The following is a 1153433-nucleotide window of genomic DNA, read 5'->3' on the forward strand; positions in this document are numbered from 1 at the left end:
TAAATTTACATTGAGTAGAGAGTTTTGTGGCAGATTTATACAACTTGAAATTGAACTTCACCCGATTTAGTGTCACTAGATTTCTGGGCAACCCTCACCCGTACATAACAAATATGACAAAATACGCATCATTAGCAGAATTGAGTATAACCGTATTCTCAATTACGAAAGAAAGGCATATCCCTAGAATAGCTTGAGAACGCAGTTGGGATGCTTTAGTCAAGTTTTTTTTTTCAATTCTCTGGTCCGACTCCGGCCGTATCGGGAAAAAGTACTGATCCGGCTCCGGCCGGAAATCCGGCCCTACACCGTACGCTGGTTCCGTGAATCTATAAATATGGCTCGTTTATTTTCGCACTGGCTTGGCGGTTACTTGCGTGTGGTTGATTGGTAGTTATTTCCTTACAGAAGTCATGCTTATCCATAAAGATTCTGGCCGTATCTAAAAAGTACTGATCCGGCTCCGGCCGTATCAGAAAATGTACTGATCTCCGATACTGCTCCGGCCAAAATTGAGAAAATCCGGCCGGATATCCAATCCGGCTCAGGTCCATGCTTCGCACTAATGCACAGTGCACACTGCACACTGAATGAAAAGTAAAACATTAATAATAACATCAAAAGGACAAGCGATGAAAATGAGATGACATGTGTTGGACTGTCGGTATATAGGCGAAATCGATATGTCAGATGACTCTGATCATGGTCCGGTAATCTCGAACGTTGTAGTACAGTATATATTTACTCAGTAAAAAGTGCTTGTATATCGACTTGAAAGGGGACAAGTTCGACTATTGTCGGATAGTCGCCGAGATACTGTTCCACGGTTAAGGTCTGGCATACTACGTGATAGAGCAACTTGTTTTCGTGTGGTTTGTGCTGAACCGGGGCCCCGGCTGAACACATGGTAGTTGTACGAAGACATAATATCGGAACTCATATCGCTGCGGGAAGAGTGTGCGTGTGAATGATTGTTGTTGTTTGTGTAATCATGGTGTTTCTAAACTTCAATGGTCCTTTACGCCAGGCCTATGTTTTTTATTTTGGTTCTGTTTCTGTATATTGGTAGCACGGCCCCTTCAAGGCTTTTTAAGACACCGCTTCTGCGGATGAGATGGCGAGAAGTCTAGATAAACCTCCAAAGCTTAGTTGGGAATTGTGCGAATGATATTTAGAAACTGCGGAGATAAATTCCCCGTATAAGGGGTCCGTGGAGCCCAGTTTAAGTACCCCTAGTTTAGAGGATTGTGATGTATAAATAAGACACTTAGCGCGCCACTCATTCATCCTCTCAACGATTATCTCAAATAAACGTTGCACAGAATGATCGATTTCGTACGCATTTAGAATTCACTACAGTAGAGCGCAGTGGTATAATCCACAGCTGCATCACCAACGAGTTGCGGATTCGAGTCCGAAAGGATCGACTTCAGAATTCTTACCTAAATGTTTGAGGTTTATCTCGCCATTTCATGCGTGTAAGCGGTGCCTTATAGAAGCTTAGAAGGGGACCGTGCTACAAGTCAGCAGCTGCCGAACAAAAATGAAGATGATTGGCCTGGGTAAGTGACCATATAGTAGTCGACAAACACCATGAATACCACAAACAACAAACATACTGCTACAGTAAACCAATACAACGATATACCGTTGAGATTTCTTAACTTGATATTTCATGATATTAACGGCAGGGTCTACCCAGAAACTAAAATTGTATTTTTGTCCACTCGACCAAGCAAAGAGTATGATGAAATTGTCAGTCATGTTTATGGTGACTTTGCTGGTAGTCACCTCTACCAACTTTGGAATGTCGAGAAGGAATTACTCCAGAAACAAAAGTGAGTGTTTGCGGTTCAAGTCACGACTGGAATGAATGCGAGAATATATTTCTTTGAAATGATGGAATCCATTGTACGAACTGGACCACGTGTCTCGCGTCATCATCATTGGTTTATTAGCAATTTTATCAGTTCAATACACCACAAAAAATGTGATACAATGAAAAGACAGGAAGATGTCGAAGCGACAAGGAGTAGTCTATGGAATCTGACACCCACCTTGGCCTAGGCGATGTAAAGAGGAGGCATGCACACTGAATGAAAGTATAGAAGATAGTATAGAAAAAGAAAGCGACGAGAAATAGGGCGGCATGTCATGGGAAGCGAGATCGATAGGTCAGTCGTGGTCCGGTAATCTTGAGGATGGACTGTATTTATTTAGTAGTAATTGCTTGTATTTCGACTTGAATGTGGACATGCTCGTCGACTGTCGGATGGCTGGCGGTATACTGTTCCACACATCAGGTCCGGCATATTTGATAGAGCGATGATCTTTTCGGTCGATCATATGATATTTGGACGACGTGGACCCGCGTGTGTTGTACTTGTGCGCTTTTGATTCAGAGGTAAAGAAGTCATTGAAGTATTCGGGGCAACGACCGCAGTGAAACTGATACATAAACTTGGCGATTTCTAGTTTCCGCATATCTTCTATGTTTAGGACGCCGAATCTCTTCAGCAGCGACTTATTGGATGGGCAGCCAGGCCCCTTTGGGGCCCTAGCTATGATTCGGAGTACTTTATGCTGTAGTTTCTGCAGTGGCTTGAGTGCAGTTTTACTGGCAGCCCCCCAACAGAGGATGCCATAATGTAACTTCGATTGGATTAAGGATTTAAAGAGTATCAGAAGAACCCATGCTGGCATGAAGCGCCCAAGGCTGTAGAACAGGCCGCACTTCGGTGATAATTTAGTTTCTAGGGACTGAATATGACTCTTCCACTTGATGCAAAACGGTCGATATGCTCATTGTCAGTCATGGTAATGAGTGTATGAGATGAAATTATTGTGATTTTGGTTTCATTCAACGTTGCGAAAAGGAAATTAATCTCAGCATTTAAATATACATGATCACGTGTTTTGTTCTGAAATCACAAATCAGCAGCAGGCCGCAGAATAATTTTTTTCCGGATTCTGTGGATTCACTTATAAAATTGTTGAGTTGCCTAAAAAACGCTGCACACCAGATTTGGCTCAATTCCAACTAGTCAACCCCATATAATTGTTTAGTGGCCTAGAAGAACGATGTATAACAATTTTTGCTTCATTCCAACCGGCAAAAGCAAAGTTTTTGCAGTTGAAAATTTTGGATTTGCAAAAATGGCATTGACGGTTGAAAATTCCAGAATTTTGAACAAAAAACTCAAATAACTTCGCTTCTACGCGTTGAATTTGCGTCAGATTTGTTTCGCATCGCTTTAGTAGATAGCTCAACAATTTCATGGAGTTGACAGTAAATATTGAATTATTATTTTATTTTTGATAATAAATTCAAAAATTTCAATTGGTTCTGCGTCGGCGAATACTGGTTGCAATTGAGCAACATTTGGTGTGCAGCGTTTCTTTAGGCAACCTAACAATTCAATGAGTGACTCCCCGGGATCCGAAAAAAAAGTTCTTTTTCAATAACCCTATATTGACGGACCACATGCGTCTCGCCAGCTGCCGACCGCTTCATCAGACCATGCATATCCTCGAACCTCGCGAAAATGCAAAATTATACTACTTAAGTATTGCTTATAGCTCTAAAAATGACTACGCTAGCAACGATTTTACAAGGAACTCCTGGAAATACTGAATTTTCAATGACCCTACTAAACCTACTACCATTAAACTGAGACGAGTCAGATCAGCACTGAATACGCGTGCGAATTCAAAAATCGTAAATCCATACATGCATCAACTCATGAGCTGAAGTAAAATTATATTGCCGCCGATAGTATATGAAATGGTTCACTTGTAGCGGTTGCATACTGACAGTTTGCTCATTTCGGGATATGGTCAAATGGTCATTTACAATGGCATTATACCATTTTTAAAATTTATTTCCGACGTTTTCATAATTGTTTTACGTGCTGATAATAACTAGGGCACGTTTTTGCAACTTTTGCGACCTTTTTTACAACTTCTGGCAGCTTCCTAAATTCTGAGAAGTTATGTAGTATGGTGTTTTAAGTTGTTTGGAGGAATCTTATATTGCAACTTTTTGCATCTTTTCTTCATTTCTTCATGCAACCTTTTGCAACTGTTTTCGATTTTTCGTGCAACTTTTTGCAATTTTTTATGCAACCAACTTTTTACTGGAAATATTACTTACTGGCACTATATGTAAATAGATCGCTTGATTATTTCACTGTCGTTTAAATTTGAGGTCCTTTCTTATTTGACGTACATTCAGGCTAGACCGCCGAAAATTATATTTTCACTGGGTCAATTTTTTCAGGCTATTGATTTTGTTGAAGTCGCTTAGTTTTTCGGCAGTGCCATGGATGCGGAACAATTCGAATATCTCGTACCATAATAATTTAAAGAAACTTGTCCATAGATGTATCTTTTTAGTGCAATTTTTGTGAAAATTAAATGCAAATTTTTACAGCAACTTTTGTGCAAAATAAGTGCAACTTTCCACGGATTTGACTGCAACAAAAACTTGCCCTAAAATAGCACGTCTTTTAGACGTTAGGCTTTATTGTTGCGATTGATGAAAATTCGGGGCAAAGGAAATGATTTCGATGTACTGTTTCCAGTGGCGCGATTGTTTCAAGTACTTTCAGAGAAGTGCAGGTCAATGTACTGCCCCGCGGTGTCAACTTATCGCGACTGCGTCGGATTTTCAAGAGTAAGAAGGATTCGCAAATGTAAGTACAATGTATCGTAAATCAGTGACGTGCGGTCAAGTTCGTGGTTAGTTAGACACTGACTCCTTTAGAATCACATTTACAAAGATATAAACCAAACAGGTAGCCTATTCAATCATTGCCTTGTTTGGTAACACAATAGCAATTCTAGGTCGTCACAGGCTGGCTACGTGAGAAGGTACTATATACGTAACCAAAATTGAAGGAACGTATGGAAAATACATAATAGCTACATCAGTTGCATAGGATATTTGCTCTGCACTACACAATGGTCGTCACAACATAACTCGTACTAAAACCTCGGTTCTCGGAGTAGACAGCCGATAGCGCATTGTCTCACCGCGCTGCGACTGTTGGATTATTAGGCCAACGTTCGGTGAGACAGATTAATTTGTGCCCCACCATATGTATTGTTTCATTGCCCTGCCGTTGCACGCAGCTAAGACGAATTTCATATTCCCTGGCGACTCTGAGGGGTTATCGTGCCGTGATATTACTAATTTCGGATTATCGGAATCAGTGCGACGATAGCGTTCGATTAATGCCAGTTATTGTAAATTTCGAGCTGTTTATGATGAATTGCGCTATCACGGGTGTCTGAATACGTAATATTGGGTGAAAAATGATCAGAATTAGTCATTCCTGGCCGTCAGTAGAAAAATACCAGTATTGACGGTTTTCACAATTTTTGTTTGCTTTTCTTGAAGACAGGCACTGCCTCCCTAAACTCCCTTGACCGCGAGTCCCTGTCGCCAATATTAAGCTAAATACAACGGGAAATAATAATTCGAGTATCCGTAAGCGTCTGATTCGCACTTATACGTTATATTTGTATCTGTGAATTCTAAGTATGTACTCATCATGTGCGAGTCGGACTATATACGGTGATGTCATTATATAACCCTATTGATATCAATAGTAATATATTGATTGGGATATCAAAACAGGTATAAAACGACTAAACGTTCATATGCTTTTATTGATCGTATCGTTTGTGACATCTTCAAAAGCTGCGAATGAAAGCGATTGTATTAGATACTTCAACGAATTGCAGTTCCACAAATGCAGGACAAAATTAGATTAGTAGGCTGAGGTATCCACATTGTGATAAATGCGACAATCGTAATAGGGTGTGGGTTTACATTTCAACACAAATATCACGTTCATTCATTTTCAGTTTGTCGTATTTGCTTGATGCACTTCTGCCGAGGAAAAGGAAGGAAATCATTACTTGGAATGTAGCTATAATAAAGCTGTGATGGAGATGATGAAGAATATTATTCGCGAAATTTTGTTGTAATTTTGAAAATATATTATAGATTAAGCGTATATATATGTACACATTTTTATCGCTTGCGTTAAACAATATTGTTATAGTCGTGGTCGGCACCATTTCATTGGACAACTGTAGCGCTCTGTGAATATAATTTGAATAATTTGAAAACTTTATTCATCACATTGTTTGTAGTGGACTTTGTGCCGATATACCAGTGTTGGATACAAATCACAGGTCATATGGAGTCATTGCGCATTTTGACTCGAGTCAAATCGAGTCACTCTATTTTTATTGCCAAGTCGTATTTTCGAGGTACGAGGCATGATTCAAATCGTTGAATTTTGCCCGATGATTGAAGAACAGATTGAGGCGCTATTTATTCTGAATCGAGTTACGAATAGAGAAGAGAGTAAATTCTGATTGCAAAATGGCGTTGTATCGTTCAAGCATACATAAAATTGCTACAGTGCCTATGCAACTGTCCGCCACTCATATTATTATTAGTATTGTAAAAAGTAGTAGTGGCGCTTATCTCCTATAAGGGACTGGTGCGCCACGGTCTGTAATTACCTTATGGTACGTCGGATCATAATTTATAGTTATTACTACACGGGTAAAAATTGAAGGAATCTATCACACGATATCACAAACTCGGCTCGGCGGTTAATAGCTCAGGCAGGACTAAGAGGTTGTAAGTTGTGAATGAGATGTTACGAGGTAACAATGTCCATCAGTCTATAATATAGTTATTTGCCTTGCGGAACCTCGCGCTCAATAAATATTGAAGATAAAATCGACATTGGAAATAACGGGTTTCGCTTTTGTAACTCAACCCCCTCTCCCCAATTGCGTAGACACTGCACGTGATGTACCACCACGGCATTCACAATCCGGCCAGATCGAGTCATGCACAGTGATTAGTGTGCAATTATGCATTTATAAGTAAGTTATATACTCAAATGAATGATTAAGCTGTAAATAAATGAACGAAACGATTAACCGAAACGTGCACTTGTCACTACCTTCAACTCCAGTGAGTTGACACAAAAGTCTTCGTCAGCATGAACGAACATTCATGCGTGACGGTATGAGCCATAACCATACAATTAGAGTACAAGTCGAGTCAATCAAAATACAAATTAACTGAAGTTGAGTCATGTCTCGAGTCATTACAATTATGCATCGTGGTTTCACCTACGCCAGGGGCGGGCAACATACGACCCGCGGGCCGGATCCGGCCCGCGAAGGGATTTTGTCCGGCCCGCGGACAGTTTTCCGTCTTACATGATAATGTGACCCGCGGCCCCAGTCTGCCGAGATTCCCCACTACTTGCTTACTAGGTCAAATTTTAATGATTGTATGTTATTATATACGTGTATGCGCACTGCGCAGCGTGAGAGAGTGGAACTTATGCGTAACTTCGTCGAAGCAAGAAGACTTGCTTTATCGGCATTTACGATGTACTCAACCCTAATGTCGTTTGTGGTAATCATGGTGTTTGTCGACTACAATGGTCATTTACACCAAGCTGATATTTCTTATTTTCGATTCCGTAACCGCCGACTTGTAGCGCGGCACACTTCTAGGTTTTTGCAAGACACCGCTCATGCCAGGGGTCGCCAACTCAAAACGAGTCGCGGGCCACTTTTCAAATTTCGGTAGAGGACGCGGGGCGCATGAATTCAATATCGAGATTACAATTAGTCGACACAGTTGAACAACGACGTTATCTCGTCACCTACTCAACCCTAATGAATTGATATCTTGGTAAATTTGGGGTACCGGGCTTATCGAACGGCTTGAAATCTTAATTAAGGATTGCACCGCGTGTTGATTGATCAGAGAGAAGCAGACATGGCGGTGCATGTATGGCAATGCTATTCTCAAATCCACATTGTCTTCCTCATTATCGGCGAGAAATGGCTTTGAACTGACATTGCTGTCTTTAAAATACCTTCATTAAGTACGATTTATTCCTTGTATATGTGGACAAATGGTCGAATAATGTATCGATTCAGGAATCCGGCCCGCCAAGAACTTAGCTTTCCTATATCCGGCCCGCCGACTGGAGAAGTTGCCCGCCCCTGACATACGCCATGTGCGGGAATATTCACTAAACAATTGAACAATATCTGATGACGTCATACATCGCAAACTGCACACCTTATTACCATGCGGCGCATAATAACTAAATTTTAATGACAGCTAGGTCGTTGTATCATCGCCACTTATGTACGGAAGCGAACCGATCCAAGCTACTCATATGGCGGGTCATTTGAAAATAATTTAGTGCAAACTATACCATTAACAACCAATCAGTAAGCAAAATTTACATCGTAGTGCATTTCGTATGTATCTATTGCCTTACCAAGCTAACGATGAACTCGTTAGGCCTCAAAGCCTCTGACAAACAGGCTGATTACCGAACAACTATATCCTGTCGGAAAATGATGCTACAAATTGCCCTTGACCTCAAACAAGTATATGCCTGCAAACTTCAATATTTTATGCGATATCTTTCACCACGAAATTGGAATTAAGTGCCCGCTGATTAAGTCAAACTAATATACCCTTGCATATAAAGCCTATTTTTGGCCTTCCTTGTCACCAGGAACTATAACATTCCAGAGGTAGGAGGTAGGACAGCGCTTCTTTGCAAGTATGAAACGGCATCTCATAAATGCTGAATTTTATTGATACAGAGATACATATATATTGAATACAAGCCAGGAACAGTTGTCGACGTACAGTATGAAACTTCTAATTCGGTTGTGGTGGCATCGGAAATAAAGAGTACTTTCACTTCATGATCGATCCAGCAATCTATAGAATTCACAACTCAACACCTCTATTTGCTATCGCCGAAGTCAATTCCCTATCCGTTTGATGGAGCCGTTGTTGTGCCGAATTTCTGGGAACATCCTAGGCTTGATTCTCTGCACACATTCCACGGGCACGCGAATCCCGCAACGCGAGAATTCCGCAGGACACTATCCCTGCACATTATTTCGTAAAATAACATGAAGTAGTTTCCACACGCTTTATTGTCACTAGTTTACTTGATTTTAATATCGACACCCCTGTAAAAAAATGAGAATAATAAAAAATAGATTTTTTAAAAACGCATAATGTACAGAAATGAATCCGAGTAAAACATATTAATCCAGATGATGCACGTACGGATTGCATGAATAGGAAGGTATGCACGTAGGCACGAAGGATTTATGGCCGCGATATAATTCTGAGTGAGGTTCGGTTTTCGAGTACCACCCTTTTCGGCCCGTCGGGTGTCAATACACACTATTTTCGCTATGAGTGCAAGGCATGTGAAGTTCAAGCAAACATGGGATTCCGAGAAGTGTGCCAAAAAGATTGGCTGAGAAAAAACTTGGCTGAAAAAGACTGCCCTTATCTCGATGGTGCAGGCGAAAAGAAGAATACCCCATATCTCTCTCTCTCTTATATGTCTAATGGTACATGTGGGCACCTAAATGACTGGCATCAAATCTTCCTCTCCTGGCAATCCGAACCCCACAGGACGAATACTATCCAGCAGAGTGAAGAAATAACAATTCGGAATCGTGTGCGTCTATTTGTTCGGTACGTTTGGGCAATTTCAATACCTTTTGACTATTATAGCAGACAGGAGGCCACGAAGAAACAACAGGCGACGAAGTAGTGTATACCATCGGGCCCGTCCGAATATGTGTAATTAATATTATTTAATACGTGCCCAAATTTTCCAAGACAATCTTGTGTAAAAAAGGGATGATGTGAACCTCTGAAAGGTTCAGGTTCGTGTGAACGCGAACCTTTCTGAAAGGTTCTGTGTGAACGCGAACCTCATGACGTCACGTGACGTCATATTGCTAATTCCGAACCTATCTTTCAATGAAGTGATAGCCTATATTAATGTGCGATACCTAGCGACGACTCGTGCCACATAATGTCACAATGCTGAAGTACATATTGGCGTTTTAAACGTCGCTAAATGTATCAACTGAGGCAATCAAATGATATAATACTCCCATAAAATCAAAATCATCCATCGCTTTGTCACAAATTCCACGAGGACTTACCAGGGAATTTAAGCTTACGCCTTAACGGTCTTGGCCAGACCATGTATTCGGCGTCTGAGTATTGCAACATTGATATTGAGCAGAGTGGAAAACAGGTTTCTATACTTGCTATCGATATTAGGCTACCCCACAAGTTATACAGCTGTAGCCAACACCTCAATCGCACGGATTTGGTTTTGAAGATACAGTAAACATATGAAATTAAGATCGACCCCGTACGCCTGCTACATTTGATACATCAAAAAAGGATATCAATCTCATTGATTGGTTGAATAAGCATCATTCGCTGACTACATGTAGTGTCTTTCGCTCGTGATGTTGTGTGACTGCGGGTCAAGCTCACAGCAGCGAGTCAGTAAATATTCACAAACGGAAAGCTGGATATTTCGAGCAAACTTTTGTAACAAAACAAGAAAAAATTTTGAGATTATCAAGGTGCATGCTCGTTTTGTGTTGATTTTTCATGCTGTCAGCGCCGTGCATAGAATGGCCTGCAGTTGTGCTGCAATAAATTCGAAGCAAAGATTTCATAATGACGTGAAAATTGTAATATATGAAAAAGGTTCACAGTGCAGAACCTACCAAGGTTCTGTTGTGAACGCGAACCTCTAAATTTTCGAGGTTCACACACAGAACGCGAACGTGAACCTCACGTTCACACCATCCCTATGTAAAATACCTAATGAAGTATAAACACCATGAATATCATCAAAATCAACAACAACCTCACTCAGCTGTACCGGTAAATGTGATTACGTGGACTGAGAGAGGATAAAAAAATCATAGCAATATGTAATGCATATATATATATATATATATATAGGTCTAGCTCTGTCTGCATTCAGACTAAGAGCACCATCACCGAGGTGATGGAAATATCCATCGAAAAGGGACACAGCAATAAAGATTTCAAATATAAATTAAATTTCGCGTGAAAGTGCTGCTTTCGAAAATGTCCTGATGTCGGTATCGTTCCGATTAAGGACATTGTTCATCAGCGTTGCAGACGGTCTTCCTTTCTTGGTTCTCCTTTCATCTTCAAAGGTTATCGAATTCACGACACTATCATTAGGTTTCCGAATTATGTGGGCAAGAAATTTAGCTTGTTGGTGATCAATAAAGGATGAGAGATCTCCCAATATTATAGACCGATTAAATCATGTATTTTAGAATTTTTTCGCGCTGAGGCGTCATACTCACTAACTATCGATCATAAGAAATGTCCGAGTAGTAGTGAGAACGCCCAAGATCTTATGGGACCCACAACCAACGTTCTGGGGGGGGGAGTGCCGTTTCTGCCCTGAGTGTGGCACGAACAATCGAACACGGCTTAACACTTTGACTGCCAACAATCCTAAATATAGGATTTTACTCAATCCCATAAACTGCCAGCGATCCTATATTTAGGATATTTTTGAAATGAGTACAGTAAAGTCCGGAATTGGTTTTATCACCGGATTACGGCTGTATCCGAGGCTACTGAATAGGCTTGTTGTCATAAACCCCCATTTTCGTTGCCGGAAGTATTTTTTAAAAATCACATTTGCATACAATAGGTCAACCTTTTTTTGGTTTGACCACTAGGTGGCTTTTCATAAAATGAGCAGCAAAAAAATTGAATTATTTTGATAATTCCTTGATGTTGAAAAAAAATTTTTTTTTCATAAGTTGCGCAAGGTTTGCACTTATCAGCACGCCCGATTCCAGCCAAATATCCAACTAGTCGAAAATTCATTGTTCGCTGGCGTTTACTGGCAATTTCCATAATAGGCCTTGGCAGCTAAAGTGTTAAATGGCCGACCTGCCCGAAATTGTACGTAGGGTTGAACACCCTACGGACCCAAGACCAGCGATTTCTTTACGGCAGTGCTGACATTGCGCTGTTTTGGACCTGCGTATGCTCATAGCCTCTTGCCAATTTCCGAATTCTCCTTTTCTACGGAGAAAACGCTTGCCTGCAGTGCATTGCATTGCCTTTGGTAATTTATTACTTACTAACTAAACCTTTCGAATGCACATGAGTGACTCACGCAATTGCAAAGTTCGGTCGTATATAATACACGATACTGAATCGCATCGATACAGACGTACCAACCAACGAATACATATTACAACACGCATGTACCCGAGAATACTTGCAATATACCATCTTCTTAAGTTTCAAGTATGTCAGGCGTTAGAGATGATATGTAGTCAAGCCCCATTCACATTCTCCAATAGCCAACGGATACATAATTGTTGTAACATGCATACAGCTAAATAATGATCACGTCACAGACGATGTGCACTTTCAGTATTTTTGCACTGATACCGATATCACACTGATACAATTTCGTCGAGAAAATATACATGACATTGCGACATCTCTTACTCATGCATTCCCAGGGCGTTCTCTGCGCAATTCTCATAGAAAATACAGTCAGTAGGTCTTTATTTCTAGAGCGAAATCTACCATAAATAACATCAACATTTAGTAAAGATTGCATTCTACTGATTCTTAACGAGGGATAGATATCATTTATATTTCCTATATACTCCATCGCTATGCGAGAAAACAACATCCTCTACTTTGGGAGTTACCATAGCATGTTGTGCGACGGCATGCACGATGGGCATATTAATAATACTAGAGAAACAACATTGTTGCGTTGGTAGGCTTTCACTATTCTCCGGTAAATGCAAGTGCTCGAATATATTACAATAGATGGGCCACGTAGGAAAACAAACAAAAACAGTGTTGAATAGTCTATACAGGTCATTTAAAAGAAATTATTAGGAAAAGGATGTTGTATAAGCACACAGATGCTAAACAGTCGACCGCAGCCTGCCCGGCAATCCATTTAGACAGCATTTCGTCATATCGCACGTGAAGTCTTAAATTACAAAATGCGGTACCACAGACACGAAACGAATGCCTAAGTTCTGGCACCAATTGCGGACATGCCGCACAACGCGGAAATAAAAAGAGAAACATATAATATAGAGGTTTGTCGATGTGACTAAAATTCATATTACTATACTGTATGTCGCAATAAATAGGAATTAAGTGTCCCGCAAAGTGAGTTACAGACAGACCGTGGAAAATAAGAAGTAAAATACAGAAATGTTAACTTTTGCATCGATGTGTTGAGTCGGCGTAACGGCAATGTTGAAAGTACTTAGTCCTGCAAGATCCTCGTTCGGGAAACAGTTAAAGCTGGACAGAATCGATGGCTTTGGTGACTCGATTCCGAATCCAGTATTAACCTTCGAGTCGAGTATCAAATGTTAAAACGCCATAACAATAATATCGACTTGGGGAAAGTTACAAATTATCCCATTCACGGATACAAGAAAACCAAATCATTATACTTGATACTGAACTCGGATTCATTGTACCCATCCCTAAGAACAGTTGGCCGGATCAATCTCCGACGCCCACAACCGGCCAGTACGTATTCATATCATTCATAGCATATCCGCCCACAAAAATTAACGTGTAAACTTAACTCCGTCCACAACAATCGGGATTTGATTTGATTCCGATCACGCAGACACGCTTCACCAGAGACGGCAGTGAAAATAGGTAGGATACGTCCCACCATCCATCCACCAAACAGTCCAATTTTACAGGCAACATTAGCCCTGGTAGTTCCAATATCCGTCGGTAGACGAGAAGATAACAACCCGCGATAGCTAATCCAGACAACAAGCGCGATTTCATTGCGCGGCAGCGCGTTTCCAACCCGGGACCAGACAGATTCCGTTGAACTTGGGGAGAGAGAAATACGCGTTCTACAGACATTGAAAATAATACTACAATTGAAGAAAATGAGATCAGCGATTATCTTCCGCAGGTGACAGTAAAATAATCCGGTAGCCCCGGCACTCGGAAAGCGTGATTCCATCACTCGCAAGCCAGCTTCCCGTCGAAGCTGGAGAGCGCGATCGCAAACGCTTGCAGCGCGCACAAGGGATAGTTGTAGTCCAGCGTGAAAACGTCGTCTGCCACGCGGCCGAACTGCATCACAATGTAATCGACTGGAAAGGGAGATAAGAATATTGGGATTATGCGGCGCATTATTAAGTGGCGTCTACCTACCGTCGCTCTGGTGAACAACTTGGAAGTTTTTCACGGACGCTTGGGTGACCCGACCTCGGAAGTTGAGGACGTACGATTGAGTTTCTGGAATACAAATTTCACAGAGTCTCGTCATATGGCTGACACTGGCGTTATGGGAAATAAAGACATGGCAAAAGTAGTCGCATAACTTCTCAATTGGAAGTAGAAGTAACGCCGTGAAATTCAACTGAAGTACGCGTAGAAGGTGTAATTTTCGAGATATGAAAAAACTACTTCAAGAGGAACTAGAAAATGGAAGGTTTGAAACCCACAGGACTAATCAGTTACGAAAAGATTTGCTCAAAATTGAGTTCGAGTCGTACAGCAGTTGGTCGGACTCGGAGCTCACCGCTTCTGAAATCTTTGAAAATGAATACATGGGCTATTTCACGCGGTTCATAGTCCAAAACGAAACTACTGGCAACTATGCTTTGAATATCGCCATCGACAGGATTCCGACAGCTACTTGTCTAGCTAAGGCTAAACAATCATCTACCATTTCTACGTGACAATCTTACCTTCATTCCAAACAGGCGTCTTATTGCTGAGTTCGATCAAATTGTCCATGTTTTTATTCTGCCACCGTGAAATTATGGTTTCTCTTTCCTGACAAAAATAGACCGCTTTAGTATCCTGGACACTTGCAGAGCAAAAAATAGCATAGTGCAATGGTCAATTGAACAATCAGAGCCAGGTGTGCGTAAATTACACTGCTCAGATTTGCTTCACGTTAGAGGACCACAAGTATTCCCAAGGAAGCAACCGGCACAACGATGGAGGAAGTGAAAAATGAATGTTATGAAGCCTAGCTAAGACGTACTTGGAGACTGTATGAGACCTCAAGACACATGCCTGGTAGATTGGAACGTACTGTATTTGAATTTCCCAATTGACCAAAAAGATATTAGTGCAAAATGACCTTCACTTCCCACAAAGCCATCACGAATTACAGGGCTTTGTTGAAACGTATGTACTTCTCGACAGAATGGGAAGATCAGCTGGAATGCAGCCGTCTTAAGGCTTATGAAGTATGATTGACAGATTTCAAAGCACTTGAAACACTCAATGAGGTGTAGTAATTCAGTAACGTCTGAAACAAAGAGTTCCAAAAGCGAATGAGTTTTGGAAAAGACAACCCAATATCGAGCACCACCACCTTAACCCATACTAAGATCTCATATTCAGCTGGAAAAGATGCACCACGAATTTGATATTAATTTATGCAAAGTATAACGTAATATTCCTCAAGTAATCTTTTGCGGAATGAAAAATCTTTTCGACAGGATGGGCATTACGCTTTTTGTAGATTTATACTTCGGAGAATCTTTTGAGCTCCAAATGTAGAATTAAAAGTTCCATACTAAATAAGGTGCTTCCACCAATGATTTCATCCTTTGCCAGGAACTAGAATCAATCACACCGAAGGATTTATATTTATTAAATCTGTGGCGCTCTCTGTGTCACTGAATGATACCGTATGCATAGTTCTTGTGCATTACTATTCTTAATTTCACTCGGAAACTTCTCGCCGTACAGACAGCCCATCATAGAATCATCAATACTGTATAACGTCGACAATATTAGATCATCCATAATTCAATACTGTATATCCCTTACATCCAACGGCTTAAATTGAACCCTCTCGTGATCGACGTTCATTCCCGGGATGACGATAGTCATCTTCCTCGGACCCTGTAGAGTGAAAAAGATTATTAATACCGCTGCTACGTATCAGCGAAGAGTATCGACCGACCTTGAATCCTAGCACGTTGGTTTCGTAACAGATGGAGACGAGTTCCTCACGTAGGTTACTTCTATCAGCCGCGACCCCCGGTTTACCCCACTTTATCCCATGGTCGTACACAGTAAACTTTGTACCGATCACGTTCGAGCGGACTTTGCCTGCACAAAAGTTATATCGGACTGTTCCTCAACTCTTGTGTAGCGGTACTGCCATCATTGGTTTTCAACAACATAAAATAATTTTGAATTGGAACGAAAGCACCATCACCAGTACTCGTTCCGTTTAATTCGGACGTTTCTACTTGCAAACATGCAAAGCCTATAAAAACTTTTCATGGACCAGTAACAAACTCCTCGTGGACAGGCACTGGTTCGTCGGCCACAAGTTGCCGACCACTGAGATAGTCGTTTAGCTCCAGCAATTCGATCATATGAGGGAAAGGAAAATATTGCTATTATTGTATGAGGCAGATAGCTTTTGTTATTGAAAAATGATGGCCGCAAATCTAGATTACACCGCGCTGGGAAATAGAAACCTTTGCTCAAATATAGGCTTGGAAAAGGTTGTTTATGGCCTTGTTATGACCAGAAATGCATTTTTCAGTGCAGAAATAGTAAAAATGTGGTTTGTGATGACATGAACAGTGGCTTTGCTGTATGCTGCAATTATGCGCATGCCATTTTCCCTATACTTCTCCAAACTACAAAACATGGTGAGATCGGTATGAATGGACTGGACATACAATAGAATTGCTACATATCGCAGAATGGGGTCCGCGAGCGACGTATGTGATGAACAGTAACGATGAAAATGTGTAAACATTCTGACGTGACAGATTCGATTAAAAACCATGATTTTTTGAAGCAGTCTTAGATATGTCGACATCAGAAGTTCTGCAAGGATCTCAGCTTCGAGAATCTCATAACCTTGCGTCGCTTCGCTACTATGCGTGATAGGGAGGGTATACACATTTAAGCAGCCGTTCGAACGGTGGAATAGCTGGCAAAATAGAGTCAACGACTGCCACAGCCGGCTGATAAGCTAAAGGTGTAAAGAGAAGTAATAAAACTTTACAGCCTACTTACCGATATATGATTCTCCGCCTCTGGAAAGGTCAGTCGCGTCGATGGATATGAGATAGTTTGAAGTTTTGCTTCTTTTTCGCTTTCTTCCGGCGAGCAAAAATATCTGCGAAAACAGGATCCCATGAAAAAATGATTTAAAGTCATTTCCAATTTCCAATAATCCGCTGTGATGCTGGCATTTACTTTGTCATCGTGACTTTTGTTGAATCAGGCGGTGGAACAAGAAAGGTATTCCCCATATTGCTCGAGTAATAAAAGAGTGGCATACCTTTCGTCCATCTTCCCTTTCAAAATGAAGGTAGTACGTGGGGTACGCGTGTTTGTCCACCCCTCGCTTATCCCTGGTTATCCGACATTTCACAGTGAATCCCTGAACGTCGAAGGATTGAATAATGTCCGATATTAACCGGGTATTTTCAAAGAAGAGAAGCAAAAGTCTCATGACTTGCAAACAATTTATGCATCACAGTACGATGATGGTTTTATCGCGTCTCTAAGAACAATGTTGAAGTGTTTACAGTATACACAAGCACTAACACAGAACCGATCAAAAAGTATGATAAATGGCGGAAGATCAAATCCCAAGTGTCGTTTCATATTACGAGACAAATATACTCCATAATTATGTACTGTGATGTCAAATAGTAAACTAGTATACAGACTGGCCGTGGCATCGATACTAACAGTTGGACTACACACTGACGGTATAGTTGCATTACAAAGAACACATATGCCTTTGCAGTTGGAAACTGATATTCATGAGGTGCCGATTTTACAGTCAGTAATATGAAACGTGTCATGTGTCATATTTCCACAGAATGGTGTCTATCAGGGTTGTAATGACTCGAGTCACGAATTTCTGACGACTCGATTTGACTCGAGTCAATCTGTGTATTGAATCGACTTGGATTCGAGTCATTACGCATGACTCGAACCAAGTCATATGACTTGAGACCGACATTTCATTGTAATTTCGAAGAATAGTAAAGTAACCACCCTATTGGGATTTCGTCTATTGATATTGGTACTTGAAAATGCGACCAGATACTGTTGAAAGTGAGGAAAATTTGTATATTATAAATGCAAACCATTCGATATCACCAAACAGAGTTAGAAAAGTGGCTTTACCAAAACTTTGACTGGAAACTGAGCAGTCAACACAATGACTCGGACTCGAGTCATAATACCACGACTCCCCTGCTCGATGATTGGACTCGGACTTGACTCGGTGGTGAATTGAAAATAACTCGACTTGACTCGAGTCAAAATTATAAAAGTGAGATTGACTTGTGACTCGGAGCCTTGTGACTTTGTCACAACCCGTGTCTACACAGGTATAATTATCTCCAACATGCGTTGTGTTCCATCCTCATACACTGTAGTGTGAGTACTTACTTGTGGTGCTGGGGTGTGGGCAAACTCCTCGAGGTTTTCAAGATCCATACCGGGCGGGCCATTTCTACCGCCACTGCTACCAGGTCTCATTTCATCAGGTGCAAGTTCCTGGCGAATAAGACGCAATTGTAGTAGGGTGAGTGTTACTGGACATTCAGTTTACATCACACTTGTTATTGTTCACTTTCAAAAATCTTATATCCAAACGCACAAATCATTTTGGATAGTGTCAAGTCGGACATTGATCACACTACATACGGTCCAGAATACCAAACACCAATCATTACAGTTTGATACAGAATCAGACTAAAAATCGATCAATTCAAATATTAAGAGGTAAGTGTATAGTTCATGAATGAATCCTGTTCGCATATATCACGGGTGGCCGATATGACAATCGTGGCTATTACATAGCAAATTTCGGACCTCAAGTTGCAGGAACTAGGTGGCATCAATAAAAAAAAATTATTTGGAGTTTGAGATAACAGTTGTCGTACTTTTCCAATTCGATTGCTTGTATTTTCTGAGTGTAAGGTACGAAAGAACATAGAAATCTAATCAAGGGCAAGCCGGCCAACAGGAGCGTAGGTCAGTTTCCCGGGTTTGAGGTCACACAATATCAAGCAATGTGCGGAATACATCCATTCGTGATTCGATTCAACATATTTATGCTGCTCATTATGTCTCAACTCAATCATCTCATTGATTTGTTTGGCGAAATTATAAAGGGAATTGAAAGCCATTGATTTCTAGTCTTCATATTCAAAGTGGAAAATGAACTCTTCTTGAAATTGCTCCGTGTGTGTTTTATCAACTGGAGACATAAATTAGTTTGCAGTACAAGTGTCAGGACAAGGTACATTGTGGCATTTCTTCCGTTGATCATTGAAAAAGTTTACAATCATACATAAGTTGGCCACCCATGACATATATCATGTTTTCCGCAATTCGATTTTTACATATCTTGATCGCATGCATGCTACCAATTCAATCCTTAAAATCAAAGTGAAGCCAAGAAAATTAAGTCTTTTAACAGCGAATACTGCATAGCATGTAGGACACTGATTGCTTAAAGTATTTTCCCTCTGCTACTATGATATCTCAAAGGGACGGACGGATGAAATAAGCAATACCATTAAACCTAAATTTGCTTCATCAACAATGACACACATACTCGCAGACACATTTACATACAAAACTGCTGATGAATAACTGATGAATAAAATTCTGCTGCATAATGAAAATGCTGACTTCTGTTACATTTGACACAAAAACTTAAAATGCCTGCCTCATACCTTGAATAGTCCCGTTGACTTCCTACTTGTCGAAAGAAAAGCTGGACCTGAAATTCTTGGAAATTTCTGGGTCACAAAAACTTTATAAATTCCATTCGCAGCGTCGCGGCGACTAGTATCCAATCTAGCTTTCTGCTCGATGGCTATAGCTTGACTATAAGAATCAAATATCTCTTTCTCCTCGCCCTTCAAAGCATCCCTGTACTGCCAATCTTGCTGAAATTTCATCCACAGATCTTCCAAAATTTCAACGGTTTTTGACAGGGTTTTATCAGGTGACAAGATAGCACCGACGGCATGGATCGCAACGTTTGTTGATAAGTCCATTGTTCGATTAGCGCGAGGGGACCACAGAGTCAGTGATCTATGTTCTAAAACCAAAGATTGCAATTCTCCGCATAGGCACGTCACAGTCTTATAGTCATCATTCTCCTCTCGAGCCGACTCTTCAATCGTAAATGCATCTGCATGCTTCTGCGATGTCTCTTTAGCTATTCTACTCTGTATCGTAATCAGGAAATATCTCAATTCCGCAATAATCTGCCAGACCTTTCGCTTTCTAGTTTTTGCTCCATCTGGAAAATATACCAACTGGTGAAATTTGGTCACAGGTTTCTGCCGCAATTTGTCTGCCCTGATTGACAATCCCAACAATGAACAAGTTTGAATAAGAAATTTGATTCTAATAATGACATATACAGCATTTTTATTGAAGCTATGATCTCAAGCAATGGGGTCATGAAGTCACAGAACAGCTTCAGTTTTAGGTGAAATGAACACAACAATCCAGGAAATGCTTAACGATCGCCGACAAATCCATGGCATCCGCGATCGAGTCTATCAAGTCTACCGAACCGACAAAGTAAGAAGTCCGGGCTTTGAATAAAATATCACTGTAAGCTCAGTTTCTAAGGAATTCTATTACCTTGTGATTGCTTGACGTCATGCGACACTAACTCTAGATCTTGATGAGCATCTGGGCACGGTAGGATCTCGGTTTGAGTTGAACTAAAACAAGCTAGAAATCCTGTACCATGTACACACTGTAGACACAGCAAACATTCACCCTATTACCTGACTATACTGGTGCCTTCAACACCTGGCAAAACGCACACTCCATCTTCGCTATTGTCCTCGTTGGTAACCCCACCCTGCACATACCGACTGCTACCTCGCTCAAAAGCATCTTCAACCTCTTTCTTATCAACTTGAACAAAGTCCTGCTTAACGGTTTTATCTGCTACGTTACAAGATTTCGAATTCGCTTCGCCTGAATCATCATCCTCTTCTGAAGACGACAAACTGAACTGACATGTCTGGAACAGATTTTAGTGTAAGATGAATCACTTCAATAAGAAAGCAAACACAAAATCCCCTAAAAGACACAAATAATTCTCCATTAGTGTCTGACCAATATCATGATGCAACTTCTTCCAACACGAACTTCTAATTAATGACTTATATCAAAATTTTTACTGAGACAGATATTGGTCTAGCTCTAGTCCCAGTCCCAACAGAGATCATTGTTTTGTGCAACTTAACTCTTTCCATTGTAAGATTACACGAAAAAATGCTAACCACTTAAATAAAATTTTGAATAAATAGAAATGTATGTGATTTGGAGGATGCGTTCCCACGACTGAAATATTGATCGTTATCACGAAACGCACAGCACACAACTGATCATAGCTTGCCACCAACGAAATAGTTCGAAGAAATATTTGTGATAACGAATGTGTCCTAAATTTGATAGTATTGAATAGTGTGAAGTATTTTGAACCATATACCGTAATTATACCCGTGTATTAATAGAAAATGTTGGAAACCAGGAAAAATATTAAGATTACTCGAAAATGTTGACAATACTTTCATTAAGTGTCGAAGTGTGCAGTCTTAATATTCCAAAATATAATAGGCTTAGATGTCATGATAAATAGGGATTACATCATACAATGAAACCATGTCTCATCACAAGATACAAGAACGTCAACCGAAAAAGGCCAGCAATCTATCCGCTTGGCGAAACAACAAGCTTCAGTGTTAGCTCTCAAAATAAGTACTCCAATTGATTACAGATATTGTCAATCCTTTGTGAGACTGTGAAATTAATACAGAAGATTATAGTTATTCCTACCTCACGGAAAGAGCAGGGCCTATCATTAACGACCACAAAACTCACAATGAATATAGCTTAGTGGATAATTTACAATGTATTTCATGTGAAAACAGGAACATTGGTGGGACAAGGTAGTAGGTAGGTTTCCATACATATCTAACCCAATGACTGGTTTGTCCTTAAGTTCCATTCATAATATACAGGATACCAATGTAATGTGATGTGATAATCATCAAGTTATGTGATCTAGATACCATTTACCTTCACAATATTCAATATGACATTAGTCAATAAACAAAGCTGGTTGAGATTTCGACAGGGTAAATTCACCAACCTATTAGTCATTGAAATGATATTGGCTGTAGGAACACAAAAATATTACTATCGATTTCAGAAGACAAGAATACAATGATTGGAGAGAAAACTACAATCAAATCAAAATCAAATCCCACGGGATGTACAAGAAGCATATCATTAAAAGACTACAACTCTAGACACTACAATTCAAAACAGATTTTACATCTACCAGTCACATCTCTCCAACAATCATTCTAATGTCAACCCATCAAAATTTGTGAAATCACAGCATACCTCCGCAAGCACTAAATCTTACATATTCTGGTGCCGGGGCATCTTTAATGGCCGGATCAACCTCATACTCCGGACTGGGCGGCCTTTTATTTAAATACTCGATAGTCGTTGATTCATCCCCCTTGCTATTAGGAATAGCTTCCAGGACAATCAAGTCAGATTCGTTATCTTGCAATTCGGTACGCACAAAAACGTTTGAGTCCCCAACCGACGATGGCGTTTTGGGGCTTTTGAGAGATTTTGATGGAGGGAACTGATTGGCCCAGCTTACTTTGCGGCTGTTGTTGGCCTGTATGGCACACAATATTCAGATTTCAGCCTGTCGCCGAGAACATGTCACAAATTGATACAACCACAGATAGGCAAAGGAGAAAATCACTATACACAACCAATTTGACAGTAAAAATAACAAATAATTCAGATATATCCACCTGATACATAAGGATTTTAGCGTTTTAGCCCTTTCCACTGCTGTCATATCACTAAACCGACAAGATACAAAGCAGAGAATTTTTTCACGAAATATAAATATACAGCAACAGTCACTTAGTTCAGTTGAGTGGGATCTATCTCAACACTTGCAGAACGATTTCTATTAATATCATGCCGCTCTTGGCAATACCTTTAAAAATAATTCCACGATGCCACAGTGCCTTAAGGGTAAACAAGCAGAACCATATTTAATCAAACAATACAGAGTCAGAACAAAGGATGGCATCAATGAGATACCTCACGCATTCGATACTTGACAACACTGAAGATATTTAAGGCATATATTATCGGAACATAGGTTTAGTTGTTTTGGGCTAACAGTGCTAATGTGTGGTATAAGAGGTCCACGCACTCAATAAGGTACTTAAAATCAACACTGTAAGATTCTGAGTAGTTTGTCAACAGATAAGTCATCCAGGTACAGAACTCTGGAATCCCAAAAAGAATAACTTGGCATTGCTAAATTTATTCCGTTGAGTTTATCTCAAAGCAAAAATTTGAATCGCCATTATTGACAATTACCACCGACGATAGCCAGCCTGGATGCTTTCAGTGGATACATTTACCAATGCATGCTGCCTATGTTGATGCAAATTTGAAAACAAGGATAATTAGGATTCATTTACGCTATGTTGAGCCTTCTAACAACCAAATAGTCCAAAGCTGTAAGATGTCACAGTAGACGTAATTGGGAAAAGTCATCAGGCCACATCTCTCACAGATGAGGGGTAATCCTCCACATCTCAATAATTACGAAGGATTATGCTCACTTATATTTCAAGTGTAGCTGATAAGTGATTATTGAGTAAAACAATTCAGAAATTCCCTATACCGCTATGCGATATTGATATATTCAGGGATCCATGGTTTCTGGGAGCTAGCCTTTCAACTCAAACTCGCTGCAAGCATAAATACCACCAGAATCATAGCCGGAAAATACCTTGATTGCAGTTTTAGTAACTCCAGCAGAGTCTGGCCTGCTCGACAGTGCGGTGGGGGGTCTCGGTCCAATCTTCATTCCCTCGTCTTCATCATCGTCAGAGTCCTCAAAGTCTATCACCGTGTCGATTCCTGTAAAGATGGAGTAAGGAGTGACAAATGCTAAAAAGTGGAAGTTGTTAAAAACTTTGAAATAACCAATTGTCGCATTTCCAATATCAGAGTGAACCGACAGTAGTCTCGTTGACCCTGTTTGGATGTTTAGGTCTAGGAAACTGTCGTGCATGTACCGTACCCCAACCAAACATTTGATATAAAATTACCATCATATCGATCAAGTCCATTGAACTAGTGTGGGTGTGGGTGAGTATACCATATGTCATTCTACTGAACTTGTTTCTATTGTCAGTAGTTCTTCGATGATGCGTTTCATATTTTATAACATCTGTGACATTACGAAATCGTTTGTTCACTGGCGAATCACTCAATTTGCGCAAAATCCGCTCCAACTTCGGGCATAAACACGGCTTAGTTACCGAGCAGGCGGCATTACGATCTCGCGAAAGATAACGGGCCCGATAAATCACACGACCGTTACAGCTGTAACAATTCAAACCAAGAAACTAACAAAAATCCGAGCCGATTATGATAGAAAAGATTAGATAACCGGTCAAGATCGATGAAAGCACACAGTAATTAGTCATCAATCATAACTCTTCCGACTGTCAAGATAAATGGCTGATCGCGAGACGGCAATTATTCGTACGCCGTAAAGATTGCTGTATTACAAGAAAATTCGCATGTTCCCTTGAACATAGTGACGCAAAAGGTTGCTTACGTATAAATAAACAACCGAATGCCATCACGGTAGATTATCTATTGTCGTTTTGGTTACGGCGATTCCCATTTCCGATGGTACGGGCGAAATAGAATCAATAATTGTTATCAATGACGACACAATCCGCGGGGCACGCAACCGCTCAGCCCTGCCGACGTGACTAACGAACTTTCGGGCGATTGATAATGGAACGTACCCCTAAAAATGCCGGTAATCAAGAACGCATTATGACATGAAAGCCAAGCATAATAACGCCGTCCTTCCACAGATAATGGCGATCTCGTAAACAAAAATACCATTAGATCGGACGCAGGCATGAAAATAGCCTGTCGCATTAAATCGTAGAGCGTCGAAACCGACAATGGCCCTGCGCCGCGCATCAAGCCGATTGCGAATGATATTAGGTGTGAAAAATACGACCGCTAATGTCAGACATTGTCTCCTTTGCCAGTAAACACAGCAGTGTCGGAAATATGCCAGGTTGCAACCGCCGATTCCAGATCGAATTCCGTTGTTTCGAACTGTACGCTACAAATCATACTTTCGCGGTAATCGCCTACACAAGGTCACGAAAATGTCAACAGGCGTTCCGAAGAGAAATCGATTACTGGTATCTCATCGGGTCGCGTGACCAGAAACTGCCACCGGATAATTCTGATACCTCAAGGACGTAACCCGCCGGATCTGAATTGACAAAGTAGACGCGCCACTCCGGAATCGACTCCGGGTAAGATAAAAACAATTTATCACTGCGGCGATGACCCGCATGACGTTACTTCCCGTCCGAAACAAATTAAACACCATTAAATATTATCTAAGTCGTAAAACCGCTCTTTTTAGCGTCGCAGCTGCGGAAATGAGACATCTACCATTGTGCGTCGAATCGTGCTCGCGCCGACAAGATGCAAACATTCGCACCCGGCGAATCGTGCCTATAATCGCACGAATGGCTTATTCGCCCTTTGTGATAATTCAAAAGCCACGCTTCACGGACAGGAAAGGCGTGTTGAAATACCGCGGGCGCAATAGCTATCGAGGGCACATACAGCAACCCCACCACGCCACGCCTCATGTCAAAACTAATGATTAGGGTGAGGGTTCAAGTTTCAGAGAATATTCCGGATTTCAACGAAGAACGCGTCATCGTTTCCGCCCCGCTGCGTAGATAATTGAAAATAATATGATTGCGAGGAAATATGCAGGGTTGGGCTACCCAGCAAGCCGCGTAGCCTGTGCAGGGTTGCGGTTTCGCGAGCTTCAAAAAGCGAAATCAAGCGCGCTGCAGCGTACGTAAATCGCGTAGCGCTATCACAGTATTGACCTGGTCATGTATAGAATGGAATACGTTTTCGCACTTGCTACACAATCGACGAACTTAGCGCCGTAAGTAAACTAAGACGCGTCTATTTAAACCATCACGAGAACCTATATTTTAACATTCCGTGACACGAGACAAGTGCCGTAGCGCGTCACTACTCGGAGTCATTATTAACGCAACGCCGAAGCCTGTCTTACATAACGTCCCGACACGAGCTGTGCTTCGTCGCTAAGGTGGTCGAGATAATATTTTGCTCCGCGTGATGCAAAGTCACGCCGTACTGATGGAGAAATAGGCTATTATTATCTGACACAATTTAACAACATACTAATATCGAAATGAACACAAGGATCTTGCTTGCGATTGTCCCAGACGAGTGTCAGCTGAAAATGTTCGGGTTCATTTCGATATGAATATTTTATTCAATTGTATACTAATATTCAGTGCATTCAAGAGTCTCTGCTATATCATGTCAAACGATGACGTAGGTTTTAATACGGTAACGATTTACCCTCAACGAACGAAATATAATACTCATGAAGACAATGTTTCAGCTTCAGTTTCGGAGCCTATGCTGAACTATTCCGCAACGGCGGGTTCATAGTGAGGTCATATGAATGTAAGAATCGTAGCGACACATGTACGATCAGGACTGTACTCCTGTGACACCATGATTACAGGACAATGCTTGCAAAGTCTGCACTTCGGCGAAGGGTCGCCCAATCGTTGAAGCAGACTTGGACAACTAGAAAATTTTCATTGATTTATTAAATTAGAATTAGAATTATAGCTACACATTTTTCTCAAATTAGATTAGAATAATAATTAACGAATTCGCAAAAACGCAAGAAATATCAAGTTAAATTAATACCAAAATCAGAGTTTTCTTCTGATAAGCATGAGAATAGCAAATGCCTGTACACCAAGGCTGGTTCATTTCGCACTATACACCTAGTACTCCTGTATCATTATCAGGAAGACCAGAAATTAGATTAGAATTAAAAATGGAGCATGGAAACATTTCACAAATTAGATTACAATTACATTACAGGCATTTCCCTCTAATTAGAAACCTAGAATTATTCAGTTGTCCAAGCCTGCGTTGATGTAGTATGTGTGCTATGATTGATAAGTATTCCTCTTTAGTACCACACTAAAGTTGGCCCCGGAGCGCAGTTAGTATCAAAATTCCGTCATCGGTCAATACGGGATTAAAATAAAGCTGGTGTACTCATGCAGACACAGCCGTTGTTCTCGTCGCTGACCCTCCCATCACCTTGCACGAGTTGTGTTTACACACTCATCCTTGAGGCATCAGGAAAACACGGCAAGTCGCGGCAAAACAGAACAGGTATCCGACTTGCCCGGAATTATATCAGCAAGGTAAATACTCGGAGGCGGAATTTGGAAATAGTCAAATTCGATACGGTACAAGTCGCTGGGTACACGGATCATCTCGGTTAAAGTACGACAGTATAAAACGGTTGAATAGATGTCTATTGATGTTTTCGGAGAATACCGCTTTTGCTATGAATTGATTTCTGAAATTGTTAAAAAGCTACGGGGAGGGGTGGGGATGTTGACACAGTCGCGATATATAACATTCAATATGAATCGACATTTGCGTTAACTTTGCGGCCGCAGACCACAAGACCTTTCCGATTACAACAACTGCCATTCCTTAAAGAGTGGCTAGGCAAAATCGACATTTATGTTCACTTTGCCGCCGCAGACCACAAAACCTTTCCAATTACAACAACTGGTCAACAGCCATTCGTTAAGAATGGCTAGGCAAAATTATTAGCGATAATATTAGCAACGAGTAAAGGAAACGTCATCCTAGTCTCGTAAATTCAACGACTTCGTCGATCCAGGGGACACGGCACACACTTCTAATAAAAGTCAATCAGGAATCGATGACATATTAGTGCTTGTGTTGGGCACACAACACATGCCTAGTATAACCCGCCTTTGGTTGAAATCACGCCAACAAGATTCCGATATCGACGCAAAACAGTATCTTCGACATGCAAAATTATGACGTCACCAGGTGAGCGGCGACGTAGATTAGTATAATTGACCATTTTACGCGGATTCGGTACAAATTATCTTATATCTTTCTACAACAGGGGTGGGCAAACTACGGCCCGCGGGCCGCATGCGGCCCTCCACGCCGTTCTGTGCGGCCCGCGAGAGTCCAAATAAAATTATTAGAAATATTGATAAAATGCGTACTTAAAATCGAATTAATGCAGGGACTTGAATAAACTTTTTCTCATCATATTTCACCATGATAATTCAAAAGCAGTGGTTCTCAAACTGGGGGGCACACCCCCTTATGGGGGCGTGAAAGCATTTGAAGGGAGCGCGAAGCTGAGCTCAACTGAAATTTTTTTTCGCGCTTTGCGCGATTTACATCCCTTTCATAATTATTGCTCTGTATTTAGTCTGAATTTCATATTTAAAAAGCTCTCATCCGCAGTCGTAACCTTCCATGCCATAAAACTATCCGTTAGGTGTGCTAGCATCCTGGTTACGTTTTTTGATATGACGATAAGGCGGGCGCGAAATCTTTTACCATCATAAGGAGGAGGGGGGCGTGTCTTAAAAAGTTTGAGAACCACTGTTTTAAGGTAAATACTTCCTAGATTATTTTTATGTTTGATTGCTGGCGCGACAGCCCGATCTCAAGGCCCACGCAGATTGAAAGGTTTCAACTGAACATCACAGAAATCCTAAACGAGATTGACGTAATTCGGATAGCGAGTGTGATTTCTGATTGGCCACTCCAGTTTTAATTATTTCAGTACGTGTCTTAGGTAGATTCATTCTCTGAATGCGTAGAATTAGGATATATGTATTTTTTCTACACATAGTAGATGCGTGTTTGAAGCTAACATGGTTATGATATTGTCAGTATTGTGTGTCCTGGAAATGAACCAAAAGTGGAATTAGTAAATCTATGAGCAGATCGCTGCTCACATATTTAAATTTCAATCTTGTTCTAAAAATCGGGACAACCGACTTTCATCACTATAGTTTTGTCAACTTGGTTTTTGAGGTCGACCAGCCGATGAAATCTCGCCACTGTTTAAGACGCGTCTACGATATCATCAAAGCAGTGTTTGGATTGTTTTTAATAAGCATATATATTATCTCCATGTCCTCACTATATAATCAAATACCAATGTTGCGTTTTGGTTTATAATCCCAATTTTATATAGTGCGGCCCGCGAATGGATTCAGATGTTGAATGCGGCCCGCGAGCTCAAAAGTTTGCCCACCCCTGTTCTACAATGTACATTAGGGCTGTTCAAAAATAACTTTTTTTCCCGGACTCCAGCCATTCACTGATTAAATTGTCAGGTTACCCTAAAAAACGCTGCACACCAAATTTGGTTCGATTCTGACAAGTATAGGACTCCGCAGATCTAATTAAAAATTTTAATTTATTATGGAAAATTTTTAAAAAAATCAATTTTTTTTGCCAATCCCATCAAAATGTTGAGCTGTCTTTAAAGACGATGCAAAACAAATTTGACTCAATTCCAACCAGTAGAAGCGGAGTTATGTGAGTTTTTCGATGATAATTCTCGGATTATCCACTGATCAAGGATAATCCGAAGATTATCATCGAAAAACTCACATAACTCCGCTTCTACTGGTTGGAATTGAGTCAAATTTGTTTTACATCGTCTTTGAAGACAGCTTAACAGTTTGATGGGGTTGGCAAAAAATTTTGAAATTCTATTTTTTTAATTTTTCCTATTAAATAGTATATTCATATTGAATATGAAATATGAATATACTATTTAATTGTATATTGAAGTTCTGTACCTCCAAGAAGCTCTTCTAATTTTTCCTAATAAATTAAAAATTTTAATTGGATCTGCGGAGTCATATCCTTGTCAGAATTGGACCAAATCACGTGTGCAGCGTTTTTTAGGGTAACCTGACAATTTAATCAGTGAATGGCTGGAATCCGGGAAAAAAGTTATTTTTGAACAGCCCTAATGTAGGCTACATGTGCAGTCTAAGTATATCAGTATCTTTTCGCAACAAGAAACATCTGGACTACAATGCTCAAAGGGTCGTAAAGAGCTTTCCACCCGTAAATCGTGGCGCACATGGCACATCGTTAATCGAGTCATCATGAATTCAGGCAGAATATATGTAAAATGTTACATGATATAATACAGTGTATATTCAAATATTTATCTTTCTATAATTAGAAACGAATCTTGTTTCCACATTTTAGTCTGACGTCTGGCACATTTATTATTTATAAAAACTTGTCTGTATTTGCTGAGTTGCCGTTCCTTTTGTCGATCCTATACCTCGAGCGTACCGAAAAGGTAGCTCAAGAAGACCAACTTTGCAGCTGGTTGTCTTTGCCACTGAGTCACATCACGATCGCCGTATAGGTCCACGATTTAGCTAAGCCAGAGTAAGCGACTTGTAGCACGATATAACTCCGAGCGCATACACCCCAAGACCAATACGGCGATTGATAGCCATTCGTTTTGAAGCCCTGCAGCCAGTCCCCACAATGACAGCCATCTGTCACTGTAATTACAATCAATCAGATATTTACGCAGTTTACGACCGAAACATATAAAACGATAAATATTCGGGTTAGGAGTTAGGGATTGGGTAAGGCTTTAGGGCGAGGGGCGGCCAGGTGCTGAATTCACTCGTAACCGACGTGTTTAAGAGACTGTCACTGTAGTGTACAATAACACGAATCGCGAACACTCGCCAGCCAGAGCAGCGACAGATCACTAGCCTATCGTTTCATTAATCGCTTCAAGCCACTTGAACGCGATAATCCCATTCGCGTCGGGCCGTGAGTGTCGCTTGTCGAGGCGAGTGCGACAGTCAATCAGCGGGACGCGCGTAAAATCGATGCCGGAGATTTCATTCACAACAGAAATCGATACGGGGCATCATCGATTGGAGCTTCGCGGTTCACATTCAAAAAGTGTGCGTCAAAGCTAGTCATAGCGCGAAAATAGAAATTACGCGGAAACGGGTCCTTCATGATTTCGCGGCGGCTGAGCAATATCATTTCGCAGCTATCGATTCAGCGGCGCTCGCCTGACAGGCTGATTCCGTTGGATCGAAATAAAATCAGGACGGGAAAGCACGCGGCAATCATTTTAAAGAGCGTGGCAATTCATGCCCGTGGTCATCGGGAAATGTCGAGTAAACACTGGTAGAGCAGCGCTGTTCCGGTGCGGTATTTACAAAATTTATGGAGCGGAAGATGATGGCAATATCATATGCTTTAGCTGTCACGCATCACTGCGGAAGACGAACTAAGTTGATCGAAATAACCCACCCCACGAGCAAGTGGCGTTCAGGCGCGATGACCCTGCCGCATATAAAGTGAATGTGATGTCCGTTCTGAATATAGATCAAATGCAGGAACACGACGCAAGTCGACTGTTAATTACTCAAATCGACACAACCGTTGCAATGACCCGCGATGACTGCCGGTTTCGTATGAAACAACAGTGCAACAACCGCAATAAACCCAAGCATCGATCACAAAAATATATTTTGCGACCCGTTCGCACGTAGGCGATACTCGCTTGGGTCTATAAAGTTGCGAGGTGCAAAATTGTGACGGTGACGAAATAATGATGAAATTAGAGGAACAAAAATCTAAATCACCGGTTCACGTAAATTAGTACCTCGAGATGATACGCGGTATGCAAAAGGTTGAGAACCACTAATTCGGTATCTTGAATGAACTTGGACGCAGCTGGTTCGGCATTGCACCGCAATTTCGAAGAATCCATTACAGCAAATATCAATACATAGCACGGGTGCAATCAGACAAATATAGACGGCTGGGACGATAGATGATAAGCCTTGCGCAGAATGCTTTTGGGTCCGTATTTTACCATTTAAGACAGAAACAGGCTACGGATTGGACATGGATTCTATTTTATCGAACAGGATTGGACAGTACGGACACCGAATGACCATGATCGTTACATCTCCAAAAGTATAGCTACGCCCAAGAATTCGATCAGCCCCGAAAAATCACCAATAGCGCATTTTAATACCTGGAGAATCCGGATCCAAATACTCCCATCACATTCCCGACGCCCAGGGTTATGTAGATCTACTCCGGCACGCGTCACACCACTTTGTTTCGCAAGAGCCAACGCATCTCGCAGTACACAGTCGAACGCAATTCAGACAATAATATCTCCCCACTTCCGTCGCCGATTCGACACGGTGTTTAGCTAATCGACCCGGCCGCGAGCCAGATAAAAGACTTACCACTGCGGCGCGGGCTATTAAAATGTCATTAATCATCCCCCGCCTTCAATTGGCGATCGCCGCGGACAAGTTCGCAGATGGAATCGCGGGTCGTTATCTCGCCGTGACGCGCTGGCCGCATTTTTATTGATAGACGGCGCGGGGCTAAATATTTACGATTTGGAAATGCGGTTCCGGAAAGCTCATTGCCGATCAGATAACGCTTCGGCACGAGGCGGAAGATGCGCCCGCAAATCGTTTGAGAACGGCATTGCGTTGATGGCCGGTAACTAATTGGATAGGCCGAGATTAACGAGGCGATGCCGGAAGAAAAACGGCCTTGCCGGGCACCTGACTTAGATGTTAAGCCGCATTTAGGCAGATGATGTCAAAGTAATCTGCATTACTACTCAAGTTAAATTTCTACTTAAGTATACAAGTATTAAGTAGCGAGAAGTAGAATTTGGTGAAGGCGTCGAATACTATTAGTGGTAAAATGGAACAAAGACGTATCTATGACTGATACCTACACTTACATAGCAATTTCCGAGAATGTCTACCGCTAAATATGATAAAGAGCTTCTTGGTGTTCCAGAAGCTCAATATGGAATTGAATAGTATATTCACATGGAAATAACCCCAGAAAATTCCGGATGATAAAAGGGCCGTTTCGCCCAAATAATATTATGATATTTTACTCACAAAGGTGATACAAATCAATCCAAAAACTGCTTTCTACTTTACAAAAATCAACCTCCAAATAGTAAGTATAGTAGTGTTACTGTGGTCAGTATAATCTGAAAACATAACTTAGGAGTTGAGCAGTCCAAGTAGGCAAAACATAATCGAGTTCTCCCGTAAAGTAGAAGCACTTCGTTACTAGCCACCGTTACGTTTAAGTATGGGCCAAAGCGAAATACGCCTGATTGTAGGAATAGGACGTTTGTCTTTTTGTGCTTAATGTTTTTGCTGCATATACACCGATTCATGTAGCCTATGGCAGCGCATGATACACATACACACTATATGTGCAATGTGCATACTACATATGCGTACATGTTCAATGTGCAATTGTGCATACGCCGCCGGACAAGGAATTCGAATGGGACTCCGCTGTTCAATTCAGGCCCGAGCGAAATCGAAACACTATTTGTCAAACATATTTAAAAATTAAACACCAGCATTACTTGAAAATACTGGCATCTTCAATGAGGCGCGCTGTGTACTGTACAATATAATCCTATTCAACAAGCCCGCACGCGCCAAGGACTCGCGTTTCTATATTGGATCTTTGACCTCGTAAACTGATCTCGCAAATCAGTCAACATGGTTATTGAAAGCTTTCCGTCAAATGAAAACCTCTCTGCCTGATGAGAAAATATGTTGAACATCAGATGTAATGGTTCCCGTCGATTTTTTAGAATCATACGGTTGGATATTCGAAAACCCCGATTCGATACGAAATCCCGGATTCGAACCGTACGGCATCAAAAAGGCTCGAATCCATTTCGTATCATTGATTCGTATTGTCCATCCCTAACGACCATCGCCGCGCTTTCTCACGGGAAAGTCTCGACTTCATTCGGCATGTTTTAGAAATCGATGTTACTTACGGCGGAATTACCTTAGTGTGCGCCGTATATATTCACACCCACAGCCTACCGCAGCATAATCAATGATTCGACATACGCAACTGCAGGGATGTGAATTTCCCATCAGGATGACACATTATTTCGAGTCAACGCCACTCAACGCCGTTATCAGCAGTCCGATTGTCACGTAACAATACTTTTTAATCCCGGCGCAGCCAACAACAACACGGCCTATACTTCGTTTTCGCGGAATCCGACAAGCGATTAGAGTCAAACTTATGTAAGCCCGGTACGTAGGCATCTCAGTTATTTCCGTCGGTGTCACGCATGCGCGACTACGCGAGACAACACAGATTATCACCGCCACATCCGTCGCGGTGCCGAAATGGTTTAATGTGAAAGATTCCGTCGGCTGATTTTTTATTTTTTAATTTCCATTCCTCACCTTACGTGATGGAATTTGAGAGGCAATCGCAAACGAAGCCGCATCAGTGTCACTGATAGTGGATTGCACCGAAAGCCAGTGTTATTACTTCCTTAATGGCCAATAAAAATCCTATCGACCGCCTGTATCAGCAATAACGTTCAAATAAATGCTTTTTAGTCTTGTGATTGATGGCCTTCAAATATCCAGGTGAGTACCAGACTACCGTCAACGCAAAACGCTGCATGATTACTATCAAAGGAATTTTGCCTCCCCTTCCTGGCTGTTCTTACGGCGTGTTTACAAAAATGTCCAGAAAAAGGAGAAGCATAGACATAAAAAAAATAACCGAATAAGCAAGATCGAACACTTTTACACAGTGCATTATAGGCTGAGGTGGGCGTTAGATTGAGAGATCGTACTTGGTCGTTTCGATATCCATCTATCTGTTCATTACATCACATTGTGTCTTTCGGCGTGTCGCCCTGTATATTTCGTTTCTTGAACGGATAAAAAGAACCGCCGATTATGATTATAGCCAAGGTTACTAGATTTGTACCTAATTATGTTCCAACATAAGGGCATAACGAGTCTAGAGTGTTCCCGGCACCATATGACATTATGTCTGCACTGCAAAAACGCGCATAACAGGATAAATAATACATTGGCTACTTATTTGGAAGCGTCGAGAAGCAAGTGGCATATACTTCGCAGCCCTCGGTTATGTCTTTCACGGGCCTGATCGGCGAAGACTGGTGCTGAATTTTTAATGTCCCAATGAAGGGACGCCGCGAGATTAGGAAGTCTGTATAGCAGATAAAAGTTTTTTTTTCCTTAAACCGGAAGTCGGGTCGCCAAACGTCTTTGTCCGACCCGACACGCAACGGTGTTGTCGGGAGCACGAATTAGGCTGAGATTGAGATCTCGTAAAGGGCCTGGCCTTCTATGTTTAACAGTGTGACGTCATTGTCCCCCAATGTCATTACAACCAACCGCGCGCCCCACTCGGACCTACCCGCGTCTTGCAGTTTCTTCTGCGTGTCCGTGGTTCTCTCTTCGCGGTAGATTTCAGGCGGCGGGCTCTCGAGTTCGTCGTATATGTTGTTGGTAGGTTTCCGACTGCCTCGCACTATAATGGTGTTCGTGGGCCGCTCGTCATCCGATTCGATGGCGGGGTTGTCGTAGCCATTCTTGGCTGGAAAGAACATGTATAGAATTCGCGACCGGGCGTGATTTTCGACACTCCGTCATATCCAAGATACTAGACACGACGCAAAATCGCAGCAGACAGATTAACAACGATTCAATTCGAAAAATTGACGCGCGCGAAGCGGGAAGTCATGGATACCAGTTTTACTAATCAGGTCTTTGGTCTGACCCGGCCGGGGATTGAACCCACGACCTACCGTCAAGAAGCCTGACGCTTCACCATTACGCTGTCTTGTCTCTGCGTGACACTTTGGGTAGTGGAATGTGCATTCAACTGCCCATGGCCTATATGTTTGGCGCTTACGCCAAGGATATGTAGATTGTAGATAAGGTGACGGTAACGAAACCGAAAGCAACCGAACCAGTAGATTCGGTACGAATATAGCGGTTGCTCCACCATGATCATCACGAACAACTAAAGACGAATACATGAATCCCATAGAGTTCACGCAAAAGAATACATATGCTATAACTGCAGTCTTTCTTGTGATATATTCAAGCCAGACCGTGTGATGTCTAGTTTAGCACGATTATCCACCCGTGCGCCGTCAGCGTGTAATTCGATCGCGATTGTTACGGGACAATACAAAAACGATCGGAATGACGGGAGTTGCTCGAAAGCGAAACGGTTGTAACCCGATCTATGAACTCGACACATACTCACAATATAATCCACTCTTAATGGTTTCGGGTTGAGATTATGCAATCAATCTCAAACACTGAACAACTTAATCCCCCGACACACACATAGCAATAATCGATAAATGTGTAATGGTGCATTGTAACATCAAGCTATTTGCATTGAAAATCCATGAATGTTAATATACAGTATTTATATCTACATACTACCAAATGATTAATCTCATATATATATATATTAACACAGATTCGTGACAGCCAGAATCGGATTTCCTAAAGTCATTATACAGATCTTTTGTATTCAACTGAATATCACTATTACACAGCACAATCTCAAAGGTGAAAAGCACAGATCAAATAATGATATTAATGGTACTATGTGATGAACAATAATAATCAAAAGATAGAATAAGGTCAAATAAAGCCATTTCTATATTACATTACAAGCCAACCAAGGAATACGTATGTCTCTTTCAAATCAGTAAAGAGCCAGCATATATAGAGTGGGAATTGGGTTATTCAGGTGCAATTTCAGAGAATAAAGCAGGTACAAGAATTGAAAAGCAATGGATATACATTATGGCCACAACATTCTAAATGCCAAATGAAAGCAAATGAAGTTACACAATTTCATCTCAAATTCCAACTGTCTGTCCACCTTGTAGATCTAAGTCGCATTCATCAGTTCTCGTACAAGATGAATTATGGAGCAAGAGACTTGTATTACTCGCTTTGTATTCATTGTCAACTGTGCTGCATCAGAAATACTGCCCTCCTGTGCCTACCATATGACAATCTCACATTAGACATTCTGTCACCTGTGTTGTATTTGTCGGTATCAACGTTTCTTTTCTTTCGAGTCCTTGCTTTGGCTGAAGTAAGTCTTGGTTGATCGGTCGGTTTCATCATCATTTGTTCCTGCTTCCGTCGACGCTGCTGCATCTGTTCCCGTTGTTTCTGCGGCAAGCAAGGAAATACTAAAGTTCGCACCAAAACTAATCGTCAACAGCCTGACGGCAGAAAAAATTGCCCGTGGAAAAAAAGCCCGATGGATATCAAATCTTATTTATAACTCGTAAACTTAGTGCGGATGAAGCAAAAAGATAAACACACTCGACAACATCCACATCGCGTCGTTAAAACAAAGAAAAATAAACAAGACACATCCACATCCAGTGCTGATTACAGCAAAATTATGGCACATCTGCTAACCTGTTCTTCAAATCTTCTATCTCGGAGTGACTTATTGCTCATTGCAGACAGCGGCCGCATGTCATCTTCCTCCATAATGCTGTAAGAAAACATTTTGACATCAGACTATGCAACACCAATGCTGTATCACACTATCGCAGTGTGGTAAAGTGCCAGCTTCCATTCAGCGAGAAATATAGCAAATACGATTGATCATTTGATAGCATGGTACATACATTGGAGTGCATGCAAGGCCAATATCGCAATATGGTGTTGAAGGTGCAAAGATAGCTGCTGACGATGATGTTTAGTTCAAGGTTCACCGTCTAATCAGCAATTGATACATTGATAGTGGGTGTCGGGCAACACAAGAATGGATAGCTAACCTCATATACAAAGAGACTCACCTGCCGGGTGGTCCTTGGTTAGACCAGGCGTTTGGAGACTGGGCACTGAAATAAATTTGAAAATAGATCACTGTCATGCAATTAAGACGAGGCATATTCTGTATTAGTGTCGTAGCATGACAAAATAATACCCACATTCTAGTAAACAGGTAATAATGGGGTGGTGAAATGGTCTGTTAAACACCGAGATTATATCAGTAACGATGCAAAACAGAAAAAATGTGTGATGATTTTCGGCAGACACTGTTTCAGGACAGACAGCAACAATTCATAATAACCATAAATATTGGAAAATTGAATTACATTGATCAGCTGAAACCTCATGAAATGGACCATTTTAGCTTTCATCAAAAGATATTGTGTCTTGTCTGCAGAATATTGCAGAAAACTAGACACAGGAAATTGACAAAAGGGGTCTCTTGTAGACTGGACAATAGATGTTGAAAATTTGTTCTTACTGCGAACACCCTCCATTGCATGAAAAAGTCATGAGTAAAACACTGTAATTGAATAGTGTGACACAGCTATTTTTGAAGTAAAATTGCCGGCTTGGTGAGGGCAGTGTGCAAATTAACTTTAGAAAGACCAGTTCAAATATGTATGTAGGCTTGCCTTTAGAATAACAGAAAGAGCACTGTATTTGATGGTCAATGTGACAATTCAAGTATTTATGATCAGACTTGACGTTTGATGGTGATAACAAACATTGATTTAACATGCACATTGCACAAATGCACAATCACAATTAAATTTGTGAATTCAATCACTTAATGTTGCGCAACATTTCAATAACAAATCCATTGTCGATGTAATTAATTACTGGATTTCTGTTCTCAATCTTTTTGACTACCAGCAGTTGACTAAGCTCATAACTAGTCTACTTAAATACAGATTCAAATACTTGTTATTCTTTTGGGCATTTGGGCAATAGTTCACCCGAATAGTAAGAATAGTTGCTATCATAACATCAGTCAGGAGCCAAAGTAAGCTTTGAATTCCATAAGTAGAGGAATTATTAGAGTAATAGTGAATACAAAATTCAGCTAGGGCGTAATTACATACCTTTGTAATCCACCATACATCGCAAAAAATCCTTAGCTAACCAATACGCAGATTTCAAATTACAGTATACCCTAATTCATTACCCTAAACAAACAGAGCTATTAAGAGAATACAATTCATGTCAAGGAAGCTTGAAATGAAGCTGACATATAATTACATTGTTTACATAAATATTTATTCAACATTTTGCATAAATAGAAACCAGTCAATAGCTTTCACTTTGCCCCAACATGCTTGACGTGAATATTAAACCAGTAAGGTAAAAACATTAATTATGCTATGACACAAATCACAAGGTATCTGAAAGAACCTCCAACTATGTATTTACATACATCTGGCATACTTTTGTGTATCATTCTTCAATTTCGCAACCAAATGCTTGAGAAATCTTGGGCTCAATACAATTCAGCAGTTCAATTTAACGTATTAACTAGACCATTACAACATATATACTAGCAATTCTAGACTACAACATACTAGCCTTTCGCCCAAAACTACCGCTAACACAAAAAATTAATGCTATTTTCTTTCACAGGCCATATTTTCCACAAGTAGAATAGGCCTGAACATTTAAAAACACCTATGTGCCTCGAGAAACAGCAAGTGGTCATATTAGTCACACCCACCCTGGCAGAACGCTCGCTAGTCTATATAAGATAGATAGAAATGAGCCTGCATTCGTAAATGAATGCTTCAATGTGCTCGGACGTGTGGTCTCTAGATCTAACACCTACCTCTGCCTACTGATATCATAATAAACATTATTTGTGCCCGACATAGTGGCTAACTTGCGACAACAGTCGACAGGTTCCCTGCGACAACCGCAACGATTCCAAAGTCTTGGTATATCGCATACCCGAATTGTTGCGCCAATGCACCTAAATTTTATATTCTAGGGTCTGAATGGGGTTGATAAAAAAGCTACAGGCTGAGACATGAGGTACGGTAGGCCAACTGGGAGTAGAGTCACAAATTGAAACTTACTAGAGCCCATGAGCTATAGCCTACCCAGGATATCAGGCATAGGGAATCAGCGATTAAGTTTCAAGGTGAACTTTATTAATATTACCAGTAACGTACAAATGCAAACCAGTCAACAATACAAAGACTGAATGAAGAGAGATTGCCCACATACATTGCACTTACTCTTCTGCGCTTACTTTTCAGTCAGTGTGCATGCCTCTGATTTACATGTTCTAGGTCAAGGTCAAGGTGGGTGTCAGATCGAAAGGCTACTTCATGTGGCTTGGACACTTTCCTATATTTTCATTGTATCCCGCTTTCATAGTGATTCAAAAATAGAGAAATGATAATAAAGGTATTAAAACACCAAGTACGTACTACGTAGGCGTCATCTGCTGATTTACAGTTGTGTACACCTCTCTTACGCCTGATATACCCACCTAACCTCGACTACAGTTATTTTATTACCACTACTGCTAATAGAACTTCTACTACTACTACTGTTCCTACTAATACTACTGTTACGATACCTGAACCAGATGACAACAAGCCTGCCACCTCCAGTCCTTCCTGTCTCCTGATGCAGTAATCACTCACTTGACTCTGAACTTGCGAACTGCCGACAACTTGTGTGACCGGATATTCACAACTAGCACCTTGTCCAATATTACGTCAACCAATCAAGCGCTGAAAATTCCCGGTAATGCGACCATCCCTTACACCCAGTCAGCTCAGAATGCGTTATTACTATGAATCATCGTGTCACCGCGACTGTAATGTTGACTGCATTTATTTATTAAATTTACTTTTTTCTTAGGGGTGAAAGGTCAAGAATGGAAGAATCTATTGTTGCGTGTTGCTATGCCAACGTCACGTGATGTGGTAATCGGCGAGCCACATCGGGCTAACAAACATAGCTCAGCGAAGTAGCAGTGGTGTCGAGTCGCCGCGTCGTGGGTGATGTGCTGGGTACGGATGACTTCGTAGTGATCTATTCGACTTCCCCCAAGACAGCAGCCCCAAGATTATGAATAGAAATCACCAAATTCGGCGTTCTTGACGATTCAAGTAGGTCTAACCTTAATCCTTTTTTATAGCTGTAATGCTGAATGTAGCAGGACCCATAAATAGAGGAGTTAAGCACTCGACATCCTAGTGAGTCATCTTAATGTGTAACCTAAATATTTCGAAAAATGATTTTCAGCAACAGCGGCATACAGTACCCGTATAACATGACAATTCGCCTATGTACATGAAATTAATCTACATTTCCTCATGCAGTCTTGGTCGCAACACCAGCAAAATGTGCTCGGTAATTTCTATATAGTGTATATAAATAGGCTCACTGATTACACGGCCACGTTTGGATCGACCAAGGCAGAGCGCTTCTTGGTCGGATGAAACAAAGTCACTACAGTTTCCCGATGACGAAGATTATATAGATGCTTTGGTTACGAGACCTACATAAAATTTTGGCAATTCGAAAGTAGGTTCAATTCAATTTTTCACCATCAGAAGGGGGCTGCGGCAATATTTTCCGGATCCGTTGCAAAAAGGGACGCAAAAATACGATCGCCTTTTCATAATCTAATGACTCGATCACGTAAATGGGGGGTCGCGGAACACACAATTTTATCGAGGCTCGAAGTTTTAAGAAACACTTCCACAAAGCAGACATGCCAAAGTCATAGTAGGAAATATGGAAGACACAAATTTTCGATGAAATCTCCGTCCGACTGCGACGCCACAAGTGCGACCTCGCTCTTTTGAAATCCAACCGTGCATCCAGCCTTCCCAGAATGCTCTCGCAAACGTAAATCTATACGTGTAGACTACGTCAGAAACAAGTGTATAGCTGTTGCTTGCAGCAGCGTATGAACGATAAATGAAGCTTGACGATATATTATACGGAGTGCTTTATAGGTGCTAGGTGAACAACTTTGTGGCGCGGGTGAGAACTGGTTCATTCCACCCCCTGAAATAGAATAAAATATATTATGTACGGTCTAGGTTTTGCTAAAGGAATCTTGCCATGCCTTGTAAGAGGATCCTAATTTTCCGCCTAATCCAGACCCAACGCTTTCTCTAGCCTTGCTTCTCAGCTTCGCCAAGGCCGATTCTGCCATTTCCGCTCTTTCTTCCGCGTCGTCTAGTTCGTGCGCGAGTTTCCTATACTTTGACAAATTCACGTTCGCCTGCTCCTCCTGTAATTACGTGATATGAGATATGGTTCCCGTTTGTGGTTTCTAAATAATCTGTTGACACTGCATGCTATTAGAGCTGACACACGACGAGACGGACTTTTCCAATTGGCGGTGGATGAAACACAGATGGTCAAAGTAGTTGCCGTATCTACTCAAATAGAGGTAGAAGTATTGCCGTATATTTCTACTCCGTTGCAAAGTGGATATATTCGAAATTGCAAGATGTGCTTTTGTCGCCACTAGCGCCAAATAGCACTAGGTACAATCAAGTTCTTGTGCCAATTTCACTCTTATAAGTGATGAACACATATCCAAAACTACTTTTTACTGTTCAAATTCTAAAGTATGCCTAAAAAAAGTTGAAAATAAAGCGCAGAAGTATACACTGGAAGCTAGCCTACAGTATCCACTTGGATACTCCAAAAACGTAGACGTACCACGTTCCATCATGATCATCCCCCATTAATATAATGCAAATATACCCCGATGCTATACTTTCTCCTGGACAGAAGTCAAAAAGTGAATACATTTGCTCAGAAATCTGTTGAAGCAGAAGTGTAAGTAGCCTAAAGGAAGTTGCTACAAATGTAGAAGTATGATTCGTTACTTCAATGCAGTGTTGGGATCAAGTCACTACCTTCGAGTCACGAGTCATTTCGAGTCATTCAACATTTTGACTCGAGTCAAGTCAAGTCAATCGATTTTCGAAGGTGACTCGAGTCAAGTCAAGTCAATCGATTTTTGGAGGTCACTCGAGTCAAGTCAAGTCAAGTCACGAGTCAAGTCACAATTCAAGTCAAGTTGCCTTTTCGAAGTAAGAGGTATGATTACGCCATTGCATCTTGCGAGCTGTCTGGAATACAGATTAAGTGGTCATTGGTTCCGAACGAATATATAGTTGAATATACACGCAAGAAGGCGCTGTATCACTCGCATATACGTTGAACTGTTAAACTGCGTAAGTAATTGCATAGCCTCAGTTTATAGTTACTAGCCAAAGTAGAGAACCGAGAAACGAATTGATAAGATGCAATTCATTACCCATTTACAAATTGATTTGATATAATTCGAGCCTGCGCCAATGGTTGAGGAGTATATAATAAACTATATTAGAATTCAATTCCAATAAAACATGAGGTTTGGTTAAGGCTAAGAACGGGAAACAGAAATAGACATTTTGCTACTAAATTACTTTATTACTAGCTTACGACGTAAGCTATAAGCTTCAATAATATCGTATGCGGTCAATTTATTTGTGACAGAACAATGGAGGCTCAGTAAAACGCACGATCACTGAATCACGGGTTACACCAGCGTTTCGCGAACAATCCGAACATATGCAAGATACAGTGATTTTTATCGACACCGATTACTTGACGACTTGAAATTGACTCGTGAATTTTGCTCCGAGTCACGAGTCAATCCACATTTTTGATACGCCGAGTCAAGTCAAGTCAAGTCATTTTGGCCAATTAAGTGACTCGAGTCAAGTCAAGTCATACGAAAAAAGTGACTCGAGTCTGACTCGAGTCAAGTCATGACTCGAGTCATCCCAACACTGCTTCAATGCGACTGATCGCATCCGCATTATGTCACATCATTCTATTATTTCACTAATTTTTCGCGGAGATGCAACTCGATAGCATATAGTTAATGACGCACCAGAACAGCATCAACATCCACCCCTAGCATGTACCACCATATCCACGGATGTATTTGCATTATCTCATTCACACCCTATGGAATCGGTGAAAATGTTGCGTTTGTACCCTTGCACCCTATGCTACAGTGAAACGCTATAATGGCGGGCGCTTTGCGTTTGTGTTTACGCAGTTAGACACTGACCGCTTCCTCGCATTGACGCTTGTACGTCTTCACTTTGACTTGGAGTTTCTCGACGAGGTCCTGCATTCTCAGAAGGTTCTTCTTGTCCTCGTCGGACTGATACGTCACTTCCTTGTTGCGGCGCTCGGCTTTGCGGAGAAGTTTCGACGTTTCCACGTGCCGACGCTGCTCGGCGTCGACCTCATTTTCAAGCTCCCGAACCTGTTTTGTATCAAGGAAGTTTACGACCTCTTCACGATACAACAGACTCACAAAGGGATATAATTATCATTATCGATCACAAACATCTCGCATTGTAACTCGGTTGAAGTAGGGCCAACATGCATGTACCATTTCTTATCCATAGTTACCGTCATTTACTCAATTGTTTCGGGTTGATTACTCTCCTCTGCATGATAGCGAAATGAGATCGTAATCACTTGATTTTGTTAAGAAGGGGGCATTCTGTGTTACACTTGTACTTTCCATGTATTTCATTTATACATTCCTTTAATCAACTACAAATCTGCATCTATTGGAGTTAATACATTCAAATACAGCAACAGAAATAATTCTATTGGGCGACTTCGACACCAAAATAGCAAACGCGGCCGTTGACTATAATTGCTTTTTATCGGATATTGGACATTATCTATTCTTAACATTTCACATCACAACGTGAATAGGACTCTTACCGAATCGCTAACAAATAATGCATTCTACAGCCTCACCGGTTTCCACATAGTGCGAGGCTATAAGTGCATTTTACGACCCTATCAAATAATCTATACTACGTGCTCGTAAATATACCCACCCTGGTCTCCAATTTCTGCACTTGTTTTCTGCCCCCTTTCAGCGCGACCTGCTCCGCTTCGTCCAATCTCATTTGAAGATCCTTGACGTTCTGTTCCATGTTTCTCTTCATTCGCTCCAAATGCGCGGACTGGTCCTGTTCCTTCTTCAATTCCTCGGCCATCATGGCGGCCTGCGTCGGCGAAAAGTGAAGTGAGCCACGCGTGGAGGTGGTCAAAGTATTGAGCGTCGCTACTCAAGCATAAGTAGAGGTAGCACCGTAAATTTCTACTCAATTACAAGTAGAAGTAGCATTTTTCAAAGTAAGATATGAAATGTCAGAAAAGTACTAAAGTAAAAAGCTAAAAAAATAGATTCGGTAGAAGGGTTCGCACAGAAATCGAGATAAAATCGAATTGCGATTAGCTCACATCGGTGATGGCCTTCTTCGCTTTTTCTTCGGCGTCCCGTTGCTCTTGCACGGCCTCTTCCACATCGGACTGCATGGTCTGTATCTCGCCTTCCAGCTTTCTCTTCTGGTTGATAAGCGCGGTGTTCTGCGCGTGGAGAAGATTCGCCCTCTCGCTCACTTCCATCAGCTCGCCCTCCGCGAGTTTTCTGCCGCGCTCCGCTTGCTCAAGCGAGGCGCCCATCTCCTCAAGTTCTGCCTGTGGTGTCAACGCGGAGGTCAGGCTAAATATGACATGTCCCACACAGGTGCAAGAGGTGTTTATATATTGTGCAATGGATCATAATGAACCACAATGATCATAAAGAATAATAGGAACTGGCAATGCGGTACCAACATATTCCAAACACACACACACCCCCCCCCCCCTTCCCTACCCAAACACACTTCATACATCTCCAAACATGGCAACTGGGCAACGCATTCTGAAAATACCCAGAAATGATGTCCTAGTGTTGTATAGCCCAGACACACATCGAAAATCCGGCTGGTGAGTTTTATATTTCCAAAAATTCGTAGTCAATGTACTAACTATATATGACGTAATAACTATAAATGACTTCATAACGCACAATTCGCAATTTTCTGACCAGTAAAAATTGCGTTTATCTATTCAATCGTTCGGAACTATAGGTCTAACGCTCTCGAAATATAGAAACTATACGATGCCACTAGCTTCACACTGTAAAGCATTTGCGGTATCAACAAAATTTACACCCACACCTGAGATTTTCCAAACGTTCGGGGCGCGTTAATCAAGATGGCTTTTGCGAAACTGTGATCATAATTATAATACCAATCGTATTACGCACAGTATAAATTTAGGATTGTATTTAAAACAAAAACATGGCCCTTGTTTAATACATGTTTTGTTTCAGCCATGACGTCACAAATGCCTGATTGCGACGTCACAGCTGATTAGCATTGACAATTGAAAATATAGGGTAAATATACCTCCTTCGAGGAAAAGGGCTTCCGATCACTGTCATAAAACAGACCAAAAATATCTTTAACCACATCGTTTTGCAGCATTTTTACGGTCGGCGGTCTTCATCATCAAAACACCCATTCCGCACCAATGATCTATATCTACATGCTATAACTGTTGAACCGACGATGATTTCGAGGGTTCCAGCCACCCTACATCGTGTACTGTACATCGACTATTGGGTGCAAATCGTCCGTAGGCTCGTACTATATGTTTTTCGGAAGTATTTACACAATTATAGCAAAATTAGACCGGTTGTTTCAATTGCAACCCCAAGTATAATGTTCAGTGGGAAAAGTGCAGGTTTGGTTGTTGCGGGACTCCCGTCTCGTATTTTTACTCATAACGGGGTGCTGTATTCGGTTGAAACACGCTGCGCATAGAGAATAAAGCGCAAAGGAATCCAAGTATCGAAGCGACTCGTAACCTGCAACAGATTGGCTCGGCGTTCCGTCACCGACTGCTGTTCTTGCATGTCTTCGTTTCTTCGTATCGCATCGTCGACTTGCATTTGCATTTCCTAGGAAATGAAGCATTGGTGCGGTGCACGGATGGTCAAATTATATAGTCAGCGTCGGTACTCAAGTATAGTGGTAGCGCCGTATATTTCTACTCAATTACAGTCCCAAGTAGCCACTTGCGAGAAATGTACATACTTCTTTAAATAAAACCAGGAAATGAAAGGTCTAAAAAATCTCAAGTAAGTGGTGTAAAAAAGTGTATTTGGTGAAACGGGGGTCGCATACTTTTAGAAGTTAATCAGATGTGGCTGTACTTTTGAAATTGCACGATTAACGAAAAATGACTTCAGACACTACAAATAAGTCGAAAATAAATCCGTTTACCGTCATACATGGGCTTTTTCACACGGATCTTATGAAAGAAAGAAAGAAAGAAAGAAAGAAAGAAAGAAAGAAAGTATGACTACAAAAATGTTAAATGAGAAGTGGAAGTTATCTAAAGACACAACCACGTGAGTAAGTATAATGCAAGTAGCCCCAACCTACTAGATTACTCCGAAAAAGTATAGTACTTCGTTATTGAAAACCATTGAATGAGTAAATTAACTGATGACAGAAAATATTGACACAAAAAGGATACCTTGCTGGAGGCCTGGGAGTCTTTGAGTTGCCTGATAGCGTCGTGTGCCTGTCTGTTCGTGTGAGCAATCTGCATCTCCAAGTCGTTGATATCGCTTTCCATCTTCTTCTTGATTCGCTGGGCTTCCGATCTGGCTTTGGATTCCGCGTCCAGAGTGGCTTGCATCGACTCAATCGATCGTGACGCATTACGCCTAAATTATGATATCTATAAATCTGTGCCTGCGCATGCGCATACGCCGTAAGACCGGGCTATCTTCTCCTTCAATTTCGACTTGAACATTGTGACGTAATGTGTGTTCACAACATCACAACGGTTTCGTGAAGTCACAACATTTAAAATAAATGCCGCCCTCCCCCGTGATTGCAAAACAATTCGGGATGTCGTGACTTATAATATAACGTCTTATAAATGATTGTTATAAATAAATATGACATATTTATTGAATTGAAAACATTCAATTCGACAGAAAGAATCCTCGTCAAGATCGTGCACGCCTATTCGTCGTCAAATACACCGGTGAGAAATTCCCGCCTCTATAAATGCGAACCTGGCGTTGTCTATTTCTTCATCCTTCTCTTGCAATCTTCTTTCGAAATCCTGCTTAGTTTGGGCCAATTCAACTTGCAGTCGCAACACTTTGCTTTCTTCATTTTCCACAGCCGCTTCAGCCTCTTCAAAGGCCGCCTGTTACATTAAATACACCGACCATATTCATACGCTCCACTTTCAACGCTTAAATAAATACTAAATTTATTTCCAGTTACCTGAAGTTCTGTGCGCTCATGCTCGAGGGATCTCCTCGCCTTTTCAAGCTCGTGAATGCTTTTCCCGCCTTCGCCAAGTTGATCAGTTAGATCGGAAATTTCCTCTGTACAAGGAATCGTGATGTTTAAAGACGGCAGACACTCAAGACAGCGTATTATGCGATTTTCTGTAACAGCTGCGACTACACTAGACCTTGTATATTCTTATTTTCTCTCTTGATGGTTTCCAACGCGTCCAGGGCTTCCTCATACGCGTTTTTCATTTTGAAAAGTTCAGTCGACAGGCTTCTGGCTTCCTTCTGAGATTGTTCCAAATCGACTTGAAGTTCTTCGCTCTTTTGCTTTTGTTCCGCTAGTACCTATGGGACGCAAATAAAGCTGGCAATCACCAATTACCCATGAAGCTACTGGAAAATAGCTCAATACTTTGTCGAAGTTCCGTTGTCTCTTATCCAGAGCAGCAGCGGCCGAGTTCGACTTTTCAATCTCGATGGACATGTCTTCAAGTTCGCCTTGAAGTCTCTGCTTTGTCTTCTCGAGACTGGAAGCTTTGGCTTGGGCTGCTTCCACAGCTTCTTCTGCATCTTGCAGTCTGGCTGCCAACTTCTTCCTGCAAAATACATGGATGTTTACAAGTGTGTGGTAAAATGTGGTTCGAAATCTCTTCGTGGTCCATCATCTTGCAACAAATAGATGAAACGAGCATTTTAGATTATATAAGTAGACAACTAGATGTAGGCAATTGTAGGTATAATCAATACTTTTGTACGTTGTCCTTCAGACTCGTATTTTTTTAAGAAAGCAACGGCAGTTTTCACAATTTCCATATGCATCCTCATGAATAACGTAGAATGTCTAGTATTAGCAGTATAGTTGTTACAGATACGGGTAATTCATAAATCAACGATATCGTGAGAAAATCTATCACGAAGCGAAAGAATATCGCAGATTAATTGTAAAATTAACCATATTTACTTCAAACGCTGAGAGATGGTGGTGGGGATAGTCAAGAGGACAATTGAGATACGTAGTGCAAATGAAAAATAATATTTAATGCAGCAGTAATGATAACTGTGTTAGGACGTGAATAATAAATAAAAAAACACGAATGAAAGTGTAGAAATGAATAGGTCGGGTGCGATTTTGGAATGCCAATCCCAATGCATTGTACGTTTTCGACACGTATTTTTCACTGACTTGGCTTCTTCCAGCTCCTCCGTTCTTTGAATCGCGTCCGTTTCGTATTTAGTTCGCCATTGCGCCACTTCAGCATTTGCTTTCGACAGAGCACGTTGCAGTTCGGCCTTCGCTTCTTGCTCGTCTTCGTATTGCTCGCGTAAAAGGTCGTTGTCGTGACGTGAGCTTTGAACTCCGTGGGCCAACGCGCTTTTCGCCTGTGTCGTGGCGATTTTGGCAATTACAACACAGAAACAACAAATATGGAAGGTATATCACAGTGCTGTACCTTCGACTCTTCTTCGAGGAGTCTTTTCAACTCTTCGATTTGCTGTTGCATTGAGTTTCTAGTTCTTGTGTATTGACTCATTATAGCTTCTTTTTCCTCGACAGCTCGTCCAAGCTCTCCCTAATGAGTTGAAGAGCAGGAATAGCAAAGGTTAGATAGAAGAAAACAGAAATCTGCAGTATAAGCAAGGTGGGATATGTAGAATCCACACTTGAGGGTGAAACCTGTTTTCCACCTATCACACACACCCTAAATTTAGTTACATCGTGTTAAGCGCCAATTTCCAAAACACGGGGTGAGATAAATTAATTCCACCATTAACGGAGAAAACCTATTTACCACCTTACACCCGCTATTATATAATTAATAAGATCAGTAGGGCACGTTTTTGCAACTTTTGCAACTTCTTTTACAGCTTCCGGCAGCTTCCTAAATACTCGTAAGATATGTAGAATGCTGTTTTAAGCTGTTTGAAGGGATCTTATAGTGCAACTTTTTGCAACTTTTGTTCATTTTTTCCATGCAACTTTTTGCAACTTTCTCGATTTTTCATGAAAGTATTTTCTATTTTGGTGACATACACGGCCAAATTCGACTGAAACATCGTAAATCAGCACCGAAGTAACGCTTTTACGGGTATTTCGGGAGCTGAGCCGGAAAATTGACATCTATTTTTTAGTCAACCGAGCAAAATGAGGTCAAAATGCAACTTTTCAACTTTTTTCAAAAATAAATGCAACTTTTCACGGCTGTAACTGCAACAAAAACTTGCCCTAATGATCAGTATATGATGAGATCAATCCAGCAAATATATCCCCTGAAATTTGCTTCAAGAAGTGGGTTAAAGGCCGCTACGTAGTATTATATGTATAGTACTGATTTACGAATGAGCGAAACTTGACCGAAAATCGCCAATATTCCAATCTGATTACCGGATCATCGGCAATGGCACTGTAAGACGCCTGCAGTCTACAGTGATAGAATATATGCAACACCCATGGAAGAGGAGTAAAATCAGCCTGACCTCATTTGCATTTTAAGCGGACAGTAGGAATGTAAGCTATGACATCACAATTTCACTAAATAATTGCTTAGCTACCATTTTTAAATGGGGATAATTGAAATCTGTTCGATAGAAGTTTGATATCGTTGCACTCACTTTTTCGCTTGAGAGCCTCGCATGCTTTTGATTCAGTTCACTCAATTCCCGGCCCATTTCTTCATTCTTTGCTTTGGCTTCAGATAGCTGATCCTCCAGATTGCGGCTCAGTTTTTCGAATTGAAGCTAAACGAACATGTTGTCTTCTAAAGCACCGTGCCGGCGTTACGAATCTATTAGTAGAGAGACACATACTTTTCCTTTCGTAACAGATTCGACGTTAGTCGACAAATCGTCAATTTCCATCTTAAATTCGCTTTTTTCTTTTTCAAGCTTCTGTTTGACTCTTTGCAAATTGTCAACCTGAAGGCGGTATGACATTCATTTATTCAGAAAACAGTTCCAACAATATCAACATGATAGCGCTTATACCTGCTCCGTCAATTCAGCGTCGCTGTCCGCGTGTTTTTTGCGTAGGGTGGACAACATGGATTCGTGCGCCAAATTCGATTCCTCCAATTCTCGTCGCAGCTTGGAGAACTCGGCTTCCCGTCGCTTGTTAAGCTCCACCTACGAATTAAACAGAGGTGGTCGAGGTAGTCAGCTTGGCTACTTATGTACAATTAGAAGTAACGCTGTAAATTTATACTTAGTTACCACAAGAAGTATAGTGATTTCAAGGACTTGCCCAAACTTCAAGTAAGGTAATATAAAGTACTTAAGTAGGTAGTTTCACAACGTAGATTCGGTCGAGGGGTCGCATACTGATTACGAAAATAATACAGGTTGTATCTGCGCGACTAAAGCCAAATGACTGATGACTATAGGGTGAATTTTTTGACACGTCAAAATTTTGTCAAAATTGTAGCGTTAGGTCAAGAAATTGTCAAAATTGTTTACAAAGTCAAATTCATCAGATTTAAAGTCAAAAAAGATTTTTCAGGTCAAACTACTTCGTAAGGACAGACAGTTCCAACCAGAAAGTACGATAAGTAGTACAATTCTAACATTATGTGCGAAAGCACCTAATTTACATACACGAGGGCAAAAATTTTTTAAAATCAATTTTTTTCAAGGTAAAAAAATGTCAAAATTTTGATATTTTAGGTCAAAATCTTCCGTTTTTATGCAAAAAAACAGCCCTACTTGATGACACCACAAATAAGTGGAAATTTCGAAAATAAATTCAGTTACCGTGACACAGAGGCTTTTTCCCGGTTGGTATATTGATTTCACTCAAAGGTGACGAAGACCAAAACTATTTTCTACTTTTCAAATTTCAAAGTTTCAAAAGTAAGCGGTTTTTCTTTAAAATATGAGAAGTACAAGTGGAAGTAGTCTTAAACAGAACTACTCGAGTATTGCAAGGAGGAAAAACCTACTGGAGTACTCCGAAAAAGTAGAAGTAGCCTACTACCTAACCGACCACCACTGTAGAATACCATTGGACACGACCTCTACGGACATACCGGACTCAAGAATTTTTGCTCCGAACATATATTTCCGATGCCCCGTTAATTAAAAGAAATGTAACAGCACATCGTTGGGTTGCGGGTTTGAACCCGACTGAGTTCCAGAATTCCCATACAGAAGTATTGTAGGTTTGTCTAGGCACATCCTCGCCTTCTCATCCACGTAAGCGGTGTCTTAAAAATGCCTAGAAGGGGGCCGTGCTACAAGTCGGCAGCTACAGAATAAAAATAAGGAATACCGGCCTGGTGTAAATGACCATGGTAGTCGACAAACACCATGAATAGCCTACCACAAACAACAACAAAGACAACAGCACACCATTGACTAACATTGAATATGGATTTTACCTGGGCGGATGTGGCGCCACCAGCCTCCTCCAAACGTTCGCTCAACTCCTCGAGTTCTCGGGACATGTCTGTCTTCTGTTTCTCGGCTTTGGCGCGAGCTGCTCTTTCGGCATCCAATTCTTCTTCCAGTTCTTCTATCCTTGACTATACATAAATGTTTTCATGCCAATGATTAAGTACACGTTCAAGCGTGCTCGTGTTGAGGACCTCTTGACATCCATGTTGTCACACTATAAGTTGTGGTCAAAGTATAGTAGGCGTTGCTACGCAAGTAGAACTAGAAGTGACGTCTTGAATTACTGCTCAATTAGAAGTAGCCTACAAGTAGCAATTTCCAAGACATGTCAAATCTACCTAAATTCGAAGTAGAAAATGAAAGGTTTGAAGACTACTCAGGTAAGTTAGAAAAGTAATTCAAAGCGTAAAATATTCGAAATTTTGTGAATCCTAGTTGACTACTCCGAAAAAGTGACAATAATTCGTTATTGACTATACCTCTGGATGCTACATTAGAATCCTGACATTACATTTCCGTACTTATCGTTCGAATCTTTGTTTCTGCAATGTGGTCATGTCCAGCAGAATTCGCTGGAAACTATATCATACCTGTAGCTCCTTGATTTTCCTCTGTAGTTGCGATATCAAAGCTTGTTCATCTTCCAATTTCGTGCTCAGCTGGTTGAATTCGAACTCTTTCTTTTTGAGTTTTTCCTCGTTTCGTTGCCGATCGTTTTCCAGGTCCATGATGCTTTCTTGCGCGAGCCTCAAGTCGCCTTCCAGTTTTCTCTTCGCCCGCTCCATGTCCATGCGCACCTTTTTCTCGTGCTCCAGAGAAGCTTCTAGCTAAAATCAAACATGTCAATGGCAATTCATGTATTCCACAGTAATCGACGGGTGCAAGAACTTTCCTTCAAAACTGGCCTAGATTCACTCGTTTCAAAATTCGGAGACAATAAATTGACCTAACTGCCACATTGCATCGCAGAACAGACACGTAAATGATACAAATTTGATATCTGCTCCTATTCCCAGCTCACTGACGACTGAAAAAATGCCACTCACGTCATCAACTTGCTGCTCTAATTTCGATTTTTGCTTGGTAAGGCTGTTGACTTTGTCCTCTTCCAATTGAAGGTCGTCCAGGGTTTGTTGATGGGCTTCCTGAAGAGCTTTCTTTTCCTTCTGAATTTTCGCGACGGTTTCTTCCAATGTTGTCACTTCATCCGTGAGATTTCGCACCTACAATGCGACACGATCTCACATAAGTATTTTGCTGTCCAATCAAGTAGGTTGAAGTCGGATATAATATCTGGATCAACACCATGCATGCATGCATGCACCATCTGGTGTATATGTTGACTTTTTCACTAGCAATAGTATAATTTAGTAGCGTGCACATGGAATGAAATCAATATGGTGACTTAAGGACTGAACTGAATATATAATTAAAAATAACGTCGCGGTAAAATTACTTTGTTCTCCGTGGCGTGTTTTTCTTTTTCAACTTTAGCCAACGTGAGCTCAAGATTGTCAATGTCCTTCTTGAGTTCGGAGCATTCGTCTTCCAGTTTCCTCTTTTTGGATACAAGATCATTGCTGACCTCTTCCTCGTCTTCCAACCTTTCCACAATATCTGTATGACATGACTGCTAGTTACTATTCAGAATATCTCACCAAGTATTATCTACGGATGTGCTTAGGCGTATCGTCCCTATTTCCTCAAATTTTGACAGTATTTAAAGATGTCAAGTCCCCGTCAGACGCTACATCTATCGTTCTGGTAAGCTACCATAGTTACCCACCTTTTATTTTTGATTCAAGCTCCACTTTTGTTCTTATTAACTGATCGCAACGGTCTTCAGCATCCTGCAGGTTTTCTTGCTCCTGAATCAACCGAAATACCACAGAGTCAGTACACAGTAGATGTATTTAACATAGCCCATATAAGATTTAGCCGTGTTCTATTGTAAAAAATGGAATTAAACAATGGAATAAGAAATATCCTAATAGCGACAGATCAGTGGTTCCCAACCTATTGTACTTAGTAGATTCTGTTCTTTTACTGAAGGGAGGTATTAGTTCAGGTGGAGTTGATTTTGAGTTTTTTGAAGTCGTCGTGGGTAGGGGCAATCCCACCAATGACGGCCTACGTGCAAGAGATCTAGTCGTAAAGCATTGGAATTTTTACCAAACCAAATTCCGTTTTGATATATTTGACCACAAGAATTCCAAATGGATCCACTGATGGCCATGTTTTAGTAGGCCATGATCCACTACAGAAATAATTAACTGCGCCTTAAAATGGGCAGTTTACTTTCTGTTTCGCTTCCTTCGGCAGCCCAACACGGTGGAAACACTGTTTGACTGCCTTCGGCGCGCGGAACATATGTAGGTGGTACGCGAGCACTGCATAAAACCTCGAAATGGCACGTGGGTGGGAAAAGGTTGGGAACCACTGCGATAGATGAATAAGATTGATTTACAGCAGTGAGTTGAAGAACAAGGTCGTTCTTCTCTTGTATCAATGAAACTTGATTCTCTTCTAATTCTTGGCGGCGTTTCTTCTCCTTTTCAAGGACATCTTTCACATCTCCCATTTCCTTCTCGATCGCTTCTCGTTCTTTCGCACTTTCTGCGCTCTTTAATAGCGGTTTGATTTTGAACATCAACCTCATCCATTCCCAGTTTCGAACAGCGAAGTAAGACCGAAGGTTTGCTTGGATAACGATTAACGCTTGCCTGCAATTACAGAATACAAATTCCTTACGTACTGAGTTTGATATTTTCTTGGCATATGAGCTATTAAACAAACAAATTTATGTCAATAGTTCATAAAAAAACGTTTACATTGATGAACGAAAATGATGGAGATGTTCATTTCGTGCATGAGTAATCAAATCACCGATAGCGGCTGAGTGCTCAATGATTTACGTCACGGCTCATGTGGTTTTTGTAGCAATAAGCATTTGGCTCTGTTTACTCTCGGCATATTGAGGATTTATGCAGTTCATCATCATTGGTTTATTAGTTTCGCCTAATTCCTTTCACATCTCGTGTAGTTAAGTTGATGAAAAAGCAGCATGGTGCTCTACTTCACTAGTAAGTCTACGGATACGCCTTACACCATCTACATGGGCGCCGATAAGCACGAGAACGAAGACCTTATAAAGTATGGATGGCCGGAGGACGTCTGGTTTCACGTAGATAAGGTATCATCTGCGCACGTCTACCTCAGATTAAGACCCGAAGAAAACCTCGACGAAGTGCCGCCAGAAGTACTTATCGATTGCGCACAACTTGTCAAAGCTAATAGCATTCAAGGCAACAAGATGAACAACATACAGATAGTTTACACAATGTGGGATAATTTGAAAAAGACTGCAGGCATGGACGTCGGGCAAGTTGGGTTCCATCGTCAAAAAGACGTGAGGCTGATTAAAGTTGAGAAAAGGATCAACGAAGTCGTGAATAGATTAAATAAAACAAAACAGGAAAAATTTCCCGATTTAAAGGAAGAAAAGGAAGACCGCGACAGATTAGAGAGGAATGAAGCAAAGAAGATTTTGAAAGAACAGCGCGAAAAGGAAAAAATCGAGATTAAGAAAAGGAAAGAAGAGCAGTCCCTGCGCTCTTATGACTCTTTATTTGGCGAATCCGAAATGCAGTCCAATCAAAATATGGATGAGGACTCCGATGACTTCATGTAATCCTATATTTGATGAACAAGGTATAATAAATGCGCGGTACTGCAAAATCCAGTCGCAAGGTTCTGACTCTGCCGAGAAAGTTACTAACTACTCCTCATCGCAATGCCTTCAAAACGCGGACACTGGTAGGCCTGTGTCATATTACATGGAGTCTCAGTTGTCAAAAATATAATGGTTTGCTGGTTCACTTGCGATTTTAAAGACGCATTAATGTTTTCATAACAAAGTAAGCCTAATATTTATGGTTATTTCATATGGGACATGATACGAAATTTCATGCTTAATAATATTTAGGTCATGTTTGTTTTGATTTTTCAGCCGAAAAAATGGTTACCTGCTTATGTAAGAATAGGTTTGGTATGCTTATGGTGAAATGGAAAATAGACCCGTGTATGCAAGCAATAAAGAGCTGCAATGTGGGATCGCTTGGACTATCTCCATCTCTCCTGAGAACATACAGCCAAAATTTGCAGCCAGCTAAGCAGGATGTTAAGCAGGAAAAGTCGGTTTCTATTAAAAACATAAATTACCGTACCGACGAATGGACAAATGTAACGCCGAAGATTCTATCGCATATCGGCAGGAACTTACACTTGCAAAAAGACCACCCGATTTGTTTACTGAAGGACTTGATAGTGACTCATTTTTATTCGAAATACACAAGATCGAGAGACCGTCCTATATTTGCCGTCTCGGATAATTTGTCGCCGGTCGTGTCGACGCATCAAAATTTCGATAGCATGCTGATTCCTAAGGATCACGTCAGTCGGCAAAAATCTGATAACTACTACATCAACTCGAGCACAATGTTGCGCGCGCATACTTCAGCGCATGAAGCAGACTTAATTCGCTCCGGACTTGATGCCTTTCTTACAGTAGGAGACGTGTATCGAAGAGACGCAATTGATTCAAGTCATTACCCAGTATTTCATCAAATGGAAGGTGTGCGACTTTTCACAAAACATGAACTATTCCAAAATTCCGACGAAAAATTGAGTCTATTCGAAAATGGCGTAGAGTTGCCTGATAAGCAAAGCGGTCACACGTTGGAAGCCACAAAACTCGTGGAGTTTTCGTTGAAGAAGGCGTTGGAGGATTGTATGGAAGAATTGCTGGGAAAAGGCATCGAAAGCAGATGGGTGGACGCCTATTTTCCATTCACTCATCCGTCGTTCGAATTGGAAATCAAGTACGAGGGTGAATGGATGGAGATGTTGGGATGTGGGGTATTACGGCAAAACATACTCGATAATTCAGGCGCTAACGACAGGATCGGATGGGCGTTTGGATTAGGCTTGGAACGCATCGCGATGAAACTGTTCAATATTCCGGACATCAGGTATTTTTGGAGCGACAGAGAAGAGTTCCTGGTGCAGTTTCGAAATCAAAAGAATATCAAAAATTTGAAGCTTAAACCGTTCCTGAGTAAAGAACCAGCACTTATCAACGACATATCATTCTGGATTCCTAACAATTTCTCCTCCACGGATTTTTATGATTTGGTCCGTAATGTCGCGGGCGACCTTGTAGAAAATGTGAGCTTAGTGGATGAATTTACCCATCCAAAATCCGGTGAACAGAGCCACTGCTACCGAGTGTGCTATAGACATTTATCTAGGCCTTTATCTCAGACTGAAGTCTCGGACGTAAACGATGCCATCAAACGTGAAATTGTGTCGCAATTTGGTGTGCGTGGTAGATGGTAAATTGTTCCTTAATAAACATTCATCATTGGTATGATGTGTTGCTGAGGAATGTTATAGTATGGTCGGAAAAGTTTTTCAGCGTTAATTTTCTGCGCTATGTTCTCATTGTTTGAATTGACAGATTCTTTTATAGAGACAACCAGGTGACCAGGTGGTGAAAGTTATCAGCGAGGCTACCCAAGTACAAAAAACGCCAAAAATTTATGCAAATTTATGTAAAAGTAGCAAATCCCAACACATGTCAAGAGGAAGAAAATGAAAATGACAGACCTTGAAAGTAGTTTCAAAATGTTTATTAGGTCGAGGGTCGGCAATCGGAGGTGGCGTCATTCATTACTACAAAAATGCATGGTTTATATTCGCAGCTAATGACACTTGCAAATAGGTAGAATCTAGGAAAACATATTTAGAGCTATTTCACGAGGTTCTTATGAAAGTGATGCATGCTTATTCCAAAACAACATCACTTTTTGAATGGAAGTTGTAATCTGTTAAAGAAGAAGTACTTGGTTACTGACCACCATCGGAGACACTCATTCCTGACCCATGAACTAGCGAAATATAATTCGGGAGCTCAAGGACATTGTTGGAAAAATATGTTGCCACACTTCGATTGGGAAGTCGTTACCGTAATAATGCATGATCTTTGGCGCCGCAAAGCTCACCTGCGCGCATGGCTCGCACGCCTCGCAGTATTAATAAATGACATCTATTCTATCACCTTCTCTCCAACATCCGTTGGTATTCAATCCTCATTTGTTTTCCTCTCGCCCTGGACTGGATCATTGTTATGATCAAAGACAATCGCTGGTCGCGCATGTCTTCCAATTCTCCAAGCATACCGGCTTTGAAAAAAATCTACGGAAGAAACAGGTGATGTTGAAAAGCATGTCTTTGTTGCGTATTTTGTAGCCCAGAACAGGTACGGGCAACAGACGGCCCGCAGACACTTTCCGGTTTTACATGATAATATGTGACCCGCGGTACTACATTTGCGTTGCAATCTAACTGATGTTCACTTACACTCTAAGGGTTTCTACGTCTCATTGAATTATATTATGATAATGACTCCATTGAACACTGTTTTTGGTCTCTTTGCTTCAAACTCAAAGTTTGTATTAAATACGATATATTTCTTGCATAGGTGGATAAATCCGCCATTAATGTATCGATTCAGGAGTCCGGCCCACCAAGTATTTCATTTTCTCATATCCGGCCCGCCGACTACAGAAGTTTGCCCGCCCTTGGCCCAGAAGATACATGGTAATTGGTAGCCTACTGTTGCTATGGTTCCAAACCTTGGTAAGGCCGAACTTGAATTGACTGGAGTCCATTTCCAAGCTCGCCATCAGTTTTTCAGTCGCCTTCTTGCTGTCCATAAACTGTCCTTCGGGCGCTGCGTTCGGATTCAAAATCCGGTACCTTGAGAACGCAAAACTTTGTTCAATTGAGATTTGACGGGTAACTTGTCACTTCACCTTTGTTTGAATTCGGCGTAGAGTATTCTGCTGGGGAAACCCTTCCGGCAGATACGGATTCCTTCCAGTACACCGTTACAGCGGAGCTGGTGCAGTACCAGTGAGTTGTCCATCATACCCGGTTGTTTTATCTCGTTCGGTATGATGCAACGGACGAAGTGAGGTTGCGTCGAGCGGAGATTGGTCATTAGTCGGTTGAGGGATTCCTAAGGAATATTTTGAGGGTTTACGCTACGTTTTTTAGCGTTTCATTCACAATTTGGCTTCACATATATTCGGCTGAACATAGTAATATAGTACATACTCGATGTAACGATGATACCGTTTGGAATGAGCCTCCTTTTTGACGCTTACCGCGGCCAGCCTTCTTCTGCTCGGTGACTAAAGAATAAGAAAATCAGATGAGTCCGAATAAAAGTATTGAAATACTGAGATCCAAAGATTAGAACGCTCATTGGCATGCAAAAAACGAATGAAGGCATATTTTGCTGCATTCATAAGCGTGTAGTCAGGATGAGAATTGGGGCAGGTGTCGGACGTGGCGTCACAAATATCCATTGTGACGCAGTCAAATTAAATGCCAGATTCCATGTGTTCGCCCGCTGGCTGCATGCTTGGTTACATATTGTGAAAGGGAGACTTACCATCATCAGGTGAGACATAACCTTCCCAGACTGTAGCCAAAACTTTCAACGTTGACTTGCGATACAGAGCAACTACCGAATTGTTGAGGGGGTCTTTGTTTTTCTCGAGCCAACCCTCGATGTTGTAGCCGACCTGTAGAGAGGGATTCAATTATACCTTCCAACTGCCACAATACGCAAATTTTGCGCCAGCGTGAAAACGCAATCTGACGTTAAATGCTCACGATTCCGGCGTAATGAATCAATTCGAAATGTGCTTCGAACTTGCGCTTGATTTGGGGTCGCGGTTTGATGAAATTATTCGATTTTCCGAGGTGGTTCGTGTACAGCTTTTCTTTGAAGGTGCTGTCGGACGCTTTTGGAAACATGCATTCCTCTTCCAAGATTGACATTATTCCCAGAGGCTAAATACGCGGGTAAATGATTCAGAGATGGTCAGTATCGTCAAAGTAACATTGATGCTCTGATATGTCCATCAGATAGAATTAGCTATCATCATCATCATTGGTTTATTAGCAATTTTATCAGTTCAATACACCACAAAAAATGCGATACAATGAAAAGAAAGGAAGATGTCGAAGCGACTAGGAGTTGTCTATGGAATCGGACACCCACCTTGGCCTAGGCGATGTAAAGAGGAGGCATGCACACTGAATGAAAGTAAAGAAGATAGTATAGAAAAAGGAAGCGACAAGAAATAGGGCGTCATGTCATGGGAAGCGAGATCGATAGGTCAGTCGTGGTCCGGTAATCTTGAGGATGGAGTTCCATTTAATGAGCATTATATAACATACTTCAAGTGTAGAGTGAGAAAGCAGTGAAGACTCGTTGACCATAATGTTATTGCACATTAGGTATATGGCAGAACGGAAGTAATTCAGAATAACACTTGTCAATTATTATTCAAAGCACAGTTGAAGCAATGGGAAATGCAGTTTCGAGACCATTTTGCACATCGCTACAGTTTGGGACCACGGATATCTAGATATTCCTGTATTCAACATAAATGAAATGGCTTTATTAGCTCATTATAAAGATCGGCTCTATATTACGATTTGGCAAAAACACTTGCAGTCAACTTATACCGGATGCGAACCGAAATATATTGCGAAATTTTGCAAAAAGAACAATCTTTTCAATACGCCGTATCGGCTGATGCGAACTACGCCAATACCTTCTCAATTAGCTCGATGCAAGCTTGCAGATCCAACCCGAAATCGATAAACTCCCAATCGATACCCTCTCTTTTGTACTCTTCTTGCTCCAAAACAAACATGTGGTGATTGAAAAACTGTTGCAATTTCTCGTTCGTGAAGTTGATGCACAGTTGTTCAAAGCTGTTAAACTATAATGAAAAGAAAACATATTGGTTGCCGCCGACACTTACAGCCGAAAATTGCCCGTGTAACAGTAACATAGTCAATCTTGGTGACACGCCATTTCTAAACTATAAAATAATAAAATGGTGAGTCAGCGCGGTTATTTATGCAGTTAATGAGAATACTCCATTCAGATAGCGTAGAAGTATCATTTAATATCAGCGACATAAATTGAAATGCTTCATGAGTGGTAAAGACGGCGCCGACCGGCGTCCGTGTTTTAAAATGATGGTTGATTTGTCGCTTTTGAGTGTGGGGGTTGGTCTACACAGCTGATCCTGTGGCATGATCGAATGATGTGACTTGTTAAAGGTATGTGATTAGCTCGCAGACGTCCCAGTGATCAAACTGACAAATATCAATTTGTTCATATCACGCTCAATATTTATGTATTTTGAAAATATCAGGGCTCTAGTGGGCCACTTAAAATGACCTATGGGGGGCATAGAGTTTTACCCCCTGTCTTTTGTCCCTGTCATCATACTTACGTATAGTTGCGCCCTTGTACAGAAACAAGAGATTATTTGGTTCCGGTCAAGCGCTAGTATAATTGAGACCATATACTCACATCAAAGATTTCGAATCCCGCGATATCCAGAACACCAATGAAGAAACTCCTCGGCATTTTAGTACTCAAAGTCTCGTTTATTCTCTTCACAAGCCAGCTAAACAAACGGTCGTACACTGCCTGTTCGGTGCAGAAACAATTTTTAACCATCCATGTACCACGATCAATCTACCGAAAAACTCGCACCTTACACATAGCGCCACATGAGTAGTAGACCTGTTTCACGGTCTGGCCTTTCGTGACGTAATCGTTTCCAACTCGCACTCGAGGCTGCGTCATGGCTTTGACGAACTCGCTCGAATTTATGCCGAGCAAGTACGAGATCTTGTCGGCGTCTACAGGAAGGTTACAGCCATGCTTGTAGCCATCGGTGATAAGTAGGTCAAATTTTTGCAACTTTTGCAACTTTTTTTTTACAGCTTCCGGTAGCTTCCTAAATACTCGTAAGATATCTAGAATGGCTGCTTGAAAGAAATCTTATAGTGTAACATTTTGCAACATTTTGCAACTTTCTCGATTTTTCATGAAAGTATTTTCGATTTTGGTGAAATACACGGCCAAATTCGACTGAAACACCGTAAATCAGCACCGAAGTAACGCTTTTACGGGTATTTCGGGAGCTGAGCCGGAAAATTGCCTTTTTTAGTCAATCTGGGAAGTTGACTTTTTTTTAGTCAACCGAGAAAAATGTGGTCAAAATGCAACTTCTGCAACTTTTTTTCAAAAATAAATGCAACTTTTCACGGATTTAACTGCAACAAAAACTTGCCCTAGTGATAAGTAACGGAGTACTTTGTATTTCCGGAGTACCCGTGTATAGGTTGTGTTTATTTGTACTATCGTTAATTACTCAGGTGGTTATGTTTCCAGATTACTTTCACTTATACATAACAGTTTTGTGGCGAAAACTATGGCGTACCTTCAGTCCCGTCTGCCTCGGCTTGTTCGTCCCGAGGCTTTTGTTTGAATTTCATATTGCCCGCGTGCATGATCGAACCCATGATTTTGTAGATTCCCATTTTCTCCTCGGGCGTAAAGCCCAGTACATCAAAAGCGCTCTGAAATCAAAACTAAACTATAGACTTCAACAGCTTAGTGATATCGCCCGACAGCGTAGCCAGGTGACTTTTGGGCGTTGCTACGTCATTATTGTTGCGATGGTGACGTCACGTCGTGGCAAAAACGAATTTTCCGCCCCGATAGTCATCCTGGCTACGCTGTTGGTGACTTATCGCAGCCAAAAGAGGCTTATTCACATCTGTCGCTCGTAATTCGTCGCTGTCGTCCAAACCGGATACTGTCACCTCTCCTTGAGATATGTAGCGGTACGAGTATGGGTCTGTAGTCACCAGCAACGATTCTGAAATACACAAATTCAAATTTTGATTCCAGAATCAGAATAGTTTCTGTGTGTGGTATTCATGGTGTCTGTCGACTACCATATGGTCATTTACACCAGGCTAATGTTCTTCATTCCAATTTCGTAGCTGCCGACTTGTAGCGCGGCTCACTTCTAGGCTTTTATAAGACACGGATGAGATGGCGAGAAGGATCCTAGATAAACCCCCTACTACAAATCGACTGTTCTGCGACATTAAATGAACCTCCGTAAATCTGGGCGCGTGTTCAAGATTTTCTAGGGAGTCCAGAGATGTCGTTGTTCGGTATAGCTAGCGCGTTACGACAAACCAGAGGCAGTCAGTAGCCAAGTTCTACTTTCTCCAAGAACTCACGTTGGTTCTTGCACTACTCAAGTCAAGTGTTATATTTTTAGACGACTTCCTCTTCTACCTAACAGTTTTGTAGGCAAAACTACTGACTTTTTACAATGTGGATTTTTTACAAGCAGAGAGTAGTTTTGCGACTGATTTGTATCGCCTTTATGAGATAAATTATCACATCAATTGTTTAAAATAGCCCCCGTACTTCGGTAACTGAATTTCTTTTCGAAAATCGTACCTATATTTGCAGTGTCCTTCCTCGTTTTGAGTTAGCCTCGAAGATGCATCTTGCTATTTCAAAAGTAGCCGGCATCGATTAACTGTGGGGGCGATTTGGATTTTAAAGGGGGCGGAAACACTCAGGTGGTGATATGGGGGGCGGTGGGATGTAATGGGACGCCGAAGAAAAATGGCGTAACAGTACAATTATATATCTTCTACAGCTATATATCTTCTTGTTGTCATAGGGCTACAAAGTTCTACAGTTATCTTTAAGAGTTCATCGCGAAATTCATTCATTCATTCCGAACAGCATTCATCAATTATCCCAAATTTTCGTCCAGCCTTGAACGAAATATACCGTCAATCCGGCGTTCTGATTCCAGGTATGCAGTGGTTACTATATTTCATCTAAAATGTATATAGATAGCAAAATATTCCTTAACATAGTTCGATCACACTGGGTAGGGGCTTTCCCGACAAAATGTTTTTAAATAGGAATTATATATTGGAGCGCGCTCCGTCGCGAAATCTGGAAGCGTGGTTCTATATCACTTTTGGGAGTGAGGGCCATTTGTATAGACATGATTTGTAGCTTTCTGACCAGACTTAATATCCTTGTTTTCGAAAGCTAAAAATACAACGCCACCGAATCGGGGTATGTACATTTGGCTCAAACCCTATAGGTAGGCTATATGAACCCGCATACCCGACAGTTGTTATTAAAACCTTGACTTGATCCTGAAAATAGTGGATAAAATGATTAGATCGTTAATCAGTCGAGAGGTCATCAGGCGCGATTCAAGTGCGAAATATTTTAAATAGTCAAGACCAAACCAGAAAAAATGAACCTGACTCCGACCTCTACCCCATCGTCTTTAGTAAAGTCCTTACAAAATGGGGGGGGGGGGACTATGAAAATTTTTGAAAGGGGGCGCTGGGAGAAAAAAGGTCAAGAATCACTATGCGAAATGGACTTGCTTGGACCAAATCTAATTTTTGAAACTACGTACTTGGGAACTTTTGAGACCTATATATTTTCTACTTCCATATGAAGTAGGTAAGACCTGCGTTGGAAAAGGCTATTTCTACCTGTACTAGAGTATAAATTTACGACGGTACTTCTACTTTTTCTTGGGTACCACGATGACTATTTTGACCACATCTGATATCGTCTTTAGTCAAGATCCAGGTGCCGTGCAACTAGTCAATGAGCCGACCGCTATACAGAGGATAGTCTATTTGATTACTTATAGAAACAGCCTGGTGCAATTCCTCATTTCCAAATCTAAGACGGACACGTCGACTCTGCGGAATACTTCTGGGGCACGACGAAGCCTAAATTTTGGGTTCTTACCGAGCAGCTCCGGTTTCGCTCCGGAACATATCTGGTAAAAGATGTGAAAGCCGCGCTCTCCCCCTTGTTGGAAAATTACGCGAGACTTCTCCAGGAGATCTGCAACGAATTCGTTCTTGGTCAGGGGCTTGAACTGTTATTGCAGGAAAGAGGTATGTTACATGTTTCTATGTCTCCAGAAGCAAGTTTCCCGGTGTTTCCGAAGTGAGTCCGGACAAATTTTCCCTGAAATAAACACGGCGTTATTGCCATCACTATATATAAAGTCGATGACGAAACATAATTAATAATTGAATTTATTAATGAACGTAGGGAATAATATAGAACCCCGGAAATCTTGATATAAAGATAGGCTACACATTGTAGGCATAATTTGAATTTCGTAAACGTCGGAAGATAGTATGCGGACTGTTGAGAACATGTCAACCAGAGTTTGACAGATATAAGAAACTACAGATAAGTAAAATCAAATGCATTAAGTTTTTGTTGGCATCCAATCTAATCTAAACATTCTAAATAACAGTGTCGTGATGCTGAATTTTAAAACAGGAACACATTAGCTACTTCTTTGTTCAGATGACATCATGAAGCTACTATTATCATTATTATTATTAAAAGTTTTCAGTGGCACTTATCACCTGTTAAGGTCTTGTGTGCCACATACGCAAATAAGTCCAGGAAAATTTATGAAAACGGAACTCAGATGAATCTACTACTGGATAGAACAAATTCAGCAACAGCGGGCGATAGGGCGGGGTTAGACAACACACCAAACAGAGTAAAATGAAGGTTGAGCCTACATCTTGAAGGCATTTTTACCTTCAGTTTCGTTTCGGAATTTAGAATATGTGATTTACTCGATTTACGCACCAACTAAAAATTGATAGATGCAATTGTTGATGTTGAGGCAATATATTCGAGCTCTAATTCTCTAGATAAAAGCACATCCTATACGCCTAGACATGGCCGTGGCACATGTGATGTCCATGATAATGAAATTGGTTTAGACTTTATCGAAGGGTAAACCATGATATATAGGTTCACTTCGAAGTAACTACATACAACTCGGTGTTGCGAGCGATTGTCTACTCACAAATCGAGAAGAGTTGTCATTCCTGATTGTCTTGGCATTTCCGAACGCTTCCATAGCGGGATTAGCCTGTATGATTTGATCTTCCAACGTACCCTATACAATAACACATGGTAACTATGTTCACTGCAGCTATTTCGCCGCTGTGTGAGTAATTGAGCATGTCTCTCACCCCCCTCTTGGCCTTGGGCTGATTCGGGTCGTCGGACACCTTCTGGGCGTCGCCGAGGGCCGCGACGGTTGCAAAATATTGAATGACTTTTTTCGTGTTCACCGTTTTACCAGCGCCCGATTCACCACTGTCAATTGCAAACAAGATTAACGAATTGTCAGAGGCTTCTGTCCGATGCTTCATGCTGTTTTCAGGTAACACTGTTGAACGGCGATATGTATGAGTCAGATGAGTCAGATCAAGAATATATGCAGTGCGCAGTTTGAAGAGTAATGTTGAGTTTTTAATATAAATCATTTGATAAGTTGATTCAACCTCACAATATGGATGGATGATGGCACGATGTACGCTCGAACTTGATACGGAATGACGCTGAGTAACGCCGAGTATAGAAATCAAAATAGTCTTTGTTGGACTCCAGTAAAAGTTGAAGGAATTAAAGGTAAGGATTTCGAATACACGCCCAAACTACTTTAGTTGATGTAGAAAAAGGACTACCCGGTTGACATGACCAATCCAATCTCATACAACGTTCTACAAGAGACATTTGAGTGCAAACGAAAAGTAGAAGTATTTCGTTGGTTTCGTCTCTGTGGTGGGGAGTCGGAATATTGAAAATGTGTTCAATAAATCAATACTCAGTGACAATTCAATAAACAGTTTGGGCTTGAAAATCTGTTCCAGTAGAGTAGACAAAACAAAACACATTTGAGTACAATTAAAATGTTGAAGTACTTCGTTGATTACCTCATCCTGTGCTGACTCGGGAGTTCATATTGTTATAAATATTATTAATTATTATTATTTATTAAATAGCTGGTTCGTGGTACGAAACTTGAAGATAGCTTTCAATACAACATCCGTCAAAGTAAAACATTTATTACACTCGAAGACTTCTCGGGCGCCTCTTTTCAAGACTAGAGTTATCGGCGCACTAACGGATTTACATATATTCTGAATTTCATGATGTGTAATTTTGATTGTTACGTCATAGTATGACTTATAGATTTTGCTTTTGAATTTGTATATATCCCGTTAGTGGCCGACAACTCTTGTTAACTTTCGTAACTCGTGCAACCGCAATTTGTAACTCGAGTGCATTATGCTATTCTGAAATTTGTTTTCATATCGTGTTATCGCCTTTCATGAGTGTTTCAACTTCATTCTGATATTTTGTCATTATTTCATACGTGTAAAGAGTCATTGGCCGTGATGCCCTTGGCCGTCAAGCGATAAGCGCCAAATATTTTCAATAAACAACAATAACTACAATGGATGTTGTATTGAAAGTTATTACTTATTATAATTATATTAAATTGGTTTTCCATATCCAGTATCCAGCCGAGCGAGATAGTGTAATGGTTATGCGTCCGGCTTCTCGAGCGGTAGGTCGTGGGTTCGATCCCCGGCCGGGTCATACCAAAGACTCGAAAAATGGTATCCGCAGCTATCCTGCTAGGCGCTCAGCAATCACGGATAGCATGGAGGAGAAAAAAACGGGGGCGCAGACTAGATGACCTCATGGGGCCGTATCGCAACTCCGTCGCCAAAGCATCTCGATGGTGCAGGCGAGAAAGAATATCATATCTCTCTCTCTCTCTCTCTCAGTATGACGTCACAATCTATACGACACATTGGAATACGAAATCAGAGCACCAGCTGCGATGTTTTCCGACATTGAACAAGCATGCGTCTGTTTCTACTCACGTGATCAGCATGGATTGGTTTTCTCTATCTGAAAACATTCCAATGCACGTGACTTGACACATTTGAAGGCCCCTTTGATAACTTACTGCGCAGCATGTCGTTGTAGGCGTTGTCGGCGATCGAAAATATGTGAGGCGGGGTCTCGCTCTTGCGCTTGCCCTTGTAACAGCTCACGATGTAAGTTTCGTAGACGGGAAGGTATTTGTACGGGTTCACGGTAACGCAGAATAAGCCAGAGTACGTCTGACAAACGAGCGTTGAAATAAGGAAATTACACGTAGCAAGCGGTTTCAGCAGTGGATAACATTTCGAAATTGATTGCGTACAGCTTTCGTTTCTAATTCGGATACAATATCGCACCGTCGCAAATTATACATGACACGAAAATATTAAACTGAAGAATCACAACGAATAGCCCTACAGATAATGCTAAATGAAGTGCATCCCCAAACTTTTACAGCTCATTAGATCATAGAAAAGAAGTGAATTGAAGTCTAGTCTAGACTCTAGATTACGAGTCGTCGCTTTACGAGATAAAATTCACTTAAATTCATCGCTATTACAGATCACCGTGACCATGAACGGGTCATACTTATATAAGCTGTAGGAGATTGTTTGGTGGGAATCTGTCCCCACGCCCGAAACAAGACCGTCTTACGTAAATCATGAATCGCTCATATCTTCTGCGCAGATTGTACAGAACAGACGGTTCGTTGAGATACGTCATATTCGCCATATCTTCGATCATCATAAATTTCGGCGGGTTTTGTTCGGAGATGTTATCCTCTTTCACGTTGAGCTCCTGGCAATTCGATAAATGATGTGAATTGTCGTTGGCTGTATATTATAGGCCATGCTTACGTCTCCGCTGTCGGTCTTGACTTTCTTATATCCCTTTTTATCGGAGGGGCCGATCAATTCGGCTTTCTGGTACACTTCGGTCTTGTGAGGCACCCAAATCTGTTGGTAAGAGACAAAGTATCGGACAATCTTCAAATTTAATGTTTGGCGGATACGGGCTGAACGAATTCGTGCTGGAATAGCATGATGAATCTCATGTGAAGGCAGGGTTGTAATGACTCGAGTCACGATTTTCTTATGACTCGACTTGACTCGAGTCATTTTCTCAAAATACGGAAATGACTCGACTCGAATCGAATCAATCTGTGCATTGACTCGACTTGGACTCGACTCATTGCGCATGACTCGAACCAAGTGATATGACTCGAGACCCTGGGGCCTAGAAAGACATTTCATTGTAATTTCGAAGAGAAGTAAAGTAACCACACTCTTGGGATTTCGTCTATTGGTACTGGTTCTTGAAAATGCGACCAGAAACTGCTAAAAGTGAGGAAAATGAGTATACTATAAATGCGAACCATTCGATATCACCAAACAGAGTAATAAAAAGTGGACGTAACAAGATTTTAACTGGAAACTGAGCAGGCAACACATTGACTTGGAATCGGACTCGAGTCATAATACCATGACTCGGACTTGACCCTCTGCTCGATGACTTGGACTCGGACTTGACTCGATGGTGAAGTGAAAATGACTCGACTTGACTTGAGTCAAAATTATAAAAGTGAGATTGACTTGTGACTCAGTTACAACCCTGTGTGAAGGTGGGACAGATATATGTGCCAAATATACTTCTCTGGCTGTAGTCAACGTTGTGACTTCGCCATAGAGGCGAGAAGCGGCATGAGCATGACATTTCAATAAAGACAGGACCAGGTGCGTCATTGTGACATGTCTTTTATTGGAAGCATGTGTGGCCCAGTGTGTGAAGAACAAACGTGATATAGTTTCAATCTCATATGCTCATTTTACTTTCTACGGCCGTAAAATCGGTATCTGGTATTTGAGGAAGTTCAGATTAATCCCGAGTCAGGACTAGTTATTTAGACAGGTATTGATTGTGGTGGTTCTTACCGATTTTTTGCCGCCAAATGGTTGCGCTTGTAGCTCCATATTTTCCTTCGGGCTCATACGAAGGTAAGTGGCCGCTTCTTTAGCTGCTGACGGATCCCACATAATGCTTGATTATCAAATCCACCAATTCCCAAAGAAATATACAACCGTAACCTGCTGAATAAACCCAGGAATATAGTTCTCAAGGTAAACCACACTTGGTATGTCAATAAAAGCACATTACTCTCAACGGGCTAACAACGCGCTGCCCTCCTGAATTATACACTGAGACACGCACAGTCACTGCAGGTATGCGTGCATTATGATTCTACCTTGACGTACTCCAGGCTATATTCCGGCACTTATCGACCCCCTACTTTAGCAGCGGCGTTGATGGCACATATTCGTCGGGTTATCAGTAAATATCACACTACCCAGAACACATTACCCGTGATCATAATCGGAGCACGGCAAAGGTTTAGATACCGCGTCGACACTTATCACGATTTTCTTTATCTATTACAGCAAATGGAATTCATCAACAGAACGACATAATGGCAATCATGGTTTATTTTGTTTTGTACTCAGTGATCCATGACATTGCAATTTAGGATATTGTTCTTCTGCACGTCTCCGTGACCGTGAGCTTATAAGCATTACGAATATAGTCCGAGATTTACTTGCTCATTTACATAGAATTGCGCATATCCCGGTTAGATGTCCAGGAAAATTCAACGATTTTGTCACCTCGGAATCAGAAGCGCATAGAAAACACCCGCGCCCTTGTCGTTGAACTACCATGTGATAAGCATGAATTAGGCTACATGAAAACACGTCGGTCGATCAAGTATGCCCGAACACAACTGTAGGACAGTATTTCGAAGGCTATCCGACAATCGTCGAGCATGTTCAGTGTCTACATTCCAGTCGAAATATAAGCAGTTTCTGTCGAATCAATACTTGACAAGAAGCCAACCCTGGATATTGCAGGACCGCGATTAGAAATTGACTTCACCTACCGACACGTCACATTCGTTTGGACTAATTGTTATTGGATGTAATCTTTTACTTTTCATTGAGTGCGCGCAGTACATACCCCATGCTTTCTAAAGCAAGGTGGGAGTCTGATTAAGTAGGGGCTATGGATTACCATATTTTGGAATCAGAAAAGGGGGACACTTTTACCAAATTATAAAAAGTTAGTTGACGGAAATTGAAACAGCTTATTTTGAAATATTTAGTCAAAATCATGTTGTGTTGACTTATAGACGTGTGCGCTGATATGACATCCAGCTTACGCAATCGCCGGTATTGCTCTGTATAGATTTTGAACGTGTTTCATAAGAAGAGAGAGATGACGAGATTTCCAACTATAATTATTCGGATTATGCGTTCTAGCTCTCTGCGAAGTTTCAATAAGGCTGTTACTTCGCGATAAGGATAGTAATTTCGTTATCGCAGTCGAGTATGTATAATTCCGCGAACCCTAGCCCAGCCTAGACAAAAAAAGGTCATCACTCCGACTCGAACGTCCGCATTACGTTATTCGCGTCATTTATGGCGATTTTCAGTAGACCCTGTCCATTGACCTGGCCGTCAAAGCTGTGAAGGAGGACGAATTTCCAAATAGAAATTTAAGCGTCCCATGAGGAAATTTTCGATTTCTTTAGAATGGAGGACAAATCCTCCATATGGTTACCATCATGAAACACGTTCAAAATCTATACAGAGCAATACGGGCTTTTGCGTAAGCTGGATATCATATCAGCGTACACCTCTATAATTCAACGTAACAAGATGTCCAGTAAATATTTCAAAATCAGTTGTAAACTAACTTTTATGAGTTGATGAATGTGTCCTCGTTTCCCGATTCCAAAATATGGTAACCCTGGATTAAGAGCATACCCTCAAGTCGTTTCGACACCCTCCTCACTTTTCATTTCATCAAAATATATATATTTTTTAATTGACTAAATTATAATTAATTGGTGAATTGAAGCAGTATATTGTCCTCGAACGAAATGTCCGCAATGATACGTAGATATTTACAACTTGATCCTTCCAAATTTGTTATCGACCTACCAAAATATATTTTATCCATAGATTGGGAGGGGTAGGCACTGAGCTATATCGCCACTGGGCTCTAGCCTATCGCCCTGATGAAAATTCCATCCCATCCTTAACGTCACGCGATGGCGAAATAGAGCAGTGTGTGCATAGAAAACATCAAGGAATCTTCCGCGATCCATCCGTTCCATGGTTCAGTGGTTGACAAAGATTCACCTCTATCTCATCATTCACTAAGTAAATAGAGTACATTACTGCTTATAACATAGAAATGATACGTTCAATTCTGTAAGGCTTTCAAGTAGCAAAGAAACCGTAAAGCAGGCAGATCGGGCGACGATTACCGAGTAATTATGGTGCCGCCGCAGTTTAGCTGACAAGATCGATGTGATTTTCGCTGTTTGGACCTCGTTTTCGCGTCGATTTTGTAAGGTATAGGTTAATTGGGAATACGACCAAACATGGCGGTGCCAGATAATCGATATCTGTTGGCTTATCTATTGCAAGACGTGGTTATATATTCTGACGAGTTGGCTAGGGGGAATATCACCACGGTTCCGACGAACAATGATATGTACGCGATAGCTTTCAGAGTTGTAGAAATCTCCAGTATTTGGTTCTATCGTAGCACCATGCATAATTCCGTGATTTCGTTAGATTGTTATTCGACAAAGTTATAAAAATAATTAAGACAGATAAATTAAGGTAGTACTGAATAGACTTCTACGAAGAGCAGGATATGTGATATCTTATTGCCTTACCCAACATCACGTCCTCATCCAGGATTTCATTTTATCATTTCGCGACATTACAAGACTACGCTACTTTAAACTTACATAGAGCGGTCTAAACAACTGAGGGGTGACATTGAAAAGAATCGATTCAAACGATTGTATATATAAACCTTGATAGAGTTTAACGAAGTTCATGTCGTGGCATCATCACTAAAACCTTGGGGATTGATGAGCTAGAACGATACGTACGTCGTACATCTCATTCCTAAGAGTAACAAGTTGTGTAATTGCTCTATGTAACGAGACAGTGCACCTGCCTTTGTAGAGTTGTACGCGGGATGATATGCGTCGAACGATTCCCGAGTATACTGTGAATGCGAAATGGCTTAAATTATTCATGCACCCATCACAAATAGCGATCACAACAGCCGTCAGCGTAAGACTGCAACGGTAGGTTTACCTGGTACGCAAGTTACAACAGAGACTGATCGTTTTCAGTGTGAATCGACAAAATGTTAGATCTAGGTGGCAAGAAAAAGGTGCGTGATTTACGTTAGTAATATGCGTATTCCGTGGCGATTCAAGCATAGGCTATCAGAGACGAGAAACTAGAATACACGCAGTACTCTAAACTATAGGCTATGCTGGTCGGTTTGGAAATATATCGGCGTAGTGAGAATTCCTGTCGTGCCAATATATGGTTGAATTGGAAACTGGCACTAATTATTCTCAGTGACAGCATTTTGTCAGGACTACACAATGACAATACTAACCCATCTCGGCCACCCCCTCACGTTTTATCATCAATTCACCAATTCTGTAATTTCAATGTTTCTCAAGGGTTCAGTAACCGTGTTGGGCATCCTTTCAAGCATAAGATCCGTTATTAAAAATAAAAGTATAATCCCAAACGATATTTAAGATCATTGAGGCTACAATATCTCTTTTAACAGATGTATGGCAATCAGCGTAGCGGAACAGACATAGTCGTCTCATATTGTGTCACGTTATGTTTGTGAAGAGGGCGACTCGAATATTTGAAGCGTGATGGCAAAACAAATATCTTAAGCTCGCACTTTTACGGAAAGCAGGAATTCACAGAAACGTAACCTTACGTCTTCTGCAAATCATACGGTAGCTGTACCCAGGATTCGGTTAGCGTCGAAGTTCTCGTAGGTGTTCGATAATAACAATACATTACATGCAAAAAATTTCTGCATCATGGTTCCACATATGCCTTTCCGGTTGCTATACAAGTGTACTGTACGTGTATATTGTTTTGATCTATTATGTTACGACGTCCGGACGTCCGCAGACACTGGTCGATGGTCATTGCTCAATTGGTCATATTAGTTATGCCCATCGAGCGTAAAATACGCATTATTAGTATATAATGTCCAATTTCTTTCCGCAGGGCCTAATTTGCCCCGGTATTTTGTAATAACAGTGGACATTACACTATATTTAACAAGAGATACCAAGATTCAAATCATACTTTACGACTACATCTATCTTGCCATCGTTGTGGGAATATGTAAGCATGCTTTTCTCATCAGTAGGGGTCTCTTTCTCATATCGTATTCTATCAACTGTACCAGTTCGACATACGTTGATCCTTGATGGTATATCGTAATCGTGTATTAAATTAACCATTTTAATCGCCAATCACCATATATGGTCTGCACGCACACAAAGAATTATGTCAATAGCGTCAAAATCCCCAGTTCTCATTATGAAATAACATAACAAAATTTTGTAGTATAACATAAACTGAGAAATGATAAATCTCGTTGGTTGCGATTTTGAGTTACAGCGCGATTTAAGGAAGCGTAGGCTACATAATCAGCAATATTTGGTTTTGCAACGAACTGCGCCCATTTGGTCACTGCATCTTCATAAAAGCAGTCATATTGCTGGCCCGCCATAGGCACTTCTCACGTTGCAGCTTAATGTAAATATGCTTTTAAAATACAGATGCTTAAAACATGGCCATTAGTTTAGTCCAGTGGTTCCCAACCTTTTTCGACCCATCGCCCCCTTTTAAAGGTCAACACCGGTCAACGCCCCCCAAATTTTGTGTACCGAAAATTGGGCATACAAACTGTAATCACCGGCGGGTTGACTAAAAATAAAAAGGTCAAATTTTCGGATCGATGTCTAATTTGACATACTTTTGTAACGAAATTTCCGTGGGTTGACTAAAAAAAAAAAGGTCAGCCGATTTGACGCGTCATCGCCCCCCTATCGCCCACGTTGGGAACCACTGGTTTAGTCGTTTTTAGCCATGACATCGAAAATATGAAAAATCATATTTTTGGTTGATTGGTATTCATGTGCTCGTTATGGAATGTTCGAAAGTTATACCATACTTGTATTCAAGAAATATTTTTTCGTGATCAAATCGTAAATATGTCTAAATGTACCACGGTACACTGACTTGTATTGAGCACTACTTGTTTGGCCCTTTCGCGCGCTATCTTTAGTGTGATTCATAAACTGGACATCTTGCTTTGTGACGTGATTTGCCAAATCAAGCGGAATGTATTTTCAGAATGTGTCATAATGATAATTTTACTGCGACCGCAGGCGTTTGGTTGGTTTGAGTTATACGAGTCAAGTCACCAAATGTGACCATGTTCGCATTGGGGGACAAAACAAATGTGTCAGGGCAGATATTCGTAACATTCGACCATGAGGTGCTCAAATGTCATAAATTTCATTTTCAATTTCAATAATAACTGACGTCGTCACGGGAACAAAAATGGATTCACCCCTCCCCCTAAAGAAATCTAACGGCGCGAATTGTTGATCTGTAACAATGCTTTCACTACGTCGAGATAAATCCATGACGTAACCTCACTGCAGAAAAACATTCACCAAGTGATTTACTGATAGAATATTCGTTATAAAACGTATGATATACCCTTTGTCGTCGAAGTTCCATGTCTACTTCCATACTACCCCTGTTTCTAGTGCAAGCATTCATGCAATATTTCCCTTCGATAAGGGGTAGGTGTAGCCTATTCACCCGTTTTACGTTACATCATTTTTTACAACATTGCTAAAATGAAACATTTTGAGCCGGTGTGTTCCAAATCACGTTTTTTAAAATTTGCCATTCCCTAGTCACGATTATATATAGTCTACAGCTCCGCGGAATGAAAAGAACATTGATTTCTTGCAAGCCACAAAACGCAAGCTATGATAAAAATAATCGTTGGTTATCCATTCCATGAGGTTTACACGCAGCAGCTGGCCAACGTATAAAATTCATTGTGATGTGACATATCAATATATGGCTATTATGCGCCTGTTAGATATTGTATGCATGTATATTTATATCTGTTCGGTGTAATTTTTGAATGGACGACAGAACGACCGTAATGCGGACTGCGGACTGTTCATTTCAAGTATGGTCTTTCCCGGAAAGTAAATCCAAGACTGTGCCACATATGTGGCTCCCACTCGTACGATGCATGTATGGTACAAAACAAATCCATTAGCGATTCATTGATTACTTTTAATGACTGATCGATAGAGAAATCAATTCTGAAGGACAAAATCCTATGTATACATAGTTGGGCGAAACCGAATAGTAGTTCACTTGAAAGTTTATTGATCGGTATTAATCAGTGAGATTGCATGCACGCGGTACAGTTAGTAAGTTATATTTATCATCACTTTTGAAAGCCGCACGAACACCTACGAGTCAATGGCCATTGCCTTAATGCTTGTCAGTTTGCGATTACCGTCCGTGGGATTAGTTATTTTTAAAAGAGCTTCTTGTGAACTCATTTTCCTCAAATGCGCCCTGAAATATTTATAAACGATCGAAGAGTTCGGTCGTTCAAGTCGTGATTGATAAATTTCAAGTCCTTCAAATCAATAAAACGACGACCGCCGATCGATGGCTTACTCATGTCCCGTAACGTAGAAGTTACCGACTAGCCGTTTGAGATACAGAATCGATATTTTCTTGGGGCAATTAGGACGATATATATTAATGCCTTATCAAAATCCAATACGCAACGAAAAGTATCAAAATAAGCTAATTAAATCTGAAGTTCACCATGTGGCATTCACCATATGCCTCATATTTTCAGTGAAAACTGATGTGATGCTATAACATCCATAACAATCCATGTAGTATGATTTGGTTATGAGGTGGTGTCAGTATTACTTGTCGTGGCCACAGCCCACATATCCAGTTTCCCTTGCGCAGATTCGTTTTGTGATCTCGTAGTGATAATCTCGTTAGTAGGGCTGGGCATAATGATTCGAGTACTCGAATCTGAATCGAGCAGTAATTTTAATGATTCGAGTCGAGTAGTAAAATACGATTTTTTCGAGTACTGAAATTATACGCTCCTCGCCGCTGAAAGTTATTTTATCAACAAGAATTATAGTTTCGATACTAATTTTCACAGACGAAGCCTTGGAACCTTGACTGGTCGTACCGTAGCATACAATACATATAGTACAAAGCTACAAACGTAACTGGGAATAACGGATTTCTGAAGTCATGATCATTCCACAACATTGCCACTCAGTGAATTGAAATCAGTGTGGTCCAAAAAATACCTAGCTATCTTTAATATAATGGATAACGTACATTATATTCTTTGTGGTGGCATAAAAGGTAGATATTTGTACTTTGAGATAGGCCTACTATATTCGGTTATGACGTCATAATAAGTGATACTCGATTACTCGACTCGACTCGAAGCAAAATGCGTGATTCAGAATCGAATCACCCGGGTACTCGATTTTGCCCAGCCCTACTCGTTAGTACTTCGTGCATTGGCGAGCGAGTTGAATTGGAATATGAAGTACTCATTGTTACTAAATAATTTCTGAACACGTGTCTCTGAGAACCTAGTATTGTAGTGGTCGGGAACCTTTTTTGTCTAAAGAGCCATACTGGCACTATTTTTTTCCATTTTAACTGCCGAGAGCCATACATGCCAATCAACAGTTGCGTCATAATTGATATTCCATGACGTCATGGTAGCACTAATTCGAACTACATGGGATTCGTCGTGTGCGCCACATTGTCTCTGTAAAAACTCGTACTAATCAAAGCTTGAACTTTAAACTTGAATTCCGAGAACGTAGGTTCGTCGTTATGCTCCTTTAAATGCGAGAATCCATGATCACATGCGTAGGTGGAGCAAAATATGTTCCCTACAGCAGTATATATCCATAACCACTGTAAGCTGTGATACGCAGGCCGTGTTATTTTTGGCATATGCCAAAACTGCCAAAAATAACTTATTTTTGGCATTTTTCGATTTTTATTTTTGGCAGTTTTGGCATCGTCCTCTAAATAGATAGTTTCAGCCTCGAATTAGTCACAAAAACGCTTTATTTGGGCTAGTTTGTCAAAAGACACCACAAAATGTGCAGCATCCACGTATAATCAGTGCCAACAAACAATAAGAAGAAGAAAAAAACTAACGATTTCATAGGGTAATAATATCAAACGAAACCACAAAATGTGCAGTATCCATCGGAATCGGTGCCAATAAGCAAAAAAAAAGAAAGAAAAGCCTAACAAACACGCTCAACAGCTGATTGTTACAGCTGTTGAATAGACTTAAATCGTTTGCACTGTAACAGTGCTTCCAAACTCAGGTCAGCTAAGTTTCTCCTAAATTTTTTTCTCGCCCAGCGAATCTGGGAAATATCGGCTTCAACAGTAGCCGTTGAGGGAAAGAATGTTGCCAGTCATCCACAAAAGGTTTTCAGAGCTTCAAAATCATTGGAGGGCCGAACCGGCTTCCATGCATCATGAAAAGAGATCACTTCGCCAGTGCCATCGATCTTATCGCGGAAAGAATTTTCTTCCCGATCCTTTTCCAGGAGTTTCCTGTGTTGTCTCTCAACACATTCTATTTAGTAGCCCGACTATCATTTCCCCATCAGTCTACCGATATATTTTCGGAGGACTTTTGTCACTTCAGGTGGCTTTAATATTACCAACTCGCATGGAAGAGTCCTGGGAAAGTTAGCTTGTTTAAGAACATTGACGCAACAAGACTGTCTGGCAAAACGAGACTATGCAGCTCAGAAATAGCCAGACAGTTTGTTGCGTCACAATGTTCAACTCGATCGCAATGCAAAAATTGTGGTTGATTTTGGGGATTCCAGTTCCATGAGCAGAATATAATTTAGATTTTAATAATCAGTACTGCGGCAGCTTCTCATTGATACCCGTTTTATCAAATTTAGTGCCCGACAAGCCGGTCAAAAATGGTTGTAAAATTGCCTTTCGACAAATGGAAAGTATGACGTAAACCAAATGCAGTCAGCCGTTCAATATCGCTGTGCCCACACCATTTAGGACACCATGCTTTCCCCCCTAATGGGTGGGCTGGACCCAGATTAAGAAACCTGCCTTTCACAAACGCTCTTCTCGCTTGTAACGAGGTCCTGCTAACACAACACCATGAACGAAATACACTATTTGGCAGGCCGTGTTATTTTTGGCATATGCCAAAAATTGCTTATTTTTGGCATTTTCAAATTTTTATTTTTGGCAGTTTTGGCATCTGGCTCCTGAAATGCCAAAAATAACACGGCCTGGTGATACGTCAGTCACGTCGGGTCAGGGTCAGTACCACACCTGTCGTCAGGATGAGTGAACGAAAATTCTGAAACGTTCCAGTACTATATTGGCATTTTCTATCGATGTTCAGTTCATGGATGCCAAGATTTTAAAGATTTTTTCTCCCAAAATCACACAATTTGTATATTTATTGTTCGAAGATAAAGCGCGAAACGAGAGGTAGGTCTGAGGCAGCACAGACGAGCCAAGCCTCACCAATGGTAACGCAATTCATCGTAAATAGCTTAGAATTTATTATAACTTATATTCATCATCATCATTGGTTTATTAGCAATTTTATCAGTTCAATACACCACAAAAATGCGATACAATGAATAGACAGAAGCGACTAGGAGTAATCTATGGAATCAGACAACCACCTTGGCCTAGGCCAGTGGTTCCCAACCGGGGAGGAATTCCCCCCTTGGGGGGAATTTTGCAATTTTTAGGGAGGAATTCCACTTTAGAATTGGATTTCCTAAATTGTTCATGTCCGAACTGTCATGTAGTCAACCAGTTATATCCGAAAGTATGCTCCTTATGTTTTTTTTGTTTGCTGAAAGTATATGTTCAAACGCTATTTGAAACCTCTTTTTCACATACAAATTCCCCCTCCCCCCCCCACCCCCACCCCCATTTTTTAAAATTAGTTCAGATGTGCTGCAGTTCGCAAGACAATTTTGTAGGCCAGCGACGGCCTCTCAATCAAATATATCCTAAGCGAGCAAATGTCGTGCCGTATCTATCACAACAGGGCCTCTAGTGAAAGTATTTATCTTATATTTTCAAGTTAACATTTTCAGACAGTGACAAAATATTCTAACGTCATCCATTCAAGTCAAAGAGATCGCTAGCCTTGTTTTATTTTTAGTGAGCAGCTACCCGATCGAAAAAATACATGGTAAACTTGGTGCAATGTTGCCGAAACGCAATGGGTGTCCTAAATTTCAATGAGCTCCAGCAGGGTATCTGATCACGTGTATGTTATATATCAACGCTGTAACCAAATCACGAGGCTCCGAGTCACGAGTCCATCTCACTTTCATAGTTTTTACTCGAGTCAAGTCGAGTCATTTTCAATTCATCATTGAGTCAAGTCCGAGTCCAAGTCACCGAGCAGAGGGTCGAGTCCGAGTCAGTGTATTATGTCTCGAGTCCGAGTCCAAGTCACACTCCAGTCAACACTGTTTGGTGATATTGAATGATTTGGATTTATGATATAATAATTTTCCTCACTTTGAGCAGTTTCTTGTCCCATTGTCAAATAGCAGGATCAATAGGCGAAATTCCAATAGGGTGGTCACACTGGTCACTTTACTGTTCTTCGAAATTACAATGAAATGTCGGTCTTGGCCGTCTTATAGTCTCAAATCATATGGCTTGGTTCGAGTCATGAACAATGACTCGAGTCCAAGTCGAGTCAATACCCAGATTGTCTCGAGTCGAGTCGCTTCCGTATTTTGAGAAAATGACTCGAGTCGAGTCGACTCATCAGAAAATGGTGACTCGAGTCAGACTCTAGTCTGGTCAACCCTCCTATATATGAAAGTACCAATATTATTGGCCAAATGCATACGCAAACTTGAGAAAAAAATCGCAAGACCAGTAAATTTATGCATAGTGATTTTTCACAACAGTTATATTAGCGATTGGTGCATGGTAAGCCGAAAACACAAATGGAAGTGTGGGGGTTTGTTGAGTCAAGCCTTCCAGAATTTGTTTGATTGGGACCAAGATCATTGTTTTTGGAGGTCTACAAAGTGTTATTACAGCACTGCTAGAAACAAACACTCGGTACCGCCCGTCTTATTCTCTCAGTCAACAGGTGTTTGCGCGGTAAAAATGACCTTTTTCAATCATCGGGCAGATTTATCCTAAGGGGGGAATTTTGGCTTAAATTTCAGCCAAGGGAGGCACGAGATGAAAAAGGTTGGGAACCACTGGCCTAGGCGATGTAAAGAGGAGGCATGCACACTGAATGAAAGCAAAGAAGATAGCATATAAAAAGAAAGCGACAAGAAATAAGGCGGCATGTCATGGGAAGCGAGATCGATAGGTCACTCGTGGTCCGGTAATCTTGAGGATGGACTGTATTTATTTAGTAGTAATTGCTTGTATTTCGACTTGAATGTGGACATGCTCGTCGACTTCCGGATGGCCGGCGGGATACTGTTCCACATATCAGGTCCGGCATATTTGATAGAGCGATGATCTTTTCGGTCGTTCATATGATATTTGGACGACGTGGACGCGCGTGTGTTGTACTTGTGCACTTTTGATTGATATTAATCGAATTCAACTGTAACGATTCCGAAAATCTAAATGCTGCTCGACTTCTCAATTCTCAAAGAATTTGCCGGTAACATATAACGTCCCGCTACACGCCTACATTTTATCGCTGGTACTACAGAACTACTTACCAATCAAGAACGTGGATAGCTATGAAGTTGTTTGTAATTCGAGTTTATGATTGTGAATGTAACGTCCACGGCAGTTAATTTAGCGTCGTATATCAGGAAGACAATGTGTATTTGAAAACTGCGTTATCATTTGGACGTCGCCATCTGCTGTTCTCTCTGATCAATCAACGTCTCGTGCAATCCATGATTTCGAGTAAGGTTTATCTAATTTGCGAGTTATATTGGTCGTCGGCGCGACAGCAACTTAAATTTGAGTATTTTGAAAAGAGGGGTCAGAACCCGTAAACTGAAGACGGCGTTGTCTTTACCTCTCAAAGACATGTTTATACTGTCAAGAGAATAATTATTCTGTCCGTGATAAAAATTTACTAACAAGTTGCTGCAATATTGATCAATTCAACATAAAAAAAACATATATTTGGCAAAGAGCCATATCTTATACCCCGAAGAACCATATATGGATCGCGAGGTTCCCGACCACTGTAGTATTGGGTCAATCCTTACAAATTTCGTCACCGGTATATGGCTCGATCCTTCGTGTGACATATAATTTTAAAACGCAGGTCCTGGAAAATTTGAGCTTTACTACCGCTTCGCATCAAGCCTACAAATGGAAAGTAATGCATTTCTAACGTTGATATGCTACGTTTTTATGGGTAGATATGAAAAAGAGAAGGTACAGTCAACCAGATGTACGATATATGCAGTTCTATGAAAGTGATTCATTAAAAAAATTCGTTGGTTCAGTAGGGTTGATGTCACTGAAATTTCCCCTTCATATGGTATTTTCAATGTATATCTACTTTGTATTGTGTGCTATGGTGGACTATATATCGATCGTTTCCATCTGATGTCTCCATGAAAGAATTGTCAAGCTCACAGACGCCTAAATCATTGACATTGGCGGTTAATTTTTCAACAGCATGCATGATTGGCAGCAATGTGCCCCCATAGCATGCGAAATGTTAATATAATTTAGATTAGGACTTCTATACGTCTTTTGTTTTATTCTGCGGTCCCAATTCACCCGCCACGGTAATAACTGATAACAAGCTACGTGCATGGCTTAACATAAGCAAATCGTCCCATACCCTGCGCACAGATTTCCAAAGAAACCAAATGTCAGATAAATCTTACTATGATTAAACACGTGTGAGAACATTATTCTTGATCATTTTTCATGATGCGCCAGCTATGAAGGACATAGGTCTACAAGTTAGGTAGAAGACTCAACAATGACAATTTATCTAGGCCTACTTGTTATGCAAATACTTGACAACCCGCAATATTGCTGCGGTTTTATTTACTGATAAGTCGTTGGCAATTTCTCTGCGTCCAACGAAATTTCGCAAATGTTATATCCATGTAAATCCAATCGAGTTCACTTTCGTTGGGGTATAGGCAGTGGTTACCACGCGGGATCCATATTGCATTATTCAGAGTTGCCGTCAGATAATGTCATACAGAGGGTTAGTCGTCGTCACATAAAAATCAAGGACATCCCAATTCTGAGAATAGGGAAGCTGATGTCTAAAATAAATCATCATCGGCAATAATTCCGCGATATTCAGGCTTAGCCGAAAGTGGTATAGAATCATACAGATTATTACAATTGTTTATATTCGTGATGATCGCGCTGCCTGAATATTGCAGCAATACGGCGTCATCGAAACAGTCACATATGGCTCGCGAGCCGTATTTTTCCGACGTAATGATACTCTGAGGGTTCTTCGCAATATTGTGAATATATCCCAACATTCTCAGCCGTAAGCAAGTGTAGTGTATGTGACAAAGACTTGAAATTGCAAGTTTCACAGCCTGGAAATTTTGGATTTTAAACTGCTGAACACCGCCGCGTTCATAACCAGATTTCACCACAGAGTGTACTTCCCAAAACCGCGCACACGAGGCTGTATCGGTAAATTAAATATCGACCTTTCGTACAAATGTATCGCGTGACATTTTTATGTTATGTTTGTACGCACAGGGGCGTGCGTAATCTATATAATTTGTGACGCACAGAATCCTAGGCTAACGCCTGAAAGAGATTCCTTACGGTGCTCACATCATTTGTTGTCAAGATCGCTGTTGTTATGATGCTGTAATATTAATAGATGACGTCCAGTAACACATACGGTACGTAAAAATAAAACAAGTTTAGGACAGGGCAAAATCCAGTGCCTAACTTATTCGATTAAGAGTAGAGTTCAATTTTCTAGTCGAATTTTCAAGTATTTCTCATTACGATGTCATACGTACGGAGAACAACGGAAAAATTAAAAGATGTGTCTTTCATTCGACCATCATCAAAAATCCCCCAGAGATTGTCGGTAACGAACTATACCTCGACAGTTTTCTTTGCATTCAAACGGGTTTTGTGTACTTCCACTATTGAGTCAAGTTGTTTCGTTTTGGTCTACTTTTACTTCTACTAAGTAATTGTAACCAAATTTTTCGGATTTTTCAAGTAAGAAATATTTGTTTGTTTGTTGTATTCATAGTGTTTGTCGACTACTATGGTCATTTACACCAGGCCGATATTCCTTATATTTTTGATTCCGTATCTGCGGACGTGCAGCACGGCCCACTTTTATTAAATGAAAGACTCCGCTTACGCGGATGCGATAACGACGAGGAGTCTAGATAAACCTCCAACACTTAGGTAGGAATTCTGGAGTCGACCTCGGTCGGACTCGAACGAAGTCATTTCGGACGATGACTAAGGGTCTATTATATAGTTCATATTGTCATACAATCATATGGCTCGTCCTGTGACATATACGAATTCCACAACTTTTATGCACATTCTGGAATCAAATAATAAATTTCCATTACAGAACAGATGCCTAATTGATCGGCGGCTTCATTAATCGAAGTTCGGTGACGTCGGATCTGCTACGACCTTCACCATAACATTTTGATAATTTGTTGCGTTGTTCGTGGTTGTACCAAGTCATGACGTGCCGAGTCACCATAAGTCCTTCAGTGATTGTCAAGTTTGACGCGACTAAACTCGAGTCATTTTTTTTTATCACCCGGTGAGCTCAAGTTCGAATAGTTCTACAAATGGTCGCGCCCAAGTCCAAATCACAATTTTCTGTCACGAATCATCAACGGTCATGTTTTACCATCATAAACAGGTGATGTGACGTAATAGTTGATCTTCCACTGATTAGTAACTTTTGAAGAAATTGATAGGTTTTGGAGTAGTTTTAAAGCGAGTTTTAAGTTCGCAAATCCAAAATGCAGTCGCGCGCTGCACAAAATGGTCTCGCGGGCCGCGTGTTTGAAATCCCTGGTTTAAACGATTAGGAAAAGCGTTTGCTAATGACGTCACAAAAGGAATGTTACTTACAAGCTATACGTACAGCTGATATGAACATTGTACGATACTGCACACCCGGTCAACATGTGAAGCATAAACTTGCCTGTTTATGGAGATAGCTAGTCATTGGTATATTTTAATGTGGATCTGGTACACCCCAGTGGTACACCCTTTTACAATTTCTGTACACCCCAGGGTACACGATACACCCGGTTGGAGAGCCCTGGTCTGACGCAAAACTAATTTATACACGATGAAATTTTAAATCAGTCTAGTCGGTGTGAAAATTGCTGAAGATTGTCTTACAACTAAATAAAGAACGATATTTCGAAGAATTAGTAGCATCCCGTTCTGTCATCCCTATTGTATGATCCATATCAGCTGTGTGATGTTAGAAATGCATTCACCATTTATCGCGTATCCCTGGAATTTTAGTTTCAGAGATGGAATTTAATATGGATCAGTGTTCAGTGATCCCTTTCAAATGTTATTGATTGAAATTTTAGTCAGGCGAGATGGCTCGCGTTTTACCCTGCATTTTCTTACATGGCTTTAATTTAACCTGTCTAGTAATATATGGCAGCATCTCCCCAACGGAAGGAAAAATCGATGTGGCGCTATATATCGTAGCGTCGTAGGAGATAAGTCGTACCAAGTGCACTTTCGAAAGGAATATATAGGCCTACGATACAGCAATTCTGCAGCCATTTATTTCATCGTGCAATTTTACCGATCGGATCACCAAACTATTAACTTGAAATGGTGTTGCCAACGCCATACATTCACGTAGAAAACGATACATATATTTGTGCCGTGCACGATGGTATAGAATTTCGTACAAGAGAGGAATTTTTCGCAAATAGCGGCAATACGCGACAGCAATATTGCTTGGTGATGCCTGGCAATAATGCATGAATTATTCAGAATAGCACGCTCCCAAGATATCTATAGTTTGTGCGCCAGAATCGAAGACAGCAGCGTATATTATAGGAAGATCGAAGATGGTCGAATTCGTAAGTCAGTCTAGACTTTCCAGTATTATCAGCACAAGGCACAGACGAGGTCTACTCATTTACGATGCTTTGCACAATAATTTTACGGAGTGGTCGATTACAGAAAATTGCGCGTTGCACTTGAGTAGGCCTACTTTTTAGAGTTCGCTGTTGTGAACGAATTCGCATAGCGACGGTTGCGATTTCGGTTGATCTATTTTAGGGGCTGATTTCATGAGTATTGAATTACAGTGTATAACATTTCTGGATGCTATATACAAGTGGTTCTCAATCTTTTCAGCTTGCCGACCGGTGAACTTATAAAATCACAATCAACCCGGTGTGTAACTATGAAGCCCAAAACAAAGAGTTGCAACTTATTTGTAATGTGAAATTTTCGGTCGTATTTTTCATATTGCGCTGATATTATGTATGGTTTTATTGAAGTTTCTGCAATGCAAAGTCATATTAAAACGACAAACTAATATATTGTCAAATGTCATTAAATTGTAATTTCGTTAAATATTGTTTTAAAAAGTCTCCCTATATTTCACATAACATATTGGTCTTAAACGAGTTGTAGGCTAATTTTAAACATTTTGGTACATCGCTTGCAGCATTGATCCGTAGAACAAGACTGAAGTAACAGCATTGTTACGTAGGACACGACGGAAGTATAGGTAGCGAGATAGTGTAGTCACCAATAGTGGTATAATCCACAGCTGCAACACCAATGGGTGGCGGGTTCGAGTCCGACCGAGGTCGACTCCAGAATTCCTACCTAAGTGTTGGAGGTTTATCTAGGCTCCTCCTCACCATCTCATCCGTGCAAGCGGTGTCTTATAAAAAGCCTAGAAGTAGACCGTGCTACAAGTCGGCAGCTACGGAATAAAAATGAAGAAAATTGGCCTGGTGTAAATGACCATAGTAGACGACAAACACCATAAATATCACAAACAAACAAACGGAAGTATAGAGTATATGCATGAATTCTACATCAAGTCAGAAAGCATTCTGTATCACATTCTAAATATCTAATTGAGTTTAAAAGTTGGTATTCTATTCTAATTCAGTGGTTCTCAAACCTTTTTACTCAGGCCCCCGTTTATGATAGTGAAAAATTTCGCGCCCCCTTATCGTCATATCACAAAATACAACCATAATGCTAGCATCCCAACGGATAGCTTAATGGCATGGAAGCTTATGACTTTGGATGAGAGAATTCTCAAATATGAAATTCGGACTATACACAGAGCAATAAATATAAACTGGAGGTAAATCGCGCGGAGTGCGAAAAAAAATTACAATAAAATCAAAGTTGGAAGGCCGGAAAGTTGAGCTGGTATTAGTAATTGTCGTTGCGCAACCGATCTCATTGTATTATAGACAAGCCATTAGATTCATTTTATCAAGTAGGTGTCTGATTCCGTATAATACCCCAAGTCGTTTCGACATCTTCCTATCTTTTCATCGTATCGCAATTTTTGTGGTGTATTGAACTGATAAAAATTGCTAATAAACCAAACCGAAGTAAATAAATAGGGAACCTGACCAGTATGTTTCAGTATTTTAGCAGTTCCATCGTATAATTAGATACACAAATCGATACGGGCGAGAGCACAATAATGTCGCATTCAGTGAGCGCTTGAGAGATAGAGAACTGCTTCCTCTATTCTAGAGGTTTTCAACCTATGTGCAAGGGCCCACGACTGGCCCATGTCGTTGTTTTCAATGGACCGCTGAGCTTTTCTGGTACGCAGCAATGGTTTTGAACCTGGAGGTCGCGAAAGTGCTGCGGCCTTATTTTAGTAGCCTACTCAGCTTCCTAAATAGGCTCGTGTGCTGGGTGACGGTGCTGACCTTTTTTCTTTGTACGCAGTGTAAGCAGTGTAATGGTTATGCGTCCGGCTTGTGATCAGTATACGTCGTGGGTTCGATCCCCGGCCGGGTTATACCAAAGACTCGAAAATTGGTATCCGCAGCCACCCTGCTAGGCGCTCAGTATTCACGGATAGCATGGAGGAGAAAAAACGGGGGCGCAGACTACCTCGCGGCCGTATCGCAACTCCGTCGTCAAAGCATCTCTATGGTGCAGGCGAAAAAGAATATCATCTCTTTCTCTCTCTCTCTGGGCGGAAGTGTTAACGTCCGTTAGTAATCAGCAGTTCTTCGCCGTGGTTGGTTACCTTTTTTAGTAATCAGCCGGTCTCTGTTCAGGTGGTGACCGTTTTAGTGTTCTATACCAAACACACCAGGTAACAAGGGCGAACATCGAACAGGGACATGTAAAGCTGTTTGAGTGGTCTGTTTGTCCCGAAGAATGTTTCCACGTTTAGCACTGTACTGTGATTGTATTTCGATTGCTTTGGAATGCTAATGAAAGGAATTGCTTTATATTTTGTTGCCATAATAACGAAGTCTAACGTAGCTTATAGCTCACATTCACGGATGGTTTCTCTTGTTAAGGCCCATTTCGTTCCGAAAATAGTTTCTTATGTACGCACAAGTTAATTGCTTGCAATATCAGAAAATGACAGGGCTACACGGGCGAATGTCACAAAACGAGAAGATGTATTTGTGTCGCAAATAGAATTATAACGAAGTGAATACGCGTGGTTTGATCTGAACAGAGTTATAGAACGACCCAGCGAGGTCTTATAACCTGCGATAATGTTGTCGCGGCGTAGAAGACGCATGAGGGCGAGTTTTAATTTTTGATTGTAGTGTCCGACGTGACAGATATCCAATTAGCTTCCCGTCGAAAACCTATCTTTACGGCGCCACAAGTTAATAACGGATGTATCGGTGCAGACTGCAGATTGGCATCGCCAAGGAAAGGAAATAATGAAAAGGAGTCGTCTTGCGAAACTTAGTGACACTTGAAGCATACGGGATGACAAACGTACTTTACTGAAAAAATGCAGCTCATTTTTGAATAGATGCAGGCCTTTGGTAATAAAATTCTCGCCGAAATTATTCGAAACGAAGAAGGCCTTTAGTGAACAGGATTCTGTTTCTGGAAAAAATATTCTATGGTATCGCCTGCAATTTTGAGATGTCGGCCAATACTAATAATTACGTAAGTCCTGATGTAAGCGTATCCAAATACTAAGACTATAAAATTACATATTTCGTCAACCACAGCAGGTAGCTATCCCGTTAATTTGTAAACGATAGCATTTGATGACTTGAAAGCTCATGGTTACGGTTGACTCGATATTTTGTGTTGTATTTACATAGCCAGATTCGCCAGGCATATAGCATGTCTTTTGTTATCAACCAACTCCCGCCAAACAACGGAGGACGATTCTAGTTCTATGGATAGCAGATATACATTTAGAACAATTCTCTATCATGTTCATAATTGCGCGACAGATATATGTCTAACTTATATATCCATCGCGTAATGTCAAAGGGCGCCAAGGGGTATGCGAAGCATGTATAATGTATATTGTACAGTACTCGAATGACTGGCATCGCTCATGGAACATTTAATTGGATTTGCATTTCTAGCAAGGTAGTAACACGGCGACTCTGTTGTGACGTAATAGAGGAGTTTGCTCAACGATCACCCGGTGAAATGTCACGTGACACACACGCTATTCGCCCAATATACCTATAAGACCAACTTATATAGTTCTGATCAGGCATACAGTCAGCAATTATTTCGTGCGAAATGGTCGACACAGTATAGGTTGTTTTGGTGGCGTCATTTTCTATAGTAGTATAACAACGAGGTCGCCAATCTGTCCTGCGATACAGTACAATTTGAAAAGCGTGGAAGATCAATACTTTCAATTGTGCCACAATGAATGTGGCAAGTCGACATGAAGTGGAGAAAATCTTAGGATTTCACGCATGATACGCCATATGCCGCTATTTCCAACGCTACCAAATATTGATCCAAACTTGATTGAAAATTGCAATCCTTCCCCAATCGACACAGCAGAGTGCATCGCTAAATCATAATCAATATGAGCACGACGCAAGAGTTAGTGCAGATTCAATCATTTCCAGTGTCGATCAGCAAAGTTCACGGTCGCAATTGTGGCATTCTGGAAAATGAAAGCGGCTCGCAAAGCGCCCAAAATATCGATCTTACAAATAGTCGTCATTGGCTTTATGTGTCTTAGTACCGTACCGCGTATTTCGCGGCCGGTCGTATAAATCTCAGAGGCAGTTAGTCGGTTGTGGGGTTTAAGGTTGCAGTTCTTTTAATGGTAGATACAAGATACAGAACAGCGCGATTAACGGCCAGAGAAAAGTTTCATACTAATTGATATTATTATACAGTTTTATCGCCTTAGAATACAGTTCGAAAAATAAATCCGAAATAACAGATTTATAGCTTACGAGCTACGATACAGCAGCCCACAAGCCTGTATATGGACGTCCAGTCCCCAAACGCAAAGGTTCAGCATGTTGTGTAATCTGCATTTTTACATAAATTCATTTTTATGTTACTCATCTGGACAATATCTGAGTTGCTACCATGGCTGGAACACCGAAAGCATAGATAGTAGACACCCATTGGAATTAGAATCCGGAAGATATCAGAATTTTGAGTCAGTAATGATACAACGGATTTTTTCCGATATCAAAATGTCCATATCTTAACTAAAACTCCCAATTATTGGCAGTAATTTGCAAGATGTTCCTATCATAGGTTTAGTTACAATGAAACTATAGTTATAAAAACTAGTACTTCCAGTTACGAGATGTCGGGACACAACATTCAATATTTTCATCAGGAAGTGAACTCCTATAGTCCTCCAGCTGTACTGAGGACCATCTCACTTGTAAAAAAAACTGTAGCAGCCATGACATGATTGGGCACTCTGGGCAGGTCGATAAATATCGGTCGATACCGATATTTCTATTCAGTCGGATATAACCGCCCATATATTGGTCTGACTCTGCTTCGAATATGGCAACTGAAATTTCTGGCAGTAGGATTTTGGGTTTTCGAAGTCGGGGTCAAATACCGAATGGCATACCGATGTGTCGAATTACTTCAGACGTCTAATATTACAGCAGCACCCGAAAACGCATAGCATACAATTCGGATGCCCTAAATATTCAGTTTTAACGATATTTGTGACTATATATTTAAAATCTCGAGCTATCATCCGAAGCGGCGTGAATGTCATATCCATTCATTTGTTAACGCTAACTTCCCTTTATTGGAAGATGTAGGCTACTTTTACACTTTGTCTAAATCATTAACATTTCAACAACAGTAATTTGTACCAGGTGAATTACATCATAACTGATGTCCAGATTTTACACCGATCATACCTAAGGTATTATATAGAATTATAACTAAACCCTTTCAAAATACCGCGGTAATCAATGAAATGTAACAGTATTCCTTGACCGGGTGGACATGTGGACATGGCAGTGTTGGGATCAAGTCATTACCTTCGAGTCACGAGTCATTTCGAGTCATTGCACATTTTGACTCGAGTCAAGTCAAGTCAATCGATTTTTGAAGGTGACTCGAGTCAAGTCAAGTAACTCGTTTTTTGGAGGTGACTCGAGTCAAGTCGAGTCAAGTCAAGTCAAGTCACGAGTCAAGTCACAATTCAAGTCAAATTGGTTTTTCGAAGTATGAGTGATGATTCAAAGTCATTACATTTTCCTAGATGTGTGAAAGACAGATGTATTGGTCATATATCTCGCATCGATAACGAGTATAAAGTCTAATTATACATGCCAAAGGGCGTTGTATCGCTCACGCAGACGTAGAGCAGCTAATAAAATACGTGAGGTAAAATAGAGGATCGAAATCGAAGCGTCGAAAAGTTGAAACATTATTGATATGGTATAATACACTACCCATCTACACATCCGTGAGAATATAAACGCATAAACTATATGCGTTCCATTCAAATCATACAAGGAGGTCGGCAGCACCGTAACTGCCGCACCCCAAACCCCCCAATTGGGGGGGGCCCGAGCTCGAAGGGGGCCCAAAATTATTTCGTGAATTAGCATAAATCATAGCGTATTTTTTGAAAATTTATGCAAAATTGTTCAAATTTTTTTCGCGCTGCGCGCGAATTCAAGCAGCCATTTTTCTGTATTATTGGATATTGGGCCATTACCGCGCCACGGCCCACCAAGACATACAATCAAGTTTTAGGCCATATAACATGCGACTCCAAGAAGTGTGCCAGAACGATCGGTAGCGAGAAAAGCTTGGCCGAAAAGGTCTATGCCCTTATGCAGACCGAAAACTTCGTTATATAGGCTATACAAAATACATATAGGTTTAATTGTCCATAGGCTCCTGAATGACTGGCGCCGAATGTTCCTGTCTTTGCAATCTGAACCTCACGAGACAATTACCATCCCGCTGGGGAAAATTTTATGCCAGTGAAGAAATACCAATTTGAAATCGTGTGCGTCTCTTAGTTTAGAAGCCTACGTTTGGGCGATTCTATAATTTTTGATATAGCAGACTGGAAGTCACGAAATAACACCATAACGAAGTCATATCAACGGGTCCGCCCGCCCGAAGATGTTTAATCAATATTTACGGGCCCTCCCGTTTTCAAGACACTTCACTCAGCTCAACCGGTAAATCTAATTAAGTGAGTAGAGAGGACAATAAATTGATACCATAATATATATGCAATCACCGATCTGATTGACCGATTTTATCATAAATTATCGAAAATTTTCGCGCCTCGCTTTCGCTCGGCTCACAATACAGTACATATAATTTCGTGACAAACGCGAACAACGTGATGGGTGCCTGACGAGGTGCTGTTTAATTATTATTGAGTGGTCCTACCTTTTCAAACACACCTCACTCAGCTCTACCGGCAAATCTGATTACGTCAGCAGAGAGAAGATAAAAATTGATAAAAAATACGCAATTCCCGATCATACTGACTGATGAAATCATAAATTTTCCGCGCTTCGCGCGCTTAGGCGACAAAAGCTGATTCACTAAACAAAGTCCCGAACTCTAAGATGAATAGTGGTAAACAGTGTATCGCCGGAGGAGGGGGTCTGGGGGGCGAAGCCCCCCAGAAGTTCGGTCTATAACCCTATCGGGGGCCCAAGACCAAAGTTTTTGGGGGGGGGCCTGACGAAGTGCTGTTACGGCCCTGGAGGTCGGTTAAGGTGGGCACTGCCCGATGAAAGCCGTCTAAGAAACAGAGATACGTTTGCTATTAGATTATACTACTGATTGAACATTAACGTAAGCTGCCATCAGTTCGTTTTCGGCCAATTTATTTGTGATGTAACAAGGGGCCACTGAAAGGTACAATCAGTGAATGACTGGTTGCTCTCACAAGTGACACATGCGTATCACGAATAATCCGACCATAAAAAAGATACAGAGATTTAATCGACACCGTTTACTTGGTGACTTGAAATTGACTCGTCAATTTTGCTCCGAGTCACGAGTCAATCCACATTTCTGAAGCGCCGAGTCAAGTCAAGTCAAGTCATTTTTTCAAAGTGACTCGAGTCAAATCAAGTCATACGAAAAAGTTGACTTGAGTCTGACTCGAGTCAAGTCATGACTCGAGTCATGCCAACACTGGGACATGGACTATGATGCGATGTTTATTTCGTTTTATTTTAACAGTTTTCTGTCTAATGGTGTAAGTTCTGATACCTTCCGCACGGGGATACATTTGAGAGTGATTGTAGTCACCAGGGATGTCTTTCGTGAGGAGCTTGGTCAAGCGAGCGTCAGGAAATGACACAGACGTCAGCGAAGAGGTAGAGGAGCCAAGTCCGTCATCAACGCCCGGAGATAACGCGGGATCGCCGGAGGAGAAAGCCAAGGAACTCATCGACAATATTTATGGAAAATGTGAGCCATGCCATAGTTGTTTGTTATCCACCGCTTCCGTGTATTCTGTCACTCGGCAACGAGACATTGAGTGAGCGTTTTTCGTTGTTTGCTACTAGGCTGCATACCAGGGCAATAACAGCACTTTGTCAACCCCCTAGTCTCCTCATGTCTCTTGCCCCTGTCTATTGATCAACCCAATATCTTGTAAAGTCCGCCGAACAGAACCCCTTTCCCCTCCTCACAATACTATCTGTACACTTTACATTCGCGATCCGTAAAATTAACATACATGCACTGCACACATACATACATCATACATATTTATATACATTATCCTATCTGTAAACTATAGCTAAATATCATATTGTGCAACCCACGAAAGAGCCTATTCGTGTCTGTTAGTGTTACATAGATGCTTACGGGCAAAACATGTCAGTAACACAGTGCTTCTACATTATCTGAACTCTGAATACTCAAGTGATTTTTTCATCTGATTACTTCCACAACCTTTGAGGTAAAATCAGATACTCGCTAATTTTGAAATTTTGTCTGGCACAATTAAGTGTAACTGAGACTGATGTACTGTAATATTCAATACGTAATATGGCCCTTGCAAAACAACCTACAGCAACAGCAACCGAAGTCATGGATTCCGCGGAACTAATAAATTTGGTTACAAAAATGCATTCGCGATGATATTATTATGATTAATTCCTATAACACAGGCAATGTAGTTGCTTGGACTGCTTTGATGGTTTATTGGTGTCCAGTCCGTGCCATGGTCTTTGATCCTACGATTATAGTCAGGCAAATTATATTACTATTATTGATTGATTGTCGATTGTCAGATTATCCTTACCCAATACGGCATTGAAATCGCTGACACGTACCAGATTAAACTAAAAGAAACACCCCTACCATGAAGCGCTCAGTATTCAGACACTGGCATTTCTTCATGGGTCGCATCGGCGGGCAGAATAATTTGGCGCTGGCAATTTCGGCAAACCACAAACGGACATCAAAATCGAAGGCTTCCGCCAACTTGCGGTCTTCATTTGCAGCCGGGTTTCATTGCCGCTGGCCTTTTTGACTGCACACTACGAGGTAGTATCATGTCGGCAGAAACTTGACATGTCATGTAGTGAATTGTGTTGTCGCTGGAATGGCTGGCGTCGCAATGAAGGTGCCGAATAGTCCCACAACCGCACGCTGCTGATACCTGGACTAAAGCATCCCAGCAGTCCCATATGACATTACGAGAACACTCTCGCTCTTGTAATATACAATATAGCTTGATTAATTTCAGGAAATTATGCGTATTTGTAATGAAGCGTAGGCCTACTCATGTGGATGCAAATCACAAAATAGCATGACCGTAAAGTCACAATGTCCTCTCCCTGGCTATGCCGGTGACTATACAACAGGCACGATCGGTTCACGTATTACGAGAAATACCAGTGTTGGGACCAAGTAACTACCTTGCACATTTTGACTCGAGTCAAGTCAAGTCAATCAATTTTCGAAGGTGACTCGAGTCAAGTCATGTACCTTTATTTTTTAAGGTGACTGGAGTCGAGTCAAGTCAAGTCAGTCAAGTCACGAGTCAAGTCACAATTCAAGTCATTGAATTTTCGAACTATGAGGGATGATTCAAAGTCATTGCATTTTGCTAGCAGTTTGAAACACAGATTGATTCGCCATTTCTTTTGAACCAAATAACGAATATGAAGTTCAAAAAGGAGTAGAACTGCTGATAGAATACGCGAGTATCAGTATACCTCCAGTCTGTTAATTATCAGCCAAAATAGAGGATCGAATACCCCGAGAAGTTGGAACAAATTGATGATGCAATACACTATATAATTAATGCACTACCCATCTGCACATCCATGAGGTACAATTTAAGCTTGATCCTGTTGACGAGTAATATAAAGGCGGAAACTATATTGGCTCGATATATATATCATACAAGATGGTTGGTAAAGGTGAGCACTGCGCAATGTCAGCACTGAGCAGTCTAAGGCAGGGGTCACCAACACGCGGTCCGCAACCTGATTTGAAATTTCGGAAGAACTCTTAGTATAGCAGTTCAAATTGCTGAAATTGATTTCAGTTTGCAGTTTGAGCAGCAGCGATCGAATGCTTTCTTCCATTGTGGTATTCGTAGGCTATGACACAAGTTTTCGTCAGCGGTACGATTGTCTTTTCTCTAGTGCCGCAATGGGCCTGGATTTTGATCGCGATCGGAGCGGGCCTGATTCTACTTTGTATCCTGTACTGCTGCTGTAAGCGATGCTGCTGCAAGAAGAAGAAAAAGAAAGAGAAAAAGGGATTGAAAAACGCCATCGACCTCCAAGCAGTCAAGAGTCTCGGGAACAGTTATAAAGAGAAGGTACGCTTTATGCGCATTTCAGTCTGCTTTTGATTCGGTGTCGATCGGGTTTTCGTGTCAAGGTTCAACCCGATGTCGAGGACTTACACAACGGCAAGGAGAAGGAAGAGGAAGAGAAAAATCTTGGAAAACTGCAATTCTCTGTGGAATTCGATTTCGAGCAAAACAATGTAAGGATTGTAATTGGTTTTAGAAATCTCGCATGTACGAAAATGAATTTATTACTTGATTCATAATCCATAATCTAGTCTAGTTGTATATACCGTGGAGTGTATGAATTGTGTTGGTACATACATACCATATTCAACTATTCTGGAACGGCAATATTCCGCATGCTTTGCGCAGTAGCAATGTTTATTCATTTTGGGAAAAAGATCTTCAGATCTTCAATTGCTTCCTAACACAAGCGAAAAGGAACTAAAGATGTTTTTGTTTATCTTAACACGAGTCCCGTCATATGGACCGCGGACTACGTACACCAAGTTGTAACTTACGACGCATTCAGATTGTGACGTGGCATTATAGTAGCGACAATAGCTTGGTCTCAGAATTGAGATTGTAACTACTCAATAAAGCTTTTGATAGACGTTACGATCTGCGGCCACCCATATAGTTCTTTTTCTGCAAGAGTTATGTCGCAATTTTAGCATTTTCTGTTTTAGCTGATTGTGGGAGTCATACAAGCCGCCGACCTTCCAGGGATGGATATGTCCGGAACGTCCGATCCCTACGTCAAGGTAACTCGCTGCGGCCATTTGGCTCATAATTGGATTACGCCGATGCGCTGGGCGCTATCCCGGCTCCAATTCATGAAATATTAACGACTTCCGTGACGCAGGTGTATTTGCTGCCGGACAAAAAGAAGAAGCGCGAAACAAGTGTCCATCGGAAAACCCTCAATCCAGTCTTCAATGAAACATTCAATTTCAAGGTAAAGCGTGCCGCGTAATCAATCAATCACCAGCGAGAGAAATCACCAGTAGGCCTACTGTCATATTATATAAAACAGAGCGCTCAAAAGCACTTTTGTCGTGCCTGTGCAATTCTTAAATCCTGTGCCTATTAGCCATTAGTTCATTCCAAACCGTTCGTCTATATTCAATATTGGTATTCTCTTCCCCAGCAGTTTCCTGGCAATCCATTAATATCGGCCTAACGATGAATGACTGTGGCTGCATAGCTTAAGACAGGGTAAGCCGGTGGACTGCTCAATCGGATCACATAGTTCGTTTATTGTGTTTATAGTTATGGTATTGATATTGATTATTTGAAAAATATTGAGGTTTGTGGATCATCAATCATCAATTTTATGATAAATGCAGTGAAACGAACGGAAGGAGTCGAAACGACTTGCTAAAAGTCAATCAATTGAACTTCCGCCTTGGCTTACAAATGTACACACGGAATAACGTGTTAAAAAAGAAAAATAGCCTACACATTTATCAAAAATGGACAGGTGACGTAGACGCATGTTGCAGCAAGAGGTACAGGTAAAGTAAGTGTGTCGAAATCGATCCGGCTGCCTTATCACAACATGCACATTAGTATTCGCAATAGATGCTAGTTATACTATTACTTGAAGATGGTCTGGTCAAAGTCGAAGACGATCTGGCATCCGTCATAATGCGGTACCAAACATTTGGCCTTCCCACCATGGTTTTACTGTTATTCGCGCCTATTTTGTTGCGATTTAACGAGGACGCAACACTCGTATTTTATACATTCCGACGTCAAGAAGTTATCCAATTCATCAGGACGAATATTCCAATGACTTGATTTAAAATTAATTAGAAACACACATGTTTAAATTATATTTTTATTGACGTCATGAATCTTTATTTGTAACATCATCGCGAATTGGCATTGGCAATTGAAAATATAGGGTAAATATTGTTCCTTTGACGAAAAAGGCGTACAAACCCTGTTATAAACGGACCAAAATATCTTTCACCAGAACTACTTCGTTAAGCAGCATTTTCAAAGTCGGCGGCCATTATCATCAGAACATCCATTTCCGTAGTAATGATCTATATCTACGTCAACGGTTCTCAACCTTTTTTGTCTTCGCGGACATCTTTTGGACCGTCACGGACACCCGTGGTCCCTCTCAATTCTTCGTTCAGAATTAGGTCAAATGTCGTGCAACCGTCAACTGTCTTGTACAAATAGTAAATGTAGGCTAGTGATAAACAGCCGCAGAATTACTTTTCTTGAAAATAACAGCACACTATATGTAGAAATTGGGTAGACTTTTTTCAGCTGTATTTATTGTCTTGAAAATCCGCGTCTTCGATTTGATATGAGTGCCGGAAATCCACGACAGCTTTTGGTGTGAGTTTGAACATATCACGTCCAGCCTATAGTCATTGCTATCTAGCATCTCATATTGAAGTTATTTAGTGGTTATATCACAGGTGAAAATGGATTTTGTGGTTTCAATTCCTTTATTGGGACAGATTCGGAAAAAAATTCAGGAATTTCTATTTCAAACGACTGTTTACTAAATTGCTGAGATTGACAACTCCAAATCCAAAATGATTTGCAAACATTTCGAAGTTACCTTGGTATCTCCAACATTTCATTTGTCCACAAATCCCAACAAAATATCTCTAAACAGCAATATGTTTGCGTCAGCAGGTTATTGGCAATTCGACAATTAAAATGCGTTTGCATTTCATCTCATATGACAATTTCAATGATGTGAGTCCTAAAGTTGTAGCTATCATGAAGCGAAACTGGCTCATGCTTTTCCTAATTGAAAACAAATTAGGTTGTCCATCACTTTACAAATTTAGAGGCTTCGCAGAACCCCTGAAAATGTTTCACGGACGCCCAGATGTCCGCGGACTCCCGGTTGAGCACCGCTTATATACGTGCTATAGCTGTCGAGCCGACAACGGTTTCGACGGTTCCGACCATTCCATATCCCAGTCGACTATATCGGGTGCAAATCTCCGCAAGCCTATGTTTTTTCGATTGTATTTACACAATTATGGCATAACTTACACAACTTTTGAAAAAGAAAACATTTTTTGTAAAGGGCACATGTTTTAGACAAAGTGATTTTTGCGCCGTCTTGAATCGCATACATCAATTCGATGGGCCTTGCGGTACGTAACCGCGCGCTATCGAAAGTATGGAGTTGCGCTGGCAAGCTCGCGTGAAATAATTCCCTAATTTCCACCGCGTTGCAGGTCAATTACGGCGAAGTAGGAGAAAAGATCCTGGTTTTCGCCGTGTACGACTTCGACCGTTTCTCGCGTCACGACATCATCGGCGAAGTTCGCGTACCAATGAATACGGTGGATCTCGGGAGCGTGATTGAGGAATGGCGCGATCTCGTCAGCGCAGACACTGATAAGGAAAATGTAAGTCACTGTTGGCATATTATCCGTTTTTCGAATAGGTCGGGGGTGTATTCTCCATATCCTGTTCATTGTTACGATTGTGTAGTTGTAAAAATATTTGTCTTTCATTACGATAAGATCTACTTGAAGCGATTATTTTAACATATTCGTGAAATTTTCGGACATAACAGAAGAGAAGAATGTTTGCTCCAGCGGTTCTCAGCCTTTTTTTAATACTATATTTCTAGTTGATAGGATGAATCGCAGTGGGTTACTCGAATAACTGAGCCCAGCTCTAGGGATATAATTCAAAGGCACGCCATGAAATCTATAACGTCAGAATGCGTTCTAAATTACGTTCGTAATTGCCAGATCAGTCCAACAGTGGGTGTTATATTTTTTTCAATTAATGGACAAGCCTTCGACCTCTCTCAGTTAGAAATTGAGAATAAAATTGAAATATATTTGGCGGACCGGAAAGTTGTGAAACACCGTTATACTCAACATTATCGCAAATTCCTCGGAATGTTTACCGCATTCATTATTTAGTATGCGAATTTGAGAACAGTGACCAATACGCCATTAATCACGGATGGCTCAGACAGGGCCAGCGATGCTTTACAGCGCTCGGCATGGTGTCAGATCACTCACACCGAACGGAAATAGAACTGGGGCTTTTGCTAGCTCGGAAGATCCTTGACGTTGCTTATTAATAGATCACTCGGTACAGCAATCTGTTTTGTATTGGCAAGTCGACTGATTACATCGTTACGCCCAAGTTTGGCATGTGCGGTGGTGTGAGATTAAGTAACCGATTTTGACGGATATATCAGCATGTTTGAATTATTTCTCAGGAAAAGCTCGGAGACATTTGCTTCTCCCTGAGGTATGTACCCACGGCTGGCAAGCTGACGGTGGTGATCTTAGAGTCGAAAAATCTCAAGAAAATGGACGTGGGCGGCCTCTCGGACCCTTACGTGAAAATTACATTACTGCAGGTGAGTATGCCGTACGCAAATGCAAGAAAACGGAATGGTGACCCACTTTTGTCTTGCGCTATTTCAGAGCGGAAAACGGCTCAAGAAGAAGAAGACCACAATAAAGAAAAATACACTGAACCCGTACTTCAACGAGTCCTTCAGCTTTGAAGTTCCGTTTGAAAACATCCAGGTCCGTACCTTACGATCGGCGACTAGACTGATTTTGCTAGAGCGAGGATGGTTACTATAATGCTTAGGCTACATACGCTGCGGTATAGAAGTGAATCTGGCATGAACCATTTACACTTACAGCAATGGAGTGCCATGAAAGCAGCCACCGAAAACCGCACACAAGGAAGCTCTTATTGATGAAGAAATCAATAAAGTGATCGGAATACGCTCCCTGATATTACACTCACGCCACGACTGTGAATAGAAACGCGCCAATCGTTGCAGAACTAATTTTAATGACCCCATTCCAAAAGTTGGTAATGAACCATGAATTCTGTGGACTAGGACTGATTAATCTGCTTGACGAACTTCAATAGACTGTTCGATGGAAGGGTTGAAATTAGTCCAAGCCGTGTCGGTTCAGATTGATGCAATTTATCAATGCTTATTGCGTTACCAATAACAAAAATGTGGTCATTAGGACTGTTCAGACCAGAACTTCTTTTCCAAATCTCACCCGAGTAGCGATATAATTGCTAGCTGGTTGCCTTCGTTCTGAATCTGTGAAATCGACATTGGCGCGACTAGACATGCTTCCGTGTACTGACTATCATTTGGGAAATATATTTTCCTGTATTTCACCTTATTCTGGGTTTATGTCCTCTCTGCAGTCGCTGATTTCAGGATGGGAACTACTTCATTTACGAAGTATCTCGCGATCTTTTTTACGGGGCCGTCTCTAATTGCTAGCTAATCTGCATTATTTTTGCATTTTAACTAGCAATGTCATTGTCCAAGCGCTATATGAGCAACCCAACTCAAGATGAAAGCGCATGTAAAAATTCATCAATCTACCTTGGATCATGCTGGGAATACGATGTTTGTTCGTGGCGAAGTGACAAAATTTGCCACCGTGAAATTTGAAATTGTAACTTCGGTTCTTCTGGTTGGAATTGAACCGGATCTGGTGTGCAGCGTTTCATCAGACTACCTAACGATTTAATCATCGATAAACCGCCAGTAAAATGGAAATTCAGTTTCTTCCAGTAGTCTTTGTGATCCGTTCGATACAATAAGTGTGTTGGATTTACTTTGTTCATTTCACCAAATCAAGCTATAGATGAAATCGACGATAAACTAAATCAATCTTCACTCTACAGAAAGTTTCGCTAAACATCACGGTCCTGGATTACGATCGCATGGGAAAGAACGAAGCGATTGGAAAATTGTCGATGGGCTGCAACGCAACAGGATCGGAACTGCGTCACTGGTCAGACATGTTGGCGGCACCAAGAAGACCGATCGCGCAGTGGCACACGCTCCAGCCCTTGGAAGAGCAAAACTAAGGGCTTTTCTTAGAGATATCATTGCCGAATGAAAACTGTAACTAGTTAGCGAGGTAGCTCGGCATTGTCAGTAAGTAGGCAGACGTAGAAACCTACATCCCAACGTACAGACAGTTCTCGTAGATTTATTCCCTCACCTATTCATTTTTTCACGAATTCCTATCGAGGGCCGTTTTCAGGCCGACACTGGATTAAAATTACAGCTAAGCATTCATTTTCCTAAATTTCGGCGTTACAATTCAAGAACGCGGCTCGCATTTTAAATTCTGCTTCATCCTGAGGTGCTCTCCTATCCATATTGATAACGCAATATTTCAACTGGAAATTTAGGGACACATCAAGCTGGCTAACTAGTAATCACAGCCTACCGCTTCAGATCGTATAGAAACATACTATTTCAACTATACCCAACAATACAATATAGTTAAATGAAACGTTTAGACACCTCCGGTGCATGTGCAACATTCAACTGTTACTGTTTGTGTGCTTTTAACTTATATATATATATTATTTTTAATTGTTTTGTGGGACGTTGCAATTACTGTAAGATCCTTGTTCCAGTGTACTGCGTTCATACTGTTGCTGTTATAATGCACGAATCATGTTTATCGATTTTCTCTAAGTGATCCTTGGTCGACCAAGAGATCACAAACGCATCGTTGTTGCTGAATGCACTCGGGACTCGGACGCTACGAGCAGGGTTAATGTATTGAACTTGAAGAAACTATTCTTCCGTGTGCAGCGAAATAACGAGTTCATCCCGGCTGATTATAACCCCATCATCAATGAAGCGTACTGTAAATGACATCAAAGTACATGTCATTATTATAGGATAAACGTACGCACTGAGGGTGCGCAGATTTCTTGATGTTGCAGTAGACGTATTCACTGTTCAATGTGTCCATTCTTTGCACAATATCTTTACGTACGAAAATATCTCGGTGCGCCCTTACAATTGTTACGATGGAATTGTAAGGATGAATACGCTATATCAAGTTCACGCTTTGCTATAGTTTCCAATACTTAACGTACAAATATACTGTATATAACGGCGCTGAATTCAACTCAAATATACGTTACCAAGGAGGAATTGTGCGTGTATTACTAGAAGTCTTGATCAACTGTACTCAGGGCCGTAACTGCCGCACCCCAAACCCCCCAATAGGGGGGGCGAGCTCGAAGGGGGCCCGAAATTATTTCGTGAATTAACATAAATTACAGAGTCTTTTTGGAAAATTTATGGAACTTTTTCAAAAATTTTTCGCGCCATGCGCGATTTCAAGTTGGCAAGTATCTTGATTTTGGGGTAATCTTCCCCCAAGAAAAAATACGCACGATTTATAGAAATGGGCATATCGGCGTTAGTCCGGTACCGGGCCACGATGCACCAAGACATATAAAGTTTTAGGTCATGTAACATACGACTCCAAGAAGTGTGTCAGAACGATCGACAGCGAGAAAACCTTGACCGAAAAAAACTGCCCTTATGCTGACCGAAAACTTCGTTATATATAGGCTACAAAATACATATAGGTGTTCCTGTCTTGGCAATCTGAAAAAATTATATGCCAGTGAAGAAATACCAATTTGAAATCGTCTGCGTCTTTTAGTTTAGTAGCCTACGTTTGGGCGATTCTATACTTTTGATATTTGACTGGAGGTCACGAAATAACATCATGTTACGGAGTCATACCTACGGGCCCTACAGTTTCCATAACACCTCACTTAGCTCTACCGGTAAATCTGATTACGTGAGCAGAGAGGACAAGAAATTGATAGCAATATATATGCAATTCCTGATCTTATTTACCGATTTTATCGTGAATTATCGACAATCTTCGCGCTGGCCCACTACACAGTTCAACTATTTACGTGGCGAAAGCGAACAGCGTGATTGGAGGTATAGGTTTATCACCCTATGAGAGCCCAAGACCCAAGTTTTTTTGGAGGACCTGAAGAAGTGCTGTTACGATCCTGCCAACGGGTATACGTCCAAAGATGTTTAATTAGTATTGAGGGGTCCTACCTTTTCAAACCCCCCTCACTCAGCTCTACCTGTAAATCTGATTACATGATCGGAGAGAGAATAAAAATTGATAGCAATATGTATGCAATTCCCGATCATATTGACCGATTCAATCATGAATTATAAAAAAATTTTGCTCATTGCGCGTGCAGGCTAGAAAAGCTGACTAAGCTAACGCCCCCGAACGCAGATGACAAGTAGCGATAAAGAGTGTACAACGTGAGGGGGGTCTGGCGGGGGGCGAAGTTGGGTTTATTATCATATGGGGGGCCAGAGACCAACGTTTTTTTGGGGGGGGGCTGACGAAGTGCTGTTACGGCCCTGACTGTACTAAATCAGTGGTGTACGTGAAGCCCAAATTCACAAGCTTCCGTTCGCTTTAGCTGTTCTACCGGAAACGTGGGAACCGATACGACATGTCAGCAACTGCCCTGGAATCAAATCAGCAGAGGTGCAATCGTATCTGTCGCGTCAACTCCAGTAGACTAAGAGTAGGAATACCTCGTTCTTTCAAGGTCAACTCAAATGAACTTCGTCTCATGGCATCGAGTTTGGTAATATCTACGGAAGGTCAGTTAACGGTGCTGCCTGCCTTCATATAGCATTCAAGCAATAAGTAGACGCCAATATCCATTGCTACATGATATTTTATTGCCATCATACCCATGATGAGCAAATGGGAGATTAAATTAGTGTATTTGGTTTCGTTTTCATAGCGGCACACCATTTAATGGCATAATTATCTGTAAAGTTGCACAAAATTGCTGATCATTCACAGCGAAAAAACCATGGTGAGAATTTTTCGAAGTATGAAACAGGGATATCGTCGACGGTACACTACATCGGCGGCACCTCCAGACTCTTCCCCACCCCGTTCTAAAACAAAAGAACACAGTCAAAATTACTGTTGCCACTTACATGCTCGAAAGTGGATAAAATGACCGTTGACCATGTGTGAGCACAATAGCGCCATCCAGATAACAAAGGCATATCTTCAAGCAACAGTTAAGATCAGAACAACATAACACAAAAGTATAGACAAAAGAGCATCACATTTATGATCATTCGGCTTCGTTTTTATGCAGAAGTACATATAGATTCAGTAAATGCAGTTTTACACAATGCAGTTTTACACAATAGAGTACTGCGTTGAGCTGTCTTACTCGGGAAGTTCTAACATGAGCTTCTTCAAACACTTCACCATTAAAGGTCCTTACACCTTGTAAGTAGGCCTACTGCCCGTGATCAATACCTCATGTCAACATACTGTCAAAATATCGCATGATACTGAAACAGCATCCTTCCAGGATCTAGCCAGGGATCACAACCAGAAGAAAAATCATCATGTATGGTAACCCCAATTGGAAAATGCTGCTAGGAAATTAGCAATGTACATTATTACGGAATAGCCTACATGTTTGAAAAAAATATTTGCAGGGAATTCCATTTTGCCGTGTGCTTCCGCTCGCGGATCATTTCGCGGACAGCCAAAAAAATTGTCAAGATCAGGTTTTGCAATTTTATTTTGTGTAACGTAGTGGAAACATTTTACCGATTTGCAGTAGGCAGACAGTTTACTTGTGCGAGTAACTACATCGACAACTGACTTCTCTCTGTGGAAATTGTTCTGTTGATTTAAGTTCCAAAGACGCACATACAGACATGACGGGTTAATCATAGGTGTCTTAGATTTGGGTTTTGTCATTTTCTATTGTGACAATTGGTCATACGCAAACTGTGTTGCATACAATTTGCCGACCCCAATAAGCGTGGTAACCCACTTGACATATCAAAATTGATCTGTTATATACTGTTTAAATAGAAAACGAATGTCGAAGACGCCCATTGAAATCATGTTTCATCCATCATAACACAGAAGATAAAAGTAAAAGAAGATGATTATAATTTATTCATTAAAAACTCGAGTGTGTTTCGGAATGGAAAGAATCGGATCGGAGTTAAAGGAATTACAGAAAAATCCAAATCCGTAGTGGTCATTTAAATGTACATTGGCTATTCATATCATCACATGCATCTACCACATCACGACAAGAGCCATATTTGGTGAGCAGGGAGCATGGCTGTTTTAAATAACTTACCATATACTCAATTACGCGAGCGGGATACGGAATTCCGCCGAGCTCTTCGCATTTCTTCATGTGAATTCTGGCCGGGTCTCCAGCCACAAGCACCGGCTTCTCCGGGTCAGCGGGAGCCAGATTGCGATGACTGTCCATGAGATCTTGCATCCTGTCTTCGAAGCCGTCGCCAAACATGGCGGGATTGACCGCGATGAAGCATTGGCCCTGAAAGATGGATGGGACATTTTAACTCCATTACAATTCACTACGCAACGTGCATTAGAGTGTGGACGCTGAAAGCTAGCAGACCGAGCGGTATTGCGCCCGGGTGAACATTGGGCTCTCCAGAAACATGCTTAGTCTGCCGGTAGAGGTTGTCAAAATAGCACTACACAAGTCTTTAGACTATTTCCACTTCTATGCTTACTTGAGTATTTCTCACATCTTCATTTTCTACATTTACTTGATGTAATTTTGACATGTATTTGAAATTCCCATTCATACTTGTATTTGGGCAGAAACTTGCAGCATTATATCTACTTCTTTACTCGAGTAGCAACGCAAACCACTTTGAATTCCTCCGCATACAGCAGCTTTGAGTGAGCGATACAAATCCACAGTGGAAACTTGGGTCGGGACGACATAGGGGAGAGGAGGCCAAGATGAGACACGGGGCAAGATGAGACATGCAATTTTTTCACAGAAAAATTTTCTGATGGACAGATTCCTTCAACTATGTTGTTCCCATAATATCATTCCATAGCCCTACCATATTAACAAGGCAAACAGATTTGAGATTGGGCAGAAAAATGCCAAAAAATATATTTTCATAGCCTATGTCAGTTATGTGAATTCATGTTTGTAAGGGCATACCTATCATAGTACTTGATATTATAGAACAAGAATACTGGAGCTGGTTGAGTGCAATATTAGCAGTGTAATCATGCGCTTACCTCTGAAAAGTAACGGACAGAAATGTTTTTATTCGAATTTATATGTTAATTTAGGTGTGGGGGTAAGATGAGACAAAATCATGGGGGTAAGATGAGACATGGGTATCAGAGGGCTTTTCTATTGAAGGCCTCGGAAGATTAAAAATTTACTGTTGAAGGCACACAAAATGTATTATTTATCTAGTAGTTTACCAGATGCGATATTACCAGACAAAATAATACCGAAACTCTCATTGTTGCTGGATCCCATGGTTAATTGGTTTTCGATGTCATTTATATGTGTATATGATGTACAAATTCTTTTCAAAAATGACTAATTTCATGATTATTATATTTTATTCACGATGTTGCTGGTTGATTCATCATTTGGGATGAATTGGTGGTGTAATGAGCAAGAATTGCTTGGTGTCTCATCTTAAACACAGTGTGTCTCATCTTACCCTCACCTGGGGGTAAGTTGAGACATTTGAGCAAGGATTTTTGAGGGCCAAGAAATCCATCAGTATGTTGTTCAATATAACTCAAGCCACTGTCATGGAAAGTAGAGATCGCAGGCTTTCCATTGGTACCAAAATTAATCCTCAGAAGCCATTACTCTTTGAGTGGCCTTGAATTATCAGAAAAGTGTCTCATCTTGGCCTCCTCTTGCCTACCCACATACAAGACACGATCAGAAAAAACGTTACAGAGCCTCACCAAATCAGCAGTTTCTCCGGTCGTGCCCCATTTTCGAATGTTCATGCTGTAATTGCTGCCTCCCAAAATCCCGCAGAGAACCTCGACCATCATAGCTAACCCGTAACCTGATAAAAACAATTAACACTATTTCCACGCGCAACAAAAAGCCACTCAACCAATCACCTTTGTACCCCGAAGTCTCCTCGGAACCGCCCAGAGGCAACATACCACCACCGTCCAGGACAGCTTGTGGGTCGTTCGTCACCTTGCCTTCCTTGTCGGCACCCCAACCGTCAGGAATGGGAATTCCTTTTCTAAAATGATTTTGTTCGCATGATAAAGTATAATTTGGAATGAGTCGCATATCTGACATGTAGCTATGACTAATTATGGAACGAAACTGATCACTTCTGACCAGGCCTCCGTGCCCGGCTGAGGATGTGGCAGGTAGTGGCTAATCCCGTAGAAGTAGCAACAGAAGGAACACAGAAAAATTCTAGTGAATTGGAAGTAGAAGTAGCAATTTTCAAGACATACCGAAACTGCAGGTGCACCGAAGTAATTGCAAAATGCAGATTTCGTCAATGGGTCGAATACTTTTAGCAGTTGATCGGGGGGTGGTTACTTTAGAAATCGTAGGGTTATCTTTGTGACATATGCAGAATCACTAATGACTAGGGCGATTTTTTTGGAAATGTAAAAATTTTGTCAGAATTGAAGCGTTAGGTCGAAAAATTGTCGAAATTGTTTACAAAGTCTGAAGTTTTTTGACTCGTGCATTTTATTTGTACCGCAGATTTTGCACTGTCGGTGAACTTATCATTTGATATTTTACAGCTTGTAGCCTACTTTATAGGCGTACCGTTGTAGACGGCCCAGTGTCTGCTCAGTGTGAATCATAAATGGTCAAATGAAACCAAATAGATTGACGCGGTGTTAATGGTCAACGTACCGCAATATCCTAACTGAAGAAAGACTGCTTGGGCATTGCATGGTTCTTATATCAAGAAGCGCATGATGAAAAATTGTGATGTAGACAGCATTGTCAGAATGAAGCAACAAGGTGTGTCACCAGCAGTGTACGTACAACTTCAGTGTTGCCGGTCAACAACTACTACGGCTGCTGAACGTTCTTCCTCCATTCTTGGCAAGCTACTAAGTAAGGACAGACACTTTCTACCCGAGAATGTAGGAAAGTATCTTTCGTTGTAATACAACAAACTTTAATTATTTCTACCATAATACGCGAATACCGGAATTCTTCATAGGGACAGATTTCGATAAAATAAAGTTTTTTCGCGTAAAAATTTGTCAGTTTTCAAGTCAAAAACGTTTTTTCAGACCAAATACTTCGGACAGTTCTAACAAGGACAAGGACAGACAGTTCCAAACAGAAATGAAGATAAGTAGCACAATTTTAATACCCAATTTGCATAGGTGAGGTCAAATTAATTTAAAATTTTGATTTTTCAGGTCAAAATCTTCTGTTTTTAGGTCAAAAAAATCGCCCGACTAATGACACTACAAATTAGGTGCAATTTACAAAAATTCATCCAGTTAACGTTACCGTCATACAGATTCTATTTCGGTGAGTGGTGACCATAATATAATTCGAAACATGCTTTCTACTTTGCAAACTTCAACGAGTAGAAAGTAAGTGGTTTTATCAAGAAAAAGTTGAAGAAGTCCAAGACACAACCTTGTGAGGAAGTACGGTAGTAGGCAAAACCTAATTGAGTACTCATAATAAGTAAAAGTACTTTGTTACTAACAACCTCTGAAAACTTCATACGCTAATATTAATTAGGGAGTTGAAAAGAATTCCAAAATAACAACTACCCATAAAACATGCGATGAGCAGTGAGCACACACTAAACAATGAATTACATAGAATGTCAATGAGATGAAAAATACAACCCATGCCACCATTTCATTCCAGTAAAGTACAGTTCATTACGGTGCCAATATTTTAATTGCTCAGATGCAGCAGCCAAGTGTGTATTTGCCTAGCAGCTATGTAGCATTTTCGATAGAAATTAATTAACCGTGCCATGATCATGACCATAGAAAGCGACGGCAGGTTCGAACCTTGCATTAACTTCAGCTTTCCCAAAAGAGACGGCACTTGTTGCCATGTCCAGTACAAATGTATCACCATCAACACCAGGGGCAGCACATGCAATTGGGTTCGTACCAAGTCCATAGAACGAAGACCGATTTACCCGTACTATGCGACTTGAATTGGTGAAAGAGAAACCCTGAATGTTATTGAGATCATCTCACCTTCCGGAATGATCTCAGAATAAATAAAGCGTGGCAGGACAAGGCATCAAGCATGAATTCCATAATGCTGGCATAACCGGACGATGATCAGATGGCGTAACGTCTCATATAGGCCTATTCACTGTTGTTGTGACACCACATCAGTAGATTGAAAGATGATGAATGATGGGAAGAAGATGAGTCTGATGACACCAGTTGAAATATTATGTGAAATCTACTCTACTTGATGATCGTAAGGTCAATTGCGCAGATGCGTGCAGCATCATCGGCATATATTATTCAAAGAGGAGTTTCTTGTTCAAAATGCGGAATACTGCTGTTGGGGTTCGATAGAGCGGTTACGTGTACCATGTCAGGATTTTGATTTTTAGATCCAATTCCCAACTACTGATAAATCATGGCACGTCAACGAATTTGAACGAACATGAGATAGACGAGTTTTTGTGATGCAATTTGGGATAAAGATTTTGGCTTCACAAAAGCAATTCAATAGGACATTGAAATAGAGTTTGGGAATTCTAAATCACAGTTGAATGAAAACATGAAAATTGAACAAAAATATTTGTCATTAGAAAAACTACCAGAATCTGTTACCCAACTAATCCTTACGAAAGATTTGTAGCTGGATAAACATCGCTAACAAGACGTCAACGCAATTTGAAGTGAAACCGTGCAGCTGGTTGCTGTGATCATTATCGAACCAAATACATACGCGACAGTTACTTCTACTGATCTGCTATTTCAAACAGCAGCGCGATTCAAATCATCAATTGAGAGCCACAAATCAGCACTTGCTAGTCCCTATGCCGGTACAAGGTTCACCGCAACAACAGGAAGAAATAGGAAATTAGCAGAGTCGGCTACTCAGAGGTGACATACCGCATAGCTCGCATTGTAGTTCATCAGATGACAATGGCAATATGATATGAGCTGGCGGCGTTAAAGATGAAAAAAGAGAAACATCTGCCACCAAGCAACGATATTTGTTAATTACAGCAAATTTCACCATGAGAAATGCGCATTTCAGAGATATACCAGTCGGCATCATCAGATGTTATCTTTCGTAAATTATTTTTATACAATTTCTGCACGATTCATACAAGACCAGGCTAGATCATACCTAGTGAGATAGGCTTTATCAATACAAGTTCATATCTAGGCGGGTTCACCACAAACAGCCGGGACTTGATTTAGTAAAAAATCGCCGGAGTCCGGCAATGTCGGAAGATGCAGGTACGCGCTATTGTTAAGCATCTTCCCGGTTAGCACCAGAAGTCAACCTTTCATTGATCCGAACTTTGCCGATAGAGACGGTACTGGTCGCCATATCGAGAACAAAGGAATCGGCACCTACGGCCGGAGCAGCGAATCCGATAGGATTCGTACCAATCGCGAGCTCCGCAGAACGAGGGGTGAATACCGCAGGAGAAGTGTCGGTAAACGACATCCCCTGAAGAAAATTTTGCGATCACACCCTACAAACTATATCTGGTGCCGAGATATCACAATCTTTGTTATACCACTCTGCATCGATGAGTGAAATCTCAAATCTCGGAATATCTGTCGAGGTTGAAACGTAAAAACTAGCGAAACATTGTCCACATTTGGCACCATCACCATTACCATTACGATACACTGCTTTTTGAGCAATAGACTTTGCTTCAAAACTGTGGGCCTTACAAATCAATAATTATAGAAATTCAGGAAGTGCTGTTACTAACCATTTAACCATGACTGTAACATTTTGTACAGACCAGACTCCCATTTAATTTTTTTAAAGCCGAGTAGTGTTAAGGTTGTCTGTAGCAGTAATAAAATTTATCCTCATCGGTTAGTTGAAGTGGCAAATAGATGGATTGTAATTTCAAGATAGGAAATTGAGAATTCAATGGTAAGTCTTGAATTGCATCGACTTTAGTCTAATTTCAAGTATAACACTAGAAATCTAATGGTGAGATTCATTTCACAAACTAAGTCTACAAACTAGGTATGAACTTAAGTTATTTTCCACGTGGGCCAGGATTACCGGTAGATAGATACCACATCAAACTTTTACCTATAACTCCATACTACCAATGTTTCAATGTACGCTGGCGTAAGCTTTCAATGACAATAGTTCTAGTGATGAATCTTTATTCAAAAATTAAAATATGATGACCTAGTGCTCCAACAAAGTGCATAGATTAAGCTGTAATTTGATTGGCTTGAAAATAAGAGTCAAGGAAAGGTACATTACTAACAAACCACAGCACATCACTGCAATCATAAATTTGCGAGTATTACAAACCAATCAAACGAAGGGAATTAACCAAGGCAATATTCGTGTAAGGATGAAGCAGTCACTATGGTGAGCGTGCAGTGCATGACTGACCTCTTGTTTAGTTCTATCTTTCCCAAAGCAACGGTAGTTGTCGCCATATCAAGTACGAAGCTGTCATTATTTTTCGCAGGCGCAGAGAACGAAATCGGATTAGTTCCAAGCGTACACTCTTTAGAACGAGTCGGCAAGACAAGGGGAGACGTGTTGGTAACGCTCATGCCCTGAGATGAACAAAATTTGAATACAAGTGAAACGGTGCTTAATCAAATCAACAGGAAAAATTCTTTCAGATAATACTTCCTTCCCAAAAGGTAGTTCAACGAGTTGCTAAAAAATACAGGATTGATTGCTTAACATGAAATTATCGTCTGCAAGAATTAATCCTTCATAAAAGCCTTTGGACTGTGACATTGCTTCACACTACCGTCGCTTTACAATTGCCAGAAGGCAGATCTAGTTATAATCTGGTGATTCAGAGCATACCTTTTGCCTTAATGCCATGATAAGTCTTAATACTTTGTTGTACAAAATCCTACTTGATATTCACAAAAACAGGTTTGACAGACGTCTTCTAGACACCAAGCACAAATTATTTTTAGGTGGGGCCCGTCATAAGCAAAACGTCATATAAAATTTCCTACCTTAGAGAGTATGTGTCGCAAACACCAAGAGTATTTAGTATACCGTTGAAACAAACCTGTGTCACTGTATATATCCAAATTCAAGTAAGCCCTACTAAACAACCTCATTCTGTAAGGAATATATCATTTTCCGTCTGTATAAAACAAATTGATAAATCAACTTCCTTATTTTAGCAAGCAGATATCCAAGAACTAGTCTCATCACATCTCCATATTTGATGAAGAGTATAGCGAGCTCGAGCATACAGATTAAATTAATAGGTCCACAGAAGACATACCAATGTACATTCTGTCTGGGGTTAAATAGTTTCAATCTTGGTGATAACAGACATGGAATCCTTTGTAAAATACATGAACGTTTAAATTGATGGCGATGGCTCCAGCGGTGACCTAGTTGTGATTCAGAGGACAATTTCAGCAGCAGCACTAACATCATGTATCTTCTACTATGAAAAATTTTGACAATTGGTTTCAGAAACAGTTGAGAACTTACCACTAAGCCTTGACTGGAGGCCTGTAATGCATAGTAGCCAGCGATCCCATAGTGATTGGATCCTTTGGCAACGACCCATCCAACTCCACTTTCTTTGGCTTTCTGAAGTCAACAAGACAAACTTATGTTACGTCTTCTCCATACAGACCAACTGAATGAAAATATCCTAATAGCAAGGACACAGACAATACCTTGATAGCAAGGTCCATGCAAAATTTACCGACTACAGGACCCAGACCATTGCGACCGTCAACATGAGCGGTAGCGGCGGATTCTTTTAAAATTGCAGGCTTAATGTGGCCATCGGCTATGCTTTGCTTCAAATCGTTGACATACATCTCTGAAACATAGCTCGGTTTATAAATTAGTCCATGTCAATAGCCAGCACTGTCACCAATTAGAAAAATAGGAATTTACCAAGCTGCACTCTATGTGCAATTTGAAAATGAGATTGGTTCTTCTTTCTTTCCTGTTTGCCATAAGCTTGAAAATGAATAAAACTAGATCTGTATACCTTCCAAATGACACAGTCAGGTCAGATCAAGTAACAAGTTGGCATGGTATGGAAGTATGGCATGGCATGGAACGAAATTTCGGTATGGAATATGGAAAAGTGCAAGTATGATATGGTATGGAAATTTCCCAAGTATGGTATGGGACGTGTTTTCCATACTTCCATACTTTTTCCATACTTTGACAGTTTTGCCAGAACCATGACAATAATCTTACTTTTGATTTGTCCAATTGATTGCATACCACCGAAAATCGCTCACTGTCTATGTTCATATCTCATATTGTGACTCACCCATCCCGGTCGACATATATTTGAAGACAATAATATCTATTCTCTAATATTTATTTTCTCATTTGCAATTCAGCAATTCGTATTATCAGTGCCTCCAATTAGCGAGAATCGATTGGACAGCGGCACGCGATCTCCCTCATAGGTTGTTATTTATTCGTGTGCAAAATGAGGTGGTAGGTGTGATTGAAATCACCTGATTCGTTAAAATAAAAGTTCATATGTATATGTATAGCAACATGTATTCACGGGAGATCGTGGAATCGCTAATTGATAGCATAGCCGTACTCGTTACTAATGAATAACATATTTCTTACTGCTCGAGTTATAGTGGCGTGCGACAGTGTAGGTCATGGCGGCTTCTACCATACGCATAAGTTTATTAACACCAGGAAGTCGCTCTGACCCATGCAATATATTCGGCATTTACACATGTAAATTGATGCTACCTTTGTACATTTGGAAAAATTTCAAACCCTTCCTATTTCTCTGTGGGCTTACCTCATATATCCATTTTACGGAGGCGTCACATTGCATTGTACGGTTATCAGTTCACTGATCATTAATTAAATAGCGTGCTGTTCCATTCTGGGGGTGTTAACGTTCACCAATAGCAAGTCTTACCAAATTTTATTGGAGAAGCAGTTTAAAGTATATAAAGGTTGGGAACCTATCTTATAATTTGACAATACATTTTTTTATGTAATTCTGTATATGAGGTTACTGCTAGCAGTACGTTACCACACTAGATTTACATGTCATGAGATTCTGTTGCGATTTCTTGATAATCCCGTGTGTATAGGCCTATATTATATGTTTCTACATTGCTGACGACATATGATATAAAGAAACTGGGGATATCGTTGATGCATCGGGGCTGTTTAAACGGATAATCTCATCCAAAACAATTATAATATAAACGCCGGAACATTTCCTCACATCAAAAATAGAATATCACTTGGGATGTTGGTCAAGTTGCGAAAGTATGGAAATATTATCAAATATGGTATGGAAGAATGTTGCTATGGTATGGAAAATGGTCAAGTATGGTATGGAACGATTGGGCGGGTAAGTAGTATGGAAGATTCCCATTCCATTCCATACCATACCATGCCCTTCAAACATAAGTATGTTTCACAAGTACTAGATTGCTATTCAAGGTGTGCAGCAATCAACAAAACAAATTTTCTTAACAGAAAATATTTAGTCCAGGGTACCATACCTAGTCTGTTCATCCCGTGGCTGTAATGTCCTCTGTGATCTGCCATGATCAGCGTCTCTGCCATCTGGTCTGAATGTGCAGGCAAGGCTCCGGCAGCAGTGATGCATCTCGAAACAAACTGCTTTGCCGCAGCGATTGTCACTGTCTTTGTGGCACTGAAGTGAAGAAAGGAACAGATGCGACTAGACTAGGGCTGCCAGAAGTGCAGGTGGTAACTTTTCCCATCCACTCAATCAAGCTCACTAGTAAAGATTTCAAATTATTTTCGAATATCCTGCACATTCACAGTCGACTCAGACATATCAATCGAAGTAACATCGCAATCACATTTATCCCTATCAGTTAAAACCTGAACAGAATGGTCTTTGGTTCAATAACGAAGTGCCGAATTACATAGGCCCGGCGTAACGTAAGTAATTCGCCGATTTATCAAGTACCAGACAACCAGAAATACAATGTAATGTTTGTAAAACGACGATTGTAAAGCAACAATATCTTTAATTTCACGATAAGTAAAGACATAGGATTCGCTTACCTCTCCATTGCAACAAGTGTCTGTCTCTAATGCGATTTCCAATCACCTGTCGTAGCTCACGAACCGAGCAGAGAAATACGCAGATGCAGATGCAGATGCACTCAAGTCAGTCACGTACAAGGTTGCACTCAGCGAGTCGCCAGCGCACTGCTTCTCTGCAAACCGTGCGGCAATCGATCATGCGTGATAGATCTATCTACTATATAGCAGGGCATCATCATCATCATCATCATTGGTTTATTAGCAATTTTATCAGTTCAATACACCACAAAAAATGCGATACAATGAAAAGAAAGGAAGATGTCGAAGCGACTAGGAGTTGTCTATGGAATCAGACACCCACCTTGGCCTAGGCGATGTAAAGAGGAGGCATGCACACTGAATGAAAGTAAGATAGATAGTATAGAAAAAGGAAGTGACAAGAAATAGGGCGGCATGTCATGGGAAGCGAGATCGATAGGTCAGTCGTGGTCCGGTAATCTTGAGGATGGACTGTATTTATTTAGTAGTAATTGCTTGTATTTCGACTTGAATGTGGACATGCTCGTCGACTGCCGGATGGCCGGCGGGATACTGTTCCACACATCAGGTCCGGCATATTTGATAGAGCGATGATCTTTTCGGTCGATCATATGATATTTGGACGACGTGGACGCGCGTGTGTTGTACTTGTGCGCTTTTGATTCAGAGGTAAAGAAGTCATTGAAATATTCGGGGCAACGACCGCAGTGAACCCGCTATATAAACTTGGCGATTTCTAGTTTCCGCATATCTTCTATGTTTAGGACGCCGAATCTCTTCAGTAGCGACTTATAGGATGGGCAGCCAGGTATGCAGCACCGTAACTGCCGCACCCCAAACCCCCCAATTGCGTCCCGATGCCAATCTTCATAACAATGAAAAATTCGAGGCTGATTGTGGGAGTTCCAGGGCCACGAGCGGAATAAAATTTATATTTTCGTAATCAGTGCAGAGTCAGCTTTCGATTGATACCTGTTTCACCAAATTTAATGCTCGGCAAGCCGGTCAAAAATGACCGTCAAATTGCCTGTAGCCAAATTGAAATTGTGACGCAATACAATTTCACTGAGGCGTGAGATTTGCCTGGGTCGACACCATATAGGACACTATGGTATTACACTTAAATAGGTTCCTTGTGGTGCAGAATTTGAATATTGCAACGAACAACACATTCATATTCGCAATTTATTCACTGTAAGCTTTTCAACTGACCCTCGTCGGTAGTGGCCGTCAGTATAATGCGGAGATTGCAATTCGCAATATAAAGATGAAATAGGTAGTGTGACGTAAGAATGGTATAACAACAACAACGAGAAAAATCACAAAACGAGAGCGTTAAGCAAAAATGCAATTACTGCAATACAAATTGGCTATAATATATAGCCAGAGACGCAACACTAATGAAATACACGGAGAGAATATAGTCGGTCCTTTTGCCGACAAAGAATCGGTTGCGAGATTACACTTGAGATAACATCGTACCATATTGCTCACTAACCTGTGCGTCAACCTGTACTGACGCATAAACCTGCCTTTGTGATAGCTAGCAATCGGCTCGTTTTAATTCGGATCTGCTGGTACACCCCTGTACACCCCATCCGAGTGGTACACCCTTTGCAGATTCTGGTACACCCGACTAGGGTGTACGAAAACCCCGGTTGAAGAGCACTGATATAGCTGATAGCCGATCATCATTCATGGTAGAACGTAATTACGACTTTATCAGTTTGAGCTGTGAAAAGCTCCTCTCACAGCTCGCAATTTAAACACCAAAAGGACAGACAAAGTTTCAGATACGAGCATAAATATGGTGTCAAATCAAGTAGGTGTGATTTAACCAGGGCTTTGGAGCAATCGTAAATTTTAAACTGCTCCAGCTCCGGCTCCGGAGCGCTCTTCTATGATGAATTAGCTCTTGCTCCAGCTCCGGAGCTCATTGCTACCACTGCTCCTGGTCCAGCTCCGGCTCCGGCTCCGGCAACTATGGTTCGGTTGTAGCCGTCGCAAGGAACCATCATTTTGTGGGGGTATGCAAAGTCCTGTAACGTAATAATTACTTCGTGTCGTCTGTCGATGACGTCATATCCGCACGAGAACGCAATTTACTCCATGCCATTTGTACAATGCACATTGTACACATGATACAGCATTAAAACAGTGACGTGATGTTTTACTACCGTTACTGCGCTTGTTAATACCAAGCCATACAGTCCAATATAATCTAGAAAAGGTGCTATTTGTTCAGATGTAACTGCAGAAATGAGCGCATGTCGCGACCTTACCAGCAGGAATCCACTTTTTACCAAATATACCCAATCACTGGCGTAGCCAGCGAGGGGCGAAAGGGGCGATCGCCCCCCCCCCCAAATTTTTGGAAAATTTTTCGTAAAATCAATAAATATGACATTATTTTAGGGCAGATGAATGCAACCTAAAAAATTTCTACGCGCTTCGCGCGATTTAGTGTCCATGATCATAACTGTCTTGATTTTATTATCGGTGTCCCGAAAAAAAATCTTCCGCAAATACCCACAATTGATTTTAGCTGCATTCTTAATTATGAGAATACAACAGTACCAGTAGATACACGAGAGTAACTCAAGGTCGTTGGGTTGATTGAGTTTAGGGTTGTCAGTTCAGTATGGGGATTGGGGACTGTTAGCTCCGACAATTCCTGTTACGGGACACACGAAGACATATAAAGTAGGTTATTACATGCGACTCCGCAAAGTGCGCTCCCAAAATGATTGACGGCCATAAAACCGACGCATGTATTCGATATAGAATTTCGGGTACTTAAATGGCTGGCGCCTAATGATCCTGTCCCTGCAATCTGACTTCTCCGACATGAATGCGACTGGCACAGGAAAATATCGCCACCTCCCTTTAAAAAGTGCTAATTTGAAATCGCACGAGTCTGATCAAAGGAGTTTTGTAATTTGGTCTGGTATATATACCAGCAATTCCAATCTCTAAACTAGCATCAATCTTTACCAGAGGTCACTAAATAACCGTGCTTCAACGAAGTAATTATTAAGAATGGAATCCACTTGCTCATATACACGCACCAATATTATTGATCAAATACTTTCATTTATTCAAAAACATGTACGCTCCGCGCGACTAGGTCCGAAATGCACACTGCTTTTCAACTGGAAGCAACTGGAAACTTCCATAGGGTATGTGTGTGCGTGCGTCTAAGAATCGTCTGAATATATGGTAGTGATCAAATTGTCCATGGCAGGATGTACGGTTCTGCGAGGTGTTCCCAAGGGAGAGCTTCCCTAAACTCATAAAAATCCCCCCCCCCCCGCAATAAAAAAATGTAATTCTGGCTACGACCTTGTGTATGAGCGATCTCTTGAGTGGTGACAGCTTTCTCCGCAAGTCATGAAGTAACAACAATAAATGACAACTGTCCCGCCAAGCGTCCACCCTATACAAACTCTAAATCAGTGGTTCTCAACCTTTTTGTCGTCGCGGACCCTCTTTGCACCGTCACGTACCCCGGCGGACCCCCAGTTCTTATTTCAAATTTGCCTCTATTATCATGCAACCTTCATCTGTCTTGTGCAATTATTATCTGTAGGCTAGTGATAAACAACAGCGAAATGACCTTTCTTGAAAATAACATCGACTTTTTAGTATATTTTAAAGCGAATTCTGTAGCTGCATTTCTTGAAATACAGGGCTATGTCTTGAAAATCCACGTCGTCGATTTGATATGAACGAGTGCCGAGAATCCATTTCCACAGAGATAGGTGGTGGCGAATGTAATAATAACGCGTAACGCGTCCGACGACACATTTGGCTATGATGGCAACATACATGGATCAATATATCCTCCAGAGTTCAGCCTATAGTCATTTCTATCTAGCAGCTCATCGTGAAGTTATTCTGGAATAGCGGTCGGTGTATTTCATAGGAGAAAATGGATCTCTGCATACAATTATTTCCAAAACCCCAGCTAAACAATCCTAAACAGCAATGTGTTCGTATAAGTAGGCTATTGGCAATTAAAATGACTTTGCGCGGTGGAATATTTCATCTCAGACGGCCATTCTCTGTTTATATGAGTCCTGAACTTTCAGCAGTTATGAAGCGAAAGTGCTTCATCATCAAACCAAAAATAGTTTATTATTATTAGGTTATCAAACATTTTTCAAATTTGGAGTTTTCGTGGATCCCTTGAAAAGGCTTTGCGGATCACCGGTTGAGAACCACTGCTCTAAATAGTCTTGCCGTGTGTTATGAACATAGTTCAAGTGTACTAGCCCTGAATGTTCGATGACACCACTTCTATCAGCTTTGCCGGTAAATCTGATAATGAAAACGTATTTGCAAAATGCAAGTAACAATATAATGAACAATTTTCATTCTTTAACCAAAAAATTTTCGCGCTTGGCGCGAAAGTATTGACGTCAGAGTTTTCTACAATCACACATCACTTTATATGAGCGGAATATATGCATAAAGATTGCCTCAGATGTTGTGTTAATCATCCAATAAGGGCCCAAGACCATCGTTTTAGCCCATTTTTCCTTATCTTTAGGTGGGAGGGGCTCATTTACGTCATCGAATTTTTCGCCCCCCCCCCCCAAATATTTTTTCTGGCTACGCCCTTGTACCCAATGGCTTTAAATTCGATATTGGTGCGCTCGTTACCAGTCCGTCCATCGGCGATCAAGTTTAGTGGAGCATAGAAGGTTCCCCTTCTAACAAATCGAATAAACTCGATATTAGTGCCACTGACAATCTGGTGGTGCACCCATTTTTGAGAACTTAATTCAACATCTTGCACTGTAAAAGTCAGTAACCAATTATTGACCTCCTGCAAGCTCGCAAGTGACATTGCGCGACAATTCAAAAATACGAGTGTATCAAGCAGACAAGGATGAATACATAAAATTGATGATTAGAAATTGGAAAGCGCGCATCCAATCACTAATTGCTATCTTATATTACACGCCAGGGCAGGGTTCGGACACCGCATTCAGACTAGGACAACTGGATAATTCTAGTTGTCTAATTTCACTAAATGCCAGTAATCTTATTCTAATCTAATTTGTGTAATGTTTCTATGATCTAATTATAATTCTACTCTAATTTGCGAAATGTTCCTATGCTCTAATTCTAATTCTAATCTAATTTGTGAAATGTTTTTATTCTCTAATTTTAGTTATAATCTAATTTATTGTTTTCCTCTAAATGCCTCTTTGTCCGCGGCATTTTTCAGCGAGTTAACAAGAATATTCCTCTCGAGCACGGAAATCCAGTGCCAAGCAGCCATCGCATTGGATCAGTGGTTCCCAACCTTTTTGTCTCCATTCCCCACTTCAGATTTATTCCGAGCCGTCATTCCCCACCAGGACCGTAACAGCACTTTGTCAGCCCCGCCAAAAAACGTAGGTCTTGGGCTTCCAGAACCCCCTCAACCCTGCTGAGCCTGTACGCTTTTCCCATACAACTTATGAGCTACATTGGGTCTATTGTTTAGTGTATCGCCTTATTTCGACTAAACGCGCTAAGCGCGAAAAATTTATATAATTCGTGTTTGAATCGGCCAATATGATCCGGAATTGCATATATTTTGCTATCAATTTTTTATCCCCTCTCTGCTCACGTAATCAGATTTACCGGTAGAGCTGAGTGAGGTGTGTTGGAAAAGGTAGGACCCCGAAATAAGAATTGAACATCTTCGGGCGGACCCGTTGGTATATTGACTTCGACACATTATGCTATTTAATTCGTGACCTCCTATATCTGCTATGTCAAAAGATATGGAAATCGCCAAAACTAAAAGGCATACACGATTTCAAAGTGGTATTGCTTTACTGGCAAATAATTTTTCCCTGCGGGATGGCATTTGTCCGGTGGGGTTCAGATCGCCAGGACAGGAACATTCGGCGCCAGCCATTTAGCCAATTAAACATATATGTATATTGTATATATATATCGAAGTTTTGGGTCACCACAAATGCATTCCTTCTCGGTCAAGGTCTTCTCGCTGCTGGTCGTTCTGGCACACTTCTCGGAGTTGCATATTTCATGGCCTATAACTTCATATGCGTTGGTGCGTCGTGGCGCAGTAATGGCCGACGCCGAAGTCTACATTTCTATAAATCCTATACGTATCTTCGTGCCGGAAGGGTACCTAATAATCAGATATTGGGCAATATTAAATTTTTTGAAAAAGTGGCATAACTTTTTAAAAAATACTTTAATTTATGTTAATTCACGAAATAATTTTGGGCCCCTTTGAGCTCGCCCCGCCAATTGGGGGGTTTGGGGTGGGGCAGTTACGGTTCTGTTCCCCACTACCCAGCACTTTTGTCATCACAGAGCAGCTATTTGCTGGTATGACTACACAAGACACACAACCACACCAGTACGCAAGACGATCGCCTATAACTGCAGCATAAAACGTATGGTGAACTGATACCAGTAAAGCTCAAAATTTCGCGAAAGCGTCATTTCACGTCAAACTAGTCGTGCTGGATGCGTTTGTGACGCCATTATTGGCCATCCAGAGTTAAAAATGAGGTTTTCAGAGCAACACACGCAATAGAATTTTCGATACATACATTCCAGAGCAGTTAACTGGTAACGGTAATTGCGCATGTGTCTCCGTGAATAGGTAGACTGTCCTGTATATAGTTTTGAACAAATGCGTATATTCCCCACCAGAAACCATTGAATTCCCCACCAGTGGGGAATTCCCCACCGTTTGGGAACCGCTGATTAGATACACCGTGCAATCATAGTAGTTATTGTGACGAATAATAGCCATTTTGGCATTGTAGCTTGTAGTCTGCGAAAAAGCATTTATTTCGATCACGTTTTTAAAACTTTACGTTAGTACTGTACAACGCCGTGCTCACTTACATGGGCGATGGGCATGGTTACTACAAAAGAAGTAATTTTATTAAAGAAGTACAAATACAACAAGAAATATTATTATGATCATAAAGTTCATTTTATTTTGAACTATGAGCTGCACACGATACCTGATCACGCTTATCAGCAACTAATGAAGCTGAAACATTATTTCATTCTAAAGATTCATCTTGTGGGAAATCACTTGACCATTTTCTCAGCGTCTCCGTCTTGGCAGTGCATGGGCCATTGAACGTCAAGGCAGCTCTTGAACATTGCTCATATCAGCTGACTCATCAGCTGTTGCCATCGTCGAAACTGTTTCAGTTAGTGGGGAATAGTGTTGTTGGGCACAGACGAATAGCTAATTTTGAAACAACTACAATAGTTGGAAACTGAAATCAATTTCAGCATTTCAAAATTCTTTACTGCGCGTTCTTGTTCCAAAATCGCAAATCAGATCGCCGACCGCACGTGTTGGTGACCCCTGGTATAGTACAAAACCAGCCAAGCTTGGTGTACAGAGGTTAACCGCTCTCATGTTTATGGTAATGCGCTGTGATTTGATATGAACTGAACTTCGTTTTTGCTGTTTTTATTTCTCATTCCCAATTTCATTCAATTTCCAAGTTTTTGCGAATTCAGTAATTCTAATTCTAATTCTAATCTAATTTGAAAAAAAACTGTTTAGCTCAGCTCTAATTCTAATTCTAATCTAATATGGAAAAAGCTGTGGAGTTCTAATTGTGTAGCTCTAATTGTGTAGCTCTAATTCTAATTCTAATCTAATTTGGAAACGTGGAAAATTTCTAGTTGTCCAAGTCTGACCGCATTGACTAGTTCGCATCGCGGCGATTGTAGGCTATGCGGACTTAAAATAGCGATCTGGGCTGCTTCGACGCATTTCCCTATTTACGTTCGCAAATCGTTACTGGAGTAAACGATCGTGCGCGTTGAATGAATTTCAATTAATAGGCAAAAACGCTATCACACTATCCAATTTGGCGCCACGATTAAATTACTACCAACGAAGAGCGTGCATTTGCGCGTCCAATTCAGAAAGGAGACAATGTTTCTCGGCGTGCGGCATGCGCGCCTCTAAATCATCATGTGCATTAATTGTGCAGCGATGTCATGGTTATATCCTATGGCGTCGGTTATGTATTCATCCCAATACTAATTAGGTATATATTGCTCATCTCCAGGGTGTAATGACTCGAGTCATGGCTCGACTCAGGTCCGACTCGAGTCACGATTTTCTGATGACTCTACTTGACTCGAGTCATTTTCTCAAAATACGGAAATGACTCGACTCGACTCGACTCGACATTGCGCATGACTCGAACCAAGTCATAGGACTCGAGACGCAGACGGTGAAGACCAACATGTCATTGTAATTTCGACGAACAGTAAAGTAACCACCCTATTGGGATTTCATCTATTGGTACTAGAACTTGAAAATGCGACCAGAAACTGCTAAAAGTGATGAAGATTAGTATATTATAAGTGCGAACCATTCAATATCACCAAACAGACTTACAAAAAGTGAGTTTAACAAGATTTTAACTGGAAACTGAGCAGTCAACACATTGACTTGGACTCGAGTCATAATATTATGACTCGGACTCGACCCTCTGCTCGATCACTTGGACTCGAACTTGACTCGGTGGTGAGTTGAAAATGACAGTCGACTTGTCTCGAGTCAAAACTATACAAGTGAGATTGACTTGTGACTCGGAGCCTTGTGACTTGGTTACAACCCTGCTCATCTCACTCGCATAAGCATTAATCCCGTTTTGTGACATGCATTAACAACTAAACGTGGTTACTGGTTAGAAAGAAAAGGTGGTGCCAACGAGGCGACAATTATTAATTTTCTGAGCGATTATCGTAAAATTAAGTGAATTCAGCCATCAGTAAAAGCATAGCATCTCATGATGAACCGGCTCCAGCTCCAGCTCCTGCTCCGCTTGAATTTTATGTTGAGCTCCGGCTCCGCTGAAAATGAACGGCTCCGGGGCTCCAGCCCCAGGCTCCGGCTCCGGCTCCAAAGCCCTGGTTAACTAACCTATGTAAAACATCAAACGCTGTTTCATTACGATCAAGGGTGGTTTCCCTGCTCCGCACCAGCCTCTTAAATCTGTCAATTTCCGCAGCTAACTCCAATTTACCAATACTGATCTTACTAATGGAAAGCTATTGTTGCCCTGATTCCAGAAATACAATGTAAAAGCTGGTCAGGGCAACGGAACCACCCCGAAATAGCCGTCAAGTCTGAAAGTAGCATTGCTCCGAATAATCGCTCGATAAAATTTCCATTATCATGGTCAATTGGTCATTGCGGTCCGATTGTTTGGAACAATCGGCCTTGAAGGCTATTTCGGCGTGGTTTCCTTACCATGCTCAGTGCTCACATTTTAATTTGTGTTTTCGGAATCAGTGCGACTATAGAATATAAACATAGAATGGCAACAACCGATTTTGCAGCTTCGTACCGCTACGCTGAGGCTGTATTCAGAATTGTTTTTGCGTAAGCGACTGTAGGATTTCTGGCAATTCAAAAGTTATCTTCCAGAGCGCAGAATTTACCGAATATGGTCTTGATCGAAAGCTACTGTTGAATTGATTCCGAAAATATAAATTAAAATATGTTCAGGCTCCAGACTTTGAAGAAAAATCGCCCTCACCATCTGAAATGTGCATCGTTCTGAACAATCGGATAGCAGCAAAACAATGACCTGTTGCGGCTCTCCGATTGTTCAGACTTGGAGGGCGGATTCTAGGTGGATCAGTGCCTGATCATATTTAAATTTATATTTTCGAAATCGGAGCGACAGTAGCTTTCGATCAAGACCAGATTCAGTAAATTCTGCGCTCTGAAAGATAACTTTTGGATTGCCAGAATTCCTACAGTCGCTTACACAAAAACAATTCCGAATACAGCCTCAGCGAAGCGGAATGAAGCTGCAAAATCGGTCGTTGCCATTCCATGTTTACGCTCTATAGTGCGACACTAGCTTTCGATTGGGACCAGTTTGTCCAGGCTTTCGATTGGGACCAGTCACAGGACTACCAGTTACGCTGCTTTTAGCCGGCTGTGTACACAGTGCAGTGTGCACTGTACGTTAGGGCTGCTAAAAAATAACCCTTTTTTCCAGATTCCAGCCATTCACTGATTATTTTGTCAGGTTACCCTAAAAAACGCTGGATACCACATTTGTTTCAATTCTAACAAGTGACTCCGCAGATCCAATTTAAAGTTTTAATTTATTGGGGAAAATTGGAAAAGAAATTCAAATTTTTCTGTCAAACCCATGAAATTGTTGAGCTGTCTTCAAAGTCTATGCAAAAAATTTGACTCAATTTCAACTGGTAGAACCGGAGTTATTTGAGTTTTTCGTTGATAATTCTCGGATTACCATCAATCAACGATAATGAAATGGCGGGGGGATTCCGTTATGGTAGCTCGACGTCCAGGACAATGCCAAAATATAGTAAACAACATTACTGTTCGGTAGCAGATATCCGTGAAGTACTAGCAGATTCTCAATATATCTATGCCCATGACGTATTGCATGTTCTGACACAGCTTGTTTCTCTTACACTCAACGCAGTTTAGTACCATGTTTCTAAGTTTCGGACATCGTGTCTATACTCTGTCTGCGATGGCACCCCGGACATCATGTCTGGTTATGTTCGAACCAGTGTTGCAAACAAGTCACTACCGTTGTTGTTATTATTTTAATATTCATGTGGTGTTTTAACTACATTACTCATTTAATACTTGGCCGCTATTCCTTATAATAATTCAATATCTGCCGATTTGTCGCACGGTCCACTTCTGTCGTTACCTGATGGAGTTACCTGAAAAAAACGGGTAGCCTAACAAAAATTTATATTTTTCTTACTCCACTCCTCCCGAAAGAATCGTTGCCACGCATAATCGGTTGGCGCTGAACTTTTTCCAGATTTCGCGTCTATTTTGGCATTTTTCCGTGTACAATCGCCTGGCTCTCAATCGAGGACGAATTGCCAAAAAGCAGGACATTTGGGCGTCCTCGGAGGATATTTGGGATTTCCGTTACTCTAAAAGGGGCATTATGTTCTAAATCACTGGTTCCAACCGGAGGCATTTTGAGATTGTTAGGGGAGAATCTGGCTTTAGGGTTGTATCGGACGATACACTGGGTTCACTAGGTTTTCAGATTTTTATGATAGAACTGTTAAGCTTGAAACTAGTTCTTTACAATTGCATTATGTTTCTTTGGCGGATTTTAAGCTAGAAGTATGTTTAAATGTCTTCCGTAGATATTAGTCTCCCTGATAATGTGAGGCTCACGAGACGATTTCGTTCAGATTGCTACAGAGCAGGAAAAAGTCAAGCCGAATGCAGCAAAAGGATGCTTGTGAAAATTTCTACCTTTGTAAGCCAGCATATGAGCTAACGTGAAAAACATACCAAATTTATCGATTCAACTCAAGGTCATAGCAAGCGGACTTGGTGATTTATTTTTCGTCAGTGGCTACCCGACCGGTAATATACAGGTCAAATTTAGCTGTACTTTATCAAGTGTAGTACGGTATGCATTCGACATAGTTCGGACATATCTGAATATGTTTGGCGATATATTGCTCAGTCAACAAATAATTGTGCGTTAAAAAGCACCTTTTTTTAGTCACAGGTAACTCTGTCAGGGGGGAAATTTAGCTCAAATATCGGACAAGGGGTCCACAAGGCGAAAAAGGTTGGGCACCACTTCTCTAAATATATGACGTGGTCTCAAATTAGACATAGAAGCAACAATTTTCCACACAAAGCCAACGTATTGAAACTCTGGGCAAAATATTTGCACCAGTGTTACTTTCTATACTATAGCTCAGTGCTTTTCAACCTGTGTGACGGTTCGCACTGGTGCGAATGAAAAAAATTGCAGTGCGAATGACGAAGGTGGTGCGAATGGGGCGAATGAAAATCGTGAATGAGTGCGAATGAAAATCGTGACTAATTGTTAATTTTTCTGACGTGGAAAAACTCAAATAAATCTTATAGGAACTTCAAGCGCACTGTAACTTTTGTAGTTGCGATGCAATTGTAAAAACTTGTTTAACCTACGACGCACCACTAATCGTAGCTATATCACAAGTCGTATTTAATTAATATTTTCGCACTAAAATTATTACGTAACCAAATACCTGGTTTGGTAGCTGCGGGCAGTGGGCATACAATAATATTACAGTCAGTATATCAGTCCGCCTGAGCCTGCGCCAGGCTGAAAAAATGACGTCAAATTGACTTTCTGCCTTCTTTCTCTAAACAATCAACATATATTAGTAATAACTGTTTGATTAGTGCGAAACACGAGCATATAAGCAGTAAATACCATCATTACACAAAACTCACATTTGCAAGTTACTGTAACGCAATTTTTTCCCTCCAAGGGTTAATAAAGTATGAACCGCAAAGGGTATAATTTTGGGTCGACACGGTGCCTGAGTTATCTGTTAATATGTATGTATTATTTGTTGAATTTATTCCAAATAATCCTGTGATAGTTTTTACATATCCAGGGTCACTGCGTTGGGTAATATAGCCAATAACCGAGACGCCCAGAAATACTGCTTGATCGTGAGAATTCATGATAAGATTTGTCCGAATGTTTTTTTTTCTGGAAAACATGGTAGAAGACCATTGGGATGAACTAGTGTAGGGGTGGGCAACGAGCAAGTTCAGGCCTCTCTCATTCATTTTGAGGTCAACCCCTTCTGCGTCGGGGCACATGAAGACGTAAAGTTTTGGCCAACAAATCGCTGATAAAATGCGGTGCCAAAAACATAAGCGGCGACAAAACCGTGGCCATAAAATGACCTTTCGATATGGATATGCTCCGTTGTCGGCTCGGAATAGTTCCGTACTTGCAGTCTGCGACACGCAAAGGAATTTGGTTCACCCTAATTTGAAATCCCGAGCGCCGACATGTCTTGTAGAGCTGTGTTGGGTAGATTTGGATTGTTCCGAGAAGGGTTAGTGAAATGGTTGAAATCGAAACGAGCGAAAAAGGTTTCCTTTCTAGTGAGTCACTCGGTAGCTGAAGCTACATAGTAGCCAATTTGTTGTAGATCTGAACAAAATGTTGTAAAGTATCTTCATCTTCTTTTGTATAACAATTTTCGGTTTGTTTGTGCGATTGAAATTTATTTTACAAAAAAAGTGCGAATAGAGCTCAAAAAGGTTGAAAAGCACTGCTATAGCTTATCTTTTAGATTTGATAACCATTTGAAAAATTTCTGGTACGCATTACTTTCTCGACGCGAGGAGGGAATTCTAGACAGTTCTCAGCTGATATATGAAGGATATGTGCCGTATTACCACTATGGTTTACGTTCGGTAAGCAGGCGTGCGGTGCATGCGCTCAACGGCGACTTAACAGCGACCACTGAAAAAGGGTTGGTCGGTACCCGTAGCCAGCTTCACACAAAAATATAGCTATAGCTGAACATCGTCCGTTTAGCACCAGTACCGTACGGCGTACGATTTACTGTAATTAAACCGCTAGTGTAGGACACATCAACAAACTCCCTCTAGTCCGACACCGACATGTTTCTTCAATATTGAATCCGGTTTCGGACCGCCAATATCCGTCCATCTGGCTAAATCATGTACACTAGGCTACTCCCTATAGCAGCGGTTCTCAAACTATTTTAGACACGCCCCTTTATGATCATGAAATATTTCGCGCGCCCCTTATAGTCATATCACAAAATGTCTGGCCTGTCAGGCTTGTGTTTGACAGCCCTGCTATACAGTTAGGTCGGTGCTGCTATCTGTTTATGTGTTTTAATCAGGTCCGAAACAATATTTTTCTCCCCCTTTCCTCCCAAAAAGCACTGATCTTCGGCCCACCATAGGGTAGTCGATGTAACTTGTTGGGCACTTACTATATGCATTTGGCTGTTAAATTCTATGTATGAATTCTGTCAATAATATTGATTCTTCGGTATATTAGACTACTATAAAATGCACCAGCAGGTTGCACATCCGGTGATTTCCAACCTTTTATGCTCGCGACCTCATTTCCCACTTGAAAAGTCCCGTGGCAAAGCTCAAAACTTGATAAGCTGATTACTAAAAAAATTCAGCTTGCCCAAACTTACGCACGGCCTAGGAAGCTGCTTACGTCCAACATCATCGCGATCTCCAGATAAAGGCGCCACTGTCTGTGATTGAAGCATCCAATCAGTCTTAACCAACTCTAGGAATATACCGTTAGCTTATAATTGCGATTACAATCAGACTTATTTCAGTAAATGATGGTTATTTATATTTATTTTGATTGCATTTTTGCGAGGGTGGTGCCTGGAGCCCATACTAATATCATTATACGTTGCATTAACTCGCGCGCGGCGCGAAGAACAATTTTGAATAGCATAAATCTGCTTGAATATAATATTGTTTATGTTGATTTACGAAAAACGTTTGAGCCTGCTTCAAGCCTTCAAAATTCCGGACATTTAGGCATATTTTAGAAATTCCTCCCGGACGCAGATTTTTCAGTGAAATTCCGGACATGTCCGGGAAATTCCGTACGTATGGCAACCCTATTATATGACTGTTGATGAGAGAATTATCAAATATGAAATTAGGACTATACACAGAGCAATATGTATGACTTGGAGGTAAATCGCGCGTGGCGCGAAATTTCTTTTCAGTTAACGCACCCCCTTCAGTTGCTGTCACGCCCCCAGTTTGAGAACCACTGCCCTATAGAGCACCGCGACCGTATGAGAAAAATAGTAATCCGCCTCCGATCGATCCGGCTCCAGCCTTATCAAAAGTATAAATCCAGCTCCGGCCAAAAATTTTAAATATCTGACAGATATATCCAGTCCGTGGACTCTATCCATGCTCAGCTTTAGTGCTTTCGACTGCACATCAGTAGGCTAGTTGACGCCTCGTGCCTTTATAGTTCATGAAGGTATTGCGAAGCTAGGCTGCTAGATTACGATATCATAGGTAATTGCCAAACGTTACGGTGGGCCATATTTACTGTGATTAAATATTTGATAAGGGCGACAATGCGGTGAGAGCGGAACCACGCAATCCGGTAACTAAATTATATTCGCCGATGCTTTCGTGAAAACATATTTGTCTCTCCATAACTACTGTGCGCGAAGCGCAACAATGGTTCTGGGCTTTACTTGACGTTTATAAATATTAAATGTTGGTACTCCGTGAAAACAGCCCCGAAATTCCTCTGGCCATCTTTCTTATTGGGGGATTATACTACTTCTACTTGACAAACTGGAAATAAGTAAGGAAGTAGATCATGAAATATTATGAAGTAGAAATAGAGAAAATCAGATCTACTTGAGTAAGTAACAGAAGTAGAAGAAAACTACTTGTGTACTTACAAAAAGTAGAAGCACTTCGTTACTGACCACCTCTGCATCCTGATCTGCTCATTAATGTCGGATTACGGTATATACTGTTTTCCACCATAAAAATCCCACCGATTGCTGTATAGATTAGCTTAAAATTTTGTACGAAGGAATATATATTATTGATAATGCAACGCGTACGGATGGCTTTTATCTGAATTTTGCATTCAAGAAAATAAGCATTCTAAACGTTCTCTTCCATATAAAGAAGCCGCAATGAAGAAGGCTACAGTCATTTTGGCTCGGATTGAAAATTAGCACATTTCACATTCCTATAAAAAGAATGATATTGTTTTTACGGTAAACACTGTACAGAAGGAAATTTAATGTTCATTCTCTCATACGCGATGCGTTAATTGTAGCAAATAATAAAAAAACGGCGCAAAATTACAAAATTACAACCATACTCCGGTAAACTAGCTCATTGCTGGAGAATTACTTTATATCGGGATAAGACTTTCTTTCCGGAGAATCATTCGCTGTGATCATACCAACTCTGAAATTCGGAATAGTCGATGCTCAACACGCATTTTGTGACAAATAACCGCAAATCAAGATTATAGATATCCAGTTCAGCGTGAACGCAAAATCCTATAAACGGACATGTACTTCAATGACAAAAGTTGAACAGGATGTGTTGAACCTGATTTGGCAAGAAATGCGACAACAGGCGACTTATGGTAATACACTACAATGTCTCATCACCCCCGACTTCGATCCACGTTGACTGTAATTGGACTGCTATCTGTAAAATTTCCATATGATGAAAATCTATTTCTATGAACTCACATCACACGACCATACTTACTTAGTAGGAGCCGGGCTGTCAGACTGCAAATTTGCGACTCCAGCATTTGTGGTGCAAGATGTGATCTTGTGTGGGATGTGGACAGTGCCTTTCGCAAGAACCTTGATTCTTGTGGCGTGCAGCCTGTAGGTATAATCAAACCGACATTATCATTGATTCTTCAATTGCTAATATAATATGGTCTTACCTTTCGTTTCCGGTAATAATATCCTTGTCGACGGTGAATTCAACTTCATCGGATATCTTCACGAAATGACTGGGGTCTAGCATCTCACTGAAATGGAAGAATAGTCTTCCTCTATCAGCGCATCTGATGAATCCAAAATCCGATCTCACTGCCACCACAAGGCCCTGAACGAATATCGTCAAATTTAGTCGGCAGTCGGAAGCGATATGACCATAATATTTTTGGGCACACAAGCTCACATTCATCATACAAACTCGAGTTCGGCATTACAATTTCATTAGCAATTCGGGTGTAACAGTACGATAAAGTATCCTCAAATGCGCTGGCTTGAGATTCTAACAGAAAAAACGTCTTTACCCATTCTCTCTTCTCGTTGCTGAATTTCAGGGTCTCGTTCAAATCCAAGGAGACTTTGATAGCTCTTTCATAGAGAGTTCTCTTGTCAGCGACTATGCGAAAGGACACCCTGTCTCCATGCCGAAGGGTGTACGAACAATTAGCAGCCCTATGGCGTTCTCCGAAACGGATTTTGTTCATCCTGCGTTGTATGACACCAGCTAGTATAGCAGATGATTGAAGAGGCAAGACCTTTGCCCGTCTGCTCATTTGAATCGTGGCATCAACACCGTCGATCTAAAAACACGAATAAATGGTAACTGACACAAGGAAGTGTGAACCCGTCAAGCTACAAAAGATTAATGGACGAATGGACGAGACATCGGATGCCATCACAACATGTGATTGAGAGGTGAAAGTGCAGAGAGATACACTCTAGTCCAGTGGTTCTCAACCGAGGGTCCGCGAAGCATTCTAGAGGGGTCCACAAAGCATTCAAATTTACAAAATGGTTGATAAATTGATTTGTATTTTTCAATTAGAGAACAAACAAGGTAGTTTCGCTTCATATCTGCTAAAATTGCAAGACTCACATAAACAGAATGGCCGTCTGGGATGAAATATTTCACTGTGCAAACTCATTTTAATTGCCAAATTGCCAATAGCCTAGCAATACAGACATATTGCTGTTTAGGGATGTTTTGTTATGGTTTTGGAAAAGATTTGTTTGCAACGAATACATTTTTTCTTCATGATATACATATCCGCTATTACAGAATAACCTGAAGATGAGCTCCTAGACCAGCGATTCACAACCGGGGGTCCGCGAAGCATTTTCCGGGGGTCCGCGAAGCCTCAAAATAGTTGAGAACCTAATTTGTATTCTTTCAAATTTGGAATATCACGAGGCAGTTTTGCTCCATTACCGGTAAAACTCCAGAGCCCACATCAACAGAATGGCCGTATGAGATAAAATATACTACTGTGCAGACTCATTTAATTTTTAAATTGCCAATAGCCTACTGATACAAACATTTTGCTGTTTAGAGATGTTTTCTTGGGGATTGTGGAAAAATAGTTGGATGAGTAAGGTCAATCACGGTGACTTCGAAATGTTTACAAAAATCCTTTTCTCCTGTAATATACACAACCAATTTTCCATAATAACTTCAAGATAAGGTGATAGATAGAAATGACCAGGCTGGACGTTACTTGTTCATTAAAAAAATTGGCGGTCAATTTTGGTGCCATATATTTGTTGCGATCATACCCATATGTGTCGTCGGAAGCGTTAAGTGTTATCATTACATTCGCCACCACCAATATTTGTGGAAATGGATTTTTCTGCACTCGTTCATATCCAATCCAAATCGAAGGCGCGGATTTTCAAGACACGACCACGTATTTCAAAAAATGCAGTTGCAGAATTTGCTTTGAAATAATAGAAGTGAACCCAATTTCTACATGAATAGTATGATCTAATTTTCAAGAATATAGTCATTTAGTTGCTGTGTATCACTAAGCCTGCAGTTATCACTTGCACAAGACATACGACGATTGTACGATAATTGAACTAAATTTGACAAAAAAATTCGTGGGGGTCCGTGGGATCCATGACGGTCCAAAAGGGGTCCGCGAAGACAAAATGGTGTAGAACCACTGTACTAGACAGTAATGACCAGCAGGCTGGACGTTATTTGTTTAGTAAAAATCTGTTTCCCAATTTTGGCGCCATGTATGTTGCAATCATACGAAAAGGTGTCATCGGAAGCGTTATGCCTTATTATTACATTCGCCACCAGCTATCTTTGTGGGAATGGGTTTTCGGCACTCGTTCATATCAACGCAACTTCGCTGATTTTCAAAAAATTTCAAGTGATGCAGCTGCAGAAGCGCTTTGCAATAATAAAAGTCTTCCCAACTCCTACATAAATAGTATGATGCTATTTTTAAGAAAATTCATTTGTGGCTATTTATCACTATGATACAGTAATAATTGGACACTATGTAGATGACGGTTGCTCGATAATTGTGCTATACCTGGGGGTCTGCTGGTGTCTATGACGCAACAAACATGGTACGCAAACACAAAAAGGTTGAGAACCACTGCTTTTTGTCTATATAACAAGCTTTAACAAGGCGTACGAGACAAGAAATATAGCGGTGTTTAATTTTCCCATTCCAAGTTTTGTAAAACAAAAAACCGCACAATGAGAATGCATAACCAACGAAATACCTCCGATCGTGGCGGCCTATTTGCAACCTTCGGTGGAAGCGGCACCTCTACGATTCCGGTATATACTTCGTCGTAACACTCCTCCAACACCACAGATCCTGCCGGTAAAAGGTAGACGTCCGTTGCACAAAAACGATCCTGCAAGCACATCGAAAATCTAACTATACTGACATACACTGATATATGCTCAAATTCGAGTCTGCAGTAGGGATTCATACTTATTTGAGATATGTCATACATAATAAATGTCTCACGTTTCTAATCTGGACGTAGAATTCGACGGCGTCACCAGGGGTCAACTGTTCAGCAGAAGTCGTTTTGATTTCGCTGTGGTGAAAGAATATCTGAAAAATGAGCGATTTACGTCAAGAGTTGCTCAAAGATTTCTGTTGTGACTATGGACGTATTCTGGCATCATAGCAACCATACCGACATATACTATAGCATAACTTATGGTCCAAAAGGTCTTTAACATAAACCTTCAACTGTTCTTCTTATATTTTATACGCACCTCTTCGACAATGTCGGCTCTCTCGATAAAGCCATAGGATTCTTTCATAGCAGTCACTATTCCAGTGTACTTTTCGTACTTTATCAAAGTGATATTAGTGGCTCTCAACTCGTTAGTTCTGAGAAATAATTGGTTTCAATAAGAATACCGGTCGTTGCTACGCAACGCATTTTGACGCTCACTTTTTGTCGTAAGCAACGTGAAATGATACTTGGTTTCTTGCGCATAGTTGAACGTCTTTGCTGGCGATATCGCTTGGGAAATACGGGAGAACGTCCATTATTCCCTGCCAATTTGTAAGTTTGCATGGCGTTAAACGAAATCAAATGACCTCGAAACATTGCGGCATGTTTCAAAATTTCTGAATATAGTCGAGGTTATCCATATCATCTTGTCTTAAAACCGGGTGACAAAAAGATATAAGAATATAGTGAATGAGTAGGACGATAAGCGCCAAAAATTGTTCAATATACAACAAAAAATCGCCAAGTGACTCGGACTTCCTAGGGATATCATCAAGTCGATTTCAATTGAATAAACAGAAAACACTACGGAGTGATGCGTGACGAAGTACTGCTACTATCTTGGAGCATTCAAGTGGGTTTTATCAATTTACACTAATTAACTAACTAGTGTACTTCCACAGTTGATTCAATGACTTTTGAATAAAAGGTTCTGAATTCTGGCAGTTGAAATTATGTCAAGGTGACATGTACCACTGGCAATCGCCCCATATTCTAATCAGGGACAGCCTATATGCGCATTGCGCATGTATCATTTGAGCAAAATACTGTCAGTGAATAGAGGTCTAGTATACTAACCGCTCTATTTTTATAACGAACACCCCCTTGCTTCACATCGGATCGCAGCTCCGACGTGTTGAAACCCGTTTTGGAATCGGTATCCGTTTCGTATGAAGACGAGAAAGATTTGGATGCTGTCTGCTCTACGGAATTGAAGATCTCTCCGAGGTAGTCCTCTTCGCTGATCCACTCGCCCGAGTCTGACAATTTGCCCAGTCTCTCAATGTGCAGGGCTTCATCCCTCCGCCATAGAGCATCCAATTGAACATCAAATTCGACCAAGTCTAAAATTGTTTGAATGTCGTCAATTGAACAATGACGGATTTCATCTACTTAGAATGCCGTTAATCCTCGTTTTATATTCGTCTAGTCGATTTCACAGTTCAAGCTTCGGAGTTTACCGTTGACGCAGCAAGTATAAGTTATAGTATAGTGAGAGAGGTGGTGAGTAATGAACTGTGGCTGGTTTATCTATGCTCCTCCTTACCATCTGATCCGCGCTTAAGTGGGCCGTGCTACAAGTCGGCAGATGCGAAATCAAAGTAAAGACAATCGGCCTGGTGTAGATGACCATTGTAGTCGACCAACATCATAATACAAACAAACTGACTACCATTCCGGAGTACTCAGGTAGGTTATGCCTACTTTCACTATTTACTCAAATAGCAGCTTTTAGGGAAACTACTTAAGCTTCAAATATTGGATTTTGTATAGTATAAGTAGTTCTGTGGTGCATTTGCATCACCTTTATGAGTGAAATTATCATACCAGCTGAGAAAAATTGCCCCTCCACAACCGTGACAAAATTATTTTCGAAAATTCACCTATTTGTAGTGCCCTTACTTATTCATTTAGCGTTGGTCTGTAAGATATAGACACCTTCAATTTGAAAAGTAGTCACCTCTGATTACCTACTAGAAATATGCGAGCCATCGACCAAATCTGTACTTGTTGGGGCTACTTATACTTGACCTTTATTTTCTCTCACTACTTCAAGATATTTTGACAAGTCTTTGAAATCTTTGTTTGAACTTGAATATAAGTTTACGACGTTACTCGTACTTGAAGACCAACGATGCCTACTTAACCCTCTCTACAGGCTACTTTTACTATACTTGAGAAATTGAGAAAAATGTTTCATCCGTACTGCAGACTTCACTACATATGGCGCTCTGTTCGTCTTACCGTTTGCTTTAAGGTGGTCTTTGTCGCCAAGAAATTGCCCGATGCGGAAAAAGAGATATCCCTCTTGGTCTACACATTTGATAATCCCATCGTACGGACCCACTACTTGTACAATGCCCGCCTCCCGGCTGTCTCCGTTTGATGGGCTCGTCTGATTCATAGTTAATTTCTGCCAGCAAGCTAATGTTATCGCTTCAGACACCGGCAGCCTAGATCGCGTCACATTGCGCTTCCTCTGTTGAAAAAATCCAGTGCTTGTGATGAGTGACCTGAATCCTTGCGACCACACCTAAATAGCAAGACCTCTGTAGTTCTGAAGCGTAGTAGTTATTCAGTTTCAAACAGTTTCCATGTGTTAACGTGGTGCTATCGACATAAAATAGTGATAATCAAGGTCATCGAGGTTAATGCTGCACAGGAAAAGCGCATAACATGCGAATGGACCAACTGAAAGACCGCATTAACCTGTATAACCACATAGACGGAGCCATGATGAAAATTTGGGAGGCCATCAGATAAACTACTTTGGGATTGCCAAATCCCAACGATGACATCTTGCATCGATTGTGACGCATCAGCAATCACAGGCGATAGAAACAACGACCAAGTCATTTTTGAAGTTTGGAGATCGCACTCCCTATGTCTACGCCAATGCAGGCAGGTACACAAAGGAAAGGTAGAATATACTAATTGGGTATTCGAAACCGTAACATAATTTACGAGTAGCCATGGGACGCCATAAGGTATTGTTCTGGTTTAAAGCATATGCAAAACATATTATTTGAACAAGCCATTTGTGTAACAGAACTTCAGAATAACGCGAAACAATAACTTTATATTGTTAATCTATTCGCTAAAACCTTTTTGACTGACTAGTTGTTTGTTTTTGTCATTATTACGTCATACCGACAAAATAGTTCTTAAATTTCGAATTTGATTCACCCTATCACTGACGTTCGCTACTGATGAAAGTCAGTCGAAAAGCTTTTAGCGAATAAAAACATATTATACTCACTACATTCGTTTCGGTGGGAGTCGCAGGACGTCCGAATGTGCTATGATCTGGCGTGTCTCCGAAAATACCATCCATTTTCCTGTTCCTCTCGTAACGTATGAATCGATGATTATAGAACGGTGTTGCTTTGCGTAAGAGCTGCAGAAGGCTCAAAGTCTATTGAAACTGTTGAAACAGAAATAGTGTCAAAAACTCAATATATAACGACTGAAATAGTACTGTATCGACGAGTGCGTCAGATTTCGTCTTCTAGAGAATTCACTTTTGGGAAATGATAATTTCACCGTATAAGCTCATTTTCGTAATAGCAACCGGCGGAATCACGCCTAATGCGGTTTCTGAGTCTTCCAGTCGTACAATGGTGCAGTCCATTCAACTATATCGGTCGTATATGTCTCAAAACGACATAAAAACCGTTTAAGCTTTCGTATAAGGGTAGGAAATTCCAAATATTCGACGAGTCAAGACACGAAATGCTATAATTGGTGAACATTTCGATGGAGTTATTTTCCATTGGAATAGTCAGTACAGTAATTCCATTTGCCCCAAACAGTTCGCCGATATCGACATTCCGAAATTATCAACTTACTGGGGCTTAAAACTGTTTTCCTATCCCAATATTGAGTGTAGCAACAGCGTTCGACAAATAGTACCAAATCAAAAACCTCTAAACCCAAGTAAAAAGCATCATTGTACGATTGTGAACGTTATTCTTATGATGATCCGGTTGAGCTTCGAAAAGCGCGCCATACTAAAGATATGATTTTTATGCGAGTGCCGCATCTTTTCGAGAATTTAGATTTATACAGTGCCTGATGCATGCGCTCACCACTCCGAATTGACGAAATACAGAGTGAAATTCCTAGACCGTTCGATTAAAATATTAAGGTGAGAGAGAAAGAGACTAAGACCAGACTTATTTTCGTCTGCACCAACGAGGGGCTCTGACGATGACAGCCTTGACATATATTGATCTAGTCTGCGCACCATCATCACTCTCCATCTCCTTGCTGCCCCGGGATGCTGAGCGCCTAACGGGAAAGCCGCAGATACTAATTTTACGTTCAGGCCTTTAGTCTGATCTACCATTCGAGAAGACGAACACTTCTACCACTTCGCTACCTCGCTCGGTGACGAATATAGGCCTACTCAATACACCTTTGCAACATCAAAGATACGTTGATACCAAGGATACAAGACGATTGGAAAATGGCATGTGGTTTGGCTAGCGTCTCACAGTGCTGGCAGAGATTTGAAGCCATACTATCTGCACTAACCCTAAATATGCTTTTAGTAGAGGCGTGGTACCTACATTCGCCAGTTCATATTAAACTGATCGTTTTCACTGTTACAGACCATGTTTATGTACTCAACAAAAAGCGAATCAATGTCAATATCAATGTGTTGGAAAGCGCCAGGGATGTTACAACATATTCATGGGAAGCGCAATATCCTATGTATTATGCGATATGTCTGTGGCAGTCTATAGATACAACCAAGTCCAGATAAAAATGTCTGTAAAATAATCCATTGTGAAACATGTATTTATCTTATTACATCAACAGATCACAACGCGGCGATCAAGAATGGTAATCTCTAACGACGGGGTTGCAAACTTATCGGACTCTAACCCAGGTTGAATCGTTAATCTGATAACATTTTCGCAGATCGTCTACGCCAGCACCTGGTTCTCGCTCCTAACAAAGAAAGGCAATTGGTTACGCAATTACAACTATCAAGGCTTGTCAATACTCAATAAGCTACTTTATCAAAGAGAATATTTAAGCAAATAGTACACATTTCACGTATCCTGCAATAATTGAAGTCGCCCCCTTAACAAGCTCGACACAAATTTTCGCCCCATATTAACGGATACGGAAAAGAGGACGTATAAACTATAAATTTATTCACCTAAATCTGGTCGCTGTTGAATTAACTAAATAAAGGTCACTTTTACGAGTAGGTTCCCCGATAACCGCTTTCCGCGTCTACTTTCCGTTGAGTTGACCTTTTTCAGTCACCTTTCGCATCATAGCAGAATATAAGCCGTCTTTACGTGCATTTTTTGGCCGCGGTATTTAAATATATATCACTGGACGTTCGAACATTTTCGTCCCCCTATAGCCCCCCAATCATCCCTTTGGCATTTTCACCCACTTGGATTTCAAAATCGCCCACTGGGGGCGATATCGCCCAAGTTGGGAACCCCTGACCTATAGAGCATGCAAATAATAGGCATGCTCTCTGGATTTATATTAAGATAACATAAAAGGAGACGACCAAAATTAATGCGGCATGTGTTTTTACGCGAGGTCGATATGTCTGTTGTGGTCCAGTAATATTTAGGGTTGAATAGTGTCAACATCCCATCCAATTAACCAATACTTCAAAATCTGTGACACTCCAAACGGCGAAACAGGGCGCGTACCGCACACTTACATCATGATCGAAGTTTCAGTGCGTGGGGTGTGTTCTCTGTCTGAAGTTTTAAACGAGATTATGACAGCTAGATTTGAAAATGAATCCTCGGTAATATGAAGTCATTTTGTCGAGTGGCCACCGTTCTCATGAATACAATTTTGATTCGTGGACAGAATTAAAGGAAACCACTGTGATACAACACGGAAGCCTCGTTGTATCCAACATCTCCGGTGTAGGTTTTGATATTTAAAATAGTTAGGTATAGGCTATTTCAGTGGTTCTGAAACTTTTATTATGTCCACATTTACAACTTTGGAGTAACCTACGTAAGGAGCCGTACTTACTCAAGTACTTATGACGAACACTTTAAAGTAGTGGTTTCAAACTTTTTTTTTGCTTGTGGCACACTGGAAATATTATAAAACACTCACGGCAGACTTACAAGAAAGTTGCATTTAGAAAATAATTTACGTGGTAATGCGATGGCTATGTTCATTTAGACGACTGAAACGAGGTCTATACGACCAAAACGAGGTTGCATTGCATTGTTGACAAACATAGCCGCAATTCGTCCTCAATTCCATGCAGTCTCTCTCGTGTAGGCAGTTTTTAATTTCAGTCAAGACGATGAAGATTGTTCACGTAGTCATGATGATCAATATTGCAATAAAATTCAGAGTGAATTTATACCAATCATGGAATAGGATTTGGAAGAAAACAGCCAAAACTCATCCTTTTTTGGAAAACAGCTGTTCTTCTGCAAAAAGATTGCTGGATTCGTTGTTTCCAAATGAACTATAGCAACGTAAAGTGAACCACAAATCCTGAAAAGTAATATTGCAGTGCACGATGAAGTTTAGCCAGCTTGCTTACGTTTCGCGGAGTAATTTTTCGTTATGAGTTGATTAATAGTAACTTGGAACAAAAAAGACCTTTTTCGACACATATAGCAGCCCGCTGATGATTTGACAATTACCCAACTCATCAGCAATGCCGTGATTGGTTTGTTTCCATTGTAATGGCCACGTGTGGTAATTTATCAGCGATGAAGCAATTTGAGCGCGTTCAAGTCGCATATCCTAGCTTACAAGCCTCATTTTAGAAAATTATGAAAAAATTTACAAAAAGATTCGCGGCACACCTGAGAATCTGTTGTGGCACACTAATGTGCCACGACACTCAGTTTGAGAATCACTGATTTAAAAGATATACTTCTATAAATGCTATATCGGTTATTTTAGCATTGATAGACGCAAATTGACGAATGTCGCGGACTAATGCTGGACTTATTACTAAGGCATGTTTTTGCAACTTTTGCAACTTTTTTTTACAGCTTCTGGCAGCTTCCTAAATACTCGTAAGATATGTAGAATGATTTTTAAGCTGTTTGAAGGAATCTTATAGTGCAACTTTTTGCAACTTTTGTCCATTTTTTCCATGCAACTTTTTGCAACATTTTGCAACTTTCTCGATTTTTCATGAAAGTATTTTCGATTTTGGTGAAATACACGGCCAAATTCGACTGAAACACCGTAAATCAGCACCGAAATAACGCTTTTACGGGTATTTCGGGAGCTGAGCCGGAAAATTGACCTTTTTTTCAGTCAATCTGGGAAGTTGACCTTTTTTTTTAGTCAATCGAGCAAAATGTGGTCAAAATGCAACTACTGCAACTTTTTTCAAAAATAAATGCAACTTTCCAGGGATTTAACTGCAACAAAAACTTGCCCTATACTTATTACGATTTATGCTTAGCTATAATTGGTCATTGTCATGCTAGTAAAATTATATCGCCATGGGTTCTTCACGTAAACAGTTTGGGTCTGTAATCTATTTATAGAAACAAAGACACTAACAAGGTAAAGGATAAATTCAGGGCTCAATGAGAGCTGCATGAAGGCTCTAGCTTGTGGCCGCTTGCGGCGGCGGGAGGGAATCTCTGGGCTATGTGCACATACGTGTTACGCGAACGCTGCGTGAGTTTTCCTTTTCTTCAAGTGTAATCAAGTGAGATTCGATATGCACTTACGCATGCTGATCATCTCCAGCGTCGAAGCAAAGATAAGCATGGCGCTTCCCGACTCCATTATAAGTTTTCTTCTTCCCATGCTTATCATCTCGCGCCTCGAATCTCGCGCTTTCCAGTTTTTCCTTATGTGCTATACCTTTGACAAGGGACTTCCGTGTTAAGTACTTAAACGTTGCCCGCGACCATGAATACGATCAGTTAAACCCGTGCCGGTGTGCAAGTAACAGCGTATTCGACTATACTGAGTCGCGTTCATAAGAAATTGTTAATAGTCAATTGAGTCATTTATTTCGAAAGAGCAAGATGACAAAGAGACTTCGAGATCCGCAAAGTGACCATGCGCAATCGAAGAAGCGTAAGTTTGCGAAGAATACCAAAGGTTCCGAACAGGAACAAAAGAAACCCAGAGTCGAATGCGGAAAGCGCAAAATCCAAGAAGCAAATTTTCTTTTTACTGACATCGTCACGAATCGAGAAAAGATAAAACCAGATTCCAGACCCGTCAATCCACCCGCTGATTCCCAAAGACCGAAAATCATTCTCCGATTACCAAAAATCCAACAGCCATCCAGACCCCGACCAATCCCCGAACCATCTTCCGTCATACCTAAGAAAACGTGTCTCACTGATAGTCAAGCGGCTGATCTTCATGCCAAAAGACAAACTAAGAAATTGCTTGTTTACTCTGGTGGCCGTGGGGCTGTTTTACCGACTATGATGTCATTGTTCGACCAATGCATGATGACTTTGAAGATTAACATCAACGCGATTAGTTCTCTGGGCGGAATACCGTTTGATGTCGTTCAACCGGTTCTGAAGAAATGCTCTCCCGAGCAACTGTACAGACTGGAGGACTCGAATCATTATCTTCTGAAAGACACCGATGTGCTGTGGAAGATGCATTGCGCGAATAACTTCATATGGCAGAGGCCGACTGAAATGGAATCGTGGAGGGAGATGTATTTTCGATTGACCGACGAACGTGAACGTAAACTCGCCAGATTGACCCGAACCATCAAGATCAAGGAAGCCAAAAAGAAGCCTTTGGAGAAGAAGGTAATGTTGGCGTATGTTGGAGCGAATGCCAGACCTTCGCCGAGTTTACGTCGGGTACAGGAGAAGAGCGGCAGTGCTGGAAGATGTCGACCTTCCGGCAGTGTGGTTCCACAATCTTCAGTAGCCAAAAGAAATGTTGCTGATTCTCGCACGGCCGTCGCTGCAAAGCCCACCGTTGACAGAAAGGAGCGAATGCAGCACCAAGTCAAGAAGCCGCGTTTCGCACCATTGATGGCCAAGACGATGCAAACCATTAGAAGGATGAAATTTCGAAGATGAAACATTTCGTCATTTGACCAGTCCGTAAGTATATATCATCTGTCAGCAAAACGAAATGTTTCATCTCCGAAATTTCAGCTGCAGTCGTTAATAAGTTGATATGCGATGTCTCGTAATTTGTTGTGTCATTTTCTATTTCTTTCGTGATCGTGAATATTTCAAATAAATTTCCACACAGTTTGAAAAAACATGTAACGGAGATTACTGAAGATTTACTGAAGGGTAGCCGATATACTATACACTTCTCAGTTGTGTCAGCACGGAAGAAATAGCTTCTGAGCATAGGTTCTTGACCTTTACGGACCTAGGGAACACTTACGCTAGTCTGCAAGCATTCGCATAGAGCCCCTGATTTTAGTTCCGTCATAAAAACAAAAATCCATCCCACTACACTTTTAACTAGGCCTACGCATCTAATACATTAATATTGATTACTGGTGCACAAAATGCACTGTGCATCAAATCAGCATTAAAAGAACAAAACCAACAAAATATAATATTTCACAACAAAGGAAAATATTATGATGAACATTGCATCAGTGCAACTGCTGCTGTTCACTCTAAGATACCAGTTCAGAAATTCTAGGCTTCACCTTGGACAGTGTGATGGTATTATTTGGTCGTAACGCAACAGCGTGATAACCCAAGTTTTTAGTTACAAATGGCTTTATAAATATTGAAGATAGAATTGGTATTTCAACAGGAAGGCGATTCAATTTCGAAACTCAATCTCCCCTGTGTACGCCATTGCACGATGCAAACTACGTGCCGCAATGACAATCAAAATTTGGCTACTAATCGTGCCTAATTGCCTGCAACCAATGATGGCCAAGAGGTGTGTGTCATCACAAATCATATGTACGACTTGAGTCTCTGTCTTGTCCATCAAGGAACCCCTGAGACTTGCTCAGGGTAGCGAAATAGCAGAGCGGTTTACAACCGGTTCTACAGGGAATAGCCATAATTAGAGTTCGCCCGATGTGACGTAAATAGGCCTGTCCTCGACATATGGATCAGCGTATATTATGTTGAGTGTGGAAGGGTGGGGAGTGTATGCTTTGGCAAAATGTATTGTCAATCCGTCTATTTCGAGCGGCGACCACATAGTTATTGGTTATGGTTAAAGTGACATCGAATACCAATAAGTATTGATACATACGGTAGTTGAGGAGGAAATTGATCGCCATATGCCTCATTCCTTCTAGAAATTGTCTTCCTTCGTTGCATTTGACAAAGTCGCCGCGCACAGCGTAAGAAAGCCGAAGTGATGACATTTTTTTAGTCGTTACGGACTGTCGTCCAGGGGACCGCGCAGTGGGTTGATGAGTGCAAGCAGACTCCTGAAAATTTTGAAGGATGATATGATATACAATTATTAACGTATAGCCAAAATTCGGTCGATTTAAATTATACAAGAGGTCTCGTTAAGGTGAGCACAGTAGCACCGGACACAGCGAGCAGTTTATAGAACAGAGATACATTGCTAGTATACTTCGTTTCCGATCAATATATTGGTGATATAACAATGGAGGCTCGGTAAAACGCACAATCATTGAGTTATTGGTTGCTCTCACATGTCACACCAGCGTATATCGTTAACAGTCCAAACTTATGCAACATATCGCGATTTATAGTCGACATCGATTACTTGATGATTTGAAATTAACTCGTGAATTTTTCTTCCAGTCACGAGTCAGTCCGCATTTCTGAAACGTCGAGTCAAGTCAAGTCAAGTCATTTTTGCAAAGTGACTCGAGTCAAGTCCAGTCATACGAGAAAGGTGACTCGAGTCATCCCAACACTTTGGTACGCGAAAAGCTATTCGGTTTTTAATGGTATTTCATCTATAATTTGTAGGGATGGTGTGAACCTCTGAAAGGTTCAGGTTCGCGTGAACGCGAACCTTTTTGAAAGGTTCTGTGTGAACGCGAACGTGAACCTCATTACGTCACGTGACGTCATATTGCTAATTCCAACCCTATATTAATGTTCAATTGTACGCGATACCTAGCGACGACTCGGGCCACATACAGTAATGCCACAATGCTGTAGTACATATTGGTGTTTTAAATGTCGCCAAATGTATAAACTGAGGCAATCAAATGATATAATAATTCCATAAAATCAATATCTTCCGTCGCTTTGCGGACAATTGCGACGAGGACTTGCCAGGGAATATAAGCTTACGCCTTAACGGTCTAGGCCAGGCCGTGCAATGTAGTCGGCGTCTGAGTATTGTTACATTGATATTGAACAGAGTGTAAAACAGGTTTCTATACTTGCCCCCGGTATTACCCCATTAACAAGTTATACAGCAGTAGCCAACACCTTAATCGCACAGATTTGGTTTTAATGATACAATAACATATGAAGTCAAGATTGACCCCGTACGCATGCTTGATTTTTTACATCACAAAACGATATCAATCTCATTGATTGGTTGAATAAGCATCATTCGCTGACTACATGTAGTGTATTTCGCTCGTGACGTTGTGGGATTGCGGGTCAAGCTCACAGCAGAGAGCAATATCTAGCTTTCCGTTTGTAATCACCAACGGAAAGCTAAATATTTCGAGCAAACTTTTGTAACAAAGCAAGGAAAATTTTTGAGATTGCCAAGGTGCATGCTCGTTTATTGTTGATTGTTTATGCTGCCAGCGACGTGCATAGAGTGTCCCGCAGTTGAAATGCAATAAATTTGAACCAAAGATGTTATAATGAAGTGAAAATTGTAATATATGAAAAAGGTTCACAGTGCAGAACCTACCAAGGTTCTGTTGTGAACGCGAACCTCTAAATTTCCGAGGTTCACACATAGAACGCGAACGTGAACCTCACGTTCACACCACCCCTAATAATTTGCCTTTGCAGTGGTTGAAACTACTGTATATATACGATGGGAAATGAGTTTAGTTGTGCAACAATTTCACGTTGGTATTATATCGTCACGCCTGATTCACAGCAAATAAAACCAAGAAACCGGTGGTACTGGCTAACTAGACTGCTAGGGCTAACTGAATAATTCATCAGTTTAGTAAGCTAAATATATTTTAACCACATCGATTTGAAAGTATGATATGCTACATTAAGTAGTATGGATACATCACTATTAATTGAGAATGTTTGCCACAGTGTGTCGTTTGCGTTTATGTTTTAGATTACTCCCAACGCACTTCTACGAAGCAGCATTTTAGGGAAAACTACTTGGTCTGTACACTTTGGATTTTGTAAAGTAGAAAGTACTTTTGGGATATGCTAGCAGCACTTTTGTGCAGTATGTTGGTCGAAAGCAATATAACCACAGTTTTTTAGGAACTCAAGCTCATATTCATCATACAGACTGTAGTTCGGTATTACAATTTCATTGGCAATTCGAGGGTAGCCGCACTATCAATGATCCTCCAATTGCTTAGCCTATGTTTCTAACAGAAAAATGACTCATACCCATTCCCTCTTCTCGTTGCCAATATTCAGGGTTTCGGTCAAATCCTAGGCGACCTTGATAGCTCTTCCATATAACGTTCTCTTGTCAGCGGCTATGCAAAGGGACACCCTGTCTCCTTGCCGAAGGGCATACGAACAATTAGCAACCCTGTCCCGTTCTCCGAATCGGATTTTGTTCGTCCCGAGTTGTATGACACCGGCTAGTATAGCAAGTGATTGATGAGGCAAGACATTTGCTCGCCGGCTCAGTTGAATGGCGTCAACAACACTGTCAATCTAAAATCACGAAGAAAACTTGACAAATGGTAACTTACATCCGGAAATGTCAACTCTTCAAGATACAAAAGATTATATTGGACGAGTGGATGTGTTTGCTCCCGAAACGTGACGTTGGATACAGTTACGACATGCGATTGAGAGGTTGAAATGCAAAAGAGAGATAGCCTAGTCCAGACCTGGGCAATTATTCTTCTCCGCGGGCCAAATGAGAAGAAAAATATATGTTGGCGGGCCGAGTCAGAAGTTTTAGCTGTATTCTCCAACGTATTGATTTTATTTCTAAATTAAAAAGAGTTAATCACACTAAATGGTGCTCAGTGGATGTGATGTTATTAGGGAATGAGAAAGCGGCGGTTAATTATCTGAAATCTACTTAATTAATTCGATCAGCAGTTGCAACTGCAGTGCCTTCTTGGAGTCCTGTGTTGGCCTGAATTTCATATGTCTCGGTGCGTCGTGGCGCGGTAATTGCTGACGCCGAAATGCCCAATTCCATGAACTATTCATCTCTAAGTCGCGCGTAGTGCGAGAAAAATTTCACAGAACTTGTATAAATTTTCAAAAAAACTTTATAATTTATGTTCATTGACGAAATAATTTTGGACCCCTTCGAACTCGTCCCCAATTGTGGGGGGGGGTTCGGCTGCAGCATTTACGGTTCTGGGGATACTATAAAGCTTATTTGTCTTGGTCGCTGGCTTCCGAGCAGTATGCAGCTTGGCGAAATGACCTTATTGTTAAATCAAGCATGCAGTTCTCACGAAATTCGGCGTCCCTTGACCGAGTGTATGTCTTCGTGTTTTTGTCATAGAACCGACTTAAATTATACTCATTCAACATGGCGACGTTCTTGGCACTAACTACAAAAAAGACGGCCTTACCCCCGACTCCCGTAAACAAATATTTAGTGCTCTGAAGCTTCATTGAATTTCAGCTTTTGGTTTTCTTTTTTTACATCCTTTGAGTGATGATGACTCATAGAAAACACGGGCTCTGATTGACTTGCTTTACGAATTAAGTATTTAAAAACGCATCATGTAACAATTTGAAACACAGACCGTGCAATGCGTAATGTGACAATGGCAACAAAGACGGTTTGGTGCAGTGATTCCGAACCGCGGCCCCCAGAAAATATTAAGAAATAGAGTTATGACAAAAATAAAGTTTATATTTATAAAATACACTTGTTTGGCTTGGAGTCTGGAGTTTTTAATTAGGATTGCAGGAAAGTCCAGAGTAGACTGCTATCGTTACTTCACTGCTGCTATAGTTACGTCACTAGGTAAAGACAGGACCATAACTGCCGCACGCCAAACCCCCAATGGGCGGGGGTGAGCTCGAACGGAGCATAAAATTATTTCGTGAATTAGCATAAATTATAGAGTATATTTTTTCAAAATTTATGCATCTTTTTTAAAAAAAATTCACTCTAGGCGTGATTTCATGCTGCCAAATATGTTGATTTTTGGGTACTCATCCCCAAGAAAAAAATGCGTAAGATTTATAGAAATGGGCATTGGGCATATCGGCGTTGGCCATTACCGCGCCACGACGCCCCAAGACATATTAAGTTTTAGGCCATGTAACATGCGACTCCAAGAAGTGTGTCAGAACGATCGGCAGCGAGAAAACCTTGGCCGAACAGGACTGCCCTTATGATGACCGAAAACTTCGTTATATATACAAAATACTGCGTTGGCAATCTGAAACTCACGAGACAGGAAAAAACTATATTCCAGTGAAGAAATACCAATTTGATATCGTGTGCGTCTTTCTGTTTAGAAGCCTACGTTTGGGCGATTCTATATTTTTTGATATAGCAGACAGGAGGTCACGAAATAACATGTTACAGAATCATACTAACGGGCCCTAATTTCCAAGACACCTCACTCAGCTCTACCGGTTAATCTGATTACGTGAGTAGCGAGGACAAGAAATTGATAGCAATATATATGCAATTCTCGATCATATTGACCGATTTTATCATGAAATATCGAAAATTTTCGCGCTTCGCGATGGCCCACTTAACAGTAAGACTATTTTCGTGGCAACAGCGAACATGGTAATAGGGGTAGGTTTTTCACCCTATGGGAGCCCAAGACCCAAGTTTAGTTTTATTTATTATTATTTTTGGGGGGGGGCTGACGAAGTGCTGTTTCGTTCCTGCCAACGGGTATACGCCCGAATATGTTTAATTATTATTGAGTGGTCCTAACTCTTTAAACACACCTCCCTCGGCTCTACCTGTAAAACTGATTACGTTAGCAGAGTAAGGATAAAAACTGATGGCAATATATATTCGATTCCCGATCATATTGACAGATTCAATCATGAATTACAGAAAATCTTCACGCTTGGCGCGTCTTGGCGATAAAAGCTGACTCACTTCCCCGAAAGTAGCGTAATTGGTAGTCCTATAGCTCACGACCGAAGCGTCCGAATGATTTGATAGGTCCGGTCCTTATCAAAAGCTAGTGTCGCACTGATTCCAAAAATACGAATTGAAATCTCGCCAGGGCAATAAAACTACTCCGAAATAGCCACCAAAGGTCGATTGTTCTGAAGAATGGGAGCGCAGCAGCACAATGGCGTCGAGTGATTGATCGGAACACTGCCAGTTTTCATATTTTGATGACTATTTTGGGTCCGTTTCATTGCCCTGGTATTCGTGCGGCCCCTACCGTACTATGAAATTCTAAATTTGGTCCTGACGCCGAAAAAGGTTGGGAACCACTGGTTTGGTGACTTATTGTGATTTTAATTGTAACGGCATAATTTGCTACATTGATTTTACTTTTAATCTGTACTTCGCATGTGAGGTACGTATAGGCTGCGTAATCGCGGCATGTTAATGAACACTGAACACTGTGAACAGGCTTGATAGTATATGAATTTCCAGCTCAGTTTATGCATCCTATGGTTTTAGTCCACGCAGCAACATTAAAAAGCAGTTTATATATTTGGGATTTCAAGCAACCTTTCGCGGGCCGCACTTTGCCCAGACCTGGCCTACTCTATAACAAGCAAACAAGACGTAAATATAGTTTAATTTAGAATACATAACCACCGAAATACATCCGATCGTGGCGGTTTATTTGCAACCTTCGGTGGAAGCGGTACCTCTACGATTCCCATCGTCTTAAAACTCATCCAATACCGCAGAGCCTGCTGGTAAAAGGAAACGTCCGCAGCACGAGGACGACCCTGTAAGTATACAATAGCCTACTAACGCACTGAGATATGCTTGAATTCGAGTCTGCAGTAGGGATTCATAGGCCTACTTATTGGAGATAAGTCATACATAGAAATGTCTCAAGTTCCTAATCTGAATGTAGAATTTGACGGCGTCGCCACGGTACAAATGTTCAGCAGTAGTATGAGCGATTTACGTCAAGAGTTGCTTAACGATTTCTGTTGTGACTACGTTGCAAAAATAGTAAACAGAACGTACCAGCATATACTATAACTCAGTGACGTGCAGTGAGGTCATGGCTGGTGAGGCACTGACCACCCCTCCTCACACACACACGTAAATTACCTAACGAATATACACAAACATGTGACTGACAACATAATCTAGAGCAGTTGTTCCCAACCTTTTTCGACTCATCGCCCCCTTTTGAAGCTCCTCACCGATCATCGCCCCCCAAATATTTGGAACCGAAAAACAGCACTTTTACAGCCCCTCTCCCCTCGAAAAAAACGTTGGTCTTTGGCCCCATAGGATAGGGTGATAAACCAAACCCCAGACCCCCCTCAGCCAGTGGGCTTTTTGTCGCTGCATATCAGCTATACCCTATTTCATGTACTATTCGGTGAGTCGCCGTATTTCGCCTAAACGCGCTATGCGCGACAAATTCATATAATTTATGTTTGAATCGGTCAATATGGTCGATGTGGTATGTTGGAAAAGGTAGGACCCCTAAATAATAAATAAACATCTTCGGGCGGAATCATTGTTATATTGACTTCTTTACATGATGCTATTTCGTGACCACATATATCTGCTGTGTCAGAAGATATGGAAATCGTCAAAACGTACCAAACGAAAAGACGCACATGATTTCATATTGGTATATCTTTACTGACAAATAATTTTTTCCTTGCGGGATGGCATTTGTCCTGTATGGTTAAGCTCGCCATGACAGGAACATTCGACACCAGCCATCGAGGCGCCTATGGACAATTAAACGTATATGTATATTGTATATATATCGAAGTTTTCGGTCAGCACAAAGGGCATGAATTTCTTTTCGGCCAAGGTCTTCTCGCTGCTGATCGTTCTGGCACACTTCTCGGAGGCGCATGTTACATGGCCTCTAACTTCATATGTCTTGATGCCTCGTGGCGCAGTAATGGCCGACGCCGAAGTCTCCCATTTCCATAAATCATGCGTTGTTGGGTGACGGGGACCCCAACATCAAGATACATGAAAATATTAAATTGCGCGCAGCGCGAAAATTTTTTGAAAAAGTGAAATGAATTTCTAAAAAATTTCTCTATCATTCATGTCAATTCACGAAATAACTTTATGCTTCCTTCGATTTCGGGCCCCCACCCCCAATTGGGGGGTTTGGTGTGCGGTAGTTACGGTCCCGACTCCAATATAGCCGTTTTAACGCACCATCGCCCTCTATCGCCCCCTTCGTCCATTTTCGCCCCCCCATCGCCCCCTTCGTTATTTTCGCCCCCCTAGACCAACAAATCGCCCCCTGGGGGGCGATATCGCCCATGTTGGGAACCACTGATCTAGAGAAACGCGTAGGCGAGAGCGTTTTCTTTGCACCCTGTTAGCCGTTGCAATTATACATTCTACAATGCGTATTTAAATTTTTTCCTTTGGTGAAATATTCAGTTATATACAGATTGCTCAACGGAAAGGATGAAACGAAAAGCACAAAAATATTTTATTCAAGATCCTAATTTTGGTTTTATATTCACTATTGCCCGTCAGTCGCCTAATCTCCTTTTTACAAGATGGAAATGGACACTGCGCGCTGTATCAGCAAAACTAAATATGCCCCACACTAACATCAAACTTGGTTCAAGACATCATTCAGACTGTGGAAAATCAGGGTTATATTGATGATTTTGATTGGAGATGCAGATTTCCTTCGATTAAGATTCGCAAATATGTAAGACCTACAATCCTAGCTGATTAGGTTGGCGACCTGTTTCTTACCAGTTATCACATTAGCCATCTTCACACGCAAGCTATAGGCTATACTAGTCGCCATCTGTTCCAAGCTATGTCTTACAAAAGCCTAGAAGTGGGACGTGCTACAAGTCGGCAAATACAAATATGGAATCCTAACATAGAATATCCACCTGGTGTAAATGACTATTGCAGTCAAAAACACTATAACGACCACAAACAACAACAACACAGGCTATGAAGTACAGCTATCACATACCACGATTTAAGGTTATAGGTATGGATGGAAAATACACATCAGCTACATCAGTAAGGGAACGTGTTTGCTCCGCATTACGTATTGGCCGTCGCTACTAGACTATTGGTTTCCGAAATCGATTGCGCGTTTCACTGCGCTGCGATTGTCCGATCGTTAGCGAATAGTGCATGAGACAGACTCGTTTGTGCCTCTCCTGGCTATTGTTTTTCTGCGATGGGATTGTCTGTAATAAAGCAGAATGTCACATTCCTTGACGAGTTTGAGGGGGTTCTGGTGCTCTGACACTGTTAATATTTGGATTTTGAGAATCAGTGCGACCATAACATTCGATTGATAATAACAGTTATTATGAATTCGGAGCTGTTCATGATGAATTGCATTGTCGCAGCTGAGGCACGACCCACACGAGCTTCATCTGTGCCTCCCCTCCCCTTTCGCGCTGTGTTTTTGAATAATAATTATGCAAATTGATGTTGGGTGAAAAAATTTCAAATTTAGTTATTTATGAACATTGATGGAAAATATCAATAATCATCGAGGGTTTTCACAATTTCCTCTTACACATCTTGACGACAGGTGAGGCACTGCCTCACTTGCCTCATTTGACCGCACGTCACTGCTGTGAACACAAGCAAATCTCAAGGCTCACTGCGATTAGTTAACGTCACACTTTCCATTTGGCCAAAGGCCAAAGGCAATTTTACGGTAATTTTTCAACGCCTGGCCGAGCGCGAAAATTGATGAATTGGTATCAATCGAAAGCTACCGCGGTACTGATTGCGAAAATGAAAATTGTATTCTGCTCGTGGTCCTGAATTTTGCATTGTAACGGAGTTTGGTATTGTAACGCAATCATGCCGTATGAATGTAGAAGAGAAAAATCGCACACCGCAAGCGTATTGCCCATTGTGGCGCAAGCGATTGAGCATTCACACTCTCGTGCGCACTTGCTCCTGAGCTGTGCCATATTATTTCAGACGGCATTATTGCGTTACAACACCAAACTCCGTTACTTACAATGCAGCATTTTGTTTTAAATTAGATGTCTTTATTTCAAGATGCGCAGGCCTACACCTCCCCCTAATAAAAAAAATATGCATCATTTATAGGAATAGGCATTTCGGTGTCAGCCATTGCCACTCCATGACACACCAAAACATATGAAATTTGCGACAATATATATAGGCTGCTTATATTTACTTAATTAATTGTGCCCAAAATTTTCAAAGACAACACCTCCTCCCTCAGCTCAGCCGGTAAATGGGGCCCAGTGGGCTGCGAGACGACAAAAATTTATAGTAATATATGCAATTGCCAATGTCATTGTTCGAATTCGATCATCAATTCTGGAAAATGGTCACGCTGGCCGCGACCAGATACTATAACAAAGACAACATAACAACTGGATTCCACGAGCAGTGGGTAAAACGTTAGTCGCGAAAGGGCGTCCGGGGGTAGCGCAATGAAATCTGGATGAAAAGTGGGTCGCGAACTGAAGAAGGTTGGGAATCACTGGCATAGATGAACATGGAACAACCCCGTTTTTTAAACTTACCAGTTCGTTTACCATAGTTACCACAATAGAAATAATACCTTATTAAAGAAATTAAAATACAGCAAAAATTAATATTTTCATCACTTTCGTTCTATATTTAACCATGAGCGGCGCACGATACCTGACAACACTTTTCATTGGCTAAAGCAGGGGTTCTCAACCTGGGGGGCGCGAGAAATTTTTGTCAATTTTGTCAATGCTTGTATAAATTGTGACTAAACATGTGTTTTACAACCATTCTGAAGAGACAATTATTGAAGATTAAACTTAATTCGTATTTTAGAAAGCTTGGCAAACTCAAACTCCAGCAGTCGCGCTCAACGCAGTATAGGCTGACTTCAACTTCATTTGAGCAAATTTGTGATATTCTTTGAAGATTTAGAGAAATTCCTACGTGCATGTCATTCATTACTTTATATGCTTTGGCAGTAGCCTTAATCTCTGTGCGCTAGGTAGCTGTTGTTTATAGCTGGAAAACTGCACTGCCTAAGACGGACTTAGATGCAATATAGGTCGCCCGGTTTCGCCCTCAATTTGGCAATAAATCAACACAATTTAATTCATTTCCAAAACTGATCAAATTTAGCATGGCAGGACAGAACGACGCCGTGCTCTCTGTAGTCACTACCAGCATCAGGATTAGTCTCAGTGCAACCTACCTTGAAATTTATTGATTTCCTTTTCAGTGTTTTTTGTTATTTTCAACCAAGTTTGGGGAAGTTTGTCAGCAATGTAAAAGACTAAACAACTGGAATACGGATTCAGAATTGGCGTAAGATATACCTTATGTATATTATCAGATCAGGGGTGGGCAGTAGGGTTATGACTAGGGCGATTTTTTTTTTGACCTAAAAAACGTAAGATTTTGACCTAAAAAATCTAAATTTTGACATTTTTTGACCTTAAAAAACTAAATTTTGACCAAATTTTGACCTAACGTATGCAAATTAGGTGTTTTCCCAAAAAATGCTAGAATTTTACTACTTATCCTCATTTTTGGTTTGAATTGTCTGTCCTTTACGAAGTAGTTTTCCCTGAAAAACTTGTTTGACTCAAAAACTGACAAATTTTTACATGACGAAATATTATTTTAAGAAAATTTAGCCCTATGATGAATTCCAGTACATGATGTACTATGGTGAAAATAATTAAAAATTGTTGTAGTACAACGAAATATACTTTCCGGCATTCTCGACAGGGATATCTAGATATCTAGTTCTAGATATCCCTGATTCACGGGTAAAAAGTGTCTGTCTTTACCAAGTATAGCTTGCCAAGGATGAAGATGTGGCGAGATACCGTAGTGGGATAATTCACAGCTACAACACCAATGGGTTTTAGGTTCTCGTCCGACCCAGGTCGACTCCAGAATTCCTACCCAAGTGCTCCAGAATTCCACCCAGGTTTTGAAGGTTTATCTAGGTTCCTCCTCGCCATCTCATCCGCGTAAGCGGTGTCTTACAAAAAGCATAGAAGTGGGCCGTGCTACAAATCGGCAGATACGGAATCGAAAATAAGGAATATCGGCCTGGTGTAAATGACCATTGTAGTCGACAAACACCATGAATATACAAACAACAACAGCAAGAAGAATGGAGAAAGAACGTTCAACTGTAGCAGCTATTGGCTGGCAACACTGAAGTTGTGCGTGCGTACACTGGTGACACACCGTGTTGCTTCATTCTGACAATGGTGTACATCTCAATTTTTGTAAGAACCATGCAATGCCTACGCAGTCTTGCTTCACTTAGAATATTGCGGTAAGTTTAGCATAACACCGTGTCAACGTATTTGTTTCATTTGACTGTTTATGATTCACAATGAGCAGACAATGCGCCGTCTGCCACGGTAGGCCTATAAAGTAGGCTAAAAACTGTAAAATGTCAAACGATAAGTTCACCGATTGTGCAAAATCTACGATACAAATAAAATGCAGGTTGCGAAAAATTCTGTCAATTTTGACATTTTTTGACCTAACGCTAAAATTTTGACCTTATTTTGACTTTTTTTGACATGTCAAAAAAAATCGCCCTAGTTATGACTAAAAAAAAAATTTGCCTGTAGCAGGAATTGATGAACATTTTGATATAAATTAATAAAATTATAATCATTTTGTTCAAATCGAAAAAAATGTCCCGCACAAACTAACATCAGTTTTCGACATTGGTCCGAATATGGAAAAAATTTAAAATTTAAAGATATTCTTTGCTACAAATTTAATCTTCAAATATATCTCCTTCAACACTTATTGTAAAGTTCATTCATCAATTTGACTTCCCTTTCTGTTATTATGTTAGTGCCAGGGACATCAATGACGGACATATCCGACTTCCAATGGGGTTTTGGGGCACTTTATCGCTGCAGGACATTCGACCGCAAAGATAGCAGCAAATAATCTTTCGTATATTCTAGATCCCGACCGATATTGGATTTTTGGGTCGATACTGATAAAACCAATATCTCACACCTTAGCCGATAACCCCAATACATTCAGCCGATATTCAAAAGAAGTTGGATATATACATAAGCACATTTTCAAATCTTCAGAGGGCATTTATTTTAGGGTTACGATACGTCCTCTTTTAAGAGGATTTGTCCTCTTTTTTCACTTTTTTGAAAGTGTCCTCGGAGGACGCCCTTTTGTCCTCTTTTTTGAGATTTTGTCCTCTTTTTCGAAAATTTAGGTCAGATTTAGAGCAAATTGCGAGTGATATGCCGTAAATTAGCACAGAAATGACGCTCCGGCGGGTATTTCGGAGTGAAAAACGGTGATTTTAGTTCTGAGCGAAAAGTTGACTTTTTTTTTTTTTTTTAGTCATCCACCCAGCAATGTGGAGATAAAAACGGTATTTTGAGCTCTGAGCGGAAAGATGACCTTTTTTTTAGTCAACCGATCACAAAGTGGGAAAAATTCACCGGTGTGAATTCTTCTCCGGTTTTGCAAGTCTCAAATTTCTGAAAAAGTGTCCTCTTTTTAGATTGCCAAAATATGGTAAGCTTAATTTATTTGAACATCTTTACAGCCATTGTTATACTTGAACATGAAATGAACTAGAAAGGCTGCATCTGGACACCTGTAAAGTGTAAGCTATTTGAAATATATCAATATTCTCAGTCTATCGATCAAAGATTATAGTTTTCAGGCTTCCTTCCGCCACGTTGTGACGTCACACGCAAATTGCCGTTAAGTTTTCAGCTCCAATGGCCGATACCGATAATTCTTTCAAAGTGTGATATCATCTCGATATTATCGACGAACCGATAATCGGTCGGGCTCTAGTATATTCCATCTTTAGACATCTGGTTAGAATACCAGTCTTCCTGGCACGCATTTGCGATAAATAAGCATCTCCAGAGTTATTCTCTATCTGGGGAAGTGGAAGTACGCAACGCAACCCTTGAGCACCCTCTCGCATTGCGTAGAGATGGAAGTTTATGCCATTTGATCAGTGGTAATCTATACTCTTTTCTTTGAAAGAAAGGCATGTTCTGCACATGCCATAGATAAACTTAAAATCATCCTTACATCCTCGGTTTTCTAATATTTTCATCTGAAATTCGTGCTTGGTGGATTGCACCTAGTTTTTGTAGTATTTTACCACATCATCTCCAAATTTGAAGTTAAGAGTTGGATTTCTTGAAGACGTTGGATCGAAGAACTCTAATATATGCTTTAAGAATCGATAATATGATGTTGGCAAGGGATATGAAAACCCGTGCTCATCATTGCATTTCGCAGTTTCGAAACAACGCCATTCTGCCGTCCAGTATCAACATATGCTACGGTGTCACATATGATATATGAGATTTTCAAATTTTCCTGTTCATCATATTCTTCTAAGCGGTTTTCTAGACCGCTGAAAATACCTAGAATTGTTCTACTTTCGTCTTTTCGAACACCCAGTTTGATTTGTGCCAGACAAATTGAAATTATACGATATATACAGTCCACATCTAAAATCGGAATTAATAATTATTTATTAATTATTTAATATTGACTGTAAACAAGAACACGATAGAAATAATTCAATCTGGGCAATCAAAATGTACCAAAATACTATTTTAAATCTTCGCAATTGGAATTGGGTCAGTTAAATTCAAATCAGTCGATAAATAACTTATATAGTCTGTATCTACAAAAGAAAGCCTATCCTCCATACAGTTAAAACTGGAAAATTTTTGTGCGGGAGGTTTTTGTTCATACAGTCTTAACTTTTGTGAGTTTTGAAATCAGGACACAAAATCTCATCATTTGTGACTACAGGACTCACAAAATTTTGAATTTTTTTTTTCTAGTCATAAGTACCCTAGTGGGCAGCCCGTACGGGCGCATGCGGCCGTAGAAGATAATTTTTGCGGCCGTCGAAGCCTAATTCAATCAGTATGTGTTGGCAGCCGTAGACATGCAAATTGCAATTACGAATTCACTCCCGAATTTTCGAGAGATTTTATTTAATCTTGAAATTTTCTTCGCGCTCCGCGCAATTCAACAGGACTTCAGTTTTCGATTTTAATGCTGAAAAGCCCTTGTTAATTGGAGCAGGAATGGGAATCCTCAAGAAACAACTATTCATTCGCGGCTCTGAAAAATTTTCGCGCTCCACGCGACATTATGCACTCACAGCAACTATTCATAACATTGCCGTTGTGAAAAGTAGAATAGTCCGGAGTTCACCGGGATTGGATATGGAGAGTTTACCATAGGTAGGCCTATTTTGCGTCCATATCGTTCATTGCGGCTATGCCCTGGAATGCAGCCTTAGGCTACATAAGTAATCGAAATGCGGCCATGATTAGCAAGAAGGTTGCCCACGTCTGTATTAGATGATGTGCTCTTTTTGACATGACGATAAATGTATGGGGGGTTAGGGGGGCGCGATTTTTTTGACCATCGCCAAGGGGGGCGCGTGTCAAAAAAGGTTGAGAACCGCTGGGCTAAAGAATCGATACCGGGGTTAGCTATAGACCAGTGGTCGGGAACCTATGGCTCGCGTGCCATATATGGCTCTTTTGGGTATAAGATATGGCTCTTTGCCAAATATTTATTTTTGTACTGAATTGATCAATATTGCAGCGACTTGTTAGCAAATTTTCATCACGGCCAGAATAATTATTCTGGTGGCAGTATTAACATGTATTTGAGAGGTAAAGACAGTGCCGTCTTCAAGATTAGGGGCTCAGACCCCCTCTTTTCAAAATCCTCAAATTTAAAGTTACTGTCGCGCCAGCGACCAATATTACTCGCGAATTTTATGTAGGCCTACCCACTTGGAAATCTTGGATTGTGCGATACGTTGATTGATCAAAGAGCATAGCAGACATGGCGAAGCCCATATCACAATGCAGTTTGCAAATACACATTGTCTCCTGATCTACGGTGCGATATGAACTGCCGTGGACGTGACATTCACAATTACAAACTCGAATTACAAACCACGCCATAGCTATCCACGTTTTGATTGGTAAGTATAGCTCTGTAGTACCGACGATAAAATGTATGCGTGTTGCGCAACGTTATGTTACCGCCAGATACTCTGATAATTGAGAAGTCTACCAGTATTTAAGTTTTCAGAATCAGTGTGACAGTTACATTCGATTGATATTAGTTATAATGAATTTTAGGCTAATAACGATGAATTACGATATCAATGGTGAGGCTTGGCCCGTCTGTGCCTTACCTCCCGTTTCGAGCTATTCGAGCAATAAATACCAGTTTTTACAGAGAAAATGGGGCTCACACGACGAATCCCATGTAGTGAGTTCGAATTACTGCTACGATGACGTCACCAAGTTTCAATTGTGACGTAACAGTTGATTGAAATGTATGGCTCTTTGGTAGTTGAAATGCAAAAAATAGGGCCCATATGGCTCTTCCAACAAAAAAGGTTCCCAACCCCTGCTATAGACGGTAGCCTACTTGCAGGAAAACTTACTTCCCGTAAAGCTTGATCTCGTGGGGAAGCCCCCAAGTCGTTTTCTTGGCAGTGTCTGGGCCATTACACGTTAAGGCAATGCCCCTCATTAATATCAACTATAATTCTTTCTCCATGGAGTGCTATTACCACAGCTGAAGCCGTATCAGCCACTGAGGGATAGTGATGTTAGGCACAAGAGAATAGCTTAGTTCGAACAACAACGTTTTGAAACTGAAATCAATTTTAGCGTTTCAAAATGCTTTACTTAGTGTTCTTTCGAAATTTCAAATCAGATCGCGGGCCGAAAAATCTGACCTCGAGGGCAGCGTGTTGGTGAGCCTTGCTTTAGCCATAGATATTGGGGTATCAAGAGATGCACTGCTACAGCGACATGGTAGCTGGTAGAGTCGATCACGAATTGTCCTGGTTGAAACGTCGTGGAGAATCTCAGCGTTCTCGATTTTTATTTCGAATTCAGTTACCGATGGGCATGATGATACTTCACATTCTACGCGAAGTAGTCTTAGGTGCGAGCAGGAGCGAATTTTCTCTTCACTTAACCATCCTATGCGGCAAAACGGCCGCTGACTGTTCAAGTCTGTTGATTAGGCTACATCTTATAATAACCTGAGATCGTAGGGTACAGCATTCATAGAAACCCTTTAACTAGAACCTGCTGGATGCAGGTTACACGATTGCTAAACTGGATTATGATTTATGGATAACGTGAAGTCACCACTGAATACGAATCTCGACTGTGATAGAGTCGAGATGAAATCCAAGATTACCGTTGATGCATTTAAATTATAGTCAACTTGATCGGTTCAGTCGCCAAGTCACTATTCCAACAAAACTGTCGAATGATTTACCGATGTCATGTAATAGGAGTTTCTTCTTGTGCCAGGCGAATCGCCTGCGACCAACCAACTCTTATTTCCCGTTTTTGGCTAAATTTTCCTAATCCCTTGCACCGTAGAGGACCAATAGCGTGAACGATGCTTACTACAATAGAACACGACCTGCCGGTAGAGGCGGATATCCCTGCGGCATCCGCGCTATTCGGCCGCATTTACACAGCGCAAAACCAATTCCCAGCCCTCCAGTCAACACGCCCCACCACGACACGACCGCAAGCCAAATTCAATGCAAAACCAAACGATAATATTACACCAAATCAAAATAATTCAACAATGTTGCTACAAGAAAACGAGAGAAATGCTTTTGTGAAATAAAACAAACACTAATTTCCTCCGTACACATCATATAGCAGAAGACCTACTCTGGCTTCCCAGCTAAACGCGTAGCGCCGGCAGTGTACGTGTAGATGCTAAATAGTTTTCGGACGATTCGCTAATACGCGGGTGCGTCAAAGATAATATATAGTGTCGCCCAGAAGGCCTTGCACATTCAAAATACTGAAGAAAAACAGAGAGCGGTTCGGTTACATTTTCAAAGTACACAAGACACCGAAAAATGCTTGGCTAGAACTTTTTCAATCGCGGTTACGTCTCAAAAACTTTCGATTTCATCCCGTTCAACGTTTGCTCATAAAAAGCTTTCACGGAGCGTTGTTTCTTTTCGAGCTAACACATTTCATCGGCGATACTCTAATCGGCAGGGTTCATTCAAAATTGTAACTTCATGGCTTCGGTAGCGGTACACTTACAATTGGTTCAGCGGGGCACACAGTTTTAAAACGATAATCTAGAAGAGAAAAAAAACTGCATCTTTACACTATATGCCGCGCGCGACACCGTAGGGTAACGTTAACCCCACGGGAATCATACAGAGAAAAAAATCAAACACAAAGACAAAACGCGCGATCCGCGCGACACACAAAAAGCAGCCTCGACTTTGCAAAATGTATACTTCGAGCAATATCTTTCACATGGAAACAGGTTAAATCAACGAGGGTTAACTGGCCGTTACGCAAAACACAGTAACTGTCACTTCGGTTAAGCTTGACACTTGGAATAGCGCGCGCAGCAAAAGTACAAAAATGTGATATATGATGTGCTCAGGTAACTAAAAGGTAACAAAAGGTTCGCACACGACAGAGTACAATGCGTCAGCCCCACGCGTTGGGCCTTTCCAATTGAGTTGATGGCTCGCGACTGCCGCGGCGCTACAAATTAGTCGGACGCCGGCTCGGATTGCTTTTCGTCGCTGTCTTCGCTGCCCGTCGACCTTTTCAGAGCGAATCCCTGAAAGAAACCAAATGTGATATTGCACATCGATTCACCGCAGAGGGAATTATAGAGCAGTTCAAATACAAAACGCCTATTAGACCACAAATAACGCAGTGCCGGTTACACCACATTGCTGATAATTTGGTATCTTTACGACAACGCTGTGGCCAATGACTATTTCATAAAAATGTATCTTCAGGACTTCTGCCGTGATGAAAAGTCTTGCGCTAAATGATTTGGATGCGCGGATTGTTCGAACTAAGTGTGGAATTGTAAACTGTAATTCTCGATTGATAAAATATATCTCTGGCTGTGTAATTTCAGCACCCCGAAAATATGTCTCGCTACTCAATACCGGAATCGCTACACTTATTACTCGATTACCACTTTACAAGTAGAAGTAGAAAAGTGGAAGTAGCAGAGTTTTGTCGAAAGTAAATTTAGTAAAGGGGCCTCCTTCTGTTACGAGTTGAGCGGATGCGGCTACTTCTGAACTTGCAGGGTGCGTCTTCCCGATCAACGCGATCCATGACGAAAGACACAAGCGCAAATTTCAATAACATATTCAGACACTGCAATATGAGGGTTATTTTTCCAGCTTGCTATCGCAATTTCGTTCCGAAAGTGATGCAAACATACTGCCAAGTACCTTTGAAGTGTGACACATAGTTTTCTTGTTACGCAGTAGTCTAAAAACGACCAGTTTTACGAATGTGGAAACTCAAGTTAGTCTTTGGACAGGTACACAGATCACTATGGTGAAGTAAACGCGCAAACCTTATCACCCGTCGGTCCCTTGGGCTGTCTGGTGGCCACGACGGTCGGACCGCTGACTTCACAGCACGAGCTACGCAAGCGCAACCTTTCCGGACGGCGTCTCTTCGATTCCAAGCATCTCACGTTGATCGCCGAGTATTTACCTGCGTCCGACGAAAGAAAAAGCGCGACCGATAACGTACCAGAAAATGACAGCTCGCAACATCACCGCAATACCAGTTCTTTGGTTGTAGACCACGGAGAAGTCCACCAAGGTGCCGGTGTTCAGCTCGTCTGCCCCCTCACGTACCTCCGACATGTGGAAGAATAACTTGCACGCGTTGGCGGCGTCCGCGTTTTTCACCTCGTAATTGATGAAGCCGTACTGGGAAAAAGCGCGGCGTAAGTCAAATGGAGTACGAGGCATTTGACATAGCGAGTTAGAAATGATGAGTGTCAAAATAGTCGAGAATTTGAAATAGCGATTGCAATAATAGCGTCCAAGATACTGTGTGTCATGACAGCATTAAAAATAGCGATTAGCAAAGCAATCGAAATATTTAGTGTCATGTTAGCGAGGTTTTAAAAATACTGATTATCACATAACAGCAAGAAAAGCTAGAATACAACACGAGTCCAACCCGTGGAAGCGAAGGTATTGGAGTTTTTCATTAATAATTCTGGGATTACCCACCATCAACGCTATTTTTGCAAATCCAGAACTTTCAACTGCAATTACTTCACTTCTACAGGTTGGAATATAGTCAAATTTGTTTTGCATCGTTTTTAAAAACAACAATTTCATGGGGCTGACAGAAAAATTTTAAAATATTCAATTTTTTTTAATTTTCATGCTAAATTAAAAATTTAAATTGGCTCTGCGGCGGTTTATACTTGTTAGAATTGAACCAAATTTGGTGTGCAGAGTCTTTTAGGGTAACCTGACAATTTAATCAGTGAAACCGAAAATAAAAAACAGCCCTACTAGGCAGCCAAGACAACAAGCGGGATTCACAAGCGTGGGATTCGCAAGAGCAAGTGTCATAACGGTAGGCGCATTCAAGATACAAGTATCATATAATAGCCAGTATTGACATAGTAGTGAGGCATTCAAATCGGTGGCCAGACATTTGAGCATGCGACACAATTAAAACGGTAGTCGATCACGCGCAACTTTTACCTTGCGACTTTATACCCCCTAACCCCAACATTCACCCCTACCACTACATGCTAAGTGCGACATGGTCACACTTCCACAGACCATTCAAAATAGCCAATGTGAAAACAACAAATGTCTTGATAGTAAGGGCCACAGTAGCGAGTCATAGGCCTACTAAATAGTGATTCTTCAATAGAGTCAGTTAGGGCTAGTTCGAGTGAGGGTTAGGGCTAGTTCGAGAGAGGGTTAGGGCTAGTTCGAGTGAGGGTTAGAGTAAGGTCAAAATTAGCTCCCGGTAGGGTTAGGCGGGTTGTTGTGGGTGTTTTGAAAGACCCGCCATCACAGCAATCACTTTTTCCCGACGAGAAGGTCTATTTTCTATTACAAATCACCCACCTCTCCCTTCACGCTCTCGACAGTGGCTTGAACTACTTCTCTCTTCACGGCGACATTGACGGCGCGCGTCTGCCCGTTTTCCAAGTTGGTACAAATCTAAAAAAGCCCGCGAATATCACCTTAGTCATCATGAACTAGTCGGCGTGGTTTCACGCTCACCTGAAAAGTGACGACGTCACCGTTTTGAATAAAGTCCCGTCTATCGGTCATGCTAAGCGGGCTGAGCCGAATTTCTTTGCCTGACAACGTGTTACGACAATTAACACGCATTCACTCGCGAAGTGACGCACGCGAACTTACCATCCTTGTAGGTGATAATCCCTTGATAAGCGGGTTGTCCTCCGGACTTTGGTGGCTTTGTGATTTTTCCTGCAGGAACGAGAAGAGGACATGAGCAAACGGCGTATAAGTCGGGCACAAAAAATATCCGCCAAACCTTCGTAGATGGTCGGATCCATGTCTTCTTGCACGAGGTCTTTCTCTCTGGCTATGGACACGAACATCGCGCACGGCTTGTCCTCTGAATTCAACGCGGTCAAACTCGATCGAACGCCCAAAACAAGATGCGCCTCGTACCTTTGACGCCTTTGAAATAGGTGATGGGCGTGTTGACGTTGAACTTCTCTTGCGAATCCTGAAACTCGCTGAAGTGGAAAAAGATTTCCGCGGAACGGTCGGCGGTTTCGATGAAGCCGAACGTCTCTTTCAGCGTGCTGATCCAACCCAGTAGTTTTTCGGATTGGACGACCGCGCGCGGGCTCTGAATAGTAAAAACAATGGTCGAGACTGGGCTGTGGAGCCATTCTCGTGGAGTTGGTTTAGAACTTTTCTCGGTGGAATCGGGAGTCACAGAAATATCGGCGGAACCCTTTATAGAGTCAAAATTGGGAAACACATACCGGCTGGAGCCAGAGTTTGTTAAAATGCTGTAACTTCAACTCCGACTTCTTTTCAAATCGAACCGAATGTTTCCTGACATCACTAAAAAGTGCCGCTACTGTTACTGAAGTGATCAAATTTTCACAAACTCAATTTCTTTCTGTGAGCACGATTTTTTTTACATTAAAAAAGATAGGCGGGATTGCTTGGTAGCGACTGCACTTATGCAAGAAACGTATCGTTCGCCGAGAAGAAATACAGACCGTAATTTTCCATGCTAGTACGCGCATGGCATGTTAAAACTAGGAAAAAGCCTGAACCCATGTACAATACGCACTTGCTGTACGAGCAGGAGATTGAGCAAGCGTCTAACACAAGAGCATTGTGTTCATATCGAGGTGTTTGAAGCAGCAGATATGAAAGGTGTTTTCACTAGATTACTACCATAACGTGGGGTGTAAACCAGGATTTCCTACCCTTCCAATGGGTGTAAATGAGTCGCGATTGACAGCAAACAAGAAAAAAGGCACAATTGCAAGTTTTATATCGATTGAAATTTTTTTTAAATTCTTGTGCCCCGATTATTGGACAGAAAAATCGATCAAAATGTGCGAACTATACATGGAAAATTACGGTTATCGTTGAGTCAAGAGTGTTGTAAGAGGAAATACTACGAGAGAGCTGGAGAAGTTATTTGGAAAATGTCTGGAGCCTTCGTTAAAATCAGCCCTGGGTTCAACACACACCTTTGAATATTACACAACGCGGGACCAGGCGTAAAAATATCGGCCTGCCGCCCATTCAAAAATGATACCTTTGCTTTTCCGTCGCTGGAACTGGACGGACTCCTGTCCCGGATATTGCGATTCGGCGGACGCGGGGACGTTAATTTCAGACTTTCGGCGTTGGATCGGGATCTCGCGGGACCCGAAGACGAGCCGAACGGCATTGGCGGGAGCGAAACTGAACGTTAGAAACAAATGCGGAATTGAAAAAAGCAGCGGCCCAATGAAGCGGTAATCGAACTGGAAGTAGTACTCTACTTAGCCACTCAGATAGCCATCGATATTTCATGGAGGCATAGGCGCCGAACCTAGCTATGCGGCATACCTAGAATTCTGGTTGGCATGTATCGGCATAAACGTCAATTGTGCTATTTAGAACAAATCGCAATGTATTCCCATTTACGACATTACCTGCTGCGCTCATGTGGGCCAGGTTGCGCACGGCCAATTAGTGAGAAGCGTGTTGCCAATTAGCGAGATTCGTCTGCGCACTGCACAACGTAAATCTACGAGATTTCCCGTTGAGATGATTGCAAAATTAGATCATTCTTTGCGGCGCGCTCGGCAATCATCGCTCGCCTGATTTATCGCGTCTCCAACAAGCCTAGTTTCTCTGGCTAGAAGAATGGCATCTGCAATAGGCCTGGTGCGCACTATCCCATCGCTGGCCTGCACAATCGCATCTGCATTGGCCTGGTCCGCACGATATCATCGCTGGCCTACAAAATCGCATCTGCAATAGGCCTGGTACGAAATATATCATCGCCGGCCATCTATTGCGTCGCTGGCCTAGCATGCGTTGGCTCATAACTCTCGATGGCTTTGAGTATGCTGATTAGCGATTGTGATTAAAGAGTGACATCGCGAAAGTGAATAACATCGAATATCCGCAGACATGTGCGATTGTGAATGCGTAATTCAATTCCGCTAAACATAACCATCAGGAGATGTGTGTCAAGGTTCGAGTTGTAAAAGACGAGAAAGGTTTAAACCACCTGAAATCGGTGCCATTATAGAACAGATTCCATAACAACTCGGACATTTTGCCTTGCGCAAATTGTCGCCGAAGTTACGTATTACGCGTTGATAAGCAGCGTATTTAATTGTTCGCGAGATATCAGGGACTCACTAATTTACAGCACTTCCGGACTCGTTGACAAGCTTATCATACGCTTAAGTTCGTCAACACGAGGAGATTGTATAATCGGCATTTACGCATGTACTTTTCCCTAATGAATCGATGCTATATTAACCCAAAATTATCAATTCTGTCACATCATGACGCCATTCCTTTGTGACGTCATCGAACCCGCATACCTAAGGAAAATTAGCGTCAGGCGACTATGCATGGAGGTTACCAGCGAGCTCGGCATTTGGTGAGTTTGGCATTAGAAATTGAAAACTATTATTATTATGTATCCGATACATCAATATTGCAATAATAAATTGAAAAATGAATGATTCACTAATTCGATCGCGAATTGTCATTAGTGGCACTTGCTGAATTCTGCACTTGATATGTGCGTATTCGTGCACAGGATATACATAATATATAAGGACAGGACAAGGCTTTTGCCAAACGTTCATTACGTAGACTCTTTTGTACGAGACTAAAACCCGTACAAAAACTACTCCACAAAATAGCCTATTACAGTTAAAAGTAGTTGTATTCAGAAAAAACACCACTCAGAAAAACCGGAATGAGTCTAAGGATATGAATGACCGATCGAGTAGATCATCCTGGTAAACTAACAGCCCTAATCGATACTGAGACAGAATTGATATTTTATTGATGTCTAAGATGAATAACACGCCGGAAGACTCACTTTCGTCGATGACGCCGACGATATTGGTCTGCGCCACGATAGGCGTACGTTCGCAGGCTTCCGGCGTGGAAAACACGTGGTCTGACAGAGTCGGGCTGCCCTGTGACAGCGACGATGCTGTGGAAACGTCCATGAGCTGCAGGCCGCTGACAATGTCTTTCACCACTTCCTGGGTGCTTTTCTCCGGAGTGCGGGCGGCCCGCGGGCCGGACAGCTTGATGTTGACGGCGTTTTTCGCCCCGGTGCGCTTCACCGTGCCAATTTGGAAGCTCACCTGCGAAAATTTGTGTCAGTAATGAGGCATTTGTCCCAAATGATGACCGATTATTTTTTATGCCGATAATTAAAAGGGAACTGCGCTCGGTATAAGGACTACAGTGTGTGAAAAGTTTTAGCAGCAACCATTCACCGCAAAAAGCCACCGTACTCAAACTGCAGGTAAAATATTATTGCGCGGGTTACTATAAACCACAGCTTATCTCCCATGTTATCGAGGTCATATGCGAGTTTAAATGTACCTATCATTGCAATGGATGTTGTAATGAAGGAATGTGACGGGTGACGGCATCAAAACGAGTGCGCTTCCTAAAAAAATACCGAATTTCCGATATTATATGCCATTGCTGTAACTTTTTAAGGAATGAATGGGATGAGGTATAATACAGAGAATATTAGAGCCGCTCATCCCGCGCAACAGTTAAATTCTATGTCTATCAGGTCAAACTGCAATTAAAGCCTCGCATTAATCCAAAATTGAAGCCCTCCGCAACAATCAGCAGAAATCTAAACCGGAGGTCGAAAACACGCGGCCCGCGAGAACATTTTGTACGGCCCGCGTCCAAAGCAAGTGCAAAAACAGTTTCAATCAAATATTTTAAAATGTGATTTTTTCAAGCCAGGCGTGAACAACTACACAGTAAACCACGTTTTCACGATGGGTGCGGAATGTCATTCTGCAATGTCCCGACAAATAAGGCCTACTTGGAACGACATTGAATACCCCATTATGATGCTGCGGCCAGCGGCGTCATAAAAAAACTAGGAAATTGAGCATGAAACACCTGCTATAAGTCGACAAGCGTCCAGAATCTAAGGAACAATCCCGCTAACAGTCCACTAGCGACACACAGCTACTCACTTTCCCACCAACGGCGAGCACAGTGGCTTCGGTCCATTCCGCAAACTCTTTGAACGTGAAAGGGATCTTAGCCGGCTTGTCCTCGTCCTCGTACACGATAAATCCGGGATTGGGCCCGAGAGCGGGGCTGATCAGGCAGTCTGGCCTGAAAAGTCGAACCGGCAAATGTAAACACCTGAACCGTTACTTTGTGCCTCGCATGCAGAGCAATGAAGAGATGGTCAAAAGGTGGTCAACGTGCTATTTGCTACTCGATTATTAGTCAATAAGTAGAGGTCAGGTAATCAGGATGTCAAAACTGCTTCAACTGTTGAGTCGAAAATATAAGTTCCGAAAAATACTAGAGTATGCAGTCTCAAAAATTAGGTTTGGTTAAGGGGGGTCGCATCAGGTGACAGGACGTGGCTACTTTCAAAATAGCAAGATGCATCTTCGTGTCTGCGCGAAATGATTGAAAACATTTCAAACGGGTACAATTTTCGTAAGTAGTACAAGTACCCAAAAGCAGTGGTACTTGTTGCTAACCACCTTCTACTCACTCGACTGAAGTTGGATTGCCAGGAAGCAGCTCGACAGTTCCCACATACGTCTTGTCTGATACGGTGTGAAATACAACGGTGCCCTTCGGAAGGATCGTTATCCTCGTCGCGTGGAGGCTGCGAGTATTAGAATCGCAGTTAGTCGACAATATTCGGAAAGCCGACTGTTGTATTTCTGCGCGCGAAATTACCGATGTTTCTCGGCCACCGGATCGTTGAGCACCGTGAATTCGACCTCGTCGGACATGCGGACGTTGTAGTTGGAGTCCAGCAACTCGCAGCAGTGGAAGAAAAGTCGCGAATCCCGTTCCAGGCACTTGATGAAGCCGAAGCCTTCTTTGACGGCGGCCACGATGCCCTGAAACAGGACATAAGTTACTACAAGCCAGTAATGAGGAATTTTTCGAGTACCGAAATTACACGCTCCCTGTCACTATCAACAGTTTGTTTGAAACGCTGCAAACTTCAATGCGAAATAGGTAACAAGCATGTCAGTGAGATTTCTGTGAGGAAGCCGCGATCGACCCACAACATTGTCACAAAGTTTCCGGGAATTAATTATGTGGAAATATTTCTTCACGAAAATCTCAACTTCAGACAGAAATGTGCTGGATAACGCAGGCATTTTTTCGTTCACTTGGCATGGCTCTGCAGCCACATCCGACAGGATTAAACCCACCAAGACACACAAGACCTCTCTCACCCATTCCCTCTTCTCCTTGCTGAGCTCGAGAGACTCCCGCAAGAGCAAAGTGACGCCAGCCGCCCGCTGATGCGAGTTCCTCTTGTCGGTCACCGTGAAGAACGACACCTGGTCGCCCTGACGCAGAGTGTACGAGCAGTTGGCGGCCCGGTCCTTCTCGCCAAAGTGGATCTTCCGCGACTTGCCCTGCGGCGTCATGTACTGGATCACGCCGGCCAGCGTGACGGAGGGCTGCTGGGGCAGGACCGCCGCGCCGCCGTTGATCTTGCCGACTGTGGCGGCGTCTCCTGCAGCGTTACTGATCTGGAATGAATATGTTGATTTGGTTATACAGAATTTATTTCATTTACACAAAATTCGGAGTAAAAATTTGAGAATTTTCGAGTCGAGTATTCCGGAAGGCCCACCACGTTCTATGACGTAACAGTAATAATAACGACTTAAAAAGAGTCATCCAAAATATTTCTAAACCACCACTATTTTGTAGTGCCTTGTAAGAATTGCGAGGCCCAATTGCTGAATTTCATAGAAATGCATTTCCATGAACAATTGTCGCCCTACCTGGCTTGTTTCAGCGGAATAAAATGTGTCTGTCCAGAGTTTGCCACATAAGAACCACATCAAGAACCAAGGACACTGTCACGCATACCTGAGGATGCTGCAGCTTGTTCGGAGCCTTAGGCGGAAGCGGCTTCTCCACGGTCCCGGTGAAGACTTCGTCGGAAAATTCCTCAAGCTGCACGGATCCGGGTGGAAGCAGACGTACGCCGGCCGCCACTTCTTTACCCTACGTCGATGTCGAAAATTTGCAAATCAAAACCTAATTCGGTAGAAATTCACAGTGAATTGAACAGGAAAAGGGGCTTACATTTCTATCTTGAATGCTGTATTCGACGTGATCTCCTATATGCAAATCTGGAACTGTGGCGTTGACTTCGCTATAGTGGAAAAATATCTGAAAAGAGAGTGCTCCGGTATTACGATATGCAGAGTGCTACAGATTGTGTACACTAGGGCTATTAAAAATAAATTCCAAATTTTACTGGTTACCATACTTGATAAAATTGCTAGGTTGCTTAAATAAACGCTGCACACCAAATTTGGCTGAAATTAACTTGTAGAAGCATTGCTATTAGATGCGAAAATTTTTAACTATAGAGATATAAAATTTTCAAATTTTACCATGAAATTGTTCGGCTGTCTAAAAAAACGATGCATAGCAAATTGGTCCAAATTTAACCCTTGGAAGTGAAGGTACAGAAGAAAAGTTAATAGAGTTAATAGTTTGTTATAGAATAATGATAATAATACTGCCAACGAAAGGCATCTGTCACACACCTCTTTAACAACATCGCCTCTTTCAATAAAGCCAAACGATTCTTTCAAGGCCGTGACTATTCCTGTAAATCTCTGCGGCGGGGCGCGCTCCACCAGAGTTATCTGCCGGGGACGCGTTACTTGAGTCCTAGAAAATCAAAATTAGACCCGTGCCGCCATCACAACCGCGACGAATTGACACGCACCGCTTTTCAGTGGCGAGGTAGAAGGACACTTGGTCTCTGGCTTGCAGCTGAATGGCCTTGTTGGCGAGATCGTTCACCGAATATGAGAGAAAAAATATTTCCTGCAAATATTTCGAAGTCTTGCGTTACACGGAAGTGTATAGGGCAAGAGCGATGGAGCGAGTATCAGAGTGGTCAGTATCAAAGCACTTCTACTTTTTCAGAGTACTCAAGTAGGTTTTGCCTACTTTACTGTTAACTGAAGTGATTATGCTTCGCTTACTCATGCCGTCACGCTCAAAGTACTCCCTCTTGAACAGTTTTGAGGTAAACGTAAGTACTTACGTTTCAAACTTGGATTTTAGAAAGTAGAAAGCAGTGTTGCGATAAGTTAGCACCAGTTTCACCAGTCAAATTCTCGTAAAAAAAACTCGACATAGCCCCTGCATCACGGTAACTGAACAAAATGAACATATCCTCAAATGTTGTATCTATTTGGAGTGTCATCATTACTTATTTTGCGTAAGTCGAGAGGATACATCTTGCAATTTCGCAATCATCCCTCAACCAAACCTATTTCCCCTTCGAGTAGTTATATCATGTCTAGGAAATTGCTTCTACTGTTAAGCGAGTAAAATTTTAGTTCTTTATTTCCCCTTGGGTAGCAATGCTCCTACTTTGACCACCACTGCCGAATATACCCTAAACTTCATGGCAAAGAAAAACAGCGCGAGGAATATGCTTCACCTAGGAAGCGTCGGCATGGTCAAGCATTACATCAAGATTTACCGCAAAGCCGCAATTTACCTCTACCATTCACGGCATTTTATCGAACTTCTATAATATCCTACCGCTTGGTGTACGTACAAGTGCGCAGTAACGTGCATGGTGGTACAGTCCCACGATGTTGTAAATAAGCGAGCCAAATATAAAAGGTAAAACAGGCCGATATCAGCATTTATGCCGTGCTGTAAATCACAAGCACGATATCGCAGAATTTGCGGCGCGTTGGGTATTTTTCATAATAGGACAATACTGAAGAATAGCAGGATGTCGAGTATCAAATTCCTCGTTGGCGGAAAGCTGTGCAAACGGTAGCACTAACCTAAAATCGAGGGTGAGCCAATATAAATGATAGGCTGCAGCATGCGGACCATTAGGCAAACGCAGATCTTACCTACTGGCTGTTACACGGATTAGTCGGCTTACTCGCGCATACAGGTCAATGAGAAAATCACTCACCCCGTTACGGTCGTAACAAAGACTTCCGAATTTCGGAATAGAACCGGGCTCCCCCTTTTCGTCGCCTTTGACTCCGTTCACGGAAGTGCCGTTCATAGGAGACGACACCCCCGGCAAGCCTTGAAACACCGGGTTGGTTATCTCCCCGAGAATACGCTCCTTGCTGTACAATTCGAAGACGACGGTGCCTTTTTTCAGTTTCACGACCTGAACGGCCACCGGCTTCCCCGTTCTAGTGTCCATCGACACGTCAAATTCCACTTCATCTAAACGCCAAAGGAATACTTGTTGAAAAAACGTCAGGTTTGATATTTTTAACGATATATTCTTAGACTACCGAGCACATAATTTTGACGGAAAAGCAAAGGGGGCGATGAAGGATTAGTTACACTCAACTTTGATTCAATCTCTAATGGAGCATTGACACGTACATGTTATTTCATAACACTAAACAGGGTTGCCGTCGACATAGATGAAAACTAAAGAAAATGTCAAAGAAACTGGGAAGTTAATATACTGACGACAAAAAAGTCAACACCGGTCCTGATATGTTATCGGTTCAGACTTCTTGATAAGCTGACGACAGAAAAGGCAATCCCTTTCGCCCAGTGCCAATCACGGCATCTTTGCAGCAAAAAGCAAACAAGGACGAATTTTCGGTAAAGGAGAACAATACTAGGGCACAAGACAAAGATAACTGGAGTTTTACCAGACAATGCTCTTAAAAATAAGGAAAAATCTGAGAAATAATAGTAACAACTATAAGAGCCAACTAATTAGCAAGATATGGAGTAAAGCATTTCAAATCACCACAGCTATCTCTCATATAGCCATACCGTTTAAGTTCAGGTTGCCGGCTTCTCCGTGAAACTGACTGTAGTGAAAAAACAGCCGGCCCTCGCGATCCGCGCATTTTATAAATCCGTACGACGCCAGTAATTTCTCAACGAGGCCTGTCTCCCGACTGCGGCACCCGTTCGTCGCGTTGCCCATGCCAAGTTGGGACGGGCTGGTAGACGGCGACAGACCACTCGGACGCAGGCTGAGGGCCGGCGGTAAATTCGGCGTCATGCGAACCGGGTCAAAACTGGACGATCTCTGTCACGAAACACCAAGCAATTCGTCAACGGATTAGCTACAAACGGATGTGTTTAAAACACAGACCTGAAGAGCACGGTGCTGATTTAGGCTGGACAGGGCCGACGGCCTGGACACTCCCATGGTGTATACCCCGCTGCTTGTAGTTCGTGATAATCCTCGGTGCCCAGGCGACTACGACACAACCACATCATTGGCAAGTGCTATTTTACTCAATACAGTGTGCTACTCGGTATGGCTACCAACCTATTGCTTAACAAGGCTACGTCACTTTTAATTGGTTCCATTATTTGTGTGGTGTGGCTATGCTTAATAACAGTGCCAGCGTATAGCTAACGCAGCAAGTGGATAATCACAGTGTGATCTCAATCGAATATATCCGAGCCAAGCGTAAGCGTAACAAATCTGTGCGATGCAACATTTTACCACTATATCAGCCTTCAAAATTATATACAATATGAATTTTACGGCGATTTCGAATCATTCAATAGAACACTGCTTACGATACAGAAATCAAATAGCACCTACTAAATAAACAAATCTCCGTGTCCGGTTAGTGGGCATAAATGTTAACAAAAATAAACTTTATTCAAAGGACAGGGTCAGGTCCATGCAAAATCCTATTGATACAAAACTGGCCAGATCACAACAGCATAAAGAGAGCTGATGGTGTGTGGCATAAATTATAGTCTGCGCAGCATGAATGTACAGTCCTGTACGAGACACGATATACAACAAACGAAAGAAAAGGTCATTTACACAAAAATAAACTTGATTCACAATACAGTGTCAGGTCCCTGTAAAATTCTATTGATAAAAAACCAGGCAGATCTACAGCGGTATAAAGAGAGCTGATGGTGTGTGGCATAAATTATAGTCTGCGCAGTGCGCAGCATGAATGCACAGTCCTGTACTACATGCGAGATACAGCAAACGAAAGAGAAGGTCATTTACAAATAAAAACTCGAGAATCTGAAAAGATCCCCGTAATGATAGGGCGAGGATTGAGAACAACACTTTCAAGGTGCATGTGTATTAATGCGGACAAAAGATTTCGCCGATTCAAAACACCAAGGAAACCATGTCATTAATATTGCTAGCCTGTAATATATTATATCTGACAGTTACATTGTTACCAGCAACATTCACTACACCTGATGTCTATTACATATTCAAAAAGGAAGGAAATATTGTTACATATAAAGCCCCATCCCTCTGTAAATACCAAAGATTGATGAAAAGAAAATGAATTGAGCCAGTGCCCGATAATCTCATCAGTTCAGTCACTAATTACACCCCAATAATTGAAAGCATTCAGTCCGTAACACTGAAAAGGGCCCTCAGTTCAGCAAGTGCAATGACTCTTCCGATCAATTCAAGCATGTCGATAATTCTATGAAAACTCACAGCTCTGCAAAACTGTCAACAAGATCAATCGTGAGTCACTTTTTTGCGCAACAAAGAACATTGTCACGGCTGGATTACTCTCAAGTAACTAATAATGTTAAAACTTATGTTTACAGCAGTGTGCTCCCGAGTATGATTTACACATAACACACTGCTACTAATGTCAAACTGAACAAAATGTGTCAATGAAAACTGTTGTGTTTCTAATACTTCGTGACCAAGTATTCACAATTGCCTATACCCCTAACAACAACTCAAGATAGATTGGAACGTAACGTAACATACCTAGACCAGACAAGCAGGATTGGAACATAACGTAACATACCTAGACCAGACAAGCAAACGTTTTCTCGATTCAGTGATTTTTCCGGATATTGAAGTTGTGCGGGTCAAAAATTTGATACGAAGATTTGACAAGGAATTGCACTGTCATTTCCAAACTACGATATTAGTCCAATAAGGTAGGCCTATAGTGCACCTAATAGTTGGCAATGCCACACTGCAAATCGACAGTGTCGTTGAACGTCCTCCTCACCTGAGATGCTGCAGCCAACTTCTCTTTCAAATCACTTTTATTTTTGACTTCGGTAACGAGCGCTTTTTGCTGCGTAGACAAGGCAACACTTCCAGCTGAAAACCAACAAAGCTTCAGTTTGATACAAAGATTTAGCTACACACTGTCAAAGGTACGTAACTTCACCAGAAATAGCATCGATTGAATGAGATTCAATTCAATTTCAATGAGTGTTCAAAATAAGATTATGTACATTCCGAAATTGTCAACAATTTATTCAATACCCGAGAGTGTTTCATCATGTCTTGGTGAGATTCTAAAGTAAGACACCAACAATACAACACTAAATGGATTGAACATGACCTTGCAGGCACAGACCATTCTCTGCCAGTGGTCATCAATCACCATATTCAGCCGCTCAAGACACACTACACTTCATAAGATTTCATATTCATTATCATAAATTCAAAATTTCGAAGATTTGTATCATGTCCATTTCCATGGAAGATGCCCAATTGAAATTGAATGAATAACAGATTGAGAATCACGCACTTATTTTAAATTCATGTTTAGCAGCAAGGTGCAGTGCAGTGCAGTAAAGCTATTCGGTATATTTGATGAAGTGCGAGGAAACATTCAAGAATATTATTATCGAGCTGCTGTTCATGTTCAATCAAGGTAGATTATAAATCACAGTATAGAATTAGCAAGTCGGTCTACTTACCAGAGGTCCCAAAGGAACGGTATGATTGATTGTTTTGAAATTGACCATTGGACCATTTTCCCAGAGATGGGACGGAATTGGATGGTTGGTTCGAGTTCATCCACATGACTGGAGGCTGTGCGGTTATCTGGAACATGAAACAAGACCGCTATTAGAAGCAATTTACTTTAGATCGAGCAGCACCCGTCTCAAATCTAAAGAGCTACGTGTAACAACAGGAAACCATTAGGAATCAATCTGTAACACCGATCAAATTCGGCAATTATGGCCGCACAAAAATTATCTTAATTACAGCCAATCATATTCGTAATCAGTTATTTAATTGTGGTTTCATTCAATTCGGAGAATCTCACGTCTAACCTACTTCATATATCGACAAGTTCTACACAAAACATATTAAACAAGGAGAATTTAGATTTTATAAAATATGCCACTGCTTTAGATGACAATGTACATAACTCTAAAAAACTGCTCCATTCTGAAGGAACGAAAACGTAAGGATTCAATCAACATGGATAACCCACAAAATTTTCGAAGTCTCTGAGCTGCTGAGCAAGTTCATAAGATTCAATTATGCATTAATCGAAGCATAGTGCTTTCCATATAGTTGGCATCTTACTGGGGATTGTGAAACCGCTTTCTTCACAGCATAGAATTTCATACAAAGTCAGGCTCGCCGGTTGTCACTCACATTATTGTAAAAATGCATTTATTGTATAGTTGATTCAAACCTTCAGTTCAGTTTTGACTACTAGCTGTATCGTGACTACTTGAACCAATCGATACACACTAATAATAGTCAACAGCCCACTTGATTGCAGGGAAGAAATACTAATAGCGATATCTCTTATAGTTGTAATCACCATTAGTCTGCGGGTTCATATATTGCGAATGTATTAAGTTCATGATCTATGCTCAGTATGCTGACACAACAAATAATATATGCACAACTGCAATCTTCACAGAGGTTCCGAAGCATAAGTGACGAATTAGGTCTCGAAACATAGGCCTAACCAGTGGTAGGTTACCGTCAATCGGGGTGACTTTGATAGTTTTTGGCACTTCTGATACGTTTTGAGTAGGTTAAAGGGGTTTTTCATTTCTTATTCTTTGAACTAGTAACAATGTGGCTCTTGGCTATCAATATACCAGATCATTTTTTCTATAAGCTTTTGTCTTCATGCTTTTTTAAAAGGTCAAAAAAATATCAAAGTCACCCCGGCGTCGGGGTGACTTTGATACTCCATGAAAAAACAATATGTTATCAAATTGAAATCCTTATTGGTGTCTCTTTGATAACCAATTGTTCAAAAAATAATACTAGACATAAAAGAAACATCCACCAGCACAAATTACTCCACCAATAAGAAGTTTTCTGAGATGTTCAGACACCACCATAATTCTGAGAGTTGGAACTTGCAGTTGCACTGATTTTCCCTTCTCTCTCAAGGCAGAGTTCATGTAACAGGTTATCACAATTGTCACACTGTTCCCAGAGGTAGGCTCATCATCTAACATCCAAGTTTAGTGTAGGAGCCCGTCAGAATCGCGTCACGGGACACATTTGGTTCGCCCAGATCTGAACTAATCCTAGCCCCAACTAGTTACAGAATTCCACACTATTAGATCGTATCCTTCGGTGCTTTAAAACTTGCTATTGGAACTATGGTTTTCATACATCCTCCTCAGGAGGATTTGTCCTCCATTTTCAAGAAATGTCCTCCCTTCGCTCAAATATCCTCCGTTTTGTCAATTTGTTTTCCTTTTTAGCACTAGATGCCTCAAAAGACCATAAATGACATTAAATTTTGGCCTTAAAGATAGATCATAGGTCACATGCGTGTATAAACTGGTTTTATCAAGTCAACACCACAGAACTGTAAGTAAAGAGTGGGTAATTCGGGACTCGAGCCAAGTGATAACCTTTTTTTCACAGTTATCAAAGTCACCCTGACTATCAAAGTCACCCCGATTGACGGTACCGTTGAGATACTAGGTAAATGTGTGTCGAATGCGAACTCGACAATACAAAGGTAAAAGTTATGAAGTATACAACAACACAATCCACATATGGAAAAAAATCTCAAAGTTTCCCCATTTAGCTCAAAAATTACATATGAAAATGCCTCAAGAATCAGACCTGTAGGTGTGTGATCATATCATCATATGCACCTAATTGATTTTATTAGAAATGTACTGGCAGGAAGGCGGATTGATTGCTTATTTTCAAAGGAAATATTGTAAATCTAGCCATTATTCGTTTTTCCAATATAATGTTATGTCATATTGTACACTCCATACCAGACCACACGGACAATACATGACATCGTGATGGTGTTTGTTGAGGTGGAGGCGGCGGCGTTAGATACGATGGGCGACAAGCTTTGCTATGTCACATTTTATTATATTGCAATATTATCCCGTCTCTGACCCTTCATCTTGACATGGAATGATGAAAATGTAAGGAGCTACTGATGACGAACCAAGTCGTCAAGTATTGCCAGGCATGCAGGCAAGCTTGAAAGACGTTCATTAAAAATGAACCTAGAGTACGGAAACATTCCTGCATGAAATCAACAACTTTTGGTTGCTTGGTTCCAATTATTACAATGACATGCGGTGAGCATCTATTGTAATAGTCAATAGATACTGTGTCAAATCATTACCAATGTCTGTATTTCATGTACTGATTCTGCTTTGTACTTACCTTGAAGAGTTTTAGTGTTTTCGGTGGTTCTTGATAGGCTTGTGTTCTTCAAATTTTATCAGTATTTCATTTGCCGAAATTCTAAGTGAAATAGATAAGAATTGGGACCATGTCGCACTGGGTATCTCTACATATCAGCCGCGTTTAAATATCAAGGTTTATATTCTATTTTTTCTTACCTTAGTCCCAATCGGTCCACTTTTGCTTCCCAGACAGCAGGTGCGACGCGACCAGCTGAGTGGCCTGATTCAGTGTGAGGAGAAACACAAATCGCGATGTTGATGATATTTACAGCGCTGGAGGGCGATAATACACTAGCGGCAAACTTGCAAATACACTCTTCAGATTATATTTCCTTCTTTTCGTGAAATCACGCGAAACAAATGAACCTTCATCCCCAATCCTTTAGAACTGTTTACACAAAATGGTATAATTTCTGTGATTTTTCTTTAATCCATTGTTGCGTCACATAGATAAAGCACGATCGAATGAATTCTGTAAAAGTACATTTGAATGGATGATAAATCAATGTTTTGAACTAATAACGTATTGATGAATGTATTTTCATGGTTTAAAAAAATTAAAGAGACATAAATCACCTGCCGAATATCTTCGATGAAGGTGTTTTCGTATTAATTATGGCTATTGACGGAATACCGAAGACGCCTCTAGGTGGCGATAACAATAAATCTTCCCAGATGATCGAAAAGACAAGAATAAGTCAAGAAAGAAGACGAGTTCCGAGTTGGTTGTCATCAATGATATATATACATATATATATATCATTGGTTGTCATCGTTTGAAACAGCTTGCTGAACATTCACTCAGAGTCTATAATAGACGCAGCAAAAAAAAGTATGGAGTTGAACGTGAATCATGTCAATTTCCATGAATCGCTTCCAAAGGCTTCCAGAGCGTTACAAATAAGTTATTTGAAATAACTATACACACGTTTTATCCCTCCTTATCTGTCTATTGTCTAACAAAAGTCTTGTAATTTTAGTTCCGTTAAATGGATACATCAAGTAGTTTCTGGGTAGAGTTGCATTATCTTATGGCTGGAAATGTAATGAACATATGGCAGTGTGTCTTAGAATATATACGTCATACATATGTCTCCGTATCACTGTACGTCAGAGGTGTTAAAGGTAGTCATCGTTGGTAATCAAGTAGAAGTAACGTCATATATTTCTACTCAACTACAAGTATACAAGTAGCGATTTCCAAGTAAATAAAAAAGTAACTATTATGGGCCTAGTTGATGCCTAAACACGGGTAAGTACAAATGTAGTCTAAAATCATAACCTCTTGATGATGAAGTAGGCTAGCCTCGTAGGAAAAAACAGGGATACATATAGTTCTTCTTACTTGAGTAATTGGCATTTAGCATACTTCGAAAAAAGTAGTCCGTTAGGGGAGTTAGCGTAGTGGTGACCTCAAACACTAACTATGCAGGTGGGCCAGGTTCAATTATCGCCGGTCGTCGAAACGTCGAAGGTTTATCTGAGCTCCCATTTCGTTGTTTCGCTCGTTCTTACGGCGACGAAAACCGCTCAGAAAGACCCGATGAAGGGTGGAAACAATGCATCGAACGAATAAGACCAAAGACCAAAGCTGTCTAAAAAAATGACAGACGCTAAAAGATCAAGATCAAACACTTACAGAACAGATGGCATCTATTTTTTTTTGCCTGCATATCGAGATGAGTAAGGTCACCTAGTCTGCAACGCCATTTTATCTCCCCCATATTATCCGTGATTGCTTGAGCGCCTAGCAGGATAGTCGCGGATACTAGCTTCCGGTCTGACCCGAGCGGAGATCGAACCCGTGACCTACCGATCAAGCAGCCGGACGCATCACCATTACACTACCTCGCACGGAGACAGTAATTAGGCTACTATTCTTTCAGCATATTGCCATATCTTCATTTCATCGCATTGTGTATTATTGTGGTGTATTGAACTGATAAATATTTCTAATAAACCGAACGAATAAGTACATGTTAGTAAATTCAAGTGCATATAGTGGCAGTGGCGTGTAGGAGCATAATATTATAGATTGTTGCCGCCCATGGCTTTTGTTGAAAATGCTGCCCAAATTTTGAAATAGTTTCAATCTATTCAATTATTTTTACTGGAAATCTTGTTGTTTTAACTAAACAAAAAAGTATTACTTCGCCTCGACTCCCGCATTACCCACCTCGCCCACCCATGGCGCCCCACCCATGGCGCAGAGACATAAGCACCAAGTGGCTGCTACGACACTGCATAGTGGCCCCCAACTTTTGTCGTTGCGACGCAATTGCAAAAACTTGTTTGACTTACGTTGCACTATAATCGTAGCTTTTACTATAACTTTGTCTCGCACCAGCCGTAGCGAATTAATATTTGCGCACTATAATTATCAAAAGTCTGTTTCGAAGGCGGGTGTAGTGATAAGTAGGGATGGTGTGAACCTCTGACGTTCGCGTTCACACGAACCTGAACCTCGTGACGTCGCGTGACATCATATAGCTAATTCCAACCCTACATTTCAGTGCAGTGACGACTCGGGCCACATAATGCCACAATGCTGAAGTGCATACTGACTTTTAAAAGTCGCCAAATATATAAACTAGAGCAATCAAGTGATATAATAATCCCATAAAATCAATAGCCTGTCTTCCGTCGCTTTGCCAACAACTTATTCGACGAGGACTTGCAAACGCTTGGTCTAGGCCAGACCGGGCAATGTATTCGGCGTCTGAGTGTTGCTACGCTGATGTTGAGCAGAGTGCAAAACGGGTTTTACCCCATCAACAAGTTATACGGCAGTATAGCCAACACCCCAATCGCACGGATTTGGTATTTATGATACAATAAACATATGAAATCGAGATGGAGCCCGTATACGCTTGCTATACTTTTTTTTACATCAGACAACGATATCAATTTCATTGATTGATTGAATAAACATCATTCCCTGACCTACATATAGCGTATTTCGCTCTTGAAGTTGAATGATTGCGGGTCAAGCTCATAACAGAGAGTCACTAAATATTCACAAACAAAAAGCAGGATATTTCGAGCAAACTTTTGTAACAAAGCAGGTAAAATTATTGAGATTATAAACATAGATGCTCGTTCAGTGTTAATTTTTATATTGCCAGCGCCATGCACTGAGTGGCCCGCAGTTGTAATGCAATAAATTTCTGCCAAAGATGTTAAAATGAAGTGGAAATTGTAATATATGAAATGGGTTCACACTGCAGAACCTACCAAGGTTCGTTTGTGAACGTGTACCTCACGTTCACACCATCCCTAGTTAGTGGCGGGTAGGCATAATACTCTGCAGATATCGTAATAAACAGTGTTGTTGTCAACTTTTTCGTATGACTTGACTTGACTCGAGTCACTTTGAAAAAATGACTTGACTTGACTTGGCTCGGCGCTTCAGAAATGTGGATTGACTCGTGACACGGACCAAAATTTACGAGTCCATTTCAAGTCATCAATTAAATGGTGTCGATTTAATCTTTATCTTTTTTGTGTTCGGAATTCAGATTATTCGCGATACGCATATGTCACTTGTGAGAGCAACCAGTCATTGACTGATTGTACTTTCAGTGGCTCGCATTGTTACATCACAAATATATTGACCGAAAACGAACTGATGACAGCTTACGTTTAGGTGCAATCAGTAGTATAATCTAACAGCAAAGGTATCTCTGTTTCTTAGACGGCTTATATCGCGCAGTTCTCACCTTAGCCGACCCCCTTGTATGATTCGAATGGAACGAATATAGTTTATGCGTTTATATTCTCACGGATGTGTAGATGGGTAGTGTATACCATATCAATAATGTTTCAACTTCTCGACTATTCGTATTCGTTCCTTTATTTTGCCTCACGTATTTTATTAGCTGCTCTACGTCGCGGTCTACAAGAACCACTATAGATTATTGAACTGTAATGTTCAAGTTAAATTGAGCTTGAACTAAGACCGAACACGCGGTATCGTGACTTTCTTTGCTCTTCTCATTTTCTCGCGAAACAGAAAATCGGAAATAGAAAAAGAAGAACATAAGTTGGAGCTTGGAGCAGCGTATCATAAGGTATAGCGAGTTCGATTGCGCCTACATTAGGACTGTTAAAAATAACTTTTTTTTCTCGGATTCCAGCCATTCACTAATTAAATCGTCAGGTTACCCTAAAAAACGCTGAACGCCAAATTTAGTTCAATTCTAACAAGTATAGGACTCCGCAGATCCAAATAAAAATTTTAATTTATAACAGAAAATTGAAAAAAAAAATTCAAATTTTGATCGATTTAATCAGTGAATGGCTGGAATCCGGGAAAAAAAGTTAATTTTGAGCAGCCCGAGCCTACATCTTTCCTTGGTAGTTTTGGAGCTTATGCCAAGCCATCAATCAGAAGCATGAAAACAAGCATTGTGGATTTTGCGCCTCGTCGATGAACTGGAGCCTCGTGTCATACCGCTCTGAAAAACTTTTCCTGCCAGCAAGCATCTTTCACTTACGGAGTGCTAGATAGTTCTTATCAATAACTCGCAATCCAAGCACAACACGTTTTTGTAAAAAAAACAGGGATTTCTAGAACTAGTTCCAGAAATCCCTGACAAAACCCAACAAACCTATTCGACCGAAATGGGTTGTGAGCTAAGTTGAAATCAAGACGAGGAAAAATAGTTGTCTTTTTAGTGAGTCACTTGATGGCCTAAGCCATGAGTAGCGTGGGCTACTGTTGCACAATAGTATTTTCATTCAAGTAGGCTATCTTCATTTCCTTTTTGTAAACCCGTTTTCGGCTAGTTTGTGCGGGTGAAAGTGTGGATGGTGCTCAAAAAGGATGAAAAGCATTGACTTAGTGCCATCTTTTACGTTGTGTCGGCCAAGGAGATCTATTTTGCGATTTTTAACGTTTTATCCAGATGAGATTGACAAATAAAAATCTGCTATAGGCGGCAAATAGCCTTCTTAAGTTACCGATCAAACCTTTGTTCAAGCTAATCGTGTTCTATTAATTCTACACCTAAATGTAAGCTACCACTGATATGTTGATAAATCGATACTTGTACTTCTACTTATTATATATTATAGGCATTTATGTCTACTTCTACCAGAGTAGCATCAGTGACTACTTCTTTGACCACCTCTGATCTCGTGATCGAGTAATGTAGGGGATAGTCATAGTCACGCACAGTTGTTTTCCATCATTTGTATTTCTCGTTATGTGTTCATTTGAGAAGCTCACATGAACAAGCATGTTTTATGACCTAATGTTATATAATATATATAGTATCGTAAACTCCCTACTACCAAAGTGATCGATATATTGGTGCGAGGCTCGTCACGTCAAAGTAACAGGTTGCCGACGCAGTGGATATTTGTATTGATCATTGAAGATGCGTTTCACGGCTGCAATCAATGCCATATGAATACGTACCATCCGATATCATGACTGCTCCCGGCAGTTTTGCGCTCGAAGTAACAGGGAAAATTCATAAAAGAGAAATCTCTTGGTTTCAATGAATATAAACGCGACACAATATGCACGAAATCAAGATTCAACTAATTTTATTTATAATGTGCGCGAATGTGTATAATACCACGAAATGGTTCGCTCGAAACCAATAAAATTCATCATTCAATAACAGGATATGCTGTGATATGTAAAGCAATATAATGCGTGAAGCTTTTATAGGAACTCGAGCCTTGAAGTACGTGTACGACGTACGTACGAGGTGCTGTACAGATACGCATACAGTAAATGTTATATCGAGCAGTTAGACGCATATGCAACAAATAACACGTTGGTTAAACCAATAACACTAAGGCGGCTAAGCAGCCAACTCAGTCATTTCACAGTGTATCAACGAAGGGCAATATGATTGAAAAAAAAACACTAAAGAGGCAGGCTTATTTAGTCGTTGAGTGCGATGAGTCGGAGTCCCCCGATATATTTCGCATTCTCAGGGTGATGCTGACTGGATTGGCGCCATCCCCAAAGCTGCAAAAGAATTCCAATGTCAAATATGATTTAGATGACAATGCGATTTGTCAATACTAGGCGTTAATATATTACCTTGCTTTCAAGCTTTTCGTTAAATAACGATCCTTCGTTATGTAGCTGTATAATCCCTTAAACTGGGATTCGTGATCCACAGGGTTGATCACTAGAACGAGATGAATCAACACAACAGTGTTATAAAAAATATCCCCGTATTTCATGAAAAAATATCATATCGTCATACCTTCTAGGCTTGGAGCGTTTGCGACATCAGGATATGTTTTGTCTGCGTGACAAGCTTGGCAAGCAACAAATGCATTTATGCTAGGTACCGACATCGTGGCAAAGGAAGATGATAAGGCTACTGTCTTTAAGTGCCAAGAAAAAAATCTAAGAATGAAACGGTCGTACTCACAAAATCTATAATCAAATACTATGAAATTTCCTAAAGGGCAAAATAGCTTACGAGACACAGCGTCAGCAGGTAATTATATACCGCAAACCGCACGCCAGACACGCTACTTGAACCACATAATAATATGCAACGGCAACTATCCATGTCGATCTGAGCCTGCGATGCATACAGAGGAAATTTTTCACACAACGCTAGTTATAACTATCGTATACAATACAGCTTGCGCAGCGCAGCAAGCTATCACGCGTCCCATGCCTGATCCGCAGCCAGCACAACGCAAGCGAACTTTGGACCGCTTCTGAGTCAACCGCGTACTACTTATGACGCTGCTTTGTCTCGGTGTTATGTTTCATTAAGCTATGTAATTGAGCAAGCCGTGATTTCAATTTTAAAGCGCTCGTCTTCACTCCGTAAGTCCGTAAGCGTAAAAATGATGACATCTATCGTAAACAAGATTGTATACATCATTGTGATTTGTTTCACAATCGCTATTAGAGTACCCGGGAAAGTGACGGGGAACGAAAGCATCATTCTGGTTCTGGTTCTGGTTCTGATTCATCATCATTTATATTATATTTTTGTCGATTCAACTTTCAATATACTACAAGAGTTGCAATACATTGAACAAAAGGGGAGGTGTCGAAAGGACTTGGTGAAGTCAATTAATCATACTCTCACCTCGGCCTTTAAACAAATGGAAGAACCTGTTAAAAGACGAATGAACATTGCACAATTTGACAGTGTACTGGTCATGCACAAATGGACGTATAAGCGCGAAGCGCAAAATTAATTCAAACTAGGGATGCGTGCGGAAAGGGGAGGCAAGTTATACGCAAAAAATTAAGGGCGAAAAGAGAAGGAACAAAGACAAGCTTCGCCTGTGATAGGGAAATTCATCATAAATAACTAGCTCGAAATTTTAAAATAAATGGTACTAATTTTAATTGAATGAGATTGTCGCAATGATTCTGAACATCCAAATATTGATAGTGTATGGGCAAAAGAACCCCTCAAAATTGATAGGAAGACTGAAAATTGGCTTTTGTTACGTACAATATAGCTGCTCAGTGAAACACTATACGGTGAGTCACTAATTCATCCGTCTCACAGTGACGCAACAATCCGGCACAGGCGGCGTATCATGGTCGACGCGAAAGATCATCGTTCTATCAAGTACGCTGTAAAATTGCTATAATTTAACTGCCAAACTTAATTAGCAAACCCAATTATATGCACAATTCTCCATGTGTTTTGATGTCCCTAACTCGATCAAGGAGACGAACTTAGTTGTAACTCAACGTCTAAAGTTTATTTGGGATCCTCATCGCCAGTTAGTACTTTGTCACCCTTCGCCATCCCCAAAATAACTTATTGGGCCCCCACAGGGGATTTCATGTGTTCATCTGTTCAACTCTACCAGTAATTTCACCTTCCCCTTTATACGTGCGATTTAGGAAGACACAGTTATCCGTATTAAACGATTCACGATCGAGCCGGGTGAGCTAACGACTAACACCAGATGCGATTTAACATTTCATCGGCTTAGTTATTATAAGCATTTGTTTTCTAGTCTCAGTTTTGTCAATAATATTGGTACTCACGGCGCCTCGGGCGATACTATACAAAATATCGTTCTAACACAATTGCCAATACAGTTTGACCCGTGTCTCTAAATTGTGCTATTGATTAATCATTTTGAGAGGGTGTATCAGTACCTATAACATTAAAATCAAAAAGTATTGTACGGCGAGGCTCAGCTTATTGGGTTGACAGCTGCAGCGCTGCAGCACCCCAAAACAGCTTGATCTTCTCACGTTGTCGTTAATTTCATCGTCATCTTCATAATCATTTTTCAATCAAAACACCACAAGATTGCGATATAATGAAATATATATAGGAGGGTGCCGAAACGACATGGAGTATATAGTCTTTTAACCAGACAATCACCCACCTTGCTATCCATACAGGACCGTAACTGCCGCACCCCAAACTCCCCAATCGGGGGGCCGAGATCGAAAGGGGACTTAAAATAAGTTCGTAAATTAACGTAAATTATATAGTATTTTTTGAAAATTTATGCAACTTTTTCAAAATTTAATGCGATTTAATGTTGCCAAACATCTTGTTCATCGGGTACCCCAACCCAAAGAAAAAATACGCCTGATTTATAGAAATGAGCATTTCTGTGTCGACCATTATTACCGTTTTAGGCCATGTATCAAGTAACATGTGACTCCTAGAAATGCGCCAAAACGATCGGCAGCGAGAAAACCTTGTCCGAAAAGGACTCCCCTTATATGCTGACCCAAAACTTCGATATATATGCATATGTGTAATTGTCCATGGGCGCCTAAATGGCTGGCGCCGAATGTTCGTGTCCTTGTGTCCCCACAAGACAAATGCCATCCCACGAGAAAAGTAATTTGCCAGTGAAGGAATACCAATTTGAAATCGTGTGCATCTTTTAGTTTAGTGCGTTTCGGCGATTTCAATTTCTTATGACATAACAGACAGGAGGTAACGAAATAACATCATGTAACTAAGTCATTATATCAACGGGTCCGCCAGAATATGTTTAATTATTATTTACGGTCCCTACGTTTTCCAGGACACCTCACTCAGCTCTACCGATAAATTTGATTACGTTAGCAGAGAGAGGAATAAAGAATTGACAGCAATATATATTCAATTCCCAATCATATTGACCGATTCAATCATGAAGGGATTGAAGGCACTGTCCAGATCCACACGACTGGAGAGTGGCAGGATATTCATCAACGTCGATTTTCTTTATTACGGATTCGGGTTCACAGAGTTCATCAATAATATTTTCTCCAGATTCTTTCCTTTCGGTAATAATTCTATTCAATTTCATTAGCAACTCTAGCTAGTGTTTCCAAACGCACAGCGACCACGACCACAAGCACCATCAAGCGTATAAAACCTGACGCACACTACGAATTTCAAATAGTGAACTTCAATTTTATGCTACCATTACGTCACAAATCTTCAAGTGTGACGTCGCAGTTTATTGACATCGTTTTGTGGCTCCTTGGCAGTTACAATTTAAAATATACGACAACTATGACTCCGTTAATGACCAAGGTTGCCGACCCCTGTCCTAAACCGACCACAACAGAACATAATATCTTCGATCAGGGCTACATCATCATCATCATCATCATTGGTTTATTAGCAATTTTATCAGTTCAATACACCACAAAAATGCGATACAATGAAAAGACAGGAAGATGTCGAAGCGACAAGGAGTAGTCTATGGAATCTGACACCCACCTTGGCCTAGGCGATGTAAAGAGGAGGCATGCACACTGAATGAAGGTAAAGAAGATAGTATAGAAAAAGAATGCGACAAGAAATAGGGCGGCATGTCATGGGAAGCGAGATCGATAGGTCAGTCGTGGTCCGGTAATCTTGAGGATGGACTGTATTTATTTAGTAGTAATTGCTTGTATTTCGACTTGAATGTGGACATGCTCGTCGACTGTCGGATGGCCGGCGGGATACTGTTCCACACATCAGGTCCGGCATATTTGATGGGGTAGCATTTTTAGGGTCGGCGCTCATTATCATCAGCACATCCAGTCGCGGTTCACGTGATATACAACTATACGAGTTACAACTGATGAATGGTGACGATGTCGAGGATCCCAATCGTTCCTGATCTAGTACAAGTCGTCCGACGGCTCATATACTACATTTTTATTTACAATTTTACATAGTTATGACATAATTATTCAAATCTTAAAAAGAACATTTTTTATTGAAATCGCAATTGCTCAAAAGGACTCTTGTTTTAAACGCAACCATGAACATATCCATTCCTGGTTTTACGTGGTGCATGAGAAGAAGAATATTCAACTTGTTTCAATGTGTATGAATGCGAATAATATGAGGTGATTTGCTCGAAACATTCGTTCAATATTTTATATCATATATCTATACATGAGAAACAGAACGTACGAAGCTTTCATCAGAATGCGAGGCCTCGGTACGGTGGGCAGTTGGTACAATGAACATGTCCTGATATCAGGGGTGGGGAGTCGAATTAAGGTCATTATAATACACCTACATTACAAGTAAGAATAATGCAAAAAATGTTATACTGCTGATCACTGGAACATAGTAATAAGAAATGTTCAATGAAAAGCACGGCGGGCGGAACTTCTACAATGCCAAAATGGGTTGCAGCGTGCAGTCGACTCCATGCATTTGACGTTTTCACAGTGTATCAAGTAAACGCAACATGGACATAAAAACGCGAAAGTTGAATTATTTCGTAGTCGAATGCAAGGATGAGTTGGATTCTCCGGAAAAATTTCTCATTCTCAGGCTGGAGATGACTGGATTGACACCTTCTCCGTCGCTATAAGAAGAATTCGCCGAGTATAACTTATATAGATGGCAGTACGCTTTGTCATCGTATTACCTAGTTGTCAAGGTTTTCGTCGAATGTAGATCCTTTGTCAACGCAATGCAGCTGCTGCAAAATCTCTGCATCAAACTTTCGTGTTCCGTAGGATTGCCCACTGCAACCGAGGAAATCAATATTATTTTAACGGTATCTTGACATTATATAAGAATGGCACATCCCCGACCTGTACTTGGTATGCCTGCAGCACTGCCGGTGACTTGAGGCAAGGTTTTTTCTGCGTGACATGCTTGACATGCAACGAAGATGTTCATGCTAGGTACCGACATCTTAAACCAGCCGAAGCACCTACGGTCAAGGCGGTAAACCGGTAAAATCTATAAGATTGAAATTTGTAGATTTTCGTCAACATGAAAATTCGACCGCATCATGCGGTGCCAATGATAGTCATGGTAGAACATGGATTCTTGACCCTTTTTTTAAATCTCGGAGTCAACTTTCATGCGCCCTCCCCATATCATAAGTTGAATGTGTTTGCGCGATTAGGAACTTGACTGAAATATGGCACATCGTAAAGATACGTCTTACATAAAAATTTACTTCCAGAAAAAGCAGCCATAATGCACTTAGCAATTAACTTCAACGTGGTTGTGCTCCAAACTAATAAATAACTCAAATGGATTAAAGCAGTGGTTCTTAACCTTGTCTCTGGCGCCCACCCGGGGGCGATTTGGATTTTGAAGGAGGTGGAAACGGTCAGGGGGCGAAAGGTGGGACGCTGGGTTCAGGGGCGGTATGGGGGCGCTGAAGAAAAATAGCGTCACAGTAAATGGTGCAGTTAGGACATATGATTATATAGTGGAACAATAGTTCTATAGGCCCATATCCCTGATTTCTCACTGCAAACTAACTCGACAAAATCTGTCAAATCACAATGTTTTTCGTTGCGCTCATCGCGAAATATCCACCGGCGACGTTTCCATGAACAGAGTGGTTTATTTTAATTCATGTAAAATGAATTTGGCGTACCTTTGAATTGCCAATTCCCCGTTAAAACACTCCTGTCACGCTACTCCAAGTCGTTTCGACACCTTCCTATCCTTTCATTGTATCGCAGTTTTGTGGTGTTTTGAAATGATGAAAATATTAATAAACTGATACTTATCCTGATAGCTCGGGTTATTTTCCACAAAAAATTTTGAGCTAGGTATCTTATCCAGCAGTGCACTGCGTGTCGAAATCGAAAAGGCACTGTACTGTACAACTTTTGAGAGTGATGCCCTTTGTACATTAAAGATGTTTTGAAGCCTTTTGACCAAAATGATCAACTCAATATACTTGTATTTGAGAGCTACAAAATTAAATCGTCAGAAAATTTCTTCATCGCATCATAAAGGATGATACTGCTTGGTGTTGTTTCCCCCATTCATGTTGAAGTCTAGAGCTTGGTTCAGTACTAAATTTAATGTGAGCAAATCTCTACCCCACTCTCAGTTGATTTAGTATAGTCACACAAAGCAATAGAACAAAACCCGATAGAATTAACTTACCCGTATTGCCAATTGCAGAGGAGAATTCGGGATGCGTACATCTATCTCGAACCAAATGCTATGAGCCCGTAGGCCTTACCCGATGGTTGGTATAACAACCTGGATTTGATCCCGAAAATAGCACATACAATTATAACGTTAATTGGTCAAGTGGTCTAATAGTGAAGTCTCAACCCGAAACCCGATTTCGACCACTTACCCATTGTTTTTACTACAGTTCATAACATAGGGGGTGCCAGACCCAGACAATTTTTGAAAGGCGGCGCTGGGGAAAAAAGGCTAAGAACCACTCGATTAAATAATGGTATACCGTGTAAAATAAGAAATACAAAAAGGGGAAAAGTATAGTCTTTTGGTCAAAAGCTTCAAAGTTGGTCTGCTAAAACAAGTCCTAACTCTCTAACGTGCATGGTTATAGGAACACTTTGTAAATTCTCGAGTTGAGTTACATTTCAAGATCCTTGTTCTTGTGGATTCACGTGTATAAAATGAGATGTCGAAGGCAATGATAGAAGATCTCGAACAAATTGAGAGGTGTTGCCGAGCACAGGTGAAATCAGTGAGACCCTGTTCAACAATATGAAGAAATCTGAGGTATTGACGAGGACATTTATTCGAAAGATGTAGGCCACATCACCGTCTTCAACGAACGGCCCTATGACCTGCATATTTCCTACACCACGGACTATAGCCTTTATTCGAACAAGCTCAATTAATCAACCATGTTTGTATTGAGAAGTCAAATAATTATGATAATAGAGCGGCCAATCCAGGCAATGCGTATTGTGACTTACCAGAAATTATTCAACATAGCATTGAACAATGCGGTTATTGCTATGTTATGTCAGTTATGAGGAGGCCTACGAAGATTTAGAATGTCCATTTTAGCCGTGACCTAGCAAAATCATTGATAACATGAAATTGGAATGAACACTGTATTTCCCTTTGTCATGATCAGACTTGGACAACTAGATAATTCTAGTTGTCTAATTTCACTAAATTAGAGCGAAATGCCAGTAATCTAATTCTAATCTAATTTGGAAAGTCTGAAAATTTTCTAGTTGTCCAAGTATAAGCCTGGACAACTAGATAATTCTAGTTGTCTAATTTCACTAAATTAGATAGACATGCCAGTAATCTAATTCTAATCTAATTCGGAAAAGCTGAAAATTTTCTAGTTGTCAAAGTCTGGTCATGATCGCCCTCGAGGGTGGTAGCGTTCACGTAGAGCCCCACTGCTATGAATGTATCATGTTTCATCACGCAGGCAGCCAATAGAACTATACACAAGTAAACTGGTTTATTGAGCAAAACTGAGCACCTGAAATCAGCGCCTGAACTGGCGATAAACATATCATTCCTTAACCTCATACTGTCCATTTTTTATCAAATGAATCTTTGACTACGCCGGTTGTTGTTGTTTTAGTATTCATGTTTCGACAACTACATGGTCGTTTTACATCAGGCCAATATCCTCTATTATGATTCTGTATCTGCCGACTTGTAGCAACAAGACGCGCTGGACACCGCTTACGCGGATCAGATGGCGAAAAGGAGCCTTGATATACCTACACCTACACCACTGCGGTAGGAATTCTGGAGTCGACCTTGGTCGGAACTCGCAACCCATTGGTGTTGCAGCTGCGGAATGTGCCACTACTACGCTATCTCGTCTCTGTCTACTCGCGTTTATTGTTTATTCCTGCCACTATAGATTATAACAATACTCCCGCAACACAGACGAGTGGTCCACGAGTTCCACGCCTGATATCGGGACGGTAAAACGCACGCGGTGGTCGAGCTTTGGACACTGAAGACGATGCAGTGTGACTGGCAACGTTATGAATCTGCTGCTTTGTCCCACAATCACACTCTTCGACCGCCGTTGTAATATATAGGCTATTATCAGCGGTTCTTCTATTTACAACTGCAGAAGACGCGACGATGTACGATGTTATCCGATCCGTTTTTTGTAATTGAAGAAGCTGTAACGTACGTTTAGTCGTTGCGTAGTCAAACGACAATACGTTATATTTTGATCGGGAATTCGTCTATTTTACACTTACACTTACAATTACACTTACTTATAGTTAGCCAGTTGGCCCTATAAGCGTGGCCCTATAAGTTGCTCGTTATCACGCTTCCTACTTATCCGGACCTACCCTTGAGAGCCTGTCGACGAAAAGCACAGATTTACAGACATGACGCAAAATAAATTACGAGATATACAGGGTTGCATTTAAAACAAAAATCCATTGTTTAATACGTGTTTTTAATGAGACATGACGTCACGAATATTCAATTGTGACGCCATAATGGATTGACATTGACAATTGAAAATATAAGGTAACTATTTGACGAAATAGGCTTCCAATCCCTGTCAGATACGGACCAGAAATATTCTTAACCAGGACTAGTCATGCAACATTTTACGATAGGCGGACATCATCATCAGAATATTCATTCCGTACCAATGAACTATGTCTGCGTACTATAGCTGTTGAGCCGACTATTTCGAGGGTTCCAACCATTCCATATCGGTACGGAATAGGTGTTCTGATGACGATGACCGCCGACGGTAAAAATGCTGCATGACGATGTAGTCCTGGTTAAAGATATTTTTGGTCAGAAGCCTATATGACAGGGGTTGGAAGCCCATTTCGTCAAAGGAGCTATAGTTACCCTATATCTTCAATTGTCAATGTCAATCCACTATGGCGTCACAATTTAATCTTCGTGACCTCATGGCTTAAAAAAACATGCTTTCAACAAGAGCCTTGTTTTAAACATAACATGCTTGTTTTAAATTGATTTTTGTTTTAAATGCAACCCTAAATGCAGAATCATTGAGTGATTGCTCACTCTGAGGTCATAACAGCGTTTCGCTCACAATCCGAGTATATGCAAGATCAGCCATTTTTATCGACACCGTGACTTGATGACTAGAAAATTATTCGTAAATTTTGCTCCAAGTCACGAGTCAATCCACATTTCTGACACGTCGAGTCAAGTCAAGTCAATTCATTCATGTAAAGTGACTCGAGTAAAGTCAAGTCATTCGAAAAAGATGACTCGAGTCTTACTCGAGTCCTCCAAACACTGGTTTCCACTTTCTTCCGCTATTTCGTCATTATTTCTGTACAATGTTATTGACCGTGGTGCAATAGGCCATCAGGTAGGGTTACCATATTTTGGAAATCTGAAAAGGGGACACTTTTTTAAAATTTTCAGACTTGCAATACCGGAGAAAAATCCTGAAAATTGGTAAATTTTTCCCAGTCCGTGGTCGGTTGACTGAATAAAAAGATCAACTTTCCGGCTGACAAAAAAATAAAAAATAAAATAAAAATAGGTCAGCTTTCCGGCTCAGCTCCCGAAATAGCCGCCGGAGCGTTACTTCAGTGCTAATTTACTGTATCTCGGTCGAATTTTTCTCTATATTTAAACAAAATTCTTAAAAAAGAGGACATCTGGGCGTCCTCTGAGGATACTTTCAAAAAAGTCAAAAAAGAGGACAAATCCTCTTAAAAGAGGACGTATGGTATAACGCTGCCGTCAGTCGATAAGCGCCAAGTCTTTATGTTTAATAAACAACAACAACAACATGCAACAAAGTGATTAATCATCATTGGTTAATTTGATCAGTTCAATACATCACAAAAAATGTGATACAATGAAAAGACAGGAAGATGTCGAAGCGACTTGGAGTAGTCTATGGACTCAGACACCAACCTTGGCCTAGGCGATGTGAAGAGGAGGCATACACACTGAATGAAAGTAAAGAAGATAGTACAGAAAAAATTACAAGAAATCGGGCGGCATGTCATGGAAAGCGAGATCGATAGGTCAGTCGTGGTCCGGTAATCTTGAGGATGGACTGTATTTACTTAGTAGTAATTGCTTGTATATTTCGACTTGAATGTGGACATGCTCGTCGACTGTCGCTCGTCAACTGACTGTTATAATAAAATCCGGAAGATGCATCATCATTAATTTTGTGCCATACATTATCGTAGACCCCTCCATCCGCTCTACCGGTTCTGATCACGTGAAGAATGTATAAATATTTGACAGTAATGTATGAAACAACCAATGTTATCAACGAAATAAATTTTCAGGGTGGAAATAATACGGGGGAGGGCGCCATACCATGAAATTTTCTAAATCGGGGTGTTCGAATAAACGGAGGATTAGCATCGCATTTCCATATTAATGCTGCCATTTTCATTCCATGATGCGGACGAATGCTTATGATGTCCACAATTTATACCTCCTGGGATACATCAATATCGATCAAGCTTGGCCCCTTTCGCACAGCTCAATTTGCAGATTTTTACAGTCCATTTTAACGAATTACGATCTTTTTCACAACTACTTACTTGAGTAGATTTAAAGTTAGTCAATTCTGCTTCTACTTCAAGTAGTTTTGAGCAGCTTTTAAAAGAAGTACTTCTACTCGTACTTGAGTAGATTTCTGGTTGCATTTTGTGATATGACGATAAAGGGGAGCGCGAATTTTTTCACTATCACGAAGGGGGACGTGTCTAAAAAGTTTGAGAACCACTGCAATAGAGCGATAAAACATCATCATCATCATCATCATTGGTTTATTAGCAATTTTATCAGTTCAATACAACACAAAAATGCGATACAATGAAAAGACAGGAAGATGTCGAAGCGACAAGGAGTAGTCTATGGAATCTGACACCCACCTTGGCCTAGGCGATGTAAAGAGGAGGCATGCACACTGAATGAAGGCAAAGAAGATAGTATAGAAAAAGAATGCGACAAGAAATAGGGCGGCATGTCATGGGAAGCGAGATCGATAGGTCAGTCGTGGTCCGGTAATCTTGAGGATGGACTGTATTTATTTAGTAGTAATTGCTTGTATTTCGACTTGAATGTGGACATGCTCGTCGACTGTCGGATGGCCGGCGGGATACTGTTCCACACATCAGGTCCGGCATATTTGATGGAGCGATGATCTTTTCGGTCGATCATATGATATTTGGACGACGTGGACGCGCGTGTGTTGTACTTGTGCGCTTTTGATTCAGAGGTAAAGAAGTCATTGAAATATTCGGGGCAACGACCGCAGTGAAACTGATACATGAACTTGGCGATTTCTAGTTTCCGCATATCTTCTATGTTTAGGACGCCGAATCTCTTCAGCAGCGACTTATTGGATGGGCAGCCAGGTCCCTTTGGGGCCCTAGCTATGATTCGGAGTACTTTGTGCTGTAGTTTCTGCAGTGGCTTGAGTGCAGTTTTACTGGCAGCCCCCCAACAGAGGATGCCATAATGTAACTTCGATTGGATTAAGGATTTAAAGAGTATCAGAAGAACCCATGCTGGCATGAAGCGCTTAAGGCTGTAGAACAGGCCGCACTTCGGTGATAATTTAGTTTCTAGGGACTGAATATGACTCTTCCAGGACATGTTCGAGTCCAGTAAAACTCCGAGATATTTGGCATTATCTGTGTTGGAAACGGGCTGACCAGCGATATTAACGGTTAGGTTATTTTTTGAATTTACTGTCAGCAATTGCGATTTCGAGGCGTTTATGCAAAGGTTGTTCTGGGCCGTCCACTCATGGACTTTGGGCATTTGGTCACCAGTCAGGGCATCCAGCTCTGCCGTCGAAGATGCGGAAGAGAGGAGGTGAGTATCATCAGCGAACAGTGTGGTGTTCAATGAGGAGGTTTCGAAAATGTCGTTGACATATAAGGTGAAAAGGACCGGTCCAAGTACTGAGCCCTGGGGCACACCACAGGTCACCGGGTGAGGAGAAGACAAGGTGTCTGAGATCGCAACCATTTGTTGGCGTCCAGTGAGGTAACTTTTCATGAGCTCAAGTTGTGGGCCCCGAAGTCCGTAACGCGCCAATTTCGAGATGAGAATTTTATGATCTACGCAGTCAAACGCCTTTTTTAGGTCGAGAAAAATGCTACATCCCACATCTCGCTTCTCTGAGATATCATAGTACTGTTCGGCCACTGTTAGGAGGGCATGAGCAGTTTTGTGTTTGTTTCGGAAGCCAAATTGTTGAGGGGAAATGACAGACATTTTGGCGAGGAATGAGGACAGGCGGGAGAGGAGCAACTTTTCGAATACAATCCCGATGCATGGGAGAACGGATATCGGACGGTAGTTGGTGACATTAGTTCTATCCCCAGCTTTGTGTACAGGGACTACTCTGGCTTTTTTTAGATAGCTTGGGTAGACTCCATTTTCTATCATGAAGTTGAAAAAATGGGCCATATATTGACCGATATGCAGGCTTATCATTTTTAAAAACCATGATGGGATTTGGTCATAGCCGTCGGCCTTGTGCGATTTCAGTTTGTGGATGGCTACTTCTACTTCGTATTTGGTCGTAGGTTCAAGCACAATTGACTGGGATATCGATCTCACCTCTGACCTGGCCGACACAGGTTTTGTAATAGAAGAAGCAATATTTGGGCCTACGTTACAAAAATACTCATTGAAGTGATTCGCGATCGCCGCCGGGTCTGAAAGTTTGTTTCCGGTATCCGAATTCACAATTTCCGAGACAGACTTATGGCCTTTTTTTCGATGTAGGAGAGAGTTAAGTCCTGACCATGTTTTTCGAGTGTCCTTTATGTGTCTGTTGAAAAATCTCTCATCACAGGTAAATATTAAATACAGCGTCTGTGTGTGTATGTGTTTCTGTTGTCCCATGGCTAGTTAGTCCAACTATTCTGTTTGATTTGACTATTGTATCATTGGCCTCAACTCTATAATTAATGTAGAATATTTGAATTGAAAAAAAATCCACCCATGGATGGTATTGAATAAAAAGTGTGTGCCGTTATTCATGCTGGTACAATCCCTACACCTCACATTAAAAATTATTGCTGTTTGTTCGTGTTGAATGTTACAAAAAAATGGATGCTTCGGTCAGAGTTAATTGAATAAATTTCCCGTATATATATGTCCTCTTTTTCGAATCTGTAAATATTGGGGGGGGGGGAGAAAATTTGTGTCGAGCTTAATAAGGGGCGATATTATGAGTCGAAAAATGTAGACTACACCCGCTTCGACAGCTTCCTATCTTTTCATTGTATCGCATTTTTGTGGTGTATTGAACTGATAAAAATTGCTAATAAACCAATGATTACGATGATGAGGAGCCCAGAATAACCTCCGACGGCGGAAATCGAACCCGTGCCGCTTGCTTGGGTGGCGCCGACGCTCACCAATACGCTATCTCCCCCGCTACCCCATCAAGTGATGGAATCGCAAACCCACATAGTAGCAATAGACAGGGATATCCCTTATCCCTGCAATAGACCTATACATTGCGAACGGGGAACACACCCTAGGCTAACGCCGTTACGTGATTTGGATAAACCTAGCCCTGTTACTCAGCCCAGTCGTGTTATTTGCATAATCAATAATGCTCATGTACATTTACAATCTACACATCTACAATGTACATAGTACATTGTAAAATGTAAATGGTAGCAGTAGGTAGCAATTTTGCTATGTTCAAGTGTTATTTGCTCAGCACCGACGGAATATTGCAAACTAAGCATTGGTGAAGACTGGTGTCGCACTCGAGAGTAAACAGCTGATGTGTACACTCGCCGTTATGCTAATTCTGCTTTTTTCTGTTCAGCTCTCGACAGTTCGCGTGCTTCGAACACTCGTGACTTGCCAGGATATGTGAAAGGTTGCTGACTTAGTGCGCGAACTTAGCAGTAGCAGGAATGAAACTACCTTCTCAAGTAACCGTAGTGAAGGCATTGGCGGAAAAGCCATGGGACGCCATTCTTTTGGTCACTGATCAGTTGTCCAGCCTTACGGGTGAATTGGAAATATTGAAGAGGCCTTTTGAGGCCCTAAAAGAGCTTGATGCAGCGGTTGGCAGACCACTGTGATTCTAATAGAATTCTCAGGAACTATATATGTTCAGGTGAAACACAAAAAACATCAGGAACATCATTAAATTTTTCAGTTTGGAATTTCTAACAGAATCCCGAAAACCGCTTGCCAGATTTGACAATAGTTTTTTGTAACAGGTTATCGGGATATCTGATCATGAATGCGACACAATCAGTAGACACAGGTACCCAACTGTAAAACAGATTTGAAATAAAAATGGTTTGAAATAACTCAGGAATAGGAACAGACCAGAATCACAACCAATACGATGAAATGTCCCGTTGTTCAATACATAGACACACTTGAATTTCCGACATACTCGATACATATATAATTGAAGAAATACCCATGTTGGGACCCTAAAGGAAGATATTCAACCCCATCTATGGACGTAAGTACCCTTATGAAAGATATCTTGACAAACAATAAGCTTCGGAATAACTCAGGAACAGAACAGAATCCGAATGAATTCGGTGGAATATCGCGTCGTTCAATACATAGACACACGCTGGAATTTCCTACAAAATCGATACATATATAATTGAAGAATAACCCATGTTGGGACCCTAAAGGAAGATATTCACCCCCATCTATGGACGTAAGTACCCTTATGAAAGATATATTGATAAACAATAAGCTTCGGAATAACTCAGGAACAGAACAGAATCCGAATCAATTCGGTGGAATATCGCGTCGTTCAATACATAGACACACTTGAATTTCCTACAAAATCGATACATATATAATTGAAGAATTATCCATGTTGGGACCCTAAAGGAAGATACTCACCCCCATGAGTGGACGTAAGTACCCCTAATAAAGAATTATTCACGCATATTCGGGTTCGAAGGAACTCAGGAACAGAACAGAATCCGAATGAATTCGGTGGAATAACGCGTCCTTCAATATATAGACACACTTGAATTTCCGACAAACTCGACACATATACAATTGAAGAATAACCCATGTTGGGACCCTAAAGGAAGATATTCACCCCCATGAGTGGACGTAAGTACCTCTAATAAAGAATTATTCACGAGTATTCGGGTTCGGAAGAACTCAGGAACATAACAGAATCCGAATGAATTCGGTGGAATAACGCGTCCTTCAATATATAGACACACTTGAATTTCCGACAAACTCGACACATATACAATTAAAGAATAACCCATGTTGGGAACCTAAAGGAAGATATTCACCCCCATGAGTGGACGTAAGTACCCCTAATAAAGAATTATTCACGCGTATTTGGGTTCGGAAGAACTCAGGAACAGAACAGAATCCGAATGAATTCGGTGGAATAACGCGTCCTTCAATATATAGACACACTTGAATTTCCGACAAACTCGACACATATACAATTGAAGAATAACCCATGTTGGGACCCTAAAGGAAGATATTCACCCCCATCTATGGATGTAAGTACCCTTATGAAAGATATATTGACAAACAATAAGCTTCGGAATAACTCAGGAACAGAACAGAATCCAAATCAATTCGGTGGAATATCGCGTCGTTCAATACATAGACACACGCTGGAATTTCCTACAAAATCGATACATATACAATTGAAGAATAACCCATGTTGGGACCCTAAAGGAAGATATTCACCCCCATCTATGGACGTAAGTACCCTTATGAAAGATATATTGACAAACAATAAGCTTCGGAATAACTCAGGAACAGAACAGAATCCGAATGAATTCGGTGGAATATCGCGTCGTTCAATACATAGACACACGCTGAAATTTCCTACAAAATCGATACATATATAATTGAAGAATAACCCATGTTGGGACCCTAAAGGAAGATATTCACCCCCATGAGTGGACGTAAGTACCCCTAATAAAGAATTATTCACGAGTATTCGGGTTCGGAAGAACTCAGGAACAGAACAGAATCCGAATGAATTCGGTGGAATAACGCGTCCTTCAATATATAGACACACTTGAATTTCCGACAAACTCGACACATATACAATTGAAGAATAACCCATGTTGGGACCCTAAAGGAAGATATTCACCCCCATGAGTGGACGTAAGTACCTCTAATAAAGAATTATTCACGAGTATTCGGGTTCGGAAGAACTAAGGAACATAACAGAATCCGAATGAATTCCATGGAATAACGCGTCCTTCAATATATAGACAAACTTGAATTTCCGACAAACTCGACACATATACAATTGAAGAATAACCCATGTTGGGACCCTAAAGGAAGATATTCACCCACACGAGTGGACGTAAGTACCCCTAATAAAGAATTATTCACGCGTATTCGGGTTCGGAAGAACTCAGGAACAGAACAGAATCCGAATGAATTCGGTGGAATAACGCGTCCTTCAATATATAGACACACTTGAATTTCCGACAAACTCGACACATATACAATTGAAGAATAACCCATGTTGGGACCCTAAAGGAAGATATTCACCCCCATCTATGGACGCAAGTACCCTTATGAAAGATATATTGACAAACAATAAGCTTCGGAATAACTCAGGAACAGAACAGAATCCGAATCAATTCGGTGGAATATCGCGTCGTTCAATACATAGACACACTTGAATTTCCTACAAAATCGATACATATATAATTGAAGAATTATCCATGTTGGGACCCTAAAGTAAGATACTCACCCCCATGAGTGGACGTAAGTACCCCTAATAAAGAATTATTCACGCGTATTCGGGTTCGGAAGAACTCAGGAACAGAACAGAATCCGAATGAATTCGGTGGAATAACGCGTCCTTCAATATATAGACACACTTGAATTTCCGACAAACTCGACACATATACAATTGAAGAATAACCCATGTTGGGACCCTAAAGGAAGATATTCACCCCCATGAGTGGACGTAAGTACCTCTAATAAAGAATTATTCACGAGTATTCGGGTTCGGAAAAACTCAGGAACATAACAGAATCCGAATGAATTCGGTGGAATAACGCGTCCTTCAATATATAGACAAACTTGAATTTCCGACAAACTCGACACATATACAATTGAAGAATAACCCATGTTGGGACCCTAAAGGAAGATATTCACCCCCATGAGTGGACGTAAGTACCCCTAATAAAGAATTATTCATGCGTATTCGGGTTCGGAAGAACTCAGGAACAGAACAGAATCCGAATGAATTCGGTGGAATAACGCGTCCTTCAATATATAGACACACTTGAATTTCCGACAAACTCGACACATATACAATTGAAGAATAACCCATGTTGGGACCCTAAAGGAAGATATTCACCCCCATGAGTGGACGTAAGTACCCCTAATAAAGAATTATTCACGAGTATTCAGGTTCGGAAGAACTCAGGAACAGAACAGAATCCGAATGAATTCGGTGGAATAACGCGTCCTTCAATATATAGACACACTTGAATTTCCGACAAACTCGACACATATACAATTGAAGAATAACCCATGTTGGGACCCTAACGGAAGATATTCACCCCCATCTATGGATGTAAGTACACTTATGAAAGATATATTGACAAACAATAAGCTTCGGAATAACTCAGGAACAGAACAGAATCCAATCGAATTCGGTGGAATATCCCGTTAGTCAATATAATAATACTTCAAGTTACTCCTACAACGTGATATGTACAATTCATTTATGTTGTTGTACATGATAACTAACCAAATTAGCGCCGGCTTTGCATCGAACACAATTTCTTTTTTAAAACAGTTCCAAGAATATATAATCTACTAGTTAGAGTATAACGAAAAGTAACGATATAGCTTGTGAAATTGTGTTTCCAAATGTATAGGTGGAGGGGGGTATATTCAGTTTATTTTCGTCTACTCCTTCGGTATAATTTACCAATGTAGATGAGCAGGCACCGTTGGTTGGATAACTAGCCAGCATTCTATCTAGGATTTCAGAAAACTTTGAAATATAGTCGCTCTTATGATCAAGTATAGTGCGGCGCGGATGGACAAATACTCTGATCTTATCTTTTCAATTCTCTGGCCCTACTTCGGTCCAACTCTAAGGTCGGATTATTGAAATGACCGTGATCCTATCGTAAAACCCCGATATTATTCATTTACTCACACGGCAGTGTTGGGATCAAGTCACTACCTTCGAGTCACGAGTCATCTCGAGTCATTGCACATTTTGACTCGAGTCAAATTAAGTCAATCGATTTTCGAAGGTGACTTGAGTCAAGTCAAATCACTTATTTTTTGGAGGTGGCTTGAGTCGAATCAAGTCGAGTCAAGTTAAGTCACGAGTAAAGTCACAATTCAAGTCAAATGGAATTTTCGAAGTATGAGTGATAAGTCAAAGTCATTAACATCACTCGTTGCGTGAAAGCCAGATTAATTGAATTAAATTTGATTGAATCAAACAACGAATATAAATTTAAATACCTGAGTAACCGTGTAGCTGAATGCCACAGTCTGGTAGTATCAGCAGAACTAGGCAGTGGTTCTCAACCTTTTTGTCTCCGCGGACCCCTTGGACCTGTCACAGACCCCCACGGACCCCCAAGTTTTAGATCGGATCTAGCTCGATTATCGAGTAACCGTTATCTGCCTTGTGCAAATATCGACCTTATGCTAGGGATCAAGCAACCAGAATGCTAACACTCCCAACGGATTGTCTGATAGCATGCAAGGTTATGGTTGACGAAGAGAGATTTCTAAAATATGAAATCTGAAGTTTTAAGCAGAGCAATAACTACCAATGGCATGTACATCGCGCGAAGCGTTAACAAATTTTCAGTTCAGTGCAGCTTTGCGCCCCACTTCAGATGCTTTCACCTATCCTAGTTTGAGAACCAAAACAGATGAATGTGGAGGGTTGCAAATACTACGAAATCACCGTGATGGACCTTACTACTTCCATTTTTTATTCTTTCCCCAAACCCCCACAAAACATTTCTGAGCAGCAATATGTTTGTATCAGTAGGCTGTTGGAAATTAAATTGAGTTCGCGGTGTAGGTTATTTGATCTCCGACGGTCATTCTGATTATGTAAGTCATGAAGTTTTGGTAGTAATAAAGTGAAACTGCCTCGTGATATCCCTAATTAGACAAAAATCCACCCTTTTGCAGATTTAGAGGTCTCGTGGACCCCCTGCAAATGCTTCGCGGACCCCCAGGTGTCCGTAGAGCCCGGTTGAGAATCACTGAACTAGAGGATCGAATAAGAATCTGCGAGAAGTGATACAAATTGATATTGTACAATACAATACCCATCTACACATACATGAGAATACAAACGCATCAACATATTCGTTTGAATCAAACTATACAAGAGGGTTGGTAAAGAGCAGCACCGCGCAATGTGAGCATCGAGCCGTCTGAGAAACAGAGATAGCCTACGTTGCTGTTAGATTAATCTGCTTCTACTATGACAGCGTAGGCTGTGATCATTTCGTTTCCGGAGAATTTATTTGAGATGTAACAATGGAGGTCCAGTGAGAGGTACAAGTACAATCAGTGAATGACTGGTTGCTCTCAGGACAGTCACGAGTGACACCGGCGTATATCGAACAATCGTAACATATTTAAGATTCGGGGATTTAATCGACACTGTGTACTTGATGACTTGAAATTTACTCGTAAATTTTACTTCGAGTCACGAGTCAATCCACATTTTTGAAAGGCCGAGTCAAGTCAAGTCATATACGAAAAGGTTGAATCGAGTCATCCCAACACTGTCACACGGTGGTTTTGAATATTGATTGAAACAAAACAAACAGGAAATAAAAAAAAATAAAGAACAACCCCAACCCTAATCTGAAGTAGCCTAGCTATGTCAACTTGGACTTAGCATGTGGTTTATTTCTATGAATTGCTGTTCAGTGCAACTATTGATGCCAGGGCGGAAGAGGATAAGGCTGCCCTTTTCTTTGTGAAAAAGCACTGGTGTAGCTCCAATCCGGCTCCGGCAGAAATATATAAAATCCACCCGAATATACAAACCCGGCTTCGATCCGTACCTCGCTTTAGATTCCACCCACGAGCAAGCGACCAAGAAGCCGAACCCTCCACCTCTGCGCTATCTCAGGGGTAAATACAGGACGTCATACGGGGAGAGGCATATGTGAGGCACCTCGTGTGTATGGTTGGTACTTGCATGGCTGACCGGATAAGAATACCGCGTGCCGTAGGCTTTTCAAATTTTCGAACGAAGTCGTTTTTTATTGCTTTACTGAATTTTTATGATTACCTCTGTTCTTTTGGCTCACGTACAAATATTAATTTAATAATTTTGCCGCCACTTTCAATCGTGCACTCGCGCGGAATTTGTAGTAACACATTTTCGTTTTATCGCAGTCTCGTGGTGTTTTGATATGATGAAAGTTGCAATTATATGACGATATCAGTATAATCTGGTGCTGTTTCGACCATATACATACAAGAACAGAGCGTGATACGAATATTCCTCGTTTGAATGATCCTGACAGTTACAGACTGTTCAACGTTATAGGCTAGTAATTGATCGTTTACAACATTTGACCACCACTCACTACGCAATCGGCATATTAATTGTTCAGAAATATATAGTGAAAGAAGAGACGAGACACAGTTGAAGAACAAACGAGCCCAACATCCACCTGATTGCAGACGAAATTGTGTTCCCGCGGTGGTGATATCATACTTTGACAGAGCGACGCGTTCTCTATTAAATTCTGCTGATCATGTGGTAATTGAACGAGAGGACGCGCGTATGTTTTTCTTCACGTGCCTTAATTCCGAAGTGTAGAAGTCGTGGGATTTTTCCGACATTGACCACGATGAAGCTGATACATATAACTAGACGATTTCTAGATTCCTCGTGTCTTTATATGTTCAGAATACCAGAGTCGTTGAGTAGCGATTCATGACAGGCCTTAGCGAGCCTAAGCAATGAAACGGAGAGCCTGATTTTGTAGTTTTGATGGGAATAAACATGGATAGAGTATGTCGAAGCCAAAGCGACAGCGGACAGTGAGCGTCTAAGTCGGCGGAACAGTCCACATTTTTGGTAATCGTGTTTTCGCGACAGTATGTATTTCGCACAGGCCTATTTAACGTAGGAAGTATATTTATCACTGACCAAGTGACCACTGACCAGTGACCACTGACCAGCGATGTCAATGTTCAGTTTGTCACATAATCTCGTGACCATGACGAATCATTGGGATTTACTTACATTGACACAAAGGCTGTTATGGGCCTATTGTGAACTTGAGGCATTTATTTTGGGGTGAGGGCATTCAGCCTAAAATGCGCATTGCGCGTTCAGGCCCAATCCGCCAAAAGACACATCGTTGTCACAGCATGCTGCAATGTATTAAATACATATATATCTACTGTATTGGATGATGCTGTTATCATACTAATATCTTCCATAATATCATGCATCCGCATTTCTAACGTAATCATAAAAACTATAGCACCGGTGCCCGTCACCAGTATCAGATGAATATTTAGCAATTCTTGGTAGGAACAAATACCTTTTGCTCTTAAGTCAGATTTTACGTAGTTTCGAATTATTTTCTTTGCCGTAAGACGAATAGTTCGCAATATTGTCCTCAAACTCTGGAGGCATGTATTCCACATGTAGTGTATAATTGTATCACGATTACCATTTGAATATGCCGTGAGTTATAGTATTACTAACCTATACGTAGGTTAGTAATCTATAGTTATAGGCCTACAATGTCGGGCTGATGATGTTGCCGTTGAGTACTGAGTAGTTTTGTTCTCGTGGCTAAGAGTCGGATACATGGATATTCTACAGTTCATGAAACTTACGATGGAGCGACAAAATAACATCATGCTATCTGTAACCACTACCCGTAGTCCCGTGATGTCAATGTCATCACCTCGTACTATTCCATTATAATTCGCCGTTGATACTATTCATTTTATGATCGTTAAAGATATATCTTTCGTGTCTCTAAAGTTTAATAACAATTTATCCGACTATTCGTGGTATGACAATGCAAAACATTCCGTTAATGGAACATCAGACTTCAGCACAAATTATTTATTATGTACTGATGGCGAGTACTGGTTGTGTAAGATCGCGATCGTAACCGTAAGTGTATTCTATATTGCATCACGTTCTGACAAGAACATGCATTTGTCTAATTAGGCGCCATATTGTCTGCCCGAGTCGCCGCGGATTTAGTTGATTCTTGTCAAGATCGCTATTTGTAGCCGGCAGCTTGTGCGTGGATTTTCTGTTACATGCTTCTGCAATCTACATCCATCCTCCATTCGTATCTACATATTCTGATACTTGGTTGTATGTAGAAGTGATAAAACAGATCGAACGTTGTGAGGGATGATTAACCAGTTTTGCGAATCCATTGTAAGCCTTTCTGGTGGAATATATCAATACGATTTAGGAATAGCATACGCAGCCAACGCTGAATATTACAGTTGCCATCATGAATTCAGTTACCAAACATGCTCACAGTACAATTTTCACAATATATTTTCGGCCAAACCATCAGAAAGGTGGATGGATACGGTCTTTGGTCTCCCCACGGCTTTACTCGGAAAACGCATGCTTCAACGCCGCGTTTGAGCTCGACACTGCCTTTGAATACCATGACCTGCGAAGTAGCCTACAACTCGAGAGAGCGCTAAGCACGACTCCCGCCGAACTCAAAACTAGTTCCCTCGCTTCGAGTTTGCAATGCCGAATCATGCGCAATTTTGACGCAACATGAGTTTGAGCACTGAGTAAGGTTTCTTGGACATGGGTGTGTGTGTTGCAATACATTATATATAGGTTATGTATTTCTGAGCAAGCACCAACGCAGTGACGTGATCAACTTGATCTCGGTCAACTATTGAATATTGAAGTTCATTTCAGACGCTGATTCACACGCGTATAATGTATAATGCAGGTCTCGGGCCGCAAAATAATGACTACGCGATCCGCGAGTTGGTGACCATTATCCTAAAGCAGGGGTTCTTAATCGGTATTCACGGGCCCCTTGGGGAGCAGACTAGTTTCATGGATTCCGTGAAAGGACACTCGATTTTTGAATCCGTGAGTGAGACCACTAATCTGTAAATTGGGCATAATGATGAAGCGGTTTACTGTTGTCACTGACATGATTCTTACTTACCCTAACTTTTTTTGGGGGTGCATATTTTTTCAATATATATTGAAAAAAATTGTGGCCCATAATCGCCAGACAATTAATCGGGTCTGTAGCAGTCGCATCCGAAAATCTCCATTTAGAGGCATTCCAGAATCAGTTCGTAAATGAACATGACGTAAAATATTCGTGAGCGGATCTATTTAACGTGAAATTTTACTTCATTATACGCGCGATTTTGTGTCACTAGATTTCATGATGTTGATGTTGGTCCCATAAGTTCAGTCTATACTCCGTTTAATACACTCTTAGTTTATGTTTAAGAGGCCTCAGTGGAAACGGATCTCAAAGTTACTTCTGTCCCAATGTCTGCATGTCATTTCGACTGATGCGATGAGTGCACCTGCACATGTTATCGGAGACAGTAGTTGGTATTGTTCACAAAGGTGCTCCGTAACGAAGTATTTCTACATCCGAGTACTAGAATGCGTTTGGTCTACTTGCCGTACTTGCTCAAGTGAATATGTTTTTAGACTACTTCCTCTTTTGCTTTAAAACTTTGCTAGCAAATCTAGTGACATTTTACACGTTAGATTTTGAAAAGTGCAACGTATAGTTTGGAGCAATTTTATGCGTGAAAACGTCATAAGCACCTCACAAAATACCGTTTACAGTAACTGATAAATATATTTTCAAAGATGGTACCAATTGGTAGCGAGTAGCTACATTTGAGATTTTGCGTTAGTCGAGATTATGTATATGGCAATTTCCAAAATAGCCACTTCCGATAAAATACCACAAAAGTATGTGAATCCTAACCAATCTACTCTTTGAAGCTATTGGCTCGAGCATCTTGCAGACTATCATATTCCACTCCCATTTAAAGTAGTTTTGGAATGTCTTGGAACTCGGTACTTTTACTTGTATTTGAGAATCTACTTATGGCGTTACTTCGACGTAACTACCGACGCCGACTATACTTCTTTGAATTCATCTGATTGTTGAGCGCGCAAACGTATTCAACTGCGAAATTAGGTATAATATATTTAATGCAATGCTACAATCATCAAGAAATATTATCCTATTAAATCGAATTTTTTGAAACTTTGAAGATCGGGAAGTGTGTAGAAGCATTTCAACTATTTATTTCGACAAACAGATGATTTCTGGATATTATTGCGTAGTTACAGGAGGTGGAGGCAATCATGATTCGAATATCGTAGATTCGATTGTGCAACATTGCGTACAAAATGGTATCAATTTGATAGACAACTTTGACAATGTCAGTATGCAGACTTTTCTGTCAAAATACAAGATATGGGAAAAAGACAAAAACCGACTCTGGAGGCTTGAAGCGTTTGTTCAAAAACACAAAACGACCCTCCAAGCTAGGATATCTGAAAAACCGCAGTCGACGAGTGGTACTGAAGAATCGCCAAGGACTTACCTCAAAAATAAACATTTGAAAGTTTCGAAACGACAGTTATATAAAATTCGGCATTTATTCCTCACAAGGGAAAAGCCACGCGACCCTGATCCTGAAAGCTCAGACCATGACACGGGAAGGTGCTTATTTGACTTGGAGGAAGATGTATATGAAAATGAATATTTGGAATCTTCTACTTCGGAAGAAGTATTTTGTTTTTGTAAAATGCCATACAATGATGGTGACTTCATGGTACTTTGTCAAATCTGTAACTGCTGGTTCCACCCTCACTGTATCTTCGATCAGGACAGTTTAGAGGTTACTTTCGAGGATATTCAATGGGGAAGGTGCAACTTGGTCTGTGACAAGTTTAATGTAGCCGATTGCAACGACCGCGTCAATCGCTCCTGGCACACGTTCTTCCATAAAACTTCTCAAGTGTCTCCTAGCTCCGATTCTGAGACCACAATATGTTACCAAATTTCCAAGCCAGACATTTGTGATTCTCCGGAAAAAATCCCATTACCTGACGACTTGGATGTTTCACGGCAGACGCCAACGATTTCAGTTACCGAAGATTCATTCGATCCGTGCTCTGAATCAGATACTTTGGATTTTAATCAAGCGCTCCAAACAAACACCACTAACATTTCCACGGCAGAGCCTCCATCGTGCGACAACGAACCATCACTTCCATCGCAGAAGCGAAAGGCCCCAGTTGAACAATTGACATCAAGTTATTTTTGCGAAAGTGACGACGATTCATGGATAAAGCACGACACTTTAAAAAATCTCGGCAGCTTTAGCAAGGACTTGGTTTTGGCAGAGGAAGATATTAACATGACACATTCGTGGTCAATAACTACCGAGGAATGGTCTCAAATGAGTGAGGGACGATCAAAACATCGCTTCGACAAAGGATCGCATTACTATATTGCAATGTTTCGCCACGTAAAATCAGTTTACGATAAGTGTGTGCCAGTAGTGAAGAATCACTACCTGAAGGCGCCAAGAGTGACTCCTTTCGAAGCAAGTGACAATGACTTGTATCACGAAGGATACATAAACTTTTGCTGTGCTCACCATAATTGCTGTGAATGCCAAGTCAGTGGGCTTATTGATATTTACAACACTCAAACAAGCGTGTTGTGCGATTTGACAATTACAGGCGTGCTTAAGCATTCCAATAATTGTGCACGTTCACGGCCAGTTCGGGGACCCGAGAAAGAGATGTTGCAGAAACAACTTGATGGAAGATCCGCAACCAAGGTGAACCGAGAGCTAAGAGATCAGTTATCGGAAACGGAGCGAACGTTTGGCTCTCATATTAACGCTCCTAACCCTTCAGTTTTGAGACAGTTGAAAAGTAAAATCGATGAGCCTGACGACTGGACAACAGATATGTTCACCAACTTGAAATTATTGGCAGAACGATATCGTGATAGCGGGTCACATTTCATCAGACATTGGGAGGGGTTTCCTTCACCCGGAATAACACTCTTCAGCAAACGTCAACTCCAGCTTTTTCGGGACATCTGTCGGAAAGACATGCTTTATTTCGACTCGACATCGGGGATAACAAAATCCAAATCCGGTCAGCCGATGTATCAAATTTACACTTTGCTCGTGCGCTGTCCCTATAAAGGACATGCTGGACTACCTATTGCAGCCTACATCTCGGCATCACACACCACACACAGCATAATAACATTTCTAGGACGTTTCAAAGAAGCTCTACCGCCCAAATCTACTCCTAGAATGGTATTGATAGACGGTGCACTTGCATTATGGAATGCAATGCTGGCCGTCTATTGTGGCGAAACCAGATTAAAATATTACGAGCGGGTCTACCGGATCGTAACGGGCACGGCTCATGAAGGTGACATGGATCTTACATTTGTCCTCAATTGTCTGAGTCATTGCATGAAAGCAGCATCGCTTATGTGTAAAAAGTATTACATCATCAAATACCGAAAGGAGGCCATGTATTGGATCAGTCTATTGTTTTTGTCCAGTACTATTGAAGAATTGGATTCCATTATTTGGAATTTGTGTGGCATCCTTCTTCCGCGCCAGAAATCTGCAGGTGTTTTATCTAGTTACAGGAGTCTGATAGAACACCAAAGCGTGAAACGAGTCTACCCTCCACCAATTGAAAACGAGGAATTCGATCCGCACGCTAACAATGGAGATTTTTTTCCAACGTGGATTCGCTTGATCGAAAGCAGGAGTTGGAGTCGCCATTTAACGCAAGATACAAAAAACTTATCTGGGAATTTAAAAACAGCAAGGAATATAAAGAAGGAAACAACGCTGACCAGTGGACAGAAAGAAATCCGTACTTCTCCGAAGATTTCCTCGACAAGCTGCAGACAATAATTTTCCCGAGACTTGGTGCCACATCAGCACTTCTCCTTGGCGATTTATCAAGGCATGCGGCTGACGTAGACGACGATTCACAGTACGCAAATACAGCAAATACTATCGTGCGATTGAAACGCAAAGCACAAAAAAAGGCGTACAATCCATCTGCTCTGCGAATCGCACGCAAGGTATTGTGGAAGAACATTTTTTCCAGTTGAAAAATATATACTTTGCTACCACAGCCAAATGTTCGCTGGATAAATTTGTAGTGAAGTACGAAAAAGAAATTTCAATTTCATGCAAATTGTTCAGCGACACTATCCTGCACGAAGGTTTCAGTCGTTGCCGCTCAAAGAAACCGAAAAGAGGTGCGCTTGTGACTGAAGTGAAGGAAGCGCAAACGCCAGTCAAGGTGATTAAATCAGTTCACAAGAAACGGAAGCAAAGGGATACCGGATATTATATATCAAAACGAGCTGTAAAAGATCTGCACTGTGTCGCAATGACAAATCCAAATTCAATTTCGGAAGACGTCATCCTGCGCAGACTTGGCAATCTAAAAAACGGACGACTGGACAGCAACATTCAGCCAGCTGAATTCATCAAGGCCCAATCATTTTCAGACTCATTGTGGCAAGATTATAACCACATCCCCAAGCAATTCACCGAAATGGCGATGACCACCGCGGACGACGAAATTATTACTTGGCTTGATGTTTACTCAGTTTGTTCGGAGCCAAGTAGCGATGTTCTGGATAATATTCAGAAATGCGTCACCAATACCACCTACGGAGGTTGGCTCACATCAGAAATTGTTTCCACATACGTGCGGCAGTGCATTCGAAGGCTAAACAATCAATTTGACCATGCAATTGGTGGTTTTTCAAAAATTATTGATAATAAAGTGTTGCTGCAAGATAATTCAAGCCTCGATTCAAATTCATCGGCACTGTCACTGGCAACCAATTTATTCGACAACAAGGGCTGCCTTTTCGACATAATTCTTCTTCCGATTTTGCATAAACAACACTTTATGCTTCTTTGGTACACGAAAAGTACAAATGTCTGGTACTTGCTGGATTCATCCAGTATTCCAAGAGCTGGGGAGGCCCAAACGATTCAAAGGCGGCTGCGATGGGCCATGAATCGCGCTAAATTGGCAACAACAGAGCTGAAGGAAGCAAAGTGTAAAGTGCTGAAAGTAATCCAGCAATCCGACAGCAAAAGCTGTGGTGTGTGTGTATGCCTTGCTGCGCGAGTAATTTGCACAATGGGAAGAATTGAATATGAAACAAATCAAGAAAGCTTCAGGCACTGGATATTGTACGACTTGCTGTGCTCTTCGCCCGTACTGCATCCTGATGTCAGCACGTCCCAGAAAAAATGCTTGAACGAAGGTTAGTTGTTGCCTACCACGCGTGTCGCGCATGCATATAACTGATTGGCTATAGGTGTAGGCTACTTGAAACAAAAATACATTTTCTAAAGAACAAGCGCGTTTCAGATTACGAATTAAACTCGCGAAAAATAAATAATGATAAAAAATATACTTGAATGAAATCCATGCCAGGGATATTCCACAATCGAAAAAAAAATTGTAATTGACCAAATTTTTTACTACTATGAATTTTTTACAGTCAGAGAAACTAACCATTGCGAGGAGGCCGCATTTGCGTCCACTGCGTCTCCCAAATGCAATGGAAATATTTCATTGCAGGAGTCAGGTAACTATAAATCGATATAATCATAAAGCCAATCATTTACCCTTATACTACCTCATTTCATTTTAAGCGACCAAACATGCAGAGACTGAGCCACCAGTCAAGTTCACAGGTATTATGATGAGTAAATATTTCGCGTTTTGTGTAGGTACAATATCCAGTTTTCTGCAATGATTGTTTAAATTTTCTGCTCTATATATACGGTAGCGCGGAGCATTTTCTCATTTTTGGCCGGAGCCGGATCAGTACTTTTTCTGACACTGCCGGAGTTGGATCGGAGCTGGTTCAGTACTCTTTACTAATAATATGACAGCCTTAACCTCTTCCTATACCTCGAATCTATAGTTAAAGTGAAACGTTCACGGAAATAAACCATATGTCTAGTTCAAGTTGACATAATTACTTCAGATAAGGGTTGGCTTTGATATTTGAGTTTTTATTTTCCTGTTTGCATTGTCTCAATCAATATTCAATGCCATCATGTGAGTAGATAATTGTTATCAGAGTTTTTCGAACCGGATCATGGTCATTTCTAGAATCTGGCCTAGAAATCGGACCAGAGCTTTAAATTACAGGATCGGACTAGGACCATGCAATTTGTTGATTCGCTCCGCACTAATATGCGGCCTCTTCTGCAGGAAGATAAAACTCCGTGTCGTAGATATGAGAGAGCATGTTGGCTACTTTGTTTCTCATATTTTACGAATTTACGATGTATTAATTGTGATAATAAAGTAATATAGATTGACCAAATTATTGAAATTGAACTGTTTCAAATACATATATTATAAATATATATGTTTATTCACTCAGATATCAGATTGTTGTGGTTATCACCCATCAGCAACCGAGTGGAAGCTGTTGTCGGTAACGTATGTGTAACAAGACGGAGCTTGTGCTTTCTGTCGCATCAAGGGTGGCTAGATGATCAGGTTCGTCAGACAATACAATTTATGATTTGCTCAGTTTAAAATTCAAGGAATATTGTTTACGCAGATTATGGATGCTACGATGGAGGGATTGTGCATAAAGGTAATTTCGTTGATTTCACTACACATATATTTCTTATAAATATACTATAACTTGTAACATTCTGTTAATGGTAGGCCGGAAAAAGCGGCAGCTGTGTTTCGTGTCACTACTCGACAAAATGGTGGTACAACGGTTCCTACTGTGCCTTAAACACCGGAATGCTGGTACGAAACTATTAAATTATTTACCTGTGGTCAGCATCTATAGTAACCAACTAATCTTACACTTTCAGTTGGAAAGGTCATCCACACAATCAATAGTGACGTCACTGTATGTTGGCAATCACTGGATTTTCATGGTCAGTCTCATTTATTTATAATGTAACTTACATCGATTGTCCCTCTCAAACCCGTTGCACGCGGCTTAAGGGTTGATTTTCACTTTTCCTCAATCATCCCGAATTCATTCAGGCTAGTGACATTAACACTCGAACCCTCCTACTTTACGACCCACTGGGAAATGAGGAGAGCTACGCTCAGAAATTGGAGTTACATTGGAAGTGAGATTCTGCAATTATACTCTACAAGTAGCACAGTCAATAACGACGTAAAATATCAACCCGGTATTATAAATTTAGTGGTTTTTGGCGCCATCACAAAGAGGACTTCGCAACCCCCGGATGGACTATAACGTCTTGCTCTCATGACTCGCAAGAAGATGGCTTCAACTGTGGTGTTCTCGTGCTGAAGGTAGGCCTTGCAATCATATATATTCGAAATTTATCATTCATGTTATTTATCGGGTCTAATGTGAATTGTATATTGCTTATTATATTGCAACAAAAATTTGGTTACTTCATGCTGGCTTATCAAATAGTATCCCCGAATACTAAACCAAGTGCAATCAGGAAATGAGGTAGCCCAAGATCTCAGAGTATGGGGAGAAATATTCCGCCCACACAATCATCTGCCTTCTACTCACACCGAGCAATGACTATATTAGCGCTATCTCATACACTATGGTTTGAAAAGTGACATCTCCTGTTATATTTATACATCATCCTCAAATAAAAACATCTTTAATCGAGACGATGGTTCCCATAACACTATACGTGGTTAGGCCATGTGATTGATTGTAAATATTATTTTATTGGACAGTTTGCAAAGAATTTATTGGGCAATGACGGCTTCAATTTTTCGGCAAAAACTGAAGATTGCAGAAGATATCGAGAAGAAATCGGAAACATGTTGCTTGAGCTAACTGGTATCCTGAAACCTCGTATTAAAATTTGTTTCATCAGAAATATGACCATATGTTTATTTTTCAACCATACAGATGAGACAAACCTTCTCAGAAATCGATGAAGGTAGGTACTACTATAACTGCATGGTTTTCTGTGGCTCAGCGATTCCTGACTTGGAATCTAAGGACCCTTAGGATGTCTGCGAAGCTGTATTACGGATTTATCGATACGACGAGTCCGCTTCCGAATGAGCTGTGGAGGCAACATAAACCTTCAATAAATAGACACATAGACACATATCCTTGATCCCGATGGTGTCAAGGCGTTAGAGGTTTATTGTGATATCGCTTCCCCCTCACATTTCATGTAAAAATATTACACTATACTTGACTTACTCCATGACACGATCTTCTAACAACAGGTGTGGGGAAATTCGGAATTTAACTCTGCCTGCCATCTTCACATCACCACCGATTGCAAACGCTACCATGTCATGTATGCAAGACGATCGTTTGCTCATGCGAATGCTATAAATTTATCATTATTGTTATTGCTATTACAGTGTGTTTACTAATTTCTACATTTCTTTGATAAAACGTGATTATAATGCATTTTCATTTGTTTTATTTGATTTTGTTCTGTTCCCGAGCTATTCCGAACCTCAATGTTCGTGTTCTATTTGGGTACATACGTCCGCTGATAGGGCTGACTATCTTACTTTAGGGTCCCAACATGGGTAATTCTTCGATTAGGCTATATATGTATCGAGTTTGTTGGAAATTCAAGTGTATCTATGTATTGACCGACGCGATATTCCACCGAATTCAATCGGATTCCGTTCTGTTCCTGAGTTAGTCCGAACCCGAATACTCGTCAATATTTCTTTATTAGGGGAACTTACGTCCACAGATGGGGTTGAATATCTTCCTTTAGGGTCCCAACATGGGTAATTCTTCAATTATATATGTATCGAGTTTGTCGGAAATTCAAGTGTGTCTATGTATTGAACGACGCGATATTCCACCGAATTCAATCGGATTCTGTTCTGTTCCTGAGTTATTCCGAAGCATAATGATCGTAAATAATTCTTTATTAGGGGTACTTACGTTCACAAATGGGGTTGAATGTCTTCTTCCAGGGTCCCACCATGGGTACTTCTTCAATTATATATGTATCGATTTTGTCGGAAATTCAAGTGTATCTATGCGTTGAACGACGCGATATTCCACCGAATTCAATCGGATTCTGTTCTGTTTCTGAGTTATTCCGAAGCATAATGATCGTCAATAATTCTTTATTGAGGGTACTTACGTCCACTGATGGGGTTGAATGTCTTCCTTTAGGGTCCCACCATGGGTACTTCTTCAATTATATATGTATCGATTTTGTCGGAAATTCAAGTGTATTTATGTATTGAACGACACGATATTCCACCGAATTCAATCGGATTCCGTTCTGTTCCTGAGTTATTCCGAACCCGAATACTCGTGAATAATTCTTTATTAGGGGTACTTACGTCCACTAATGGGGTTGAATGTCTTTCTTTAGGGTCCCACCATGGGTAATTCTTCAATTATATATGTATCGATTTTGTCGGAAATTCAAGTGTATTTATGTATTGAACGACGCGATATTCCACCGAATTCAATCGGATTCTGTTCTGTTCCTGAGTTCTTCCGAACCCGAATACGCGTGAATAATTCTTTATTAGGGGTACTTACGTCCACTCATGGGGGTGAATATCTTCCTTTAGGGTCCCAACATGGGTTATTCTTCAATTGTATATGTGTCGAGTTTGTCGGAAATTCAAGTGTGTCTATATATTGAAGGACGCGTTATTCCACCGAATTCATTTGGATTCTGTTCTGTCCCTGAGTTATTCCGAAGCTTATTGTTTGTCAATATTTCTTTTATAAGAGTACTTACGACCACTGATGGGGTTGAATATCTTCCTTTAGGGTCCCAACATTGGTAATTCTTCGATTATATATGTATCGAGTTTGTCGGGAATTCAAGTGTATCTATGTATTGAACGACGTGATATTCCACCGAATTCGAGCGGATTCTGTTCTGTCCCTGAGTTATTCCGAAGCTTATTGTTTGTCAATATTTCTTTTATAAGAGTACTTACGACCACTGATGGGGTTGAATATCTTCCTTTAGGGTCCCAACATAGGTAATTCTTTAATTGTATATGTGTCGAGTTTGTCGGAAATTCAAGTGTGTCTATATATTGAAAGACGCGTTATTCCACCGAATTCATTCGGATTCCGTTCTGTTCCTGAGTTCTTCCGAACCCGAATACGCGTGAATAATTCTTTATTAGGGGTACTTACGTCCACTCATGGGGGTGAATATCTTCCTTTAGAGTCGCAACATGGGTTATTCTTCAATTGTATATGTGTCGAGTTTGTCGGAAATTCAAGTGTGTCTATATATTGAAGGACGCGTTATTCCACCGAATTCATTCGGATTCTGTTCTGTTCCTGAGTTCTTCCGAACCCGAATACGCGTGAATAATTCTTTATTAGGGGTACTTACGTCCACTCATGGGGGTGAATATCTTCCTTTAGGGTCCCAACATGGGTTATTCTTCAATTGTATATGTGTCGAGTTTGTCGGAAATTCAAGTGTGTCTATATATTGAAGGACGCGTTATTCCACCGAATTCATTCGGATTCTGTTCTGTTCCTGAGTTCTTCCGAACCCGAATACGCGTGAATAATTCTTTATTAGGGGTACTTACGTCCACTCATGGGGGTGAATATCTTCCTTTAGGGTCCCAACATGGGTTATTCTTCAATTGTATATGTGTCGAGTTTGTCGGAAATTCAAGTGTGTCTATATATTGAAGGACGCGTTATTCCACCGAATTCATTCGGATTCTGTTATGTTCCTGAGTTCTTCCGAACCCGAATACTCGTGAATAATTCTTTATTAGAGGTACTTACGTCCACTCATGGGGGTAAATATCTTCCTTTAGGGTCCCAACATGGGTTATTCTTCAATTGTATATGTGTCGAGTTTGTCGGAAATTCAAGTGTGTCTATATATTGAAGGACGCGTTATTCCACCGAATTCATTCGGATTCTGTTCTGTTCCTGAGTTCTTCCGAACCCGAATACGCGTGAATAATTCTTTATTAGGGGTACTTACGTCCACTCATGGGAGTGAGTATCTTTCTTTAGGGTCCCAACATGGATAATTCTTCAATTATATATGTATCGATTTTGTAGGAAATTCAAGTGTGTCTATGTATTGAACGACGCGATATTCCACCGAATTCGATCGGATTCTGTTCTGTCCCTGAGTTATTCCGAAGCTTATTGTTTGTCAATATTTCTTTTATAAGAGTACTTACGACCACTGATGGGGGTAAATATCTTCCTTTAGGGTCCCAACATGGGTTATTCTTCAATTGTATATGTGTCGAGTTTGTCGGAAATTCAAGTGTGTCTATATATTGAAGGACGCGTTATTCCACCGAATTCATTCGGATTCTGTTATGTTCCTGAGTTCTTCCGAACCCGAATACTCGTGAATAATTCTTTATTAGAGGTACTTACGTCCACTCATGGGGGTAAATATCTTCCTTTAGGGTCCCAACATGGGTTATTCTTCAATTGTATATGTGTCGAGTTTGTCGGAAATTCAAGTGTGTCTATATATTGAAGGACGCGTTATTCCACCGAATTCATTCGGATTCTGTTCTGTTTCTGAGTTCTTCCGAACCCGAATACTCGTGAATAATTCTTTACTAGGGGTACTTACGTCCAATCATTGGGGTGAATATCTTCCTTTAGGGTCCCAACATGGGTTATTCTTCAATTATATATGTATCGATTTTGTAGGAAATTCCAGCGTGTGTCTATGTATTGAACGACGCGATATTCCACCGAATTCATTCGGATTCTGTTCTGTTCCTGAGTTATTCCGAAGCTTATTGTTTGTCAATATATCTTTCATAAGGGTACTTACGTCCATAGATGGGGGTGAATATCTTCCTTTAGGGTCCCAACATGGGTTATTCTTCGATTGTATATGTGTCGAGTTTGTCGGAAATTCAAGTGTGTCTATATATTGAAGGACGCGTTATTCCACCAAATTCATTCGGATTCTGTTCTGTTCCTGAGTTCTTCCGAACCCGAATACTCGTGAATAATTCTTTATTAGGGGTACTTACGTCCACTCATTGGGGTGAATATCTTCCTTTAGGGTCCCAACATGGGTTATTCTTCAATTATATATGTATCGATTTTGTAGGAAATTCCAGCGTGTGTCCATGTATTGAACGACGCGATATTCCACCGAATTCATTCGGATTCTGTTCTGTTCCTGAGTTATTCCGAAGCTTATTGTTTGTCAATATATCTTTCATAAGGGTACTTACGTCCATAGATGGGGTTGAATATCTTCCTTTAGGGTCCCAACATGGGTATTTCTTCAATTATATATGTATCGAGTATGTCGGAAATTCAAGTGTGTCTATGTATTGAACAAAGGGACATTTCATCGTATTGGTTGTGATTCTGGTCTGTTCCTATTCCTGAGTTATTTCAAACCATTTTTATTTCAAATCTGTTTTACAGTTGGGTACCTGTATCTACTGATTGTGTCGCATTCATGATCAGATATCCCGATAACCTGTTACAAAAAACTATTGTCAAATCTGGCAAGCGGTTTTCGGGATTCTGTTAGAAATTCCAAACTTAAAAATCTAATGATGCCCCTGATGTTTTTTGTGTTTCACCTGAACATATATAATTCCTGAGAATTCTATTAGAATCACAGTGGTCTGGCAGAGATGTGATTTTAGCAAAGTTGGAGACCCAGACGAAGCGGGTTATATGGTCCCCAACAGGGCCGATCAATCGTGATTACGATGACGTCAGAAGGTTTAGTGATGCCGGAGAAAAGGGAATCAAGAGAGCCATCAAGGCAGGCTGCAAATCAGTTCTTGTAGTGACCCCCAATACCAAATTGTATGGGCAAGCTGCAATTGTTGCAGCTTTGGGTGTTTTGCAAGGAGCGTATGTCCCTATTGAAATCCGCGAGGACTGCCCCGACAGAAGATTCAAGCTGGATAAGATTGGTCTGTATGGCAAAGAATTGCCAGACAGTTTCCTCGATACGGTGAAAGCTCTGGAACATGGTCGATCAATCACTAGAGATATCGGTGGATCGGATCCGGAAAGAATGGCTGCTCCGAAAGTTGCAAAGTACGTAGAGAATACCTTCAGGGACACTTCCGTCAAGGTATCAGTAATCTCGGACGTCAATGTTTTGGAGAAGGAGTACCCATGTCTTGGAGCTGTAAATCGTGCTGCAAAAGTTGTTCCCAGGCACAATGCGCGTGTGATCAAGCTGAATTATTGTGGCGAAGGTCCAATTACCGATACTCTGTTCCTTGTCGGTAAAGGAGTCACTTATGATACTGGCGGTGCCGACATTAAAGCCGGCGGCGTTATGGCTGGAATGCATCGGGATAAATGCGGAGCTGCGGCAGTAGCTGGATTCTTTGGTGTTTTGGATGCTTTACAGCCAAAACATCTCAAAGTCGTGGGTACTATGTCCATGGTGAGGAATAGCGTGGGGTCAGATTGCTATGTTGCTGATGAAATAATCACTTCCCGTGCCGGTGTAAGAGTTCGTGTTGGTAACACGGATGCAGAAGGGAGAATGGCCATGTTGGAATGTCTATGCGAGGCTAAAGAACAGGCCCTGAACGAGGTCAATCCGCACCTTTATACAATCGCAACATTGACTGGACATGCGATTATCGCCATGGGACCAAATTACTTCTGTGCTTTGGACAATGGGCCCGCAAGGAAGATCAAGAACGTGCAGCAAATTCAAGATTCTGGTGATCAATTCGGCGATCCTTGCGAGATATCCACTATCCGTCGTGACGATTTCGAATTCCATACCGGAAAGTCAGAGTATGAAGATGTGCTTCAATCCAACAATTCACCTTCGTCGAGGACGCCACGTGGTCACCAATGTCCGAGTGCGTTCATGATAATGGCTTCGGGGTTGGACAAAGTAAGTAAATGAGATGGAGTGGATTCTTGTCAATTTCTAACTAACTTATATTAACAGCACGGCATCGATTCTGCGCAACCTCTGCAGTACACCCACTTGGATGTAGCTGGGTCGAGCGGGCCATTCCCGGGCGTACCCACAGGATCGCCGGTGGTGGCTCTTGCTGCTCGTTACATCAAAAATTTGTAACCTGACAAATTATGAAAACAAAGGAGGAAACCGTGTTTTACCTAGAAATTACGGCGTATTCGATAATAAAGTGCAATTTGGAACTAATATTTACTAGCATAAGACAGCACTTCGCTGCTATTGTTTTAAACATAAAATAGTGTCTAGTTACAATTTTATAATTATGAGTCTATGAAGTTCTTTTCCGCATTGTGAAATTTATTGATTTCATTGACCAAAATATAGCAGTTCGAGCATGAATATCGAATTTATTACATCACAACAACAAAATTCTTTCTTTGTGTCGAATTTGGTTAACCGCATTTGCTGACGTTCGATGCTGTCAAGAGTCAGTCGATAAGCTTCGAGTGGATTTAATTTGATAGTACGAGCCTATTGTGTGTTGATATAAAGTCTAATGTACGATCACCTCAAGAAGTTCTACGAAATCGTCTGATATTGGATGATGTAAATTGTGACTTAATGCGGGATTGCTTTGTCTTGCGCTGGTAGGTAGCTTGGTGTTGTTTGTTCAGTATCTGGTCAGGTCACGATCAGCATTTTTCAAGTTATGTAAAAGATGCTGACATCAATCAACACCACCATGCAGCAAGTCATCATGGAGCGGAAGGGTTGAACAATGAACATGTCCTGACCAAGATACCATGTTAGAATCCAGCTACAGCAGTTGTCCTCAAAACTTCTTGTTCGTGACAGGCTCTCATGGGGAATATATACCATCCCCCCCCCAAAAAATAATTTTTTTTTCAACTCGCACAAATTTAATCGATGCAATTGGTTGATTTAGGATACCAAATTCTCACTGATAAACATCCAATGTGCCTTATAACAAGCGACAGAACAGAGGAATACGCAGAGTACTTGCAAGCTAAACTACCACTCTTCTTTAATACTTGTCAGCCGAGAATTTCCACATCGATCAAAACTACTGAATCCTTCATTTTCCATTCTCATATGGAGTAGTGATGTAAATTTCTGCTTGTGATCGAGTAGAATTTCTCTGCATCACATCTACTTGAGAACCCAACACATACTTTAACCACCTCTGATTACTGCTCTCACGTTATTCAAGCTGCCATGAAATGACCTACCGACGGTCTGCCAAAGAACCATTCATAAACTTAGCCACGAGTTGCAATATATTAGGCTTACCATACGTTCTCTTTTAAGAGGATTTGTCCTCTTTTTTGAAAGTGTCCTCGGAGGACGCCCTTTTGTCCTCTTTTTTGAGATTTTGTCCTCTTTTTTGAAAATTTAGGTCAGATTTAGATCAAATTGCGAGGGAAAAGCGGTGATTTTAGCTCTGAGCGAAAAGAAGACCTTTTTTTTTTTCTAGTTATCCACCTGGCAATGTGGAGAGAAAAACGTTATTTTGAGCTGTAAGCGAAAGTGATGACCTTTTTTTTTAGTCAACCGATGACGAAGTGGGAAAAAGTTACCGGTTTTTGAGAATTCTTCTCCAGTTTTGCATGTCTGAAATTTCTGAAAAAGTGTCCTCTTTTTACATTTTCAAAATATGGTAAGCCTACAATATATCAAGTCTGAATTATCAAATCCAATGTGCAATGCAACAATTAAATTCTGAACGAGAAGGCTGTAAATTCAGACGTGCAGATCTATAAACGTGCAAAATCTCACTAAGCCTCGTAGCACCAGAGACTGGTTGACACTTACTAGCCGTAGCCATGGGACCGGGAGACTTTGTTCACACTGAAAAGATAGGGATATGCACACTGCACAGCAACAAAATTCGTATCTTTACCATCAACCCCCGAATTCGCCGCTTCAGACTAGGTATATAAAGTAGAGACATACCCATGCAGTGACATAACGACCAGAGGTGGTCAAAGTAGTCACCGTCGCTACTTAAGTAGAAGTAACGCCAGAATTTCTACTCAAGTAGAAGTGGTGGTTCACAAGTCAGTAAGTAGGTATTATACGCTTATTTTTGCCTACAAAACTGTCAAGTAGAAGTAGAAGTAGTCTAAAATCATACCTGTAGGAAAAATCTACTTCAAGTAATTCAAAAAGTAGAAGTACTTCGTTACTGACCACCTCTGATAACGACACACCAATATTTCTGTATAAAGCTCAGGACCACTAACATCATATCATGGCAGTTACATTTTATCGAATTTTATTCGAATAATAAACCTCAACACTTTCATGACTGAACGATATGCAAAAGAAATTATTCATACTCTAGATACTGTTTGTGATAAAATAACAGATAAGCTTCCGATTGTAAAACGTCCTGCTTGCTAGCTTTCATGATTACAGAGTCGTTACATCGAAACCATTGGTCTTCATGCTGCCTTACGAAGACCGAATAGTGACCGCTTTGCAATGATCCAATGTGATTGATAACCGCAAATAAGGAATACCTGAAAGATAAACACACCGGTTGACACTAGGATCTACACTAAACATGTCGTACATTCAGCCGCATTGTCTCGACATTGCATTTTGGCAACTGCAAGCAATGTGACCCAAGCTTACAAAGGATGCACGCGATCCAATCGTGTGACATTTAAACACATTTTGGCTATATGCAGAGCGGACAGTGGACCCAATCAGAGGCAGTTGGAGACATCATTTTTGCGGTGCCTCTTGCAAAGAGTTACCAGCAGGGCTGTGGAGTCGGAGTTTCGCTAATCTTTTCCATAAGCAAGCCAAGCAGGGAAGTCATGGATACCAGTGTTACTAATCAGGTCTTTGGTCTGACCCGGCCGCTTCACCATTACGCTATCTTGTCCGTGGTAAGATGCATCATAACGGATCGAACGAATCTTCAAGAAAGATTGCAAGTATAGTTCTAGTCTGTGAATACTGGACTAAGTGCAAGTAGAGTGTAGACATATGCTATATGACTACTCCCTATATTTCACGTCTGACTACCATTTATTAGTTGTGAGAAAGCGTGGGCTTGTCATCAGCATAGTGTGTAATGAGAAAATTTGTACATCTCTGTATTAGTTGCTGACTCATACACAAGAGCTACACTTCTGTTTTTATCCTTATTTTTATTATAGAGGCTGGGATACGTATCATGTTTGAATGATTCATACATATTACAGAATATCCATGGCTTGTCTATGCTATAAAAACTTATAGCATATGAAAAAGTAAGGATGTATTTCGAAATAAATACTCCCATGTTAATTGCACAGTGAGTATATAGAGCTATTTCACAACAACCAATTTTGCATGCTGTCGTGAATAACATGTCTGCATATGTTCAATGGTTATATGACACTATGACAGTCATTAAACTGTTACTGTGACGTATAATTTCCGAATTAAATCTGTAGTACTGTTGGAGTCGGAGTTTCGTGAGGAAAATAGTCGCGGAGTCAGTGCATTTACAGACTTTGGAGTCGGTATATTGACAACGTAAGGAGTTGGAGTCGGTGGTAAAATTTACAAACTACACAGCCCTGGTTGCCAGCACACTATTTTTGGGTTAAGTTTTTTGCAAAACTACTTACTTTTTAGAATTTTTATTTTGAATCAGTAGTCACATGTTTGCATCGCTGTGTGAAATACCCCCTGTATCATGGCAATGGCAACTAAATAAATTTCCCAAGATCATAAATATTTGTAGGGTCATTCGTCATTTTACATAAGTTACGAAGATACCTCCAATTAGCCGGTAAAATTATGAAATTCCTGTCCCCCCTTGACCAAATCTACATTTCAAGTTACTCAAGTACTTTTCAGACCATTCATTATTTACTCCCAATCAAAGCAGTTTGACATGTTCTGGAAATTGCTACTTCCACTTGCAATCATCTTGAGTAGTAACGCTGACGAATTCGACCAATGACCACCTCTGCATCGACAATATCTACAAAAACAGGTTTCGAAGAGAATATACAAGACCTTGAGTTTATTCCAACTGCCTTGAGAGAGGCCTTCGTAGCGACATTGGTATGACGTGATGGACTCGGCGGCAATAGCATCCAAAAATGGGAATGCTTCTCATAACAACGTGTGGATAATTTGAAAACCCATTCACTTGACACTTTTGCATTAAACTATAATAGAAATCCGTAAAGCAAGTTATGCTTACTTGTTATTTTTAGATATATGTAGATCATCGTTCACAACTTTTTGCTCCTTCCCATTAGCACTTCGCCGCGATGCCATAAACGGGCTTAGGTCCAGCTCCATCGGAAATGACACATAAGTCGGAATCTTTCGCCTTGACTGTTACAGTGAGATAAGTTAAACATTACCAAGCTCGATATCTACCATATCTATTGTACCATGGTGGTGTGCTCGAATCTTTTCAAATGAAAGCAACAGACAATAGGAAGTTTGTTGAGCGTCAGCTGCTTTGTTGACTCCTGGTAGCTGTGACATTGGTTGCATTCGATTTTAGCGCTACTGCCCAAGTGTTCCGGTCTCGTGAACCTGCGCCGAAATCGAAAATTCAAGTTAGTGGAAATATGTACCCGTTACGAATGGGTACCTGTTCAAACAGTCTTTCAGCGACATGGGCCTGTTGCTTGGTGAAATTGGAGGTACCGTTGCCCCTGTGGTGTTTTCCATACCGGTAAGTGGTTGGTGCGGTGGCGACATGCAATGCCACGGGCTGCTAGTGGATCCTGTTAAACAAAAGTAAATGAAATAGTTTGCAAAACAGCTATAGTTTCATAATTTGCATTCTGAGCATGATCACAATGATGCTAAAACTATATGGTATGATTACCCGGCAAATCAAGTGAAATATCCCAAAACGGATCGATGGTGGTCGACACACCCTTGCAAACTTGACATTCTACGTCTGACTGCCATCCGCCAGTGAAGATCTGATCGATAATGCAACGGCACGGCTGATTTCTGCCCTTCTTGCCAGGCACAGGGCTTGAGTTGCTGGCCGTGTCACTGCAGATTTTTGCGTAAATTCGTAATTTCATCAAGAAGAAGGCAAGTTAGTTGCATCAGCCATTTTTTAATACATCATAACATGTGATGCGACACGCGAGTCACCTTCAAATCAATTTTATGATCGCTACTGAGCACTATTCCTACCCAGAGGTGGTCAAAGTAGTCAGTTTGCTCCGCAAGTAAAGTAACGCAATTTGAAGAAGTGGTTTTGTTCTAGAGGTCGTATACTTTTAGTAGTTTATCGAAGGTGGCTATTTCTGAAATTAAAAGATGTGTCTTAGCAAGTAATGCCAATTAACAAACGGTACTACGAATTGGTGCGATCTTCAAATATATATTTAGTTTCCGTGACAAGGGCTATTTCATGTAGTCCTCATGACCAATTTCATCCACAAAAGTGATGCTAACTCATGCCATAATACTATCTATGTTTCATAATGAAAATTGTACTTTTTAAGTACTTTTCACTACAAAATGCTCAAGTTAGTGAGTGCAAGTAATTAAAACCTATCCAAATTAAAAGAATACCTCGCGCTGAGATGCTGATGCAACAGGTCCAGTGCCGCGATTAGGAATTCGTGAGCGTCTTGCTGCTCGTAACCCGCCAGGTGACGAGCGTTTGTCCAAACCAAGTGCAACAACCGATAGGGAATGTACGCCGTTTGTTTTGCCGCGTAGAACTCCTGTCAAACGCCACTACGGGTAATATATATGGCTGGACAAAAATCGAGCATCTCAGTGCGTCGGTCCCGAATCGGGTATTAGGCTGAAGTCCAGACGAGTAGCATTTAAGGTCATTATGACATCATAACAGTAAAGATGATGTGGAAATTTCAAAAATGCACCTTTTATGAGGCCTCAAAGAAAAACAATTCCATTTCTACACCACATAATGATAGAAAAGAAGTTTAGTATTTTTGTGATCAAGCCTATTTCATTGCGCTCTCTGTGGGTTGATCACAACTTTACAGAAATGCCATTTCCACGTTTCGCATGCTGTGATTGGGCCGATCGAGTGGGGGAAAAGTATCGAAACGATAATTCTTAGTAGAAAGAGGTGTACAATGTTAATAGCCTACTTTAATACGACTCGAATCATTACAATTAATACTCAATTTGAACCTGTGCACACGAATCAACGTGCCAAGTCCTAGTACGATACTGCCAAGAGAATGCTGCGCTTACCTGAAACAACCTCATCATTTCACAAACGAGACACCGGTCCTTGTCGCAGACGTGTTTCTCGGCGAGGAAATAATCCCTCAACATTGGCGTGTGTATAAAGGCCTGAGAATGAATCGTTTCGGTAATGTCACTCTCCACCATCGGCGCAACTAGTACACGCGCTCACCTGAAGAATGCAATTCATGAAGCACGTGTTCCCCAGGTTGACCAGGCCCCGCAGGCCGATAAAACTCTCAGGTGACATTTTTCGACGCTTTGGATTCAGTTTGAGGTACTCCATGTCTATTTCCGACGGCTCCCAAAATGGCCATAAGCTGACATGACTTTCGCTCCATCCCATGGATTTGCACATGCTTCGCCATTCTGTCTAAACACAAATTGATATATATATCCACCATTGTTACCAAGCATGCCGTAAAACTCCAGACTAATGTTTCAACATTTGACAGCCAATTATTGTAGTGACAAAGTCAATAAAACTGTCTAATGAAATGAATCATTCATCTGGCTTGACAACGACATGGTAAACTTTATCCCAAATACCAGCGAATGTGACCCTCTCGTAATCAGGCATACCTCAACAACAGAAATTTGCGAACATACTTTTGCAATTTTATCTAGTTCCTTGTCGTAAATGTAGTCCCTGCATTTGAAGCAGTACGTTTGACCAAATGTCAGATCCATAGCGAGAAAGTGATCGTTCTTCAATGCATGAGCGTGAATGTGCTGCCTATGATGTAGATGCAAACATGATTAATGCACTTTCTAATTCGTAATACTTTTTTGCTACTGTATAAAATGAGCAACATTACTACATACTGGCAATTTCAAAGCAAATTTCATGAGCAGTCATAAGGAAATGTGTTTTGGTAAGTCAGAAGTATGGTTCCATCTTTGCGAGTCAACAGATATGCTATCCAGTGACAAGTAAGATAGCCTATGTTTTCCGAAATCACGGACGGGATTATTATGATGAAATAACTGTTTTGACAGCTTTATGAAGTTGGACCTTCCACAGTAACTATGGTTACTAGAAAAGAATGTAGGGGAACTGAATTTAGCAGTTAACGAAATATGATCATAGTTATGACTTCTAAGCTCTGATTGTAATATAATGAGCGATCACACGGCCTGCTTCCACATCAACCACTATTGGCTGTGAAGCTGCAAGGTTTGATGTAAACAGTGCATTCAAATGTTGCACATCTCTCAGACAGAAAGTTTTTTATTACCATACTTTACAGTTTTAAGTAGAAGCAGAGCGAAGTCTCCGATGACATAGCCTACTCAATAGTCTACTCGACAGATCTTACTTTTCGTAGCAAGCAAAATATATGCAATGAAGACATGCATGTAAACGACCTTTGTAAGTTTTGCAGACTTGACAATAACAAGACTTGGCCCGTACCTGAATTTAAAAAAAAGAATATGTTGATTACTACAATCTTGGTAAACATGAAAGAAAGAGAAAAAATCAGAATTGCTACTCAATATGGTTGCCCGACATATGAGCATGCGACACAATGGAAAACGACAGTTCAGCATGGAACACATCGGCATGCGTCACTTCAGCATGTGACTGTATAACCCTAAAACTTACCCTAACCCGAAACATAGCCTAACCTAACCTAACCTAGCCTAACCTAACCTAAAACCTAACCCTAAACCAACCATAAATCCAACCCTAACCTACCCCTAACCCGTAGTTTAACCCACATGCTCATGTGTCGCATGCCAAATTGTCGCATGCCCAAGTCTCGCATGCTGTAATGTCGCATGCTCATATGTCCACGGACCACTCAATATATAGGTGTTATATAAGATGCAAATACCAAACTAACAGCATCAATATGTTATACAAATGACTTACTTGTCTGGCTTCACGGGTACTGCAGTTTACAAGCCATTTCTGAGTAATCTGAAATGGCTTTATCCCATATGATGTTTGAAACGATGTCAAATGCTCGCACGTATTTATGGGCGCCATAACTACTATGTTTATGAAACGAAAAAACTAGGAACATAATAACATTGCATTTTAGTAATTTTACGGTTACAATTAATTAACAATGACACAATCGAAGAAACGGTTCAAAAATATGCAGCACATATTGCATAAATTTCCTATACACTGATTACACATTATACACAATCACATTCAATATTTTCAATGTTTCATCAATGACCTTGTGAATATGCAAAGCACAAGTTCTGTAATAAGCACATACCATTCAAGCAACATCACAAGTAGCCTACAATGTACCAACATAATCAATATCCGCCAACTTATTCTGCAGCAACGGTACATTCAAAGTTCCAGAAGGCCGCAGCAGTATCGACGAACACAATACAATATTTTTGTATAGAGACAATGGCGTTATCGCAACAAGAATTAACCAGCAGCCGTCTTTATTAAAGAAAAATAATTAAATACGAGAATGCGAGAATTTCATGACATTGTACACTTCGAATTTGAATCATTTTCGCTGCTTTGTTCCCCTGTCAATAAATATGTATTTCAATCATTAGCATTAATTACATGCATTATTCCCAAAGTGTTAATTCTCTAATGATCAACCGCGTAATTCGTTAATATACCGGGATCAAAGTAAATAGATGCAGTGACTGCACAAAGATTTTCAACTGGACATATAATACCGATACACGAATGCCACAGCAAGAGCTACGATGGCAGGTATGACCCAGTTACTCCACGTACTTGGCTCGTCTTGGGTGTCATGGGATGTGACGAATTGCGGCGACTCTTCCTTAAAACGATCGTCCGGATGTAGCTCTCCGATCAAATATTCCTCGGCGAGGTTCCTGGCGTCGGAAGAGTGACCGACGTCTTCGAAAGCCTCCGTCGCGTTTGTTCCGGCCTGCTCTAGCAGAACCTCTTCGCCGCCCGGATGATCTTCGAGAAACTTTGTGACGTCGTAAACTTTGTTATGAATTACGAGCCAAGACGATTTCAGGGTGCTGTGTTCCTTGACTTCCTCGTACCGAATCACACGGAGCTCTTTTTCTTTTTGTTCTGCCATCTCTCAAATATAAGGCAACTGCCGGTTTTCTACAGACTACGATTGAAACTGTGAGAATACGTAAGGTGTTCATTTGACTGCGGAAGCGAAATGAACCAGGGTACATGGAACCGTACATCCGGGTAAGCTCACTTTGTCTGTGAACGATAACACTTGCTATGTGTTCATTTCAAAGGAGCGTTCATTGCCTATCATATATAAATACTGAAATTGTGGTCATTTGGTATTCTTTCAAATTATATTGTAGTTTTGACAACTTTCAGCAATGAATAGAGCGAGGTATATTCTTTCAGAACTAATTCATTAATCTGAGCTTTACGTTCGTGAAAGTCTTTTCCACGGTAACAGCAGAAAAGTTAATTATAATTAGTATAATCTGATAACTGATGGCAACACCTCAAATTTCTATTAAACCGGGTTATTTGAAAGTCACTGCTGTGCTGATTCCGATTTCGTCATGATTTTTTGATATTACAACCCATGTACTAGTCAAGCTGATTGCCCGACGTTCGATAAAATACCAGTAACTACTTTAGCTTCGCTGCAGGGGTCGGGAATCTTTTTCAAGCTAAATTCCAATATCCAATATATTTTTTTGAAATCAACCCTGTAGTCCACCCAACCCAGACAATGATTTGATATTTTGTCTTAATGCTGAGGAAATCAGAAACCAGTGTTGGGATCAAGTCACTATCTTCGAGTCACGAGTCATTTCGAGTTATTGTACATTTTGACTCGAGTCAAGTCAAGTCAATCGATTTTCGAAGGTGTCTCAAGTCCAGTCAAGTCACTCGATTTTTGGAGGCGACTGGAGTCAAGTCAAGTTAAGTCACGAGTCAAATCACGATTAAAGTCAAGTTGCTTTTTCGAAGTATGAGGCATCATTACGTGATTGCATTTTGCTGCCTGTCTGGAATACAGATTGAGTGGTCATTGATTTTGAACCGATGAACAAACACAGAGTTAAATATAGGCTACACGCTAGAAGGCGCTGTATCGCTCAAATGTAGAACTGCTAAACTACATAAGTAATTGCATAGCCTCAGTTTATAGTTACTAGCCAAAATAGAGAATAGTGAAACGAATTGATAAGATGCAATAAATTATCCATTTACAAATTGATGTGATACATTTCGAGCCTGCGCCAATGGTTGGGTACTATATAAACTATATTCGAATTCAATTTCAATAAAACAAAAGGTTTGGTAAAGGTACGAACAGAGAACAGAAATAGACATTTTGCTCTGAGATTACTTTACAATACTAGTTTACGAGTTATGACAACATAAACAGTAAACTTCGATCACTTCGTTTGCGGTCAATTCATTTGTGAGAGGCTCAGTAAAACGCACGATCATTGAATTACTGGTCGCTCTCACGGGTTACACCAGCGTTTCGTGAACAATCCAAACATATGCAAGATACAGTGATTTTTATTGACACCGATTACTTGATGACTTGAAATTGACTCGTGACTCGGAGCAAAATTCACATTTTAGGTGCTTTAGGTTAGTCGAATACAGGTATTCTAAACCTGGGGGTCGTTTGCCTTTATTCTGGGGGTCGCGCGAAGATGTTGGACGTCATCAGCTTCCAAAATAGGCCGTAAGTCGGGGCGAGCTGACTCTAGGCAAGCCGGCTCTGGGCAAGCTGACATTTTTATTAATCAGCCTATCATTTTTGAGCGGGACCACGGAACATTTTTAAAGTGGAAATGAGATCGCGGCCATAATAGGTTGGAAACCACTGGATGTACAACCTAATGGTGTATTTTATAGTATTATGGAAGAACCAATATTATTGACAGAATTCATTCACAAATTTCAACAAGCAGATGTATATTATAGTAAGTCCGCAAGAAGTTGCATCGATTACCCTGTGGCTGGCCAAGATTAGTGCTTTTTGGGCGGAAGGGGGCAGAAAAAATGTTGTTTCGGACCTGGTTACAACACACAAACAGATAACCGCACTGACCTAACAGTATAGCACGGCCGCCCAACCGGCGGACCGGATAGCGTCCACAATGCAGACTATTTCATTCGGCCCGTGAAGAAATCTGCTGCAGACTCAAACAATAACCAGAGCTCACATTAGAAATGGCCCGATTTAAAACCTATATTCCACTCCTCTCCTGTACAGTCGATAGGTGAAGCTTTGCTAGTGTGACGTCATATTGAGTCTTCAATGTAGTCAAACCTCATCGTAAAATCCGCTAGCGGGCGTGTTCAGTAAGGTCAGTCTCATGTTCACAATAAGGTCAGTCTATTCAAAATAAGGTCAGTCGCTATGTTACAGTGACATAAGGGTTGGGGGTCAGGGGGTTAAGTTGGTATCATTAGGGTTGTCGTTTAGGGTCAGGGTTGGGGCGATAGGATAGCATGGAGTCGGTGTCCTGTGCTCACAAAATTCTTATTTTCATTATATTTTTTATCAAATGACTTGAAACTTGGTGAATCATCGCCGCTCACCTGTTATATTAGGCAAATGTACCGAGATTCCAGTAGGGTAGATAGGGTTGGGGTGAGGGCAGAGGTGGTCAAAGTAGTCAAGAAATCTACTCAAGTAGAAGTAGAAGTAGCGACGAAAAAATCTACTCAAGTATGAGTAGAAGTACTTCTTCCATAAGCAACCTAAAACTACTTGAAGTAGAAGTAGAATTGACTGACTTTAAAAGTACTCAAGTAAGTAAGTAGTTGTGAAAACGATCCTAATTCGTTCACATGGATTGTAAAAAGGTGCAAATTGAGCTATGCGAAAGGTGACGAGCTTGATTCATATTGATGCATACCAATAGGTATCCAATTTTTGATAGCATAAGCATTCATTCCCATCATGATAGTATTGATATGGAAATGCGATACTAATCCTCTGTTTTCTGGAACAGCACATTTTAGAAAATAGCATGGTACAGCGCCGTCCCCCATATTATAAGGCCCGTAGTTTAGTCGAAGAGCAATACGGAGAAGTTATATAGAATACGGTGTAACCACTTTGCGCTATTAGTAAACGTTAATAAAAAATATGGTGGACAGTAAAAATGCCATATTGTGTAGGCCTAACTTTATTTCCGGAAATTAAAGGCATTACTACACTTGCTTTTATACTTAAACATGTATGTTATCCAGACAAAAGAACTGATATTAATTATTAACTCAAATATATGATACTGGGAATTAAAATTGAAATAGAAATACTACTTCTGAAAGTGGAACATGTCTTTCATTCCTTTAGTCCAGGTTTCAAAGGTGGTATGCTACAACAGCTCCAAAACTAAAAAAAGTCAGAGTCCACTTTTCCAGATTAGGACACGCCATGGACATGGACAATGGACATGCTAGATTACGATATGACAAGTAAATGCTAGATTGCGAAACATCAGTTTCAAACGTTATGATGTGCCATATATACTGTGATGAATTATTTCATATGGGCGAAGGGCGACAATATGGTGTAAACGGAAGCACGCCAACCCGCTACCTAAATTATATTCACCGATACTTTCGTGAAATCACACTGGTCACTCCGTATCCACTGCGCGCGACGAAAATTCTTGGCTTTACTCAACTTTTATGAAAATTAAATGTTGATACTCCGTGAGAACAGCCCCGAAACTTCTCAGGCTATCTTCCTGATTTGGAGATTGAACTACTTCTACTTGACAAACTGAAAATAGCGAAAAGTAAGTAAGTAGATCACAAAATATTGTGCAGTAGAAGTAGAAGTAGCGAAAATCAGATCTACTTGAGTAAGTACCAGAAGTAGAGGGAAACTACTTGAGTACTTCGAAAAAGTAGAAGTACTTCGTTACTGACCACCTCTGGGTGAGGGTTAGAGTCGTTAGGCTGTGGCCTGTGGGCAAGGGTCATTAGGGTGTTGGTTAGGGTCATTAGGGTTGGGGTAAAGTATCATTAGGACCCTTATCCTCAACCATAATGACAGTGACACTAACTCGTAACCATGGACAGCTGACCTATAGTGGACACAGCAAATGACCTTATTTTGGACATGACTGATCAGCCTGATCATATTTTCGTCTTTGAACATAATACTGTCCTTATTGTGAACATAACCAAACCAACCCTCTTCCCTCGCACCGCCTGGTTGATCCATTTTGCTACATCATGCACGATCTCTCAAATTCCATATCTATAAATCCTGTTTGGCATATGGTAAGTCATGGATCCAAGTCTATATTTCTTCCAAGCCCAAATCCAAATCAAATCAAGGATCCGGTAATTTTGGCAAGCTTCACAGGTTATGGGTAACAAGGCCTTTAAAGGTCATATCTCATAATCTCCGTAATAGACTTTTGTGCTTTTAAAAACAATGTTTTCATTCTCTTATCTCTAACTACCGCTAAATTGTATTTGCATTGTATTTCGAATTGGTCCATGTTACTGTGTCTTGTTTTTCTTTTCTTTTCGTTAGTTTATTTTATTTTACATTTATTCATTAGTTATCGACTGTGAAATTTGCTCCTGTCCTGGGTGCGGGTGGCTCGGCTCTGAAGACTTCGTCATATCGTGCCTCCCGTCTACCTTGCATGTCTCATTTGACTGTTACATTTTTGTAGTGTAATGTTGATATGTAATGTAATGTATACGAATAAAGATTCTTTCTCTTTCTCTCTCTCTCATATCGTCACCTCCAGTCAAATTTTATGTTTGACGAATCAATAAATGTCTGTCCGTCTGTCAAGTGATAATCTGTGATGTAGCCTCATGTATATACCACTACCGGATTCTGATCGAATGCGGTTCTCTTAAAATCAGTGCCGCGATCACTCCTAGGTCTAGGCCGCAAGCTGTATAGAACTATAGAACAAGCTGGAAGTATAGAATGTAAGCGTTTACATTCTATACTGGAAGCTAGTGCTCGAAAGTCGAAGGTGATGTTTGCATAGCTGATTGATGTGGATTGTCACGGTTCAATAACTATTGACAGACCTTGCGGCTTCTGCGCAGCAATGCTTTACCACGTCCTTGGCGTGAGAAATTATAGATAACTAACCTACGGAGGTTTGTTATCTATATAGAAATCATAAATTGCAGGTATCATGGCCTGTTGTACCCAAGTATTTATGCTCACGCCACACATATTGCAGCTAAATGGAGCGATAATAATAACCGATGTATAGTCATTCAAGCGTAAGTCACGCCTTTTATTTTCAGTACTGTACTCCAAACTCCATCCAAAGGACCGTCTATATTCGTTGGTCCACTCCACACATGCTGATATAACTATAGGTGATCACTGGTCATGGCCATTGGCCAACCTCCACAGCTCTAGAAACGGCTCATCTTGTCGGTCTGTTCAGTCGTTGATTCACGCTTTCCGCACCCGCACCCGCTTGTCTACTCTGTGACCTGCGTGTTCACAATGGCGGTGCCATAAAATGGGCATCATTCCAAGTCGGCAGATACGAAATCATAGTATAGAATATTGGTATGATGAAAATTACCATTGTAGTCAAAAATACTTTGAATATCACAAACAGCAGAAACACTACAGTCATTTTGTAGGCTCAAATTGTGTTTATTCAACTATTAAATTATTGACGTCACCAAAATTGATAAAGAATGTATCGTTGTCTATGGTAAAAAAATCATAGGATGCGTACGAGATCTCTTTTGATTTGGCATGTTTTATTTTTTATGGCTATGCACGATTTTCATTTTTGCTCACGAGCGCCGCCATTGTGGTCTATGTAGGGCGGCCGGTGTCGGTATCGTGTAAACCGAGTTTTCGTGGCATGTCGCGACACAATCCTCATACGCCAAAAAGAATGCATTTTTTATTTATTTTTAGTATGCTACAGTTTTACGGGCATGTAGGCCTATGACATGAAAAACGCCAAGACAACAGTTTTACGCACAGAACTCTAATAAACGCACCGTCAGAGAATGTTGTTATCCTTTTGTCTAGGGGTGTGCACTGTGCAGCGAGCGGTGCGGGAATATGTAACAAACACAGGTATTTAGGGGCCTACCTCTTCCGCGCCCGGACACATGACGACATGTGATGTTGGCAAACACACGATTGGGCAAAGTGTTGTGCCAAAAAAATCGTCGGTGATAAAACCTTGGCCAAAATTGGTTGCTAAAAACCTTGATATTGATATATGACCGGTCGTCGAAATGGTCGGCTCGAAATAGTCTCTTCCTTGCAATCTGAGTAGACAGTATATGAATTCTATACAAATGCGACCCCCGCAGAGGAAAAAAATGTACCCCCATTTGAAATCGCGTGCGTCAGACATGTTTCATATAGCTGCGTTTCGTACAACTGTTGTCTGCGCGTTCTCCATATCAAACATGCTGCCGCGGTGTATAGGGTTATGACAACAGTGTATTTCACACCCATATAGCATATGACGTTGACTTCCTATTGGAATTATGTCGAGTGTCTATAAGCTCGTGTAAGAGCTGGTAACTGACAACCTCCAAACCTTCATGAACCTAAAAACCACAAGCAGATATCATTCGATCTGGCTCTCATTCGATCAGAGGCAACCGCTGTCAAACTGGCAGAGTGTTGCAAGTTATACCGCTGATACAGCTATGAGACAGATGTGATACACCTGTTGCGGGATTATATGATAATATCCAACATTGTGTATTTCACGCCATATTAGGAAACGAATAAGACTTCCGATTGCAATGATCATGAGCCTATATAAGCGCATGTTTAGTTGACTCGAGACGAGATTCATTTGCTAAACCTACTTGGAACAACGTCTGAAATATATTCGTATGTCTTGCGTCTATTTGCGTCTTAAGAAGATCTCACCAGGATACAGTACAGGACTGCAGGTTAAGTAGTCAGCCAGCTAACCCTATAATACTTTGGTTAGCTATACTTCTACTCACCAGGACACAACCCATTGTATAGCGACATGATGACCCGAGCGATATCTTAAACGCTACTACGTTACGTACGAGGACTTTTGACGTTGCCATCGAACTATCAAATTATCAGGATTCCGGACATTGATCAATATACGGTACGTGCTTATATTGCATTCTGAAATAAGTATCGCGACAGCCTATAATTCCCTAGCCAATTCGTGTATTACATGTTATATATTATTATATATTGTTCGCATGTTATTATGTCTCCTTGGCTAGTAACTACACCTACCTACAGACGTTAATTCTAACGTTGATATCCCTAACATTGTTAAGCCGTAAGAGCTTTCCCAGGTAAGATTAACGGAATGAATGACGATGTGTCTAACAGCGATAACTTCTCAGATTTGATCTTTCCGGTGGTTATATGTGATTCAGCTTCACAGAGCGTGTCTAATATAAGTGATATTCAGGATCATAAATTAGATATTCCCGCTTTGCGTGATGAAGTAGTTGATACTCACGCGGATGTTGAACGTTGGTTGGCTAGTTCGCTTTCAAATGTTGATTCACTAATTAACACCAACGTCGTTCAGGACAATTCCCTTTTTGATGGGAAATCGCAGTTGAATAAAAACGCGCGCGTCGTACCACTCAATGTTTCGACTAGATTACGCTTGCGTGTACTGTACGCGCTTCTTACTATGGCCCAATTAATTTCGGCTCAATTGTTTGATAGTGCACAGCAGAGTAACGTCGCAGACTTGCGCACTTGCGCGCAAACAGTGCGATTCAGGCCTTTCAAATTGGCTCTCAGTGTGTCGCGAACAGCATATACTCCGCGATATTTCTCCTTGTGCGGTTAATTCAAATTTAGACGTGCTCGTTTATTTTCATACATAATTGTCTCAGATCCTCTTACAGGCTTGACAAGGTATATTATGCGAGCTAAATTTTGACATTTAGGCAAACTTATTAAATTGGTTTTGCCTTTCATATTTCTCAGCGATACAGCGCTTATCGCAGACTCAGGACGTTGTAATTAGAATTGCACGCCGTCCATTGTTAACTGCTTCTACAGGCGTACATGTTCACGCGCCTCGATACAGGAAGTGGTTTTGAATTTTCTTTCACTTCTCACGTTGGCGTGATCTTGCGTTAGTACGAATTATAAATTTTCTGCTAAACTTCGTTTATTTTTGAGGTATCCTAGAGCGCTTAGTGCGTTCACTTGGGTAGTTATAGAGAAGTTGGCTCAGTAACGCGCCATATTCGATTTCATACGACACTGGATTGACCTTGAGCGTCCAGTGGACAACTGGACATATAGGGTTTCTGCGTAATTGATTGTACATGCTTTAAAAATGGGTATACGGTTCTTTAACCTCAAATTGCGTTCAGGCTTAAGTGATTTATCTGGCTATGTTTATCGAATGAAGGACATTGTTACATGATCTTAGCAGCGCCGTTGTATGGGATTCAGCTCATTGCTCAATAATTGCTTTCCCCCCGGTTTGCTGTCAAGAATTCCCCCATTTAATGCAGTAGGACAACGTTTACCTCATGTAACAAGAATTGAGATGAAGTCACCGTGTTTGAGTTTCAGATGTTTGGTAATGGTTTTTCCTCATACCGAACCGCTGTTCAGTCGGGAACATGCGGAAGTTGAGATAGTGACTAGCTAGCACGTCTCAATGACCACAGCGCTAGCATGCGACTTTTTATAGCGACGATTCTGCAGGTACAGAACCGATCTGATTCTCAATACGAAATCTTGTGTCCAATTTGAATACATTCGAATGTAACGTTGCACATCTAATATAGGCTATGCGATTCAGAAATCGCTCATTCCGCTTATTGCAAATTCTGCATTATAATTATATTTAAGTTGACGCCAATGGAGTGCACCGTAATTGGTTTGTCATGGGAATTTCATCATTGATCAGAAATGCTTCCGGCAGTCTGTTATAGTACAGAAAAGCTTATTTTTTTCCTGGCGGTCATTGTCGGCTCGGCCGTTAGTTCGTTGGTCAGAATCTATCACGTCTAGCTACTTATAGATAACGGAACAGCTCATTTTGGTTCAAATATTCTAAATATCCGTATCCCACGAAAAATGTTCAATAATTATTTTTTTTATATAATTATGGCATTCTCATTTCGCAGAACGCGTCTGTAACTCAAATTCCAATCACATTACATGATTGTAAAGTATATAGTTGAATCGACGCGCCACGTAGCTTACTTAGACGTTCTTAGATTGTCCAGTAAGGTGGATCCTTAGCCTGGAAGGTTTATGATAGCATTTTATCACACTTATCTCTCCGCATGTTTTTAATTCAATACTTGCGTGGGTTGTATGCTTCTCATATCGCCAATCGTTATTACACCTATACGGCCTTAAATGCTGTTAGGTGCTGCCTTTGTTTATTTCATTTGGAATTACCGAATTACCTGCCTTACGTCACATCAACATAGGTGACCCGTCACGAAGTACTTCTAGATATGATCTTCTCTACTTCTACTTCTACTTCGTAATAATTTGTGATCTACTTACTTACTTTTCGCTATTCAGTTTGTCAAGTAGAAGTAGTGTGATCCTCCAATAAGGAAGATAGCCTGAGGTATTTCAGGGCTGTTTCACGGAGTACCGACTTTAATTTTCATCAAAGTCCGTGAAGCCAGGATTTTTTCGCTTCGTGCACAGGCGTTGTAATGGACAAATATGTTTTCCACGAAATGTCGGTGAATATAATTAGGTTCCGTATTGTGTTGTTCCGCTCATACGGCACTGTCGCCCATATCAAATTTCATCACAGTAACTACGGCCATCAAACGCTAGAAACTACCGTTTTGCAATCGGGCAATTACCCTTTGTATCGTAATCTAGCAGCCCTGGACATGTGCTAATAAGATAAGTGAACTCCAGTGTTGTTATTTTAAGTTGCACCTGTTTTAGCAGACCACCTTTGAAACTTTCTGGATAAAAGACATGAAATATATTTTCCGCTTTAAAACGTGGTATTATGTTTCTCTTTCAATTCCGAGAATCATACTTGGTTTAAATACTCCATTTCTTTTGTCTGCAAAACATACATCTTGAAGTATACAGTCAAGTACCGGTATAGTAATTCCTTCATTTTCCGGAATAAGGATACACTATATGGTAAATTTACGATCCAACATATTTTTGATTAACGTTGGCCTATAATAATCGCGCAAAGATTGACAGTCCATGTAAACGAATTGAGACTGTTTTCAAAACTACTAGTACTTTTACCACCTCCGCACGTCAAGTAGTTACCCTCCTTATAGCTTGTAGTTACGGGGCTTTGGAGACATTTATTTCATTGTATTTTATTGCTTGTTCTCTTGTGTCGTATTCGTGCTAAGCCTAGTTGTTAAGTCCTTTTCAAAGTGATGCTGGCTGTCGTGTGCTGTTTCAGATTTGCGCATGCACGTTACGAACGCATTTCTACTCGACGCGGTGCTCCTGCTTCTACTCCTACGCGTGGCAACTACTCCGATCAGAACATTGAATTACTATCGATCGATTCGGGCGAGAATACTCCTGAGGCACAATCTGACGGGTATGACTCAGATGCAAGCACTCGACGTCACACAGTCGACATCGGTACCGAGCGGCCGCTTTTACGACACGAGGAAATTGCTACCGGACCGCCGCAGTTATTAGCCGACACGACCGACGAAGCTCAGCTCTCACTACAATCTCCGCCGGACGCCAACCGGGGTGATCAAATCGTTCCTACCTCAATGGTACATGATCGAGAGCTTAATGCCGTTCTGACCCGTCACGATTTACCAGCGGACTCGCCGAAATTGCCGCTTCCAAAGAAGAAAGTCCCAACCATAGTAAGTCCTGATGCACCGATGAATTCAGGCAATCGCCCTGCCACGGATGAGTAAAGCGGAAGAGCACCGCGCGCGCGCGTTGATTGAGATAGCCGTCGATTCTATCCAATCAAAATTGTACTTGCGATGTACAATTGTTTTTTTTTGTAACGGCCACATTGTATATATGGGTGGCCATGGACTGTTGTTTAAAGTTGGATAGCCTTCCAGACTTGGCTGGTGTATTGCACTTGAGCAAGCCTACTGGGATGTATTGTGTATTTGTTTTTTGTGTTAGGCTACCTATTCTAGTGTATTACTTCGGATAGTGTAGTGTTGAATAACAATTCTTGCTCTGGTTATCTGGAGTTGTGTTGTATTGTATAGGCTAAATGTAGTTAGTTGTTAGGTCACTATTACTTATTCTAGTGTATTAATCTGGAATTGTGTTGTGAGCTGCTAGGCTAACTTGTATATTATAAAAGCTGTAGAAAACCTTGTTCATCTCTCGTGTGGTATTAGTGTTGCTAAGTTGATTTAATTAGTGGAATTGTCTTGGCTAAATGTATTACTGTTGTCTACACCTATACGTATGATAGTTACTTCCGCTTCATTGCATGTTCGCTCCCTCAAACAAGGGTCGGTGCCGCGGTGTATAGGGTTATGACAACAGTGTATTTCACACCCATATAGCATATGACGTTGACTTCCTATTGGAATTATGTCGAGTGTCTATAAGCTCGTGTAAGAGCTGGTAACTGACAACCTCCAAACCTTCATGAACCTAAAAACCACAAGCAGATATCATTCGATCTGGCTCTCATTCGATCAGAGGCAACCGCTGTCAAACTGGCAGAGTGTTGCAAGTTATACCGCTGATACAGCTATGAGACAGATGTGATACACCTGTTGCGGGATTATATGATAATATCCAACATTGTGTATTTCACGCCATATTAGGAAACGAATAAGACTTCCGATTGCAATGATCATGAGCCTATATAAGCGCATGTTTAGTTGACTCGAGACGAGATTCATTTGCTAAACCTACTTGGAACAACGTCTGAAATATATTCGTATGTCTTGCGTCTATTTGCGTCTTAAGAAGATCTCACCAGGATACAGTACAGGACTGCAGGTTAAGTAGTCAGCCAGCTAACCCTATAATACTTTGGTTAGCTATACTTCTACTCACCAGGACACAACCCATTGTATAGCGACAATGCCCATAAAACGTAGAATACTTATGCAAAGAATTTATTCTTTTTGATGCGTGAGCGTGAGGCTTGGGTCGCTAGATGCCATTAAAACTCATGCAGACTTGGGTCGTGGGGCAGTGCCCTATAGTGCAAGCCCTAGATTGAAGCTTCCCAGAGATCTCCAACGGTGTTTTCTGGATAAAATATCGGACAAATCTTATCATGAGACCATATCCTGAGCGTACAATAGTTACTCTTATTTGAATAGCTTCTTGGATGTACAGAACTTCAATATACTATTCAATAGTTACTCTTACTAATCAATTAATGATTCGCTCCGAATGCCCTGTCCTATAATAGCTTTAACGATATAACATGTCGTATTGATACTGATAACAGCATTACCGGAATATCATTGCCATACAACGTGCAGCGCTATATGTATATTCAATATTCACGGTCGGTTTTTCTGATGAAGAAAGATACTTCCGCGCCTTTGTGTGGAAACAGATGCGGTAGATCCCAATATTTTCAGTTGCTTGTTGTGAGCTGTAGGCTACCCTATCATCCAAAGTAGCCCATGTATCCTAACAAATTTTAATTCATAACGTGAACAAAGTAGGAAAGTTAAATTCATTTGAAAACACGCAAGAAAATCAAAAAGAAATGCCACTTTGCAAATTATTGTTACGAAATAACTCTAGAGGCTCCCACTTCGCCATCGGATGTTACGCTAGTCTGGTATCTATACTTACGGTTGCTGTTTACTCAAGTATTGCAACCTAGCCTTCGGAGTACATCTAGCTAGGCAATCGCTTAGAACAAGTATTAAAATAGAGTACTTTTTAGTCGTTGTCTATTCGAAATAGTAAGTTTGCGACTCCGCGCGCCAAAGTCCCTTTTATAACTATATGTGACATTAGAAACAGCTGGAACCAGTCATTTCTTGTTATCATTTGAATTATTCCTGGCTCCTGATATGCTTCTAAAGTATGGTTTGCATCATCGGAGTATAGTTATTAGCAATGGAAGTCCAGCGGAATTTGAAGCAGTACATCTATACTGCATGCTATTTGAGTAAAGAACACTTCTTGTACCACCTCGGCATATAAAATACTGATGATTGGCGATGGTAACCATGCAAGTACAAAAATAGAAACTGGCAGGATATTATAAAAATTACGATCTAGCGAAAGCATAAACACGATCCGGTCCGGTTTTCGTATTCATCATCTTCGAGTCCGGACACGCTTTTTCTGCTAAACACGCTAATCACGGAGTCGAATCTGCTGCGCGCAGAAGACATCGAGCCGCGCACCGGACCCTTCGCTCGGTTTCGAATGACTTCCAGGGTCAAGTGCTCGAACATTCGTCTCACTCTGTCCACGCTGTTGTTCGATATCTCCGCGTAGCCGACGCATTCCTCCCAAGTTCCGATGACAGCTTCGACGTGGCCGGCGGAGACTTCGGACAAATGCGTCCGCGACAAAATGTCGACCGCGAACGAAACTTGCGCTTGCAAGGGAATTCGTTTTCGGTGCTTTCGCGAATTCGACGCGTCGTCAGGAGGATTTGATGACTCATTTGGATTGCGACATCTGCCCGATTCAGTTAAATCCTGATGAAGTGAAGTTGAAGTGAAATACATGCATTATATGTATCTAATATATTTTACTCAATTACAAGTAGAAATAGCGATTTCTAAGACGTATCGAAACTTTTTTAAAAAGAAGTTTAAAATATTGGATTCGGTCGAGGGGTCGCATACCTTTAACATTCAGTCGGATGTGGCTATACTATAACAAAATTGCGGGTGACCCCCTTTCCGGATTCCAAAATATGGTAGCCTAACCCTAGAGCAGAGGTCTCAAACACGCGGCCCGCGGGCCGCATGCGGCCCGCCAGAGCATTAAGTGCGGCCCACGACGACATTTTAGATTTTTATTAATTTGACAATATGTAAGTGTCACATATATCTTTTCAGGTTATAAAGTGAAAATGCCCTCTTAAATTACTCCGAAAGCCTCAAACTATTCATCAAACTTCACTATCACATCAATTGCAAACGCTAGCATGGAATGGAAGATTCACTATTTCGCAACATTTCCAATTCATAATGACAAATCCTGACCCTTAGACGGAAATTTGTGAGTTGGACGCGACCCTTCCTAAATTACTTAGACTCGGGCCAACTCGATGGCAAAATGAAAATGACTCGAGTGGACTTGGAGTGACTCGGAATGCCCTGAATTTGTTAGAACCAAGGACGCAACAAACTAATCGCGTATCAGGGGAATAGTAATAGATCAGAAGTTCGCAGCTTCGTATTTCGCTAACTAAGCAAGTTGTTATGGCAACCATTGGCAATCTGTTAGTTACATCTTTTCGTCGCTAAACCATGTTATTAGGGCCACTTAAAGGTATCGAGTACCGCAGTGGGACGCCCCAACGATGTAACAGCAATGGGCCGTTCGGCGTTCCGTCATTTCAATCACTAGGACACATTCATTAATATATTCATATTGTATTTATATTTTTTCTGCTCTAATATCTGAAGATATTTGGCGATGAGATTAATAGCCTACTTATCAGAAGTATACCCGAATCATAGATTGGAATTACAATGCTCAACTTGAAAATGTTTTGATATCAGATCACTCTCTATTATCAATCTGTTAAATTCAAAATATCCATAGTAGCTGAAAAATAATAACGCGATAGCTTTTATGATGGCATCATACATTTGTCCGCCATATGGTTTCCATATCTTATAATTGATATATATCAAGTACGACAACAATTCTATTCGAATAGTTATAAATGTGATGATTCTATTCGTGCCAGGCCTAAATTGATACAAGAGTAAATCAAATTTTGACGATGTGTGTTTACTGTCAGTCTGCTGGATCGGCTCATTTTCAATAGGAATTCATTCCCGCAAAAGGCCTACTTGGAAAGACATAGAATAGCCCTATAAATGCTGCGGCCCGCGGCGTCGTCAAAACTGGAAAACTGGCCCGCGAGCACATTTGAGTTTGAGACCTCTGCCCTAGAGTATAGGCTAATCTAAGTAGACAAAAACTACTTGAATTCGCCACTTCGTTACTGACCACCTATGCTGGCTACGTCACTGACTGTACACAATGTACAGCCACATACTGAGATTGACAAGCGGTGAAATTGAATCAAAACAATCCTTACCAAATGTGTACCAACCACTGCGATGAAAGGAAGCGCGTTGGAAGCGCAAATGCAATTCGATCTCGGCCCTTTACTTCCAGAACATTTCCTTCCCGGCTCCCCATTCTGCCGTTTTGACTTGGTTCCCTCGTTATAGGTGCAATCGCAACCTCTGGCCAATCGAATCTCGTTTCGTATTTTGATCAAGGCGTCGAAGGACCGTCGGTCGCGTACGTTGTAAACGAGCACAAACGCATCGGCCGTTGCTAACACATTCGCGTGTATTCCTGATGACGCGTTTGGTTGCCGGTATATGAAAGATGGAACTGAGTTCCTGGAATTGATATTAAAGTTATGCATTGTCAATGATGCATATTATATCGTAGCTCTATATGCAGTATAATTTTACTTTGTAAATACGTGGGTGCATTAGCTAGATACGTGCATTAGCTAGATTTCCCACAATAGGGCCAGTAGCAGTCAGCACTTTGTAGTAACATTTGCTTTCACACTCATTGCAATGTGTGAAAAATAGTTAAACACCCCAATTCATATGGAGATACATCGCAGAGGCGGATTATGGTTACGTATATCACCATTTTGCTGCTGCTTGGGCTGGGGTGAATGGGCGTGAAAGCATAATTTTGTACCGAAAAGTGCCGTTTACCTCAATTATAACCTAGGGTGTGAATCAGGAAAATACACGATGTTCGTTTACAGTGCAGGATGTGTGTCACTTACATTTGGTTATGGGAGTCCTGAAGTACATGTAAGTATCTTTTCCGAACTTTCGCGTCCGAGTTGTTCACCGGAGGCCTTCTTCTTGGTGTTAATTTCTTTGCCAATCTCTCCCGTAAGGATTTCCGTGAATTGTACGTCGGTTTGTAGCTAACCGTAGAATGCATATTCAGTATCAAAATCCGTCATCAATCATTATGCCACCCCGATGACAATAATGACATCAAATTGAAATAAGTGACATAGTTTCAGCTTGACCCATGACCCGAATTGAATGCGATCACAAATACGCTCGCAATCGCTAAGCGCAGGGTTGGGAAAGACGATTTAGCTCAAAAGTTGCATTTAGAATATGAATCTTATCCTGAATATATAGGAACCGAAGAAATGTACTATATGTATTGTCTGGGATATCTAGAACTAGTGTGTATTGTATTATAAAATCATTAAGAAGTCTATACTTTATCTTTAAGAAGATGAAATATACCAAGAAAAAGTTCAACCAAGTCGCTGTTGTAATTTTTCGCGAATTTAATTATATTTCAAATTGAGCCAATATTTATTGAAACTTTTCCAGCCACAGGCAGCCCGCGTACCGTAGTTCGCCCTATACCACAGGCTTAACGGAAATGGCTAACGACGTAGGTTTTATCTATTGCGTAACACTATAACGTTGCGCTGCAATAGGCGTTTTAACAAACCCGGATCCTTTTCCAAGGACAATATATATAGCTATTTACTTCAATACCTCAGAAATCTCCCTTGTATTTGTAACTTTGAAAACATGACGGTTATCAATTTTTATTTAGGTATAGGTCCAGAGCGTTAGTACTATTATGTATGTCAGAAAAGTCACGATTTACGTTAGCCTGTCATATGGTATGTGTATTGGTTAATTTGCATTTAACGATCCCGATCCGGTCCATGTTTTTGATTCTAACCTTTGGCTCTTGTGAATGTGCAGACGTATTTCTTACTAAATGGAAATACCAATAGGACGGTACACGTTTTGGAGATGAGTAATCATTTGTAACTGCTTGTAAACGAAGTCGGCCTAAGAAGACAACTCAATATTATACAATCCTTGCATGCCGATGTCTGATGGAAATAAACGATGACTCATTTCCTGTTATTTGAATTATTATATTACATTGTAAGCAATATGTAGCATTCAGTCTCTACAACAGATCTGCAGACGAATAAATCATAATTATCAATATCCTGCACTGCCTTAAAAAATGATTGACTTGCGATTCGTTCAATTACGGAGCGCGGTTGTAACTGTCCTATAGTGCCCTGGTAAGCTAAGATGGCAATGCCTTGAAAAAACATTAGTTACCTGGCAGTATCGGTGATTTTTAGTGTTGCGGTCATCTCTTGCGCTACCGAAAAACGATTATTGTTACATTTGCTTTTTCTTTTCGACTCCGATGCCCTTCTCTCGTCAGTGCTGCTTTCATTCTGCATTTTACAAATATATTAGAAATATTACCACATACATCTACAGGACATATTAGAATTTGCATTGACATTGCTACAACTTGTTTGTGTAAGTTTTAATGTCACGGCTGTCCTAAACCATACGTTTTGGGACATTATTGTGTCGCTGAAAATATAAATAATATTTTTTTTGTCAGAATGTGATGCCATTGTTGATTTTGGGAGGTAATTATAAATCTGACGAAGAGGGTTCTTACATATTAGTAATTACCGTAAGTATATATCGCTTTCTAGAAAAATGAAGACTCCAATGAGTTTCGATGCCATGACCGATAGGGAGTCATCAAATGCTGAGTAATATCGCGTATCTGACAATACTGCATACTTCTATATAATCACGTGACAGCCGAGATGCAAGTGATAGTACAAACAAGTCGATGCCACCTCGTGATATGCAATGACATTTGACAAGATTTATCAAATTCTTGACTAAGTAGGCTATCTAAGTGTTGTAGGCCCTGTTGGTGCACAATGTGCACATGCACATCAATATCGCAAGAGGCCTATCAACACAGTGGATGTGGCGGTATCGAACGTAACGTAACGTGCCCTTCAACCTTTTAACGTTTACTCAAAACTCGTACACCTCTGACCACATAATACACCGATTCCATAGTAAGCCTAATACAGGGGTGTTCATTGATCAACCTTTTTGCTTTACACGGCCCCATTTCGATTACTATATACGGCCGCATTCCGGCAGAAAGTCATGGTTCATCTGGATGACAAATACTCAAGTTAAATATAGTACCGGGAACTTCGCACCTCGGAGAGACCTTGTGGTGTTCTGTACCGTCACTGTTTTCATTGAGATATTACCATGCGTATAAAAGTTTCTAATTGTGGAAGCAGAACGCGCTCACAAGCTTACTATATTTACACCCAAATCGTCAGTATAAATGTAACGAATAGTTTTCGGGATCCAGCTTCTAATCGCGCGGAGCGCGTACATTTTCTCAACCTCGTCAATGAATTTCGTCGATAATATTGGTAGTTTCATATATTACTGTCAGATATTTATCAATTTTCGGTCCACGTGATAAGATTAATCGGTAAAGCTCAAAGAGGGGTGTTTTCGAATATTTTGGGCAGACAATTAATGATGATTTAACTTCCGGTTTCTATTATTTACTATTTGCAGGATTGTCGGTATAGTCAAAATTTATCATAAATCGCCCAAATGTACCAGGAAAACCTTCATTCGTGAAACGTACACGATTCCAACGTGGCATTTTTTATGGGGCGCATCATTCTCCTCTCCGGTGATTATTTTTGTTTTACGGCTGCATATGCGGCCTTGCGTCCGCAGGTTGGCCAGCCCTAGCCTAATCGAAGTAATGATGAGCAAGCCTGCAACCTATAGGAAATTCTAAATATTAATCAGGGCTCGAGGTTACCGGATCACCATTTAACACAGTGACTCTCAAACTCGACCGCATAGCTATATGCCCCTTCAAATATGTGCACTGCGCTATTTATAAGCATCTCGCATAGCAACTAAACCAGTTCACAATGTCTGAACTATCATGGAGGTTTCCTCAAGAATCATTACAGACAGATATCACACGCTGGCACATGTTAACTCTACCCTGTTATACTCCAAAAGGAACCAATAATTCCATTACCAACGGGTGAATGATGAGGAAAAACGTTTACTTATGACTTCACAAAATGAATGTAATTTACAAGCTTTGTACAGTCAATATGAACAATTGAACATTGTACGATATTGCACATCCGGTCAACCTGTTTTGAAGCATAAATTGTGGTAGCTAGTCATCGGTCCATTGTAATGCGTATCAGGTACACCCCAGTACACCCCATCCGAGTGGTACAACCTCTGAAAATTATGGTACATCCTATAGGGTGTACGATACACCCGGTTGAAGATCCCGGACGTAGGCTATAAGTTGAATTGCAAAAAAACGGGGGGAGGGCAATGATTGGTCACTGATAACAGCGTACTGATGGATCCGCCGAAGCCAGTTATATCTATAGGACTACTAGACGTCCCTGACCAAAGCAGATTCCTTCGTTAGATTCTGGCTATCAAAATGTGCGTGAGATTCCAGGTCTGGCATTGATGCCATACTTTGACAGGGTCCCCGACTCGGCATAGTCTGAACTGGAAAAACCTGTGGCGCAACCGTCATCGTCAACCGTGAATTATTACGATTCATTGGGCGATATGGTTGCCTGATGCCTATAGATGGCCCGCGTTTCATTGGTGACATTTAATACGCTGTAACAATGGTCTCGTCGCATCATTTTGATACAGATGTAGTATTCACCTGGGCACGTAGCATACACGCGTCAGTTTTCCACAGGCATTCTGCCCCGTTTTCCTGCTGGCGTCTCCTCAAGTCTGTACCGATAGAGCATGTATCGTTGAAATGCAGTTTTTTGAAAAAAGATGTCTCGATCGTTGGTTGACAGCTGTCCCTACAAGAGAAACAAGTATCTGCTGACCAATTTCGATGCGAAATTGCAAGACGTTGTAATTTATGTGGTGATTATCTAAAACTGAAGTGCTTGTCTATGCGTAAACACTGCCGGTACTATATATGGGACATGAATATTAGTTCAGGTCGCGGATAATTATGGGTTGCATTGAAACAAAAATCAATTTAAAACAAGGCCCTAATTTAAAATATGTTCTTTATTGTTCTTTTTAAGCCATGACGTCACGAATATTCAATTGTGACGTCATAGTGGATTGACATTGACAATTGAAAATATGGGGTAAATATCAGAGATGGGCATGGATTAGGATTAGGTTTTGAAAAAACAGGATTTGTGAAATTTTGTCGGATTTGGATTGGATTTGGATTAGACATTTTTTACAGAACGAATTAGGATTTGGATTGGATTTACCTATTTTCTGGGAGATTGAAATGTCGTGTGGCGAATGGCGACAAACTTCATTCAGATCAGTTATTAATGTAATTATGGTTACCAAGTTATCTTGAATCAAGTGAATCGTTGGTTGTGAAAGAAGATTTTCGCATCCCTCCATTGCATAAATTAGTATTTTTTCTGAATTTCCAGTTGGAATCGGATTAGGATTGGACATGGACTTGAGTATAAAAAAGTTATAGATTAGGATTTGGATTTGAAGGTTCGGATTTGGATTGGATTAGAACATAGAAATTTCAAATCCGCTCATCTCTGTCCTAAATATAGCTCCTTTGGCGAAATATCTGTACCAACAATGTTGAACCGACTATTTTGACTTTTTGAGGGTTCCAACCATCCCAAATCGATATGCGTCGGCTATATCGGGTGATAATTGTCCGTAGGCTCATACAGACTTGGTTTTTGGAAAGTATTTACACAATTTTGGCATAATTTTACAACTTGAAAAAAAAATAGTTTTTTTAAAAAGGCCTTTGTTTAAAACACTGTTTCAAACATGTTTTGAACGAATGTTCTGAAACACCGTTTGTCTTAAATGCAACCCTAACCACAGCTAGCGGATATCCGTTAACAGAGCGGGCGGACGAGTGTCAGCCGAAAATATTCGGGTTCATTTCAATATGAATATACTATTCAATGAGACGAGTTTGAGTATACTCAAACCCGAACCGTGTATTAATTATAATTATTCGAGGCGAGTAATAATGGAGAACATTTTCCGAGTAATGAAATTATACGCCTGTTGCCACACTGCGAGTTATTTTATCAACGAGAATTATAGTTTCTATATTTTCTCCTCGCCGGGGAAGCCTTGAAATCATCCCGACATGCAAAACATGTTGGTACAAGGCTTCACGCGTCACAAACCGCAAAAGCATCGTTTCAAAAGCGCTATACAATTGATATCGCCAAAATAACCAGTTATCTTCATTATTTAGTGTAGTGTAACCGGTATTTCACAGCTGCAAGAAAGTTACATATTTGAACTTTCAAGTCACCCTTGCCGTTATGACATTGTAATGAGTAAAATAGGCCTACTCTACTCGATTTTGTCCAGCCCTGGTCTTGACCACTAAAGATTGGAAGCAATATCCAAAGATAAGAGTAAATCTTACGATTCTACTTTCACTCCCGTGATAAACTGTAGAGTTAATGCAGTTTTCCCTACTGACGATGCTCCGAGTACGGCGATATTGACAGGTGTCGCAGTCGCGGTGTCTTCGATACTTTCGCATTTAGGTGTCATTTCTCAATGTCGCTGTGCAGTCGAAGGCTATAAGAGTATGAGACCTGACAATATGTTATGGCAGACTTCAGAATCTGAATTCAACGATGACTATGTCGAAACCTGTGACCGTCAATGTATCATAGCTGAAGCTGATATAACTGACCAACGACATGTATATTATACATATTAGTCTCAATCAACTCATCAACTGAGGTCACAGTATACTGCGAATCTTGGTTGGCTATGACGTTGCCTATCAAAACATCTATCGATGAGATACTATAACCTATTTATACCGATCAAATCGTTAACGTGACATGCATCTCGCACAATAACATACCCCTTACAAAGTTTACATTACTACGAATAGTCGCAGCCCAATTGGTATATGACATGCACGTCGATCACATCTGGCTAGGAAATACCATAACATACTATATAGTATATATATACATCTGTAATCTGACAGAAGATCGTCGATAAAGAGCTGCAGAATAATGACACTTCCCACCATTAAAATACATGACCATGCACTAACTGTTGGACATAGTTTCGGATACCAAATTCGTGCGTCTAGTATCGATGAATAGGACTATATAGCGAATGTTGCCGAGTTAGCAACATCAGAATATAGCTGAGACTTGTACAAGTAATATTCCTTGCTTTTGCGAACTTAAGCACGCCATTGATGTAGCCTGGAATTGGTATTAGCACTGACCACCAGTGACCATTGACCACTGAACAGTTGAACACTGAATAGAGCTTTTTGAAGTATAATTATTTTTCCTGTGCAGCACATACCCTTCTGACCCTCAGATGCTCACACGGCTCTTGAATGAAAGCGTGCGTCATTTGTATCACAAAACGTGAACAATATTATGTTCTATATTCAATTTGTACGTGATATTACAAATTATGCGACACAGAAAAACATATCATGGAAAGACTGACGCCATGTCGAACTCAGCGTCGTATAGCTTCGTAGAGCTCTGCATTACGTTCGACAAGAAATATTCCACGAAAGCTCGAGTTATGATGCATCAAATGGTGCTTACACCTCACTTCATATATCATTATTTTATTTCGGGCATTCGTTACCGTAAAATGCACCCTTGCTGTTCGTGACATAATAGGACATAGGGCATTCAACAGATTGTTTTGCACGTTAGGCCTACGCCGTAAAATGTATTTTAAAGGTGAAATTTGAAAAGATATATTTATAAACTTTGCGTAACGAACAAGGCTTTAGAAAACATGGTCGACCATTATTGTAACCATGATAACAGTACAAGCATTCGACATAGCTGAACAATCGCGATGATAAAATCAACTTTTCTGGTGATGCCAGAAATTTCGCATAAACGAAGTTGCTGACTGTTTGTTTCGGGTCATCAAGTTTATTAACGGTCGAATTCCTCGCACGTGCGTTACAGTCAACCCTGCAATTCTACATTTGTGTACGTATCACTTGCAATATACACTGTACAGTACAGTCAGGGCCGTAACAGCACTTCGTCAGCCCCCCCCCCACAAACGTTGGTCTTGGGCCCCACATAATGATGATGAACCGAACCTCTGGGGGGTAGGGCTGTTCAAAAATAACTTTTTTTCCCCGATTCAAGCCGGTCACCTCTTAAATCGTCAGGCTGCAGTAGAAAACCTTGCTCACCAAATTTCACTCGATTCCAACCAGTAAAGGCCTCCGCAGATCCAATTAAAATTTTTAATTTATTATGGAAAATTAAAAATAAAAATTTCCAATTTTTTCTGCCAACCCCATGAAATTGTTGAGCTGTCTTCAAAGACGTTGCAAAACAAATTTGAGTCAATTCCGACCAGTAGAAGCGGAGTTATGTGAGTTTTTCGTTGATAAATCGCGGACCATCCACCGATCAAGGATAATCCGAGAAATATCATCGAAAAACTCACATAACTCCGCTTCTACTGGTCGGAATTGACTCAAATTTGTTTTGCAACGTCTTTGAAGACAGCTCAACAATTTCATGGGGTTGGCAGAAAAATTTGGAAATTTTTATTTTTTATTTTTCATAATAAATTAAAAATTTTAATTGGATCTGCGGAGGCCTTTACTGGTTGCAATCGAGTGAAATTTGGTGAGCAAGGTTTTCTACTGCAACCTGACGATTTAAGAGGTGACCGGCTTGAATCGGGAAAAAAAAGTTATTTTTGAACAGCCCTACTGGGGGGCTTCGCCCTACCTAAGGCTTCGCCCACCAGACCCCCTCATGCTAGCCGCTGTTTACCGTTATACTTGTCATCTAGGTCGGGCGTCTTTGACTGGGCCAGCCTTTCTTGCCTAATAGATGCGCGAAGCGCCATTTTTTTATAATTCATGATTGAATCGGCCTCTCTGCTCACGTAATCAGATTTATCGGCATAGTTGAGTGAGGTGTCTTATAAACTGTAGGGTCCTTCGGTATGACTCCGTAACATGATGTTATTTAGTGACCTCCTGTCTGCTATATCAAAATATATAGAATCGCCCAAACGTAGGCTACTACAGTAAAAGACGCACACGATTTCAAATTGGTATTTCGTCACTGATATAATTTTTAGCTGCGGGATGGTATTTGTCTTGTGAGGTTCAGATTGCCAAGACAGGAATATTCGGCGCCAGTCATTTAGGCGCCTATGGACAATTAAACCTATTTGTATTTTGTATATATAACGAAGTTTTCGGTCAACATAAGGGCGGTCCTTTTCGGCCAAGGTTTTCTCGCTGCCGATCGTCCTGGCCCACTTCTTGGAGTCGCATGTTACATGGCCTAAAACTTTATATGTCTTGGTAAATCGTGGCGCGGTAATGGCCAATGCCGACATGCCCATTTCTATAAATCTTGCGTATTTTTTCTTGGGGGAAGAGCACTTAAAATTCAAGACATTTGGCAACTTGAAATCTCGCGGAGCGCGAAAAACTTTTGAAAAAGTTGCATGAATTTTCAAAAAATACTCTATAATTTATGCTAATTCACGAAATAATTTTGGGGCCCCTTCGAGCTCGGGCCCCCTCCAATTGGAGGTTTTGGGGTGCGGCAGTTACGGTCCTGTGTACAGTATATATACTACCTAGAAATGGGCCTAGCGAGCATGGTTATGCGATGTACATTGTACAGCGATGTTTCTTTTAGCAACGGATCTGTGCCCTAAAACTAGATCAGGGGTCGGCAACCCAAAAGTCGCCAATAGCCAAAGTGGCACGCGAGAGGATTATTCTTGGCAGGTCAAATGACCTTACCCAGGGGTGGGCAAACTTTTGAGCTCGCGGGTCGCATTCAATATCCGAATCCATTAGCGGGCCACACTATATAAAATTGGGATTAGGCCTATAAACCAAAACGCAATATTGGTATTTGATTATATAGTGAGAACAAGGAGATAATGTATATGCTTATTTATAACACTCCAAACATTGCTTTGATGATATCGTACACGCGTCAGAAACAGTGGCGAGATTTCATAGGCTGATAGACCTCAATATCCAATTTGTCAAAACTATAGAGATGAAAGTCGGTTGTCCCGATTCTTAGAACAGGATTGAAATTTAAATCTGTGAGCAGCGATCCGTTCATAGATTTACTAATTCTACTTTTGGACCAGTTCCAGGACACACAATGCTGACAGCAGCATTATAACCATGTTAGGTTCAAACACGTTTCCACTATGTGTAGATAAATATAAATACCCTTATTCTGCGCATACAGAGAACGAATCTACCTAAAACACGCGCGAACCGTTTTTATAAGCACATCACTGAAATAATTAAAACTGGAGGGGCCAATCTGAAATCACACTAGTGATCCGAATTGTGTCAATCTCGTTTCTGTGATGTTTAGCAGTTGAAACCTTTCAGACTGCGGGGGTCTTGAGATTGGAATGTCGCGCCAGACTTTCGCGGGCCGCACAGAACGGTGTGGAGGGCCGCATGCGGCCCGCGGGCCGTAGTTCGCCCACCACTTACACGCACTATTATAACCAATAACCACGTTTGTTGCAAGTGAGACAACAGTTTTGAAACGGGAAAAAGCTTGAAGGTGACCCAAAATTATTTCATAGATCAACATTAGGACTCAGTGGTTCCCAAAGTGGGCGCCAACGCCACCTGGATGCGTTCGCGACATTCAAGAGGCGTTAAGGGGCGATTGGGGGCCGCTGAGAGTAAACGTGGGCTGCATGGGCTATGAGAAACTGTATGGGTAAAATCCGTAAATTAATAGTTATCGCTGCACCAAAGTCAGATTTATGAATATGTGGTCACGTCGTCCGCAGTCGCACAAGGCGCATTCAATTGAAAATTGTCGCCAACGTTGTCCACATATGTTCATTGTTATGCAACATTGAGTTTTCTTACTAATCAAACAACGAATACACTAATTAGTCAGGGACAGGGACACTTAATGAGCGCAAATTATGAGGCACATACAAACGCATGTACAACGGGCGATGAAATTTTAAGCGCATATCGCAGCAAAATGAAGTACGATGATTTGGAAGAAAAATTGTCTTGTACGATTCTTTTCACTTATTGTGTCTGTCCTAGTATTCGGACAAAAATGTGACTCTGATATATCGTACATAACGTATACCGGGCTGCCAATAAATTAGATCAACACAAAAAGTCTACGCGACAACGTATAGTGACTGTGCAGTGTGCATGTGCAATTTGTGTATGGTGTGCAAGGAATCAAACAGATTTTAGTCGGGAGCAGGAGGGGGTTAGGGGGCGTTCGGAACCTGGGTTACGGCACAGGGGGTGTTGTGTAAAAAGTTTGGGGAACACTGAGTAATGAACGGCGCCAGACTTGTACAAACTACTCATTTAGTTAGCAGACGGTCAACTAACTAGTTTTTTTGAGTAATTCTAGTTATAGTTGCAGATTTTGAAAATTCAATGTAGTTCTGGTTCTAGTTCTAGTTTCACATTTGAATAAATATTAGTTCCCGAACAACTAGACAGCACGCAGACATGGGGCGATTACTTGATCGATGTAATCGATTGCGATTACGATTACAGCAAAAAGAAGTAGTCGATTACGATTACTATTACAATGTAAAAGTAGTCACGATTACTCACGATTACATTCATTTTACTACTTCAAACTTGTGTCTTCAACACATATTGGAAGACAACATAACGATTGCGACGAGATGGCCTTGAGAGAGAATAATTCACTTTTGATGTGTCGTAATTTAATTGCTTGCTACGTCAAAATACACCAGTTGGCCAACTTCATCGCGGACGATTTCCTTCCCCAACGATTTTCATTGTAGCTACACCCACACTAACAAGGTATATTAGCGGATATGGCTCTGGCGGTAATTGCGAAATATAATGATTAGTGCACGTTTCGAGTAGGACCAGATCAGGATAAGAGAAAATGAACATAAAATTATGCCATAATCAATAATGTTTTGCGTAGTTGAACATACGTATGCCTATTCCCGACAATCCACTTAAAGTTATTGCAAGCTGCCTTTCGAGTAACGGCGAAGAACAGCTCGAGTATGATTTTTAATTCTTAGGTGGGGAAGTCGTCATGTTATATTTGACGAGTACAAAATCGCAAATCTTTGTCCAACGTAAAATAATAGATAGGCCTACCCTCTTCAAGCAGAATGTTCACACTGTGTTTAACTAATAGTTACGGTACCAAACATCAATAACTCCGTTACCATTCGAAACAAATAGGCAGGTGGTGGTGATTATACTATCTTCCTGCGAGATAGTGGTATCTGGTGTGTATTGATAACCTATGAAAAACGACATGGCGGTAATTCAGTAAATCATACGACTACATCTAATATCTGTTTCCGAGGTTCTTAATCTATATTAACCTACCGTTACCATACGTCCTCCTTTAGGAGGATTGGTCCTCCTATTTAAGGTTTTTAAAAATGTCCTCCGAGGACGCCTAAATGTCCTCCTTTTTGGTAATTCGTCCTCCTTTACAGCTTTTAGAGCTAATATGATGGATAGATTCGAGTGAAAATGGGCATAAGTGACGCTAAACAGGAAATTAGTGGTTCGAACGTAGGCCATAAGCGTCGACCTTTTATTTTCTTTTAGTCAACCAACGGAAAATGTGAAAGAAAAACTGTATTTCGGGAGTCGAGCCGGAAAGTTGACCTTCTTTTTAGGCAACCAGCCACAATTTCGTTGTAAATTTACCATTTTCCCGGATTTTACTCCAGCATTGTAAGTCTGAAAATTTTGAAAAACTGTCCTCCTTTCCTGATTCCAAAATATGGTAACCCTACCTGACACGCATTTGCGATGAATAAGCATGATATCTTCAGAGTTACTCTCCATCTGGGGATTTGGAAGTACGCAATCATGGCCCCTGATGAGATCCATCTTGCATTGCGTGGAAATGGAAGTTTATGCCAGACTATCTTCCATGAAAGAGCGAAATGCTCTGCACAGCACAAAGATAAACTTAAAATCACCTCTCCATCCACGGTTTTCTTATATTTTCATCTGAATTTCTGGCTTGTACCAAGTTTTCGTATAGTGTTTTACCACATCATCTCCAAATTTGTAGGTGAGAGTTGTTGAAGACGTCGGATTGAAGAACTCGGATATATGCTTAAGACTCGATAATATGATGTTGGCAACCAATATTTTATGGTTTATCAAAACCCTTGCTCATCATTGCATTTTGCAGTTTCACAACAACGCCATTACGCCGTCCAGTATCAACAGATGCTGTGTCAAATTTTCCTATGCATCATATTCTTCTGATCGGCTTTCTTGACCGCTGAAAATATCTTGAGTTGTTTTACTTTCGCCTTTTCGAACACCCAGTTTGATTAGTGTCAACTCATCAACTCAGAGCTCAAAATACCGTTTTTCTCTCCACTAAAAAAAAAAAGGTCATCTTTTCTCTCAGAGCTAAAATCACCGTTTTTCACTCCGAAATACCCGCCGGAGTTCCACTTCCGTGCTAATTTGCGGCATGTCACTTGCAATTTGCTCTAAATCTTACCTAAGTTTTCAAAAAAGAGGGCAAAAGGGCGTCCTCCGAGGACACTTTCAAAACAGTCAAAAAAGAGGACAAATCCTCTTTAAAGAGGACGTATGGTAAGCCTAATAGTCTGTATCTACAAAAGAAAGCATATCCTTCATAGTGAAAACTGGAAGATTTTTGTTCGCGAGGTTTTTGTTCGACTTTTGTGAATTTTCAAATCAGGACACAAGAGTTCATCATTTGTGACTACAGGACACACAAAATTTCGAATTTTTATTTTCAAGTCATAACCCTAACGCACACTGTACAGTGTACAGTACAGACACGAAAAACAACTCGGGTTGCAGCATGGCAACCTCTAACGCACACTTCAAGTACTATGCTGTCAAGGCATCGAACCATTGTTGGTCACGGGATTTATTTCATAGAAAAAACATCTCAGCACAGTAACTTGTGATTATAGTACAGAGCTTCAAACAGTAGTTGTCTGATTAGACGTTGCCATCAGCGAATTAACAAACAGTCATGCGAGTACACAGCGTCAACACCACCTTCCAATAGTTTTCTTTGGATTGTGGTGGCGTACTATGACCCGTTCACAATTACACATGGACATGACAAATCTGATTCGCCACAGAAATACTATCTCCCTCCTGGAGCCGCCACTTCCCAGCACATACACCTTCCACCGAACACATTCTGTAAACAACAGCCCTACTGCTGCGCGCTCGATTTCATCTTTCGCTTGGCGCAATCGGTCATGGCCTTGTCTAGTCGCTTGACGAACAGATCCACGTCACGGCGGCTCATGCCGATGGCAGCCGCGGCGGTCAGGTAGGAACACGGGTAATCGTCACAGTGCGATCCGTAGCCTTTGAAGGAATGCCCTTCGATCGCTTTGGTGGCCCCTCGGGCCACGACTCTGTAAAAGGCGTCACGTCACGTTAACATACGCTAATTGAGAGATCGATTCAAGTGAACCGCTGCAAAAACAGGCCAGATCCGTTCTCGTTAAAAGGACGTCGGAACTTAAGCCGGAGTAATTTGAGTTGATCCTTGATTGGCGATAATCCGAGAATTATCAACGGAAAACTGAAATAACTTCGCTTCTACAGGTTGAAATCGAGTAAAATCTGTTTTGCATCGTTTTTGAAGATAACTTAACAATTTCATGCGGTTGACAGGAAAATTTGAATTTCTTTTCAAGTTTTCCTAATTTTGATTGGCTCTGCGGCGGCTTATACTTGTTAGAATTTTTTAGGGTAACCGGACAATTTAATCAGTGAATGGCTGGAATCGGGAAAAAAAGTTATTATTGAACAACCCTACTAGACTGTTATGTCAGTTACCAGACGTTCTCAAAGGAGTCAATGATGTTACTCCATAAAAGAAAAAGTAGCTACTGCAAGTTAAAGTATACCAGAGTAAGTATGTTCGAAAGTAGATTTTGTCGAGGGGTCACATACTTTTAGCAGTTATTCGGAGGTGGATCCTTTTGAAATTTTAAGATGGATATTTGTGACCAATACAAAATCACTAATGACTAGGGCGATTTTTTTTACATGTAGCTTTAGGTAAAAAAATAGTCAAAATCGTTTACAAAGTCAAAAATTTTTTGCAACCTGCATTTCGTTTGTATTGCAGATGTTTGCACTGTCGGTGAACTTATCATTTGCCATTTTACAGCTTGTAGCCTACTTTATCGGCCAACCATTGTAGACGACTCATTGTGAGTCATAATTGGTCAAATGAAACAAATAGGTTGACATGGTGTTATGCTCAACGTACAGCAATATCCTAACTGAAGCAAGACTGCATGGGCATTGGTCTTATATCAAGAAGCGCATGAAAAATTATGATGCAGACATTGCAGTTGCAGTATACGCACAACTTCAGTGTCGCCAACAACAACTGCTGCAGCTAAACGCTCTTTTGGCATTCTTAGAAAGCTACTTAGTAAGGACAGACACTTCATATTCTTTCAAGGAAAGTATTTTTCGTTGTACTACAACAAATTTAAATTTTTTCTACCATAATGCGTGATCCTACTGGAATTTTTCCATAAGTCCAGATTTCGTTAAAATATAGTTTTTCATGTAAAAATTTGTCAAGACAGACAGTTCCAACCAGAAATGAAGATAAGTAGTGCAATTCTAACATTATGGGTGAAACACCAAATTTACATACATGAGGGCAAAACTTTGTCAAAATTAAGTTGTTCAGGCTAAAGAAATGTCAAAATTTTCATTTTTCAGATCACAATAGTCAGTTTTAGGTAAAAAAAATCGCCCTACTAATGACACATCAAATAGGCGTCATATTATAAAATATATTGAGATACAGTGATGTTTCACGTGGTTCTTATCATAATTACACCCTAGACAAAAAGTGATGAAAACCTTTGAAGTAGAAACCAATTGGTGAGTAGTGCAAGTACACAAAATTATCTGACTACTTTGAAAAAGAAGAAGCACTTCACTACAGACAATGTCTTTCAGTCTCTGAGGCAGTTTGTGAAAGGCGCAATTCCAGGCCCGGATTTTTAATTTTTTAATACTAGTCTACGTTCGAGAATACTGGACCACAATCCGACATATCGATTACGCCTGCTGAAACACACCACTTCGTTTTCATCGCTTGTCTACTCACCGAGTTCCGCTAACGCATCGTGTGAAAAGCATCGATCCCAGTTCCGTTGCGTCTTTATCTCCATCTCCAACCAGACATTGAGACACCGTCATTGCTGCAAAACAGAGGAGAAAGATGTTGAATACACTACAGCAGTGCTCGAAGCATTTTCAGAGGGCACGTGAAACCTCTAAATTAGTAAAATGATTGATAACCTAAATTGTATTTCATTTAATTTAGGGAAAGCATGAGTCAGTTTCGCTTCATTGGAATGGTCATCTTTATCTGAGATGGAACATCCTTGTACAAACAAACTTAACCACTAGTCCAAAATAGCTTCAGGATGAGATGCTAGATAGGAACGACTAGGCTGGACGTGATATGTTCATCAAAAACTCAGTTTCTCAATTTTGGAGCCATATATGTTGCGATCACACCAAAAGGTGTCGCCGGAAGCGTTACGCATTAACATTACTTTTGCCATCACCTACCTTTATGGCAATTGATTGTCGGCACTCGTTCATATCAAATCGAAGACGCGGATTTTCAAGACAATAAATAACGATGCAAAAAACTTCGCAAAAATAAAAGCCTACCAATTTCTACATATAGTATGATCTTATTTTCAAGAAAAGCATTTTGTGACTGCTTATTACAAGCCTACAGTTAATATTTGCACAAGACAGATGACGGTCACATGATAATGGAGCTACTTTAGTAGGAAAACTGGGTTGAGGACCACTGCACCACAGTCATGTACGATACCGTACCCAGATAAATGTAGGAAGTTCTGAGAAGTTGTAGCTCTAATTCAAAGATTACGCCGAATAGGACGTAATTTGATGCAAGTCGTTTCAAAGAGAACCAGCTCTTGTACCGGTACCATTCTCAGTAATGGCATTCTCGGTAATGGTTTTCTCGGTATTGACCGGACACCAAGCTACACGACCACTACGAAACTAGTTCTACCTGCTTCAAACTATGCAACTACTGCACGAAATCGTACCAGACAGTCGCTTCAACAACACACTCACCGATCGAAATGGTGTTATGCCGTGTATCCAAAACCTTTTCCCCGTGTTTCGCGGCTATCTTTGTCATTTCGCCTTTGAGGTACTCAAAATTTTCCTGTAATTATACTATGTGTGTCATAATTTGCAAGGTAAACAGTGTCGGTACAGAGTCAATCTCTATGCAGAATAATTCACAAACACGCTGTAAGAAGATGTCTGTCGAGTGACTCCAGTGCTTGTGTTTCCTTCTCCAAACAAAGTCAGTAGCCAGTAGCAAAACCTTCCAATAGGGTCGATTTCTAATTATTATTTCGCTAGCTCTACTCTCAATGCACACGAAAAGTCTTCGAGTTAATAAATTCTTTACAGCAATGAATACTCAAGTTCAGAACCGCCAACCATATTTTCAATGCAGTTTTTGTGGCGTTTTTATCAACTGGAACCTGTACATAGCTGCCACTTTCGACCGACTCTGCAGACAAGTCACACGTCACATCAGTTTCAAATAAACAGAATATTAATACACACAGAATATTAATATCAGTGGAGACGTGTCCTTCTCCAGAGCCTTCCAGAAAACTGGAGATACAAAAAATATGCACCTTACGGCAATGAGGAATTAGGAATAGAACGTGTTTTATTTTTATGCAATAACCAATGTTCCCTCTAATTTTTGACGAGTCTGCACACACTCACCAACTCACTGCGCAGACTCTTGGACAACAGTGCGTAACGACTAAAAAAAAGGTTATCACATCGGATTTTCTGTGCGCAACTTGGATTTTCTGCGCACAAAGACCGTGTCAGCACTGCGCATTTGCGCAGCTTAGAGGGAACATTAGCAATAACTGAATTCACCTGATTGTGACTGCTCGCTGTCTTCAACAACATTAGGCCTACACAGTTACTAAACTGGTATTAAAAAGGATAGTATATATGTATGAATCCACATTACAAGAATGATGCATTCACAGCAAATATATCAAATTCCAGCAAACATGTAGGCCGCTCACTTTTCTTTCTCTCAGCAGTTTCTCGTAACCAGTTCTTCCCATTTCGAGCAGGGTTATCAAAGCGTCCATGGAGGGAGCAGCGGACGCACGGCCGGCGTACGTTTGTGCGATTTTGGAAATCAAGGCTTTTTGCGGACTGGCAATCACAGCTCCGCCGACAGGAACCATGAGGTTTTTGTCGCAACTCTGCACGAAAACGTCCACCCTCCCCACTCTGTTCGCCTGTTAAACAAACCGATTATTGGATATCGGAGTTTTGAGCCTACTAACTCCAATCTGAAAGCAGACATTTTCACTAAGAAGCAAACTGCTGCTGTCCCAGTACATCATTCCCACACAACTGGAGACCTTCTCACACGGAATAGTTGTAGGACATGACGTCTTGCAAGGCCGGTATATCAGCTCACGCTCTACTGATCATTAGTCGTCTTGGCTATTGGCCACTGTTAGGTTATCGTAACAAAAAGAAGTCGATTCAAGTACACGACATTCCCAGGTCTTTGGAGTCGGAGCCAGAACAAGGAACAGTACCTTGTCGACAAAGCTGAAGCTCTGAAATATTTCATAATTAGCTATGATACTACTATTGCGGCCGTTCACACTTCCATTTGTGTGCCTTGGAGTCGACTTTTATCAAAATACACCAACCAAAACTATGTCAACGAAAGGAGTTCGTGCACCCCCTAAAAATAGTACATTGAGCGCTCTCTCATTTGAAATTTCATGCCGGTGACATCATATTTTGTGATACGATTGTTGATATATGATGTTCTTTCCAATTCTCGACTAGTTGCTGACGATTACCCGACGAGTGTCAGCCGAAAATATTCGGGTTCATTTAAATTTGAATATACTATTCAATTGTATATTGAAGTTCTGTACCTCCAAGAAGCTCTTCGAATACTACTATTGGCTGAATTCCCATAACTTAACAGCAACGTCACAAAATCAAGAAAATTAAGAATGTTTTTTTGTTGGTTGATCTTTGTGATGTGATTATTTTGAAAAGCTAGATATTTCAAATTCAGCAGCGTTCATCCTTAAACTTCAGTTTTTGGCGTAATGGAGTCGGAGCAGCGGTATCAATGAGCTCTATAGCTGGAGCTGGAGCAATTTAGCATAAATGTCTGCTCCAAAGCCCTGCACAGCGCAACACAAATGCTTCAAGAGCTACTGCTAAGCTATATATGTAACGCAGCGTCTGAACGTACCTGCTCGATCAAGTGTGTAGATTTCGAAGCTTGCAGACCGTACGCGTTGTTGATCACGTGTGGAACATCAAACTTTTTGCACATAATCGCCAACTCTTCCACTCTGAAAAGGATACGATTGATTAAAAGCTCATCCCGCAACGTGTTTGACTGTTTGTATTGCTGATTTCAGAAGGATACAGAACAGTCTCGGCCGGTATTTCATAACTTTGCCTTACTTACTGGTAATTAAACAGAACACCCCAAATGTAATATGACGTCATAGATTGATAGACTATTGATGACATTCCACATAAGAAAAAAAAAAAACAGCAAAAATATCCGAGCTTGCACTTTCTGCTATATACCACGCAATGTACGATTGATATAATTCTGGAATCATTATTCCACAGTAATCCGGCAACTTTTAAGATACTTTCAAATCATGGCAATATACAACCTGTCCGGCACTCTCGGTGCAAAACATGACGTAGTCGTAAAGACACATAGGATTTTGTCCGCTCCGCGCTGTACAATAGCTTGTTCGACGGATTCAACATCGGTCCTCAATTCATCTCCTTCAAGCAAATTTTCTATCACGATGGGTTTGAATCCCGCAGATAACATCGCCTGTGGTACAAAAATTTAATCTACCGGTCGAGGACATCAAAATAGTCTTGGATGCTACGTAAGTAAAGCAATAAAAAAAATACCCCTGAAGAAAATTTTGACTTCTCACAGTCATTACCAAAACTATTCTAACATCATATCATAGTTCGAAGAAGTAGTTTGGAAATTAATTGTTAATTTAGTAAATTTCAACTGTTGACTCGTCTATAAAATAAACCATCCGTAGTGTAATATTAAAGTTTAAAATCTAGCTGATAATTTATTGCTAATAAGCAGAGGTGGTCAGTAACAGGAAGGTTGTCATGCCTATCATTTAAATGGTTAAGTTTTGAGACTACTTCCAAGTCAACGTGTCAGTTTTTTCTTGTGAAACTAGTATCTTCTAACAATTTTAATTTTGAATAGTAGGAAGTACTATTTGAATGTGTTTGTGTCACTTTTATTTAGTCAAATTGTGAGAGAAATACCCACATCTCGTTAACTAAATATACGTTATAAAATTGCACCTATTTCTAGTTTAATTAAGTTCTTCTTCACCAAACCCACATTTTAGAACCACTTAACATGAGTGCTTTCTTGAGCATTCTCTTTCTACGTCTACATTAAGTAGTTCTGGTATGAAATTAATTATAAGTTTACTACTTCAGTAGTTATACTGACTACTTTGACCACATTGCATCTGTGTAAATTACATTCTATAATTCGAATTTGGTTGTCGCAATTACTGACGTTCGCTGCTGATGAGAGTCAGTCGAAAAGCTTCGAGTGGAATAAGGTTGGTGATAAGAATATATTGTTTGATCTGTAAATGCATCCCTAAAGAGCCGCAGATCTCACAAATATAGTACGTCTTACAAAGCAAATAAACTGCACTTTCGAATATGAAATGAGTTTTACCTTGAAACACGATTTCTGATCGATACGCGGCCAGACGATGTATTCCGCAGTTGGTCGCAAATGTCTTAACGTGAGAAAACACAAAGTGAGAGCCATGCCGGTTGCCATTGGTACAATAATGCAAGAGGACGCCGATCTTATGCCTGAACACAAGGAAGGTATTTTGACGGTATTAGCACAATCATAATTATTGACAGCATAGCTGCATAGCCTATATGTCTGTGGCGAGATTACAAAAAAAATAGCAGTGTCTACGCTTTGTATACATTCAAACACAGATGTATCCAAAAGACTAGGAAATACTAGGGTCTAGGACAGTGGTTCTTAAAAAGTGTTCCTGGAAACCACAGGGGTTCCCTGGAGATCAAGACATTCACTCCACTCATATATATGATTTGTGATGACATGCCTAGAAAATCCACCGGTCTGCGAAATATGTTTTGAAATTCTACCGGTCCACGAGTTGAAGGTTAAGAACCACTAATCTATAGCACCGGTAACATATTAGATGTTGCTAGATGTGTATTGCGTTAGATTTTTGTTTTTATGACGCAGCAAAAAATTGGGGATCCTAAAGGCTTGCAGGCAGAGTAGCGAAGTGTTCCCAAGGTTAGTAAAGGTTAGGGAGCTTGACGGGTTTCTTCCTCGTACTTGACGTGACAAGGAGCGTAATTCCCGGAAGCTAACATGCTCCAATAAATTTCTTTTGTGCAAACAAACTACAGCATCCCTACACCAAAATCATTGGTAGATGGCAAGATCATAGTCGTTGATAGGGTAAAAACAATCGGCTGTATTACGTACCTGACATTTGGATAAAATCCAACAAAAGACTGGAGCAGAGTTGATTCAATAGACTTGAACCGGCTGCTTTTGGTTGAATGGCTGTCACATCGCCCGATCGTCCTATTCCATGGGAGAATCTAGTTGCGTCAGTACAAAAGTTTAAATGAAACTAAGCAATCATTTCCTGATAGCACATGATAAGCAATTCAAATCACTTTGCCGAAGTGAAGCATGGCTGATTGTGAATGGTGATAGAAAGTCATTCAAAGACCACTTTGTGGTCAGCAGTAATTATTAGAACTGGGCAGAAAGCAACATTAGTCAAGTTATTAGCGGAAGTAGAGTATCCCAGAGTAGAGTATCTTTTTCATTGTATCTCAATTTTTGAGGTGTGTTGTACTGATACAAATTTCTAATAAACCGAACGAATCCGAAAGCAAGGCAAAATACTGTCACTGAACGTTATCAAAAACAATGCACTACGATAATTCCAAGCTGCATTTACGGAAAAGGAATGTTTACGGGTAAACTTTTTTCGGAAGTACTTAAATAGCTGGTTCGTGGTACAGAACTTGAATATAGCTTTCAATACAATATCCATTGTACAATAATATTTATTAACTCAAAGACTTTTCGGGTGCGTCTTTTCAAGAGTTAACGACACACTAAAGGAATTTAAACAGATTTAAAAGCAAAACCAAAAAGGCAAAGTATGACGCAACAATCAAAATCACAAACCATGAAATTCGCATTGTACCAATGGCAACAATAACAAACTATGAAGTACACGGACATCAGACATGGGGTGATTACTTTATGAATGTAATCGATTGCGATTACGATTTATTCTGAATGACGCGATTACGATAACGATTACAGCAAAATCAGGAAGTAGTCGATTACGATTACGATTACATTGGAAAAGTAATCACGATTACTCACGATTACATTTATTTTGCATCTTAGAAGTTATATCGGAAGACAATATGTGAATTGCGCTGAAAAGGCCTAATGAGATAGCAAACTTCCTTTAAAAAAGATGCGTCATTGGCTTGTTACGTCATAGTGTACCGATTGCCCATTTTTATAGAGGTCGATTTATCGCACCGAACGATTTGCATTCTTGCCAGGTCCATAACCGCCGGTTCCCAAATTTCCAACAGGGTAGAGAGGGAGATCGAAGGGGACTCAAAAAGTATTTCGTAAACCAACGTAAATTATACAGTCTTTTCGAGAGATTTAAATAACTTGAAAATTCTCTCTGGATAGCTTGATTTTGAAAGGCCCTGTGGATATAAAGCTGTATCAGCTGTACCAGCTGTATCAGCTGTATCAGCTGTATCACTCTGTGGATATAAAGCTGTATCAGCTGTATCACCCTGTGGATATAAAGCTGTATCACACTGTGGATATAAAGCTGTATCAGCTGTATCACCCTGTGGATATAAAGCTGTATCAGCTATCAGCTGTAACACGGCTCTATCAGCTGTATCACTCTACCTGTATGGAATCTGTGTCTTGTGTTCAAACAATTCTTGATTTTTTTATTATTATTTTTTTAATTACTTTTAACTTAGAGAATCATCGCTGCTTCCATATTATAGACCAGGGGTTCTCAACCTGGGGGCGCGCCCCCCTTGGGGGGTGTGAAACATCTGAACGGGGGCGCGAAGAAGCGGTCACCTGAAAAATGGAGCGCGATTTGCCTCCAATGCAGGCGTGTTTCTCTCTATATAGACCCAATTTCATATTTTTTATTCTCTCATCAACATTCATAACCGACCATACCACCAAACAATCTGTTGGGGTTGCTAGCATCCCAGTTGGATTTTGTGATATGACGATAAGGGGGGCGCGAATGACGATAAGGGGGGCGCGAAATTTTTCACTATCAAAAAGGGGGGCGCGTCAAAAAAAAGGTTGTGAACCACTGTTATAGACAAACCGTACCGAGATTCACCCAGGTATCACTCTGCAATTAGTATCAGGTCCGTACTATGTCTGGGATGCGCGAAATAGTCTAGTTGGCTGTCACACATTTAGTGAGTCAGCTCTACTCGCCTACACGCGCGAAGAAAAAGAAATTTCTATATTTCATGATTGAGTCGGTCAATATATGATCGGGAATTGCATATAGATTGCTATCAATTTTTTAACGTCTCTCTGCTCACGTAATCTAATTTAGGCTACCGGCTGCTGGTAGAGCTGAGTGAGGTGTGCTTGAAAAGGTAGGAGCCCTCGAATAATAATTAATTAAACATCTCCGGGTGTGTATACCCGTTGGCAGGAACGAAACAGCACTTCGTCAGGCTCCCCAAAAACCTGGAATCTTGGGCTCTTATACGGTGATAAAACGTCCCCCATCACGTTGTTCGCTTTATTGCCACGAAATTATTGTTGCAATGTTTAGTAAGCCAGCGTGAAGCGCAAAAATTTTCAATAATTCATGATAAAATCGGCCTATAAGATCGAGATACAGCTGTGATACAGCTGATACAGCTTTATATCCACAGGGTGATACAGCTTTATATCCACAGAGTGATACAGCTGATACAGCTTTATATCCACATGGTGATACAGCTGATGCAGCTTTATATCCACAGGGTGATACAGCTGATACAGCTGATACAGCTTCATATCCACAGGGTGATACAGCTGATACAGCTGATACAGCTGGTACAGCTGATACAGCTTTATATCCACAGGGCCATTTTGAAATGCATACGTCTCCCCCTAAAAAAAGCAATACATACATAATTTATACTAGGGTTGCATTTAAAACAAATGGTTGTTTAAAACTCTTTGTTTAAAACATGTTTTAAGCGGTGTTTTAAAAACAAAGGCTTTAAAAAAAACTAAATTGTGTTTTTAAAGTTATTACATTATGCCATAATTGAGTAAACACTTTCCAAAAAGCATTTTGTATGAGCCTACGGACAATTACCACACGATTTGGCCGACGTACATCGATATGGGATGGTTGGAACCCTCAAAATAGTCTGTTCAACAGTTATAGTCCAGATATTTCGTCAAATGAGCTATATTTAGCTTATATTTTCAATAGTTAATATCAATCCACTAGGACGTCACAATTTTATATTCGTGACGTCGTGGTTAAAAAAAACATTTTTTAAACAAGGGCCTTGTTTTAAACATATGTTTTAAATTCATTTTTGTTTTAAATGCAACCCTAATTTATAGTAATAGGCATTTAGGTGCCAGTCAATACTGTGCCACGACACACCAAAAGATATACGCAGTTTCGACCAACATGCGACTTCACGAAGTGTGCTACTAAAGAAAGACCTTGGTCGAAACTTAGGATATGTGTCCATTGTCAATAGCCACGCTGGGTGGACGTGACTAATAGTACGGTCCTTCCAATCTGAGCTCATAATGCAAATGCCACCCGGGAACCCACAGAGTTTTAAGACATGACAATTCGTGTGTGCGTATCACCAAAGTTCTTGCGCCACTTCAATATCTTTTGATTATATAACAGACCAGAGGTCACGAATTAACAACATAAACTAAAGTAATTATAACAAGATATCGGACGTTATAATTATGAATTACGTGCTCCCAGCTCGACAGGTAAATCTGACCATCGGGGCTGAGAGAGGATTAAAAATTAATAGTAATATAATGCAATTACTAATAATATTGACGAAATTTAGTCTTCAACTTGAAAATACCACCCTATGGGGCCAAAGACCAAAGTTTGGAATCTCGGACGAATTGCTGTCTAGGTCCAGATTCTAGCCACAACCCACGCTAACATGGTATAAAAGCCCATGGTCATGGCGGCAGGTCCCAATGTTGAGTAAAGAATGGTGAAATAACGATTGAAGCCCGTTTCAAGTAGAGTCATATGAGAATAAGATGCCGCCGGGGCCCGATGAAGCGAGCATAAAATTATGCCTTCAACTTCATGCAAATAATGTACTGCAAGCTGCCGTTACGAGAAACGGCAAAGACGGCTCGGTTATGATATATATCATTTGCTGTTGATTTTCACTGCTTCCTTGTGGAAACCGTTATGTTTTATTTGGCAAGTACAAAATTTCAAATCTTTGTCCGGCGTACGTACGTATAGTACATAGGCCTACTGCTCGCCAACAAGCAACGGTCAAGCTGCGTTTAACTAAGCATAGCCAAACATCAATACACAAGTTACTATTTTAAACTAGGCAGAATGGAAATTAATTATCCTGCTGCGAGGGAGTGGCGTGTGGAACGTGTAGATAACCTGATCTACAGCACGGCGGGTGCTCTTACAATCACACTAATGTAGGCTACGTACATCGGATATCTATTTACTGTGGATACTTCTTACGCAATGACGAGCAAAGCTAATAGGCTACTTCTGACGTAATAAGGAGCATTAGCATTTGGAAATCAAACGTGTGTGCTATCACGAACCTGGTATAATATCTCTTCCTTGTTTGATGTTCACGAATGTTCAGTTATGTCATAGTCCTTGTAAAAATAAAAAGTAATCGTTCTTTCACTAAGAAATCGATTAGATATGCAAAGTAGTCGATTACGATTACTTTGGAATTTTTTCGAATGTAATCGATTGCGATTACGATTACTTGAAAATGCTGTAATCGTCGTAATCGATTACGATTACTAATCGCGATTACCCCATGTCTGACGGACATACGGTACTATAGTGCACAAATTTCTCATTAGTGCATGTGTTCGTGCGAGTAACTGTTTACTTACTAATTGCGTTGCTACTATAGTACCGTATGTCCGTATACTTCATAGTTTGTTATTGTTGCCATTGGTACAATGCGAATTTCATGGTTTGTTATTTTGATTGTTGCGTCATACTTTGCCTTTTTGGTTTTGCTTTTAAATCTGTTTAAATCCCTTCAGTGTGCCGTTAACTCTTGAAAAGAGGCACCCGAAAAGTCTTCGAGTTAATAAATATTATTATACAATGGATATTGTATTGAAAGTACACTTTCCGAGAATATTGATCAAAATCAAGTCTCTGGGAATAGCATATCGCAACGCTGCTGTGGGCTAAACAAAAAGTAGCCTTTGGAAAATCTTTTCAGAGTGAAAATCAACACAGCAACTGGTACGATTCAGTACGGTGTCACAATACCTGTAGTGTCTACGAGCCACAGTCTCGGAAAAAATCCTCCCTTCACGCTCCCCAACTCCGCAGTTCCCCATGAAATTGTTGCTGTCCATTAGCGAGAGTTGAGACAAAAAGTATTCCACCGTCTGACTGCTCCAACCATCTTTGGGAATCTTTCTCTAAAATTCACAGACGCGGTCAGTAACAAAGTACTTCTGCCGAGTACTCAAATAGGTTTTGACTACTCAATCAAGTGAGTGGTTACCATATTTTGAGATTGGGAAAGGAGGAAGCTTTTCACAGGCTCCAAAAGTTATTGAAGCAGAATAGAAAACCATACTTATACAGCCAATTTCATTGGGTGTCTTTTAACTTTTAGGCCAAGATTTTGTGGTCTTTGGGGGCATTTTAGGACAAATTGACATCTCTTCAATCAAGTGGTTGTTTTAAACTACTTCCACTTGAACAGTTTTAGGCAGATCTAGTTAGCCTTTACAATTTGCAAAAGTAAAAAGTAATTTTGGGATTATTATTTTCCGAAGATTCTACCAGGGTTGTAACTAAGTCACAAGTCAATCTCACATTTGACTCGAGCCAAGCCGACTCATTTTTAATTCAACACCGAGTCAAGTCAGCGAGCCGAGGGTCGAGTCCGAGTCATGATATTACGACCCGAGTCCGAGTCATTGCGTTGACTGCTCAGTTTCGAGTTGAAGTCTTGTTAAAACCACTTTTCATAACTCTGTTTGGTGATATCGCATGGTTCGCATTTAAAATATACCAATTTTTTTCACTTTCAACGGTTTCTGGTCACATTTTCAAGTACCAGTGCGAATAGGTGAAATACCAACGGTGCGGTTACTTTACTATTGTTCAAAATTACAATGAAATGTCAGTCTTGGCCGCCTGAGACTCGAGTCAAGCGCAATGACTCAAGTCCAAGTCGAGTCAATACACAGATTGACTCGAGACATTTCTGTAATTTGAGAAAATGACTCGACTCATCAGAAAATTGCGACTCTGGTCATGTTTTTACAACGCTGGATTCTAAATATATGTGGTGTCATTAGTCATTCTGTATTAGTTGCGATGATGCATCTTGCAATTATGAAAGTAATCATACGGTAAAAGGTTAACTGCTCAGAGAATGCTGCCCCTCGACCAAACATACTTTATGTCACTGCTTGAGTAGTTTTCAGACCTTATATTTTCTACGTCCACTCGAAGTAGTTTTGACATGCCTTGGAAATTTACAGCATTACTTCTACTGGAGTAGCAACAATGATTACTTTGACCTCTGGAAATACATCCGCATGACACCATGTCGAGTTGATATTACAATACCCTTTGCTGAAAATTGAACACTTATTTCATTTGATGAGCGCACAATGTCATCTCACTTTTTGCTTGGCTGCATACTCATATGTCTTGGCTGACTTTACATAAGTTGGCTGGTAGTTTTAGTATCGTTTTCACTTCTTCTCGTTTGTTGCACTCATCATGATGATAATTTATACCTTGACCGCATTGAATGGTTTCTATTGTTAGCTTTCAAGGGTGATGGCAGCTAATGAAATTGATGGCTCAGCCTGTTCTACATCCTATAAAATTGGCTTTTACGGACAGCCTGCTAACAAAACAAGATGCTAATATCCCAGGTCAGTGGTTCTCAACCTGGGGGGCTCGCCCCCCTTGGGGGGGAGGCGTGAAAGCACCTAAATTTTGGCGCGAAGAAGCGGTCAACTGAAAAAAATTTCCTCCAATTCATGCGTATTTCTCTATATTTGAACAGCTTCTTAGAGGTACAGAACTTCAATATACAATTGATTAGTATATTCATATTGAAATAAACCCGAATATTTTCGGCTGACACTCGTCAGGGGTAATCGTCAGCAACTAGTACTACTACTACTCTATATATATACCGAATTTTATATTTTTCAATTCTCTCATCAAGTCAACCTTCCATGCTATCAAACAATCTGTTGGGGCTGCTAGCATCCCGGTTGGATTTTGCGATATGACGATAAGGGGGCACGAAATTTTCACTATCATAAAGGGGGCGTGTCTAAAAAAGGTTGAGAACCACTGTCCTAGGTGCTCCTATGGTGGATTTTTTGGGGGACGACATCGTATAGACCAGTGGTTCCCACACCTTTTTTGATTCATCGCCCCCCTCATCAAGCTTGACGCAAATTTTACACATATTAACTCTGATTGCTGGTGAATTGACTAAAAATATCAAAATACCCATCCCCACATATAATCGAAGGGAGTTTACCTTTTTTTCAGTCTACTTTCTAGGCAGATCGAGAACCCTTTTTTCCCATGCATTACGTGCCGACTAGTTAAATATAGCCGTTCTACCATTTTTGCCCCCAATCGACCCTTATTTATTTCTGCCACCGTTTCCCAACATAACCCTCTGGGGGCGATATCACCCATGTTGGGAACCACTGGTATAGACGAATGACGGCCCGCCATAGTATGAAATTTAGCGGGGCATTGTTGTGTTTCTCACTCCTCATCCAAGTCAATATCCTACGCACTAACCTTTTCCAACAAAACTTTGAACAGATTAGACTGCGTTATCAGAGACTGCTTTCCTTGGTTTACGTAAGAATTTGGTATTATACTACTGCATAGACTCAAGGCCCCGTCGTCCATCTCTGCAAAAAGTGTGCCACACAGAAAATTTCAGTTCAATTTCTCATTCGTCAAAGCAAACATATTGATAGAATCAATCAATAATTTCTAGTGAGATGGCAGTAAATTTCGGTATGTGATATGGTTCAATGAAATTAATTTTCAAAATATTAGCATCAAGTATAATTGTAGGTCACAAGCGCTTGTGACCAGATACGTCCGTAAAATTTTGCATTAGTGATCTCAAGTCGTCAAACATGCCATGAATAGGTCAACGAGAGGGAGGCTTCAAAAATCACAAAATGGTTTTCTATGTAACAAGTGGTCCGATTGTAACACAAGTTCAATACTTTCACTTCAGTAAGAATCATTCAAAATGTTTACATATTCAAAGCCAGAAGGTTATACTATAATCAGACAGCATAAATATTAGCATGGAGATGGGCTTAATACAATGCAAAATTCCACAAACAAAGCATAAAATATTCAACAATTAAACTAGATTACTGCACTATGCAGTTTCGATCGTGGATGCCAGCATACATTGCCGAAAATACTCAGTGTGCACAAGTTATAACAGAATCTAACGTTGTTTTAGAAGTATTAGAATGTGATTACGATGACTAAATCTTCAACGTGAAGTCACAGTCAAAATTTTTTCAAGCCAAGTTTAGATGAAAAGTTTTTGACCCCTTCTCCAATATCTTTTCGGAAATAAAATACAATAATGCTAAGGCCAACCACAGCACCGACGGCGAGACTTATTTTAGTGTAATCGAGTTTGCTTGCTTCTCCCAAGGTTTCTTGTCTGTCCTTGGCCAGTAATTTATCTTCGGCTCCAGACCACAGCTTTAGCGTTACTTCATCTCCAGCATTGAGAAAAAGGTGCACGGCCTCGTTGTGGTTAATATCTTCCATACTTTGACCGTTGAGTTCCAGAATTTTATCGCCTTCTTGCAGGGTTCCGTCTTGGGCTGCCGCGCCCGTCTCTCGTATTTTAGTTACAAAGATGCCGGTGTCTTGTGGAACGTGAGGTTGATCTTTGCCGCCTCTGATATTGAAACCAAGGCCGTTAGCGCCTCGATTCAAGGTTAATGTTTTTACATCTGCCTCTTGCATTTTGGTCCCTACTTCAAAACAATGCTATAAATTCTATCGCTAATCTGGAAAAATCAAAAACACGGATTACATCGAGATGAGATAGAGGATTGATACACATTGGAATCGAGAAAACACATATCAGCAATAGCTATTTTCTGCTGGAGAAAATAATATTAAAATAAAACATGGCACATCTGTTAGGAGGTTGCCATCACGTTTTCTTAAAATTATTTTACAAGTATCCGATTGGGGATATTATATTTAAGAATGGCCTAGCTAGGCCAATACCTCAGTTATCCACTGCACTGCGATTGCGAATACATACCTAAATGTACCATTAATAATCTTATTCATTCATTAGGACTTCTTTCAGCACAACAATTAGGCTCACGGTTGTTGGAGGAAAGGGAAGAAAGTTTATTTTCGTCTGCGCTATTGAAGTTCTTGAAAGATTGAGATGCAAAGGAACCGTTATAGGCTGCCCACCCGATCATGGTGATTAAGAAGCTACACCTTTACCATTATGGTACTAAATGGCGGAAATCATTAAGTCGGATTGATTAAAGAGTGGATTATCTCATTCATCAGGATTCAACAACCAAGGATTAAGGAAACCCGTTGATCGTTGCGGATAACATTGACCTAGTTACACTTGTAATCTCACGATGTGGCAATGGTTCACCTAACGGACGGCGGTACCGCCACCACGTTGTAATCAAAGTTACCATTATTGGATTAGTAAGATAATATATAGGCCTATATAAGATGTGCACTTGAGTAAAAGGAAGTAAAGAATCAATTATTATAAAAAAATTTCCAGCAGGCCAGAGTGGAATTGGTGGCAACGTCACGCTGAATTTTCTGTGCAATTACTTAATTATTCTATGCAGAAAAGCTCTCATCACGCAGGATTCATTTAAAAAAATGAACCGAGATTATATAGGCGCCAGCAGAGGCAGTAAATCACAGGCCTAGTAATTTACCGGGATATAGCGTATCGTAGGCACAATGTTATAGAGGTTCTTGTCCCTACTGAAATCTAAGTACGTTTTGCCTAATATAACATGCGAGCAGCGATGATTCATTAAGTTAAATTAATTCAATAAAAAATGAAGCATGGTGTGAGCACAGGACACCAATTCCATACATTGATCGACAAGTCGCGAGTCGTTTAATATCCGGCAAGGCCAGACCAAAGACTTGTTTGTAGAAACCTGGTATATCTGCGGCTTTCCCACTTAGCGCTCAGCATTCCAGGATAGCATGGAGGAAAAGAAATGGTATAATAACGCTGCCTCAATAAAACTATAAAATGATTCCGTTACTTCACATCTACATCTGTATCGTCAAAGCACCTCGATGGCGAAGACGAAAATAAAACCGATATCTTCATTATATCTCAATTTTGTGGTGTTTTGATATGATGAAAATAATGATACTTACCGAACTTTAAGAATGGAAGTTTACCTCTATCCATTGCCTACTGGCAATAATAACAAGAACATGCTTCGTTCGAGACCAGTAATGACAATATTTCAATTCATACAGCAAATCGCGACCAAAATATTTGATACCAACAATCACGCAGACACAATGCCGACAATTACCGCTACACCTCCGACAACGACTATCGGTACCGGTCCGTTACGTATGGTACCGTAAAAAATATCTCCTCCCTACACGTCATCATGTTGGTACAAGAACATCAACCCCTCAGCAACCGATAAAACGATACAGCCTCACAATAAAATCACACCACAATAGTGAGCAAATGGACGCCGATATACGAAAGCTACAATTTTTCTTGGGATAGACATTATTGCGCGAAGTCGGATGGCAAGGACGTGAGGGCGAAGGTCACGTGATAATGCAAAATGCATTGGTCTTCAGCCTGGCGGGTCTCGTCTGGAAGCGGAAATTCGCTGAATGGAATCATCAGCAACACGAAAACATGAAATGTACAATTAATTTGCTTTGTGAAAAGTATCCATCTATAACGTCACCATAGTAACTTCTAGATATGTCAAATATTTATGCAAAATACGGCAAAATCCATTTATGTTGAGTTATTTCACTCTCGCCTTTTCGAATGACCGTTCTCGATATAATTTCGATGTCAAGTCTCTATGAGCGTCAGTAAAGCGTTGGAAGCCTTTTATTTATGACGTCAAAACCAACATAAACCCGTCTAACGTCCCAATCATGCAGTGCAGTAAACGTGCACAGTGCTGTAAACGACTATGCCTTACATGATCCCGCAGCCAAATAGATATTCACCGTTTATCAATAAGTGTTCCATAATTTCATAACTCTAAATTAGTGATTTTATCAAGATTGCAAGTTGTTGGAATGGCTCGAATGGAATTTGAGTTGAACATAAATCGCTATAACGAGTTTTTTACATGCACCAAGGATACGAAATGCCATATCGGGAAAACAAACGCTTCTTCTGTCAGGCGATGGTAATCAGAATGTGGCTGGCTGCGTGGTAACTGTTGTGGATTGTGAAATAACGATGTCTGATCATTTTATGTGTTCAGAATAGCCATCAATTTCATTTTCATCTATTGACTAAAATCAGCCTGTACCGGGTTAAATAGTAGTTTTACTCCGTCCACTCAACGGTACGCCTGATTGGAATCGCTGGCGTTTTTGCCTGATATATCAGGTGAGCAGCGATGATTTTCCAAGTTGAAGTAATTTAATAAAAAAATAATTAAAAAATAAAACATAGTGTGAGCACAGGACACTGATTCCGACGGTACGCCCGCGACAACAATAACTATACTATAAATATTATTGGTAAATAATTGCCTCTGTACTGTTGAATTTTAAATGCAGTGTTCACTGTGGTGTATGTTGCTTTCGGTTATGATTTTCTGATATGATTCTGTTCTCATTCTACTCGTGAAACTTTTTATATTGTATTTACGGAGTGAGTGAACTATGTCAGCTCATTGTTAAGCTATTAAAAGTGATTTTGATGAAAAAATAACTTCAGTAAGGTATCTGTCACATTGTGGGTAACACTAATGGAATTAACGTATCATACCGTATCTAAGTAACGGTAATATTTTGGTGTTTCTTCGAATGACAGGTTGACATTGACAGACAGTTTCTAGTTTTTTCATAAATTGCAATAAGTTATCCTTATCATTTTAACCCCAAACTTTCATGCCTCCACTCCAAGAGCTGGCGTCATATTCCATCTTTTTGCATTAATCTTTCCTTCATTCAATTATTTTAAAACTGAGCATCAACTCAGATGGATTTATGTTCCACCCATGACCTTGGAACTATAGGAAGTTTCTAAATTTCAACAGTGACTCGAGTCAAGTCAAGTCATACGAAAAAGGTGACTCGAGTCATCCCAACACTGAATTTCAATGTATCAGCCACGGATACAGTACCTTGCAAATCTTTCCAACTCAACTTGTTGTAGTTGGCATTTCTTATTATGCGAATTGCTGTATAATATAAAATTTGAGTCACAAATCAAAGTTTCCCATGGATGACAAAACTGTAATGCAGTCAATTTTTTACTTTTATCCAAATCTTAGTGTACGGTAGTTGACCTTAGAATGTGAAGAGTCATTGCAGTACCTAACGAAACTCTACCGGGACAAAAACAAATACAAGATGGCAGGTAATGTGTCTTTGTCATCCACATAACAGAGGCTTCAAAAATTCATTCTTTTTCAGGACGTCAAGTTCTTTCATCTGTTCCATTAGAAATGCTGCTCTACCTAAGTTCGGTGTACTTGGCATTTTTCTTTATAGCTGAAATTCTTATTGTCATATACAAGGTAAGCGATGCGGTATACATGCCACGGTCTACCGACTTAATTTTGTTCAACGTACTTTCAGGCTGAGGTACTAATCTATCCCAGTGACAATCTTGCAATTGATCTTGTTCTACTTTTTCTACTGGTTGGAATTGAAATTTTCAGAATTTATTTCGGTAAGTTTCCATTCCTTATGTTATAATTTTCCGTATTTCATTGTTCAGCAGCCTTAAGTCGAAACATGATTACGTCTATGATTGCTTTGCTGGGATGTACGATATAAATGTTTTTGTTGTTTTGTTATCACCTGCTGTTAATTTACCTGTGTGTACTACTCTGAATGCTACTTCCTGAGCACTGTCAGAAAATATGTGCTGCCATAAATATATCTCTCAACTGAAGATATATCCAGAGGTGGTCAGTAATGAAGTACTTCTAGTTTTTACAAGTACTCAAGCAGATTTTGCCTACTTGTAGTACTTAACAAAGTGGTTATATCTTTTTCTTAACTTCCACTTCAACAGTTTTTGAGCAAACTTGCTTACTTTGTACACTTTGGAATATGTTACGTGAAGAGTAGTTTCGGATATGCTTGCATCACTATGATACCGTACGTGAAACTGTCATGACAACTGGACAAAAGATCCCCTGTATCAGTTAACCTCATATATTTTCGGAAAATCGCACCGTTAGTACCAAAGATGCAGCTGCAATTTCGAAATTGACCACCTCAGATTAACTGCGAAATCTACTTTTGGAAATTACTTACTTTAGAACTTATGAAATTTTCTACTTCTACTTGAAGTAGTTTTGACATGTCTTTGAAATTGCTACTTCTACTTTTAATTGAGTAGAAATTTACAGTGTTACTTCTAATTGAATAGCAACACTGGCTAATTTATGCACCTTAGGATTATATTTCAAGCCTCGACAGATCGGGTTGAGATAGATCGCTCATCAGCATATCCCGAAACTTAGCCTACTTAACAATTTGTTTCAATCATTATGATGTTATTGTCAGTCGATATACCCATACCTATCGCAATCTGTCTTGATCTATTTCCAAATCTTGACTCTCTCGATGTTGGATAAGAGTTTTACAAAATTCAGAAATATTTTTCTTCACTCTTCACACATATGTCTGGTTCACTATATCCTTATAATCTCGCATCTAACATGGGATTATATTACATCACTAATACGGTGCGATGTAATAACGCAGCTTCTTACAGATCCCAATGATATGTAACCATAATATTTTTAATTACAGCATCAAAAGGAAATCTGACAGAACGAACCTTAACCATGCTCGGTTCGGTGATACTTCTTATCCCGTCTGCATTGCTAGTTGTGTATTTTCTAGTTTGGCAAACGTACGTTTTAAGACTCGACGTAATATTGACTGGGATATTCTTAGCAATGCAAGGGTTTGAGCTCCTATTCTCTCTTATTTCGATGGCAGTCTTTGGGAGGTAGGTCTTGGTTTCCTGCTGTCTAGTTCGTAATTTTGCTGCATTGCAACTGTTGTATTTTTTTTCAGACATGCATGAATCAACTGCAAAAGAGATGTCACAAGTAGTACTGGTACATGGATCGGTGGACGGGGAATTTCGGGATCGCTTTCAGCTGATTCCAGTTCTATTTTTATCCTTGCATCATTGATGAAGCTTCATATATTTCTACTCCCTTGAATTAATACACTTAGTAACAATACACAATGAGTATAATATTACATTTTTATAATTCGCAATCTGTGTTTACAGGCATAGCCAAGGGGAGAGCTATGGTCGTATTTTCGCTTTGGTCGTTGTGACAAAATCTGTGATCGCTATGCCACAGTGACCATGTGACGTCAAGTACTTGTTTTGTAAGTATAGGACACAGTGGCGGGGCACTGCGCCACCAACAATTCTGTTCTATAACAATGATTTACCATTTATAGACACACAGCAATCAATATATACCGAAATCAGTGTGAAAATCGCATTCTTGTGCTTTCGCTTGTAAAGGCCTATACACAGCGAAGCCTCTGCGAAAATCTAATTATCTTATGTGTTTTCGCTTCGTAAACGCCTATAGCCGGGGCATGTCCCGGTAACACTCATAAAAAGCTTTCACTCTTACGCATAATTTTGGCTGAGGTGGTCAGTAACGAAGTGTTTCTACTTTTTTGAAGTACTCAAGTAGTTTTCCGCTACTTGGGTACTTACTCAAGTACATCTAATTTCCCGCTACTTCTACTTCGTAATATTTTGTGATCTACGTACTTACTTTTCGCTATTTTCAATTTGTTACGTAGAAGTAGTTTAATCCAGTCAGAAAGATAGCCTGACGAATTTCGGGGCTGTTTTCACGGAGTATCAACATTTAATTTTCATAAAAGTTGAGTATAAGGCCCAGAATTTTCGTCGCGCTTCGCGCACAGTCAACTAATCTGATTTCACGTAAGTATTGGTGAATATAATTTAGTTAGCGCGTTACCGTTCACACCGCATTGTCGCCCATATGAAATATTTCATCGCAGTAAATATTGCCTATCATCAATCAATCGGTTTTATTAGTATTTTCACCATTTCAAAACAACACCAAACTGCGATACAATGAAAAGATAGGAAGGTGTCGAAACGACTTGGAGTAGTCTTTGAGATCAGACACCCACCTTGGCCTAGGCGAAGTAAAGAAGAGGCATGCACACTGAATGAAAAGTAACGCAGTGAATATAATAGGCATAGCGTATGAAACTACTATTTCGCAATCTATAGCATTTACCTATCATATCGACTTTTTTAGCGTTAGATCTGTTTTAGCAGACCAAGGTTGGAACCTTCTGAAAAAAAAAACATTAAATATAATTTCCACTTTTAAAAGTAGTATTTGTTTTTCTCTCTCAATTCCCAATATCATACTTTGAGTTATAATTAGTTTCAGTTCTTTTGTCTGGAGAACACACATGTTGAAGCACCGGTGAGCAAGTGTAGTAATGCCTCTATTTTTCGAAAATAAAGCAACACTATATGGCATTTTTATGATCCGCAATATTTTTTATTAACGTATACTTCGGGCAAAGTGTTGACACGGTATCCGATATAACTTCTCCGTATTGCTCTTCGACTAAACTACGGCCCTTAAAATATGGGAAAGGGCGCCATGCCATATTTTCGTAAACAAAGGATTAGGCCTAATATCGCATTTCCATATCAATACTCTCATTTGCATCCCATGATGCGGACGAATGGTTATCCTACCGAAAATTGATACCTCCTGGGATGCCTCAATCTGAATCAATAAGCTCTCCACACCTTCCTCATAGCTCAGTTTGCAGCATTTGACAGTCCATGTGAACGAATTACGACCGTTTTCGCAACTACTTACTTAATTGAGTAGATTTTAAAGTCAGTAAATTCTACTTCAAGTAGTTTAGGTTGCTTTTAAAATAACTACTTCTACTCGTACTTAAGTAGATTTTTGCGTCGCTACTTCTACTTGAGTGGCTTGCTTGACTACGTTGACCACCTCTGAATTTAGGCCAATAGGAATTAGTCAAACCGTCTTCGCAATTATGAGAGAAGAGTATAGACCAGTGCCTTTCAACCTGTGTGACGATTCGCACTGGTGCGAATGAAAAAAATTTCAGTGCGAATAACGAAGGTGGTGCGACTGAAAATCCGGATCAAGTGCGAATGAAAATCGTGATTATTTGTCAACTTTTCTATAGTGGAATAATTCGAAAAAAAAACTAATAGGAAATGTAAGATCAGTGTAACATTTGTAGTTGCGACGCAATTGTAATAACTTAATACGACACACGACTAATCGTAGCTCTCATAAGCCGTAGTGAATTAATATTTATGCACTATAATTAGCCTATTGCGTAACCAAAAGCCGGGTTCGGAAGCTGGTGTAGTGGCAGTATAGAGATCTCTACAATCTCTATAGTGGCAGACATGCAGTATATCAGCCCGTCTGAGCCTGCGACAGGCTGGTAAAATGACATCAAATTGACTTTCTGCTTTCTTTCGCTAAACAATCATCATATTTTCGTAATAACTGTTCGATTAGCGCGAGGCACGAGGATGGTAGTAAATACCATCATTACAGACTCACATTTGCAAGTTACTGTAACGCAAATTTTTACCCCTTCAAGGGTTATTAAAGTATGGACCGCAAAGAGTATAATTTAAGGTCGACACGGTGCCAGAGCTATCTGTTAATTTGTATTATTTATTGCGAAAAATCCTGCGATCGTTTTTACATATCCAAGATCACTGTGTTGGGTACTGTTACTACTGTAGCCAATAAGAGAGACAAGCAATAAATATGGCTTTATCATGAGAATTCATGATAAGATTTGTCCGACTGTTTTCTCTTGAAAACATGGTCGAAGACCGTTGGGATGAACTAGTCTAGGGGTGTGCAACGAGCGAGATCGGACCTATGAGACTCATTCATTTTGAGGCCAACCCTTTTTGTCGTCGGGGCACATGAAGACGTACAGTTTTGGCGAACAAACCGCTGATAAAATGCGGCGCCAAAAACATAAGCGGCGACAAAACCTCGGTCTAAAAATGTCCGATGCTGGATGGCCAAACCTTTCGAGGTGGATTGGATATGATGCTCCGTTGTCGGCAAGGAATAGTCCCGTTCTTGCAATCTGAGAAGACAGTAGTACAACTGCGATACACAGAGGAATTTAATTCGTTCTAATTTGGAAAAGCGTGCGTCAGACATGTTTTGTAGAGTTGTGTTGGGTAGAATTGTGGTGTGCGCGTTCTGTATGTCATACATGCCCGTAAAATTATAGCATACAACTGTAATATTAAAAATAAATTCCTTTTCATGGGTGAGGCTCGGTTCGCGAGATGCCACAAAAATTCAGATTTTGGTGGTAGTCTAAAAGCTGCTTTACCGTTATTAAACTGTCATGAATTCTCAAGTTAGATAGAGTAGATAGAGTAGAGTAGAACACAAAGTATCGTGAGTTATTTGCTCTTCTCATAAACTTGCGACACAGAAGTTGGAGCAACGTATTACCAGGTAGCGAGCTCTAATGTGCCTAGCCTACTCTCCTTAATCGTTTTGCACCTTATGTTTCAAAGACATAAAAGACAAAAGCCTCAACACAAACATGTGTGTTTTTCATTCTTTCGACAAACTGGAGCCTCTCGGGACCTTTGGGTCAGCTCTCAAAAACGAATTCTACCAGCAAGCAATATTTTCACTCGCGAAAAATACGCTATATTTTGGATAGGAGTGCAGAACAGATTATAAGACCTGGCTATCCAAGCACTCTAGTAGACGTTCTTGTACAAATTCCCAACAGCATTGTTTGGCCGATAAGGGTTTTAGTGAAATAATTGAAAGCAAAACTAGCGAAAAAAGTGGCCTTTTTAATGAGACACTTGATAGCTTAAGCTACATAGTAGCCAATTTGTTGAACATCTGAACAACATATTGTTAAGTAAGCCTATCTTTATCTTCTTTTTGTATAACAATTTCCGATTAGTTTGTGCGAATGAAATTTATTTTACAAAAAAAAAGTGCGAAAGGAGCTCAAAAAGGTTGAAAAGCACTGGTATATACTATATAGTCTGTTGAATAATAATATATTCATATTGAAAAGAACCCGAATATTTTTAGCTGACACTCGTCAGGGGTAATCATCAGCAAGTAGAGAATTCAAAAGAACATCGTATATCAACAATCGTAGTATGTGTATTCCTGGTATCGCTCGTAGCCGTTGGGATGCTTTAGGGGTGTGCAATCTACTGGTGCGGGACTATTAGGCACCAGTATCTCGCCGGTCATGAATCCCGCCACTGAACACACCAACACATGCGAATCTGTGAGGTGCAATGTCAATGAGATCGGCGACGAAAAACCCTTGTCCCGTACAACCTCGCACGTGTTGCGAAACTATCAACAATAATGATATCCCCAAGTGCCGAATAATCCCGACCCTGCAATCTCAGTCCCGGTACAACGCGAATTTGAAATCGCGTGGTCTAACGAAAGTACCCGTAATTTTCCATACATAATACGCTGATTTTAATAAAAAAATTTCTCCTAAAATAGGAGGTGCGTATTATACATGGGTACAAGAATTTTGAAAATTTTCCTTCGAAACAAACTTTCAATTACACCTTTTTCTTCTTATTTGTTGTCAATCGCGCATCACATCCAGCCATCGTGCTTAGACTTGGGTGGAAACCTGATTGACGCACCTATTTTCTATACCCCTGGTAGGTGTATTCAACTCGTTTCCACCCATTAGATGGCTGTGAAAGCTCTGTTCACACCCCATGCTATGGTGGAAATCTAGTTAACACACCTTTCTTCTCTTCTGCTTCAAACACGCTCCATACGAACACACTGCTCTCGTATCGCTTGCTCGATCACCTGCTCGTACATGAGGTGTGCGTATTATACATGGGTACAGGCTTTTCCCAGTTTTGACATGCCATTTTAAGGGTCCGTACCAATATAATTGGCAAAATTCATTTATTAACCTTGATATAATTTCATGCTCTGCGCGGGTAAGACAAAACATCTGTATAAATATTGCACCATCATCATCGTTTTTGTAAATTTTTTATCAAATCAATACAATGCATTCGTGAATTGCGTAATCCCGGGCTTTATTCGATACGGAAACAGCGTCGTTGTTCGTGAACCATGTATTGTAGTGTATAAATGGTAGGGTTACCATATTTTGGAAATCTGAAAAGAGGACACTTTTTCCAAATTTTCAGACAAGCATACCGTTAAATAGTATATTCATATTGAAATGAACCCGAATATTTTCGGCTGACACTCGTCAGGGGTAATCGTCAGCAACTAGTAGAGAATTGGAAAGAACATTGTATATCAACAATCGTATCACAAAATATGACGTCACCAGCATGAAATTTCGAATGAGAGAGCGTTCAATGTACTATTTTTAGGTGATACACGAACTCCTTTTGTTGACAGAGTTTTGGTTGGTGTATTTTGATAAAAGTTGATTCCAAGGCACACAAATGGAATTGTGAACGGCCTCGAACTACGATTCGAGATCGGTCGTCTCGATAATTATTCGCACAAATCGGATTATCCAACAGATGTTTGCCGATGGCAGAATTAATTGCCTTTGATCGATCAGCATCAATCTTAAGTGGATGAGTTAAGGGTGAGCTTTTCACATCGCGTGACGCACGTGTTCTGATAAATCTGGGGACAAGCATACCGGAAGAAAATCCTGAAAAAATGGTAAATTTCCTGCACTTCATGGTCGGTTGACTAACAAAAGGTCAACTTTCCGGCTCAGCTCCCGAAATAGCCGCTGGAGTGTTACTTCAGTGCTGATTTACTGTATCTCAGTCGAATTTTGCCCAATATTTAACCAAAATTCTAAAAAAAGAGGATACTCGGGCGTCCTCCGAGGACACTTTCAAAAAAGTAAAAAAAGAGAACAATACGTCCTCTCAAAAGAGGACGTATGGTAACCCTAATCAATGGTAGTGATGAAATGACCCGTATCAGAACTGGTGTTGAGATTGAGAACCTTATGGGGCTGTGAAGACCAACGTTCGATGACGCCCGCTGAAATGATGTTCCGAATAAGGACAGGTGGTACGAGCAATTTTAATGAAAGCAAGAGCTAAAAAGGTTCAGAAACACTGCTCTAGTCAGTGATTTGATGTTGACAAACGTCGCATATTCGGCTCGCAAACCTAGATTCATACATTGGCCAAGTAGACTGCCGCTGCGCGCTCCCATAGCGTCACTCGAATCCTCCGAAGCTTGAATAATTCAAGAGTAGCCAAGGCTTCATTTCGCAAAATAGTGCGAGTTATTGGATATTGATCCGTCACCTTGTATTATTGCGAGACACATATAGGCTGTATGCCATTTGCGCGATCGCCTAGTTTATACTAGGATTTCCTTTGGAGCAATTCACTTCCACCTACATATGTATTCCCATTCTTAAAGGCTGATAAATTAACGGATTGAATCAAATTACCTAGGGGATCGATCCAAATTCTATGCGTGTGTTGGTTACGGCGCTTACGCTACCGACGTGATTTCGAACTGTCGTAAAAGCGTTACCCGAACCGTTACGTTACGCTGGCTGATCCAAATGCTCTCTGGTGCGCATCATTTCCTTTTGACCCGGCCATAATAAGCGTTCTCGAATAAGAAGTGAGAACACACAATAAGCCTTAAAATCATTTCTCGTCCGACATACAGTGAATGGCACGGCAAATGCGCATTATATCATTATTCTATATTGCAACTGCACACTCGCAATTCACGCATCTTTAGGTAATCACTTCGCGCTGATATATCATTGAGTGTTAAATCGGATTAAGTACTCAACTATTCAACCACTAAGCAGGAGTAAGGATTCCCTGTGAAAATGAGTTCACCCAGCAGAATCTCATTATCTGCCAGCTGATTGAAATCAATTCAACATTCGATTTTGCATCAATATCCAATCCATCTGTTCGCTTTCGGCATGGAAGTGCAGTATCGATAAAGGTTCGATTCGAGTGCATGCTCTGCTCTCGTTCCTCTCTTGCCAATCATCCAGGCGTGCCTCGAGGCTGCAATCATAACCAATCAGACGGATCGTACATGACGTCATGCAACCGAGCAGCATAAGTATGGCGTGGCATCCCGCGCTTTATTCATACCGCAGAGAACGACAACCGTAACGTCCGTTTCCAGCAGTGCTGTTAAAAGATTTCTTCGTATATTCGTACGTCGCCCTTCTAGAAGACAAAATGGTGAGTGGGATAAGCGATCTACTCGTAGGCATGAGAGTTGCAGGATTAAGGCTTGTTTTGTGAATGTGCGACCGTCTATCTTTCGACTTGACAGTGAAGCTACCTACGGCCTATGCCGTGCTGGTTCTACTTCGTAGTGATCTATACATTCTGGTGTTTAGCGTGAATGTATCTCTATCCATGTCGGTCAAGCCGGAGTTCAAATTGGTAATGCTTGTTGGGAGCTTTACTGTCTTGAGCATGGAATCCAACCCGACGGTCAAATGCCCAGTGACAAGACCATTGGAGGCGGAGACGATTCCTTCAACACCTTCTTCAGCGAAACCGGGGCCGGCAAACACGTTCCGAGAGCTGTGTTCGTCGATTTAGAGCCCACTGTAGTCGGTAAGCCGGTCTCGTGTTCAATTGTAAAGCTTGTGAATAGCATCGTTATAAATTGTCAGATGAGGTGCGAACTGGTACATATCGGCAACTATTTCATCCCGAACAATTGATTACTGGAAAAGAGGATGCCGCAAATAATTACGCGAGAGGACACTACACCGTCGGTAAGTCTACACGGGGTTTCACGCAGTCGGTAATCGCAAATCACGTGCTGGCGTTGCTTACATGCTCCGCACGTAGGTAAGGAAATGGTGGATCAAGTGCTCGACAGAATTCGCAAGCTCTCAGACCAATGTACCGGACTGCAAGGATTTCTTCTGTTCCACTCATTCGGCGGCGGAACCGGATCCGGTTTCGCTTCTCTTTTGATGGAACGTCTCTCCGTGGACTACGGGAAGAAGTCCAAATTGGAATTCGCCGTTTACCCCGCACCGCAGGTTCATTAGATACTACTAAGTTTTGTCGTTCCGCTTCATTTATACATTATGTATTTCCAAGGTCTCAACAGCGGTGGTTGAACCCTACAATTCAATTTTGACGACCCACACAACTTTGGAGCACTCTGACTGCGCATTCATGGTTGACAACGAAGCGATATACGATATCTGTCGCCGAAACTTGGACATCGACCGTCCTACGTACACCAATCTGAACCGTCTGATTGGCCAGATCGTTTCGTCCATCACCGCTTCGCTACGATTCGACGGAGCGTTGAACGTCGATCTCACCGAATTCCAGACGAATCTCGTGCCCTACCCTCGTATCCACTTCCCGTTGGTTACGTACGCGCCGATTATCTCGGCCGAGAAAGCGTATCACGAGCAGTTGTCGGTTTCCGAAATCACCAACGCGTGTTTCGAACCCGCTAACCAGATGGTGAAATGCGATCCTCGTCACGGGAAGTATATGGCGTGCTGTATGCTGTACAGAGGCGACGTGGTCCCCAAGGACGTTAACGCGGCCATCGCAGCCATCAAAACCAAGCGCACGATACAGGTATGACTCTCTGTAAGTTTTGTTTAGTGATTTGCGCATATCTGAAGCCTTGGCTTTTGCAGTTCGTCGACATTGTTTAGTGATTTGCGCATATCTAAAGCCTTGGCTTTTGCAGTTCGTCGACTGGTGCCCGACTGGCTTCAAGGTTGGCATCAACTACCAACCACCTACCGTTGTTCCCGGTGGTGACTTGGCGAAGGTGCAGAGAGCCGTGTGCATGCTCAGCAATACTACCGCTATTGCGGAGGCTTGGGCTCGTCTTGATCACAAGTTCGACCTGATGTACGCGAAACGGGCTTTCGTTCATTGGTAAGATTTTCGACTCTCCTTATGAACTACTTGTTTTATCATTTCGGTTTCCTAACAAGGTACGTCGGTGAAGGCATGGAAGAGGGGGAGTTCTCGGAAGCGCGTGAAGATCTTGCGGCTCTCGAGAAAGATTACGAAGAAGTGGGTCTCGACTCTATCGAGGGCGATGAAGAAGATCAGGAAGAATATTAATTTATTGGATCCAATTTCTTTTTGGCCATTAATAAAAAAGCCTGGTTGAACACGACGAAATTCTGTATTCCAGCTTCTACTCTGTCGTTGCGAGTGAGTTGCGTTTTTCACAGAGTTGTAGCCTCGCAAGCTGTGCCCCGGCGTTAGTTTATAGACTTTACGTAGCGGCGCATCTTCGAAAGCTATGCTGACCTGCGTTAGTTGCGACTTCTATGCCTCAGTGTATAGCCTCGAGCGTTGTCGGTTGCACCGGAAACAATTCAAAAAATTCGATCTCGCGCGCCAGTTGTTTTTCCCGCGCGAAATCGGGAAGGTCTCAGAATGTTCGGGACAGCGGTCGTTTTTGAATGAAATCCAGGCCGTATTATTGAACTTAGTTTGTGCCGTCTTATTTTCAAAACCAGCTTGTCGACTATACCGCTACGATATTACATGTACGGATAAATCAGTCCCGTTCACGCGCAAGAGCAGCTTCGTGCAAGTTGAGTACAATACCGGGAGCGTTGATGTGGATTCGGGCACTATGCGACATTCTAGAAAAAACAAAAATAGGAATCCGAACTTCATCGTTTCCGAGACACAATATTGATTGTTACGTTTGCGTCCTATTGTACCGCCAGGAATAACTTCTTTCCTCCTGTCAATCATTATTCTCACTTAGATGACTCTAGTGCCCCATCGTGTGTTTCACATCTCTTTTAGGGTAATTCAAGCGGTTCTGTGTATATTTCGCTTTCATTGGCAAACTCGCACGCACCCGATACTGCATGCAGTACAGTACAGTACTAGGTTTGCGCCTAGCACGCGATGGTTTGCGATCACGATGTGGGTAATTCGTTAGTCAGGTCTTATTGGATATTATACATGTGAAGCAGCAACTACTGTGCGTTAGGTGTTTAGTTGAAGTAATCATCAATGGAAGAAGTCGGGTGCATATTCGAGATGACACATTTCAAATTGACTCCAGCATTGTTGAGTTCTGTTGTGAGATACCGTACCGTGCACCGTAACTTGCTGACAATGGTCCACAATCGTATGATGATAATCCTGGTTTAACAGTTGGTCTGTACGTCCCGCAGTGTTTATTAATTAACATGACATCAACATGTGTTGAGCTGCATACCGTAACACTTTATGCAATAAATATTATTGTGGAATATGAAACGAAATTTGTTAGCTGAGGCTGAGACATCACACACAGCACAATAACCGTACATCAGAGTCGTTTTCTTTCTCAATGTAATGGCATTGGCTGGGCCTGGGCTGGTAGACTTCAACGTATAATTTATAGTAGTGCTATTTGCTATGAGCGGTAGATACGAGTTCTGAATTTGACGTGGTATCAGATTTAAGCAAGCCCTTGAGAATGATTGTAAAATCCAAGTTAAATGCGGGACCGTCGCGCCATGATTTGGAGTTGGTGCGCGTATGATCTTTTCATGCTCAATCGCGACAATCAATATCTTCCCGATTAGAAAATGCGCGTGCATTTCAATTGTCCGATAACTGACTTCACCGTGTTTGTGTGAGAAGTGCAGTTGCGCTGTGAAATATTTCATTTCTGTCGTTGGTGCATTTCAGCAGTACGATAACTGATTTCACGATGTTTGTGTGAGAAGTGCAGTTGAGCTGTGAAATATTTCATTTCCGTCGTTGCAATAGTCGGTAGCGGTTGTCGATTTGGTGTTAATTGGATTCGATCCCGAGTCTTGTGGTCCGACGGCATGCTGTCTGAGCTGTACACTGGCCGTCGAGTCGGTAATCACGCATCATCGTCAGAAAACCTTTTCTTCCGACTGGTAGCTTGGTATATCAACGTTTTAGGGATTGGTACGCTTCTGTTGAGCACGGGATTTGTGGCGATGTACGAAATGTAGTGCTTTTTGTTCCTTTGTCACTGCTAATATGGCACCTTCAATTGCCTCACACTTTTATTTGTATATTTGAGATACGCCGGCTCACGCCATAGCTTAATTGAATTCTCGTTTGGCCGCTACCAGAAATGGAAGTTTGCCGGGTCATGTTGGGTTCGTCCGGGATCAAACCACTAGTCATGAGTTGGTAACCAATTTTGCTCTGTGGATCGGTTTCAAAATGAATTCTTGTCGCGGACTTGTCTTTAAAAAAAACACAAATGTTCAACAGTACTTAAAAAAACACACAAATGTTCAACAGTAATATATAGTAACACACAAGTTTCGATAAAAGAGATTAAATTATTTTCATTTTCAATTTTTTATCAGTGATATTGACCATTATCCAAAAGCATACTAACTTTTCGCGGACCAGACCCGAATTCCTCGCGGACCACAGGTTGCCCAATGCCAACCACTGCACTAGTTGACTAGAAATATACCGTGTCCTTTCCAAGTGTGCTGTAGTTCCACGTCCGAATTTGCCTTCCCAACGAAATATATGGCTCTATACCAATACCGAGAATGTACATTACCGAGAATGGACACAATTCCGAGAAGGTTCATTACCGAGAATGGAAACCATCGAGAATGGACATTACCGAGAATGGCCAATGCCGAGAATTTAACTTCCTGAGGTGATGCCCATTCTCGGTAATGTCCATTCTCTACCGTGGGATTGTTATTTACACGTTAACCATTCCTGCTTCCAATAGCTGAATTATGAAATGTGGCGCATTATGAATATGTAGGAAAAGTGTGGCACCAGATTTTGATGACTTTCCAACCGACGAGCATCTGTTAAATACCTCAATGAACGGGCAACATGTTTCACGCCATTAATCGAACAATGCACCGCGCGCGTCGCGCCTTAGAAATTCAGTTGCCGAACGTTTAATATTACATCGGTGAATGGTGGGAGAGAGTTAGGGTAACACGATGTAACAATAACCGCGCTTTGTGATAATCGTTAGCGTTTTGATATTCCTTGTACTTCCAGGGAACAGTACAAAACACCTGCTACATATTTAGGCTTTTGTTAAGATGAAGTACGAACGATGCGTATCGTACCATGTTAAGAAATATTTCGACTTGATGTTCCGTTTCTAGATGACGCAATGTCGTGAACTGGGCTAAATTAATAGTCTGCGTTTGGCGTTGATTGATTTGTGAGCTACGGGAGAGGCTGTATGGTCTTTCGTGACGCGTACTAATTAGTTTTTCTTCTGGAGTTGTGGCTTTGCAAGTTACGAGCCCGAAGCGCACTGGCAAACTACAGGTAGAAACAGGACTTATATCTGGGCGAGCATAGGTACACTGCTTACTGGAATGCAATAGTCGTACACTCGATAAAGATATGAAACCGGCAATCAGGCCGCATGCTTTTGCGTCAATACTGGAAGTCATCCAACCGATCCTTATTCTGTCCTGCGTAGATATCTTATAGTATCGTTTCCATGCATAATTAACGGCTGCCGATGTTTTGATGATGAGGAACGCGAAGATTCTACATTTCTGAAGCACAGAGATACTTTCGAAGGTCGCGGGATTCCAGGTATGCGTTTTGTTCTTCTTTTTTTGACTTCATCGCGGTTCGACCGATTAGGAGTAGTTAGGTATAATTTAGGGTGGATCGGGGCCCACGATGGGGATGACTAATGTATCAGTTACCATAGTTACTCACTGGTTCTGCCCATACGAGTTCTATATTTAGATCATGTCAAATTTACTATTCCAGAATATAGGACAGTAATGAAAAATGTATGTGGCACTTATCAACAACTTTCATAACTAGAAAACACCTTGCGGATGAACTGTACAAAGGTCGTCCTGCTGGGACAAACAGACAATACGAAGTATAAGCACCATTGATAGTTTAGTATTGTCCGGATGGGCATTGTGCATGATTATGAAATGACTAAATGAGATAAGATTCTTCAAAGATATGCCCACGCTGCTACCCCAGTTTACTGATGCATTAGCGCAGTGATCCTAGAGATACCGATCGTTATTAAGTTTGTGGCGGACAAGAGATGCCTGAAATTTTAGCTTTATACCTTTTTGTGGACTCAAACGCCTCTATGTGCGCTCCGTCGTTATGCTATGTCTTATCCACGGGTTTCACTGAAACGACAAGAACTAGAGAATACATACCGTCCACAAATAATGTGAAAGATCCTAAAGATGAAGAGAGGAAAATTCCGCTGGCCGAATTATTATGAGATGAAAATCAATTTTGAACTATAAGCTGGTCATAGAGAAGTTATTCTCATAACTTGAGCTCACAAAGTGATATATAACCGAAATGACTTCATTTTGCGTGTGCGATAATGAAAATATATAGGAAGGATCCAACAAGAAATGGCCGTGAAGGTGACTGCCGAAATGACTGCCGAAGCGCCTTCACAACACACTGAAAAACACTACACCATTAGTAGTTTATTGAGTATGTAACGAACATGTCTCGGTTTCGATTTTCTCTCTTAATTACATCGCTTGCGTCAATGAAAAATGGAGCAAAACGTTATAAAAGCCTTCGCGCGTTACCAAATGACAATTTGACGTCACCGGAGATCTCTTGTTTGAAAAGATTTAAGGTCGCTATTTTAGGTTGGCCACTTGTCGCTCACCGATTGCTTTGTAGGGGTTCCCAGCAACCTGTAATCCTTATGCGCCATTCAAGGAAAATTCCACTTGACTGAATCTTGAGTCGCAATTAACGTCAGTACCGCAGCTTTATGATAGCGTTAAATTAGATTGGGGTTTCAAAGCCACAACACAAGTGTTACGGGGCCATTTACCCGGCTTGGTATGTGCCCAGGGCTGCAATATAATAACTGTCAGGGTCGAATTTCCCATACCAACCGCAAAGGAGACCACATTTGGAGATGTGAAGCTGTATAATATATAGCTTTGTAAACGGGACTGGCGGATTTCGTATAGTGGACCTGCTATGGTTATGCGTTGGGAATGCCCCAAATATGTTGAATGTTTTATAATTTAATAAAAGCCTCAAGTATGGTGCATTGGTGCAGTGCCGTACGCTGCTAACCACGCAGTGCGCAAGACGTCTTGAAATCCTTTTTCCCGACCAAGTATCGTTTCGTATCCCACGACTTCACAAAGAAGATATATTTAGACAAATTATGTAAAGCCGGCTCCGCCATATCTCCATGTCAAGTGCTCAGTTCGTATTTGAGACTGAAACCTATACGAACTTGAGATGACGCGATCTGTTTTCTTAATTATCACATCGTAACCATAACGTATAGCAGCGGGACTGACTACCGTTGATACGCGAGCAAATAGACCTTGAAAGCGTGATATACGTTTTGTTTTTATCTTGGACCGAGAATGTCCGTTGTTTGAATTGGGGTCGCGATTCCTCGGTTTAGCGTGAAATTGCGCCGCGCTTTTGATGGGTCGTATTTGTTGAACATATTTTGGCAATGGTGGTCAGTGGTCACCGTCCAGCCTACAAGTCACGATTTCCAAGTAACAATACGTATACCGAGGTGAGTATTCTACGGCTTGTTTGCATACAAAACCGAAAACTGTTATGTAGAAATGGTAAAAGTAGATATCCTTCTGACCACCTCTGTTCAGTTACTACTGCGCGCAAGTTCACGCATGTTGCAATCTTGAAGCTTACCGCCGCAAACACAGCCTGACTGAGCCTACTACGTAACTTTTCCGAGCCATTTTTTCGGAAAATTATGACGTCACCATTACAGTGTTAATTTATAATCGATGTTACGTCATTCGATAGTACTACGTCAGTATGGATATTCGTGGCATCATGTCAATTCTCATCATAACCATAATCATAATAATCTGTGGTTTTATAATATCCATCCGCTCAAGACACACAATGTACAATGCAATGCACAAGACACAATGCTCAATGCCTACGCCTATTCGTTTGATAACGATCGCTGCAAATCTTGGCAGTACGTTCGTACTTATCATGCAGGGCCGCATATAACCAGCAAAATTGGATATACAGTTGTACAATGTACAGGTACACTAGTAATGTACACGATACAATGGGGATTGTGTAACTACACGTACTTTTTGAGCGTAAAAAGCGATCAATGTTTAGGTTTACCCTCGATATGGGTAATTCCATCTCTACCACACCGGTTTGGTCCAATTCTTCATTCAGTGTACCCAAATTTCTTCAGCGAGACACGAATGTTACTGCCAGGACACTCCCTCGTTGAACCGATATCAGGCTAATCGAATCCGATTTATGACGGTCGTAAACCTCGCCAAGTCCACGCGTTACTAACATTATTAGGCGGATGTAATTTACGACGGCTATAAACGCTTACTTCGTACATCGCAATAAGATGTATTTTATGTGAGGCGATGTGTGCGAACGAACAATATCCCGTATACCAATTCAGTTTTATGGGATCTCATACCAGTAGTACACAAAAATCGTCGAATGTCACAGACGCTGTCATAATTTTAAACATCAAACGACTCGAAATAGAATTAATAAGATGAGATGTGTTTTCATCGATGTGGCGTGTACGTAGGCCTACACTGAGATGGTCAGTAACGAAGTACCTGAACTCTTCCGAAGTACTGCTTTCTCATGTGGTTATATGCTTTTAGACTGTTTGACTACTTAAACAGATTTTAGGCAAAACTACTGAATTTTTACATTTTAGGGTTTGAAAAGTAGAAAGTAGTTTTGCGATAAGTTTGCATCAACTTTGCGAGTGAAATTGTTAAAGTCATAAGCGCCACTCGAAGTATTGCAGCCCCTGTATCATTATAGTGTTAATGTTTGTGGTATTCAATTCATGGTGTTTGTCGACAGCTATGGTCATTTACGCCAGGCCAATTTGCTTCATTTATATTCCGTAGCTGCCGACTTGTAGCACGGCCCACTTCCAAGCTTTTTATAAGACACTGCATACACGGATGAGATGGCGAGGAGGAGCCTAGATAAACCCCCGACACTTAAGGAGGAATTCTGGAGTCGACCTCGTTTGGACTCGAACCAGCAACCCATCGGCGTTACAGCTGTCAATTATACCACTGCGCTATCTCGCCACTGTATCATTATATATTTTCGAAGATTGTACCGGCACCTATATAGGATGTTTGTAGTGTCCTTAGTCGTGTTGCAATTTCAAGAGTAGCCACCTTCGATTAAATACTAAACGTGCCTTCAGACCTTACACTTTCTACGCCCACTCGAAATAGTTTTTTTTACCGTGTCTTGAAAATCGCTACTTTCAGTTGTATGTAATCGACTATGAATTTATGGCGTTTCTTCTACTTCTACTTCAGTAGCAACACGGACTGCTTTTACCGCCATTACTCACTCAAGCGATTTAGACCAGTGGTTTCCAACATGGGCGATATCGCCTCCCGGTGGGCGATTTTAAGAAACAAGGGGGCGATAGGGGTGCGACAATGTTAGAGCGTTCAGTGAGATGTATTTAATTACCACTGACAAAATATGCATGTGGAGACGGCTAATTCTGCATATGACGCGACAGTTGACTAAAAATATAAAAATAAGGCCAGCTCAACCGAAAGTAGACGCGGAAACCGGTTTTCCAGGCACCAACTTGGAAAAATGACCTTTTATTTTTAGTCAATTCATCAGCGATCAGAGGCAGGTGAATACATTCTTCTATTTATATGTCCGCTTCGTCGGATCCGTAAATATAGGGGGCGAGATTTTGTGTGGAGCTTGATAAGGGGCGATGAGTCGAAAAAAAAGGTTGGGAACCACTGGTCTACTTAACAGTTTCCACTTTTAAGCAAAAAGGCCTAGAATATTTACTTCTGTAGTAGCTTCCACTTGTAATTTAGTAGAAATTCATGACGTTACTTGCACGTCTTAGCTTGAGTAGCAACGCTGACAATGTCAACATCTGCGTCTACATGGATACTATATTACCGCGCTTAAGCGCTCAACGTGTCCCAATACGTATTGGATAAGCGAGATTACGATGCCATCTGTCAAAAATCCCACCTCACTGTCGGCTTATCCCAGATTTTCTCGCCCGCCCTCTGATTGACGGGCTGTTGAAGTGCGGAATCCGGCGTGAGAATCTCGTTGAAAGTGCTCGCTTTCAATTTTGCCGATCGGATCCGGGCTCGAGGGGCTGCACTCTGAAACGTCAATGTCAACTGCTTTGTAGGTCGCGACGCGGGCGCTTGTTAACGCTAAAAATCGCAGCTGGGCCTCGAGCGTGCTTGAAGTCGCGAATTAGCGGCGGCGCGCGGACAATTAGAAAGTTTGCTGGCGGTGTCGCGACCCGAAGCAGCTCAACAGCTCTTGCGCGTTGAGGACGCGGCACTCGACAGTGCTGCACGATAACGAGTGTTATTTTAAGCGTCTCGATATGCTGAGTGCTGCATGCTGTTACCTATAGAAACTTAGTATATTGCAAACGAAAAGCGTGAAATTTCCGTATTTTCACTAAGGTGAAATAGTTCGGTGTAATACGCAATACGCACTACGCAATACGCCAGGGATAATTCTGTATACGCCAGGGATGTCAAACTCTTTTTGGGTCGCGGGCCGGGCCAGTCAAATGATGCCAATTGTTACCTCCAAAATTCATAAATATTGATTTTTTCTTCAGTGGGATGCTTCATTAATCATTGTCAAGCTTATAAGTGATGGATCCGGTCATACAGATCATAGGGGCTCTATTATAGCAACAGCTTCATTCGCGAGCCCTAGAAATTGCAGAAATACAATAGTTGGCCTATGGAATACAGTTATAAACCACTGAAACAGTGAATCTAACCTGCGGGTCACGGCGATATAAGTTGACATACTTCTATGCTGCTGTTGTTTTAGTCATGATGCGGCATTGGTCTTACGTATGCGTTGTGAGGAATAAAATAGTTTTAACTGTAAGTGCGGGATATCGGATTTTGTTCATTCATTCAGCAGTCTGGTTTCTGCGGTTACGGTTTTGAGTCAAGGCACGAAAAACGTTATTGAACAGATTTGTTACTAATTGTGACTCGAGTGTAAAAGCAGCATTGCATCCGCGGACGGTTATAACGTAGTATATGCAATCGCACGTATTCGACATTTGCTGTCTCGAAGGAAGTATTTCTTATTGAAAATCTCAATTTTTTATGCAAACGTGCTGGATATGCAAGCATTTTTTCATTTAATCAGCACTGCTTCTCTGGCCGGATGAAATGGCCGTTTGTTTGACATCACTGGTCTACGGGCAAATAAAACCCACCCCAACCGCAAGCATGTTACTGTCACATGATGCGCATAGGTATGGTACCAAAGGTTATGGGCGCGGAATTTGAATGCTGCTCCGGAATATGCCACACAAACTTGATTTACTCCTCACGTCACGAATCACGATGGAAATAATGAAATTTCGCGTTATTGGTTTACTGTGTAATCGCATTCACATAGGATAACTTCGCGTCCTTACATAACCAGCGCGCGAGGTCGCTTATATATCCGTCTCTAAGAAATTTGTTATTATTTCACCATTCCAGTTGACTTAGCCCTGTATATATTACCTACCGGTAGGATGTAATATATTAGGATATGTTTTGTATCTTTCCGATTTGTAATTTTGACTTCTACAAAGAGAAATACACCAGACGTGCCGTCGGTATAATAAAAATTGTTTGTACTAGAGCAGAAAGCCAGTACATACACGAAATCCGACAATAATGAATCCTTTGATGAAATTCGCGACCTTGTATACGTGAGACAAGCCGAATTATACTTTGATTCATTTGATGACCCGAACAGATCGATATTAAACAGGATTTATCACGTCACAAGGCCCGTTTTAATTGCGGACATTGCGCATCGTCCGCAATGATCATCATGTGATAGCAGGGTGCGATGTAAAATAGCTTTTATCAAAGTTCACGTTACAGCATCTTGCCACTAGGTCTTGCGACTGCGAGATGCGAATTTAATTTAAAATATTTACGAAGGATACAGTTCGGTGATGCATCGATACATTTTTACGCTGGATGCGTTGATATGTGTAGTGTATTTTACGAAACACGGCTCGAACTCGGAAAGTGGTGCATGTCCTACAATGTCACATGACAACCCTTAGTTATTTATTTCGGTTCTGCCTAGCTATTATCAGCGTATAAACAAGATTTCGTGTTGCTACCCTACTCAAGTGTTGGAGGCTCCTCTATATAGGCTTCTCATCGTTATCTGATCCGCGAGAAGAAATCGTGAACGTAATCTGGCTCAGAAATATCTGATATGTCTGCTGTAAAATGACGATAACCAGTGACCAGCATCGTAACAGCAACATTTCAAGTTCCGATTAACGTGTGGGCACAATTGTACCCACATCTCTCAATGCTAGTCATCTTCCCATGTCAAAAAATGTAAAAGCCTTCACTGCACTGACGCGGGTTATAGTGCGGTAGTATTGAATATGGGTCTATCAATCAAACAGGTGAAGCATATATTATTCTTTCCCGATATTCGGCTTGTGTAGACCGTGTGTTTTGTGGTTTTATCATAGACTCACGATAGCGATAGTTATTGTATGTTGAGGAATCGTGGCATATAGCTACGCCCCAGTCGTTAATAATATTGCACCTTAAGGCAGAGGCAGTGCACCTAGTCGGTTGTATACTTATAGTATATTTACTATTCGGTGATACGGTATACATATTATAATTAATATTATATGCCTCCTTTCTCTGTGGGTAATACTATCATCGAGTAGAGGTGATCAAATCCCGGAGCCGGAACCGAACCGCAACCAGGATGTCCTCTTTGCGGTGGATCCAAAATTTCTTCCAGCGCCGGATTTTAGCAAGGCTTTCATGCTTGAATGCCACAAGATAGCGCAATTTTGCGGGATTATTCGGTTCGGTCGAATTTTTCATTACGAAACTTTCATTACGATGTCAATATGGACTGGACTCCTTGCTTTGTACTTACATCAGACAATTGATCCGGTAGCGACGCCAGCGTATATTACCTATGTACGACGCACGTCTGAAACAATGCCGTAATGTTAATTGAGCAACGTTGCGTTGCATTTAGGGCTGCATTTAAAACAAACGGTGTTTTAAAACACTTTGTTTGAAACATGTTTTAAATAGTGCTTTAAAAAAAGGCCTTTTTAAAAAATACAAAATTGTTTTTTTAAGTTGTAAAATTATGCCATAATTGTGTAAATACTTTACAAAAACATGTTGTATAAGCCTACGGACAATTACCACCCAATGTAGCCGACGTATATCGATATGGGATGGTTGGAACACTCAAAATACTCGGTTAAATAGCAGTAGTACATATATTTCGTCAAAGGAGCTATTTTCACCTTATTTTTTCAATTGTCAATGTCAATCCACTATGACGTTACAATTGAATATTCGTGACGTCAAGGCTTTAAAAAAACATAAAAAACATGTTTTAAATTAGGGCCTTGTTTCAAACATGTTTTTTTAAAATTTATTTTTGTTTTAAATGCAACCCTAGTTGCATTTGACCAACGTTAATTTGAATTTGCTTTTCTCGGTAGATCAAGGCAGAACGCACTACTTTTCTAAATTACATGAATCTTAGATCAGTTCGATGTTCTGCAAAGACTTTTCATGAGCTTTTGTACCGCACATCTTCTCCCGACAAATGTTTTAATTCTGGATTTGTACTATGATTTATACTGTAACTGCAGTGCGTTATTTATTATGCGCTCCTTGAACCCTATAGTCTTACCCTACGAGCAAGTCTCGACTCGACTTTTTACGACGCACACACGTAGGCTGATGTGGTGGGTTGAAATAGTGTCATATCCTTCGATCTCCCTCTATTCCCTATGTATAAATTGGAGATTAATTGAGCACGGACAATCTTATAAATGCTGCGCGCGCGGGACCATCCCTTTGTAGTAGTATGCACTATCAAGGTTTGCAAATATTGAGTGTATGTTGTATAATATATGCGCGATATCTGAGGAATGGAGACGAAACCGCTCCCTGACAAGGGCGAGTTATGACAACTTTGACCGTGCCGGGATACCGCATTCTTTCTCGGGGTAACGGCGATAAGCGCACTATCAAAATATGTACACACGGGGACGGGGAGTGTATCTAACCGATCGTTAAACAAACGCCATTCAAAACAGAAGCGAATCGATTGTGTTCTTGTTCTGTTGGAATAGAATATAACTATATGATATCTGTAATAATATCACGGTGAGGTCAGTGTATCAGTGATAAGGACAATTGACGAAATGATTGCGGACATGCGCCATTACACGCCTGCTGTAGACCGGGTGACAAGTCGCTGATTGAAGCGGCTCCTTGCAAAAAATGCTTGTAATTGAAAAAGTGATTTTACACCAAGTTCATGTGCAGTAGCAAACTTCACGATGATGAACACAAAATATCATCCTGCTGCACGCGTGGTTGAGACACAATAGTTTTTTTTTGTATTGTTATGGTGGTGATTCTATTCTGAGTGGAAATATGGTACATCCGGTTGAACCAGCTATTTCAATTGTAGGGCACTTGAAGTAGGCTATTGTCGCTGCCGAATTAGCTCTCGGCACAAGTCCGCGTCCATGGATAGCTTAGCATCGTTGCGTCGGTAAATCTGCCCATTCCTTTCAAGCAATCTTATCGCCCGCCCTTATTTTGATAGCCGACTGCGTCCGACAATGGTCATTTCGGTTACGTCATGTTGAGTATTTGATAACGAAAAAGTAAATACGCCGGAAATGTAACAGCGTATTAAACACAATAGACCACCCGGCCGGGACTCCGCGTTCTGACAAATGAGCTTGGAGATTGCCAACAGCGATTCTGACAAACGGTGTATGGATGTTACGGCTAGAATGACGTACGGACGACGCATATATTCTGGAAGATTGCGATGTCAAGTGGTGGTTTATTTTACGAAATTTTTCACTATTTCAACAATCGCGTGGGTGCACCAGTGCGTGCGTAGAAACAGTGTAGCACGTTGACACATTGATCACCTCGGCTGTTCTCTAATACACGCTAGCAACCCAACAGAATGTTTCGCAGTTACTAAAAAGATAGCGAATTTACAGTAGTCGGGGAATTGAAAGCGAGGTGGGTGGTTGGTGGATATTATTCATTATATCTGTTGGAGTATGACTCGCAATTTTACTCAATTCGCAGCAGCAGCCACTCGTTTCTATGCAAATTTGACATTATTTCGACAAAATGTTAATTTGCAAGTTAAATGCCATAGCCTATTTGCTGATATTTATCCCATAATCCTACTTTTGAAAAATAATCGAGAGAACTAATCAGAATCGAGTATTGACACCAATTTAAATCTGCAATTGAGTATAGTGTGGGCCTACGAATATTGCAGATGCGTAAAACAATCGCGACCATCGGAACTTGTCATTTAACCTGTGACACGAAATTGTGATAAACTGTAGCAAGACAAAGAATGGCTACCTTCCATTTGAGGTCGTTGATGAATATTAGGTGTCATTCTCTAGATAGAGACAATGCGCCATTATTATTTCGTGTTCGTCACGTGACGCTCTCTGATTGGTGCTATTGTGCTTTCATTTTGGGGTAAATTACTTCCGCGAGATGGCGAATCTGCACGTGCCAAAATAACGGACTGGAGGTTAATTTGCGTCCAGAAACACTCAGTTCAGTGTATTTTTAGAAATTTCATCGAATCAGTACACCACAAGATTGAGATACAATGAAAAGGTAGGAAGGTGTCGAAACGCGATTATCCTTTTTGATTGATTTTGTGGTTGGCGTTATGGCTTGGTTTTATTTACGATGTCATAATAGAGCTGTGAAATCTTACAAACTAATTTCCACGATTATCATGCCAAGGTAGAAGTATCGGCGTCACGTGATTGGTCTTGTTTTGTCTCAGGCGTATAACCACTAGCCAGGGTTCGCGACACCAAATTTAGCAATTAAGCCTACTTCATCAGATTGATGGCGTAACGTGGTAACGCAATAAGGATATACGAATGTTCGCCTTTGTTTTCAGGATTTGTCCACGCCCATGCCTCTTTTAGTATTTTTTGGTTTCACTTAGACACGGGATAATGGACATATCCCCATTTTCCAGTTGCATTAGCCACCTCCTTTTTACGAATTCCCACGACCTCAAGGCATGAGCGGTTAGTCTAACACTCGTTAGTCTCATCCGTGAAAGTTTTCGTCAATTTCTGAAAGGCGTGTACCTTAACTCACGCTACCTCATTCGCTAGCTTTCACGCCCCTGCCAAGATCAAATAATGGATAAGGTGGGACCATGGCCTACTATAGCAAGTGTTATATAATAGTAGGCTATGGTGTGACGTATGCGTTACACGGGCACAAATGAATCTTACCTCTTTGCGGAATATAAATGACTGATTAATTCAGAGGCGAGTCCGAAATTCTCATTTAGTTAACGGCACATGAGCTTTCTATTATTAACAGCGGCCGTCAACATTCCTTATTATAACCCATGAAAATATCGACTCCGGTAAAATACAAAAGTATGTGATAAATTTAACAGTCACAGCTCAACTCCGCTTGACATTGTGAGACAACGTTATGAGACACAATATTTTTGATTGTATTGGTAAAAATTTTGTAGTTTAAGAGTTCATAGACTTTTATTGATTTCCTACACTTGAGCAAATTAATCGGCTCAAACGCGTGAAACCCCGGGTTTATGTCAAGGTAAACCGGTTAACGACGGGGAAGGTTGTAGTGATTTACGTTTCCAGCGCCCGATCGTAACCTTCAAGAATAGCATTGTCAGGACAGCATTTTGCCGCGTGTACTGATATGCGGAAGCGTCGCCTTAGCACATATCAAACCGATCTCAGAATGGAAAATTCCGGGGTGTGTTGTCACGCCAGCGCCAATCTTGCAGCAGACTTAGTCGATCCATGGCCATCGGCCATGGTCTTAGTTGGCCATGGTCGACCTAATAAGTATATATATTTTAGCATCGTACCGCGCAGTACCGCGCTGTTTTACTGTCATCGAGGCATCATTACAGTAAAACAGACTTGAAGTGTTCAAATAAGTACCTTTTATGCGACCACGAAGTAAATTATGCTAGTTACACTTAACGATGAACTATTTCCGATTTATTGGAATTAATCTTAGTTATCATACCGATGTGAAACAATACTTCGGGTCGATCACTACTCTACTATACGGGTATTCCAGTTCTATCAACGTAGGCAGCCTTGATTTACTTGTTTTGAATGATATACAGTACTACCTCGTAGCGGGGTTCTCGCAACGACAATTCTCGATCATATCAGTATCAGTAATTGATAATTTCATCATTTCAAAACACCACAAGACTGTGGTACAATGAAAAGATAGGAAGGTGTCGAAACGACTTGGAGTAGTCTTTGAAACCGGACACCTACCTGGGCCTAGACCAGGGGTGGGCAACATACGGCCCGCGAAGGGATTTTGTCCGGCCTGCGGACAGTTTTCCATTTTTTTGATAATGTGGCCCGCGGCTACAGCCTGCCGAAATACCCCGCTACTTGCTTACTATACGTCAAATTTTAGTGAATATATGCTATTTGTAAGCGCAGCGTGCGAGTGGAGCTTGCGCGTAAGTTCGTCGAAGCGAGAAGACTTGCATTATCGGCATTTCCGATGTACTCAACCCTAATATCGTTTGTGGTAATCATGGTGTTTGTACACTACAAAGGTCATTTACACCAGACCGATATTTCTAATTTTTGATTCCGTTACCGCCAACTTGTAGGCTTTTGCAATGCAACGCTTATGCCAGGGGTCGCCAACTCAAAACGGGTCTCGGGCCACTTTTCAAATTTCGTAGATGCCGCGCTCCGCATGAATTTGATATCGAGATAAATAAGGCCACACAGATAAACAACGACGCTATCTCATCACCTACTCAGCCCTAATGAATTGATATCTTGGTAAATGTGGGGTGCCGGGTTCATCGAACGCCTTGAAATATTAATTAGAGATTGCACCGTGAGTTGATTGATCACAGCATAGTGTCCATATAGGACACTATGATCAAAGAGAAGCATACATGGCCGCGTCTGTATGACAATGCAGTTCCCAAATCCACATTATATCCTCGTCGTTATTGGCGAGAAATGGCTTTGAAGGGACATTGCTGTCGTTAAAATACTATCGTTAAATACGATTTATTCCTTGTATATGTGGATAAATGAGCGAATAATGTACCGATTCAGCAATCCGGCCCGCCAAGTACTTGATTTTACTATATCCGGCCCGCCGACTGGAGAAGTTGCCCGCCCCTGGCCTAGACGATGTAATGATGGAAGAAATTAAGGGAATGGTATATCCACATTGAAATGAACCCGAATATTTTCGGCTGACACTCGTCAGGGGGAATCGTCAGCAACTAATAGAGAATTTGAAAGAACATTGTATGTCAACAATCGTATCACAGAATATGACGATACCAGCATGAAATTTCGAATAAGGGAGCGGGGTAACATAAAGCGACTATACTAATGAAAATGAATGACGAATGAGTCGATAGGCGAGGTTGATATGTCCTGACTAGTATTCATAAAGTAATATTGGTCAAAAATGGTTTTGCCTAACCCGAGTCGTGAACGTGAGTACCATTGCGAGACCCGCGGGTTTGGTCAGAGATCTACTACGGATAACAATCTTGACCCTCTACTGACAGTCGAGCGACTACCGTTCTCCCCGGAAACGAGAGAGTTATTTGACCCGCAGACACTTGACGCGATATAAAGCGCGATGCGTGGAGTGAATGCCTGAGACGCGATTGTGGACGCGCTCGGCACAGTCAGTTGCCCGCCCTGCGTGTAACCGGACGCGGCGGGCTTTGTAATTGAAATATTTTGATTTTTTTTGAAGCTTTCGTACTTTGTAGCGATCGGTAAATTTATCGTAATCTTCTCGGGTTAGTTACGGAGCCGGTGGATTTTTCAAAATGATGGTGGTCCATCAGGTTTCAGACAGTAGGATTCGCGAGATGTGAGTATATCCCTATCGGAAATTGGCGTGCATGTTTCGGGAGATTGCTGGAAAATATATCTTTCGTGCTTTTCTAGATAAGAGATGTCAGTCGAATATATAAAGATTGCTTTCGACGCCGTAATATTTTTTAAAATAATATCGTAAAAGTAAATTACTGTATTCTTGCCTGACGCGACATTATTAGTGACTTTTTAAAACTATACTCATACTCAGTCAGTCAGTTGTTATACTGAAATTTTCGTCAGATCAAAACATCACAAGATTGCGATATAATGAAAAGACAGGAGGGCTTAGAAACGAATTTGATTAGTGTTTTAATCAGACACCGCTAGAATTTTCGAATCGCGTTGAATTCTGACCAGTACAGGTTTTGGCCAGAATGTGTTCGCTGATGACTCCGGACAAGTATTAACGCCGCTGTATAAGACGCTTTTATCGTTGTCCTGTTACTTCTCATCGGTTGGAAGGGTCAATTTCGTTGTAACGTTTGCTTTATCATCGGATTGTTTGTTAACATGCCCGCTGAGGCCGTGGTTGTTTACTTCACATCGGCGCTAATATTGTTTGGCATTCATAGTTTCAATATCCGAAGTGTTATGTTAATCGCTTGACTCGCAATAATTTCAAGAACTGTATCAAGATATTCTACCGCGCGGCTGAAATTGTCTTTACTATTACTGCGCGGAATTCGTTTGCAGCCCGATATTCGGGAGATTATAGAAATGACAAGCCCCGGTGACGGGGTTTTGATTGTCCGCGATGGCTATTTAGTCACGATCGATATTGGCATCGGGCACGTTAAATCATATTCGCGGTGTTTGCGATTGTAGATAACTTCATCGCAGCGACTTCGGGAATACGAATGGCATTCCGCGGGATAGCGTCAGCTCAGTTTTATTCAATACACTGTATTATCGGGCCCTGTAAGTATCGTAGGCCCCCGGTACTATTCAGTTATATTAAGCATATAAAAAAAACAACAATAACTTGGTAGGAGATTTGCCGAAACATCGCGTACTCTTGGTTTTTGAAGTCTTCAAAATAGTGATTTTATCATTCTAGAGCTGTAATAGGCACATTGCTAAGATGACAAAAGTTGTGGAACTGCATGATAACGCAGAAAAATTGAAATCATAATGAGAGAATTACCACTTTTTATCGGCCTGATGAACACTCCGTCAGTTTTCTCTCCCTGGCTAATCACCGAATGATGACCGTGAAGTGTTAATTGCTCACGCCCCGAAAATTTCCATGTATCTTCAATCGGTACCTTCCCCGCTAATTGTACGACGTGGTGAACTTGCTATGTGTCTGCGATGTGCGTAAGTCTCGCAAACAACAACACCCCTCACTTACAAAGCCGTGTTGACATTAGCTGGGATCGTGGAGACACGTGAATTTGACCGTCTATAATGCGAAGTGCACCGAATTTAGCGGAGCTTTAGGAATTCCATTGGTCTAATGATGGCCGTCTATTAGACTGGCTATTATTAATCAAACATTTATTCGTCTGTGGCGTACGTGCTCGGCGCGTGTAAATTGTGATTCGTGTTGATTAGTTGAAAAGCGTTAGTCACATCCTTCGGAATATGGAACATGAACATCAACACGTATTTATACAAAGGTTTTCGATTCTCATCGGTGGGTTGGCATAATATAGCTCGGAGAGAGTGATGTCGCGTGGCGCAACTGACACCGTCACCCGATACGTGGTCCTTTTGTAGCGCCGTAGGCTTTTGTTTCTCCCACGATGGTCGATTTTACTCTGGCTGTCAAGCCGTCGGTCTGCGATGATTAATGAGATGAGAAATATATCAGTGCGCGCGCCACGGAAGTGGAATATGAACTGGCTTTCGGTAGCGGAAAATTACGCGATTTCATCATTTTCCGTTACTTTCTTATTCGAAAGATAGGCTAATTAGCCATCGTTAAAGTAAATACACAAAACATTAACGTCCAAACGAGATGAACTATCATTATTGTATGGTCGACCTAAAAGATCATCGCTCTATCAAATATGCCGGACCTGATGTGTGGAACAGGATCTCGCCGACAGTCGACAAGCATGTCCACATTCAAGTCGAAATACAAGCAATTTATACTAAATGAATACTAGTCCGCCCTCAAGATTACCGGGCCACGACCCGACCTTTCGATCCGTGACATGCCACCTCATTTTGTCGCTTTTTTATATGATCTTCTTCTACTTTTCATTCAATGTGCAATGTGCATGCCTCCTCTTTACATCGCCTAGGCCAAGGCGGGTGTCTGATTTCAAGACTACTCCAAGTCTTTTCGACACCTTCCTATCTTTTGATCGTATCGCAATTTTGTTGGGTATTGAACTGATAAAATTGCTAATAAACCGAACCGAAACTGCAGTATCATGCTAATTGATTACGTAACAATGTCGTTAATGTTGTCGTCCTCGAGAAAAGCCAATACGACTTGCTTTATCTAGCTGAGAAATCCGCGAGTGGCCCGATAATTTCTTTATTTCAATCTCGGACATATGTTCGTCACCTTCTATGTATTACCATACACTTTCCCTTTGGCGTATCCACACAAAACGCTTCTTAATCGTAACAATACTTTCAGGTACTCAGGAATGAGTAACAGCCGATCCCGGGTTAGCAGTGCGGAGCTGAAGGTCCCGCACACTCGTATTGAAGAAGAAAAGGTGCTAGAAGAGACTTACAAGTAAGCTACCGAAAAATAGACATATTTTACCTACAGTCGTTAATAATACTTATCAATATTGTGAAGAGAAGCTATTCAATTTATTGAGTGTGAGGTGCGACTACGCTATATGTCGTTGTTGTGACGTCACACACATTCCATGTGAATAGTTGGTGATCTTACATCATCGTTATAATGTTACGTAACAATAACGCAACCAATCCATTTATGAACCAATGGACATTTATATATTCAAGTTTTTGATTGATGACAAGTTTGCAATACCCAGTATGGGTACTAACTACATGTTGCCCTTATCCTTGTGCCGTGACTTTGGAATTGTTGACTACACAACTTGCCATCAGATCATTTCTGGTAAAGTTCTAAAAATACCGTACAAACGAGACTCTGTTTAAGTAACATTCACAACCATGTCAGCAGCATGTTTTTGGCACCCACTATTCGTGATATAATTAAGGCAAATAGTCAAACATGTCACATACAGATCGGATGTATGCGATGCTAAGCCTGGGAAATCTGCTTGGGGTATTTTCACATACCATGGGATTGGCAGTGATTATGTGTTGTGTTAGGTGTAGTCTGTATTGATACTTGCTTAACACGGCACTGGTGAGAATTACCTTAGAAAAATATTTGGTCAGGTATTTGTATTTTATTGGAAAAAGGTAAGGAAAGAAATTGTGATGGCGATTCTGGGGCATTGTCCTGTCACATGTAGGCCTTAAGGGTATTGTTTTGCAAGATCAATTTTTTACATCATATCAATAACTTCCTATATTAAGGTCAAGTGTATCGATTGATGTACAGTCAAAAATATTGATCAGTTCTTAACGCAGAATTTTACATAAATATACTATACCTAAATTATGTTGGTGATTGGTTTGACGTTCAAAATAAGTGTCTGATTAATGATCAGTATAATTCCAAATTATTATAACGTAGCAATTTTTGAAAACATATGCTGCCTGTCACAAGTGTCACTACTGATGAATAGCCTATTTAAAACTTATTTCTGGGGGCCGGCAAGTCCGACAACATCGGACACTTCGAATTATTGCTATGGCCCCTCCTGGGCCAGGGTGTGTGACCAGCAATTCGATTCATAAACATTTAGTGTTTCTAACATAAAAGACATGATGAGGCTAAAAATTAACATGTTCATTTATCAGTCAATTGCAGTCTCTGTTCTCCTGAAATTGACGACTTCTCCACTTGGAGATCTAACGATACACGATGCCGTATACGATACACGTGCGTTCTTGTCATCGAGTTACCACAAAATAGGCCCAAATGGTATTAAATGAAAAAAAACAATGATAAGGGGTCCAATTTGTGCAATCGTATTCCAGCGGATATGAGAGCCTCGTCCTTATGATCATCTTTAAGTCTAAATACAAGCAGCTTCAACTGGATAAATAGTAGCGTGTGTATTGAGATTGTAGGATTGACTTATTCACACACCAACTAAATTGCCTGTAGGCTATATAGTTCTGTACAATGCCACGCCTGGCCATTTTTTGATAATTGTGCTGGCTATTTCTAATTGAGTGGGGATGTCTCTTTTAACATGTTCTTCTTTTTTTACTGTATTTGTAGGCCAGGTTGGAAGTTTGATTGATTACCTCACCAAGTCATTTCGACTCCTTTCTTACCTTTCATTGTATTCCAATCTTGCAGTGTTCGATATGATTAAATTCCTAATAAACTGAACTGTACTGAAATTATTGACGTCATAATAAACACTTATGAAATATTTGATGCTTGCTCTTGGGTGGGGAGTTTGCTTGTTAGGGTGTGGAGTGGCCGTAAAAACAATAGCAACTAATGGTTTTTGCAAATTCGTGATAAAACCCTATTTATTTGCTGTGGATTACTTGCCTATTTAACTAGCGACAAATGAAACTGGCGTGCTTGTTTGCTTTGCTCTGAAGTTTTACACTGAATGGTAAGCTACGCCTGTTTATTTTGCTGTAGTATATCAAGTTTAGTTTTTTCTTAAAAGCTACACGGTTAATGTGTGGGGTAACTTATGTTAAATTATGGTTTGCTGCTTTTTCTACAGGAATTTTTTTCCCCGAATTTTATCATTCCAGCCCCTCGGTACAAATATTCAATATCGTTAACTATTTAACATTCATATCTGGTCTATACTGGTGATCAAAGGCTTGAGTTATGGCGTGCTTAAATTATCCCCAGTATAACTAACTGAAGTTGTTTGTTTTTTGATGCGGTTCAACAAATCTGTAGCAATCTATTTTATTTCTGATATGTTGCATTTTATGAGTTGTAAATGTTGGCATATAAATATGCCACTCAAGCAGTGTCATGAATAAATGATCTGATTTTTGCAATGTTAATTTTGCAGATTTGGACGCAAACTCGGACAAGGAAGCTTTGGCATTGTTATTCAAGCCAGGCATACTGGAAATGATGTTGGTTGGGCTGTGAAGATCGTTAATAAAGAAAAGGTATTGTCGTTGTACTGAATATTTTCAAGATTATGTTGAGGGCAATCAGTGTTGGGATGACTCGAGTCATGACTTGACTCGAGTCAGACTCGAGTCACTATTTTCGTATGACTTGACTTGACTCGAGTCACTTTGCTAAAATGACTTGACTTGACTTGACTCGGCGCATCAGAAATGTGGATTGACTCGTGACTCGGAGCAAAATTCACGAGTCAATTTCAAGTCATCAAGTAATCGGTGTCGATAAAAATCACAGTATCTTGTAGATGTTCGGATTGGTCGCGAAACGCTGGTGTAACCCGTGAGAGCAACTGATCATTCAATGATCATGCGTTTTACTGAGCCGCAACTGTTCTCTCACAAATAAATTGTCCACAAACGAAGTGATCGAAGCTTACGGCGTACGTTGTCGTAAACTAGTATAGAAAAGTAATTTAATAGCAGAATGTCTATTTCTGTTCTCTGTTTTTACCTAAACCAAACCTCTTGTTTGATTGAAATTGAATTGGAACATAGTTTATACGTTTATACAGTCCTCAACCATTGGCGGAGGCTCGAATTGTATCATATCAATTAAATGGGTAATGCATTGCATCTTATCAAGTCGTTTCTCTATTCTCTGTTTTGACTGGTAACTATGAACTGAGGCTATGCAATTACGTAGTTTAGCAGTTCTAGGTGAGCGATACAGCGCCTTCTTGCGTGTATATTTAACTTTACATTCGTTCATCGGTTCAAAATTATTGACCACTCAATCTGTATTTCAGACATCTAGCAAAATGCAATGACGTAATCATGCCTCATACTTCGAAAAGGCCACTTGACTTGAATTGTGACTTGACTCGTGACTTGACTTGACTTGACTCGACTTGACTTGAGTCACCTCCAAATATCGAGTGACTTGACTTGACTCGAGTCACCTTCGAAAATCGACTGACTTGACTGGACTCGAGTCAAAATGTGCAATGACTCGTGACTCGAAGGTAGTGACTTGATCCCAACACTGAGGGCAATGTCACATGCACTGTTTGCAACTAAATTGAAATAATGTCTTCTATACAATTATCTAACCGCTCAACATGTTTAAATTATTAGTCTGACTAACTGTTGACGCAGCATTGGTCGGAACTAGTTTTGAAAGGTTCCGGTATACACTGTGATACTTCTACTTTTTATTCTGTTGAATTTAGCAACAATACTCTTTCTTCTACATGAGCAACATTAGTGGTGACGTATTAGCTGTGTCAACCCCTTTTCAGGTTATCATAACATTGGCAAAGCTCGTACCATTGAACCTTATGGCGAATACACGATAGGTCATGATTTGGACATATTTACCATTGTTGTAAATGCAATATACTTTTGTCTGAAGGCTGGTGGTCCTGGAATTAAGCTACTGGAAAGAGAGGTGTCGATATTGAAGCGAGTCAACCATGAAAACATCATCAATCTCGAGGAAGTGTTCGAAACCCCCAAAGTAAGCGTTCGAGTGTTGAATTGTCTTTTTCTCGACTCAATTCATTGTATGCTACTTCAGAAAATGTATCTTATCATGGAACTTTGCGAGCTTGGTGAACTACGGTCTTTGCTTGACAAACGTGGCCCATTCAGTGAGGAATCTACAAAGTACATAATACGACAACTCTTGGATGCGATAACGTATCTTCATAGAAGTGGTATGTACCCGGTTTATTTTGTTAAGCCTATATTGGTTAACCGCACATGACGTAAGCAAAGGAATCTTTGTTTTGGTGACAACACATTACAAGCTTCTTGAAAATATCATGTTCCCGTTAATGGGTAAATATCATCCGAAATTGCATTGAATATGTAGGTCCATGTATGTATAACTGACTGTTATTATTAGCTGTTAGCAATTTGTAAATGGCAACCTTTTGCTATTCATGAATGCCAAGCTTGTGTCATAAACCTATTGGTGCAATGCTCCACATCTCTGACAAATTCGGTCTTGCATGATGTAGAATACTCCTATTGTATTGCAGCTATTAGCTGTGTATCGGTATGCGTACATATGCCGCCAATCTACATATTGCTCACTCTGACCGGAGTAATGTTTGCTGTGCTTATGTCAGATTAAACCTTTGTCATTCGTTTGAATATGATTGTGATATATGAGATTTATGTTTAAATCCAATGCTATTTTTCTGCCTTACTAAGGGCTCTTCTGTGTGTTCTACTTACGCCTAATGCTCCGTTATGTTTTAGATATAGTGCACCGGGATTTGAAACTTGACAATATATTGGTCACCAAAGAAACAGGCACTCCAGAAGCGCCACAGTTCAATATCAAGGTATGATGCATCAAAAGCATTCTTTAAATAGGCCTTCATTTTTATTATTATTGGAGTAAGCGTTTCTTTGCATAAAGTGTCGCCGATGTATGTACTCAACTTGAAGTCAAAATGGCATTAATAGACCCTCTTGGTTTCGAAGTGCCATAATATCACCGTATCCATCACCTTCTATTGACTTGAAGGAGGAATTGAATACACTTGTCTGTCCTCGGCCTTCAGCAGGATATTCAGTTGATGAACGAGACAAATTTAGTAACTAATGGCCAGTGATTTGAGATAAAGTTAGAAATCTTAACGGTTTGAGTCCTACGGGAATCACTGTCGTTTATGCATGTTTGATGCATAGTATACTATGTTGTAAGTATACAGTAACAATAAGCGAATTTAATAATGCGAATATAGACAGTAGGCTAGTTGTTATCATGTCCCCGAGTCCATATTCCGTAAACCAGATTAAAGTCCTAACTCAGTTTCTTGAAAATCTAAAACAGGTTGAAATTTTACATTTTGTTGTGTATTGTGCATAATTGCTGTACATTGTACCCAGTGTACAGATATACCATTCAACTGTATATTGAAGTCTTGTACCTCCAGAAAGATCTTCAAATATCCGAGTTCATTTCAATATGAATATACTATTCGATTATATATCAGACGTTGTTTAACCTACTTTTCCTGCGTCATACACAGTTACGTGCATCGGAACTACCAGAAACGCATGCCTTGTTATTGTAGTTAACAATTTACATCCCGCAAATTCTCAGTACCAATTGACTTCATATTTTACTACATTTGCCCATTCCCTTTTTGAGAGTATTTGGCTGTCTGAATTCTAGCGTAGTAATGATAGATAATATTCTCAATTTCCTTGGACTTCTTGGAGTAATGTTTAGATATTAATTACTGCATTGCAGATAAGTAAACATTGTAAGCGTGACCCCCAGCACTCTGCGATGCACCATTACTAATTGTGTCCCAAACACTGTTCAATAAAAAATTCAATATGTTTTGTTCCTTATGATAATAGCGATAGGCATCTGATACAGGTTACCTATACTTTCATAACAACCAGAGAATCAATAACGTCCATTGTTTGCTACGCTCTGATCATTGTCAACAAGTGGTTTTAGGTTCCTAGCTGGGCGAGTCACACGATATACTGTGAATCCAGGCTGCCCTGTTAAAACGGAGTTGTATCATTTTTAATTGGGTGTTTATGTTGTTTATCACAGGTGACTGATTTTGGACTCTCCGTTGTCAGAGGCGGAGTCGGGCCTGATGCAATGTTACAATCTTTTTGCGGGACGCCGGTGTACATGGGTAAAATAGTTTTTTACTTTTCGAGTTATTGGAAGTAGTGGTCAGCAGCGAAGTACTTCTACTATTTAGGAGTACTCAAGCATGTCATTCATATTATAGCAGTTTTCCTCAACAGTTTCTGGCCCTATTTTAAAAGTATCAGGACTGACAGACGAAATACCAATAATGTGTTGACTTTTCTATGCTTCGAATTTACAATGAAGTGTCTGTCTTGGCCGTCCTAGTCTCGAGTCATATGACTTGGTTCGAGTCATTCTACGCATTTGGAAAAATGACTCGAGTCATTACGACGCTGATTTATAGCGTCCGGTTATTGCACATCTTCGATTCATTCGATACTCGTGATTGAAGTCGCGGCCTGACTTGACATATTGATTTTCTTCCTTCTTCTAGCTCCCGAGGTGATTCAAAATCATGACTATTCGCAACAATGCGACATGTGGAGCATCGGTGTTATTATGTACTGCCTTCTGTCGAAAGACTTTCCGTGGATGTCGGATAAAGAGGACAAGTTGTTCGAACTGATCAAGCACGCCGAGCTGGACTTTTCGAAGCCGGTGTGGGCGACAGTATCTGACATTGGTAAGTTTGCTATAAACGAATGATATTCTTATGTTTTGGTAAATTGGTAGAAGGGCACAAAGGCAATATAGGACGAAAATGCCAAGCCTTTGGGCTTTCACTTTCCTTTTCTCGCGTTGTTGAATTTTCGATCAAAGTGCGCCAATGCATTTTCACGTCCCCAAATTTGGTCCTCATAGCGACAAATTCGAACTATACAGCCTACCTGGCCTGGGCCCGTCTGCCGATTGAAAATTGAGTATGTGAAAATTCGAATTCCTGCATCAAAACTGTTGAAGTAGAAGTGGTATACAAACAATGATGTGTGAGTAAATATTGGAAGTAGATAAAAACTGTTCAGTTAGGGAGCGATCAGGTGAAAGAAACCTTTGTCCGATGCTGACATCGAACTTTTTCAAGAGCTTCTACAGCACGGGCTCTTGAACTTTTTAAGCAGTGATTCTCAAACTGTGTGTCACCGCAGATTCTCAGCTGTGCCGCGAGTCTTTCCGTGATTTTGGAAAAACAATTCAATAATATTGAATATAAGGCACGCAGACTAAAAAGCGGTCCAACTTGTTCAGCAAGCTCATGAATATAGGCACAACTTACCATGTCCAATTCTCCATGAAACCAATCATGGCATTGACGATGGATAGGGTAATATCCGCATCAGATCTTGGCGGCTATGTCTGGATGAAATTCTTTCATTCGTTTTAAATCAACTCATAAACTAGTAATTGTGCCGCAAATAATGAGTACGTTGTCTAGAATTGAACTTACACTTCAACAATACCTCTCAAGATTTGCTGTAACAAATATAGCTGGGTAGTCGATCCATTTGGAAGCCATAAACCAAGCAATCGTTTTGTAGGAGAAGAACAGCTCATTGATTTTCGAAACGCCCTGTTTTTTTACTAAATTTTTGCGTTATATACTTTTTCAAGTGTGCCACAAGCCGAAAAAGTTTGGGAACCACTGGTTTTAAGTAACGTTTTCTTTTGTCACCAGCCAAGTCGCTGCTTAGAAAGCTTCTTCACGTCGATCCGGCCCATCGGCTGACCGCGTCCGAGGTCCTCGACGGCAGCCCGTGGATTCTGGGCGAGGGCCACGCCAAGTCGGGCGAACGTATAAACGTGTTGGAGCTGATGAAGAGGTTCGCCAAGGAAGGACGTGACTGCGAAACCGACGATGTCGAGGTAGGCGCTAAGTTTCGCAAAATCTCTCCTACAATACCACTACCAGCAGAGGTGGTCCGTACTGATGTACCTATACTTTTTTGGAAGTGCTCAAGAGGATTTGCGTACTTGTACTACTTACGCAAGTGGTTATCATTGTAAATATCTTTTACTTCTTAACAGTTTCCAGGTCAATTGAATTGTATATTGAAATCAACCTGAATATTTTCAGCTGACACTCGTCAGGGGTAATCGTTAGCCACTACTGTAGAATAGGGATATCTAGAACTTCTAGTTTCTAGATATCCCTGCTGTAGAATTGGAAAGAACACTGTATATCAACAGCTGTATCACAGAATGTGACGTCACCGGCATGAAATTTTTAGTAATCAGAGCTTAAGCTTAATGTACTATTTTTAGATGATACAAACTCCTTCTGTTGGCACAAACTTGGTTGGGGTATCTTGATAAAAGTCGACTCCAAGGCACATAAATGAAAGTGTGAACGGCTTTTTAGTTCGTTACACAAAATTAGGACTAGAATATTTACTTTTTTAATTACCACCTATGGAGAAGTTTCTTTCCTGAAATCGGGATTTGGAGCCCGGAAGTTTGAAATAAAAACCTGATTAACGTCGTGTCATGCTCAAAGCAGTATTAGTCGCAGGGAGCAGAGATCACGAATGACCATTTTGTTGCAGGACCGGTCCGACTCCAGCGGATTACAATCGTCGGGAAGCTCGGACTTTGGCGTCCACGGTCTGCCCTCGCCGAAGAAATCAGTCAAGTCTGCATCGACCCGGGTCCAGCAGGATACGTCAGGGCAACGGCGGGCGAGTATGCCCGTTGTCGCCGCCAAGGTTGGTTACACCCAGCTAGTCAGGATATCTCTGGATTATGTGGCCAAAATCAGAATTTTGAAAAAATACAATCTTAAGTTCATTGTTTGTGATGCGTCGTTCGGTGCAAGGACGCAGTAAAAGCACATTCAGCATCATAGTGTAACATCTGGAGCTCGACCAATGTACATAAGCACCAATATCTGCCTTCATTGAAGTAGATCGTAGAATAGAAGTACGAATGTACTGTCAGACCAGTACACACCTGACTACTTATGGAACCCGTTCAGAGGCTAACACTGCGAGGGAGCTCATGGTGAGCCACATCATTGCCAACTGAATCTAATTTTTGAGATACGTCGCATATTTCGAACCTTCATTTTCTGCTTCCACTCGAAGCAGTTTTGATGCGTCTCCGACTATAAATTTGCGGTGTTACTTTTCTTCGTACCGACTACTTCTCAGTGGCGGTCTGTCACTTCTAATCAAGATTCAATATACCCAAGTGGGTTTGACTCGCACACTTGCTCAAGGGGTTATGTTTTTTCGATTACTTTTCTTACTTTGATTGCAGAGATTAACTTGAAATTCTCTTTCAATTTTTATCAGTAATCTTGGCCACTCTGCTAAGGGATACGCACTTTTCGCAGACCACTGGTTGCCGACCACTGTTTTAGACAGTACTAGGCTACTTAGACGTATAGGCTACATGTGTAGAAATACTGTTCTGACCACGTCTTTTCAGTAAGCCCTACCTGATGCATATTGAATCTGAATCAGTTTCTGTTACGATTATCCAATTCCCACTCTGTTAAGCATCCATTTATTTGCAGAAAAAACTGCCTGCATCCAGGAAAACAAGCGCCAAGTCTAATTCGCAAAGAGGCTCGTCCAACCCGTCGCCTGTAAACGCGCCCGGACCGTCAAGGAGCAAACATGCCAAATCGCCGCTATCAGGCGGCAGTGATGGAATAGACTGCGATTGTGACCGCACCCAAAAAGGCGGTTTAACCGCCCCTGCGACGGACCATGGTGTTTACAAGGGTATCGGTAAACTAGGGCCGAGGTCGCGTACCCCGAATTCAGGACAGCGCCTCAGCGCAAGTCCGAGTCGGGCATCGCCCAATGACAGTAACGCGACGCGTACCAACGGACCTTCGGGTAAATCCAAGAAGCAAAGGCAGTACACGTCATGAGGTTGTCTTCATTTAGCTGTAGGTCAACCTAGTTCGTCGTGCGCACCACTGTGTCGAATAGCACTGTGAAAGGTCGGTGGTCACGCCGATAGGCGACTCAGCAAAGCTGATCGCCCCAAAAAAATGAAGCTGCGAATTCAAGCCAAATTTTCGTCGCGGAGATAACGAGGATCGGCTATCTTCCAGTCGTAATCCCTAATCTTGTGTAAGTGTTCAAGACGAGTGACGCGCGTCTCTGTGCCAAATAGGCAGCCAACTTCTTTGTGACAGCAACAAGGCCGAAATCACATGTTTCTTTTATATCCATTTACACGAAACAATAGCTTCATATTGTTTTTATATTTACCGAAAACTTTATGATCGGCTCCTATCAGTAGCGATTGCCAGTAATATGGCGAATCAATTCCGAAATGTTGGAGAAATATTTTGTCCATTGTTGGTACTATGGTATGACAGGGTACGAATGTGCATAACAGACATTAACGCTCGCTACTGATGAGAATCAGTCGAAAACCTGTTAGTAAATAAATGAACGATATGAAGTTATTGTTTCGTGGGATTCTGAAGTTCTGTGCCCCAAATCGCTTGATAGTCAATTGGACGGTGTCGTTGACTCTTTTATTGTGTCGTTGTTATTTATATCAAATGGATATGTTCCTTACGTGACAAGGTGATGTTGTGTCGTAGTTTGCATTTTTACGATATTGAGCTGTAAAAATTTTGCGCTTTGGTAGGTCGGTTTTTGTTTGAGCATGAAAAATCCAATTTAAAACACGAAATTGATGGGGAGGGGAGCGAGAAATAGGGGGGCGTGCTTAACAATTACAACAATTAGTACACATCAATGTTCCTATTCAACCCCTTTTTGATACAACGCACAATCCGTTGATAAAATTCGTATCGGGACATTTTGACACTTATCTAGTGACGAAGGTATGTACGATTGTACTAGTACATAGTACGCTTTGCAGAGTCAATATTTCGGCCACTTTTGCATGACGATAATAGTACCGCATTTCACAAAGTATCAAAATACATTCCCACATTCTTAGACCATCAACCACTCTGAGCATATCAAGACAAACCCATTTTAATTGATTCCAGTAGTTACCATATTGCATCATTCAGCGCTGGTTCATATTCGATCATTTTAACTAAAACAGTTATTTATGTGATTGCTAGAAATTTCTAAATCACACTTACCAAGATAGAATACTCAAAGGTCGATCGTACACTCTTCCACTGTAACATCGATTAAATTTGCTAGTACATTTTCGGTGTTTGTGAGTCGATATTTGAAACACATTTGGCATAGTGGGGTATATTATCATCATCCCGCCATGCTGGTAACAATGGAGTGGTAGTGATCATGCATAGACGAAATCCTTGATTGAACAAGTAATGTTGTCATTTTTCAGTATGTCTGCAACGGTTCCTTCAGACTGTTTGGTTTTCATGATTATTTTTCTGAAATATACCTACAAACCAAAATGAATTTGGTGGCTACACTATCAGCTAACAGGATTCGACACCAGTAAGTAGAACAGGATCATGCGTAATAGGTGCTTGATAGGCAAGATATAAGGTTCCAGTTGTAACTGCAATATACATTGACAATTTAGTCCGTGTGCATGTACAATTGCAATGTACATACATCTGCGGAATTCTCAATTGAATCTTAAGGTTTATATCAAGGTAATAATGGAGTTGGTGTTACATTGCACTGTGCAGTATGTTCTCTCGGTTACGAATTTGATTTATCGCGATTCATCAGCAAGCGAACATGCTCTTTCAAACAGAATTACGAAAGGTTAGTCTGAGTGTTCATCAATAACATAACAGAATGTTTTGTCGCCAATCCACTAGCCTGCAACGCTTGATTCAATTAAAGTCATTTTTAAAACTTGAGGAATCTATACAATCTATCAAGAGCTCAACATAAGCCTTATAGTGGTGATCCAGAGGCCAAGCACACTATGCCCCACTCATTGCTGACTAGTATTGCTGATGCAGGACTTATGCAGCTACTTCCTCCGAAATAGTACTGTCAACATGTCTACAGTTGTAAATACGAGTGTCTTTAGGAGATAGGTTGACATACACAGGACGCCAAAATAAGATCATCGGAACTATCTCTATGGCGTGATTACAGCCATATTTGAAGGTCAAATAACGACTATGAAGTGTGTACCCAGAAAATCAGCCTGTTGCGTTGAAGCTGTACTATCATAAGCACGAAACCTTAGCACCTACAGTCCTACACCTTATATTAAAGTGTTTTCAAAAAGCTCTGGCCCGAGTTAGGAGGTACAACTACCGAGACGCTGCTCGCATTAGTGAATGCATAATTGTGTACAAGCAGTCATTCTTCAATAACAGATGCTTTCTTGTATTAGTAAAAAAGCAGAAACCGTTCACTCTACCACACATAGAATTGCACTAAAATCTCGTGGCATCTCGCAGACACCCAGTCAAACCTCACAAAAACAACGACAAAGAAACAAACGGTCGCTACGACACTTTAGTGCCGAGTTTGCCCTTTTTAGTTCTGGGATCTCTGCTCTGCTTTGATTTTGTCTGCTCTTCCAATCTCATGATTCGTTCCTGTTTCCGCATTTGCCGCGCCTCTTTCGCAACCTACGTAGGAAAGACCAGTGATGATGGTTGACAACTGTGGATGATGGGATTAGCGAAATTTTTTGGAAGAAAGTATTAGAATTATATTTCTTGTTTGACAAAATATAACTATAATTTGTTACTCGAAAAACTGACTCCTACTATTCGACTCAAATCAAGACATAATATTAACCGATCCCCTATCATTACCTTTTGCTCAATTTCAAAATCGGTCTTCAGAAAATTTGGTGAGCATGACCAATCGATTCAAAGATGGAAGAAAAAAGGATCTTAGCATTCGGGAGACTGAGAGTAGACATTGCAGGATTGTAACCAAGTCGCAAGGCTCCGAGTCACAAGTAAATCTCACTTTTATTGTTTTGACTCCAGTCAAGTCGAGTCAGTTTCAATTCACCACCGAGTCATGGTATTATGACTCGAGTCCAAGTCTTTGTGTTGACTGCTCAGTTTCCAGTTAAAGTCTTGTTAAATCCACTTTTTATAATTCTGTTCAAGTGATATCGAATGGTCGGCATTTACAATATACTAACCACTTTTAGCAGTTTCTGGTCGCATTTTCAAGTACCAGTACCAATAGATGAAATCCCAATAGTGTGGTTACTTCATTATTATTTGAAATTACAATGAAATGTCGGTCTTGGCCGTCTGTGAGTATCGAGTCATGCGCAATGACTCTAGTCCAAGTCGAGTCAATACACAGATTGAGTCGAGTCATTAGAAAATCGTGACTCGAGTGATTGAAATCATAAGACATTGTTGGTAGGCTACTTAAATAGAAATAGTGATTTCCAAGTTCATAAGTGACAAAAGATACCCACGTATAAAAGCGGGAATATTCACAAAAAATACCTTTGACGGATCAATTTCGTCCACTATGTCATCTTCCTCCCAACCGGTCTCGCTGTCATCGTTGTCTTCCCAGTCCTCCAAGTCAGTCTGTACAGAGCACGCGACTAATGAAAACGGCACTTTCAAAATACAACACCGATGGGAAACGGGGATACCTTGGCTTTGAAATCGAGATCTTGATTGATGGAAAACCGATTTGTTGTCGGCTCACTTGAAACAGTGTGTTGTTTCTTCTTAACGAATATCTGAAATCAATACGAAAAACGTCTTATCATTTTTCTGGAAAGATGTAAGAATTCAACCAAATAACAGAACAACATTATGTTGCGTTGCATGAATGTTTTGTATGCGGAGGTGGCTACTTTTCAAATTGCAATTCGTGACTAACGCAAAAAATAGGAGCACGCATGCATATAGTAGGTACCGTGATGAGGTGGCTGATTGTGTTTTTCTATGACTTCACTCGTAACAGTGATTCAGACTTGCGATAAAAACATTTCCGACATTTCAAAATCCAAATTACGGGAAATAGTCTTGCCGAAACCGTTCCAGTGGAAGCATTTTAAAAAACGTAACTACTAGAATAAGTGGTGCAAGTACGCGAAACCTACTTGAGCAGCCTCCTCTGAAAAAAGTAGGAAGTATTTTATTACAGGCCAGGACAACTAGAAAATTTTCAGCTGTTCCCAATTACAATGGAATCAGGACTATAGCAACAAAGTATTTTTCCAAATTAGAGTAGAAGTAGAATTACAACTGCACAGTCATTTACCAATTGGATTAAAATTAGAATTATAGAATTATAGTTACAGTACCCCATTAGATCAGAATTAGATTTATAGCTACAGCTTTTTAACAAATTAGATTAGAATTCGCAAAAACTTGAGAATGAGAATGGCAAAATGTCTGTACAGCAAGCTTGGCTCGTTTCACACTATACAGTTTTCCTGTAGCATGTAGGGCTACAGGAAAACCAGAAGTTTGAGCATAGATACATTTGACAAATTATATTAGAATAAGATTACTGGTATTTCGCTTTAACTAGTCTGATTAGACATAACGAACTACCGGTGTCAAACTGTTCAAGTCCGCTGACCACATCTGGTTATACCTACTGAGTGACCAAAATGTAAATGAATCAGAAAAATGAAAAACAACAAAAACATTGGAGGGAAATCTGAATTAGCGACCGACTTGAATCACACCTTTTTTACTTTAACGGTGGGTTCCATATCTGCAAAGAAGTCAACCTCTTCCTCTTTAGGAGAACCTAAAACATCACGGAAAGACAAATTAATGTCAACCTTTGAACCGGGGTAAGGGTAGTGGGTAGGCTTACATAATAAAAAAGGGGTCTAGTCTACTACGGGACACTGTAAAACCCGCAAAACCCACAAAACCTGTAAAACTAGCAGGGTTTTGCTGGTTACTACTAGCAGGATTTTGTGGGTGACAAAGTGGGGTGAATAGCAGGGTTTGCGGTTGACTAGCAGGGTTTTCCGGGTGATGAAGCGGGTTTTGTGAATGAATAGCAGGGTTTTGCGGGTGATAAAGCGGGTTTTGCCCCCTATGGTATCTCGATTCATTTTTAAAAATAAATCCTGCGTGATGAGAGCTTTTCTGTATAGAATAATTAGGTAATTGAACAGAAAATTCTGTGTGACGTTGCCACCAATTCCACTCTGGGGTTTTGTGGGTGAATAGCAGGGTTTTGCAGGTGACAAAGAGGGTTTTGTGGGTGATAAAGCGGGTTTTGCGGGTGATAAAGCGGGTTTTGCGGGTGATAAAGCGGGTTTTGCGGGTGAAGAGCAGGGTTTTGCGGGTGATAAAGCGGGTGAATGGCAGGGTTTTGGGGGTGTTAAAACGGGTTTTGCGGGTGAATAGCAGGGTTTTGCGTGTCCTGAGCTGAGTGTGCTCACGCTACGTTTTATTTTATTATCATTTTTTATTACATTACTTCTACTTGGAGATTCATCACTGCCCACCTGATATATCATGCAAAACGTACCGAGATTCTAGTAGGGCCACCCGCAAAACCCTGCTAGTCAACCGCAAAACCCTGGCATTCACCCCCTTTGTCACCCACAAAACCCTGCTAGTAGTAACCAGCAAAACCCTGCTAGTTTCACAGGTTTTGTGGGTTTTACAGGTTTTGCGGGTTTTATACAGCTTTTGCGGGTTTTACAGTATCCCGTCTACTACAGGTAGTCCGAGACCAGAGTTTGGGTAGCCCTGGGGCGAGCCAATAATTACAAACAATTGGGTGATCAAAAAATAAAAAGTTGGCCTATACTTAATCGTCGAACACAAATACATATATAGACACATAACATTAGGCTACTTATTACCGCTCAAATCTTCGACAGTGTCTTGTTTGATTGATTCATGGTCTTCTGCATTTGTCGATCCATAATCCCATTCACCCCATGACTGCAATTCCTCCGGGTTATCACCGTTAGTGTGTATTGCTTCGTCAGACCAATTTTGATTTAGTTGTGTAGCTTTTTGTCCCATATGTGGTTGTGACGGCATTTCATATCCGTTTGACATGGCACTGCTTTGTGTAAATGGTTGCGAGTTACCCTGGATGTTGACCGCATCTCCGATTACAATATGCGTGGGCAATGTATCATCGACAGGAGCCTTTTTCCTTCTGCCACATCTGTAATTTATTTATCTTCTTATACACGAACAGAAATGAAGAAAAGATTGGCACAAATGAAACGAATCTTACCTCAGTATGTACAAAAGCAGTTTGAAAAATCCAAAAACGATGCGCTTCACGATCGACAGTAGACGATTAATCATAATTTTCAGACACTAACAAAAGTAGATTCAAGTACGGATCATAAAACACTGCTAAACAACTACTCTCATCTTGAGCCGAACGATTTTACACGAATCACAAATGCAGCAAGAATAAACAACAATCAGCAATTCTGAAAAATGGCTCTCTTGCGTCATCGTGTACAACGCTAAAATATGACAATCTGTGCATGTTTCGTGGGTCAATAATATGTCATATTAATACTAAAAACCGGTTACCTTAATTTAAAGGATGAATAGAAACAAATAACTAAATGAAACGATCATGTAGCATCGTAGATATATGCTATCATGTTCGACTTGTTGCAATCTGCAAGATCTCCGTGTATCAGACCATGACGCAGGTAAGTGCAAGCTGCAAGGTCGCTCACACAGAAACTAATTTCAGCTCACTTCGTCGCAACTAATGCCGTCAGTACACCAAAGGGAAGTCAGCCTGACGTACCGTGCTTACTTGATGAGTTATTTGAGTATATCCACAGTTCTATGTTCAAACGGAAAGGAATGCTAAGGGGAAGTTATACGTTATAGTTTCTAACCGATTTGATGCTGACGAAATGATGGGACTTACTCGACCCTACAGGGTTGGTTCGGCTTTTCTTTTCGGTGTATTGAAATTAAATTGATTTGTAGTGTTTTGAAATTCTAAAAATATAATGAAACATAAGGATATGGCTTAATTATGATCATTACCATACTAGAAGTACAATGGTCAGACGTTCACCGTTAGGCTTACCATATTTTGGAAATGTAAAAAGAGGACACTTTTTCACAGAAATTTCAGTCAGGACGTATGGTAAGCCTATTCACCGTGAACTGAGGAATATTCAGTTGGTCATGATTCATGGGTCAAAATCACAGTTGGCATATGTAGCCTACCGGACGCACGATTATTGTCTCCTGGAAGTTGGCCTACTCGTAACAAAAATTTTCAAAATTCTCATACTACATTTCAGAAGTGTATTTAGACGACAGCTTTGCATTGCACGATGTCTTCTACAAGAAAATTTTTCGTTGGTGGGAATTTCAAGATGAATGGTGATAAGAAGATGCTCGATGTCATTATAGAAAATTTGAATAAAGCTAACTGTGCCAACACCGACGTTGTGGTAGCCCCACCAACAGCGTACCTGAGCTATGTCAGAGGTAAACTGGACGGGAAAGTCAGCGTCGCAGCTCAAAATTCATACAAGGTGAATGGTGTATACATTCTCATTACATTAAGTGAGCCGGTATTTCGATGTTGTTTTTAAAATACCAAAACGCTAATGATTTCAAACAGCTGCTCCGAGTTCCGAGTTTCTCAATGTTATGTGAACCATGATAATCCTATAGATGGCGACACGAAATTTAATAAAACTATAGTACTGATTCCAATATTAAAAATTATAATCTGGAACTGGACCCCCCAAGGCCTCCATAAAAATTCAAACTCAAAAAATGAAATCAACATTGTTATTCTTGTCTGTTGCAGGTTGCAAAAGGAGCGTTCACTGGAGAAACGAGTCCTGACATGCTGGTGGATTTAGGAATAAATTGGGCAATTTTGGGCCATTCCGAACGTCGCCATGTTTTTGGAGAAAGTGACGCCCTAATTGGTATGTATGCTATGCAGGGGCGTAGACAGGGGGGTAGAATTGAAGAACGTTCTACCCCCTTCCAGGCTCGATTCTATCCCGAAAATCCCAAGTCAACGCTACTGCTATAACAACATTTCTTCACGATATCGCCTAATTTCAATTTGCTGCGCGCGACGCTAGTCGCCGACGCTGATCACATGCCTTTTTCTCGTTGATCTCTTGTCTATCGAAGTGCGTCTATGCAAGCGTGAAAGGGGCATTGTTATATTTTTCTCTCTCGGCGAGGGTAAGCGATTAGCTTACTCCCTTTATTCTGAATGCAGTCATCGAGCAATAATAACATTTGCCGCATCGTTCACGCGTTGTTTTCTCATCAACAGTTCATTGTAAACGATAACCAACATTAATAACATGAAAATAACAACTTATAACTGAATGAAATCATGTTTTAAAGCCTTCGCATCTGATTTGTGCTTTGCCGAACTCAAGCCTGTTCCCCAAAACAGCGTGAAGACACAATACATTCGATTCGCATTTTATTTTTGACGCCATTGTTGTGCATTGTCTTGACCTCAATGACCATCTATACGTCATACTAGATTATGTCTTTCGTGATCGGTATCCCACCGGGACGCATTCAGCCTTCAATAGTTGCGCCGAAACTTGTTTGCAATTCCCTCACTTATTCACACGCCGGTACAATTAGTATATGCGCCATGTTCGAAATGAATGGAATTGAAACGCCGAGCAGACGTTACTCTTACACGCGAATTGAATCATGTCAAAATTCATGAAGATATAACAGATTCTGCGCTGTATAGATTGTTCGTCGTGAATTGTTGTTCTTGTATTGTTTCAAGGTCGATTACTTATTTGAATGCAAATAAGATCTCCTGCACTGTCACAGGATGAGCGCGTGCGCATCGTAACATGATCCCCGTGCAAGCTGTTGATTAGGGCTGTTCAAAAATAACATTTTTTCCTGAATCTTACTGGCTACGTGATTAAATCGTTAGGTTGCCTTAAAAAACGACGTACACCAAATTTGAATTCATTCCAACCAATTTTCGCTGGTTTCGTACAGTTTGAAAAATTTGAATTTGCCCAAAAATGCAAAAAAAAATTTTTTCAAATTTTTCTGCCAACCCCATGAAATTGTTGGGCTGTCTTCAAAAACTGTGCAAAACAAATTTGACTCAATTCCAAGCCGTAGAAGCGGGAGTTATTCCAGTTTTTCGATGGTAATTCTTGGATTGTCCACCGATCAAGGATAATCCCAGAATTATCAAAGAAAAACTGAGAAAACTCCGCTTCTACAGCTTGGAATTGAGTCAAATTTGTTTTGCATGGTTTTTGAAGACAGCAACAATTTCATGAGGTTGGCAGAAAAATTTGAAAATTTTTTTTTTTGCATTTTTCGGCAAATTCAAAATTTTCACACTGTACGAAATCCGCGAATATTGGTTGGAATGAATTCAAATTTGGTGTGCGTAGTTTTTTAAGGCAACCTAATGATTTAATCACGTAGCCAACAAGATTCAGGAAAAAAGGTTATTTTTGACCAGCCCTACTGTTGATTGCTAACTCGCTTTCAGTAATTAGATCCGCCAATTAGTTACGCTTACAGAAGTCGCTATCGCTAAAGGTGTGACGCATAGAGGCTCATTCTGCCCCCTTAATTCAGTTCTACCCCCTTTTTCTCTCGGCTGGCTACGCCCCTGATGCTATGTAACGAGTTTCTGCCAAACCGCTAACTGAAAATCATGTTTTTAGGAGAAAAAATCAAATACGCCTTGGAGCGTGGGTTGTATGTGATTCCATGCATTGGGGAGAAGCTGGACCAGCGAGAAGGTGGCACAACGTTGCAAGTGGTCTCGGAGCAAATGGCATCAATAAAAAGTAACGTTAATGACTGGAGCAAGGTCGTTATCGCATACGAGCCAGTTTGGGCGATCGGAACAGGCAAAGTCGCCACGCCTGAACAAGCACAAGAAGTCCACCTGCAACTGCGTAAATGGCTCGCTGATAACGTTTCAGATGCAGTCTCCAAGTCCACTCGTATTATTTATGGCGGTTCCGTTTCGGCTGGTAATTGCAAAGAGCTTGCCAAGCAGCCTGATGTCGATGGCTTTTTGGTCGGGGGAGCGTCCCTCAAGCCCGAGTTTTCTGACATCATAAATGCACGCAGTTAACTTGTAATCACCATCGCTGAATTAATACTAGGATTGAATCGTGGTAAAGAATCTTGATTTTTTTTGCATGTAGAGTACAAGTGCTGAGTTCAATATACCCTGTGATATTTGTTAATATATTCACACAAAGTTGCTTTGAATGAGAGCTAATACCAGAATAGAATATGTGCAGTATGCGTCCCGTGTATCTGTTTATAGGGCATTGAGAATAGGATTACCATAGCAACAAGCGAAAATGAAAAGGTGTGGATTTATAATAAGTTTTTCCCTGCGAGGCAATGAGAATTTGGACATAGGTTGGGCAAATGAGTAGGGCTGGGCACAATGATTCGAGTACTCGAATCTGAATCGAGTATAAATTTTAATGATTCGAGTCGAGTAGTAAAAGACGATTTTTTCGAGTACTGAAATTATACGCTCCTCGCAACTGACAGTTAATTTATCAACGAGAATTATAGTTTTGATACTATTTTCCACCGCGAAAGCCTTGAAACCTGGACAGGCCGTGTCGCAGTATACCAGACATAGTACAAAGCTATGAACGTTACTGGAAAAAACACATTTCCGAAGTCATGATTATCGCACAAGATTGTTAAGAAGTGCTAAGGAAGTCGGCATGGTCGAAAAATACCAAAGTAACTTTAATGTGACGGATAACAGGCATTATGTTCTTTGTGATGGCATAAAAGGTACATATTTGAACTTCGACATAGTACATTATTTTGTGACGTCATAATGAGTGATACTCGATTACTCGACTCGAAGCATATTACGTGATTCAGAATCGAATCACTCAGGTACTCGATTTTGCCCAGCCCTACAAATGAGTACCCGATCAAGTTGATTCCTAGTCTAGTATCATGTCGATGATGTCATCATAGTTGCAAACATACTTTCAATGTGACCACTAAGTTAACACTGACATTTACACTTATTTATAACTTCAAAAATGGCATCGAGATGTTAGGTATTACTGCAATGCGCTCACTGCTTCGCGGAGATATCGTTGCCATGAATATTGGTAGTGATTTGCTGCACGCATTAAATGATATGATATCTCATAAAGATTACAAGAATCCTGCGGCAGAAGAAAAGTATTGCATCAACAATTAACACTAAATTGATTATTTTCAATTGTATATTGGCGTTTTGTACCTCCAAAAGTATCTTCAATTTGCATTCATAAAATAATAATTCTTGAAAGTATCAACTCAGGTCGTACCACAGAAATCATCAAAATTCATACTCAATTTGGATTAAGGTACTTGAATAGCTATCCCTGGCCCAAATATGGACATGGAAAATATGTTGTCTTCAGTAGGAGCACTCGCCGAGTACAAATCAGGTGGTACAACTATTGAGCAGGACTTGACTGTCTGATGCTGCTGGGCCGTCTAAAACCTGCTCGCAAAGCATACTACCAGCTTAGACAGTCACACGCTTACTGGTTTTCACGGGAGCCTAGGTCTCAACATAACTGATCAATATTTCATATAAATTCTCAACACAATGCAATCTTTGTTGACAGCTCATCTTTAGTCTCGAAAAATTATCCAAGCAGTCACCGTTATTATTTGGGAAGCGAAACATGCATGTTACTGGAACCAATGATTTTCAACATGCCGGCTTGATACAATATAGTAAACACCCTACAGCACATATTCTCACAAACAAAAGCACGATTCTCCTTCCGCACAAACATCGAAACGAGCCGCCGCTACTTTTTAAAGGAATCCTTAAGAGTAATCGTTCGGTTGAACACCAGTGATGACGGTGTGGCGTCCGGATCGACACAGAAATAGCCCAGCCTCTCAAACTGAAATTTCTCAAACGCGACAGCCTTGTGAACAGACGAGTCGACCATGGCGGACGAAATCGTAGTGAGAGAATTCTCGACGCAATCCGAGAGAAATCCCCCGGGCACGTCTTTCGGATTCTCCGGGTACTTGTGTTTGAAAAGCTTCTCGTACAGACGCACTTCGCAAGCCCTTCCGTCCGCCTCAGACACCCAGTGAATGAAAGCCTTCGGTTTGGGGCCGTCTCCTGTGGGCCGGCATACGACTCTCAGCTCTTTTGGATCTTTGGCGTCGCCAATTACTTCCTTCACCGAGATTACCATTCCGGTATGCCGCAGACCAACGCTCTGGTTCAGAGCAAGCCGGTTGTAATTTTTGTCAGCATTCTCTACGTAGTCGGTCTTTTCTATAAATAACGTTGCCGAAATTTTAACTTTGTGATGTCCCCGCGCGGGTTCGGCAGGAAAATCCGGTATTTCGATATCCTGACCGCCACCGAAACACTCTTCAAAATTGACGATGACCAACTTGAGAGGCGCCAGCACTGCCATTGCTCTGGGGGCAGTTTCGTTCAACACATTTCGTACACAGGATTCGAGCAGTCCAGGTTCAGTGGTGACGAGATTCCCGGTAATCCCGACTTTGGCGCAGAAATCGTTAATCGCGTCCTTTGGAAACCCGCGTCGACGCAACGCAGTCAACGTGTAAAGCCGAGGGTCGTCCCAGTCTCTGACTACACCAGCGTCAATGAGTTTTGTGATTTTACGTTTGGACACGACAGTGTACTGCAGATTTAGCCTGCCGTATTCCCACTGCACAGGACAGTAGACATCCACAGCGTTGCACAGCCAGTAATAGCTCGACCTTCGCGACTGGAACTCTTTCGTGCACAACGAATGGGTGATATGCTCCAGGCTGTCGCACAGGCAATGCGTGAAATCATAAGTCGGATAAATACACCATTTGTCTCCAGTTCGGTGGTGCGGTACGAACTTGATCCTGTATGCGACTGGGTCTTTCTTACCGTCTTCCATCTCGTGTTTCATCCTCAGCGTGGCCCGGCCTTCTTCAATCTTGCCCTTACGCATGTCCTCAAAAAGCCTTAGGGACTCGTCAACAGGCCTGTCCCGCCAGGGCGACGGAGGCGGGTCCACGCCTTGGATTTCTTCGACTTTCTGGTGACAAATGTATGCCAGATTTTGGGCTATCAGCACCTTCGCGAATTCATACAGCTCTTCGAAGTAATCGGAAGCGTGCGTGACTTTGTAAGGAGTGTACCCCAACCATTTCACCATGTCTAAAATGCCGCGGAAGTATTTTTCTTCTTCTTTTTCAGGGTTGGTGTCGTCGTACCGCAAAAAGCATATGCCGTCGTTGGCTTTGGCGTACCCAAAATTGAAATTAATCGCTTTGGCATGGCCAATGTGTAGAATGCCGTTCGGCTCTGGAGGGAATCTCGTGCGTACCTGTCCGCCGGTAATTTTCAGATGTTCCTTGAGAAGGTCCATGGTTTTCGGGGTGACAACGTAGCCGGCGGTGGTGTGGTTTTCACCGGTTTTGTGCAAAGTCAGGGCGACGCCCCTAAGCTGCTCCATGAGACTTCGATCGTCCAGCTTGGGACCTGCGTTTGCTACTTTGTTGTCAGCGGACTTTGACGTAGATTTACTCTTTTTATTAGTGTTGGGAGCTGGCGCCAAGTCTGCTTCTGTTTTAGGCCCTAGAAGGGATAATAACTGCAGGTCCATCTCGTTTTTCAACGATTTTCCGTCCGCGAATTTCATCTTTTTTCTCACAGCTCCTAGAAGTATTCCGGCGTTGAACTTGTACCGTAGCTTCACGATTTCTTCTTTGTGAGAAGCGATAACGGATTCGACAGCATCTTCGATTTGATCGGGAGTAATCACCACTCCCACGCCGCAGTTTGCTTCAAAATCAGCGACATTCACGGGATCAGCAGGTTTCGATTTTAGGTAATCGAAAGCGGCTGTTAGTTGGATTTCGTTTTCAATTTTTTTCGTGGCAACGTAAGAAACTAGAAATGGCATCTTCTTTTTATCTTTCATACGAGTTGCGATATGATATAATAAATTTCCGACGCTTTTCTCGATAACGGCATTGTGCTTTTTCGATTCTTCGATTACATCTTTCAAAAAGCTTGCCAGAGAGGCATTCTTGACCGTGTCTGTTGCCTTGGCCTGGGACAGCCCGATGCCAGTGAACAACGACAACAAATCAGTCATAATGTACAAATATTCTGCAAAATAATCAACGACCTTCATTTGAAATAATATATAAAGTCATAATGTGTATAAACACAACATATATGTATATATATTGGGAAAAAACCTGTTTGGAATAATTGTTCAATGGCACGTTCCACACCATGATAATAATGTGATAATAGCCTAAAATCACGAAAACAGGACATTCCATCCAGTGTTATCACAGCTTGATTGAACTCGAGCAACGAAACTACGTATATAAATCACATTGCTCCAATCGAAAAGTTGCAAGCACAAGGAGCTGACAACCTTTTTCTATTCAGGTAAGCGCCACTGTAATTGTGTTGAGGCGACCACATGAGATGTTAGCATGGTTGTGTGGTCCACATTGTTTCATCCTCCTGGGCCACTGGGCGTAATTTCCCAGTTTGTAAAATACAACAATGACAGAAAGAACCGTAGACCGAGTAGCATAACAGCGTAATAATTCGCGAGTACGCGCGCACTTACAAGCTGCGCAAATACAATTCAACCTCAAGAAGTGTACTTGTTCTTCTAATGCAGAGATATGCATGAGACCATGTGAAGTACGGTACCGGTATATGCTTTTAATTGGTAAGGTCACGTCTATATCAGCTACCTCCAACAGTCAGCTGTATTATGCTTTCTATGTATACCTCGTTCCAAAACTTGTCTACTCATTTTCATTACTGGTATTTTGAACGGGTAAAAAGATACCTAACGTTGACTTTAAACATTACATTGCAGTTGCCTGTTTTGGCATTACTGCCATATATTGTATCATTACTTAACCAATAAACTACCAGCCGTCGCCTCAGATCGAGGTTCAAGACTACTATGAGTAGTTAAGTACAAATGAAATTCCGAAATTCCTCCTTCTATGACTTCACCTGTTGATTTATTGCGAAATTACAAACCTACAACACTCGGCCTACTGTTCTGGGTCTGGCACGTAATGTAGCCTATACTAAACAATTATGTGATGTGTGCTTAAGGTGTCTCGTCAGTCGCTCATGCTTTTTATAGTAACGTTCGCGAACAATACTATTTTACATACAGTGCGTGCGACGCTTGAACAACACAACATACCAATCCTGCGGAACTCCAAACGTAAACAGAATTACCATTGATTTCGTCACTACGCCAGCCAGCCTAGCCACACACCCCCAATCTGACAAGCATGTTGGCTATTGCCACAAGCCAGAAGTTTTCGAGCGTAACCGTACTACATGGATCACCGCCTGGTAGCAGACTTGGACCAATAGATTTTTTTTTAGCTTTTCCAAATGAGATTATGAATTAGAATTTGGAGCTACTCATTTTTTTCCGAATGAGATTAGAATTAGAATTAGAGCGACATAGTTGTTTCCATATTAGATTAGAATTAGAATTAGAGCTACACAGGTTTTCTCCAAATTAGATTAGAATTACTGAATTCGCAAAACTTGGATGAAAAAGAAAAAAAGACCCGACGAAAGAAAGCACTCACAAGGAATGGAAAGAACTAGAAAGGGCCGCGTCTTCAAAAGATCAACATCGAAAAGAACTGTGACATCGGGCACACTAGGCCGAGGTGGACGTCGCTCTAAAAGACCGCAACTGCGCGTCGTTCAATCCACATCTTCCTATATCTGGACATTACACCGCATTGCGTCTTATCGCATTATACATTGTGTTTGTCTTGTTCAGATGAAAATATTACCCAACGATTTTCGATTATTATGGATTAAACTGTGGATGAGAAAGAAATACAGCAAAAATCAAGTTTGGTTCATATCAAATCACAGTGCATTCCGATAAGTATGAGAATGCGGGTTAACGTCTGTACGTTGTACAGGTACACGTCCAAGCTCGGCTCGTTTGCGCTATATACTAAGGGTCACTAACACGAGGCCCATTTATGATCATGACATTTCTTGTTGCATTTGTACTTCTTTAATAAAATATTACATCTTTTCTGGTAACTATGGATATCGCCATTGTTAGTGAGCACGGCGTTGTACTAACGTAAATTTTCAAAAACGTGGTTGCAGAATTGTGTGGCCTGGGTGATTTTGTATTGATATTGCATTCTTGCGGCCCGCGGCCTCTACGAAAATTGAAAAGTGTCCCGTTTTGAGTTGGAGACCTCTGCATGCATTCTACAATGTATAGGCTATATGTTCTCCCGCTTGGCTGAAAGCCTTAAGATGAGGAAAACGATTTTATCTTTTCCATTAACTCAAAATATCACAGTTCATGTTCTCACGCTCTGCTGCGAAATATCTTTCCCCTTCATTGTCTAATTACTCTACTATATTTTATTTGGCTAGATTTGAAGCAATCATTGTTTGTACGGTGAAAACAATGCGACGGCGGCTTGGCACTGGATTTCCTGCGCGAGAGGGATATTCTTGTTAACTCGCTGCAAAATGGCACGGACAAAGAGGCATTTTCCGAAAACCAATAAATTAGATTAGAACTAAGATTAGAGTAGACTATCCAAGAAATTAGATTAGAATTAGAATTAGAGCATATAGAAACATTCACAAATTAGATTAGAATTAGAGCATAAACATTTCACAAATTAGATTAGAATTAGCTATTACTAGCAATTCGCTCCAATTTAGTGAAATTAGACAACTTGAACTATCTAGTTGTCCAAGTTTGCCTGGTGCCTGGTGGCGCGTATATTTCGTACGGCAACAATTTCAGCGTTGGTCCAGTCTAGACGTGCATGGCTCGAAGACATATGCCTTTTAGAAAGATAATAAAGATACGAAACATACCATCATACCATACCGTCAAATATACCATCCCCTTGCACTTATTTTTATTATTCAAACTGTTTTCATGCATTAGGCTACTCATGTATGGCTCTGTGGCGAGTAGGGCTGGGCACAATGATTTGAGTACTCGAATCTGAATCGAGTATTAACTTAAATGATTCGAGTCGAGTAGTAAAAGACGATTTTTTCGAGTACTGAAATTATACGCTCCTCGCCACTGCATGTTAATTTATTAGCGAAAATTGCAGTTTAAATACTATTTTCCAATCTGGAAGCCTTGAAACCTTGATTGGCCTATCGCAACGTACGAAACTTATAGTACAAAGCCACGAACGTTGCGTGACATAACACATTTCCGAAGTCCTGATCATCCCACAATATTGTCACGAAGTGCAACGAAATCGGTATGTTATCGTAAAAGTACCAAAGTGTCTTTAACTTGATGCATAACAAGGCATTATATGCTATGTGGTGGCATAAAAGATACATAGTATATTTGAGCTTGGACATCTTTCATTATGTTATGACGTAATACTGAGTGATACTATACTCGACTCGACTCGAAGCACCCAGGTACTCGAATTTGCCCTGCCCTAATGGCGAGTAAAGTTATATCTATTTTTTTCTGGCGCTAGATATATACTCAAAACATAACGTATTGGGTCGCGAGCTAGTGGCCAATCTGATATTCGAATCACCATTATCATTTACATGTTTATCTTGTAGAAATTGTATGTGATAAATCCTCTTATAATTCACACCGGTAAAGCTCCAATATGTTCAATATAAGTCATGAGATAATTACGACAGCATCAGCTACATTAGGCCTGGGATTACACTCGCCTACGGCAAGAAAGCTAATTAGTATGCTTGCGCAAGTCGGAAAAGCAATTGATTGATGGTACCTCCATACTTGCGGGCAACAATCTAGCGTTAAATATATTATCGTCAAAGGCCTGTGGCATACCAATCAACCAAGTTGAAATAATTTATGTTTTAAGCCAGATGTGAATGTTGGAACAAAAAGCGGCGCATGGTAGGGCTAAGCATTTCATTCAGGGCATAAGATGGGTTCACTTCTGTCCGGACCACAGTAACGTAGCTCTTTGTGCCAGGATATATTATTCATATCGTTGACGAACGTTCTCAAGTCTTTCGAGACGCGTTCGATAATGTCACCATCAGATCGAGCTATAGTCAGAAACTGCAGCACCTCGCTGATATTGCGATGCGAACATAATTCCAGAGCAGAGAAAAGTGATTCCCATATAGATTCTCCTCTGTCCAGATTCCGTTCTAGATTGTAATGGTGCTTTTTGTTGTGTTGCTATGCTAGCCAGGTGTAGCGTATGCTGCATGAAGGACGATTGAGTATATACGGTGATGCTTCGAAAAGTTCGATTGCTGGCATTTATGATGGTTTTCATCAACTGTAGATGTCACCAAATTATCGACGACGACACGACGGAACCAATCAGTACCGTCCTTGAGTCCTTTTTAAATGATTACGCCGGTCTTGCAGCAATGGAGGTGCGTTTTCCGTTACTTTGATACATTGAGAATAATCTCTGTTGAAATTATATTTCCGTCGCTACAGGATAAAGTGCAATCACTGAAATATCGAGCAACCAGCTATAGCGGCACGGATGTTGTTGAACAGGTAGGCTAGGCTATACATCAGTAGAAATAGTTAGCGTAATCGTGATTATGTCGTCGCCGTTCGCTGCTTGGCGTACAATGCAACTATCATTTTGAAGAGACTTTTTGGGGCACAGAACTTTAATATACATTTTAATAATATATTAATACCATAAATTTTACGTGATTCGCGGCACATTGAACGAATTACCAACTATAGAGGTCGACCTATATTGATTTTTGCAGGCCGATACCGATTATTATCGACACACTCACTAGGCTGATAACCGATATCATATAGGCCGATATTAATATGGAAGGAGCAGAGAACTATATTCCGCCAAAGGTATTATGTATTAGGCAAGATGGCACTTGTACATGCCACAGAAAGCTGAAAAACAATCAAGAAAACTGAAATTAAAAAGAATTATTGCTGAATTGTGCACATTCATTGAAATTTGGATAACCCAAAAGATAAACGTGATATAGAATTGCAGATCAGTTCAGTTGAGGTAGATTTTAATGCAGGAAGCATAGTTTCTCTTCGTGCTCACCCAGTTAAACAAGAGTAAATCTGTCACGTATCGTCCTTTGCGTCGTCGATTTCTTGCGATTGAGAACACGGAGCATTGAATTTCCAATATATTTTTTTCTATATTGATAATATCGACTGCGATATCGTAGGCTTACCATATTTTGGAAATCTAAAAAGAGGACAATTTTTCAGAAATTTCAGACTTGCAAAACCGGAGAAGAATTCTCAAAAACCGGTGAATTTTCCCCACTTTGTGATCGGTTGACTAAAATAAAAAGTTCATCTTTTCCGCTCAGAGCTCAAAATACCGTTTTTTCTCTCCACGTTGCCGGGTGGATGACTAAAAAAAAAAAAGAAAGTCATCTTTTCGCTTAGAGCTAAATTCACCGTTTTTAACTCCGAAATACCCGCCGGAGCTTCACTTCTGTGCTAATTTGCGGCATATCACTCGCAATTTGCTCTGAATATGACCTAAATTTTCAAAAAAGAGGACAAACTCTCAAAAAAGAGGACAAAAGGGCGTCCTCCGAGGACACTTTCAAAAAATTCAAAAAAGAGGACAAATCCTCTTAAAAGAGGACGTATGGTAAGCCTACGATATCGGGGAAAGTTCCAAATATCGGCCTCGATAATCGTCCAGGTCGATAATATAATCGCCCGACCTCTATTACCAGCTGACAGGAGTGACGGCGTCACCATTGATTGTAGCGATGTCACAATGTAACCATCACGTATATTCATAAATTGTTTTTCTGGAGCCACGCAGGCTTGATATGTCGAAAAATCTCAAGTGCCAAAGTAACAGTATAGTTAAGTTTCCCAAGTAGGCTACACCAATATTCGCTATACGGAGACTCCAAAAGAGCACGGAAAACATGGAAACCACGGTTGTAGTCTTCCAATGCCGACTGCTCGATTCCAGCATTTGTACCTTAGTTGGAGGTTCATCCAACTGGGCTGGCGCCTACATTATAGGCGCCTCTATAGGTCTATAAAACACTAGAATGTATGGGGCCATGCTTTTAGTTGCCAGCACAATAAGCATGACAAAGAATATTGGCCTCGTGCGTTATGACCTTTGATGTCGAAACATGACAGCCTTATACATTTATAATATATACCTGCGACAAGCGTGTTGTGCACTTCGGGAACACTGCGCTGTACTATGCGACCTGATAGTGTCGCAGTTGAAAATGATTTCGTGCTGAACTCCATAGTCCAGACTGATATATCAGTCATTTCAGCTATTAGCTGCATTGCAACGCAGTCTAAAGTTGATAACCCATAATTATTCACAAGCTTTTTGACCATTTCCTCACATTTTGTTGAGCAAAATTACGTAGATTTGCATCAACTACCCTAACAAGGGTCACCGTAAAATTTCATTGTGTTGAAGAAAGGTTGCAGATCGACTAAGAGAGAGGATATCCAAGATCAACGAAGAAATGCATAAAACGAGAGACCGAATCCTTCGCGCTGCAGATCAGTCATCGTCAGCCAATATGTTGTCAAATTCTTGTTGTGGATATTACAGCGAAGAGACTTACCACGACGTGGATGGGTTCCGTCCAAACGTAGGATAATATATTTCGTAAGTAGATAAGTTGTAATCAGGTGTTACTTCTTTGTTGGCAGATATATCTGGAGAGACCATGTTCGCTCGAGGATGTAAGTTCCTCGAACCAGTTATGGAATCTTCCGACAGAGATTGAGAGGGTGATGAACATTAACTTTCTTGAAATGCCTCACTTAGAAAAGCAACATTTTATCACTGAGGAAGGCGTATTCTCAGTTTTCCCACCGAAAGCAGACTTGTCGTGCGACACAAATTCGCGTCCATTTCATCTCAGGTAAGGCGAACTAACCCTCGTATAGTTCAAAGAACATATTTTTCGTACACCCTCTGACCAGGGAATTCCGATCGCTCAGATAACATGCATTCAAAAAATCGAGAAGCGGATTTAGAAGAAGCTGTTTCGTCTCGAATTCGAATATTCACGCATTTATTTGAACCAAATGAAATTGGGCATTTTCCAGTTATCGGTTGTTATTGGTATCTAAGGGCGGAGATCATAAAGTTAGCTTATCAGTGGGAATGCGAATCGTCTGATAAAAAAGAAGTGATGCTCGTGATAAACTCGTCGCTGGATTAAAAGTTTCATTAGACGACTCGGGATAATCCTTGTACGAAATCTGATCCAACTTTATGCAACACGATTAATAGTTTTTAGTCACGTGATTCATTCTCCCGTTATAAGTCAACTTTGTGATCTCCGCCATTAATCATGTTTCGAGCTGTATTCTCCAATACCGACAAGGAGCCAGCATATCTTTAATACGATGTAATAATAATATTACTTTCCAATACCGAAAACCAACAGCAACAGGTCGATGTATAAATGAGATTTGATGAATTTCGAAATTGGATGAAACCGACGCAGCACGTTTTTCTTGATACCAAGTAAATAAAATATAGTTGGAAAACTGTTGGCGAGTCGACATAGTTTAATTTGTTTTCTGCTGTGAGACACGTGTGCGTGCACTAGGGTTATGACTTGAAAAAAAATCAAAATTTTGTGTGTCCTGTAGTCGCAAATGATGAACTTTTTTGTCCTGATTTCAAAACTCACAGAAGACAAGACTGTTTAAACAAAAAACTCCTTCATAAAATTTTTCCAGTTTTCACTGTATGAAGGATAGGCTTTCTTTTGTAGATACAGACTATATAATATATATAGCGACTGATTTGAATTTAACTGACACAATGCCAATTGCGAAGATTTAAAATAGTATTTTGGTAAATTTTGATTGCCCAGATGTAATTAATCCTATCATGTTCTTCTTTACAGTCAAAATTAAATAATTAATAAATAATTAATCATTTCGAGTAGTAGACTGCTGTATATATTGTATAATGTAAATTTGTCTGAGACAAATCAAACTGCGTATTCGAAAAGGCGAAAGTATTCCAACTCAAGATATTTTCAGCGGTCTAGAAAACCTATTAGTTAGAGCAGGGGTCGCCAACTCAAAACGGGTCGCGGGCCACTTTCCAAACTTCGTGGAGGGCGAGGGCCGCATGAATTCGATATCGACGTAAAATAGGCAACCACGTTCTAAAACTCTACGCCAGGCAACCACGTTCTAAAACTCTACGTCACCAAAATGGTGAGCAATCTAACATAGGCGATGGGCATATTTGACCACAAAAGAAATAATATCTCATTAAAGGAATACAAATACAACAAAAAATCATTATCACCAATTATATTTTATTTTGAACTGTGAGGTGTGCACGATACCTGGAAACGCTTTTCAGCGACTAAGGAATCGATATTGGGACTAGCGAGGTACGTTACGAGCTGAAAGACCATCTCCACGTAAAGCTTGATCTTGTGGGAACCCTGAGCCAGTGGTTCTCAAACTTGTTTAGACACATACCCCTTCATGATACTGAAAAGTCGTCATATCAAAAAATGCAACCAGAATGCTAGAAATCCCAACGGCTAGTTTGATGGCATGGAAGGTTATGGCTGTTGATAACATAATTCTATATGATGAATTCCGGACTATAAACATAGCAATAACTATGAAATATAGGTAAATCGTGCGGAGCGCGAAAAAAAATTCATTTGAGCGCATCTCCGCCTCCCTTTCAGATGCTTTCGTGCCCCCACAAGGGGCGCGCGCTCCCCAGTTTGAGAACCACTGCCCTAAGCCGTTTTCTATGCGTCTCGGTCTTGGCAGTGTTTGGGCCATTGCAGGTCAACACCATAGCCCATTCACATCAGCTGATTCTCCCTCGATGGAATGCTGTTGCCATCACCACAGTCGTTTTAGCTACAATGACGAATAGTGATGTTGGGCACAAGAGAATAGCTTATTTTGAAACAACAACAACAACAACATGTTGAAACTGTAATTAATTTCAGCATTTCAAATTGTTTACTTATCTTTCTTCCTAAATCTCAAATCAGGTCACGGGCCGCAGGATATGACTTGGCGGGCCGCATGCGGCCCGCGGGCCGCGTGTTGGTGACCCCTGAGTTAGAGGAATATGATTCATAGGAAAATTTGAAAATTTCATATCATATGTGATACAGCATCTTTTGATACTGGACAGCGGAATGGCGTTGCTGTGAAACTGCAAAATGCAATGAGCAATGGTTTTAATAAACCACAATAAATTGGTTGCCAACATCATATTATCGATTCTTAAAGCATATACCAGAGTTCTTCAATCCAACGTCTTCAACAAATTCAACTCTCATGCAGCTACAAATTTGGAGATAATGCGGTAAAAAGTAAAACACTACGAAAACTTGGTGCAATCCACCAAGCCAGAATTTCAGATGAAAATATTGGAAAACTGAGGATGGAGGGATGATTTTAAGTTTACCTATGAGCTGTGCAGAGCATGCCGCTCTTTCAAAGAAAATAGTAGATTACCACTAATCAAATGGCATAAACTTCCATCTTCACGCAATGCGAGATGGAGCTCAAGGGCCATGATTGCGTACTTCTAAATCCCCAGATGGAGAGTAACTCTGGAGATACCATGCTTATTCATCGCAAATGCGTGTCAGGAAGCCTGGTATTCTAACCAGATTTCTAAAGATAAATACTAGAGCCTGACTGATTATTATCGGTTCGCCGATAATATCGTGACGATATCTTACTTTGAAAAAATTATCGGTAACGGCCATTGGAGCTGAAAAATTATCGCCAATTTTCGTGACGTCACAACATGGCGGAAGGAAGTCTGGAAACCATAATCTTTGACCGCTAGACTGAGAATATTGATATATTTCATTTAACTTACACTTTACAGGTGTCCAGATGCAGCTTTTCTAGTTTATTTCATGTTCAAGTATAACAATGGCTGCGAAGATGTTCAGATAAATGCTTTGAAGCTTTGAAAATGTGGTTTTGTATGTCCAACTTCTTTTGAATATCGGCTGAATGTATTGGGGTTATCGGTCACGGTGTGAGATATCGGTTTTATCGTTATCGACCCAAAATTCCTATATCGGCCGGGCTCTAGAACATACCAAAGATTATTCGCTGCTATCTTTGCGCTCGAATGGTCTGCAGCGATAAAGTGACTTAAAACCCTATTGGAAGTTGGATATATCCGTTGTGTAGATGTCCCTGGCACTAACATAATAACAAAAAGGGAAGTCAAATTGATGGATGAACTTTTCCAGAAGTTCGAAAGGACATATATTTGAAAATCAAATTTGTAGCAAAGAATACCTTTGAGTTGTAAATTTTTTCTATATTTGGACCAGTGTTAAAAATTGAAGTTAGTTTGTGCGGGATATTTTTTCGATTTGAACAAAATGATTATAATTTTATTAAATTAGACCAAAATGTTCATTAGTTCTTGCTACTGTCAATTTTTTTTCAAGGCATAACCCTAGTGCGCACCTCAAAATATTGGGCGGGTGTGTTTTGGAGCGTATACTCGTTGTCTTGAATTAATCGACCAATTTCATTAAAACTACATTGCGGAATGAAGCAATGAACACAATTTGTTTTCGTCCGCACCATCACGATGCTTTGACGATACAGAGAGGAAAAGGACCGTTATTTTTCTTCTTCACGTAAACACGGATACCAGTTTAACAAGCAGGTATTTGGCCTGATCCGGATGTGGTCTGAGCCCATGACCTAATAACGATCGCGAAGGCGATGCTGCGCCACCACGTATTGCGTTGGTCCGAATCGAACAGCCTTCGTATTTGTGGACCTTAAGTAGGCTATAGCCTCTTCTCCAACCGTCACTGTCACAGTGTAACATAAACTATTATGATGAAATGAAGTAGTGGTGATGAATGGGGATGACATTCATCTATACTTGTCATTCGTCGTGTTTATATCACATATTCTTTCCATTTTTATGTTTCAAAGGTCATGGTACGCGCAACTTGCAAAAATGCGCAAGATCCACATTGTGGTGTTGCTGGATACATCATTTTCGATGTCCAAGACACATGACAGTAAGCCACTTCTAAGAACAGCTGTTGATGCCGTGGGATATTTGCTTGATACCCTGCCCCCAAATACCGAGGTAAGCAGTAACGAAGTCAGTAACGAAGTACTTCTACTTTTTGAAGTACTCAAGTAGTTTCCCCGCTACTTGGGTACTTACTCGAGTAGATCTAATTTCACGCTACTTCTACTTCGCAATATTTTGAGATATACTTACTTACTTTTCGCAATTTTCAGTTTGTCAAGTAGAATTAGTTTAATCCTCCAACCAGGAATATAGCCTGAGGAATTTCGGGGCTGTTTTCACGGAGTATCAACATTTAATTTTCATAAAAGTTGAGTAAAGCCCACAGTAGGTATGGAGTGACCAATAATATTTTACGAAAGTATCGGTGAATATAATTTAGGGCGCGGGTAGCGTGGTTCCGTTCACACCGCATTGTCGCCCACAAGAAATATTGCAGCACAGTATAAATGGCCCATCATAGCGTTTGAAACTGATGTTTCGCAATCTACCATTTACTAATCATATCGTAATCTAGCAATCCATGACGTGTCCTAATCTGGGAAAGTGGACTCCGACTTTTTTTTTAGCTTTATACCTGTTTTATCATAACACCTTTGCAACTTTCTGGACGAAGACATGAAATACATTTTCCGCTTTTAGAAGTAGTATTTATACTTATCTTTGAATTCCCAATATCATAGGCTTACCATATTTTGGAAATGTAAAAAGAGGACACTTTTTGAGAAATTTCAGACATGCAAAACTGGAGAAGAATTCTCGAAAACCGGTAAATTTTTCCCACTTCGTGATCGGTTGACTAAAAAAAAAAAAAAAGGTCTTCTTTTCGCTCAGAGCTAAAATCACCGCTTTTCCCTCCGAAAAACCCGCCGGAGCTTCACTTCTGCGCTAATTTGCGGCATATCACTCGCAATTTCCTCTAAATCTGACCTAAATTTACAAAAAAGAGGACAAAATCTCAAAAAAGAGGACAAAAGGGCGTCCTTCGAGGACACTTTCAAAAAAGTCAAAAAAGAGGACAAATCCTCTTAAAAGAGGACGTATGGTAAGCCTACAATATCATACTTTGAGATCTAATTTGTTTCAGCTCTTTTGTTCGGAGAACATACATGTTGAATAGGGTTACCATACGTCCTCTTTCAAGAGGATTTCTTCTCATTTTTGAAAGTGTGCTCGGAAGACGCCCAAAGTCCTCTTTTTTGAGAATTTTGTTTAAATATAGGGTAAAATTCGAGTGGGATACAGTAAAGCAGCACTGAAGTAACGCTCCAGCGGCTATTTCGGGAGCTGAACCGGAAGGTTGACCTTTCTTTTCTTTTATTTCGTCAGCAAACCACAAAGTCGGGAAAAATTTAGCATTTTTTCCGAATTTTACTCCAGAATTGTAAGTCGGAAAATTTTGAAAAAGTGTCCTCTTTTCACATTTCCAAAATATGGTAACCCTAATGTTGAAGAATTAAAGCAAGTGTAGTAATGCCTTTAATTTCCAGAAATAAAGCTACACAATATCGCATTTTTACGATCCACCATATTTTTATTCACGTTTGCTAATCACGCAAACTGTTTACACCGTATCCGATACAACTTTTACGTAGCGCCCTTCGTCTAAACCAGTGGTTCCCAACCTTTTTCGACCCATCGCCCCCTTTTCAAGGTCAACACCGATCATCGCCCCCCAAATTTTGTGCACCGATAATTGGGCATACAGACTGTAATCACCGGCGGGTTGACTGAAAAAAAAAAAAAAAAGGTCATCTTTCTCCGCTCAGAGCTGAAAATAACGTTTTTTCGCTCCGCATTGCTAGGTGGATGACTAAAAAAAAAAAAAAAAAAAAAAAAAAAAAAGGTCAGCCGTTTTTACGCGTCATCGCCCCCCTATCGCCCCCTTCGCTATTTTCGCCCCCCGTCGCCCCCTTTGTCCATTTTCGCCCCCCTGTCGCCCCCTTCGTCATTTTCGCCCCCCTAGATCGCCAAATCGCCCCCTGGGGGGCGATATCGCCCACGTTGGGAACCACTGGTCTAAACTATACGAACCTGTTAATATGGGGCTGGCGCCATACCATGATATTTTATAAAACGGGCTGTTCGAGTATACAGAGGATTAGTATCGCATTTCCATATCAATACCATCATTTTTATCCCATAATGCGGACGAATGCTTATGCTGTCGATGATTGGATACCTCCTGGTATGCATCTATATGCATCAACCTCTGCACCTTTCGCATAGCCCAATTCGCAGCTTTTGACAATCCCCATGCGAACTAATTACGATTGTTTTCACAACTATTTACTTACTTGAGTAGATTTAAAGTCAGTTAATTCTACTTCTACTTAAAGTATATTTAGGTTGATTATGGAAGAAGTACTTCTACTTATTTTTGAGTAGCTTTCTTGATTACTTTGACCACCTCTGGAGGTAAGGCAATGTTGTGGCGCGTGAAATGTCTCTCTTCATAATACGAAATAGATCTCACCACAAATCCGAAGATTCATAGACCAATGCAGACTAAAGCAATTGAAAATTGATACACTTATCGCTGTTTCTAATATCTAATATTGGTTGAAAGGAAAATTACGAGGATTATTATATTATGTTTAAACGAGGCATCGAATCTTCCTTTATTCAATTATGTTGTCGGCGAAAGGTGGAGATCGTTGCGTTCAATGACTCGGCGACACTATCGGGCGACTGTAAAAGTGACGCAGAGACACCTGAAGTTTTACACAAGACAATGTTTTTAAAGAGATTCCTCTCTCGTCTGACCGCAGGAGGTAAGCTCGACGAAGATGCCTTGTAGATTGCGTATAATATCAACGTTCAATTTACGAACAAACGTGCCGGGCAAAATAGAGTATACCTGAGTAATTCGAATTGGAGTCGATGGCAATGCGATTACCAGGCGCTATCGAAATTCACTCGCGACTTCGTATCTTTCTTTGCTCCACTCCTTCCCTAGTGAGGTCGCTCCTGATGCGTTTCACTCGCGAGCTCGCTAGTTGTTGTTGTTGTTGTTGTTGATTATTATTATTTGATTGGCGATTATAACGCAAGTGGTTTTGTTCGCCATATCCAAAAAGTCATTTATCATCTAGGGATGGGTATTGCATCACACAATATAAACTCAAATATATGGCTTTGTTGCGAGAACGAATTCCACAACGTATGGAAAAATATGCGTCTCAGTCAAAAAGTTTGTTACTGTGGGAGCGATATTCTTCCTCCGACACGTGTCCTCGAGAACTCTTCTCTGGTGTCTATAATTTCGACACGTCAATAAATAATGGGCGACACTCTCTTCTTGGCGGCAAGTTGAGCAATTGGCTGAATCTGCTATTCCCAATTTGAATAGATGTGCTTTTAGTCCACAATGTCCGGTTTGTAGTCGGAACATGATCGCTTGATACCTTTTCGGTAGTCCATTCACGTCTGCTCTGTGGTAGACGGTTGGAAAACATTCCTTATAATGTTGTGACTTATCCGATAGTGAATAGCGGTTATTCCAAAGTTCTATGCACGCCTTCCGACGCTCGCTCGCTAGTGAATCTTGTCGTGACAGTGTTACGTCACAACGGAAGAACAAAATTATTGTGAAATATGGTATCATTTGTTCGGAGATTTTCGCCGTATAGGTAATTCATTGCGGCATATAGAACTGTATGGCATTTGTAATAACAAAAACGAATCTTATGACATTCAGATAGTTGCAAATATTGGCTCTTACAACCACAAGAATTCAAATGTTCAAATTAAAACACAAGGTATGTTAAACAACACGGGCCGTGCAATGATGTATGAGGAAATTATAAAATCAGATGAAAAAAGTTATACTCAACCCAACTCAACTCAACTAATACCTAACCCATGCTCGATATGACGGGATCATGGCTACTACTGGATATTTTATTACCCTGTTTTCTGATTTGATCACCGTGGTCACTTCATCCATCAAACAACCGTTACGCCCTACAGAGCTGTCCGCAACTGACCAACGCCTAGCCAATCGCAGATAAGCAAATCACTACGATACCGCCATTCTTTATACCGTATAAATCGTATTAGGCATGCAAATTCGAATCAACAGCAATTAAGTCACTGGTGATGCCATCGTATTTATGTACGTCAGAATGAAACTGTTGAAAATTTCGATTTGACGTCACATTTCATAAGTATACTTTTTTTATTATTGTTATATCTTCATAAAATCATGTAATGGTGCTTATAACAGCGTTGGCCTTTTGCATAAAAGTATACTTGGTGACCGACCATCCTGGACAGGGTACATTGTACTGATATGTACAATCGTGCATAATATGTATACAAAAGGAGATGCAACTTATTACAACAGATGCCATACATTCTCCAAATCCTTCCGCAGGTCAATCCTACTACGTCGACGGCTTCACAGCTGCATTCGAAGTTCTCGCAAGGCACATGGAAAATATAGGTAGGCCTAATTCCATTCTCGTGATATATCCTGTTTACAACATACAATTTTCAATGTTCAACATAGAACTGTTAGTTGTTATTGGTGGTAGGTCTTCTGCGATTTGGATTATAAACTGCTTGCTTTATTCTCCTGACATATTGTTGCCGCAAAGTACATTATGTGCAATGCTATGTACCGTGAGGATTTCGCACAGTAGATATATTGATCTTGTATGAACGTTATTTTAAGGAGATCTATAAATTGTAAAATTCAAGGTCATACCAATTTCAGGCGACAGGCACATGGCCATATTGCTTATATCAGATGGGCGATCTAGCGAGACGTACAATAACAGGACAAATGAAATATACGAAGCTGTACGTGAAGGAAATAGAAAGTTGCAGAATGCTGTACGCATATTTACTTATGGGGTTGGCAGAACTGGTATGAATTGATCCGTATATGGTGGATTATTGTATAACTGCAATGTATGAATTACTCGTTGCAGGTGTGAACATGCATCTGTTAAATGCATTGGCGCAACAACACTTTGATGATAAAAATACAGAATTCCCTCGGGTTTTAGCAGGTGACTTCCCCATCTTATCTACGGGCGCTTTTGTAATAGGAAAGTTTTGTTATTTTAGGCATGGCTTTCAGGGTAGACGTCCCTGACAAACTCGGATATTTCTTACAAAGGTTTTACTCCAAATTCCATGAAAATGAATTTACCACACCACCCATCTCACGTCCATTATTTTATCGCAGAAAGTCAGGTAAGCTGTAATGATTTTTTGACAAACACTCGTAAATGGTAAACACTGCAGATTTTGATATGTAGTAGTTCGCAGACGCTGTTATCCGATATATTCCAGATTTTATTATGACGTCAATGATTCATCTCCACCATAACTCCCAAGACTTCCATCAAATGTACGCCGCAGATTTTTCTGTTAAAGAGCTATCTGAAAAAGAGTTATATTTGGATAGCTTTCGCCGATCATACCTCTTTATTATAAGTAAGGAATAAGAATATACGAATTATGGTTTGTATAGGTTGCTTTATGCCATTCAGATACGGAAGGACACTTATTGTTACATCCTATGCTATCACACGTAGAAAACATGACGAAAGATTCTACTTTATTGAATGTCAAATTATTCGAACCGTTACTTAACGCAAGGAACATCACCACAACGACATACGGAAAATCCGGCCGAATATCACCGCAAAAAGGCCAGGAATGGATACGATGGCCTAGTTCGTATGATCAACACAATGTGAGATATATGAGCTTGATTTTATTGAACGGCGGCATTTCATACTTGACTCATTTTAAGGTCGCATATACATATTACTGGCGTTCGATCACGGATACCGACCTTATTGTTTGCCTGGTAAAAGAGGACGATGACGATTCAGTAGCAATTCTACCGGAATACGCAATACCTGAATGTTTCAGCGATGACAAAGCCTTCGTGTCATCAGGCCCAGGGCCTGGTGCTGTTACTCCGTCGTTTCGTTATCACAGCGTGAATAGTGATGATGAAAGTGCATGTAACTATTTTGATAAGGTAAAACTAGCGTTGGCGATTCTAATCGCTATCGTCGTGTAATGTATTTTGTACTCGTTACAATTATGAATGATCCAAAGAAATCCTTGGATTTCCGCCCATCCATTGGCTATTACTACAGGGCAAGTTTTTGTTGCACTATAAAATCGCGAGAAAGTTGCATTTCATTTAAACAAAAGTTGCCGTAAATTTTTTGTTGAATTATTAGGGTATGAGATACGCGAAAGGTTGTTCCCTTATATAACCTAGTTCCCGTTGAGCTGTCAAATTTGTTACTTCATCGGTCAACTATCTGACGAAACCGCCAAAATTACATTTTTCCCGACACACAGCAAGAAAATTACGCAATGCGGGAATAATTTCCCCCAAAACAGCCAAACAGCATTGCGATAACCCCTCCCGCTAAAACAAGTAGAATAACACACTCAAATCCTCCTAGATCTGCAAATTTGACCCAAGGCACTACAGAAAAACAGTTGTACTTTATCACAGCTATCCACTATCAGTAGCAGTGTCGTGAAGTTCTCTCCGAGAAGCTTCAAATGTCCGGATTGTTACTTGAAGAACCCGGATAACGTCATTCAGACGAAGGCTTTTGAGAAGTATTTCGCTGATCTTTTGAATGCAACTTCTGTCTCAGCGGCTCGGGAATTCCTATTGAAAGATGGATACACAAAAACATTTCTTGGTAAGATTTCATTCAGCAAGGGAACCATATCCATGACACCGGGCTATGACTTTTGAAAATGGAATCTGTCATTGATCACAATGATCAGTTACCAATGCCTACATTGAGTGATCCGTAAACTAAGGGAGTCTGTATCTTTATGCAGAGCATACGGTATTCGGTAACTGATGTCCGTGAGCACATTCGTGTCAAGATGAAACATAGCAATCTTTTCTAATCTATTTCAGACTTATTTCATAACAACGTCATGTCAGATACGTTATGGACTGCGGCGGCGGACACTGCGTGGCTAAAATATCCCGAAACAAGATTTGCTCGTCGATTCGTTGCTACGCAGTCTGGATTGATCAGATTTTACCCCGGAACACTACTTCCGGCTCGCTACGACCCACGGGAAAGAGATTGGTGTGTAGTACATTCGCTATGAGTCATTATACGGAGATTTGGAATATTGTACTGTGACAGGTATCGTGCTGCCTCAAAACACATTGGAAATATTATGATATCCATGCCGTACGAAGATATTTCATCTGCTGGCAGAATAATTACATTGAGTCGGGCTATAGCTCTGCCCCGATTTGCGGTAAGTTTTGATATCGATAGACACAAACATTACGAATACCCTAGCTGTCAAGTCATTAGTGATATATATTCTCATCAATAAGCAAGCATCCTATATATCCGTATTATTTCAAGTATATAATATCCGTATGTGCAGTGTGACAGTACTTACTTCGACTGGTTTATTCCAGTTAACAGATTCGGTTACTGACGCCATGTTTATTAGAAAAACCAACACTTCTTCTGCGGTACGGAGGTATATCGTTTTCGGTTAATTTTATCACGAATTTCATCAGTTAAAAAGTCACAAGATGGAGGGAGGCCTACGATGAAAAAATAGTAAGAAGTCGGAATACGCAGTCTTTCAACCGGACACCGTGAACTTACTAATTTAAAAAATGACGTGACATCATGAATACGTTGGGGCGTAACAAGCGTAAATTATAAAAACAAATCTCTCACTACGGCGATATAGATACTTGAAGCAAACATACAGGTATCGTACATTAGTTCGTCACAGTAAGTCAACGATAGTTCGATTGTCTAGTGCCAATTGGTGAAAACATGAATAGAATTGTAATCTTGTCACGAGGACGATGTGGACATGGGGCGAAATTTGATGAAGTCGACTGATTCATTATAAAGCCGGCATTTTTTTTTTGTATAATGCGACAACAAGCAATATCGAAACATGTCTATTGTTTACTCGATGTGACGCAAGTTTGAAATAAAAGTAGTAACAACTGACACTTACCTATCGCAGGTAAAAAGAATATGCGAGTGACGACAGCTCTGTCGGACCTATCGTCGCCATAACATACATGTAGAATGTAGATATCTGCTGACTATACATTTGCATTCTGCATACGGGATGTTGGCCTGTTCAATTTCACATCATTTAAAACTACGGTCAATATCTGTTTTATATTATGCACTCCTATAGCAGTGGCCGAATCGAATTCAGTCATGAACAAGTCTCAAAAAAGAATATAACGACACTCTGAAGGATTTGACTCAAAACTTGAACTCCAAATACGGCGGAGAGTGAAAGCTGAAATGGAAACAGATAGATCAATGACGGACGCACCGGCACACATTAATGTAGTAGTCATAGGTTGATTCTAAATATAACACCTTCAAACAGACGAACACCAGTGTAAAAGCAATGGCTGTAATAGGACTGGACATCCAACCTTTCTCATTTGAACTCGCGATCTTGACGAAGTATCCAGAATGCGGAGATCGGTATGTTTACGTAAGCCCGCAATCCCGACATGTTGTGTTTGTGGTATTCGTGGTGCAGCCTTCATGTTATCGAGCGAAGGAATGAAAATTGAATTTTGCAAATTACACCTTTCAGGTGGATTTGTGTAATCGCAAATCAAGAGGGATTCGTCGTACACCAGATTAATGGCACCGCCGCAACATACCCATCTGATCATATTATTTGTAAGTATGATTCGACTGAGAAAGGAAATTGTACGGCACGTGGAAGATTCTCATTTGTCAAATTTTCATTTTATCTTAGAACGGTACAAGCGATGCATTTAAACGCTTTCGCAACCGCTGCTATATAGTCGAGGATGGCTTTTACTATTTGTCACCCTTATGCTTGCAATTGCCCTCGATTTCGCACAATTATTCAAATCTGGCCATCCCAACTCCCAAGGTAAAGGTTGCATTGAATAACCGACTTTATGAACGGAACAACAATAATGATCCATTTCCTTGTGTCATCACACATGCGTCTTCCGCTTAATGCATGAATATTGCGATAGTTTGATGTTTATTTGAAGTTTATGGTGTTATGCTGTTTCCATGAATCATATCTGTCGTAAGGATCATCTAGCCTGTGTCGAGCCATCAGTCATGTATAATGTATATATGACCGGTTGATTATCGTCTTGAATATGATGGTCATTCGTTCACAGCTCACAATGGAGATTTAGCGCAGTTTCTTCTCGATCAAGGCCTCATGATCAAAGTCAGATGCTTGGACGTTGTCACCAGAAGATATAGAATTGCCTACACAATCCAGCGCACTACCAATCTTAACTCCATGTCGAGTCGGTAAGTGGTAATAGACAAAGTCGCACATAAGTAAAGGCTAGCAAGGCTAACACGGATTCCCAACCTTTCAAACAGTGGCCCATTTAAAGATAGTGAAAAATCAATGGCCCGCCATTTTTCCACCTTTTGTAAACGTCATTTTGTTTATAAAAATGGTTTATGCAGTACCTTGAGTTAAAATTATAAAAGGATATAAATGCAACTCTCAAGAAACATGATACTATACATTAATTAGTTATTACGTCTTCAGTTACTGTGATTTTTTTACTCTGGCAGTGTCTTAATTGCTGGTTTGGTGGTGGGAAGAGCCAGCCGCATAACATATTGAATATCCACGACTCTGCACTGCTTTTTATTTAGAAGTAACAGCATGCAATTGCATGACAATCTCATGCTCCAAGCTTAGGGTACGTTTTCCCTTAATATTCCCCAGAAAAAGATACAAAAGCCATATTTTCACTTCAGAACCAGTATATTATGAAGATGCTTTTAACAGAAATATCTGCGGAAGATACATAATCAGACACATTTCCGGCACGAACAGCTTCTTTATTGCAAGAGAAAATCACAAATCCTGTTATTACAAAACATGTCTCATCGGCGGCGAACGCTGTACGCCTCATCGGGAATGCGTCCACGGCGATTCTTGGCCAAACGCAATTTGTGAATGTCCTTGCGTTACGAACGTCGATAAAGATCCTTGTTTGACATCTGGGCAGGTAATACAAACTCGACGATGAATTTTGAATATAATAATAATCATCCTGGAGGTTATGCTATCCTATGATTATATTAGGGTATTGTGGCTTATTTGTCTAGTGATAAAGATAAAATCACATTTCCTGAATAGAAATCCAAATCCATACTATAAATTCAATTGGAATTGTCAGTCTATTATCATCTCACTATATAATGGCGGAAAACAAGTAATAACATGGTGGAAATCAGAAATCGTGAATTTTAGACAGTAATACTTCCCCAGTGCAATAAAAGGGAGAACTGCGCGGACCATTGCAATACCGCTTATACCTCGTTATAAATGAATTTGATGGCTAACGATCTGGGATCTTACATTTGACAGTATTTGACTAATATTACGCACAGGGTGCTGTGCATATGATTCGGCAATTCCACGATTGCTAATGTTAGGACTAGGAGTCTCGAACTCATCCCATGGTTACGGTGCAATTATCATAGACTCCAATTATCATTGTGTTTTGTACGTAAAGATTCGACTGAACAGCGATGTTATCTGCGACCCTGAAACCACGAATGATATAGTGTCTGATGACCACTGCCGGGATAACGCTGTAAAGCCTTGTTTTGATGCCGATAACTGCAGAAAAATAGTAGGTATTCTTGAGTATGGCGATGTACGAAGCTTGCGAGAGATTTTCAATATATATTCAATCGAATTGATTCTGATATTTTCACTGTGCGCAATGCGCATTAACCGCGAGTATACTCGCAAGTTTGTCATTCGTGGGCGACTTAAACTGAGTCAATTTTCAGAGTTGCCCCGAGAAATGTGCTGAAAGAAAAGACTGCGTTTGGTGCCTAAACCACAACGCAGAAGGCACATGCGAGAACATAGAAACGTGTTACGAAATTCGCCACGCTCACGAAATAGACGGTGAGCCAAGAGATTTGACTCTGCATTCGGTAAATTAATAGATTCATAATATGCATTCTAGAGCGAAGAATAAGCCCCTGTCCATCTGAAGGACTTTACCTGGGAGATAGCAACGCCAGTGTAATTGGCATTGGAACGTCGCTAGGTGTAATCATAGTGTTGTTATTTGTGAGTGCAATGGCGTGCTGCGCGAGGTTTTTCCGGAGGAAGGAAACGTACCGAATACCCTTGGCGACAGAGGAATTGGATCGTGAAGGTTTTTATAATTAACCTACGAAAAAATGAACTTCGATTATGGTCTTATACATCGTTTACTTGCTCCAGTGGTTATGTTTTTGATTACTCCCACGTCTACGTAACAGGTTTTCGGACAATAAATAGAAAGTAGTTTGGTAGAGGTTTACATCAATTTATGAATGAAATTTTCATAACAGGAGGTTGAAATAGCCCGTGTGTCACGGTAACTGGATATCTTTTCAAATATTTTGCTCCAATTTGTATAGAGTCATAATTGAATAGTGTCTGAAATGAAGATACACCTTACAATATTGAAAGTAGTCACCTCCGATAAACTCCTAAAAGTATGTGGGCCCTTTGAAACTACTTAGTTGAGTAGGCCTACTTTGCAGATTCAAATTTTCTACTTACACTGAAAGGTAGTTTTCCCATGTCTTGGAAATTGCTACTTCTACATGAAATTGCATAGAAATTCATGGTACTACTTCTACTTCTATTTGAGTACCTACGCTTACTGATTTGACCGCATCTCATACAGTATGGCAAAAAATCGCTATGCCTTAATCACAAATCAGAATTTCGATAAACCTCCCTTCGAAATTGCCATTACTGGATTCAACGAACACGTCTTATTTACGACCTTAGGTGGCGATATAACGGCAGTTGCTTGGAACGAAATTCAAACCGAAGAGTCGCGCGCAACAAGTCTGCGCCAAGACCAGAACGATAGCAAGCAACTGCAACACAAGAAGGCTCGTCGCACTAAGAAAGCGAAGGTATTTATTATTCCCAGCTCCATACATCTTATTATTTCAGTAGTAGATTCGATATATATCGACATTTACAGCATTTACAGGAACCATCGCAAAAAGCAGCACGAGACGATAGCAGCAATAACGTCGCACCTCCCACAGCAAACTCAGGTGAATAGGTTACCCGTACGGGTCCCGTAGACACTAGACACGTAGACACTATAATTGAACCAAAGCCAAAGCAGTCCGCGTTGCTACCTATAGGTAGAAGTAAAAGTTATGCCATAAATGTATATGCTCTACTAAATGATGTGTAGTAGGTATTATTGTCCTTGAGACCACCAAAAAGATACGTATTTGAATTGAACTTCCCAATTCATTAATACTGTTATTACCAGCGGTAAACAAAGTAGTCATCGTTGGTGATCAAGTAGAAGAAGTAGAAATCACAGCGTAAAATTCTAATCAATTACAAGAAGATGTGGTGATTTCTAAGGCATGTCAAAACTACTTCCTTCAAGTAGAAAGTTTGCAAAGTACTGATTACTGAAGTAAGCAATTTCAAAAAGCAGATTCGGTTGAGCGGGCTGCATTCGAAATTGCATGATGAATCTTCGCGACCAACGCAAATGACTAATGATATAATGACACTATACAAATATAGGTGCGATTTTCGAAATGCATCGAGATACCGAGATGTAGGGGTTATTTCACTCTGCTATTGGGACAATTTCACTCATAACAGTGATGTTAACGCAACCGAAGTGTAAAATAGTACCTACCTTTACCATGTCGATGTGGAAGTATAGTCTAACTGCATGGCCATTGGTCACGGGACTAAGTAGTACAAGTGGGCAAAATGTGCTTGACTTGAGATATCCAAATTCCATAAAAGTACACCTCTGCATATAGTCACCACTCATAATTATCGGCGACAAAGATAACATCGCACACTATTCCAGGTAAGGCGCATCAAACAACAAAGGCAAGAAAACGCAATCGCAATGCGGATGGCAGAAAACCATACAAGATGACACAAATACACGAAAGCATTGCAGGGACGCGAGACAATGACACTGGTTCCAAATCGCCATCAGCTGCCAGAAAACGGAGCGGGAGACAATCCCCAATCACCGGGTATGACGTCACCTACAAGAGAGAGAGCAGACATGCGGAAGAAAGCAACCCGGTTGCAAAATTATTTCGATCCCTACTGAAAGGAAAGGCTGACCTCAAGCGATCGGCTTTGCAAAGATCTAACGACATATACATGGATAATCTTCCTAGCGGACTGGATCGAGATGCATCCTACTTGAAGATGTTTGCGGAACCGTCGAATAACGAGGGAGACATTCCTATTATTCAGAGCGACCATTCCGACAACGAATCTATAAAAAACGTGTCTATGATAGGGAATGTTGACATCAATCAATCAATCAATCAATCAATCAATCAATCAATCAATCAATCAATCAATCAATCAATCTAACACCCGCCTTGGCCCAGAGATCGAATATAAAACATGCTAGAATGAGGCATGCGTCATGAATGCGAAGTATGACAAAATCGCATAATATGGACGAGAAAATAAAATGAAGGCATACGTTGATGCTTGGTATTGGCGTAGTCGCAATGTATAAAACGTGATCGGGTGATAACATACGCAGGTTCGCGTTGATTAATGAGAATCTGCTTGAATTCCGCCTTGAAAGTGGACGATTGAATCTTGATTGTACAGTACAGGGAGTACTACCTCTTCGCAAAAATGGCTCGGCTCCCCTTCTGTATTGTACTTTTTGCATTGTACTTGGACGAGGAAGCTCGTGTCTTGTAAGCGACTTGTGCGTGGATGATGATCAGGTGCAGGGCCGTAACAGCACTTCGTCAGGCCCCCCAAAAAACTTTGGTCTTGGGCCCCCCATAGTGTTATAGACCGAACGTCTGGGGGGCGAAGCCCCCCAGACCCCCCTCCGGCGATACACTGTTTGCCACTATTCATCATTTTCATTGGGAGTTTCTTTAGTGAATCAGCTTTAGTCGCCTAAGCGCGCGAAGCGCGCAAAATTTCTAGTATTCATGATTTCATCGGTCAGTATGATCGGGAATTGCATACATTGTTATCAATTTTTATCTTCTCTCTGCTCACGTAATCAGATTTGCCGGTAGAGCTGAGTGAGGTGTGTTTGAAAAGGTAGGACCACTCAATAATAATTGAACATCTTCGGGCGTATACCCGTTGGCAGGAACAAAACAGCACCTCGTCAGGCCCCCAAAAACGTGGGTCTTGGGCTCCCATAGTGTGATAAAACGCCCCCCCCCCCCCATCACGTTGTTCGCGTTTGTCACGAAATTACCCGTACTGTATTGTGAGCCAGCGCGATGCGCGAAAATTTTCGATAATTTATGATAAAATCGGTCAATCAGATCGGCGACTGCATATATAATATGCTATCAATTTATTGTCTTCTCTACTCACGTAATTAGATTTACCGGTAGAGCTGAGTGAAGTGTCTTGAAAACGGGAGGGCCCGTAAATAATGATTAAACATCTTCGGGCGGGCGGAACCGTTGATATGACTTCGTTACATGATGTTATTTCGTGACTTCCAGTCTGCTATATCAGAAAATATAGAACCGCCCAAACGTAGGCTTCTAAACTAAGAGAAGCACACGATTTCAAATTGGTATTTCTTCACTGGCATAAAATTTTTCCCAGCGGGATGGTATTTGTCTTGTGAGGTTCAGATTGCAAAGACAGGAACATTCGGCGCCAGTCATTTAGGCGCCTAAGGACAATTAAACCTATATGTATTTTGTATATATAGCGAAGTCTTTGATCTGCATAGGGGCATAGACCTTTTCGGCCAAGCTTTTCTCGCTGCCAATCGTTCTGGCACACTTCTTGGAGTCGCATGTTATATGGCCTAAAACTTGATTGTATGTCTTGGTGGGTCGTGGCGCGGTAATGGCCCAATACCCAATAAGAAAGATAAATGGCTACGTGAATTCGCGCGCATAAATTTTCAAAAAATACTCTATTATTTATGCTAATTCACGAAATAATTTTGGGCCCCCATCGAGCTCGCCCCCCCCCCAATTGGGGGGTTTGGGGTGCTGATCAGGTGAAGCAGTTCTAAAACTTGGCAGGTGATATTAGCTATCATATATTTTTCACAGGGATATAATAGAACTCAAAACAAGAGATTCAGTTTCAGCAGGTACTTGTTTCTGAAGGAGCCTAAGTTTGCAATATAGGCCTACCACACAAGTTTGTGCATTTCTCATCTGATAGAGACACAACTTGGTCTGCGGTCGATGTACTTTTCGATTTTTCATTCGCATTTACAATACTGTGTCAGTGTGTGGGGGCACACCCATGCTACATATCTTAAGCCCATTATCACTCTCCAAAATGGTGCCATACGGGCACTAAGTGGTGTAGGCTAGGTTTCCGCCGTAGATTGCAGCCAGAATACAAAAACTTGGTATTCTGAGAGTGAGAGACGTCATCAAATACGAAACATCTAAAATGATGCATAATATCTTCCATCATAATAGACCATTCTTTGACAAACATTTCAATACTTTTGCCTCGGTACATTCGCACTTCTCTCGTTCTGCCTCATCAAATGGGTTGTCACTTCCGCTTGTATCTAAATCGTCCTCCCAGAAAAGTTTATATTATATTGGTACCGCTACCTGGAACGCTCTACCAGTAGACCTCAGAGATTTGCCCGATCATCTATTTAAAAAACGTTATCGGAAATATATATTAGATAAGTATACTGATTAAATGCCGATATTGCAATTACTATCTTGTGTTGTAAAGTACCGTGAAATCTGCCCTATAGACTCAGTCCTGCACTGCAGTCTCGAAACTGTGATGTTTATAGCTCGTTGTATCCTTGTTGAATTTTTTTCTCTACATTTCCTGTAGTTTTGTATATTTATTTTCATTTGTTATGCGCCATTGATTGGAATGTGTATGCTCCTACAGGTGGCGACTGTGTACTAAGGCCTTGCGGCCCCTCGTCGTCATCCTGGTCCGTACCGGATTTTCGCTGGTGTGACAAATAAAAATGATTGATTGATTGACTTGGTTAATCTTTGTATGGTCATATCGCCAGTGACAGCTTGTCACAAGATCGGGCATGGGGAAGCATGGATGAAAAATTCCGAGTCGAATGACGTGCGAAATATTTATTGTCAAAATGTCATAATGGCGTATTCTGATATAACAATGTGACTTCGCAGAGAGAAGACGAGTGGAAAAGCCCGGTAGAGCAGTGCCTTTCAACCGGTGTGTTGTGAGCGGTTCGCCAATCGCAGGTGTCACCAAATAGATTTATTTGTTTTATTCAAATGATAAAGAACGTCCGCAGAGGAACAATCGTCCTAAAGGTCTGTACTAGGGATGGTGTGAACCAGTGAAAGGTTCAGGTTCGTGTGAACGCGAACTTTTTTGAAAGGTTCTGTGTGAACGCGAACGTGAATCTCATGACGTCACGTGACGTCACATTGCCAATTCCAACCATACATTTCAGTGAAGTGATAACCTATATTAATGTGCACGATGCCTAGCGACGAGTCGGGCCACATAATGCCACAATGCTGACGTTTTAAACGTCGCCAAATGTGTCAACTGGGGCAATCAAATGATATAATAATCCCATTAACTCAACATCTTCCGTCGCTTTGCCAAAAATTTCGACGAGGACTTGCACGAGGATATAAGCTTACGCCTTAACGGTCTAGAGCAGTGGTCGGGAACCTTTATCGTCTGAAGAGCCATGTAAGTCCTATATTTTCCATTTAAACTCCAAAAGAGCCATACATGTCAGGCAATTGTTACGTCACAATTGAAAATTCGTGACGTCATGGCAGTACAAATTTGAACTCACTACTTGGGATCAGTCGTTGGCGCCACATTTTCTTTGTAAAAACTGGCAGGCTACTAATCTTTCTGTGATAGCGCAATTCATCGTAAATAGCTCACAATTTATAATAATTAATATCAATATACCTGCAGGACTGATTCCGAAAATCTAGAAATTGATCGACTTCTCCATTCGGCAGTAACATAAACGTTGCACTACACGCCTACATTTTTCGGCAGTACTAGAAGGCTACTTATCAATGAAGAACGTCGATAGCGCGAAGCGTTGTTTGTAATTTGGATGTTACTGAAATGTCACTTCCAAGGCAATTCATTTCTCAGCGTAGATCAGGAATACAATGTGTATTTGTCATATAGGCGTCCCCATGTCTGCTATTCTCTTTGATCAACCAACGTGTGGTGCAATCCAAAATTACACAGCGCGCGATGCCGGGTACATCGAATTATAGCGTGGGTTATTAGTCGCTAGCGCAGGGGTGGGCAAACTACGGCCCGCGGGCCGCATGCGGCCCGCCACACCATTCTGTGCGGCCCGCGAAAGTCTAAAGAACCTTATTAAATATATTAATAAAATGCGTACCAAATATAGAATTAATGCAGGCTCTTGAATTAACTTTTTCTTAGCATATTTCACCATGATAATTCTTAGGCAGTGGTTCTCAAACTGAGGGCGCACCCCACTTGGGGGCGTGAAAGCATCTGAAAGGGGGCCCGAAACTGAGCTCAACTGAATTTCATATTTAAAAATCTCTCATCCACAGTCGTAACCTTCCATGCCATCAAACTATCAGCCCACGCAGTTTGAAAGGTTTCATCCGCTAAACATCGCAGGAATCCTAAACGAGATTGACATAATTCGGATCACGAGTGTGATTTCAGATCGGCCACTCGAGTTTCAATTATTTTAGTGATGTGCATAGAAAAAACGATTCGCGCGTGTCTTAGGTCAATTCGTTCTCTGTATGCGTAGAATTAGGGTATTTATATTTTATATACACATAGTAGAAGCGTGTTTGAAGCTAACATGGTTATGATGCTGTCAGATCGCTGCTCAGAGATTTAAATTTCAATCCTGTTCTAAGAATCGGGACAACCGACTTTCATCGCTATAGTTTCGACAAATTGGTTATTGAGGCCGACCAGCCTATGAAATCTCGCCACTGTTTTTGACGCGTGTACGATATCATCAAAGCAATGTGTGGATTGTTGCAAATAAGCATATATATTATCTCCATGTCCTCACTATATAATCAAATACCAATATTGCGTTTTGGTTTATAGTCCCAATTTTATCTAGTGCGGCCCGCGAATGGATTCAGATGTTGAATGCGGCCCGCGAGCTCAAAAGTTTGCCCACCCCTGCGCTAGCGCTACAACAACCTAAATTTGAGGACTTTTAAAGGGTTCCAAACCCTGGACGCGCCACTCTCTTGACCTCTCAATACAAGTTTATGCTGCCAAGAGAATAATTATTCTGGATGTTGAAAAACTGTACTAGCAAGCTGCTGCGATATCGTTAAATGAAGTACAAAATTAAGAATATGTCACAGAGCCATATCTTATACCCAAAAGAGCCATATATGGCTCGCGAGCCATAGGTTCCCGACCACTGGTCTAGAGGCCATCAGACCGGACAATGCATTCGGCGTCTGAGTATTGCTACGTTGATATTGAGCAGAGTGTAAAACGGGTTTCTATACTTGCTACCGATTATTATCGGTACCCCATTAACAAGTTATACAGCAGTAGCCAACAGACATGGGGTGATTACTTCATGAATGTAATCGATTGTGATTACGATTACTTCTGAATCTCGCGATCACGATTACGATTACGATTACAGCAAAATCTGGAAGTAGTCGATTACGATTACGATTACATTGGAAAAGTAATCACGATTACTTACGATTGCATTTATTTTGCTTCTTAGAATTTCCTTTGAACACATATTGGAAGACAATAACGATTGTGATGAAAAGGCCTCATTAGAGAACAACATTCTTTTTAAATGAGATGACGACATTTGCTGATTACGTCATAATATAGCCATTGCTCAACTGTATAGCTGACGATTTCTTGCACCCAACGATTTGCATTTTAGCCAGGGCCGTAACCAAACCTTCCAAGAGGGTGGGGAGCGAGCTCCAAGCGAACATAAAATTATTTCGTAAATCAATATACATTACAGAGTGTTTTTGAGAGATTTATTCAACGTGAAAATTTTCTCTGCTCTTCGCGATCTAATGTCGCTAAATATCTTGATTTTGGAATGGATACTTCTCCCCCTAAGACAAAAATATGTATAACTTATAGAAATAGGCATTTTGGTGCCGGCCATTACCGCAGCGCGATGCACCAAGACATATAGGCAGTTTCAGTCAACATGCGACTTCACGCTACCAAAGAAAGACTTTAGGTGAAACTTTATGTACGTATCCATTGTCCCTTACCACGCTGGATTGGCGTGAAGAATAATCCTGTCCACCCAATCTGAGCCCCACAATACAAATACCACCTGGGGCACCCAGATAGGAAAATGCGCCCTTGAAGAAATAACAATTTGTGTGTGCGTTTCACGAAATATTTTCTTCAGTTATTTTAATAGTCTGCTACGTTTGAGTGACTCCAAGAACTTTTTACCATAGCAGACGTGAGGTCACGAATTGGGACCGCCCGCGGATGTTATATTTATGAAATGCGTGCCGTAAATTTCTGAAGCCACCACCGTCCCCAGCTTAACTGGTATATCTGACCACGGGGCTGAGAGAGGATCACAAATGAATAGTAATATATGCAATTACCAATAGACGAAATTCAGTCATGTACTTGAAATATTTTTCGCACTTGGCGCGACGTGAGAGCAAATATACAGCGAACCCATATCGCATCAAAACGTGTCGTCCAGTTGTGGCTAAAAGTCTGGTCGTAAAAGGTGGAGTCAGGCGGACTTCGCCCGTCAGAAGTCTGATTGATCATACTGTGGGGGCCCGAGATCAACGTTTCGGGTATGAAGTGTTTTTTCGGTCCTGATTCTAGCTGCAACCCACGCTAGCATGGTGTATAAGCGGATGGCTATGGTGGCAGATCCAAATGTTGAGTAAAGAATTACAATTGGTGCCTGTTTCAAGTAGGGTCATAATAGAATAAGATGAAGTGCACATAAAATTTGGCCTGCAATACAGATATTGTGAATTGACGTTGCGAGTAACGGCAAATAACGACTCGATTATGATATTTATCAGCTGCCGTTGATATTTAATTCTTCGATGTGGAAATCGTCATGTTCAAGCGCCGAGTATAAAATTTCAAATCTTTATCCGGTGTACGTAAATAGGCCTAGCCTACTGCTCGTCAAGCAGCAACAGTCGAACTGCATTTAATTGAGCGTAACCAAAAATCGATACATACTTTATTATTTGAAACTAGGCAAAGTTGTGATTATTATCCTGCTGCGAGCTAGTGGCCTCTTAGTATATTGATAACCTGATACGGCATTGCGGGTATTCTTACAATCACACAAACACATGTACGATTGTACGTCGCATATCTATTTACCGCGTGTGGATAAATCGTTAGGTAATGACGAGCAAATCCAATACTTGTGACATAATAATGGGCAGTAGCATCTGAAAATCCGACGTTTCTGCCATCAATAACCTGGTATAATATCGAACTCTTCACTGTTCAAGAATGTTCACTGTTCAGATCATGTCATAATCCTTGTACAACTAAAAAGTAATCGTTGTTTCACAAAGAAATCGATTAGATCTGCGAAATAGTCGATTACGATTACGATTACTTTGGATTTTTTTTCAAATGTAATCGATTGCGATCACGATTACTTGAAAATGCTGTAATCGTCGTAATCGATTGCGATTACTAATCACGATTACCCCATGTCTGGTAGCCAACACCCCAATTGCACGGATTATGTTTTTATGATACAATAAACATTTGAAGTCAATATTGACCCTAGCCCCGTATGCCTGCTATAGATTTGTTAAATCAGACAACGATATCAATTCCATTGGTTGGTTGAATAAGCATCATTCGCTGTCTACATGTATAGTGTATTCCGCTCTTGATCTTATGTGTGATTGCGGGTCAAGCTCACAGCAGAAAGTCACTAAATATTTACAACCAGCAAGCTGGATATTTCGAGCAAAGTTTTGTAACAAAGAAAGTAAAATATCTGAGATTGTCAAGGTGCATGCTCGTTTAGTATTGATTTTTTTTATGCTGCCATCGCCATGCATAGAGTGGCCAGCAGTTGAAATGCAATAAATTTCAACCGAAGATGTTATAATGAAGTGAGAATTTTAATATATGAAAAAGGTTCATAGTCCAGAACCTACCAAGGTTCGTTTGTGAACGTAAACCTCTAAATTTCTGAGGTTCACGCACAGAACGCGGACGTGAACCTCACGTTCACACCATCCCTAGTCCGTACCACGCGAGAAGTGCATCAGTTCATAATCTGATTCGAAGGCTTAAAACAAAACAACTATGCCATGAATCAATGACCACGACACACTTATAGCCGCTTTTGATGCCGATTGCGTGGTAGAGATATATCAAATGTCGAGTAACAGGCGGATTCTTGAAAAAGCAAGTGACACATTGTGACCTTTCAATTGCACAAGGCTCGGCAATCCTGTAAGGTGTTGCAGCGCCTCTGACTTAACTTGAAAAGGGCAGGTGTGTGTCTTGAAAGCGCGAGGCAAACCGAGTGCTCCGACTTATTCTCAGCCTTTCGAGACACCCGTAATTAGTTATATGTAGCCTATGTGTGACAATTTTAGACAGGAAATTTGAATCATTCTTTGTTTGTTTTTACGACGGCCATGGTTAGACGGATTAGTTACATACAAAAGCAGAAACAATATATGAAACGTCACTTGTCGGAGTGGTCCGATGAATGTATTGTATAGTCGCGGGACATAACGAACAAATGGCACGGTAACATTCGCCGCAGCCCGCACACGAATCGTGATATCAACGAGGGACATTGTATAAATCAACTATTATATGAGTAGTCCTTGTTTTCTTCAAGATGATTATTCCAACCTCACAACCAGTAAAGTGGGATTGAATACCGATGCGCTGAATAACTCTGTTTTTGGTATCTTCCTCCACATGTCTACAACGTGCTTGCAGTAAAATAGCTATATAGACCTCCATAGTAGGGATGGTGTGAACGTGAGGTTCCCGTTCGCGTTCTGTATGTGAACCTCGGAAATTTGGAGGTTCGCGTTAACAAACGAGCCTTGGTAGGTTCTGCACTGTGAACCTTTTTCACCTATCACAATTTTTCACGTCATCATAACATTTTTGGTTGAAATTCTTTGCATTTAGACTTCAAATATCAATTGTAATAATTCGAGTCGAGTATGTATAGTAAGAGCCGATTTTTCGGGTAACGGAAATAGACTACCATACTCTGTCTGGAACGAAATAGGCTACATCGTTTAAATACTTGATTTCCACCGTTTTATAGCCTAGAAATCGGACAAGGCTATCAATATTTTTGAACATTTCTGTCAAGTGGAGATCGACCCTCACAATGGTGACTATAAGCGCAACAAAATAGTCGTGCTCCAGAAATACGGAATTAAATCGCATGACGTGTAGCAGGTATCATTTTCCATCGTTGGTCACGGTAGTCATCGATGATACTCAAGTAGAAGTAGTAGAAACACCGTGAAAGTCTAATATATGACAAGTCGGAGTAGCGATTTCAAAGACATCAAAACTACTTCAAGTGGAAGTATAAAATAAAGATCTGAAAAGTACTCATGTAAGGTCGCTACATACTGTAGAATGTGATTGTTTGATTTAATTTTACATTCAAAATAAGTAGTTCTCTGTGCATGTACAATAGGAGCGTGAAACTCTTTGCAAACTTGCGAGCTGTGCGATAGCAAGGTCACGGAAAATAACTTGTGCAAGTTCAACCGTAACGCGTCGTAATGGAAGTGCCGCCTGCACGTCTCTCATCTAGCAACATATCGCAAAATGAAAATCGTCCAAACCCATATCTCCAACATTGATCCAGTATATATGTTTGTACTTTTAGGCCGACAAAACTCTTGTTGCACTAGAAGCTTAATCAACAAACGACGTGTAACGCGCAGTGAGCCCGACAACATGGTATGCCTGATATGCTGTGATACACGTGTCAAGCTGGTTATAACACGGATATATGTTGCTGATATTCCTGAGCAAACGAAAAGTTCGTTTTTATATGTAGTTGAAGATTAGACGGCTTGTTACAGAAACACTTTCTCAGGGTTTTTGCTCCCTGTTATTCAAACACATCTAGCCAGCGCCGACTGCGAACGGATATCGATAACAATGCAAATTACCTAGTCACGGCTAATGACGGCTCATCGACTTGACTTTGGCGCAGTGACAAACAATATACCCTTGGGCCGGCGATGATGTAACGCAACTTGAGATCAGTATACCGATTGAATGCATGATGTCATTGTTGGAACCGAGGCGAATCAGATCACCGATGCATGCGAAGATCAGCGATTTTCTTCGCTTTTCCGCTGCGTGCCGCCGCGATTCTAATCTTCTTACGGTTTATGATCCACAAAAGATTTGCGAAATTCTATAACTATAATCACCATCAAATAATCGATGCCAGAATCCAAATTTTCGACTGAAGAGAGACATGACCGAGTTGTAATATCGTGTTAGTGTTGTCTTTCGAAGCGATATCAATTGTAATCTTTAAAGTCGGTCTTTACGCATGTCCTAGGGCGTTGTATAGCGTACGCGATCAAAGATAGGCTATTTATTCTACGAAAACGACTTGTATTTCTAAATTATCTCGCTGGAACCATTTGTTTCAAGACTGGCGTACATGTCAGCAGCTGGAGAAAATAAAACTTCTACGAACCAATTCGATCACCGAAATAATAGGGCGCATAACTAAAACCCACAAGACAACTTCTGGCTGGTTCAATCACACGTATAAATAGGTAATTAGAAGGGAATTCATGATTCCTCAGTAGTTTCATCAAGTATTTAAATGACTAATTGGCCAAGTGGTTATTTTTTTAAGTCTGAGACACGCTATTAGCTCAGCGGCTAGGAAACAAAAGCTAATAACTTAAATGATAGGTCGTGAGGCGCCAATTCATGGTTATTATTTTCTAGGAAGCAATTATGGTAAAGAAATGCATATCCATCGAAAGATGACTTTACCACCTTTTGCTTTGTACTACTATTAAGCGGTGTTCCGATTTACTAGGTAGCATTTGAAACCGGTGCGCGGGTACCAATTTTGAAAGACAAATTAAAGGACTCAGAAAAGATTACGGACTTCTGACCAATCCTCACAACGGAAGCAATTAGTCTCATTACTGAACGTTTTCTAAGTCACTTGTTTGAAATTTGTTTTTCGGGCGCAATTGGAAAATTCCCGGACTCGCAATAAGTCGGTGCAATTTTGCACTGAAGGAATGCGTCCAGTGCTGTAATCATGCAAATATGCGACAATTTCATATTTTTATTAAGAAGGAACAATGAACATTCTTACCAACGTATTCACACAATTATTATGTTTGACAGACGGGATTTCGGGAAAAATCAACACAATATAAGCTATAGAGTACATGATAAGCATTATTGGAACTGGAAAGTCACATCATAAAGAGTGTTTGCTTCTCGAGTATAACTTATACATCAGGAACGTAAATTTAGAAAATATATCTATAACTCTGACACGCATGTAGGCTGTAGCAGCCACAAAACCTCAGGATCTATGTCGTAAATTTCGCATAAAATAAATGTGCACTTGGAATAGTGAAATAAATAGAAATAACGGAACAGGAAAAGACTGGAACTTGATTGAAAACGTAAGAAAGTATAGGTTACACAAATCGCTTATGAAGTTGAAGGCCAATGTCCCTTGGGGTAATTATACGTGGAAGAGGTAACTTGCTGATACGGCTGCGCACAGTTTACTGGGTAGCAGTGTCCTTGATTATAAGAAAAAGGAATAGGCGATTGCATTTGGTGGGACATATTCGTGGAGTTGAACACTTCATTCGATCTGAAATCGTAATGATTATTGTTAGGCTCGGTACTGATCGGGAATGTGCCGGGTTTGGCGCCGGAGCTGTCGATCATGTTAGTCGCCGACACGCTGGGGCGACTCCCTGATTTGCACATGCTCGGCAAGTAAATGTCTTGCTGCGCGGATGGATTGAAATGGTTCCTTTGCATTTTATTGTGATAATCGCCCTGGAATGTTGAATCGTGCTTGTCAGTGGACATGTTGCACAGTTTTTCGCCTGTGAAAACGTCGAAACGTCCGTTCAGGGACGCTTCCACATCGTTACGTGCGCTGTGCGGCGAGTGAATCATTTGCATCGGACTACCGTAGTTTCCGACGTAGGCGTGACTCGTCATCGGCGAGATTTGCCCGGTGGGCGACATCTGCTCGCTTTTCACGAACTGCTGGTTTTGCTCACCCTGCGCGCTCTGAGGCGCGTCGAAAGAGGCGGCTGGCGATTGCATGCCTCTGGGTGACATCTGCGTCACACCGTGACACGAGCCTTGCATCATAGTAAAATTAGCGGTATGCAAGGTCGGAGACGGTACGGGACCATGGCAGCCGTCGTTTGCAGCGAAATGACCTCGAGACGGATGCAATTGACCGGGCGAGTCGATATGCTTTTGCCCCATATCCAATTCAACTCCCGATGGCGAAGGTATTTTACTTTGCTGCCACGGGGAGTGAGCTGGAGATGAAGACGAAGACACTCTTCTCAAAGGATTGATAGGCGTGGATCGGTTGTTGTGCATGTCCATTTGGCCGTTCATTCCACGGCTTGTGCAATCGAGCGGGGAAGGCAAAGGCTCGTTGCTTTTGGTATAATATGGGTTGCCACATGATGTGGAGTAATCTACAGCTGTGGTTTGAACAGCTGTGTAACCGTGACTGGCGGGATGCGCGGCAAAGTTGTCCATGTTCATATTGTACTCATGCACGGCCACACCATGCGTCATATTCTGGTGAATGTCCTCTGTATAGCCGTTGCTCTTTGCTATTGGTAGATCACAAGGTCGCGTTTGCATATGGTGCGCGCCCGCGTCGTGCATGCGCTGAATGTGCTCTAGATGAGGCTGGTTCTGATCGCAAGGCATCATGTGAAAGGAGGAAGGTCTTCCACCAGAGATTGCGTCGTCATGAGATACCGGCGATCCGATGATATCGGTGCAGTTGGATTTCTCAACGTCCGATAAGCTCATAGGCGGGCTGCTATAGTGACTGCTTCTGTCATCTTCCATGCCAAAGTACGGGCCTGCTGATGATGTCAACTTCCCCGCATCTTGGTAAGTGTCTTCGCACGATGTTTGACAGTGTTGCTGTATCGGGTGTGCCATCAACGCAGTTTGCTGTTTTTTGATGGCGTTGGGAGGACATTGCTTCTTAAATGGTGGCTGTGATAATCCTTGCCCGTTCTGTTGGTCTACGTTCATGTTTTTGCTGCTTTTGCGTCGCCTCGGCTGATATTTGTAATCTGGATGGTCTTTCTTGTGTTTGATGCGAAGTCTTTCCGCTTCGTCAACGAAAGGTTTTTTCTCGCCGTCGCTCAACAATCTGGATAGCATAAGAAAATGTGTGTTGATATTGACATCACCAATATTTATGCTTCGCGTGTAACTTACCTCCATAACTTCCCGAGTGTTTTGCTGAGTTCCGCGTTGTGAAGGTGGGGATACTGATCGGCTAGCTTTCTTCGTGCAGCCTTTGAAAATAGTACCGTTATAAACCTGTGCTATACTTTTTAAATATGTGAAGACGTGATCTACGTACCTGTGCCCACACCATGAATGCGTTCATTGGTCTTTTGACATGAGGTTTCGCTTTTTGGGATCCGGGTCCGCGAACCGGCATCGGAACTAGAGTCCAGTCATAACCTTTTAACACTTGGCTCACGGCATCTTTGATGTCTTTCGACGTGTCATCGACGTCGCCGCCGGAGTTTGATTCGTGGTCAGAAGAAGAATCGTCATTCATCGACGTATAGGAAGACGCTGTTGACGCTGAAGACAGTTTGCTACATAAAGTCTTATCTTTTCTCACAGTGCTTGAGTCGGGGCTGCTTGAATCGGAGTTGGGTCCGATAAGCGTGGCTGCAGCGCGCGCCACCGCTACCGCTGAGCTTACGTCACAGAGATTTCCAAGGTTGCTTCCGTTGCCAGACTCCATTATGTCGCCCACGTTAGGTTTGCAGATCGCCTTGAGCAGAGATTCTTCTGAAAGCCTCTGGGATTCCTTATTTCGGTAAGGGTTCACGCTGCTCTCAGGGTAATTTCCAGAAACGTCGTTGTTGTACAGAGATAAGGAAAAACCACTATTTTCAACTGTCGTAGAACCAGCCATTCTGTCTTCAACCAAATCAGATCTTTGGCTTGCAGTTGACAGGGCGTTGCTATTATATTCAATATTCGCTGACGTTTTCTTTGCTTTCAATGTTACATCCACACCATGCATATTATTGAGACATTGGATATATAAATACTATCTCCTTCTCAAGCAATAGGCTGATAATCTAAAAACATGAACGAATATATAGATAAGTCCAAATTTGCCATTAGCTACAAGTGTACAGTGAGCTGTTGAGAATTATATGAATATGGCAGCGCAAACGCTATACTTAAATAGGCTTGGAGGGAGAGTTTTGCTTCGGGCTTATCGTTCCGCTTCAGTTTCCTCCATTTTAAGCGGTCGACATCACCAGCTATTTTGAGAAAAAGTTCTAGGCTATGGAGCGCGTATCGCAACTTTTCAACGACACAGATTACTTGAACGAAGATGTACGCCGTACACTACAAGACGCACTCGTGTTTCTTGCGAGCCACTAAGTTAATGAATTAAAGGAAAGTACATATTTACCGACGAGGTTACACCATGTACTCCTCATGTTACTTTATACTGATCTGCTAATCCAGCCAACATAATTTATAGTAAATCAAATACGCTATGAAAACAAACATAACGTTTGCAATTTGTACGGAGCCTTTCAGTTTTTATTCTTCAACGTGTTGACGGTTAATTGTTCACGGCAGTTCGACAGCATTCAGCCGTGGTGTGTATGCACAGCACAGTACAGTACAATTGTGCAGCACAGTTGGTGAATGAATTTTATTAAATGTACGAGAACTCAACCATGCATCATCAAGTTCTGTTCGCTATATGCTTATAGAATATATACAGTTGTAATACTTGTAATTATTACATTCATAAATGTGTGCTGTTATTTATTTATAAAATCGCAATCGGCATTGATTTCATTTCTGCGACTTTCGAACCTGATGCTAATCGTAAGTTTTTTCAGATTGTATATTGTATGCATAAACTGCAACCGACAAACCTGTCAAAACTATAAGTATCAAAACGTAATCACTATAGGATTAGGTATCGATGAAGATGCGAATGATGGTCAACATAAAGGTGTATACTAAGCTCATGGTGCATGAAAATGTGGATTGGACGATTAAATGGAACTCATAAATTGAGATTATCATAATTTATTGAAGCCTAGTACACTCGACATTTCAATTAGAATCTCCCACCACTAGTATAGAATAATATCATCGCTATGTACGTGTGGTATACCATGCCCCATTAATTGAATTCCATAATGAGATGCTAGAATTTATTAGAAAGATCAGAAGTTTGAATTGCAGTCTTCGTGAAATGCATCCTGATGGTCCATTTAGGTTTAGGGTTTAGGCTATTCAGTGAAGATTTGGTAAGTTGTGACTACGGAATAGATATGCACAATTGCTCTGCCCGATATATGGGAATCTGTTGATCGTATCACATTTGTAGTACTTAATCCTCCCGGACTTACTGGGAAGTCAGGATGTGTATTCCACATCATTTGCGCGCGTTTTCCCGCGCACGCGGATGCATTTGTAATGCTAAGTCGTGACGAGCTTTATTTTGAATGAGATGCCCGGGGCAGACGCACTGTCGACGGAAACGTTGAATTTACGAGTTTTCTAAAAATAGGCCTGTACGGTAATTTTACGTTTTGAGTCGTTGGCTCTCACCCGATGCATTCTTCCGTCTCGGTTCGATTATCTAAACAGGTCAGTCACTCAAGCATGCCTAACCCCTTTGAAGCTCAAGTTACGCTGCCGAATGGGTGGCTGGTGGAGAGAGTATTTTTACGGTACTTGTGACGTTGTGAGGTTAGCAATATCAACCAGATACTTCGCGTATCGGATATTTTGGGACGGAGACTTCGAGAAGGATGTGTGCTGGCAAATATCGAAGAAGTGCATTCGGCACGTATTACCACAACATTCACAGAAGTATAACCGTTGAAGATTACGGCTGGCGTGTAATAAGAGCTTCGCAGCTTCCGAATCGCGCGCTTACCGTAAAGTCACGTTTACGATTTACCACCTGACGCGTTCGTTTACGAATAACACAGCAAAATTTGATACCGGCATGATCAGGCCCCCAAGCGTGGAATTTGAGTGACACTATACACTATACACTATACACCGCGACTAGTAATGGTTGCATTGTACATGTATGATTTACATCGCCCTTTGTATACTGCATATTTATATATGGATCTCCATTCTCCAACCATCCTCATTTTATGATCCAAGCCTTGCTCGAGCTTTCCTTCGGTTTCGCTTTGATGGTCGCGACCCATTATATCTGCGCTGGACTGCTTGGACTTCGATTCATCTTCACAAGTTATTGTAATAAATGATGAGAAGGCCTGTGATTCAGGATACTTTGCGACTGTTACTATACAGAATGCAAACGAGAAAATCACGGCATGAAGTTGAAAATGTTTGCTTGTGAGCTTGTTGTGCCGGGGATAGAGGCCTGCAAGCGATACTGGTTTGGTGAACGTTCAAAGTCACCGCCCCCGAATTTTAGTTTATTTGAATGCGAAATAATATCAGTCAGTCAGTCAGAGATAGCTATCCATTCAGCTACGCCATTGTTTTTTTCGATAGTTGCACTGTAAAATATTGAACAGAAACTGTGTTATTAGGCCGCTCTGAGTACGAAATGTTGAATTCCCACCTTTCGACTGAGTTAACACTGCCGATATGCATGCACCGCACAAGTTTATATAACCAACATGTACAACAGATTTGTTTGGTATTGAGCATCGTCGTAAATTCAGTTGTATTCATGCACGGATAACGCTGCGATTATAGCGTTTGCTCGGCTCGATGTAGGCTACGTAAAAATTAGTACAGCCGGATACGATTATGTTGACCACATGTCATGTATTGCTGAAAAAAAGTTTTTGTGCGTTTTTAGTCGCCATTGTTAGGTGCACGTCTCGGTTAACCTCGACAATTTAGTCAGCATTTCTCTTCTCGTCTCACGTTACTTTTCCACCCCACTTATCTCGTTGCCTAGTCTAATCGTCTATTCGCGAAACCCTTCGAGTATATTCCGTGAGCCGCTTCAGGCGCGTTCTAGGTTATTGCGTTCGCGCTCAATTCGTATAGGTATTCCAACTGCAGTCTATAGTCAGGTCGCGATACGTTGGTGTCATCTTTACACTGTCTGCGATCATTGTCAATACCGCTGAACGAGTATTTGGCTCCTTAACAGGATACCCCACACCACTCCAACCTATCTACCCCAAAATATACTGTAGATTGGGACCGCGGGCATAAAATATCATATAATTCTTGCCGTAAATTATCACGCTCTTTAGCTTGAATTTATTCGTCCGTAGCTTGATGGGGTTGCCAGACATGGCTAATGTTCACATTGCTCGACATCGACAGTTATCAAAGGGATGTCATTCAGTGCAAAACATTTTTGAAAATAACTTTTACAACGAGATTTATCTGGTTTCAGGGCTTTGGTAGGTATCTGGTATCTGATAATAAGCTGTGTGCTCGCTTATGATCAATACTTATATAATTGGTGTCAGTGTGCTTTACGTCGTGTTAATATCGTTGTAACTTCAATTATTCCAATTTTCAATGTGGCGACGCATTAAAATGGAACACTTTTTCGTGAGTCTTAACAAAGCCGTGACATATGCTTGTCTGCTTTCCACTCCTATATTTAACTTGCTGTTCTGTATCCTGATGTCTGCTGATGGTGTGTTTACAAGCACTTAGTCATGCGGTTCAAGTTCAAGGCAGGGTAGCCTATATACATAATAGGAAAGTTATCAATTAATCCCGACGGCAAAAAAATTTCGCTGACGCGGGTGTGCCATCAGTCCAGCCCCTAAATATATCACCGAATCTCTTAATTGATACAGGTTCTATATCTGTAGCGTGTCGCGTTTGATCCTAATTGCTGCTGTCGGAGACGCATTAATTATACATGTTACGAAACTATATGCAATAAAGTTTCAAGCGATCTATAGGATGCTGCAGGTTATATCTTCTCTCCTGTCCACCGGAAGCATTACCGGCAAAAAGTTTTGTCTTTTCGGATCTACATCACTCCTTATCACCAAACCATTTTCATATTTGACATTTCAACGTGCTTAAATAAACATGACATCACCACGTAGCCCCGGGCCTCGTTTTGATCTGACACAATGTATGATACAGATTATCGGATTGTGTTACTGATTAGGTATCGCAGATTTTCGCTCTTCGTAGTTACTTCCGATCGGCGTGATTGGCGTGCTGCTATTTTTTCTATCCGCTGATATGAGTCAGATGGCGACGTAATTATTAAGATCGAGAGCGAGGAGATAGAAGTCAACGTATATTTACATGCATTTTATTTTTAAACCTTCAACATTTCTAAAAAAAACTGTATATGTGTATGTGTAATATATATACGTAACATACCGGTTCAAAAACCAATCCAATATTAAACCTCATCTGAAATATTTTCATTGTTCACATACGCTTTTCAATGCCGGCCCAAACTTTTCAATAGGAAGGATAGCTGATGCCGAATCAATCAAGTAATTTACGATTAATGACCAAGCATGTTAGTTGAATATTTAAAAGCGAGCTTCGATATCCTCACACACGCTGTTTTTACAGCCTCCGATATTTAGCTCGGATAACTTCACGTCTTTAACATGCAGACATATGTGTGATCATTCGATTTGAACGTGCGTACGGATGCCACTGAAATGAGAAATGCTATTTTAATGGAATCTGCCGTAATTATCCGTTTAATACGCTATTTCCACATACGTGATTAATTGGATCACCCGGTTAAGCCTTATGCAAAATATGCATTCCAGTAATAACATCTAATGAAGCTTAATAGTAGATCGCGATACAATAGAAGTCTACGCGTCCGTCGAATCAGACGCGGTCATTACCGATAACCGCATTGAGCTCTAAGATATTCAGGTGTGCAATTAGCTTTTGTTTTGAAGCTCATTTCCAACGAAATTTAAAAATTAGTAATAGCGAACTTGTCGGAGTCGCTTTAATCTGGACCGCAATACGAATAAATTAAATTTATACCCATTCCATGTTATCATTCCGATCATCGTTTTTCATTACGTCACTTAGGTGCAAAAGTTCAATTCTCACAGCAGGCTAAATTAATGAATTATATTAACTAATTAAAGTGTATTTATTGCTGATAACTATAGGTAAGGTTGTATTTAAAACAAACGGTGTTTTACAACACTTTTAAACAGTGTTTTAAACAAAAGCCTTTAAAAAATTGTGTTTTTTAAGTTGTAAAATTATGCCGTAATAGTGTAAATACTTTCCAAAAAACATGTTGTATGATCCTATGGACAATTACCACCCGATTTAGCCGACGCATATCGATGTGATGGTTGGAAGTGTTGCAACCCTCAAAATAGTTGGTCCAACAGCAATAGTAGGGTTCATATATTTCGGCAAAGGAGCTATTTTTACCTAATATTTTCAATTGTCAATGTCAATCCACTATGACGTCAGAATTAAATATTCGTGACGTCATGGCTTAAAAAACATGTTTTAAATCAGGGTCTTGTTCTAAACATGTTTGTTGTAAATGGATTTTTGTTTTAAATGCAACCCTAAATATAGGTAATGTGTGCGTAAATTTTAGGTAGATTGTGGTCCGATATTCAAAATTCATACATGGTTTACAGGTGTTTGGACGATGAAAAATGGGAATTTGAGAATTATCTGCATGTGCGAGTATTCTAATCGTTTAATTATGTTCCACTACCACCCGTTGCGAATGCGGCGGCAGAAGACATGAGTTTTAGTATATTGATTGTGCAACTTGAAAGCGTGAAGCTCTGTACTTGATGATTTATATACGGGTAAATAGGTGCGGGAAGAAATTCTATTGAATATCCGTTCAGGTCATGCTCAAATTCTGTTTGCTTCTAAAGACTTATAGGTTCTGGAAGGAATTTTCGGATCTTGTACGGATTATATATATTTTATGATTACAAAACAGATGTTCTAAAGATTGAAAAGTTCGAGCGGATTTACTTTCAACCTGGATTATTCAAACCTATTTGTCGGCGCGTGCGTCATAGTCCGGATAATATTTATGATACTATAATCCAAGAAATAACTTTCTTCGTATTTGGTCACAAAAGCGGCCGGCGTTGGAGAGAGCCAAACCGTAGCCGCTACCAGACTGTCTTGCAGACAGGTAAAAAGAAGAAAAAAGCCGTCGCCAATTCCGAATGCATAGAGTCACATCTGAAGATTTCAAAGATAACTTTCGCCCGGCAGAACAAGCATTATTTCAATCAGGGATATCTAGATATCCCTGATTTCAATGAACATACCACTTGCTCGCTGGTATTGATTTTCGCCGAATGATGTAGGCTAAACTCCTTTTAATTTTACTTGCGACCTCGCTTCAAATCATTATCTGCAAAAATTCTGTTGCTATCGGAATGTAGCTATAACCGGATCACTCATGGTAACTTGGGAAGTTCGTCGCAATATACGTTTCCAAAACGGTCGCATGGTGATCCACTATTAAGCTATTAAGTGTAGGCAAGATCATGCGCGATTAACCTGCGTTTAGAGAGTGCATATCATAGTGTGATTTGAAAAAAGCCAGCGATTAGATCCAGCGTAAATATACAAACACATCCTGTCGGCGAAACTTGGCAAAAACGCGATCAAGTCTCAAAATGCATAACTCGCCCGGTCGTCTGCCTGAAGCCTTTTTCTCCTCTCTCGGCTTTACGACTTTGTGTTATCATCATCGCAAATCTTGACCCAGCCGTGGTACGATGTATATTTAGTATGTGACGCAATACGTTACCCAACAGCCGCGACTTGTGGTGAGTTACAATTAAGGCCAGACGTCCTACCGACAATGACTCAATGCGCAACCGGCCAATAACAGACTTCGTAAATTGGTACGTAAACTGCATGTCTATACCAAAAACACAAAGTCGGTACCCACTCAACATATTTGGAAGCACTTACTCTTACTTTGCCTTAGAAGTGGATCTAGAGTCGCGGGGTCGTGCCTTCAGATAATTGCTACCGATTAAAACGTCCAAATACCATGCAAAAATAACGTAATCAGGCCGCGCAGCGTCTTGACAGTAACTATTTGCCCAAGGTCTTTGGTAATAACAATTAGCGCTAAACCTCTTGAATGCTTTACCAAGAAGTGTGTACCGGTTTTGTGGAGACAGATAATCCCACTCGACAGGCGATATAGGCCGCGGCAAGTAGTGAATTGAAGTTATAGCCCGCGGGATTGTGTTGTCGCCAACGTGACTTCCTTCGTTGATAAATTCCGCTCTCCTCTGCATGGAACGCAACCGGGAGAACACGGCGACGAAGAAATTCTTCTGTCAGCGGTTTTTGACGCTACTGTCGAAAGATTTCTTTACCTCATTTCGATTGGTTCAAGGAACAAATTCAACTGGTTCGCTATGTCACAATCTAGAATTATCGATAAATTCTGCATCATAACATCGGAGATTTTTTCATTTCATTCAGTTATGAATTTATTGCCGTCTAAAAATTTAGTATGAAGATTTGTCGGATTCTCTACAGTCTACGTAGATGAATGAGGAACAAGGAAACCCTGAATTCTCTATTCCTTCCCTTGAGACGTGCACAGGGAAGTACATTCTGCGATGTTTTTGGTGTACGCTCACCACCATTATTGGTAAATAAATAGTATCGGAAATAATTTTCGACAGCCCAGCCACTAGATAAGGTTAATCAGAAAAAACAACGGCGTCCACTTACTTTAAATTAATTATCGACTTGAGTGTATCCTAGAAGCCAGAGCTCTAAAGCCAAGGTTAATATTACTTCCTCGAACTACAAGCGCTTTGAACCATATGTAGTATAGATTCGTCATACACGGAAAGTCAATTAACATTTGCTCATCGGCCAACTACAAAGTACCCTATGGAAATCTGGTAATTCTGTGTCATTGCGTTGGAATTGCATGGTAATTAGGTGTAAAGACTAAAATTACGCTATATGAAAACATATAATGTAATGATGACGTGATTGACGGAACAAAACAAAATAGCTGAAGAATTCATGTCCAGTATAGTTGGCAAAGTAATGAAGGAATATACGATGTCGCATGGATGGGTTAAGTGATGGATTCCACGAATCCAAGACGTCTTTTCGGGTCACAATATATCTCAGTATGGGCCCGCCTACGACTCTCTGACTATAAATATGTGATAAAATAAATCTTTGTGTCACGAATTTTGCGATACGCGAACCTACAGGGGCGGTGACGACATCCTATCCGTAACTTGGTAGTCGATCAAAGTCCAAAGAGACTTGAGGTGATGGAAGATGAGAGATTGATATATTTATGGTGACGTTATTTCTCTAGTAGAATTCTATATGACGTTATATGTTCTGGTCTACGTCCAGTTGTCCCGTGTCCACTCCATATAAAATATGGAGAATATTGCTGTTCAAGTTTTTTGAAATTATCTTTAAAAAAAACGACAGAAGTAAAGTCTGAGAAAATTGGATGATTTCATCCAAAATAATTAGAATGTAAAGTGCGGAAAATAACCTTGGTTGAATGCAGACTCTATTTGCAACATCCAATGAGATGCCGCTACTGAGATGCCATAAGCTATATGCTATACCGGTACTTGAATAAGAATGGTCTTAATGATGGTTTATTTGATATCAACTACCTTAACAATATCAATAGATATGCCTTAATTCATATTTGTACTGATGAATTTTGTTCTCGGGGGTTCGTGAAAACTCGAAATATAAATTCAGGGGTCCGCGATAAAAAAAAACGTTTAAGAACCACTTTCGTTTTCGCCAACTCTGATCATTCTTCGCGTCAACAAGTTTGCTACGAATAAGATATTCGTATTTGTTTCTTATGTCGACTAAAAACTATGAGTTTCATTTTTATGGAAGATTCAACCATTGTTAGGGATCTCACTCTTTTCTAGATGACATTTTAAAAATATAAACTGCAATCATACCAGCAACAACTTTTCTTAAATTAAGTTGAAATCAACAACAATAAAAGCAATTATTAGGCGTACTACAAGGAACATTAAGAGACTGCAATTTTTGCGGATGTTTCACGTCGTAAATTTGAATGAGATTATACTGAATAAAAAACGAAGTTTTTTGAAGGATAGCCAGATTTGGTCAAAATAATCATTGATGATCCTCAATTACAAGTTAAAGTAAAAAAAAACAGTCCTTTTCAACTCAATCCCAATAAGAAGTAGCAATTTTCAATTCCACCGAAATCTTCTTGAAATGTAATAATTAGCGGTAAGGATTGAAGTAGAGTGAGAGGGTGTGTCGTCACTCTTGAGTGATGAACTCCAAAAGTTTCAAAAATTATCCTCATACTCATGATTCGCGAAGTTATAATATGCTAATGTGATATATGGGCTGCAGCGCAGACGTTTATAGACAATTCACTCATGAAAGTGATACAAATCTGTCCAAACGCTACTTGACGAAATCTAAGTAATAAAACGTAGTTTGTCCCTAAAATTTGTCGAAGTGAAAGTCAGGGATATCACAACTTCAGTAAGTCATGCAAGCAGAGTCAATATACCGAATTGCTATGAAAAATATAGAGATTCTTTTCTGCTGACCACCTCTGCATATAACGTTACAAATGTTTGACCTAAAGTCATTCACGACTCCCAATTTTGGCTAGATAGCGTAGTGGTATGATCCAAAGCTGCAACACCAATAGGTTGTGGATTCAAGTCCGGCCGATGTCGACTCCAGGATCATTTCCCAAGGGTTTATCTAGGCTCCTCCTCGCCTACACCCCGCGTGAGCGGTGTCTTAAAAAGCCTAGAAGTGGGCCCTGCTATACAAATAGACAGATACAGAATCAAAATAAAGAATATCGGCCTGGTGTAAATGACCATTGTAGTCGAAAACACCACTAATATCACAAACAGCAACTCTCAACCGAGCGAGATAGTGTAATGGTTGTGCGTCCGGCTTCTCGAGCGGTAGGTCGTGGGTTCGATCCCCGGCCGGGTCATACCAAAGACTCGAAAATTGGTATCCGCAGCTATCCTGCTAGGCGCTCAGCAATCACGGATGGCATGGAGGAGAAAAAAAAACGGGGGCGCAGAGACCTCATGGGGCCGTATCGCAACTCCGTCGTCAAAGCATCTCGATGGTGCAGGCGAAAAAGAATATCATCTATCTCTCTCTCTCAATTTTAGGGTTAATATTCAATGACCTGCGAGATTATGAATCCAAATCGGAGTGTATGCTGTAATGATAATCACGTGAATCATCGAAGACAGACCGTAAACTATATATGGGATTATTTGGGAATCACAACAGAAACGAGATAGACCCATACACACGTTAAACTATAGTGGGCGAATACACCGCGATAGCAGTAATATGGAGACACGATCGACCACGGTAGATAACACACATATATATATATATATTCACATTAGGATTAGAATATATCTCTTAATATCATCTTTACATCGCTACAATCAGTAACGATGCCGATATCTCGGAGCAAATGGCCAATTTCCCCGCCTATGCGTATGTCACCCTCTTTAGATTCATTATCGCCAACACCAGTGGCATCCATTCTTAATGAGAGAGAGCCTGATTTAATGAAGTTACGTTGGAAGAAGAATGGCGTAACATGGCTCCACTAAAACTATATCTTTAAAATCCAAATAACCAATAACGTGACCGTAATCCGCGCCGAACGCCGGGAAGGATTCATGCAATTACATTAGATCTGGTATTAGGAATAGGCTTACCATACATCCTCTAGGAGGATTTGTCCTCATTTTATTTTCAGGAAATTGAAAAATGTCTTGCGAGGACGCCTAAATGTCCTACTTTTTAGCAATTCATCCTTCTACACAGCTTTTACAGCAATAGGCCAATGCCTAATGGACAGATTCAACTGAAAATCGGCTTGAGAGGCGAAGGCGGGGAGGTAGCGTATAGTCAGGGTTGCCATCGACATCGACCCAAAAATAAGGACAGCCGAAAAAATTAGATTAGCATGAAAAAGGCGTTTCTATACATACCTCGTATTTATACGAGCTGTGGCATATCACATTCCACACTTTTCGCTAAAAACAATCTGCTCCAGCAACTCCTTGTTATTCGAAAGTGCTACATGGATCAGCTCAGGTCTAGGTTTACCATTAATCAGGGCCGAAACACCACTTCGTCAGCCTCACCCAAAAAACGTTGGTCTTGCTCTCCCCCTCCATAGGGTGATAAACCAAACTTCTTCATCTCGTTGTGATTAGAGGCGTCAACTAAGATGGAAAAAAGGCTCTACACCAAGTTTAGAAAAAATCATTTTTGGGCGTGTGGAGCAAGAATACCAGTAACAATGCTTGTAGTCTTGGTTCTGGCCGAATAAAACTTATTTGCGATGTTGGAATCGGGGAATATCGCTTTGAGTAATTGCGATGTGCAATCGTTGGCGAGGAATGATTGCTGCTGTTTGACAGTATGGAATGCCCAGATACCCTCCGCAGCAGCTGCCTTGTAGTCTGTGCGGTCGTTGGTGTTGATCCAGTTGGGGAAAATTATTCATCGTCTGGCTCAAATTAATTATTATGACACGCTTGCATTTTTGGGTACCAATGTGAGTTGAAATAGCGGTCTTTCCTGTGGCCTCCAGGTTAATGTCACAATTGCAGATATTGCAATGTGCGAAACACTTGCCTTCAAGCTTCGTTAGATACCTTTGGATTCTCTCTCGTAATCGTCACGAAAAACGTTTTTAAGCCTGCTCATTTTAACTAATCAGATTTAGCGTTATTAGTAGCTAAAACTATATGCGCAAGTGCAATATAATCTAGATAAATTTATCAATGATTTTTAGCTTTGTTACTGTTTAACCAATGTGTCGACTGCACTGCGACTTTTGCACTACGCAATAAATGCTGTCTTCCCCACAGCTTGAGCTTATTCTGCTGTAGACCAAAGATCAGGAACCTGGTACTGCTGTTTACTGCTAAAATGACGTCGGCTGCGGTAGCTTGGTACAGACGAAACTGCTCTACCGCCACTCACTGCCCTAGCTATCTCACCACTTAGAAGTCAAATCTTGTGGTGTGTACGACACGAGAGTTCCTTTCATTTGTGATGTCATAACATCTCGACGCAAAAGCATAATTTTAGAATAATATGCAACACAGATACCAGAGGAAAAAATCCCGAAATTCTGTAGTGGTTAGAAATAAGACAAAATAAGGACGCAAGTCGAAAATAAGGACATTTCTTAGAAATAAGGACAGTTTTCTAAGGAGAGTTTTCTAAGACGTGACCCGTCAAAATAAGGACAAATCTTAGAAATAAGGACGGTATGGCAACCCTGCGTATAGCAGTGTTGGGATGACTCGAGTCATGACTTGACTCGAGTCAGACTCGAGTCAACTTTTTCGAATGACTTGACTTGACTCGAGTCACTTTGCAAAAATGACTCGACTTGACTTGACTCGGCGCTTCAAAAATGTGGACTGACTCGTGACTCGGAGCAAAATTTATGAGTCAATTTCAAGTCATCAAGTAAACGGTGTCGACTAAATCAATGTATTTTGTGCATGTTCGGATTATTCACGATACGCCGTTGTGACTTGTGAGAGCAATCAGTCATTTCTACTGGTTGTACGTTTCACTGATCCTACATTGTTACATCACAAATACATTGACCGCAAACGAAATGATCAGAGCTTGCGTTGTCGTAGCAGCAGATTAATTTGATAGCAACGTATCGCTGTTTATTGGACGGCTCTGTTCTTACATTGCACGGTGCTCACCTTTACCAACCCTCTTGTATGGTTTAAATGGAACAAATATATTTTATGCATTCATATCCTCACGAATGTGTATAGACGGCTAGTGTATTGTACGATATCAATTTCCTCCATCTTCTCGAGGCTTCGTATTCGATCCTCTATTTTGGCTGATAAGAGAATGTAGGATGTAGCTCAGAATTGTCAAACTCAACTGACGTCGCGGGTCGAATTCAAATATTCAGATCACTCGCGGGCCGCACCAGTCAAATGATTCCAAAATATTACTAACTCTTAACTCAATGTATGCACTTTTTCGCATTCTCGGAATTAGGTGTCAATGTCAGCGATTTTCTCCTGACGATGATTACAATCACAACTCCTCTGTCGGGTGGTTATAATGTGGCCTAAGAATATACTCGAAATTTGCTATCTTGAAGGAATATTTATTAGTAGTATTTCTTACTAGAAATTCGAGAAATGTGTTGAATAAAATAACGCAATTTTCAACATATAGCCTACTCAGAATTTCTTCGCGGGCCGAATGAAATCATTTGGCGGGTCGTATGTTTGACAGCTATACAGTTACTGACATAGTTTATTATAGGCTTACCATATTTTGGAAATCTAAAAAGAGGACACTTTTTCATAAATTTCCAACTTTTAAAATCGGAGTAGAATTCTCAAAAACCGGTTAATTTCTCCCACTTTGTGACTGGTTAACTAAAAAAAAAAAAAAAAAAAAAGGTCATCTCTTCCGCTCAGAACTCAAAATACCGTTTTTCTCCCCACATTGCCAGGTGGACTACTAAAAAAAAAAAAAAAAAGGTCATCTTTTCGCTCAGAGCTAAAATCACCGTTTTTCACCCGTCGGAGCTTCACGTCTGTGCTAATATGTGACATATCCCTCGCAATTTGCTCTAAATCTGCTCTAAATCCTAAAAAAGAGGACAAAATCTCAAAAAAGAGGACAAAAGGGCGTCCTCCGAGGACACTTTCAAAAAAGTCAAAAAAGAGGACAAATCCTCTTAAAAGAGGACGTATGGTAAGCCTAGTTTATTAGCAGTTCTACGTGTGCGTGAGCGATACAACGCATTTTTGCATGTATATTTACCTTTAAATTCGTTATTTGATCCAAGATTAATGACTATAGGGCCATTTAAAGTCATTAAAGTCATATTTTTTTCTATGCATCAGTATGTCGTGAAATCAATTTTAACGCAAAAAACGCATCCCTATGGGGTATATTAAGAAAGTTATAAAGTCATATAAAGTCATATTTTGCTGGTTAGGTCATAAAAAGTTATAAAGTCATATTTTTAGTATAGTTTAAATAAAAAGTACCAATTTAAGCGGTGAAGCAATCAAGCACTAAGAAACTAAGGCAGTTACTCGTTGGGATAGCTGGTCGAATGCTGCTCAATATTATGCCGAGACGTAGGAAGGTGAAGTTATTGTAAAGAGCATCAAAAATTCAGTCAACGTTGACTATTCAGCCAATTTGCCTCAACTATAACAATATTTCAAACTTAATACTGAAAATGGAAAATTATATAGCCTACGTACACCGTCAACCTGATGTGATGTTGTAATGGAAAGTTATAGCTTACGTACACGCCCATGCTGATCTAAATGCCCTTGATTTCGGAAAAGATCCGGACAAAAACGACGTGAAAAAAATTATGGAGCTACAAAGACGAGACATTTCACCGTCGCTTTATGCAAAACTGCAGAAGTGTCGACCCACATCAGCGTCTGTGGAGCGCTCATTTTCCTTATTACTAAAGTCAGTTTACGTCCAAATCGTAACTTCAAAGACTCTAACATTCCGCACTACATCAAACTGTACTGCAACAGTGGCTTCAAATAAAAATGGATGTGTTATGTTGCGTATGTTTTACTCTTTAGTTCCGTGAGTGACGTTGTTCGCATGTAAAAATACACGATTTTCACATAAAGTCATATAAAGTCATATTTTTCGAAAAATAAAGTCATATTATGGATTTTTTAAGGTCATATAAAAATGGCCCTATTAATTGATCTCTTTAACACAGCTAGTAAAAGATAATGAATTTAAATGATCACTCATACTTCGAAAATTCAATTTGACTTGAATTGTGACTTGACTCGTGACTTGACTTGACTTGACTCGAGTCACCTCCAAAAAACGAGTGACTTGACTTGACTCGAGTCACCTTTGAAAATCGATTGACTTGACTTGACTCGAGTCAAAATGTGCAATGACTCGAGATGACTCGTGACTCGAAGGTGGTGACTTGATCCCAACTCTGGCGTATAGTGGTGACGATAACCACCCTAGCGACATGGGTTCGATTCCGTGTCGGAGGTTATTCTGGGCACCTCTTTTCCTGCGCCGCTGATCTTACGGCGACAAAAACACGTTGCTTTAAATAAAGGCCTTTAAAAAACATTATTGTTTTTTTTTAGTTGTAAAATTATGCCATAACTGTGTAAATACTTTCCAAAAAACTTGTATGAGCAGACGGACAATTACCATCCGATAAAGCCGACGGATGGTCGGTTCAACAGCAGTAGTACAGATATTTCGACAAAAGAGCTTTATTTACCCTAGATTTTCAATTGTCAATGTTGATCCACTATGACGTCGCAATTGCATATTTGTGACGTCATGGCTTAAACAACCAATAAAAAACATGTTTTAAACAAGGCCCTTGTTTCAAACTTGTTTGTTTTAAATTGATTTTTGTTTTAAATGCAACCTTACTCCTATCCCTTCAGTACATCTCATTGTGTCTTATCGCTTGGGCGATATTTTTGACCTAAAACACGGAAGATTTTGACCTAAAAATCAAAATTTTGACGTTTTTTCAGCTTGAAAATCTTAATTTCGACTAAATTTGACCTAACGTATGCAAATTAGGTGTTTTCCCATGTAATGTTAGAATTGCACTACTTATCTTCATTTCTGCTGTCCTTACGAAGTAATATAGCATGAAAAAAAATTCTAATCACAAATTTTTACATGAAATACTTTATTTTAACGAAATCTTGCCCTATGAAGAATTCCAGTAGACACATTACGTATTATGGTAGTAATAATTTAAAAAAATTGTAGTACAACGAAAGATACTTTCTTACATTCTCGGGTAGAAAGTGCCTGTGCTTACTAATTAGCTTGCCAAGAATGGAAAAATAACGTTCAACATCAGCAGTTGTTGCCTGACAACACTGAAGTTGTGCGTACACTGCCGGTGACAAAACGCGTTGCTTCGTTCTGACAATGGTGTCTACATAACAATTTTTCATCATGCGCTTCTTGATATAAGAACTATGCAATTCCCACGCAGTTTTGCTTCAGTTGGGATATTGCGGTACGTTGAGCATAACATCATGTCAACCTATTTGCTTCATTTGAATGTTTATGATTCACAATGAACAGACAAAAGGGCCGTCTACGACGCTAGGCCTATAAACAGGGCTGCCATCGACATGGACCCAAAATTAAGGTCACTCGAAAAATTAGATTAGCATTGAAAAAGCGTTTGTTACATATACTTTGTATTTATACGAGCCGTGGCATATCACATTCCATACTTTTTACCAGAAACAATCTTCTCCCGCTACTCCTGTTTTTAAAAAGTGCTTCAGGGATCTCACGACAGTTTAGGTCTAGGTTTACATTTACTTCACTTCAACACTAAACTATATGAATAGAGAGACTTCTTGTGACTTTATAATTGTTACGGCACCCTTTGCTACATTGGCTTCATTCTGAATCTTGATTACCCACTGCAAAAACTTCAACATCGGATCATCCGTATCATTGCCAAGCCCCACGGGGCCTGGATGTGCTACTGATAAATCGCTTCTCAAAAGATTTCTAAACATAGAAGATACGAGGAAGCTAGAAATTGCCAAGTTTATGTATCAGTTCCATTGCGGTCAATGTCCCTCAAATTTCAACGACTACTTCACCTCGGAGACAAAAGCGCACAAGTACAGCACACGCGCGTCAACGAAGAACAACTACCATATGATCAGGACTGAATACAAGAAAACGCATTGCTCTATCAAGTATATGCCGGACCCCAATTGCGGAACAGCATCTCACCGGCTATCTGACAATCGTCGAGCACGTCCGCATTCAAGTCGAAATACGCAATTTCTTCTGAATCAATGCTAGCCAGTCTTCAGGATTACCGGACCACGACCTAATATCGACCTCGCCCTCCGTCACATGCCACCTCATTTTGTCGCTTGCGTCTTATATTCTCTGCATTACTTTTCATTCAGTGTGCATGCCTCTTATTTACTTCGCCTAGTCCCTAGGCTAAGGTGGGTGCTTGATTCGTATTGATGCAACCCAGGAGGTATCAATTTTCGACAGGATAAGCATTCTTTCGCATCATGGGATGTAAATTATAGTATTGATATGAAAATACGATACTAACCCTTTGTTTACTAGAAGAACCCGTTATAGGGAATATCATGGCATGACGCCATACCCCATATTATAAGGCCCCAAGTTTAGGCGAAGAGCAATGCGGAAAATTTCTATCGGATACGGTTTCAACACTTTGCGCGATTAGTATAGGCTACGTTAATAACAAATATTTTGGATCGTAAAATTGATCTTTAGTGTAGCTGTATTTTAGGAAAATAGAGGCATTAACTACAGTTGCTTTTATGCTCCAACATGTACGTTCTACAGACAAAAGAACTGAAAGTAATTAGAACTCAAAAGTAAGATACTCGGAATTGAAAGTGAAATACAAATACCACTTCTAAAAAGCGGAAATATATTTCATGTCTCTTGTCCATAAAGCTTCAAAGGCGATCTGCTAAAACAGGTGCAAACTTAAAAAAAAACGGATTTTCCAGATTAGCAGGACACGTCATGGGCTGCTAGATTAAGATATGAAAGGTGTAATCGCTAGATTGCGAAACGGTATTTTCAAACGTTATGGTGGGCCATATTGACTGTGATGAAATATTTGATATGGGCGACAATGCGGTGTGAGCGGATCCAAGCAATCTGGTACCTAAATTATATTCACTGATACTTTCGAGAAAAAATATTCGTTGCTCCATAAGTAGGCCTACTGTGCGCCAAGCGCAACAAAATTTCTGGGCTTTACTTGACTTTTATGAATATTAAACATTGCTACTATGTGAAAACAGCCCCGAAATTCCACAGGCTATCTTTCGTATTGGGGTATTAAACAACTTCTACTTGACAAACTGAAAATAGCGAAAAGTAAGTAAGTAGATCACAAAATATTACGAACTAGAAGTAGAGAAAATCAGATCGACTTGAGTAAGTACCAGAAGTAGAGGAAAACTACTTGAGTACTTCCAAAAAGTAGAAGCACTTCGTTACTGACCACCTCTGGCAATAGGTAATGTCCTCCTTTCCGTATTACAAAACATGGTAGGCCTAACCCTAGTATTAGGATCAGAGAAGGAATATGCGTTACTCGTAATGCTACACGGTGGACCATGCAGGACTGGTCAGACCCAACATAGGCGCCATAATCCATGTTAAATTGGCTCATCAGGGACTTTCGTACCGCGAACAAGGAACAACCCTTGTGGTGCTCTGTGCGATCACTGTTTTCTTTTGTAAAGTTTCTTTTTTTAAATGTGGAAGTAGACCATCTCCGCATGCTTACTATACGCACCGAAATGGCCAGTATTAATGTTTTGAAAAGTAATTGGGATTCGTTGTCTAGTAGCGGGGAGATGGAAAAATTTTCAACTCCGTGAATGAAATTCGTCGACAATATTGGTAGTTGCACTAATGCACATGCACAAGCACATATTACTAAAAAAGATTTATTCATACTCACCCCCGTGATCAGATTTACCGATAGGGCTGATGATGGATGGGTGCCTTCGAAAACTGTGGACACAATATTAATGATGATGTATTTTGGGGTAGTTAATAATCACTTTGCCATTTCTTGACCTCCCACCAGGATTGTCGCCAAAACGTACCAGAAAACTTCACTCGTGAGACCCACACGGTATTCCTTCATGGGACCCACCATTTTCCTCCGCGGTTCGCATTTGTACGGTGAGAGTCAGATTGCAACTACAAACTACAGGTATATGTACAGGTCTATATATCCAATTATCCATAGGACATAACTACATCAAAAACGAAAAATCAAGTCACCCTGAATTGCGGGAACGATCGCTAGATCCGATTCGCCAATTCAAATTGTACCGCCACATAATATTGTTCCACGGTCGCTGGCTATGATCACCCCTGCACTAAAGTCATAGGTGTATAGGTCACATAACATTTGGCAGGGAGCGAAAGGATGCCACCTGGCTATTTCGCTGGTTACGCCTTCGTTAGATGGGACTCACCGTCTCAGTCTCAGTCTCAGTCAAAATTACTCAGTCTTCACACGAGCATACCAGACGAAGTATCTTTGATCAGTGTATTCTACAGTAAAATGATTGCATATATACAAAACAAATATATTACAATACGGCAGGGTAAAAAAGTAAAATTCAATCGTATCTAGACGTATGAGAAATGCATTAGTTGGCACTGGAGAAAGTAGAAATACTGATAGTCCCAGCAGAGGTCTCAAACACGCGGCCCGCGGGCCGCATGCGGCCTTCGAGAACATTTTGTGCGGCCCGCGAAGACATTTTTCAATTTCAAGTATTCGACAATATTTTCTAGTGTCATATATCTTTATTTGATTTAGGAACTTAAAGTTCACTCCAAAACTACTACAAAAACCTGAAATCTAAACAAACTTCACTATCACAACACTTCCTAAAATCTACCATTCAGTGGGATATCGCTATTAGGTCACATTTCAGATTCATGATGACAAAACATGACCCGTTGATGATTCGTGACTGAAAATCGTGAATTTGTTTAGTGCGACCTTTCGTTAAATTACTCGGTTTTGGATAGACTGGGTGATAAACTAATAATGACTCGATTTGAGCAGGGTCGAACGTTAAAATCAGAGGACTTGCCTCTTGGAATAGTGACTTGGCAATCCTACGGACGCAAAAATCTATGAAACTGTCCTGGGGAATAAATAGTAATATAGCAAAAGCCCGGAGCTTTCGTTGCGTAGGGTATATAGAATAAAGAAATCTAATCAGGTCTGTTTGGAAACCATTTGCGTTCTGTGACCCCCGTGACGTAGATTTGGTTACACCCTGGATGTTGTTTGTTCTCTCTGTCCATGTTATTATCGGTGGCGAGTAAGGTAGTGGTACGCACCACAGTTGTAACACCAATGGATTCTTCGACGATTAGTCATTTATATTCCAGGGGTCCGTGTACCCTTCGTGGTACAAAGCACCACATCAGGGGGTACCATGATGCATTGTGGAAATTGGCCTATATGCTGTGGAATATTTTCTGGGCTAATTTATGCAACTGGAACATATTCTTCGAGCTACGCGCGATTTTATGTGAATGAGCTTTCTGATTTTTATATAGGTCTCATCAGAAATTGTGTTGAAAATTGACAGTGATCACTGGAAATCTAATTGAAAGTACTGGGGGAACGATCTCTAAAACTGGTAAAAACAATGTTATTACTATGGAACAATATTGATTATATTTAAATTGTTATTGATCTGTTCCAATATTAACCGAATAAAACCTAACGCTGGTTTAATTTGACTTCGGCAATGACAGTAACAATAGCCTATACTTATCACGAGTATATCAGAAACCTCGGTTAGGCTACACCGCTCACATGCTCTGATATCAGATCAATCTTTAGTGAATTCTAAAATATTCTACGTAAAATTGTGGCATTTCAAAGGTCCAATAGCTGCAATATTACAACCCGACAGCTTTTACGATATCATCATGCGTCCTCTCGCATGATGTATAAACTCATTATTTCTAAAAATTGTGCCCGGCACAAAAACTATTTTATTCAAATATTTGAAAATGTGATTTTTTTTTCGTGCCAAGCGTGAATAGTATATTAGTAAATTACATTTTCTCGATGATTGTGGAATGTATGTCTGCAAGGTGCCGTTAAATAAGGCCTAGTTGGATATTATAGATTGAATACCCCTATTTATTGATGCTGCGGCCCGCGGGTCATCACATTTTAGGAAATTGGCCCGCGAGCACATTCGAGTTTGAGACCTCTGGTCTATTGCGAGCTTTTCCCACTGTTCCGGAATCCGGAGTCCGCGGGTTCCGCCGTTTAGTTTGTTTCATTTTTTCTTGGTCCTCCTTGTCCGCCCGCTCGGTTGACCGTTTAGTTCAATGGTTCTCAACCTTTTTTTAGACACGCCCCCCTTTATGATAGTGAACATTTTCGCGCCCCCCTTATCGCCATATCACAAAATCCAACCGGGATGCTACCAACCCCAACAGATTGTTTGGTGGTATGGAAGGTTATGAATGTGGATGAGAGTGATGGTATGGAAGGTTATGAATGTGGATGAGAGAATTAAAAAATATGAAATTTGGTCTATTTATAGAGAAAGACGCGAGCATTGGTTGTAAATCGCGTAGAGCACGAAGATTTTTTTCAGCTGACCGCTTCTTCGCGCTCCCCTTCAGAGGTTTCACGCCCCCCTAAGGGGGCGTGCCCCCCAGGTTGAGAACCACTGGTTTGGTTCATCATCATTGGTTTATTAGCAATTTAGTTACAAGTTCAGCTGTTCCGTGTTCCACTATGGATTACTAAGGTACCTTAGTTATCTATAGTTCCGCTAGCTCCACCGTTCAGGTTTGAGTCATTTTGTCTTGGTCCGCCTGGTCTACGTAGTTATAGTTGAGTGGTTTTGGACCGCGGTTCCGGTCGGTCCGCTGTTTAGTATGGCAAGTTCCGCCATGTCCGCGGTTCGCTCGTTGAGTCAGGACGATGGTGCTCGTACTTTGCAAATAGCAGGCACGAAAGTTTACAAATGGCAAGGATTTACTTTGCAAATGGGAAACAAAGTTTACAAATCAGCAATAATTTTGCAAGTGGCCAAGAATTGATGTCATTTTGCAAATGGCCAAGACAGGTCAAAACTCGCGACAGGGGACAGGCACAGGCCGCACAGCCGCACAGGGTGGGGTGATCCTGACAGCCCCCGCTGCCCCCAGTTGAGCAATACCCCACACTGTCGTGATTTTTGACCGGTCTTGGCCATTTGCAAAGTGAAATCAATCCTTGGCCATTTGCAAAATTCTTGCCCATTTGTAAACTTTTTTGCCCATTTGTGAAGTAAATCCTTCCCCATTTGCCATTTGTAAACTTTCTTGCGTAGCCTATTTGCAAAGTACGGTACGAGCACCAACACCAACGGTTTTTCGGGCTTGTGTAGTGGGTTAGTCTGGTATGTCAACCATGCTAAGTGCGAATGGGTGCACAATAAGGACGGTCGCGTGTGCAATTTGGTCAGGGTAAGGGGCTAGCGTGCTTGAGGTTATTGTGCACGCGATTATCCTTATTGTGCATGTGCAGTGTGCACTCAATCACACCAATCCTTTTCCATCTCGGTAATTATGCTGGGCTTGGACCAACAGCGGATTTCACACATTGAACGAAGGAAGAGCTGTCACATGGTTCTATAGTCTCGTTCATCATTATTATTGAATTTTTTATCGAATCAATACACCACAAGATTGTGATATAATGAAAAGATAGGATGGTGCCGAAACAACTTGAAGTATAGTCTTTTAATCAGACAGACACCTTGGCCTAAAGTATGTTAGTAATAGGCATGCACACTGAATAAAAGAAAGGATAACATGAAAAAATGAATGCTGCATCCTGCTTGTTTCGGTATGCGGGGCGGATATGTAAGGCCGTGGTCCGGTAATCTTGAGGGCTGACTAATACGCTGCAAAATCGCATCTGCCATTCCATTCCTTGCTTGCATCCCCCTAGATGAAATCATAGGTTATCCACAACCATTACTAAGGAATGTGAATGTAAACAGCATTGAATGAAGTCGTGTTGACTAGGGCAGAAATTTTTGATAAATTGCTCCCTCCGGATATTGCTTCTAGGTTCGGCATATAAGATCCGCGCGTCTGTTCTGTTATGACCATTCGTCGCACAGTCTTGCTGTCGGCAGTATACAAATACTTTTGATGTCATTGTTACGGATTTTAATCATCAGATTGACATTTAGAAGAATTCTCAAGTCCGCACTTACTTACTGCTCCTACAATCTTATTGTAGCTATTTGATATATATCCTTTATTTGGTTTCTTACTGTAGATAAGTTGATGAGATGAAAAGAACGAGTATACTGCCGCCAGCAAGACTCTGAGACGAATGGCCATAACAGGACAGACTCGTGGATCTTATGCAGAACCTAGAAGCAATATCGGAAGGGAGTAATTTACCAAAAATTTCTGCCCTGTACTAAACTGACCTATAGAACAACCAATTCGTGTGGGGCCGGAATAAGGCATAATAATAGAAACTGAATTGTCTCATTTCAGATAAATCGCAGTATACGATGTCGATAATGTATTCTTGAGTAGCTTCGATAAATTACGAGCGGCAAAATGCTTCCTATGGGATGGAATCAAATCCGGCAAGCGAGAGTTACGGGAATCAATCACCCGCCTCCACAGCAAATGCCGTACGGCTCGATGGGCGGACCGCATATGATGCCGAATCAACAGCAATTCAACATGTATCGGCCACCTGTGATGCAGCCTCCTCATTCTCAGATGTATGGTGCTCCTACTATGATGGGGAATTATGGAATGCCCAATCCTCAGGTAGGAACTGAACTAGGAATCATACAGAGATGCAGAGCCTAGCGAAATTGGTCAGCACTCCAATGCCCTGCAGGCCAAAGTGGAATCGGTGGCATCGTCACACTCAATTTTCTGATTAATTACTTAATTATCCTATGCAAGACACCCTTCTGTCACACACAACTTACAGCCGCAACACATCTACTGTTTCCAGTCTGGCCTGCATCTGTCCCTTATGATTAAAAGTGCTTTGTATTCATCGAATAACTTTTTTATTACAGATGATGATGAATAACAGCGGGAAACCTCCAGAACCAGATGGGCCCCCTCCCCCTTCACCTCCTGCACCCCTTCCCAGTTCAGAACCAGTACCTCCTCCTCCGCCTGCCGACGGCCAGGTATGCTCTTGTTATCACGTAGAGTGGAAGGCTATCTTAGATGCATGCTTGCGATCTCTATGTAAATCTCTCTGTGTCGTTTTCATGATGGTGTGGTTTATGGGAACACATTATTTTAATTCTTCACTCTGCTACTGACAAGATATCATGTTGCCAGCATTTCTGGGCTTAATTTACATATATACAGGCCTTCCTATGTCTATTGTGAAGTTTCACAAGACATTAACTAGCTACTGAAAACTGCAAATGCAACTTTATGGCAGAGCCTTGAATTTTTGCTCTTGGATTTGTCATTTTTGCCTCCCTTATTATCATGCCTATATTGCATTCTATGCAAGGATCAAGCTATATCTGTGGAGTGTGAATTAGTTTTGCTTCCAAAAATATGTAAAATAATCTTATCAGTAGATTTAAAAATGTGAATCATTGCCATTGAAAGTCGATAAGCTGCTTTTACTGAGTGTAGATCATCGACAGTTGACAGTGCAATTTCTATCAATTCGTGTAAGTGCAGATGCTGGGTTATCAATAAATTGCGAAGCATTGCACAACCAGTAACTCTGGCTGGTTTCGTTATAGTGGTGGATTGCAGAAATGAAAAATCTACCAAGCGACCATCACCGGCAGGAACTGGAGCGTATGGTGAACGAAAAATGGTTCCACACCATGAATACCAGTCAACAAATTGAATGCTGGCAGCACAAACTCCATTTAATCAGCAAGCAGAAGAAAGGTTTGATTTCATGTTCTAACTCTTGGCGCGAGAGTATTGAATTGAAACGTTCTTCTTATTGTTAGGTGACATCAACCAAATCAACCCTTCCCCGGAAGTAACTGCGCCATCTCAAACGAAACAGGTGTATCAATCTCCAGCTCAGGTACTGATACCAAAATTTTTTTAACAGTTTTGTGTCGTACGGATTTGTGAACTGTGCAGAAATTTTGTACTGATACTGATAGTTGTCACCGCTATCGTGTGTTTTATTTTCTTAATAGTAGTAGTGAGGTATGTGTTGATGTTCGCCAGCCTTAGAAATGGGGTGAATCACCAATGCGCTTTTGCATCAACGAGTAAAGCTAGTTTGTTTTTAGGTCTGTTCAACTTCCTCGTGATCAGGCCTTATGTATGCATGTATGTCTAATACAATTGGATTATGTGCGCATAGTGCATTCTTTATTTTTTTTGCGGTAAAATATTAGTTTGGGCGTTTGACGATTGTAATCGTTGGAATGGTAGCAACACAAATTGACAGCCAATGCCGTCCTCTAATTGCATTGCATGATACAAGAAACTGCACAACACTATATATTAGCTTCCTCAAATTTATCCAATCAAAGCTTTTCACAAAGATTGTATGTCAGTCCTAATGGACGTAATGACTGAATAAATTTGAGTAGTCTAATGGCAAAATTGAGCTAACAGTCGTGAAATTCTGAACTTCTTTGCCGAAACTGCAGACTACATGTTATAAGAAATATGAAATGCTTAATTAAGTTTTGATAGCAAAGACCTGACACGAGTAAACTATTGAAAGTGCTGCTCCCGCTTCAACCTTGTGGAGTGGAGCTGAGATTCTAAAAATAATCAAGACTTTACAATTGACCTTGCTACAAATAGCTTTACGTTGTAGAGTAATCTAGTTAGGATTCTTTATTTTAAAATTTTTACAGGTCAGCAATTTGGAGTTGGATTTACGGAAAGCTAAAGAAGAAGAAGCGAACATTAAGCAGCAAGTCATAGTAAGTGGAATCAGTAACTATTTAGGATAGTAAATGGAAATTTATTGGGATTTAACTGTATCTCGATTGCAAGTGAAATGTACCATGAATCTGTAAAAAAGACACGGAGTGATTTTTGTCCTGTTGTTTTCCTTGATCAAATTGGTCGGATGACCTGATGTTTTCAATATGCGGAAGTCCCCAAAATGTATTTTCCTCCGTGCCATCTGCCATGCATTGCGTCCTTGAATTTTGATGGCATTGAAATATGCAGATCAACAATTGCGACGTGTATTTTTTACCGGAATTAAATCTTGCAAGCAAAAAATTGTGAACATCAATTGAGCGTGATGAATGTGTGTTTGACCTGAAGTTGGAATGTAGGCATATGCAGGAAGCAGATATCTTCCTGCTTTATGCTGTATTTCGGCGTCATCTCATCATATACAGACAACACCATTGGCGTTGCTGACTGATAGGCTTCTTGTAGTTACCAGAAGAGCCTGGTCAATATCAGAACTTTAAACCGGTATTGGTGAAATAACATATTATCATGTTCGACCAGAACTGATTTGAAACATGAATTCCTCTAAACTTCATTCACCTACAATCAAACTTCAGCTGAATAAGTCCAGTCACACGGGCATATATTGTGGTTCCAAAGGAGAATTTTCTTTTCAGCATTTTCACCAGGAAGTGAACTGATTTAGTCGTCATAAATCGGTCCAACCCTTTAACTTGAAACATTTGTAGGATTGATGACATCATTCAACAGATTGATGATAAATTCTGACTAGAGTTGACTGATACAGATAATTCTGTGTAGACAGATATCAGGCAGGCTCTGCTCTAGTTATCAGTGTCTTGTTGAAATTTGGCTTAAACTGGATACTGTTCACTTGAAAATTTGATGTCATTTCAAGATTTTTACGTCCCGAAATCCGGGCGGATTTCATGTGCTTGAAAGCAAATTTTGCTACATTTTGTGTCAATAGCTTTTGTTATAGTTATGAAACTATTTCCCGTGTCTTGCGGTATAATACATAGTCTCTTCTTTTAAGACTTTCGAAAAGCAATATAGCGACTGGAAAAAGCAGTTCGACGATTGGAAAGACAAACACAAGTCGCATCCAAACAAGGAACAATTTGTCCAATACGAGCAACAGGTTCGTTTGCGCCAACTTGTGGTCAAATCTATCTTGACATTAATCAGTCCAATTTCAAAGTTGATTTCCTAACTGTAGATGAATTCTGTGAGAAATCCGAATGTCGAATTGTAATGAAAAGTCGGTATGGTATTATGGTTTTTGGTTGTGAAATGGACGAAGCATTTCTGTAAACTCGGTGGATGAATAATATAATATCCATTCTGGGAAGTCATTTTTGTGTGTCTTGTGTGCCGTTCAACGCGAGTACAGTACTTGATTGGGAATCTGATCGCTTTGACCCCAAACTTCACGTACTTTCATAACCTTGCTCTTCTCGCAGTGGATGACATGGCAGAAGCAGATGAGCGATCAGAAGCAAGACTACGAGAACAGCCTCAATTCGGTGGCGGAACGCATTCGACATTTAGAGAGTCAGAGAGGGATGCACAACCAACACGGCGCGATGCAAACGCAACACAATCAAAGCCCCGGTTTTCCTAGAAACTTACAGAACCCTGATTTTTCGCGCCAGCAAACTCAACCCGGACCCCGGTTCGGCTTGGAAAATCAGTATTTCAATGAAGCTCCGCCTTTTCGCGGCAACCACCAGTTTGACGGGCAGCCGCGCGGATTTCCGCACGGCAACAATCAAGGACCCGCCGGCGGGGTGGGTTTCGGTCCACATTCAAGCGCTGGTGACCAAAGGCCACCCGTGCAGAATGCTCAGCACGAGAACAATCCAGACAGCTGGCAAAGTAATCAATATGAAGAACAGGACACGGAGAATTATCAAGAAAACGAATGGGGAGGAGATTTTCAAGGATACGACGATCAGCACAAGGGTGACGATTACTACGGCGATAATCAGGTAGGTTTGAATCGCCGTCAGGCGTAATAATTCACGTATTACTTAGATCAAGAGCAGTGGCGGGCAGCATACGGCCCGCGTGCCGAACCTTGCCCGCGATGGGACTTGGAGCAGCCAAGGATACTTTCTACTCTTGAAGTGAAATTAAATCTGAAAGTATTGACAAATGATACGAGTCGCAGGATGAATCCAAGTTTGCCAACCTGTGAACGATGGTCATGAAACATTTGCGAGCAAACATTTTCGACCATGAACATTAACAAGACAAGGCTGCGCTCCAGTATAACTGATTTTCACATGCAGTCTTTGCTAAGAATTTTTGCATCCGACATGAAGCCAGTTTAAAGAACTTGGTGACAACTTTGACCGACCACTGTCGGATTGACTTCAACAGATATTGAATTACATTAGGGTGATACATTTATTAAATACTATTTTTGGTGACTATAATTTAAACTTGAAGCTTGCAATAAATACGATTATTCCTTGCATAGGTGGATAAATATGCAATTAATGTATCGATTATGTAATCTGGCCAGAAAAGTAGTTAATTTTCCCCATATCAGGCCCGCCGACCTGAGAAGTTGTTCGCCCCTGATCTAGAGGTACTCAGTAGCGAAGTTTCCCAGTTTCTCGGAGTGCTCACAAATTTATCATACTCGCACTACTTCAGCTAGTGATTATGTTTCAACACTAATTCTGCTTCTACTTGATATTATTTGAGCCCTGACTAAAATATTCCATTTTGGGTTTTCTAAGGTACATCAAATAGTTTCGGGATATGTTCAGTTGTTCACGTTAGTCCGTAGGCCTAACTGAGTATATTTTTGAAAGTCACACTTGATTGTAGTGTTGTTAGTCGTGAAGATGCACCTCGCAAAAGATATTACTAGAATTGTGCAGAATAACGTGCCCCTGATCATTGTCAACTTAATTCAGCTACTTTATTGCCACATCTCCCTTATTGTTATATCGGATCGGTATAGCTTGAGGGGGACGCTAGTCACTGCTGCTGCAGGCGTGTGTGTCGACCGGAACACTAGCAGCGTTTCCTGCATAAGCCGCCTACCATCGAATTTTGAGCACTCTGGGGATTGCCCGAGAATGTATTGATCTTTGATTTTTCTGCAAGGCTGAATAATCGACAGTGCTAGCTCCCATGAGCATTGTGTATATAGTTTTCGTAGTCCTTGAAGGTTGGTCAAAAATATCAGAAGTATTTCGGCTGAAATACAGGAACGCTCTTATCGACAACCTATTTCTGGAGGGTTAAAACGGTTTCTCGGCATATTACTGTAGCGAATAAGAACGCCTGACCGGAACTGCGGTCAATTCGGCAGAAGCTAGACGCACAAAGTATATTTATTCTATTTTCAAACTGCTTATTATGACTATCGATATAAGGTCGTACGTTTTGCAATGTGAATGCAATTTAGACTCAACTTTTTGCATGCATCTTCTATTTCATGCTGATGACTCAGACTAGGAAGTGCTCTTGCCACGTTAGGATCGTGTTCTGTGAAATTGAAGTGTTGTCCGGGCCTGTGCTCTTCAATGTGGTGCATTCTGTTCGCGTTGACACAGGAAGTTGTACGCCCCTTTGCAGGAGTAATGTAAAATTAACTCTGTGTGGGAAGCTGTCTGATAAAAGTTAACACTTTTGCTAGGTTACCAAAACACTATCGCCACGAAATGAATTGAGACGTACCTAAATTTTTACGGTTTTCAAGGCATGTTGATCATCAGAACATGTCAACCTAATAATTTGAGTTGATAGTATAACGTATCAGTAGGCTAAAATTTGTGAAATGAGAAGTTCAGACAGTGCAACATCTACTACACCAAGACAATGCGGCTTGTATAATATTTAGAAACATTTTTGACCTTATGCTATAATTTTGTCACTTTCGCCATAGTCGTCACTCTTGACCAGTTCTAATATTATGTCATTTCATCCTATCAAGCGTTTTGATGCCTAAAAAGGTCATCATTAGTTGCAAATTGCAATATGTCTCGGTATCTGTTACACCCTTATACACCCCATGGAAGTGGTACAACCATGAAAAATTTTGGTACACCCTGAGGTGCACCCAGTTGAAGAGCACTGATCCAGTCTCCCACCGATGTCCGCCTAACCAAATATTCATTGTGTTTCTAACTTACCTGTTTGCTCGTCAGGATTGTCAGGGATTCACGGAAACAGGCGGCCAACGCCAGGGCTGGGACGATTCTCTGAGTCTGTTACCCGGCCAGGGGTCGAACGCTTTCCCCACACACAGAGCGCCTGGACCACGTCACCGATTTCCTCAACCACGGCCTCTCCTGGGAGGCCCCGGCGCCAATAATCGGTTTCGCGGTCCGAGACCTTTCGGCCAAGATAGACCGCCCAGGCCGCTGCTTCAGACGAGACCGCGGGCGCCCAGAGCGGCCGCGCCGTTGTTGGGTGTCCGTCCCAGAGGACCCCGGCCCCTTCTGGGGTTAAACGCAAAACTCATGTCTCTGTCGAGTGATGCGTCTGGTAATCAAAATAATGAAGCGAAAGGACAAAGTCAATTTGGTCGCGCGGATCCCACCAAATCTAACTTCGGTGGCAGAGGTGCGAGGCCCAGAGCACCTACTCCTGTCAGACCACCCCTGTTAGGATCGGGACCTCGTTTTCCCAATCGGCAAGACAACTTGTCGAGATTTGACTCGCCGAAATACGACTCGACGAGAAGGGAGCCGGCAAAATTTGACTCCCCCCAACAGCCAAGAGGAAACCACGACGGCGATTCTAGCAACGGAAACGATGCTATGGATATTGTAGAAGATTCAAATTCAGCAGGTATGGAGGTCTACTGCTTCTGTGTCTCAGAACACCAAGAGATACCTGCGGTCATTTATTGGAACCAAGCCTTGGGGTGGTTTGTCGATGGTAAAACGACGTGTGGTGTGTCAGATGTCATCGAGGGCGTTGCATGCTGTTCCTTGTTTTGAGTATTATCATGATTTCTATCAATTTATACCGGTGGTTCTCAGGCTTGATTAACTTGCAGACGGGTTTAATTTCCAAACGAATTTTGCGTACTGATGAACTGTCGGATATCAAAATTAACCCAAAATGTAATCACGACAAATGTGTGCAACTGCAACGTTGAAGCAATGTTGGAAAGTTCGATTAAATGAGAAACTTGCTGCTACCTTTTTCATATTTCGCATGCTGTTGCTGTGCAGTGTACATGTATAGTAGGGCTCTTCAAAAATGACTTTTTTCTCAAATCGCACTGGCTACTTGATAAAATTGTTAGGTTACCTAATTTAAACCTACGCACCAAATTTGGTTCAATTCCAACCAGTAGCCGCATTGCTACAGGAGAAGAAAGTTTGAAAATTTTCTGTTCACCCCATGAAACTGTTGGGTTGTCTATAGAAACGATGTTCACCAAATTTGGTTAAATTCCAACCAGTGGAAGCGAAGTTATCGCTGTCGAAAAATTTGGATTATGAATAAAATAGTATTTACGGTGACCAATTCTTTAATGATTTATTATAGTGGTGCCCACCGTAAATACTATTTTATTCAAATCCAAATTTTTCGACGGCAACAACTCCGCTTGTACTGGTTGAAATTCCACCAAATTTGGTGAACATCGTTTCTATAGACAACCTAACACTTTCATAGGGTGAACAGAAAATTTTCAAATTTTTTGTTATTTATTTTTATATAATAAATAGAAACTTTCTTCTCCTGTAGCAATGCGGCTACTGGTTGGAATTGAACCAAATTTGGTGTGTAGGCTTGAATGAGATAACCTAACAATTTTATCAAGTAGCCAGTGCGATTTGAGAAAAAAGTCATTTTTGAAGAGCCCTAAGTACAGTGTACATGGTTCTATTGAAGTTTCTGCAAGACCAAGTCCTGTAAAACACCAAGAGATTTTGTTTGTTCAGTTTCTTTTGGAAGACTGCGACTTTGCTGTCTTCTATGACCTCTGTTATACTTCTCAATGTCGCCACAGTCGAAATCTGACAAATTTTGTTCCAAACGTCTTGGAACAGTTTGGTGCAACAATCCTGTAAATCCAAGCTCGACAATGAGCCCTGTCACAATACAGAAATGCGTTCCAAATTTCTAAATCAATTTGAAATTTGATGTTTGATTTCTCAAATTATTGGAAAAAACGTACAACTAAAATGAAGAATTTGGCAGATCGACAGAAAAGTCGTCACGAACTGGCTGTTGAAAACCGGGAATTTGAACCAAGTCAGAGTGGACAGGTCACGAAAAACCGTAAGTTTAAGCCGTACGAACGCTCGTTGTAGAAAACTATCTCAAAATCTGAGGTCTAAACGTCGTGTTCAATTGGCAGGAGCCGTTGACGAAGGCACGGCGGCGAAACCGTCGCAAGACTTCGCGGAAGATTCGATACCGGAAACGGACGGGTTTTTTGTTCCTTCGGAAAATCAAGGTCAGTCGCGTGCCACCCGTATTTAATTCAGTGCCTTGCAAGGACGCGATGTTTTCAAACTGTTTCTTTCTTCAGAAAAGCCAAAGAAAGACGACAAAAATGGCGGTAACGAAGCGGCCGATTCCGACGCAAAGGAAAAGGACGCGAAAGACGAAACGAAAGAGGAAGAAAAGGGAGTCAAGCCCGAGGACGATTACTCTCATTATTTCACGGACGACTTCTCTCATCTCACCGACGACCACGCTGCGGATGAAAGCAAGAAGAAAAACAATGGTGAATGTTAGGCATTTCAGATTGCAGAGTAGAAAGCTCTATATCAGTGGTTCTTAACCTTGCCCCCAGCGCCCCCCAGGGGGCGCTGGCGATCTTGAAGGGGGGCGGAAACGCTCAGGGGGCGATATGGGGGGCGCTGGGCTCAGGGGGCCGCTGGAGAAAAATGGCTTCGCAGTAGAGATGATTTGGTGATAGGACATATCCTTAATGAGTATTCAGAGCAAATTAACACCGAAAACTTTGTTACATATAGCCTTCAAAATACATATAGGTTTAATTGTCCATGGGCGCCTAAATGACTGACACCGAATGTTCCTGTCTTAGCAATCTGAACCCTACAGGGAAAAATTATATGTCAGTGAAGAAATACCAATCTGAAATCGTGTACGTCTTTTAGTTTAGTACGATTGGGCGACAGGGATATTCATGTTGGGCGATATCCCCGTTGAGCGATTCTATATTTTTTTGATATTGCAGACAGGGGGTCACGAAATAACATCATGCAACGAAGTCATACCAACGGGTTCGCCCGCCCGAATATGTTTAATTATTAGTAACGGGCCCTACAGTTTCCAAGAAACCTCACAATGTTCGCTTTAAGTTTTGATGAGTCTGCGCACACTCAACAACTTACTGCGCTGACCCTTGGACAACAGTGCGTAACGACTAAAAAAAGGTAATAACTCCGGATTTGTTGTGCGCAACGTAGATTTTCTGTGTGCAGATACCGTGTCAGCACTGCGCACGTGCGCAGCTTAGAGGGAACATTGGACCTCACTCAGCTCTACCGGTAAATGTGTTTACGTGAGCAGAGAGAGGATAAAAATTGATCTCAATTTACATGCAATTCCCGATGATATTGACCAATTCAATCATTAATTAGTGAAATTTTTCGCACTTCGCGCGAATAGCTGCCTCAGTAAATGGACACCCAATGTAGATACCTAATAGGCTATCAGCAAATAGCGGACAGCCTAATGGGGGTCTGGGAGTGAAGTCCCCCGGAAGTTTGGTTTATCACCCGACGGGGGCCCAGGACCAACGTTTTTTGTTGGGGGGGGGGGGGGGCTGACGAAGTGCTGTTACGGCCCTGGTAATGAATAATTGTACCTGCGGGCACGCCCGAATGTGTTTAATTATTAATTACGTGCCCTTTATTTTCCTATACAACAGCTCACTCAGTGCTACTGGTAAATCTGATTACGTGGGCTGACAGGATAAAAAGTTTATAGCGATTTATATATGTAATTACCACCTATTCATTCATGCATTATGGAAAATTTTGGTACCTAGGGCGACCAGGCCACACAAACTTTGCTGGTCATCAAAATCACGATATGGGGTTCGTGGGGGCGAAGCCCTCAGAAGTTCGGTTTATCACGCTATGGGTGCGGAAGGCAATCGTTTTTAGGTGGGTTAACGAAGTGCTGTTACGGCCCTCCCTTTTACTCATTGTCTTTATTACATTCTTTGCAATATGAAGTTGGGGGGGGGGGGCGCTGGAGCACGATAATTTTTGAAAGGGGGCGCTGGGAGAAAAAAGGTTAAGAACCACTGCTCTATATAGTGTGAGCGTGTGCCGTGATCACTAGGGTTGTTCAAAAATACCGTTTTTCTTCAAATGTTACTGGCTATTTGATAAAATTGTAAGGTTGCCATAAAAAAAACGCTGCACATCAAATTTGGCTCAATTCCAATGTGTCAAAGTAAAGCTATGAGAGTTTTTTACTTCTATTATAATGACAGGTTTCCAGATGTAGCTCTAGTCATCATAAAACAGTGGGTCCCAAACGGTGTGGAATTTCGGGATTTCTCGGTGGGGAATATCGACTAACTTTTGAAAAATCTTTACAGTAATATTCTCCTTTATTAAATGTCGTTTTGAAATGCCGACCAAATATTTCATAGCTCATTTGCAATTCAGCGATTCATATTATCAGTGCCTCCAATTAGCGAGAATCGCCTGGATAGCGACACGTGACCTCCAGAAATGTTTTTATTCATTTGTGCACCATCATCGGTCACGAAACGCGGCGGTAGAAAAATTCTGATTCGTTGTAATAAGAGCTCATAGGACTGAACATGTATTCAAGGGAGATCGCGGACTCGCTAATTGATAGCACATCCGGACTCAGTACCAATGAGATTACATATTAATGTTATTTCAAGCTATTTTGGTATTGTGCGAAAGTGCTGTAGTTTACGGCGGCTTATATATATATCGTCAACATCAAGCAGTTTATCTGACCCAAGTATTATTCGGCATTTACGTTTGTAAATTGATGCAGCCCCGCAACATTTGGAAAATTTTCAACCCCTCCTATTTTTCTGTTGGCTGCGCGCCGGGGTGGATACGTATATTTACGGAGGTGCGTTCACGGTTACCAGATCACCGCCGCGTTAATTTTATTGTGTGCTGATCAATTCCTTAACTACTACTAAGCAAAGTCTTGCACAATTTTATTGGAGGTAGTACTATGAAGGGCAGATATGGATACAGAGATTTTAGGTGGGGAATGAAGGCTCGGAATAAATCGTAAGTGGGGAATTAGAATAAAAAGGTTGGGAACCCCTGTCATAAAACGAATTATTCGGACTCTCAATTTTTCCTGGACCTATTAGGCATTTCTGTTCCTAATTCAAGACTGTTTGTCCATATTCTACCTATTTTTCACAGACAATCAACGAGGTCGCGGTAGAGGTAGGGGCACTGGCCGTGGTAGAGGGTCCGTCCCAGACAGACCGCCAGGCCGTGGAAGAGGGTCCGTCCCAGACAGACCGCCAGGCCGTGGAAGAGGGTCCGTCCCAGACAGACCGCCAGGCCGTGGAAGAGGGTCCGTCCCAGAGAGACCTCCAGGCCGTGGAAGTGGACTCCCCGTGGATAGACCGCCCGAGCGGGGCAGACCGTTCGATCGCGACTTGGATTATGATTCGGACAGGATGCCCGGCCGAGGAAGAGGGTCCCGTCCCGACGAGGGGAGAGTGAGAGGGTCCGGCCCCGACAGAAATTCCGACCCGAATTTACACAGACCTGTAGGCAGAGGGAGAGGGTCCGGTCCAGACCCTAATTTTGAACCGAATTTTGACAGACCACCTAGCCGAGAAAGAGGGGCCGGTGCCGACAGAAACTCAGACCCGATTTTACACAGACCGCCTGGTCGAGGGAGAGGGGCCGGTCCCTACCACGACCAAAATTTAGACCCAAATTTCGATAGGCCGCATGGCCGAGGGAGAGGGTCCGATCCCCACCGAAATTTTGGTCCGAGTTTTGATAGACCGCCTGGCAGAGGTAGAGGGTCTGGTCCTGATCGAGGCAGGGCACCATACCACCCGAGAAGCGGGGATTACCCGCCTGCAGGCCGGCCGCGCTACTTCGAAGATGACTTTCCGTTTGACGAAGCCGACTTGATGGACCCCTACCGTAGGCCGCCCCCGCCGCGGCCACCATTACCTCGTGAACGATTCGAACCGGGTTATTTCCGTGAACAAGCCGCCAGACGCGGGTTCGAAGAGCCTCGGCCCCCGGCGGGTGAAGAGACGGCGGCCGCGAAGCCGGCTATGGACACGAACGCGATAATGCAGAAAGCGAAAGAACTGAGCAATCTGGACGTTGAAAATTTACTTTCCGCCGTGAAGTCCATCAAGAGCTCTTCCGCCGGGCAAGACGAAGCTAGCAAGTAAGTATTTTGAAATTATTGCCGCTTAGAATTTGTACATTTCAACTTTAACGGACAAGATATCGTAATGGTGAAGCGTCCGGCTTTCATTGGTAGGTTGTGGGTTCTATCCCTGGCCGGGCCAGACCAAAGACCAGATGAGTAACAGTGATATCCATGGCTTCCCCGCTTAGGGCTCAGCGTCTCATCGATAACATGGAGGGGTGTTGCAAGACTTTGAAAGCCTTAGAAGTCTATTTCTGCATCATGCATTGATGGTATGCATATGCACAGATCGTGTGCATGTAAATAATGGGTTGGTGTATATGCCGCAAAAACAGCAAGGGCAATAATATACAACGTCCTAATCTAAGACATTTCGGGTGTCTGTTACCGAGAGTTAACGTCACGCTAAATGAATTTAAACGGATTTCCAAGGCAAAACTAATGGGCAAAGTATGATGTAACAATCGAAATCACTGCCCACGTAATTTGCATTGTAACAAAACACGATTTTTCGGGTTCAGACTTGGTTATAAAGTTGTGCTGCCACGAAAATGAGCAATACTTTTCCAGGGAGCAGCCGGAAACCGCAAGAAAACGAACTACGTCCAACACTCACTCCGTTGAAGGGGAGGAGGCCGCCTTTTTATCACAGGAGCGTGCCCCGCTTGCTCGAGGTAATTTTCTCGAAATGTGCAGTGCTGTTGCAGAGTTATCGAATCCGAAACCCGTGTCAATAATAATGATTCGAGCCACGCAGTGAGATTCAATCTTTTACGAATTGCGAAAATATATGCTTTTATAGCAAGAGCGATATGTTCATGAAAGTGAAACATGGTTTGGATAATTCATTTCAGCTGTCAGAGCCTCAAAACCTAGGTTAGCTGCATCAGAAAGCTAAATGTATAAGGCACGACATATCTGTTGTAAGGATTGGGTGTCATAATGGCCATGGGTCCACTACGGAATGGCCATTGTCAAGAAATATGAAATATATTTGAATGACGATGGACGCGTGACTGCCATCATTTTTGTTCTCACGTTAGAACTTGGAAATTCGTTGTTGTTATAATGTCATAATGATTTGTACTCGACTTGACCGAATCTTGTTACTTTGAATCACCACGGTACTCGTTTTGAGCAGTCCTACGGCAGCGTTGGGATCAAGTCAGCACATTCCGCTCACTTCTTGTCACTGCGAATTTTGACTCTATTCATGTCAAGTTAACTATTTCAAGGTTGTATCGTTTGTTTTTAATGTGCAAGTTAGAATATTTGATGACTTGTAAATTTGTGTCCGAGTCATAAGGCATTACATGCGTTTCATACGTCGAGTCTATGTAGAGTCGGGCTAATTTAGGGCAATGACTCGAGTCATCCCCACACTACAGTGCGGTGGCTTAGGCCTGTCTGCTGCATGAAGTTGGACGCCTACCGTGAGTGTAGAAGATTGTGTTTTGTTCTGAAATTTGTATTTTATTTGCCTCAGGATACGACGGAGTCACTTTGAGGCGGCGTAGCGACGTCGGCCTGCTGGGAGATGAGCCTGCTCCTGAGAGACCGGCCGGCGTTCGCAAGGAAAATTCTATTTTGGGCGAATATGTATGTTATCTTTTCCCGATGGTCCTTGCGTTACAATTTTGTGGCACAATGTTCAGCCGAGTGCATCTTGCGAGGATGTGTTTGAGTGAACTTTGGTTTTGAGAAGTGTACGATTGCTCAAGTGGCTGTCTGGTTTTCGAGTGAGACGTATGTCATGATGTTCCATTTCCAAGCAGGTTTTGCTCACGTACACCAGTGTCCATTATGTTTGTCGCGGGCCACTTTTCAAATTTCGTAAAGGCCGCAAGATTGCAATATCGTGCCAAAATAAGTCACAGCAACAACGTTTTTAAATCTTTACGTAGAACCCTGTGCTCTCTAGCATGGGGGACGGGCATGGTTACCACAAAAGACTCAATATTATATTAACGAAATGAAATATTCAATAAGAATATCACAATCATGAGCTACGCACAATACCTGTAAAACAACTTAGCAGCGACTACAGAATCAATATTGGGGCTAGCGAGACACGGTACTAGTTGAAAGACTATCTCCTCGTAAAGCTTGATCTTATGCGGAATCCCTAAACCCTTTTCTAAGCGTTTCGGTTTTGGCACTGTCTGGGCCATTGCACGTCAAGGCAATATGCCCATTCGTATCGGCCGATTCTCGCTCTGAATGCTGTTGCGTATCGCCAAAACCGTTTCAGCTAGTGAGTGGTGGTGATGTTGGGCGCAGGAGAATAGCTTATGTTGAAACAATAACGACATTTTGGAACTGAAATCAAATTCAGCATTTAATAATGTTTACATGGCGTTCTTCGGTAATCTAAAATGGGCGGGCGGCAAAATATGACCTCCTCGGCCGTGTGTTGTTGACCCCTGGTCATAACTGAGCCAGTAGTGTCGTTTGCGTTAGTCGCGGAGATACATCCTGCTAGTCCAATAATGCTGTTAAAAGTATTGCGAAGCCTCAATCAAATCAGCTTTTTGAAACTATTTACTACAGTACCTTTCAGGCTTTTGTCTTCGACTTGCACTTGAAGTAGTTCATAAGTTTTTTTTCATGTTTTGGAGATCGCTATAACGTCTGTTTGAGTAGAAATTTAGAGCGCTTCTTCTGCTTGAGTATCAACGCTGGCTACTGTAACCACCTTTGCGGTTCACCCTTCGTTTCGACGTGACGGTGAATATCTTCCGATTTCTAGATGGGACCGGCCCGGATAATGAACGACCCGTTGCGGGGACGCGAGCTTTTGGAACCGGCCATGGAGGGCCTGAGAGAACCGCTGCTGCCGAGGAGGGACCCGCTGTTGGACCCCCTGTTGCGGGAATCATACCTGGAGAGGGAGCTGCTGATGCAAGAGATCCAGGAGATGAGAGAAAGGGAGGAGATGAGAAAGATTGAGGACGCGAGAAGGCAGGCTGAGTTGATGGAGGCGCTAGCGGTAAGATTTTGCCGATGTTAACGCTGCTATTTACTTTGGGTTCGCTGGTGAAGTGTTGAAAAAGCCGTCTGATTATGTTTATGGATAACTAACTTACGGATAGAGTTCAAAGTTGTTATTGTTTCGAACAATCAGAGCTAGCAATAGGTCATTGCATTAATGCTATGATCGTTGTACTACAACTACGGCACTCCGATTGTTCGGTTCGGTTGAAAATATTGCTTTTTCTTGTCTTCTTGGTGAGGCAAATTCAATAAACAATCCATCTATCCATTAATAGGTTAGTTATCTATAGTTTGATGTTATTTACGCGCCGAAAAGTTTAGCCAATCTAAATCGTTTTCGGTTTGTTGTATCCTGGATTTCGGCAATATAATCAAACTTTGAATATCTTACTGAAGAATTCATGTCGATATCGCCTACACATGGCCAAAACGAAATCGCACGATTCCCGAAATACAATTCAGCAAGATTTAACGTAAGTCGTTTACCCAAGTTTTTCGCTGCGCAATATGAGTCCAAACTTCAATATTTTGTATGAAATTGAAAGAAAACGCGACATAATCGAACTAGCAGCTACATAACCAATATGTTTCGTCGATTTCAGAAGCCGATAGTGCAAGCACAGAAAATCGTGGAGACCATCGATTACAGCCATGGTGAGTGTTGCTGCTTCATTTTGCGAATTTTCGCCTGATGCGGTCAAAGCAGTCCGAGTCAGAGTGTTGTGACTCGAGTCCAAGTCATTGTGTACACTGTTCAGTTTTGAGCTCAGTCATTTTCAACCCACTTGTTTAAACTCAGCTCGGGGGAAGTAGAATGCCTCACATTCATAGTAATTAATGACTCGAGTAGAAGTCGAGTCAATACACAAATTGACTCAAGTCTGGTCACTTTTTATTTTTGAAAAAATGACTCGAATCAAGTCGAGTCCCAAAAAAATCGACAATGCCGCCTCTGCACAAAACGAGAATCCGCTCATTGTATATGTTTTAAAAGGTATAAAAAAGGACGAAGGAGGCAACGACCCCGGCAGACGAACCCCTCCTGAATTCCGCCGCGGCAGAGACCCGATGTACCGGGATGACGACCGGGGCCGCATGATGGACGACCGATTTCCGCCGCACGACCCCCGCCGCGAACCCCCGCACATGATGGACCACCGGCACGGCATGCCGCCGCGGTTCGATGACCGGAGACCGCCGCCGAGACCAGAGCCGCCGGTCCACTTTGACCCGGACAGCCCGGTGATATGTGCGGACGAAGCCGTTAATAATTATGAAGCCCTGAAAAAGCATATGGTGCTGCTGAATCGAGAACGCGATTCTGTGGAGAGGAAACGAAACTCAGTCGAGCGCAGACGGAGCTCGCTGGAACGCGGCAGGCGGTCGAGGGAGCGCGAGGAGGAGAGGAGAGACAGGGAGAGGAGTTTGGAGAGGCTGAGGAGGATGGAAAGGGAGTTGAAGGACAGGGAGAGGATGCTGAACGAAAGGGAGAACAGGCTGAAGAGCCCGCCCAGGAGGAGAGGACGGGATATCGTGAGTGTGATGGTCATATGTATTTTCGCGACCCTGTAAACTTTGACTCTGACCTGAAATTCGCAACTCAAACTTGTTTAGCTTTTGGCAGCACACTAAAAAAAATATAAAACACTCGAGGCACGTCGATTTGAGTTCCGAGATCCGAGGACGCCTAAGTGTCCTCCTTTTTGAGAGTTTGTCCTCTTTTTTGAGAGTTTTGGTCACATTCACGGTCAAATTCGACTGAGATACCGTAAACCAGCAACGAAGTAACGCTCCGGGTATCTCGGGAGCTGAGCCGGAAAGTTTACCTTTTTTTTCTTTTTCAGTCAACCAACTGATAATGAAAAAGAAAAAAGCTGTATTTTGAGCGAGAAAGTTGACCTTTTTTTTTAGTCAGCCGACCGCGAAGTGGGAAAAATTTAGTATTTTTTCAAGATTTTTCTCCGGTATTTCAAGTTTGAAAATTTTCAAAAAATGTCCTCTCCCGATTCCAAGATATGGTAACCCTATTTAAATAGGCGTGGATTTTTTCAAGTCACGAAAATCTACACTTTCACAGTGATAGTAATATTCATGCGAAAAATATAGGCTCGATACTTTATTCACACCTTAGGGCCTTGAAACCCTGGTTGGCCGTAACTCGACTTCTGAAAACGTGTTGCATTAGGCTACGGTTATTCCCGTAATTACATTGCATTGGTTTCCTTGTAGCCGCAAAGAAGAATGAAGTTAGAATTTTTCTAGTCATTATTCCTGTCATGATGTCGTAATAGGCGGTTCTTGTATTCTCAATTCGACTCGGAATCGAATTATTCAGTTGCTCAATTTTGGCCAACCCAAGTCATTCGTAGATTCGAAATTGAAGAATCAAACTCTAGGCGTCGGAGAGCTCAACGGTGGTGACTTTCGAGCAATGAAAAATGTTTCAAGTCTGGACTGTGGATGTGAACTTTCAACGCCGAAGTGTTTTTGTGGATCACTCGAATTGTAATGCCCCCCCCCGCCTGTAACGTCCAGTCTCTTGGAACATTAATATCTAAGAATGTTATACCGCGCTGTACGGCGCTCTGACCCTGTTCATCTTCAATCAGCCGAATGTGATGTTGCAGAGAGACCGAAACGAGTGGAAGCCGGAAGGTGGAACGCCGAGATCCAGAAGCCCGGTAAGACGAAGGTAAGCTGAGCCTGTTTCTTTTCAAGATGAGATGTGTGGAAGACTGGTAAATTTTTAGGTGGTAAATAACGACTGACGTTGATAATTATCGCGTATGGCCGTGGGTAAGAATCCAAGCCCATCTGCAATCTTACCGAGATACCAGTTGGGTGAATGAGATAGGTTACCTTGTGTTATGGTTAGGGTGGGTTGGCTTGGGTAGGGACTAGGACAGTGGTTCTCAACCTTGCTAAGGTTGCGGTGCAATTTCTGGTTTGAAAATTTTCCGCGGCCCACCTCTAAAAATTGGTCAGCATCGCTACTTACGGCCAGCACCTTATGTTTCCGTTCGAGATGATGTTAGGTTTGCTGGGTTAGATTTCAATAAGGGATCGGGAGTTTGATTGCGAGTTGCTACAGAAACGACATCACAAGCGTACACATTGGCAGGTAGTTGCGCCTACAGCTCAGCTCCTAATTCCACCTGAATGATTTGTAATTTGGTAGCATTGCGCGTGTGCTGCTATTCTTGAAGATACGTCATCGTAATTTTCCTAGGTGGGAATTGACTGGCAATCACAATTCACAATATTATGCGGCGTCACCAAACCAGGGTTGCAGCACGTTATATTCTAAAGATATATTCCTAACAGCGAATTGGTGGCTGGTGGGATTGTTTTCAACTAGTAGTCATTAAGGTGCACTGTCAAACGTAGAACTTTCGCTTTTTGTTTGGACCTACGGTATAGCGACACTTTGAAATGGGGCATCTCAAACTTTTGCGCTAGGCGCTGTCGTTTCAAAAGAAATTATTGTGCTACCCGGGACTGGTATATGCAAAGTCTAGACTTGTACCTGCAGTATCGTAGTGCATAATAATGTCTTTCCAAAAGTGATGAAAATTTTCAAATCACAGGAGTCGCGAAAGACGTTTTCGAAGCCGCAGCCGCTCTATGAGCCCGAGACGGGGCCGCGACAGGTCGCCAGGGTGGAACAGACGGAGCCCGGTGCGGGGCAGGCGACGTTTCACGAGCCCCTCGGGAGAGAGGTATGTCAAAGATTCTTTGGATTTACTCCTATCCTCTGATTTTCAGTACTGTGTTTCTGAATGGTTTCCGCCTTCCCTTCCGACCATGCTAGCAGGCACTCAGCGGTCATCCTCTGCAGCAGAATGATAGCTAATGAGAACAGAACCCAACTCCAAGGAGGTTCACGTTCAGACTTGCCTAGTTTGTTCAAATGCATTTCGTTTTGTAAATGATATAATTTAGTGGTAGTGTTGGCTCAGTTATCTACTGGGACCCACGGTTCATGCGCCCGCCAAGTTAAAAATTTTGCGAGACAGTTGTATAGAACCGGTGCAAACTGGCTGAAGCCGACCACCGCCTGTATCCAGCATTACCGACGCAATCTCCAAAGTGTGACCGTCCTTATAGTAGCATAGATGATTCAAAATCTCAAATATGTAGAGTCGGTATCGCCTTCTTTCAGCAAGCCACGGCCGCCGGCACCCAGACCGAAGTTGGAGCCGGTCTGCGTCAGAATAGAAGACTTGCTGAACGACCCTGCCCGGCAGCAGAGACCCAAACGGGTGCGTTTACGGCTTCTGTTTTGCATACGACACTCACTCATTACTGTGCTCTTTTAACAGATTGTCATCATACTCAGAGGCTTGCCTGGCAGCGGCAAATCGCACATCGCCAAGCTGATACGGGTAAAGCTTGCTTTACGACGCTCGTAATGACTTGCACTCGGCTATCACTTGATATTTAGGATCACGAAACCGCGAGAGGTGTCACTCCGCGTGTGTTGGGTCTGGACGATTATTTCATGGTCGAGAATGAGAGGTTTGAGAGAGATGTCGACACCAATAAGTTGGTGAAGAAAAAGGTGGGTGTGCGGTTCTACCACCGAGAGTGGCGATGTTTTGTACGACTACGAAATTTTTCCGAATGCTCGATAATTGCATACTACATCATCAATATTGAGATTGTGCATGTATTGATACGATACCTTTCACAATCGCTATAGTAATAGCTGTCGAAGTGACTGAGAAAAACTGAACATCGTCATCATTTTTATTGAAATATTTTTCGATTAAGATACTGCAACAATCGTAACATACAGTGCCGACAAATATATCTTTACACTCTGTCGGCAAAATAAGCTTCACATTGAAAATCTGCTTAGGTACGCAGCTTGTTGTTCTTGGCTGAAGCATCTCATCACCACAATGCTTAGAGTAGCGTCTGGCTGCGTTTTACGGCAAGGACATTGATCTGCGTGCCTTCTTCTGGTTTACAGCTTTCTGAATAATAAGGTTGCGCTGAAATCGCCCAAAATATTCACAAAATTTTGATGACTTCCAAAATCCATTAAAAAAAGTAGGATTGTTCGAAAAAAGGTGTTACGTTAGTCGCATAACGGCACCCTGCAGGTTCGAAAGTAGCCTTGTCTGATTAATTGCTAAAAGTACACGTCCCATCGACCAAATCTCCTTGTAGAAACATCTTGCCCCCATACTTTTCACATCACCATTTTGCACTTCCACTCCGAGCAGCTGCTTCTACTTGTAATTGAGTAGAAATCTACCGCCTTACCTTTAACAAAGCCGACTACGTTGACTACCTCTAATGTTATGAAACTCGCTGTTATGCCGGGATGACATTTTGACTACTGTAACGAGACTTATTTCGGCCGACACCGTTTCCAGGTTCATGAATACGAGTACGACGCCGCTATGGAGACGAGCTACCGAAACAGCCTGTTCAAAGCGTTCAAGAAAACGCTGGAAGACGGGTATTTCAGCTTCGTCATCGTTGACTCCATCCACGATCAAGTCTCGCACTTTGGTGATCTGTGGACGGTGGCTAAGAAGAATTTCTTTGAGGCATGTTTTTAGGGTTGTTTATTAGAACTGAATTCGTTGTAAAATGAGGCTCTTTCCCATTCACTTGTCATGCTTTAAACGTCGAGGCTTGGTCGAGGCACATTGCTTTTGGTTAAAGATGGTCAGTGACGAAGTAGTTTTGCTTTTCTGGCGACCACTTACTTTTCTCACTTTGATGTTTTGCAAGTAGAAAGTCGTTTTGGATAAGTTGGACTCACTGTTATGAGTTGAATTGTCATAAGAACCGCGTAATATAGCCCCTGCATCACGGTGACTGATTATATTCTCGAAGATATCTCTTTGTAGTGTCATTTTGCGTACGTCGCGAAGATACATCATGCAATTTCAAGAGTAGCCACTAGGAATGGTATGAACGCGAGGTTCACGTTCGGGTTCTGTGTGTGAACCTCAGAAATTTAGAGGTTCGCGTTCACGAACGAACCTTGATAGGTTCTGCACTGTGAACCTTTTTCATTTATTACATTTTTTTTATGTCAGAACTTCTTTGATTGGAATTCCTTGCGTTTCAACTTCGTCCACTCTATGCATGCCGCTGGCAGCATAAAAATTGCAACACTATCGAGCATGCACCTCGCCAATCTAGAAAAATGTAATTTCTTTGTTACAATAACTCGAAAATTCAGCTTTCCGTTCGTGAATATTTAGTGGCTCTGCTGTGAGCTTGACCCGCAATCACACAACATCAAGAACAAAACACACTACATGTAGTCAACGAATGATGCTTATTCAATGAAATTAATTGGCATAATGCACACATCGTTGTCTAATGTAAAAAAATCTAGCACACTTACGGGATCCATCTTGATTTGATATGTCATATTCGTACGATTGAGGTGTTGGCTACTGAATAATTTGTTCATGGGGTAATATCGGTAGCAAGTGTAGAAACCTGTTCCACACTCTGCTCAATATCAATGTAGCAATAGTGACCAATAGTATATTCCCTTGCAAGTCATCGAAATTGCTGTCGAAGCGACGGAATATATTGATTTTACGGGATTATAATAGCGCTTGAATGCTCCAGTTGATACATTTGGTCACGTTTAAAAAGTCAGCGTGTACTTCAGCTTTGTGGTATAATGTGGTCTGAGTCGTGGTAGGTAACATGTACATTGTACATTGTACATGTACATTAATATATCACTTCACTGAAATGTAGGATTGGAATTAGCAGTATGACGTCCTAGGTTCACTTTCCCGTTCAAACAGAACCTTTCAAAAAGGTTCGCGTTCACACGAACCTGAACCTTTCAGGGGTTCTCACCATCCCTAGTAGCCACATCCAAGTACCTGCTATAAGTGTGTGACTCCTTGACCAAGTCTAATTTTTGAAACTACCGAACTTTCACGTGGAAATTACTAGGTCTACTAGCACTGAAGAAATTTATGGTGTTACTTTTACATCTTAATCCATATCAGGTCTACGTCGCTGAAATCCTGGGCGACGTTCACGTTTGCTCGAAACGCAACATCCACAGACGGGCGTTGGACGAACTCCAGAAGATGGCGCTGTCTTGGGAGGACACGCCGCAACACATGATTCGGTTGGACGTGAGGCAAATGCTGCAGGATTCAGAGATACAAGAGGTGAGAGGGCGCGACTTGGTGATGAAATATGTTGGCCGTTGAACGCCGTCGTGCGAATGTCGCATGTGCTGACACTGTGCGGATTTGGATCTGTTGACTACAGGCAGAGACGTTCAAAGAAGAGTAGGACTTGGACATCTACGAAATTTCCAGCTTTTCCAAATTAGATTAGAATTAGAATTATAGCTACACAGCGCAGGTATGTCCTGTGGAGCCAATCGTTTGGTTTACTAAAAACAGTATCAGGGTTGGTCGTGAATTTTCTATGCCGTGCCTAAATTCAACTCGCCAACGCAAAACACCCGAATAGTAATAAACCGATGTGACACTTCCCCCTGTGAGGTATCGACTTGAGGGGTTAACGACGAATATGCCCCCTGAAATTACATCACACCCCGCGTCCTATCAAAAAGCTGTTGTCAAATATCTTAACGGCCCAGTGAACGATTGCGATTTCTAATTTGCAAGCGTATCATGTTGAACGTTTAGGTGGAGATGGGCGATGTGTCGGACGAAGATACAGAGCAGAAAAATGTCAAGGACAAGATGACGTTGGAACAGTTGGCGGTAAGGTTTAAGTGGAACGGTTTGTACTTGGTCATTTTCTATATATACGTTTTTTTATTTAGCTAAAAAAATGGATTCGTAACCGATGTTGTATAGAAATAAGCGATTGAATTGGTGATTTTTTTTATCTAATCTGCTTGTGAATTGTCTGTGATAGTACTGTGTTTCAATAAGTAAAAAACCGGCAGTGATGACTGCTATACTCCATGTATGAAAACGCGTGCGTCGCTTCAAGATGGAGAATGCAAAGATATAAAAATCTGTTTAATCAGCGCAAAAGTTACCCGGAAAGGGGTAGGAAACGGAAATGTTTGGGTCCCGTGGATGACCTGGATGTATGTGATACTGTAGTGGACCAGATTTGACCGAACGTCTGTCGCAGGTCCAACTGTTGTCGGTCAATTCGGTTGATCAACCGCCTAAAAATAGACCGTGAAAGACACGTCTTCGAAACTAAATCGGCCGACCAAAGTATATTTCGGCTGAAACCTATAAAAGCACTGAATTGTGCTAATAGTGAGCCTTACCTTTCCGTAGATTTCTTATCGTTTTATTACGCACTGGTACAAACGCAAAAATTACCGTTTTAATGCTGGGTTATACACTGTTTGCGTTTCTGGCGCCATTGCAGCAATGATGCTCCAATCGTGACTAATCTTTATGCAGACAGGCTCAATCAAAATGGAAAACGCTAAATCCTGTTACATGATAGGAACGCTATCCAATAACTTTTATGATTCTATACCTGTGTTACCTGACTGCACATCAACTAAGCAATTAGGAGATGAGACATGGTTTGACACAGCAAGGGAGTTCTGCGCAAATTTGTGCATAAAAAAAAAACGTAGCACAATGACCAGAATTGCACGTTTTCAAATGAGTGCGCCAGATAGATGTGTACAACATGATGCATCTCAAAATGCTAATCTAGCACAGTGCTGCTGTACTTTTAGGCGTCAGTTTAGTATGCAAATTGTATAGAACTATTAAACTTTTAATTTCCAAGGTTCCCGCATTTTCTAGCATGATGCAACCCGAACTGGCCAGATCAGTTATATCAAGATGAGATTAGGATGGTATTAGTGAATCTCGTCAACCGTATCATGTTATTAATAATGGCATCAATAGTAATACTTACAGGTGACAGCGTTCTGAACATAACAAAAATATTCGCATCAGTGATCAGATTGCAGATTTTCAAGTTATCAGGCATGTTGCGATATGAAATCCAGCCTGCCCTAATCATAAGCATGCATTGATGTTATGAGATCTACCAATTTGATATCCCCATATCAAAAGTATGCCCAATGCCTATTTATCTTCTTAAACAAAATGCAGGCCTCCGTGTTTGGGTGCTGCTTATCTAATGCCGCATTACGGGTAATGCTGGGTGTTGAAGGGAGATATTACTCAGTCATACATCTGAACGATAACTGTTGATGTAATTTCAAGAAAACATCATTCGCTTCTTGATGCAATTTTGATCTCTCACTTGGATAAAAGGAATCAAAGTTGTCTCTTGAATGCGTATGTGTGAAAACGTAAACTAAATCCCCTTGCTACTTTCAGGAAGGAGCCAAGTCAAGTTTTCAATGCCCCAAACTGCCAAATAGCTTCTTGATGTGATTTTAATGAAACTGATAATGCTGTGAACAAGATATTATATATTAGGATAGGCACTTAGTAGTATTGTGCATTGTTTAGTTATTTTGGGAAATCTGTATGCTTGTTAGGAACTCAGCCATCCATCTGTAAAGAGTGTTTGATCTCATATCATATCTCGTGTGCATGTAATTTTAATCGGTTTTTCCTGTGCTTGACATTGTTTTAGGATATATCAATGTATGTTGTAACTTATAGATTCCGATGAGTAGTATTGTCTGTACCAAAATTATCCATGTCTTATTAAAGTAAAGTATAGACATGTGGTTTGAGCTGGGCCATTTAGCTGTGGTCCATTTAGAGCAGGGGTGGCCAACCTTTTCGGCCAAATGGCCTCATGAGATTTACGAACCATTCCGCGGGCCACTTTAATGTTGATATCAATTTTTTTGGTCGCCAGATTAGGTAATGGTGAAAATAGGACTTATAGTACTACGCATCGAAATCGATAACAATAATGTCTAGAAAAATCTGTGTACATGACCTATGTGGGTCGCCTCTGTATACCGTTTGGCTCATTGGGCCAGGATCACCATTAATCGGTGATTGGACATATCAATATCGAAGATTTCAGTGATCTTGTGTCTATCAATTTGTGCAAAGTTTTCATGGCCGAAGATCTTTCAGCGAGTGCTGACGCAAAGTCGCATGTCGGACGACACGTTCTCTCATAATTGCCAATATAGATACACTCGACTCAGTAAATTATCAGCATTTTTAATTGTTAATTTTCAGAAGGAGGGACCCATATTAAAAGCAAGAAGTAGAATGACAATAAATCGCGCAAAGTGCCAAGAAAAATACCAAGTCAAATAAATCTACCACAAAATATTATACTTGCGCTCATGCACGCAGATCTACGAAAAATGTGGATGGCCCCTGGCTACGCCAATGCGTAGGATCTGATATTTTTGTCATCAACATCTCAAAGTTCACGGTCAGGCTTTTGATATTAAAACTACATTTGAGTATGTTATTTATAATAAGCCTACATTTTACTGTTTGTCTTGACAGTACGTAAAGTGCTGTAAACTATTTAGTACTGAATTTAGAGAAAGTCGTAGTTGGGCTTGCATTTAGCCTACCTAGCAATCTTTGACATCTCTCATCGATTACAAGATTCATTAATTATTTAGCATTAGCTTCCTCAGCTCGAATAGGTTTGCAACTGTGCGTGTGCGCTTGTATTTTAGTTCAAAGAGTCTATTGGAGACACAGACCTTCAATATACAATTACATAGTGTATACATATTGAAATAAAACCGAATATTTTCGCCTGACAGCTGTCAGGGTAATCATCAGCAACTAGTAGAGAATACGAAAGCACACTGTGTACAGTGACGAGTGCCAGCCGAAAATATTCGGGTTTACTTTAATATGCACATACTATATTATCAATTGTATTTTAGTTCAGTGATTACACTTCGTACAAGCGCAATTTTTTAGTTATTAGGGGTCATAAAAATAATGTGTTCAAAAGAAGAACGAGTTTCGAAGCTTTATGAGAGGAATAGAGGAGAAAGTTGAACCATATCAATGTTTGTTTAGAATATTAATTGAATCACCCCTTGTGCCCCAGAGGCCCAGGGTACGAATTTTAGAACAGCCTCATTAAAGTGGTCATAAAAATATAAATATGTTAACTAGGATGTTTGAATGATTTTATTTAGATGGCTTCAATTTCTTCATTGCTATAAATTTCTAAAAATATGCAGTGATCTTTCACACGTAAACCTTACAGAAACGTGAGATCAGAGAAACTATATCTCAATAGTTGTTGTTGGAAAGCATTGATTCACAAGTGCTGAATTCTATCTTCCAACACTAATTATTGCTGACTCGATATGCTTCTTGCTTTGTTATTTGTCAGGTGCATCATGTTTCTTAAGAGAAAGCTATCATGAATGATACCTGGTGACACGTAATTTAACAAAAGAATATTGCCAAGACTATTAATAGGGGAGATCATTCTCCGTAGTCTTAGGAAGAATACCTCACTGATTTCATCTTCATGTTGCACTCTTCAATTAATACTGCTGGGAGTCGCCCTCGATGATATGCTGTTTTTTGTTTAACCAGTGGCGTATACTGATATCAGCTAGGAATAGCCATCCTCTGTGTTCCACGAGCCTACTAATGGTTAACAATGATGGGAGTATGTTTTCATATCAGGGACTATATGTCGTTAGGCTTAGGAGCATCGACACGGTGTTGTCCAAACCAATAAGATTTCTGATTGCTAACGGATTGAATATACCTGATGCGCAGAAAATCCCTGAACTCGTCAGTATTGCAATCATTACCTAGCCGGTGTGAATACTGGTCAAGTGATCTCAGGTCAGTGTTCCGCAATGAATCATTCTCATATTTGGTGCCATTGACATCCACGAAAAATCGGAGTGTACAGGTATTTTGCGGGATTTGAGACAACAACTGTGTTTTTACCGTTGCCTCGGTTAACGTATCCATTTACGCCGAGCTAAGAATGATCTCTTCATTTCATGCGTGACAGGGCATACCGCAAAGCAAATGGGAGCTGATGGAAGCCAATGAGCGGCTAGGTGGGTACCGCTATGTTATCGCACAGTCTTTCAGGTCGAGCATAGGTTTAGGAGCATCGTGTGGACCTACACGCCAATATTCGCCGAACGCGCCTTGATAGCAAAGAATCCGTTTTGCGTTCAATAGATAAGCTGGACGGGATTAAAAAGAAAAAGCTGACTTCAAGGCAGCCGGACATGGCCGAATTCCTGAGCGTCACGGACGATTACGTGCAGCGCAGTTCAGCCCCTGGGAAGAAACGGGTAATTCTGTTTTTGAGTCGCTTACGTTGCGATACCAATCGTCGCCGGTACCGAGTTGATGATTTGAAAATCGCTCTGCAGGTCCGTTGGGCTGACATCGAAGAAAAAAGCGAGCAGCAGAGATTGAGGGAAGTGGGCTTCGTCGTGGGCAACACGGATTGGAGTCGACTGGTGGATGGCGATTCTCACGCTGACGCGGCGTTGAACCGCACCAAGTTCATCTGACCACGAGCTGCTCTCACTGCATTTGTGCTGTGTTTTGTATAGATGGGTCCCTTTTTGCAATAAAGCGATATTGATGTTTAGCGTTGCGGGAGGGGGCTTGGAAGACGTAGTAGATGTCTGTCTTTTGCGGTCGAAGTGGAGGTTTCGCGCATAGAAGACCAAGGGTAGTTCTTGCCAGCTACTTTCATGGTCAGAATGTCGCTTTGTTGGTTACATATTGAACCGCAGCGGCGCAGTTTTAATTGCGGGAAATTGACCAATTCTTCAAATTATATCTGGCCTTGTTCTGAACTCTGGATAAGCGGATGATTGGAAGTGTAATCTGTTGCTAAATATCTGAAATCTAACATTTCTTAGTCCGCGAAATATAATTATAGACGAGGCATGATAGGATTTATTCGGTTAGTGATAACTACGCATCTGTAGTAGTAGAGTCCTGTTCAGTGTACATTATCTGGGTCAAAGGAAGCTGAATGAGGAGCGTTGATTGAGATGTGACGCTCTAGCTCGCGCCGGTTTGTGGATGACGTGCAATATGATATATACAGCGTCTGTATCTTAGCGACTAGGGGTGCGTTCCAGAAAACTGATGGTAGTGCATAGCTTCACTGTTTCTTACGTATTTGTTCACCCGCAAATGAAGTTTTAGTTTAGTAGTCTGCCGTATCCGTTTAGTGTAGTGTAACTAATGCAGCATTAACATATACACGCAGAGTGCTACGAAGCTAACCCGAGAGATGTATATGCCGCTGGACAAAGAAGTGCAGATATAGCCTATACGGTGTTCCAAGTCATGCACCAACCCTCCTTGCTATCCCAGTAATGCTTGAGCGCCAAGCAGGGAAGTCATGGATAACAGTGTTACTAATCAGGTCTTTGGTCTGACCCGGCCGGGGATCGAACCCACGACCTGCCGGACGCTTCACCATTACGCTATCTTACGGCGATACGCATTGATTGTTTCAGCACGTATATATACGTGTCCCAATAACATGTGTCTTATGTTGAGCCTAGGTATCATTTCGGCTCAATTTTCGTACATTCAATTTTTGTGTTCGATCATTTGTCGAAATAGCGATGATAGTACTTAAGTACGATTTTATTACCAGAGACGCTGACGATCACAGTAATGTTCGGCAATCCGGCTTAGCGAGTATTATCGCGCTTTAATCGGAACAGTCTCATGGGCGAGGCGGGGACAGAACTCTTTCTTGCGATCCACTCCGTAGAGCAAAATGAATTTAGGTAGCCTAATTGTGACATAGACCTGAAAGCACGTGGGACTCCTGTCCATGTGGACTGTGTGGTAGGTTACTATTTGTCGCTTTCGTGTGAATGGTGTTTTCTGGGCAGTTCGGCAGTGGTTGGAACATTTGGTACATTATCATGGAAGCTAGAGGAATGAACAACGCCCGAAATCTTGTTCCCGAGTGCTGCTTCCAATACGGTACCTTGGCACACTACCAAAATGAGCGCAGTGGCGGATTTCATGGAAATATTGTTTTTTTTCGTTAACGTTCTCACTGCACTCGCTACGGATTGGGATTATGGACAGAGCAGACTCCAGCACCCGGAAGAATCCGGAGCCCCTTGTGCGGAAACACTCATATAGCGACGATAAATTCATTTGAAAAATATCACACAATCGGCGTGGATGGTATTCAGGTTGTCATGCACGATTGTACACAGGACTGGTTGGAGTCGACCCAACGAAAAGGAGGATATTCTCGGCCCGATAGATCTCGTAGCGATTGCTAATGTCTATTTGGAAGCCAGCAAATCTAGAATTGAGGTATCGCGTGCTTTTAGCCATAAACCCGGAACCATTGTAAACGTTATCTAATAGTGTAATATCTCATTCACTGCGTTTCCATGTACGGCCGACTTTCGTTTTCGAGCGAATCGCCCGATCACCGAGAAAGATTTTGTTCCCCGGCACAACTACGTCCACCGACTTGTCGGCCATCAAGTGAATATTCCAGCCTAGCCGTTCGGCCATGCTGGCGCGGTATCTTCGATCAGCTGATTGCTATTTGGTAGTTACAAATCTTAAAATACACTTTCCGTATCAAATTAACCAATAACCGTGGCTGACTCTCCGGACACAACTTGGACGCATTGCGGAACCAGGACTTTCGTTTTGATTGCAACAGAAGTTAGCGGGTTGGATAGCAAAAAAGCAGCTCGGACTTCTTGATGTTAATATTTATTTAAGATATGCAGTTCTTGTATTGAAGAGCAAAGAAGGTCAAATGCAATTGCTTGCTAATATGTCGTCCCAGCAATCGCGTGTCCTGAATACTAACGGCGTCCCGGTACTGCTCCTAATCACCCCTAGGCTCTCAAAATCTTCTTCGTGATCTGCACTCGTGTAGGATTCTGCCGCAATTCTAGCGTTTATTTTCTGTTGCATTGGTACAAACTACGGCTTGACCATGAGCTCGATGTACTTCAAAACGTATTCATAGCCCTCAGACAGCAAGTCATCAACAACAAGACACTCGGAGATCATCTCTGAATCATGGCAACGAAACAGTAGTACCGGTAGACTAGACTAGACAACAAGTTTTCTAGTCTGCGCTCAAAATTATCTGACCAGGATATCACACATCTGTATTTCCCACCTACTAAAATTTGCCCCTTCATTTTTATATTTTTCGCTCTTATTATATTATGGTTTTAATAAAGTGGTTCATGGATATTTTTACATCCCAAGTCAAAGCGGGAGGCGGTTTGATTGAATGGCTACTGGGGTTATTCAAAACTCGTAAAATCTCAAAAATGATGGGTATCACTGTCTCATTCTATAGATTATTGATTAAAAAAACAGAAATGGGCCTGGAAGAAGCTCACGGGAAGTCGTCAGGATTTGTCGCAAAGCGTTTAAAAAGTAGGTACGGGTGAGTGGGCGTGCCAGCGACCATAGAACGGCAACAAGACTAGTAATCACTACGCTCGATTGGCTAATCGGCTATGCTTCAATAATTACGGCGGTGGTGGCTTGTTGGTTAGCTGTTGAAGTAGGGTTACCATACGTCCTCTTTTAAGAGGATTTGTCCTCTTTTTTGAAAGTGTCCTCGGAGGACGCCCTTTTGTCCTATTTTTTGAACATTTAGGTCACATTTAGTGCAAAATGCGAGTGATATGCCGTAAATTAGCACAGTAGTGACGCTCCGGCGGGTATTGAGGAGTGAAAAACGGCGATTTGAGCTCTTAGCGAAAAGGATGACCCTTTTCTTTAAGTCAAACATCTAGCAATGTGGAGAGAAAAGCGTTATTTTGAGCTCTGAGCAGAAAGTTGACCTCTTTTTTTTTAGTCAACCGACCACAAAGTGGGAAAAATTCACCGATTTTTGAGAATTCTTTTGTAAGCCTCAAATTTCTGAAAAAGTGTCCTCTTTTTAGATTTCCAAAATATGGTAAGCCTATCTGCTAACGACGGTGATTCTGTAAGCGGATTGCACGTTAGTTGGCAGATAACGATTTAAGATCCAATTCAGGACATGTTAACGAAATAACAACAGCTACTTCACGTAAACTTTTAAAGCATGACTGGCTTATTGTGAAGGAAACCGCTGTCGCCTTTTTCATATATTACAATTTTCACTTCATTATGACGTCTTTAGTACAAATTTATTGCATTTCAACTGCGGGCCACTCTGCATGCCGCTGGCAGAAGAAAAAATCAACACAAAACAAATATGCACCTTGACAATCTGAAAAATTTTACTTGCATTGTTACAAAAGTTTGCTCCAAATATCCAGATTTCCGTTTGTGAATATTTAGCGACTCTCTGCTAAGAGCTCGACTCGCAATCACACAACGTCACGAGCGAAATACGACTACATGTAGTCAGCGAATGATGCTTATTCAACCAATCAATCTTGACTTCATATGTTTATTGTATCATAAAAAAACGTGCGATTGGGGTGTTGGCTACTGCTGTATAACTTATTAATGGGATAATATCGGTAGCAAGTATAGAAACCCTGTTTTACACTCCGCTCAAAATCAATGTAGCAATACTCAGACGCTGAATACATTGTCCGGTCTGGCCAAGAATGTTAAGGCGTAAGCATATATTCCATGGCAAGTCCTCATCGAAATTGTTGGCAAAGCGACGGATAATATTGATTTTATGGAAGTATATCATTTGATTGCCTCAGTTGATACATTAAGCGACGTTTAAAGCGCCAATATGCACTTCAGCATAGTGACATTATGTGGCCCGAGTCTTCGCTAGATATCGTGTACATTAATATACGCTATCACTTCATTGAAAGATAGGGTTGGGATTAGCAATATGACGTCACGTGACGTCATGAGGTTCACGTTCGTGTTCACACAGAACCTTTCAGAGGTTCACACCATCCCTAATGGAAGGTTATGGCTGCATGTTGATGAGAGAATATGAAATTCGGACTATACACAGAAAATAACTATGAATTGTTGGTAAATTGCGCGGAGCGCGAAAAAAATCTGTTGGTCGCATCCCTCTCATATCATTTCAGGCTCCCCCATTTGAGAACCACTGTCTTAGAAAGTGTCATCGTAGTATTCGGTGGAAAGGTAAAAGCGTGATACCAATTTATGATTTACAAAAGAGCATACAAATATTGGAGATAGAATTGGCATGTCAATAAGACGATCGAGGCTTCGAATTTGAACCACAACCTCCCGACTACTGATCGGGCCTAATATCATGCAACCCAAGATGGCCAAGACTACGAAATAGTCACGATTCGACTGCTGATTGGGTCTAAATACATGCAAGATGCAGCCAATGATGACCAAGACGGGCGAATAATCACAAATCATCATGCATGATAGGTCTACCATATTTTGAGATCCTGAAAAGAATACACTTTGGACAGGCAGCAAAAGGTACTACAGCTGACGGGAAAATGAGGAAATGTTCTATATATAGCTAATTCTGTTGTGTTGACCAAAACAAGGTAATTTTTCCGATTTGACTCCCGGAATACCCGCTTCCACCTTATATTATCAATCAGCATATTGACTAAAATCAGGCCATTTTTCCGATTCGGCTCCCAAAATACCCGTCGTATGTCGTTTACGCTAATATATCGCCCTTCTTGCCATTTTAGGCTAAATAGGAGTGATTTGGGCGAAGGGGGTTAAATCGTCATGCGGACGTATGGTAACCATAATGTATGGACTGAGAGTTTTTCTTGACCTCCGCGGAACCCCCGAGACTGGCGCACGAAACCTCCAGTGTTACATGGAACACTGGTTTGGTCTTGAAAATATTCAATCGAATGACGAAACAGTCCAATTTTATGCGCGATAATATTTTGGAACGTCGTTTTGCCCAGTGTTAATATCATTACAAGATCGCTGCACGAATGATGTTGCATTCCACCCTGAATATGATGATTGTTAAGGGCTGTGACCACATGTCGTCTTTAAAGAGGATATCCTCTGTTTCCAGAAAAAATGTTGAAACACTTGCCGAAATTGGACTTAGACGTACTGCACGGCAGGGTTGGCTAAAAATTGAACGAAAAATACGCCCGACGGGTATTTCGGGAGAAAGATACGAGGAATAACCTTTTTTGTAGTCAACCCAATACTATTACCCGATAAAATCTCCAAATCAGCTGTTTTCTCCTCCGGTATTATAGCTTTTGAAACTTTTGAAAAGTGTCCTCATTTTCGGACCTCAAGTTATTGCAACCTCACGTAGCCTACACTTTATATATTATGGATTGCTTTGTTTGAGGTATCCGGTACATGCATTGTAATGCTATGACGAATGTCGCGTCGAGCCAGAAATTCGAAGCGATGGCGACTGATCTCGATACCGCATATATTGCCAGAGTGTAATGAGATCACTCGTGAAAATCTTTTAGCCACAGTTCGAATAGGCTGATGTGACTTTTAATGAGAATGGTTGCGGCGTGTGTTCACCACCTCACTTTAATATGAGGTCACATCATATAACTAAAGCGCAGCCCCCTATTAAAATTTGAGCGTGAAATTTATTACCAATCACGTAATGTAGAGATTCATTGTCCGAGTAAAAATATTGGGGTTCATCGACACCTTCCACCCGTGGCTACGCAGCAACGAATTAATTGTTTTCATAAATCTTTTTATGCACCACATGTATTTTGTTTTCATGTAAATCTTTTTATTCACCACAGGTATTTATAGATTTATGCTAATTGAGAAATTCTAGGAATCTCTGTAACCTTCAAAGACGGCTGTGCATTTGTGCAAATGTTAACTTGATTGGAATATTTTTCAACTGCTGTTCGAAGAGCCTTTCGTAAGTTTGCTGTGGTGCAGGATGTCGATTGAAGTGGTGCTATCACATTGGTGAGTATCTGCCAGCAGACTTGTACAAACTACTAGATTTTAAAAATGCGCCACTATAGGTACCATATGTCCTTTATTTCTAGGAAAAGTGTTAAAATGCGACCAAAAAGTGGACTCTGACGCACCAAACGCCAGGGTTGGCAAGATAATAAACCAACGAAACGGCCCGACGGGTATTTCGGGAGCCAGATCGAGAAATGACCTTATGTTTAGTCAATACTATTTCTCGGAACTAATGACTTCTAAAAATACGCAAATGAAAAACTGAAACACATAACTTACTACAGATTCAATTCAATTATTATTTTATTATAATCGAATCGGCTTTCCACAAACATCAGAATAGGTTCAAAATGGGAAGCATTCGTACCCCCAAACCCAGTTATTATAGTGAGGACTCTGATTTGTACCAGGGGGTTCAAGAACATCACACAACACCGGTATCACGATTCACGCCAAACGGCGACACGTGTTTTCTGGTTATTCGGCAGCTAAATTGTTTTCATGCCCAACTAGAAGTACTAAAACCATCAGTATTTAAGTTGGACTTTAACTAACTAGATTAGTAGCTTGTACAAGTCCATCGGCCGGGTGTGTTCGACTTGTGTCTGTATATATATAGTCACTAACGTTGGTGGGCGATGCGTATCATTTTTGCAGACCATGTGGTTCTGACGGACAATATCGCTGATTCAATCGATTGGGAAGCGAAACTGCCTCGAGAAGACCAGACATATGTTGTATCAAAGATAGCCTAATTGATTTTATAAATGTTTTTTGTCTGCTCAAGACTTTCGGCAGAGCTTATCTATCGTTAGTTACGTCATGTTGCATATGAGCGCATATTTGTCAGCTATTGCGATCCCCCCTTCGTTATCTTACACATCACGTCTAATATAAAGTACCCCAGAATTTTTAACGCAGTTTGAAACTGACGGACGGTATATGTGCTACTAAATCTCAGCTCTTTCCTCGATTCCATATTGTCAGCGACTATCATAAGTTCATCACTGACACAAACTCGTCATTGATACTCGTAGGTAGATGGAAACAGGACTACACTCATTTCGTAACAATTATTTATTACTTCAAGGAAAGCTGACTAGCGATGATGATATGACTTCTATTGTACAGGTATTTTGCTCGTCACCAAACAGATCAAAATCTATAGTATAACAACACTGCTGCTCTTTGCGTTTTTTTTTCAAGCATGAAATAGGCTGTGGAATTAAGGAGATATATTCGACGACGAAAAGGCCGATGCAGCTTGGGTTTCGAACAAATTGACTTGCTTCTATACTGTTACGATTTTCAGTTGGTGTACTTTATTTGTACGTATCGCTTCTGACAAACCCGCGGTAGGCCTATGCCCACAATAGAATCATAGTTTAATTAGGCCTATATACGTTATTTGTATGATGCATTTAATGTCACATACTTCTGAAGATGTTGTTCTGAGCCGGCACTCGGGTACATGGATTGCTTCAAATTAGTTTACGACGGAAAGTAATTTACAGGCGGACATTCTGTTGTTGTTGCGCTGCAACGCGAAGGAGCGAGGAGCTCAGGGAAAAGGACGAAATAGTTTTCGTGCTGGACTGACGTTTAGATCTGAAGTCGGCTAAGTCTGCGAATCTTCCGCATCACTGAGCGATTGATGTTACCTGGTCATAGTGGTCATCACAGTGCATCCGACGGACATGCTGTGTAATCAATTTTCACACCATATTTTGCGGTTATAGTCGCTAGGAGAAAGTAGGGTTACCATATTTCTGTGACTCAAATTCCGGAGTCTTTTGAGCGCCCACTAGTGGATTTCAATATGAGGTATGAGCACATTGTCTGTCAGAATCAAATCACTCAGGTACTCGATTTTGCCCTGCCCTAATGAGGGTCGCGAATCCATCCTTATTATGAGCCTACGTCAAGCCTTCAAAATTTCGGACGTTTGGGCATATTTTAGAAATTCCTCCCGGACGCAGTTTGAACCGTGGAATTACGGACATATCCGGGAAATTCTGGAGACACGGCAATGCTAGGATAAGTTTGGGAGCGCTGCTGGATATATTCAGCAGGGATGTAAGGAAATTAATAGACTACTAAAACGAGACTGATAACATCAATAGACACGGGAAAAGAGATCTTGACATTATTTGGGTACACTAGTGGGTCACGTCGCGTCGATGGCATGATAGCATGCGTCTCGCCCCCTCTCTGATTTCGCTCGACGCGTAGTAGTACAGAAATGGGTTTACGCATTCTGTAACGCGAACTACGACATGAGCGAAGAGACGTAGACTTTGAAATAGGGTCGCAGTGGGGTTGGGCATTGTAATAAGGAAGATTTTAATGCCGTAGTCAATGCTATATCCTACTAGAAATGTTGCAACGGTCACTTAGAGGTGCAGAAGAGCATGATTATCTCGACGTCATGACAACTTACTTTTTGCCTTGAACGTGCTTGATGATCTTCGGCGCATAAGGAATATTACGATTGCCACGCAAAAGCCGGTGACCAGTACCATTGGTAAGAAAATTCCCATCGTCGTGACCACGAAGACGAACATTTTCACCCAAAGAATATCTGTGTCGCCCACCAAGCATGCGCTTCGAAGCAGATCGAGCTTAACCAATCGAATATTATACATTAAAGGAGTAACAAGCAATGCTGATAGGAACCATGAGCAGATAACCAGTCGGCGACATGTGACAAAGGAGATTTCGTTGCGACTTTCGACGCCGTATCTTACACTCCTATAACGAATTATACTCAACAGCAACACCTGTTGTTCCGTGATCAAAGTCGTTGCCATGCTTATTAGCAGCGGAATTTGACAGAAGCCCGAAGGCAACCTGAAGTCATATTCTGATACATGGTGGCGTATACAAAAATTGGGCTGTTACAGGATGATAAAACATCAGAACAGCAGAGTCCAGCGACGAACACGGAAAGAATGCTCGGTTTCATCTTAAGTGAAATGGATAGTACCACTACATTTCCAAGCAAGCCTACGCTGCAAAGAATACCCACAGTTGCCCATACAAAACCCCTGAATGTCACGCTCAGTGCGAAAGCTACGGTGACATTCTGCTGTGAAACTATCGGAGTAATGTTCATCGTAGTGGATGTGATGTGAAACTGGAATCTGTCGGAAGTCACGCGGCTGCAAAATACCCCGCTTTATTGTTGCTCCAACCTAAACGTAAGTCTGGTTTTACAGGGAGAATGCAGATGCTCAAATAAGGTGAGATAGTACTTACTTATAGGCTACTGCATGCTTCCTGCTATACGCATCAATATGTTTTGGAAAATCTGAAACATATTTTAAAGTCTGCGTGATTTTTACCACAAATTTGAAGATTGTCACCACTATGAGGTCCAACTCCCAAGACGTCTGCTTTAGAAGCGAAGCTCGCATATGTCGTCCCTTCGATTGATATATTCAGCGATAATTTACGGTTTCTACCAGGGCTGTGGAGTCGGTAAATTTTACCACCGACTCCGGCTCCGACTCCGACTCCACACATTTTCAATATACCGACTCCGACTCCTGAGTCTTTAAATGTACCGACTCCGACTCCGACTCCTGGGTCATTAAACGTACCGACTCCCGACTCCGACTCCAGCATTTTTACCAATGTAGGCCTACTTCGAAAATTATATGCCACATTGTCGGTTGAATGACTATCATACAACCATTAAACACATGCAAACATATGATTAACGGTGGCATGCTAAATTGTTTCATTGTGGCACAGCTCGAATTATCCACTATGCAATTAACATGAAATAAAGATTTGCTAAATATCCTTCCTTATTCAAGTTTTTGTAACATGGACTCTCTAATATCCTGAAATGTATGAATCATTCAAATACGGCAGATATCCAATCCTGTATAATAAAAATGTAGATAAAAAATCCAAGTGTAGCTCTTGTGTATGACTCAGCAACTAATAACGAAATTGAACTTACTAATTTTGTCATTGCACACTATCCTGATTACAAGCACAAACACTCTTACTACTAATATTTGACATTGGTCATAAATGGAATTTAGTTAAGTAGTCAAAGACCATAGCCTATTGTCTAGTCTACATGTACTTAATCAAGTATTCAAGGATTGAGACTTGCAGTCTTTCTTAATTATTTGTTCGACCCAAACAGCTAAGCTACACTACAAATATTTTTAATTTTGTCAAGTGGAAAGCATCGTTTGGTAATATTTACATCATTTTTACAATTTTACAAAACCAGCCGATGCATTTTCTCTGTCACAGTATCATGGTATAATTATAAAAATTGCACCAATTTTGACTGCACCGCGAAAACACATCTTGCGATTTTCTTCCCCTCTGCAACTGAGTTGTAATTTGCAAGTAATGTCTAATTTTATCTATATCAGGGGTGGGAAACTTTTTTGGCGAAAGGGACACCTGAGATTTACGAACCATTGCGCGGGCAACTGGGATATTGATAACCTTTTTTAGTCGTCGATAGGAGCGAACCGAATTAGGTAACATTGCTAACAAGACTTATATTAATACGCCCTAAAATTGATAACAATATGTCATGCAACTGTGCAGTGCGCAATCAGGCCCTGGTCACGCGAAGCGCGAAATTTTTTTGCAAGATAACGACTGAATTAGGCTATAGCTATATCAATAAATATGTCGCTAACATATATTGGGGGTCGCATCTGTATACCACTGGGCTCATTTGGCAAGGACAGGATTATTCGACGTTTAGACATAGCAAAATCGACGGTATCAGTGAACATGCCTCTATCATTTTGTGCAAATGCTTTGTCGACGATCTCACTGCGAGTGCCCAAGCGAAGCCGTATCTCCTAATTGCGAATATAGTTAGACTCAATTCTGTGAATAATATGTATTTATAATTTTCAGAAGGGAGCTCAAATACTGAATGCAAGAAATCTAATGACATTGAATCATGCGAAGTGCCGAGGTAAATTTCAAGTCAAATAAATCTGCTATGAAATATTCTACTTCATGGTCATATACGAAGATCTGGGATAAATGTGGCTGACCCCTGGATACGTCAATGCGTCAGAACTGTTGTTTTAGTCATCATCTAATTTGGCGGTCATGCTAATCAAATTATGGTTGCCTTGCAATTGTACCTCATGTCATAAATAATTTCGAGAATTACCTCGCAGGCCACACCTAACCTTCTCGTGTGCCAAATTTGGCCTGCGTGCCACGGGCTGGCCACACCTGATCTGTATGGTTAATAATAACAGTGATTGGTGGTACATAAAAATTCTATTGAAAATTCTTTGAAAGCAAATGTTTTCATGATAGAGAAGTTGGAGTCGGAGTCGAATTCATAGTCATTCTCACAAACTCCGACTCCGACTCCAGTCAGTATTTTCCCTCCGACTCCGACTCCAGCTATTATAGTTTTCACGACTCCGACTCCATCAAGCGAAAATCACCCCGACTCCGACTCCACCGACTCCACAGCCCTGGTTTCTACAGAACCCAAGTTTGAAGTAATTGAGCTAATCTCAAGTCGCATTCCAGTTGCTGTTATTAGACAGACTCAAACCTTTCATTTGCCTTGATATTTTCTTGAGTGCTCGGCTACTCGCTCATTACCATGCCGTTAGCCCGTCCGAATGCGTGCTTCCGTATAGCACCAAATGTTCAAATTGGATACGACGGTGGCATGAAGTCAATTTATTCGATATAATGTTACATAAAGCCTGTTATGTTCTAAATATATTGCGTAGCGTCATACCCCAATATCACTTTTTAAATCAGTCATCCAGTGCAATTATAGCCAATTTTCCTGTCGATCATTTCCCCCACATGTTATTGATATTCGCAAATGCGGATTTCCTCGTATGCGGGACCGAAACAGGACCTGTCTGCTCCCTGACCCCCTTTTGATAACTTATCATTACCTTTTAGGTTAGCGATCACATGACTCACACAGCCTTTTCGTAGTGAATTAAGTCAGGCATTACTGGATTTACAAGGGAATCTGAATAGGGTAACGGCGAACGCAACAGAGCTATCTAGTTATTTCTATCGGCTAAAATCGCGAGTTATGAAAGATCTGGGTGCATTTTTTATCTACTCCAAGGTTCCAGCTTTTCAAGTTGAAGAATGAATTTTCTAGCCAATATTGGTACTTCCCTATATATTAACCTACGATTCATTTTCTAATCCTCTCTTCGCCCTCGTGATCAGATTTATCGGTTAGGATTACCATACATTTTTTAGGAGGAAATGTCCTCCGAGGACGCATAAGAAAATTTGTCATCCTTTTTGTCAATTCGTCCTTCTTCACAGATTTATAGCTAGGTCAATGGCCGTGTTCAACTAAAAATAGGCATAAATGACACGAAATAGATAATACGGACGTTTGAGCGGGTATTTCAGGACTCTAGTCAACGTGATGACCTTTTTTTAGTCAACACGACAAGATTTCCAGTAAATATACCAAAATCTGCTGTTTTCAATTTCGGTGAACCAACTTTCTCGATTCCAAAATATGGTAGGCCTATTACCCGTATAAAACGGTGTTTGGTAAGGTAACAATCCCAATGATTTACATCTTGATCTCTTCCCCGTAGGACAGTGGTTCTCAAAATTTTTTAAACACGTCCCCCCTTTTTGATTGTGAAAAATTTCATGCCCCCTTATCGTGATATCACAAAATAGTCGAGAGATAAATCAGAAAGCTAGCCATCCCAACGGATAGTTTGATGCCATCAAAGGTTATAGCTATTGATAAGAGAAGTTTCAAATATGATATTCTAACAATATACAGAGTAAACACCATGAGCCGGATCTGATTTTTTCAGTTAACTGTGACTTCGCGCACCTATTCAGCTGCTTTCGCGGCCTTAGTTTAAGAACCACTGCCGTAGGCCGTCATTGGTGGGATTGCCACTATACCCACGACGACGTCCACCTTACCACGACGACGACGGCGTCAAAAAAACAGGATTAGTGAAACTTTGTCGGATTTGGATTGAATTTGGATTAGACATTTTTTTCAGAACGGATTTGGATTGGATTTATCTATTTTCTGGGAGATTGAAATGACGTGTGGCGAATGGCGACAAACTTTGTTCAAATCAGTTATTAATGTACTTATGGTTAATAGGTTATCCTTAATCAAGTGAATCGTTGGTTGTAAAAGGAAATTTTCGAATCCCTCCATTGCATAAATTTTTTTTTCTTCACGAATATTTCAATGACTTCTTTAGGGCCTACATCTGAATCAAAAGCGCACAAGTACAACACACGCGCGTCCACGTCGTCCAAATATCAGATGATCGACCGAAAAGATCATCGCTCCATCAAATATGCCGGACCTGATGTGTGGAACAGTATCCCGCCGGCCATCCGACAGTCGACGAGCATGTCCACATTCAAGTCGAAATACAAGCAATTACTACTAAATAAATACAGTCCATCCTCATGATTACCGGACCACGACTGACCTATCGATCTCGCTTCCCATGACATGCCGCCCTATTTCTTGTCGGATTCTTCTTCTATACTATCTTCTTTACTTTCATTCAGTGTGCATGCCTCCTCTTTACATCGCCTAGGCCAAGGTGGGTGTCAGATTCCATAGACTACTCCTTGTCGCTTCGACATCTTCCTGTCTTTTCATTGTATCGCATTTTGTGGTGTATTGAACTGATAAAATTGCTAATAAACCGATGATGATGATGATGAATTTCCAGTTGGAATCGGATTTGGATTGGACATGGACTTGAATATGGAAAAGTTATGGATTAGGATTTGGATTTGAAGGTTCGGATTTGGATTGGATTAGGACATAGAAATTTCAAATCCGCTCATCTCTGGTACGCGTACCACAGGTTGGGAACCAATGGTCTACAACGATTCTCGAGAAAACCACTGAGATTGCTCAGACTTGTTGAATTGGTACTTCATACGAGATGCTAATTGCTTATGTAGCACAGTGTACAAATACTTGCAGGGCCTAAAGCAAGCGGGGTCTGGGGGTTAAGTTTGAGAACCAATGTGTTAGATGGTGGTACGGAAACCTCGAACCCTGATTAGTATTTAGCATTTCCCATACATTGCAGTCTTGCTCATCCTTGTTTCGATTAGGCCTGGGCCTCTCTCTCTCTCTCTCAGTTTCCTTCAACGCATGAGCGATCTCATATTCTTGTGATTGTGCGACGTGCGTGCATGAATGTATTAGCAGCACACACGCCTAGTGAGTTGTTGTAGTGATAGGGATTAGGCTAGTCGATGCAACTGTTCTTTTGGTCATTAATTACGGTATCTAACCTATGAATAAATGCGAAAGTTGCACATGATCAAACAATAGTTATGTGACGCGTGTGTTGGCTAGGGCACTCAAATCGTACTGGCTACTTGATAAAATTGTTAGGTTACCTAATTTAAGCCTACACACAAAATTTGGCTCAATTCCAGCCTAACCGCTTTGCTACAGGAGAAGTAAGTTTCTATTTATTATATCAAAATAAATGATAAAAAATTTGAAAATTTTCTGTTCACCCCATGAAAGTGTTAGGCTGTCTATTGAAACGATGCTCACCAAATGTGGCTCAATTCCAACCAGTGAAAGCGGAGTTATTGCCGTCGAAAAATTTGAATTTGAATAAAATAGTATTTACGGTGAGCACAATTATAATAAATAAACAAAGAATCGGTCACCGTAAATACTATTTTATTCAAATTCAAATTTTTCGACGGCAATAACTCCGCTTCCACTGGTTGGAATTTAATCAAATTTGGTGAGCATCGTTTCTATAGACAGCCTAACACTATCATGGGGTGAACAGAGAATTTTCAAATTTATTATTATTTATTTTTATATAATAAATAGAAACTTTATGCTCCTGTAGCAAAGCGGTTACTGGCTGGAATTGAACCGAATGGAACCAAATTTTGTGTGTAGGCTTAAATTAGGTAACCTAACAATTTTATCAAGTAGCCAGTACGATTTGAGAAAAAAGTGATTTTTGAAGAGCCCTAGTGTTGGCGACCGTCAATATGCAATATGAATCCAAGAATTATGATTCCCAAATTGCTGGGAGATTATAATTCAGCCTGAAGATTTCCTTCGCGCTTAACGGGATTCATGGTGACTTGGATATTTAGTTTTTTAATGTAATAATGTCCCCGCAATCCCAGCCCCACAGTACAAATACGAACAGCAGAGGAAATGATGCGCCCCAAATAGAAATAGCAAGTTGTAATCGTGTGCGCCTCACGACTGAAGGTTTGTCTGCTATGTTTGGGCGATTCCAATATATTTTTATTATACCAACAATCCTTATGGGAGGTCAAGGATTAAAAACAGGCAACGAAGTGATTAATAAAAACCGGAATTTACATCAACATTAATTTTGTGACGAAATTCTTCGAAGACACCCCTCCATCAGCGCTACCTGTCAATCTGATCCCGTGGATGGAAAATGATGAATATTGGACTGTAATATATGTTAAACTATACCAATATTATCGACGAAATTCATTCAAGTTGTTTAAAAAAAATTCGAGCACTAGAAACCGAATCCCAGTAACTTTTCCTAACATTTCCTCTCGCAATTTTGCTGCATATCCTATATTAGTAAGCTTTTAGGGATGTGATCTCAATAAACCAGCGACAGCACATAACGCCACGTGGGCTATCCGCGATACGAAGTTCCCATGATGTCAATTTGAAACGAGTATTTGGCAGGGGGTAGGCCTACGAGTTTTGAATAAACGTTAAAAGTGTGTACCACGACGAAAAAGGTTTAAGAGCCCTGATATATTGCTATGTTGAAGTTGCCTATATTTGGTTATTTCGTGATCTCGCTACTCGGAAGACATTGGAATTGCGCGGATGTGGTAGACTAACTATATGAACTCATTCCGCGAGACGCAAATGTATACTTGCAAATTAGCATTATCTTTCTCTATTGGTCGAATTTTAATTGCTATGTGGGGCACAGGTTGCAAGGGTGAACATGCGGCGGTCTTTTTGTATCAATGTTTTATCGCCGCTGATCTTTTACGCTGCGCACTTTGCGGAGTCTTATGATGACCGAAACCAGGTATGATATACAACAGAGGTCTCAAACACGCGGGCCGCATGCGGCCCGCGACGGCATTTTGGATTTTGAAGTATTCGTCAATATTTAACTACCATTTTCATTAATTTGAGAACTTAAAATTCGTTCTAAAACTACTCCAGAAGCCAGAAACTACTCATCAAACTTCACTATTACATCAGTTTCTAAAGTTACAATTGCAACGCAGTGGAAATTTACCTATTGCGTGACGTTACTTCTTTATGATGGTTAAACATGTTGATGATTCGTACTGAAAATTGTGATTTGTACTTGGTCGCGAGTTGAGTCGCGTCAAAAGAAACAAACAGAGAAGGACTATTGTTACGCGAACTCCCGTGACTTTGTGCAACCACGGACGCAACAAACTATCAAACTGGTTGGAAAATAGTAAAATATCGAAAGGTCGTATAGCTCGCGTTTCGTAGCTCATTTAGATATCTAAGCACTAAGCAGGTCGGTATGGCAACCATTGGCATGATGTTGCCCTCTTGATGTATAGTTGGCTACATCCTGTGTTATCATGAGTAGACTATCTTTATCCATGTTATCATATTCAATATTCAGTATAAAATAGACGTAAACTACGCTTCACAGCTGTAACGCAAATGGATTTTTCAGCGATTTGACATTTCCACTGCTATTGCACAGTAATCATTATATTCAGGTTGTTATTGATCTGTTCAAATATTCGAAGGTAAATATAACGCTGATTTGGTTGGACCTTGGTAATGACATGACTAATAGCCTAGTTATCAGGAGTATACCCGACCCCCGGATTTGGCTGTACTGCTCCCATGTTATGATATCAGATCAATCTTTGTAAATTCTAAATTCCTCCCTATAATTGCGGCACGTCAAACGTCCGTCAGCTGCAAAATTATAACGCGACAGCTTTTACGAAGTCCTGATGCATTTCTACACTGACATGATGTGTACAACTAATTATTTTGACAAACTATGTCAAGTATACCAATTATTTTACTCAAATATCTAAAAAATGTTATTTTTCTTAATGCCAGGCGTGAATTCACAATACTAAATCACATTTTTACGATGCGTGTGGATCGAATGTCAGTCTGCAAGATCCCGTCAAATAAGGCCTACTTGGAAATACATTGAATTCCCCTATTATTGGTGCTGCGGCCCGCGGCGCCATCAAAAAGTAGGAATTGGCCCGCGAGCACATTTGAGTTTGAGACCTCTGATATACAATATACATATTACTGGCCGAAATGTTGCGGGGGTGACCTGGTCATGCCAGAAATGCCGGTGCCTAATAGCCCGCCTGTTAACTCATAGACCAGTGTTTTTCAACCTATTTATAGTCGATTTGAAAGAATCCGCGACCCACCTCGAAATTCGGCACATGTTGATTACTGAAATAGATCAACACCTTTCTCACACACCTATATTCGGAGGCAAACGACACATGGGGGTCGCGATTGCCCTGTTGCATTCCAGTAGCCTCACCCAATATTTCATTTAGGTAACAACGTGAATTTACAGCAGAGGTGGGCGAAGTAGTTTTTGAAAGCAACCTAAAACTTCATGGAGAAAACGAATTGGCTGGCTTTCAAACTACTCAAATCAGAAAGTGTTTCTGTAAAGAAGCAGTCATAAATACGCTCTCATGATCGATCAGGAGCTGGAAACTAAGGTATGCGGCTGGTGTAGAGATGTTGAGGTGGTACGTGCTTCAAGGAGGTATGTAGTCTCCACAACATGGCAATTAGACTGCATCACAGAATGCAAATGCTATGGAAGATCGGCTCTAAACTTTTATTACCCCGGCATCAGGGGTCTGGAGTCGTAGTTTCGTTAAATTATCTCTTGTTGGAATAGGAGTTAGGGAAGCACATGCTGGATGGAGTCGGAGTTTGTTAAAATACCCCGACTCCAACCCTATGTACTTTCAAATCTAATCAAATGTTACCCAAAAGTGCCGTTGCAGTTACAGAAGTTATCAAGTTTTTACGTTTACAAACCTAATTTCGTCCTGTGAGTATACACTACACAGTTTTCAAAATTTCTGTGAACCATACCTACATGTCTAAAATATATGATAGAGGTATAATTTTCCTCCGAGTAGATACACGGGAATGTCGGAGTTGTTTGAAGAAAATATTAGAAGGCGGTATATTGAAAACGTATAGAGTCGAAGTCGGTGGTAGAAGGAACCGACTCCACTGCCCGGTCGAGCACCCCATTTCAGAAACAAAACAGGATGGTGCCATTCCACGTATGCTAACGCCACCCGTAAGACGAAGATAGCGATACGGATAAATTGCCAGAAGTGGTCAAAGTTAGTCAAAAAAGCTCCTCAAGTAGAAGTATAGCCACATAAAAATCTACTCAAGTAGGAGTAGAAGTAGTGCTTTTAAAATCAACCTAAAACTTCTTCAAGTAGAAATAGAATTGACCGGCTTTCAATCTACCAAGTAAGTAGCCTAGTTGTACCAAGCAGTCATGAATGAGGTCTCATAGTCTGTCAAAGCTTGAAACTGAACTATACGAAGGGTGCAGAGGGTTGGGTTCGTTCTACTACATAACAGGTGGTATAATTTTTCCCAAGCATAACAATTCGACCGCATCATAGGATGGAAATGACATGTTTTGCTACGGAACAGTGGTTCTTAACTTTTTGCACCGTTTCCAAAACTCCCATGGAGTGGCGCCCTTATCCTATTATAAGGCCCTGTGTTAAGGCGAAGAGCGATACGGAGAAGTTGTATGTGCTGCTAGAATACGATATTTATCATTCCGGACGTTTCGCTGGGACATATTTACTGTGATGAAATATGTCACATGGGCGACAATGCGGTGTGAAAGAAACCATGCAACCCGCTACACCAATTTTATTGACCGATACTTTAATAAAAAACACAATTCTCACTCCATCGCTATCTCGCGCGAAGCACTATACGAAAGTTCTGCACTTATCTTAACTTGAGAAAATTAAATTCTTGTTGGTACTTCATGAAAACCTAAAGCCCCTAAATTTCTTCGTCTCAGTCTCTCTCTTTCAAGAAAAATATTACTTCTACTTGGCAAACTGTAAATAGACAAAAGTAAGTAAGTGAATTACAAAATATTAATAAGTAGAAGCAACGGAAAATTAAATTTACTTGAGTAAGTACCGCAAGTAGAGGGAGGCTACTTGAGTACTTCGAGAAAGTAGAAGTACTTTAATTGTTACTGACCACCTCTGATCTACAGGTACAATTATATGTAAGCTACTGTTTCACTATTATAAATATATAATGATCGTCATGAAGCAGTGTCAAGCTCGTCGAGACGGAACAGCTTGTATGCGAGCTTGCAATCCATATTGTCATGACTGAACACGTGAGACTGAATGCTGTGAATAAAGTCACCATATGCCATACGGCCTGAAGGTTGATTATGGTTTGGTAATAATAAAGAATAATATGTAAATGTTATTTCAAGAGTCACTGCAACAGGCTATACATCTATATTTTCCGCTGGCGTCTCCACAGGGAGAGCAAAATCGAGACTACCGTCCGAATTCCTTTTTATTATATTGAACCTCGGCTTCTGGTGAATATTCCGACTACTTGAACCTTAATATATCAGGCCGATGTTACTTATTACGATTCCTGGTCTGCAAAATGGTAACACGGGCCCCCGGTCGTTCTAGGTGGGCCGAGGTATAGATGATCGAGAGATCGCACTTGGACGTTTCGCTATCTTCTTATCTGTTCATTACATGAATTTACAGGTGAGATATTCTTCATAAGTTTCTGATATTTACAGTCCATATTTGCGTCAAGGATCGCAATATACAGGCGTCAGTCGGATCGGCGACTCGCCCAACCTCAAATTATTGGCATGAATAATTTACATCACTTCCAAGATATGAAATTATAATAATTCATCGATGACCGACGATATTTATTATTATCGTGGCAACCGGACAATGTTGTTAAGCTAGATATGCCTACATATCTTTGTTTGTGTAGGGTGCTGATCATATTTCTTCTCGAATGTGCCAGAGGTAAGGCGACATGTAACCTGGGTATAGGATGAGTTCAATGGATATGAATCTTCCAGGAACAGCAATTGCGATCGATATAGAAAAGCAGGTAAAAGCAATGAATGCATGCATGTTCATCATCAGGTGTACGAATTTGTTGTGATGTAATTTTCAGGATGATCTCTACAGTTTGGATACGTCATCATCGCGAGGAAACAGTTCTTCGTCTTCACGTAAATTATCCAATGCACCCAAGTCTCTCTACTCCGATAACGGCCCATTTGATATCAAATCTTTATCAAATTCGTTGAATCTAGACCAAAGCCCTACAGCAGATCTTTCCGCTGCCGATATTTCGCCTAGAAGTTACCCGTCCCCATTTTCACACTCACAACTTCCAGAGCTGCCCAACCTTCCCAAAAGTGAAGTATTGGATGATAAACAGCGCATTTACGACGCAACACGCGAACGGAACCACCATTCGCGGGGATTACCTGAGCGACAGAGGGATTCTCGCGGAAGCTCGAGCATATTGTCAAACAGTAACGTGTCCCTTCGTTCTCAAACGTATTCCATCACTCAGTCGGATGATAACTTGAAGGTGACCGCGTCAAGATCTGGAAATTCGATTATTAACGGGGCTATAGCCTATGATGATTGTGAAATAACGGAAACGTCGGCGGTCAATCACCCTTTCACGTTGCCTACCAATTCCGAATTTCATTCCGCAGCATCATATCATGTGACGACGCTGTCAGTTCCGAAACGGCCGAAGACGGCAAATCGCCCCAAGACTACCGCGCCGAAATCACAACGGAAAGAAAAATCAAAGCTAACTTCGCAGTCAATTCCTAATCTGCGCAATTCATTATCCTCTCTTCCATTCCTATCTAATGACGCTCGGAAGTCAGCGTCCACCTCGTCGTCCGCATCCTCCTCTACGGGATCCAGAGCTGCGTCGCGCCGTTCAAGCACTCTGTCACGTATAGCAAGCGCTCTCTTGACCAAGCTTCCAGAGACGTCTGAATTACCAGGAGCGTGGGTAGATGACAAAAAGTCAACGGATTCGAGACCGGGAACATCAGCCTCAAAAGCGTCAAGTTTGGGATCGGCGGTCTCCGCCAGTGATTTGGACAGTCCTCTTGATAGCAATGAAGATTTGAACTGGCGCGTGAAATTGCGTCCGAACTGTTTTCTGCCACAGTTGAATGAGAAGTAAGTCGAAATTCTATCCCTATTGGAGAATAACCTGTACCTTTGACGTAGCTAGCAGACGAAAAGCACCTCGAAAACATAGTTTATGGACTTCTACATCATGACGACATCAGCATGAGTTACTTCACTAGGAGTCACTGACATCACGTCACTGTTACGCATTTTTCGCTCACTTCAAAAAGAAAAACTATTTCCGCCACCTTTATATATATAGTAGTCTTCGTTGGTACTGATGAAGAAGTAGAAGTAACGTCATAAATTTCTACTCAAGTACAAGTAGAAGTATCGATTTGCATGTAAGTAAACGATAGTTATTCTGGACCTAGGTTTGTCTAAACCGAAATCTGTTAATTTGGTAATAGTAGTCAAATCGTACTTACTTGAGTAAGTAGTGCAAGTAGACAAAACTGCTTGAGAAGTAGAAGTACTTCGGTACTGACTACCTCTGTTTATCTCAATGAAGCTTAGTTGTTCTCATTGTCGTGCAAAACTAACGGAGTTGTTTCGGCTGTGGAGCCCTGGTACGGCATTCATTGGGGGGATTTTTTATTCGATGTTTGAAAGTTATAGAAAAACGTATTTGAGATTGTAGTAGTTGCTACACGAGTTTATCCATGGCTCATACTTTGTCGCGCGTATTCAGATATATGTGTCCCGCTTGCAACAATGTCTTATATTACCCTGTACAACTATCGAACTGCGACCATAACGTGTGCAGTACCTGTCTGACAAGCATAATGCGGGGAGTCCGAACCTGCCCCGTGGATAAAAGGCCGATAGATAGATCTCAGGTACGTACGTCGAATAAGAGGCTGCCAACAGGGTTTTCTATTCACTTGAAACTTCGCGTGTCTGAAGGTGATCGTTCCTCGTGAGTTCAGTGTTGAACTGTCCTCCAAGAGCCTGGCATGCCCCCAGAATGATCTTGGCTGCCAATGGACTGGAACGTATGGTAATTTCAAGGTAAGTTGCCATTGTTTTCCATTTTAAGTAACATGATGAATGCCGTATTAGAGCATTACAGTAATGTAGTTGATATATGGTACGAGAGAAACACCAGAGCTAAAAAATGCATTCTTCCCTCGCCTGTACGTATGAATGCCGATTTCCGACATTAAAGGGCAACTTTAGGGGCATTGCAGTGACCTAACCACATTATAACATATATTTCGTAATCAATGCGACAGTATGTTTCGTTGGAGATTAGTTTTAAGAAATCAGCGTCACGATTCGCAAGCTATGATATTAGCATCATCTGTTTATGAAGCGACAAGAAATTGCTGGTCTTACGCGGTTTGCCCATACCGTACAGTCACGTGTTAAGCATCTATCCGTAGGTTAGTTATCCATAGGCAGACTGCAGAGCCGGGATCAGATCATTCTATCTTTTGATCTCAGAGCCACCACTTGAGCTGCGAGTACGCAGACGTCGCGTGTCCCAACGGTTGCGGCTTGCGCTGCGAGAGAAGGCGTGTTGATGATCACGCGATGAAAGAATGTTCTCTGCGCATGGTGACTTGCGAATTCTGCACGCGGGCTATCCGGGCCGAGAAAGAGATCGACCATCTCAAACAATGTGTGCGGTTTCCGGTGAGCTGTCCGAACTCGTGTGGCCTCAAGGTGAGCATAGGAAAATCTAGACTTCTGCAGACTGCGATGTGTATTGAACTTGATGTTTCTGCCTACAGGAGATTCCTCGGGAAGAATTGCCGAAGCACATTGAAGAAAAATGTCCGTATGGAGAGATCAAATGTCCGTTTCAGAGGATGGGTTGCTATGTCGTTGTACGTCAGATATTTATTTCAGTCGCACAGACACTGATTGGGTATATTAATTTGATGTCATATATAAATTCTTGCTCTTCAAACCAGGGCACAAGAGATTTCATTCAGAACCATATGAAAGACGACTTGACCGGACACATGGAAATGCTTTGCCTCAGTCTAAATAACAACTCAGACAAACTGCTGGAGCATGACGACAGGATCTCGCGTCAGCGAATGAGAATAGAGGAGAATGAATTTCAGGTAATTGTGATGGGCTCTGTTTTGCGTCATTCATTTTATACGCCGTTCTCATTGCCGTGCGGCTTCCACTAATCGAAAGGTTCGCATTAGAGCTATCTACATGTCCATTATATTTACCCGACAGTGATTATTACGTAGGGGGACTCCCCGAATGGCGACAGCTTACCCGACAGATTCGCCGTTTTACATGTCACAGGTTTATCTATCGAAACTACACATTGCATTACATTCGATAGTTTATAATTAATTTATTAACATTCATCCATGTGATGTTTTCCATTGCATAGTTGTCAGAGGCAAATAAGAACGCATATCACTGCAAAAGGAGTCGTTTGGAACTGTGAAACTTTAGGCAGCCTATTGATGTGCCATGTATATTCCGAATAGGACCGGTTCTCAACGTGAATAACCTTAGTGAACACTTGAAGTTCACAAATATGCTACAACAAACATTTTTACAGCCTAAACTATAATATGTTTCGCAAAGCGGGTTGTTTTGGATCGGAAGCTAAATTGGCTCTTCCATATCAGGTTTGTTTCGTACGGTACTTTAGACATATCGCCATTCGACGATATAATTATACCCAAAGGTGCTAAAAGTCACTTATAATGTTACAAAACTGACTTAAAATCAATTATACAGCCATGGAAATACCTAAACCAAACTAAAATCTCAGGACGAACGTTTCCGTTACCCGATATACGCGATTTCCCCTGCTGTTTTATCGGGTAACCTCGCGAGACAATTTTGCCCGACAGATTCCCCGACAAATTTGCGTCGTCTGTGACGCACGAATGCGTAACCTTACGTCGGGTAATTTGTCGGGACATCTAGCGACATGTAGATAGGCCTACTGATGCACATATATATACACGCGAGTTTGACAACAGATGGATCTATAGTAGGCTAAAGAAGGGGGCTATAGCTCGAATGAAAGTTTATAAGGCCAGAAACTTTTCAAAAATGAAGGGGGAGTCACATATGATCCATTGTGACGTTACGAACGAAGTGACACGTTGTCAGTCAACACAGTCGTGTAATCCACAATAGCGCCCACCTTAACCGATTTAGATCTATTACACTGGGATTTTCGAAACAAATCACGAGGTTTAAAAGTATGGAATCGAAGGTTTGTGAATGAATTTGCATTATATTTCACTTCAAGCTACTCGGTAAGACAACGGAACACTCGACTATTATTAAATGAGCTCTGTTTTCTCCCCGTTTCCGTGTTGCACAGCCCTCGAGACAAGTCAACTCGGAATTCGCTTTTCACTCTATACTAATTTTTGTAGACGTCAAACCTATTGAGAAGACAGGGGTGCCAGTTTCTTTGGAAAATTGACGATTGGTCACAACGAACTGTGGACGCTGCGGCCGGTCGCAAAACGATCATAAAAAGCCCGCCATTCTACACCGGAAGATATGGCTATAAGCTTGGGTTAACGCTGATGCCGAACGGAGATGGAGCAGGTAAAATTGTTGGACATCGTCACCTAGCAGCTAGCATACTTGCGGCAGTCGAACATTAATACGATTTCGGTCTTCATAATAGCAGCTTTATATGTCCTACCACGGCTTACCGATTTTCTGTTTAAATTTCTCCTAGCGAAGAGTACTGATCTTTCAATATACGTGTGTGTGTGCAAGGGAGAATATGACGCATTGCAAACCTGGCCTTTCTCCATGTCGGTTACGTTCACCCTCGTCGACCAATGCCAGGATCCACGCGCCAAGGTCGATCATTCGTATGTGCTCAGACCGAATCCGTGCAAAGTAAGGGATCGAAGATAGTATATTTCTATTCCGTTTTGTTGAATGTTACTTTTGCACTTCCCAGCCATGAAGTCAATAATTAGCATATTATAGTTTCAGTGCTTTCTTAAATCTTAATAGCTTGATTTGCGAATAATTTCAAGTTTCTGTCTCCATAGTGGGGCTATAACTGCCAACGGTTTAAAAGTCACTATATACATGACGAATATGGCAGTGCTGAACATGCTTCCTTAAACAACAGCTTGACTTTCTAATCCCTCGAAGGTGACTCCGGTAACGGATGAAGTAGCCCGGAGCTGGGGTTTCTAGTTTAGATTTCCCATGATATCTATCTGTCTGTCTGACCAGTGACCATTGACTATGGTATCGATCTATAGTCTCATGACATCCATAAATTGGTATTTAATTGTAACCGATGTAGAATGGGCAACTGTGCGACCCTTCATTTTAGTTCTCGTGCGTTCATGATTACACTATTTGCTACTGTTTGTGACAGGAAAATATACCCTTCCTGGGCCGGCCGACAACGAACGCGAATCCGAGTATTGGCGCACAATATTTCGCCCCTTTAGACATGCTTGCAACGCGAGACTACGTGAGAGATGACGTTGTTTTCATCAAAATTCTCGCGGAGACAGACTCGTGATTGCTGGAGAACCTATATCCGCAATTAGGCCTCGTACATTCTGCATTCTGTAAAATTTGTACATTCATCGTCAGCATTGTTATAGTGCAGTTTTTCTATAGTCACGAAGAATATTAGACCACCAATTTGACGTTTTATAGGTTCGCGTCCACAATAAAATAATATAACATTTCAAGTTTACCCATCTTCAACAGTTGAGGGCTTATCATCCCGTCGACGTATTGGTCTTAAATTCATCTAGTTACAGCAATGGACAATAATTACATAGTCATGATCGCATCTCGTTTCGCGAGGATCCAATAAGTCCATAACCAGTGGTTATTAACCACACTGTGGTGACAGCACTGGATATCATTACTGTGACAGTGTGACATGTTGATTTTTTTGGATTTTTTAAGAGGAACTTTATTAGGCAAGAGTCGATAACCAAGTCACAAGAGCGTAATTCCACTGCATAACATCGAAGGCAAACGAAAACTGCAGTTCAGTTCCTTCTGGCTCTTAGCGCTACACGCATATCTTATTGAGCTTACAAGTTTTTGTCTTGCGTCTAGGGTTGCATTTTAAACAAACGGTGTTTTAAACGAAAGCCTTTTTAAAAAAATACAAAATTGATTTTTTCAAGTTGTAACATTATGCCATAATTGTCTAAATAATTTCCAAAAACATGTTGTGTGAGCCTACGGACAATTACCACCCGATATAGCCAACGTATGTCGATATGGGATGGTTGGAACCCTCAAAATAGTCGGTTCAACAGCAATAGTACATATATTTCGTCAAAGTAGCTGCACGTATACCCTATAAATCTATGTGAAATGAATGGGATGTTGTTATTTAATTCTGTCAATTTACAATGAAGGCGCGAGCCCCCTGGAACCTTCTCACGGGCCTCTGGATGGCAACCACTGTTATAGCATATGCTCAAATCACTTTTCGTTGGATTTTACAGTTCGTTACGGTTTTGAGAAATGAGCATACATTATTTGCTATACAGACGTGTGATCGCTGTTACCACGTCCTGATATGAGCAGAGCATGAGCCGTGACCACCCTGAGCAATGACCTCGAATTCAAAAGACACACGCTAGCCCGATCAAATAAAGAGCTAGTATGGTCATGGTCATTCGCCACCAAGTCACAGACGATTACAACCTATATATTCGAAAAGTGTATACCGCTGTATTGAAACACAGTTGTTCAATTTCTCTGGATAGGCCTTTACGCAACGTAAGGCGGGCTTCGTTAGCGTTGTAAACTCTCCGGAAAGACCCGTTACTTGGATTAGGCAGATATATTGAAGATATATAGCGATAGTAAATCGTGTGCATCGCTATCCGCTATTATTGTAAGATGTAGGCTATAAGCCTACATAGTATACTTCCATCCATGTTGTACCCGTTTTCACGTATTAGTAGCTTATGCGCATGTAGGCACTTATGTGTATCGATCATGAAATCAAGAGAGAGTATGTGTAATTGTGTAATGTGTATACGGCAATAAATAATGTAAATTTACAAAATGTATTGTGACGTTGTTTAACGATCTCGAAACGCAAGCGTGGTTTTATCAATTGTTGCTTTCACTGACTATATATAAATTCTAAAATGAAATATAGGCCTGTATACAATTATTGTTTTTCCGCAATTATTATATCGTTATAACCATATCCGTTTCGGTAAAATTCGCATGGGACAGTTGATTAGCAAGTTCAAACAATTACACAGCGTGCGAGTTGTAACAGATACATATTTTTGGTTAAACAAAGCTGGCGAAATCACACGTTTCCCTTCGACGCACGTACTGCTAAATATATACAGGAACCAGAATAGAGCGTATGTAGGTAACAACTTACATAGGCTGTAGCGTACGTAACTCCGACGTTTACCTCAAATGACGTTAACAATCACGCTCACGGAAATTATATCGATAAATGAATCTGATTTCGTTACATATCTACGTGATCGCGATGAGAGACTATACGAGGGAAATATAGCTCTAATACACGACACTTTACAACGAATAAAACCCGTTCAATATAAAATAAGAAAAAATCAATAATTGACACACCTAATTCAATGACATGACAGGTAATATCAGGTAGCATCAAACCGTACTGGTAAGATTATTACGTCAGCGGACATATGGCAACCTGCAAGGTTTCTCTGAATACACAGGAGCAAACTAGCAATATTGATGACGCGTTTCGTTTTCATAGCAGTAACAATCGTTGCCCTATGGAAGCTAAACAGTTTTATTTGCAGAATCACTGTTCGATATGGTTAGGGAATCACAAACCAGGCGTTACTACATAACGATCAGCTGACTATCCATCGCTATAAAACGGAAGCTCTGAGATCATGCATTATATTCGCAAAAGCGCTCTAGCTATTAATCATATCAACAAGGTAGAGTGACAGAGTACAGAGCAGCAAATTCTACGAATGTTATTGAGTCTTTTTTGCGTGGTGGAACTTAATCAGCTTGCCCTTAGACAAAGATAACCCTAATGAATCTTATTTTCGTTTCTAGCTTTTGAAGCAATCCAATCAGGAGATAGAATCAGTCGGTCAGCTATACGCCTTCTAAGTTGCCGGACTAAAACTTTACCGCTTCTTAACGCGGTCAGTTGACTACTATGGACATTGGACAACTATGGAATGTATATTACATGCTCTACTGCCACAAGCATTTGGCATCCGAGATCATTTATTACGAATACATGTCTCTTATAGATATGAATTGTCGAAGAATGAGCTGTCCATTTGTACATCGTACGTTGTAGGTCGATATTGTACATTGATCATAATAATTGCTATTGACGTTGTGCTTAATTTTAGTACATTGTGTTCACGACCTTTTCAACGTTATATATTCACAAACATTCAGGCTACTATTTGGAAGCGTTCGATTCAGTGACAAGCCCACAGAAGGTGGCCGCGCCAAGGGCGTATAATGGAAATTGAATATGACCGGATAATTCCGATTGATAATGTCAACTTTTGCAAATATTCATATCATTGATTACAAATGATAAAACAAAGGCGCATTTCGCCACCTGGCTACCACACTGTATGTTATCATTATCTCGGAATGAATGCCAATTCCAATCACGATTCCAGAAAAACACTGTGGGGATGGCTGAGTGGCCTGATTCCGAACGCAAAACACTTATAGGAAGCTATATGCATCTGTATCGACGAAGTTTGGTAATAGCCAACCCGACGTAGTGTCTGTCGCTCATTCCTTATAATAGCAATGATTATCATCTCCACCTCGAGGTTACATTTCCCCCTTGTATATTCACCTGCACTATTACCATTGCTCGCGGTACGCTGCACGTGTACATAATAATAAATTGTGATATCCGTAAAAGTGTTATGACGATCTACGCTCATATTTATAAGTCTATAGTATTTAGTGCGTGAATATAATCGCTAGTAACCGCAAGGTCGATCTTCGCTTTTTCTTCACGAAACAGTTATTTTGCTGTAATCTCGAGTGCTGACAGCATATTGTTATCGAACTGGTTCTGAAAGAATGAAAGAAGATCCTACAGGTGACATAATACTCTTCATTGGTTTCTTTTCGCAAAGTAGTTTATATCAGGGTGTCAAACATATACGCCGCTGGATGATTTCATCAGGCCCGTGAAGCAAGTCGGAGTAGATCGAAAAATGCTTGTATTATGCAATACACTTCTAACTAATGTATCACGTAAATAATTCAACAAGACAGCAAATGTCGACCATGATCTTGGTCACATTATAGCAATCAGATGGGAGCGCTGCGGCTCGCTGTATACTCTATATCAGTGGTTCCCAACCTTTTTGTCTTCATTCCCCATTTCAGATTTATTCCGAGCCTTCATTCCCCACCAGGACCGTAAACGCGCGAAAAATTTATATATTTCATGTTTGAATCGGTCAATATGATCGGGAATTGCATATTTTGCTATCGTTTTTTTATCCCCTTTCTGCTGACGTAATCAGATTTACCGGTAGAGCTGAGTGAGGTGTGTTGGTTAGGGTAGGACCCCTAAATATGAAAAAACATATTCGGGCAGACCCGTTGATATATTGACTTCGTTACATGATGCTATTTCGTGACCTCCTACATTTGCTACGTCAAAAGATATCGAAATCGCCTAAACTAAAAGGCACACACGATTTCAAATTGGTATTGCTTTACTGGCAAATAATTTTTCCCTGCATTTGTCCTGTGGGGTTCAGATCGCCAGGACAGGAACATTTGTCGCCAGCCATTTAGCCGACTATGGACATTTAAACATATATGTATATTGTATACTTATCGAAGTTTTCGTTCACCACAAGGGCATTCCTTCTCGGGCAAGGTCTTCTCGCTGCTGATCGTTCTGGCACACTTCTCGGAGTCGCATGTTACATGGCCTATAACTTCATATGTCTTGGTGCGTCGTGGCGCAGTCATGGCTGACGCCGAAGTCTCCACTTCTATAAATTCTACGTATTTTCGCAGGGAATGAGTACCTAATACTCAAAATATAAGGCAATATTAAATTGCGCGCCAGGCGCAAAAAAAAATTGAATAGGTGACACAAATTTCCAAAAAGTTACTCTATAATTTATGTTATTTCACGAAATCATTTGGGCCCCTTCGAGCTTGTTTGAGGGGTTTAGGGTGCGGCGGTCACGGTCCAACCCCACTACCCAACACTTTTGTCATCACAGAGCAGCTATTTGCTGACTACACAACGACACAACGACACCGGTACGCAAGACAATCGCCTATAAATGCAACGTAAAACGTCTTGTGAACCGATACCAGTAACGCTCAAAATTTCGCGAAAGCGTTATCTCACGTCAAACTAGTCGTGCTGGATGCGTTTGTGACGCCATGACTGGCCATCCAGAGTTGAAAATGATGTTTTGTGAACACCGCGCAATATAATGTTCGATACATACATTCCAGAGCTGTTAACTGGTAGCGGTAATTGCGCAATTGCGCATGTGTCTCCGTGAATATGAAGACTGTCCTGTAGATAATTCTGAACAAACACGTCTATTCCCCACCAGAAACCATTGAATTCCCCACCGTTTGGGAACCACTGCTCTATATATAGTCACCATTGGTAGGAAGACATTGACACCAAATGCCGAGAGAGCAAAAATGTGCTCACTCTGTTCAAAGTACTCTGGAAAAATGGATCAAAAAGTGGTTATTTAAAGAGGCGAAAACGCCAATGCGAAACCGTTGTATGCCCGGAGAATATAATAGTTACAAGGAATATAATCCCGCTATCTGTGGCCGTTCCAGCCCCTGTTTTAGCGGTTTTTAAGAGTATTTAATCGAATAATCATCATGTTTGCCAATTCCATTGTTTGCGAATAATGGTGTTACTAGAATAAAGCCCCTTGATCCATAATATAATGCGATATATTATTATATATAATGTAAAGGCTAGATACTGAAGTATTCAAGTTAAAAAATTATGGATTTGGAGGCAACATTTTGGAATGATTTGACTGGTCCGGCCCGCAGGCGATCCAAACATTTGATTCCGGCCCGCGACCCCAGTTGAGTTCGACACCGCACGTAGGGTATAGTTTCTTACTTCTATTGCACATAACTCAAATTTGTCATATGGCGTCATCCTTGGTATCGCAACGCTCCAGCGGTTTCTCTTGAGTATATTGCGTTACAATATTCATGAATTGACGCGAATTGTCGGAGATATGGTCCGTGCCAGAAGCAAGCAGTGTGCTAACGATCATTCCTATCATACATAATGCTATCACGCCACCGTTTCCAGCCGTATGCGAGGTCAGAAAAAATGCCCTGCCAGCACTAGAAGATGCGTACAGGGGTATATTAGAGCAAATCGGCGAGGATCCCAACAGAGAAGGTGTTCTAAAGACACCGCATAGGGCGGCAAAAGCAATTCTTTTTCTCACGCAGGGATATCAACAGAAACTATCCGGTAAGTATTCCAAAGTTTATATATATTCCTCTTCAAGTTATGAAGGTTAGTATTCCATTTGGTCGCCTTTCCATCTCGATCAGACACGGATAGAGTTGGTATTGGGATTTTCAGGCTGTGTATTTGCACGGTTCTGCCTTTGACTACGGTGAACGTTCCTCAAAATGAATACTGCTGTAGTATTTCCACAGCCAATAGTGTTGGTATATATCAGTGTACAACTCACAATGAGTAGCGGGCCTCTTATAAATAAATTGGTAGACGACGTGTGCCGCAAGATTTCAATATCGAAACAAAATATGTTGTAATGTTTCTATATATCGGACCTAATTTGCCATCAGTATGGTATATAGTGCCAAGACCGTGTGCAATCGTTTGAACGTCACGAGCGCGAGGCAGTTTTATTTATTTTCATTTCTAGGCTTCGGTCGCCCCGCTTATATCCAGGGAAGAGTTGATAGGGCGCTATTAGGAAACTGGCAGATGATGAGGATAGGACTCGCATCGAAATGTATGCGACTTATCAGCCCTGCTCGAAATGCCGATAATATTCTATCATTCTTATGAATCCGGATATTGTCATTGTAACCGGAAACAAAAAAGGTTTACCATTCTTCTGAGATTATCTGTTGTCTTTATTAAAGGTAGCGCAACAAAAATGCTGGAATGATGCATATAGTTGGAATGCTTAGCATCGCTATCAAGAAGCCACTCGATGTATTGGTCACAGTTAGCGTTACGGCAACATCCATTATGTACCGTTGCTATTTGAGAGTACGCAGTTATTATCGCCATATATCCATCTCATGGCGAAAGACGATGGTATTGAGCACGGAGAAGATATCATTGTGATGTCCGTCAATATTTCGAAACAGAACTTCTTTCGAGTCACACGCATTTTGCAGAAATCTGAACCAGTTCGCGATTTACTAAAAATAACCTGGCGATCCTCGGGTTGGTGACCCCTGGTCTATATTAGAGGTCGACCAATATTGATTTTTACAGGCCGATAACGATACCGATATATCGACACACTCACAAGGCCGATAACCGATATCATAGGCCGATATTAATATGGAAGGAGCAGAGAACAATTTCACCAAAATATTATATATTAGGCAGGATGGCACTTGTTCATGCCACAGAAAGCTGAACAACAAACGAGAAAACTGAAATCGAAAAGAATTATTGCTTAATTGTGCACATTCGTTGAAATTTGGGATAACCCAAAAAGCAAAACGTGAAACCGAATTGCAGATCAGTCCAGAAAAGGTAGATTGTAATGCAGGAAGCATAGTTTCCCTGCATGCTCACCTAGTTAAACTCGTCCTGCAAGGGTAAATCTGTCATATATCGCCTTTTTACGTCGTCGATTTCTTGAGATTGAGAACACGGAGCATTGAATTTCCAATATTTTCCAAATTTTTTAAATATAAAATATCGGCCGCAATGAAGGCCGATATCGATAATCGGGAAATCTCTAAATATCAGCCTCGATAATCGGCCATGTCGATAATCGGTCGACCCCTATTCTATATACACCTACTTTTGTTTATGATACAATTCCTGCACATATTTCCCGATTATTTCGATAAGGGCAACAGAGCAGCAAAGCTTATGGTTAGAAGTTTTCCATATTTTGTAACTTTAGAGCAGGCAGCAACATGCACTCTATATTCTGCACATATACTTGTCTAGATATGTAGGGTTACCATACGTCCTCTTTTTTGACTTTTTTGAAAGTGTCCTCGGAGGACGCCCAAAGTCCTCTTTTATGAGATTTTGTCCTCTTTTTTGAGAATTTTGGTTAAATATAGGGCAAAATTTGTCTGAAATACGGTAAATCAGCACTGAAGTAACGCCCCGGCGTAAAAAACTGTAATTCGTGGTTCGAGCCAGAAAGTTGACATTGTTTTAGTCAACCGACCACGAAGTGGAAAAATTTACCATTTTGTCCGTATTTCCCTGCGGTATTGCAAGTCTGAAAATTTGAATAAAGTGTCCTCTTCAGATTTGAAATATGGGAACCTAGCTATAGTTACATAACCCCGGATGAATCCTAATTCACTGCATTCACGTAACACATCAATGGGCAAAATTTGAACTGTTTGAAGTGCTTGGGTGTGCTGTGTATTGTTTGGCGTATTTTGGAGATCACGAGTTTAGTTACATAAAACGAACCGTCGCGTGTTTATAGTAGTGCATGTGATCAACCTGATTTTATGACAAGCAACTCGTATGTGTGGAGCTTTTCATATATTCAAAGGTTAAATACCGTAATAAATGATCAGACTGAAATACAAAAGAACAGATGCATTAACTAGCCTAATTCCTATCACTGCAACAACTCACACAAGACGTGGGTGCTAAACTGCTTAAACATACATGAACGCACGTCGCGCAATCACAACAACAAGAATACGAGATAGCTCATGCGTTGAAGGAAACTATTAGAGAGAGAGAGAGAGAGAGAGAGAGAGAGAGAGATGTGGTAGTGAGAGATAATCACACAGTATGTAGTTGGGAAATGTTAGCTTTGATATGGTATAGCAGTCATGACGCTGTTGATTACATTACGAATAGTCCCGTGTTGAAATATGATAATCCTACGAACTACGAATGGTTCAAATCCACTACGGATGGTTAGAGCTCGCGTTAAGTCAAACATTTATGGAACAGTAATTGTGACCTGGTAATGTAGTTGTTTGTATAGTATTGTATTAATGGATACAGTACAGTGGAGCTTATCGCCTTTTTAGGCCTTGTGCTCCACGACACAAACTTGATGATGTTCATGAGTCTTTGCTTTCTTGTATACCCGGGAACGGCTTTCAACCTCTCTCGCAGTCATTCTCCAGTCGCTCTCACTCTCATGCGTCCCGATCATGGTCGTTGCTGCCGACTTGTAGCTTGACCAGGGATATACATATAGATATCCCTGATTTAGATATCCCTGGGCTAGGCTCACTCTACGTCTGGGCTTTTCAACGCACTGCGGTTGCAGTGAGGTCGGCGACAAGGGGCTCAGATAAACCGTCGACACGTAAGTTGGTCAGAACCGGGATTCGAAGCCACTTCCCGCGGTGTCGTGACGCTTGTGCTTAACCTAATGCGCCGCTCACTTGTTTGTAAAAGATACGCTATAGTTTGCCACGACAGATGTGGAATCAGCGTGTACTTCGAGTACACGCTGGTGGAATGCGCATATTCCAGTATATATATTTTTGCTCTCTATGATGTTTCGATTTGATAAATATGCTGGGGAAGGATTCGTGTTGGTTTAATGGTGCGTCCGTCATGCTACAATACATGATGAGCAATGATCTCGTATCTGTATCTGAAAATTCCGAATTTGAAGATTTTTGACGAATATACGATATTTTCCAAGCTCCATTCGGATTTAGAAGTGGGCACGGAATTTTGATAATTCGAATTTGCATGCAACTTTCGAGAAAATACAGCCATTATTGGATTTGAACTTGGATTGGCACATGATATGGAATATATTTTAGATTTGGATTTGAATGTGGATATGACCCTCAAATCTGGCACATGATATGAATTTTGAAATATTTAATCCGCTTATCTCTGAATGATGATACAGTGAGCAATTTGGAGAAATGCTAGAGCAGTGATTAACAAACTTCTTTAGACACAACCCCCTTTATGATAGTAAAAAATGTACTACCCTTTTATCGTGATATCACAAAATGCAACCAGAATGCCAGCAATTCCAACGGATATTTTCATGGCATGGAAGGTTGTGACTGTTGATGAGTGAACTCTTAAACATGAAATTAGGACTATGTACAGAGAAACAACTGCGAATTGGAGGTAAGTTGCGCGGAGCGCTAAAAAAATTCAGTTTACTGCAGCTTCGCGTCCCCAGTTTAAGAGCCACTGCATGTGCTAGAGCAGGAGTGGCCAACCTTTTCAGCCAAAGGGCCACATTCGATTGACGAACTATTGCGCGGGCCAATAGCCGCGCAAAGCGCGCAGTTCATAGGTCAATAATGTTGCCATTTGACTATATCGCGGGCCTGCTGTATATCGTTGGGCTCAGTTTGCAAGGACGGGACTATTCGGCGCCTGGACATATCGAAAGCTTCGACCAACATGCGTCGATTATTTTGGGCCTAGGTTTCATAGTCGACGGTCTTTCTGCGAGCGCAAAACGCAAGGTCGCATGTTGAACGACACTTTCTCTCGTAATCGCGAATATATTTAGACTCAATCTGATACATTAGGCGTTCTTTCATTTTCACAAAGTGATAAGAATATGAAAAGCAAGAAATCGAGTGACAACATGTTGCGCGAAGCGTGTCGATTTTTTTTTACTTTTGATAAATCTATAGCAAATTATTCTGCTTTATTGTAGTGTACGAAGATCTACCAAAATGTGACTGGCTCATGGATCTGCCAATGCGTCGGAACAGAAATTTTAGTCGTCACATCTCAAGTATTGCGGCCAGACTAATCAAATTTTCGGTTGGCCTTCCAAGTTCACAATCTGTGCAATCCATTTTTGATAATATTACTAATTTCGGAAATTACCTCGCGGGCCACTCAACACCTTCTCGTAGGCCACACGTGGCCCGCGGGCCACGGGTTGGCCGGCCCTGTGCTAGAGGGTAGCAAATTTCTGGACATGCTCATTGCTCATTCAAAGAGATTCACGATAACGTATATATCAAGTTTATTTTACGAATGCGTAAGGGATGGTGTGAACTCCTGGAACGTTCAGGTTCGTGTGAACGCGAACCTTTTTGAAATGTTCTGTGTGCACGCCAACGTGAACCTATGACGTCACGTGAGGCCATATTGCTAATTTCAACCCTACATTTCAGTGAAGTGACATACAAGATGCCTAACGACGACTCAGGTCACATTATGCCACAATGCTGAAGTACATGCCGACTTTTTAAACATCACCAAATGTGTCACTTGGAACAATCAAATGCTATAATAATCCCATAAAATCAATATCTTCCATTGCTTTGCCAATAATTTCGACGAGAACTTGCTATAGGGAATATAAGCTTACGTCTTTAGGGTCCACGCCAGACCGGACAATTTATTCGGCGTCTGACTATTGCTGCATTGATAGTGAGCAGAGTATAAACGGGTTTTTATACTTGCTACCGATATTACCCCATAAACAAGTTAAACAGTAGCCAAAACCACAATCGCACGGATACAATAAACATATCAAATCAAGATGATTCCCGTACGCCTGCTAGATTTTTTTTACATAAGACAACGATAGCGTTACCATACGTCCTCGTTCAGGTTTTTGAAAATGTCCTCCGAGGGCGCCTAAATGTCCTCCTATTTAAGATTTTGTCCTCTTTATTGAGAATTTTGGTCAACATGACCGTGAAATTGGACTGAGATACCGTAAAACGGCACGGAAGTAGAGCTCCGGTGGGTATTTCGGGAGCTGAGCCGGAAAGATGACCTTTTTTTTAGTCAAACACCTGTGAAGGGGAAGGAAAAAACTGTATTTTGGGCGCTGAGCGAGAAAATTGATCTTTTTTTAGTCAACCGACCACGAAGTGGGAGAAACTTACCATTTTTTCAAGATTTTTTTCCGGTATCCGAAGTTTGTAAATTTTGAAAAGGTGTCCTCCCTTCCCGAATATGATAACCCTAGACAACGATGTATTCTTCATACAAATTGCATTGATTAGTTGAATAAGCATCATACGCTGACTACACCTCTACATGTATAGTGTATTTCATTCTTGATGCGTGATTGCGGGCCAAGCTCACAGCAGATATTTACTATAAATATTCACGAACAGAAAGCTGAATATTTCGATCACACTTTTGCAACAAAGCAAGTAAAATCTTGGCAAGGTGCATGCTCGTTTAGTGTTGACTTTTTCTATGTTGTCGGTGTCATGCATAGAATGGTTGAAATGCAACGAATTCTAACTAAAGATGTTGACGTGATGTTGATGTGAACGTGAACCTCTAAATTTCTGAGGTTCTCACACAGAACGCGAACATGAACCTCACGTCCACACCATCCCTAATGCGTTGCCTACTTCCAGCTTATTTGGTTCACTTCAATATAGTCCCAAGAATTCCTCTTGGCCTATCATTTTCAGATGTGGTGAACGACGCAGTATTCAACGAAGATCACGATGAAATGGTGATTGTGAAGGATATAGAAGTATTTTCATTGTGCGAGCACCATCTAGTGCCGTTCATGGGAAAGGTCAGTTTAAACACGTCGTATTGTAAAATATAGCATACGCATTAGTTACCATCGTTATTTTAGGTGTCTGTCGGGTATCTTCCAAACAAAAAAGTACTTGGTTTGAGCAAACTCGCGAGGTAAGTAGGAGGTGATGCATTTTCTAATCGTCTACTCTTATCCCGATTAATGATGTTCTACCATCTACCTGTTCAGCAGAGCTTTGTCCGCTATAAGGCCTATACAGCTCCAGCCTTTGTCTGCGTTATTTCTCCCTTTTGCTAAAGTGGTGACTAAATTTACACCCAATGTACGTACATCATACATACATAATAGTGGTTAATGAAACTGAAACAAAATTTGAGAAATAATTTTTAAGACTTTTTCATCATTAATCTGACGGTTGCTGTTAGCTTAACGAAAAGTTTATCTAATATGGTGAGAAATTCATTTTTATCAAAATTTCCTCTGGGATTACTGTGGGAGCATCCACTACTCGACTACACATAACAAGGCATTGATGAACTGTTTAAAATTAAAAGCTTATTTCAACCCCTTCAAATAAAATAAGATTCACACATCGCAACGACATTGAACATATCTACGTTTTAGCTGTGCGAAAATGAAGGATGCAGCCACTTATCTACTATAATGCTGTCAACACGCTGTCAAATTGAAGGGTTATAAATACTCTGTGATCATGCAGACATGGAACGATTATTGCATCAAAGTAATCGATGATTACGATTACTCAGTGGCGGCTCGTCCTATAGGGCAACTGGGGCATTGCCCCACCTAAAATTCTGTTCAATAACAATTCTTCACCATTTATAGACGCACACCTATCTATATAAACCGAAATCACAGCGAAAATCGTATACTTCTTGTCCTTTCGCTTGTAAATGCCCATATATAGCGAAGTCTCTGCGAAAATCGAATTCTCTTCTGTGTTTTCGCTTTGCGAATGCCTAGCCGGGGCTTGCCCCGGTAGCGCTCATAACAAGCTTTCACTGTCTATTCTCTCAAAGCCGCGCACAATAAAGAAACGGTGATTTACTCTCTCCTATTCATAAAATTACCTAGCAACCGGGGCACGATAGCTCTGTGCCCTTAAGGTGTGATGTAACAATCGTATCTATAGCTGAACTCTGTTACCGTCATCTGCGTTTAGTCGACCTTTGCTGGTATAGGTCGATTTTAATGGGGTTTCACACCATGAAAACTCTTGAAACTTGTTATGTCATGTCGTGATGGTGGTATTTAACACTGCCCCAAGTTTCAGGGTTTCTACTTAAAGTTTAGGGTAGTAATTCCGTTTCCGAAGTTGAGTGTGTGCTGATCCGTCATGTATCGGAAACAGATTTTACTCAAAAGCCGGTATTGGTATCCATTGGTTTTGACGATGTTCAATACCGAGATCGGTTATGACATTTGGCACGGTAAGTCTTAATGTTAGTATCGAACGCTGTACCAAGTTTTAAGTTTGTCACTGAACTGTGTTAGTGGTAATTTGGTTTCCTAATTCGAGTGAGAGCTGACTAGTCATTTATCGCTAACAGATTATACGCAAAGCCGGTATTGGTCTCTATTGATTTTAATGATGCTCCTTACCTAGATCCGTCATAAGCTTTTGCACGGTATGTCTTGATTTTAGTATCGAACGCTGTGCTAAGTCTCAAGGTTGACACTCAATGATTAGGGCAGTAATTTCGTTATCAAGGTCGAGTGTGGTAAAGATGTGCTCCGATCTGACACTTTAGCCTACAACACATTGCGGATTTCACGCAAAAGCCGGTGTATCTGCGGTAACGTTAACTGAGATGATGATATCATTCTCAGTTTGCATTCAAATATTTACTTTGATATTATATTCTCCAATGTCAATTTCACCGTGAAATTGTGGCCTTCAAGCCATTTGCTTACAACCCCCTGTCAAGCGCGATAGTTATTTCGTTTTCGATGGCGGCTAACAGCTGATCACTTGATCAGCCTATTCCTCAGTAAATTTTACGCAAAATTCGGTGTTGGTCTGTTCGCATTAATTTTGACAGTGTACCATACCGAAAAGGGCCATGAGGCCACTTCTCGATAATGTTATGTAACAGTGTACCAAGTTTAAGGCTTTCATCCACGTATTTATTCGGTAATATATTTTCCAAAGGCGATTTCGCAGCAGACCTATAAGACAGTAATAAAAACGTATGTGTCGTGTTACAGTCTCCAGTTTCAAGACCAAAATCTCTTATGCTGTACCGACTACCGAGACCAAATTTCCGAGGCTGCTATTCTAGTTCTTTAAATTGATGTTTTGGATTCAATAGGACAGGCCCAATCTATGAGATATCAATTGCGTATCTGTCCGAATTCGTTGACCTTTCCAATTAGGCTTACGCTATCTCTCGAGTTATAGTCATTTCCATTTCTGCAGATAATTAGTCAGGTCCAATGCGAACATGAACCGTGTTGAATCTTTGTTCCGTACGCCGTTTACGCAGTTACCACACTTCAAGTCACAGCTCACCAGCAGACCTCTCGTGGCACATACGTTAAAATCACTGTTGCCGGGAAATTCATGTTACAGTACCATCATTAAGTTACTTGTTTACGTTGGAAAACGCCATTGTGACGTCATCTTGATAAAAGTCGCTTGCAGCCCTTGCCCCACCACCCGATATTGTCACGAGCCGCCACTGCGATTACTCCTGAATTGCGCGATTAATATAAGTTTTACATGAAACAATAATCACGATTTATCATCATCACATTTATTTTCATTCTTGAACTTGAGCCTTGCACAGATATTCGAAGACGATATAACGATTGCGATGAATTTTATGAAAAGTGTGACGTAATTTGATTGCTACGTCACAATATCTTTATTGCCCCACCTTATCGTTGACGATTTTCAACCTACAATGATTTTAATTGTAGTTTCAACCTGGCATGCTAACATACTGTTTACAGCGCGGGTTGCGGACGGTGGATTCAAATTCCGAGTAGAGAATAACAAAATAACGGTTGGTTCTCTTTACAAGTAGCACCATAATATAATACGATGAAGCGAATAGAAAATTCTCTCATAACCAATAATGCTTCACGTAATTGAACGATGAACATGAACAAGGAACAATTAAACATACCTATACCTATTGCGACCCGTCGTTACGAGTAACGGCTAAAACAGCTCAGTTACAACAGCGACCGGTGACTTCTAATGATTTGATAAGGAAATACTCAGGTTTTATTTGACAAGAACAAAATCCAAATCTTTGTCCGATGTATAGGCTTACAGAATACTCACTTAGCAGTAGGCCTTTCAGAATACAACACCAGAACACATTTTTCTTGGAGACAAGTCTGGTGGTTACGTGCAAACAAAGTTACAATAACAGACATAAAATCGGGAAAGTCATAGATATAGATAATTCGGATCGCGGGAGTCAACACATCGTGCAAAGGCCGAAAAAACCGGCCTCGACGAGTAGGTTTTGCCGGGTTGACCTACTTTTCCAATCTTCGCTGTCTCATCGCGTAGAACTCTCGTTGAAAGCAACAAATGAGGACAACATGGAGACATTTCGGCGTCCTCGCAGGACACTCTACTTTTATTGAAAAAGAGAACAGATGGTACCCCTACTTGGCTGCTTTGTTTCACTCACTCTTTGCTCCTTGTTTCTTCGGATTCTTTTTAATTGTTATATGCACCCCTTGCATGTAGGCTACCATATGTAACCCAAAGGGCTACTTTACTCCAGGTTGGTGAGTACCTGACGAAAAATCTCTGCAGTTTTTGGAGACTTTGTGGCGTGGCTATAGGCTTGTAAGAGCGATGTGCGATTTGGAATATTTTAGGAAGGATTTGTCCTCTTTTTTAGCATGCCGTCTATATTTTTGCTTTGAGTTTTGTGCGACTAGGCAGCGAAGACTAAAAAAGACTAACCCGTAAAAAATATCCGAGGAAAGCGGGGTTTTCAGGCATTGCCGCGAAGGGGTCAACTCACCTACATTCACAATTATCTTTGTAAATTCTCCGTTTTTTGTCTGTTATTGAAACTTGAAAAAATAGTCCTATTTTTTGGACGTGAAAATATGGTAACCCTAGCTTATATGATATTTACAATAAGTAGAGTATACCGTATTGGGTTTGGATCACCAGTAATTTCCTTTTTCACATTTCCCGGCAACGTCGGTAATTAATAAAAAAACATACTGTCATTTCACATATAGCACAGTATGTTTGTCACGGTAACGGAAGAGTAATACCGTAGAGCGACGCTAAACGTATTTCCATCCGTTATATCACTTCCGCAACTACAAGGACCACATCACACAGTAGCTATACTAAACTGCAATCGGCTGATTTGATTTAAATTGTTATACATGGAAAACTACACCCACTAGGTTCAAGCGTGCTCTATGCATCACAGCTGCAACACTAATGGGTTGCTCGTTCGAGTCTGACCGAGGTCAACTCCCGAATTCCTACCTAAGTGTTGAAGGTTTATCTAGGCTCCTCCTCGCCATCTCATCCGTGTAAGCGGTGTCTTATAAAAGTCTAGATGGGGGCCGTGATACAAGTCGGCAACTACGGAATAAAAATGAAGAAACTTGGCTTGGTGTAAATGACCATTGACCATAGTAGTCGAGAAACACCATGAATACCGCATTGATTCCATTTTATGCTGTCCAGTGGGTAGATAATACTCTCGAAGCCGGGTAGAACAGCTGTTATAACTAACAGTGGCGAATCTCAGTATGTAGAAATATATTAAAAGGACGGGATCAAACGCAAGACTTCATAACATAAAAATAACAATATATGAGCATTTGGTAAGAATTTAACGCGGACTGTTGGTGTTCGACTGTGCTAGATAATCTAGGGGCGGACCGCGGGTAGAGATGTCGCGGTTAGGGATGGTCACAATGATTGTAGTATAAGAATCTGAATCGAGTTATTTATTCTAATGATTCAAGTCGAGTAGTTAGAGATGATTTTTTGAGTATTGAAATTATACTCTCAATGCCACGAAAGAGTGAAATTATTACCGAGAATTATAGTTTCGACACTATAAATATATTTTCCACTGTGGAGGCCTTACAACCTCGATTGGTCGTGTCGCAGCATACGGAAATGCAGTAGAAAGTTACGAACACAAGGGGTGTTCAAAAATGACTTTTTGTTTCAACTTTCACTGGCTATTACTTGATAAAATTGTTAGGTTGGCTAAAAATAACGCTACACAACAAATTTGGTTCAATTGCAACTTGTAGCCGCATTGCTATAAGAGAAGAAAGTTTTGAATTTATTACATAAAAAATAAATAATTCTGTTTGAAATTTTACTGTCCGTCTGTCTAGAGACACGATGTACACCTAATTTGGATCAATTCCAACCAGTGGGAGAAAAGTTATCGCAGTAGAAAATTTTGGATTTGAATTGAATAGTATTTACAGTTGCCACCACCAATTTTATTCCAATCCAAAATGTTCTGCTTCGTTCCGACAGTTTGCCCAACCGCGCGGATAGCTGTTGGCGACAAAGCTGATTTATAATGGACGCGGGAGCCGGGATTTATGCGTTTACCATACATTTTTCAGAATAGTCGATATGTTCAGCCGTCGATTACAAGTTCAAGAGAGACTAACTCGTCAAATCGCCAACGCAGTCGCGGATGCAATCGATCCAACTGGCGTCGGAGTCGTCATTGAAGCACAGTAATACAATTATCTGTTAGTTATTGAGATTGTTGCCCCTAAATTGTATTCTTAAATATTTTTGGACGCTATGTACTAAACGGCAAAATTGACAGGGTGACCTCATATAACAAAATGTGATAAAAGTTGGTGCCAACGAAAAATTGAGGTTGAAATGAGAGATATGACAGATTTTAAAGCTAAGATACATTGAATAACGAACAAGCAATGAAGCCTATAAGTAGAACTTCAAAGTATTTCACGACAATTTGTTTTGTAAAACAAAATGGTATGGTCAAATAAGAAATCTATGCATCTTCTACTTTATAAAGCTCAATATTTTGATAGATAAGGATCCGCATATTTCTGCTCGAGATTATGGTAAGAAAAGAGTCTGAATTGAGAAGGAAATCATTCCAAAACATCACACCTGCGAAACTTAATGAATTACAGGAAATGGGACCCATGCTTCAATCATTCTAATCTGCCCAAAGTCTGCTAAGACAATATTTAGACACTCATAAAGTAATCACTTCCAATTAGATATATTTTTAAGCAGAAGTGGAAATAATGAGAAACCAATAACACGTGGTTGAGTTGTGCAGATAGAAAACCTGAAATTCGGAAGAGAATGCGTACCTCATCGCAGACTCTATTCCATGCTTTCACATTGGGCCCGATATAGGAAGCCAATTGGCTTATGTGGTGCGGATTGGGCTCATTTCAAGAATGATTGTCACACTCTCACTAAAGATTATTGGTAAATTAAGGCGGAATGCTATCAACAACATCGCACCGAAGAAGGCATGTTACCATCTATTGACCGAAGTCACGATATTCCAATTTTCGATGTTATGTGGAAGCGGGACATTTTGTAGAGTCGACCGCGACTGTGATGATCAACAGAGCAGCAAGACACATTGCTGACAAACTGCGGTGCGCAATCCCGGCGACTAATCATCTGTAAATAATTTTACAGGCATATGTGCATGATCATGCGCGGTGTCCAGAAAACGATGTCATCCACCTCCACCAGCTGCATGCTCGGCACGTTTCGTGACGATCCGAAGACGAGAGAAGAATTCCTGACGCTCACAGGAATGAGGAAATAGACTGATAGCCCTCGGTACAGTCCGGCTCATGATATTCGTGGCCGATCTGGCTGAAAAGTGACGTCCGTTTCGGAAATAAGCTTATGGTTTCATTCCCCTGGTGATAGTTGAGAGCGCAAAGCCGTGTCTTGTCAACGCTGTTGTTCAATCATGTTTTAAATGTCGCAATCGTGCTGAATGGAATCAGTTGGGTCGATTGGGTATACGTTATTACTTTGTATACTTCGTGTGTAATTGCCTATACTCATATACCAAATACATTCTCCGACTGGAGGCGTGTTGCGTGTTATTTGTCTGGAATCGGCGACGGAAAACGCGAAAGATAGATGCTTCCTTAACACTTATACGTTGGTTGCTTTCAATATCTGTACCAAGCAGCAACGAAAGCCTACTTCATAAATAGTTTGTGTATCTCATGCCGACCGCCTTGGTGTGGTTGGAGTGGAGATCCTACCTAAAATCGGTAAGGGAGTTGAGTTTCATAGTTAAAAAAAATGCCTGTGTTGTAACGACTCAAGTCATGACTCAAATTCGAATCGCAATTTTTCGACTTGAGTCGATTGGTACTCAATTCATTGCACATGACTCAGGATGTGTGACCTGATTCAAGTCCATATTTTTGAAGTCGATCTCGGGTGTGTGCGCGATATTTCCAACATTGTTACATGAAAATTATAGTTTCCAGAGGATACGTAGGCCTTAAGCATTAATACTCGAATGATATGAGCGGTTCGGTACAAGTGCGAACACTTATGGCTATTGCGCACTGTGAAAATGAGACGACGCAATGTGGATCACATTTTCCCCAGCTTCACTTTCAGTGATTTAAATGGTCTGACGCGCGCACACTAAAAGGGCTGTATGTCCTACTGACAATGCTGGTGTAGGCCTACAGTGGTCGAAGTCTGGTTGGGTTTCGGGACCGGGTTCGACTTTGGATATTATTTTGGGCTTGAATCGTTGTAAAAGACCGGTGGACTAATAAACGATGGAGAAACTGTACTTTATTACGGCTCAGGTTTTCCTTACAAACTTCCAGTGTGCGGGTTCGACCCTAATGTACAGTACACAGCAGAGTTGGATCAATTGTAATTTGTAATTGAGCTGAATGTAATTAATTACATTTTTCAATGTAATTGTAATGTAATTGTGATTGAAGCATTTTTATTTTGTGTAATTGTAATTGTAATTGTAATTTGACAAAAAATTTGCTCAATTACAATTTTAATTACATTAAATTGCTATTGAGACCTGACCAGCACAACATAAAATAATTGACTTATAATGCATTCTCTTTAAATGTCGACAAGGAATTTGGTGGATCCATTCGCGGAAGCCCTTGACTGCGCCCTTGCGGGCAAAGTTTTTTTATTTTTACCGCTATGCTGGCCTCGGCTGCCGTTGTATACAATTATTAGATTACTAACCAACGGATGGGTTCGCAACACGTGACTCACGATTGAATACGCCGAGAAGCGAACTGCTGAGCCGGCTAAAAGCAGCAGAATTGATAGTCCCATAGCTGGCGATCCAAGCGTCGAAATTTGATATGTATGGTCCTAATCGAAAGCTAGTGTCGCACTGATTCCGCAATAAAAGTATATTTCCAGGCAATGGTACCATCCCAAAATAGTCGTGAAAGTCTGGGAATCGGCATCGTTCTGAACAATCGCTGGGAGTAATTGGTCATTGTTGTGGTCATGCTGCTGCGGCGCTCTCACTTTTCAGAACAGTCGGCCTTAAACGGCTATTTTGGAGTGCTCAGTTACATTGCCCTGACGAGATTTTAATTTGTATTTTCGGAATTAGTGCATCAATAGCTTACGATAAAGACCAGATGCATCAAATTTGGACGCTTGGATCACCAACTCTAGGACTACAAATTTTGCTGCTTTTAGCCGGCTCTGCAGTACGTTTGTCGGTGCATTCATCCGTGACTCACATCTTGCGCATCTATCCGTGGGTTGGCAATCTACAATACGATTTCAGATCACGATGCTGCATCGTTACTTCGTCTGGCTAACTAACCAGACCACTGGATATTATATAACGTCTTATCTGACTAAGCACGGTTTTTCTTTTTACTCCTCATCCTAATTCCTACGTCCCTCGATAAAAATAATATTATTTCTTTAATTATATACTATATACGCAAGTCCAACACGTGCAAGTCGTGCATATATTATAATACTTTTTTCAACGACGTACTGCACCCTATCCTTAATCCTAACCCATAGGAAATTATGTAAATAACATTTTACATTTCCAATTACGTGAGCCATAATTACCGAGCATACAAAACACGCTTATATTACGTCACAATGACATCTTACATAGCATACTATGTACGCACATAAACGCATTTAATACTACACAATCTGAACTAGTTACGACGCTACGGTTGTCAAGGAGCACGGTTGAATTTATGATTATTCAATTACATGTTCAACAGCAGCAATTGTAATTGTAATTGTAATTGTAATTTGATATTTTTAGCATGGAGTAATTGTAATTGTAATGTAATTGAAACATGCATGAAAGTAATTGTAATTGTAATTGAACTGAAATAATGTAATTGATCCAACTCTGGTACACACCTCGATTCGCCTCAGCGATGGGTGATACCGTGAATTTGTATTGGGTTTCGTATTGCTGCTTTCTGCAATTTGTAGATTTATTTGATAGAGTAGTCGCCCTTACAAATATACAAACTATTGTATGTAGCATATATAATATATTGGTGATGCATCAGACGGCGAAGACAGGCATTTCACTGGAAGTTTGAAGAATATTAATGTGACCACATTATTTGTATGTCGCCTATAAAAAGAGGCCCGAAACTGTCATTTATATGTTGGAATAAACATGTTAAGAGTGAGAAAAATAAATATATTTTTATAAGTTCGTGAAAAGAGTGACTTAGGGAGCAGTTCAGAAGAAAACCTCCGACACTGCTAGCAAGAGCGAGATAGGCCAATAATACAATGTTGTCAGATATATCGACATATTATATGTCCTTCAAATAAACTTATACCTTGTTAAATCAACTTACTGTGCATTTTACAGTCGTTAATTGTTATGGTTAGATTCGACAACACGGCTTTATTCGGTGATAATATCGGTGGTAGTTAACATGAATGAATGTGTGAATAAGAATTTATTACGATATATCTTATCGTGTTATATTTCGATATATCTTTGCTGGAATTCTAGTTGTAATGACTCGAGTCGCAATTTTTCGTTAACTAGACTTGACTTCAGTGTTGGGATCAATTCAGTATCTTCCAGTCACAAGTCATTTCGAGTCACAGCACATTTTGACTCGAGTCAAGTCAAGTCACTTAATGTGTGAAGGGGATTCAAGTCGACGTGCGGTCCGTCTTAGTTTATTAACAACTTCATTATCTCAAAGACCACAAGACTGCGATACAATAAAAAAAGGCGTCGAAACGCATGTAGTAGGCTAATCTCCGAAATCAGATACCCAACTGGGGCACTGGCGAAGTAAACAGAAAGCATGCGCACCGAATGAAAAGTAAAAGAAGATAATATGAAAAGACAAGCGACAGAAAGAGGGGGCATGTGACGGAAGGTGAGATCGATATGTCAGGTCGTGGGCGGGTAAACTTAAGGGCTGACTATTATTCATTCAGTTTCAGTAGAATTGCTGGTATTTCGACTTGAATGTGGACATGGACATGCTCGACGACCTTCGGATAGTGGGCGAGATACTGTTCCAACACTGCAGGTCAGGAATTTTGACAGAGCGATGATCTTTCACGTCGACCATTATGATAGTTGGACGATCGCTCATGCGTTGAAGGAAACTTAGACAGAGAGAGGTGGTAGTAAGAGATAATCACACAGCTTCAGCGCACTAACGCTGGCGTCCCCCAACCGATGATGCCATATTGTTTCGATTGGAATGAGGATTTAAAGCAGACCTGGGCCTTGTGTGGCCCGCGAAAAGGTCCTTACAATTTAGACTATAAAATCTATTTTTTAATGTTAATGTGTGGACAAAAATCTTCCGTATAACCTGACCCGGGAATGCGTCAACTTTGAAGCCTAGTTTATGTATGTAGCGTGATTACGTAACCTACGTACGTCGTGTGATCAATCCAAGTTAAAAATAAAGCTAATAAAGCAAATTATGCCGCAACAATTAAACTTATACTAGTGCAGTGGTTTCCAACCTTTTTGTCTTCATTCCCCACTTCAGATTTATTCCGAGCCTTCATTCCCCACCAGGTCCGAAACAGCACTTTTTTAGCCCCGCCAAAAAAAACGTTGGTCTTGGGCAGAGGTGGTCAAAGTAGTCACCGTCGCTACTCAAGTAGAAGTAGAAGTAACGCCGAAATTTCTACTTAAGTAGAAGTAGGAGTGGTGGTTCACAAGTAAGTAAGTAAGCAGGTATTCTACGGTTAGATTTGCCTACGAAACTGAAAACTGTCAAGTAGAAGTAGAAGTAGTCTAAAATCATAACTACTTAAAAAGTAGTGTGAGTAGGAAAAATCTACTTCAAGTACTTCAAAAAGTAGAAGTACTTCGTTACTGACCACCTCTGGTCTTGGGCTCCCAGCCCCCGCAGCCCCGCTGAGCCTGTACGTTTTTCCCTGCAACTTATCAGCTACATTTGGTCTACTGTTTAGCACGTCGTCTTATTTCGACTAAACGCGCGAAGAGCGAAAATTTTATTTAATTCGTGTTTGAATCGGTCAATATGATTGGGAATTGCATATATTTGGCTATCAATTTTTTATCTCCTCTCTGCTCACGTAATCAGATTTACCGGTAGAGCTGAGTTAGGTGTGTTGGAAAAGGTAGGATCCCTAAATAAGAATCTAACATCTTCGGGCGGACCCGTTTAGCCAATGAAACATATATGTATTTTCTATATATATCGAAGTCTAGGGTCACCACAAGGGCATTCCATCTCGGCCAAGGTGTTCTCGCTGCTGATCGTTCTGGCACACTTCTCGGAGTTGCATGTTACATGGTCTATAAATTCATATGCCTTGGTGCGTCACGGCGCAGTAATGACCGACGCCGAAGTCTCTATTTCTATAAATTCTACGTATTTTCGTGGAGGAAGAGGTTACCCAATAATCAGATAGGCCTATTCGGCAATAATAAATCGCGAACATAGCGCGAAATTTTTTGAAAATATGGCATAAATTTAAAAAAAAAACACTTCAATTTACGTTAATTCACGAAATAATTTTTGGCCCCTTTGAGCTCGGCCCCTCCCCAATTGGGGGTTCGGGATGCGGCAGTTACGGTCCTGTTCCCCACTAGCCAGCTTTTTGCTATTTGCTGGTTTGACTACACAAGACACACAACCACACCAGTACGCAAGACAATCGCCTATAACTGCAACATAAAACGTATTGTGAACCGATACCGATAACCAGGCCGTGTTATTTTTGGCATTTCAGGTGCCAGATGCCAAAACTGCCAAAAATAAAAATTTGAAAATGCCAAAAATAAGCAATTTTTGGCATATGCCAAAAATAACACAGCCTGCCAAATAGTGTATTTCTTTCATGGTGTTGTGTTAACAGGACTGCGTTACAAGCGAGAAGAGCGTTTGTGAAAGGCAGGTTTCTTAATCTGGGTCCAGCCCATCCATTAGGGGTGAAAGCCACTGAGCTATATAAACACTGGAGTGCGCTACTCGCGATATTTACGTTGTCACTAGAAACAGTTGCATTGTGGGGAATAGGCTGGACGATTTAGTACAGGAGCTTATGGAAAAACGTCCAGGTTTAAAATATATTTGATTCGTATTGGGTTTGTAGTATTTTATACGAATGGAGCTTTGAATGAATAATCATCGTAACATTCAGGATTTGTTTCAGCCCAATATCTCGTGTTTATATCTGTGTTATCTGTGTATTTCGACATGTCGAAGATATAAGTGGTTTCGATTGTTCGTGGTAAAATAAGGTTGTCTGTGTGTCATAGTATGTATTTTTTTGTGGTTATATTCCTGATGTAGATTGCTTTACTCGTTGTATCCAGCATATTTTACGTGTACAGAAATAACCAAGCTGTCAAAAGATGTATAATGCCAGTTCAGTTATCTTTCAGATGTATCTATAGGAAGTAAAAGCATCTACGATTGCCAGCTTGAAGTTATTATCGGAGCGTGCCTCAGAATTACCTATCCTGGATTCAAAATCTTCTTACTGCAATGGAGCTGATGTGAATGCTGTAACTGCCAGCTACGTGGTGGCTGTGAATATTGCTGATGGAGAAAATTCGGCATCATGGGACATATCAAAAGGCACTGCTGAAATCAATTGAATGCCATTGTGGGTGTTCTACGTATTTATTGTTTCAGCGTATTTAAATAAATCCAAAAAAGAGAAAGTAAAGATATGTCTGCTATGTGTAGCGATGGGGTAGTGATTTCTGTAGAAGTGACTGAATGAGTTCATTGAATGAGAGAAACAAGAAATGCATGGGTCCTTATTCAGATGTAGCTAGAATTGCCCAATTCACAGTGAAATTGAGGCTATGTTGGTTACAGCAATCTGTGCACTGTGGGAGTTCATAATAAATGTTAATTTTATCGAATCAATACGGCACAAGATACAATCTAAATGGCGTACATGTATTTGATCATAATTACACCTATAGCTACCCATATACGTGTGTAGCCTACATGAAGCTTGGCTCGTTTTGCACTTTCATGAAACCAGAAATTAGATTAGATTCAAAACTAACTGGACATGGGAACATTTCAACACAGTTTTTCTGCCCACGATACTTGCCTACCCTACTAGATGAAGCACTCGAACCTGGCTTTAGATCAACCACTTCTGTGGTCACACGCAATAACGCGCTGTACTGCCTCGTCGCAAGAAATACCGCGCTGTACTGTCTCGTACCAAAATGCAGAACTTTCGTTTTCAGAAACACCAGCTTCAGTTATGAGAAACAAATTTTTCTATTAAAATAACAACATAAAAAAATAAAAACAGAAATAAATTAATTAATTGTGATCGACTTTACGTCGCCTTCGGCGTAATTAACGGTGATCTGAAAGTCAAATGTGGGATAAGTTAAGGCTTAATATCTGCGAACGAGGTATAATAAACGAACCGATTCTGATCTTAGTTCCAATTTAATGGAATTTCTTCTCTTCTTACGCAGCACAGGCACAATCACATTGAAGGCCACCCCACTGCGGGGCCTACGACGTCGACGTCCCTCACATGTCAATGAAGCAACAGTTGCACCCGCTTCATCAAGCTTGTTTATGCAAATTCTGACCAAATTTGCTCGTTCCGATCCTGTTAAACCATTAATGAAAAAGTATCCAAGCGGGATCTTCCAGGATAAATTGATACAAACAGCCATAAAAACTGATGCATCTTTAGCAAGAGGCAAAGAATCATCATCCTCACAGTCAGTACCCATGTCTACATATCCTCGTTATCGTTTTCCATCCCAAAAAACCTGTTTGCGGATCGACATTTCATCCATCATTATGGAGCATATTACAGGATTTGCTGATGCCTCTACTTTTCCTCTGATAGCAGAAAAGGCAATACTAGTAAAGCCAGGCTCAGCGGGAAGTTTTCCATACCAGCGTCTTATCACACTTGGATGGGGAAGAGCAAGTTGAAAGTTCTGACGCACAAAATTGTATACCTTAGTGGAATAATACTGAAGCGTCATTGCAAATGATTGCAGTTCCTTAGAGTATTTGACTCCTCTTCCACCAGCTTGTAGCTTCATACGTTGCAAGAGCTCACTTGGTGGACCACGGAATTTTTGTGACATTACCTCTACACACGAATCGCTTATCAAATTGTTCTTCTTAAGAGATGCAATGACCTCATCCAGAGTTTTAACTTTTTTTTGCAGACGGTATGTTCTCATTCTGGCTGCAACCAACCTCTTTTTAATTTCTGCCACCCTACGGCGTTGCTGTTGAACGACTTTTTGAGGAGACGTGTGCGCACAGTAGCTGTGGTCGTGAAGAACTACTTCAGGTTCAGTGGTTTGTGCTTCATAATGCCGTTTCTTATCTGGAACTGCAGAAGGTCTCACTCGTCGGTTATTCGAAGCCTGAAATTTGTGAATTTTATGTTAACTAGGGCTAAAATAAAGGTATAGTAATTGGAACTCAAACTTCATAAATATATAGTCACTGTCTAGTGTCTACCGTACCTTTGGCCTCATATATTTTGGAAAATTCAGAAATCTTGTCGGCACCGCATTCGTCCTTAAACGAATTCTCCCGCCAACACGGTAAATATCACTTTCTGAAAAATGATCAGAGCAGATGACCGACGATCTTGCTGGCTCCCAGTCTTTTCTTCTAATACATTCTATCCATCTTTCTTTCAGGGAATCGTTGGTAGGAAAGCTGCGTTGTAGAGAACATTGTATCAGTTCACAAGTAATTCTATGATACGAAGCACACGAAATTGACCATTCTTTGTTATGAACGATGATAAAAGTAGCAGGAACATATGTGAAATTATCTTGTTTGATTTAAATATATCTGTTACTTTCTACCCCAGAAGGATAAACTATTAGGTAACCTTTAAAATCTAAAGCTAAAAATAAACCTAAAAAAAAATCTTACGAGACAAATCGAACGTCTCGCACGCACAAAGCTATAATGAACTCGACCACGGAATTAGCAATTTGAACTTCAGTGTGAGCATCTGGCACCAGAAATATAGAATTATTACTCAACTATGCTGGACAAAACCGTGTGGCCCTCAATTATACCTTTCCTTCTAGTCCTACCTCCAACCTTCACGACAATTTTAAGCAAGGATTGAGTACTAAGCTAATTATTGGCTGAACTGCCCATACAGAATACAAACAGTGACCTGGCTGGTCATGCTATTACAGGTATACTGATGAACTGGCATGGTGCTGGGACTGCTGATATAGTCTGCTCTGATCATACCAACATCCATATACTTGTGACAAAATATTCTGATATAATGACACTTTAACATGGCCTATTCATTAATGCTGTGGCTTATCTGGACATTGATTGACTGTGATGGTCAGAAGATGTTAAAAATAGAAACTGATTCTTCAAAGATAGTCTTGCTGCCCTGCATATTCTGCCATTCACTCACCGGTGAAATGTTCTTGGATGCCGACGCTTTACCAAAGACTCTTCATCGCTACTACCATCGCTATTACTTCTCATATATGACTCCGTGGATATCTTTTTCTGCCTTTTACTGCACCCATAGGTGCAACAAACACTACCACCAAAACGAGATGTCTTCGACATATCGAAATACACAGATAACACAGATATAAACACGAGATATTGGGCTGAAACAAATCCTGAATGTTACGATGATTATTCATTCAAAGCTCCATTCGTGTAAAATACTACAAACCCAATACGAATCAAATATATTTTAAAACTGGACGTTTTTCCATAAGCGCCTGTACTAAGTCGTCCAGCCTATTCCCCACAATGCAACTGTAACATGGTGACAACGCAAATTTGCTTAGCCGGAGATGGCAGTAGTTCGGGGCTTGGGTGAAAGCACAGTGAAATTGAACGGTTGACTGCATTTGGTTTACGTCATACTTTCCATTTGTCCAAAGGCAATTTTACGACCATTTTTGACCGGCTTGTTGAGCGCTAAATTTGATAAAACTGGTATCAATGAGAAGCTGCCGCAGTACTGATTATTGAAATATAAATTATATTCTGCTCATGGAACTGGAACCCCCGAAATCAACCACGATTTGTGCATTGTGATCGAGTTGAACATTGTGACGCAACAAACTGTCTGGCTATTTCTGAGCTGGATAGTCTCGTTTTGCCAGACAGTCTTGTTGCGTCAATGTTTTTAAACAAGCTAACCTTCCCAGGACTTTTCCATGCGAGTTGGTAATATTAAAGCCACTTGAAGTGACAAAAGTCCTCCGAAAATATATCGGTAGACTGAAGGAGAAATGATAGTCGGGCTACTAAATAGAATGTGTTGAGAGACAACACAGGAAACTCCTGGAAAAGGATCGGGAAGAAAATTCTTTCCGCGATGAGATCGATGGCACTGGCGAAGTGATCTCTTTTCATGATGAATGGAAGCCGGTTCGGCCCTTCAAAGATTTTGAAGCTCTGTAACAATCAGCTGTTGAGCGTGTTTGTTAGGCTTTTCTTTCTTTTTTTGCTTATTGGCACCGATTCCGATGGATACTGCACATTTTGTGGTTTCGTTTGGTATTAATAACCTATGAAATCGTTAGGTTTTTTCTTCTTATTATTGTTTGTTGGCACTGATTATACGTGGATGCTGCACATTTTGTGGTGTCTTTTGACAAACTAGCCCAAATAAAGCGTTTTTGTGACTAATTCGAGGCTAAAACTATCTATTTAGAAGGCGATGCCAAAACTGCCAAAAATAAAAATCGAAAAATGCCAAAAATAAGTTATTTTTGGCAGTTTTGGCATATGCCAAAAATAACACGGCCTGCCGATAACGCTCGTGAAAGCGTTATTTCACGTCAAACTAGTCATGCTGGATGTGTTTCTGACGCCATGATTGGTCATCCAGAGTTAGAAATTGGGTTTTGTGAACAACACGCAACATAATTTTCGATACATACATTCCAGAGCAGTTAACTCGTAACGGTAATTGCGATTGTGTTTTCGTGAATATGTAGACAGTCCTTTATATAATTCTGAACAAATGCGTCTATTTCCCACCAGAAACCATTGAATTCCCCATCAGTGGGGAATTCCCCACCGTTTAGGAACCACTGTACTAGCATGAAAAACTGAATGGGATAGAACGGTAACTGCGTGGCCTGTCAATCAGTTTTCCATGGTACTAGTGACTGTTTCAAATCTTGTTTCTTGCCAAGTCTGTGCTTTACATTATTACGTCATACGTTTCCAAATCATAATTCGTATAATAATGCAATCAGTGCACGTGATTAGCGGCCAACCTCGTACACAAACGATGAACGCAATGAAAGATGCGGCTGAAGGCCGGCGTTTCAACAAGATTTGGAGAATATTTGTTTGCTGGAAGTCAGCCGTGACCCGGTCTTTTTAGTTTATGGCGAGTACCGAGCACGTCTTTGTGTTTAAGGAATATAATTTGATTAAGGTATTATGAACTGAACAATGCATAATCTAAACTTCTGTCTCGGCCCGCCAACGAAATTTCAGCTTCACATTTGGCGCGCCGGGAAAAATAATTACCCACCCCTGATTTAAAGAGATAGTGTAATGGTGATGCGTCCGGCTTCTCGTGCGGTAGGTCGTGGGTTCGATCCCCGGCCGGGTCATACCAAAGACTCGAAAATTGGTATCCGCAGCTATCCTGCTAGGCGCTCAGCAATCACGGCTAGCATGGAGAAGAAAAAAATTGGGGCGCAGACTAGATGACGTCACGGCCGTATCGCAACTCCGTCGTCAAAGCATCTCGATGGTGCAGGCGAAAAAGAATATCATCTCTCTCCCTGAAGGACCCATAACGAAATGTAGTCTCTAAGGCGGCCGAACAGACCACAGTTCCGTGACAATTTTGTTTTAGCGACTGGATGTGACTCTTCTAGGATTGGCTCGAGTCCAGTAAAACACCGAGGTATTTCGCATTTTCCGCGTTCGAAATTGGTTGACGGGACTAGAGTCAAGTCAAATCAAGTCGAGTCAAGTCACAAAGTCATGTCGGATTTTCGAAGTACGAGGCATGATTCAAGCCATTGAAATTTGCAAAGTGATTGAAGTGCAGATTGAGACTTGGCACAGCGTTCGATACTAAAATCAAGACATACCATGTAAAAGCTCATGACGGATCTAGCTAAGGAGCATCGTTAAAATCAATGGAGACCAATACCGGCTTTGCGTAAAATATGTTTGCGATAAATGACGAGTCAGCTCTCACTCGACTCGACACGCTATTAATTTGAACCGAGTAACGAATATATATAGTTAATTATATACCATTAACTGGGAGTTGTAGCGTTGTAGGCATAAGTCTCACACAGCACTGCTAAACTATATCGGTATAACTGTCAGTCAAATAGATGGTATAATATGAAACCCTACAAAGTTCTACCAAGAGTAGCTACGCATCATTCCGATCCAATTAAAGCCTGCGCCAATTGTTGACGTGTAATAAATGTATAAATATAATATCAGTCCGATTTAAATCATACAAGAGTCAAGAAGTTCGTTAACATGGGCACTATATAACGGAAAATACACTGCTATACAACTAATCTACGACAACAAGCTAATCGCTTCGTTTGCAGTCAATTATGGAGGCTCAATAGAACAAGGCAGCGTGCGCAGTGCACAATCGTTGAATGACTGGTTTCTCACTCAGACATTTCATCCCATACTGCTTGACTCTTAAAAATGGAAAATGACTCGACTCGACTCCATTTGATTCAATTTGTGTACTGTACTTTAGGTGAGAAAAATGAGTATATTATGTATCCGAGGCTTTTGATATCACCCAAGAGTTTCGCAGAACTGATTTGAACCTCACTGTAACGCGATACTGAACCATAAACACTATGACTTGGACTCGACTCGACCTGTTTTCCCTAACTTGGACTCGGACTTGACTCGATGCTGAATTGGAAATGACTCGACTTGACTCAAGTCAACACTATAAAAGTCAAATGGACTCGTGAATCTAAATCTAATGACTTGCTTACGAACCTGGCTGGAATTTCTTTATGATATGTATTTTTCTCGGTCTCGCCATGCCGCCAGCCATAGAAATTGTGTAAAACTTAGAACGAATTCACCACTAGCGGCGTATAACGCTCCATCCCGACCTATAATGGCGCCAGGCTCTCCCGGTTTTCTTTATTCTCCATCCGCCTATTTACGTTAAAATCCCTAGAAATTGGTAGAATGACATAAATACGACTTCTTTGTCGGCGTGTGAGGCATTAGACAGTCTGAAGTTTCTATTCATAGGAATGCCTTCATCGCTGTATGAATGACATGACCAGGGTCTTTTATGAAATGACGGCAATTTTATCCACGTCAGTAGTGAATTTAGGTCGCCGATGTGGACTTCAGAGTCGGGAGATCCTCCAATACAGTGCACGATAGATATATTGGAAGATAGTTATTAGAATCTAAGATTGAAGCAGTCGTATACAGAGATAAGTGTTATTCATGAAATGTGAAGGAAGTGGATTTCTGATGCCTCGTATTACCGTCCTGGCGTCCTAGTATCAGTAACTAACTAGTTCATGCAAATATCAGATTGCAAGTGCAATGATGGTGTTCAAGGCTTATTATTCAGTTAGTTCAATATGCATAGAGCCTGCTCCAAAGTTATGATCTTACGAAAACCATAATACCATATTTGAATATTGGTTAACTTTCATTTCAAGTTGACTCTAAATGTGTTGGTTTTGGGCTTTTGACATCCATATGGTAGTTAACTGCATGAACTCTACAGAAAAAAAAACTATAGCAAAATATTAGGCGAGGGTAGACCATATGCGCTTATTATTATTTTCTGTTTTTCAACAGATTGCTGTATTTTTACATTTTATTAATGTGTTACTGCATTCCATGATATATAAAATGAGTGAAGGGCAGAATTACTACTATAGGCCATGAAAAGCATGAAAGCTGGCAGTTGCATTTGTCAGTTGTGTACTGTAACTATCTTAGTGCATGTGTGGGTAGATGTTTAATTAGGGCCTATACAGCAAATCGTTAAGCCATTGAAAAACTACCCCACCCCATCCATTTTCTAATGTTGTATTCCAATTCGCACCATCATAGTTTTGAAAATTTGTTAAATATAGGAAAAAAACGTTCATTTTGTTGCTTTATATTTATACAGAATGATCTGACACGATGGCATATAAATGCTAAATGCAAACTGACACAAAAATGAATTCTCAAAGCGATTGAACTAATTTGATTAGTAAAAAATATCATATCCAAGTAACCTTTCGGTTTTCACATGTCGGTCAAAGTGTTTTTCAAATGTTTGATATAGTTAAAACATGAAACTGCTCACGTAGCTCCAGGGGTTGTGCAGCCTGCTAGATTAATTTTCCGATGCAATGCGAAACGTTTGAAGTTCGGGCATCTGGAAATGTTTGTTTGATTTTTTGTGTAGATCTTGGTACAAAATTTGTCACTTTTTATATGGTCATCTTCAACCATTACTCTACATCAATATAGAAAAGCTATATGATATTATTATCAAACTATAATCAAGCTTTAGAAAACCCCAGTATATAATCCTTGTCCGTGGATTTCGTCGACTATTACACACAGCTTGGACTGGCAGATGGAATCTAAAATCTAAAAATGGTATCTGCGGCTTTTAGAAAGTATTATTGCTTGTTTTCGCCTTATCTCAACAGTCGTCACATGATGGTGTTTTGTCACCAGTGTTTGGTTGTCTATTACTCTCTGCAGCATGCTGCTACATAGTTATGATAGGGATGGAATGACTTTTTCTGCTGATGAAATGGTACTACTCAAGCCATCCCAACGCTGCATAGTGATAGATGATATGTCATGGTAGGTCTAACACTCATGCATAGAAAGAAGCACTGTCACGCAGCTCTAATCTCGCCATGCCGTAATATCGGATTTGTCACGTGAGAAGTATTCTCATCACCTGCAATTAATTGTAGAAGCGGTGCCTTGATTCCACCACGGGGGAACACTATGCGTTAAGGCATTTTTTGCACTAAATGCATAGAATACGGAATGAGGATATATAGATTTGTAGGCATGGCTAGAAAGAAGACGGTAGGTCAATAAACCAGGCAGGCCACAGAAAACTTGTCACATTTATTTACTTTATCAACATTTGAAAATACTTTACCGGTGTGTCGAAATCTTAATTTTTATAAAAGAGTAGGCAGAGTTTTGAAGTGACGACAAGTTATGGTATGATGCATTTTAACTATTGTGGTTGCCGCTGTGTATGAAAATGAGGACCCTACACTACGAGGCAACATGTAGCCTTGCTGTCTCAGTTGACCCTTGAATGATATTTGAAGCAATAATTTGTCGAGTTACGCCAATTATGCCATATCAATCTACGGGCAAAGGGTTGGCAGAATTGATACTATCGGCCAGATTTTATTTTATCCAAGGTTCATAGAATTGGATTACAGTTCTGCTTATATCCTGTAGGTCTATTCTGTTAAGTCATGCAGCCTACGATTCATTTTAAGTCGACTGCAAGACAAGAACAGATACAGGTCTATAAAGTGTTTTGAAATCGCTCAGTGTTGAGGAATTGGAAAGATTTTGTGGTATTGCTTTCCATAGTTGATTTTTGATCAAGCTTCTATTTTTACAGTCTAGATAGTGTTATGTCTTAGATACAGTTGTATGAAAGATGTTTTTTCCACATGCTTGATGGTCAAAGGAAGAAGACTATAGCTGGATTATAAAGGAAAACGGAAAACATTTGAAATACTACCTTACGTGTGGGACTGATTACTACAATTTCTTGATTGCTTCACAAAAGTATGTATAATATTGTAGCCTACAGTCTTTTTTTATTCTAATAGAACTTTTCTGCACTAAGTTCTTTTGCCAACAGACCAAGTATTGAACAAGTCTTGCTTGTATAACTTTGAACTAATAGCGAGACATCAATTTTGTGGATATATTAGGATTAGCTTACTGAAATATATGAATGCCCCCAATTGCAATTGGTTTGCCCTTCTTCTTACTAACTGGTTGCATTATATGAAGTGTGATGGATCGTAGAATGTTGTCTGGCCATAGTCAAATAAATATTACAATCATGACAGAATGGGTTTATAAGAACGATATAATCGAAAGTATTTTTTCAAACGTTCATACCAAATAATGAATTTCAGATTATTGTTCATCAGCAATGCTTTGATTATTACCTCATTGGATGTCTTGGTTAGATTGTGATAAATTCCGTTATTAGTATGTGCAAATTGAGATTTGAATACATATAAGTAATGTCATATGATTCCTTGACACTGTATGGATGCTTTGTTTTGTTGATAACATGCTGAAAATTGTCACAATTTAGTTTCCAAATCGTTTCATCTATCAAGGCCATCTATTTTACTTATCTATGGGTATGCTAGGCGTTATAAGTCTTATAACCGCTGTCAACTCACCAGCCTGGTAAATCTTGGAACCCATCGTATCTATTGATGTTATGTGCAAAAGCTATATCATATATATACAGTTTTATACACTCACACTTTTGCGAGGTTCTGGTATTTTTGTGGATGCTATGCTCTTCACCTGGATCAGACATTCCTTCATGTCCCAACTCCTATTGAATCAATTGCATCTGTGATTCTCCTATTTTCCGATGCCCACTCAGCTTGATTGCCAACATATCCAGCTGGGTTGACTGCAGGTTTAGGCTGTGAGGATGTGGTGCTGGAGAAAGTGAATTTCGATATACCAAATTATCAGACTTGTTCAAGCCATAGTGAAAAATGTTTTTACAGACTGTTACATGGACACATGTGTGATTGCTCATGATGATAATTTATCATACCATATAGCATGGTCGTTATAGACTGGGGAAAATGACTGTAAACTCTTTTTAATATGTTCATTGGATGTTTTTCTGTCATCCTTGTTCAGTATTACGTTGTGCACAGCACACTCTTTCGATCATGAAACCTTCTTCAACTCAACGTTTAAGTCAATCCCACAAAATATACACCAATGAGCTGAATGAGGATAGTATACTAGTTTTGTTAATGCTGTACAAATGTAATATAAAAAAAAAACAGAAAATCTATTAATCTGAGACCTTATTATTGTGGGTCATCTTTGTGTATGTAATATAATTATTATCCATAATACAGCTGCTATGAAGTTATTCAGACAGATTTATTATGCTAACCATTTTCATTCCATATTTCTACTAACTACTGACTATCATCCCACCAAGCCGCGGCTAAATGTGTGTAAATGTCTTCCCTAATAAACTTACTGTATCCATAATATCAAAGAAGCATACAGGGTGATGCCATTTTTGTGATGAAGTTTGAGAATATAGAATAGAATTGACTGTTGATTTGCAATTAATATTTGTCAGCAATCGTTGGAATGGTTCTCATTCTCTGATCATGGCTATCAAAAACGCGCACTAGTATTTAACGGGTGCTCTTTGGTTGCACCATGAACACAAACGTGTTTTAGTTTCCGTGGTGTCTCTGTGCTTACGCTGATCGTAGAGCTTTGGATCTTAGTGTCAGAGTGAAAGTGAGAGTTTTTACGTTGAATTCGGAAATTACATCTTGGGTGGGTTGCACTTTCACATAATATATTTCTAGGCGGAGTTGAATAGGTGCTTTCGATTGTAAATGAGTCAGCAGTACGAATTGAAGTCTCGATTTTCAGATTTAAGGAGTCGCAAAAATTTTCTGCCACTGTGGTGGAATAATTCATTCAAATGCAGTAGTCAATTGGAATTATGTATGATGTTGACATTCTGAATTTCGTATACCCTGTTTCTGCTAAGTACAGCTAGTTGACCTAGGTAAATTATAATTATCCCTGTTGCATGTAAATTAATGAACTATGTGTGTTGATATTCCCGCCCGCTACATTTAAATACTGGTGTTGAAATTCATTCCAACAACTTGGATAGGCCTAAAAGACGGTTTAATGATTTTTTTGACGGCAAACCAGGTGTGCGTAAGTGCATTCAAATGCAGAAATTTGGAATTCTAGTTGAAAAAAGAATCTCACCCAAGATTAAGACGAACTGCTGCTTGTTCTTTGCTGTTACCGTCTTGCTATCAACAATCTTAAGGTCCCTAGATCATTTTGTAAATTTCTTGTTGTTCAGATCCAGTGGGTAGCTGCTGATGCACTTTTATAATGCGAAATGTTTGAAAATGTCACTTCATTCGTTGTCTCCGACCCTGAACTGTTTCAATGAATGCTAATCGACGATTTCTTTCTCAAATTCCGCTCTTGCTCTTGCAGAATGTATCATGAAAACAGCTGAACCTTGGAACAACGTGCGTGTCACCTTTCACATATCGAAGGAGGCAGCAGGTCGGTTGAAGCAATTGGCCCTCCAGAATGATGAACTACTCAAGCAGCTTGGAATACTCTCAGTGCAAGTTCAAGGTATATTAGATGCATCCTGCTATCCTATCAATGCGAGTTGTGGAATTATAATTCTGTGTGGTGTGCACTTATGTCTGTGCCACAAGAGCATTACATTGGTAGATCTTTGGTGTTGGGTAGTGCAATGCTACGTCTTCAACTTTATTTAGTGATACTGGGTACTTCTGGAGGGAGTTGTAAGGTAGGGGTCTCAAACAGGCGACAATTACAACAACAATTTTACTCAAATATTCAAAAATGTGATTTTTGTCATGCCAGGCGTGAATTGCTACATAGTAAATCACATTTTCACGATGGGTGTGGAATGTCATTCTGCAAGGTCCTGTCGAATAAGGCCTACTTGGCGTACTTGCCTACTTTACATTGAATTCATAACCCTGTAAATAATGCTGCAGCCCGTGACGTTATGAAAAACTTGCGAAAAACTAGCGTTGTTCTCGCTGAAGGGACCTGGATTTCGTCGTACATTCACTATTTGATCCTTCTTGTGCTGCAGCTTGCAAATAGCAAAATACTAGATTAGAATCTCAAGTGCGCTCTCGTTGGTCATGTCCACCCGGTATATAAAACAGAGTATATGCTGTTATAAACTAATCAACCGGATAAAAGCAGTAGGCCTACAACTCTGCTGGTGTCACAAGGAGCTAACTCCCAAGTTATGTTAACGATGAGTACGGAAGAAGAATTCCCTTATTATGCCACATCTGATCATGTTCATGTAAGACTTTTCAATTTTGCTGCTTGTTCGGAGAGGGTAGAGAAAGGAACTGACCCCCAAACTACAAAATTGATTAGGGAGACAGGGGGCACTACTGCAGGATACTGATCTCATTATAGCTCACAAGTATGAGATAGGCTTGATTTTCTCTACAGATTTCTGATTTTCATACTATAATATGCTTGAGATGCTCGTTTTTAAAATAAACAATCATGAAAATGAAGACAGCGATGAATTCCATGGGGTTTGACACAAGTATGTTCTTACTGAGGCTGTCTCTATGCACTCTATTCATTCGACTATAGAAAATTGTGTTTTTGTTATTCTGCAATATATGTAAAAATCTACTTGGTTGACCATAGGCACATACTGACTTTACGACTCGATATTGACCATGACGAACGTTAGTATTACCACTTCACCAAGTGAAAGATTCTTCGATTATACTCCTATCTGCTGCTAAGATGTTTATCCTCTGTAGAGAGATCAAGTGCATTGTTTGCCATGTCACTGAGTTTTTTTCTTTCTGTAAGCCGAGCTGAACCGTTTATGACTTTGCTGATTGACTACCACAATTGTAAAATCTCGTAGAAGAGGGGAATCGATTCTATTGTGAATTTATGGTTTCGTCAAAAGTGCTGCAGTCAAAAAGTACGGTAACTGGCCTTGCCCAAAATCTACTTCAATAACGACATCAAAAAAATGAATTGGACATGCACAAGAGAGTGTTGAAAAGCATAATTTTAATGATTGCGTTGCCAAATATTTCCACCCTGTTCTCCACATTGGTATTGTTAGAGGACAGTTATGTACTTGAGGTGCTTCCCAGGACGGCAATCATGATATTTGGCAGCTTTGGTACTAAGAAATGCTACTTCCAATCATCTCAGATCGTAAGACCTTTTTACCCAGATAATGCTTGCAAAATCACTACTCTTAAATCATTGATTGCCTGTATGGGATAAGTTCGTTTAGAGAACTTTTGGGCAAGTTGAATAACTGTTGAATGGAACTTGTTCTTATTTTTATGTTCATGGGATGGGCTGCACCTTTGTCATTTTCAGTTTCTGGAATAATATTATCGTTTGAATTGATGGTGTGAAATCTTAAATGGATGTCTCTGCTAAATTTGGAGATAACTGTCGAGATCCACTATATTCATGCCAGGCCAGGCAGCCAGCCCCAGAGCAGGCAGGCAGATTTGAACTTGAGACCTACGGCTAGGAGGATCAGAGGTGTAACCCATGAGCTACAGTGTCAGTATCCAGGTTGAACAATGATGAAAGAAATACAAATTAATTTCAGAAGAAATGAATACCAGCAGCCTTTATGACTGGAAAGCAGAGTGGGGCTGATAACTAGCTAGCCGACACATTCCCTCCACAGCCTTGTTACAAAAATAGGTTACTGAAAAACGAAATGAATCGAAGCATAGGAAAATGCATTGTTTTCAATCAATCATGCTTTTACAAAGGCGCTAATCAGGCACTTTGTCATTACTAAGTAATGAAGATTTATCCGTAAAAAGTCTGTGGCTTCTTTATTTGAAATGATGCAACACCCTCCTGTGTCCATTTAATCAACCTGAATGCAGATTTCACTATTTTCATACTGTGGGACCGGTGGATTTTTTATGTAGCCTAACCTATATCTGTTTATGTATGGTGTTTCTGGTGTAAATTCTCCTTGTACTACACATCATTTTCGTAACCAATACTGGTTAATAGATATCTCTCAGAATTCCATAGTATCAATTTATGTGATAAATTTACTCCCAAACATCAAGGGGGTACTAATGAGATAGGCCGCATTCAATTAGGTGATTGTAAATGCCGTTTCTGTTTTTCTTTATTTCATATTTAATTATTTGAAGAGCTTCTTGGAGGTACAGAACTTCAATATACAATTGAATAGTATAGGCCCTATTCATATTGAAATGAACCAGAATATTTTCGGCTGACACTCGTCAGGGGTAACCGTCAGCAACTAGTAGAGAATTGGAAAGAACATTGTATATCAACAATCGTATCACAAAATATGACGTCACCCGCATGAAATTTCGAATTATTTTCACACAATCAATTCATCCGTTCAGACAGGTCAACTAATTCATGATGCAAAGGCTAACACCAGCTCTTTGACAGTGCTTTCTGGTGACCTTAATTCATGCAACGGCTCAATTCCAGTTGAAACTTTATCTTGAGACGGCTGATGTTGCATAAGAATAAATTGTCTATGTAATTTTTTGAATTTAGCTCATTATCCCTATTTCTCTTACTCCGCTAATAGTTAGTATCGAAAAACGAAGACAATCGCGTACACGCTGATATGCCTAGTTCCTTTCACATCCGCATATAGGCAGCATTATTGCTTTCATCGACGGCGTACGGAGTTTTCAGGTTCACGAGTGTCATTGTGTCGTAACTAGACCAGATCAAATCAAACCGTGTTGCACTGCGCAGTGCACACTGCACACTGCAGACTACCGCACAGGCGACGTATCGGCAATCAACTCGCTTTCGGTTTTCTTGCGCGCTGGGTGGTGCGAAAGAGCAGGTGTAGTCTCGCACGCAAACTCGCATAAATATTAAAGCAGATTTGAGAGGAATAGTAGTCTCTCTCTCCCGATGTATTTTCGGTGTATAGTCGATATTCCGTTGCCCGCGTTACTTAGCGCTAGATGGCATTGAAGATTTCAAATCACAGTGTCGACCGACTCAAACCTGCTGCATCAGCTTCACATTTTGACGTCATTTCTAAGACCGTTTATCGCGAGTATGCGTCACCGTTTAGCTGTACGCGACGTGGTATCGCGGCCGTAAATCAGCAGAAGACTAGGCGAATGTGAAGTCTTTGTGGCGCCATTACGCGAATGCCGGTGTATAGGCTTCGCGCTGGACGGTTGTTCATCGCGGCCGTTCTCTACTCGCTCAAAGAACGGTCTTTTTTCTTCGGCCGCTCTCGCTTTTACGAGTTTCTCATACAGTGCACGGATGCGCGCTGCCTAGGAACATGCTTTAAATTATTGCCATATGACGAATCGATGGCCGCACATACACGCGCGGCGCGTGCATCAAAGTAACATGCAACCAAATTATATTGGGAAGATAATATTACCGTTTTAATCTGTCGGACATTGCATGTAGGCGGCCGGTTCGACAGAGGCTTGATTAGCGCGTCGGCAGATGCGGGAAACACCTCGACGTTTACCTTACTCTCCGATAGGCTATTTTCGGGGTGCATCGACTTCGATTGCGCGCTAACTAGCGAGTCGTTACAGGTGGGATTTGGATGTAACCATTGTACCGCTATAAGAGAGAATAGCGCGCGCTTCCGCAGCTAGGACAGCGCTCTAGAAGTTATTGATTAGATTGCTCGCGTTTTGCGCTCGCCGCGGCTATCTGGGCTTGTTTTCGACCGCAATTGTTGCATTCGCTTATAGCGGGCGATCGTTGATTTATCTTGGGGACATATGTTAAGCGCCGCGCGAGTTCAGTCGGTTCCGTCGTGGTTGGCTGCAGCAGATCTATAATCCGCTATTACCGATCGTAACGATAGATTAGATTGGTGTCTTTGCGCCGAGCAATGCTGACTCCCGCCAATGTTTCTCTCCGCCGGGGGAAAACATAAATTATTGAAATCACGCTCCAGTTGACGCGTTGTTTCTTTTGACTGTAGGCGAAGATACAGTTAGGTTATCAATCAGCGACACGGGAGGCAACATTCGGCAAGTAATTATACGACCGCAAACTTCTCAATTGCCTGTGACTGGCGCATCGATCCCCGCTTCCAGAGGATTTGCTCAAGGTAATTACTTGTTTCATTAATTGATTATTATTGTTAGCTTGTATTTGTGTTGCACCCCTATGAAGATGGTTATAAATTGTAAACTGGTAGTTAAAGCATGGCCGAAAGGTCTTTAGACTGGTGATATCTTGTAAATATCCAGGGAATACGTCCTGTATTCTGCTATTGTAAGGGTTGGCGTAGTTGATTTTGTTGTGCAGAAGTATGTATTTGAATGTCACTGTTGAGGTACTTATATTGCTTTGTGAATGTGTTACTTGTGCAATATTGCAACTCTATAAAGTTATATTGCTTGATAAAACAAATTCTTTGATAAGTATTTTTTAAATCAAGTGCCAGAAAGGGTGTTGTTGCTACTCTTTTCTCGATTAGCTTGAGTAGCATTGCTTTGTTGACAACCAATGAAGTCATACGCACTGTTGCTCTCTTACAGGAAATGACCCGCACGAGTTTGAAACTATTTTGAATCAGATCAAATCCGGACAGCCCTTTCAAAACTTTACTGGATATGTGCCGCCGGGCGGTCAGAATGTATTTGTAGTGCCGCAATCGCCAAAGCGCCCCAGTTCTCGAAAGGATAAGGAACAACGCCCCGCAAAGTCCAGCCATAGCAATGAGGGGCAGAACGCAGCCGGTACAGTGAACGGTCCTGCGGTTTCCGGCGGCGATAACCCAAGCGCCCGGGAATTGTTGGCCACGAATCGAGACAACCCGCACCAGCAGAGCATGGCCGAGGCTTTCGGCGATTTGGGCGACATGCGGCACGTCGATTTCAACGATTTAATCGGGGCCGACGGCAGTCTCGATAACTTGGAGATTGGCGGCAAGCACTACAACGAGATGGTCACCGACATTCTGCATATGGACGGGATGGGCGGCCCGCAACACAATACCCCTCTCGGGATGTCGCCTTTGTCCGGTAACGCCAACCAAGTTCAATCGCAGATCGGCGGGGGTAACGCGAACAGTACGAATATGATTGCGCAAAATTCGTCAGATCAAAACACTATCGGGGTAGACGAGCTGCTTGATCATATTCAAAGTATCGGGGGCGAATCGGAACACGGTCGGTTGAATCCGGGAAATTTAGGTAAGTTTACTGTGCTGTTGTGTTAAAAAAGAAATATTGATCTTGTGGCGGGGAAGGGGGGGCTGGGAGTGGGACATGTCTGTTGGTCCTAATCAGATGTGCCAGCAAGAAATCCAAGGATGTTTTGAAATTGAAGGTGCCTTTTGCGTTGTTCCAAGTAAACACAATTGTGCAAAATGAAATTTTCGACACATTTTAAGATTGCCGGCTTTCTGACATTTTATTGTTTCACAATATGTAATTGTCCTCACTCGGTATGGTATGCGGTAGCTGTGATTCCATGATCAGGAATTAGTAACATACATTAACATCCTGCTGTCAAACTGATATATATCACTATTGTATATACTTGGTCATTATAAAAACATGAAATTGATGTAGGCCTACAGCTGATGCATCTCGACATCTTATACATATGCCAATGGAATATAGACCTCTGTCAACGATGCTCGCGTTGTGTTAGGTTTGCAATGGTCAGCAAATTTTTCGAAGCGACCATTCCGGTAACAGCATTTTTGAAACGGTAGCACATATTGCAATGGTCTCTTCGCGACAATGTTTTGACAATTATTTGAATTATTGACCTTTGGCGATTGATGATGGACAAGTAAAGAGTGATTCGTTCCTATGTGGCACAAAAAATACTTTATACAATTCCTGGTTGACGTCTTGAAGGTTATTCCCATACTGCTAATTTGTGTACAAGCATACAGTCATTAACACTTCCCTCATCAATTTGAGGATATTAGAGATTCGTGAAGGTTATCCTTTATTCAAACAGTGTGTCTAATATTGAAGTCTCGACGATGTTACCGTCAACGTACCGTCTGTTTATTCCGTCTGATGCATTCTATTGCAGATTTATCATATAGTCAGGAGAACAATTTCACAAATGTCAGCGGCAGTTCGCCTGCGATGCAAAGACAAATGAGTTATCCACAGTATTCTTCAAAGGGCCTTATGCACGGAGCAAACTCGCAGGTGGGCGTGTGTTTTATGGCGTCTAGATTCTATGAAATACCGTTACGGACAAATCTTATAAGTTTTGATATTTCTTCCCTATGCCAACTCTTAACGCAATGCAATGTTACAGGCGATGTTCACCAACAGCGGGAGACAGAGCGTTGGGCCGATAAATACCGCCGTCGCCTCTCCGATCCATCATGGAATGATGGGGAACCCTAATTCCGACTCCTCCATGCACATGACAGGTATGACCAATCAAAATCTATACTTTGTAGATTGTAGGCATCAATTTATCTACGGACTGAGATCGGTCTCATTCTCGTGCTTGTCTGCGTTGATTGAACCGAAGCGAGGAATTTCAAACGCTTACTGAGTGTAGTCTAATTTCCTGTCCGCACAAACGCTCAGAGGAAATCGCTTGCTGTCAGTGCATATGCTCGGGTATTTCAAAGTGCGAATTTTTCCCTCCTAATTATATGATATCATTGAATAATTCCATCGTTGTTACCAATGTTTTCTGTTACGACTTGGTTATCAGGCTGGCGCAATTCGAATCTCTCTGAAGCTTTTTTTGGGCGCGTGACTGAGACGCGTTTGTGGCCATTGCATTGGCATTTGACTAAGCGCTCAAACAGGAAGATGAGTAGTGTTAGTTAGCTTGTCACGTGTTCACCGTGATAACGTATTGCACATCAAATGCGAATTATGAAGCGTTGAAATAGATTCGCGTCATACGTCTTAGATGACGGTATTGAGTGAATGCACTGGCTGTAATTGGAATGTATGGCAACGACGTTTGTGTTTCTTTGAAGGGCGGCGTGGACGCCTCAGATTGTAGTGCAATGTTGCGCTAAGTCGATCGTTATGACTGGACTGTAGGTTGAACTTGGTGAGAATGCTACTATTCAAAATCTCTTGATTACAAGAAATTTATCGGGCTGTTTCGAATCTCCTTCGTTAGGTATTGATTAGTCGCAATGTCAATCGATCGCTGTTGCCACATCCCTGAATCATAGCACACATTTTTTGTAATACGATGAATTTTGACGTTATGCGTTACCCAATTCATGTTTCTTGTCACCGTTACTACATGATCCTCGCGTCGAAAGTATGTAGTGGCACACTTTTGTCGACAAGCTGGTATCGACTGTCGAGAACAAAAACCCAACTTTGAAGCCACTTGATATAGTAATGCTGTTTTTGGTATTAGAATGGAGTATTGCTACATGGTTGCACTGTGAATGCTCAAAGAACAGAGATAATCTTGTGGCATATGGTTCTGTAGGAGTAAAACGTTTGGACGGTGATAAACAGGATGCTCGTATTTTCTTTGTTGCAATACAGCTTGCCAATGGTACGTTGTATATTTGTTTCGAGCGGTTCGAATTTCTGAGGACTTCCTGTGCAACGGTAGCCGTTGTTTCGTTCGTATATTCTACTAGGTATAACTTGGTCTCCGTTTGTGAACGATGATCGCTCTGCGGCTTCGGTCAATTTGCGACAGCTTTTCGTTGTCATGCCTTGATCCTTTTTGATTTTCGCTCTAAATTTAACCGGACGTTTTGTGTTGGCGGATCTGAGTGCAAAGCGGTTTAGCAGACGATTTTACGATTTGTAGTGCCTCAGTTTGATGTCGACTCTTACAATATTGGCTTGGAAATTTAGTCATCTGGATAACTAATGTCTCATTTGAACACCTAGGATGGTGGCAACCAAAGTTATAAGAATAACTCACCAGAGTCGGAGTCTTGATAGATTTGTCCCAGTGAAAGACACGCAGCAGTCTGAAACTATCAAATTGATGTATAGGAATGGTTTTTCCCCGTTTTTGATCATTCGTTTTCACTCCTTGATTTGGTAATACTTTAATAACCTCTAATCAGTCAAGCAGACATCGATAACAGTCTCGCGAAACGCTCCACTATCTGTCATTGTTGTTTGCAGGCAAGCAATTCGCTCCCGGCACCATCGACAACAAGAGCATGGGACCGGGGTACGGAGAATTCAACCAAAGTTTTGCTCATTGCGGCCAGGACATGATGGGGATGCACAAGCAGCAGATGATATCGAGGCCGCTTAGCGCCGGGATGATACATGCGCCCGGGGGGATGAACGCGAACTGGAAACTGCCGCCCGGGCAACAGCACCAACAACACTTACAACTCAACACTATGCAACGGTCGCCGGGTCTATCGTCACCAAAGCCCATGAACATGCCCTATAACCCGGCGCTGACCCCGACGAAGCGAAGTTACCCCGGCTCGATAGCCATGTCTCAAATGGACGCTCAGACCGTCTCGGACGGAAGCAAAGTGCAGTGCATGTCAATGGCTAGTCCCTTGCTCGTAAACTTGCTGCAGACTAGCTCGAGTACGACGATGGCGGGGCAGAATATGAACCCGCAACTTGTGGGCTCGTTGGGCGAGCCGCCGAGGCCAAAGAAAAAGAAGCAGACGCGGAAGAAAAAGCTTTCCAAGCAGGGCGGGTTTGGTATGACGCAGCCCGACCCTGGTCTGATACCCTCGCCAGGTATGATGCCGGGGTCCATGGCGACGCATATGTCGCCGCAGCACGGTGGTGTCCGGATGCAGCAGCCCCAGTACAACAATCAGTATGGGATGCAGCCCGTGCATTCGCCGGGGCAGTACTTTCACCCGGCCCAATCGCCTATGCCTCACGGACAGAAAGGCGCCGGGATGTATGGCCATTACCCAAACGGGACTAATATCGCGTCTCCGGGCATGCTCCCGATGGGTAAAGTTTCACCAGGGCACCTCTTCAACCCGGACCAGAAAACTTCGTTTATCGAGACGATCAACCGTAGCGACGTGGGTTCTAGGATGGGTAACAACGTGGCGATGGCAGGGCAGCAGCAAGTCCCGACTCCAGGCCACAGCCCGTCCGGGCATGGGCAGATCACGCCGAACCACTTGTCTGCAGGGGCTGGAATGTTCATGGGGAACATGAACATGACCGGCACTGTGCATCACGGACCGCGAATGCAGGCCGTAAATGGGATGCAGCATCCGCAGATGCAGGGTCGCATGGCGCCCTCGCCCGGCATGCATCAGAATGTCCGAGTCGGCGGTCCGGCCATGGGCCAGCAGTTTTCCATGCAGCAGCAGCAGCACGGGCAGTACCACAAGCAGCCCGGGTCTCAGTTCCAGTCGCCGCCTCAAACCCCGCACAACTTGCAAGCCCCGGCAATGTACAATCAACAAGTCCAGTCCGCGAAACCAAAGCCGCCGGGCGCGTCGCCCGATTTCATGCAGCAGGACACCCCGCCCCAGAACATCGTCTTTAACGGTGGGGACCTGATGCGGCAGCCTGGTCAGCAGCAAAGGCCGCTCGCGCTGTCCGGGTATCAAAAGCGAACTGCAGAGCAGATGGTCATGATGCAGGGCGACGGCCAGGACGGTAATGCGTACTACCACCAGCAGGTCGGCAATACGGGGCACCCGAAGACACACAACAACGTCCTGTATCACAATCAGGCGGCGCAAATTCACGCCGCCGGACCCAACAATTTCAACAACAGCAACAACTTGGAGGACGCGATGGTCCGGCGGTCCGTGGCGGGCTCGAGCAACGTGACAGACGCGACGGTCACTCATTTTCCGCTGACCGCCCGGCCCAAGATTGGACAGTTGGAGTCGGGCGAGATATCCGCTCTGCTTAAAGGTACTTGTAATAATAATAATAACTCGTTGACGAACACAGGGAGGATGGCGTACCCGCCCAGGACGGAATCGGCGGGGCAAAAATCAGGGCGGGCTAAAAAATCACCGGGTTCGGCCACCGACGGGCTGTCCAGCAGTCCTGGGTCCAGCCACTCACACACGCCTTCTCCGGCGGCGTTGAAACGCCGCCTGTCCTCGTCAAACCCTCCCACTCCCCTTCATTTTGACCCGATCGGGTCTCCGACGATGCATCACGGGTCGAGGAGCACAACGCCCAGGTTGAAGGCGTCGGGCAACCCGGGGCACCGGCCCTTGGAAAGGCAGAGTTCGGCTTCGAGAAACCAAGTGTCACCCGCGGCGCAAGGGGGTATTACTGTGAACGGGCCGCACCACGTTTTGAGCCGGCCCGGCCACGGCAGAGTCGAACTGGGACAGCAGTACGCGTCGCGGCCCCCTTTTCAGAATCTGCCTTCCTATCCGCAAATGTCCGAAGCGGGCGCGATCAACAGGGAGGGCCAGACGAACGCGGCTTACACACACATGGGAAGCAGCGACGCGGCGGTTTTACCTACGCAATCGAAATTTCCTACGGCCGAATGCGATTTGAGTAAGTTCGGCTCCGCCGATCCGGCCCGGCCCACGTGGACTAGCACTGTCGCCAATCACGGCCGCTCTCCGAACCAGACGACGCCCGATTCTGTCCGGGCGCGGTCGCAAACGCCCGCCGCAAACTCGTTTGGCGCGATCGAATCTAGCAACCCCGTTAATAACTGTTTGAATAACGTTTTGTCGCGCGGCATATCGCCGCAGTCCATCGAGCCCGCGTCGTCTCCGTGTACTCCGGTTTCCGACATGGTACAGGGCGCGCTCCGTACGAACGATTCTCCTACTTTCTTCAATAATAATAGCAGGACAGACGACTTGTTGAGCGGTGGCGGCAAGGCGAAAAAACAGCCTGGCAACTCGCCGGCGTCCGCGTTGCCGCTGCAGAGCTAGTGCCGTCACGGGGTATGCCGGTAGGGGCGGGCTTTCGGCAATATCTATATTTTTTTCTACGCGACATCGCATTGTGCATCGGTCGGAGATATGTTTTAGGCATGAAAGGTTTTTTGTTTCTTTTCGGCTTTCCCCTATCCGGTTCTCTCGTGTCTTCTTCTGTCGCAGAAATTCCAGCGAAAATGCATATCCCCCTGAAAATCGATACAGTGAGTTGTTACGTTCGTTTCTTGTCTGGCGTCGCGTTCCACGATCCTTACCGTTTTCCGACGAGGTCTTAGATACACACTTGTGATTATGAAATTTGAAAGGAAAATTACTGCGTCCCTTCAAATTCGGTACTCTCCCGCATGTGGCCCGTGTATTTTTGCGTATACCCTGCACCGAACGCAATAAAGGTGTTTGAGGGTACCTGGTCCCGGCTTTGATTTGCGCTGCTGTCGTTAGATTCAGATATTTTCTATAATTTGGTTTTGATGGGATTGTCGAAAGATTTTGCGTATCACCTGACGCGGGGTCTGCTATATAGCTTGTATACATAATATAAAAGATTTTAGGATTAGAGAATTGTCGGTGTCTTATCGAATGAAATGTAACCGAGTCGGTCGGCCGGTAACTCTTTTACCGCAACTTACATGTTCCAATGCTACTAGAAGCTAATTGTGTGGTTTCCGTGACGCTTTCTTTGGGCAGGCAGAGAACCGTTTGTGATGTCTGCTTGTCGGGAGTTGCAATACTAATGTCTTTCGATTTTGAGTGGTCCGTTTTTATGGCGCAGTCCAGATGGAGTTTTTTTTCTGTCGTTGAGTACGTACTAGGTATAACTGCAGACTGTCTTTCGCGATCTTGGCATGTCTATATCGCCGCGCGATTCCACAGCGGCAAACATGTTTCAATTAGGATGAAAACAGTTCCTCGTAAATTTTGACGAAATTCTTGCCATGCTGCCTGGTATCGCGTTGGTCATCGAAAAAAGATTCGGTCCGTCTGTGCATGCGATTTTTCATGTCTTTGTATTAACGATTACTTGTTTGAAAGAGATATTTCAGCTTTTTTCCTATATTGAGAATATTTTCCCCGGTTATCGACCGACGCGGCGTGATTAAATGTAAACGCGTATATGATCTATCTTGCGTTCTATTTCGATGACTCTTTCTACTTGCTACTTTTTTGTTACTTTTTCTCCCCAAATATCATGAATTCTTTGGTTTCTATGGCATTGCATTTCTAGTTTTATTTTCTCGCGACGCCCGTGTCTACGCTGGTCTCGTTGATATTTTCACCGGAATACAATGTACTTGATAAGATTGAGATATGCAAACTGGTCCGGGTCTAGTGGCGGTAAGAAGTCACAGCATTGGTAGTATTCGTTGCATTAGGTTGGACCGGCTGTCCTCGTTAAATTCCATGATATAGATAGAGCCATTAGACAGGCATCTCTCGAAGGTGTAGCTGGAGGTGGCTAATGCGCTTCTACCACTCACTGTGAAGTCACATTAAGTCGGGCAGGAATGAGTTGAAAAACGTTTCCCCGCACTATTACGGTTCTGGCGACGCCATTGACATTTCAGAGCGCAAGAGTTGCGACTGTGATTTTGTAGTGTGTCAGTGGAGTCAGCCACGGATGCTTCGACTGCCATCGGTAGCTGCACTGTTGCCCGAGTGTCGGACAAATTAAATACGCCGTTTGACTGGCGGCCCATAAACGTCAGCTAAAATACGGCGTGGATGTTGACAGCAGGTTGCCGCGTGCAGAGTTGCTCAATGTTGCGAGAATTGGTACTCCAGTAGATGTAGCGATTCCAAGCTATGTCAAAGTTACTTCCAAGTAGGAGTAGACAGTAAGATGTCTATAAAGTAGATTTGGCTGAGGCGTCGCATACTTCCAGTAGTCTGAGGCAGATATTTTAAATTGAAAGGTAGCTGCTAACGCAAAACCACTACTGGTGATGCAAGAAGGTGCGCACTTCGAAAAAAAAACATTCAGTTTCCGCGTGACGGGGCTATTTCACTCGTAGAAATGATGCAACTGTAAAGTATACAGTGTAAATCTAACCAAAAACTACATGTAACTTTCACAGTAAGTAGTGAAGCAAGTGAACAAAGCGCTGTCTGGCTCTTAGCTTCACTCTCGTTTTGTCAGACGGGATTGTTGCGTCACCATGTCAAAACTCGATCACGATGCAAAATACGGAGCAGATTTTTGGGGTTTCCAGGACCATGAGCAGACCAAAATTTATATTTTCGTAATCAGTACAGCAGCAGCTTTCCATTGATACCCGTTTTATCGAATTTAGCGCTCGGCAAGTCTCGATAACACAAACATAATTATCCAACACCGTTTGTTTTAAATGCAATCCTTTAAATGCACCCCACTTATTGACCGCAGAAATCAATTAGTTTTCAAAGCTGGTGGAAATAGGACCCATCCGAAGGATAGATGGATAATTCCATATATACAGAGAGCTTTGGTCGTTTTTTTTTCGGTAGGCTCTGTTGACATTTTTGCGTTGCATTGAGTTAATTTCTTATCGATGCATCGGTTGTTGAAGATGTGTTCAGTTCAGGGTAACCGTTATCAAGTAAGATTTTGCGGTTGTCAAGCTCCAACTCCGTTTGTAAGCCGAACTGTTCATACGCTGTATGCACGAGGGTGCCTATGAGGGAGGTTGGTTATTCTAGACTAGATAGTATTCATTCGGTAAGATATGCTGGTGTTTTGTCTTGAACTTGGACATGCTCCAGGACTGTCGGATTGCCGCTGAGTACTGTTCCAGTTCCAGTTCTACAGTCCTTGTACATCAAGATAACATTGTTCGGATCAGTTCGCGGAATTTTCAGTGACGCGAGTCAAGCCATTTCAAATTATGTCGAGATGATTTGAAGTCACTAAATGTTCTTTGCAGTTTGTGCCATTTCCGTTAATGACCCCGCTGTACCGTCTAACTAAACGGCAAAATAGTTCGCGGCACCCGAGTACCCAGTGCGAGATTTGGGAATCCGACGACTATAAAAAGGTCATACTCACACGTCATGACACTGTTCACAGCAGTTATCAGCATTACCTACTGCCAAACCTAAATATCACGTTATGCCCGGGTGCTGACCATTCATTTTAGTCTCAAACACTACTATCTGTGGGGAGTGGGCGTAGTAGCAAATCCCCCGCCATCGACATTGGTTGTCAGTAGCACAATCCGCAGCGTCAGGGGTTTATCCGGGCTCCTCCCGTACGTCGATATGCTCACAAGATCGTTAAAAGAGCCCAGAGAAAGACATTAAGACGAATTCAGAGCATTGAAAAAAGGAAGCCTCTCATAAACGACAGATAAAGATCGAACACTGTTTCATCCGGCAAGGCGAATGTCCGATTGAGAGACCGTACTTGAATGATTCGGCATCCTCCTAACTGCGAGCGGATGAAAATGTTAGTACCGCCGATTATAGGCTACCGGTTCCCGGGAACACAGGGTACCATTACTGGTCTAAACGCACTACGTGACTACGTAGTACGCATTGCACCGTGACGTGTGTCGCCACGTGAGTATCTTCTATTGTGATGTGATAAAATCGCGGAATCCTTGGTGAAAATAGGGCAATGTGTAGTTTTATCAGACCGTCCCCTAAAACCCAGGACAAATCTGAATAATCAGAACGGTATGGCAAGCTTGATTATAATGCAATCACGTTGCTTGCAGCAATGTCATATACTGCGTTGCGGACCCCCGGTTGAGAACCACTGGATTAGGACATCAGGGGTGGTCAACCTGTATACATTAGAGATGTGCGGATCATGTTTTTTGGGGATTCGGATCCAATCCTGTTCGATAAAATGGATTCATGATCCAATCCAGATCCTCTGTTTCCGTCTCAAATGTTATAATGCGGATCCAAAATATCCTGCACACGGCTGAGCGTCTATTTGCCCATGTCGTCCAAATTTTCCAAATTCCACCTCGGTCATTATAATTATACCTTCGTCACTACATTTATATCGGCATGTGTTGGGGGCCGTTAATATGCAATTTGAATTGGTTCCCAAACCTCTGAGAGATTTTAATTCGGCTACAAAATTTTCTTCAAGTACGATTCTGGGTGACTTGGATTTTTCGTTATTAATATGATATAGTGTCCTTGCAATCGGAGCCACACCGTACAAATGTGAAACGCATAGGAAAGTGATGCGCTCCATGAAGAAATACCAAGTTAGATCCGTGTGCGTCTCACGAATGACGGTTTTTCTAGTACGGTTCAAGTAAATCCAATATATTTTGGCTACCTACAATCCTGATGGGAGGTCGGGAAATTATAAACATGCAGTAAAGCGATTAACAAACGCGGAAGATGCATTATCATTAATTTTGTGACCAAAAGTTTCGAAGACATCCCCTCCATCAGCTTTACCGGTTAATCTGATCACGTGGGCTGAGAATGGATAAATAATTGACAAGAATATATGAAACTACCAATATTATCGAGAAAAGTCATTTATGAGGTTGAAAACATTGTTGAAACTTTCCCTAACAATAATACTCAACGATTTAGGTGCACACTGTGGGTGGTGGGTGTTCGGCTTCTACAATTAGAAACCTTTATGCACAAGGTAGGCCTGTATCTCAAGAAAACAGTGATGGCACAGAACACCAGAAGGTCTCTGCGCGGTGCGATGTTCCCGGTATATTCAATTTCATATGAGTATCTGTCGTCCTGATGGGCCATGACGACTCTCCACTGGAATGCGGTCGTATGCTATATATGTAATCGAAACGCCGCCGTATATAGCATAAAGGTTGAACAGAACATTCCCGGATAAGGCTTACTACGAAAACAGTATGTTATGCGGTCAGGGGTGTACGAGTGTTGAGTAGCCTACACGTTAAAGAGCACTGTTCTTGAGGGCGACAATACCAACACACATTCAGATACAGCAGGGGCGGGCAACTTCTCCATTCGGCGGGCCGGATATTGAAAATTAAGTACTTGGCGGGCCGGATTGCTGAATTGATACATTATTCACCCAGTTATCCACATATACAAGGAATAAATCTTGTTTAATGAATGTATTTTAACGACAGGAATTTAACTTTAAAGCCAGTTCTCGCCAGTAATGACGAAGACAATGTGGATTTGAGAACAGCATTGTCATACAGGCACCACCCTGTCTGCTTATCTCTGATCAATCAACACACTGTACAATGCTTAATGAAGATTTCAAGGCGTTCGATAAGCCCGGTACCCCAAATTTACCAAATATCAACTCATTAGGGTTTCGTAGGTGACGAGATAGCGTGGTTGTTCAACTGTGTGGCCTATTTTATCTCGATATTGAATTCATGCAGCCCGCGGCCTCGGAATTTGAAAGTGGCCCGCGACCCGTTTTGAGTTGGCGAACCCTGGCATACGTGGTGTCTTACAAAAGGCTAGAAGTGTGCCGTGCAGCAAGTCGACGGTTACGGAATCAAAAATAAGAAATATCGGCCTGGTGTAAATGACCAAGTCGACAAACACCATGATTACCACAAATGACATTAGGGTTGAGTACATCGTAAATGCCGATATTGCAAGTCTTCTCGCTTCGACGAACTTACGCGTAAGCTCCACCCTCGCTCGCTGCGCATACATGTGTATAATTGCATACAGTCAATAAAATTTGATGTATGTAAGTAAGCAAGTAGTGGGGAATCTCGGAAGACTGGGGCCGCGGGCCACATTATCATGTAAGACGGAAAACTGTCCGCGGGCCGGATAAAATCCCTTCGCGGGCCGGATCCGGCCCGCGGGCCGTATGTTGCCCGCCCCTGAGATACAGTAATATACCGTATATATGGGCCTTGGGCTATAGTAGCCCTATTAATGGCTTGGGGTTCTCAAAATACATGCAACAGGGCGTTGTGGATATCCCAGATATATATTGATGGACCACACAATAACCAAGTAAATTCATGAAATAGGGAAATCTGGATATCACCAAGCAAACACGTTTAATCGCTTTGCATGTTTCTGAGGTCTGTACTGTATAATCAGCCTATCTCGTCGTGCTCGGTAATTTCGCATCAGATACGCAAAATTAAAACCAGCAAGCTGCCCTGCGCATTGTGCCTCTAACGACGGGGAAACTATATACTGCTATATGCTAATAATCGTGTAAATGACACTGGAAAAGCGATTATCCATTCCGCGTGACATTCTGCGCGTGACATTCTGCGCATGCCCTCCGCTTCCCTCCGTTCCCAACACGAGACCATAATCGAATTTACATCGTTAATCACGATAAATGGATAGAATTTATACGAAGAGAATCGCTTGCTGGAAAACACGCAACGATAGGAAAAATGCGTTCAAACTACACGAAGGCAAATACCAATGATAGAAGATAACCAGGTTCAACCACCTCAGGTTGAAGCTATATGCATGGTTTGCGCGCGACACTTTAACCAATCGCCTCCCGACAGTAACAAGAAAACGCACTTCCTCCGTCCTCCCACGCGAAACCTATTACGATCCGCCTACCACCCGTCTCAGTATGTGTCTGTAACACAAGTTATACGTCTTCAACATCAGCATCAACACCGCCGTCCGGCGTCGCCATGGTCTCGCAATCCCGTGCAACTTTTTAGCCAGTTTCAGACGATGTCAACATCTCGAAGCGTGGGCGAATCGCTGATACTGAAAGGCGGTTTGCTCTGCGATTCGGACAGCAGCTTTAGCGAGGTTGGAGACCGCGGATGGCTTATGTCTGTCTCACATATTTTCTCCGCGCTGTCTGAGATTTGATTGGACGAGATATTCTGTAGTTTTATGTGCATGCCGCTGTCGTTTTGCCGATGCCATAATTCTAAAGCTTCTAGCATCGGCGACGCCGTCCCGTCTTTCCATTTCTGCTCTTTAATCGGAACCCACACCAGACCGATCATGAATATTATCACTCCGGTCGAGAGAGTTATAGGGCCCCACGTAAAATACGGCACGTTCGTGCTGGGACTCGCGCCGCCCACTTCCCCGACCACGTCCTCGTACATAAAATGGAACACAGTGAGGGTGACGCCGCCGATTATGAAAAGACTGCCGAAAACTAGAAACAGGACCGGTTTTGAGAAGTAGATAAGGCGCGATTTGAGAACGCAACCGCACACGCGTTGACCGCGCGACACCGCGTCGTGCGCGGTTATATAATCGCGCTTTCCCTGTCTGGCCATGCCGGCGTTGCCGGCTGACCGACGCGAGCTGGATGAACCGGTCGTTGACGAGGTAGACGCTGCGGAATTTCTCCTGCGCCTTGAAGATCTGCTAAGATCGCGTTTTGACTTGCGACTCTCTCGCGACCTGATGCTCTCCGTCCGCGCCAGCTCCATCAACATTTCGCCTCTACGCACGCGTTCACCCGAGCCTCTTCTGAGAGACCGCCTTGACCCCCGCGACCCAGGCCGTGGAGAGGTCGGGTACAAAGAAGTTCGCGATCCACGCAAGCTAGACGCGTCCTGCGTGCGAATATCCGCATGTTTTCTACCGCTGATCGGATGCGGTGTCACACTCAACGTGTCCAGCGAGCACGCGCTGTTGATTTCAGCCTGTACGACTGAGGTGACTTGCCGTCCTCGGGAGATTGGTGTTTCCCGCGCGCTGGGAAGTGGCGGGCTTGTCGGGCAATCCTCTAAGACGGAGTGGGGAAGGTTGGAGGATTGCGTCTGGTCCGGATGCGGCTCCGACATCGAGGCTGTGTAGGACGGCGGATTTGTGATGACGTGATCTGCAATGGGTAGTCAGAGATGTAGTTGGTGTTGGTGCTCAAAGAGAAGTAGAATTAGAATGGTAAATTTCTACTCTACTACAAGACGGGTCAAAACTACTTTCAAGTGGAAGTAGTAAAGGAAGGTATTGATATTGTGTTGTATTGATAAGATAAGACAGTGGTGCTTATAGGCTTATGAGGCTTTGTGCTCCACGACAATGACGCAATGGCGATTTCAACAGTTCAATGCATTTTGTTTTATTGACGACTTTTCTTGCTCTTTCTCGCATACTATTAGCAGAAAAAAAACGGAGGTGCAATCTCACATTGCAAGAATTTGCCAGGAATCGCATCTTCACGACTATAATGTAAAAGAATTAATGACACTGCAAATAGCTGCAATTTCTTGAAAATTATTGAGTTTGGATGTTGTGAGAAATGTTCCCTCTTAAGCTGCGCGCGTGCGCAAATGCGCATTTCTGACGCGGTCTCTGCGCACAGAAAATCTAAGTTGCGCCCAAAAAATCCGAAGTGATGACCTTTCTTATAGTCGTTACGCACGGTTGTCCAAGGGTCTGCGCAGTGAGTGGGTGAGTGTGCGCACACTCGTCAAAAATTAGAGGGAACATTGGTTGTGAGTGCAATCTTGCACGTTTCTTACCACAATTTCACTCAGGGTCGTTGTTGTTGTTTTGGTATGTTTCGAACACACCGGGTCGATATTCTTTATTGTGATTCCTGATCTGCCGAATTGTAGCGCGACCCATTTTTCGTTCTAGGTTTTTATGAGACACCGCTAATGCAGATCGGACGGCGAGTATAGGAGCCTAGATAAACCTACAACACTTCGGTAGGAATTCTAGACCCGTTCTCGGTCGCCATGGAAACATATCCCGAAACTATTTTTGACTTTACATAATCCGATGCGTGAGAATAAGTGTCTAGTTTTTCTTAAAATACTGTTACGCAGACGGGAAGTAGTCGAAAAACATGAGTAAGTAATACGAGCATCGAGCAAACAAGCCTAAAGGAGAGGACGTAGACTTCGAGTGATGTAACTATACTAAACTGCTTTAGGTGGAAGTAGATAAGGAAAGGTAGGGGAATAATCGAGTAGCTTCAAGAAGTATTTAAGATTCTAAATGAACGCCTGCAATAACTCTCAAAAATACGACACAAAACACCTCGACTATAACCCACAATTGGTGACGACGGCCCAACACTATTATATAGGAGTTATTTTCAAACTACAATATTCCCTTATATCGCAAATATATGACGATTTGACGCATAAAATATTACCACTGAAATCATGACTTATATTCAGATAGGCGAATTTCAAAGGTATGTAACGAAGCAGAAAATAACCGTTCAGGCACAAGCCGAAATCGCAAAACAAACATCTGGCAATGTACACTGTACAGTATATTGAGGGAAAGCAGGCTGAAGTACTTCGATAAATTGAAGCGGGCTCAATTCATTGTTGACAGCCGCTGAATGCGATACGTAAATGGTTCAACGTATCTGTGCATAAAACTAATCAACTCAAACGAATACCTATTAGCATGTACAAATTACATTGATTTATACAGACACGAAGATGGCAAATATACATCAGCTGAATCCGATGCCTATCAGCCAACGCGGCTACCGTACTCTAGGTGGTTGAGTTTTAAATTACGTCCGCAAAACCATCTCTAAAGTCACGTGATTTTGGGTGTGTCCGCCAGCATGTTTAATAATTGCTAACATCGCTACGGAAATCGATGGAAATTCGTTACCAATATTAGGATTCAATTTGAATCGACGGATTTTTTCATGCAAACCAATTTTTATGACATAGTATCCGGACACCCTGAAAAGTAAAATATGTCGAATTTGGATATGTGACGCGCAGCACGATGACGTATGGCATCGTAGTAATAAAGTGTTCCTAGATATAAGTGGGCAGCAAATAAATCGATGCGGAATGTAAGAGCTTATCTGAAAGGATGCAGAGGGGTAGAAGGAGAGATTTCAAAATCTGCGGGTAACGAACATAGCAATATAAATCGATGCAGCTTGATCTTGCGACTCGAGCCGGCACCTTGTAACTCCAAACACTACATATAAAGCTCCGCCACGAAATGCCACGGGGTCGGCCTAGCAAATATATTCTGCTATGTAGTTCTGAGCATTGGGCCGTTTTAATCTTGTTCGGCGTCACGACCACAGTCCATACTCGAGTGAATAGTGAACAGACTGAATGAACACAGTTTATGGGAGGTAATTAATCACAAAACATCAGTTTATGGTCGAGCCTTGATAGCTGAATACTTAATAGTGCATATATATATAGTCAACCTGGAGTAGTTTAACCCGAGTAGTTTAATCATAGATGCTAACGATGACGCAGGTTTAATGCAAATGCTCCTGGATTGCAGCCATCCGACAGTCGACGACCATGTCCACATTCAAGTCGAAAAACAAGCAATTACTACTAAACAAATACAGTCCATCCTCAAGATTACCGGATCACGACTGATTTATCGATCTCGCTTCCCCTGACAAGCCACCCGATTTCTTGTAGTTTTTTCTATACTATCTTCTTCACTTTCATTCAGTGTGCATGCCTCCTCTTTACATCGCCTAGGCGAAGGTGGGTGTCTGATTCCATAGACTACTCCAAGTCGCTGCGACATCTTCCTGCCTTTTCATTGAATCGCATTTTTTGTGGTGTATTGAACTGATCAAATTGCTAATAAACCAATGATGATGATGATGATGATGATGATGATGATGATATCGAAACACAAACCAGGCAAACATGCACGGGAATATCTGGTGTTTTAGGGCGCATGACACCATAAACTGAAAGTGCTTATTATAGTTTGTCGGGTTTTGTATATTGAAAACATGTGAGTTTATAATCCGTTGATCCAGAATTGCACAGAGGTGGCACGCTTACCGCACAACCAGAAAGATACGCACACACACACGCGCGCACGCTAGTTTCCCAAGCAAACTCACCCGAGTCTCCCGTAGAATATTCCGTCAATCTTTCTGACATACTCATCAATGAATGTCTTCCACTTTGGCGATGTTGGTTCGATACTCATCGATCAGTCCAAACCAAGCCGGTTTTTACAAGAATTAATATACAAGTGACAGGAAAATCTGCTGCCTGAGATAAAGTAACAATGATGCAGCGACTCTTTAGGAATCATGTCGACCATCGGGAATCATAAGTGAGAAATTATGGCGAGGCAATAACTCATCCTAAAATGGATGAAGATGGAAATTCTGAAATTGCACGTACAAACTAAAACCCATATCAACTTGGTGAGTGCTGAATTATTAAAACATGCACCGTACTTCAATTTGCCGCCAATTCGCTTTGAGACTGTTCTGAGGGCGGATTCTTTTAAATATTTCACGCCCGGCTCCCCGAACCTACAACCGAATGACATTGAGATCTTTCTCCGCAAACTCAAAGGGCGCGGGTCTAGGGACAAACAGAAAGTTCGCGGATTACCTTCGAAACAGATTCCTATATTTCTATTGATTAGGGCTTAGGCACAACCAAAGACACGTTTTCAATGGGCGAATTATTTACGAAGCATGCATGATTTTCCGAAACCGAAAGGGCGAAGAACAGCGTAGATAGATCACATTTGAGCATTAGGGCTCTTCAAAAATGACTTTTTTTCTCAAATCTTACTGGCTACTTGATATTCTTTATTTATTTTTTATAGCGGTGCCCACCGTAAATACTATTTTATTCTAATCAAAATTTTCGACGGCAATAACTCTGCTTCCACTGGTTGGAATGGAACCGAATTTGGTGAGCATCGTTTCTACAGACAACCTAACACTTTCAAGGGGTGAACAGTAAATTTTGAATTTTTTGGTATTTATTTTTATATAATAAATATAAACTTTCTTCTGTAGCAATGCGGCTACTGGTTGGAATTGAACCAAATTTGGTGTGTAGGCTTAAATAAGGTAACCTAACAATTTTATCAAGTAGCCAGTACGATTTGAGAAAAAATAGTCATTTTTAAAGACCCCTATTGAGCATGTATCGGACACCATGTATTCCTAATCTTCCTAATGTTTGGCTGCTCTAGGCACGAGATACAGTACGTGAAAACCGACGGTGTCAATATATCGATCCAGATTTACAAAATATTTTGTAACCCACAATCGCCGCACAGAACAATCAGTATAATTGTGACATATTTCATCGTTATTCAAAACCAGGTGCATTCGGTGTCACACTCGACCCGTGAAGAGCTGGAACTAATCAATTCGCGTCGCATGTCGTCCTTATTAGTTATTTGCCATAACGCACCGTCGCTTGTCACTAATGCAAATGGAACTCGCGTACAGTGTTATTTTACGTATGCGTGTCGACCAGCTCGATGTGTGAAAGACGAAAGTGTTCTCAGAATCAGCTGTACGGTATATTACAAAACGTCAACTAAAACGGACAGCGCATAGCGAAATATATTTCTAATACGTTTTTCCATGCACTGGGATATGGCCACGCGTGTATAGTGTATCCTTATCCTTATCCGGCATGGCTTGTCGGCATTTGGATATTTTTATTATTGTAAAAAAGTGACGCTTTCAGTCGATGATGGTTTTCTGAGTCACGCTTAGGATATTGTACGCCCTAATGCTGCTCATTGAGATGGTTATGCGTGGATGGTAGGCACTCACGCGCCCATTTCAATAGCGTTTTATGATTGTAAATATGGAGTCGGAGGTTCCCTTTGGAAATCGGATTGTTGACCGCAAGCGCATGTAAAAGTCTATACATTCTCAGATCCTACAAATGAATGCCCCCATCCTATAAAAATTACCACTGTGAAGAGAAGAGGAGATGCTGGACTGGACACTGGGGGTCTTCAAAAATGACTTTGTTTCTCAAATTGTACTGGCTACTTGGTAAAATAGTTAGGTAGCCTAATTTAAGCCTACACACCAAATTCGGTTCAATTCAAGTCAGTAGCCGCATTGCTACAGGAGAACAAGTTTCTATTTATATAAATTAACAAAAATTTCAAAATGTACTGATCACCGCATGAAAGTGTTAGGTTGTCTATCGAAACGATGTTCACCAAATTTGGTTAAATTCTAACCAGTGGAAGCGGCGTTATTGCCGTCGAAAAATTTGGATTATCAATAAAATAGTATTTACGGTGACCAATTCTTTGATTATTTAATATAGATATGCCCACCGTAAATACTATTTTATTCAAATCCAAATTTTTCGACGGCAATAACTCCGCTTCCACTGGTTGGAATTGAGTCAAATTTGGTGAACATCGTTTCTATAGACAACATAACACTTTCATGGACAGAACAGAAAATTTTGAAATTTTTGTTAATTTATTTTTATATAATATATAGAAACTTTGTTTTCTTGTAGCAATGCGACTACTGGCTGGTATTCAACCAAATTTGTTGTGTAGGCTTAAATTAGGTAGCCTAACAATTTTATTAAGTAGCCAGTACAATTTAAGAAAAAAAAAAGTCATTTTTGAAGAGCCCTACTGGACACTGTTCATTGTTCAATCTGTTCACACCTGTAGCCTACTCTCTACCGACCCTATGCTTTCACATAAACGTCGGGACACGGCTATAGTAAGTGACGGAGATAATTTATTGATCAACATTTGGGCCTCACACATTTGTACGAGTGCCATCTCAGCATTACCAGGTGCTAATCAATAATTCTACTCGTCATATTATATGCTGAAATCACGTGTAGGATCCGCAATTGATACCGTATATCCATCGCACACAAATATCAGTTGGCGCCGAGGAAACGCTCTTGACCTAGTCTATTACGTATGTTGCAATTGAACTGATAGCATGTAGTTCCAAACCGATCGCATAAACGTCAACAACACCCATGTGATGTCTCTAAAAGACAGTCCTAACCAACCAGGAAGCGAGTGAATCGGTTGTTATACGTAATCAGATGTCACACCACAACCCCATCCCACACAAAACTACCGTGCCGTTATCCAGTGAACTGACTTAAGAGCATATCACTCTGCCTAATATTATTGTGCGAATGATGAAAATTATATTCATTCTCAGTATATGAATTAGTCGAAACTCGTCTTAAAAACGAGTACGTATGATATCACTGCCTTAGCGGGCTGGTTTATCGAGGTTATATTTGTGATTGTGAAGATACCCTGGTTCCACGAACAGACATATGACGATATAATCAGCCAGCAGTGTTTTACAAAACCTATTGTGTCGTCAATATAGCGGGATCAAATGAATCATCGGCAAATTTCCTATATTCATAACGAAAGATGACTCGGATGAAGGCTTTTCTTCAGCTATCAAGATGCTAAGATTTAACGCAGGAACGAGAAAGTCAGCCTGTCAAGCGGTTTCGACGAAGTATTTATAAAACGAGAAACATCAGCTACACGGTTGCACGACGTCGATATCCCACTGTAGTACACGGTTATGTTTTGTCATCTTTTACGTCACTGAGTGCGTCAGAGAACCATCGCGACAGACATAAGCACAAACACATACAGATATCCGTAAACGGTTTGACGATCATTAAAAATCAGGTAAGTTACCACCTCCCTATGCGTAGCCATTGTCTGTTAGCCATTGGTATGTTAGACTAAACACATTCTCACTTGAAAAAAAATGCATCACATATAGCTCTGAGATGTAATCAACACTGCGATACCACGGTATATTTTTTCAATATCTACAATATATAGTGACAAACATCGGTGGGCGTGTACCGTGAACCCTTGTCGTGCGCTAAACCTTCCGTGCTGACTCGGTTCATTCACGTAACGTTACGTAGTTGCCGGTCAATATAAATAAGTAACGTTACAGCAAGGTATGGCGAGTATGATGCAAACATATGCGATGCTGATCACAAGCGCACGGCCGTTCCATTCCCCAGGGAAATGTTCGGAATTGAACCAATGCGATGAAATATCGCGAAAAAAACATTCGTCGTAAGTTGAGGATTGCGGGTAACGCATTAATCTATTATGGCGGAAAAGCTTCCTGGAGGTACAGATCTTCAATTTGCAATTGAACAGTAGGTATACATATCGAGATAAAACCATATAATTACGACACTCGTCAGGGGCAATCGTCACTAATTAGTAACGAATTGGAAAGAACATAGTATATCAACAACCGTATCACCAAATATGACATCACCGGCATGAAATTTCGAATAATCGGCGATCAATGACTCAATAGAGTATATATATGTGCGTGAGTACAGTATACCGACACAAACCAAACATCACTAACAGAGTTATTCAATGTCTTTCCAAGTAGTCCGGGACCTTGCATGATAACATTCCCCACCCATCGCGAAAATGTGATTTACCATATAGCGATTCACGCGCGGCACGAAAAAAACCATTTTGAAATATTAGACTAAAATTGTTATTGTACTTTCTTGCGACACGGACCGCACGAAATGTCCTCGCGGGCCGCGTGTTTGAGGCCCCTGCTGCACATGATCGCACACCGATTAATAAGAAAAACATATGTAATATATATGTATAGTTTTTATGCTGCCTATAAACCCGAACCATATGTAGCAGTCTATTGATGAAGAGTTGGATCTTTATAGCAAAAAAATCGTTAAGAGTCATGCTGGTTATAGTCTATCTTAGCGTGCCGAAACACTTTCGTATTGTGTGACATTAAATCCTACAGAAGTATTTCCCAACTGATTCCGTTTCCTCTCGTTTACTCAGTGCAATCATCACATCGCGTTCGGACTCTTTCCGCGTCGGCAAATCGGCAAGGCAATGGCCAATGCAGGCAAATGCAAAATCAGTACCAGCATACAAAGTACGTGTGGCATAAAAATTTACCATGTCAATTCGACCGCATCTTACACCCATTGATGAAAGGTTGGAACATACTTAAGGCGAAATAGCAGCAGGGCTCCGACCGCAAGGATATACTGTCTCGGAAGAATTTTCAAAGCTATTATATCGAAATAACGCATTTTGCTGTTGATCCCTGCCCGTTAACATCGTCAGAGTAATTTTCTACGCGTATCGTAGAATGTTACGTGCCTCGTTGAAGCATCCTAAATTTTCGTCCTGTTCCAAGATGATTTGGCTTGTAGTATAGGCAGGGCTACTCGAAACCCTACGGTCACGGTGTCATCAACACAACCGATCCCAGGCTACATCCCTACACGAAACGCATTACTATTCATAGAAATTCTGATAGATGTTACCGAAAGTGTTCCTACAAGGCAAATGGCCGGCGTAAGAGTCTATTCTAGATGACGCAAATGTTCGCCCGTAGCGGGAAAACAACGGGCGAACGTTTTCCACCATCCTATCACGACCGTAATTGTTTAATAAGTCTCTGAGGATCTGCTTTACCCAGCTGACAAATATCCTATATGCGATTGATCTCCAACGCTATACTCGTTCTCACCGCAAACCAAAAATTTGCTGTCAAACATGCCGCCGATATCGCTGTTACAAATGCCATCTCCTGCCGGCCTCCTTGAAGTAAGGACCGTTCCTATCGAGGACTTTTGTATCCGCTATTACCAGTGCTTTCAATGATCCTGCTTGCCGTGTGACATTAGGCTTCAGGTTATTAAAAATGCATGCATTCTCTCTTCGGCTGGATAATGCCACGGAGCCGCGCTTCGATGTATGTATGCACTACACAAATATTGCAAGCGCTTTCGTCCTAAATTGCCCGCAAATGTAGTTCGAATGGTTGGCGACGCGTGTCCCAGTTTTAATTTTAAATATTTCATAATTGGTATTTAAAGAAACAATTGGTTAGGTGGCATAAACCTGTAATTTTAATGGAATGGTAGGTTTGTACCGGAAGACCCTGAATACGGATGAGTATGGAGTGGAGATGACGATGGCCCGGGACTAGAGAGATTTGATCAATTCATGGGTTAGCCTTGCGTGGCAATGTAACTCGTGCAAAAATGACAGAATGTTGTCGCTCTGCTCCTTCTTATTAGTTTTATAGTGAAATGATTCGTTGTCGGGATATCGAGTGCGAATAGTGAACGATGCTACTATAGTTACTAGTTACATTCAACAATTTGGCTCATCTACCTCAAACCAACGAAACGTAACGACTTGCGATACCATAATGCACGGAATGCACCTCAGAGCATATCTAATTATCAAAAAACCTGGGATCTCAGAAAAACTATCATTTTAACATGCTTTGATTATTCATTATGCTTGAATTTGTAAATCCAATCATGACGCAAGCTGACCTATTTATGGGCAATGCTGAAGATAGTGCACGAAAGTCAAGCAACTGCTGTTCAATGTAGGCCTACCACAGTCCGTCATGTATATTTCTTGAATATGAGTGTAATATGACTTTCGAGCATTCAATGTCGTTCATACGCTTACAAATGAGCCAAGTATTGTAATTCTATGTGCTATTTTCATATATAGATCGTTATCGCTGCAAAAAGGGTCGTGCTTTAAGCAGGTTTTTCAAATACATTTTAAATTAAAACATAATCCTATAGCTATACCTAATACAACGTAAAATATAACAGTATGATAGCAGTAAATAATTCCGCCGAACTAAGCAGGGTGGTGGATCGGGAAAGACTGGCATAAATATTCACGAGCATCCTTATAGAAGCTATTGCTAAAAAGAAGAAAAAACTCTGCGTTCATGGGGTGGATGTGTTGAATTCATTCGATTCATACTATACAGAGCTGCAACAGTATCGATCGCCTAAGAACTGAATGCGTTTGGGCGGTTTGGCGATGCTTTGACCCACTGGATGCTATGCCCCCAAGATAAGAATGCTTTCTGCAAAAATGACAAACACGACTTTAAATGTCAAGGTAGTGCAATTTTTACTCATTACCGAGCTGAGGAGCCGGAAATCCCCCGAATCTATTTTCGCCCATACGATGTTATCTGCATTTACATATACTGACATTTTTGTATCTAATTGCAACGTCTAGCATTGTCGGCGAGTGAGTGGGTGGTTAGTCTACTACAAATACATGTAGTCATGGACAATGAGATACAGTATATAGCTAGAGTAATATGCAAAATGCCATCGAATGAGCTGGTTTCATAAACGACCATTCAAATTGTCCACTGTCTAATTGTCTATATCTATATTACGAGTTACACTGGGCGTGGTTGTGTTTACCACGCGTTAGTAACTTCCTCGACCCACCTCGCACATATTTTGTGAAATAATATCGATTGGCAACTGGGGAATAAACTTCATACTTAATTATCTTCACGTATAAAATTACATTTCCAACAATTGAAAAAAGTCTCGCGAACGTGAAACAGACTGGTATAGTTTGTTTTGGTAATGTCTGATTTGGTTACTGTTGCATTCGCATCCTGGTCGCTCGACTCCCATCCTAATTCTCAATGTATTCCATCCGCCCCATTTGTACCCGAGGAAACATTACGCATCTAACATATATGTGAAAGCTGGTTGAACTAGATTTCCGGCGCAGTCGCTTTTTAATGATTTCCGGCGTGATATTCATCGCATAGTGGCAAATTAATCCTTGCAGAAATACTGTTCTGTAACAGTGTTCGACAGCGAACACAAACATTTTGCGCCCATAGCCACAGTCGTGTACATTGTGTTATGTGCATTGCACACTGCATGCTCTCCAGATATTAGTAATATATCGTTTGCTGTATATGACCAGCTTGTCCACCAATAGAATTCAATTCAGGGTAGCTTTACTCCCAATAAATCCCGACACTCAGCAAACATGCAATATAGGCTGCCTATCATTCAGGATTCGATAAATCGCTATCGAGAAAGACCACTTTGTGCTTTGAAATCAAAATTTTCGAGGGAATATGTTACACCAATTCGAAATCAAACCGGGCTAAACTATATAAAATGTGTTGAAGCTTCCGCTCCCGGCAGACAGCGATATTTAAGCGGTATTTTTTTCGTTTCAAAGATGACGTGCTTAGGAATGACAATCAATAGGAGGTAAGTAAGCATCTAAAATACCCTCCAAGTGCTCGTTAATAATTTATCTCTTACTTTTAATTTGCGATGCTCTTCCTTCGGAAACATATACCTTATGGCAAAAGAGTGAATTTGCGTTCGAGCTAATATCGTGAACGGCGCCATATGGGAATCGTTCGCGGGTCAAATACACATTTACATAAACACATATTAACATGTCTAAGTTCGTCTGACATTGTTTCAATTTCCTTGGAAATGACGTAGTGTAAGTATAGGATTTTATAACAGTCTGCAAGTTTCTCTCTGTGAAGTGTACAGATTCTAATTGAACTTACACGACTTGGTCATTATAAAACGATCGGCATCAGTTTGAGATGGAGATTATCCAGAAACCATGAATACGATTATATAGTATACAGACGATTTCTTCGCACCGATTAGTCGAAATTTCATGCAGGTGACGTCATAATCGGTGATACGATTGTTATTATTCAATGTTATTTCCAATTCTATGCTGACGATTGCCCCTGACGAGACTTGGCCGAAAATATTAGTCTTCATTTCAATATGAATATCCTATTCAACTATATACGGATGATTTTCGAATGCTTCAGTCCAAAATGATACACAGTATCAGTCGCCGGGGTTTGCATACGGTGGGTGATGTATCGCAAACGTATGGGAAACAATTATGAACAACACGAGACCGCCTGGCCTTATTAGAATTAGGGGGAATGTCCTGGTGAAGGATATATTAGGAAGCGTTATACGGCGGGATTGAACGTACAACGAATTTCAACGGCTATTTGTTGCTAAATTCGTTTTGGTGAACAGCGCCTGGTAATGGTCCGCTGTCACACACCCACAGTTCGCTATTTTCAGTTGATCTCACTGAATTTCCTGTGGATTCGAATTTTTTTCCACTGACCGCATTGTTTTTCTTTACTTCTCACCATTACTATTCCTCTCAAGTATAGTAATACTTCATTTCATCAAACAGACATTCAGCATTGATATATGATATTTGCGTTGCGTCGAAACAATTCAAAGACGTATACCTACCCTCAAGGTCAAAGGTGACGCGAGCTGACAACAAAATGAATGAACTATTTCCAAAAACTCGCCACGACAAGTTTAATGCAACGGTGCCATTATGCGACACTATATATATGGATGCGATACCTTTGGAGCTATTCAAGTTACAAAACATGCCTCGATTCATAGCGTAATACATGCAATCTATAGTATCCGCAGCTATTAGAGCATTGGAAGTATTAAACTAACCACATACATTGACAATTGACACCGCTATTGATCTCCAACGGTGTCGCAAATCTGTTTTCCGAGTGGCGTTTTCGGCGATTGTCTGTTCACCAAAATAAACGAAAAGCAACCGGGTCTTCGCTTTTTTCCTACTTACAACGTGTTCTGAGAATTCTACGATGCTTTCTGCATTAGAGGCTTACGCATAGGCCACGCTGCATTATGACAAATGACCACCTTATGGTGAATGCGTTTTTCGTTGTCATACACGAGAAGAGTGGTAAGCGTAATGGCCGTTATTTTTGAAATCGGATGACATGGGAATTAATGATGTAAAGCAGAGGTCTCAAACACGCGGCCCGCGGGCCGCATGCGGCCCGCGAGAGCATTTTGTGCGGCCCGCGACGGCATTTTGGAATTTCAAGTATTCAACAATATATTCAAGTGCCATATATATATTTTAGATATAAGAGCTTTAAGTTCAATCTAAAACTACTATAAAAATCACTGGCATCTCAACAAACTTCACTATTACGTCACATTTCTAGTTCATGACGATAGATCATGACCCGTTGATGATTCGTGACTTAAAATTGTGATTTGGTTTGGTGCGACCTTTTCGTAAAATTACTCGGTTTTGGATTGACTGAGTGATTGAATAAAAATTACTCGAGTTGAGTCGGATCACACGTTAAAATCAGACAAGGACTTGTAAATCGAAACGGTGACTTGTTAATCCTACGGGCGCAACAATCTATGAAACTGTCATGGAGAATAGTAATATATCAAAAGGTCGTAGCTTGCGCTGCCTATCTAATCAGGTCAGTATGGCAACCATTGGCAGTCTATGACCCGCGTGACGTATAGTTGGTTACATGCTGGTTGTTGTTTGTTCTCTTTGTCCATGTTATTATCGTAGGCGAGTAGGGTAGCACTACGCTCTACAGCTGTAACACCAATGAATTATTCGCCGATTGGACATTTTTATTCTCGGGGTTCTTAACCAGGGTCCGTAGACCCCATCGGGGCACGAAGCACCACATCAGGGTGTGCGAGATGCATTGTGGAATTAGGCCTATATGTTGTGGAATTTTTTCTAGGCCAATTTATTCAACTGGAAAATAGTCTTGTGTGAATAGGCTTTCTGATTTTAATATAGGTAGTTAGGTACCATCAGAAATTGTGTTGAAAATGGACAGGCGCTACGAGAACTCTCATTGGAATCACAAGGGGTACGATCGCTTAAAAGGCTAAGAAGCAATGCTATTACTGTGGCTCAATAATTATTATATTGAAGTTGTTATTGATATGTTCCAATAATAATCGAAGGCAAAATCTTACGCTGATTTACTTTGACTTTGGCAATGACAATAACAAGCCTACATTTATCACGACTTTATCAAAACCAGGATTAGGCTACACCGCTCAAATGCTCTGATATCAGATCAATCTTCAGTATATTTTACAATATAGGCCTAATAAAATTGTGGCACGTCAAACGGTCAAAGGTCCACTAGCTGCACTATTATAACCAGACAGTTTTTACGATGTCATGATGCATCCTCTCGTATTATATCTATAACTTATTAATTAGAAAAAAATGCCCGGCACAAATTCAAATTCAAATATTTGAAAATGTGATTTTATTTCGTGTCAAGCGTGAATAATGCAATAGTAAATCACATTTCCACGATGTTTGTGGAATGCCTGTCTGCAAGGACCCGTAAAATAAGGCCTAGTGCCCTAGTTGGAACCTATACATTGAATATCCCGATTATTGATGCTGCGGCCCGCGGCGTCATCACAAAATAGGAAATGGCCCGCGAGCACATTTGAGTTTGAGACCTCTGATGTAAAGTATGATTATATAAATCATTCAATAATATAATATTATGAATATCGCATTCCTGTGATTATAGTTTCACAAATCACATTAAACATTAAAATTTGATATTATTGCTGTTATTATTATTATATTAATACGATTCGTTCATCCGTACCTGGAAAGTTAGGAGTTTGCGCACCGTATGATCTATGCTTTAAGTATATTTCGCTACACTCTTGAAACTTTGGCCAGCTGAAGGCGACCATATTTTTTCTCGGGTATTGCCGCGCGTCACCATTAACGTCATTCGCTGTTCTGACACACTCGGGAGTCTGTGCCCATAATAGATACACGAAACCGAATTAACTCCCAGTGTTTCTGGATACTAAGACACCTTTTATGTCATTTCGACCTCCAATGACGGAGCATCTCTATACAAAACCTTAAGGGCTCTATAAAACTGCTTAAGCGGCCATTCTGAATTCGCCAGTTCGCAGGTAAATATCCGACTTTTTCAATTAAGTCTTTAAATTATAGATAAGTTAAATTTCTGCGCGCGTAATCCGCAAAAACCTATCCTTTTCGGGGTAGCAGATAAAGTAGCAAGAGCTTAAACGGATTCAGGATGGATCGAAGCAAATGAAGAAAGAGTCAATGTCTGTAAAATTGTTGCAATTCTGAAGTAACATAACATAATTAACTGCGCTACCGTTTTGAAACTGACGACGCAAGATTCTTCATTACATTAATCGACGATGCTTGCTTGCAAGACATATCATACGTTTCGTATGCAGGTCACCTTGAAACACTCTGAAAACATATCGCTCGTGGTAGGATTTTCAAATAGTTCCATTCCATAGTCGCTGGTCGTAGGACTTATCCCATCCTAAGGAATCCTTCACGTACAATTTACTATCTAATCCACCAGATCACAGTATGACCATATCATAAACATGTAAAATAGCGGTTGCTGATTTGTGTTGCAATGAACGCGTAGATAGCATTTCCAAGTGATAAATGTAATGCCATAGCTACGATCTCGAATAAATTCGTAAGAAACTGGCCTGTAAAAATCTTGATAAGTCTTGCTTTGGAATAGAGTTCTATATTGTGATGTTTCCCTTTGAAATCCCCTTTGAAATTGATATGGATGCATATCCGCAGTACACGACATCGCATAAAATATGTAAGTCAATTCGAGAACTTATAAGTGATATTCGAATGATCCGCCAGATGACGCTAGACGACGTGGGTCTTGCTATTGAGAAAACTGACACGTCTGTGGCTTATCCATGCTCCTCCTCGCCATCTGATCCACGTAAGCTAGGCTTACCATATTTTGGAAATGTAAAAAGAGGACACTTTTTCAGAAATTTCAGACATGCAAAACTGGAGAAGAATTCTCAAAAACCGGTAAATTTTTCCCACATCTTGATCGGTTGACTAAAAAAAAAAGGTTATCACTTCCGCTCAGATCTCAAAATAACGTTTTACTCTCTACATTGCCAGGGGGATGACTAAAAAAAAGGTCTTCTTTTCGCTCAGAGCTTAAATCACCACTTTTCCCTCCGAAATACCCGCCGGAGCTTCACTTCTGCGCTAATTTACGGCATATCACTCGCGATTTGCTCTAAATCTGACCTAAATTTTCAAAAAAGAGGACAAAATCTCAAAAAAGAGGACAAAAGGGCGTCCTCTGAGGACACTTTCGAAAAAGTCAAAAAAGAGGACAAATCCTCTTAAAAGAGGACGTATGGTAAGCCTAACGTAAGCGGAGTCTTAAAAAGCCTGGAAGTGGGCCGTATCTCAAGTCGAAAGATACGGAATCATAATAAAGAATATTGGTCTGGTGTAAACTGTGTAAACACCATGAATACCACAGGCAACAACAACAGCAACACCTGAAACTGCGAGCGACAGGGATAGAATAAATGCAGGCTAGTCATGATATCAGACATGCCACTCCTGGGTTTTTCCACCCAGATCTGGGTTTTACAAGCACCATCTGGGTTTCTGGGTTTTTGTCCTTGAAATCTGTTTTTTTTCAACATCATATTCGTCAGGTCAATTTTACGCTCGAAAATGAACTATTAGATTAGTAAGATCGTAATGTAAAATGCACGCACCTTAGTTCGCCATTGCAGGGATATCTAGAATTGTCGATGCATGTCGTTTTTATTGTAACGGCGAAGCGAGCTATAGTAACGAGATTCACTAGTAAAATGATAGGCCTCGCCGTGATGCGATGGAACTTCATTGAATACTAGCTTCCAGGTCGCAAGAAAGTCTTGTTCAACTCAGTGGCACCGTTTTCTTACAATTTAAACGATTTCAAACTGGAATGCTAGTATCACTCCAATAAAGTTGTCGTGTATCAATAAGTAACATGTAACCATATTATACTTTATACACATTAGTATCTTAGTATATTCACTTCCAACAGAGATACTCAGAGAGAGACAGTTGGACACCCCCAGCAATGTAGCCTACTTAGTCAGAGGCATTGATTATCAGCACATTCGAACATACCCTGAATTTAATGATTTGCGACTTAACATTTCTGCCATATTATCATGCCAGGATAAATCAACCGAAAGCTACTTTCAACTGGTCAGATCAGCGTACGAAAATACCCGAAAATCACCCTCAGAGATCGGGATGAATGAAATTGTTTCGAACATCCGTGAACACTATTGCGTATTGACGCCGCGCATCAATTGTTTCACAGAAATGCGTTGAGAGGAAAGCAAGATATTTTTGTGAGATTTGCAGTGTTCACCGAGCAAAATGTATAGTAAATGAACTATTAACCTTTGTAATTTCACTATCAATGGCTAAAACTTACCTCTATTACCGCATGACTGTAATAAAGACTGTCAGTTTCCAATGTTACACCTATCACTCAGCAATTTGCGTGTAATATAGGATCTGTTTTTTTCTGGGTTTATTTAGAGTCCACATCTGGGTTTTTCCGAAATATCCCAGTGGCATCTCTGCATGATATTCGAATGGGATACTACACATTGTCCCTTCAGAATATTCTCAGACACAGATTTAGCACATGCTTTCAAACATTTATATGCAGACAATATCGCTAGAATATCATTTAATCAACCAGAGTGATACGCCAAACATGCTTGTACCGACCTATCTCCTTAGCATAAGCAGGCGAGAATTCTACTCCCAACTTCATAGAACCTGCGAGATAGCTGGCAACTCAGCATTCCTAGTTTCCAATTCCGTAAGACGTTTGCTTGCGTGATAGCAATAGTGAAAAGGGGGTCATGAAGTTCGGTCATAGCCCCCATGTAAATCCAGGCCCTCGCAACACTGATGCGCTGTAAGCACGCAGGCCCTGGCTAACGCGCGTGAATTTCTGTTTTGAAAGTAACTGCTCTGTCGGTCCTCATAGGCCTATAGTCGTAACAGCATGAGGTATCTAGTTATCTGACATAGATTAATTAACACATAAGCAATGAAGCAAATGCAGCAAATATGCAATGAACTTGCAATGCACTAAGGCAACATATTCAACTAAACATATAAATATCGGCGGCGCGTTTAGTAGTCTACATAACAGGAAAATGCCGTCACTTTTTGACAAAGGACGCCTAATCTACCCTATTGACTTTTGCAAAACAATCCCGCTTAGACGAAAGCCCCTGGGAATTTGGGATCAAATGCATTGATTCGATGCGGTTATTTCGATTAGGACAGAGGTCTCAAACTCAAATGTGCTCGCGGGCCAGTTTTCCCGTTTTGACGATGCCGCGGGCCGCAGCATTTATAGGGGTATTCTATGTCTTTCCAATTAGGCCTTATTTGGCGGGAATGAATTGTCCTATTGAAAGTGAACCGATCCAGCAGACTATCAGTAAACACACATCGTCAAAATGTGATTTACTCTTGTATAAATTTAGGCCTGGCAAGAAAAGAATCATCACATTCATAACTATTTTAATAGAATTGTTGTTGTACTTGATATATATTAATTATAACATATAGACACCATGTGGCCAGACAAATGTATGATGCCATCATAAAAGCTATCGGGTTATAATTTTGGATCTACTATGAATATTTTTAATTCAACAGATTGGTAATAGAGACTGATCTGATATCAAAACATTTTTAGGTTGAGCATTGTAATTCCAATTCAGGATTTGGGTATACTTCTGATAAGTAGGCTATTAATATCATGGCCAAATATCTCCAAATATAGGAGCAGAAACAAATATAAATATAATATAAATATATTGATGAATGTGTCCTAGTGATTGAAATGTCGGAACGCCGAACGGCCCATTGTTGTTACATCGTTGGAGCGTACCACTACGGTACTCGGTACCTGTAAGTGGCCTTAATAACATGGCTTAGCGACCAAAGATGTAACTGACAGACTGCCAATGGTTGCCATAACTACTTGCTTAGTTAGCGAAATACCAAGCTGCGACCTTATGATCTATTACTATTCCCCTGATACGCGATTAGTTTGTTGCATCCATGGTTCTAACAAATTCCCGGCATTCCGAGTCACTCCGAGTCCACTCGAGTCATTTTCATTTTGCCATCGAGTTAGCCAGAGTCTGAGTAATTCTAAGAAAGGTCGCGTCCAAGTCCAACTCGAAAATTTCAGTCACGAATCTTCTAAGGGTCAGGTTTCGTCATCATGAATTGGAAATGTGGCGAAATAGTGAATTTTCCACTGCATGGTAGCGTATGCAATTGATGTGATAGTGAAGTTTGATGAATAGTTTCAGGCTTTCGGGGCAATTTAAGAGGGGATTTTGACCTTATAACCTGAGAAGATATATGTGACACTAAAATATTTTCAAATTATTAAAAATCTAAAATGTCGTCGCGGGCCGCACAATATGATCTGGCGGGCCGCATGCGGCGAGCGGGCCGCGTGTTTGAGACCTCTGGATTAGGACGAGAAAACATCGGGAAAGGTACCTCAACAAACCTCAATATTATCCGCTATTCATGGGTACTGCGATATACAGTGGTACATAGCTTTATACTGCATGATTACTCTACAATGGCAAAGGATTACGTTAAATCATGGATTTTACTCTTCGGCAGCCTCCCAGCTTAGCAGAGATGAGCGGATTTGAAATTTCTATGTCCTAATCCAATCCAAATCGAGTTGAACATTGTGACGCAACGAACTGTCTGGCTATTTCTGAGCTGCATAGTCTCGTTTTGCCAGACAGTCTTGTTGCGTCAATGTTCTTAAACAAGCTAACCTTCCCAGGACTCTTCCATGCGAGTTGGTAATATTAAAGCCACTTGAAGTGACAAAAGTCCTCCGAAAATATATCGGTAGACTGAAGGAGAAATGATAGTCGGGCTACTAAATAGAATGTGTTGGGAGACAACACAGGAAACTCCTGGAAAAGGATCGGGAAGAAAATTCTTTCCGCGATTAGATCGATGGCACTGGCGAAGTGATCTGTTTTCAATGTGCATGGAAGGCGGTTCGGCCCTCCATAGATTTTGAAGCTCTGAAAACCTTTTGTGGATGATTGGCAACATTCTTTCCCTCAACGGCTACTGTTGAAGCCGATATTTCCCAGATTCGCTGGGCGAGAAATGAATTTAGGAGAAACTTAGCGGACCTGAGTTTGGAAGCACTGTTACAGTGCAAACGATTCAAGTCTATTCAACAGCTGTAACAACCAGCTGTTGAGCGTGTTTGTTAGGCTTTTCTTTATTATTTTTTTGCTTATTGGCACCGATTCCGATGGATACTGCACATTTTGTGGTTTCGTTTGATATTATTAACCTATGAAATCGTTAGGTTTTTTCTTCTTCTTATTGTTTGTTGGCACTGATTATACGTGAATGCTGCACATTTTGTGGTGTCTTTTGACAAACTAGCCCAAATAAAGCGTTTTTGTGACTAATTCGAGGCTGAAACTATCTATTTAGAGGACGATGCCAAAACTGCCAAAAATAAAAATCAAAAAATGCCAAAAATAAGTTATTTTTGGCAGTTTTGGCATATGCCAAAAATAACACGGCCTGGTGATCATTGTGTGTATCGTGTAGCCCGATAGGTGGAACACGCGATACATTACTGTTAGACTGCAAGTATCGATCCAGTAGCACCTCCGTGAACTTCGTCCAGTAAGTATCAGTAAGGATCACCGATAGCCCACTAAACAACGTTTTAAACTTGGGACACCGATGGGATCTTGAAAGTGCGCTGTGTTCTCTTGCTATATCCGCGCTAAAGTGCGATGGCTTTGCCCTTCGAACTCTGGCTCACTCATTGGCACAACCATTCTTCTTCTACTTCGCAGACAATTTGATGTGTCGATTCGCTCGGCACCAGATGAAAAACACAAGCTGCCAAAGGACAAGATGGGTAATCCTAAGTAAATCCGTGCTCGAAATTTGTGTGATTGCAGAGGCTTAGTGCTAGGACGAATTCAGCAAACTTGGTCGCCAATGTGGCAATTTATCTTTGCTCAAGGTCTCCCAAGATTCAATACCCGTCAATATACGACCGTTGGCCGATAGGAGCAGAAACGAATATAACTGTGTATATACTCTTTCTGTGAATAATTTGTGGTGTGGGATACTTCGGGAACGATATGTAAATATCCAGCCTTCTTGGCCAGAACAATGATGTTCTTTCATAATTTCATATTTCGCTGATTGTATGCAATTATATAAGTAAACATTACACAACTTATAGCATATATTGGTGTGATCAATGCACGAGGCATATTCCCATACTCTATTTGAATAGATTCATTTGTCACGTTTGTAATTTGAACATGTCACCGACTACCTCCGTTGAAGCTTGGGCGCATGTCACCAAATCGAACAATGTTAATGACGACAATATGCGGTTTAGTGACAAAGTCATGTGACAGTGGTGAAATAAACAGAGAATAATCGGAAAAGCGAACTTCAACTGAAAATATAGCATGATCGAACTAACAAATGATCAATTTTAAAAACCTATAAAAAGATGTATGAAAATATTTTTGATCGTTCCTAATCGGCGTAATGCGTTCGGGGTAAATGACGCCAAATCAATCGGTGCCGGTAGGTAATCAGGGCTACGAATGGAAACATTGAATTTAACGTTGGCAGTTTCGCTCAGGTGCCTTTGAATTGATTACAGTATACGTACCACTAATACGACTATTACATCGGGTATAATATATACATTATATACAGTACACACCCAAATGGTCATAATGACGAATTGCTTTTACGGTATCTCACAATACTTAAATCCTTCCTTTTTATTATAACCATACTTTCTGTACTGTAGCATAGCTCCCTTGGCTCTGCTGCGTACAAGTATGGCGTTCGCGAGAGATGACAGAACACGCACTCTGGTAAGGTGTTGCTTTACCATTTTCCAGTAATAGATATTGAATATAGTGATATCCGACAACAATAAGGTATCCACCAACTAAACCGGAAATACAGGACCAGTGAAAAGACCTTGCTCGAATTATTAGAAAATAATTATCGATCGCAGAATCTCGCTAGACAGTTGCCGCGATTAAAAGTAATTATGCGGTATACAAATCGAGTATTATCATACTTACATTCTTCACAGCGAAAGTTCACGTATCAAAAACTACCAATGATTTTACAGGATGCGTGTATTGTTGCTACAAGCCAGGCTATTCAACGCTCGCAATTCAAGAGACATAATGAGGGCTCTCGATATTTACGAAAATGACCTGGCTGAAGAGTCAAGTTTGCAGTTTCCCAGAACTATGGAAGGTAGTCAGGATATGCGCATTTCAATGGGTACCGCACCATAAATACAATAATTTGTTACCATCACCGACGTACGATAACGATATCAAACTATTCTATATGTGCGGACTGACTATGTATAAAGTAGTATAGCTTCAATGCGAGGAAAGTAGGAAACGCCGTACAATGGGGCTGTGCCTGAAACAATGACTGGATTGATGTCTAAGTGCGTGTAATTGAACTTAAAAAGGTTGAAATCGTTTCCTGACCTATGAAGGATACGCCATTGAAATGTATCTTTATTGTGAACCAGATAGCTCCTCTATGGTAGAACGAAACAGACATTGAGCAGGTCACTTCTCGTTTGAAAGCAGCACAGTTCTCAGTTAGTCACAGATACCATCAATAAGTTGCAGTTATCTTGGAATTGCTGGGCTTTGATTTTATCGTAGTTTCGTACCCGCAGCTCAGGTCTCTTTCACAGTGTATTGTGTACATTGTCGGATTAAGCAAGGCCGACAGTAATGAAACTCGCGTCACATCAAAAAACATTTATCGAATTATCAGCCCAACGCACCTTCAGGTATTTATCGCAACTCGGTATTTTGTGGCCTGGTGGCCAGGTCAGCGCTGGGAACGGTTTTTAATGAAGTCAACGTCGTGTTAATTTTCATTGTTACGATCGAGTTATTTCAAGGTTTGGTCGCTTCACTGAAACGCAACACGGTCTTTTCGAATTACGCGTCAGTGAAACTAAACGAAATCCAATCTTCTTGACCACTTCGACTAAGGCAATCGATTGGTATAATTGAGAATTACAATGTAGCATGTAATCATCGGATTGTGTTCAGAAATGATATGAGATCTGCTATGTTGGTTACATGATTAGGCCTACTCTACATTTGCAGAGAGTATGTAACGCTGCATCAGCAGCATAGCCGAGGCCGCAAAGATTTCTTTCGAGCAAATCGTATCATTGTTTATTCCGAAAATTATGCCAATTGATATGGCGTGTTTATCACTGTAGCAGTAAGAATCATTACGAAGCTGAACTGCACGACGCCATCGATTTTATCATCTACTTCAAGTTGTCAGATTGTCTCGATTCAACTAGTTTTATTCTCTTCATAAATGATCTCTTAGCCGCGCACCACCAGTTCAAATACCCCAAAACAAGGAATGACGCGCGAACCTGCTATTTTTGTAAGAGGTATCAGCCCGAGCGGATAATCGTTTGGACCGAGGATTTCCTGTTTTCCAGCGATTTCCACACCCACAACGAATCTTAACCTTTATCGCTTCTTCTCATATTTTGCGACAGTACTGAGCAGTGCGTTTATTACAAGCTTATACTTTTCTATAAACTAGAATAGCTGTACCGCAGCTCATGCGTTGCGAACTTACTTCTTGAAATAGTAAAAATCGTCCAAAAAGGAAATTTCATGTGGAGAAAGAATACCCTATATGCATCGGGCATAGTCAACCAGTAGGTTGATACGTACTGGATGTTTGTATAGACATATATTCTTTCGGGCGGAACTGTGCCAGATGAAAATTAAGAAGCAAGTCATGGAGGAAAGTACGTACATGTCATTTGACAATGTAGACATCGATTCAATCGCATTGCCAAGAGTTACGTCATCAAGAACCCCATCGGACATCGAGGGCTGGAACAAAAACGGTACGTGAGATCCGGTAACGCCCTATTATTTCATGCAATTGGATTGAATATACTGTGCGGCATGTATGCTTATGCTTATCAATAATTACACAATTACACAATACTTATCACAATATCACATATGTCAAAACGTGGAGATCATATCAGGTTTTGGAATAAATTCGGTCAAAAATAGCGTTGTGCAGTGTCAGTATATGCATATTTTTTGACTTCAGTGTTATGCCCCCCTCTCCTCGCCCCAATACAAGAATATAAGCTATAAATTCCTTTTCACGGGCCTTACACCATTTAAAGTTGTCGCTTTTTTGCGGGCACCACGTTTTTATTCTGCGGACCGCAAGCACTAAAAAAAACTCTTTTGGCTGTATTTCCGGGGTGACTGTCAAAACGCGATCTCCAATTTATAACAAAACGGTATTGTTAAGCCTATGTTTAGCGACTGACCGACATTCATGCCGATATATTTTGGTGTCCGAGATAAAAAACGACACGTTTGAGTTTGAGCCCAGCGTAGATTTTCACGCTTCGATGGAATTAGCAGTCAAAATGACATTAATGATGAGAGGCAGCGATAACAATGCTATTCTGGAATCACGCAAATCGCGGACGTCATTTTATAATATCGGTCGGTATCGCGAGATTACCTGTCTGTAACTAGTACCGTTACTTGTTGTGATTCATCTACATTTTAAATCCGGTTAAAGATGGAATCGCAGAAAGTATAACGGATTTCGCTGGCACGTGAACGATGTAACGTAAAATAATCGTGTGCTATATTTTGTTATCTTATCGTCATGTTGCGAGTCGCACGTGGAGTTTTCACGCGGACACGCTGTTCCTAATTTTTATTTTCGAGCATTATGAATAAACGCGGAGATTATCAAGTTCGCAATTTTCTCCTTCTTGTGAGTAACATAAACACTCTCGAATGATTCGCATTCGGTATCGTTGTTGAGATACGCGACATTTCCATCGCGTTAGGTAATGGGCTTTGTTATTCGGTAAAGGAGATTCACATCAACATGAGTGCCATTGTCAATGTAGCAGCCGATTTAAAATTGTCGCGTTTAGTATCATATATTGATCTCTCGCGCTCGGACGCATCTGGACAATTATCGAAAGGAGTTATGTTCGGTGAGTACTCGTCATTTCTGTGCGTATAGCCGTACCGACGGAGTTAATCTCATTACGATGATTTTGAAAAGATCGCATGCGTTTCGAACGAATGCCAGAGTGCAGCGTTCTTTAGTTGGAATGGCGCTGTCGCTGTGTTTCTCTGTGCTTGTCGCAATAACACCGCGTAGCATTCGTGCTTGATATTGAAACGGTTCAGTTAAGTTGAAAGTACCAATCGTTTCGCCTAAACCTGGCTTTACAGAATGATAAGATTGCCCGTCCTTATCTCCTATTATTACTTGGGTTACTGAACAGTCCGTAAAGCGATACCGTTAAAATCGCTGCCGTGCGTAACCAGTGTTTTATAAAGACTCTCAGTACAGTGTCGCGGTAGGAAGTTTCTCAAATGCTTGTTGAGTTGTGGGTGAAGGTCAGCAAGACATTATGGTGTAGTTCGCTGTGTATCTAGGTGAAGTTTTACGTACAGAGCAGAAAGTATTCCGAATGTTCAAGATTGGTTGAAGATGTATGTAAATGTATGTTTTTAAATATGAAGGTGATGTTTGCAAATGTTGACTATTTCCGATTCGCTATGTCGTAACGTAAAGACTATACTATCTCAGTGTGATGATAATAATCGCTTACGAATGTAACATTAGATATGTTTCTATGTTTCTATACGTAATGCCCTCAGCGGAAGATTTAAGCAACCTCAATTCTGACTGATTCAGACAGACTTGCGCGCACATTCGCAGTCTAACAGGGATGTTAATTTGTGTGAGTGACTGTATGGTCGGTAAATTTGTATATGGATTAGGGATAGTTATGCTGAATTGTCGCATGCTCAAATGTTCAATCGTAATAATCCCCATTGCATTTCCGTTTCTAGTGGCAATTTTCAGCGATCCAAATTCGAAATATTATTTAGGTCTTTCAATGTCACCACCCATTTTCCGAAACTATGCCCGAATCATTTGCCCAAAGTAACTATTTTGATTGAGGAGTGTCAGCTGGAACATATCATTTTACAAATAATAGTTCTATGAACTTATTATGCAACGTCAAGTTCGTGTGCAAAATAATTCTTGCAGTTATTTCTCACCGTTCCCAAATCCAAGTCTTATCCATTCCAGAATCGGATTCCAAGATCCGTAACATTTGTGAAAGTTTAAATCCTGCTTGAATTTCGCAAAGAGCGCACCGCATAACCGCACAATGCTTTGACCTTTCTCTGCGATATACAAGTGTGTGACCTTAATTCAATTTCCCTGTGAGTTGCGTCCAACCCAGAATACTTCCATGGGCCGCGGGGGAAATGTATGAAAACCGGTGGTTTATGGTCAATGCATTGCCGAGTGGGCAAACGCGGTTAGATCTCCCTCTCTCCCTTACGCACATACACACGGAGGTCGTAGCTTGTCAACTAAATCAACCAAATAATAAATCCACGTCATACGATGCGTCACCTTTAATCTGATCCTGTTTCATTATGAATGCCGCCAAGTTGCCGAGATTTTTATTCAATTCATCGATTAAAAATCGCTTAAAACAATAACAGTGTTTATCATGTTATTGTTAGCGCGGTGTTACAAGTCGTGACACTCGACCTCAGTAAGACAAGTTCGGCTTGAATCATCCGCATCGCATTTCCGAACGCCTGGAAATTGATAGTACATAGAAATTAGGATTATATGGAGACGATTAAGCATGGTCTTGGTAGCAGTGGATGATAGTGATAAGTAACATTGTACCGCGATTCAATCAACCTGCATCCTACGCGTGAAAGGACCAGATGCACTCATGATCACATGTTTCGGTCCCCCGCTAATCCCCATGTCCATAATATGCGATAACACTGATCATAACGAATAGAGTACTGCAGAATTAACCAGCAGCCCTCAAAAACCGGTTCGGAAACCGCGGTCTGCATTTCCCATTCGTTAATATCTCCGAGGCTCTTTTTGAATATTAAGCACGTTTCTCGACTATTATCTTTTGCGGTGTTACTTTTCCTGACGAGTGTGCCATTACGCCGGCAATATCCCACGAAAATGACGTCATGACATCGTAGTAAAGTGTAATGTCTGTAATAGCACGGTAATAAATGGCAATCATCATCAGAGTTCTCGCTGTCAGGCGACGTTAATCGATATCTGGTGTTCAGTTTAGAGGCGTAGAGCTAAATATAAAATATCGACGAGGATGTTTTGACAGTCCTTATGATCTTAAGATATCGTATTTGATCTCTGTACGGAGTCTGAATTGAATGCGCTATACGGTGGGTCGGCGGCCTTGATTGAAATAAAAATAACAGTGACTGATGGGTTATAGGTGGAAGGCCTACTGAAACTGAACTATGAATGTCACGGTTGCTCCCATTCTTAAAATATTTCGGTAGTGATCGCCTTAATCAGATAGTAGCCTATACGTGTGTACGTGAAATTACTATTGTTTTGAAATGTACACATATTCCTGCCTATATCATGCTCCGGTGACTCTATATGGAATGACCGTATCAACGATAATGCGGTATGATATTGGTTGTTGTGTAGGGCACTTGCAGCATCAGTAACGAAGTAACACTATAGATTTTATACAAATATAGGTCTGCTTAAAATTTGACAGTCTGAACTATATATGTCGTTGATGACTATAGCTTTTATATATGAATACTGCAGTATAGTGTATAGACAATTATGTATACCCTGAAAGTTGAATGTGAAGGGGATACTACTAAAGAGATAATCGTGACGGAAAAGTAGTAGCAACTTAACGATGACGAAACGATTTTCTGCGCTCACACACATACCAATTATTGTGACAATGACTTAAACCACATAATGTACCGCGACCCCAGATATCATTATTGTAACTGTTCGGGTCTAACGCGGTATTATGATTGAAGATAAATTACGTCTGTAATGCTCTCTGCAGTTTGTTCCACCACATCAATATATAGTGCTTATAGTACTATTACACATCGCACATGTACATATGAAACATATGATGGGATATAGATCTGCGTGTCTTCTAAACCTATGTGCCTAGCAGGCATAGGATTAAGAAACATACTAAGCTCTGAGTTTGCCATGTTCCGGCTATAAACTGAGGTCGATAAAAAAGAAGCATGCAGTGGTATTTGATAGGATAAAGCAGGCAAGATAATTGTTCACGTAACAAGCGGTCGAGTAAGTTCCTCATCATCCACCAGCGATATAACTGTTTGTCTGCACTGTGTTTCATCATCCCATCCCCGGTGACCATTTCCTAGCCATATAGATGTATGGATGGTTGGATGTGTTTACGGTTGCATTTAAAATAAAATTCAATTTAAAACAAGGTGCTTGTTAAAAAATGTATTTTTTTAGTACTTTTTGTGTGTCTTTTTTAGCCATGATATCACGAATATTTAATTGTGAAGTCACAGTGGATTGGCATTGACAATTGAAAATATAGGACAAATATGGCTCTTTCGACGAAAAGGGCTTCCGACCACTGTCATAAACAGATCAAAAATATATTTAACCAGGACTGCACCGTTATGCATGCATTTTTACGGTCGGCGGTAATCATCATCAGAACACCTATTCCGTACCAACGACCTATATGTACAACATGCTAAAACTGTTGAACCGACTACGATTTCGAGGGTTCCAGCCTCCCCACATCGTATACGTCGACTATTACGAGTGCAAATCGTCCGTAGGTCCATACTACATGGTTTTCGAGCGTGTTTTACACAATTACGGCATAATTAGACAACGTTTAAAAAAAACACTATTTTTTTAAAGGTTGTTGTTTAAAACATGTTTTAAACAAAAAACAAAGCGTTTTAAAACATCGTTTGTTTTAAAACCGACCCTAGATGTGTTAATCTACTCGTGCTGTAAATAGTAGGCAAGGAAAGGCCTGGTGGTGAGAAAAACCGCCATAGCCGTATGCAAACTGTACGACTCCAGCAATTTGTGGCTTACAACTCACCATTTCTGCAAATGAACGGTCTATCAACATTACGCAAATGCCGAAAGTAAACGAACTGTAGAATGGATATGTATTTGCTCTCATCAAAATCAATTGTACGGTATTTTGCCGATGAAATATGTGACAAAACATACGTCGTAACGGTCAGACATACGATTTACAATGCAAAATAAATATTTGTTCGCCTGCCTGGATTTTAAAGCAAATGCATGACATTAATGAAGCGAGGCTTTGCACAGGTAGCGCATATACGGATGTAAGAACTATACGAACTTGTTGACTACCAGAATCAAATTTGACCTCGCGTAGCTTGGATTATACGCAGAGTCCGCACAGTGGGAGTTATGTATTCTGTAATTCACAAAGTTACCAACCAGTGGTGCCGCGAATAAGGAAACAGATAACACTAAGGAATAATGGTATAGATGTCACGCTTCATTAGCTACATCATTTTTCAGTTATTTGAGCATTGTATTTTGTGATCATGTCCGGAATCGTGCCTAGTTGCGACTGGAAATTCAAAATTAGTGAGTTATTTTCGTGTCAACGACGTAAACATCGTACTTGAAGATGTGTCATACAAGACTCATGGCAGTGAAATTCTTATCGCGAATAGCTTTGCTTCACAAAAGCAAATCATGTTGTCGTGACTCTGTTATTGTTAATCGGCCATTGAATGGCGGGGGCTAATATGATTCTAGGTGATTGATCGATGCACCCATTAAGAGTTATAGGAATGCGAATTCTCTAATTGGTATACTGAATTTGCGACATCATGATGCAAATCAGATGGATATTCATTGCAATCGATTTTGTGTTATTAGCTAGTATCAATGACGGAATTTTGATTGCCGTTGTTGTGCCCCAGTTGGTCCTGAATAACAACCGAATGATACATGATACCGATTGGATTACAAGGAATGGTAGGCTGCTCGCCTCTCGCCGTTGTTATTTGCAGTAGAAAATAGAAATATTTGCAATGAAAGTCTGTTTATTTGAACGATGGAATCAGTATAGATGCACCAAAAACTAGCATCAAAGATGTGTTAAATGGTATTGTACAAAAGATAACAACATCTACATAAACACTGCAACGCTTTGGGTATGTTGATTGTAAAATATTACGTTGGTGTCGTCATGTGGCGTATGCTTAGTCGTGCGGCTAGCGCATGAATGTCAGTTCATGGTTACATGTTGGTATTGCCTTTTGATACATATAAGGTGAGTTCGTTCATCGATAAACGGCGGGATGATATCCCATGTGAATGTAGTGACAATAACCATAATTTGTTCACTTGAAACAGTTCAGACGAAATTAGTTTTAGCGTCTTCCAATAAATTATGCTGCCATGATAATTTACAAAGGTCAAGAACGGGTCAAATTTAAATATGATTGTATTACGGTTCGTTCCGGGACTATGAATAACCTGCATTGCCAGTGTCTCTATTGAATGACAAAAGAGGGATCGTCTCCATTAGTATACAATTGAAAATAAATTTTTTCTTGTCGTCATGTCATATCTAAGACAAAGGACGTGCCTGTTCCATAAGCGTGTGGTGGGTTATCACCGCTTCTACGGCATTTTGAGCGACATGGAATATGGAAACTCTCAGTACCAATTATTATCGAAACTGTGCTGCTGTATACATAGTAAATGCGACCTACAGGTGGAATGCTGGCAATCATTGCAAATCCTTGTACTGACGCAAATGCAAGACAAGACTTAATCAGTTAATGCCATTACGAGATTAATACAAAGGAACGGAATGCAGGTTTTCTGCGACGCGACTTTGAGGCGTAAGTAGTTTCTGTTCAGCTCATTCGTTTGACACACACGTGATGGCAAACCGATGTTTGTCGGACGTTGGCTGTCTTCGTTTCCGTGACGAACAGCGACTGTCCAGTCCATGTCCAATGATAGATTTTAACCATTGTCTCTGCCTGCGATACTGAATTCTCTTTCCTACGACGGCCCTTGTTCAAATATCTTAACGGCCTCGCACTTGTCAACACCCCTTTTCATGGTACGGATTCCACAGCATCTAGAATGTAGGTAGTTTTTCAGTGTAGTGGAAAGATTCTCACACCTTGCCCTTGGACCAAATATTCATACGAACACGCGCCAAAATTTACCTGGCGATAGAAGGCTTTCGGACATACTGCTCCACTGCATACATATCAGTATAAATATATATCAGAGGTTTAACTATATAGCGATGCCGTTGCCTACGATACTTATATCGTAGGCCTAGGCGATACCTAAGTATCACGGCAGATATTGAAAATCAGGTAGATCAGTTGGATATTCCGTGCAGATTAGCAAGTTCGACTATATGTTTGAAATACGATATTTCATCGAGGGTAGGAATGATTCAGCGACACCGTTAGTATAATATGATATCAACGAATTTCCGATGAAATGAATTGTAGTTTATTCAAATTCGCATGTTGACCAGGGACTTGTTCCTTGTACATATGCACGGGCATCGCGTGTCATTGCTGGTATTAATTCAGAATTTATTGTACAGCGACAAAACTTTCTCATTAGCATCAAGTATTTTATATTCTAAGCCCGTATCGCGCACAGCAGCTCCAGATAACTCCACATTTTTGTGGTGTGTGTGTCGTCACCTTTACGTCATATAGGTAAGATTTTGAGTGGATATTGTCATATTTTCGAGATTGTGTCGACCCGGCACAAATACACGAATTTGAGAGCAAATGGCGCCTCGGATACCGATATTTTCATTACGAACACATCTCGAGGTAGAGAATCCAGGCTGCGATAAAATCGTTCGAATGGAATTGTAAGCTACATTACTCGTAATTTACTGGTACAGTGGTACTAACCGGTTACAGGACTATGAATCACGGCCAACTCAATTACAAGGATCAATTTTACAATCGCTTTACCATTGTGAGACTCCTTTTTGGGCTGCGCAAGTCATCATAATAAAATCAACTGACAGCGAGGGTGAAGGTTTCCAGAGAGCTTATTTCAGGCCAACTCCATTGATATTCCGCCGGAAAAGGTTACTATTGTGAAAATTTGTGAAGTGTCTGTTGGGCAAACGATGCCCGAATAAATAAATATGAATAGTATATAGACTAAATTTATAAATTATTGGTTTGAATGCGAAACGCAAGTTATTTTAAATCCGAAATCCACTAATCCAACCGATTTCCGGTATAACATTTTCTCGAATAAAACTGTCCAAATGGAGAGAAAATATACTTTGTACAATTAGGAAACTCCCATAGACAATTAGACATACAATCAAACGACCCTACATCAGGAATAGTGGCAGTTTTATGACTTTGCCCTCTGTTCGGAAAGTTGGGTAAATGCAAACATTGCAAGGATTTGACATTATAAGTTCACCGCGACAAAATCTTGAAGTTATAAATGTCACGTCTATATTCTTGGGTCGATTTATACATTCCCCCATTGAAACGTCCTCATGATTCGAAATTTGGTCAATGAACGTTTGCTGAATTCGTAGTTTTCGATTCCGCTCAGGATATATATACTCGGAAATTGGAGGAAGGGTGTGGTGTCTTCAGTTATTAGCGATTCTTTGACTGCCTCTGTTTACAAATGACGATTGTATATGAAAAGCATTCACAGTATCCCCGCTGTATCAGATAGTTACGTTGTTGATGTTTACGTTAGGCTTAAGGTTCGATAGAGTCGAATCGAGGTCAAGGCCGTTAGGTCACGAGATGAAATTCAGCGCAAACGATCTTAGCAAACGAAACTTTGCCGAAGAGTCTATTTACAAACATATCGCAATGAATAATACGAGAATCGCGTACGAGTTTGATGACGTGGTTTAGCGTTAATTGCGCATGAGTTGCATGCTGGTGCTCTTCTTTACATCTTGTGAAACTTGTGTCCTTATTGCTTTGTGTCAATGGCTGGATTGAGCCGACCGCGAAATGGTCTGAGTCATTACAAGAACATAAATTTCTCGTTCTCCTTGCAAAGCAACGTGACCTTACTTGATCCCACGCGACGGTCATGTTATTGATACTCTGATTTACAGGGTTACACTTATTGGCGAATTTTCATCTGGCAGAAGATATACATTTTCCTTCCACTTTCAGATCGTATTGTGGTTAGTGATCCGATGACCTGTTATTATACCTTCACCTGTCAGAATGGCCGTGGCTTCAATTTCTAGCGCTGTCATTGTGACCAAAACCCTTCCGTGCAAAATATCAGTCTCGGCCCTTCTTGCGGAGTATCAGTTACTGTAATTTGGAACCTGCCATGTATAGGAAACTATACTTTCTTAACCGTATACCAATAAGCATCTTGCTATTACAAAATACCTCATCTCGAAATCTGTACGATGCCGGACACGCTCAATTAATGGCACGGCCCGCTTATCTGGATTTCAACGCGGTATGTTCCCAGAACGGTGTCACGATGGCTCCCACCTGCGTTAAGTTGAATTGGTAAATTTGTGCTGCCAACAATCCACCCAAGCACTTCGCCAATAGAACATTATCACTCTTACGCTGATGGGGATAGGTTATTCTGCAGTGGCCAGTAGAGCAGTTTTTATGCCAATCCGAAGAGGATAAATACTCACTTTTGTCTTCCAAAATTTGTTTAGTGGAAAGCAATTTGTTGTATGGATTTACCACTCCTAAAAATCATTGTTGGACATGTCTCCTTTATCGACACCGTGCTAACGTGCATTTGCCATTACTTGAGTAGTAGAACTAGATCACTTACTTGTGTAATCAAAGTGGTTTTGGGTTAGTGAAGAATCTGCTGTGCCCACATAAAGCGGATTTTAAATATTTGATTCATAATTACCTATAGTGAGATACAATGCCGCGAATTAACATGACTTTTTTATGCGTACAGATGAAATACTTCTCAAACCGGAGAAAAGGCCTCTAAATTTGGCCGTGAATACGTATTGTCCGGGACACTATACGACGGGTAACGCCGATCAGTCGGACCAGATACGCGGACTCGAAAGGGGGAGACTTACGTCGAGTGATAGGAGGAAACTTTTTCACAAGTATGTCTTCGGTTTCATATATATCACGTGTGGTGTTATTTTGCATGACTAGCGTTTCCACATAGAAAATTACGATGACTATAAAATGTAATTGCCGCGGTACCAGTTAAAATTGTTTTAGATACTAATTATATGGTTGCGGATTTAATTTAACACCCGTTTTATAATCTTGTTGTACTTCAGTGCTGGTTTTATTGAGATCTGAATACTGCATATTTTCCCAGCGTGGAAAGCAGGGTGTTTTAAGCTGAAAATGCATTTAAAACGCAGATGTTTTGTGAAAAACACGTTTTATTTTATTAATATTTCTAGTTTTTAGTTATCCATGGCCACCTACATATGAATTATAACATCTAAAATTTCAATATTCGGCTCATTTGTACGCGTGTGCTAGACATAGAATGTTCGATAGTTATACTAGAATCGTATTCAACAAATATATGCGGCGGGCTGAGCTATTACATTGAGAGTAGTAATAGATCGCATATCGCGTATCGTCTTCAATGTTGTCCATTAACAAGACATCGTGCGTCATTGCGTCATGACCGAATTTGCAAAATCAGGCATAATTCAAAATTTGCCAAAATGATCAATTCCCTGAGATCTCAGAGGCATCAGTAAGGTGGTGGGGTTAATTCCATACTCTGGTATCGCAATTCAGTGCAATTCGTAGGTTGGAGTCATACGGGGCAAATTATCGAATGTGACTATGGTTCCATCTGATGAGTGATGCCCAACCCATCGGGAAAAGATTTTCTCACAACAAGAGAGTGCGACATTTAACCAGCCGTTCAGATTTCACCGTCCAGTTTAATTTTACCACTGACATCGTCATGGCAACGACTATGACTCGTCCCGTCCCCCTCAAAATAAAAATAAGATTGCTGTTCATCTGAAAATATGTGTGTGGCGTTGTTAATAAAATCACCCAGTGATGCTGCATTTACTGACAGAGCCTGCGTGATGGAACCAGATCGCCTATTAGCGCTATTTCTCGTGCATGATCAAGGATCAATGATCGTTGATTGATCATGCGACATAGTCTTTCGAAAATACTTGAGGCCATTGTGACGTAATTACACGGTTTTGTCAAAAACACTCACTTAAGGGTTTATTTAAGCTTTGAAACATTGTTTAAATCATGTTTGAACAGGAGTGTTTGAAAATACAATTCGTTTTAAATACAACTATTTAGCTGCAACCCTCCATAGCATACTCATGTTGGACAGTTACGACCGTTGACATTCCGAATTCCAAGTTCCTCCACCTATGTAGTTAAATTTGTGTTGAGGAGGGTAAGTGATCCTAGACGACATAAACCAATTTAATCTTGACATAAACCATCGCCGCAATATTACTGGGTGCTCAATATCCAACCGGAGAGAAAGGCTTGGGAATTTTTTTTCTTTTAGGGCTTGTATAAAATAACCTTGCGATAGTAAATCAAGTACTGTTCTCTACTGCAAGGAAAAGGCTACACCGTATCGATGTCTTGTCGATAGAGGAACGTTATTGCACATGAGATGAAGTAATTGATGAAGATTATCTGTAATTGGCACTCACACAACCTGACGATGTTTAAATGCGGAGGGTCTGCGTATTTAAAATACCAGCATACCGTTTCGTTTCATTATTGTAGACTTCAGATTCGGAAGATCTGTAATTTCGTTGTAATGATGTACCATAACACTGGGCGCCGCGAATTCACAATTCCCAAGTTTTCCGTGCAATTTTCTTCTGTAACAGATGTCTTATATGAGACGCGTTCCTTATACTAATATATTACATCATTCGATCGATCTCATTGTCAAATATCAATCTTTGAAATAGGCATGATTACAGTAGCAATGTAGTGCCTCTGCAATTTAGACGGGAAATGATTTCAATGATCAATTGGCATTAGATCTGTAACAACTAGGATAATTGGTTTTCTTTGCCTCTCGGCAAAGATATAGTTCTTGCGAGCTAATGTATGTCTTGATAAATATTTTCGCGGGCCGGAACACCAACCTATACGCGTGAGAACAGTTGGTTGGTCTATGCGAGTTATCGGCCGTTGATCATTGACCATTGACCAATGACCATTGACCAAGTTAATGTTCGGGTTTTTATTGGCAGCACAAAATCCACAGTGATTCGTGTTGATTTGTGATTGGATTTAGAAATCAAATATTAATAGCAATCCATTATGTAGATCTTACGAACTCCTGCAGTAGCCTTTACCCAGAGGTGGTCAATACTTACGTACGGTACTCTAGTTATTTAGAGTATTCAAGTGGGTTTGCCTACTTGCACTGCTTATTCAGTGTGTGGTCATGTGTTTTTATTACTTTCACTTATACTTACCAGTTTTCAGGTAAAACTACCCGCTTTTTAACTTTTGATTCTGTTAACTAGAAAGTATTTTTGGGATACGTTTGCAATTTCCATCATGTTTACGAGTAAAAATGACATAACGACTAGGTGTAGCCTGAATATGTTTTCGGAAATTGCACCAATTATTAGTAGCATTATAGTCATTTCCGTCCGTCGCGAAGATGCATCTGTAGTTTCGCTACTAAAAGCAGGCGACGTACCGAGCAAATCTACGTTTTGAAACTACGTAAACTGCTTTTGGAAAATGCTGTAGTTCGACTTGTAATAGAGTTAACATTCGCGGTAATAGTTTTACTTTTAATTGACTACCAAAGCTGACTACTTTGACCACCTCCGCCTGTCGTTACCTTATGCTTATGCTTCCATGCCTCTATATAACACTAAACATACTTCCAATAGGAATCCAAAGTATGTAACCCCCAACAGCAGAATCACGACGAGACACACGGGCACTATACGATTAACATCCAGAGAGCCGATATACATGAGAATAGTATAGATAACGGAAAATACGGTATAAATATACCAAAACGAAGTACACGAGGAAATGACATATAGGCACTAATTACTAGACCCATACCAATAAGAGCCAAAGTACGCCAACGTAAATGCACGAACATAACAGTAAACGCATCCACTTGTAGATTCAACATAGATGATGACATGATGTCAGCGTCGGATTTTGGAGGCACCAGAACGAGCCAGAGCAGCGCCAGCGAAAGCACCGGGCGGGCGGACAGCTTGGAAGGATCGCCCGTTCCGATTCCTAGCGACACCAGACGGAACAGATTGCGATCGTCAGCAAGCCAACCAAAATTGGTAGGAAATGGCGGGGATTACCATACGCGTTCGTCCGAAGTCAAAGACGTCCGACACCTGCAAAACGGAAAATCACTCAGCGACCTCAAGTCGCCGGGAGTATTCAGCGTCACCACTGTTTCCAGTCCGCGAAATCCGAGGAGAGACGCGAAGCAAGGCAAGAAATCTCAACCGTCCGGCCAGCAGCGACACGGCCGGGATCAGGGGGTGTCGGCGTCAGCACGGCGGTTATTCTCAAGTCTCCGGAAAACAGGGCGCGGGAGATCATCCTCGCGTGAGCGTAACGAAAAACATAGCCCGACCAAGTTCGGCCACGAACCGCTGCCGAACGACAACTTATCTTCCGATGCTAATCTACCAGGAATATTGAAAATATTCGGAGATGCGGTAAGCCCAGGAGCGAAATACAAGAGCGTTTTGGCAACAAGGCAGTCAAAAGCCAGAGAACTCGTGAAAGCCGCTCTCGAACGGTACGCTATCAATCGCAGCATGGCGAGAAAGTTCGTGTTGTGCGAGGTCGTGGGCAGGATTCGAGAAGAGAGCGGCGAATCTGACGCCAAGGGTAGCGCAGGTGTCGACGCGACGTTCGTCGAAGACTATGTGCGGCCGTTAAACGACCACGAAAAACCACTCATTCTTCAATCCTATTGGAAGCCTTTAGAAGGTTACGCCAGGCGATTCGAGCTTCGGGACCGTTCTAAGGTAAGATGGGGTTGTTTTCATGGTAAACTTCTTCGTGTGTTTCTCCGGCTCTACGGACTCCAGTTGAGTATCTCCATTCACCACAAATGATATTTGAAACATGAAAACTTGTGAGTTGTATGTGTAGTTGTTTCTAGGATTAGCTTGAATGTATCACTGCACCAATACCTCTCTAATATATGGCCCGTTCAAACATCCGTTAACATTTCATGAACAAAGCGCGCGGTTTTGTTGGGATTACTGTGCCATTGATCTGGGTCTTCGCGATTGAGATGATATTTAATGCTTATATTATAATCCATCAATACGATGTTGACATGATTTATGAGTTGATGAAAGGTATGTCCAATCCTGCAGCGCAGTCGCCCGCAGGCACGACGGAACACGGCTGATATACGGATTGGGAGTTGACAAAGGCCTGCTTACGCTTTATCATGATCTAAGAAGGTGTTCTGGTGACTGAGGTCACATAAATTACGGATATTAACGCCGCGCAAGACAATCGTTGCGGTTACGTTCATAACGCCAACGACCAGCAATTGGTGCCACGTTCCTAAGCAATGACTATATAGCGAGTCGCTCGCATTTAGGCATCAAAATACAACGATGCTGGGTGGTTCGGAAACCACTATGGTTTATGCAACAATCAAATATCATATCACATTTGCTGAAGACTACCTCTACATTCGAAAATCCATAATATGAATACAAATTATACCTAATACGTACAATGTCCGAAATTTGATTTGATTATTATCTGCGTGCAGTGCTATGGCAATTCGATGGTTATAAGATAGACTCATTTTGGATTTGTTATGAACACCGGGATCTGCTATTGAAATATTTACCACGTATTGCTATTGTAGAATAACACTGACAGAGAGAGGTAATCAGCTGATCACGGTAGCTACTAAAGTTAGCGTTGCTTAGTGGCTGAGTTAGCGAATTTGGGCTAGCTTTCTTGGCAGAAATGTGCTTCGGCACGAGGATTTTGTGAGTTACTAGAACGCAAGGTCTTTATCATGACTATATAATTGTGAATTGTGTTCGTTTTGTTTGGAAAGTTTCGTCATTCATAATTCACCGGTCGTAGGTAGTCTATACTAAATACTTGATGTTATTAGTTATTACTTAATCTAATAGATAAAATCTTAGTCCAAGTTTAAACTTTCCTTTGACAGAGTAACCTGATTACGCGTTTGTACAGTATTCGACAATCTCAGCGTACCAATATAGAGACAATGTACTGATAACATTCCGCTTGTTTGTTCAAGTACTTACAATTGAAGTAATTCCAGTCTACATTGTACTCTACGTTTGTTGGGAGGGGCGCCTACTTTGTAAGTGACTATGGGCGGACAAGCTTTGTAGTAGTCAAATGTATCTCAGCCTGTACGCGTTAGGAGCATTGTTTATTGTTGTGTACTTACAAGAAATCGATATCAAGCAGTTTCCGTAGATCAAATGGGATCGTGATGCTATTCGCGGCGTATTTTCTCCCAGAGCTGAAATTAATTTTCAGTTTGAAAATAAACCGGTCCAAAGTGCTAATTGTCGGATAATTGGTTTCACTTTATCATTGGAATACCCTATATATATATATGCCACCCGCGAATAAGAAGCATTTGTCTGTCTATCTATGATTTACCAGCCATAGGTTTGTAAGAAGTCGGGTGTACAGATCTGCAATATGAAGTTGGAGCAAATTGATATTACAGTAATTATCGGCGATTTAGTTTGCACCGTATTGGCCAGATAGTATGATTTTAGGAATATGCAATTGTTGCTCAGGTTCTGGATCAAATCATCACGGAGAAAGATCGCGAAACCAAGGATGTTAACGCTCAAGCCAAGCGACTTATCATGAAAAATGTTCGGTAAATATCCCATCTTTCAATTGCATCTTTCGTTGCCGGTATGGCGGTATGCAAACCTGTGGTGAGCGGATATTGCTTTCTGAGAATTCGAATCCGTCCGACAGCTCGAGTCTCTTAGGAACTATCCGTCCGAATCCGAACAATCTCAACCAAAAATCCATGCGAGTCCAAATAATGCAGTCCAGAATCCGAATCGAATACCTTTTCCGAAGAATCCTGCTGTAGTTTTTAGATCGGGATTAGCTGATATATATTTGCTTGAAACCTTTGACAGAACCATTTTAGAGTTTGTTTGTTGGGGTATTCATGGTGTTTGTCGACTACAACGGTCATTTAAACCAGGCCGATTTACTGCATTCTTGATTCCGTGTCTGCCGATTTGTAGCACGGCCCACTTTTAGCCTTTTTGTGAGACACCGCTTACGCGGATGACCACTTTAGAGTGTCACCAGTTTTATCAGAACGTGTTTACTGTTGGTGTTTGGTTGTCAAGCTGACGATTTTTTCGTTTGGTATGAAATCAAGTCAAGTTTGGTCAGAACTATCCAATAATATCCGAAGCAGAAGTTGCAACTATCCAAAAATGTCCGAAACAAAATTTGCAGTAGAATCCGAACCCATTCCCACTGTCTCAAAATTGCGTAAAATCCGGTCCGAATCCTATCCGAGTCCGTCCGATGCAAACGTTATAGAAACCGACACTAATGATTGTGTCGCTTTGCAGATGAGTGGCCCTATGTGGCCAATGTCATATTACCAGCTATCATATAGCGGGCCGGCCTGCGGGCCGTGGGTAATATAAATGTGGGTGCTGCAAGTATTGGCTTGGATAAGTCGATTTGCTCCAGTTATACTGCTGTCACTGCGCTTACTTGTATAGGGTTGCATTCAAAACAAAAATCGATTTAAAGCAAACATATTTAAAACATTTTTTACTGTTTTTTTTATGTTTTTTTCAAGGCCATGACGTCACGGATATTTAATTGTGACGTCATAGTGGATTGACATTGACAATTGAAAATATAGGGTAAAAATAGCTACTTTGACGAATATATGTACTGTTGCTGTTGAACCGACTATTTTGAGGGTTTCAACCACCCTATATCGGTATACGTCGGCTACATCAAGTGGTAATTGTCCGTAGCTCATAACATATGTTTTTTTCAAGTATTTACACAATTATGGCATAAGTTTACAACTTGAAAAAAACACATTTAAAAAAAAAGCCTTTTTTAAAACACCGTTTGTTTTAAATGCAACCCTAAGTGTACATCGATGGTGTTTGCTGTTATAGAAACATTGTCAACAATGAGCTGCACAGACAGTATGGCATTATCCAACGTTTTGATACAAACTACCATTATATCTCTTCGTGCTCTGCCGCCACACCGCGGAACACACCGTGACGTTTTGCGGTCTACGCAATATTAGGATCTCCACTGTCAAGAGTCAAGACTATATCCCTGATGTAGGCTGCACCCCGGGCAAGGTTATTGAATTTACCAAATATCAGAGTTTACGACCTCGCGGTACTTGGAACCAGTAACGGTACACAATCACAGACTGTCACCCTGTCGGTACAGTCCCGACATAGCGACTGTCGTTACATCTTCACAGCACAATAAAACCGTGATTGTCTTGTTATGGAAATGTTGATTGCCCAGGCTACATTTCTGATATATTAAATGACGGTGAAAGCCATATTGGGTTCACTAAATACCCCAGCTTACTGCCCGCAAGGCGCAGTATACGGTTACCGTAGTGTCATACGGCCGGATGTCGAATTTTGATATTCAACCTCGGATCCGGACACTTCTTTGGAAATAATGTGTATAAATACTAAATCTATGCTTCTCTACACACAGACTCTCCCGAACCCAATCGTCTCTCAACATCAAAACGTTGACACCCGATTCGGCGACCAGCGACGAGGACGAAGACAGCCACTACAATGAAACTGTCGAAAATACCACAACCAGTGATACAAACCAGAGCAAACTCACACACGAACCGCCGCCTACTCCCCCGCAGTTTGCGGACGACGACAAAGCCGGAAACGGACGCTCGAAACGAGACATTCCTCTCCCATTCCTTCTCACTTTGCAAGGCGAAGACGGCATCCACAGGTGCTATATATATACACATACAGATATGGTTAGGGTATTATGATTTCTATTCAGTAGAAGTATAATTAATATCGTGAATTTCTACTAGATTGCAAGTAGAAGTAGTGATTCACGATCCATCTCAAAATTACTTCAAAAGGAAGTGGAAAATGAAAGGTCTAAGAAGTACTCAAGTAGAATATTTCCAAAAGTAGATTTGGTTGCGGGATCGTATACTTTAGCAGATAATCGTAAGTGGCCAATTATAATACGGATCTTCGCGACTTATACATAAAGTGACCAATGACGCTACAAAATAGGTGCAACTTTGGAAAATACATTCAGTTATCGTGATACAAGGGGCTCTTTCGCCCAGTGTGCATGAGAATTTCACTCGTAAACATAGAAAATTTAATTCAGAATATGATATATAAAAATTATGTGTTAAGTATTCAGTCATACAGGGTCTATTTCTCGCGGCAAACAAATCCCAAAACTGCTTTTCTTCTTTTCAAATTCCCAACTGTAAAAAGTAAGCGGTTCTACCTAAAATAATGTACAGGAAGAAGTGGAAGTCGTGCAAATGCTCCGAAAAAGTAGTAGCGCTTCATTACCTACCACCTCGGTATAAAGAGAACAACGCGCATGTTTCAGCGAGACTCGATAATATTTTCGTGAGCGTTAACGCTAAACTTTTCAGCGGTCATTCCCCGGACCACGACGGGAATCTGGTCCACCACCTGGACACAAAAGTGACAGTGATAGGCCGCGACCAATCGACTTTACCACAGCCGAGCGGCGACAAGACCACCGGCTCTTCGAAAGACATCAACATCAAACTCGCTGGCGACGACATCAAAACCCACCACTGCGTCGTGTACCGCGTGAAAGCCAACCAGAACGCTAACAGCTCGCAGCTCTCCCCGTGGAAAGTAACTCTGCATCTGGTGGGCGACGACTGCGCTGTCACAGTTAACGGACATACTATAGCCTCAGACGAGGAACTCAGAAACGGCGACATCATCACGATTGGGACCAAGTATATTTTCATGTTCAAAGACCCCACGTCTAGAGACTCGCTGCATTCGCACATGCGACTGCCTGGAATAAACTCCGGCTCTAACCGACTCGGCAGTATCTCAAGCCACGGCAGCGCGTTTACGCCCGTCAAAAAGCGCTGCGTGGACATGGAGCTGAGCTACCGCCACGAGTACGCGGACAGCGTGGTGGACGTGATATTCGCGGCGGCTCATGACATCGCCGCTACCTCTTCATCCAAAACCCGCCCGGAAAACTGTGACCGCGAGCTGGCGCCAGCGAGGTTTCTAATACACTGTATCGAGCAGTCCTGCTTCAATTTCACGTATGAACAAAAGAAAAGTCTTTTATTTACGATCGCCAGCCACTTGCAAACCATACTGCTGGTAAGTGCGATTGCGTTTGACCTGAGGTGCCTTGTTCTAACGCGGACTTGTAACAACAGGACGCGACTGGAAGTGTTTCGATGCAAAACGACGCGAAGTAAGTTGTTGTTCTTTATTTATCATCTCGTCACTAGGAATAACCTATATTCACCATGCGCGCCATCTGAAACAAGATTAAACCAATGTTGACCTCGAATGAGTGTTTTTGGCCCGAGTTTCGTTTCCTTATGAAAAGGAGAAGTTAAATCGGCTAGTGGCCTTTACTATGAAAATAAAATAACTTCAATTGAGAAGGCGAAACATATCCCGGCGAGTTGTCACTTGAAAGCCCTCATGCACGAGCTGCAATGATAGTCCGTCGAAAACGATCTGGATTCGGGACAGTTGTATGCTGACGCGATTGTTGCGTGTGTCAAGTGTTTACCGTTATTGTTTATCCTTTCTCGCTGTCCTTGCATTCTGTGCGAGAACTGAGTAACACTCGAGGGGGTCAGTAACGAAGTACCTTTACTTTTCGGAGTACGGAAGTAGCTTTTACCTATTTTCGGTACTTGCTAGGTGGTTATCTTTCCAGACTACTTACACTGCTACTAAAGTTCGGGCTTTGTAAAATGAACAGTATTCTTAGATTAGAATGCATATCACTTTTGCGAATGAAATTACCATACCAAATACTCGAAGAGCCCCTGTGTCATGGTAACGAAATATCTTTTCGACAATCTGTCTGTAGTGCCATCAATCATTTTACATTGTAGCGAAGATGCAACCCCCTCGGATACACTACAAGTCTGCGGCACCTTGGCCAAATCTACATTTTGAAAACAACTGGTGTAATTTTCAGGACGTTCTTTTTAACTTGTACTTGTAGAAGTTTTAACATGTCTTAGCAATCATGATTTCCGCTTAAATTTATGACACCGTTTCAACTTTTACTTGAGTAGCAATGCTGCCTAATCTGACCAAATCCCGGCGTTAAATTAATGACTCCTATGTACTTGTACACCTGCAGAATCAAGAATCCACTAGAGGGAATCAATTATCTTCTGCCCAAGCTGGAAGGCGTCGTGTTCTGGATGTCCAACACGCTGGAAATCTTCAGTTATCTTCAGACTGACATTGTCGAGAGGATAAGCGCGAGAGTGGCGAAAGAGATGGAGCTGTGAGTGTATTTTACAATTTACTAGTCCAATATCGTATAATCTCGAGATCAGTGTGTGACGTGTGTGTTCTACCTGCTAAAATGCCACCAGCCGCTACCGCATGTTCCACTTTTCGATGTTGAGATAAATAGTTATTTTTCATCGCGGTGAAAATGCTATTGAAATTACCTCGACCACCAGCACTTGAGAATCGTAGACGAGACTTTAATTATCATAGGAACGAAGTGGATGTCAACCTGCTGAATGACGCATTGAGTTTCCGCGTCACCGATGATGTCCTCGCGATTTTGGAGGAGATCGTGATGTATGCATTCCAGCAGCTGGTCTACTATCTCACCAAGGTGACACTTTATTTTATATGTTGGATCGGTCTGCGCATTTCAACGCTTATCATGAAGTTTTTCACGACACGTTGCAAAGGTACATGACCCTTTGACCGCTTCGAAACGCAATTCGTATATCTCTTTACTACGGCGAAATAACAAGAATTGATACGGATAGATGTAATTTCGCAGTATATTTTGTGGTCAAACTACAGAGTCCGATCCTAATTTCTTGATAAAGATGACAGCGATGTACCCTGAAACTATAATGTGATTTTGTTGAAAAACTATTTGAAAAGTATCAAAGCTTGTATTTCTGTCTGAAAAGCCGTTGCATTGGAAGTGGCAGTAGTAGAAAAGTAAAAAAAATTCCAGTAATAAAAACAGTAAAAATTCTTACTCTCTCCACAGTTTACCCAGCGTTTTACGTAACACTGTATCCACACAAACCCTCTATGTCGAAGCATATATTTGAAATCCTTCCTCAACATCCACTTCGGGCATTGCAGTTTTCAGATATCTTCGAATATCTCCACCATGCGCATTTTTTTCAAGCCATGCATCGCGAATGTGAAATGTCAGGATCGATTTTAGCATAAACATAAAAACATGATCAAATGTAACTTTTTCAGACTTTGTACGGGGCGCTTCCGAAAGTGTTAGATGCCAATCCGTTCGCAGAATCGAACGAAGACGAAGATTGCCAGACGCGGGGTATCGGACTTGTCACCGCTATCTATGACGCTGCTCTGGCTCTCACGAGAAAATACGGGGTTCACCCCGCAATCGAATCGCAACTGTTCGCCTACCTATTCTTCTTCACTAATGTATCGCTGTTCAACACTCTAATGGAGGGTGGTGAGTGTCTGTATAGGCCAATGTCGAAGGTATATAGAAATGTTCTCATTCGTGTCCCGTTCAGACGCAGTGAATAAATACTACCGATGGGACAAGGGCGTTCAAATTCGCGGGAACCTGGAAGAGATCGAATGTTGGGCGAACGATAACGGCTTCCTAGATCAAGCGATTACGTTCCTTGAGAAAATCTCCGCGCTGACAAATTTACTGGCGACCACCAAAACTCAAATGCTTCAGGTATTCACCGCCTCCTTGTATGTTGCTACCCGATTAGTTTTCCGGTAAATTTGCGACTTTGTGGAAAACGCTCCCTGCCGCACCGAATTTGCTTCCGCCGAGTCATCGTCCATTTTTGTGTGGCATATGTAGGCCTACCTATCGCTGTTTTTTTCTTCCTTTTTGTTCATGAAATGGTGTGGCGGGGATCGTGCACTCTAAAATATCAACGATATCCACCAGTCTATACTTTATGATTGAAATAATGTCATCATCACTGTCTGGTACGAAATTTCTTTTACGCACCCATGCCAATGGGTGATCTCTAGTCAAATACACCAATTTCACCGGGGTGCAGTGGATAAAGTTTACGTGCAATGTTCCCACTACTTTTTCACGAGTCTGCGCGTACCCACCAACTCACTGCGCGGTCCCTTGGACAACAGTGCGTAACGACTAAAAAATGGTCAGCACTTCGGCTTTTATGTGTGCGGCTTAGATTTTCTGTGCGCAGAGTCCGTGTCAGCACTGCGCAATTGCGCACGCGCGCAGCTTAGTGGGAACATTGTTTACGTGTAACGACCCAAAAAAGCGCAAAAAGAACCCACCATACATCCTTGTGATATATCTAGATAAGTAGTGGTATATTTGATTCGTTTTCATCCATTGGAATGGGTGCAAAAGCAAAACTTGACACCAGAATGTGGCGATGGTTTGCTTTTCACCCTCATGCTATGGTGGAAATCTAAAAAATACATCAATTTCCATCTCTGTACTTTACAGGGTGATCGCTACTTGTAAAATGCATTTTATTCTGGTAATTAATAGTAACGCACAATGCGTATCCCATCCCGAATGGAATGCGATTCTGGCACATGCTATAAGTATTCTTCATGGCTCGGGGAAAATAATGTGAGGATGTCTGGTAGAATCGATTCGAAACCAGGAATACGTATAGTCTTTGCAGTAGACCGATTGGGGATTTAGTCATCTCGTATGTTAAGTCGTAACAGCGTTGCGTATTTCCTTTGTCAGAGTACGTGGTCGCAATTTCGGAGAGATTTTCCGTCCCTCACGCCCGCCCAGCTGCATCGCATTCTAAACGGGTACATACTGGGACCCCGTATACGAAAACGACCGTCGGAATGGCATCCGGATCCGGCAGAATTGCAGAAAGCTACGGAGCAAGGTTTAGTCCAATGTTCAACGTCATAATAATAGTATGGACTGAGGTGGTCAAAGTAGTCACCGCTGGTACTTAAAGGGAAGTAGAAGTAGCCCTGTAAATCTATACTCAATTACAAGTGGAGGTGGCGATTGTTGACACATGATGAACCTACTTTAAGTGGAAGTAGTTTCAAAAGGTAGATTTGGTCGAGGTATTACAAACTTGTGCGGCTCCTTCCGAATTTACAGAGTGCATCTTTACGACCAACGCAAAATGCCCATTACTTCTACAAATTGGTGCAAGTGTTGAAAATATTTTCAGTTACCGTGATATGGTGACTATTTCATCCAGCCGCTATGACGTCTTACTCATAAAGGTGATGGAGACATATCTGAAAATTTCATTCTACTTTACAATATCCAAAGACTAAAAAGTTGTTAGCTGTTCCTAACAAAATGTTCAGTAGAATGGGAAGTAGTCCAATTATAGCCACTTGAATAAACAGTGCAAGAAGACAAAACCTACTTCAGTACTTAGAAAAGGTAGAAGTACTTCATTACCGACCACCTCTGAGTACCGGTAGCCTATGTAGACTTTGACACGACTGGGTCCTGACTTATGTTATACGTTAGTATGTTATGCGAGATAGACTTCAATGATTTTGTTCAATTCAGACGCGCTGCTGGAAAGCTACGACAACCACCCGCCGCTCGTGCTCCCGATGGGCGGCACAAGAATCGCGCTGAGCGTCGTGCCACAAGAACCCTGGTACTCGGCCATTCGCGACACCATCATCGCGATCGGGCGCGGCCACAAGTTTGAGTCCGCCAGGTAACTGCCGCGACTCGCGTTCGCATCATTATAGCCAGGGTTGCCATCGACATGGACCCAAAAATAAGGACACTCAAAAAATTAGAGTAGCATGAAAAAGCGCTTTTGTAGATACTATCTGTTCCAGCAACTCTTTGTTATTAGAAAGTGGATCTCACAACAGCTCAGGTCTATAGGTTGACCTTTAATCAGGGCCGAAACAGCACTTCGTCAGCCCCCCTAAAAAACGTTGGTCTCGCACCCCTAAACCAAACTTTTTCACCTCGTTGTGATTAGAGGCGTCAATCAATATCGAAAAAGGCCGTTCACCAGGTCTAGACAAAATCATATTTGAGCGTATGGAGCAAGCACTCGAGTAACAATGTTTGTAGTCTTGGTCCTGGCCGAAGAATACTTATTCGCATTGTTGTAATCGGGGAATATTGCTTTGAACAAATGCGATGTGCAATCGTTGGTAATGAATGATTGCTGGTTTTGACAGTATGGAATGCCCAGGTACCCTCTACGGCAGCTTCGTTGTAGTCTGTGGTCATTAGTGCTGATCGACTTGTGGAAAAATTATTCATCGACTGGCTCAAATTAAGCATTATGACACACTTATTGTGTTTTGGGGTAACAATGTGAGTTGAAATAGTGGTCTTTTCTTTGGCCACCAGGTTAATGTCACAATTGCAGCTACCGCAATGTGGGAAACACTCACCCTTCAATCTTCGTTAGATACTTTTGAATTCTCCCTCATAATCGTCACGAAAAACGTTTTTACGCCTGCTTATTTTAACTAATCAGATTTAGCCTTACTAGTAGCTAAGACTATATGTGCAAGTGCAATATAATTTAGATCAATTTATTAATGATTTATAGCTTTACTATTTTTTAACCAATGTGTCGACTGCACTGCGCCTTTTTTCACTACGAAACAAATACTGCTTTCCCCACAGCTTGAGCTTTCCTGCTGTAGACCAAACAGCAAGAACCTGGTACTGCTGTTTACACCTAAAATGACGTCCGCTGCGGTAGCTTGGTACAGACGAAACTGCTACACCACCACTCTCTGCCCTAGTTATCTCACCACTTGGAAGTCAATATTGTGGTGTGTACATCACGAGAGTTCCTTTCAGTTATGATGTGATAAAATCTCGACGTAAAAGCATAATTATAGAATATTATGCAACACAGATACCAGAGGTAAACGATCGACGTTCAGTAGTGGTTGAAAATAAGACAAATTAAGGACGCAAGTCGAAAATAAGGACATTTCTTATAAATAAGGACATTTGAGTTTTCTAAGACGTGGTCCTTCAAAATAAGGACAAATCTTAGAAATAAGGACGGTATGGCAACCCTGATTATAGCTCACGATCAGGGTTTGCAACTACCGAAATTCTTTGGATGTCAAATCTTAAGTAAAATAGTAGCAAATTGATTGCAAACCCAACCCTATGTATAACGAAGAAAGAGTTCTTACAGTTCAAATATCATAAAAAAAGGCTACTAGAAAAACTCAAGGGTGTCTGGGGGATTAACATTTTTCCACTGCATAAGGTCGTCGAACTACTGCATCCCGAGTCCCTATTCTCAAACAGGAGAGGCATGCCGATAAACTCCGGGGGAACTACCTTAATTTATCTGAAGAACTTCAAATGCGGTATTTCCCTTGCAGCACTTGCTACCTAGTTCCCGAATGTGCCAATCGGCAACAGTGCTCGGGATTCTAACTTTAACATTTTGACAGTTCCCCGGAGCAATGGCCCGTTAGTTCCGATCTCGACGGCTCCGACGTGGGCGAACGACAACCACCCGACGGTCACCACCACACCCACTCGCCATTGTCGTCGTCGTCAAATTCATCCGTGCATCTCAAACACTCGCGCAGGACTCCGCCGAGACTCGAAAGGTCATCAAACCAGACAGATTCGAATTACACTTCGGCGAAAATGATCACCGGCAACGACAGCCCGTCCTCAACCAGCGTCAGCTCGATTTTGTCTGATTCGGCTTCGCAAGCGTCGTATTCCGCCGATAAAAAGAGCGTTACGCATTCTAGAAGCCCGAAAGACTCAGCTCAGTATAAATACAATGACGTGGCGACTCCGAGGCCGGCAGCCCGAAAGACAGCGCCAGGGGTTCCCACCCCGTCGCCCAGATGCGTGAAGAGCGTTTCGGAACTAAAAACCTCGCCTACTCACACTAAAGGCGGCAGGTCCACCACCAAGTACGCGACGCTGGACAGGCCGAAAAGAAAGACCAAGAATAGGCAGACTATCCGGAGTTTAACCGACGACCAAAGCTGTGACTACAAGTCCTTGTCCACGGCGGAAGATGGTATCCCAGGTACGGCTTGTAACCAGAAGTGGTCAGTTACTTTACTTTATTGGACTACTCAAGTAGGTTTTGCCTGCTCTCCCTGCTTACCAAGTGGTTATGATTCTAGATTACTTCTACTTCATAGCTAAATTTTGTATGCAAAATTGGGTCCAGAATACTTGCTGTTAAATTTTATTGGGATTGCCTACTTATACTTGAACTTGAGCAGAAATTTACTACATTACTTCTACATTAGGATCAGCGATGGCTGCTTTGACCGCCTATGGTAAAAGAGTGCTTCCACTTTTTCCAAGTACTAAAGTACGGGTTTGGCATACTTGTACTATACTTATTCCGCTGGTTATATGGTCCTACTCCGATCCTGTTTTTTAAAGCTCGGGTCCAACTAATAGAAATGACCGTAATCCGGCCCAAAAATCTACAATAACAATTATCTACTCACAGGAAGGTATTGGATATTGATTGAAGCAATGCAAACAGGACATTAAAAACTCGAAGATCAAACCCAACCCTTATGTGAAGTAATTATGCCAACTTGGATTGACATGTGGCTTATTTCGATGGACGTTTCAGTTTAAATAATATTGATTCGAGGGCTGTCCTATTCTTTGTAAAAAGTACTGACCCGGCTCCGATACGAGTCCGGCCGTATCAGATAAAATCCGGCCGAATATCCAATCCGTCTCCGGCTCACGCCCCGCTCTAATTTGTAGTGTTGTGGTCGTATTCTTTATAGTCGCCAAGATGCATGTAGCAATTTCCTATGAGTTGCTAAAGGTATGCGACTCACCGACGGAATCTACCTTTTGAAACTTAACGAATACTTAATTTTCTTCTTCAACTTGAAGTATTTTTAACGTGTCTTAAAAATCGCAACTTGAACTTGTAATTGAGAAGGAAAGTACAGCGTAACTTCTAATGGAGTAGCAACGCTGACTATACTGCGTCCTCTGTCAATTAGACGCAGCGATTGACATCGAACCGCCCGATGCGTTCGTTGACGTGATAGATCTTAGCGCTGTTTGTGGGAACGACGAAGAATCGTCCGAGTTGAGAGTGCTGCCCGTAAACACTACGGTCATGAAGCGTTCCGAAATAGGTAGACGCTCGGTCACGAAATCACGTTGTGTTGCGGTTGTCGGGGAATGACGCTTTTGTTGGACTGCATTTGCGACGTTTTGTTCTGCGTGCTATTCATTTGTCACCAATTTTGATCCATCGTCTGCTGTTTTTACATTTCACTGCTTAATTTTACGATCAATCACAAGGCGTATGTGAATGATATAGAAGCGTAGCATGCTCATTGCTCATTTGCTCATGCTCATTATTATACGTCATCGCTTGTTCACTTCTGCGCATAGATGACTGTGTTGATAGTTCCGAAATATTCCGTTGTACCCTGCGCCCTACATGCAGGAAGCCGGACGTTTTCAAGGTGTTTCTGAGCTACGTCTAAAACTTATTAGAATTTCCCAATTCATTTGCGGTGGTGGCTGGGACGAGGCACATTATATTTCTCTATTTTAAAGAGATTCATGTCGCGTTAATGGAGATGCTTTCGCCCTTTGCAAGCCCCATTAATCCTGACCCAACCGATTGTGTTATGAAGCAAGATCGAAGACTTCTCCACGTCCAGGGCATTCGCAATTGACAAATAAATAATCACGAGGATAAAAATAATGAATTATATCGGTATAGTATACACCTAGCGAAAACTGCCACCGATTTTCCTGCGTCGAGAAAATCTATACCGCGTCGTCGCATTTACCTGCATCAAAACTGAATCTTTACACACTTGTCCCTTCAACAGAGGTTCAGAGGCCGAACGGGTACGCGTCCAACGGGAAGAATGACCCAAGCGACTCTGCGGCAAGCGAAGTCTTTATTGTGGATGTAGTCAAGGGAAAAAAAGGTCTTGGACTTGGATTAGTCGATGGCATGCACACGAGCTTACGCACTCCTGGAGTATTTGTGCGATCGCTGGTGCCCGACGGACCCTCGGTGAAGGTAACACGCCAATTTGCGCTTCGCATTCCGCTTTTTAGTTACAGCGCGATGCGTTTTTACAGCATGCCAGAATGAAGCATCAAGAAGTTATTAAGTGTTGGCTGCGAGAAGGGAGATTGCTGCTTGGCGATAGGATTTTGGCCGTGAACGGAGCGACTCTTGTCAGCATGGACTATTCAAGGTGTGTTTTGCTGGAATTCTGCACATTCGGCGCCTCGGCTATCGTAGAATATACACTCTTAGTGAAAAGAGTCTGTATTCTCACCAAAAGAGCCGAAAAGGGTGATAGGCCTACACGCTACACGAAAACCTAACCCAGAATTATATCGCGGTCAGAAATCCTATGCCTACTTTGTTGTAAGTGTGCCGCAAGTATTTTATAATTTTGTAGTGTGCAGCCACATGCCGAGAAAGTTTGGAAACCACTGGTGTAGATTTTCCGAATTTCTTTTCCTTGCTTCATCAATCGAGTGACGCACGCAACAATCACCAGACTCGTGTAGCAGTAGAATTCGTAAGCACGCGTACAGATAGGGCTGCATTTAAAACAAAAATCAATTTAAAACAAACATATTTAAAACAAGGCCCTTGTTTAAAACAATTTTTTCTATGCCGTGACGTCACGAATATTCAATTGTGACGCCATAGGGAGTGACATTGACAATTGATAATATAGGGTAAATATTGCTCCTTCGACGAAATATCTACGTACTATAGCTGTTGAACCAACTATTTTGAGGGTTCCAACCATCCCATATCGTATACGTCGGCTATATCGGGTGGTAATTGTCCGTAGACTCATACAACATGTTTTTTGGAAGGTATTTACACAATTATGGCATGATTTTGCAACAAAAAAACACAAATTTGTTTCAATGGCCTTTGTTTAAAAACACTATACAAAACATGTGTTAAACAAAGTGTTTTATACAACCATTTGTTTTAAATGCAACCCTCGTACAGAGGTGTTGCGACTCAGTAGAAGTAAAGGTAACGGCTAATTTCACTGAATTACAAGTAGAAATAATAATTTCAAAGACATGCTAAAGCTGTTTCAAGTAAAAGGAGAAAATGAAGACATGACAATTACTCGATTAGTTTCAAAATGTAGATTTGGTCGGTGGGTCGCATCCATTACGCAGGCCATATGATAGGTGGCCAACTGGCCACTTTCAAAATTGCATGGTCCATCGTCACGACTAACGTAAAATGACCAATAACACCACAAAATCGGTGCAATTTTCGAAAATAGATTCAGTTACCGTGATGCATTGTCTCTTACGCCCAGTTTTCATGACAATTTCACTCATACAGGGGATGTAATCATGTTTTAAAACTACTTTCTACTCTCCAAAATCTAAAGCGTATATAGTGAGAAATTTTGCCCAAGAGTATTAAACAGATGTGGGCAAAATCTAGTAACTGAGTGATTTGATTCTGAACAATGTATTGGGTTTGGGGTCGAGTATTCGAGTAATCACTAATCATGACGCCATAAGTGTATAAAAATGTAGAAATTTCAAATATGTACCTTTTATGCTACGACAAAGAATGTAATGGGGGTTTTACGTCACATTGAAGATCAATTGGTATATTTTCGATCATTCCTATTTCATTGCGCTTTATGGCAATGCTGTGAGTTGATCATGACTTCACGTGGATAGATCATGGCCTACTAGAAACAAAGGTCGTGCGTAGATATGTCGTTTCCATCAAAGTGCGTAGCGTTGTTCTAAATATTTCGTATGCTACGATGCGATCAATCGAGGTTTCAGGGCCAATTTAGCCGCATATGTCTCAAGTCATATATCTTTCTGAATGGAATTAGTCTTATGTTACGATTGATGACTATCTGTGTGGCTTTGTGAGAATAGTATTGGAATTACGTAGATTGAAGTTTCCGTAGTCGATCTAGTCGTAGTTCATCTTTGTCGTTCTGCCAACATTGTGCCAGGCTCACCCAACAATGTGGACTTCTCTTTTGGTCGTTGGTTTGATGAATATAATGGACCACTATCTATCTCTTCATATGTTTTTTTTTTTATCTTGAAGGTTAAACGCTTGGGGTTCGATAACCTTTCTAGTATATCGTTGTTGGTTTTTACCCTACGTATCAGGAATTTCATGAACAGTGATTGCCTTTTTCTGACTGCATAATTTTTCTGGTAGCCGATTTAACGAGTCCAGTAACTAGAACCGAATATATTTTCTCCTTCCAGTGCAATCGACGAGCTCCGGCAAGCTGGTGACCACATGCGCTTTCTCGTAGGCCGCGCCAGCGCTGACATCGCTATGAAGATCACATCGTCCAGTTGTTGATTCAGAGACACGTCCATTCTATTTTTCACCTCGAAATACTATGATGTGCAGTAAAGTTATACGAATTAACTCACTCCACCTGCCTTGCGCTTTGTTATTGTTTTTCTTAAATATTTGTTTGCTATGATGCTCGATGGCGACTTTTGAACAAAACGAAATAAATCGACCGAAAACTATGTATTTTACTAATTTTGCTTTCTTCGACGTATGATCTGGCGAAGGTGAATTTGAGCTGTAGGATGGTCTACGGTTAAAGTTGTTTCTGTTGGCTTTAAGCAATGATGTTTATATGAAAAATCCAACCGGAGACAGGTAGTCGTAGCAGGCAAAAGAATTGACTCTATATAGTTTAGTTTAGGGCTACCATATGATATTATAATGTACGATCCCTAACCAATTATTATTGTTGATGCTACTACAGTAGAAGTAATGCCACAGTTTTCTTCTCTGATGTAGGAATATAGGTACGAGGCATGCCAACTATACTTTAAACATTCGCAGCACACAGTAACTGTTTTGTTCTGTCCGTGAATTCACTTATGCCTATAGGGTTACCCGATTCTGGGGTCCGGAAAAAAGGACCCTTTTTACAAATTACAAAAGTCAGATTACCGGACCAGAAAAGTGCCGATTCTGGAATTTTGACGGGAAATCACGAGTTGACTGAAAAAAGGTCCCTCACGAACATCTGTCATGCAGATTTTGCGTCATTTGTGGTGGTTTTTTAGTGCTGCTTGTCCATTAGCTTCAATTGTGTTTTTTCAAGTTGTAAAATTATGCCATAATTGTGTCAATTCTTTCCAAAAAACATGCTATATGAGCCTGCGGACACGAATCACCCGATATACTTGACGTATATAGATATAGGTTGGTTGCAACCATCAGAATAGTCGGTTCAACAGCTATAGTACATATATTTCATCAAATGAGCTATATTTACCCTGCACTTTCAATTGTCAATGTCAATACAACATGACGTCACAATTTAATATTCGTGACGTCATGGCTTAAAAAAAAAACAATCAAAACATGTCTTAAACGAGGGCCTTGTTTTAAATTGATTTTTGTTTTAAATGCAACCCTAGCTATGACACACTCGATATCGGTTGCATATAAACTCTATATGAATGTTAAAATATCTCAGTATACCCCGCCACAGCAAGGCAAGTATATGGGTTTCACACTTCCAAATGCGCACGTGATCTACACAGAGGTGGGGTAAACATTGCTCATGAGATAATAAGGTTGATTTGCCGTGAGGACTATATTGGAATATGGTGGCTTGGGGTATACCATCTTTCCTTCGCACCTACATATTGTTCCAAATCTCAACAAGTATTTCCCTTCGTCAAAGTCGTAAGCAGCCCCGGGGGTGTTAGTGCTCACGCAGAACCACTGTTATAGAATGTGTCATGCCACTTCAAATGATTTTTGGACAATAGCAGTGCCACGCCACGATAGAAATTGATAATAAGCTCTGAAATGGATTATTGAGATACTCTACTTAATTCAGAAATATGACAGATTCGAGTTCATTTAGTACCCCAACCCATGTTACATTAGGTAGGCCTAAGCCGGTTTATTGAGTAGAACTGAACTCATGCAATCAGCACCTTTTAAGGCTGAACTGCTGGCGATAAACCTATAATTTCTTATTTTCTCGCACCATTATTATACAAAATGCATATTTTACGAAGAGGGTCTTATCAGCTGAATTCTAGATCAGAACGCACGGGCGATCACGTGACCGAGATGGAACGTGCAGATGAGAAGTGAGAACGAGTTCTTCTTGACATCGGCCAGTGACTTTATTCATCTCTCTCTTAGCCACTGAAAGAACAAAATATCACTAATTGACAAATTGTAAATATCGAAAAGCACTGTGCTGCTGGGAAAATCATGAAGTTGGTGAAAAGCTTAGGTCTCATTATATCAACAAAAATCTATTGATATTGCCGTTGGTCTTTTTATTCCGATTTGTTCATAAATCGCGTGGTATCTGACTGAGCTCTATACGGAAGGAGTGTGTGCCTGTATTTGTGAATCCTATATGGTAGTAACTAAATGACCCGCGTATTAGGGATGTGGGCCTGGAGCAAGGTCGTATCCAGAAAAATAACTCGGGTGGAGGGGCAAAAATTTGTTGAGGCAAAACAACCACACCTTAAAGAGATGGATAAAATATAGTAAAAACAATGGTCTTGGGCCCTTATTAGGTGAATAACACAACTTCTGGTGTGATCTTTATAGCCTACATATTACATATATTTCATCCACAGACAAAATGTTATGTTATAATGTTAATGCTATGGAAAATCAACGTGCCTTTACTTCCGTGCGAAATTTTTTCAAAGTTGATGAATTAAATTGGTTAATAACATTGCTACTTGCATATTAAATAAACGTTAAGGTTAGCGTAGCTCTTATTTTAAAAGGATTTGTCCTCTTTTTGCAATAATTTGATAGCGTCCGTGGAGGACGCCTAAATGTCCTCTACTTCTCTGAAACGGATTAAAATGCCATGAAAAATGCGACTCCGACGCAGCGAACACCAGAGTTTCGTTATAATTGGGTAAATCGGGAGTCGAGTCTACGTGATCACCTTTTTTAGTCAACACAGAGCTATCGGTCGAAATTTTTTCAAAATCACTCAGTTTTCTTGGAGCTTCCATAGTTTATGAAACGTGTACTCTTTTAGGGTCTTAAAATATGGTAACCCTTACATACGTTATCATTATCGGATTTACCGGTAGAGTTGATGGAAGCCATGTATGCAAATATTTAGAGGGCACGTAATTATACCTCTCGCCAGTTACTTTTGTTGAAGCATATGCTTTTATTTCGTGACCTCCGGAGAACGCTGTCACCATTAAAAAAAAACCGCTCACACGTACAACAACAAATTGAAAGAGAAACTTGTTTGGTGAGACGCGCGTGCGGTTTCAAGTTGCATTTTTGCTGGTCGCATTTGTACCGAGGGACTCAGATCGCAAGGACAGGGCCATCTGGCGCAATATTCGGCCAAGGTTCTATCGTCGGCATACTTTCTGGGATCGCGTTTCCTGTTAGCTAGGGTTACTATATTTTGTAATCGGGAAAGGAGGGCACTTTTATCAAATCATAAGTTAGGTTACGAAAATTGAAAACAGCTGATTTGAAATATTTACTGGAGAAGTTGCATGTTGTGTTGACTAAAAAATGATTTAAAAAAGGTCGTTATCACTCCGACTCCCGAATTGACATATTTTGATTCGACTCCCAAATGACCCTCTCGAACTTCCGCATTACGTATTTCGCATCATTTATTTTCAGTTGATCCTGACCATTAGCCTGGCGGTCAAAGCAGTAAAGGATGACGAATTTCCAAAAAGGAGGATATTTTAGCGTCCTCAGAGGACATTTTTGATTTCCTGAAAAACAGAACAAATCCTAATAAAGGAGAACATATGATAACCCTACTGCCAGTGTTAGCTAAGAAGTCATCTGCTCTATGGTGTTGTTTTTTGGCGCCGAAAAGCTGGTGGCTTCTAAGTGTACTAACCCCGCAACCGCTGGGATAGATTCAATTCTGTACATTATGCGTATTTTTATTTAGGCCTATATTTTCATTTTTATTTGTCAGGGAGACGGGTACACCCAACGATACTCAACAATAACTAAAAAAAATTACAGACACTCCATCGTGTGGTGTGAAGCGCGAAGAAAATTTTCCAATTGAATACGGTAGAGTGGGGTAAAACGCACAGGCGAGGTAAGACGGCCACCATCAATATGACAGAACAAAGCGAGAGTGGAATGCGTCGCAGTATCGCAAATAGGGTCGCATTTAAAACAAAAAACAATTTAAAACAAAACATGTTTAAAACTAGGCCCTAATTTAAAACATGTTTGTTATTTTTTAAGTCATGACGTCACGAATATTAAATTGTGACGTCATAGTGTATTGGGAGGCCTATCATTGGTTCCAATTTATCCTCATCCCAGTTTGTTGACAAAGTATGTTAGCTTCTGGCTAACCAAAAAGGCAGAATTCCTCCATATTTCGAGCAGCACTAAGATGTGGGGTGGGCCCGCGGAGCATCTGCAAAACAGAAAGCTGGCCACCTACGACCATAAAAAAATTGAAAACCACCGGTGAAAATGAAGTTCGGTGATCACTACCTTGCATGTCGCATTTCACTGTTACATTTTTGTAGTGTAATGTTGATACGTAATGTATACGAATAAAGATTCTCTCTCTCTCTCTCTCTCTCTCACTAGGGAAAGTTGCATTATTTTTCACAAAAGTTGCACTAAAAAGTTGCATTTATGGACAAGTTTCTTGAAATTATTAGGGTATGACATACACGATTTGATCCGTATGCAAGGCACTGTAGCAAACATCGGTGTTGGCGACTTCAACAAAATCAATAGCCTGAAAAAATTGACCCAGTGAAAATATGATTTTCGGCAGTCTAGCCTGAATGTAGACCTATACGTCAAATCAGAAATGACCTCAAATTTAAACGACATTGAATAATCAAGCGCTCGAATGCCAAATATTTTCAGTAAAAAGTTGGTTGCATGAAAAATCGAAAAAAGTTGCCAAAAATTGCATGATAAATCGAAAAAAGTTCCTTGAAAAAAGCAGGGATATACATATACTTCTATAATTATATCCCTGGAAAAAAGTTGGATGAAAAAAATCGAGAAAAGTTGCAAAAGTTGCAATATAAGATTATAAGATTCCTCCAAACAGCTTAAGACACGTACTACTATAGAATGTAAACATGTAATGGCAACGATCGATTTTGCAGCTTCGTTCCGCTTCGCTGAAGCTTTACTGAGACTTATTTTACGGCAGCTACTGTAGGATTTCTGGCAATCCAAAAGTCGTCTTTCAGAGCGCTGAAATAACTGAATCTGGTCTTGATCGAAAGCTACTGTCACACTGACTCCGAAAATGTAAATGAAAATATGATCAGGCACTAACCACTTAGAATTCGCCCTCCATGTCTGAATTATCGGCATTGTCCGAACAATCGGACACTTTTCATTCAGTGTGCATGCCTCTTATTTACTTCGCCCAGGCTAAGGTGGGTGTCTGATCTTAATGGCTACTCCAAGTTGTTTCGACACCTTCCTATCTTTTCATTGTATCGCAATCTTGTGATGTTTTGAAACGATGAAAATATTAATAAACCTGATTGATCGAAGAGCCGCAATGGGTCATTGGTATGGTCATTGTTTTGCGGTCATCCGAGAGAGAGAGAGAGTCTTTATTTTCATCGAACCAAAATACATAACAAACGGCAGTGATGGTGGTACAGAAAATATGCGTGCACAGTATTCGGTATTAGATAGGAATGATCGATAAGACCGTGAAGGTCATCTAGTTTCTAGTCTGATCACACCAGCATCAAACAGGTACACTTGACTCTGAACAGTCTAGCTGTAAAAAATGTTTAGTTAAGAAAGGAAAATAGAAAAAAAATTAAACAATGGTAGCAAATGATCAATGAAGCAATGTCTGGGCGAGGTAGGGCAACAGTGTTAGTGTAACGACAAGAGGTGATCAAGTAGGGCTTTTTTGAATCTATTATAAGGCAATTCACGGATATGTGGTGGTAATGCATTCCAGATGATAGGTCCCGAGTAGTCGATTCATCTCTTAGTTAGGTTGCTATTGGGTGGGGGTAAGTACATGTTTCCTTTAGACGAGGATCTCGTGTAATGGGAATGGACATGTTTAGCAGGTATGAAAAAGTCATCAAACACAGGAGGCAGACTATTGGAAAAATATTTGTGAACAACTTTTGATACTTCGAAGCGATATAGTTCATCAACTCGCAAAATTCAATGCTTACGGTAGTAAGGCGTACGTAATGGTCAGAGATGAGCGGATTTGAAATTTCTATGTCCTAATCCAATCCAAATTCGAACCTTCAAATCCAAATCCAAATCCTAATCCATAACTTTTTCATATTCATATCCATCCATGTCCAATCCTAATCCGATTCCAGCTGGAAATTCAGAAAAAATACTAATTTATGCAATGGAGGGATTCGAAAATTTTCTTTCACAACCAACGATTCACTTGATTCAAGATAACTTAGTAACCATAGGTACATTAATAACTGATCTGAAAAAAGTTTGTCGCCGTTCGCCACACGACATTTCAATCTCCCAGAAAATAGGTAAATCCAATCCAAATCCTAATCCATTCTGAAAAAAATGTATAATCCAAATCCGACAAAATTTCACAAATCCTGTTTTTTCAAAACCTAATCCTAATCCATGCTGATGCTCATCTCTGGTAATGGTACAGATGAGATCAGCCGTATCGCACGGTTTTGCAGGGTTCGAATTCTGCACAAAAATATTGTGCATGCATTTCCGCATACTACGATTCCATATTGCAGATGAGAGTGGAAAAGAAAGAAGTACATGGTTCGTAGTACTGATCTGGAAACCAAAGATTGGAGACGGGTCATTATTCCCACACACTGAGCTAGTTTTGATATTGTGGATTGTTCTGAACAATGCAGATTTTAGATGTTGAGGGTGATTTTTCATCTAAGTACGGAGCCTGACCATATTTTGATTGATATTTTTGGAATCAGTGCGACAGTAGCTTTCGATCAAGACCAGATTCAGTCAATTCTGAGCTCTGGAAGACAACTTTTGGATTGCCTGAAATCCTACAGTAGCTGCCGTAAAATAAGTCTGAGTAAAGCTTCAGCGAAGCGGAACGAAGCTGCAAAATCGGTCGTTGCCATTCCATGTTTACATTGTATAATACTACATATCTTCTAAGTATTTAGAAAGCTGCCGGAAGCTGTAAAAAAGTTGCAAAAGTTGCAAAAACCTGCCCTAGTGATACAAATCATGGTTGGATAGAAGTAGAAGTAGTGAGTCAAGCTTGAGAGCCATTATGCAGGTTACATTACGTACAAAATAAGGAACTGACTAGATTGAATAAATTGTATAGCTAAGTTGGACATTGGACTTGGATAAGGCAGCATGATTTTGCATAGGACTGCTGCAGGTGCAGGTTGCTTTTCCGGGAATCAGCTGTCGCCTTATCGCCCACTTGTGACGACAGAATCCCTCAACTCATATTTTGTCCGCCAGTCCGCGGCTAGTTTCGGCAGGCGGAATAAAAACAACAGATATCGTAGTTCTTCGAACACTATGCAGTACGCATTATGCAGATATGGTGTTTATGTGCCGTAGCTTGGTGGTGTGGGACTGTTGTCCGCGGGCATGCTGTAGCTGTCTCGAGCTATGAGTCTATACTGTGATGGTGCTTACGGCATATGGTTTATCTTTCTGCTGCCGATTACGGGGTTTTGTACCTTGTACTCATGGTGCTGCTCAGTATAGTATAGGCCCTAGACGCTACGTTCAGGGAACAGTTTCTTACGAATGGACTTGTTTTATGCCTCATCACTTGTTATTACGACTTGTGTATACCTATGTTTGTAGTTTTCCCTGCTGAATCATTTTTTAGACTTACAAGCTTGCTAAAATTGTGAGCAATAAGGGTATAATAGTATAAAAACAACCCTGTTTATGAAGAAGGCCCATCAGTCCTATTCAGATTTCATTATTTACGATATTGAATATTGCAGACTGGTTTGAAAATATTGATAGAGTTTGACAATAGAATAGGTGCAAACGTTTTCAATACCACTGTGATGCTAATAGCACATCAGCAGAAATATGATGACCGCGTGAATCATTGTGAATGTACATGAACAACATGATTTTTTTCGGTCTATAAAATTTCGGAATAACTGAAATATGTGTTGCCAGATTTCAAAATTCTCAGAAAAACCGGTTGCCAGCTCATAATATTTAGAGCTGGTCAACAAAAAGGATCCTGTTCCGGCAAATAGACATCCAAATGCCTACATTCTAACAATAAAACCGAAAAATCATATTCACCCCTCTGCGACCTCAAGGGCAGATCCACTTCTTGCTACAAGTCGAAATGACTATCCCAACATTCCCCCAAAAATATTTCAGCCTACGGAACACAATAGGGGACCCAGCAGAATCTTTTGAAAATGGATATTTTTCGAAGAAATAGGGATGCCCGTAATGATATTATAACGGATATTTGAAAAATAATTTTCACCCCTCTGCGACCCCAAGGGCAGATCCACTTCTTGCTACAAATCGAAAAGACTATCCCAACATTACCCCAAAAATATTTCAACCTTCGGAACACAATAGGGGACCCAGCAGAATCTTTTGAAAATGGATATTTTTCGAAGAAATGCCCGTAATGATATTATACCGGATATTAAAAAATCATTTTCACCCCTCTGCGGCCCCAAGGGCAGATCCCCTCCTTGCTACTAGTCAAAATGACTATCCCAACATTACCCCAACAGATATTTCAGTCTTCGGAACACAATAGGGGACCCAGCAGAATCTTTTGAAAATGGATATTTTTCGAAGAAATAGGGATGTCCGTAATGATATTATAACGGATATTTGAAAAATAATTTTCACCCCTCTGCGACCCCAAGGGCAGATCCACTTCTTGCTACAAATCGAAAAGACTATCCCAACATTACCCCAAAAATATTTCAACCTTCGGAACACAATAGGGGACCCAGCAGAATCTTTTAAAAATGGATATTTTTCGAAGAAATAGGAATGCCCGTAATGATATTATACCGGATATTTAAAAAATCATTTTCACCCCTCTGCGACCTCAAGGGCAGATCTCCTCCTTGCTACTAGTCAAAATGACTATCCCAACATTACCCCAACAGATATTTCAGTCTTCGGAACACAATAGGGGACCCAGCAGAATCTTTTGAAAATGGATATTTTTCGAAGAAATAGGGATGTCCGTAATGATATTATAACGGATATTTGAAAAATAATTTTCACCCCTCTGCGACCCCAAGGGCAGATCCACTCCTTGCTACAAGTCGAAATGACTATTCCAACATTACCCAAAAAGATATTTCAGCCTTCGGAACACAATAGCGTAACCAGCAGAATCTTTTGAAAATGGATATTTTTCGAAGAAATAGGAATGCCCGTAATGATATTATAACGGATATTTAAAATATCATATTCACCCCTCTGCGTCCGCAAGGGCAGATCCACTCCTTGCTACAAGTCGAAATGACTATCCCAACATTACCCCAAAAATATTTCAACCTTCGGAACACAATAGGGGACCCAGCAGAATCTTTTGAAAATGGATATTTTTCGAGGAAATGCCCGTAATGATATTATACCGGATATTTAAAAAATAATTTTCACCCCTCTGCGACCCCAAGGGCAGATCCACTTCTTGCTACAAATCGAAAAGACTATCCCAACATTACCCCAAAAATATTTCAACCTTCGGAACACAATAGGGGACCCAGCAGAATCTTTTGAAAATGGATATTTTTCGAGGAAATGCCCGTAATGATATTATACCGGATATTTAAAAAATCATTTTCACCCCTCTGCGACTCCAAGGGCAGATTCCCTCCTTGCTACTAGTCAAAATGACTATCCCAACATTACCCCAAAAATATTTCAACCTTCGGAACACAATAGGGGACCCAGCAGAATCTTTTGAAAATGGATATTTTTCGAGGAAATGCCCGTAATGATATTATACCGGATATTTAAAAAATCATTTTCACCCCTCTGCGGCCCCAAGGGCAGATCCACTCCTTGCTACATGTCGAAATGACTATTCCAACATTACCCAAAAAGATATTTCAGCCTTCGGAACACAATAGCGTAACCAGCAGAATCTTTTGAAAATGGATATTTTTCGAAGAAATAGGAATGCCCGTAATTATATTATAACGGATATTTAAAAAATCATTTTCACCCCTCTGCAACCTCAAGGGCAGATCCACTTCTTGCTACAAGTCGATATGACTATCCCAACATTACCCCAAAAATATTTCAGCCTTCGGAACACAATAGGGGACCCAGCAGAATCTTTTAAAAATGGATATTTTTCGAAGAAATAGGGATGCCCGTAATGATATTATACCGGATATTTAAAAAATCATTTTCACCCCTCTGCAACCCCAAGGGCAGATCCACTTCTTGCTCCAAGTCGAAATGACTATCCCAACATTACCCCAAAAATATTTCAGTCTTCGGAACAATAGGGGACCCAGCAGAATCTTTTGAAAATGAATATTTTTTCAAGAAATAGGGATGCACATAATGATATCATAACGGATATTTAAAATATCATATTCACCCCTCTGCGGCCCCAAGGGCAGAACTACACCTTGCTACCACCAGAGAATCCTATGAAAATTGATCATTTTTCAGGAAATAAACATGCTTGTACTGTTATTATAACGGAAATTCGAAAAATCATATCCAACCATCTGCGGATTCAACGGCAGAACTACACCTTACTACAAGTCGAAATGGCGATCCCAATCATGAACTTTTCCGAAAAAAAAAACACGAATAATGTAGACCCATGGCATGTTCGTTGACGTTCGACTAAAGTCAAACAATCACTTTAGATGGCACATTCACATGCAAACCAAGGATATACAGAGTTCGTCGCAAACATAGAGGATACAAGTTTCATTCGAAATCAGTATTCGTTCATAGTATAAATACAGAAATATCAAATTGCGAGTCCATCATCGCTTTAGCTGCAATGTAGCTGAGGCTGCGTTTGTGCATTACATATTTAATGCAGATCTCTTTCAGTATAACGTATCGGAAGAATTCATCAGCATGAAAATCGGGCTCCAACACTTTCATCAGTTCACAATTTTTTTTGATGACCGATGGATTGAACACATTCGTGATACGTGGCGCTGAGTACGCGTGCACAGTGACAGTCGAATTGACTCACTTTCTGAAGAGTTTCTTATGCAGGCATAACTTCGACATCAAATATCAATACGAATTTCCAGTGTCATCTTCTGGTAATAAGTCTGGCGGCGCTTTGCACTTAGTACGCTGAGCCAATTTGAATTGCATCATCAATTTCTTGTTGATAAGAAAAGTTCCGTGAGTTTGATGATTTGGTTCCTGGCACGCGTTTCGAGGCCTTTCACACAAAGCTGTGAAGTACGCGACTAAACTGTCAGCAAAGATTTCGTCAAATTCTCGTGGTATTTTAAACATTATCATTTGGAACTCCGTGACATTTTACATCCTGATTTCCAAATTTTCAATTGGTCTCATTCTTTTTCTCTTCACAATTTTTGGTTTTGGAGTCTCATCTTCGTCGGCGGTAGAATCATCGTCGCTTATAATCAGACGCTTATCTGGGCGTCTGTTTCGACGCGACACTCCAATCCTAATGAGTGTCGATTTAGCAGGCGTCGAACCCTGTCTGCTGCACTAAAATCTGCTACCGTGGACTAGGCAAACCTTGCGTATCAGTCTTGTATTTAATCTACCACAACCAAGAGCTCCATACTGATTGAGGCATAATTTGAAACACAAAGATGCGTAAGCGAGATTCGCAATAGTGCTTGCTCGTCCGTTGCTCGATGGAAAGGAGGGCGAGACAACGGTAACGAGGGCTATTTATACACTAGGGAAAAGATAATTAAAGAGTAATCAAACAATCAAATCACTAAAAATCGTACAAATCACTAAAATCGTAAATTTACAATGATTGGAAAAACCTAATACAAATAAGGACAGTTACATCAGCGAGAACTGATTCCTCTAAAAATGTACTCAAATATAGAGACTACCAAATAACATGCGCAATCGCAAACAAAAAATATACATAAAATAAATACATAAAATATACATAAAAATATATATATCCATTCTGAGTCTTCACAGTAGATGAAACGTCACGGCTTTCTCGATAAACGTTATTGTCATCATACACAACTGTGGTACCATCCTTCTTCATTACGTTGGTGACGTAGTGTCCCGCGTTGACCGATTCGCCAAGCCTTGAAACTATGGCGTTTAAAGTGAAGCACTTGCCTCCATACTTAATCTGTTCCTCTGCTGCAAGGCTGTAGGAAAGAATATTGCTACGACCGTTCCTTGGTGCATGAACCACCAATAAACTCGGAGTCGACAATATCTGACGATGCATACCCACCACAGAGGTACATTTCAAACAAGGTTCTGTGGTCGAATCATCGAATTGCTTTCGGATATTGTCCTCCAGTGACTCAGTTGCATTATCCCTGACAACAAGACGGATGACTGTTTTGTTTGTGGTCGATTGATTTATGAAGCCACAGAATTGGCAAGCTCCTCGTAATTCAATATGCGTGTTGCAATTCAGGTTGGCCTTTTCCAAAATTGTGGGGATATTGCTGAGCTCGAAAAATTCTATGGCGTCTTGTTGTTGTTTCGCTGGAAACTTACAAGCCTCAGCAGATTCCCTGACGGCATTTTCAATTTCCTGATCCGTACTGTAGCAGACCGCTGGTCCTTAACGTAACGTCCCTAGATAACGCCAGGTATACTACATACTTTGCTCGTTGTACTGGAATTTCCATGTGACTCACACACGCGATTGCACAATGTTCCGGATCGTAATCCTTTTGTCTCGTATGGCCTAATTACCATTATGATCCTTCTACTTATTACGCGAGTTAATCACCGATTGCACACTGCGAGGGCGTCGCTGTCTATACCTTTTTTCCCGTATTGCTCGGATATAAGCGCCGGCCTCTTTCGCACGTGTATGAGACTCATTTTACTACGCTACCTGACGCACGTCTCTTTTACTGCAATACAACCATACCGAGTGTAATGTGAGTTAAGAAGTCGCCGACGCCAAAGACAGCAAGCTACAAGCAAGTCGCTCAGCTATTACTGCTCCAGCACGACACAGCCACACTGTTACATGATGTCATCGAGTTCGGTAGCCTTACCGTTGCATGATGCCATCAAGTTCGGTAGCCACACTGTTACATGTTGCCCGGAGTTCGGTAACTTACAGCAGAGCCTGACTGTTACAGTACTCTCCTTGCGGTTTACTAAGTTAGAAATGATTTGAGCTGTATGATTGATGGATTGGATTTCTTCAATATCTCCTGCCCAGCTACACGGAAAGCACGAAGCTACTGCCTGTACAATTGAATTAAACCAACATGTGTTTCCCATGTTTTTCAATCCTATGCCGGCGACATCTTTCAGAATGAATATTTCTTTAGATTTTTTGACATCTGAATGGACGACCTGTGATGTTCTTGCAAAATCGTAAAGAATCCAATGGCGAAAATGTGTTTGATCCAATGGGAATTTCACGGTTCCTGCTGAGCATATCACCCGGGCGACAAGGCAAACGCAAACTCCACAGCTGCTGTTGTCTACCTGCTTCAACACATTCCTTGCCTTGCACCGCGCCTTCAGTATCCGTTTTTGGCTAGATCTTGAGCGACCCAATATGGAGCGTAGTCGTTGTTCTACAAGTTTGGCCAGATCCTCTTTATTTTTTGAGGAAGAATCAATCAAATACCACATGCTTGAATGTTTTGAGTACCACAGAAGAAAAAAGTGTTCGTTGTACAGAACAGGGAGAAGAAGGTGGTCAATCGTTATGTCGTGATTGCTCAAAACTGACATCGCAAAACAGAAGGGCATCGAATACTAAATCAAAACCATCGCCGGTAACTAATCATACGCACAGGTTTGTCAACACGAGAAGCTTTTATAATCGTCATTCACGCACGTAGGCTACTGCGAATACAGGGTGCGTACTATAAACGGGTAGTGGGTACACACTACACAGGTATCAACTTGAATTTGGTACTCTTACTTTGTGTAGATCAAATTCTTCATCCTTTTCTGTTTCCTTCGCCATCGCATTTTCGCGTGTAACTTATAATTCCTTTACGGGGATGTCACCTGAATTTTGTCAACTGCTGAACTATGTACTAAAGAATCTAAAATATTGACGCGAATAACCGAAAAAAGCTCTCGTATCGAGACATGGCCCCAGCGCGCGCCAGGTATCAAAGGCATGTTTACTCTCAACTTCCAACATTAATTATAGCCTATCTGCACTCTATAGGGGTACCACAACTTGATGCTGACCTATCCCCACCCTCATTACATGACTGCATGCGATCTCAGAATAAAAGTACTATGATGAAGCAATAAATTTGAAGAAACTTATAAGTTCTGTGTTGTCTCCTCAACCTGGCGACCATTCCAGTTCTCAAATAAAAATAAAAAATATTTTGCAGTTAAATATTGTCGAATACTTGAAAATTCGAAATGCCGTCGCGGGCCGCGTGTATGAGACCTCTGATTCAAGGGGTCAATTGTCAGAAACTGAGAGAATTTGTGGCTCGCATACATATATCACATCTGCATCTGTTCTCAAACAGGTAGAGAGTAGTATTGGACTGCCTCAGAACTGGACACATGTTGTCTTCCAAAATCTTAATATTCCGGCCGAGGATTATAAAAACGACGGTTCTAACTTTTTGCGTCACTGGGAAGGATTTCCCGAACCAGGGGCAACGCTATTCAGCGAAGCGCAGTTGGAACTATTCGCAGACTTATGTCGGAAGGGCGGAGTTTATTTTGACGGCACATCAAGTGTAATTCGCTCTCGCTGCGGCCACCCTGCATGCCAAATTTATCCATTGCTTGTGCGATATCCATATGAGGGTTATCCTGGATTGCCTGTTGCTACTTTTGTAATAGCACCACACGCGACTATAAGTATTGTAACATTTTTACTGATGCGTTTAAAGGATGCTGCTCCCCCAAAAGCGAATCCTGGACTATTTTTGATCGATGGGGCTCTTATACTCTGTGGAATTCAGTGGTATGGCTGTATTGCAGGGAAACCAGGTTACCATATACCGAGCGAGATAGTGTAATGGCGATGTGTCCGGCTTCTTGATCGATATCCTCCTATCAAGACAAAACATTCCAGAAGTGGTTATCGTGCTATCGACGTCTTCAAGAACACAAAAGTATTGACAGATCACGCGACTTGACGTCTGAAGAATAATAATCTGACGATTTCGGCAATTATGGAGATTTTTTCTACAATGTTGCGTCGCTGGAAAGAAAACAGGAGCTCAAGTCGCCTTTTATTTACGATATGAGAAAATGATCAACGAACTCAAGCACAGTGAATCATACAGAAACGGAAATTGTAAAGAAAAATTATCCGAGGAAAATGCATACTTCTCCGACATTTTTATGGAAAATTGATGTCGAAACTCGCAGAAACATCCCGCCTTTTACTTGGTGATTTATCGCGACATGTCTTTGAAAATTCTGTCACTGCTTTTTATGAAAAATATTCCAATTTCTACAACAATCTCAAAAAGCAAAGTAATGATAAGGTAATACAGTGTATATGTAAAAACAATCGAACCCAAGGAATAATTGAGTAACATTTTTTCCAATTGAAAAATATTTACTTTGAACATACCACATCGAAATGCTCATTGGATAAATTTATTCTAACATATCGCAACGAAGTGTCAAGGTCTTGTGAGAGATGTTGCGATACAGTTTTCCATAAAAAGTATAAACGGTAAATCAAATAAAACGCAAAAAAAGTTTCAGGGATCGTCTTCATCGAAAGCTAAAACTTCCGATCCAAATCACCAACTCATCAAATCAGTATTCAAGAAACGAAACAAGATAGGGAAAGTGTTAAAGAAGGTAGACAACAGCAGCTGCGGGGTTTGCATTTGCCTTGTCGCCGGGTGATATGCTCCGCAGGAACCGTCAAATACCCATTGGACCAAACACATTTCCACTATTGGATTCTTTTTTAAATATCCGTTATTACATCATTACGTGCATCCCTATTTCTTGAAAAAATATCCATTTCCAAAAGATTCTGCTGGGTCCGCTATTGTGTTACGAAGGTTGAAATTTTTTTGGGGTAATGTTGGGATAGTCATTTCGACTTGTAGCAAGAAGTGGATCTGCCCTTGAGGTCGCAGAGGGGTGAAAATGATTTTTTAAATATCCGGTATAATATCATCATGTTCATCTATTTCTTAGAAAAATATTCATTTTCAAAAGGTTCTGCTGGGTCCCCTATTGTGTTCCGAAGACTGAAATATCTGTTTGGGTAATGTTGGGATAGTCATTTTGACTAGTAGCAAGGAGGGGATCTGCCCTTGGGGCCGCAGAGGGGTGAAAATGATTTTTTAAATATCCGGTATAATATCATTACGGGCATTTCTTCGAAAAATATCCATTTTCAAAAGATTCTGCTGGGTCCCCTATTGTGTTCCGAAGGTTGAAATATTTTTGGGGTAATGTTGGGATAGTTTTTTCGATTTGTAGCAAGAAGTGGATCTGCCTTTGGGGTCGCAGAGGGGTGAAAATTATTTTTTAAATATCCGTTATAATATCATTACGGGCATCCTTATTTCTTCGAAAAATATCCATTTTCAAAAGATTCTGCTGGGTCCCCTATTGTGTTCCGTAGGCTGAAATATTTTTGGGGGAATGTTGGGATAGTCATTTCGACTTGTAGCAAGAAGTGGATCTGCCCTTGAGGTCGCAGAGGGGTGAATATGATTTTTCGGTTTTATTGTTAGAATGTAGGCATTTGGATGTCTATTTGCCGGAACAGGATCCTTTTTGTTGACCAGCTCTAAATATTATGAGCTGGCAACTGGTTTTTCTGAGAATTTTGAAATCTGGCAACACATATTTCAGTTATTCCGAAATTTTATAGACCGAAAAAAATCATGTTGTTCATGTACATTCACAATGATTCACGCGGTCATCATATTTCTGCTGATGTGCTATTAGCATCACAGTGGTTTTTCAATTGGTGTACCTGCTTGCTAACAGTAGTCGGTCACCATGGACCCAGCATTACTCAGACAAAGGGAAGAATTTAAAGCCAGGGCTCTTGCTCAACCAGTTATCGAAAAGCGAAAATATCCTGATGAGAGATCACACCAAGCCTCTGACACTTCTGGAAATCTGAAGAAAAAGCCGAAACGTCTGCAAAAACCTACAAATTCCATCTCAAACAACTCCAGAAGTTCAAGTGGCACTGTATCGAAATTCGGATATATAGCTCAGATCGTTAATTTTATGAAGTCTCGCCACCAGGATGACGATCAATTTCCATTAACGATTGACGAGATACTTGAAGAATGTAAGCTTGACGAAGTAATTACCACAAGTCAAAAGAGTTGGTTGGTGAACGAGGCGCTACCGAACAACCCAAAATTACAAGTCGTCGATAACGAGATGCAAGAAAGAAAGTACGCCTTCAAGCCCAAATACGCGATTCGCGATAGAAAAGGGCTGTACAAGTTATTGGACAGATTCGAGCAGCGTGGACTTGGCGGGATGATGGTCGAAGATGTCGAGGAGAGCTTGCCGAACGCGAAAAAATGTATCAAAACTCTGTTAAATAATAATAAAGTAATTGTAGTGACCAGACTCGATAAAAAACAAGTATTATTTTACAACGACCGTTCATGCGAGTTTTCGGTCGACGAAGAATTCCAACAACTGTGGCGAGGGATTAACATCGAGTCGATTGAGGAAGGGAAGATCGAAGAATACTTGAATTCTCAGGGTATAACCTCAGTTCAAGACACGAGACAAGTGACCAAGCCTGTCAAATCTCGTAAGCGAGCGAATCGCCGGAGAAAATTCAAAGCTCATAACGACCATCTTTCTGGCGTTTTGGAGGATTATTCTGAAATGGGAGGATCTAGAAAGTGACGAACGTTGTACGGAAGGTGGTATGTAGACTTGAGACTGTGCTACTGTCTGATCTGTCCGACATTCACGATTACAAAGCGACTTATAATGTACTGCGATATCCTTTCTCTACATGTGCAGTGTAATCATTCAACCAATTGTTGCAATATTTTTTGCGTCGGTTTGACACGCGTTTTCCAACTTCTTGATTTGCACATGGGCTAAAGTGGTGAGTGTTTAGTCGGTGCTGGGAATGTTTTAATTCGAATGAACATGTTCATTTGATAGTAAACAACCTTTGACTACACTGCCATTTCACATAAATTAGCGGTGGTACCATTACCATAATTGTCGATTTGGTATTATTTACCCTACATTTTTTGCAGTGAATGGCTCCTTGGGTATTAGCCAAAATGCTACGTATTGCCCACTTGCTATGCAAGTGCAACCTATTAAATTTTCGACCTCGGCGGCATTGTAACATTCGAAATATTGCAGAATAGCAATCTAAGCAAGGGTAATGCTAAATTGCAAGCATTCTAATGCTCGAGTAATTCGCTGATTCGATCTGTGCCGATGTCATAACATGTCTGACCATGACCAAGGACTATCCTGATCTACTTGTTAGCTTGATAATTTTCTGAATGAATACCAGAACGGGGTTTCAATCGCTATAATGTTTGTCATGCCAAAGGCTAATGATATTGTCAGCATGGGTGCTAATAACCCAATATTTTGCCAGTGTGATATTCATATTTTAAATGGTCGTTATTACATTTTTCCGCATAGCAGTTCTGGTAGTGCAAGGCATATTCTTCATTCACAATTCTCTTTATTTGCTATCGAGATGAACACCAGGTCTGGATGTAGCATAGGTTTGTGCCCCACCATTTATCCCCATGTAGTCCCTGGTTATCCCTCTACCAATGTTTGACAACGTTGACTTGCGGGTATTTTATTGCTGCCGTGCTATTTTTACAGCTGTAGGTCCTAGTCAATACAAAATGTAAATTATTTTTATGCTGCTATGCCTGGACTGATTGCATTCCGTCGAAGATGGGGGTCTGGGAGCGATGACTTCGTCGTTCCTTCGTTCCTACTTTGTTTACTTCATATCATTCTGTGAGTACCGTTGTCTCTGCTGCAGCTTAGCTTATACCGTTTCTGATTTCTTCTTAATGTGCCAAATTTCATAACACATTCTCAATGTCAATGTAAAACTGTTTGTAGTAATGATGAAAGGTGCTATTTTAAACATGGTACCCACGTTGTCGTACGCAACAGTACTTCGAATTAGCAGGCAAATTTGACCACAATTTTGTACGAGCTCACACGAAAATGTTTCTTTTCAAGGTTTGCTGTAATCGCCATACTGATCAGCACTTCGAGGGAACTGGACGCATTGACCCAATACGATCTGGCATCTTTGCAAAGTGATGTCCCGGTGAACTATGAATTGATTGGGAAAGTGAAATGTGCCACGGAAATTCGTAACTTCTCCCTCGGATATCTTGTTCTGATCGCTGTCTCGTCGGTAAGTTTCGTAACTGGTCTTTCATGCAATCATCTCAACGACCTTGTCGTTCAGTTTGCCCAAGTGGTGTTCTTCGTGGACTCTGTGGGAAAGAGAAATTCGATAAATTGTGTCAATGTCTTGCTAGTATGGTTGTGTAAAATAATCACATTCTCTTATTTTTTGATTGTGCTTGTGACATTCTGGCGTTGCACCGTTGAAATAATTCTTGGAGTCATTGACAATTGACACCATCCACGATACTCTCCTTTTACTAACGCCATTACCTGATACAGTTGACTTGTGGATGGTTTTGGATACTACATGGCGCCTGTCACTCGATGACACAATTCTTCTGCTTTAGGTTATTGAAATGGTGCTGACATGTTACAGTATGAGAGGGACAATTCTCACTCCCGAGGCAAGACGTCCGGTGGAATATATCTTCTATGCACGGATAGGTAGATACGGTACATGTTATTGAGATATTTCTCTAATACTAAGAGTCAAACTGTTATGTTCAGGATTCGGAGCGATCGAAATGTCATTCAGCATTGTCACATCTGTGATGTTTGGTCTTCATTGGAGTGAGTGTGAAGTGGTTTCACAGTTGAATCATCTGCTCATAGGTGGGTCGTACACAGTAACCTTATTCATATACTGTAGGTCATCATTCAAACATGTCGTATGAACAAATAAGCAATACTTTTTGACTTCACAAGTATGAATAACATATGAAGAGACTCTTCGAGGTACAGAACTTCAATATAGGCCTAAACTTGAGTAATGTATTCTTATTGCAATAAACCCGAGTGACACTTGTCAAGGGTAATCATCAGCAGAAATTCAAGCTTGAGAAAGCGACAGTAGATGTATGGTTCATCGCGTTTAAATGAGAACTGACAAATTTCTTGAGCTCATAAAGAAGCAAATTTGCAATGCCTCTCTTGGGTAAGAAAGAAATATATTTGGGGGATATGATCAATGAACTGCGGCATCCATTGCTTAAATTCCTAGTAGATTTGAAATTATCTTGAACTGATCAAATCTATCTGTTACCCAGGCATAATTGTTATCAACACGGTGGTTTTCGTAATTGTGTTGATTGTCGGCTGTTGCGTGTTTGACCCGGCCGGTGGAAAATATTACAAAGTCTTAACGGCTGAGGACAGAATCGGCACTTCCAGATCCACGATGGAACAAATACGGTCCGTTGTCCTTGTGAAATATGTTTTTTTGACATCTTGCCGCCACGATAATGTATTTCCTTATAGGAATGAGTTCTATGAGAAATCGCGCAAGACTTGGTTTAACAGAGTCAGCAACTGTTTTTGCTGCGTGTCCAACAATCAAAGCAATGTAAAGCAGGTTGGTGTTACTTTTTCATTTTATATCAATGCTCCTTTTTCAATTCTACTAAGGCTTACGAGAAGGTAGCATGTAGAACATATGATAGCCTATATGTCATGATGTTTCTGTGATGTAATGAGCATGTTGAGCTTGGGATTAAAGGTCACTTGTGTTACATTTCGTATATGCAATGAGCCTATGGTGATACATCATGTTTCTACTCTTCTGTCTCTGTGGAATAAGACTGAGGGTAGGTCATGGTGACTACGTGCTGCAAGAATGCATGTAACCACGGGTATGCCATTAGTAAGGTCATTAGCCTACTGCTCTAAATGACTGTCAACTGATATTCACGATCAGTTTCGATCTGTTAGGGATCGTAAACGTGTGGGATATTGCAATTGATATATTTTTAAAAATTGTGCATATACATTCTTTGTAGGCTATTTGTTTACATTTGGTATGTCAATGTTCGGGTTACTGTGGTAGTAGAGTAGTTACCATCCAGTTATATGACAATTGTGCTTGGATTCAGATTTGTAGGTTGTAGTATACATCTTTATTGTCTTGAAAAGGTAATTAATTAATGTCATTGTGCTATTCATTACTAGGAAAGTATTGTTATCACTTGGTCTCCGTAAATCCATGTTTGATTATGAGTACGGTAGACTGTGGGGTGTGTGGTGTAATGTGAAAACATAATTCCTGTTTCATCTCGGTAGCCTACCTATTATTATACTCGGCCTTTAGATGTGCTCTTTGTAAAATTGACTTCATTTATCAAAAAGAAAATGACGTGGGCATTGGCATTATGGGTGAACTGTGAACAGTTCTGTCTTTTCCTTAATATTGTCTCCAAATCACTCCTTAAAATGATGTTCCTGATAACAATTTAAACTTCAAATTTATCAATTTTTGCTCCAGCCACAGTAAACGTCATTCGTTTTTAGCCAATTCGTAATTGAATGATTGAAAATTCTGTGTTTACCTCATTCTTTTAACGGTCATTGCCTGCTTAGATTCGATTATATCTGTACGAGATAGGGCCATGGTTTCATGAACAGATTAATTGACTTTAAAGAGGCTCTACAGAGAGGATTGTTATATTGCTTTCGCTCTTGTTGATTTGTTTATACCCCTTTGAACTTATTAAATCTCATATCCGTGATGATGTCTTCAAGTGTGCTTAGGGTTTGACAATTGTTGAATTGCTGTATTTACTGCTCGTCTTGGACTACTCAATTTTGTATAAGTATGCCTAATATGTCGTAATCTTTCCCCACAAAAATATTTATGTGCATGATATAATTGGAAAAGCCGGTAATTTATTTGGAAAAACAGTTAATTTCATGTTGGAGTCAATTATTGTACACTCTACAATCTCTGCAAAAACCTTTTTAGATCAGCAATGATCCAAAATTCGTTCAAAGGGTTTTGTTCCTAGTGTGTTGTGATGATTCTTTATTCTGACATCTGACAAGTCCTAGCATTTTCCTCACACAAGGACACTTTTACTGCCATAACAAATCATTGTTTGGCTCTTTCATTATTATAATGACTACATATTATCATTAGCATACGATTCTTAATCGTTTGCTACCAAGCTCCCAATGACTTAGATTGGTTCCTGCTAGCAAACTGCCCGCTTGATGAGATATCAGTAGCCATTTCAACTCAAAATATGATCTGATAGATTGCAGAGATGATGACATGGTAATTGGTGTAGCCTATCTGGTTTAATTAATGCGAAATCATTTTTGACAATTTTGAAACCATCATTCCGGCACATTTATAGCAAGTTCTCAACTGAGTTTTTACACTCAAATAGAATTGCATGCTACCTGAACGTATTCTGCTGTTCCATCAGATATGACAATCAGCTAATGATCTTTTTGCAGGTTTCTCTCGATGAAGTCTCAACGTTGCTTCATAACTTCTTCAAGGACTACGATTTTGTGCCATCCGACATTGTCGCCGGTTTAACGTTGCTGCGCCATAAACAACAATGCATTGAAACCAAGACTGCTCGATCCGTAAGTGTTGTGTCATCAGCGATATCAAGAGGTTATTTCCTGATGAGGGTAACGGTATTGATGTCGATAAAGTTGGGTGTATAAAGTTGGGTGTAACATCCACATAACGTAGGCTAAAGAATAGGACCAGATTTCTAAGATCAACCGGGTCTCTTTCGCTTGAATTATTCATGAACGTCTCATACTGTTTGCTAAAGGTCTTGGGGTGATGAAATTTTCAGGACGGTACGTCATTGAGACTTATTTTAAAATCAGGTTGGATATGATAGGGACACCGTGCTGTCCAAAGGGAATGGTTGCGGTTTTGGGCGGATTAGTTGTGAATTATAATGTTGAATTTTAAACTCGCAAATCTTTTGTAACAAAAGTGCCTTTTCATTGTGGAAGAGGGTAGGCCGGGTAGGGGATGCATTAATTTAAATGGTGTTATTCTGTTGAATAATGAAAAATATTTATGTTTCAAATTCCATTGTGGTGTGTGGTATGCCGACTTCACGCTGGAAATGCAATTCTGGATCTTTGGATTTTCCCCACGGGACTTAAGCTATTGTCACATTATGTGACTCGACTCGTTCCAGCAAACCAACCCCATATGTTACACAACTTGTGGATTCTTTAGAGAGAGAGAATTGTTTATTTGTTTCCACAAAAATACATCAATTCAAAAGAGAACAAAGTGATGATCTGTTCCTTTTTTGTAATTAGTAAGTTTTGATATCTATTAATTTCAAGCTCACCTACTTGGTGCTCCATAAAATTTGATAATAAAAACCATTCCTTCCAGAACATCCTGTGGCTTTGCCGTGTAATACTTTGTTAGCTACTAATATCGTCCTCAAAGAAACTGGTTTGATTATTCTGTTTCTACAACATTTACCGGATTGCTGGTGCCTTGAACAAGCCGTGACGGACGTAATTATTACGCTATTTAAAAGCTGCTAATTTTATGTTATCTGTACGGACATCTGTCGCTCAATTGCGGTATTTGTCCGTGTGCGATTGTGTGGATTGTTACATAATTTCTGATCATGTGTTGTATATCAGCTTGCCCAGTGTGATGTATGATTCGCATGAAATTGTCTTGTCAGTTACAGCCATGGATTAATTTTTGTAATAACCAGACCAGTGATGTGTTCTTGGGCACAGACTGTCTGTAAACTAATGGCACGATCGATAAATATTTCTCATCCGTGACGGATTATGGTTAACCACATTTGTATCAATTTTTGTGAGGATTGATCAGCTGTTTATTTACCCAGCCGTGCTGTGGTATGTGGAATACATATAATATAAAACATGTTTTCGTTGCACTAGTAATTGCCCGTCAATATGGACAAAGGATTGTTGTAAATGTGAGGTCGTCTTGAATAAATTTCGGATCAATCTTTGTATATCTCCTCCACTACTCTTCCCGTTACTCAAACCAATCGGTACATGCAGGTGTGTAACGGAGGCGGAGTGGGGGGAAGGTACACATTATTACATTGTAAAAGGTAGGCTACTACGTTGTAAGGGACTAAGGGAACTAATGAACATCAGGATCGTAATGAAACCTAACGAGTAATGATCGTACTGAACATAGGATCATAGCGATTATTAATTTCAATATACAATTAAATAATATATTCATATTGAAATGAACCTGAATATTTTCGGCTGACACTCGTCAGGGGTAATCGTCAGCAACTAGTAGAGAATTCAAAAAGACATTGTATTATTAATTTGGATGTTAATAGTTTACCCGGAACGAAACTGATGTCTCCCATTGATTGCCTCTACGCCTCTTAGCTTGCTTGTCACACGTAGTTGATTTCAGATCAATCAGCAAGCATTTTCCTCACGGGTCTTCATTTTACACATTCAGTAATTGAAATCAATATCTAATGTCAGAAAAAGGTAATCTCACCGTTGACGGCCTGAGCAAACAATTTAGCAACTTTAAGGCATTCTCGATTAGGGATATATAAATTATATTATGTTTAGGGGACTAAAACCGCCATCGAATATGTTATAGGAGTTTATCAGGCCAATCTCTGGGCACAGTGAGCAGCGAAACATGAGATATCTTCGTCACACACAGATCTTGCCGAAACGAATCGTCTAATGCGGAATTGACAAATGACCAGTACTCGTTATAAAGTCGCAAAGAATTTCGTTTTTCGTCGGTACCGCATTTTCGCCGGCCTGTTACGCGCCTGAGTACACGTTTGATTTTGTGACCATTTGCGAATTGGCGTGTTCGTGTGACGTTTTCTTATTGTAATTCAGCTTCATTAATTTTTTCTCATTTGTGGAAGATCCTGATATTTGCGAATTAGTGATCCGTCACACGTGTCCGAATGATTTCCTTGTTTAATTGTGATTGAGCGAAGACGAATGATGACAAGATATATCCAGAAAATAATTGGTTTTGGATAAATTATTCCAGTCTCGGTAATGAGCATAGCTGTTGGCCTGTATCTGATAGAGCGCTACTTTGAATTGGACGCTTGAAAAGGTGTGACGGTATAATATGATCTGAAATATTCCACAATCTGTCATGAGGCCTTGGAATCTAGCCCACCTGCTGCTTGCTTTAAATTATGATGATAATTGCGTATTTTGTTCTTCAAGTATATATTAGTCCAGAATGATTATGATTATGATTATCTATTTCCAAAAGCCTACTTGAATTCATATGGAATGATGCACCTGGTCCTAAATCAAAATTAGGATTGCATTAGAGTAAAGATCATAGATGCACATCTTGAAGCACATGCTCATTCTCGCAATTTATCATTTTGTTCCATTATGTTATCGATTAGCATTTGGCGGGTTCTCGAGTTCAAACAGATTCAATGTGGCATAAGTAATGTACGTTATCGGATTTCTATGTTAACAGGAGTTAATATCGTTCCGTACCAAGTCATTGATTGCCGGCATTACCGACTAATTGGATCCGGCTTGAGCTCAGTAATTAGAATTTTATTTTATTTTAACCCCTTCTCTTATAAAACCCCCACTATGAAGTGGAGTCATGGGTCTGCACTTTGACGGCGAAATATAAAGCGTTTGAATTGTGCGATTACAGGTTGAGAATGATATCGAAGAATTCATGTGCGGGATCCCGGTCACCCCAAGGACTCGTTTTGCCGATCTGAGCAATGAGGTATTTGTTATTCCCTAGACATAGTATCGACAATAGTTTTGCCCTTAAATGGTCGTTACAATGAATGATCTAACCCAGTGGTTCTCAACCTTTTTTTAGACACGCCCCCCTTTTTGATAGTGAAAAATTTCGCGCGCCCCTTATTGTCATATCACAATATCCAACTGGGATGCTAGCAACCCCAATAGACTGTTTGGTGGTATGGACGGTTATGAATGCTCTGATGAGAGAATAAAAATATATGAAATTGGGTCTATATAGAGAGAAACACGCGTGTATTGTAGGTAAATCGCGCGGAGCGCAAAATTTTTTTTCAGGTCACCGCTTCTTCGTGCCCCCCTTCAGATGTTTCACGCCCCCCCAAGGGGGGTGCGCCCCCAGGTTGAGAACCCCTGACCTAACCTCTTGTCTTTCTATTCCAGTAACTGTACCTACTTATGTATAACTGAGAGATATGAAAAGAACGCGATCAACTCATAGTCTTCGACTCACCATCGCATTAATAGACAAGATTGCAAACTGTACAAACACACATCTGTAATTAATAAATTGATGCTGAATAGCTCTATTGATGCAGTCTCTTCCATATCTAACCCAATGTTTTCACATTCAAAAATTTCGCGAGTCTATCTACAGCTAATTTCTTTTCGTTGGTGCTAGGACGTAGACGGCATGTAGGCACTCTCCATCCAAACTGCTTGAATGAGCACGGACCAGTAAACTGCAAATGAACCTGCCTGGCTACTCAATTCAGGAAGAATTATTTGCTGTTGACCATGTCTAGTTTTCAGTCATCATTAATTCGGTTGTGCTGACATAATGCATCTCCGAGTGGTGTCCTTGCCGATTCATTGACAACTGGGTCCATCTTGTAATACTGGTTTGCAATGCGCCCACTTACTACCTCCCATTTAATATAAGTAGGGTTGCAATGTGCTTTAAAATGTTATTTCGCGAGACTTGCGATCTTAAAGAACCAAACTGTTGCGATGAGTATTCTCCAGAAGGTTCAAGGTTTTGTTAGTTGTAGGATAGAGTCTTACTCTTGATTTCGTTGTGAACAGGGAACCCAAACGGAATGTGAAGATCTAGCATACTACAGCGCTTACTCGCTGGCTGCCTACGGACCTTTGTTTTTCTGGATGGAGAACACCGGAACGGGAGTCTGCCAAATGCTGTCGGAATGCCTGTAGGTGACTTTGCTCCTAGGCGTGAACGTCATTTCCTTTTTGTGTCTAAAAATACACGGTGCTGACTGTTATGGAACTCGGTGTTGCTGCATAAACGTGGTAATAAAGTCTTCAGCTGGTTGTTGGGTGTCAGAAAGCAACGACTCATTCCATTCATAGGCATGACTAACACGATGCTGCTTGAAATTCATTCTGGCTCCAAGCATGGCTTCCAATTCACGGCAAGATCAGGTCAATATGCCAAAAGACTTGACTTGACTCGGCACATCAGAAATGTGGATTGACTCGGAGCAAAATTCACGAGTCAGTTTCAAGTCATCAAGTAATCAAATCACTGTATCTTGCAGATTGTTAGCGAAACGCTGGTGTAACGCGTGAGAGCGGCCAATCATTCAATGATTGTGTGTTTTACTGAGCCGTCATCGTTCTCCCACAAATAAATTGACCGCAGACGAAGTGATCGAAGCTTGCAGCTTACTTTGTCGTAAACCAGTATAGTAAAGTAATTTAATAGCAAAATGTATATTTCAGACCTCTGTTCTTAACAAAACCAAGACAGTAAAAAAAACAATGAAGCAATAAACCAAAACAATTGAACAAAACTCTGTTTTATTGAAATTGAATGCGAATATAGTTTATATAGTTCATCTTATCAATTCGTTTCTCTATTCTCTATTTTGGCTGGTAACTATCAACTGAGGTTACGCAATTACTTACGTAGTTACAGCGCCTTCTTGCGTGTGCTGTATACTGTATAATTGTATATTTAACTCTATATTCGTTCATCGGCTCAAAATCAATGACCACTCAATCTGTATTTCCGACAGCTAGCAAAATGCAATGAGGTAATCATACCTCAACTTCGCAAAGACAACTTGACTTGAATTGCGACTTGACTCGTGACTCGAAGGTAGTGACACACTGCCATGAGTGTCAACTGATAATATTCAGGTTCCTTTCAATATGGATATATCATTCAATTGTAAGTTGATATATATTGTTATATATCAATAAATATGCACTGAGCATCATAATGACTTGAACACGTTGAAGCCTGTCAGCTACTTCACATAAATTTCTATTCCAGATGCGCGAAGGATCCCACTTGTTCGTCTCCGTGTTGCGTTAGGCGCAGGCTGTCCAGAAACCGTAAAGCTATCGTACGGTCTGACACTGGGTGCGGCTGGGTCCACTCCGGTATCAGAAAATCGCTAGCCGAACACGGCGTACACGCCGACATCGTTTACATATCCCTGGAAAACGAGGTGAGGCAGATTGTTGTTGCCCAACATGTCTTGTTTTTATTCAGTTTTTTTGTTTTGTTTTGTAGATATACCGTCAACCGTTTTATCTCGCGGTCGATCATGAGAAAAAATGTGTCGTGGTCGCGATCCGGGGCACTTTAGGCGACGAGGACGCTCTCACTGACATGGTGGCCAACGCGGAGTTGATTGGGACCCCGGAAAACGATGGAACCTGGAAAGCGCACAAGGTGGGGAAGTGCTGGTCAAAGTGATGGGAATTGGGAATTGCTACTCGTGTAGAAATAGATGTAATACCGTGAATGTCTACTCAATCACAAACAGTAATATCGATTTCTGAGATGAGCCGAAAGTACATGGAGTAGATGTGAAAAGCTCGAGATCTCAAAAGTACTATATAAATTATTTCGTAAAGTAGGTTTGTTTGAGGCATTGCACACTGCAGTCGATCGTAGGTGGCTACTTACACAATTGAAAGATGAGTCGTCGCGGCCTTGGCCTCTATATTTTGTCTGCGCGGCTCACTTCCTCTCTTCTCAGGGCATGTTACGGGGAGCTGAGTTCATAAAGAGTAAATTGCTACACGAAGATATGGTGCTGTCGCTAGGATTCGGACACTGTCTTGCAAAAGGAACGCGACATTATAATTTGATCATTGTGGGTGAGTGTGTTTTCAGCAATTTGAAGTCACTGCTCGGTCTGGATATTAGGAAAGTCTTTATTATTCTCCATCTGCCATAATGGATTTTCAATTCCTGTGTCATTTAGATAGGGTTACCACACGTCCTCTGTTAAGAGGATTTGTCCTCTTTTGACTTCCTTGAAAGTGTCCTCGGAGGACGCCCAAATGTCCTTTTTTTGAGATTTTGTCCTCTTACTTAAGAATTATGGTAAAATTCACCGCCAAATTCGACTGAGATGTCGTAAATCAGCACCGAAGTAACGCTCGGCGGGTATCAACCCACTACGAAGTGTGAAAAATTTACCATTTTCTCAGGATTTACCTTTGCTTTTGCAAGTATGAAAATTCTCAAAAAGTGTCCTCTTTTCAGATTTCAAAAATATGTAACCCTACTTCGATCAATACCGAACTTTGTAAAGATTCAATTTTCTGCCTTAAATTTTTTACAAGTGTACATCGCTTGGTGTAAATGTGTAACAAACGAATTCGGAGATCTTCTTCGTATGCTCTTGTGGAAATCTATGCGTAAGACAATGTCAAGTATTTTTCAGGTTGTATATTGTCCCGTCCTAATTATCATTGTGAATATTTCATGATGTGCTCCATTCTTATTGCAAATTATCGCACACGGCATGTTATATAATATTCATGCGCTGCTTTGTTACGGTGCGCTCGAGATTGATTTGGTATTGTTTTTGCGTCAAGGTCATTCTCTTGGAGGTGGGATCGCGACCATTCTTGCCATATTGCTCCGCTCCATTTATCCGCGTCTCCGTTGCTATGCTTACTCGCCCCCGGGATGTCTGCTAAGGTGAAGAAAGCAAATATTTTTATGATCGTTGATGTACAATGTTCTTTTCAATTCTCTGCTAGTTGTTGATGATCACCCCTGCCGAGTGTCAGCAGAAAATATTTGGGTTTATTTCAATATGATTATATTATTCCGAAGGATACATTATGATCAGCATTCGAACGCTGACAGGATTATTTGTGCATGTAGGGCACTGATGATATCTGAATGAATAAGACAAGTTGGTCTACCGGTCCGGTTCATTACCATTCCAAGGTTCATTGAAATGCCAGTCCGGAGATGTTCAAGTAGTAGTTGGTGCTCGGGTCAGATCATGTCAAGTGATCCAGAAAAATTTCAAAATGTACCTCCACCATCTCAGATTATCATAAAAATTGGTATGGTTAGAAAACTTTTACTTCTGCTTTCAAAAAAAATAAATTCTATCGAAATCGGATGAGTAGAACCGAAGATATGGCCGTTTAAAAATTCCTGTTTTTGTGATCACTCGAGCAGAAAAAATGTTAGAAATTTATACATGTAATTGGAATTTGCTACAATTCGTTCAAATTAGGGTTGTTGAAGGTAACACTTTCACACTTGTTCATTTATGTCCTTTTTGACACTTTTTCGCCTTCTTTGACACCTGGGGTTACATAGTCTGACCTTTAACCTCGCTTTTTTGTTCATGTATTTGAAAATCACTCATGCGTGACTTCATTTTTGATTGCAAATATCTCTTGGTGACCAGGTGATGTCATCAAGTGTAAGGTATCATTGGAAAGCTCTTGACAAGAGCTTTCAAAAACAAAAATAACATTAGTAACTTTTGAATCGTAACATACCATAAGAGCGCCATGAAGCTAGCTTGCAAATTTATTCAAAATCCTCCCCCTTTTTAACAAGAGCAAACTCTGTAAAGCAACTCATTCCACCTTTATTCTATATACAGTACCGTGCCAAGTGTTTAACTCAAACAGATAATTGCTGACATAAATTATGCTGACAATAATTTGAGATATTTTTGAAAATTTGAGAAAATTTTGCTACACAGTTTGAGGTGACCGCACAATACTTCCACAACCCATCAGAATTCACAACTGACAGGATAAGATGCGAGGTTTTATGTACTCTACACAATACATTTGGGCAACGATCAGCACTAAACAATGAAAGGAACAATGACAATCAAAATCAATATAAGGTGCTGCGGGTTCATTAGTTTTCATACTATTAGATAATAACTATTTGCTCTTCCAAACTTGTGTGACTTTCAGTGCTGATTCCTTTTTCAGTTGGTATTGTCCCCGATTATTAAATAAACAAGGAACGTCAACTGTGCACAAAATGTGCTGGAACGGTGTCCAGCAAGAATCTTTATTTTGAGGCCAGTGAAAAAACTCTGATGGGCCTTTTGGGTGCATGAATTCAACTAAGGCATCGTTGTTTGGCTTGTCAATTTCTGTGACCATGCCAATGTACCAGTTTTCATCATAAACACAGCATACAAATTTGTTTTTGTTTGTCTTGACCAGTGGTTCCCAACCTTTTTCGACCCATCGCCCCCTTTTCAAGGTCAACACCGATCATCGCCCCCCAAATTTTGTGCACCGATAATTGGGCATACAGACTGTAATCACCGGCGGGTTGACTAAAAAAAAAAAAAAAAAAGGTCATCTTTCTCCGCTCAGAGCTGAAAATAACGTTTTTTCTCTCCGAATTGCTAGGTGAATGACTAAAAAAAAAAAAAAAAAAAGGTCAGCCGTTTTGACGCGTCATCGCCCCCTTCGCTATTTTCGCCCCCCGTCGCCCCCTTTGTCCATTTTCGCCCCCCTATCGCCCCCTTCGTCATTTTCGCCCCCCTAGATCGCCAAATCGCCCCCTGGGGGGCGATATCGCCCACGTTGGGAACCACTGGTCTTGACTGACACGTTTTGCTCCCAGTTTGGTTGATGACAATGGCCTAAAATGATGGAATGCCCGAGTACCTTTGACTGTGGTAGCGAGCCGAAATCGCTGTTCCAAAAAAGCTTTCGTAGCATCGAATTCGTCTTTGAGCAAATTAATAAATTTTATTTTTTGGAGATTTTTCACGCAATAGGACATCATTTCTTCCACGTTCAAAATCTGACCATTCAGTGGGCGTCTCAAACTTTCCATTGCTGCAGCTCGTTTTACAGTGCCACCAATGCCATCACATGGCGATTTACCATGGCTCGTGGCAAAAAAGGACCACCCAGCATCCACTTCGAAGTCAGCTTTGTGCTTGCACAAATTGTAAAATGATTTTCTGTTTTTGTACTGGGCAGCGCAACCATCGCTAAAATATTCCACATTGTCCAAGTTGTGAATTGTACTTTTGAGAACTTCAATTGTCTTTTGCTGAATCAGATACACCATTACTGCATCGTGCAACAACTCTTCCGATAAAAAGCATAGATTTAAATGCAAAATATCGTTGCTTGCAGATTTGTAGTAGCAAACTACCGGGTGCACAGTGCAGCATTGGTGAGTCCAATGATACCCTTGCGCTTCATCTTGAATGTGGAAAGAATAATTTTCCGCAAAATCCATTAATACAAGAGCTGTTTTCTGATCCATATTTTGTTTTCGTTTTTTCAAATATAAAGACTGTGAATGCGAAATGTGATGATGTGGTGCTAAATCTGCAAGCTTTTTTAATATCAACTGAATAAATTCAGTTATGGTTAAGGTTTGAGTTGTTAGATCAGTTCGGTCAACTGACACCCACTGTTTGAACGAAATAAGTTCATCTACATCCTCAAATTTTGAGTCAAGCAATTCCTGAACGGGTTGAAATCCGGGACAGTTAGGGCAACGCTGTAGCATGCAGTCTCTATTTTCAATATTGCAGACTGCCAATTGAAGCAAATCTTTATAAGTTTCTTCAATGCGGGCAGCATGCAGCAAAAGAACAACATTTTGATGTATGGTACAGACACATACGGCATGTGTTCCAGATGATCCTGCACTAACGCACCATTTCGGCCTCAATTCACAAAATTTTGTGAATCCAATTTTTGCATCCGGGTTTTGCTGTTTATACAGGGTATGCAATTCTTTCAGAGTACATAAAAGTAGACGTTTTTGTTGATACACATTCTTTTTAATGCTAACTCGGTCTTTCATCCCTGGCATCAACCTGCTATGTTCGTTGTTTTTATAAAACTTCACAACTTTTTCAACTGTTTCATCTGAAAGCATCTTCCCTTTTCGGGGTGGTGGCAAAGTAAAAACTCCGTTGTTTCTTTCTTGTTCTTTGGCATTTCTCGCCAATCTTTCACTTACTCCAAAAATTTCCGAGATTTTCTTTCTTGACCAATTTTCCGGAGCCATTGTTAAGACTTGAATTTTTTGAGCTCTTGTTGAATTCGGGCTGTTTATTTTTTCTTTCATTTTTGATATGATATTTTCAAAAGCTGCTTCATTTTCATATTCCTCTTTAACCTCCCCTACTAATTCTGGAATCTCATCAACATGTAAAATCTTGGAAAGCTTTGCTCTAACATTAAGATTCAAATTCTGTAATTTTCTTTTGCCGTATCCTACTTTTCGATTACAAGAAAGCGAACGCAGCTTCACTGGAGATTCGCCAACAGCTTGAAGACCCTCATTTAGAGATGACAGCGAGGAATCTGCTTGAAACTGTGAACGAATTTCTTCCATCTCACTTCCGCTAGTACTTGATGATGTATCAGGATTGCCTACAAACTTTTGCTCCATTTTGTATTTGCAATCATTGCACAGTTTCCTCCCTGGAATGATATTCAAACTCCTGTCATGTTCTTTAATTTTTTTATACCATTTCAAAGTAATGATGCGTACGTTTCGAATAGGTTTTTTGTGGACTTTGAGTACATCACAGCATGATTTATATGATTTAGAATAATTGTCCAGAAATATATACTTGTGAAACGTGCAAATTGTACCAGTAGTCAAAACATCAGTATCGGTAGTAGTATTGGTGTTGCAGGCTGCTCCAACCCTGATATTCAGAAGCTCTCGTTCTTCATCATTTAGATCATCCAGTGAAACTAATTTTTGCTTCTGATAATGGTAGACCTTTTTGTGACAATCAGCTCCCAAAACAGAACCTATACTACAACTATTCATACTTTACATAAGTCTCAATTTATTACCGTACAACCTGTTATGAAAGTAAAATTGTAATAATATTTTGAAATCAACAATTTTTCCAACATAATTTTACAGCAAATTTTTTCCAATGTGATGATAAAAAGTCACTAATTCTATTATTGATTTTAAAAGTCCTTTTAAAGAGCTTTCCAATGATACCTTACACTTGATGATATCACCTAGTCACCAAGAGATATCTGCAATTGAAAAAGAAGTCACGCGTGAGTGATTTTCCAAGACATGAACAAAATCACAAGGTTAAAGGTCAGACTATGCAACTCCAAGTGTCGAAGAAATCGAAAAAGTATCAAGCAGGATATAAATGAACAAGTGTGTAAGTGTCACTCTCAACAACCCTAATTTGACCGAAATATAGCAAATTTAAACTACATGTATAAATTTCTGATATTTTTTCCGCTTGAGCGATCACAAAAATAGCAATTTTTGGACGGTCATAACTTCGGTTCAAGATGACCTTTTTTGATGAAATTTGGTTTTCTGAAATCAGAAAACACAGCTCTGTAAGCATGCCTATCTTCATGACAATCCAAGATGGTGGAAATATGGCCAGTATCACCTGACATGATCTGACCCGCTCGGGCACACGTAAGAGTGATGTCATAAATTTCCACTCAAATCATCGATAGAAGCAGCGAGTTTTAAGATACGTCAAAACTTCGTAGGTTTGAAGCACAAAACAAACGCACAAGTGAGTGGGTACCCTGAAGAAGTAGATTGAGACATTGTCCTGTGGAACTGTGATGGTTAATTGCCACGTGGCAGCATTCAAAATTGTGAGACGAATCTTTAAGACCAATGCAGAATGACAAATAGACGCAATTTTTGAAATTTTAATCGGTCGTTGTTGTCCAATGGCTATATCGACTAGTTGTGAGAATCTCACTCATGAACGTGATGCAAATCCATCCAAACACCGCTTTCTACTTTACGAAAACATAAAAAATTTGTGGTTTGACATCGAAAACTGTGAAAGAAGAAGTAGAGGATGTAGTTAAAAGTAAAACCCACTCGATTACTTTGGCAAAGGAGAAGTACATCGTTACCAAGGATGATGACAGTTTTTTTTTTGCGATACAAAAAATCATCGTCATCATTTCCATGACCTTCGACCTATTTTTGTCCACTTTTCAGCCGCAGCGCTGTCATTGCTTCGAAGCCTTACGTGCATACGTTGATCCTCGGCAAAGACGTCGTGCCCCGGTTGGGTATTCCGCAATTGGAATGTCTGAGGAACGAGGTGGTCGAGCTGTTGAAACACACCGATCTTCCCAAGGTATTTGCAGTCCGGCTTTGGTTCTTTTCAATCCGTGGTTATGAGCATTTTGGCTCCAGTTATAAAGTCAGAGGCGGTTATCAGTTTCATTTTATTACCATTTTTTTCGATACGCGGTACCGCATTACAATAGGAGTCGAAACGACTTGCGACAGTCTTTCAATCTGACTATCGCCTGGGCCTGCAGACAATAATTAAAAGATAATGTGTGGAGTGTAGGGTTGCATTTAAAACCAATGGTTGTTTGTTCAGTGTTTTAATGGGACTAGCAAGTCGAAAACCTAATTTTCAGATGGCTACCCCATCCCCATGAAATTTTCAGTCGCCGGATGTCGCTATACTATATACAAAAAACCAAAAATTTTTGTTCTACCCTGCAGATTGTGGATTTAAAGGAGAAAAAATGCACCGACACGGGGAATGCAAAATCTCAAAATCGTGAAGCCCTTTTTTCAATCTAACGCCTTTTTTAGGGAGTACTAGGACAGTGCTGTGTTATACTGAAATTCGAAGGAATATATGCAACCCCTCTTGGAAAAATTTCATTTTGAAATTTCAAAATTTCAAATTTTAGATCATTTTTTCAAAAAGTTTGCTGTGAATTTCTGTAATTCAGAGCAAGGTAGACCTAGGCCAAAACTACTCTTAGCATAACATAGGTCTCGATGTTAGCTTTTCAAAAAACCTTGAGTGAATACTATACGACATATATGTCATACAGATTTTTGATTTACCATGAAGCTGTTCAACAAAATTTTACAACGGAGAAAAATGTTAATGTACATTTTCCCAGTATAAAAGATACTAAACCGGTGCCGATGAAAATCGAAATTATGAAGTTTTTAGTTATGTTTTGGGTAAGATAAGGCCACGAGGCAAGAGTATAGGTACAATGTTGATATTTCAAGCCAAGAAAAAAAATTGATGTTTTGATGTTTTTTCTAAATTTTGACTTGGTAGTCCCCTTAAACAATAGCCTCTTTAAATTTTTTTTTCTAAAGTTGTATAATTATGCCATAATTGTGTAAATACTTCCCAAAAAACATGTTGTATGAGCCTCAGCCTACGGATGATTACCACCCGATATAGCCGACGTATACGATATTTGGGGTCTTTAGAACGCTACATTTTTGAGAAAAGATTTATTGGTTGCACATCCAGGCCTTACTCGAAAGCTTCATTCTATTTTTTTTTTCAGTATAAAATCATTCTGAGCAGCATTTGCGGGTCACTGAAGCACAAGCCTAAGTTGCTGCAGGAACAGCAAGAGGCCGGCGAAAATGCGATTGGCAACAATCTGATACCTCAAATTTGTTCCGCCTATCCGGATCCACTGTATCTACCAGGAGTTATTCATCATCTCGTGTACAAAAACGAAATCATTCCTGGCTGCAGGTACTCGTTTACGGTAGCCGAATCTGACAGAGAATGTATGCCGTTTGTAATGTACGTCCAAAATCGTGTGCCAGTTGAAACAAGGAAAGACATCCGCTAAGCTGAAGGAATTTGTGCGCCTCAATTCTTTGGATAAAATAATCCTAAATGAGTAGCAGGTGGCAGAGGTGGTCAATGTGGCCATCGTTGGCACTTACGTGGGCGCAGATAAAATGTAAATTACTCCTCAATTACAAGTAGGAAGAGCAATTACCGAGCGAGTAACAAAAGCTAGTGGTCGCGACCTGGTTTTTGTCTAAACCAAATACTGATAAGTGGTAGTAGTCTGAAATTACGACCACTTGAGTAGGTAGTGCAACTATGCCAAAAGTGACTGATCAATGATCACCTCTGCTGATAACTGGAAACGAGTTTCATCGGACTCCGAGGGCGGAGATCATGAAGTTAGTTGATCCCGGAGAATGCTAATGATGTGATTAAAAACTGTTCATCCGGAAGCATCAAGTTGGATAAGGTCTCGCGCAATGATTATCTCGACGTGGTACTGTTAACCAAGTGGGTGTGTCAGGTGTGCGATATCTGCTGCATCATGATGCGAAAACGCGTTTTTGGCTGTCAAATGTCAGACTTTTGAATTAAATGGCAGGCTGCTGATAAAAGATACTGCGACTGTAATACGAGAGTCGCGTGTAATCAGTACGGTACAGCGAAGAAACGGATTATAGAATATTGATTGATATATCGCTCTGTGATGGTGCATGGTGCGTACATTATTGACTGATTGTTTAGTGAATCCATTACCTAAGAGACAACCGTCGCGGTCATCATCGTAAATATTTCTGCGTAGGAATATTACACAGTGTATTGTACAGTTTGTACCAATTTGCTAAATCATGAGATTAAAATCTCAACTTCTCTGGGATCATCCGGGGTTGTTAAATCCTGATGAACGGGATGATCGACTTTTTGATCAATCCCACTTTATGATCTCCGCCCTAAGACTCTTTGATCCAGTAAAGTTTTGTTTCAGAAGCTTATCACTAAATGGAAGAGGTCATCACATCAACCTCGACTCTATTTAGGCTGATCCATGCCTAAAATAAGCTTAACTAATCACTAGACAAGGTAGTCAGAGTCCCACTCACGGTGTCATTGCCGAGGATAATAATCGGGTTATGTAGTTTCTTGATGTAGTTAAACATTGCCCTTTCACCGATATTTATGGTGTCTGCCTGTCCGTAGATCCCGGTTTCAGAACCCCTGCTCCAAGCCCATTGGTGGGAGATGGGCGTGCATTAAAATGTCATCCAGCCATCTTTCCACAGTCTTAGCTTATTCTCCGGCGATTTCTTAAAGAACAGCGATTTTGATCGTGTCCTAATGTAGTAATAGGCACGCGTGATTTTCATTTGCATTCGAAAAGGTCGTCGAGAAGGAAAAAGTACTACATCGTGTACAGAGACAATTTCTCGGACTTCCGACGAATCATCGTTTCCCACAACATGATATCGCATCACCTGCCCCACAACGTGTGGAGATGCGCAAACGAGGTGTGTTCTCTCATACGTCGCCCGTTCCACGCAATGAAATTGAGTTTCGACAGGTGTTGAAATGTCGTCCGACGGACCTTGACTCGGAACGCTGCTATGCCCGAGCTGAAACGCTGCCTTTCGACGAGAAAGTGTCTGCCGTGCCAAACAATCGTCAACTGTACCAGGTACTTGTCAGGCGTGCGCGCCAGGTTAGCCGCGCAAACTTGTTGTTATATGGGCTCTGCACTGCGCAGATACATTTTCTCTCGATGGAGTAGTAGTTTAGTAAAATACTCTGACGCCGACTCGAGCCAAATGTTTTTAATGTGCCTTTTCGGTCACAGAAGTTATCAACTTTTTTCACATATTTGAACTTGTACAAAGCTGATTACTACCTGCAAGCACAAAATTTGAAAGAATTCAAAATCTGATGCTGATTCAGGTGGTAATTATGATAACAATAACTAAAAATGGAATAAAAGTATTATTTTCTCAGTACCCTTTCAGGAATGTTGGAGTCGGAGTCCGAGTCCATTTGCTTAAAATTTCCGGATTAGGAGCTGGGTCGGTGGTAGTACTAAAAATTGACGTTGAACTTACAAAAGTCATCATGTTTTTCTCGAAAAATGTGAAGTTTACGAAGTAGTCGGAGTTCTGGAGAGAAAATATTGAGGCAGTGGTTCTGAACACAAATCACACAAATCCTAGGTGTTTGCTAAGCCAGTCACAGGGGCTTGGCGGAGGTCAAAAAGACACACAGCAGACTCTTGCAGTCATTATAATTTGATGATAATTTTGTTCTTTTAAACACTTGTCGATGCACGGTACATTTTATGCACCAGGATACAGTAACGTGTGGTTGATATTTGTTTTTGTGACTAGGGTTTGGGGTTCACCGAAGGCTTGCGGGTTAACGTAAGGGTTCACCGCTCACCAGATTAATAAAGGTTAAGAACTTGGGAATCGTAGTCGGTGTTTAAAAATTGCAAGAGTCGGTATATTTTAAATGTCTGACATAATCCTTTATGTTCCATTTCAGGGCTCCTCCTTGTCATCGCAACCTGACACACTGCCCAATCTCATTGAAACCGAAGAGGACGACAATGTCCTGTCGGAAACGCCCGTTATTGTCGAAGCCCCGACGATTAATTCCAACCGAAACAACACGTGAGTATCTGAAATTTAGTCGCATTTCGTAACCAACTGACTCCTGACTTTGTTGCGAAAGTGCCTCCATCATTGCCAGCTCCCTATCCATGTCTTCCTCGTCGAGCGATTATTCGATATCTTCACTTCCGGACGCGAGGGCGCCTTTGGCGAGGCCGGAATCGTTTTCCTTGTCGAGTTCAGGTGAGACGATGTCTTTGAACAGTTTGGTTTGCGGCGGATCGCGCACTCTGTCCAGCCGCCAGCAGAGGTGTTCAGTAACGAAGTACTTCTACTTTCGCTACTTCTGTGGCTACTTTCACTTCTACTTGTAAAGTTTCCAGTTTTTCAGGCAAAACTAGACCTAAAATACTTGGCTTTAGTTGTACTTGCTTGGGAATCGCTGTTGTTACTTGTACTCAAGTAGAAATTTATGACGTTACTTCTATTTCTACTTGAGTACCAACAGTGATTGCTTGACAAATGAAACTCGCGATTGCCTGCCGAGACACCAAAACTACTTCAAGTGTTCGTAGAAAATACAGGTTCGAATAAAAGATCAAAATATCGTGTTGCTGGGGTACAGATGCATATGTTTATGGCCATTTCACTAGTAGTGATCCAAGCATCTCCCAAAACTACTTTCTATTATACAAAGTGCAAAGTGAACCGGAATATTTTCGGCTGACACTCGTCAGGGGTAATCGTCAGCATCTAGTGGAGAATTGGAAAGAACATTGTACGTCAACAATCGTATCTCGATGTATTGTTAATATACAATGTTCTTTCCAATTCTCTACTAGTTGCTGACGATTACCCCTGATGAGTGTCAGCCAAAAATATTCGGGTTCATTTCAATATGAATATACTACTCAATTGTATATTGAAGTTCTGTATGTCCAAGAAGCTCTTTAAAATGCAAAGTGTAAATTGTAATTAGTTTGGTCAAATTACCTACCAAGTATAATTGGAAGTAATTTAAAAACATAAAAGCACTTGGAGTTAGTGGTAAAGGTATAACAATCCTACTTGAGCACTCTGAAAAAGTAGAACCACTCTTTTACTCACCACCTCCGCCTGTTGCTACTGTAATTTGGTGTAAGCATGGGACTTGAGAGTTGCGACAAAAGAACCTTATTGATGCTACCAAACCAAGCCTGTCGGTCGTCAAAAATATCATGCCCGAGTAGGAACAAGGCTGCAGAGCAAGGACGTGCTCATTGCTTACTCTTTGTATTGTACAGTCACTGTGACGCAGTTGACGTGGTTCTGGAATAGCTGCAAATGACCCGATCCGTTATTGTTTAACATGCTCTGGCTAGTTACAACTTCCACCCGTTCCGAAAATTTGAATTATCACGTAACGCATTAATAAAGTTTATCGTTACAAACGATGTCAAATGTTTTTTGTTTGTTAATTTTAGATTCTATGGAACTCTCAGGTGAAAACAGTAGACTGTGCTCCAGGCGTTAGGCATGATGATGGCCGTACCATTATGCCCGCTTTGCTGTTTCGACTAATTCCTAATCCGTTCACCCGTTGATTCTGTAGCCCTAAAGTTGGAGTCTTTGTTTTCTCTGTTCAGCTCAAAGCCCGACGTCGCCGTTTGCCCCAACCGTCTACATGCAGCATGCACGAGTAAGTGTGATCGTGGAATATTTTCTTATCTCTGTGTACTAACGTTGCCGTGACTCTTTTGTAATGCGGTGGTGCATGGGTTTCTAGTGCGCTTTTCTAAAAGAATTTTGCTGTGTGCGGAGAATCTTTGTGCGGATGTATGTTCTAACATCACTGGTTTTCAACCTATTTATGGTCACGACTCAATAACCGTGTTGAAAATCTTCCGCGATCAACCTCAAAATTTAATATGCTGATTACTAAAAATTGACCAGCACCTTCACCCAGACCTACTTACGGGCGATTTGAGAAGCTAAGGGCAAGTTTCTGCAACTTTTTTTACAGCTTCCGGCAGCTTCCTATATCCTCAGAATTTGTATAGTATGATGTTTTAAGCTGTTTGTAGAAATGTTATATTGCAACTTCTATCAAGTATTGCGCAAAATGGAAAGGAGTGATTTTAATAACAGACCATAAAACTGTCTGTAGTAAGATCCTATTCTCTTTGATTTGCGTAACAAAGAGATATGTGCTGGATTAGCTGCATCTCAATGTTGTGTATTGCTGTTGTTGGCTTGCAAGCTAGGAGTTCACAACCGCAGCCAAGCACGACAGTGCCCGGACTATACTAGAAGTGGAAGTATGAGTGGGCTTTTAGCCAAGCCCGAACAAATGAAAACGTGTTATGTCTAGCTAGGCTTTCGAGGTCAAGTTTTGTTGAAGAGGCTATTGGCAAGCGATCGCCATTCTGAAAGTATGTGAAGCCTCGGTCAAATCTACTTTCAACAACTCCGGTACTTTTTGACCTTGAGTTGTCGAATCCTACTTGAATTAGCTTTGGCATGACAGAGAAAGCGATGTTTTAATTTGTAATTGAGTAAATATATGTGGTATCACCTCTACTTCTACGCAGTGCCAGTGCCAGCTACTTTGACCCCCTCTGGATTTGTGTTTCCGGGTGCATTTTTTGAGATAAAATTTTATTACAAGAAAGTCGATATCGATGGAACAAATCTTTGTAACTTAACCGTGGCCGAAGTTTTGAGGAGGAAATGGTTTAGTTTTTTTTCTGACTTTGAAATTACCCGTATCGAAATCACCGGCACCAGTGCATGTCTAGTCGCTTCATGGAATGTCTCTGTCGTAACAGCTGGATGTTGTATCAGATCACGATCAGGTTACGGAACGTTTGTTAACCCCGGACCAACAAGGATCTTCCACGATTCATTCTGCATCGAAATCGTCAACTTTACATTCGACAAACTCGCATTCACTCGGTACGATGGAATTTTTCTGGGGGTGTCAGTTTGTAAAAAAGTACAGCAGCTGCACCACGCTGGTCGTTACCTCAGGCATGTCCAAGTCATAAGTATCGGATAAGAGAGATGCAGTGAAATTTGAACACTGGTGATTGTGATTGAGATCTAGCACGGAGGACCACAAAAGCCTCATAGTTAGATGTAAATTTTCATGACAGTCCTATCATATTTCGAAGCCAGTATACGATAATAGTTGATTGTAATTGGACCTATCCTTGTGAGAACCATTGGAAATAGAGAATATGCATTGCAAGTAGTGTCTGTAACCGGACACGGCACTGGAAGAACTTGTCCCTTATGAAAGCCGAAATCCTATCGAAAATTGTGTTGTCATGCATCATGCATTGATAGTATCAGACTCGGAATCAAATCTCCATCCGACAGTCTCCCTGTTTTTGTCACGCCAAGTCACTAAAGCGAGTGTGTGCGGCTATTATTCAAATATAACGTAAGGTTCATGCTTGGTTGCTTACTGCACACGTTTCAATGAGCAGCTCACGACAAAAATACAATTTTTTCTCTAGGACAGATTGTCGCGGAAAACTACGACAGCAACTTATCCTGTGACGACATAAATGTGGATCTGCACGGTACAAATGCAGTCGGTTAGCGGTTACTCTCATGCGTCAAGCTGCAAGTGATGTTTTGGCTGAAATGGTCGTCGTTTGTCAGCCGTCAGATTATTTCCGCACGAACACATTTCCGATGTATATCTTCCTTTTCAAGTTCTTTTTAGACGAGTGCTGTGATCACTTCTGTATAACAACTGTCAAGTCTATTTTGGTCAATCCGAAATGATCTAAACCCATTGTAAACAAAGCCTTTTTGCACAATTCGTTTTAGTTCCCTAGTATACATCTCGATTTTCAACTTGCCACCTCGGTTTTTACTTGTATTTCATCGTGACGGCGAGGAGTCTGTAGCTACTCACGTTCACTGCACTTAACTGTTGTTCTTTCAATCATTCGGTGTTTCGTTACTGGGTGTAATCACGTATGCGGTGCGGTTACAGACCTGGATTCTCATGAGATCGGTACTGGAATTGCCGCGGACAGCATTCCGCTTTCATCAACTTTGATTGTGTGTCGAATTTGTATTGGAATTTTTAACCGTGAAGCTATAGCTTGTGTTGCAAGGACTTTCTTTGTTTAGGAAATATACCCGATACATTTTAGCTTTCTTCATTGCTATGGTTTTATGGGGTAGTCCATAGGGAAGGAAGGGAGTATATTGTCGTCTGTGCCATCGAGGTGCGTGAGATAAAAGATGCCTCAGTGGTTGCTGATACTAGTTGGCGACCCTGGCTCAAAATTCATTAACATCGGTGTCATTGGAAATTTGCTGAAACTGTCTACGAAAATATACGTATTTTTATGTTCAGGGCACAAGAATCACCCTGAACCAGGGGTCACTAACTCTCTGGTCTCGGCTTGATTGAGATTTCGAAAAAACGTGCGATTAGACTAAAATATGGGGGTTTCGCTACGGTGAACAAGAGCACGATGAAATCATATATCACCACCCGAGTCTTCTGTGGCCTTATCGGTAACAGCAGGTTACTCTCGAGGGTTGGTTGGGTGCCAGACGCGAACAACTCGGAGTGGTTTTCTGTTGCTGGGTGCTCAGTATTATTGAATCTGCACTGCGTATTTCTGTGTGACACTAAGGTTAGGCTAACATATTTCGGAAAAGGAGGACACTTTTTCAAATCATAAAAGTTGATTTACCGAAATTGAAAACGACTTGTGTGTCGACTAAAAAAAGTTCATGTCACTGCGGCTAAACTCACGAATGACCCGCTCGAGCGTCCGCATTACTATGGCGATTTTCAGTTGACCCTGTCCGGCCTGTCCAGTAGCCTAGCTGTCAAAGCTGTAAAAGAGGACAAATTGCTAAAAAGGTGGACAAATCCTCCCTAAAGGAGGGCAGATGAATAAGTAGTGTGAGTAGGCAAAATCTACTTCAAAAAGTTGAAGTACTTCGTTACTGACCACCTCTGTATATTATATATATATAGGCTAATTAAGTCATGGCCATTTATTATAATATTCTAGAAAAGCGAGTGGACATACGAGAACTTGTTATCTTAGGGAACATGGGGTGCTGTTTGATAACCGTGTGCAATTACCAAACGCAACGTCTGAGCTGCGTTGCAACAGTTACTTACAGAAAGAATACCATGCTTGTCAGCATTACGCAAGGAGCTATTACGAACGAGAACGGAAGTTTTGTCACTGGAACTGTTTGATTGGGGATTATAGCGTAAGTGACGTGCGGTGAGGTTCATGGCTGGTGAGGCACTGACCCCCCCCTCACACACACACGTAAAGTACCTGATAAAGACCCACAAACACGTGGCCAACAACAGCACCAAGAGAAGCAGATAGGCGTGAGCGTTTTGTCTGCACCCTGTTAGCCGTTGCAATTCTGCATTCTACAATACATACTTGATTCTTTCAGTTATTTAATACAGATTGCTCAACGAAAAGGATTGAAGGAAAACGTGCAAAATATCATATTTAAGGTAGGCCTACTAATTTCGGTTTTACAGTCTCTATTGCCCTTTGCTCGTCTAATCTCCTTTTTTTACAAGATTGAAATGGACACTGTATTGCCAAAACGAAATATGTCACTCACTCACAACAAACTTGGTCAAATATATCATTCGGACTGCGGAGAACAAGAGTCGGATTCATGATTTTGATTAGGGATGCCGATATCCTTGGATTAAGATTCGCATTTCGCAAATATATTAAACTTACAACTACAAGGTTAGCTTCGCTGATCCCGCTGTACTAACAGTGTATTGAAAAAGTCCAGAAACGCAGTAACCCACGCTATACAAAGTCGGCATCCCAGACCCGACGTTGAATGCATGGGATAGTGAAATGAAGAGTGAACTGAGAGAGAGAGAGAGAGATATGATATTCTTTCTCGCCTGCACCATCGAGATGCTTTGGCGACGGAGTTGCGCTACGGCCCCATGAGGTCATCTAGTCTGCGCCCCCGTTTTTTTTCTCCTCCATGCTATCCGTGATTGCTGAGCGCCTAGCAGGATAGCTGCGGATACCATTTTTCGAGTCTTTGGTATGACCCGGCCGGGGATCGAACCCACGACCTACCAGTGTTGGGATCAAGTCACTACCTTCGAGTCACGAGTCATCTCGAGTCATTGCAGATTTTGACTCGAGTCAAGTCAAGTCACTCGATTTTCAAAAGTGACTCGAGTCAAGTCAAGTCACCCGATTTTTTGAGGTGACTCGAGTCAAGTCAAGTCAAGTCACGAGTCAAGTCACTAGTCAAGTCAAGTTGAATTTTCAAAGTACGATACATGATTCAAGATCATTGCAGTTGGCTAACTATTTTGAATACAGATAGAGTCCCCATTTATTCTGAATCGAGGAACGAATACAGAGTTGATTATAGATGCAAGAAGGCGCTCTATTGCTTATGGATACGTATAATTGTCGAACTACGCAAGTATATAGCGGTATAGCCTCAGTCAGGGCTGGGAAACTGCAACTCGCGAGCCGCATGCTGCTCTTTGAGTTTTTGATTGCGCCTCTTCAATGAGTGTGCAATGTGAAATCGATGATAATGAGCGTAAGTAACTGTGCCTTTTCCGTCAAGATTCGCCCAATAATCCCAAAGCTAGAATTGAAAAGTCATTCCGAAACCAAACACAAAAACCTTAATTGCCAAGAGTTACCTAAAAAAGACATATTTACGAAGTGTTATGATTACCGAGCTCCGCACAGTTTGACGTCATATAAGGCCGATTTCAAACACCTTGTAGCCTAGGTGGAGACGCACCGTCTTATACCACACAATAAAAAACTTCATCCGATACCCTACATTTCCTTGTGACGGAATAAATTAGCATATATAATATTTGTGTTGTGACTCTTTTACGGCAACGATTTTAGATATGCGGCTTGCGCGCGAAGCATCTCTGCCCATCCCGATCTATATAATTATCAGCCAAAATATAGGATAGCATATGAAGCATCAGGAAGTTCAATAAAATGATATGGAGCAATACCCTACCCACATATATATCAATGATATACAATTATTATAAACGTGGACGATATTCGCTCGATTTAAAGCACGCAAGAGGGTAGGTTGAGGTGAGCAAGTTTACGACAACGTAAGCTGTAAGCATCGATCACTGCCTTAACGATCAATTCATTAGTGATGTAACAATGGAGGCTCGGTAAAACGCACAAACATTGAGTGATCGGTTAAAAATCCGAACTTATACAAGATACGGCGATTTCGTCGACATCGATTAGGTTACTTGATGACTTGAAATTGACTCGTAAATTTTGCTTCGAGTCACGAGTCAATCTGCATTTTTGAAGCGTCGAGTCAAGTCAAGTCAAGTCATTTTCGCAAAGTGACTCGAGTCAAGTCAAGTCATACGGAAAAAGTGACTCGAGTCTGACTCGAGTCAAGTCATGACTCGAGTCATACCAACACTGCGACCTACCGCTCGAGAAGTCGGACGCATAACCATTACACTATCTCGCTCGGTGAACTGATAGTGAACGATTGCGAAGCGCTTGAAAGAACATGCAAATGTAAACGATACTGGAAGATACAGAAAAGACAATGACACTGAACTGGATGCACAAGTCCTAGGCTATAAGCGTCACTGAAATCATTGCTGAAATGCATCACTGAAATGCATTGGAGTCATAAAGATTAGCTTTGGGATATCTAGAACTTCGGGATGGGGCACGGTTTTAAGGGGTGGCTCATAGCAGGCCCATGTCGATGCAACCATGTCCATGTACCTACAAAAAGTACTGAGAAAGCATCCATGCATGACATGTGTTTTGTTCATGTTTATTAGGAAACAAGATAAAAAATGATGACCAGGATGTCACAGTTGTGATGTGACGTCACAATGAAAAATCGGAAACTGGCGGATCCCTGGGTTAGCTGATGGACTTGGCGTCCTGTTTCTCATAACATTAGCCATCTTCAGACGCAAGCTATATACTCCTAGGCCCTTTTCATACCGGGGTTCCGGGAATAACATTTCTCGAAAATGTTTACCGGAACCCCTCTATGTGAACATAACACTGGTGTTTCGGGGCGGTATGAACGCGCTTATTTTCGGAGATTTTTACGGGACCGACTGAGTATGAACACGAATGGCGCAGCTGGGTTCCCGGAACGCTGTCAATCAAACTTTTAGTTACGGTAACGCGCTGTTCATTCAGGCTGCTCGTATTTCGAGGTCAGCTACCTGCGGCATTTTGGTCTTCTTGTGTAATGGTGTTGGGAATGCATTATTCTTGGATTTATATTCTGTAAGCTCACAATACCTAGTCACTGACTACTAGTCAGCTTCTATTTTGTGAGGTTTTGTTATCAGAGCAGCACGGCTAAAAAGGTAGAACACCATCTCCAAATGATGCAGTATTGCCCATTGGGTGAGTTGCCTGAAAACTTTAGGACTTCAACACTAATTTGGTAGGTGATCTTAACCCTTACCAAATTTGTTACATCAAAGGCAAGTTTCTAACCACGGATATGCTGTGCGTAGGTTAGTCACCGTGGTATACACCTACTGAAAAGGGGATTCAGTAACATCTGCCTTGATAGTGGCAGCAGAGAATGATGTCCCTAGCTCTGAATCACTAACCAAAATTGAAATTGTACCAACGGGCTGGTAAACCATCGTACATCATCCAAGCCATAATTTGGTTTTACCCTATGCCTTCATTTTCTTGTTGCAACCAAGTCTTCCTTTGTTAGGCAAGTGTAACTTAATCTGATCTTTTCGCAGGTCTAGATGGAGGATACTGATGAAAAAGGTGGAACTGTGCAAGTGTGCATTAAGTTATAGTTTCTCTCATGAATAAAATGAAACAGCACAAACACATCTGGTTAAGCTAGAGCATTGTTTATTGAGAAAGTCACACAGGGCATTTCCGACGTCTGGGCCAGCGATACTTGGATCACCACCAGGTCTTGTCTTCATTGTGTATACCATCCTCTGTATCATTCTGCCCTTAGTGGATTGCAGTTTCTGAGCAAAGCCGAACACCGCGCCTTCAGTCGACCAAAATCTTCAAGCGTGCTTTGCTAAGTTTCTGAAAAAGCAATTGTGAATTTTAAGGGTAGCAGAAAGGAAATTTATATTACATATTTGACACTAGCTTTAGCTTATGCTCTGTGTTTCAGGGAAAAGGCTTCATGAGCCGGGGCTGAAAGGGATAGGCTGCGCCATCAGTTATGTAGGCTAGTACGCAACCCTCTGGTTCCCAATCATGAAGTCATCCTGAAAAACTTGAATGCAGCAAATGCATGTTTGGTACAAATGTTCCTGTGGTAATTTTTTATCCACCCACAGCGCTCAGACTTGTACAAAGTACTGGAATTCCGAAATGCGCAATTTTAACTAGAACTCAATTTTTTAAACTAGCAACTAGAACAGGGGTGGCCAACCTTTTCAGCCAAATCGCCACATTCGATTGACGAACTATTTTGCGGGCCACTAGCCGAAACATTTTTTGAAGTGATAAATTAATAATATTGTCACTGGACTATATTGGAAGCCTGGTGTATATCGCTGGGCTCAGTTTGCAAGGACTGGACTATTCGGCACCTGAACATATCGATATCGAAAGCTTCGTCCAACATGCGGCAATCATTTTGAGCCTAGGTTTCAAAGTCGACGGTCTTTCTGAGAGCGCAAACGCAAGGTCGCATATGTTCAACGACACTTTGCCTTGTAACCGAGAATAATGTTAGACTCAATCTGATACATTAGGCGTTCTTTCATTTTCACAAAGGGGTAACAATATTAAAAGCAAGAAATCGAGTGACAACATGTTGCGCTAACCGTGTAGAAAATTTTTACTTTTGATAAATCTATCTCAAAGTATTCTGCTTTATTGTAGTGTACGAAGATCTACCAAAATGTGACTGGCTCATAGATCTACCAATGCGTCGGAACTGATATTTCAGTCATCACATCTCAAGTGTTGCGGCCAGACTAATCAAATTTTTGATTGGCCTTGCAAATACACAATCTGTGCAATGCATTTTTGAATAGCTGGTTCGTGGTACAGAACTTGAATATAGCTTTCAATACAATATCCATTGTAGAATAATATTTATTAACTCGAAGACTTTTCGGGTGCCTCTTTTCAAGAGTTATCGGCACACTAATACTACTAATTTCGAAAATTCACTCGCGGGCCACGGGTTGGCCGGCCCTGAACTAGAACTATCAACTTTTCAAAATCTGCAATTAGAAATAGAACTACTCACTTTCAAATATCCGCAACTAGAACCAGAAACTATTCACTTTTTCAAATCCGTAACTAGAACTTCTTATATAGTTTTAGTAACTAAAAGTAACTAAATGAGTAGGTTGATGTACATGTCTGACTACACTACAAAAATATACAAATATGGTCTCATTAAAATAAGTGAGCAGGGTTGTAACCAAGTCACAAGTTGATCCCACTTCAATAGTTTTGACTAGATTAAAGTCGAGTCATTTTCAATTTACCACCGAGTCAAATCCGAGTCCAACTCATCGAGCAGAGCGCCGAGTTCGATTCATGGTTCTATGACTCGAGTCAAGTCATTATGTTGACTGCTCAGTTTCCAGTTTTGAGTCTATTTTCCATCAATTTGGGTCTTACTTTTGAGACAGAAAGTAGCCTACTTGGCAAGAACAATTGGTCTTTCAGACTTCTTTTTCTGACATAATGATTCAAGACCAAATTTGTCTGACCTTTTTGCAGTGGTATGCTACGCAAAAACTGGCTGACATTCCGCCATGACAAATATAGAAATATTACTATGCACTAGGGCTGGGCAAAATTGAGTACCTGAGTGATTCGATTCTGAATCACTTATTACGCTTCGAGTCAAGTATCATCATGATGACATCACAACACAATGTACCATGACAAAAATTCAAATGTGTAGGCTACTTTTTATGCCACCATAAAGAACATAACACCTATTGTCCGTCACATTAAAGATACTTTAATGTTTTTTCGACCATACCGTTTTCATTGCACTGCTTGACAGTGGTATATGGGATGGTCATGACTTCGGAAATGTGTTATTTCCAGCAACGTTCGTAGCTTTGCACTATATCTCGTATGTTGTGACACGGCCAATCACGGTTTCAAGGCTTACTCAGTGGTAAAGTTTATCAAAACTATGGTATAATTCTCGTTAGTAAATCAACTTTCAGTATAATTTCAGTAGCCTACTCGAAAAGTAGTATTTTACTACTCGCCTCGAATCAATAATGTTAATACTCGATTCAGATTCGAGTATTCGAATCATTGTGGCTAGCCCTACTAGGCACCAGCAATTTTTATTAAAATCAACTTGTGACAGTTGCATTCTTAAAATACATCTGATGTTTACCTGGATCTATAAACGATTGGCCTCATTGGCTAGCCGCCAAAGAGCGACAGCTACTCAGTAAGCAAGAGAAATCGAGTTCGTGTAATTTGCTTGCTGCTTTTCGTTACGGTCTGGAAGCTCGTCGCAGAGTATACCAAATGTTTCTCCCACGAATTTCTCGATTTCCCTGGTTTCTCTGTACAGTGTACATAAGATTAGATTTACCCAAACCATTATACAGCAATCACCAATCACAAGATAAACTGACTTTGTCGTACCTCGTAGGCTCGTACGCAGATGTGATCGCCTGATCGGTGGTTCTTTTCATTCCAGGACTCTATCCTCTTTGCTGGCTTTCAGTTTCTGCTCTCAGCTTCGGTTGATAATATACAAGTCAGGAACATACTCGGGCTCTATATTACTGATACAGATATTGAGTATAGAGTCCCATACACTTCGAGAAGGCATATCCGCAACATCCCATAGCTAAAAGTTGGAGCCAACTTCTCCGCATCTCACGTATATGCCTCTCCCACATTGTTTTCCACAAGCGTATTACAACTGGAACACCCCACAGACATGGTTTCGTAACTATCAACAGTTACGGAGAATCGCGTTCATACTGGCCATAATTTCCCGCGAATTTACCGAAAACACGACCTGTGTGAACATAAGTTCGCGGTAACTCTAAATAGGTATGAACGCGTCCTTTTCCCGGAACTGTTCCGGTAATTTTTTCTCTATGTGAACATCGCCTGTTTCGGAACTTGTTCCCGAAAGAATTTCGTAAATCCGGTATGAAAAGGGCCCTAGGCTCTTCCTCGCCATCTGTTCCATGTAAGCGGTGTCTTACAAAAACCTAGAAGTGCGCCGTGCTATAAGTTGACAGATGGAATTAAACATAGAATAGCGACCTGGTGTCAATATGACCAGTGCAGTCGAAAAAAACTATAACGGCCACAATCGACGAGACCGCAGGCTATATAAATATTGCTATCACAGTATCACATACACAATTTAAGGTTATACAGGTATGGGTGGAAAATACATCAGCTACATCAGTAAAGGAACGTATTCGCTCAGCATTACGTAATGGCCGTCGCCAGTATATATTCAATTCCTACAAGACTGTTGTTTCCGAAAGCGAAAGCACGTGTGGCACTGTGATGCGATTGTTAGCGAACAGTGCATGAGGCAGATTCGTTTGTGCCTCACCTGGCTATTGTTTCTCTGCGATAGCATCGTCTGTAATAAAAGCCGAATGTCACATTCCTTGGCGATTTTGAGGAAGTTCTGGTGCTCTGGCACTGTTAATATTTGGATTTTCAGCATCAGTGCGATGATATAGCATTTGATTAATAAGAGTTATTATGAATTACGATTTGTTTATGATGAATAGCATTGTTGTAAGTGAGACACGACCCGCCCGTGCCTCACCTCTCCTTCGCGCTTTATTTTTGAATGATAATCTTGCAAATTGATGATGTTGGGTGAAAAAATGTTCAAATGTATAGTTCTTTATGAGCATCGATGGAAATTATCAGTAATCAGCGAGGGTTTTCACAATATTCTCATACTCACCCTGACGACAGGCGGGGCACTGCCTCACTTGCCTCATTTGACCGCACGTCACTGCGTAACATGTTCTGGAATCTCAACGAAGACACCACACGAACACGAATGCAAAACCTCTGCCTTCCGTCATTTGCGAAATATCTCTCAACAGCCCACGACAAATTTGAACCAGTGCGGATGAGTCATTACTAAGAGTTGCCAAACATCGAGCTTGGCTCAATATTAAAATCGAGTGCTAATCATAATATCTGATTGTTAAGATTTTTGTTCACGGGTTTTAATATGTCTATAGCTCAAGTTACAGGGAATAAATGCGATGTATATGGAGTGACCGCGCCGTGACGCAGTGTCGTAGAACCTTCGCAAAAAGACATTTCCTTCGATACTGCGACCTGCAGCGCATGTTCAGATATAGACCTACTTATGCAATAGAGGCAGCAATATCATGCCACGGTAATTGTTAATTTCTTCTTGAATTGCAAAACTTTTCCCATTACATATGTATACGGGTGTGCGTGTCTTTATGAAAGACTGCTCGTACAATTGCAATAGTTATCGACTTCACTGTAGGTAGCAATAATGCGTTTCTCAGTTGATTCTGATCAAGCGTCGCTAATGCCATCTCACCTGTCATGAACTTTACCTCACCTCATTCATGTCATTGTCAAGTGAATGAATGCCATAACCATAATTATATTCGAACTTGATTATAACAACAATATCAAATGAATCGAATGCGAGAGACTTTTTACAAATTGTAGATTCATCATAAATTTACTAGAAATCCTTCAAATCATAAAATTGCGCAAGCCCGCGATCGTACATGCCCGACTTCTCGTCTAACTTGCGATATCTCTTGTCTTAACCGCTCGTTTTGGGCCTGTATCGAGGAGATAAGGTTCGACGCCCTCTCTGTTAGCAGGTCGTCGACGAATTTTTTCATGATATTGCAGGTCTCTGAAAGTTTTGCTGAATTGGTAGAGCTCATCGCGTCCATTTTTTGTTTGAAACTGCCATCAAGAACTTTAACCCTATCTTGTACAGAATTCAAGATGTTATCGCAGTGCCTCTGCGCGTCTTCCACTCCGCATCTGAAGTTTTTAAGGACGTGATCTTCGGTCTCTCGTATCTTTTCGTTCGTATTCCGGCTGAACTGTTCTTGCCACTTCTTTTCGTCCTGCTCCACTTTTCGCTCGATCTCAACGATCATATCTCGTTGCACCTACACGAGAAGAAAGCTATCTTTACGGCGTGCCGTGCCTGGTCCCAGAGTTATTATGCGAGCGCAGGAATACCATGACTCCGTGACATTAGGATGTAGGCTACCCTAGTATTCAATTTGATTTCTGTTCGACATCTGGGGAATCGTTTGGGGTCTCATGCATCCAGTACACGATAGGAAATATGCATATATAGGCTATATATATATATATAGATGCCTATTACCATTACTATTACTAAATTTTACCCCTTCCAATTATACGAGTATTTCAATAGGCTAGTGTTTGCTCAGTTTACAGGCCTCTTTCATAGGCGTAGACAGGATGTAATGACTAAATATGACAGAGGTGCATTTGGACTTGGTGAGTAAAATTTGGTGGCGGAACGAAAGCGCATTTCGCCTCCTTAGCTACGTCAGTGGCCTCTTGTCGTGCTAAACTTCAGTTGGCCGGGACGAATTGATATGTAGATCAATTGATTTCACCACATTGCTCGGCACAGTTCCACAGCTATATCCTGGCGCACGAACGGAACCTTCTGATCTTTCGATTGATCAAAACGAATGATATAATCGAAAGATGAACAGAGAAGTTTCAGCTTAAAACTTACTGCATGTTTATCAAACAATCAATCACCGTGGCCTATCCAGTATGACTATAATTTTTATTCAATGGTCTGAAATGAATTTTTCATGAAGGGAACGTTTTTGTTCTCGTCCCATAAGAACTTCGTGTTATTCTGTAAACATAGCGCACGAGTAAATTAATTAATTTGTGGATTATTATATTATTGAAGACGCGACTAAGTTCCATCAGCAGGGAAAAATCTAGATGACATCAATGTATACTGTAGTGTCTATCTTGGCTCATGCCTAACTAAAAGCCAGGGTTAGCTACATGGTGTCTGACACAACTAAAATTAGTTGAAAAAGCGTTTGAAGCAAAACTATTTGTGATTGAATCTGTATTGTGGAGTCACATGGCGTCATATTCGTGTTCACGGCGAACATATGATAAAAGTTCGTGCTCACACGAACAGGGGACTTCGCACCAGCCATATGCGTTTGTTTGGAAAATCCTATTCCGAAGCATTTTGGTCTCTTGTCCTACGACGTAGTTAATAGGTATAAAAGGTATACACCAGGGGTCTCCAACACGCGGCCCGCGAGGTCCTATTTTGCGGCCCGCGACCTGATTTGAAAAAAATTCAGAAAAACGCTTGGTAAATCATGTTGAAACGCTAAAATTGATTTCAGTTGAAACATAATGTTGTTGTTTTTCAAAGTGAGCCATTCTATGTGCCCACTATCACTATTACTCACTAGTTGATACGGCTTCGGCATGGTAATATCATTCCATGGATGAAGAATTTGCTGGTACGAATGGGCATATTGCCTTGACGTGCAATGGCCCACCACTGCCAAGACCGAGACGCCTGCAAAACGACTTCGGGCGCTCCAAAAGACCATGCTTTACGAGGAGATAGTTGTCTAGCAAGTAGGCCTACCGTGTATAGCTAACCCCAATATTGATTCTTCAATCCATGGGTGGCCAATCTGCAGCAGTAGAAGGAAAATTATGCGGCTGTCGACACTTGTAATAACAATCCTAAGTTTTCACAGATACCCCCTGCATCAGCTGTATCTGGGAATCTGATCACATTGGCCGAGAAAGGATAAATATTTTATAGTAATATGTGAAACTATACTAATATTTATTGACGAAATTCACTCATGAACATGAAAAATTTTTCGCGCTTCGCGCGACTACAGATTGGTTCTCTGTGGCTCTTTACAACATAACTACTAACGATTTGGTGCGCATAGTAAGCCGATATGTGCATATAGATTAGTTCGGAGTGTACCGGCAATGGACATGGACATGATAACGTGGGTATTTGGCCCCAGCTAGTTTATCACGACTAACCACCGGTATGCGGCCGCAGGCTACATGAGTACGCGAAATGCGGCCGTGAATTACAAAAATGTTGGCCACCCCTGTTTTAGCGGCTAAAGAGTGTTGTCATTGTCAGGTATCGTGTACAGCTCATAGTCCAAAATATAATGACATTGATGATCATGATACTTTTTGTTGTATTTGTGTTTGTTCAATAAAATATTAGTTCTTTTGTGGTGACTATAACCGTCGCCTATGTTAGAAAGCACAGCGTTGTAATAACGTAGAGTTATCAGACGTGGTTGTTGAACTGCGTTGCCTACTTTTATATCGATATTGATGTCATGCGGCCCGCGGCCTCCAGGAATTTGGAAAAGTGGCCCGCGACCCATTTTGAGTTGGCGACCCCTGGTATACACAGAATCTCGCGAATCTGACCATTGCGAGTTCCGTCTTCGCGATTCTATAGAAGTTTTCTTCCGCTTCTTTCTGAAGTCTAGCCGTAACAGAGTCAAAGGCTTCACCATTCGCAAATCTCCTCTCCAATTCGACCGTTAATATATCTTCTGAACTTTCCAGGTCCGCTTTTAAATCCCCTATTACGAATAAAACACAAAGATATAGGACACATATGTCGTCGAATTGCAATTTAAGTAGTAAATCTTTACAATGTACGTACAAGGTAAATCGTTATCTCCATAAAGCTTCGTAATTCTGCTAATCGGCAATAATTGGAGTAAAAACAGGAAAATATTAGAAATGTAATTAAACAAGAATGTATGTCTATTGTATATATTCATTGTTCTGGTTTGTTTCATCGTGATTTTCATCATTTTCAAACGCCATGATTGCGATACACTGAAAAGATAGGAGGTCATCGAGTCTGCCTTGAGAAATCTTTCAATCAGACACAAGCACCAACAATGGGAAAAGTCTTTAAATCCAAAAAGCACGAACTTACAATCACCATTACATGATATTGTTGCCTACATTGTATAATAGGTATATATTTGAACAAGAAATCATAATACCTACCCATTTTAAGAACATAACTATACGATATCCCCGCAAAAGGCTTCACATATGACAGGAAGGTAGTGCAACGATATAGTTAGGAGATATGGAACACAGTGTGTTATTCAAGATCAGGCACGTCACTATTTCTCTCTATATCAAATCAACTTAGCGATATAAGATGTAACAATGTTATGACCTAAAAAGTCATTGTGCTTCAACATTCGATATGAAAAGGTATTATATCAAAGTACTCTCAACTCAACACATTCGGTTTGGTGATTGATAGCCTATAAGATTAACTCAATAACGTTAATTCTCCGGAGTTATCGAATGATAGTCGACGAGGGTCTACTTTTACTCAGGGCATGGTATGGTATGGTATGGAACAAGAATTTTCCATACTCCATACTTGCCTTACTCGCTCCTTACCATACTTGCAATCTTCCATACCATACCAACATTGTTCCATACCATACTTGATACATATTCCATACTTTCAAATACTAAAATATCATAAGTATATTTCCTTTTCTAGCACCTATATTATTGATATTTCGGATGTCATTATTGCTTAAACTAGCCATGATGCGAATCTAATTCCTGGTAATAGTTTTATAGAGTTTGTTTTGATGAGGTTTAGTCTACGGTGGTGTGGTGCCGTGTCTACTCTACAGCTTCTGCGAGCAAAATGAGATAGTCAGCAGATTGTTATCTAGGACCGTCCATAAAAAGCAAGGGTAACATACTGCCTGCGGGCCGGATGCGGCCCGCGACGAGATTTTGTCCGGCCCGCGGACAGTTTCCCGTCTTACATGATATTGTGGCCCGCGGCCCCAGTCAGCCGAGATTCCCCACCACTTGCTTAAACATAAAATTATAGTGACTGCGTATGTAATTATATAGGTGCGAGAGTGCGAGAGTGGTGGAGCTTACGCGTAAGTTCGTCGAAGCGAGAAGACTTGCATTATCGGCATTTATGATGTACTCAACCCTAATGAATTGATATCTTGGAAAATTTTGGGTACCGGACTTATGAAACGCTTTGAAATCTTAATTCAGGATTGCACCGTGAGTTAGTTGATCAGAGAGAAGCAGACATGGCGGCGCCTGTATGACAATGCTGTTCTCAAATCCACATTGTATTATCATTATCGGCGAGAAATGGTTTTGAAGCGACATTGCTGTCGATAAAATACATTCATTAAATACGATTTATTCCTTGTATATATGCGCGAATAATGTATCCATTCAGCAATCCGGCTTTCCAAGTACTTAATTTTCCTATATCCGGCCCACCGACTGGCGAGATTGCCCGCCCCTGCTCCATAAAAGAATATCATCGCATTTCCGGTACATTGGCATGATGCACATGCAAGTTTGAAGTAAATACTCGCAAAATAATTTATAATATAGGCGCACCCATAAAATATCCCAGCTACAGGCGATCAATACTGCAGCGATCTGCGTGATTATTAGTACAGCATGTGTTTGGGGTTAGAGTGGCGAGAATTTCAAACTATGTCTACCCCAATCCCTAATTTATAATCCTAATGCGAGAGCGTTTGAAAAATGACCAATAAGATATCTCGGTATGCAAATAGTATAAATGTGCGGAGCGGACAATGTTTCAGAAGAAATGTAATTATCAATCGCATTGAGCAATTAGTACGTTGCATCATGATTGCTTGCGAGCTGTCGTCACTCAAGGAATGAGGTATAGTTGGAGTTGCCAACATTGCCAATTATTGCGTCACACGATAGACTATGCTCGGAGACGTCGTGTCTAGACTCAATAGAATATCAGATCAACATTACTGTTGTCATTATTATATCACAAAATCATGTCATTTCAAGTGCTCCTAAAACCGTTGCACAAGCGCGTATTTGTACCTACACATCGTTCAATAGTTCACGTTCACACTCACACATAACAAAAGCCATCGTATTCAGTGAGCAGCGATCAACGTACGATTCATGAAGCTTGCACAGATCACGATAAAATGTGTAACATACCAAAGTATGGAAGTATGGAAATGTCGTTCCATACCATAGATTAAAATCTTCCATTCCATACCATACTTGCATTCTTCCATATTCCATACCAAAATATCGATCCATACCATACCATACTTCCATACCATACCATACCATACCATGCCCTGATTTTACTGTTGAAATGGCACACGAAACATCCTACGTACTTCTGATTATATGCTTTTCTTGATCGATTTTTTCTTGTAAAATCAGCAGCATTTCTTTCTTCGTTTCGTCCATTACACTTTCTAATGTTGTCCGTATTTGAACTTTTAGTTCCTCTTGTTTTCGATGTTGAACTATCAACTTCTCCTCTTCCTGAAGTCGATTTCTGAAGCAGTTGGTTTGATAACAATAATGTTATAAATTGAAACTAAAAAAACTAAAAAATAACATAGGCATAAAGATGCAACGATACTCAGCGGTCAGGAACATAGCCATTCACCACTGAGCATTGTCTGATGGTCGCTGCGATTAAAATAATGATCTACTCTAATTCGGACCGTTCAAAAGCTGCAAGAGGTGCTGTGCTCTGAAAATGATGTGGTCTCAAATTAAAGTTGAAGGCATGAAAACATTTGTGTCAGCATCCATTTTCATTAGATGGCCACCGTATTCGACCCTTAGGCCTATTTAAGAGATCTTCGCGAGTGGTAGCGTTGCAATATCGTCATTTCTGTTGTATCGAGTAAGCCTACTATACACCTACAGTCACCATCACGCGTTATCGCTTGCTATCCCTTTCCGAAGTTTCTGGCAGGCATTTGCGGACTGTTGCATTTTCTCGACGGGACCTCCGTCTTTTCCACATTTCTTTAGGAATTACGTGGAAAATGTTTATGCACCACCCACTTCACTTCCACATTTTCTCATTTTGAATGTAAGCATATCTATAGCGTTGGTTGGTAACGAAATAAGTGCATTTTTTGGGAGTACATGTCAACTTGTACTACGCGCTAAAGTGCTCATATCTTTTTACTATTTCCGCTGGTAATTCAACTGATTTTGAAACGTTTGCATTTCAAATTTCGTCAAGAAGAGAGTATTGTATGAATATATTTTCACATCTTTTATGGGTGCCGTAATTGTCCTAACTAGTGGTATATTTAGACACATGCCATAGTAGGTGGGCAGCGCAATACAATTTTTGAGATTGTTTCAATCATCAACGCCAATATTCATTCTACCTTGGTCGCAAACACTCGTCTCGCAATTTCGAAATCTGGCACCCACATTGCACTTGTAAACGTCTGTGACGGTCGACACGTCTCACTTTACATCTCCGAAAAGTTTATTTGATCAATTTTACTATTCCCATTAGTTTTCTTTTTGTTCGGCACGAGTAGACTCTGCACGCCCGGAACATCACTATTTCGATTTGTACTTATTATATTCAATGACTACTATGACCATTCGGTAACAACAAAAACGAATATGCGTAATCCTGTAATATTTCAATGTGAAATCAAGCCAGGCGATCTGCTAACACAATATGTACTCGTTAACGGTTGTTTTGTATCGTTACTACCGTATCTTGCCTGTCTACTAGTTGTTTGTTTTTGCTATTGTTAGGTCATAGAGACGAAATAGTTTATAAATTTCGAATTTGATTCACCCTATTATAGTGACGTTCGCTGCTGACGAGAGTCAGTCGAAAAGCTTTAATCGAATTAATTAACAATATGAGGCTATTGCTTCGCGTTATTCAGAAGTTCTGTGCCCCAGATGGCTTGGTGCTAACACATGTACTGCGGAAATTCGCGTTTTCCAATTACCAGCATATGCTATGAATAGAAATAACTCAAAGGTCACGCGAATTTATTCAGTTCACTGTTCGTACTGAGATCACGTCTTACCGAAACACCAATGCAACAACCCTAATGTCAATAGCACTAAAATTTAGGAGTGCGTTACCTCGTTTCTCGAACTTTCTTCCTTTGTTCTTCTGCAGCCTTTTTCATGGTCGAAAATCTCTTTGACGACTTTCCACCAGAAATCTCGTCAACTAATTCCGGCGTCTCGGAACCGTTCACGGGCGTCTCAGGTCCTGACATTTTCTTGGTAAGTGCCGCATTTGCCATACTTTCCCTGCTGAAACCCCTCGAGGAACGAGATTTGGGAGTCATGCCGTCCATATAACGCCTCGTGAATTCTATCACATATATTCCGTCAATAGCAAGCAACTATGGATGAAAAATAACTAAATACAGAAATACATTATCATATTGCGTCCATGTAAAATTGAAGGTACGTTACTAATGACCAAGCTCTTAATTGTATAATACCCAAACGCATATACACAAAGCTCATTTGCTGGTGACTGTGTGTACCCACCACACAAGGAAATAAACTCTATAATTCACACTTTGCTGATAGTTTTAGCTACCCCGATCATATCTCTCACTGCCACGTTGAAGAGAATGCTGTTATGCAAAACGATATTGACTCTTTATATGAAATTATATTCCCCTTTCTTGATCTACCTTAGTACGGTATTGTTGAATTATTTACGACATCGTGCGAAATGCATGTTATTCTTAAGCCGTGAATTCTTCCGACGCGGCCGCGGCTGATTCAGACAGCTTGGTGGCATCGGATATTAAAGGTCATGTGGTAATAGTATAACGAAAGGGAAGTGGATAAAAAACACACGAGTGTAAAAGTCCTTATATGATATTTCGCCCAGCTTCATGACCTTGATCATCACCAGTGAATCATGCCATCCACAATTTGAATGATCGGGAGTACTCGAGTCTCGTGAATATGATTATGGACGGAGGTTGGTGTCAATCGGCAATACCTGCATCCAACTGTGGCCCGCCAGAAGGTTTTGAGAGGCCGGCGAGGTAATTCTCGAAATTAGTTACAATATCAAAAAAAATATCCATTTGATTTAGCCAGACCGCGAAATTTGGGATGCTAATGACTAAAATATCAGTTTCAACGTATTAGCTTAGCCAGGGGTCACGCACATTTTTGTATATCTTTGTGTATGACCATAAAGTAGGGGTGGACATCCTCCCATAGAAGGGAATATGTGCGGCCGTCGACACGTAATTCAATTATAGTATGTTGTTTGCGGCCGTCGACATGCAAATTGAAATTATGAATTGACTCTCGAATTTTTGAGAGATTTTAATTAATCCTGAAATTTCAATACACCACAAGACTGCGATACAAAAAAGGTAGGAAGGTGTCGAAACGACTTGGAGTAGTCTTCGAAATCAGACACCACCTGACCTAGGAGATGTAAAAAAGGAGGCATATGCACACTGAATGAAAAGTAAAAGAAAATAATAAAAAGCACAGGCGACTAAAAGAGGTGGCATATGTCGGAAGGCGAGATCGATATGTCAGGTCGTATTCCGGTAAACCGGAGGGCAGACTAGTATTCATTCAGTAGAAATTGTTTGTATTTCGACTTGAATGTGGACAATGGGCAATGGACACTTGGACATGTTCGATGACTGTCGAATAGCCGACGAGATACTGTTCCACAATGCATGTCCGGCATATTTGATAGAACGATGATCATATCTTGTCGACCATGTGGCAGTTGTTCGACGTGGACAGTTACAGGTGACAAGATTCTACTTTTCTCGAGCCGATATTGTGGGCCTCGCCTGAAACGTTTTTACGTCATGATTGAGACTCGTGAGTCAAACTAAATGTAGATCTGATATTCTGCCGCAATTACATCTCACATACATAATGGTCGACATTTTCGATTCACAAGCATGATTTCTGTTACCCACCGTAATACAACGACCACCCTCCAAGAAGCGATATGTTGCCGTCATTACGTGATGTGGCCAAAGTTGTGACCGATTATGCCCAAGAACAGGTAGGAGTAGTAATCATCAAGTAGCAGAATTGAAGTTCAAATCGAAAACGAATTTTTGGGATACTTTTGTTTATCAATCGCCGGTGTCAGTTTTCAATATACAAGATGTGTGAATGATCGAGGTCGATAGAAATAGATTCAATATTCGAAATTATATCGTGTTACCGACGTACCGTGATACTTATTTAATTGCAATCAGCGACTTTATTATTTTCATCCACTAAAGGCAGACAACGTACAATGCAATGCAATAAGCGTATAGGAGGATGTCAAAACGACCAAGTATATATGGTCTATCAATCGAACATTCATGTTGGCCAACTGATTGTTGTTGTTTGTGGTATTCGTGGTGTTTGTCGACCACTATGGTCATTTACATTTACACCAGGCCTATTTTCTTGTTTTATCAAGTAGATGCCGACTTGTAGCACGGCCCAATTCTGTGCTTCAATAAGACACGGCTTACACGGAGGAGGTTGCGAGGAGGAGCCTAGATAAACCTCCAACACTTAGGTAGGAATTTTGGAGTCGATCTCGCCCTCGAGTCGACTGCATTCATGGCCACCATGAATGCCTAGTATTATCAGGCTTTCTTTCTTTTGACGCTCCCCTCGCTCTTTTCGCGGTCTTGCTTGTATTTGTCATTCGTCTGATCTCTCTCTTTGGTTCATCCTAATGATGCCGCGAGAACAGCAACGCAGGTGACAACTCGTCCAGATAAGCCTCCGACACTTCAAAAGTTGCTACTGCCGAGACTTGAATCGATGTCTGTCGAGCCGCTGGCAATGGATTAGACAACTGCGCCACAGATGCTAATTATCCGGTTGCTATGGCAATATCACTCATAAAAGTGTTACGAATGTGTCCCAAAATTACTTTGTACTCGAGAAAATTGAAATTGTTAAAAGTAAGTGGTCGAGTCCAGGCCTGTTGAAGTAGAAGTGGCAGTGGTCTAAAATTCAGTTAGGTAGTGCAAAAAGGCAAGAATTGCAGGAAAAGTTGACTTACTTTCTTTACTGACCCCTAGGGGATTTCACAAATGACTTTTTTTGGGAGTTAGTCAACAAAACTAGATATATAATCTTTTTAAATTTCACTGGCCACTCCATGAGATTGCTGGTTTGTCCAATAAAAAAATGGTGAACAACAAATTTGGCTCAATCCCAACCAGTACAAGCAAAGTTATTGGAGTACAAAATTTTGGATTTGGAAAAAATAGTATTTTCGGTGGCAAATTCTTTAATTATGTATTACTGGTCTACCAACCGTAAATACTATGATTTGAAATCTCAAATTTTCAACACCAATAACTTCGTTTGTACTGGTTTGAATTGAGTCAAATTCATTGTGCATCGATATTTTTCAGACAATCTAACAAATAGATAAATCCAAAACTTTTTCTCTTAGCAATGCCATTATAGGTTGGAATTGGTGTGCAGCGTTTTCAAGCACTACTGTCGAATCTCGCCTCGAATCTGTCCCGATAGGATTTCAAATCGAAATGACTTTGCTTCCGTGTTTTTACCCACGAAGTGATAACATTTTACATTATACTTTCTTTTGCGCCGTTAACACCGGCCTATCCGGATGTACGCGGGACGGTTGTCCATTGTCCAACCACACGATAATTCTTGAGGCATGCTTGTTATTTTGATTAATAATTTCGCATCGAGACAATGGTAATCCAATCAGCCCTCGTAATATTTAAATCATTCACAGCGAAGATTGCCACCGCATCGAAAGTTCTTCGTTTGCCATAGGCTAGGCTCGAATCAATAATGCTCTTTTATTCAATCCTTGATGGGTTATCTCAAAATATATTATTAACAATAACGAATGAAAATTAATGTCAAGTGGAATCCGTATACCTGGTAATTAATTCCTCGTTATCGCATTCACCTATCTCTGTCTCGTAGTTTCCACGCCAGTCCTACAGCGATTGCGACTCGTTCAGATATAGGCCTATCCACTGACTAACTTAGCGGTGCCCAACCTTTTTCGACTCATCGTCGCCTTTTCAAGCTTCACACCGATCATCGCCCCCAAATACTGGGAACCGAGAAATGGGCATACAAACCGTAACCACCGGCGAGTTGACTTAAAAAATATCAACTTTCCGGGCTCGACCTCGAAATTATATCATTTCTCATCATTAGGTCATTTCTCCGACTTGAATCCACTATAGCCGTTTTAACACGCCACCGCCCCCTATCGCTCCCGTCGTTATTTTCGCTCCCCTAGGCCGCTAACTTTCCCAGTGGGAGGGGACGATATCGCCCACGTTGGGAACCACTGAACTAACTCGTCGAGTCAATTGAAATACAGAAAAACACATTTAATTTGCCAGGACTTTCAGAAAATCAACCAACCTCAAATTACCGTGAGTATAGAGAATATACAATAGGCCATGCAAAACATCCAATGGAATGACAACGATCATATCACCAGTTTATAGTCGTTAACAAACTCTGGATACAACGACAAGTCGCACATTTGCCGGCATCATCACTTCTCATTGTTGTGTAGCATTTGAGGAATATTGATGTAGGTTAGCGCTATTAAATAACGTTTGCAATATCTTCTGCAAGATCGGGAAGAACCTGGACTACAATGACCATAAAGATTGTCACAATATCTCCACAAAATATCACCGGTAATAATAATCATTATGACTGGGTTATTAAGGCTTGTAGCAACGTCAGTTCGCTCTTCTGTATCGTTCAAATTTCCCGGGCCGTTATGGTGACAACGAAAACTGTTCCTCTACTCATAACAGAGCACGTGTTGGAACAATTGTATAGCATGTCGATAAAATGCCCGAGACACAAGACACTGATGCGTCAATCTGTAATCTCAGAATTAGTTGTTGTTTAGTATCGAAGGGATTGTATGTTTATATGAATTTGCATCAGGACTGTTCGTTAACGGACCAGGCAGTTTGTGGGGATCCATTTAACTTTCCTTCATTCAGCCATATCTCACTTGGTTTTGATTATAATCAGTATAGTTAAGCCTGAGTCATGCTTGACACGTGTTACGATAATACATAGCAAGAAAGTAAGCGGCGGAATTCAGGTAGTAACCAAAAGTATCTACAATCGCGAGAAATATTTTGCCTCCGGACGTTGTAACAATCGTGTTATAATCAGGGCTTTGGAGCCGGAGCCGGAGCCCCGGAGCCGTGCATTTTTACCGGAGCTGGAGCCGGAGCCGGAGCTCTACATAAAATTCAGCCAGAGCCGGAGTCGGAGCTGGAGCCAGTTATTTTATGGGTAGCTCCGGCTCCGACGTATTTCATAAGATGCTATATGCAACAACCATATCTGCTGAGTTCACATAATTCAACAGCGGGCCTTCGCGAAATTACGAATCTTTTCCTCTTTGGCGCTACCTTTTCCGACTAACCATGTTCCTGGGGATTTAACAGCAGAGCAGTCGTATGTTCAATGTTCAATTTTCATGCATTAGTGCCGAACCTCGGTATGCAAAATATGCCTGTGAATATTGTGAGCATTCGGCATACCCGCAATTTCATCATCAGCACAACCTTGTTGGCCAATTGTATACGGTTTGAGAATAATGATCACTATGTATTACGCGAAATGGGAGAGAGGATAAAAACGTTATTTCGTTGCACATGTCGATATGACGAGCACGAGCCGAGAAATTCCATCTCATTGTTGCTATGAATCGGATGAGCAAATAGCCTACTCGTTCTTTCGTGATAGTTCTTTAATCGGGCTGCGAAATTGGACAGTGTTATTGAGTATGCAATTATGCATGCTAATTGGAATTCATTACTGCGCATCATCGTCGTTCACTCCAGTAAGGATTTTCGAGCGTAAATAGGGGATGGCAGAAGAGTAGCCCAAAACCCCATGGTATCTTATGTTGGAGACAAATTACTGATTTGGAACGCGATTTCCAATTTGTATTCATCTGTTTCGTAAACTTCTAAATGTGCAATATGCATACTGCATAGTTTAATTCGTTATGGGCATGGCGCAATGTGCATGGCACAGTGTTAAATTCGATTCGTTTCAACAGGAAAATATTATATTCCGATAAACTTGATCGACACCGGATGGACTGGTAACAAGTGCACCAATATCGAACGTCAAACCATTGGCCATTTGGTACAAATCGAATTTTTATAGATCACGTCGTTATATCCGCCCATATTGCTCTCACTGCAGTTACAGTTGAATGATAATCGCACATTTAAAGATTGAATTGAGCTGTATGGCTTAATGTCAACGAGTACAGTGCCAGTGTTAAAACGCCGCAACAGAATTTTACTGCTGTACACAGCAATGGCATGGAGTAAAGTGCGTTCTAGTCAGTTTTAACGCAGAGCGAACGTTTGTAGTTGTATAATTGTATATCTGACTCCAGAAAGGTTGCGTTTACGATTCGCTGCGTGTTTCTTCTTCCGTTCGACGACCGGCGTAACCACGCCGTACGACCTTGTTGGCTGACGTACCACGAAGCCTGTCTCTTGCACACGAATTCGATGGATCACACTGACGAATATATTTTGTTTCTGTCACCACGACTTGTAATTTTATTGCCAATCACGTATGGCTCAAAATGCGATCTATATTCCCTCAATCAGCGAAATACTTATGAATGTCTATCGACTTCCGAATCATCGAAATAACCATGAATGTATATCGACTTCCGAATCAGCTAATAATCATGAATGTATATGTACGCTGTATTACATCCGTATATATATCATAGCCACAACAGATTACGTGCACCAAACATCGTACGATTTATTTCCCTTATCTATAATTCACACGACAAATATACGACTCACGAAGGTCTTATCGGGTTTACCAACTCCTTATTGCATATAATTAAAATGGCGTTATACCAATATACTTCGTTAAAAGTTCCCCCTTCCTACCAAAAGAACTTGGTGTAAAAAAAAAACGAATATATTGGTCAATATCTCATACCTAGGGTCATACGACATATGGACGGGGCTAATCATAGGGACTGAAGCTAATCCTAGGGATTGAAGTTAATCTTAGGGATTGGAGACAGGAAACGATTTTATATGCAGGGGCAAAAGTAAACTAATGAAACATACCATCCAAGCGTGGCATTCGGAAACCCTATTTTACATCACCACCTCGGAACGACTCGCAATATCATCGTTCCGTCCTACTGGCTACTGAAACTCAGAGCAACAATAGTTAACGTTCAAACAAAACAAAGAAATAAAAGACATAATTCAACCAGCACAAAAGCGTTACAACCGTGACATTAAAGATCACTTCGCATGCAATCAACAAGTTGATGAAAATGTATAATAAAGAGCAACAAAAACTAGAAAATGCAATGCAATTCATAGACGAAACCAGTCTATATGCACTGACGAAAGTCATCAACGTGTATGCAAGGTCAACACCATAATTCCTTCAGCAATCATGCTTCAAAACCCACAGAACATGCTATTCACTGTCATTCACTTACTTCTTCTACTTTCTCATTATTACTGTCAACATAGGCGCCGACTTTTATTTTTTTACGAGGTGGCGAATGCTTGTGACGTCATAATTGTTCCGTGTCGATGACGTCATCGTCGCACTAAAACGCACTTTCCTACACGCCGCTGGTGTGACTGTGCAGTGCAGACTGCAGAGTACCAATCACTGATTGATTGATTGATCAGCGTTAACCATTTGCGTTTTACGTTAAGTTTTAATATCGACTCTGCACTCATTATTATCAAACCATGCAGTCAAGTTATTAAGTGGAATCTTAAAACGGTACGATCATTCGTCCGACGATGTATACGATGCATTCCATCAGGCGGAATGCATCGAACAGAAATCAGAATTTACGTCAGAATTTGAAGTTGCATCAATGTTATCAACGAGCAATGCGTCGTGTGAGTAACGAAATACACCACGCACTGGACTGGCAAGTTCGCAAGTAACACACGACAACTCTCGAATATGAGGTTTTCAAACCGACAATAATGATGATTACAAAGTAAAATCGCGCAGCTAATCAGCAATTGTCTCGTGCGGTTTCTGGCTTCGCATTGAGAAGCTCGCATCGCGGCAATTGTTTGCAGATTAAAACAGGGATTTTGGCGGCATTGGGGCATTTCCCGATTTACGCTCGCTAAGAATTTTTGGAGTACATCCAGGCGCGAAGCCAGGGGTTTCGGGGGTCGAAAGCCCCTCCTTAAACGCGAAACCCTGCCCTTTTCAAATGAGCGCTCTGACTGTAATACTCGGTTGCAATTCAGTCGTATTATCAGTGTTACGCGCGGCCAATTAACGAAAGCCGTGTCGACAATAAGCGAGATTCGTCATTCGTCCGTACGCATTGCACTGCACAATGTAACGCGACACGGTCTCCCGCTGGGATAATTGCGGAATTAGGTCATTCACTGCCCCGCGCTCGGCAGTTGTTGGTAGCCTGATTTATCGCGTCACCTACATGCCTAATTCCACTGGCTTGAATAATCGCATCTGCAATAGGCCCGGTGCGCACGATATCATCGTTGGCTTACAAAATCGCATCTGCATTGGCTTGGTGCACACGAGATCATCACTGGCCAACACAATCGCATCTGCAATAGGCTTAGTACGAAAGATATCGCTAGCCAAACTACCGCGTCTCGGGCCTACCATGCTTTGGCTCCTACTTTCCGATGGCGATAGCTTGGATAAAATGCCGTTAAGTGTATGCTGATTAGCGATTGTGGTTAAAGAGTGACTTCGCGAGACTGAATGACATCGAATGTCCGCAAACATGTGCGGCGCGTGCGTACATGCGTAATTGATTTCCGCTAATACTTGAACATAATCATCAGAAGCTGTCATAAGGCTTGAGTTATAAAAGAGGAAAGGTTTGAACCACCTGAAATCGGCGTCATTGTAGCACATATTCCAAATAAACTCGTACATTTTGACTTGCGCAAATCGTCGCCAACGCTACATAAGACGTAGGACGCATTGATAAGCGCGCGTATTTAATTGTTCACGACCGATCAGGGAGTCGCTAATTAACAGCACTTGCGGACTCGTCGACAAGCTTATCATACGAGTATCATCACGATGATATCGTTCACACCAGGCAGAAGCCGCCAATGCAGATGCGATTGCGCAGACAAGCGATGATATAGTTTGAACTGGGCCTATTGCAGATGCGATTGTTCAAGCCAGCGAAATCAGGCTTGTTCGAGATGCGATAAATCAGGCTGGCGACGATTGCCACGCACACCGCAATGACTGAACTAATTTCGCGACCATCGCAGCGGGATATCATCACAGACTCTTCGCGCTGATTGAAAACTTGCCTCTCGCAAATAGGCCGCACGGAACAACGATAACACAATTACTGAATATTGGAGTTAAAATGGTCATTTCAAAATGACGGGCTTTCGCGTTTCAAACAGGGGGATTCGAACCCCCTGGCTACGCGCATGGTACACGCGCGTATAAATAACGAAGACGTCTCTAAGGATGTCGCATCGATTCGCCTGATTACTAATTACTGGTCACAAACAACTTGGGCGTTTGAGCATTTCGTACGAGGTGGCCGCCACCTCGTGAATATGGTGACGAGGTGGCTGCGCCACCTCGTAACCTCGTAAGTCGGCGCCTATGACTGTCAACCCGTCCAGCGGGAACAGCAACCATTCCTACCAAATCCGTGTTGTCCGTTCCGCGTCTACGTAACAACAGAGGGCTTATGGCAATCCGATAACCATTCTACAGCGACCATCTCCAAATAAGACGCACCGTTCCGTGACCACAACCGGGCCTACACGAGACTAACATTTTGGTACAAGTGAAGTAAAAACCGTAACGAATGACGGGATGTAATGGGAACACTGAGTGTAGGTATTGAAGTGTTGCACTATATACGTGAAAATGTTGCACATGAATGGGAAATTAGAGGGTGCATTGAGTAGTACGACCCATATGGAACAGGTGTATTATAAGCCCTAGGAGGTTAAAACGTGGATTTGCCATATCCAGAAATGACGACTGGAGTGGGCGCTTGCGAGCAAACCTTCAAACCTAAAAACGTAACATTTTGTGCAGAGGCATGCCGGCAACATTATACGCTCGGTTAAAAGAGAAATATCATACAAATACGTGTATCTTTGCCGTCTTAATATTACAGAAGCATCGGGAGTACCTCACAACGTTCTGCGCCTGGCCCAATCTGGAATTCTGCTCAACAATCGGGATTGTATCATGTTCTTGAGGAGTCAGGGATTATTGGCTCAGCAAATGGATTGTCAAAGGTGCACAGCCCCGATGGTCGAGGAAAGGACGCGTACTATGGATGACGGGTGGAGGTTTTGTTGTCGGGATAAAGACTGCCGCACGACGAGTACTATACGAAAATGGTCACTATTCAACAACAGCAAGGTTGGACTCCCTGAATTACTTATAATATCATATTTTTGGGCACATGATAGTGTCCAGAATCACATCTCGCACGAATCCGAAATTAGCCCTCGATCAATCGTGGTATGGTCGGGCCATTTGCGACGGGTGTGCGCAGCAGATGTACGACGCCATAAGAAGAAACTGGGAGGCTATCAAAGAACAGTGGTAGTGGATGAATCCCATCTAGCTAAGCGCCGCCGTGGCGTGGCTGGAAGCCAGGCCGCTAGAAAGGCTATTTGGGTTGTAGGTGGCACTGACCGGACGACGGGAGAAATGTTCGCGGAAATAACGGCAGACAGGACTGCAGAGGTCATGAAACGTATCCTAGTCGAAAATATAGCCAGAGGCTCTACCATAGTGACAGATTGTTACCCGTCCTACAATGGAATAGAACAGTGGGGCCAGGATTACCAACACAGATCCGTGGATCATTCAATTGGCTTTATTTCTCCATCCTTTATTCATTCTAATGACCAGGAGGCACAATGGAGTAGCTTAAAATACCACTTGAGGCGCTCAAGAGGTTTGGCAAGGCATCTCCTGCAAGAGTACGTTGATGAATGGTTATATAAACGGCGATATGGCAGGAGTAATGTATTTGCGGCTTTGTTAAAGTCCATACGTGAAGATCCGCGGTTTGACGTGCGGCAAGCTACTAGCACATAGAACCGGATATCCGGACCTTAATAGGCCAAACCTGCTTGCACAAACAAACACTGGACTGACGTATGACGTCAACTTTTCTCACTTCCCGAAAATATGTCACATATTGCCTAGTTAGAATGTTTACATCTCATGACTAAACAATTAAATTAACTGATCGATCAAGAATATCTGTAGAACCAAGATGAGACGGGTCTAACCCTGTTCCTACTTTTACAGACTGGTAGAATTACATATATTGTCAAATTTGATAATTAATGAATTTTCCTGACGTACCTGTGCCTGCACAATGGTCAGCTTTTCTTTTATTGGTCATTACGGTTGTATGCTGCTTCATACATCTGCTTTGTTACTGTCTTGGGCGGAAGGAACGACAATATCTGCAAGCAATATAACGACCACATCAAGCACCATACCCAACTATGAGGACAGAGCTAGAACAATAACTCAAGCCCAGTTTGGAAAATTACCCAGAGAGTTTCCTAAAGATTGGGCTAAATTGGAGTCGTCACCGTGGGAGTTTATTTCGCTAGCAAAGTGCTGGGAACTACGAAACAAAACCCACAATTTTTCAAACCCGGGGATATTTTTCTCATCGACGTTTGGTTATGTCAAGGCTGAGAGGGTCACGTTTCAAGAATACATGTATCCAACCGGACATTATTGGGATGACATAAATGCGTTTGAAAACACATGCACATGTAGGCGTCAAAAGGCATATATCACCCCAGATTTGGACTTAAAAGCCCTGGAGTCAGAGAGAACATATATAGTGCCTACCGGAAATGACTTCCGGTTAGCATGGCGATGGAAAATCGATGACTCAACCGTAAGGGGGTGGAATCCTCGAGGGCTATTTCAAATAGCCATCATGAAGTACAAACTAAAGGCCTTAAAAATGTTTGCCACATATTCAAGTGTTAAAATAAACTGTGTCACCGATACGGTGGCGAATGAAGAAATAATGAAGGAAAGGAATGTCTACAATGATACTTCTACAGATCTGGTAGACTGTGTTCGCTTGCTACAAATTCTGCGTTGCACTACCTGCTCTTTTCGCGGATTGGTCATTGCCTATCGACCCCATCCTAACAAGATTATCATTCAGGAAGAAGACGAAACTAGAAATTCAAGGACGTCATTGAACATTGAAATGGATTTTACTCCGGGTATACACAACTATCACCCTTCTACGCCCGTATGGTCAAATGCCATAGTCGGGGACAAACCAACGTTACCAGAAGAGATAGTTTGGGTTTTTCCCTCCTACCCCAACAAGTACGGAACGAACTACAGGGATTCACAGATACCTACAAAAATTGCTGGAGGACTGCCGATATACCGGCTGTATCCTTCGTTACTAAAAGAAGATCAACGATGTGTCAGACGAGTACAAGGAAACAAGGCAATCTGTAAAGATCCTGTGGGAAGTTTGCATATGAAACTGGCCTATTGGGACCAAGTGATATATGATTCTCAGGCCAATCTAAAAAGATACCCTGGGAAACCGCTGGTCGTATTAGGAGGTCGCAAAACTGATTTGGAAACTAAGGATCCTAATCTTCCAGGAGGAAAGGGGAGACATAAGAGACTCTTTTTTTCATTGTTTGTACTGGCTTTTTCAACTATCCTAAGCTTGGCAATCACTTCTAACCTTGAAAGCATGATAAACCGCAACATGGACGACTTGACGTATCAAATGAACGCGAGATTTACTAAAATTGAAAGCGATCTGAAAACAGTGGCAGACGGATTGAATGACCTCTCGCTCATAGGAGTAGCTCGAGCTCAAAAGCTCAACGAATTGATTGTAACTAATCTACGTAAGGGGGCGGTAACTGAGGCAAGACTTCAAACTATCACAAATATGATTTGGAACAACCGAAATATGATAATCTCTCAGGTAGATAGCCATTTGTCCACAATACAGACCGTTCAAGAAATGTCGATTGCCGAACTTTCCCTTAATCAATTAGTCATGCAACAACTACAGAACCTAACGGCTAAACCCCTATTCGATAAAAACAAAGCTTATGCCGTACGAATAAAGTCAGGCATCCTAAGCCTACGTGAAATAGCTGAAAAAATTATCAAATTGAAGGATGAATATGTAAATGTTTCTCAAAGCCAAGCGTTGAAACTGCAAGCCACGCGGAGAGAAATAGAAGCCATTGACAACCAGGCGGAAGTCGAAATAGAACGTTGGCAAAAAGAGGTGAACCATAGTGTTTACATCAACACTACAAATTTAGAACATGATAATGTCAGCTTTGCTCATTTGAATCGTATAATCGGGGAAGAGTTCTTTGACGATTTCGGCGACGCAGTAAAAAGTGCCGCTAACGGGACTGGTGTAATTTTAAAGTCTTTAGCTTCTGGGGCTTCTGATATTATTTCACAAGGAATCGAGGGTATTACTGGCATCTTTGGGTCAGGATTGGGGGCCATATTCAAACCCCTCATAACACCAATTATCATCATTGCTGTAATTCTAGTCACGTTATTTCTGATTGTTAAATTATACCCAGTTTGTTTTCCAAAAGAGAAGAGATCCAGAAATACTATAAGACAGCGTAACAACAAATCGGAAATGGAAGTTTACGTGACCTTAATGAATCCATCAAAAACTGCGCGGCGAATTGTAAAGAAACCCGATAGGTTTGGAAATCTCGGCTACTGATATCGTGCCCGGCTTATACTTAAAGGTAGGGCCACGGCTAACTCTCGTATTTCAAGTGTATGTAAATTTGTATGTGTGTTTGAGATTTATGGACTGTGTGTTGTCAATAATGATCCGGCCCTGAGTAAAAGTAAAATTGTTAGTTTTAACATTTGAGTCCCAAACTAAACCTATTGGTGTTAGTCGCAACCGTGCTCGTCACTAACATATATATACACTTGCAGGGTACTGAAGCGCTAAAAAACGTCAGCCTATACAGCCAAATTGTAAATTTAAGTATATAAAATACACTTGAGGTAATCTATTCAGGTATTCCATGCAGCTGTATCAACTAATTTAGTACTATCCCGACATACATACTTGCAGAATACTTTGCCAACGAGAAGTACGGTCCCCAAAATACAAGATTTTACTTTCCCTGGTCATTTCGACCTAATTCACAGGTTTCCTCAATAGGATTTGAGTATGGCTGCTGCTCTAATGGATGGCTAAGGCCTGCTGAAAGGGTGGAGTACAATCAAATTTTCATGAAAATTCGGCGTTGCGTAATTGGACAACGAGATCGCTAGCTCACGTAGGATTGTTGACAATGTTGGCCTTCCGCCTACAACGCTCTAGTTTAGCCCAGTCTAGCTGGATCGCGTATCTTAGGTTCTAGCAGAACTCTACACATGTGTTCTGACTGCTGAGAGTAGATATATGTGTAAGTTAACCTACACCAACCGCGATAACTGAACGATTTAAAATTACCAACGTTTACGGGGATTGCAAGTTTATTCTATTATTGGAATTTTTTAAATGTTTTCATATGGATAAGATGGTGTTTCCCCATGCCCCCGTACGACCCCGGTCGTGCCGGGCGCGACCTATATCTATCATCGTTGTTACCATACTTGTTAATTCCTAAGAGTTATCGCTGGCTGGGTGCGGTCATTTTGAAGTATGAGTTTCTTGCAGACAAAATTTACCTGACCCCACATTGAGTGTCGTTGTGATTCAAATCGAACCCTTTGTAATACGAGTCTCAAAGAAGCCATAAGAGATGATGTTCATTATTTAATTAATGTACAACATTGTTTACTCGGTTGTTCAGATCTAAGATTTAAATATAGGATGCCAAATTTCCTATGGGCATTGCTGCTGTGCTGTGTTGGTGTGATAAATCATGCGTATGCATCGGAACTACTCCCTTTGTCAGCTGTAAATTCGGAGCCAGTGGTGGAATTTAATCACTCAGGATGGAATCGAGTTAGTGAGTTTGTAGGTATTAAACGAGTGCCGTTAAGTCAGATTTTCCCAAAAATTGGAATTGACTGGTCACGCGCAAATGGACGTTATCCCGTGTATGCTAATACAATAGAATTTGGTGCCGTAAAGGCCCCCTCACAAAGGTTGTTCAGAATCCTGTCTCCAAGAGCCGGCAAATATTGGCGATCTCCAAAACAATTTGAGAGGGAATGCTTATGTGTCCGAAATAATTCAAAAATATTACCAGAATTGACGCCCGGAAGCATAAAACAGAACATAACATACCGACGTGGTACTGGTGTTGATCTAATACATGTCTGGCGATGGGTGATAGGCGAAGATGAACTCCCTATATCATTTACTACCCTACGAATACTGACGGTCTATAAGGCGTTGGTCATCCACTTTCTAAGCCAATACCTAGAGGTGAATGCCTACTGCTCAAGGCCCAGTCCAACGGGAGGAAACTCACGTTGGAAGATTAGGGAAAACGGGTTCACTTATTGTGATAATAGGGGCAGACGAACCCGTAGAATTATTTGTACGCGTTGTAGAATCACTGGTAGTCGGGGAATTGCAAATCTAGCTCACAGGAACTTTGTCGTTCATGAAAAAAGTAGGCAACAAACCACTCTAAGAATCCTATGGCCCGACGATATTCCTATGCCTACTCTGAATAAACACATAGTATGGCTACAGACGAGAGGGGTGAATTACAGGGTCGGCTCGCCGATACTGGAAAACCTGAACTTGAGAGTTTATAGATCATTTCCGGCGTTGGGAAAAAATAGCCCCTTTTGTCTGAGGAAACTTCAAAAACCGGAATGCGAATCTCCTGTTGGCAGTTTTGATACCGCGCTTGCGTTTGACTCGGTCTCTTACGATGTGGCGGGAAATCAGCCCATATACCCAAATTTTAATGAAGCCATAATTCATCCGCTAAGAGCTGATATCCGAGTTTCATGCTCACGACCTCGGCCAGACAGATATTTTATGATATGGTCACCGTTCAAGGATCAAATAAGCAAATCACTGCATGGACTAAGCCATGTTTTGCAAGTAACTGCCTCAAGGTATCTCGCTGAGGCCAAACTGCTACTCAGACAGATGGCAGCTCCCATGAAAATTTTAAGAAATGAACTATTACGATTACAGGACAAATATGCAACTACCAATGAAGTAAATAGGTTTCAGAACAGTGTCAATCAAACTCGACATAGGATAGGACGAAATCTTAACCGACAAGTGTTGGATTTACTGATGAGTGCGACAGCCGCAAATCTATTATTGAATGCCAAAATGGCAAACCTTACGCGTTTTGACCCCAATACAGTTTACAAAGCAGTAATTTGTCGAGGGGCCCTAATTTATTCAGTTTACGGGTATCGTAAAAATGAGAGCAATCCCCATACCTCTAGTCCACAGACAACAGATCTGGTGACCGAAATTGTCACTCACAGCCCAGCAAATACCCCTATAATCGCTACCAGATCTACAAAAATGCATGTAGAGACTTACGATGAAGCCCAGTCTACCTACGAACCTACCCTCATTGCCTCTAAAATCTCTCAGTCTCACAGTAATGGTAATATCGCAACGACAAAGGTGACTCCGGATGGGGGCCAAATTCAGAAAAGTACCACCCGTACATCCGAGATGTCCACAATTACTAGTGGATATAAGCCCTACTCTCCTGCTATCCAGCATGAACTGATCATCTCTGACTCAAGAGCCGCGAAATATATTACTAATAGTGCTAGCGAAACACCCGATAATATTCAGTGGCTCGACTATGTAAGAAATGACACCGCCCGTGCTATAGTTACGTCTGAAAAACCCACAACTATTAATGCGAGCATGTCTAAATCTGGTTCCGTTACGCGCAGAAACGTTGGTAGAAGTAGCATAGCGTATACTCGCACAAAAAATGCGTCTGGTATTGATATCGGCTTGACTTCAAATACAAGTGAAACAGTATCATCGGTTGTGACCGACCCTACTTCTGGATTCCCGTCTTTATCAAAAACTGTTATGGACAAGACGGCTGCTGACCCTTTGACTTGGCCCACGAATACCTTTTCACCCACGGAAATGGTGAAACTAGGTAGTCTGTCAACTCGGCACTCCGGAACAAAACCCATGACCAATATTAGGAATATACTTAATCCATAAACCACACCTAGCATTCGAACTTCTAAAGTAGACTCTACAGTCGCAACCATAAGATCTGAAAACTCCGCAGGGGAAATCCAATCGATGGTAACACCCCCTGGACGGGCAGCTGTTACTAATTCGAATAATAATACGCTGGCCACCTCAATAAGCACAAGTGTGGAAGACACTACATCGTACTTTCCAAATGAAAATAGTGACAGTGGACATATAGTGCAAGTAAATATATCCGCAAGAACCTTAAGTAACAACACGTTTGAGCAGGTACAGAACTTGATGCAGAAACTCTACCGAACAACTACAGCGGCGATGTTATTATCAAGCAAATTACACTCGAACGCGTCCCCGCGAGAATCAGCTACTAGTACCCAGCCTAAATCGGCAAATAACATCACCAGCGAATCATTTGGGTATGAGACAACCGACCCTTTGGAAAAGCTGAATAGCCGAAATTTACGAACGGAGGCCGCAGGTAAGACTTTGAATATTTACAAAATACGCAACAATACCCCACCAGCATGGGTTAACAAAGTGCCTTCCGGTCTATTAAATAGGAAACAAACGAAAGATGATGAAATTATTATGCCCAGGTCAACTACAATGTCAGTGTCGGATATAAAGAGTAACGATTATGGTACGACCCTCGCTGAGCAAACAACTACTCCCGATTCGGTAGCTACACCTGATAACAGAGATACCTCAACAATTCTAAACCCACGGTCGCCTCTAATAGAGTCTTTAGCTTATTTCAGCCGTGACCAAAATACTACAACGGTTTCAAAATATTTACCTCTCGGCGCAAGCACCCAGTGGAACGAGGTGACTCATACGCAGGTTGGAATCACCTCTGAAGTGAATTTGTCAGGTTATTCGAGGCTACATAAAATTGAGATTCCGAAGGTTTCGCGTTTGGTAGTTAGTTCCCACGAAAAATCCCCCATATTGAGTAGTTCACCTGCCGTCCATACGACATTGCGTGATAATGCCTCGAATCTGGACCCGAGCACAAACCTTGTTCGACCAGCTAATTCAGAAAGAACAACGATTCCTGTCGCCCTTAACAACATCACTATTACGTACGAACCCACAATAATACCTTTGGATATCATATCTGACAAAGTTATAAATTCAAATAAAACGTTACCGCGCGAGAGTGAAATGGATAATCCTGCTAACAATAGTACGTTATATTTGATCAGGCTACGTGAACTATATCGAATCGAAAGTGGATATGTATTAGGGACGGAATTCCGTGTTGAAAATTTGAAAAATGTAAACTTAAAACGACATTTCTATAAAATTATTGTGTCCATAGCAATAATTTTTGCCATAGCTATGGCTTTATTAACCTACCGCCTATATAAATATCGGGTTTCGGCCAACTACCTAAAAGGAGTTATTAGACGGAACAACGCGGAAAATTGGTTGGAGGCAATAGAACACCACTAGAATAACTCTTGAAGTAGAATGGTTCCAATTCATTACCGCAAGAATTAATGATATATGATTTGAGTGCAAAATTTACACTTACGAGATGACGTAAAATTGATCGATTGTTTCAAATAAGTGATTTAGGATAGCAACCTTTAGGAACCCCCGCAAACATCTTGTTTAAAAAAATGGAATGTAGAGTAGCTGGTACATAAGTTGCTAAAATCTATTACATATACTCGAAATCTTTTTAAATGGATTGTGCGTTGTACGTTGTGCGTTGTGTGAACATGGACGCCAATGTTCGCACGATTTGAATTAAATGACGAAATCTTTTGCACAAAATTACTGATCCTGATGTAAGTATAGCGTCGTGCCACCTTTTAAGAGCTAATAAGACATAGTTACGGTGCAGTCAATGGGCCATAGAAAGAATTACACGTGAACGGCCCTCGTATTCTTAATGAGCGACTCGGAAACCTTAACCTACAAAAATAGCCGATGATCAACGGCAACTTTTACGCCTGTCAACTTTGTTGGTATCTAGATTTTGCTGGAGATAAAGTGGTGATATAATCTAAATGTTGTTGGGGCAAAATTCCATAAATGAAGTACTGTCAGAAATTTTATCGCGTGTTAGAAAAAGCGGCCCCAAAGCCTTATTTGGAAGCTGCAATGGGAGGAACCTGACTTCCGGTGCAATTTTGCATGGGAACTGGCAACGATTGGGGTTTACCTGACCAATTATGGACACATAGGCGTTACGAAAGATCTATTTTTGATAAACCCGAATTTTGAGGCGTTCCTATAAACACCCAGTTGTCGCGGTCAATTGAATTTTCAGAATTGTTCTGGTGTTGCTAAAATTGGGGACACGGCGTTTTGACATCACAGAGTGTCACCTTACCGAAGGCTTTTTTTCTCTTCGGCAAAAGACGTGGCAACTAGTTAGTCGATATAATGATCGAGCTATCTACCCTCTTGTGATTCTGAAAATGACGGTTAGGTAGTACAGTGCTGAGGCTTCAAAAAGTTACTTAATGGGTTTCAGATACGCAGGTTGCAATGATTTATCTATTGTTCAAGTTATAATCAATTAGTTATCAGGAATTACAGAGCAGAATGCAGGTTGAACTCAATTAGGCTTGAGTTATATTACTAGGGTGTTGTGAGTGCTTGAGGTTCTATTAAAATCAAAATATCTTGACTTATTTTAAAAATAGGTTTGGAGTTGCGAAGTACTGAATCAAATTAGGGGATTAAAACGTAACCTATGAATTTTAGTGGCGGCTATTGATAAAGTTACTAGGTTTTATACAGAGAACCTCGGTGCCAACGCTAGTTCAACCACATTAATAGATCATAAGTGAACAATTATTGACAGCATTGCATTATGTCCGAAAATCACATAATGCGGATAGTTTAGAACCCCAAACCTATTCAGGGTTTGGAAGACTTGCGGCAAAGGAAAATAGTATATTGCAATTACCTGAAATAAATTTGAATTACTTACTGATAATACAAGAATTGAAGTGTAACGTGTAATTTCATGGCGTAAATGCCTGCTGCGGCGATGGTCGATAATATAAAATAAAAGCTTTGAAATAGAATGCCAGTTGCTAAATTAATTATAATTACAGTGATCTCGACTCTTTTGACATTATGCTTTTCCTCAGGTGATTGTCACAAAATAACCAGAGGTTAAGCGTTGCCGATAGCGAATGACCGACATGTGTGCCCAATCGAGTTTTCAGTAAAACCGGTGCGTGCGAGTGTTGGGCGGATTCATCTTATGTACTGTTAGGAATAAATTGTGCTGCTTTAGAATTGATGCCTCATTCCAAAAATAGACAACTAGGCTAACAGATAAGTTTCAATAATGCTCTTTGATGCACGGGTATATCAAATTAATATGGCTTTTTCTATAAATATGTGTCCATTGTTTCCGTGTTTTGGGTTGATATCATATTGATTCAAAACTTGCGTCTTGGGTTGTAATTCGTATTATGCTAAAATGCGGCCTCTTAGGCCTTAAACCTTCCGTTTTATACTAAAGACTAGTCCTTTAAGGCCTATTGGCCTGAAGCAAGCGTCCTGATAAAAGGCGGTATACTGGCCTACAATCTAGCTCATAGGTCTCTTGGTCGGGGGGTACGGTTTCAAGGTAGATTGTATAGGTCGATTTCGTTTGAATCACGCTGCATCTGCTAAGCAATCGGTTCGTTCGTAGAATAGAGGTTTGGTTGGTGTAATAAACCGCTGCCCTGGACAAATTCGCGTTAATAGCCCACTATACTTCCTCCGGCATTGAGTAAGATCTCAGGGTTTCGGCGCGCCAAGAGCAAAGTAAATATGTAAAAGCGGTAACACATGAAATGATCTAGCTATCGTGATTCCTCCTTCTAATATTGGTACCCATTATTTAATTTTATAGTCTCGGTGTACTATGACTTGATCAGCGGTCTGAGTTATACTAGAGTTAAGAATACAAGATATCAAAATGGATTATAAATACGAGACATCATATGGGTGAGTTTACTTCATGTATTCAGAGTTTAACGTTGAGTGCCTGGATTGTAAACTGTTGCTACACAATTACGATTAATTAATCTTACATTTGCTGTAAAACTTTAAATGGGGTAAATATTGATCCTATACTGAAATTGTTTAAATTTCTTGACTGCACCCCGGCGTCAGACTCAAATAAGAGGGATTACAATACCAATTTACAAAACTTCTCGTAAAATCTAATTTGTTACAGCCAGTATGCTATGACCAATATAACGCACTATTGTTTTGAAACTAGACAACAGCCGAAAACGTACATTATAATTAAGTATCAGTAAGGATAGGTTATGATACGAGCTTCTTGTTTTTGCATTGTTGCCTATATGTTCTGTGCTGTCTAAGGGAATATGATTTATCAGGAAATTGCGAAATACTGTTTCGCAATCTAGCCCGTAGCTAGCACACACCTTATATGACGCACAAATAAGTAAATTATCCCGCCCCGTTGGCGCAACTCAATTCCCCATTGAGGATTCGTTCGAGCTCACTAACACTCAGAGTTGTGATGGCTCGAGTCAAGAAGTATAACTCGAGACTCAGACGGCCTAAACCGATAAAGCGAAGATTGACTTATGACGCGACGCCTTGTAAATTGGTTACAACCCTGCTACAATCTTAAATTGATCAGCTGATGGCTATTCTCCTTGAATAAATTTTGGATGACTTTTTAAATTATCACTTCTACTCATGTTTAAATAATAATTGTGTCACTGCTTTTACCCCTACTTGAGTAACCTTGTTGACTACTTCGACCACCTCCGAGCACATACAGATATGATAAGGCGGCATTGCGGGTCAACATACCCGCACACCGCCGTCCTGAGCCGCATTCATTTTTGACTAAAAACAATATCATATGGGTATGCCCTGGGCGAGGAAAATTTCGATTGTTTTTGCACCCTTCGCAATATAGGATTTGGACCCGTCACTCTCGTATTTAAATCGAACTAATATAGTTTGAACGTTTAAGCAGGCATTTCAATTGCAACAAACTTTTAATTTTGAGGACTAGATAAGTCGGCCATGCATCGTGTTGAGTTAAGTTATTTCCGTTTTTTGGAGTTGTATGTTCTATGTTTTACTCAGTTAGAATAGATGTGCTGATATAGACTAGGCAAATGCAGGTGGTCTGCCCTGGGAGCTTTGCAGTGCTGAACATGTGGCTAAGTTATACTTTGATTTCTGGCTGGTACAATTGCTTTTATAATGATCCGCAATTTATATTAAATAACTACATAATTGATAGTTCAGACAATCTGCTGAATGTATTCATCTTGGCCATGGTTTCTGGTTTGGAAATTCATTTAGATTTGACTTATGTCACCTCCTAAAAATTTTTTTTTGGATATCTTGGCAAAACTAACGTGCCCCGTCGCTAGTACAGCGGTCCTTTAAACTGGAACACGTGAGAAACCTTGTAAAAGTAAGCAAATCGGTCCAACAAGCCTTTATGTTATAATATCCAATGTTAAGCGGTCGTTGGCCGGCGGACTCTGGACTAATACATTGTTTCGTATCGGCTAATGCGCGCCGTAATCACAAAAGTCATGTTTTGAAAAAATACTGCGTTTCGTTATCTAGTTGCGCGTGGCACAGGGTTTTGTCGACTTCATGCATAAAATTCGTCATTGATACTTGGGATTGCAGATGTTGCTATCGAGTAGTTGTCTTTTCTTAGCACATATGGTGAGAATTATCAATGTAATTAATGAGCGTATGCCTTCGAAAATTAGTGGCGGATATTAAGGATGGTGTATCTTCGCGTGGACCAATTGTTATTGGTGTGGCGATTATTAAAGAAAAAATGGGAGATTTTACACTAAAGGTGAACTTTTTGGTATTTAGTGGACGTATAACAAAAGCCTAATTCTGACAAAATTCTGCATTCAAGTATTTAAATTAGGCATTGCTGCGCATAGGTTGGTAATAACACACACGCTGTTTCACACCACAATATTGACTACATCGTAATTTTTTGACCGCAGCCTAACACAAATTTTATGGTGATCTCGAGAATCACACATCCGTTGAGAATCACTGTACTACGAGAAACTTATGTCCCCAAGCCGTCAAATTTCAGATTCGGAATTACGTTATGTGCGTAAGTTTGGGAAAACATAAGACCCTAAAATAGACTACAGGGTGTGGTCTAAAAAAGCGAGAGGATAGGGTCACCGCCGCTGCAATCTCTACGTAAGAAACGAAATGTTGTTTGCAAAGCAAATTTGAATTACGTACAGAATTTTGACAATTTTTTTTAACCAACGATATAATTTTTGAATCTCTCATATATATCAAAGAATGGTCGCCCTAATATTGGTCATTTCGTTGCATGCCTTGATTTCTTGGCCTCACATCGGGACTGTCGAAATGTTGGACGCGCCTAGACGTGCCATAAACGACGCTCTTTCGAGAGACGTACCCAAGCCCAAGTTGGTATTTTTTATGGATCGCCTGGTTTTCTTATACGACTAGCGTTTGTGCTGTTGGGATCAGATTACACGGCACTGCGGTATTGGAATCGTAAAATCAATTCGCATTAAATCGTGCGTGACGCAAGTGGAATTGCGCTAGATCTCGCCAAAGTTGTTTCTGTATCAGCTGCATAAACCTTTCTGAAAACAAGCTCTCCTCTAGATTCACGGCGTCAGCTAGTGGTAATTATCGAGCCTTTGCACAATTTCGATAAGTTCGCTACCAAATAGATGTAGACCTTCCGTAAAAGTATTGGTGGCGCACATACAACCTATGATCAAGCCAGAACATGCGCATTCATTACCCCCGAGCTAATAATCTCTGTTCCGATATATTGCCTAAAATAGTGTGCGGATGCGATACGCTTGAAAAGCGCTATAGTCCGTGACATATGTGCAAGGCGTTTAAAACGGTGATAAGTGATTTTAAACTGGTTTAAATACGCGGTTCAAAAACAACCCGTTATTCAGTATTGCTAAATTTTGCTCGGGCTAAAATGATGTTTGAGTGATCTGGCTTGCGGTGCACAGCTCTTTTTCATGGAATGTCTATTATCCACACTCCACAGTGTTTTGGTGCTCACTTGTAGCAAGCTTCGTGCATGGCTAAAATCGAATAAATAATGCTTATGCCTTTACACTTTCGTAGGCATATAGTGTGATTTCGGAACGGTATCTGATGAAGGTGCTGTGCAATGTGCATGCGATTTTGGTGCTACGTCATATCAACTTCACAATTTCTAATACTTCAGGCTCTGCTCTCTATATATACTAGGGCTTTTAGCAGTTTTGCGCATGCGTGATTACCCAACATTTAAATCTGTGCTCACTCGCTGTTGCGGATAACCAGGTACTCAGTCTGTATACTGATCAGCTAACATAGTGCAACGAATTATTGTGGTTGATAACGCTTTTGTAAACCCGACTCGGCATGCTCAGAGCCACCTACTAATTTGGCTAAGCACAAGAGTTGTCATGACTCAAGATCTATTGTCGCACAAAGATGGTGATAATTTTTGAAACCGATGTGATTCCCTATTATTAGAAATACCCGCCAGCTTGTAACACTATTATGGTGTTCCCTCACTTTAGGGATCCTATACAAAAACACCCCATAATACTAAGTACACCCCGTAGCCAGGGTGAACAATAAACCTATATGTTGGTATATGCCTTACTTTTCGTGTTTAAATTCTGTTAATGATCCCTATTTGTAGCAACGCGATATGGCGTTAGATACCGGAAACAACGCCGAGCTACCCTGAATAAATGTTTGAATTTATGTGACACTTCCTCTATTTGAGACGAAACATTTTCTGTCAGCGCCCGAATGAATTAACCTTTCATATCTATAAATGTGATTTAAGGCGCACATGTGATATTATTGATTGGCTAATAATGAGTTATGTACTACTCTAATTGTTTGCAGTTGGTATCGAGCATTTTGTCATCATAATACTTGTAGTGACCAGCCTATGTTTAGTCCGACTGCACACTAACCTATTTGTTCGTAGAGATGCTATTTTTACTGGATTGAGTGTAATCATAATGCCCTTTATTACCCCCACTCCCAAAGTGAGGCAGCGCACTTTGATTAACAGACGCTGTGCCTCGTCGCCATTTGAAAAATAAATTATTTTGTTTGAGGAAAAACCATGCTCATATTCTCTACTGCCACGACACTAGGGAATAGCATGGCTTCATGGCATCCTCCGCTAATTAAAAGAAGGGGAGGGGTAACTTCGTTGTACATATTTTGTGGTATCCGTCAGAGAATGAAAATGATATAAGAAAAATGAATAAAAAAAAAATAAATTTTTCTATCATGTATTTTAATTGAAAAAAATAATGCTTGTTTTGAGTGCAAACCTGAAGCTAGCTAACCCTAAAAATAACTACTTGTATATTATTAATCGAGAGTTATAATGCATATACCCTTAGTACTGCAAATGTACTACTTAATGCATAGCAATGGTGTAATATATGTACTGTACACGGAATGCTTGGAATTCGCTTGTTTTGTGATATATCAGTGTACTAACAAAAATGAAATAATGATGATATGAGTCAAATATGTAGTTATGTATATATTAATTAAATCGACACGGTCTCTTTAGGATTCCGATAAGGTCCTCCCCCCCTAAAAGCTAAGAAAATAACACCATAATGTCTAGGTTATGAAGAAGGCTATAGTAACTGAAACGATTAGGGGTGATCTATGAATCACCTAGCTACCCATATGAAGCTGCTAATACGGAAAAAGCCGTTGCGAAAGCGACAGATATGTAACCACCCTATCTTGTTTGTGTTAAATATTATAATTATAAATCTGTAACCTTACGCATAGAGACAATTCGATGAAAGTAATGTTGAATAATACTTGGTGAAGAATAATATCACAAGTAGTGCGCCATATTTGGCACGATAACTGTGTTCATTGAGCTAAGACGGTGACATTCTTGGCACTGGAGTCGAATCTATATGCGTAATTACAGAGTATTGGGCTATATCCTCCCGCCCCTATATAAGAGTGGATGGACCCCGAAATCGAAAATCAAATATAAAAGTATATAAGTATTATGCCTAGCAGGGAATAGCTTGCCCTGGTCATAATTTAAAAAAATAATCTTAAATACCATCAAAATTTAATGATTGGAAAAGAGTGGGCAGTTTCGGATGGTTGATTGGAATGAGCTCGCCATAACTTTGGTATATTTGCTTGACTGGATAATTTCATTTGCGTCTTTATGTAGTGCGGCGCAGCCATTCCATCACCAGTACGGAACTGAAACGTATGTTTTGCGATACAAATGTGTCGAGTATAGAGTGATGCTTATATGGAATAGTCGTATGCATGCCAGTTTTACGATCATGCTGCCATTAAATGGGGCCACCATTTTTCGTGCATGCGAACTTTTGCAGTAAGTGTTGCCGTTATTTTATATTAGTGTATGCATTTTATATCTATGTGTCATGTGGTGCCCACACGAATTGTATAGCAGCTGCTGTGAACAATTGTTACCCATGTAGGCAGCATGGATGCCAAATTCAACCACCACCACCACCACCACCACCACCACCACCGAAGCAGAACATCCACAAAACATTGACGACGGCATTGAAAGAGTCTGACGTCGTTTGGGCTCATAGGGTGATGTTCGGATGTCCCCGTAAAGGCTCTCAAGCATACATTGATAGGATCGCCTGCTTGCCACAGTTGTAAGATACACAGAAATGAAGCAGTGCGAATAAATGCGTCGGTACAGGTCCATGAAGTCGATGAACTGATGGACCAAACCAGAACAGTATTCGAGATATATTGAATTTGAAATCTCGCTACTACAGAGCCCCGCACGAACCCCCGTATCCTGATGGAATTCCCTGTCCCCGAGTATGACACGAAAGAATTTGAAGAAACGACTCAACAAGAAATCAATGCCTCAACTGAAAATGGGTATATACATATACACCTGCAATCTGCAAAGACTGTGATACTTTTATGAATGAACTGGTGATCTGCCAATTGGTTGGCTTGGACTCTGAGTGTTGGTACTTTTGTGGGCATCTACTGGCATATCACTTGCATATTATGTATCTGGCAGGAAAGGCCATCACGTCTATTGTGAAAACAAACCTTGGAGAATTATTTTGATTTTAGATCGTGCATGATGATAAATAGGTTAACTTTTGGTTTTTTATCAGTATGTGTAATGTGCATAGAGAAGCCCTATTGTTATCTGCACGACCTTATTGGAGTATTTGGTTGTATTAAGGTTATAGGCTACCGTATAAGAGTTATAATAGTCATCTGGGCCTTGAACGGTCATTGCGATAGCTGCTGCAATTACAAAGACTTCAATCAAAGATCGACTGCGCCGAAAAGAGTGGGGGTCACACAAAGACATACATCAAGTGAACTTTTGCATCCGCTGAGGTATATGAACTCAGTGTAGGTTACTTGGAGGCCACAAAGACCTCAAGCTGCACTATAAACTACTGGAGGTCCCAACCGTTCCTCAGCGGCGTCAAAAGTAACTATCTGTGCTCCACGCGCACAAGAAGGGAGCTGGAAGCTCATGCGACCCGATCACGGCATTGTTCGAACTCTATCATTCATCACCTTCATCTCGGTACTGATCACGCTGTTTGCCAGACTGAACTCTATCTACGTGCGGCTATTTGCATCTGATTTAGGGATCGGTACTACGAACAAGCGGTTCTCTAACAAGATCGCCCGTCAATAGGGAGGCGAGATGAAGAAATTCTTCCGAAAGAAAAAATCGCCGGAGGCGGTTGCTGAGCTTGAGCAGGGTATACAACTGTTCAAAGCTACGCAAAGGCGTCACGAAAACGTAAGAGACCAGGAGAAAAGACTAACTCAAAGCGTCGCTGAACAGACGAAGCTCCTGCAGGACGTCAAAGCAGTTTTGCCAGTAGCGGTAAAAGAATTGGACAAAGCCAAAAAAGAGGTTACACAGGCCCAAGCAGATTTGAAAGCAGTCAGCGATGCCACAGCTAAAGTTAGTGGTAAAGTGTCCACTGATGTACTGAATCAAGTCTTGAAGGCCGAGTTTGAGTTGGGGAGAGAACACACTAGAGCAGTCGGGGATAAGCCCCCCCGACCATCTCCCGCTCTCGCAATATTACCTGCCACGCTACCACCGTCATACGATCAACAATCTGGACGAGGCACCGATAGGGCGACGCTCCGACCTAAACTCCAGGTTACCAAAGGCCTAGATTGTCATACAGTAACGGCAGTCTATCCCACTCTACCCGGATCAAAATCTGGAGATATGGTACGTAAGACGGCCCGAATATCATCGGCTCGTCGCACCGGAACATCACAACAGGCCGGTCCTGCACTTCGACTGACTACGACGCCCGGCCAGAGACTGTCGGACGCAATGGAACAGATGCGATCGAGGTCCCTGGACAGGTGTGAGCGAGACAATATGCCCGCTCCTGCTCCTAAAAATGGCCCTGGATCAGACGCCGAAGTGCGATTTGATGACGATTACCTACCCAGATACACCGAACCGTCAAGGTTTTTGCAGGCGGGGGTAGCCAGGAATGGCCGGGACAATGTACGACTGACTTTCGACGCGCTAGGAAAGCGTCGGGCGCGTAGTGAACCTGATGAGACAAGGCATGTGGTTTTCGAAGAAGCTGGCCGGGTCTCCCAAGGAGGAGAGCCAAAATGTGAGGGCCCCTCTCCAAATGACTTGCCACGACAGCATGAACGCCGACCAGATGAGCTGTTTGACGCGCTTAGGGGTCCAGGTTATTTTGATGAAGATTATGCGCCTTCTCAATTCACAACAGGACCACCTAGATTTCAATCTACCCCTGATGACATTGATGGGAGCCCCAATCGCCCACAACGACAATTCGGCGGCCCGTATGAGGAGCTTGTTGGCAACCAAGCTCATGCACATACAGTACATGTTGCCGAAAGACCTGCCAGACTTCAGACTGAGAAAGAAATGATGCAGCTCATGATGGACCCTGATGACATGCCGCTCGTCAAATGGATGGCGAATACAATGGAGCGCATTGAGCATGGGGAGGGTGATACTAACGAGGATATCATATTGTCAAATGCGATGCAGAAAAAGCTGAAACAAGCTGGACGCCAAAAACAAGCCAGGCAATTGGGAAATTTCTTCAATACCAATTCTGGTAAACCCAGCTGGGAGTCTGTCATGCGATCTCTATCATTGTCCAACCCACAAGGATTGGCGAACAATGAGAAAATCATAAATGAGTTTCGAAATAACTACTCCTGGGACGACGAACCACTACCACTGCTCAACAGCACGCTAAAGCAGCTTGAAATTAATATGGGTGATTGTATCACGAAAAGTCCGGATGGACTGCGCCTCTTCAGACACTTACGACGTCAACTCCCTCAGGCCCTTAGGATCTTAATCCGTGGGTATGAATATGGCTCTTGGAGAAATGTGGCTGAGGAATTGCAGATGTTCTGGAACACGGAATTTTTGGATGATCAAGAAGAGGGAAGATTCCCCCAGAAAGACAAACATAACAATAAGCGAAAAAATACTGATGCTATATCACCCCTACCACCAGTGCATATCTATAATGTGCAACCGGCGGGGCAGATAATGCCGAGTTATCCTACTCGACCAGTGCAAGCTGGTGCTGCGCCTACCATGATAAGTTCAGCCCCACCGCCCCCTCCACCACCCATGCCTGCCGGCAGGCCTCCCCAATCTGCGCAAGCAACTGGACGTCAGCAATACTCGGCACAAAATCGTAATCCGCTGCCGCGACGAAATCCGGGTCGTACAGCCAAAACAAACCGTTTTCCTAATGCCGTGATGGCTGGTGGAAACCCCTATCGAAGGAGTGCTGCACCCGGGAGGCAGACGGGATCGAGGGTCCTAGGAAGGTCGGGAAGACAGCCCGACGCGAGCAGAAACAACGGCCAGCGTCCACGAAACTCTCAAAACGTACGAACGACTCCGGGAATGCCAGCATCAGACCAGAGGGGACGCGGCCTACCGCAGACTCAAGATTCGGGCGTCGGGGTGGACCATTCGCAGCTAACGCCGTCCAACAGTCAAGAGGCGAGCCAGATTTCGAACACCCAAGGTGAGAGGTATAATTTCCTTGGCAACCCTAATATATTTGCGCCATTAGGGTTGTATTTACATCCCTCGCAGGGACAGGCCTTGTCGGTCTGTTATTATTGTAAATCGCCGGGGCATCAATCTCGCAATTGCGTGGTAAAATTCATATTGTGGCTGAATGATCAGGTACTGACTAAAGATGATGTATTGGGCTGGATTATAAGAAAACGTGTTCGACCGGTGCCCGCCCATGTCAAAGAAACAACTGAACAAAATTGGCTTCCCTTTTTGGAGTCTAACCAACTACTGACAATACCCGATTTGGACCGGTATTTTGCGTCTCAGGGCTCTCCCTCGTTCATTGAGAGAACCACCCTATGTGAGGCTTATTATGACGATAGACCCAAAAATCGTGACAAGACTCATTGGCATAATAGAGAGCAATGGGGGCCACAAGGACCACCAAATATGGGGGGTCAGCCTGCTAATAATGCTAATACTGTCGCATGGACCCAACCTCAATATACCCCACCCCAATATCACGAACCCCATTATCACCAACAATTCCAACCCAGTAATAACCCATACTGGACTGATGAGGAATTGCACCAGGGCTTGGTGCTGGCAAAAAACGCGGCGCTTCTTCGATATACGCCCCAGATCGAAACAGTGCTTCACATGTAACCAGCAAGTGTTTCCCATGAACACGATCAAATTTTATAAACGTCAAAATAAATTGTTTTTTGCCTGTGGAGAGACGGATATTAGGGTTGGATGTGGGTTAGGCATATCAGGGTTGGGGGTAGGTGGATATTAGGGTTGTGTTAGGGTATTCCGGGGGAAGGGGGTTATTAGGGTTGGAGGTGGGTTAGGGTCAAAGTTGGTGTTAGGGTATCCCAAGATTAGGGTTGGGGATATTATGGTCGGGAGAGTGTGGAATATCGTGTCCTGCACTCCAAACCTATTCTTGGGTTACCCTTACCCTAACACAGCTCTAGCCCCAACCCAGCTCTAACCATAACTCTAAACCCATCCCCTAACCCTAATATCCCCCCTCCCCAACCCTAATATCCCTATTTCCTAACCCTAACACAGCTCTAACCCTAACTCTAAACCCATCCCTTAAACCTAATATCCCCCCTCCCCAACCCTAATATCCCCCTCTCCTCCAACCCTAATATCCCCATTTCCTAACCCTAACACAGCTCTAACCCTAACCCTAATTACCCCCTCTCCTCCAACCCTAATATCCCCCTTTCCCAACCCTAATATCCATCATTCCTCGAACCCTAATATCCCCCCTCTCCAACTCTAATATCCCCCTCTACTCAACCCTAAAATCCACCCTCCCCAGTCCTAATATCCCCCTCTCCTCCAACCATAATACCCCCCTTCCACAACAAAGACAAAAAACAATTTATTTTGACGTTTATAAATTTTATTGTGTTCATGTGAAACATTTGTTGGTGTCATGGGGAGCACTGTTTCGATCTGGGGCGTATATCGAAGAAGCGCCAAAAACGCTTGGGGGCGCTGATGGATCCGGTAAATCAGTTGCCCGATTTAGTGTTACCCCATTATACGAAAACTATACATAACTCTGAATTACCCATATTTACCTTTTTTGATTTGCCGGACAAAATGCCGCAACCCGATTTTAGGGACTTATTTGGCGGACAATTATTGTATTTTACAGACACAAAAACAGGTACACAATTTCTTGCGGATACAGGAAGTGTTCCTAACCTGATAACCCAAGATGCCGTTAAAGCTACCTACCCAGAAAGCTGGACTGAAAGACAACCACTCGATATGAAATTACGCGGCATAGGAGGATCATCCAGTGTCGACTTTGTCGTCATCATCAAGCTGGACAACCTACCGGTTCCGTTTGCAACTGGTGAAGGAGTCCCGTTAAACATTATCGGACTGAAATGGATTGAGCAAGTTCAACGGCTACCCTCAGTAGCGACAGAATTGAAGGATCCCACTACAGTGAATTATGAACTATCATTGTCCGTGTATTCGGACACGGCAAAAACCATAGCTGGGAGCAGTACTTGCAACGCTGCTACTGGTGATGGGTCGGTGGAAGCTGCAACGTTACATAGCGTCGAGACTGGAAGCCCAGCTGGCGCCCCTCGGGACCATAGATGTCCCTGTCTCTCGGAAGGATTTTGCGCCAAGTGTGGAGAAACCACGGATACAAAATTAAGTCGGGTGAGCGCTGTGACCCCGAAATCCTTACGTGCTGAGCGCGGAAGCCCCACTAGCACCTCTCAGGAACGACATGTTCAAGAGATTCCTGAAAACTACGGCCACTGCATTCGCCACGATAGAAGAGTGGGAATCGTTCACGACGGCTCCATGGCCGCAGCAGTTGTGCCGCAAACCGAGAAGATAGCATTGAAAGCAGCTGTCGACATCCACACTACAAATTTTGTGGATGGAGAAGAGTCTGGAGGCCATATGCACGCCTCTCCAGAAAAAGGGCCCCCGGTGGGCGTTGAAACCGCCGGCGTGAAGTTGGATGCGGGCACGCAGCCCCTTCAGAGGCAGAAAAAATCGAGTGTGGAAGCCCCACTGATTACTGATACCCTCGCTCTCTCTCCACCGGCATCAAAACCGCGCCACGGCCTCTATAGACATGGTCGTGGCCCGATAAAAACGTATGAACTGTATGATGGAACTGATAAGAAAGTGAAGACAGAGTTGGAACGGCTATGCAGCCAAGCGGTTGAACTTGCCAAATCTGCATATAAACCTCCAGACCTCACATGTCCGGATAATACAATTATACCGGACCAGGTTTGGAGAGAGATTTACGAGCCGTACGCGAACGAACTTGAAGACCTGCGAGGTCATCTCAAAGCTCCACAAGTTATGGATTATAAATGTGACATTGAACTTAAGGACCCCTCTACCAAACCATTTGTGTCAGGTCCGTATAACCTGAAGGGGAAGGACCAGGCTAAGGCATTGCAAGAAGCCGTAGAAAACTTCCTGGATTTGGGAGTCATTGAACAGGGGTTTGCCCAATGGAAACTGGCCATTTTCGTGGTACCCCAGAAAATGAATGAACGGCAAAAACAAGAGGACGGATGGAAACAAGCGTGGAGAGTTGTACAAAATCTTCAACCATTGAACGCTGCCATCAAGTCTATAGAAGTTCCCCCTCCCCTTGTACCTGACGTAAAGCAGCACGCGCAAGGGCGAGAGGTACTTTCCCTGCTGGACTTGAAGAAGGCCTATTTCCACATGGATATGACGGAAAGGTCTAAGCAGTATGTAGGCATTGCTGTGAAGGGAATGCATATACGATGGCGCAAGATGCCGATGGGGCTCCGCATTTCGCTGGCGTTTTGGATGTCCAATATGCAGAAATGCGTGGTCACGCCTATCACAGAGAGTTACCGGAAGTGCATGAAAGAACATGGTCGTATGGACGAAGCTACAGCGACGCCCATCGAGGCCTACATCGATGATATATTTCTAAGTACGAAGACAGTCGACGATCACCTGGTGCTATTACGACTGGTGTTTGAACAACTGGCTAACATGAAACTGACTGTAAGCATCAATAAGTGTTTCTTTGGTAAACGGCGGGTAAACCTGCTGGGTGCAACCGTAACGGGTAAGGAAATCGAAGTTCAGCCCGAACGAGTGCGAGCACTCAAAGAACTTGCGCCACCCCACAATATTTACGAACTCCGGGGGTGGATTGGTGCACTTCGATATATCTCAGAACATATACCGGAGTTGAGCCTAAAACTGGCTAAATTTGACGCTCTCACTGGAAAAGTTCCAGCGACTCAGGGCAGAATAACACCGTTACTATGGACTAAAGAATTGCTACATGATTTCAAGACAGCGCAAGCCTTGCTAAACGATACAAGGGTGCTGTATCATCTCAACCCAGATCTTCCCTTGTATGTCGAAACAGATGCATCTGATGTGGGTTTTGGCTCGGTGATATTTCAAACAGAAGTGGGATGTACCCCACCATTCGACAAGGTGTACACTATCGCTTTTTACAGCCAAAAATGGACTACACCCACGGCGAAAGTGTACGACCCCTGTACAAAAGAACTAAAGGCTCTGAAGGATTCTGTGGAAAAATGGCAATCGATGTTACGCGCACTACCGTTCACGATCATCACAGACAACATGGGCGTGTTTGGGCTGTTGAAAAGAATGACAGACAATGCCAAGAACCCAAGCCCTAAACCACTGATTCAACGGTGGCTCAATCAGTTATCGGGTTTTCAAATCGAAAAGGTGATACACTTGAGTACCTCACAAGTGTTTACCTCCGACGGCCTTTCCCGCTCTTACTGGATGGAGATGGCTGCGGGAGAAGATGACCCCGGAGTATGGACGGCTCGTCCTTCAAGCGAAAACACCGAGGGACACACCATCAACAGCACACGAGATCGCGAAAGTGTGCAAAGATTTTTGATACGTCACTGTAGACACGAAGTATGTGATAACAGTGAAAACGGTATTCATCCCTGGGAAAACGTACAACAACTCCTGAAAGAGAAGCTGGGAAGGGATCTCCCGATGGCCACGCTAAAACGGATCATGCGGGACAGCACCAGAGCGGTAGTCTCGGATAAAGGGTTGGCGGCCGCACAGGGACATACCGTGGGAGAACCCCCTCATTATGAACAATATTTAAATAATGACAAATTGTATCATATGACTACACGTACCAGAGCCATACAAATCATGAATAGCGAACTCAGACGTATGGGTAGGAGGTATGTACACCTCAGCATACAGGAGCCAAGCTATAAATATATTCGGGGAGCAGCTTTAGAAATGGACTCATGCGATCTCCGAAAACTGGGATTAACTCTATTGCAATCACCCAATTCGGACGTGGTTTTGTGTGAAGGCCCTATCCCAAATGCACATATACGTCTCGCGCACGAAATCGTGAGTCGAACACGGTCAAACAGCGCATAAAGTCATGTACAGAAAGACACGTAAAAAATAAAATAAAAAAAAATAAAAAAAAAAAATATTTTTTTTTTGTTTAAACCTGCGTTAAATGGTTACTAATAGTACCGTGAAAAGTGGTTGTTTGTTGCATTTGATTCTATATGGAATTCATGTATTATAAGCCCTAATATGTATACGTAATTTCGATGTTCATGGGGAAACATTTAAGATTAGATAAAAGATACATGTGAAACACTAAATAGATAGTGAATCACATGTACGAGTAAAGGACGGCGTCTGGTACAGGAGTTCCAACATTTTGATGTTAGCATTTATTACTACAACGCATACTTCAGCAATGAGCTTCGGTGACCCCACCTTACATTCTACAACGGGGAGTCACAACATGATGCAGCAATCCTGCATTTACACAGCGTATTAATGCACAAGGCACAATTTTCCATCACGCGTATCTATATTCTACGCGATTTACTGCAACACATAATCATTCAAATGTCTTGGTCTAACAATTCGTCTCCCTCTGGACGTATATCTTGGACTTGACTCGTTGAGAGTTCTGCCTTCATTACATGTTTGGGTCTTAGATTTGGGTTCATGTCCATTATTATCGCGATCGACGTCAACAGGTAAGCAATCAGATACACGCTCTCGAGACGCGTCACTAACACTACTCGGACAGTCGCTATCGCTGTCATCACTACTAGCCGACACTACACACGCGTCGCCCGGAGTTACCGCGGAGTTTAGTACCACTCTGTCCGCATCAACGGGCGGAAAGTAACATCAGTCTGTTTATACAGACTACTGAAATACAAAGCAACAACATTAGGCGCTCAAAAAAACATTACCATCACTTAATACCTCAAAACAACACATACACGACATTACGGCAACATTAAAGGATACATTACATTGGGCATTCAGAAAACCGATAATATCACTCGCACACGAACTAATTAGCAAGATACTGTTATGGGTATAAAAAAATTCGAATATTCACCTGCAATCATTTTATTCTAACTTGATATGAAACTTCCTAATTCATATCACGTAGCATTTAACATTGGTATATAGTATATACCAACAGAACGAGAGTGTGCCCTATTTATTGTATTACATGCAAAGCAATGTTTGCAAATATCATGCACTACCGCGGTGCATATTTTCTCAATGATATACTCAACATAAGGGTATCGTCGTACGGCAGAGGCCTAATATCTCTTCATAAGGCTTGCAATATATCATTATTCATCACACATACATATCAAGCTATTCAGCTATTGGATGCATCATGGCATCGAATAAATAGGGTAGCCTTCATGCTACGGGTTTACCCGCACACTTCTCTAATCAAAACATTATGCTATACAAGCACCTGCGACTGTCCTGCGTCCTACCGCTGTCAACAGCGCAGGATTTGACTCGCAGGAAATGCGACCCCTACCTGGGTTTAGAAACCAATGATTGCAAGTTACTTTACTAAACTACACTTTGTCAATATCCCAATAACAGCAACCAACTAACGTCGTAGTGCAAGAAAATAAAATCGATCTACCTTTCATTTTTCTAATCCGTGTGATGCATGATTGGAGCACCACCGTCCGCAAATCTGCTTAGCTTCTGCGATTTCCGACCGATTTCTGACACTGCATACGTTGTCTTCATTATTGTCTTCTCTCTGGCGTCTTGATCGTCCAAAAGCACAACTCCACTGCATTTCTTCTGGTTGGTCTTTCTCACCGTCGTGCAGGGCGAATCTTCGTTGTCAATTCTTCTTGCGAGAACGTCGCGATGACTTTTGTGAATTTCTTCGTGCGAGAACGTCGCGATGACTTTTGTTAATTTCTTCGTGCGAGAACGTCGCGATGACTTTTGATGTATGTCCTCGTCACTGATTGCTGATTGATCCTTCTCACCGTCGTGCAAGGCGAATTTTTATCTTGATTGTCTTCGGTCGGCCGGTCGGTCTTGATTAATTGAACGTCGGGTTCACCACTTTAACGCAGAGCGAACGTTTGTAGTTGTATAATTGTATATCTGACTCCAGAAAGGTTGCGTTTACGATTCGCTGCGTGTTTCTTCTTCCGTTCGACGACCGGCGTAACCACGCCGTACGACCTTGTTGGCTGACGTATCACGAAGCCTGTCTCTTGCACACGAATTCGATGGATCACACTGACGAACATATTTTGTTTCTGTCTCCACGACTTGTAATTTTATTGCCAATCACGTATGGCTCAAAATGCGATCTATATTCCCTCAATCAGCGAAATACTTATGAATGTCTATCGACTTCCGAATCATCGAAATAACCATGAATGTATATCGACTTCCGAATCAGCTAATAATCATGAATGTATATGTACGCTGTATTACATCCGTATATATATCATAGCCACAAGAGATTACGTGCACCAAACATCGTACGATTTATTTCCCTTATCTATAATTCACACGACAAATATACGACTCACGAAGGTCTTATTGGGTTTACCAACTCCTTATTGAATATAATTAAAATGGCGTTATACCAATATACTTCGTTAAATCAGTGTTGCTAGGTTATTCCACAACAACAAGCAAACAAATCTGATAAACAATCCCAAAACAAGCGAATTTTAAGCCGAGGCAAGCCCCAAAACAAGCAACAATTTTCATAAGGCAAAACATTGTATTTACAATACAATTCACTCAGATATAGGCCTAACATGTGAAACGATGTCATTTTCCTGTCTATCATCCACAGTGTCCTGATACATGCTTTCATTAAACCGCTCGCCAGCATGCATTTCGTAGGTTTGAAGTCGGTACAGCAAACATTTTGTACGAGGGTATCACAAACCTTGACACCAACGAGCGAAAGAATAGTAACAGATCATCCTGTATTTTTAGATGATCTCCAGATTTGGACTGAAAAAGCTTGTTGATTTTGTTGAATTGTTGCAAGATTGGTGTCAAAAACTGCAAATACAACTTGTTAACAGGATCACCATACGTGTTTGATAAAAAATCAAATAAGCCCAAAAACAAGCAACCCGCGACTCCTGAAAATAAACCGCGAATCGCGAAAACGACAAGCCGAAATTCGCGGGAAAACCGCGAGGTTGGCAATACTGGTTCTAGTGCAACTATGATGTTATCGACAATTGACAAGTATTCATTATGTCGTCACAAGCTGGCACGGCGGCACCTATGTCTTCGTTGCTGCATCCGATGTTACTGGCGACTGAGAAACTGTAGATTACTTACTATAGATAACTAACATACGTCTAAATTAGTAATCTATATATAGACCAGAGGGGGCCAACCTTTTTGGCTAAAGGGCCACATGGACTTGACGAACGAGTGCGTTGCCCACTAGCCGCGCCATGAGGGAGTGTAAAATTTTCATAGGTAATATTATTATTACTTGGGTATATTGCGGGTCGACTGTATACTACCCGCTAGGCTCAGTTTACAAGGACAGGACTATTCGGCATCTGGACATATCGATATCGAAGATTTTCGCTAGTATACGACAATCATTTTGTGCCTACATTTCATCGTCGACGATCTTTCTGCGAGCGCAAACGCGAATATATACTTTCTCTCGTAATGGCTAATATAGTTAGACTCAATCGGCTAAATCAGGCGTTTTCTCATTTTTAGGTGAGGGTAGGCTATAGAGAAAGAAATCGTGTGACAATTAAACACGCGAAGCGTGAAGAAAAATTTTACTACTTTTTTAGTTTATTGTAATGTACGACAATTTACTAAAGATGTGACTGCTCGACCCTGGATCTGCCAATGCGTCAGAACTGATATTTTAGTCATTGCAATCCTAAGTGTCGCGGCCATACTAATTATATTTTCGGTTGGCCTTGCAAGTTCACAATATGACCAATTCAATTTCGATAGTATAATGGGAAATTAGCTCGCGGGCTACTCAAAACCTTCTCGCGGGTCACATATGGCCCGCAGGCCGCGGGTTGCCCACCCCTGATATAGACAGACAGACACCTTCGATAGTTTTCAGAGCCGGAGCTGGAGCCCGAGCAGTAGTAATAATGCGGCTCCGGAGCTGGAGCCGGAGCTAATGTATGATAGAAGAAAGCTCCGGAGCCGGAGCTGGAGCAATGTAAATTTACGGCTGCTCCAAAGCCCTGGTTATAATACTCCGTCGGCAGCTATAAACATAGTATGTTCCGGATTCTTTTATGAGTCACGTATGCCGATTGTAATCCGATGAGCCTACGCCGATGAATAACTCGGCTTGCACCTTGCAGAAAAGTCGCGGCTTATGAGCCGCTGCAAAAAGAAATCTGTGCGAGTCGTAGCTCAGATTTTGCCATTTTTTATCTTACCAGGCATAATTGACACTTTCTTGCCGCCAAAATTTGAAAACCCAGTTTCCTGTGGACATGTCGATGGACTTAATATTTCTTGAGTTGCAAATACTATTTTCAATGCGAAGTGATCTTTCCGATCCAAAATCCTCGTTATTTATGTTTGATGGTGTACTGCACATACTATCCATTTAGCAATCATTCTGATAGTTACAGAAACCACTCTGTGTCGATGCCACAAATTACGCAAATTTTGGGACTTGATCTTGACTGTTGAGTTATGCATGTATATATTGTATAATGTAGTTGTATATGTGTACTTGGTGTACTCACTATTCGCACGGAGGCGACAAATTCGCCGTAATATTGAAGCAGTTGAAAAAAGTATTTTAAATAGTCACAAAAATCTTCCCCTGCCTCAGGGTTACCATACTTTGGAAGTCTGAAAAGAGGAGCCTTTTTCAAAATGTTCATACTTGCAATACCTGAGGAAAATCCTGAAAAAATGGTAATTTTTTCCCATTTCGTGATCGGTTTTTTCAAATTGGATTAGAATTTGAATGAAGATACAGTTTTTCTAATTCGATTACAATTAGAATAACTGCATTCCCAAAGACTTTGAAATAGAATTAAATTGCGAATTTAGTTTCTATCAAATCAGGAAATTAGATTAACACATTTTTTCTTTAATTAGCACAATTAGACAACTAGAATTATCTAATTGTTCGAGTATGCTGCTCACTAACCACTCTTTTATCTGTTTTTCAGGAGCATGAAGGAGATTTCGAGTACATTTCGTTCTGGTTGGCAAACACGTGCAGGCTGCTCAACAACATAAAACTGTACAGCGGCGACGAGGTGTGTTTTTATCGCATGCTTTATCGCAACCTTTATGTCATCATATGACAAGGCAAGTAGTATATATGATCGCTCGTGAGGTGGGTGGGGTCCTTATGGGCCCTCTGGTGATGTACCTCGAAACTCGTGTTGGTGATGGTACCCTTTAGACCCCTCCCTTCCGCTCGTGATGTGCCATTGTTTCTTATGGGATCTCTGGTGATGGTACCCTTTCTGGTATAGGCTGCGGCGATGATGTGCCGGTCTTGTGTGCTACCGTTATAGGTATAGTGATCTCTGATGAAGTGGTGTTGAATATGAAGTATTGTAAACAGCGACGCCATTAGTTAGCAAGTATATTCAAAATTATTATATATGACCGATTCGAGTTAATCCTAACGTTTACGGTGATTGGAACTTTAATATATCGTTATTCTTATGGACGCGGCGGTGATTCGTACTTTCGGGTATAGGTTGCGTCGGCATGTCGTACTTTCAGCAACAAAGGTGTGAAATAGTTTGCTAAATCTAGGAATCAGTCGCAAGGTAATGTTTTGGTAATTAGTTTGCCACAGAGCCGGCGTAGACGGCAATTCGAATATCAACAATAATCACGCTCACGAACTAACACTTCAAATAAGTGTGAAATATATTACAAACCCCGCGATCGCTCACAAGATAACACCCAAGACATAGCCATCTCTCGCGACTTGTCATTACATACATTCCAATCACCACAGTGTAATATGTTGATAGTTTTTTTACTATTATGTAATAAGTAACGAATAAGAGAACCGTCGCAGACGGTGATTCGAAAACCAACAATTTGACACTTGCCCGCGACCGCTATATGTTTTCACGCCTCCGGAATAGTGGTTGACTTTAGTTGCGTGATAAGATCCATGAAAATATTCAATCAATGTGTTAATTTGTCAACTTGAAATGAAACTCACTACACAACTCAAGTTGATTCGTATCTGAATGTTTTGATTCGGTACAACTCTAATCCTTTGAGAAATCCTTTTAACGCGATCTGTTGAATCGAACGTAACCAGAATATTACTGACGCCAACATTCAGCCGCATCGGATTATTCACACATTCCGCGCCGCTGTTTTCACACCTATAGAATCAATACCAACTATCTCTTTACCGAAAATATTCAATCATTTTGGTAATTTGTCAACTTGAAATCAAACTCTTAACAAATACACACATCCTATCATTTACCAACTCCAGCATCACCAAATAATCCAGCTGTCGGAATCCATTCGTCAGATGTACTACAGGTAAACTGAAATAATCAAAAATGAAATATTTTGACTTTGGCATAGTGTGAATTGAAATAGGTTTGACAAACATGACTATCAACTTTCAACCCGGCCATATTTCGAGATTATGCGCATATTGATTTGAAACAAGTAATGAAACCTTACAACTCTATTCACGACTGAGTTTTCCGTTTGTCAAATAGAGTTTCAGTAACTAATATCACTATGGCATCGCGATATTTTAATGTGTTACTACACACAATTGAGTCAATCAATGAAATAACCCCTGTTGTTGTAAACTTTTCTAACTTGACAACCACTTGTGCATACCGCGATCGAGTTGCGACGCGATGAGTTAAATTGGAATATTTCAATCTACTTTGTCGAAACCTTGAACAAGCTATCTGGTTATGTTTTGTTGCAATTGAGTTAACGGAAATAGTATTACGTCTCGACATTTTAACACCTTACCATACTCCAAAGAGTCAACAAGGAAAAACCTTGTCAAGTAAATCCGTTTGTAACTTACCCAACCAACTCAACAGTATCCGTGTGGAAAGTAGACAAGATTACGCGCTACAATCTAAAATCCATAGCTAGTTCGGTTGTAGTCATATAGGCTACCGCCAACTCGTCTTTTCTCTTCAACTGTAAAAGTCGTTACTATTCTGCAAGACAAAGTAATTACTACTCGATATATTTTGTAAGACAAAAGTAATTACTACTCGGTGCAGGCGACTTGAAATTAACATAATATGTTTGAGTATACGAGATTTGAAAGTCTGATCAACGTAGTTGGGAATTCATTTCTTACAATCGAACGCCGGTGTTATATTCAAAGTTATCATGCATCATAAGGATTGACACATTGGTTTGACATACGAGATTTTGTAATAGTCGACCACGACTTGGTTATTAAATTATGACGAAATTAGACCGGGGTTGTGTTAAAGGTTATTACGATACCAACAAACTTTTCAGAAACATTGTTATTAACATATCGAGTTGTAAAACTATGCGTGTCTGAAATGTTCTTGACTGGAAAATTATTCCACCTTGGTACAAATCACTCTGCGTATCGCGGATGTCAGAAAATATTTTACAAATGTAATTGTTTCCAGTAACCAAGGCTAAAGATGAAACAACAACATCGGTATTATTACATTCGACAACCAGTACAATTGTTAAAATCTGTCGTTCGCGATAACCGATGCTAAAGATGCAATAATTCCATTATTCATACATTGAACACCCGATACAAAATGCTTTATTATCGCAATTCGTAACGAGTAATTGAAGCGACTACGTGCAGAGTCAGTATATCACAATGCCATGTCGTTACTGTTTAATCCAACAATTGATACGATTTATTGTCGGGATTTGTGACAGCGCATTGAAACATACACAACTTACAGAGTGTGAAAATTTTACTTTGGGTATCGAGTACCGTTTGAAGCGTGCGATCAATACGTAATTCCGTTCGCACTCTCTAAGACATTGTGAAGTCTAGAGATTTACACTTCAAGACTTTGATCAACACAGAAGCAATTTGGAATATCGTTACTGGATGCATCCTATTCTACTAGACTTGAGTAGTACGCAAAACTCATAGCATTAACAAAATCGTAATATGCGCTACACTGAAATCTACAAAATGTGTTTGTATTGTTGCTCAAAGTACTGATCATAAATTATCATTTGAATCTTCTAAAGTAATTGTAACCATAAAACCAAACTTGCGAAAGTCATTACCATAACAATAGAATATTGTAGGTTGCTTGCTAAATGTATGCCGGAAATATTTGTAGAACGCTCACGACCAAAGAAATCGGAAATTTCCCCCATTGTCATTCGTCAAAGTAAATGTCGTCACAATACTCATCCCGTAAAAGACCTTACTTGTATGTGATTGAATCACCAGCAATTAACTCGCTAAATAAAATCTCAAGGGAATTTCACTCATCAGATTACGATATTAAACAGCGTCGCTTAATCGGCGTAGATCGTTTTTTTTTAATGCAAATCATATATGTCCAGCAGAAAACAATTTTCACTCGCTCGGTAATAAAACCAATGTGTTGGTCTCCATTCGATATTTTGTTTGTGTCTAATACTTTACAATAAACACACTGGAGTGGTTGAGCTTTACATCATCAAGCTGTCATTTGTAAATCAAGATTTCAACCAACTTGTAACTGTATCGTTTAATTAACCGACATTTAGTGATTGGTGAACATACCAAACGATACACACCCACTTCTGAAATACTGTGTTGATCTTAATTTCCATCATCGTGATAATCGAAGTACATTTGTTTCGAATTCGTAACAACTGGCTTTTCTATGACAGGATAATTTTTTGACAAGTTATGCATATCCAAGATTGGTTGCATATCGCGAAAAATAATATACCACTCATATTGATACTGTTACTCCATTGACCGGTATTTTTCCCGTTGTCGGTTTTCAACGAGTAAAAGTTATTACTTGAGTTACTCCGCTTACGATATTTAAATGTAAACTCATCCGTCTTTCAATATCACAAAGACATCGATAAAAAGTACACAATCAAACGCGACAAGTTTTACTTTTGTAGACTGTGTATGATTATACAACGCAACTCATTTCTTACCAAAGACATATGAAAGATATTCATGGCACACGAAAATGCTCGATATTCCCATGCTACGAACCTGTGCAATGATTGGAGGCGCTTTCAAACTGTTTCGATACCTCAAGAGCTTTATTGTATGAATGGATGCTCGTGCTCGTGCATCTTAATATTCAAATAGTTCAACACAGAACTAGTACCTACAGACACATCGGAGTTTTTACACAAAAGTTTGTATGCGCACAGTATGTGATAACCACGTGTAAGTCCAGCATAACCGCGGTATCTATCCGAGTTAGGTTAACACAATTTATGACGCCGGCGTCGCATCATCTTTCTTAAGACAAACCAACCAACCAACCACACCTGCGGGATATGTCCATGTCATTGCAATAAATCAGCTACTCCTACAAAACAGTACGGATGTTTTCTCGACACGACCCTTACATCTTACACACGAAACAATCTACTTTGCTAATGAGAAGTGCCGAGTCATCAAATTATTGTCCTCACAACAAAACAGATGAAGATATTTTCATACAAAATGCCCCTAACCCTTTGCACACCAGTGACAAATTTTGCAATGGCTATGTTTAGTGAATCGAGTTGTTGTTCAGCGTCAAGTCTCCATGTTGAAGCGTACATTAAAACAGCACAGTCACAATCCAATTAAAACCACGAATATATTTCATTTCGTCACAAACTGTCACATACAGAAAAACAAATTTTCTTTCCCGACGTTAAAACATGCTTGTAACCAATCGCTTTCATTAAACACACAACGCCATAAAAGTATATACTTTCTACAACATAGACATTCCGATGTAGTCAAGAAATATTTTTATTAATTAAAATCATCGACTTCTATTGACGGTGTTAGTGTGTGCATATCATACCTGTGGGTCCGTATTAAAATGGACAGGGCACGACTGAATGCAAGGAGGTAGAAGTCTATCGCATCGATTTACATAGGTCTTCGCTACGGTTTCAAAAAACGAATCATGTCTTGTGCATTGATCGAGACCGAACAAATTAGTTACATGTATTCATGGTAATGATTTTGTTTGTCATATGCGAATGATAGGGTTACTGACCCGACAAATCAAATCAACATACAACAACCTTCTTACGGTGGTAATAACATTTTCATTTTCCTCCCCTTCGTAATAGTATACTCACGACAAGTATATTGTACAACTCGACAACTACGTTTAACAAGACCAATCACACTACCAACGTAGAACTCACGATACCTACCCAAGTAAAAATATCATTTTCGTTTGCACAACGGACAATAACCTGCGTAAAATTACCATTTTCACTTGGAGGTCCGCCGTTACCCGAGTAACAATAGATTTTCCTTTTGAGATCTGTCGTTTACCCAGAGTAACAATACATTTTCACTTGAAGGTCTATCGTTTCACAGAGTAACAAAACCATTTTCGTTTGTAAATATATTTTTCCCTGAGTATCAAAACCGTTTTCGTTTCGAAATATATTTTTCCTAGAGTAACAATACCATTTTCGTTTGAAAAACTATCATTTACCTGAGTAACAATACCATTTCGCTTGGAATACTACCATTTACCTGAGCAACAATACATTTTCACTCGGAGTTCCTTAGATCTGCTGCCTTCATGCCAACTACCGTATTTCGTTTACTGCTTTTCTTCGTTATCGTTTTGCTCCAATGAAGGACATTATCTGCCGTGCATTGTTTTTAATCGTCATGTGGTACAATATCTCGTTGCCTTTATATTTACAGTGCGGAGGGGGCAACCCTTTTGTATGTCCATGGGCAGCCGCCAAACCATAGTTCTAGACTATTACTCTATCGCACCTTTTCATGACGTTCTTGATTTCTTCAATTCTTATTTGCACCCCCATTTTCTTTTTTATGACGATGCAAATTCCTTCCCAGGGATGGTATCCATCTACTGAGTCATTACAAAGATCATGGCGACAATGAGACTCTTGAGTTCCGTCTTAACGCTTGGACTGGTCCCTTGTTGTGGTAACTTGGCCAACCATTGGCCAATGTGAATCTCGTGATGAACGGGGTTTTGTTGTTGGTGGAGAGAGGGCGAGGTTCTTCGTTGTCAGCGGGGATTCCCTACCTATTCAATCTAACCTCTGATCTCGGCGTGTGCCCACGCCTACCGTCACGCCAACGGACTCAATCGCCGTCGGGGGCCCTGTTTCTGGGGAGACATGCATCATAAAATCCCCAGACTCCTAGTCGGTCATATCCGGATATATGTACGGTTGACCGGCAACAGCTGCTCTCCAGTTACCTTTTGGGAAAGTAGGTAAGACAGTGGCTGTCGTAATGCTACTATGGGCCGAACAGTTACAATCGTTCGGACAAGTGCATCTACGAGATCTGTCAGGACCAATTTTCTCGTGTTGGTCCTCATTTGCGCCAGCGGGGATTCCACACTCGACGTCTTCAAGAATAGTGCCAGCAGGGATTACTGACTCGACACTTGGAGTTTCCCATAGGTTTTGTGTGACATTAGTTGCGCTTTTCTACTCGTCGTTCGCACCAGTGGTGATTACCATCTCGGTACTTGCGCCAGCGGCAACGGCCAGCGGCGACGGCCAGCGTCAGCGTGCCGGCTCGACGCTTATTTGATTTGCAGCTTCCATCAACCCCATCATCGGTTACAGTGTCGCGAGGACTGCTTCCGACTTTGGTTCCGTCCCGTTGATCTCATGAGATCACATCATGTAGAGTTACTAAAGACAACTCTTCAATTGCATTAGACGGTGTTTTCAGCCCAATTACTATGCTTGGTAGTTGCTGTACTTGTTCAATCCATTTCAACCCTATGATATTAAGTGGAACTCCTAATCCGGTCACAAATGGAACGGACAGACCATCAAAATTAATCTCTACCAAGGAATCAACTTGGGACAAGCCACCTATTCCTGCGTCAATTCCATGTCTGTTGGTTGACGTTCCTCTCAGCTTTGTGGGTATTTAGAAATAACGACCTTTTTCATTATCAAATTGGGGATGCTTCCCGTGTCAGCTACGAATTTCGAACCCGTTGTTGTATCTATCAAACACAACAATTGGCCTCCGAACAATTCCGTAAATCGGGCTGTAAAGGGTCATCCGGCGTATCAAGAAATGTAAATAAGGGTAAAGAAGAGTTATGTACAGTTTTTGTGTGTTGGGGTAATAAATTATCTGGGAGCTGATTTACCGGATCAATCAGCTCCCGCAAGCGATTTTCGAGAGTCGAATACCTTGATTCAGTTCATCATCCGTCCAATATGAAGCATCATATCGACGTGGATGATCAGGGTATTGAGGTTCCGCCCAAGCCACTTGGCTATTACCTCGGGATGAGTGTGCAGGCGGTAAAGATGGCTTTGTGTCACGCGTTTCCTTTGTTTCCTGGTTCATAGGGCGCGTCTCTTGTTCATCCAGAAACTCGGAGTTCCAAACAAGTTGTAGCTCCTCCGCAACGTCCCGCCACCTTTTTTCATCTTCCCAGCCTCGTAACATAAGTCTTAGCGCTTCGGGTAGTCGTTGTCGCAGATTTCGAAATAGACGCAATCCATCAGGATTCTTTTTAATTTTACTGTCCATGTTTATTTCCAGTTGCTTCAAGGCGCTATTGAGTAATGGTAGCGGCTCATCCTCCCAGCGATAATTTCTGCGTAAATCCCCAATGATTTTTTCATCATTCACCAAACCCTGGGGGTTTGATAAGGAAAGAGATCGCATAACCGATTCCCATTCTGCTTCCCCTGAATCGGTATTAAAAAAAATTCCCAATTGGGTAGCCTGCTCGTGTCGGCCAGCAGCCCTCAATTTTTTTTTTTTGCATAGCATTAGCCAAAATTACATCAGCATCCGTATCCCCAACACCGTGGCGTATTCGTCGCATTGAATTTTCCATCCACTTCAGAAGCGGCATGTCCCCAGGGTCCATCATAAGCTGTAGCATCTCTTTTTCCGATTGGGGTTTATCTGTCAACCAATGCCTTGTTGTTACGGCAACTGGGTGTTGTCGGGGTTGTTGTCGCCTAGTCCTCCCCCCATGCTCTTTTGGAGTGGAGGTAGCGCGAGGTGTATCAGGAGAGCGAGGGATGTCGGAAAGTTCCTCCTCGAGAGATTCTTCCGCGGAATCCTGATAATATGCACCGCCCCGTAGGGACTTTATATTGTCTCTTATTTCTTGGGAAATCTGTTTCAGTCTAGCATGGAAATCGATTTCAGAATTTTCTGCATCAGATTGTTCCTCGCCTGGACTATGAAAGGTCACCCGTCGGGAGGCGCCATCCTCTTCTGTCCTTGTTCCCATTGGTGTTTTAAGTAAGTTTTCATTTTTTTTGTTTGGCGCGTGCACCACCCCCCACAAGGAAACAAGACGTTGATCCTTTATAAGAGTCAGACAATGTGGTGGGCTCAGAACTCGGTAACGTGGGGTAGACGGCCGTTACAGTGTGACAATCCAAACCCTTGCGAACCGTCATCGTTGGCCCCTGTTTAATATCCCCGCTTGACTGTTCAGTGGAAGGCACGTACGCCGGAGGATCATATTCTGGTGCATCTGGAAGTACTGTTAAAGCGTGAGGTTGGGTTCGTTCCCTCGTGACCTGCGCATGCGACTTTCCTAGCTCAAACTCTAACGAGAGAATGTCGTTCAGCACATCGGTGGAGACCTTCCCGCTAACCTTTGTTGTGGCATCACAAACAGCTTTGAGGTCCGCTTGAGCTTTTCGAACCTCTTTCTTTGCCTTTTCTAAACCTTTCATGGTTTCTGGTAGAGAAGTCTTTACTTCTTTTAGTAGCTCTGTTTGTTCAGCCACATCTTTAGCAAGTTGTCTTTCTTGTCGCCGTAGATCTTCATGGCGTTTTTGTGTCGCCTTGAGCAAGGTAATGCCCTGTTTAAGTTCATTTGTCGCTTCTGACGACTTTTTCCTTTTAAATGCTTTCAACATTCTTCGCATAGTAGCCTACTCTCTATTGACTGGAGGAAGTACTGTTGACAGAAGGTAGTGGATCAGGTGAAAATACGTTGAAATAGAATGTAGATCCTTGTGGCGTATTCGTGGGTTGAACGTAATCAGTGGATTCGCTGCTGTTAGATCCCAAAAGTACGTTCAACAGATTAGAAAACGCTCCAGGCGATACGTGCAGATAGATTGCCGCCAATGTAATCAGAAGAGATACAGACGATGATAGCAAGGCTACGACAAGTACAAGTTTTACGATGGTCGTCTTAGAAAGCATCGATTAGTCAACGTCTTAACACCGGAAGTTCCCCGTACTGGCCACCAATTTTGTTTTTAGAGTGCAGCTCCGATAACGATTGTTATGCGAGTAGTCCACACTTGTTCGGGTTACTTCCTAGTAAGGCGTTGCCTTTCGTTTGCTTTAGTATCCTGACGACGTTTGTAAATGGTGATTGGAGCAACAACAGTTGTAGGATTGTTTCTTCTCAAGTTGACAATGACTCTAGGGTCCAGAATTTTAATCTACTTTTATCTACTGATAATCTAGGATCTTAATACAACCAAATACTCTAATCAGTTATTCGCGCAGACGGAAATGAGGTAACTCTATGCAAAGCTTGGTTAAATTGGCATACAAATCATTCATCAATTATAACACAAGGCATGGTTTAACCTATACATCATCATACACGATTAATAAACATTTTCAATACTCCAAGGTTTATTTACGCATATAATTCATGCGACGGCCTTTCCTGCCGAAAAGCAGCTCCAAGGTTGGTTTACACATATAATTCATGTGACGGCCTTTCATGCCGAAAAGTTTATACATGACATGTCGTTTCACAATACTCAACTACAATTGTCATGCAAAAACTAATGTCTTGAATTCAATCTGTTGTTTCACCGGGTTCTTTTAGTATTGGTGTTCTTAAGCTTTTTATTCATTCGTATGTTGACTAGCAATCGTCAAAGTCAAACACCTTGTTTTCGATGCCAAATATTTACATAACTCGAGTGGTTACGAGGGTCTTGATAATAAGTTTATCAATTATAACTTCCTATGTACGTGCTCATTAAATGCAACACGTAATGTTGTGTTATTTTATGTCCTATTGAATAACAGTCCGCACAGGCAACCCGTCCTGATTTTGGCGTTATTTTGTCCTATTAAATAACAGTCCGCACAGGCAACCCGTCCTGATTTTGTGATCATGAAACCTGAGTAAAATGTAGGGGTCCTACCGCTGAGTGTGGGTAGTTATAACACATAACCAAGGCCTAATCAATGCCTGAATGCGTAGTACTTGCTAATAAATTACTACAATAACAACCAATTATTCACATATTAATGATCATTAACTCATACACATATCTAAGACATAAAATGTTAGCGCCATTTTGAAGCAACCTGATGGTAATGATCAAAGATACAGTAATACAATGCTTGATCACAATAAGGAACATTGGCGTCACTATGCAATAATATAACATGAGAATACCCATTGTTGTGTTATGACTATCGTGTCCCGTCGTCATGCAGCAGATTGATTTATGCCATCGATACTCCAACGCATCCTTTCCGATCTCCATCATCAAATGTTCAGAACACATTTCGTAATTGTACGTTCGAGTACTCAGTCTTGTGCATCTATTTTCGGACCCGATTTCTTTGACTCCCATGATCATGAAACAATTCTTCTGCGCATCTCTTCTTGATTCCGCAGCCGTCATAATCGTCTCTTTCTCCGTACCTTTAACGTGATTTCTTACGGGCTTGGTCTGGCACGTCCCTTTCTTAGGTTCAATGTTGATTGCGCCGGATTTCCTTTTATTTTCTCTATTTCACTTTATTAAGCCCTTGAGAGGAACAATTTTTTCGGGATGTCGTTTTGCACTTTTTGAGTTGTACTCCCAAGTCGTATATTATCGCCAGCAGAGTGTCTCATTATTGCGTGGGTAAAAGTACGGCATTTCTTTCTCGGCATTTTCCAGACGGTATCACGTGGTCTTGTCATATAAGTTTTGGGTACACTCAATGCTCACAGGGATGACATTTAAACAGACACATATCAGACCATGGCGTCATTTGTCATCATAACGACGTTATAATACAATACAGTAATTTGCATACATATACAGATCACGGTGCGATAACTGCACCTGCCAGGCAGATCCATTTCGTGAATCGAATGTGCAGACAAGGCGGGTCTAATTCTAATGTCCCACTCAACCATCGACACATCAGTTTCAATAAACGAATGTGTGGACAGGATCCATGGATTATTTTCCCAAGGTCTTTATGATAGCAGTACTGGCCTGAGGTATTCCTCTTTGATTCTAGTCCTAGTTCTAGTCCTAGTTCTAATTCTAGCCCTAATCATTTTGGAATATCTGTTGGTCTTCTTCAGGGTCTAGCACCAAGGTACCGGGGCCATATCCATTGTGGATAAGCAACTTTTGGTTGCCATCTTGTTCGTCGTAACGCTTCTAATATTTTTTCCATGAATTCTCCAAGAGTAACGTTTCACACCACAACAAATCTGGCTTAGCGTTATACGCATCATATTGTTCCATCTATACATCAATACTATCATATATTTGTACAAGTTTTTCTTCAGTTGTGTCCATTCTCGTTCATTACGGTTGCTATCGCATAACAATAACTTTCCTGTAGTCGGCCGTCCTTTTGACTTTGCGGCGATCACTTTCTCCAGCGGCATACCTTATTTTTATAGGGCCTTGTATGGCCATGTCGTCTATCCTGAATGATGTCATCTATAAGCGTCGTAGAAACTTGCGACGTAGTCACTCCTGTCATCCGTTGGATTTGCGCCATTTGTTCTTTCGTAAGATTTTTAAATCTTGCCATCCCGTAAAGTTTGTTATGACGTTCTGCCGACCAACTAGCAAATATCAACTGATGGTCTTTCCTATATTCCAAATACTCGTGGTGCAGAAGGTGACCCATTTCGTTCAGAATAAGTCATCATATGCCATGACATGCGACTGATTTCGTACCACATATTGTCTAGCATTTTCACGGTGTATTGTCCGGTACGTTCGAGTCTTTGCAGATTTCATTCAGGATTTACTTCTCCATTATGCTCAAACCATATATCCAGTTTGCTGTATAGCGTTACTATTGCATTCTCATTGTAACTCAAGTTCTCATTCATAATACTTTTCCTTATTCATAATACCGCATCATTAAGCGTGACATCATCCCACCATGAATCATGGTAAAGTAATCACTTCATCAGTGGACTAACAGGGGCTTTTTGTTGACGAAACTATATATAGTCTAAATTCTAAATGAGCTTTTCCCAATTTTCAATGGTAACAATAATTCTCTCCCCCCCCCTCAAAGGAATATCAATGAACACGTACAACTAGAACTGCCCCCAGGAGTTGTTCCATCATTTCGAGCGTCTTAGAGGGATCAATTAGTTGAGGCAGCTCCCGTCACCAGATTATTTAAGTACCATGCCCATAAAACATTTTTAAGTTTCTCCGTAAATATGGCAATGTTGGGACCAAGTAACTACCTTCGAGTCACGAGTCAAGTCATGATCCTATTCTAGTAGCCCGTCGCTTTAACACCTGAGCAATGCTTTAAGCAACTCCCCGTTTTGTTTTACAATTTTATTTTCAAACATAAAAACGCACTTGCTAGTTATCTGGTTCCTGTTAACCTTTCTGTCGGATGCTAGTAAGTCTTCACTTGTTTACAATATAACTTCGTCTTCTGCACCTCAGCTCTATGTGAAATAAACTAAATTTTCAGGCCTCGTTCTCCAAGTTATATTCAGTTCTGAGCGGAACGACGTTGACTTTCATGCATTCCCACGCGTCAATCAATAGGCAATATATTGCTTCCTTAATTATAGACTGACGCACATCCGGACATTAATTCATCAAGCAAATTTTGCCCCTATTACGCGTCATATGGCGTGATTAAACCGTCAATTAAAATCAAATTTCACCGTTTTGCTGTAATTTATACTTTTATGGCTTCCTAATTTCGTTACAACATTGCAATTCCCACTGCCTTTTGCAGCATCATTTTGCAACAGTTCCGCAATCTGCTTCCAAGTCTGCATATTGTCGCATTTCACGACCCGTACTTATTTTTATTACATAAACAGCACTTGGTTTTGTTACGCAATCCGTAACTCCAGCAGTTACATAAATTCTTTTGTACTTGGTGTTGTTACGCAATCCGTAACTCCAGCAGTTACATAAATTCTTTTTTCTCCGATTATGCAATTCGCAATTTTACTAGTTATGTAATTTTTGTTTTTACTTATTACGCAATTCACATCTTTGCTTGTTATGTAAATTTTCATTACGGTCAGAACAATTATTCTGATGGCACTTTACAATGCAGTCATCAGGTTTAGGGCTCGAAACACCTTTTCCCCCCAAAATCCACAAATTTAGGTTACTGCCGTGCCGTGCCAGCTACCATATCCCTTGGCAATTCTATGTAGCCTTCCCGACTCGAAATTTTGAATTGTGCGGGACGTTGATTAATCAAAGAGTATAGCGGAAATGGTGAGTGGCAACGCCGATATCACAACGCAGCTTTTCAAATACACATTGTCTCCCGGGCCTACGGCGCGAAATGAACTGACGCGAACGTGGTATACGGTAACGTAAGCTGTAATCTTCGGCCAGTTTGTGCGAATTAAATTTATTTTCCAAAACAAGTGCTAATGGAGTTTCAGAAAAAGTTAAAAAGCACGGCATTAGACGCTTCCCATTGTGCAACTCCATTTAGTATTTTCAACACGATAGGACATATGATCAATATAATTCAATGCGCCCACCACAGGCGTAACCAGGGCCGAAATCAAAAACTTCTCCATTTTCAAAACCCGATGTTATACTTATAACAAGCACTGTTAATTCCCCAGCATCCGCAACTACTAAAACCTACTACGGTCGAAATGTGGTTTTTCTTGTATATAGTGCAATTATCATCATATGTGTATGATTTTAACTCACAAGATCGCCCTTTCACACATTATTAGTCAATCCAAGGTCTGCAAGTTAGCGGAAAACACACCTGTTTGAGGCAAGTTGTCCGCAGAACCTGTCATGAGGTTTAGTAACTTCTCAAAGGGTCGTAACGAGGTTAGAACTTGGGTCTCTTCATCCACGTTATTATCGCCAATGAAAAATGGCAAGTAACAAACTGGTGGGCTCGACAGCAGTAATCACCCACGGAATGCTAGGTGATTGAACCTTTCCTTGCTACGTAACATTTAGGTACAACATCGTTCACAAAGCCATTTCTGCCGAGCACCATAATACAATACCAATTACCAAGGCAAAATAATTCAGTAATTGTGTTGTTATTTATCTGATCCAATATTGGAAGATAAATTTATATTTAGACTTAAATAGATTTAGATGGAAATTACATTTTGCCACGGCCGCAAAACTTCAACGTGACAGAATTCACTATGCCGCGACGCAATTGCACGCCTACACTGTCTCTGTGTCCCATAATTTTGACAAGTTATGCCAAGTACAACAACCTTTTTATTCAGTTATTTCAGAATGTGCATTTTTCTCGTGCCAGGCGTAAATGTTGCTATAGTAGGCCTACATAGTACACTCATAATGTGTGTGGAATCTGCGCAGTCCAACTTCAAAATAGGGTCGACACCACGCAGATTATTCTAGGTATTGTTATTTCAAAACCATGTACTTTTTTTTGCCTAAACTGCAACTGTTGAGAGTTTGTATTCTACCATTTTGAGCTGTTACATTGCTATACTCTTTTATGGCCTTTTAACAGTATAACTATTCATAACCGCTACCTTCGCACAAGCGATTTCCGGTACTTTTTGCAGAAAACTGGTACCGCGCAAACCTATAAGTTACACTTTAATTCAATTATTGATTTTACGCGCAGTCGTGACTGGCGCTATGAAAATACTGTTTTGCCACTGACATATGTCAGAAATACCACTCTTATTTGTATACTCGAATGCACGATGTAGCGCGCTGTATAATGCAATTTACTTATACCAAACGAAAGTCGCGATACGAGCAGTATTCACTTCGTGTCATTAGACAGCAGTAGTAGAAACCAAATTGACAGTGGTGTTGGAAAGTCAATTCACCCCACACAAAAACCTACCTACTGGTTCCACAATATCCAATGCAAATGGTGATGCGGTATGCAGGCATAACCACCTGCATTCACGCAGCTTACAACACCGCTCATGATAACAATTTAAAATCGCTGTTAATACGTTTGGGCCACAGCTATTCACTCGCTAGCAAATAGTTAGAATCCACGAGTTACTGATAAACCAGTAAGTTACCGAATGTTTGGAGGCCTGGTATGGTAGACATAGGTGGGGTTACTTCTTAGCGACTGAGGCAATTAAATTAACGAATATTACTTCAGCGGGCCTTTCAACATATTTCTATTTATTAGCATATTCGTCAAGCTAAGTCCACTACAACAAATTTATTTTCCTTGAGTATTCAGAGCTAGTGTTTTCCGTAACTTTGTGGCTTGTTACATCAAAAGTGCACATTCAGACTGTGTGCGTTCACCTTTGACCAAAAGTGATCGTCAGACTGTGGTGTGAACACGTCTTCATGGATATGCCATTCCAATAATGTGCATATTGCGTAGCTTTGTACTGAATGATTAATATGTTGCGATGCGGCCAATGGAGGTTTCAAGGCTTCCATAGTTGAAAATAATATCGCTCAGATGGTAGACGGTACAGAAAATTAGCACCAACATTCTCCCCCGCCTTCAATAAATACAATATTAATTCATTAATTCAATTATTACGTCTTTTTTATTGACGATTTTAATTTGTCCTGCAGATCAATGGCTGTTATATACGTTTACTGGTTATCACTACGAGTAATACCCCCAATATATTTTCTAGTCCTGTTTTTGCAGTACTTCATATAGGTGACATATGTCAATGATGTAATGATAGACATGCTTACTACGAAAATTATGGAATAACTATTTAGCGGGTTCTTCATTCTACGTAGCCCGGTCAGCACCGGGGTATTAAGTTGGGATGATTCAATCTTCCAGAACTGGGCGGTCCAGACGATGGAACCGCGGCCGGAACCATGATCGCTACAATAGCACCGCTTGTGGCTCGAATATTGACGTTTGGTATATTTTGTTCAGGTGTCTCATCGGAAATGCTTGTGGTGTTTATTAGTGTGACATTTGTGTAATGCCCCTGACGGGACCAAGCGCAGTACATTGTATGTCCTTCTTTGACGGCCTGCGTAGATCTGCGTAAGCAAACAGCACAAAATGTGTGGAATATTAAATCCCTACCGCCATGTGCGGGGCTAACGTCGTTTTTCTCGACAACTCATAACTATTGATTCTCTCCTTTTTAATCCCGTACAATTTATATGACAGGGTGGTCTTTTTCACCTGTTCCACACTAGACCTAGTGAATCTACCACCCATACTTCAAGGTCCAGGGGAAACACTAACATACCTACCACACACCCATCATTTGATGCTGCATACTTTTGCCGACAACACCTCCGAGCATGTAATTCACTAGTACCCAAACTTTTGTGTAAAAACTCCGATGTGTCTGTAGGTACTAGTTCTGTGTTGAACTATTTGAATATTAAGATGCACGAGCATCCATGCATACAATAAAGCTCGTGAGGTATCGAAACAGTTTGAAAGCGCCACCAATCATTACACAGGTTCGTGGCATGGGAATATCGAGTATTTTCGTGTGCCATGAATATATTTTATATGTCTTTGGTAAGAAATGAGTTGCGTTGTATAATCATACGCAGTCTACAAAAGTAAAACTTGTCGCGTTTGATTGTGTACTTTTTATCGATGTCTTTGTGATATTGAAAGACGGATGAGTTTACATTTAAATATCGTAAGCGGAGTAACTCAAGTAATAACTTTTACACGTTGAAAACCGACAACGGGAAAAATACCGGTCAATGGAGTAACAGTAGTAGTGAGGATTGAATCGTTTATGCCCCGCCAATCCCAGAAGGCCACGTCTCCCTAATTACCACGCCTACATTACCACATCATCCGCCCATTGCCGCGCCTATAGCACGCCCATTGCCACATCATCAGCATCCATTGCCACATCATCTGCTACGTCATCAGTACCACATCATCAAGCGTCACATCTATATAACGCCCATTGCCACACCATCATGAGCTGCTTTTGAGAATATGAATTCTCGCGTAATACACTAAACGTTGAACTAGATTTCATAACGTCATCACAGAGGAATCAGTCAACTATCTTGCTCTAGGTTCTAGGTTCGATCCCTGTAGTCACCGCATTTCATACGATTCAGCGCTTTTCGTATCTTCTAACACTTTACTCAGTCTCATTGAAATAGCATTGTATAGTGTACGATTTTATTTCGAAAAAAGAGCATATCAATGATATCGTTGATCGTTATTGCGTCGATTCGCGTGCTGAAATCCTCCAGATCGGTTGATGTTTCGAGGTACACCTCTTTGCTGCCATCCGACGCTGCGATCCGAGTTCTTGCGTTCGATCTGACCGTTTTGTTTGATGTAGCGATCACTGGCTTGTAGTATATACGATACGAGCGGAAGGTCGGGATTAGGAACAACTACGCTGGGCGAATAGATGACGAATTCGTCAGCCGGATTCAGAGGTTGATAATGCTCGATCCCATCGCGAGTATACGTAACGACCAGACCTCCTTCATGCTTCAGAGTGGCTCGATATTTCTGAATGGTCCCGTTTGTGGAATGTACAAAGAGTTGATCCGAGGTCAATTCTGCTCCATTCGAAGCTTCGATACGTAATTTTGTGATGTCAATAAAAAGATACAAGTCTTTTCTATAGGGCCCCTGGGCCAGAATAGTATCTCCACGGATTGCTAGACTCATTCTTTGAAAAGAAATATCAAACATAAGTACAACAGTCATCACGCAATTCCACCTCGCCATCAAATTTAGTCGAGCCTCTTCTTATATTAGGTGTCGCATAACAGACATTACGAATATATTGCAACCCCTTGCGCTTTATGAGAAAAGGACACGTAGGATAAAACTTTGCAGACTCCAATCAATATCGGTATACCACGACTGGTGATGGGACCAAGTGAACCTAAATCTAAGCGCAGACTCGACTTCGATAAGAGCATACTACCAGTTGGTGTTCAATTTATGCCTCCACAGAGTACTGATAACTCGACAGCTGTGACCAGTGCTCAAAGCCCGCCTCACTCACCGATCATTGCCCCATGGAGAGTTTATTCGTCCCCTTTTCGCAATAAGCGACGTCGTATCGCTAATAACGTATTGGACGAGGAAAAGTTTGATGGTCTGATTTATAATTTGGATTACCCTCTACTTACGATTGATGATGGTGTACTATTTTTCCGTTCTCTTGAGCAGAATATCGAGGAGGTGTTGTTCGTTGATCGAAAACGGAGCCCTAATTTTCTCCGTGCTGTGTTCATTATCACTCTAATGGAGGGTCATATGCATAAGAAATATTTTGCGCCTCACTTCTTTATAGAAGGCAAAAATCAAACAGGGAAAGAAGTGTTGATCGATTTGTTGCTCTCTGATGATACCGCCAACTTCCTAGATCCTTTTCATCCGAATCTAGAGGCATTCAAATTTCACAGTACCGAGAAATCTATTTCAGTGATGCGCAATTGCGGGTCTCTATTTTTCGATAACAAGATGTTGCAGGAAGCCATTATGTACGTTCATCGCAGTCCTTTGCAGTCCGCTTACGGACAAGTAAAGCCGTCGTCGTTTTGGCTCGTATCTGAAATTCAGAATGGCAGTGATGTTATGTTACGCAATTTGGGTGGGATGTTTCAGTCTAGCACAGTCATTATTCGCTTTGGTAATCAGTGTTATCCTTGCTACTTGCCTGAGATGAATAAGCATGCTCGCCGTAAAATCATACATGATATATTTGCTCGTACATTCATACCGTCAGATTCCGAATTTGAGAGTGATCCCTCTTATGTTGAAAACGATGTGCATGCACGTGAATTTTATGCGAAATTCGAAGAGCTCAAACGACAGTACAATGACTGGTATATTTGATTTGTTTTCTCAGATTAATATGGAACCTTATAATTGTGGTAAAGATCTCAATATGTTGTTACAACAATATGGTTCGGGAGACACAAGACGTACGCGAGATGCCACGACCGCTACCTTTGAAGGTTTCGTTGACGATGATATCAAGAGAGTTGCTACTTGGCGAAAAATGGTCTCATTGGAAGGATATGGCGAATGGCAAAAAGATTTTCTCGTTATAGCAAAAAATGTGCTTAAAGATATCGATAAATTTGCTCCCAACGCTGATGAACTGCGTAACTTAGAAAATATCAAATTCCTGTTCCTTTATGAAGCTTTCAAGTGTAAATTGCGACTGAAATACGGAATAAATTTATGAATGTGTATTTTTGCAGAATATACTTAAAAATATATGGCTCGTCGAAGACGCTACGAAGAAGATGCCAGCTTCATCATTGATGAATCGCTCGGTTTTAATAACGACGCAACAGAGCTTATGCAATCGCACTCCAACTCGATTATCGATTCCGAATGGATTAACAGCAGAAGGGTTGCAAGAGGTGCGAGAGAGAGGTGATCAATGTACGTCTGCTCGCGAGAGGTATGGATGATATTCATGCACGCATGTCATCGATATACCCGAGAAGATTGCGACAATTCAAAGTGAACTATGCATATGGCTTCCTGCTGTTTAATCGAGAGACAGAAAGACATAGCTATTTTCATCCGCAATCAACCCATGCTGTTTTGGATCTCCCGAGACCTATACTTTCACGTGGGGACTTTGATCGTTTCATCAACGAAATCGATCTATCAGCTGCTTACGAGCAAGCGAGGCAAGCGAGACCGGACACTAAGTTTTATTGCGTTGCTATATTACATATCCAATTTTTCTTGTACGAAATGCCCCGAGTTTTATTGGGCTGCCCTACCGCATCGATATCTAAGGAACTATCAAACTGTCGTTATATAAGAACGTTTATTCGAACTAGACGTGGAGAAGCGATTAACGATTCGCTATGCCTGTTCCGTTGCTTATCCTTTTTCATCAAGAAAAAACAAGACGAGAAGCACGTAGCACAATTGGCCTCTAAATTCCGTGAACGATACCGTATCCCTATAGATGACGGTGTACCACTCGATGAGTTGAGTAAAGTTGAGGAATGTTTTCACGTAAAGATACTTGTTTATGAAAAACGTGATCATCAAGCATTTTTATTGCGACAATCCGAAGCGACTGGCCCAATGGTTCATATACACATGGAAAGTGCACATTCTTGCCTGATCACAAATATCGAACTTTATTCCCAGACATTTTTTTGTGAATCGTGCAAAGTTTTCTTTTCAAGCAAAAGCAATTTAACGCGTCACCTAAAACGCGAATGCAAAACGTCCCAGACTCGGAAATATGCTAGCGGCGTATATCGACCGAAACCCACCGTATTCGAGCAATTGGAATCCGAAGGAATTTTCGTCGAGGAACAAAAGAGGTTTTTCCCGTATCGTATGTGTTTTGACTTTAAATCCATGCTCGTGAAGGATGAGCTCAGAGCTAATTCTGCAAAAGTAGAATACGTTAATAGGCACGTCCCCGTCTCCGTGTCCTTATCGAATAACGTCACGAATGAAACGAAAACTTTCATATCCGACGGTTGCCCGCAGACGTTAATCGATGAAATGATCGGAGAAATTTATCGCGTACAGGAACTCACCTCAACCGAAATGCGAGAATCTTTCGCTAATGAAATAATCGAACTTGAGAATTTGATTGAAGAACGGAAATTGATCGATCCCTCTAATAGAAGAACCTATTTGGATAATATCTCGCTTCGACTCCATACGTGGCTCGACCAGATACCCATAATCGGTTTCAATTCTTCGCGTTATGATCTGAATTTATGCAAGAAATATCTAATCAAATCCTTGCACAAGGAAAGCGGATTCTTCGTTTTGAAAAGGAACAGCGCCTATTTGACAATCGCAACGCACAGATTAAAATTTCTGGATATTTCGCTATTCCTGAGTCCGGGTTATAGTTTGGACGCTTACATGAAGCTATACGGGGATGGGGTAAACGCAAAATTTTATTTCCCCTACGAATATCTCGATAGCATCGAGCGTCTTGATGAAACGTCGCTACCGAGCCATGAATCGTTTTACAACGCGTTCCGCAATTCGAATATAACGGAAGAGCAATACGCAGAATGCGTCGCTGTATGGGAACGCGAGGGTATGACCACATTCCGTGATTTTCTCCGGTATTACAACGAAGGTGACGTCATTGGCTTCTTAACCGCGCTGAATAACAATTTCGAATTTTACAAAACGCTTGGCATCGATATGTTCAAGGGTAACGTGAGCCTTCCGAATATAGCGAGTAGACTGATGTTTCGTGATTGCTACGATATCACTCTTCTGAATAAGGCCAATGCTGACCTTCACGAAACGATTCTGAACAACTTGGTAGGAGGTTTATCACAGATTACGTCACGGTACGCTATGGCAGATGAAACGAAAATACGCAGTCTTCGCTACGGTGACAGTGCTAAAACCGTCAAGAAAGTAGTAGGATACGATGCAAATGCCTTGTATTTGGGATGCATAAATCAAAATATGCCGACGGGTTACCCTATAAGGTGGATTTATGATGAGGAAAAGCAAAAATTCCATAAACAGCGCGTTTGGCCTACTCATGCGGAGCTCGAATGGTTGGAATACGAAAGTCACGTTCGTGACATCAAAATTCAGCACGCGTGGAACGGTAGTCAAGTGAGAATCGGAAATAAACGCCTATTTGTCGACGGGAACGCCGGTAAACTCATCTTTCAGTACGATGGGTGCTATTACCACGCTTGTAGGAGCTGCTTCCCTGATAAAGAGAACACCGAGAGCCGTGAACTCACCAAACAAAACACGGAATATTTGGAAAAATTGGGATATACCGTTATCCGAATGAAGGAGTGCGTTTGGACGAATATGAAACGAGACCCTGAAATTGCGCAATTTGTCTCAAAGTTCGAGCGTAAAGTCACGAAATCTTATTATCTCACTGAGGCGCAGTTGCTCAAGCGCACGCTCGACGGGTCATTTTTCGGTGCAATCGAGTGTGACATTCATGGTCCCGATCATTTAAAATCGAAATTCGAAGAGTTACCTCCTTTTTTCAAACATATGGAAGTAAACGAGTGCGATATCGGTGAACATATGCGTGAATACGCCAAGGAAAACAATATTAAGTTTCCAAAAAAATTTCATGGGCTCTAGTTATTTCACGAAAAAACAGTTGTTTAATACGGATTTGCTTCAATGGTACTTGAAAAGCGGCATGATCGTGACTCGCGTATTCCAAGCTGTCGAATATGAACCAAAACAAGTTTTCACACCCTTCGTTGAGCGGGTATCCTCTGAGCGTCGCAAAGGCGATGTCCTCCCAAAAGATGCGGCCCGTGAAATGGCGGCGTTGACGTGGCAGACGATTGGAAATAGTGCTTTTGGCCGCACTATTCAAAACCCCAATAAATATAGGGAACACGAATACGTTACGTTGGAAGAATTACCATCGCGCGTTGAAAAAAAATTTTTTGTCGATGCTGTTGAAATTGATAAGAGCGATGAAGGCTTGCTCGAAGTGTCTACGCGTCCGCTAAACATTTGTCACGAAAACCCAATCATTGTGGGCTTCTTTATATTCTGCTGTGCCAAGCTGAGAATGCTCCAGTTCCTATATGACTGCCTACATGTGTATTTGGACGATAGCGATTGGGCTTTCCTCGAAACAGATACTGATTCGGCGTACATGAGCTTAAGCTCCGATACGATCTATTCTCTCATCAAGCCTTCCATGAAAAAACAATTTTTTGAAAATCACGACAAATGGTTCGTGGCTCGCACATGTGCAGAGCATAAATGTGATTTTGAACGAGATCCCGTTGGTTTTAAAACTGATAAAGCATGCTGCATTGAGGTTCGCAATTACTCGAAGCGTATACCGGGTTTATTTAAAGAAGAGTGGGTCGGAGATGGGTTTATAGGCCTAAATTCCAAGACCTATTATTGCAAAGGCGACACCGATAAGTACAGCTCGAAAGGGCTTCAAAAAACGGCCAAGAAAACTTTCAAAGATTTCAAAGGCATTCTTCAAAATAGATCGATCACGGGTGGTGTCAATAGCGGTTTTCGTTGCTATGGGAGCGATATGTTTACGTATAAGCAATATCGAAGTGCTTTGAGTTATGGTTATTATAAAAGGATTGTGCTTGATGATGGAATTCATACATTGCCTTTATCTCTGTAATAAATGGATCGAATACGTACATTGCATGCTCCGTTTCGGATGATCGTAGCTGGTCCGAGCAGTAGCGGGAAGAGTTATTTTACTTATGAGTTGGTGAAGAACGCAGAGAAGATGATTAGACCGGCTCCTGAAAAAATAGTATGGCTGTATAATAATTATCAGGCGTTGTACGATAAAATGAAAGGGGTAGAATTTTCGCAAGGGCTCTCCGAGCTCAAAAAGTTACAGAAAGGAAATAGGCACGTTCTCTTGGTGATCGACGACATGATGACGGAAGCGAAAGAGGCCAGAGATCTATTCACTCGATACAGCCACCACGCAAAGATTAGTGTCGTGTTCATATGTCAAAATTTGTTCTATAGGGGTCAAGGCTTTCGGGATATGACCTTGAGCGCGAGCTATACCGTGATATTTAAAAATCCCCGTGATGCGAGTCAAATCAGTTTTCTTTCACGTCAAATGTTCCCGGATAAAGCCGGATTCCTTACGGAGGCTTATAAAAAGGCAACTCGAAAACCGTTCTCGTACATATTGGTTGACGTGACGCAAGAGACAGACGAAAATTATCGTCTTCGCAGCAAAATATTCCCACATCAAAAGTTGACGGTATATCAACAATAAATACAGCTCGCGCTGCAGATTTTAGGGCATTCAACATGTCGAAGAGGGGAAGTAACATATCTCGAAAACGATTGAGCGACTATCACGTTAAATTAAAACTTTTGAAAAACGCTAAAGGGAAACAGCGAAAAGAACTTTTATCGAACAATCAATTTTTAAGTTGCGTTTGCCAGTGCGTTCATAACTTGGCTTCAGGGACAGTACGTATCTCCCCGTCTAGAAAGTTGAGGCTTGGAAAACACAAATCCGATATCAGACAATTGCTGGCGCAAAAAACTCGCAGAGGTCAACGGAGGGTGCTACAAAAGGGTGGATTCCTCTCAGGTATAAAGATTATGATAAAATAGCAACTTTTTTCTAACTAGTCTGTTTTAGCTATATTAGGCGCTGCAATCCCCGTCATCGGGAGTCTGTTGGGTAAACTTTTCGGAAAGAATGCGTGAACTACAATTCCCCGCATTTCGAAGCAAGGACGAATGGGAAAAGAAATTTGATAAACATATATCGAAAATTAAAAGCTCTCCATTGAATGCTTCCGAGAAACTTGCTCTGTATAGGCATGGTATTGCTCAACTGAAAAACTTGAGAAAAGACGTAGACGCAGCGACCGCCCGCCCTCCCGCCGCACACACGGGGCTCGCGAGCCCCGTAGCGAAAGAAAAGCGCCCGCAAAAGAAACGCCCGCGCCGGATTCCACAACCTTCGTTTCCCTGGCTTTATAAGAGACAGCGTAAGCCTAATCACCGTATATACGGGAAAGAATGGGAGACGTAGACTATTTTGATCCGAAACAGCCCAAATCGTATAGGGGCGCTTATTTGCAAAAGGAAAAAGAATGGCTTAAAGGACAAGATACTTATACTTTTCATTTTCCGTTACGTAAGAAATTTAGGCGTGAACGTGTAGTGGTCTCCGGTATCAATGCTCAGTTTCAGAGCGATTTGATGGATCTGCAATCTATTTCAAAGTACAATAGCGGTTTTCGTTTTGTGGTGGTGATTGATATTTTTAGCAAATACCTTTGGATGATAGCGATTAAAAATAAAACTGCTTCAAGTATGATTTCTGCTTTCAAACGTGTGTTTCGTGAACGCGTACCGTTAGTGTTACAAACCGATCAAGGTAGCGAATATACCAATCGCGCTTTCCAGAATTATCTAAAGGAGAACAAAGTTAGATATTTCTATACGAGGAGCGAATTAAAATCCTTTGTCGTTGAAAGGGTGATTCGTACTATGAAGGCGATTATGTATCGATTTTTCACAAAAAATAACACGAGGAATTACGTGAACGCTCTCGATGACTTTACTTACTGCTACAACAGGACGTACCATCGTAGCATTGCCATGGCCCCAAACCAAGTGAATTCGTCTAATCAGGAATCGGTTTGGAGAAGACTTTACGGGTTTCAAGAAGCTAAACAACCCGACCTCGCTGTAGGAGTACCCGTCCGTATATCGAAAATTCGAAATCTTTTTGAGAAAAGCAGCCTACCCAACTGGCAACGGGAAATTTTCTATATCGCAGACGCCCAAAAGGGGGATCCCCCAATGTATCGCTTACGTGATTACGGTGGTGAAGTCATACAGGGTAGATTTTATAGAGAGGAGCTCCAACGCGTAAAAGAACCGCAAACTTGGCGTGTCGAGAAGATTATAAGAAGGCGTAAACGCGCGGGACGAGAACAGTATTTAGTGCGCTGGTTGGGATATGGAAGTGGATTCGACAGCTGGGTCGATAAGAAGGATATCGTCTAGTCGGAACCTTTATCAGTTTTTGGCGCAACTAGTAATCATACTGGTCATCGTATCGTTCTCTCTCTATAATCTTACCATTTCTAATGGGAACAAAGAGCTTTGGATATCACTGCTCTCCTCTTGCGTTGGTTATATGCTCCCGAATCCCAAGCTCAAAATATGAGCTACGTCACGCTATTTTCGAACGCTTCCATGGATAAATTTCCTGATAATACAACAGCGAGTTATTGCGTTGAATTGGACGTCCCGAAAAACGTGGAAGATACAGAAGTTTCTCTGGCTGAGATCTCCTTCCCCACGGATTATCAAAAACAGTATAGGATCACGAAGAATAGGTATGGGATCAGAACGCAAAAGAGAGCAAGAAACTTTAATTTTAAATTGGGAGAATACGACTCGTTATATGACATGTATAGATCGTTGGAAAGAGACAATCCTGATGCAAAAGTAACATGTTTCCCTGAAAATCATAGTATGTCTATCTCTATACCTCATAACGAGGTAACCGACAAATTGCGACCAGAGACGGACATAGGGCACAGTAGCTTGCTACGCCGCGGAGAATTGTACGGTGCTCTTATGCGTAAGGAAACGAAGGAGGAGTTATTGGCGTTTCATTTCCCGAATGCTAATTGTACATTGTGGAATTATTTTTTCACTGAGGGTATCATTCATTTGAACTTTCGCATGCGGCATGATCCGACTATCGATTTCGTTTATGTTCATTGTAATATCATTGAGCCACAAGAAGATAGCGGTAGGCTCTTACCGTTGTTACGCGTCGTACAGGTGAACGATCGTAAATCATTTTCGAAATATTACACGAAGCCTTTTTATTTCCCTGTTAATATAAATAGGCTAGAACGTGTCGAAATATCGCTACTTGATGAGAAGGGACAGAAAATACCCTTTCGAAGTTCTCCTTCGAGTGTTGTATTGCATTTTCGTAGACGGGGAGTTGCATTACGAAATATATTCATATTACGTCACACGAGTCTGATTTTACTATCGATCTCGCAAAACCGATAGATTCTGGCGAATGGGAGATAGGGCCTTCCGAGTTGTCTTTTAAAAATAATTTTCAGCCCACGTTCGAGCCTTACGACGGCTTATTATGGTACGTGAATGATGCGGAAGGCGATAATAATTTTTATTATTTTCCGGCTGGTGATTATCATGATAAAATTAGTTTGATGAAGCGTATCAATCACGATCAGAAAAAAGCACGATTTATTTGGGTAGATGGTTCTGGTCCGGTCTTGATAGCGGGACCTTACAAGAGTTCTAGCGATCCGAGACTTTTCATGGATAATAGAAACCCCGTTCTCAGAGGAGGCGCTCGTTCGGAGGTAGAGCTAGATGGTGGATTACATAGACGAAGAAAAATTCACTTTCAAGGGGAAACTGAGCCCGTGACCAACGTTTTAGTTTATACGGATGTCATCACCCCTCAAATTGTAGGTGATACGAGTGCGCCTCTACTACGCAATATCCGCGTTACAACGGGAATAGATGAATATCAGCATATGCTATTCAAAAAAATATATTTCTTTCCTCTGAATACGGAGCGAGTAAGCGAGATACGCGTTATGCTTCGTGATAATAAAGGCGAAGCTATAAAGTTTGGGAACGCGCCTCTTCATCTCACACTTGCTTTGAGACATCATGAGGAGTCATTATTGCTGTGATCGGGAGGCGTTCAGAAACTATTATCACCAACAGAGCGGTGGTGATATCAATTTTTTTCAGGGTAAACTGCAGAGAGGTCATGGACTTGGAAACTTATTTCGTTCGTTCGGAAGAAGCGTTATGCCCCTAATTTCGAAAGGTGCAAAATCACTCGGGAAGCGTCTACTACATACCGGTGCGCAAGTAGCCTCTGATGTTCTTAATGGAGAGAATGTCGGCGATAGTCTTAAAATACGCGGAAAAGAAGCCGCTGGGAACGCTCTCGATTCTTTACTGAGAAAAAGAAAAATGCCAAGACGGGGTCGTAAGATCACGAAAAAGAGACGTCGCAAAGATATTTTCGATTAAATATATATTACACGACGATAAGCATCATTTGTTGCTTGAGACTTGATAGATGGCGGAGTTAATTCATGTACAGTCCCCGGAGGGGGTACATCCCTCATTGGATTTATTTCACATTCCCGCGACACAGACTAGCGTCGAAAAGAAAAGAATCATCAAGATAGCGCCGATTTCGAACAACTCTAGTGTGATAACATTCCGCTTCGAAGGCTCAGAAGACTTTATCGATTTGAGCGAGAGCTATTTCTTATTTCATTTACAATTAAAGAAAGGTGGCGAAGCAATTGGCGCCGATGATGATGTTGGAGTTGTAAATAATATCTTGGATTCCTTGATTTCTCAACTACAAATTAAAGTCGCTAACGAAACTTTGAAACAAGATATAAAAGTACAGTGTTATTCGTCCTATCTGCACAATTTATTCACTCCGCTTGACGTGCAAAATACCACACTGAGGGCCGCAGGATGGAGAAAAGATACTTTGGGGAAAATGGATACGATCGGTGGAACTAACGCCTCGGCTAACAAAGGATATTACAACAGGAGTAAAGCCTATAAGGATGATAACGTGGTGGAAATACGTGCAAAAATCCATCACGGACTATGTCTGCAAGACCGCTACATCCTACATGACGTGCCTCTCGAGTTTGAGCTTACCTTGAATCCGAAAAGCTTTTTCATGATGGGAGATGCTGCCGGTCAATTCACCTTAACGAAAAAAGAATTACAGTTATGTACCGTACGAGTCAGCGACGATGTGAAGACAGCGATGATGGTGAATGCTCAGGCGAAATATCCGTATATCGACATGAAATTGATCACCCGAACATTTGCGGCTGCTACGACGCAGATAGATATCGGGAATCTATATAGCGGGACTCTACCTTCTCGCCTAATCATCGGAATGGTAGCTACGAAAGCCTTTCAAGGCGATGTTACGAAAAATCCTTATAATTTCATACACAATAATATGCAACGACTCGAACTGAAACTGAACGGATTTCTGATTCCGGAGGGAGGTTATGAGCTAGATTTCGATAAGGGTCATTACACGGAGCTTTACCATAACCTGATTGAAGGTACGGGTGCAATGGAGAAAAACAGAGGGCTCCTAACGCCCGAAGAGTTCGCTAGTGGTTTCTGTCTACTGGTTTATAATTTGCGCCCTGATGATTTGGATGATTGCTTTGACTTACAAAAGAGTGGTACCTTAAGTTTACGGATCACATTTCCTGTTGGCGGGCTAACAGCGGAAACTACTTTGCTCTGTTTCATGGAATTCCAGAAGCTATTGCAAATCAGTAGCAGTCGTAAAGTGACCGTGCTATGAACGGAGATGAAATAGACCAAATATTGTGGTGCTGCGAGTCAAAACATATTTTCCTTGGCACATTTCCTATCGATCGACTGCCAAGGCGACCCCCTCCTCCTTATGCTATCGTGATCAATTATGACGAAGCTCGAAAAATCGGAAGTCACTGGATATGCATTTACGCGGATGAGGATGAGACACATTTTCACGATAGCTTTGGCTTAAGGCCGCTGAAATACGAGATTGCGTGCTTTATAGAACCAGAAAATTATACCTGCTCCATAAAGCGTCTGCAGCACAAACGTTCCAGAGCTTGCGGTCATCATTGTCTAAGCTTTATCGTCCATAAGGCGCGCGGATGGAGCACGGAACGTTATTTAAATTCCTTTGGCGAAGATCACCGCAAGAATGATTCGATCGTACGTCGCTTCGTCAAGGAGCTGAAGCAAGAAAATGAAATTGTATAAATGTATATGCGAATAAAAATCAATAGTTTCAAAGTTTGCTTAGTACGTTTAAGGGTGATATTCGCTACGTTCATTATAGCAATCATCTCAAAGTAGTAGACTCTAAATCAGCAGTAGCGACTTGCTTTCGGTTAGGTGATAGTGGCTACATATTACCATTATCTAGCAAGAACCAGGAATTTGTATTGAGTGACTTCGCTCCTACAGCAAACGCAGCTTACATTACGGCGGTACTGAACATCGAGTAGCGGGACTAGGCAGGCTACCCTTAATACGAATTTGCATTTTGCTGCTACAATCTATGCCAGGGGTTCTCAACCCGCGGCCCGCGGGCCGCATGCGGCCCGCAGACGTTTATTTTGTGGCCCGCGACATCTTTCATTATAACGCAAGTACTACTAACACAGTATTGCTACAAATTAATTTAGATACTTAACACTTTTATCGCACCGTCTCTGTTTCGTTTGATTACTCGTTGTTGAATGCAGTGGTTCTCAAACTGGGGCGCGCGCCCCCTAAGGCGCAAAAGCATCTGAAGGGGGAGCGAAACTGCGGTCAACGGAAAAAATGTTCGCGCTGGGTGCAATTTATCTCCAATTCATAGTTATTTCACTGTGTATAGTCTGGTTTCATATTTGAGAATTCTCTCATCAACAGCCATAACCTTCCATGCCATCAAAGTAGCGGTTTGTATTGCTAGCATTCTGGTTGCATTTTGTTATATGACGTTACAGGGCTTGAGATTTTTCCCTATCAAAAAGGGGGCGTGTCTAAAATTGTTTGAGAACCACTGCTTCAATGGGGCGTTTCTTAATGTATGCTCGACTTCAGATTGTTATTGTTTTGAATCCGTATTCGGCTGGACTCGGATTCAAGAGAATCCCACTGTAGTAGGCCCCTACACTTCTAAAGAGTGTTTGACTCTGCCGACTACGTTACAGACACATCGTTCAAAATTGCTTGGAATATGGCTAAACCCAAGAAATCTGCTATAGAAGGTGTGATTTCAATAAAACCTTAACATTGTGTGCGAATATTTGCTCTTTCCGGAACTTAGCAGCAAGGACAACATCACCTGACAAATTTCTAAGATACAGTCGTCCGATTTAATCGTGACCAGACGAGTAACATCAATGCCACAAGTCGATCTTTTTTCGCATGTTCTGAAACACCTTGCCGCGTAGACTACTTTAACCCAGCCTCGGACGAATCCACCGACTTTGCATGATATATACAGAGGAAATGCTGGCTGGGCAAACGTGGGGAGGGGACCAGCGAAAAATATCAACTTGACAAAGCTGGCTGCTGTAACTATTGGTGCAGGGCCCCCGGACTGGAAGGAAATGATAAGGGGTGATTGGTTTGCTCAGAAACGGTCCCGAATGCCAGACTTCTTTTCATATCACTCAGAGCTCAATGTGATAATGGCCTCTGCAGCACAAGAGTTACCGTAATTTATACTTGCTCGCTCAAGCATTGAAACTGATTTCTGTTCTCTGGTGGTTGGGTTTGAAGTTGCATATACCGACTCGGCAACGAATGCAATGCACGCTCCATGAAATGATTTACTTGCGCCGCTAGAAGATAGGCCTACATATTCTCACAACAAGCAGCAGCTGCAAACTTACGAATGCTGTCCATTAATACTTTATAATGCATAAAAATGTACTAAATGGCCGTATACGACTGCTAAATAGGCTACAGTAGCCTAAATTTAATAGTAGCCCACAAATACATGGTAATATTATTCTGCGGCCCGCAGCGTCTTTTGATGTTAAAATGCGGCCCGTTATACGAGGGAAGTTGAGAGCCCCTGATCTATGCTATAGTTGAGCGACTTTGATACGACCTCGGCACACTTCTTTGATATAGCTGCGCAGAGATGTAGCCTTGAACGCTAGCGTCTGGGACAGATGTGATGTCAGTGATCTGAAATGGTATAGCCCGCAGTGGCATAGCGTTTTAGGAGATAAATTATAGCATAGACATAGGTTTAGCTATAGATTTAATTCACTGTCGGAAAAGCATCAGTGCACTAACTATTAAAATCACATATCTAAAAGCAGCAGCTTATGGACTTGTAAAATCGGCATAATGCAAATCACATATCTAAAAGCAGCAGCTTATGGACTAGTGGCTTCATATTATCATCATCTAGCAAGAGCCAGGAATTTGTGTTGAGTGACTTCGTTCCTATAGCCCCGATTGAGTGACTTCGCTCCTACAGCAAACGCAGCTTACATTACGGCGGTACTGAACATCGAGTAATAAGCGGGACTAGGCAGGCTACCCTTAATACGAATTTGCATTTTGCTGCTACAATCTATGCTATAGTTGAGCGACTTTGATACGACCTCGGCACACTTCTTTGATATAGCTGCGCAGAGATGTAGCCTTGAACGCTAGCGTCTGGGACAGATGTGATGTCAGTGATCTGAAATGTTATAGCCCGCAGTGGCATAGCGTTTTAGGAGATAAATTATAGCATAGACATAGGTTTAACTATAGATTTAATTCACTGTCGGAAAAGCATCAGTGCACTAGCTATTAAAATCACATATCTAAAAGCAGCAGCTTATGGACTTGTAAAATCGGCATAATGCAAATCACATATCTAAAAGCAGCAGCTTATGGACTAGTGGCTTCATATTATCATCATCTAGCAAGAGCCAGGAATTTGTATTGAGTGACTTCGTTCCTATAGCCCCGGCAAACGCCCCCCTCCTCCTTATGCTATCGTGATCAATTATGACGAAGCTCGAAAAATCGGAAGTCACCGGATATGCATTTACGCGGATGAGGATGAGACACATTTTCACGATAGCTTTGGCTTAAGGCCGCTGAAATACGAGATTGCCTGCTTTATAGAACCAGAAAATTATACCTGCTCCATAAAGCGTCTGCAGCACAAACGTTCCAGAGCTTGCGGTCGTCATTGTCTAAGCTTCATCGTCCATAAGGCGCGCGGATGGAGTACGGAACGTTATTTAAATTCCTTTGGCGAAGATCACCGCAAGAATGATTCGATCGTACGACGCTTCGTCAAGGAGCTGAAGCAAGAAAATGAAATTGTATAAATGTATATGCGAATAAAATCAATAGTTTCAAAGTTTGCTTAGTACGTTTAAGGGTGATATTCGCTACGTTCATTATAGCAATCATCTCAAAGTAGTAGACTCTAAATCAGCAGTAGCGACTTGCTTTCGGTTAGGTGATAGTGGCTACATATTACCATCATCTAGCAAGAAACAGGAATTTGTATTGAGTGACTTCGCTCCTACAGCAAACGCAACTTACATTACGGCGTTACTGTACATCGAGTAATAAGCGGGACTAGGCAGGCTACCCTTAATACGAATTTGCATTTTGCTGGTACAATCTATGCTATAGTTGAGCGACTTTGATACGACCTCGGCACACTTCTTTGATATAGCTGCGCAAAGATGTAGCCTTGAACGCTAGCGTCTGGGACAGATGTGATGTCAGTGATCTGAAATGTTATAGCCCGCAGTGGCATAGCGTTTTAGGAGATAAATTATAGCATAGACATATGTTTAGCTATAGATTTAATTCACTGTCGGAAAAGCATCAGTGCACTAGCTATTAAAATCACATATCTAAAAGCAGCAGGTTATGGACTTGTAAAATCGGCATAATGCAAATCACATATCTAAAAGCAGCAGCTTATGGACTAGTGGCTTCATATTATCATCATCTAGCAAGAGCCAGGAATTTGTATTGAGTGACTTCGTTCCTATAGCCCCGGCAAACGCAGCTTACATTAATACGGCGTTACTGAACATCGAGTAATAAGCGAAGCTAGCCAGGCTACACTTAATACGAATTTGCATTTTGTGGGCACAATCTATGCTATAGTTGAGCGAGTTGAAATGATACGACCTCGGCACACTTCTTCGATATAGATATAGCTGCGCAAAGATGTAGCCTTGAACGCTAGCGTCTGGAACAGATGTGATGTCAGTGATCTGAAATGTTATAGCTTCAACCCGCAGTGGCATAGCGTTTTAAAATGGGAGATAAATTATAGCATAGACATAGGTTTAGCTATAGATTTAATTCACTATCGGAAAAGCATCAGTGCACTAGCTATTAAAATCACATATCTAAAAGCAGCAGCTTATGGACTTGTAAAATCGGCATAATCTCAGTAGTTAGATGCTTGCTACAACTCGCAATTTATCAACTTTAGGTCGTGAGTAAAGCAAGAATTCATAGACTAACATCCATCTCAAATCCGAAGTGCATACCCGCGTAATTATAACCAAATTTAGTGCGAATCTATACGGAAATGTAGCCTAACTCACCTGCGTCATTAGGTGAAGTGCATAGCGCGATAGTTGTGATAAATGCGAAATTTTCCGAGCGTAAATTGCGTATATGCGATGTCGGCGTTTTGATCTGAAATGATATGAGCGAATTTAAATATAGGTGATAAACTATTGCTCTAGCTAATTATTATAACCACACCGAGATTCGAGTAATAAGCGAGCCTAGATAGTCTACCTTTAACAGAAAACTTGCGTATACATTCGAATTTGTGCGACTTCGGCTATATTGCCGGTTAACATTATAGCCGCGCGCAGGACTCACCATTACGTTAGCTATTGGAGAAATCTCAACGTAAATCAATCTGCGTTCACAATTCGCGTAAGCTAATGCTGCATCGAGAAATTATAGCTAAATTGAGTTTAAATTGACACGAAAATACATTGGTCTTACCTCGTCTGCGATACCTGCATCCCTGCGCACATGGCAATACTTGTAATAGAAATGTGAAGTTTTCAGAATGCGAATTGCTTTACGTCGGAACTAAACATTCTAATTCGTAACGCCAGCGCGGCGTTTTCTTGGAAACGCAACTATATTTAGAATGTTCTAATTCCCATTATCGATGTGGCCCGACTTTTTGGAATCGCAACTATATTTAGAATGTTCTAATTCATATTGTCGATGTGACCCGACTTCTTGGAATCGTAAGCAACTATATTCGTGCCGCATTTACACGCGTCCATTTCTTGGAATAGTATTCGGCAATATGCGCGGTGCATGAGCTTTGCGTGATCGTAGGCGTTTATGGTTGTGATATCTGTATTATCAAGTTGCATTTGCAGAATTCCCCAAAATCATTGACTAATTAATGATGACACAGTGTTATAGTACACACTAACATAGTCTTACATTTATGTGTAATAACTCGAAAAAGGTGTTGTCTCGGAATTTAAGAGAGAATCGGTGGTTATATTCTCAAAACAGCTCAATACGGCTAGTTTGCTCAATAGCCTGGTGGTGAGCGACGTGAAATTATAGTCATCCAAACCAGGTTCGATTCTAGCTAAGGTAAGTTTTGACGTGCCAATGAGTGTCATGGGTGCAGCAATCGACATCGCGCTGGTTGATGCGGCGCTGTGCGTCATATAGATGCGGCAATCAATGCGGTGATTTCGAGTCAATGGATGATGTGGCACTGTGCAGCAATCGACATCGCGCTGGTTGATGCGGCGCTGCGTGTCATATAGATGCGGCAATCAATGCGGTGATGATGTGGCAATGGATGATGTGGCACTATAGGCGTGGCGCTTGATAATGCGGCGCAGATGACGTAGCAGATGATGTGGCAATAGGCTGATGATGTGGCAATAGGTGTGCTATAGGTGCGGCAATGGGTGGATGATGTGGCAATGGGCGTGCTATAGGCGCGGCAATGGGCGGATGATGTGGCAATGTAGGCGTGGTAATTAAGGAGACGTGGCCTTCTGGGATTGGCGGGGCATAAACGATTCAATCCTCACTACTAACAGTATCAATATGAGTGGTATATTATTTTTCGCGATATGCAACCAATCTTCCAAGCATAACTTGTCAAAAAATTATCCTGTCATAGAAAAGCCAGTTGTTTCGAATTCGAAACAAATGTACTTCGATTATCACGATGATGGAAATTAAGATCAACACAGTATTTCAGAAGTGGATGTGTATCGTTTGGTATGTTCACCAATCACTAAATGTCGGTTAATTAAACGAGACAGTTACAAGTTGGTTGAAATCTTGATTTACAAATGACAGCTTGATGATGTAAAGCTCAACCACTCCAGTGTGTTTATTGTAAAGTATTAGACACAAACAAAATATCGAATGGAGACCAACACATTGGTTTTATTACCGAGCGAGTGAAAATTGTTTTCTGCTGGACATATATGATTTGCATTAAAAAAAAACGATCTACGCCGATTAAGCGACGCTGTTTAATATCGTAATCTGATGAGTGAAATTCCCTTAGGATTTTATTTAGCGAGTTAATTGCTGGTGATTCAATCACATACAAGTAAGGTCTTTTACGGGATGAGTATTGTGACGACATTTACTTTGACGAATGACAATGGGGGAAATTTCCGATTTCTTTGGTCGTGAGCGTTCTACAAATATTTCCGGCATACATTTAGCAAGCAACCTACAATATTCTATTGTTATGGTAATGACTTTCGCAAGTTTGGTTTTATGGTTACAATTACTTTAGAAGATTCAAATGATAATTTATGATCAGTACTTTGAGCAACAATACAAACACATTTTGTAGATTTCAGTGTAGCGCATATTACGATTTTGTTAATGCTATGAGTTTTGCGCACTACTCAAGTCTAGTAGAATAGGATGCATCCAGTAACGATATTCCAAATTGCTTCTGTGTTGATCAAAGTCTTGAAGTGTAAATCTCTAGACTTCACAATGTCTTAGAGAGTGCGAACGGAATTACGTATTGATCGCACGCTTCAAACGGTACTCGATACCCAAAGTGATATTTTCACACTCTGTAAGTTGTGTATGTTTCAATGCGCTGTCACAAATCCCGACAATAAATCGTATCAATTGTTGGATTAAACAGTAACGACATGGCATTGTGATATACTGACTCTGCACGTAGTCGCTTCAATTACTCGTTACGAATTGCGATAATAAAGCATTTTGTATCGGGTGTTCAATGTATGAATAATGGAATTATTGCATCTTTAGCATCGGTTATCGCGAACGACAGATTTTAACAATTGTACTGGTTGTCAAATGTAATAATACCGATGTTGTTGTTTCATCTTTAGCCTTGGTTACTGGAAACAATTACATTTGTAAAATATTTTCTGATATCCGCGATACGCAGAGTGATTTGTACCAAGGTGGAATAATTTTCCAGTCAAGAACATTTCAGACACGCATAGTTTTACAACTCGATATATTAATAATAATGTTTCTGAAAAGTTTGTTGGTATCGTAATAACCTTTAACACAACCCCGGTCTAATTTCGTCATAATTTAATAACCAAGTCGTGGTCGACTATTACAAAATCTCGTATGTCAAACCAATGTGTCAATCCTTATGATGCATGATAACTTTGAATATAACACCGGCGTTCGATTGTAAGAAATGAATTCCCAACTACGTTGATCAGACTTTCAAATCTCGTATACTCAAACATATTATGTTAATTTCAAGTCGCCTGCACCGAGTAGTAATTACTTTTGTCTTACAAAATATATCGAGTAGTAATTACTTTGTCTTGCAGAATAGTAACGACTTTTACAGTTGAAGAGAAAAGACGAGTTGGCGGTAGCCTATATGACTACAACCGAACTAGCTATGGATTTTAGATTGTAGCGCGTAATCTTGTCTACTTTCCACACGGATACTGTTGAATTGGTTGGGTAAGTTACAAACGGATTTACTTGACAAGGTTTTTCCTTGTTGACTCTTTGGAGTATGGTAAGGTGTTAAAATGTCGAGACGTAATACTATTTCCGTTAACTCAATTGCAACAAAACATAACCAGATAGCTTGTTCAAGGTTTCGACAAAGTAGATTGAAATATTCCAATTTAACTCATCGCGTCGCAACTCGATCGCGGTATGCACAAGTGGTTGTCAAGTTAGAAAAGTTTACAACAACAGGGGTTATTTCATTGATTGACTCAATTGTGTGAAGTAACACATTAAAATATCGCGATGCCATAGTGATATTAGTTACTGAAACTCTATTTGACAAACGGAAAACTCAGTCGTGAATAGAGTTGTAAGGTTTCATTACTTGTTTCAAATCAATATGCGCATAATCTCGAAATATGGCCGGGTTGAAAGTTGATAGTCATGTTTGTCAAACCTATTTCAATTCACACTATGTTAAAGTCAAAATATTTCATTTTTGATTATTTCAGTTTACCTGTAGTACATCTGACGAATGGATTCCGACAGCTGGATTATTTGGTGATGCTGGAGTTGGTAAATGATAGGATGTGTGTATTTGTTAAGAGTTTGATTTCAAGTTGACAAATTACCAAAATGATTGAATATTTTCGGTAAAGAGATAGTTGGTATTGATTCTATAGGTGTGAAAACAGCGGCGCGGAATGTGTGAATAATCCGATGCGGCTGAATGTTGGCGTCAGTAATATTCAGGTTACGTTCGATTCAACAGATCGCGTTAAAAGGATTTCTCAAAGGGTTAGAGTTGTACCGAATTAAAACATTCAGATACGAATCAACTTGAGTTGTGTAGTGAGTTTCATTTCAAGTTGACAAATTAACACATTGATTGAATATTTTCATGGATCTAATCACGCAACTAAAGTCAACCACTATTCCGGAGGCGTGAAAACATATAGCGGTCGCGGGCAAGTGTCAAATTGTTGGTTTTCGAATCACCGTCTGCGACGGTTCTCTTATTCGTTACTTATTACATAATAGTAAAAAAACTATCAACATATTACACTGTGGTGATTGGAATGTATGTAATGACAAGTCGCGAGAGATGGCTATGTCTTGGGTGTTATCTTGTGAGCGATCGCGGGGTTTGTAATATATTTCACACTTATTTGAAGTGTTAGTTCGTGAGCGTGATTATTGTTGATATTCGAATTGCCGTCTACGCCGGCTCTGTGGCAAACTAATTACCAAAACATTACCTTGCGACTGATTCCTAGATTTAGCAAACTATTTCACACCTTTGTTGCTGAAAGTACGACATGCCGACGCAACCTATACCCGAAAGTACGAATCACCGCCGCGTCCATAAGAATAACGATATATTAAAGTTCCAATCACCGTAAACGTTAGGATTAACTCGAATCGGTCATATATAATAATTTTGAATATACTTGCTAACTAATGGCGTCGCTGTTTACAATACTTCATATTCAACACCACTTCATCAGAGATCACTATACCTATAACCAGGGTTGCCATACCGTCCTTATTTCGAAGATTTGTCCTTATTTTGAAGGTACACGTCTTAGAAAACTCAAGTGTCCTTATTTCTAAGAAATGTCCTCATTTTCGACTTGCGTCCTTATTTTGTCTTATTTTCAACCACTACAGAACTTCGATCGTTTTCATCTGGTATTTGTGTTGCATAATATTCATAAAGTATGCTTTTGTGTCTAGATTTTATGACATCATAAAGGAAAGCAACTCTCGTGACGTACACCCCATAAGATTAGACTTCTAAGTAGTGAGATAGCTCGGGCCGTGAGTACCAAGCTACCACGGCGGACGTCATTTTAGCAGTAAACAGCAGTACCAGGTTCCTGCTGTTTGGCCTACAGCAGAATAAGCTGAAGCTGTGGGGAAGGCAGCATTTATTGCGTTATGAAAAAAGGCGCAGTGCAGTAGACACATTGGTTAATAAGTAGTAAAGCTATATTAATCATTGATTAATTTTTCTAAATCATATTGCACTTGTGCACATAGTTTTAGCTACTAATAAGGCTAAATCTGATTAGTAAAAATGAACAGGCGTAAAAACATTTTTCGTGACGATTATGAGAGAGAATTCAAAGATATCTAACGAAGTTTGAAGGGCGAGTGTTTCGCACATAGCAATATTTGCAATTGTAACATCAACCTGGAGGCCATAGGAAAGACCGCTATTTCAACTCACATTGATACCCGAAAACACTAGAAGTGTGTCATAATGATTAATTTGAGCCAGTCGATGAATAATTTTTGCACAAGTCGATCAGCACCAACGACCACGGACGACGAGTCAGCTGCTGCAGAGGGTATCTGGGCATTCCATACTGTCAAACACCAGCGATCATTCCTTACCAACGATTGCACATCGCAATTGTTCAAAACATTATTCCCCGATTCCAACATCGCAAATAAGTTTTATTCGGCCAGGACCACGACTACAAGCATTAATTGTTACTCGAGTTCTTGCTCCATACGCTCAAAAATTATTTTGTCTAAACGTGGTGTGGGCCTACAGCCTTTTTTCATCTTGGTTGACGCCTCTAATCACAACGAGGTGGAGAAGTTTGGTTTATCACCCTATAGGGCAGAGGTCTCAAACTCAAATGTGCTCGCGGGCCAATTTCCTATTTTTGATGGCGCCGCGGGCCGCACCACCAATAATAGGGGAATTCAATGTATTTCAAAGTAGGCCTTATTTCCGGGTTTCGAGCATAGGTCTACTCCTGATAACTAGGCTATATTGACATGTCATTACGGAAGTTAAATAGAATCAGCGTTTCACTTTACCTTCGAATGTTGGAACAGATCCATAACAACTTGAACATAATGGATCTGTGCAATAACAATAGAAATGTGCAAACGCCGAAAAATCCGTTCGTTACAGCTGTGAAGCGTAGGCTACGACTAGTTGATACTCGCCACATTAAATTGGCGACAATAACATATATAAAGATACCCAAGATGACACGGGATGTAACCAACTATATCAAAGGGGCAACATAATGCCAATGTCGGTTGCCATACCTATATGCTTAAATATCTAAATATGCTACGTAACGCAAGCTATACGGCCTTTTGATCAGACTTGGACATGGACAACTAGATAATTCTAGTTGTCTAATTTCACTAAATTAGAGCAAAATGCCAGTATTCTAATTCTAATCTAATTTGGAAAACCTGAAAATTGTCTAGTTGTCCAAGTATATGGTTGGATAACTAGATAATTCTAGTTGTCTAATTTCACTAAATTAGAGCGAAATGACAGTAATCTAATTCTAATCTAATTTGGAAAAGCTGAATATTTTCTAGTTGTCCAATTCTGCTTTTGATATTTTACTATTTCTCCTACCAGTTTGATAGTTTGTTTATAGTGTCCTATATGCAGGCCGTGTTATTTTTGGCATTTCAGGAGCCAGATGCCAAAACTGCCAAAAATAAAAATTTGAAAATGCCAAAAATAAGCAATTTTTGGCATATGCCAAAAATAACACAACCTGCCAAATAATGTATTTCGTTCATGGTGTTGTGTTAACAGGACCGCGTTACAAGCGAGAAGAGCGTTGGTGAAAGGCAGGTTTCTTAATCTGGGTTCAGCCTACCCATTAGGGGTGAAAGCATGGTGTCCTAAATGGTGTGGGCACAGCGAGATTGAACGGCTGACTGCATTTGGTTTACGTCATACTTTCCATTGTCCGAAGGCAATTTTACGACCATTTTTGACCGGCTTGTCGAGCGCTAAATTTGATAAAACGTGTATCAATGAGAAGCTGCCGCAGTACTGATTATTAAAATATAAATTATATTCTGCTCATGGAACTGGAACCCCCAAAATCAACCACGATTTTTGCATTGTGCTCGAGTTGAACATTGTGACTCAACGAACTGTCTGGCTATTTCTGAGCTTCATGGTCTCGTTTTGCCAGACAGTCTTGTTGCGTCAATGTTCTTAAACAAGCTAACCTTCCCAGGACTCTTCCATGTGAGTTAGTAATATTAAAGTCACCTGAAGTGACAAAAGTCCTCCGAAAATATATCGGTAGACTGAAGGAGAAATTATAGTCGGGCTACTAAATAGAATGTGTTGAGAGACAACACAGGAAACTCCTGGAAAAGGATCGGGAAGAAAATTCTTTCCGCGATGAGATCGATGGCACTGGCGAAGTGATCTCTTTTCATGATGCATGCAAGCCGGTTCGGCCCTCCAAAGATTTTGAAGCTCTGAAAACCTTTTGTGGATGACTGGCAACATTCTTTCCCTCAACGGCTACTGTTGAAGCCGATATTTCCCAGATTCGCTGGGCGAGAAATGAATTTAGGAGAAACTTAGCTGACCTGAGTTTGGAAGCACTGTTACAGTGCAAACGATTTAAGTCTATTCAACAGCTGTAACAATCAGCTGTTGAGCGTGTTTGTTAGGCTTTTCTTTTTTTTATTTTGCTTATTGGCACCGATTCCGATGAATACTGCACATTTTGTGGTTTCGTTTGATATTATTAACCTATGAAATCGTTAGGTTTTTTCTTCTTCTTATTGTTTGTTGGCACTTTTTGTGGTGTCTTTTGACAAACTAGCCCAAATAAAGCGTTTTTGTGAATTATTCGAGGCTGAGACTATCTATTTAGAGGACGATGCCAAAACTGCCAAAAATAAAAATCGAAAAATGCCAAAAATAAGTTATTTTTGGCAGTTTTGGCATATGCCAAAAATAACACGGCCTGCCTATATGGTGTGGACACAAGCAAATCTCACGGGCCCAGTGGTGGCTTTTGGGGTGGGTGAGGTGGGCGGTCGCCCGGGCCCCCCTGGTCGAAGCCCCCCTATTTGGATGATGGGCTTTTTTCAAGGATAATAACGAATAAACATGGAAATCCGTGTACCAAGCAAGAATATGATTCCGTACAGATGTGTCAATCATCATCAAATCTCTGCATTTGTTCGAAAAGTCCCGTATCCCGATAATCATCACGTCTCTGCATGTGGTAGAATTACTTAGTTTTGATGTAGTCTATCCCAGGGTTGTAATGACTCGAGTCATGACTCGACTCGAGTCAGACTCGAGTCACGATTTTTTTGTGACTCGACTTGACTCAAGTCATTTTCTTGAAATGGGAAAATGACTCGACTCGACTCGAGTCAATATTTGGATTGACTCGACTTGTACTCGAGTCATTACGCATGACTCGACCCAAGTCATTGACTTGGCTTATTTTATATGACTCGAAGACGAAGAATTTGCGAATCGTAATGGCTCGATCAACGCATCTGACAGATTCTGCCGACATCGCTATTTGTCACTACTGCTTTCGTTGCACTCGTCTGATGTCAGATGTGCCGCCGTAAAACAACAGACAATGGTACATAGTAGCAATGCATTGTGCAAAATCATCCAGTAATGAAGAGGTAATAAATCCTCTGCAATCAAAGTACACAAGACTTTTCAATTCTACAAACAATCAATCTAGCAAACAAACAATCGAAGCAAAGTTCAATTAGAGCCAATGCAATGACTCAGATGGTCAAGTACTTGGAAGAGACTGATAAGCCCAAGTGTAGATTTGAAGGCGATGATTCTTGGCATTTTTGGGCGACTAGAAAAAATTAGTATCCAATGCTCTTCAGTGAGGTTCAAAATGCTTGTCAGTTCCTGCATCTAGTGCACCAGTGAAAAGTGTATTCAGTAGATGTGAATTTATTCTAAGGCCATGCCACTTTAATATATCTGAGGATCTCCTTTCCAATTTGGTATTTTTGAAGTGCAACTCATCATTGATTTGATCTGCCGTATGTGAAAAGAAAACACACAATACCTTCCGTCCATTTGACGTTTTGTGAGGTATGTGCATTGTGCACGTGAGTAATAATGAATGGCTAATGTTGTGAGATGTTTGTACAATAGGGCTGTTCAAAAATAACTTATTTTTATTTTACTTGGTGGCTACCTTGATAAAACTGTTATGTTGCATTAAAAGAACACTGAATCTGGCTAAATTTTAAAAAGTAGAATCAATGATATAAGAGGAGAAAATTTTAGATTTGAAAATTAATGGAGTATTTTTAGTGAGAAATTCTTTCATATAATATAATTACATACTGGTAGTAAGCCGACTATTTTTTCATATCCAAAATATCCTACCCTAATAACTTCGCTTCTTTTAGTTGCAATTGAGCCAGATTTGCTATTAATCATATTTTCACACAATCTAACAATATCATGAGTTAGCCGGTAAAATTCGAAAATCTCTGTTCGTATTAATCCAAAATTTTCTCTCATAGCATTGCTTTCTACCTGTTGGAATTGAGCCAAATTTGAGTTTTTTAGACAATCTAACAATTTTAAGAAGTAGCCGGAAAATTCAAAAAAATGTTTTGTAACAGCGCCATTCCTACAATTATTTCTCCAATGCTGTAACTGTGATGTAGTCTGTATTGCAATTGGGAAAACCTTTATTAATATCAATTAAAAGGTATCCGTTCTTTTGTCACTGCACAATGCACATAGCTGCATGCACGCTTTTACAGCATGGTGGCCTATGGTGAAAATACCTCTACATAAACATGAATCTGTTGATTCTCTATCACCTGATATGTAGACGTGAATTAGTAGGTTCTCTATCAGATAGTATGTAGACTTGAATTCGTTGGTTCTCAATCAGCTATTTGTGAGCTGTCGTCGACGTGCTCGTAATAAAAACTGAATGCTTGTATTTGTGATGTACCAGACTGACAAGACAGATATTTGATTCTAACTTCTAAGACTAGTGAAGTTATCAAATTGGCGGACTGTCCCGTCTATCTGTAGCATCGGTAAATGAGGCCAGGAACTGTGCGTTATCGGCCTAAATAAACATGTGTCCAGACTCTGATAGGGACAAAATAAGCATGTTTGGCAAGCAAGGAATTCGATATCACCCAAGCAGGATTGAAAACATGGGCTGAACATGACTTCAATACTGTGACTTGGACTCGGACTCGAGTCATAACACTATGACTCGGACTTGACCCTATAAACGGTGACTTGGACTCGGACTCGACTCGGTGATGAATTGAAAATGACTCGACTTGACTCGAGTCAAAACCACAAAAGTAAGATTGACTCGTGACTCGGAACCATGTGACTTGGTTACAACCCTGGTCTATCCTTGCACACATGCAATAATAGACATGGTGGAATCCAGCACCTGACCGAACTTTACCGTGGTGAAAGAGATGATAAGAATAAGAGATGCAAAAAGGGGGTCTGGGCGGCGGAGACCCCCAGAAGTTACGGTTAGATGCTCATAGGGGGGCCCCGGTAAGTCTCGCCCAGACCCGCCCCCCCCCCCCCCCCGTTCGTAGGGCCACCACGCTCAGTGAAAATGGTCTTTATTGTCACACATTCCATTTGGTCAAAGGCAATTTGACGGTAATTTTTGACCGCCTTGTCCTGCGTTCGCCTAAATTTGATAAACCGGGTATCAATAGAATGCTACCACGGTACTGATTGCGAAAATATAAATTTACTCTGTTCGTGGCCCTGGAACTCGCCAAAATAAGCCTCAAATGTTGCATTGTAAGTGAGTTTGGTATTGTAACGTTTGACGTGACGAGAACGAGTACGAGTAATTCTACAGAGGGTCGCGCTCAAGTCCAAATCACAATTTTCAGTCACGAATTATCAATAGGTCATGTTTTACCATATTAAACAAGTAATGTCACGTAATAGTTGATCTTCCACTGAGTGGTAACTGAGTGGAAACTGATGTATTAGTGAGGTTCGATGAGTAGTTTCAGGCTTCTGGAGTAGCTTTAGAGCTAATTTTAAGTTCTCAAAAATTGGTAGTAAAATATTGTCGAATACCTCGAAATCCAAAATGCCGTCGCGGGCCGCACAAAATGGTCTCGCGGGCCGCGTGTTTGAGACCTCTGCTATAGGGGGTGGGGGGCACGACCAACGTTTTTTTTTTGGGGGGGGGGGGCTGATGAAGTGCTGTTTCGGCCCTGAGTAAAGGTAAACCTAGACCTGAGCTCTCGTGAGATCCATGAAGCACTTTCTAAAACAAGGAGTTGCTGGAGCAGAATGTTTCTGGCGAAAAGTATGGAATGTGATATGCCACGGCTTGTACAAATACAAAGTAAGTTCCAAAACGTTTTTTTATGCTAATCTAATTTTTCGAATGTCCTTATTTTTGGGTCTATGTCGATGGCAACCCTGCCTATAACGGTAGCACACAAGACCGGCATATCATCGCCGCAGCCTATACCAGAAAGGGTACCATCACCAGAGATCCCATAAGAAACAATGGCACATCACGAGCGATAGGGGCTCTGAAAGGGTACCATCACCACCACGAGTTTTCACGGCACATCACCGACGCAGCCTATACCTGAAAGGGTACCATCACCAGAGATCCCATAAGAACACATGGCACATTACGAGCGGAAGGGGGGGGGGGGGGGGTCTGAAAGTACGAGTCACCACCACGAGTTTTCAATACGAGTCACCGCCGCACCCATAAGAACCCCACCCACCTCACGAGCGATCATATATACTACTAACGCATTAACCAAAGTTTCATAATGTGAGAATTCACAGGAGAGAATAAAAAAATCTCTTCCTAGTGTTGGGCGTTCTCATCAAATATGTAGAAGGAATATCAAGAGTATCCAAGGCAGGGCGTCATAACCACTGCACTTGCGTGTATACCAGAGGCTTCAGATTGGAAGTGATTTTCTAATTGTCAAATTCAAGGTCATTTTGCAAGAAAACATATTAAGCTTATGATTGTGGTGCCGTTATATGAGATTCAGATGCAACGGTGCGACCAGAATGTTGAAGATGATGGTCATGTGTATTGTGTACATATCACACAGCGGAGAATATTAAAGCACTCGACAAGGCTAATTGTACTGCGGTCGTTATTATCTGAGAATTGGCAAGAAAAGGAATAAAGAAATACAGTTGAAACTATTTTTGTGACCTTACTTGAGGTGTTTCTGTAGTGAAGTATGGTGCAATTAACTTAATATTTACATATTGAGCCTAACGTGAGGGTCAACAGAGGACTCCACTGGACCATACAGTGTGCAGTACACGAGGACGAGTATATATCTTAAAGTGTTTCGTAATGCTGCAGGCGTACACGTGCTCGGGTGACCCCGTTATTCAAGAATCAGTACAATGCTTCAACTTATGAACTGACAAAACCGTTTGAAAGTTGCCGTCATTCAGTCGCTTAATAAGTCAATCCTCTCAGCCAGTTTCGTAGAAGGTGTCTGGTGTCGCGCAAAGCAAAATAACGGGGCCCAATTTTATCATCGTCCGCGACAAATCCACACTAATTGACGCCGGTGCTTGTGTTAACAAATAGTGATAACTGCTGTCTGTGCATCAAATTCCATGCGCTCATAGCTTATGTTACGAAAATAGTGTTGTGCTCGTTATATATGATTATGAAAGCCTGCCTTAGGCGTGATGCCAGTTCAGGATTTTCCGGAAGATAGTAGGCTACTATTATTCGCGACTATTGTTCTACCTATATTGTAGCGTGTTGTTGATACACTTTTACCGTACTAAATTCGTTTAGAGGTTTTCGTTACGAATAAGGTGAACGAGGAGTAATACAACGATATAGAGACACCGCATCATGCGCGAAGGTGGTGGTGAAGCCGCGATATGGCTTCTGTTGTACTTTGCAGCATGGGCCTGTGATGCGACGCAAGCCATGCCTGTTGCAGAATTTGATTCATTGGATACGGATGGGTTTCGAGATGATAAGGGACAAAGATTCAGTGACCTGGAAGAAAGTGGAATGTTACAGGATTTACTGGAAAGTATCACTAGCCGCTTCGAGTCTTCGCTGACATCTCCGCGATACAAGCGACAAGGTGCTACTTCTGTTTCGACGGTTGTTCTAGGCCAGTGGTTCCCAACCTTTTTCGACTCATCGCCCCCTTTTGAAGCTCCACACCGATCACCGCCCCCCCCCAAATATTGGGAACCGAAAAATGGGCATACAAACTGCATTCACTGGCGAGTTGTACCCATACAGTGAGGCTTCACGCTGCTGCCGTTAGAATCTCTCATACACCATTGATGGCGCTGCGCCACCAGCGAATCATGGGGCTAGTGTAGGGGTCATCTACACAGAGTGGCCCAGACACTACGAAGACCGAGACGATTAGAAAACGACTTGGGGGCTTACCCGTAAGATCAGGCTGTACGAGTGTACGGCGCACACTTGGACAACAAGAAAATTTTCAGCTTTTCGAAATTAGATTAGAATCAGAATTATAGCTATACACTTTTTTCACGTTAGAATTTGAAATATAACTACACAGTTTTTTTCAAATCATATTAGAATTAGAGTTACGGAATTCGCGAAAACTTGGAAATTGAATCAAGTTCAGTTCATATCAAATCAGAGTTCATTCTCATTAGCACGAGAATGGCAAATACCTATAGGTTACACCAAGCTTGGCTCATTTCGCACTATACAGTTCTCCTGCATCAATATCAGGAAAATCAGAAAATAGATTATTATTCAGATTATAGCATAGAAACATTTCACAAATTATAGAATTAGATTAGATTAGAATTTGAATCAGAGCAAAGAAACATTAACAAAAATAGATTAGAATTAGACTACCGGAATTTTGCTCTAATCCAGTGGCTATCAACCGGGGGTCCGCGAAACCCCTAAATTTGCAAAATGATTGATAACCCATTTGTAATTTTCTAAATTAGGAAAATCACGAGGCAGTTTCGTTTCATAACTGCTAAAACTTCAGAACTCACATCCACAGAATGGCCCTCAGAGATGAAATATCCTACTGTGCAAACTCATTTTAATTGCCAAATCCCCAATAGCCAACTGATGAAAACATATTGTCGTTTAGGGATATTTTGTTGGGGTTTGTGGAAAAAATATGAAGTTGGAGTGTTAAGGTCAATTAGGTTGACTTCGAAATGTTTGTCAGTCTCAGCAAATTAGTGAACAGTATAGTTTGAAATAAAATTTCGTGATGTATTTTCCTAATCTGTCCCAATAAAGGGATTGAAACCTTGCTACGGAATCCATTTTCTCCTACATAACCACTATTCCAGGATATTCAAGTTGAGCTGCTACATTGAAAAGACTAGGATGGACGTTTATTAAAAAATCCTGTTTCTCAATTTTGGTGTCATATGTGTTGCGAATAGCGATCATACCCAAAGGGGCCGTTGAAAGCGTTACCCGTTAATATTACATTCGCCACCACCTATCTTTTTGGAAATGGATTTTCGGCACTCATTTATATCAAATCGACGGCGCGGATTTTCAAGTCACGATAGCGTGTATCTATCCAATTTCTACATACAGTGTTATGTTACTTTCGTGAAAAGTCATTTTGTTGCTGTTTATCAGCTACAGCTAATATTTGCACAAGGCAGATGACGGTTACACGATAATTGAGCAAAATCTCAACTGAAACTTGAGGGGGTCCGCGGGAGTCCGTGACGGTCCAAAAGGGATCCGTGAAGACAAAAAGGCTGAGAACCACTGCCCTAATTAGACAACTCGAATTATCTGTCCAAGTCTGGTACGATGAGATTGTTTTCCATTAAGTACCGTGTCTAGGTAACCCCAATATCGATGGTTTATATTTAGTTAAACCAGTGGTTCTTAACCTTTTTTCCTCCAGCGCCCCCTTTCAAACATTATCGTGCTCCAGCGCCCCCCAACCTCATATTGTAAGGAATGTAATAAAGATAATAAGTAAGAGAGAGGGCCGTAACAGCACTTCGTCAAACCCCCTAAAAACGATTGCCTTGCGCATCCATAGCGTGATAAACCAAACTTCTGAGGGCTTCGCCCCCAAGAACCCCGTAGCGTGATTTTGATGGTCAGCAAAGTTTGTGTTGCCTGGCTGCCCTAGGTACCAAAATTTTCTATAATGCATGAATGAATAGGTGGTAAATACATATATAAGATAAACCAAACTTACGGGGGGCTTCGCCCCCAGACCCCCCTTCGGCTATCCGCTATTTGTTGATACTAGTCATCTACATTGGGTGTCCATTTACTGAGCTAGCTATTGTCGCCTAGACGCGCGAAGCTCGAAAAATTTCAATAATTAACGATTGAATTGGTCAATATGATCAGGAATTGTATGTATATTGCTATCAATTTCTTGTCCTCTCTGCTCACGTTACCAGATTTACCGGTAGAGCTGAGTGGGGTGCAATGTTCCCTCTAAGCTGCGCACGCGCGCAGGGTTGCACGGTCTCTGCGCACAGAAAATCTACGTTGCGCACAACAAACCGAAGTTATGACCTTTTTTTAGTCGTTACGCACTGTTGTCCAAGGGTCTGCGCAGTGAGTTTTTGAGTGTGCGCAGACTCATCAAAACGTAGAGCGAACATTGTGAGATGTCTTGGAAACTGTAGGGCCCGTAACTAATATTTAAACATATTCGGGCGGGCGAACCCGTTGGTATGACTTCGTTGCATGATGTAATTTCGTGACCTCCTGTCTGCTATATCAAAAAATATAGAATCGCCCAACAGGGATATCGCCCAACAGGAATATCTAGTTTTAGATATCCTTGTCGCCCAATCGTACTAAATTAAAAGACGCACACGATTTCAAATTGGTATTTCTTCACTGGCATATAATTTTTCCCTGCCAGATGGAATTCGTATTCTGGGGTTCAGATTGCCAAGACAGGAACATTCGGTGCCAGTCATTTAGCCGCCCATGGACAATTAAACCTATATGTCTTTTGTAGTCTATATATAACGATGTTTTCGGTGTTAATTTGCTCTGAATACTCATTAAGGATATGTCCTACCACCACATCATCTACTCACATGACATCATACTCACGTATTTGAGCTATGTGAGGTGTAATAACTAGGGCGAGTTTTTTACTTAAAAATTGGAGAATTTTGACCTAAAAAAACTTGATTTTGGCCAATTTTTGACATCATGTACGCAAATTAGGTGTTTTCGCACATAATGTTATATTCATTTCTGGTAGGGAGTGGGACTGTCTGTCCTTACGAAAAAGCGTTTTTGACCTAAAAACTGACAAATTTTGACATGAAAAAGCTTTCTTTAACGATATCTGGCCCAGTAGTTACACCACGTATTATGGTAGAGTTAATTAAAATTTGTTGTAGTACAACGAAATATACTTTCTTACATTCTCGTGTAGAAAGTGTTTGTCCGTACTAAGTAGCTTGCCAACAATGGAGAAATACCGTTTAACAGCAGTAGTTGTTGGCTGGCAACACTGAAGCCGTGCGTACACTGTTTGTGACACAACATGTTGCTTCATACTGTCAATGTTGTCATGCATCACAATTTTTCATCATGCGCTTCTTGATAAAATAACCATGCAATGTCAAGCAGTCATGCTTCAGTTAGGATATTGCGGTACGTTGAGCATAACACCATATCAATTGTCAACCTATTTGTTTCGTTTAACAGTTTATGATCCACGATGAGCAGACAATGCGTCGCCTACAACGGTAGGCCTATAAAGTGGGCTACAAGCTGGAAAATATCAAATCTACGATACAAACGAAATGGAGGGGTCCAAAAAAATTTGAATTTGTAAACAATTTTGACAACTTTATGACTTAACGCTCAATTTTATAAAGCAAAATCGCCCTAGTAATAACAAATTCTATTAATTTAGGCATTATCAGCCCGGGTTGATGAGATGCATGGAATTGTGTTTTCACCACTAGTTCAAAAAATTCAAAATCAACCCAACTGAACTAATAACTTCCTTCGGTCGAAAAAAAAAACTGAATGTACTCGCGTACCACCTGGAAGACCCTCGCGTACCACTAGTGGTACGCGTACCACAGGTTGGGAACCACTGCTCCAGCGGGACTATGAACAATGGGTTGTCCTCGCTCTTGAACGTCATATATTACATGTTTTCATACAAGTCTATGTTCGCCAGATCTGTTCTTAGGCTGTATGCTAGGACGTTTAGCACTGTAACTATTTATTAGCTGCAGGATTTCATTACATATTGTGGCTTTCAATGCGATCTTTATTTGTACATATAGGTAATTGCAAGTTATGGTTGCGATAGAGTAACCGCCACCCGCACTTGAAATTAGGACATTGATATGCGGTTCTAACGCCAGCAGAGCATTTGCGAGTGAAGCACCGAAAATTATGTTTTTCGCGATACGAGACGCTAGCTAAAGTCGCACGTGAAGCCCGCGGGAGTACCGGCTTTGAGAGACGGATGCGTTAGCGTCGGCTGTTGTTATCACGTTCATTGAAATTGGTTTCACTGAATTGGCAGATCGCGACCGTCTTCGGTCTGCTGTTTTGACAGTCGGTAATTTACGGGGATCTATCCTGCTACACATCCGCCTCTTTCGGCAGGAGGCATTCGACTATTACAAAGCGAAATACCATTCCCAATTTGTCAATCAAGGAAATTTGATGTTTCAAAACCTTTCTGTCCCCACAGTTGTCATTATTAGCTAGACAGGTGTGAGCTTCTGCTAACTTAATCAGCGACCTGTTGCTGACCTTTTATAAATGCTGCTAGGAATTGATTGATTACAGACATCGTTCAATGACATGTGGCTTAGGCGGAGATAAAATATTCTGATATGCAAGAGGTCTACGTACGATTGTAGTTTCTTGTCCCTGCTGGTGGGCATGGTGGACGGTGGTATTGTAGAGCGGCCCTCAACAATGTCTGCCTCCAACCGCGTGCGCTTACATGCTGTTGTTTGTGGTATTCTTGGTGTTTGTTGACTACTATGGTCATTGGTCATTTACACCAGGCTAATTTTCTTCAATTTTATCCGTAGCTGCCGACTTGTAGGCTTTTATAAGACACCGCTTACACGGCTGTATCCACGGAACTTGTGGACGTGGAAGCGTTTACACAAAATGTGCTTGACTTTAATCACGGTGGATTATAGTGATTGGTCGTCAATACGGATGGGCAAAACGAATCGTTGCTTCGAATCATTTTCCGTTCCGTATGATTCGAATCAGGCATGTAGAATCGAATCGCAAGGAAATTTACATTGTGGGTACATGGTATTTTGTCATTCAAAGAAGTTCGTATTATCCGGGAAGGCAGTTTGTAGCACGAAGTCAAGGTGACCACGAACAAGAATGGTGCCAGGGTGTCACCTTGAAGCACACCAGTCGAAGTGTTGAAATCTCCGCCTGGGCCGTCATCTGTTCGGACTCGCGCTCGACCGCTCGTGTGTCAGTGTAGAGGGCCACAATGGCGTATCTTATCTGAGGATCTCCGCCATGGCTGGGCGCGAGACCGAGTCGAAGGCTTTCGCGAAATCAACGAAGACGGCCACAACATTCTTTTTGTGTGAGCGACAGGTGTCAATGATTGTGTGCAGTACCAGGATGTGCTCTGTTGTACCGCGAGATGGTCGAAATCCATTCTGAGCATTCAGGAGCTTGGTAGAGAGTTGCTCACGTATGCGAAGGAGCAGTACTCGGTCGAACAGCTTGGCAGCGGTCTGCATCAGGGAGATGCCTCTGTAGTTCGCTGGGTCACTCGCAGCCCCTTTCTTGTAGATAGAGACGATTTCGCTCACGAGCCACTCTGGGAGGCACCAGGCCGCCTTCGAGGACGCCATTCATGATGTCGAGGAGCACAGGTGCAACGCCGAGGTGTAAGCAGCCGTTGGGATGCCGTCCGTGCCGGTGGCCTTGAATTGTGGTACTCCACGCATGGCTGTCTTGAGCTCACCTAGCGTGATCAGGGTTGTATTGATCGCTAGAGGATTTGCTGCTAGTGAAGGCGGTGCAACGAGCACATCGATGTCCGGTGAAGGTGTAGATAACAGGGTCTCGAAGTGTGCTGCGAGGTCTTCCGTACAGGCCTTCACGCGAGCATTGCAGCAGATATAATCCAGGCGTGTGTTGCGTTGGCGCATACCGTCAAATGTCGTCCTACGCTTCGGCTTCATAGAGAAGTTGGCATTGAGAGGAATGAGGTCGCAGCGGTCGAGCAGATTGGTAAAATGCTCCGAGTTGCTGTTCTCGTGGTCAACTGGGAAGCGAACTCGCTGCGAGCGCTCGGCCAACGTGGCATTCATGTCCCCAAGCAGCATGGTTATGTCGCGCTGCGGGTAGGTTGATAGAATGCCTTCTAGTTGGTCGTAGAAAGCGAGCGTTGCAGCTGGGAGGGCAGTGGTGTTTGGAGATGTTGGTGAATACGCACACACGAGGTGCAGTTTGCGGCGACGGAGTTGAATGCTGGCTGTGATAATCCGGCTGTTTATAACGTAAATCTTTGCCGTTATAAGTTGAGAAAAAATCAAAAAACAACATAACAACCGTTATAAGTTGAGAAAAAAATAGACTAGAACGAACATAAAACCCCCAAACCGGAGGACGCCCCTACATCAGATGTGGAGAGGGGACTACGATGGTCTGGATTTTCGGCGAGCCGCAAAAAAAACAGACTTGAAGCCATAGCGCAGTGCTTTTCAACCTTTTTGAACTTCATTCGCACTTTTTTTGTAGATTAAATTTCATTCGCACAAACTAACCGAAAATCGTTATGCAAAAAGAAGATGAAAATACAACATTTATTTGTTCAGGTGTGCAACAAATTGGCTACTATGTATCTTAAGCTATCAAGTGTAGTGTCTCATTAATAAGGCAACTATTTTCGCTCGTTTTCATTTCAACTATTTCACTAAAACCCTTCTCGGCCAAACAAGTTGTTGGGTTTTGTACAAGAACGTCTGCTAGTGCGTGGATGGGTAGGTCTTAAAATCTGTTCTGCACTCCTATCCAAAATACAACGTATTTTTCACGAGTGAAAAATGCTTGCTGGAAGAAATCGATTTTGAGAGCTGACGAAAAGGTCTAGGAGGCTCCAGTATGTCGAAAGGGTGAAAAACCCACCTGTTTGTGTTGAGGCTTTTGCCTTATGTCTTGGAAAATAATGTCCAAACTCCAAACGATCAAGAGGAGTAGGCAAGAGAGTGGGCAGTGGGCAGTGGGCACATTAGAGCTCGCTACCTTATGATACTTTTTTTCAATTTCCAATTTTCTGTATCGCGAGTATGTGGGAAGAGCAAATAAGCTCACGATACTGTGTGTTCTGCTCTTTAGACCAATCTAACTTGAGAATTCATAACAGTTTGATAACGTTGAAGCAGCGTTTTAGACTACCACCAAAATCTGAGTTTTTGGGGCATCTGGCGACCCGAGCTCACCCATGAAAAGGAATTCATTTTGAATATTACAGTAGTATGCTACGATTTTACGGACATGTATGACATACAGAACGCGCACAACACAATTCTATCCAACACAGCTCTACAAATATGTCTGACGCACGCGATTTAAAATTGGGTGAATTAACTACCTCCGCGTGTCGCAGTTGTACTACTGTCTACTCATATTGCAAGAACGGGGCTATTCCGTGCAGACAACGGATCATATCCATATCGAATGGTTTGGCCATTAGGCATCGCTCATTTTTTTGGCCAAGGTTTTGTCGACTATGTTGTTTTGGCACCGCATTTTATCAGCGGTTTGTTGGCCAAATCTTTACGTCTTCCTTTGACCTGACGCAGAAGGGGTTGGCATCGGAATGAATGAGTCTCATAGACCTGAACTCACTCGTTGCACATCCCTAGTCCCTATACTAGTTCATCCCACGGTCTTCGACCATGTTTTCCAGAAAAACCAGTCGGACAAATCTTATCATGAATTCTCATTATAAAACCATATTTTCTACGTGTCTCGCTTATTGGCTACAGTAGCCTACCCAGCTCCGTGACCTTAGATTTGTAAAAACTATCGCAGGATGTTTGCAAAAAATTCAACTAATATTCCAGAGGTGGTCAGTAACGAAGTACTTCTACTTTTTCGAAGTACTCAAGTAATTTTACACTACTTTCGGTACTTACTCAAGTAGATAGAATCTTCGCTACTTCTACTTCTACTTCATAATATTTAGTGATCTTTTTGTTTTAGGGTATTCATGGTGTTTGTCGACTACTATGGTCATTTACACCAGGCCGATATTCTTATTTTTCAGTAACTACCGACTTATAGCACGGCCCACCTCTAGGCTTTTGTAAGACACCGCTGAAGCGGATGAGGTGGCGAGGAGGAGCCTAGGTAAACCTCCAACACTTAGGTATCGGAATTCGGAAGTCGACCTCGGTCGGACTCGAAGCGGCACCCACTGGTGTTGCAGCCGCGGATTGTACCACTGTGCTATCTACTTACTTACTTTTCGCTATTTTCAGTTTGTCAAGTAGAAGTAGTGTAACCCTCCAATTAGAAAGAGAAACTGGGGAATTCTCGGGCTGTTTTCACGGAGTTCTAACTTTCAATTTTGAGAAAATTTAAGTCAAACCCAGAATTTCCGTCGCGCTTCACATCTAGTAGATATTGAGTTACAAATTTGTTTTCACGAAAGTGAATCTTATTTAGGTTGCAGGCTGCATTGCACCACATTGTCGCCCATATGACATATTTCGTCACAGTAAATATGGCCCATCATAACGTTTGAAACTACCGTTTCGCAATCTAGCATTTACCCATCATATCGTAATCTAGCAGCCCATGGCGTGTCCTAATCTGGAAAAGTTGGCTCTGACTTTTTGAGCGTTAGATCTGTTTTAGCAGACCACCGTTAAAACTGTCACGACAAAAGGCATAAAACACATTTTCCGCTTTTCTGATGTAGTATTGGAATTTGTCGTTCGCAACTCGCAGTATCATTACTTTGAGTTCTAATTAGTTTCAGTTCTTTTGTCTGGAGAACATATATGTTTAAGTTTAAAAGCAAGTGTAGCATCGCCGTCTATTTTCCTACGATACAATTACACCATATGGCATTTTAAGCAGAGGTGGTCAAAGTAGTCAAGAAAGCTACTCAAGTAGAAGTAGAAGTAGCGACGAAAAAGTCTACTCAAGTACGAGTAGAAGTACTTCTTCCATGAGCAACCCAAAACTACTTGAAGTAGAAGTAGAATTTACTGACTTTAAATCTACTCAAGTTAGTAAGTAGTTGTAAAAAAGATCGTGATTTGTTCGCATGGATTGTCAAAAAATTGAGCTATGCGAAAGGTGCAGAGCTTGATTCATATTGATGTTTACCTGGAGGTATCCAATTTTGGACAACATAAGCATTCGTCTGCCTTATGGGATGAAAATAATAGTATTGATATGGTAATGCGATACTAATCCTCTGTTCACTCGAACAGTCCGTTTCAGAAAGTGTCATGATATGGCGCTCTCCCACATACTATAAGGCCCGCAGTTTAGTCGAAGAGCAATACAGAAAGTTGTATCGGATACGGTGTAAACACTATACGCGATTAGTAAACGTTGATATGCTGGATCGTAAAAATGTCATATTGTGTAGTTTTATTTCCGGAAATTAAAGGAATTACTATATACTTGCTTGTATCCTTCAACATGTATGTTCTCCAGACAAAAGAACTGATACTAATTAGAACTCAAAGTATGATACTGGGAATTGAAAGTGAAATATAAATACTACTTCTAAAAGCGGAAAATATATTTCATGTCTTTAGTCCAGAAAGTTTCAAAGGTGGTATGCTAAAACAGGTCTAAAGCTAACAAAGTCAGAGTAAACTTTTCCAGATTAGTACACGCTATGGACTGCTAGATTACGATATGATAAGTAAATGCTTGATTGCGAAACATCAGTTTCACACATGATGGGCCATATAACTGTGATGAACTTTTTCATATGGGCGACAATGCGGTGGGAACGGAACCACGCAATCCTCTGCCTACATTATATTCACCGATACTTTCGTGAAAACATGTTTGTCATTCCATAACTACTGTGCGCGAAGCGCAACGAAAGTTCTGGGCTTTATTTGACTTTTATGAAAATTAAATGTTGGTACTCCGTGAAACAGCCCCGAAATTCCTCAGGCTATCCCTCTTTTGGGGGGATTAAACTACTTCTACTTGACAAACTGAAAATAGCGAAAAGTAAGTAAGTAGATCACAAAACATTGCGAAGTAGAAGTAGAAGTAGAAGTAGCGAAAACCAGATCTACTTGAGTAAGTACCAGAAGTAGAGGAAAACTACTTGAGTACTTCGAAAAAGTAGAAGTACTTCGTTACTGACCAGCTCTGATTTTAACATTACGCCATATTTCTTAATCATCGTATACGAATCGCGCAAAGTGTTAACATCGTATCCATACAACTTCTCCGTACTGCTCTTCGACTAAATTAAAGGCCATAATATGCGCGAGGGAACATGCCATGACATTTTCTAAAATGGGATGTTTTAGTAAACAAAAGGCTAGTATCTCATTTCCATAGCAAAACAATCATTTACATCTCATGATTCAGTCGAATGCTCATGCTGTCGGAAATTTATACCTTCTGGGATGCATCAATATGCATTGTACATGAAGCTCTCTGCACCCTCCTCATAGCTCAATTTGCAGCTTTTGAAAGTCCATGCAAACGTATTATGACCGTTTTCAAAACTACTTACTTACTAGAGTAGATTTAAAGCCAGCAAATTCTACTTCTACTTCAAATAGTTTTAGGTTGCTTATGGAAGAAGTACTTCTACTTGCACTTGAGTAGATTTTTGCGTCGCTACTTCTACTTCTACTTGAGTAGCTTTCTTGACTACTTTGACCACCTCTGAATATTACATACATATCAACGCATAGCTCTGGCACCGTGTCGACCCAAAATGATACCCTTTGCGGTCCATACTTTAATAACCCTTGAAGGGGTAAGAATTTGTGTTGCAGTAACTTGCAAATGTGAGTCTGTAATGATTGTCTTTACTACTATCCTCGTGCCTTTGTACTAATCGAACAGTTATTACGAAAGTATGATGATTTTCAGCGAAGGAAAGCAGAAAGTCAATTTGACGTCATTTTTCGAGCCTGTCGCAGGCTCAAACGGGCTGATATACTGTATGTCTGCCACTACACATTACACAAGCTTCCAAACCAGGTTTTGGTTACGTAATAATTATAGTGCGAAAATATCAATTCGCTACGGCTTGTGTTGTGAGAGCTACGATTAGTGGTGCGTCGTAAGTGAAACAAGTTTTTGCAATTGCGTCGCAACAACAAAAGTTACACTGCCCTTGAATTTCCTATAAGGTTTATTTGAATTATTCCAGGTCAGAAAAATCAACAATTATTATTCACGATTTTCATTCGCACTCATTCAGGATTTTCATTCACCATCTCCGTCATTCGCACTGCAATTTTTTTTCATTCGCACTAGCGCGAACGCGAACGTCACACAGGTTGAAAAGCACTGTCATAGCGCAAAAAAGCACTTCTATACTCAGCAGCGATCTCTTTCAGGAATCATGCTCTGCTCCAGTGCTCATTCGTTCTATCATGTTGTTGCCGAGATGCTAACGGCTAACTACTCATAACATAATGAGGAATGTTTCTATTGACAATCGTTCCGCTGTAAATTTCAGCCAATAAAAATATATTGATAAGTAGTGCTTCGATTCGAGCAAAGTTTTGATTTGCGATTCGAATCGGCTGTGATTCAAATTGACATCCATAGACGTAAAGGACAGACGCGCTGCCTATTACTAGTATTGCTAGCTTAAACGCCCCGGCTTGCTCATGTAAGTAGAATACCTCCTTCTTTAGAGTAGGTCTACTTTACAGCACTTTGCGCCCGAAGACGTGATTTAGGACGTGTGTAAATGGGTATGTTTCGTAGCGTATGTTTGAACTTGATAACTTTACACACCGACTATCGTCGTAGCATATGCGCCGTGCTACTCCAGCGAGCAAATTTAATTTAGTGGTTTTTAGTGACGAAACTGTACTCAATTGCAAGTAGTTCTGCGACGAGATTATAGGCTCATTACATTATCTTCTCTTTAGCGGATACAAACCACCCGCCATCGTTCGTGAAACCGCTCAAGATTCAAGTGAGAATCGGCGAAACAGTTGAAACGAGGCTGCTGGCGGTTGATCCTGAGGGAGATGAAGTTACTATTTCACTCGCTAGCCCGTCGGCTATTGGTTCTGTCACTGCAGGTAATTAATTACAGCTACATAACCCCGAAACTACCCGGACATCGTTAGGTTCATTGGTAGCCTTACTACTGTCATTGTTGATATTAAGCTTTCACTTCATTACTGGCATGCGTTGGCATGTACAGTACAGGTACATATTGTACAATTGTACATTGTGCAATGTTCATGTATTATGCCTGCCTATATGTATAGTTGCACACACAAAACACACATATACATTTTTAACGGTACTTAGCGATACACTCAACATACCCAAAATACCACGCGAAGTACCGTTAAAAATATATATGTGTGTTTTGTCATTCTGAGTATGTTGAATGTTGTGTATCGCTAAGAAATAGAAAATAATTTCGTTAATCGCGGTTTAGTTTCGTTACTCGAACCATTATTTAACGTCGCCCTCCCAAGTGACAGAATCCATTCGGTACGAATAACACGCCATTCGTCTCTCCCTGACCACGCCTATATGTGAACAATAAACATACATTATAACAGGGGCCGGAAAGCTATGGCTCACGAGACATATATGGCTCTTTTGGTGATAGGATATGGCTCTCTGTTAAAGTTTCTAAATTGACACTTAATTAGCATCGTATTTATAAATATTTCTGCAACTTGTTTATAAATATTCATAACTGTTATAATCATTTTTTCTTGTGGGCGCTGAGACAAGTCTTTCTGAGGTCAAGACGACATATCCAGGGGGTTTAGGGGCTCGGTACCCTCTTTTCAAAACCCTAAAATTCACGCCTGCTGATAATATTTGCTGATTTATTATTCCTAAACAGTATTTTTTCTGTAATACAGAAAATACGGTACCTTTGGTATAACATTATATTAGGGATGGTGTGAACGTGAGGTTCACGTTCGCGTTCTGTGTGTGAACCTCGGAAATTTAGAGGTTCGCGTTCACAACAGAACCTTGGTAGGTTCTACACTGTGAACCTTTTTCATATATTACAATTTTTACTTCATTACAACATCTTTGGTTCATATTTATTGCATTTCAACTGCGGGCCACTCTACGGATGGCGCTGGCAACATTAAAAAATCAACACTAAACGAACATGCACCTTGACAATTTCAAATGTTTTACTTGCTTTGTTACAAAAGTTTGCCCGAAATATCCAGGTTTCCGTTTGTGAATACTTAGTGACTCTCTGTTGTGAGTTTGACCCGCAATCAAAAACATCACGAGCAAAATACGTAGTCAGCGAATGATGCTTAAAAATCTAGCAGGCGTACGGGGTCAATCTTGACTTCATATCTTTCCTGCATCATTAAAACCAAATCCGTGCGATTGAGGTGTTGGCCACTGCTGTATAGTGTATAACTTGTTAATGGGGTAATATTTGTAGCAAGTATGGAAACCTGTTTTACACTCAGCTCAATATCAATGTAGCGATCCTCAAACGCCGAATACACTGTCCGGTCTGGTCTCGACTGTTAAGGCGTAAGTTTATGTTCCCTGGTAAGTCCTCGTCGAAATTATTGGCAAAGCGACGGAAGATATTGATTTTATGGGAGTACCATATTCTTTAATTGCCTCAGTTGATACATTTAGGGCGAAGATAATAAAGTTGGATTAGCAATAAAGTTGATTCGCGCGTTCGTCAGGATTTATCAACCCAGGATTAAGGAAACCGGTTGATCGCGGCGCATAAAGTTAGTGTTAATTTCATGATTTAACAAACTGGAACAACTATAGATTTCTAGTTATATATAGAAACTGCGTACCATTCCTACGTCTAATGATTCCCGATAATGACCGTGCCGATTGTCTCCTGGGTTATGGCTTCACTAAACAATCAACGAATTATGAATTCCTACCCGCCATTGCAAAGCGACATCCGTTTCTTAGCTGTACCGTACGAACTGGACACGACTTTCATTTCGCGATGATGATAATTCTATCTATTACCGTGGCAGTATCGTCATTAGCAGGCTGCTGCTTCATTATGGAGATTGTGGGATCTCTAAGTTTCATTCACCAACTAGCAGCCTATATATAACGCATTTTCGCATTTTGATGCAACGGATAACGCCACTTGATTGAAAACTCGGGGCACCTCGACTACCTATCGCGCGTAACCTTCTCTAACTTCATGCGTCGCGATTAGCAGTATTTAATCACACACACACACACCTTTCGGATCAGCTAACTTTATTATCTCCGCTCTCAGCGACGTTTAAAACACCAATATGTACTTCGGCATTGTGGCATTATGTGGCCCGAGTCGTCGCTAGGTATCGTGTACATAATATAGGCTATCAGTTCATTGAAAGATAGGGTTGGAATTAGCGATATGACGTCACGTGACGTCATGAGGTTCACGTTCGTGTTCACACAGAACCTTTCAAAAAGGTTCGCGTTCACACGAACCTGAACCTTTCAGAGGTTCACACCATCCCTACGTTATATCAGTTTACACAGAAAATATGGCGCTCACATTGAATCCCATGTAGCGAACTTCAATTTCGTGTCATGATGACGTCACAAATCTTCAATTTCAAATTCAAGTCATCTAACTAGTTTACATTATTGTCGTGACAATTTAATTACAACATTCGCGACTTGTCGCGTGCTACGGACAAATTGTCGGAAGCGTAATGTACCGTACGACCCGAAGTCCCGTGATAATCACTGTCGAGAGCTTTTTATGGAATATATCTCAAGAAATAAAACGCGTGAACAAACCCTTGCAAGTCTATGCCATCCTTCGCGGAGAAATACCAGAAATATTCTGCAAATGCCCAGTTTTGAGCAACAATGTGCAATGTGCATTGTAAAAACGTATCTAGCTGTTTCAAAAAGGGATTCGAAATCCGATTCTATTCGCTACTGTTTGCCATTTCGAGTCTTCATTCTTTGCAATGTATTCGTGGATAACGAACCTTGTGATCGGCTGTAAGTTGAACTCAGGGATATATAGAACTAGAGTTCTATATATCCCTGGTTGAACTACGCGATGTTTCTCAAGTGTAGCAACGTCTAAAACAGATCGACGTAAAGCAAGCACAACATCTCATTAAATGTAATAAGGAAACGGTTTTATGAATAAATGTCAAGTGGGCCTAAGTTCGAATATTGCAGAAGTATCGCATGGAATCGGTTTTTGAATCGCAAACATCGTGATAATCTTTGACAACAGGAATATCTATTAACCGACAGCGATTGGGTGGCAGGATCTCACCAATTCGATATTTTTTACATTTATAGGGGTAGCTTCGAAAATGTTCTGTAAACCACTGATATTCTAGAACTAACTAGTTCATGGCCGGAGTGACTCAGTCGCTGGTTGCTAGTTCCGAAGAAAACTGTAGCTTGAAGGAGTATTAATCAACTCACAAACAAAATATCATTCCTGCTACCTGGCGTATATGGCAATGTTTGGCGGCAAGCGGAGTCTGTGTAAGGCAGACATGGGGTGATTACTTTATTAATGTAATCGATTGCGATTACGATTACTTATGAATCACACGATTACGATTACGATTACGATTACAGCAAAATCGGGAAGTAGTCGATTACGATTACGATTACATTGTAAAAGTAATCACGATTACTCACGATTACATATATTTTGCTTCTTAGAATTAATCTTAGAAGATATATTGAAGACAATATAAGGATTGCGATGAAAATACATAATGAGATGATAAATTGCTTTATAAATGTACGTCATTTGCTTGTTACGTCATAATGTACAATTGGGCATGTGTCCATTATCAATAACAATGCTGGGAGGGCGTGACGAATAGTCATATCCTTCCAAACTTAGCCCCACTGTACAAATGCCACCCCATGAACCCACAAAGGAATGAAGGCATGACAATTTGTGTGTGCGTCTCACGAAAGTTTTTCTTATAGTCTGCTTCGTTTGGGCGACTATACAATATCTTCTAATTTTATAACAGACGGGAGGTCACGAATTAACAAACATACAATAAAGTAATTATAACAACATATCAGATGCTATAATTATGAATTACGTGCCCCAGCTATACCGGTTAATCTGACCATCTGTGCTGAGAGAGGAATAAAAATGAATAGTAACATAAATCAATTACCAATATTATTGACGGAATTCAGTCATCAACTTGAAATTTGACCACCATACGGGGTTGTAAGTAGGGCTGGGAACAATGATTCGAGTACTCGAATCTGAATCGACTATTTATTTTACTGATTCGAGTCGAGTAGCAAAAGACGATTTTTTCAAGTACTGAAATTATACGCTCCTCGCTACTGAAAGTTATTTTATCAACGAGAATTATGGTTTCGATACTATTTCCACTGTGGAAGCCTTGAAACCTTGATTGGCCGTATCGCAGTATACGAGACATACAGTACAAAGCTACGACCGTTACTGGAAACATTTCCGAAGCCATGATTATCCCACAACATTGTCACAAAGTGCAATGAAATCGGTATAGTCGCAGGAATACCAAGGTATCTTAAATGTGACGGAAAACAGGCATTATATTCTTTGTGGCGGCACAAAAGGTACATATTTGACCTTTGACATATTATATGTTGTTGTGACGTCATAATGAGTGATGCTCGAATACTCTACTCGACCCGAAGCATAATACGTGATTCAGAACCGAATCACTCAGGTACTCGATTTTGCCCAGCCCTAGTTGTAAGACCAACATTTGGAGTGGGAGGACAAATTGCTGTTTTGGTCCTGATCCCACGCTAACATGGTGTATAAGCGGATTGCGCTGGCGGCAGGTCCAAATGTTGAGTAAAAAATTATGAAGTAACGATTGGCGCTCGTTCCAAGTAGAGTCATAAGAGAATAAGATAAAATGAACATAAAATTCTGCCTTCCTCGTAATACGGATATGGCTTGTTGCTGTTACGAGAAACGGCAAAGAACGGTTCGGTAATGATATATAGCAGCAGTTGTTGATTTGTATTGCTTCGTTGTGGAAATCCTAATGTTTCATTTAACGAGTACAAAATTCCAAATCTTTGTCCTTTGTACGTATGTATACGTACATATGCCTACTGCTCGCCAAGCATCAACGGTCAAACTGCGTTTAACTAAGCATCATCAGACATCAATAGCCAAGTTACTATTTGAAACTAGGCAAAGTGGTGATTATTATCCAGTTGTGACGTAGAGGCGTTTCGAGGGTATTGATAACCAGATATGCAGCATGTCGGATGTTCTTAATCACAGTACAATTTAGCCTACATCCAATATCTATTTACCATGTGCGGATACTTCTTACGCAATGACGAGCAAAGATAATACTTCTGACGTAATAATGTGCAGTGGCGTTTGAAAATGAGACGTTTGTGCTATAACTAACCTGGTATAATATCGCTTCCTTGTTCAGGACAGTTCACAGTGTTCAGTTTATGTCATAGTCCTTGCACAAATAAAAAGTAATCGTTCTTTCACAAAGAAATCGATTAGATATGGGAAGTAGTCGACTACGATTACGATTACTTTGGAATTTTTTCGAATGTAATCGATTGCGATTACGATTACTTCAAAATGCTGTAATCGTCGTAATCGATTACGATTACTAATCGCGATTACCCCATGTCTGCTATGGACAATTAAACCTATACGTATCAGCATTAGCGCAGTTCTTTTCGGCCAAGGGTTTCTCGCTGCCGATCATTCTGGCACATTGCTTGGAGTCGCATGTTACATGGCCTAAAACTTTATATCTTGGTGCGTCGTGGCCAGACATGGGGTGATTACTTCATGAATGTAATCGATTGCGATTACGATTACTTCTGAATTACGCGACTACGATTACGATTACGATTAAAGCAAAATCAGGAAGTAGTCGATTACGATTACGATTACATTGGAAAAGTAATCACGATTACTCACGATTACATTTATTTTGCACCTTAGTAGTTATATTGGAAGACAATACATGGATTGCGCTGAAAAGGCCTAATGAGATAACAACTTTCTTTAAAAAAGATGCGACATTTGCTTGTTACGTCATAATGAGCCCATTGCCCATTTTAGAGGACTATTTATCGCACCCAACGATTTGCATTCTTGCCAGGTCCATAACTGCCGCACCCCAAATTCCTAAATAGGTCGGGGAGCGTGCTCGGAGGAGACTCAATTGATTTCGTAAACTAACGAAAATTATAGAGTATTTTCGAGAGATTTCATTAACTTGAAAATTCTCTTTGAGATTTGTGATATAAATGTCTCTAGATAGCTTGATTTTGAAGTGCATACATCTCCCCCTCAAGAAATAAAGCATGCATAATTCATAGTAATAGACATTTAGGTGCCAGTCAATACCGCGCCCCGACACACCAAAAGCCATGCAGTTTTGGCCAACATGCGACTCCACAAAGTGTGCTACTAAAGAAAGACATTGGCCGAGACTTATTGTATGCGTCCATTGTCAATATTCGCACTGGGTGGGCGTGACAAACAGTCCGGTTCTTCAAATCTGAGCTCACGATGCAAATGCCACCCGGGCACCCTCAGAGCATTAGACATGACAATTTGTGTGTGCGCCTCACGCAAGTTTTTCTTTTAGTCTGCTACGTTTGGGCCAATACAATATCTTTTGACTATATAACAGACCGGAGGTCACGAATTAACAACATACAATAAAGTAATTATTGCAAAATTCCAGGTAAATCTGGACTGAGATAGGATTAAAAATGCGATATAATGCAATTACCAATATTATTAACGAAATTAAATCGGGGGCTGAGATAGGATTAAAATGCAATATAATGCAATTACCAATATTATTACCGAAATTAAATCTTCAATTTGAAAATTGACTACCGTATGGGGGCCCAAGAGCAACGTTTGGAGTGGGGGACGATTTTGCTGTTGTGATCCTGATTCTAAAGCTACAACCAGGGCCGTAACAGCACTTCGTCAGGCCCCCCCAAAAAAACGTTGGTCTTGGGCCCCCCATAGGGTGATAAACCTAACTTATGGGGGGCTTCGCCCCCCAGACCCCCCTCAGGCTGTACGCTGTTTACCGCTACATGTCATCTACATTGGGTGTCCGTTTCGTGAGTCAGCTTTTCTTGGCTGGCCGCGCGAAGCGCGAAGAAATTTCTATAATTCATGACTGAATCGGTCAATATGATCGGGAATTGCATATATATTGCTATTAATTTTTACCCTCTCTCTGCTCACGTAATCTGATTTACCGGCACAGCTGAGTGAGGTGTGTTTGGAAAGGTAGGAACCCTCAATAATAGTTAAACATCTCCGGATGTATACCCGTTGACAGAAACGAAACAGCACTTCGTCAGGCCCCCAACAAAACTTGAGTCATGGGCTTCCATTAGGTGATAAACCGTCCCCCATCACCTGGTTTACTTTTCCCACGAAGTTATAGTGGTACCGCTTCGTGAGCCAGCGCCATTCGCGAAAATTTTCGATAATTCATGATAAATCGGTCAATAAGATCGGGAATTGCATATATATTGCTATAAATTTCTTGTCCTCTCTACTCATATTTACCGGTATAGCTTAGTGAGGTGTCTTCGAAACTGTAGAGCCCGTAAATAATAATTAAACATATTCGGGCGGGCGTACCCGTTGGTATGACTTCGTTACATGATGTTATTTCGTGACCTCCTGTCTGCTATATCAAAAAAATATAGAATCGCCCAAACGTACTAAACTAAAAGTACACACGATTTCAAATTGGTATTTCTTCATTGCTATATAACTTTTCTCTGCGGGATGGTATTTGTCTTGTGAGGTTCAGGTTGCCAAGACATTCGGCGCCAGTCATTCAGGCGCCTATGGACAATTAAACCTATATGTAATTTGTATATATAACGAAGTTTTCGGTCAGTATAAGGGCAGTCCAATTCGGCCGAAGTTTTCTCGCTGCCGATCGTTCTGGCACACTTCTTGGATTCGCATATTGCATGGTCTGAAACTTTATACGTCTTGGTTCGTCGTGGCGCGGTAATGGCCAACGCTGATGTGCCCATTTCTGTAAATGTTGCGTTTTTTTTCTTGGGGGAAAAGTACCCAATAATAATGAAATTTGGCAACTTGAAATCGCGCACAGCGCGAAAAAATTTTGAAAAAGTTGCACAAATTTTCAAAAAATACTCTAAAATTTATGCTAATTCATGAAATAATTTTGGGCCCCCTTCGAGCTCGGCCCCCCCCATTGGGGGGTTTGGGGTGCGGCAGTTACGGCCCTGGCTACAACCCACACTAACATGGTATATAAGCCGATAACTATGACGGCAGGTCCAAATGTTCAGTAAAGAATTGTGAAATAGCGATTGGCGCCCGTTTAGAGTAGAATCATATCAGAATAAGAGAAGGTGAACATAAAATTCTGCCTTCAACTTAATACAGATAATGTAATGCAAGCTGCCATTACGAGAAACGGAAAAAAACGGCTCGGTTATGACAGGCCTATATATCAACAGCTGTTGATTTTTAATGCTTCGTTGTGGAAACCGTGATGTTTTATTTGACGAGTGCAAAATTCAAACCTTTGTCTGGTGTACGTTCGTACCACATAGGCCTACTGCTTGCCAAGCAGCAACAGTCAACTGCGTTTCACTGAGCATAACCAAACATCAATACAAAAGTTGCTATTTTAAACTAGGTAGAAAGGTGATTAATTATCCTGCTGCGAGGTAGTGGCGTCTGTAATGTATTGATGACCCGATATACTGCACGGTGGCTCTTCTTACAATCACACTACTGTACACCGAATATCTATTCATTATATGTGGATACTTCTGACGCAAAGACGAGCAAAGCTAATAGGCTACTTCTGACGTAATAATGAGCAGTGGCATTTGAAAATCAAACGTTTGTGCTCTCAATAACTTGTTCAGTGTTCACGAATGTTCAGTTTATGTCACAAGTAATCGTTCTTTCACAAAGAAATCGATTAAATATGGGAAGTAGTCGATTACGATTACGATTACTTCGGAATTTTTTCGAATGTAATCGATTGCGATTACGATTACTTGAAAATGCTGTAATCGTCGTAATCGATTACGATTACTAATCGCGATTACCCCATGTCTGGTGTAAGGCACCAGCAATAAATTATTGCCCTTCCAAAGGGAGGCTTATCCTAGCTGATTGGTTATCTCTAATTCGTTCGTCACTGCAAACCGCACATAAAACCTCGTGATCGTTTTTAGATGGGACATTTACCACGTACAATCCGATATCGGGTTCGATTGGTGACGTTCTCTCTTCTCTGTTGTCAATCCAATTCAAAGCGGACTACCAGAGTGGCGGAACAGACTACCTGTCTCCCGAGTGGGAAATTTGCGCATGTGAAAATGGCGCGGATTGTGACTTTGACACTCGCGTCACGAGCGCGGGAAGGCTGCATGTGAGTTGATTTAGAGACGTAACCCGGTCTGCCTCTGTGGATAACGATTAATTTTCGAATTTGATCTTTGCTATATATTAATTCTTACATGACAGCATTATTACAATAGATTTCATCACTTTATTAATTTTGGAGTTGGTGGCCGCAATAAAAGCGAACTTGTCATCGCTAAACATTTCTTGTTTCGACCATAACATTACATTTCTATAACATATAATCATCATTTGGCACAAAATGACTGGGTATTGACAGCATCGCTAAACGCCTATCGTAGGCGCAGTGCATATGGTAATTACTAGGGCCATTTTTATATGACCTAAAAAAATCAAATATATGACTTTATTTTTGGGAAAATATGATTTTATATAACTTTATGCGAAAATCGTGTATTTTTACATGTAACCAACGTCACTCATGAAACTGACGAGTAAAACATGAACAACATAACAGTAATACGCATCCATTTTTATTTTAAACCACTTTTGTAGTAGTTTCATGTAGTGTGGAATGTTGGAGTCTTTAAAGTTACGATTGGACGTAAAAATGACTTTAGTAAGGAAAATGAGCGCTCCACAGACGCTGATGTGGATTGACACTTTGCAGTTTTGCATACAGCGCTGGTGAAATGTCTTGTCTTAGTAGCTCCATAATTTGTTTCACATCGTTTTTGTGCAATCGCCTCTTAATGTAATTTTTGAGCTCAAGCGGATCTTTTCCGAATTCGAGGGCAATTTGATCAGCATGAGCCTCTTTGATAGTGTACGTTACATTTTCAGTATCAAGTTCGAAATATTGTTGTAGTGTAGGCATATTTCTGTTAACTCGTCAACTTTGGATCATTCACTGAATCCTTGACGCTCTTTACAAAAACTCCTTCAGCTTCCCATGCGTTGACTATTTCTTTCACTTGTGGAAGTCTCTGAACTTCAAATGACGTCCCACTTCAGTGCACAGAAGTAAAACAGATTGTGTAACAACACAATGCAATGGGTGACCTCATAATGCAATGTGTGACCTCGTAGGACTGCGACTGTAATGTTATGTAGGCTAACCTTACAGTTTGCCTTCGTTCAATCGGAAGTTGCCTTACTTTCTTAGTGCGTAATTGCTTCAATTGGCACTTTTTATTTAAAGTATACAACAATATGACTTTTTAACTCAAATATGACCTAACAAGGAAAATATGACTTTATATGACTTTATAACTTTCTTAATATACCCCATATGGATGCGGTTTTTGCGTTAAAATTGATTTCACGACTTACTGATGCATAGAAAAAAATATGACTTTAATGACTTTAAATGGCCCTAGTAATTACATTTGTAAATCGCGTGTTTTAAATATGCCGGCCACCGACAAATCTGTTGTTCACGTCATTCGAAAAATTGAACATCGAGCGATAATTTACTGTTCATCGAGTGATACGATACTTATGCAGTAGTTATGTAGTTATCATCACACAATTTACAATCCTGTATGCGTTCATTCAAGCTATAATATTGTGATATTCTCGCAACGTTTCGATCATGGACAGTCGAATCTCGCTTGCCTATATATCGGTGGTTTTCAACCTGGATATTTTGACCCCCTGGGGTCTTTTGTCTTATTCTGGGGTCGCGAATGGGCTGGCATTTTAATTTAGTGATTAGCCTCCCAACTATAGGCCGTGCGTACGGAGTATGTGCGGGCGAAAGTGCTTATCTTTTTAGTAATCAGCTTCTCAAATAAGCCATGAATAGGTATGAGTGAAGGTGGTGATGGACATTTTTTAGTTATCAGGTTACTAAATTTAGCGGTCGGCCGCGCAACCTTTTCAATTCGGAATTTGTCTCGCTACCATAACAAAAGTGGAGAATCACTGCTATAGATTGATTTGCCTGCCGAATATGCGTTCTCATAAAGCCGCACTGAAGTCCTTACGATCAGATTATTCGAATCTGAGCGCGTACACGCGAATTCGAACAAACTATTTCGTTTTACAGGTATCCGGTTGCAAATGTTCCGAGGCGTACGACGGGACCATGTGCCAGAACGACAGAGATAATTGCTTGAGTGAAAACAGTTGTTTCGAGGGCGTGAAATGTTTTGATTATCTTGCCCCTCTCCATGGGTATTGGTGCGGAGAATGCCCGGACGGATACCGAGGCGACGGAGTTACGTGTTTAGGTACGTTACAGGCTATCTGAAATGATAAGTACAAACTACTTTACACAGATAAGATATCTGGAGATCTGCTAAATTATAACGTTCGCATTGGCATTCTATCCACCCAGGACTAATGAATGACAATATTATTACAAAAATTGTCAATCTACAACCGTACTAATTCACGAAACCGCATGTAGCTCTTTTTCAATCCGTCAATCATAGACGATACTAAATGTGTGGATGTGAATAAATTACAAACTAACTCCGCTTCGAACGCAAGACCTGCCGACAGGTGCCCGGCCATGTATAAGAAGCCTTTGTCCCTCAATTACTATCAGATAAAATCATCTCTTCTTTGCTGTGTTGATGGACTTCAGATTAAGGTTTCCGACGTAGCCCCACGCAGTGATACCTCTGATCGTCTGACACTTCTAGTGTAAGGATGTGGCCAAATCCCTGGAGGCCTGGACGCATCATAGGGCTCCGAACATAGTATTTTATCGATTAGAAAAGTTGTTACTATATTTAACGGTTGATTCCTAGGTATTATGTCACCAGACACTTTTTATAGAATTTGATAAATTTCTGTTGATATACAATGTTCTTTCCATTTCTCTACTAGTTGCTGACGATTACCCCTGACGTGTATCAGCCGGGTTCATTTCAATATGAAAATGAACTTGAAGAAGCTCTTCAAATTTATGTCTATTTCCGACTTTGTCAACCGATGATACGACCGTTCAAGGGCCAGAGTTTAAGTAATATTCTGCGTTTATCGGCTCTGGTCTCATCTAAAACATTTTATGGATACATTGTAATGGGACAACACAGTTCAGCTAGAACAGCCCCCCCATATACAAATAAAACGCTGTTATATGGAATGGAAAACAAACGTAAGATTATTATCATCATTGCAGAAAACTCCCCCGAGCCGGTATTGGAGAATGGCGGCGTCTGGATAGATGGTTTCGAAGACTTCATGCGAATTGAGTTTGAATGCGATATTGGATACTGGTTAATCGGAGCAGACGTAATCATATGCCATGACTTCGACTTTGACGCTCCGACATGCGAAGGTTTTTAAAGGAATCTAGATCTTATTGTGAACAAATTTGGTTAACCTCGCGAATTACAGATGTAAACGAATGCGCATACAATCCGTGCCATCAACAAGCATCTTGTCAGAATATCGCCGGGAGCTTCCTGTGTATTTGCAACGAAGGATTTATAGGCGACGGGATAGATACATGCAAACGTATTTTGGTTTTCGTAAACGCGAGGTAATAAGACGCGTCTAACCTCATTTTGCTCAATTCCAGCATTGTTACACATCGAATACTTCAGCTGCAGAAAAATAGACAGCAACTCTATTCAAGTCAATTGGCAAATAAGACCCAAGGATTCCTCAAGTGTAGATCAGGTATTGGTACTGTTGGCACAATTGTAAAATGGACAATGATAATATCAGAAGTATACATATTTTATCTCAGATAATTGTGACGTGGTCGGAAGCAGATAATTTCACATACGAAACACAGGAGGGCTTGAATGATTACAACAACGAATTTGAAAACTACGAGGACAAAGTGAATTCTATCCATGTAGGTTTAGAAGCCATGAATCCATCGTTCTCAAGTATATGTAATACGTGGAAATAATGCTAATTTTACATAGTCGGATGACTTCTCACTGGAATACCAAATATTGGGGAAAGACCATACCTCGTATGTTGCCACTGGTTTAAAACCGGACACGTTCTACCTTTTGCGACTCAGACTAACGATATCTGATGGACTCGTGGAGAACCCAATACGGATGTGCTGGAAATCCACGGGAAGTGAATGTAAGCCCACGCGAAGTAATACATTCCAATACTATGCTATTTGAATTTTCAAACTCATCTCACTGCCTTCAGGCGAAGTTGCGCGTATCCGATTTCAGGAGTTGCTATTGTTACTTGTAATCTCGCCATGCCTGTAGTTCATTGACGTATGACTCATCTACAATATCGAATATATTTCTAGTGCCGCATCCGGCCGAGAATTTCAAGGTTGTCCAGAAAGGCGGAGATTACTTGTCACTGTCATGGGAACGTCCTAAGGTCACAAATGGACCGATACTTGGGTATGCAATAGAATACAGACAAGTATCACCGTGCGTTGGAACCGAGTGTTTCGAGAAAATGAACAAGGAGGTATGTCTAGTAAACAATTCTATTAGGAAAGATTTTAATGTCCTCTGTACAGTGTACACTTTTCAGGATTAACCTTTTCATTGACATTCAACCTAGCAGGCAGCAGTTTCCTCACTCCTGATTAGGGCTGAGCAGACTCGAGTAACTGTGTGATTCGATCTTTAATCGATTATTAGGCTCGAGTCGAGTATCACTTATTATGACGCCGGGTTGTAATGACTCGAGTCAATTTATGTATTGACTCGACTTGTAGCAACTCAAGTCATTGCGCATGACTCGGACCCAGTCATATGACGCGAGACCGGGTCTACCAAGACAGGCATTTCATTGTAATTTCGACGAATAGTAAAGTTATCACTCTAATATTATTTCATCGATCAGTACTGGTGCTTGAAAATGCTACCAGAAACTGTGAAAAGTGGGGAAAATGTGTATATTATGAATGAGAAGCATTCGATATCACCGAGCAGAGTCGTGAAAAGTGGGTTTCACATGACATTAACTGAACAGTCAATACAATGACTTGGACTCGGACTCGAGTCAAAACACGATGACTCGGACTTCCGTTGTATAACGGGCCGCATTTTAACAACAAAAGACGCTGCGGGCCGCAGAACATTATTTCCGTGTATTCGTGGGCTACTATTAAATTTAGGCTACTGTTGCCCACTTACCAGTCGTATACTGGCGTTTAGTACATTTTCATGCATTCCAAAGCATTAACGGACAGAGTTCGTAAGTTTGCATTTTTTTGTGAGAATGTTATCTTCCAGCGGCGCAAGTATATCCCGTCATTGAGCGTGCATTGCATTACTTGCCAAGTCGGTATATGCTAGGGTTGGCATACGTCCGGAATTTCCCGGACATGTCCGGAATTTCACTTTTAAAACTGCGTCCGGGAGGAATTTCTAAAATATGCCTAAATGTCCGGAATTTTGAAGTAAGCTCATAATTTTTTCCTAAATCAACATAAACAATATTAATTTTGGGCAGATTTATGCTACATGGAATTTTTCTTCGCGCTCAGCGCGATTTAGTAACGCATATATTGAGTTTAATATGGGGACTACCACCCTCGCAAAAACTGCGATAACAAATAATCCAAAATAACATTAAGTTACAGAAATGAGTTTAATTGTAATCGCAATTACAAAATAAAAGTATATTCATAGAGTCGGTTTAGGCTATGACTTAACGATGTACAGGATAGCGTCAAGATAAGATAGCGTAAACCGACAAGATAGCGTAATGGTGAAGCGTCCGGCTTCTTGGTCGGTACTCGGTAGGTCGTGGGTTCGATCCCTAGCAGGGTCAGACCAAAGACATGATTAGTAACGCTGATATCCATGACTTCCCCGCTTGACGCATTGTGATGGTATGGCGGGGTGGTGCAAGACTTAGAAAGCCGTACAAGGCTATATCTGGATCTTCCTTGTCCAGCGGGATATGCTTGTTGACATAATTCATTCAAATCATTTTACGACCAGATGCATAGTAAGCCCTCAGATTTTGCATCGCTTACTCTTCTATCGGCTCAAGATCAGTGTTTATTTGGGCGGGAGTGGGCTGGAAAAGGTGGCTTCGGCCCTGGTTATAACTTACAACACCCAACCACACACTCCTGAAGCTGAACCGGATTGTGATCACCTCTAGTCGATGGACAAAGCTTTGCTATTGTGGCGTCATATTGACCCACAATGTGCTCAAACCTCTTTTTGAAATCCGCTAGTGGGCGCCAAAGAGCGTCCGGAATTTGTGATCCAAAAATATGGTAACCCTAGTATATGTGCCTTCAAACCCTTTCACCAGAGAACCGAAGTCTCTGTTTCAATGCGTGAGCGAGCAACTATAAAATTACGGTCACTTTTTCGCTTCAGAGGCCATTATCACTTTGAGCTCTCAGTGATTTGAGAGGAAGTCTGGCGTTCGGGTCATTTCTGAACAAACCAATCTACCCTACTCCTTTCTTCCATGGATGGGGCCATGCACCAATACAGAGAGAAGTCAGCTTTGTTAAGTTGATCTTTTTCGCTGGCCCTTACCCGCGTTTGTCCTCCCAGCATTTCCACTCTGATAAAAAGCACCCAGATAATAATTAGCTATGTAATGTCTGGGGAGTCAGTAGATTCGTGTCCGATGCTTGGCTAAAGTAGTCTACGTGTCAACGTATTTCAGAACATTCGATGATAGATCGACTAAAATTGCTGTTGCTCTTCTGGTCACGGTTCAATCAGACAACTGTAGCTTCAAAATTTTTCAGGTGATGTTGTCGTTGCTGTTAAGTTCCGGAAACAACGAATTTGGCACAGTATGTTAAAGTTTTATTGAAATCACACCTTCTCTGGCAAATTTCATGGGTTTAGCGATATTCCAAGCAATTTTGAACCATGCGTCATCTGTAACATCGTCGACAATTTTAACAATGCCTCGAAATATAGATTGGTGGGCTTAACACCTAGCTAGCAATGTTTTTTTCTAACATCAGGCGATACGTATAACTTCAGAAAAAAGTGTCGTGATATAATTTTAAGCTTCTACGCTTCGTTACGAAAACTGTTATTCGACAAATATGTCACATCGGTTATCCATTTATATCTGAGAAAGCAAATTGATTGTTCCACACAGAGTTATAAACCCAGTTCCCGCCATTTAATTTCCCGTTCCTTGTTCTTGTATCTGAGTTAAACACTCTTCAAAAGTGTACTCTACAACGGAATTCTCTTTATGTAACATCGTGCCAGTAACAATTGCGTTTATAATGAAAGATGTCGCGGGCCGCAAAATAAACGTCTGCGGGCCGCGGGTTGAGAACCCCTGGTCTACTCAGTGACTTGGACTCGTTGGTGAATTGAAAATGACTCGACTTGACTCGAGTCCAAACTATAAAAGTGAGATTGACTTGTGACTGGGAACCTTGTGACTTGGTTACAACCCTGTTATGACGTCACAGCAATATGATGACATGTAAAGTTCAAATATGTACCTTTTACGCGAAAACAAAGTTGATATTTTCGGTTCTACACCACATTAAAAATGATATGGTAGTTTTTAGACCGTGTGTATTTCATTTCACGTTGTGACAATGCTTTGGAGTGACCTCGACATCACATATATGAAATTGTTCGTTGTGATTCGTATACTGCGATACGACCAATCGAGGTTTACATCTTGCCACTGAAAATATTATCAAAATTAATATTCTCGTTAATAAATGAACTCTTAGTGACGAGGAGCGTATCATTTCCGTACTCGACAAAGTTGTTTCCCACTAATCGACCCGAATTATTAGAATTCATACTCAATTCAGATTCGCGTGCTCAAATCGTTGTGCGCATCCCTACTCCTGATCGCAACGAACAAGAAATTACCGTACTGACTGTATATGATGTTGTTTGTGCACAGGTGCCAGGAAATGTATTCGAGACCATGATTTCTCAACTCAACTCTACAGAGTCTTACGAACTCACAATCGCCACTGTTAACACAGAAGGAATCAGTGAATATTCATCTCCAATTACAGTTCAAACAAGTGAGAAACAATTGATAGATAGGTGTACTAAGAGTTATAATTTAATTTCGTTGATTTCTAAAGCAGGAACAAAGTCGATCCATGATGTACTGAGACTGGATGATGAAATGCCAAATGACAATATTCCTGCAATCTGCTTCACGGTCAAGTTCATTCTACACATCTCCTGGCCTGAGCATCCTGCGCAGCATAGATTGCTTGAGCTAAATCTGAAAAATATGGTATGGTGTATAGTTAATTAGTCATTGAGACATTCCAATCATTACTGCTGTCTAATACTTTTGATACACTTGGTGAAGTATAGAATATCAAAAAATTTCAACAAAATATGATGCTTCCTCTTATATTAGACAAGCACTGCAAAATATAGATTTCTAATTTTAAGCCATTGTTTGTATTATATTTATGCCGATACTGAATGATCTGTGAGACTACTCCTGAATTAAATGGAAATATTGCTCCAGATACAAAGTTCATTGAGTGAATCTGGTTCTCTGTACGTGAAGAATCTCATTATCAGTGAAGTAGACGATCACACAAGTGTATATGCACAGATCTGGTTTGCGAACACTTCAAGTAAGTTTGAAATTTTTTCAATCTAAATTTAGTTATTGACACTTGAGATTAGTATCATTAATGTGACACTAATTCGAAATTTATATTGCCACAGATTTTGAGTATTCACTGTACAGTTTTTGGAAAATCAAGAGATTGATAATACAAAACTCAATTGCTGATCCATGGATGCAAAATCTTGTTCATGCTTCAGTTAATGTTTCTGGTGAGTATCGATGTTCATTTGCTATTTCTCTGAATAGGAAAAAAATGCAAAAGTAAACTAGAGGTATATGAGACATCTTCCCAATTACCGGGGTTGTAGCCACGTCGCAAGGCTATGAGGCACAGGTAATTCTCTGATTTCAAATTTTGACTCAAGCCGACTCATTGAGTCAAGTTCAAGTCATCATACGAGAGATTGGGACGAGTTCAAGTCATATTTTCAGTAACGAGTCGCCTAAGATTCATTTTTTTATGATCTTCCTCTGACAGCATTTAAAGTAGGCTACCACATTCAACATGAGGCATATCTCTTCCGCACTTGATAATGAAAAAGATAGAATAGGCATATCCACAGTCTTCTGACTTCTTGTACGATTTAAATCGAACTGCTATAGTTTACACATTTATATTGCTCATCAACAATTGGTGCAGGCAGAAATTGTATGGTGTGAATGTGTCAGTGGATTAGTATTGCAGCCTGTCAATTTGTCTGTGAGCGATGCAACGCCCATTTAAGATATAATTAACTTGATATTCGCTCCTCTATCAGAATTGATAGCAAATCAACTGTACTTCAGTCACCTTGCAAAATGCAATCAAGTCACCCTCAAAATACCGATGATTCGACTTGGCACGAGCCAAAATGTGCAATGACTTATGATTCGAAAATAGTGACTTGATATATAGGTTATAGGTAGGGATGGTGTGAACGTGAGGTTCACGTTATTGTTCTGTGTGTGAACCTCGGAAATTTAGAGGTTCGCGTTCACAACAGAACCTTGGTAGGTTCTGCACTGTGAACCTTTTTGGTAAATTGTAATTTGTACTTCATTATAAGATCTTTGGTTCAAGTTTATTGCATTTCAACTGCGGGTCACTCTATGCATGGCGCTTGCAGCATAAAAAATCAACACAAAACGAGCATGCACCATGACAACCTTAAAAGTTTTACTTGTTTTTTGTTACCAAAAATTTCTCGAAATATTCAGCTTTCCGTTTTGAATATTTAGTGACTCTCTGCTGTGAGCTTGACCAGCAATCACACAACATCACGAGCGATATACGTAGTCAGCGAATGATGCTTATTCAACCAATCAATGACATTGATATCGTTTTCTGATGTAAAATATCGAACGGGCGTACGAGGTCAATCTTGACTTCATATCTTTACTGTATCATTAAAACCAAATTCGTTCGATTAAGGTGCTGGCAATTGCTATATAACTTGTTGTTTATGGTATCAGTAGCGAGTATAGAAACCCGTCTTACACTCTGCTCAACATCAATGTAGCAATATTCAGACTCCGAACACATTAGTAGTATAGTAGATCGGTCGCGAATCGCCATTGGTTCTTATGGGCCCGCTCGTGACTTGCCGCGAAACTCGTGTTGGTGACCACACCCTTTTAGACCCCCTATCGCTGGTGACTTGCCATTGTTTCTTATGGGATCTCTGGTGACCCCACCCTTTCAGGTATTGGTCTCGCTCATGACCTGCCGTGAAAACTCGTAGTGATGATGGTACCCTTTCAGACCCCCTATCGCTCGTGATGTGCCAATGGTTCTTATGGGATCTCTGGTGATGTGTCATTGTTTCTTACGCGGTCTCTGGTGATGTGCGATTGGTTCTTATGGGATCTCTGGTGATGTACCATTGTTTCTTATGGTATCTCTGGTGACGACACCCTTTCGGGTATAGGCTGTGTCGGTGATGTGCTTGTCATGTATTCTTACGGGATCTGTGGTGATTCGCCATGTGTTCTTATGGGTGCGGCCGTGAATTGCCCTTTCGGGTATTGGCATCTCTCGCACGTCGTACTTTCGCATGTCGTGCTTTCGCGTATAGGTTGTGTTGGTGATTCGCCATGCGTTCTTATGGGTGTGGCGGTGATTCGTACTTTCGGGTATATACATCTCTCGACCGGTGTGGAATATGTATCAAGTAAATAGTCATGTGAATGAATCTTTGTTAATGTGTATATCGTGCCGCACAAACGGAAACGTGGCTTGTTGTGAGGATTAAGCAGTGCGACCTATATTTCGAATGACCTGCGCGCTGAATTGTTTCACGGCCAACCGCGTGCTACTATCGAATATTACACTATTCCATTCAGTGCGAAATAGTTTGCTAAATCTAGGAGTCACTTCCAAGGTAATATTTTGGTAATTAGTTTACCACAGAGCCGGCGTAGACGGCGATTCGAATATCAACAATAACCGCATTCACAAACTAACACTTCAAAAATGTGTGAAATAGTTTGCAAAACCCCGCGACCGCTGACAAGATAATGTCTCGGACATAACAATCTTTCGCGACTTGGTGTTACAGGCATATCGATCGCCCACGCGGTGAAATATTCGTGAGCATCACTCGCAGAATTATATTTTGGTAATTATTTTGTCACAGAGCCGGCGTAGACGACGATTCCAACACCAACAATAACCGTGCACACAAACTAACACTTCAAAAAAGGTGTGAAATATTTGTAAAATGCTACGATCACTCACAAGATAATGTCCCAGACATAACCATCATTCGTGACTTGGTGTTACATACATACCAATCGCTCACAAGGTAATATTTTGATAGTTTGGTACGGAACTTGATTTCACAAAAGGTGTGAAATATTTGTAAAATCCTACGATCACCCACAAGATAACACCTCAGACATAGTCATCTTTCACGACTTGGTGTCATAGCCATACCGATCGCCCACGCGGTGAAATTTTAGTAATCAGTTTGTCACAGAACTTGATTTCGCTGGTAAGATTTAATAAATACCGACTAACAGAACCATCAGTGTGGGTAACTTGAATAGCAACACTTTGTCACTTATTTCCGATGGGGAAATTCACTAAACCGTAGTACATTGTGCGATTTTGAAAAACAGATGTTTGCGCTTGCTTTTTGATATGTGTGACCCACTAACTACGTCCGCTTTGGAAACGCGATCTGTTGTGAGGATTTCGAACGCGCACTATCGTATCGATTATTACACTAATCCAGTCAGCACTATTACATTCAGGAGTATTCAGTATTCAGCAGTGACACAAAAAGCAACCAACAAATAACCACACTCGTAAATTAACACTTCAAAAAGTGTAAAATAGATTGCAAATCCCGCGATCGCTAACAAGATAATGTCTCGGGCATAACCATTTTAGTGACTTGGTGTTAAAGACATACCGATCGCTCACAAGGTAATATTTCGGTACTTAGTTTGTCACAGAGCCGTCGCAGACGGTGATTCGAATACCAACAATTTGACACTTTCTGGTGGTCGCTATATGTTTTGACACTTCGAACAGTGGCTGACTTTAGTTGCGCGATAAGAATTATGAGAATATTCAATCAATGTATCAATTTGCCAACTCGAAATGAAACTTACTACACAAACCAAGTTGATTCGTATCTGAATGTATTAATTCGGTACAATTCTAATTATTTTGAGAAATCTTTTCGTGATCTGTTGAATCGAACGTAACCTGAATATTACTGACGCCAACATTCACCCGCATCGGATCATTCACACATTCCACGCCGCTGTTTTAACACTTATAGAATCAATACCAACTATCTCTAACCCGATAATATTCAATCATTTTGGTAATTTGCCAACTTTAAATCCATTCGCGGGATGTACTAAAGGTAAATCCAAATAATCCAGAATGAAATATTTGGACTTTGACATTGCGCGAATTGAAATAGGTTTGACAAACATGACTACCAACTTTCACCCAGTCACATTTCAAGATTATACTTTGAAACAATCCTTGAAACTGACAACTCTATTCATGACTCCGTTTCCGTTTGTAAAATAGAGTTTCAGAAATACTATCGCGATATTTTAATGTGTTACTACACACAATCGAATCAGTCAATGAAATACCACCTGTTGTAAATATTTCTAACTTGACAACCACTTGTGCATACCGTGATCAAGTTGCGACGCGATGAGTTAAATCGGGATATTTCAATCTATTTGTCGAAACCTTGAACAAACTATCAGGTTATTTTTTGTTGTAATCGAGTGAACGGAAATAGTATTACGTCTCAACATTTTAACATCTTCCCATACACAAAAGAGTAAAATACAAAAAAACCTTGTCAAGTCAATCCGTTTGTAACTTACCCAACCAAAGCAAAAAGTATCCTTATGAAAAGTAGACAAGACTACGTGAGTAATCACCACAATCCAAAATCCATAGCAAGTTCGGTTGCATTCATAGTCCACCAACTCGTATTTTTATTCCACTTTAAAAGTCGTTACTATTCCGCAAGACAAAGAAATTACTATGTGGTATATTTTGTAAGACAAAAGTAATTACTTCTCAGTGTTGGCGACTTGAGATTAACATAATATGTTTGAGTATACGAGATTTGACAGTCTGACCATCGTAGTTGAGAATTCATTTCTTACAATCGAACACAGGTGTTATATCAAAAGTTATCATACTGTAAACATAAGGATTGACACATTGATTTGACGTATGTAATAGTTGATCACGACTTGATTATTAAATTATTCGCGTTAATTAGACCCGCGTTGTGTTGAAAGTTATGACAGTAACAAACTTTTCGGAAACGTTGTTATTAACATATTGATTTGTAAAACTATACTTGTCTGAAATGTTCTTGATTTGGAAGATATTCCGTGTTGGTACAAATCACTCTGCGTATTGCGGATATCAGAAAATATTTTACAAATGTAATTGTTTCCAGTACCCAAGATTAAAGATGAAACAACAATTTCGTTTGCTGATTAACAACCGGTACAATACTTTATCATCATAATCCGTGGTGAGAATTGAAACACTTTCGCGCATTACCCGGTGTCAAGATATCACACTAGGTGAATTGACATACCGCCGCTTGAATAATACCTAATCCGTTCGCACCATTTCACATACTTTGATCATTACAAAAGTAAATTGTGATATGTTTGTTAGATGCATCCGATTCAGTTAGAAATGTCTGGTGCACAACAATCGTAATATCAAAAAAGTACTTGCTACACTGTTATTTGCTAAACGTGTTTTGCATTGTTGTTCATTTGTAGTATTGATTGAAATTGTTCTTGAACCCTCAAATAATAATTCCTGACATGAAACCAAGCCGCTGAAAGTCGTTACCATCACGAAGATACAATGTGTACGATGTTTGTCAAATGTGTCCTACCTGGCCAACAGAAAACAATTTTCACTCACTCGAAATGAAACCAATGTGATGGTCTCCATTCGATATTTTGTTTGTGTCAAATACTTTGCAATGAACACATTTGCGTGGTTGAGCTTTACATCATCAAGCTGTTATTTGTAAATCAAGATTTCGGTAAACTTGTAAATGTATCGTTTAACTAACCCGCATTTAGTGATTGGGGAACATACCAGACGATACACATCCATCTCCGAAATACTGCATTGATCTTAATTTCCATCATCGTGATAATCGAAGTACATTTCTTTCGAATTCGTTACAACCGACTATGACATGATAAATTTTTGACAAGTTATGCTTAGAAGATTGGTTGCATATCGCGAAAAAAATAATATACCACTCATATTGATACTGTTACTCCATTGATCGATATTTTCAAACGAGTAAAATTTATTACTTGAGTTTTCCCGCTTAATGTAAATGAAAACTCAGCCGTCTTTTAACATCACAAAGACATTGATAAAAAGTAGGCAATCAAACACAACACTTTGTACGACCCTAATTATTGTTCCACACATCTCATTTCATACTAAGTGTATACGAAAGATATTCATGACACACGAAAATATTCGATATTCTCATGCTACGAACATACGCAATGATTGGTGACGCTTTCAAACTGTCTCGATATCACAAGAACTTTATTGTCTGAATGGGTGTTCATGTATCTTAATAATCAAATAGTTCAACACAGAACTAGTACTAACAGAAACATCAGAGTTGTTTACACAAAAGTTAAGTCCAGCACAATTGTGGTATCCATCCGAGTTTAGTTAACACAAATTTATTACAACGGAGCCACGTAAACTTTCGTGAAAGAAAAGCATACTCACTTCCAGAGGGTTATGTCAATGTCATAGCAGTGAATCAAAAATATTCCTAACCCTTTGCACACCGGTGACAAATCATACAACAAACATTTTTTGTGAGTCGAATTTCAATTTCAATCAATACTACAAATGAACAACAATGCAAAACACGTTTAGCAAATAACAGTGTAGCAAGTACTTTTTTGATATTACGATTGTTGTGCACCAGACATTTCTAACTGAATCGGATGCATCTAACAAACATATCACAATTTACTTTTGTAATGATCAAAGTATGTGAAATGGTGCGAACGGATTAGGTATTATTCAAGCGGCGGTATGTCAATTCACCTAGTGTGATATCTTGACACCGGGTAATGCGCGAAAGTGTTTCAATTCTCACCACGGATTATGATGATAAAGTATTGTACCGGTTGTTAATCAGCAAACGAAATTGTTGTTTCATCTTTAATCTTGGGTACTGGAAACAATTACATTTGTAAAATATTTTCTGATATCCGCAATACGCAGAGTGATTTGTACCAACACGGAATATCTTCCAAATCAAGAACATTTCAGACAAGTATAGTTTTACAAATCAATATGTTAATAACAACGTTTCCGAAAAGTTTGTTACTGTCATAACTTTCAACACAACGCGGGTCTAATTAACGCGAATAATTTAATAATCAAGTCGTGATCAACTATTACATACGTCAAATCAATGTGTCAATCCTTATGTTTACAGTATGATAACTTTTGATATAACACCTGTGTTCGATTGTAAGAAATGAATTCTCAACTACGATGGTCAGACTGTCAAATCTCGTATACTCAAACATATTATGTTAATCTCAAGTCGCCAACACTGAGAAGTAATTACTTTTGTCTTACAAAATATACCACATAGTAATTTCTTTGTCTTGCGGAATAGTAACGACTTTTAAAGTGGAATAAAAATACGAGTTGGTGGACTATGAATGCAACCGAACTTGCTATGGATTTTGGATTGTGGTGATTACTCACGTAGTCTTGTCTACTTTTCATAAGGATACTTTTTGCTTTGGTTGGGTAAGTTACAAACGGATTGACTTGACAAGGTTTTTTTGTATTTTACTCTTTTGTGTATGGGAAGATGTTAAAATGTTGAGACGTAATACTATTTCCGTTCACTCGATTACAACAAAAAATAACCTGATAGTTTGTTCAAGGTTTCGACAAATAGATTGAAATATCCCGATTTAACTCATCGCGTCGCAACTTGATCACGGTATGCACAAGTGGTTGTCAAGTTAGAAATATTTACAACAGGTGGTATTTCATTGACTGATTCGATTGTGTGTAGTAACACATTAAAATATCGCGATAGTATTTCTGAAACTCTATTTTACAAACGGAAACGGAGTCATGAATAGAGTTGTCAGTTTCAAGGATTGTTTCAAAGTATAATCTTGAAATGTGACTGGGTGAAAGTTGGTAGTCATGTTTGTCAAACCTATTTCAATTCGCGCAATGTCAAAGTCCAAATATTTCATTCTGGATTATTTGGATTTACCTTTAGTACATCCCGCGAATGGATTTAAAGTTGGCAAATTACCAAAATGATTGAATATTATCGGGTTAGAGATAGTTGGTATTGATTCTATAAGTGTTAAAACAGCGGCGTGGAATGTGTGAATGATCCGATGCGGGTGAATGTTGGCGTCAGTAATATTCAGGTTACGTTCGATTCAACAGATCACGAAAAGATTTCTCAAAATAATTAGAATTGTACCGAATTAATACATTCAGATACGAATCAACTTGGTTTGTGTAGTAAGTTTCATTTCGAGTTGGCAAATTGATACATTGATTGAATATTCTCATAATTCTTATCGCGCAACTAAAGTCAGCCACTGTTCGAAGTGTCAAAACATATAGCGACCACCAGAAAGTGTCAAATTGTTGGTATTCGAATCACCGTCTGCGACGGCTCTGTGACAAACTAAGTACCGAAATATTACCTTGTGAGCGATCGGTATGTCTTTAACACCAAGTCACTAAAATGGTTATGCCCGAGACATTATCTTGTTAGCGATCGCGGGATTTGCAATCTATTTTACACTTTTTGAAGTGTTAATTTACGAGTGTGGTTATTTGTTGGTTGCTTTTTGTGTCACTGCTGAATACTGAATACTCCTGAATGTAATAGTGCTGACTGGATTAGTGTAATAATCGATACGATAGTGCGCGTTCGAAATCCTCACAACAGATCGCGTTTCCAAAGCGGACGTAGTTAGTGGGTCACACATATCAAAAAGCAAGCGCAAACATCTGTTTTTCAAAATCGCACAATGTACTACGGTTTAGTGAATTTCCCCATCGGAAATAAGTGACAAAGTGTTGCTATTCAAGTTACCCACACTGATGGTTCTGTTAGTCGGTATTTATTAAATCTTACCAGCGAAATCAAGTTCTGTGACAAACTGATTACTAAAATTTCACCGCGTGGGCGATCGGTATGGCTATGACACCAAGTCGTGAAAGATGACTATGTCTGAGGTGTTATCTTGTGGGTGATCGTAGGATTTTACAAATATTTCACACCTTTTGTGAAATCAAGTTCCGTACCAAACTATCAAAATATTACCTTGTGAGCGATTGGTATGTATGTAACACCAAGTCACGAATGATGGTTATGTCTGGGACATTATCTTGTGAGTGATCGTAGCATTTTACAAATATTTCACACCTTTTTTGAAGTGTTAGTTTGTGTGCACGGTTATTGTTGGTGTTGGAATCGTCGTCTACGCCGGCTCTGTGACAAAATAATTACCAAAATATAATTCTGCGAGTGATGCTCACGAATATTTCACCGCGTGGGCGATCGATATGCCTGTAACACCAAGTCGCGAAAGATTGTTATGTCCGAGACATTATCTTGTCAGCGGTCGCGGGGTTTTGCAAACTATTTCACACATTTTTGAAGTGTTAGTTTGTGAATGCGGTTATTGTTGATATTCGAATCGCCGTCTACGCCGGCTCTGTGGTAAACTAATTACCAAAATATTACCTTGGAAGTGACTCCTAGATTTAGCAAACTATTTCGCACTGAATGGAATAGTGTAATATTCGATAGTAGCACGCGGTTGGCCGTGAAACAATTCAGCGCGCAGGTCATTCGAAATATAGGTCGCACTGCTTAATCCTCACAACAAGCCACGTTTCCGTTTGTGCGGCACGATATACACATTAACAAAGATTCATTCACATGACTATTTACTTGATACATATTCCACACCGGTCGAGAGATGTATATACCCGAAAGTACGAATCACCGCCACACCCATAAGAACGCATGGCGAATCACCAACACAACCTATACGCGAAAGCACGACATGCGAAAGTACGACGTGCGAGAGATGCCAATACCCGAAAGGGCAATTCACGGCCGCACCCATAAGAACACATGGCGAATCACCACAGATCCCGTAAGAATACATGACAGGCACATCACCGACACAGCCTATACCCGAAAGGGTGTCGTCACCAGAGATACCATAAGAAACAATGGTACATCACCAGAGATCCCATAAGAACCAATCGCACATCACCAGAGACCGCGTAAGAAACAATGACACATCACCAGAGATCCCATAAGAACCATTGGCACATCACGAGCGATAGGGGGTCTGAAAGGGTACCATCATCACTACGAGTTTTCACGGCAGGTCATGAGCGAGACCAATACCTGAAAGGGTGGGGTCACCAGAGATCCCATAAGAAACAATGGCAAGTCACCAGCGATAGGGGGTCTAAAAGGGTGTGGTCACCAACACGAGTTTCGCGGCAAGTCACGAGCGGGCCCATAAGAACCAATGGCGATTCGCGACCGATCTACTATACTACTCACATTGTCCGGTCTGGCTAAGACCATTGAGGCGTAAGCTTATATTTCATGGTAAGTCCTCGTCGAAATTGTTGACAAAGCGACGGAATGTATTGATTTTATGAGATTATTATATCCTTTGATAACCGCGGTTGATACATTTAGCGACGTTTAAAACGCCAATATGTCGCCTACTACAGCAATGCGACATTACGTGGCCCGAGTCTTCACTAGGTATCGTGTACATTATTATAGGCTATCACTTCATTGAAAGATAGGGTTGGAATTAGCAATATGACGTCACGAGGTTCACGTTCGTGTTCACGCAGAACCTTCCAAAAAGGTTCGCGTTCACACGAACCCGAACCTTTCAGAGGTTCACACCATCCCTAGTTATAGGTTAGGATAGTGTGTAGCTGCTATTTAAAGTAAATGTGACGCTTGTGAGATTTGAAGGATTTTTGGAAGAATATATCAAATCAAATCAAATTTAATAAATTATCAATTTTTTTGTTGATACAGAATGCGAAAGGCAAAGTGACGATCAACAAGTAACGATACATTTTTAATCAGTTGTGTGACTGTTGAAATTTAACAATAAATATTCTACGACAGCAGTTTCTGAAGAATACCGATGACATATTTCCCAACTATGTAACTTGCAGCAAAGTCAAATATGATATCGTGTTCTTATTGGATCGTAGCCACAGTTTGAGTGATGAATCTTTTGATTCGATCAAACGAACAATCATTGACTTTGTGAAGGAATTTGATATCGGTCCTTATGATACCCAAGTAAGATTTTAGGATTTTGATTCTTTATAAGAATACCTCATACTGATGTGAGTTTGTGTACCTTTTCTAGGTTGGATTGGCCTTATATTCTCATGATTCCAAAGTTGCATTTCATCTCAACGAATACAAATCGAAACAGCAGCTGATCAATGCCATTAATAGCCTGGTTTCAAATGGATTCGGTACCAATGCAGGAATAGGTATTGTATTATCATTATCTATTTTCAATACTGCACTTTTATATTTATTGTAGTTGTAAAATGGGTAAGTTATACGGAGTTGTCCGCAAGTAATTAGAAACATTGAAGCATTCGCATGAATCTGACCAACACTTTAATTATTTTCACTAGCTTTACAAAGAATGCTTTACGATATGCTGATAGAATCTCGAGGTAGACGCTCAATAAATGAACTACATATTGTTGTGGTGACGGACGGAAAAAGCTCGGATGATGTTTCTGAAGAATCCAGAAACCTGCATTTGGTAAGTTCTGCAACGGAAAAACATTAAGATAGTGATAAAAACATTTCAATATTATATGTTTTCTTTCCAGTTGATATCGGGCATTCAACATCAGTACTGTAGTAATGTTACTATCAATGTATTGTACACTATGCATGATTTAGAACAGCTTGTTGTCATTCTAAAGATTCTTTATTGACTCATGGGTTTTAATTACAACCTTCTTCGTGTACTGTACGTGTACCCGAATTGCAATTTTGATGATTGTCCTTGTATTTGATGTTGTATGTAAATTGTAAATACTAGTTTAAGGCATTTCTGATATGTTGCTCCAGGTTATGTGTAATTATCTTACATTGACTGACCTATCGATCTCGCTTCCCATGACATGCCACCCTATTCCTTGTCGTTTTCTTTTTCTATACTATCTTCTTTACTTTTATTCAGTGTGCGTGCATGCCTCCTCTTTACACCGCCCAGGCCAAGGTGGGTGTCTGATTCTATATAGACTACTCCAAGTCGATTCGACATCTTCCTGTCTTTTCATTGTATCGCATTTTTGTGGTGTATTGAACTGATAAAAATTGCTAATAAACCAATGATGATGATGAGCCATTATTTTCTATCACCTAATTGTATTAGTAGGCTACCCTTCCAATAAACAGGGTCAGCGCCTTGTTTGTATAGTAACTTCACTTGGATAATGGATATCTGTTCAAGCCAGGATTCATATATTTAGGTTATTTCAAAGTATCTAATCCATTATAAATACTGTTTTCTGCAGGTTCTTCTATATTCCGTAGTCTGTTCGTTTATTTTATGTTATTGGCTTCCGTATGCTTTTCGATAGCGTAAATCAGACTTGGAAATTCAGTATGAATTGATTTTCTTATAATCTCTGCTATGGTTCATGTATAATTTTGATGAATGTAATGTGATTGATGGTTTATCAATTTTAGGTTACTCCGCACGTGAATGTAATCGGCATAGGCGACCGCGTTGAGGTCAATGAATTGAATACTATTGCCGGAAATCATGGAAGAGTAATTTTATACCCGGACACCACAGCGCTTTCCCAAAACATGGTACTAGCCCTGGGCGATTCAATCTGTCCGTGTAAGTTATAATATATGACATACTGGGGTATAGAAATCATAGCTTTATATTCTTGTCAAATTATGGATAAGGTTTTTAAAGAGAAATATGCTTTCTCTGATAATCTTTACCCAAACAATATTGTAATCCTAGCAATCTAATTTTATGATAATGCCCTAAGAAGTAACTATGTGATATTGGCCCACACACTATGTTCCACATGACTTGTATGTAGGGATGCCAGGGGATAAGTTTATTTGTCTTAATATTATCATTATCAGCATATGGATGCAATTATAATATGGACTATGTGGACTTGATTTTCGTTTTGGACTCAACATCATCAACAAACAAGGAAACGTTTCGAAAGATGAGGGATCTCACAGCAATTTTCATATCCAAACTTGAAACTGGAAAAAGGAATACATCAGTGAGATGCACAACTTCTTTAAATGAGGTATTTAGGTTGAGAAAGTCCTTCGTCATTTTTTCCAAGGTTGGAATTGCCATTGCGTCAAATGAAGTGGAATCAGCCTTTTCGTTGAATCAGTACCATAAGAAAGAAGACATTTTGTCGGAAGTCCAAGCGATCTCACACAGAGAATCAAATGCTGGTTTCGACTCAGGAAAAGGTAATTCCCACATATGATTTGGTATTTTAGATATAGTTTTCCACTATGATCTGAAGTTTTCCGTTTCATGTGATATAATAAATACATATTGAATATTTCTGTAAACCTAATATTACATGATCCATGTAGTTCAGTAAAACATTCATGCACAAATGACAGGTTATAAATGTCTGTTTGTATATGTGAATGCAGTAAATGCTTTTGTTTGCTTATCGATTTACAACTCATTTTTCAGTTCTGCAATACATCAATGATAAAATGGTATCCACCAAGGCAGGTAGACGTCCTGGAGCTGGGTTGGCCATTGTATTCTTAATCTCGAAAAACACTGGTGTCGAATATGAATCTATTATGGAGTCATTCCGGAGACATGAAGCTTCTATTATCGTTTTGTCCCTCAGTGTAGGTTGATTTATATAAGAATCAATGCCCTCTTTACCCCCTGATTTTCACACAGAAACGTACGAGTAATACCGACTTGAAAATTATTGTATCATCATATGGTGCATTGTTCGATATCAACACGAAGGATTTGAAATCTCGAGATCTGGAAGGAAGAGTAATGGAAGAAGTGCAAAAATCTGCATCATGTGCCGGTATACATGTTGTCTATTGTATCCGATTTATTTCCATCTATTTGATCAGATTCACAGGTATATTTGTGGAGGTTCGTCTGGGCTCCTCTCCCCTGAGCTTTCCCGCTGTCGCCGAAACGGCGAAAGAAAAGCCCAGAAAAAGACCCGAAGAAAGAAATCACTCGCAAGGAATGGAAAGAACTAGTAGAAAGGGCCGCGGCTTCAACAAGATCAAACTTCGAAACGAACTGTGACTTTGATTTCCGAGTGCAATGACCGAACGCAACGTCTCGGCTGCTTTGCAACAGTTGCTTATAGAAAATATAGCCTACCCTGTTTGTCAGCATTACGCCAGGAGAGATTACTAAACGAGAACGGTCGTTTTTGTTATGTTCTTGATCTTGTTTGATCAATACCTCAATACGACGAGGTTGCAATATGAAATCAGTATATTATCAGCAGAATAACATTAAGGCAGCGAGACGATCCAGACTCCAGAGTACAGTTAAACGGAAGACCCGTATACAACAGAACACAGGGTATAAATACGAAGCACGACACACGAGGAAATAATGATCGGCGGTAATTACTAATCCTGGTCAAATAAGATACCAACGTAAAATGCACCAACATAACAGTCCTCACCTGTAAGTGAAGAGTACAAGGTAATTTACGTTGGCCGACAGAAATCAGTTTGTTTTCTAATTCTAACCGGATAACGTCTGCCCGACGTGCGAGCAGGACGAGCTATACAGGACGTTGTGCCCTATTCCTGATCAATGGTTGCTCAGATTGCGACTGTTTATGGCGAGCAACTTCCTGTCTGGCTATATCACTATCAGTGGAAATCAAGCGTGGTTGGAGTTGGTTTTTGTGCCTTCTCCAATACCCATGATCTGTTTTGACAATGTACACAACACGTCCTAGTATTTCCGTCACCACGCCAGCAACCCACTTTGGTCCGCGTCGGTAACTGCGGGCGTAAACCGAGGAACCAATCTCATTGAGTGACTGAGTGTCTAGGCCAGTGGTTCTTAACCGTTTTTGCTCCAGCGCCCCTTTTCATAAATGGCCTGGGTCTGGCACCCCCTATTTTAAGTAATGTAGTAAAAATCAATGGGTGAATGGTCGAAGTCCAGCAGGTCTATTCGGAGGGTTGGGACTTTACTGTTGGAAATATTTCGCGCTTTAATCGCTCGAGCACATTTTACACCGACCAAATTCACCTCTGCGATTGGCAATACGGGGAAGTTAATTGTGTTGGGTTTTGTTTTATTGATTTGTGTGACTAGTAAAGCTACTGAGAATATGGTAGAGATCTTTGCTCACATTGAATTTAGTACTGTACCCAGTACGAACCTGAACCTTTCAGAGGTTCTCACCATCCCTTACCTATTTAGATGCAATTTGTGGCAATTAGCCCGAGCTAACGTGGCGGGAGTGTTTTAACGGGGTTATTGTAACCCAAAAGTACGCGCAATTCATTTTACATGAATTATAATAAACTACTGCATTCATGGAAATATCGGATGTGTAAATTTCGCGCAAGGCGCGACGAAATATTTCGAGATTTGACATATTTTGTCGAATGTTAATTTGGTATGAGAACTCAGGGATAGATAAAACTGTTGTTCTATTATATTATCATATGCCCCTACTACACCATCTACTGCGACGCAATTTTTCTTCAGCGCCCCCCATATCGCCCCCTGAGCGTTTCCACCCCTTTGAAATCCAAATCGCCCCCTGGGGGGGGGGGGGCTGGAGACAAGGTTTAGAACCACTGGTCTAGGCGGAACGGGTTTCGATTTGTCGAAGGGCCATCACAAACTTAACAAATTGCGCGGCTGCCGACCATGTAAAATCTCGGCAGGCGTTTTCCAGTCTATGCCCGTGTGTGGTGCACATCGGTACGTAGCGAGAAGTGTTTCGAGCGCGAAGTTGACATCTTTTCCCCCGTCGCAATTTTTTATCAATCCAGTTTTTAAAGTCTGGACGAAACGCTCTGCTTCCCCGTTCGAGGCAGGGTGAAAAGAAGGTGATACGATATGGCTGATTGCCAAATTAGAACAAAACGTATCGAATTCATTCGATGGGAATTGCGGTCCGCCATCCGTGACGATTGTTACGGGCAAGCCTTCGATAGAAAAGACTTCCCTCAAAGCGTTGACAACACACGAGGTTGTGGTAGATCCGACATTCATTACTTTACGAAAGGATATTTCGAATGCGCATCGACGATGACAAGAAACATTTATTTTTTATTGGACCTGCGAAGTCCAAGTGAATTCGTTCAAAGCTTTCAAAAGTTTTGGGCCATTCGCGATACTGACGATCAGGCGTTTTCATTACCTTACGGCAGTGGTTCCCAACCTTTTTCCACCCACGTACCATTTTGAGGTTTTATGCAGTGCTCGCGTACCACCTATATAAGTTACTCGTGTTTCCCCCATTTATGACGTCATACTCACATATTTGGCCTATGCGAGGTGTATTAACAAATTCTATTAAACTAGGCCAGGGATGTCAAACATACGGCCCGTGGGCCGGAACCGGCCCGCCAGACGATTTTATCCGGCCCGCATAGCAATTCTAAGGACATTGAAAAAAGATTATATTATCCATCGCATCCACATTAATAAACCAAATTACAGCGTCCGCGTTGACAATTAAATATATTGTATTCATCACAACGCATACGCAGGGCTAACGCCAGATTATGACTAACGCAGGGGTGGCCAACCTTTTTGCCATTCACGGTCGCATTTCGACTACTCGTGTAGCCTACGGCCGTATTCCAGGGCATAGTCGTAATGATCGAGCTGGACGCCAAATACCCAGGTTAAAGTGTCTATGTCCATTTCTGGTGAACTCCGGACTAATCTATTTAATAATAGGCTTACTATGCGCACCAAAATCGCGAGTGGTCACTGGTAATGTTAAGGACGGAAGTGTTCATAGTCGCGCGAGGCGCGAAAAAAAATCAGATTCACCAATGAATTTCGTCATTGATATTAGTAGTTTTACATATTACCATGAAACATTTATCCTTTCTTATCCCGTGTGATCAGATTCACTGGTATAGAGTTGATGTAGGGGTGTTTTCGAAAATTTAAGGCAAGTTACAAATTATGATGCATCTTCGGGTGGGCCAATTGGTATTTGTCACTTTGTAGCATGCTGTTATTTCTGGACCTCCCATCATGATTGTTAGTATAGTGAGGAGCACGCGATTCCGAGCTGATATTTCCATGTGAGGCGCATCATTTTCACTGATGTTTGCATTTGTATTGTGGGGCTCTGATTGCAAAGGGTGCTACTATATTAAAATCGTCGCATTGAATCGCGCGCAGCGCGAAGAAAATTTCAAGATTAATTCAAATCTTTCAAGAAATCGGGATTCAATTCGTAAATTTGAATTGCATGTCGACGGCCGCCAACACATATTTATTGAATTCCGTGTCTACGGCCGCAGGTTGGCCAGCCCTGGACTAAAGCAAAGGTAACACTGAAATATGACTACTTGTATCGCCGGTAATGCCATTGTTTTAGCGGTTGTTGAATGTTAACTGTATTCAACCGGACAAACATCGTATTTTCGACAATTTCATTGCTCGCAAATAATGGTGTTGCGACTCGCTAAAATGAAACCCCTACGGTCCGTGTATTATCTATATATGCTTGATAATAAAGTATTCCGGCGAGAAGCAATGGCACTAGGCAACATTTTGGATTCCGTTGACTGGTCCGGCCCGCGAGCGATTTCATGACTTCGATCCGACCCGCGATGCAATTTGAGTTTGACACCTCTGAACTAGGCATTATCAGCCAGGGTTGATGGGATGTATGGAATTGTTTTTTTCACCACCAGTCACAAGAAGAACAACATAATGAAATAAAAACACACAACAAAGTCAATTTATTAATTGCGATGGGGGCATTTGTTTATTTTCCACTATAGCTTGTCGATGGGTGACATACGTTTGCTTACTGCGCATCGAAAGTCATGTATGGGCGCAACAGGTCGGTTTCGTTTCTTCGACTTGGTAGTCATCAGGGATGAAAATCCTTGCTCGCATTCCCACGTATAAGGGAAAATTAGCAGCTGGGAAATAGCGTGAGACGACGGTTTCAAAAAACTTAAAATCAACCTCACCTGAACTAATTACTCCCTTCGGTCGAAAAAAGCAGAATCTACTCTCGTACCACCTGGAAGACCTTCGCGTACCACTAGTGGTACGCGTACCACAGGTTGGGAACCACTGCCTTACGGCAAGCGTCGCAACTCTTTACGAGATTTTCAATGTCGCGATTAATGGAAGGCCATGCGATGTAACGTCAAGCCATCTGCTTCATTTTCGCGACACCTCAATGTCCTTCGTGCAACAATGATAAGGCTCGCGCTCGAAGTGACTGCGTAATTACTGCGCGCAGAAAACCATCAATATTGAGCATGACTATGTCTTCGTGCAGAGAGAGCGAATGTTTGCGAGACGAAAACCAAGTAAAATCATCAACGTGCGTCTTTGGATTCCAATTACCATAAGTGACAGATAATTTTACTAGTTCCATGGTTTTGTCTTTCAGCGTCGCGTCGCGAATTTCATTGCGAGTTAACGGCAAGCCGTCGAATGCCATGTTAATAGCGTGAACGATCTCCGCGTTTTCACGAGTTTCCAGTCAGGACCCTTTGGTAGGCGAGATAAACCGTCGGCGTTTCCGTGCTGATTGGTCGGTTTATAGCAGAGGTCTCAAACACGCGGCCCGCGAGACCATTTTGTGCGGCCCGCGACGGCATTTTGGATTTCGACGTATTCGACAATATTTAACTGCCAAATATATGTTTTTAATTAGAGAACTGGAAATTCGCTCTAAAACTACTGCAAAAGCCTGTAACCAGCGTGTACTCAAAGGTGGTGTGGACACTCGAAAAATCACCTGACCGTCACGCCCTGATACCTTTTATAACTTTGTTATTGCCGATCCGTCTGCAGCATTAATTAAAGCAGGGGCGGGCAACATACGGCCCGCGACGGGATTTTGTCCGGCCCGCGGACAGTTTCTCCTCTTACATGATAATGTGGCCCACGGCCCCAGTCTGCCGAGATTCCCCACTTCTTGCTTAAACGTCAAATTTTAGTGACTGTTTGCAAGACCGTAACTGCCGCACCCCAAACCCCCGAATCGGGGGGATCCGAGCTCGAAGGGGGCCAAAATTATTTCGCGAATTTAAATGAATTATGAAGTATTTCTTTATAAACTTATGCAACTTTTTCAATTTTTTGGGGGGGCTGGGAGCGATTTAATGTTGACAATTACCTTCATTATTGGGTACCCGTCCCCCAACAAAAATACGCATGATTTATAGAAATGGACACTTTGGCGTCAGCCATTACCGCGGCATGACAAATGAAGTTTAGGCCATGCTGTAACATGTGACTCCGAGAAGTGTGCCAGAACGATCAGCAGCGAGAAGACCTTGACCGAAAAAGATTGCCTTTGTGTTGACCGAAAACTTCGATATACAATTATACATATATGTTTAAATGTCCATTGGCGCCTAAATGGCTGGCGCCGAATGATCCTGTCCTGGCGTTCTGAACCCCACAAGACAAATGCCATACAGCAGGGAAAAATTATTAGCCAGTAAAGAAATATCAATTTGAAATCGTGTGCGTCATTTAGTTTTGTAAGTTTGGGCGATTTAAATATCTTTTGACATAGCAGATGTTAATTATTATTTAGGGGCCCTACATTCTTCAAGACACCTCACTCAGCTCTATTACCGGTAAATATGATTACGTGAACAGGGAGATGTTAAAAAATGATCGCAATATATATGCAATCCCCGATCATATTGACCGATTCAATCATGAATTATAGAAATTTTTGCGCGCTTCGCTCGTTTAGCGTTTAGGGGGGGCCCAATATCAACGTTTTGGGGGAAGGGCTGACGAAGTGCTGTTACGTTCCAGACTGTATGTTATTATATACGTGTGTGCGCACTGCGCAGCGTACGAGAATGGGGCTTACGCGTGAGTTCGTCGAAGCGAGAAGACTTGCATTATCGGCATTTGCGCTGTACTCAACCCTAATGAATTGATATGTTGGTAAATTTGGGGTACCGGGCTTATCGAACGCCTTGAAATCTTAATCAAGGATTGCAACGTGTGTTAATTGATCAGAGAGAAGCAGACATAAAGGCGCCTGTATGACAATGCTGTTCTCAAATCCACATTGTCTTCGTCATTATCGGCGAGAAATGGCTTTGAAGTGACATTGCTGTCGTTTAAATACGTTTATTAAATACGATTTATTTCTTGTAGATGTGGATAATGTATCGATTCAGCAATCTGGCCCACCAAGTACCTAATTTTCCTAATCCGGCCCGCCGACTGGAGAAGTTGCCTGCCCTTGAATTAAAGGCAGAGTCGCTATCGGTCTTTGTTGATTTTGACTGTGTTCCATATCGAGTTGGGTGACAGGATTTAGTATGGTATATTTTGATGCTGTCATCTAGCCCTGTACCAAGTTTCAAGGCTGTGACTCAATGATTAGCGTAGTGATTTCGCTGTCAAAGTCGAGTATCTGGTAGATGAGTGCGCACCGATAGATTGCCGACTTTGATAACGGAATTACCATGCTAATCATTGAGTGACAATCCTGAAACTTACTGCGAAGTTAGATAACACAACCAAGATACACCATACCGAATTTCGTCATCCATCTCGGTATGGAACACTTTCAAAATTCACATATACCAATATAAAATTTTGCGAAAATTCCTTTATGCGGTAGGCTCAAAGCCAAATCAGCGCACGCAGACGCTGCTGAATACTCAACTTTGATAACGTAGTTACTACTGTATTTATTAAGTCACAGCCTTGAAACTTGATACAGTGTTAGATTCCGTCATCAAGGTATATAATACGAAATTTTGTTATCCATCGCCGTATAGAACACAATCAAACTCTACACATATTAATCCTGTCTTTCGAGAAAAATCTGTTATGCGTTAGTAGTATATATGATCGCACAACCGGTGGCAGGGGCTCTTATGGGTGCGGCGGTGACTCGTACTTTCAGGTATAGGCTGCGGCGGTGATTCGTGTTGAAAACTCGCGGTGGTGATTCGTACTTTCTGACCCCTCATGCGGCGGTGAATCGTATTGAAATACTCGTGTTGGTGAGTTGTATATTCAGGTATAGGCTGCGTTGGTGTGTCGTATTTTCAGGTATAGGCATCTCTCCTGTGGTGTCATATGGCTGCGGTCGCATGTCGTACTTCGTAAGGTGTGGAATATGTATCAAGTATATTGATCACGTGATTGGTCCTTAGTTATGTGTATATCCCAAATTATTATATATGACCAATTTCAGGTAATCCCAACGTTTGCGGTGATTGCGACTTCAATATATCGTTATTCTTATGGACGCGGCGGTGATTCGTACTTTCGGGTATAGACTGCGTCAGCATGTCGTACTTTCAGCGAAAATGGTGTGAAATAGTTTGCTAAATCTAGGAATCAGTCGCATGGTAATGTTTTGGTAATTAGTTTGCCACAGAGCCGGCGTAGACGGCGATTCGAATATCAACAATAACCACGCTCACAAACTAACACTTCAAAAAGGTGTGAAATAGGTTACAAATCCCGCGATCGCTCACAAGATAACACCTAAGACATAACCATCGCTCGCGACTTGCTGTTACATACATTACAATCACTCACAAGGTACTATTTTGGTAATTAGTTTGTCGCAGAACTGGATTTCACTGGTAAGATTTAATGAGTAACGAATAACCGAACCGTCGCAGACCGCGATTCGAATACCGACAAATTCTCACTTATTTCTGATCCAACCCTAATCCTTTGCGAAGTTGGCGCTTATTCAAAAAGGTGTGAAATAATTGTAAAACCCTACATCGCTGACAGGATAATGCATCAGTCATAGCGATCTAGTTATAGTGCGGTGTCGGAATCCATTCGCAGGATGTACTAAAGGTAAATTCAGATAATCCAAAATGAAATATCTCGACTTTGACATAGTCTGAATTGAAATAGATTGACAAACACAACTACCAACTTTCACCCAGTCACATTTCGATATTATACGCACATTGATTTGAAACAAGTAATGAAACATTACAACTCTATTCACGATCCGGCTTTCCGTTTGTCAAAGAGACATTTTAACATCTTGCCATACTCAAAAGAATTATTCACAACATTAACCGGTGTTTAAAATATAGTTTTCACTTACTTGATTATATCACTACAACTCGCAAACTTGAATTAATTCATCCTGGTTGTATTCATATGACCGATAATTTTTATTCAACTGTAAAGGTCGTTACTATTCTGTAAGACAAAGTATTTACTAATCGGTGCATATACGACTTGACATAAACCTATTACATTTTGAGTATACGAGATTTGAATGTCTGAACAATAACCGAGAATTAAATTATCACAAGTGAATCCGTATATTACAGCGTAAAAGATATTGGAATGTCAGCAACTCTGTACGGTCATAGTTACTACCACATTACCTAATTTACCCTTCCAACTCGTCATGATCATTCCTGAAATCAACACAAACATGATCACTGACTTGAGTTAACCACAAAACAGCATCAAGTTTTAAATCCACTTGTAGCTTACGGATTATTTGAATGCGGGTTATGTTTTGTTGTAATTGAGTGTACGGAAATAGTATTACGGCTCGACATCTTACCATCTTACCATATTCAAAGAGTCAACCACAAAAACATTGTTAAGTAAATCCGTTCGTAACTTACCCGACCAACTCAAACAGTATCAGTATGAAAAACAGCCAAGTATACACGAGTCCATACAATCACTAAAACCGAAAATCCATAACAATTTCGGTTGTATTCATATCCCGACGATGCGTCTTTTTTATTCAACTTTAAAAGTCGTTACTATTCTGTAAGATAGAGGAAATACTACGCGGTATATTCTGCAAGACAAAGTAATTACTACTCGATATATTTTGTAAGACAAAAGTAATTACTACTCGGTGCAGGTGACTTGATTTTAACATAATATGTTTGAGTATGCGAGATTTGAAAGTCTGATCAACGTAGTTGGGAATTCATTTCTTACAATCTAACGCTGGTGTTATATTCAAAGTTATCATACTGTAAACATAAGGATTGACACATTGATTTGACATGTGAGATTTTGTAATAGTTGATCATGACTTGATTATTAAATTATTCACGTTAATTAGACCGGGTGTTGCGCTGAAGGTTATTATGACAGCAAGTACGAGTCACCACCACCAGTTTTCAATACGAGTCATTGCCGCACCCTATAAGAGCCCCTGCCACCGGTTGTGCGATCATATATACTACTTGCGTTTGCCTGAAGGTCAGATGATTGCATCTTTCAATGAACCAATTTTTACGGGTGTGACTCGATGACTAGGATAGTAATTTCGTTATCATAGTCGAGTATATCAGGTTGAGCGCTGATCTGGCAACCAGCCTACCGCATGACAGATTTTTCACAAAAGCCGGAATTGCTATATGTAGATTTTGAATGTGTTTTATTCCGCGATGGATAACAAAATTTCGTATTATGTATCTTGATGGAGACATCTCACACTGCATCGAGTTTCAAGGCTGTAACTCAATGATTACGGTAGCAATTTCGTTATCAAAGTCGAGTATGTCAGGGTGCGCGCTGATGTGGCATTCAGCCTACCGCAGAGCAGGTTTTTCGCAAAAGCCAGTATTGGTATGTGTACAATTTGAATGGATTTTATACGATGATGGATAACAAAATTTCGTATTATATACCTTGATGAGGGAATCTAACACTGTACCAAGTTTGAAGGCTGTGACTCAATACTTTCAGTAATAAGTACGTTATCAAAGTCGAGTATCCAGGGTCTGCGTGCGCTGATTTGGCATTGAGCCTACCGCATAAAGGAATTTTCTCAAAATATTATATTCGTATATGTGAATTTTGAAAGTGTTCCATACCGAGATGGATGACGAAATTCGGTATGGTATATCTTGGTTGTGTTATCTAACTTCGCAGTAAGTTTCAGGATTGTCACTCAATGATTAGCATGGTAATTCCGTTATCAAAGTCGGCAATATATCGGTGCGCGATCATCTACCAAATACTCGACTTTGACAGCGAAATCACTACGCTAATCATTGAGTCACAGCCTTGAAACTTGGTACAGGGCTAGATGACAGCATCAAAATATACCATACTAGATCCTGTCACCCAACTCGACATGGAACACAGTCAAAATCAACAAAGACCAATAACGACTCTGCATTGAATTAGTGCCGCAGACGGATCGACAATAACAAAGTTAAAAAAAGGTATAGGGCGTGACGGTCACGTGATTTTTCGAGTGTCCACGCCACCTTTGAGTACACGCTGCTGTAACCAGAGCTTTGGAGCAACCGTAAATTTGCATTGCTCCAGCTCCGGCTCCGGAGCTTTCTTCTATCATACACTACCTCCGGCTCCAGCTCCGGAGCCGCATTATTACCACTGCTCCGGCTCCAGCTCCGGCTCCGGCTCTGAAAATGATCGAAGGTGTCTGTCTATATCAGGGGTGGGCAACCCGCGGTCTGCAGGCCATATGTGGACCGCGAGAAGGTTTTGAGTAGCCCTCGAGCTAATTTCCCATTATATTATCGAAATCCTGTTATATTATCGTAATTGAATTGCTCGAGTTGCAAGACCAACCAAAATTATGATTCGTCTGGCCGCGACACTTGGTATGTTGATGACTAAAATATCAGTTCCAACGCATTGGTAGATCCAGAGTCCAGTCACATTTTTATTAAATCGTCGTACATTACCATGAACTGAAAGAGTAGTAAAATTTTTCTTCGCGCTTCGCGTGTTTAATTGTCACACGATTTCTTTCTTTGTAGCCTACCCCCACCTGAAAATGAAAAAAACGCTTGATTTAGCCGTTTGAGTGTAACTATAGATTATTCGCAATTACGAGTTACGGTATTTTCGCGTTTGCGCTCGCAGAAAGATCGTCGACGATGAAATGTAGGCACAAAATGATTGTCGTATATTAGCGGAAATCTTCGATATCGATAGGTCCAGATGCCGAATAATCCTGTCCTTGCAAACTGAACCCAGCGGGCGGTATACAGTCGACCCGCAATATATCCAAGTAATAATAAAATAATACCTTTGAAAATTTCACGCGCCTGTCGCGGCTGGTGGGCAGCGCACTCGTTCTTCAATTCCATGCGGCCCTTTAGCCGAAAAGGTTGTCCACCCCTGGTCTATATAGATTACTAATTTACCCGTAGGTTAGTTATCTATAGTAATCTACAGTCTTGTCAGCCGTCAGTAACATCGGATGCAGCAACGAAGATATGGGTGCCGCCGTGTCGGCTTGTGACGTCATAATGAATACTTGTCAATTGTCGATAACATCACAGTTGCATTAGAACGCACTCTGCTCCATGCCATTGCTGTGTACAGTATGAAAATTCTGATGCGGCATTTTAACACTGGCACTGTACTCGTTAACATTAAGCCATATACCCAGGCCTGTTTATTTTTGGATTTCTCCAAAATTAACAAAAATAGCTTAGTTTTGGATGTTTTCAAATTTTATTTTTGGAGAATCTCCAAAAATAAGAAATGGAGGTGTTTTTAGCCATAACACTACTAGAAAACTTCACCGAAAGTATGTTATTATCATGTATTCATGTCTTCCAATACATCGACATCATCAGTGATCTTGATCTAACTTTCCAATACTTTCGCCACAAAGTCTTTGGCCTGGAGAATGCCCTCCAAATAAAAATCAGTGAGAGACGCCCGGTCCCACTTGATTTTCGAGAAATCGGCTTTGACGGTCGCAGTTGTGGGAAACATCGAGCCTATAGGAGTCCAAAGAATTGTCGGATGGCTTCAAACTCTCTACACTCGGCAATCTTCCAAGCCTTTGCTCCTGACAATCACTTGCTCGTCAATAATGCGCTTGAAAGTAACGTCCATTTTGTATCGGAGAGACGTGGATTGGAATAGGTCTTCGGTATTTTGTATCTCCACTAGTGTCCACTTGTTCGACAGCCGACCCCGGTGTATAGCCTATATGTATCACTGTTATTAAGATTATTAGAATCTAAAAGAGCAAGGAGTTCTGTTGTGTTCTCCCACCTAGTGCCCACGAGGTTGCACCACTTGAAGTGATAGACAAGGCATGACCCTTTCATTGTCGGCAACTTCAATTTTCTTTACGCCGTCGATCAGCCCTGCAATAATGCTCCCAGCTGCCTCGAACGTGGACTGCTTCTCCTCTTCGTCGATGTTCTCAAAAAGGTCGAGGACTGCACACCGCTGATCCTCCACGAAGTTGCGCGCCTCAGTGAACTTGATAGCCCAGACGTGACCAGAAAATCTTTTTTGCCGTGGGTGTCAATGTCCCAATCTTCAGCTGGGCACCGAGCTCGAAGGCGTTCGACCAGGCGATGGAGCTACTCCCGCTGCTTCATGATCAGAAGGCCAAGTCCCTGAAGCTTCGTGACGGTGGTGCTCACTGCTCAGCTCTATGACCATGCGATTGAGGACGATCAGTTGGATCCACCACTGCGGCGAAGGTGCACGGGCCGGACTTTTCTCGTTCATAACCTCCAGGAGTTTGGTACGGTGTCCCGTCAACCAAGTGGTCACCTTCTTAATTGACAACCAACGGGTGTCAACAAACTTGGGCACGTACTTTACATCTTCTGGATTAAGTTCTGTTGCCGACATAGGTAGCCATTCAGTCCCATCATCGTGTGGACGAAGTGATTGCTGTAGAGGTGGCGGTATTCGGCCTGCGCCACAAGGTCGTCGTGCAGGCAGCACCACACTCACACGATTTCATGCCCTGCCGCCTCATCAACCCTTGTCGCCACGCCTCTGATCCGTCCAGCGAGTGGAAGTACTTTTAGCGTTTCGGAGATCCCCTCCCTCACACACATGCTGTTGTGTGAGTTTGTGTTGATGAGTTTCCTAGATGTTTCAAAAGTATTTATTCTGCTCTGACTCCTTTATTTCACTAAAAAACTTGAAATATCATCATCCAAAAAAGCTTATTTTTGGATGTTTTCAAATCTTATTTTTGGAGAATCTCCAAAAATAAAACCCATTATCCAAAAATAAACAGGCCTGCATATACCTCAATACAATCTTTAAATAAGCGATTATTATTCAACTGTCACTGTAGTAAGAGCACTATGGGCGGACATCACGACCTGATCAATAGAAATTCGATTTGTACCAAATGGCCAATGGTTTTACGTTCGATATTGGTGCACTCGTTACCAGTCCATCCGATGTCGATTAACTTTATCGGAATATAATATTTTCCCGTTGAAACGAATCGAATTAAACATTGTGCCATGCACATTACGCCATGCCCATAACGAATCGCACGGAGAATATGATGTTTCATTATTATTGCAACTTAATTGATCACTGCGCCATCATGCACTTTGCGCCGTGACGGTAACGAATTAAACTATGAACATTTACAAGTCACGGTGCGCGTTAATCCGGGAATACTACAGTTCACGCAGACATCAAGAATGAATTTACGAAACAGATGATTACAAATTTGAAATCGCGTATCAAATCAGTAATTTGCCTCCAACATAAAACACCATGGGGTCCTGACATCGCATTGAGTAGCTCGCACCGCGACAATTGTTCACTGAGTGTAACGGCGTTTTGGGCTACTCTTCTGCCATCCCCTATTCACGCTCGAAAATCCTTACTGGAGTGAATGACGATCATACGCAGTAATGAATTCCAATTCGCATGCATAATTGCATACTTAATAACACTGTCCATTTTCGCGGCCCGATTAAAGAACTATCACGAAAGAACGAGTATTTGCTCAATTGATTCATAGCAACGATGAGATGGAATTTCCCGGCTCGTGCTCGTCATATCGACATGTGCAACGAAATCATGTTTTTATCGTCTCTCTCATTTCGCGTATACATAGTGATCATTATTTTCGAACCGCATAATTGGCCTACAAGGTTGTGTTGATGATGAAATTGTGGGTATGCTGAATACCCACAATATTCACAGGCATATCTAGCATACCGGGGTTAGGCGCTCATGTATGAAGATTGAACATTGAACATATGACTGCTCTGCTGTTAAATCCCCAGAAACAATGGTTAGTCGGAAAAGGTAGCGCCAAAGAGGAAAAGATTCTTAATGTTGCGAAGGCCTGCTGTTGAGTTATGTGAACTCAGCAGGTTGCATATATAATAGCATCTTATGAAATACGTCGGAGCCGGAGCTACCCCTCAAATAACTAGCTACAGCTAAGGCTGCGGCTCCAGCTGAATTTTATGTAGAGCTCCGGTTCCGGCTCCAGCTCCGGTAAAAATGCACGGCTCCGGGGCTCCGGCTCCGGGCTCCGGCTCCGGCTCCGGGCTCCGGCTCCGGCTCCAAAGCCCTGGCTGTAACTACTCATCAACCTTAACTATTACATCACTTTGAAAGGTTACTATACGCCAGTGGTTCCCAACCTTTTTACACTCACGTACCATTTCGAGGTTTTATGCAGTGCTCGCGTACCACCTACATAAGTTACGCGCGCCGAAGGCGGTCAAAATGTTTCCAACGCTATGAGCTGCCCAAGGCAGCGAAACAGAAAATAAACTGCCCATTTTAAGGCGCAGTACATGATTTAGTGCAGAGGTAGGTAACGTTTTTGCTAATCACGGCCGCCGATTACTTATGTAGCCTACGGCCGCATTCTCGGGTAAAGCCGTAATGAACTAACTGGACGCAAAATACCTATGGCAAACTGTCCATTTCCGGTGAACTCTGGGCTATTCTACTTTTCATATCGCCATATTATACGCACCGAACTCGCGATTGGTAATGTTATGAACAGTCACTGGGACTGGGTATGGTCGCACGAAGCGTGACAATTTTTCAGTTTCAGGAATGGATTCCGTCATTAATAGTAGCAGAGCAGTATCACATATTACTGTCAAATATTTATCCTTTTTCAAACCACGTGATTAGATTCACCGGTAAAATTGATAGAGGTATTGTTTTCGAAAATATAGGTATATAAATGCATCTTCAGGTGGGCCAATCGTTATTTGTAACTTTGTTACATGCTGTTATTTCTTGACTCCCCACCAGGATTATCGGTATAGTGGAAATATATGGGAATCGCCCAAATGTACCAAAAACAAATTTCTGTCGTGAGAAGCACACGATTCCTATTCCGGTTCAGATTGCAAAGGGCGCCACTATATCAAAATCGAAAAACGAAGCTGCATTGAATCGCGCGAAGCGCGAAGAAAATTTCTAGATTAATTCAAATCTCTCGAAAGTTCGGAAGTGAATTCGTAATTTCAATTGGCATGTTGTAGACGGCCGCCAACACATACTAATTGAATTACGTGCCGACGGCCGCAGGTTGCCCACACCTGCTTTATAGTGGATCCATTTAAAAGTTTTGTGGTCAAATATATTTGAACGGAATTTTGTTAGGTAAGAATCCCAATGCTTTACGACTAGATCCCTTCCCCGTAGGCCATCATTGGTGGGATTGCCACTACCCACGACGACGACCTTACCACGACGGATTTAGAAAACTCAAATTCAACCCCGCCTGAACTAATCACTCCCTTCGGTTGAAAAATTAACAGAATCTACTAGCGTACCACCTGGAAGACCTTCGCGTACCACTAGTGGTACGCGTACCAGAGGTTGGGAACCACTGCTATACGCAGTGGAAGAGCAACTATTACATCACACTACTTGTTTATGATGGTAAAACATGACTCGTTGATGATTCGTGACGGAAAATTGTGATTTGGACTTAGGAACGAACTTTTGTAGAATTACTCGTTCTCGGACTCAATGTGTGATAAAATAAAAATTACGCAGTTGAGTCGCATCAAACGTTACAATCAGAGAAGGAATTATTGTGACTCGGTACTCTGTGACTTAGTACAACCACGGACGCAACAAACTATCAAACTGGTATGGGGAATGGTAACATATCAAGAGATCTTAGCTTGTGTTGCGTAGCTTATGTAGATATCTGAGCAGCTCGGTATGGCAAACATTGGCATTATGATGCCCCCTCGATGTATTGTTAGTTACATCCAGTGTCATCTCGGGTATCTTTATCCTTGTTATCGTTGCCGATTAAATGTGGCGAGCAGGGCCGTTACAGCACTTCGTCAGCCCCCCCCAAAACGTTGGTCTTGGGCTCCCCCCCCCCCACAAGGTGGTAAACCTAACTTCTGGCCTCACGCTATCCGCTGTTTACCGATAGTTATCATCATTTACATTTAGGCGTCCCTTTAGTGGGTAAGCTTTTCTGGCCTAATCGCGCGAGGCGCTAAAAATGTACATAATTCATGACTGAATCGGGCAATATGGTCGGGTAATGCATATATATTGCTATCTATTTAATCCTCTCTCTGCTCGCGTAATCTGATTTACAGGTACAGCTGAGTGAGGTGTGTTTGAAAAGGTAGGACCCATCAATAATAATTAAACATCTCTGGGTGTATACCCGTTGGCAGAGAACGAAACAGCACTTCGTCCGGCCCAAAAAAAACTTGACTCTTGGGCTCCTATAGGGTGATACGCCGACTCCCCCCCCCATCACGTTGTTCGCTTTTGCCACGAAAATATAGTTTTTATTGTTCATTCAGTGATCTAGTGCCAAGCGCGAAAATTTTCGATAATTTATGATAAAATCGGTCAATAATATCGGGAATTGCATATAATTGCTGACAGCTTCTTGTCCTCTCTGCTCACGTAATCAGATTTTCCGGTAGAGCTAAGTGATGAGTCTTTGAAACTGTAGAGCCCCCAAATAATAATTAAACATCTTCGGGCGGGCGGACCCGTTGGTACGACTTCGTTACATGATGTTATTTCGTGAGCTCCTGTCTGCTATATCAAAAATATAGAATCGCGCAAACGTACTAAACTAAAAGATCACACGATTTCAAATTGGTATTTCTTCACTGGCATATAATTTTTCGCTGCGGGATGGTATTTGTCTCGTGCGGGTCAGATTGTCAAGACAGGAACATTCGGCGCCAGTCATTTAGGTGCTTATGGACAATTGAACATATATGTATTTTGTATATATAACGAAGTTCTCGGTCAGCATAAGGGCAGTGCTTTTCGGCCAAGGTTAACTCGCTGCCGGTCGTTATGGCGCACTTCTTGGAGTCACATGTTACATGGCCTTTAACTTTATATGTCTTGGTGCGTCGTGGCGCGGTAATGGCCAACGCCGATATGCCAATTTCTATAATTCTTGCGTATTTTTTCTTGGGGGAAGAGTACCCAATAATAAAGATGTTCGGAGCTTGAGTTCGCGCATAGCGCGAAAAATTTTTGAAAAAGTTGAATAAATTTTTAAAAATTATTCTATAATTTAAGCTAATTCACGAAATAATTTTGGGCCCCCTTCGAGCTCACCCCCCAATTTGGGGGTTTGGGGTGCGGCAGTTACGGCCCTGGTGGCGAGTATAAAGTAGTCTTAGCCTTCACAGCTGTAACACCAATGGATTCTTCGGCGATTTAACACTGCTATTGCTATGACACAGTCATCATTATATTCAATTGTTAGTTCTGTAAATCTAACGCTGATTTAATTTTACTTTGGTAATGAATTAATCAATAGCCTATATCAGGAGTATGCATGCCCGAAACCCGGATTAGGCTATGCCATTGCAATGATATGATATCAGATCAATCTTTGTAAAATGCTAAAATATTCTACCTATAATTGTGACACGTCAAATGTCCACTAGCTGCAAAATTTTAACGCGACAGCTTTTACGATGTCCTGATGCATTTGTACTGTGTTTTGGTGTCTACATCTAAATATACAGCAACTATGCCAAGTATAGCATCGATTTTGTTCAAATATATTAAAATGTGGTCTTTTTCGTGCCAAGCGTGAATTCACAATAGTAGATCACATTTTCACGATGTGTGTGGAATGCCAGTCTGCAAGGTCCCATCATGGCCTACTTGGAAATACATTGAATTCCCCTCTTATAGGTGCTGCGGCCCGCGGTGCCATCAAAAGCAGGAAATTGGCCCGCGAGCACATTGAGTTTGAGACCTCTGGCCTAGGCCAAGGTGGGTGTCTGATTTCATAGACTACTCCAAATCGCTTCGACACCTTCCTATCATTTCATTGTTTCGCATTTGTGGTAGTAGTATGAGTAATGTGCGATTGGTGCGCATGCAAGGATTATAATAAACAAACAAAGATTATCAATATAATAAGTATTGAAAGAATTAGCTCATTCTCAATTTTGCAGCAATACTCGAGGGGAATTCCCTTCTGACTGTGCGGCAATCAAAAAGGGGGAATAATTAACGATAGAGAGAAAACGAACAAAGAATCTGGATTGACCTTTGTACTCAGACATGAGTCATTCTACTTGTACTCTTCCACTCGCCTCCTGATTCTACCTGCCTTTATCCTAGGGTTTGCGAATATGTTGAACGTAATCAGCTTCCAAAATATCGATTGACCTTTCGTACTCTGGCCAGACGTGAAACTTATTGATTAGTAATTCTACTTGTACTTTTCCACTCATGATTTAATCTGCCTCGCTTGACCTCTGGACAAGGACACGAAACTACAGCTGACTTCGGTCGTACGCGACTGGGCTTGGTAATAGTCGCCTGCCGACAAATCGCCCTGACCTATCGTCTTGTGGTCCAATTTCGTGACGGGGCTTTGGGAATAATTGCCTGTCAAACCACCCTGGTTGACTTATGTCGTTTCGCGATTGACTCGATTTCGTGTACGGTGGGGGCATAGGAATAATTACTGGTCGTGACGTCAATAAAGTTTTCTCCTGATCGGTGAGATCCTGGTGCGTGTTTTAGGTGTCTATACGTTCGGCTGTGCATAGTGACGCTTTTAGTCTGTTCCATACTGTCGTACTTGCTCTTGCTTTGTTGTCGACTTAAATAGTAAGGAGAAATGATCTGTTCTGGTTATAAGTATGTGTGTCATTTTGAGTCATATCGAGAACCAGAAAGAATGTCGTGTATTAGAAATAGGTATTAGGAGCCCCCGACATAGATTAACTTAAATAAAGTAACATTTAGAATATAATAAGTAATTAAAGAAATAGCTCATTCTCAATTTGACTCGCATCAACGTGTTAATTTCCGGTATTGTAGTAATTGGTGCAAGCAACAACTACTGTTCCACACCTTTACCGCTTTCTAGCGTCTTAGGACAGACAGTCCCAACCAAACAATGTATTTATGATGGGTTCTGTTACTGCTTCACGTTGCCGCGGTGTATAGGGTTTATGACAACATTGTATTTCAAACCCATATTAGCATATGACGTTGACTTCCTATTGGAATTATGTCGAGCGTTATAAGCTCGTGTAAGAGCTGGTGACTGACAACCTCCAAACCTTCATGAACCTAAAAACCACAAGCAGATATCATTCGATCTGGCTTTCATTCGATCAGAGGCAACCGCTGTCAAACTGGCAGAGTGTTGCAATTTATACCGCTGATACAGCTATGAGACAGATGTGATACACCTGTTGCGGGATTATATGATAATATCCAACATTGTGTATTTCACGCCATATTAGGAAACGAATAAGACTTCCGATTGCAATGATCACGAGTCTATATAAGCGCATGTTTAGTTGACTCGAGATGAGATTCATGCAACCTACTGAAAATACGTAGAATAAACTGTGTTTGAACAATATATTCGTCTGAAGAGTTCACGACAGCAACGAAGAGGACAATCTCTCTCAGTTAAGTACCAGACAGTGCAGCCTATACGCCAGGACATCTACTTGTCTGAGTTCTACTTGCAGAGACATAAATACCCTCTATTAACAAGTTGTTACATGGTGCTACGAAATACAGTCGATCGGATATATCATCATCACAGACTCTTAACGTATTGCCATCTATATACGCAAATCTTCGACTCAAGGTAACGTGTTTTATATTCCGTTCTGATATATAAGCTTCACACGGCACTCCCTAGTTGATTGTGCATGCTATATTGATTATTGTGTGCTCATATTGTTGTTTGCGTATGATTCTTTCTGTATAGACTAGTGTGTCATACATTACCCAGATGTCGAGCACAGATACGACAGATACGACAGTTGCGCCTAATGAGGACTCGCCTCAACCTGAAGTCAGTAACGCCAATGATCTTAAACATCCCAATGTTTTAGTCGGTAGTCCTGAGCAAGTTGAGAGCACTGTCCCTGGCGGCACTAAAACTGATAGCAAAACGGATATTCACGGTGGGGCTCGACGTAAGCAACAGGCCGGAGATAGTGCGGCTGTATTGTCGGGTCGGACCACAGGTGCCATCGGTGGTACTGGGGCTGGCGATACAGCAGATACCAGCTTAGATTCACAATCGACAGTGGATTATAATAATAGCATAATTCCACGTGACACCCGAGAAGTACTTGATCGTGTAGTGCTAAGTGACGTAGCCATTACGCCGCCATATATATTGGGTGATTTGACTGATGTAACAACGAGAAGACGACAAAACAGGCAAACGGCGCCTGCCGCACGTCAAATGCGCGTTACCTCACGTGAAACTGAGCCGGCGGCCGTGCTAAATATGCGCGCCGATACGCGTTTATCAGAAAATTTAGCCGTGCCGCACAGAACGCAACAGAACGTGGTTCACGAACAATTTCCGGAGCCTAACATAGCTTCGCAATCGACAGCGACTAGTCAAGCGCAGCCGTCAATGCATAATGTTACCTCGCAACAGTCCATTCACAATATTGCCGCTCCGTTACCGCGACATAATATGGATTTTGAGCCGGTTTCTTTGAATGCATATGATACGGAGATACAGCGTCAAATGTGGTTGGTTGTTAACAAATTTCGGACAATCAAATTCGAAACACGTTATCCGGAACAATTTTTTGTCCAGGCTGAATTATTGTTCGATGCGTTGGGATAATTTCTAATCACGCCCGACTTCGTTCAAAGGTCCATATCTTTGGTTTCGTTGCGACTTGTCTACACCTTGCGTTTCGCTGGTGGAATTTAACAGTGAACGTTGCCTTATGAAAGTGGACCTAATGTCAGTGAATTTTGGATCTAATTTTGATTATTCATTCCCGTTTGACAAAGCTAAGGTACCCTGTGACTTCATTGGGGCAGCTTTTATCTTGGTATTATATTTGCTTATAATATTTGTGTCTTTGGCCAACGTGAAGGTTGCTTTCTATTATGGCGTATCCGTCCATTCAGTATCTCACGATTATGCTGTCAACCGTGACGTTGATTCGACGCTACCAATAATTCCTTGCGTGTAGATAGGACCTAGCCAACTTCTGACGTGGGGTATTTGCGTAACTTGATTGTGCATGACTTAGATATCGTCCTATGACACACTTACCCTAAATTTGCGATCCGACTCGAGTGATATGTCAAAATGTGTCCCCACTAAAGGACATTGCCGAAACGAATTAGCCACGGTCGTATGGGACGCTGGTGCATTATCTAGATACCGTTGCCCAACTGTGATGATACGTAAAAATAGCCAAGTTGTAATCCATTACGGACAGCGTTATCCTTATGCTACAAGAATTGAGATGCCGTTGTAAAGTAGGAGATATGCGACGATTGACGATTGAACAGCCTGCAGCAAGTTTCAACCGTACCAGTTCGAGCATGCGTCTTCTACTAGCAACGATACAAGAGGTGAAAGGTCAATCTGATTCTCAATACCGTAGTCTTGTGTCCAATTTGAACGCATTTGAATGTAACGCTGAACAGCTAATGTACGCTATTCAAAAATCACTCCTTCCACTCACTACGAATGCTGCCTTATACTTGACTCCAACCAAAGGTCGACCACGGTTTCGTCAAGCGGGCGACGTCATTCAGGCTGAACAATGTTTTAGACAGACTGTTGTAGTGCAGCAAAGCTTGTTCTTGCCCGATGGAAGGTTATCAGCTAAACCAATGGTGCGTTTCGGGCAAAACTTATCACGAATAGCTACTCTAGTAGATAACGGTACTGCCTACTTGGGTTCGCTGACGTTAGATATCGGTTCGCCTAATAAAAACGAAAATCTTCAAAGTAGGGAAATCGTTTTTCAAATATGTAAATGGGTTTCTAGTTTCGCAGAACGCGTCGGTCAAACAGATTCAATTCTCCTTACATGACGGTTTAGATACAATTTTAGAATCGACACATCCGGTGAATCTTACTGAGACGTTTTTAGATATATTCAGTAAAATAGACTCTTCGCTTGGTACGGATTATGATAGCGTGTTAGCTCACATGTCTCATAGCATGTTGCTAATACAAAAATTGCGTGACTTATCGGCCTCCCACTTAGCTAATCGTAGTAAACTAGGCGATCATGTCGATGCAGATCCATCGATTCCGATTAAAATGGTTTACGATGCTTTCAGGGGCAGTGTGCTTTACGTGCTGGCTTGCGTGACAAACCCAATTGTCCAATATATCTTGATTTTCTGTCTATTGAACGCTACGATCTGGGGATTGTATTTAACTTGTAAATTGTATTGTTCTAACGTAATGTAATGCGTAAGTCCTTTCCTGACAAACGTATTGCCGCTGTGGAGTTTATTTCAGACACGGCGAACACGTTACGCGAACGCAGTTCGACTCGACGCGGTGCTCCAGCTTCGACTCCGACGCGTGGCAACCACTCAGATCAGAACATTGAAATGCGATCGATCGATACGGGCGAGAATAATTCTGGGGGTCTATCTGACGGAAATGACTCTGACGCAAGCACCAGATGTCACACAGTCGATATCGGTACCGAGCAGCCGCTTTTACAACACGAGGAAACCATAACCGAAGCGACCGAAGCTCAGCTCTCACTACAATCTACACCGGACGCCAACCGGGGTGATCAAATCGTTCCTACCTCAATGGTACATGATCGAGAGCTTAATGCCGTTCTGACCCGTCACGATTTACCAGCGGACTCGCCGAAATTGCCGCTTCCAAAGAAGAAAGCCCCAACCATAGTAAGTCCTGATGCACCGATGAATTCAGGCAATCGCCCTGCCACGGATGAGTAAAGCGGAAGAGCACCGCGCGCGCGTTGATTGAGATAGCCGTCGATTCTATCCAATCAAAATTGTACTTGCGATGTACAATTGTTTTTTTGTAACGGCCACATTGTATATATGGGTGGCCATGGACTGTTGTTTAAAGTTGGATAGCCTTCCAGACTTGGCTGGTGTATTGCACTTGAGCAAGCCTACTGGGATGTATTGTGTATTTGTTTTTTTGTGTTAGGCTACCTATTCTAGTGTATTACTTCGGATAGGGTAGTGTTGAATAACAATTCTTGCTCTGGTTATCTGGAGTTGTGTTGTATTGTATAGGCTAAATGTAGTTAGTTGTTAGGTCACTATTACTTATTCTAGTGTATTAATCTGGAATTGTGTTGTGATCTGCTAGGCTAACTTGTATATTATAAAAGCTGTAGAAAACCTTGTTCACCTCTCGTGTGGTATTAGTGTTGCTGAGTTGATTAAATTAGTGGAATTGTCTTGGCAAAATGTATTACTGTTGTCTACACCCCGTATGATAGTTACTTCCGCTTCATTGCATGTTCGCTCCCTCAAACAAGGGTCGGTGCCGCGGTGTATAGGGTTTATGACAACATTGTATTTCAAACCCATATTAGCATATGACGTTGACTTCCTATTGGAATTATGTCGAGCGTTATAAGCTCGTGTAAGAGCTGGTGACTGACAACCTCCAAACCTTCATGAACCTAAAAACCACAAGCAGATATCATTCGATCTGGCTTTCATTCGATCAGAGGCAACCGCTGTCAAACTGGCAGAGTGTTGCAATTTATACCGCTGATACAGCTATGAGACAGATGTGATACACCTGTTGCGGGATTATATGATAATATCCAACATTGTGTATTTCACGCCATATTAGGAAACGAATAAGACTTCCGATTGCAGTGATCACGAGTCTATATAAGCGCATGTTTAGTTGACTCGAGATGAGATTCATGCAACCTACTGAAAATACGTAGAATAAACTGTGTTTGAACAATATATTCGTCTGAAGAGTTCACGACAGCAACGAAGAGGACAATCTCTCTCAGTTAAGTACCAGACAGTGCAGCCTATACGCCAGGACATCTACTTGTCTGAGTTCTACTTGCAGAGACATAAATACCCTCTATTAACAAGTTGTTACAACGTCTGGTCAAGCGTAATCATGCCGGTGTCTGTTAATGATATACAATTTACCGCGGCATATTATTTTTGTATGCTGTACGCGATGTACAACTTGAATCGATCAGTTGGCGAACTAATGCTTAATCCGTATGTACGATATATATCGATCGCGAGCTCACCACACACTTGTCGTTCGAGAGCGACTCATTTCGCTATAGACAATCAGTTGTGTTCGCGTGTACCGTAACATATCCTCCACACTTGTTATACCAACACCTCCAAGCATATTCACAATATCATACTAAGGATATATTGCTTCGGCAGCCACGCGCTGTCGTTCGAATTCGACTAATTTCGCTGCAGACAATCAGTTGTGCTCACGTGTACCGTAACATATCCCCAACACATGTTATGTCATATTTGCAGCATCATACTACGGATATATTAATTCGGGCGGAGTGTTACCATCAGAGAATTGCTGTGTCACGTCTGCGAGCCTCGCATTTCCCGTTCGAACTCGGTAACTGCGAGTACGATGTCAGATTCAGTGGTATAGTGACGAATCCGGGTAGCTCGCTTCATCGGGGATCAGTGGACTGACCTTATTTGGCTGAAACGCGCTCGGTGGTGCAATAATGGGAATGAATTGCGACAGATCATACGTGATGCGATCTATAGCCTGCTTTCGGCGAGGTGTAAAGATGAGTGGAAGATTACAAAATTCTCTGATGTTAACACTCCGCCCGAATTAATATATCCGTAGTATGATGCTGCAAATATGACATAACATGTGTTGGGGATATGTTACGGTACACGTGAGCACAACTGATTGTCTGCAGCGAAATTAGTCGAATTCGAACGACAAGTGTGTGGTGAGCTCGCGATCGATATATATCGTACATACGGGTTAAGCATTAGTTCGCCAACTGATCGATTCAAGTTGTACATCGCGTACAGCATACAAAAATAATATGCCGCGGTAAATTGTATATCATTTACAGACACCGGCATGATTACGCTTGACCAGACGTGAAGCAGTAACAGAACCTATCATAAATACATTGTTTGGTTGGGACTGTCTGTCCTAAGACGCTAGAAAGCGGTAAAGGTGTGGAACAGTAGTTGTTGCTTGCACCAATTACTACAATACCGGAAATTAACACGTTGATGCGAGTCAAATTGAGAATGAGCTATTTCTTTAATTACTTATTATATTCTAAATGTTACTTTATTTAAGTTAATCTATGTCGGGGGCTCCTAATACCTATTTCTAATACACGACATTCTTTCTGGTTCTCGATATGACTCAAAATGACACACATACTTATAACCAGAACAGATCATTTCTCCTTACTATTTAAGTCGACAACAAAGCAAGAGCAAGTACGACAGTATGGAACAGACTAAAAGCGTCACTATGCACAGCCGAACGTATAGACACCTAAAACACGCACCAGGATCTCACCGATCAGGAGAAAACTTTATTGACGTCACGACCGGTAATTATTCCTATGCCCCCACCGTACACGAAATCGAGTCAATCGCGAAACGACATAAGTCAACCAGGGTGGTTTGACAGGCAATTATTCCCAAAGCCCCGTCACGAAATTGGACCACAAAACGATAGGTCAGGGCGATTTGTCGGCAGGCGACTATTACCAAGCCCAGTCGCGTACGACCGAAGTCAGCTGTAGTTTCGTGTCCTTGTCCAGAGGTCAAGCGAGGCAGATTAAATCATGAGTGGAAAAGTACAAGTAGAATTACTAATCAATAAGTTTCACGTCTGGCCAGAGTACGAAAGGTCAATCGATATTTTGGAAGCTGATTACGTTCAACATATTCGCAAACCCTAGGATAAAGGCAGGTAGAATCAGGAGGCGAGTGGAAGAGTACAAGTAGAATGACTCATGTCTGAGTACAAAGGTCAATCCAGATTCTTTGTTCGTTTTCTCTCTATCGTTAATTATTCCCCCTTTTTGATTGCCGCACAGTCAGAAGGGAATTCCCCTCGAGTATTGCTGCAAAATTGAGAATGAGCTAATTCTTTCAATACTTATTATATTGATAATCTTTGTTTGTTTATTATAATCCTTGCATGCGCACCAATCGCACATTACTCATACTACTTGTGGTGTATTGAACTGATAAAAATTGCTAATGAACCGAACTGTGTGCGCCATGTTTTATGTGTGGAAAACTATTGAGACGTTATAAAACCCGCACTAGTCAAGTCATTTAGTCGGACTGGGAAGCGAGTGGCGCAGTTGGTTAAGCGCCAGCGTCACGACACCAATGGTGGTCGTTCGAATCCCGGTTCGGACTAATTACTATGTGTCGGAGGTTCTATGGGCTCCTCATCGCCGACCTCACTGCTAGTCAGTGACTTTAAAAGCCCAGCTACAGTGAGCCGAGCTGTAATTCGGTAGCAACAGAAACGATGATCAACTGATGAAGTGTGCGTGAAAGAGACTGAGACTGAGAGAGTGCAAGAAGAATGAAAAAGTGAAGCAAAGATACGACGATAAACCAAGCGTGGGAGAGTGGAAGAACGTCAAAGACCCGAAAAAATGAAATTCATTGTACTGTTTGTGTAATTGCAATGTCGTGGAGCACAAAGCCCTAACCTGGCTAAAAGCACCACTGTCGTGTCCTATAATAATAATAATAATAATTTAGTCGGACTTTGTGGTGCCGCGGCCGATTCGAGCGCGTGTTAGGTGTATTCGTTCTCGGTGGGATTTGGTAAGCTCAGCCATTTTGAGCTATAAGTATTGAAATAGCGGGCCGTTGAATAGAAGCGCTTTGTATTTAGTAAGTAATGTGTCGAAGATAAAGCAATATGGATGACTTAATTGTTATGAACGAGTTGCCGTGTTGAATGACTATATGCAATTCGTACCAAACATCTTAGTGACAGGCAGAATTTATTTAGGCTGAGGTTTTCGGAGTCCACGGTAAACGTTATCTACCAATGAACGTTAAGGAGGAATAAGTTTTTGATCACCAAATTGAGATTTGGTTTGATGCGACCTTCTCGTAAAATTACTCGATTTCGGATTGACTGATTGACTGGAGTTGAGTCGGGTCACACGTTAAAATCAGAGAAGGACTTGCGACTCGGAACGGTGACTTGGTAATCCTACGGACGCAACGATCTATGAAACTTTCATGGGGAATAATCAAAAGGTCGTAGCTTGCGTTGCGTAGGATATATAGCTACCTAATGAGGTCAGTATGGCCACCATTAGTATTATGTGACCCCCGTGACGTATAGTTGGTTACATGCTGGGTGTTGTTTGTTCTCTTTATATATGTTAGCCGATTGGACATTTCTATTCAAGGGCTTTTCAACCCGGGTCCGTAGACCCCATCGGGGTACGAAGCAATGTTCCCTTATAATTTTGACGAGTCTGCGCATACTCACCAACTAACTGCGCAGACCTTTAGACAATAGTGCGTAACGACTAAAAAAAGGTCATCATTTCGGATTTTTTGTGCGCAACTTAGATTTTCTGTGCGCAGAGACCGTGTCAGCACTGCGCATTTGCGCACGTGCGCAGCTTAGAGGGAACATTGGTAGAAGCACCATATCAGGGTGTACGACATGCATTGTGAAATTAGGCCTATATGCTGTGGAGTGTTTACTTGACTAATTTATTCAACTGTATAATATACTCTTCGCGCTACACGCGATTTTAGAGACGGGGTTCAGTTCATGATTCCGATATCTAACGCGGCGTCACAAAATTGCCGAACGCCATGTTGCAGTACAGCGTCCTATAATATGTTGGACGCCATATAGCATTTCATCCGCCAGTCTGCGTCTCAACCACTGAGCTATATAAACACTGGAGTGCGTTACTCGCGATATTTGCGTGATCAATTGGCCGCCATCTTTGGGTTAAGTTGATAGTTGCGCGTTAAGCTGGTAGTCAAGGCAGAAGTGGTTGGTTGATGTGCCTGTTTTGATTACTCTTTGGCCTGGACATATCGATTTCGATGGTTCGGACAAGATAAGGTTATATATGTGTCATTGTATGTATTCATTAGCAAATATCTTCCTGATGTAGATTGCTTAACTCGTTGTATCCAGGTAAATAAACATATGCTTCTGCTCAAAAATTCCTGCTGGCCTTGAGTGCTGTTTTCACAATTACTGGGATAAGTCAATTGTCATGGCATTGATAATTCGATTTGGATATGATACCGTTAATCCTAAGGGAGTTTGATAATGTTGTCTTCTCTATCCCTACAGTTTCAGGTACTGTGTATGGCAATTTGATTTGGATATGATGCCATTAATCCTGAGGGAGCTTGCTGATGTTGTCTTTATACTCATTATAGCTTCATTTTCATGTACTGCGTCCTCGAATTGTTGTTGCAAGCACACACTGTAATTTACTATTCTTACAAATATTGAAAACCAGCAAACAGGCACATCTCAAGTATAAATAATTACCAAGCTATCAAATGATTGCAATGGATATTGTCAGTTTTGTTGTTATTTCCCAGGTACTGTATCTATAGGTAGTAAAAGCATATATGGCTATGACCACCAGCTTCAAGTTATTACCGGAGACTGCCTCAGAATCACCCTGGCCTCGATTCGAAATCTTCTCACAACAATGGCGCTGATGTCAATGCTATCGCTGCCAGCTACGCGGTGGCTATGAATACCACTGGCGGAGGAAAATTCAGCATCATGTGACATGACAAAGGCACAGCTACAATCAAAGTTATACGATCTAATTGTTATTCTACTTATTCATTGTGTCAAAGTAGTCGAAATAAATCGTAGAAAGTGAAAGTGAGGATATGTGAGTTATGTGTAGCAATATGGGTTAGCGATTTCTGCAGAGGTGATCAAATGAGAGAAATAATATATTTATATCATTAAATGAGAGATACAAGATGAATGCATGAGTCCGTATTTAGATCGGGGTAGAATTGCCTAGTACTCACTGAAATTGACGCTATGTTGGTTACAACAATCTGCGCTCGGAGTTTATTATCGTTATTGATTTGATCAGATCAATCATCGATGAAAAGATAGCAATGTAACGCAGCGACCTGAGGTAATCTACAAAATCTACACCCACCCACCTTTCCTTGCCTGCTAGATGAAGCATTCCTACCTGGTGCATCTTCGGATCAACCATTTCCGGGATCACGCAGTTGCTGCCTACCTGATCCCTTTCTTTTCTTCCCTACAAGACAATACATTACAACCTGGCTTTCGATCAACCATTTCTGGGATCACATGAAATACCGCGCTGTACTGTCTAGTACCCAAACTTTCGTTCTCAGAAACACTAGCTTCAGTCATGAGAAACGCAAGGTTATGAATGATTTTTCTATTAAAATAAGTAACATAAAAAAAAATAAAAACAGAAATATATTAATTAATTGTTATTGACTTGACATCACCCTCGACGTAATTGAGGGTGATCTGAAAGTAAAATGTGGGATAAGTTGGGGCTTAATATCTGCGAACAAGGTACAATAAACGAACCAATTCTGATCGAAGTTGCAATTTAAAAGACCAAATTTGCTGACCACTCCCATCTAGCAAAGTACCCATTCTGGTAGGCAGTTTCTGATGAGTTAGAGCATTTGACAAGGACTAAAATTACTTGGATTTGATGATTGGGTAAATATGGACCAGGAAAACTAGACTCAATGTTCCTGGACGATATGTTTGCCCGCAATGAGGAAAGCCAAGCGGAGTGTCAGGAAAGCCCGTCGCATGTCAATGAAGCAACAGTTGCACCGGTTTCGTTAAGCTTGTTCATGCAAATTTTAATCAAATTTGCTCGTTCCGATCCTGTCAAACCATTAATGAAAAAGTATCCAAGCGGAATCTTCCAGGATGAATTGACGCAAACAGCCATAAAAACTAACACATCTCTTGCCAGTGGCTAAGAATCATCGTCCTTGCAGTCAGTACCCATGTCTACATATCCTCGATATCTTCTTCCATCCCAAAAAAACCTGTTTGCGGATCGACATTTCATCCATCATTATGGAACATATTACAGGAGCTGTTGATTCCTCTACTTTTCCTCTGATAGCAGAAAACGCAATACCAGTAAAGCCAGGCTCAGCGGGAAGTTTTCCATACCAGCGTCTTATCACATTCGGATGGGGAAGAGCGAGTTGAAAATTTTGACGCACAAAATTGTATGCCTTAGCAGAATAATACTGCAGCGTCATTGCAAAAATATTGCAGTTCTTTAGAGTATTCGACTCCTCTTCCACCAACTTGTAGTTTCATGCGCTGCAACAGTTCACTTGGTAGACGACTGAATTTTTGTGACATTACTTCACCGCACAAATCGCTGATCAAATTTTTTTTTTCAGAGATGCAATGACCTCATCCAGAGTATCACTTTTTTTCTCAGGCGGCATGTCCTCATTTTGGCAGCATACAACCCCTTTTTAATTTGTACCACTCTACGGCGTTGCTGTTGAATCAGCTTTTGAGGAGAGGTACGTGCATGGTAACTGCGGTCGTGGAGAACTGCTTCACCAGTTTGTGCTTTACAATAACGTTTCTTATCTTGAAGTGTTGCTGGTCTTGCTTGCCGTTTGTTGGAAGCCTGAAATTCACGAATTTCACATCAACAGTGGCTAGGGTAAGGGTATACTAATATAAACTTAACTTTAGAAGTAAATATATAAATGTCTACTGTACCTTTGACCTCATATATTTCGGAAAGTTCAGAAATCTCGTTGGCAGTTGGCACCGCATTCTCCCTCAAACGTATCAACTGGCCCACATGGTAAATGGCACTTTCCGGAAAATGATCGGAGCAGATAACTGACGATCTTGATGGGACCCAGTTTTTTCTTTTCATGCTTTCTAACCATCTTCCTTTCAGCGATTCATTAGTAGGAAAGCTGCATTATATGGAGCATTGTATGAAGCAAAGCACACTAAATAGTCAATTCTTTGTTATGAGCTGTGATAAAAGCAGAAGGGACATAAAATAACTTGTCTGATAAAATTATAAATCTGCCACTTTTCACTCCATAGGCTATTGTATTCAAGATTGACGCAGCCTTCTAAAGCTAAAGCAGTTCAAAGGTAAACCTTGAAAAATATTTTTGAATAAATAAATTGACAGTTTCGCACAAAGCTATAAGGACTTTCGATGAACTCGACTATGGAATTTGCAACTTCCACAGTATTTGTTTAGCATCTGAAAAAGATATCCTGTTTTAACTATGCTGATGAAAACCCATAGGCCATTAATTGAATCTTTTCCTTGTATTCCTACCCTTGCCTACATAGCATAAGCAAGAATTGAATACTAAACTGATTATTGGCCGAACTGCTTGTACTCGATCATGGACAAAATACGAAGAGCGAGATGGACATTATTACAGATTATTACAGATATTGATGATGAACATTACATAGAAGATATGGTGACACGGATTTCTGCTGGTAGTCTGGTCTGGTCATTCCATTCATATAGCTGCAACGAAATGTTCTGCTATCACTTTACCATGACCTGTTCATTACAACTGATGTGACTGATCTGGGCATGTCTTTGCTATGCTTATTCTGTTATTCACTTACCGGTGAAAATTTCTGGGGTATCGACGCTTTACCATCGACTCTTCATCACTACTGCCGTTACTATTACTTCTCCCGTACGACTCACTGGATATCTTCTTCCGCCTTTTACTACACCCAGGCACAGCAAAGGCTACCACCTGATGGACGTACTATCTTCGACATGTCGAATTACACAGAATATCAATATACTGACACGAGATATTGGGCTGAAACATATCCTGAATGTTAGAATAATTAGCCATTCAAAGCTCTATACGCATACAATACTACAGAACCAACACGAATCAAATATATTCAAACACTGACCGCTTTTCCATAAGCCCCTGTACTAAATCGATTAACCGAGTACCCACAATGCATCTGCGCATTGGGATCACGCAAATTTGCTTAGCCGGAGATAGCAGTAGTTCGGGGCTTGGTCTCAACCCGTTCAGACGCCATGTAGCAATTCAGCCGCCAGTCTGCGTTTCAACACGTTCACACGCCAGACGCCATGTAGCAATTTAGCCGCCAGTCTGCGTTTCAACCAAGCCCCGAACTACTGCCATCTCCGGCTAAGCAAATTTGCGTTGTCACCATGTTACAGTTGCATTGTGGGGGATAGGCTGGACGACTTAGTACAGGCGCTTATGGAAAAACGTCCAGTTTTAAAATATATTTGATTCGTATTGGGTTTGTAGTATTTTATACGAATGGAGCTTTGAATGAATAATCATCGTAACATTCAGGATTTGTTTCAGCCCAATATCTCGTGTTTATATCTGTGTTATCTGTGTATTTCGACATGTCGAAGACATCTCGTTTTGGTGGTAGTGTTTGTTGCGCCTATGGGTGCAGTTAAAGGCAGAAAAAGATATCCACGGAGTCATGTATGAGAAGTAATAGCGATGGTAGTAGCGATGAAGAGTCTTTGGTAAAGCGTCGACATCCAAGAACATTTCACCGGTGAGTGAATGGCAGAATATGCAGGGCAGCAAGACTATCTTTGAAGAATCAGTTTCTATTTTTAATATCTCCTGACCATCACAGTTAATCAATGTCCAGATAAGCCACAGCATTAATGAATAGGCCATGTTAAAGTGTCATTATACCAGAACATTTTGTCACAAGTATATGGATGTTGGTATGATCGGAGCAGACTATATCAGCAGTCTCAGCACCATGTCAGTTCATCAGTATACCTGTAATAGCATGACCAGCCAGGTCACTGTTTGTATTCTGTATGGGCAGTTCAGCCAATAACTAGCTTAGTACTCAATCCTTGCTCAAAATTGTCGTGAAGGTTGGAGGTAGGACTAGAAGTAAAGGTATAATTGAAGGCCACACGGTTTTGTCCAGCATAGTTGAGTAATAATTCTATATTTCTGGTGCCAGATGCTCACACTAAAGTTCAAATTGCTAATTCCGTGGTCGAGTTCATTATAGCTTTGTGCGTGCGAGACGTTCGATTTGTCTCGTAAGATGTTTTTTTAGGTTTACCTTTGGCTTTAGATTTAAAAGGTTACCTAATAGTTTATCCTTCTGGGGTAGAAAGTAACAGATATATCTAAATCGAACAAGATAATTTCACATATGTTCCTGCTACTTTTATCATCGTTCATAACAAAGAATGGCCAATTTGGTGTGCTTCGTATCATAGAATTACTTGTGAACTGATACAATGTTCTCTACAACGCAGCTTTCCTACCAATGATTCCCTGAAAGAAAGATGGATAGAATGTATTAGAAGAAAAGACTGGGAGCCAGCAAGATCGCCGGTCATCTGCTCTGATCATTTTTCAGAAAGTGATATTTACCGTGTTGGCGGGAGAATTCGTTTAAGGACGAATGCGGTGCCGACAAGATTTCTGAATTTTCCAAAATATATGAGGCCAAAGGTACGGTAGACACTAGACAGTGACTATATATTTATGAAGTTTGAGTTCCAATTACTATACCTTTATTTTAGCCCTAGTTAACATAAAATTCACAAATTTCAGGCTTCAAACAACCGACGAGTGAGACCTTCTGCAGTTCCAGATAAGAAACGGCATTATGAAGCACAAACCGCTGAACCTGAAGTAGTTCTTCACGACCACAGCTACTGTGCGCACACGCCGAAGGCGACGTAAAGTCGATAACAATTAATTTATTTCTGTTTTTATTTTTTATGTTGTAGAAAAATTCGTTTCTCATAACCGAAGCTGGTGCTTCTGAAAACGAAAGTTCAGCATTTTGGTACGAGACAGTACAGCGCGGTATTTCGTGTGACGAGGCAGTACAGCGCGTTATTGCGTGTGACCACAGAAATGGTTGATCTAAAGCCAGGTTCGAGTGCTTCATCTAGTAGGGTAGGCAAGTATCGTGGGCAGAAAAACTGAGTTGGAATGTTCACATCTCCAGTTAGTTTTGAATCTAATCTAATTTCTGGTTTCATGAAAGTGCAAAACGAGCCAAGCTTCATGTACACACGTATATGGGTAGCTATAGGTGTAATTATGATAAAATACATGTACGCCATTTAGATTGTATCTTGTGCCGTTTTGATTCGATAAAATTAATATTTATTATGAACTCCCACAGTGCACAGATTGCTGTTACAGCCAACATAGCCTCAATTTCACTGTGAATTGGGCAATTCTAGCTACATCTGAATAAGGACCCATGCATTTGTTTCTCTCATTCAATGAACTCATTCAGTCACTTCTACAGAAATCACTACCCCATCGCTACACATAGCAGACATATCTTTACTTTCTCTTTTTTGGATTTATTTAAATACGCTGAACCAATAAATACGTAGAATAACCACAATGGCATTCAATTGATTTCAGCAGTGCCTTTTGATATGTCCCATGATGCTGAATTTTCTCCTTCAGCAATATTCACAGCCACCACGTAGCTGGCAGTTACAGCATTCACATCAGCTCCATTGAAGTATGAAGATTTTGAATCCAGGATAGGTAATTCTGAGGCACGCTCCGATAATAACTTCAAGCTGACAATCGTAGATGCTTTTACTTCCTATAGATACACATATCTGAAAGATAACTGAACTGGCATTATACATCTTTTGACAGCTTGGTTATTTCTGTACACGTAAAATATGCTGGATACAACGAGTAAAGCAATCTACATCAGGAATATAACCACAAAAAAATACATACGATGACACATAGACAACCTTATTTTACCACGAACAATCGAAACCACTTATATCTTCGACATGTCGAAATACACAGATATAAACACGAGATATTGGGCTGAAACAAATCCTGAATGTTACGATGATTATTCATTCAAAGCTCCATTCGTATAAAATTCTACAAACCCAATACGAATCAAATATATTTTAAAACTGGACGTTTTTCCATAAGCTCCTGTACTAAATCGTCCAGCCTATTCCCCACAATGCAACTGTTTCTAGTGACAACGTAAATATCGCGAGTAGCGCACTCCAGTGTTTATATAGCTCAGTGGTTTCAACACGTTCAGACGCCAGACGCCACGTAGAGACTCAGCCGCAGGGTGGCGTGTGGCGGGTTGGCGTCTAAGCGGGTTTAACCCCTGTTGCGATTTTAAGGGGCTATATACGAGAAAACTTATTGGAAGCACAAGGGGTACGGTCGCTAAAAATGTTAAGAAGCAATGTTATTACTGTGGCTCAATAATGATTATATTGAAGTTGTTATTGACATGTTCCAATAATAATCGAAGGCAAAATCCAACATTGATTTAATTTGACTTTGGCAATGACGGTAACAAGAACCTATACTTATCACGACTATAACAAAACCAGGATTAGGCTACACCGCACAAATGCTCTGATATCAGATCAAACTTCAGCAGATTTTGAAATATTGTACATAAAATTGTGGCACGTCAAAGGTCCACTAGCTGCAACATTATAACCCGACAGTTTTACGATGTCATATGATGCATCCTCTCGCATGGATGTCTGAAAAAATGCCCGGCACCCAAAAAATTTATTCAAATATTTGAAAATGTGACTTTTCCGTGTCAGTCGTGAATAGTACAACAGTAAATTACATACCCACGATGTTTGTGGAATGCCTGTCTGCAAGGTCCCGTCAAATAAGGCCTACTTGGGAATTATACATTGAATATCCCTATTATTGATGCTGCGGCCCGCGGCGTCACCAAAAACTAGGAAATTGGTCCGCGAGCACATTTGAGTTTGAGACCTCTGGTTTATAGCGAATATCGTATTAGTCAGCCATGAGTGATAGTGCCCATCGCTGTAAGCGTTGCGCTGTAATCACGGGAATTTTTTGCTGGCGAGAAAATAGCTAAAAGCGGTTTGTGGTCCGTTACGAGAGCAAATTTTCTACCATACAAGAATTGACGAAATTTAGTGACTCTGTAAATGATTGACAAAGCTTCCTTCTCTATTTGAGAGTAGGATATTTGCGAATCGGAAAGCGTTTTCGATGCGTGCGCGATCGGTCTCTCTTCGCCATTGTGCTCGATTGAGAGGACAGCGCCGATTCCGAATTCAGAAGCATCCGTTGACAAAATGAGATGCTTGTTTACATCATAATGAGCTAACTGCGTAGCGTCGATTACGCCGTTTTTGAGAATGCGAAAAACTGCGTCACAGTCCGTATTTCAAATGAATTCCGTGCCTTTTTGAAGAAGGCGATATAACGGAGCGGCTTTAATCGTAAAATTAGGAATGAACGCGCGATAATAATTAACTTTGCCCAGGAATGCCTGTAGCTGGCGAACATCCTGAGGTTTAGGCAGAGGTGGTCAGTAACGAAGTACTTCTACTTTTTGAAGTACTTGAAGTAGATTTTGCCTACTCACACTACTTTTTAAGTAGTTATGATTTTAGACTACTTCTGCTTGACAGTTTTCAGTTTTGTAGGCAAAAATAAGCGTAGAATACCTACTTACTTACTTGTGAACCACCACTCCTACTTCTACTTGAGTAGAAATTCCGGTGGTACTTCTACTTCTACTTGAGTAGCGACGGTGACTACTTTGACCACCTCTGGGTTTAGGCAACTGTTTGATTGCTTCAACGGATCTGTTAGACGGGCGTTTGCCGCCCTTGTCAATAATGTGACCAAGATACTCGATACTACTTTTGAAAAATTCAAATTTAGCGAAATTGACGGTGAAACCATACCCGGTGAGGCGCTCAAAAAGTAACGATAAGTTGCGAAAATGATCGCGTTCATCAGTGCCAGTAACGATTATGTCATCGATAAAACTAGCAACACCGGGTAGGCCGGCGATCATGGCATCAATACAACGTTGAAAATCTGAGGGACTATAGATGCGCCTCCGAAGCACATGCGTCGATAACGGAAAAGACCGAATTGCGTGTTGATGACACACAAATTCTTCGCATCGTCGTCTAATTCTAGCTGACAATAAGCATCGGCAAGATCAATTTTCGTGAAAATACAACCACCCTGTAACTTGTGAAGAATCATCTAAGGAGGGCAGGGGATGTTGATCTATCTGATTTTATTGATTCAATGCTTTGAAGTCACCAGAAATGCGTACTGAAGTCACCAGAAATGCGTACTGATCCATTAGACTTAGTGACGGCAACAATTGGTGCCGACCAATCACTGTAATTGATTGGTTGAGGATACCTTGATTGACTAATGTAGAGGCATTTGTCCAGTATGGAGGTTTACTCAGTACACAAAATATACTGCAACCCGACAGACTATACAGATCCATGAACCAAGAAACCGACCACAAATACCGTCGACCACCCCGCACGGCCGACGCAACCCAAGAGACCAAACCAGCTCATGCTCTTCCCGAATAGACGAAGCATGACCGACAGCGCACACGAATAGGGAGCGCACGAGGTCTGCTACATCACCCTCCTCTTATTCTGAGAGATACTATAGAAAGTACTCTCACTAACACACAAAATAGCAACAAAATATCAACATGAACAATCAAGGTACAGTAATCACAATAAAACAAATGCAATTTCCAGTCGTCATTCCATGCTATCATTCACACGGCGGTTCCCAAATTCCCCATAGTAGACGTACGACTTCAGCCAATTCGGAAGATCTGAGACAGGTGAAACATATCCATTCGAATTCAGTTCCAACAAGGTTCCCGCGATTGCTGCAATAAATCCTGTGTCATTCGGAATCTTCTCCCGGTTATCAGGCTTGCTTCTGTAGCCGCATTCAGAACGTTTTTCATCACGTCGCTTACACGGCAGCTGCACTATGAAATCTGAATCCTCAGTCGAGACTTCCACTTCATATTCAAGCACAGGATCGTCACCCAAAATGACATCAGTTGCTACACTGCAATTCTCTGGCAAGGCGATAGTGGATGTAGTATCTGAGCACGAATTGAGTTCCGTCACACCACGCAACTCTTCACTGCTGGACAATTTCCTGGCTCCAACACCTTCACTGACAGAAGCATCAGAACCTTCAACGCCCATAATATTTTCAGAACCAACATCATCACCTTGTAGTATAGCCTTGAGCATCGAAATCATTCTATCCTCAGATGCCTTAAACTTGCGTTCAACGATCTCTTCCATAGCTTTCACGCAGTTTGCAGACGTACCGTCGATTCGAGAAATCCATGTACTTTCCATGTCCTCAAATCGTCGTTGCAGACAATTAATTTCGGTCTGCAGCATTACGAATTGTTGTGCTTCAATTTCTCTCCAATCTTGACTTCACTAACTAGCCAGAACCGTGAGCTGAAGGACTGCGGCGAATTCTCCATACTGGTCCTGGCGTGCTCGCCAATGTAGAGGCCTTTGTCCAGTATGGAGGTTTATTCAGCACACAAAATATTCTGCAACCCGACAGACTATACAGATCCTTGAACCAAGTAACCGACCACAAATACCGTCGACCGCCCCGCACGGCCGACGCAACCCAAGAGACCAAACCAGCTCATCAGTGATGAGCGGATGTTGATTTTTGAGAATCCGAATCCGTCCGACAGTTTTTGTGTCTGCGGAACTATCCGTCCGACTCCGAAGAATCTCATCCAACTATCCGACTTTATCCGAAAATCTCGTACAAGAATCCGAAAAATCCTTATCGAATAATGATATCGCAGAATATCAATTGTACAGCTGAGCTTAGATACAGTTCTGCACTAAAAGATCACAAATTGTATCTATGGAATGAACAAAAACAAACGGAACAAAAATTGGAATTTTAATTATAGGAACGTTAACGCGAAAAAACAACGCTACTAATTTAAAGTTAGTGTGCAAATGAAAGTGATATCTCGGATCAAAAGAAAATTAAAAATGACAGATTATTAGGCCATGGCCATATATAACAATCAGGCATTTAACCATATTACCCAATATCAAGAAGTGATAGTAGCAAGTTGTAACCATGGAATTTTACAATCTCAGATGGTCAATATTGAATGCAGATGATCCGCATTTTGCCCACAAATGCTGGAATGTGTGAAGGCCTGTTCAGTAGAAACTTGCTGATGCTTATAGTACCTTTGGTCAATCAGTTCGAAGTTTTGAGCACGACGCTTATAGTCGAGTCACACAAAATGTGAATAATAGCACCATCCTGAATGTCCCTCTTTAGCTGTCCAAATTTCCTCTCCAGTGACTAATAGTAGGTCAGTAGTTGTCTTGCCGACTTGTATATTGGAAGAGAAGAAACTTATCATCTCCAACTGTGCTTTATCCTTGGCCTTTCGGATATGATTTGTAAGGTGCATTGGGCCACTTGAAAAGTTGTGGTGTTTCACTTTCATAGCAATTATTGCATAGAGGCAGTGTCCCATAAATCAGGATGCAATCTCGCCATACTTCACTCTTGCTGTGCTATCTCTCAAGACGTCGACTTTCCTCACTGATCCATTATTATGGAGAAACGAAACTCAGACAGCACGAGCAGTTTGACTACATTCGAGGTCTTCAAATAATGCAAAGTAAACTGTACGGTACGGAGTACACTTCGAACAGTTGATGGAGCTCCACTCAAGAGAAATGACGCATCCCTAACGCACTGATCACCACTCCTTCGTGCTGACTTTCAAACTGTTTACATGATCTCTCGTTTAAATCATATAGAAAAGCACCGTAATAACGCCAAAGATTTTTTTCACAATTCTTAAACTGAAATCAAATTTACATGAACAGACCATTCGTTGAAAAAAAAACTAACAGCTTTTGTTTATATGGCTCAATGGTTCTAGATGATTGATTCCGTCAATCATATTGGAGAAAATATAGCTGCTGAAGGAAGGGAGGTGTAAGCAGGTGCTGAATAGGTTTGGGTTTCGTTGTAACTGTATATAGGAATTCTGGATTTCATAGCCTTGTTATATGTTATTAGTTTACCTTAGTAAGGTATGCATGTATCTTGGGATCAAGTGCAGAAAGCACAGTTATGGGATGATTATGGGGTGATTATAGTACTTGATCCATATATAAGCTTGTGAGTTATTCACCGTACAGTATTGGAATTCGGATACAAGTGAATCATGTGTTTAAATAAGACACAAGGTGATCATAACTATGTAAAAAAGAGAAACCAACTTGTGGAAATGAGTGTTTAATCTTATCAAAAAATTAATGTCACGTAGACCAATGATGTCAAAAAATAGGCTAACTTGCCCCCAGGCAGTTGTAAATTCAAAACTTCTAAAATATAAAATGTGCATGTTAATTCAAATTCAGGCATATCGCAACAACTGATTATAAAGGAAGAACAACAAGCATTTAATTTACATCACATATAAGCAATCGTGGGTCAGATAAGTCCCAAAGGTCCCCTTTGCAGGAATGGCGAACCCCAAGATGAACATGCGATATTTGGCAAGAATGGGAATAATCACCGATTTGGATAAATGCATAGCATTCTTAAGAAAACACCGTTTACTGGCCTCCAGAATGGACTGCCAAGGATGTGGAAGCATAATGACCGAGGAGAGGACTTCCAGTACAGCGGACGGTCTTCGCTGGCGATGCCAAGACTCCAAATGCCGTACTACGGCAACTATACGTAAAAATTCATTTTTTGAGAAGAGTAATTTGGGGCTCATCCAACTGGTTTTACTAACGTACTATTGGGCTTCTCGTACTCCACAACGACGAATCTCTTTCGAGGCTGAAATTTCAAAAAGAGCAATAGTAGACTGGGCCAATTTCTTGCGAGAAATATGTTCTTCAGACCTCATAGATAGGAAGGGGCCTATCGGCGGACCGGATAGCGAAATTGCAGCAGATGAATCGGTGGTCGCTCGTCGAAAGGCCGGCAACCGCCAAGGCCGTCCAGTAAAGGCTGTGTGGATATACGGGGCTGTAGATATCGTTTCTAAAGAAGCTTTTGTAGAATTGGTCCCGGATTCAGGTAGAACGACGGAAAATCTGAAAGAGATAACATTGCGCAATGTAAAGGCGGGCACGACAATCAGAACCGATGCTTTTTCTTCATATCATTCTCTCAGTGACTGGGGAGGAATGGGGTATAAGCACAAGGTGATAAACCATTCGTTATTTTATGTACACCCGACCTCAGGGCTTCATACTCAACACGTGGAGAGTTTTTGGAATCAGGTGAAATCTCTATTAAGGCTCCAAAACGGAATCAGAAGAAGCAATCTCGCCAGTTTTCTGGACCAATTCCTCTGGATGAGGATGTACCCAAAAGAAGATCATTTTATGCGCATACTTGAAGCAATAGCAAACAATCCAAAATATTATATGGGAAGTGAAGTTTGAACCCTCCCTGATGCCAGTCAACTTACGTTTAACATCGATAATAGCACCTACCAAACATTGAGTTATTTGAAAACAAATACCAAAAGATTTTTTATTATATTTTACAGAAATTGTAATATAATAATAGAAAATACTATTTGTTATTGAATGAATTTGCCAGCCGTGCCTATCAGTGAAGAATGGAATTCATTTCTGCTATTGGTAATCACTACATTAATGTTCTTTATGCAATTATTTTATTGTATATTTGGACTGAAAAGACGAAAGTTTACTGCAATATAGTTAACGTTTCGATCACAGATATGCCCTCAGGATATGAAGACAGTTTCATGAACGCATCGATCACGAATCTGCCCTCAGGCTATGAAGACCGTGCTGGGACGATAACCCAGGCCCAGTTCGGTCGGCTGCCTAGAAAACTACCAAAGGACTGGGCCAGACTAAATTCGTCGGCTTGGGAACATATATCACTTTCACAGTGTTGGCAAATAAAAAATGTGACTCATAATTTTACGAACCCAGGCCTCTTTTTTTCGTCGACCTTTGGATATGTCAAAGCCGAAAAGATCACATTGCAAGAATATTTATACCCAACCGGAAAATACTGGACTAGCATTGACCAATTTGAACATACCTGTGTTTGTGGGCGCGAAAAGGCATACATCACTCCTGATTTGAAGCTCAAGGCCCTGGAATCAGAAGTAGTTTACATTAGACCGACAGGGCACAATTTCAGATTGGCGTGGCGATTCTCTGAAACATCAAGAAACATTCGAGATTGGAACCCTCTTGGATTGTATCAAATCGCAATTATGAAGTACAAATTGAAGGCCTTGAAAATGTTTGCTAGTTATTCGAGTATCAAAATCAGTTGTATAACTGAACAAGTTGCAACCGAAGAGATAATGAGACAGAGAAATATATACAATGATAGCTCTACCGACGTAGTGGATTGTGTCCGTTTATGGCAATTTTTACAGTGCACTATCTGTACGGTCAGAGGACTGGTAGTAAGTTTCGAACCACACGCAAGCAAGATAATACTGCAAGAAGAAGATTCTACAAGGAACCTTCATGTTACACTGAACAAAGAAATGGATTTTGCACCTGGATTACGCAACTATCACCCTTCAGCTCCCGTATGGTTGAGAACAATGGCAGGCGATAAGCCAACATTGCCAAAAAATATGGTCTGGGTCTATCCGAGCTACATTAATAAGTACGGTTTCCAGTATCGCGATGGACCTACACCAACGAAACTAGCAGGAGTTCTGCCAATATACCTACAATACCCTTCCATGTTGGAGCAGGATCAATCGTGTATCAGAAGAATTCAAGGCAATAGGGCTACCTGCAATGATCCTGTTGGAGGTTTAAATATGAAATTGGCGTTTTGGGATCAAATTAAATACGATTCACAGTCAAATGAGAGAAGGTATCCTGGGAAACCATTTGTAATTTTAGGGGGGAAGAAGACTGGATTGGAACATAGCGACTCCACGCTACCAGGAAGAACTAGAAAAAGGCGTCTCTTTTTTAGCTTGTTCATTTTATCTTTCTCTGTAATTTTGACGTTGGCTGTAACGTCAAACCTTCAAGGAGTCCTGAACCGAAACCTGGACCAGCTTACTTCTCAAATGAACGCACGATTCACAAAAATCGAAAATGATTTGAAGACAGTGGCAGACGGATTAAATGATCTCTCACTTATTGGAATTGCACGCGCACAAAAACTGAACCAAGTCATTGTGACCAATTTGCGTCGAGATGCTGCAACTGAGGAAAGATTTAAAACTATTACAAATATGATTTGGACAAATCGTAATATGATAATTGCTCAAATAGACAGTTACTTGTCTACAATCCAAACAGTACAGGAAATGACACTTGCAGAGTTGAGTTTGAATCAATTAGTCATGGAGCAATTGCAAAATCTAACTGCAAGGCCAATATTCGATAAGAATAAGGCTTACGCTGTACGAATAAGATCGGGAATTTTGAGCCTCCGAGAAATTGCTGAAAAAATCATCGAACTAAAAGATGAGTATGTGAACGTCTCCCAAAACCAAGCTTTAGAATTACAGAGTACACGAAGAGAGTTGCAAAAAATCGACAATCAAGCTGAAATCGAAATAACACGCTGGCAAGAGGATTTGAACAATAGTATTTTTGTGAATACCTCAGATTTCACGAACAGCAATATAAGTTTCCGCCATCTTGACCAGATAATTGGGGAGGAATTCTTTGACGACGTTGGAACCGCAGTCGAAACCTTGGCAAACGGTACTTCGACAATTTTACAGAGTGTCGCGAACGGCGCGAAAACTGTAATCACGGAAGGAGTACACGGAATAACTTCTATTCTAGGAGCAGGAACACAAGCTTTATTTGGTGACATTGGAAGTATAGTCTTGCCCATAGTGGGAGTGATTGCAGCCATAGGCATATTGATTTGCATGATCAAAATTTATCCAGTAATATTCCCGAACAAAAAGAGGATCCATCGTGAAATTCAAGGAAGAAACAATAGATCTGAAATGACCACGTATACAGCAATACTCGCTCCAAAGTATCATCGAGGATAGAACTTGAAAACAAAAAGGTAAAATAAAATATTGCAATTAACTGATTCCCCTACTATATTTAGATTTAAGCGTAAAGTGTATTGCTAACCGACAATCGTGAAATCGTGAAGATAAAGATCTTCCGGGAGTTGATAATTGGAATCATGTGGATTCTAATCAATTTGAGTCAAGGTAAAAAGGTATCTCTTTCTGAAATGTCACTAATAAAATTGCACGATTTAAATGTTTCACGTTGGATGCTGTATAATGAGAGTCAAGTTATATTACATGCCCCGTTACATAGGTTATTTGAACTAGATGCATCAACTACTTCTAATTATGGTCACATTGAAATGATTACAGGACATAGCAGTCAATTTGGAACAGTCAAAACCCTTGGTCAGACGCTGCAAAATAATCTTAGTAGGAAAAATCAACGTAATATATATTGGGAGGATCCGTTGACATTTGAGCAAACCTGTGTTTGTCGAAGGAAAATTCACTACATTGAACCTCCTCTGAGATACTCCAATTTGGCTAGAAATATCAGATACGAAAGAGAGGATAAATTCAATGTGCGCTACATTTTTCGTTGGGGCGAAAATAAGATTACTCTACCGATATCAAATCCCCAAAATTCATACACCCCTGTAATGACGGCATACAAATATCTGATTATAAAATTGCTTATGGATTATCAAGTAGTAGTTGCCAATTGTGTAAAAATATGGCATCCTGAAATATTCGAAACTAGCATCTCAATGCGTAACCTCTATGTTTGTTCAACTGGAGACCTAAGATCGACTAGATGTTTTGCATGCCGATTTAAAGGAGAAAATCCAGTCATAAATATTGTGGAATCTGGAATATTCATACAAGAACAAGATAGAACAATCAATGATTTTGTGACAAGGAACGATACTGACAGTGCTTTAGATTCTAGAGTACAATACGCAGCCTCCGAGAATAAGTGGCCCTCAAGGCGTTTTAACAGAGTGACGTCAAATAGGATATATTGGATTAGGGCTAGCCCGAATATATCTACAGAACTTATTACAGAGGAAGGTGACAACTGTTTTCGTGATGGACCAAATCTTAGACAAGCCGGAAGTATACCAATCAAAGAAACTACACCATCTATGATGGCAAATGACCCAAATTGCCATCGTCGTGTACTGGGAAAGACAAAATGTAATAAACCTATGGGTGGAGTTGAGGCCAAACTTATGCTTGGAAATCACATAACGTATGACCCTTCACTAAATAAACAACAATTTGTGAATGTTCATGGAGGTTTTTTGATGAAAAACAAAGGATTTCGCATTCCCGAATCATTTGAACATAGTAATCAGACCTTCCTTTTGGTATGGAGACATGAAAATACGAATAGAATTGGCCAAATACTACGTGAAAGTTGGTTTCAAGCACGAGAAAGGGTAGTTACCATTTTCGCTAATATATCCAGACCAATTAACATGATAAGATTTAGATTAAGAGCAATGATGTCTCGCGAACGAAATTTTCCAAGAACGATGAATATATTATCGAACAAAATCTCCAGACTAAATAAGGGACTGTTGTCGACAGAAGTATCACGATTAAACAAAGCATTCAGTCAGATGACTGCAGCTATGATCCTATTGAGAGCGACTATTCGACAGATAGAGCTGTTTGAAATAAAAATTTGTTATAAAGCTAGCTTTCCAAATGGAAGTTTAATTTATGTTCCTTTTGCCTATAAGGAAGCTGTGCCCCGGGGCGATTCGCTAACAACCAGCATACAGGAAACAGATATGACTACATTGAGAAATAACGAAATTACACCATCTCAAATGACATCATCAGTTGTGACAAACATCACGGATAATATAGGAATTGGCGCCTATACAGTGGTAGAGTCAACATTAAGGGCGAAGGTATTGACATCATCTCTATCGATACCGCCTGTTACATTATTGAAATCATCAAACGTCACTATTGGGAGAAATCAGACCTATGATGTCACTAGGCCCGAGGCCCTACTATCACAAATACCAACACAGGTAACCTTGTCCGAATATTCAACTAATTCACCGACTACAAGAGAAACTGATCAGCACCTGCAAATGCCAACAGCAGCATCAGATACGACCATCTTTTCGCCAGAAGCTCAGCGAAATTCAAATTATTTCAATACCACAACACCATCAATAATACTTCCATATGAGGTAAGTGCACAAAGAGTAAGCATTCTCATTACAGGTATATTTAATACAACGACACAAGCAATGAAGAATACAGATATAATCACAAGGAATGCCACGTTCACCCGATCTACAACACATACAACACCGATGTCAATCATGATGGCCATTACTACATTATCAGAAGACAACTCAAGCTCAACTGCAAACTCCACAAACTACAAGGAAGACTCAACTAAATTGTCGCAAGCCGGTAAGTGGACTGTAACGACAAATGAAGATATATTGTTCAGACCAACGATAGAACCAAAGTCAAATTCGACAACTGAAACGCCAAAGCCATTCTCACCCATAGCCAATCTTATAAACGCGTCGGAGCAATTACATCATATTTCAACAACCCCAGTGGGAGAACACAGCTCAGCTACAAAAACTATTACCCAAGAAGACATGCTAGATAACAACGTTTCGACAAAAGAAAGAGAAACTGATTCGAGCCACACGAGCTGACTACAATCAATCGTTCCAACATTCATAACAAAACACGCAAGTACGGTAGAAATTTCAATTACATCTCACAAGATTGTAATGAATAATTCTAACAGCTCGGTCAAAGACAACGTAAGTATTATTGCCACGCCTGATTCTAGTAGACATAGGGTTGGAAAAAGATCCTGGGAAAATACCACTATTTTGGCCAATAGCACGAATCAAAATCCGAATATGACGGAAGAAATAACATTTAGGTCAACAAGCCAACCATTGATGTCAGTTAGAAGAGTTGAAATCGGACCCACGACCGATAGTAGAAGTACTAATTTCAGTGGACGGAGCCCCATACACGTTACAAGAAATAGTACTGAAGAAAAATTGAACACTAATTACAATACTACGTCTTTAGCACCATATACTACGCAAGCTACAACAGAAACTGGTGAGAAGATCAAACCAACTATGAGAAGTCTGGTAACCCACATGAATATCACTTGGGAAAATATCACGTTAGCACCAAATAGATCAAACTGGGACACCACTAACTTAAATCTAAGTAATTATGAGACTACTATGAAGTATGAGTTGGGCCCTGATCATACCAGAGATCAACAGTTGAGTACCAAGAATATGCCTAAGGCGACATATTTAGCTTTTCAACCTAATGTAAATTCAAGCTGGATGTTATCGCCTAGTAATAATGAAGAAAAATTCAATTGGACTCTAGAACTTTACAAATTATCCGCCTTGGAGAGGAATTTTTCATTGGAAATAGATTCATACATCATCTTCAGAACTCACGTCAAGCGTGTCAAGCAACTTGCAAATGAAAATCTCTATGGCATTGTAAGCGCTGGAATTATTATAGCAATAATCACTGGAATAATGATATATCTAGTACGAAAATTCTGCAGTCAAAAGAAACAATACAATATGCGTACTCAACGTAGAATTGTTAAACGTAATATGAGACACGAGTTGAAAAGGAAAATCCTAGAAGAATTGCAGAATAACTCAGAAATTATGGCATTAAACCATGAAGTGAATGAATTAATCGCATAATGATTTATGTTCAGACTATTATTCACTAAGATATGAAGCGTGAAAACTTGACTAACTATGTAATACTAGTGCAAACGGACTGACACGCCCAAGGCTATGAAGTCGTGATAAGTTGTAAACAACAGGCTTATTACTGTACTGAGGAAAATATGATTCCTCATTCCTGCAATGCAGTAAAAACCATGCTAGCCCGGGGCTGTAACAAGACAAGTACTAAGACTACATTGGAAACTAGACGTGTAAAATGTGAAAGATACACTTACTTTCATATGTGAAACGTGATCTCAAGACCGTCGCATAAATACAATGTATTTTGTAAAACTGATGATATATCCCAAAATAGGCTGTAGTCCATCACCTCTGCAATAAAGTAGATATATTTTCAAAAATGGAATGGCAATGACTGTATATTAACGAGAGATATACGGGCAAATTTTAGTGACGAGTCGTTAAAGCATTATTCATTTCTCAAATACGACCCCAAACCCTTACCTTTCCAGATTACCATTTCTTTTCTCAAGCAGGCGCTACATCAGATTGCTGTGAAATGACACAGTAACATTTATATACATTGGATCAAATGTAAATAATTATAAAAATCATTTAATATCTCATTTCTTGTTTCATTATACTGTAATTCATTCCTTTCGTTATATTTTGGTGAAATGAATATGTTGACAAGAATAAAATCACGGCAACATGGTTATAATCAAATAAATATACCTAAAAAATTCACAAAATCCTCAAAAACCGAAAAAATATTTTGTTTTTTAGTCTATACAGGTGAATTTAATTTTGAAGCTTTCAATTTTGATGCTAAATTGCAATGATATAATTTTGGGTGTTCTTATTGTTATAAAATACAAAAAAAAATACATATATTACAAAGAGTCCTAAAATTCAGATTCAACAAAAAAAGGTGTTCGCAAAAATATGTAAATTTAGATTTGTGACGATAGAAGATTCCAAAATTCTGTACATAAGGAATATTATTTCTAGACAGCACAGGCTGACAATTATGCAACCCTGTGATTATACTGAGTATCCAGGAACCTAGATTATCGAAGACACTTCCTGGGTAAGTATGATGTAAGTATATTTTACTGTTTTTTATCAAAGTTTCGAGACCATATTTAGTAGAAATATGGACAATCTCCTATAAACTGCAAAAACCAGGGCAGGCTAATCCATACGAAGCCAAGTAGAAAAAGATACATGCCATTGCGTAAAGCAATAGATAATTGCCCCTCTAGTACTAACAATACTGGCCTTTTATTTTATAACTAATGAGAAATACGACACAATTGGACCAAACATGAATAGTTTATGCGATATTCCAATTACGAGATAGGTAGTAAAAGTATATAAATTCACGCATCACCATACTGTAGACACAATCTAGTCGTTAATGGAATGAATGCTGGGACACATTATACAATTCTGGGATCAATTGTAGGTATGTTTTAATAAATTATAGGATTGTGAGAAGGGAGAATAACTCGGCACAGAATCAATAATATTCTGAAGTCGGAGGGCAGCAGATTTCCTTTTAGTAACCCTGTGAAAAGGAAGTAGAGTATTATGTTATGTTTTTTTTATACAATAATCAGTTATCAGTTTAACTTAATTTAAGAACAAGACCAAATGCTAATGAAATCAGAGTTATCTATGACTAATAATAACATAATTACAAGTACCTGGTTCAATCAAAGTCCTTCATTGTGTAGTGAGAACTTGGATGCATGATCATGTTTGAATTGGTCCTTAAGATTTCTTGAAAGTTTGATTTGGCTGTTAGTACAAGAAAATGGAAGTTCAAAACATTATTTACAAAATTTAACGTCTATCCTAGAAACAGATTCAGGAATACAGATTAATTTATCACTTACTAAAAGGTTAAGCCTGGCTATTATTGAAGAATACTGCCGCCCCAAAAATACCCAATAAACAAGGGAGTCAAGAACTACATATTTATAATGAAAGTAACTACTGAACCCTATAACTCAATCGGTATGGCTGAACACCAATAGCCATTACATCATTGAACAGGCCAAATTTGCTCAATTTCCATTCAAATGAGGCTGTATGTCACCCAACACTATTGAAATGTTTCACTAGGCATCACAGAGATAGTGGAAAGCTTAACAAGTGAGTTTTCACAAATATGTCTAAAGTGACATATTTGTTCTTTCGAGTAGGCATAGAATTTGTCATGGAAAATTACTGGTACGATATAAAAAAATGAAGCACCAACAGATTATGAAATTCTGCTTTCTGAATGACAGATCGTGAGTGCAAACCAACATATTTTGGAAGATAAAATCTCTAAAGTATATGAACTGAGTAAATGTCAAGTTGGAACTAGATCTAACATAACGAAAAATGTGTTTATGCGGGAATGAAAGAGTCGAACATACTGGTTCGGCAAGAAAATTGACCTATGAAGTAATGTGCACACTACGTAATGCGAATGAAAACTAACCTTGTGTGCCTGGGCGATGTCTCGCGGTATCTCCTGGTACCTCTCGGTACAGTGATGTAACCTGAAATGACGGAAGTGATATGAAACTGATTATCGGATAAACATCTCACGACTTGTTGCAAAATAAGGCGTAGCCATGCGAGGAATGCAAAAATTTATTTGACATAAACAAGTATACATTTTTTCTGAATATTTCAGAATAAATATATACACTCCACTCACAGTAGAACATTCATTCGGTCACTAGCATATTCTTTAATCCGGAGGTCAGATACTTAATGAAACTTAGGAAAGACAGAACAAATTAGTTTATATATTGAAATATTACTATACGGGTAGTACATAATATATTGACTTACCAATTGTTGAACTTGGGTGAAGTAGTTGACCTAGACTAATATAGCTGAAAGAAAGAAAGTAGAATAAGTTAATTTCAAAAAGGATAATAGAAGGACAAGATTCAGGCCTTGCAAGTGACATTCATGTATCATTATGTTATATTGATGTTGTATCATATGTTAATTCACATAGTGTGTTTTTGACTGCACAAAGTGAAGCCTTTACATATAGTAAAATGTTTGCTATTGATTCTAGATTGTTTAGTGTGAGATTGATGCATTGTAAACTTTCATTATAAAGAATATGGCAACTCAATCGGAACTACCAGCAACATCACAAACTTCTGTCATCGAACTTGAAGAATGGGAGCCTGAACTACCGGAAATTGATTCCGATGATGATTTCCCTCTAGACAATGATTACAGAGTTATATTTGAGATGGAGTGTAAATGTCAAACTTTTTGTAATCTTTTTTTCTGCCGCGGACCTCAACTGAAAGGCAAAGGAAAATCGAGATTTGAAGGCCTGAGTTTGACAACCTTGCTAACAGGCCTTGTCAACAACATGCACAGATACGGTGGTGAATTGGTAGAAAGACTGGCTTTCAGATTGAATTCACGAATCAGAGAATGGACTCAACAACGAGCTGTCTGTAACAGAAGAAACAAGCTCAATATAATCAACTACCAGTTCATCGTCGAAAAAATCGAAATAGATATCGACCATTACATAACACGATTTGCAAGAGAACACCTACTAAGACAGGACATAATTCCTTCTCTCAAAGGTGGATACAGCAAGAGACATTGGAATGAGATGCATATTGATGTGTGGGAAAGAACCAATTGCCCAGTTTTTCTCGAAAGAGAGGAAGATATATTCCATGCTTTCTCATTATGTGACGAAGTATGGAGAAGATTGCCAACGGCCCTCCCAATGTTCAAGGGTTTAGAGTCATCCTTGTGTGAACCCGTGAAGGACGTGAACTGGAAGAAAGCAGCTATCGAGCATATAAGAAGAGATGCCATTATATTCATCTACTATCCCAATCTTATCATTGAGTCTTTAGCAGCAGGCGACTGTTTTTACAACATGGAGGAACTCCGACCGGTGGCAGAGAATGTGTACAAAAACAGGTACCTTTGGCATGTAAAGATTGGGAACCTAAGATCATTATTGATCCGATATGATGAAAAGAATAAGAATAAAGGAAAGAACTGATGTTGCTGAACAATCTGAGAACTGGAAAGTTACTATATGAAACTGTCCTTTCCTGGAGTTGCCATTTATCTATAATCTGATGAGTACTACAATTATTGGTGTGAGTACAATCTTTATCTTTGACAAAACATTCAGTTTCCCCTGTTAAGAAACCTTAGGCTTTCTAGTCCTAGGTATCTGATGTAAAATACGGAAATAATTGCCGTTGATATCAGATTAAACGAACATAAATAACACAGTAATCACTCTATATAACGGCCTCAACATTAACAGAATAAACAAAATGATTAGATACAATAATCAAATCCTAATTGTCCTTTCTGCCGACTAAATGGAATCTCTGACTATTTGTGGATAAGCAAAGCTGTTCGTCTGAGATCAATGTCATGGTTTATGAGTAACCACTATTGTCGCCATTGAGCATTTCGAACAAGTGACGTATTTTGAATTGAAACAAAATCTGACATGGCCTTAGTCGTTGCAGTCAAGGGCGTGAAAAATTCTATAAAATTTACCTGAAGATGTGCATATTCGTATTGGTGTTTGCTAAATTATTACACATAAAATATAAAATATTGAAACTTAAATGGACATCACGTGTTATAACTGACAACACGACATGTAATATGTCAGGATCCTTCAAACCTTAGCAGGGGCGAAGTTTACAAATTCGCTTTAAATTGAGATATGATTGCTCTGAGAGGTGGTATATACGAATATTGAAAAAAAGGCTTAATACAACTATATATTTGATTATAGGGATTAAAATGGTACAATACCCTATGAAAAAAAAATAGAACCCGAATTAGTAGTACTGAATTAGCACAGATAACATTTGCAAGCCATGTACAAGGGACTACATTCCCAACATGTAATATGTATGATGATGACGCGGTACCATTCGAATTTTGTCATACTGATACATTCGTACCGCTCTGACTCGCCCACTTTAAAGGCGCCAGTCAGAGAAATTGTTTGTTTTTAAATCAGCTGATTTTCTGATATGTGCATTTCGTATAATTTGACTGTATATTGCATTTTGAAGATAATATATTTCGGAAATTGACTAACAGATGACTCAAATAGTACAAGAGCGTTACGGAGTGTAATTTGGTTTGTTAATTGTGCATGATAGACGTAAATGGAAAAATTTGTATTATGAATTGAAGATTTTTATAAATGTGAAACATTTATAGTTGAAATTATTGTTAATTAGAACTGTATATCAGTTAAAAGACGCAATACTATTGGAGTATTTGGTTGTATTAAGGGAAATGTGTATTCTAGTAATATCTGAGCCCTGGACCGCATATGGTCATTGTTGACTGGAGCACTGTGTGAAGATTGAACATCTGGAAGTTTGCAAGAAAGAAAAGAACCTGGAATAAAGGTTTCAAGACTGATATCTACTGAAGGTCATTGACTGTCAGAATCAGTGATATCACAGCTACTTGAACACTCTATTCCTCACAATTGGTGGCCAGTACGGATTCTTCAACTTCCATTTGTGATATCTCACATGCACTGCACAGAACAACGTTGCAGACTGATTTTCACAAGGTGTATTTTATAAGCTTTCACGACATTCATACTCATATGGACGGTGGTACAAGTATGCTGGTTTTCAAAAGGTGAATACCCATCTTCGAACTCTACGAATATTTCAACAGAAGAGGGTGTTTATTTCAAATTATAAAGACAACGAAAAATAGGGGGTCAATATTTTCACAATGAAGAAAATTTTTTCGAAAAAGCCGAAATCTACATCAAAGGATGCTCAAGCCTTGCAGGAGAATCTCGCTCTTATGAAAAACACGGTCAAACGTCACCAAGATGTAGAAATGAAACGAAGCCAGTTGAAATTAGCAGTAAAACAACAAGCGGAACTATTCAACGACATGAAAAATTTAATTCCGAAAACTACAAAAGAACTAGACTTGGCCAGTCGTGACGTCAAGACCGCTCAAGCCGACCTATCAATGATAAAACGCGCGACTGAAAAGGCATCTATGAAGATTGATTCTCAGACGTTAAATGAAGTTCTTTCGGCGGAATTTGACTTAGGAAAAGCACATCAGAGAACGATAGTCGGTTCCAGTCCAGCAACGTTATCGGCCACCGTGGAAGTTATATCACCGCCTGCGCCGAACTTGGGGTTGACTAATCAACCTGCTAGGCCACCAGCATATGCAGTGACCAGACAGCAATTGCTAACGGGTAACAATGGAACTCACAGTGATGTGTTTACTCAAAAAATAGCTCCACTCATACCGCAGAAATTGGCACCAACAAACTCCAAACAGAATAATACTTACAAGAAAATATATCCCCGTTTAGATGGAGGTAAGGACACTCAGTGTTACGTGACAGGGGTCGAAGGGGTGGACACAATCCCTAACAACCTCATAATTCGTGGGTCATTTTTACCCCAACAAGACCCAGAAATCGAGCCGAGAATCCTGGCTTCACAGCGGACTCAGTTAATTCCACCGCCACTTTTCTCGCCTAATGTTATCCATGAACCAGGCCGTTTAGTAGTGCCTTCCCCTGAGAGACGCGGAGTACCGTGGTACCTGCCAGAAGAGGCTCAAAATGACGATTCGGGGAGGCTCGATGATTCAGATGCTGCGGCATCTAATATTTCTGACCCACTACCATACAGGAACAAGCGGATTATGCCGATGTCAGAGATGATCTCGGTAATGAAATCAGCTGGGTCAACACCGTTATTGCCTTGGTTGGAGGATAGCCTCCGCATCCTGGATCATAATAACGGCAATAGCCTTATCGATCGAGTCCTGGCTAACGCGATGCAGGCAAAATTGATCGAGGCAGGCCGTCGGGAGGATGCAGAAATATTGGCAGACATGTTTTCGGTTCCAAATCCTCAATGGGATAAGATTTTGAGCGATTTAGCCATAGCTCTACCAACGTTTGGAATTGGAACAGAAAAGGTCATCGCTAAGTTTGCCAAGGACTACGACTGGAGCACAAGGCCCCATGTTAAAAATCAACAATCTCTTGCGCGAGATGGGTATTGCCGAAGACGAACCTATAAAACAGAGCGACGATGGACTTAAATTATTCCGCGTATTACGATCAAAATTACCACCCTCACTGAGGTACCTTATGCACGGGTGGGAGACGCTAAACTATTCAGACTTTTTGCTAGCACTCCAGAGAATTTGGAATTCTGAACTCCTGGATGCGAACATAGCAAATTCAACAAACAAACATGACAGACCTATGGCTTCATATGCCATCAGCCCATCAACACCGCAGACATCAGCTCTACCAGACATCCACATCTATAATATGACACCACCCACGTCATCGTACCCAGCAATGGGACAGCCAAACGAAACACCAGCAGCCAGTATTGTACAACCACGTCGAAATCCTGAGCGTGCAGCGCGACGCCTTCAACGTAACTTCATACCGCCTGACAACGTCGACGCGAATATCGGCCGAGCAAACAAACGCCCGCAGACCACGGCTCCGACTCAGCAACCTCTGACTGCGACACAAGATTCAGGAAACACGACAGACAACCGAGATCTCACTCCAAGGAACGCCGAGGATGCTCGAGAAATCGCTCTTTCAAACGGTAATGAATACAGATTTCTTGCAAACCCAAATATTTTTGCGCCACTGGGCCTATATACTCAACCAGAAAATGGACAATCGTTGGCAGTCTGCTATTTATGCCGAAGCGTAGGACATCTGTCCCGCGATTGCATTGCAAAGGCGGTACTGTGGCTAAACAACCTAGTACTAGGCCGAGATCCACATGGGAATTATGAAATTCGAGAAAGATTGAGACCCCTGCCTGCTAAATTGTTTCAGCAAACAACTGAAAATTGGAAACCATTTCTAAGTGGTAAAAATGCGCTGCGTAAAAAAATACTGACAATTGAGGAATTGGATCGATACTTTTACTCACAAGGATCACCTGGTTTGGTGAAGCGAGTCCAATTAGTTACTGACTATTTTGAGGAAAGACCCCCCAAAAGGAATCCTTTGCACTGGCGCGATAGAAGCCTAACTTTCGCACCGCCAACAATGTCCACAATCCCTGAATATTGTGCAGGAAATAATGCCGCATGGACCCGATCGCAGAATTTAAATTATCAAGCTCCAGACTGGTCACAAGAGGAGTTGCGACATAGCATGCATCGACAAAAAAATTAATATGGCAGATTAACTCTCCGACATTAATTTTGCCAGAATTAAGGTTATCATCTCAACTGAACAATGTAAATACGGACAAGTTACCTACTGTAGTGAGTTACAATATGCACCTCGATGATAACCAGTCGGTATTTTTGGATTCATTTGGTAAAGAATTATTGTATTTTGTTGACACAAATGTTGGTTCCAAGTTCCTTGTAGATAGTGGCTCAATTCCAAACCTCATTACTAAGGCTTCTGTCAAAAGATTTTATCCGGACTGCTGGGATAAAAAAATACCACTTAATTTAGCTTTACGAGGCATTGGTGGTGTGTCGAGAATTAATTCATTGGTACATATTAACATTGACGGATTGTCAATTCCATTTGCCACAGGTACTGGTGTGCCCATTGATATTATTGGATTCAGATGGATGATGAAAATTAATGATTTGCCATCTATAACAACGGAGCTACTAAATCCAGTGGAAGTAAATGATTATTTAACCTCAGTCATTTGGCCAGACCATGCGGATGGAAGAAATTCGGATTGTAAAACGTGTAGCGCACATTGTACTTGCAAACCAACGTGCGAATCACGGTCACTAGAAGCTATGTGTTCATCGGTTGAACCAGTTAAGATGACTTCAAATAATTCTTGTCGTGATGACACAAAAAATTTGAGCATAGCTGACAATGTTTTGAACGCTACAAAACTTGTAGGGCCGGAGACGACATATGAGATGCAAACGTCTTCGCAAAAAGAACTAATCACTAACGGTCAAAAATACGCGGAATTGGCGTCAAGTTCTTCGATTATGGATAGACAGATAGGCATGTCTTGTCTCCATGGTGATAAAGGTAAAAAGTCACCAGTTCGCTCTCTAGTGGTAAACGCCCGAAATAAAGTATGGACGCATGGTGGCAAGCCGGTCACGACATATGTGCTGAAAAGTGGCACAGATTGTAGTGTACGAACCGAGCTAGATAATTTGTGTCAAACTGCAAAGGAATTAGCAGAAACTCAGTATGAAGCACCAGACCATAATGCACCCGAAAATTCTTTGATTGATGAGGCCAGATGGAAGAGTATATATGAAAAATATGCACCTATTTTGTCAGACTTGCGTGGTAATTTGGCAAAACCACAAGCTTTAACTTATTGCTGCCAGGTTGAATTAAAAGACGAGACAACTCCCGCTTTTATATCTGCTCCATACAATCTAAAAGCGAAGGTTCAAATGGAAGCTCTGAATGAGGCAATTGATAAACTAATTGATCTCCAAGTCATTGAGCCAGGTATATCAGACTGGCGTACTCCTGTCTTCGTAGTACCCCAAAAACTGAACTCTGACCAACTAAAAGAGCCAATTTGGCAGCAAAAATTTCGAATTGTCTCAAATGTTACAGCGCTCAATGCAGCTGTAAAACGGATTGACGTCTACCTACCATTAATTCCTGACATTAAACAACTGGCCCATGGTAGACCTGTCTTGTCCTTATTGGATTTAAAAAAAGCATTTTACCATGTAGAAATACATGAAGATTCAAAGCACTATTTTGGCATAGCGGTAAAGGGTAAATCCTTGCGGTGGCGTAGGATGTTGATGGGATTTATTAATTCGCCCTCGATTTTCCAGCAAACCATGAATACTGACATTGTTGAACCAGTTACAGAAAATTATCGCAAGCACATGACGTCAAAGGGTAGAGTGGAGGAAGCAAAAGCTAACCCTATTAGCGTATACATTGACGATATATTTCTTTGTACAAAAACTGTGGCTGATCATATTGTCCTGTTACAAATACTGTTTGAGCAGCTTGCAAAAATGCGATTAACCTTGTCCATTCACAAATGCTTTATTGGCAAAAAAAAGATTAATTTGCTCGGGGCTACAATCACTGGGGAACAAGTAGAAGTACAACCGGAACGATTGCGAGCACTCAAAATGCTAGCTCCGCCACGAAATATATTTGAACTGCGAGGGTGCATCGGCGCGCTGAGATATATATCTGACCATTTGCCAGACCTAAGTTTGAAATTGGGTCGATTCGATGCTCTTACCGGAAACGTGCCTTCTACCAGAGCAAAATTCACTCCGCTCTTGTGGACACAGGAACTACTGAATGATTTTATAGCAATAAAAGAACTTTTGGATAATTCAAAAATCTTGTATCATCTTAACCCTGACCTGCCTATTTATATCGAAACAGATGCTTCAAATGTTGGATTCGGTGCGGTTGTATTTCAAACAGAAATTGGAATGCAAGCACCTTTCAAAACGGTCTATCCTATAGCATTCTATAGCCACAAGTGGAGCACGCAGAGCGCGCGCGATTACCACCCCTGCTTGAAAGAGCTTAAAGCCCTGCGAAATACGGTTGAAAAATTTGAACCCATATTACGCGGAAGTCCATTTGCAATCATCACTGACAACGCTGGGGTGTTCGGCCTTCTGCAACGAATGATGAATGGTGCAAAAATTCCAAGCCCCGAGTTGTTAATCAGACGCTGGCTCGGTTATCTGTCGAGTTTTCCGATAACCAAAATAATTCAGCTCAGCACACGCGAGGTTTTTACCTCAGATGGGTTGTCACGATCATTTTTGTTCGAGATGGCAGCGGCACCATCAGAAGGCTGGTCCATATATGCTTCAGGCCTAAATGATCATGACGGTGAAAATCTGTCAAAACATGAAATGGACTCGATTAGCCGAATACTGATGCATCATTGCCGACATGAAAAATGTTCGCTTGCTGTCAAGGGAATGCATCCCTGGGGCGAACTACAGGAAATTGTGAAACAAAAAATGACATTTTCACCTACGATTTCACAATTGAGAGATATAATGAAAGACAATGGTCGAGCGATCATTAACAGTGAATCTTTAGGCGCCTCGCATGGACACTCAATTGGTCAGCTACCGGTATATACCGAGTACACGGGGTCCGATGAGTTGTATCATTTGACAACTGACAAAAGACTGAATGATATTTTGAGGACCGAATTACGAACAATGGGAAGACAATACATACACCTTTCAAAGAAAAAACACCAAAACTCTCGCGAGAAAAAAAGAATAATTGCTTTGCAAGCGGATATTCTGCGTAAACTGGGCTATAAGTTATTACAGACCGCCAACCCGGAAGTAATCCTGTGCAATGGACCAATTCCGCCAGCGTTATTCAAAGTAGTTACTTGAATTAACGGAAAAAAGGGAAGAGGGGGAGAAATGATTTGTAGTACAAATTCCATTTGCTATGTGTTATAGAAATAACATTGAAATAATAAAAATTAATCATTCAAAAGGAGTATATTTTCTGTAAAGTATGTTGTATGACTGGAGAGACAAAGTGGAACGCAATATTGAAGAAATAATTTGACTTGCCCTGAGGGAGTCATTTAAAAATTTAACATCACGTCATTGAAACTTCGAAATGAATCTAATCTGTCGAAAGAAAAATGCATTCCGGCGGAAGAAAATACTGCAAACTGATGACTTGCCTTGAGGGCTATATATATCATAGATTGACATGCCAATAAGTTAAAGAAACAACCAAAATGCGGAACGCCTCGAGGAATTCTCTGAATAATAAATAAGAAAAGTTTCACGTGTAGACCGTTTATGTTTCACCGGTAACCCCTTTTCAAAATGTTTTCCGGATAAATGAGTTAGGGTGAAAAAATAAATAGATCCGTATCTTGAATGATTTCAAAGGGGACGATAGGCTACTGTATAGTCGAGGCATCGTTATAATAATTATCATACACTTTATCTGTGTACATATCTTTTTATATAACTTTCTATATAATTTCCTGACTGCAGAAAGCTACTTGTATATGTTTGTATGCATATATTATTTGATTAGTCGGACTATAAGTGTGTGGGTAGTGGGTACGGTAGCTGTTAACTCGACGTGCCAAGCTGAAGCAAAGTCCAAGTCCGCACTGGGAATACCTTCTCACAAAATGGAGTTATTACCTTGTTAAACGTCATCGGGATATATTCCGTTATGATCATGAACTGCCGGAAGACTCATGGTAGCTAAAGATTGTGCCATAGCACAAGCACCGCTGTATAGTGCTGATTGAAAGGGTATCATACAACTACTGTGGTAGTATGAAAATCAGTCATGCAACAAAGTACGCAAAGAGGGGTTTGTCTTATATTTATCTACAGAAGACTGCCACAACAACTACTTTGAGGATTCTGGAGATTGTATGCCCTATTGTGACATTCGTCAGCTATGGGTTCAAAAACTACATGTCAAGGTGGAAAGCAAATGCAGTTCTGTGACTGACGTTGAAACAAAACCTTCAATTTTGTGAACTTCAGAAACTGCTCTGCGAGAATACTGTACTGATGATAACTATGTCAGGAGAGCTCATGTCTAATCATACCATCTTTTATCAGTTCACATATTATATATCGCTAAACTGGCAAGTATGGCATACTTGATGTATTTTAGCAAATAAATCTGATAAGATGGCTGACCTTATAGTATTGTCTACTCTTGAATGGTAGTGGCGATAGTTTATTTGTATTTTCTTGGACTCTTGACAGAAATTTTCAGACTGCTACCATTCATATCGCAAGGTGTCAGCTGTCTGTATTTGGTTTACTATTGAATCGATGACTTCTTTCTATGGGCATGTAATCAAATCTCACATCTGGTTACAACTATCCGGAAATATCCGTATCAAAAGTTACAGCTATCCGACAATATCCGGAAAAAAGTCTGCGATAATATCCGAATCCTATCCGACTGCCAAAAAATTGTCTAATATCCGGTCCGAATGCTATCCGAGTCCGTCCGATGCTCATCACTGCAGCTCATGCTCTTCCCGAATAAACGAAGCATGACCGACAGCGCACACGAATAGGGGGCGCACGAGGGCTGCTACACTAATCTATTCCAGAGATGCCACTCCAGGGTTTTTCCACCCAGATCTGGGTTTTTCGAGCATCACCTGGGTTTCTGGGTTTTTGTGCTTGAAATCTGGGTTTTTTTCAACATCATGTTTGTCAGGTCAATTTTACGGTGCACAATTGATTATTAGATTAGTAAGATCTTAATGTCGACGGATTCCACTGTGATTGAAACGGCAGAGTCTAAAGAGACACATTTACCATTAAAATGAGAGGTCTTGGGCTTGATGCGATAGAGCTTCATTGATTACTGAAAATAGGTCGCAGAAAGTCATGTTCACAGGGCAACTCTGGAGCAGTTGTTTGACAAGTCAAAATGATTTAGGACTTGAATGCCAGCGCTGCAACAAATTCGTTGTGTGTCAGTAAATAGTATGTAACTGATTTAAAGTATGCAATTAATGCTCATGAAAAGACCAAATGTTGATCTAACTAATTTACCATGTTGACATCAGAGTATATTCACTTTCAACAGGGACACTCAAAGAGAGACAGTTGGGCACCCGGGCAAGTTATTCAGATGGAGAGGGGTTTGTTAAATTCAAATGTACTCTTAATTTCATGATTTAGCAGTTTCTTTTTCGACTAAACATCCCAGATAAAAGTGTTTGTCCCAGGTTTACCGAATCAAAAGCTATTTTCAATCTTTCTGGTCAGCTCGCAGTCACTGGAACTACCCTAAAATCATCCTCACGATAGATGGGGATTAGGATTGTTACTAACATTACGAATATGTAATACACTACGTATTGATCCCCCATACCGAATGCCTGGTAGCAATGTGTCGAGAGGAAAACATCATATTTCGATGGATTTGCTCATTTAACTGAGCAACATGTATAGTATGAAAATGAACCGTTGGGATTTCAATATCAAGGGCTAAAACTTCTTCTATGTCCGTCAACTTCATGATAGAAAATGGAGTCTACCCAAGCTATCTAAAAAAAGCCAGAGTAGTCCCTGTACACAAAGCTGGGGATAGAACTAATGTCACCAACTACCGTCCGATATCCGTTCTCCCATGCATCGGGATTGTATTCGAAAAGTTGCTCCTCTCCCGCCTGTCCTCATTCCTCGCCAAAATGTCTGTCATTTCCCCTCAACAATTTGGCTTCCGAAACAAACACCAAACCGCTCATGCCCTCCTAACAGTGGCCGAACAGTACTATGATATCTCAGAGAAGCGAAATGTGGGATGTAGCATTTTTCTCGACCTAAAAAAAGCGTTTGACTGCGTAGATCATAAAATTCTCATCTCGAAATCGGCGCGTTACGGACTTCGGGGCCCACAACTTGAGCTCATGAAAAGTTACCTCACTGGACGCCAACAAATGGTTGCGATCTCAGACACCTTGTCCTCTCCTCACCCGGTGACCTGTGGTGTGCCCCAGGGCTCTGTAGTGGTAGCTCTATGGCGCCACTAGGGTGTGACGACATCGCAGGTGCTTGGGTGCTTGGTCGTCACTGAATACATGGCTGCTTGAGAACTCACGTCTCGTATATTAGACAGACCGTCAGTCACGTTACTACATGGTGGCAACAGTGTAAAAGCAGCTGATAGCAATTACTTAGCTACTCAGAATTATGGCTAGTGGATATACTGCCTTGCAAGGACTGCACCCGAAGCCATTATCACTGGCTGGAACCAACCCGCCTCAAGCGTGGGTTGATTGGAAGGAAGACTTTGAAACGTATCTCTGTGCTGCAGAATTATCACAAAAGGATGACTGCGTCAAGGTAGGACACCTCCTGAGTCTTATTGGTCCGGAAGGAAAGTCAATTTACAAGAATCTCACGTGGCTTCCTGCTCGACGAGAAAATGATCAAGACATTCCTGCTGAGGATAAAAATGACTACAAGCTAGTCATTGAGAAATTTGATGCGTGCTTTGAGCTTCGTGATGATCGCTTCAGAATGCGAAGGAAGTTTTGGCTATTCTTGAAACGGGAGGAGGACGAGTCTTTTTTGCAATGGTCACTCCGTGTTCGCGAAGCTGCAGCCAAGTGCTGCTATCATCCGCAGAGGTGTCTTGAGGAAGTTATTATGGATAAACTCCTTCTGTGTTGTACGGACACCGGTACCTTGTCAGAACTCTTCGCCGAGGATCCGAAAACCTTGACACTGAGCAAAGTTGAATCGATCATCGATAAACGCGAATACGTCAAACAGGGTGTCGCGTCCTACAAATCTGCTACGATTGATGCAGTCACAAAGAAACCTCCACTAAAAACAGGATCTACTGCTCGACAGAAGGATGGAAAGGATGCCAAGACGTCGCTGATAAAATGCAAATACTGTGGTAAGAAGCACCAGTTTGGTAGATTTTTCTGTCCTGCTGCCGATTACAATTGCTCGGTGTGTGAGAAAACAGGACATTTCGAAACTGTCTGCCGTGCTTCTGCTCGGACAAATATACGCTCCGAGGAATCCGATACGGTTGGTGAAGATGATGTGGACGGACGCTCAAGTCCCATCGCACCAGTCTTTGTGGGATCCGTGATTGCTGCTGTAGATTTGGATAGTGCTCCCAATACCGATACAGTTAACATGGAGCCTGAAATCCCACACCAGGGGCTGACCATTAGCACGGTGGAACCAGCGGAAGATATTGGCTGGTTTGTCAAGCTCAAGGTTGCCCTTGACCTGCTTACATGGTGCGTTGATACTGGCGCACAAGTATCAGTCATGCCCTTGCACATATACAAGCGTCAATATGGATCCATCAGACCCTCCGACAAACGTTTGATGACTGCAGGGAATAAGGAACTTTCCACCCTTGGCTACGTCGCTATGACGCTCGTGTTTGAGGATAACTCCGTTGTGGAAAAGGTCTACGTTGTCCGGGATACGCCTAAACTACTCTTGGGTATCCCAGGGGCATTCAAAATCGGACTCCTGCAAGATGTGCCGGGTACAGTTAGCATCCGTGCAGTAGACTGTGCAGTAACTCCCTCGCTTCGGTCTAAGGAAGAGGTCATGAAAGCTTACCCTGAACTCTTTCAAGGAGTTGGAAAAATGAAAGGACAGTACTCTATCAAACTGAAGGCGAATGCTAAACCGTTTAGCCTGAAAGTACCTCGCAGAGTTCCCATTCTTTTGCTTGGTAGTTTGACTGCTGAGCTAAATAAATTGCAAAAGGCGGACATAATTGAGCCTGTCAACGAGCCAACAGACTGGTGCGCACCGATCGTTGTGGTACCAAAGAAAAACTCTGAAATACGCCTGTGTGTGGATCTAACGAAACTAAATGATTCTGTTGATAGGGAACTCTACCCTATGCCGACAGTTGAGAGCACCCTGGGGAAGATTGCCGAAGGAACTGTTTACACCAAACTGGATGCAAATAGTGGATTTTATCAAATAGAACTTGAACCGGAGTGTCGTAAGTTAACTACATTCATCACCCCTGATGGGATGTTCAGATTCAAGAGGCTTCCATACGGTATCGCCAGCGCACCCGAAGTCTACCAACGGAAAATGAATCAGGTGCTTGCTGGCATCCCCAATGTGATATGTCACATGGATGACATCATAATTGCTAGCTCACCACAGGATTACAATACCACCCTCGGACTTGTACTGGATAGACTCCGAGATGAGGGGATTACATTGAATAAAGACAAATGTGTCTTTTCAGCGACTAAACTGGAATACCTTGGACATGTTGTTGGTAAAGATGGCATCGGCAAGGATCCTAAAAAGGTTGAGGCGATTGCCAAGTTCTCCGCTCCCTCAGACGTCCCGGAACTGAGAAGGTTTCTGGGAATGACCAATCAACTCATGAAATTCTCACCCAACCTGGCTGAGCTTACAAAGCCTCTGAGGGATCTACTGAAGAAAAACACTTCGTGGCTCTGGGGTGCTGAACAACAGCTGGCCTTCGACCAGGTTAAGGCAGAGCTGTCCTCGGATGTGACTCTTGCTATGTACAGCCCGGATAAGGAAACTGTTATCTCTGCCGACTCCAGCAGTTATGGACTTGGAGCTGTGCTGATGCAACGTCAGGTAGACAACTCTCTACGGCCTGTCGCTTATGCTAGCAGATCGCTGACTGAGACAGAGAGACGATACGCTCAAATCGAGAAGGAGGCCCTTGCTATAACGTGGTCTATGGAGAGATGGAAGGAACTCCTGATCGGCTTGCATCAACTTCGCGTGGAGACTGATCACCAACCATTAGTTCCACTTTTGTCAACAAAGACTCTTGATGAGCTTCCGCTCAGAGTGCAACGATTTCGAATGCGGCTGATGAAGTTCAACTTCACCATATCTCATGTTCCGGGGAAACTGCTATATACCGCTGACGCATTGTCTCGTTGTCCGTTGCCAACTTTCGAGGACGTTGATGGCCTTCATAATGAGACAGAAGCCTATGTCAATGCCGTCACATCCAGCCTTCCTGCGTCTTGTAAACGGTTGGATGAAATTCGCTCAGAGCTCCAGAAAGATGACGTATTGCGCACAGTGATGCAATATGTATCCTCAGGGTGGCTGAAATGCAAAGAGACGCTGCATGGCCCACTTAGGCCATACTGGAACGATAGAGCCTGTTTATCTACTTATGAAGGACTCCTGCTTAAAGGGAATCGCTTGGTGATCCCCTGTACGCTGAGACAAGACGTTTTAAGATACCTTCATGATGCTCACCAAGGGGTGACAAAATCCCGACTCAATGCATCACAGTCATGCTGGTGGCCTGGAATTTCTAAGGACATTGAAGAAACCGTCAGAAATTGCGAAAAGTGCACGGAGCATCAGCGAGAAAAGGTTGAACCGATGCTGTCAGCATCCTTCCCAGAGAGACCCTGGTCCCGTGTTGGTGCCGACTTCTTTCAATACCAGAATTCCATGTACCTGCTAGCCGTTGACTACTACTCCAGGGACATTGAGATTTGCATAGTCTCCAAAACAGTGAACGCAGCAGAGACGATTCTGAAATTCAAGAAGATTTTCAGTAGGCATGGCATCTGCGAGACTTTGGTCACCGATGGAGCACCTATGTTCTCTTCCCGCGACTTTGCGTCATTTTGCGAAAGCTGGAAAATTGAACATATCATGTCCTCACCTAGATATCCACAGGGGAACTCGGAGGCTGAGCGTGCCGTTCAGACCATCAAAAACCTTCTGCGAAAATGTGACGATGAATATCTGGCGCTACTCACATACCGCAACACGCCATTGGCTATCGGCTACTCGCCGGCAGAATTGAGCATGGGCCGCAAACTAAGAACAAGAGTACCGTGTCATCCAGACGATCTTCTGCCCAAGTCTGTCAACCGAACCGCCGTGAAAAAAGCTGAAGCAGATTACCGACGCAGAGTTACTCGTGATTACAACAAAAGACACAGAGTAGTACCTGGAGATGAGTTCAAGGTGGGAGATCGCGTCTGGATTCCGGACTGCAAATCGCAAGGTGTTGTGGAAAAACTTGACACTGACACTCAACCCAGATCCTTGGTTATCAGAACTGGGCGTGGCACCTTCAGAAGAAATCGCCGAATGGTGCGGAGATACCAGACGGAGAATGCCCCGCAAGAAGGCGTCGACATTACCGCCAGTGAGGCAGCTGAATTCTTCAAATTTCCCGATCAGGGAGGAGATAGCAGTTCGAGCGCTACTAGTGTCGATCGTGATGACCATCATGAGGCGGCGATAGTCCGACGGTCGGATCGGAACAGAACCGCACCTCGCAGATACATCGAGGAGTACTGATGTAGTTATAGGAGTAGTGTGTGTAAATATGTTGTGTTCTTCATTCACCTCTTGCCTGCCAATTGCTTCATACCTTTGTACCGCTAACTGCCTCAATTCGGATTGTTTATTGTCTTCATTCTGTGCTTGCGTTGTATATGTTTGTGCTGCTTATAAGCATTTGTGCTTGTCCCGAGAAGGGAGATGTAGTGGTAGCTCTATGGCGACACTAGGGTGTGACGACATCGCAGGTGCTTGGGTGCTTGGTCGTCACTGAATACATGGCTGCTTGAGAACTCACGTCTCGTATATTAGACAGACCGTCAGTCACGTTACTACAGGCTCAGTACTTGGACCGGTCCTTTTCACCTTATATGTCAACGACATTTTTGAAACCTCCTCATTGAACACCACACTGTTCGCTGATGATACTCACCTCCTCTCTTCCGCATCTTCGACGGCAGAGCTGGATGCCCTGACTGGTGACCAAATGCCCAAAGTCCATGAGTGGACGGCCCAGAACAACCTTTGCATAAACGCCCCGAAATCGCAATTGCTGACAGTAAATTCAAAAAATAACCTAACCGTTAATATCGCTGGTCAGCCCGTTTCCAACACAGATAATGCCAAATATCTCGGAGTTTTACTGGACTCGAACATGTCCTGGAAGAGTCATATTCAGTCCCTAGAAACTAAACTATCACCGAAGTGCGGCCTGTTCTACAGCCTTGGGTGCTTCATGCCAGCATGGGTTCTTCTGATACTCTTTAAATCCTTAATCCAATCGAAGTTACATTATGGCATCCTCTGTTGGGGGGCTGCCAGTAAAACTGCACTCAAGTCACTGCAGAAACTACAGCATAAAGTACTCCGAATCATAGCTAGGGCTCCAAAGGGGCCTGGCTGCCCATCCAATAAGTCGCTGCTGAAGAGATTTGGCGTCCTAAACATAGAAGATATGCGGAAACTAGAAATCGCCAAGTTTATGTATCAGTTTCACTGCGGTCGTTGCCCCGAATATTTCAATGACTTCTTTACCTCTGAATCAAAAGCGCACAAGTACAACACACTCGCGTCCACGTCGTCCAAATATCATATGATCGACCGAAAAGATCATCGCTCCATCAAATATGCCGGACCTGATGTGTGGAACAGTATCCCGCCGGCCATCAGACAGTCGACGAGCATGTCCACATTCAAGTCGAAATACAAACAATTACTACTAAATAAATACAGTCCATCCTCAAGATTACCGGACCACGACTGACCTATCGATCTCGCTTCCCATGACATACCGCCCTATTTCTTGTCGCATTCTTTTTCTATACTATCTTCTTTACTTTCATTCAGTGTGCATGCCTCCTCTTTACATCGCCTAGGCCAAGGTGGGTGTCAGATTCCATAGACTACTCCTTGTCGCTTCGACATCTTCCTGTCTTTTCATTGTATCGCATTTTTGTGGTGTATTGAACTGATAAAATTGCTAATAAACCAATGATGATGATGATGATATAACTGTCATTGATGACTCTCAGTCACTGTTTTACAGCTATATCATAGAAATTTGAGTGAAATATAGGATCTGGGTTTTTCTGGTTTTTTTTAACGTCCAAGTCTGGGTTTTTCCAAAATATCTCAGTGGCATCTCTGATCTATTCAATTCTAGTTGAACAGCGATTTGCCTTGCGAAAGGCAAAGGACGTGGCTTGTTAAATACGGGCTTGGCATTAGGTTTCAAGTGAATTGTCTCCTTTGTCTTGGTGCATCGTCCTAATACATTAGAGCAGTGATTCCCAACCTGTGGTACGCGTACTAGTGGTACGCGAAGGTCCTTCAGGTGGTACGCGAGTAAATTCCGTATTTTTTTCGACCGAAGGGAGTTATCAGTTCACGTGGGGTTGATTTTGAGTTTTTTTTTTTGAAGCCATCGTCGTCCTGGTAAGGTGCGTCCGTGGTAAGGAAGCCTACGTCGAAGAAACGAAACCGACTTGTTGCGCCCCTGCATGACTTTCGATGCGGTGTGAGCAAACGTATGCCACCATAGTGTCCATGGTGTGGACACAAGCAAATCTCACGGCTCAGTATAATTGGTCTACGTCACACTTTCCACTTAGTCAAAGGCAACTTTACGGCCATTTTACACCGGCTTGCCGAGCGCTAAATTCGATAAAACGGGTATCAATGGAAAGCTGCTACTGTACTGATTCCGAAATTCTAAATTTTATTTTGCTCATGGTCCTGGAACCTCCCAAAATCTGCTTCGAATTTTGGATTGTGATCGAGTTTTAAAATTGTGACGCAACAATTCAGTCTGGCAAACCGAGAGTGTAGCTAACAGAGTTGTTGTGTCACAATTCAAAACTCTATCACAATGCAAAATTCGAGGCTGGTTTAGGGGGGTTCTAGGACCATGAGCAGAATAAAATTTATATTTTTGTAGTCAGTACAGCAGCAGCTTTCCATTGATACCCTTTTTTCCGCATTTAGCGCTAGGCAAGCCGGTCAAAAATGGCCTTAAAATTGCCTTTGACCAAATGGAAAGTGTGACGTATATCAATTTCACTGAGCGGTGACATTTGCTCGTGTCCACTGTCCACATCCACACCATATAGGACGCTATGATGCCACGCATCGACCGGCTAGTGCAAAATAAGCAATACAGCCATCGCATTTAATAAATATACTTTTGTTATTGTTTGTTGTTATTTCAATCTGTTGTTCTTCTTGTGACTGGCGGTGAAAAAACAATTCCATGCATCCCATCAAGGCATCAACCCTGACAGGTGATGCCTAGTTTAATAGAACTTGTTAACACACCTAGCTCATGTCAAATACCTGATTATGACGTCATAAATGGTGGATGTAGGTGGTACGCGAGCACTGCATAAAACTTCAAAATGGTACGTGGGCGGAAAAAGGTTGGGAACCACTGCATTAGAGAAAACGGAGGGAAATCTGGACTGAAAAGATACCAATTTGTCGTTCGAAGCACAAATGTCAATAGTATTACATGATTGCGATTTGACCATCTGCGAGGAAATTGCATCCAAAGCAGACGTTCCCTTAGCGGTCATGGAGAAAGCATCGCTCCAATCGATACCAAAAATGTTTTGCCCACGGTGTTCGTCGATAACTACCAATTTGAAGCGAACTCGAACTTCGGAACCCACCTGCACCGCTACAGTGCAAATTCCTTTCACTTTCAGTGGCTTGTCGCCGTACGCTACGAAAGAGCAATGGTATGCTGAGAGTTTCGCGGAGAGTCCAAAGTTTTGTACCCAAATCCCACCATGGCGGAGGGTGCACCAGTTTTCCACTGTGTCGACAACGGAATGCCGTTGATGCTGGAGTTGATCCAGAGCTGGTTTCCTACGCGTCGATATAGTTGATCGATGTCGAAGGAGAGGAGCGGCACTGAGCAGAAATTGACGGATGTGACCTGTTGCGTGATACTAGGTTTCGTAGACATGCACACAGATTTGATATAACCTTTATGACCACATTTCTGACAGTCTGCATGTCGATATTGACAGTCTTTTCTCTGGTTATCGATGAAACAGCGGCTGCAGGAGTTCAGTCTTTCCGGGAAGTTGCCCTGGATGGATTTGAAAGGTTCTTCTCCCCTTCTGATAACTTCCCGTCATTTTGTTGACGATGGAAGTGTCTTTACCACTACTCTTGCCCTGGATAATCCTATCAATTTCCAGCGTTCTCACGTGTGTTGCGGCTACTTTGAGAACGTCGTCAAGGGATGGATTGGCTTGTGTTAGACCAGAGGTCTCAAACACGCGGCCCGCGAGAGCATTTTGTGCGGCCCGCGATGGCATTTTGGAATTTTAAGTATTCAACAATATATTCAAGTGCCATATATCCTTCTTAGGTATAAGATCTTAAAGTTCACCGCAAAATTACTATAAAGATCACTGAAATCTCGAAAAACTTCACTATCACATCACTTTTAAAAGCTACTATGCAGTAGAAGATCTGCTAACGTCACATTTCTAATTCATGATGATAAAACATGACCCTTGATGATTCATGACTGAAAATTGTGATTTGGTTTGGTGCGACCTTCTCGTAAAATTACTCGATATGGGATTGACTGGGTGAGTTAATATAAATTATTTGAGTTGAGTCAGGTCAAACGGTAAAATCAGAGAAGGATTTGCGACTCGGAACGGTGACTTGGTATTCCTACGGACGAAACAAAATATGAAACTGTCATGGGGAATAGTAATATATCAAAACATCGTTGCTTGCGTTGGGTAGGATATGTAGCTATCTAATTAGGTCTGTATGGCTACCATTGGCATTCTGTGACCCCCGTGACGTATAGTTGGTTACATGTTGGGTGTTGTTTGTTCTCTTTATCCATTTTATTATCGGTGTCGACTCGTCGAGAAAGGTATTAGTACGCTCTACATCTGTTACACTAAGAATTTCTTTGCCGATTGGACATCTCTATTCAAGGGGTTCTCAACCAGGGTCCGTAGACCCCATCGGAGTACGAAGCACCACACCAGGGTGCACGAGATGCATTGTAGAATTAGGCCTATATGCTGTGGAATATTTTCTTGGCCAATTTATTTAACTGGAAAATAGTATTGGCGCTATTCGCGATTTTATGCGAATGGGCTTTTCGATTTTCATGTTGGTACCATCAGAAATTGTGTTGAAAATGGTCAGGGGCAACAAGATATCTCATTGGAATCACAGGGGGTGCATAATGCATCCTCTCCTATGTCTATAACTGATTAATTAAAAAAATTATGCCCCCCACCAAAACAATTTTATTCAAATATTTGATAATATAAATTTTTTCCGTGTCAAGCGTGAATATTACAATAGTCCATTATATATCTAAGATGATAGTGGAATGCCTGTCTACAAGGTCCCGTCAAAAAAGGCCTACTTGGAAATAATACATTGAATAGCGGCCCGCGGCGTCATCAAAATTAGGAAATTGGCCCGCGAGCTCATTTGAGTTTGAGACCTCTGTGTTAGACAATGCCGTCTCACATCCGCGTGCGGCGTTTCTTTATAATGATGAGATCGCGCATCAGCTCCTCAACGTAGCTCTGATCGCAGCCTTCTCTGGAGCATGTGAAGTTGCAATCTTTGGAGATTCCGCGTAAAGTAGCGATCCAATCGGCGTACGACTGTCCCGGTTGCATTTTCCAGTTGTAAAATTCGTACCTGGCTGCTTGCACATGAATTGAGTCCTTGAAGTGTGTAGACAACTTCTCAGTCAACGCGTCGAAGGTTTGCGCACTGACATCAGCAGCACCAAACGTTTCAGGTCCGACCCATGAGAGTAGACACGCTCTTTTTTTCTCCTTGTTGGAAATGCCGTAAATTGCTAGATGATGGTTGAATCGCTGCAGATGTTAGTAGTGTATATGAGGGCGATATGCCCGCATTCATGATTTTAACATAAAGAAACTCAATTTTCTAATATAAAAAAGAAACAAAGGATAACGGACTTACGCATTTTGCACAATTGCGGCGGGTGGATTCCCCCGTGAACGATTGCTGGAATCGGTCTGATTAATAATTTCTGTGGCTGAATGTCGTTACGGTTACTGATTTCCGGTTGAAATGGGTTTGATGTATGTATATTTCTGGCGTCATTTTCGAGGCTGTGTGCAAAATTCCATAACTCGCTATTGGGCGATGATTGGATTCCTAAATTGTGCTGGCTGGTGATTTTAAAACTCGGCTGATCTATCGTGTCGTGATTTCTGGTTCAATTGAGTACGGGTGATATCTGCCTGGAATCAAAACTCGTTAACGGAGGATAAAGTTTTATTATCAAGCGAATATTCTCAAGTTTATTGTATTCTTTGGTGTAATTTTTCGCGTATGACAATCGAATCTTTCTGGATCTCTATGATGTGCACCCCGACGAAGCTGGAAAGTTGGCCTGGCGTGATTCGGTGTGTAATGGTGGTTTGATTGATTGATGTGTATATGATGACAACTTATGGTGTGTTTCAAGCATACGGTCAAGGTCACACGAATCGATGTAAAGCCCAGCTTGGTTGAATTATCATACTTCGATGAGGGTGAGGAACGGGGGCTGTTTTCAAAGGTTACATCATCATCATTGGTTGCATCCAAGACTACTTATGTAACCCGCTGTCAGTCAGACGTAGAATCGAGCGGATGTAAAAAATTGGTATTCTGAAACCACGCTCCGATTTAAATTTAAAATCTCAACTGGCATATGATTTCTCTTGTATCTCTCAATCAATGATTTCCGGTTCAATTGAGTGTGACTGTAAGCCAAGGGTCGGTGTTACTGTAGGCATTTCATGTTAATCTTGGGGGGTTCAATAATTTAGGAGCCATACTTGTATTCGCTAGATGGCGTATGCTTGACGATACTTCCTGGTCTGGTCTAAGGGAATATTCTGGATATAGCTGTGATAGGGTACAGTTTGTCAATAGTAATTGGCCCACCGGACGTTCCCCCACTGTATTTACCGATCTTGTTGGGACAATATCTTATTCGTGCTATTACTGTGTCGTATTATAATTTGGATATAAGGAAATTCGATCAATTGGAACTTCAAGCAATATACTTTTCTACCGTACTTCAAGATCGCGTATATTTACATCGGGAAACTTATAGGACTTTGCGGCGCTGTAAGTTCAAGGGAAGACAGCTTACACAGAATCACATAGGCAGTTCAGCGACCGCAACAGTAAATACAGCTAAAGGTCCGGTCGTGGAGTAAATACGATCAAAGGTCCGTTTGTGGAGTATTGGAATATACAGTGCAACGCCTGGAAGCGGAACTAAACAAAGGACAGGACGGCTATCGGTACATAAGGAAAGGACAATTCCATATTGTGTGGATTGGTGCCGGTAATAGGACTTGCTTCATTTATACTAATATTGGAGAAAAGGACACACTTCTGTTGAAGAAAACACTAAGTTGGTGTACTCTGGTTTCATAATGACTCCTGGAAGAAATAAGAAGTCTGGAAAGGCTTCAGGTGGTGGCCGAAATGGTACTAATTCAAGGAATTCTACTTTGGTGGGTGAAGATAACGTAGATTCGGATCCTAATAGAATCATGGCCGAGGATTACAAGCATGGCCACACCGTGATATCGGACAGGAGAACTAGAGGAACCTCCGCTTATATTGAAAACATGAAGCAAGAGTTTGACTTCCATGTCAAAGAGGTATTGCGACAGTGCAAATGTTTGAATGACCTACTAGAGTCACGGGACGGTCGGGAATATGTTTCAAAAGCATATTTAGATATGCGAAAGAAGTTTGCTCTACTACAAGATTTTTGGATTGATCTTGAGCCTCGTCTTAGGCCAGAGGAATCGGAAGCAATTTCTTGTTCATTCAAGGATATACAAGATCGGGTAGAAGAGACTGGCTACAACGCAAAGGATTATTTGGATGAGTACAATGGCGAAACGAAGGCTAAGTTCTCTGAACCCACTGCGAGACGAAATAGGCTTGTTGTACTAGAAGATTCAAACTCTCCTGATAGAGAGACTGCTCTGCTGCTTGAACAGAACCAACGAGACTACGAGCAGAAGATGAAGGACCTGTCGGCTCAGAATCAACGAGACATACAAAGGCTAATGGATAGAGGGCGGAAGTCGAAACCGAGTAGTGTACTGGATAACACCGAAAATGTAATGGATAGAGCTCCTAATAACGATGGTGCTCATGGGATATATCATGTTAATGCAAATCTGGATCAGGTTTTGAAGGAATTGGCTGTTTCGAATGCTATGTTGGCACGATCCTGTGGTCTACCAGAAATTAAGGTTGGTGTTTTTGATGGCAATATTCTTGAATATTTAGCCTGGGAAACTTCGTTTGATGCATTGATTCAATCGAAGACATGCAATGTGCATGAGCTCTTGAACTATCTAGAGTCGCATTTATCTGGTGAGCCTAAGGAAATGATGAAGGGTTTACTGCTCTTGCAGAATAGAGATGCCTATGAAAGAGCACGTAAGAGATTGAAAAGTAGATACGGCAACGACAATGTAATTGGAAATGCATTTTTGAATCGACTATCCTCTTGGCCAAAAATCAATGTCAAAGATGGGATTGGTCTAAGAAAATTTGCAGACTTTTTGGATCAAATAGCGGCAGCTGAGCAGAAAATACCTGCGCTTGGTGTTTTGAACTATGCCATTGAGAGTAATAAAATCATTGGAAAACTACCACAATTTCTGAGAGGTAAATGGCGGGATGAAGTTTACAAATGGCAAAGTAAATATGGTGAGGCGTCATATCCACCATTGAAAGAAGTGGCAGGATTTGTCGATGTCTGTGCCGAAAAGATGAATATTCCAGAATTGGATGATCTGGATTCGCCAAATGACAAAGGGAAAATTGGCTCTCCTGAAGTAGTGAGCTATAAAGACTCTTACAAAGGAAAATTTAAGGTCACATCGTTCTCGACAGAATGTCAGGACGACACGAGTGCTACAAGGACAAAGTGTTATTTTTGTGAAGAACTACATCACATTGATGATTGTGAAGGCTTTGGAAAGCTATCCCATATGGAGAAACGGGAATTTATAATGAAACGAGGACTATGTTTTGGTTGTGGCTCATCGCAAGACCACATGGCCAAGTTCTGCACAGCAAGAATAACTTGCAGGATATGTAAAAGGAGGCATATGACATCGCTGCATATAGAAACTGATGAGGTGGACTCAAAATGTACGCAAGTGTGCTCCAAGGAAGGACAGAAGGGAGGTAAGCAAAATACTATGATCGTTCCGGTTTATGTGAGTACTGCTGCCAATCCATCCAAGAAGGTCAAATGTTATTGTGCGCTAGATGGTCAATGTAATCGGACTTTCATGGTTGATGATCTGAAGGAAAGTTTAGGACTGGAATCTGTCAATACTAAGTTGCAGATGTCCACATTGTACAAATCTGATGCAGTCATTAACTCAAGCAGGATCACTGGAATTATAGTTTCAAGTATCGATGAAACTTCTTCTGTCACTATTCCTCAAGTGTACACAAGAGCAGAAATTCCAGTTGAAATTTCACAAATCCCCAAACCTCAGGTTGCAAGAGAGTGGGCTCATCTTCGGAGCATTGCGGATAAAATTATGCCCTACGACCCATCTATGAAGGTTGGAATATTAATTGGTGCTGATGTTCCCAACGCGTTACGTCCTCGTGAGATTGTAGCCGGTGGTGATTCGGATCCATATGGTCAACTATCTATGTTTGGTTGGGGAATTGTTGGTAATGTTTGTAAAGACTTGACGGGTGAATCACCTAGCGTGGTATCGCATCATACTATTGTGAGAGATGCACAAATGGAAGAAGGCTTTGAAACTTCAGAAGTTGTTGCTGACGGGAATACCGCCTTTGTATACATGTCAAAGGCGAAGGAAGTTATGTGTCCACAGAATATCAATCATTTGCTAGAAATGGATTTCATCGAACATAGGAATTTGGAAGCTTCTTTGTCGGTTGAGGACAAGCGTTTTATGGACATCCTCTCAAAAGGTGTTGCAAGGAGAGAGGATGGGCATTACGAATTCCCTCTGCCATTGAAATACGACAATGTTAGAGTGCCAAACAACAGAGCTTTGGCTGCGAAAAGAGCGGAGCAGGTCAAAAGAAGATTAAGTAAAAACCAGAATCTTCATGAGGAGTATAAGGATCAAATGAATCTGACTATTGAAAAGTATGCGGAAAAGGTTCCAGAAGACATACTTGATTTAAAGAATGGTCGTATCAACTACATACCTCATTCTCCTGTTTTTCATAACAAGAAAGGAAGTCTTCGTATTGTAAATGATATGAGTGCCAAGTACGGTGGTCTGTGCATTAATGACGTACTATTGAGTGGACCAAATTTGATGGACAATATGACGGGAATCTTGTTGAGATTCAGAAAGAACGAAGTAGCCATCATGACGGACATTGAAAAAATGTTTTTTCAATTTTATGTCAATGAAAAGGATCGTGATATGCTGAGATTTCTGTGGTGGAAAGATGGAGATATTTCAAGGGAACTTTTAGAGTATCGTATGAAGGTATTTCCCTTTGGAAGTGTCTCATCGCCAGGCGCGGCCATGTATGGCATGAAGTTGGCCGCTGATGATGGAGAGCAAGAGTTCGGCTCCAAGGCTGCAGAATTTGTTCGATCCAATTTCTACGTGGATGATGGATTAACCTCGGTAGAAAATGTGGATGAAGCTGTTGAATTGGTGAAAAACAGCGTGGGTATATGTGGAAAGGCTGGATTGAGACTGCATAAATTTGTGTCGAACAAAATGCAAGTATTGGAATCGATTGATAAATCGGAAAGGGCGAAGGGATTGCAGGACATTGACTTCGATACTATGTCATCGTTGACAGAGAGGTCTTTGGGAATTTTATGGAATCCATCATTGGATGTGTTTCGGTTCCACAGGGAATTGGTGGATAAACCAGTAACAAGACGAACAGTATTGAGTGTCGTATCGTCTATCTTTGATCCGATGGGTTTTCTAGCCCCTGTTCTGCTGGTTGGAAAGGTATTATTGCAAGAATTGTGCAAAATGAAACTTGATTGGGACACTGCGCTATCAGAAAGTTATGCTCGTAGATGGAGAAGGGAGTTTTTACCTGGCATGCAACAACGCACTAAATGGAGCAAAGTTAGTCGAAATGTTCGAGTGGGAGATATTGTTATCGTTCATGATGATGACCTTCCGCGAAACTCTTGGAAATTGGGAATCGTACACTTGGTTTCGAATTCGACAGATGGGCTGGTGCGAAAGGCTAAGATACGCATCGCCGACCGTACTATTGATCAGTACGGAAGAAGAATCAACGATGTGCAGTTTTTGGAGCGACCTATCCACAAATTGGTCGTGCTTCTCGCTGCAGAGGAAGTTACCGAGGATTCCACCGACGAGGAGCCACTAATGGACTAATGTTTTACTTAATTTGCAAAAAAGTTCTTTGTCATTTTATAACTTTTTTGGGGCGGTATGTTACTGTAGGCATTTCATGTTAATCTTGGGGGTTCAATAATTTAGGAGCCATACTTGTATTCGCTAGATGGCGTATGCTTGACGATACTTCCTGGTCTGGTCTAAGGGAATATTCTGGATATAGCTGTGATAGGGTACAGTTTGTCAATAGTAATTGGCCCACCGGACGTTCCCCCACTGTATTTACCGATCTTGTTGGGACAATATCTTATTCGTGCTATTACTGTGTCGTATTATAATTTGGATATAAGGAAATTCGATCAATTGGAACTTCAAGCAATATACTTTTCTACCGTACTTCAAGATCGTGTATATTTACATCGGGAAACTTATAGGACTTTGCGGCGCTGTAAGTTCAAGGGAAGACAGCTTACACAGAATCACATAGGCAGTTCAGCGACCGCAACAGTCGGCAACCTACGGCCCGCCAAGCGAAATCGTCCGGCCCGCGACGAAGTAATTAGTTACCACAAGAATACGGCCCGCCGTTTCGTAATGAGTTCCAGTCTGCAGTGCAGCACTGCGGCACTGCTTGGTAAGAATGCGGCGTTGCTACGATGTAAGTATCCTACGTCGTATTGTTCTATTGTTACGCCATAAAACTGATGCGAATGCTGTTGAATATTAGCCTATCTCGTACTAAAAGTAGGAAATGGAGAATGTATGTAGATCAGGGTCAGGGGTTCTCAACCCGCGGCCCGCGGGCCGCATGCGGCCCACAGACGATTATTTTGCGGCCCGCGACATCTTTCATTGTGAACGCAATAACTATTGACACGGTATTATTATGGAAGACCGATGTGTCACATTTGTCGACGAACAGTAGGCCTAGTTGTAACGAAGCGTAGAAGCTTGAAATGACAGCGCGATAGTTTCTTCTGGAGTTATACATATCGCCTGATCGTAGAGAAAACGTTGCTAGCTAGGTTTCAAGCCCAGCAATCCATATTTCGAGGCATTTTTACAATTGCCGATGACGTGACAGACGCATTGTTCAAAATTGCTAGGAATATAGGCTAGCTAAACCCAAGAATCTGATAGAGGAGGTGTGACTTCAATAAAACTTTAACGTACTGTGCGAATATTCGCTGTTTCCGGAACTTAGCAGCAAGTCCAACATTAGATGACAAACTTCGAAGCTACAGTTGTCTGATTCAACAGTCACCAAAAGAATAACTGCGATCTCAGTCGATCTTTTATCGCATATTCTGAAACACGTTGCCACGCAGACTACTTCAGCCTTGCATTGGACGAATCCACCGACTGCACACACATCGCATAGCTAATTATCCAGGTGCGTTTCATTAGAGTGGACATATTTCAGAGGAAATGTTGATGGGGCAAACGTGGGAAGGGGACCAGTGAAAAGCATCAACTTGACAAATCTGACTTCTGTGACTATTAGTGTAGGGCTCCAGCCAAGGAAGGAAAGGAGAAGAGTTGATTGGTTTGCTTTGGTTTGTTGATTGTTATGACCTCTATGACGAAAAAGTTATCGTAATTATATACTTGCTCGCTCACACATTGAAACAGAGAGCTCGGTTCTCTGGTGGGAGGAATTGAAGGGTGCATAACTGCATACACCGACTTGGCAACGAATGCAATGTACGCTCCATGAAGGGATTTACTTGCGCCACTTGAAGATAGATATTCTCACACAAAAAAGAAAACTGCAAACTTACGAACGCTCTCCATTAATGCATAACAATGTACTAAATGCCCGTATAAGACTGGTAAATAGGCTACAGTAGCCTGAATTTAATAGTAGCCCACAAATACATGGCGATAATGTTCTGCGGCCCGCAGCGTCTTTTGGTGTTAAAATGCGGCCCGTTATACGAGGGAAGTTGAGAACCCCTGATGTAGATTGTAGAGTAGACTAGACTAGTGCTTATAAAGCGTGTGTATCGCGCAACCATAGGTATACCGTACTTTTTAAGGGGTTGCCACTCTGATAGGGTGCGACATTAAAGGTGCAGTTCCTCTGCTTCAAAAACGTTTGGAACATCTTAGATGACAATGACAAAATCTCAAACTTTCCGTTTCATTTGAGATAACCAGCCCCGGTAGGTTAGTCATCTGCAGTTTAATTCTCCAGAAGACATTGTACGCCAAGACAACAAACCTGAATAGTGTTTTGGACACAGTGGGGAAAGCTGATTTTGTCTCACAAATTTGATCACCGACAGTTAGCCTACCCCATATATTACTAGAAGCAGAGAATCAATATGGCGATGTCCTGTATATCTGCCATGTTCGCACATTTAGTCGAGCCGCTATCCTTGCACGAGTGTATGAGCTGAGAAACGAAATAGCAACTTTCCTTGAAAATACAAACATCGCCGGCTCATAATCTTGTCATCGAAAATTGGTATCTAATCTTGCTTTCGTAGTACAATTAACGTCACATCTAACAAATTGAATTTGCAACGTCAGGAGGAAATAACTGAATACGTGAGATGTTGAGGCGCATTCGAAACAAAACTGCGACTCTGGGAATGTCAACAGTAAAAAGAAGATTATGTTCACTTTCCTCTACTGGTGGAGAGTAAACCTCTGGTACCAGCACTAAACCTTTGTAACTGTGATACGAAATTTAATCACTGAATTTCCACCCGCTTTTCCGACATTCGTTCTGTACAAAATAAATTCTGACTACTCAGTACTCGGTTTAATGTGAGCGCCAATACCGTTGCCTGAAAATTTCAAATGGGCCCTTTTGAAATGCGATGCATTTGAATTGAAAGACAAATTTCATACAAAGAGCATATCGCTGCATGACTTTGACAAAGAGTACGTTCTTGAAATGGGTCTTTATCCCAGCTTGACCAACAATGCAACAGAAATGGCATCGACTTTTGATAGCACGTACGCATGTGAAAAATAGTTTAAAACAATGGAATTCACAACGAGCAAGCTAAGATTGTTGCTTCATCAGACTCGCTATTAGAAGTTGAAATTCTGTCACAAAGCATGCTGCGCCAAGTGCCACATTTATGCTGCGTTGTTGAAGTGTAAATACATGTGTTTTGCCCTTTTTGTGATTTGTATGATTGAGATTGCAGCAATGTAGGGTACTAAACCGACGTGAGCGTTAAATATAGTATCAAGAAAAAATCCGGCCCGCCAAAAAGTTGTGCGCTCCGAATTTGGCCCGCGACTAGTAAAAGGTTGCCGACCCCTGCTGTAAGCTATCTGTGTGGTTTACGCGTTATCAAATCAAACTCGTTTGTGTCATTGACTCCATGGTATATCACATTGATATGGCCGTACGCAGACAGTCTTGAATAACTGTATAGGATTCGATTGAAAACGGCTTTATTACAGAGAAGCTGAGATAAGTCCATCGCTGTTGCTACTTGCTAGCCGCCATTTTCAAGCGGTTGTCGACGACGTCCAAAACTACTTACCGCAGCCTAGGACAGTAGATGGCAAGTGTGCCAGGAGCGAGTCTCGTATACGATACAAATGAGCGTGAATTTGGATGGGAGTAAAACGCATTAAAGGATTATTACTGGATTACTTTGGGATTTACGTTTATCCGGACCCGGATTTTAGGATTTTACAGGCTACTCGCGAAATAATTCCGCTGGTAGGTGATGCCCATGAATCAGCCGTGATCGATCGACCGTGTTGCGATGATATCAGTCGGAGTTCAAAATACTCGTTTGGATTAATTTCATCAAAGTAGTCATTTTCTCCTGACTCGTGACTTTTCCATCGGTGTGGTCAGTGGCGGCTCGTGACAATATCGGGTGGTGGGGCAAGGGCTGCGAGCGACTTTTATCAAGATGACGTCACAATGGCGTTTTCCAACGTAAAAAAGTAACTTTATGATGGTCACATGAATTTCCCGACAACAGTGATTTTAACGTAGGTGCCGCGAGAGGTTTGCCGGTGAGCCGTGACTTGAAGTGTGGTAACAAATGTTTTATTCATTTATTTTTAATCAAAGGATTATTTTACAAAATGAACGTGAGCTAAGAATCGCCCTATGCCACGAATCAAGTATCAGGTCATCCTTAGTAGCATGCGTTATGATTTCATGGTAGGGTTAGAGATTACGCAAATCGATTGACCCTAATTTTTCTAAGCCCGTCCGAAAGTGTTTCGTACACGATCCTGGTGTGTTACGAACACTGAGCTGGTGGTTACGACCAGAGATGGGCGGATTCCAAAATTTCGGGATCCGAATCTATCCGGATCCGGCTTGCAATTGGAAATTCAGAGTCTAAAGAAATCCGGCTGGTGAATGTCCAGTTCGGAATCCGAAAAAATCCTGCCAGAACAATGCTAATTAATCATATCACAGCAAAAAAATCCGGCTAAAATCCAACCGTCACCCCAAATTCAAAATCCGGATCCAGTCCGGCCAGGTAAAAAAAACATTGAAATCCTGCTCCGGCTCCAGAACCGGACTGTGGCCATCTCTGGTTACGACCAGGTGATAATAGGCAACCAAAGATGAGGCACCCGGCGTACGATTGGATCAATAGACTGGACAGTGGACAACTTCTAGACCTCTCATTTTCGCTCTAAAGGCAACTGCGTAAACTACGTACGGAGCAAAGATTCAATACGATTCATGTTCGCGCTTGACTTGACCTGACTAATTCCAATGACTAGAACTCGAGAGATTGCGTAAGCCTAACTGGAAAGGTCAACGAGTTCGGACACATACGCAATTGTTATCTCATAGATTGGGCATGTCATATTGAATCCAGAACATCAATTTGAATGGTCTTTGAAGAACTAAGGACAGCAGCCTCGGAACTTCGGTCTCGGAACAACATAGGACATTTTGGCCTTGAAACTGGAGACTGTGACACAACACATACGGCTTACTGTCTATAAGTCTGCTGCGAAATCGCCGTTGGAAAATATATTAATCAATAAATACATGAATAAAAGCCGTAAACTTAGTATACTGTTACAAGAAATCATCGAGAAGTAGCATACGCAATCTCATAACCCATTCCGGTATGGTACACTGTCAAAATCAATACAAACAGACGAACACCGAACTTTGACTAAAATAGATCGAGGAATAGGCTGATCGAATGATCAGCTGTTAGCCGACATCGAAAATGAAATAGCTATCGCATTTGACAGAAGATTGTAAGCAAATGGTTTGAAGGCCACAATTTCACAGTGAAATGGACATTGGCGAACCTAAAATTATGTGAATATTTGAATGCAAACCGAGAATCTTGATTAGCTGTTTCATGCGATCATCGAGATATACCATTGGAAATATCATCACCGATTTCGTTATGGGAACGCAGACTGTAGATTAGCACAGACCGACACCAGCTTTTGCGTGAGATCCGCAATGACGTAGGTATAGGCTAAGTATCAGATCAGCGCGCATCTCTACCATACTCGACCTCGAAAACGAAATAACTGCCTCAATCATTGAGTGTCAACTTTAAGACTTGGCACCGCGTTCGATACTAAAATCAAGACATACCGTGCAAAAGCTCATGACAGATCTAGGTATGGAACATCGTTAAAATCAATAGAGACCAATAACGGCTTTTGCGTAAATTTGTTAGCGATAAATGAAGAGTCAGCTCTTACTCGACTTTGGAAACGAAATTGCCACCCACATAGTTCAGTGACCAACTTAAAACTTGTTACAGCGGTCGATACTAACACTTACCGTGCCAAATGTCATGACCGATCTCGGTATAGAACATCGTCAAAATCAATGGAGACCAATACTGGCTTTTGAGTAAAATCTGTTTGCTGTACTATGTACAATTGTACATGATAGATCAGCACACACTGACCTTCGGAAACGGAATTACTACCCTTATCTTTAAGTAGCAAGCCTGAAACTTGGAGCAGTGTTAAATACTACCTTCACGACATATCATACCAAGTTTCAAGAATTATCATGGTGCGAAACACAGTCAAAATCGACCTATACCAGCAAAGGTCGACTCAACGCATATTACGGTAACCGAGTTCAGATATAGATACGATTGTTACATCACACCTTAGGGGCGACAGGCATATTTGCCCCGGTTGCTCGGCCATTTTACGAATAGGAGAGAGTAAATCACCATTTCTTTATTGTGCGCGGCTTTGAGAGAATAGATAGTGAAAGCTTGTTATGAGCGCTACCGGGGCAAGCCCCGGCTAGGCATTCTCAAAGCGAAAACACAGAAGAGAATTCGATTTTCGCAGAGACTTCGCTATGTATGGGCATTTGCAAGCGAAAGCACAAGAAGAACGCGGGTTTCGCTGTGATCTCGGTATGTATTGATTGCTGTGCGTCTATAAATGGTTAAATTGTTATTGAACAGAATTTTAGGTGGGGCAATGCCCCAGTTGCCCTATAGGACGAGCCGCCACTGGGTGTGGTTCTTGTACAGAGATATCCCTGTTCCTGTATCGAGAACTACGATACTCGATTCCATTCCAATCTGGGCATTTTCCTTATAGAAATGTTCTTTTATTCGAGTTACACCTGGTTTTGGGTCTCGATGGAATATGATCGATGGTCCACCCACTAAATTATCCCTGAATAGCGAAAACAGATCTTTTTGTTTGTCGTTGAACATTGTGAAATCACGCGGGATGCTATTAAAAAGATGTTTCGATACAACCCGGAGCAGGCAGACCGCTTCCTTGAATATATCAACATTGAATTGACTTTTGAAAGATTGGAATTGTTTTACTTAAACTTCTATGAGGTAGCGAGTATCGTTCGCGTTGCACCATTTGAGATAATCACGCAGAGAGGCCATTTTGTTGTCGTTCCAAACCATCAAACAGTTTTCATATTCTGATGTCGATATATTGCAACCTTTTAGCCGGTTGTAAAACTCGTCGTGGCTGGGTAGACTCGAGTTATCCAAATTTTCCAAGCTATAGCCTATAGACCAGGGGTCTCCAACACGCGGCCCGCGGGCCGCATGCGGCCCGCGAGGTCCTATTTTGCGGCCGGCGACCTGATTTGAAAAAAATTCAGAAAAACGCTTAGTAAATCATGTTGAAACGCTAAAATTGATTTCAGTTGAAACATAATGTTGTTGTTTTTCAAAGTGAGCCATTCTATGTGCCCACTATCACTATTACTCACTAGTTGATACGGCTTCGGCATGGTAATATCATTCCATGGATGAAGAATTTGCTGGTACGAATGGGCATATTGCCTTGACGTGCAATGGCCCACCACTGCCAAGACCGAGACGCCTGCAAAACGACTTCGGGCGCTCCAAAAGACCATGCTTTACGAGGAGATAGTTGTCTAGCAAGTAGGCCTACCGTGTATAGCTAACCCCAATATTGATTCTTCAATCCATGGGTGGCCAATCTGCAGCAGTAGAAGGAAAATTATGCGGCTGTCGACACTTGTAATAACAATCCTAAGTTTTCACAGATACCCCCTGCATCAGCTGTATCTGGGAATCTGATCACATTGGCCGAGAAAGGATAAATATTTTATAGTAATATGTGAAACTATACTAATATTTATTGACGAAATTCACTCATGAACATGAAAAATTTTTCGCGCTTCGCGCGACTACAGATTGGTTCTCTGTGGCTCTTTACAACATAACTACTAACGATTTGGTGCGCATAGTAAGCCGATATGTGCATATAGATTAGTTCGGAGTGTACCGGCAATGGACATGGACATGATAACGTGGGTATTTGGCCCCAGCTAGTTTATCACGACTAACCACCGGTATGCGGCCGCAGGCTACATGAGTACGCGAAATGCGGCCGTGAATTACAAAAATGTTGGCCACCCCTGTTTTAGCGGCTAAAGAGTGTTGTCATTGTCAGGTATCGTGTACAGCTCATAGTCCAAAATATAATGACATTGATGATCATGATACTTTTTGTTGTATTTGTGTTTGTTCAATAAAATATTAGTTCTTTTGTGGTGACTATAACCGTCGCCTATGTTAGAAAGCACAGCGTTGTAATAACGTAGAGTTATCAGACGTGGTTGTTGAACTGCGTTGCCTACTTTTATATCGATATTGATGTCATGCGGCCCGCGGCCTCCAGGAATTTGGAAAAGTGGCCCGCGACCCATTTTGAGTTGGCGACCCCTGCTATAGACTATAGTCAGAAACTGATACGGAAAATGAGCTTTAGTGGAGGTCCATTTGAAGGCTTCCAAATATGCATCATACGAGAAATCAGGCGTCAAGTAATTCACAATGTTCAAGAATTGAAGTCTGTTGGTCGTCATTGAGAGAAATTTGTTACCGCGTTTCAGTACACTAAGATTGTCGTCAACGAGAAAATCAAACAAGTACGCTTTGAGCCAGTTCAAGTCATACCGACCGCCATTGAATGATAACACAGGAATTTGACGTAAAAAACTTATAAACTCCACTTGTAAACGTTCAGGGGGTGTTGGGTGTTTTGAAGGATCAAGCGCTTTTTCGGTGATTTTTGATTTGAGCATGTCCAAGTAGGGTCGATATTCTGTGAGTGACAGTCTGAATCAGTGATTCCCAAGTGTGGCCCCGAGGGCCGCATGCGGCCCTCAGATAGCCTTCGTGCGGCCCCCAAAATATATTAAGAAATCGATTTATGACAAAAATAAAATTTATATTTATAAAATTCTCTTGCTTGGCTTGGCCTCTGTAGTTTTTAATTATAGAACGTGCAGTAGCTATAGATATAAATAGGTATTGATAACTTTAAAAACCGGAGAAAAATCCTGAAAAAATGGTAATTTTTTCCCACTTCGTAGTCGCTTGACTAAAAGAGAAAAAGAGGCTCAATCCCGGAAAATACATTTTTTTCACATTAACAGGTGGTTGACTGAAAGAAGGTCAACTTCCGGTCCAGCTCCCGAAATAGTCGCCGTAGCGTTCCCACAGTGCTGACTTAATGTATATCAGTCGAATTTGCCCCTATATGTAACCGAAATCCTCAAAAAAGAAGACAAAATCTCAAAAAAGAAGACACTTGGGCGTCCTACGAGGACACTTTAAAAAAAAATCGAAAAATAGGACAAATCATCTTAAAAGAGGACGTATGGTAACCCTAAGATAACTAGATGTGACTCGTGGTTGAATACGCCGAAATGCATACTGCTTAGCCGGCTAAAAGCAGCATAATTAGTATAGTCCTGTAGTCAGGGCCGTAGCTGTCGCCCCCCAAAACCCCCAATTGAGGGGGGCGAGCTCGAAGGGGGCACAAAATTATTTCGTGAGTTAGCATAAATTATAAAGTATTTTTTTGAAAATCCATTCAACTTTTTCAAAAAATTTTCGCGCAATGTGCGATTTTAATTCGCCGCATATCTTGATTATTGGCTACACTTCCTCCAGAAAAAATACGCAAGATTTATAGAAATGGGCATATCAGCGTTTGCCATGACCGCACCAAGACATATAAAGTTTTAGGCCATGTAACATGTGACTCCAAGAAGTGTGTCAGAACGAGCGAGAAAGCCTTGACCGTAAAGGACTGCTTTTATGCTGACCAAAAACTTCGAAATACCAAAAAATTCGTTATATATGCAAAATACATATAGGTTTAATTGTCCGTATAGGCGCCTAAATGACTGGCGCCGAATGTTCTTGTCTTGGCAATCTGAACCTCAGAAGACAAATACCATCCCGCAGGAAAGAAAATTATATGCCAGTGAAGAAATACCAATCTGAAATCGTTTGATCTTTCAGTTTAGTAGGTGCGGGCAATTCTACATCTCTTGATATAGCAGACAGGATGGTCACGAAATAACATAATGTAAAGAAGTCATATCCAGAGGTTCGCCCGCCCGAAGATGCTTAATTTTACGGAGTCTGCAGTTTCAAACACACTTCTCACTCAGCTCTACCGGTAAATCTGATTACGTGGGCAAAGAGGACAACCATGCAATTCCCGATCTTATTCACTGATTTTATCATGAATTATCGAAATATTCGCGCTGTCTCACTAAACAGTACAACTTTAATTTCGTGGCAAAAGCGAACAACGTGATGCGGGGTCATTATAGGAGCCTGGGGTCCTGACGACGTGCTGTTACATTCCTGCCAACGGGTATACCCCGGAAATGTTTAATTACTATTGAGGGGGCTATACCTTTTCAAACACACCTCACTCGGCTCTACCGGTAAATCTGTTTACGTGAATAGAGACAGGATGAAAATTAATAGCAATACATGCAATTCCCGATCATATTGACCGATTCAGTGATGAAACTAAAGAAATTTCTCGCGCTTCGCGCGTTTAGGTCATGAAAGCTGATTCACTCAACGGACACCCAATGTAGCAGATAAGTAGCGGTAAACAGTCTACATTTTGAAATCTCGTCAGGGCAATAAAACTACTCCAAAATAGCCACAATGGCTGTTTGGGCCCGTTTCATAACCGTAGTATTCGTGCGGCCCCGACCGCACTCTGAAATTCTAAATTTGGCCCTCACACCGAAAAAGTTTGGGAACCACTGGTCTGAATGATTCACTTTGAATATCATGAAAATGATCAATCATTTGTGCGCACAAATCGTTTGTATCACCGCTCGAGACAATTACATGCGACTCCAAGTAACATTAGACGATATACTGACGGAGATTGGAATGTTCTGGTACTCTCGCAAAGTTTTTGAGGTATCGTTGGTATCATACACACTCTCTATACTGAACGCGATACGGTACTTGAAATAACGAAGTTGGTGGGGAACGAATACCCCTTCAAGATCGAGCCTTTCGAAAATATTGTGAGGGGGGCTATAAACTCCACCGGGGAACACTTCACCAGGACCCGTTACACATTTGTGTCTGGTCAATTCATGTTGTAAATCAAATAATTTTTCACAAGTATCACATTGATAGCTCTCCAGATATCGGTTCACGTTTGTAATTAGACAAAAATGGTGCTCCTCTAAATGTAGGTAAACAGCTTTCGCTTCATAGGTACTACGCCGGAGTGCACTAGCTTTACCCTCAGTTTTGGTGTACACGAATATGGCCATATTGAACAAGACCTCGATATCATTCAACATGTCGAGAGCTACGCCAGCTTCCACACTGACACCATATACCGAGGTGAATTGTTGAGCCATTTCCTTTGTATCTTTTCCTAGCGAGTGGGCGATGCAGCAAAAGGCACAGAGATTGTCATTTTACAGTTTCTTATTTTTTCGACGTGTAAATGTCATGACAGACTTTGATTGTGCAAGCCATAACGGCAGCTTAATACCAGCACAACCAATCAACAAAACATCGATAGGATATACATAAAACTGAACATTAGTCAGACAGATCGATTCGCCATAGCTTGGAAAACACCCACCCGCTTACGGCTCAAGTCGCGAATATTATACACATCGCTACTGTTCACTACATACGATTTCACCGCTTGCCAGTTCTGGGATACAACTTCTTGATATTGGTCGCCGGTCTCTGGTGGTGTATCTTCTTCCTCGCTAACGCGATTTCTCCGTCGTCGAATCATCTGTAAAAGTGATAGGCCTACCACGTGGTTACATTCAAAACTTGGGTATATTAAACTAGTGTTACTTACAATGTGGTTTCTTTGTCGGTATCTTCCTTGATTCTTTATACTAAACAAGTAACACGTCAAACTATGTCGCTAACATAGTACTATAACAGATAACTCACCAGCGGGCTTGGGTGTTGCTATTAATCCTTGAGTTTGCTTTATCTGTTCAATAGTAAAATCATTACCTCATACTCCCATCGTTCTTAGCAGTAAGAACTCACCGATACACTTCTTTCTCTTAATTCTGGCGCTTGTTTTGTCTGGTGGATAAACGAATAGCAAATTATATTCATAAATCAAAGTAATCATACCAGATAACTTACCTATTAAGTAGTTAACCGTCGACTTACTCTTGAATACACTCAGCTCACCAAATACGTTTGTTTGTTTGTTTTTGGGGTATTCATGGTGTTTGTCGACTACTATGGTCATTTACACCAGGCCGATATTCTTCTTATTTTCCGTAACTGCCGACTTATAGCACGGCCCACCTCTAGGCTTTTTGTAAGACACCGCTGACGCGGATGAGGTGGCGAGGAGGAGCCTAGGTAAACCTCCAACACTTGGGTATCGAAATTCGGAAGTCGACCTCGGTCGGACTCGAACCCGCACCCATTGGTGTTGCAGCCGCGGATTATACCACTGCGCTGTCTCGCCACGCACCAAATACGTCGTTTGCTATAACTCAATCTAACTGTTCCAACCCGCGGATTATGTCTGGATCAATAAAGTACGACACGCGGTGATTTCCATTTATACCAGTGGTTCCCAACGTGGGCGATATCGCCCCCCAGGGGGCGATTTAGCGGTCTAGGGGGGCGATGGCGCAATAAAACGGCTATATTGGAGTCAGGACCGTAACTGCTGCACCCCAAACCCCCAATTGTTGGGCCGAACTCGAAGGGAGCCTAAAATTATTTCATCAATTAACATAAATTATGGAGAAGTTTTTAGAAATTCATGCCAGTTTCACAAAAATTTTGCGCGCTGTGCGCGATTTCATATTGTCATATATCCTGATTTGGGGGTACGTTACCCTTCCCTCAACAAAAATACGCATGATTTATGGAAATGAAGACTTCGGCGTCGGCCATTACTTCGCCACGACGCACCAAGACATATAAGTTATAGGCCATGTAACATGCAAAGAAGTGTGCCAGGACGATCAGCAGCGAGAAAAACTTGGCCGAAAAGAAATGCTCTTGTGCTGACCGAGAACTCCGAAATATATGTACATATATATGTGTTTAATTTTCCATGGGCGCCTTAGGGTATAGCTGATATGTAGCGACGTAAAGCCCACTGGCTGACGGAGTTTGAGGTTTGTTTTATCCCCCTATGGGGGCCCAAGGCCAACGTTTTTATTGAGGGGGGGGCTGACGAAGTGCTGTTACGGTCCTGATGGGAGTCAAGGCGGAGAAATAGCCTTTTTCTCGTCAACTCACGAAAATTTAGCTGTAAAAGTGTAATTTCGAGGTCGAGCTGGAAAGCTGACCTTTTTTTATTAGTCCACTCGCCGGTGACACCAGTTTGTATGCCCATCTTTCGGTTCCCAATATTTGGGGGGCGATGATCGGTGTGGAGCTTCAAAAGGGGGCGATGAGTCGAAAAAGGTTGGGAACCACTGATTTATAGGGGTCACTTTCACGCGCTTAGGCGACTCGCTTTTTATTTCTATTATGTAACAACCCTTTCCCTCTCGATACCGCGCGGCGTTTCACACCTTATCGAGGTTCACTTCGCAGTTATTGTTACAGACATTCGTTATGGTAACTAGCGCGATTGTTGAGAATTATCTTCTGTACTATCATAACTTAACAACTCCCAGTTTAAGCAAAATGGAAAAATTCATCCACAGAGTAATAGATTTCTATGTACATGGTCAAAACGTGAACCGTGTTCGAAAGTGTGATTTCACCGCGTTGATTAACTCGATTCGATCATACGGCGTCGATTGGAATGGGGTTTTTAGTATCATAAGCATTGCGGCGATGAAAAGTGACATACATTCCATTGCGGTGTACAGAGATTTAACAACAGACATCTTGAATACTCACTACAGTACATTGATAAGTGACTGGGTAAGAAGAAAATTATCCTGTAACATAACACCTTGTGAACGGCATCCTTTCTTACAGAATTCCTGTAAAGTTTATTTCAATCCAAGTCTACACACGGGTCATCAGGGTTATACGAAGACTGTTAATTCGCTCAATACCATGCACCTAATTCTATAAATGTCGATGGATTTGTTGATGAATTTCATATTACTAAACGATATGGCATCGAACAGTATCAACAGTATGCAAGTCGGAGCAACTTCCAATTATCGCGTCGGCGTCAAATTCGTTTCATCACCCAGAAGAGGTGCCGTTAGTCAATATCTCAAAGGTATATTCATCGACGATAATAATGAAGAGATATCTTTCACGTGTTTCAATCATGAATTGTTCGGGAACATTGAGAAAGCATTCACCAAACGAAAAAAACTCATGGTCAAATCCGGTTGGATCCGAATTGATAAATTTACTGGAAAACCTACTGTATTACTGGGTCGGGCTTCTTCGGTCACCCTGCATGGAAAATCGAGACATACGACTGAAGAATACTCATTATTGACCTGTGAATCGGTATACGAGTATAAAGATGAATACGTCTCAATCGCTGCTACGTGTGTTTCTCGAGAGGAGAAGACGGTCAACACTGACACCGGGAAGGAGTTGAAATTATACAGTTTTACATTGAAAGACGATACTGGAGAGGTGGTGTTGGATCAATGGACCAAAGCCTCGCTCGTACCTGGGAAGAAATATCCACTCACTCGTGTTAAAAACTGTGTCGGTAGATTGAAAATCGATCAGTTAACTAGAATTGTCGAATTGAAAGAATAGTTTGCTTATTTGTATACCACAATACAATATTTCCATTCAAGTGAAATGCTTGACCTATGTGATTCGACAACTGGGTTAGCGCGGTGTTGTTCTACTGTTCGAGGTGCGAAAATTGTGGTATCGCGACTTAATGCTGCGACTGTGAACAGCAGACTATTCTGTAGGTGCGAAACAGCGGTATGAAAGGTGCGAATAATCCGAACTGAAAGTTGGAATTATTCAGGTTACGTAGGAATCAATAGGCCGCGAGGAAAGACTTGAGTTAGAACACGATCGGTTATTTGTCACGATTAAACTACGGCGTCTTCATGTAGAACCGTGTGAGCGATCTCTATACTGTAACGCTATCATGTTGCGTCTATATCAGCTACGTTAACATGCGACCGGTCCCATAAGAATAACGATATATTGAAGTCGCATTCACCGTAAACGTTAGGATTACCTCGAATCGGTCAGATATAATAATTTTGAATATTCACATTAAGTAAGGACCAATCACGTGACTATTTACCATACCTGATACATATTCAACACCGGTCGAAAGATGCCTATATTGCCTATACACGAAAGTACGACATGTCAACGCACCTATAAGAACACATGGCGAATCACCAGAGATCCCGCAAGAATACAGACAGGTCACGAGCGCGCCCGTAAGAAACAACGGCACCGGTTGAGCGATGGGGGGGGGGGGGGTCTGAATGTACGAATCACCACCACGAGTTTTGCGGCACCGGTTGAGCGATCGCTATACCGAAAAGGGTTACCGTGCGAGAGATGCCTATGCAAGCCCAGGCACCGGTCGAGCGAAGGGGGGGGGGGTCAAAAGGGTCACCGGTCAACACGAGTTTCGCGGCACCGGTCGAGCGGGATCCATGAGAGCCCACAGGCACTCCCAGAGCGATCATAATTACTACTCACATAGGTCGTCGAATTGCGATTTAAGTAGTAAATCTTTACAATGTACACAAATACACATATATAAGGTAAAATGTTTTCTCCATGAAGCTTCGTAATTCTGCTAATCAGCAATAATTGGAGTAAAAACAGGAAAATATTAGAAAGGCAATTAATGTATGTCTATTGTATATTCATTGTTCTGGCTTGTTTCATCGTGATTTCCATGATTTTCAAACGCCACGATTGCGATACAGTGAAAAGATAGGAGGTCATCGAGTCTGCCTTGAGAAATCTTTCAATCAGACACAAGCACCCACAATGGGAAAAGTCTTGAAATCCAAAAAGCACGAATTTACAATCACCATTCCATGATATTGTTGCCTGAACAAGAAATCATAATACCTACCCATTTTAAGAACATAACTATACAATATCCTCGCAAAAGGCTGCACATATGACAGGAAGGTAGTGCACCGATATAGTTAGGAGATATGGAACATAGTGTCTTATTCAAGATCAGGCACGTTACTATTTCTCTCTATATCAAATCAAATTAGCGATATAAGATGTAACAATGTTACGACCTAAAAAGTCATTGTGCTTCAACATTCGATATGAAAGGTATTATATCAAAGTACTCTCAACCAAACACATACGGTTTGACGATTGATATAAGATCAACTCAATAACGTTAATTCTCCAGAGTTATCGAATGACAGTCGACGAGGGTCTAAATTTTACTGTTGAATGGCACATAAAACAACATACGTACTTCTGATTATATGCTTTTCTTGATCGATTTTTTCTTGTAAAACCAGCAGCATTTCTTTCTTCGTTTCGTCCATTACGTAGCCTATTCTAATATTGTCCGTATTTGAACTTTTAGTTCCTCTTGTTTTCGATGTTGAACTTTCAACTTCTCGTCTTCCTGAAGTCGATTTCTGAAGCAATTGGTTTGATAACAATAATGTTGTAAATTGAAACTAAAAATAACATAGGCATAAAGATGCAACGATACTCAGCGGCCCGGAACATAGTCATTCACCACTGATGAGCCTTGTCTGATGGTCGCCGAGATGAAAATAATGATCTATTCTAATTCGGACTATTCAAAAGCTGTAAGAGGTGCTGCTGCGCTCTGAAAATGATGTGGTATCAAATTGAAGTTGAAGGCATGAAAGCATTTGTGTCAGCATCCGTTTTCATCGGATGGCCACCGTATTCGACCCTTAGGCCTATTTAAGAGATCTTCGCGAGTGGTAATAGCGTTGCAATATTGTAATCTCTGTTGTATCGAGTAAGCCTATACTACACACCCACACTCCTACTGTCCTACAGTCACCATCACGCGTTATCGCTTGCTACCCCTTTTCGACGTTTCTGGCACGGATTTGTTCACTGTTGCATTTTCTCGACGGGACCTCCGTCGTTTCCATATTTCGTTAGGAATTACGTGGAAAATGTTTATGTACCACCCACTTTACTTCCACATGATGTAACAACACATATTCTCATTTTGAATGTAAGCATATATATCTATAGCGTTGGTCGGTAACTAAATAACTGCACTTTTTGGGAGTACATGTCAACTTGTACTTCGTGCTAAAGTGCTCATGTCTTTTTATTACTTCCGCTGGTAATTCAACTGATTTTGAAGTCAAACTACTTACGTTTGCATTTCAAATTTTGTCAAGACAAAAGTATTGTGTGAATATATTTTCACATCTTTTATGGGGGCCGTAATTGTCCTGACCATTGGTATATTTAGGCCCATACCATAGTAGGTGGGCAGCGCAATACAATTTTTGAGCTTGTTTCAATCATCGACGCCAATGTTCATTCTACCTTGGTCGCAAACACTCGTCTCGCAATTTTGAAATCTGGCACCCACATTGCACTTGTAAACGTCTGTGACGACACGTCTCACTTTACATCTCCGAAAAGCTTATTTGATCAATTTTACTATTCCCAATAGTTTTCTTTATGTTCTGCACGAGTAGACTCTGCACGCCCGGGACATCACTATTTCGATTTGTACTTATTATATTCAATGACTACTATGACCATTAGGGCTCTTCGAAAATGACTTTTTTACTCAAATCGCACTGGCTACTTGATAAAATTGTTAGGTTACCTAATTTAAGCCTACACACCAAATTTGGTTCAATTCCAACCAGTAGTCGCATTGCTACAGCAGAAGAAAGTTTCTATCTATTATAAAGATAAATAACGAAAAATTTGAAAATTTGCTGTTCACCCCATGAAAGTGTTAGGTTGTCTATAAAAACGATGCTCACCATATTTGGTGTGTAGGCTTAAATTAGGTAACCTAACAATTTTATCAAGTAGCCAGAGCGATTTGAGAAAAAAAGTCATTTTTGAAGACCCCTAATGACCATTCGGTAACAACATAAACGAATATGCGTAATCCTGTAATATTTCAATGTAAAATCAAGCCAGGCGATATACTAACACAATATGTACTCGTTAACGGCTGTTTTGTATCGTTACTACCGTATCTTGCCTGTCTACTAGTTGTTTGTTTTTGTTATTGTTAGGTCATACAGACGAAATAGTTTATAAATTTCGAATTTGATTCACCCTATTAGTGACGTTCGTTGCTGACGAGAGTCAGTCGAAAAGCTCTCATCGAATTAATTAAAAATATGAAGCTATTGCTTCACGTTATTCAGAAGTTCTGTGTCTCAGATGGCTTGGTACTAACACATGTACTGCGCGTTTTCCAATTACCAGCATATGCTATGAGTTAGGGATGGTGTGAACCTCTGAAAGGTTCAGGCTCGTGTGAACGCGAACCTTTTTGAAAGGTTCTGTGTGAACACGAACGTGAACGTCGTGACGTCACGTGACGTCATATTGCTAATTCCAACCCTTTCTTTCAATGAAGTGATAGACTATGCCCTATATTAATGTACACGATAGCTAGCGAAGATTCGGCCCACATGATGCCACAATGCTGAAGTAGCCTACATATCGGCGTTTTAAACGTCGCTAAAAGTATCAACTGCGGTAATCAAAGGATATAATAATTGCATAAAATCAGTACATTCCGTCGCTTTGCCAACAATTTCGACGAGGACTTACCAAAGAATATAAGCTTACGCCCGGTCCTAGCCAGACCGGACAATGTGTTCGGAGTCTGAGTATTGCTACATTGATATTGAGCAGAGTGTACAACTGGTTTCTATACTCGCTACCGATACCACAAACAACAAGTTATTCAGCAGTAGCAAGCTCCTTAATCGCACGGCTTTGGTTTTAATGATACAGTAAAGATATGAAGTCAAGATTGACCCAGTACGACCGTTCGATTTTTTACATCAGAAGACGATATCAATGGCATTGATTGGTTGAATAAGCATCATTCGCTGACTACGTATATCGATTGCGGGTCAAGCTCACAGCAGAGAGTCACTAAATATTCACAAACTGAATGCTGGATATTCCGAGAAAATTTTTGCAACAAAGCAAGTAAAACTTTTAAGGTTGTCAAGGTGCATGGTGCATGCTCGTTTAGTGTTGATTTTCTATGCTGCCAGCACCATGCATGGAGTGGCCCGCAGTTGAAATGCAATAAATTTGAGCCAAAGATCTTATAATGGAGTGAAAATTACAATTTACCAAAAGGTTCACAGTGCAGAACCTACCAAGGTTGTGAACGCGAACCTCTAAATTTCCGAGGTTCACACACAGAACGCGAACGTGAACCTCACGTTCACACCATCCCTACTATGAGTAGAAATAACTCAAAGGTCACGTGAATTTATTCAGTTCACTGTTCGTATACTGAGATCATGTTTTACCTAAACACCAATGCAACAACCCTAATGTCAATAGCACTGAAATTTAGAAGTGCGTTACCTCGTTTCTCTAACTTTCTTCCTTTGTTCTTGCAACCTTTTTCATGGTCGAAAATCTCTTTGACGACTTTCCACCAGAAATCTCATCAACTAATTCCGGCGTCTCGGAACCGTTCACGGGCGTCTCAGGTCCTGACATCTTCTTGGTAAGTGCCGCATTTGCCATACTTTCCCTGCTGAAACCCCTCGAGGAACGAGATTTGGGGGTCATGCTGTCCATATAACGCCGCGTGAATTCTATCACTTATATTCCGTCAATAGCACGCAACTATAGATGAAAAATAACTCATTACAGAAATACATTATCATAATGTGTCCATGTAAAATTGAAGGTACGTTACTAATGACCAAGCTCTTAATTGTATTATACCTAAACGCATATACACAAAGCTCATTTGCTGGTGACTGTGTGTACCCACCACACAAGGAAATAAACTCTATAATTCACACTTTACTGATAGTTTTAGCTACCCCGACCATATCTCTCACTACCACGTTCAAGATAATGCTGTTATGCAAAATGATATAGACTCTTTATATGAATAATATTCCCCTTTCTTGATCTGCCTTAGTACGGTCTTATGAAATTATTTACGACATTATGCGAAATGCATGTTATTCTTAAGCCGTGAATTCTTCCGACGCGGCCGCGGCTGATTCAGACAGCTTGGTGACATCGGATATTAAAGGTCATGTGGTAATAGTAGAACGAAAGGGAAGTGGATAAAAAGCACACGAGTGTAAAAGTCCTTATATGATATTTCGCCCAGCTTCATGGCCTTGATCATCACCAGTGAATCATGCCATCCACAATTTGAATGATCGGGAATACTCGAGTCTTGGTTAGCTCCTACCGCGATTGATGAGTCGGATGTCAGACCTACACTACGCTTGGCGCTGAGAAAATATCCGAATCAATTGTGAATATGATTATGGACGGAGGCTGGTGTCAATCGGCAATACCTGCATTCAAATGTGGCCCGCCAGAAGGTTTTGAGTGACCGGCGAGATAATTCTCGAAATTAGTTACAATATCAAAAAAAAAATCATTTGATTAGCCAGACCGCGAAATTTGGGATGCTAATGACTAAAATATCAGTTCCAACGTATTGGCCTAGCCAGGGGCCACACACATTTTTGTATATCTCTGTGTATGACCATAAAGTAGGGGTGGACATCATCCCGTAGAAGGGAATATGTGCGGCCATCGACACGTAATTTAATTAGTATGTTGTTTGCGGCCGTCGACATGCAAATTGAAATTATGAATTGACTCCTGAATTTTTGAGAGATTTTAATTAATCCTGAAATTTCAATATACCACAAGACTGCGATACATAAAAGGTAGGAAGGTGTCGAAACGACTTGGAGTTGTCTTCGAAATCAGACACCATCTGACCTAGGTGATGTAAAAAAGGAGGCATATGCACACTGAATGAAAAGTAAAAGAAAATAATAAAAAGCACAGGTGACTAAAAAAGGTGGCATGTATCGGAAGGTGAAATCGATATGTTAGGTCGTATTCCAGTAAACCGGTGGACTGACTAGTATTCATTCAGTAGAAGTTGTTTGTATTTCGACTTGAATGTGGACAATGGGCAATGGACACTTGGACATGCTCGATGACTGTCCAATAGCCGGCGAGATACTGTTCCACAATGCATGTCCGGCATATTTGATAGAACGATGATCATTTCTTGTCGACCATGTGGTAGTTGGTCGACGTGGACGGTTACAGGTGACAAGATTCTACTTTTCTCGAGCCTATATTGTGGGCCTCGCCTGATACGTTTTTATGTCACGATTGAGACTCGCGAGTCAAACTAAATGTAGATCTGATATTCTGCCGTAATTAGATCTCACATAAAGAATTGTCGATTCACAAGCATGATTTCTGTTACCCACCACAATACAACGACCACTCTCCAAGAAGCGAAATGTTGCCGTCATTGCCAGAAATGGCCAAAGTTGTGATCGATTATGTCGAAGAACAGGTAGGAGTAGTAATCATCAAGTAGCAGAATTCAAGTTCAAATCGAAATCGAATACTTGGGATACTTTTGCTTATCAATCGCCGGAGTCAGTTTTCAATATAAAAGATGAATGAATGATCGAGGGCGATAGAAATAGATTCAATATTCGAAATTATATCGTGTTACCGACGTACCGTGATCAGCACCGTAACTGCCGCACCCCAAACCCCCAATTGGGGGGGGGGCGAGCTCGAAGGGGGTCCAAAATTATTTCGTGAATTAGCATAAATCATAGACTATTCTTTGAAAGTTTATGCAATTTCAAAATTTTTTAGCGCTGCGCTCGAATTCAAGTAGCCATTTATCTTTATTATTGGGTATTGGGCCATTATCGCGCTACGACCCACCAAGACCTACAATCAAGTTTTAGGCCATATAACATGCGACTCCAAGAAGTGTGCCATAACGATCGGCAGTGAGAGAAGCTTGGCCGAAAAGGTCTATGCCCTTATGCTGACCGAAGACTTCGCTATATATACAAAATACATATAGGTTGAATTGTGTCCATAGGCGCCTAAATGACTGGCGCCAAATGTACCTGTCTTTGCAATCTGAACCTCACGAGACAAATACCATCCCGCCTAGATAAACCTCCAACACTTGGGTAGGAGTTCTGGAGTCGACCTTGGTCTGACTCGAAGCCACAACCCATTTGTGCTGCAGCTGTGGATGATGCCACTTCGCTATCTCGCCACTGTACGGCCGACTGGCATTATAGTATTAATTACGGGTTGGCCCCACGATTCTATAGTAACAATAATTCAAATCGAGTAGTCTTATGATTTTTGAAATGATGAAATTTTATGAATAAACTTAAACTGAACTGGACTAGTGACAGTCGATGTTTTCGAGTGTTTTATCAACGAAAAAAGCTTTATACTTTCTGCTACCATAAATGCCTAATATTATCAGGCATTCTTTCTTTTGACGTTCCCCTCGCTCTTTTCGCGGTCTTGCTTGTATTTGTCATTCACAGTCTGATCTCTCTCTTTGATTCATCCTAATGATGCCGTGAGAACAGCAACGCAGGTACGACTCGTCCAGATAAGCCTCCGACACTTCAAAAGTTGCTGCTGCCGAGACTTGAATCGATGTCTGTCGAGCCGCTGGCAATGGATGAGCCAACTGCGCCACAGATGCTAATTATCCGGTTGCTATGGCAATATCACTCGTAAAAGTGTTACGAATGTGTGCCAAAATTACTTTGTACTCGCGAAAATTGAAATTATTAAAAGTAAGTGGTCGAGTCCAGGCCTGTTGAAGTAAAAGTGGCAGTGGTCTAAAATTCAGTTAGGTAGTGCAAAAAGGCAAGAATTGCTGGGAAAGTTGACTAACTTTCTTCACTGACCCCCATGGATTTCATAAATGACTATTTTTGGAGTTATTTAACAAAACTAGATTTATAATCTTTTTAAATTTCACTGGCTACCCCATGAAATTGCTGGTTAGTAAAAAAAACGGCGAACAATTAGGGTTGCATTTAAAACAAACGGTGTTTTAAAACACTTTGTTTCAAACATGTCTTAAACCAATGGTTCTCAACCTTTTTCACCTCGCGGACCGGTAAAATTTCGAAAAATGTTTGGCGGACCGGTGGACTTTCAAAAATTGAAATCAACCTAAAATGTAAAGTATGCAACTATTTTTGCAACTATATGGAGCTGGATGGTGACATTTGAGCGTAATTAGCTATATTCAAGATGTCGTCCATGTGATTTTACGACAGTTACCGTATAATTTTCCAAGTATAGTACGCCCCCATGTAGCCTATAATATGCACCCTTAAAATGGCATGCTAATTCTGGGAAAAAGCCTGTACCCATGTATAAGTACGCATCCTGCATTCACAGTACATGAATAGCTGTGTTTTAGTACGCGATGTTGTTCTGTTTTGCGATGTCACTGTCGAACAATCATGACATAACCATCGCTAATCATTATGCAATTAACGGCATTGCCTCTAAATAGGCTTACCATATTTTGGAAATCTAAAAGGGGGGCCCTTTTCCTAGGCTTGCAAAACCGGAGAAGAATTCTCAAAAACCGGTGAATTTATCCCACTTTCTGATCGGTTGACTACAAAAAAAAAAAAAGGTCTGCTCTCCGCTCAGAGCTCAAAAATACCGTTTTTCTCTCCGCATTGCTAGGTGGTTGACTAAAAAAAAAAAAGTCATCTTTCCGCTCAGAGCTCAAATCACCGTTTTTCACTCCGAAATACCCGCCGGCCTTAAAAAGCGGGACGTTTGGCTGACTGGTCGGGACGCCGGGACAAGACGTCAAAAAGCGGGACGTATGGTAAGCCTACCTCTAAACGATAGTACAGAGCTGCCAAAGCCTGCGAGGCTGGCGACGCGATAGTTCGGGCCAGCGACACGACGTCTTGCGCACGTGGCCTACTACAGATGCGATTGCTAATCATTATACAAGTAACGGTATTGTCTCTATACCAGTGGCCGGAAGCCTTTTTCGTGTGGAGAGCCATGTTAGCCCTATATTTTCCATTTTTACTCCCAAAGAGCCATACATGTCAATCAATTCTTACGTCACAATTGAAAATTTGTGACGTCATGGTAGTATTAATTCGAACTCTCTACATAGGATTTGTTGTGGGCCCCATATTTTATTTGTAAAAACTGGTAGGCTACAAATCATACTGTGATAGAGCAATTCATCGTAAATAGCTCAGGATATATAATAATTAATATTAATCTAATATAACTATATCATTGATTCCGAAAATCTAAATATGGATCGACAGCTCAATTCGGCAGTAACATACACGCCTACATTTTTTGGACAGCACTAGAAAGCTACTTATCAACGAAGAACGAGGATAGCGAAGCGTTGTTTGTAATTTGGATTTGTAATTGGAATGTTACTTCCAAGGCAGTTCATTTCTCGGCGTAGGTTAGGAAGACAATGTGTATTTGAAAATTAGATTGTCATACATAGGCGTCCGCATGTCTGATACTAACTTTGATCAACCAATTTATGGTGCAATACAAGAATACGCAGCGCGCGATGCCGGGTACATCGTATTCGCGAGGGATATTGGTCGCTGTCGCTACAGCAACTTGAATTTGAGGATTTTGTAAATGGGTCCGAGCCCTTAACCCTAGATACGCCAGTCTTGACCTCTAAAATACATGTTTATGCTGCCACGATAATAGTTATTCTGGCCGCTAAGAAAATTTACCAACAAGTTGCTGCAACATCGATAAAATTAGGTACTAAATTAAAAATATGTCAAAGAGCCATATCTTATATCCAAAAGAGCCATATATGGCTCGCGAGCCATAGGTTCCCGACCACTGCTCTATACGATAGTAAGCAGCCAAAGCCTGCGAGGCCGGCGACGCGACATCTTGCGCACGAGGTCAGATGCGATTGCTCAGGTTAACGGTTATGTCGTGCACACCACGCCTGTTGGAGGTGCGACTGATTAGTGATTACGCAAGCGATTATATTTTGCGCACATGGCCTGTCGATGAATTAGCGAGGATTGCCGCGCGCGCGTTCAGCAATCAATGAATGACCAAATTTCGCTCGCGTGCAAACGGCAAACCAACTCAGCAGGAGATTGCGTGCTGGGCAGACGACTCTCGTTAATTGGCAACACGCTTTTTGCCAATTGGTAGCGCGTTACACTGATAATACGGATTACTGGGCACAATGGCTGAAAGTGATGCGCGATTGGAAACAAACATGAAGAAAGGTGTGATTCCAAGTTTTTTATCGAGGGAGATTTTTTCAAGCGTGTTGTTCCCATGTATAATACGCACTCCCCCGATTTTAGGGCAAAAAATCATGAAAATTTTGCGGATTATACATGGAAAATTACGTTACTCTACTGAATCGAGGTAAAATTGCCTTGCCCAGATAGACGTATGCTACCACCGAGAGTCGTTTACAGTCTTTCGCGCCAGAAGCCGTGGATTTAACCGACCACACCTACTGGAATAATATTCCCCTCTTCGACAATATCGAGAGAACAACTTGCGTTTCGGCGTCAAACACCTTGGCGTGCTACCTTGATCATTGTCAACCACCAGGCGTAGGTTATTCTGGCTACTACGAAAAGAATGCGCGGCACGAAAACACCTGACAACAGCTATACCTGGCCATTCACAAAATCAGGGCCGAAAAAGCACTTCGTCAGCCCATCCTCCCAAAAAACCTAGGTCTTGGGCCCCCAGGCCCCACAGTTGCATGGATGTTTTCACCAGCACATTCATTCTAATTAGTGTAGGCAAAGAGTATATGTAGCCTAAACGTGCAAGACGCTGAAATTTTATATAATTCTTAACTGAATCGGTCAATAATATTGGTAATTGCATATATATTATCGCGATATTAGTATTTTATCCTCTCAGAATTAACAGATATTCCGATAAATCTGAGTGAAGTGTAGTCCTGGAAAATTTAGGGCAAATAATTATTAATTAAATTAATTATAATTAAATATATTCGGGCGGGCCTGTTGCAATAAATACTTCGTCGCATGCCTGTTTCTATAAATCATGCTTGTTTGTTAGGGGAATGGAACCCGATATTGAAAATATCTTGTATCACCAAATCGCGTAAAGCATGAAAATAATTAAAACGAATTGGATTACGTTTCAACAAAAACTGTATAATTTACGTTCATTCACAAAATAATTTTGGGCCACCTTCACGCTCGGCCCCCTCCAATTGGGGGGTTGGGCTGCTGCAGTTACGAACCTGAATCAAATTAACGAATAGAAAACGAATGATCGTACAAATTACGCGAATTAACGAGTCATCATGTCGTACTTGTCGCTCGCATGTCATCAAATGACTCGGCTTGAACCTCAACTCAAATCAAATATGTTTCCAGACCTAATGTTACCTCAGGAAGCTCTGAATCATACAGTTTAAAACTTGATGTTTTATGTATTTTATCAATTGACAAGCAACATTCAACATTGCTTTTGGAAATTAGGGTATAAAATTGGAATATACCTGGCGGACCAGCAGGTAAGTCGTCGCGGACCGGCGGTTGAGAACCACTGTAATTTAAACAATGTTTTCAAAAAGGCCTTTTCACAAAATTTTTTTTTTTTTCAAGTTGTAAAATTATGCCATAATTGTGTAAATACTTTACAAAAAATATGTTGTATGAGCCTACGGACAATTACCACACGATGTAGCCGATGTATATCGATATGGGATATGGGAACCCTCAAAATAGTCGGTTCAACAGCAATAGTACATATATTTCGTCAAAGGAGCTGTTTTTACCCTATATTTCAATTGTCAATGTCAATCCACTATGACGTCACGATTGAATATTCATGACGTCATGGCTATAAAAAAACATAAAAAACAATAAAAAACATGTTTTAATTTAGGGCCTTGTTTTAAACACATTTGTTTTAACTTGATTTTTGTTTTAAATGCAACCCTACAAACAACAAATTTGGCTCAATCCCAACCTGTACAAACAAAGTTATTGGAGTACAAAATTTTGGATTTGGAAAAAATAGTATTTTCGGTGGCAAATTCTTTAATTATGTAATACTGGTCTACCAACCGTAAATACTATGATTTGAAATCTCAAATTTTCAACACCAATAACTTCGTTTTTACTGGTTTGAATTGAGTCAAATTCGTTGCGCCTCGATTTTTTCAGACAATCTAACAATTAAATAAATCCAAAACTTCTTCTCTTATAGCAATGCCATTGTAGGTTGGAATTGGTGTGCAGCGTTTTTAAGCACTACTTTCAAATCTCGCCTCGAACCTGTCGCGATAGGATTTCAAATCGAAATGGCTTTGCTTCCGAGTTTTTTAACCGCGAAGTGATAACATTGTAAATTATACTTTCTTTTGCTCCGCTAACACAGGGCTATCCAGATGTACGCGGGGCAGTTGTCCAAGTACACGATCACTCGTGAGGCATGCGTAAAGGGCTTGCTATTTTGATTAATAATTTCGCTTCAAGACAATGGTAATCCAATCGGCCCCCGTAATATTTAAATCATTCACAGCGAAGATTGCTACCGCATCGAGAGTTCTTCGTTTGCCATAGGAAAACAAATAGCAAATATTGGGAACCGAAAAATGGGCATACAAACCGTAATCACCGGCGAGTTGACTAAAAAAAGGTCAACTTTCCGGGCTCGACCTCGAAATTATATCATTTCTCATCATCAGGTCATTTCTCCGACTTGAATCCAATATAGCCGTTTTATATAGCCGTTTTATATAGTTTTATATAGCGTTTTATATAGCCGTTTTATATAGCCGTTTTATATAGCCGTTTTATATAGCCCCCTATCGCTCCCTTCGTTATTTTCGCTCCCCTAGGCCGGTAAATCTCCCCCTGGGGGAGGGGGGGGGGGCGATATCGCCCACGTTGGGAACCACTGAACTAACTCGTCGTGTCAATTGAAATATAGAAAACCACATTTAATTTGCCAATACTTTCAGAAAATCCCGACGTGTAAGCAACCCCAAATAACCGCGAATATACATTATACAATAGGCCATGCAAAACATCCAATGGAATGACAACGATCATATCACCAGTCGTTCACAAACTCCGGATACAACGACAAGTCGCACATTTGCCGGCATCATCACTTCTCATTCTTAAGTAGCATTTGAGGAATATTGATGTAGGTTAGCGCTATTAAATAACGTTTGCAATATCTTCTGCAAGAGCGGGAAGAACCTGGCCTACAATGACCAAATAGATTGTCGCAATATCTCCACAAAATATCACCGATAATAATAATTATTATGACTGGGTTATTAAGGCTTGTAGCATCGTCAGTTCGCTCTTCTGTATTGTTCAAATTTCCCGGGCCGTTATGGTGACAGCGAAAACTGTTCCTCTACTCATAACAGAGGACGTGTTGGAACAATTGCAGCATGTAGATAAAATGCCCGAGACACAAGACACTGCATCAATCTGTAATCTCAGAATTAGTTGTTATTTAGTATCGAAGGAATTGTATGTTTGTATGAATTTGCATCAGGACCGTTCGTAACGGACCAAGCAGTTTGCGGGGATCCATCAACTTACCTTCATTCAGCCATATCTCACTTAGTTTTGATTATAATCAGTATAGTTAAGCCTGTGTCATGCTTGACACGTGTTACGATACTACATAACAAGAAAGTAAGCGGCGGAATTCAGGCAGTAACCAAAAGTATCTACAATCGCGAGAAATATTTTGCCTCCGGACGTTGTAACAATCGTGTTATAATACTCCGTCGGCAGCTATAAAGATAGTATGTTCCGGATTCTTTTATGAGTCACGTATGCCGATTGTAATCCGATGAGCCTACGTCGATGAATAACTCGGCTTGCACCTTGCAGAAAAGTCGCGGCCTATGAGCCGCTGTAAAAAGAAATCTGTGCGAGTCGTAGGTCAGATTTTGCCATTTTTTTTATCTTACCAGGCATAATTGACACTTTCTTGCCGCCAAAATTTGAAATCCAAGTTCCCTGTGGACATGTCGATGGACTTAATATTTCTCGAGTTGCAAATACTATTTTCAATGCGAAATGAACTTTCCGATCCAAAATCCTTGTTATTTATGTTTGATGGTGTAACTGTACATACTGTCAATTTAGCAATCATTCTGATAGTTACAGAAACATCAGAAACATCTCTCTGTCGATGCCACAAATTACGGAAATTTTTGGACTTGATCTTGACTGTTGAGTTATGCATGTATAATGTAATTGTATATGTGTACTTGGTGTATTCACTAGTCGCACGGAGGCGATAAATTCGCCGTAATATTGAAGCAGTTGAAAAACGTATTTTTAATAGTCACAAAAATCTTCGCCTGTCTCAGGGTTACCATACTTTGGAAATCTGAAAAGAGGACACTTTTTCAAAATTTTCAATCTTGCAATTCCTGAGGAAAATCATGAAAAAATAGTAATTTTTCCCATTTCGTGATCGGTTGACTAAAAAAAGGTCAACTTTCCGGCTCAAACCCCGAATTACAGTTTTTCTTCCACATTATCCGTTGGTTGACTAAAAAAAGGTCAGCTTTCCGGCTCAGCTCCCGAAATACCGCCGGAGCGTTACTTCAGTGCTGATTTACTGTATCTCAGTCAAATTTTGACCTATATTTAACCAAAATTCTCAAAAAAGGGGACAAAATCTCAAAAATAGAGGACAGTTGGGCGTCCTTCGAGGACACTTTCAACAATGTCAAAAAAGAGGACAAGAGGACGTATAGCAACCCTAGACTATCTCTCTGTCAATGTACAAAGGTCCGGGATCACATTATCCGGAAGATAAACTCTTAGCCTGAGCCTAAGGAGTTTGCCTACGGCGACACGAACCTTTATGTCATCATATGACAACGCATTAACCAAAGTTTCATAATGTGAGAATTCACAGGAGAGAATAAAAAAATCTTTTCTTAGTGTTGGGCGTTCTCATCAAATATGTAGAAGGAATACCAAGAGAATCCAAGGCAGGGCGTCATAACCACTGGCACTTTCGTGTATACCAGAGGCTTCAGATTGGAAGTGATTTTCTAATTGTCAAATTCAAGGACATTTTGCTAGGAAACATATTTAGCTTATGATTGTGGTGCCGTTCTATGAGATTCAGATGCAACGGTGCGACGAGAATGTTGAAGATGGTGTTCATGTGTATTGTGTACATATCACACAGCGGAGAATATTAAAGCGCTCGACAAGGCTAATTGTGCTGCGGTCGTTATTATCTGAGAATTGGCTAGAATAGGAATAAGGAAATACAGTTGAAACTATGTTTGTGACCTTACTTGAGGTGTGCTTGTAGTGTAGTATGGTGCAATTAACTTAATAATTACATATTGAGCCTGACGTGAGGGTCAATAGAGGCCTCCACTGGACATTACAGTACAGTACACGAGAAGGAAGAGTATATATCTTGAAGTGTTTCGTAATACTGCAGGCGTACAAGTGCACTGGTGATCCCGTTATTCAAGAATCAGTACAATGTTTAACTTATGAACAGACAAAACCTTTTGAAAGCTTCCGTCCTTCAGTCGCTTAATAAGTCAAGCCTCCCAGTCAATTTCGTAGAAGGTATTTGGTGTTGCGCAAAGCAAAAGAACGGGGCCCAATTTTATCATCGTTCGCGACAAATCCACACTAATTGACGCCGGCGCTTGTGTTAACAAATAGTGATATCTGCTGTCTGTGCATCACATTCCATGCGCTCATAGCTTATGTTACGAAAATAGTGTTGTGCTCGTTATATATGATTACGAAAGCCTGCCTTAGGCGTGATGCCATTTCAGAATTTTCCGGAAGATAGTAGGCTACTAGCTATTCGCGACCATAATTCTATCTATATTGTAGTGTGTTGTTGATACAATTTTACTGTACTAAATTCGTTTATAGGTTTTCGTTACGAATAAGGTGAACGAGGACTAATACAGCGATAAAGAGACACCGCATCATGCGCGAAGGTGGTGGTGAAGCCGCGATATGGCTTGTGTTGTACTTTGCAGCATTGGCCTGCGATGCAACGCAAGAAACGCATCGCTTGCCCGCTGCACAATTTGGTTTATTGGATACAGATGAGTTTCGAGATGATAAGGGACAAAGATTCAGTGACCTGGAAGACAGTGGAATGCTACAGGATTTCCTGGAAAGTATCACCGGCCTCTTCGAGTCTTCGCTGGCATCTCCTCGATACAAGCGACAAGGTGCTACTTATGTTTCGGCGATTGTTCTAGGCAACGAATACATTTGAAATGTAATGTGAAAATTCGCGGATGATGATGAAGTTTTAGCATGAATACATGTACTCATACAGTAAGGTTTCACGCCGCTGCCATTAGAATTTCCCATACAACGCTAATAGTTCCGAGCCCCCAGCGAACCATTAGACTAGTGCAGGGTTCATCCACACGCGACCAGAATTGAGATTTTGGAAGAAGGCTTAGTTAAACACTTTGAAATGCTGAATTTGATTTCAGTTTTAAAATGTTTTTGTTATTGATGTTCAAAATAAGCTATTCTCCCGTGCCCAACATTCCCCTCTAGCTGACACGGCGATGGTAATAGCATTCCATGAAATTTGCTGATATGAATGGGCTGGGCATATTCCCTTGACGTGCAATGGCCCAGACACTGCCAATACATAGTCGCTTATAAAACGACTTGGCGCTTCCCCGTAAGATCAAGCTGTACGATGCAAACTTGGACAACTAGAAACTTTTTAACTTTCCGAGACTAGACTAGAATTAGAATTATAGCTATGCATTTTTTCACGTCGGATTATAATTTGAAATATAACTACACAGTTTTTTTTCGAATTAGACTAGAATTAGAATTACGGAACTCGCGAAAACTTGGAAATTGAATCCACTTCGGTTTATATCAAAGCAATGATCATTCTCGTAAGCATGACAATGGCAAATGTCTGTAGGTTACGCCAAGCTTGGCTCATTTCGCACTATACAATTCTCCTGCAGCAATGTCAGGAAAATCAGAAAATAGATTAGAATTAAGATTATAGCATAGAAACATTTCACAAATTACATTAGAATTTGAATTAGAGCGAAGAAACATTAACAAAAATACATTCGAATTAGGTTACCGGCATTTCGTTCTAATTCGGCGGTTCTGAACCGGAGGTCCGCGAAGCCCTCAAATTTGCAAAATGATTGATAGCCTAATTTGTAATTTTCTAAATTAGAAAAATCACCAGGCAGTTTCGCTTCATAACTGCTAAAAGTAAAGGCAGAGATTAAATATCCTTCAGTGCAAACTCATTTTAATTGCCAAATTCTTAATATCCTACTGATGAAAAAATTGTCCTTTCGGGATGGTTTGTTGGAGTTCGTGGAAAAAAATGTAAAGTTGGAGTATTAAGGTCAATCAGGTTGTACTTCAAAATGTTTGTCAGTCTCAGCAAATTAGTGAACAGTAGTTTGAAATAAAATTTCGCGTTTTTTTGCTAATCTGTCCCAATAAAGGGATTGAAACCTTAATACGGTATCCATTTTCTCATACATAACCTCTATTCCAGGATATTTAAGTTGAGCTGCTACATTGAAAAGACGAGGCTGGATGTTTACTAAAAAGTCCGTTTGTCAATTTTGCTGTCATATGTGTTACGAATAGCGATAATACCTCAAGGGGTCGTTGAAAGCGTTACCCGTTAATATTACATTCGCCACCACCTATCTTTTTGGAAATGGATTATCAGCACTCATTTATATCAAACCGACGGCGCATATTTTCAAGGTCATTTTGTTGCTGTTTACCAGTCTGGTACGATGAGATAGTTTTCCAGCACGTACCCTGTCTAGCTAACCCCGATATCGATTGTTTATATTTATTTAAACAAACTCATTTTCCTGTTGATTTGCTTCGATTTTCTAGAGTGAAGGAAATATCGAGATGTGAGAGAGCGGTTCTTGAGAGAGATTGTTTGCCATGTGGTCTTGTATGGTATCTGTTGAAACATGTACAATAGAATCCTGTGTAAATGAATCGAGGCCCGTACTTATTTAGAGACCTAACAGTTCAGAGCGCGCTGCGTTTCATTAAATACGATTCCAAATTCGAAGTTCATGGAAAATGTCTATTAAGTGCCAGTAGTATTTCCTGAATATACGTAGTGATTTTGATCGTGTCACGTCGGCGTGAACGTCGCAATAAACCAGGCTTATATCTCATAATTTATTGTGCTCAGTTCATACAAATCGCAGGCAGCATAAAACGGACGGACGGGCTTTGATGGGTTGAAGTTCAGCTAAATGTCACATTATGAAATCACTCAATGGGCCACGCGTTAACGCACCATAAATCATGTCATAGGTAGCCGGCGATTCAAAACGTAACCAAGGCCTGTTCCGCAGAACGTAAATCCACTACCAAATCCAGAGGATGACAACTTCTACGCTCATACGCGAATTGTGCGTTTTGCAATACGCATATTAACAACTGTAGAACAAGCGTTACTATTGCTGAATTATAGTAGATCCTATTCGTGAGGTAAACGACAATGGCGCAAGCTGAGTAGTAAAATTGTTCGGTTGTTTTTACCAATACTTCGAGACGTTTCACATGTTAATATTGCATAATATCACTGACCAAATACTCAACTTTAACGGAAAATGTTGTTTTCAAGCCAATGCTACCAATACAGCGGACTCACAACTACATTACCAAAATATGAGTTACGTTGTCCTCGCTATTGAACGTCACATATTACATGTTTTCATACAAGTCCTTGCTCGCCAGTTCGGTTCTGCTGTATGCTAGGACGTTTAGCTCTGTAACTATTTATTAGCTGCTGGATTTCATTACATAATGCGGCTTTTAATGCGATATTTATTCGTAGATATAGGTAATTGCAAGTTATGGTCGCGATAGAGTTACCACCACCCGCACTTGAAATTATGACATTGATACGCGGTTCTAACGCTAGCAGCGCATTTGCGAGTGAATCATCGAAAATTATCTTTTTCGCAATACGAGACGTTAGCTAAAATCGCACGTCAAGCCCGCGGGAGTACCGGCTTTGAGTGACGGGCTACGTTAGCGTCGGCTGTTGTTATCACGTTTATTGAAATTGGTTTCACTGAATTGACAGACCACGACCGTCTTCGGTATGCTGTTTTGACAGTCAGTAATTTACGGGGATCTATCCCGCTACCCATCCGCCTCTTTCGGCAGGAGTCATTCGACTATTACAAAGCGAAATCCCAATCCAAATTTGTCAATCAATGCAATTTGACGTTTCAAAACCTTTCTGACCACGCAATTGTCAGCATTAGCTAGACCGCTGAGAGCGGGAAAAGTTTTGAAACACTGATTACGATCACTTTTTGCTGAACTCTTAAAAATGCCGCTATTGTTGCTAGATTAGAATTAGAATTAGAATTACTGAATTCTCGATTGGAAATTGAATGGAATTGTGAATGAGAAATGAATACAGCAAAAATCAAGTTCGGTTCATATCAAATCATAGTGCAGCTATATAAGCATAAGAACCAACACGCGGGCCAGATGCGGCCGGCGATCTGATTTGTGATTTCGGAAGAGCGCGAAGTAAAGGATTTTTAGATGCTGAAATTGATTTCAGAATCAAATTATTGTTGTTGTTTCAAAATAAGCTATTCGCCTGTGCCCAACATCATTATTCCTCTCTAGCTGAAACGGCTTCGGCGATGGCAACATCATTCCGGCGATGGATAGTCAGCTGATATGAGCACATTGCTTTGACGTGCAATGGCCCAGACACTGCTGCCAAGACCGAGACGATTAGAAAACGGCCTAGGGCTTTCCCACAAGATCAATCTTTAGTATGAGATAGTGTTTAAGCTAGTAACATGTCTGGCTAGCCCCAATATCGGTTCATTAGTCGCTGAAAAGCATTGTCGGTATCGTGCGCAGCTCATAGTTCAATTCAAAATAAAATGCAGTTTATGATTATGATATTTCTGTTTGTATTTGTACTTTTTTTTATTAAAATATTGCTTTTTTGTGGTAACCATGCCCACCGCCCATGTTAGTGAGCACGGTCTTGTACTAAGGTAAAGTTTTAAAAACGTGGTTGCTCACCTATGTGGCCTATTTTGTCTCAGGAAAACAATAAATTAGATTAGAACTAAAATTGGAGTATAATAAACATTTCATAAATTAGATTCGAATTCGAATTAGAACATATGAACATTTCACAAATTAGATTAGAATTAGAATTGGAGCATGGAAACATTTGACAAATGAGATTAGAATTAGATTAGCCTACTGGTATTTCGCTCTAATTTGGTGAAATTAGACAACTAGAATTACCGGTATCTAGTTGTCCAAGTCTGCTCTGCAGCGACCTTATTCAGGAATCATGCTTTGCTCAATTGCTCATTCATTCTATAATGTTGTTGCCGAGATGCTAGCTACTCGGAACATAATGAGGAGCGTTTCTATTGACTATGTCCCCGCTGAAAATTCCGGCCAATAAAAATATATTGAAAAGTAGTAATTCGATTCGACCAAAGTTTTGAGATGCGATTCGAATCGACTGTGATTCAAATTCGCCATCCATAGACGTAAAGTACAGAAGCTGCCTATTACTAGTATTGCTACTTGCTAGCTCAAACGCATCGGCTTGCTCAGGTAAGCAGAGCCTCCTTCGTTAGAGTAGGTCTACTTTACAGCACTCTGCACCCGAAGACATGATTTAGGACGTATGTAAATTGCTATTTTCGTAGCGTACGTTTGAACTGGTTTACCCTATACACCGACTCTCATTGTAGCATATGCGCCATGCTTCTCTAGCGAGCGAATGTAACGCAGTGGTTTTTAGTGACGAAACTGTACTCAACGGCAAGTAGTTCTGCGACGAGATTATAGGCTCATTACATTTTCTTCTCTTTAGTGGATGCAAACCAGCCGCCATCGTTCGCGAAACCGCTCAAGATTCAAGTGAGAGTCGGCGAAAGAGTTGAAACGAGGCTGCTGGCGGTTGATCCTGATGGAGATGAAGTTATTATTTCACTCGCCAGCCCGTCGGATATTGGTTCTGTCACTGCAGGTAATAAATTACGTCTGCATAACCCCGAAACTACCCGGAAATCGGTGGATTCATTAGCCTTTAGTACTACCGTCATTGTTGATATCAAGTTTTCACGCCGTCACTGATGGCCAGGGCCGTAACAGCACTTCGCCAGCCCCCCCAAAACGTTGGTCCTGGGCCCCCCATAGGGTGATAAACCGAACTTCTGGGGAGCGAAGCCCCCCAGACCCCCCTCAGGCTGTACGCTGTTTACCGCTGCTTATCATCTATATTGAGTGTCCGTTGAGTGTCCGTTTAGTGAGTCAGCTTTTATTCCCTAAACGCGCGAAGCGCGCAAAAATTTCTATAATTCATCACTGAATCGGGCAATATGATCGGGAATTGCATATATATTGCTATCAATTTTTATCCTTTCTCTGCTCACGTAATCAATAATAAATAAACATCTCCGGGTGTATTGTATACCCGTTGGCACGAACGAAACAGCACTTCGTCAGGCCCAAAAAAACTGGAGTCTTGGGCTCCCATAGGGTGACAAACCGACCCGCCATCACGTTGTTTACTTTTGCGACGGAATTATAGATGTACTGCTTATAGTAAGCCAGCGCGAAGCGCGAAAATTTTCGATAATTCATGATAAAATTGGTAAATAAGATCGGGACTTGCATATATATTGCTGTCAATTTCTTGTCCTCTATGCTCAGTTGCTCACGTAATCAGATTAACCGGTAGAGGAGCTGAGTCAGGTGTTGTCTTGGAAAATGTAGAGCCCGTAAATAATAATTGAACATCTTCGGGCGGGTGGACACGTTGGTATGACTTCGTTACATGATGTTATTTCGTGATCTCCTGTCTGCTATATCAAAAATATACAATCGCCCAAACGTAGGCTACTAAACTAAAAGATCACACGATTTCAAATTGGTATTTCTTCAATTTCTTCACTGGTATATAATTTTTCCCTGTGGGGTGGTATTTGTCTTGTGAGGTTCAGATTGCCAAGACAGGAACATTTAGACGACAGTCATTTAGGCGCCTATGGACTAATAAACCTACATGTATTTTGTATATAACGAAGTTTTCGGTCAGCATAACGGCAGTCCTTTTCGGCCAAGGTTTTCTCGCTGCCGATCGTTCTGGCACACTTCTTGGAGTCGCATGTTACATGGTCTAAAACTTTATATGTCTTGGTGCGTCGTGGCGAGGTAATGGCCAACGCTGATATGCCCATTTCTATAAATCTTGCGTATTTTTTCTTGTGGGAAGAGTACCCAATAATCAAGACACTTGGCAACTTGAAATCGCCCCCTTCGAGCTCGGGCCCCCCCAATTGGGGGGTTTGGGGTGCGGCAGTTACGGCGCTGCTGATGGCATGCGTTGGCATGTAAGTACAATTGTACATAGGCCTTTATGTATAGTTGCACAGTGCACACACACATAGTATATATATATACATTATACAATATATATTGTATTATATTATTTCGCGTGTCATTTTGGGTATGTGAAAGGTTGAGTGTATCGCTAAGAAATAGAAAAGAATTTCGTTAATCGCGGTTTAGTTTCGTTTCCAAAACCAGTATATAACGTCGTCCCCCAAGTTATAATTAATGACAGAATCCATTCGGTACGAATAACACGCCTTTGGTCTCTCCCTGGCTACGCACGCCTATATGTGAACATACATTATAACAGGGGCCGTGAAGCTATGGCTCAAGAGGCACATTTAGCTCTTTTAGTGATAGGATATGGCTCTCTGTTAAATTTCTAAATTGGAACTTGATTAGCATAGTCTTTAAAAATATTTCTGCAACTTGTTTGTAAATATTATATCTGGTAGAATCATTTTCTGGTGTGCGCTGAGACAAGTCTTTCTGAGGACAAGACAATGACATATCCAGGGGGTTTAGGGGTTCGCCACCCTCTTTTCAAAATCCTAAAATTTATTCCTGCTGATGATATGTGCTCATTAGTTATTCCTTTACAGTAGTGGTTTTCTGTAATAGGGCAAATACGGTATCTGTATTATAACATTATTTCAGTTTATACAGAAAATATGGCGCTCACGTTGAATCCCATGTAGCGAACTTCAATTTCGTGCCTCGATAACGTCACAAATCTTCAATTTCAAATTCAAGTCATCTTACTATAGTTTACATTTTTATCGTGATAATTCAATTGCACTATTCGCGACTTGTCGCGTGCTACGGACAAATTGTTTGAAGCGTAATGGACCACGACCCGAAACCCCATGATAATCAACGTGGGTAGCTTTTTATGGAATATATCTCAAGAAATAAAACCCGTGATTAAACTCTCTTAATTCTACTTCATTCTTCAGGGTGAAATACTCGAAATATTCTGCAAATAACCAGTTTCGAGCAACCATTTACATTGTAAAATGTATCTGAATGTTTCAAAAAGTGATTCGAAATCCGATTCTATTAGCTACTGTTTGCCATATGTCGAGTCTTCATTCTTTGCATGTATTAGTAAATAACGAACCTTGTGCTAGATTGTAAGTTGAACTACGCGATGTTTCTCAAGTGTAGTAACGTAAAAACATATCGATGCGAAGCAAGCACAACATCTCATTACATGTAATTAGGAAACGGTCGTATGAATAAATGTCAAGAGGCTCTAAAGTTCGAATATTTGCAGAAATTTCACATGGAATCGTTTTTTTATTGCAAATATCGTGTTTTATCATGATAAACTTTCACAACAGGAGTATCTATTTACCGAAAACGATTGGGTGGCAAGATCTCACCCATTCGATGATTTTTACAACTACGGCTAGCTTCGAAAAGGATCTGTAGAGCACATATATTGTAGAACTAGTTCATGGCCGAGAGTGCTTCAGTCGCTGGCCTGCAAGTCGTGAATAAAAACTGTAGCTTGAATAAAACGGGGCCTACGATACTTATGGTAGGCCCCGAATAAAAGCATATTACCCAACTCCCAAACAATACATAATTCCGTCTACCTGGCGTATTGCAATATTTGACGGCAAGCGGGATATGCGTAAAGCATCAGCAATAAATTATAATTGCCCTTCCAAAGGGAGGCTTATCCTAGCTGACTGGTTTTCTCTAATTCGTTCGTCATTGCAAACCGCATATAAAACCTCCTGATCGTTTTTAGATGGGACATTTACCACGTACAATCCGATATCGGGTTCGATTGGTGACGTTCTTTCTTCGCTGTTGTCAATCCAATTCAAAGCGGACGACCACAATGGCGGAACAGACTACTTGTCTCCCGAGTGGGAAATTTGCGCGTGTGAGAACGGCGCGGATTGTGACTTTGAAACGCGCGTTACGAGCGCGGGAAGGCTACATGTGAGTTGATAGAGACATAACCCGGTCTACCTCCGTGGATAACGATTAATTTTCGAATTTGATCTTTGCTATATATTTATTCTTACATGACAGCATTTTTACAGTAAATTGCATCAATTTATTATTTTGGTGTTGGTAGCCGCACGATGCATACCGTCGCCTATTTATACTATTGTTTTGTCTCAACACCAAGGCTTCAAATGGAAGGATAGTGCTGTGAAATGAAAACAGACATCTCTAAAAATAAGTCGCAACCGTAGGGAATTTGCGCTTGCCATCGGTAAACATTTCTTGTTGTGACCACAATATTACATTTCTATTACATATAATCATCATTTCGCACAAAATGACCGAGTATTGATAGCATCGCTAAACGCCTATCGTAGGCCTTGTGCACATAGCAATTATATTTGTAATTCGCGTATTTTAAATATGCCGGCAACCGACAAACCTGTTGTTCACGTCATTCGAAAAATTAAACATCGTGCGGTAATTTACTGCTTATCGAGTGTTTTACGTTTAGTGGAAATAACTGAGTGATAAGATACTTATACAATAGTTATCATCACACAATTTGCAATCCTGTCTGCGTTCACTCAGCTATAATATTGTGACATTCTCACAACATTTCGATCATGGACAGTCGAATCTCGCTTGGTTTTCAATCTGGATTTTGACGCCATGGAGTCTTTTGTCTTATTCTGGGGGCCGCGAATGGGCTGGCATTCTTATTTAGTGATATGCTTTCCAAATAGGCCGTCAGTACGGAGTATCTATGGGCGAAAGTGCTGACCTTTTTTGTAATCAGCTTTTCAAATAAGCCATGAATAGGCATAAATGAAGGTGATGGATATTTTTCAGTAATCAGGTTACTAAGTTTGGCGGTGGCCGCGAAGTCCTTTCAAATCGGAATCTGCGTCGCTACCATAGCAAAAGTGGTGAATCACTGCCATAGATTGATTTGACTGCCGAATATGCGTTCTCACAAAACCGCAGTGAAGTCCTGGCTGTCAGATTATTCGAATCTGAGCGCGTATACGCCAATTCGAACAAACAATTTCGTTTTACAGGTATCCGGTTGCAAATGTTCTGAGGCGTACGACGGAATCATGTGCCAGAATGACAGAGACGGTTGCTCGCGCGAAAACAATTGTTTCGAGGGAGTGCAATGTTTCGATGTTCCTGCCCCTCTCAGTGGGTATCGTTGCGGAGAATGCCCGGACGGATACCGAGGCGACGGAGTCACGTGTTTAAGTACGTTACAGGATATCTGAAATCATTAGTACAAACTGCTCATTTCACATTATCTTCACACAGATAAGATACCTAGAGATCTGCTTAATTATGACATTTGCTTTGACATTCGGTCCACCCAGGACTGATGAATAACAATATTATCATGAAAATGGTCACTCTACAACAGTACTAATTCACGAAACCGCATGTAGCTCTTTTTCAATCCATCAATCGTAGATGATACTAAATGTGGGCTTCTGAATAAAATTAAGGTAATTCCGATTGACATGTGTATCAATCCAGTGGCAATTTCGAACGCTGCACCTGCCGACAGGCGCCCGGCCACGTAAAAGAAGCTCTTGCCCCTCAAATATTATCGGATAAAATCAGCTCTTCTTTGCTGTTTTGCTGTTTTGACGCAGCTCTTCAGATTAAGGTTTCCGGCGTAGCCCTACGCACGTGATACCTCTGATCGTATGACATTTAGTGTAATGATGTGGCCAATGCCCGGGCGCATCATAGGGCACCGAACATAATATTTTATCGGTTAGAAAAGTTGTTTATATATTATAACGAATGATTCCTAGATGCTATATCACCAGACACTTTCATTGCCTGCAATCGTGTCGATTATTCTACAATTTGATATATTTCCGACTATTTCCGACCTTCTCAACCGATGATACGACCGTTCAAGGGCCAGAGTTCAAGAAATACCATGCGTTCATCGGCTCTGGTCTCATCTAAAACTTTTCATGGATACTTTGTATTGGGACTACACAGTTCAGCTGGAAGGACCCCAACATATACAATTAAAACATTGTTAGAAGGAATAAAAAAAAACGCAAGATAATTATCATTGCAGAAACGTGCCCCGAGCCGGTATTGGAGAATGGCTTTATCATGACATCAGATCTCGAAATCGGCTCGCGAATTGAGTTTCGATGCAATGATGGATACCAGTTAATCGGACGAGAATTAATCACGTGCACCAGTAATCTTGACTACGACTTTGACGCTCCGACATGCGAAGGTTTCTAAAGGAATCTAGATCGTATTGTGAACAAATTTGGTCAACCTCGCGAATTACAGATGTAAACGAATGTGAAGACAATCCGTGCCATCAACAAGCATCTTGTCAGAACATCGCCGGAAGCTTTCTGTGTATTTGCAACGAAGGATTTATTGGCGACGGGATAAATACATGCAAACGTATTTTGATTTTCGTAAACGCGAGGTAATAAGACGCGTCTAACCTCATTTTGCTCAATTCCAGCATCGTTACACATCGAATACTTCAGCTGCAGAAAAATAGACGGTAACTCTATTCAGATCAATTGGCAAATAAGACCCAAGGATTCCTCAAGTGTGGATCAGGTATTGGTACCGTTGGCACTATTGTAAAATGGACAATGATAATATCACAAGTATATATTTTATCTTAGATAATTGTGTCGTGGTCGGAAGCAGATAATTTCACTTACGAAACACAGGAGGGCTTGAATGATTACTACAACGAATTTGAAAACTACGAGGACAAAGTGGATTCTATCAATGTAGGTTTAGAAGCCATGAATCCATCGTTCTCAAGGTTATGTAATACGTGGAAATAATGCTAATTTTACATAGTCGGATGACTTTTCACTGGAGTACCGAACATTGGAAAAAGATCATACGTCGTATGTTGCCACTGGTTTAAAACCGGACACATTCTACGTTTTGCGACTCAGACTAAAGATATCTGATGGACTCGTGGAGAATCCAATACGGATGTGCTGGAAATCCACGGGAAGTGAATGTAAGCTCACTCGAAGTTATACATTCCAATACTATGCTATTTGAATTTTCAAACTCATCTCACTGCCTTCAGGCAAAAGCTTCTCGAATCCGATTTCAGGAGATGCTATTGTTACTTGTAATCTCGCCACGCCCATAGTTTATTGACATATGACTCATCTACAATATCGAATATATTTCTAGTGCCGCATCCGGTCGAGAATTTCAAGGTTGTCCAGAATGGCGGGGATTACTTGTCACTGTCATGGGAACGTCCTAAGGTCACAAATGGACCGATACTTGGGTATATAATAGAATACAGACAAGTATCATCGTGCGTTGGAACCGAGTGTTTCGAGACAATGAACAAGGAGGTATGTCTAGTAAACAATTCTACTAGGCAAGATTTTAATGTCCCGTGTGCAATATTTGGTATTGAAAAAAAATCATTGACATTCAACCTAGCATGCAGCAGTTTACTCACTCCTAATTAGAGCTGTGTGATTCGATTTTTAATCGAGTATTAGGCTTCGAGTCAAATATCACTCATTATGACGCAGGGTTGTTATGACTCGAGACCCGAGTCGCGATTTTTTGGTGACTTGAGTCATTTTCTACAAAATGAAAAATGACTCCAATCGAGTCAATTTGTGTATTGACTAGACTTGTGCTCGTGTCATTGCGCATGACTCGGACTCGAGACTGGGTATACCAAGACAGACATTTCATTGTAATTTCGAAGAATAGTAAAGTTATCACACTAATATTATTTTGTCTATCAGTACTGGTACTTGAAAATGCTATCAGAAACTGTTAAAAGTGAGGAAAATGAGTAAATTGTGAATCAGAAGTCTTCGATATCACCGAGCAGAGTTGTGAAAAGTGGGTTTCACATGACATTAACTCGAAACTGAACAGTCATTACAATAACTTGGACTCGGACTCGAGTCAAAACACGATGACTCGGACTCGACTGTCTACTCAATGACTTGGACTCGGACTTCACTCGGTGGTGAATTGAAAATGACTCGACTTGACTCGAGTCAAAACTATAAAAGTGAGATTGACTTGCGACTCGGAACCTTGTGACTTGGTTACAACCCTGTTATGACGTCACAGCAACATGATGTTGTGTAAAGTTCAAATATGTACCTTTTACGCGGCCACAAAGATGATATCTTCGGTTCTACACCACATTAAATATGATATGGTATTTTTAGACCGTGTCTATTTCATTGCACGTTGTGACCAGGGTTGTAACCAAGTCGCAAGGTTCCGAGTCTAACGTCAATTTCATTTTTATAGTTTAGACTCGAGTCAAGTCGAGTCATTTTCCATTCACCACCGAGTCAAGTCAGCTTGTAGAGGGTAGAGTTCGAGCCATAGAGTTTTGACTCGAGTCTGAGTCCAAGTCATCATGTTCACTGTTCAGTTTTCAGTTAAATACGGATCAACACACTTTTCTCAACTCTGCTGGAGTGATATAGAATGGCTCGCATTCATAATATTGTGATTTTCCTCAGTCTTAACAGTTTGTGGCCATATTTTCCAAGTATCAGGACTGATAGACGAAATACCAATAATGTGGTAACTTTACTATTCTTCGAAGTTACAATAAAATGTCTGCCTTGGCCGTCCTAGTCTCGAGTCAATAGAAAAATTGACTCAAGTCGAGTCATTTTACGCATTTGAAAATGTAACTCGAGTCAAGTCGAGTCACCAAAATATCGCGACTCGGGTTGGACTCGAGTGTCATTACAATCCTGGTTGTGACAATACTGTGGGTTGATCACGACATCACAGATATGAAATTGTTCTTCGTGAATCGTATGCTGAAAAACGACCAATCGAGGTTTACAGCTTTCCACAGAGAAAAATAGTATCAAAATTAACATTCTCGTTAATAAATGAACTCTCAATGACGAGGAGCGTATAATTTCCGTACTCAAAAAAACTGTTTCCTACTACCCGACTCAAATCATTAGAATTCATACTCGATTCAGATTCGAGTGCTCCAGTCATTGTGTACATCCCTACTCCTGATCGCAACCAACATAAAATTACCGTGCTGACTGTATATGATGTTTTCGTGCACAGGTGCCAGGAAATGTATTCGACACCATCATTTCTCAACTCAACTCTACAGAGTCTTACGAACTCAAAATTGCCACTGTTAACACCGAAGGAATCAGTGAATATTCATCTCCAGTTACAGTTCAAACAAGTGAGAAACAGTTATTAGATCGGTGTACTAGGAGTTATAATTAAATTTCTTTGACTTCTAAAGCAGGAACAAAGTCGATCCATGATGTGGTGAAACTGGATGATGAAATGCCAAATGACTCGGCTCCTGCAATCTGCTTCACGGTCAAGTTCATTCTACACATCTCCTGGCCCGAGCATCCTGCGCAGCATAGACTGCTTGAGCTAAATCTCAAAAACTTGGTATGATGTATCGTTTCTTATTCATTGAGACATTCCAATCATTACTGCTGTCTAATATTTATGATACATTTGGTGAAATATAGAATATCACTACTTACTGTTGTTTCGCGGAGCTATCTTCCTCACTCGAGATGAAAAATTGGGAATTTGAAACATGCACTTGAAAATTTACTCACCGTTCCGTGTGAAAAGCACTGCGATATATAGATTTGTGATTTTAACCTATTGTATGTATTATATATGCATAATTGCATAATGCATATGCATACTGAATGATCTGTGAGACTGTACTCCTGAATTAAATGGAAATATTGGTTCAGATACAAAGTTCATTGAGTGAATCGGGTTCTCTGTACGTGAAGAATCTCATTATCAGTGAAGTAGACGATTACACAAGTGCATATGCACAGATCTGGTTTGCGGACACTTCAAGTAAGTGTCAAATTTTATCAATTTTGATTTAGTTATTGGCACTTGAGATTAGTATCATTAATGCGACACTAATTTGGAATTTATATTGCCACAGATTTTGAGTATTCACTGTACAGTTTTTTGGAAATCAAGAGATTGATAATACAACGTTCAATTACTGATCCGTGGATGCAAAACCTTGTTCATGCTTCAGTTAATGTTTTTGGTGAGTATCAATGTTCATATGGTATGTCTCTTGATAGGAAAAATACAAAAGTAAAATATACGTATATGAATAGAATGAAACACATTCCGGGGTTGTGACCACGTCACAAGGTTATGTGGCAGGAGTAATTCTCTGATTTTAACTTTGGACTTGAGACTGGTCAAATCCTAGTTCAAGTCATGATATGAGAGATTGGGAGACGTTCAAGTCATATTTTCTGTAACGAGTCTTTACGATTCATTTTGTATGACCTTCCTCTGACTACATTCAATGTAGGCTACCACATTCAACACGAGGCCTATTTATTCCACACTCGGTGATGAAAACGATAGAATAGGCATATCCACAGTCTTCTCACTTCTTGTATGATTTCGATCACACTGATACAGTTTATAGGTTTATATTACAACAATTGGTGCTGGCAGAATTGTATGGTATGTATGCCTAGGTGGATTTGTATTGCAGCCCGCCATTTTGATTGGGAGGGTATAATTAACTTGATATTCGTTCCTCTATTCAGAATTCACAGCGAATCAATCTGTGCTTCAATCATAGTGCAAATACAATGACGTGAATAATGCCTCATCATTCGAAAATTCGACTTGACTTAACTAGAGTAACCTTCAAATATCCAGTGACTCGACTTGACTCGAGCCAAAACGACTTATGACTCGAAAATAGTGACTTGATATATAGGTAATTTATAGGTTAGGATAATGTAGCTGCTATTTAAATAAAATGTGACGCTTGTGAGACTTGAAGGAATTTTGGAAGAATTATCAAATTTAATAAACTAATAATATTTTTGTTGATACAGAATGCAGTTCTTGTGATTTGAGCGTCATGAATGAATGCGGCAATGGTAGCAGCTGTGTTAACATGGAAGGAAGATATTTTTGTCAGTGTTTACCCCAACACTCACCAAAAACATTTAGTCTTCATGGAAATTATCCGACATCTTGCGAAAGGCAAAGTGACGATCAACAAGTAACGATATATTTTTAATCAGCTGCGTGACTGTTTGAATTTAATAATAATTATTATATGACAGCAGTTTCTGAAGAATACAGATGACATATTTCCCAACTATGTGACTTGCAGCAAAGCCAAATATGATATCGTGTTCTTATTGGATCATAGCCATAGCTTGAGTGAAGAATCTTTTGATTCGATCAAACGAACAATCATTGAATTTGTGAAGAGATTTGATATCGGCCCTTACGATACGCAAGTAAGATTTCTGGATTTTGAATATTTATCAGAATACCTAAAACTGATGTGTGTTTGTACACAATTTTCTAGGTTGGATTGGCCTTATATTCCCATGATTCCAAAGTTGCATTTCATCTCAACGAATACAAATCGAAACAGCAGTTGATCAATGCCATTAATGGCCTGGTTTCAAATGGATTCGGTACCAATGCAGGAATAGGTATTGTATTATAATTATCTATTTTCATTACTGCACTTTTATAATTATTGTAGTTGTAAAATGGGTAAGTTACACTGAGTTGCCCGCAAGTAATTAGAAACATTGAAGCATTCGTATGAATTCACCCAACACTTTTATTATTTTCACTAGCCTTACAAAAAATGCTTGACGATATGCTGATAGAATCTCGTGGTAGACGCTCAACAAATGAACTACATATTGTTATGGTGACGGACGGAAAAAGCTCGGATGATGTTTCTGAAGAATCCAGAAACCTGCATTTGGTAAGTTCTGCAACGGAAAAACATTAAGATTGTGATAAAAACATTACAATATCTTTTGAGAATTGCGTGCTTTCTTTTCAGTTGATATCGGCGATTCAACATCAGTACTGCAGTAACGTCACTATCAATGTATTATACACTATGCATGATTTACAATACCTTGTTGTCAATCTAAAGATCCTATATTGACATATTTGTTTTAATTACAGACTTCTTTGTGTACTGCACTTGTACCGTAATTGCAATTTTAATGATTGTCCTTGTATTTGATGTTGTATGTGAATACAAGTTCAAGGCATTTTTGATATGTTGTTTCAAGTTGCGTGTAATTAGCCTACATTGAGCCATTAATTTCGATCACCAAATTGTATTACTACCCTTCCAGTACATAGGGTCAGCATCGTGTTTGCATAATAACTGCACTTGGATAATGGATATCTGTTAAAGCCAAGATTTATTTATTTAGGTTACTTGAAAGTATCTAATTCGTATTAAATACTGTTTTGTGCAGGTCTTTTATATTCCGCAGTCAGTTTGTTTATTTTATGTTATAATCTACCGTATGCTTTTCGAAGGTGTAAATCAGACTTGCGAATTCAGTATGAATTGTTTTTCTTCTGATCTCTGCTCTGGCTCTTGTGTAATAGACTCACGATGTCATTTTGCTGAATGTAATGTGATTGATATTTTTATCTATCTTAGGTTACTCCGCACGTGAATGTAATCGGCATAGGCGATCGCGTTCAGGTCAATGAATTGAATACTATTGCCGGGAATCATGGAAGAGTTATTTTATACCCGGACACCACAACGCTTTCCCAAAACATGGTACCAGCCCTGGGCGATTCAATCTGTCCGTGTAAGTTATAATATACTACATACTGTGGTAGAGAAAGTTTTTTATTCTTGTGAAATTATGGATAAGCTTTTTAAAGAAAAATATGCTTGCTTTTATACATCTTTACCCATACAATATTCAATGGAATATTTTATTCATATTTAAATAAATCCGAATATTTTCGGCTGGCACTCGTCATGGGTAATCGTCAGCAACTAGTAGATAATGGAAAAAAACGTCATATCTCAACAATCGTTTCCCAAAATATGACGTCACCAGCATGAAATTTCGAATACGAGAACGTTCAATGTACTATTTTTATATGGTACAGGAACTCTTTTTGTCGACACAGCCTTGGTTGGTGTATTTTCTTAAAAGTCGACTCCAAGGCACACCAGCCAAGACTGTGTCAACAAAAAGAGGTCGTGTACCATCTAAAAATAGTACATTGAACGATCTCGTATTCGACATTTCATGCTGGTGACTTCATATTTTGTGATACGATTGTTGAGACACGATGCTCTTTTGAATTCTTTACTAGTTGCTGATGATTACCCCTGACGAGTGTCAGCCGAAAATATTCGGGCTCATTTCAATATGAATATACTATTCAATTGTATATTGAAGTTCTGCACCTCAAAGAAGCTGTCCAAACAATATTGTAATTGTGATTGTAATTTTACGATAGTGCCCTTAGATGTAAATATATCATATTAGCCCACACATTATGTTCCACATACATGTAGAGATGCCAGGTAATAAGCTTATTTGTCTTTATATTATCATTGTCAGCATATGGATGCGATTATACTATGGACTATGTCGACTTGATTTTCGTTTTGGACTCAACATCATCAACAAACAAAGAAACGTTTGAAAAAATGAGGGATTTCACAGCAAGTTTCATATCAAAAGTTGAAACTGGAAGAAGGAATACATCAGTGAGATGCACAATTTTTTTAAAGTGAGTTATCGATGCTGAAAAAGTTCTTTGTCATTTTTTCCAAGGTGGGAGTTGCCATTGCGTCAAATGAAGTGGAATCAGCCTTTTCATTGAATCAGTACCCTAAAAAAGAAGACATTCTGTCGGAAGTCCAAGCGATCTCACACAGAGAATCAAATGCTGGTTTCGACACAGGAAAAGGTAATTCCCACATATCATTAGGAGTTTTAGATATAGTCTTCCACTATGATCTGATTTTTTCTGTTGCGTGTGGTATATAATAAATGCATATGGAATATTTCTGTAAACCTAATATTCAATTAAATAGTATATTCATATTGAAATGAACCCGAATATTTTCGGCTGACACTCGTCAGGGGTAATCGTCAGCAACTAGTAGAGAATTGGAAAGAACATTGTATATCAACAATCGTATCACAAAATATGACGTCACCAGCATGAAATTTCGAATGAGAGAGCGTTCAATGTACTATTTTTAGGTGGTACACGAACTCCTTTTGTTGACAGAGTTTTGGTTGGTGTATTTTGATAAAAGTTAATTCCAAGGCACACAAATGGAATTGTGAACGGCCTCGCCCTACGATTCGAAATCGGCCGTCTCGATTATTATTCGCACAAATTGGATTATCCAACAGATGTTTGCCCGGCGAGGCCGTTCACAATTCCATTTGTGTGCCTTGGAATTAACTTTTATCAAAATACACCAACCAAAACTCTGTCAACAAAAGGAGTTCGTGTACCACCTAAAAATAGTACATTGAACGCTCTCTCATTCGAAATTTCATGCTGGTGACGTCATATTTTGTGATACGATTGTTGATATACAATGTTCTTTCCAATTCTCTACTAGTTGCTGACGATTACCCCTGACGAGTGTCAGCCGAAAATATTCGGGTTCATTTCAATATGAATATACTATTTAATTGTATATTGAAGTTCTGTACCTCCAAGAAGCTCTTCAAACCTAATATTATATAATTCATGTGTTTCAGTAGAATATTCATGCACAAGTGACAGGTTATCAATGTCACAAACTGTTTATATGTGAATGCGGGGAATGCTGTGTTCGCTTATCGATTTACAACTCATTTTTCAGTTCTGCAATACATCAATGATAAAATGGTATCCACCAAGGCAGGTAGGCGTTCTGGAGCTGGGTTGGCTATCGTATTCTTGATCTCAAAAGACACTGGTGTCGAATATGACTCTGTTATGGAGTCATTCCGGAGACATGAAGCTTCTATTATCATTTTGTCTCTCAGTGTAAGTTGATTTATGTATGAATCAATGCCCTCTTTACCCCCTCATTTTCTCACAGCAACCTGCGAGCAATTCCGCGTTGAAAGCTATTGTTTCACCATATGGCGCATTGTTCGATATCAACACGAAAGATTTGAAATCGCAAGATTTGGAAGGAAGAGTAATGGAAGAAGTGCGAAAATCTGCATCATGTGCCGGTAGACATGTTGACTATTTTATCAGAGGTATTTCTGTCTACCTGATCTATTTTATCATATTTACAGGCATATTTCCACCAACTGATGTTAAAGTTAACGTCCTGAATGAAACCTCAGCATTGATATCATGGAAGAAACGGTCAAAAGTTGAAAATTTTGAGCTTTATGTAAGTATTTCATCATTTTTGCGTCACATATCATGATTATATAATATTGAATAGTGTTTAAATCTACCATTTACATAATGCTTCAAATTCTAAAATATTGTTGTTGAAATTGTGAGGACAGCTTTGTACAGCTATAAATTTCTTCTTGTTGCAACCCAGAGGAATGATTCAGCTGCTAAAAGGACATGAGTAGTTAGTTTTTACCCACCTACAGAAAAAAATTAATAATTAATATGTCACATCATTCCTACTATTTGTGGTGCGCTCAAAGTCCAAAATCCTTGTTTCGAATTTTCTTTTGAAATAAACAATATTCCGTCACATAAGATTCATTTATTTGTATATATACAGTGACCTAGGCCAGAGATTACAGATTTTCTTAGATAGTGGAGTGGGGCTAATTGTAAAGTTTAAATATACAGGCCCTCTGACGCGTTGTTGGGCAATATGCTGAAACTTGAATTATTTCGAAACACATTCAGGGGCCTAGCCAGAATAAAAAAAATTCTGTGAACCGAAATATTGTCACAGATCTGTTGTGCTGCAAATAACTGAGAGATGATTGCATAATGTCCAAGTCTGATTTTGAATACAAGTATTATGTTTGAATTACAATAGTAATTTGCATGTCTTAGTACTTGCGATTTGCTGTGTCTTTTACAAAATGATGTTATGACGATGTGTGCAGCAAAACTAACAATATCACTTGTAAGAAGCAGATCAAAAAGTGTTCCACGGTCCGGAGCAAAAGAATTAGTAGTTCATCGACCTCTACAGTAGATCTTACAGCATTACATCTCATCCAAAATTTGTTAAAGTATTGGCTGGGTATAAATAAGTTAGACTGCATCTAGTAAGGTGCAATGATAATTTGAAAATATATTCAATAAATTTCGCATGGTTGAAACTACTTGATTGTGATGTCTTAGCGTCTATACTGCCCAAATCGACCTTCCTTGTTTCCTAGCTATATGAAGACGGCATAAAACATGTGGAGGAATACAGTGAAGTGTACCGAGTGGATGGAGCTTCGTTTTTAGTGCTATCCAGTCTACTTCCGGGCAAGAAATACGCCGTTGCTGTTCAGCTGGAATTGGGTATTGGAAAATTCTCTAACATGGTCGAGTTTGCAACAGGTATATATACTAAAATTTATTAGTATTATGGTTGAGTGTGATTAGGCTTCAATATACTCTGTGTTAGTTACATGCATATTCTAATCATGAATATCATCAATCATATTACAATTCCACATCTTTCTATATAAACTATTTTTCTTGGTACACGGCTAAATTATTTCATTCCTTACAGCAAGTTTACATATTCATCCGCGGCTCAAATTTTTTGGCTGTGCGATATCTTTTTATTAACTATATCAATATGTTCAATTTTTCTCGAATCGACTTGCCCTAGTTTTAATAAAAGTAATTCGGAAGGGTGTCAAAACCTATGCGTTTGAAAATGATGCAAAATTACATCGTAAATCTGCATAAAGTAGTGTCTTTTGGGGTAGATCATATTTATCTTGAAAATTTAGTTTCACAGGATTTCTTGATTTTAATATGCTGGATGCATGAATATATTGAGATAAAATAGGCAGAATATTCAGAAATGAGTCCAACTGTATTTGAAATTATGAGAGAACGGCATCCTAATATCGCATCAGGCCGTAGGGATGTTTTAGTCTAGAGGTCGTGCGCAACATGTCGGAGCAGGACTGTTCGGAAACGGCATATTTTGCTAGAAATTTAGCAATGTCTTGCGTGCTAAATGATAGCTCTGATGCAGTAGCACCCCAATTTATACCCTTTACGACCAATACTTGAAGAACCACTGGCATAACCGTTTCCGTTTCCAGCTTCTCATAAACGGTTGGTGGAATTCCTTGCTTGGAAAGCCAGTTGGTAATATTTTGGCACTCTGCATACGAATGGATGCCGACTGCTGAACTTTCTTTTACAATACCCAACAGAATAATATGGTCTCATATCACAGTAAATCAAGTGACACAAAACTTTCAAATATTGAGTATATGTAGTTAAACAAAAACATAAACAAAGCAGTAATCTTATTTAATTATGTTTTTACATGGAGTAAATAGGGAAAAAAAAGATAGTTGGGATTGTATGCATTTAATTGATGGTCTTAATCTACAAAGTGAATCCTTTACAATTTAACATTGTTGGGCCTGTTTCATAGCACCTCTTCAAGTTGGAGGTGAGATTGATGTTGAACGACGCCCGAAACGATTGCGGGTATTCTTCGATAAAGCCAAAGGAGAGAGTAGCAACTACATGATAACTCTTGTGAACGCTTCCAACTTCAAGGTTTTGAGTTCACGAAGTATTCATCCTTCGTCCGCACTCGTAGAAGCAATATTTGAAGAAGCCGCTCCTGGGAAGTAAGTAGGCAAAAGATTCACAGCTATCTTAAAGTGTCTTCATATAAAAGTGATGATGATGATGATGATGTAATGATGTCAACCAATTTATTTTATAATTATGTCTATATGAAAATTTATGAAATAAGTTTTATTAATGCCCGATTCCGTGGTAGAAATATTGAGACATGAGTGGAATCTCATTCTTTTTGCAGTTACAAAATTTATATCACAACTATAAGCGGAGAAATGGCATCTGCACCAAAACAATTCAATTTTGTGATCGAAAAACTGGAATATCCAAGAGACATCAAACTCGTTTCACAATCAAATTCTACGATTGAGTTGCAATGGACAGAAGTTGAAAATGCACAGGCAAGTGTAACATTATATCCTCTATCTATTCACTCTATGTTTTATGAGTTTAGGCACTGTAATGGTACTTGCAGCATAAACTAAACCTCGTATTCATGGTGTTTTCATGGTACTGCAATATTTACAATATCAATTTCGAATTTGTAGTGTTGTCTCAATTTAAAATACTATGAACAAATTGCAACTGTCACAGAAGAAAAATTTGTGAACAGCTGTTCAAAGGATGCAATTGCCAACTATTTTTGAGGAGAAACCGAAGAAATTGCGTGTGATGAAAAGTTACCGTGTAGAAATTATCTCACAGCAGCCAATTTTGGAATGAATCAATTTACAGGGGTATCTGATTTCATCTCGTGAAATGGGCAATGCCGCAACGACGGAATTGTTTGAGACCGAATCTAGGCATCAATTCGATCGACTTCATGCTGGAAGGAATTACATATTCAAAATCGCATCGTACCAACGGGAAAAGAAATTACTTAGTGATTTTTCTATGGAAATGATCTTCAGCACAGGTGAATTTAGTTATTTTAGTTGGAGGTGAATTGCGTGATGCTGGAAATTTAAAAAGTTCAAAATTCGCTAGATCCATTTTTGAGCAGATTCCTTATGGTAACGTTTTGTACACAATAGATTCCTTGGGTACGTTCTACCACTTACGTGTTTACTGGAAATCGTATTTCATATTCCGATATTCGCCAACATATAAACATTCCCTTACAGCTCCGCTGATGATATCTAACCTCACACCATTAGTCTCAACCAGTTCAATCGGTTTTGCATTCCATGATGTTGGGAATGCCGAACTTTATGAGGTATCATTGGCGTTGATGAAAAACGGGAAAGGAAAATTGATTGAAAAAGTCACGGTAAGTGGAATAACTTGTTTGGTATCTTTGGTCAGCAAATGGCCTTGTTGTCAATTCGTTTCAAATCAATTGACATCACCATCCAACAATTTAATATCTATTAGCCTTTGAGATTTAATTTGTCTTAACATCGATGCCGTGATTTATGAATCATTCTGGAAGATGAACCATGAACTTATACTATGAACACCTTGAAATTGGTTGGTGTAACAAAACAAGTGTTGGAATGCAAGGAAAATAGCTTCTGTGTTAATATTCAGATTCCAGCCGGTGGGCATCTGATCTCTGGAAGCTTCCAGATAGAGCCCGCAGAGGGTGCAATGTACAAGATTATGGTGACGACCCTTGCGAATGAGATAAAAAGTTTGACTTACAATCACTCTTTTGAAATAGAATCACGTAAGAGGAGTCGCAGGCTAAACATGGACAGTGGATACATATCATCTTTCTGTTATTTTTTCACAGAATTTGATGAAAGAGAGATAAAGAAACAATCTGGTAAGTTGTGCTTTTAGTAGTCTCACCTAAACTTCATAGGCTGCATGCTGATTTACAAAGCGCCTGTTTTGAAAAAAAGTGCTTTGTTACCTGATGCATTGCATCATCACACCTCTAGTATACCATGTAAAGGATAGGTTCTATTTCACACTGATTAGCCCTCTAAGCTTCAATATTGCTTCCAAATCGACTTCTATTTGTTCTTATGAGAATTGTACTGTGAATATTGCAGCATATTCCGATACTGTTTTAGTTTCGTGTTGACAAATGGTTCCTACAAGCTTACCACGACCGAGTAACAATCAAAACTTAAGTTCGGTTCTCTGGTCACAGATGTTAAAAATGTTGAAAAACGCCTCATGTATCTCTCCAGGTGCAAGACCATTGGAAGCGACAATAATACACACCGACACACGAATCAGAGTAGATATGATACCCAGAGACAATGATTTCCGTCGTTTCGTTATTACAATACAACGATTTGGAAGCGACAGGTACATAAAATCCACTCCTGCATTTCTTATTCTGGAATAGTACGTTGATATAATTTTACCATTTATATAATTCTATTAAAGAGTTCAGAGACGAGTGGTTCAAATGAGAGGAGCAAATATCGACGTGCCTGCCGTATTCATCAATTTGGATCCTGCCTATTCATACAATCTGAACATCAGAAGTGCAGAGCCAAATTCTGAAACTGAACCTATCTCGACTGTTATCACATTAGGTATGATTGCCATGCGAGCTGTGTTGATATTTGAAGTTATGTTGGAGAGAGTGATAACAATATTTCTTTTAAATTGACTCAACGAATCGAAATCTGTTTGATCACAGTTAAGTTGACATTTCGATCCGATACCACTTTATTGTGAATAATTTACGATGTACGGTGTTTTACACTTGTTAACTTAGTAAGAATACATCAAAACAATCTCTGCTCAACAATATTTGTTTTGGGATGCAGACCCTCCATTGCCACCGAATAATGTCATAGCTGAGCAAGAAGACGTGACAAAGTCACTCCTTACAATCAAATGGGATGCAGTAACCGGGGCGGAAGGGTAAGCAATATTTGTCTTTTTTCGGGACAGCAACATATTTCAATTCATTTTTTAGATATGTGATCACAACCATCATGCCAGATGGGGAAGAAAAAGAGATAGAGTTGACACAGAAGACTACCGTAACTGTGGATTTCCTTAAACCTAACCCGTTGGGGATAGTGTTTATTTATTCGATCAGTAATAACACGCGGGGTGGAGAAAATACATTTGTACGCATCCAGGCCACTGCTGGTTAGTTCTTTCTTGGATATTCTGAAAATATATTGCAGAAACTAATCCAGAGATGTAGAAATTAGTAAATTACTAAGTCGTTGTCGAATCATTTTTAAACTTCTCCAATTTTAGATGATTGACTAAATTATCAATTTTCTGACAATTATGTGCGAGTAACAGAACTCGCACTAGCTTTTCATTTTCCTGGAGCAATGGCTCTTAACCTTTAATATCCTGTGCAACCCCAATTGTTTGCTGAGTAACAAAAAGAAAAATAGATCACATTACACATTTAACTACAAATATAATACATTGCTATAGATTACTGGTGGAATGAACTGTGCAGCAACAGAGAACAAAACCAATAAAATATTATTTTCGCGAAAAACAAACGAAAATAGTATAATGTATATGTATTGTAAATTGTGACCTCTGTTATTCCCTGTCAGAGATCAGCTTGATGAGCAATGCTTCGCCTGAGCAAGAGCCTTTGCATTGTTCAGTCTAAACGCAACACCTTTGCAGCGTTGCTCTGAGACTGGCTTAGGGAACCTCCGCATTATTTCCATTATTATGTCTTTCAGATCCTGATACCCCAGTTACAACACCGGCTGTGCCGATAACTCTGCCGCCACCGGGCGAATTGACATTGGCGGCAACAGAAACAAATATTAAAGCAACTCTCACGCCAGATACCAGTGGAGTAGTTGAGAATTTTATAATACGGGTGGCTCTCGCAAGAACTCCAAGAAAACCTTTCATTACGAGGGAGGTTATGCCCAGACAAGAAACGGTGCTTTTCACACTTCTCCAAGATATTAACTGTGGCATTTTGCCTAAATTGTTGCTCTTTTTTGTTGTAGATTACATTGAATTCTCCTGATTTCCAACCCGGACAGTTGTATACCGTTACTCAATCGTCACGAATGGCAGGACGAAGACGAGAATTTAACACAATTCGAAAGAATATTCGTCTAGGTATGAGTAGTTTAAGGTTCAACATGTCGTTCTCTTGATGCTGAAAGAGCTGCGCTCTTCACTTAAATGTAAAAGTCGCACACAAGCACTGGGATGCATCAAATCAAATTATATCAAATCTAAGTGGCACTCTTTATGTTCTGTTTACATAAGACTGAATTATTGGTCATAAAAATTTCGAATAAAGCAGTGTTATTATAAAGTTCGATTGTGTAATATGAAAAAAAAACTCCTTTTGAAATTGTATTTATTGATGATATTTTCCATTCTCAGATCTTCCTTTACATCCCCCGATTACGGCTGAAGATATACAAGAGAGGGTTGTACGATTCAAGCTTACCCCAACAATTGCGGAAAGTTTATATGATCTCCGGGTAATTGAGTTAGGTTATTTAATACTGGCAGTGAAATTTCCATAACGAGAAATGTATCTGTAAGATATCGGTTCTTGATAGTTAGTCTCCACCTATTTTGATATGCGATTGCTGAACTAAAATTGTTTCTTTTACTTCAAATATACTCCATTGAAACCAAGTGAATAAGATCATATCCTCATTCAATGTGAAATCATCAAAATTTACTTGCCTGCATTGTTTTGTCAAACCTTTCTCACTCTCATTTCTTTTCGTAATTATTGCCAATATCTCAGATCAAATCATGAAGCATAGTAATTCGACTCCACAGACATTCTGACACCAGGCTTTGAGATTTATCGAGACTCGATGACAAACGAGTCTGTGAAGACTCGCCCATTGGTATCTCGTAATTGTCATTTACTTTATATAGTATTTTTTGAATTGTTTTGACAAAATTAACATCCTTTTACGTTGTGTTTCCAAATATTAAAAGGTCAAGAAAGTGGGTGCCAGAGTATATGCCCGGCAGTTCAAGAATGAAGAATCAACATCAATAATAGCACGTGGATTTCGGCCTGGTAGTATGTATGAAGCTGACGCAAGAAGTGTTCTTCGTGGCGTTCCAAGCAGTTGGTCACCTCCATATCAATTTCGAATGAGTGAGGAAATGAATAAAATATCTTTGCATGGAGGGATACTATTGCGTTTTCTGTTACAGGACCGATGAGAATTGAGCAGTTGCAGTCTACTGAAATTACTGGCAACACAATGCGATTTTTGATTACACCCGGAAGAGGAGACTATGATGATTTCAAGGTAAAAATTTATGACTGTTGAAAGTACAATAATCAATCTAAATTGGAGATCACTGTGTTTTAACCTCGCAGGTCACACTGACCAGCGCAACTGATCCGTCTAATAACGGGAAAACGTTCGATGTTGGGGCGAATAGAAGACTGCTTGTGCAAAATCTTTTGCCCGGGAATCGATACACATTCACAGTAGTCACCAGAAGCGGGGATCAATTTAGCAGGAAATTTACTCGAACATTTCAAACACGTGAGCTATATCCAAAGTTTTTCATAGCAAGAGCTCATAGCCTATTTCCTATTGCAGCTGAAGCTACTCCTATTCCTACAACTCCACCAGCTGGCCCTCGATTCATGTAAGAATAATCTCCAAATTTCATTTTGTATTCCTTTTTCAATGAATAATATTGGTGCATGTCATTATAAAGTGCCCAGTTTTGTAATTGTCAACCATGTCATTTCTGTTGCTTGCAGGCCAAAATGTCACGTGTTTAAGAGAAAACTGGACTTGACCTTCATCCTATCCACAACACAAGGAGTTTCTAATCAGGATTTTAATTACATGAGAAGGCTGATAATACGGACCGTGGAGGAAATTACCATTGGAGCTCAGGACACTCTGGTTTCTGTTATTGAATTTAATTTTGAACCACATACACACATTTCTTTTAGAGATCACACAAACAAAGTTGATTTGTTGGCGTCATTGAGGACATTTGCTAGGAGAGGCACGGCCGTTCAGAACAACTTAGCCAGAGGTTGCTATTTAATGTGCTACTTTTCAATGTGCTGAATTCTTGCACAATTTGCATTTAAATATATATTATAGTGAGTTGTGTTAGTTAATGAATTTATACGATTTGTTTACATTTACGTCATATCGGGCTGCAATAAATTGCAACGACGATTTTGTGTATTATAAAAAACGTGATACCATCAAACTTATACACAATAAATTGGCGATAACCATAAGAATCTACACTGCAATTCATGGACGTAAAATTGCTCTTTCTATTTGTCTGCCTATCACAAATGTTGAAGTTTCCAAAATGAAATTCAGAATTAATTCATGTGATTTGAGTCGAATAGAGCTACCGGTTCTCAAATCTTTCCATTCCCTTATGAGATAGGAGCTAAACATGTCTGCAAAATATATTTTCTTCGCCGTAAAAAACTTTCTTAAAGCTATCGGACTGAAGAAAGTATGCTTCTCAGTCTGTATCCTTGTGTGCGTTTACAATTGGTTTGTGTGTGTGGACACGCCTACACTCCGATATATCGCCACTACTTTATACTAATACGAGTTCAACACCAGGCATTGTAATGTATATTGCAGTGATAACAGCTGTTCTTCAGGAAATATTGTAAAAATGTTATTAAAGTTTTCAAAGAGTCAAAAAATTTTGTGCCGACCATCGTAATCTTCTGGCAAATTTTTTGTAGTTCGATTTTTTATACAACGTCCCTTGGTGAATGCTAGACTACATTATATAAATTATTAGTTGGATTGTGTCTCTGCCATATCAATTCGCCAAGCTCTTGCCGGCACTTTCCCTATCTCTGCTTTCTTGGTGCTTATCAATATTTTGATTATGTCAAATTTACATGCTTGATCGGTATGCCAAAAGCTTTTCTAGAATATATTCCTTCGCTATCGTATGCCAAAGCGGAAGTTCAATTGGTAGACTTCACCAAGTCTATTTTACATCTTACCGTCCATTAGTATTAATAGAGGAATGAAGAAATGTAGTGAAATGATGGATAAATACCTTTTTTCTTTCGTTTTCAGCGCTCACCATGTACAATACTCTCATCAACAGACAAGGACGATCAGATTCTGCAAAAATGGTGTACATGATTTTGAACAAACCGCCATCAGATCGACCGAGTATTGCTCTACGGTAAATTAGAGGGACAGTTTCAATGCTTTCATTTGTAGATGCAGCTAAAATCTCTCTCTATATATCTCACGCACAGAAGTGGTCAGTAACAAAGTACATCTACTTTTTGAAGTGCTTCAAGTAGATGTTGCCCGCTAGCACCGCTACGTGGTATAATTGGATGTTTTGCAAAGTAACTTTAACTATCAAGCAACAATATTCTTGTTCAGTGGTTTTCAAATTGCGGGGTGTGAAGCTGCGGTCAACTGGAAAGATATTGCGCTCCGCGCAATTTTCCTCCAATTCACAGTTATTGCTCTGTGTATAGTCCACATTTCATATTTTAAAATTCTCTCATCAACAATCATAACATTCCCTGCCATCAAACCAACCGTTGCTTGTATTTAGGTGGAATGTGGTGTCTAAAAAAGTTTGAGAATCACTGTTCTAGTCATTTATATTTCCGAACTGACAGGACGCTGAAGGGTGGGAACACCTTGTCAAGTATTGGAGTGGGAGATGAAGTTACCACTTCTTTATTGAAACAACTTGCAACAAACGATCAGCGAGCTGTTGAAGTCGATTCTTATTTATTGCTTGTCAGTGAACAATTCGTTCGCGACATTGTACAAGACATCGATTGCAGATATGACCGTAAGTCATTACATTTGTTTCAGGAATTTATCACACATTCATAGGTGTTTATTTATGTTTGGGATGAAATAAAGATTTCCTGCCTATTGTACAGCCCACTTTCAGTACCCGTAAAGCAACCCAGAGTTGGCATAACATGTTTTGCATCTATTCATTTCAGAAATTCCGCCAGAAAAACCGGAGAATTTGGAAATCACCAATGTAACATGGAACTCATTCTTTGTGAGATGGCAACCGAATGATAGATACGACGTAAAAACCGATTTGTGATAGCATATCGTCGAGTATAGGCTCCTAATTCTTTTGTTCAGGGATACGGTATACAAGTACGGCATTTGGGTTTGCCTTCCAATCCAATACCTCCTGCAGACGCCCACACTGTGGATATCTTGGATAAACCAGAGAAATTAGTTCAAGGATTATTCCCCGGAACTCTTTACAGAGTGATTGCCTTTAACCGAAGAGGAATGGTCGATTCGGAGACGGTATCAAAAGAGGAAACAGTCTGTGAGTGGCAATGAACATGATTTCAAGCACTACTAAATGTAGTGCTGAGAATATCACTTACAAATATATTATGAAAATTGACGATGAAATTATCTTTTTTACACTCAGATCCTTTTGCTTTGGGTTTGATGCCTTTCGAAATTGGACCAACTTCAATCAAAATGAGATATCATTCGATTAGTGGCAATGTGGAGCAATATATGATTACTATTGCCCGGGCGGACAATCCAGATGTAATTCTCATGGAGCATTTGGTAAAAACTAGTTTTTAAAGGAGTACTCGAATAACTATGCCAGTATTGATGTGTGCAGGGCGATGGAACGGAAGACATTGCAAACTTTGCACAGCTTGAAAAGGACACACTGTATGTCATCACCGCCTCCGCAATAAGTGGGAAGAGAACAGGACAAGAGAGGAAAGTGTATGTTAGAACCATGGCAGGTAGGTTGCCCCCACAATCAAATGCAAAAGGGCATTGTACTGTGAATCACCATATCTTCTTCCAACAGACGATATTACTCTGAGAGAAATAGAGGAAATGTACTGGGAAATAGGATCTTTGGTCGAGAAAGGTAATATATAAATATTTCGATTGAAAACATGTTGAAATTGCTCCCGCTCAAATCTATATTGGTTAGCGACTATGTATGAATATGGGAAACCTGTAATGTCCAGCTCATTTTGACTACTTACACACATTATACAAATTGAATCGTCGCTTTACTTATTTGATGGACTGTACATCGTAAGGTTATTAAATCGTTTGCTGATACTTTGTAGATCAATGAGTTGCTGCATCATCCTAGAGTTGGCATGGATCAAGTATTAAATGTCCCCATGATTTTCCTCTGTATGGTTGCATGTTCTGGTTTTCAGGTGAATACGAATATAGAATTGTGATAACACCAGTGTCGGTTGGTTTGAATATGACAAAGAAACCGAACGACAGTGCAAGCTTTTATGAAATCCAGCTGATATCTTCCAATGGACAAGTCATGGCATCCACATTAATTTCACCGGTGAGTACTTCGGAGAAGATATAATTTTCCAGTGCGGTTTCTTGTTAGGTTAGATGGATTAAAGACGCTATTTCTAACTGCTTCAAAAATTACTTAAGATGAAGGAAATACTCAGATTGGCATTACCTCTCCGGTGATATTGCAATAATTCAATAGCTCTTCCATCAGAAGGATCCATTTCAAATTGATTGTTTTGCATGGCTCACACAATATTTTAAAGTAGTGGTCGGTAACCTGTTTTGACACGAAACCCACTGTTTTAAAGGATACTTATCATATTGCCACAATGATGTTAATGACGGATATTTACTAAAACTCCACATCATTTTGAAGGGGAATACTTTTAAATCTATCCCGAATCTACAACCGGGAAATTTATACACATTGCGAATCGAGCCTGTAACAACGAATCAGTCATCAACGCCTTCGGTTTTGGATTTCAGAACACGTAATTATCTATCTGTTTGAGAGTGGGATTTTTGTGATTAAAGCTCATATCTTTTCACAGTTCCTTTGCCCAGACCAGTCAATGCTTCAACACGCTTTAATCCTGATGGATCCTTTGTTGTGAGTTGGGACTCGGAATACGGAATAGTAAGTTCCCATGATTTTTAAACTAGAACATGCATTGTATTAATTGATTGTCATCATTTTGATAAATTCCTATTCTTACGTTTTTGTGTTATGAAATTTATCACATCTTTTCCAGTTCAGTTATTCAGTATGATGCTATGAGAAGTATTTCTTTGAAGCAATCAAAATTGATATATAAGTTTTGCAGTTTTCAAGAAAGAAATACACCTACTAATCATGTGCTTGAATTTGTGATACTTTCCAGACATTCACCTGTGAGGTTTATTTGGGAGAGGAAACCGGAACCGAAAACATTGTTCACAGCTCAACGAATATGAGAACTCCTCAATGTATTGTACCGTATCCTGGCTTAGGATTGTACAGAGTTGAAATGAGAAATCATAGAGGTAGTGCCACCTCTGCAGTAGCGAATACTCCTGTCCGAAGTAAGTTTCAAGGGCATGTGATTTCAACAAAAAAAAAAACGATTAGGAAAGAGTGACTGTATGCATAAATATGTTCCACCGATTCAATATTTTGTGTTCGAGTTTAAATTTGAATTTCCTATTAATCAATGAAACTCAATCTCTGATAAAATGATGTCTTATTCAGCATAATTATCTGGAAGACATATATTTGGTGTAATATCCAATATTTAGTTTGCTTATTGAAATAACTAGAATTAAAATGTCCATACTGCCATCTCTGACAAAAGTACATTTTTCATGTTCATTTATTCATAGAATATGTGTATCTGATGAACTAGCATTCTCTGTCTCGTATTTAACGTTTTAAACATCATTGCCTCGCTATGTGTTTGCAATCTTTGTTTTTGTGTTTAGCCCGGAAACCTGTCATCCCTCTTCCTCTGAAGGATATGAACTTCAATGAACTTCTAAATGGAGATATAAGGGTCAGGTTTGAGCCTAATTATGAAGATCTGACAACAGTATTCAACTTCAACTTCTTGTTGACGGAAGTGAACCAACCTGGTCGAGTGATAGAACGTAGACAGGTATGTAGCTAATAGTTCATTTTGGTGGATTGCGAATATGTGCCATGTATATTTGCTTCCATTTACAACAGTTGTGACATTATTGTGATCATTATAAATTTTTGTCGGGTTCATACTAAGACGCTTTTACAGGAAATACTGCCCAAATGTTCATAATTTAATTCAAGATATAGTAGTACGTAGTACTGGTCAAGTGGTCATCATTCATATAAAATATTACATGAAATGGAAAAAAATGCCTAAAAACGTCATTCAACTATCATGGGGTTTACATAGCAATGTACCAGAACAAAGCACTATGTAAATTGCTTAATTTACTATACTAAATACAGAAGAGGTTATATTAAAGGGGCACTGCGATCTAAAAATGATGTGGTCTCAAATTGAAGGTAAAAACGAACAAAAATTTTTGGCCGCAGCCATTTCCTTCAGAACGCCACCGTAATGGAGCAGCAATTTATTGCAATTTCTACAAGACGAGCTGCCGCGGCTGCTTAACCCGTTACATGGCACGATGTCTTCATCGTCGCACTTGTTCGACGCGATAAGGCAGTCACGCAGAGAATGAAACTTAGACACATTTCCTTCATAACATCGGCTGACAACTATCTAAAATTCGTTCTCTGCGTGACTGCCTATAATCGCGTCGAGCAAGTGCGACGGTGAAGTTATCGTGCCATGTAACGGGTTAAGCAGCCGCGGCAGCTGGTCTTGTAGAGATTTCAATAAATTGCAGCTCCATTACGGTGGCGTTCTGAAGGAAATGGCTGCGGCCAAAAATTTTTGTTCGTTTTTACCTTCAATTTGACACCACATCATTTTTAGAGCGCAGTGCCCCTTTAAAAACCTTTAATTGGTGTGAATTTGCTATGACAGGAAAATCATAGTATAAGCAACTGTCAAGGTTATGTTTTATCACAACCTGTCCCATGGAATTGTAATATTCAGGTGCCTGTTGTGAGTGGAATCGTCAATCAGACTTTCGTACTGGAGAGTTTAAAACCAGAGACTATTTACAATGTTGATGTTACTGGAAATACTACACTTGGAGTATCTGAAGTTCAAAGATATCGATTTCGCACTGGTATGTTACACAATTTAGATTTTCGTATGTATATTTTTTAATTCCAAGTAGCGAGCATGATGTCACTTTAATTTCCAATTCAAGGAATTTAAATCTCGCAGGACAGTTTAATGTAATCACCCATATAATCCATTTAAAAAACTTATCGCGGAACTAAACTTGAATTCTTTAAAAGTTTATGCAAAAACCCGAAGATTTTCAAGCTGACACTCATCAGGGTCAATCGCCAGCAAATGATGAAATTTTATAAACATTGCGCACAACATTGTAAACATACATACAGTGCCGTCAACCAATTATTATGTCATAGCAACAATTACAATATGAAAGGAAGGCAAACCGAGGGAACAATCTATTTATCATTGTTTGTGCAGATAGTTATTTTTAATTTCTTCACATCTACAAGAAAAATTGGGAATTTCTCGTGCGCTTCCAATGAGAAAATAATCTCTTCAATCAGAGATGTGCAACCTCCAGCCCACCAAGAAAAACTTTGCAGCCAGAAAATAAATGCAATTATAGGGATAGTGTAAGGCCTTCTAATGAGTTTCTAATTTAATTAATTCATCAAATTCCTTTGCACTAAGCTCAAGCGGGCTGAGAGGAGAGCCAGAGTACACAAAAAATCATTACCAATGTGTGCTGACTTCTCACTTGAATTTATTTTACAAAATCTATTTAATAACCTGAATTTTATATTTGTACTCCGAGCTCTTTTATCTGCTATTCAGGATTGATATGATATGAGTAGTCCAATATCGAATATTATTGAAGTCTTGCTATCAAAATTACCAACACTTAATGAGGTAGTGAGCCTTGCAACTACTAAAAACCATTGTCAAGCCCGCAGCATTATTCATATTTTGTAGAACCAAGTTGCTACGGTAGGCTAGTTAGTGCTTGCCAAGTCATGTGGGAAATAGAAATGAAAAAATGATTAGTGAATGTATTAAGTGTGAAGATACTCCAAGGTATTTCTCTACAGGCATCAGAAGATCACCGCCAGCAAATGTTAAATATGACTATTCTGCACCAAATTCTTTATCCGTTGCATGGGATGAAGCTGACAAAGCAGACGTAAGTTGTGATGTGATCGGTATTACTATTCCATCTATTCACCTTTGCTTGTCTGGCAGAACTACTTCTGTCAGTTACGTGAGGTTGATGCTGCTGAAGACACTTCGATACTGCGTGCGCGTATTACTGATGCCGTACGTCCAGAATGTAAATTTGACGTGGTACCCGGATTGAAGTATACTGTCACTATCGCTAACATCTACGATCGGCGACCGTCTGAACAAGTGCATAAGGATATGAATATCGGTGAGATTCTGTAGTGCATATCAATGATTGCATTTCTTATACAATTGAAATTTATGCATTGAGAATCAATTTGTAATAATGTGACCTTGGTTTCATCAGCCCATTCAATTTTCTCACAAATGCGCCAGTTAAAACGATAAATTATCCTAATACAATATACAAGATAGAACAGAGTGACTGGGAGAGAGATTATTATATGGTACGTGATGCTGAATATAACATATTGCATTAGTTTGTTTGATCGATACAATATTGTGATGAAATTTTTGTTCCAAAGAAATTTCTTAAATCCGATGTGCAATTACTGTGAAAATGAGATATGGATAAAATTAATTTTCAGCAATTAATATTTTATTTTACATTGGGGTCATTACGTTCAATCCAGGTGTTAACATACAACAGCTGTATTTAATAGTTCGAGACTGAGCAGTACCTGTCAAATGTCAATATATTAATTCTCATTGAATACTATCAATACCCATATCTTGTTATGAAAAGAATGAGCTGATACTTCTTTAAACCAATTTTCTGCATGGACATGGATTATACTTCTTTTCAGTTCCTTTGCCTTTAACCAAAATAACTCCGATGTCTGTTCGAGAGGAGGGAATTCGTGTATCTTTCAGGACACCACCACGTGTAGTTTTTGATGCTGTTGAAATTACAATAGCACGAGAGGACTCGCCAGACGAAATCATCGACCGAGTCACGGTTTGCCAGAATTCAGGAGTCAGTTTTTCCAATTACTGATACCGTTTCGGTATCTTTTACAGAGAACGATTGAAAACGGTGCTATTAATGGAGTAGTCGATTTTAGCAACCTCGATCCTGCAACGAAATATGTTATCAAAGGAATCGTTAAGAGTTTTGATATGGAGAGCGAGCCTCTGGTGATTATTCAAGAAACAGGTAGAGTCATTATTTTAGATTCAAAAGTATATTATTGCCATTGATATTTTATACGATCATGCACAGAAGTCGAAAGGGTACCCCCTACTGGTGTGGAATATCAATTGGAACAGCCAAATACAATGAAAGTAACTTGGGAGCTACCAGAAGGGGCAGAAGTATGAATTTGACAGTTGATGATTTCTTTGCAATCCTTTCTTGAGTATAATTTATGAATATTCTGTAGTTTTCATTCATAGTGGTGTAAGTTCGTTGAAGAAAATTGGTCGGAGAGCTACTCCTACTTTAATTGCACCTTAAACCACTAGCAGGATTAGGTTCTACATTACCGAAAGTTTTAATTTAAAGTAATGGCCCATTTCTTTTTTATTTAAATTCTCTATTTAATATCTCATAACGTGATATATGTACTGCTGTGCAATGTATTATGCAAGCACGTTGAATGTCAGAATGTTCTGACATCTTTGTCTGAAAAAGCGTCAGTTAGAATAGCAGGATTCATTTTATACATGTATATTCTAAATGACTAGGATACTCACACTTTCACAATGTATTTCTCTGTTTTTTTTTTATTGATACAAATCATCTTGTGTTATAGCGATTTTTTTGTCGAGCCGCTGAGATCGACCAAACTGGTCAAAATCCGCCATCTACAAGATATCAAAGTGCCTTATTGACAACTCCAATATGCCAATTCCCTGTCCGCCCTGGCACAGTTTTAAATATCTCAGTCGCAAACATTTATACGCATGGCATGTCGGAGAGAGTCTCAGAAGTAAAGGCAATCGGTAAGTCAACTTAACATATATCTTAGAACATTTGCATATAATACGTTGAGCTACGTTATAAGTGCAACAATGATACCAGTCTGATTGATCCTGGTCATATCCTGACAAGTCATATATCCAAACTCGCAATTTAAGCAGAGGTGGTCAAAGTAGCGAAGAAAGCTACTGAAGTAGAAGTAGCGACGAAAAAATCTACTCAAGTACGAGTAGAAGTACTTCTTCCATAAGCAATCTGAAACTACTTGAAGTAGAAGTAGAATTTACTGACTTTAAATCTACTCAAGTAAGTAAGTAGTTTTGAAAACAGTCTTGATTCGTTCGCATGGGTTGTCAAAAGCTGCAAATTGAGCTATATGCGGATAGTACGGAGAGCTTGATTCGTATTGATGTATCCCAGGAGGTATCAATTTTCGACAGAAGCATTCTTTCGCATCATGGGATGCAAATTATAGTATTGATATGAGAATGCGATACTAACTTTTTGTTTACTATAAGACCCCGTTTTAGAGAATATCATGACATGGCACCCTACCCCATATTATAAGGCTTCCGGTTTAGGCGAAGTTGTATCGGATGCGATTTCAACACTTTGCGCGATTGGTATACGTTAATAACAAATATTGTGAATCGTAAAATTAATATTTGATGTAGCTTTATTTTCGGAAAATAAGGGCATTACTACACTTTCTTTCATGCTTTAACATGTATGTTCTGCAGACAAAAGAACTGAAAGTAATTAGAACTCAAAATATGATACTCGGAATTAAACTAAAATAAAATATATATTTCATGTCTTTTGTCCATAATGCTTTAAAGGTGATCTGCGAAAACAGGTTTAACATTAAAAAAGTCGGATTTTCCGGATTAGCAAGACACGTCATGGGCTGCTAGATTGCGATATGATATTTAATTGCTGGATTGCAAAACGGTAGGCCATATTTACCGTAATGAAATATTTGATATGGGCGACAATGCGATATGAGCGGAACCAAGCAATCCGGTACATAAATTATATTCACTGATACTTTCGTGTAACCATATTTGTCACTCCATAACTGCTGTGCGCAAAGCGCAACAAAATTTTTGTGATTGACTCAGATGATATGAATATTGAATGCCGGTACTACGTGAAAACAGCCCCGAAATTCGTCAGGCTATCTTTCGTATCGAGGGATCAAACTATACTTCTACTTCACAAACTGAAAATAGCGAAAATAGCGAAAAGTAAGTGAGCAGATCTCAAAATATTAGGAAGTAGAGGTAGAAGTAGAGAAAATCAGATCTACTTGAATATGTACCAGAAGTAGAGGAAAACTACTTGAGTACTTTAAAAAGTAGAAGTACTTCGATACTGACCACCTCGGAATTAAAGGTCTTGTAACTTATGTGTTTTACCCTTGCATAAATCTAAATTCTGGAATTTGATTGGATACCGAATAAAAGTACATAAAATTTCTCATAATAATAAGACAGGGAAGAAAATACAGACTCTGAATCTCAACTCAAATGTTTTCGAAATCCTACAGTTGCTATCATGCTCGGGATTGTGTCAAATTTTGATTTAAATCCATCTTTTATGCAAACACTTGTCGGTACAGTCAATTAACGAACTATAAATTTTGAAAATATCATAAACTCAAAAACTATGAATCTTCACAGATCCGCTACCTATGACCAGTCTCGATGTTGCAAGTACGGAAACAGACTCGGTCACTGTGATATTCCGATGGCCGTCACAATCGTTGTTTGACATTTTTGAGCTGCGAATAGCCAGAACAGATACCCCGGACGTTATTATCGAAACAGTACAGGTTGAAAATATTCTTAGTGTCCACATATCCAACTTTTAAATTATGGAAAATATTCGATTTTTAGCGGGGAATCGAGGGTGGAGCCATTAACAATAGGGTGCAGTTTCAAGGGCTTAATGCCTCTACTGAGTACGTTGTAACTGGTGTTGTGAAAAGCGGAACATTGGAGAGTGATCCAAGAATGGTTTCAGTGAAAACTGGTAAGTTTTGTTTATGTAAGTGTTAGTATGAAGCACTGCCTAGTCCCTGTAGATACCATGGTCTGATGTAAATTTTACTGCAATTAGAACCTTCAAGCCAAAATAATCAGATGTTGAAGTACTTATATTTCATCATTAGTCAATATCACAGGGAGCACTCAACTCTTCTGCAGTATATTTTTGGAGAAATATGCAAGTGTGATATTTGCAGCCTGTACTGAAAACACCCGCCATACTGAGTATTCTCATGTTTATTTATAGATTGCGTCAAATCATTTTCTTGAAATCTGTCACTCTTTAATCTTATCAAGTAAGCGGTTGATTCTGTTCAGTTACGATGGTTTCAGGTTGTACTGGGATAACCAATAATGCTCCAACATGAGTTATGAGGTTTTGAGAAGACCGTGTCCTGCAGTACTGTAAAATTTAAAAAAAAATGGATTGTCTAGAATTTTCAAGATAAAAAACAAAAGTTTTACCCATCTTTCTTTATGTGCCTGGTGTATATCACATTTTCAAGTATGAGAAAGTAACAGGTATGCCACATATTTTAAAACACAGCTGATGTGTCAGTGGGAAATGTAGATGTTCGCAACATCAGGCCTGATTCGTTGCAAGCTTTTTACACATGGCCGGACGGAGCGCGCTTCGACTCGATTGTGCTGCTAATTGCAAGAGCCGATTCTCCAGCAACAATCCTGACAAGAAAAGAGGTGCCCATGACTATGACTTCATTCAATCCATGGTCCATCTATCAATTATTATCGATCATTTGCGACGATTGTGCATTGTTGTTTTGCAGATGACAGTGGAAGACGGCTCAATAGTAAACTTTGCAACATTCGAGGACCTGACACCATCGACTCAATATATCATTACTGGGTTTTTGAGACTCGGAGGTGTTGACGGCTCACCGACTCGTGTTCCTGCTCAAACAGGTTGAAACTTGATATCCTGCCTATTGAATTTGCATTTGACATTGACACTTTACATTTAAAGCATTTTCAATGTTTTCCAAAGTCTTTCTCCATTTGCTACCGACATTGACCAATACAATCTATTTGTTTCAGAGAAAAACCATATGATTTTACTGATGTGAAAATATCTTCTTTGCCTATCATATATACTTGAAATTAACTGGTGAGGAATTTTGCAATTGACAGCTGGATTGCCGGCACCGTTGGTCGGTCTGAATGTCCGGGATATTGAGATGACATCCTTGCGAGCCACATTTCAGGTGGCAGGCGGTTCTCGTTTTAGCTCCATCCTGTTACAAATTGCCAGAGCTGATTCCCCCAACGTTACTTTTGATACAAAAGAGGTGAATTTGTTTCTTCTTTATAAGAGATAAAAGCTCTTAAATGATCCATTTCTTACAGATACGAATAGTAGATGGCAGATTGGATACCTTCGCATTATTTGAGGATTTGATGCCAGAAACAGACTACATAATATCTGGTTTTGTCAGACAAGGGAATGTGCAAAGCCCTCCAATAAGTATTCCTACACGAACAGGTCAAGAAAATTACCATGCTTCATATTTCTTTTACCAAGACCTTGTAAAGTTCTGTCTATAGAAATCCTGGGATCTGTGTTTTTGGTTTAGAGATGCAAATAGCAATAGGCTATTGCAACTAGCGGTTCATTATGTGCTTTTATACAGAACTGGCGTTTTATAGTATGCATGTATCATGTAGTCCTATTCCAGGCTGTAAAAACTAATTCCCACCGTGAAATACATCACATTTTCGCTATTGTAGTACAATGATGTTCATGATCCTGTCTAATTCTGGGCTGTACAAAATAATTCCTACAGTGAAATACATCACATTTCTGCTGATGTAACAGAATGATGATTCTGCCCCTTAGCTCCTGGTAATGGAAATCACCATATTGAATGAATCTTTAAGATGTGTGTGCAAAAATCTAACGATAAAGAATATTTGAAATAATAGCTGGATTGCCTGAACCACTCGCTGGACTGAATATCCGGGATATTGAGCCTACATCGATGCGAGCCTTTTTCCAGTTGGAAAGTGGTTCTCGCATTAGCGCCATCGTGTTACAGATTGCCAAAGCTGATTCTCCTGATGTTATCTTCGATACAAAAGAGGTGAAATTTGTATGTGCTTATTAGAGATAAAAATTTCTCAAAGATACATCTTCTTGCAGTTACAAATAGTAAATGGCAGAATCGAGGACTCTGCATTGTTCGAGAACTTGACGCCAGACACCGATTACATAATATCTGGTTTTGTAAAACGGGGAAATGTAGAAAGTACTACAATAAGTATTCCCGCACGAACATGTGAGAAAAATTTCAATTCATTGTATAATGTGTTGCATGATAGCATTCTATTATGTATTTCAATAATAATCATCAGATTTATATTTTCATCTGAACAAGACACACACGACAATGCGACAAGACACAATGCGATGTAGGCTAATGAACAGATAGGAGGATGCCGAATGACCAGTTGCGGCCGCAGTTGCGGTCTCTTAATCTAGCATCCACCTCGTCCTAGTGCCCAATGTCACAGTTCCTTTCCCGCGGCTCTTTCTTGCTCTTTCCATTCTTCGTGAGTGCGTTGTTTCATCCGGTCATTTTCTGGGCTTTTTTTCCGCCGTAAGAACATTGACGCGGGGAAGAGGAGCCTAGAATGACCTCCGACGCAGAATCTAACCCAGTTCGCCTGGGCGGTATGCGCTTATTGTCACCACTACGCTATCTCCCCTGTGTTATAGAGCACAGCTAGGCTGGTTTGTCAGGCTGCCATTCATCAATATGATTCAGTCACTCCAATTTGTGCATGACAATAATCTGGAACCATGTTTCATAGAACAAATCAAACATAACCCGAAAGGCTACGAATACGTTACTGGTATATAGATATATATAGAAATCACCCCAGACGGGAACCTTCATTTTGCATATTTTGCCGAGATAAGCAAGTTCTACAAAGTCAGATCATGGCCCATGTTATAGTATTTCATGTTTGACCTGCTTGAAATATTTGCATCATACCATTTTATGATGTGAAAATTGGAAGATCAGACTGGTTACTGTTCAAAAGCGCATGTTTCAGTATCTTCTTCTCCTTCATATACTTGAAATATAGTGACAACGAATTTTGCAATGACAGCTGGATTGCCGGCACCATTGGTCGGTCTGAATGTCCGGGATATTGAGATGACATCCTTGCGAGCCACATTTCAGGTGGCAGGCGGTTCTCGTTTTAGCTCCATCCTGTTGCAAATTGCCAGAGCTGATTCCCCTAACGTTACTTTTGATACAAAAGAGGTGAATTTTTTTCTTCTATATAAGAGATAAAAGCTCTTAAATGATCCATTTCGTACAGATACGAATAGTGGATGGCAGATTGGATACATTCGCATTATTTGAGGATTTGATGCCAGAAACAGATTACATAATATCTGGTTTTGTCAGACAGGGGGATGTGCAAAGCACTCCAATAACTATTTCTGCACGAACAGGTCAAGAAAATTACCATGCTTGATATTTCTTTTACCACGACCTAGTAAAGTTCTGTCTATAGAAATCCTGGAATCTGTGTTTTGGTTTCACAGATGCCAATAGCAATAGGCTATTGCAACTAGCGGTTCATTATGTGCTTTATTTAGAACTGGCGTTTTATAGTATGCATGTATCATGTAATCATGTTCCAGGCTGTAGACAATAATTCCTATAGTGAAATACATCATATTTCTGTGAATATAGCAAAATTATGTTCATCCTCCTTAGTTCCCGGTAATGGTACTATCATATTGAATATATCTTTACTTTGTGTGTGCAAAAAATCTAACGGTACAGAATATTTAAAATGATAGCCGGATTGCCTGAACCACTCACTGGACTGAATATCCGGGATATTGAGCCTACATCGATGCGAGCATTTTTCCAGTTGGAAATTGATTCTCGCATTAGCGCCGTCGTGTTACAGATTGCCAAAGCTGATTCTCCCGATGTTATCTTTGATACAAAAGAGGTGCGATTTTTATGTGGTTATAGAGATGAAAATTCTACAAAGATACATTTTCTTGCAGTTACAAATAGTAGATGGCAGAATCGATAACTCTGCATTGTTCGACAATCTGACGCCAGACACCGATTACATAATATACGGTTATGTAAAACGGGGAAATGTAGAAAGTACTACAATAAGTATTCCCGCACGAACAAGTGAGGAAAATTTCAACTCATTGTATGTTTTATTGCGTGATCGGATGATAGCATTATATTATATATTTATAGGACATGCTTACGTTGTTTACTCAGGCTGCCATTTCCAAATATGATTCCGTCATTCTGCAAACATATAACTGGAAATGCTACAAATCCATGATGTGTATATAGAGAAATGGACACAGAGGCATTTTCAGAAAAACAATAAATTAGACTGTAATCAAAATTAGAGCATAAAAACATTTCACAAATTAGATTAGAATTAGAATTAGAGCATAGGAACACTTCACAAATTAGATTAGAATTAGAATTGAAGCATAGAAACATTTTACAAAATAGATTAAAATTAGATTACGGAAATTTCGCTCTAATTTAGTAAAATTAGACAACTTAAATTATCTAGTTGTCTGAGTCTGGTCCAATACCATCTTCAGGATTTCAATATTCGTGTGGTAATTGAGCTTCCCTATATTGCGATAACTCAAGAATAAAACACAACGTCGGGATTAAATGTTCTGAATAAGTTTCTAATAACAAAACTTTTTCAATAAAAATAATATATGTATTGATATGTCGTTTTGCAGCCGGCCCTCCTCCATCTCTGGTCAGTCTGGAAATTCAGAACCGCGAAGCAAATGTGTTGACGACTGTATTCAAATGGCCGGATAATACCCCCTTTGATGCTATCATGCTACATATTGCAAGGGCTGACGCACCACAAGATATTATCGAAACAAAACAGGTAATTGCGGATTCATTGTTATCAACATTCATGGTATATATCACGATGGATCTGTCTAGGTAACAATGCAAAGCGGGAGGATACCCAACTTTGCATCATTCCTTGGTCTGGATCCATCTACAAAATACGTTGTCACTGGATATCTGACTTACAGAGGAATGGAGAGTACACGAATGAATGTCACTGGAATTACAGGTTTGAAAAATACTTTATATTATCCCTGACAGCTGCATTAGAATATTTGCAATATGATTGATTAGGAAACACTCAAATAGCATTAATAGAACCAAGGTATATATGTTGCTCTCAATTCGTGAGGGACTTTACATATATTGTTATTTCTTCTCCATCATAAATTGTCTGATTCATTATAAATCAATTACATTTTAAACTTGCAACTTTTGTTTCCTTGTGTTCAATTCCTATTTGTACAATCAAAGTTAACATCTATTCCATTGCGTTTATTGCAGAGGATGTTGCAATTACCCTGGTACTGCCACAAAATCCTGTGTATGTCTACCAAGCGCCAGACAAGTTTATAGTCAGATGGGTTCGTCCCACATCAGCCGATGTGAGTCATGTTTCCTGCCAAGTTGCTTATCATTATCCATTTCTGCAATCAATATTTCGATAGTGGTGGCCGTACTTGAATTCTGTGATCTTTGCTTACCTTTTAGAATTTCCTCTGTCAACTTTTGGAAGTTGACTCGAGCCGCCAGGATCCTGTCGTGAGTCGGTTTTCAAGTAATTCCTCAACCAGTCCTGAATGTGAATTCCCAGTAATTCCTGGCGAGTCCTATATCATCAACATTGCCAATATTTTTGGTGGCCGGCAATCTCCAATCCTATCTTTGCAACAGGGAATAGGTAAGGCACACTGCTAACATATTTCTTATGGAGCCATTTTCAATTTATTAAAATTAAATAATGAAGATACGTCATTCAAAACTCAGGTTCTTCTTGACTGAAGTATGACACACAGTATGATATTTCACTGCATGTTTTCGTGGCAAAAATTGGATATTTCTGTTCCTTATATCTGACAAAATCGGAAATACTGGAATACGTTTCGTCAATGTATTGCTTCAAAATGTGTATTGTGTATTTCTCGCCGCCAAGTTTTCCGTGGCTATTCAGTAATTACATCCTTGAAATATTTCTTGTCTAGAGCCCTTACCTTTGGCAAGACTGAATCCTATAGAGATCGAGCAAGAAGTGATTACTGTGGAGTTCGAAGTGCCGACACGTTCCGAATTCGATACTGTTGTATTGAGTATTGCAGCAGCAGAATCCCCTGATAACGTTTTAGAAACAATAACAGTAAGTCTGAAACAAAATTGACAACGATTGCGTATCTATTTGATTCGACATTATTTCCAGCTGGAAACTAGCGACTTGCGGATTTCAAAAAATGCTACATTTACTAATCTCATTCCTGGTACGAGATATGTAGTCACTGGTGTTGTCATGAACGGAGATTTAAAAAGCAAGCCAAGGGGGATACAAGTACAAACTAGTAGGTTGAATATATGATAACAATGCAAAACATTAGCTGTATATTGCAGTAGGGTAAAATCTGCGTTATCTGTTCCATAATATTTCACTCATTACTGATTCGTATTGCAATCGTCACATAATGCCTATCCAAGCAAAAATAAACCGCCCTGTGGCCTGATAATAATTATGCTTGACTATACTATAACATATCTTCTCATGTCACGCTATCTTTTTATTGTTACTGCGCTACATCTATGCCAATTTTCAGATGTGACTGATTCTCAAGTGGGTGTTCCCAGGGTTAGAAACTTACGCATTGAAGATATTACCAGTAGTTCATTTGTTGCTAGATGGCAACCGGATCGTGATGTCGAGGTATATGAATTATGTCACTGTGTTATCTTTTTACCAACTGTATCGTCGGCCTTTTCAGAAATATGGCGCCAAGGTATTTGAAAACATACACGGACTTACGCGGGAATTGTTCTCCAGCAGTGATATGAGCGAACCTGCCATTTATATGGTCGATGGTATTATTCCAGGAGGGATATATTATGTCGTCGCTCGGAATCTGGTGTCTGGATATGCTCCAGCTGAAGATAGAATTGGACTGATGATCAGTAAGTTATAATTATCGCGATTGTAATGGAATAATGCTGGATGTGTTTCACACTTGGACTGCTGTAACATTTCGTAGCATGCGAATACGGTATGAGCACTGTACTCATGTTAGTTCACGTTGCTATCAATGTATACTTTATCTTTAGATTATTCTGTTTGTAGTATGTGATTTCAATCATCAAAAATCTCACGAATATTTTTGATGATGCTGATATCTTGATTTTCCGAAGGTCCACCTACTCCGGAAATGGAAATTGAACGTATTGGTAGCCATTATACGGTCATTAACTACATCCCTGTACAGGAGGATCAAGGAGTAGTTGACTCAGCCATGTTTGAGATTTATCTTACTGGCAACATGGACGTTCCTTTCGATTCTGTGGAGGTAAGTTGAGTTCATGAAACACTGCCAAATTTGTCGACCGGTTGTAAGTGTTCGACTCCAGAACTGATCAGCCAATAATTTTGGATTGCTTACTTGAAGTTCAAACTCAATAAAACGATTTTTATTTTCTACAGTTGAAGATGTATACATAAATTTCACCTCCAAACTACCGGTAAACTAGCTAACTTTATCTTGAACCCAGAACTCCTAACCCACTACTACTTCCACAACTTCATGGGACCCCTAATTGATTATATGCGGTCAATGAGAAAGGTCATTTTTTCTTAATATGATGTCTTTGTGATTTCTACATATCTTGTATGGATTGTATCTTTTCATACATATATTTCTCTTTGCCGCGCAAAGAGTATTGCATGTTTTGTGTAAACAGGTTATCACTTTGAGTTCATCTTTCTTACACAGCGGAAGCCATGGCATGTTAACTTCAACCAAATAGAATTTCTCGGCTTACAACCAAACGCTTCGTATACAATAATGGGATATCACATCCGAAATGGAACTCAAAGTGATAAAGCGACAATTGAATTCACAACGAGTACGTATGAGTGTTCATTAATTAATGACAAATTGATCGGAACTACATCAAAATTCTTCTATCCTAAACAGCTTCCACCGACATCACCAACGACACATCGGATGGCCCAAGCGGTTCACAATGTAAGTGCGATACTTGAATTATGATTTCGAAATGTGGGGAATATCAAATGCGTTACTCTCATCCATGCAGGGGAAATTTCTACGAATGTCTCAGACATATCGGCTTCTGTTCGATTTTCATTCAATCTGGAAGGTGTGCACCATTATAATGTCGTCCTTCGGGAGGCATCCGAAAATGTTGATGAAATCAGGATACCGGCCACTGGTGTTAATGAGGTATGAGTTTAATTTAGTGGACTAGACACGAATTTTATTTTTTCATTAACGTAGAGTGCAAGCTGTAAGTGAATTTGCTGTATAAGTGTTTTCTGTCTAAAGTGATCTTACCACTGTATCTATGACAGTTCTGATTGGCTTATGTCGTTTTATGCAGGTCTACCATCACTTTGTTGATTCACTCAAGCCTGATACAGAATACACATTCGTCATTGAAGCTTCTCACAGCGATCCTGCTATCAATCGTACTGTGGTGGAAAGAAGGTTTCGCACCAGTCAAAAATGTGCGTCAATTCACTTGTTTCACACTCCCCCCGTAATATTTACACAATCTGTTGACTGTCTAGATCAACTGCAGCCACCAAAAGATGTGAGGATTCTCTCGGTGACATCTCAGTCTTTTGTCGTTGCATGGGGAGCAACGCCAGATTCAGAGGTATAGAATTTCAAATAAGTGATATTAGAAGGTGGACGTACATATTGTTCAGCATGATATAATACATACTTTTTGATATATCATATATTTTAAACTTTAGCCATGCTGCCCATGCCCATGCCTGAACCTATATTGTTAATTCAGTGGCAGTGTTGCATAATAATGATAATGTCAATTTCTATGCTCCTGGTGATGACGTTCTATCTTACCATCAGTCAGTAAATATCTTCAATATTCAGTATATTCACAGAATTCATCATCCAGATTGATCTAGTGCAGAGGTCTCAATAATAGGGATATTCAATATACAATTTCCAAGTAGGCCTTATTTGACGGGACCTTGCAGACAGGCATTCCACAAACATCGTGGAAATGTAATTTACGATTGCATTATTCACGCTTGACACGGAAAAAAATCACAGTTTCAAATATTTGAATAAAATTGTTTTGGGGCCGGGCATAATTTTTTTAATTAATGAGATATAGACATTATGCGAGAGAATGCATCATGACATCGTAATACTGACAGGTTATAATATTGCAACTAGTGGATCTTTAACGTGCCACAATTTTATGTAGAATATTTTAGAATGTACTGAAGATTGATCTGATATCTGAGCATTTGATCGGTGTAGCCTATTCCTGGTTTCGATAAAGTCATGATAAGTATAGGCTATTGTTATTGTCATTGCCAACGTCAAATTAAAGCAGTGTTAAATTTTGCCTTCGGTTATTGTTGGAACATATCAATAAAAACTTAAAGACAATCATTATTAGGCCATAGTAATAGCATTGCTTCCTAATCTTTTTAGCGATCGTACCCCTTGTGCTTCGAATGAGATTTCTTGTAGCCCCTGTCCATTTTCAACACAATTTCTGATGGGGTACCAATATCAAAATCAGAAAGCCCATTCACATAAAATCGCGCGTAGCGCGAAGACTATTTTTCAGTTGAACTAAATTGGCCAAGAACATATTCCACAGCATATTGGCCTAATTCCACAATTCATTTCGCACACCTTGATATGGTGCTTCGTACCCCGATGGGGTCTACGAACCCTGGTTAAGAGCCCCTGGAATAGAAATGTCCAATCGGCAAATAATTCATTGGTGTTACAGCTGTAGAGCGTACTACTACCCTACTCGCCGCCGATAATAACAACAAATAACACCCAGTATGTAACCAACTATACGTCACGGGAGTCATAGAATGGCAATGGTTGCCATATGGACCTGATTAGATAGCTACATACCCTACGCAACGCAAGCTACAACCTTTTGATATATCGCAATTTCCATGACAGTTTCATCGATTTTTGCGTCCGTAGGATTGACACAGTGGTTCCCAACCTTTTTTCACCCACGCACCATTTCAAGGTTTTATGCAGTGCTCGCGTACCACCTACATAAGTTACGCGCGCTGAAGGTGGTCAAAAATGTTTCCGTGATTTGTGACGTCAAAATGACGTATTTGACCTATGCAAGGCGTAATAGCAAATACTACTAAACTTGGCATTATCAGCCAGGGTTGATGGGATGCATGGAGTTGTTTTTTCACCACCAGTCACAAGAAGAAAAACATAATGAAATAACAGATAACAACAAACGTCAATTTATTGAATGCGATGGCTGCATTTGTTTATTTTCCACTAGCTCAGCGGTTCTCAAACTTTTTTAGACACGCCCCCCTTTATGATAATGAAAAATTTTGCGCCCACCGTTATCGTCATATCACAAAATGCAACCAGAATGCTAGCAATCCCAGCGAATAATTAGATGGCATGGACGGTTGTGGCAGTTGATAAGAGAAGTCTCAAATATGCAATTAGGACTACACACATAGCCAAACAATGAAATGAAGGTAAATCGCGCATAGCGTGAAAAATTGTTTCAGTTGGCCGCAGCTTCGCGCCCCCTTCAGATGCTTTCACACTCCCAGTTTGAGAACCACTGCACTAGCTGGTCGATGCGCGGCATCGGTTTGCTCACAGCGCACCGAAAGTCATGCATGGGCGCAACAAGTCGGTTCCGTTTCTTTGACTTGAGTCGTCGGAGATGAAAATCCTTGCTCCCACGTAGAACGGAAAATTAGCAGCTGGGGAATAGCATGAGAAGCTAGAGTCGAGTACGAGGAGGCCATGCTAAGGCTGAAGTTTATTGGAGAACAATCTTTGTGTTCAACCTCACCTGATCTAATAAACTCCCGTCGGTCGAAAAAAACTGAATCTATACTCGCGTACCACCTGGCAGACCTTCGCGTACCACAGGTTGGGAGCCACTGGATTAACAAGTCACTGTTCCGAGTCGAAAGTCCTTCTCTGAATTTAAAGTTTGATCCGACTCAACTCGAGTCATTTTTATTTAATTACCCAGTCAATCTGAAATCGAGTAATTTTACGAGAAGGTCGCACCAAGCCAAATCACAAATTTTAGTCACGAATCATCAACGGGGCATGTTTTATCGTCATGAACTAGAAATGTGACGTATTAGCTGTTCTTCTACCACATGGTAGCTTTTAAAAGTGATGTGATAGTGAAGTTTGTTGAGATTTCAGTGATTTTCATTGTAGTTTTAGGGTGAAATGTAAGTTCTTATATCTATAAAAGATATATCGAACTTGAATATATTATTAAATACTTGAAATTCCAAAATTTCGTCGCGGGCCACACAAAATGCTCTCCCGGGCCGCGTGTTTGAGACCTCTGATCTAGTGGAATGTCTTTCCCTCTTTCGAGAGTTGCAAATATACTTGATAATTTGTACGGATTTGAACCAAGTCAAGTAATTGACAAGTGAGACAGCCGCCGTAGTTTGGTGGTTGAAGCACTTTATAGGCCCTAACTCATGCCATATTGACGGTTCTCACACCACAACGCACCCAGTGACAACCAAAATCCATCCAGTTCCAGGCCAGAGAGAACCCATACACCGGAAAATCTGACAGACAAAACAGAATAGTGATTGATATGGGATTTATAATTGATTGGTAATAGCTCATTGATTATTATCAAAATGTGTTTCCTGGTACCTAGATATAAGCAGAAGAAGGAATCTGCTCTTATCTACGATAAAACTGGTTGGTTATTCTGATATATTGTACCATTTAATATTGTTTTTTTTTTTATTCAGTACTACATTGTTGAAGTATTTGATCTTGGGAATCCTACTTATCCTTCGGAACGACCTGAATTAGTTTACAATCAAACTCAACCCAATAATGACGATTTGGAAATTGACGGGCTCGAACCAGGAACGTTGTATGAAATTCGGGTTACCAATATTGGAAAAGATGGCCAATCAAAATCACGCAGCACATATGAAATCACAGGTGAGTTCTTGTTTTGCCTGGTTATGATCTACAAATATTATTCAACTATTCAATTATTCCTCACATATTTTCGGAAACATTATTTTTGCTTTCACGTTGCCTTGCAATTGATTTCCCTTTTTCAATCTCACAGTCTCCATGCTATGTTATTGACAATTCAAAGTTTTGTATACAAGTTTCGAGAATATTTGTGTGTTTAGAACCGGAACGTGTAAATGCTAAAGTGATCAGTGTTGGTCCAACTCGAGTGGAACTTGAGTTGGAAAGAGGCAAAGGTTACACCGAGTACATCGTGTTGTATATATCACCAGAGCACCCAATAAGATATGTGAGTAAAGCCAACAAAATTTTACAACGAATGTCACAATGATACAAATATACACGATCGTGCTATCTTGTAGATAAGACCATCGGATTCGGGTGATCTTATTCCAATCGATATCGATGATCTGAAGCCTAACACTACATACACATTACAAATGTATGGACAAAGTGGTCGGAAAAGGGGGAGACGAAGGAGTATACCTGTGATGACAGGTATGAAAAGTCCAATTCATTTTATCAGCGGTGAATCAAACCTATCCATTCATATGTGTATTTGAATCGAATAAATATTTCCGCAAAGAGAGTTATTTGATAATGGTGGCAGAATTTATCATACTTGTTGTCAAAGTACATCAATCTGTAATAGGGAAAACTTGCCTCGAATTATTATCTTTATCAATACTTGGTCATTATTCACTCTCGTGCTCACCTGTTTCAAAATCACCGTAAGAAACTTGTTGTATTGCCATAAAGAAATGGTCTATAAAGTTTATTGAACAGATCAAAATGTTGTCTGGTAGACCAAGATTTTAGTAATTAGATCACTATCACACAGGTATTGCTATATAATGTAGTGCAATTATTATGTCGAGGACTCTGAAGCCAATGACAGTATGCTCTGAATGTGCTTCCGCAGGTTTTTGCTATGCGCAACTCTTTCAAAGCTTTATATTGCCATTGACGTCTCAGGGCTTTTGGAGGAACAAGAATCGGGAGAAATTCGAGTTGAAGCCACACCCGTTTCTGCAATCATTAAATTCATTGTTGAAAGTCCAACGGAAGGAAATAACTATACCTTGCTTTTGATGACACCCAACCATCCGCCAAGGACATACCAAGGAACCATGGAGAGAAACAAAACTGTAACGACATTTATGTTTTGGTGTTTAGTGTGGAATTAGTGTTGACATTGCAAATATTCTTGGCTATTGTGATTGTTAGTCACACTTTCGCCGAATGGAATTTAGTTATCAGTTCTATCAATGGAATTTTGCAACAGTGTATTCATCTCATAACTATCAAAATATCTAATTATTGCAAGATTTATTCTTTTATTAAATTTCTATTCCTTATCAATCCACATTTATCTAATAGCTTTACGAAGTGAGAACTGGCAATAACTTGGTGCCATTTACGGAATACAATGTATCAATTGTTGTATCCAACACTCGGTATTTTGGATCATTCAAAACAGGTGAGTTTGATACCTCTGCACTGTTGTGGGGGAAGATGGTCAGCTAATCATTATGATTTTTATTTATTTTCTATTTCTATTATAACAAACAGTCCTTGTGCTGAGTTATAAGACGTTTTTCTCAGTTTTATATGCGGTTTAATGAGAGTCTTCTTAAATAGTGTAATTTACGATATCCAATTGTCTCACTTTGCTGCTTTAAATCAAACTGACATGCAGTCGTCTTTTCTCAATAGTCCTGTGCAATTGGTATGTACTGGTATATCATATAAATGATGAGTTTGATTGTACAATCAATATCTGATAGCATTATCATGAATCCTTATGTTATGATGATACTTGATATCTTGAGTTGTAATGTTACTATTCGGATAGAACATCTCAATTCTAACATTACCACACAATATGTTGAATTGGAGTGTTTACCTAAGTTCAGTTAATTAATAATGTCATCATTTTGAAATACTACAAGATTGCCATAAGATGAAAAGGTTGGAAGAAGACGAAACGATCTGTAGTAGTCTTTCATGAATACACACGCCTTGTCCTCTAGAACATGTAAATAAAAAGCATGTACATACTCTGAATGTATATGTAATCTTTCATTTCAGAACAATTACCAATCCCAACAAACATACGCTTCTTTGATATAACCACGAACTCTTTCACTGCTCAATGGGACGAAGTAAATTTGGTGATGGTGAGCATTAGTGAAATTAGGTTTTTCCATAACATTTGACTATAATGTACTATCTGCCACCGGAATGCAGGAATACCGTATCAATGTTACTAATGGGTCTATGGTTTATGGAGGTGATTTCGAGAAACCATTGAGAGTTTTTGAAAATCTGCTCCCAGGAGAGACATATACTGTGACTGCTTCAAATTTGGCTAACCAAGCATCATCAAGGGAGATAAAAACCACAGTTACTCTTGGTAAGCTTAATGTTTCATATCTACATAGCATACTGTTTTATGGACCTAATAATTTTGTGCATCAGCCGACAGCCGAATATCATTTCAATGGTGATGATATATACTTTGCTTGGGACCTTGATGCATTCCCGTTATTGATACTGATTCAGCATCTTTCACATGCAATGCTATTGTCACTAGTGCCAAAGGAAGTGACCGGCCTACGGATGATTTCTACCAATTACAGTAAAGTTGAGCTCGGATTTGAGCGTCCACCTGAGGATGGTGTTCAGAGTCGTTATGAAGCTATCATCAGAATGAAAGGGTCAAAAGAAATAATACAGGTTACATACAAATACCATCACATCAAGCCAAATTAGTGGTTGTAAGATTAGTGTATCGTTTTGGACATGACAATTTTGTTAAAATATGAAAATCATGAATGTGCGATATTTTGTGATATTTCAGGAGATCGATATCGATAAGAGCGAAACTACATTCGAATTCAAAGATCTTCTGCCTCAGACTGAGTACGAGGTTGAAATTTGGCCTGTATCCGGGCAGCAACTGGGAAAACGCGCTTCGATACAATTTGAGACAGGTAATGCTATGGATTTGATTTCAGTGAACAATTTATTCGTTTTACTACAGGTGCTTTATCCCATTGCTCTACAACCGGTGTGCACCAGTATGAAATGGTGTAAAAGGGTGTATCACACAGCGCTTGTCACACTAAACCAAGGGTTCGCTACTGGCGTCCATGACATAGTTTTGGAGTGCATGGAAGATCAAATCAAGGCCTAGATCAAGAAGCCAACTATCATGAATTTACAATCCATGTGTTGATTCATCCAGCACTAAGAACGATGATTTTCTGTAATATTCAGCCATTTTGGGAATCTGGAATGAGATCCCCAATCTGTGAAGTTAGCACAGTGATTAGGAATGTCAGTTTCAGTCCCTGCCTAACCCTTTCTTTGTTGAGTGGATAGATTTTTTGTAACATATTGAAAATTGAAGTCACTCGTAGTTAGGTAGTAAAGGCCGTAAGCAACAGCAGTAGTATTGTAGTATCATGTTCTGTGAGTATGTCGATGGTTTTGGCTTATCGAATCCACTTTGAGCTTTGATATGGCAACAGCAGTTGGTCACTTTGTCTCCAGCTAAATGGCTCTACAACCTCATTGTCAATTATATACATATGTTTAATTTATACATATGTTAAGGCCGTGAGTGTACACTGTACAGGGTCCAGGGGTGCAAGAGTTTCTCACAACATCTATTAGGGTTAGGGTTTAAGGTTGAAAAGCATTGCTCTAACCCAGGGGTTCTCAAAGGGTGGGCCACAGAGCATTTTGAGGTGGGCCACAGAGCCATTCAGAAAATTTCAGAATTAATGTAAGTTTAGTTATATTTCTTATGTTATTCGCTAAAAATATAATCGTATTATCTAATTATACGTAGGCTACAAAAAGCTTTTCATCCGACTCTGATTAGACATAGTGGCACGCATGAAGTCAGCATGTACAAATCGAAAACGTTAGGGAGAAACGGTGGCTTTTTCTACTGGCTATGACAACCTACGACTAACAGCAACTAAAATAATTTCAAGTGTACAATAACTGGAAGATAATGCTGAAGTAACGAAGTATTCCGGCAGGGTCATATGTCATATTCTGTTGAAAGGGGTATGCAATGAACTCGCAATGAAGTGCAATTGATGTACTGATTTATTGTACTTCGGCAGGCCGTATTATTGCAAGCTAAACATAGCCATAATTGCAAATTATTAGCAACTACTGGCGGAGGTATACTGCACCACCGCAACAACGAATCTTAATGGATTGAGGATTTAACGGAGCGCAATAATATTTTCCAGTCGATTTAAAATGTCCGGCCTGGAAATCATTGTACATACTGAAAGAGTCACAGGAATTGATTGTATCATTGGATTGAATATTCTGATATCGCAACTTCAGTTGTTTTGGTACAAGACATGCAAAGTACATCATGCATATTGAAAAATCTTTCTCCACTTCTCTGCAGTACCCCATTCACCAATGAATTGTTCGATGCTGGCCCAGCATGAATATAATATTCCCCACAATAGTATCACTAAAGTCCAATCACACAGCGCGGGGATCTGATCATTGTGTTTCGCGACGCGAATGGAGCAGCGGACGAAAATAATATACTTAGGAGTTTTAGCTTATGATCTACCAGGGCCGTACCTTCCGCACCCACATCCCCAATTGGGGGAGCTCGAAGGGGCCCAAGATTATTTCGTTGGTCGTTTGTTGAACGATATTTATTCAACTTGAATTTTTTTTCGCGCTTCACGCGATTTCATATCCCGGGAGATCGAGATTTAAATATCATCAGTTAGAGAAAAATGCGCATATTTTAGAGAAATAGGCATATTGGCGCTGTCCGTGACCACGAATTAAACAGGATTATGACTCCAAGATATCAGGTGAGCCACAGCACATTTTTAAATCAGAAAATGGGCCACGGCCAAGAAAGGTCTGAGAACCCCTGCTCTAACCCAAATCAGTGCAACATGGGAATATATCATTTTAAGATAAATTATATATATATATATATATCGTCGCAGTGGAATCAAAGTATCTTATGTCCATTTGACACATTTTGGGAAAATTAACTTTGAGTGAAGTTTTCATCTTCTTTCAGCCATATATATGCCCCGATTAACTTTGATACACGGAGACAGACATAACCATGGCTAAGATATGCCCGAAAGAAATACAAAAATCTTCGAGAAGTCGATTTGTTTCAAGTTTAAAAAAGGGAGCTTCAGAATTTTAAAACTGGACATAAGATACTTTGATTCCACTGCGACGATATCTTGAAAATTTCCCATCCTGTATCTGCAAATCGGTGAGGTTCATTTCAATTATTGAATATTTCAATTGAATTCTCAACAGATGCCCTTGAACCATGGGTAATCTACGTTGACGCAACACCAATATCAGCCACTATCTGGTTCAACGCAGAGCATGTTGATGGATTGCAGTATTTTCTGACATTTATCAATGCGGTTGACGTAATCAACAACCAGACCAGGGCGACAAGCTACGACATCAACAAAATGGTAATTATTCATGGCTTTGATGCCTTCTTAGAAATGGATGGCAAATTGAAATATCTGGTATCCTCAAACGTTATCAAGTCATGGTGAAATGTTTGTTACTTCATTTAATTGAGAACACAGGCTGATCACCATGAAAATGTATGCCAGGAATTCTTAGCTTAATTGTCTTCTTTTTCAGTTCTACACTGTAGAGACAGACAAGAGCCTGATTCCTGGAACAGAATACACAGTTGATCTTGAACTTACTGGAAATATGGATACAATATCTTATAAGGAATTTTTTTATTCTGGTGAGTTATTGCGTTAGGCCAGTGGTACTCAACCTGCTTGTCTTCGCGTACTCCGTTTGGACCGCCACGGACACCAGTGGACGCCCAAAGTTTAGGTTTAAATTTAGCTCAATTAACGCGCAACCGTCATCGGTCTTGTGCAAATATATTAACTGTAGGCTAGTGATAAACAGCAACAAAATACCTTTTCTTGAAAATAACAACACAATGTTTATGTAGAAATGGTGTATACTTTTATTTCAAAGCGATTTCTGTAGCTGTCTTTCTTGAGAAACTCAAACGTATCTTGAAAACCCGTACCTTCGATTTGATATGAACGAGTTCAGAAAATCCATTTCCACAAATATAGGTGGTGGTGAATGTAATAATAAGGCGTAACTCTTTCGGCGACACCTTTGGGTATGATCACAACATAAATGGCACAAAAACAGGTTTTTTAATGAGCATGTAACGTCCAGCCTAGTCATTTCTATCTAGCAGTTCATCTTGAAGTTTTTTCTGGAATAGTGGTTATGGTTATCACAGGAGATAATGGATTATTAGCAAACATTTTGAAGTCACCCTGATTTACCCTACTACTCCAACTTTTTCGTTTTTCGACAAACCACAATAAAACGTCTCATAAACAGCAATATGTTTCTGTCAGTAGATTATTGGCTATTTGGCAATTAAAATGAGTTTGTACAGTATGATGTTTCATCTCAAACGGCGATTCTGTTGATGTGAGTCTTGAACGTGTAGCAGTCATGAAGTGAAACTGCCTCGAGATTTCTCTAATTTGAAGAAATACAAATTAGGTCATCAACCATTTCGAAAATTTAGAGGCTTCGCGGACCCCTAGGGGCTCTTGGACCCCCGGTTGATAACCACTGTGTTAGGCAAAATAACCCAGTGGAGATTTGTCGACTTGAACACCAACATATGTCCGTATTGAAAGTGAATGCTACAATTATAGAATACTGAGATACATGTGAATTTACAGCGAAAAAAATCTCTTTTGGTACTAGAATAAGACCTATAAATATTTATCGACACCAGTAACAGTAATAAATTATTATTATACAGATTTTTAACAAAGTTACTTTATACTTGGTGTGGACATGCTTAAGAAAGAAACCGATATCACTTAACCTTTGTTGAGGATATTGAATTATATCAAAATCCAGTTAATCTCCAGTTCTGAATTAATAGATTATCACATACTGTAATAGCTTTATTGAAGATCCTTTAAGCATAATCCAAGATTCGCATTTCCTTGACCCAGATGCCTTACCACATCCAACTGGGGAACGGGTGACTGATGTAACTTCTAATGGATTCACAGTATCATGGGAGGAAGCCCAATATGTAAAGGTGAGCGAATATTTATATTTTGCTATTATAGAAAGGAAAACAGGATTAATTGTAATTTGATGACATATGCTGTGCATTTGTTCAGGACTATCAAATTAATGTTACTGATGCAGCAGACGGTTCCATATTGTACTCCAGTTCTGCGAAGCGACCGAATTTTGTGCTGTCCAAAGGAGTGATACCTGGCGGGACTTATATTATCAGTATAGCTAATTTAGCAAATGGAGCCTGGTCAAAATCTGTGAGATTGAGGGACACTGTGTGTAAGTATCGATCACTGTTTGGTGCCCAATGAAAATTTTACTGTATAAATTTTGGATTTTCTTTTGTGCAATTATCAGTTTATTCAATTCCTCAAAAATTGCCCGTTTTATAACTTTTATAAATTTGCCTCTGCTGAGATTATCATGTTTCAAATACCGAACTGTCTGATATTGAATTCCTCATAGAAAAAAATTTGAAATTATGACTTACTGTGAATTCGCCTTTGCATGGCCTCCTGGAAATGATATGCTTTGAATTCATTCTGTTTGACACTCAAAATTGAGTCATGGGCGGCTACCAATGTGAATATTGGTTGAAAGATCCTAGGGTGCACCTACATCAGTTTCTCATATATTAATTTATGCAATTCGCGTCAATTCGTATCATGGCAGTCTTTGGTATCATGCTCCATTACATAGTTAGTGACTTATACAATTAATTTACAATATTATATTAGATTTTATCATACATATTCCTTGATAATTCGCACTGGCTGTTCTACTTTCTGAGTGTTTTTTCTATTATCAAAATTCATGTTCATTATGAGCTTATTTTCTGAATGTTTTTTGTACTTGTTATTGGTTATGATATGTGCTTTACTTTTTAAAAGATCCAAAAAAGATCAGAGTAATGTCGGTATCGGAGTCAAAGGCAACAAGAATTCAGTTGCAAATAAGCCCAGGCTCTGGAATAGCAGACGAATTTATGGTGACTTTGGTTGCTAATGATGATCCAAACGATGTGCAGACAAAAAGGGTAAAGTGTGAAAGTTTTGTTTGAATTTTTTTCAAGTTCAGAATTCATCTACTCATGACAGAATAATTTATAACAAAATCTCATCCATTTTGTAGTTGAAGTATTCGCCCAGGAACAGATATATCTCTTTTTCTGGACTCACCCCGAATACAACTTACACAGCAACGGCATATGCGAAGAGTGGTGAAAGGAAAAGTGGTGAAACAACACGCACTGTTTCAACAGGTAGAAAATTTCATGATATTTCCGCTAGTCCTTGTCGACGATACCAGATTGAAAGACGTCAAAACAAATTCATGAAATTATTCAATGCCATGGTGACATATCATCCTAAAATTTTGAATCTCCGTAATTTAAGAAAAAAATGTAAAAATGTTGAGAATTAATGTACCTGATTGTTGTTTTGGTTTTACGGTGTCACCAGCCTCATGCGTTTGCCTGCAGTTCACATGTGCCAATTTATACCTTAGTCCGGTTTTGTATTAGGTAATTTTTATCATTTAACACAATGCTTGTTAAAATACTAGATATTTGATATATATGTGTGTCGTCATCATCATGGTTGACTTTATATTTGTGTTTAATTTTGCAGCATCACCAGAGCCGAAGCTTCTAGAGGTGTTCAACGCTTCTAGAAATGCTGTTTATATTCGCTACTCGGATGAAGACAGTGCCGGGATACTTGGCTTCCGTATCAGATCAATACATAATTTGCTGCCTCCCTTGATTAGAGAGGTATGGTTGTATTGTCTTTTTACAGATTTTAAGGAATTGTATATTGTCTACTCACACTCGCAATTCCGACACAATGGAGTGTAATTCAGGGTTTTTCAAACTTTTTTGGAATGGACCCCAAACTTTTTGGGGGGGCTGCGTGAACCCCCTATTGTGATCTAGTACCAGAAAGCTTGCTGTCGATGTGAGTAGCCTAACTGTGAAATTTATGCAGCCGAAGACTAAAAAGAGGTCATCAGTTTAGGCCAGTCCTAACCACGACCTAGTTGTCATCTGGTGCGAAGCTGATGCTTAAGACCTGAAAACTAGTTGACGTGCAATAATTTAATGCTCCTGTCGTCTGTGTGGGTATTATGACCCGGGGACAAGCACTGGAAAGGGGCATAAGTCACATATATTTACTTATCTTGAATAAAGACCGTTTAGTCTGATAGTTTATAGTTGTAATTTCAACATTGAACGTTCATTGTCCTTTTGTAATTTTTATGATATTGAGTGTTGCGATAAATTAATCTTGTTCAGCTCAATGCAGATTTAAACCATGCAGCTGGTGTGCAATCAAATAATGGCAGTGATCTGAACTAACGTTGAATGAAAAATTTACATTTTTCCAAAATCTTTCATCTCAACATATCTTCTGGTGTAGGGAACATCCGCTAATGTTATCCACTTGCGTGCTTTAGAATTTAAGAAGACTAAAATTGGCAACAGATTTTGTGAAAACTGATTCAGTACTTTTCAGTTTAAATGCGGGTAGTCATAATATCCATTGCAGTTTTCATTCATTCATCATATTGGAATTTTATCAGATCTACACACCACAGGATTGCAAAATAAATTGAGGATAGGAAGGTGCCGAAATGACTTGGAGTAGTGTTTTATTGAGACACCCACCTTGACCTAGAGCAGGGGTCACCAACTCACGGCCCACGGGTCGCATGTAGCCAACCAGGACATATACTGGAAGAAAACAGGTTATGGAAATGGTGTATTGATCAACGGAGCAGTATTGAAGAACCTTTGCCTTTTGATATTGCTATGTCTTGGCTGGCGGCCGGCTCGTAACAAGTTGGAAAATTGCTTCACTTGGAAAATTTGTCAATTTTGAGTTGGTGACTCCTGGCCTGGAGCATGTAAATCAGAGGCATGCACACTGGATGAAATGAAATAAAGGATAACATAACAGGACTAGCGAGGAAAATGAATATCACAGGTGTTTGTAGGCAAGGTCGATATGTCCGATATTCATCCGATAATCTTGAACGTTGACTAGTATTCGTATATTCAATTTGCATTGTGAAGTTATAATTAGGGCAAGTTTTTGTTGCACGAAAATCGTAAGAAAGTTGCATTTATTTTGAACAAAAGTTGCAGTAAAAAGTTGCATTTATAAATTTTGTTGAATTATTAGGGTATGCGATACTCGAAAGGTTCCGTTGTATAACCTAGCTCCTACAGAGCTGTCAAATTTGTTACTTTATTGCCATTTAACACACGAAATTACATTTTTACTGGCACATAGCGAGAAAATTACGCAATGCGGGAATAATTTCCGTCAAAAAGCCAAACTGCATAGCTATAACCCCCTCCCCCTAAAACAAGTCAAATACCACACCCCAAATCCCCTAGACCCAAGGCGTTGCAGAGAAACGCACTCTTGGCGACTTTAACAAAATCTATCGGCTAAATGTCATTTTCGGCCGTCCCCCGCCTGGGCGTTCGTGGAATGGGAAAACTACCTCAAATTTAAACGACAGTATCGATAAAACGATCTATTTACATATTGTTCGAACACGGTCGTGCTTGGCTGGGTAGTTGAACTTTTTTCTTGCAAGCCATTGTGTCATAACACAGTGCGATGCAGCTAACCCATCATATAACTCTTTGTTATGCAAATCTAAGAGAACTAGAACCATACTAGAAATAGTTTATAGCAAATTTTCAAATCACTCCTTTACATTTTGACGCAATATTTGATAAAAGTTGCAGTAAAAATTGGTATGAGAAATAGAGAAAAGTTGCAAAAAGTTGCACTATAAAATCGCTCCAAACAGCTTAAAACATCATAGTACATAGATTCTGAGTATCTAGGAAGCTGTAAAAAAATATGCAAAAATTGCAAAAACTTGCCCTAGTTATAATCAAATTGTATATTGTATTCTTATGAAAGGCTACAGGCTATTCATATGCTCATTATTGAAGCATTTTTTTCTTCAGTTGACACTCATGATGCGAGGATTGAAATTTCAATCATTGATTTATATCTTCCTGCCCAGATTGATGCCAGTGAAGATCCTGGAATAAAAATTCTTCACGTGACTGGATTAGAACCGGGATTAAGATATGAGGTTCAACATTACTATCTGTTCCCGAATGGTGTGAAAAGTGCTCCTCTGAAGGAAACGTTCAAAACAAGTATATTTCTTTACATATGTGATTCATTGACAATATAATATCTAGTTTAGACATCATGAAAGCATTTGATCACACATTAATTCATGTGTACATACACACTCAGTATTTAGTGATGTCCAGAAATGAGTAGCAGCGTATGCGATTAACGTGATTCCATTCGACCCATCCTACCACAACATGCATTGTTTATCTATAAGATGTAGATACCTAGAACTGCCAACTGAATACTATCGGAATCTCTGAGTATTTTTTTTCTTTCGCATTCCTCATGTATGCAGTGTATTTACGTCACCAACCCTTAAGTACTAAAGTACCTGAAGTGATAAGAATGATAATGCTAATTTGAACGAATTTCCCTGCTTGATCACTTTAAAATATATACGATGTCATGGCTTTTATGTTTTGCCATTACCTATTCATTTCATAGGAAGCTCTTTTAGTTATTATATGAATGGGTGATTGAACTGTATGTTAAAATTTTCCTTTCTTTAATTTAGAAGAAGAAAAGGGATCTGGCGGTTCTGGATCAGCAATAATTCCAAAGTCTATGAGGAACTTTTAGTATGTTTTGCAGCTATGTAATAAAGTGAACTTGAAAGTTTTATTGATCTGTTCTGTTGCAGCCCAGCATGTGCTAGAAACGAAACTTCCCTGCACGTGATATTCATGGTGTCCACTCACCGAAACGTATCATATAAGGAGTATAAGCTCACACGTGACTTGATATTAGGGGCCGTGTCCGGAGTGAGGATGAGTGGAACAAAATATGCATTGGCTAGCGTCATAGAGATTAATGACAAGCCAACTGTTACATTGTCACCCAGTCAATATACGCACTCGAGGGCCAGGTGGAGGTCTGCTATCGGGTCGGAAATGAAAAATACTGTTGGAGATCAAAACAACATTGGTGCAGGTATGGTCAAGTATATTTTACTGGCACCAAAATATTGTTCATGTGAAACCATTTACATTTATCAGGCTTTGGAGATTAATCAAAGCTTTAAAACTCGACCTTATTGTAGCACAAACCGCTAATAGCTCCACAAAGTCAATCTTTCTCTACTATATAGTATAACCAAATGAACGTGGCTATTATTTGAGTGAATCATATAATTCTGTATCTCTTCTTCCCATTTTTCTGTGGCTTAAAGGGTTCACCAAACTTTTATGACATAATTTAGAGCCTATTACGACCAATGAGCTTGAGGATTTACAGCTCCTGCATTCAATGCTATAGGGATTGCATCTTAAATTAAATCCATCAAGGATGTAATCAGGGATTGTAATTGTAATATTAAATGAATCAAATTGTGTTATTTTTTCTGAAGGATTAACTTTTGTCTTAAACTACACTGATGCTGATATGAAATGGTGGAATCCTCAAAAACTGGTTTATGTGATCACTACCCGCTCGGCGTCGGATGATGTCCAAACTGCGTACAGGTGATTTGGAGATCAATGATCTTATATTCAAGATAACAATGAAATTATCTGTGGTTATCTAGAAAACTTGTTGCTGCCGGGGTGGTTGTGAGGTTTATCGTTGTTGGCGGCTGTGATGATCCCTCGTTGATCTCGGTGCGGGAAAATAGGAATACAGTGTGTGTCCCCTCATTTCAATCGTTGCGAAGAATCACAGGAAATATTACCAAGGATATTGAGTGCCGGTTTAAAGGTATGATTAACTTTCCAAAGTTGTGTGCCATATAATAAATACATGATTTTTTGAAGCTCAAGAGTTCATTAACATCACTCCAACACCGCTATCGGCATACGTTGAATTCAGTTTTCCCAGTGAATTAGCAGTGAAACGGTATACCTACACTGTGACAGCGCCTAACAAAACTGACACCAGCGGAGCAGCAGGACAGATTGATCACAATGTTAGAAGCGAGGTATGAAGATGGAAGTGGATTTTTTATTGTCTCACTGTAATTAGATGTTACATTGGCAAGCTTTTCCTAACATATTGTTCCTGTTCCCAAATATGATAAATGCGCATCATTTGTTAATGTCGCTTCTTCACTAAATCTTAACAAAACTCCCATCATTGATACGTCACTACATATGGTATGAATGAAACATTTTGGTATACTCTAATAGCAACCTCCTATATTACTAGGTATTCAACATAATGCCTATGCAGGGTTTCAAGTAGAAGGAATGGTGTATTGCAAACGAACTTATATGGTTAACCTAACCGTGTACGAAAATTATAATTGAATAATATATTCTTATCTAAATAAACCCAAATATTTTCGGCTGATGCTCGTCAGAGGTAATCGGCAGAAACAAGTAGAGAATTGAGAATAACATCATATAGAAGCAATCGTATTGGATTGTATAATGGACTCGAAGAGTCGTTACAAAATTGATAGAGAACTCACATTACAAAAAAATTTACTATTATTGTTGACTTTCTTTGTCCATGAATCTGTAGATAGTAAATTGCTCAAAACTGCGCAACTGCTCAAGAACATTTTATTGCATTACATTGTTACTCTTAAATGAAATATCAGAAGAATGACTATATTTGGCGTGGGCAACGTATTTATGTGATGTTTGCAGATTCAATACATACAAACGGAAGAATCACTTAAACCAAACACCAGGTATCTCTTGGAGATCCAACCTATGAAAGTAAGGTCAACTGCAGGATATAAACCTCGAACGCAAGAATTCAGCACATGTATGGATAGAATGATAGTTTTGTGACTATTGTTTTACATGATAATATCATCCTATTTCTGTTCAGTGCCACTTCAAACACCAAAAAACTTGAATGTAACATCAACTACAAGAACTATCAATGTGGAATGGAGCCCGGAACAATATTCGCAGGTGGGATGAAAGTTATTTGAAACTTCAGTTCCGTTTCTAAATAGCATTGTCTTGATATTTTTCAGGTATCCTATTTTGCCTAAAAGCAAGCAACCATAGTAGTCACTGTTCAGAATATTCAGACAGATAGCATTTCTTGGTGACACGGGACCTTTGAGTGTGTCTGTTGGATGTGACAGAGATGTCAGAATGCATTAAATAATCTAATCATCTGGCCACATTTAATAGAGAAAAAAATTACATTATATGCAATAGTATGAATTGGTGTTCATGATTGCAGCTTATTGAAATTAAATGAAGTGGTATTACATAACTATAAGTACAAAAGGAAGAACAAGAACTGAAGCAGTTGATAGAAATTATTGGCCCAAACTTCAATCTAGGTATAGTAAAGGTTTAATATCATTATCGTTACTATTGTTATCGTGATTGTTGCTGCCCATATGATCTAACTCCAGAAGGTTTTGTGCATATGCTGCTATGTATTTGTCTAATCGGTGGACCCAGCCTCGCGTATGTGAACGGATTAGTGAGCACGCCGTACCACGATGGCCTGTCTTGTAGACACAGAAATCAAGTCCACACTAATTTATAGTTGACCATCCCCACAACATATTGTGTTTATTGAACCAATTGTAAAATCAAATGTGTCTATCGAATGTGTATATCCTTCAGTGAGAAATATAGATAAACAATGCATATTGTTTCACTCGAATATGAGAATAGTAACCATGCATCGTTTATCTGTATTTACGACCAGGTGTTCGTTTTTAGGTAATTTGGTTATTGGTCGATTAATATAATACCGTCCTGATACTTTATACTTGACGGAGTCACTAAATATTGTAATTTTTTCATTGAATGTCTTCAAGATATATTCTGCTATAGTTACCTTATATTAAATTTATATTCATAGAAGTAACCTGTTTCTTGTCATGAGGACATCATTTAATTTTGAATATCATCACAGTTTTGTTTGTACATTTACTACTAGTATTGTCTCACTCTTCTTTGTATAGAACAAGTGATCAGTACAAAACTGTTAATATTCCCTTTTTCACTTTCCATCGTATTTGTTCTACAAATCTTCCATCGCCTAACTACGAAAGGTTATCTGCTCTCTGGAATATAATGATAACATTTTTACTCTTCCGTATTAGTGATTTATGTGAAGATACTGCTATTGCTTCTACAAATGCATAAAATGGAACATCTTGAACTACTGTTATTGCAATATAACTCCTTCAACTTCTGCTGCACCTGAAATGTTATTGAAATATTACAATATGAAATTTTCGGTGCAGTAGAATGTTGAGCATGGCCTTTTCTGATTATGATAACCTTAGAGGGAATCTTATTTTCACTTGTAGAGTCTTGGTGATTATGATGATGAGCTCAACAATGCAAAATTGCTTATTCAGAAATATAGATTCAGTTTGGTGTTTCTGAATCGGCCGATTCAACCATTGCCTTTCGACGACTATGCTATGGACTCCTCTACGAATGACACTCATCCTATTTTCCGCTCAACCAGCGGAATACCTGGTGCATTATATGAAATCAGAGGCTGGAATTTTGCAAATGGAGTTTATTCAAATCCGGCCGTGGCAACAATTGTCCTTGGTAAGTTGGTGTGCAATTTTCTCTTCCGCACTCGACTAACTGGACAGTTGTGCAGACCCGACCGCGGTCAGATCTCTAAGGCAAACAAGTACGACACAGAGTTCTATTTCCGTACGGTTTGATCGATCCACGCAGGACGGTGTCGAGGACTATTTTTTGGTTGCGTTGCAGAAAACGGGTGATCCGAAAATTATACAGGTATCACTTACAAATACAACATTTGTGACGTAAAATATCAAATACTCATTACTATCTAGACCAGGTTCTCAAACTGCGTACTCTCATAAGTGGTGTGCGAGAGCTTCGACAGTTTTAATTGTATTCAGTCTACAATTCTAGTCCGTTGCAGTAGCTGAAACCACTGCGAATTCACCATGTAAAAATTAATTTAGCTGTGCAACAATTTCACATTGGAATTATTGTGTCCCACCAGATTCAAACAAAGGAAACCGAGCAGCTGGTGACTAGGCTACCAATGGCTAACAAACTAGTTCATCTGTAAAGTACGCAAGATAAATTTTACCCATGTTGAAATGAAAGTATATGAAGGACTACACAATGTTATCGATTCATTGCAATCGAATACGGTGGATATACTGCTTGCCACAGTGTGTGGTTTGTAAAACCCTTTCGAAATCTGCCACGTATCCAAGCCTGTAAAACGGCACATACAGTCGAACAATATAATATGAGAAGAATCGAGATCCCAGTCTCGACATGGGAGTGTGAGCAAGAGTTCTCGGTCTTGATTTCCTCTAATTCCAAAAGCGAGAAACGTATTACTGAGCATATACCCGATCTCCGATGTGCTATGAGTAATGGTATACCCCGGATGGACAAGCTTTTACTGAAGTAATAGCTGTATCTGTCTCCTTAAATTGTGTTTTATTGCTATTCAATGGTTTTGTGGTATATGAATTAACTGGTAACTGACAAATAGCGGTATATTTGAAGAAAATAAGTCAGTCAGGAACCAGATGGTACGCAGTCTAGTCAAAAAAGTAGAAAGAGATCGAAATAGTTGGAGAAACATATTCAATCCCGACATCTGCTTTCATAAAATGGTTTTCATACTTACAGTAGTCGTCACGTAATATACTATTGATCAGAATTGAGATGTAATTATAATATTTAAAATGGAGGTTTCACGTGTAAAGTCACTACGTGAAATTTCGAAGCAGATATTTTTCATTTAGAAGAGCACCAATCTTTATAAGGAATAAATACCGTGCTCTCCATCTTACTGAGCAACATTGTAATGCCATAGAGACATTACTTAAGGATCTAACTTGCATCATAAAATGGCATCTGATGTGTGACCTTGTGTATGATTTCTTATTTTTGCAGATGAAGAACCTTCACTATAATGAGAGAGATTTCGAATTTACCAACTTGGAATTCGATACCCAGTATGTTGTCACAGTTTGGGCTGTCAGTGGTGACAAAAGATCTGTTAATTCTTCAATTGTGATCAAGACAGGTAACGAATTTTCTATTATTATCTAGTGGTCTCTTTCTAATTTAATATAATGTGGATTTGTAGTCTAAATGACAGTCTGTTGGAAGGTAAGTTCCATACTTAAGCAAGTGTCCTACTACTACTTATCCTACTATTTCCAACTCTTTCCAATATTACTTCATACTCCATTGAATGAGTACTGTATCTGAAATCATTATGGTTCATAGGTGTTTTCCTGTTTTGTATTAGAGCAGGTCTCTCCAAATAAAATGTGCTTGCAGGCCAACGTCCTAGTTTTTTATGACTCCAGGGGCCGCAGCATCAATAGAGGTATTCAATGTTAGTCCAAGTAGGCCTTATTTGACTGGGTGAAATTGTCCGATTGAAAGTGAGCCGACTTTGCGGTCATTTTCATTTGTGACCGAGTCGGTCCGAGTCTGAGAAATTCTACGAAAGGTCGCGTCCAAGTCACAATTTTCAGTCACAAGTCATCTAGGCCGAGGTCATCATAAAGAGCCAATGTAATTACGTTTATATCATCTCTATTCTTAATAATTTATGCATTTGCAGAATGAATTGTACTTCAAATATATTTTCCTCTGTTCAGATGAACCTCAACCTGGTGATATGTATGTCACTGCTACGCCTGTAACGGCTAATATTACTGCTTTTATTGGCTCATTTTCTGGAATCAAAAATATGTCGCTACATGTGCATAGAAACGACACCGGTCAAACTTTATATCGGCAATATGAAGAAGGAACTGAAGTTTGTATTTGTAGCTTTAGGATTTTCATAGCAATTTGTAAGACATTGTATTGAATATAGACGTACACAGTTTTCGTTGGAAGTCTTGTGCCAAATACTTCATATTACGTAAATCTCCATGTATATGGTGAGGTGGATAGAAGTTATGAAAGAACCTTCAGAACAAGTACGTGGAAATCTCTTATCATTGATATTGTCACACATCATTGAAATTGTCTGTATAGTAGAATTAGTCATATTATGAGTATATATTTCTTGAAGTAATTAGGCCTGACTTATGGTGTCAGTGCACTATCAGGGGCCTCAAACTCAAATGTGCTCGCGGGCCAATCTCCTAGTTTTTGATGATGCCTCTGGCCTCAGCATCAATAATAGGGGTCTTCAATATATTTCCAATAGGCCTTATTCGACCGAGCCTTGTAGAATGGCATTCCACACACATCGCGAAAATGTGATATACTATCGCAATATTCACGCGTGAAAGGAAAAAAAATCACAATGGTAAATATTTTATTAAAATTGTTGTTGTTCTTGGCATAACTTGTCAAAATAATGAGATACAGACACAATGCAAGGGGGCAAATGCATTATGAGATCGTAAAAGCTGTCGTGTTACAATTTTGCAGCGAGCGGATACTTGACGTGCCACAATTATAGGTACAATATTTTAGAATTTAACAAGGATTAATCTGATTTCACAGCATTTGAGCAGTGTAATCCAACCAAGGTTTCGGACCTACTCCTGATAAGTGGGCTATTGATCATGTCATTGCCAAAGTCTAATTGAATCAGCGTTACATTTACCTTGGGATATTGTCACAAGTAACAAGTCCTTCTCTAATTTTAACTTTTGAACCGACTCAACTCGAGTCATTTTCATTTTATCACCCGAGTTCGAGTTTGAGTAATTCTACGAAAGATTGCGCATAAGTCGAAATCCTAATTCTCAGTCACGAATCATCAACAGGTCATGTGTTATCATCGTAAACTGGTAATGTGACGTAAAATCAGATCTTCCATCGCATGGTAGCTTTTGAAAGTGATGTGATACTGAAGTTTGATGAGTATGTTTTTGGAGCATTGTTGGATTGAGATTTAAGTTCTCAAATCTCAGAAAGATACGTGGCAGTTAAATATTGTCGAATACTTGAAAATCCAGAATGGCGACGCAGGCCACACAAAATGTTCTTGCGGGCCCGTGTTTGAGACCTCTGCCCTATATTTTTCAAACAATGAATTTTGGGAATAATTCATGACTTGGTGGTTGACATCGACAACAGCATTGCAAACTAGCATACTTGACAAATTTGTAGGCATATCTGGTTTTGGTCTACTTTGGGGTAATATCTTACTAAAGGGGATAGGTCGTCAAAGTAGTCAAGGAAGGTATATTCAAGTAAAAGTAGAAGTATTAACACAAAATTCTACTCAAGTATGAGTATAAGTAGTGTTTTTAGGAACCTGCCTAAATCTATTACAAGTAGATATAGAATTTGCTCACTTTGAAAACTGCGCAAGCAGGTAAGTCGTTCTTAAAAGCAGTCATGCTGTCATGACTGCTAAAAGGTGAAAACTGGCATATGCGGTGCATTTGGTAGAGAGGTATTATTAACGACCGTGCTTCAAATGATGGAAATGGAAATGATGGGAAAATTCTGGACTATACTTAACTAATTAACATCCCATCCCATTAGATTACATTCAACTCAAGTTAACAGTCCAGGCAATGAGCGTCACATAATACAAACTATGTGAATCGCCTTGGACAATATTTTACTAGTAGTATCGCGATGTTATGAGGCTGGTAGATGTGGTGGCAAATCCGTTGCTCGTCATCTAGCAGAATTACGATTAAAATAAATTTGCATTGAGCTGAACCCTGCAATCAGCACCTGTCAAGACGGAACTGATGATAAACATATAATACCTTATACCCCCTTACCATTATTATATTATATGCATCCTTGACGAAGCTGGTCTTATCCATAATCCTAATTCAAGATATGAACACAAGTGGATGTCGTGAGCGAGACACTGTCAAGGTGAAAATAGACCCTGAATGTCTCCGTCTCGGTCTCATTCTCTGTCATTGGAAAATCATAATACTTCAACTAACCAACAGGAACTAAGTTACAAGTAATGAATAAGTAACAACATATCATGAAGAAGAAGTAGTTACTTACTCGAGTAAGTACCGCCAGTAGAAGAAAAATACCTGAGTATTTGAAAAAAACTAGAAGTACATCACTACTGTCCAATATCTGTTAAATGGTATGCATGTAATCAATCATACATTTCCAATATTGGATACTATTGATATCATGATCTACTTTCCTGAGGCCTGTATTACATGTACAATGTACAATTGTACATATCTGATGTGTCTTGCACATAGCAGCAGAAAATAAAATTTGTCTCATTTGATATGTGATGATCGTTATTATCGGTATTATATCATCTTGCAATTGTAATGCCAATGCAATTGTATTTTAATCCGATTGATCATAATGAATGTGCAATGTGCATGTGTGCAATTATATTTCAAGATTGCAGTGGCTTCTTATTGACCCCATTCCTGAATAAGTCATAATAATTAGTTATATCAGTCAGTAGTAGGGATGGTCAAGTTCTGTGCAATAAATTAGTGTGCCATTCAATGTGTGGGAAATCAAAATTAAAGCTTCAACACAATATACTGTTTTATCACAGTGCCGCTGCGTGAACCTTCTAATGTACGAGTCGAATTCCTATCTCCAATTTCATTTCGAGTTTACTGGGACGGCGATGAATATGTCAAGGTATTTTTAAAGAGAAATTCAAGAGCAATCAGTGTTTCATTAGTTTAAAATACCATGTCTGCAGGAGTATGAGATTTTTGTGACGGAAAATGACCGAAAAAACAGATCGAAAGAATATACGAATATCGTAAAAGAGACAGAATATGAAGTGGAAAATGGGGACCCGGGTACACAATATGTGATTAGAATAACTGGATCAGCTGGAGGAAAAAGATCCGAAACTGTTGAAAAACGGGTGAATCTAGGTAAGATTTGAGATTTCCAGAAACATGCTAAATTGACCTGAAAATATAATTTCAAATATCATTGAGTTTTTACATAATGAAAGTGCTAGCTCGCTGTCAGGAATAACTTCGTAGATCTTTTACCTGATGCGATAAAAAGTATTCTTTTACTGTCCCTCTCCCTCTCTCTCTCAACGAGAGAAACCTATTTTAAAACGACTTCACTTATATAGCTTGGAGTATGAACATTAGGGATATTATGCATTTAATAATTACTGTTAAAATATTGTGATTTATTTTATTATTATATTCGTAATCACTTAAGATAATCATAAACTTTACCACATTATATTGACCAACAACTTTCAAATGGAACGGTGGCAGAGGCAGAAAGATTCAATGCAGAGATTTTTTGCACGTGTGAGGTATGCAGATACCTGGTTCACAAAGAATGTTAATGTTAATGGCCTTGCCCCTTTACTGACAATTTCATGCATTTATGCCTTATGCATTATATAGCGTAAAGTATCTACATTTGGAAGAAGTGGTCTCGGTGTGGGTTTATACTAAAAGTTATACATTCTACCACTACTTCAAGATCCACCACCGCTGATCGACGTGACTCTGGTGCCTGGCCCAGAAGATGTGACCGTTGTCGTGGATGCACTGCCCGAAGTCGAAGAGATCAGGTAGCTATCGTGCTCTCGATACAGCGATTCTTTCCTTTCTTACACGATGTCGCCTCCGAAAGGGTGTTGATCAAAGATCCCGAGGGAGAAACTGTTGTGAACGAAACGGAAGAGATCGTGCCTGGTGAGGAATTCAACAAAACGTACGATTCGCTCGAGCCGTTCAAGAATTACACCACCGAAATTACTCCTGTGGTCGATGGGAAAGACGAGGAACCAGAGAAGAACGACTTCACCACAGGTTCGAACCGTTTTCCTTTTCCTTCCCTCGACACAGAATCACACGCAGCCGTTCGGTGTTAGTTCTATATCCAACTGTCGGAGAGGATGGCTACTATCCTCCAGCTGCAACTGAGTCGAGAGACTTACAGATTCGACGGTTATATTGCAACGAAGCAAGCACATTTATAGCCTATACAGCAGCTCAATGCGTCATAAAACTGCCAACTGCTTCTAGCCAAGCTAGGAAAACGACAGACCGATTCGCTTCCCTTTTTCAATCAGCATGCTACACAGTACACGACACATGATTCGTCTTGTCACCTGAGGTCGCACCAGGGCGGTTACATAGGTCCGCGTGCATTTCGAACTGTCGTTATCGTGTTTTCTTTGCAGTCGGCAAGAAATTGGCATCTTTGGATGTTACCGATAAGGGAGAGGACTTCTTGGATGTCGAGGCAGTGGCAAGCGACGATTCCATCGATGGCGTAGTGTTCAAACTCACACGTCCGGATGGATCAAGCGAAGAGCAAGTTGAGGTTTGTTGGCTGTTGTTTCCCTTCCCTGATCTGGCGTTGTTTTCATTCGATCGACCTGATGTTACTTTAGGAGAGTCCGGCGGAAGACCTGACGTACAAAACAACGTTTGACGAATTGGACCCAGACACCACTTACGATATCGAAGCTCACCCAGTTGTCGACGACGAGCAAGTCGGTCCAGCTGAGAAAGTCACTGAAGCGACCGGTGAGGAAAACTTTCAGAGTATTTCCCGGATGGGAATGGCTACTTATACCGTGTCTGTGTTCAGATCGGTCGTTATTGAGCGATTTCACTGCGACGCCGACCCACGAAGACGTTACCCTCGAAGCAGATCCGGCGCCAAAAGTCGATGCCATCAAGTAAGTGATCTCGATCCGTTTTCTATGTCTCTCCTGCCCTCCTCACCCTCTCTTTCTATCTGTCTTTTTCAGGGTATCGATCGAGGACGAAAACGGAACGTCAGTCGTTGAGGAAACCGTGCCGGTTACTCCCGGGGAGAAATTCGACGAGACCTATCCCATGGAACCGAACAAAACTTACACCGCCACCGTTACCCCACTTTCGAACGGAACTGAAGGGAAGCCGATAGAAAAGGAGTTCACAACAGGTTGGTGGAAGCCCGAATGCTAGCTGTCGAACTTTGTCTGCGAATCGGCCATTTGACGCTTGCCTGACGACAGCCTTTCGTGACGCGAGCTCGTAATGCTTTTAGATCCAACGCCGCTGATCGACGTGACTCTGGTGCCTGGCCCAGAAGATGTGACCGTTGTCGTGGATGCACTGCCCGAAGTCGAAGAGATCAGGTAGCTATCGTGCTCTCGATACAGCGATTCTTTCCTTTCTTACACGATGTCGCCTCCGAAAGGGTGTTGATCAAAGATCCCGAGGGAGAAACTGTTGTGAACGAAACGGAAGAGATCGTGCCTGGTGAGGAATTCAACAAAACGTACGATTCGCTCGAGCCGTTCAAGAATTACACCACCGAAATTACTCCTGTGGTCGATGGGAAAGACGAGGAACCAGAGAAGAACGACTTCACCACAGGTTCGAACCGTTTTCCTTTTCCTTCCCTCGACACAGAATCACACGCAGCCGTTCGGTGTTAGTTCTATATCCAACTGTCGGAGAGGATGGCTACTATCCTCCAGCTGCAACTGAGTCGAGAGACTTACAGATTCGACGGTTATATTGCAACGAAGCAAGCACATTTATAGCCTATACAGCAGCTCAATGCGTCATAAAACTGCCAACTGCTTCTAGCCAAGCTAGGAAAACGACAGACCAATTCGCTTCCCTTTTTCAATCAGCATGCTACACAGTACACGACACATGATTCGTCTTGTCACCTGAGGTCGCACCAGGGCGGTTACATAGGTCCGCGTGCATTTCGAACTGTCGTTATCGTGTTTTCTTTGCAGTCGGCAAGAAATTGGCATCTTTGGATGTTACCGATAAGGGAGAGGACTTCTTGGATGTCGAGGCAGTGGCAAGCGACGATTCCATCGATGGCGTAGTGTTCAAACTCACACGTCCGGATGGATCAAGCGAAGAGCAAGTTGAGGTTTGTTGGCTGTTGTTTCCCTTCCCTGATCTGGCGTTGTTTTCATTCGATCGACCTGATGTTACTTTAGGAGAGTCCGGCGGAAGACCTGACGTACAAAACAACGTTTGACGAATTGGACCCAGACACCACTTACGATATCGAAGCTCACCCAGTTGTTGACGACGAGCAAGTCGGTCCAGCTGAGAAAGTCACTGAAGCGACCGGTGAGGAAAACTTTCAGAGTATTTCCCGGATGGGAATGGCTACTTATACCGTGTCTGTGTTCAGATCGGCCGTTATTGAGCGATTTCACTGCGACGCCGACCCACGAAGACGTTACCCTCGAAGCAGATCCGGCGCCAGAAGTCGATGCCATCAAGTAAGTGATCTCGATCCGTTTTCTATGTCTCTCCTGCCCTCCTCACCCTCTCTTTCTATCTGTCTTTTTCAGGGTATCGATCGAGGACGAAAACGGAACGTCAGTCGTTGAGGAAACCGTGCCGGTTACTCCCGGGGAGAAATTCGACGAGACCTATCCCATGGAACCGAACAAAACTTACACCGCCACCGTTACCCCACTTTCGAACGGAACTGAAGGGAAGCCGATAGAAAAGGAGTTCACAACAGGTTGGTGGAAGCCCGAATGCTAGCTGTCGAACTTTGTCTGCGAATCGGCCATTTGACGCTTGCCTGACGACAGCCTTTCGTGACGCGAGCTCGTAATGCTTTTAGATCCAACGCCGCTGATCGACGTGACTCTGGTGCCTGGCCCAGAAGATGTGACCGTTGTCGTGGATGCACTGCCCGAAGTCGAAGAGATCAGGTAGCTATCGTGCTCTCGATACAGCGATTCTTTCCTTTCTTACACGATGTCGCCTCCGAAAGGGTGTTGATCAAAGATCCCGAGGGAGAAACTGTTGTGAACGAAACGGAAGAGATCGTGCCTGGTGAGGAATTCAACAAAACGTACGATTCGCTCGAGCCGTTCAAGAATTACACCACCGAAATTACTCCTGTGGTCGATGGGAAAGACGAGGAACCAGAGAAGAACGACTTCACCACAGGTTCGAACCGTTTTCCTTTTCCTTCACTCGACACAGAATTACACGCAGCCCTTCGGTGTTAGTTCTATATCCAACTGTCGGAGAGGATGGCTACTATCCTCCAGCTGCAACTGAGTCGAGAGACTTACAGATTCGACGGTTATATTGCAACGAAGCAAGCACATTTATAGCCTATACAGCAGCTCAATGCGTCATAAAACTGCCAACTGCTTCTAGCCAAGCTAGGAAAACGACAGACCGATTCGCTTCCCTTTTTCAATCAGCATGCTACACAGTACACGACACATGATTCGTCTTGTCACCTGAGGTCGCACCAGGGCGGTTACATAGGTCCGCGTGCATTTCGAACTGTCGTTATCGTGTTTTCTTTGCAGTCGGCAAGAAATTGGCATCTTTGGATGTTACCGATAAGGGAGAGGACTTCTTGGATGTCGAGGCAGTGGCAAGCGACGATTCCATCGATGGCGTAGTGTTCAAACTCACACGTCCGGATGGATCAAGCGAAGAGCAAGTTGAGGTTTGTTGGCTGTTGTTTCCCTTCCCTGATCTGGCGTTGTTTTCATTCGATCGACCTGATGTTACTTTAGGAGAGTCCGGCGGAAGACCTGACGTACAAAACAACGTTTGACGAATTGGACCCAGACACCACTTACGATATCGAAGCTCACCCAGTTGTCGACGACGAGCAAGTCGGTCCAGCTGAGAAAGTCACTGAAGCGACCGGTGAGGAAAACTTTCAGAGTATTTCCCGGATGGGAATGGCTACTTATACCGTGTCTGTGTTCAGATCGGTCGTTATTGAGCGATTTCACTGCGACGCCGACCCACGAAGACGTTACCCTCGAAGCAGATCCGGCGCCAAAAGTCGATGCCATCAAGTAAGTGATCTCGATCCGTTTTCTATGTCTCTCCTGCCCTCCTCACCCTCTCTTTCTATCTGTCTTTTTCAGGGTATCGATCGAGGACGAAAACGGAACGTCAGTCGTTGAGGAAACCGTGCCGGTTACTCCCGGGGAGAAATTCGACGAGACCTATCCCATGGAACCGAACAAAACTTACACCGCCACCGTTACCCCACTTTCGAACGGAACTGAAGGGAAGCCGATAGAAAAGGAGTTCACAACAGGTTGGTGGAAGCCCGAATGCTAGCTGTCGAACTTTGTCTGCGAATCGGCCATTTGACGCTTGCCTGACGACAGCCTTTCGTGACGCGAGCTCGTAATGCTTTTAGATCCAACGCCGCTGATCGACGTGACTCTGGTGCCTGGCCCAGAAGATGTGACCGTTGTCGTGGATGCACTGCCCGAAGTCGAAGAGATCAGGTAGCTATCGTGCTCTCGATACAGCGATTCTTTCCTTTCTTACACGATGTCGCCTCCGAAAGGGTGTTGATCAAAGATCCCGAGGGAGAAACTGTTGTGAACGAAACGGAAGAGATCGTGCCTGGTGAGGAATTCAACAAAACGTACGATTCGCTCGAGCCGTTCAAGAATTACACCACCGAAATTACTCCTGTGGTCGATGGGAAAGACGAGGAACCAGAGAAGAACGACTTCACCACAGGTTCGAACCGTTTTCCTTTTCCTTCCCTCGACACAGAATCACACGCAGCCGTTCGGTGTTAGTTCTATATCCAACTGTCGGAGAGGATGGCTACTATCCTCCAGCTGCAACTGAGTCGAGAGACTTACAGATTCGACGGTTATATTGCAACGAAGCAAGCACATTTATAGCCTATACAGCAGCTCAATGCGTCATAAAACTGCCAACTGCTTCTAGCCAAGCTAGGAAAACGACAGACCAATTCGCTTCCCTTTTTCAATCAGCATGCTACACAGTACACGACACATGATTCGTCTTGTCACCTGAGGTCGCACCACGGCGGTTACATAGGTCCGCGTGCATTTCGAACTGTCGTTATCGTGTTTTCTTTGCAGTCGGCAAGAAATTGGCATCTTTGGATGTTACCGATAAGGGAGAGGACTTCTTGGATGTCGAGGCAGTGGCAAGCGACGATTCCATCGATGGCGTAGTGTTCAAACTCACACGTCCGGATGGATCAAGCGAAGAGCAAGTTGAGGTTTGTTGGCTGTTGTTTCCCTTCCCTGATCTGGCGTTGTTTTCATTCGATCGACCTGATGTTACTTTAGGAGAGTCCGGCGGAAGACCTGACGTACAAAACAACGTTTGACGAATTGGACCCAGACACCACTTACGATATCGAAGCTCACCCAGTTGTCGACGACGAGCAAGTCGGTCCAGCTGAGAAAGTCACTGAAGCGACCGGTGAGGAAAACTTTCAGAGTATTTCCCGGATGGGAATGGCTACTTATACCGTGTCTGTGTTCAGATCTGCCGTTATTGAGCGATTTCACTGCGACGCCGACCCACGAAGACGTTACCCTCGAAGCAGATCCGGCGCCAGAAGTCGATGCCATCAAGTAAGTGATCTCGATCCGTTTTCTATGTCTCTCCTGCCCTCCTCACCCTCTCTTTCTATCTGTCTTTTTCAGGGTATCGATCGAGGACGAAAACGGAACGTCAGTCGTTGAGGAAACCGTGCCGGTTACTCCCGGGGAGAAATTCGACGAGACCTATCCCATGGAACCGAACAAAACTTACACCGCCACCGTTACCCCACTTTCGAACGGAACTGAAGGGAAGCCGATAGAAAAGGAGTTCACAACAGGTTGGTGGAAGCCCGAATGCTAGCTGTCGAACTTTGTCTGCGAATCGGCCATTTGACGCTTGCCTGACGACAGCCTTTCGTGACGCGAGCTCGTAATGCTTTTAGATCCAACGCCGCTGATCGACGTGACTCTGGTGCCTGGCCCAGAAGATGTGACCGTTGTCGTGGATGCACTGCCCGAAGTCGAAGAGATCAGGTAGCTATCGTGCTCTCGATACAGCGATTCTTTCCTTTCTTACACGATGTCGCCTCCGAAAGGGTGTTGATCAAAGATCCCGAGGGAGAAACTGTTGTGAACGAAACGGAAGAGATCGTGCCTGGTGAGGAATTCAACAAAACGTACGATTCGCTCGAGCCGTTCAAGAATTACACCACCGAAATTACTCCTGTGGTCGATGGGAAAGACGAGGAACCAGAGAAGAACGACTTCACCACAGGTTCGAAGCGTTTTCCTTTTCCTTCCCTCGACACAGAATCACACGCAGCCGTTCGGTGTTAGTTCTATATCCAACTGTCGGAGAGGATGGCTACTATCCTCCAGCTGCAACTGAGTCGAGAGACTTACAGATTCGACGGTTATATTGCAACGAAGCAAGCACATTTATAGCCTATACAGCAGCTCAATGCGTCATAAAACTGCCAACTGCTTCTAGCCAAGCTAGTAAAACGACAGACCAATTCGCTTCCCTTTTTCAATCAGCATGCTACACAGTACACGACACATGATTCGTCTTGTCACCTGAGGTCGCACCAGGGCGGTTACATAGGTCCGCGTGCATTTCGAACTGTCGTTATCGTGTTTTCTTCGCAGTCGGCAAGAAATTGGCATCTTTGGATGTTACCGATAAGGGAGAGGACTTCTTGGATGTCGAGGCAGTGGCAAGCGACGATTCCATCGATGGCGTAGTGTTCAAACTCACACGTCCGGATGGATCAAGCGAAGAGCAAGTTGAGGTTTGTTGGCTGTTGTTTCCCTTCCCTGATCTGGCGTTGTTTTCATTCGATCGACCTGATGTTACTTTAGGAGAGTCTGGCGGAAGACCTGACGTACAAAACAACGTTTGACGAATTGGACCCAGACACCACTTACGATATCGAAGCTCACCCAGTTGTCGACGACGAGCAAGTCGGTCCAGCTGAGAAAGTCACTGAAGCGACCGGTGAGGAAAACTTTCAGAGTATTTCCCGGATGGGAATGGCTACTTATACCGTGTCTGTGTTCAGATCGGCCGTTATTGAGCGATTTCACTGCGACGCCGACCCACGAAGACGTTACCCTCGAAGCAGAGCCGGCGCCAGAAGTCGATGCCATCAAGTAAGTGATCTCGATCCGTTTTCTATGTCTCTCCTGCCCTCCTCACCCTCTCTTTCTATCTGTCTTTTTCAGGGTATCGATCGAGGACGAAAACGGAACGTCAGTCGTTGAGGAAACCGTGCCGGTTACTCCCGGGGAGAAATTCGACGAGACCTATCCCATGGAACCGAACAAAACTTACACCGCCACCGTTACCCCACTTTCGAACGGAACTGAAGGGAAGCCGATAGAAAAGGAGTTCACAACAGGTTGGTGGAAGCCCGAATGCTAGCTGTCGAACTTTGTCTGCGAATCGGCCATTTGACGCTTGCCTGACGACAGCCTTTCGTGACGCGAGCTCGTAATGCTTTTAGATCCAACGCCGCTGATCGACGTGACTCTGGTGCCTGGCCCAGAAGATGTGACCGTTGTCGTGGATGCACTGCCCGAAGTCGAAGAGATCAGGTAGCTATCGTGCTCTCGATACAGCGATTCTTTCCTTTCTTACACGATGTTGCCTCCGAAAGGGTGTTGATCAAAGATCCCGAGGGAGAAACTGTTGTGAACGAAATGGAAGAGATCGTGCCTGGTGAGGAATTCAACAAAACGTACGATTCGCTCGAGCCGTTCAAGAATTACACCACCGAAATTACTCCTGTGGTCGATGGGAAAGACGAGGAACCAGAGAAGAACGACTTCACCACAGGTTCGAAGCGTTTTCCTTTTCCTTCCCTCGACACAGAATCACACGCAGCCGTTCGGTGTTAGTTCTATATCCAACTGTCGGAGAGGATGGCTACTATCCTCCAGCTGCAACTGAGTCGAGAGACTTACAGATTCGACGGTTATATTGCAACGAAGCAAGCACATTTATAGCCTATACAGCAGCTCAATGCGTCATAAAACTGCCAACTGCTTCTAGCCAAGCTAGGAAAACGACAGACCAATTCGCTTCCCTTTTTCAATCAGCATGCTACACAGTACACGACACATGATTCGTCTTGTCACCTGAGGTCGCACCAGGGCGGTTACATAGGTCCGCGTGCATTTCGAACTGTCGTTATCGTGTTTTCTTTGCAGTCGGCAAGAAATTGGCATCTTTGGATGTTACCGATAAGGGAGAGGACTTCTTGGATGTCGAGGCAGTGGCAAGCGACGATTCCATCGATGGCGTAGTGTTCAAACTCACACGTCCGGATGGATCAAGCGAAGAGCAAGTTGAGGTTTGTTGGCTGTTGTTTCCCTTCCCTGATCTGGCGTTGTTTTCATTCGATCGACCTGATGTTACTTTAGGAGAGTCTGGCGGAAGACCTGACGTACAAAACAACGTTTGACGAATTGGACCCAGACACCACTTACGATATCGAAGCTCACCCAGTTGTCGACGACGAGCAAGTCGGTCCAGCTGAGAAAGTCACTGAAGCGACCGGTGAGGAAAACTTTCAGAGTATTTCCCGGATGGGAATGGCTACTTATACCGTGTCTGTGTTCAGATCGGCCGTTATTGAGCGATTTCACTGCGACGCCGACCCACGAAGACGTTACCCTCGAAGCAGATCCGGCGCCAGAAGTCGATGCCATCAAGTAAGTGATCTCGATCCGTTTTCTATGTCTCTCCTGCCCTCCTCACCCTCTCTTTCTATCTGTCTTTTTCAGGGTATCGATCGAGGACGAAAACGGAACGTCAGTCGTTGAGGAAACCGTGCCGGTTACTCCCGGGGAGAAATTCGACGAGACCTATCCCATGGAACCGAACAAAACTTACACCGCCACCGTTACCCCAATTTCGAACGGAACTGAAGGGAAGCCGATAGAAAAGGAGTTCACAACAGGTTGGTGGAAGCCCGAATGCTAGCTGTCGAACTTTGTCTGCGAATCGGCCATTTGACGCTTGCCTGACGACAGCCTTTCGTGACGCGAGCTCGTAATGCTTTTAGATCCAACGCCGCTGATCGACGTGACTCTGGTGCCTGGCCCAGAAGATGTGACCGTTGTCGTGGATGCACTGCCCGAAGTCGAAGAGATCAGGTAGCTATCGTGCTCTCGATACAGCGATTCTTTCCTTTCTTACACGATGTCGCCTCCGAAAGGGTGTTGATCAAAGATCCCGAGGGAGAAACTGTTGTGAACGAAACGGAAGAGATCGTGCCTGGTGAGGAATTCAACAAAACGTACGATTCGCTCGAGCCGTTCAAGAATTACACCACCGAAATTACTCCTGTGGTCAAAGGGAAAGAAGAGGAACCAGAGAAGAACGACTTCACCACAGGTTCGAACCGTTTTCCTTTTCCTTCCCTCGACACAGAATCACACGCAGCCGTTCGGTGTTAGTTCTATATCCAACTGTCGGAGAGGATGGCTACTATCCTCCAGCTGCAACTGAGTCGAGAGACTTACAGATTCGACGGTTATATTGCAACGAAGCAAGCACATTTATAGCCTATACAGCAGCTCAATGCGTCATAAAACTGCCAACTGCTTCTAGCCAAGCTAGGAAAACGACAGACCAATTCGCTTCCCTTTTTCAATCAGCATGCTACACAGTACACGACACATGATTCGTCTTGTCACCTGAGGTCGCACCAGGGCGGTTACATAGGTCCGCGTGCATTTCGAACTGTCGTTATCGTGTTTTCTTTGCAGTCGGCAAGAAATTGGCATCTTTGGATGTTACCAATAAGGGAGAGGACTTCTTGGATGTCGAGGCAGTGGCAAGCGACGATTCCATCGATGGCGTAGTGTTCAAACTCACACGTCCGGATGGATCAAGCGAAGAGCAAGTTGAGGTTTGTTGGCTGTTGTTTCCCTTCCCTGATCTGGCGTTGTTTTCATTCGATCGACCTGATGTTACTTTAGGAGAGTCCGGCGGAAGACCTGACGTACAAAACAACGTTTGACGAATTGGACCCAGACACCACTTACGATATCGAAGCTCACCCAGTTGTCGACGACGAGCAAGTCGGTCCAGCTGAGAAAGTCACTGAAGCGACCGGTGAGGAAAACTTTCAGAGTATTTCCCGGATGGGAATGGCTACTTATACCGTGTCTGTGTTCAGATCGGCCGTTATTGAGCGATTTCACTGCGACGCCGACCCACGAAGACGTTACCCTCGAAGCAGATCCGGCGCCAGAAGTCGATGCCATCAAGTAAGTGATCTCGATCCGTTTTCTATGTCTCTCCTGCCCTCCTCACCCTCTCTTTCTATCTGTCTTTTTCAGGGTATCGATCGAGGACGAAAACGGAACGTCAGTCGTTGAGGAAACCGTGCCGGTTACTCCCGGGGAGAAATTCGACGAGACCTATCCCATGGAACCGAACAAAACTTACACCGCCACCGTTACCCCACTTTCGAACGGAACTGAAGGGAAGCCGATAGAAAAGGAGTTCACAACAGGTTGGTGGAAGCCCGAATGCTAGCTGTCGAACTTTGTCTGCGAATCGGCCATTTGACGCTTGCCTGACGACAGCCTTTCGTGACGCGAGCTCGTAATGCTTTTAGATCCAACGCCGCTGATCGACGTGACTCTGGTGCCTGGCCCAGAAGATGTGACCGTTGTCGTGGATGCACTGCCCGAAGTCGAAGAGATCAGGTAGCTATCGTGCTCTCGATACAGCGATTCTTTCCTTTCTTACACGATGTCGCCTCCGAAAGGGTGTTGATCAAAGATCCCGAGGGAGAAACTGTTGTGAACGAAACGGAAGAGATCGTGCCTGGTGAGGAATTCAACAAAACGTACGATTCGCTCGAGCCGTTCAAGAATTACACCACCGAAATTACTCCTGTGGTCGATGGGAAAGACGAGGAACCAGAGAAGAACGACTTCACCACAGGTTCGAACCGTTTTCCTTTTCCTTCCCTCGACACAGAATCACACGCAGCCGTTCGGTGTTAGTTCTATATCCAACTGTCGGAGAGGATGGCTACTATCCTCCAGCTGCAACTGAGTCGAGAGACTTACAGATTCGACGGTTATATTGCAACGAAGCAAGCACATTTATAGCCTATACAGCAGCTCAATGCGTCATAAAACTGCCAACTGCTTCTAGCCAAGCTAGGAAAACGACAGACCAATTCGCTTCCCTTTTTCAATCAGCATGCTACACAGTACACGACACATGATTCGTCTTGTCACCTGAGGTCGCACCAGGGCGGTTACATAGGTCCGCGTGCATTTCGAACTGTCGTTATCGTGTTTTCTTTGCAGTCGGCAAGAAATTGGCATCTTTGGATGTTACCGATAAGGGAGAGGACTTCTTGGATGTCGAGGCAGTGGCAAGCGACGATTCCATCGATGGCGTAGTGTTCAAACTCACACGTCCGGATGGATCAAGCGAAGAGCAAGTTGAGGTTTGTTGGCTGTTGTTTCCCTTCCCTGATCTGGCGTTGTTTTCATTCGATCGACTTGATGTTACTTTAGGAGAGTCCGGCGGAAGACCTGACGTACAAAACAACGTTTGACGAATTGGACCCAGACACCACTTACGATATCGAAGCTCACCCAGTTGTCGACGACGAGCAAGTCGGTCCAGCTGAGAAAGTCACTGAAGCGACCGGTGAGGAAAACTTTCAGAGTATTTCCCGGATGGGAATGGCTACTTATACCGTGTCTGTGTTCAGATCGGCCGTTATTGAGCGATTTCACTGCGACGCCGACCCACGAAGACGTTACCCTCGAAGCAGATCCGGCGCCAGAAGTCGATGCCATCAAGTAAGTGATCTCGATCCGTTTTCTATGTCTCTCCTGCCCTCCTCACCCTCTCTTTCTATCTGTCTTTTTCAGGGTATCGATCGAGGACGAAAACGGAACGTCAGTCGTTGAGGAAACCGTGCCGGTTACTCCCGGGGAGAAATTCGACGAGACCTATCCCATGGAACCGAACAAAACTTACACCGCCACCGTTACCCCACTTTCGAACGGAACTGAAGGGAAGCCGATAGAAAAGGAGTTCACAACAGGTTGGTGGAAGCCCGAATGCTAGCTGTCGAACTTTGTCTGCGAATCGGCCATTTGACGCTTGCCTGACGACAGCCTTTCGTGACGCGAGCTCGTAATGCTTTTAGATCCAACGCCGCTGATCGACGTGACTCTGGTGCCTGGCCCAGAAGATGTGACCGTTGTCGTGGATGCACTGCCCGAAGTCGAAGAGATCAGGTAGCTATCGTGCTCTCGATACAGCGATTCTTTCCTTTCTTACACGATGTCGCCTCCGAAAGGGTGTTGATCAAAGATCTCGAGGGAGAAACTGTTGTGAACGAAACGGAAGAGATCGTGCCTGGTGAGGAATTCAACAAAACGTACGATTCGCTCGAGCCGTTCAAGAATTACACCACCGAAATTACTCCTGTGGTCGATGGGAAAGACGAGGAACCAGAGAAGAACGACTTCACCACAGGTTCGAACCATTTTCCTTTTCCTTCCCTCGACACAGAATCACACGCAGCCGTTCGGTGTTAGTTCTATATCCAACTGTCGGAGAGGATGGCTACTATCCTCCAGCTGCAACTGAGTCGAGAGACTTACAGATTCGACGGTTATATTGCAACGAAGCAAGCACATTTATAGCCTATACAGCAGCTCAATGCGTCATAAAACTGCCAACTGCTTCTAGCCAAGCTAGGAAAACGACAGACCAATTCGCTTCCCTTTTTCAATCAGCATGCTACACAGTACACGACACATGATTCGTCTTGTCACCTGAGGTCGCACCAGGGCGGTTACATAGGTCCGCGTGCATTTCGAACTGTCGTTATCGTGTTTTCTTTGCAGTCGGCAAGAAATTGGCATCTTTGGATGTTACCGATAAGGGAGAGGACTTCTTGGATGTCGAGGCAGTGGCAAGCGACGATTCCATCGATGGCGTAGTGTTCAAACTCACACGTCCGGATGGATCAAGCGAAGAGCAAGTTGAGGTTTGTTGGCTGTTGTTTCCCTTCCCTGATCTGGCGTTGTTTTCATTCGATCGACCTGATGTTACTTTAGGAGAGTCCGGCGGAAGACCTGACGTACAAAACAACGTTTGACGAATTGGACCCAGACACCACTTACGATATCGAAGCTCACCCAGTTGTCGACGACGAGCAAGTCGGTCCAGCTGAGAAAGTCACTGAAGCGACCGGTGAGGAAAACTTTCAGAGTATTTCCCGGATGGGAATGGCTACTTATACCGTGTCTGTGTTCAGATCGGCCGTTATTGAGCGATTTCACTGCGACGCCGACCCACGAAGACGTTACCCTCGAAGCAGATCCGGCGCCAGAAGTCGATGCCATCAAGTAAGTGATCTCGATCCGTTTTCTATGTCTCTCCTGCCCTCCTCACCCTCTCTTTCTGTCTGTCTTTTTCAGGGTATCGATCGAGGACGAAAACGGAACGTCAGTCGTTGAGGAAACCGTGCCGGTTACTCCCGGGGAGAAATTCGACGAGACCTATCCCATGGAACCGAACAAAACTTACACCGCCACCGTTACCCCACTTTCGAACGGAACTGAAGGGAAGCCGATAGAAAAGGAGTTCACAACAGGTTGGTGGAAGCCCGAATGCTAGCTGTCGAACTTTGTCTGCGAATCGGCCATTTGACGCTTGCCTGACGACAGCCTTTCGTGACGCGAGCTCGTAATGCTTTTAGATCCAACGCCGCTGATCGACGTGACTCTGGTGCCTGGCCCAGAAGATGTGACCGTTGTCGTGGATGCACTGCCCGAAGTCGAAGAGATCAGGTAGCTATCGTGCTCTCGATACAGCGATTCTTTCCTTTCTTACACGATGTCGCCTCCGAAAGGGTGTTGATCAAAGATCCCGAGGGAGAAACTGTTGTGAACGAAACGGAAGAGATCGTGCCTGGTGAGGAATTCAACAAAACGTACGATTCGCTCGAGCCGTTCAAGAATTACACCACCGAAATTACTCCTGTGGTCGATGGGAAAGACGAGGAACCAGAGAAGAACGACTTCACCACAGGTTCGAACCGTTTTCCTTTTCCTTCCCTCGACACAGAATCACACGCAGCCGTTCGGTGTTAGTTCTATATCCAACTGTCGGAGAGGATGGCTACTATCCTCCAGCTGCAACTGAGTCGAGAGACTTACAGATTCGACGGTTATATTGCAACGAAGCAAGCACATTTATAGCCTATACAGCAGCTCAATGCGTCATAAAACTGCCAACTGCTTCTAGCCAAGCTAGGAAAACGACAGACCAATTCGCTTCCCTTTTTCAATCAGCATGCTACACAGTACACGACACATGATTCGTCTTGTCACCTGAGGTCGCACCACGGCGGTTACATAGGTCCGCGTGCATTTCGAACTGTCGTTATCGTGTTTTCTTTGCAGTCGGCAAGAAATTGGCATCTTTGGATGTTACCGATAAGGGAGAGGACTTCTTGGATGTCGAGGCAGTGGCAAGCGACGATTCCATCGATGGCGTAGTGTTCAAACTCACACGTCCGGATGGATCAAGCGAAGAGCAAGTTGAGGTTTGTTGGCTGTTGTTTCCCTTCCCTGATCTGGCGTTGTTTTCATTCGATCGACCTGATGTTACTTTAGGAGAGTCCGGCGGAAGACCTGACGTACAAAACAACGTTTGACGAATTGGACCCAGACACCACTTACGATATCGAAGCTCACCCAGTTGTCGACGACGAGCAAGTCGGTCCAGCTGAGAAAGTCACTGAAGCGACCGGTGAGGAAAACTTTCAGAGTATTTCCCGGATGGGAATGGCTACTTATACCGTGTCTGTGTTCAGATCGGCCGTTATTGAGCGATTTCACTGCGACGCCGACCCACGAAGACGTTACCCTCGAAGCAGATCCGGCGCCAGAAGTCGATGCCATCAAGTAAGTGATCTCGATCCGTTTTCTATGTCTCTCCTGCCCTCCTCACCCTCTCTTTCTATCTGTCTTTTTCAGGGTATCGATCGAGGACGAAAACGGAACGTCAGTCGTTGAGGAAACCGTGCCGGTTACTCCCGGGGAGAAATTCGACGAGACCTATCCCATGGAACCGAACAAAACTTACACCGCCACCGTTACCCCACTTTCGAACGGAACTGAAGGGAAGCCGATAGAAAAGGAGTTCACAACAGGTTGGTGGAAGCCCGAATGCTAGCTGTCGAACTTTGTCTGCGAATCGGCCATTTGACGCTTGCCTGACGACAGCCTTTCGTGACGCGAGCTCGTAATGCTTTTAGATCCAACGCCGCTGATCGACGTGACTCTGGTGCCTGGCCCAGAAGATGTGACCGTTGTCGTGGATGCACTGCCCGAAGTCGAAGAGATCAGGTAGCTATCGTGCTCTCGATACAGCGATTCTTTCCTTTCTTACACGATGTCGCCTCCGAAAGGGTGTTGATCAAAGATCCCGAGGGAGAAACTGTTGTGAACGAAACGGAAGAGATCGTGCCTGGTGAGGAATTCAACAAAACGTACGATTCGCTCGAGCCGTTCAAGAATTACACCACCGAAATTACTCCTGTGGTCGATGGGAAAGACGAGGAACCAGAGAAGAACGACTTCACCACAGGTTCGAAGCGTTTTCCTTTTCCTTCCCTCGACACAGAATCACACGCAGCCGTTCGGTGTTAGTTCTATATCCAACTGTCGGAGAGGATGGCTACTATCCTCCAGCTGCAACTGAGTCGAGAGACTTACAGATTCGACGGTTATATTGCAACGAAGCAAGCACATTTATAGCCTATACAGCAGCTCAATGCGTCATAAAACTGCCTACTGCTTCTAGCCAAGCTAGGAAAACGACAGACCAACTCGCTTCCCTTTTTCAATCAGCATGCTACACAGTACACGACACATGATTCGTCTTGTCACCTGAGGTCGCACCAGGGCGGTTACATAGGTCCGCGTGCATTTCGAACTGTCGTTATCGTGTTTTCTTTGCAGTCGGCAAGAAATTGGCATCTTTGGATGTTACCGATAAGGGAGAGGACTTCTTGGATGTCGAGGCAGTGGCAAGCGACGATTCCATCGATGGCGTAGTGTTCAAACTCACACGTCCGGATGGATCAAGCGAAGAGCAAGTTGAGGTTTGTTGGCTGTTGTTTCCCTTCCCTGATCTGGCGTTGTTTTCATTCGATCGACCTGATGTTACTTTAGGAGAGTCCGGCGGAAGACCTGACGTACAAAACAACGTTTGACGAATTGGACCCAGACACCACTTACGATATCGAAGCTCACCCAGTTGTCGACGACGAGCAAGTCGGTCCAGCTGAGAAAGTCACTGAAGCGACCGGTGAGGAAAACTTTCAGAGTATTTCCCGGATGGGAATGGCTACTTATACCGTGTCTGTGTTCAGATCGGTCGTTATTGAGCGATTTCACTGCGACGCCGACCCACGAAGACGTTACCCTCGAAGCAGATCCGGCGCCAGAAGTCGATGCCATCAAGTAAGTGATCTCGATCCGTTTTCTATGTCTCTCCTGCCCTCCTCACCCTCTCTTTCTGTCTGTCTTTTTCAGGGTATCGATCGAGGACGAAAACGGAACGTCAGTCGTTGAGGAAACCGTGCCGGTTACTCCCGGGGAGAAATTCGACGAGACCTATCCCATGGAACCGAACAAAACTTACACCGCCACCGTTACCCCACTTTCGAACGGAACTGAAGGGAAGCCGATAGAAAAGGAGTTCACAACAGGTTGGTGGAAGCCCGAATGCTAGCTGTCGAACTTTGTCTGCGAATCGGCCATTTGACGCTTGCCTGACGACAGCCTTTCGTGACGCGAGCTCGTAATGCTTTTAGATCCAACGCCGCTGATCGACGTGACTCTGGTGCCTGGCCCAGAAGATGTGACCGTTGTCGTGGATGCACTGCCCGAAGTCGAAGAGATCAGGTAGCTATCGTGCTCTCGATACAGCGATTCTTTCCTTTCTTACACGATGTCGCCTCCGAAAGGGTGTTGATCAAAGATCCCGAGGGAGAAACTGTTGTGAACGAAACGGAAGAGATCGTGCCTGGTGAGGAATTCAACAAAACGTACGATTCGCTCGAGCCGTTCAAGAATTACACCACCGAAATTACTCCTGTGGTCGATGGGAAAGACGAGGAACCAGAGAAGAACGACTTCACCACAGGTTCGAACCGTTTTCCTTTTCCTTCCCTCGACACAGAATCACACGCAGCCGTTCGGTGTTAGTTCTATATCCAACTGTCGGAGAGGATGGCTACTATCCTCCAGCTGCAACTGAGTCGAGAGACTTACAGATTCGACGGTTATATTGCAACGAAGCAAGCACATTTATAGCCTATACAGCAGCTCAATGCGTCATAAAACTGCCAACTGCTTCTAGCCAAGCTAGGAAAACGACAGACCAATTCGCTTCCCTTTTTCAATCAGCATGCTACACAGTACACGACACATGATTCGTCTTGTCACCTGAGGTCGCACCAGGGCGGTTACATAGGTCCGCGTGCATTTCGAACTGTCGTTATCGTGTTTTCTTTGCAGTCGGCAAGAAATTGGCATCTTTGGATGTTACCGATAAGGGAGAGGACTTCTTGGATGTCGAGGCAGTGGCAAGCGACGATTCCATCGATGGCGTAGTGTTCAAACTCACACGTCCGGATGGATCAAGCGAAGAGCAAGTTGAGGTTTGTTGGCTGTTGTTTCCCTTCCCTGATCTGGCGTTGTTTTCATTCGATCGACCTGATGTTACTTTAGGAGAGTCCGGCGGAAGACCTGACGTACACAACAACGTTTGACGAATTGGACCCAGACACCACTTACGATATCGAAGCTCACCCAGTTGTCGACGACGAGCAAGTCGGTCCAGCTGAGAAAGTCACTGAAGCGACCGGTGAGGAAAACTTTCAGAGTATTTCCCGGATGGGAATGGCTACTTATACCGTGTCTGTGTTCAGATCGGCCGTTATTGAGCGATTTCACTGCGACGCCGACCCACGAAGACGTTACCCTCGAAGCAGATCCGGCGCCAGAAGTCGATGCCATCAAGTAAGTGATCTCGATCCGTTTTCTATGTCTCTCCTGCCCTCCTCACCCTCTCTTTCTATCTGTCTTTTTCAGGGTATCGATCGAGGACGAAAACGGAACGTCAGTCGTTGAGGAAACCGTGCCGGTTACTCCCGGGGAGAAATTCGACGAGACCTATCCCATGGAACCGAACAAAACTTACACCGCCACCGTTACCCCACTTTCGAACGGAACTGAAGGGAAGCCGATAGAAAAGGAGTTCACAACAGGTTGGTGGAAGCCCGAATGCTAGCTGTCGAACTTTGTCTGCGAATCGGCCATTTGACGCTTGCCTGACGACAGCCTTTCGTGACGCGAGCTCGTAATGCTTTTAGATCCAACGCCGCTGATCGACGTGACTCTGGTGCCTGGCCCAGAAGATGTGACCGTTGTCGTGGATGCACTGCCCGAAGTCGAAGAGATCAGGTAGCTATCGTGCTCTCGATACAGCGATTCTTTCCTTTCTTACACGATGTCGCCTCCGAAAGGGTGTTGATCAAAGATCCCGAGGGAGAAACTGTTGTGAACGAAACGGAAGAGATCGTGCCTGGTGAGGAATTCAACAAAACGTACGATTCGCTCGAGCCGTTCAAGAATTACACCACCGAAATTACTCCTGTGGTCGATGGGAAAGACGAGGAACCAGAGAAGAACGACTTCACCACAGGTTCGAACCGTTTTCCTTTTCCTTCCCTCGACACAGAATCACACGCAGCCGTTCGGTGTTAGTTCTATATCCAACTGTCGGAGAGGATGGCTACTATCCTCCAGCTGCAACTGAGTCGAGAGACTTACAGATTCGACGGTTATATTGCAACGAAGCAAGCACATTTATAGCCTATACAGCAGCTCAATGCGTCATAAAACTGCCAACTGCTTCTAGCCAAGCTAGGAAAACGACAGACCAATTCGCTTCCCTTTTTCAATCAGCATGCTACACAGTACACGACACATGATTCGTCTTGTCACCTGAGGTCGCACCAGGGCGGTTACATAGGTGCGCGTGCATTTCGAACTGTCGTTATCGTGTTTTCTTTGCAGTCGGCAAGAAATTGGCATCTTTGGATGTTACCGATAAGGGAGAGGACTTCTTGGATGTCGAGGCAGTGGCAAGCGACGATTCCATCGATGGCGTAGTGTTCAAACTCACACGTCCGGATGGATCAAGCGAAGAGCAAGTTGAGGTTTGTTGGCTGTTGTTTCCCTTCCCTGATCTGGCGTTGTTTTCATTCGATCGACCTGATGTTACTTTAGGAGAGTCCGGCGGAAGACCTGACGTACAAAACAACGTTTGACGAATTGGACCCAGACACCACTTACGATATCGAAGCTCACCCAGTTGTCGACGACGAGCAAGTCGGTCCAGCTGAGAAAGTCACTGAAGCGACCGGTGAGGAAAACTTTCAGAGTATTTCCCGGATGGGAATGGCTACTTATACCGTGTCTGTGTTCAGATCGGCCGTTATTGAGCGATTTCACTGCGACGCCGACCCACGAAGACGTTACCCTCGAAGCAGATCCGGCGCCAGAAGTCGATGCCATCAAGTAAGTGATCTCGATCCGTTTTCTATGTCTCTCCTGCCCTCCTCACCCTCTCTTTCTATCTGTCTTTTTCAGGGTATCGATCGAGGACGAAAACGGAACGTCAGTCGTTGAGGAAACCGTGCCGGTTACTCCCGGGGAGAAATTCGACGAGACCTATCCCATGGAACCGAACAAAACTTACACCGCCACCGTTACCCCACTTTCGAACGGAACTGAAGGGAAGCCGATAGAAAAGGAGTTCACAACAGGTTGGTGGAAGCCCGAATGCTAGCTGTCGAACTTTGTCTGCGAATCGGCCATTTGACGCTTGCCTGACGACAGCCTTTCGTGACGCGAGCTCGTAATGCTTTTAGATCCAACGCCGCTGATCGACGTGACTCTGGTGCCTGGCCCAGAAGATGTGACCGTTGTCGTGGATGCACTGCCCGAAGTCGAAGAGATCAGGTAGCTATCGTGCTCTCGATACAGCGATTCTTTCCTTTCTTACACGATGTCGCCTCCGAAAGGGTGTTGATCAAAGATCCCGAGGGAGAAACTGTTGTGAACGAAACGGAAGAGATCGTGCCTGGTGAGGAATTCAACAAAACGTACGATTCGCTCGAGCCGTTCAAGAATTACACCACCGAAATTACTCCTGTGGTCAAAGGGAAAGACGAGGAACCAGAGAAGAACGACTTCACCACAGGTTCGAACCGTTTTCCTTTTCCTTCCCTCGACACAGAATCACACGCAGCCGTTCGGTGTTAGTTCTATATCCAACTGTCGGAGAGGATGGCTACTATCCTCCAGCTGCAACTGAGTCAAAAGACTTACAGATTCGACGGTTATATTGCAACGAAGCAAGCACATTTATAGCCTATACAGCAGCTCAATGCGTCATAAAACTGCCAACTGCTTCTAGCCAAGCTAGGAAAACGACAGACCAATTCGCTTCCCTTTTTCAATCAGCATGCTACACAGTACACGACACATGATTCGTCTTGTCACCTGAGGTCGCACCAGGGCGGTTACATAGGTCCGCGTGCATTTCGAACTGTCGTTATCGTGTTTTCTTTGCAGTCGGCAAGAAATTGGCATCTTTGGATGTTACCGATAAGGGAGAGGACTTCTTGGATGTCGAGGCAGTGGCAAGCGACGATTCCATCGATGGCGTAGTGTTCAAACTCACACGTCCGGATGGATCAAGCGAAGAGCAAGTTGAGGTTTGTTGGCTGTTGTTTCCCTTCCCTGATCTGGCGTTGTTTTCATTCGATCGACCTGATGTTACTTTAGGAGAGTCCGGCGGAAGACCTGACGTACAAAACAACGTTTGACGAATTGGACCCAGACACCACTTACGATATCGAAGCTCACCCAGTTGTCGACGACGAGCAAGTCGGTCCAGCTGAGAAAGTCACTGAAGCGACCGGTGAGGAAAACTTTCAGAGTATTTCCCGGATGGGAATGGCTACTTATACCGTGTCTGTGTTCAGATCGGCCGTTATTGAGCGATTTCACTGCGACGCCGACCCACGAAGACGTTACCCTCGAAGCAGATCCGGCGCCAGAAGTCGATGCCATCAAGTAAGTGATCTCGATCCGTTTTCTATGTCTCTCCTGCCCTCCTCACCCTCTCTTTCTATCTGTCTTTTTCAGGGTATCGATCGAGGACGAAAACGGAACGTCAGTCGTTGAGGAAACCGCGCCGGTTACTCCCGGGGAGAAATTCGACGAGACCTATCCCATGGAACCGAACAAAACTTACACCGCCACCGTTACCCCACTTTCGAACGGAACTGAAGGGAAGCCGATAGAAAAGGAGTTCACAACAGGTTGGTGGAAGCCCGAATGCTAGCTGTCGAACTTTGTCTGCGAATCGGCCATTTGACGCTTGCCTGACGACAGCCTTTCGTGACGCGAGCTCGTAATGCTTTTAGATCCAACGCCGCTGATCGACGTGACTCTGGTGCCTGGCCCAGAAGATGTGACCGTTGTCGTGGATGCACTGCCCGAAGTCGAAGAGATCAGGTAGCTATCGTGCTCTCGATACAGCGATTCTTTCCTTTCTTACACGATGTCGCCTCCGAAAGGGTGTTGATCAAAGATCCCGAGGGAGAAACTGTTGTGAACGAAACGGAAGAGATCGTGCCTGGTGAGGAATTCAACAAAACGTACGATTCGCTCGAGCCGTTCAAGAATTACACCACCGAAATTACTCCTGTGGTCGATGGGAAAGATGAGGAACCAGAGAAGAACGACTTCACCACAGGTTCGAAGCGTTTTCCTTTTCCTTCCCTCGACACAGAATCACACGCAGCCGTTCGGTGTTAGTTCTATATCCAACTGTCGGAGAGGATGGCTACTATCCTCCAGCTGCAACTGAGTCAAAAGACTTACAGATTCGACGGTTATATTGCAACGAAGCAAGCACATTTATAGCCTATACAGCAGCTCAATGCGTCATAAAACTGCCAACTGCTTCTAGCCAAGCTAGGAAAACGACAGACCAATTCGCTTCCCTTTTTCAATCAGCATGCTACACAGTACACGACACATGATTCGTCTTGTCACCTGAGGTCGCACCAGGGCGGTTACATAGGTCCGCGTGCATTTCGAACTGTCGTTATCGTGTTTTCTTTGCAGTCGGCAAGAAATTGGCATCTTTGGATGTTACCGATAAGGGAGAGGACTTCTTGGATGTCGAGGCAGTGGCAAGCGACGATTCCATCGATGGCGTAGTGTTCAAACTCACACGTCCGGATGGATCAAGCGAAGAGCAAGTTGAGGTTTGTTGGCTGTTGTTTCCCTTCCCTGATCTGGCGTTGTTTTCATTCGATCGACCTGATGTTACTTTAGGAGAGTCCGGCGGAAGACCTGACGTACAAAACAACGTTTGACGAATTGGACCCAGACACCACTTACGATATCGAAGCTCACCCAGTTGTCGACGACGAGCAAGTCGGTCCAGCTGAGAAAGTCACTGAAGCGACCGGTGAGGAAAACTTTCAGAGTATTTCCCGGATGGGAATGGCTACTTATACCGTGTCTGTGTTCAGATCGGCCGTTATTGAGCGATTTCACTGCGACGCCGACCCACGAAGACGTTACCCTCGAAGCAGATCCGGCGCCAGAAGTCGATGCCATCAAGTAAGTGATCTCGATCCGTTTTCTATGTCTCTCCTGCCCTCCTCACCCTCTCTTTCTATCTGTCTTTTTCAGGGTATCGATCGAGGACGAAAACGGAACGTCAGTCGTTGAGGAAACCGCGCCGGTTACTCCCGGGGAGAAATTCGACGAGACCTATCCCATGGAACCGAACAAAACTTACACCGCCACCGTTACCCCACTTTCGAACGGAACTGAAGGGAAGCCGATAGAAAAGGAGTTCACAACAGGTTGGTGGAAGCCCGAATGCTAGCTGTCGAACTTTGTCTGCGAATCGGCCATTTGACACTTGCCTGACGACAGCCTTTCGTGACGCGAGCTCGTAATGCTTTTAGATCCAACGCCGCTGATCGACGTGACTCTGGTGCCTGGCCCAGAAGATGTGACCGTTGTCGTGGATGCACTGCCCGAAGTCGAAGAGATCAGGTAGCTATCGTGCTCTCGATACAGCGATTCTTTCCTTTCTTACACGATGTCGCCTCCGAAAGGGTGTTGATCAAAGATCCCGAGGGAGAAACTGTTGTGAACGAAACGGAAGAGATCGTGCCTGGTGAGGAATTCAACAAAACGTACGATTCGCTCGAGCCGTTCAAGAATTACACCACCGAAATTACTCCTGTGGTCGATGGGAAAGATGAGGAACCAGAGAAGAACGACTTCACCACAGGTTCGAAGCGTTTTCCTTTTCCTTCCCTCGACACAGAATCACACGCAGCCGTTCGGTGTTAGTTCTATATCCAACTGTCGGAGAGGATGGCTACTATCCTCCAGCTGCAACTGAGTCAAAAGACTTACAGATTCGACGGTTATATTGCAACGAAGCAAGCACATTTATAGCCTATACAGCAGCTCAATGCGTCATAAAACTGCCAACTGCTTCTAGCCAAGCTAGGAAAACGACAGACCAATTCGCTTCCCTTTTTCAATCAGCATGCTACACAGTACACGACACATGATTCGTCTTGTCACCTGAGGTCGCACCAGTGCGGTTACATAGGTCCGCGTGCATTTCGAACTGTCGTTATCGTGTTTTCTTTGCAGTCGGCAAGAAATTGGCATCTTTGGATGTTACCGATAAGGGAGAGGACTTCTTGGATGTCGAGGCAGTGGCAAGCGACGATTCCATCGATGGCGTAGTGTTCAAACTCACACGTCCGGATGGATCAAGCGAAGAGCAAGTTGAGGTTTGTTGGCTGTTGTTTCCCTTCCCTGATCTGGCGTTGTTTTCATTCGATCGACCTGATGTTACTTTAGGAGAGTCCGGCGGAAGACCTGACGTACAAAACAACGTTTGACGAATTGGACCCAGACACCACTTACGATATCGAAGCTCACCCAGTTGTCGACGACGAGCAAGTCGGTCCAGCTGAGAAAGTCACTGAAGCGACCGGTGAGGAAAACTTTCAGAGTATTTCCCGGATGGGAATGGCTACTTATACCGTGTCTGTGTTCAGATCGGCCGTTATTGAGCGATTTCACTGCGACGCCGACCCACGAAGACGTTACCCTCGAAGCAGATCCGGCGCCAGAAGTCGATGCCATCAAGTAAGTGATCTCGATCCGTTTTCTATGTCTCTCCTGCCCTCCTCACCCTCTCTTTCTATCTGTCTTTTTCAGGGTATCGATCGAGGACGAAAACGGAACGTCAATCGTTGTGGAAACCGTGCCGGTTACTCCCGGGGAGAAATTCGACGAGACCTATCCCATGGAACCGAACAAAACTTACACCGCCACCGTTACCCCACTTTCGAACGGAACTGAAGGGAAGCCGATAGAAAAGGAGTTCACAACAGGTTGGTGGAAGCCCGAATGCTAGCTGTCGAACTTTGTCTGCGAATCGGCCATTTGACGCTTGCCTGACGACAGCCTTTCGTGACGCGAGCTCGTAATGCTTTTAGATCCAACGCCGCTGATCGACGTGACTCTGGTGCCTGGCCCAGAAGATGTGACCGTTGTCGTGGATGCACTGCCCGAAGTCGAAGAGATCAGGTAGCTATCGTGCTCTCGATACAGCGATTCTTTCCTTTCTTACACGATGTCGCCTCCGAAAGGGTGTTGATCAAAGATCCCGAGGGAGAAACTGTTGTGAACGAAACGGAAGAGATCGTGCCTGGTGAGGAATTCAACAAAACGTACGATTCGCTCGAGCCGTTCAAGAATTACACCACCGAAATTACTCCTGTGGTCGATGGGAAAGACGAGGAACCAGAGAAGAACGACTTCACCACAGGTTCGAACCGTTTTCCTTTTCCTTCCCTCGACACAGAATCACACGCAGCCGTTCGGTGTTAGTTCTATATCCAACTGTCGGAGAGGATGGCTACTATCCTCCAGCTGCAACTGAGTCGAGAGACTTACAGATTCGACGGTTATATTGCAACGAAGCAAGCACATTTATAGCCTATACAGCAGCTCAATGCGTCATAAAACTGCCAACTGCTTCTAGCCAAGCTAGGAAAACGACAGACCAATTCGCTTCCCTTTTTCAATCAGCATGCTACACAGTACACGACACATGATTCGTCTTGTCACCTGAGGTCGCACCAGTGCGGTTACATAGGTCCGCGTGCATTTCGAACTGTCGTTATCGTGTTTTCTTTGCAGTCGGCAAGAAATTGGCATCTTTGGATGTTACCGATAAGGGAGAGGACTTCTTGGATGTCGAGGCAGTGGCAAGCGACGATTCCATCGATGGCGTAGTGTTCAAACTCACACGTCCGGATGGATCAAGCGAAGAGCAAGTTGAGGTTTGTTGGCTGTTGTTTCCCTTCCCTGATCTGGCGTTGTTTTCATTCGATCGACCTGATGTTACTTTAGGAGAGTCCGGCGGAAGACCTGACGTACAAAACAACGTTTGACGAATTGGACCCAGACACCACTTACGATATCGAAGCTCACCCAGTTGTCGACGACGAGCAAGTCGGTCCAGCTGAGAAAGTCACTGAAGCGACCGGTGAGGAAAACTTTCAGAGTATTTCCCGGATGGGAATGGCTACTTATACCGTGTCTGTGTTCAGATCGGCCGTTATTGAGCGATTTCACTGCGACGCCGACCCACGAAGACGTTACCCTCGAAGCAGATCCGGCGCCAGAAGTCGATGCCATCAAGTAAGTGATCTCGATCCGTTTTCTATGTCTCTCCTGCCCTCCTCACCCTCTCTTTCTATCTGTCTTTTTCAGGGTATCGATCGAGGACGAAAACGGAACGTCAGTCGTTGAGGAAACCGTGCCGGTTACTCCCGGGGAGAAATTCGACGAGACCTATCCCATGGAACCGAACAAAACTTACACCGCCACCGTTACCCCACTTTCGAACGGAACTGAAGGGAAGCCGATAGAAAAGGAGTTCACAACAGGTTGGTGGAAGCCCGAATGCTAGCTGTCGAACTTTGTCTGCGAATCGGCCATTTGACGCTTGCCTGACGACAGCCTTTCGTGACGCGAGCTCGTAATGCTTTTAGATCCAACGCCGCTGATCGACGTGACTCTGGTGCCTGGCCCAGAAGATGTGACCGTTGTCGTGGATGCACTGCCCGAAGTCGAAGAGATCAGGTAGCTATCGTGCTCTCGATACAGCGATTCTTTCCTTTCTTACACGATGTCGCCTCCGAAAGGGTGTTGATCAAAGATCCCGAGGGAGAAACTGTTGTGAACGAAACGGAAGAGATCGTGCCTGGTGAGGAATTCAACAAAACGTACGATTCGCTCGAGCCGTTCAAGAATTACACCACCGAAATTACTCCTGTGGTCGATGGGAAAGACGAGGAACCAGAGAAGAACGACTTCACCACAGGTTCGAACCGTTTTCCTTTTCCTTCCCTCGACACAGAATCACACGCAGCCGTTCGGTGTTAGTTCTATATCCAACTGTCGGAGAGGATGGCTACTATCCTCCAGCTGCAACTGAGTCGAGAGACTTACAGATTCGACGGTTATATTGCAACGAAGCAAGCACATTTATAGCCTATACAGCAGCTCAATGCGTCATAAAACTGCCAACTGCTTCTAGCCAAGCTAGGAAAACGACAGACCAATTCGCTTCCCTTTTTCAATCAGCATGCTACACAGTACACGACACATGATTCGTCTTGTCACCTGAGGTCGCACCAGGGCGGTTACATAGGTGCGCGTGCATTTCGAACTGTCGTTATCGTGTTTTCTTTGCAGTCGGCAAGAAATTGGCATCTTTGGATGTTACCGATAAGGGAGAGGACTTCTTGGATGTCGAGGCAGTGGCAAGCGACGATTCCATCGATGGCGTAGTGTTCAAACTCACACGTCCGGATGGATCAAGCGAAGAGCAAGTTGAGGTTTGTTGGCTGTTGTTTCCCTTCCCTGATCTGGCGTTGTTTTCATTCGATCGACCTGATGTTACTTTAGGAGAGTCCGGCGGAAGACCTGACGTACAAAACAACGTTTGACGAATTGGACCCAGACACCACTTACGATATCGAAGCTCACCCAGTTGTCGACGACGAGCAAGTCGGTCCAGCTGAGAAAGTCACTGAAGCGACCGGTGAGGAAAACTTTCAGAGTATTTCCCGGATGGGAATGGCTACTTATACCGTGTCTGTGTTCAGATCGGCCGTTATTGAGCGATTTCACTGCGACGCCGACCCACGAAGACGTTACCCTCGAAGCAGATCCGGCGCCAGAAGTCGATGCCATCAAGTAAGTGATCTCGATCCGTTTTCTATGTCTCTCCTGCCCTCCTCACCCTCTCTTTCTATCTGTCTTTTTCAGGGTATCGATCGAGGACGAAAACGGAACGTCAGTCGTTGAGGAAACCGTGCCGGTTACTCCCGGGGAGAAATTCGACGAGACCTATCCCATGGAACCGAACAAAACTTACACCGCCACCGTTACCCCACTTTCGAACGGAACTGAAGGGAAGCCGATAGAAAAGGAGTTCACAACAGGTTGGTGGAAGCCCGAATGCTAGCTGTCGAACTTTGTCTGCGAATCGGCCATTTGACGCTTGCCTGACGACAGCCTTTCGTGACGCGAGCTCGTAATGCTTTTAGATCCAACGCCGCTGATCGACGTGACTCTGGTGCCTGGCCCAGAAGATGTGACCGTTGTCGTGGATGCACTGCCCGAAGTCGAAGAGATCAGGTAGCTATCGTGCTCTCGATACAGCGATTCTTTCCTTTCTTACACGATGTCGCCTCCGAAAGGGTGTTGATCAAAGATCCCGAGGGAGAAACTGTTGTGAACGAAACGGAAGAGATCGTGCCTGGTGAGGAATTCAACAAAACGTACGATTCGCTCGAGCCGTTCAAGAATTACACCACCGAAATTACTCCTGTGGTCAAAGGGAAAGACGAGGAACCAGAGAAGAACGACTTCACCACAGGTTCGAACCGTTTTCCTTTTCCTTCCCTCGACACAGAATCACACGCAGCCGTTCGGTGTTAGTTCTATATCCAACTGTCGGAGAGGATGGCTACTATCCTCCAGCTGCAACTGAGTCAAAAGACTTACAGATTCGACGGTTATATTGCAACGAAGCAAGCACATTTATAGCCTATACAGCAGCTCAATGCGTCATAAAACTGCCAACTGCTTCTAGCCAAGCTAGGAAAACGACAGACCAATTCGCTTCCCTTTTTCAATCAGCATGCTACACAGTACACGACACATGATTCGTCTTGTCACCTGAGGTCGCACCAGGGCGGTTACATAGGTCCGCGTGCATTTCGAACTGTCGTTATCGTGTTTTCTTTGCAGTCGGCAAGAAATTGGCATCTTTGGATGTTACCGATAAGGGAGAGGACTTCTTGGATGTCGAGGCAGTGGCAAGCGACGATTCCATCGATGGCGTAGTGTTCAAACTCACACGTCCGGATGGATCAAGCGAAGAGCAAGTTGAGGTTTGTTGGCTGTTGTTTCCCTTCCCTGATCTGGCGTTGTTTTCATTCGATCGACCTGATGTTACTTTAGGAGAGTCCGGCGGAAGACCTGACGTACAAAACAACGTTTGACGAATTGGACCCAGACACCACTTACGATATCGAAGCTCACCCAGTTGTCGACGACGAGCAAGTCGGTCCAGCTGAGAAAGTCACTGAAGCGACCGGTGAGGAAAACTTTCAGAGTATTTCCCGGATGGGAATGGCTACTTATACCGTGTCTGTGTTCAGATCGGCCGTTATTGAGCGATTTCACTGCGACGCCGACCCACGAAGACGTTACCCTCGAAGCAGATCCGGCGCCAGAAGTCGATGCCATCAAGTAAGTGATCTCGATCCGTTTTCTATGTCTCTCCTGCCCTCCTCACCCTCTCTTTCTATCTGTCTTTTTCAGGGTATCGATCGAGGACGAAAACGGAACGTCAGTCGTTGAGGAAACCGCGCCGGTTACTCCCGGGGAGAAATTCGACGAGACCTATCCCATGGAACCGAACAAAACTTACACCGCCACCGTTACCCCACTTTCGAACGGAACTGAAGGGAAGCCGATAGAAAAGGAGTTCACAACAGGTTGGTGGAAGCCCGAATGCTAGCTGTCGAACTTTGTCTGCGAATCGGCCATTTGACGCTTGCCTGACGACAGCCTTTCGTGACGCGAGCTCGTAATGCTTTTAGATCCAACGCCGCTGATCGACGTGACTCTGGTGCCTGGCCCAGAAGATGTGACCGTTGTCGTGGATGCACTGCCCGAAGTCGAAGAGATCAGGTAGCTATCGTGCTCTCGATACAGCGATTCTTTCCTTTCTTACACGATGTCGCCTCCGAAAGGGTGTTGATCAAAGATCCCGAGGGAGAAACTGTTGTGAACGAAACGGAAGAGATCGTGCCTGGTGAGGAATTCAACAAAACGTACGATTCGCTCGAGCCGTTCAAGAATTACACCACCGAAATTACTCCTGTGGTCGATGGGAAAGATGAGGAACCAGAGAAGAACGACTTCACCACAGGTTCGAAGCGTTTTCCTTTTCCTTCCCTCGACACAGAATCACACGCAGCCGTTCGGTGTTAGTTCTATATCCAACTGTCGGAGAGGATGGCTACTATCCTCCAGCTGCAACTGAGTCAAAAGACTTACAGATTCGACGGTTATATTGCAACGAAGCAAGCACATTTATAGCCTATACAGCAGCTCAATGCGTCATAAAACTGCCAACTGCTTCTAGCCAAGCTAGGAAAACGACAGACCAATTCGCTTCCCTTTTTCAATCAGCATGCTACACAGTACACGACACATGATTCGTCTTGTCACCTGAGGTCGCACCAGTGCGGTTACATAGGTCCGCGTGCATTTCGAACTGTCGTTATCGTGTTTTCTTTGCAGTCGGCAAGAAATTGGCATCTTTGGATGTTACCGATAAGGGAGAGGACTTCTTGGATGTCGAGGCAGTGGCAAGCGACGATTCCATCGATGGCGTAGTGTTCAAACTCACACGTCCGGATGGATCAAGCGAAGAGCAAGTTGAGGTTTGTTGGCTGTTGTTTCCCTTCCCTGATCTGGCGTTGTTTTCATTCGATCGACCTGATGTTACTTTAGGAGAGTCCGGCGGAAGACCTGACGTACAAAACAACGTTTGACGAATTGGACCCAGACACCACTTACGATATCGAAGCTCACCCAGTTGTCGACGACGAGCAAGTCGGTCCAGCTGAGAAAGTCACTGAAGCGACCGGTGAGGAAAACTTTCAGAGTATTTCCCGGATGGGAATGGCTACTTATACCGTGTCTGTGTTCAGATCGGCCGTTATTGAGCGATTTCACTGCGACGCCGACCCACGAAGACGTTACCCTCGAAGCAGATCCGGCGCCAGAAGTCGATGCCATCAAGTAAGTGATCTCGATCCGTTTTCTATGTCTCTCCTGCCCTCCTCACCCTCTCTTTCTATCTGTCTTTTTCAGGGTATCGATCGAGGACGAAAACGGAACGTCAATCGTTGTGGAAACCGTGCCGGTTACTCCCGGGGAGAAATTCGACGAGACCTATCCCATGGAACCGAACAAAACTTACACCGCCACCGTTACCCCACTTTCGAACGGAACTGAAGGGAAGCCGATAGAAAAGGAGTTCACAACAGGTTGGTGGAAGCCCGAATGCTAGCTGTCGAACTTTGTCTGCGAATCGGCCATTTGACGCTTGCCTGACGACAGCCTTTCGTGACGCGAGCTCGTAATGCTTTTAGATCCAACGCCGCTGATCGACGTGACTCTGGTGCCTGGCCCAGAAGATGTGACCGTTGTCGTGGATGCACTGCCCGAAGTCGAAGAGATCAGGTAGCTATCGTGCTCTCGATACAGCGATTCTTTCCTTTCTTACACGATGTCGCCTCCGAAAGGGTGTTGATCAAAGATCCCGAGGGAGAAACTGTTGTGAACGAAACGGAAGAGATCGTGCCTGGTGAGGAATTCAACAAAACGTACGATTCGCTCGAGCCGTTCAAGAATTACACCACCGAAATTACTCCTGTGGTCGATGGGAAAGACGAGGAACCAGAGAAGAACGACTTCACCACAGGTTCGAACCGTTTTCCTTTTCCTTCCCTCGACACAGAATCACACGCAGCCGTTCGGTGTTAGTTCTATATCCAACTGTCGGAGAGGATGGCTACTATCCTCCAGCTGCAACTGAGTCGAGAGACTTACAGATTCGACGGTTATATTGCAACGAAGCAAGCACATTTATAGCCTATACAGCAGCTCAATGCGTCATAAAACTGCCAACTGCTTCTAGCCAAGCTAGGAAAACGACAGACCAATTCGCTTCCCTTTTTCAATCAGCATGCTACACAGTACACGACACATGATTCGTCTTGTCACCTGAGGTCGCACCAGTGCGGTTACATAGGTCCGCGTGCATTTCGAACTGTCGTTATCGTGTTTTCTTTGCAGTCGGCAAGAAATTGGCATCTTTGGATGTTACCGATAAGGGAGAGGACTTCTTGGATGTCGAGGCAGTGGCAAGCGACGATTCCATCGATGGCGTAGTGTTCAAACTCACACGTCCGGATGGATCAAGCGAAGAGCAAGTTGAGGTTTGTTGGCTGTTGTTTCCCTTCCCTGATCTGGCGTTGTTTTCATTCGATCGACCTGATGTTACTTTAGGAGAGTCCGGCGGAAGACCTGACGTACAAAACAACGTTTGACGAATTGGACCCAGACACCACTTACGATATCGAAGCTCACCCAGTTGTCGACGACGAGCAAGTCGGTCCAGCTGAGAAAGTCACTGAAGCGACCGGTGAGGAAAACTTTCAGAGTATTTCCCGGATGGGAATGGCTACTTATACCGTGTCTGTGTTCAGATCGGCCGTTATTGAGCGATTTCACTGCGACGCCGACCCACGAAGACGTTACCCTCGAAGCAGATCCGGCGCCAGAAGTCGATGCCATCAAGTAAGTGATCTCGATCCGTTTTCTATGTCTCTCCTGCCCTCCTCACCCTCTCTTTCTATCTGTCTTTTTCAGGGTATCGATCGAGGACGAAAACGGAACGTCAGTCGTTGAGGAAACCGTGCCGGTTACTCCCGGGGAGAAATTCGACGAGACCTATCCCATGGAACCGAACAAAACTTACACCGCCACCGTTACCCCACTTTCGAACGGAACTGAAGGGAAGCCGATAGAAAAGGAGTTCACAACAGGTTGGTGGAAGCCCGAATGCTAGCTGTCGAACTTTGTCTGCGAATCGGCCATTTGACGCTTGCCTGACGACAGCCTTTCGTGACGCGAGCTCGTAATGCTTTTAGATCCAACGCCGCTGATCGACGTGACTCTGGTGCCTGGCCCAGAAGATGTGACCGTTGTCGTGGATGCACTGCCCGAAGTCGAAGAGATCAGGTAGCTATCGTGCTCTCGATACAGCGATTCTTTCCTTTCTTACACGATGTCGCCTCCGAAAGGGTGTTGATCAAAGATCCCGAGGGAGAAACTGTTGTGAACGAAACGGAAGAGATCGTGCCTGGTGAGGAATTCAACAAAACGTACGATTCGCTCGAGCCGTTCAAGAATTACACCACCGAAATTACTCCTGTGGTCGATGGGAAAGACGAGGAACCAGAGAAGAACGACTTCACCACAGGTTCGAACCGTTTTCCTTTTCCTTCCCTCGACACAGAATCACACGCAGCCGTTCGGTGTTAGTTCTATATCCAACTGTCGGAGAGGATGGCTACTATCCTCCAGCTGCAACTGAGTCGAGAGACTTACAGATTCGACGGTTATATTGCAACGAAGCAAGCACATTTATAGCCTATACAGCAGCTCAATGCGTCATAAAACTGCCAACTGCTTCTAGCCAAGCTAGGAAAACGACAGACCAATTCGCTTCCCTTTTTCAATCAGCATGCTACACAGTACACGACACATGATTCGTCTTGTCACCTGAGGTCGCACCAGGGCGGTTACATAGGTCCGCGTGCATTTCGAACTGTCGTTATCGTGTTTTCTTTGCAGTCGGCAAGAAATTGGCATCTTTGGATGTTACCGATAAGGGAGAGGACTTCTTGGATGTCGAGGCAGTGGCAAGCGACGATTCCATCGATGGCGTAGTGTTCAAACTCACACGTCCGGATGGATCAAGCGAAGAGCAAGTTGAGGTTTGTTGGCTGTTGTTTCCCTTCCCTGATCTGGCGTTGTTTTCATTCGATCGACCTGATGTTACTTTAGGAGAGTCCGGCGGAAGACCTGACGTACAAAACAACGTTTGACGAATTGGACCCAGACACCACTTACGATATCGAAGCTCACCCAGTTGTCGACGACGAGCAAGTCGGTCCAGCTGAGAAAGTCACTGAAGCGACCGGTGAGGAAAACTTTCAGAGTATTTCCCGGATGGGAATGGCTACTTATACCGTGTCTGTGTTCAGATCGGCCGTTATTGAGCGATTTCACTGCGACGCCGACCCACGAAGACGTTACCCTCGAAGCAGATCCGGCGCCAGAAGTCGATGCCATCAAGTAAGTGATCTCGATCCGTTTTCTATGTCTCTCCTGCCCTCCTCACCCTCTCTTTCTATCTGTCTTTTTCAGGGTATCGATCGAGGACGAAAACGGAACGTCAGTCGTTGAGGAAACCGTGCCGGTTACTCCCGGGGAGAAATTCGACGAGACCTATCCCATGGAACCGAACAAAACTTACACCGCCACCGTTACCCCACTTTCGAACGGAACTGAAGGGAAGCCGATAGAAAAGGAGTTCACAACAGGTTGGTGGAAGCCCGAATGCTAGCTGTCGAACTTTGTCTGCGAATCGGCCATTTGACGCTTGCCTGACGACAGCCTTTCGTGACGCGAGCTCGTAATGCTTTTAGATCCAACGCCGCTGATCGACGTGACTCTGGTGCCTGGCCCAGAAGATGTGACCGTTGTCGTGGAGGCACTGCCCGAAGTCGAAGAGATCAGGTAGCTATCGTGCTCTCGATACAGCGATTCTTTCCTTTCTTACACGATGTCGCCTCCGAAAGGGTGTTGATCAAAGATCCCGAGGGAGAAACTGTTGTGAACGAAACGGAAGAGATCGTGCCTGGTGAGGAATTCAACAAAACGTACGATTCGCTCGAGCCGTTCAAGAATTACACCACTGAAATTACTCCTGTGGTCGATGGGAAAGACGAGGAACCAGAGAAGAACGACTTCACCACAGGTTCGAAGCGTTTTCCTTTTCCTTCCCTCGACACAGAATCACACGCAGCCGTTCGGTGTTAGTTCTATATCCAACTGTCGGAGAGGATGGCTACTATCCTCCAGCTGCAACTGAGTCGAGACACTTACAGATTCGACGGTTATATTGCAACGAAGCAAGCACATTTATAGCCTATACAGCAGCTCAATGCGTCATAAAACTGCCAACTGCTTCTAGCCAAGCTAGGAAAACGACAGACCAATTCGCTTCCCTTTTTCAATCAGCATGCTACACAGTACACGACACATGATTCGTCTTGTCACCTGAGGTCGCACCAGGGCGGTTACATAGGTCCGCGTGCATTTCGAACTGTCGTTATCGTGTTTTCTTTTCAGTCGGCAAGAAATTGGCATCTTTGGATGTTACCGATAAGGGAGAGGACTTCTTGGATGTCGAGGCAGTGGCAAGCGACGATTCCATCGATGGCGTAGTGTTCAAACTCACACGTCCGGATGGATCAAGCGAAGAGCAAGTTGAGGTTTGTTGGCTGTTGTTTCCCTTCCCTGATCTGGCGTTGTTTTCATTCGATCGACCTGATGTTACTTTAGGAGAGTCCGGCGGAAGACCTGACGTACAAAACAACGTTTGACGAATTGGACCCAGACACCACTTACGATATCGAAGCTCACCCAGTTGTCGACGACGAGCAAGTCGGTCCAGCTGAGAAAGTCACTGAAGCGACCGGTGAGGAAAACTTTCAGAGTATTTCCCGGATGGGAATGGCTACTTATACCGTGTCTGTGTTCAGATCGGCCGTTATTGAGCGATTTCACTGCGACGCCGACCCACGAAGACGTTACCCTCGAAGCAGATCCGGCGCCAGAAGTCGATGCCATCAAGTAAGTGATCTCGATCCGTTTTCTATGTCTCTCCTGCCCTCCTCACCCTCTCTTTCTATCTGTCTTTTTCAGGGTATCGATCGAGGACGAAAACGGAACGTCAGTCGTTGAGGAAACCGTGCCGGTTACTCCCGGGGAGAAATTCGACGAGACCTATCCCATGGAACCGAACAAAACTTACACCGCCACCGTTACCCCACTTTCGAACGGAACTGAAGGGAAGCCGATAGAAAAGGAGTTCACAACAGGTTGGTGGAAGCCCGAATGCTAGCTGTCGAACTTTGTCTGCGAATCGGCCATTTGACGCTTGCCTGACGACAGCCTTTCGTGACGCGAGCTCGTAATGCTTTTAGATCCAACGCCGCTGATCGACGTGACTCTGGTGCCTGGCCCAGAAGATGTGACCGTTGTCGTGGATGCACTGCCCGAAGTCGAAGAGATCAGGTAGCTATCGTGCTCTCGATACAGCGATTCTTTCCTTTCTTACACGATGTCGCCTCCGAAAGGGTGTTGATCAAAGATCCCGAGGGAGAAACTGTTGTGAACGAAACGGAAGAGATCGTGCCTGGTGAGGAATTCAACAAAACGTACGATTCGCTCGAGCCGTTCAAGAATTACACCACCGAAATTACTCCTGTGGTCGATGGGAAAGACGAGGAACCAGAGAAGAACGACTTCACCACAGGTTCGAACCGTTTTCCTTTTCCTTCCCTCGACACAGAATCACACGCAGCCGTTCGGTGTTAGTTCTATATCCAACTGTCGGAGAGGATGGCTACTATCCTCCAGCTGCAACTGAGTCGAGAGACTTACAGATTCGACGGTTATATTGCAACGAAGCAAGCACATTTATAGCCTATACAGCAGCTCAATGCGTCATAAAACTGCCAACTGCAGCCAAGCTAGGAAAACGACAGACCAATTCGCTTCCCTTTTTCAATCAGCATGCTACACAGTACACGACACATGATTCGTCTTGTCACCTGAGGTCGCACCAGGGCGGTTACATAGGTCCGCGTGCATTTCGAACTGTCGTTATCGTGTTTTCTTTGCAGTCGGCAAGAAATTGGCATCTTTGGATGTTACCGATAAGGGAGAGGACTTCTTGGATGTCGAGGCAGTGGCAAGCGACGATTCCATCGATGGCGTAGTGTTCAAACTCACACGTCCGGATGGATCAAGCGAAGAGCAAGTTGAGGTTTGTTGGCTGTTGTTTCCCTTCCCTGATCTGGCGTTGTTTTCATTCGATCGACCTGATGTTACTTTAGGAGAGTCCGGCGGAAGACCTGACGTACAAAACAACGTTTGACGAATTGGACCCAGACACCACTTACGATATCGAAGCTCACCCAGTTGTCGACGACGAGCAAGTCGGTCCAGCTGAGAAAGTCACTGAAGCGACCGGTGAGGAAAACTTTCAGAGTATTTCCCGGATGGGAATGGCTACTTATACCGTGTCTGTGTTCAGATCGGCCGTTATTGAGCGATTTCACTGCGACGCCGACCCACGAAGACGTTACCCTCGAAGCAGATCCGGCGCCAGAAGTCGATGCCATCAAGTAAGTGATCTCGATCCGTTTTCTATGTCTCTCCTGCCCTCCTCACCCTCTCTTTCTATCTGTCTTTTTCAGGGTATCGATCGAGGACGAAAACGGAACGTCAGTCGTTGAGGAAACCGTGCCGGTTACTCCCGGGGAGAAATTCGACGAGACCTATCCCATGGAACCGAACAAAACTTACACCGCCACCGTTACCCCACTTTCGAACGGAACTGAAGGGAAGCCGATAGAAAAGGAGTTCACAACAGGTTGGTGGAAGCCCGAATGCTAGCTGTCGAACTTTGTCTGCGAATCGGCCATTTGACGCTTGCCTGACGACAGCCTTTCGTGACGCGAGCTCGTAATGCTTTTAGATCCAACGCCGCTGATCGACGTGACTCTGGTGCCTGGCCCAGAAGATGTGACCGTTGTCGTGGAGGCACTGCCCGAAGTCGAAGAGATCAGGTAGCTATCGTGCTCTCGATACAGCGATTCTTTCCTTTCTTACACGATGTCGCCTCCGAAAGGGTGTTGATCAAAGATCCCGAGGGAGAAACTGTTGTGAACGAAACGGAAGAGATCGTGCCTGGTGAGGAATTCAACAAAACGTACGATTCGCTCGAGCCGTTCAAGAATTACACCACTGAAATTACTCCTGTGGTCGATGGGAAAGACGAGGAACCAGAGAAGAACGACTTCACCACAGGTTCGAAGCGTTTTCCTTTTCCTTCCCTCGACACAGAATCACACGCAGCCGTTCGGTGTTAGTTCTATATCCAACTGTCGGAGAGGATGGCTACTATCCTCCAGCTGCAACTGAGTCGAGACACTTACAGATTCGACGGTTATATTGCAACGAAGCAAGCACATTTATAGCCTATACAGCAGCTCAATGCGTCATAAAACTGCCAACTGCTTCTAGCCAAGCTAGGAAAACGACAGACCAATTCGCTTCCCTTTTTCAATCAGCATGCTACACAGTACATGACACATGATTCGTCTTGTCACCTGAGGTCGCACCAGGGCGGTTACATAGGTCCGCGTGCATTTCGAACTGTCGTTATCGTGTTTTCTTTGCAGTCGGCAAGAAATTGGCATCTTTGGATGTTACCGATAAGGGAGAGGACTTCTTGGATGTCGAGGCAGTGGCAAGCGACGATTCCATCGATGGCGTAGTGTTCAAACTCACACGTCCGGATGGATCAAGCGAAGAGCAAGTTGAGGTTTGTTGGCTGTTGTTTCCCTTCCCTGATCTGGCGTTGTTTTCATTCGATCGACCTGATGTTACTTTAGGAGAGTCCGGCGGAAGACCTGACGTACAAAACAACGTTTGACGAATTGGACCCAGACACCACTTACGATATCGAAGCTCACCCAGTTGTCGACGACGAGCAAGTCGGTCCAGCTGAGAAAGTCACTGAAGCGACCGGTGAGGAAAACTTTCAGAGTATTTCCCGGATGGGAATGGCTACTTATACCCTGTCTGTGTTCAGATCGGCCGTTATTGAGCGATTTCACTGCGACGCCGACCCACGAAGACGTTACCCTCGAAGCAGATCCGGCGCCAGAAGTCGATGCCATCAAGTAAGTGATCTCGATCCGTTTTCTATGTCTCTCCTGCCCTCCTCACCCTCTCTTTCTGTCTGTCTTTTTCAGGGTATCGATCGAGGACGAAAACGGAACGTCAGTCGTTGAGGAAACCGTGCCGGTTACTCCCGGGGAGAAATTCGACGAGACCTATCCCATGGAACCGAACAAAACTTACACCGCCACCGTTACCCCACTTTCGAACGGAACTGAAGGGAAGCCGATAGAAAAGGAGTTCACAACAGGTTGGTGGAAGCCCGAATGCTAGCTGTCGAACTTTGTCTGCGAATCGGCCATTTGACGCTTGCCTGACGACAGCCTTTCGTGACGCGAGCTCGTAATGCTTTTAGATCCAACGCCGCTGATCGACGTGACTCTGGTGCCTGGCCCAGAAGATGTGACCGTTGTCGTGGATGCACTGCCCGAAGTCGAAGAGATCAGGTAGCTATCGTGCTCTCGATACAGCGATTCTTTCCTTTCTTACACGATGTCGCCTCCGAAAGGGTGTTGATCAAAGATCCCGAGGGAGAAACTGTTGTGAACGAAACGGAAGAGATCGTGCCTGGTGAGGAATTCAACAAAACGTACGATTCGCTCGAGCCGTTCAAGAATTACACCACCGAAATTACTCCTGTGGTCGATGGGAAAGACGAGGAACCAGAGAAGAACGACTTCACCACAGGTTCGAAGCGTTTTCCTTTTCCTTCCCTCGACACAGAATCACACGCAGCCGTTCGGTGTTAGTTCTATATCCAACTGTCGGAGAGGATGGCTACTATCCTCCAGCTGCAACTGAGTCGAGAGACTTACAGATTCGACGGTTATATTGCAACGAAGCAAGCACATTTATAGCCTATACAGCAGCTCAATGCGTCATAAAACTGCCTACTGCTTCTAGCCAAGCTAGGAAAACGACAGACCAACTCGCTTCCCTTTTTCAATCAGCATGCTACACAGTACACGACACATGATTCGTCTTGTCACCTGAGGTCGCACCAGGGCGGTTACATAGGTCCGCGTGCATTTCGAACTGTCGTTATCGTGTTTTCTTTGCAGTCGGCAAGAAATTGGCATCTTTGGATGTTACCGATAAGGGAGAGGACTTCTTGGATGTCGAGGCAGTGGCAAGCGACGATTCCATCGATGGCGTAGTGTTCAAACTCACACGTCCGGATGGATCAAGCGAAGAGCAAGTTGAGGTTTGTTGGCTGTTGTTTCCCTTCCCTGATCTGGCGTTGTTTTCATTCGATCGACCTGATGTTACTTTAGGAGAGTCCGGCGGAAGACCTGACGTACAAAACAACGTTTGACGAATTGGACCCAGACACCACTTACGATATCGAAGCTCACCCAGTTGTCGACGACGAGCAAGTCGGTCCAGCTGAGAAAGTCACTGAAGCGACCGGTGAGGAAAACTTTCAGAGTATTTCCCGGATGGGAATGGCTACTTATACCGTGTCTGTGTTCAGATCGGTCGTTATTGAGCGATTTCACTGCGACGCCGACCCACGAAGACGTTACCCTCGAAGCAGATCCGGCGCCAGAAGTCGATGCCATCAAGTAAGTGATCTCGATCCGTTTTCTATGTCTCTCCTGCCCTCCTCACCCTCTCTTTCTGTCTGTCTTTTTCAGGGTATCGATCGAGGACGAAAACGGAACGTCAGTCGTTGAGGAAACCGTGCCGGTTACTCCCGGGGAGAAATTCGACGAGACCTATCCCATGAAACCGAACAAAACTTACACCGCCACCGTTACCCCACTTTCGAACGGAACTGAAGGGAAGCCGATAGAAAAGGAGTTCACAACAGGTTGGTGGAAGCCCGAATGCTAGCTGTCGAACTTTGTCTGCGAATCGGCCATTTGACGCTTGCCTGACGACAGCCTTTCGTGACGCGAGCTCGTAATGCTTTTAGATCCAACGCCGCTGATCGACGTGACTCTGGTGCCTGGCCCAGAAGATGTGACCGTTGTCGTGGATGCACTGCCCGAAGTCGAAGAGATCAGGTAGCTATCGTGCTCTCGATACAGCGATTCTTTCCTTTCTTACACGATGTCGCCTCCGAAAGGGTGTTGATCAAAGATCCCGAGGGAGAAACTGTTGTGAACGAAACGGAAGAGATCGTGCCTGGTGAGGAATTCAACAAAACGTACGATTCGCTCGAGCCGTTCAAGAATTACACCACCGAAATTATTCCTGTGGTCGATGGGAAAGACGAGGAACCAGAGAAGAACGACTTCACCACAGGTTCGAACCGTTTTCCTTTTCCTTCCCTCGACACAGAATCACACGCAGCCGTTCGGTGTTAGTTCTATATCCAACTGTCGGAGAGGATGGCTACTATCCTCCAGCTGCAACTGAGTCGAGAGACTTACAGATTCGACGGTTATATTGCAACGAAGCAAGCACATTTATAGCCTATACAGCAGCTCAATGCGTCATAAAACTGCCAACTGCTTCTAGCCAAGCTAGGAAAACGACAGACCAATTCGCTTCCCTTTTTCAATCAGCATGCTACACAGTACACGACACATGATTCGTCTTGTCACCTGAGGTCGCACCAGGGCGGTTACATAGGTCCGCGTGCATTTCGAACTGTCGTTATCGTGTTTTCTTTGCAGTCGGCAAGAAATTGGCATCTTTGGATGTTACCGATAAGGGAGAGGACTTCTTGGATGTCGAGGCAGTGGCAAGCGACGATTCCATCGATGGCGTAGTGTTCAAACTCACACGTCCGGATGGATCAAGCGAAGAGCAAGTTGAGGTTTGTTGGCTGTTGTTTCCCTTCCCTGATCTGGCGTTGTTTTCATTCGATCGACCTGATGTTACTTTAGGAGAGTCCGGCGGAAGACCTGACGTACAAAACAACGTTTGACGAATTGGACCCAGACACCACTTACGATATCGAAGCTCACCCAGTTGTCGACGACGAGCAAGTCGGTCCAGCTGAGAAAGTCACTGAAGCGACCGGTGAGGAAAACTTTCAGAGTATTTCCCGGATGGGAATGGCTACTTATACCGTGTCTGTGTTCAGATCGGCCGTTATTGAGCGATTTCACTGCGACGCCGACCCACGAAGACGTTACCCTCGAAGCAGATCCGGCGCCAGAAGTCGATGCCATCAAGTAAGTGATCTCGATCCGTTTTCTATGTCTCTCCTGCCCTCCTCACCCTCTCTTTCTATCTGTCTTTTTCAGGGTATCGATCGAGGACGAAAACGGAACGTCAGTCGTTGAGGAAACCGTGCCGGTTACTCCCGGGGAGAAATTCGACGAGACCTATCCCATGGAACCGAACAAAACTTACACCGCCACCGTTACCCCACTTTCGAACGGAACTGAAGGGAAGCCGATAGAAAAGGAGTTCACAACAGGTTGGTGGAAGCCCGAATGCTAGCTGTCGAACTTTGTCTGCGAATCGGCCATTTGACGCTTGCCTGACGACAGCCTTTCGTGACGCGAGCTCGTAATGCTTTTAGATCCAACGCCGCTGATCGACGTGACTCTGGTGCCTGGCCCAGAAGATGTGACCGTTGTCGTGGATGCACTGCCCGAAGTCGAAGAGATCAGGTAGCTATCGTGCTCTCGATACAGCGATTCTTTCCTTTCTTACACGATGTCGCCTCCGAAAGGGTGTTGATCAAAGATCTCGAGGGAGAAACTGTTGTGAACGAAACGGAAGAGATCGTGCCTGGTGAGGAATTCAACAAAACGTACGATTCGCTCGAGCCGTTCAAGAATTACACCACCGAAATTACTCCTGTGGTCGATGGGAAAGACGAGGAACCAGAGAAGAACGACTTCACCACAGGTTCGAACCATTTTCCTTTTCCTTCCCTCGACACAGAATCACACGCAGCCGTTCGGTGTTAGTTCTATATCCAACTGTCGGAGAGGATGGCTACTATCCTCCAGCTGCAACTGAGTCGAGAGACTTACAGATTCGACGGTTATATTGCAACGAAGCAAGCACATTTATAGCCTATACAGCAGCTCAATGCGTCATAAAACTGCCAACTGCTTCTAGCCAAGCTAGGAAAACGACAGACCAATTCGCTTCCCTTTTTCAATCAGCATGCTACACAGTACACGACACATGATTCGTCTTGTCACCTGAGGTCGCACCAGGGCGGTTACATAGGTCCGCGTGCATTTCGAACTGTCGTTATCGTGTTTTCTTTGCAGTCGGCAAGAAATTGGCATCTTTGGATGTTACCGATAAGGGAGAGGACTTCTTGGATGTCGAGGCAGTGGCAAGCGACGATTCCATCGATGGCGTAGTGTTCAAACTCACACGTCCGGATGGATCAAGCGAAGAGCAAGTTGAGGTTTGTTGGCTGTTGTTTCCCTTCCCTGATCTGGCGTTGTTTTCATTCGATCGACCTGATGTTACTTTAGGAGAGTCCGGCGGAAGACCTGACGTACAAAACAACGTTTGACGAATTGGACCCAGACACCACTTACGATATCGAAGCTCACCCAGTTGTCGACGACGAGCAAGTCGGTCCAGCTGAGAAAGTCACTGAAGCGACCGGTGAGGAAAACTTTCAGAGTATTTCCCGGATGGGAATGGCTACTTATACCGTGTCTGTGTTCAGATCGGCCGTTATTGAGCGATTTCACTGCGACGCCGACCCACGAAGACGTTACCCTCGAAGCAGATCCGGCGCCAGAAGTCGATGCCATCAAGTAAGTGATCTCGATCCGTTTTCTATGTCTCTCCTGCCCTCCTCACCCTCTCTTTCTATCTGTCTTTTTCAGGGTATCGATCGAGGACGAAAACGGAACGTCAGTCGTTGAGGAAACCGTGCCGGTTACTCCCGGGGAGAAATTCGACGAGACCTATCCCATGGAACCGAACAAAACTTACACCGCCACCGTTACCCCACTTTCGAACGGAACTGAAGGGAAGCCGATAGAAAAGGAGTTCACAACAGGTTGGTGGAAGCCCGAATGCTAGCTGTCGAACTTTGTCTGCGAATCGGCCATTTGACGCTTGCCTGACGACAGCCTTTCGTGACGCGAGCTCGTAATGCTTTTAGATCCAACGCCGCTGATCGACGTGACTCTGGTGCCTGGCCCAGAAGATGTGACCGTTGTCGTGGATGCACTGCCCGAAGTCGAAGAGATCAGGTAGCTATCGTGCTCTCGATACAGCGATTCTTTCCTTTCTTACACGATGTCGCCTCCGAAAGGGTGTTGATCAAAGATCCCGAGGGAGAAACTGTTGTGAACGAAACGGAAGAGATCGTGCCTGGTGAGGAATTCAACAAAACGTACGATTCGCTCGAGCCGTTCAAGAATTACACCACCGAAATTACTCCTGTGGTCGATGGGAAAGACGAGGAACCAGAGAAGAACGACTTCACCACAGGTTCGAACCGTTTTCCTTTTCCTTCCCTCGACACAGAATCACACGCAGCCGTTCGGTGTTAGTTCTATATCCAACTGTCGGAGAGGATGGCTACTATCCTCCAGCTGCAACTGAGTCGAGAGACTTACAGATTCGACGGTTATATTGCAACGAAGCAAGCACATTTATAGCCTATACAGCAGCTCAATGCGTCATAAAACTGCCAACTGCTTCTAGCCAAGCTAGGAAAACGACAGACCAATTCGCTTCCCTTTTTCAATCAGCATGCTACACAGTACACGACACATGATTCGTCTTGTCACCTGAGGTCGCACCAGGGCGGTTACATAGGTCCGCGTGCATTTCGAACTGTCGTTATCGTGTTTTCTTTGCAGTCGGCAAGAAATTGGCATCTTTGGATGTTACCGATAAGGGAGAGGACTTCTTGGATGTCGAGGCAGTGGCAAGCGACGATTCCATCGATGGCGTAGTGTTCAAACTCACACGTCCGGATGGATCAAGCGAAGAGCAAGTTGAGGTTTGTTGGCTGTTGTTTCCCTTCCCTGATCTGGCGTTGTTTTCATTCGATCGACCTGATGTTACTTTAGGAGAGTCCGGCGGAAGACCTGACGTACAAAACAACGTTTGACGAATTGGACCCAGACACCACTTACGATATCGAAGCTCACCCAGTTGTCGACGACGAGCAAGTCGGTCCAGCTGAGAAAGTCACTGAAGCGACCGGTGAGGAAAACTTTCAGAGTATTTCCCGGATGGGAATGGCTACTTATACCGTGTCTGTGTTCAGATCGGCCGTTATTGAGCGATTTCACTGCGACGCCGACCCACGAAGACGTTACCCTCGAAGCAGATCCGGCGCCAGAAGTCGATGCCATCAAGTAAGTGATCTCGATCCGTTTTCTATGTCTCTCCTGCCCTCCTCACCCTCTCTTTCTATCTGTCTTTTTCAGGGTATCGATCGAGGACGAAAACGGAACGTCAGTCGTTGAGGAAACCGTGCCGGTTACTCCCGGGGAGAAATTCGACGAGACCTATCCCATGGAACCGAACAAAACTTACACCGCCACCGTTACCCCACTTTCGAACGGAACTGAAGGGAAGCCGATAGAAAAGGAGTTCACAACAGGTTGGTGGAAGCCCGAATGCTAGCTGTCGAACTTTGTCTGCGAATCGGCCATTTGACGCTTGCCTGACGACAGCCTTTCGTGACGCGAGCTCGTAATGCTTTTAGATCCAACGCCGCTGATCGACGTGACTCTGGTGCCTGGCCCAGAAGATGTGACCGTTGTCGTGGATGCACTGCCCGAAGTCGAAGAGATCAGGTAGCTATCGTGCTCTCGATACAGCGATTCTTTCCTTTCTTACACGATGTCGCCTCCGAAAGGGTGTTGATCAAAGATCCCGAGGGAGAAACTGTTGTGAACGAAACGGAAGAGATCGTGCCTGGTGAGGAATTCAACAAAACGTACGATTCGCTCGAGCCGTTCAAGAATTACACCACCGAAATTACTCCTGTGGTCGATGGGAAAGACGAGGAACCAGAGAAGAACGACTTCACCACAGGTTCGAACCGTTTTCCTTTTCCTTCCCTCGACACAGAATCACACGCAGCCGTTCGGTGTTAGTTCTATATCCAACTGTCGGAGAGGATGGCTACTATCCTCCAGCTGCAACTGAGTCGAGAGACTTACAGATTCGACGGTTATATTGCAACGAAGCAAGCACATTTATAGCCTATACAGCAGCTCAATGCGTCATAAAACTGCCAACTGCTTCTAGCCAAGCTAGGAAAACGACAGACCAATTCGCTTCCCTTTTTCAATCAGCATGCTACACAGTACACGACACATGATTCGTCTTGTCACCTGAGGTCGCACCAGGGCGGTTACATAGGTCCGCGTGCATTTCGAACTGTCGTTATCGTGTTTTCTTTGCAGTCGGCAAGAAATTGGCATCTTTGGATGTTACCGATAAGGGAGAGGACTTCTTGGATGTCGAGGCAGTGGCAAGCGACGATTCCATCGATGGCGTAGTGTTCAAACTCACACGTCCGGATGGATCAAGCGAAGAGCAAGTTGAGGTTTGTTGGCTGTTGTTTCCCTTCCCTGATCTGGCGTTGTTTTCATTCGATCGACCTGATGTTACTTTAGGAGAGTCCGGCGGAAGACCTGACGTACAAAACAACGTTTGACGAATTGGACCCAGACACCACTTACGATATCGAAGCTCACCCAGTTGTCGACGACGAGCAAGTCGGTCCAGCTGAGAAAGTCACTGAAGCGACCGGTGAGGAAAACTTTCAGAGTATTTCCCGGATGGGAATGGCTACTTATACCGTGTCTGTGTTCAGATCGGCCGTTATTGAGCGATTTCACTGCGACGCCGACCCACGAAGACGTTACCCTCGAAGCAGATCCGGCGCCAGAAGTCGATGCCATCAAGTAAGTGATCTCGATCCGTTTTCTATGTCTCTCCTGCCCTCCTCACCCTCTCTTTCTATCTGTCTTTTTCAGGGTATCGATCGAGGACGAAAACGGAACGTCAGTCGTTGAGGAAACCGTGCCGGTTACTCCCGGGGAGAAATTCGACGAGACCTATCCCATGGAACCGAACAAAACTTACACCGCCACCGTTACCCCACTTTCGAACGGAACTGAAGGGAAGCCGATAGAAAAGGAGTTCACAACAGGTTGGTGGAAGCCCGAATGCTAGCTGTCGAACTTTGTCTGCGAATCGGCCATTTGACGCTTGCCTGACGACAGCCTTTCGTGACGCGAGCTCGTAATGCTTTTAGATCCAACGCCGCTGATCGACGTGACTCTGGTGCCTGGCCCAGAAGATGTGACCGTTGTCGTGGATGCACTGCCCGAAGTCGAAGAGATCAGGTAGCTATCGTGCTCTCGATACAGCGATTCTTTCCTTTCTTACACGATGTCGCCTCCGAAAGGGTGTTGATCAAAGATCCCGAGGGAGAAACTGTTGTGAACGAAACGGAAGAGATCGTGCCTGGTGAGGAATTCAACAAAACGTACGATTCGCTCGAGCCGTTCAAGAATTACACCACCGAAATTACTCCTGTGGTCGATGGGAAAGACGAGGAACCAGAGAAGAACGACTTCACCACAGGTTCGAACCGTTTTCCTTTTCCTTCCCTCGACACAGAATCACACGCAGCCGTTCGGTGTTAGTTCTATATCCAACTGTCGGAGAGGATGGCTACTATCCTCCAGCTGCAACTGAGTCGAGAGACTTACAGATTCGACGGTTATATTGCAACGAAGCAAGCACATTTATAGCCTATACAGCAGCTCAATGCGTCATAAAACTGCCAACTGCTTCTAGCCAAGCTAGGAAAACGACAGACCAATTCGCTTCCCTTTTTCAATCAGCATGCTACACAGTACACGACACATGATTCGTCTTGTCACCTGAGGTCGCACCAGGGCGGTTACATAGGTCCGCGTGCATTTCGAACTGTCGTTATCGTGTTTTCTTTGCAGTCGGCAAGAAATTGGCATCTTTGGATGTTACCGATAAGGGAGAGGACTTCTTGGATGTCGAGGCAGTGGCAAGCGACGATTCCATCGATGGCGTAGTGTTCAAACTCACACGTCCGGATGGATCAAGCGAAGAGCAAGTTGAGGTTTGTTGGCTGTTGTTTCCCTTCCCTGATCTGGCGTTGTTTTCATTCGATCGACCTGATGTTACTTTAGGAGAGTCCGGCGGAAGACCTGACGTACAAAACAACGTTTGACGAATTGGACCCAGACACCACTTACGATATCGAAGCTCACCCAGTTGTCGACGACGAGCAAGTCGGTCCAGCTGAGAAAGTCACTGAAGCGACCGGTGAGGAAAACTTTCAGAGTATTTCCCGGATGGGAATGGCTACTTATACCGTGTCTGTGTTCAGATCGGCCGTTATTGAGCGATTTCACTGCGACGCCGACCCACGAAGACGTTACCCTCGAAGCAGATCCGGCGCCAGAAGTCGATGCCATCAAGTAAGTGATCTCGATCCGTTTTCTATGTCTCTCCTGCCCTCCTCACCCTCTCTTTCTATCTGTCTTTTTCAGGGTATCGATCGAGGACGAAAACGGAACGTCAGTCGTTGAGGAAACCGTGCCGGTTACTCCCGGGGAGAAATTCGACGAGACCTATCCCATGGAACCGAACAAAACTTACACCGCCACCGTTACCCCACTTTCGAACGGAACTGAAGGGAAGCCGATAGAAAAGGAGTTCACAACAGGTTGGTGGAAGCCCGAATGCTAGCTGTCGAACTTTGTCTGCGAATCGGCCATTTGACGCTTGCCTGACGACAGCCTTTCGTGACGCGAGCTCGTAATGCTTTTAGATCCAACGCCGCTGATCGACGTGACTCTGGTGCCTGGCCCAGAAGATGTGACCGTTGTCGTGGATGCACTGCCCGAAGTCGAAGAGATCAGGTAGCTATCGTGCTCTCGATACAGCGATTCTTTCCTTTCTTACACGATGTCGCCTCCGAAAGGGTGTTGATCAAAGATCCCGAGGGAGAAACTGTTGTGAACGAAACGGAAGAGATCGTGCCTGGTGAGGAATTCAACAAAACGTACGATTCGCTCGAGCCGTTCAAGAATTACACCACCGAAATTACTCCTGTGGTCGATGGGAAAGACGAGGAACCAGAGAAGAACGACTTCACCACAGGTTCGAACCGTTTTCCTTTTCCTTCCCTCGACACAGAATCACACGCAGCCGTTCGGTGTTAGTTCTATATCCAACTGTCGGAGAGGATGGCTACTATCCTCCAGCTGCAACTGAGTCGAGAGACTTACAGATTCGACGGTTATATTGCAACGAAGCAAGCACATTTATAGCCTATACAGCAGCTCAATGCGTCATAAAACTGCCAACTGCTTCTAGCCAAGCTAGGAAAACGACAGACCAATTCGCTTCCCTTTTTCAATCAGCATGCTACACAGTACACGACACATGATTCGTCTTGTCACCTGAGGTCGCACCAGGGCGGTTACATAGGTCCGCGTGCATTTCGAACTGTCGTTATCGTGTTTTCTTTGCAGTCGGCAAGAAATTGGCATCTTTGGATGTTACCGATAAGGGAGAGGACTTCTTGGATGTCGAGGCAGTGGCAAGCGACGATTCCATCGATGGCGTAGTGTTCAAACTCACACGTCCGGATGGATCAAGCGAAGAGCAAGTTGAGGTTTGTTGGCTGTTGTTTCCCTTCCCTGATCTGGCGTTGTTTTCATTCGATCGACCTGATGTTACTTTAGGAGAGTCCGGCGGAAGACCTGACGTACAAAACAACGTTTGACGAATTGGACCCAGACACCACTTACGATATCGAAGCTCACCCAGTTGTCGACGACGAGCAAGTCGGTCCAGCTGAGAAAGTCACTGAAGCGACCGGTGAGGAAAACTTTCAGAGTATTTCCCGGATGGGAATGGCTACTTATACCGTGTCTGTGTTCAGATCGGCCGTTATTGAGCGATTTCACTGCGACGCCGACCCACGAAGACGTTACCCTCGAAGCAGATCCGGCGCCAGAAGTCGATGCCATCAAGTAAGTGATCTCGATCCGTTTTCTATGTCTCTCCTGCCCTCCTCACCCTCTCTTTCTATCTGTCTTTTTCAGGGTATCGATCGAGGACGAAAACGGAACGTCAGTCGTTGAGGAAACCGTGCCGGTTACTCCCGGGGAGAAATTCGACGAGACCTATCCCATGGAACCGAACAAAACTTACACCGCCACCGTTACCCCACTTTCGAACGGAACTGAAGGGAAGCCGATAGAAAAGGAGTTCACAACAGGTTGGTGGAAGCCCGAATGCTAGCTGTCGAACTTTGTCTGCGAATCGGCCATTTGACGCTTGCCTGACGACAGCCTTTCGTGACGCGAGCTCGTAATGCTTTTAGATCCAACGCCGCTGATCGACGTGACTCTGGTGCCTGGCCCAGAAGATGTGACCGTTGTCGTGGATGCACTGCCCGAAGTCGAAGAGATCAGGTAGCTATCGTGCTCTCGATACAGCGATTCTTTCCTTTCTTACACGATGTCGCCTCCGAAAGGGTGTTGATCAAAGATCCCGAGGGAGAAACTGTTGTGAACGAAACGGAAGAGATCGTGCCTGGTGAGGAATTCAACAAAACGTACGATTCGCTCGAGCCGTTCAAGAATTACACCACCGAAATTACTCCTGTGGTCGATGGGAAAGACGAGGAACCAGAGAAGAACGACTTCACCACAGGTTCGAACCGTTTTCCTTTTCCTTCCCTCGACACAGAATCACACGCAGCCGTTCGGTGTTAGTTCTATATCCAACTGTCGGAGAGGATGGCTACTATCCTCCAGCTGCAACTGAGTCGAGAGACTTACAGATTCGACGGTTATATTGCAACGAAGCAAGCACATTTATAGCCTATACAGCAGCTCAATGCGTCATAAAACTGCCAACTGCTTCTAGCCAAGCTAGGAAAACGACAGACCAATTCGCTTCCCTTTTTCAATCAGCATGCTACACAGTACACGACACATGATTCGTCTTGTCACCTGAGGTCGCACCAGGGCGGTTACATAGGTCCGCGTGCATTTCGAACTGTCGTTATCGTGTTTTCTTTGCAGTCGGCAAGAAATTGGCATCTTTGGATGTTACCGATAAGGGAGAGGACTTCTTGGATGTCGAGGCAGTGGCAAGCGACGATTCCATCGATGGCGTAGTGTTCAAACTCACACGTCCGGATGGATCAAGCGAAGAGCAAGTTGAGGTTTGTTGGCTGTTGTTTCCCTTCCCTGATCTGGCGTTGTTTTCATTCGATCGACCTGATGTTACTTTAGGAGAGTCCGGCGGAAGACCTGACGTACAAAACAACGTTTGACGAATTGGACCCAGACACCACTTACGATATCGAAGCTCACCCAGTTGTCGACGACGAGCAAGTCGGTCCAGCTGAGAAAGTCACTGAAGCGACCGGTGAGGAAAACTTTCAGAGTATTTCCCGGATGGGAATGGCTACTTATACCGTGTCTGTGTTCAGATCGGCCGTTATTGAGCGATTTCACTGCGACGCCGACCCACGAAGACGTTACCCTCGAAGCAGATCCGGCGCCAGAAGTCGATGCCATCAAGTAAGTGATCTCGATCCGTTTTCTATGTCTCTCCTGCCCTCCTCACCCTCTCTTTCTATCTGTCTTTTTCAGGGTATCGATCGAGGACGAAAACGGAACGTCAGTCGTTGAGGAAACCGTGCCGGTTACTCCCGGGGAGAAATTCGACGAGACCTATCCCATGGAACCGAACAAAACTTACACCGCCACCGTTACCCCACTTTCGAACGGAACTGAAGGGAAGCCGATAGAAAAGGAGTTCACAACAGGTTGGTGGAAGCCCGAATGCTAGCTGTCGAACTTTGTCTGCGAATCGGCCATTTGACGCTTGCCTGACGACAGCCTTTCGTGACGCGAGCTCGTAATGCTTTTAGATCCAACGCCGCTGATCGACGTGACTCTGGTGCCTGGCCCAGAAGATGTGACCGTTGTCGTGGATGCACTGCCCGAAGTCGAAGAGATCAGGTAGCTATCGTGCTCTCGATACAGCGATTCTTTCCTTTCTTACACGATGTCGCCTCCGAAAGGGTGTTGATCAAAGATCCCGAGGGAGAAACTGTTGTGAACGAAACGGAAGAGATCGTGCCTGGTGAGGAATTCAACAAAACGTACGATTCGCTCGAGCCGTTCAAGAATTACACCACCGAAATTACTCCTGTGGTCGATGGGAAAGACGAGGAACCAGAGAAGAACGACTTCACCACAGGTTCGAACCGTTTTCCTTTTCCTTCCCTCGACACAGAATCACACGCAGCCGTTCGGTGTTAGTTCTATATCCAACTGTCGGAGAGGATGGCTACTATCCTCCAGCTGCAACTGAGTCGAGAGACTTACAGATTCGACGGTTATATTGCAACGAAGCAAGCACATTTATAGCCTATACAGCAGCTCAATGCGTCATAAAACTGCCAACTGCTTCTAGCCAAGCTAGGAAAACGACAGACCAATTCGCTTCCCTTTTTCAATCAGCATGCTACACAGTACACGACACATGATTCGTCTTGTCACCTGAGGTCGCACCAGGGCGGTTACATAGGTCCGCGTGCATTTCGAACTGTCGTTATCGTGTTTTCTTTGCAGTCGGCAAGAAATTGGCATCTTTGGATGTTACCGATAAGGGAGAGGACTTCTTGGATGTCGAGGCAGTGGCAAGCGACGATTCCATCGATGGCGTAGTGTTCAAACTCACACGTCCGGATGGATCAAGCGAAGAGCAAGTTGAGGTTTGTTGGCTGTTGTTTCCCTTCCCTGATCTGGCGTTGTTTTCATTCGATCGACCTGATGTTACTTTAGGAGAGTCCGGCGGAAGACCTGACGTACAAAACAACGTTTGACGAATTGGACCCAGACACCACTTACGATATCGAAGCTCACCCAGTTGTCGACGACGAGCAAGTCGGTCCAGCTGAGAAAGTCACTGAAGCGACCGGTGAGGAAAACTTTCAGAGTATTTCCCGGATGGGAATGGCTACTTATACCGTGTCTGTGTTCAGATCGGCCGTTATTGAGCGATTTCACTGCGACGCCGACCCACGAAGACGTTACCCTCGAAGCAGATCCGGCGCCAGAAGTCGATGCCATCAAGTAAGTGATCTCGATCCGTTTTCTATGTCTCTCCTGCCCTCCTCACCCTCTCTTTCTATCTGTCTTTTTCAGGGTATCGATCGAGGACGAAAACGGAACGTCAGTCGTTGAGGAAACCGTGCCGGTTACTCCCGGGGAGAAATTCGACGAGACCTATCCCATGGAACCGAACAAAACTTACACCGCCACCGTTACCCCACTTTCGAACGGAACTGAAGGGAAGCCGATAGAAAAGGAGTTCACAACAGGTTGGTGGAAGCCCGAATGCTAGCTGTCGAACTTTGTCTGCGAATCGGCCATTTGACGCTTGCCTGACGACAGCCTTTCGTGACGCGAGCTCGTAATGCTTTTAGATCCAACGCCGCTGATCGACGTGACTCTGGTGCCTGGCCCAGAAGATGTGACCGTTGTCGTGGATGCACTGCCCGAAGTCGAAGAGATCAGGTAGCTATCGTGCTCTCGATACAGCGATTCTTTCCTTTCTTACACGATGTCGCCTCCGAAAGGGTGTTGATCAAAGATCCCGAGGGAGAAACTGTTGTGAACGAAACGGAAGAGATCGTGCCTGGTGAGGAATTCAACAAAACGTACGATTCGCTCGAGCCGTTCAAGAATTACACCACCGAAATTACTCCTGTGGTCGATGGGAAAGACGAGGAACCAGAGAAGAACGACTTCACCACAGGTTCGAACCGTTTTCCTTTTCCTTCCCTCGACACAGAATCACACGCAGCCGTTCGGTGTTAGTTCTATATCCAACTGTCGGAGAGGATGGCTACTATCCTCCAGCTGCAACTGAGTCGAGAGACTTACAGATTCGACGGTTATATTGCAACGAAGCAAGCACATTTATAGCCTATACAGCAGCTCAATGCGTCATAAAACTGCCAACTGCTTCTAGCCAAGCTAGGAAAACGACAGACCAATTCGCTTCCCTTTTTCAATCAGCATGCTACACAGTACACGACACATGATTCGTCTTGTCACCTGAGGTCGCACCAGGGCGGTTACATAGGTCCGCGTGCATTTCGAACTGTCGTTATCGTGTTTTCTTTGCAGTCGGCAAGAAATTGGCATCTTTGGATGTTACCGATAAGGGAGAGGACTTCTTGGATGTCGAGGCAGTGGCAAGCGACGATTCCATCGATGGCGTAGTGTTCAAACTCACACGTCCGGATGGATCAAGCGAAGAGCAAGTTGAGGTTTGTTGGCTGTTGTTTCCCTTCCTGATCTGGCGTTGTTTTCATTCGATCGACCTGATGTTACTTTAGGAGAGTCCGGCGGAAGACCTGACGTACAAAACAACGTTTGACGAATTGGACCCAGACACCACTTACGATATCGAAGCTCACCCAGTTGTCGACGACGAGCAAGTCGGTCCAGCTGAGAAAGTCACTGAAGCGACCGGTGAGGAAAACTTTCAGAGTATTTCCCGGATGGGAATGGCTACTTATACCGTGTCTGTGTTCAGATCGGCCGTTATTGAGCGATTTCACTGCGACGCCGACCCACGAAGACGTTACCCTCGAAGCAGATCCGGCGCCAGAAGTCGATGCCATCAAGTAAGTGATCTCGATCCGTTTTCTATGTCTCTCCTGCCCTCCTCACCCTCTCTTTCTATCTGTCTTTTTCAGGGTATCGATCGAGGACGAAAACGGAACGTCAGTCGTTGAGGAAACCGTGCCGGTTACTCCCGGGGAGAAATTCGACGAGACCTATCCCATGGAACCGAACAAAACTTACACCGCCACCGTTACCCCACTTTCGAACGGAACTGAAGGGAAGCCGATAGAAAAGGAGTTCACAACAGGTTGGTGGAAGCCCGAATGCTAGCTGTCGAACTTTGTCTGCGAATCGGCCATTTGACGCTTGCCTGACGACAGCCTTTCGTGACGCGAGCTCGTAATGCTTTTAGATCCAACGCCGCTGATCGACGTGACTCTGGTGCCTGGCCCAGAAGATGTGACCGTTGTCGTGGATGCACTGCCCGAAGTCGAAGAGATCAGGTAGCTATCGTGCTCTCGATACAGCGATTCTTTCCTTTCTTACACGATGTCGCCTCCGAAAGGGTGTTGATCAAAGATCCCGAGGGAGAAACTGTTGTGAACGAAACGGAAGAGATCGTGCCTGGTGAGGAATTCAACAAAACGTACGATTCGCTCGAGCCGTTCAAGAATTACACCACCGAAATTACTCCTGTGGTCGATGGGAAAGACGAGGAACCAGAGAAGAACGACTTCACCACAGGTTCGAACCGTTTTCCTTTTCCTTCCCTCGACACAGAATCACACGCAGCCGTTCGGTGTTAGTTCTATATCCAACTGTCGGAGAGGATGGCTACTATCCTCCAGCTGCAACTGAGTCGAGAGACTTACAGATTCGACGAATATATTGCAACGAAGCAAGCACATTTATAGCCTATACAGCAGCTCAATGCGTCATAAAACTGCCAACTGCTTCTAGCCAAGCTATGAAAACGACAGACCAATTCGCTTCCCTTTTTCAATCAGCATGCTACACAGTACACGACACATGATTCGTCTTGTCACCTGAGGTCGCACCAGGGCGGTTACATAGGTCCGCGTGCATTTCGAACTGTCGTTATCGTGTTTTCTTTGCAGTCGGCAAGAAATTGGCATCTTTGGATGTTACCGATAAGGGAGAGGACTTCTTGGATGTCGAGGCAGTGGCAAGCGACGATTCCATCGATGGCGTAGTGTTCAAACTCACACGTCCGGATGGATCAAGCGAAGAGCAAGTTGAGGTTTGTTGGCTGTTGTTTCCCTTCCCTGATCTGGCGTTGTTTTCATTCGATCGACCTGATGTTACTTTAGGAGAGTCCGGCGGAAGACCTGACGTACAAAACAACGTTTGACGAATTGGACCCAGACACCACTTACGATATCGAAGCTCACCCAGTTGTCGACGACGAGCAAGTCGGTCCAGCTGAGAAAGTCACTGAAGCGACCGGTGAGGAAAACTTTCAGAGTATTTCCCGGATGGGAATGGCTACTTATACCGTGTCTGTGTTCAGATCGGCCGTTATTGAGCGATTTCACTGCGACGCCGACCCACGAAGACGTTACCCTCGAAGCAGATTCGGCGCCAGAAGTCGATGCCATCAAGTAAGTGATCTCGATCCGTTTTCTATGTCTCTCCTGCCCTCCTCACCCTCTCTTTCTATCTGTCTTTTTCAGGGTATCGATCGAGGACGAAAACGGAACGTCAGTCGTTGAGGAAACCGTGCCGGTTACTCCCGGGGAGAAATTCGACGAGACCTATCCCATGGAACCGAACAAAACTTACACCGCCACCGTTACCCCACTTTCGAACGGAACTGAAGGGAAGCCGATAGAAAAGGAGTTCACAACAGGTTGGTGGAAGCCCGAATGCTAGCTGTCGAACTTTGTCTGCGAATCGGCCATTTGACGCTTGCCTGACGACAGCCTTTCGTGACGCGAGCTCGTAATGCTTTTAGATCCAACGCCGCTGATCGACGTGACTCTGGTGCCTGGCCCAGAAGATGTGACCGTTGTCGTGGATGCACTGCCCGAAGTCGAAGAGATCAGGTAGCTATCGTGCTCTCGATACAGCGATTCTTTCCTTTCTTACACGATGTCGCCTCCGAAAGGGTGTTGATCAAAGATCCCGAGGGAGAAACTGTTGTGAACGAAACGGAAGAGATCGTGCCTGGTGAGGAATTCAACAAAACGTACGATTCGCTCGAGCCGTTCAAGAATTACACCACCGAAATTACTCCTGTGGTCGATGGGAAAGACGAGGAACCAGAGAAGAACGACTTCACCACAGGTTCGAACCGTTTTCCTTTTCCTTCCCTCGACACAGAATCACACGCAGCCGTTCGGTGTTAGTTCTATATCCAACTGTCGGAGAGGATGGCTACTATCCTCCAGCTGCAACTGAGTCGAGAGACTTACAGATTCGACGGTTATATTGCAACGAAGCAAGCACATTTATAGCCTATACAGCAGCTCAATGCGTCATAAAACTGCCAACTGCTTCTAGCCAAGCTAGGAAAACGACAGACCAATTCGCTTCCCTTTTTCAATCAGCATGCTACACAGTACACGACACATGATTCGTCTTGTCACCTGAGGTCGCACCAGGGCGGTTACATAGGTCCGCGTGCATTTCGAACTGTCGTTATCGTGTTTTCTTTGCAGTCGGCAAGAAATTGGCATCTTTGGATGTTACCGATAAGGGAGAGGACTTCTTGGATGTCGAGGCAGTGGCAAGCGACGATTCCATCGATGGCGTAGTGTTCAAACTCACACGTCCGGATGGATCAAGCGAAGAGCAAGTTGAGGTTTGTTGGCTGTTGTTTCCCTTCCCTGATCTGGCGTTGTTTTCATTCGATCGACCTGATGTTACTTTAGGAGAGTCCGGCGGAAGACCTGACGTACAAAACAACGTTTGACGAATTGGACCCAGACACCACTTACGATATCGAAGCTCACCCAGTTGTCGACGACGAGCAAGTCGGTCCAGCTGAGAAAGTCACTGAAGCGACCGGTGAGGAAAACTTTCAGAGTATTTCCCGGATGGGAATGGCTACTTATACCGTGTCTGTGTTCAGATCGGCCGTTATTGAGCGATTTCACTGCGACGCCGACCCACGAAGACGTTACCCTCGAAGCAGATCCGGCGCCAGAAGTCAATGCCATCAAGTAAGTGATCTCGATCCGTTTTCTATGTCTCTCCTGCCCTCCTCACCCTCTCTTTCTATCTGTCTTTTTCAGGGTATCGATCGAGGACGAAAACGGAACGTCAGTCGTTGAGGAAACCGTGCCGGTTACTCCCGGGGAGAAATTCGACGAGACCTATCCCATGGAACCGAACAAAACTTACACCGCCACCGTTACCCCACTTTCGAACGGAACTGAAGGGAAGCCGATAGAAAAGGAGTTCACAACAGGTTGGTGGAAGCCCGAATGCTAGCTGTCGAACTTTGTCTGCGAATCGGCCATTTGACGCTTGCCTGACGACAGCCTTTCGTGACGCGAGCTCGTAATGCTTTTAGATCCAACGCCGCTGATCGACGTGACTCTGGTGCCTGGCCCAGAAGATGTGACCGTTGTCGTGGATGCACTGCCCGAAGTCGAAGAGATCAGGTAGCTATCGTGCTCTCGATACAGCGATTCTTTCCTTTCTTACACGATGTCGCCTCCGAAAGGGTGTTGATCAAAGATCCCGAGGGAGAAACTGTTGTGAACGAAACGGAAGAGATCGTGCCTGGTGAGGAATTCAACAAAACGTACGATTCGCTCGAGCCGTTCAAGAATTACACCACCGAAATTACTCCTGTGGTCGATGGGAAAGACGAGGAACCAGAGAAGAACGACTTCACCACAGGTTCGAACCGTTTTCCTTTTCCTTCCCTCGACACAGAATCACACGCAGCCGTTCGGTGTTAGTTCTATATCCAACTGTCGGAGAGGATGGCTACTATCCTCCAGCTGCAACTGAGTCGAGAGACTTACAGATTCGACGGTTATATTGCTACGAAGCAAGCACATTTATAGCCTATACAGCAGCTCAATGCGTCATAAAACTGCCAACTGCTTCTAGCCAAGCTAGGAAAACGACAGACCAATTCGCTTCCCTTTTTCAATCAGCATGCTACACAGTACACGACACATGATTCGTCTTGTCACCTGAGGTCGCACCAGGGCGGTTACATAGGTCCGCGTGCATTTCGAACTGTCGTTATCGTGTTTTCTTTGCAGTCGGCAAGAAATTGGCATCTTTGGATGTTACCGATAAGGGAGAGGACTTCTTGGATGTCGAGGCAGTGGCAAGCGACGATTCCATCGATGGCGTAGTGTTCAAACTCACACGTCCGGATGGATCAAGCGAAGAGCAAGTTGAGGTTTGTTGGCTGTTGTTTCCCTTCCCTGATCTGGCGTTGTTTTCATTCGATCGACCTGATGTTACTTTAGGAGAGTCCGGCGGAAGACCTGACGTACAAAACAACGTTTGACGAATTGGACCCAGACACCACTTACGATATCGAAGCTCACCCAGTTGTCGACGACGAGCAAGTCGGTCCAGCTGAGAAAGTCACTGAAGCGACCGGTGAGGAAAACTTTCAGAGTATTTCCCGGATGGGAATGGCTACTTATACCGTGTCTGTGTTCAGATCGGCCGTTATTGAGCGATTTCACTGCGACGCCGACCCACGAAGACGTTACCCTCGAAGCAGATCCGGCGCCAGAAGTCGATGCCATCAAGTAAGTGATCTCGATCCGTTTTCTATGTCTCTCCTGCCTTCCTCACCCTCTCTTTCTATCTGTCTTTTTCAGGGTATCGATCGAGGACGAAAACGGAACGTCAGTCGTTGAGGAAACCGTGCCGGTTACTCCCGGGGAGAAATTCGACGAGACCTATCCCATGGAACCGAACAAAACTTACGCCGCCACCGTTACCCCACTTTCGAACGGAACTGAAGGGAAGCCGATAGAAAAGGAGTTCACAACAGGTTGGTGGAAGCCCGAATGCTAGCTGTCGAACTTTGTCTGCGAATCGGCCATTTGACGCTTGCCTGACGACAGCCTTTCGTGATGCGAGCTCGTAATGCTTTTAGATCCAACGCCGCTGATCGACGTGACTCTGGTGCCTGGCCCAGAAGATGTGACCGTTGTCGTGGATGCACTGCCCGAAGTCGAAGAGATCAGGTAGCTATCGTGCTCTCGATACAGCGATTCTTTCCTTTCTTACACGATGTCGCCTCCGAAAGGGTGTTGATCAAAGATCCCGAGGGAGAAACTGTTGTGAACGAAACGGAAGAGATCGTGCCTGGTGAGGAATTCAACAAAACGTACGATTCGCTCGAGCCGTTCAAGAATTACACCACCGAAATTACTCCTGTGGTCGATGGGAAAGACGAGGAACCAGAGAAGAACGACTTCACCACAGGTTCGAACCGTTTTCCTTTTCCTTCCCTCGACACAGAATCACACGCAGCCGTTCGGTGTTAGTTCTATATCCAACTGTCGGAGAGGATGGCTACTATCCTCCAGCTGCAACTGAGTCGAGAGACTTACAGATTCGACGGTTATATTGCAACGAAGCAAGCACATTTATAGCCAATACAGCAGCTCAATGCGTCATAAAACTGCCAACTGCTTCTAGCCAAGCTAGGAAAACGACAGACCAATTCGCTTCCCTTTTTCAATCAGCATGCTACACAGTACACGACACATGATTCGTCTTGTCACCTGAGGTCGCACCAGGGCGGTTACATAGGTCCGCGTGCATTTCGAACTGTCGTTATCGTGTTTTCTTTGCAGTCGGCAAGAAATTGGCATCTTTGGATGTTACCGATAAGGGAGAGGACTTCTTGGATGTCGAGGCAGTGGCAAGCGACGATTCCATCGATGGCGTAGTGTTCAAACTCACACGTCCGGATGGATCAAGCGAAGAGCAAGTTGAGGTTTGTTGGCTGTTGTTTCCCTTCCCTGATCTGGCGTTGTTTTCATTCGATCGACCTGATGTTACTTTAGGAGAGTCCGGCGGAAGACCTGACGTACAAAACAACGTTTGACGAATTGGACCCAGACACCACTTACGATATCGAAGCTCACCCAGTTGTCGACGACGAGCAAGTCGGTCCAGCTGAGAAAGTCACTGAAGCGACCGGTGAGGAAAACTTTCAGAGTATTTCCCGGATGGGAATGGCTACTTATACCGTGTCTGTGTTCAGATCGGCCGTTATTGAGCGATTTCACTGCGACGCCGACCCACGAAGACGTTACCCTCGAAGCAGATCCGGCGCCAGAAGTCGATGCCATCAAGTAAGTGATCTCGATCCGTTTTCTATGTCTCTCCTGCCCTCCTCACCCTCTCTTTCTATCTGTCTTTTTCAGGGTATCGATCGAGGACGAAAACGGAACGTCAGTCGTTGAGGAAACCGTGCCGGTTACTCCCGGGGAGAAATTCGACGAGACCTATCCCATGGAACCGAACAAAACTTACACCGCCACCGTTACCCCACTTTCGAACGGAACTGAAGGGAAGCCGATAGAAAAGGAGTTCACAACAGGTTGGTGGAAGCCCGAATGCTAGCTGTCGAACTTTGTCTGCGAATCGGCCATTTGACGCTTGCCTGACGACAGCCTTTCGTGACGCGAGCTCGTAATGCTTTTAGATCCAACGCCGCTGATCGACGTGACTCTGGTGCCTGGCCCAGAAGATGTGACCGTTGTCGTGGATGCACTGCCCGAAGTCGAAGAGATCAGGTAGCTATCGTGCTCTCGATACAGCGATTCTTTCCTTTCTTACACGATGTCGCCTCCGAAAGGGTGTTGATCAAAGATCCCGAGGGAGAAACTGTTGTGAACGAAACGGAAGAGATCGTGCCTGGTGAGGAATTCAACAAAACGTACGATTCGCTCGAGCCGTTCAAGAATTACACCACCGAAATTACTCCTGTGGTCGATGGGAAAGACGAGGAACCAGAGAAGAACGACTTCACCACAGGTTCGAACCGTTTTCCTTTTCCTTCCCTCGACACAGAATCACACGCAGCCGTTCGGTGTTAGTTCTATATCCAACTGTCGGAGAGGATGGCTACTATCCTCCAGCTGCAACTGAGTCGAGAGACTTACAGATTCGACGGTTATATTGCAACGAAGCAAGCACATTTATAGCCTATACAGCAGCTCAATGCGTCATAAAACTGCCAACTGCTTCTAGCCAAGCTAGGAAAACGACAGACCAATTCGCTTCCCTTTTTCAATCAGCATGCTACACAGTACACGACACATGATTCGTCTTGTCACCTGAGGTCGCACCAGGGCGGTTACATAGGTCCGCGTGCATTTCGAACTGTCGTTATCGTGTTTTCTTTGCAGTCGGCAAGAAATTGGCATCTTTGGATGTTACCGATAAGGGAGAGGACTTCTTGGATGTCAAGGCAGTGGCAAGCGACGATTCCATCGATGGCGTAGTGTTCAAACTCACACGTCCGGATGGATCAAGCGAAGAGCAAGTTGAGGTTTGTTGGCTGTTGTTTCCCTTCCCTGATCTGGCGTTGTTTTCATTCGATCGACCTGATGTTACTTTAGGAGAGTCCGGCGGAAGACCTGACGTACAAAACAACGTTTGACGAATTGGACCCAGACACCACTTACGATATCGAAGCTCACCCAGTTGTCGACGACGAGCAAGTCGGTCCAGCTGAGAAAGTCACTGAAGCGACCGGTGAGGAAAACTTTCAGAGTATTTCCCGGATGGGAATGGCTACTTATACCGTGTCTGTGTTCAGATCGGCCGTTATTGAGCGATTTCACTGCGACGCCGACCCACGAAGACGTTACCCTCGAAGCAGATCCGGCGCCAGAAGTCGATGCCATCAAGTAAGTGATCTCGATCCGTTTTCTATGTCTCTCCTGCCTTCCTCACCCTCTCTTTCTATCTGTCTTTTTCAGGGTATCGATCGAGGACGAAAACGGAACGTCAGTCGTTGAGGAAACCGTGCCGGTTACTCCCGGGGAGAAATTCGACGAGACCTATCCCATGGAACCGAACAAAACTTACGCCGCCACCGTTACCCCACTTTCGAACGGAACTGAAGGGAAGCCGATAGAAAAGGAGTTCACAACAGGTTGGTGGAAGCCCGAATGCTAGCTGTCGAACTTTGTCTGCGAATCGGCCATTTGACGCTTGCCTGACGACAGCCTTTCGTGATGCGAGCTCGTAATGCTTTTAGATCCAACGCCGCTGATCGACGTGACTCTGGTGCCTGGCCCAGAAGATGTGACCGTTGTCGTGGATGCACTGCCCGAAGTCGAAGAGATCAGGTAGCTATCGTGCTCTCGATACAGCGATTCTTTCCTTTCTTACACGATGTCGCCTCCGAAAGGGTGTTGATCAAAGATCCCGAGGGAGAAACTGTTGTGAACGAAACGGAAGAGATCGTGCCTGGTGAGGAATTCAACAAAACGTACGATTCGCTCGAGCCGTTCAAGAATTACACCACCGAAATTACTCCTGTGGTCGATGGGAAAGACGAGGAACCAGAGAAGAACGACTTCACCACAGGTTCGAACCGTTTTCCTTTTCCTTCCCTCGACACAGAATCACACGCAGCCGTTCGGTGTTAGTTCTATATCCAACTGTCGGAGAGGATGGCTACTATCCTCCAGCTGCAACTGAGTCGAGAGACTTACAGATTCGACGGTTATATTGCAACGAAGCAAGCACATTTATAGCCTATACAGCAGCTCAATGCGTCATAAAACTGCCAACTGCTTCTAGCCAAGCTAGGAAAACGACAGACCAATTCGCTTCCCTTTTTCAATCAGCATGCTACACAGTACACGACACATGATTCGTCTTGTCACCTGAGGTCGCACCAGGGCGGTTACATAGGTCCGCGTGCATTTCGAACTGTCGTTATCGTGTTTTCTTTGCAGTCGGCAAGAAATTGGCATCTTTGGATGTTACCGATAAGGGAGAGGACTTCTTGGATGTCGAGGCAGTGGCAAGCGACGATTCCATCGATGGCGTAGTGTTCAAACTCACACGTCCGGATGGATCAAGCGAAGAGCAAGTTGAGGTTTGTTGGCTGTTGTTTCCCTTCCCTGATCTGGCGTTGTTTTCATTCGATCGACCTGATGTTACTTTAGGAGAGTCCGGCGAAAGACCTGACGTACAAAACAACGTTTGACGAATTGGACCCAGACACCACTTACGATATCGAAGCTCACCCAGTTGTCGACGACGAGCAAGTCGGTCCAGCTGAGAAAGTCACTGAAGCGACCGGTGAGGAAAACTTTCAGAGTATTTCCCGGATGGGAATGGCTACTTATACCGTGTCTGTGTTCAGATCGGCCGTTATTGAGCGATTTCACTGCGACGCCGACCCACGAAGACGTTACCCTCGAAGCAGATCCGGCGCCAGAAGTCGATGCCATCAAGTAAGTGATCTCGATCCGTTTTCTATGTCTCTCCTGCCCTCCTCACCCTCTCTTTCTATCTGTCTTTTTCAGGGTATCGATCGAGGACGAAAACGGAACGTCAGTCGTTGAGGAAACCGTGCCGGTTACTCCCGGGGAGAAATTCGACGAGACCTATCCCATGGAACCGAACAAAACTTACACCGCCACCGTTACCCCACTTTCGAACGGAACTGAAGGGAAGCCGATAGAAAAGGAGTTCACAACAGGTTGGTGGAAGCCCGAATGCTAGCTGTCGAACTTTGTCTGCGAATCGGCCATTTGACGCTTGCCTGACGACAGCCTTTCGTGACGCGAGCTCGTAATGCTTTTAGATCCAACGCCGCTGATCGACGTGACTCTGGTGCCTGGCCCAGAAGATGTGACCGTTGTCGTGGATGCACTGCCCGAAGTCGAAGAGATCAGGTAGCTATCGTGCTCTCGATACAGCGATTCTTTCCTTTCTTACACGATGTCGCCTCCGAAAGGGTGTTGATCAAAGATCCCGAGGGAGAAACTGTTGTGAACGAAACGGAAGAGATCGTGCCTGGTGAGGAATTCAACAAAACGTACGATTCGCTCGAGCCGTTCAAGAATTACACCACCGAAATTACTCCTGTGGTCGATGGGAAAGACGAGGAACCAGAGAAGAACGACTTCACCACAGGTTCGAACCGTTTTCCTTTTCCTTCCCTCGACACAGAATCACACGCAGCCGTTCGGTGTTAGTTCTATATCCAACTGTCGGAGAGGATGGCTACTATCCTCCAGCTGCAACTGAGTCGAGAGACTTACAGATTCGACGGTTATATTGCAACGAAGCAAGCACATTTATAGCCTATACAGCAGCTCAATGCGTCATAAAACTGCCAACTGCTTCTAGCCAAGCTAGGAAAACGACAGACCAATTCGCTTCCCTTTTTCAATCAGCATGCTACACAGTACACGACACATGATTCGTCTTGTCACCTGAGGTCGCACCAGGGCGGTTACATAGGTCCGCGTGCATTTCGAACTGTCGTTATCGTGTTTTCTTTGCAGTCGGCAAGAAATTGGCATCTTTGGATGTTACCGATAAGGGAGAGGACTTCTTGGATGTCGAGGCAGTGGCAAGCGACGATTCCATCGATGGCGTAGTGTTCAAACTCACACGTCCGGATGGATCAAGCGAAGAGCAAGTTGAGGTTTGTTGGCTGTTGTTTCCCTTCCCTGATCTGGCGTTGTTTTCATTCGATCGACCTGATGTTACTTTAGGAGAGTCCGGCGGAAGACCTGACGTACAAAACAACGTTTGACGAATTGGACCCAGACACCACTTACGATATCGAAGCTCACCCAGTTGTCGACGACGAGCAAGTCGGTCCAGCTGAGAAAGTCACTGAAGCGACCGGTGAGGAAAACTTTCAGAGTATTTCCCGGATGGGAATGGCTACTTATACCGTGTCTGTGTTCAGATCGGCCGTTATTGAGCGATTTCACTGCGACGCCGACCCACGAAGACGTTACCCTCGAAGCAGATCCGGCGCCAGAAGTCGATGCCATCAAGTAAGTGATCTCGATCCGTTTTCTATGTCTCTCCTGCCCTCCTCACCCTCTCTTTCTATCTGTCTTTTTCAGGGTATCGATCGAGGACGAAAACGGAACGTCAGTCGTTGAGGAAACCGCGCCGGTTACTCCCGGGGAGAAATTCGACGAGACCTATCCCATGGAACCGAACAAAACTTACACCGCCACCGTTACCCCACTTTCGAACGGAACTGAAGGGAAGCCGATAGAAAAGGAGTTCACAACAGGTTGGTGGAAGCCCGAATGCTAGCTGTCGAACTTTGTCTGCGAATCGGCCATTTGACGCTTGCCTGACGACAGCCTTTCGTGACGCGAGCTCGTAATGCTTTTAGATCCAACGCCGCTGATCGACGTGACTCTGGTGCCTGGCCCAGAAGATGTGACCGTTGTCGTGGATGCACTGCCCGAAGTCGAAGAGATCAGGTAGCTATCGTGCTCTCGATACAGCGATTCTTTCCTTTCTTACACGATGTCGCCTCCGAAAGGGTGTTGATCAAAGATCCCGAGGGAGAAACTGTTGTGAACGAAACGGAAGAGATCGTGCCTGGTGAGGAATTCAACAAAACGTACGATTCGCTCGAGCCGTTCAAGAATTACACCACCGAAATTACTCCTGTGGTCGATGGGAAAGACGAGGAACCAGAGAAGAACGACTTCACCACAGGTTCGAACCGTTTTCCTTTTCCTTCCCTCGACACAGAATCACACGCAGCCGTTCGGTGTTAGTTCTATATCCAACTGTCGGAGAGGATGGCTACTATCCTCCAGCTGCAACTGAGTCGAGAGACTTACAGATTCGACGGTTATATTGCAACGAAGCAAGCACATTTATAGCCTATACAGCAGCTCAATGCGTCATAAAACTGCCAACTGCTTCTAGCCAAGCTAGGAAAACGACAGACCAATTCGCTTCCCTTTTTCAATCAGCATGCTACACAGTACACGACACATGATTCGTCTTGTCACCTGAGGTCGCACCAGGGCGGTTACATAGGTCCGCGTGCATTTCGAACTGTCGTTATCGTGTTTTCTTTGCAGTCGGCAAGAAATTGGCATCTTTGGATGTTACCGATAAGGGAGAGGACCTCTTGGATGTCGAGGCAGTGGCAAGCGACGATTCCATCGATGGCGTAGTGTTCAAACTCACACGTCCGGATGGATCAAGCGAAGAGCAAGTTGAGGTTTGTTGGCTGTTGTTTCCCTTCCCTGATCTGGCGTTGTTTTCATTCGATCGACCTGATGTTACTTTAGGAGAGTCCGGCGGAAGACCTGACGTACAAAACAACGTTTGACGAATTGGACCCAGACACCACTTACGATATCGAAGCTCACCCAGTTGTCGACGACGAGCAAGTCGGTCCAGCTGAGAAAGTCACTGAAGCGACCGGTGAGGAAAACTTTCAGAGTATTTCCCGGATGGGAATGGCTACTTATACCGTGTCTGTGTTCAGATCGGCCGTTATTGAGCGATTTCACTGCGACGCCGACCCACGAAGACGTTACCCTCGAAGCAGATCCGGCGCCAGAAGTCGATGCCATCAAGTAAGTGATCTCGATCCGTTTTCTATGTCTCTCCTGCCCTCCTCACCCTCTCTTTCTATCTGTCTTTTTCAGGGTATCGATCGAGGACGAAAACGGAACGTCAGTCGTTGAGGAAACCGTGCCGGTTACTCCCGGGGAGAAATTCGACGAGACCTATCCCATGGAACCGAACAAAACTTACACCGCCACCGTTACCCCACTTTCGAACGGAACTGAAGGGAAGCCGATAGAAAAGGAGTTCACAACAGGTTGGTGGAAGCCCGAATGCTAGCTGTCGAACTTTGTCTGCGAATCGGCCATTTGACGCTTGCCTGACGACAGCCTTTCGTGACGCGAGCTCGTAATGCTTTTAGATCCAACGCCGCTGATCGACGTGACTCTGGTGCCTGGCCCAGAAGATGTGACCGTTGTCGTGGATGCACTGCCCGAAGTCGAAGAGATCAGGTAGCTATCGTGCTCTCGATACAGCGATTCTTTCCTTTCTTACACGATGTCGCCTCCGAAAGGGTGTTGATCAAAGATCCCGAGGGAGAAACTGTTGTGAACGAAACGGAAGAGATCGTGCCTGGTGAGGAATTCAACAAAACGTACGATTCGCTCGAGCCGTTCAAGAATTACACCACCGAAATTACTCCTGTGGTCGATGGGAAAGACGAGGAACCAGAGAAGAACGACTTCACCACAGGTTCGAACCGTTTTCCTTTTCCTTCCCTCGACACAGAATCACACGCAGCCGTTCGGTGTTAGTTCTATATCCAACTGTCGGAGAGGATGGCTACTATCCTCCAGCTGCAACTGAGTCGAGAGACTTACAGATTCGACGGTTATATTGCAACGAAGCAAGCACATTTATAGCCTATACAGCAGCTCAATGCGTCATAAAACTGCCAACTGCTTCTAGCCAAGCTAGGAAAACGACAGACCAATTCGCTTCCCTTTTTCAATCAGCATGCTACACAGTACACGACACATGATTCGTCTTGTCACCTGAGGTCGCACCAGGGCGGTTACATAGGTCCGCGTGCATTTCGAACTGTCGTTATCGTGTTTTCTTTGCAGTCGGCAAGAAATTGGCATCTTTGGATGTTACCGATAAGGGAGAGGACTTCTTGGATGTCGAGGCAGTGGCAAGCGACGATTCCATCGATGGCGTAGTGTTCAAACTCACACGTCCGGATGGATCAAGCGAAGAGCAAGTTGAGGTTTGTTGGCTGTTGTTTCCCTTCCCTGATCTGGCGTTGTTTTCATTCGATCGACCTGATGTTACTTTAGGAGAGTCCGGCGGAAGACCTGACGTACAAAACAACGTTTGACGAATTGGACCCAGACACCACTTACGATATCGAAGCTCACCCAGTTGTCGACGACGAGCAAGTCGGTCCAGCTGAGAAAGTCACTGAAGCGACCGGTGAGGAAAACTTTCAGAGTATTTCCCGGATGGGAATGGCTACTTATACCGTGTCTGTGTTCAGATCGGCCGTTATTGAGCGATTTCACTGCGACGCCGACCCACGAAGACGTTACCCTCGAAGCAGATCCGGCGCCAGAAGTCGATGCCATCAAGTAAGTGATCTCGATCCGTTTTCTATGTCTCTCCTGCCCTCCTCACCCTCTCTTTCTATCTGTCTTTTTCAGGGTATCGATCGAGGACGAAAACGGAACGTCAGTCGTTGAGGAAACCGTGCCGGTTACTCCCGGGGAGAAATTCGACGAGACCTATCCCATGGAACCGAACAAAACTTACACCGCCACCGTTACCCCACTTTCGAACGGAACTGAAGGGAAGCCGATAGAAAAGGAGTTCACAACAGGTTGGTGGAAGCCCGAATGCTAGCTGTCGAACTTTGTCTGCGAATCGGCCATTTGACGCTTTCCTGACGACAGCCTTTCGTGACGCGAGCTCGTAATGCTTTTAGATCCAACGCCGCTGATCGACGTGACTCTGGTGCCTGGCCCAGAAGATGTGACCGTTGTCGTGGATGCACTGCCCGAAGTCGAAGAGATCAGGTAGCTATCGTGCTCTCGATACAGCGATTCTTTCCTTTCTTACACGATGTCGCCTCCGAAAGGGTGTTGATCAAGGATCCCGAGGGAGAAACTGTTGTGAACGAAACGGAAGAGATCGTGCCTGGTGAGGAATTCAACAAAACGTACGATTCGCTCGAGCCGTTCAAGAATTACACCACCGAAATTACTCCTGTGGTCGATGGGAAAGACGAGGAACCAGAGAAGAACGACTTCACCACAGGTTCGAACCGTTTTCCTTTTCCTTCCCTCGACACAGAATCACACGCAGCCGTTCGGTGTTAGTTCTATATCCAACTGTCGGAGAGGATGGCTACTATCCTCCAGCTGCAACTGAGTCGAGAGACTTACAGATTCGACGGTTATATTGCAACGAAGCAAGCACATTTATAGCCTATACAGCAGCTCAATGCGTCATAAAACTGCCAACTGCTTCTAGCCAAGCTAGGAAAACGACAGACCAATTCGCTTCCCTTTTTCAATCAGCATGCTACACAGTACACGACACATGATTCGTCTTGTCACCTGAGGTCGCACCAGGGCGGTTACATAGGTCCGCGTGCATTTCGAACTGTCGTTATCGTGTTTTCTTTGCAGTCGGCAAGAAATTGGCATCTTTGGATGTTACCGATAAGGGAGAGGACTTCTTGGATGTCGAGGCAGTGGCAAGCGACGATTCCATCGATGGCGTAGTGTTCAAACTCACACGTCCGGATGGATCAAGCGAAGAGCAAGTTGAGGTTTGTTGGCTGTTGTTTCCCTTCCCTGATCTGGCGTTGTTTTCATTCGATCGACCTGATGTTACTTTAGGAGAGTCCGGCGGAAGACCTGACGTACAAAACAACGTTTGACGAATTGGACCCAGACACCACTTACGATATCGAAGCTCACCCAGTTGTCGACGACGAGCAAGTCGGTCCAGCTGAGAAAGTCACTGAAGCGACCGGTGAGGAAAACTTTCAGAGTATTTCCCGGATGGGAATGGCTACTTATACCGTGTCTGTGTTCAGATCGGCCGTTATTGAGCGATTTCACTGCGACGCCGACCCACGAAGACGTTACCCTCGAAGCAGATCCGGCGCCAGAAGTCGATGCCATCAAGTAAGTGATCTCGATCCGTTTTCTATGTCTCTCCTGCCCTCCTCACCCTCTCTTTCTATCTGTCTTTTTCAGGGTATCGATCGAGGACGAAAACGGAACGTCAGTCGTTGAGGAAACCGTGCCGGTTACTCCCGGGGAGAAATTCGACGAGACCTATCCCATGGAACCGAACAAAACTTACACCGCCACCGTTACCCCACTTTCGAACGGAACTGAAGGGAAGCCGATAGAAAAGGAGTTCACAACAGGTTGGTGGAAGCCCGAATGCTAGCTGTCGAACTTTGTCTGCGAATCGGCCATTTGACGCTTGCCTGACGACAGCCTTTCGTGACGCGAGCTCGTAATGCTTTTAGATCCAACGCCGCTGATCGACGTGACTCTGGTGCCTGGCCCAGAAGATGTGACCGTTGTCGTGGATGCACTGCCCGAAGTCGAAGAGATCAGGTAGCTATCGTGCTCTCGATACAGCGATTCTTTCCTTTCTTACACGATGTCGCCTCCGAAAGGGTGTTGATCAAAGATCCCGAGGGAGAAACTGTTGTGAACGAAACGGAAGAGATCGTGCCTGGTGAGGAATTCAACAAAACGTACGATTCGCTCGAGCCGTTCAAGAATTACACCACCGAAATTACTCCTGTGGTCGATGGGAAAGACGAGGAACCAGAGAAGAACGACTTCACCACAGGTTCGAACCGTTTTCCTTTTCCTTCCCTCGACACAGAATCACACGCAGCCGTTCGGTGTTAGTTCTATATCCAACTGTCGGAGAGGATGGCTACTATCCTCCAGCTGCAACTGAGTCGAGAGACTTACAGATTCGACGGTTATATTGCAACGAAGCAAGCACATTTATAGCCTATACAGCAGCTCAATGCGTCATAAAACTGCCAACTGCTTCTAGCCAAGCTAGGAAAACGACAGACCAATTCGCTTCCCTTTTTCAATCAGCATGCTACACAGTACACGACACATGATTCGTCTTGTCACCTGAGGTCGCACCAGGGCGGTTACATAGGTCCGCGTGCATTTCGAACTGTCGTTATCGTGTTTTCTTTGCAGTCGGCAAGAAATTGGCATCTTTGGATGTTACCGATAAGGGAGAGGACTTCTTGGATGTCGAGGCAGTGGCAAGCGACGATTCCATCGATGGCGTAGTGTTCAAACTCACACGTCCGGATGGATCAAGCGAAGAGCAAGTTGAGGTTTGTTGGCTGTTGTTTCCCTTCCCTGATCTGGCGTTGTTTTCATTCGATCGACCTGATGTTACTTTAGGAGAGTCCGGCGGAAGACCTGACGTACAAAACAACGTTTGACGAATTGGACCCAGACACCACTTACGATATCGAAGCTCACCCAGTTGTCGACGACGAGCAAGTCGGTCCAGCTGAGAAAGTCACTGAAGCGACCGGTGAGGAAAACTTTCAGAGTATTTCCCGGATGGGAATGGCTACTTATACCGTGTCTGTGTTCAGATCGGCCGTTATTGAGCGATTTCACTGCGACGCCGACCCACGAAGACGTTACCCTCGAAGCAGATCCGGCGCCAGAAGTCGATGCCATCAAGTAAGTGATCTCGATCCGTTTTCTATGTCTCTCCTGCCCTCCTCACCCTCTCTTTCTATCTGTCTTTTTCAGGGTATCGATCGAGGACGAAAACGGAACGTCAGTCGTTGAGGAAACCGTGCCGGTTACTCCCGGGGAGAAATTCGACGAGACCTATCCCATGGAACCGAACAAAACTTACACCGCCACCGTTACCCCACTTTCGAACGGAACTGAAGGGAAGCCGATAGAAAAGGAGTTCACAACAGGTTGGTGGAAGCCCGAATGCTAGCTGTCGAACTTTGTCTGCGAATCGGCCATTTGACGCTTGCCTGACGACAGCCTTTCGTGACGCGAGCTCGTAATGCTTTTAGATCCAACGCCGCTGATCGACGTGACTCTGGTGCCTGGCCCAGAAGATGTGACCGTTGTCGTGGATGCACTGCCCGAAGTCGAAGAGATCAGGTAGCTATCGTGCTCTCGATACAGCGATTCTTTCCTTTCTTACACGATGTCGCCTCCGAAAGGGTGTTGATCAAAGATCCCGAGGGAGAAACTGTTGTGAACGAAACGGAAGAGATCGTGCCTGGTGAGGAATTCAACAAAACGTACGATTCGCTCGAGCCGTTCAAGAATTACACCACCGAAATTACTCCTGTGGTCGATGGGAAAGACGAGGAACCAGAGAAGAACGACTTCACCACAGGTTCGAACCGTTTTCCTTTTCCTTCCCTCGACACAGAATCACACGCAGCCGTTCGGTGTTAGTTCTATATCCAACTGTCGGAGAGGATGGCTACTATCCTCCAGCTGCAACTGAGTCGAGAGACTTACAGATTCGACGGTTATATTGCAACGAAGCAAGCACATTTATAGCCTATACAGCAGCTCAATGCGTCATAAAACTGCCAACTGCTTCTAGCCAAGCTAGGAAAACGACAGACCAATTCGCTTCCCTTTTTCAATCAGCATGCTACACAGTACACGACACATGATTCGTCTTGTCACCTGAGGTCGCACCAGGGCGGTTACATAGGTCCGCGTGCATTTCGAACTGTCGTTATCGTGTTTTCTTTGCAGTCGGCAAGAAATTGGCATCTTTGGATGTTACCGATAAGGGAGAGGACTTCTTGGATGTCGAGGCAGTGGCAAGCGACGATTCCATCGATGGCGTAGTGTTCAAACTCACACGTCCGGATGGATCAAGCGAAGAGCAAGTTGAGGTTTGTTGGCTGTTGTTTCCCTTCCCTGATCTGGCGTTGTTTTCATTCGATCGACCTGATGTTACTTTAGGAGAGTCCGGCGGAAGACCTGACGTACAAAACAACGTTTGACGAATTGGACCCAGACACCACTTACGATATCGAAGCTCACCCAGTTGTCGACGACGAGCAAGTCGGTCCAGCTGAGAAAGTCACTGAAGCGACCGGTGAGGAAAACTTTCAGAGTATTTCCCGGATGGGAATGGCTACTTATACCGTGTCTGTGTTCAGATCGGCCGTTATTGAGCGATTTCACTGCGACGCCGACCCACGAAGACGTTACCCTCGAAGCAGATCCGGCGCCAGAAGTCGATGCCATCAAGTAAGTGATCTCGATCCGTTTTCTATGTCTCTCCTGCCCTCCTCACCCTCTCTTTCTATCTGTCTTTTTCAGGGTATCGATCGAGGACGAAAACGGAACGTCAGTCGTTGAGGAAACCGTGCCGGTTACTCCCGGGGAGAAATTCGACGAGACCTATCCCATGGAACCGAACAAAACTTACACCGCCACCGTTACCCCACTTTCGAACGGAACTGAAGGGAAGCCGATAGAAAAGGAGTTCACAACAGGTTGGTGGAAGCCCGAATGCTAGCTGTCGAACTTTGTCTGCGAATCGGCCATTTGACGCTTGCCTGACGACAGCCTTTCGTGACGCGAGCTCGTAATGCTTTTAGATCCAACGCCGCTGATCGACGTGACTCTGGTGCCTGGCCCAGAAGATGTGACCGTTGTCGTGGATGCACTGCCCGAAGTCGAAGAGATCAGGTAGCTATCGTGCTCTCGATACAGCGATTCTTTCCTTTCTTACACGATGTCGCCTCCGAAAGGGTGTTGATCAAAGATCCCGAGGGAGAAACTGTTGTGAACGAAACGGAAGAGATCGTGCCTGGTGAGGAATTCAACAAAACGTACGATTCGCTCGAGCCGTTCAAGAATTACACCACCGAAATTACTCCTGTGGTCGATGGGAAAGACGAGGAACCAGAGAAGAACGACTTCACCACAGGTTCGAACCGTTTTCCTTTTCCTTCCCTCGACACAGAATCACACGCAGCCGTTCGGTGTTAGTTCTATATCCAACTGTCGGAGAGGATGGCTACTATCCTCCAGCTGCAACTGAGTCGAGAGACTTACAGATTCGACGGTTATATTGCAACGAAGCAAGCACATTTATAGCCTATACAGCAGCTCAATGCGTCATAAAACTGCCAACTGCTTCTAGCCAAGCTAGGAAAACGACAGACCAATTCGCTTCCCTTTTTCAATCAGCATGCTACACAGTACACGACACATGATTCGTCTTGTCACCTGAGGTCGCACCAGGGCGGTTACATAGGTCCGCGTGCATTTCGAACTGTCGTTATCGTGTTTTCTTTGCAGTCGGCAAGAAATTGGCATCTTTGGATGTTACCGATAAGGGAGAGGACTTCTTGGATGTCGAGGCAGTGGCAAGCGACGATTCCATCGATGGCGTAGTGTTCAAACTCACACGTCCGGATGGATCAAGCGAAGAGCAAGTTGAGGTTTGTTGGCTGTTGTTTCCCTTCCCTGATCTGGCGTTGTTTTCATTCGATCGACCTGATGTTACTTTAGGAGAGTCCGGCGGAAGACCTGACGTACAAAACAACGTTTGACGAATTGGACCCAGACACCACTTACGATATCAAAGCTCACCCAGTTGTCGACGACGAGCAAGTCGGTCCAGCTGAGAAAGTCACTGAAGCAACCGGTGAGGAAAACTTTCAGAGTATTTCCCGGATGGGAATGGCTACTTATACCGTGTCTGTGTTCAGATCGGCCGTTATTGAGCGATTTCACTGCGACGCCGACCCACGAAGACGTTACCCTCGAAGCAGATCCGGCGCCAGAAGTCGATGCCATCAAGTAAGTGATCTCGATCCGTTTTCTATGTCTCTCCTGCCCTCCTCACCCTCTCTTTCTATCTGTCTTTTTCAGGGTATCGATCGAGGACGAAAACGGAACGTCAGTCGTTGAGGAAACCGTGCCGGTTACTCCCGGGGAGAAATTCGACGAGACCTATCCCATGGAACCGAACAAAACTTACACCGCCACCGTTACCCCACTTTCGAACGGAACTGAAGGGAAGCCGATAGAAAAGGAGTTCACAACAGGTTGGTGGAAGCCCGAATGCTAGCTGTCGAACTTTGTCTGCGAATCGGCCATTTGACGCTTGCCTGACGACAGCCTTTCGTGACGCGAGCTCGTAATGCTTTTAGATCCAACGCCGCTGATCGACGTGACTCTGGTGCCTGGCCTAGAAGATGTGACCGTTGTCGTGGATGCACTGCCCGAAGTCGAAGAGATCAGGTAGCTATCGTGCTCTCGATACAGCGATTCTTTCCTTTCTTACACGATGTCGCCTCCGAAAGGGTGTTGATCAAAGATCCCGAGGGAGAAACTGTTGTGAACGAAACGGAAGAGATCGTGCCTGGTGAGGAATTCAACAAAACGTACGATTCGCTCGAGCCGTTCAAGAATTACACCACCGAAATTACTCCTGTGGTCGATGGGAAAGACGAGGAACCAGAGAAGAACGACTTCACCACAGGTTCGAACCGTTTTCCTTTTCCTTCCCTCGACACAGAATCACACGCAGCCGTTCGGTGTTAGTTCTATATCCAACTGTCGGAGAGGATGGCTACTATCCTCCAGCTGCAACTGAGTCGAGAGACTTACAGATTCGACGGTTATATTGCAACGAAGCAAGCACATTTATAGCCTATACAGCAGCTCAATGCGTCATAAAACTGCCAACTGCTTCTAGCCAAGCTAGGAAAATGACAGACCAATTCGCTTCCCTTTTTCAATCAGCATGCTACACAGTACACGACACATGATTCGTCTTGTCACCTGAGGTCGCACCAGGGCGGTTACATAGGTCCGCGTGCATTTCGAACTGTCGTTATCGTGTTTTCTTTGCAGTCGGCAAGAAATTGGCATCTTTGGATGTTACCGATAAGGGAGAGGACTTCTTGGATGTCGAGGCAGTGGCAAGCGACGATTCCATCGATGGCGTAGTGTTCAAACTCACACGTCCGGATGGATCAAGCGAAGAGCAAGTTGAGGTTTGTTGGCTGTTGTTTCCCTTCCCTGATCTGGCGTTGTTTTCATTCGATCGACCTGATGTTACTTTAGGAGAGTCCGGCGGAAGACCTGACGTACAAAACAACGTTTGACGAATTGGACCCAGACACCACTTACGATATCGAAGCTCACCCAGTTGTCGACGACGAGCAAGTCGGTCCAGCTGAGAAAGTCACTGAAGCGACCGGTGAGGAAAACTTTCAGAGTATTTCCCGGATGGGAATGGCTACTTATACCGTGTCTGTGTTCAGATCGGCCGTTATTGAGCGATTTCACTGCGACGCCGACCCACGAAGACGTTACCCTCGAAGCAGATCCGGCGCCAGAAGTCGATGCCATCAAGTAAGTGATCTCGATCCGTTTTCTATGTCTCTCCTGCCCTCCTCACCCTCTCTTTCTATCTGTCTTTTTCAGGGTATCGATCGAGGACGAAAACGGAACGTCAGTCGTTGAGGAAACCGTGCCGGTTACTCCCGGGGAGAAATTCGACGAGACCTATCCCATGGAACCGAACAAAACTTACACCGCCACCGTTACCCCACTTTCGAACGGAACTGAAGGGAAGCCGATAGAAAAGGAGTTCACAACAGGTTGGTGGAAGCCCGAATGCTAGCTGTCGAACTTTGTCTGCGAATCGGCCATTTGACGCTTGCCTGACGACAGCCTTTCGTGACGCGAGCTCGTAATGCTTTTAGATCCAACGCCGCTGATCGACGTGACTCTGGTGCCTGGCCCAGAAGATGTGACCGTTGTCGTGGATGCACTGCCCGAAGTCGAAGAGATCAGGTAGCTATCGTGCTCTCGATACAGCGATTCTTTCCTTTCTTACACGATGTCGCCTCCGAAAGGGTGTTGATCAAAGATCCCGAGGGAGAAACTGTTGTGAACGAAACGGAAGAGATCGTGCCTGGTGAGGAATTCAACAAAACGTACGATTCGCTCGAGCCGTTCAAGAATTACACCACCGAAATTACTCCTGTGGTCGATGGGAAAGACGAGGAACCAGAGAAGAACGACTTCACCACAGGTTCGAACCGTTTTCCTTTTCCTTCCCTCGACACAGAATCACACGCAGCCGTTCGGTGTTAGTTCTATATCCAACTGTCGGAGAGGATGGCTACTATCCTCCAGCTGCAACTGAGTCGAGAGACTTACAGATTCGACGGTTATATTGCAACGAAGCAAGCACATTTATAGCCTATACAGCAGCTCAATGCGTCATAAAACTGCCAACTGCTTCTAGCCAAGCTAGGAAAACGACAGACCAATTCGCTTCCCTTTTTCAATCAGCATGCTACACAGTACACGACACATGATTCGTCTTGTCACCTGAGGTCGCACCAGGGCGGTTACATAGGTCCGCGTGCATTTCGAACTGTCGTTATCGTGTTTTCTTTGCAGTCGGCAAGAAATTGGCATCTTTGGATGTTACCGATAAGGGAGAGGACTTCTTGGATGTCGAGGCAGTGGCAAGCGACGATTCCATCGATGGCGTAGTGTTCAAACTCACACGTCCGGATGGATCAAGCGAAGAGCAAGTTGAGGTTTGTTGGCTGTTGTTTCCCTTCCCTGATCTGGCGTTGTTTTCATTCGATCGACCTGATGTTACTTTAGGAGAGTCCGGCGGAAGACCTGACGTACAAAACAACGTTTGACGAATTGGACCCAGACACCACTTACGATATCGAAGCTCACCCAGTTGTCGACGACGAGCAAGTCGGTCCAGCTGAGAAAGTCACTGAAGCGACCGGTGAGGAAAACTTTCAGAGTATTTCCCGGATGGGAATGGCTACTTATACCGTGTCTGTGTTCAGATCGGCCGTTATTGAGCGATTTCACTGCGACGCCGACCCACGAAGACGTTACCCTCGAAGCAGATCCGGCGCCAGAAGTCGATGCCATCAAGTAAGTGATCTCGATCCGTTTTCTATGTCTCTCCTGCCCTCCTCACCCTCTCTTTCTATCTGTCTTTTTCAGGGTATCGATCGAGGACGAAAACGGAACGTCAGTCGTTGAGGAAACCGTGCCGGTTACTCCCGGGGAGAAATTCGACGAGACCTATCCCATGGAACCGAACAAAACTTACACCGCCACCGTTACCCCACTTTCGAACGGAACTGAAGGGAAGCCGATAGAAAAGGAGTTCACAACAGGTTGGTGGAAGCCCGAATGCTAGCTGTCGAACTTTGTCTGCGAATCGGCCATTTGACGCTTGCCTGACGACAGCCTTTCGTGACGCGAGCTCGTAATGCTTTTAGATCCAACGCCGCTGATCGACGTGACTCTGGTGCCTGGCCCAGAAGATGTGACCGTTGTCGTGGATGCACTGCCCGAAGTCGAAGAGATCAGGTAGCTATCGTGCTCTCGATACAGCGATTCTTTCCTTTCTTACACGATGTCGCCTCCGAAAGGGTGTTGATCAAAGATCCCGAGGGAGAAACTGTTGTGAACGAAACGGAAGAGATCGTGCCTGGTGAGGAATTCAACAAAACGTACGATTCGCTCGAGCCGTTCAAGAATTACACCACCGAAATTACTCCTGTGGTCGATGGGAAAGACGAGGAACCAGAGAAGAACGACTTCACCACAGGTTCGAACCGTTTTCCTTTTCCTTCCCTCGACACAGAATCACACGCAGCCGTTCGGTGTTAGTTCTATATCCAACTGTCGGAGAGGATGGCTACTATCCTCCAGCTGCAACTGAGTCGAGAGACTTACAGATTCGACGGTTATATTGCAACGAAGCAAGCACATTTATAGCCTATACAGCAGCTCAATGCGTCATAAAACTGCCAACTGCTTCTAGCCAAGCTAGGAAAACGACAGACCAATTCGCTTCCCTTTTTCAATCAGCATGCTACACAGTACACGACACATGATTCGTCTTGTCACCTGAGGTCGCACCAGGGCGGTTACATAGGTCCGCGTGCATTTCGAACTGTCGTTATCGTGTTTTCTTTGCAGTCGGCAAGAAATTGGCATCTTTGGATGTTACCGATAAGGGAGAGGACTTCTTGGATGTCGAGGCAGTGGCAAGCGACGATTCCATCGATGGCGTAGTGTTCAAACTCACACGTCCGGATGGATCAAGCGAAGAGCAAGTTGAGGTTTGTTGGCTGTTGTTTCCCTTCCCTGATCTGGCGTTGTTTTCATTCGATCGACCTGATGTTACTTTAGGAGAGTCCGGCGGAAGACCTGACGTACAAAACAACGTTTGACGAATTGGACCCAGACACCACTTACGATATCGAAGCTCACCCAGTTGTCGACGACGAGCAAGTCGGTCCAGCTGAGAAAGTCACTGAAGCGACCGGTGAGGAAAACTTTCAGAGTATTTCCCGGATGGGAATGGCTACTTATACCGTGTCTGTGTTCAGATCGGCCGTTATTGAGCGATTTCACTGCGACGCCGACCCACGAAGACGTTACCCTCGAAGCAGATCCGGCGCCAGAAGTCGATGCCATCAAGTAAGTGATCTCGATCCGTTTTCTATGTCTCTCCTGCCCTCCTCACCCTCTCTTTCTATCTGTCTTTTTCAGGGTATCGATCGAGGACGAAAACGGAACGTCAGTCGTTGAGGAAACCGTGCCGGTTACTCCCGGGGAGAAATTCGACGAGACCTATCCCATGGAACCGAACAAAACTTACACCGCCACCGTTACCCCACTTTCGAACGGAACTGAAGGGAAGCCGATAGAAAAGGAGTTCACAACAGGTTGGTGGAAGCCCGAATGCTAGCTGTCGAACTTTGTCTGCGAATCGGCCATTTGACGCTTGCCTGACGACAGCCTTTCGTGACGCGAGCTCGTAATGCTTTTAGATCCAACGCCGCTGATCGACGTGACTCTGGTGCCTGGCCCAGAAGATGTGACCGTTGTCGTGGATGCACTGCCCGAAGTCGAAGAGATCAGGTAGCTATCGTGCTCTCGATACAGCGATTCTTTCCTTTCTTACACGATGTCGCCTCCGAAAGGGTGTTGATCAAAGATCCCGAGGGAGAAACTGTTGTGAACGAAACGGAAGAGATCGTGCCTGGTGAGGAATTCAACAAAACGTACGATTCGCTCGAGCCGTTCAAGAATTACACCACCGAAATTACTCCTGTGGTCGATGGGAAAGACGAGGAACCAGAGAAGAACGACTTCACCACAGGTTCGAACCGTTTTCCTTTTCCTTCCCTCGACACAGAATCACACGCAGCCGTTCGGTGTTAGTTCTATATCCAACTGTCGGAGAGGATGGCTACTATCCTCCAGCTGCAACTGAGTCGAGAGACTTACAGATTCGACGGTTATATTGCAACGAAGCAAGCACATTTATAGCCTATACAGCAGCTCAATGCGTCATAAAACTGCCAACTGCTTCTAGCCAAGCTAGGAAAACGACAGACCAATTCGCTTCCCTTTTTCAATCAGCATGCTACACAGTACACGACACATGATTCGTCTTGTCACCTGAGGTCGCACCAGGGCGGTTACATAGGTCCGCGTGCATTTCGAACTGTCGTTATCGTGTTTTCTTTGCAGTCGGCAAGAAATTGGCATCTTTGGATGTTACCGATAAGGGAGAGGACTTCTTGGATGTCGAGGCAGTGGCAAGCGACGATTCCATCGATGGCGTAGTGTTCAAACTCACACGTCCGGATGGATCAAGCGAAGAGCAAGTTGAGGTTTGTTGGCTGTTGTTTCCCTTCCCTGATCTGGCGTTGTTTTCATTCGATCGACCTGATGTTACTTTAGGAGAGTCCGGCGGAAGACCTGACGTACAAAACAACGTTTGACGAATTGGACCCAGACACCACTTACGATATCGAAGCTCACCCAGTTGTCGACGACGAGCAAGTCGGTCCAGCTGAGAAAGTCACTGAAGCGACCGGTGAGGAAAACTTTCAGAGTATTTCCCGGATGGGAATGGCTACTTATACCGTGTCTGTGTTCAGATCGGCCGTTATTGAGCGATTTCACTGCGACGCCGACCCACGAAGACGTTACCCTCGAAGCAGATCCGGCGCCAGAAGTCGATGCCATCAAGTAAGTGATCTCGATCCGTTTTCTATGTCTCTCCTGCCCTCCTCACCCTCTCTTTCTATCTGTCTTTTTCAGGGTATCGATCGAGGACGAAAACGGAACGTCAGTCGTTGAGGAAACCGTGCCGGTTACTCCCGGGGAGAAATTCGACGAGACCTATCCCATGGAACCGAACAAAACTTACACCGCCACCGTTACCCCACTTTCGAACGGAACTGAAGGGAAGCCGATAGAAAAGGAGTTCACAACAGGTTGGTGGAAGCCCGAATGCTAGCTGTCGAACTTTGTCTGCGAATCGGCCATTTGACGCTTGCCTGACGACAGCCTTTCGTGACGCGAGCTCGTAATGCTTTTAGATCCAACGCCGCTGATCGACGTGACTCTGGTGCCTGGCCCAGAAGATGTGACCGTTGTCGTGGATGCACTGCCCGAAGTCGAAGAGATCAGGTAGCTATCGTGCTCTCGATACAGCGATTCTTTCCTTTCTTACACGATGTCGCCTCCGAAAGGGTGTTGATCAAAGATCCCGAGGGAGAAACTGTTGTGAACGAAACGGAAGAGATCGTGCCTGGTGAGGAATTCAACAAAACGTACGATTCGCTCGAGCCGTTCAAGAATTACACCACCGAAATTACTCCTGTGGTCGATGGGAAAGACGAGGAACCAGAGAAGAACGACTTCACCACAGGTTCGAACCGTTTTCCTTTTCCTTCCCTCGACACAGAATCACACGCAGCCGTTCGGTGTTAGTTCTATATCCAACTGTCGGAGAGGATGGCTACTATCCTCCAGCTGCAACTGAGTCGAGAGACTTACAGATTCGACGGTTATATTGCAACGAAGCAAGCACATTTATAGCCTATACAGCAGCTCAATGCGTCATAAAACTGCCAACTGCTTCTAGCCAAGCTAGGAAAACGACAGACCAATTCGCTTCCCTTTTTCAATCAGCATGCTACACAGTACACGACACATGATTCGTCTTGTCACCTGAGGTCGCACCAGGGCGGTTACATAGGTCCGCGTGCATTTCGAACTGTCGTTATCGTGTTTTCTTTGCAGTCGGCAAGAAATTGGCATCTTTGGATGTTACCGATAAGGGAGAGGACTTCTTGGATGTCGAGGCAGTGGCAAGCGACGATTCCATCGATGGCGTAGTGTTCAAACTCACACGTCCGGATGGATCAAGCGAAGAGCAAGTTGAGGTTTGTTGGCTGTTGTTTCCCTTCCCTGATCTGGCGTTGTTTTCATTCGATCGACCTGATGTTACTTTAGGAGAGTCCGGCGGAAGACCTGACGTACAAAACAACGTTTGACGAATTGGACCCAGACACCACTTACGATATCGAAGCTCACCCAGTTGTCGACGACGAGCAAGTCGGTCCAGCTGAGAAAGTCACTGAAGCGACCGGTGAGGAAAACTTTCAGAGTATTTCCCGGATGGGAATGGCTACTTATACCGTGTCTGTGTTCAGATCGGCCGTTATTGAGCGATTTCACTGCGACGCCGACCCACGAAGACGTTACCCTCGAAGCAGATCCGGCGCCAGAAGTCGATGCCATCAAGTAAGTGATCTCGATCCGTTTTCTATGTCTCTCCTGCCCTCCTCACCCTCTCTTTCTGTCTGTCTTTTTCAGGGTATCGATCGAGGACGAAAACGGAACGTCAGTCGTTGAGGAAACCGCGCCGGTTACTCCCGGGGAGAAATTCGACGAGACCTATCCCATGGAACCGAACAAAACTTACACCGCCACCGTTACCCCACTTTCGAACGGAACTGAAGGGAAGCCGATAGAAAAGGAGTTCACAACAGGTTGGTGGAAGCCCGAATGCTAGCTGTCGAACTTTGTCTGCGAATCGGCCATTTGACGCTTGCCTGACGACAGCCTTTCGTGACGCGAGCTCGTAATGCTTTTAGATCCAACGCCGCTGATCGACGTGACTCTGGTGCCTGGCCCAGAAGATGTGACCGTTGTCGTGGATGCACTGCCCGAAGTCGAAGAGATCAGGTAGCTATCGTGCTCTCGATACAGCGATTCTTTCCTTTCTTACACGATGTCGCCTCCGAAAGGGTGTTGATCAAAGATCCCGAGGGAGAAACTGTTGTGAACGAAACGGAAGAGATCGTGCCTGGTGAGGAATTCAACAAAACGTACGATTCGCTCGAGCCGTTCAAGAATTACACCACCGAAATTACTCCTGTGGTCGATGGGAAAGACGAGGAACCAGAGAAGAACGACTTCACCACAGGTTCGAACCGTTTTCCTTTTCCTTCCCTCGACACAGAATCACACGCAGCCGTTCGGTGTTAGTTCTATATCCAACTGTCGGAGAGGATGGCTACTATCCTCCAGCTGCAACTGAGTCGAGAGACTTACAGATTCGACGGTTATATTGCAACGAAGCAAGCACATTTATAGCCTATACAGCAGCTCAATGCGTCATAAAACTGCCAACTGCTTCTAGCCAAGCTAGGAAAACGACAGACCAATTCGCTTCCCTTTTTCAATCAGCATGCTACACAGTACACGACACATGATTCGTCTTGTCACCTGAGGTCGCACCAGGGCGGTTACATAGGTCCGCGTGCATTTCGAACTGTCATTATCGTGTTTTCTTTGCAGTCGGCAAGAAATTGGCATCTTTGGATGTTACCGATAAGGGAGAGGACTTCTTGGATGTCGAGGCAGTGGCAAGCGACGATTCCATCGATGGCGTAGTGTTCAAACTCACACGTCCGGATGGATCAAGCGAAGAGCAAGTTGAGGTTTGTTGGCTGTTGTTTCCCTTCCCTGATCTGGCGTTGTTTTCATTCGATCGACCTGATGTTACTTTAGGAGAGTCCGGCGGAAGACCTGACGTACAAAACAACGTTTGACGAATTGGACCCAGACACCACTTACGATATCGAAGCTCACCCAGTTGTCGACGACGAGCAAGTCGGTCCAGCTGAGAAAGTCACTGAAGCGACCGGTGAGGAAAACTTTCAGAGTATTTCCCGGATTGGAATGGCTACTTATACCGTGTCTGTGTTCAGATCGGCCGTTATTGAGCGATTTCACTGCGACGCCGACCCACGAAGACGTTACCCTCGAAGCAGATCCGGCGCCAGAAGTCGATGCCATCAAGTAAGTGATCTCGATCCGTTTTCTATGTCTCTCCTGCCCTCCTCACCCTCTCTTTCTATCTGTCTTTTTCAGGGTATCGATCGAGGACGAAAACGGAACGTCAGTCGTTGAGGAAACCGTGCCGGTTACTCCCGGGGAGAAATTCGACGAGACCTATCCCATGGAACCGAACAAAACTTACACCGCCACCGTTACCCCACTTTCGAACGGAACTGAAGGGAAGCCGATAGAAAAGGAGTTCACAACAGGTTGGTGGAAGCCCGAATGCTAGCTGTCGAACTTTGTCTGCGAATCGGCCATTTGACGCTTGCCTGACGACAGCCTTTCGTGACGCGAGCTCGTAATGCTTTTAGATCCAACGCCGCTGATCGACGTGACTCTGGTGCCTGGCCCAGAAGATGTGACCGTTGTCGTGGATGCACTGCCCGAAGTCGAAGAGATCAGGTAGCTATCGTGCTCTCGATACAGCGATTCCTTCCTTTCTTACACGATGTCGCCTCCGAAAGGGTGTTGATCAAAGATCCCGAGGGAGAAACTGTTGTGAACGAAACGGAAGAGATCGTGCCTGGTGAGGAATTCAACAAAACGTACGATTCGCTCGAGCCGTTCAAGAATTACACCACCGAAATTACTCCTGTGGTCGATGGGAAAGACGAGGAACCAGAGAAGAACGACTTCACCACAGGTTCGAACCGTTTTCCTTTTCCTTCCCTCGACACAGAATCACACGCAGCCGTTCGGTGTTAGTTCTATATCCAACTGTCGGAGAGGATGGCTACTATCCTCCAGCTGCAACTGAGTCGAGAGACTTACAGATTCGACGGTTATATTGCAACGAAGCAAGCACATTTATAGCCTATACAGCAGCTCAATGCGTCATAAAACTGCCAACTGCTTCTAGCCAAGCTAGGAAAACGACAGACCAATTCGCTTCCCTTTTTCAATCAGCATGCTACACAGTACACGACACATGATTCGTCTTGTCACCTGAGGTCGCACCAGGGCGGTTACATAGGTCCGCGTGCATTTCGAACTGTCGTTATCGTGTTTTCTTTGCAGTCGGCAAGAAATTGGCATCTTTGGATGTTACCGATAAGGGAGAGGACTTCTTGGATGTCGAGGCAGTGGCAAGCGACGATTCCATCGATGGCGTAGTGTTCAAACTCACACGTCCGGATGGATCAAGCGAAGAGCAAGTTGAGGTTTGTTGGCTGTTGTTTCCCTTCCCTGATCTGGCGTTGTTTTCATTCGATCGACCTGATGTTACTTTAGGAGAGTCCGGCGGAAGACCTGACGTACAAAACAACGTTTGACGAATTGGACCCAGACACCACTTACGATATCGAAGCTCACCCAGTTGTCGACGACGAGCAAGTCGGTCCAGCTGAGAAAGTCACTGAAGCGACCGGTGAGGAAAACTTTCAGAGTATTTCCCGGATGGGAATGGCTACTTATACCGTGTCTGTGTTCAGATCGGCCGTTATTGAGCGATTTCACTGCGACGCCGACCCACGAAGACGTTACCCTCGAAGCAGATCCGGCGCCAGAAGTCGATGCCATCAAGTAAGTGATCTCGATCCGTTTTCTATGTCTCTCCTGCCCTCCTCACCCTCTCTTTCTATCTGTCTTTTTCAGGGTATCGATCGAGGACGAAAACGGAACGTCAGTCGTTGAGGAAACCGTGCCGGTTACTCCCGGGGAGAAATTCGACGAGACCTATCCCATGGAACCGAACAAAACTTACACCGCCACCGTTACCCCACTTTCGAACGGAACTGAAGGGAAGCCGATAGAAAAGGAGTTCACAACAGGTTGGTGGAAGCCCGAATGCTAGCTGTCGAACTTTGTCTGCGAATCGGCCATTTGACGCTTGCCTGACGACAGCCTTTCGTGACGCGAGCTCGTAATGCTTTTAGATCCAACGCCGCTGATCGACGTGACTCTGGTGCCTGGCCCAGAAGATGTGACCGTTGTCGTGGATGCACTGCCCGAAGTCGAAGAGATCAGGTAGCTATCGTGCTCTCGATACAGCGATTCTTTCCTTTCTTACACGATGTCGCCTCCGAAAGGGTGTTGATCAAAGATCCCGAGGGAGAAACTGTTGTGAACGAAACGGAAGAGATCGTGCCTGGTGAGGAATTCAACAAAACGTACGATTCGCTCGAGCCGTTCAAGAATTACACCACCGAAATTACTCCTGTGGTCGATGGGAAAGACGAGGAACCAGAGAAGAACGACTTCACCACAGGTTCGAACCGTTTTCCTTTTCCTTCCCTCGACACAGAATCACACGCAGCCGTTCGGTGTTAGTTCTATATCCAACTGTCGGAGAGGATGGCTACTATCCTCCAGCTGCAACTGAGTCGAGAGACTTACAGATTCGACGGTTATATTGCAACGAAGCAAGCACATTTATAGCCTATACAGCAGCTCAATGCGTCATAAAACTGCCAACTGCTTCTAGCCAAGCTAGGAAAACGACAGACCAATTCGCTTCCCTTTTTCAATCAGCATGCTACACAGTACACGACACATGATTCGTCTTGTCACCTGAGGTCGCACCAGGGCGGTTACATAGGTGCGCGTGCATTTCGAACTGTCGTTATCGTGTTTTCTTTGCAGTCGGCAAGAAATTGGCATCTTTGGATGTTACCGATAAGGGAGAGGACTTCTTGGATGTCGAGGCAGTGGCAAGCGACGATTCCATCGATGGCGTAGTGTTCAAACTCACACGTCCGGATGGATCAAGCGAAGAGCAAGTTGAGGTTTGTTGGCTGTTGTTTCCCTTCCCTGATCTGGCGTTGTTTTCATTCGATCGACCTGATGTTACTTTAGGAGAGTCCGGCGGAAGACCTGACGTACAAAACAACGTTTGACGAATTGGACCCAGACACCACTTACGATATCGAAGCTCACCCAGTTGTCGACGACGAGCAAGTCGGTCCAGCTGAGAAAGTCACTGAAGCGACCGGTGAGGAAAACTTTCAGAGTATTTCCCGGATGGGAATGGCTACTTATACCGTGTCTGTGTTCAGATCGGCCGTTATTGAGCGATTTCACTGCGACGCCGACCCACGAAGACGTTACCCTCGAAGCAGATCCGGCGCCAGAAGTCGATGCCATCAAGTAAGTGATCTCGATCCGTTTTCTATGTCTCTCCTGCCCTCCTCACCCTCTCTTTCTATCTGTCTTTTTCAGGGTATCGATCGAGGACGAAAACGGAACGTCAGTCGTTGAGGAAACCGTGCCGGTTACTCCCGGGGAGAAATTCGACGAGACCTATCCCATGGAACCGAACAAAACTTACACCGCCACCGTTACCCCACTTTCGAACGGAACTGAAGGGAAGCCGATAGAAAAGGAGTTCACAACAGGTTGGTGGAAGCCCGAATGCTAGCTGTCGAACTTTGTCTGCGAATCGGCCATTTGACGCTTGCCTGACGACAGCCTTTCGTGACGCGAGCTCGTAATGCTTTTAGATCCAACGCCGCTGATCGACGTGACTCTGGTGCCTGGCCCAGAAGATGTGACCGTTGTCGTGGATGCACTGCCCGAAGTCGAAGAGATCAGGTAGCTATCGTGCTCTCGATACAGCGATTCTTTCCTTTCTTACACGATGTCGCCTCCGAAAGGGTGTTGATCAAAGATCCCGAGGGAGAAACTGTTGTGAACGAAACGGAAGAGATCGTGCCTGGTGAGGAATTCAACAAAACGTACGATTCGCTCGAGCCGTTCAAGAATTACACCACCGAAATTACTCCTGTGGTCGATGGGAAAGACGAGGAACCAGAGAAGAACGACTTCACCACAGGTTCGAACCGTTTTCCTTTTCCTTCCCTCGACACAGAATCACACGCAGCCGTTCGGTGTTAGTTCTATATCCAACTGTCGGAGAGGATGGCTACTATCCTCCAGCTGCAACTGAGTCGAGAGACTTACAGATTCGACGGTTATATTGCAACGAAGCAAGCACATTTATAGCCTATACAGCAGCTCAATGCGTCATAAAACTGCCAACTGCTTCTAGCCAAGCTAGGAAAACGACAGACCAATTCGCTTCCCTTTTTCAATCAGCATGCTACACAGTACACGACACATGATTCGTCTTGTCACCTGAGGTCGCACCAGGGCGGTTACATAGGTCCGCGTGCATTTCGAACTGTCGTTATCGTGTTTTCTTTGCAGTCGGCAAGAAATTGGCATCTTTGGATGTTACCGATAAGGGAGAGGACTTCTTGGATGTCGAGGCAGTGGCAAGCGACGATTCCATCGATGGCGTAGTGTTCAAACTCACACGTCCGGATGGATCAAGCGAAGAGCAAGTTGAGGTTTGTTGGCTGTTGTTTCCCTTCCCTGATCTGGCGTTGTTTTCATTCGATCGACCTGATGTTACTTTAGGAGAGTCCGGCGGAAGACCTGACGTACAAAACAACGTTTGACGAATTGGACCCAGACACCACTTACGATATCGAAGCTCACCCAGTTGTCGACGACGAGCAAGTCGGTCCAGCTGAGAAAGTCACTGAAGCGACCGGTGAGGAAAACTTTCAGAGTATTTCCCGGATGGGAATGGCTACTTATACCGTGTCTGTGTTCAGATCGGCCGTTATTGAGCGATTTCACTGCGACGCCGACCCACGAAGACGTTACCCTCGAAGCAGATCCGGCGCCAGAAGTCGATGCCATCAAGTAAGTGATCTCGATCCGTTTTCTATGTCTCTCCTGCCCTCCTCACCCTCTCTTTCTATCTGTCTTTTTCAGGGTATCGATCGAGGACGAAAACGGAACGTCAGTCGTTGAGGAAACCGTGCCGGTTACTCCCGGGGAGAAATTCGACGAGACCTATCCCATGGAACCGAACAAAACTTACACCGCCACCGTTACCCCACTTTCGAACGGAACTGAAGGGAAGCCGATAGAAAAGGAGTTCACAACAGGTTGGTGGAAGCCCGAATGCTAGCTGTCGAACTTTGTCTGCGAATCGGCCATTTGACGCTTGCCTGACGACAGCCTTTCGTGACGCGAGCTCGTAATGCTTTTAGATCCAACGCCGCTGATCGACGTGACTCTGGTGCCTGGCCCAGAAGATGTGACCGTTGTCGTGGATGCACTGCCCGAAGTCGAAGAGATCAGGTAGCTATCGTGCTCTCGATACAGCGATTCTTTCCTTTCTTACACGATGTCGCCTCCGAAAGGGTGTTGATCAAAGATCCCGAGGGAGAAACTGTTGTGAACGAAACGGAAGAGATCGTGCCTGGTGAGGAATTCAACAAAACGTACGATTCGCTCGAGCCGTTCAAGAATTACACCACCGAAATTACTCCTGTGGTCGATGGGAAAGACGAGGAACCAGAGAAGAACGACTTCACCACAGGTTCGAACCGTTTTCCTTTTCCTTCCCTCGACACAGAATCACACGCAGCCGTTCGGTGTTAGTTCTATATCCAACTGTCGGAGAGGATGGCTACTATCCTCCAGCTGCAACTGAGTCGAGAGACTTACAGATTCGACGGTTATATTGCAACGAAGCAAGCACATTTATAGCCTATACAGCAGCTCAATGCGTCATAAAACTGCCAACTGCTTCTAGCCAAGCTAGGAAAACGACAGACCAATTCGCTTCCCTTTTTCAATCAGCATGCTACACAGTACACGACACATGATTCGTCTTGTCACCTGAGGTCGCACCAGGGCGGTTACATAGGTCCGCGTGCATTTCGAACTGTCGTTATCGTGTTTTCTTTGCAGTCGGCAAGAAATTGGCATCTTTGGATGTTACCGATAAGGGAGAGGACTTCTTGGATGTCGAGGCAGTGGCAAGCGACGATTCCATCGATGGCGTAGTGTTCAAACTCACACGTCCGGATGGATCAAGCGAAGAGCAAGTTGAGGTTTGTTGGCTGTTGTTTCCCTTCCCTGATCTGGCGTTGTTTTCATTCGATCGACCTGATGTTACTTTAGGAGAGTCCGGCGGAAGACCTGACGTACAAAACAACGTTTGACGAATTGGACCCAGACACCACTTACGATATCGAAGCTCACCCAGTTGTCGACGACGAGCAAGTCGGTCCAGCTGAGAAAGTCACTGAAGCGACCGGTGAGGAAAACTTTCAGAGTATTTCCCGGATGGGAATGGCTACTTATACCGTGTCTGTGTTCAGATCGGCCGTTATTGAGCGATTTCACTGCGACGCCGACCCACGAAGACGTTACCCTCGAAGCAGATCCGGCGCCAGAAGTCAATGCCATCAAGTAAGTGATCTCGATCCGTTTTCTATGTCTCTCCTGCCCTCCTCACCCTCTCTTTCTATCTGTCTTTTTCAGGGTATCGATCGAGGACGAAAACGGAACGTCAGTCGTTGAGGAAACCGTTCCGGTTACTCCCGGGGAGAAATTCGACGAGACCTATCCCATGGAACCGAACAAAACTTACACCGCCACCGTTACCCCACTTTCGAACGGAACTGAAGGGAAGCCGATAGAAAAGGAGTTCACAACAGGTTGGTGGAAGCCCGAATGCTAGCTGTCGAACTTTGTCTGCGAATCGGCCATTTGACGCTTGCCTGACGACAGCCTTTCGTGACGCGAGCTCGTAATGCTTTTAGATCCAACGCCGCTGATCGACGTGACTCTGGTGCCTGGCCCAGAAGATGTGACCGTTGTCGTGGATGCACTGCCCGAAGTCGAAGAGATCAGGTAGCTATCGTGCTCTCGATACAGCGATTCTTTCCTTTCTTACACAATGTCGCCTCCGAAAGGGTGTTGATCAAAGATCCCGAGGGAGAAACTGTTGTGAACGAAACGGAAGAGATCGTGCCTGGTGAGGAATTCAACAAAACGTACGATTCGCTCGAGCCGTTCAAGAATTACACCACCGAAATTACTCCTGTGGTCGATGGGAAAGACGAGGAACCAGAGAAGAACGACTTCACCACAGGTTCGAACCGTTTTCCTTTTCCTTCCCTCGACACAGAATCACACGCAGCCGTTCGGTGTTAGTTCTATATCCAACTGTCGGAGAGGATGGCTACTATCCTCCAGCTGCAACTGAGTCGAGAGACTTACAGATTCGACGGTTATATTGCAACGAAGCAAGCACATTTATAGCCTATACAGCAGCTCAATGCGTCATAAAACTGCCAACTGCTTCTAGCCAAGCTAGGAAAACGACAGACCAATTCGCTTCCCTTTTTCAATCAGCATGCTACACAGTACACGACACATGATTCGTCTTGTCACCTGAGGTCGCACCAGGGCGGTTACATAGGTGCGCGTGCATTTCGAACTGTCGTTATCGTGTTTTCTTTGCAGTCGGCAAGAAATTGGCATCTTTGGATGTTACCGATAAGGGAGAGGACTTCTTGGATGTCGAGGCAGTGGCAAGCGACGATTCCATCGATGGCGTAGTGTTCAAACTCACACGTCCGGATGGATCAAGCGAAGAGCAAGTTGAGGTTTGTTGGCTGTTGTTTCCCTTCCCTGATCTGGCGTTGTTTTCATTCGATCGACCTGATGTTACTTTAGGAGAGTCCGGCGGAAGACCTGACGTACAAAACAACGTTTGACGAATTGGACCCAGACACCACTTACGATATCGAAGCTCACCCAGTTGTCGACGACGAGCAAGTCGGTCCAGCTGAGAAAGTCACTGAAGCGACCGGTGAGGAAAACTTTCAGAGTATTTCCCGGATGGGAATGGCTACTTATACCGTGTCTGTGTTCAGATCGGCCGTTATTGAGCGATTTCACTGCGACGCCGACCCACGAAGACGTTACCCTCGAAGCAGATCCGGCGCCAGAAGTCGATGCCATCAAGTAAGTGATCTCGATCCGTTTTCTATGTCTCTCCTGCCCTCCTCACCCTCTCTTTCTATCTGTCTTTTTCAGGGTATCGATCGAGGACGAAAACGGAACGTCAGTCGTTGAGGAAACCGTGCCGGTTACTCCCGGGGAGAAATTCGACGAGACCTATCCCATGGAACCGAACAAAACTTACACCGCCACCGTTACCCCACTTTCGAACGGAACTGAAGGGAAGCCGATAGAAAAGGAGTTCACAACAGGTTGGTGGAAGCCCGAATGCTAGCTGTCGAACTTTGTCTGCGAATCGGCCATTTGACGCTTGCCTGACGACAGCCTTTCGTGACGCGAGCTCGTAATGCTTTTAGATCCAACGCCGCTGATCGACGTGACTCTGGTGCCTGGCCCAGAAGATGTGACCGTTGTCGTGGATGCACTGCCCGAAGTCGAAGAGATCAGGTAGCTATCGTGCTCTCGATACAGCGATTCTTTCCTTTCTTACACGATGTCGCCTCCGAAAGGGTGTTGATCAAAGATCCCGAGGGAGAAACTGTTGTGAACGAAACGGAAGAGATCGTGCCTGGTGAGGAATTCAACAAAACGTACGATTCGCTCGAGCCGTTCAAGAATTACACCACCGAAATTACTCCTGTGGTCGATGGGAAAGACGAGGAACCAGAGAAGAACGACTTCACCACAGGTTCGAACCGTTTTCCTTTTCCTTCCCTCGACACAGAATCACACGCAGCCGTTCGGTGTTAGTTCTATATCCAACTGTCGGAGAGGATGGCTACTATCCTCCAGCTGCAACTGAGTCGAGAGACTTACAGATTCGACGGTTATATTGCAACGAAGCAAGCACATTTATAGCCTATACAGCAGCTCAATGCGTCATAAAACTGCCAACTGCTTCTAGCCAAGCTAGGAAAACGACAGACCAATTCGCTTCCCTTTTTCAATCAGCATGCTACACAGTACACGACACATGATTCGTCTTGTCACCTGAGGTCGCACCAGGGCGGTTACATAGGTGCGCGTGCATTTCGAACTGTCGTTATCGTGTTTTCTTTGCAGTCGGCAAGAAATTGGCATCTTTGGATGTTACCGATAAGGGAGAGGACTTCTTGGATGTCGAGGCAGTGGCAAGCGACGATTCCATCGATGGCGTAGTGTTCAAACTCACACGTCCGGATGGATCAAGCGAAGAGCAAGTTGAGGTTTGTTGGCTGTTGTTTCCCTTCCCTGATCTGGCGTTGTTTTCATTCGATCGACCTGATGTTACTTTAGGAGAGTCCGGCGGAAGACCTGACGTACAAAACAACGTTTGACGAATTGGACCCAGACACCACTTACGATATCGAAGCTCACCCAGTTGTCGACGACGAGCAAGTCGGTCCAGCTGAGAAAGTCACTGAAGCGACCGGTGAGGAAAACTTTCAGAGTATTTCCCGGATGGGAATGGCTACTTATACCGTGTCTGTGTTCAGATCGGCCGTTATTGAGCGATTTCACTGCGACGCCGACCCACGAAGACGTTACCCTCGAAGCAGATCCGGCGCCAGAAGTCAATGCCATCAAGTAAGTGATCTCGATCCGTTTTCTATGTCTCTCCTGCCCTCCTCACCCTCTCTTTCTATCTGTCTTTTTCAGGGTATCGATCGAGGACGAAAACGGAACGTCAGTCGTTGAGGAAACCGTTCCGGTTACTCCCGGGGAGAAATTCGACGAGACCTATCCCATGGAACCGAACAAAACTTACACCGCCACCGTTACCCCACTTTCGAACGGAACTGAAGGGAAGCCGATAGAAAAGGAGTTCACAACAGGTTGGTGGAAGCCCGAATGCTAGCTGTCGAACTTTGTCTGCGAATCGGCCATTTGACGCTTGCCTGACGACAGCCTTTCGTGACGCGAGCTCGTAATGCTTTTAGATCCAACGCCGCTGATCGACGTGACTCTGGTGCCTGGCCCAGAAGATGTGACCGTTGTCGTGGATGCACTGCCCGAAGTCGAAGAGATCAGGTAGCTATCGTGCTCTCGATACAGCGATTCTTTCCTTTCTTACACAATGTCGCCTCCGAAAGGGTGTTGATCAAAGATCCCGAGGGAGAAACTGTTGTGAACGAAACGGAAGAGATCGTGCCTGGTGAGGAATTCAACAAAACGTACGATTCGCTCGAGCCGTTCAAGAATTACACCACCGAAATTACTCCTGTGGTCGATGGGAAAGACGAGGAACCAGAGAAGAACGACTTCACCACAGGTTCGAACCGTTTTCCTTTTCCTTCCCTCGACACAGAATCACACGCAGCCGTTCGGTGTTAGTTCTATATCCAACTGTCGGAGAGGATGGCTACTATCCTCCAGCTGCAACTGAGTCGAGAGACTTACAGATTCGACGGTTATATTGCAACGAAGCAAGCACATTTATAGCCTATACAGCAGCTCAATGCGTCATAAAACTGCCAACTGCTTCTAGCCAAGCTAGGAAAACGACAGACCAATTCGCTTCCCTTTTTCAATCAGCATGCTACACAGTACACGACACATGATTCGTCTTGTCACCTGAGGTCGCACCAGGGCGGTTACATAGGTGCGCGTGCATTTCGAACTGTCGTTATCGTGTTTTCTTTGCAGTCGGCAAGAAATTGGCATCTTTGGATGTTACCGATAAGGGAGAGGACTTCTTGGATGTCGAGGCAGTGGCAAGCGACGATTCCATCGATGGCGTAGTGTTCAAACTCACACGTCCGGATGGATCAAGCGAAGAGCAAGTTGAGGTTTGTTGGCTGTTGTTTCCCTTCCCTGATCTGGCGTTGTTTTCATTCGATCGACCTGATGTTACTTTAGGAGAGTCCGGCGGAAGACCTGACGTACAAAACAACGTTTGACGAATTGGACCCAGACACCACTTACGATATCGAAGCTCACCCAGTTGTCGACGACGAGCAAGTCGGTCCAGCTGAGAAAGTCACTGAAGCGACCGGTGAGGAAAACTTTCAGAGTATTTCCCGGATGGGAATGGCTACTTATACCGTGTCTGTGTTCAGATCGGCCGTTATTGAGCGATTTCACTGCGACGCCGACCCACGAAGACGTTACCCTCGAAGCAGATCCGGCGCCAGAAGTCGATGCCATCAAGTAAGTGATCTCGATCCGTTTTCTATGTCTCTCCTGCCCTCCTCACCCTCTCTTTCTATCTGTCTTTTTCAGGGTATCGATCGAGGACGAAAACGGAACGTCAGTCGTTGAGGAAACCGTGCCGGTTACTCCCGGGGAGAAATTCGACGAGACCTATCCCATGGAACCGAACAAAACTTACACCGCCACCGTTACCCCACTTTCGAACGGAACTGAAGGGAAGCCGATAGAAAAGGAGTTCACAACAGGTTGGTGGAAGCCCGAATGCTAGCTGTCGAACTTTGTCTGCGAATCGGCCATTTGACGCTTGCCTGACGACAGCCTTTCGTGACGCGAGCTCGTAATGCTTTTAGATCCAACGCCGCTGATCGACGTGACTCTGGTGCCTGGCCCAGAAGATGTGACCGTTGTCGTGGATGCACTGCCCGAAGTCGAAGAGATCAGGTAGCTATCGTGCTCTCGATACAGCGATTCTTTCCTTTCTTACACGATGTCGCCTCCGAAAGGGTGTTGATCAAAGATCCCGAGGGAGAAACTGTTGTGAACGAAACGGAAGAGATCGTGCCTGGTGAGGAATTCAACAAAACGTACGATTCGCTCGAGCCGTTCAAGAATTACACCACCGAAATTACTCCTGTGGTCGATGGGAAAGACGAGGAACCAGAGAAGAACGACTTCACCACAGGTTCGAACCGTTTTCCTTTTCCTTCCCTCGACACAGAATCACACGCAGCCGTTCGGTGTTAGTTCTATATCCAACTGTCGGAGAGGATGGCTACTATCCTCCAGCTGCAACTGAGTCGAGAGACTTACAGATTCGACGGTTATATTGCAACGAAGCAAGCACATTTATAGCCTATACAGCAGCTCAATGCGTCATAAAACTGCCAACTGCTTCTAGCCAAGCTAGGAAAACGACAGACCAATTCGCTTCCCTTTTTCAATCAGCATGCTACACAGTACACGACACATGATTCGTCTTGTCACCTGAGGTCGCACCAGGGCGGTTACATAGGTCCGCGTGCATTTCGAACTGTCGTTATCGTGTTTTCTTTGCAGTCGGCAAGAAATTGGCATCTTTGGATGTTACCGATAAGGGAGAGGACTTCTTGGATGTCGAGGCAGTGGCAAGCGACGATTCCATCGATGGCGTAGTGTTCAAACTCACACGTCCGGATGGATCAAGCGAAGAGCAAGTTGAGGTTTGTTGGCTGTTGTTTCCCTTCCCTGATCTGGCGTTGTTTTCATTCGATCGACCTGATGTTACTTTAGGAGAGTCCGGCGGAAGACCTGACGTACAAAACAACGTTTGACGAATTGGACCCAGACACCACTTACGATATCGAAGCTCACCCAGTTGTCGACGACGAGCAAGTCGGTCCAGCTGAGAAAGTCACTGAAGCGACCGGTGAGGAAAACTTTCAGAGTATTTCCCGGATGGGAATGGCTACTTATACCGTGTCTGTGTTCAGATCGGCCGTTATTGAGCGATTTCACTGCGACGCCGACCCACGAAGACGTTACCCTCGAAGCAGATCCGGCGCCAGAAGTCGATGCCATCAAGTAAGTGATCTCGATCCGTTTTCTATGTCTCTCCTGCCCTCCTCACCCTCTCTTTCTATCTGTCTTTTTCAGGGTATCGATCGAGGACGAAAACGGAACGTCAGTCGTTGAGGAAACCGTGCCGGTTACTCCCGGGGAGAAATTCGACGAGACCTATCCCATGGAACCGAACAAAACTTACACCGCCACCGTTACCCCACTTTCGAACGGAACTGAAGGGAAGCCGATAGAAAAGGAGTTCACAACAGGTTGGTGGAAGCCCGAATGCTAGCTGTCGAACTTTGTCTGCGAATCGGCCATTTGACGCTTGCCTGACGACAGCCTTTCGTGACGCGAGCTCGTAATGCTTTTAGATCCAACGCCGCTGATCGACGTGACTCTGGTGCCTGGCCCAGAAGATGTGACCGTTGTCGTGGATGCACTGCCCGAAGTCGAAGAGATCAGGTAGCTATCGTGCTCTCGATACAGCGATTCTTTCCTTTCTTACACGATGTCGCCTCCGAAAGGGTGTTGATCAAAGATCCCGAGGGAGAAACTGTTGTGAACGAAACGGAAGAGATCGTGCCTGGTGAGGAATTCAACAAAACGTACGATTCGCTCGAGCCGTTCAAGAATTACACCACCGAAATTACTCCTGTGGTCGATGGGAAAGACGAGGAACCAGAGAAGAACGACTTCACCACAGGTTCGAACCGTTTTCCTTTTCCTTCCCTCGACACAGAATCACACGCAGCCGTTCGGTGTTAGTTCTATATCCAACTGTCGGAGAGGATGGCTACTATCCTCCAGCTGCAACTGAGTCGAGAGACTTACAGATTCGACGGTTATATTGCAACGAAGCAAGCACATTTATAGCCTATACAGCAGCTCAATACGTCATAAAACTGCCAACTGCTTCTAGCCAAGCTAGGAAAACGACAGACCAATTCGCTTCCCTTTTTCAATCAGCATGCTACACAGTACACGACACATGATTCGTCTTGTCACCTGAGGTCGCACCAGGGCGGTTACATAGGTGCGCGTGCATTTCGAACTGTCGTTATCGTGTTTTCTTTGCAGTCGGCAAGAAATTGGCATCTTTGGATGTTACCGATAAGGGAGAGGACTTCTTGGATGTCGAGGCAGTGGCAAGCGACGATTCCATCGATGGCGTAGTGTTCAAACTCACACGTCCGGATGGATCAAGCGAAGAGCAAGTTGAGGTTTGTTGGCTGTTGTTTCCCTTCCCTGATCTGGCGTTGTTTTCATTCGATCGACCTGATGTTACTTTAGGAGAGTCCGGCGGAAGACCTGACGTACAAAACAACGTTTGACGAATTGGACCCAGACACCACTTACGATATCGAAGCTCACCCAGTTGTCGACGACGAGCAAGTCGGTCCAGCTGAGAAAGTCACTGAAGCGACCGGTGAGGAAAACTTTCAGAGTATTTCCCGGATGGGAATGGCTACTTATACCGTGTCTGTGTTCAGATCGGCCGTTATTGAGCGATTTCACTGCGACGCCGACCCACGAAGACGTTACCCTCGAAGCAGATCCGGCGCCAGAAGTCGATGCCATCAAGTAAGTGATCTCGATCCGTTTTCTATGTCTCTCCTGCCCTCCTCACCCTCTCTTTCTATCTGTCTTTTTCAGGGTATCGATCGAGGACGAAAACGGAACGTCAGTCGTTGAGGAAACCGTGCCGGTTACTCCCGGGGAGAAATTCGACGAGACCTATCCCATGGAACCGAACAAAACTTACACCGCCACCGTTACCCCACTTTCGAACGGAACTGAAGGGAAGCCGATAGAAAAGGAGTTCACAACAGGTTGGTGGAAGCCCGAATGCTAGCTGTCGAACTTTGTCTGCGAATCGGCCATTTGACGCTTGCCTGACGACAGCCTTTCGTGACGCGAGCTCGTAATGCTTTTAGATCCAACGCCGCTGATCGACGTGACTCTGGTGCCTGGCCCAGAAGATGTGACCGTTGTCGTGGATGCACTGCCCGAAGTCGAAGAGATCAGGTAGCTATCGTGCTCTCGATACAGCGATTCTTTCCTTTCTTACACGATGTCGCCTCCGAAAGGGTGTTGATCAAAGATCCCGAGGGAGAAACTGTTGTGAACGAAACGGAAGAGATCGTGCCTGGTGAGGAATTCAACAAAACGTACGATTCGCTCGAGCCGTTCAAGAATTACACCACCGAAATTACTCCTGTGGTCGATGGGAAAGACGAGGAACCAGAGAAGAACGACTTCACCACAGGTTCGAACCGTTTTCCTTTTCCTTCCCTCGACACAGAATCACACGCAGCCGTTCGGTGTTAGTTCTATATCCAACTGTCGGAGAGGATGGCTACTATCCTCCAGCTGCAACTGAGTCGAGAGACTTACAGATTCGACGGTTATATTGCAACGAAGCAAGCACATTTATAGCCTATACAGCAGCTCAATGCGTCATAAAACTGCCAACTGCTTCTAGCCAAGCTAGGAAAACGACAGACCAATTCGCTTCCCTTTTTCAATCAGCATGCTACACAGTACACGACACATGATTCGTCTTGTCACCTGAGGTCGCACCAGGGCGGTTACATAGGTCCGCGTGCATTTCGAACTGTCGTTATCGTGTTTTCTTTGCAGTCGGCAAGAAATTGGCATCTTTGGATGTTACCGATAAGGGAGAGGACTTCTTGGATGTCGAGGCAGTGGCAAGCGACGATTCCATCGATGGCGTAGTGTTCAAACTCACACGTCCGGATGGATCAAGCGAAGAGCAAGTTGAGGTTTGTTGGCTGTTGTTTCCCTTCCCTGATCTGGCGTTGTTTTCATTCGATCGACCTGATGTTACTTTAGGAGAGTCCGGCGGAAGACCTGACGTACAAAACAACGTTTGACGAATTGGACCCAGACACCACTTACGATATCGAAGCTCACCCAGTTGTCGACGACGAGCAAGTCGGTCCAGCTGAGAAAGTCACTGAAGCGACCGGTGAGGAAAACTTTCAGAGTATTTCCCGGATGGGAATGGCTACTTATACCGTGTCTGTGTTCAGATCGGCCGTTATTGAGCGATTTCACTGCGACGCCGACCCACGAAGACGTTACCCTCGAAGCAGATCCGGCGCCAGAAGTCGATGCCATCAAGTAAGTGATCTCGATCCGTTTTCTATGTCTCTCCTGCCCTCCTCACCCTCTCTTTCTATCTGTCTTTTTCAGGGTATCGATCGAGGACGAAAACGGAACGTCAGTCGTTGAGGAAACCGTGCCGGTTACTCCCGGGGAGAAATTCGACGAGACCTATCCCATGGAACCGAACAAAACTTACAGCGCCACCGTTACCCCACTTTCGAACGGAACTGAAGGGAAGCCGATAGAAAAGGAGTTCACAACAGGTTGGTGGAAGCCCGAATGCTAGCTGTCGAACTTTGTCTGCGAATCGGCCATTTGACGCTTGCCTGACGACAGCCTTTCGTGACGCGAGCTCGTAATGCTTTTAGATCCAACGCCGCTGATCGACGTGACTCTGGTGCCTGGCCCAGAAGATGTGACCGTTGTCGTGGATGCACTGCCCGAAGTCGAAGAGATCAGGTAGCTATCGTGCTCTCGATACAGCGATTCTTTCCTTTCTTACACGATGTCGCCTCCGAAAGGGTGTTGATCAAAGATCCCGAGGGAGAAACTGTTGTGAACGAAACGGAAGAGATCGTGCCTGGTGAGGAATTCAACAAAACGTACGATTCGCTCGAGCCGTTCAAGAATTACACCACCGAAATTACTCCTGTGGTCGATGGGAAAGACGAGGAACCAGAGAAGAACGACTTCACCACAGGTTCGAACCGTTTTCCTTTTCCTTCCCTCGACACAGAATCACACGCAGCCGTTCGGTGTTAGTTCTATATCCAACTGTCGGAGAGGATGGCTACTATCCTCCAGCTGCAACTGAGTCGAGAGACTTACAGATTCGACGGTTATATTGCAACGAAGCAAGCACATTTATAGCCTATACAGCAGCTCAATGCGTCATAAAACTGCCAACTGCTTCTAGCCAAGCTAGGAAAACGACAGACCAATTCGCTTCCCTTTTTCAATCAGCATGCTACACAGTACACGACACATGATTCGTCTTGTCACCTGAGGTCGCACCAGGGCGGTTACATAGGTGCGCGTGCATTTCGAACTGTCGTTATCGTGTTTTCTTTGCAGTCGGCAAGAAATTGGCATCTTTGGATGTTACCGATAAGGGAGAGGACTTCTTGGATGTCGAGGCAGTGGCAAGCGACGATTCCATCGATGGCGTAGTGTTCAAACTCACACGTCCGGATGGATCAAGCGAAGAGCAAGTTGAGGTTTGTTGGCTGTTGTTTCCCTTCCCTGATCTGGCGTTGTTTTCATTCGATCGACCTGATGTTACTTTAGGAGAGTCCGGCGGAAGACCTGACGTACAAAACAACGTTTGACGAATTGGACCCAGACACCACTTACGATATTGAAGCTCACCCAGTTGTCGACGACGAGCAAGTCGGTCCAGCTGAGAAAGTCACTGAAGCGACCGGTGAGGAAAACTTTCAGAGTATTTCCCGGATGGGAATGGCTACTTATACCGTGTCTGTGTTCAGATCGGCCGTTATTGAGCGATTTCACTGCGACGCCGACCCACGAAGACGTTACCCTCGAAGCAGATCCGGCGCCAGAAGTCGATGCCATCAAGTAAGTGATCTCGATCCGTTTTCTATGTCTCTCCTGCCCTCCTCACCCTCTCTTTCTATCTGTCTTTTTCAGGGTATCGATCGAGGACGAAAACGGAACGTCAGTCGTTGAGGAAACCGTGCCGGTTACTCCCGGGGAGAAATTCGACGAGACCTATCCCATGGAACCGAACAAAACTTACACCGCCACCGTTACCCCACTTTCGAACGGAACTGAAGGGAAGCCGATAGAAAAGGAGTTCACAACAGGTTGGTGGAAGCCCGAATGCTAGCTGTCGAACTTTGTCTGCGAATCGGCCATTTGACGCTTGCCTGACGACAGCCTTTCGTGACGCGAGCTCGTAATGCTTTTAGATCCAACGCCGCTGATCGACGTGACTCTGGTGCCTGGCCCAGAAGATGTGACCGTTGTCGTGGATGCACTGCCCGAAGTCGAAGAGATCAGGTAGCTATCGTGCTCTCGATACAGCGATTCTTTCCTTTCTTACACGATGTCGCCTCCGAAAGGGTGTTGATCAAAGATCCCGAGGGAGAAACTGTTGTGAACGAAACGGAAGAGATCGTGCCTGGTGAGGAATTCAACAAAACGTACGATTCGCTCGAGCCGTTCAAGAATTACACCACCGAAATTACTCCTGTGGTCGATGGGAAAGACGAGGAACCAGAGAAGAACGACTTCACCACAGGTTCGAACCGTTTTCCTTTTCCTTCCCTCGACACAGAATCACACGCAGCCGTTCGGTGTTAGTTCTATATCCAACTGTCGGAGAGGATGGCTACTATCCTCCAGCTGCAACTGAGTCGAGAGACTTACAGATTCGACGGTTATATTGCAACGAAGCAAGCACATTTATAGCCTATACAGCAGCTCAATGCGTCATAAAACTGCCAACTGCTTCTAGCCAAGCTAGGAAAACGACAGACCAATTCGCTTCCCTTTTTCAATCAGCATGCTACACAGTACACGACACATGATTCGTCTTGTCACCTGAGGTCGCACCAGGGCGGTTACATAGCTGCGCGTGCATTTCGAACTGTCGTTATCGTGTTTTCTTTGCAGTCGGCAAGAAATTGGCATCTTTGGATGTTACCGATAAGGGAGAGGACTTCTTGGATGTCGAGGCAGTGGCAAGCGACGATTCCATCGATGGCGTAGTGTTCAAACTCACACGTCCGGATGGATCAAGCGAAGAGCAAGTTGAGGTTTGTTGGCTGTTGTTTCCCTTCCCTGATCTGGCGTTGTTTTCATTCGATCGACCTGATGTTACTTTAGGAGAGTCCGGCGGAAGACCTGACGTACAAAACAACGTTTGACGAATTGGACCCAGACACCACTTACGATATCGAAGCTCACCCAGTTGTCGACGACGAGCAAGTCGGTCCAGCTGAGAAAGTCACTGAAGCGACCGGTGAGGAAAACTTTCAGAGTATTTCCCGGATGGGAATGGCTACTTATACCGTGTCTGTGTTCAGATCGGCCGTTATTGAGCGATTTCACTGCGACGCCGACCCACGAAGACGTTACCCTCGAAGCAGATCCGGCGCCAGAAGTCGATGCCATCAAGTAAGTGATCTCGATCCGTTTTCTATGTCTCTCCTGCCCTCCTCACCCTCTCTTTCTATCTGTCTTTTTCAGGGTATCGATCGAGGACGAAAACGGAACGTCAGTCGTTGAGGAAACCGTGCCGGTTACTCCCGGGGAGAAATTCGACGAGACCTATCCCATGGAACCGAACAAAACTTACACCGCCACCGTTACCCCACTTTCGAACGGAACTGAAGGGAAGCCGATAGAAAAGGAGTTCACAACAGGTTGGTGGAAGCCCGAATGCTAGCTGTCGAACTTTGTCTGCGAATCGGCCATTTGACGCTTGCCTGACGACAGCCTTTCGTGACGCGAGCTCGTAATGCTTTTAGATCCAACGCCGCTGATCGACGTGACTCTGGTGCCTGGCCCAGAAGATGTGACCGTTGTCGTGGATGCACTGCCCGAAGTCGAAGAGATCAGGTAGCTATCGTGCTCTCGATACAGCGATTCTTTCCTTTCTTACACGATGTCGCCTCCGAAAGGGTGTTGATCAAAGATCCCGAGGGAGAAACTGTTGTGAACGAAACGGAAGAGATCGTGCCTGGTGAGGAATTCAACAAAACGTACGATTCGCTCGAGCCGTTCAAGAATTACACCACCGAAATTACTCCTGTGGTCGATGGGAAAGACGAGGAACCAGAGAAGAACGACTTCACCACAGGTTCGAAGCGTTTTCCTTTTCCTTCCCTCGACACAGAATCACACGCAGCCGTTCGGTGTTAGTTCTATATCCAACTGTCGGAGAGGATGGCTACTATCCTCCAGCTGCAACTGAGTCGAGAGACTTACAGATTCGACGGTTATATTGCAACGAAGCAAGCACATTTATAGCCTATACAGCAGCTCAATGCGTCATAAAACTGCCAACTGCTTCTAGCCAAGCTAGGAAAACGACAGACCAATTCGCTTCCCTTTTTCAATCAGCATGCTACACAGTACACGACACATGATTCGTCTTGTCACCTGAGGTCGCACCAGGGCGGTTACATAGGTCCGCGTGCATTTCGAACTGTCGTTATCGTGTTTTCTTTGCAGTCGGCAAGAAATTGGCATCTTTGGATGTTACCGATAAGGGAGAGGACTTCTTGGATGTCGAGGCAGTGGCAAGCGACGATTCCATCGATGGCGTAGTGTTCAAACTCACACGTCCGGATGGATCAAGCGAAGAGCAAGTTGAGGTTTGTTGGCTGTTGTTTCCCTTCCCTGATCTGGCGTTGTTTTCATTCGATCGACCTGATGTTACTTTAGGAGAGTCCGGCGGAAGACCTGACGTACAAAACAACGTTTGACGAATTGGACCCAGACACCACTTACGATATCGAAGCTCACCCAGTTGTCGACGACGAGCAAGTCGGTCCAGCTGAGAAAGTCACTGAAGCGACCGGTGAGGAAAACTTTCAGAGTATTTCCCGGATGGGAATGGCTACTTATACCGTGTCTGTGTTCAGATCGGCCGTTATTGAGCGATTTCACTGCGACGCCGACCCACGAAGACGTTACCCTCGAAGCAGATCCGGCGCCAGAAGTCGATGCCATCAAGTAAGTGATCTCGATCCGTTTTCTATGTCTCTCCTGCCCTCCTCACCCTCTCTTTCTATCTGTCTTTTTCAGGGTATCGATCGAGGACGAAAACGGAACGTCAGTCGTTGAGGAAACCGTGCCGGTTACTCCCGGGGAGAAATTCGACGAGACCTATCCCATGGAACCGAACAAAACTTACACCGCCACCGTTACCCCACTTTCGAACGGAACTGAAGGGAAGCCGATAGAAAAGGAGTTCACAACAGGTTGGTGGAAGCCCGAATGCTAGCTGTCGAACTTTGTCTGCGAATCGGCCATTTGACGCTTGCCTGACGACAGCCTTTCGTGACGCGAGCTCGTAATGCTTTTAGATCCAACGCCGCTGATCGACGTGACTCTGGTGCCTGGCCCAGAAGATGTGACCGTTGTCGTGGATGCACTGCCCGAAGTCGAAGAGATCAGGTAGCTATCGTGCTCTCGATACAGCGATTCTTTCCTTTCTTACACGATGTCGCCTCCGAAAGGGTGTTGATCAAAGATCCCGAGGGAGAAACTGTTGTGAACGAAACGGAAGAGATCGTGCCTGGTGAGGAATTCAACAAAACGTACGATTCGCTCGAGCCGTTCAAGAATTACACCACCGAAATTACTCCTGTGGTCGATGGGAAAGACGAGGAACCAGAGAAGAACGACTTCACCACAGGTTCGAAGCGTTTTCCTTTTCCTTCCCTCGACACAGAATCACACGCAGCCGTTCGGTGTTAGTTCTATATCCAACTGTCGGAGAGGATGGCTACTATCCTCCAGCTGCAACTGAGTCGAGAGACTTACAGATTCGACGGTTATATTGCAACGAAGCAAGCACATTTATAGCCTATACAGCAGCTCAATGCGTCATAAAACTGCCAACTGCTTCTAGCCAAGCTAGGAAAACGACAGACCAATTCGCTTCCCTTTTTCAATCAGCATGCTACACAGTACACGACACATGATTCGTCTTGTCACCTGAGGTCGCACCAGGGCGGTTACATAGGTCCGCGTGCATTTCGAACTGTCGTTATCGTGTTTTCTTTGCAGTCGGCAAGAAATTGGCATCTTTGGATGTTACCGATAAGGGAGAGGACTTCTTGGATGTCGAGGCAGTGGCAAGCGACGATTCCATCGATGGCGTAGTGTTCAAACTCACACGTCCGGATGGATCAAGCGAAGAGCAAGTTGAGGTTTGTTGGCTGTTGTTTCCCTTCCCTGATCTGGCGTTGTTTTCATTCGATCGACCTGATGTTACTTTAGGAGAGTCCGGCGGAAGACCTGACGTACAAAACAACGTTTGACGAATTGGACCCAGACACCACTTACGATATCGAAGCTCACCCAGTTGTCGACGACGAGCAAGTCGGTCCAGCTGAGAAAGTCACTGAAGCGACCGGTGAGGAAAACTTTCAGAGTATTTCCCGGATGGGAATGGCTACTTATACCGTGTCTGTGTTCAGATCGGCCGTTATTGAGCGATTTCACTGCGACGCCGACCCACGAAGACGTTACCCTCGAAGCAGATCCGGCGCCAGAAGTCGATGCCATCAAGTAAGTGATCTCGATCCGTTTTCTATGTCTCTCCTGCCCTCCTCACCCTCTCTTTCTATCTGTCTTTTTCAGGGTATCGATCGAGGACGAAAACGGAACGTCAGTCGTTGAGGAAACCGTGCCGGTTACTCCCGGGGAGAAATTCGACGAGACCTATCCCATGGAACCGAACAAAACTTACACCGCCACCGTTACCCCACTTTCGAACGGAACTGAAGGGAAGCCGATAGAAAAGGAGTTCACAACAGGTTGGTGGAAGCCCGAATGCTAGCTGTCGAACTTTGTCTGCGAATCGGCCATTTGACGCTTGCCTGACGACAGCCTTTCGTGACGCGAGCTCGTAATGCTTTTAGATCCAACGCCGCTGATCGACGTGACTCTGGTGCCTGGCCCAGAAGATGTGACCGTTGTCGTGGATGCACTGCCCGAAGTCGAAGAGATCAGGTAGCTATCGTGCTCTCGATACAGCGATTCTTTCCTTTCTTACACGATGTCGCCTCCGAAAGGGTGTTGATCAAAGATCCCGAGGGAGAAACTGTTGTGAACGAAACGGAAGAGATCGTGCCTGGTGAGGAATTCAACAAAACGTACGATTCGCTCGAGCCGTTCAAGAATTACACCACCGAAATTACTCCTGTGGTCGATGGGAAAGACGAGGAACCAGAGAAGAACGACTTCACCACAGGTTCGAACCGTTTTCCTTTTCCTTCCCTCGACACAGAATCACACGCAGCCGTTCGGTGTTAGTTCTATATCCAACTGTCGGAGAGGATGGCTACTATCCTCCAGCTGCAACTGAGTCGAGAGACTTACAGATTCGACGGTTATATTGCAACGAAGCAAGCACATTTATAGCCTATACAGCAGCTCAATGCGTCATAAAACTGCCAACTGCTTCTAGCCAAGCTAGGAAAACGACAGACCAATTCGCTTCCCTTTTTCAATCAGCATGCTACACAGTACACGACACATGATTCGTCTTGTCACCTGAGGTCGCACCAGGGCGGTTACATAGGTGCGCGTGCATTTCGAACTGTCGTTATCGTGTTTTCTTTGCAGTCGGCAAGAAATTGGCATCTTTGGATGTTACCGATAAGGGAGAGGACTTCTTGGATGTCGAGGCAGTGGCAAGCGACGATTCCATCGATGGCGTAGTGTTCAAACTCACACGTCCGGATGGATCAAGCGAAGAGCAAGTTGAGGTTTGTTGGCTGTTGTTTCCCTTCCCTGATCTGGCGTTGTTTTCATTCGATCGACCTGATGTTACTTTAGGAGAGTCCGGCGGAAGACCTGACGTACAAAACAACGTTTGACGAATTGGACCCAGACACCACTTACGATATCGAAGCTCACCCAGTTGTCGACGACGAGCAAGTCGGTCCAGCTGAGAAAGTCACTGAAGCGACCGGTGAGGAAAACTTTCAGAGTATTTCCCGGATGGGAATGGCTACTTATACCGTGTCTGTGTTCAGATCGGCCGTTATTGAGCGATTTCACTGCGACGCCGACCCACGAAGACGTTACCCTCGAAGCAGATCCGGCGCCAGAAGTCGATGCCATCAAGTAAGTGATCTCGATCCGTTTTCTATGTCTCTCCTGCCCTCCTCACCCTCTCTTTCTATCTGTCTTTTTCAGGGTATCGATCGAGGACGAAAACGGAACGTCAGTCGTTGAGGAAACCGTGCCGGTTACTCCCGGGGAGAAATTCGACGAGACCTATCCCATGGAACCGAACAAAACTTACACCGCCACCGTTACCCCACTTTCGAACGGAACTGAAGGGAAGCCGATAGAAAAGGAGTTCACAACAGGTTGGTGGAAGCCCGAATGCTAGCTGTCGAACTTTGTCTGCGAATCGGCCATTTGACGCTTGCCTGACGACAGCCTTTCGTGACGCGAGCTCGTAATGCTTTTAGATCCAACGCCGCTGATCGACGTGACTCTGGTGCCTGGCCCAGAAGATGTGACCGTTGTCGTGGATGCACTGCCCGAAGTCGAAGAGATCAGGTAGCTATCGTGCTCTCGATACAGCGATTCTTTCCTTTCTTACACGATGTCGCCTCCGAAAGGGTGTTGATCAAAGATCCCGAGGGAGAAACTGTTGTGAACGAAACGGAAGAGATCGTGCCTGGTGAGGAATTCAACAAAACGTACGATTCGCTCGAGCCGTTCAAGAATTACACCACCGAAATTACTCCTGTGGTCGATGGGAAAGACGAGGAACCAGAGAAGAACGACTTCACCACAGGTTCGAACCGTTTTCCTTTTCCTTCCCTCGACACAGAATCACACGCAGCCGTTCGGTGTTAGTTCTATATCCAACTGTCGGAGAGGATGGCTACTATCCTCCAGCTGCAACTGAGTCGAGAGACTTACAGATTCGACGGTTATATTGCAACGAAGCAAGCACATTTATAGCCTATACAGCAGCTCAATGCGTCATAAAACTGCCAACTGCTTCTAGCCAAGCTAGGAAAACGACAGACCAATTCGCTTCCCTTTTTCAATCAGCATGCTACACAGTACACGACACATGATTCGTCTTGTCACCTGAGGTCGCACCAGGGCGGTTACATAGGTCCGCGTGCATTTCGAACTGTCGTTATCGTGTTTTCTTTGCAGTCGGCAAGAAATTGGCATCTTTGGATGTTACCGATAAGGGAGAGGACTTCTTGGATGTCGAGGCAGTGGCAAGCGACGATTCCATCGATGGCGTAGTGTTCAAACTCACACGTCCGGATGGATCAAGCGAAGAGCAAGTTGAGGTTTGTTGGCTGTTGTTTCCCTTCCCTGATCTGGCGTTGTTTTCATTCGATCGACCTGATGTTACTTTAGGAGAGTCCGGCGGAAGACCTGACGTACAAAACAACGTTTGACGAATTGGACCCAGACACCACTTACGATATCGAAGCTCACCCAGTTGTCGACGACGAGCAAGTCGGTCCAGCTGAGAAAGTCACTGAAGCGACCGGTGAGGAAAACTTTCAGAGTATTTCCCGGATGGGAATGGCTACTTATACCGTGTCTGTGTTCAGATCGGCCGTTATTGAGCGATTTCACTGCGACGCCGACCCACGAAGACGTTACCCTCGAAGCAGATCCGGCGCCAGAAGTCGATGCCATCAAGTAAGTGATCTCGATCCGTTTTCTATGTCTCTCCTGCCCTCCTCACCCTCTCTTTCTATCTGTCTTTTTCAGGGTATCGATCGAGGACGAAAACGGAACGTCAGTCGTTGAGGAAACCGTGCCGGTTACTCCCGGGGAGAAATTCGACGAGACCTATCCCATGGAACCGAACAAAACTTACACCGCCACCGTTACCCCACTTTCGAACGGAACTGAAGGGAAGCCGATAGAAAAGGAGTTCACAACAGGTTGGTGGAAGCCCGAATGCTAGCTGTCGAACTTTGTCTGCGAATCGGCCATTTGACGCTTGCCTGACGACAGCCTTTTGTGACGCGAGCTCGTAATGCTTTTAGATCCAACGCCGCTGATCGACGTGACTCTGGTGCCTGGCCCAGAAGATGTGACCGTTGTCGTGGATGCACTGCCCGAAGTCGAAGAGATCAGGTAGCTATCGTGCTCTCGATACAGCGATTCTTTCCTTTCTTACACGATGTCGCCTCCGAAAGGGTGTTGATCAAAGATCCCGAGGGAGAAACTGTTGTGAACGAAACGGAAGAGATCGTGCCTGGTGAGGAATTCAACAAAACGTACGATTCGCTCGAGCCGTTCAAGAATTACACCACCGAAATTATCCCTGTGGTCGATGGGAAAGACGAGGAACCAGAGAAGAACGACTTCACCACAGGTTCGAACCGTTTTCCTTTTCCTTCCCTCGACACAGAATCACACGCAGCCGTTCGGTGTTAGTTCTATATCCAACTGTCGGAGAGGATGGCTACTATCCTCCAGCTGCAACTGAGTCGAGAGACTTACAGATTCGACGGTTATATTGCAACGAAGCAAGCACATTTATAGCCTATACAGCAGCTCAATGCGTCATAAAACTGCCAACTGCTTCTAGCCAAGCTAGGAAAACGACAGACCAATTCGCTTCCCTTTTTCAATCAGCATGCTACACAGTACACGACACATGATTCGTCTTGTCACCTGAGGTCGCACCAGGGCGGTTACATAGGTCCGCGTGCATTTCGAACTGTCGTTATCGTGTTTTCTTTGCAGTCGGCAAGAAATTGGCATCTTTGGATGTTACCGATAAGGGAGAGGACTTCTTGGATGTCGAGGCAGTGGCAAGCGACGATTCCATCGATGGCGTAGTGTTCAAACTCACACGTCCGGATGGATCAAGCGAAGAGCAAGTTGAGGTTTGTTGGCTGTTGTTTCCCTTCCCTGATCTGGCGTTGTTTTCATTCGATCGACCTGATGTTACTTTAGGAGAGTCCGGCGGAAGACCTGACGTACAAAACAACGTTTGACGAATTGGACCCAGACACCACTTACGATATCGAAGCTCACCCAGTTGTCGACGACGAGCAAGTCGGTCCAGCTGAGAAAGTCACTGAAGCGACCGGTGAGGAAAACTTTCAGAGTATTTCCCGGATGGGAATGGCTACTTATACCGTGTCTGTGTTCAGATCGGCCGTTATTGAGCGATTTCACTGCGACGCCGACCCACGAAGACGTTACCCTCGAAGCAGATCCGGCGCCAGAAGTCGATGCCATCAAGTAAGTGATCTCGATCCGTTTTCTATGTCTCTCCTGCCCTCCTCACCCTCTCTTTCTATCTGTCTTTTTCAGGGTATCGATCGAGGACGAAAACGGAACGTCAGTCGTTGAGGAAACCGTGCCGGTTACTCCCGGGGAGAAATTCGACGAGACCTATCCCATGGAACCGAACAAAACTTACACCGCCACCGTTACCCCACTTTCGAACGGAACTGAAGGGAAGCCGATAGAAAAGGAGTTCACAACAGGTTGGTGGAAGCCCGAATGCTAGCTGTCGAACTTTGTCTGCGAATCGGCCATTTGACGCTTGCCTGACGACAGCCTTTCGTGACGCGAGCTCGTAATGCTTTTAGATCCAACGCCGCTGATCGACGTGACTCTGGTGCCTGGCCCAGAAGATGTGACCGTTGTCGTGGATGCACTGCCCGAAGTCGAAGAGATCAGGTAGCTATCGTGCTCTCGATACAGCGATTCTTTCCTTTCTTACACGATGTCGCCTCCGAAAGGGTGTTGATCAAAGATCCCGAGGGAGAAACTGTTGTGAACGAAACGGAAGAGATCGTGCCTGGTGAGGAATTCAACAAAACGTACGATTCGCTCGAGCCGTTCAAGAATTACACCACCGAAATTACTCCTGTGGTCGATGGGAAAGACGAGGAACCAGAGAAGAACGACTTCACCACAGGTTCGAACCGTTTTCCTTTTCCTTCCCTCGACACAGAATCACACGCAGCCGTTCGGTGTTAGTTCTTTATCCAACTGTCGGAGAGGATGGCTACTATCCTCCAGCTGCAACTGAGTCGAGAGACTTACAGATTCGACGGTTATATTGCAACGAAGCAAGCACATTTATAGCCTATACAGCAGCTCAATGCGTCATAAAACTGCCAACTGCTTCTAGCCAAGCTAGGAAAACGACAGACCAATTCGCTTCCCTTTTTCAATCAGCATGCTACACAGTACACGACACATGATTCGTCTTGTCACCTGAGGTCGCACCAGGGCGGTTACATAGGTCCGCGTGCATTTCGAACTGTCGTTATCGTGTTTTCTTTGCAGTCGGCAAGAAATTGGCATCTTTGGATGTTACCGATAAGGGAGAGGACTTCTTGGATGTCGAGGCAGTGGCAAGCGACGATTCCATCGATGGCGTAGTGTTCAAACTCACACGTCCGGATGGATCAAGCGAAGAGCAAGTTGAGGTTTGTTGGCTGTTGTTTCCCTTCCCTGATCTGGCGTTGTTTTCATTCGATCGACCTGATGTTACTTTAGGAGAGTCCGGCGGAAGACCTGACGTACAAAACAACGTTTGACGAATTGGACCCAGACACCACTTACGATATCGAAGCTCACCCAGTTGTCGACGACGAGCAAGTCGGTCCAGCTGAGAAAGTCACTGAAGCGACCGGTGAGGAAAACTTTCAGAGTATTTCCCGGATGGGAATGGCTACTTATACCGTGTCTGTGTTCAGATCGGCCGTTATTGAGCGATTTCACTGCGACGCCGACCCACGAAGACGTTACCCTCGAAGCAGATCCGGCGCCAGAAGTCGATGCCATCAAGTAAGTGATCTCGATCCGTTTTCTATGTCTCTCCTGCCCTCCTCACCCTCTCTTTCTATCTGTCTTTTTCAGGGTATCGATCGAGGACGAAAACGGAACGTCAGTCGTTGAGGAAACCGTGCCGGTTACTCCCGGGGAGAAATTCGACGAGACCTATCCCATGGAACCGAACAAAACTTACACCGCCACCGTTACCCCACTTTCGAACGGAACTGAAGGGAAGCCGATAGAAAAGGAGTTCACAACAGGTTGGTGGAAGCCCGAATGCTAGCTGTCGAACTTTGTCTGCGAATCGGCCATTTGACGCTTGCCTGACGACAGCCTTTCGTGACGCGAGCTCGTAATGCTTTTAGATCCAACGCCGCTGATCGACGTGACTCTGGTGCCTGGCCCAGAAGATGTGACCGTTGTCGTGGATGCACTGCCCGAAGTCGAAGAGATCAGGTAGCTATCGTGCTCTCGATACAGCGATTCTTTCCTTTCTTACACGATGTCGCCTCCGAAAGGGTGTTGATCAAAGATCCCGAGGGAGAAACTGTTGTGAACGAAACGGAAGAGATCGTGCCTGGTGAGGAATTCAACAAAACGTACGATTCGCTCGAGCCGTTCAAGAATTACACCACCGAAATTACTCCTGTGGTCGATGGGAAAGACGAGGAACCAGAGAAGAACGACTTCACCACAGGTTCGAAGCGTTTTCCTTTTCCTTCCCTCGACACAGAATCACACGCAGCCGTTCGGTGTTAGTTCTATATCCAACTGTCGGAGAGGATGGCTACTATCCTCCAGCTGCAACTGAGTCGAGAGACTTACAGATTCGACGGTTATATTGCAACGAAGCAAGCACATTTATAGCCTATACAGCAGCTCAATGCGTCATAAAACTGCCAACTGCTTCTAGCCAAGCTAGGAAAACGACAGACCAATTCGCTTCCCTTTTTCAATCAGCATGCTACACAGTACACGACACATGATTCGTCTTGTCACCTGAGGTCGCACCAGGGCGGTTACATAGGTCCGCGTGCATTTCGAACTGTCGTTATCGTGTTTTCTTTGCAGTCGGCAAGAAATTGGCATCTTTGGATGTTACCGATAAGGGAGAGGACTTCTTGGATGTCGAGGCAGTGGCAAGCGACGATTCCATCGATGGCGTAGTGTTCAAACTCACACGTCCGGATGGATCAAGCGAAGAGCAAGTTGAGGTTTGTTGGCTGTTGTTTCCCTTCCCTGATCTGGCGTTGTTTTCATTCGATCGACCTGATGTTACTTTAGGAGAGTCCGGCGGAAGACCTGACGTACAAAACAACGTTTGACGAATTGGACCCAGACACCACTTACGATATCGAAGCTCACCCAGTTGTCGACGACGAGCAAGTCGGTCCAGCTGAGAAAGTCACTGAAGCGACCGGTGAGGAAAACTTTCAGAGTATTTCCCGGATGGGAATGGCTACTTATACCGTGTCTGTGTTCAGATCGGCCGTTATTGAGCGATTTCACTGCGACGCCGACCCACGAAGACGTTACCCTCGAAGCAGATCCGGCGCCAGAAGTCGATGCCATCAAGTAAGTGATCTCGATCCGTTTTCTATGTCTCTCCTGCCCTCCTCACCCTCTCTTTCTATCTGTCTTTTTCAGGGTATCGATCGAGGACGAAAACGGAACGTCAGTCGTTGAGGAAACCGTGCCGGTTACTCCCGGGGAGAAATTCGACGAGACCTATCCCATGGAACCGAACAAAACTTACACCGCCACCGTTACCCCACTTTCGAACGGAACTGAAGGGAAGCCGATAGAAAAGGAGTTCACAACAGGTTGGTGGAAGCCCGAATGCTAGCTGTCGAACTTTGTCTGCGAATCGGCCATTTGACGCTTGCCTGACGACAGCCTTTCGTGACGCGAGCTCGTAATGCTTTTAGATCCAACGCCGCTGATCGACGTGACTCTGGTGCCTGGCCCAGAAGATGTGACCGTTGTCGTGGATGCACTGCCCGAAGTCGAAGAGATCAGGTAGCTATCGTGCTCTCGATACAGCGATTCTTTCCTTTCTTACACGATGTCGCCTCCGAAAGGGTGTTGATCAAAGATCCCGAGGGAGAAACTGTTGTGAACGAAACGGAAGAGATCGTGCCTGGTGAGGAATTCAACAAAACGTACGATTCGCTCGAGCCGTTCAAGAATTACACCACCGAAATTACTCCTGTGGTCGATGGGAAAGACGAGGAACCAGAGAAGAACGACTTCACCACAGGTTCGAACCGTTTTCCTTTTCCTTCCCTCGACACAGAATCACACGCAGCCGTTCGGTGTTAGTTCTATATCCAACTGTCGGAGAGGATGGCTACTATCCTCCAGCTGCAACTGAGTCGAGAGACTTACAGATTCGACGGTTATATTGCAACGAAGCAAGCACATTTATAGCCTATACAGCAGCTCAATGCGTCATAAAACTGCCAACTGCTTCTAGCCAAGCTAGGAAAACGACAGACCAATTCGCTTCCCTTTTTCAATCAGCATGCTACACAGTACACGACACATGATTCGTCTTGTCACCTGAGGTCGCACCAGGGCGGTTACATAGGTGCGCGTGCATTTCGAACTGTCGTTATCGTGTTTTCTTTGCAGTCGGCAAGAAATTGGCATCTTTGGATGTTACCGATAAGGGAGAGGACTTCTTGGATGTCGAGGCAGTGGCAAGCGACGATTCCATCGATGGCGTAGTGTTCAAACTCACACGTCCGGATGGATCAAGCGAAGAGCAAGTTGAGGTTTGTTGGCTGTTGTTTCCCTTCCCTGATCTGGCGTTGTTTTCATTCGATCGACCTGATGTTACTTTAGGAGAGTCCGGCGGAAGACCTGACGTACAAAACAACGTTTGACGAATTGGACCCAGACACCACTTACGATATCGAAGCTCACCCAGTTGTCGACGACGAGCAAGTCGGTCCAGCTGAGAAAGTCACTGAAGCGACCGGTGAGGAAAACTTTCAGAGTATTTCCCGGATGGGAATGGCTACTTATACCGTGTCTGTGTTCAGATCGGCCGTTATTGAGCGATTTCACTGCGACGCCGACCCACGAAGACGTTACCCTCGAAGCAGATCCGGCGCCAGAAGTCGATGCCATCAAGTAAGTGATCTCGATCCGTTTTCTATGTCTCTCCTGCCCTCCTCACCCTCTCTTTCTATCTGTCTTTTTCAGGGTATCGATCGAGGACGAAAACGGAACGTCAGTCGTTGAGGAAACCGTGCCGGTTACTCCCGGGGAGAAATTCGACGAGACCTATCCCATGGAACCGAACAAAACTTACACCGCCACCGTTACCCCACTTTCGAACGGAACTGAAGGGAAGCCGATAGAAAAGGAGTTCACAACAGGTTGGTGGAAGCCCGAATTCTAGCTGTCGAACTTTGTCTGCGAATCGGCCATTTGACGCTTGCCTGACGACAGCCTTTCGTGACGCGAGCTCGTAATGCTTTTAGATCCAACGCCGCTGATCGACGTGACTCTGGTGCCTGGCCCAGAAGATGTGACCGTTGTCGTGGATGCACTGCCCGAAGTCGAAGAGATCAGGTAGCTATCGTGCTCTCGATACAGCGATTCTTTCCTTTCTTACACGATGTCGCCTCCGGAAGGGTGTTGATCAAAGATCCCGAGGGAGAAACTGTTGTGAACGAAACGGAAGAGATCGTGCCTGGTGAGGAATTCAACAAAACGTACGATTCGCTCGAGCCGTTCAAGAATTACACCACCGAAATTACTCCTGTGGTCGATGGGAAAGACGAGGAACCAGAGAAGAACGACTTCACCACAGGTTCGAAGCGTTTTCCTTTTCCTTCCCTCGACACAGAATCACACGCAGCCGTTCGGTGTTAGTTCTATATCCAACTGTCGGAGAGGATGGCTACTATCCTCCAGCTGCAACTGAGTCGAGAGACTTACAGATTCGACGGTTATATTGCAACGAAGCAAGCACATTTATAGCCTATACAGCAGCTCAATGCGTCATAAAACTGCCAACTGCTTCTAGCCAAGCTAGGAAAACGACAGACCAATTCGCTTCCCTTTTTCAATCAGCATGCTACACAGTACACGACACATGATTCGTCTTGTCACCTGAGGTCGCACCAGGGCGGTTACATAGGTCCGCGTGCATTTCGAACTGTCGTTATCGTGTTTTCTTTGCAGTCGGCAAGAAATTGGCATCTTTGGATGTTACCGATAAGGGAGAGGACTTCTTGGATGTCGAGGCAGTGGCAAGCGACGATTCCATCGATGGCGTAGTGTTCAAACTCACACGTCCGGATGGATCAAGCGAAGAGCAAGTTGAGGTTTGTTGGCTGTTGTTTCCCTTCCCTGATCTGGCGTTGTTTTCATTCGATCGACCTGATGTTACTTTAGGAGAGTCCGGCGGAAGACCTGACGTACAAAACAACGTTTGACGAATTGGACCCAGACACCACTTACGATATCGAAGCTCACCCAGTTGTCGACGACGAGCAAGTCGGTCCAGCTGAGAAAGTCACTGAAGCGACCGGTGAGGAAAACTTTCAGAGTATTTCCCGGATGGGAATGGCTACTTATACCGTGTCTGTGTTCAGATCGGCCGTTATTGAGCGATTTCACTGCGACGCCGACCCACGAAGACGTTACCCTCGAAGCAGATCCGGCGCCAGAAGTCGATGCCATCAAGTAAGTGATCTCGATCCGTTTTCTATGTCTCTCCTGCCCTCCTCACCCTCTCTTTCTATCTGTCTTTTTCAGGGTATCGATCGAGGACGAAAACGGAACGTCAGTCGTTGAGGAAACCGTGCCGGTTACTCCCGGGGAGAAATTCGACGAGACCTATCCCATGGAACCGAACAAAACTTACACCGCCACCGTTACCCCACTTTCGAACGGAACTGAAGGGAAGCCGATAGAAAAGGAGTTCACAACAGGTTGGTGGAAGCCCGAATGCTAGCTGTCGAACTTTGTCTGCGAATCGGCCATTTGACGCTTGCCTGACGACAGCCTTTCGTGACGCGAGCTCGTAATGCTTTTAGATCCAACGCCGCTGATCGACGTGACTCTGGTGCCTGGCCCAGAAGATGTGACCGTTGTCGTGGATGCACTGCCCGAAGTCGAAGAGATCAGGTAGCTATCGTGCTCTCGATACAGCGATTCTTTCCTTTCTTACACGATGTCGCCTCCGAAAGGGTGTTGATCAAAGATCCCGAGGGAGAAACTGTTGTGAACGAAACGGAAGAGATCGTGCCTGGTGAGGAATTCAACAAAACGTACGATTCGCTCGAGCCGTTCAAGAATTACACCACCGAAATTACTCCTGTGGTCGATGGGAAAGACGAGGAACCAGAGAAGAACGACTTCACCACAGGTTCGAAGCGTTTTCCTTTTCCTTCCCTCGACACAGAATCACACGCAGCCGTTCGGTGTTAGTTCTATATCCAACTGTCGGAGAGGATGGCTACTATCCTCCAGCTGCAACTGAGTCGAGAGACTTACAGATTCGACGGTTATATTGCAACGAAGCAAGCACATTTATAGCCTATACAGCAGCTCAATGCGTCATAAAACTGCCAACTGCTTCTAGCCAAGCTAGGAAAACGACAGACCAATTCGCTTCCCTTTTTCAATCAGCATGCTACACAGTACACGACACATGATTCGTCTTGTCACCTGAGGTCGCACCAGGGCGGTTACATAGGTCCGCGTGCATTTCGAACTGTCGTTATCGTGTTTTCTTTGCAGTCGGCAAGAAATTGGCATCTTTGGATGTTACCGATAAGGGAGAGGACTTCTTGGATGTCGAGGCAGTGGCAAGCGACGATTCCATCGATGGCGTAGTGTTCAAACTCACACGTCCGGATGGATCAAGCGAAGAGCAAGTTGAGGTTTGTTGGCTGTTGTTTCCCTTCCCTGATCTGGCGTTGTTTTCATTCGATCGACCTGATGTTACTTTAGGAGAGTCCGGCGGAAGACCTGACGTACAAAACAACGTTTGACGAATTGGACCCAGACACCACTTACGATATCGAAGCTCACCCAGTTGTCGACGACGAGCAAGTCGGTCCAGCTGAGAAAGTCACTGAAGCGACCGGTGAGGAAAACTTTCAGAGTATTTCCCGGATGGGAATGGCTACTTATACCGTGTCTGTGTTCAGATCGGCCGTTATTGAGCGATTTCACTGCGACGCCGACCCACGAAGACGTTACCCTCGAAGCAGATCCGGCGCCAGAAGTCGATGCCATCAAGTAAGTGATCTCGATCCGTTTTCTATGTCTCTCCTGCCCTCCTCACCCTCTCTTTCTATCTGTCTTTTTCAGGGTATCGATCGAGGACGAAAACGGAACGTCAGTCGTTGAGGAAACCGTGCCGGTTACTCCCGGGGAGAAATTCGACGAGACCTATCCCATGGAACCGAACAAAACTTACACCGCCACCGTTACCCCACTTTCGAACGGAACTGAAGGGAAGCCGATAGAAAAGGAGTTCACAACAGGTTGGTGGAAGCCCGAATGCTAGCTGTCGAACTTTGTCTGCGAATCGGCCATTTGACGCTTGCCTGACGACAGCCTTTCGTGACGCGAGCTCGTAATGCTTTTAGATCCAACGCCGCTGATCGACGTGACTCTGGTGCCTGGCCCAGAAGATGTGACCGTTGTCGTGGATGCACTGCCCGAAGTCGAAGAGATCAGGTAGCTATCGTGCTCTCGATACAGCGATTCTTTCCTTTCTTACACGATGTCGCCTCCGAAAGGGTGTTGATCAAAGATCCCGAGGGAGAAACTGTTGTGAACGAAACGGAAGAGATCGTGCCTGGTGAGGAATTCAACAAAACGTACGATTCGCTCGAGCCGTTCAAGAATTACACCACCGAAATTACTCCTGTGGTCGATGGGAAAGACGAGGAACCAGAGAAGAACGACTTCACCACAGGTTCGAACCGTTTTCCTTTTCCTTCCCTCGACACAGAATCACACGCAGCCGTTCGGTGTTAGTTCTATATCCAACTGTCGGAGAGGATGGCTACTATCCTCCAGCTGCAACTGAGTCGAGAGACTTACAGATTCGACGGTTATATTGCAACGAAGCAAGCACATTTATAGCCTATACAGCAGCTCAATGCGTCATAAAACTGCCAACTGCTTCTAGCCAAGCTAGGAAAACGACAGACCAATTCGCTTCCCTTTTTCAATCAGCATGCTACACAGTACACGACACATGATTCGTCTTGTCACCTGAGGTCGCACCAGGGCGGTTACATAGGTGCGCGTGCATTTCGAACTGTCGTTATCGTGTTTTCTTTGCAGTCGGCAAGAAATTGGCATCTTTGGATGTTACCGATAAGGGAGAGGACTTCTTGGATGTCGAGGCAGTGGCAAGCGACGATTCCATCGATGGCGTAGTGTTCAAACTCACACGTCCGGATGGATCAAGCGAAGAGCAAGTTGAGGTTTGTTGGCTGTTGTTTCCCTTCCCTGATCTGGCGTTGTTTTCATTCGATCGACCTGATGTTACTTTAGGAGAGTCCGGCGGAAGACCTGACGTACAAAACAACGTTTGACGAATTGGACCCAGACACCACTTACGATATCGAAGCTCACCCAGTTGTCGACGACGAGCAAGTCGGTCCAGCTGAGAAAGTCACTGAAGCGACCGGTGAGGAAAACTTTCAGAGTATTTCCCGGATGGGAATGGCTACTTATACCGTGTCTGTGTTCAGATCGGCCGTTATTGAGCGATTTCACTGCGACGCCGACCCACGAAGACGTTACCCTCGAAGCAGATCCGGCGCCAGAAGTCGATGCCATCAAGTAAGTGATCTCGATCCGTTTTCTATGTCTCTCCTGCCCTCCTCACCCTCTCTTTCTATCTGTCTTTTTCAGGGTATCGATCGAGGACGAAAACGGAACGTCAGTCGTTGAGGAAACCGTGCCGGTTACTCCCGGGGAGAAATTCGACGAGACCTATCCCATGGAACCGAACAAAACTTACACCGCCACCGTTACCCCACTTTCGAACGGAACTGAAGGGAAGCCGATAGAAAAGGAGTTCACAACAGGTTGGTGGAAGCCCGAATGCTAGCTGTCGAACTTTGTCTGCGAATCGGCCATTTGACGCTTGCCTGACGACAGCCTTTCGTGACGCGAGCTCGTAATGCTTTTAGATCCAACGCCGCTGATCGACGTGACTCTGGTGCCTGGCCCAGAAGATGTGACCGTTGTCGTGAATGCACTGCCCGAAGTCGAAGAGATCAGGTAGCTATCGTGCTCTCGATACAGCGATTCTTTCCTTTCTTACACGATGTCGCCTCCGAAAGGGTGTTGATCAAAGATCCCGAGGGAGAAACTGTTGTGAACGAAACGGAAGAGATCGTGCCTGGTGAGGAATTCAACAAAACGTACGATTCGCTCGAGCCGTTCAAGAATTACACCACCGAAATTACTCCTGTGGTCGATGGGAAAGACGAGGAACCAGAGAAGAACGACTTCACCACAGGTTCGAACCGTTTTCCTTTTCCTTCCCTCGACACAGAATCACACGCAGCCGTTCGGTGTTAGTTCTATATCCAACTGTCGGAGAGGATGGCTACTATCCTCCAGCTGCAACTGAGTCGAGAGACTTACAGATTCGACGGTTATATTGCAACGAAGCAAGCACATTTATAGCCTATACAGCAGCTCAATGCGTCATAAAACTGCCAACTGCTTCTAGCCAAGCTAGGAAAACGACAGACCAATTCGCTTCCCTTTTTCAATCAGCATGCTACACAGTACACGACACATGATTCGTCTTGTCACCTGAGGTCGCACCAGGGCGGTTACATAGGTCCGCGTGCATTTCGAACTGTCGTTATCGTGTTTTCTTTGCAGTCGGCAAGAAATTGGCATCTTTGGATGTTACCGATAAGGGAGAGGACTTCTTGGATGTCGAGGCAGTGGCAAGCGACGATTCCATCGATGGCGTAGTGTTCAAACTCACACGTCCGGATGGATCAAGCGAAGAGCAAGTTGAGGTTTGTTGGCTGTTGTTTCCCTTCCCTGATCTGGCGTTGTTTTCATTCGATCGACCTGATGTTACTTTAGGAGAGTCCGGCGGAAGACCTGACGTACAAAACAACGTTTGACGAATTGGACCCAGACACCACTTACGATATCGAAGCTCACCCAGTTGTCGACGACGAGCAAGTCGGTCCAGCTGAGAAAGTCACTGAAGCGACCGGTGAGGAAAACTTTCAGAGTATTTCCCGGATGGGAATGGCTACTTATACCGTGTCTGTGTTCAGATCGGCCGTTATTGAGCGATTTCACTGCGACGCCGACCCACGAAGACGTTACCCTCGAAGCAGATCCGGCGCCAGAAGTCGATGCCATCAAGTAAGTGATCTCGATCCGTTTTCTATGTCTCTCCTGCCCTCCTCACCCTCTCTTTCTATCTGTCTTTTTCAGGGTATCGATCGAGGACGAAAACGGAACGTCAGTCGTTGAGGAAACCGTGCCGGTTACTCCCGGGGAGAAATTCGACGAGACCTATCCCATGGAACCGAACAAAACTTACACCGCCACCGTTACCCCACTTTCGAACGGAACTGAAGGGAAGCCGATAGAAAAGGAGTTCACAACAGGTTGGTGGAAGCCCGAATGCTAGCTGTCGAACTTTGTCTGCGAATCGGCCATTTGACGCTTGCCTGACGACAGCCTTTCGTGACGCGAGCTCGTAATGCTTTTAGATCCAACGCCGCTGATCGACGTGACTCTGGTGCCTGGCCCAGAAGATGTGACCGTTGTCGTGGATGCACTGCCCGAAGTCGAAGAGATCAGGTAGCTATCGTGCTCTCGATACAGTGATTCTTTCCTTTCTTACACGATGTCGCCTCCGAAAGGGTGTTGATCAAAGATCCCGAGGGAGAAACTGTTGTGAACGAAACGGAAGAGATCGTGCCTGGTGAGGAATTCAACAAAACGTACGATTCGCTCGAGCCGTTCAAGAATTACACCACCGAAATTACTCCTGTGGTCGATGGGAAAGACGAGGAACCAGAGAAGAACGACTTCACCACAGGTTCGAACCGTTTTCCTTTTCCTTCCCTCGACACAGAATCACACGCAGCCGTTCGGTGTTAGTTCTATATCCAACTGTCGGAGAGGATGGCTACTATCCTCCAGCTGCAACTGAGTCGAGAGACTTACAGATTCGACGGTTATATTGCAACGAAGCAAGCACATTTATAGCCTATACAGCAGCTCAATGCGTCATAAAACTGCCAACTGCTTCTAGCCAAGCTAGGAAAACGACAGACCAATTCGCTTCCCTTTTTCAATCAGCATGCTACACAGTACACGACACATGATTCGTCTTGTCACCTGAGGTCGCACCAGGGCGGTTACATAGGTCCGCGTGCATTTCGAACTGTCGTTATCGTGTTTTCTTTGCAGTCGGCAAGAAATTGGCATCTTTGGATGTTACCGATAAGGGAGAGGACTTCTTGGATGTCGAGGCAGTGGCAAGCGACGATTCCATCGATGGCGTAGTGTTCAAACTCACACGTCCGGATGGATCAAGCGAAGAGCAAGTTGAGGTTTGTTGGCTGTTGTTTCCCTTCCCTGATCTGGCGTTGTTTTCATTCGATCGACCTGATGTTACTTTAGGAGAGTCCGGCGGAAGACCTGACGTACAAAACAACGTTTGACGAATTGGACCCAGACACCACTTACGATATCGAAGCTCACCCAGTTGTCGACGACGAGCAAGTCGGTCCAGCTGAGAAAGTCACTGAAGCGACCGGTGAGGAAAACTTTCAGAGTATTTCCCGGATGGGAATGGCTACTTATACCGTGTCTGTGTTCAGATCGGCCGTTATTGAGCGATTTCACTGCGACGCCGACCCACGAAGACGTTACCCTCGAAGCAGATCCGGCGCCAGAAGTCGATGCCATCAAGTAAGTGATCTCGATCCGTTTTCTATGTCTCTCCTGCCCTCCTCACCCTCTCTTTCTATCTGTCTTTTTCAGGGTATCGATCGAGGACGAAAACGGAACGTCAGTCGTTGAGGAAACCGTGCCGGTTACTCCCGGGGAGAAATTCGACGAGACCTATCCCATGGAACCGAACAAAACTTACACCGCCACCGTTACCCCAGTTTCGAACGGAACTGAAGGGAAGCCGATAGAAAAGGAGTTCACAACAGGTTGGTGGAAGCCCGAATGCTAGCTGTCGAACTTTGTCTGCGAATCGGCCATTTGACGCTTGCCTGACGACAGCCTTTCGTGACGCGAGCTCGTAATGCTTTTAGATCCAACGCCGCTGATCGACGTGACTCTGGTGCCTGGCCCAGAAGATGTGACCGTTGTCGTGAATGCACTGCCCGAAGTCGAAGAGATCAGGTAGCTATCGTGCTCTCGATACAGCGATTCTTTCCTTTCTTACACGATGTCGCCTCCGAAAGGGTGTTGATCAAAGATCCCGAGGGAGAAACTGTTGTGAACGAAACGGAAGAGATCGTGCCTGGTGAGGAATTCAACAAAACGTACGATTCGCTCGAGCCGTTCAAGAATTACACCACCGAAATTACTCCTGTGGTCGATGGGAAAGACGAGGAACCAGAGAAGAACGACTTCACCACAGGTTCGAACCGTTTTCCTTTTCCTTCCCTCGACACAGAATCACACGCAGCCGTTCGGTGTTAGTTCTATATCCAACTGTCGGAGAGGATGGCTACTATCCTCCAGCTGCAACTGAGTCGAGAGACTTACAGATTCGACGGTTATATTGCAACGAAGCAAGCACATTTATAGCCTATACAGCAGCTCAATGCGTCATAAAACTGCCAACTGCTTCTAGCCAAGCTAGGAAAACGACAGACCAATTCGCTTCCCTTTTTCAATCAGCATGCTACACAGTACACGACACATGATTCGTCTTGTCACCTGAGGTCGCACCAGGGCGGTTACATAGGTCCGCGTGCATTTCGAACTGTCGTTATCGTGTTTTCTTTGCAGTCGGCAAGAAATTGGCATCTTTGGATGTTACCGATAAGGGAGAGGACTTCTTGGATGTCGAGGCAGTGGCAAGCGACGATTCCATCGATGGCGTAGTGTTCAAACTCACACGTCCGGATGGATCAAGCGAAGAGCAAGTTGAGGTTTGTTGGCTGTTGTTTCCCTTCCCTGATCTGGCGTTGTTTTCATTCGATCGACCTGATGTTACTTTAGGAGAGTCCGGCGGAAGACCTGACGTACAAAACAACGTTTGACGAATTGGACCCAGACACCACTTACGATATCGAAGCTCACCCAGTTGTCGACGACGAGCAAGTCGGTCCAGCTGAGAAAGTCACTGAAGCGACCGGTGAGGAAAACTTTCAGAGTATTTCCCGGATGGGAATGGCTACTTATACCGTGTCTGTGTTCAGATCGGCCGTTATTGAGCGATTTCACTGCGACGCCGACCCACGAAGACGTTACCCTCGAAGCAGATCCGGCGCCAGAAGTCGATGCCATCAAGTAAGTGATCTCGATCCGTTTTCTATGTCTCTCCTGCCCTCCTCACCCTCTCTTTCTATCTGTCTTTTTCAGGGTATCGATCGAGGACGAAAACGGAACGTCAGTCGTTGAGGAAACCGTGCCGGTTACTCCCGGGGAGAAATTCGACGAGACCTATCCCATGGAACCGAACAAAACTTACACCGCCACCGTTACCCCACTTTCGAACGGAACTGAAGGGAAGCCGATAGAAAAGGAGTTCACAACAGGTTGGTGGAAGCCCGAATGCTAGCTGTCGAACTTTGTCTGCGAATCGGCCATTTGACGCTTGCCTGACGACAGCCTTTCGTGACGCGAGCTCGTAATGCTTTTAGATCCAACGCCGCTGATCGACGTGACTCTGGTGCCTGGCCCAGAAGATGTGACCGTTGTCGTGGATGCACTGCCCGAAGTCGAAGAGATCAGGTAGCTATCGTGCTCTCGATACAGCGATTCTTTCCTTTCTTACACGATGTCGCCTCCGAAAGGGTGTTGATCAAAGATCCCGAGGGAGAAACTGTTGTGAACGAAACGGAAGAGATCGTGCCTGGTGAGGAATTCAACAAAACGTACGATTCGCTCGAGCCGTTCAAGAATTACACCACCGAAATTACTCCTGTGGTCGATGGGAAAGACGAGGAACCAGAGAAGAACGACTTCACCACAGGTTCGAACCGTTTTCCTTTTCCTTACCTCGACACAGAATCACACGCAGCCGTTCGGTGTTAGTTCTATATCCAACTGTCGGAGAGGATGGCTACTATCCTCCAGCTGCAACTGAGTCGAGAGACTTACAGATTCGACGGTTATATTGCAACGAAGCAAGCACATTTATAGCCTATACAGCAGCTCAATGCGTCATAAAACTGCCAACTGCTTCTAGCCAAGCTAGGAAAACGACAGACCAATTCGCTTCCCTTTTTCAATCAGCATGCTACACAGTACACGACACATGATTCGTCTTGTCACCTGAGGTCGCACCAGGGCGGTTACATAGGTCCGCGTGCATTTCGAACTGTCGTTATCGTGTTTTCTTTGCAGTCGGCAAGAAATTGGCATCTTTGGATGTTACCGATAAGGGAGAGGACTTCTTGGATGTCGAGGCAGTGGCAAGCGACGATTCCATCGATGGCGTAGTGTTCAAACTCACACGTCCGGATGGATCAAGCGAAGAGCAAGTTGAGGTTTGTTGGCTGTTGTTTCCCTTCCCTGATCTGGCGTTGTTTTCATTCGATCGACCTGATGTTACTTTAGGAGAGTCCGGCGGAAGACCTGACGTACAAAACAACGTTTGACGAATTGGACCCAGACACCACTTACGATATCGAAGCTCACCCAGTTGTCGACGACGAGCAAGTCGGTCCAGCTGAGAAAGTCACTGAAGCGACCGGTGAGGAAAACTTTCAGAGTATTTCCCGGATGGGAATGGCTACTTATACCGTGTCTGTGTTCAGATCGGCCGTTATTGAGCGATTTCACTGCGACGCCGACCCACGAAGACGTTACCCTCGAAGCAGATCCGGCGCCAGAAGTCGATGCCATCAAGTAAGTGATCTCGATCCGTTTTCTATGTCTCTCCTGCCCTCCTCACCCTCTCTTTCTATCTGTCTTTTTCAGGGTATCGATCGAGGACGAAAACGGAACGTCAGTCGTTGAGGAAACCGTGCCGGTTACTCCCGGGGAGAAATTCGACGAGACCTATCCCATGGAACCGAACAAAACTTACACCGCCACCGTTACCCCACTTTCGAACGGAACTGAAGGGAAGCCGATAGAAAAGGAGTTCACAACAGGTTGGTGGAAGCCCGAATGCTAGCTGTCGAACTTTGTCTGCGAATCGGCCATTTGACGCTTGCCTGACGACAGCCTTTCGTGACGCGAGCTCGTAATGCTTTTAGATCCAACGCCGCTGATCGACGTGACTCTGGTGCCTGGCCCAGAAGATGTGACCGTTGTCGTGGATGCACTGCCCGAAGTCGAAGAGATCAGGTAGCTATCGTGCTCTCGATACAGCGATTCTTTCCTTTCTTACACGATGTCGCCTCCGAAAGGGTGTTGATCAAAGATCCCGAGGGAGAAACTGTTGTGAACGAAACGGAAGAGATCGTGCCTGGTGAGGAATTCAACAAAACGTACGATTCGCTCGAGCCGTTCAAGAATTACACCACCGAAATTACTCCTGTGGTCGATGGGAAAGACGAGGAACCAGAGAAGAACGACTTCACCACAGGTTCGAACCGTTTTCCTTTTCCTTCCCTCGACACAGAATCACACGCAGCCGTTCGGTGTTAGTTCTATATCCAACTGTCGGAGAGGATGGCTACTATCCTCCAGCTGCAACTGAGTCGAGAGACTTACAGATTCGACGGTTATATTGCAACGAAGCAAGCACATTTATAGCCTATACAGCAGCTCAATGCGTCATAAAACTGCCAACTGCTTCTAGCCAAGCTAGGAAAACGACAGACCAATTCGCTTCCCTTTTTCAATCAGCATGCTACACAGTACACGACACATGATTCGTCTTGTCACCTGAGGTCGCACCAGGGCGGTTACATAGGTCCGCGTGCATTTCGAACTGTCGTTATCGTGTTTTCTTTGCAGTCGGCAAGAAATTGGCATCTTTGGATGTTACCGATAAGGGAGAGGACTTCTTGGATGTCGAGGCAGTGGCAAGCGACGATTCCATCGATGGCGTAGTGTTCAAACTCACACGTCCGGATGGATCAAGCGAAGAGCAAGTTGAGGTTTGTTGGCTGTTGTTTCCCTTCCCTGATCTGGCGTTGTTTTCATTCGATCGACCTGATGTTACTTTAGGAGAGTCCGGCGGAAGACCTGACGTACAAAACAACGTTTGACGAATTGGACCCAGACACCACTTACGATATCGAAGCTCACCCAGTTGTCGACGACGAGCAAGTCGGTCCAGCTGAGAAAGTCACTGAAGCGACCGGTGAGGAAAACTTTCAGAGTATTTCCCGGATGGGAATGGCTACTTATACCGTGTCTGTGTTCAGATCGGCCGTTATTGAGCGATTTCACTGCGACGCCGACCCACGAAGACGTTACCCTCGAAGCAGATCCGGCGCCAGAAGTCGATGCCATCAAGTAAGTGATCTCGATCCGTTTTCTATGTCTCTCCTGCCCTCCTCACCCTCTCTTTCTATCTGTCTTTTTCAGGGTATCGATCGAGGACGAAAACGGAACGTCAGTCGTTGAGGAAACCGTGCCGGTTACTCCCGGGGAGAAATTCGACGAGACCTATCCCATGGAACCGAACAAAACTTACACCGCCACCGTTACCCCACTTTCGAACGGAACTGAAGGGAAGCCGATAGAAAAGGAGTTCACAACAGGTTGGTGGAAGCCCGAATGCTAGCTGTCGAACTTTGTCTGCGAATCGGCCATTTGACGCTTGCCTGACGACAGCCTTTCGTGACGCGAGCTCGTAATGCTTTTAGATCCAACGCCGCTGATCGACGTGACTCTGGTGCCTGGCCCAGAAGATGTGACCGTTGTCGTGGATGCACTGCCCGAAGTCGAAGAGATCAGGTAGCTATCGTGCTCTCGATACAGCGATTCTTTCCTTTCTTACACGATGTCGCCTCCGAAAGGGTGTTGATCAAAGATCCCGAGGGAGAAACTGTTGTGAACGAAACGGAAGAGATCGTGCCTGGTGAGGAATTCAACAAAACGTACGATTCGCTCGAGCCGTTCAAGAATTACACCACCGAAATTACTCCTGTGGTCGATGGGAAAGACGAGGAACCAGAGAAGAACGACTTCACCACAGGTTCGAACCGTTTTCCTTTTCCTTCCCTCGACACAGAATCACACGCAGCCGTTCGGTGTTAGTTCTATATCCAACTGTCGGAGAGGATGGCTACTATCCTCCAGCTGCAACTGAGTCGAGAGACTTACAGATTCGACGGTTATATTGCAACGAAGCAAGCACATTTATAGCCTATACAGCAGCTCAATGCGTCATAAAACTGCCAACTGCTTCTAGCCAAGCTAGGAAAACGACAGACCAATTCGCTTCCCTTTTTCAATCAGCATGCTACACAGTACACGACACATGATTCGTCTTGTCACCTGAGGTCGCACCAGGGCGGTTACATAGGTCCGCGTGCATTTCGAACTGTCGTTATCGTGTTTTCTTTGCAGTCGGCAAGAAATTGGCATCTTTGGATGTTACCGATAAGGGAGAGGACTTCTTGGATGTCGAGGCAGTGGCAAGCGACGATTCCATCGATGGCGTAGTGTTCAAACTCACACGTCCGGATGGATCAAGCGAAGAGCAAGTTGAGGTTTGTTGGCTGTTGTTTCCCTTCCCTGATCTGGCGTTGTTTTCATTCGATCGACCTGATGTTACTTTAGGAGAGTCCGGCGGAAGACCTGACGTACAAAACAACGTTTGACGAATTGGACCCAGACACCACTTACGATATCGAAGCTCACCCAGTTGTCGACGACGAGCAAGTCGGTCCAGCTGAGAAAGTCACTGAAGCGACCGGTGAGGAAAACTTTCAGAGTATTTCCCGGATGGGAATGGCTACTTATACCGTGTCTGTGTTCAGATCGGCCGTTATTGAGCGATTTCACTGCGACGCCGACCCACGAAGACGTTACCCTCGAAGCAGATCCGGCGCCAGAAGTCGATGCCATCAAGTAAGTGATCTCGATCCGTTTTCTATGTCTCTCCTGCCCTCCTCACTCTCTCTTTCTATCTGTCTTTTTCAGGGTATCGATCGAGGACGAAAACGGAACGTCAGTCGTTGAGGAAACCGTGCCGGTTACTCCCGGGGAGAAATTCGACGAGACCTATCCCATGGAACCGAACAAAACTTACACCGCCACCGTTACCCCACTTTCGAACGGAACTGAAGGGAAGCCGATAGAAAAGGAGTTCACAACAGGTTGGTGGAAGCCCGAATGCTAGCTGTCGAACTTTGTCTGCGAATCGGCCATTTGACGCTTGCCTGACGACAGCCTTTCGTGACGCGAGCTCGTAATGCTTTTAGATCCAACGCCGCTGATCGACGTGACTCTGGTGCCTGGCCCAGAAGATGTGACCGTTGTCGTGGATGCACTGCCCGAAGTCGAAGAGATCAGGTAGCTATCGTGCTCTCGATACAGCGATTCTTTCCTTTCTTACACGATGTCGCCTCCGAAAGGGTGTTGATCAAAGATCCCGAGGGAGAAACTGTTGTGAACGAAACGGAAGAGATCGTGCCTGGTGAGGAATTCAACAAAACGTACGATTCGCTCGAGCCGTTCAAGAATTACACCACCGAAATTACTCCTGTGGTCGATGGGAAAGACGAGGAACCAGAGAAGAACGACTTCACCACAGGTTCGAACCGTTTTCCTTTTCCTTCCCTCGACACAGAATCACACGCAGCCGTTCGGTGTTAGTTCTATATCCAACTGTCGGAGAGGATGGCTACTATCCTCCAGCTGCAACTGAGTCGAGAGACTTACAGATTCGACGGTTATATTGCAACGAAGCAAGCACATTTATAGCCTATACAGCAGCTCTATGCGTCATAAAACTGCCAACTGCTTCTAGCCAAGCTAGGAAAACGACAGACCAATTCGCTTCCCTTTTTCAATCAGCATGCTACACAGTACACGACACATGATTCGTCTTGTCACCTGAGGTCGCACCAGGGCGGTTACATAGGTCCGCGTGCATTTCGAACTGTCGTTATCGTGTTTTCTTTGCAGTCGGCAAGAAATTGGCATCTTTGGATGTTACCGATAAGGGAGAGGACTTCTTGGATGTCGAGGCAGTGGCAAGCGACGATTCCATCGATGGCGTAGTGTTCAAACTCACACGTCCGGATGGATCAAGCGAAGAGCAAGTTGAGGTTTGTTGGCTGTTGTTTCCCTTCCCTGATCTGGCGTTGTTTTCATTCGATCGACCTGATGTTACTTTAGGAGAGTCCGGCGGAAGACCTGACGTACAAAACAACGTTTGACGAATTGGACCCAGACACCACTTACGATATCGAAGCTCACCCAGTTGTCGACGACGAGCAAGTCGGTCCAGCTGAGAAAGTCACTGAAGCGACCGGTGAGGAAAACTTTCAGAGTATTTCCCGGATGGGAATGGCTACTTATACCGTGTCTGTGTTCAGATCGGCCGTTATTGAGCGATTTCACTGCGACGCCGACCCACGAAGACGTTACCCTCGAAGCAGATCCGGCGCCAGAAGTCGATGCCATCAAGTAAGTGATCTCGATCCGTTTTCTATGTCTCTCCTGCCCTCCTCACCCTCTCTTTCTATCTGTCTTTTTCAGGGTGTCGATCGAGGACGAAAACGGAACGTCAGTCGTTGAGGAAACCGTGCCGGTTACTCCCGGGGAGAAATTCGACGAGACCTATCCCATGGAACCGAACAAAACTTACACCGCCACCGTTACCCCACTTTCGAACGGAACTGAAGGGAAGCCGATAGAAAAGGAGTTCACAACAGGTTGGTGGAAGCCCGAATGCTAGCTGTCGAACTTTGTCTGCGAATCGGCCATTTGACGCTTGCCTGACGACAGCCTTTCGTGACGCGAGCTCGTAATGCTTTTAGATCCAACGCCGCTGATCGACGTGACTCTGGTGCCTGGCCCAGAAGATGTGACCGTTGTCGTGGATGCACTGCCCGAAGTCGAAGAGATCAGGTAGCTATCGTGCTCTCGATACAGCGATTCTTTCCTTTCTTACACGATGTCGCCTCCGAAAGGGTGTTGATCAAAGATCCCGAGGGAGAAACTGTTGTGAACGAAACGGAAGAGATCGTGCCTGGTGAGGAATTCAACAAAACGTACGATTCGCTCGAGCCGTTCAAGAATTACACCACCGAAATTACTCCTGTGGTCGATGGGAAAGACGAGGAACCAGAGAAGAACGACTTCACCACAGGTTCGAACCGTTTTCCTTTTCCTTCCCTCGACACAGAATCACACGCAGCCGTTCGGTGTTAGTTCTATATCCAACTGTCGGAGAGGATGGCTACTATCCTCCAGCTGCAACTGAGTCGAGAGACTTACAGATTCGACGGTTATATTGCAACGAAGCAAGCACATTTATAGCCTATACAGCAGCTCAATGCGTCATAAAACTGCCAACTGCTTCTAGCCAAGCTAGGAAAACGACAGACCAATTCGCTTCCCTTTTTCAATCAGCATGCTACACAGTACACGACACATGATTCGTCTTGTCACCTGAGGTCGCACCAGGGCGGTTACATAGGTCCGCGTGCATTTCGAACTGTCGTTATCGTGTTTTCTTTGCAGTCGGCAAGAAATTGGCATCTTTGGATGTTACCGATAAGGGAGAGGACTTCTTGGATGTCGAGGCAGTGGCAAGCGACGATTCCATCGATGGCGTAGTGTTCAAACTCACACGTCCGGATGGATCAAGCGAAGAGCAAGTTGAGGTTTGTTGGCTGTTGTTTCCCTTCCCTGATCTGGCGTTGTTTTCATTCGATCGACCTGATGTTACTTTAGGAGAGTCCGGCGGAAGACCTGACGTACAAAACAACGTTTGACGAATTGGACCCAGACACCACTTACGATATCGAAGCTCACCCAGTTGTCGACGACGAGCAAGTCGGTCCAGCTGAGAAAGTCACTGAAGCGACCGGTGAGGAAAACTTTCAGAGTATTTCCCGGATGGGAATGGCTACTTATACCGTGTCTGTGTTCAGATCGGTCGTTATTGAGCGATTTCACTGCGACGCCGACCCACGAAGACGTTACCCTCGAAGCAGATCCGGCGCCAGAAGTCGATGCCATCAAGTAAGTGATCTCGATCCGTTTTCTATGTCTCTCCTGCCCTCCTCACCCTCTCTTTCTATCTGTCTTTTTCAGGGTATCGATCGAGGACGAAAACGGAACGTCAGTCGTTGAGGAAACCGTGCCGGTTACTCCCGGGGAGAAATTCGACGAGACCTATCCCATGGAACCGAACAAAACTTACACCGCCACCGTTACCCCACTTTCGAACGGAACTGAAGGGAAGCCGATAGAAAAGGAGTTCACAACAGGTTGGTGGAAGCCCGAATGCTAGCTGTCGAACTTTGTCTGCGAATCGGCCATTTGACGCTTGCCTGACGACAGCCTTTCGTGACGCGAGCTCGTAATGCTTTTAGATCCAACGCCGCTGATCGACGTGACTCTGGTGCCTGGCCCAGAAGATGTGACCGTTGTCGTGGATGCACTGCCCGAAGTCGAAGAGATCAGGTAGCTATCGTGCTCTCGATACAGCGATTCTTTCCTTTCTTACACGATGTCGCCTCCGAAAGGGTGTTGATCAAAGATCCCGAGGGAGAAACTGTTGTGAACGAAACGGAAGAGATCGTGCCTGGTGAGGAATTCAACAAAACGTACGATTCGCTCGAGCCGTTCAAGAATTACACCACCGAAATTACTCCTGTGGTCGATGGGAAAGACGAGGAACCAGAGAAGAACGACTTCACCACAGGTTCGAACCGTTTTCCTTTTCCTTCCCTCGACACAGAATCACACGCAGCCGTTCGGTGTTAGTTCTATATCCAACTGTCGGAGAGGATGGCTACTATCCTCCAGCTGCAACTGAGTCGAGAGACTTACAGATTCGACGGTTATATTGCAACGAAGCAAGCACATTTATAGCCTATACAGCAGCTCAATGCGTCATAAAACTGCCAACTGCTTCTAGCCAAGCTAGGAAAACGACGGACCAATTCGCTTCCCTTTTTCAATCAGCATGCTACACAGTACACGACACATGATTCGTCTTGTCACCTGAGGTCGCACCAGGGCGGTTACATAGGTCCGCGTGCATTTCGAACTGTCGTTATCGTGTTTTCTTTGCAGTCGGCAAGAAATTGGCATCTTTGGATGTTACCGATAAGGGAGAGGACTTCTTGGATGTCGAGGCAGTGGCAAGCGACGATTCCATCGATGGCGTAGTGTTCAAACTCACACGTCCGGATGGATCAAGCGAAGAGCAAGTTGAGGTTTGTTGGCTGTTGTTTCCCTTCCCTGATCTGGCGTTGTTTTCATTCGATCGACCTGATGTTACTTTAGGAGAGTCCGGCGGAAGAACTGACGTACAAAACAACGTTTGACGAATTAGACCCAGACACCACTTACGATATCGAAGCTCACCCAGTTGTCGACGACGAGCAAGTCGGTCCAGCTGAGAAAGTCACTGAAGCGATTGGTGAGGAAAACTTTCAGAGTATTTCCCGGATGGGAATGGCTACTTATACCGTGTCTGTGTTCAGATCGGCCGTTATTGAGCGATTTCACTGCGACGCCGACCCACGAAGACGTTACCCTCGAAGCAGATCCGGCGCCAGAAGTCGATGCCATCAAGTAAGTGATCTCGATCCGTTTTCTATGTCTCTCCTGCCCTCCTCACCCTCTCTTTCTATCTGTCTTTTTCAGGGTATCGATCGAGGACGAAAACGGAACGTCAGTCGTTGAGGAAACCGTGCCGGTTACTCCCGGGGAGAAATTCGACGAGACCTATCCCATGGAACCGAACAAAACTTACACCGCCACCGTTACCCCACTTTCGAACGGAACTGAAGGGAAGCCGATAGAAAAGGAGTTCACAACAGGTTGGTGGAAGCCCGAATGCTAGCTGTCGAACTTTGTCTGCGAATCGGCCATTTGACGCTTGCCTGACGACAGCCTTTCGTGACGCGAGCTCGTAATGCTTTTAGATCCAACGCCGCTGATCGACGTGACTCTGGTGCCTGGCCCAGAAGATGTGACCGTTGTCGTGGATGCACTGCCCGAAGTCGAAGAGATCAGGTAGCTATCGTGCTCTCGATACAGCGATTCTTTCCTTTCTTACACGATGTCGCCTCCGAAAGGGTGTTGATCAAAGATCCCGAGGGAGAAACTGTTGTGAACGAAACGGAAGAGATCGTGCCTGGTGAGGAATTCAACAAAACGTACGATTCGCTCGAGCCGTTCAAGAATTACACCACCGAAATTACTCCTGTGGTCGATGGGAAAGACGAGGAACCAGAGAAGAACGACTTCACCACAGGTTCGAACCGTTTTCCTTTTCCTTCCCTCGACACAGAATCACACGCAGCCGTTCGGTGTTAGTTCTATATCCAACTGTCGGAGAGGATGGCTACTATCCTCCAGCTGCAACTGAGTCGAGAGACTTACAGATTCGACGGTTATATTGCAACGAAGCAAGCACATTTATAGCCTATACAGCAGCTCAATGCGTCATAAAACTGCCAACTGCTTCTAGCCAAGCTAGGAAAACGACAGACCAATTCGCTTCCCTTTTTCAATCAGCATGCTACACAGTACACGACACATGATTCGTCTTGTCACCTGAGGTCGCACCAGGGCGGTTACATAGGTCCGCGTGCATTTCGAACTGTCGTTATCGTGTTTTCTTTGCAGTCGGCAAGAAATTGGCATCTTTGGATGTTACCGATAAGGGAGAGGACTTCTTGGATGTCGAGGCAGTGGCAAGCGACGATTCCATCGATGGCGTAGTGTTCAAACTCACACGTCCGGATGGATCAAGCGAAGAGCAAGTTGAGGTTTGTTGGCTGTTGTTTCCCTTCCCTGATCTGGCGTTGTTTTCATTCGATCGACCTGATGTTACTTTAGGAGAGTCCGGCGGAAGACCTGACGTACAAAACAACGTTTGACGAATTGGACCCAGACACCACTTACGATATCGAAGCTCACCCAGTTGTCGACGACGAGCAAGTCGGTCCAGCTGAGAAAGTCACTGAAGCGACCGGTGAGGAAAACTTTCAGAGTATTTCCCGGATGGGAATGGCTACTTATACCGTGTCTGTGTTCAGATCGGCCGTTATTGAGCGATTTCACTGCGACGCCGACCCACGAAGACGTTACCCTCGAAGCAGATCCGGCGCCAGAAGTCGATGCCATCAAGTAAGTGATCTCGATCCGTTTTCTATGTCTCTCCTGCCCTCCTCACCCTCTCTTTCTATCTGTCTTTTTCAGGGTATCGATCGAGGACGAAAACGGAACGTCAGTCGTTGAGGAAACCGTGCCGGTTACTCCCGGGGAGAAATTCGACGAGACCTATCCCATGGAACCGAACAAAACTTACACCGCCACCGTTACCCCACTTTCGAACGGAACTGAAGGGAAGCCGATAGAAAAGGAGTTCACAACAGGTTGGTGGAAGCCCGAATGCTAGCTGTCGAACTTTGTCTGCGAATCGGCCATTTGACGCTTGCCTGACGACAGCCTTTTGTGACGCGAGCTCGTAATGCTTTTAGATCCAACGCCGCTGATCGACGTGACTCTGGTGCCTGGCCCAGAAGATGTGACCGTTGTCGTGGATGCACTGCCCGAAGTCGAAGAGATCAGGTAGCTATCGTGCTCTCGATACAGCGATTCTTTCCTTTCTTACACGATGTCGCCTCCGAAAGGGTGTTGATCAAAGATCCCGAGGGAGAAACTGTTGTGAACGAAACGGAAGAGATCGTGCCTGGTGAGGAATTCAACAAAACGTACGATTCGCTCGAGCCGTTCAAGAATTACACCACCGAAATTATCCCTGTGGTCGATGGGAAAGACGAGGAACCAGAGAAGAACGACTTCACCACAGGTTCGAACCGTTTTCCTTTTCCTTCCCTCGACACAGAATCACACGCAGCCGTTCGGTGTTAGTTCTATATCCAACTGTCGGAGAGGATGGCTACTATCCTCCAGCTGCAACTGAGTCGAGAGACTTACAGATTCGACGGTTATATTGCAACGAAGCAAGCACATTTATAGCCTATACAGCAGCTCAATGCGTCATAAAACTGCCAACTGCTTCTAGCCAAGCTAGGAAAACGACAGACCAATTCGCTTCCCTTTTTCAATCAGCATGCTACACAGTACACGACACATGATTCGTCTTGTCACCTGAGGTCGCACCAGGGCGGTTACATAGGTCCGCGTGCATTTCGAACTGTCGTTATCGTGTTTTCTTTGCAGTCGGCAAGAAATTGGCATCTTTGGATGTTACCGATAAGGGAGAGGACTTCTTGGATGTCGAGGCAGTGGCAAGCGACGATTCCATCGATGGCGTAGTGTTCAAACTCACACGTCCGGATGGATCAAGCGAAGAGCAAGTTGAGGTTTGTTGGCTGTTGTTTCCCTTCCCTGATCTGGCGTTGTTTTCATTCGATCGACCTGATGTTACTTTAGGAGAGTCCGGCGGAAGACCTGACGTACAAAACAACGTTTGACGAATTGGACCCAGACACCACTTACGATATCGAAGCTCACCCAGTTGTCGACGACGAGCAAGTCGGTCCAGCTGAGAAAGTCACTGAAGCGACCGGTGAGGAAAACTTTCAGAGTATTTCCCGGATGGGAATGGCTACTTATACCGTGTCTGTGTTCAGATCGGCCGTTATTGAGCGATTTCACTGCGACGCCGACCCACGAAGACGTTACCCTCGAAGCAGATCCGGCGCCAGAAGTCGATGCCATCAAGTAAGTGATCTCGATCCGTTTTCTATGTCTCTCCTGCCCTCCTCACCCTCTCTTTCTATCTGTCTTTTTCAGGGTATCGATCGAGGACGAAAACGGAACGTCAGTCGTTGAGGAAACCGTGCCGGTTACTCCCGGGGAGAAATTCGACGAGACCTATCCCATGGAACCGAACAAAACTTACACCGCCACCGTTACCCCACTTTCGAACGGAACTGAAGGGAAGCCGATAGAAAAGGAGTTCACAACAGGTTGGTGGAAGCCCGAATGCTAGCTGTCGAACTTTGTCTGCGAATCGGCCATTTGACGCTTGCCTGACGACAGCCTTTCGTGACGCGAGCTCGTAATGCTTTTAGATCCAACGCCGCTGATCGACGTGACTCTGGTGCCTGGCCCAGAAGATGTGACCGTTGTCGTGGATGCACTGCCCGAAGTCGAAGAGATCAGGTAGCTATCGTGCTCTCGATACAGCGATTCTTTCCTTTCTTACACGATGTCGCCTCCGAAAGGGTGTTGATCAAAGATCCCGAGGGAGAAACTGTTGTGAACGAAACGGAAGAGATCGTGCCTGGTGAGGAATTCAACAAAACGTACGATTCGCTCGAGCCGTTCAAGAATTACACCACCGAAATTACTCCTGTGGTCGATGGGAAAGACGAGGAACCAGAGAAGAACGACTTCACCACAGGTTCGAACCGTTTTCCTTTTCCTTCCCTCGACACAGAATCACACGCAGCCGTTCGGTGTTAGTTCTATATCCAACTGTCGGAGAGGATGGCTACTATCCTCCAGCTGCAACTGAGTCGAGAGACTTACAGATTCGACGGTTATATTGCAACGAAGCAAGCACATTTATAGCCTATACAGCAGCTCAATGCGTCATAAAACTGCCAACTGCTTCTAGCCAAGCTAGGAAAACGACAGACCAATTCGCTTCCCTTTTTCAATCAGCATGCTACACAGTACACGACACATGATTCGTCTTGTCACCTGAGGTCGCACCAGGGCGGTTACATAGGTCCGCGTGCATTTCGAACTGTCGTTATCGTGTTTTCTTTGCAGTCGGCAAGAAATTGGCATCTTTGGATGTTACCGATAAGGGAGAGGACTTCTTGGATGTCGAGGCAGTGGCAAGCGACGATTCCATCGATGGCGTAGTGTTCAAACTCACACGTCCGGATGGATCAAGCGAAGAGCAAGTTGAGGTTTGTTGGCTGTTGTTTCCCTTCCCTGATCTGGCGTTGTTTTCATTCGATCGACCTGATGTTACTTTAGGAGAGTCCGGCGGAAGACCTGACGTACAAAACAACGTTTGACGAATTGGACCCAGACACCACTTACGATATCGAAGCTCACCCAGTTGTCGACGACGAGCAAGTCGGTCCAGCTGAGAAAGTCACTGAAGCGACCGGTGAGGAAAACTTTCAGAGTATTTCCCGGATGGGAATGGCTACTTATACCGTGTCTGTGTTCAGATCGGCCGTTATTGAGCGATTTCACTGCGACGCCGACCCACGAAGACGTTACCCTCGAAGCAGATCCGGCGCCAGAAGTCGATGCCATCAAGTAAGTGATCTCGATCCGTTTTCTATGTCTCTCCTGCCCTCCTCACCCTCTCTTTCTATCTGTCTTTTTCAGGGTATCGATCGAGGACGAAAACGGAACGTCAGTCGTTGAGGAAACCGTGCCGGTTACTCCCGGGGAGAAATTCGACGAGACCTATCCCATGGAACCGAACAAAACTTACACCGCCACCGTTACCCCACTTTCGAACGGAACTGAAGGGAAGCCGATAGAAAAGGAGTTCACAACAGGTTGGTGGAAGCCCGAATGCTAGCTGTCGAACTTTGTCTGCGAATCGGCCATTTGACGCTTGCCTGACGACAGCCTTTCGTGACGCGAGCTCGTAATGCTTTTAGATCCAACGCCGCTGATCGACGTGACTCTGGTGCCTGGCCCAGAAGATGTGACCGTTGTCGTGGATGCACTGCCCGAAGTCGAAGAGATCAGGTAGCTATTGTGCTCTCGATACAGCGATTCTTTCCTTTCTTACACGATGTCGCCTCCGAAAGGGTGTTGATCAAAGATCTCGAGGGAGAAACTGTTGTGAACGAAACGGAAGAGATCGTGCCTGGTGAGGAATTCAACAAAACGTACGATTCGCTCGAGCCGTTCAAGAATTACACCACCGAAATTACTCCTGTGGTCGATGGGAAAGACGAGGAACCAGAGAAGAACGACTTCACCACAGGTTCGAACCGTTTTCCTTTTCCTTACCTCGACACAGAATCACACGCAGCCGTTCGGTGTTAGTTCTATATCCAACTGTCGGAGAGGATGGCTACTATCCTCCAGCTGCAACTGAGTCGAGAGACTTACAGATTCGACGGTTATATTGCAACGAAGCAAGCACATTTATAGCCTATACAGCAGCTCAATGCGTCATAAAACTGCCAACTGCTTCTAGCCAAGCTAGGAAAACGACAGACCAATTCGCTTCCCTTTTTCAATCAGCATGCTACACAGTACACGACACATGATTCGTCTTGTCACCTGAGGTCGCACCAGGGCGGTTACATAGGTCCGCGTGCATTTCGAACTGTCGTTATCGTGTTTTCTTTGCAGTCGGCAAGAAATTGGCATCTTTGGATGTTACCGATAAGGGAGAGGACTTCTTGGATGTCGAGGCAGTGGCAAGCGACGATTCCATCGATGGCGTAGTGTTCAAACTCACACGTCCGGATGGATCAAGCGAAGAGCAAGTTGAGGTTTGTTGGCTGTTGTTTCCCTTCCCTGATCTGGCGTTGTTTTCATTCGATCGACCTGATGTTACTTTAGGAGAGTCCGGCGGAAGACCTGACGTACAAAACAACGTTTGACGAATTGGACCCAGACACCACTTACGATATCGAAGCTCACCCAGTTGTCGACGACGAGCAAGTCGGTCCAGCTGAGAAAGTCACTGAAGCGACCGGTGAGGAAAACTTTCAGAGTATTTCCCGGATGGGAATGGCTACTTATACCGTGTCTGTGTTCAGATCGGCCGTTATTGAGCGATTTCACTGCGACGCCGACCCACGAAGACGTTACCCTCGAAGCAGATCCGGCGCCAGAAGTCGATGCCATCAAGTAAGTGATCTCGATCCGTTTTCTATGTCTCTCCTGCCCTCCTCACCCTCTCTTTCTATCTGTCTTTTTCAGGGTATCGATCGAGGACGAAAACGGAACGTCAGTCGTTGAGGAAACCGTGCCGGTTACTCCCGGGGAGAAATTCGACGAGACCTATCCCATGGAACCGAACAAAACTTACACCGCCACCGTTACCCCACTTTCGAACGGAACTGAAGGGAAGCCGATAGAAAAGGAGTTCACAACAGGTTGGTGGAAGCCCGAATGCTAGCTGTCGAACTTTGTCTGCGAATCGGCCATTTGACGCTTGCCTGACGACAGCCTTTCGTGACGCGAGCTCGTAATGCTTTTAGATCCAACGCCGCTGATCGCCGTGACTCTGGTGCCTGGCCCAGAAGATGTGACCGTTGTCGTGGATGCACTGCCCGAAGTCGAAGAGATCAGGTAGCTATTGTTTTCTCGATACAGCGATTCTTTCCTTTCTTACACGATGTCGCCTCCGAAAGGGTGTTGATCAAAGATCCCGAGGGAGAAACTGTTGTGAACGAAACGGAAGAGATCGTGCCTGGTGAGGAATTCAACAAAACGTACGATTCGCTCGAGCCGTTCAAGAATTACACCACCGAAATTACTCCTGTGGTCGATGGGAAAGACGAGGAACCAGAGAAGAACGACTTCACCACAGGTTCGAACCGTTTTCCTTTTCCTTCCCTCGACACAGAATCACACGCAGCCGTTCGGTGTTAGTTCTATATCCAACTGTCGGAGAGGATGGCTACTATCCTCCAGCTGCAACTGAGTCGAGAGACTTACAGATTCGACGGTTATATTGCAACGAAGCAAGCACATTTATAGCCTATACAGCAGCTCAATGCGTCATAAAACTGCCAACTGCTTCTAGCCAAGCTAGGAAAACGACAGACCAATTCGCTTCCCTTTTTCAATCAGCATGCTACACAGTACACGACACATGATTCGTCTTGTCACCTGAGGTCGCACCAGGGCGGTTACATAGGTCCGCGTGCATTTCGAACTGTCGTTATCGTGTTTTCTTTGCAGTCGGCAAGAAATTGGCATCTTTGGATGTTACCGATAAGGGAGAGGACTTCTTGGATGTCGAGGCAGTGGCAAGCGACGATTCCATCGATGGCGTAGTGTTCAAACTCACACGTCCGGATGGATCAAGCGAAGAGCAAGTTGAGGTTTGTTGGCTGTTGTTTCCCTTCCCTGATCTGGCGTTGTTTTCATTCGATCGACCTGATGTTACTTTAGGAGAGTCCGGCGGAAGACCTGACGTACAAAACAACGTTTGACGAATTGGACCCAGACACCACTTACGATATCGAAGCTCACCCAGTTGTCGACGACGAGCAAGTCGGTCCAGCTGAGAAAGTCACTGAAGCGACCGGTGAGGAAAACTTTCAGAGTATTTCCCGGATGGGAATGGCTACTTATACCGTGTCTGTGTTCAGATCGGCCGTTATTGAGCGATTTCACTGCGACGCCGACCCACGAAGACGTTACCCTCGAAGCAGATCCGGCGCCAGAAGTCGATGCCATCAAGTAAGTGATCTCGATCCGTTTTCTATGTCTCTCCTGCCCTCCTCACCCTCTCTTTCTATCTGTCTTTTTCAGGGTATCGATCGAGGACGAAAACGGAACGTCAGTCGTTGAGGAAACCGTGCCGGTTACTCCCGGGGAGAAATTCGACGAGACCTATCCCATGGAACCGAACAAAACTTACACCGCCACCGTTACCCCACTTTCGAACGGAACTGAAGGGAAGCCGATAGAAAAGGAGTTCACAACAGGTTGGTGGAAGCCCGAATGCTAGCTGTCGAACTTTGTCTGCGAATCGGCCATTTGACGCTTGCCTGACGACAGCCTTTCGTGACGCGAGCTCGTAATGCTTTTAGATCCAACGCCGCTGATCGACGTGACTCTGGTGCCTGGCCCAGAAGATGTGACCGTTGTCGTGGATGCACTGCCCGAAGTCGAAGAGATCAGGTAGCTATCGTGCTCTCGATACAGCGATTCTTTCCTTTCTTACACGATGTCGCCTCCGAAAGGGTGTTGATCAAAGATCCCGAGGGAGAAACTGTTGTGAACGAAACGGAAGAGATCGTGCCTGGTGAGGAATTCAACAAAACGTACGATTCGCTCGAGCCGTTCAAGAATTACACCACCGAAATTACTCCTGTGGTCGATGGGAAAGACGAGGAACCAGAGAAGAACGACTTCACCACAGGTTCGAACCGTTTTCCTTTTCCTTCCCTCGACACAGAATCACACGCAGCCGTTCGGTGTTAGTTCTATATCCAACTGTCGGAGAGGATGGCTACTATCCTCCAGCTGCAACTGAGTCGAGAGACTTACAGATTCGACGGTTATATTGCAACGAAGCAAGCACATTTATAGCCTATACAGCAGCTCAATGCGTCATAAAACTGCCAACTGCTTCTAGCCAAGCTAGGAAAACGACAGACCAATTCGCTTCCCTTTTTCAATCAGCATGCTACACAGTACACGACACATGATTCGTCTTGTCACCTGAGGTCGCACCAGGGCGGTTACATAGGTCCGCGTGCATTTCGAACTGTCGTTATCGTGTTTTCTTTGCAGTCGGCAAGAAATTGGCATCTTTGGATGTTACCGATAAGGGAGAGGACTTCTTGGATGTCGAGGCAGTGGCAAGCGACGATTCCATCGATGGCGTAGTGTTCAAACTCACACGTCCGGATGGATCAAGCGAAGAGCAAGTTGAGGTTTGTTGGCTGTTGTTTCCCTTCCCTGATCTGGCGTTGTTTTCATTCGATCGACCTGATGTTACTTTAGGAGAGTCTGGCGGAAGACCTGACGTACAAAACAACGTTTGACGAATTGGACCCAGACACCACTTACGATATCGAAGCTCACCCAGTTGTCGACGACGAGCAAGTCGGTCCAGCTGAGAAAGTCACTGAAGCGACCGGTGAGGAAAACTTTCAGAGTATTTCCCGGATGGGAATGGCTACTTATACCGTGTCTGTGTTCAGATCGGCCGTTATTGAGCGATTTCACTGCGACGCCGACCCACGAAGACGTTACCCTCGAAGCAGATCCGGCGCCAGAAGTCGATGCCATCAAGTAAGTGATCTCGATCCGTTTTCTATGTCTCTCCTGCCCTCCTCACCCTCTCTTTCTATCTGTCTTTTTCAGGGTATCGATCGAGGACGAAAACGGAACGTCAGTCGTTGAGGAAACCGTGCCGGTTACTCCCGGGGAGAAATTCGACGAGACCTATCCCATGGAACCGAACAAAACTTACACCGCCACCGTTACCCCACTTTCGAACGGAACTGAAGGGAAGCCGATAGAAAAGGAGTTCACAACAGGTTGGTGGAAGCCCGAATGCTAGCTGTCGAACTTTGTCTGCGAATCGGCCATTTGACGCTTGCCTGACGACAGCCTTTCGTGACGCGAGCTCGTAATGCTTTTAGATCCAACGCCGCTGATCGACGTGACTCTGGTGCCTGGCCCAGAAGATGTGACCGTTGTCGTGGATGCACTGCCCGAAGTCGAAGAGATCAGGTAGCTATCGTGCTCTCGATACAGCGATTCTTTCCTTTCTTACACGATGTCGCCTCCGAAAGGGTGTTGATCAAAGATCCCGAGGGAGAAACTGTTGTGAACGAAACGGAAGAGATCGTGCCTGGTGAGGAATTCAACAAAACGTACGATTCGCTCGAGCCGTTCAAGAATTACACCACCGAAATTACTCCTGTGGTCGATGGGAAAGACGAGGAACCAGAGAAGAACGACTTCACCACAGGTTCGAACCGTTTTCCTTTTCCTTCCCTCGACACAGAATCACACGCAGCCGTTCGGTGTTAGTTCTATATCCAACTGTCGGAGAGGATGGCTACTATCCTCCAGCTGCAACTGAGTCGAGAGACTTACAGATTCGACGGTTATATTGCAACGAAGCAAGCACATTTATAGCCTATACAGCAGCTCAATGCGTCATAAAACTGCCAACTGCTTCTAGCCAAGCTAGGAAAACGACAGACCAATTCGCTTCCCTTTTTCAATCAGCATGCTACACAGTACACGACACATGATTCGTCTTGTCACCTGAGGTCGCACCAGGGCGGTTACATAGGTCCGCGTGCATTTCGAACTGTCGTTATCGTGTTTTCTTTGCAGTCGGCAAGAAATTGGCATCTTTGGATGTTACCGATAAGGGAGAGGACTTCTTGGATGTCGAGGCAGTGGCAAGCGACGATTCCATCGATGGCGTAGTGTTCAAACTCACACGTCCGGATGGATCAAGCGAAGAGCAAGTTGAGGTTTGTTGGCTGTTGTTTCCCTTCCCTGATCTGGCGTTGTTTTCATTCGATCGACCTGATGTTACTTTAGGAGAGTCCGGCGGAAGACCTGACGTACAAAACAACGTTTGACGAATTGGACCCAGACACCACTTACGATATCGAAGCTCACCCAGTTGTCGACGACGAGCAAGTCGGTCCAGCTGAGAAAGTCACTGAAGCGACCGGTGAGGAAAACTTTCAGAGTATTTCCCGGATGGGAATGGCTACTTATACCGTGTCTGTGTTCAGATCGGCCGTTATTGAGCGATTTCACTGCGACGCCGACCCACGAAGACGTTACCCTCGAAGCAGATCCGGCGCCAGAAGTCGATGCCATCAAGTAAGTGATCTCGATCCGTTTTCTATGTCTCTCCTGCCCTCCTCACCCTCTCTTTCTATCTGTCTTTTTCAGGGTATCGATCGAGGACGAAAACGGAACGTCAGTCGTTGAGGAAACCGTGCCGGTTACTCCCGGGGAGAAATTCGACGAGACCTATCCCATGGAACCGAACAAAACTTACACCGCCACCGTTACCCCACTTTCGAACGGAACTGAAGGGAAGCCGATAGAAAAGGAGTTCACAACAGGTTGGTGGAAGCCCGAATGCTAGCTGTCGAACTTTGTCTGCGAATCGGCCATTTGACGCTTGCCTGACGACAGCCTTTCGTGACGCGAGCTCGTAATGCTTTTAGATCCAACGCCGCTGATCGCCGTGACTCTGGTGCCTGGCCCAGAAGATGTGACCGTTGTCGTGGATGCACTGCCCGAAGTCGAAGAGATCAGGTAGCTATTGTTTTCTCGATACAGCGATTCTTTCCTTTCTTACACGATGTCGCCTCCGAAAGGGTGTTGATCAAAGATCCCGAGGGAGAAACTGTTGTGAACGAAACGGAAGAGATCGTGCCTGGTGAGGAATTCAACAAAACGTACGATTCGCTCGAGCCGTTCAAGAATTACACCACCGAAATTACTCCTGTGGTCGATGGGAAAGACGAGGAACCAGAGAAGAACGACTTCACCACAGGTTCGAACCGTTTTCCTTTTCCTTCCCTCGACACAGAATCACACGCAGCCGTTCGGTGTTAGTTCTATATCCAACTGTCGGAGAGGATGGCTACTATCCTCCAGCTGCAACTGAGTCGAGAGACTTACAGATTCGACGGTTATATTGCAACGAAGCAAGCACATTTATAGCCTATACAGCAGCTCAATGCGTCATAAAACTGCCAACTGCTTCTAGCCAAGCTAGGAAAACGACAGACCAATTCGCTTCCCTTTTTCAATCAGCATGCTACACAGTACACGACACATGATTCGTCTTGTCACCTGAGGTCGCACCAGGGCGGTTACATAGGTCCGCGTGCATTTCGAACTGTCGTTATCGTGTTTTCTTTGCAGTCGGCAAGAAATTGGCATCTTTGGATGTTACCGATAAGGGAGAGGACTTCTTGGATGTCGAGGCAGTGGCAAGCGACGATTCCATCGATGGCGTAGTGTTCAAACTCACACGTCCGGATGGATCAAGCGAAGAGCAAGTTGAGGTTTGTTGGCTGTTGTTTCCCTTCCCTGATCTGGCGTTGTTTTCATTCGATCGACCTGATGTTACTTTAGGAGAGTCCGGCGGAAGACCTGACGTACAAAACAACGTTTGACGAATTGGACCCAGACACCACTTACGATATCGAAGCTCACCCAGTTGTCGACGACGAGCAAGTCGGTCCAGCTGAGAAAGTCACTGAAGCGACCGGTGAGGAAAACTTTCAGAGTATTTCCCGGATGGGAATGGCTACTTATACCGTGTCTGTGTTCAGATCGGCCGTTATTGAGCGATTTCACTGCGACGCCGACCCACGAAGACGTTACCCTCGAAGCAGATCCGGCGCCAGAAGTCGATGCCATCAAGTAAGTGATCTCGATCCGTTTTCTATGTCTCTCCTGCCCTCCTCACCCTCTCTTTCTATCTGTCTTTTTCAGGGTATCGATCGAGGACGAAAACGGAACGTCAGTCGTTGAGGAAACCGTGCCGGTTACTCCCGGGGAGAAATTCGACGAGACCTATCCCATGGAACCGAACAAAACTTACACCGCCACCGTTACCCCACTTTCGAACGGAACTGAAGGGAAGCCGATAGAAAAGGAGTTCACAACAGGTTGGTGGAAGCCCGAATGCTAGCTGTCGAACTTTGTCTGCGAATCGGCCATTTGACGCTTGCCTGACGACAGCCTTTCGTGACGCGAGCTCGTAATGCTTTTAGATCCAACGCCGCTGATCGACGTGACTCTGGTGCCTGGCCCAGAAGATGTGACCGTTGTCGTGGATGCACTGCCCGAAGTCGAAGAGATCAGGTAGCTATCGTGCTCTCGATACAGCGATTCTTTCCTTTCTTACACGATGTCGCCTCCGAAAGGGTGTTGATCAAAGATCCCGAGGGAGAAACTGTTGTGAACGAAACGGAAGAGATCGTGCCTGGTGAGGAATTCAACAAAACGTACGATTCGCTCGAGCCGTTCAAGAATTACACCACCGAAATTACTCCTGTGGTCGATGGGAAAGACGAGGAACCAGAGAAGAACGACTTCACCACAGGTTCGAACCGTTTTCCTTTTCCTTCCCTCGACACAGAATCACACGCAGCCGTTCGGTGTTAGTTCTATATCCAACTGTCGGAGAGGATGGCTACTATCCTCCAGCTGCAACTGAGTCGAGAGACTTACAGATTCGACGGTTATATTGCAACGAAGCAAGCACATTTATAGCCTATACAGCAGCTCAATGCGTCATAAAACTGCCAACTGCTTCTAGCCAAGCTAGGAAAACGACAGACCAATTCGCTTCCCTTTTTCAATCAGCATGCTACACAGTACACGACACATGATTCGTCTTGTCACCTGAGGTCGCACCAGGGCGGTTACATAGGTCCGCGTGCATTTCGAACTGTCGTTATCGTGTTTTCTTTGCAGTCGGCAAGAAATTGGCATCTTTGGATGTTACCGATAAGGGAGAGGACTTCTTGGATGTCGAGGCAGTGGCAAGCGACGATTCCATCGATGGCGTAGTGTTCAAACTCACACGTCCGGATGGATCAAGCGAAGAGCAAGTTGAGGTTTGTTGGCTGTTGTTTCCCTTCCCTGATCTGGCGTTGTTTTCATTCGATCGACCTGATGTTACTTTAGGAGAGTCCGGCGGAAGACCTGACGTACAAAACAACGTTTGACGAATTGGACCCAGACACCACTTACGATATCGAAGCTCACCCAGTTGTCGACGACGAGCAAGTCGGTCCAGCTGAGAAAGTCACTGAAGCGACCGGTGAGGAAAACTTTCAGAGTATTTCCCGGATGGGAATGGCTACTTATACCGTGTCTGTGTTCAGATCGGCCGTTATTGAGCGATTTCACTGCGACGCCGACCCACGAAGACGTTACCCTCGAAGCAGATCCGGCGCCAGAAGTCGATGCCATCAAGTAAGTGATCTCGATCCGTTTTCTATGTCTCTCCTGCCCTCCTCACCCTCTCTTTCTATCTGTCTTTTTCAGGGTATCGATCGAGGACGAAAACGGAACGTCAGTCGTTGAGGAAACCGTGCCGGTTACTCCCGGGGAGAAATTCGACGAGACCTATCCCATGGAACCGAACAAAACTTACACCGCCACCGTTACCCCACTTTCGAACGGAACTGAAGGGAAGCCGATAGAAAAGGAGTTCACAACAGGTTGGTGGAAGCCCGAATGCTAGCTGTCGAACTTTGTCTGCGAATCGGCCATTTGACGCTTGCCTGACGACAGCCTTTCGTGACGCGAGCTCGTAATGCTTTTAGATCCAACGCCGCTGATCGACGTGACTCTGGTGCCTGGCCCAGAAGATGTGACCGTTGTCGTGGATGCACTGCCCGAAGTCGAAGAGATCAGGTAGCTATCGTGCTCTCGATACAGCGATTCTTTCCTTTCTTACACGATGTCGCCTCCGAAAGGGTGTTGATCAAAGATCCCGAGGGAGAAACTGTTGTGAACGAAACGGAAGAGATCGTGCCTGGTGAGGAATTCAACAAAACGTACGATTCGCTCGAGCCGTTCAAGAATTACACCACCGAAATTACTCCTGTGGTCGATGGGAAAGACGAGGAACCAGAGAAGAACGACTTCACCACAGGTTCGAACCGTTTTCCTTTTCCTTCCCTCGACACAGAATCACACGCAGCCGTTCGGTGTTAGTTCTATATCCAACTGTCGGAGAGGATGGCTACTATCCTCCAGCTGCAACTGAGTCGAGAGACTTACAGATTCGACGGTTATATTGCAACGAAGCAAGCACATTTATAGCCTATACAGCAGCTCAATGCGTCATAAAACTGCCAACTGCTTCTAGCCAAGCTAGGAAAACGACAGACCAATTCGCTTCCCTTTTTCAATCAGCATGCTACACAGTACACGACACATGATTCGTCTTGTCACCTGAGGTCGCACCAGGGCGGTTACATAGGTCCGCGTGCATTTCGAACTGTCGTTATCGTGTTTTCTTTGCAGTCGGCAAGAAATTGGCATCTTTGGATGTTACCGATAAGGGAGAGGACTTCTTGGATGTCGAGGCAGTGGCAAGCGACGATTCCATCGATGGCGTAGTGTTCAAACTCACACGTCCGGATGGATCAAGCGAAGAGCAAGTTGAGGTTTGTTGGCTGTTGTTTCCCTTCCCTGATCTGGCGTTGTTTTCATTCGATCGACCTGATGTTACTTTAGGAGAGTCTGGCGGAAGACCTGACGTACAAAACAACGTTTGACGAATTGGACCCAGACACCACTTACGATATCGAAGCTCACCCAGTTGTCGACGACGAGCAAGTCGGTCCAGCTGAGAAAGTCACTGAAGCGACCGGTGAGGAAAACTTTCAGAGTATTTCCCGGATGGGAATGGCTACTTATACCGTGTCTGTGTTCAGATCGGCCGTTATTGAGCGATTTCACTGCGACGCCGACCCACGAAGACGTTACCCTCGAAGCAGATCCGGCGCCAGAAGTCGACGCCATCAAGTAAGTGATCTCGATCCGTTTTCTATGTCTCTCCTGCCCTCCTCACCCTCTCTTTCTATCTGTCTTTTTCAGGGTATCGATCGAGGACGAAAACGGAACGTCAGTCGTTGAGGAAACCGTGCCGGTTACTCCCGGGGAGAAATTCGACGAGACCTATCCCATGGAACCGAACAAAACTTACACCGCCACCGTTACCCCACTTTCGAACGGAACTGAAGGGAAGCCGATAGAAAAGGAGTTCACAACAGGTTGGTGGAAGCCCGAATGCTAGCTGTCGAACTTTGTCTGCGAATCGGCCATTTGACGCTTGCCTGACGACAGCCTTTCGTGACGCGAGCTCGTAATGCTTTTAGATCCAACGCCGCTGATCGACGTGACTCTGGTGCCTGGCCCAGAAGATGTGACCGTTGTCGTGGATGCACTGCCCGAAGTCGAAGAGATCAGGTAGCTATCGTGCTCTCGATACAGCGATTCTTTCCTTTCTTACACGATGTCGCCTCCGAAAGGGTGTTGATCAAAGATCCCGAGGGAGAAACTGTTGTGAACGAAACGGAAGAGATCGTGCCTGGTGAGGAATTCAACAAAACGTACGATTCGCTCGAGCCGTTCAAGAATTACACCACCGAAATTACTCCTGTGGTCGATGGGAAAGACGAGGAACCAGAGAAGAACGACTTCACCACAGGTTCGAACCGTTTTCCTTTTCCTTCCCTCGACACAGAATCACACGCAGCCGTTCGGTGTTAGTTCTATATCCAACTGTCGGAGAGGATGGCTACTATCCTCCAGCTGCAACTGAGTCGAGAGACTTACAGATTCGACGGTTATATTGCAACGAAGCAAGCACATTTATAGCCTATACAGCAGCTCAATGCGTCATAAAACTGCCAACTGCTTCTAGCCAAGCTAGGAAAACGACAGACCAATTCGCTTCCCTTTTTCAATCAGCATGCTACACAGTACACGACACATGATTCGTCTTGTCACCTGAGGTCGCACCAGGGCGGTTACATAGGTCCGCGTGCATTTCGAACTGTCGTTATCGTGTTTTCTTTGCAGTCGGCAAGAAATTGGCATCTTTGGATGTTACCGATAAGGGAGAGGACTTCTTGGATGTCGAGGCAGTGGCAAGCGACGATTCCATCGATGGCGTAGTGTTCAAACTCACACGTCCGGATGGATCAAGCGAAGAGCAAGTTGAGGTTTGTTGGCTGTTGTTTCCCTTCCCTGATCTGGCGTTGTTTTCATTCGATCGACCTGATGTTACTTTAGGAGAGTCCGGCGGAAGACCTGACGTACAAAACAACGTTTGACGAATTGGACCCAGACACCACTTACGATATCGAAGCTCACCCAGTTGTCGACGACGAGCAAGTCGGTCCAGCTGAGAAAGTCACTGAAGCGACCGGTGAGGAAAACTTTCAGAGTATTTCCCGGATGGGAATGGCTACTTATACCGTGTCTGTGTTCAGATCGGCCGTTATTGAGCGATTTCACTGCGACGCCGACCCACGAAGACGTTACCCTCGAAGCAGATCCGGCGCCAGAAGTCGATGCCATCAAGTAAGTGATCTCGATCCGTTTTCTATGTCTCTCCTGCCCTCCTCACCCTCTCTTTCTATCTGTCTTTTTCAGGGTATCGATCGAGGACGAAAACGGAACGTCAGTCGTTGAGGAAACCGTGCCGGTTACTCCCGGGGAGAAATTCGACGAGACCTATCCCATGGAACCGAACAAAACTTACACCGCCACCGTTACCCCACTTTCGAACGGAACTGAAGGGAAGCCGATAGAAAAGGAGTTCACAACAGGTTGGTGGAAGCCCGAATGCTAGCTGTCGAACTTTGTCTGCGAATCGGCCATTTGACGCTTGCCTGACGACAGCCTTTCGTGACGCGAGCTCGTAATGCTTTTAGATCCAACGCCGCTGATCGACGTGACTCTGGTGCCTGGCCCAGAAGATGTGACCGTTGTCGTGGATGCACTGCCCGAAGTCGAAGAGATCAGGTAGCTATCGTGCTCTCGATACAGCGATTCTTTCCTTTCTTACACGATGTCGCCTCCGAAAGGGTGTTGATCAAAGATCCCGAGGGAGAAACTGTTGTGAACGAAACGGAAGAGATCGTGCCTGGTGAGGAATTCAACAAAACGTACGATTCGCTCGAGCCGTTCAAGAATTACACCACCGAAATTACTCCTGTGGTCGATGGGAAAGACGAGGAACCAGAGAAGAACGACTTCACCACAGGTTCGAACCGTTTTCCTTTTCCTTCCCTCGACACAGAATCACACGCAGCCGTTCGGTGTTAGTTCTATATCCAACTGTCGGAGAGGATGGCTACTATCCTCCAGCTGCAACTGAGTCGAGAGACTTACAGATTCGACGGTTATATTGCAACGAAGCAAGCACATTTATAGCCTATACAGCAGCTCAATGCGTCATAAAACTGCCAACTGCTTCTAGCCAAGCTAGGAAAACGACAGACCAATTCGCTTCCCTTTTTCAATCAGCATGCTACACAGTACACGACACATGATTCGTCTTGTCACCTGAGGTCGCACCAGGGCGGTTACATAGGTCCGCGTGCATTTCGAACTGTCGTTATCGTGTTTTCTTTGCAGTCGGCAAGAAATTGGCATCTTTGGATGTTACCGATAAGGGAGAGGACTTCTTGGATGTCGAGGCAGTGGCAAGCGACGATTCCATCGATGGCGTAGTGTTCAAACTCACACGTCCGGATGGATCAAGCGAAGAGCAAGTTGAGGTTTGTTGGCTGTTGTTTCCCTTCCCTGATCTGGCGTTGTTTTCATTCGATCGACCTGATGTTACTTTAGGAGAGTCCGGCGGAAGACCTGACGTACAAAACAACGTTTGACGAATTGGACCCAGACACCACTTACGATATCGAAGCTCACCCAGTTGTCGACGACGAGCAAGTCGGTCCAGCTGAGAAAGTCACTGAAGCGACCGGTGAGGAAAACTTTCAGAGTATTTCCCGGATGGGAATGGCTACTTATACCGTGTCTGTGTTCAGATCGGCCGTTATTGAGCGATTTCACTGCGACGCCGACCCACGAAGACGTTACCCTCGAAGCAGATCCGGCGCCAGAAGTCGATGCCATCAAGTAAGTGATCTCGATCCGTTTTCTATGTCTCTCCTGCCCTTCTCACCCTCTCTTTCTATCTGTCTTTTTCAGGGTATCGATCGAGGACGAAAACGGAACGTCAGTCGTTGAGGAAACCGTGCCGGTTACTCCCGGGGAGAAATTCGACGAGACCTATCCCATGGAACCGAACAAAACTTACACCGCCACCGTTACCCCACTTTCGAACGGAACTGAAGGGAAGCCGATAGAAAAGGAGTTCACAACAGGTTGGTGGAAGCCCGAATGCTAGCTGTCGAACTTTGTCTGCGAATCGGCCATTTGACGCTTGCCTGACGACAGCCTTTCGTGACGCGAGCTCGTAATGCTTTTAGATCCAACGCCGCTGATCGACGTGACTCTGGTGCCTGGCCCAGAAGATGTGACCGTTGTCGTGGATGCACTGCCCGAAGTCGAAGAGATCAGGTAGCTATCGTGCTCTCGATACAGCGATTCTTTCCTTTCTTACACGATGTCGCCTCCGAAAGGGTGTTGATCAAAGATCCCGAGGGAGAAACTGTTGTGAACGAAACGGAAGAGATCGTGCCTGGTGAGGAATTCAACAAAACGTACGATTCGCTCGAGCCGTTCAAGAATTACACCACCGAAATTACTCCTGTGGTCGATGGGAAAGACGAGGAACCAGAGAAGAACGACTTCACCACAGGTTCGAACCGTTTTCCTTTTCCTTCCCTCGACACAGAATCACACGCAGCCGTTCGGTGTTAGTTCTATATCCAACTGTCGGAGAGGATGGCTACTATCCTCCAGCTGCAACTGAGTCGAGAGACTTACAGATTCGACGGTTATATTGCAACGAAGCAAGCACATTTATAGCCTATACAGCAGCTCAATGCGTCATAAAACTGCCAACTGCTTCTAGCCAAGCTAGGAAAACGACAGACCAATTCGCTTCCCTTTTTCAATCAGCATGCTACACAGTACACGACACATGATTCGTCTTGTCACCTGAGGTCGCACCAGGGCGGTTACATAGGTCCGCGTGCATTTCGAACTGTCGTTATCGTGTTTTCTTTGCAGTCGGCAAGAAATTGGCATCTTTGGATGTTACCGATAAGGGAGAGGACTTCTTGGATGTCGAGGCAGTGGCAAGCGACGATTCCATCGATGGCGTAGTGTTCAAACTCACACGTCCGGATGGATCAAGCGAAGAGCAAGTTGAGGTTTGTTGGCTGTTGTTTCCCTTCCCTGATCTGGCGTTGTTTTCATTCGATCGACCTGATGTTACTTTAGGAGAGTCCGGCGGAAGACCTGACGTACAAAACAACGTTTGACGAATTGGACCCAGACACCACTTACGATATCGAAGCTCACCCAGTTGTCGACGACGAGCAAGTCGGTCCAGCTGAGAAAGTCACTGAAGCGACCGGTGAGGAAAACTTTCAGAGTATTTCCCGGATGGGAATGGCTACTTATACCGTGTCTGTGTTCAGATCGGCCGTTATTGAGCGATTTCACTGCGACGCCGACCCACGAAGACGTTACCCTCGAAGCAGATCCGGCGCCAGAAGTCGATGCCATCAAGTAAGTGATCTCGATCCGTTTTCTATGTCTCTCCTGCCCTCCTCACCCTCTCTTTCTATCTGTCTTTTTCAGGGTATCGATCGAGGACGAAAACGGAACGTCAGTCGTTGAGGAAACCGTGCCGGTTACTCCCGGGGAGAAATTCGACGAGACCTATCCCATGGAACCGAACAAAACTTACACCGCCACCGTTACCCCACTTTCGAACGGAACTGAAGGGAAGCCGATAGAAAAGGAGTTCACAACAGGTTGGTGGAAGCCCGAATGCTAGCTGTCGAACTTTGTCTGCGAATCGGCCATTTGACGCTTGCCTGACTACAACCATTCGTGACCTCTCCTGAATCGTGCTCGTTATGCTTTCAGATCCGATGAACAAGGTGGTTATTCCCTTTCGACAAATCAAGGTGATGCTTTCGTCACCTTTGCCATCTGAAATTGATGTTTCGATCGAGAAGTTACATGATCCCATCGATCTTTACAAGTTAGTGCTCCAGTTTAATAAATTTTCTCCGCATTATTTTATTGTTTTTTTCGATGCTAAGGCCATTTGGAAGACTGATGTTACATTTACCATTCATTTAACCAGTTATTTTAGTCTGTAGTTTTTTTCATTTCACTAATATTAATTAAAAATATTTCGCTGTGGAATTTTGGGATTTGGCCATGCTCAAGTAATACAGTTTTTGAGTATAGGTAATGCTAATTAGATTAGTGCATTCATTTAATAATTTAACCACTGTAAGTCTGTGAGTATCAGGATTACAGTATTTCAAAATATCTAAATTATTCATCCATCAGCTATTTACGGTTGATAAAAAAACACGTTCACATTAATGTAAATCAATATTTCTGATGTGTGGAATTATTTCCTATTTCGTTCGCCTCAATTTTGAATTTTGAATACCTCATAGGGTCATCTCCGACGGCATATTTTTTCTGATACCAATTACCATTATGTTTATTTGTCTGTAAAAAGTCGAAAATCGTTGTTATACAATGCCGTTTACCGTCGGATAACAGTCAGTGGTATTGCTACTGAATGAATTTTTTGTCTGGGACGAGATCTTCCTGACAATACTTGACGTGTCGGAAACAGAGTTGTGAGCTTAAACCTGTGTTCGCAACTGCGAAATGTTCTTGTAGTTTGTGTAGAGGTAGCTTAGGAGCACTCGTCGAGCATTCGTTTACCGATCACTATAAATGATCACAACTGCTTGTGTAACTTGTCACTTTGTAATCTTTGCATGTAAAGTACACGCACATTGCACGGCACATGCACAATCTCGTTCAATTTACACTCAAAAATATTATAGTACTGACAAGTGAGTCAAGCAGAGCAGATATATTATATGTGCTGTCATGTGCTGTCATTTTTCCTATCGTTCGTTGGATTATTTTAATTTAATTTTATTTTATTTTATATTTTTTCATTAGTTATCTGCTGTGAAAATTGCTCCTGTCCCGGGTGGCTCGGCTCTGAAGACTATGTCATATCGAGCCTCCCGTCTACCTTGCATGTCGCATTTCACTGTTACATTTTTTGTAGTGTTATGTTGATATGTAATGTATACGAATAAAGATTCTCTCTCTCTCTCTCTATCTCTCTCTCTCTCACCATCATGCAGTCTTACATGCTTTGATGTAGCTTTTTACCACTGGAGCTTTGTAATACCTAACTACCGCATCGGTTGCTATAATGCTACATATATAGCCTAGTTCAGTGGTTTTCAACCTTTTTGACCCGCGGACTATTCTCAAGCTCGCGTATATATCCGCGAACTCAAGCTTTATATTAACGAAAAGTAGTTTTTTTTTATTTTTATCCAAAAGAGTGTAATACGGTATCAACAAAGAAGCAAGCACTGTTTTCACTCAACCCACACTTAATGAGAGCCTTGTCCTTGATCTTGCTTGACAAGTTTATGGAATTCCGGAATTGTGGTTGTCAATGTAGGCCTACATCTGATGTGATCTTCCGGTTGAAGTCTATTGCTATACTTCTTTTGTTCACCGTCAGAGTTGAAAAGCCAGATTCACACATGTAGGCTATGTGGCCGGAAATAGCAAAAGAGCTGTTGCAGCTTTCTAACAAAGATCTGAAAGACTGTGCTCCATCGACTGCACATTTGGTCATAATTGAGTCATAAGGAAGCTTTTTTAAACTTACCTTTCCACAACTATCGGCTTGCAATTCAAGCAACTGTTCAGTAATGTAGTCCATATCTCGAGTTCTACTTATAATAGACAACTATAGATTGTCTCTGTGATTAGCACATGTCCCTACGATTTATCGATATCCAAATAACGTCTGTAAGTGAACAAGTCGCAATAATCAATTAACAATATTCAGCGTATATCGCGCCGCAAACGTGTGCAACGTGCCTACGTGCAGGACCGTAACGGCACTTCGTCACCAAAAAAAAATCGTTGGTTTTGTGCCCCCAAAGGGTGATAAATCTAACTTCTGGGGGTTTCTCCCCCAAACCCCCCTCTTCCGATACTTTTTTACCCCTACTTCTCAGCGAAATTTTTGTACTGTTGAGTTATCCGGCTCGTTTCGAATGAACCGTGCGAAGCGCGAAAAATATTCTATATTCGTTCAACATGATCGGGAATTGCATATGTATTGCTGTAAACTTTTTATCATCTCTCTGCTCATGTAATCAGATTTACCGGTAGAGCTGAGTGAGGCGTTTCAGAAAATGATATAATTCGTGCGTATCTTTTCTTGGGGGAAGGGTACCCAATAATCAAAAAATTCGACGCCATTAATTCGCGCGCAGCGCAAAATATTTTTTAAATAGTTGCATAAATTTCCAAAAAAACACTCTATAATTTATGTTAATTCACGGAATAGTTTTGACCGCCCTTCGAGCTCGCCCCCCCCCCCCCAATTATAGGGGTTTGGGGTGCGGCAGTTACAGTCCTGCATACGTGTGTTTGAAGAACTGGCCTAGGGGTTTATACCTGGCATGTTCGGTATGAGAATTGTAAATAGTGAATACTCAGCATTAAATTCCGAGTCCATTCGTACTAAATTCAAGTCAATCTGACTAAAATTCTAGAGTTTATGACCATGATAGAATCGCTTATGACAATTTTAACTATAGGCTACCTCGGACATAAATGTAGGGCATTTTTGAAAAATTCCAGTTGGCGATAATAGGGGTTTATACCTGGCGTGTCCGGTATCAAAACAGGAAGATGCTACAGATGTGCAAAGTATACCCGTTTTGCCTGTGATACTTGAAACCAACTGGTTTGCCCAAGACACATAAAATCTCAGAAGAACGAATATTGTCTGGAATGCTGATCATTTTTTGTAGTGCTGTTTCGTTGTTCTTGCGTTTGAAATATACGTGGTGAAACATCGCTTATTGAGGTATCTCTAATATTGCTTTCAAAACTATATTCACTGCAGTATAATTTATTAACTTGAAGGCATTTCGTATGCCCCTTATCAACAAGAGTCGGCACAATAAGAAGCATATAGAAAGAGATTCAAACGAAATCCAAATTGACAAAATGTGACGTAGCAATGCAATAATAAAAAGTAACGGTAGCTGGCCAAATTCAACTGTACCAGTACTCTGGTAGTCACAATAAAGGGATAAGAGAGAATCAAATTATACAATACACAGAAGACGTTACTCAGACAATTAGCGGTATATATTAATGGAATATTTAGAGATTGCATACACACTATTTATGGTGCCGTTAATTCTTGATAAGGGAAACCTGAAAAGCCACTGAGGTAATAAATTCTACTGCAATGAACGTAGTTCTGAAAGCACTATTCAAGTTGAGTACCGCCAGTCACATATTTGAGGTATCTATGCATTTTTTCTCAATTCGGAATTTGACGAAACCGGACCAGGACGGGGCTCATTCACTTTCGGACCAAAAAGCTATTTTCTCCGTAAGGCTGCAATGACTTTGGTCCGAAAGTGAACGAGCCCCGTTGGTCTGTCAATTACATGTTCCGAAATCATATCGGAATTGGAAGAAAAAATTGAAAATTTTTATATTTTCGTGGATTTTCGAAGTGCTCAAGCTAAAACTATGTCCGTGTACCTCCAAATTAGGATCTTTAAGCATTATGAAATCACCTACTATAACAAATTTACAACGATAATAGCGTCTTTCCATTGATAAAAACATAATGAAATACCAGGTCGACTATTTGTCAACGTGTGTGTCGATTACTTTACCGAAAATTCATGCGCTCTCGGACTCATCCAGGCCCTTCCACTATAGAGATGGCAATCTCTATACTTCCACGGACTCATTTGAGTCCGCGGACTCGTGGTTGACAAACACTGCGCTACGCTCCGAAGAATAGATTTACTCGAGGAGTAGCGTCAAGGTTTTCCATAGCAATGAAATTATGTTCGAAAGTGCAGAGTAGATACATAGTTCGTTGAGGTTTGTCTTTCAATTGCGTACACTCTCTGCAACATTATTATTAAGGGTATACGCCACGCATGCAGATAATTTGAAAGAGTGTCGTACGCAGTTGCAAAAAGTTTGAGAAACCGTGTCTTAGAAAATGCGCAAGGCGACTGCTTTCTTACTTGTCGTCTTAGACTGGTAAATGCATCAGCACGCCTTCAGGATCAGTTCAGTTCAGTTCAGTTTATTTACAATTTTATCAGATCAATGCACCACAACGGAGAGATAGCAAGGTTTCAAAAAGACTACTCTATAAAGTTGTAAGTGTGCAATGTTTGACAATTGCCATTGCCCGGTGTCGACACGAAGCGTAATATTTTCTAGTTCCGATGTGATGGTTTTCGTTCCTTCCGTTCATTAAGTAGCTCGAGGGAACAACGTCCAGAATAAGCAATACAAGCTCACGGCGATTTTTAATCGACATCGCCGCCTAATCGGTCATCGTCGTTTCAACGTAAACTTGGCCGTCGCTTATACTGACGCATCACTGGTAGACAAGCTAATACTATATATTGAGATTGCGTGGGAAATAGGGAAATGGCCTAATACTACCCTGAGGTCAAATTCGCCGGTGTTTGGCTGTCTATCGTTGGCGACTTGTATGAGTGGCGCTTTAAAATAGAATCTGTATTATGTATTATTGCGGGTTCGGAACACAGCTTTGCGAGCAGATTTTAAACGGATATCATATGTGCAATTTGTAATTGCACTCTATGTCAGTGTAACCGTGTTCTTTGCGAATTGTGCATTCTCGAAATACCGTATTATGCGTGTTATTTATTTCGCCAATGTTGTCATGGTGTACCAGGCGATTTTAGGGTAAGTTGATCAACTCGTATTCTCCTCTCGCCGGCGTTACGTTACCATTATATATATATGATATATTATTTTATAAATGAATGGTCATTGGTCAATCAATGGCATACTATGTACGCTGTAAATCGTTTTCGAGGCCGGATCGGTGATCGTTAAGTCATTCTGGCATGTACTCGACAAGGTGACTTAGTGGCAGACCGTCCGACTTTATTGTATAAAACTGTTATTCTCGGCTTCCCTATCTGTTACCACTCCGAGTGATGGTACGTACGATAAACGGCCTTCCCGAATAGCTGTTACTCTGTACTATGTCATTGTTACATTTTCGCCGTACTTATGACATCACAAAGCCGTTCCGCTTCACAGACTACGATGGTATAGGTAGTCTGGTTCCTCGTCGTTTAGAGATGGGCTTAACCGATATTTTGCAGTAGCAGTTACGAACTGCTACTTTCGAAATCTTAACTGTTATTTTTAACTGCTACTTTTTCGCCGTTATATTGGAGGTAAATCCTACGTCACAATTGACCGCAAATTTAGTCGAAAAAGTACAAATGTATTCGTTTACTTCTAAACTCGACGATATCAAACCTCAACTTTGATCTAACAATTAATTATGGTTGAAGTCATAATCACACAGAGTCGTCTAGCCTCATCTTACTATAGAGCTTGAAGAAGATCCATTCATGGGGGTATTTTTGCGGAACCGCACCCCTTATTATGCCGTTCAAGTTTATTCATACAATTTCATCAATTCAAAACATCACAAGACTGCAATACAAAGAATGATAGGAAGATGCCGAAACGACTAGGAGTAGTCTTAAGATCAGACACCCACCTGAGCCTAGGCTATGTAAAGATGAGGCATGCACAATTGCACATGACACATTTAATTTTGCAGCCGAAGATGTCATTCAGTCAAATTGGGTGGTGGTTGAAAATAAGCACTGCTATTGTCACTAGTGTGATGTAGTGGTCTGGTTGAGACTGTACTGTAGTGGCACTCTTTTCTCGAATAATGAAACACATCAGAGAACTACCACTATTCCATCCGGTAGTTAAGGATAAATGTAGGCTATATTGCATGTCAAGGCTATGTGCTTAAGTGCTATTCCGTTAACTGTGATTTGGGTTAGCAGGTAACTGCTACTGCTACTTGAAAAGCTTAACTGTTACTTTTTAACGGTCTGCTATTTTTTTCACATCTCTATATGTTAGTAGCTCATTCGATATTACGGTACTGTCCACGCTCAAATATTGGTTGTAATTGGTATAGGAAGCTATGCTCGATTAGTGTAGTAAGGTTGTATGTAGGCGCAGTTCTGGTGAACTTATTCCGATATTATATTAAACGTTTTCCCATTTGCCCGTCGGCTGATGTTCCTGGATCGTTTGTTCTTGAACTGAGGTATTTTGAAAAAATTATGTTTCAAGATGTTGACTGGATTTTAAGCCGACTTGTGGTCACTTTACTGTGGAATAATGTCCTCTGTCCAGTTCTTACCTTGTGTCGAAACACGGAAATTCTTGATCACGCTTCGTTTTTTACCAAGCCTCGTATGAATGACTTGCGTGGAAGTGGTCGATCGTACAGTACTTAGTACCGGGTTCTATTGCTTTCGTAAAATTAATTGTTTGGTTGTTCGCGTCACTGAATTTATTCGTTGTTCATGAAAAAGACACTCAAAATTTGCATTAGAAAATTCACCTTTTCAAAATTTAACTACTATTCACACCCGCAGTCTTAATTGGCAATAAATAGGTCGCAGAGTTAAAACGTAGAATCGCCGGTCGATGTCACTAAAGACTGCGTGTTGTAAGTTTAGGCTACTATTAATTTTCCAGACTCGGTTACTTATCTTACGCGATTTTCCAAATATGACACTCACTAAGACACAGCAAATGAATACGCCACACAGTGCACAGCCGAAATCCATTTCAATTGGATTATCAATCTTGAACATTCTCTTTCACGCTATGATTTAAGACGATGTCAATTCGCAGCTTATCGTAGTTCCCGGTGCAGCACGCAAGAAAATGATATTGTACTTTCCGTGAAGGGTAATCGGATTCTTGTTAGCAAAGCAGGTTTGAGTGGTCCACATGTATGCAGCATATGGGCAGGGCTCGATCAGAAATATAATACGTCGCGCAATGTTGATGAACCATTGAATCTCCGAATTCACAATGCAGGCGTATTTTTTAAGAGTATTGGTTCACAGACTCTGTTGATTAACGCAAACTGCATTGTGCAGATACAGTCAATTGCACAAAACTCAGAATTATATCCCGGTTGTAAATCATACATAGCCTACATACGTGCATACCTTCCTACGTTCCTGGATCAAATGTTGTGTTTGACTTATACCGTGGTGTAAATCTGAGATATAGCCGTATAGGTCTTGCTTTTGTATATCTGGGTGTGTATTCACGCCCGTATATCAGGGGTGGTACACGGGTGTGAATACACACTTTTTTCGCCGAGACTGTAGGATGGCTGCAATGTACGGTACAGTCGTAGGTTTTCTTACAATTTACGCTACCGCGACAGGCATATTTCTATGCCATACTAAATTATTATTTATCATGTTGAAATACTGGAATCAATCTTCCGGTAATGCTATACTGTGGGGCAACTGTTATTTACTTATGCCAACCGACTTCACTCGAAGCCGACAAGCACAGTGCTATTATATTATAACCAATATAACGCAATCCCGAGATGTGATGTACTACGTCATCAACCCAAATCGTGGGAACACTGCACAGGTGCACGTGTTTTATAGCTCTAAGATTTTCCTTGCCCATTTTACGTTAAATAGAATTATTGGCGAGCGAGAAATATCAATGAAAGAGGTATATTTGCCGTGATTGTTATCTGCGACAATAGCAACACTTCGAAGTCGACACCTGAATGATTGTCAGCGGTGTCGGAAATGGCTCCGTGTGATTGCATGGGTATAGCACGCCCTAGAATGACTATGGGATGAGTCAGTGCAATTACTGATTTGCGGCTATTCAGCTACTCATTTTGATCGTCCATTTATTGTGGATGTGAACTTCAGTAAGTCTGACGATCACAGTCGCAACAATTCGGAGATTGCGCCGAGCTGTTGGAACCGCGTCACACCCAAATATCATTCCTCGCGCTTGTACGATGTGATTTATCATGAGTCAAGATCAGATATATCCCGGTTTCTATGACACCTCAATGATATAAGCGTGAAATTGTGTTAGATAGCTGTCTTCAGGAAACGCGCTGCAATATTCTGTTGCTGTCAATGTCAATGTTATTTATAATAGCCTCGATTTCGAATTCAGAATTCAAGTCATCCTAGCGGACGACGGTGACGTCATAGATGAAGAAAATGTCACTTCACCCGACGCTGAATTCGTCGTGAAATTCACGTCTGGTATCACACCTGAAACTACATATGATGTCATAGTAACTCCTGTTATCAAGGACACTGCTTTGGAACCAGTCAGAGAAACAATAACCACTCGTAAGCAAATGGATTGAATTAGTTAAAAAACTTTTACTAGTGCACCACGTGGTAATTATTGAAATATTTCCAAGATCCAAGTTACTCATAAACTGTTTCGGAAATCGCTATCGTTTTGCTATTGGGTTTGATAGCTAAGAATCAAAACAAGTCGATATGCTAGCTGTGTGCTGTGATAATAATAAAAGCAAGCGATGTTTTCTTGGTGTACCCGATATTATAGTTCTTCTGTTGGAATCTTTATCTCCTTATTTTCATTTTTGATGCAGCAATGGAAGAGATTCGAGACGTGATTTCGATCGTGAGAGACAATACTGCTTCCATCAACATTTGGTCAGTGTCGGAGATTGAAACAAATTACACCGTGGTAATATGGGCCGACGATCGGGAGACGAATTTAACGGAGCGAGTCGAGGTATAACATTGTGCTGCGGCATATCCCAAACGTTTGTTATTTCTGCTTTCTGGTGACTGGCAGATTTTTCGAGAATAGTTGCGCGTAATTGCACGTGACCAAAATGTCCCGGCACTGGAAGTTTAAAATCACTCAGTAGGCGTACGTTAATTTGCTATCAAGAATTTTGTAATCGGTCAGTATATCGTGTAGAACGGTGGTTCCCAAAGTCAGCGATTTTGAGAGATTGGTGAAAAAACTGTTGGAGTTGAAGTAGTATACCTGCAAAGCTACTTGAGTAACTTGATACATAATACTTGATTACTGATTCTGATTCTTTAGGGGAACGATAAATATATATTGAGCTTGATATGGGGCGATGAGTCGAAATGGTGTGAGAGGCACAGTTGTAGACTGAGCTGAGGCGCTATTCCACATTGCTTTTCGTGTGATTGGCTTTCAAGTATTCCGCTATTCTTATGAAAGCCGGTAGCGAGATGCAGTTGTTCCCTGGAACGATTCTAATAAATTGCTTTGGTCCTGCAAATTCTCAGACGTTATGTGAAATAATTATTCTTCGATTTAGTGGAGACTAAGGACTTCACAATTTGTATACGTCCGCTCTGGTTGTAGCTGGAACATTCATATCAGTGATTTACCATGCGGTTAGACATGTTAAGAATCATTGTGGGCGGAGCTGGAGTTTCCTTTATCCTTCTTCTATCCATTTGATTTTGTTAAACCCTGCGCTCTGAGTGGATGATTCAATTTCCAGAAAAAATCGGGAGACACCATCAACAGTGTCGCGTTCCGCAATTTGACATACGGAGAAGAATACCGAGGCATCGTCTCTACAAACATCAGCGAATATACCATTTTACCGTTTGTAATTCGTAAGTATAAATAAACGTGGATACTGCACGAGCACGGTACATCTTCAAAATGCTTTTTGCAGGCCCGCTTCCACCTATCATCACTACCATCGAATCCAGACTGACGGAGCTTGAAATTTACTTTGTGAAGCCACTCGGAATTGCGGAATATTTCCAAGTCATAGTGGAGGGAGATGACCTATTGGTGCCAAAGGTAATCAATCACTAATTTACTCACCTTGGGTATAGCAATGGCATTCCCGAAATTTCGTTGCAAGTGGTCGCCAGGGAAGTAACCCGCTTATTAGGGATGCTATCAGTATAGTATTGACAAATATTATACAATCTACAGTCTCATTGGTTTACCACGTAGACGAATTTGAAATGCACGTATCTTCACATTGCCGATGTCTTCCTTTTACATGGTCATTAGTGCCATAATAATTCAACCTTCACGATGTCGTCGAAGTTGTTGAATCGACGTTGAAGGGCAATGATAATGATACCTTTTCTTAGTTGTGGACTTGTTCTCGCAACTGAAAGCTTCCTTGAGTTCAAATAAACCTTTAAACCAGTTCAATTTTTCGATTTCAAGTCTCGTGATCATACCTTATTACAACGAAATGCTCTGGTTAGACTGCACAGATATTGCCAAATAATTCAAGGATTAGCAGAAGACTTGATATTCGATATAAGGCCATTGTTTAAAATCTGACATACGCTTCAGGGTAATAGAAATACGCTTACGCCTTTGGAAATTCAAATTTTGTTTGAATGCTATTACGGTCACTTTCTGTGCTGGCGTGAATGTCCCAAAGCGACGCCCAAATATAATTTTGATTGATGCCTGTCCAGGTGGAGTCTTTGAAATGGGATGAGGGGAAAGAAATTTATTGGCAACAATTTACCGATCTCAGCCCAGCACTCCCATACAATATTTCCGTTTCAACAATCAGCCACGGAGTATCCAGCGAATTAGTCTATGATGTCGCAGAAACAGGTCGGTGCTTTTGTGTTACTTAGCCTACAGTTCCAGTCCAAAGGATGATGAGGAGGATGATATGTTATTTAATATTAGATAGCCATAGTCATTGGTATACTGCAACGGAACGTATTGTCCCTAATATGTATGTATTACCATCATGTATATTCAATATTCATATACAGTTATGATAGCTGAAGTTATGCTCCCAATTCGTGATCATGCCCCATCAACATCACACATTGTACCTAGTTTTCATGTTCTTTTACCCAAATATAGTGGTCATTTTACTGAATTATCATGATCGTACTCTGCTTTTATTGCAGATGTCTGATATAAAAGATGTTAGCTGTAATATTCGAGGAATATTGTGATCACTGTATTGAAGTTTTCGTATAATCGCATATATGACGATCAAGTTTTACATTTGTCCTATAGCCTATACAGTAGATAATAATCATGTCATGAATACGCAGCATCTATTATTTGAAACTTTATCTTTTAACTGAACAACCTAAAAATATGTTTGGTCTGGTCCCTGTTGCAGGTTTAATATATATCTATAATGATGTTCCAAAATCAAATTATGGTATCTTATGTGAGATACTCGACTGATCTCAGATTTGATATCATAATTTGCACATTATTTTTGTCATACATGATATGTCAATTGTCAATGATGTAATTTGCCCGGCCAACACTGATTTTGTTCTTTTTATTGAATATTTTGCCACTGTTAGCGTTGTATATAATATATATATATATATATATATATATCACATTCAAACTACTAATATTATAACAACAAATCGAAGAACTTTTGTGGACTTAGGTCAAGCAGATTTTACTTGGTGCGACTTTAAGATATATGTTAATCTGCTTATTTTCGAACACAACGAGGCCATGGTTCAAAAGTCTTCTATCGACAAAAACATGCTGGAAAACCCAACATGGGCCACCAATTATCACGAGGACAGGTTCTCTATATTGGCAATGGGTCGTAATTTAATTCATCTGTCTGTTCTTGAGTCCACCGTTACCACTAATTGCAAATTCATATTGTACTTTTAATTTCAGCCGCAATTCCAACTCCAAACGCAACGCAAGATGTTTCATCGGACAGCGTTACTGTTACTGTACATTCTGACCCAGAGGATATTATCGGAAGTTACATTTTGTCGCTATACCGGTCACAAGTTCTTGATACTCTGGAAGAACCAGTCGAGGAAGCCACTCTCGAGAAAGATGGAATTTTGGAACATAATTTCACAAACTTGGATCCAGGACATTACATTGTCTCGGTGCAAGGGCTAGTGGACCAATATTTCAGCGAAATAGTGACTCTGCCCAAGTTTGATATCAGTAAGTCGACTCTCTTCTGTATTCTGCAATTTAAGTTTTCTTCATTGCTTTTCATTGAAGAGAAAGACCAACTCTTTTCATTCAAATGTTGCCCCATTGTGTTTGATATACTGATTGTTCTTATAAGCTACCGGTACCAAATTTTGCGCTGCTGATCACATTCTATTTCATCACATTATTGCATTCACAAGGTTCGATTCACATGGAATGATATTTTTTATTGAAGGATTTTGATAATATATGCAGCTCAGAGCGTAAAAAGGCGTATATGATACTTATTGGTTACATAGTACGTACTGCTTTATTGCTGATAAGTCAAAACTAAATATACAATCCTTGATCCAAATCCCTCCGTCATTGAAGCTGTAGAGTAGGATACAAACGATCAGTTAATCGCTCGTAGAAGTGCCATATATAAATAATGTGTTTGTCTTTTTTTGCTTTTTACGGTGCTGGTATACTCGCCAATATATTAGGTTGTTGGGCGTTATTTCAAGACAAATTTATCATGTCACTAAGATTGAAGTCAAATTGAGATTGTATGTCATCGTGACTGAGTGTACATAAAGTGAAACTATAAAATCTGAAAGTATCAATCGTGCATTTGTAACTTAATAGTGTAAATTTGTATTTAGTTCTAATTCCACTAATTCATATTTTTATTCAGGTCCAAAAACATTGATGCCCCGCATTACTGTGACACCAACTTCCGTTACCATCGATTTCGATTATGAAAGTGACGATTTGCCAGACTATTACGTGATTGACTACGAGCCTTGGACTGAAGATCCTGAAATTATTCTGTACACATCCCCAATGGAAGATGGTCCAAAATATTCATATACCTTCAATGATCTGCTCCCGGAAACAGATTACAATTTCTCTATCACTCCATTCGAAAACGATGTTAATGGATCAGTAATATACATTCCTGTCAATACAGGTAAGATAGTCAAAGGCACAGCTTCGAAGAGTGATACGTAATGGTGACCCAGTACATTTCCAACTTCATTATTATTTTGGTAGTTTAAAATATCTGCTATATTTACCAGTTATTAAATGATAAATTTTATTGTCTACAGCAAAATTGCCATCTCCTACTGGAATACTCCACTCTCCTATTGAAAACACAGCACTTGTTACGATATTCCCTCCGGAAGAACCTGATGATTACAATAATTCCACGGATTATGTCATACTTTCGTTTCCGACTACTACAGCATCTAAACCGGAAGTGATTAATGTGAAATCTAATGGCACGGCAGCCATTTCATATATGTAAGTTATTGTGGGGTATCCGTCTTTGTTCATATGTAATTTCATTGTTTGCAATTCCAACATTTCATTTCCAACTTTCTAACTCTCTTACATTTCGCCACAAAATATCAAAAAGTACCGGGCCTTTATCTCCAATACATACATTTGCATCAAAATATTTCCAGGAGTTTTATGGTTGTTACTGGTTAATTTGCAACCTCTGTGCATTATGTTACCATACAGGCTCAAAGACTTGATTTGGGGAGAGAAATATAACGTATCAATTGCAAGCATCTTGGACGACACGACAAGTGCCCTTGTTTCGTTAGGAGATATGTACATCCGTAAGTATACTCTACACTTTCTATCGCAGTATGCAACTAAGCTTTGCGTTATGATGTAGGACCAGCAGCAGTCGAAGAAGTTTCGGTTTCAACAATCGAAGGCATCTTTGAAGTGACATTTTCTGCCGCTGAGGGAGTTGTGGACTATTATTATATTTCTTTGATGTCTCCTGGAGTTATGACTTGGTCATATGAAAATATAACTGTGAGTTATAGCAAGGAATTGTATTGTGTGTGATTTTAAGATCAACGAATCATAATTTCATTTTAGGTTGATCATTTTGATTCCAATTTCATGACGATAAATTTCACAATTCCCGATGTGCTCTCGCCGACCAATTTTTCGGTTCATATAACGACTTACAGCTTCCATCTGGCTAGTGAAACATCTGAAACGCCTGTCAAAGTCGGTAAGTCCAAATTGTTAACCATTAATATGTGATTCGAATTTGTTGCGCCAGATAATATATTATCCTGTTACGTGTCGTTTTTGTGTGTGTATATTGTATATTCCTATGGATTATTCCTTTCAGTTCCACCCCCTCCACCGGGTGCAGATGGGATTGTCTACGTCACTGATACAAACACAGTTATCGCTGAAATATTATTGGAGACGAAAGGCTTTGAGAAAATCTTTATCGAGCTACTAAACAAGGGCCTTGATCAGATTGATTTAAAAAATATTACACTTCCAAGCAATGATCTCCAGGTAATTGTTTCGATGCGCATCGAAAGTCAGATCAGCTTATGAATTTAATATTTTAAAGATTGAATTCACCAAATACCTCATACCTGGTGAAACATATTTGGTATTTATCAATCCCGTGGACAGGGGAGAATTCGTCCCGTCCATTCTTCTGGGTTCAGCTACTCTGAGTGAGTTCGAGATGTCTTTCTCTAAATATTTTGGCTCGTACTCGTACTAATGTCTATTGCAATTCTATATCACAGGGCCAGCGCCTGTGGAAGTTGTGGAAATTTTTGAAACGTATGAGAATATCGCAGTGACGTACCTTGTGCCGAAAGGGTCTTATGACTCTGTTGTCATGTATGTAACGACTACCGAAAATCCAAGAGAGAACATAACTGTGGTTAATCTTGACTATGACAATGATAAAGAATACAATGAGGAAAATCAGGTAACTAGTTGTTGGTATTACTCGGAAATGTTGCAATGTTGTGCTACTGAAAATGATGTACAAAACGTTTGATTACTCTCCACCACGCTCTCTCCCCCGACTCCACTTACATCAGTTCGTTATTGACGAGCAATAGGCAAATTACGTCTGTAGCCAAACAAGTATAATATGTATTTATCACCTTCTTGGAAGTGTGTTGTTAGTGTTACTACCCGCGTTTGGTAATGGTGACGGATTCAAGTCAAATAATGTACCACAATGTGGTTTGGATGTATGTCAATGTTCCTATCAATATTGTACCTGTCAATAACGCGTCTAATAATAGCACAGTGGGCAAGATGTAAAATGTTGGCTCACATCAGAAAAGACCAACAACAACTGCACAACTAGCATTAGTGAAATATAAAACACTCTGACTACAAGGTGTGGCGTTGTCATTACAGATGCAATATCGCTTTTGTAGTAGGTTATGTTATCAATATTGCGTTCAGGTTAAAGTGACAGATCTTCGTCCGGCAACAGAATACATGTTTCATTTCACAACGTACTTGGATGGAAATTCTTCTGCACCCACCACAGTGAAAGCCCTGACCAGTATGAGTATATTTATATTTGGTAAATAGCTCTCAAACTGTGAGCAGTTCATGCCTTGGAGCGCGAATTAAGCTGAATAATGGAGATATCGTAATGTGATATCCTCGTGAATACTGGTGCATGTTATTTAGAAAATATAAACAAACTAATGCAGAAGTTAAACAATGAATGTGCACACAAAATATGAGTATGCATACATGATATTGCTCTTTTTTATAGGATCTTATTCACCTGTGGTTGAGGGTACCATCGAGAGCGATCAAACTATGCCTGAAATAACTGTGGAGATAACGATTGCCTTGCCGATTGAGGAAAATACCACATTCGTAGTCAGATTAGAAGAAACGGATTACCCCGCCGCTTACTTTGAAAACATTCAGGAAAATGAAGGATTAGAGAGTTATACGTTTTCGTTTCCTGAAGTGAAGCGTGCTACGCAATACACAGCCTACGTAACTCCGGTATACAGGGAAATTCCAGGAAAAGCTGTCATCATTGGATCTGCATGGACAGGTAATATTTTGCATGATGTGATATTGATATTTATGATGTTGCGAACACTGAACCGATCTGAATAGAAACCATATTCAGGACTCGCGCAAACAGGCTGGCTCCCTATTCACTATTTACTTCTCCATCATCTAGTTTATAATTCATTAATGCATTATTGAGAGGGCATCTTACTATTGGAATGTGTGCTACGGTCTGGGCATTAAAATCATGATGATATTTTTCAGTTTCCGCTCCAGTCACGGGAATCGTGATCAAACCCAAAGTGACAACTGCCGACGTCTACTTCGTAGAACCTGATCTATTTGATGTGATTGTGTTTGCAATTAGTCAAGGCAACGAGGTAGGGAATTATGTTCTTTTTTATGTTTTATTTTGATTTTCAATACAGCGATCAGTAGAAAGTAATCGCCGACACGCGGTATTTGCTTAGCATTTTGCTACAGCTACTAGAGAATCGATTTGTGATTAGAATGGAATGTAAAAAAAATCAATGTACAAATTGCTGTGTATGATCGTTCGGAATATAATTTTTGCTTGGTAATACCGAATAGCAGTTACAGTCCGAACAGTTGGAACACGTCCATATCAATATTGAACCAGTCCAGTGATAATGTTGATGTGTCCAATTTACTTTCTTTTTATTGTACATTCGCTCATGGCAGTCTTTTTATCGACAAGTAAACTGTTGGGAGTAAAACGAGCTACTTAAAATTATTATATATTACAAATGTCCAATGAAATGGACTCGGCGCACTTATCGTGGTAATATTTTCAGACCATTGCTCATAAAGACTATTGGTATGATATCGACAAAGGAATTAACCACGTGACCTTCTCGGACCTAAACCCGAATGTAACGTACAATCTGCGCGTGCTTACTCAATTCATGGAAAAGAATAGTGATGTGGTTACGAAGGAATTTACACAAGGTTTGAAATTCGTCGAATTTTGTCAACATTCGTTTACACTAAACTTCCTTTGTGCAATTCATCCAGGTCTACCCACCAAAGTCAATTTCGTTATCGATAATGTGACGACTTCCACTATTGATGTTGTGGCGGACTTCTCTGATGTGCTCGAAAAAGTCATTTTAGAGTGGGGAAGGTAGTAATCCTATTCATGATACTTTAAAATCCTATACTTTTGTGTTATACTTCAATTTGTAGTTTTATTTGTTTAATTCGCACTTTGGTAATTAAGCCGATATGATTTTATTGAGTTTTGTGGAACATAGAGGGTTGTGAACCTTGCACTATGCTAGTAAAGTTTATAAGACTGATTCTACATCTCTAGACAGGTATGGGATGAACCTATATGGGAATCGTTGGTTCGCAAATCTCATATTGTATTCTTCTGCCTCTGGCTCAATGATAAATTATTTCTCACCAATGCTCAACATATCATGTGTTATTTAGGTTTGATTCTGACGAAATGTCCGAGAAAATATACGATATCACTGAAATCGCATCTGAGGACATCGATTCGTATAGAATAAGTCTGTCCGAGTTAACGCCTGGTACCAACTACACGATAAGACTGAAACAGCAGGTCAAAGAGACAGAAGGACCTCACCACCAACTCGATGCTACAACAAGTAACTGTTTTTACTAGACAATAGCACATAAGTTGCGATAACATGGTGCGATGTTACTTTTTCCAATAGGACCCGAACCTGTGTCTAATTTGACTACTGGACTTGATCCCTCCAACCACATCGTCATTCGATACGATTCCCCGAAAGGACAGGTTGACAACTACATGTAAGTACTTTTCAAGATGTTATCAAGTGTTTGATGATTCACCGCCTTCCTGTCTTCTCTGGCTTTTTACATTATCCACACATATTACAATACCGGTAGCGCTAGAGATTACAACTACCTTATGAGTTACATTAGAGCTTATGTCAACGAAGTCTATTACTAACTTTGTGATTTCCATCGTTAGCTGTTCTTACTCTATGTTCGAAAACAAATATGCTGAAATCCACACTCATAATACAGCTTTCTCAGTTGCTGGAACACAAATATATCTTTTATTACTTCCAATCAAATATTCCCTCGCACCCATTGCTGACATCCACCCACTTCATGCAATGTCTTTCATGCATTTGATTTATTTTCATTAAATGCAATAAATTTTCAGCGCAATTTTGGAGGACGAACCAGACGACCCGACAGTGCCTCCGCAACAATTGGTGGTTGAAGAGAACCAAGCTGTTTTCTCTGAGTCCGCCAAACCAGTGGTGAATTACACAGTATCGGTGACGACCGTGGTTACTGATGTGACAGGAAAGGACTTGATGAGCAAACCTGTATCCGCTCGTTTTGTCATTGGTAATGAGTTGTTATCATTACTTTATATACTGAACAAGCATCCTTTCACCATAATCGAATGTGAAGTTATCGTTGTGTTTCACTGATGATTTCAGAGGCTTGTGAAAGCTTCAACATCGGCATATTTCATACCTGCTGACGGCGATGTGATATTTTCTTCGCAATTTAGATTAATTCACAAAAGCTGACAGTATTTGAGATTGTACCGTTGTTGAAAGGGGTGCTTATCATTTGATTTCGTTCATTTGTAATTTGTGATAGTATCTTATCATAGAATACATGTTTATAACGATGTTTATAACGCAACATACTTGTTTCTATTAAGATCCATATAAGCTGCGTGCGTTTACGGCTACTTCAACAACCGAATTTGTCGTAACTTTCGAGTTGGAGGATGAACTGAACAAAGTATTGAAATTAAGGTATACTAGCGATGGTACTGCCTATCGTTATATACCAGGGGTTCTCTGCAACCAAGTCATATTATCTGTATTATTGTGGATGGAGTCTATTTGAAGTATTTTGTTGCGTGAATTTCAATGTCGTGACATTGGTAATGTTTTGATTTATGTGAATAAAAGATTTATCAGAAAAGAATATTTCCTAAATATTTGCTTCAAGATAATTAAGCAAACACTTCAATTTAGTGCGACCAGTTTCAGCCATTTTAACACAATCTTTGTTTTAATTCGCTTTATGATAGTTTTCATCTGACAGTACATAATCATCTGGTGCCCGAGAATTTCCTGTGACATGCACCTGAGAAAACAATTTATCACATTATCCAATGATTTTTATTCTTGTAGATCGTACATCGCGGTGGAAAACAGCACAGATTTCATTGATATTACTGATGTCGACCCACAGAGTGGCAACGTCACATTCAACAACGGTTTAGTGCCGGGTCAAACCTATGTGGTGGTGATGTGGCCGGTACTTGCTGACTTATCATACGGTCCGCCTGTTGCGGTGATAGACACTCTAGGTAATGAACACAAAGTTTTGTCATGGATTATGCCTCAATATTTTGTATCTTTGATAATTCAGTTCCGATTGCTCCTTATATTGGCGAAGTGCAAAAACTCGATGACAGTATTGTGCTGGTGTTTGAGTCACCAGAAGGAGTTTCAGATGAATTTGTGATCGACACAATATCGTTGGACGATGCAGGGTTCCCAAACATGAATACTACAACCGTGATCAACACAGGTATATGGTTTTGCAACATTTTGGGATAATTAGCCATTATCCGTTTGGTCGAGGCTAGCTTCAACTGATCCCCATCATGAAGATGCTATGAATAATGTGTGTAATATTGTCAGTAGAACCCACAGTAGCATTCGTTGTCCGTTTTTTGTTAATAATATTGAGTTTTGGATGCTTCAATTGATAGATAAATACAAAATAATGTCTATATTATGTTTTCCATATATTACGATTGTTGTTTATGATGAAAACAAGTTCACAATCAGCCAACTGCTGTGCCAGTACTATTATTGCGCATACTGCTGATTTATAAGTGTAATCGTAAGCGGGCTTCAAATACTGTAGCTATTTGGCATGGAATCTATTGATGTAGCCATCCAAATTTTCCTTGAGAATCAACATCCTTAACACCTGGATGCACGCTTCTCGTTTTGTAGCGAATTTCTCATTACTGTTTTCGAATCTTTTTTTCAGTTGAGAATGCAATCACAGAGCTTCCAGTCTAAAATGAGACTCTGTTACAATGAAGCTAGTATATTTACATCCCCGAACTAATTGACAACATGAACCTTTCCATATTTTAGGATCCGGGAATATGATCCAAGTGAAATACAGTCCTGACCGACCTGACCCTAACACGTTCTTTGTACGCGCCAGAAGCAGGGATAAAATGAGCACCGCGTCGGAGTTTACCGGTATTGTCCTGATTGTCATTGTCACAATACGCATTTGCTGTACATGTTTCTGTTTTTCAGACGACTTGAAATTTGAAGAGATCGACTTCAATTTGACTGCCTTGAGAGATGGCGGGCTCTATATTGAATTAGATGATGACATTCCATACAATGGACGGTACAGAGTGTCGGTTGTTAGCGAGTTTGGAGTCGATGTGAGTTATTGATTAGAAGCAGAGATGGCCAGTAACGGAATAGCGTACTCATATTATTATACTTCTGTAATATTATACCACTATAATACCATACAACTAATATTATTTTACTAGTACTAGTACAATAGTATTCCCAGTATGTTTTCAGCTTTCACTCCACACTCAAGTAGTTATGTTCTCAGACTTAACTTTCACTTTTACTCACTAGTTACTCTTTACCGTTAGGATCTTGTAGTAGAAATTAGTTTTTGGATGAACTGACATCCCTTTTTACGAGTGATATTGCCGTGACAATCGGACGTGGTAGCCTCTGTATCTCGGTGATAGAATATGTGTGTGCAATGGCAGCAATTTTGTGAACAACATATACCAATTTTCAGAATTTCACCTTCGAATTCCCTGAGAAGAACCCTGAGATCGAACCGGTTTTCTTCATTCCTGGACACGAATACACAGTCAAGATTATCACAGCGCAAGCTAGAAACGTGTCTGAGAGAACATCCTGTACATGTGAGACGAGACATTTAGGGTTTTTTCGAAGATGCCGATGTTTTATGACGTGTAATTTTCTAGATCCGTTGATTCCGCGAATTACCGAACAAACGTCTGAGCCGCACTTTATAACATTGCGCCTGGCCACCGAAGGCAATTGGGACGTGGTAAATGTTTTGCTGCAAGCAAAGGATGAAAGTTTTCCCGCTGTTGTGAGAACGTCGAACCTTACGGATCTGATTACCTTCGACGATTTGACGCCGTCAAAAGACTATATGTTGTTTTTGGAAGTTGTATATTGCGGCCTGAGCACCAATGGCACTTTTGCGATAAGAACACGTGAGTATATCGTAAATATGTCCATGCGCGGTTAGTAGGATTGGTGTTGGTTTTTGAACGCGTCGAAATTACGTAATGAACTGTTCGGGGCCGGGATTCTTGAACTTTTTTGAGGGCTAAACCTAATTTTTTTGGTTGGTTTAGTGACACCCTTTTAATCACGTAACGAGGGTTGCTATTGTGCGGGTGAATCAAAAATGAAGCGCAACCGGAAATTCTGAATAGCCACCATGGATTTTGAGAAGCTGATCGCTAAAAAAGGTCTTCACCTTCAGCAGTCCTCGTCACGATTTCCTTGCCTGCTAGAGTGCCATATTTAGTGGTGGACCAAAGTATGGTAGCTTTACCTTTTACAGACCCCTTAAAACTAGTCCAAGGCCCAATGGTTTAGGGTACAATATACATTGATCAAAATGAATCATTGTAGTCCTGCAGTGAAGATTTGTGAACCTCTTTAAATCCAACTGACTGACCGATTTCTCTTTCAGCGCAAACATATCCCGTTGCGTCGTTGGATTATTCAGTGAGAGGAAGTCAAGAAATTTCGATATCTTTCGAACCGAGAGAACAGGCGGCTTATGACCTATTTGTGATCGACCTGGTGAATATCGCCGGCGAGGATATCGAATCTATAAATTCCACGGAATTTCAACTTAATGTAACGGATTTGGAGCCTGCGGAGACTTACAATATTTCTGTCAGAGTGTTGTACGAAGGCGTGCTAAGCGAACCGAGACATGTTGTTGTTACATTAGGTGAGATATTTCAATGTGATGGTATTTCAGCAGTTTCCCGTAGCTCAACTCTTCAGTCAAACTTTTCAATAAACTAGCGATCAAAGTGCCCTCTATAAATATCGGAATTCCGGGCGGAAAGTAAGGATGCGCCTATGTTTTAACTAATTCCAATGTTCTATTCGTTTTAGATCCGGCTCCACCTACAATTATATCTCTGGAGAGCCAATTCAACAGAATCAACGTGACAATATCTCCTCCAGAAAGCAAATATGACGGAGTTATTTTAATACTTGCAACACCCCAACTAGAAGAACTTGACCGTTCTTTGTTTTTACTAACGGATTTTGAAGACGAACTAATCACGTTCTCATTTGACTACCCAACGGTGGTGCCCGAGACGGAATATTATGTCATAGTCACATCTTACTTTGACGGCCAAAGTTCAGATGACGTCTTGAATCAAACAACAACACGTAAGCATTGGAAGATTGTGTAAATTTTTTAAAAGACGTATAATGACATAACTTGGTGAGATGTTTTGGAATAACACAGGTCAATTATGCCAATGCGTGTATTTCATAATTCATACACATTCAAACATTGTTTCAGGGTCAATTCCGTCGGTCAAAAAGGCCATTATCGCAGTGGATAATGAAACCAAAACAATCGATTTCCAAGTTGTGCCGATAGATGGCGTCGACGTGTACACTGTTGTCCTGGCTGAGATGTCGGAACCAAACGAATTCATTGATGTACAACAATTGAGTCTATCTCAAGGCGATTTGATCGCGACATTTACAGACGGCTTGGAATGGGGCACCGGTTATGTGTTCGAAGTTACATCGCAGCTTGGCCTATATTCTGGGCCACCCGCGCAATTTTCCACGTCTGTTGGTCAGTAGATATTTATATATGAGATTATAGGTGGATGTTAAGCCATTTATCCTCAATATTACTTCGACTTTAATTTAACTATAGGGGATAATTTCAGATGCAGAATAAATATTTTGAGAAAAATGTTACTTGGTGTAAAATATCTGAAGTTTGAATCGTACCCATAAACTAATTTGGCGCCTATCATGCAATCAATATTTTCTCACAAACGAAGTGCCGGTGTGCATTTGAGCAATGCAATCTGATGTTGTTGTTGCTAAACGCTTGTATCGCGAAAATGCTTGACTCCACTTTACGTATGAAATTCCTGCCGATAAACACTATGTAATGATCTGTCGTTATTTTATTGCAGTTCCCAAGACCATAGAAGATGCCAGCATCGCAGGAGGTTACTGCGGCTTCACCGTGTGTTTCCAACCAGCAGAAGGATTCGTTCAAGAATACAGGTGCTTTTTTTGAAATTATTTTTTCAGTTGGAAGCTGACTTTTATCTCCATCTTTGCATCACAGCGTTACAGTTACCTCAGACCAGCAAGAAAATGAGACTCTGCATAGCAAAGTCCTCAATGCTCTTTTGTCAGAAGGCTACAATGCCAATGCTAATGAATATTGCGTTGAAGTTTACGAAGACTTTGTCATACCGGGGTCCATATACTTTGTTTCTATCACCACGCTCAGTTACGGGAAGGAGTCTATGCCATTCTTGTCAACTGCTGTCATAAGTAAGTACCCTATTTGCGAATACGTCAAAATTTATTGCACGCGTAGGGAAGAGTTGATGTCGGTATCGCTGAAGATTTTTGATCCACACTATGCTATGGGATTGAGTCCTCTTTTTGAAGCAGTTACCTTTCTGTTTTATAGGTGATCAGCTGTCATCGCCACAACAATTATACGTTCAAGATTGTGACTGTGAAAGTGGGTTATTCGTGGAAACCATCCCCAGCCCAAATGTGTGCGACCGTGACTTAGATGGCGTTGTGATTTCTGTTCGACAAGCAAATTCGAACGAAAGCCTGCCGCCAATTGAAACGAAATTCTTCAATCTTAATGATTCGATCAACACCACTTTTGAGGGACTGTTGCCTGGAGAACTGTATACTGTATCATCTCGTATGGTGATAAGGGGTGTGGAAAGCAGTCCTATCACGGAAATTCGTGCAATACGTAAGTTGGAATTTTTCATCTTGCGTACGGTTATGCATTTCTTAGTTAGAATTTTTCATTTCATTGGTGCTTAATTCAATGAGTTAACACAAGTGTTCTTCGCTGTCGCTAATTTGAAATTGCAGGAATCAGAATTATATTACCTACATTTAAGGGCAGTATAGGGAAGGATATCTAATTAAACAATACCCTGCTTCAACCCTTTGTATATTACGCTACTGGTGCTATCAGAGGTTGCCCACTTCATACGATCCGACCTCTTATAAATTCTTGCTAGACATTGTTATCGGATATGTCACGAAGCGAAATCAGTTTCCTTTCTTTGCATACCGTACCGAGAGTATTACGTCTGATTTTAGGTTTGAAAGCTACCAGTTTCTCTTTACCCATGCATTCAATGTGATTTATGACATAATATTGTGATCACTTGAATAATTACGCCATGTAATTTTGGATACCTAATGTTGCTTTTACTTTGCGTGGAACCACATTTTATCTGCCATTTATCATCTCCAGCGCCTCTGCCGGTTATAAACGCCACTTTCGCAACCACGATTTCATCGTTCAACGTTACTTTCGACCAAGTTGGTGGGGTTGTTGACAGCTACATCATTCATGTCGTAGTGGTAACTGAGAATTAAATTGATTCCAATGACTTGCCATTATACGATATTTATTCAACAGCCTACTTGGGACGGGTTTTATGTTATTGACTTTGAGGAAGTTGTGTCCAATGATTATCCGGCAGAGATCAACGTACTGTTCTCGGAGGGGATTGCCCCGGGGCAAACTTACAATGTGTTGATCAGTACCACCAGCAACAATAGAAGCAGTCCGCTGCAGATTTTCAATGTTACGACGGGTAAATTTATCTCATTACGACATATTAGCACTGTTTTTCTGCCGCTTAACCACGCGGACAACTATATTTTCAGATATTCCGCCTGTTCAGTTTGAAGTCATATCCACCGCTACGACGATCACCGTGACAATCCCTCCTCAAAATTTTACATTTGACGATTACATGATATTAGTTAGCAAACCTGCCGTGGTGGTAAGTTGTTTTGATCCGCGACCATTAATCTTTCCACTAACGGTTTGCAACTGTCCAGATTTTACCGGCAATTAACGACACGTTGATATACACCTTCGACTCTTTGATGCCGTCCACGGAGTATACTGTGACTGTTACGCCGCGAATCAACCGCACGACAGGCCCGGACAGCATCGAAACGATACCAACAGGCGGGTTTTTTAACTGCACACTATTTCATCTGTTTCATGCTCCACTACGTCTCAGATTTCTATGTAATTTTGGGGCACGCCTGGAGCAAAATTAATTTAGTTCAAATTGAAGCCCCAATCAGAGAGTTGTGCTCAACCAAGCCCACTCCACCAAGTTCTATTACTCTGAAATTGCATGGAACAATAAATGTCATAAACGGGTAGTCATGATGGTGTTTAATGATGAAATGTGAACAGCAGTGAAGCCTCTGTTCTTTAGATTTGAATAGTCCATAAACACTTTCGGTAAGAGTGTGCAATCCACTCATGCATATATTTTTGGTTGCTATTAAAGGCTGCGATAGGTGCTTGATTAGCAGCCTTGACTTTGCAGTTTCAATTTCTTCCTATCTTTTCATAACTTGATCGCAATCTTATGTTGTTTTTATCATATAATCAACAAGTGAATTAATGGCCAGGCTGAAGTTATACAAATATTTAATTCGCAATATTGTATTCTAAAGCTTGTTGATGGCCACGTTGAGATTAACACTATACATTTTCCTGATAATTGACAGGTTCACTGCCCATCGTGACATACCAAATGGATTCGACCCCGGGCAGCGTCACCATATTTATTCAGCCGCAGAACGAAAGTATTGACGAATTCAGAATCTATTTCGACCAAGACGAATTCCCAATAGTAAGTTCAAAGATTCTTTTGCCGAGTTCACCATCATTTTATTCTTCTCTGTATTGCTGTCGCCTATGTAGACTTGTAGCAACACCATGACATACCATTCACCGTACACACGTATGTTACTTTCTATCTAAAACACTGCTAATTTCGTATCAAGGTTCGAATCCCGGAAAACGGAACGATAAATCAAACAATTCATTCTCTCTTGCCGAGCAACGAGTATATTGTGAATGTGGTGTCAGCCGTCGGAGACTTGGAAGGACCGGACAACTTCAAGCTTGTTAACACAGGTATAGAGAAATTATGTTTTGGTCTCAATGTTCGGAATGTAATGCCTATATTCCTTTTAGCTCCCATTCCCGGTGTGACATTCAAGGCACTGGCAACGCTTACGTCGGTCACAATAGAAATAGTACCTCCAGACGAACCGGTCGATGAGTTTTGGATATATTTTGGAAACCATACTGAACCAAGGGTTAGATAAGCTGTTCTGTTACGAGTAGTGTTCAGTCGTAACAGCACAAACTTTTGCAGATATTACCAGCGAATGACATCACTCCAACAGCGACATTTACAAATCTGGAACCGTCTACGGAGTATCTCGTATCGGTTTTAGCAGTTGTTACAGACATTCAAGGCGAATCAAGTCTACGATGGGTTACAACAGGTAATGTCATAAGCTCATGCATCCCATAGTCGATCGGAAGCTCGTTTTTTGCCAGGGTTGTAACTAAGTCAGTCTCAATTTTATAGTGTTTACTCGAGTCGAGTTAAGTCATTTTCACTTCATCACCGAATCAAGTCCAAGTCAGCTAGTATAGTCGTGTCAATACTAAAATCGCATTTGAAAAAATGACTCGAGTCAAGTCGAGTCACCAAAAAATCGTGACTCAAGTCGGACTCGAGTCTAGTCATGACAGGAGTCATTTAAACCCTGATGATTTTTGCCCATGCTGCAAGACAGCGCACAGTGTGGTCGTGTTAATTGCTGCTAGAATTAACTGTGTGGCTAATGTAGTTGTGGTCAGTAGCGAAATAGGCTACCGCTACTTTTTGGGAATGCTCAAGTACGTGTCGCTACGTTTAGACTTTTACTCGACAGTTTATTTGGGAAAAATACCTAATTTGTACATTTTAGATATCCTGCATTGTAAAGTGGAAAGTTGTTTTGAAATTTCTTTACATCCTTTTATAAATTAAATTGTTATAATAACACAGTGAAATAGGACCTCACTCCTGTATATAGCATTTTGCGCTATTTTGAGTTTAGTGCCAATGATACACCCTGCAATTTCATAAGTAGCCTCCTCCGATTAACTAATACAAGTTTGTGATCTCTCATTGATTTCCAGCACTTCAAACTACACGCTTCAGTACTGTTCAGACCTCCATTTTATTCTCCCGCTTGAAGTAGCGTTTAACGTTTATTCTGTCGTCACTTTTGATTACTATGTGCCTTCATTTCACAAATGATTTGCATCTAGTTGTATTTATCGACATATCAATTGAGTTTGAGGTTCAACATTGTACCAGAGCTTCCACTGACTCGCTATTGGGTGTAACAGCAGCCTATCCATTTGAAATTTCATTTACACATTTGTTAGAGATGAATATCTTGACATTATTAACTATTCGTAACCTGCTGTCCCAGTATTAATCCAATTTCCATATTAGCACCAGAAACAGAAACCACCACTGATTCATTCACGACGCCGTATCCCACCGATGAGACAACGCCTGAAAATGGTACAATAGATTATGGCACCACAGATGCCACTCAAGGTAAGTTCTGATACGGAGTATAAGATGCAATGATTTTACGATGGTGACATGCTTTCAGAAACTGTTACCCCAGAAGATTTCACAGGAACGACCGATGGTATTTCTCATCGACATAATAAGCACAAATTGATGTATAACAATGCCTCTATTTTCAAGGTACCACTTCCTACGACATCACCACCGCAGACATTACAACAGCAGATACGGAGACAACAGTGAATTACGATACAACAACAATCACAGGTATGAATCAAATATCTCGTAAATGCACTTTGCTTTACTGTGTCTATATTCTTTCAACAGTTAACAAAACAACAAGACGACAGCCGCCACCTCCTCCACCCCCACTACCTCCCATCATACCGCCTGTTATTTGGTATGGAATTGCATGTGATTCTTATAGCTGTCAAACAGACTTATGAATTTTGTATGTTCAGGAAACCAAAGCCAACATTGATGAATATGACACTGTGGGGTAAATACGTGCAGACTATGCCGACGGGATTTACGTACGACCATGTGGAAGGTTTGAATTATCTGGCGGATGTATCGGAAAATGTGAGTTTGCCAAGATTACGTTATTCACACTTTCATTTGCGTGCCTTGGAGTTGACTTTTATCGAAATACGCTCACCAAGTCTGTGCCAACTGAAGATGTTCGAGTATCATCTAAATATACCACATTATTTATTCGAAATTTCATACCGGTGATGTTATGCTTTGTGATACGATTGTTGATCTACATTGTTCTTTCCAATTCTCGACAAGTTGCTGACGATTACCCCTGAGAAGTGTCAGCCGAAAATATTTGGGTTTGTTTCAATATGAATATACCGTTTAATTGTATTTTGAAGTTTTGTACCTCCAAGAAGCACTTTCATATCATTTTATTGATTATTGTTCTGCATTGAATTTTTGCAAAGATATACAATTTCTGGAGTTGAACGCTCTGGCCTAACGATTAGTAGGCCTTTTTCTTTTGATTTACATTTATCTCAGAAAAAATGAATGATCTAAAATAAGGAATAGTGATGGCACATCCTGTTAGAAGAGAAAATGTCGCATTACTAATAGATACTGAGGTGGTTCAGATCTTACATATATTTTCATTGTTCAGATTTCATCCATTGTCGCAAAAGTCGGAGATCTCGGAAGCAACCGCAGAGCAACAAACATCGAACCCTACGACATCTGGGTCGAGAATTCAACTGTAACTAATTGTTCGAAATTAATCTTCTTTGCTGCACTCACACTTTCTTCTTCCGTAGGATCTTGTCATTGTCTTTGAATTTGTGATGGTGGATGAAACTGATATACTGCAGTCTCTGGAAAATTACACGCTGCAGTTCCGCGACCTCGTAATATCGGAGCCTTTGAATGCACCGTTCGATTCTGTAGTTCCTGTGGAAAATGCCAATGAGTCCGCTATTTTCGGTATGTGAGCGCTGTTCTTTGCTGTTGCCTCCTGCTGGGACTATTTTTGTGTTTAGCTACTAAACCAGAACCACCGTCTGGAGATGTGTATGTCGGTGTGATCAAGTTCAACACGACCGGCGAATTGGAACGTCAAATGCTCACCAATCTGTCGGACGTTGAAACCGAAGTTACCACAGAATTTGAAGAAATGCTCAAAGCTTTGGTACCAAATTGTATTCGATTTTTTTTCGTGCCTCGTTTTTATCACGTTTGCTTTGTTTAGATTGTGACGAAATACAGCATCGAACAGAACTATACAACCGGACGGGGAATCAAAGAAGTTGAAATTCAATATTACGAGCCTTCCGAACCCAATAGCCTTTTTGCCCATTTTATCATCACAATGGCCGGTACGTGAATGATGTATCATATCAAACAGCGTTTGTACAAGTATCTGCATTTGATTACGAAATTATGTCTAGGGTAATGACGCTTACATCTCACCGTGCGCTGGAGGTTACTAGACCACGATCTGACATATCTATATCGCTTATCAACACATGCCACTTCCATATTTCTTGACTTGTCCTTTTTATGTTATCTTATCTCACTTTCAAGTCACTAAGCACTCTTCTTATCCATATGTTCTATGAATCTGCACCAAGGCGGGCGATTGAAAGATTATCTCAAGTCATTTCTACTCCTTCCTGTCTTCATTTCCTTGCAATCTTGCAATGTTTTGAAATTATGAAATTAATATTAATAAACTGAACTGAAGGCTCCTTCAAACCTTCCGTGCCATCTGCAAAATTGTGTCATAGAATGGCATGTGTAAGTTGAAAACTAACGACTGTTAGTGATCGAGGAATTTTTTACCGTGCAGAGGGCGATAATGGATGTTGTTTGGAAAAATTCGTCAGCAACGCTACTGAATCGGAAGCAGACTTTGGCGACATCACGATCTTACCAAAGTCGTTCCAAGTGGACGGTATGCATTAATTTGTCAACAAAAAGTAATACATCGTCATTCTATCGCATTGAACCACTTTTAGGGCAACGAATATTTGACGGACACGCGTCCATGGTGAATTTGGCGGCGGGATACGTCGATTCGACATTCAACGAGCTCAAAGAAGCTTTGGACAGCAAAATCAACTACGCTGTGAGTTCTGGCATGGCTGTATATACTGCGAACTTGTCGATAACTCTTTGCGTTCTATTTTCGCGTCGTTCAATGCAGCTGAAAATGTCGTTGCTACCGTCCGAGATGATGAAACAGCCAAGATACGCGTACATCGGCGCGACGGCAGGAGAAGACATGACTTCGTTGGCGATTCGTTTCAAGGTGGTAACCAGGCTGAATGATCCTGTGACACCAAACATCTTGACGGAAATCTTGGGAAAAACCTTTCCACAATACCTGATCAACTTCGACTCGAAAACGCTAGAAATTGAAGGTAAATATTTTTCGGGTAACTTTTCTTTTGCCTAATTTCAAGTTTTTCGAGATATTCTGTACTGGTTGTGCTTGTTATGTGTATGCTTCACAGTAACGTATACGGCGTGGTACTTGTGGAAGTACTACTTTTTCCAAGTTCATTGTTCTAAGTCTGCTTCCATTTCGAGTTAACAGTTGGTTCAGTTGAGTTTATTATTAAAATTTCATCATTTGAAATCACCACAAGACTGCGATATAATGAAAAGATAGGAAGGTGTCGACACGACTTGGAGTAGTCTTTGAGATCAGACACCTACATGAGGAACCCAGGCGACGTCAAGAGAAGTCATGCCCATTGCATAAAGAATGAAAAGTCAAAACTACTTATCTATACATATTGGATTCTGCAAAGCACAACGTAGTTTTGGAATAAGCCCGTATCACTTGTATTAGTGAAATTGTCATGAAAACTGGGTGAAAGAAATAATTTTGCTGAAACTAAATCAGTTTTAGAAAATTGCGCCTATTTTTAGTGTCGTAGAGCATTTGAAGTAGATATGCCGTGTAGGTACCGTAGCTACTTTTACTTGTAATTGAGTGGAAATTACCAGTATTCTTATACTGCTACTTAAGTATTGACGTTGACTGCTTTATCACCTCAGGCGGTGGCTCGTAGAGTTGATTGTTATTTTCTATTTTAGGCGATGGTTTCATAAAGCGAAGAATACCGCAGGCAGGCGTATGCTCATGCGATGAAAAGGGTATGCTTTAGCAAAAAGCGCTCGCATGCTGACAATGTGTATTCCTTACCTTTGTATATCTACAGGGGGTACTGGCAATTACTATTACATGAGCTTCGATCTGCAAGTCGATCCCGCTCAAGTGTACAACGTCGTTCGCAAGCCAGAATCGGAAGACTCGGTGGATTTATCGCAGCACGTATCACTTTTCCTTGACGAAATTTACGTTGGCGAAGAGAACAGCCCGGACATTGCTTTCAATTACTTTGAATCGGATCAACTGCCTTTATCGAGGTATCAATCCTGCGTGTAACTCTACTTTACAAAGGCAATAACTTTTAATTTCCCTCAAATTTAAGAATAAAAGCTCATATATCGGTTGACTCTCGGGAAAATATCACGGAAGAACTGATGGTGCGATTCAACAACTGGACCAAAAATGAGAAATCCAATTCATCGATTTTCATTGATTACTACGATGATTCCTTTGAAATCAATGGTATTTTTATATTCTCAACCATTTTGCAGTGTCTTTCTGACACTTTATGTATCTCTTTTGCAGTTCCGAGAAGATTTAACGGCAGCGTGGAGTTTAGATACGTTCCGTCTCTCAGTATGAATTTGATTGCCGACTCTATCGAAAACGAGCTTGTTTTGGGTGAATTGGCCATGCGAATTGAAGAATATCTTGCAGAATCGCGAATGGCCATGGATGTGAACGTGACGAAGGTACGTTTATATTCCTAGAACTGGGATATTTATTCAATTAGAAAAATATGCGATAGAAGTAGCTCACATTGGTTAGCAGTACTATTTTGTGATGATGCTGCTCATTAGATGATATCAAGGGTTTGTCGCTTCCGGATAACTCAACTGCTTGGCTCAAATAGTAAGAAATTGAAAATATTAGCTACTAGTTGTGTTATTTTTCCAGTAATATATAAAAAGGAACGTTTTGCACCTCGTCATTCCCAACTTATTTACTCTTGACTGCAAGCAGGGTCAAGGCACCATGTCTGACTCATGCTGTGGTCTGCAGGAATTTTAAAATTCAGCGGAAATACTCCTTTCAGAGCAATGATACATATCCCACATAATAGTCGAATGGGCATAAAAAGCAGATTAATTTGTCACATTCGTTATGTCTGCGGATTGGTGGAGTGTGACATTTGAGTACCTTTGTTTCATTTTGAAAAAGTTCACAACTGAAAAATCATGCCCGTCCTTTCAAATTTTTATTATGTATGGTTGAATTTGGAGGTACACTCCTCTCAATGGTGGAAATTCTGATGAAGACTATCTTATATACAGCCATGATCTCATCTGCGTCTTGCAGCCTCTTTTAATTGATTCATAGACTGATAAACATTTGAAGACTACGTTAATTGACTTAAGGCTCATGACTCTTGCTTTGTGACTCATGCGATATACTTGATTTTGCATATCGGTCAGTCTGCAGAATTTTTAATGTCATTTCGTCATCGTATCGCAATGTCTTCCAGGTCTATCCGTACGATCCTGAGCATGCCACCAGACTGAGGGTAGACTTCGTTTTGACGCCACTGCCAGAGTTCGAGGCGTTGTTGGCGCCACTTGTGATACGCAATGCGCTGTACAATGTGCAGGCGGTTTTGGACGAGGAAAGAGTTGACGTTGAGAACTACCATCTTGACAAAGAAACCATCGACATATGGCCGAGCCACGATATCTACGGACTAGGAATACCATGTAATGTCGAATATGTACTTTGTGTACCGCAAGTATTTATGCCCAATTTCAATTCAGTCAAGAGAAGGATTACAGACATGGATCTTGAGAAGATGACATCGATGTGGCCAGATCCGACGTTCTCTCCGGAATTCTCTTTAATATCTGAGATGTTCGGCGATCTTGTGAGACAGCAATTGACAGCGCATTCCAATCAGACGTTGTTCAATATCTGTGAGTTTACCTTGAGAATCGCTCTCCTGTAAAATACTTTATTGACTTCGAAACTTCACAGCCACACTTTCGGTGGATTACATCGAGCCGTCCGAGGACATGTTCGACTCTGTTATGCTTCATATGAAACTCGTAAGACCAAACAATATGGATCCGGCAATGATACCTGGTGACGTTGCGGAAGATATTCTGAACGACGGCACGAATGTGACGACAGTTGTCGCTTCTCGCAAGTTCTGGGGCGTCGCTAATTTGACAAATGCAACACTTCTACCTATCGATGAGTATCGTCTGTCTTCTTCGTGGGTAAGTCGTTGTTGTTTGATACTGTTTTACAGTACTGCGATATCCTCTCCAAATGCTTGTTCTTCTATGTTCTCGCAATGTCAGATAATCCAAGAAATAATTCAAATCACAAACGTGTCTTGGTAAGGTAGTCAAGGCGTAAAATTCCTGACTTCTTAGCTTCTTTAACTGTATTTGCTGACGATAGAGTAGATAAAGCTAGTGTTCAAATTTGAAATATGAAACTCGCGAATAATATGCGAATGCGACTCCCTTTACAGATTATGCAATCAATTAATTCGATGGAGGATATCTATTTGGACCGCGTTGAAGTTTATGAAATCAACCAAACGACGGGAACGCTCACCTTTGATTTGGACATGGTGTTCTACGACATCAATACCCCACAAGGAATCACAGAGCGGTTGAACAACCTTACTCATCCTCAAATAAACCAAAACATCGTGCCTGGAAGCTTCCAAATATACGGTATGTGGTTTTTATTAGATTGTAGAATCACATTTTACCGTATTTGCTACATTCCAGCTGGACGGTTGCCGGTGATAGTGGAGCCTAGCTTCCGTGAGTATTGATATTATGATCCGGTATCATTAACGCTACTTACTTACGACACTTACATGCTAGTAGAAATAGGATATTCTCCTTGCAAGTCTCTGAATAATAAAACCAAGCAGATAAAAAATTTGATGGTATGACAAAACCTACAGTATGTATGATGTACTGATTAAAGGCAGTCTCAGCAAGTCTCCAAATACTTTACGCCTGTAATACGCCTGTAGTATCCACCAATGCATTCTCGTCACAATATAAAACATAGAACATTTTTGCCAAAGCCAGTGTGTAAAATATATTAATGCTAACCGTAGTTGTTAATAAGTCAACATAACTGACCTTTTGCTTACGTGGCGTAACTGTATATGATATGATTGAACTTGATGAAATTGCTGTCGACTACGAAATGTTACCTAGAACTACATAGAATTTCTATTCATGTATACGGTGTAGCCTACTTGTTTGATGAGGGTTTCATCAGAGTATTTGGCATCTAAAGTCGTATCAATCATTCGTATCAGATGTCAAACACTGTGTTAGCGTTTTTCTTCATATCATTATTAATACTGTTTGTTTATTGCTTGTTTAAGTTGGATCAATAATCAAAATTTCTCTCTCAGGTACATTCAACGGCAGAGTTCTTCTACTCATTCCGCCGAGCGGAGAAGAATTGTACGACCTTTTGACGAACGAGGACAGTGAAACATTTGTTAATATTGTTTCGCACATGAACGACACGGTACTTATTTTTTGTAGTTCTTTGTGAAAATCAATTTTACGTTTCTATAACTCGATTTCAGATTAATTCTCGTTTTGACGAAGCCGGCCTTGTGTCCGTGCAGTACTTTTCTCCTTACGGAAACTATTTGGAGATGCACTTTGAGATCGTGGACGCGGACATTGCATTACCAGCAATGCCTTATTCGATCGGGATGTCAGCGGCTTTCAGCGATCTGTATCAGTAAGGATCAATTATTTTCGCCACAAACATATGTTTTAACTTGTAATCTCTACAGGTTCGATCCGAATTCCACAGAGATCGATGTGAATAGAGAGTTCCTGGGCGAAGCGATATTTTCCGACTTGCCAGCCAATGACTTTGTCGGTGTCATGACGAATGACACTTCAAAATCGGAACGACTGTTCCCGAGAATAAAAGAAAAACTGATGGACGTGTACAGTGTCAAAGGAAACGATTCAAGCTTGAACGATACGCCGTTAGCGAATATTGACGATATAGAAATCTTAAGGTATGTTTATTGCGTATATGGTCAACGTACAACTGAGTGAACACTCTTTCCACGGTCTTGTGAATGACTAATGATTATAAGCCAATTGGGGGCAAGTTAATTTTACTGACAGCTCATTTGAGCGGCAGATGCAGATGATGATCATTGGAGTGAAAATTTTTCAAGTTTATTTTAATGCAAGTGATTTTGAGGGAACAATGGCAATAATGGTTGCTTTCGCAAGGACGGGTTAACGATTTAATTACCGTAGAGGTAATTGTTTGGCTCGATCGATTTGAATGGTATGTGCCAACGTGTTGATGGGAATAACTGTATTTCGTTGCCCTGAAAAATTGTATTTTTGCTACTCAAACGCACCGTCACTCATTGATATACATCCGCTTTACACTTATATTTAAATTTTTTGCCATTCTGCAGTCTATCTGTGACCATGTGTCCTCTTTTGTTTACTCCATTTCTCATGGCTATTTAAAACGATTTGTAAAATATTAACATACATATTTTATATCTACCAGGATCTACTTTTTTGGAGAAGATGAGACGGAAGTTCATTTTAAAATCACAACAGCCCGAAATGAGCAGATCACGCCTTTTGAAATGACCGATCAGTACCGAAGCTTGCTGCGCAATAACAACAGAATGCAGAGTAAGCTTGTTAAAATTGACTGTTTCGGGGATTTCTGATGCATTGAAGTGTTTGTAATCCGCAGTGATCATGTCGGACCCTGAAATTGAGATTGAAACGTTCAACATCAGCGTTGTCGTGAGTGCACCTGTGCCAAGATGTGAGTATCAAAGTTATTCTTCAAGGTTTTTATGGTATTTCACTTACGCATCAGATTTACTTTCGAGGCTTTTCTTGTGTCGCAGGAATATTCTCTCTTTCTCGGATATATAGGTATTTGTATATATATCAGCTATTATAGATCAGGCTGAGACAAGATTTTTATACTACCAACCCCCTGTAAACGTACGTTGAAAACCGTATCAAGGCCTAACAGGAAGTTCAATCATCGCAATCAATGTTATCTTGTTTCTTTTTTATTCTTTTTACAATATGTCATGATACTATTCCCACGACGGTGCATTAAAAAAACCTAAAAACCTTTGAATCGTAACTCAAATAAAAATATAGTTTTCTTTCAAAACACCATGCAATTTAAATCAATGTCTACTTTTACAGGTGTTTCCGAATCATTATGATGATTGCAATAAAAATGGTTCATTCGGAATATTATATTTTAGACTACATGAATGCAAGACTTAATCTGACTGCGAAGCCTGTCATTGTTGACTGGAATGCAGCCATGCACAACCGTTCCAGCGCAAGCTTTGCTACGGTGATCGAAGAATCTGAACGTTTCGTAAGGAACTAGCATCTAGTCAATGGCAATGATCATTTTTCTAATATTCAACCGTTCAGGTGTCTGACGTGTTTGAAGATAATTTGGATGTGTATGTTGAAGTGGATATCGATTACTTTGGACTTGATTATTCTGTGGATTTCGGGATATGGTCAACCAGCAACGATCTTGATTTAATCAAAGGCATATTTGAGGAGAAATCTTTATCTATCGATTCGCCGTTAAGGTATTATTTCAAATAAGATATCGTAATTCTAAATACAACATTGCAAATACCATTCTTCAATTTAGCTACGAAAATGACTCCGCCGAGTTTTCAATTGCACGTCACTTTGTCGGCGAATTGTTCTTACCGGGTTGGACCGTGAATAACCTACTGGGCTCCAGTTTGGACCGTGACAATTCATACTTCCTGCCACTGGCGGAGCAGATGGAACAATCGTTGCAGAGTAGATATGACAGTGCCAACGGACAGAATCCTGAATCGGAAGCGATAATTGAAATGTCAAGGTTTGTGAACTTTATGTTTGAATTTTATCAATTGGTTATACCGATGTTATGTCAGTTATATCATACTTATTAAGGTTAATTTAGTGGAGTAAATGATGGATGTTTATAATCACATAGCTTTCAAACCGTACGAATGACTCATGGACCGATACAAATAACATGACAAGGCCCATTATCATTACTTTTACACTATGCAGACTTGATAACGAACACTGGAAACTTGCTGATATGCAACACATTTACTGTATGAATATCAAAATTGACGCAGTTGCAGAGTTATAACCAAGTCACAAGGTCACTTTTGTAGTTTTGACTCGAGTCAAGTCGAGTCCTTCTCAATTCACCACTGAGTCAAGTCCGAGTCCAAGTCATTATGTTTACTGTTCAGTTTTGAGTTCAATAGGGTTCAATCTACGTTTTTCAACTCTGCTAGAGTAATATAGAATTGCTCGCATTCATAATATAGTAATTTTCCTCAGTCTTAACTGTTTATTGCCCTATTTTCGGAGTATCCGGACTGATGGACGAAATGCTAATAATGTGGTAACTTCACTATTCTTCGAAATTAAAATGAAATGTCTTTCTTGGCCGTCCTTCTCGAGTCATATGACTTGGTTCGAGTCTTGCCCAATGACTCGAGTACAAGTCAAGTCGATACAAAAGTTGACTCGAGCCGAGTCATTTCACACATTTGAAAAACGACTCGAGTGAAGTCGAGTCACCAAAAAATCATGACTCGAGTCATTACAACCCTGGTCAATTGTCATAATTTTGTACGTTACAGGATATTCTTCTACGATGAAAACAACACGGAAGTGCATTTCACCGTGAAACTGAATGAAAATTACGATGCGAATCCTTTCAATTTGACTTTGGAATTCCGCGATATGTTACGTTCCAACCGTTCAGCATGTAATGCATTCAAAGCGTTACAATCGCTATGTCCGTTCAAAGCATTTTATATTTACAGTCACAGATAACGAAGGTGCGCCGGTGTTCATCGAAGTGGACTCACTGAACATTTCAGTTCAAGTAGATGCCTCGCGTCCCTCACAATTACCCGGTATGAGATCAGCCTTTTATTTCTCATATTTCGAAGAATATTCAAGAACTTTTGGTCTCGATTTTTCTCCAGACACAGTGACATACTCTGGCGAGCTGTCCTTCCCGATTTCCGGGGACATTGATGACATCGATTGGGTGACCGCGAGTAAAGATAACGACAGCGTTGACTTCCAAAAAGCCATGACTTTGTTAGATGTGAGTATGGTAATAAAGTGATGGTAGATGGGAGAAGTCATTCTGCTGCATCTCTGTCTACTCTACGGTATTGGCAATTGCAATGGCAACTTACAGCCTGAGAGGTTTTTCAGCTTGCCCAAACATAGTGAAAATTTCATTGCTCTGTGCCGATAATATCCAGCTTTGAGTGTTAAAGCATCTGTATTAAATTTGGTTGGAATCGGGTTTAAATGCTAATTTGCATCTCTTAAAGACAGTACGCTCAGAGTACATTATTACCAAATTGGGTTTGCTGTTTATAATTATTTTGCTGGATAGCTCGTATTTATCAAACGCCCAAGAATACCCAATTTATTCTATGAATAATATTCAGAACAATTTTACGTTCTGAGGATGAAACTTTTTCCACACCATAATACTGATGATGGTTACTCTCTTTCCCCTACTTAGAATTCTTATACTCGTCAAATTCAATTTTCTTACACTCGCTCTAACAAACTTACTAAATTGTTTCTAGATTTCGTCGATACTTCCCGGATCGAGCATTCAATATTTTGTGCCAATTTTCGACCAAGACAACGTCAATGTAACAGCGAATTTCATCGTTGAATCTCAACAGAGGGAACCTTCAGCCTTGGAGGATATTTTGAGTAGCAGCTTGATTTCAAATATATTGTAAGCTATTTAACTGTACACAATTCAAACCAGTTACATATTAGTACGACTTCCAAGGTCTGTATGTATGCTCGGAAATTTGGACAAACCTTCATTTTTATTGTGCAGAGTCAAGAACGTGTCAATACCAACGCAAAGAATTTTGTACTTTGAAATCGACGTGACTTTGAAGAATTCAACGCCTCTTGACGACGATACCATGAGCAATCTTACAGCTGTTTTACTCAAAGACCTTGACAACAGCAGCGCGCCCTTCGACGTATACATCGATGCTTTGAAACAGCCCCTTCAAGACTCGGCCCAAAATGCATCTGATCTAATCATAGATACACCTGAGTGAGTACTCCAGTACGCATCACTTACTTTTAGAATGTGCTTATATATATCGCTTTTCAACAGGATTATAGCGCTAGGTCTGGACAAGATCAAACTGTATTCGAGAATGGTGATGCCCTATAATGATTTGAACGATCCTTTCGAAATGACAAGCAAAGTGAGAGAGCTGCTGGTGTTCCCGGATGTTGTCTTCGACGGTATGCTTTGCTTTGTCTTCTCTCGGCAATATTGTCACGCTTGCTTGGTTTCTAGAATGGGAAACGGATTTCATGGTGGAAACAGCTAATATAACAGGATACGTGGATGTACCATTCCACACGGGAAGAAGTAAGTTGCTGATATTTTAGTAACCACAATTTGGGTGCAATTGTGGCTATCCAGTGTTGTGGGTCATCGGAAGTTTGGATCGCGTGTCTCAGCCTTTGAAGTTTTCAGTCAAGGGATTTGAAGTGTAGATTTATCATGATCTCAATAACATTGGATTACTTGTCATGCAAATCAAATAATAAATGATAACATAGTTTATGCTTTAGCTTGTCGTCAACAATGCGAAATACATATTGTCTTTCAGATATAACATTCGCCGGCCAATTTTCTTTTACGACGCTACAAGCTGGTGTGAATCTGGTCGAAGTCTTGAAAGACAACAACACTGACAGCTTCGCAGAGCAAAAATCAGTCATGGAAGTTTTAGTAAGATCGGTGACATAATATTACTGATACCGTCAGCTTAAAACTGATTCATTACCGTTCAGCTGGACCTAGTTATAGACAGCGAACACGAGCTCCAATACTTTTCTTTGTATGGTGAAACTGACAATCCAGGCATTACGGTACACTTCACCGTTACGTCTGCAGACATGACCACGGAGGATGTATATGAAAGTATTGAGGAGAAAGCAAGCTTGCTGCCAGAACAACTGAGGTATATTTGATCCGCAAATTTTCGTATAACCGTGTGTAAAATTCCCTTCCATGTTTCTATCTATGTATTGAGGAATACAATGTTCATTCGAAGCAATCATTTCACTTTCAGATTTGTGGACGGAACTCTTGATGTGCCGTCTACTAGGAAATTGTTCTTCGAGATCGATGCACATTTGAGTACCACAGCTGATTCACTTAACGGCTCATATAACGATATTGCCGAAGAGTTCAGGGCATTTGTGACGAAGGACGAAGTCGACCTTGACTCTCTCTCTGGATTGGTGGATAAATTACTGACGCCTTACGTGGAAAATATTTTGAGATTTAGGATGGAATCACCGAGGTAACGAATTGAATTTTTCTGTCTCATACAAAACTTTATCATCTTGATTACCTACATTTTGTTGGACGACTTTTTAGGAATATCATAATATGCTGCTTATCGTAAGTTTCTTTATGCTTTATCGATTGTTGGAATGTATTTTAAAGTGTGTGCGTGTATGTATGTATGTATTAAACCCTACCTGAAGATATAGACAGTGTTCTTATAATTAGAAATATTGCATTGACTCAGGTCTATTGCCTTAGGTTTATTAACTCTGCTTCATTGAAGCTACTTTTGATTATTATGTTTGCCATAATTTTAAAAACTCTTCTTTTGGTAGAGTATAACACTCGGTATCCTTTATTTTCAATATTATCAGTATTCTGCCGTTGACAAGAGACTCTGTCAAATTCGTCTGGCCCGTGACAATGCCTGAAAACGACGTGAACGACCCGTTTGCTGTCACAAAGTCTCTTCGTCCGTTGATCGATTTTGGAAACGGAAATATATCAGGTAGGAAGACTTTTCCTTGGGACATGAACTCAAACTCAACATGCTGCGTATTATTTTAGGATGGAATATTGACTTCGACAAGGATACGGCCAATCTGACTAGTTACGTTGATCCTGTTCGACAAATGCCATGTAAGTTTGTTTCTCATATTATAGTTGACTGCAATGCGCACGATGCGCAACCAAGTGTATGAAATCGCACGTATCTTCATGTTGTTACATCAGAATTGTGCATCCAAATCAGAAATATCAAAGAATTACCTTTGGTGTTATCAATAACATTGTTAATTTGTAAAGCCATCGATGTCTTCAACTTATGCCTACACTGTGATGCTTAGAATTTGAATTACATTTCACTGTCACAACCCTATATTCAAACTGAATATATTTCCGAATAAAAGGTCTATCTAATTTACAAATAATATGTTCTATTACATTATTCGCAAAGCATGGATTTTTGTTTTTAGCAACGTTGCACGATGAATTATTGAATGCTGATTCTGTTATTGTACAGAAACCCATGTAGCTCGGAAGTTTTTGATTAATTGACTAATCTTTTGTGTTTTGCTGCACGTTAAAAATCAATCTATGGAAAATTGAACCTTTATATCGAATTCGCAGATGTTTATAACGGAAAAGCAACATTGAATAACTTGAATTCGTCATACGATTTGACCGATCTTTTGCTGAACGATGAAAGCTCAGACTTCTTGGATTTGATTACGATTATCAACGATTCGGTAAGCATGATAGTATTTATATTTAGCAGAGTACTCTAATAAGGACAAGCAATTGCTCGACAAATACTTCTTTGAGCTTGTAAAACCAGCCAATCAAAACCAGGGCAGTTTTTGGTGAGCTATGAGTCTTCGAAACATTATGAAACATATCACAACACATAGGATCCAATAATCATTTACAGTACTTTGGGATTTGGATTTTCGTGACTTCCTTGTCATTTCCAGGTGACGGCGCCCAATTACGTATTCGTTCCGCAGTACTTTGCCCCGTCTCAAGAGCTCGGGTCCATTGAGCTGCACTTCGTCGTGCATTCATCCGAAAATGATACATCATATTTGGAGAAAAAGATTGAAGACACTCGTCTCCCAAATACCGAAATGAAGTAGCTACCGTTGTAACTCGGCGAGACAGAACAAATTATTTACTTATGCGTATCCGCCATTACAGCATTGAACCGGAATCTGTTATACTAAACGTGGAAAGGGAATTCTTCGGAGAATTCGCTCTTGAAGATTTCGTACATCTCAACAAGTGGGATTGGTCGATTGGTCCTGACGATTTGGATGCCGAAAAATACTTTGACCTCATTGAGCTGACGCTTTTCGAAGTGTACCTGAAAGGAATGTGGAGTAACGACACGTTACCATCAACAGAAATGCTCAGGTGCGCTCTTCGAAACCTTAATTACCTTGTTTATTGATATAATTTTTCAGTTATAACTTCCAAATGAAGAAAGACATTTTTTCCCCTGCCGATGCTCCTGGTTGGCTCGACTTCGATGACACTGTCATATCGAGCCACCCGTCTGTGTATTTGTTATATTATTTGCTCCACAACTATTTTTTCAATCACGAATTTGTGCAGTTGACCAAAAACACTTATGACTCATCCCCATTTTCTTATTTGCTAATATTGAGAAGAAATTCGTCGGCGTTGCCCCTTTAATTTTAACGGACAATATCATAGCGCGGTTCATAATAATTCGAATGTTCTTGACGCCGCGTATGGGTAAATAGAAAAAAATTACAGAACAATAAGAAAACTCATGTTTCAGAATGTATCTTTACGCTCCGAATAACACGAAGGAGGTCCACTTCAAGATCAAACTTGAGAAGAATGATGCGACCGATCCGTTCACTATGACGAGATGGTTTAGGCGCGTTATGATCGAGGAAAACATCACTGAAATTTTCGGTGAGTTGCTTTTTTTCATCCCAGTAACAGTGTCTACAATAATCAAGCTTTTTCACTTCTTCCATCATTTTACTATATATTACCATGCCAACGTTACACTTTTCATTCAAATTTATCGCTACAGACATTCTGCCACCACCAAGAATGGATGTATCGACTCTCAATATCTCTGTGATCGTTGATGAACCGGATATGAGAGAATGTAAGTTTAGAGACTCAGACCAGAGTTTACTTAATTGCTTTTAATACCGTCCAACTCTCAGCATTGCTACATGATGCTTTTGTATTTAGACTTCTTCAACGGGCGTTTCGTCGTCACAAACAAAGCTACCGAACTGGACAGATACCAAATACTGACTAATAATTCCAGCCCGGATTTCCTCAAAATGAAAAATGACACGGACGCAATGGTAGGGAATATTACAATGCCATTTTTTGTACCTTTAACTATAATCTCACACATTGAATGTACTCGCTTTCGAAATTCCTGTGGCTGTAGTATATTTAGGTATACATTATCATTGACGTTTTACTTCCTACAGCTGATGTCGATATTTGACAACGGGACGATGGCCGAAACGCAGTACTTTGCCCACCAACGAAACGGATTTGTTGCCAATTTCAAATTCGTATCATACACGGCGGATGAAGAATTCGCGCAAGGATTTATTGTGAATGCGATATCAGAAAAATTGGATTCAAAGTAAGACGCAATGTGCTAACGTGTTCCCTGCAATACACGCTCAATTGTAAAATTATTGATATTCGTACAATGCAGGATTGACAACAATTCTGTGGCGATATCCGTGGCAAGACGTTACGTTGGAGAAATGATCATGAACGGAACTAATTTCGTAAATTCTCCGGGCTACAACGGATGGTGGACTACTGTAGATGATAGTACAGACAGTCCGGACATTGACGGGCTATCCGGAACTCTGCTGCGTTTGTACAACAGCGGGACTGATAACGAGCGGACTATCGAGCATCTCGAAGTGACCGAGTACGTAATTTATTCAGTTTGTCAAGCCGTCTTTTTCTTATCCTCTCAATATTTTCAGTATTTTCACTCTCGACGATGAGAAAACGGAAGTGCATTTCAGCCTGAGAACTTACGAAAATGTCTTGACCGACCCGTTCACGATGACGGATCAATACAGGCAGTTCCTGAATGAATCGTTTGACTTCTGGGGTAATGCACATTTTCTCGACCAATGTGTTACAAGTTTACTGAACAATTTGTACAGGGTCTGGATAATGATTTTGCAATACCTAGTATTCCGGATGTTAAAATGACTTCAAAACTGTGAGCTATTAGCAAGTTACCGCTAAATTGTATTTGTACCATATTTTATCCATTTAATTTCTAATATTTCCGTGATGCTATGTGCTGTTGTTGTTATTTTGCTGTGCTTTGTTTTTCCTATGTTTTATTTTTTTATTTATTCTTTATTAGTTAATCCAAAGTTTTGAGGGTAATGAGTACTGTAGTAAGGTGCTCCTGGCCTGGGTAGTAGCTCGGCTTTGATGACTCCATTATATCGAGCCTCCCCTCTATACCTTATTTATCTCATTTCGCTGAATTGCATTTTTGTTATATATGTTATTAATTTGTGTGGTTGAAAATAAAGATGCTCTCTCTTTATTCGTCTTATGCATCATTTTGAAAGACAACTATGTTTTATTTCAGACGAGAGCGACTTCTCATCAATCGAAATGTCAACGTTCAACGTATCCGTTATTGTAACACCTCCATCACTCGACAGTAAGCAAAGTTCAATGTGTTTTTCGTAATAGTATACAGTAACACAAATCAAACGTTACTCTACTCATCGTCACATGCACTGTTTTCCGATTAAACTGCATTGATGAATGAATGTATGATCTTTCTTCCAATGAAGATGCTACCATGTTGACTGGAAAGATATCGTACAAGCTGCTCAAGCAAAATGCTTCCTCCATTGATTTGATCGACGCGATGATAGAAGAAGATAGCGCGAGCCACGATGCTCTGATGGAAGAAGTCAATAAATTGGTAATTCCTTACACGGTTTTATAGCAGACATGCTATTTCAAATCGATAGTATCTTGATTTTGCAGTTGGACCAATTCATGAGGACTGTTGATTACGAGGAAGCGACCGTAGTGGATGCCGACTACTTTTCACCAATGAATATCAACGGGGTGAAAGATGACTTTGTCGTGCACTTCAATGTGGAAACGAGAGAAAGCAACCTGACGAAATTGGTGGGCTTGCTCGAAAAAGAAGCAGAACTGTCTCCGAATTCCACGTTAAGGTGAGATAGAATTGATATATAATCAAATTGTCAATATTCAACACTGCTCAAATTTGGCCAGTTTCAAAAATTTCAATTTCCATTTCTTTTTTAGTTTTATTCCCGATTCAATCGATGTCGGTACTCAGAGGAGCTTTTTCGCCGAGTTTGAACTGATAAACAGTAGCGAACCGGTTGGAACTTATCTGGAAGGCGCCGAAACTTTGAAGTACACTCCCGTCGTCGACAGTCTGTTCGGTGATGAATTACCTGGTTTGGACGGAGAGAAGATTGAATCTGCTAAGATTTGGCGGTAAGTGTTTCCTCAGTTTTGTTCGATGGTGATTAACTGGGGTTCCTGTAAACCCCAGGGCTTCCTTTAACCAGTCTCAGGGGTCTCGCTTGAGGTGAAGACACACACTCAACTCTTATGGTTCTTGCTGACACTCCCGTCTTGCCCATTATCGGCTTCAGGCAATTAGGTTCAATTAGTGGTCCGGTGCAGGGTTGTAACCAAGTCATGAGGTTCTGAGTCACAAGGCAATTTCACTTTGACTCGAGTCAAGTCGAGTCATTTTCAATTCACCACCGACTCAAGTCCGAGTCCAAATCAGTGAGTAGAGCGTCGAGTCCGAGTCATAGTGCTGTTACTCGAGTCCGATTCCAAGTCAATGTGTCCACTGTTCAGTTTTCAGTATAATGCGGTTCAACCCACTTTTTCAACTCTGCTCTGGTGATATAGAATAGCACGCATTCATAATATCTCAATTTTTCTCAATCCTAACAGTTCATGGCCCTATTTTCTAAGTATCAGGACTGATAGACGAATTACTAATAATGTAGTGACTATATCCTTGTCTGGATTCATATGACTTGGTTCGAGTTCTGTTTTCTCGTTCTGATACGTACATGATGCATGGAATGCCCTTGGTTTGAGCTTCTATCCAGTTCTAATATGCATAATTTCATTTTCAGTGTGTTCAACGACGATGGCATGACCAGAGTCCAGGTTAACGTTACCATGTTGAAGAATGTTGACGCAAATCCCTTTGAAATGACAAGAACTTTCCGAGAAGCTCTTAGAAACGCTTCGACGGACGAATTAGCTGTAACACGTAAGATTTTTAAATGCAATCGCAATGGGGAACGTGACAGTTCTATATTTTTAGTGGAAGATGATGAGACAGTTTTTATGGAAGCAGAGAACTTTAACATCACGGTGTTGCCATCAACGCCCAAGGCTCATAGAGGTAAGTCTACTTCAGCTAATACCGCAGTAATTCGAGTATATTGATAAGTTTCTGGGTTATTGTGGATCGTAGGAATCTAAAGGAATTTGCACTGGAAAAATATTGCTCAACTTGTGATTATCAATTTTACATACTTGTTGACTGCGATGAAGTATTTGTGAAGCTCAATCTACAGTCGATGATTAATATAATATTGATGCTTGTGCTTGAGCTTCTACTAATGGTAACTCTGGATTATTATAGCCTCCATTATGACTAACTAACAACTTGGAAACGGTTGTTTTATGAATCTGTTGGCAACAGTACACTGCCAAACATTTATGATTTCAATCAAATTTAGCGCTATACACCGGACAATTCGTCTTCCCGACTCTACTTCCGAATGTGAACATCTACGACGTTTGCAAAGATTCAACGTCGGACAGTTTTAAAATCACGAAGGAACAAATCGAAGACGAGGTAAATCAGTGGCACATTATCGGTTTATCGACGGTTATTTAATGCTTTATTTCAACCCAGCTCGACAACATTCTCAACGCGCAAGACTCTCTGACTGTGCAGTACTTTGCTCCTAACATCGGCAACGATAGTGCTCCCGGAATTATTGCTCACTTTGTAGTCACGTCGCCTTTCTCGACACACGACAGTGAATTCTTTGAGGAAGAGCTGAAAGACAAATTTGAAGATCTTAGTTACCAGTACGTATCATAAGAAGTATAACAATTTTGAGTATTCTTGTAACGGGTATTCTTTTTTATTACAAATATTTTCAAGTACTGTACCTTTAATAACAATTTATTCCAGGTTCGTTCCGGAAAGTGTCACAATTCCGACTGCTCGTGAATTTTTCTTCGAGTCTGTATTGGATTACGAAGACGCAGACGACATCAAGTCTGTCGACCTCAATTCCGATTCGCCAAACATCACGCTCAGCGATACAGAAAACTTCAACGACATTGTGGCGGACATGTTCGCCGTCGCGTCAGGCCTTGAGCCGGACAGATTTGCAGTGTCTTTGCTTAGGTAACCTGATGATGGTTAAGGAATTCAATCCTTACTTCTGCATGTTATGCACAACGGTATGCTAATCTGTGGTAGATATATTCAAGCGTGTGAATTTCTGCTTTGCAGATGGTAAATTTAGGAAGTGGAGGTTTAAACATTGAAAATCAATTCGATCATATTTACCTTATAAAAGACACAAAGTGTATAAAACCACATATTTTCAACTTCCCATCCTGGCACCTTGCATAACTAACAATTGCTGAACCCTTGGATTGAGGGTCATACAGCCCATCGATGAAGCGTGTGAATAATTTATTTAAGAATTAATTTACTTTGAAAAAATAACTAAGAATTAATTCGATCAGAAACATCTGTAACGGATTGCTATAACCTTTCAATGCAGTTTGAACACATTGTATTTATAGGAATATGTCAACAGTCATACAAAAATTATCCCACGATAAACAAATATGAAACATACGCTAACCCAGGATATCTAGCATTATATCTATTTGCTTGAATTTTCCAGAATTTATTCTTATCGCGCGACTTTTATATTGAATATTAGCTGCCTACCAATATCTACTTTAGGTGAAAGTAATATAACTATTGGTGATAATGCGCTTTCCTCAGATGACATAATTTTTCAAACTTGCTCTCTTTCAGCGCGGAACAAGTCGATAAATACAAAGTGCGAATAGTCGCGAGCATAGATTGTCCAGAAAATTACAACGGTGATCCGTTCACATTGACCGAGAGGATAAGAGAGGAATTGAACGCTACCAACGGTATGGAACTCGCGCATTTCTCGAGATTCAGAAATTTTCAATGCCTATCTTTACTTTTAAAGGATACCCATTCACGTTCCGCGACGACGCAAACGTAACTACACTTCTTGATGAACAAGATTCATGTAAGTAGTTCGCACTTTGTGTACACTATCCAATGTTCTCCTTCCCTTAGTCAAAATCAGGACGAAAATCGGTACTGCTTTCTTGATACAGACGAGTTCACTGGACAGCTGACAATCGCGAATCCGTCGGATGTCGCCGATCAGTCGGATATTCTGGCAGCTTGCCGAGACAACAACAGCATGCCTTTTGAAATGTTTGAGAATATGACAGAAGAAATTGTAAGTGCTTTCGTTGTGTTAGGGGTTAAAATGCAATAGCAAAAAAACTATAATCCAAGCAATGCTACTCTGCCATGCAGGGTTGTGCTAACTAGATTAATTATATAAAGTATGGTAACTTTTAGTATGTCCAACTTGATCAAATTCGTCATGAGAGGTGGACAGAGAGAGGTGTATTTTTTCGGATTGATCAAGTATAGCTTGCATACTTTCCCTTTTTTACTCAAGATGTTATGTTTTTTGAAATACTCCGACCTCATCTTGAACAAATGTAAGGGCACAACTGCAGCATTTTTACTAGTTGGATTTTGAAAAGTAGAAATCAGTTTTGGGTTGAGTTTGCATCACTTATAATGGTGAAATAGTCATAATAACAGCACGAAATAACCCATGTATCCTGGTAAAAGTATATATTTCTGAAGATTCCATTTATTTGTAGTATCATAAGTTATTTTGCGTTGGTCGCGAAGTAGCCACTTACGATGAACTGCTAAACCTATGTGACCTCTCGACCAAATCTACTTTTCAAGACATTTTTATGTTACCTTCAAACCTTTTGTTTTCTACATCCATTTCCAATAGTTTTGACATGACGTGTCTTGGAAATGCCTACTCAATAGAAATTTACGGTGTTACTTTTATTTCTACATGAGTAGAAATATTGTCTACTTTGACCCTCTATTTATCATAGACTGCTGCAGAGATAACTTCCATTCACCTTGATTTATTATACATATTCATATTGAAATGAACCCGAAAAGACCTTGATTCATGTGTAATTCAGGCTAGATATCGAATTATCTGGACAGAAACCGGGGTATCACTGACAAATCGGTGCCGAATCACATTTGAGCAAGATGTTCTGTTGTTTACAGCTGAATCGTACCGCCGCAGAAAACGAATTGTCTTACGACGTGCAGTATTTCTCGCCTGTATTCGAAAACGACACCATCGCAGGACTGACTGCGCATTTCACCGTGCAGTATCCGACTTATCAACCTACCGCGATTGAATCTCTGATACGAGATGCGAACCATAATATCTCTGATGATGAATTGAGGTTAGTGCTTAACTTCCTGCTAGCACACGGATTGCGCAATACAATGATATTATTTTCTAGCTACAACAACGAATCCGTGGTCGTGCCGAGTAAACGAGATTTATTCTACGAAGCTTTTGTCACGTTCTCCAATGCCAGCGATGTCGAACCTGTTTTAGCAATGAATTCGACTGAATGGGATTCGTTCAGAAACAGCTTGGAACCGATCATCAGCAACGATTTGGCGGAAACTCTGGGAACAGACGAATTTAGTTTCACCTTGAAAGAGTGAGTTATGTTTTCAAAAATTACATTTACTCAAATTACATTTACTCAAATATATCGGCCATTCTTGTGACCACATCTAATTCTTTTTTGACAGAATACAACAAGACGGCGATCAATTAAAGATTGTGGGACTCTTATCTCTCCCGGAAAACGATCCGAACGAACCATTCACTATCACTTCCGGGTTACGAAGCAATATGGACCCTGACGACAATTCAACAGACGATTATTACACCATCGATGACACCAACGTCAATGTCACGTCGTATGTTCCAAAACCACGACCTGCGCCTGAAGATGATACAGCTGGCGGTATGCATTCTCGTCATTTGTGGTTCTTGTACATTCGGAGATCAACGCGACTTTATTGATTTTAATATAGTAATAGTAATGTCTGTGTGTGGGATCCTGCATCTAAGCTAGCAGTGTTACTAAGTTTCATGATTGTGCTGTCGTCTTATAGCAAGCAATTTACCCGATTCCATCATATATATATATATCAGTTTCACAGGAAAATGTAATCGTATGTGTACGATGTCACAACACGTAAATAGCCTTCGATCAAGTGTGTGCAAAGTGCACCTTTTTGCAGACGCACAACCGATTGTCGTAACCGGATATTATAACGAAACTGGATTGAGCCACGGCCAAATCGTTCATCTCTACCAAGATCCTAATTCCACGCTTGCCCGAACCATCAAAGACAAGGTCTGACATAGTTTCATAAACACACCAAAACCTCATTGACCATACCGTGATTTTCAATCCAGGTGAAAGCGCCGCTGTTAGATAATGATTCCAACGATCCGTGGTTAGACGATGTCATCGTGGAATACTTTGAGGACACCCCCGATCCCGAAGGACCCGTTAAAGTCCATTTCAAATTGCTTCTACCACCCGAGTCGAATTTGACCGATGACGAAATAAACGAAATCCTTCCAGACGGATACGAAGTGGGAGGTAAGTCGAAGTTCTGTGAAGACCTGACGTGTTTATAAATGTTACGCTGCTCGCCAGATGAAAGGGAATTCATTGGGGAATTGCTAACTCGGGGAACCAACACAACTGAGGAAGATTTGGAAGAGGTAAGTTCTTCTTTTTTGCCAATAAACCTAATTCATGTGACGGTAAAACGGTTACTTCTTTATCCGTGGAAAAAGTGCTAAATTTCTGTTCGCAGGCAGGTTGGCGCAATAGCATCCTTCCAATGTTTCGATGCATAACTTTTTACAATGTTGAAAATGCATTTACGGCCTTGACTATTCTCTAGTATTGAAAAAGAGATGTGTCGCCACTGATATCAGCTTATTGCACTATCAATGCGTATTCGATCCTTGATATTGTGATCCTAACTATGGTTGTATGAAATACGTGGCATGAAAGGCTTTGAGCATGGCGCCGATGTTCTTGAATTGTATTTGCTTGTTTTTTTCAGTTCAAACAAGCGATCGACAAGCCCGAGGCAGTCATCGACGTAACTAACACGACGGAATCTGATCTGTTGCGCATTGAATTCACGTTGACACTGAAGCCGAACGATTCATCGTTGGCACCACAATTGCAAGACTTGGCCAGATCCAACGTTGACTCTGAAACGAGCGACATTGATCCTGATTCGATCGTTGTACGAGGTGAGAAATTTAATTTTTCGAAAAACCTCGATTTTACAGACCAAAATTGAATATCTTGTCCGAACAGGCCTTGACACAACAATTCATCGAAACCCATAATTGACTATCAATTGTAACGAGTTAGTTTTTCAAGTGAAGGAATGATACCACTGTTATAACAAAGAATTATTTAACAAGATTTAGAGTCCGCTGCTTTCTTTCAACTATGTCAGCCTCGATACCGCGGTCTGTCATAACTCAAAATCCAAAGAATGTTTCACAAGGCAACGAATATTCATGGAAAGAGCATTTCTTTAAATATTTATCGAACCACGGTATAGTCACACTCAGCTTTGAAAAAGTTAGGCTGAAGAAATAGAAAATTATTTGTGATGGCGTGAAGCCAGGATTATTTCGTTGTGGTCACAAAGAAGATACATACTTAAACTTTCTGAGTGATTGTCACTTGCGTGATATAATAGTTACTCGAATCGAAATCAAATCATCTGAGGTGATCATTTTTTTTCCCTGCGCTAGTAATGATAATGAATCTGCATCCCATTGCAAATTTAAACATGTTGTTTCATCGCCTTTATATAAAAAGTGTGTGTATTGATGCAAAGAGAGATTATTCTGTTTTATTTCTTCAGTTCCGGGGCCGTATCTGCCTCCAGGTGGCATCACGGCGGACGGATATATCGGACGGTTTACAATCTCAAACGTGTCTTACGAAGACATCGTTGCGTGTTGGAACGACAGTCATTCCGACGTTGCCAAAAACATGACCCGTCCTTATTTTGAACCGGTACTGTACTAACTATCGGTGCTCGAACCGCATTTGTCTTCAACTCCCATTTTTAACTATTCACAGCTCAAGAATTTAAGCTTCAGCGTCGACCTCGATTATTTGGAGCCTAACGAAGATGACAGTGTCATTGCCCATGTGTATCTTCACGAAAGTACGTCGATGTAGCCTACAAGATATTGCCTGGCTATTAATATGCAAATAGGTTTACCATATTTTGGAATCGAGAAAGGAGGAGACTTTTTCAACTATTTCAAACTTACAATACCGGAGGAAATTCTTGAAAAAATGCTCAAGTCTTCCCACTTCATAGTCAGTTGACTAAAAAAAAGGTCAACTTTCCGACTCAGCTCCTGTTGCAAACAAGTATCAACTGATGTTGTGTAGTTGGTCTCATTTTGTCATACTGTGATACAGTAACATCCCAGGTGTATACACAAAAATAAATAATATCAGTCCGGTCATATTATCGTCTCATAAATTACCGGAATGCCAGAATGCAGTACATTCAGGCGGGTCTATAACCAAGTGTTTTTACAGTACATCCTTCCTACTTGACAGTTCACGGCAGCAAGGCGGACTACTTTGACAACCTCAGAGTAGATTTAATGACAAATTAATTTCTCCCAATTCCAATCACATCGTTGCATTAGGAACCCAGCTCATAACTAAACACTGTCAAGCATTTACCAAATATCATTATCTCTATTAGTGCGAAAGCCGATAAACGAATTTGAAATGTACGCGGCGTTGCAATCGGCTATGGAAGACAGTAATCACACGCTTGAAAATCTCACTATCGGCGGACGAAGGCAATTCGCCGGTCATGTTACCGTCACCGGTGGCATCGAAACAGAAGATGCAATCGTCACCAAGGTAAGTTCGTATTTAATTTCTGTAGGTTAATGTAAGGCACGGTTTGACTTTTCTTTTCGCAGTTACAAAATGCTACCGACATGATCATTGACACGTTCTCTGCTGATGAGATGCCGAATCTACCATACTGGCAAAATGTAATTGACGATATCATGGACAGATACAGTAAATACAGTAGTCGACGCGGTAAGTTTTTTATCTTGTGTTTCCAGAGACGGTCAGCAAATAAGTACTTGGGACTTTTTCCACTTGCTCAAGTTGTTAGGATTTATCACTGCTGCTAATTAGCAGTTTTTAGATTTGTGAGCGAAACCAGGCCTTGAATGCACACTTGGTTTACTTGTACTTGGGTATAAATTTACGAAGCTACTTCAACAATGACTAATTTGACCAACTCTAGGGGTTTCAGTCAAAGACCGTTAACACTTGGTATCGTTACAAACATGTACTGCAGAGGTAGTAAATTTAGAATCCTGCTCTAGTAGGGTTTGCCAACAATAAAATTCTCTAGCGCAACAACAACACTATTTTGAAACCCTCCATTGGTGAAACACAATACACAGAAGCTGATATTTTTACCCATTGTCTAGTTGCTGTTGATTATGTTTGTTCGGCGATTACAGCTCAAGTGTTTTTTTCGCCATATCCAAGTAATCTCCTTGGCAGGCCGTGAGAAAGCATTTGGGGTCCGTCCTTGATGAATTTTTAGGGGAAAATGGAAAAGCGATATTTCTACTTTCATTTCTCTCTTAAAATGCACATATGTCAAGCTCAAGCACTCGAGAACAAACTGTACCGGTACGCATTAAGATAAATTCATGCTGCTGTCTATAGTGTGTACGTTGACCTTACACGTGACTCGTGACACGTGACCTTACACCTTGACTCGTCTATAACGTGTTAAATATCATTCGGTTTAGTTCAGGAAATGCAACAACAGCCCTTTATTGAAATCTGCTTACGGTGAATAAGTTTCGGAATGGCACTTTGGGTCACTTTTTTTAAAATTTATATCCCTGACGTAAAGCGATTGACAAAGGGCGACTTAGTGCTAACAATGCCAGGCCCAACTCCCGCTAAAAACCTCTGGCCCTCTTCTTCTGCCGTGCAGATGTAGCGGATTGATCGTCAGCCTATTTATTTATATATTTGATTATAATATATATTTATTTTGGTATTATGTCAATTGTTTATTCAATGTTATTCAACTTTTTTTGTTTTAGAACAACAAAATTTGCCGCAGTACAGGAGTTTAGTAGCATAATTATTATAATAGTCAACAGTACATTTAGTGAGTTTCTGGCGAAATTTAGGAAGGGGACCGCAGAACTAAGAATTTGTCTGAAGGGGTCCGCGACAACAAAAAGGTTGGGATCTAGAGTGTGGGCATTCAGTACCAAACGTATGGATTCGTGGTGAGAGCGAATTCCACGACCCGTGGAAACATCAGCCCAGGGTCTGGTGATCATCATATCAGAAACCGCCCCATAGAATACGGCCGATGCTGAATCGATAGACATCGACAACGCGATCGATAAGAATTTTTTTTAAGCCTTGAATACAAATTTACCCGCTTTGACTACGTAGCTTTAGTCGGGGAATGAACGACGATATTTTTTCAATCAGTATCGAGAAGCGCGAGTGGATCTTCTGAAGAAAATCTGCGAGTCGTGCAATTCAGGATTTTGGACGAGACGAACAAGCGCGCGATGCCGCCGCGAGTGTACAGCAATCTCGACAGAGCGATTCGTGAGAAAGAAATAGCGAAGGATCTTGACACGGACACGCTACAAGCATACGGTAATTTTCACATGAATTTCCGCGTAACGTCTGTTTCACACAACGGCTTTCTTTCTTTTGTAGTAATTCCCCCGAAAGCCCGCGGTGAAGGTAAGTTCGTTTTAGTTATGAGACAATGTCGCAAATCTTATTCCGCGCACTTTTGTTAACACAGAGTTCAACGTCACTCTTCTGATTGACACTGACGCGCCCGAAAATTTCACGCAGAATAAACCGTTTATTGAAGACTTCACAGCGGATTTCGTGAGTATCTCCCGCTACTGCCCTGTCGAAAAAAAAAGCAATAATTTTTACTTGATATAGATCTAATTAGCTGTGGAATTCTACTGCGAATATAAAAGAATGCGGTTTGTGAATTTGCTATTAGTGTCGTCGGTTTTCAGTAGCCCGCTTCTGAATTGAGAAAAAGTGATTGCTTACCGGAAACAGCTATGATTTAGAAACTAGCTGTCATGGTCATAAAATACTCGTGTCCAAAGCTACTGTTTCTTATATTGTGTGAATTCTCCTCAACGTCCCGTCTTTGTAATAGAATGCATATAAAAAATGCACAGGTCTGGTGTGAATGTGAAGATTTGACAAGGTCGTGTCACCAACGAAATGACGTCATTTCCTCTTTTACATCCATGATTTTGATCCATTACTGTTCCCGGCTATTGCAAACATGGTTGCCAATACTTCTTGGCAGCAGACATGGGGTGATTGCTTCATGAATGTAATCGATTGCGATTACGATTACTTCGAAATGACGCGATTACGATTACGATTACAGCAAAATCAGTAAGTAGTCGATTACGATTACGATTACATTGGAAAAGTAATCACGATTACTCACGATTACATTTATTTTGCAAATTAGAAGTTATATTGGGAGACAATATATGGATTGCGCTGAAAAGGCCTACATTTCTTTGAAAAGATGCTTCTTTTTGCTTGTTACGTCATAATATCCCCTTTGCCCATTTTTATAGAGTACGATTTATCCACTGAGCTATATCGCCCACAACGATTTGTATTCTTGCCGCACCGCCGCACCCCAAATTTCCCAATATGGTGGGGAGCGAGCCCGTAGGGGACTCAAAAGTATTTAGTAAACCAACATAAATTATGAAGTATTTTCGAGAGATTTAATTAACTTGAAAATTCTCTCTAGATAAGCTTGATTTTGAAATGCATACGTCTCCCCTACAACAAAAGAAGCATACATAATTTATGGTATGGTTGCATTTAAAACAAGTGGTTGTTAAAACACTTTGTTCAAAACATGTTTAAAACAGTGTTTTAAACAAAGGCTTTGAAAAAACTAACTAGTGTTTTTTTAAGTTGTAAAATTATGCCATAATTGTGTAAATGATTTCCAAAAAACATGTTTTATGAGCCTACGGACAATTACCACCCGATTTAGCAGACGTACATCGATATCGGATGGTTGGAACCCCTCAAAATAATCTGTTTAACAGTTATAGTACAGATATTTCGTCAAAGGAGCTTTATTTACCCTATATTTTGAATTGTCAATGTCAATCCACATTGTTGACGTCAAGGCTTAAAAAACAAAAACAAACATGTTTTAAACACGGCGGGTCTTGTTTTAAACATGTTTGCTTTAAATTGATTTTTGTTTTAAATGCAACCCTAATTTATAGTAATAGGCATTTAGGTTCCAGTCAATACCGTACCACGACACACCAAAAGACATATGCAGTTTCGACCAAAACGCGACTTCACGAAGTGTGCTACTGAAGAAAGAGCGTGGCTGAAACATACGATATGTGTCCATTTTCAATAACCGCGCTGGGTGGGCATGACTAAAAGCCCTGTCCTTCCAATCTGAGCCCACAATGCAAATGCCACCCGGGCACCCACCGAGCATTAAAGACATGACAATTTGTGTGTTCGTCTCAAGAAAGTTTTTCAGTTAGTCTGCTACGTTTTGGATACAACAATATCTTCTGATTATATAACAGACCGGAGGTCACGAATTAACAACATACTCTTAACTAATTATAACAAGATACCAGACGTTATAATTATGAATTACGTGCCCCCAGCTCTACAGGTAAATCTGACCATCGGGGGCAGAGAGAGGATAAAAAATTATTAATAATATAATGCAATTACCAATATTATTGACGAAATTCAGTCTTCAACTTGAAAATATTACCCCATGGGTGCCAAAGGCCAACGTTTGGACTGGGGGACGAATTGCTGTTTTGGTCCTGATTCGAGCTACAACCCACGCTAGCATGATATATAGCCTATGGCTTTGACGGCAGGTCCCAATGTTGAGTACAGATTTGTGAAATAACGATTGGCGCCCGTTTCAAGTATAGTCATATGAGAATAAGATGAAGAGAACATAAAATTCTGCCTTCAACTTGATACTGATAATGTACTGCAAGCTGCCATTACGAGAAACGGCAAAACGGATCGGTTATGATATATATCAGCAACTGTTGACTTTTAATGCTTCATTGTGGAAACCGTAATGTTTTACATGATCAGTACAAAATTTCAAATCTATGTCCGGTGTACGTACGTACTATATGGGTCTACTGCTCGCCAAGCAGCAACGGTCAAACTGCATTTAACTAAGCATAACCAAACATCAATACACAAGTTACTATTTTAAACTAAGCAGAGTGGTGATAAATTATCCTGCTACGAGGTACTGCCGTGTGGAACGTGTCGATAACCGGATATACAGCACGGCGGGTGTTCTTTCAATCACATTTATGTACGTACATCGAATATATATTTACTGTGGATACTTCCTACGCAATGACTAGCAAAGCTAATAGGCTACTTCTGAGCAATGGCAATTAAAACTCAGACGTTTGTGCTATCACGAACCTGGTATAATATCTCTTCCTTGTTCACGAATGTTCAGTTTATGTCATAGTCCTTATACAAATAAAAAGTAATCGTTCTTTCACAAAGAAATCGATTAGATATGGGAAGTAGTCGATTACGATTACGATTACTTCGGAATTTTTTCGAATGTAATCGATTGCGACTACGATTACTTGAAAATGCTGTAATCGTCGTAATCGATTACGATTACTAATCGCGATTACCCCATGTCTGCTTGGCAGTACCCGTGTTTCTGTTAATTGCCGTGATGAAGTATCCGTTGACTTTCATGCACTAATATTGCATACTGAGCACTCTCCCTTCTGCAGTTAAGAGATATGGTACCATACGTCACCGTCGGAGAACCAGAAGCCGAGATATACGAAGATCAAGAAACTCCCGACGACGACTGGAAAAAGAATTCCGGCAGAGTATGTATCTTACTCTTACTCGGTAATGCTGGTTAGTTTTATATCAGGGTTCGGCATGTGGCACGCGAGTTCGTTTTTCAACATGCCCTGAATGATTTCCCGATGGAAAAAATGAAACCAATGGACTTTTAAAGTGGGAAATCCTCCCAAGACTTCACTTTATTACTGTTTTGTGAAAGTAACGCCATATAAACCAGTACGCTCAATTCTCATTGATTTTCATGCATTTTCTCGCAAGTTAGTCCTTGAGCCGAACTCAATTTGGTGAGGCGTAACTGAGGTTGGATTTCTCTATGTCCTAGAGAAATCTGTTTGGAAATCCGTAAATTAGTAGCTCCTTTTGTGCACTGAGAATGGCCAAATAAAACAAAGAGTCAATTCAAAATCTTCACCAACGCTATCTGTATAGATCAGTATCAGTGATTCCCAACCGGTCGGGAATTCCCCACTGGTGAGGAATACAATGGTTTCTGGTGGGGAATAGACGTCATTTGTTAAACACTATATACAGGGCAGTCTACATATTTACGGAGACACATGCGCAATTACCGGCTAACTGCTCTGGAATGTATGTATCGAAGATTTTATTGCGTGTTGTTCGCAAAATCTCATTTTTTTACTCCGGATAACCAATCTTGGCGACACAAACGCATCCAGCACGACAAGTATGACGTGCAATAACGCTGTCGCAAAATTTTGAGGGTTTACTGTATCGCTTCACAATACGTTTTATGTTGCAGTTATAGGCGATTGTCTAGCGTACTGGTGTGGTTGTGTGTCTTGTGTACTCAAACAAGCAGATAGTTGCTCTGTAATCACAGAAATTTAGGGTAGTGGGGAATGAAGGCTCGGAATAAATCTGAAGTGGGGAATGAAGACAAAAAGATTGGGAACCACTGGTATAGATGCTCATTGTTATATAACTATGAGTGTTCTACACAACCAACCAATCTATCGATAATGAACAGAATTATTAGCCAGCGAGGTTTGGTGAGTCATCATCACACATTTAAACGCATGTACAAAGAGGATGACCAAGTTTTAAAAGCCTAACGCAACACAATGAAGTACGATGACTTTGGAAGGGAAATTATGTTGTGCGGTTATATTCCTGGATTGTGAGTTGTGACTGACATGACGTGTATACGTTGGATCAACCTAAAAGGACGTAAGCGCCAGCGTCATTTATGTGCATGATGAATAAAGCAACTTTTGTCGGGTTATGGGTAGGGGGAGTTTGGTAGGAGGCGTTGTGTAAAGAAAGTTTGAAAAACACTGCCTTCAGACTTAGACGTAGCAAGTAGATTTAGGTCCATACTCTTGTTGAGAAAATTTCACGCGTTGCAGGTTCGCGTCAAAATCACAGCACCTTGGGGCGCTTTCACTCCCGACGAACTACAGAACGAAATCAGAAATAACATATCCAACCCGATCGAAAACGATGTGTTCACAATGGCCGAAGACGACATATTTGTCGGACGTAAGTGGAAATTGTTTATACCCGCTTGGATTTAGCTGGAAGTATGACACCAAATTATGTTTCAGTCTACAACCCGTGCGACGATAACTTGATGGTGGATTGCGACGAGAGAGCTGCTTGTGACGGCAACAGGCTCCACCAGAACTTCACTTGCGAATGCAGACCGGGGTTCAGGGATATTTCGGAGCTATTTTCACAACCGCCTGGAAGAACATGCTCACTAGATCAAGGTCGGATACATTACTTCCGCAGTGATAGTTAGATAGATCTGAATGCTTGGCAGTTCTGACTCTCAATTTGTGTTTTGTGACATTGTAGCGGTTTTGTTAGTATTAAAAGACCGCCCGTACTTATTCCGCGCTTTTCTCTTTCTGCAGAGGAGCAAACGGATACGTCGCTGGTATACATACTAATCGTTCTGGCAGCGCTGATGGTGTTTGTCATTGTGGCATTGGTGTACGCCTCGTACCTGAAATATGCGAAGTGAGTATGTTTGTCTGGCGAAAAACGTTGCATCTACCTTCTTAATGTCTTCCTTTGTCACTGTAATAACAAGGGCGATTTTTTTTTACCTAAAAACAGGAAAATTTTGACCTAAAAAATCAAAATTTTGACATTTTTTTACCTCAAAAAACTTAATTTTGACCAAATTTTGACCTAATGTATGCAAATTAGGTGTTTTCCCACATAATGTTAGAATTGTACTACTTATCTTCATTTCTGATGGGAACTGTCTGTCCTTACGAAGTAGTTTGGCCTGAAAAAAACATTTTGACTCAAAAACTGACAAATTTTTATGTGAAAAAACTTTATTTTTACGAAATCTGGCCCTATGAAGAATTCCAGTAGTTACCTCACATATTATGGTAGAAATGCTTAAAATTTGTTTTGGTACAACGAACGATACTTGCCTACATTCTCCGGTAGAAAGTGTCTGACCTTAGTAAGTAGCTTGCCAAGAATGGAGAAAGAACGCTCAATAGCAGCAGTTGTTGGCTGACAACAATGAAGCTGTGTGTACGAACTGTACACTGCTGGCGACACACCGTGTTGCTTCATTCTGGCAATGTTGTCTACATCACAATTTTTCATCATGAGCTTCCTGATATAAGAACCATGCAATGCCCACGCAGTCTTGCTTCAGTTGGGATATTACGGCGAACACCATGTCAACGTATTTGTTTCATTTGAATGTTTACGCTTCATAATGTGAAGACAATGGGCAGTCTACAACGGTAGGCCTATAAAGTAGGCTACAAGCTGTAAAATGTCAAATGATAAGTTCACCAACAGTGCAAAATCTACGATACCAACGAAATGCAGGTTGCAAAAAAATTGACTTAGCTACAATTTTGACAAAATTTTGACTTTTTTGGACATGTCAAAAAAATTGCCCTAATAATAACCTTTGGGATCAACTCTTTTATATGTCAATTTTCTGTGCACATGACCTACGTTCATCTGGTCCTTGGATGAAGATAAGTATTGTGCATAATAGCCATTTGCTCTGTCTCGTGCTTGACACCGACTTGAGATTCCCGACAGTCTGAGAACTTCCCAACCTAATGTTTCCCAACTTGATATCGCCTTCCTCCTGATTTTGATCTACAGCAGTAGTGTCGCAGTTCACATTGATATTGTTCCATGTAACGTATTGTGCAACGTAGCCGCTGTCATTATCTTTCGGCGTGTTGATAGTATGTAACATTATGCATCGTATATACCGGACATAGTTTACCGCATATCTATCGCAGCTCGCAACATGTCTCGCGTAGGCATATCCTATCAACACAATTTTTTTTGGCACTTCTTAAATTCCTCACCCTAGCAGTCAGAGCGTGCCTCGCGGCTGGCGAGGGTATACGAACCCAGGACCCGCATATTGCGTTCTTGCCATGCAGCCACGGCGGTTGACATGACCGCAGAAATAATAATGACCTCTTCTCTTCCAGGCAAGATTCATTCGACCTCACGAAAGCCGACGTTTGAAGCCTCAATGTGACATTTTACGAGATTTGAGAAGGATCAAAGACTAATTCGACGAGATCCAACTATTGACTTTACAGAAAATAGTATACATGAATTATAAAATGTTTCACACGTAGTTGGCAATAATAAATTCCGAACAATATAACTCGTTGTTATTTGTTCTGTGGTGTAAATGAGATAGAATATCATGAAGCACATGTAATACAGCACTTCCAGAGTTGTAACCAAGTCAGAAGGCTCCGAGTCACAAGTCAATTTCACTTTTAAAGTTTTGACTCGAGTCAAGTTGAGTCATTTTCAATTCACTACCGAGTCAACTCCGAGTCCAAGTCATCGAGCAGAGGTTCGAGTCTGAGTCATGGTGTTATGACTCGAGTCCAAGTCATGGTGTTGACTGCTCAGTTTCCAGTTGAGGTCTTGTTAAACCCACTTTTATAACTCTGTTTGGTGATATCGAATAGTTCGCATTTATATTATACAATTAAATAGTATATTCATATTGAAATGAACCCGAATATTTTCGGCTGACACTCGTCAGGGGTAATCGTCAGCAACTAGTAGAGAATTGGAAAGAACATTGTATATCAACAATCGTATCACAAAATATGACGTCACCAGCATGAAATTTCGAATGAGAGAGCGTTCAATGTACCATTTTTAGGTGATACACGAACTCCTTTTGTTGACAGAGTTTTGGTTGGTGTATTTTGATAAAAGTTGATTCCAAGGCACACAAATGGAATTGTGAACGGCCTCGACCTACGATTCGAAATCGGTCGTCTCGAGTATTATTCGCACAAATCGGATTATCCAACAGATGTTTGCCGATTTATATTATACTAATCTTCGCACATTTAGCAGTTTCTGGTCGCATTGTCGAGTCAAGTACCTGCACCAATCGAAGATATCCCAGTCAGGTGGTTTCTTTACTATTCTTAGAAATTACAATAAAATGTCGGTCTGAGTCTCGAGTCATATGACTTGGTTCGAGTCATGCGCAATGACTCGAGTCCAAGTCGAGTCAATACACAGATTCAGTCGAGTTGAGTCATCAGAAAATCGTGACTCGAGTCATTACAACCCTGAGCACTTCTTGAGTCGGGAGACAGTGTCTTCGGCTTCTACAACTGCAGTATTACAACGGTTGCCCTTCATGCACAAACTCTGCCCATTCACCAGGGCACTTGCATTACTCGCCAGTGGCTGGTTAATGGGGATGGCCAGTAATTTTGAACCTACGACCTCTGGTTTGCAAGACCAACGACCCCTGTGACCGACAGTTAAAACGTTGCTATTTGCATTCATCATGCAATATGATCAAACCATGTAACCTGGAGGTCTATTTTATCATTGTGGCAAACTTCTCCGTCGCTTTCCAGTGTGAGATGACTGGCGATGCTGAGAAAAGTCCGCTACCCGTGTTCTCACACGAGATTCTCATGAATAGATACGAATATTGTGAATATGTGTCTACTGGCGTACGTCCGACTGGCATATTATGGTACGATTATTTTGCAGCGTTACCCTTTCGCTATTTTGTTCGTATCAGCACCACTGCTGTGGAAAAGTTGTGTGTTACGATGTGACATTGTAATCACAAAGATACTAATAGCAAGATAACAACAGTGCTATTTTCTCAGCATTATAATTGTAGGCGTTAGAATAACGCGATGGACGTCATGATATTACCGAAGCCTGTTAAAGGCCTACAATAGTCAGAATTCGCAACAAATAGTCCGGTTTCCTGCCCTTTCGACTAATCTAATAGTGGACTGCGAACGACTTTATGCTGTCTGGCGAAACGAGATAGTAGCTCAAGAGAAAAAGAGTCAGACAGCATTGTTGCGTCCCAATGCCAATCTCCATAACAATGAAAAATTCGAGGCTGATTGTGGGAGTTCCAGGGCCACGAGCGGAATAAAATTTATATTTTCGTAATCAGTGCAGAGTCAGCTTTCGATTGATACCCGTTTTACCAAATTTAATGCTCGGCAAGGCGGTCAAAACTGACCGTCAAATTGCCTGTAGCCAAATGGAAATTGTGACGTGATACAATTTCACTGAGGCGTGAGATTTGCCTGTGTCGACACCATATTATAGGACACTATGCTGTTACTAGTGCCCAACCTGCAGTGATGATCGAGAGATTCTACTTTAGTCCGATATTGAGCAGTGGATAACAAAATATTTGTCAGAACTGCTGGCACGGGAGTGAACCTTGACCAGCAGATGATAAAGCATATCGAACTACATTTATCTACCGAGATTAATGAGTCGA

General features: G+C 42.0%; 42 protein-coding genes and 8 long non-coding RNA genes across 92 annotated transcripts; 26 read left to right on the forward strand and 24 right to left on the reverse strand.

Annotated features, from left to right (window-relative positions):
• The first annotated feature begins 991 nt into the window (after positions 1-991).
• LOC145445239 (uncharacterized) lies at positions 992-6143 on the forward strand. 2 transcript variants are annotated; one of them, XM_080323403.1, is made up of 3 exons: positions 992-1562; positions 4584-4694; positions 5872-6143. In XM_080323403.1, exons 1-3 carry the CDS (start codon positions 1544-1546, stop codon positions 5934-5936), a joined length of 195 nt encoding a protein of 64 aa, XP_080179529.1. In that variant the 5' UTR covers positions 992-1543; the 3' UTR covers positions 5937-6143. The 2 variants fall into 2 exon arrangements, with proteins under 2 accessions (XP_080179529.1, XP_080179528.1); XM_080323402.1 differs by lacking the exon at positions 992-1562 and adding an exon at positions 1569-1838.
• Positions 6144-12084: 5941 nt separating this feature from the next.
• LOC145445189 (tubby-related protein 3-like) lies at positions 12085-40464 on the reverse strand. 4 transcript variants are annotated; one of them, XM_080323345.1, is made up of 17 exons: positions 40256-40464; positions 37701-37745; positions 37315-37393; positions 36921-37059; positions 35270-35449; positions 23811-23941; positions 20746-20987; positions 20597-20679; positions 19672-20246; positions 18377-18484; positions 17250-17351; positions 16982-17084; positions 15906-16054; positions 15770-15844; positions 14671-14758; positions 14132-14215; positions 12085-14070 (listed from the first exon to the last, which is right to left on the reverse strand). In XM_080323345.1, the coding sequence occupies exons 3-17, from the start codon at positions 37387-37389 to the stop codon at positions 13937-13939; spliced, it is 2268 nt and encodes a 755-aa protein (XP_080179471.1). In that variant the 5' UTR covers positions 37390-37393; positions 37701-37745; positions 40256-40464; the 3' UTR covers positions 12085-13936. The 4 variants fall into 4 exon arrangements, with proteins under 4 accessions (XP_080179471.1, XP_080179470.1, XP_080179472.1 ...); XM_080323344.1 differs by lacking the exon at positions 40256-40464 and adding an exon at positions 38763-38913; XM_080323346.1 differs by lacking the exons at positions 19672-20246; positions 20597-20679; positions 20746-20987; positions 40256-40464 and adding exons at positions 22401-22667; positions 38763-38913.
• A 35-nt stretch (positions 40465-40499) lies between these two features.
• LOC145445179 (myosin-6-like) lies at positions 40500-70160 on the reverse strand. 2 transcript variants are annotated; one of them, XM_080323325.1, is made up of 42 exons: positions 69938-70160; positions 68864-68962; positions 68661-68804; positions 68089-68245; positions 68003-68030; positions 66296-66422; positions 66127-66219; positions 65195-65258; positions 65034-65132; positions 62993-63096; positions 62656-62794; positions 61923-62071; positions 61737-61856; positions 60964-61134; positions 60014-60193; positions 59790-59922; positions 59450-59526; positions 59146-59351; positions 58966-59089; positions 58389-58525; positions 54738-54993; positions 54057-54138; positions 53727-53887; positions 53317-53493; positions 52861-53097; positions 52255-52398; positions 50867-51004; positions 50690-50797; positions 50495-50620; positions 49336-49455; positions 49068-49264; positions 48297-48480; positions 48064-48229; positions 47871-47974; positions 47654-47790; positions 47104-47296; positions 46430-46522; positions 44977-45213; positions 44568-44738; positions 43775-43975; positions 41762-41929; positions 40500-41700 (listed from the first exon to the last, which is right to left on the reverse strand). In XM_080323325.1, exons 1-42 carry the CDS (start codon positions 70037-70039, stop codon positions 41689-41691), a joined length of 5865 nt encoding a protein of 1954 aa, XP_080179451.1. In that variant the 5' UTR covers positions 70040-70160; the 3' UTR covers positions 40500-41688. The 2 variants fall into 2 exon arrangements, with proteins under 2 accessions (XP_080179451.1, XP_080179452.1); XM_080323326.1 differs by lacking the exons at positions 68003-68030; positions 68089-68245; positions 68661-68804; positions 68864-68962; positions 69938-70160 and adding an exon at positions 67043-67240.
• On the forward strand, positions 55251-56279 carry LOC145445212 (coiled-coil domain-containing protein 25-like). The gene has a single exon (XM_080323384.1). It carries the CDS (start codon positions 55335-55337, stop codon positions 55959-55961), a length of 627 nt encoding a protein of 208 aa, XP_080179510.1. The 5' UTR covers positions 55251-55334; the 3' UTR covers positions 55962-56279.
• Positions 56288-57698, forward strand: LOC145445199 (phenylalanine--tRNA ligase, mitochondrial-like). Its single transcript, XM_080323366.1, has one exon. It carries the CDS (start codon positions 56288-56290, stop codon positions 57665-57667), a length of 1380 nt encoding a protein of 459 aa, XP_080179492.1. The 3' UTR covers positions 57668-57698.
• Positions 70161-93638: 23478 nt separating the features above from the next.
• On the forward strand, positions 93639-103206 carry LOC145445544 (synaptotagmin-1-like). The gene is made up of 9 exons (XM_080323727.1): positions 93639-93898; positions 96094-96272; positions 96335-96442; positions 96935-97009; positions 97111-97203; positions 99467-99640; positions 100474-100617; positions 100685-100789; positions 101931-103206. The coding sequence occupies exons 1-9, from the start codon at positions 93742-93744 to the stop codon at positions 102114-102116; spliced, it is 1221 nt and encodes a 406-aa protein (XP_080179853.1). The 5' UTR covers positions 93639-93741; the 3' UTR covers positions 102117-103206.
• A 1565-nt stretch (positions 103207-104771) lies between these two features.
• Positions 104772-116313, reverse strand: LOC145445545 (putative oxidoreductase YjmC). Of its 3 annotated transcripts, none has more exons than XM_080323729.1 (9): positions 116151-116313; positions 115616-115770; positions 113783-113931; positions 113592-113693; positions 109943-110112; positions 108038-108168; positions 107873-107979; positions 106242-106448; positions 104772-105018 (listed from the first exon to the last, which is right to left on the reverse strand). In XM_080323729.1, the coding sequence occupies exons 1-9, from the start codon at positions 116156-116158 to the stop codon at positions 104980-104982; spliced, it is 1068 nt and encodes a 355-aa protein (XP_080179855.1). In that variant the 5' UTR covers positions 116159-116313; the 3' UTR covers positions 104772-104979. The 3 variants fall into 3 exon arrangements, with proteins under 3 accessions (XP_080179855.1, XP_080179857.1, XP_080179854.1); XM_080323731.1 differs by lacking the exon at positions 109943-110112 and adding an exon at positions 111418-111587; XM_080323728.1 differs by lacking the exon at positions 109943-110112 and adding an exon at positions 112509-112678.
• Positions 116314-131594: 15281 nt separating this feature from the next.
• Positions 131595-138741, reverse strand: LOC145445249 (cold shock domain-containing protein E1-like). The gene is made up of 11 exons (XM_080323416.1): positions 138565-138741; positions 137550-137838; positions 136383-136648; positions 135744-135847; positions 135562-135679; positions 135305-135394; positions 135051-135188; positions 132836-133111; positions 132479-132642; positions 132292-132414; positions 131595-132228 (listed from the first exon to the last, which is right to left on the reverse strand). Exons 1-11 carry the CDS (start codon positions 138637-138639, stop codon positions 132225-132227), a joined length of 1647 nt encoding a protein of 548 aa, XP_080179542.1. The 5' UTR covers positions 138640-138741; the 3' UTR covers positions 131595-132224.
• Positions 138742-142998: 4257 nt separating this feature from the next.
• LOC145445553 (elongin-A-like) lies at positions 142999-144629 on the forward strand. The gene has a single exon (XM_080323740.1). It carries the CDS (start codon positions 143318-143320, stop codon positions 144347-144349), a length of 1032 nt encoding a protein of 343 aa, XP_080179866.1. The 5' UTR covers positions 142999-143317; the 3' UTR covers positions 144350-144629.
• Positions 144630-162095: 17466 nt separating this feature from the next.
• LOC145444121 (cold shock domain-containing protein E1-like) lies at positions 162096-181087 on the reverse strand. The gene is made up of 25 exons (XM_080322048.1): positions 180700-181087; positions 180521-180601; positions 177814-177940; positions 177111-177205; positions 175235-175342; positions 174907-175168; positions 174071-174336; positions 172850-172950; positions 172665-172791; positions 172195-172281; positions 171976-172113; positions 171327-171629; positions 170815-170981; positions 170624-170740; positions 170085-170229; positions 168947-169220; positions 167150-167298; positions 166033-166216; positions 165893-165976; positions 165757-165825; positions 165616-165695; positions 165457-165552; positions 164139-164286; positions 163923-164065; positions 162096-163160 (listed from the first exon to the last, which is right to left on the reverse strand). The coding sequence occupies exons 3-25, from the start codon at positions 177917-177919 to the stop codon at positions 163089-163091; spliced, it is 3321 nt and encodes a 1106-aa protein (XP_080178174.1). The 5' UTR covers positions 177920-177940; positions 180521-180601; positions 180700-181087; the 3' UTR covers positions 162096-163088.
• LOC145444122 (uncharacterized) lies at positions 175963-177104 on the reverse strand. Its single transcript, XR_013916614.1, has 2 exons — positions 176901-177104; positions 175963-176860 (listed from the first exon to the last, which is right to left on the reverse strand). It is a non-coding gene; the product is annotated as an uncharacterized LOC145444122 (long non-coding RNA).
• Positions 181088-186079: 4992 nt separating the features above from the next.
• Positions 186080-187088, reverse strand: LOC145445526 (uncharacterized). Of its 2 annotated transcripts, XM_080323707.1 has the most exons (4): positions 186981-187088; positions 186774-186903; positions 186605-186695; positions 186080-186529 (listed from the first exon to the last, which is right to left on the reverse strand). In XM_080323707.1, the coding sequence occupies exons 1-4, from the start codon at positions 187086-187088 to the stop codon at positions 186439-186441; spliced, it is 420 nt and encodes a 139-aa protein (XP_080179833.1). In that variant the 3' UTR covers positions 186080-186438. The 2 variants fall into 2 exon arrangements, with proteins under 2 accessions (XP_080179833.1, XP_080179834.1); XM_080323708.1 differs by lacking the exon at positions 186981-187088 and having other exon boundaries at positions 186774-186897.
• A 3561-nt stretch (positions 187089-190649) lies between these two features.
• On the reverse strand, positions 190650-194758 carry LOC145445221 (uncharacterized). Its single transcript, XM_080323394.1, has 4 exons — positions 192885-194758; positions 191561-191682; positions 191392-191491; positions 190650-191328 (listed from the first exon to the last, which is right to left on the reverse strand). Exons 1-4 carry the CDS (start codon positions 192923-192925, stop codon positions 191235-191237), a joined length of 357 nt encoding a protein of 118 aa, XP_080179520.1. The 5' UTR covers positions 192926-194758; the 3' UTR covers positions 190650-191234.
• Positions 194759-214149: 19391 nt separating this feature from the next.
• Positions 214150-224084, forward strand: LOC145444109 (uncharacterized). The gene is made up of 9 exons (XM_080322038.1): positions 214150-215044; positions 215285-215371; positions 216182-216300; positions 216365-216400; positions 216811-216899; positions 216978-217089; positions 217676-217706; positions 222367-223625; positions 223683-224084. The coding sequence occupies exons 1-9, from the start codon at positions 214150-214152 to the stop codon at positions 223812-223814; spliced, it is 2760 nt and encodes a 919-aa protein (XP_080178164.1). The 3' UTR covers positions 223815-224084.
• A 1850-nt stretch (positions 224085-225934) lies between these two features.
• Positions 225935-231895, reverse strand: LOC145445191 (ubiquitin carboxyl-terminal hydrolase 22-like). The gene is made up of 11 exons (XM_080323352.1): positions 231763-231895; positions 231206-231300; positions 230496-230622; positions 230059-230259; positions 229893-229994; positions 229236-229390; positions 228529-228704; positions 228289-228424; positions 228083-228230; positions 227887-228023; positions 225935-226198 (listed from the first exon to the last, which is right to left on the reverse strand). The coding sequence occupies exons 1-11, from the start codon at positions 231877-231879 to the stop codon at positions 226006-226008; spliced, it is 1587 nt and encodes a 528-aa protein (XP_080179478.1). The 5' UTR covers positions 231880-231895; the 3' UTR covers positions 225935-226005.
• Positions 231896-231906: 11 nt separating this feature from the next.
• LOC145445220 (cytochrome b5-like) lies at positions 231907-624301 on the reverse strand. The gene is made up of 2 exons (XM_080323393.1): positions 624291-624301; positions 231907-232981 (listed from the first exon to the last, which is right to left on the reverse strand). Exon 2 carries the CDS (start codon positions 232931-232933, stop codon positions 232532-232534), a length of 402 nt encoding a protein of 133 aa, XP_080179519.1. The 5' UTR covers positions 232934-232981; positions 624291-624301; the 3' UTR covers positions 231907-232531.
• LOC145445229 (uncharacterized) lies at positions 240623-244725 on the forward strand. The gene is made up of 2 exons (XR_013916924.1): positions 240623-242631; positions 242935-244725. It is a non-coding gene; the product is annotated as an uncharacterized LOC145445229 (long non-coding RNA).
• LOC145445201 (uncharacterized) lies at positions 245416-255111 on the reverse strand. The gene is made up of 6 exons (XM_080323368.1): positions 254282-255111; positions 252542-252692; positions 250090-250211; positions 248754-248900; positions 248034-248346; positions 245416-246450 (listed from the first exon to the last, which is right to left on the reverse strand). The coding sequence occupies exons 1-6, from the start codon at positions 254410-254412 to the stop codon at positions 246019-246021; spliced, it is 1296 nt and encodes a 431-aa protein (XP_080179494.1). The 5' UTR covers positions 254413-255111; the 3' UTR covers positions 245416-246018.
• LOC145445196 (O-phosphoseryl-tRNA(Sec) selenium transferase-like) lies at positions 261782-277319 on the reverse strand. Its single transcript, XM_080323358.1, has 10 exons — positions 277186-277319; positions 274657-274811; positions 269556-269674; positions 268752-268894; positions 267685-267854; positions 267246-267348; positions 266035-266256; positions 265043-265136; positions 264030-264123; positions 261782-262302 (listed from the first exon to the last, which is right to left on the reverse strand). The coding sequence occupies exons 1-10, from the start codon at positions 277297-277299 to the stop codon at positions 262095-262097; spliced, it is 1422 nt and encodes a 473-aa protein (XP_080179484.1). The 5' UTR covers positions 277300-277319; the 3' UTR covers positions 261782-262094.
• LOC145445216 (synaptojanin-2-binding protein-like) lies at positions 277301-278476 on the reverse strand. Its single transcript, XM_080323389.1, has one exon. It carries the CDS (start codon positions 278395-278397, stop codon positions 277927-277929), a length of 471 nt encoding a protein of 156 aa, XP_080179515.1. The 5' UTR covers positions 278398-278476; the 3' UTR covers positions 277301-277926.
• On the forward strand, positions 281897-283910 carry LOC145445219 (transmembrane protein 216-like). Its single transcript, XM_080323392.1, has 5 exons — positions 281897-282025; positions 282082-282185; positions 282247-282340; positions 283435-283636; positions 283705-283910. Exons 1-5 carry the CDS (start codon positions 282019-282021, stop codon positions 283712-283714), a joined length of 417 nt encoding a protein of 138 aa, XP_080179518.1. The 5' UTR covers positions 281897-282018; the 3' UTR covers positions 283715-283910.
• LOC145444784 (tubulin alpha chain, testis-specific-like) lies at positions 290788-292862 on the forward strand. The gene is made up of 7 exons (XM_080322796.1): positions 290788-290929; positions 291091-291313; positions 291373-291477; positions 291554-291750; positions 291812-292309; positions 292425-292618; positions 292678-292862. Exons 1-7 carry the CDS (start codon positions 290927-290929, stop codon positions 292808-292810), a joined length of 1353 nt encoding a protein of 450 aa, XP_080178922.1. The 5' UTR covers positions 290788-290926; the 3' UTR covers positions 292811-292862.
• LOC145445192 (serine/threonine-protein kinase 33-like) lies at positions 295526-323781 on the forward strand. Of its 2 annotated transcripts, none has more exons than XM_080323354.1 (11): positions 295526-296278; positions 312310-312411; positions 314777-314879; positions 316252-316356; positions 316417-316555; positions 317106-317191; positions 318427-318514; positions 318908-319096; positions 320087-320274; positions 320955-321113; positions 321926-323781. In XM_080323354.1, exons 2-11 carry the CDS (start codon positions 312320-312322, stop codon positions 322286-322288), a joined length of 1512 nt encoding a protein of 503 aa, XP_080179480.1. In that variant the 5' UTR covers positions 295526-296278; positions 312310-312319; the 3' UTR covers positions 322289-323781. The 2 variants fall into 2 exon arrangements, with proteins under 2 accessions (XP_080179480.1, XP_080179479.1); XM_080323353.1 differs by lacking the exon at positions 295526-296278 and adding an exon at positions 309245-309708.
• On the reverse strand, positions 324654-329335 carry LOC145445209 (uncharacterized). Its single transcript, XM_080323380.1, has 6 exons — positions 328509-329335; positions 328123-328436; positions 326980-327044; positions 325930-326019; positions 325775-325861; positions 324654-324925 (listed from the first exon to the last, which is right to left on the reverse strand). Exons 1-6 carry the CDS (start codon positions 328580-328582, stop codon positions 324800-324802), a joined length of 756 nt encoding a protein of 251 aa, XP_080179506.1. The 5' UTR covers positions 328583-329335; the 3' UTR covers positions 324654-324799.
• LOC145445210 (triosephosphate isomerase-like) lies at positions 329520-332548 on the forward strand. Its single transcript, XM_080323381.1, has 3 exons — positions 329520-329793; positions 330075-330198; positions 331954-332548. Exons 1-3 carry the CDS (start codon positions 329590-329592, stop codon positions 332370-332372), a joined length of 747 nt encoding a protein of 248 aa, XP_080179507.1. The 5' UTR covers positions 329520-329589; the 3' UTR covers positions 332373-332548.
• On the reverse strand, positions 333888-337468 carry LOC145445187 (glutamine--tRNA ligase-like). Its single transcript, XM_080323343.1, has one exon. It carries the CDS (start codon positions 336445-336447, stop codon positions 334090-334092), a length of 2358 nt encoding a protein of 785 aa, XP_080179469.1. The 5' UTR covers positions 336448-337468; the 3' UTR covers positions 333888-334089.
• On the forward strand, positions 340054-363411 carry LOC145445182 (VWFA and cache domain-containing protein 1-like). 5 transcript variants are annotated; one of them, XR_013916912.1, is made up of 27 exons: positions 340056-340709; positions 340777-340839; positions 342753-342926; positions 342988-343202; positions 347266-347425; positions 350019-350145; positions 351750-351818; positions 352092-352244; positions 352309-352389; positions 352448-352576; positions 352676-352819; positions 352876-353081; positions 353142-353375; positions 353868-354063; positions 354291-354468; positions 354529-354646; positions 355769-355869; positions 355985-356073; positions 356556-356694; positions 357191-357413; positions 357924-358043; positions 358207-358327; positions 358389-358583; positions 359210-359340; positions 359412-359487; positions 360279-361176; positions 362439-363411. XR_013916912.1 is itself a non-coding variant. In XM_080323335.1 (26 exons), exons 1-26 carry the CDS (start codon positions 340563-340565, stop codon positions 360803-360805), a joined length of 4107 nt encoding a protein of 1368 aa, XP_080179461.1. In that variant the 5' UTR covers positions 340054-340562; the 3' UTR covers positions 360806-362520. The 5 variants fall into 5 exon arrangements, 4 of the variants coding, with proteins under 4 accessions (XP_080179461.1, XP_080179460.1, XP_080179462.1 ...); XM_080323335.1 differs by having other exon boundaries at positions 340054-340709; positions 359421-359487; positions 360279-362520; XM_080323334.1 differs by having other exon boundaries at positions 360279-362520.
• Positions 371715-374835, reverse strand: LOC145444742 (uncharacterized). The gene is made up of 3 exons (XM_080322751.1): positions 374049-374835; positions 373901-373980; positions 371715-373832 (listed from the first exon to the last, which is right to left on the reverse strand). Exons 1-3 carry the CDS (start codon positions 374727-374729, stop codon positions 372110-372112), a joined length of 2484 nt encoding a protein of 827 aa, XP_080178877.1. The 5' UTR covers positions 374730-374835; the 3' UTR covers positions 371715-372109.
• LOC145445412 (uncharacterized) lies at positions 397647-426136 on the forward strand. Of its 3 annotated transcripts, none has more exons than XM_080323605.1 (28): positions 397647-398140; positions 398401-398517; positions 399097-399250; positions 399316-399395; positions 400189-400257; positions 401298-401402; positions 401725-402252; positions 404440-405076; positions 406442-406522; positions 406602-406700; positions 406776-406973; positions 409651-410650; positions 411206-411309; positions 412122-412234; positions 413385-413624; positions 414232-414283; positions 414624-415162; positions 416239-416321; positions 417217-417348; positions 417792-417891; positions 417952-418014; positions 418074-418190; positions 419014-419190; positions 420631-420798; positions 421288-421365; positions 425540-425588; positions 425716-425831; positions 425913-426136. In XM_080323605.1, exons 1-28 carry the CDS (start codon positions 397922-397924, stop codon positions 426054-426056), a joined length of 5562 nt encoding a protein of 1853 aa, XP_080179731.1. In that variant the 5' UTR covers positions 397647-397921; the 3' UTR covers positions 426057-426136. The 3 variants fall into 3 exon arrangements, with proteins under 3 accessions (XP_080179731.1, XP_080179730.1, XP_080179732.1); XM_080323604.1 differs by having other exon boundaries at positions 397649-398140; positions 404431-405076; XM_080323606.1 differs by having other exon boundaries at positions 397650-398140; positions 404431-405076; positions 416257-416321.
• On the forward strand, positions 441399-453683 carry LOC145444036 (TNF receptor-associated factor 4-like). Of its 4 annotated transcripts, none has more exons than XM_080321933.1 (11): positions 441399-442481; positions 443986-446602; positions 446669-447708; positions 448352-448499; positions 448567-448671; positions 449107-449328; positions 449397-449492; positions 449580-449735; positions 451032-451209; positions 451346-451512; positions 452009-453683. In XM_080321933.1, the coding sequence occupies exons 2-11, from the start codon at positions 446543-446545 to the stop codon at positions 452156-452158; spliced, it is 2322 nt and encodes a 773-aa protein (XP_080178059.1). In that variant the 5' UTR covers positions 441399-442481; positions 443986-446542; the 3' UTR covers positions 452159-453683. The 4 variants fall into 4 exon arrangements, with proteins under 4 accessions (XP_080178059.1, XP_080178062.1, XP_080178063.1 ...); XM_080321936.1 differs by having other exon boundaries at positions 446480-446602; XM_080321937.1 differs by lacking the exon at positions 441399-442481 and having other exon boundaries at positions 443708-446057; positions 446513-446602.
• On the forward strand, positions 455556-471397 carry LOC145444037 (GTP cyclohydrolase 1-like). The gene is made up of 6 exons (XM_080321938.1): positions 455556-455716; positions 457949-458116; positions 464230-464339; positions 464403-464458; positions 469917-470033; positions 470992-471397. Exons 1-6 carry the CDS (start codon positions 455698-455700, stop codon positions 471122-471124), a joined length of 603 nt encoding a protein of 200 aa, XP_080178064.1. The 5' UTR covers positions 455556-455697; the 3' UTR covers positions 471125-471397.
• LOC145445647 (uncharacterized) lies at positions 486403-501794 on the forward strand. Its single transcript, XM_080323853.1, has 7 exons — positions 486403-486611; positions 489084-489230; positions 493627-493755; positions 494189-494845; positions 495705-495826; positions 495939-496056; positions 497756-501794. The coding sequence occupies exons 2-7, from the start codon at positions 489092-489094 to the stop codon at positions 500485-500487; spliced, it is 3897 nt and encodes a 1298-aa protein (XP_080179979.1). The 5' UTR covers positions 486403-486611; positions 489084-489091; the 3' UTR covers positions 500488-501794.
• Positions 506754-512265, reverse strand: LOC145445410 (uncharacterized). The gene is made up of 2 exons (XM_080323602.1): positions 511226-512265; positions 506754-508234 (listed from the first exon to the last, which is right to left on the reverse strand). The coding sequence occupies exons 1-2, from the start codon at positions 511269-511271 to the stop codon at positions 507111-507113; spliced, it is 1170 nt and encodes a 389-aa protein (XP_080179728.1). The 5' UTR covers positions 511272-512265; the 3' UTR covers positions 506754-507110.
• LOC145445181 (ras-associating and dilute domain-containing protein-like) lies at positions 530422-562520 on the forward strand. Of its 4 annotated transcripts, none has more exons than XM_080323330.1 (18): positions 530422-531697; positions 541675-541834; positions 544855-545731; positions 547523-547608; positions 549474-549734; positions 550414-551137; positions 551197-551234; positions 552147-552296; positions 552515-552638; positions 553253-553478; positions 553543-553715; positions 554730-554883; positions 555537-555693; positions 557426-558024; positions 558980-559117; positions 559829-560025; positions 560088-560206; positions 562245-562520. In XM_080323330.1, the coding sequence occupies exons 1-18, from the start codon at positions 531565-531567 to the stop codon at positions 562342-562344; spliced, it is 4416 nt and encodes a 1471-aa protein (XP_080179456.1). In that variant the 5' UTR covers positions 530422-531564; the 3' UTR covers positions 562345-562520. The 4 variants fall into 4 exon arrangements, with proteins under 4 accessions (XP_080179456.1, XP_080179458.1, XP_080179457.1 ...); XM_080323331.1 differs by lacking the exon at positions 530422-531697 and adding an exon at positions 532194-532831; XM_080323333.1 differs by lacking the exon at positions 530422-531697 and adding an exon at positions 539192-539441.
• Positions 579079-580953, forward strand: LOC145444040 (general transcription factor IIE subunit 2-like). Its single transcript, XM_080321951.1, has one exon. The coding sequence runs from the start codon at positions 579115-579117 to the stop codon at positions 579991-579993; it is 879 nt and encodes a 292-aa protein (XP_080178077.1). The 5' UTR covers positions 579079-579114; the 3' UTR covers positions 579994-580953.
• Positions 580955-605576, forward strand: LOC145444039 (diacylglycerol lipase-alpha-like). Of its 10 annotated transcripts, none has more exons than XM_080321940.1 (24): positions 580955-581094; positions 581326-581506; positions 581850-581946; positions 582010-582114; positions 582549-582693; positions 582760-582853; positions 584734-584868; positions 585748-585780; positions 587939-588016; positions 589081-589205; positions 590294-590471; positions 590537-590698; positions 591009-591129; positions 591856-591961; positions 597251-597392; positions 598591-598787; positions 600211-600337; positions 600391-600504; positions 601359-601486; positions 601548-601669; positions 602890-602907; positions 603052-603110; positions 604234-604360; positions 604927-605576. In XM_080321940.1, the coding sequence occupies exons 1-24, from the start codon at positions 581000-581002 to the stop codon at positions 605010-605012; spliced, it is 2775 nt and encodes a 924-aa protein (XP_080178066.1). In that variant the 5' UTR covers positions 580955-580999; the 3' UTR covers positions 605013-605576. The 10 variants fall into 10 exon arrangements, with proteins under 10 accessions (XP_080178066.1, XP_080178068.1, XP_080178071.1 ...); XM_080321942.1 differs by having other exon boundaries at positions 603052-603104; XM_080321945.1 differs by having other exon boundaries at positions 601566-601669.
• LOC145444110 (uncharacterized) lies at positions 593789-596689 on the reverse strand. The gene has a single exon (XM_080322039.1). The coding sequence runs from the start codon at positions 596072-596074 to the stop codon at positions 593789-593791; it is 2286 nt and encodes a 761-aa protein (XP_080178165.1). The 5' UTR covers positions 596075-596689.
• Positions 609384-610298, forward strand: LOC145445222 (uncharacterized). Its single transcript, XR_013916915.1, has 3 exons — positions 609384-609723; positions 609789-609846; positions 610203-610298. It is a non-coding gene; the product is annotated as an uncharacterized LOC145445222 (long non-coding RNA).
• Positions 610232-624276, reverse strand: LOC145445205 (uncharacterized). 2 transcript variants are annotated; one of them, XM_080323375.1, is made up of 6 exons: positions 622450-624276; positions 620703-620866; positions 617923-618080; positions 613072-615590; positions 612815-612989; positions 610232-610509 (listed from the first exon to the last, which is right to left on the reverse strand). In XM_080323375.1, exons 1-4 carry the CDS (start codon positions 622668-622670, stop codon positions 615162-615164), a joined length of 972 nt encoding a protein of 323 aa, XP_080179501.1. In that variant the 5' UTR covers positions 622671-624276; the 3' UTR covers positions 610232-610509; positions 612815-612989; positions 613072-615161. The 2 variants fall into 2 exon arrangements, with proteins under 2 accessions (XP_080179501.1, XP_080179502.1); XM_080323376.1 differs by having other exon boundaries at positions 613062-615590.
• Positions 624302-629496: 5195 nt separating the features above from the next.
• LOC145445226 (uncharacterized) lies at positions 629497-815825 on the reverse strand. The gene is made up of 3 exons (XR_013916919.1): positions 815739-815825; positions 656951-657151; positions 629497-633851 (listed from the first exon to the last, which is right to left on the reverse strand). It is a non-coding gene; the product is annotated as an uncharacterized LOC145445226 (long non-coding RNA).
• Positions 641994-787361, forward strand: LOC145445223 (uncharacterized). The gene is made up of 3 exons (XR_013916916.1): positions 641994-649817; positions 786948-787146; positions 787249-787361. It is a non-coding gene; the product is annotated as an uncharacterized LOC145445223 (long non-coding RNA).
• Positions 649824-657667, forward strand: LOC145445180 (uncharacterized). Of its 2 annotated transcripts, none has more exons than XM_080323328.1 (2): positions 649824-652662; positions 654337-657667. In XM_080323328.1, the coding sequence occupies exons 1-2, from the start codon at positions 650298-650300 to the stop codon at positions 657609-657611; spliced, it is 5640 nt and encodes a 1879-aa protein (XP_080179454.1). In that variant the 5' UTR covers positions 649824-650297; the 3' UTR covers positions 657612-657667. The 2 variants fall into 2 exon arrangements, with proteins under 2 accessions (XP_080179454.1, XP_080179455.1); XM_080323329.1 differs by having other exon boundaries at positions 654373-657667.
• LOC145445186 (uncharacterized) lies at positions 662489-686015 on the forward strand. Its single transcript, XM_080323342.1, has 2 exons — positions 662489-662791; positions 681740-686015. The coding sequence occupies exon 2, from the start codon at positions 682306-682308 to the stop codon at positions 684964-684966; it is 2661 nt and encodes an 886-aa protein (XP_080179468.1). The 5' UTR covers positions 662489-662791; positions 681740-682305; the 3' UTR covers positions 684967-686015.
• LOC145445230 (uncharacterized) lies at positions 680027-683262 on the reverse strand. Its single transcript, XR_013916925.1, has 2 exons — positions 683142-683262; positions 680027-681439 (listed from the first exon to the last, which is right to left on the reverse strand). It is a non-coding gene; the product is annotated as an uncharacterized LOC145445230 (long non-coding RNA).
• LOC145445228 (uncharacterized) lies at positions 685920-692150 on the reverse strand. Of its 2 annotated transcripts, none has more exons than XR_013916922.1 (3): positions 691995-692150; positions 688450-688579; positions 685920-686123 (listed from the first exon to the last, which is right to left on the reverse strand). It is a non-coding gene; the product is annotated as an uncharacterized LOC145445228 (long non-coding RNA). The 2 variants fall into 2 exon arrangements; XR_013916921.1 differs by lacking the exon at positions 691995-692150 and adding an exon at positions 689144-689360.
• On the forward strand, positions 709452-753807 carry LOC145445185 (uncharacterized). 3 transcript variants are annotated; one of them, XM_080323339.1, is made up of 24 exons: positions 709452-709806; positions 721814-721969; positions 731124-731320; positions 733304-733487; positions 734387-734545; positions 734605-734724; positions 734789-734889; positions 734960-735070; positions 735144-735312; positions 735494-735663; positions 739066-739192; positions 739256-739413; positions 739657-739768; positions 739863-739973; positions 750390-750418; positions 750483-750662; positions 750733-750862; positions 751013-751146; positions 752085-752241; positions 752502-752650; positions 752717-752852; positions 753088-753254; positions 753310-753448; positions 753506-753807. In XM_080323339.1, the coding sequence occupies exons 1-24, from the start codon at positions 709566-709568 to the stop codon at positions 753679-753681; spliced, it is 3513 nt and encodes a 1170-aa protein (XP_080179465.1). In that variant the 5' UTR covers positions 709452-709565; the 3' UTR covers positions 753682-753807. The 3 variants fall into 3 exon arrangements, with proteins under 3 accessions (XP_080179465.1, XP_080179466.1, XP_080179467.1); XM_080323340.1 differs by having other exon boundaries at positions 750486-750662; XM_080323341.1 differs by having other exon boundaries at positions 753498-753749.
• Positions 783024-784422, reverse strand: LOC145445231 (uncharacterized). The gene is made up of 2 exons (XR_013916926.1): positions 784379-784422; positions 783024-784283 (listed from the first exon to the last, which is right to left on the reverse strand). It is a non-coding gene; the product is annotated as an uncharacterized LOC145445231 (long non-coding RNA).
• LOC145444746 (uncharacterized) lies at positions 791185-813917 on the reverse strand. Of its 3 annotated transcripts, XM_080322757.1 has the most exons (8): positions 812076-813917; positions 804124-804167; positions 803765-803825; positions 801775-803073; positions 801546-801642; positions 795616-795670; positions 794433-794627; positions 792425-794367 (listed from the first exon to the last, which is right to left on the reverse strand). In XM_080322757.1, the coding sequence occupies exons 1-4, from the start codon at positions 812123-812125 to the stop codon at positions 802989-802991; spliced, it is 240 nt and encodes a 79-aa protein (XP_080178883.1). In that variant the 5' UTR covers positions 812126-813917; the 3' UTR covers positions 792425-794367; positions 794433-794627; positions 795616-795670; positions 801546-801642; positions 801775-802988. The 3 variants fall into 3 exon arrangements, with proteins under 3 accessions (XP_080178881.1, XP_080178883.1, XP_080178882.1); XM_080322756.1 differs by lacking the exons at positions 801546-801642; positions 801775-803073; positions 803765-803825; positions 804124-804167; positions 812076-813917 and having other exon boundaries at positions 792425-794256; positions 794321-794367; positions 795616-796919; XM_080322755.1 differs by lacking the exons at positions 801546-801642; positions 801775-803073; positions 803765-803825; positions 804124-804167; positions 812076-813917 and having other exon boundaries at positions 791185-794367; positions 795616-795937.
• A 45829-nt stretch (positions 815826-861654) lies between the features above and the next one.
• On the forward strand, positions 861655-934583 carry LOC145445178 (uncharacterized). Of its 5 annotated transcripts, none has more exons than XM_080323320.1 (120): positions 861655-861995; positions 866681-866836; positions 869963-870159; positions 871230-871413; positions 872261-872428; positions 872488-872607; positions 872672-872772; positions 872841-872951; positions 873025-873193; positions 873376-873545; positions 875269-875395; positions 875459-875616; positions 875937-876048; positions 876143-876253; positions 877071-877240; positions 877305-877484; positions 877556-877685; positions 877836-877969; positions 878672-878828; positions 879600-879748; positions 879816-879951; positions 880868-881034; positions 881090-881228; positions 881295-881395; positions 882363-882531; positions 883595-883796; positions 883991-884150; positions 884485-884665; positions 884874-885019; positions 885280-885418; positions 885485-885517; positions 885891-886011; positions 886093-886244; positions 886482-886578; positions 886634-886812; positions 887379-887587; positions 887658-887772; positions 888046-888146; positions 888622-888787; positions 888847-888944; positions 889016-889187; positions 889245-889293; positions 889412-889695; positions 890727-890838; positions 891293-891471; positions 891632-891723; positions 891783-891978; positions 892087-892232; positions 892291-892420; positions 892489-892551; positions 892856-892998; positions 893332-893446; positions 893507-893592; positions 893837-894017; positions 894414-894586; positions 895535-895670; positions 896656-896747; positions 896807-896993; positions 897553-897704; positions 897767-897902; positions 897969-898060; positions 898501-898690; positions 900350-900501; positions 900566-900701; positions 901263-901414; positions 901504-901639; positions 901865-902022; positions 902081-902216; positions 902657-902814; positions 902874-903009; positions 903848-904005; positions 904064-904199; positions 904554-904711; positions 904770-904905; positions 905493-905650; positions 905710-905845; positions 906121-906221; positions 906328-906517; positions 906819-906970; positions 907031-907166; positions 907416-907522; positions 907581-907767; positions 907999-908153; positions 908577-908709; positions 908781-908831; positions 908902-909047; positions 909205-909331; positions 909395-909483; positions 912614-912812; positions 913013-913140; positions 913214-913349; positions 913827-913999; positions 914232-914331; positions 914943-915031; positions 915102-915267; positions 915448-915590; positions 915715-915847; positions 918192-918358; positions 918537-918648; positions 919913-920001; positions 920087-920264; positions 920876-921021; positions 921117-921246; positions 921614-921756; positions 924033-924171; positions 924669-924732; positions 924795-925084; positions 925500-925614; positions 925677-925846; positions 925903-926066; positions 926740-926860; positions 926927-927012; positions 928434-928635; positions 928691-928833; positions 929983-930115; positions 930702-930862; positions 930923-931028; positions 933572-933660; positions 933725-933905; positions 934483-934583. In XM_080323320.1, exons 1-120 carry the CDS (start codon positions 861746-861748, stop codon positions 934575-934577), a joined length of 17082 nt encoding a protein of 5693 aa, XP_080179446.1. In that variant the 5' UTR covers positions 861655-861745; the 3' UTR covers positions 934578-934583. The 5 variants fall into 5 exon arrangements, with proteins under 5 accessions (XP_080179446.1, XP_080179447.1, XP_080179448.1 ...); XM_080323321.1 differs by having other exon boundaries at positions 877308-877484; XM_080323322.1 differs by lacking the exons at positions 902657-902814; positions 902874-903009.
• A 154616-nt stretch (positions 934584-1089199) lies between these two features.
• LOC145445420 (uncharacterized) lies at positions 1089200-1151300 on the forward strand. 2 transcript variants are annotated; one of them, XM_080323611.1, is made up of 125 exons: positions 1089200-1089342; positions 1097451-1097632; positions 1097902-1098047; positions 1098802-1098919; positions 1098982-1099112; positions 1099754-1099898; positions 1100958-1101242; positions 1101910-1102185; positions 1102325-1102520; positions 1102743-1102843; positions 1102903-1103048; positions 1103115-1103253; positions 1103377-1103552; positions 1103611-1103719; positions 1103795-1103982; positions 1104474-1104576; positions 1104796-1105089; positions 1105314-1105429; positions 1105865-1106018; positions 1106085-1106193; positions 1106505-1106683; positions 1106753-1106849; positions 1107232-1107422; positions 1107748-1107844; positions 1108229-1108407; positions 1108470-1108631; positions 1109213-1109323; positions 1109384-1109517; positions 1109898-1110027; positions 1110091-1110348; positions 1110837-1111103; positions 1111274-1111558; positions 1111695-1111979; positions 1112332-1112425; positions 1112490-1112701; positions 1112844-1113146; positions 1113663-1113772; positions 1113831-1114008; positions 1114082-1114200; positions 1114259-1114391; positions 1114949-1115073; positions 1115228-1115360; positions 1115421-1115545; positions 1115605-1115737; positions 1116745-1116852; positions 1116911-1116949; positions 1117009-1117095; positions 1117156-1117228; positions 1117290-1117410; positions 1117970-1118062; positions 1118121-1118286; positions 1118343-1118491; positions 1118552-1118678; positions 1119152-1119256; positions 1119321-1119430; positions 1119509-1119725; positions 1120408-1120467; positions 1120533-1120740; positions 1120806-1120945; positions 1121009-1121175; positions 1121949-1122174; positions 1122232-1122387; positions 1122449-1122693; positions 1122954-1123161; positions 1123219-1123254; positions 1123866-1123984; positions 1124046-1124206; positions 1124262-1124495; positions 1125011-1125141; positions 1125206-1125280; positions 1125741-1125859; positions 1125919-1126085; positions 1126151-1126369; positions 1127154-1127281; positions 1127340-1127432; positions 1127505-1127629; positions 1128129-1128286; positions 1128395-1128622; positions 1128686-1128819; positions 1128875-1128949; positions 1129194-1129315; positions 1129378-1129547; positions 1129659-1129892; positions 1130254-1130387; positions 1130447-1130518; positions 1131008-1131126; positions 1131352-1131509; positions 1131575-1131790; positions 1132182-1132321; positions 1132446-1132523; positions 1132613-1132731; positions 1132864-1133024; positions 1133100-1133324; positions 1133383-1133513; positions 1134012-1134086; positions 1134223-1134356; positions 1134422-1134618; positions 1134713-1134910; positions 1135573-1135712; positions 1135767-1135847; positions 1136188-1136306; positions 1136367-1136545; positions 1136652-1136870; positions 1137519-1137640; positions 1137703-1137765; positions 1137857-1137984; positions 1138860-1139044; positions 1139105-1139311; positions 1139406-1139623; positions 1139904-1140019; positions 1140082-1140271; positions 1140329-1140396; positions 1140747-1140942; positions 1141572-1141726; positions 1141793-1141880; positions 1142439-1142602; positions 1142665-1142788; positions 1144229-1144402; positions 1144466-1144492; positions 1144557-1144645; positions 1147585-1147686; positions 1149034-1149166; positions 1149232-1149396; positions 1149544-1149649; positions 1151119-1151300. In XM_080323611.1, the coding sequence occupies exons 1-125, from the start codon at positions 1089215-1089217 to the stop codon at positions 1151153-1151155; spliced, it is 18567 nt and encodes a 6188-aa protein (XP_080179737.1). In that variant the 5' UTR covers positions 1089200-1089214; the 3' UTR covers positions 1151156-1151300. The 2 variants fall into 2 exon arrangements, with proteins under 2 accessions (XP_080179737.1, XP_080179738.1); XM_080323612.1 differs by lacking the exon at positions 1089200-1089342 and adding an exon at positions 1093681-1094132.
• The last annotated feature ends 2133 nt before the right edge of the window (positions 1151301-1153433 follow it).

Source organism: Botryllus schlosseri, chromosome 8, assembly GCF_051294905.1.
Source record: "Botryllus schlosseri isolate E-star chromosome 8, Bs_hap1, whole genome shotgun sequence".
Classification (NCBI taxonomy): domain Eukaryota; kingdom Metazoa; phylum Chordata; class Ascidiacea; order Stolidobranchia; family Styelidae; genus Botryllus; species Botryllus schlosseri.

Excerpts from the sequence above, each read along its gene's own strand:
- LOC145445239 (XM_080323402.1), top strand. The coding sequence starts at position 1,594 with ATGAATACCACAAACAACAAACATACTGCTACAGTAAACCAATACAAC. Across the intron at positions 1,839-4,583 it reads GAATTACTCCAGAAACAAAA|TGGCGCGATTGTTTCAAGTA; the intron begins GTGAGTGTTTGC and ends TACTGTTTCCAG. Across the intron at positions 4,695-5,871 it reads AGTAAGAAGGATTCGCAAAT|TTTGTCGTATTTGCTTGATG; the intron begins GTAAGTACAATG and ends ATTCATTTTCAG.
- LOC145445189 (XM_080323344.1), bottom strand. The coding sequence starts at position 38,782 with ATGTATGGTGGATTACAAAG. Across the intron at positions 16,055-16,981 it reads AGGCGGAGAATCATATATCG|GCAAAGTCCGCTCGAACGTG; the intron begins GTAAGTAGGCTG and ends ACTTTTGTGCAG. Across the intron at positions 15,845-15,905 it reads CCAACGTGCTAGGATTCAAG|GGTCCGAGGAAGATGACTAT; the intron begins GTCGGTCGATAC and ends TTCACTCTACAG.
- LOC145445212 (XM_080323384.1), top strand. The coding sequence starts at position 55,335 with ATGGTGCTCTACTTCACTAGTAAGTCTACGGATACGCCTTACACCATC.
- LOC145445199 (XM_080323366.1), top strand. The coding sequence starts at position 56,288 with ATGGTTACCTGCTTATGTAAGAATAGGTTTGGTATGCTTATGGTGAAA.
- LOC145445179 (XM_080323325.1), bottom strand. The coding sequence starts at position 70,039 with ATGTGGGATCCGTCAGCAGCTAAAGAAGCGGCCACTTACCTTCGTATG. Across the intron at positions 66,220-66,295 it reads AGCCCAAGGCCAAGAGGGGG|GGTACGTTGGAAGATCAAAT; the intron begins GTGAGAGACATG and ends GTTATTGTATAG. Across the intron at positions 44,739-44,976 it reads CGAAGAAGGCCATCACCGAT|GCCGCCATGATGGCCGAGGA; the intron begins GTGAGCTAATCG and ends TCGCCGACGCAG.
- LOC145445544 (XM_080323727.1), top strand. The coding sequence starts at position 93,742 with ATGTCTTTCGTGAGGAGCTTGGTCAAGCGAGCGTCAGGAAATGACACA. Across the intron at positions 96,273-96,334 it reads GGAACAGTTATAAAGAGAAG|GTTCAACCCGATGTCGAGGA; the intron begins GTACGCTTTATG and ends TTTCGTGTCAAG. Across the intron at positions 100,618-100,684 it reads TGAAAATTACATTACTGCAG|AGCGGAAAACGGCTCAAGAA; the intron begins GTGAGTATGCCG and ends GCGCTATTTCAG.
- LOC145445545 (XM_080323729.1), bottom strand. Across the intron at positions 113,694-113,782 it reads GCATGGACCTTGCTATCAAG|AAAGCCAAAGAAAGTGGAGT; the intron begins GTATTGTCTGTG and ends TGTTGACTTCAG. Across the intron at positions 106,449-107,872 it reads CCGGAGAAACTGCTGATTTG|GGCCAATGCTTCATCGCGGT; the intron begins GTGAGGCTCTGT and ends TCCATCTTTCAG.
- LOC145445249 (XM_080323416.1), bottom strand. The coding sequence starts at position 138,639 with ATGGATGGTATTTTCGGAGACACGCCAGATCATAGCACATTCGGACGT. Across the intron at positions 135,680-135,743 it reads CACGTTGCTTACGACAAAAA|AACTAACGAGTTGAGAGCCA; the intron begins GTGAGCGTCAAA and ends ATTATTTCTCAG. Across the intron at positions 135,189-135,304 it reads TCTACGTCCAGATTAGAAAC|GATCGTTTTTGTGCAACGGA; the intron begins GTGAGACATTTA and ends ATGTGCTTGCAG.
- LOC145445553 (XM_080323740.1), top strand. The coding sequence starts at position 143,318 with ATGACAAAGAGACTTCGAGATCCGCAAAGTGACCATGCGCAATCGAAG.
- LOC145444121 (XM_080322048.1), bottom strand. The coding sequence starts at position 177,919 with ATGTGGATGAACTCGAACCAACCATCCAATTCCGTCCCATCTCTGGGA. Across the intron at positions 172,951-174,070 it reads TTTGTTACGACCGTAACGGG|GAAATATTTTTTCTCTCATA; the intron begins GTGAGTGATTTT and ends AAATATTTGCAG. Across the intron at positions 165,696-165,756 it reads GATTATCACCTACAAGGATG|GCAAAGAAATTCGGCTCAGC; the intron begins GTAAGTTCGCGT and ends ACACGTTGTCAG.
- LOC145445526 (XM_080323707.1), bottom strand. The coding sequence starts at position 187,088 with ATGGATAGTTGCCGTTGCATATTATTATGTGGTTCAAGTAGCGTGTCT. Across the intron at positions 186,696-186,773 it reads AAACGCTCCAAGCCTAGAAG|TGATCAACCCTGTGGATCAC; the intron begins GTATGACGATAT and ends ATCTCGTTCTAG. Across the intron at positions 186,530-186,604 it reads ACGAAAAGCTTGAAAGCAAG|CTTTGGGGATGGCGCCAATC; the intron begins GTAATATATTAA and ends ATTCTTTTGCAG.
- LOC145445221 (XM_080323394.1), bottom strand. The coding sequence starts at position 192,925 with ATGTACGCATCCCGAATTCTCCTCTGCAATTGGCAATACGG. Across the intron at positions 191,683-192,884 it reads CTCTGCAATTGGCAATACGG|GTGCTTCGGCTGGTTTAAGA; the intron begins GTAAGTTAATTC and ends CCTTGACCGTAG. Across the intron at positions 191,492-191,560 it reads TGCAGGCATACCAAGTACAG|TGGGCAATCCTACGGAACAC; the intron begins GTCGGGGATGTG and ends CCTCGGTTGCAG.
- LOC145444109 (XM_080322038.1), top strand. The coding sequence starts at position 214,150 with ATGACAAATCCAAATTCAATTTCGGAAGACGTCATCCTGCGCAGACTT. Across the intron at positions 215,045-215,284 it reads GAAAAAATGCTTGAACGAAG|TCAGAGAAACTAACCATTGC; the intron begins GTTAGTTGTTGC and ends AATTTTTTACAG. Across the intron at positions 216,401-216,810 it reads TGGAGGGATTGTGCATAAAG|GCTAGTGACATTAACACTCG; the intron begins GTAATTTCGTTG and ends GAATTCATTCAG.
- LOC145445191 (XM_080323352.1), bottom strand. The coding sequence starts at position 231,879 with ATGGCGCCCATAAATACGTGCGAGCATTTGACATCGTTTCAAACATCA. Across the intron at positions 230,623-231,205 it reads TATTTTGCTTGCTACGAAAA|GCAGCACATTCACGCTCATG; the intron begins GTAAGATCTGTC and ends TCTACATCATAG. Across the intron at positions 228,024-228,082 it reads GATTCGAGCACACCACCATG|TCAAGGCGAAAGATTCCGAC; the intron begins GTACAATAGATA and ends TCACTGTAACAG.
- LOC145445220 (XM_080323393.1), bottom strand. The coding sequence starts at position 232,933 with ATGGCAGAACAAAAAGAAAAAGAGCTCCGTGTGATTCGGTACGAGGAA.
- LOC145445201 (XM_080323368.1), bottom strand. The coding sequence starts at position 254,412 with ATGACACCTAAATGCGAAAGTATCGAAGACACCGCGACTGCGACACCT. Across the intron at positions 250,212-252,541 it reads CGTGTATGCTACGTGCCCAG|AATGAAAGCAGCACTGACGA; the intron begins GTGAATACTACA and ends TGTAAAATGCAG. Across the intron at positions 246,451-248,033 it reads CAGTGGTTGGTACACATTTG|GATTTAACTGAATCGGGCAG; the intron begins GTAAGGATTGTT and ends TCACTTCATCAG.
- LOC145445196 (XM_080323358.1), bottom strand. The coding sequence starts at position 277,299 with ATGGACGACGGGGCCTTGAGTCTATGCAGTAGTATAATACCAAATTCT. Across the intron at positions 269,675-274,656 it reads GTGGCTCGTAGACACTACAG|ATTCTCCCATGGAATAGGAC; the intron begins GTATTGTGACAC and ends TGACGCAACTAG. Across the intron at positions 266,257-267,245 it reads CTACACACTTGATCGAGCAG|GCGAACAGAGTGGGGAGGGT; the intron begins GTACGTTCAGAC and ends TTTGTTTAACAG.
- LOC145445216 (XM_080323389.1), bottom strand. The coding sequence starts at position 278,397 with ATGCAAGAGGCAGATGTAAAAACATTAACCTTGAATCGAGGCGCTAAC.
- LOC145445219 (XM_080323392.1), top strand. Across the intron at positions 282,186-282,246 it reads TTCTTATTGTCATATACAAG|GCTGAGGTACTAATCTATCC; the intron begins GTAAGCGATGCG and ends ACGTACTTTCAG. Across the intron at positions 282,341-283,434 it reads AATTTTCAGAATTTATTTCG|CATCAAAAGGAAATCTGACA; the intron begins GTAAGTTTCCAT and ends TTTTAATTACAG.
- LOC145444784 (XM_080322796.1), top strand. Across the intron at positions 291,314-291,372 it reads TTTAGAGCCCACTGTAGTCG|ATGAGGTGCGAACTGGTACA; the intron begins GTAAGCCGGTCT and ends ATAAATTGTCAG. Across the intron at positions 291,478-291,553 it reads GAGAGGACACTACACCGTCG|GTAAGGAAATGGTGGATCAA; the intron begins GTAAGTCTACAC and ends CTCCGCACGTAG.
- LOC145445192 (XM_080323353.1), top strand. The coding sequence starts at position 309,665 with ATGATGGTGGTCCATCAGGTTTCAGACAGTAGGATTCGCGAGAT. Across the intron at positions 316,556-317,105 it reads AACGTATCTTCATAGAAGTG|ATATAGTGCACCGGGATTTG; the intron begins GTATGTACCCGG and ends GTTATGTTTTAG. Across the intron at positions 319,097-320,086 it reads GGCGACAGTATCTGACATTG|CCAAGTCGCTGCTTAGAAAG; the intron begins GTAAGTTTGCTA and ends TTTTGTCACCAG.
- LOC145445209 (XM_080323380.1), bottom strand. The coding sequence starts at position 328,582 with ATGATTAATCGTCTACTGTCGATCGTGAAGCGCATCGTTTTTGGATTT. Across the intron at positions 326,020-326,979 it reads CCACCGTTAAAGTAAAAAAG|ATATTCGTTAAGAAGAAACA; the intron begins GTGTGATTCAAG and ends TATTGATTTCAG. Across the intron at positions 324,926-325,774 it reads ACGAAATTGATCCGTCAAAG|GTTGCGAAAGAGGCGCGGCA; the intron begins GTATTTTTTGTG and ends TTTCCTACGTAG.
- LOC145445210 (XM_080323381.1), top strand. The coding sequence starts at position 329,590 with ATGTCTTCTACAAGAAAATTTTTCGTTGGTGGGAATTTCAAGATGAAT. Across the intron at positions 329,794-330,074 it reads CAGCTCAAAATTCATACAAG|GTTGCAAAAGGAGCGTTCAC; the intron begins GTGAATGGTGTA and ends TGTCTGTTGCAG. Across the intron at positions 330,199-331,953 it reads AGAAAGTGACGCCCTAATTG|GAGAAAAAATCAAATACGCC; the intron begins GTATGTATGCTA and ends TCATGTTTTTAG.
- LOC145445187 (XM_080323343.1), bottom strand. The coding sequence starts at position 336,447 with ATGAAGGTCGTTGATTATTTTGCAGAATATTTGTACATTATGACTGAT.
- LOC145445182 (XM_080323334.1), top strand. The coding sequence starts at position 340,563 with ATGCTTCGAAAAGTTCGATTGCTGGCATTTATGATGGTTTTCATCAAC. Across the intron at positions 343,203-347,265 it reads TCGCGTCCATTTCATCTCAG|GTCATGGTACGCGCAACTTG; the intron begins GTAAGGCGAACT and ends TATGTTTCAAAG. Across the intron at positions 358,328-358,388 it reads CCACGCTCACGAAATAGACG|AGCGAAGAATAAGCCCCTGT; the intron begins GTGAGCCAAGAG and ends TATGCATTCTAG.
- LOC145444742 (XM_080322751.1), bottom strand. The coding sequence starts at position 374,729 with ATGCATGGTGTGGATGTAACATTGAAAGCAAAGAAAACGTCAGCGAAT. Across the intron at positions 373,981-374,048 it reads CATTCATGGTGTGGGCACAG|GCTGCACGAAGAAAGCTAGC; the intron begins GTACGTAGATCA and ends CTATTTTCAAAG. Across the intron at positions 373,833-373,900 it reads ACACTCGGGAAGTTATGGAG|ATTGTTGAGCGACGGCGAGA; the intron begins GTAAGTTACACG and ends TATGCTATCCAG.
- LOC145445412 (XM_080323604.1), top strand. The coding sequence starts at position 397,922 with ATGCTTCCTATGGGATGGAATCAAATCCGGCAAGCGAGAGTTACGGGA. Across the intron at positions 416,322-417,216 it reads AGAAGCCCGGTAAGACGAAG|GAGTCGCGAAAGACGTTTTC; the intron begins GTAAGCTGAGCC and ends TTCAAATCACAG. Across the intron at positions 421,366-425,539 it reads TGACGTTGGAACAGTTGGCG|GGCATACCGCAAAGCAAATG; the intron begins GTAAGGTTTAAG and ends CATGCGTGACAG.
- LOC145444036 (XM_080321933.1), top strand. The coding sequence starts at position 446,543 with ATGAGTTCAATGGATATGAATCTTCCAGGAACAGCAATTGCGATCGAT. Across the intron at positions 446,603-446,668 it reads CGATCGATATAGAAAAGCAG|GATGATCTCTACAGTTTGGA; the intron begins GTAAAAGCAATG and ends TGTAATTTTCAG. Across the intron at positions 451,513-452,008 it reads TCAGACCGAATCCGTGCAAA|GAAAATATACCCTTCCTGGG; the intron begins GTAAGGGATCGA and ends TGTTTGTGACAG.
- LOC145444037 (XM_080321938.1), top strand. Across the intron at positions 458,117-464,229 it reads ATATCAACAGAAACTATCCG|ATGTGGTGAACGACGCAGTA; the intron begins GTAAGTATTCCA and ends TATCATTTTCAG. Across the intron at positions 470,034-470,991 it reads GGAGTCGTCATTGAAGCACA|GCATATGTGCATGATCATGC; the intron begins GTAATACAATTA and ends ATAATTTTACAG.
- LOC145445647 (XM_080323853.1), top strand. The coding sequence starts at position 489,092 with ATGAAAACAGCTGAACCTTGGAACAACGTGCGTGTCACCTTTCACATA. Across the intron at positions 495,827-495,938 it reads TGCACGGAGCAAACTCGCAG|GCGATGTTCACCAACAGCGG; the intron begins GTGGGCGTGTGT and ends GCAATGTTACAG. Across the intron at positions 496,057-497,755 it reads CTCCTCCATGCACATGACAG|GCAAGCAATTCGCTCCCGGC; the intron begins GTATGACCAATC and ends TGTTGTTTGCAG.
- LOC145445410 (XM_080323602.1), bottom strand. The coding sequence starts at position 511,271 with ATGAGTATGTCAGAAAGATTGACGGAATATTCTACGGGAGACTCGG. Across the intron at positions 508,235-511,225 it reads ATATTCTACGGGAGACTCGG|ATCACGTCATCACAAATCCG; the intron begins GTGAGTTTGCTT and ends TACCCATTGCAG.
- LOC145445181 (XM_080323330.1), top strand. The coding sequence starts at position 531,565 with ATGAAAATTAAGAAGCAAGTCATGGAGGAAAGTACGTACATGTCATTT. Across the intron at positions 553,716-554,729 it reads CCAAAACTCAAATGCTTCAG|AGTACGTGGTCGCAATTTCG; the intron begins GTATTCACCGCC and ends TTCCTTTGTCAG. Across the intron at positions 560,207-562,244 it reads GTCAGCATGGACTATTCAAG|TGCAATCGACGAGCTCCGGC; the intron begins GTGTGTTTTGCT and ends TTCTCCTTCCAG.
- LOC145444040 (XM_080321951.1), top strand. The coding sequence starts at position 579,115 with ATGGACCCAGCATTACTCAGACAAAGGGAAGAATTTAAAGCCAGGGCT.
- LOC145444039 (XM_080321940.1), top strand. The coding sequence starts at position 581,000 with ATGCCTGGACTGATTGCATTCCGTCGAAGATGGGGGTCTGGGAGCGAT. Across the intron at positions 581,507-581,849 it reads TTCTGATCGCTGTCTCGTCG|GTTATTGAAATGGTGCTGAC; the intron begins GTAAGTTTCGTA and ends CTTCTGCTTTAG. Across the intron at positions 589,206-590,293 it reads CAAATGCTGTCGGAATGCCT|ATGCGCGAAGGATCCCACTT; the intron begins GTAGGTGACTTT and ends TTTCTATTCCAG.
- LOC145444110 (XM_080322039.1), bottom strand. The coding sequence starts at position 596,074 with ATGAATAGTTGTAGTATAGGTTCTGTTTTGGGAGCTGATTGTCACAAA.
- LOC145445205 (XM_080323375.1), bottom strand. The coding sequence starts at position 622,670 with ATGGACGGCATGACTCCCAAATCTCGTTCCTCGAGGGGTTTCAGCAGG. Across the intron at positions 618,081-620,702 it reads AGAAAAGCATATAATCAGAA|GGGATTTAAAAGCGGACCTG; the intron begins GTACGTAGGATG and ends TATTCGTAATAG. Across the intron at positions 615,591-617,922 it reads CGAAGACGGAACTCGCAATG|GTGCAACGAGATATGATCGT; the intron begins GTCAGATTCGCG and ends CTTCTCGTGTAG.
- LOC145445180 (XM_080323328.1), top strand. The coding sequence starts at position 650,298 with ATGAAGAAATTCTTCCGAAAGAAAAAATCGCCGGAGGCGGTTGCTGAG. Across the intron at positions 652,663-654,336 it reads CCAGATTTCGAACACCCAAG|ACACAAAAACAGGTACACAA; the intron begins GTGAGAGGTATA and ends TGTATTTTACAG.
- LOC145445186 (XM_080323342.1), top strand. The coding sequence starts at position 682,306 with ATGGATGATATTCATGCACGCATGTCATCGATATACCCGAGAAGATTG.
- LOC145445185 (XM_080323339.1), top strand. The coding sequence starts at position 709,566 with ATGCGCGAAGGTGGTGGTGAAGCCGCGATATGGCTTCTGTTGTACTTT. Across the intron at positions 739,974-750,389 it reads TGCTTCAGTTAATGTTTCTG|AATGCGAAAGGCAAAGTGAC; the intron begins GTGAGTATCGAT and ends TTGTTGATACAG. Across the intron at positions 752,651-752,716 it reads CTGGAAAAAGGAATACATCA|GTTGGAATTGCCATTGCGTC; the intron begins GTGAGATGCACA and ends ATTTTTTCCAAG.
- LOC145444746 (XM_080322755.1), bottom strand. The coding sequence starts at position 791,909 with ATGCTGCAGACCGAAATTAATTGTCTGCAACGACGATTTGAGGACATG.
- LOC145445178 (XM_080323320.1), top strand. The coding sequence starts at position 861,746 with ATGCGCGAAGGTGGTGGTGAAGCCGCGATATGGCTTGTGTTGTACTTT. Across the intron at positions 870,160-871,229 it reads CGAGCGCGGGAAGGCTACAT|GTATCCGGTTGCAAATGTTC; the intron begins GTGAGTTGATAG and ends TTCGTTTTACAG. Across the intron at positions 898,061-898,500 it reads AGCTACCAGAAGGGGCAGAA|CGATTTTTTTGTCGAGCCGC; the intron begins GTATGAATTTGA and ends CTTGTGTTATAG.
- LOC145445420 (XM_080323611.1), top strand. The coding sequence starts at position 1,089,215 with ATGCTTTCAGATCCGATGAACAAGGTGGTTATTCCCTTTCGACAAATC. Across the intron at positions 1,132,322-1,132,445 it reads AAACATCACTGAAATTTTCG|ACATTCTGCCACCACCAAGA; the intron begins GTGAGTTGCTTT and ends TTATCGCTACAG. Across the intron at positions 1,149,397-1,149,543 it reads AACATGCTCACTAGATCAAG|AGGAGCAAACGGATACGTCG; the intron begins GTCGGATACATT and ends CTCTTTCTGCAG.